The sequence below is a fragment of the Callospermophilus lateralis genome, chromosome 11 (assembly GCF_048772815.1).
Source record: "Callospermophilus lateralis isolate mCalLat2 chromosome 11, mCalLat2.hap1, whole genome shotgun sequence".
In the NCBI taxonomy this organism is placed as follows: domain Eukaryota; kingdom Metazoa; phylum Chordata; class Mammalia; order Rodentia; family Sciuridae; genus Callospermophilus; species Callospermophilus lateralis.
The window spans coordinates 11,934,495-13,087,927 of record NC_135315.1 but is presented as its reverse complement, the minus strand read 5'-3'; the positions used below and the strand labels follow the sequence as shown (position 1 = coordinate 13,087,927).

The 1,153,433-nt window shown below is 42.2% G+C and overlaps 4 protein-coding genes, 1 long non-coding RNA gene, 3 other non-coding genes and 1 pseudogene across 15 annotated transcripts; 4 read left to right on the top strand and 5 right to left on the bottom strand.

Moving 5' to 3' along the window:
* Window positions 1-5,493: 5,493 nt before the first annotated feature.
* Window positions 5,494-398,069, bottom strand: Prkca (protein kinase C alpha). Its single transcript, XM_076869171.2, has 17 exons — window positions 397,617-398,069; window positions 394,781-394,812; window positions 251,714-251,796; window positions 136,001-136,112; window positions 131,984-132,112; window positions 98,044-98,200; window positions 96,817-96,951; window positions 96,502-96,598; window positions 65,327-65,464; window positions 64,110-64,283; window positions 61,882-61,973; window positions 59,293-59,355; window positions 58,314-58,452; window positions 33,496-33,576; window positions 25,796-25,903; window positions 23,818-23,958; window positions 5,494-11,881 (listed from the first exon to the last, which is right to left on the bottom strand). Exons 1-17 carry the CDS (start codon window positions 397,787-397,789, stop codon window positions 11,717-11,719), a joined length of 2,019 nt encoding a protein of 672 aa, XP_076725286.1. The 5' UTR covers window positions 397,790-398,069; the 3' UTR covers window positions 5,494-11,716.
* Trnaa-ugc (transfer RNA alanine (anticodon UGC)) lies at window positions 204,124-204,197 on the bottom strand. Its single transcript has one exon. It is a non-coding gene; the product is annotated as a tRNA-Ala (tRNA).
* Window positions 325,353-325,425, bottom strand: Trnag-gcc (transfer RNA glycine (anticodon GCC)). Its single transcript has one exon. It is a non-coding gene; the product is annotated as a tRNA-Gly (tRNA).
* Window positions 389,848-389,950, top strand: LOC143411109 (small nucleolar RNA U13). The gene has a single exon (XR_013092823.1). It is a non-coding gene; the product is annotated as a small nucleolar RNA U13 (small nucleolar RNA).
* A 51,069-nt stretch (window positions 398,070-449,138) lies between the features above and the next one.
* On the top strand, window positions 449,139-460,713 carry Apoh (apolipoprotein H). The gene is made up of 8 exons (XM_076871159.2): window positions 449,139-449,202; window positions 449,567-449,743; window positions 451,185-451,281; window positions 451,862-451,938; window positions 455,131-455,319; window positions 456,797-456,976; window positions 458,674-458,871; window positions 460,658-460,713. The coding sequence occupies exons 1-8, from the start codon at window positions 449,139-449,141 to the stop codon at window positions 460,711-460,713; spliced, it is 1,038 nt and encodes a 345-aa protein (XP_076727274.2).
* Window positions 460,714-471,070: 10,357 nt separating this feature from the next.
* Window positions 471,071-944,002, top strand: Cep112 (centrosomal protein 112). Of its 4 annotated transcripts, XM_076869863.1 has the most exons (28): window positions 471,071-471,144; window positions 472,120-472,264; window positions 478,983-479,096; window positions 482,484-482,674; window positions 484,839-485,011; window positions 520,340-520,430; window positions 522,184-522,261; window positions 551,802-551,849; window positions 552,110-552,187; window positions 581,657-581,743; window positions 584,433-584,532; window positions 587,385-587,503; window positions 589,555-589,698; window positions 608,874-609,028; window positions 609,282-609,411; window positions 610,352-610,444; window positions 611,198-611,257; window positions 620,670-620,749; window positions 655,075-655,210; window positions 678,768-678,875; window positions 707,202-707,384; window positions 770,874-771,104; window positions 843,515-843,577; window positions 849,842-849,991; window positions 897,835-897,924; window positions 939,382-939,483; window positions 942,693-942,757; window positions 943,730-944,002. In XM_076869863.1, exons 3-28 carry the CDS (start codon window positions 478,991-478,993, stop codon window positions 943,731-943,733), a joined length of 2,865 nt encoding a protein of 954 aa, XP_076725978.1. In that variant the 5' UTR covers window positions 471,071-471,144; window positions 472,120-472,264; window positions 478,983-478,990; the 3' UTR covers window positions 943,734-944,002. The 4 variants fall into 4 exon arrangements, with proteins under 4 accessions (XP_076725978.1, XP_076725977.1, XP_076725979.1 ...); XM_076869862.1 differs by lacking the exon at window positions 943,730-944,002 and having other exon boundaries at window positions 942,693-942,761; XM_076869864.1 differs by lacking the exons at window positions 471,071-471,144; window positions 472,120-472,264; window positions 943,730-944,002 and having other exon boundaries at window positions 479,013-479,053; window positions 942,693-942,761.
* Window positions 734,383-734,703, bottom strand: LOC143409815 (cytochrome c, somatic pseudogene; annotated as a pseudogene).
* A 28,329-nt stretch (window positions 944,003-972,331) lies between the features above and the next one.
* Window positions 972,332-981,503, bottom strand: LOC143409287 (uncharacterized). Of its 2 annotated transcripts, none has more exons than XR_013155622.1 (3): window positions 981,425-981,503; window positions 980,771-980,896; window positions 972,332-972,466 (listed from the first exon to the last, which is right to left on the bottom strand). It is a non-coding gene; the product is annotated as an uncharacterized LOC143409287 (long non-coding RNA). The 2 variants fall into 2 exon arrangements; XR_013155623.1 differs by having other exon boundaries at window positions 981,416-981,500.
* A 17,714-nt stretch (window positions 981,504-999,217) lies between these two features.
* On the top strand, window positions 999,218-1,029,437 carry Axin2 (axin 2). 4 transcript variants are annotated; one of them, XM_076869670.2, is made up of 11 exons: window positions 999,218-999,304; window positions 1,001,985-1,002,916; window positions 1,010,695-1,010,835; window positions 1,018,382-1,018,484; window positions 1,020,798-1,020,938; window positions 1,021,046-1,021,551; window positions 1,021,803-1,021,997; window positions 1,022,289-1,022,519; window positions 1,023,079-1,023,174; window positions 1,024,535-1,024,702; window positions 1,027,989-1,029,437. In XM_076869670.2, the coding sequence occupies exons 2-11, from the start codon at window positions 1,002,102-1,002,104 to the stop codon at window positions 1,028,113-1,028,115; spliced, it is 2,523 nt and encodes an 840-aa protein (XP_076725785.1). In that variant the 5' UTR covers window positions 999,218-999,304; window positions 1,001,985-1,002,101; the 3' UTR covers window positions 1,028,116-1,029,437. The 4 variants fall into 4 exon arrangements, with proteins under 4 accessions (XP_076725785.1, XP_076725782.1, XP_076725786.1 ...); XM_076869667.2 differs by lacking the exon at window positions 999,218-999,304 and adding an exon at window positions 999,738-999,944; XM_076869669.2 differs by lacking the exon at window positions 999,218-999,304 and adding an exon at window positions 1,000,666-1,000,825.
* The last annotated feature ends 123,996 nt before the right edge of the window (window positions 1,029,438-1,153,433 follow it).

Below are 1,153,433 nucleotides of genomic sequence, written 5' to 3'. Positions count from 1 at the left end.
TTAATAAGGGAAGTTGTAAGAATATGGTGGCAATCTGTAAAATGAATAGTAGACGTTTAGAATATTCAGTACAACGAGTTCTTCATGACTTGAAAAATGTATGAAATATCACGTATACATGAAAAAAGAATGATACAGAATTGTACATTTTTTTAGTACTTGGGATTGCCCCCAGGGGTGCTCACTGCTGAGCCACATCCCCAACCCCCCCTTTTTAAAACATTTTTGTTGTTGTTGTTGTAGAAGGACACAATATCTTTTGTTTTATTTATCTGTTTTTTATGTGGTGCTGAGGATCGAACCCAGTACCTTACACATGCAAGGCAAGTGCTCTACCACTGAGCTACAACTTCAGCCCATCCCCAACTCTTTCTAAAGAAAAAATTATTTTGAGACAAATTCTGACTTAAGTCCCTGAGGCTGGCCTTGAACTCCTGTCTTGGCCTCCCAAGTCACCAGATTTACAGACATGTGCCACTGTGCCCAGTTGGAAGTGAACATTCTTTATGTTCTCCCTTAACATAAGGTAATGTGCTTATGTCCAAAATGGAATATTATGCAGCCTTTCAACATGATTGTGCATTTTGTAGTGGAATCTTTCCTCGTTGAGGTTTACTGGATTAACCAGTATTCCTTCTTTTTGGTTAAACACTAAATAATTCACATGACGCTTTATTGCCTTCAAATTCCTATTTTCTCACATTTCCATCCAATTTTTCTCTCACTGTCTCCATTTATTCCCCCCAACTTTTAATGCTTACTGGACTAATGCAAATGCTCTTCAACTAACAGTGGGATCACCTAACCAAAATCCATTAAAAAGTGGAAATAGGGCTGGGGTTGTGGCTCAGTGTTAGAGCACTCCCCTAGCTGGTGTGGGGCCCTGGGTTCAATTCTCAGCACCACATAAAAACAAATAAAGTAGTTGTGTCCAACTACAACTAAAAAATAAATATTTAAAGTGAAAAGTGGAAATAGAAGTTGAAAGAGTCTCAAACACACTGAGCTCCAGACCATCCTCTGCAGTGCGCTGTGGGGGCGTCCTCTCATCCTGCTGACCTGGGGCTGGCTGGGTGCTACGGCTCACTGCTGCCGCCCAGCGTCACGCGGGGGTACTGTTACCGCCCATCTAGCACTAGCCCGGGAGGAGGTCCAAACTGGAGGTAGGGTCCATTTCGAATGAGGGTCACTTTTGCAGCCTTGGGGACCATCTGACTGTGCTTTGTGTTAATTAATTGAAGCACATACCGCACATGCTGGTGAGATGTGAATGCCGAGGACAGAGCTGTGCCCATGAACACAACATAAGATGTTGAACAAAGAGAAGAAAGATGAGTTTTTAAAAATGGCTCCATGGTGAGGAAGGCAAGGATGAAAGCCTCAGAGACACTGCGAATACCTAGAAGATCTGCATTCAGGGTCCCTCTGGATCTTGCTTCTCTTCAAATAAATCAAATTGGAAACTTCAAGTCCAACCTTAGGAGTATAGTTTCTGCAAGGAAAAGGCCCCCCGGCCCCCCTGCCCCCCAAGGGCCTGGTGCTTTCCAAAGGCATGTTCTTACAGGCTTGGCAGACGCTAACCTACGTGTGCACCATAACCGGGATCAGCTTCGAGTCCTAGTGGGTTAATAAGAGGGGCTCCGAGGGACAGTCAGAAAACACTGATTCAACGAAGCGAAGAAGCCAGCAAATTAAATAAGACAGTAGTGATCTGGGGGTGATGGGATTTGCTTCTCCTTATTTGTATGAGCTACAAGAATCAAAAATGATTTTCGTGGACTTTGTAAAAGGTGAGAGCCTTCCTGCAGTATTCTGCCCCAACCAAGCCCCCTCTCCTCCCTGGGTGGCCCATGGCCAAGGCCAGGATATTCCACTCCGACGAGTCCCCACCCACTAGCGATGCTCCCCTCCATGGTTCCTGCTTCTTGGGGAGGCGTGTGATTCCAGGGCTGTCCTGCCATGGAGGGGGAGCCCGGCGGCCAGCCATGCACTGTCCCCTCCTCCCTGGCTTCTTGGGTGGCGAATCTCCAGTGGGGGCGGCTGCCAGGTACCTGCTGGGTTCTGAGAACTGTATGCTATTTTACTCTCTCCTCCCACACCCAGGGAGTGAAAAAAAAAGTCAGAAGGAGGGTGAAGGTGGGGGGAGAGGCTTCCAGAAACAGTTTCAGAGGACATCTAGACTCATGGCATTGATTCCACCAAGAGAATCAAACTCCCTCTAGGTACCGGTGTGGCCTTTGAAGAATGCTACCAAGGGAGAGAAGGTCCCAGGAGGGCCCTGGTTGTGTACCCTCCCGGCATTGCTGTGTCTGTGATCTGCTGAGCAGGCTCAGGTCAGAAAGATCAGAGAGACCTGGTGCCCAGCCTTGCTGTGCCGCTTAGGAATTATGTGTTCAGAAGCCGCTTCATTTCCTTGGACCTTGGTTTCCTATGTGTAAGACGGGAATAATGATTTCTATCCCATGGAAGGTGCCATGAGGATTAAGTGACATGATCCTATTTGTACACAGGTGCAGGGTGAGCGTCAGCTCTTCTTCTCCAGCTTGTTTGCTGCTGGCCTCCTCTTTCCAGCCTCTCCCCCATCAGACTGCAGCCTCACTGCCTCCCCTTCAGGAAGTGTCTGTGGGGCTCACATCTCTGTGCCTACAGTCGGCTCACCTGGGGGTTGCAATTTAACGTCTCTGGACTTTTCTTTTTCCTTCTGTAAAATGAACAAGGTAAATATGTTGAACCTGGGATGGCGGTCACTGTGGTCTTTAAATAAATGCAGGTAAAGTGACTGGAAGCGTGCCTAGTCCACTTCTGGAAACCACCAGTGTGTGTGTGTGTGCACACAGCTGCACACTTGAGTTTGTGATGTGTTTTTCTCCCCTCATTTTCCCCTGCGTCTGTTGGGTCCTCGAGCCCACGGCCAGCCCCTTTCATATCTCTGGTTATTCTATTTTCTCCTCTCAGGCCTAGGACAGGCCTGTCTGCTGTGTAGATATTGAATTAGCATAAAAAAAAGATCTTGGGGGGACATTCATTTCTGCTTTCTTGGAGCCAAAAGCCTTCCTTGTTCACTCCCTGTGGATCAGACCCTGCTCCCTGCAATGCACGCTCTGGGGAGGGACAGAGATGGCCTTTGTCCACGTGCCTTAACATTTTAGATAACCAGAGCTCACAGGAGGCCAGGGGAAAAAGCTCAGGGTGTTAAACAATCACTTGAGGGACACGGCCTCCAGATTCTGGGCTGGAGGACAGACAGGGAGAACTTGGGTTTGGGCTTAAGCTCACAGTGAGTTTTTGAAAGACGATCTTTGAGCAGGTGGGTGTGTACTCAGATCGTGAACACCTCCAGGACAGGGACCGTGCGTGGTTTCTGCTACACCTTGCTGGGTCACAGCGTTCTCGATCCACTCATTCTTTCACGCATCCAGCAAACGCTCCTTTGAGCTCTGTTCCAGGCACCAGGATCCAGCAGTGCACGGGAGGGGCAGGCTGGCTCCTCTGGTAGGGCTCATGTTCTGGTGCCAAGGGGACACACACATGCACAGCCTCCTACCTGTGCACCCGGTGTGCCAAGAGCCGGGGTGGGTGAGCAGGTGGAGCCTCGTGGGCCCGTCTGTGATGGGAAATCAGAGGGCTTTAAACAGGGCAGGGACCTGCTCAAACAACATCCCTCTGGCTGCTGAGCAGGGCAGGCATGGAGATCACGTGTGGCCTCAGGGAGGCCGAGCAGGGGAGGTGGAGTGGAGGCTAAGAACCTGGAGTGTGGTTCAGAACAGGGCTTTCCATGGCAGCACCACCAAGGATGTGAGGTGACGGTTTGTTGCAGGGACTGTGCCGCCCATCGCAGGCTGTTCAGCCGTCTCCCTCCCTGACCTCTTCCCACTGGACACTGGTAACACATCCCCCTTGCTGTGTCGACCAGACTGTGCCAAATGTGCCACAGGGGGCAGAATGGCCCCAGTTGAGACCCTTGACTTAAAGAGGAACCCCACAGCACCTGCTGGTGCACCTGGTGTCCACGGGCAGGGGTGGGCATGGGAAGGAGAGCACTCTTGAGCCTTTGCTCTGGGTGGCTCCATACACCCGAAGGACACGGTTTGCCACCTGGTGCTCAGGTTGTCCCCTTGGCCTGTGTAAGGCTGGGCAGACCCGCCATATTTGACCCTGTCTGTGCCTCTGGACCCCAGCTCCTAAGGGTCCACACAGTGGCCTGACTCAGGTCCTCCCGTCCAGCAGTTGCTCTGGGTAGGTGATCTGCTGTGCTCCGTTCTGTACCACAGAAAAAATATAATAAAAGAGCTCACTTCCTACTGTGGCCACCCTTCTGGGTCATGTGAAGAATGGCCACAGTCTACCCAGACATGTCACATCCACCAGTCCAGAGTGAAGTTCAAGGCCAGCACAGGAGTCAGGCCACACTGCTCCAAGGGCCTTCAAAGCACCCTTTGCTTTTCCTCAAAATATCCTGCCACCCCCTGCCTTTGCATTGTCAGCTGGAAGACTCCCGACCTCAGGTCAAGTGTGGCTCTAGCCTCTCAGAGATGGACATGAACCTAGTAGATACTAGCACCAGGGGACGGCTCCGTGGGCTGGGAATGGGGTTTGAGCAGCGGGGGCAGGCAAGACTGGATGCGTAGTGAGCTGGGAGGGGCAATCCTGGGCTGGGCACTGTGGGACAAGGGGGCTGTGGGCGGTGGCATGAAGCCGTGAGTGGGAGGTAAACATACCTGAGAGGAAGGCGTGGAGGGCGAGCCAAGACATCTTGCTGATCCTCAGCTTTTAGAAACTGGGTTGTTTTTTTAAACTCCTCTGAGGGTATGCCCTCCTGAGTGTTAAGTTCCCCGACACGGGGCATTTCAGAATGTTCCACATTTGCAAATCTACCCCAGTTTTCACCCATGAATCCATACTGGAATGAGGACCTCTGGCACCCAAAGTGGGGACACAGTCCCGAGGGGTCCCTGGGACGTGTTAGACATGGGTATTTCTGGAGAAGAAGTCCCAAGATTTGGGCTGAATTCTGGAGTCTTCCCTTCCCATAGAAGGGGACCATCTGTCCTTGGAGGGTGTCCTTATCAGTGGCTGTGTGTCCCCTGCAGTTTGGAGGTGCAGGGGTGTAGGCTCCACGGAGGCAGGGGCCAGACGGGTATCCCCAGGGCCTGGCCCCAAACCTGGCCCCGAGCAGGTGCATGAGGAAAGGTTGATGTGGGAATGGATGAAGGATCTGCCACTACTTGATCCCAGTCACTGGGCTTTGGTTCCCAGCATGCAGCATTTCAAATGAGAAAAGGGTGACTTGAAGTGGCACGTCACCCCTGAAACAGATGGCCAGATGAAAGTGCTCTGCAGGTGGTGTCCAGTTGGATGCTATCCGACAAATACTTGAAACACCATCGCAGGGCCGCAGAGGGACGCTTATGAGACCAGGCACACTAGGGAGTGATCATTACCTTTATTCATACACACTTGCTTCCAAACTACAATTAATGTATCTAACAAAGCATGTCATGCAAACAAAGATTAGAGGTTATATGAGTCGAGGAGAGCAATGCAATAATTTATACATCCACTTCACCTGCGGTAGAACCAAACCAAACGCTAGTCGACAGCCGAACGGCCTCTGTATTCTGTCAGAAGGTGCTTAACGCAGAAGGAAAACCCTTAACCTCCATTTCTTCCTCCCTACAAATTTGGGGTCTCAGACGATGTTTTTTTCAATTAATGATTTACACAGGGCATGGCCTTCACACACGCGCGCACGCACACAAATCATGTAGGAAAAGCAATTTCAAATGTTTCCGACCATCTATAAAAGATTCTGAAAGACCCTAATAGTAAGAATATGAGTTTTTTTTTTTTTAGAAAACCTTTAGCCTCAAAATAGTAACTGCCTTCATGTATAGTTTTGATTAGTCCAATAAAACCCCTCAAGAAGAGAATCACATTCTTCCAGAAAGAAAATCAATAAGAAGCTACAATCACAGGCATTAATATTCCTAAAGTTAAGCAAAGACATGGTTATTTAATCAGAAAATGCAAAGCCACCTTTTGTCTCATTTTAGAAAAAGAGATTCTTATAAAGTGGACTGGATACCTATTTTGTGAAAAGTGGGGTTCTGCCTATTCACAGATGCAATAGCTGTGAAAATAGGCCAGTGGGCACATTTGCTGCTGCCTCTTATTCCTTGTGATATAAAAGTTTTTCTGAATTGCCCAATGGGCAAACCTTTGCAGGGAATCTCTGAGTTTTTACCAAACACAAGAGACCGGGGACCAGAGGGGACTGGGGATAGAGCTGAGAAAGTGTCCCCCTGCTCCTGCTAGAAGGTAGTCACTGAGCCTCAAAGAGCAAGCAAAGGGGTCCCAGAGACCCCAGGAATGATATCCCAGGGCTGTATCTGGATGGGGTCAATAAGACATCTTTCCTACAGTTCAAAAATATCTAAACCTTAGGCAGTTGTCCCCAGTATCGATTAAGAACAGCATCAGCCTGCCAACAAGTTCCACCTGAACTTGCAGACTTCATACCCACCAGCATGGGAAAATCCTACAGTGGGAATGCAGGTCAGGGGTGCTCTATCTGACCTGGGTTGAGTCTTCCTACAGACTCTAATTGGAATTTTTTTGAAATTGTTAGTAACTTTATTTTAAAAACTCATTTTAAAAGAAGAGTTGAGTTATTAAAATTCATTATAAAAAAGTACAAAGAGCCCAGTATATTCAGTTATCCTGTTGGAATTAACAAATTCATTTCTTCCTTCAGGTTAAAAAAAGTCTTTGGAAATTGTGGGCTTTAGTGTAGGGTCATTGTAAGGCTGTTGATGACTGTGTGCAACTTCCAGTTCTTAAATGACACCTGATCACATCAATGGCAGGCATAAGGGACAGAGTCCAGCACAATTTCGTCCCTCCCCAACAACCCTGACATCATAGAATCAAGAGGTTTGGAGTTGGCTCCGTTTCCAGAGGACTGCCTCATTCACGTACAACTCAGGGAACCTTTTCCAATTTCCTAGATTTTTCCTATAGCAGAAATACACAGCATCCCCTAGATTTTCTGTATTGGCTCCAAGGGGACACGATGGGAATGGGGGCTGTCCTGTGTATTTCATAAACTCTGGCCCAAGCAGCTTGAGGAAAATGATTTAAAAAAAAGAAAAAAATCTTTCTGGCCCTCCTTGTCGGATTTGTGTGTAGCCACTAATGACCAGGGTGCCCTTCTCCTCCCTCATCACTGCCATGGCTGTCACCAACTCTCCTGGTCATCGTCCTTCCCGGCCCCTGGCTCGCCATCCATTTCAGGAGCATGGCTGGCGTGCCCAGGGGCAGCAGCACCCTGCTCTTGGAGGTGATGAAGGAGCTGGAGACGGTGTGATGTGCACTCACCAGGGAAAGACAACTTCACGAGAGCAAAGTGAGAAAATGACTGTCAGATGGTGTTGCCTTCCTGAGGTTTCAAAGCACAAGACTCTCACTTCCCCCCACTTTAGCACCGAGAAAACACCTCCCCTCCAAAAAAGACAGGAAGCCTCCTGTTTCCCCTGCTAAGTGGAAGCAGGTGGCAACTGCGGTGTCAGCTGCCATGAGGCTCAGTAGGAAGCCACAGAGGGAGAAGGACGGAACCTGCTGGCCGCCAGGGTTGGCGTGGCCTGGCGCTGCTCAGACAGCTGGGCCAGCCCAAGGTCGAGCGGAACAGGGCCTCTTGTGGCTGGTGAGGATGTCCTGGGCATTCAGGGGCCGTTTTCTGAGAAGGAACTAAATGGGTCCCTGGCAAAGAACACTCTCTCAGAGAGCAGCAGATAGACTCCCGTCTGAACCGACGCCTCTGCTCTAACAGCACACTTCCTCCCCGAGGCCCTCAAACCCTGCTCTCCCCCAACCCCTCGCCGACTCCGGCCTCCAGCAACCCCTCTGTTCTCTCCAGGCCACATCAGTGGGTGACTTTCTTGGGGGCAGTACCCTCACTCTGGTAAGTCACCCTACTTGGCTAAGAACTCTAGCTCTGAGGTGACCGACCATCCTTGGCCAGGTTGTGTTAGTCTCTGTCTACGATAATCTTTCCACCAACCGTCTCAGGCCAGGCTTCCCGAGAGCTCTCTACCACCTGCTTTTCTACCACAAATCCTCCTAGAAAAGCCTAGTGCATCCCATAAAGCCGAGGCAGACAGTGAGTCTGCATAGCTCAAACGAGGCCACAGGGACCGAGGAGGAGGCGGTGGGGTGGGGTCCAATCGTTTGGATTTCCTGGGTTTCCCATCCACCTTTTGAATTAGTTCCTGCCTGGAGGTGGGCCTCCCATTGACCTCCGAGGGCTGCACCTGGCAGCATAGTCCAGCTCCTTCCACTCAAACCAAGCACGGGGTAAGTTCCGACACGGTGCCAAAAGCAGGGCTGCCAGCCCACTGGCCTGCAGCTGCAGGAAAGTTCTGCCACTGAGCAGCGGCCACCTTCCAAGGGAAGAGAAAGCAAAGCAATCTGAATGGCCTTTTGGGGTCTCAGCATGACGATCCTGCAGAGACATCATTTGTGCTAGATTCTCCTCTATAGGCCAGCAAGTGCTCAGGGCAGGTTCTTCCCAGAGTCCCCAACAGTTATTGGTAGCTATCCACATGAGTTAGTCTTTCAGCAATCACTGTCCTGGACTGCTCAGATCTTGAAAGTGTTGGCCTTTATCTAGGTCCAGCACACACAAAACAGGCCACACCATGAGTTCTGCTTCAGCCCTAATTTTTACCATTTTCTGCCCCCAGGTCCTTCCTAGTCTGCTGTCCCTTAGGTATCATGCTGGACCCTGCTTAGGGTTCTCTCTTTGAAAATGGTCACACATTCCTTAAGGACAGAGGCCACTGAGAGTTTGAGTATGTTTCCTAGAGAAGTAGGAATTGCTAGAATCACATGAGGGAGAGCCCTAGCTTTCTTACAATAAGCAGGCAGCTTGGCACACTGGGATGATGGTCTATGACCCCAGTGCTCCTTTCCATGTCTTGGGTGGGGACCAACCCTATTCCTATTCCACCTGGGTCAGGGGAGACCATCCCTTTTGTCTCCTAGGCTTCCCCCAACTTTTGGTCCTGGGTATTGGACCCATGGGCGCTCTACCACTGAGCTACATCCCCAGCTCTTTTTGAGGTGGGGGTCTTGCTAAGTTTCTTAGGTTGACCTCAAAATTGTGATCCTTCTGCCTCTGTCTTCCAAGTCACTGGGATTACACTGTACCTGTCTTCTCCTAGGCTTTCTATAAACCAGTTCCTTTTCCATTGAACTAAGTGTGGTGCCTTGATGAGGACATGTCCCAAAATATGCCCTGACGAGCAGGACTTCAGTGAGCTAGGACCCTTCTGAGTTTTGGAGTCTGGAATTCATAAAAGATGGCAAAAGAAACTGCTATTTTATGGTCTAGCCCACTCCCTACTTCATCTCTCCCTCTAATCAGGGTTTCTAACAAAGCTCAGGCCTCTCACCTCAAAGACCCTCAGGGGTTATATGTTGTGTGAACAGCCAGAGAGTAAAAATGAGGGAGCTCAGCCGAGAAATGCTTTGGGGAGGAAATACAGCAGTTTCCTATAAAGACCAATACCTACTTCCATTTGACCTGTCATTTATGCTGCAGAAGACTGGCTTTCCCAAGGACCTTGCATGAGCAGAGTGTCATGCCAGAGAGGTGCACAAGATCTGAATGGCCAATTCTAGCAACAGCTGGAAGAAAATGTGCAGCCTATGAAAAGTGTCTGGTGGTAGCTTCAGGGGATGGCTGTGCTCAGGGGCTGACACCTGGTTTGTCTCATGAAGTTTTATAGGTGCTGAAGCAAACAGTGGGGCAGCAAATGAGGGGAGCAGCTTTGCTGTGGCCAGATATGCAGCAAGAAGGGGGCCTCCTCTCCATCCAGCCCAGAGTCTCCAACAATCACAGGCTGAGAGGAAGAACCACACACACACACACACACACACACACACACACACACACAGTCAGTCCAGGTACTGTGACAATGCCATAATGCCACATGTACACAAACATACTAGACATCCTGGATTCAAACATTTTGTGCTGTCCCCAAGAGGAAGAGTGGTGGGAGTACCTGAACAGAAGATGACATTAGGAAGCTAAGACAGAGTCTCATCTCAAAAATAATCCCACAAACGAAACTTTGGTTTGCAGGTAGAATCAAATATACATATATATATATATATATATATAAATATATACACATACATAGTAAAAGCCTAATTAAACATGTAAAGTTAGCCATTCATTTTTGAAATTAGATCTATATTAAAAAATTAATATATCTGATACAGTGCCAATGTGCAGGGGTGGGAGGGGAGGGGAAGCACAGCATCAAAGAATTTAGCTAAAACTTAATCATAAAATTAGCAGATTAGAAACATGACCCTTCACAAATATAGCACAATTGTGTCTTATAAAATTATTATAATACTCTTTATAGTTGATAAGATTATATCAATAATATAATTCACTTGTTATTAAGGTTTATTATAAACATGCAAATTCATTGCATGATGCATTTGCAAAACATACTAAAAACCTTCTAGCAAGAAAACATCTTTGAGCTGATAAGCATCCAAGCATCCTGATTCTATAGCTCCAGGTGTGTCGTTCTAGGAAGTGGGAACCCAAACCATATTGGTTTTCATCCCTAAGCGAATGTCTAGGGCTAGAGAAGGCAGGAAAACCAACAAGTAGGGATTGATTCTAGAATCAAGACTTGATTAAGTTACTATACATCGTACTTTCTTAAATGACACAGCAGCCTATTAAATAAATAAGTACAAAAGGGGATGGGGCATATACTTCAGCTTCTTAGGAAGGGTGACAACATAGGTAGCAAAATATTGGTGGAGGGGGTTGGCTAACAACACTCATGAGTTGTGGCATGGTTATTGATGGCACCCTGGATTGAAGAACAATCTCCCAGAGATTAAAATGAGCATACATACACACTGGTTTATCCTTGATCTGACATGATTTCACATGCTTGTTTAGCAAAGTCCTTAGATGATTTGGCCTCTTAAGAAGAATGCAAGTATCAAGACAGTTATCAACCAACTGGGTAATGGATGATAGATTCACCCAACACTCATCTGAAGTTGTCTTTCATTTTTAAACAGCTGGGCCATAATTGGGTCATGACGTTTGGGAACAATGATAAGGTTCATCCTGGCCTCTCAGATTCTAGGGACTGTTTCCATCAAGGCAGAGAACAAAAGTGGTGGGTATCTTGAAGCTTCTACCACCCCTGATCCCTCTTTGTTCACTCTCTGGGCTCCCTATCCTTTCATTCCAAAGACATCGTAGGAAAAGATGCTTTCAACACATTGGGCTGGGTAGTTCACTTGAATATCTCTGGTTGAGGATCCTGATGGTGAAAATCCACAGATGGAGGGTATGGAGAACATATCAAGTCGTACCAAAAAAAGGGGCAAGAGTCTGTTTGCTTTCTAGGAAGGGTTAACCTACAGCCTGATGTGACATCTACATAATTAAACTGGATACTGTACATTATGTCATCTTTTACTAAGATAATGTTCTTGGTTGTAAGAGAGACCCTGAAAAGTTGACCCCATGTGGACTAATGACCCTACAATTTTCAGGCCTCTGTGTGGAATAAGACACAAGGCCATGGCCTTAAAATTTTAGGGTTGAGAATTGTTCCCCATTGCTGGGAGGGCTGAGGGCTGGGGAGGCATTTGCTGTCATTGGTGAGTTTCATACCGCACTTTGCAAGATTGGGTGCACAAACTGGGGATTGATGTATGAGAACCCTTCAAAATCAGACTGGTCTATGTTCGCGATGACCAGCTGATCTGGTGGTGTTAAGACGGGTTGCCCTCGTGTGAAGAACTTGTCAAAGTTTTCTGCTCCTTTGCCACACTGTGGAGAAAATAAAGAAAAATAAAAGGTTAGGGAGAAAAAAAACACAGGGGGCAGTTCTCTGAAAGCACTCTGTAGAGAGGAGCGTGGCCCAGGGAAATTGGGACTGTTAGGCAGGAAGAATCTCAGAGAACCTGCAGGCCTACTGTAATAGAAGCCAGGCACAGCAAACAACTTACTCAACTGTAAACCCCTGCATACCCCCAGGATGAATAACCTAGGTAGAAATGCACTTTTGGCAAAAGTAGCAATATGGGGATAGCATCTCTCTTTTCATTTCCACCCCTCTGAGCAAGCAGAGCTATGAGCATGAACCTTGTGCACACAGGGCCCCAGTTATGGCTCCATGTTAAAAAGCCAGGATATTGGCTGGGACTGCAGACAGTTACTCCTGAACTGAGAGGGTTAGCTCACTGTACCACATCTGGTTCTTTGTAATAATATTTGTAATAAAACAAAAGTTGTATATCTTTGCTTTCTAACCGGGATGTTATAGAAACTCTAGTCCCTAATCTTCAAGTAGGATGGAGTAGGTGTGGAAGCAATGGTGGGAGATGGACTTCTGAGCCTGGCTGTAATTCTATGCATCTGGAAAAAGCTGGTCAATTGACAGGCAGGTCTATGCAGAACTCTTTGTAGGTGGTCTTGGGCTGGGGGATTTGCACTGGTGCCCAGGGGGATGTTGGGGAGGCTATCTGAATACTGTTCTCCTCCAGCATCCACCAGGGTACTCTGCAAATGGAGGCTATAGGAAGAGGTGATCCATGATGATCTCTGGGAAATACAGTGCATAGCTGTGTCTAAAGGCATTGCTTGGGGGTCCAACTCAAGTTTGGAGGAAGGGGTGTCCCCTCACTTTTCCAGCCATGAAGAAGGGTTGTGTCAAAGTCTTTGGGACCCCATAAAAACTCTGAAACAAATCTGGGAGTTCCACTGGCGTTACTCATAATGATTTTTAACATGTTGCTAATTATTGCCTTCAACCTGTTGGTTGTACCACAGGGGCAACATGATTTGATTCTGAGTTAACATGAATTTTAATCTCATCAGAAACTTTTGGATCTTTTGACAGAGGATGGCCTATGTAAACCGTCAATTGGGCTCCACCCAATTTCCTCATTTGTAAAGTGGGGAGAATAATTGCACCTCTTTCCCCAGGCTGCTCTGAGGCTCAATGTATAGTTCCATACAGAATTGAGCATAGAGTCAGAGTTCAATACATATTGCTGTTTTTTTTATTAAAAAAATAAGACCAGATTAGTTTCATGGCCGTACTTTCCCACCTCTTCTTTTTCCTTCCTTCTCTATCTTCTAGAAGGTTTTCTCAAGAATCAAGTTTTATTATACCTTTCCCACCCTCTTTTCTCAAATAAAACTTGCTCCCAAGTACCTGTTGAGGTGGAAGGCATGGCCTAAATTCAAAGTAAATCCTAAATAACTGCATTCCTTTTTGGGATTAATCATCTCAAGAGGCTACCCAAGAAGACTTCACACCTAGTGACAGGGAGTGGTGGCAGAGTTGTGTGTGGCAAGACTGTTTGGGGGTCTTTGAGTTGACCCTGTGGAGGCCATACAGACTGTGAGGCTCACTCTTCATATACTCCTGCCTCCCACAAATGGGCGACAAAGCCTCCACTTTCATACTCCATGTTTCCATGATGCTTTACCCTGGAAGAACACAAAGCGCTTTAAAGCCAAGGTCAGCAGAGACAGAATATGAGGTTTGTATCACCCAACATGCACAGGCCATTCTGAACTATTGAGAAAGGCTCTTCAAGAAGTCAGCAGGGCACACTGTGTCTTAATCAGGAATCTGCACTTGATTCTACAGTGAGGCAAACACCCAGAAACTAGCTTACACTGGGGTGTTACTTTCAGACACTGCTGTGATGATAGAAACAGGTCGGGGAAGAACCATTCTTTCAGTAAAGAAAGTGGTTCTCAATTAAGGAAGATTTTGCTCCACAGGGAAGCCATTTTTGATCATCATGACTTAGGCAAAGGGCACTACTGGCACCTGGTGGGTACCATCCAGGGAGGCTGCTAAAAATTCTCACATGCACAGGACATTTTAGGCTAAAAAATGTCAATTGTGCTCCCGTTGAGAAACTCTGGGATCCATCCAGGCTGTAACGTGAGGCTGAGTAAGTCCTAGGTTCAGTGTGAAGGCGAATGTAGGGGCCAAATAAGGCAATTAGGCAGGAACAGTGATGTGTGAGAACAGAAGATGGAGAAGCTGCAGGAGCCCCAGGCAAGAGCAGTGTAGAAGGGTCAGAATCCAGGGAGAGTAGGCTTTGAAGAATATGCTCTCTTGGAGCCCAGTGAGTTAATACCCATTTTCCAGAAGAACTCAAGTAAACCTACTGCTGGTGCTCCCAGAAACTGGGATGTGCTCTTCCTCAAAAGAATCACTTGTACTTCTCTACTACTCACTAACCATGCAAAGATGAGCAAGAATGAATTCTGGGGAAAAAAATCAATAAAGAATGTGAGTCCCTAACAGGCAGAGCAAGGCTGGCCAGGGTGAAGTGTTCCCTTGGCCTGACTGGACAGCTCTCTGTCTAGCTTTAGATTTATTGATTTGTTCTGTGGAAAGATTGTTCAAGTCTGACCCTTTCCTCTGAGTTCTCTTTATGGTATTCACCAACAGGACATTTCCAAAAGTCAGGGTTTTACTGCCAAAGAAAAATAAAATAAAGGAAAAGAGAGCTCTCACAATCTAAAGAGGTGTCCACACAAACATCCACTTTGAGAAGGATGGGGGTGGATGCCTGAGGATGTCAAATTCTATCTTGGGGATCTCAAAAAGGGCTCTTTCTAAGGGCTTCCACTGCTTGTAAAGTGAGGATCTGTAATAAATGACGAAGATGCCCCCCCCCACCCCCAGCCTCCATGACCCTGCTGATAACTGCAGAGCTGAGGGGAAATCAGGATCACAGATTGGTCTGATTCCTGCTCTGCAATCACACTGAATGGCAGTGAGACTATTGGTCTCAACACTGCTCACCCACAGAGATGCCTTCCTCTCCTTTCTCACTCTGAATTTCTTTGGAATTTCCCCCGACTCAAGACAGAGAAATCCCATTTTAGCAAACAAAAGCTTTTCTTAAACTGGTTCACTTAGGTGAAGAGACTAGGGGGCAAGGACAGGCCAAGGGCAAAGAGGAAGAAATAAACCACTGATGTTTCACACATGTCACCACAGGGAACAGGACAGCATCTTAGAAGGTCATGGGGAAGCAAGCCCTGGAAGAGCTGGAGGTTGAGTCTGAGGATCAGGTGGGGTCCGAGAACCAGACGGATGCTTATTCTGAGGAAGATCATACCAGAAATCTCCTTCCCCCACTGAAGGGCCAGCAGGAAGTACAACTGTTTTTTACCACAAGCTCAGTACTGTGAAAAATATTACTTATTTTTCTACTACGGAGGGTCTCTTAATACTTTACAAATAAGCCCTCCACATCTCTTAGCAAAACGAGGCCCAGAAATAGACAATGTCCTTTAGGTGTTTTTCAAGATGTTCTGTAGGTAACTGCTACTGTCCTCATATCACCTCCAGAACCTACTGAAAAGGATCATGGGAATCAGGGCTGCTCAGATCCTTTGGAAAAATAAACAATAAAGTCAACAAGCTATTGGGTTCTCAAGGCAGAAGAGACTCTGCCTACTACCTATGAGCCAATCTGACTCCACTGCCAGCTTGACGGGCCGTGGGCGCCATCTTGGAGCTGAGCAGGGGGGAGGAAGAGGCAGAGAGGTGAAAAGGTTAAGGGGGCACCTTGTGGGATGTGTGGATGAAGAAGTGAATGAGTGACAAATGAAGCTGGGCTGACAGCAGACAGCCTCCAAGCATTCCTCAGGACGAAGCAGGAAGGTGGTTACCACAGTCATGTGAAGGGTGGCTTCCACGGCAGCGCGTGACAACACTTGGTTCTGGTTTGTCCGTGACCTCAGGGCTCCAGACCAGCTGACACGACAGCAGCTAAAGTGACGTGTGAGCAGAACTCCTGGGCTCGTTGTGCCTGATTCACCTCCGGTGCTGCTCCCTGTGACCCCCACCTTTCACCAACTGAGGTTTTATGCTGGTGGAGCTGTATGTAGGACCCAACTGGCTTGGGACAAAGATGGGGGTGGGGAAGCAGCAGCAGGAGGCAGCCCACACCTGAGTGGGCCACGAGAGAGGCGAGCTCCTCAGCATCCCCTGGGATGGGGGTGTCTGTGTTCACTGGGGGATGCTTGCGCCTGAGGGAAAAACGAGGGCACGGTGGAGTGGTCACAGGCCCCAGGGTACAGCTTTGGGGATCTCCTAAAGGTAACCTGAGGAGGCAACCCTCACCTTCTCGGCTGTCATGAGGATGGAGGGAGCTGGCGTGTGTGGGATTTCCTTAAATAAGCCATGTGTCGTGACCGGGACACAAGGTACAACATAGGAAGCCAGTGCCCTGCAGGTAAAGGGCGTCTGACCGACTTTAGAGAGAAGGATGAACACTATTAATAATGTGCCTTCCCCTTCCTTAGTTCTGGATTAAGGAATTAACTCCTTCATCACTCTGACCTTCCTGCCCATTGGGTAAGTTCTTTAATTAATAAAACGAGCCCAGGAGAAGTCAGACATGCTGAAGACCTTAAGTACAGACCCCTCCTAGAAGCCCGGGCTGCAGAGCTTCCCCCACCCACGCCCGCTGCCAAGCCCTGGAGTCCTGTGGAGGGGTGGCGGGGAGAGCGGAGGCTGGCTTCTCAGCTGTAAGCCTTACCTGAGAGGTCCCCAGGAATGAGCAAGTAACCCACGTGCTGGGCTCAATCCTGCCCTGGACCTCAGTGTCTCAGTCATGTGGAACATGACCCCACGGACACGGCATGGGAACATGAGTAGCTCAAAAACACAGCTGTTAAAAAGCAAAACCAACAGGACCCAGAAGAGGGGGCAGAGCGCAGAACAAACGAAGCGTAAAGGCATGTTGCAGCACCAGAGAAAAAGGAAACATGGAAAGGAGGAGGAGGTCCCTCACAGTCCCTGGACGCCACGGGATGTCTTTGGGTGGGCGTAAGGAACCGGGCATGTGCTTCCTGTCCCAGTGCAGGGCAGGCCTCAGCAGGGTGCTGTGTGGTGGGGGCACCACAGAGAACCATCACCGAGGCCTCTGAGCAGCTTCCTCACGGTACAGCCTTCCTTTAGGTTAAATAACCCATGGCAGAAGTGAGCCTGCACGGCGGGCCTGGGGCTTCCCTGGAGGGAAGGTCTCCGTTTCCTAGCCCTCCAGGGGGGTCTTCAGCCCCTGCTCTGCCCTTCCTGGGGTCAGCATGCATGGCCAACGCAAGCAGGAGCACACGGTTAGGGGTTACAGTGAGAGTTAGTTTGCTCGTTTAGTCACCCGAGTTTCTGGACATGTGCTCACCGAAGGCCTGGATGCCCACTGAAGCCAGTGCATTTTGGTACAGAAAGTCTGGAGAATAAGAACGGATAGAGGACAGCATTTGGAGAACAGTCAGCTGCCGGCCTGGGACCCCGAGAACCAGAATGGCCATGTGACGCTTGTCACGAGCCCTTGTGTCTGACAAGGGGGAACCCAGGCCATCTAGCATTGCGGCAGAGGTGGAGAGCACAGCACCACTCGCTTATGTAGACGTTTACACACACACACACACACACACACACACACACACACACACAACTTTCTGGAGGTTACAGAAAGGATCCCAAGTAGTGGGACCATTCACGGGGAGGGGAAGCGAGTAATCCCTTTCGGCCTATATCCTGCTCTACAGCACGACTCTTTATTCCACCACACAGAGATACTATTTTAATAACTCATAATTGGTTTAGAGGGATGGCCTCCCCCACCTCCTGCCGGTGTCACCCGTGGGAGGGATGGAGGTGACTGTGATTTCTAAACACACCTCACCTGTGGCCTTGGAGCCCTAGGGCAAATGCTGTGGAGGAGGGAGATGAACTCTCAGAGAGTTTGCAGATGGACACAGGGCATGGACATCAGGGGTGGACTCCCTGTCTGAGTGAGAGCCATGTGTGCGGGAGGGCACAAGTTCTGGCTTACTGTGAGGGGTTTTCTATGGAAATTCTGTGGCTATTTTCTCACACATTCTGTTTGGACTTTATGAAGTGGCTTTTCAGGGTTAAAGCATCACTGTCAGGACCCTCACCTCAGGCTACGGAAACCTGTGGAGTCACACAACTTGAGGTGCACGGGGTCTGTGTTTATGCCACCACTCCTCACCACTGCAGCAGCCAGGTTTGCAATACTGCTGCTTATTTATTTATTTTTAGGTGCCAGGGATTGAACTCAGGGGCACTTGACCACTGAGCCACATCCTCAGCCCTATTTTGTATTTTATTTAGAGACAGGGTCTCACTGAGTTGCTTAGTAGCTGTCTTTTGCTGTGACTGGCTTTGAATCATGAGCCTCCTGCCTCAGCCTCCCAAGCCGCTGGGATTACAGGCATGCACCGCCATGCCTGGCCTTGCTACTTATTTCTATTGATTATTATTTATAATGTCTCCTTTTTCTTCCAATCACGGGGGTGTTTGGTACAGTGATTATCAAAGAATAGACAAAAGTCCTCGCCTCTAATTAACCAGGGAAAAGGTGCTGTCTTAGACTGGTTGTAAAGGCTTGAATCAAACCTATGTCTGTCATGATGGGATTTCTTTGAGTCTCCAAAGGCTGGTTAGTATTATGTGCTGTCAGCAAAACTCCCTGAGCCTTGAGAGTCTCAATTTTAATCAGCACTGCCTTTGCCGGCTTGATGGAAAGACCAAGCGAATGAACCTGCCTGTCACTCAAGAGAACTGCTCAGATGCACCGTGTGGTATTTTATGGGTTACATGGTCACTGTGTGGCCCTACCTTTTTTCCTGGGACAGCTGCTGCTCTGTATGAAGAACTTTGTGGAGTAATTAGTAAAAGAACACTGTACCATGAGATGTCCTTATTTTTAGGAAATACACAGGGAATTATTTAGGTGCAACTTGGTCTCAATGTTTTTTTCTAGAAAAACTGTGTGTGTGTGTGTGTGTGTGTGTGTGTGTGTGTGTGTACACACAGGCTCAGAAAGAGTAGGAAGAGAATAATACAAATGTGATAAAAAGTTAACACTTAGGGAATCTAGGTAAAGGGAAAGCAGAAATTCTTTACAATATTTTTCCAACTTTTCTACAAGTCTGAAATGAGAAATTTTTAAAAATTATTTTTAAACAATGAAAAGGATCACTGCATCAATTCTGATAATTAGACCATCTTTGAACTCTCTCTGCAAGCTAATGCCATTGTGAAATGCAGAGGTTCATGGTGACAGGGACACTCAGGACTGTGCCTTCTCACCACAGTGGCACCTACGCTTTGTCTCCATGTTTTTTTTTTGTTTTTTTTTTTTTAAATTTTTTATTCTCTTTGGCTCTTGCTGCAAGGATGACAATGTCCTGATAAAAGTTCTTCTATTCTTTTCTATGTCTTTTTGATAGAATAATTACAGTGATTTCCTAAGAAAAGTCACTTAGGAAAGACAGGCCCATTTCCAAAGTGCTCTGCCTACCTGTCAACTCTGGGCTGTTTCTTGGTGTTAACTTTATGGATTAATTTTTCTCTCTCTCCAATAACTATTAAAGTGCGCCAACTGTTTCCAGCGAACTAGCTATTCTACTCCCTGGTGCCAATGGACCAGATTCAAAAAAGAAAAAAAAATCAATTAACTTTTCATTTCCGGTATTTGTGTAAACTGCTCTTTGTGACAAGCAGGAGGAAGAGAGATTTGAAGGCTGGTCTCAGTCAGTTTCTCCACATGAATAATAAATCAGGATAAAAGCCTGCAAAGGTCAAAGCGACTCGATCAGAATATTGGAGCATTCATTGTTCAGGCAATGTCGAAGGAAAGAGAAGTCTTTCTTGGGCAGGTTTCAGGTGGGCCAAGCTGGCCGGTCACCCCCTTGCCTGCCTGATGCCAGGGAGACGCAGGGGACCACTTATTTCTTCCCCTGTAACTGAAGATTAAGCTTTTCAGAGGTGACATCGCTTTTACACTTAAAGAAAAGCATCTTCTTAGATGGCGTCTTCTGAACAGTGACGGGCCACTGCTCAGTGTGCTACACCAAAAGTCAGGCCAATGCTGAGCTGACACTTCTGTCTGTGCAGCAGGGTCCTCGACATTGTGTCCATGAGATCACTGGGCCCAGCCTGCCTTGCACATGCGTCTGCTTCCTCTCCAGCATGTCTTGGCTTTTGTTTTGCAAAATAAACCAGCACTCGGAGGCTCTGCCCTGCTACCTGATGGTCCTATCTTCCAGAAAATCATTTTCCTTCACAGTGGCACGTGGTGGTGCTTTGGACAAAGACAAGGCTCGGTCTAGGACTGGACTCTCGTCATTTGGGCTGGTACAATAGGTTCTTCCCTCACCTCTGAGTCTCCAGACACCTCAGGTGAGTTGGCCACAGTCCCCTATATCTGACGCCTAGAACTCTCTCCTTTACGTGTGAACTTATGTAGAGCCCAGGTCATGGCTGAGCTGCAGCCAGGTCACTGGGCGATGGAAAGCCCTGTGAGGAGTCTGCTGATGGATCACAGCACTATGAAGTGTCCTTTGTGGCAGGATCTCAGAGTTTGCAAGATATTCCCGTCTAAAGGTTAACTTCGCCAATGTCACTTTGGCCTTCAGAAAGACAATAAAAAGATGACACACCATGGGAACCCTGATACTTCCAGATAAGCCCTGCGGCTGACCAGTGATGTAATCCTTCCACACTCCTTAGGGGAGTCAGTGATTCTGGAATAATCTTTCCTTGGTGGTGTCCACCTGTAATCACCACTGCTCAGGAGGCTGGAGCAGGATGAGTATAAGAAGCCAGCCTGGGCAATTTAGTGAGACTCCATCTCAAAATAAACAATAGAGAAGGCTCAGTGGTAGAGCACTCCTGGGTTCAATCCCCAGTATGGCAAAAATGAATAAATAAATAGATACAAACAAAGACGATAGCCTCGTGATTCTACAAATATAAATTTGGTCTCCAGAAGCACCCAGCCAATAACCATGAGTATACTTCAAGTCCTGCGGCTGGTATTTTGCACCAGGCAGAGGCTCATTCCATGAGGCCGGGAGCAGTCCTGCAAACCCTCCCTAATCCTGCGAATCTCAGGGAAAGTAGATTCACCAGTGCTTGCTAGCCTGGCTTCACCAAGATGGACGAGCTGTGTCGGGAGGGTCCAGATGGCTCCTGGGCACCCCCTGGGACCAGGTCAGTGCGTGGGCAGGCCAGAAGCCTGTTGGCTTCCTCAGCAGTGGGCCGGAGGCTTGGGCTGCTGCTTCCCTCTTTCACATAACAGAACCATCTCTCAGAAAGTTCTGTTCTGCATTTATTCTGTAAACTGGACTCTTTGGTTAGGCCTGGGCCCGGAAACTCTTTAGCAGGAAGCTGGGAAACCACAAACCAGGGTCACTTTTGCCTGTGGCCAGCTCTCGCCTGCCGCAGGTGCTCAGCCAGAGCATCTGCAGCTTGGGATGAAGTTGCTTCCTTGGGTCAACGATGTCCTCTCCAAACACTGGAGCTGTCCTTGACACGGTGGTCACTCCAGTATGGTGCCACGTCCCAGGTGCCCTTTCAGGGAAATGCCCCTCACCTGAGATTAAGAGGCCGACTCTGCTGTGGGCGTGTGGCCTGGTGCCAGGAGCTGGGAGAAAGCCAGGTGTTCAGCAGCTGTCCGCTGCCCTCCCGGGGACCAGAGCACCCCACTAGGCTCTCTGGCCTTGATGCTCTCTGACGCTGCTGGCTTCGGTCTAGCCTGGGTGTCTGTGTGTCCCAGGGGCCCCCCCTCCTGCCACCTGTGTTCTTCCTGGCTCTGTCCTCCAGTCCCCCTCTGAACATGGGGTGGAGGGGACCAGAGCACCCCCACTTAGCCCCTCGACAACTTCAGCTTGATGGCCTCTGTCTACAATTTCTGCTTCTGTTTGAGAGTTTGGGGGGCTGTTTCTTTACAGCCAAAGGCCATTTATTCTTCCTTCTTATTTTAACCAGCACTCAGTTCCACAAACAAATAAGCAAACAAGAAAACCTACGGCAGCTCTCCAGCCTCAGCCGCCCGCCGTCGAAACCACTTTGCTTCCCGTGACCTCAGTGGCCCAAAGGGAGCAGCTCCCGTTGTTGGCCGCCTGAGCTAAATCACCTCTGACTTTCCCCGCGGACGACCTTAGGTCAGAATGCCCGTGGAAAGTGGGAGACTGAAAAGACCGCTTCTTCTGAAATCAAGGTGGGAATAAACAGAGGAAAGACAGTGTGCTTCACGGTTGGCTTTGTGGTGCCTCATCTCCTTCCAGAAAGTGATTGACAGGTCATTGCATTCTGTGGGACCCTGGGAGGGGGGTCCCTGGGTGTCTCTATGCTGCTTCTGTAAAGAAATGAGCTGTGCTTAAGACGCTACTGCCTCCTTTTTGCATTTTAATTTAAGAAGAAAAATAAACATGGAAGGCAGAGGCGGGTGAAGAAGTCCCCAGCAGAATTCCCTGCCGAGCCATCTGTGCCCAGCTCGCCCCCTACCCAAACCTTACACGGGTTTTATACCCTGAAGAAGAGGATCTGCAGAGCGCCTGGTGTCCAGAGCAGGCTGCAGAGAAGGTGGTGGCGGCAGACACAGGAGGGTCTGTTGGAAACGATGATTCAGGGGAAGTCAACTGACCTGATTAATTTTGGTTTTGCTTCAGCCTGTGCTAAAAATGTCTTAGAAAAAGAAAGTCCAGGGGGTTCTATTCTTGGAGCGGAGCACACAGAGGCACTTCTGTTGTGGAAGTTGCTACTCTGAGAACAAAGATGTGGTTACCCAGTCAGTAACTCCGCCACCCTAGGGGTCCCCTCGGCCTGCACATGGGGCACCCACTGGAGGCAGATCTGGGCTGAACCAGATGTTTCTGATGCTCACTGTGGTCTACAGCAGCTTTCTTTGTAGTCTGGGAGAAAAGCACTAGAGGCGATAGTCCAGAGCTGGCCAAGATATGGCAGCGTCAGGAGGTACAGACCCATCAGCCCTTAGAAAGGGGATGGAGGGAAAAGCAGACACTGCAAGGTGGCATGTGGGTGAGTGAGGAGGTTGGCATCTTAAAGATGCTGTTTCTCTCTAGAGTTCAAACATTAAGAAAGGCAGCACTGGCTGCTATCAGTCATTAGAATGGGCTGTAGGGCTGCCATGAGATGGAGTACTGGTGTGGGGGGAGAGGGCACAGACTCTGTCCTACCAGCTGTGTGTCCTCAGCAAGTTACACAACCTCTCTGTGCCTCAGTTTTCTCAACTGCATACTGGGGACCATAATGTCCATCTCACAGTGGGTGCTGGGAGGATTAAATGAATTCATGTTCATAAAGCATGGACAACAGAGTCTGCTACATAGTACTATTAAATAAATGGAAAGTGGGTATCACACAGGCAGGATCTGAACAATGTTGGTGATGTCAGAACCGGCGATTGCCATGTACTCCTTGTTGGGGACACAGTGGGTGACAGGGGAGTTGCACCCAGACCCTGCTCATGAGTTAATAAAGATCAAGATTCTTCAGGACCCTACCAGGGCAAGACAGACCCAGGAAAGCTAGAGACAGATCAAGACCTGAGTCCTGCTGAGGACCCAGGGGAGGAAGTACAGCTCTGCTGGCCGCGGGTGTCCCCCCAGTCCAGCCCCCAGAGAAGACTGCCCTGGCTCTCCATGGGTCTGGGTGCTCTGCAGCTGCCCTATTGAGGGTGAGGAGCACTGAGCTTCCCCTCGTCCATCCTTCCTGTGCAAAGCAGCAGGACTCCTGGCCTCTCAGACCACAGGGCAGCACAGGTGGTCGCTGGCCATTTTCCTCCCGCTGCTGAGGCCAGGGGACACCCATCTGTTCTCTTGGGTGGGTCACACCCTGACTTTGGGAGTTGGACCCCAGACATGGGCTGCTTTTCTGGACTCACCACTTTGGGCTTGAAGGGCGGCTGGATCTCCCTGTTCTCCAGCTTTTCCCAGTCGATCCTGCGGAAGAAGGCGTGCTCTCTCACGTCCCTCTCCCCCTCGGGCCCACAGCCCAGCCGCTTGGCTGGGTGCTTGGTCATCAGCTGCAGAGAAAAAGAGGAGGTGGGTGACAGTGGCTTCCCGGAGACGCACGTCCCTTTGACTGGCTCTGCCTCCCGCCCAGAGGTGCAGGTGCCTGGACAGTCCTGGAGGCTTACCACGGAGCACAGAGCTGTCGTTGGGTAAGTATGGCCTTCCTAGAGTGACAGTCGCAGTAAGGACAGGGGGAAGCAGTCTGGATCCATGGAAAGGGAATGAGAGGAATTCAAACAGGCCTCTTCGTGCAGTACCTGTCCTAGGCCTGCCGTTCTACATGTGTATTTGGTAAAAAGGGACACTGTCACCAGAACCGGTGTGCATGGAAACCAGCCGAGCACCACGCGGGATGCTGTGACGAGCCTCAGATGCCTCTTCAGGGCCTGGACCAAACCGGGATCCAAGACCCCTGGGTTAGAAAAATGCAGACCGTGGCAAGGAAGGCGACTATTGAATTTCAAGGTGCCTGTGGCAGAATGCAGGGGCAACGCTGACCCGAGCTCTTTGGGCAGGAGCGCGATCGCCCTGCGCTGGCACCTCTGCCACCTGCCCTGCCCTGGCACCTCTGCCACCTGCCCTGCCCTGGCACCTCTGCCACCTGCCCTGCCCGGGGAAGATGCACAGGATCAACACTTTGTGAGCGAGTGGATGAACCAGAGATGTTAAGAGTGTGTTGCATTCCTTCTCACTAAATCTGAAAATAATGCTGTGAACCCAACACTTGACCATTAGCCAAGCCCTGACCCAGGATTCCAGCCCCGGGCACTTCCTGATAGGGAGGAGCTCAAGTGTTCATCAGAACACAGGATCCAGGGGGTTCGTAGCTGGTCCCTTTGTAACAGCCTTAAGCCAAAGGGAAACAACCCAAGTGCCTCACAGGTGGGGGGAGGGTGAATAACTGCAGTGAGTCCACACAAAGACCAGGGCACGGACAGGGAAGCAGAACACAGGCTCACAGCAGTGTGGCCGCAGCTACAACCGAGAGCTGAGCCAAAAGCGCCATCCCCCTGCACATGGTGCAGGATCCCGTCTGCGCCAAGTTCAAGACCCACAAGGTGAAGCCGCACCGTGGTCAGGAGAGGGGACACTGGACCCCTCGGGGTGAGGAGCACCTGGAAAGTGGGGCAGGAGGGGCTTCCAGTGTTCTGTTTCTCAGCCTGGCTGTGCTTACATGGGTATATTCATTGTGACAGCTCGTGGATCTGTAGGCTGATGATTTGTGCCTGTTTCTGTAAGTTTGTCAAATCTCAAAAAAGAAAAGAAAGAGAGAGAGAGAAACAAAGCCAGGTATAGTGGCACACACCTAAATCCTAGCTACTCGGGAGGCTGAGGCAGGAGGACGGCAAGGTCAAGGCCAGCCTCGGCCACTTAGTAAGAGCCTGTCTCAATTAAACTAAATTAAAAAATAACTAAAGAGAGCTGGGATGTAGCTCAGTGGCAGTGTGTGCCTGGGTTCAGTCCCCAGTACTGAGGGGGTGGGGAGACAGAAAGAACTCGCTCATCCTGAGGGAGGCAAGAGAAGAGACCTAACGCTTTCCAAAGGCCTGCAGCGGATTCTGGCTACCCCCGACCTCATGGCTGTAAGAGCTGGACTGGAGGCAGAAGTACAATAGGGGGAGATGACACGGCTGAGCCCAGGAAGTGCCCAGGAAGTGTTGGGATTTGAGTTCCTTCTGTCCTCGACATGTCCCTCCATGCCCTGCATGTCACCAAGCCCTAGCCCTCGGTGGCCAACGGCAGGATGTGCCTGTGCTCTTGTTGGCATCTCCTACAGAAGCCTGGGAAAGGCACAGCCAGGTCTGTCCTCCTGGTCCATGGTCACTAAAGGGTCCCAAATCCACTTACCCCTTTGCAGATAGAGACGGCCTCTTTGGACAAGGACTTGGGATAGGAGACGTTGTGCTCCATGATCGACTGGAACAGCTCATCTTCATCCTCACCATCAAATGGAGGCTGTTCCGGAAGAGAAACATGGGCCAACACTCAGGAGAAGTGATTCATTCACACGGTGCCTGGAGATTCGGCTCGGCACAGAGAAACAGAGCAGGAGCCGGTGCGGCGCAGGCGGCAGAGTCAGCTCAGCTAACTTGGGGGTTTATTTGATTATCTTTAATTAGGCTGTCTGTCCTGTGTTTTTCATTTTTAACTCTGTCCCTTTAATTATCCTGCCCTGAGCAACCCCAAACAATCTGTAGTGAACATGTTTTTTGAGGAATGCTTTTAATGATTTGCAAACAAATTATAATTAATCCATTAATCTTGCAATTATGTGCTAAAAATCTAATTATGATCAAGTCAGATTACAGACGGCTTTGTGTGCAGAAGGTGAGAGGGTAGAGAATACCTCATATACCTTCAATGGGGCAGGAGACTTCAGAACAGGGCAAGGAGCGTGTCCCCTGACCCAGGAGCTCACCAAGGGGCCTCCCGACCCAACACGGAGCTGTCTGGGGGGCACGGGCACCCGCATGGTGGCAGCAATGGAGCTTAGCCTCCGAGGACACCTCTCCTGCCCGTTCTCCTGGGTTTACAATCCCACGCTGAGGAAGGTAGGTGACGTGGCCCCGGGCAACATTGTGGCTCGGAAGTTGGGCAGATCTGGGCCAGAACTCCAGCCCCACTGCTTCCCAGCTGGGTGGACAGGCAAGTGGCTTACCCGTTTCACAGTGGGGTTTTCTACGACAGGTTTCTGGGGAGTCTACAGCACCTGGCACTGTGTGCTGAACTAAGAGCAAAGGAAGGAAACCTGGCGGTGGTTGGTGAGGCCGCAGAGCCTCTTGGGAGAGGCTGGTAGACTTCTCCAGGAGCAGAGGCTGAGCCACCTGCCCTTGGAGCCTTTTCCTCCAGCACATCTGGGCTCCCATCCAACGATCTGTCACCCTGGCGGGCTGCACACAGCAGGAATGGGCTCATGGGAAATTCCTTCAGGATCCTCCTTGGCTCAGGTAACCTTGAGCTTAGCATAGAGAAGGCAGAGCCGGGGGCATCCCTGTAGAGAGCCCTGGCCAGGAGCTGAGTGCGGGTCAGGTCACAGGAGCCACGGACAGATGCTGGGTCATAAGGGTCTCTGCCTTTGGGGTCAGGTATGGGCAAATGAGAGGTGACTGGTGACACTTGATTGTGTTTTTGTCTAGAAATATAAATAAATAAGCCTCCTTTCCGGTTGTAAGTGCATGCTGTAGAGAATGTCTTATTTGGTGGAAACATGTAGGTGGGTGAGGAGAGCTGAAATTAAGCCTGCCTGTGAATTAGAGTGGGCAGGGGCAGCCTGCCATGGCATGCATGTTGCCACAGGAGGAGGGAACACAGCACCCAGGGGCCCACAAGCAGGCCAGATGGGCAGTCCAGCTGCAGGTGGCAACTTGTGCCAGCAGGGGTATGTGTCACCTCCGTCCCCAGAGGGCAGAGCAGGCCAGGCCAGGCCAGGGATGGGGGAGGGCTGTTCTTGGCCAAGAGCTGCAGTGATGGCCAGGTCTGTGGTTCTCGTCACTGCATCTTCTTGGCCTGATATCATGCGCCCTACTTTTTCTCAGGCCTCTCGTGATATCCACGTGACCCCTCACCTTCCCCAACACGTGGTCCAGAAGTGGCCAAGTTTTGGTGGAGATTTTCATAAATCAAACAAGGTGTGAGTTCTGCTCTGGGCTGTGAGCTGAACCCCTCCAGGAGCACGGAGCCCTGGGTGGGTGGGCACATGCTCTATGGTGTCAGTGGTCTCCTGTAGGTGAGTGGGGTGGGGACCCTGTTTCTGGATCACCAGTCCACATCTCACAACATGGCCCACTAGGGTCTCTGGTCAGGATCAGCTACATAATTTGCAGGTCTGGGACCCTTTATTTTAAAACTATGAAGAATTTCCAGATGGTGATGGCAAAGCATCCAACCAAACTCGCAGCTCTTCTGAGCTCAGGCTTGGTGTGGCTGCCCAGGTTGCACACCCATGGAGCTGGCAAGGGTGGTCAAGTGACAGAGGCACCAGCAAGATCCAACCAGCCCCCCTGGGGATGCTCAAGTCTCAGCAGCAGAAATGCCACACGGACAATCCCAGCCAAAGCCCTAAAGGAACAGCGCACAGAGACACGTGGGTGACCCTTCTCCAGGAACCCTCATGTTCGGTGCAGGGTCGACCCCGTCTGCTTAATTGCTTTGTGGCATGGGAACCCACTTTGCCAGGTGAGCTGTCCCCACCTATGCTAATTTCTGAAATGGAAGCTGCCGTGTGAGGAACTGGGTTCTGTCCACTGCGGGTCAAAGGAGAACACTTACCATCAAGCCTTCTCTGTCCCCTGTTAGGTCAGGTCACCCGAATCCTGACACCCTCCAAAGAGTCTACCCTAGGTCCTGGGTTAGAGGGCCCAGGCAGGAGACCTGCACTGACGTCCACATTTCAAAGCCCTAAGGCCTCCAGTAAAGAAAGCGGTTCAACTCAGTGTGAATCTTCAGTCTCAGCTGGAAGGATCCCCAGAGGCCCCTCAGGCTGGACATTCGCAGCAGGATTCCTAAACTAGAACCAAGCCAACATGCTTGGGATGGAGCCTCAAGACTCACCCTTGGTGGGTCCCCAAGGATTAGGGCTTTTCCTTCACCTTACCCCAGGTCATGCCTCTACCCCTCAAGTTCTTGGCCCACTGTGACTCTAAACTGGTGGTAAAACAGGGGCAGGATGGACTTGTGGGGCAGAGCGGCAATGATGTCACAGTAACACTGTCCTCTTGGGCTCTTTCTATATGTCCAGCACCTGAGGAGAGCTCTGTGGGCTCCCCTCACTGAATCCTGGGACCAGTCCTACCATGTGGGGACCAGAAGCCCCAAGGACAGGGGACATCACTGCCGTTTAGCTCTGTGCTTTGGCCAGGGCCACAGAGCTGCTGTGGAACAACTGGGATCCCAACACAGGTGTCCTGACTTCTGAGCCGGAGTCTCAGCCACCAGAAGCCCTGCCCTGCCCACACTGACCCAGGAGAATAAAGAGGGGGCTGACCCCAGGGCCTGAGACGTGTGAAGACTGCTCTTGGCGCCATTCAGTGGGATCCTATGATGAGTGCCCTTTTGTCCCTGGCTTGTTTCAGGGTGGTGGCTACTTGCATCTTAACCATGCCTTCCTGGTCAGTGAGGCCAGGCTAGGCTCTGCTGGGGCAACAGACACTTGGAATTTCTCCAAAACCCCAGACGACACATTTTATTTCTTGCCAATGTTGCATGCTGTCTGGGGTTGCCCAGGGCTCTGCTGACGCAGCCATTCCAGGCCCTGCCCTGATGGAGTGGCCGCCATCTTGGTCTGCATGGCAGAGACAGGAACAGGAGCTCTGTGCCTTCCGCCAGCACTCAGCGCCCTCCCAGGCACACTTCCACTCTGAGCTCCTTGGCCAGAACCATGCCTCCCTCAATCACTGGAGAGCCAGGAATGCACCCTACTGTGTGCCAGAGGGGGAGCGGACCAAAAATATTTCGTGTCTAGCAGTCATGGCCATTGCAATCAGAAAAGCTTCCTGGAGCTCTGCTTTAAGTTGAAATTATGTAAGATGAGGGGGAGGGGAAGTCCACGAAAGTAACATCTCCATTCTCCTAAATATTCAAAGTGCAACACCTTCCTGGACTCTTAGGCTTTCTTATATTATTTTCAAATCGTGATGCATAACCTGAAGTTCTTAGTTTTTTTTTTCACTGTTGCAAACACATCTTCTCTGTAGCCACCAGTGTTCCTGTTCAGAGTTGAGTGACATCCAGGCGACATGTCACAGACCAATTCATTTGTCCACGGGCACATTTACAACTGCTTCCAGCGCTGCGCTCTAATAACTAACGCTGCTATAAACACCTCCGTGCATATCATCTTTTTCTTCTCTGGATCGCCTCCTAAGAATGATATCCCGGATGTGGGATTGTACGCTGAAGGATGTGAACATGTTCCTGCTCTCGGTAAGTCCTCCAGGTCACCCCAGGAGCCTTCTGACAGGCAACAGCCTGCTCTCAGGCCTTGTGGTGGAAGGCAGGTCAATGGTGACAAGCTGCCATTATATTCCTTTTCTCTTCCTAATGCCAGCTACTTAGCCTGGGGACCATGTGGGAAAGTGTGCTGCCCAGATACTTTTTGAATGTGACCATTTTAGATTGCCTCTGTCCTCTCTTAGCCCATTCCCACGGTTCTTTTTTAACTTCTTTAAATCTGAACTTGGGGTTCCAAGCTAGGCTCCCTCCTAACAAGTCTGGGGTTTGTGTGAGTTTCCTGGATGGGCAGTGCCCCTCGCCCTACTTTAGAAATGTGTGATCTGTGAGTTTCAGACAGACAAGTGAGGGGTGACGGTTTTGCATGAAGGGATTCCTGAATCACTTCTTAGTAGTGGTGGTTGGAGCCCTTCCATATTTATTTGCAGATCCCTGAGGACCTGGGACGGGCGCTGGGCGAACACCCAGGGAACCATTTGGGCTGCAGTTCCAATTACTGAGATAAAATACCCATTATTGATGCATCAGGAATGAATATAGCGTAAGTAACTTGGGTAGAGAAGGACCTGCAGCGGAGAGGGCTGTCCCTTTACCACGAATGCTGTGAACACTGGGAGCAGCGGGGCGCTTGCTAGAGTGCTGGGCGGGCCCTGCTCATGCCCCTAAAGCAATCCTATTTGTCAAGCAACCCAGGAACTGAATAAAGACTGAGGCTGTTTATACTTAAAGGCCCCCTCGGCTGCTGACAATAAATAAACTAAATGAGAAGAAATTTGCAATAAACTATTTTTTCTGCTCATCTTCAGCCCTCTGTGGTGAAGGAGAACAAATTCAGACCACAGCCCTGCCAACAACTTCATCATGAATCTTCCTTTCCAATGGCTGCATCTATTCTCTTCGCCAGGTCTCTGAGGTTCCCGCAGGTCTGAGGTGCTGGGCGGCTATACCCGAGGAACCTTCGTCATCTTTTCTGGGCTGAATCACAAACCAGAAATTCACTTAAATTTGCATTGAGCACTCTGCAAGGAGGCTGATGGAGGGTCCCTGAACGCTACCCAGCGGGAGAGGTGAGGACTTGGAGAACAAAGGCTGTTATCTGCGCCTGCCTCTGCACCGAAGGCGAGATGATGTGTCATTTTTGCAAAAAAAAAAAAAAAAAAGAAAAAGAAAAAGAAAAAAAATCACCATTTTCAACAGAGATTATGAAGAACTTCAAGGGATGCGCACAAGGCAGGCTAATTATCTCTGAGTCTGGGAAGGGAAATAATGGAAACACGCCACAGGTTTACGGAACCACTAGGTGTGGGGAGCAAGAGCCCAGGGCTCTGCAGGAGGCGTGGGCCAGGCCAGGACCCCTTCAAAGGAGGACTTGGAGGCAGGCAGGACTTCAGTGTGTCCCCCAAAGGGGACCTCCTTCCGGGTGGGGTACTCCCTGAGTTCTCCCCTAGAAAATGAGACCCCAGGAAGGCCTGGAGAAGAAGCAGGCAGGCGTGGGACTGAGGGGTAGGGCTCGGCTGCAGGGCTGCGATCTGAACTCCCTCCTGTGGGCCAAGAGTTGACTCACGTTACGGCCCGTGGAGTGCCCTTGGCAGCCCGCCTAGGGTTCCGCTCTGCTGCTTCACTGGTCCTTTGCAAATGAGACTCTTAATGAAAGCAGGGTTTGTTTTCTGGGCTCAAAGGTCCAACGCTCAAATGGGATCAAGGATGGGAACTTGGCCTCTTGTGTCTTCGTGAACAGTGTGGCTCCTGGGAGACTGGTAATTCAGGGTCCAATTGTATTGTCCAAATTTTAGAGGAGAAGGAACTTCAGGTGCAGACGCTTGTATTTGTAGCCGCTGTCTCACGGACGGTGGTTATGTATGTATAACTGGCTTTTTTTTTTTTTTTTTTTTCTGTTCTCAGACACCAAGAAATTTGGCCTAAGAACAGGCTTTGATTGAGGGGGGAAATCTAAACAAATAAACAAGCCACTCTTTTGATGTCAATCAAGTCTTCACACCATTGAAAAAGAATGAGCAAATGTAGGCCTGTACCTTATATCTCTCAATATCTAAAGACTTTATCAGTATCTAAGAGATTTGAGACAAAATGACAGAGATATGGAGGAGATGTCAGTGGCTTTCCACCCCAGAGTGGCCTAGCAATGACCTCCTTGCTCACATACCAATGATTTCTTCTCCAACCTCAGCCTTCTGCTCCTGCTCTCACCACACTGGTGGCTTCCCTGCCTTTCAACACAGCCATACGCACTCCCACCTCAGGGCCTTTGCACTTGCTATTCTCGCTGCTGGAAAGCTCTTCCTCCAACCATGGTCTCACTTTCACTTCCTTTGGTCTATTCTAGCTGGAATTTCAACCTTTGCTCATACTTTATCTTCTTTTCCTGCCTCATTACTATTTCTCTTATCACCAACATACCACGTATGTTCTTCATCTAACTAGTCTATTGTCTGTCCTTCTCTAAACTGCACGCTGATGTAAGGATTGTTGTCTGTCTCATTCTCTGTCGTCACTGAACACACAGTAAGCATTTAGTCAATGAATAAATGAGTTCACAGACGCAGCATGTCAGAAGAGTCCCTCCCTCTCTCCCTCCTTCCTTCCTTCCCTCTTACTGCAGAGCTGGGTTCTAACCCAAGCCCTGTGCATGCCAAGCCAGTGCTGTACCACTGGGCTACAACCCCGTCCAGAAACAAAGACTTCTTTGGGGGCAGCTCCGTCACTCAGCCTATTTCTGCCCATTCTCTTGCTACAGGGAGTAATTCATAGCAATGCACAGGGGAGAATTCCCTGGAGGAATCTGAGGTCCTGTGAGTTGGTGGCACTCAGGGATAAAAGCAAGCTGGTCCTTGAGTGACCATGTGGGTCAGTGTCACCCCTACCCCCACCCCCAGTTCAAGGCCAAGAATGAGTGTGTTACCACTGAGATCTGGAGGTGGGCTGTTTCCAAAGCAGCCAGGGTGACTCACTCCAACCATATGACATGAAAGCCATCATATCAGAAAGTGTCACCTTAGGACAGAAAGCGTCACCTTAGGCGACACTGTGCGTGGTTCTCTGATACAAGCCACACCCCGAGAGAAGTCTCCTTGGCCTTTGCTAAACTGGACGTTCAACCTCGCTGGATCCGTGTGCAGACACTGTGGACTGCCAAGGGGGAGTCGGGGAGATGGGAGGAGCCATCAAATTCTTCCTCTTATTTACCCTTCCTCTTCCTTAAATAACCACACTAGTTACGCATGTGGGCCCCAGGGGGGCGATCTGTGCAGACAAGCTTGTGGGGAACCCTAACCTGACCCTTATGGGGAGATACTGGAAACTTACAGCGGCCGCTGCTGTCATCACCGTGCAGGGTGCTTTGGGCGTGATGGGAAGCCACACGGTCTGCACCCCAGGCTGCAGCTCTGCACTTGAGTCTTTGTTATCAGGAGATAGAAGATCATTTCCATGTGCACCCAACGCACTCTCAAGGGGGAGTTTCACTCGGATAGGGAAGTCAGACCCACACCAGGGCACTCCACTGTCAGGCCCTCCCTCAGTGCCCGGAGCTGAAGCGGTCACAGGGGACAAACAAACAGGAGGCCGTAGCTCCACGTTACCTGGCCAGCCAGCATTTCATACAGCAGCACACCATAGGCCCACCAGTCCACGGACTTCCCATACGGCTGGTAAGCGATTATCTGAGAACAAACACATCGGTTATTTTTGGTGGTAAATCACAGAGCCCCACGAGAGCAGGAAGTCAAGTGCAGAGGCATGGGTATACTCAGTCCATGCAGATGACGGGGGTAATCCCCATCTCTGATTTCCACACCAAGGGTCCTTCAAATGGGCCACATGCAGAACCCTGGCCCCATGATTCACTGCCCAAGCCCTGTTTTGGGGATTCCTCTCCCAAGTCCACGTGGAGATGCTGCAGCACCATCTCGAGGTAAATTAACAATCCTCGCTGGTGGAAAACGTAGGGACGCTGAGTTGGAATTAATTTTTGGAAAACAAGAGAGATGGTTCCGAGCTGGGGTCTGATACGTAAGACGATCAGACTCTGCAACTGGGCTTTGCTGAAAGTGACCAGATGAGGAGGAATATGAAGAGGAAGAATGAAGTGATACTGTGGTTTCCTTGTGTTGCATGTTGAGGTGCAAAGATGGGCAGGCAGCCCATTGAGTGATTCACGATCTAGAACATTTTTAAAGAGGCGAACAGTGTAATATTTGAAACTTTTTGACTCAAACCAACCAACTGTAAAAGAGAAATCTTGAGACAATTGAGAAAAATGAAGACGTGGTCTGCACATTAGGTGAGAGGTTCAGGGACTTGCTGACTTTGTTAGGTGGCGTGATTGCAGGGTGTCTAAATAAAAGTGTCCTTTTCTATTACAGATGAGTGTGTTTATGGGTGAAATGTGTGAGAAATGAAGTATTCATGGGTGACACGACATTTGAGATTTAAAAAAAATGCTTCAGTTAAAGATGTTCAGAGTGAGGAATGGACTAAATGAATTGGCAAAGTGTGGGCAGCGGTCAGTGTCGGGTCCACAGGCAGCTTCTTCTCCTCTTCCTCTACCTTGTGGGTCCCAGAATCTGCAGAGTAATTCTCTAACCACCCCTTGGGGGAAGGGAGTGATGCTGTTTTGAATTTCTAAGTGTGGTGTGACATTAAAACTCTGGCTTCATGACCTCTGAGGGAGGCCCTGTGTCTAAGCCCACGATATCCAGGCCCGGGAATCACGCCCAGGATTCAAAGTGAAGCTATACTAAAGGCGCTTGGCACAACCATCCTGCCGTATTATATATGACTTTGACTTTGAAATGTTCTAGGATATTTTTTTTAATGGCCCAGAATGTCTACTTATATGTCCTAGGACATTAGAAAACTTTCTGCTTGTCAGCCCTCCCCCATATATTTAATGCATTACTAATATTTACTGGGCTTTGCCCAAGTGTGCACACCAACAAGGGGGCACACGTTCGGACTTGGCAGTTTTGTAGCTTATCTTCTTGACAAGAGAGTGATAACTGTAGGAACTCATGAGGAGTCCTTAATTTCTTTTACTACCTTTGTTATTTTCTGTATCCTCTTTTCTGGAAACCTAGAATATAAACATGCACATGAAACCCACCAACATTAAAGTCTGTAATCTATTACTTGAAGATGATATATGTCATCCCCGTTTCCAGACAGGAAACTCTTGCATCAAAGGAGCTGCATATTTTTTCTAGTCTTTTGATACAATGGCAAACTGCCCTCTCAAACTAGTTGGGCTGAATTTAAATCCCTACCCAATGCTAGTTTCGTGTTCCCATTCATTAGGTAGAATCATTCTTTTATAAGATCATCTTATTTATTTTTTAATTTGCCAAGCCATGAAGGCTCATTCAGTAGAAAATAAAAGGGGAAAAAAATAAACCTCATATAGGAAACTAAAATTGCTTAGAGTCTCACTACCCATTAATAATGTTATTGTCACATAAAATCTTTCCATCTCTTTTCTAGGAATGGTACGTCTGTGTATGCATTTTCACAGATGAGGATTATGCCCATCTACTTATCTATCATCAGAGTTTGAAAAATAGACCACGAGTATCTCTGCAAAAACTCTGATTTTTTTCCTGTGGGACTAATTCCAATATATAGAATAGTTGGGTGAAAGTAACTGTTCTGGACCCCAAAGCAATACTTCTAGAACACATTTCCAGATTACTCGAGAGTGGAAGCACACATACAGTCCACCAGCAGTAACTGGTGCCGGTGTCCTGAATCCTCACCCACATTGGGTCCTGTCATTGTTTCCAAAATGGGCCCATTTGATGACTGAAAGTGAAATTTCAATGGTCTTCTTATTTTCATTTTGGTCACTTCACATTTTCACATGGGAATTAGCCACCTGCGTGTCTTTTCTTAGACTGCCTGTGTACTTTGCCCAATTTTCCATCATGATTGATTGCTTCATTCATTCATTCATTCTTTTGGAGAATATACTAGGGATAAAAATCTAAAAAGGACCATGTCCCTCCTCTCACTGAGATTATGTGGACACTTGTTTTTCTTACTGATGAACGAGAGCTCTTTATGTCTTAAGGACATCAACCCTCTGTTGTCTATTTTTACAAACAGTTTTGCAATTCATCATTTATTTGTGTTTTGTTTATAATATCTTTGGATCTTCAGAAATATGAGCTTTTTAATAGCAGAAACGCACAAGCTTTTCTAGTATACATTCAACCCCGAAGTAGTAGAAATTCCCAAACTGGTAAAATAATATTTAATATAATTTCTTCTAATTGTTTTATGGATTTACTTTTTTACATTTAGTAGTTTATTCTACCTGAAAATTGGAGCACGGTATGAATAAGATTTCCTCCCAAATGCTAACCTTTTATCCCCAGCTTAATTTAATGAATAATTCATCCTTTTAAAACTGGTTTGCAGAAATCACTTTCATCCCATAGTAAACAGCCAGCTCAGGCCTCTTCCTTTTCCCCTGGGGAGGCTCCCGTGAAGCCTTCCCCAGTCCACAGATAAAGCTCTTGTCCACTTCCCCTTCCACAGGACTGTGTCTGCACCTTTCCAACACTTCTCAGAATTGCAATGAATACCCAGTTATTTGTTGAAAGGCTCTACCCTGGTAGATGAAAAATACTCTGGAGGTAGGACCCATGTTGATCCCTGTAGCCCAGCATCTAGCAAATGCCTCAGTATAAACATGGTTCCAGAGATCACAGTATTTCCCCTCATGGGAGGGGTGCTTAGTTGGCACTACCTCCTTTGATTCTTCGATAACCCTACGGGGTGGATAATATATTCCTATCTTCCAAATAAAATAAACAAAACAAAACAAAAGCTGAGGCTAAGAAAAATTAAGGAAGCTGTTCGAGGGTACGCCCAAGTAGTAAGTCAGAGAGTAAGGTTTGGATTGAAGCCTTGCTGCTTGGGAATCTGCCCTACAGGGTTCAGCTGGATCACCTGATGAGAACACACCTCCTGATGGGTACCAGCCGGGCAGCCAGTCATGCCAGAACAAGTGAAAGCGAGCATCCCAGTACTGACATCTCCCCTACCCAAGTCTTTCCTGGAGTTAGCAACACTGAAACGGCGCTTTTCTAATTTCATCAGGAAGAAGACATTAACAGGGACTACCAGTGAGTCTTTGTGTCAGACACGTGGACAGCCGGGAGGCTTAGCTGATCTAGCCTGACACCATCTGCAATCACAAGCTAATCTGGTTTCTCTTTCCCCCACAGAACCCATGATAAAGGCTGGCTAAGCACAGAATGACTATGTAATCTCCCAACTGCCCAGATAAAAATTTTTTTGAAAACTCAAGGTTAATAAGCGTCAGGACCAGTGTGTAAATCTCCTGTTCCGGCATTCCACTTTTAAACATTATGTCCTATTTTTACGTGGGAGACACTAGCGTAGGCTTAGGAACTGTTTGTTTCGAGAATAAATGAAGGAGTGGATTAATGAATGGATAAGTGAATGAGGGGACAAATGGCCTTGCACACACTTGGATCTGTTCCCTGTCTTGACATCTGTTTCCACGGGAGCCCTCACTTTCCTGCACATACCTGACAGAAGTGGGGCCCTCCAGAAATACGTACGGCTGAGCGGATGTGAAGTGCTCCCAAGAATGGAGGCATTCCACCATCCACCACGGGAACCCTGCTCACCTTTCTGTCTCAGAAGGACTGGGGGAGGGATAATCCAATGAGTGAATGGGAATAGACTTCTCTTGAAAACTATAGGGTGCTATGAAAACATAAAGAACTACTAACATTTTGATCAAATTATAAACCCCTTCCCTTAATCTTCGTGGGAAATATATAATTAGTCCAACTGTTTTGAAGAGAACTTGAATCAAAGGATTAAGGAGTCCAACTTCCTCCTCCTCCTTCCCCTTCACCAGGGATCGAACCCAAGGGTGCTTAACCACTGAGCCACATCTCCAGCCCTTTTTTAATATTTTATTTTGAGTCAGGGACTTGCTAAGATGCACTCAGTTGCTGAAGCTGCCTTTGAACTGGCGAGCCTTCTGCCTCAGCCTTCCAAGCAGCTAGGATTACAGGCATGTAACCCACTATGCCCAGCCCCAACTTTTTCCTTTAAAGTATCACAGGTCCCAATGTCTCAGCTAGTGCTGTTCTCTAGAAGGATACTCTAAGAGAAATGTGACCAGGTTCCATAAACACAATTCTTGTCTCACACAACCAACTCTGTGCAGTCTTTGCAGATCTGCATCTGACTTATGCAATCAAAGAAAGATACATCTGTGGTTCCAGGTAGGACATGTGGCTTTCCCCTGGCCAACTCTTTGCAGAGAGAAAAAACTGCAATAGGCAGTATGATTCTCAAGATGTTCCTGGGAGAAAATAAAGTTGAAGAAGAAAGCTGTGGTGGGGGGCACTTCATTCAGTGGTTAGCTGTTAAAATACTTCTCCAACAAATCCATCCAAAGTGAAATATTAACCACAGGAAAATTAAGATCGGGGGTATAATGGTCACTTGGAAGGGTCTATTTTAAATGAACTGAGTTCTGTGTTCCTCGATACCTCAGTATAAAAAGGATCAAGACTGATATATATGTGGGATTCCTACCTCAAGACAACACAAATAAAGCCATTCCTTGAGATTATTGGCAGCATGAGGTTTGCTTGTTCATTCTCCAATTAGTACAAGTTTCGTACACTTAATCTGCACCTGTGAGCAAAGAAAAGAATCCACCCAAAATGGCTTGGATAAATCCTGAAAATTTTTGCTCATCTCCAATCCAGTGGGGTGGAAAATTTCACTTCAATTCCAGAGATACAGAACCTAGGCTCATGGCAAGGCTAAGCCTAGGCCAATCCTAAAAACGAGTAGGTGGAAAGAGTTTGAAGAAATCGGCTATTGTATTAGTAAGTCAGGAGATAACTTAGAATCGAGGGACCAAACCCAGCATCAGGTAGAACCCACCAAACAGTCCAGGTACTCCCCTGTGCTTCCCAGCCTTCTTTGCTTTGGGGTCATGGAACTACTCCTGGCCAATGGATGGTGAGAGGAAGTGATGATTCACTTCCAGGTCAAGGCAGTTAATCGCCCACCTGCTCCTGACCCTGGAATTCTGGACACCATGTGTTCTAGATGGCTTAGCTGTGAGATGGAGGAGGGCCGCCTGACCTGCACCACCCTAAGCGTGAGCAGGAGTAAATAAATATTCATGGTGCGAAGCCACTGAGATTTCAGGGGTCACTGTGGCAATGAGAGTTGCTCACTTGATAATAAAGCTTCTTCCATGTAAGCAAATCTCAAGATCTCAGCTTTTCTACAAACTGACTCGACCAAGGAGAAGAGCAGCAGGAGTTGTCTTTGAAAGATAAAGTTCACCTGCTGAGCACCTGATATGAGAGATGCTCTACACCCTTTTTCTCACGTCATCTGATGGGGCAGAAATTATTGCTATTTCCATTGTGTAAGTGAGAATGGCTGAGGTTCATGCGGCCCAGGGAGCTGTCCAAGGCCATTCAGCTAGGAGGTGGTGCTCTGCATGTTAGCGTACTTGTGTTAAAGACACACTTTATGGCTTCCAAATACAATCCCTTTAGGATTAATAAAATATTAATCAAAAGGGTTTGGAGATTAATGTGAAGAGATTTGAAACCATCATTTCAGTTGTTATAATTAACTACATTTCAATGAACTTTATTCTTGGAACCACATGAAAGCCAGTGCCTGCGATCTCTATTGTTTGGTGTCCCAGAGTGTTTTAGTTTTGATATATGCAGGGTTGGGCACCAGGGCTGCCATGGGAACTGTCAGGAAGAGTACAGGGCGGGGGGCTGGGGAGGCGGGGCTCTGCTTCATTCCATATTCTATATTCTGCAAAAATCTGAGCAGTCTCACCAACTGTGCGCCTGGGTGGTGGAAACCATGCTCAAGTTTGGAAAGCTCAGAAGGCAAGGGCAGGGAGCTCTCTTTCTGGTTAGAGTGAGTCACAAATCCTAAAGGCCAGGGCCACCTGAAGAGCCTCCCCACCCCACCCCTGGGACTCCAATGTGGCTTTGACTTGCTCCTCATGCTCTCTCTCTACGGCATTAACACCCATGGCGCCTGTGGATGCCACCCTCTCCTTTCTCCAAGACATAAAAGCAGCATGCCCAGGGCCAATGGCTCTTTCCCCAGTGACTGCCCTGATCAGCCCCATCGAACCTTGCTCAGCCCCTGGAGTGAGACTGCAATGTCACCTTGAGCACCAAAGTGCTTTCAACAGTAATCACAGGACAGCATTTAGAATCCAGCTGGAGCATTTCTTCCCAGAGGAGTTCACAGTCTATCACTCTGGCTTTGCACACCAGATGAAACGGGAGGTCCCAGAGACCTGACGTCTAGGGCGCAGGGTGCCACCACACCCTGGCATGTCCCTTGTTACAGTAAAGCTTATCTTTCCCTCAGTGATCAGCTACTACAAATAAATAAGTCTAACTGAGCAAAACCTCAGGGAAAAAGGAAAACGGTACCAGAAAGCCCCACTTGAAGACAAATGTTCAGCAACACATGATTTAGGATGCTGGTCTTACTGTCCTTTTTGAGCTCCCCAGAGTCACCCGGTCCATTATAGAGACCATGAGCCACATGCGATTAGAAAGCATTTGAAATCCATTTAGTCCACATTGGGATGTGCTTTCAGGATAAAATACTTATCAGTACATATCAGATTTTGAAGACCGTATACAAAATGCAAAATGGCTCATTAATAAGTTTTTATTTAATTTTTTAGACATATTGGGTTAAATTTTCTAAAACCATGGCTGCTAAATGCAGTTGTGGCTTGCATTCTGATCGGGCAGTGCTGGTCTAGACCCTCTGAGTTTCACCAACCCACAACCTGCTCTGGTTCTCCGGCTCTCAGCCTCTCATTGACCTGGGGAGCCACCAGCTTTGGGCTGAGGATTCAGAGAGCACAGGAGAGTTCATGAGATTCTCTTGGGTCTGTCCCCAGTAGGGATGGGTGCAGGTGTCTTTGGCCCTTGTGGGACATTGGGGGTTTGCAGCAAAGCCCAGGCCACGTGATATCCTGAAGCCCCAGGCCAGGGGCTGCCATGGCAATGGGCTTCCCACCGTGGAGCGACGGACAAAGAGAAGGGGCAGGCTTGGCAAGACGGCTCAGAGTTGGCGGCCTTCCCCGTAGCACATGGGAGGTTGAACTTTGGCTTCGAAGACAGACCTCCGACAGGGCCACTGTCATCTAGCTTTAGTGCTATTTGTCATCACGATCATTATTATTAAACTTACATGAGCCAATTGCTCAGGGCGAATGTCAGGATATGACAAATGGCTGCCTGTTTTGTAAAAATGAGGCATGAAGGAGCTTTCTTCCAGCCTGGGCAAAGGACCAGGGCATGAAAGGGACCGGGGGCAGCCTCTCATCTCCCACTAGGCCAAGGGCCCACAGCTGCTGGATGGCCTCGGCTCCAAGGCCACCCAGCCTTCACCCTCTGCCAGGCCACACACTCCAAGGCCTCCCAGGGAGGCTGGGGCTTCAGAACCTTTCTGCCCTCTGACAGCTCAGGCCTGGGGAGCCTGGGGGACAGCACGGGGGGGTCTTAGATGCCACTGGCAATAACCACAACTGTGACCAACATGGCTGTCATCGGCACTCACCAGAGGCCGGGGTCTTTTAATTCTTTCCAGGCCCTCTTCAAAGGTGAGGGAATGGGGTGAGACAGCAAGCAGCTTGCTCCAGATCATAAGGCTACTAAGTGACGGGGCTGGGACTTTCCTACACTGAGAGCCTTGACCCCGTGTGGGTCCCTGGCAGGAGCTGGCCTGGGGAAGGTGACTCTTGCTGAAGCCACCAGGAGGCCAGCCCCACATCAGAACTTGCTCTGAAGGCTCTGCCTTGAAGGCCCGTGAGAGACCATCGGGTGAGCCTGACAGGTCCCTGCTGGCCCTCCTCCACTGGACTCCACGCTTTGTTTCATGTTCTACTTGAAACCACAAACGCTGTCATTACAGAATCATGGCCTCGTTCAAGTCGTTTTACTCTCAGGGAAACAAAGAACATTCCCTCCTTTTCTCAGAAAGAATAACATTTTATTTTGAAGGAAAAATTACAGTTGTTCTGAAAAACATCAGAAATTCTCAAGGATGGAACACAGGACCCAAGAGGCGCTCTTTGTGTGCATGGTCAAAACCACCGTCTGGCACGTCTGAATGGCACCATTTGGGAAGAAGGAGGGTGGACCTGTGTCCTGGGTGTTCTGTTTGGACAGCTGGGAACCTGAGCTCAGGAACGTGGGCCACGCACTTCTGCATCCCTTGCTGGGACTCCCCCCAGCCCGCCCCAGCAGAGGCAGACACTAGAAGGTCATGTTGGAGGAACAAGTGGATCCACTCCAACCACACTCCACAGACACCACCTACCGCTCAAGGGCAAAATCGAAAGGGCCCTTGGGGTTGCTGGGCTGCTAAGGATGGAGGGGACCTCAGCGTTTTGCAAAGGAGCCTGAGGTTCAGAGTGGCAAAGTGGCTTGCTTGACGTTACTGGGTCGAACAGTGGCAAGACTGGGAAAAGACCGGCCTCAGGCTCCCTGGACTGCGTCCCCTTCCACAGCATCAGGCCTGAGACCAGAGTGTGACACACAGAAAGCCCTGCAGAAGGGTGGAGGTCAGGTACCTGCAACTCTCAGCCAAGATGCTTCTGAACAAACTCCACTGGGGTGGCATATCCAAGCCCAGAACATCCACAGGAAGCGCACTGGTGAGAGCCCTGAACCCAACTACAGGAGGTCAACTCTGCCCCTTAGGAGCTCTGTGTCCTTGGGGGAGCTGCTTAACCTCTCTGAGCTTCCATTTACTCAGCTGTGATACTGGACTTTCAGTTCTCAGGGTGGTGAGGGATGAAATGGCATTGTGTATATGAAAAGGTGCAGGTGAGTGGGCTATACATATATATAACTCACGCAGAAATAAGAGTCAGCCCCAGGCAAGGCAGGCAGGAGAAAGTTCTCAAGACAATAAACCAACCCTGGCTTCCAGGAGGCTAGAGAAAACATTTTGGTGTGAGAAGTAATGTTAAAAATATGTATCAAATGTCTACAATGATTTTTCTGGTGCCTGGAAAGTCCCAACAAAGCAAACACTAGCCTGCTCTATGCCAGACACTGGATGGGGAACAGATTTTAAAAAATTGCCTCCTCATGCAATTAAATTGATTTTTAGCAGAGAAGCAAAACTTGAGGATTCACTCTTTTCTCATGGTGTTAGAATATCCTGCCTCTCCCTCCGTCACTGGCTCTCACTGTTCACGGTTGACTTTTTATTTCTGTGGCCTGGTTGGTACCCCAAGACGCGAGACACTGGGGATTCCACATCAAATTAGAGGGACAGATGTGACATGGAAAAATACGCAAAAACCTGCTCTCTAAGATCAAGGATCCTAGTATATCATGTGAGAAATATCTGTAATATTTGAAATCTTTGGGGAAAAATGTGTTATATAAGAATAAAGACTATTACCAAAGATGAAAAGCTTGGGAAGTCTGGAGTCCAAACCACATATTTTCTATTTAGACAAAAATTATGGCTTTACTGAGGATTGGCAATAATAGAAAATGATGTCTCTACTGGTAATAAATAAAAGTGCTTTAAGTGCTGGGCTTGGTGATGCATGCCTATAATCCTATGATTTAGGAGGCTGAGACAGGAGAATCACCGGTTAGAGGCCAGCCTCAGCAACTTAGTGAGACACTATCTCAAAATTTTTAAAAAAACTAAAAAAATAAAATAAAATAAAAAGGACGGGGGATGTAGTTCAGTGGTTTAACTCTCAATAAAGAAAAAAAGAAAAAAAAAAAGGTGCTGTAAGTATTCACAGTAGCTACCTCTTCTCCCTCCTTCTTGATTATTTACTTTGCACCATGAGAATGGAGAGCAATCATCAGGCTACCCAAGGCTGCTCCCCGAAAAGATCAGAAGTGGATCAAATGGCACAAAGAATTATTAATGCTGGCTTCAACTAGCAATTAATTCTTTTTATACACCATTGGGGTCTATTTGCTAATATTCTGTTGCAGGTTTTTTGCATGGTCTGTCATTGTCTTATAAGGTCTTTGGTTTTGCTATGAGGGTAACACTGGTTTCTTAGGGTGAGCTAGAACGTATTCCATCTGCTTTGTCTTCTAGAGCATGCTGTAGGAGATTGGTGTAATTTCTTCCTTAACTGTTTGGTAGGATTCACCAGTGAACCCATCTGGGCCTGGTGCCTTCTGTTTTAGGAAGTTACTAATTACTGATGTGATTTTCAAAACACGCCAGGCATGGTGGCACATGCTTATAAACCCAGCAACTTGGGAGCTGAGGCAGAATAGCAAGTTTAAAGCTAGCCAGAGCAACTTACAGGGACCCTAAGCAACTCAGAGAGACCCTGTCTCAAAATAAAAAAATAAAAAGGGTTTAGTGGTTAAGGGGCCCTAGGTTCAATCCCTAATACCCCCCCCCAAAAAAAAAGGAAAAAAGAAAAAGAAAAAAACCCCAAACTAAACCTAAACCAGACATAGGTGACTTTAGATGGTCCATTTCTTTCTGGGTGAAGTTTTGGTGGATTGTGTCTTTTGAGGAATTGGTCCATTTCATCCAGGTGATCAAATTTGGGCTCAGAGTTGTTCACGGTTCTTGTTTATTTTCCTTTCATGTCCACGGGATTGGTAGTGATGGCCTCTCTTCCATTTCCGAATGTTCGTAGTTTCTTTTTTTCTTTGTTGGGTTGATAAGAGGCTTATCACTTTTATGGATCTTTTTATTTAAAGTTTTAGTTTTTGCCGATTTTCTCCACTGATTTTGTGTTTCATTTCATTGATTTCTACACTATTTTAAAAAAATATTTCTCTTCTGCTTACTTTGAACTTAACTAGCTCATATTTTTGTGGTTCCCAGTGTGGGAGCTTAGAGAGTTGATTTTAGATCTTGTCTGTTTTGCATACAACCTTAGAAATTTCCAAGCACTGCTTTCACTGGTTCCTGTGACACTGGATAGGTTGTGCTTTCAATTTCATTTATTTCAAAATATTTTTAACTTTTTCTTGAGATTTCTTTGACTCAAGCATTATTTAGAAGTATGTTGTTTACTCTTCAAATATTTGGGGATTTTCCAGTTATTGCTCTATTATTGATTTTAAGCTTAATTCTTCTGTGGTCGGAGAGCAGACACTGTATGATTCCCAGCCTTTTAAATTTGTTAGAGTGTGTTTTACGGTCCAGAGTGAGGTCCGCATCTTGTTCCATGGGAGCTTGAGAAGGTTGCTCAGGCTATTGCTGGATAAAGCAGTCTGCAGACATCTACTATATCCAGTGACTGACAATGATGTTGAGTTCAACCATGTGCTCACTTTCTCCCTGCTGGATCTAACAGAGGAGTGCTCCAACTCTAATAGTGGATTCATCTATTTCTCCTTGCAGCTTAATCAGTTTTTGCCTACTTATTTTGACACTCTGTTGTTAGGTGCATACAGGATTGTTATGTCTTCTTAAAGAATGATCCCTTAATCAGTAAGTAAAAGTTAACCCGACAACTTTCCTTGCTCTGAAGTTAATTCTGAAAATTAACATAGCGATTTCTGCTTTCTTTTGATTAGTGCTAGTGTATCTTTCTGTATCCATTTACTTATGATCTACACATGTCGCTATCGTTAAAATGGGTTTCTTATAAATAAAATACTTTGCACCATTAGGTTTTGGTTTTTTGATCCTCTCTGACAACCTCTGTCTTTTGATTGGTGCATTTGGATCACTGATATTCAAAGTGATTATTGATTCAGTTGATCATGTGTATTGATTTTTTTGCTGCCTTTGTTCTTTGTTTCTGTTTTTTCTCCTATTCTTTTTACGCCTCTTGTGGTTTTGAGTATTCTATTCTCTCTCCTCTCTCAGCAAGTGACACTACTTTTTTTTTTTTTTTTTTAGTGGTTGCCCTAGATTTTGCAGTACACATTCACAATGAATCCAAGTTCATTTAAAAAATGACACTATACCAGTTCGTGGGGTCTGCATGTGTATAAAGAATCCATTACTAATGTAATGTTGGACAACTGGTATCTGTTAGATCAATTAAGAAAGGAGAAATAAAAATTTTTATTTTATGTTCCCTTCTCTTCCCCTGAATCTCTTTTCTCTGTGTAGGTTCACGTTTCTGACCTGTATCATTTTCGTTCTCTAAAGAACCTCTCTTAACATTTCTTGCAAGGCAGGTCTATTGGTAATAAATTCCCTCCATGTAAAGTCTTTATTTTTCTTCTGAAGGATGTTTTTCAGGGTATAGAATTTGACATTGGTATTCCCCCCCAAACACTTTAAATATTGCACCCCATCCTCTTGGCTTCCTGCCTTTGCTTTTCTTAGGTAAGGTGTCCCCCCTCTGGCTTCTTGCAGGACTCTTTGTTTGATTTCCTGCAGTTGGGGTAGGGTGTGTTTCGCTGGTTTGTTGCATGGATGCTGCTTGATCTCCTCTGGGCTTCCCAGTTCTGTGGTTTGGTATTTGACATTAATTTGGGGGAAATTCTCAGTTATTCTTGCTTCTTCTGATCTTCCCATTACATGTATATTTTAACAGTTGTTCTTGGATATTTTGTCCAATTTCTTCAGTCTTTTTTCTCTTTGATTTCGTTTTGAAAGCTTTTTCTTTTTTGTTTATAGGAACGAAGGTGATTTTTAATAAGGATACCAAAAAAGTCAAGACGGGAAGACAAATTTGGGACAACCAAGGTGGATTTAATTATTCATATGAGGAGGAAAAACAAAGACCTTGTCTGCATTCATCAGTACAAGTCCACTGCAAGTTAGGGGAGTAGAAATAATGAATTTGGGGATTTTGAACATTATTTGAAGAAATTTAAGAAAAAAGGATTAAACTTTTTTTAAAATAATTGAGTTACTTAAAATGAAACAAATCCCTTAAAGCAGTGTAGTGTGGTTTTTTTTATTTTTCTGAGAAAGAATTATATGATTTCATTGTTCTCTGAAGGTAACAATAATATATGCTATATATCTGGGTTTTGAACGCGCTTTTCAAAAATATATATTTTTCAATAACGTTCTATTCAATTAAATAATACATTCCCCCTCAGAGCCACTCCATTTCCACCATCCCTTTGTTATTAAACCAGTCAATTCCTTGATTTTCAAAATATATGAGACTCATAGAACATGAGCTTCCAGAAAAATCCTAGTAGCAAGAACACCACAAAAGCTGAGACGAAATCTGATTTCGTGGCCACGTACGAACGAAGTCCAGTTATTTTTCTGTTGTCACGTAGAGTTTTAAATGTCTCCATCGTGACAGTGCTTTCCGGAGCAATGTGGGAACCCTCCTCTGCCCCATGCTCCCATCAGGATGTGCCACCCTCTCCAAAGTCCCAGACCAATGGGACCACCAGAACTTGGACTTGAACCTTCAGAGCCAGGAGCCAAAAATCAACCTCTATTTACTGTCAGCCTGTATCTCCTCATCATGATAGAAAGCTCAGACATCATCCAAGGCATAGTTCTTCCAAGATGGCTTAAGGAACATCTTGTTCTTCTTGTTCTGCAAATGTTCAGGTGCCTAGGAGACATTCTGTTGCTCTTAAAAGACCATTCTGGGATGTCACCAATGACGGTGAGGTAGCTGCCACTGTGGACAGGGTGCTAGTGGCCTATGAACCTAATGACCCCAGCAGGTAGATAGCTCTAGTCCTGGGGTCTGGGGCGCCCCCCGGGGCTGTGGCTGGCATCTCCCTAACAACAAGCTGGTCTTTATCATCCCCCTAGGAGGGCCAGGCAGATACTCCTGGGGGCTCAGCCCCATCCCTCCACCACCGTCCAGCCTCTCCATGCTGACCCCTCTCACAGCCCAAATTCTGAAGTGGTCTCCCTGACCCTTTAGTGGCAGCTTAACCGAAAAAAAGGGATGTCCCACAAGATCCAGAGTACAGCACTTGGCAAATAAACCCGATAGATGGAAAAAAAAACAGAACAAAAAAACCTTCTGCTGAGATTTTACTATACTATTGTAAAATTTTAAGATAATTTTTGTCTCAATGTCAACTTTTTTCACTGAATAAAAGTTTAACTGGGTCAAAAATCACCGATTTGAAAATCAAACAAAACAAAACAAAAAACCAAACCAAACCAAAAAAAAAAAAAAAAAATTCTGGAAGCCAAAATCCCAAGATCAGGTGCCAGGATTGCTAAGTACTGGTGAGGGTCGCTTTTCTGATGACTCCAAGAAGAGTTGGTGCCACCCCCCAGTACACGGGGCACCTCACTGTAAGAATGTCAGATGCTGGGGTTCAGATGTCTCCTTGACTCTGGGCCAGGGACCCAGGTGTGTGCCGGCTTTTTGCAAACCCCAGGACTCCTGGCTCAGGTGTAATGAGGCAGTTACAAAGGAGGTGCCACTGGCCTGATTCTGAAGGAGCACCAGCAGAATTTTGAATAAGGTGCCAGGTTTTCATTTGGCAGAAAGATGCCGGCACCCACGTGGTGATTCTCTGAGACAGGAATGTGTCCTGGGCAGGCACGATTTTCCATGATCCTCAGATGGGGCATGCACAGTACTGATGTGGTGGGGAGAAGGTATTCCTGTTTCCAGTCTTTGTGTAATTCTTCTAGGTAAGCTCTCCCGTGGGGCTAACCTCTTTCTAGCTCTTCTTCTGCTGATGGAGGCAGAGAAGTCAGGGAAGCAATAAGGAACTGACTAGTTTTGGGAAAACACCATTCTATTTGACTTGGGTCACCCAACTTCTTCAGCACCCTGTCCAACTGACCACTACAGTCCCTTCTTAAGTCAGGAGAAACCAAACACCTCTTTGGATTCTGTTTCTTCTCCCAACCTCACATTTTCAGGAACCTTCTTGATAGTGGGATCAGATTTTCTTCAAATCTACCCCTTGAACATAGCTTTTAAGCCAGCATGGTGCTAGGCACGACCCCCATTACTACTGGGGAAATTGAGGCACAGCAAGCTCAAGGGAAGTGACCATTCTCATAGCAGGAATGAGCAGGTGGAACTAGCATCCACCTGGCTCTTGCGTTTCCACCTCTCCTGGTCCCCACTCTGTAAACAGAGCTGTGAATGGGGCAAGGTCATCTGAAATACTGCCCTTGACCTTTGGGATCTTTGCTTACTCCTCCTTCCTGTTCTGTTCGGGTAGAGTGAAAACAATATTGATTATAAATATATAAATTACATCTTGCTTCATGACATAATCTACTTGGCCCAAACTCAGAACACCACACTGGCTAGGATGGGGCCATGTCTAAAATTTGGGATGGGGGCGGGGGGGAGCTGGAGCAAGAGTAACTGAGACCCATGCACCATATGTCTAAATATAAATGTTATAAATCAAGTTGACAAAACGTTAAATGCAGTATGTTCTCTCCTACCACCCTGACAAATGCACCTTCCTTTGCTAGTTGGCTGGGATTGCCCTAACAAGATGCCACAGACGAGGTGGCTTAATCAACAGAAATGTACTTCCTTCTCAGCTCTGGTGGCTGGAAGTTCAGATCAAAGTGTCAGCAGGGCCGATTTCTGGTGAGGCCTCTCTTCCTGGCTTATAGACAGCTCCCTTCTCCCTGTGTCCCCACATGGTCTTTCCTCTGTCCCTTCCTCTTTGTGGTCCAATTTTACCTTAATGACCTCTTTAAAGAGCCCGTCTCTTGCTGCTGGATTTGCGGCTTTTTCTTCCCCACTGGAGCTGCTCTTCTAAGAACTTAGAGTGACATTTGTCAGATGGGGATAATCAGAGAGCCTTTCTCTAAGGCAGGCTTTGAGGACTGAGTTTTGCCTGTAATGAGCTTGGCCTGCTTTGGAGGCAGCGCCCTGCAGTTGGAGCTTCAACATCCGGATTGAGGGGAGCACACAATTTGGTCCTTACCACTTCCTGATGACCTGGACGGCCACATTTGACTTTGGCATCCATGGACCCCCGAGACTCCACTCTAGTGGGTAAAAAAGACTGCAGTGGACTTTTGGCAAGAACGGTTGTTCTTTCTTGCCTCTTGGCAAAATCTGAAATTTATGAAAAGCCTAAAATATTTTCTAGCCAGCCCTTAGCAGAGAAGTTTGTTGACCCCCTGCCCTAAAACGCAGGGAAGGAACCCCCCCTTGCCTAAATCCTCATCACCTTTACCTACAGAATGTGGTGGGAGTAATGCAGCTAAGTTCCAGTTGGAGCCTCGAGGAGCCTCATGGCTTCTATTTTTGTCCTCTTAGAAGCCAACTGACACATCAAGAGCTCAGGATACACTGAGTGACAAGTGACTGCATGGAATGAAAGACCTGGTGCCCTGACCAACCGCCAACTGCCAACCACCAGCGGCCATCTTGGCTCCTCAGCACCAGCAGAGCAGAGCTCCTATGGCCGACACTCTGCAGCTGCCAGGAGCGGTGGCTGCCGTCCTACCCGCAGCATCACAGCCTTAACACGATTGGTATTTTAAACCTTTCACTCTTGGGAGGTTACTCAGCCCCAGATAATGGAAAGAACTGTCAAGTAACAGGTGAGAGAGTGCTCCCTGTGGGGCAGGCCAAGCCTGTCTGGGCAGAACTCACCCCAGCCCCAAAGCTGCACTTTGAAGAAGATACTATGATTGTACCCTTATTATGGATGCCACTCCAAGTTCTTAAAAGAGCAGAGCTACAGCCAGAGTGTATCAGACCACGATTCAAGTCTTTCCTGGAGGGGAGATTGCTAAGACTGCACCGGCTCCAACAGAGCAGAGATGGACTGGTCCTGAGCAGGTGCATGGCCCTCTCGCCTCTCTCCAAGGGTCCTCAGGCTTCGCCCAGCAGCCCTTGCCTCTGGTCTCCTTCCTGGGGATGGCCCAGTGCTGGGGAAAAGCCAGCAGGACTCACAGTGAGAAACCCACCCTAGGGCCTGCCTCAGGCTGTCTGCTGACCCCGGGAGCTGTCAGAACGTTCCCTGTGCCTCAGGACCAGACAACCGCTTGTCAGTCAAGCGATGAACTCAGAGTTAAGAAAACACCTCGTGCCTTTAAGAGCTTTCTTATCAGCTGGAATAAAAGATTTTCCAGAGCTGGTGGGGGGTCTCCTGAGATGTCTTGGGTAACAGGGAATAAGTGACACCCATGGCATTGGGGCAACAGGGCTACCCTTGGAGGCTGGTGGACCAGGGTCCTGGCCTCACCACTTGCTGTCTGATGGCTTGGGCAGAGCACCTGTCCTGTCCAAGTCTCCCTCTGCTTGGACTCAAAACAGGGATAATACAACTTGCCTCAGAGGCCACTGCGAGAATTAAAGGGGAGAACAGGTACCCGTGCATGGTTCATGCTGGCAAATGACAAACACTGGCGATCTCTCTCCAGAGACCCACCTCCTCCCCGCCACCGCCCTGGCAATTTTACAAAGAAAGGGGAAATAAAGCTCAGAAATCCCCAGCTCATTTTTATAGGATTAAAAAAATATTCCTAAATGAAGGGCCCATTCACGCAGGCCACAGAATATTGCGAGAAAAAAATGAACTAGAGCATTATCGGGGGGCGGGGGTGTCCTGAGGCCAAGTAGCAGGCCTAGGCGAGCCCCCAGCTGGCTGGAAGGGGGAGGCATGCCCTGTGGCATCTGAGCAGGAACCTGTGCTGTAGTCCCCCCTCCCAGGGCAACAGCCACTGCAGGGGGAGAGACGGGTGCAAAGCCCAGGTCTCCTTGGATTGGGACCTTGGGAAACATTAACACATCTCTCAGCACCTCCATTTAGTCATCTGGAAGGCGGAATTGACTCAAGTATTAAAATAAGGTAAGAGAGGAGCTTAGCCCTGGTCTAGGACATAGAAGGCATTCAGCAAGGAGCAGCGATCCCCCAAATCCCCCGGGGACCTGGTCTTTCTGTAGGGGAGGGGAGGAGGGGACAGGAGAAGGGAAGGGAGCAGGGCTGGCCTGCGGACCAGCAGGTGCCCAGTGCTGTCAGCGTGGATTGGGCTCCGAGGCCGGGAGACCCTGCAGGAGCTGTAGGAGGGCGATGAAACAGGTGAATCACACAGCCCACCTGGTCCCCAGGAAAGACCCGAGAACTACACAATTCAAGGAAGAGCCCGCAGGGCAGCCAGGCTTTGGTCTTGAAGTCTTGCTCCGAGCAGAGCGGGGCCTTCATTTTCCCTGGCAATGCGGAGACCTCGGCCCTGACCTCGACAGAGGGAAATTGGCCTCTGATGGAGAGAAGGCCGCGCTGGGCTTATCCTTCTCTGTCTTTAATCAAGAGCTTTTCTCCGCTCCCTCCCCAGCTGGTGTGGGGCCAAGCAGGGAGCGGCTGGCGCTCCCCCCGCCTCTCCCTCCCTCCCTCCTTGTGGCAAGGGCTAATTTACTGCCTGACTGCCTGGCTGTGCCCACGGAAGGAGTCATTTTCTCATCAAGTTTTCAGATCCTCGGTTACCGTCTACCCCTCTCCCCAGCCCCTTCCCCAGAGCCACAGAGAGTCTCTGAGACAGCAATGGCAGGGGGTGGGGGAGGAGCGGTACAGGCTGATGTCCCATCCACCTGCAGACCCTCAGGTCCTCCAGCCCATCGGCCTCTCCTGCTGACAATGAGGCATGCGGCCCCTCTGCCCTGTGTCCTGTGCCACTGCCCCTCACTTATGATAGCCCGGGGATCACCCTCATAGTCACCTGGCTCCAGAGTTCCTGCCTCTGAGCCTCCAACCTTGTCCCACCTCCATCGCTACCTTAGGAAGGCGGCCTGCACCCCTCATCCCGAGCACAGACCAAGAGCCCAGCACGGCCCAGAGCCTGGGTGGGTGCTCAGCAGTAAGCACAGCAGCGAGGCTGCCCTTGCAGGGTTTAGTGGGATGGCAGACAAATCCCGTCCATCAGTCCATCCTAGTCCATCAGAGGGGCATGAGTGCCACGGAAACATCAGGGGCAGGGGCCAGCAGTGTGGGCTGGGCTGGAGGCTTGCAGGTTCACACGGGGTCCTCAGGACAGAGGACCTTCCCAAGCTGGGAAGTGAAGGCTGGGGGGAGGGAAAAGAGGGAGCACATTGATGCTTGTGTGGGGGCATCCTAGGCAGAGGGAAGAGGAGGAGGAGGGAGAAAGTCTGGCAATGTGAGGGGCAGAAGGGAATTCGGTGCAGCTGGTCGAGAGATGAGTTCAAGGGTTTGGGGGAGGCATGGTCAGGGAGGGAATGTGGAGTGTCTTAGTTCATTTCCTGTCGCTATAACAAAATACCCGAGGCTGGGTAATAAAGAAAAGAGGTTTATTTAGCCCATGGTTTTAGAGGTTCAAGAACATGGCATCAACATCTGCTCTGCTCTGGTGAGGGCTCCCTTGGAAGTGTCACAGGGCAGATGGCATCATGGTGGGAGTATAGTTGTGTGAGGAAGAGATCACAGGGTAAAACAGGAAGCCAAAGTGCAGGGATGGGCCAGTCTTGGTGTCTCATAACAACTCACTCTCTTGGGAACCAACTGAAGTCCCACAGAGCTACAATCCGGGTTCCCCTCTTTTTGACCTCCGAGGTCCTGGCCAAGGTCGAGCTCGCTAATGCCTGCCTTCTCTGGAGTAAGGCTACGGCCTCCTGTTCTTTTGTACATACCTTGGTCTTTTTTCTCCCATCCCCAAGCTGCAGCTCCCTCTGCAAAGGGGACCTTGACCCTTCCATAAGAGAGGTCACACTTGATGGCCCCTGGCTGTGTCTCATGGTGAAGGTTGCTTTTACTACAAGGTAGAGCCGCTTGGAATAACAGGTGGGTTTTATATAAAAATGCAGCTGCCTGGCCTCTGACATGGGCATCACTGGCCTGGCGTTCCCACGGGGCTGGACTGCAGAAGCTGCACCCTGGGGATAGGTCTCCTCCCTCTTATCCAAACTCCAACCCTCATAGGACCTGCCCATCGGCTCCCAGGCAGAGGGCTGCAGGAGAGCCAACCATGCCCAATGATCTCCCAAGTGATTTTAGCCACAGCAAAGGTGACATCTGATATTGCCAAGAGGAATACTGTCCTGTCCCTGTCTTGAAATCCACATCTCTCCTGGGCTGTATCACCCCCCTGTCTAACTCCCCAAGGAAGATTCCTCCAGACCCCCCTACTGGCCACACATCCCCAGGCCTGGGACAGTGCCAGGTACTTGGTAGGCACCTGATGAAGGTGCGGACCGACAGATGCCACCTGCTGGGTAGGGGCTTGGGTGTTTCTGGTTCACCTTTCTGGTTCTCAGGGGTTTGTCCAGCATTAATGGCTGGATCACATTCTGAGTCACTGAATGTGTCTCTGTCATGACTCAGCACCTGGATCCCGGTTCAGAAGGAGGCAGGTCCCTCTTCTCAGAGACGCCCAAGATGAGATAGTCTACGACTGAGTGCTTGACTTTAGTGCCCTTCCTCCCCTAACTCTGGAGACGATGCTATCTGTGAAAAGGATCCTGCAAGTACAAGGTGAGGCTCTTGAGGTGGGCAGATGATCCCAGATCACCCAGGGGCCCCAAGTCCCCAGTCGCCTTTGTGAGTGACATTTCCAGCCTCGGCCCTGTCTTTACTGGTTAGAGAGATGCTACAGGGTTCTGGGGTCAGGAAGCCCTCGGTCCACATCCACCTTTGCCTGTCACCAGCTGTGAGATCCTGGGCAAGTCTTGGAACCTCTGCTCATGTATAACATGTGACAAACAAGAAGATGTGCCCAGAGGGCTTGGTACAGAGTAGACGGCAACACGTCATGGGTGAAGTCCCCTGCGTGTGATCCTGCATGGTCTCCTACCGAGTCTCCAAGGACAACCTCTCGGGGCGCACTCTAAGCAAGCTTCTATGCCCTGCAGCAGGGCACACAGAGGGACACTTCCCGTGCAGCGTCTCCTTCTTCCAGGAAGGAGAGGACAGTGCTGGGACTTGGGGTCTGATTCTTGGCCGTTGAGAGACATCTGGCTGTGACAGGGTCTCACATCCTGAAATGGTCAACTCCCAGAAGGATCAGCCTCACGTGAAGCTTTTGTTCTGCCTTCTCAGGGACCCTCACTGGCCCTGGAATTAGGTGTTCCACGTCAAAGCAAAGAGGACCCTTTGTGTCAGCTTCAGGGATCATTTCTGAGTTAGCACCCCCACCCCCTTCCATGGGTGTTCATCTCAAGTCCCCAGCTGCCTTTGTGAGTGACATTTCCAGCCTCGGCCCTGTCTTTACTGGTCAGAGAGATGCTACAGTATTAATCGATTTCAAGGTTTCTGAACAAATAGCCGTACATGTTTAAGCCCCTGCTCTGCCTATTAGGGGAAATGCCATCGATGATAATTATGCTGCCTCTGCCTGACAGGAAGATTTACACAGGAGACAGAATGACTGCAACCTCTGAGAAAGTCCTGAAACCTCGGACCTGTTCGGTCTTTCCCGAGACGGCAGGTATTCCTGAGGCCAAATGCATCAACTTCCTGAATGCAACCAGGACAAAGGCCAGCAAAGCAGACAAGACCTGAAGTCACACTGACACGGTCCCAACAGAGTGGCTGGTGGGCTCAGTAAAGTCATCGGGACCGAGACCCAGCTGTGCCTGCTGATGTCTGCAGAGTGCCACCTCTGCCACACCCGGGGGCAGCCGGATGTGCTTCTGGATCCCTGAAGGCAAACTGCGTGGCACAAGAAGCTTCCAGAAGGCGGTCTGCATACTTCATGGCTCAGTAGTCCCTGAGCAGGAAGGCGGATGATGGTGTTTCTTACCATTGGGGGCTCACATGAGTCACCGCGGCCTCAGTCACCTCAGCTGAAACAGTGGCCCCATGGGAACTCTCTCGGGGGTTTGTTAGGAGGAATAAGTGAGGGAAAGCATCTGTGGCACCTGGTACACAGCAAGCACTCAGTAAACGGTGATCACACCATTTATTACTGGGCGTAAAGAGAAGAGAGGAAGGAAGGCTTTGGAAAAGGGCGTCTGGAGCAAGAGCAGGCTGTTCCTTGAGTACGAAGAGGCCCCAAGTTCCCCAGATCTGCCCAAAGTGTGATTAAGGTTGAATGACGTCCCCGTCCTCGTCCCCAAGACCTGTCACTGTCACCTTTTCATAGTAAGAAGGACTCTGCAGGTACAGGGTGAGGCTCTTGAGGTGGGAAGATGATCCCAGATCACCCAGGGGCCCAGCAGAACCAAACATCCTTGTTAGAGAAGAGGGAAGCTGGGGGTTGGAGCTGGAGAAGACGGAGAGGGGCCAGAAGATGCCAGGAGGCAGGGGACGTGGGAGAAGGCACCCTGAGAAGGAAAGAGGCAGCCTCCAGCTACTGGAGGAGACCAGGAAACAGGTTCTCCCTGAAAGCTTCCAGAGGCACGGCTCTGCCAACAACTGGACTTTAACTCAGAGGGACTGATTCTGACCCCCAGGTTCACCCTGTGTTCCGAGCTGCTGACCTGTGGCTGTTTGGTGCAGTAGCAACAGGAAGGTCATACACAGGAAGGACACTGAGCAGCAAAGACCAGCCGTTCAAATGGGTGAATCTTGATTCTGCGGGAAGGGGACCCTGTCAACCCTGGTGCCGTCACGCAGTTGACGTGCTACCCATCACGGGAAGCTGACCGTGTGATCGGCAGACCTGGCCTTCCTGGAGACGAGGTTCAAAGTCACCTTCACTCCTGGAAATGCTGCCATCCTCTGTCACCAATCTACACGGCATCTGGTGGGTTGTTCCCTGGAGCCTGCTCAGCACCTGTCAGTCGGTAGGAGGCTTCGGAATCCCCACTACATCCAGAGGAGTAGTTTTTATTGTACCATCAATTTGTCACATTGAAAAATGTGACTATTTAAGTTTAAGTCATGCCTGGAGGCACCAATGAGTGAGCTTTTGAGGGGAAACCTCCAATAACTTATATGTCAAGATGACATGTCGCTATGGCCATGTCATCAGAACTTGATTTCCCAAGTGCAGTCTGTTTGAATGTGGTCTAAGAAAATAACAAACAAAAAAGCCCCTAAGAGGAGAATAAAACTCAGTTTTCTTTCTGGAACAGTGACCACCATTGCGAGTCATATTAGGAACAAATAATGAGGGTCCACTAGGTGCCAAATGTTGCACGAGGCCTGTTACTCCTTGTAGCAGTTCTTAGCAGGAATGTGCCATTATCCCTAACTCACCACTGAAGAAAGGCAGGTGTGGGGGGGGCTAAGAGACTAGCCTGAGTTCCCACGGTCCACAGACAAGAGCAGATTGAAGCTCACAGAGGTCTGATTCCGAACTTGTCTTTCCCGGTATTCCCTCTGGGTCTGAGACAAGTGCATGGGCCACTATGATGGACAGATGTGGGATCCACTGCCCACAGCCATTAGGGGGACTCTATGAAGACCTCGGGTTGGTCCGACTTTGCACCAGTTACTTTCTGTTATGGTCTGGATGTGAGGTGTCCCATCAAAGCTCATGTGTGAGACAGTGCAAAACGGTTCAGAGGAGAAATGATTGTATTGTGAGAGTCTTAACGCAATCAGTGAATTAATCCCCTGATAGGGATTAACTGAGTGGTCACTGAAGGGGTAGGGTATGGCGGAGGTGAGAACTGGCGGCCTGGCTTTGGGGTATATAGATTTTGTGTCTGTAGAGTGAAATCTCTCTGCTGCTTCCTGATCATGATGTGAGCTGCTTCCCTCTGCCTCTCTCTTCCGCCATGTTGTTCAGCCTCACCTCGAGCCCCAAGGAATGGAGCTGGCCTTCTGTGGACTAAGACCTCCAAAACCCTGAGCCCTTAAATAAACTTTTCTTCCTCTACAGTTGTTCTGGTTGGGTCCTTTAAGTCACAGAGGCAAAAAAAAGCTGACAAAGACACTTTCCATCAGGCTGGGTGCAGGTGGGGAAAGGCTGCTGCATCTGCAGGGCTGTGTGAGGACAGGAAGTGGCCTTCATGTTGACCCAGGGTCACACACCATTCTATCAATGGCACACATGAAGCTTCCCAAGATAGCAAGAGGATTCCTCAGTACGTGTTCTACCAAAGACACAGCAGTACAGCCCACTGCTGGGAGGATTCAAACCGTGGAACCATTTAGCTTTCAACAAACCCAGAGGTTCTTCCTAAATTAGACACTGAACATCAAGTAGCATGGAGCACGCATTCCTCGGAGGTTGCTAAAAAAGCTCTTATTGCAACCACCTTGCAACCCAGCTTTTCCGGGAGTGCTTCACAGGCTGCTCCCCCACCCATCAGAGCCTCTTAAATTACCTTGGCCACGGTCACATGAGAAATGCAGCTTACCATGCAGCTAGCCCACATGCACACCTAACACAAACCAAGGTTTCACGAGACAAGACGAGCCCTACTGAGTGCAATGAGCTCTCCCATTTCCTCTTCCTAAGTTCGTCTATTGTTCAGTCTATTTGGTGGCCATGACCCACACACGGACCTATGGGATTCACGAATGACCCCACATTCCAGTGGGTATTGTGTTTGCCATTTGATTTCCTGATCTATAAAAGAAGGACTGGGGATCCCTACCTCTGGGGCGATGTAATCTGGAGTCCCACAGAAGGTCCTGGTTGTGACTCCATCCATCATGTGTTCTTTGCACATCCCAAAGTCAGCGATTTTGATATGTCCTTCGGAATCCAGCATGACATTATCTAACTTCAGGTCCCTGCAAAGAAGCAGGGCAACATCAGAGTCCTTCCCACGACAGGTCAGGGTTTGCTTTGGAGCTGGTGAAACAGAAGGATACTTAACTAGTTGCCATCTCAGGGGTATTTAAACTGTACGTCCCTGGGGACCAGGGGCCAGGAGTTCTTATGTCTTTATATCTCCAGAGCCTCACACCAAGTCTGGGATATGGTGGGAACTGGCACATTGAGTGGTTGTTTCTAGGAATCCAGACAATCCAGTTTATGAGGTCTGAGGAGATCCCATCATTTGACTTATTATCGTGCACAAGATATGGGTGGGGTGGGGCTGAAACACAGCCGGGTTTGAGAAATTATGAGTTTCAAACCACCTCACACCCTTCCTCCCGCTGGTACCAATGTCCTTTTAGGTACTCTTCAGTCAATACTGGAAGACATTCTCTCTCTGGTGCCCCACTTGGACTGCAGATAATGAACAAAGGAATTTGACTCAGTAGCTCCCCCTTGCTTCTCCCCAGCTCCCCGGGGCTCTTTTCCTGCTGAGTATCTATAGTGGCAATTCTCTGTCCATCGCTCTGACCTCCATTCCAAACAAAAGGCAGAGGAAGGAGCTGTCGGGAGAGAAAACCATGTTTTCTTATGGAAAGTAACAATGAGATCTAAAATCTTTCAGGTCTAAGATCAGAAGTGATACGGGTTTGCCTCAAGGCTGCAGGGACAGGTAGTCCCAGCAGATCCGTGTTCCCTGGGGGTCACCCACACCATGCCATGCCCAGAGTCCCCATGACAGAATGACATGCCCAGGGAGGCCCAGCAAACCTCTCCACAGTGCTGCTGCTGGAAGGGCTTCAGATACACACCTATAAATGATGCCTCTTTTATGAAGAAAGAACAATCCGATGGAAATCTCTGCTGCGTAGAATCTGCAAAAGGAAATGGTTCGGGTTTCTGCCTGGCTTCTTAAGACTTCTGTATCTTCCAGAGTCTCACATTCAGGCATCAGAGATAAAAAGAGTGTAAGACCTTAGGCTTCCCAAGATTGCATCATCCCACAAGTGTTCTTCCAACCGTCAGCCCCTTTCTCTGCCATCTCGTCACTCCGGCTCACCGGGGTCAACGAGACAGGCTTATTTTTCTTCACTGGGGAAGGTGGTTAGGGAATTTGCTGCCGACAAAATGCTTTCTAATATAACCATTTAAAGAGTGGCTACCTGTTAGACTATTCCATGTCAGGACACATGGCAGAGTAGAGTAAATTTCCATTTTCCTATTCATGGGCAGAATGCACTGGTGTTTGAACATACAATTACTCCCTGGATGACAAATGCAGCTGTGATGAACTCGAGTTAGTTCATTCATTCCCTGAAGTGCCGGGATAAATGGGACATACACCATGATTCATACCTGAGTCTGCCCTTTTACATAATTCATAATAAGAGTAGCTACTACCATCCCTTCCAAATCATTCGTAGGTTAATATCTGAAACTCTGAGAAAATGTAGAGGGATGTTTTAAAATTTGCATAGCATTTAAGAGTCTTTGAAGTTTCAAGAACCACAAGTTTGCGCCTGGGCAAATATCACACCCGGGAGACCTAAAGTAAACACATACTGTTTACAAGAGCAGAGAAGTGAAATCCCTGATGGTGAATGCTAGGCTTTGAATGGGGGACCGTCTCTGAGGCTGGCAGAAGAGATAGGATCATGGCTGATTTTTTCACAATTTTCATGGTTTTTTTCCCGTAATTAAAAAAAACTTTTCTGTAATACACATACATTAAAAGAGGATTGGGCAAGGCATGTTTATGCTGTTTATGACACAAGGTGCCCTCTTGTGATCCCAGCACCTCGGGAGGCTGAGGCAGAGGATGACAAGTGCCAGGCCGGCCTAGGCAATTTAGTGAGACTCTGCCTCAAAGAATAAAAAGGACTTGGATGCTGCACAATGGTACAGAGCCCCTGGATTCAATCCCCAGTCCGGGGGTGGGGGGGATGCGGGGAGGGAACAGAAGAAAATAAAGTGGCTATTTGCTCTAAAGCTCTGTGCTCTAAAGCTTTCTTCTGCAATCTGAGCATTTTAATGCCCTGTAACTCACAATGTTAAGGAGGAGATAAGGCAGGCATTTCTAAAACACATTTAAGGACAAATAAAAGCAGAAAAAAAAAACCCCTTTATATTTTTAAAGTTTGCTACCAAAGAATTCCCTATTGTGCCTTCAGTTAATCTCTCCTGGGGCAGATAATCCCGCACAGGCCAAATATTGCTCTGATTTATCTTTTTAGACGAACAGTGGCCGGACTCCTGTTCATGTTGGCTAACTGGATTAGTGGGGTGTACATCTAATTTGGGGAAATAAAATAGCCATTTGCTTAGGTTTGCTTCTGTTGAGTTTCCAGGGACTTCCTGGCCCCTGAGAAATGGGTCAGTGTTCCAGGTATCAAAGTCCCTCCTCCGACCCATGATGACTCCTCCATCCCCACACGGAGCTGGCGGCTCCACTCCTGCATCCCAGCCTCCAAGGCGCATCCCACAGAAACACTCCAAGCTGGGCTCGCGTTCCTTCCTTGCCAACCGCATGCTGCCCTCACCCAAGCCTAAGCTGGGACATGACAGACAAACGTTTCTGTCACTGAATTCTGCTTTTCTTCCTCCAGAATGTTTGTTAAGGATATTTGCTTCTCTCTGGCTCCAATCTGAAGCCCTAATTCCAGCTCCATTTCGTCTGCTTAAAAAGATTCCTACTGACCCCTTTGTACCAGCCCCTACATTCCTCCTGCCCACCCCACTCCTCTCTTCAGCCAGAGGGTGCTGTGAGAACTTGGTCTCATGGGGGTCAAGTCCCAGTGAAGCCCCTCCCCTCTGTCCTCTTTCTCAGCCCCGCTCCCTGCCTGTGCCCTCTCCCGGCTCACACCACCTGCTGAGCCACTGGCCTGGACTTGGTCTCACCTCTGTCCACATCCTCTTCCTGGCCTGCCTGTCTCTGGGTTGGGCATTACCTGAAGACTTGCTACTCTCAACCCCCGATTTTGGGGGGCCTGGGTTGTGTTCTGGGCATTTCCCTACAGTTGGAGCCATGCATGATAATTTTCTGTGACTTCTCAAAGGCCAGGTTAGAGCATGAGCTTCCCAGGGAGGGGGAGCCTCATCCTCACGTGTCCAGTGCCTGGTGCACCGTGGGTGTGCGATACCCATTCGCTCAATGAGCAGTGAGGGACTCCACCCCTAAGGGTGGCACGTGGTGGCATGGGTATGCACCAGCATCTCCAATTTACTGGCAACAGAATAAACAGCTCCTGTGGAAACATCTAGAAGGGACCTGTTAACACATCTATTCCCTTGGGAAGTTTCCCAAATGAGCAGGGCCATCTTGGACATCCAATCTAGTAGAAGTTCCCAGTTGACAGTACTGGGCCACCTGAATTACAGGGCTGGAAAAAAAAAATACTCACACTGCTTGTGGCTCCTTAAATTTTCCTACTTGCTGAATGTGGTACATGAGGTCCCCGCCATTGACGTACTCCATGACAAAGTACAGCCGATCCTGCAGACAAAGGTGTACACGTGAGCAGGGATCCTTCCCCATAGGTAGCCTGGTTTGCATCCTCATTAGTCAAACTTGGGCTGCACTGGAAGATCTGCTCAGTTTGAAGCCCTTCACATTTTTTTTTCCAGCTAAAGAATAAGTGATATACCCTCCTGCCCAAGGGCCTTGGGATGGACGCTCATTACATAACCCTAAACTAATGGCTGTCTGCCTCCTGGTTACATACATTCCTCATTACAGTAACGGCTTCAAACATTCTTCCTTTTTTCCCTACATGCATAATATATTTCTCAGCCAGGCGCACTGTGAGGAATCCACATGGGCCAATCAGTTCATTCCCACCAATGTTTCTTGATGATGCAAGTGTGTAAAACTTGGTTTGCAATGTCAAGGAGGGTGGTATGCTGCTGTGTTAATGTGCTCAAATGGATCTTCTGAAAACTCACCCCTTGGATTAGGCTGGGCTTCTAAATTGTACCTGCTTAATGACATCTGTCAGGTAGGGGAGAAGGAGGACCATAACGGGAGAGGTTAATCCAATGTTCTTTGGTAACCACTAGGTCCCCAAATCCTGTATTTTCATTTTCTCTGTTACTGGTATATGAGGTGTTGGCCACACGCAGGGCATTCATCATACAACCAGAGAAGTGTGCATATTTATGAGGACATTACGCTGGGCCAGATGGGAGAGGCTGAGCAGCTAACATCTCAACACACGGAGGTAAAAGCTGACCTCTGCTCTCTGCTAGAGAACATCCCCTTTTCACAGAGGTTATTAAACATTAAAGTGCTGCTCAGGGAGAAAGGCAGCACGGTGGAGCTGGTGCTAAGAGCCAGGAAACGGCTCGGGGAGCGTCACTCTCCGGCTCTTCAGTTAGAAACTTCAATTTCGGCTTCATGTCTTTACTTCGTAGCTTTCTGGGGCTTAATTGGTGTGAGCGGGGTGACGGCAGCTGGGCTGGGATCCAGGGGTTTGCTTCTCTTCCCACCTTGCTGCTCAGCCCTCCCTGCCACTCCTGGGGCGGGGAGTCTGGGTGCTGCTGAGAGCAGGCAGGAGCCCGGGGTGTGGCCAGAGCGCAGCCGACACACAGTGCCCAGCGCCCAGCTCTGCAGCCTCCATGGAGCGCTGACACGCTGTGGCTCTGTGGCCATCTTGAGATTCTACAGGCCCAAAGCAGGAGGGCCCTTCCCAGGGGTTTTTAAAGACACACATAAGACGCCAAGTCGATTTCTGACCACGGTGCGGTTGGCAATAGTAACTGTCCCGACCCAATGATCACTGACCATTGAGCCATATTTAAAGGGAAAGCCCACCTGGTGCCGTCTAAAGGTCTCGATTTCTTATAGGACAATTGCCAACCCCACAGCTGACAGATCAGTGCTTTGGGATTCTGCCCACCCCTTCCAAAACGTTTTGCTCTATGATAGGGGTTAGTAGACTTTTTCCATAAAAGGTCAGACAATAAGTATTTCAGGCTTTGTGTGTCTCTTGTATCTAACTGCTCAGCTCCAACGTCTTAGCATGAAAGCAGCCACAGGGGACAGGTACGTGACTGAGTGGGACTGTGTCCCTAGAAAATGATTTATGCATGCTGAAATACGAATTTCATCTAATTTTCACATGTCATGAAATACTGTGTTTGGATTTCTTTTTGGTGACCTTTCTTACAGCTCAGGGGACATACAAGGCTGGTCCTAGTTTGCCACTCTTGTTGAGTGTCTGAAACAGACACACGTTTTTATAAAATGGCATCTCCTGAGGTCCCAATGCCATGCGTGGCAGCTGGACAAGTCGTCAGTCTCACAGAGGCAGGACTGTGAATTCATTCTTAACTTTTTTGAACCCCCAAAGAGTGACTGTACATCAGATGCGATTTAAAAAAATATCTTTCATCTGGTTGGTGGAACCCATGAAGGAAGGAGAGGCCCACTGTAAATGTTTGCTGAATTAAATGGAATGAGTGCCACGTCTCCAAGCCGAGGACATCACAGAGGGGGATGACCCAAATCTGCCATTGCCAGGTTGGTGGGACCTGTCCCTGTCCCCTGGGCTTGGCATTCCATCCTGCCTCTCCCAGGGATGCTGAGGGCAGGTGGGCACCAGGCCTCAGAGACACAGCCCCGGGGCCTTACCACCGTCTGGAAGCAGGAGTGCAGCTGCGTCAGGAACGGGGGCTTGTCAAGCAGCGCCAGGACCCGCTTCTCCACCATGGTGCACTCCACGTCGTCGTCCTGAATCACCACGTCCTTCTTCAGGATTTTGATGGCATACAGTTCTTCTGTTCCCTTCCTGTCAGCAAGCATCACCTGGGAACAGACCCAGAGCAACCTGAACACGGGAGGAACCGGGCCAGCTGCAAGTCTGAACCGTGGGATGGGAAACTGCTTAGCTAATTCTGCTACATGTTGCAGTGTCCCCTGAAGGTCCTGTGTAAAGGCTTTTGGTCCCCAGGGTGATGCTTTTGGGAAGCGGTGGAACCTTCAGGAAGGTGGGGTCCTTGTGGAAGTCCTTGGGTTTTTGGGGGAATGTCATGCCCTTGAAGGGATCTGTGAGACTCCAGTTTCTTCATTTTTTTTTCCGCTTAGTTTCCCGGCTGACGAGGCAAGGAGACTGCCCCACCATGAATTCCCGCCATGTTGTGCTGCCTCACCAGAGACGAAAGCAACGGGGCCACTCAATCATGGACTGGAACCTTTTTTCTTTATCAATGAATTGACTCAAGCATTTCATTATACTGAAGAAAAACGAATACAAACTTTACATACAAATTTGGAAATGTTGTGCATCACCACAAATTAGATTCTTCCAGCACTTGCATAACTTCTAAATGATTGAGATTTGTACTGCATACCTATTGTCACCTGGGGTTGCTATTTTGGTTGCTAAAAGGAATATTCACATTCTCTATGAGGATTAGTCTGAATTCATGCAAGTTTTCAGAAACATCCTTAGGGTACATGCGATGGACCTTTATAACATCCCTCGCCTGGAACTCAGACTAAAAGGCAGGATGGAAATCAGTTCCTGGAGTGGTCGTGAGTCTTGGCACCACTGAGACCCAGTGAAGGAATGCAGGCTGACGGCTCCACCATCCCATATGACCCCATACTTAATTTCTAGTTGTGTGAATTATTCAACTAACATTTTGGAACATCCCCTCTGTTCTGAACAGGTGACGCATGAGAACCTGCTGTTAGTGCTCTGGATACAGTTGTTTTTAATCACAAGAAGTAGGAAGCATTTGAGGAACGTGTACAAATACCCAGGGAAGTCTAGAGGGCTATTCTTGAAACTTCAGGGAGAACAAAACCAGCCCACCACTCTCTGCCCAAGCCCCTCCACTTCTTACCTTCCCAAAACTCCCCTTCCCCAGCACCATGAGGAAATTGAAGTCGGTGAGCTTCACTCTGTCGAGGTTGTTGGAAGGTTGTTTCCTGTCTTCAGAAGGACTGATCACTTTGTTACCCGCGGGGCCAAGCTTGGCTTTCTAAACAACAAGCAGAGACATGAAAGGCCCTTGGTCATTTTTCCAAGGAAAGAGTGACAGAAAGCAGCACCTGGGATCCAAGTTTGATGCCAGTTGGAAGGTGGGAGGTGGGAAGGGGAGGAAAAAGAATCTGAGAGCCAGATGCGGCTCCTAAAGCAGCGGCTGTGCTCCCCGAGGGCAGGTTCCCGGTCTCAACACCACACCTGGTTAACCCAGGAGTCAGGCAAGGGCACGTCAGTTCTAATTCCGGGATGTAAAAGCCAGCTTTGGGGAGTGGCGGGGGTGGTGGCTCAGCAGTAGAATGGTTGCCTAATACCCGTGGGGCCCTGGGTTCCATCCTCAGCACCACATATAAATAAAATAAAGGTAGTGTGTCCACCTACAACTAAAAAACATTTTTTAAAAAAGTCAGCTTTGGGAAAAATGGTACATTATCACTATCGATACATAAAGGAAATAAACTATGGCTGATATTTTCATCATCTATAGATTTTCTGATTTAAAGTTCTTCTGCATAAAGGAAATTTGTACCCAGGCGAAGAGGGAGAAGAAAGTCCTTTGGAGAGGAATGATGTAAGTGGCAAGGTGCGGGGATGAGTTATTGCTACTTTCAAAGGCACAGCAAGGAGAGCAGGCTCTCTGTTTGATTTTTTTTTTTTTTTTTTTTTTTTTAAAGAGAGAGTGAGAGAGGGAGAGAGAGAAAGAATTTTAATATTTATTTTTTAGTTACCGGCGGACACAACATCTTTGTTTGTATGTGGTGCTGAGGATCGAACCCAGGTCGCACGCACGCCAGGCGAGCGCGCTACCGCTTGAGCCACATCCCCAGCCCCTCTGTTTGATTTTTAAAAGTTAAGAGTCAAACTCATAAAAAGAAATGGGGCGTGCATGGGAACCTGGTTTCGCATAAAACCGGAAGGTTCCGGAAGCGTGGTGAATGATACTCAAGCAATGGAAGGAGGTCTATGCACTAGGTTCCCCATGTGACGGCGCTGGTGGGGGCCACACTCACTACTCTCATGGAGAATCCCCATGTCCCTGGGGAACAGCAGGAGGGCTCAGAAGAAAAGGGGAGATGAGTGGGATCCTGTGGGTGTGAACATCCTGATAGTCAGCAAGGCGCAATGGTGCACGCCCGTAATCCCAGTGGCTCGGGAGGCTGAGGCAGGAGGATCACAAGTTCAAAGCAAGGCTCAGTAACTTAGTGAGGCCCTAAGCAATTTAGTAAGACTCTGTCTCTAAATAAAAAATGTAAGGGCTGGGGATGTGGCTCAGTGGTTAAGGGCCCCTGGGTTCAATCTCTGATATCAAAAAGAAAAAAAAAAAAAAGATGGCCAAGGAGATATAACAGGCATTTGAGAAGGGCTTTACTGTGGACCAGTGCATTGGAAAGACGGGTCCTTAGCTCTAGGGGAAAATGGGATTTGCAGTTTTCTTCTTTGGCAGCAGAGAAGGCTCAGGAATCATCCACACTCCCTCTTTGAGAACCAGCCTCCCTTGCTGCACAATTAGAGTGAGCCACCCTGCACCGGAGCCTTTGCCTTAGCAGAGTGAGCCCCTTCAGTGGTCTCTGGATTCCTGTCCCTAATGCTGTGTTTTGCACAGAATATGCACCCAACACTTGGGTTGAATGAATAAAGAGATGAAATGTCAGTGTCTCTACCCGATGCTGTGTTACGGGTGATGCTCTTCCCCATAGAAGCAACTCATTTGAACAGGATGGAATCTCACAGCTCGAGTACGTGCTCTTAAGAACTGAGCACACGCGTTGAAGATGAGGGGGAGGTGGTCCTGGCATTTTTGCTTCAAACCTAAAGGTATTGAATATGATGTGCTCGTCGGCAAGTTCAAACTTTCCCTCTGGTTGGGTAGCGGGGTCTGCTGCGCAATAGTAAACTGGCAATAGATCGACAGAAGCGGCAGAGGCATTCATTTAAAGTGCACAGGTGCTAAACAAAATATGAAACTCAAAGAGGGGTCAGATGGCTGAGGCTGAAATACTCTCTTCACAGGAGAGAGGGAAGTGGAGGGGGATCCGACAGGGGGAGGAAAGAGTTTTCAGGGGAGAGAACGAGCCTGGGAACAATGAGTGGTCTGGGACAAAGTCCCTCTGGGCTCTGAGTGTGGTGTCTGATTTCTAGTCTCTTCCTGTGCAGTCAGAGAACAATCTTTAATACAGAAAAGCAGATGTGATCGGGTAGGTCTTGCTGATCATCAGGCCTGGCCCTGAAGGCTTTGGGATGCGCACGTCTGATCTCAACTCTGAGATTCCTTGGGAATGGAATTTCAGTAAGATTGGAAGTCAACTGTGTTCCTTTCTGGCAAATCTGGTCTTTAGACAGATAAGGGAACTTCCGAGAAAGGCCCTCCCTGCAGCTGTGCTCCCCAACAGCTCTCAGTTTGAAGTCCAAAGCAGCATATTTGGGGGTATTGTTTTCTGAGCCCATGAGTTCTGCCTCTATTGGGAGTTCACAGAGGGAAACAGGTGTGAACTTGGGGCCACTGGAAACCCTGACGGGCTGTGACGATAAAACACGAATCACAATGGCACATCACGGTGTCTCCCTTTGGCCGAGGGTGGAAGGGATTTTAAGGCAGATTTGTGAGAAGGAGCTAGAATTCACGATCAAGTTCCACTGGGGACCCCTCAGTGGTGGGACCAGCCCAGGCCTCCAGACATCTGCCCATCATGATCACAAAGTGGAGAAACTTCCTGGTCTGTGTCTAAATTTGAAAGAATCATGGGAAGTCTACGTGAGACAAGAATACCGCCCATGCCGCTCTTTTGCTCTTCTGATTTAGGAAAAAAAAAAAAAAATGTTATGAGAAAGAGGCACAAAGATCAATTTTATCTTCTCAGGAACTTCATAAAGAACATCTAAAAAAAAAAAAACCCCAAAACCCAACCACGGTTATGATTCATGGATCCGAGGTGCTTGACACACTTCAGAACATTTTTACCTGGGGAAGCTGCCATTCATAGTCCTAGGTGGATGCCAACTTCCACCTAGTTAGGGTTGGATGGGAGGTGTCCCCAACAGCTCATGTGGGAGACAATGCAAGAATGTTTAGAGGTGAAATGATTGGGTTATAAGAGGTTTAACCTAGTCAGTGCATTTATCCTGATAGGGATTAACTTGGTGGTAACTATAGACAGGTAGGATGTGGCTGGAGGAGGTGGTTCCTGGGGCGTATATTCCCTGCCTCTCTCTCTCTCTCTACACACACACACACACACACACACTCTTCCACCATGATGTTCTGCCTCACCTTGAGCCCTGAGGAATGGAGCTGGCCTTCTGTGGACTGAGTCCTCTGAAACTGTGAGCCCCCAAATAAACCTTTCCTCCTCTAATTGTTCTTGTCAGGTCTTTTGGTCACAGCAGTGAAAATCTGAAACCCACCCTGCAGGCTCTAGCCAGCTGCTCCTGACTCACAGGTGTTCCTAAACAGCCATGCAGTCATGGAATATTGGCTGATGCAGGCGACGGCCTCCGGATTAGATATGGGGTCTTGTTGGGCCATGACACAATGGCTTCGTGAGTTTTATGCTGTGACCTTAGACTATTTACAGGGACAAGATATTGCCCACAGTTAGGCTGAAGGGAGGCAGAGACAAAAGCATTTTTTGCATTCCAAAATTCTGAGCCTAACTGCAATAAGATCTTGGACTCAGTCTGAAAAGCCATGAATTTTGGAGAAACCCCCACAAAGGAGACTCTTGATCCAGAAGTGGAATCTCAACAGGACAGAAGGAGGCTCTAAAGGGCACATTCCACTGTCCTTTCTTTTTGGCCAGAAGCAGTATTGAATTTTCTGTGGATGGCAGAGCAGGTGGTTGGCTGGGAAAGAGAGAGGCCATCATGTAGGGCTCTGAGCAGGCCAGGGTGGCCACACTAGCCACATTCATGCCTGAGGGCTAGATTCTCAGTGGTTTGGCCCAGGGGGTAAGAGTAGATTTCTCCCCACCCTGGGCCAGCCCTGAGATAACAGCAGCATCTTCATACAGCTGTCCCCCATCCTGAGTGGACTTTCGCCAGTAGAGCACCCTGAGCTGCTCCACACTGCCACCTGCAGGCCATGTTGTTGAAGGCCACGTAGCCACCAGATACTGAATCTTTGCAACAACTCTTCTGCTATGGTGGTCTGGGCCTGGCTTTGGGTAAGCCCTACTCCCAATCTGGGTCCAACAGATAATGAGATAGGAGGAGACCATCAGCGGATACCTAATAGCTGTCATGGCAAGGGGAAAGGTTGGGGCCCACCATGCAGGACTCCCAGGCAGGTCACAGACCAGGGCTGCAGCCCAGATGCTATGAACTGCCTTGACTTCCAGTCCACGGGCAGCACTTCCTTTGCCTGGGCCACTGATTCTGTTTCCCCTTACCCTGCTCGTGTGCCTTCTCCCCATCCCTCAGGGTCCAGCTCAACTGCCATTTCCCCAGAAACCCGTTCCCTGAAGATGCCCTGAGACTCTCCCTCACGGTTCCCTGGGATTTTCTTCAATAGCGTGTGGCACCTGGTAAATCTTTGTGGGTGCACTTGTTCAACACCTCTTGCAATGTCCCTCGGTCATGCCCTGTCTTCTTCAGATCACTCCTACAATCCCCCTCTCCTCACGGCCCCATCTCCATGCACTGTGGCACTGGCCACTTGGCCGGCCTCCCTGTGTCCACCCCGCCCTGCAGGCTGTTCACTGGAGGCATCCTGCTAAGGGGTCAGGGCAGGCCTGTCCTGTCCTGGTTTCACTGGCTTCCTATATGACAGAGGGATGGTAGGAGGAGATGGCTTTCCACTCTCTGCCTAATTCCCATCACTCCCCAGCCTCTCTCCCAGCCATACCACCTCCATGATGTTCCTCATTCTGCCTTGGTCTTGGCCTTGCCTTTCTCCCTTCTGAAAGCTCAAAGCCACCAGTTCAGGGTGGTCACTGGCTGACTCTCTCCCTACTCCATCACCTCCTGCTCCCTCCTGCTTCCCCTTTCTTCCTAGGCTTGTCACCACCGACTGCCTCAGTCCTCATCTGAGAGGTTTAGTTCATCCCCCAAATCCAGCTCAGGGGCCTGCCCTGTGGCAGACGCTGTGCCCACCCACATGCCCTGAGCTGTCAGCTCTGCACACCTGTGGACACCCGAGGCTGAGGTGGGCTGGGCTTCCATCGGCCACTCTTACAGAGTAGCCTGAAGGCCCTCCAGTCACTGCCCCTTCCATCTACTGCAGGCTGAAGCACATCCCAGCTCCTCGTGGACTGAGCTGCCACTGCCCAGTGGTAACCAGCGCCGTAGCGCACCCTCAGCGGGCTTCCCCAGGTCACATCCCTACTCTGCACCAGTGTCTCTGGGGATCTCTTCCCAAATGAACCTGTTCTTAAATTCCACTGCTGAGTCAGCTTTGGGGGAACCTAGACAAACACACCCACCTTCTTCCTGGACTTAGGGATATACCTCCCTCACTGGACCGTGCAACCCTGAAGGCAAGGAACGCGTCTTCCTCAACTTTGAGTCTTTAGAACAAGCACTACCTGGGGCGCATGAGTAGGATCCCAGCATTCATCCACATGCTCACGTATGTTCATTAAGGAGTGGGGCTGATCGAATCTGCAGGGGCCAATTTGGAACCAGCTCTGGTTGACCAGATGACAAACTTTAATACAGAAGAGCAGATGTTATCAGGTAGGTGCTGCAGACAATCAGGCCCGGGCTCTTTAAGCTCTGGGATGTGCACATATAATCTTAACTCTTTCCACAGAGCCATCCCTGCTCCTGCTGGGACAGCTGCAGAGAGGTGCTGTGAGGGCATTGCTGCCCCCAGGGAGGTGGGCACACAGTACCCTCACGAGAGGCCAGGCTGGCCAGGTGAGCTAGGCCAGCAAGCCCTAAAAGTTTCTCTGAAGGGATCCTCTGTGGAGTCCGGCTTGCCCGAGCCCAGCTGGGAGCTCTGGCTGAAAAGCAGCCCTGAGCCCCTAGCTGCCCACTTTTTCCTCTGAGCTTTTGAAAGCGTTTGTTTGGCAACTGGCCTCCCAGCAGGACGGAGGCCTGTCTGGGCTCACGTCTTGTGGACACGACTCTAGTTGTCATGGAGGTAATTGAGACCTCACCAGGAGTGCAAACAAAATCAATATATGTTTAAGGATAAAGCTGAAGCCACAGCTCAATGCAGAGATTTCAGAAAACCAGAGAAGGCACAGGAGAAGCGTGGACATGGCCTGGCAGAGGGGCTGGTCCGGCTGGGGGAGGGCAAGCAGGAATTCAAACCGCAGAGACTGAAAAGCAGATGTGTCCTGAAGGTGGACACGCAGAGAAGAGCACTGATGGGGGCTGCTGACCTGAGTAGACGTTAGCCCTATCCCTGTCTCACTCGACCCCAAGTTATGTGAAGAAGGTGAAGGAAGGGGGCGCTCTGAGCAGCAGCATGGAGACCTCGGGCTCCTCATCTTAGCACAGTGAGACTGCATCCCTAGGCGGCATCCCGGGCTGGGCTGCAGGTGGAGCCGGGCAGCCTCCACAGCACCCGCCATCGCCCCCGACTGTGGCACCTCACTCACACCCTTCCGCCTGGTCTTCTCTGCTTTGCTCCAGAGGGAGTCGGTGGCACCTTTGCTGTATGACCGTGCCTTGAAGGTCATTGGTATTCAGGGGCAACTGCAGGCTGCCTGGGTCTGGGTTCTGCTGGGCCAACTCATGGGCCAAACTCCTGTGCAATCGTTTGAATATGGTTTATCTCCACTAAAACTCATGTTGCAATTTAATGGCACATGTAATAGGCACTGAGAGGTGGTGGGTGCTGGGGCAGAGCACTCATGAACAGATCAATGCTTTTCTCCCAGGAATGGCTTAGCTGTTGCAGGAGCTCAGCCCCTTTTCTTTCTTTTCTAGGTGCTGGAGATCAAACCCAGGACCTTATGCATGTGCTAAGCACATGCTCTACCTCTGAGCTGCACTCCCGTCCCCCTTTTCTCTTTTAGCATGTGCCCACTTGCTCTTCCATTTTCCACCATGAACTGAAGCAGTATGGGCCCCTCACCAGAAGCCTAGCAGGTGCTGGCGTCATGCTCTCGGACCTCCAGAACTGTGAACTAAATAAAACCCTTTTCATCATAAATTACATAGTCTCAAGTGTTCTGTTACAGCCACTTAAAACAGATCTATGATCTAGAGCAATGTGTGAGGTTACAGATGGGTTTTGTGGGTGCTCATACCCTGCCAGGAGTCTCAAGGGCTCCCACACTCTCAGGGGGTAAGGGGAATGGGTCTTGGCTCCAGTCATTTGCCTTGATTTCCTGTGTGTTTAATGTAGCCCTGAGAAGCTGGGCTAGCACTGGTAAAGGAAAAGACCTTGGCTCATGGAAATGGCACAGAGACTATTTTCAAAGGAAGTAAAAATGGAAACAACAGATGTATAATGTTGTAAAACAGAATAAAGTGACTTTAAATGCTGAAGCCTTAGCATGCCTTCAAGAAAAATTACACTAAAGCACAGCATGCTTTACCGGCTATGACTAAACAACTCAGAATAAAGGATTTTTAGGTGCCACCAAAGATGGTACCTTAGCATTTGGTCACGTCTGGCTATAGGATGCTACTTGGATCACCAGGCTGTGAGACTTAGCAGTGGTGTCTCCAGATCAGGGAATTAACTAGCAAGCAACTCCTAAGGCATCTCATTTGGTACCATTGACATATTCTTTGAAGTCATAACCGTTTGCAGTCACTGAAGGTGTTTACAGCCCAAACTCTGGTGGCCTCCTGTCAAGCAGATCATACCAAGTGAGTCTGCATATTGCAAACCCCAACTCTTGCAGGTTGGTTTGAAATACAGTCCATGTATATAAGCACAGGTGCCCCAGGAGCCCTGCGTGTGTCACATGAGGGGCTCTCTACACTCGGCTCACCATTAGGGAGTTTTTGAGTTAAAAATCAAGAGGAGGCCATGCCAAGCCACTTGCACTCCAGACCTTTGGAGGCCTCGATGGCGGGAGACACTTGTTCTCCATTAGGTTAAACAGCTGGCTGCCACGGAACTGTGACAGTCTGACCTACGGTAACACCAGTGTCCCATAGCTTAATACCACAGATGTGCTGTGGTGTTGGATTTTGTATAATGAACATATTAGCTTTGGTATGTGGGGAAACAGACCAAGAAGACACGGGGAAGCTGCTGTCCGTGACCACCAGCCTCTTGCAGGAAAGCCCTCTGTCTTGGAATTCCAACAAGAAGGCCGACTTCCGCCAGTGTGAGTCCAAGTGCAAAGACCCACCCGCAGTAAGAATGCAGACTGGAGATGGAGGGCAGCCTTCCCAGTGGGCCTGTTTTCATCCTGCAGGGTTTTGGGCAATGCTCTGCAGAGCAGGTTAATGTCTAGCCACGCCACACTTTGAATGTGCCCACTCACTGACTTTGTGAGTGTGTCTTCAGGAACACAGTATCTCCTAGCATTACTGAAAATGCGGCTTTGATGAATGTATTTATCAAAGATGTTTGCAGTGAGTGGAGAGATGAACTGGACAACAATGTTCGATTCTTTCTACTTCTAAGATTCCAAGGGTGGAGGGGCCAACAGTGAGCAACTGTAGGAGCAGATGAATTATTGTGATTTTCTCCTAGAATTATTTTTTTGGGATGGGGGTTTGGTAAAAATGCTCTTGTTTCAGGGTTTATCTGAGCAGCCCCAGCCAAAAAACAAAACAAACAAACAAAAACAAACAAACAAACAAACAAAAAAACCTCTGGTGTTTCAGTGCCAGTCCACCAATCAGGGCATGGTCAACAGTCATAGCTGTGTTACATGCAGCCAAGGCCCTCAGCATAGCATTGACCCGGGAGGGTAAGTACTTATCTTTCCCCCTGCAGTGCTAGTTAAGAGTGATCAAGTGTTTCAGAAGAAGAAAGCCAGGAGGGACCAGGAAGGGGTTTCCAAAGAGGCCATTAACTGGGGAGGTGTGTTAACACCACGAGGCATGACATCTGACATCTGTTCCCTGCTACTCAGTAACCAGGCAACCTGGTAAAATGATGCTACTTAATGGGCAATTACAGCCTCCTGGGTAGCACAGCTGGAGTCAAAGAGATGGTCACCATTCTCTGGCTCAATGAGTTTTCATCTGCTGGGACAGGACATACGGAGTACGCTGCTGCCGCCTGAGAGCCTCTGCACTTCCTGCCCCCTCTGATTCAGATGGGCACAGTCCTGTCCCTGTTCCAGCGATGCCTTAACCTGAGGTTCCCCAACCCCCACTGCTGATGACTGTCTGGTGGGCTCCTTCCTGTGGTCTGCAGCCCTTCCCACTCTTCTCGCTGCCTATTTTACTTTTCTCTTCTTGTTTGTCATCCCTCTCCCTCCACTGGGACGAGCACAGGGACCTGGACAGTCTGTCCACTGCTGTGTCCATCTCTAGGGTCCAGGACGTGTCTGGATGTGGTTGCCCTCAAGCACTCTCAGAATGAATGCCTGGGTGGATGGTGAAGGCAACGACTTTTCATGTAACTTTTTTTGAAAGGCAGAGTTGCTGCTTTGTGACAATTTCTATGATGCAGCTTCTTGTTATAAAGTAATTCATGTCCGTTTTTGAAAATTTAACAGTCATAGATAAATACAAAGAAAAAAAAACCAACAAGGAAAAATTTAAATATGCATGATTTCAGCACTGGGAGATAACCATTGTTAACATTTTGGTGGATATTCTTCTAAGCCTTTCTTTCATGCTTTCTTATTTGATACACATAGAATTACATTGTTTGAAATCTGCATTATTTTAATGACTGCGTGATATCTCACTACATGGCTCTAGGAACCACTGCCCTATTATTGGATTCTAGGTTATTCTAATTTCCACCAACATGCAGATGAACAGTTTTTAGTTCAAATTGCCATGCCGAATTCAGTGCTTTCCTTCCTTTATCAAGGTTCAGGAAACTTGAGTTCTACAAATATTTCTGGGCTTGCAGACCAAATACTGTCTTTGTTATAACTATCAACTCTATTGTTTTTGTGCAAAAGCGACATGTCTGAATGTGTGGCTGAGTGCCAACAAAACGTTCACAGAAACAAGCGCAGCCAGGATGGGACTGTGGGCTACAGAGTTTCTCACACCCTATGTTTTGCAGGTTCTCAAATCATCTTTATTATCAGTGGAACGTAAATAAAATGACTCTGTCTCCTTGCTAACCTATCAAAACAGCAACAATTAAGGACCCCAAATGCACCTGAATTCAATTACTACTCAGTATAGGAAAATGAAGTGTTTTTCCCACCCTGCCCCCCAACCAAACAAAGTGGTATTTGTTCAGCAAGCCAAAATTTAAGGGAGACACATTAAGTCATTTTCTTAATGAGAAGCACTTCTATGGACACAGCCGCTTGGGCTATTGCTACTGTTAAAATGAATTTGCAGGAAGCCAGCAGGCCTCTGTTGTCATGACAACTGAGCCATATTTCAAGGATAAGTATGGGACCCCAAACCTATAAGCACTTATGCCTGATGTGGAAAATGCAAAGTGCTTAGTTTTCTTCCTATCAAGTATCCTGATGTGTTATTTTCTTTGCAGCCAGCCTATTGTTTCCCCATTTCCCAGATTAGTCTATTGGTCATTGCCATGTCTGCAAGGCTGGCTCATCTTTAAGGGGGACTACTTGCTCACCTAAGCACACGCGGAATAGCTATTGCCCTTGGTTCTTCCCAGTTGCTAAGAGTTCAGGATCCTCTTTTGAAGATCCTCCCAACTTCCCCTTTCTGAGTTGTTCCACCTGCAAAAAATCCCACTTCTCTCCCACCAGGGGGCTGATGGCACCTTACAGGAAGGCCTAGTGAATGGCTGTGACATATGTTTTGATTAATTTTTTTGAAACCTGTTATTTTTCTGCCAGGAGTACTCCTTTGGGGATTAAAATCACACTGGATGTGTGACTCAGCTGTGGCAGGGTCAGGAGTCACACAAACTCACAGGTGCGATCAAAATAAATGGTCTTCTAGACTGTGCACAATGTTGCCAAGAAGCAGGGAAATTTTCTCTGCTACTGGGAAAGCAAAGCAAATAGGAAACGGACTGGGGCCCTGGGAAAGATGATTCCCCAAACCAAGGAGCCACTGGGAGCACAGAGAAATGATTTCATCGATTTCACAGTCATGTCCATTATGAAGTAGAGGTCAGGCAGGAGTTCACTGCTATCTCGGATTTTAGGGAAATTTTTATTTGCAAATCTTTACTGCCCTCTTGTGGTGGTTATTTTCTACAGTGGCTACATCTTGACTGGGATTTTTAAAAATATAAATATAAATATATATATTTAGTTGTCAGTGGATCTTTATTTTATTTATTTTTTATGTGGTGCTGAGAATTGAACCCAGTGCCTTACACATTCTACATGCAAGGCCAGTGCTCTACCACTGAGCTACAACCCCAGCCCTTGACTGGGATTTTTTTTTTTTTTTAAGCAGAAATCTAAGGTTCACTATTGAGGCCTATATGGCCAAGTCCTAATAAGTGCTACAGGGCTACACAAACTGTCTCTTCTCAGCTGCACCTTTATGGAGATGAGTGAAATGGCTACTGGGGGAACCAAGCCTTTGCAAAAGGCCAGTAGAACTTCAGAGTGGGGAATGATGCCGAACGTGGGTTGGGGACGCCCTGGAGCTTTATTTCTAGAAAACAACAAAACCCCAAACAGTTCTAGACTTCTCTGAGTCTCCTAGCTCTTCCCCAGCCATTGGTTGGGTCCAGACTCTGCAAGTCACAGATACGAAAAGTGGGAAGAAGAGAAAAGGAGGCGGTGCGGGCTGCCCCGGGGGAGGGTGGCCAAGAGGGCCACTGTGTCTTAGAAGTAGAAGCAAAGAACAATCTGGAAAATAATGAGAAATGATGACTGTCACATGAGGCAGGATTCAGTGAAACAGCTACTACTGGGGAATTCAACTGGAGCTAACGGAGTGCAGGACACCAGCTCCCTGAAGTCAGTAAACAGCAGCCCGGCCATCATGGCTGGGCAGAGGCAGGAAACATATGAGCAGGGAACCCTGTCCTGAGCAAAAGGCTCGGAACCTGTATCCTCAGAGAGGCAGTGTTAATTTTTTTTTAAAGATCCTGTCCCCAATACGAAGGATATATTTGCTCAACTTTCCAATTTAAATTTTTTTGCAAAATGACTCTAGCTGATGAGAGCAAGCATTTTGAAAATGGAGCCAACTGCCATTAAACTTGGCATAGAATTTTCACAATTGCTGATTTCATTAAGTCTTCCTGAGCAGTTTTAAACCACACCAGTTTTTTAAAATCAGGGACCTACTTAAAGCTCTGTGGAATACTTGCTTCCACAGCCGGCAGCTGTGCTGCTCTGGGCCCTTTGCTGGGCTGTATTCTGGGCTCTCCAGGGCAAAGTGCTCCCGGGAAAGCTTGGGGCACTCTATGGTGGCAAGCGTGTGAGCTGGAGTCCACCAGGTGTGGACTTGAATGCCAGGCAAGGTATTTATACTCCTCCAAGCCCTCCGTTTTCTCACCTGTTAAATGGACTAAAACTCCTTTCCTCATCTGTGGAGAGCAGTGACAGAGAATGGGAGACAATGTCTGAGATTGGGGTCTCTGATGACCTGTGGCATGACTGGTGCCTGGGAATGTTCCTGTGGAGGGGCACAAGATACTTGGCTGCTGTGGGAATGCCCTGCGCGAGGAAGCTCTGTGCAAGAGTCTTATCAGTGTCGACCTTGATCTCAGGCATACAGCTCCAGGGAGAGAGGAACTCTCTTGCTAGACAACCACAATGTGTCACCAGCTCTCCTGCTCCTGAGCCTGTCCGCTTAACAGTAACTTTAAACAACAGACTTTCTTGAGCTCCTAACACTGCACATTGCAACTGTGGAAAAGCTACATTGATGTTTCTAGTCTTGTAACTTTCTGAATACAAAGAATAATGCTTGCATAGTCTTTAACCTGATAATGAGACATATATAAATAAAGACTGCTGGCATAACTCTTTAAATCCGCTTCTCCATCAGAGAGCAGAGCTCCACTTGACCCCAGCTTTATCTTTAAAATATGCATGTGTGAGTCTTCATCTCATCTCCCTTTGCCCCTCTCTGGAACCCACTAGTTTGGCCGCGTGGGTGGGTTCCTGTCGTGACAGGGCATGATCAGGGTTCAGTAGCTCTTAGCAGCTGCCACTGAAGTTTGGTCATACCCATCAGCTGCTGCAAGGAGCCTGTTCAAAAGAGAGAGCCCTTGTCCAGGAAGGGGCAGAGGGAGGAGAAGACACCTGGGAACATGGCTGTGCAGTCACAGGGTTTGCCTGTCAGCTGGTCTCTGGGACAGGAGGCGGGAGGGAGTCCAAGGGAAAGATAGGGCTCCTTCCCAGCTCTGCCATCGCACAGGCCTGGGGGCATCAGGTGCTGCTGGGGTCAGGGGTACTTTGCTTTCCATGCAGAACATACACCTTAGTGCTCTGGCCCTCCAGGTCTGGAGGCTTGGGGGCCACAGAAGGTTGAGGTATGGCTCACGAGGGTGCATTTTCCCACAGAAAGCAGTGGAGGGGGGGTGGCTGAGATGCAATATCCTCAAGAGCAGAGGGCCTCGATTTGGGAAGGAAAGTTGTGTAGCCAGATGGGTTCCCCCTCACCCAAGATGCTCCCAGCATCTCCCAGATGCAAATGGTGGACCTAGGAAGTAGATGGGGGTTTTATGTTAATGGGTCAGGAAAGAGCCTGCTAAATCTAAGTTAATACAGTTACTGTGACCTCCATGGGTACCTATGGGGTTGGTGCCTGAGGCAGTGTGGATTTAAAGGAACACCCTAATTAGAAACGAGTCCGAGAGACTGCGGCAGTGTGATCGGCAGGGAGCCATCAGTTCTGGGTAACTCTGGCTGCCCACCCATGGCCACTGGGAGTCACAGAGAGCAGCCTCCTGCTTGCTTCTTTCTAGCCTGTCAGCAGAAAGAGTGGTCAGCGGTGGACTGATCACTGACAAGCCTATTTTCAGAAAAAGCCACAAAGTGAAGATCAGCTCATGACCAAGTCAGTGACGGCACTCAGAGCTATGAGTGAGTGATGGCTCTCCTCTGTCACCACCCAAGCGGGGTGTATTCCACCATGAGGGTGACCCTTGCTTCTTGGGTAGAATGATCTGTTTCTTGTCCTTGGATCCACAACGAAAGACACAGGAAACACTGATGTGTGCACCGCGGGGGTCTCCCAGCCTGGGGCCCACGAATGGCTGGGGAAAAGCACAACATAGAGTTTGCAATCACTTGACAAAGGCCACCCAGGGCATTGCAATGCACCCTGCTTCCCTCCAAGGGGGGGTGGGGGGGTGGGGGGTGGGGGGTGGGGTGGGAAGCAGGGAGGATGATGACCTCGGTGGACACATACCTATCCAGGCCCTAAAAGTCCAGGCACGTTTTTTATTTATTCATCTAATCTTCCTAATCACCCTAGGAGGTTGGTGCTTTTTATCATTTCCATCTTCAGAGCTGGAGAACCTGTAGTTATAGAGGTGACAAAGTGGCCCCAGAAAGAAGGCTAGACATGGTGAGCTGGGTTTGAACCCAGGTGGCTGGCACCTACCCACTACCCAGGGCTGCCCACATAGGGTGACAAGGTGAGGGGGCAGCTGCCCAGAAGGTGCAGGGAGAGGGAAGTTCTTTTAAAGAGCGAGCAGCCCCTGCCAGAATTTGGGAGAGCCATCGTCTGCCTGCGCGGGGGACGGGTGGCCGGGTATCCAGAGGGTGACGAACTTGCCCTAATCCTTCCTTCTGTTTTCTATTTTCCTATTCAGCCACATCTGTTTTATACCAGCACCTAGCTTTTCTACATGTTATGAAATACAGCCCTATAATTTGTATATTATTTCTCCTTGGAATAACAAAAAAAATTAACATAACAAGGATGAAGAAACATTGCTCAGTCATATCATATCACACGGACAAAAGAGCCCAAGGTCACATTTTGGGTGCGTGGGCCCCATGAATTCACTTCACCTGCATAAAGGGGTCCTCAGCGTGTCTGGGCATAAGATGACAGGCGGCTGATTTGTTGGATGACCCAGAGCTGCCCACCTCCTCTGAGAACTTGGACTGGACTTACTCTGGGCGAAGAAGTCGCCCAGTGGCTCAGTGTGAGTGTGGCTGACGGCCCCAAATGTCTCTCCAAAGCAAATGCACAGCACGGTGAGAGGGTTTAAAACCCAGACAGGAGGGAGTGGCCGAGAACTCCCCCCAAGGCAGAAGTGCTCCCCCCAAGAGATGCCACACTCTGCAGGACTTGTGTGATTTCGAGAAATACTCCTTCCTTTCTACTTCCAAATTCTCTGGGTCACTGATTTCCTGGGGGGTCCCTCAGGGGACACATTTGTAATTCTAGAGATGACAAACTCTAAAAAGATTACCTATTACTTTCTTTTTCTATTTTTTCCCTCCCTCCCTTCCTTCCTTCCTTCCTTCCTTCCTTCCTTCCTTCCTTCCTTCCTTCCTTCCTTCCTTCCTTCCCTCCTTCCGTGTGATACTGGGAATTGAACCCAGGACCTTGTGTATGTTAGGCAAGCTTTCTATCACCAAGTTACATCTCCAGCTTTTTGAGATTTTTGTTATGTTAAATTCCACAGGCTGGCCTCAAACTTGTGATCCTCCTGCCTCAGCCTCCTAAGTAGCTGGGATTTACAGATGTGTGCAACTCTTCCTGGCTATTAAGTGCTTTCTTTAAGACACTGTCTTTAAAAGAGAGTATTGTATGTTGAGTCTAGCTCAGGGAGGTAGCTGGGATTTTCCCTTTTACTAATTCTTCATCGAAGTGTTTGACTATTTACATTTCCCAGTTTGTTTCAGTACAAATATACTGTTACAATCTGAGGCTGGTTTTAATGGTGAAGGAAGCAATGCACTGAAAGCACAGCTGGTTTGTGTCCCTCCAGCTCCCCCAAAGAGAGAGGTGCAATCAGAAGTGACCATAATAGATTTGGCTTTAAAAATAATTTACATGCTAGTGGCAAAATTCCATCAGAAAGTCTGGGGATAGAATGGTCGGTTAGGTGGTGACAATTAACTGAATTGGGAAAAAAAATTAAAAAATAAGAAAACATGAAATGCAGTGAGAAGCACTAAGCCAAGCTTTGAGATCATCAGGACAACAGGACGATTTCAGCCCACGATGGATTACACTACACCCTCCATACGAACCCACTCATGTAGTAAAGTGTACCACATTGATTACATGCTAATGCAGATGCATGCTATTTAAAATTGGAAATGAGCCTTAACTGTGACTAAAATATATTAACAGAAAGGAAAATGAACTGTTGATTTAAAGATGCACTCATTTCTGTTCATTTGATGCTTTTAAGAGTTGAACTTATCATTGATCTCTGGTCCTTGGTCCTGATCCGTGGTCACCTGTTGAGCTAACTTAATGTGAAGAGCAGGGGAGACTGGTCTATGTTTTGGTTAATGAAGACATTGGAGGGCTGTGGGACACAGACTGACAAAAAACGGGGTGAGATTCTAACCATCAGAACACATAGTGCAACCTTAAGACAGAAAAACATGGCCAGAGGCTGAAGTTCAGCCGCCACAAAAATCCAGGAGAGACTTTTTGTGGGGGCAAGGTGGAAGAGGAGAGAGGAAAAGGAGAGAGGAAGAGGAACTTCCTCCAAGAAGCGGACCATGGAGCCAGCAGACCATGAACTGAAAATCTGAAACACTGAGTCCCAAATAAATCTTTCCCCCTTTTAGTTGACTTTCTCAGGCATTTTGTCACAGTGGCAGGAAGCTGTGTAATGCACCAGCCAAAGGTCTGCTTTGGCCTTGGAGGGACAGGAACTAACGTGTTCTGATTTGGACAGTGAAAGGCCTGGAATCAAGCCATCTGGGGCCAGGACCCTTCTCTCTTCTTTCTCATGGCATTTATGAGACAAGATGTGGTCTCATCTCAAACAGGTGCTCGGGGCCAATCTAAATGATGGGATAATGGGGGCATTTGGTTAATATGTGTGTCTGAAGTAGCAAACAACAATTTCACGCATGGATTGCCATTATTTAAGAAGTTAGAATAAAACCAAACCCACTTATTTTGAACAAATTTTGTCTTGATGATTTTTTTCTTGATGGTTTAGGAAGATCTTTAGCACCTCGACGTGCCCTGGGTTACTGATAATAACACTCTGGTGGGACACAGGTTAATCAGCCCTGGGTAACTGGAGGCAGGTCAACAGGGACCCTGTGGCAGGTTTACTTCTTCTCACCTCTACTGCTGTCAAAGAAACCCCACCATGACTAGATCACTTGCTTGTCTCAGGCACTAATGTGAGAAAAACAAGTTGACATCGTCTTAACAGAGAATATCCATACAGGCGTCATGGGAGGGACCCTACAAGTCTGCATAGATAGGGAGGCTTCACAGTGCCAGAGGCTGGTTTTCCAATCCCAAATTCCACTGCCTGAATGGGCCATAGCAGCCCTGAACCTGAACTGAACCTGAAGGGGGGATTAGGGCAGATCATACTGTGGAGTTATAAGGCTCTCTGTCTTCTGCAATGGGAAAGTGGTCAAATCGCGACTTTCATATCTCTTTTCACACGTATTGATAGACTATCTTATATGACATCTTTTAATTATGGTTCTTTAAATCACAAGTCACCAATCTATTTATAATTGTTCTCAACATAGGCCATTTTCTTCCAACCCCAAGAGCTCTATTTTCAGCTCAAGATCTTGATTCCACATCAAGATTAAAGGGAACCAATAATAGCAGCAAAAACAGCCGTCCTGGAATGCTGGTGTTGGAAGGAATCTGAGAGGAGGTTCGATCTGGCCTTTCCCCGGCACCTTTCTGTGGGGCCACCCGACCTTTGCTTCAATAGCTCTAGGCACAGGGTCCTCTGGCTTAGCCGAGATGTGCTGAGGTGCACATGGGGCGGCTTTAGGAAGTTCCTGCCTCCAACTTCCATCTGCAATAGGTCACTTGTTGCTTCAGGGAGACCAAAACCCTCTACCTCAATACAACTGCTGGGCAGCTTCCGAGCCTGGCAGCAGCCCCTGGGCAGTTGTCATTCTTAGATTGAAATGGACCTAGAAAGAATGGAAAGGTGGTTTCACGTTTAGATGTGACAAAGCAACTCATATCTCTTCTGGAAAAGAAAAAGTTTAAGGAAAGGCATAGCTCAGACTCCAACAGCTCCCCTCCGTCTACACATCTGCAGGGGCACTGCACACCCCGATGCCTGGGGGAGAGGAAGCAAAGTGCCTCTGCTCAGAGTGGAGGTGGCAAGTGTGAGGAGACTGCGCTGCTGCCCCAGTGCCACCTCGGGTTTCAGTTAAGGGCTGGAGACGGGACAGCCGCGGAACCACGGAACTCACTGAGTTCCTGAGCACTGACACTCCTCTCTGCCTGCATGTGGTTGGTGTGATGAGCTGGGAAGTACCACTGTCATTTGTACATTACGGCCAGGGGCTCAAAGGGCAAAGGGACCTCATCCATGACAACGACAACCAAAAAACCCCATGCACGAGTGCCCTGGCCACAGGTTCCTGGACCTCATTTTGGGGGCTGCCATTCTGCACTCTCTCTGGCCCGAAGCCCTGGAGAAGGCCATGACACATCAGGCGGTCAGTCTTTCAGCCCTGAGGCTTGATCAGTATCTCTGGAGCTGGAATCACTGGTCCCCGACAACGACCTGGCTTTGGCCTGACTCAGATCCCTGCAGTAGGGTAGCTACCATCTAGGAGAGAAGAAAATTCTGGTCCCACTCCACTGGAAGGCTCAGGACTACCATCCAGAGAGGGGAGATAAGGTCAAAGGTCTCACTCCCCAGCACCACTCCGCGATGTTCTTAAGAACAAGGTTCTGTCTTAACATTCCATGCCCAGGGACAGAGCTTGATAGAGTGGCTATACCATCCACCCGGTAGAGAGTTCCAGAACTAGGATTTCTGCAATCATAAAAAGTTACAAGAAAGGAGCTGGCCCATCTCCAACAGCAACCAGGTTCATCACACGTGTGGGCTTAGCACAAGGATCTGGGCCTGTGTGAAGGCCAGCCACCTTCAGGGATGTGCTGCTCTGCTGAGGAAGCCCAGGGGACAGGGGAAGGCCTGGGGCCTGGTGTGTAGGCCTCCATGGGGTCAGAGGTGGGCCCATGGTTCTTACCCAGCAAACATGAAGGGGACAAACACGACAGGGTCCAGCAAGGAAGCAGCCTTCAGTTTGTACAATCAGATCAATTTTCAGAATTCTGCAAAGGTCTGAAGAGCTCAGGCCTGAGGAAAGTGAACTGAAGCACTTAGATGCAAGGGAGAGCCCAGCAGATGCACAGAGCAGAGACAGAACACTGGAGGTCACGGGGAAGGGCAGGGAAATGAGAAGCATCGTCCCCGAAGAGGAGACCAGGGTCCTGCTACCAACCAGCTTGGGTTCATGACTTCTGTGCTTTGTTTTCCCATCAAGAAATCTGATGTTAGACAGCCTTTCCAATTCGAATGGAAAGGGTGAGGAAACTTTTTCTGCAGAGGACCAGAGAGCACATATTTTAGACCTTGTGAGTCATGGTCTCTTCTGTGGTCACTCAACGCTGCTATCCTAGCCCAGAAGCAGCCACAGGCAACGTGGGAATGAATGAATGTGGCTGTGTGAACAAAACTCTCTCCAGGGACAGTGGAAATCTGAATTTCATTCAATTTTCATGTCTCACAAATATTACCCTCCTTTGACTTTTGTCAATCATTTAAAAATATTGTAACCATTCTTAGCTCATGGGTGACACAAAAGCAGGTAGCAGGGCAGGGGGGTCACGGTTCACTGGTGCTCGCACAATTTGATATGGATACTGAGGTGACTGAGCCTGTCCTTCCATGACCACTGGAGACTGAATGTGTTTCCTCATTAGTCAACACATCTTCTTGACTAGTGCTTCTTAAACGTTAACAGGCATCTGGGGATCTTGTTAAAATACCGATTCACTCGTTAAGGCAGGAGTGGGTCTGAGATTGCGCATTTTAAATAAGCTCCCAGAAGTTCCTGGTCCCTGCTCCAACCATATTTGGAGCTGCAAGGATCCAGAGCACAGGCTGGTCACAGTGTCCTCCTTCAGGATACTCAGGGATTTAGTGTCCTTGGGCCTGAACTCTCCAGGGGCCTACCACCCTAATTCTCTTAGAACAAGTTCCTTGGGAAAGACAGCAAAACAGCAAGACAATGGTGTCCCTCTAGTCTAGGAGTGAGATCTTAGGGTCTTAGGAACTTCGGCTTTCTCTTAGGTGCCTGAGATATGGCCATAAAGACCCCCATCAGTGTTCGGCCTTCACGTTTACATTTGTGCCAGTGGACAACATCTCTGTCTTCCCTTGTTCCAATTCCTATAGACAGAGGGAGGCATCCCTGGTGCTCACTGGTCTGCTGTGGGTACCAGAGCCTGGGGACACGTGCATCGATGCTTCTAACATTTAATATTAGTCTTGCCTTGTTTCCAGCAATACCTACCCACAAGCCATCCTCCTAACTATAAACACAAGCCCTTTCACATCATCCAGGAATTCATTAGGATGGAATAGACAATTGGGATATAGGGTCTTTTTGTTGGTTTTCCTACAAAATTATTTCTCCAGGATAAATTGAGAACATGTGTCACCAGAGGTAGAAGACAAATGCACTCATCTTTCCGCATGGACTAGTCAGAAATTCTGTGCGGTTACCTTCAGAGGCTCTCTTGCGTTTGCTCAGATGAGTGACAGTGTTAACCTCTGCTGACGATGATCTAATGGATGTGTGAAAATGATCTTCACTACAAGGCCTATTTCAGTCTAAGACTTTGTTTCGAAGACAAAGCTAAATTACACACATTAAAATATCTCTCAACCAATGTACTTTATAGATTTTTTCCCCCTTAACACCACACAGTTCAGAAAGTAATTAAGTAAGCTATTTCGGGACAAAAAAGAAGTAGGATCCATATTGAGGGCACATAGATTTTCTGTTTTGTGTCTAAAAGGTCACCTGAAAGCACTCAGGTTTCTATAGTAACTGTGGCACGGCGGATCAAATCAACAAATAGCGACCATTTATCTAAGAGTCTCCAGTGAACTATTTTTCCCCCCATCTGGAAAAGGAACATTGCAAATTAGATAAAGTCTTCAAAGACAATGGAGGCTTTCAGAAAATCCAATTTCAACCGTAGTAATGAAAAGAGAAAAATGCCTGCTTGCTCTTTCCACATCTCATGTAGCGATTGAGCCTGATCCACATTGATGTAAGTACTTAACTATGGCAGTGATCGCGTCGTATTAATTTGCTAATCAGTAAGAGGGCAAATCTCAAAATGTTTCCCTTGACTAAATGAACACAGATTCACATGTGACCTGAAGGCAATTTGCCGTGTCTCCAGGGTGACGCTGCTTGGAGTTTCCGGATCTATATCACAAACCCACAAAGCAGCTTCTTCATGACCCATTTCACTGTCTCTTTTTGGTTTAAACCCTCATATGGTGCTAAATGGCCACACACACACACACACACACACACACACACACAAAATGTGAAAGACACACACACATCATATATTTTTCTGCATGTGTTTAAGGTGCTCATGGCCTAGCTGTGGGGGTCTGTGGGTGGGGAACCCCAAGTGGCTCCTGAGTGGGCCTTTGATGGAAGCCCAATGCCCTAACCTCTCAGCTTGACTGATCTGCGTAATGTGGGTGGGGTGAGAAGGCAGGGGCCTTCGGGCCGGTGCAGCATGGCTGGAGGAGGTGGGTGCTCACTCACTAGGTTTTCCTTTTCCCTGTGGAAGCAACTGCAGGCTGGAGGAGTCCTCTTGGCTCTGAGCCGCACCACTTTGGAGAGAAGGGGCACAGGTAATTTCTTCTTACCTTCTTCGATGTAGCTACCTAGTCTCAGATTTTCCTTTTCAACAGTGTGCTGGAACGTCTCCCCCGAATTCCTAGAGTCCTACAGAGGTGACCTCATTCATATGCTGTTGTCAAAAGTGATGCTTCTATCGGGGGTCGGGGTAGAAAGCTTCTATCCTGCCACCTTACTGACAACTAGCTTTCGATTCTGACCGGTGGATATTTTTAGAGTCTTTTTTGAACACATTTTTTCGAATAAAATAATTTAGCCATGAAAGCTTAGTGTCACTTGTGAAATATCTGTTCGTGTCGTCCAAAGAACCACAAGCCCTTCAGGGAGACATTTGAGTCGGAGAGAAAACAGCTTTGTATCAATGTGGAAGGTCTTGATGGGCACTCTATATTTTTACTTCTCTTCACTTCTGATCTCCCACAACTCTCCAAGTAACCAAAAAATTCCAATAGTTTTCAATGTGACTTTTGGAACTATTAGAAATGTATAATATTAAATTACTAGGTAACTCACATATTATCCCAACTTGGTTACATCCTCATCTCTAACATAATTACTTGCAAAAATTATACTGACTTGGGCCCAGTCACAGCCCTCGAATCTTAAAAAGGGACCCAGCAGTCTAGATTGTTTGGAAACAAATGATCTATGAGTCCTGGGAAACTATACAGTCATGAGTCTCCATGTCAGTCCTAATCGTACAACATTCTATTTTTCTTCATTGGGAAGAATGTTCTGGACAATCCCTGTCCAATCTGAGCCACATACAAAGTTTCACATTTTCTAGTAAAGTCATTAAGAATATAAAAAGAGCTGAGCAGGGTGGCACATGCCTGCAATCCAAGTGACTTGAGAGGCTAAGAGGATCACAAGTTCAAATCCAGCCTCAGCAACTTATTGAGGCCCTAAGCAACTTAGAGCTATTAATATAAAATAAAAAAGGTCTGGGGATGTGGTTCAGTGGTTAAATGTCCCTGGGATCAGTCCCTGGTACAAAAAAAAAGAGTAAAAAGAAACAGGTGGAATTAATTTTAATATTGTCATGATGTTTAAAAATAATATATACTGTAAAATATATAACATACAATTTAGTTCTTGACTATGTATTTAAGTCAATAGATTCTGAATATGATTTCAGTAATTAATCCAAAATGATTTATGAGATATTTTACATTCTTCTCATGAGACTAAGTCTTTGAAATCAGTGCCTGTTTTACCCTTCTAGTATGTTTCTGATGAGGCTGAACACACTTCAAATGCTCAAGAGTCACACGTGACCAGTGGCTATCAAATGAACACAGTCCCTATAGGATTTTCAAGGTAAGAGAATATGCAGCTCTTTACTTTGGGGAATCTGTGATTGAGTGGTCATTGAGCTGAGGATACACCGTGGTTACAGGAGGCAGGCGGGTTGGGTTCCTCTGGGCTGGCCTATCCTATGGGTAGAGGGTTAATGGCCTTCTTGGTCTTCAGAGAGAGAGACTGGCCGTCAAGTCAGTCGAGGGTGATGCTGGTCTACGGCTGGAGCAAACCAGACATCTCAAGAGCTGACTTGCAGCTCGAGGTCCCGGGGTAGAGCCCAGAGGGTCATGGTTGGGAGTGAGGCCGAGGTGGCATTTGTGATTAGAAGGCAAAGGGAGAAGCCCTCGAGCTCCAGCGGCCTCCTTGTGCCACGTGCCAGGAGAGAGGGTGGGGCAGAGATGGAGGGAGGCCTGCTGCTCAAGACAGCACCAGCCTGGGCTGAGTCAGGCCTCGGGCTCTAGGAAGCTGGGCATCAGGACAGGCCGTGCACTTCTCTGTTCTGGAAAATGATTCCTTGCCAAAACATCACCATGCTCAGAACAGCGTTCTGCGATTGCTCTTGCCCATCTGGGGCCCTTCATTTGCACATATAAAGGTAGCCTTGGAATTTACAACTTTTCATGAATATAAGTCAAAACCAAATTTGAATCCTATCTATTTCATATAATCAACTATTATAAAAGTGAAAAAAAATAGAGCCATGAGTGAGAAAATGAGTGCTCACTCTAGGTCAGGTACTTGTCTACGCAGCTTACATATTGAACTGATTTACTCCTCACAGTGGTCCTTTGCAGTGGGTACTATTATTATTTCCATTTCACAAACAAGGGAACTAGAGGTCAGAGGTTAAGAAACTTATCCAAGGTCATCGGCCAGGAAATGGTAGAGCAGGGATGTGAAACTATGGCTAGCTAATCTAATTGCATCTTCCTTCCAGAATACCAGGCTGAACCACTGAGACATTGGCTCAAGGTCAGGGTATCTGAATCCCAGCAGTCTGGCTGCAGGACTGGGACTTTTAGCCATTGTGCAATAGCACTTCTCCAGGGAGGGTGGCATGTTGTGTCCTTTGCAGAAGTGCCTGGTGCCTCAGAGTCACCACTGGGGACATATCATCACTACTGCGGTCAACACTGCCCTATCAGCTTCCCACCTCCTCTTCCCCAGGAAGGGACAGGATGGGAGGTGGCTCTCATAGAGATTGACTTCTAAAGTGGGGGCTGTATTTCATGCTCAATCACAACTTTCCTTCTTTACAGAACTTCAAAAGTATTTCCCTTTAGAGAGCTCACACAAGTTTCAAGTGACACGGTGATTAAATAAATTCATCTTGTTTTCTTGGGTCGGGATACTCAGAAGAATTATTTATAACATATCATCTGCCAGTTCTCTAATGGGATGCCATTTTCATTAGATTCTGACAACAGATTTATTCCACTGTGGCAATGCCCAAAGCATGCTGCCTGCCTCTTAGCTGTCTTCATTCTGCCTTGGAGGAGTCTCCTTAATTTTTTAATTTGTGTGTGTGTGTAGCAGGGGGATACTGGTGACTGAACCCAGGGGTGCACTACCACTGAGTCACATCCACAGTCATTCTTACTTTTTAAATTTTGAGACAGGGTCTCACTAAGTTGCTAAGGCTGGCCTTGAACTTGAGATCCTCCTCTCTGAATCGCTGGGAATACAGGCATGCACCACCACACCTGGCTGCTAATTTTTTTTTTAATACTAGGTTTTGGAGGGGGGCAAAAGTTAACAGTTACAGTTAGAAGAGAAAAATGCTAATGTGTTTTCAAGTTTCTTATTTTTTAAATGATGTATAATAATAAAAACAATGAAAAGCCTGGATACTCAAGCTGAATAATATGGCGTCCCGTTGTGTCTTATCATATAAGGAAAGCTGGCCTTTTTAGATTTGAATCTCTATGAACTGATAACAACATGGAGGAGAGAAGCAACCCCTCAGGTAGAAATGAGCTCATTTAGAGTCTGTTTGCAGCTAAAAGCCATCAAAATACAAATTAGAAGTGATAATAGTGATCTTGGTTCAAAATTAGAAAATGGAGACTTACTTTGTTCAATAATGGAATAGGAAATGGGAAACTGCATCGGGAGCTGTCTCCCCTGGAAAGAGCCAGATCCCCAGCTAGAATTACTTGCTCTGTGGCTTCCTTTCTCTCTAGGTGGCAGGATGGGGTGGAAGACAGTCAGGGCTAGAGTAAGTTGCCCCGGAGCAGAGGGGGCCACTTGTAGGAGCTCTGCACTGGTGGGAAGGGGATGGCCTGGGAATGGCCCCAGAACTCATCTCCATCTGCCTTTCCTTCCCTTGGCTCCATCTATTTTCTTAATTCTAGGACAACTTGAATTCTGGAGGTAGATGTGGTCCCAGGAGGCTCGGGAAAGGAATCGACTGACTGATAAATGCAACATGAAAATGTTCGAGCCCACTGATAAGCACAGCAGGAAGAACCCTTAGAACCGTTCTGAAGGAGAGAGCAAGGAGGTTAGGCACCCCCACTTTTCCCAGCTGGAAGGCTGGGTGCAGCAAGCTCCCTGGGAAGAGCCCAGGATATGAGTAATTCTGCACCTAGATTTTTGTAAGAGATTGAAATGGCAATGTTACACCAAGGAGAGTACGGGACTTTCTTGGGAATGGAATCTGTATTGGCTGCTACCGCCATTATGGTTACATTTGTGTTTGTTCTCGGTGTGGTTCAGATCAATCAATCATCTGCCAGATGGGCCTGATTTTTGAGTCTTTGATCAGGATCCTATGCCACAGCAGTGAATGCTGAAGTGTCAGTGCCAGCTGACATCTCATTGTGGAATCACATTCATTTCTGTGACAAGCTTTGCTCAGAGGTTGTTTGATGCATTTCCAGATGCACAAAGTCCCCAAATTATAACAGATTTATCCCAGAAAACCGTCTGCATGTAAATCAGGATATATTCTCCCATAAAAACATAAATGGTGATAAGGTTCTCATTGACATGCCTCAACTTCATAATATGGCTGCAATACAGGGCCAAAAGCCCTGTATTTAAATAGAGCATGATTTCAACAGGAAAATTTATCATTTTTCAGGGAAACTTCAGAAGTTAAAAAAAAAAAAAAGAAGAAGAAGGACCTATAGTTAGCCAGTTTCTGCAATGAAACATATTGACAATGATCTTGATTACTGGAAGGGCCAACATTTGTATAGAAGTATCCTTTTGGGACTTTTCTACTAACTCTTTGATTTAATCTTTAAAACAACTCTATTAAGAAAATACTGCTATTATCACCACCCTGGTAACGAGACTAAGGCACAGAGAGGTTATGTAGTTAATTATGAGCAAAACAGGATTGGATTCCAGGGTTCATGGGCTACACCAGGTTGGCAGACTGGTCCAATGACAAATCTGGTCTTTTGTAAATAAAGTTTTATTGAAACTCTGCATGCTCATCTGTCACCTATGTCTGTTGGTGCTTTTGTGCTGCTGCGGTAGAGTTGGCACATTACAGCAGACACTGCACGGCCTGAAACAATCGTTACCTGACACTTTAAAGAGAACATTTGTCGAGCCCCAAACGCATCCTCTGGACCACCTCCAAAGAAAGGCAGATCCATTTCTAAAATTTGGCTATGAGCCGCATGGTGGGGAGCAGAGACTCAGAGCCAGGGCAAAGTCAGGAATCCTGGTTGTCCTCAAAAGCCCCAGGAGGCCCTGGGGAAGTGCTCACCAGTGTAGAACATAATATATGCTCAATACATGAATTTCCTGCTCCATCCCCAAGTAGATAAGAAGCAGGGTCCACAGGGACAGAGCAAGCTCCACAGGAAGTGGGGACGGTTTGTTTTGCTCATGCTGGAACCTCAGTGAACAAATGGAAAGACGCATAATTTATGTTTGTGACCAGGGACCATGTGCACCTCGTCTGGACAACCTGGAACAGGTCACAGGTGAATGGACACACAGTCCAAGAAGATCACAGGAGAGGTTCTGGTTTGCATCGCCTTTCAGGCAGAGGGTCTGCTCTGTCAGGACGTGCAATGGAGCAAGGGCTTTTCCAGGCATCCTGGGATTTTCCTTGGCTCCTAAGAGCTTCGCTCACGGATCCTTCTGTTTGCCAAGTTTCTAGAGTCAACAACTTAAATTTGACAAACTTGCCATCGAATGATGCGATGAATGCTAATGCAGTGGGGAGAGTGTAAATGCTCATTGGTTCTGATGTTTCTTTCATTAGACTGAATGACTTTTGATTTCTGGGGATGGACATCAAAAACCACAGCTAGTTAATGCTTTCTAGAAAACAGAGCTTGATGAGGAAAGAAGATAGACCAGCCTCTGTGCGAGGCTGCTGAGAGATGCCTAGGCCAAGCTTCATCCTGCAACCATCCATCACGGAACCCACCCTGCCCCGCCCTGCCCCACAGTGGATCTCCTAATGGAGGCAGGAGAGGAGGAAAGAATGGGTGAGGACCAGAAGACTGATGTGAGAAAAGCAGCCAGGGCGGTAACTATCTGCAGACAGGGGAACACAGAGGGGAACCTGGGTCTGAGCCCCGAGAGGGAGGAAATGGGGTGGAAGTTAAATTGTACCCAGATGCCAATTGGCCCCTGTTTGGAAAGGCTAGCTGCCCCCAGAATGGCTCAAATGCAGACTGTAGTCTTTCTGGCCTGGCACAGGGTTTCCCAACACTGGGGTACAAGGGAAGGTTTGCAACTTCCACACTTATAGACCTCAACAAAATACCATTGTGGGATTGAATGCCAGCCTAAAATCAGATCAGAATATTTCATTTAAAGGCAGCATGATGGTTGTCATGAACTCCCTGGCACCTTCGGACTCATCACCTAATGGCTTCCTGCATAGTCTCCTGTGGTTGTGTGTGTGTGTGTGTGTGTGTGTGTGTTTGTTGTTGTTGTTTGGTATTAGGGATTGAACTCAGAGGCACTCAGCCACTGAGCCATATCCTCAGCCCTATTTTGGATTTTATTTAGAGACAGGGTCTCACTGAGTTGCTTGACACCTTGCTGTTACTGAGGCTGGATTTGAACACCTGATGTTCCTGCCTCAGCCTCCTGAGCCACTGGGATTATGAGCATGCACCATCATGCCTGGCTGGTTGTGGTTTTTAAATGCTCTAAGTAAACGATTAGAGCAAAAAGTTGGGGTTTAGTTCAAGCAGGTGCTCTTTGGGGGACCGAACAGCAGGGCTCTGTCTCTCAACTCTGCTGACCTTGCCTCTGTCCTTGGAGGTCACAGGGCCCGGGGCCAGTGCTGTGCCGCCAAGTTCAGCTCTCCCAGGAGGGACACACAACCCGCAACGCGCACGGCCTCTAACTGTCCCTCAAGAGAAATGCTTTTGCTCTCAGCTTCAAGCCCTCTGGCCTGTGGTTTTTATTTTTATTTTTCAGCTTGGAACGCTGACCTTTATAAAAAGCTGGATTCACTGCCCAGAAAAACAGGAAGGTTGCATCCTAGGAAACCATGGATATGAAGCAGCAAAAACGGGTCGGTATCTCTCTATCAGTAAAGCCAGGTCTCAGACGGATCAGCTTGAGGACAGGAAGTTCCGAGAGCTCTTGTTAGCTCCCCGGGTTCCTCCTCTGCCTGAGGCAGCTGGGTACCACTGGTGCTCAGTGTTCCGAAAAGACACGCTCCCTAGAAGGATCCATCCATCATATGGGGTGTGGTATTGGGAGGGGCATCAAGGCAACCCTCCTGCCTGGGACTCAGGCCTGCGACCCCAGCAGGGTGTGGAGTGCAAGCAAGCGGAGGAGAGAGAGAGAGAGAGGGAACAGGAGGGAGGGAGGGAGAGAGAGAGAGAGAGAGAGAGGGAACGGGAGGTGAGGGTGTGCCTGGTGACACCCTGACTGGTATCTGGGTACTTGAATTCCTCCAATGTCAGAAGGCTTCTTTGGAAAGAATGGTATTCTTCTCATTTGATGTATTTTTTCCTTTCATTTATTTTTTTCCTCCTATATTTTTTTTTAAGAGTAGAGACCGCAGCCTGATCTCACTGGTTGACCCCTGCCTGTGTCTAAAGCTACAGATGTCTGTTTGACCTACACAGACCTGTAAGTTTTAATTAGCTGCCAACATTAAGAGAAATCAGAATATGCCATATAAAAGCCTGGAGTTCTGGATTCTCTTGAGCCACAGAGGGGGCAGCACGGGGCCTGGGCCTGTTCGTGGAATGACCCTTTAGCACTGAGCAGCGTGGCTGCCACCTTTACACAGGGCTCAAGTTCACCAGCTTGCCACAGTCCCCATTGCTCCCTACTGTCTCACTCACCCCCAACCTGCTGTGAGTTGCCATTGGTCTAATCACCTGTGACTCATTAGGCACCCAGGGGGCATCTACCCTTATAGCCCCTGCCCTTCAGTGTTTCCCAGATCCATTTTAACCACTGATGTAATGAAATAATCTGAAAAGCTTCATGTTTCACTTCCTTAGGAATTGGAAGTATCTGTATTGGAGTATTGGAATGTACTGAACTATCTGTATTTTGGGGAAGAACAGAATAAGGAGAACAAGACCAGTAGGAACTCATTAGTGTCAACACTCCAGTAACAAATCAGCATCTGTACACACTTGCATGCTTTTCTTTAGGGAGCAGAAATTCCAGGGAATCCTAATTAGTCTGAAGAATGGAAAGATTCAAAAAGGAATTCAGCACAGACTGCAGAGGCTTCTATAAGAAGCCCTCAAACAGCAACATGCAAAGTGATTAGAGAAATAGAAAGAAATAAAAAATGGTGACCTGGGATAAAAGGCAGATGCTTAGGAAGATGGGTGTCCACTAGAGGTTGGACATCTGGTGAGTAAGGAGATGGAGGAAGGGAGAGGTGGAGGGGAGCAAAGGGAGGGGAAAGAAGAGAAGGGAATGGGTGACAGAGACAAACAAAACAGGAAGAAGGGCAGGAGGCTGGGTTTTCTAAAGATCGGGAGCAAAAGCAAAAAGGAATCTCAAACACAAAGGGATATTTGTTTAAGCTGGTCTTTTAGAACAACACTAGAGAGTTTTTGCATTCTGTAGGAAAAAATAAAACAGCAAAACAACAAAACACTAACATGCTGGCGTGGTACCCTGATTACAAGCAAATTCCTCCCAGGGAGAGGATTGAGCAGGAGCCCACCTTTGTAAGAAGGACTCCACACTCAGAACCCTGCTGTCTCCCCAGTGATTGGTAAATCATGTTCTTATGCAAAATTCAACAATATTGTTGGATATGAGGTGCCCCCCCAAGGCTCCTGTGCTAATGCAGGATTATTTAGAGGTGCAACGATTAGACTATACAAACTGCAACCTAATCAGTCCACCTTCATGTGAAGAGACTGACTGGGTGCTAACTGTAGGCAGGTGGGGTGTGGCTGGCAGAGGTGGGTCACTGGGGATGTGCCCCGGAAGGGAGAATCTTTCCAGCTGCCACTTCCTCACCTTCTCTCTCCCTCCCCCCACCCCCAACTCTCTGTCTCTGTCTCTCTCTCCTTCTTCCTGGCCACCGTGAGCTGAGCTGCTTTCCTCCACCCTGCCATTCAGCCATGGTGTCCAGCCTCACCGTGGGCCCAAAGCAATGGACTCAGCAGCCTATGGACTGAGCCTCTGAAATTGTAAGCCAAATAAACCTTCCCTCCCTGCAGTTGTTCGGGTATTTTGGTGACAGCAACACGAATATGACCATGTCTTCCTCTCTGCACTATTTCCCACCTCCATTCTCTAAAGGACAAAGGACACAGAAGGCCAACAACTTGCAAAGGAAAGAAATTACATGCAGCATTTATGTTGTTCAATTAAGAAAACGAGTGTAAGGTTGAAATTACTTTTGCCCTTCAACGACACGACTCCGGGGCTCTCGGAAGTTATGTTTCACCAGCTAAAGGAAAGGGGTTGCCCCAGGTTTCGCTGGGATCCTCACCTCGAATTTCTGCCTGAGCTCCACGTTTCCTTCTTCGTCCCCTTCTGGAATGGGCACGTTGTAGTACTCACCTTCTTCTTGGTTAAGCAACTTGTACCTTTCAAAGACACAGAGAAAAGCGGAGGTAAGCACGAGCCGAGCAGCTCCTGGCCTTCCATCTCTAGTCGAGTGGTGGGTGAAATGCCCCGTGGGAGACGGTGCCCAGGTGGGCGGGCAGGCAGCCACCCGGTAGTTCAGAGATGGAAACCGGCCTGTCTCCCGCATCTCTAAGTGGTCTGATGCTTGGGGACTGCTCAGTCTCAGGGGCTTCCTTACCATCCACTGGCTGGCATCTTCATGAGCTCTGAGACTCCAAAGGAAAGGGATCCCATGAAGTCATTCCGTGTTGTCCGATCCCAGTCCCAGATTTCTACGGACAGTCGTCGGTCTTTGTCTGAAGGTTTTAGTTTGCTACAAAGACACACACACACACACACACACACACACACACGGGGTTATCTCGATTGTGCTTTCTTGGGAGATACCATATGCTCATGATCTGAGCCTGAAATAGTACATTCATGTCTCTTCCTGTGCCGACAGAATACCAGCCCTACACTGGGAGCTCTAGGTTAGGGATTAGGCAGCCACGGCCCAGGGGCCCAAGCTGGCCACTGCCTGCTCTATTAGAACTCAGTGTTTACATACTGTCTCTGGCTGCTCTGGCCCTGGAATGTCAGAGCTGTGCAGGGGCAACAGAGACCTGACCTGCACAGTCTAGGAGACACACTCCTGTCTTACAGAGCAGAGCTCACTGGCTTTGCTACAATGGAGAGCCCCATCTCTGGCTGTCCACAGATACACCTGCTGGCACTCTGCTATAGCCACTTCTCATCCCTGACTTCCTCACTTCCCCTCCCATTCCCCCCTCCCATCTTCCCCTTCCACCCTTCCTACTTCTGAAATCCTTCAAGGCCCACCTCAAGGTCACCTCCTCTGAGAAACCTTCCCTTAAAGGTGAGGGTACCTTCCTACTGCAGTGGGGATGACACTTCCTGCGCTACTCACTTGTTCTGTGTTGTAACAATCATTCAATTCTTGCCTCACACCCTCTTCTAACCCTGAAAATAACCCAAATTCAGGGCATCGGGGATGTAGCTCAGTGGTAAAGTGCTTGGCCACCAAGTAAGTGCACGGCCCTGGGTTCAATCTCCAGTATCACAAAAAAAGAAAAAGAAAAAAATCTAAGTCCATCAAAAGGTGGGACACACCTTATATGCTTTTAAATCATCAGTAATACCTTAAACAGATTTTTTTCCCCCGGTGCAGAATAAGTAATGGTAATTATTTGGGGCTGGCATCATGTAATTCCTGGTAAACTGAGTTACTTTGCCCCAAACAGGTGATGACAGCTGTCCACACCAACAGCAGTCTGAGAGGTATTAGGATGAGGACGTGTGTAGAGACATTTGTCACTGCCCCCCCCATTATCTCTAATAATGAGATTGAGAGCTGCATGGTTCATAAGAATGGGGTTTGATCTAGAAGAGGAGACACACTTACAACGTGAAGGACTCATTCCACTGGGGGTTCAGTGTGGAGCGGATGGTTTTGGTTTTCTGTTTGCTTTCATTCTTAGGGTCAGGAATAAGTTTCAGCTTCACGTAAGGATCAGAGAGCCCATTGGGATCCATAGGGATTAGATTTTTTGCATCCCGTACTGTGAAGAGAGAAGAAAGAAAAAAGTCACAAAAAGAGGGCTGATCTGCATTCATTAGCGTCCTGTGTCAACACCAAGCTGGGTCCAAGGGACACCAAGATGGTGTTTAAGGGGAGGAAGATGAAAATCAGAAGCCTTTGACACTCAACATGAGAAGGCTGCCGCCACCTTCTCGGCTTTGATACTGGACATCGGGTGGGCCCAGTGCTCCAGGTCTAGCCTCGAGGCAGCACCAGCCTGCACTGGCAGCACTGCGGGCCTCATGCACCTACGAGAAATGCAAAGCCTGGGTCCCACCCCAAATTTCAGAAGTAGAACCTGCATTTTAACAAGATGCCCAGGTGACCTTCATAGCTCTCTAGGAGAAAAGGGGCAGCCTCCCCATATGCAGGCAACCTGCCCAACGTGGTCCATGGCACTGCACACACCCTTGAACTCTTAGAAGGTGTTGTGCCTTTCTTCCTGAAGGCTGGTGTACTCCGACCCTGGCTCTACCTTGGAATCACTTGGGAGAGGGGTTACATCAATGCTCAGAATTAAATTAGAATATCTAAGGAATGTGGCCCAAGTACTGGTTTTTCAAAGCTCCCCTGGTGACTTTATTGTGTGGCATGGATGGAGCCAATGGTGTAGACAGCTGTAATTCAGAACTGCCTTCCAATGTACAGGTCCAGGGACCAGCACATTACCTGGGAACTCGTCTGACATGCAGAATCTCAGGCCTTACTTCAAATTTACTAACTCAGAGCCCTCACTTTAACAAGACCCCCACATGAACCCAAAGCACATTCCAGCTCAAAAAGTAATAACACAGGAATCAAAAAGTAGTTAAAGCTGGGCGCGGTGGCACATGCCTATAATCCCAGGGACTCAAGAGGCTGAGACAAGAGAAGCCCAAGTTCAAGGCCAGCCTCAGTAACTTAACAAGACCCTGTCTCAAAACAAAAATTAAATAAAACTTAAAAGGGCTGTAGATGTAGCTCAGGGGTAAAGCACCCTTGGGTTCAACTCCCAGTGCCCCTCCCCGCCAAAAAAAAACCAATTAAAAGGAAAGACCATTGTACCCACAGAGGAGTCCTGCTCAGAGATGTGGCTGGCAGGGGTTGCGTCAGTGGGGGCAGCTGTCTAAAGTCACCGACATCAAATGTGACAGTTCGTTATCTACCACAAAGATGAGAAGGGACAAAGGTCTGAGGCTGCCTACCCCAACGTCTTCCTTACTATCTCCCCCCGTCAGGGGGGAATTTCTCATTGCCAGGGTCCCTTGCCGGTCAGGCACCATCGACATCCATCTATCCAGGACCAGGCTCTCTGGCCTAGCAGTTGTCACAGTGTGGCTCCTGAATCAGAACTCGGCAGGTGGGGACCAGATTGCTGCTCACAAGCCCCCAGGTGATTCTGATGTCTGTAAAAGTTGGAGAATCGTGGACCTTGCCACCTGGCATAGGTTATAGGTCTGACAGTGAAGAATTACAGGAGAAATTTAGAAGAAGGTGCTGAGCTGGCAGAGGACAGGGACTAGAGGAGGAAAGGAAGAATACTAAAGATATTTGATCTTTGGTACACAAACAAGGTGGGTGTGACCCTAAGAGCAGAAGCTGAGGATGAGCAAGGCCCCTGGTAGCTGGTGGCCCCACTGTGCACTGACCCCTGCTGGTCCAAAGCTGTATGTGCTCTTAACCTGGTGCCTCAACACAGGGACCCCTGCAGCTCAGCCAAGCTACTCTAAGTCCTGCCTCCTCCTCTGCATAATCCTGAGCACTGGACCCGAGGCCTCTGTTTTTTGTTTTTTGTTTTTTTAATTACAAAAATGAACCGGTCCAAAATTCTGGTGGCATCAACTTGCTGGGAGAACTCAAGGAAATGTATATAAAGTACCTTAAATAGTTGGTGGCTTGGAAAATTAGAAGCAGGATTTTATGATGTGAGTGCTCACTAGACCTGGGCACAGGGTCCCCCCACTGCTCATCATTTGGTCAGAAGTTCCCCAGGGTACCCGAGCATTTGCCTGAGAATTCAAGGTTTAATGTCACGCAGAAGGTCTCATCTCCTAAAACATCGACCCTGAGAATTACAAAAGATGAACAATTTGAGTGTAAAAAGGAGCTCTCCCTCAATGATTGGAAAGGGGCCAAAGGACTCTGATTAAACACCAGAATGAGAATCTGATACTTTTTTAAAAGGCAGAAAATGCCTGGAGTGTCTAACACTGAGGGCTGCAGAAGGTCACATTCCAGATAAGCTAATGAAGAGTTGTACTGAGGCCACCTAGAGGTCCATAGTTGCCTCCTGCCATTTTCAGTTTATTGCAGGTGCTGGCTTTTACATCTTCAATTTATAGCCCTGATAGCAGCACACACGAAATCACTCCAGGCTGATCTCCTCTGAATGGTGATGAGCTAAAACCTTGATGGGATCTAAAGCCGTGGGTTCCCTGCTGAGATACTATCATTTAAGTTGAAAATAGAAAGAGTTATCAATTCCAAATGCCACTGAGGCAAACAGTGGATCCAAATTTCAATTTCTTATTGCTGCAGATAACGGTCTCCTGAGGTGTGACTCATGGCGGTCCAGGACAACTGAATCAGGATCATAAGCCACCAGCTTGAGGTTCCATCTGCTCAGAATGTGGGCTTTGCCTCTGCCACTTTCTGGTCGTGGGAAAGATATTCCAGTTCTCTGTGCTTGTTTCCCCATCTGAAAAACTGTACCTGCTGGCAAGGCCAGCACTACGCAGGATCATACACGCTAAGTGCTTAGAAAGCAGCCAGCACGCTAAAAACCCACACAGTTATCATCATTGCTGTTAACGCAAGTTACGGGTGGACAACAAAACCCAAAGAAACTGGAAGAATGGCTTAGGAATACCCAGGGGAGAATATGATGTGGAGATTTTCTAACATGGAGATTTTCTAACATGATTTTCAATAGTCTTCAAACCAGAGGGCACGCTGCAGGTCATTGCTAACAGGAATGGCTGGCCACTCTGGAACAGGGGAGAGAGGGAACACCAGAGCAGAATTCAAGTGGGGGAGAGGATGAGAAGAAATGCTGAAGGCAGGAGAGAGAAAAAGGGACAGATGCTACTAGGAGACACGAGGGGGATGCTGTCCTAGCACAGGCGGGCGGCAACCTGAGCCTCAAGTGACACACTGCAAACATCTGGGGTGTTAGGGTCACATACTGATGCCTGGCCCCACCCCCAGGAGTCAGATTCACAGGGTCTTTCAAGAGGCCCCTGCAGGTGAGTCTATGGAAGGCTCGGATGAGTGCCACTCAGTGCACCCAGCAGCTGTTCTCAGGTCGGGGAGGTGGGATTAGCACTGTTGGCATCACTGGGAGATCTATTACTCACGTTTTCCTTTCCATTAACTCACTGTTTAACATCTAACACTTAAAAAGGAAATGTGTCACAAGTAAATGGAATTTTTGGCCATAAATAGGAAGTTCCCATAAAAGTAAAAACAATGAAAGTCTGCTGTGTGTGTTTCTAGTTGGACTCAGCTGCCTGAGGGCTGCTCTCTCCCAGCTGCAAAGGGGAAATTGACAAGTGTTAGAGTGGTAAGGATCTTCTAGCCCAGACAGGGTCTTTGTCTGCCTTACAACCAAGACAGAAAAGAAGACTGGAAAGGGACTTTCTCACCAGGCAGCCTGATGCTCTTTGTGTAGTTCAGTACCTTCAGAAACCATCTCAAGTCCTAACAGGAGTCACATCCCCCAGTGGTCCCATGCCAAATGTGGAAAGCACAATTACAGGAATGCCAATTCCCAGGTTATTAAGGATGTGGAATATTCCACAGCCGGAGAGCAGTGTGCCCAAGAAGAATGTCGTTGGCAAAGATTCCATGGCTTATTTCTGTCTCTCACTTTTATTTTATTTTTTGGTGATGGTGCTAGGGATTGAACCCAAGGTCTTGTGCATGCGAGACAAGCACTCTACCAACTGAGCTATGTCCCTAGCCACCCTTCTCTCTCTTTCTACAAGAACCAAATTGTTCAGAACCATAGAATTAAGAGGGGAAAAAAAAAGCCATGCTGCTATTGAGAATGACATTTCTTTTAAGATCTCTCATGCCAACTCAAAGTGCCAAAGGAAGATCTCTCTGAACACAGCAGCAGGGCCACAGTGCACCTCCCTTGCCCAGAAACTCACGAGGCAGCCCCACCTGTACTCCCTGAGCTCTGCTGAGTAGGCCTGCAGCCTCATGGAGCAGCAAGAGCACCCGCCTTCCCCTGCTGTCTCCCTGGCACTTCTGCAGCCTTTTCAAGAAGGGGCATCTGCAGGAGTAATCCGTCTGCACTGTGGCACAGGCCATGCAGAGTGGAAAGTCTGTTCTGTAACTCCAGGACGTCAGTAGAAATACAGAGTCCTCATTCTATTCCCATCTTTGACTGGAGAGGCCTGTTCTGAAACTATCAGCTGTTGAGCCTGACATTGAGAACCAAACAGCCTGGGTTAAAAGGTTCTGTAATTTCTGGATAATGTAAGGTATCATTTCTGGATAAAATCCATTCAAATAAGATTAGGAGAAATACCTACACAAAGTTTCCTGACTCAGGTGTCAGGGTGAGCCCAGGATACGTGTGCTTTGACGACATGCTCAGGGGCGAGGTGGGAATACAGGCCTGTGGGCCATCTCAGAGGGGTGGGCTGCCTTGGCCAGGGGGCAAAGCTGAGCCAGGTGCATGTGGGAATAAAGAGCAGGGTCTCTGCCACCAGGCCAGCAATGCTGCCATGGGCCTTCTGCACAGGGAGAAGTAAAGGGTGGCCTGCGGTGGCAGACCACAGGGACTGCCGGGACTGCCAGGCTTTCTTTAGCACGAGCAAGTTGTCCCAGAAACGTGAGTCACGTAAGGGCTTAATACACATTTATGGATGTTCAGGGCCCTATTGGGCTCATATTGCTTGAATGGGTGCTGCACTTCTTGGGGGTGCTGACTTCTTGGGGGCAGCATAATGTGGATGGTAGGGGTCCAACCCTACTCTACCACTTATTAGCTGTATGATTTGAACAAGTCACCCAGTTTCTCAGCTAGCTCTTCTGTAACAAAGAGATGGAAATTAAATGAATGAATAATATATGCCAACCATTGGGAAAAGAACCTGGAACAAGGAAAGAGGCATATCATTATTTGCAACACTATCCGCTTGCTAGCTTCATCATGGCCGTTATCACCACCACCTCGACCACCACTTCTGTCTGGCCCAGGAGGTCTGACTGTTTTCTTAGGGTAGAGATACTAAGTGTTTTAGAGGGGCAGTTCTCACAGTCCTGGAATCTCCAGACCTCAGGGTTAGGCAAGAGTTAAATAATCAGCTCAGAGGTACTCCAAAATAGTCCAGGATTTAAAAAAAAAAAAAAAATCAGTGCAATTCTTGATCCATCCAGATGGTTTCTTAATCCAGAAATCCATGCAGCATAAATTAAGAAGCATAATGATAAACACCCTTGAGCTCACCACCTAACATAAAAGTGAGGTCAAGGCCAACACCACCGGACAACTCTAGCATGTCCCCCCACTCCTCCTTGCCTCCCCCGTGGACGGTAACCCTCACTCTGAGGTTGCCATGGGCACCTGGCCCAGCACAAGACAAAGTAAGAGCACAAAATCCACGGGCACTAAACCAGAAGCTTCACCGAGGACACAGCTATATCCCTACGAACATGATGGGTCAGCACTGACCGGCAGTAACCCTGCCCATTCAGGGCTCACAGAGACATTGCTTGTGATGCACAAAACTCAAGTGCCTCCAAGTTGAACAACAACCTGGCCTTTCACATGATCTGCTTTGCTTTAGAAAATAATTCTCTATTCTTGCTGCCTTTGTTTCCCCTCTAAGAGCACCCTTGTTTGCAGCTTCTGTTTTAAAGCCAACAAAAAAGGACAAAGGTTCAAAACAGGGACTTACTGCAGAAGTCGGGATTGTTCGCTGTGTGCAGCCCCCGGGGGCCCCAGCCACCTCCACCCCTGTCTGATAGCAAAACGAGAGTCGACAGATTCTATAATCCTACTCCACACCATGCATAAGCAGAAATGATGTTCTCTGACACTATGGAAAAACAACAATTCTCCTTTTTTTTTTTTTTTGAAGTTAAACAACAGCAAAAGAAATGCAAACACCAGACTGCTGGAGGGAGGGGGTGGCTGACGAGGGCAGAAAACCATGAGGTTTAGTGTCAATGGTGCAAAGAGCCTGGGGTCACTCACATCAGGTGACAGAGTTACACAGGGTTCCCAAAACCATGAGCCCCATCTCTGGTTAACAAAATGTGACTTCCAGCCCAAAGAATTAGCTGTTTGGATGATCTCTCAAAGAGCTTTTAGACATAAATTAATTTATTATAAAACCATAATCATATTGGAATATATTTAATGCCAGAGAAACTCTGTGAAATTATGGATTCCTGAGAGGTTGGCCTTCTGAGTTTAGGCAGAGATGGAATGTGTGTATGTGGGATAGAGTGAGTGAGCTTGTGTGTGTGAGAGAGTGGGATGGCATGTGCGCCAGAGAGAGAGCATGCTTCTGCTTCTTCACCAAGAATGACTGATTGCACCACCAGGCAGAGGGTGTGGCCAGGACCCGGGCCCTCTGGTTACCCAGGAAGATGATGAAGATGGTGGTGACGGTGGCAATGGAGCAGCATCTCTGGAGCAATGACTAAGTGGCAGGTACTGTTTTAAGCTCTTTGCAATAATGCAAGAGATGCTATTATCAAGCCCATTTGTAGATGGGGCCCCTTTGGCAGAAAGAGGTGCGACATCCTGCTCTCTATGTGACCTAATGCGTGGCCAGCTGGGGTGGACCTGTGGTTGCATAAAACCCAACCTTCACTTGCTGCTGCATGAAAATGACTTGAACAAGACAAAGTCCCAGAGAAGAGGTAGAAAGTTGGCTGTATCCAGGAAAGGATGGGAGGAGCTTTGCCTAGGAGAGCGGGGAGGAAGGGAAGGACCTAACACCTTTCCTCTGGAGACAAGGGCGATGGCAGAACGGGGAGGGAGACGTGAACACACACCTGGCAGGGCCCAGGGTGACCAAGGGGAGGTGGGAAGGCAGACAAGGGCCACTGCTGCATTTCTGCTTTGGTGCCTTGACCTTGAACTTAGCAGAGGGGGCTCCAGTACCCCATTTAAAGGAAGTGCCTTCTGGGGTGCAATTCCAAAACCAGGGGTGTCTGAGTCACTAGGTGGCCTCTGTAGGTAGAATGTGCTGACATGTCCTCAGAACCATCAGCCTAGTGACTGAGTCAAGCAAGACAATGACATGAGTGACACACAGGGCCCAGGAGCACCCAGGAGCACTGACACAAGGGCAGGTTCTTGCACTTGCACTCAGGTCTGGCACCTGGGGCACACTCACACCTGCTCAGTCCCTCTCTGCTGTAGATGCTGATTCTGGGGCAAACGGCACATGAAAAGCACAGAGGCGACAGGAGACGGCAGTGGCCACGAAATCGAGCTGGGTAAATCAGCATTGATGGAGCAGTTTTTTAGGACCACAGAACAAATATTGAAACCAGGGAAAAGGACACACAACAAAGTAGCATGAACTAAGACAGTGTTCTGCTGCTGCAGAGTTAAAGCAATGTGTAAGCAAGCAACCATGGCTGTGTTCCAATAATACTTTATTTCAAACAACAAGTGGTGGGCCAGATTTGGTCCTGAGGCCTTAGTTTGGTGCTTCCTAGCACAGAACAAACACCACTCCAACAACTCAGGAATGGCTTGGAGAGAACGGACACAGAGGGGTTTCCACCTACTTCGGGTTCTTTATGCTTTGATCTGAGCCTCTTGAACTCTGCCCTTTCCTAGAGCCAAGGAAAAGTCCTGAGCTCGGGTTGGGGAGAGAGGACATATCTCCTGACATCCTCCTACACCCAGATTAACTGTCACACTTACAATCCACTTTTGTCCTTAGCTGTCACCTGTCTCAGCAGAACCTTCAGAAGCCATCTCTTAGGCACACGTGGCTGGCTATGTTAGGGTTTCTGTGGTGCAGTAGTCTGCGCTCCTAGACAAACCTGATTGGCAACCTCCTCCCTGGAGCATCTGATCTGGCCGTGACCCACTGCCCGCTGGCCAACCCCACCCTTTCATGCTCACCAGCCTGTTCCATATTTCGGCCCCACCCTGGGACCAAGTGCAAACAGTGAGCAGAAAAGGCATCAATGGAGGCCATTCTTTAATTATGCAGCAGCTGCTCTGGGAATAGGAATTTTAAAGGAATTTGTAACCAGGAGCCCTGGGAGGCAAAGGCTGACCTGTTCTAGGACAGCAGGACATGGGTAAGGTCCTTCTGCCTAATCTAGCTGTGCTTTTACAGAGCTGTGGGCTGGCCCTGCCGAGGAAGTTACCCTCTTAAATTGCCAGTTGCTGGTTAGAGAGAATCTCGGGTGGCCGATGGGCTGGATCAGACAGAAAGAGGGAACCCCCAAGCCCCCAGCTCAGGCCCGGGTGCTGGCTCCAGCGCCCACAGGGATCTCCACTTTCCTCCAGCCCACGGCTCCCGGGTCACGTTACTGGAGGAACAGTCTGTTCTGGAGGTCTGTTGGCATCTTTACTCTGGGCCTGTCTGAGGGTGCCATGAGGGAGAAGCTGTGTCTAAGGAGCTGCCAGTTCCCTCGTGTTGCTGAGACTCAGTTCCGTGCCAGGAGCCAGAACTCCTTGGCAAATGTGGACGGGGAAACTGGTGGGGTGACAGATTGCTTCCGGAACAGGACTTGCCGAGTGCCCTCCCCACGTGACGTTACGGGGGCGGTTAAGCTGTCTAGCAATAAGGCCAGGTTCCTGGTTTAGGGGTCTTGGCTCAGAGCCTCTCAAACCGTGCAGGCAGATGAACCCTGGCACAGGTGGGGCACGTCACAGAGGGTGGCAGGCTTGTTGGCACAGGTCCCTGTGGACAAACCAGAACTGAACTAGCAGGACTATCAGGTGGGCACGGAAGGTCCTGGAAGAGGAAGGGACCTAGTCAGGCTCCAACTGGCACGGGGACAGGGTTCAAGGCTGTGTGGTTCCAAGTTGCATTTCTGATGCACACGGGTTTTTACTGTGGGTAACAGACAACCCTAAAGCTCCCTGGGCCAGACATTCCCCCTCCTCTCGAAGCCACAAACCCTTCAACACAAAATCATATTTTTTATGACTCCTGGGTGCCATCATGGGCCCCAGGTTGGGGACCTCTGTGGTGTGTCTCAAGAGCCCAGATCTGCAAAGCAGGGACGTCTTCCTTCTAACTGCACACACTCTGAGTTTGCATGTGGAGGGAGCACAGCATTCCTCTAGGTCACTTCCTGCTTTGGCTGGAAGGAGGTCTGTGCCACCTTCTGAACTATCAGAACGCATGCGTCCTCCTACACCAGATTAACTGTCACACTTACAACCCCAAGGTGATGGCACTGAGAGTGGGGCTCTCATGAATGGGATTAGTGCCCTTAGAAAAGAGGCCTGGGGGAGTTTGTTTGCCCCTTCAACCACATGAGGACCCATGGGAGACACCATCTAGGAATCAGGAAACCAGTCCCCACCAAGAATCTGCCTGTGCCTTGGTCTTGAGCTTCCCACCCTCCAGAACTGTGAGAAATACACGTCTGTGGTTTGCAAGCCACCCAGTCCACAGTATCTTGTTGTAACAGCCTGAGCAGAGCAGGCATTCTGGAGCCGGGAGAGACCTTGGCTGGGGCCTGCTCTCGGATGGGAGCTGTACATAAAGAGGTTGTCTGTGGTGGCTGTGGGCAGTCTCATGGCTTCCACCATCAGATGGGTACATGAGGACCCTCTGGCCAGAAGCAACAGCAGCTCACATACTTGTCTCCCTAAGAAATCAGAAGTTATTTGCAATCATAGCTTGACTGGCACTTAGTTATAGTATTTTTGAGGCTCCAGATATGGAAAACAGGCCAATAATCTCTGTTTCCCACCATGTACTTCAACATTTCTATCTAAATTTTAGGAATGCTTCGTGCTCTGGCCCACTTCCACTGAGCACATGGTGGTATGACTTAGGAGCTGGCCTTGGTCCCAGCTGGCTGGTGAACTGCACCCAACCTATCACCTTTAGGATGTGTATAACGTGCAAGAGCCGTTCCATACCAGCGAAGCCGGTCTCTTTGTTACTCATCATTCTGACCCCACTGCCCGGCACAGTACCTTGCTATGCACTCAGTAGCTATTACATGCGTCTCCATGCTACGCTTGCCTGGTGCTTCTGGGTTTGTGCTGCCCCAGCCCTGAGCATACCCTTCTGGGAACACATCCCTCTGTGCTTCTCCACCACCAGACCCTACCTTGAAACAAGACCCACCTTCTCCAACCTTCCACTCTCCTGACAGCCCGGCACACAGTGCTTGCATCTGCACAGACTGATGGCAGGTTGGGGCAGGGTCTGCACCACCCCCTGTGCACGGCCCCAGGGTCCACACCAGGAAAGGTGAAACCTGAGGGTGCTCAAGGGTTCCCCCGGACTGAGAAGCTCAGAAGCACTGCTTCTTTTGGGTGCAGTACATAAAGCGTCCATTTGGAGGGACTCCAGGACAAGAAAAAAACTAATATGCTTTTTTTTTTTTTTTGAGGGAAAATATAGCCAGGCCAAAAGGAGTCAAGCAATTTTTCTGAAAATGTGAAATGCTTTGAAGAGCCTCTGAGCCCATAAAGACAGAAGGACATCAGCTCTCTCTCCAGCTTTCAGGAAAAAGGCATCCGACGGGGCCATTTGCTCTTGGGAAATCATTACCGCGTGGAACTTCTCTGGGTTTCAGGAAATAAAACCCAAAGGCATTGACAAGAACAATGAGCAACTGTCCACCAGGCACCAGTGATGGAGATTCTGTGTGCCAGTGGGTCCTGGGCTGTCTGGTTTGTATATTTGTTCCTCGTGCTGTATCAAATCTGCTCATACCGTCTGTGTTCATGAACTCCACAGAATTTCTGACGCAATCTGTTCCATGCTCATGAATAATGACCCATAAATTGTGCGATATTTGTTTCCTTATTGCCAGAGACAAAGGCAAGAAGAAATGAGATACACTGAAATGCCCCTGCTCTGCCACATCCTTCCCATCACACTGTATCCAGACACGAATCTGGAGCCCGCGACTTGAGCAATCTCACATTTTAGGGTCTGTTTACTACATGTTCTGTTCCGTGGCTGAGGCTCTCTGCTTGGTGATAAGAATGAATTGCTGTCTCAGGAGGTCACGGGGCCAGAAAACATAAGTCAGCCACTCCTTGACCACAGCCACGCTGGAAAAAGACTCACGGAGAGAATGCAGAGGAGTGAGCTCGGGAGGAGGAAGAGCCACCCGGGGTCTCTTCTTATCCTGATTGCTGAAAATAAAAATTTCTTTTATGTCTCTAGAATCCTGATGTTCCAAAAGGAAATGGGAGTCTGATCGTGAGAGAGTTAGGTTATGAGAGATCCAAGTGATTCTGTATAATAACAAATATTCATTTTAGAAAATATTATCCTTATTATAAGAGCAACATATATTCATCATATAAGAATTTAAATGCATGGAAGTATAAAAGCATCTATCCTTCCACCACAAGACAGGATCAGCATTGGCTTATTGGTAAGCTGACTGCCGGTCTCTTTCCTGTTATCTATGGTGAAATACTTATTTTTATGGAATTCACATCATTTTATGATACAGCTTTAGGTCCTTCCTTTATAATACAGCAAAGTGTGTTTAAAAACATTAATTTTTTTTTTTAGCTGTCAATGGACATTTATTTTATTTATTTACATGTGGTGCTGAGAACTGAATCCAGGACCTCACACATGCTGGTCAAGTGCTCTACCACTGAGCCACAACCCCAGCCCCTAAAAACATTTTTAATGCCCAATATTCCACTTTCGAATGGAAGTTTGTGGCTATATCATAATTTTTTAATCAATGACCAGTTTGGGGACATCAACACAGTTTAAAATCCCTTATCTTTATAGAAATCATAGCAACGGATCATCTTCAAGCATAAGCATTAACCTATATTTCTGAAAAAATATTTTTGTTAGGATACAGTCTTGGGAATAGATGAAAGGCTACAAGACTCTCGGTGTATTGCCATTATTCCCTCCAAAGCTGTACCAAAGTCATACTAAGGATGTGATAAGGAAAATAAAGGCTAAAATTGTAATTTTGGACCGCTTGATAATTTTTGAGGTTTTACTCACCCCTGCCCCCTGCCCTTGGTTATTTGGCCATTTGTGTTTCTTTTCTTTGACCTATTCAAGTTTCCTGTGGGGTGGTTAAGAATTCTGTGCTGGGTCATAAGAGTTGTTTAGATATGCATGATAATAGCCCTTTTCCAAATCTGCTGCAAACTGGGTTTAGAATTAATTCATTGTGTTTCTTGAAACACAGAAGCTTAACTTTCTTTGCAGTTAAAGTTGTCACATTTTCTTTTATCTCTGCCACTTCTTTTAGGCTTAGAAACTTCTTGCCCTTTCTGAGATTAGCTAAATATTCACTGATACTTTTTTTCATCATTTTGTTTCTTTTTTGTATTTAACTTTTAAATCCATTTGGAATTTATTTTGGTGTGCAGTGTTGAGGCAAGACCTCATTTATTTTATCTTCCAAATGTTTAGACAATTTTCCCAACAACATCTGTGGAACGAGTTGTACCTTTCCCATTGGTTCATGTGGCTTCTGCTTGTTTATAGCAGGCTCTGTTTCAGGGCCACCTCCTTTATCATATTCAATGTTCTGATAGTTCCTGCAACAAGCCTAGCTTTTAAATGGCTCTAGATTTCCAATGCAATTTAAAATGTAGCAATGCAAGTCCCTGCTCAGCACTTTCCATTTCTGGGCACAGAGTTTTATGACCTAGGGCAATTCTACTTTGGTGGCTTGTTTTCTCTTGACCTGATAAATCTGTGCACATTCCTTACTCTTAGTGTTTATGGATCATGCTACTTTAGGTGTAAGTACTATTAATAGAATAAAGCTGTAGTGTTATTAAAAAAAAAATCTCCATCTGGAAACTCTGGGTAGTTTAACTTGGTATGGGCCTGGTAAGGTGTGCAGCATTCTGGACAAAATTATTAACCAGCTCTGCAATAAACCCTCCTTGGTATCCACATCTATAGATGGCGAAGCTGAGGCTCAAAGAGACTTAGAAGTCATGAGCCCAAGGCTCCCCAGCTAGTAATGGGAAGGGCTGGGAACACAAGCAGCCCTATTCCAGTTCATTCTTTTTCTTGTTTTGGATTTCAGTTTTGATTGACACATGGTAACTATACATATTTGTGGGATACAGCATGATGTTTTATACACAAATACATTGTATAACCATCAAATCAGAATATTTATCACATCCATCACCTAGAGCAGGTATCATTCCTTTGTGGTGAAACAGTCAACATCCTCTCTTCTAGTTACTTTGAAATACACAACATATCATTAACCACAATCACCCTAGTGTGCAACATCAAAGTACAGTTTCTTCAAAAAATTAAAAATAGACACGATCCAGCCATGCCACTACTAAGAAACAAAATTAATAAGTCTAACAGATACCTGCACTCCTTGTTTACTGTAGCATCATTCATAATAGCCAAGGTACGGGACTCAACCTAAGTGTCCATCAACTGATGAATGGTTAAGACCATGTGGTGCACACACACCATGGAATCCTGTTCAGTCATGAAAGGGCTGAAATCCTGTCATCTGCAGCAGCATGAAGGGACCTCATGAACATTATACTAAGAGAGATGGGCCAAACACAGGAAGACAAAGACTGCATGATCTCACACTAAGTGGTGTTTAAAAAAGCTGATTTCATAGAAGCTTAGAGTAGAACAGCGGTTACTAGAAGCTGGGAAAGATCACAGAGAGACAGGAGGTCGAGGGGACTAGTGGACAGGTACAAGACTGACCGTACCATGCCTCTTGCTACAGTATGTACTGTTTGCATTTATCTTTTTCCAGAACTTTAGAAAATATAAATATTTTAATTCTACTGCCAACTATCTTAAAACATTTGTCCCATTTTAAATCCTGCATTTCTCTGATTATCAAACCAAAGAGTGAAATGGTATCTTCTGACCCCTCCCCTAGAAGAATCCGCTATGCCTCGTCCACGATCCCCATTACCTCTGATATCATTTCCCACTCCTGTTACTATAAAATTAAATGAAGTTTGGGGTCTCTAATTATTATTTTTATATGGTTCACATTTTTCAATCCTTGTTTTTCATATGGTTTTAATGCTTACTGCTTATTCTTCTACATTATGACCTTCTTATTCCCAAGCCTTTCATCTTACTTTATTTGGCATCCCTCTTTAGTTTGCCTTTAAATAGTTTTTCCAAGAAAGACATATGGGTGACACATATTCTGAATCCTTGCACTTCTGACAATATGCCATATGAACAGCAACCTGGCCAGGGGACATATTTGGGGGCTATGAACTTTGCTAGTGTAAACTCTGTAAGTGATGTATTCTTTTCTCCCCACATTAAGTGCTTCACACAGTGAGAAGTCTGGTTTTTATTCTCCTGTCGGTCACTTATCCATTCTAAAGGAAAGGAGTTTGTTTCTTTTCTTAAAATTAAAATTTGTCTAGGAGGTTTCAAGTTGCACTCTTCTTTCTGCTGATTTTGCCGGAACAGAATGCATTTCTTGTAGTCTGAATGTGGCATGAATGTGTTCCCCTCATGGAATTACTGCTGCTGTTGGTTCCAATTTCTCTTCTCTCATCTATGGGATGAGGTACCTCTCAAGTTATGTCCTTTTCTCAGCCTTCAATTTTTATCACCTTCTCTTTCACAGTTGTGATCCGATTTTCTACAACACTACTTCTGCTCTTTGTGGCTCCATGAATAGTCATCAGGTTGCTGCCATTTAACTTTCCTAGAAGACATTTCTTACTTGCCCACCTCTCTTCACCTTGTCTGTCTTTTCCTACAGCCCACCACCATTTGTAAGAAGTCATCCGGTTGGCCATTCCTCTTGACCTGTTTGTTATAATGGCTTAACATCCTGTTTTACAAAGATTGTACATTCCTGTTTTCTACTGAAATTCATGTGGAGTTTTCTCAAATGCCTTCCTGTAACCCCTCTTCTTCCAGTAATTGATCTTCATGTACGTTCTCCTGGAGGATACTCCCCTCCCCTTATCCCTCCGTAGTTTTTAAACGAGTCACAGGTTACGTGTGAGGTTTTTTTTCGCACTCATCCTCAGATGAGAAGGATAGACCCAGACTTGGAATTTGCCCAAAGAAGCTGTGTTTGGATTCCCCATTGGCTCTGTCCACTGCCTGGTGGACTTGCTTCCCTGAGAACTAATCTGACATTCAGACTGGTGTTCATGGCTCCTCGTCTATAGATCCATGTGTGTTTGCAAGACCCTGGTGGGATCACATCCGATTTACCACACTGGGTAGTCACATGCTCTGGATCATTGGGTCCATTTACAGTTAGAATCTCATGGCCACAGGTCTTCTCATTATGTACCCATCCTCTGCCTTCACAGGACACAATCCAGCAACGTTCTCTATTCTTCCGCCTCGCAGATCCCTAACCTCCAGCTGAACTGCACACTCAGATGCTCCCTTTATTTTTCCCTTTGGAAGTTAGAGTCTACTTGTACACTGGAGGGAAAATGCTCTTTTGGTTTCTGAAATAAGGTGACCTCCATGGTAAGAGAATGCCTCCTGGGCTTTTCTTGGCTGGTGAAGACCCTGTTTCTTGGATCAAAGAGGAAGGTGTGAAAAATCTTCCTGCTTTCTTTCAGGTGCCCCGGACTTTCCTATTTTACGCATCCATGACAACCAGAACACTGATAATCATCAACAGGAAATTTTCCAAGTTGTCACCAAGTCAAGTGGTCGAACTGTCTAGACCATGACTTTGTCTTCTGAGTCTTGACAGCGTATCAGGGGGAATGAGTGAAAGAATGAGCTTGAGAAGTTATCAGCTGGTTTCCTAATTCTGAAAACCAAGGACATGTGGATTTCCTGAGTCACTCTTGGAGTCCCACTGTTTCTGGAAAGCCCGGGGAACTGGAAATGGAGCATGATCCTCCTGGCCATTCTCAGCTTGCATCTAAGCTGCCCATCATCACTCGTCATGAAGATCCTAACTCTGCTCTCACACCCCCAGCTTGTCCCCGGGTGAGTGCATTTCAACGTGGTCCCAGACCAATGAGACCTCCTGCTGGCTAAATTCTCAGAACTCCAGAAGAGATTTGGGGGAAGGGGAGGACACTGGGAAGACCCTTATCCTCCTTCCCTCATTATCCTCTTTCTTGGGCAATGCTTACTGAGCCATCGGTCTAGTGAGCAACGGAGATTGGTTGGACAAGGAAACACCTGTGATTCTTCTACTTTGAACATGAGTTGCCTGTCAATCTGCATGTTTTTTACCTTTGTTTTCAACGGTATCATCAAAGGTCTGTTTCTAGTTTGGGTACTAAGCCGATAAACGTCCTTGATTATTGATTTTACTTATTGTGCTTTAAGAGTCTTAATGAGGAACTCTGTTCCTGAGCCTATGATGGAGAGTTGGACCTACTTTTTCCTCTAGTATGTGCAGGGTCTCTGGTCTAATGTCAAGGTCCTTGATCCACTTGGAGTTGAGTTTTGTGCAGGCTGAGAGATAGGGGTTTAGTTTCAACTTGCTACATATGGATTTCCAGTTTTCCCAGCACCATTTGTTGAAGAGGCTGTCTTTTCTCCAATGTATGTTTATGGAGCTTTGTCTGGTATAACTACATTTATGTGGGTTTGTCTCTGTGTCTTCTATTCTGTTCCATTATCTTCATGTTTAGTTTGGTGGCCAGGCCATGCTGTTTTTGTTACTATGACTCTGTAGTATAATTTAAGTTCTGATATTGTGATGCCTCCTGCATTATTTTTCTCACTAGGAATTGCTTTGGCTATTCTGGGCCTCTTAATTTTCCAAATGAATTTCATGACTGCTTTTCCTATTTATATGAAGAACATCATTAGAATTTTAATGAGAATTGTATTAAATCTGTACAGTGCTTTTGGTGGTATGGCCATTTTGACAATATTAATTCTGCCTATCTAAGAACATGGGAGGTCTTACCATTTTCTAAGGCTTTTTTTTTAGTGTTCTGTAGTTTTCATTGTAGAGGTCTTTTATCTCTTTTATTAGATTGATTCACAAGTATTTTATTATTTTTGAGGTTACTGTGAATGGAATAATTTTCCTGATTTCTCTTTCAGCTGATTCATCATTGGTGTATAGGAACACAATTCGTTTATGAGTTCAATGGAGCTCAACTTTTGATGGAGTTTTTGGGGTCTTCTAAATATAGAATCATTTCGTCGGCAAATAGAGTTAGATTGAGGTCTTCTTTTCCTTTTTGTATCCCTTTGATTTTTTTTTTTTTTTTTTTTTTGTCTAATTGCTCTGGCTAGTGTTTCAAGGACTATGTTGAAGAGAAGGGGTGAAAGAGGGCCTCCCTGTCTTGTTCCAGTTTTTGTGTGTTTTTATGTAAATCTAACCTAGTGCAAGGTGGCAACAGGAAATGCCCAGAGTTGTGTTTCTCCAACGTTCCTGTAAGAAGGATCACCTTTGAGAACTCACTGACCATAAAGACTTGCAGATCCTGCTCTTGGTCTTGGAGAACGTGGTTCCCAACACCTGCTATAGGAGCAGCAATCTGTACGCTGAACAGCAGCAGCTTTGAGACACTGACTGGGATGAGTCACGGAAGGTACCTGGCCCCCTGAGATGCCCTCTTGTCATTCCTAGGCTCAGCCCCAAACCAAACAGAGCTCCATCTCAGGCCACCTCCACCCCACAGCTTGCTGGAAGAAAGGCTCTAAATTGTGCCCACCCAGGTGATTCACTGCCTGTACCAAGAAACCTTTTGGTCATGTTTTCACCATGGAAACTCCCAGGACCCAGATTATACATGTTCTCATTTAAGGTCTAGCTTCATGTTGTCACTTGACAAGTTGCTGAAATCCTCTAAATCTCTATTTCCTCATTTATAAAATAAAGATAATAACAGTCTCTTCCAATAGGAATTCTAAGTATTAAGTGAGATTATGGAAGGAAAACCTTTGGCTTAGGGCCTGGTGCAACGTAAGCACTTAATGACTCTTAACTATCATTACTGTTAATATCACCCAGCATTGCAAGGATGTCCCGAGCACAGGCAGCCCAAGAAAATGTGGGATTTGGGGCTGGGGTTGTGGCTCAATGTTAGAACACTCGCCTAGCACATGTGAGGCACTGGGTTTTATCCTCAGGACCACATAAAAGTAAATAAAATAAAGATGTTATATCCATCTGTAACTTAAAAAAAAAAAAAAAGAGTTAAAAAAGTGGGATTTTGCAGTTGATAAGCTTCCGAGGGCCCTGGGGGTGTGGCACCTGCCGTCCAGTGCATAGAGCTTTTCACCTCCAGGGCTGGCCTAGGAAACTGGGATGAAGCCCCTTCATGATGAGTGACCGTCTCTGATGATGTCAGGGTGAAGAAACTGCCACTGGCAAGGCCTCTCATGATCTCAGCCACAGTTTTTTTGTTTTGTTTTGTTGTTTTTTCATCTAGATGTTCTCATGACCTTTGGGATCTCTTTCTGATAGGTCCATGAACATCTCTGATCCTTGACTACTTTTGCTACCAACCCAAATGCACAGCCTTGGGGTCACCCTGGGAGCAGAGAACAACAGGGTGGCTTTGGGATGTTGCTTCTGGGTTTGGGGCTGGCATGATAGCTCTGTGCCACAAGACTCAAGGGACTTCTGGGCCCTGGGTCTCACTGAGATTGTGGCAACATCCATCGACCGGGGGGACTCTGGCAAACTGCCTCCCACGATCCTAACCCCAGAGCAGCAGAATAGTCTAAAGAGAAAGAGGGACTGCAGACACCACCATGACGGGTGCCCACAATGACACTCAGCACACGGATAAATGTCCCCTGCTGGGGAGAAGGAAGGGTGGCGGAGGTGCTATTATGCAGTCTTCTCTGGCACCAGGGAGAACCCTCCATTTGTGTCCCCCACCGGCACCATCAGCACTCCCCACACCTGCTGCCCCTGCAGCTCACAGAATGGTTCTTCTCTCAGACGGAAAGAGGGTGACGTGAGAGACACACCCAGCGAGAACTCCAACTTCACCCTGACCTGCTTCCGACAAGTCCTCCTCTGCATCTCAAGATGGGCCAGGCTAGGAACTAGGGAGAGAGTGCAAGGCCTCAGGGCCCCTCCCTGACCACCCCCTCTGCTCGCCTGAGGACTTCCTCTTCCTCTCTGCTTAAAATAGACTACACCAAACTGAAATAACCCAGGAGATTAAATTAAATTAACTCAGGCCTGGCTCCCAGGCAGCTGCTAATAAAATCATAAGCATTCGCAGGAGCGTGGAGGACAAGGGCAAAAATGTTTACTGGTCCTGCCTCCCCATCTGAAGAATCTGGATGCTTACGAGACAAAGCCCACTAAAGCCCACTTTCCCTCTAACACCTTCTTCACACGAGGGACTGACTGCTGAAAGCTTCCAGGCTGGGAACAGGCAGGAATCTGGTCTCACTAGCTTGTCCAAGGCAGCCCCATCTTCGGGCGGTCTCTGCTGGGCTTCCTTTCTAGGAGTGCCCTGGCCGAGCATCGAGCATGACTCCTGGCTAGGCTGAGGCTCTTTTCTAGATCTACCTGCAGCATCAATGGTGTCCCCTGCACCCCACCCCATAGGCTCAAAGCTGATTCTCTAAAAAACACATGTATCAGGGCCACTGGGAGTTCCTGTGAACAAGAGACTATTAGTCCCCATCTGTGGGTCACTTGTCCTTGGAGAGAGACAAAATAAAGTTGTTTTTTAAATTTTTTTCAGTCTCTATTCTAGCATGGCCATCTCTAATCTGAAAATACAAAGCTGAAGATAAACATTAATTAAATGGATGATGTGAGGGCTAAAGAGATTTTCGCTGGCAAAACCTGTCCCAGCTTAACCATAGTTAGAAAAAACTCTGGACATTCTCATGACCTCTGGGATCTCTCCTGGAGAGAGCCCATCTGTCAACACCTTAGACCACCACAAGACAGCCACATACATCAAGCCTAATGACAGACTCCAATGACACTGAAAATAAGGAGTGAAGGATCTTGCATGTGAAACTGCTGATCCAGTCAAGTCACCAACATGGTGGCTCTAAATCTTTAATTTACCAAACTCTTTGAGGTTCACCAAGCCATGATGCTGCTGAAATAATCCCCCAATTGGCAAATAGAAAGAGAATTAAATGGGAAGATGGCCAGCTCTGAAGAAGCCACCTATCAGGGACCAGGCACAGGATGAAGACCCCCACACTCCTAATGCAGTGGGCCTCTGCCGTGCGTCTGGGTGGATGGCAGGGAGAGAAGCCCTGGCATTTTGAACATTGTGCCCACAGTTTACAAACCAAGCAGGAAACACATCATTTCCCTAACCGTGGGAGGGCCTTGTGGCAATGATTCATGAATAAAATTGTACCTTGCTTTTCTTTTCCTTGGCTGAATGGATGCCAGGTAGCCTGGCTTTCCTGGGGCAGAGGCTAAGAGCACAGAGGCATTGTTAGTGTATTGCCAGCTAGTTCATTGTCACAGCTGGAATTCCTCATGAAAGCAAAGCCCTAGGGGCGAGCCGCACAGGTCTGCCAAGCAGGCAGCCCAGGCCAGCAGACAAGGCTGCTAGCGCGGAGTTGAAAGCCAGTAGCTCAAAATGCAGCCGGGAAGGCTTTGTCCAGAGCCTGGGCCCTAATCAATTGTCTCCTCCTGTACCACAGTCTAACTGGGACCTCATTCAAAGGACTCTGCTTCCTGCCACCACTAAACCACTTCTACACCATTTACACTTACAACCTGGCATGACGTTTTAGAGCTTCTAAATGCAAGGCGTAATTAATGTGCCAGGTGGCTGAGTTGGACAAATGTCAGTGAATCAAAATTTTCTCTTTATCCTTGGCTGTTTCTGGAAACTGGCCAGGTCAGGAGCATGTTCCTTTGTTCAAAAGGAACTTAGGAGTCATTTCAAACTTCTGTCTATAAGCTTGGACACAGTCACTGCTTTTTAGTAATTTCATAGATGTGCACAAGGTGGGCACCCAAAGGAACTGCAGGTCCAGGGGTCCCAAACCAACTTTCTGCACAAGGCTGGCTCGTGTCTTGTGCTAATGTTCTGTCTGCTTAGCGCTATCCCCTGTGCCTGGGAACTGTCCCTCCTCTGCCTCAGTTCCCGCTTTGCCCTCTGGTCACAGTAGATGGGTCCAGAGATGGCAAACAACCCAGAACGGCAGCGTCTCCTCTTCCCGGAGGGTTCAGAAGAGCCTTCTACATCCCAGGGGAGGAAGCTGTGGAACTCCCAAGCCTAACCTTCTGTGGGGGAGGGGAGGGGACAAGTGAAGGCAGTATTTAGGAAGAGGTGAGACTCAGCCAGCCAGACTCTGGTTCTAGATGATCCTGTAGCCCCACAGCATTCCCGTCCTGGAGTTTTATAAGATACACTAGTTTTCTTTTCTGCCTGAGGAGGTTGGGTTTGGTTTTGTCTCTTATCATCTAAAATGCTCCACCTACTAACCACATTCCCTAAGGCTTGGTTTCTACACCTGAGAAGTGACGGGGGGTTGGACCCCAACTCGCTCCACGGATCTCTTCGCGGGTCATGGAGGAGGAGGAGGTCTCTTTAGTGGGAACCTCATTTCACAAAAGATGCTGCCGGGAGGCGTCGGCTGTTCAAACCCATTTGAAAACCACTGGGCTGGGAGCCTGTTAGGCTTTGTCCGGCTGCAGGGTCCCTGGAACCTCCAACTCTACTGCCGCCTCCTCAAGGGGCAGAGTCTGGCATCAACGATCAGCTGCTTCCCTCCAAAAGGAAGCTATCCCAGCGAGGTGCTGGAGTTACGGGCACCCCGAGTTTACAGATGAGGAAGGGGAACAGGGCAGGCAAAGCGAGGAGGCCAGGCCCACTGCCAGGCGGGATCGTTCAGCTGTTGTCATCAGCTCACTATGCCACTGTTCCCCTCCTACAAGGACACTTCCTGTTTTCAAAGCCACTTTGAGTTCTTTTGGTTATGGTCAAGGAAAGACCATAGAAGTCAGGTAAGATGTTCCTGGTGGTGGTCGGGGGCCCTCTGTGATTACAGCCTGAGTGAGTCTGGATCAAAAGAGTCGGTAACGTGTCAATACAGTGATCTGCTTCCATCTGCTCAATTACATGGTCGAATGGGACTGGAACAGAGCCCCATTAATAAAGCAACAACCCCCAATCCTTATCCAGCACCAATCGGTGGTACAGCGGAGTCAAATCCAATCTATTTCACCCCAAAGTCAATGCCACAGTGTCCTCTAAGCCAGGTCACTCCTATTATCATATAAATGTAAGCTCCCTTTATGCTAACCGCGTGGAGTGTTAGTCGGTTTAAAGTGTGTTGAGGACTGCCCCCACCCAGATCCTGGCATCTTTCAGAAGCCAGAAGTTCTGAGGATCACAGAGTCCCTGTCCTACTGGGGTTGGGAGACTGAAAGAGGCTCCAGGGTCACCCCGAGTGGTTGGTATTGGTAAGAAGTGACGAGGCTGGGCCGGGCAGGTCCTAAGGACGGCTGCAGGCACACTGCCCCTTCTGGCCTCTGGGCACACATTTTCCCACAAGAGCACTTCTGTGGTTAGTTCCCAGACAGCCTGCAAAATCCCAGCAGCAACATTCACCAGAAAAATAAGTCCCCACATACCCTGCACCCCACTCCCAGGGGAGTGCCTTAACAGAGGGAGAGGCCGTGCAGTATTTCCCAAGGCTAGAGCCCTCCTCTGGTCATCTTCCTGCTGCGTGTGCAGTGAAAGGAGGTGTTTCTGGTACATTCTCTCCTCAGTGGGTCTGAGCTGGGGAAGCATTCCTCATGTAACCTTCCCCAAACCCGGCACCCCACCTTGAAAACTTTTATAGGACGTTTTCCTTGCTTTTGTTATTTCATCATTATTCTAGGAAATAATGCCTGCCTCCGTTTGAAAAGAGACCCTGGCTGTCTTTAATTAACCACAAACCTTGCATTAATTACAAAGTAGGACGGGGTGGGGGGGCGGGGGTGAAGCACAGTTACCATTCTTCTCATGTGGAAGGGCCCCGTGGGGACGCTCTGGTGCAGAGCTTCCTGCAGGTGGCCACAGCCCACTCTATTCAAACAGGGATATTTTAGAACCACCCCAGGAGCTAAAGCTTCTTGTATTTTTCTCAGGAAATCTGCATCTTTCCAAGTGGAAATGCCCAGAAGCAGAGATGAACACAGCCTGATGTTTCTCTGCCATTCTAATGCCAATAATCAGGGCATGTGTATATATGTTAATTGAAGAAGCCTTTATAAAACATCTGAAAAAAAATCATTTTTGTAGGACATCACAGCAGGTAGTGTTGGAAAGGATCATAAGATAGTGTCTGCCTATTCTAGCTTTATGTTGGCCCACTCTCACCCACCCCAGAAGATGACATGGATCAAGAGAGGAAAAAAAAAATCTCTGCATTTATTCTGGGTGAACCTAATGATTCCCAAATACTGTTCAAATTTCCTTTTGTTGGACAATAGGCATTTATCTGATATCTGTTTCCCCTTTATCTGGACACCTGAAGAGTCCCTCCTTCCTGCAATCTCCCATTAAAGAGTTAAAAAAAATAATGGAAGTGATTGAAAAGACATCGTTGGCAGACTTCTAAGAGATTCCTCACTTGGCTAACACATTGACTTTCTACAAGAAGATCAAGTTCCTTGCAATAATTTCACGGCAATTAATCTTGTGCTTAAATGATAATCCTATAATTAGAAGCAATTAAAATCCTGCACAAGGATGACCTGCTCAGTCAATGTCAGTGTCTCTGTATGCTAATGGGGTAATCTTGAAAAGGCCCCAGAAACAATTTGTGTCTCCTCTTCCAGGGATGCAGGCCTTCCACGCAAGAGTCACTCAAGTCAAAGGAGATGGATGACTGAGGTCCCAGTAAAGAGTCTAGGGGGCTTGGGATCATTCTGAGCAGGAAAAGAGAAGCCATGTCACTTGTGCATGGATACCAGGGCACTTTAAGACAAAGGCAGATGCTGCATTAAGGAAATGACATTGGCAACCCTTTGCTCCTCACGGATAGAGTCTTGCTGCCTCCCACGGATATCCAGTGACTAAGCTCCCAGCATGGGAGGCTGTGTTGGAACTGCAGCAGAGAGAACCAGCATGAATAACAACCCGTAGGAGGGCAGGCCGCGAGTTGGTACACATTTGACATTTAGCTGTGCCACCAAGAAGCCAGGATGAGGTGCCCGAGTCAGGATGTACATGATGACATGTCCCTCTGAGAGAACACAGCCTTTTTTTGTTTGGCTGGTGTATGTGTCTCTAGAAGATCCCAGAAGTCACGTGGCTTCATGAATTAGGCTAAAACAGGGTCATTTTAACTTTATGCAAAGGAAGGACTAAAATGGGAAGAGTTACTTGGATTTGGGATGGAGGATTACAGTATAAACCTGAGCAAATTCTTTATGCTATGCCTTTTGTATACTTCTGTTGTCATCATCATCGATGTTTGTCACCACCATCATCTGAACAAGCATATGAGGCATATATTTGAGGTCTTGGGTTGGGTACAGGAGGTAAGACACTCTCTAAACCTCAAAGGTCCTAAGATCTGGTAGGTGCAGACCAATGCATAAAACCTCTAAGTGAAATTACATAAAAGATATCATGAAAGGCCCAGAGAGAAAGCAATCCAGGGGCTAGGGATATAGCTCAGTTGGTAGAGTCCTTGCCTTGCATGCACAAGGCCATGGGTTCAATCCCCAGCAACACCAAAGGGGAAAAAAAAAAAATTGGAGAAAGCGATCCATTTTAGGCAGAGCATAAAATATGAGGACAGGCTTTAGAAAGGTATTTAGAAAGAAGCTGAGTGTTAAAAAGTGATGAGGGACCAGGGGACAGGACAGCACAAGAAAGGTGAGGAGTGGGCAATACCAGCAGTACCACCTGCCACCCAACTTTTTACAATTGAATCATGGAGTGGAAAGGGGTGGGGGCAAGAGGGATGGTCTGGAGAGGGAGGCAGGCAAGCTCTGGCTGCGGAAGGGGTCACACCGACATGTTGATATTTAGGAATGCCCAATCAAGGAACAAGACAGAACAGGCACATTCTTGAGAACACGCTGGCTGCGACCTACGAGCACGGGTGTTTGAATGGAGCCACTTGCCCGCGCTCTTCTGGCCGGGGGTGCACAGTACGCAGCTCTAGGTCCTCAGCTCAGAGGCAGGCTCCTTTTTCTTTTTGCAAAAGATGTACCTACATGTTAAGCACCTGTCCACTCAAGACAGGTGACTTCTAGAGATGATTTCTTTAAAGATTGAGACTCAGAGAGCAGGAGTCTCCACTGGGGAAGAAGGAGGGTGATAAGAAAAGCTAGCAACAGCGAGGGGAGAAGAGGCCTGCCACCCTTGCGTGGTCAGCAGTGCCCTGTGGCTGTCTGCTACCATCCCTTCGGCCCCATTTAATTCCTCACTGTGGGCGGGGGAGACTTCAGCCACATTCCCCGAGGCCATTTTCATTCCCAACCATTTTCTAAACCCTGGGAAATGGAAGCTCTGGAGGAAAAGATGACAGTCCCTCACCCAAATGGTGCCAACAGTGCTGCTGTGATTACGGTGCCACAGAGCATCACATAGTAGCCTCTGCTATCAGCTGCAGGGCAGAAACATGAAACTGGAATCACTTTGACAGTACAGCTGCATCTGGACTGCAATCTGTATTTGGGGTAAAATGGGAGTTCATAACCCACTTGAATCTAATGTATGAAATATGATATGTCAAGAGCTTTGTAATGTTTTGAACAACCAATAATAAAAAAAAAAGAGGTGGTTGTGAACGAGCACCGATCTTCCCTGGGGCAGAGCTGGGGGCCCCCCGGGTGAGAGGGTGGGGAAGGTTCCCTAGCTGAGTATTGAAAAGTGATGAGGGACCAGGGGATAGGTGCTAAAGGTGAGTGTCCCCATGACCTAGGCAGGCCCCTGGAGCCCCCAAGCCCCAGCTTCCTCAATTACAAGATGATGGTGACGATGGTGATGAGGGCATTCTTCTCCAAGGGTGGCTGAGGTGACATGACATACAAGAAGCATCAGGTAGCCTGATATATGGATGGTGCTTATTTGGGGTTGGTTTCTGTTTTCATAAGACCTGGGTACTCAACAAATCCCCATCAGTGCCTCTGGTTTGCCCATAACGTCGCTCTTTTCTGCACCTGCTACTTGTGTCTTGATGTCCCGTCTCTATTTGTAACAGGCCAGGCACAGAGAGACTGTGGGATGAAGAGGTGCCCCAGTCAGATGCCACAGCATTTAGGAAGAGCCTCTCCGTGGGCCTGAGGCAGACAATAGACTCCTCATTCTCATGTCCCCATCACAAGGTCCAGCCTCAGGGCAGAGCCGCAAAGCAGCACTCAGGTTGGGGTCAGAATACTCACAGCCCCTCTGGCCTGCTGTCCACTATAGGGAAGGGCACTGGTAGCGGTGGGTGTAGGCATGTGAAGCTCGCTGGGGTAAAGCCGAACCTTTTCTGCCTCCCCCGAGGCTTCCTTCCAGCAGAGCATGAGCTATGAGAAGTACTGGACCAGACAGAACAATGCTCCAGACACACAACATTGTCCAGCTTTTGGGCAAAGAAAGAGGACTGTTGAGAGCCACAGCCGAAGGGGCCCCAGCAAACTTTCAGACTGCCAGCTGATGATTGGCTCACAGTGGCCCCAGCAATGTCTAGCTGATTGGCTCCTCTGCGGTGATGCTCGTTGGAGATGCTCATTGAGCTGTTTCCCCGCCCTTTCAGACTACCAGCTGATGATTGGCTCACAGCGGCCCCAGCACCATCTAGCTGATTGGCTCCTCTGCAGTGATGCTCATTGGGCTGTTTCCCTGCCCTTTCAGGCCACGGAGCCTCTCATTGGGGGACTTTTTTGGCTCCACCCACATGACCCAGCCAATCGGCTTCAAGAGCAGGAGGATTGTGGGAGGTGGAGAGGCTGGTGGTTGAGGGAGTGGCTTGTGGGAAGCCGGTGGTGGCAGTTGGGCTCTGAGAGTTTTTCCTGAGGAGCTGTTTTGTTTGGTGTGTGTGGTTCTAAAAATAAAGTTAGTTTCTTTTGACAAGTGGCTCCTGAATTGTGCCCAACCAGACTGCGGCAGAGGACAATGAAAGGTGTGTACATGGCCATCATCTATATTCACCAGGACCATTTCTGCTGCAGGTACCTCTGCCTGCACCTATGCTTGCTCTCCCCCACCCCCCTTTGGATTTTCAGTTTTTTGGTTCTGTTCTGTTGCTTTTGCTATACCATTTGGAAGCTGCACATGTCAGGAAAAATGACCCCTGAAATATTTCAGCATTCCCCTCCCATAATCACAACACCATTATCACCAGAAATTTCATATTGACACAAAAACATTATCTCAAATATAGTCCAGATTCAAATTCTCCCTTCCCCTTTTATCCCTCAAATGTTCTTTAAAGCTGTTTTTTATTTTTTTCCCCCAGATACAAGATGGAATTGAGCATTATAGATTGCATTGGGTGGTCTCATCTCTTTAGTCTCTTTTAATCAAGAATGGTGCCCTGGATGCTTTTATTTTTTTTATGACATTTGCAGTTTTGAAAAGTCCAGGCTAGTATCATGCAGAATGACTCAGTAACCAGATCTGAATGAACCATCCCCCCAGAATACCTGGTCTTAGATTATACTGTAGATTTTCTATGACAGCACATCAAGAGGAGATCCTTTTAGTGTGTGCTGTTTTGGAGGGAGATTGGGCACTATGAGCTGAAATGTAGTCCCCCACCCTGCCCACAACTCATGCATTGAAACCCTAATCCCAATGTGATGGTACATGAAAGCGGGACCCTTGGGAGATAATCAGGCCACGAGTGTAGACCCTTATGAGGGGATTAGAGCTGTTATAAGAAAACACAAAAGATTTTGCTTGCTCTCCGCCATGTGAAGATACAACAAGAAGATGGCCTTCTGCATATCAGGAAGAGGGACCTCACCAGACACCAGATCTGACAGTGCCTGGATCTCAGACTTCCAGTCTCCCAAGTGGTAAGAAATAACTGCTTGGGGCACCCAGCCTATGGCATTCTGCTTAGTAGCCTGAACCAAGATCCTGAGTTTGATCACTTGGTTAAAGTAGTGCATATCAAGTTGAAATCAACAACCACAGCAAAATATTTAGGTCAAGTAACCATACCCTTAGTGGGATATGGTCTAAGATAAAAAAAAATATATATATGGCAAAGTCTTTGACTTTATTTAGTGGGTGAGATATTGGGCTAAAAATTCTGAAGCTCTATTGCACAAAATGTGGAATAGAGCAAATATAAGTATGCATTTTGATATTCGAAGAGCCACGGGTCTAACTAAAGAAGGGATGATGAAGACAGGCTGTGGAAAGGTGGGGTTAGCATCAGAACTGGATGGAAGCGCCAGTGTGAAGACATGAAAAAAATCCTGCTTCTGTCTCCTGAGAGGGCTTAGGCACAGCGTACACCAAGAACACCGAGCACCCTATCCCCAGATCTCGTACCCTGAGAGTTATTTTCTACTGTAAAAAAAAACAAAAACATTTTTTTAATCAGTCAGAAGTCCCTTTAAGAGATGATCAAGGCCCTAGGTGAGGCTTCATGTTCCAGAAAGGAAATACTTTTAAAAAAAGAAAAAGGTGGGTTATGTCAAAAGAACAGAATCGGTTTCCCTGGGCCAAATGAGGGATAGTTTGGTATTAAAAAAAACAAGACAGTAAAAAAATAACTTGAAGGCTCTTCTTTCAGATGAATGCCAGCTAATGAACTCTGAAGGATACAGAATTATAAAATGAACATTTTGTGATCATCAATAAAAATCAAATGGGATTCATCAATGGATGTCCATTCCATTGGGTGGAAGGTTGCCAGGCCACAAGTACAACACCAGACTCCGTAACTAATTACAAATAAAAAAGATACCTTTGCAGTCAAGGGATGCAATAGAACAACACAGCAAGGTGATCAATGTAGCATCACCAGTAATGCACCTGGTGGTACCTGAGGAGAAGCCGCTGGCAACCTCCCTCTAGCCAACCTGAAGGACCAGATTCTTCAGCTGCATTGAGTTCCTAATCTGGCTCCAAAGCCCATAGCCAAGGTTTTATTTAATAGAAATGATAAGTGATACCTTTCCCCTCAAATAAACAGCTCTGTCCAACTCGTGCCTGCTGGTGGCCCCATCCTGCCTACCAGAGGGGAAGGTAACTGTGCAAAGCTTCCAGGCAAACAGGTCACCAATGTTGCACTTGCTGTCACCAGAGAGTGTGTGGTCGCTGTGACCCTGGGGTGAAGTCTGTAGTTCAGGCTGGGAGGCTGGTGCTCTGCCAAGTGGAAATGTAGCCACCTGGAACTTAAAATCCTCCTGTCTGAAAGACTATGGAACTCAAAGTCTGTTCAACGCGGCTCCTAAGGACTGTGAAATCCATCAGCAGAGACTGCACTCTCAGTCCCTTGAAAATGGAAAGAGGGGATGGGGGTGCAGCTCGGCGGCAGAGCGCTTGTCTGGCATGTGCAAGGTCCTGGGTTCAATCCCAGCACAGCAAAGCAAAAACAAATGAATGAAAATGGAAAGAAACTATTTTCCTCCAGCTCTCCCCACATCTCCCTAGAAATTCCTGAAATCCTGGGCAGTTGTGCTTCCCGAACACGCTCTACATCTTTGCCTGGAAGGCAAACAGGTCACCAGTGTTGCACTTGCTGTCACCAAGTCCAACTCCACTGCCGCTTCCCAGACATCTGCAGCTTCCTCAGGTAGTTGAGGCCCCTTCTCCCAAGCTCCCACTTTCCAATAGCCTCCCTCCAAAGAACACAGGTTCCACGGCCAACTCCACGTCTTTTTTTTTCCTTTAATATTTTTAAAGTTGTAGATAAACACAACGTCTTCATTTCACTTATTTATATGTGGTGCTGAGAATCAAACCCAGTGCCTCACACATGCCAGGCAAGCGCTGTACCATCGCCAAGTCCCACAACCCCATCCCCAAGTCCGCGTCTGAATCACTTTGTCAGACACTTGCTCGATAAATGTATAATGCATGGATGAATCGAAGAATGAATTATTATTCAGAGACAAATCTCACTGCCTTGATTCTACAGTTACCACGCTCAGATGAGGAATGTTATTGCTTGAATCACAATAACATGGTGGTGAGTCTCAGTCCCTGGGGAAAGGAGGGGAGGCTCAAACACTGAGCTGCACAAGGCCCTAGATGGTAGACAGAAGGAGGGGTCTGGATGCTGCAAGGAGTCAAAGACCAGGAGGAAATTCTCCCCTCCCCATGAGAACCAGGGTCAGAACTTCAATCTCCATGCTAAATTAACCACCCGAAGTATTTGCGAAAATTAGACTCGTCTTTGAAATAATCTATCTGTGGGAGAGAGAGATGTGTTTCTGAAACAGCTGTAAAGCACATGATATTTTTTCCATTTACTTACACACATTAAATTGAAAATTGGTTCCCAAGAGGAATTTTTTTTTACCACTTCTCCAAACCAAATAAAATAGCATACCAGAATGTAGAAAACCTATTAAAATCACCTATTAGAGGAAAAAAGAATGACACTATTCTGATAACATCAGCACCATCGCCCAAAGGCAAAAAATAAAAATACATTATGAAGGTAGAGGCCTTTCCCATAAATACAGGCTAATCCAAGAAGAAAACTCACTTCTGATTTCAAAAGGGTGCCTTCCATCTCAGTGCAGAGCTCTCCCACTGGGAGTTTCTGTGTTACTTTGGAAATTATTTTCAACCTGAGCAATTCTAAACAGGTAAAATGGGGACTGAGCTAATCTAGCAATTAACACAGCTGCCCAGGGTTTAGGTTTAAATGCATTTTTTTCCCCAAGAAATTGCTTGCATTTGGGCCATAAGGTCTGCTCGTTATGGCTTATTGTTATATTTGCCTTCTCATTAAAGCCCTGCTAATTCTGCATCCCATTCAATCTCTCAACGGGAGCTCTCTTTTCCTCTCCCTCTCAAATGGTTCCAGCCCTCAGTCTTCTTCTCTACGGGCCTCTCTTTTCCCCTACCTGGCCTCTCCCCATCCTGAGCATCTTGCAGTGGTGTCCCATTTAGAGGCCACATAATGTGGCACTTAATTATACTCAGCCTTGGACTGTTCTGTAATCCATTCATGTAGTACCTTTTCTCCTCTGGCTTTAAGTCCTATGTTTAGACTTTCTGTAAACTCGAAGTACCTTTTGGAGTGCTGACGGAGGCTTTAGCAAATATTTATGGGTTTAGTATTTGCTCGAAAAGAGGCTTCACTGGAAGAAGAGACTTGTTTGGCTCGGTGTCCAGCCATAGAAGGGCAGACCCGGACTTGAACTCTGTCCAGCACTTTCTTCCCCTGACCTGGAGCCATTTCCCTCTCTCTTCCCAGTCTGCATTTGGGCATATTGCCTTGCTTCTGGTTTCTTTACCTCTAAAGTGAGACCATAAAGCAAAGTTTCTCACATGTTTAAATAAATTGGCCATGGAAAGTGCTTAGGAAGCAGCCCTTTTCTGGAAACCACCCAATAGTGTGGGCTGCTGCTGTTATTGTTTGTGATGGTCTGAATATGGGTGTCCGTCCCAATTTTATATGTTGAAACTTAATCCCCAGCGCAATGATGTTAAGAAGAGAGACTATTTGGGAAATGACCAAGTCCCAAGGGCTCCACCTTAGTGAATGGTATCACTGCCCTTGTAAAAGAAGTCAAAGGGAGCATGTTTGCCCTCCTGCCATGAGGGCACTGTCTTCCTACCTCTTCTACATGGGAGGATACAGTGAGAGGCGCTGCCCGTCAAGCAGAGAGCAAGCCTTGGCCAGACCCTGAATCTGTTGGAGCCTTGATCCTGCACTTCTCAGACTCCCTCTCGAGCTATGAGACATAAATTTCTATTACTTATAGATTGTCCACTCTAAGGTAATTTGTTATGGCAGCCCAAAGGGAGTAAGACATTTTCATTATTGAACTACTTCTGCATTCTCATTCCTAGAGTAGAACTATATATATACAAAAAACTTTTTAAACTAATTCTCAAGAGACACCATCTAGCTGGCTGCCATAAGTTATGCTGGTTGGTTATCACGTATGAAACATCCCGTCCATCTCAGTGAAACAGATGAACCCCTCAGCTGGTTCTACATCTGTGAGTCCAGCTCAGCTCCTGGCAGTGGGTGGGTGATTAGCAGGACATGAGCCCCAGTGTGGTGGGATCTGACCTTTCACTTGCATCTCTGTGCCACCCCAGCCAGGGCACCTGTGCCCCTGTGCATATTTATCTCTACAAGACTCTGGAGGCTTATAGAAGAGACTGGATGAACCAGGCAGCACGGTGTGGTTGCTGCTTTTGTTTGAGGAGAAGGCACAGTCAAATCCAGCATTCACAGCACATGTTTTGCTTTATCCAGAAACACAAAGAACAACACTTAAACATCTGAAAACTGTCCAGGCATTCTTGCCTTATAGCAAGTCCTACAGTGTTACCTGTAATCCCCATAATCAAACTCTGACTATTTACCTGTAGGTCTACATTACTGCCAACAGCAGAAGCTTTGGGAATGGAGGAAAAGGTGAAGACATGCAGGCAATATTTAGCCTATAGGCCTCCTGCTAGATGCTCTCTTTCCACCTACCAGGTCTATAGTCATTTCCTCTTAAACTGCATATTCCCTGTTCACAGCACTTGGCTTTGACAATGCAGGAGCCATAGTGAAAAAGAGGGAGAAATAACAGTGAGCCTGTGACATTGCAAATGTTCTCAAAGCCGAGCTCATGGTCCCCAAGGAGCCCCATTTCCTCTGGGCAGAGAGCCGGGGTCAGAGGGGCCGTTATGGTTTGGATCTGGAATGTCCCTCCAAAGCTCATGTGTTGGAGGCTCCGTCCCCAGGGCAATGTCCAGAGATGGGGCTTTTAGGAAATGACTGAAGCCTGAGGGCTCTGACCTCATGAGTGGATTAATCCATTTGATGGATCAATCATTTGAATGGACTACGGGGAGGTGGTGGAAACTAGGCAGGTGGGGCACGGTTGCAGAAGGTAGGTCGCTGAGGGTGTGACTTTGAAGATTGTATCTTGTCCCCAACCCTTCCATTTTCTCTCTCTGTTTCTTAGCTGCCATGAGCTGAGCAGCTTCCCCCCGCCCCACTTCCCCCAGTGCAAGGATGCAACCAGAATGGTGTGGAGAAATGAAGAAGCTTCTCTAAAACACATATATACGAGGAATTTCACCTCTAATCCACAATTCCTTCTTGACTGTTGGCGACAGTTGTTTCTGACCCATGAGGTCATGCAGAAGCAGCCATGGTCTCTCTCCTTGTAATACCTCAAGAACTTTTGCTTGGTTTCCCTGCATTCTTCTCTGAGGGCATAGTACTGGGTAGAAATATGCTTATTTTCCAAAGGAAAAAAAAAAAAGTGAGGATGTTTTCCAAAGTAAACTGTTTCTAGAACTTTCTCTCCTTTTTTATTTCTTTAGTTTTATTTTAGTTGCAGATGGACACAATACCTTTAATTAATTAATTTATTTTTATTTACATGGTGGCTATAACTTTAAATGACATTTATATGACATTGACTATTCAGGAATTCAGGTATACTGACCAGTCTTCTGAGATATGGGTTAAGTTGAGTCTGCAGGGCCCTAGATGGTGATGATTCCAAGCTAATGCTATGGGCCCAGCCCCCACCCTGCCTTGGCGTCACCTTGACTTTCTCTCACCACAAGTGCTCTTCCTGGACCACCATGCCTTACCTGTGACATGGAGTTTTTCATCAGTGACCTCTGCCTTCAGGTAAATCCGCCCCCTCTTCTCTGTGTGATCCATCCCGCAGAGGCTGGGGACGTTGATCACACACTGCTTGTGAACATTCATGTCGCAGGCTGTGAATCAAGAAAGCAAAGGGTAAGGCTGGCCATATGGCTCACATGGCTTCCTCTATGTTTTGGTGTCTGAGCAGAAGTGGGAAGGAGCTACCCCTGACTCGATACTTCGCTATAATGTTGTTGGTGACATGAAGAACTGTTAGCAGATGTCCTTTCCAGTATGGGCTTTGTGTGAGTGACAATATCCTTAAAATACCCATTCCATATTTACTCAGTCTTCACAGAAGCAAAATACCCCAGCCTGGTGTTCCGTGACGGCTCCAAATGTTTAACAAAATCCACGCAGGTGAGTGTGCACAGAGCTCAGGCTAATTAATACCTTATGTACACACAGGCATAAAATATGCAGATTTTAAATAGAGGATACTTTTTGCCAAAGAATTCCTTCTGCCTTTCTGAGCTCCACACTGAGAAAGTGACAATCTGTGGGTTGAGGATGGGAAATTCGGAAATTTCTCTTTTCCTTAAGTAACCCTGCATGTTAAAGAAGGTGTACGTACGTTGCTTTTGTGAGTTTTTCTTTCTTCTTGTTTTTTTTTTTCAAGAATTTGTGTTTGATATTTTAAACCTGTCTTCAAATATTTAAATATTATTCCAAGTACAACAAATACACTCCTGGCATAAGCCACACAGCTGACATGACGTGGGTGAGACAGGGGGAGGATAAAAGGAGATCAGTCTTATTGCAATGAACTAAAGAGGCCCCGAAAAAACCCCAGTGCACCAGCTACCGCTGCGAGGCTGGGGAGGTGGTCCAGCTCTCTGCCCTGGTGCCTTCCTGCCCAGGCCAGGGGCGGCACTGGATCCCTCGCAACTCCCCCAGGGGAAGCCAGCGAGGCTGTGCTGTAGCCTCCAATGTGGGCCCCCCAAGCCCTTTCCTATCCAGTGCTTAATTTTAACATGCAAACCAAACTGAGGCAAAGCGTCATGAATAATGCATATTTGCTATGATTAAACACGGAAATCAGAATAAGGGACACAACGAGGAAAGAACAATTAGTTGATTCACGAGAGCGGATTCTGTGAGGCTTCTATTTCCGAAGCTAACTCTTCCAGATCCTGTGCCTGCACCCAGCCAATACACAGACTCTTGAAAAGTCGTGTTATTAATATAACTTGAGTTGACAACGTCATATGTTCAAGTGCCTGGGCAGAATTGGCAATTTAAAGAAAATAAATGAGAGGCTTTGGAAAGAATATGGGCAGCAAAGAGGGTGTGGAAGGGAAAGTGCATGGGTGTATTCCTATCTTGGCTCTACCTTGAACTGGCTTTTCTTTTCTTTCTTTCTTTTTTTTTTCCTTTCTTTTTGGTATTGGGGATTGAACCCAGCGGTACTTTATCACTGAGCCATATCCTCAGTCCTTTTCTGTTTTTATTTTGAGACAGAGTCTCACTCAGTTGCTTAGGGTCTTACTAAGTTGCTGAGGCTGGCCTTCTTGAATTTGTGATCCTCCTGCCTCAGCCTCCCCTGTTGCTGGGATTACAGGTGTGTGCCACCACACCTGGCTCAAACTGGCTTTTCTACCTTGTGAAGTTTATTTGCTATCTCTTGTTCCATTCCCTACTCAGCAAACAAAGAAGTTGGTCTACATGAGCGGCAGCTAACTTTCTCCACCAGTGGATCTGGACACAGGACTATACAGTACGAAGAGCAGGAGCAAGGGTCTGGGCACGGGGAGAGACTGAGTCTGCAGAAGTCAAGGCAGGGGCTGGGTCCTGGTGCCCACCTCCTCCTTCTCCTCCCTCCAGGAAGGATCCCCAGAAACTCTGCAAGTCCAGGGGAAAGGGTTTAAAGCAAAACAAAGAAGCACGGATCCAGGTCAGTGGTTTCCAGTTAGTTTTTAGTAATGGAATGTGTTTTTCAAGCAAAATCTAAAGCTGAATCCTAACAAATATACCAGATGGGTGCTATTAGCAGACATGCAGTAAATAAATTCAAATTTATACCACTTACTTGTTATAAAGACATTCAAGGATAACCAATAAAGCCCTTTTATCCAAACAAAACCCTAAAACCAGCTGTTGGGGATACTGGGTGATGCTGCTATAGTTTGAATGTGTCCCCAAAAGTTCATATGTCGGACATGTCACCCCCAGAGACATCTTAATGATGACTCAATGTTCAAGAGAGAATCAGTAGCTGAAGTTATGAGGGTGGGGCCCCCAGGATGCATTAGTGGCTGCATAAGAGGAGGAGAGAGATCTGAGTTAGCAGCTTGCTCTGTCTCTCCACAGGAGCCTTCTACCAAGTTGTGACGCAGCAAGAGGCAGGCCCCTCATCAGACGCTGAGCTGATGCTGCCACCAAGCTCCTGGGTGTCCTGGCCTCCAGACGCAGGAGCCAAATAAGCCTCTATTCTTTTATAAATGACCAGTCTCAGGTATTTTGTTTTAGCAACAGAAAATGGACTAGGGAGTATCTCAGAGAGACCTCAACATGTCATTTCTGTATTTAATCAAGGTTGTACAGCACCTATAAACCCTCATTCATACAGAAGAGAACATGTAAATGGGAAAGTGCCGAGTGGCACGCCATGCCAACCCTTAGACTCTTCAGCTGATTGCCAAGTTCCGTCCCATGAATGAGGTCATCAACACAAGCTCTCCAGTGTCTCTCTGTTTATTTTTGTTCCAAGTTTTAAAATAGTTAAACATATATTTATAAAAGCACTTAGAATTACTGCTTGCAAAATCCTTGAAAACCATCTTTGGAATCCTAGAGTTTTTTTCCTCCTAATTTTTTTTTAGGTGTAGATGGACACAATATCTTTATTTTATTTATTTATTTTTATGTGGTGCTGAAGATCGAACCCAGTGCCTCATGCATGCGAGGCAAGTGCTACCACTGAGCCGCAACCAAAGCTCAAACCTAGCAATTCTTGAAGCATGGAAGGCCTCTGGTCTGGATGGTCACAGAACCTTCATTAGGCTGTTAAATTGGACCACTTCAGAAAGCAAATACCTCCCACCCCACATCCCATGTACTCTATAGTGTTCTGTATATTTATTTTTCTTTTAATATTGTGTTTGCTCCATGTGGGATTCAAATACAAAACTTTGGGCCATTACAGTGGTCATTAGTGAATGAGAATGTGCTGAAATTTCCATAACATTTGCCTATTAGAAAACTGGAACTCATAATTGCCTTTTTATGTCCTAAAAGCATTAACTTGTATTTAAACAAACATCCTGGGGAATCTCATAATTTAAAAATCATCAAAGCAAAGAGTTTCCATAGCTGTTCTTCTTTCCTCCTGGTATTTGACAGAGAACTATCCGAGACCAGAGAGAAGGGCCTGGGATCTGTCTTCTCCGTCAGTGGCGCTCAATGATTTTTATCTTAAACTGGACTGATATAAATTTGATCTGTTCATAAACAGGCAGGGTGAGTGAACTTATGAGAGATGCTATCTTGGTTTTTATGTTCATTCTGGCTTCGGTTTTAAGGAGAGCCTACTGGATTTTTCCACCGTCCACCCACTAATTAGAGACAGAGGAAAGATAATGACTGTGGTTGCTTAGCTTATTTTGAAGCCTACCCAAAAGTGGAATCTGGAGGTGGGGAGCCTTCTTTGGGGTTTGACTAGCCTGCATTTTACAAGAACTGAAGACTTGTACTCCTTTAAAAAAAGAAAAAGAGGTGATGGCACCTACTAACTTCATTTATAAACCAAGTTCACTTTTTTGTTTTTTTGGCTCATAATTAGGCAAATAACTAGAACTTGGACAGTGGTGAGCTTCTACACATTTCCAGTCAGCTCTTTATATGAACGAATTCTCCCTATTGAGCTGGTACTGAGAAGTTACCGGACCTCCCGTGCTCAGTAAACTTTGGGTATGAGCCACAGCGTCTCACCATCTACTGGAAAAGAAAAACTTACTTACTGTCACATTTCATCCCCTGGTGGATAAGGCCATACAGCAGCGACCCACAGTGATCACAGAAGGTGGGGCTCCCATAAGTGTGGATTTTAAACTTGTGCTTGCTCCTGGGGTCCTGCAGAGAGAAGAAGCACACCATCAATCCTTTCTAACACAACAGACGAGGTCTTTTCTCTGGAGTTACGCAACGGGTGGTGGTGGCATTTTGCTGCATCATGACTTAAGGTTACTATTACCATGTTTTCAGGGTACGATTTGCACCCACCAAGGTTTTCCCCCCAAATTATGGCTTCCACTTAGTGTCATCAAAGACCGTAGGGCAAGTGCACTGGTTTAAAGAATTCGGTATGTCTGTCTCCATAGCACCTAGTACAGGCTGTGACACAGAACAGGCCAGTAACAGGGTCATGGGGCATGTTTGTGAAATGGAATCGAAGGGCCCTTCAGGAAATCTCCTGTATGAGGTTTCCAGAAAAACATCACCCTGTGAACCAGGTACATGCTGTGTTAGGGTCTGTAAACAAGTCAGGATGGCGCCTGGCATTTTGCCAGAGGGCGTGGTTTGTGAAGTAACGCCAGCGAGCCATTAAGTGTGGAGATTCCTTATTAGTTGACTGCTGTATCTAGTTTATGTTCATTAAGATAAGCCGTGTGTAATGGATATATACCCCTTCTGTCCTACAATAAACGGCTCCCACTCCTGCTGCATCAATGTACACAAGTTGCTCGTCACCCCCACTTCCCCCCGCCACCCCCGGTTATTTTGCTGCAGCCGGACTGCGGCTCTGCTGTAACCAATGGGGACCTCTTCCTGCTTGGACACAATCTCTCCACAGTTTACACACATCTGCATGGGGAAACTCCAATGGGGTAGGGAGAGCCCTGGAAATGCACTGAGATGACTCGTCCCTAGGGCCACTGCATTTTATTCCCTCCTACCACAAGAAGTGGTTCAAGAGGGCTCTGCTCTTTCCAGAGGTGTGGCTGTGGTCAATCCCCCTTATCTGCCGACTGGGGGGTTAACAGCACCTATTTTCTCCAGGGTTGTTGTGAAGACAAAAGAAACCAATCTGCATAAGATGCTTGGAAGACTGCCACAAGCCTGGGGAGAGCCATGCACCTAGAACAGGTGAGCTTCAGGCCCCTTAGAAAGAAGTTTCCATTGACTAATGTGTGAAAGAAGCGGCCTGAGCAGAAGGAAATTTATGCTCTATTTGAACTGCAAACCAACTCCATATTCAACATGCACCTTTGGGACCCGCTCATTAACTCTCTAAATGCTTCCTCCCCGATCTCTCTTTGTGGATTGAGGCGCTCTACAGACAGCACTGGCACCCACTGAATTAAGACTGCAGAGGGCAGGGTTTGGGACAGAGCAGATCAAGAGCTTCTTTTTACATATGTCAAGGTCAATTTCTTCTTTAATACACAGAGACCTGAAGAAGGACATTCTTGGCTTTCGACTTTCTAAGGATCTCCGAGCTACTGAAATTCCAAAGGCGATTTCAGCGAAAGCCTAGTATGTGTCAACGGGTGATTAAGATTCCTTTTTAAAGACATAGACTGGAAAATCCTGGAAGATATCATTGTGCAGAAAAGCCTAAAGAATACCAAACCACACAGGAATGCACACCTAGATGTGATTAAAGCGAGTACTTGGGGCTGGGGTGGTGGCTCAGCGGTAGAGCACTCGCCTAGCACATGTGAGGCACTGGGTTCCATCCTCAGCACTACATATGAATAAAAAAATAAATAAAGGTATTTTAAAAAGTGAGTACTTTCCCCCTATTTTTCTCCGCATAATTATCACCCTCATTTTACAGAGATATTAATTACTGTTACAAAGTCACATGGCTCATGAATGTCAGAGCTGGGGTTTGACCATCATCTGACTGTCATCCTAAAAATATTCAACAATTTACCCAGAATGAGAATCTGGCCCTTACTTTCTTTTTTTTTTTTTTTTTTTTTAATTTGCAACACATTTAAAAAAAAAATTTACCATTCATTTTTATAAGTAATATTTTACTGGAACATAGCCATGCTCATTTAGTTACATATTTTCTGTGGTTAAGATGGCAGAGTAGTTACGACAGAGACTGTACCAGCCACAGATTCTAAAATATCTACTGTCTGGCTTTTTCAGGAAGCTTGTCAATCCCAGCTTTAAGACGATGGTTTTTGACATGCCTGCTGACCCCAGCCTCGGCACAAGTTCTAGCACAGCATCGCATCACCTGGAACTTGTTAGAAATGCAAATTACTTAGCTTCTCCCCAGAACAACTGAATCAGAAGCTTCAGGGGAGGGTTGGTCTGTGCTTTGGCAGGCACCACAGGTGATGCTGAGGCTCAAAGTTGTGCTAAAGACTGAGAACCAGCACTTAGAAGGTCATTCGACAGATATTTAGCAAGTGCCTCACAGGTACTAGCTGAATACATGTGTAAATGATTAACAATATTCGTGAAGCTGGTCACTAGTTTACCTTCTAAATCTCTCTCTCTCTCTCTCATATATATATATATATATATATATATATATATATATATATATATATCACACACACACACATATATATATGTGTGTATATATATATCGACATCCTCCTTCAGAGGTTATTTTTCCTAGGCAAGTGGTAGCTGTGAATACAGCCCTAGTTCCCACCATTAAAGATGCCCCCCAATTTCCCAGGACACAAGCAGAGTGTTGAAGGAACAGTCTAGTGTCAGCACCAATTAGTGGTACCCAAGCTGACGGTTGAGGTTATGTCCTCCACTGTGGAAGTGGAGGCTGAGGGAGTGGGAGAGCCACTCCCCACCACAGAAACAAGCATCAACAAGTGGCGGTGAATGAAGGGTGGCAGCTCACACAGAGCCCTCTGCAGTATGTGTGTGCCGGTAGCTCCAGGGTGGCCGTCCTGCCAGTGGACTGTCACAAAGATTCTCTCCCGGCTCCTGGACAGGCACGCAGGCAATGTGCTTCACTTTTCAGGAAAACCTAAATCCTCCTCATCTGACACCCACATGGTGTCTACGGGCTCTAATGGTTGGGAGGTGTAGGAAGAGAGAAAACCTTGGCTTCCTCCTGAGCCACCAAGTCCTGGAGTCCTTCCTGCCCTGAGTGTGGCATGAATTACAACAGTGACCGCCACCATGCGCTGGGGGGGCCCTCCAGTGTGAGCAGGTACTTTCCAACAGCCAAGGTCTCTGTTTGGAATGAGAGTCTCTTCTAAAGAGGACATGTACCAGGATTCTGGAGACCTGCGTTCTGACTCCAGCCCTGGCACTAGTTCTGCGACCTTGGAAAAGTCTCCTTGCTTATGCATAAAGCCAAAGTGAATCTGGTCCACCTGTGTCATGGGCTGACAGTGAGGCTCAACGGAGGGAACACAGGAGGAAGGGTTTGCAAAATTTCTGGGCAAATAGATCATTATTATATTGGATGTAAACTTCGAGGTGCCCAATGTCTGCCCAAAGTATTTTGTGACTTGGGCATGAAAGGAAGGAAGAGGAGAGCAAGCCAGTGTCAGTTCTCACTGGTGGTCAGAGCGGAGGCCGAGCAGGCAGGAGCCAGGGGACTTCTTGGGCCCCGTGTTCCCCTTCCCTCCACCCTGTGCCTGGCCTTCTGGGGAAGTCTGCTTGGCAATCGTCCCGAGTGGTAAATTGTGAACTGCCTCCAGCCCAGACTGCCCCATGCCCTGTCTCAACCATGAGGATGACTCCATCTCCCGCACCACAGGCGGAAGGCAGGACCATGGAAACTCTTCTCCAATCTAATTAATCGCACCTCATCGGACAAAAGAAACCACAGAGCTGGCTCGAGAGCGATGACTCACACCACTCTGCAGAGACCAACTGGAACTGCAAACCTCCCAGGTTCTCTGTGTTCCATCTAACAGACGCCAAAGAAGTGACTCTTTTTACTTCTGTGGTCCCTGAAGGGGTGGGCTGGGAGTGGAGTTTTAAAAATGGGATTTCTCAGAGCCCTTTGGATGTCAGGAGGAGCCTGGAGTTGCTGAGGGTGGGGATGGAAGAGTTGGGCAAGACAGGGAGACTGCTGCTAAAATTAAAGTTGAAAACAACTACACTAGACAGCTTCCTAGATTCTGTCTTGCTCTTTAAAAAAAAAAAAAAACTTTTTATTTTAAAATCATTTAAGACTCAAAAGAATTTGCAAACGGAGGACAGCCTGTTCCTGTGTACTCTTCACCCAGCTTTTCCAGTGAGAACGACTTACATAACCAGCCCAGCAGTGGAACTAGGATCCTGTCCCTGCTACAGCATCATCCACCGAACCTGTAGGCGCAGGGTTCCACCAGGTTTTACATAATTCCAAGGCATTATGAGTTAGATGTACTGTGTGCTGGGCAGAGTAAATACTGCAAACTCAAGTAGAACAGTACCAAAGGAACGTCTGCTACTTGTTCATGAAATATGTAACCTGCTAGATCTCACGTGGAGGGGCGGGGCAAGGATGAATCTGAAGATCCGTCATCTGCAAAGGGGAATCAGAATCTAAGGAAACAATGTGCCCTGTCTGAACCATTATGGCCAGTTTCCTGGAACAATCATTTTGAGAGCTCTGTCTAGTGTACATCCAGCCAGGTCATGAGAGGTTGAAATGTGGGTTTCCAGGTGAGGCTGGACCTGGATGGAAAGATAGGAAAATGGCAGAACCCCTAGGCTGATCTGTCCCCTGTGGGCCTGAGAGTCACCTACAAAGACCCCTGTGGTGTTCCAGGGAGCCTGTGTGGAGAGGAGCAGGGAACTGGAGAAATGGAATCTCATGTCACTTGGGCTCTGAGCAGGGGGACTTTCTTAACATCTATAAACTCGTCATTCAGTGGGGCACCAGCTTCTCCCCTACGCCTTCACTATGACAATGGTTTCCACCTGCCACCACATGTGGAGGCTTCACTTCCCGGAGCACCTCAGGAGGCAGCAAGGAAGGCTCTCACCTGCTCCAGGAAGCCTCTCTAGACATCAGAGCCAAAAGCCCTGTTCCTCCCACTGTCTGACCTTCCAGAGCAAATCATTTGTCTTTTATAGGCCACTTATCACATTCTGCCACCTATGATGATTAGGCCCACGTCACCTTTCATTTTCCCATCTCTCTCTCTCTCATGTCCACATGGACACAACAGTCTAAACGAGAGGCCCTAATGGGCACGGCTGAGTTAGCAACTACATCCGAACCAGGAATGAACATTAAGTTTTGAGCATGAACTTTATTCTCTGAGCTCCCTGGAAACCACACCAAGAAGGGAAAAGAAATGCAGGAGACTCCCCTGGGACTGCAAAGCTACCTGAGAACAGAAATCTCTCCTGGAGTCCTCAAAAACAATTTTATCTCTTGCAGGTTGGACCTTTACCAAACATGCATGAAGGCAATTACTAAGTCCTTAGCAAAAAAGCACTTTTTATCCTACTTGCAACTATCCCATATGGGAGTTATGGCAAGTTGGACTGCACTTAGTGCCCCAAAGAAATGGCTGGCGTTCAGCAAGTCTGCCCTGCTGCCAAGATCACAGCATTTTCGTTTTAGTGAAATACGTATAAATATTACTTTTCACTTCTCCAGACACTGGCAGCCTCTTGTTAAACAGAGTATAAAACCTGCTGCCCTGTGCCACAAGCCTGATATTACATTATAATGAGAAGAGAAAACTTCAGTCCAGACACTTCTGCCTAATATGTGGTTGGGGGTGGGGGCACTGAGTAACCACTTTTCATACATGCAAGAGAAATCTCACCCACAGAACCAAATCTAGATTTCTTAGGGAGAAAAACAACGAAAAATCCAAGTCCTATTGAGGCATCCGCTGGCCCGTTTCTCGTTTCTCAGTTTTATAATACTTGAGCAACTTCAGTAGCCTCCCAGGGGAACACCTCTCAACATTTCCACCAGGACTTTTCAAAGACTTTCTTCTTCATCCTCATCAGTAGCAGCAATGGTTACCATCACCCTTTGCCACTGGTAAAGAATAAACCCATGATCCACACTGCACAGAATTTTGACAGTGCCTGGGCTGTGGGTTCCCTGTATGCCCCCCTGTTTTGTCTAGAACCATCTGGAAGGCATATTCTAGGTAAGTCTTCAAGGATGGAGCACTGTGCAGGGGGAAACCTCTAGAGGATCTGATGTTACCTCAACTCCAGGGGGCAGGTGGCTAGGGACACTCTGTGATGAGGACATGTCTATGTGAATAAACATTGCTTCGCATGTCCTTCTAATTTATGAGTAAAATAATGGCAGGGTTTTGCCTAGAGGTCACCCTGCCTGGCATTTTCCACCCGTACCTGAATGTCTCCAAAATACCCTGAATGTTTCCCTTGGAGGACCAAAATCTCTGTCCTCGAGGGCTGAGGTTCAGGCTTTCACGGCTTCTGGAAATGATTTGTTTTGAACGGATTGAAGCTCTAGGGTGTGACTTCCTTAAGCGCCCAAAGCTCTGTGTGGCTCCCTCAAGCTGCTCCCTCTAAATACCAAGGAAAATTCCCCGCTCTCACCATCTGACGTGTTCTCATGAATCACACTTGCAAGCCAAGCTTGGGTCTAAATGTCACCCACATGCTGACTCCATAAGCAACACTGAAAACTCTGCTCCAAGGGTGAAGCTCACGCTATTACTGTGATCTGAAATTTCTTAGGAAGCAGGGGTTTTAACTCTCTGAGAACAAAACTTCTTATTTTAACCTGTTAACAAGAAAATGAAGAGCATTACAAAAACCAGGGTGATTTTATATACCCTGGGCATCACTAAAATTATGACATCGGCTCTCAGGCACTGACAGAGCTCCTGTGCCCTTCTCAGGCTGCTGGATCAGCCTGGACCACCCTCCATTTGTACTCTGCCTTTGAACAAATCAGTCTTACTGAATGTTGCCTTTCTAAGAAAGAGTGAAGGAACTTCCATTTCTGATGACAGGAGTTAATTTTTGATCTGTAGTGTCACCCTGTTATATTCTGACGAGGAACAGTCATTCCTCTTTACAGTGAGGCTAACTTGTCAAATCAGTCTTTGCTGGTAGGGGATTTTATGATCCTTTGTTCAGCTAAGCATGACACTGTCATCTTTAAATGAGAAGCAGCAAAGTCTCAAAAAAAAAAAAAAATCTAGATAAATCTCCACCAGCAAGGCAATGGTTAAACAAACTAATATATTTATACGATGGGATACTATGTAGCAGTTCAATCAAACAAGCAAATGTGGATGGATCTCCAAGGTCATTGTCTAATGAACAATTCACAGAATGAAACTTAAACTAGAATGACATTTATGTCAAAAACAGAAACAACCCCCCCAACAAAACAATGGCTCAGTTTTTCTCTACAAGGATTTGTAAGTGAAATACCTCTGGGGAAGTGTGGGAACAGATAAGGCTTAGAGATGAAAGTGAACAGATCCTTAAAAAATTTTTTTTTCACAATACCTTTATTCTATTTATTTATTTGTGTGTTTATTTATTTATTTTTATGTGGTGCTGAGGATCGAACCCAGAGGCTCACCTGTGCTAGGCAAGTGCTCTACCACTGGGCAACAGTCCCTGTCCTGAAAGCAGATTGTTAACATTATTGGAAAAGATTCAAGTTAAAAAAAAAAAAAAAGGATTCTCATATTTTCTATATATTCCAACTGACCACGAAGGCCAGCTGAAAACATGTGGCTGCATTTCAGCTGCTTCTGAGATGCCTTGGAGGGAGGGCCTGTACATTCGCAGCAACTGAGACACAGCCGCCACATCTGATCATAAATGGGCTGTCTGCAGTTTCTCTAGCCACCTGCCAAGTAGAAGGTGTCCATGGGAGGCCATCCTCGCACGTGATTTGAGTTACCTCCCTGGCTAGGCGAGAGGCGCTTAGGCACAGCTGTGTCAGAGCTTTCCCCACTCTTCTCCAGGTCCGAGGGCTTGTCCGTGCAGAGGCTTGTCTAGCCACAACCCTGAAGACCCAGTCGTCGCTCCTGACCTTGGGACGATGCCCCCCTTAATCTTCATTGGATGGGATTTTCCCCAGAATTTTTTGTTCCCCAATAAAAGTCCACTCCCTGGTGCCTTCTCTCTCTCTCTCTCTCTCTCTCTCTCTCTCTCACTCTCTCGCCGGCCTCTTCAGTAAACCTCGCTACCACAATAGGTGGCTGGAGGCTGGAGCTAGGAGGAGCCGTCCTGGAGCTGGTTTAAAGGTAATTAGAGTCTTGTCTCTTTAATTCAAAACTCCCTAGAGACTTCTCACGTTTCAAATCTTCATTCATGAAGCCGATGCTGGTTGCGGGCTAAAGGGCTAAAGGCTTCCCACCATGTTTGTTTCTCATACATGCTGTATGTCAGTGGCTCCCCAGTAGAGCACCTGTCCATTCATTCATTCCAGGACCAAAGGATGAAAGGACAACTAATTGCTGGGTGGGACACCCATTCTCATGGCAGAGGACAGAAAATCAAGAGGTAGAACTGAGAGAGCAATCTGTTAATCCCTCTTGCAAACAGCAAGCAGGCTGCTGAGTGGGGGCTCCTCTGCTTCCGGGGAGGAGCGAAAAGTCACAGGGCAACACATGGGACTTCTGATCCTCTAATAGGTGACGGAATTAGTCGGAGAAACTTAGTGCCGTCTTCCATAGATATTGCTTTATTTTTTTTTTTATCTATACTATATTTAGGAGTTCACAGAAGATTTTGTTTCAAGAATAAATCTTTTTTTTTTTTTCCCATTTAACAAACTCTAAGGGAAAAAAAAAAATCATTCAAATCTTCTACTTCTCTATCCATTCAGTTAAGTGTGCTGGTCACTTTAACTTTATGATAACCCCGAGGAGAAGAATCTTGTCAGGAAAGTTTCACATTTTAAAAAAAAAAAAAATGCTATTTAAATTTTTTTCTTTAATTTTGTATTAGCTTTGGAATCACAAGTTGTAAAATTAGTTTAGAGAGTTCCCATGGACACTCACCCAGTTTCCTCCAAAGACAATAACATCCCCCAAGATTGTAGTACCTGGTCAACGCCCAGAAAAAGACATTTCTGCAAGGCTGTGAATGGACCTCATGTGGCTTCACCAGTTTTTACATGCACTCACTGGGCACATATGAGCATGTGCACAATTCTATGGGGTTTTACCACATAAATACTCCTGATCCAGAGCTGGTCCAGCACCACCAAGAGGCTCCCACGGGCTTCCTCCTTATGATCCTTTCCTCCCCATCCAGAACCCCTGGCAAGCCCTGATCTGTTCGCTGTCAAAGTTTTATACCATTTTTAGCACCAAATAATGTTCAGGCTAATTACAGGTTTGGTTAGCTCCAATGCCACAGTTTGAAAGGAAAATAAAATGGGAATATGAGAAGCATCTTAATTATGTGGGTCCCTGCCAGCTCTTCCACGAGGTTATGTGTCTCCTAAAAAATTCATGGCCAAGTTTACGAGCCTCTCTGAGAACAAGTCAGAGATAAAAAGGAAACACATTTATTTGAGAGTCTCCCAGACCCCGTCATCTTTGCTTAATCTCAGACAGAACTGGGTCATTTGGGGAGGTGTCCTGCCTGTCATTCTCTGATGGTCTGGGACAAATTTTGCAGACTAATAACTGGGATTAGTTAGATAACGTGCCTGAGGTACTGCACTTAGTTTTGTCATGGACTTGAAAAAAAGTGCGACCCTTATTTGCAAGGAGGCTGATTTTTATGCCTCACATAAGGTTGGAAGGTTCCCCAGCAGCTGGTATTTGTTTATCTGGTTAAACACACAGAGGAGGCAGAAGGTGTAACCCTGGGCTTTTGTGACTGCAAGGTCCCCACGGACAGGATTTTTTTTCTTTAGGTACCTGTGATTCTTTTTTTTTTTTTTTTTTTTTTCCTTTCTTACTTATAGGAGGACACATATCTTTATTTTATTTTTTATGTGGTGCTGAGGATCGAACCCAGAATCGCGCATGCTAGGCGAGAGTTCCATCTCTGAGCCACAACCCCAGCCCCACCTGTGATTCTTTATGCAGGCCACTCATTGCCCCCAGGAAATATTTTCCCAAAGTAACCCGAGTTGACCATTTGAGGAGAAATTCACTTCCTGATTTCAATGACCTTCTTGGTTCTATTTTTACTTCAAAACCTGTACGACTGCTGGTAAAATATTAATTATTCTAGTTATTTGTTGTTAATTTTCAACTGTTTTCCATATGTTCACGTAGGTTAGATCATGTTCATTGTTAGATATGGTTTGTTGAATTTGCATAAAATATAGTTCAGTTGAAAGAAACACATACACATTGATTCTTTGGTATATTTCATTCATCTGAGATCTGAGCAAGAGACAGGCTGGGGATGTTTTCTTAAGGATCGTACTAAATAGGTTAAAAAAAAAAAAGAAAGTTACAGATCAGCCTAACAGTTCATCTTTAAACATCTCTCCATGTCATTAAATACAGAGCCGTGTCACAACTAACTGCATGATATTTCATTGTATGGATGTACTGTGATTTTCAGCCAATCCCGGTTCCTAGAACCTTAGGTTATTTCCAGTTTTTCACTGTTTCAAAGGACACTACCCCAAGCATCTCTGTGTCCACACTGTGCAAGAGTCTTGTCAGTTAGGAGAAAAGCCAGAAGCGGAAATCTTGGGTCAGAGAGATGAACGTTAAACATTAGATTTAAGAGCTCTCTGTCTACTGGGAGGCAGGCTCTGTTTCGATGAAGCTGTTCTGGTTGTGCAGATGGGCGCCGAGCCTTCTGGGTAGACTGGAAAGCAAGCCGCTTTCTTAGTGAAAACCCAGCTCCTGTGCTCTCCTGATTTCCCAGGCAGGGCATCTGTGCATCACTTGGGCCTCCCTCATACGCTCAGTGATCACTCAAAGGTTCAAGCTTCTGCAAACTGATGTCAACGCTTCCTTCCTTCCAACTGCAGTGAGCAGTTCATTCCTCAAGGGTTTATTGTCCTTCTTATTGATAACTTTTCATTCCTTTTTAAAACTAGGAATTGAGAAACAGTGATGATGTCGTCTTTTATTGGTGGGGGGCGGGGAGCGGCGGATAGTGACTCTGCAAGCATTTGTCAGTTAAGGATGGTTGGTCTGAAGCCACAGCAGCAGCAGAACATCCTACACGTGAAACCAACAAACACACCTGTGTTTCTGGCCTAAGTTTCCTGGGCACTTGGTTTTATTTTAATGCACTGGGTTTAAAGACCCTCCGCCTTGGTCTTGGCTCATCAGAAACAACCATCTGGAAGGCAGCAGGGCTTCCCTTTGGCCTTGGCCTCTCCTGCACCTAAACTTGGCACCTCCCTTTCTCATTTCCATGAGGCATCTCTGCATCTGGTGGCTCTGCCCTAGATGTTCAAGTGGGAACTGCGGCTCTTCCTCCCTGTCCCTCCCTTCTGTTAAGCAATGAGGTCGCATTAAAGCACTTTCCTCCAACTGTGAGTTAAAATGCATCCTAAGATGCCTCCGAATTCAGTCTAAAGAAGGCTGACAAAAATAGCTTGTTGAGATGCCTCCCAGAGACTTCCAACCCCACATCTTACCCCAATGACATTATTTGTTCAGCTCTTATAAGAATTTGAAGTCTGGGGCTGGGGATGTGGCTCAAGCAGTAGCGCACTCGCCTGGCATGCGTGCGGCCCAGGTTCGATCCTCAGCACCACATACAAAGATGTTGTGTCTGCTGAAAACTAAAAATAAATTAATAAATAAATATTTAAAAAAAAAAAAAAAAAAAAAAAAAAAAAAAAAAAAAAGAATTTGAAGTCTGTCCTTAGAAGGCAGAAACCTACTAGGCAATTCTGAAATTCATTTTTTTCCTGGTGTTCCCCACCCCCCACCCCCAGTAAAACAAATACCTAATATAATTAGACTCTGTGAATTTGCTGATATTTCTACCTGTACCAAACAGTCATGTTAAAATCCATGCTGTTCACCATGATGAATGTTTTCTCTTTGGCACTTGCTTCTCCTCTGCAGAGGGGGGCTACGGAGTGGAGGCTGGAACGAGGAGGAGGGAGAGGAGTGTGGTGTTTAACTGCTTTTGCAAATAGACCTCTAGGGACAATGCGCTTTTGATTTGAGGATACAGAAATACTACAGCTGCTAGTATTCTAAAAATTATATTTGTTCCCTGTTAACCAGTTTAGCCTTAGAAAATTCAAATTTAAAGGAAAAGGAGAAATACAACAAAATCAAATGATAGCCTGGGGGCCTGTGTAACCAACTTGCAGGTAGCCCACTCCGAGTCTGCTGCCAGGGCTTGGAACATAGGCCTGTCAATTCCAAAAGGATGGTGTCGGATGGTAGGGGAAGTGAGGCCAGGTAAATTCAGGTTCACCCAGGTTCACCCAGTTTCCAAAGGGCTTGCCTTATTTTCCTTTGTCTTACAATAGGGTCATGGGAGGTCAAAAAACAGCCCCCAGTTTTAAAACAAAACAAAAATAAACAGAGGTGCAGAAAAGTAATTTAAGCAGAATTCATGGCCAGTGTTACAGTTTGGCCCTCAAAGCCTCCTTGTTAGGGTCTGATTCCTCAGTACAGCAGTGCTCCGAGGTGGGGCTTTGGGGAAGGGATTGGATCCTGAGGGCCTCACCTGTAGATGCATTGATGGATTCACAGCTGAATGGGTCACTGGGTGGTAGAAACTGTGGGAGATGGAATCTAGTTGAAGGGATCGAGTCCTTGGAGGCCATGCCCTTAGGGACTGGACTATATCTGGCACCCTGCCCTTCCTCTTTCTCTCTCCGCTTCCTGGCTGCCCTGAGGGGAGCAGCTTTCTCTGCCACACACTTCCACCAGGATGGTTCTGCCTCACTGAGGCCCAAAAGCAATGAATCCTGCCGGCCATAGACTGACACCTCTGAAAACATGAGCCAAAACAAACCTTTCCTTCTTTATTTCTTTCTTTAAGGAATTTGTCACAGTGACAGAAAACTGACAAACACAGCCAGTGAACTATGAAACCAGGACCCTGCACCACACCTGAGACTACATTAATGGGTCTGACCATGCAGGATGTTCAGCCAATGGAGGATGGGAGTACAACAAAGCTCATTCTGGTGTCAGGATAAATAGCAATATTCAGTATTGATGCCCAAACTGTCCCCAGCCCAACTCACTCAAATGCAGAAGGTTATTTTTCCCCCACCAACAACAAGAGATAAAATGAAGCAGCCTATTATGATAATGGAAATAAAGGATAATGACATCTTTACTATTTCTGAATCTCTATCTCTATGATTGCAAACACATCCAAGCTGCAGTCGGAAGACAGATACCCTTTAATTCCACTAGAGGGGAATAGAATGACATCCAGGGATGCGAGTCAAAAAGTCCTCAAGTTTATCACCACTAAAGTCGAGGGGGACCCTGCTGTCATTGCACCGCTAATGAATGTGGATTTTAGAGTGTTCATCCCCCACCTCCCCAGCTTTACATCCGGCTTCTCTACAGAGGTTAAATCAGGCTGAAATTTTGAACAACTTCCATGCTAAGGGCAATTCAAATGCTCTCCTCTTTCTGGAAAGTGATTTTTATATTGTTCTTTGTCAAGCCCACAGCAAAACCAGATAATATCACAAAGACCCTATCTGTATGTGGATATGCTCTGTACCCACGGCAATTTCAACAAGAAGAGCCTTTCTCTTGATCTACAGAAAGAGGAAGGGTTTGTTCATCTTAAACACAGGTGCTCCAGCTCAGCGCTAATAGAAGCTCCTGTAACAGGGGAGAGATTAGCCATTAGCCACCTGTGGCTACTGAGCCCTTGAAATGTGGTGACCACTACTGAATTTTCTAATTCTCCTTTACCTTTAATTAATTTAAATTGTAGCAGACACAGGAGGCTAGTGGCTACCGTGCTGAATGATGCCAATTTAGGATTCCTGCCCAGCAACCCGTTTGTTCAGGTCTATGATGCCTTTTCCTTACTCCTTCCCCAAAGTACCAAGATGGCAGAGATGGGCTGGCAGAGGATCTCCAGCTCTGCGGAGGACCACAGAAGCACTGGCTGGGTGCCTCTCCTGAACCCACTCTTTCATGCCAACTCCACTTCTCCAGCCTGGGCCAGGCCTCAGAGCTGTGTTTGTCATTGCTTGGTGGCGTCCTTCCCCATGCCCAGCCTGTCCCCATCAGATGGCTTTTCTCAATTCCCTGCCTGGCCTGGTCACTCCCTCCCTCAAAACTCTCAAGTGGCTCCCTATTGCCTACCTGGTCTAGCCACAGTTGAATCACCCAACTGCTTTACCCACTGCAGGATTCCACACACCTGCCTTGATGTCTTGGTACACACATCCATTCCCCACAGTCCCAAATTAGGAAAGGCATCTCCCCTCCCCACATCTTCTCTGCAGGCCCTGGCTCAAAGGCTCTCTCCACCACGCCTCCACCTTGGGGCTTCTGCCTGCCTCCGCCCAGTCCTCCTCTTGTTATCTTGCAGCCTACCCTGGCCACATTCACCATTTTCTAAAGGTTTATGAAGGATCTTTGTAGCTTGTTTTCTGAGTACATCTTTTGTCTGTCCCCACTTCAGGGTCTTTGCACTTGCTGTCCCTCCACTTAGAACCAGACACCCCAGCTCTTTACAAGGATGCCTGGCTTGTCATTCAGGACTTAGCTCAGCATTCCCCCTTCCTCCCAGATGCTCTCCCTCATCCTTCCATCGAAAGAACCCTCCAGATCATCAATACTGCAGGGCCTTAATATTTCTTTGTATCCCTTCATCTGAAATTATCATTCTTATTTCATTTTTGTTTAAATTCTGCATTTTTTCTTTGAAATGCATATTCCATAGGTAGAGAGGACCTTGTCTGCCTTGTTCTCAGCAGACCCAATCCAGAATAGGGCTTTCACTGAAAGAAGGCTCTTCCCAAGCACCCAAGGGGTGAAGGAACCCCGTCTTCGCTTCCAATGGACTACACACCGCATGGAGCAGAGATTCTACCCACCTCAGACCTCTGGGAGGTCAATACGAGTTTGCTGAATCATGACAACAGTGATGTTTAACACAAATGTACCCTTCAATGGATGGATACCGCGGGGTGACTTCCCAAGAAATGAAGTGACTCTTCAGATTAGCCGTCGGAGGTCTCCAAAAAGACCTCTTACCTGTCGATCTGTTTTGACTCTAAAAAGCCTGCCTCCCACGTAGGCAATGCCTATCAGGCTGAGGTCAATAGTAATGAATGAAGTACAATAATAATTGTATCATTACCCCTCTAGGAAAAGTCTAGACCTTTCATTCGACAAGTGATGAGCTGGGCTTTCTGGTGTAAAGAGGGAGCACCTTGATATCTACCAAAGAAAGGGGACATGCTGAGGCCCTTCCTTCAGGAGAGGACAGGGGAGAAGGGCACTGTTGGCATCTGGCCTCCAGGACGGGGAGATGGGGAGAGAGGGCTGAGCAGGCCGCTGAGCTGGCCGCATGCTTTCTCTCAAATCGCCAGTTCCTCAGGAAAGGTCAGTGTTCCCAAGTTTATGGAACTCATCACCTGAGAAGTGTCACTCTCTTATTTTCTGGGGAATGTCAGTTTCCCACATTAGAATGACAAGCATGATTCTAAGGAAAGGCAAACATCATGGGTCAGGTCTTATTTCCCTTCACTTAAAAAAAAATTTTTTTAATACTGTGATTATGTTCTTGAGCATGGATTAAATGAAGGGAGCCATTTTCCGGGAGTCCATCTGGTATGCTGAGCTAAAATTTCAGCTGTAAACGTATCTGTTTGTAATCGGCTTTCCTCTGTTATAGTTAATCTCATTTCTCAGATTACAGATGGAGAGGGCCATTGTCTGCATGCAATTAACTATGAACAACTGGGTATCCAAAAAGGGTCTGCAGGAAGGCACTAGTGTACTGTGCTATCATCCTCCTTATTTTTAAGACCCTTTTCCTAAGGTTGACTCTCTGCACTTAGTTGCAAAGCCCTGCTAAAGTTTAACACATGCAAAGATCAGAAGTTATTTTGATACATACAAACAGGGCTCCCAATGATAGTTTCCTGATGGCATCTGGAACCAACGTGCACCTAGAGGAGGTACCTACAAGTATCTCTCCCGACAGTGCATACTACTTCGTCAATGGAACACACATTTTAAAGAATGTATTCTCTTAACTCTCACTCTAAGAACCACAGACTCTGTAAAGAAATCTGGTTTTATAGAAAACACAAAAAGATTTCTGCTTTATTTTTTTTCTTTTTGGTACTAGGGATTGAACCCAAGGGTGAACTGAGCCACATCCCCAGCCATTTTCTTTTTCTTTCTTTCTTATTTTATTTTTTTAGGCAGTCTCATGAAGTTGCTTACAACCTTGCTAAGGTGCTGAGGCTGGCTTTGAACCTATGATCCTCCTATGATCAGCCAATGGGATTGCAGGCATGCATCACTGTGCCCTGCACGATTTCTACTTTCTAAGTGGAATAAATGATCCTCCTGTTGAATACTAGGTGATCAAACAGGTGGTAGGAATTCATTGATTGTATCAGGTTTTTACAATAGTAACCTTAAAGAATGTCTTTAAACAGAAAGAATGGAAGAAATGAGGTTTGTAGGTCCCTGGAGAAGAAACAATTACATTTTCAAATGCCTCAACAGATAAAATCGGGATGCTGATTTGCTTTCAACAGAAATACTTATAGGCACACCTGAATTCCAAATATTATAGTGTTTGCAAGAAAATGTAATTTAACAAATATCCGGCCATTCTCTTGGGTTGGTTCTGTTAGATCCCTGAAGTTCCAAGATTTTATTGACCAGAACAGTTCAATTCATCCCAAAATCCCAGGAACAGAAGGAAGCCTCTCTTCTCAGTGAACATCCAGATCAACCCGAGTCTCCTCTACAGGATGTTCAGTTCCTCTCATATCCGCTCTGAAGAGTTAACCGTGGTCAGGAGTGGATGCACAGAGCCAAGTCATCGGAAGAGCCCAGCTGAACTTGGGCTGGTGATGGATATTATTTTTACCCCGTCGCCAGAGGACAACTTCACCATGGAACTTCAGAGCTGAGTTATTTTCAGATGCTCCATGATAAAATGTATTCCAAGCCCCAAGGCTATTTTGTTAGCTGCAAGACAGATCTATTTCTCCTTACAAAACACACATGGGATAATTAAGAAAGAGGCTGGACTACGATTTTGGCCCTCCAGGGACAGTGGACAGTTCACGCTTGCTTCCTTCCTTCCTGTGAATGGCTGCTGGTGAGCTATCTGCACAGGACATAAACCAAGCTTGGTGTCCACAGGGCCATTTTAGATGTGTCCACTTTGGCTTTTCAGAGTCCCTCCCGCAGTGGCCACTGCTGCAAGGCTCTGACCAAAACCCATGGCTCCTTTTCTCCCCTTATGAACAGATTTCTGATTTTTGATGGAAAGACAACAGGTCTGGGTGATGAAACATGCTTCCCAGCCTGCCCTTTCCCTCTGGCTCCCCAGGGGTAAAGCTGTGTCTCCTGGCCGATGACAACCCTCCGCCCTCTTCAGAAGTGGAGTCTGGTCTTCATCAAATCTCAGAAGAGGAGCCCCCACCCCACTCCAACGGCAGCTATCACCCGCGTGGCTGGGCAGCCCTGGGGGTTTCGTCCATCCCACCAAGTTTTCGCTGTCAGAAGCAGGACAGACAGGAGGGACAGTTTCTGTCGCTGCCACCCATGGGACAGGGTAACAGCTGACTGAGGAGAGGCTGAACAGTGCACTTGGCCTGGGTCACATGTTTAAGGGTCTAGGCTACATGTGACCCCGCAGCAGGCACTTAAGGGAACACAGGACAGTCCGTGTGATGGACTTGGAAGCTTTTTAAAAAAATCACCCCCAAATGCCCATTTCCGTGGATGTTTTGGGCTATTCCTAAGTAACAATCTCTAGCATCTATATCCAGTCGCCTGCATTACTGTGACCCTCCTAGGGGATCAGGAAGGCAAAGGACAGGAGGAACAAGCTTCCCACTGATGGCAGGCGGCTTCACTCGCCTCCTTTTAGAGGCTTAAAAGAGATGGAACGACCGGCTTCAAACATGTGGCTAATGAGGTTTTGCCCTGGGATGCTGAGTCGGGGAGAGAGAAGGGTGGGTTTCAACACGGTCGGGCTTTGCCAAGACCCAAGGCTGAGAGGCACGTGCGCAGTTTCCAGCCCTCAAAGACTCTCATTTCACGAGTGGAGATAATGATATTCATTTGAGGGGCATATCATGCCTTGCTGTTGCGTATACAAACCAGCCTTAATGGATATTTTTTGAAACTTCCCATGGGGAAAATAGGCCATGTGAGAGTGCCAGGCGGCCAACTGTCACTTCCTCCCAGGGAAAAAGTGGAAAAAAACCCAACAGCCCTACTTAGGTGGAGCCAGCTACTGCTTCCACTGTTAAAAGCTCCTAATGCTCCTAATGTCTGCACATTTGGCTTTCGAGTTTCCTCAAACCTACAGTCACTGGGAGGGGCTGGTGCCTGCCAGAATCTCAGGCCAACGGGGAATAGCTCGTGCAGAGGATGGGAAAGACAGGAGGAGGAGGCAGACTCCAGTGTGTTCTCTTCTTCAACCAGCTCTGACTTCAAGCCCAAGAGGTCATGAGAGAGACTCAGTTAAGAACTGTGGCATTTTTGCATTTGGCAAGACCATCTTCCTGCCCCTACATTCCCCATCTGACTTAGACCACCAGAGCAAACTGCCCGGACGATGAGTTTTGTTTTAAACCCATAGCCTCAGTTTCACACTTTGTGAAGAAACAGTAGGTGATATTTGGAGTTAATTATGCTCAATGGGATCAGCTTTATGCATATGCATTCCTGCTGCTTACCTATTTCCCAGGAAAACTCTAAAGATCCTAGAAATAAAGAGAACCATGAAGATGGATGATGGATGGACAGATGGATGAATGATGGATGAATGGATAGATGGATGATGATGCATGGATAGATGGATGGAAGGGAAGAAGAAAAGGCAGGAACAGAGATACCTAAGGAAGTGGTGGGACAGTCACCTCATTGTAATTCTCCTCTTTAGATATGCAACAGAGAACTATGTCTAACCAGCAGAACACAGGTGTGTACTACAGAAGGCGAACGTGTCCCAGAATCAAAATGACTAAATCACAGATTTTTTCATTAGATTTCATGAGTAAGTCTCAAATGCTGTACCTCATTGTTACTTGATGTCTGCTGCTTACCTCTGAGGGCCCCGGAGCTTTCCCAAAACTGCAGCTGGTTTTTAAAGAAGTCCTGATGATAAGCCTCAGAAATAATCTCTTTTTAAAAATATAAATGAGATACTTGTGGCTTATAGAGTACAGGTGGAGGCTAACGATCGCACTTACATGGACGCAGGAACGGATCTGTTGCACAGAGGTAATCTTAATGTCTCTAGGCCAAGACTCTTCAGGAGTGTATTTAAAGAAGGAAGCTATCCCTGACTTAGAAATTAATACGACTCCTGCTTCCTCTGATCCTACTCAAACAGGGGACCACACTGAGCCAACTAAACTTTCATGACGGAATGTGTTTCTGACAACAGAAGGGAGCCTCCTGCCTCTGGGTATGACAAAATCTCAGCGGGATTCTGGCTCACTGCAAGGGAAGGAGCTCCTACTGTTCCAGATAGTCATAAAAGTGCTTCATTTCTCAGTGTTCTTCTCTCCATGTTCATTCAGAAAACTTAGCAATGGCAGGCCCAGTGGTGGGCAAACAGTCCCGTGGATTTGTGGCCACGGTCAGGAAGTGGCCTTTGGTTTCTTCCACCCTTGGATCTGAGCTTCCGTGGCCGGAGGCCGCCAGTGCTGGCAGTGCCAGGCCAGCCCATGCATAATTCACCAGAACGGAAGAAACAGGCCCCGTTAGGGACAGATTTTGGCCTATTTCCCCTGGTTCATCATCAAATTTGCTTTCTGTTTGATCTCAGTGGCCCTGTAATCCTCCGCCTTTGATATCAATGAAGCTGGTATGAGATAACAACACGAGCCATCTGGTGGCAGAGAGGCGAGGGCCCTTCTGGAGAATAAAGTGGGGCTTCAGGCCAAGCCAGTGAGCCAGGGAGGGAAGAGGCCTGAAACCAGATTACGAACAGGCAGAGCCCAGCTCGTCCCCAGGCAGGGCGAAACGCATGAAGCTGACCAGAGATTCCATATTTAAAACCCAGCCTCTGCTCTTATCTCCACCAGACCCTGAGATGAAACAGCTCCCTGGACATCTGCCTCCTCTGATCTTGTCCCTTAGCTTTTTTCATTAGGACAAGTCTGAGAATGACATGTGATAATGCATTTCATGTCCCTTTTCCAGAGGCTGCGCACTTGGAGTGTTCTGGGTTCATCCGAATTATAAACAAGGAACTTATTTATTTTTAATTCTGTGAGCCATTCAGCTCTGCGCCTAAATCTAAAGCTCCAGCGGAGCCAGGAGAAAGCTAGAGCTCCTGCTTCCACCCAAAAGCTGACCAAGGCCCCAGCCCCACAGCCCTCGGGCAGGTCCCTTTGCCTGGAGAGCTCCCTCAGGCCCCCAGCCCCTCTTCACCCCCTAGCCTTCCCGCCCCTCTGCTCCTTCTCTCCCAGTTAGATTCCTCTGGAACCAGAGCAGGGCACCTAACACAACTGGAGCTGGCTATTTGTGCAGTGTCAGCTCAGAGTAAATCCGCCTCCTTAACCTGTAGATTGCACCAAAGGTTTTCTACCATCTTGGAATGTGCTTTGGCCCTTGCGTGCGGCTGCGGCTCTGTCTTTGCTTAATTCCCAGGGAGGAAGGAGGCAGCCCCCACCCCTGCCCGGGGCTTCCCTCACTTGCCTTCAGTGCCGAGCAGGGGACCTGGCCAGGTGGACGCTCACCCTGCAATGCAAACGGAATGGACGCAGGAAGGAGGAAGGTGGACTCGGTGCTATAGAGGGCCTTGGTCACTGTGTCTCACTGATCTTGACATTTGGGCAGGACGTGCCTAAAGACATCCAGCCACCTGGTATGGAGGCAGAACGAGAATCGACGTCTTGCAGTTGAATGGACGACGTTCTTTCTGGCTTCGTTACTGGCATGGGAGTGGGGGGCAAGGACCACGTGGCCACTTGAGTGTGATAAACTAATTCAACGCAGTGTGTGGATTTCTATGGATTTTCATGTTGCATTTCATTCTTCCTAGAAGAATGTCATCCTTCATGGACATTTAGCAAGTACTGTGGTGATGTGCTCGGGCCTAGCCGGAACGTCGGGTGGGGCCCTCAGGGAGGGCTGTGAATTGTAAAAACATAAATCTATTTTTTCCTCCCTGTTAGAAACTAGAATTCAGAGTAGTGACACGTGTCTCACTGCTTAAAACGTCACAGGCCCAACGGCTGGACGAGGCATGGAGCAAGCGTCCACAGTTCTGGGTCTATAAATAAAGTATTGAGTGTTTGAATCTGAGCAGCTTAAAGGGGCCTGGAGCCCCACCTCCTGTGCCCCCCGAGCATATTGTGGGATGGGGGAGTCAGCACTAAAGGGGGCACTCATGCCTCCTAAGGGAGCGGACTGTGGAGGCACCTCGGGCCAAGCCCCCCTTCTCCCTCCTACCTCATATGCAGGCCTGGAGGAGGTGATCAAAAGGGAGATGTAAATTACTCATTCTCTCGCAGGCTTGGAGGGTAGGCAGCTCACCCTCAGGGAGGCTGCTGTCCCACCCAGGGGACAGGGCTACACGTAGGGTTCACTTCCCAGTTCTGACCCCCCATCCCACAGTGCTATCTCTGGAGCACTGGAGAACCGACCCCATTACAGCAAACAATCCTAGTCACCACCTCACTCCAATCTACCCCTCCCTTGTTCCTAAGAGAAGCCCCTTTTAGCTGGGCACACCAAGGCCTGAAGTGAAAAAACACACATAACTTCTCCTCCTTGCCACCAAGCATGGTCATGGGTCAAGTGAGTTCTAAGTGGAATTGTTATGTGGAAGCTTCCTGAAAAGCTGCTTAAAGGGAGGTCACTCAGCTGGAGGAGGTGTTGTTCTTGCCCTTCTCTATGTCTGTAGAGTAAGACACAAACATGAGGGCTGGAGCTTCAGCAGTCATTTTGGACCAGGTGTGTGTGATTGTGCAGGGCGGTCATGGGCTCAGATGGTACAACAGAGAGGCAGAAGGCTCACTCCTGATGTTTATGGAGCTGCTCCATAAACTCTGGCCTCCATAAGCTCATACTCCTTTCATAAGAGAGGCTGCTGTTAGTTGGAATTTTCGTATTATGCAGCTACACGCAATTGAAATACAATGTCTTCATGGGAAAATGAGTTATCTGTAATACCTTGATCCCTAAACCCTGTCAGCAATGATAAAAACAAACAAACATGTGCATACCTCCAAAGGAGCTAAATGGGGTGGGGACATAGAAAGAGGAATTGACATTTATGGAACACATGGCATCTGACATATTTGTTGGTTACCGTGACACTGTAAGGTGACTATGACCTACTTTTCAGATGAGAAAACTAAGGTTCATGGGGCTTAAGAATCTGCGGCATGGGCTGGGTCTGTGGCTCAGTGTAGAGCACTTGCCTGGCACGTGTGAGGCACTGGTTTGATCCTCAGGCAACACACACACACACACACACACACACAGAGAGACACACACACCCCACAAAATAAAACAAAGGTATATATAAAAAAGAATCTGCTGCACATCAGCTGTTCAGTGGTCAAAGAAGAGAGGGAATGGCAACAGGCAGGAAATAATAACATTTTCAGAAACTCACCAAGAGTTTGGTAAATTACAATTATTGAGAAACTCAAATAAAATATGAAGTAACTTGATGGAATTAAATTAGGTAATGTACACTCAAAAGCGCTTAGATTTTTGTAAGTACTTCAAAAATATCAATTTCTATCTGGACTTTTAAAAATCTTTTCTGAAACTTAAAAACGTACTCTCCCAAATTTTTGAGATGTGCTTTGTTATTTTGTTTAGGAGATAACATACATAGAATCCTGTAATCATTTAAAAGTTGTGCCCCCCAAAAATAAACTGCCTAGGATCGTGTACTAGGTTTAATAGTAGCCACTCACCATCCCTGCCATGCACCAAATTCACGTCCATCCGGAATCTCAGAGGGTGACCTTATTGGGAAATAGGGTCTTTGCAGATGCAATTAGTTAAATTAATATGAGGTCATGCGGGATTTGGGTGGATTAAGGCTAGGATCCTTATAGGACGAGGAAAGGACACGCAGACATGCAGGGCGAGAGCCACGTGATGACGGACGGACAGAGATGGAGAAGGAAGTCATGCTGACGGGGTAGGGGGCGGCACCAGCAGCTGGCCCTCCAGCTGGCCCTCCTCCTCCCTGGAGGGTCGGGGGTCCGCCCTGCCAACTGCTCCACACAGACTTCCAGGCTCAGGACTTCAGGAGAGCCTGGCGCTGTTATTTGAGGCTACCCATTTGTGGTCGATTGCTCCAGCAGCTCTAGGAAATGGTTTGGAAACAGATTTAGAACAGCAAAGAGCACTGACTAAGTAAAGTATTTATAATACTGAGATCCACTTCTGTGCATGGGAAAACTAACCATCTTCCCTGTTGTCAGCTGCTAAGCATGTGACTTCTAGCATGTGCTGCTCCAGCCACTGCGGTCTGTCCTCAACTCAAGCTCAAGAGCCCACAGCAGGCTGGAGGGCTCCCGCTGAGAACTCTCACTTGGTCTGCTGCTGATGCACTGGTTAGAGAGGTGAGGAAAGTCAGCGACTGCGTGTCAGATACACCAATAAACAGCTGCTAATTAGATTCGGGGATACGATTGGATGTTATCCCGGGAAGATAAGCAAGCCGTGCACACAACCGCAACTTGCGGGTATTTGCCTAATTCCAAGCTTAATGTTCTATTCTTCCAAAATTAACATAATCAAGTTTAGTATACTTATGTTCAGAATATCAAATGAATAAACATGACTTTATACATACTCCATAGTTTCACAAATCTGTGAAGGAGAAACCCAATTATGACAATTTAAAAACAGAAAAGATAATTTCCTTCAACTGTCGGCATGAAAAAAAATGGTTTCCTTCCCCTGGAAAAATTCACAATATCACAAATGAGATACTTATCTTTTCAGTTTCCATACAACTTAGCTAACGACAAAAAAACCTCCAGCGGAATCAGTGAAATATTTTCAATTGCACATATGAATTCTGAATTTATATAACACGGGAAATTCACAAGTATCAAAATGTTCTCAATGCAAACCATTTATCTCCACTAATTCAGTTCCTCCCCAGTAGGACTAGTGCCTGGGCTAGCAGGCTATAAACAGATTTGGAATCTGTAGGTTTGCTATATTTATACATTATCAATGTCAGACTTTTCTCACTACCAGGATGAGCCCTAAAATCAGGTTACATGGAAACTTTAGCCAATTCAACTGTTCATAATGCCTCTTGTATCTCTAAAATATTTGCTATTTTTCCATTTGCACCTGCTTAAAATAAAAAAATTACACTTACAAATCAATAATAAGGTATATAACCCCAATGCAAAATGGGTTATATATGATTTAAATGGATATTCTACAATGAATATACCCCATGATCAATAAACATGTGAAAACACACTCAATAAGAAAATACAAATCAAAACTATGATGAGATACCCCTCCCCATCCACTGGCACAGCTAGAATCAAATTGATCTTTGATAATAAGTGTTAGCAGAGATGTGGAGAAACCAGAACCCTCAAACATTGTTAATGGGACTGTAAAATAGTACAGCCATTTCAAAAAACTGATAGTGCCTCAAAAAGCTCAACAGAGTTACCATAGGACCTAGTGAGTCAAATCCTAGGTGTATGTTCAAGAATACTGAGAACATGTGTCCACACAAATCCATATGGTAACTTTTGCTGTAGCATTATTCATAATATCCGTAGAATGGATATTACCAAGATGTCCATCACCTGAATAGATTTTAAAAATGCGGTATGTCCATATAATGAAATATTACTTGGCCATTAAAACTGGCATGTGCTGTAGCCAGGGCAGACTTCGAGAGCACATTAAATGAAAGAAGTGCTGAAGACCCAAAGCCTGCTTGCTGCACTAGTCCATCCATAATTAATCCAGAACAAACTCAGAGGCAGAAAGCAGGTTTGTGGTTGCCAGGGGTTGACAGGGTGGAGCGATCGGGAGTGACCACAAATGAGTGTGCAGTTTCCTTGAGGGAGGATGAAGATATCCTAAAATTATGTTATGGTGATGCATGTGCAATTCTGATTATTCTAAAAAAAAATAGAACTGGATACTTTAAATAGATGAAACTTATGTGAAATCTCAACAAGTCTATTTAAAAAAAAAAAAAAAAACAAGTTTGAAGAGCCATCTTTGATCCAGTAACTAGAATTTTATTCAAAACTTAAAGCTGACATTGATATTAGTTTTTTAATTTTTTTTGAAATCAACATTGGAACGTATTGTCTTGAACTTTACTCAGTGTAATCAAAGAATAAAGGGATTAAACATAAACATCATTTTTAAAAATCAGGAAATATCGTGATGATAAATCTGTACGTGGTCTCGGTCTCCAGTTCTTGGCACAGAGCTCCTAAATCCCTGGTGATTTCCTGAGCGGTGGGGATGCAAGAATTCTTCAATCCTGGTTCCTAACCAAGAGCTAAGCCTTTGGGATTTTGTTCCATGGAGGTGACACCTTGTAGATGAGGGCTGGTCCCCAGAATCACCAACCATGACTGGACGCTTGGAGCCTTCAGTCCCCCACCCCCATCCCCCCGAAGGGCCGAGGGCCTGCAGGTTGAGTTAATCAACCATGCCTACACGACAAGGCCTCCGTAAACTCCCCAGGACACAAGGTTTGAGAGATTCTGGGCTGCTGAACGTGGAGGTGCTGGGAACAGCAGGCCTGCAGAGGGCCAGGAAACCCCACACCCTGCCCTTAGGCTTCCCGGGCTCTCTCCCACCTGGCTGCTCACCTCTGTCCTGTGCGGAAAGCCCTTAACATAAAGAGGTAAATGGAAGTTGAGTGACTTTCCTGAGTCCTGCAAATTGTCCCAGCAAATAACAGAGCCCAGGAAGGGTGCAGCGAGGACCTGTGTTCTGGGGCCAAGCTGCAGGCAGCCTCTACTTGCAATGGGGTTTGAAGGGGGGCAGCCTGGGGCTCAATCTGCAGCATGTGACACTCTCTCCAGCAGTATCAGAACTGAACGGCAGGACACCCATTTGGCATCTGCTAGATAACTGTTCCCCCTCTGCATTCTGGTGATCTGCATTGAGAATATAGTTGGAGAAACCAGTCTGTCAAGTTTTTCCTACTATATAAATTCTTATTTTCAGTGAAAATTTTTTTAAAAAGCAACTTTACAAAACACAATGGAAACCATCAATGTAGCTCCCGTGATAGCCCCTGTTTAAATTATATGGTATTTCTCTTTTCCTTCCGGTTCTGTTCCCTTCCTCTTGCTGTCCACATCCTCCCTTAGACTCTTGAAGCTTCTGGTCAAATAAACATACAGGCAGTTTGATACATGAAACTGAACTGGCTTGCTGCCTGACTAAATCAATAAGATATATTTATATGACATGCAAATTAACCACACATTTTCTTAAAGAGCTTCGAGAGGTTAAGCCAGATTGACAGCACTGACCAATAATTGGCAGGAGGCAAAGCCACAGTTCTGTTTTTCTAAATTTTTTATTTTATTTTTTTCCTACCAGGGATTGAATTCAGGTATGCCTAACCACTGAGCCACATCCCAAGTTCGTTTTATTTTTTTATTTCGAGACAGGGTCTTGCTAAGTTACCTGGGGCCTCACTAAGTTGCTGAGGCTGGCTTTGAACTCACAATCCTCCTGCATCAGCCTCCTGAGCTGCTGGGATTACAAGAGTGTGCCATTGTGCCTGGCCACAGACCTGTTGTTTTAACTGTCCAGCCTGTGGCTGGTCCCTCCCTTCCTGCTTTGGATTTGGCTCTGTATTGGACGCTGCTTAATGTGAATATGCACCTGCCCCCTTCAGCACCTTCACTCCGGTCATTCATTCATCTTTTGTCACTGGACTCACATACTAGTTAGGGGCCAAGTAGAGGCATTATCATCTATGTCCATCCATATCATCTGTATCCATCTAAGCCAAGGACTAACATGCAGTCCAGTGGAATGACTTTAAAGGCATCTTAGAGAGGAAAGTTTACAAAGTAAGAAACACAGCTCATAAAATCCCCTGCTTTAAAAAAAAAAAAAAAAAAAAAAAAAAAAAGGATGAGCCTCTGGGGCCAGCACAAACCCATAATCCCAGAGACTCAGAGATTGAGGCAGGAAGGTTGCAAGTTTGAGGCCAGCCTCAGCAACTTAGCAAGACCTTAAGCAACTTAATGAGACCCTTTCTCGAAACAAAAAAATAAAAAGGGCTGGGATGTGACTCAGTGGTAAATAAAGTACCCTTGAGTTCAACCCCCAGATCCAAAGAAAATAAAAGTTACTCAAATCAATGACCCTTTAATTTCTATGAAGGTCAGCAAAGGACTAGTGGGAGAGGTAGGGTAAGGAGCTCAGGCTTATGAGGCAGAAACAGGCATTCGAGATCCTACACCTGCACCTTTGTGTTCTCAGCTGCTAGATGAGAGGCGTGGGTTGTGCTTCCCAAACCTGGGTGACTGTCAGGATCCCCTGGGAAGCTTCTCTTTTTTCTTTTTTTAAAAAAATCTTTCTGCATGGAAAATTCCAAGCACATGCAGAGTAGAGACAACAATGAATCCCCAAGCAACCACTGCCAGCTGAAACAACCATCAAATCCTGGCCTGTTCTTCCCTCCTCCTCCCCAGCCCTACAGAGGGCTTCCTAAGAACACAGATTGCTGCTCTACACCCTGTGGGCCTCCGAGCCGCAGGTCTATAACAGAGTCAGAGGATGGGCTTTGGTTCCCTTAAGAGTCAGGCTTGGAAACCTTGGACCTACAGGACTCCTGCATTTCTTTTCAGCAAAGGATGTACACAGCAACAAATGTCCTAAGTCAAGTTTATGAAAAAATATTATATCTTACGTGAAGTTTGTAACATTTATAGTGCATTCAGCCACTGATCGAGAAGATGCAATTACTTGTTAAAATTCAAAGTTAAAATGTCTGAATCCCCAAGAAAGACAAATCCTGCTCACTGCAGGCTTCGGAAAAACCCCCAATTTTCCAGAATTTGAATGGCAAAACACTGATTGCTGTACGTGCTTGCTGGAAGCCAGAGTGAAGCCCCCCCGCTACCAGCACCAGCAAAGTGTTAGCTATGTGCATAGGGAAGGCCACACAACACCCAAATCAGACCGAGCTGCTTCCAAGCATTCTAAAATCAACCAACCAAAATCAGTGCCAACATGTGTGTGTGTGATAATAGGCACCATGAAAGCCCTTGTGCATACTGCCTGCTCGGAGGTTCTGGGTCGGTAAACATTCTTGTCTTTCACAATTTTATCTTTAAAATGATTCCCAGTACAACTTTGCTTTCAAATTAATTTGGCCATCTGACAGTGTCCTAGAAGAAATCATCCAATTCTGATACACAGTTGCATTAAAAAACCAATTGTTCAGCTTCCCAACTGCAACACAGACAGTTTAACAAAAAAGGCTTCATGGTGCATTCTTGCCCTGAAATCTGCCCCCACCCCTCCAGAGACACAACTATGGGGATCATGCAGCTGCCCAAAAAGACAATGAATCTTCTCATTTTGGAACATTGTTTTTGACTTCTTTTAACTGGAGCGTGTACATGCTATAAAAATGGCAAGATCTACTGATTTAAATATAAATTCTGAGGTAAGACCTAGTTGATCTTTTGGGCCTCCCAAACAATCCCTGTATTTTGGAATCAGGCTTCATGTGCCCAAGAAAAACCAGGTTGCATGTGAGCAGCTAACAGAAGGTAGAACCTAGAAACAGCAGAGAAAGCTTTGAGAGGATCCACTGAGTTGGCTAATGAACCAGATGTTGCTACAAGAAAAATTAACTTTCATAGTTTGATGTATGTTCCTTGGGATCAATATCAAGATACACAGCAGGAGCAAGCGATGTGTGGTTCCTGAACTGGACCTCAACAATAATTCTTTTTAAAAAATTAAGTCAAGTGTGTTTAAATATGCAAGACACAGATTTTTCATGTTTTTTGACAGAGGAGTTGATATGAACAGTTCGTCTCTTTGCTCCCCAAAGGATAAGTTTTTCAAGATAATTCATGGCCTGCAAGGCACCTACACATAGCTCATTATATATCTGTTTGAATTTTTTTCCACAAAGCTATGCATATCGGAAAAAGTAACATCTAACCCTGCAGTGGTTTGGCAAAGGTAGAATTAATCTATGGTGTCTTGAGCACATGAGGAAAACTTCATTAAGATAATAACTGCTTAATTAATATTTTAATTTGAAAGCTAGTCAAGGAAGCCTGCATCTTCTGATTTTTACTGATTAAAATAATCTACATAAAATTAATAAATATTCCAAGGAACATAACTTGTAGATATAGAATGTCTATTTATAAAAATGTTTTAACATTTAAAAGTAGCTACAATGCAAAAAAAAAAAAAAAAAAAAAAAGAAGAAAAACATTCCTCCAGAATCCCTTCACTACATAATCACCCCATCATTTAAATATATGTCCTTTTGGTAATTTTAAGCATGCCTGTTTTGTGTAGTTATGGAATAAATATAAGTTTAAAATCTTAATATTATTCATTTAGTACAAATTGAATTTTGTTATGTTGCCATGAATTTGGAATTTTTGAATAATTGCGGTAAGGAGTTACAATTTACATCATTATTCTTTCATTACTGGAAGTTAACATCGGGCATACTTATACATATGACTTTTAATAATATTTTGGTATTTTAATGAAAGTGATTTTTAGAAATAAAATAGCCACAAACATTTTAGACTTTGACATATACTGCCACATTGATTTCCAAGAATTGTACTGATTTACAAAATAATCTAAAATGCAGAAAATATTGCTTTGATACACTAGCTTTACAAGCCATTGCTATTATTCATTAAAAAGAGACTTCTGCTAATTAAACACATGAGAAATAACACTTCATGTTTCTAATTTTTAGTATTTTTATTCGAGTATCAGATTATTTTTTTCATTTTGTTAATTACGTTCCTTTTACTGAGACTTTTCTCTTTCAATCCTTTTGCCAGTTATCTACTGAGGTCCTCATATATTTGTATAGCCTCTTTACTAGATTTCTTTAATTCTATGATTTCCTGGGCTTTCTTGGTTTAATTTTTATTACATTTAGCCCTTTAATCTCTCTGAAACTTGTTTTCATGCATGGTACAAAGTGAGTGTCTAAAATACATTATTTTCCCAAATGACTAGTGAGTTGATTCCAAATATTATTAAGATCTCACTTCCCATTGATATGCAGTTGAAATTCAAAGATCTACAATTAAATTTAGTAGCATTTTAAAAATTTTTTAACTAAGGTGACTGTATGCGTGGAAAAATTGATGTGGCATAGAAAGAAGAAATTGGAACCTCATCCCTATTAATTTACTTCACAAACTGATTGTGTGTGTGCAGCTGTGTGTTGTGTATGTGTATACTGAAGAGAAAGAGATGTTTTGAAAGTAAATAAGAGCTGGACAAGAGCTCTGACCACTGGAATCTCAGCCTGTGGTCTGGGTTTCAGCAATGAAATTGAACACCTGGGTAGTGAGATGAAGAAACACATGGCTGTCTGGTTTGATATCTTTATTGTGTCCATTCACGTTTGTTGTGTATCTGTCTTAAACACTGAGCTCAAGAGCTTAAATATTTTGCTGTTCTCTTTTGCCCTGATTTCTTTCTTTCACTATGGAGGACTAAATCACTTTAATATGTGCTGGTTGAACAGGTATTTGCTGAGTGTCTACTACATGCCAGGTGCAGGCTTACCTGCTGGTGAGTGGATAGAAACAGACCCACTAGAATCCTGCTCCCCCTGGACCTTTTCCCCAATACCCCCAAACAGTTTCCCAGATCACGGTGTGCTGTATGGAAAATCAAGGGGCTCCCAGTGGCCAGAGACAGCAGCTGGTGTATGGGGCAGCAGATGGGGAGCTTTCCAACCAACTCTACTGCACAACCGTCTCCCTCACTCCGACTCTGCCACGGGCACCTCAGCTCCTGCTGTGTCTCTGTGCACCCCCTTCATTCTCAGCTGTCTGCATGTGTCCACACAAGGGCCCCATGGCTCTAGCCTCTACCCGGACCCTGGACTGGTAATAGGTATCTCTCAGATGGACAGATGAGCTTCTGAAAGATGCTGAGGGATTCCAGGCATTGGCCCATTGGGTGGGGGTGGGGGGGGTCTCTTCCTAAAATGCAATTTAACTATGTTGAGAATCTCGTCTCTGAAAAACCCACACTTACTCCAACAGCCAGAGGACATGCTGCTCCAACAGTCACAGTCCTGATGGTGAGAAGTCGATAGAACACCCAGTGTCCCTAGGAGTGACCCAGGGCTGGTAGCCCAGGGGCTTCAACACCTCACCAATAAAGGGGACAGGCAGATGACACAGAGGCTGCTGGTGATGTAGGAAGTTCTGAACTAGGGCCTGGATCTTCAAGGGCTCCTGGTGGGGGAAAGGTGTCAGAAGCAAGAGCTTCTCTCCTGCTCAGAGTGCATGGCCGGCTTGTTGCACAGACTAAGTCTGTGTGGCAGCAGCCAGTCCGCCTGACTCACTGCTTAGAGCCCTCCTGTCCCCAAAGCTTTAAAATGATGGGACCATATCCAGTCAGTGGCTCTCTGCCTGCCAGGAAGGGTGCGGGATGTCTCTAAACAGCCCCCACAACAAGCCCTCTGAGGGTACTCCTCAGAGCCTTGGAGAACACGAGATGCATGAAAACAGAGTGTTCAACGTGACTTCGATCCTTAGCACTGATTCCACGATCCTTCCGTCCCACAGTGAAACACTCCCCCATGAACTCCTGCAGGTCCCCAGGCTGAAGCAGGGACACAGAAGTGCTGCTCTGGAGGGACACACTGGACCAGGGTTTACAAGGTAATGTCACCTGGTTATTATGAGCGAGGATAGTCGAGGAAGACAAAGGTGGTCATTTCTCATACACACACGCACGCTCCAAGTAAGATGCAATTCACAAAATGTGTGACTCTTCCATTTAAAGTGTACAATCCCTTGGTCTGGTGTGGAGTCGCGCAACCATCCCCACAACCTAGTTTTCTTCACCTCACACAGAAACCCCCAAATCACTGACAGTTACTCCTCACCCCCTTCACCTGCTCCCCTTCATCTGGCTCCAGCCCTAGGAAAACACGAACCCACTTCCTCTCTCAGGGGTTTTCCTATTCTGGACATTTTGTATAAAGGGAATGATAAGACATGGGGCCTTTTGTGTCTGCCTTCTTTCCCTCGGTGTGCTGACTTCAGGTCCGTCCGTGTGGCAGTATGCGTCAGTACCTTTTACTGCCCGGTTCTATTCCACAGTCTGAATATAACACATGTATTTATCCATTCACCAGTGGAAGGACATGGGGCTGAATCCACTTTGTGGCTACTAATGATGCTGTTACGGCTGTTGTACTTTTGTTGTTGTTGTCGTTAGAGGGTATGTTTTCAGTTTTCTTGGGAACAAACCTTAGGTGTGGAACTAGTGGATCGCATGGCAGCGTTCTGAGCAGCTGCAGCAGTTTATGGTCCCACCAGATGTTGCCCGGGTTTTGAGTCCTCCACACCCTTCTGAGCCTGTTGTCTTTTTGATCACAGCCATCCCATGGGTGTGAAGTGCTGTCTCTTTGTGTTTTTTTTTTTGTTGTTGTTGTTTAACTTTTTATTCTAATTTGTTATATATGACAGCTGAATGCATTACAATTCATATTACACATATAGAGCACAATTTTTCATATCTCTGCTTGATTACAAAGTATATTCACACCATTCGTGTCTTCTTCATACATGTACTTAGGGTAGTGATGTCTGTCTCTTTCCACCATCTTTTTTTTTAATCCCCTTGTCTCCTTCCCCCTACTCCCTCATCAACAAATATATGAAAAAATGTTCATCATCTCTAGCAATTAGAGAAATGCAAGTCAAAACTACTCTAAGATTTCATCTCACTCCAGCCAGAATGGCAGCTATTAAAGAGTACTAACAATATTAAGTGTTGGCGAGGATGTGGGGAAAAAGGACACTCATACATTGTTGGTGGGACTGCAAAACGGTGCAGCCAATCTGGAAAGCAGTATGGAGATTCCTTGGAAAACTTGGAATGGAACCACCTTTTGACCCAGCAATCCCACTCCTTGTTCTATATCCAAGGGACTTAAAAACAGCATTCTACAGAGACACAGCCACATTGATGTTTATTGAAGCATAATTCTCTACGTGGTTTTGATCACTCATTCTTCCATGAGCTATTCGAAGTCTGGGGTCCTGTTGGCCTCACATCCCACTCACAAGCCAGTGCTCAGAGGGATTCTAAACCCCGAGTCCTCAGTTGTAAACTGGTGAGGCTGCTGCCTTCCCACTGTGAGAGCTTCCTAAGGCAGCGCCTGGGACCTGGGAGGCATGTGGTCAAAGGCTGCCCCTTCCCGCTGCACCCACGCCCTGCGTGGAGCGAAACAACGCAGTCTACCACCCTTAACAAAGACGAGGTGGAGTCTCTGAGCCTTGCGTGTACAGGAACAACCCTGAGAAGAAGTGACGCCTGCCCCAGAGATATTCCCAAAGAGCCCTGAGGGCCTGGGCAGGGAGGCCCACATACACCAGAGCCAGGGACAGCGGCACAGAGTAGCCAGCGAAGGGTCACTCTTTATGGTCCTATTTCAACAACCTCCACGTTTCTGCCCACATGGCTTAGCATCCTGTTACAGGGGACATACCCACAAACCAGTCACATTTGTTGACTTGGGATTTACGCAATCTTAAAAGCAAAATCAGGATTGTAAGAATTTTATATTATTTTCCAAATTTGACATCTGAAGCTGATTTCAAGTAATTGTTCAGAGGACACAGGTTAAATCCGAAGTTCTTTTCTCTTAGAGAAGGGAGTCTGTGCATTTGGCGAAGTCAAGTTGTTCCCAAAATCGAGAGTGACGTTTACAGCATTACTTATGAAAAGAAGATGCTACTGGCACAGGCCAAGAGAACCCTAACTCAGGACTTGCCCCTTGTCCTGGTTGCTGCCACCAAGGTAAATGCAGCAAACCATGCCTCCCTTCAGCAGCCAGCAGACATGATTTCATGCAACTCCTGTCCTGCCTCTCATGGGGACAGGGACAGGAGACTAACTCTGTTCCTGCAAACACCGTCTCCGCCATTGTTTCCCTCTTACAAACCGAAGCAACGCATGTTAAACAAAAAACTGAAATGTGGCCTTCAAAAATCAAGTTTTGTTTTAAAAATTGACTCCCACATATCTGCTATGGTGGAATCTGCATAAGGATTTGTTGTCCAGAAAGCCTCTCTGTCTGCTAGGCCACTTTCTTTTTGTCATAGATGTCACCAAAGCTCACCTGCAGCAGGTTTTTATTGGGAGCTAATAAAACAATTTTTTTCTTTTGGCAAATTCTAGGAAATCTTTCTTCAGAGGTGTCTATAGTTAAAAAATTCTGTTCCAATGGATACCACCCAGGAGAGGCAGGCAGTGAGGCCGGGCAGAGGAGAGGAGGCCTTTGGCAAGAGGAGGAGGAGGGACAGAGCTCAAGTGCCCACTGGGGATTAGCGCACAGACAGAACGTGGAGGAGGAGGAGATTCCGACACACGCTACCGCACAGGCGAACTCTGGGGACATCATGCTAATAGAAAAGCCAGACACGAAAGGACAAACACACATGATTCTTCCACCTGAGCTTTCTAGAATAGTTAAACTCAAGGACAGAAAGCAGAATGGTGGCTGCCAGGACTGGGTGGGGAGAGGGAGGATAGGGTTGGTGTTTAAGAATAGGGAGACAGAAACGTTCTGGAGGTCGGTGTGAATACGCCCAACATCGTGAATATGCTTGATGTCACAGAAACTGCACATTTGATGCCAGTTAATGGCATGTCAATTTTTATGGAATGGATATTTTATTGATTGATTGATTGATTTTGATACTGGGGACTAAACTCAGAGGTACTTTACTTGAGCCCCAATCCCAACCTTTTTGATTTTTTATTGAGTCAGGATCTAGATTTTAGGGCCTAAGTTGCCCAGGCTGGCCTCGATCTTGCAATACTGCTTCCTCGACGTCCCGAGTTGCTGGGACCATGGATGTGTGCCACCAGGCCCAGCCAGTACAAAAAGAGAGAAGGGATTTTGAGAGAAGGGATTGCACCAGCCTGCATCTCCCTCCCTGCATGCTGGAGCCTGCGGCAGAAGCTCTCCAAGTGCTGGTTGTGCTGTTTATTTTAAGCTCTCTGGAGTGCTCATTTAAACAAACAGGAGTGTTTGTATACAAAAAGATCCATTTCATAAACTCGTCACTTCCCAAGCACCAAAAGGAATAGGATTGGGATTTTTAAAGGCTACCTGTCGTTCCTTGTCTTGAATTTGATACGATTCACAAGGGGCCTTTGGTACAACTGCATTCTCTTGTCTCTTCAAGGGGGAGATGCACTCAGGAAAGGGCCACAGGCCAGAATTCCCAGGAAGCGGAGAGCAGAAGGGCAGAGAGAGCACTGGCCCCGGGTCTCCACATCTCCCATCACAGAAAACAGCTCTGGAGGGTCCCCCATTAGTTCAGAGTCTTCAGAGCTGGAGGGAGGAGGACCCAGATGGTGGCATCAGAGCCAGAAGCTCCAAGGCCATCGCACCCTGCTGCACATTCAGATAGATACGATACTTGCTTTCATTTTCCAGCAGTTAAACTACAACGTCCCTCATCATTATCACAATGTTGAAAGGAATTGTCTTACTATTTCTTCAGTTTCCTATAAAGACTGTGAATATCTGACAGAAGTGAAAATCCTTCCTTTCCATCATGCACCTTGAAGATACTGATTACCCCAGAAGGGGCAGGTTTGTCGTCCCCGGTCACCAAGTAGAGAAGAGGGTGTCTGAACAGCAGAGCCGAGCAATGCAGGCAGGAGGGCAAGGAAAAACACATCCTGGTGAGGGCCTTATTCATTCTGCAGAGCATCATCAAGCAGGGACCAGGAGTTGGTAAATATAGGTTCCCAAACCTTCTGCAGTCACCAGATCATTGCACCCAACTAACATGCACCAGGACGAGTGGTCATCACTAACACTGGGTGACGTGACCAGGTTTGAGGACTCAAGGTCATCATCAGACCAAGTCCTCAGATCACCCCAGGATGTACCCGATTGGGGAAAAGCAGATATGGGTGCAATCCTCCCTTGCACCTGACCTTGGGGAGGTCACTGACATGGGGCAGACAGACTTCTACCCACATCAGCTGTGCCTCCCTGAATGTCTGACCTACAAAACATTGGGAGTGTCTGGTCAGATGGGCTAAAAGTTGAAATAGTTCAAGGAGCAGGACTTTCCTCTTCCCATTCTAGTGGAGAGAGAATGACATATGTCAAAGACATCTTCATGTCTGTGAGGAGGAACCTGCTAGGACCCCCATCACCATGTCTCCTTTGAGTGACAGGGTCCCCACCTCACTCCAGCCCCAAGCTCCAGCTGGACATCTGGCTGAGAGGCAGGGGTGTGTGCCAGCCTTCTTACAAGTAGATGTAGCTACGCTACTGGGTTGGGGCTGGCAGACAGTGAACAGAAGTGCTGTGTGGCTCTTTGGAGCCTTGACCTCCAGACCCAGAGCTTTGGCGCCCCCTCCTCCCTCCCCTCTTCCAAGCAGACACAGGAGCAACCCTGCTCCTCCTACCATGCGAGCAAGGAGCACACCCTGGAAAGTGGCAGAGTCGCAAGACAGAAGCAGCTGAGGTCCCTGAGTGACAGCATGGAGCAAAGCTGCCAGGCAAGGCGGGACCGCTGTGTAAGGGGAAGGAACGTCTCACCTTGGCCACTGCCCTCTGCTGTTTACTTAGTGCAGCAGCTTAGCCTTGATCTTCACTAAACCCCAGGATCAGACACTCCATCACTGAATCAAGGCTCCTTTACTGAAGGGACAGAATTGGTATTCTTTGGTCAGGAACAGTTTAGAAAACAAATCACCCAAGACAACAGCATCCGAACCACATGGGGACAGGAGCTGGTCTGCATCACCAAAGCGCGGCCTAGAAGACATGCCTTTAGAATTGCTCGGTTCCAGTCTTGCCCGGAGGGACTTACTGAGCGGCTCTGAGAACGCCACTCTATCTCTTTTTCCTTCACGTCAAGGAGATCTGTAGTCCCTTAGATGCACAAGAGAAAAATACGAACAAAGGAGGAATCTTTCGTGAAATTCATTTATATAATCTGTGGAAACGTACTGAGCTTATTTCTGTTTACCCTCCCATCCCCTTTCTCCCCTTTTGAGGTGAGAGGGTGTTCAAATAGGCGTTTTTTTTTTTTTTGGTAAAATGGTGGTTTAGCTGATGGTATCTTTTAATAATGTTCTTGGCCATAAAAATAAAAATGTGACCACTTTAGGCACCAGGGCTGTAGTTCAGAGGTTGAGCATGTGCTTAGCATGTGTGAGGGTTCCATCCCTACGATTGCCAAAAAGTTGAGGTCTCAATTCAGGATCAAAAAATAACAATGTAAGAAAAAAAAAAATCCTTCATGCTTTTCCCAGCCATGAAAATAATGAGGAGCCCCCCCCCCCACACACCCAATTTAGGACCTGACACCCTCAGGCCCTAATGTTCTACAATCCTGTGGAGTCCTCTTGTCAACATGGTTATAGTCAAGTTTCTACAAAAGGGCTGTGTCCCCAGGACAGACTCCCCTGGTGCTGCACCAGGACAACGTGGAAGCTCTGGACACCTCCGTGAGGCCACTGGACCCACAGCAGAATGTGCTCAGCTCCTGGGGCAGCAAGCCGGCCCTTTCCGTAAACTTGCTGAGAAACTGCTAATCTGAGCAGCCTGTCCCTGAACCTCCACAGTGGGCACTTCCACCAGGAAGGAGGGGGTCTTCGGAAAGCACCAGAGTGAGAAGAAAAAGTCTGTCTTAAAACAAAAACTTGATTTTACGATGGTTTAAACATCCGAGGGGATAATTTTCTTCTTCTCCAGCAGTTTCCTTACAAGAATCAAAAACTGCAAATAAATAGCAACGACGACAGCAAAGGGACAGTCACGGCTTACGAGCATTTACTGTCCCAGGCCTGGGCTGAGCACCTTATGTGCCCGAGTCCTTGGAATTCTCACAAGGATTCGGTGATCACCAGATGCCCAGAGTACAGGAGGTGACATCACTGAGGTCACAGAGCTGGTAGGTGGTGGAGCTGGGATTTGAACCCAGGCTGTGTGGGAGCAGAGCCCGCACTCCCCGGCTGGATACATCTTGTTGAGGATGATCCTGAGCCCTCAGAGCAGGTTCTGGAGCCACCCCGAAAGCCTGCTCAGCAGGTGGAGGTCTCAATTCCGGATCAGCATCCTCTTTAATGTCCTTGGAGAGTTGTTCCTCCTCTGATGCCCTTGTGGGCGCCCTGAGGACAGCATTAGTGAGTCTGTTTATACAACACTGATATAGAGCTTGCAGTCAGCAAACCACGTTTCCATCCATTATGCCTCCGGAATCTCCCGTCTGTGAGGCAGATAAGGCTGGTGCCATTTATTATGTTTGATTGACAGTGGGAACTGAAGTACAGGAGGTACGTGACTCACCTCAAACACAGGTGGGGCCGTCCTCCGAGTCAAGGAAAGCATTTGCTAGGTCTAGACAGAAAGCTGATGAGTGAGGAGGGAAGCAGGGTTTCATACCAAGAGATTTCTGGCTGCTGCTGTCTACCTCCCTAAACTGGAGGCCAACCTTGTTCCTCCTGGGGACAGCTCCTGTAGGTCCTGAGTTGGCTGCCTTCCTGCTCAGCTGCCCCTGTGCGGTCCCCCAGATGATGAGCTCTGAGACCAGAGACTGGGGTCACCTTAATCACCTCCATAACCCCAGTCCACATTATAGGGGCTCATCAAGGGTTCTCTGAATAAAGGAACCACACACACCTACCAACCCTCGTCACGTTAGACAACCGCAAGGTAGAATTCCAAAGTCTCAGGAATGACCATGGCTTTGACCCAGCAATTTCAGGTCTTGAACTTTTCATAGGGAATTAGTTAAAGTATTCCCAAATGTCCACATATGAAAATGTTCCCTTCGAGGCTGCTTCTACAGGGAAAAATAGAAAGGGTGCCAACACATCCAACAATAAGGGATCTTTTAAAATCTTTAAGATTTAGTAGCCACTAAAGCCAGCACTGAAGGAACAGACTCTCGCCTCAAGGGAGTCGGAGAAAACATGCACAAGCTAAAATGGTAAGTGTTTTATGATGGCTTCTGTTATTGTACAGTAGCCACAGAGTCACATATAATCACATAGTTTAGCAGGATCTCTGTCAGGTTGTTAATGGTTGTTGTCTCTTGGGGGGCAGAACTGGAATGAACTGCTCCATTAGGAAAATTCGTCTCCACTTGGGGAGAGTGGGAGCTGATCAACGGTGTACTGCTGGTGTTGAGACACGGTCTCTTGTGGGTCACAAGATCTTAGGCTACTATGCACTGGATGGGGCCAGGTTCTGTATCCACCACCTGTGGCTTAGGTAAGGGTACCAGCAACTCAGGACCTGAGTCCCAAAGAAACCAGGGAGCATGGAGAACCCCAAGAACAAAGAAACATGCCTACAGGGGATGCATAAAAAGGCAAAGCCACACAGAAACTCAGAAAGGAAAAGCAAAATCAAATTCTCGTCCTGATGATATCTGAATAATAGGACCCCTGTAATGACCCATGAACATTCCACAAACCAGGCTTTTCTTAAAGGTTGACTGCTCTTCCCTATTTCTCACTTTTCTTTCATTAAAAAAAAAAGGTGAAAACGTCACAGACCATCAGAAGGTATCTATAACTAAGAGCAACAAAAATTAGTATCCAGAACATGTAAAGAGTTTCTACCAGTCAATGAGAAAAGATCCATCTCTACCACTCATGCCCAAAATGAGGAAGGGGGAAATATGTGCCAAAGATATAAATAAGCAATCATAGAAGAGCAGCCGCAAGGGCCAAGAAACACACAGGAAGGCACCGAGCCTTCCCAGTGACCCAAAGGGGCGGCCAGTGTCAATTCCTCAGCTGCCAGGCTGGAACACTTTGGTCACTCTGATGAAGGTGTCACCAGTAAGGACTCGAGGAAACACAGCCCTCCAACACCACCTGTGGAATGTAAATTAGGTCAGGCATTGTGGAGCGCAAGCTGCCAGATGCAGTCAAGTTCAAGATTCTCCTGCCTTATGACCAGCAGGTCCCTGAGTCTGCCTTAGACCTGGGGAATTCTCACACACACATGTGCAAGGAGAGTGTAAGAAGGGTATGCCTTGTGGCTCTGTTTAAAATGGCATACATATAGAAGCAACCTACATGTCTACCAAAAGGGGAATGGACAAATGATTGCCACTGTATAACAAGGAAAGTGAATGAAATAGCACTACATGAATCAACATGGATACATCTTAAATCCATAATGTTGGAGAGAAAAAAAAAATCACAGAATATTTTGTACAATGCAAAACAACTTATATGAGATGTAAAAACAATACAAAATGACCATAGATAATAAGCTAGATAGACACATGTGTGGAAAAAGTTTATGACAACAAGGAATCTCATCTTCAGCACAGAGATTACACGGGTAGGAAGGGGGAAGGGTAAGAGATGAGGGGAAAGAAAGAAACTTAGAGACACACTCCTAGTCCTTCAGGAATACAGGAATTAGTTGACCTCAGTGATGCTAGGAAACAACCTCTGTGACTCCAGTCCAGGAGTTTGCTCATTTTTTGTTCAAGGAAGACAGAAATCTCTAGAATTCTAAAAAGACACAAAGAGCTGACCAGATTCATGGAGTCCATTCCCAGTGGTAATATATGACCAATATGGCAGCAATGTTGGGGGGATCCTCCCTGTTAACCCTGCCCTTGCCCATGCCTTCACCTGTGTCTGTGGTCCTCCTGGCCCTCAGGCCCAAAACCTCAGTGTGGGGACAGTATCTCTTTGGTGTGTCCCATGGAATCTGGAGCCCTGTGGACATCAGTCAACATTAACTGTGATAATGGATGACTACACAGTGGATGGCAATGGATGATGGTTACCAGTAAACTCAGCTTCACTAGAGCACTTACAACTTTAGACAGCAGCGAACGTTGGATCCCTTGGAGAGCGAGTTGCTGAAGGAACTTAGCAAAAGTCGTCTTGAGCTGAAAGCACCACCCTGTGGTTCAGTATCCACTCAGTGCCAACCTCCTTCCATGGGTCCAACCTTAGTCCCACCTGCTTTGGAGGGTGGCCAAGGCACAGCTGGTTTCTTTGAAACTAACTCCTAAAGGGAGAAATGGCTGGTCCAGGAAAGGCTGGAGACACCCATTCTTCTGGAAAAAGGACAATTTCATGTGATCTGTGCTATCCGCAGCAGCCTAGACACTATCATTGCAGCAGCTGAAAATATTCTTAAGGGAAAGTTGCACTCATTTTCTCATTACTTGAACATATGAGATAATTTTTTTGATGAATTATAGTTTTTCTTGAGGCCCCACTGTGTGCTGAGTCCTGGGCTGGGGGATGCCAAAAGCCAGGTAAAGGCAAAGAGGGTAGCCACTTTCCCTAGAGACTGTGGGGTGGTTTAGGGTCCTTGGCTGTGCTCTGCAGAGGTGCCTCTAGTGGCTTAGATCAACATAGTGCAACAGCAATGGCAACCCCAGCAGTGACATCCACAGTGTCCCTTGCTGCGCAGGCATTGCCCAAACGTCGCACGTAAGTCCTTAAATACTTGGATCAGCAGGCATCCTCCCCTGGAGATTTCAGAGGGACTGTGCCCCCTCCAACCATGGCTTTTGGACTGCTGACCTCCAAAATTGAAAGAAAACCGATTTCCATTGTTTTAAGCTGCCAGAGTGTGGTGGTTTGTTAGTGATGCCAGCCCTAGTTAACTAATCCACCCACCTGTACCTCTCAGATCTGCCAGGATGATGTGGAGCCGGAAGGCAGAGCAGAGAGGGACAAATGCAGGTTCTGTTCCTCTGACCCATGATACTGACATCATAACCAGTGCTTTTCTGATGTGTGGTCCTGGTGACTTGGAAACCTCCTCCCTCTCCCTGGGAGTGGCTCTGCCCCAAGGGTCTTAATTTTGTGACATAGTTAGTCCTCTGCAATGCTAGAGTTGTGAGAAAGATCATTTATTCTGAAGAGACGCTACAATAGCTTCAGGCTTTTTCTCTTCTCTTCCCTTTTGAAAAGGCAAATCCATCTTTTAAAAAAAAAATACTCAACATCTATAATCCCATCACCCTAACAGAATTATTTCTCATTTTCAAACATTACCTCTCAATTAAAGATAACTTCCCTCTGCTCCTAACCAAAGCAAAAACTTTTCTCTGTGGCTGTTGTTCATTTAACTAACCATTAACTCAGGAGTTGTTTGCTTCTATCGACAACATGTAGGATCAGCGCTATAACTCTTAAAGAGGGTTTCCCTAAAGGAAATTAACTATGAACAGCGACCTCCTCCAAGACGGCACCCTCACTCCCAGAAGAATACATTCTTTTTGCTTAGTCAGTACTTTAGATTTTATCAGCCAATCTTCACTCCTGCATTTTAGAATCTTTATGAGTCCCTAAACAGTAAGAGGCCAGGATTAGATGTCTGGAGCTATTAAAAACTTAAAAATGAAATGCCATAAAGATCATCACATCATAAAGCAGTGCCTATGAGATCCCCTCCCCGTCTCTGTCATTCATAGGTAGCTTCTGTTATCTAGAAGAACACATCTGCTCACACATGGGGAAACTCAGCTATCCTTTCCCAGCATCAAAACCTAACAGCAATATATTTATTGAGCAAAAACAAGGAATAAAGATAATAAATGTCCAGACAGTGCTTAGTCTGTGCCTGGACTGTATGAAAGGTTCTAACGGAACAATTCACTGAATCCCACAGAAATGCTATATAGACGGCTCTGGGCCCGGGCTCTTCCCACCTCTGTCACGTCAAGCTCAATTCTTCGGGGCCCAGCTGAGGGTCGAATGCAGGACTCCTCTCTTCCTTTGGATGGTTTCTTAATAACAGGCAGCAAAAGAGAGTTGATGGCGGAGCTGATTTTAAGGCAGCTTAGGTGAAGTTACAGCTCCCATCCTGGCAGCCACCAGGGGAACAAGAACTAACTGTTCAATTTAGACAAGCACACAGAAAAGTCCTGGGGGTGGGGTGAGTTCAATGTGGAAGCAAAGTAGACCTATTAGACAAGGAGGCCCGAGCCACTTCTGTGAGTGAAACAGACAGAACCACTATAAAGGCTGGGTGCGGTGTCACCCGCCTGTGATCCCAGCGGCTCCAGAGACCGAGGCACTAGGATCTCGAGTTCAAAGACAGCCCTCAGCAACTTAGCGAGACTCAGCCTCAAAATAAATAAAAAATTAAATAAAAGGTCTGGGATATGGTTCTGTGGTTAAGCACCCCTGGGTTCAATCCCTGGTACCTTAAAACACACACACACACACACACACACACACAGAACCATGCAATGGTCAGATACTGGGAATGGTACACAGAAGACCTGCAGGAGGACGTCATCACCAATGGCGATCTCCAAAACTTCCAACAACTGGCACAGCCTGGGCCCTGACAGGTTAGGAATCTCTGGCTGGTCAGGCTGGATTCTGTCCATGAAAAACACAGTCAGCTGAATGTCTTTCCTGTTGATCCATCCCACAGGAGGTGAAGCAGACCCAAAGAAGTAACTTGTCCAAGAGACACAGCCACAGGACATGCCGGCATTCCCACGTCTTCTTAGACCATGTCGCCCATATTTCCTGAGAAAATGTTATCAGCCATGAGAAGGTAGATAAGTGTTTTAAAAGTTTAGGAAGATTTCCTCTCAACTATGGTTAAAGATTTTTATTTTTTAAGTTGGAGGAATAATATTTTGTGGCAAGTGATTATCATGTGGGCTTCACATTTCACTGTCCCGGAGCGGAGCCGCATTCCTTCACGCATGGATTGTTCGTGACAGCCTCTGCGTCACCACGGTGGGGTTGAGTGGCTGCGACAAAGGCCATATGGCCCGCAAAGCCAAAAGAATTCACTATCCGCATTTTGTAGAAAAAGTTTGCAAACCAGTGATCTATAAAATTTGCTTAGGAGAATTACTCTTTCTCTGATGATAAAAAAAATAAACAAACATGTCACTAATGTACTAATAAAACAAATTACAAACAACACGGCCATTGTAATTACTAACTTTTACAGGGTGACCAAGCACGTGTGAGCCTCAATGGACGAACTTCCTTTAATGAGCTGTCCTCCCACTCATCTCAGTGCTAGGAATGTGTGATGAACACGGGTGGGGGCAGGGGAAGGCTGAGAAAACAAACTTTAATGTATATCTTCTCTATATATAGTGTGATTTCATTGGTGAAAAGTTTAAAATTGGGCAATACTAACCCAGGCTGTTAGAAGTGAGGACAGATGTTACCTCCATGGGGCTGGGGGTACAGCTCAGTGGTAGAGCACACACCTAACATGTGCATAGTTCAGTGCAATCTCCAGTATGAAGAAACAAAGAAAAATTTACTTTTTTTGTAGGGGGGGGGGCAGCCAACAGCAGGAACACAGTGGTGGGGGTTGTGCTCTGTGTTTTGATCTGGGTACAGGTTATTTGAGGGCACCCAGTTGGTGAAAACCCACCTAACTGAACACTAATAATATTGTATTTCTTGGGATGCATGTAGATTTCAAGGTCAGTAAAAGGTTATGTTAAGAAGTGGGTACCTCTCTCCTACTTGGCTACGTGGAAGCCAAGGTGCTTGTTCTGAGATGTCTAAGACGCTGAGATTGCACAGAGCCCTGGAGGCTGAGTCCAAACTGCTCAGCGACTCATCTTGGACCATGCGGGCTCGAAGGCCCAGGAATGTTCAGAGGGGCAGCTGGTTCCCATCCCTGCCAGCTCTCCAGCTTCCAGAATGCTGCAAACTCCCAGGGTGACGGAGACTTGAGCAGGAATGTTGTAACACCACGGGGCACTGATCTATAAAATTTGCTTAGGGGAATTACCCTTTCTCTGATGCATTCGCACAAAGAGCAGAAAGTCACCTCTTGACTCAGTAAGAATGTGGAGCTGGTTTCTCCAACTATTAAGAAAAATGGAAATTTCAGCTTAAATAACAGATGACTGCTATCACAGGGATCGATTTCATTTAAAGTATAAGCCAGAGGAAGCTCACAGCATAAAACCACATCAGAGTCTTTAAGATTAACTTGAAAAGTCAAAATACCCACTAAGACGGCTTGCTTCTTAGCTCTATAAATTTATTTGCCCTCCGTTCCTTTAACCTGTTTATTGACAGCTCACTCTGCAGAGGGAAGCCTTGAGATGCCATGCTCCTGCAGATGACATCTCCCTCAATCTTAAGGAACTCTAGCATCCATGAAGAAATAACCACAGAGTGAGGGGGACACCCGCACCCCATCTTAAAAGAAGGAAGGGCCAAGGGAAGGAAGGGGGGACATCCAACCGACTGTTTACCTACAGTGTGTAATCCCTCTCCTCGCCTCCCCTCAATCCACTGTCCTCCCTGCAGGTGGACTGATCACTTAGAGATGCAAATTAGATCAAGGCACTCCCTGAACTACCTAAGTGGCCTCGCTGACCTTGAATTCACCTTCCAGCCTCACCTCACTGGTCTTAGTTCCAGACACAAAGCCTTTGGGCCAAGACAGCACAGTGGTTACAGTGTGGGCTGGGGATCCAGATGACTGGGTTCAAATCCCAGCACCCACCGGTCACATGACCTTGGGCACATCAACTAGCTTCTCAGTGCCACCATTTCCATGTCTGTGGGTGGAGTGGAAAAGCACCACCTTGCAGGGTTTTGTGAGGGCCTGATGAATTCGCACAGGTGGGTAGGGCGCAGCATGACCCTCAGGAGTGAGAGCTCAGACCTCCACCTCGGCCACCGTTATTTCTATTTTCCTTCTTGTGACCTTCATAAGGCTGGATCACTGGTCCTGGAAATCTTCAATTTCCACTCAAACTTCAGCCAAAACACTGCAGCACAGGAAGACCATCCCAGCCCTGACCGGCCTGTGTCCTGGGACTTTCCAGTCATCACCAAGCTTTATTATGTGGCTATGGCTGTGATGACCTTTATGATGACTGTCGCCCCTTCCTTGTTTGTCCCCGTGACCCTACTCAATGCTGTCTCCCTGCACCGTGGAAAGGATGACTGAAGCACTTACCAGGGAGGGTACACAGGGACCACTCCAGGCAAAAAGTGTCAGTCCATACAAAATCAGGCACCTGAGAGGCCACGGCCTATGCACAAGGGGCAAGGACCATCTTGAAAGGGAACAGAGGTGAGGACCAAGGGGTGGCTGCAGAGGCAGTGCACAGAGTCTGCCCAGCGGGCTGTCCTCAGGGAGCCACGAGGAGGACAGAGAAGTGTTGGCATCGGGATGGGATCCAGGGTAGAGGGGACCAGGGAAGGGCTGCGCGCACAGGGACAGGGCTGGAGGTGAGAACACTTCTGTGACTGTCATAGACATGGACAAGGAAGACCTGAGCCACCACCCCAGGATGCAGCAGGGAGTTCTGCCTGGAGAGAAAAGATGCTTAGAAGGGCTGGGACCAGGGCTCGCCAAAGGGGCTAGTTCTCGAGAATGACATTAGAGGGACTAGTTTTATTTTTTTCCTTTCATTATACCAACACCTGTTGGAGGGGAAAAGAGTCTGTACAAACCAAACCAAACCAACCCCGCATTTGGGGTCTCAGGTCCATTTTGTTCCTGTTGGCCAGCCCACTGGTCCTGAAGGTGTGCACCCCAAACTGCCATCCTCAGGGGATGAACACAGGCAGGAACAGACTCCCCACAGGGGGTCCTCTTACACAAAGACGCGGAGCTCATTGGGCTGGAGGGTTTCTGAGCACCCGCCTGTGTGGACATGCCGCTGCTGCCAGGGCCCTAGTGGGCCTGTGGGGTTCCACCTGCGGCAGGTGGGGTCTTTCAAGAGTTCTGAGGAGGATGGGAGGCCCTGACCCTGGGAGAAGATAAAAGGTCAATACCAAAGGGAGGCAGTGAGTGTTGGATGTCGTCTAAAATTCAGTCTCCTCCTCCCCTTGACAGATGAAACGAACAACACCGAATCTGGCACTTTCAGGGCAGCGGAGGGGGAGCAGCTGGAGAAAGGTTAAAGAAAGAACCAGTCAGGTGGAGGGGCTCACGACTACATAAGCCCTGCACCTGGGGCTGGTCTGTGCTGAAGAGCAGGTGTGGGGCGTGCACCAGCAGCTTGGGGGTAGCAGGCGAGGAAGAGCGGGGCTGAGAGTCATGACTCAGGAGGCACTGGGAACAGCCGGCAGCAGCCTTCCCGCAACCCACTCCAAGAGGGGACTTTTGGTTAAGATGCAACTACAAGTTCATGTTTTAGACCCCCTCCTTCAGCTCCAAAGACATGACACAATAAAAAAGAAAGAAACACAAAGCAAAGCAAAACAACAACAAAAAAGGCCCAGAGAATTTGAAAGGATGTTTTAAATCCTCATACAAAAATAAACAGCCCTAGGGGATGGTCCTGTGCAGAAACCCCCTGCAGGGACCAGGACTCTTGCTGAGGGCCTGCCAAGCTCTAGGTCTGAAGCAGAAAGGGGCTGGGCAGCTTTGGCTCCTGCACAGAAAGGGACTGAAAGGTCCTGAGCAAAGCAGAGCCTGATGTCTGGCTGGCAACCAGGCTGCCACATGGGACTTGCTTCCAGGGTCACAGTCCCCATCCTTGGAGATTTCCCTGACCTCAGAATCCTCATCTGATTTGACTCTGCTCTGCCAAGGGCTCCTGCCAGTCTCAGGCCAGAGAAACTCAGAAGTGGAAACAAGTTTGACAACTGCAGGTGAGGAAAACAAATACCCCATCTCCAGAACTCCGAGGGGAGACCACTGTCCCCTGCCGAATGCTCTGGAACCCAAGAGCCTGCTTACTCCATTATCTTTAATCCCTCAGACTGAAGAGAGCTGAGATCAAAAGCACTAAAATACCACCTTGCACGGAGGAAACGGGGTTTGAGAACTGAGAAATGAAGGAGCGGGCACGTATCCTTCCGCCCTCTGCAGGTGGTAAACGGCCTCCTGAGAGCCTTTCCCTCAGGAGATCTGAGCAGGGTGCAGTGGTCACCCAAGAGCTCTCTGCTGAGGTCTGGATCAGCCAATTTATCTAGAACTAGCTGAGCAATCAAATCAAATGAAATTTCAAGCCTGGTCAAGCTGTACATGGCTATCAAATTCCTCTTGTCCCAGGATCAGCAGAAATGAAACTTCAGCATAGAAACAGTCCTCCAGCACCTTGTGCAAATCAATAAGAAAGAAGCCGATCGCATGCTGAAGGGAAGAGCTCTGGGCTTGGGCACTTCCAAAGACACTTGTTTCAAATTATCGACGGGTCCGGAATTATTCAAGGTCTTCCTTCATCTTAATGGTATCTACAGTGTGGGCTAAGTCTTTCTCCTGCTTTAAATTAATTTCATGAGGCTAAATGCTTTGTCAGTCACCATAGAAGCCACCATAGCTGTGAAATCAATCTCTTTTTAGTTCATCTTCCTATGCACATACCTTTCCATATAGGCACAATAGTGCACTTGGAATTCAGTATTATTTAAGATCATGCTGCCATCGACTCTCCGTGCTATAGCATGGTCTGCACAGCCACTAGTTGAAACCACCATGATTTCTTAGACTTTCTTCCCATTATCGGATGACTCGGTGTTTCTAAATGTTGTGCACTGATATCAACCCTAAGGATGGCATCTGCCCCGAAATGCTTGCTTACCTGTCAATACCCTGCCCCTCTGCATGACTTCATCTTACTCTCATGTCAATGAGGTGATAACGCATCATGGCAAATGTACACAGGGTCTTCCATGCCAGACGGCAGGCTAAGGGCAATGCATGTTAGAATTCCATTTTAACCTTTCTATTGCAATCCCCAGCCCCATGGCAACTGAAGCTTAAAGCAAAGTAGTTTTCCCTGGGCACAGAGCTGTTAGATAGCCATCCGGGTTCAAGTCTGAGTTCCAGGCCATGCTAAGTACACCATTACTCCACTGGAATGAGCATTTCAATACAAATAGCCTTTTTAAATACAGAGTCTTTCTTTAGGCAAATATAGAAGTGGAGTCACTGGGTCAAGGTTAAATTCATTTCCAAAAATACCACATCAACTTATAGGCAGCAGAAAAAAAATAAGATTGCCATTTTTAGCTCCCTGACTAGCCCTGGGTGTTTGCAATTCCCTTAATTTAATAAGTAGGATCTCGTTCTACACTATTTTCTTTATTACCCTTGAGGACCTTTTTTTTTCCCTAGAAGTTTATTTACAAGTTGTATTTCATCTTTTGAAAAGGTAGAATATTTTCATGAGCTAAGTGTATATTCTGGTGGGTGGATATGGCCCTTCAAAATGAAAAATAACACTCAGGAAGCTAGACGCAGTTGCCAAAAATAATAGCAAAGCATAAAAGCAAGAATTAATGTCGTGTTTTGTTATAAATGCTTGTCAACATTTATATAACAATCCAGCCCTGGAATTTTGGGTGATCTTTTATTTATTCTTCATCCTTCTTGATATAGTTAGAATTTTCTATAATCGTCACACAGTATCCTTGTAAAAAAGACTTTTTAAACTCAGAAGAAAAAATGATGGTTGTATTTACTTCCTGCTTTTCTGTTTGTATCCTAATAGAAATTAATGAGGTAAGATCCTTAATTTTAGTAGAGTAAAAACAGATCAAGGGTTCTTAGGGATGTCACACGGTCCTGGAGATTTACCTACTGAATCTGTGGGCAAGGTAGAGTTACTCAGAGAAACCTCCTTTGTATCCGTCTTTTGTTAGGATGAGAGGGCATGTTGGGGGCATGAGCTCAGCTGCTGATGCCAGGGCCCTCCTTTCATCTGATGATGGACAGACTCACATCGAGAGCAAAAGGGCTGCCTTTTTTGGTTGTTTTCTTTGTCTACAGTTTTCTCATTTTCTAGAGTCATCTCATTGGCACAACCCCCAAACCAAACGTTTCTACATAAAGTCTTGGATGAAGACATACCCAGAAAAGATCCCCTGTAGATGGAACATGGCTCTTTCAAACTCATAAAAACATATATTCCCGTGTGCAAGCTCCTGGGTTAGCAGGTGTGGGTCTCCTTTTGGAAGACTGAAGAGTGGATATTACTTTCCAGGCTACAGAGAAAGGTCTTCCCCACGCCGAGTTCTGTGCTTTTAACTGACATTTCCTCAGAGGGGGACAGTCATCTCCGATGTGTTAGTAAAATAGGGGAGCAACACAGAGAAATTGTGTAACGTTTCAGAATGTTCAAATAAAAAAAATTTTCAGAAAGGGTTTCAGTGGTTAAGAGGTTAAAGGTAGGTTGGAGGGTTAGCTGGACAATTCGATTAACTGGGATGTCTCTGGAAAGCTGGCACCTTGGATGTGTTCTCCGAGTTATTGAGATGATTTGTCAAAACCTCTCCAAGTACAATATTCACTCTGGAAACTAAAATTTGATCAAAGGTTAATCTATCAGCATCCAAAGGTGTTAGGGACTTTCCTAGGATCCCAGCATCATGGATATCACAGCAGAGAATTCCACCTTTACCACTTTACTCTCAGTGATGTGGAGTGAAACGCCAGTCCAAAACAGGACATAGTCACACGTATGGAATGTCCAGTGCCATGACATGGAAGAGTAGTTACCATTGTCCACAGGTCCAACTGTCTTTGACTTTAACAGTACCATACCCCATAGTAAAATCCACTGCCCCTTTCTCCACCCTCACTCCAGAGCAGCCAGCCTCCCTTCCACCTGCCCCACGTACTCAGGTTCAGGGGAAGGTGTCACTTGCAAAATTATACGTCTCATGCTAACTGGAAGTTGTAAACCACAGGCCTAGATCAATAGTCTATTTTCTGAGAATAACTATTCCTCAAGAATCCATTTAGGAAGGTTGTTCTATTAAATTGAAGTTGATTAAAACATGGATTTGTGTTTTTTTCTCCCTCTTAGTTAACTCTATTTCTCCAGACCAATTAATTTTGACTAAAAGGTTCCAAATTAGCTTTTTCCTCCGTCAAGGAGGACATTCCAAATGTTACTGATGGTGAGAGCGGGAGTGTCACACTTGGTCCTAATTTGGCATGTTATGATTCGTGAACAGGAGAATAATTAAATCTAAATGTGTGTCTTGAAACTGACAAAAATCATCTTTGAACTATGGGGAAAGGAACCATCATTTCCTCCCCTGTGTATTGGGCCTGCCGATGTGGTCAGGTAGTAAAGCGAGGACGGAGAAACAGAGCAGGCCATGTTGCAAGATGGCAGGGACCAGGAGCCCTAGGATTGCTCCTGAATCCCTCCACGAGTGGGTCCTTTTCCCTGGGCTGCTGTTTTCTCCTCTTCCCGTCTACAGATATTTCGTAAGAAATTTAAGCAGCAGGGCAGGGAGTGGGCTCAGTGGTAGAGCGGTCGCCTGGTGTGCTGGAGGCTCTGGGTTCCATCCCCAGGGCTGGAGGAGATAAATAGATAAGTAAATAAATTAACAAGGAAGGAGGGAGGGGCGCGTGAATAGGATCAAAACTTCATTGGAACGTGCAGTTTAAAGAGCAGATCATTTCTCTCCAGTTAGAGTTGGCACAGTGCTCCCCTCCCCCTCCCCCAGTGCAGGGATCACCCTGTGGTGCCCTTTCCCTGGGAGCTTTAATATTATCTGAGGGGAGTGGGTGGGATGGTCTATGGAGAATGGCTAAAGGACTTGCTCCAGGTCAGGACTGGAAGCTGAAACTGGAACCCAGAGCTCTTGGCTTCTGGCCCAGAGCACATCCCACCGGATTATGCTGCTAATCTGCTAATGGAAATTAAATTCCCATAATTCAGGTTGAGACATTTACAGCTATTTAAACACTCAGTTCCAAAATGAGTATAGTAGTGTCAAGACGTTACATATAATTTTAATAGGAACACTGCCAAAACTAGGAAGGAATGGCAGGGAAAAAGAGCTAAAGCAGAGTGTTTCACACCACAAGGAAGTGATTTAGCACAATATCACGATCTCACTCTTTTCTCATTGGCATCTTCTCCCCTCCTCAGCAGTGCTTCCCAGGCACTGTATACATACCGCCAACCAACTACACTAGTCCCGGGGCTTGAAGGCATTTCCAAAATCAACTCTATATCTTAGGTATAAGATACATCTTTCATGCACTATTGCAACATGAACTTGCATGTGAGACGTGGTCAAGAGTAGCATGGAATCAGCCCCCAGGAAGCCCCCTCCTGCCTCCCCCAGTCACTGTCTCTGCTGGCAAGGTGGGTATCTTGATGCCTGGCACCATACCTGAGTTTTGCCTCTTTGTGAACTTTGTATACATATGACTAATACTTAACAATACAGGTAACTTTGCTCCTGGCTGCTTCAGATCAACCTCATGTCTGAGAGAACCACATTTTTGATACATGTAATAAACTTTTCAATCAGCACTGTGTAGACTTCATGCCAGGACCACACCCAGAATCCACTCTACCTAGGAGGTGTGGCTGAGTTGTTTCCAGGTTAAGGCAGCAATGAACGATACTGTCATGAACATGTATGCATGATTTCCATCATACAAATGCATGCATGCACAGGTTTCTCTGAGGCATATATCTAGGATCAGGAGAGTCACAGGGATTCGTGTTTAACTTCAGTTCACAGTAACGGTTGTCCAAAGTGTCACTGTGGAAAACTTGCAACTTGTGTAAGTTTATGATTTACATCTCATGTCTTTGCCAACATTTTTTCATTTCATTCTTTCTTATGACCAGAGGTGATATCTCATTGCAATTTTAATTTGCATTCCCCCAGTGACAGGTAACACTTTCTTAAGTGTGTACTGTTTGTACACCCTTATTTATGATGGATGCAAATTCATCATTCATTTTTTTTTCTGCTGGACTGTCTTATTGATTCTTTCTTTCTTTTTTAATTAACAGGAACTTTTAATTATATGGCAGTTCAATATATTAATCTTTTCCTTTATGGTTAGTGCTATTTACACTCGGTTTAAAAAATGATCTGTACTCCAAGTTTATAAGTACATTATCCCTCTGTCATTTTTGGGCACATTTATTATTTTATGATCAGAATTAGGTCTATTATCTATCTGTCGTTGGTGAGTCACTTGGAGTTGAGACTTTCTATATGGCCATCCAACTGGCTCAGCCTCATTTACTGGCCCATCCTGTCCTCCTCGACTCAGCAATTGAAAGCACAGCTTTAACATGAAAATGCTGAGCCAGAAAAACATCCAAAAAACTCCAGTTTTTCAGTCTTCCATTCCCCCCAGTCCTTGCATAACCCCAACAGGAATATGGAAGCCTATGTCCAAAGATGAAAGGCTTTGTTCTCAATTTCACTCCTTTATCAAGAAACACACGATGGCTCTTTTGCTTGACTGGTCAACTGTAGACAACAGAACACGAGGAAATGATTGTTAAATCACCTCAAAATGAAATGATGGTAATGTCATTTTATACTACCAGGCATTGCTTATGTACTTTTCAAAGCCCATTTTTAAAATTGCATTTTAAAAGCATCCCAACTTCATTAACTTCACGTCAGCTATTCCAAAGAGCTATCCAGAGGAGCATGGGTTGGTGAGCGAGTTAAAGGCAACTGGATTTCTGCAGCACAGCCTCCCTGGCCCGGGACCCTGACAAACAGCAAGTCCTAGTGAGGGGCACACTGGGCTCTGGGCACTCCAGCTTCTCAAGCCACGGACTCCTTGCTCAGTACCCAGAAGCAGCTCCAGGCCAACAGGAGCCTCTAACAGAAACAAAGACTCTTTTTTAACCTAGCCCAAGATATTCACTTCTTCCTCTAGTGCTGTCTATGTTTTAAGATTTTATTTATTTCAGGAAACACATACAAGGTGCACATTATTTTTTCTTTCCCCCTCCACTGGCTTCCCAAGAGTTCAGTCATATCACATCATGGGCTTGAAATTGGACTACTGTGCTTCTTCCCATCAGATTTTCACTTATAAAACAAATTTTCCAAATATTACTTCAGCGAATGCCACACTGATGCCTTCCCAAACCCAGAGAGTCACCTGGAATCCCACCCCCTTTGTGATGTCAGGGAGAACGCACTTTTTATTTCCATGAAACCGCAAAGTGACAGACTGCAGAAAGGGGAGAGCAAACAGTGTCGAGGAGAAAGGGTAGACCATAAAACTAAAAACACCAGGTCCATTTCCCTTTCCACTTGGAAGTCTGGCCAAGGCATCAAGGCTTAGTTTAGGCACAGCCTCAGGATCTTTTGTGGGTTGGGATGCAAATCCAGCGTCATTAATATCTATGTCTTAGTAACAACCTACCAGCAGGGGTCAGTCTCAGTCACCATTAGGGAGCCCAGAGGCCTCTCCAGCTACACAGCCACATGGGAAAGATCAGGAAGTTGTTGGGTGACATTGCACAACCAACAGCCCGCCTACTGTGTCTTATCTAGTCATCTTAGCATGTATTTCCTATCTGCTCACTATTGCATTTTAATAGTTAGAGAAATCAGTCCCTTTATATTCCCAAGGCTACATACTTAGCTAAATAAATGATCACACGAAGTCTACTAGACTGCAAACTTTCCCTTGATATTTACTTTTAGCGGAGAGGGCTGTCTTTCCCCCAGTTTACAAACTAAGACGGGACACAAGCTGATTTGCAATGTCAAGTGTCTAAATATTACATAATGTGACAGTTATATTTTCTAATATTCCCACCGAGGCTTCAATTATCTACGTAGTACACACTTCTTTTGCCTTTCTAAATTACATAACATCCTTATTTAAGGATCACCCCCCAAACCTCCCTTTCAAAGTTCCTGGGAGGCTGGTGAGATGCTCATGGTGAGGTTCCACAGACCTGGGCACTCCTGGGACCTTCTCCTGCAAGGCAGTATCCCAGATACGACCGGCAAGGGCGTCTTGAGTGAGACTAAAAGGCAAATCTGATGTCAAAACTGAGTAGAAGGAAGAACCTATTTGTACTTAAAATTTGAGGGTCATTCATGACACACTGCTGACTGAACAAACTGCTTTAGCCTATCAGATGACAGACACTTCCCACCGGTAGGATACAACTATATTTACATCAGTTATCTTTTCCTGCGAGAAAAGCTTTCTACGCTGATCAAAGGCCCATCAAATACAACACTGAGGAGGAAAGAATCCTCATCCCTCAAAAGCAGAAGAAGCCATTTCTAAACCCCAGATCTCCTTGTCTTCACATCCCTTCCTGCCAACAACTGGTCTGTTTTATTGAAACTGAAGGTGTGTTCCTCTAAAATACACTCTGTGCTTTCTTCCCTTTCTTCTCCCTGAAAGGGCTTTGGACACCCAGTCTGCCCCTTCTTCCTTGACCCTCAGCTACAACCATCTATTTAAAATTTAAATGCCAGCCTCTTTAGGTTTTGTCACAAACAGCTGGGCAGGTATGACCCTGGGGTCTGGTTCCACGGAGTCTAATACAGCCAGATAATCTTTGTCCTCAAGTCACTTGGGCCAGGTGGGACTCTGGTAGTCAACTGTGAATTCCCACTGCCGTCTCAAAAGCAGCATTAAAATGAACACATGCTGTGGGCGGATCAGCGGGCCTTCGGATCAGTGGGCCTTCGGTGAGGCCCTAATAGAAAATGGTCAACAAAAGTTTTCCTATCTTCTCACTGCACTGTCCACCAAGATTGCAGAGCCGATAAGGACTGAGACAAGGGAATCCCAAGAATTCACAGCTGCGCATTTCATTAGTATGTCTCTGAGAGTGTGAGCCTGGTCTCTCCAGCCTTCAGCAGGCATGGGCTGGGCTTTGAGAGACTCAGGAAGAAGGACCACCTCTGAGCAGACAAAGCCCCTCCTGCTGCCAAAATGAGGCTATGGAACATGAAGCCACATGATTTATATTTTGCTTTAGAGCTTTTAGCTGGAGCTAGGATTAAAACTCAGGAAGAGGGGAGGTGGGTGCCTCAGAAAGCAAACCTCCCTGGGGATTGCTGAGACAGAGAGGGAAAGGTCAAGAAATATAAATGGAGAAGACCCCATGCAAGCTGAACTGTGGCACAACTCTCAGAGTGCCCTGGAGGCTCCAGGAGGACAAATGCAGAGAGGCTCTGGGTCTCCAGACAGTTGGGCTGAAGACAGGAATCCTAACAGTGCAGAGGCCTCGGTGGCACCCAAGCTGAGTAAGAACGGCTCCCTGAGTACCCACTCTGCTCCAGATGTTGTCCAGGCAACACTAGGAGAGGGGATTAACTTATTCCCACTTTACAGACAGGAGACTGAGGATTAAAGGGTAAGAAATAGCCAAAAGTTGCATCTGGAAAAAAATCCCTGGGACACAACTAGAACCAGGTGTTTACAATTCCAAAGCCTCTGTCTCTTCACCGGGCTCTGGTCCAGCCTTTTTAAAGGAGTGGTACCCAGTGGAGGGAAACACCAACATTATTCAATGCTATTCAATCTATGCCTGCTAAAACCCACAAGCTAACAGGTCTGCTTCTTTCAATGCCTGACTTATCTCAAGGACTTCAATAGCGCTTGCACACAGGAGGCACCCCGTAAATATCAGCTACACAAAGTACTGAAAGGAAGCCGGTAGACAAAGGCCAAGCATCTCTCTTTTCTCCAGCAGCACTGCCCAACAGAAACTCAATGAATGCCACATTAGGAAATTCACGTTTTCTATTGGCCTCATCTAAAAAAGGAAAAAGAAACAACATGAGTAATGTTAATGTTTTATTTAAAACATGTAACATATTATCATGTCCATACATAATCAATGTAAGAAATTATGAATATGTCACACTGTTTCAGTCATGTGAAGTCTTTGAAACCCAATGTGTCTTTTTCACATCGGACCAGACACGTGTCAATTGCTCCCCAGCCTCACAGGGCCTGCGGCTCCTGGCATGGGCAGCACCGTCTCAGAGTCTAGATTATTCTTACTCTCAGTCGATAGGGTAATCAAGGGCCGAACTTGTAGAAAACTGAAATCTGGAAGTTAACGGGACTTGGAAGCAGCCAGATACCCTGCAGTTGGTGACGGGATCAACTGTGGTCCCTGCTAGCGAGGGAATGTCATTCAGAGATCAAAGGAAATGAGCTAGTAAGCCTTGAAAAGACACGGAGGACCCCTAAATGCTTATTGCTCAGTGAAAGAGCGGATCTGAAAGGCTACGTAGCATGTGATTCCCACTATACGACACTCCGGAAGACGGAAAACCACAGACAGTAAAAACGTTGTTCACTGCTGGAGGTTGGGGAGGGGAAGGGATGAAAAGGTGGAAGGGACTTTAGAGAAGTGTGACCATGCCACAGGACACTGCGACCAGAGGTTCCAGGTCATCACACGCTCACCAAACCCAAGACGGGCAACGCCGAGCGCTAACTCTAACGTGAACTGTGGACTCTGGCTGATGATACTGCCTCAGGTGTAACAAAATACAGCACACTAACTTATGCAAGATATTAATAACAGGAGGAGGTGGGAAGGTATATGGATATGCTGCATTTTCCTATTAAACCAAAGCTCTAAAAAAAGTAAGCAACAACAATAAACACTCTCACGGCATGAAATAGTCGCTGCAGTTACGGGTACTTTAGAAATCATGGGGAAGGAGCATCATTCCATTCTGAATTTTAAAAACACAAAACACTCTGTATAAAAACTGACCAATGAATTCCTGGGTGCTCGTTCTACCCATGGACTGTGTACATTCAGGATGGGACTCCCAGCTGGGAGTTGGCCTGCCTGGTCAATTCCTGGCTCTGGTGCAGGTGGCCAGCTATGTGCCTTGGAATACTGCCCCCCTCCATCCTGAATTTGACCATCTCTGCAAGGGGGACAACAGAACCTTCAAAGGTTATTCCCTTTAAAGCATTTCTCACAGGACACGGTGCCTAGTGTTTTTTAAAAAATGTTATTTAGCTATGATGGTTATGATTTTCACATGCACTAGAATGCCGGGGAACGCCAGCTAGAAGGATGAGCCACATAGAAAACTCAAGGAACCTAGAAAGGAGGCTTGACTGGCCATGCAAGTGACTTTCCTTGTGCCTGTCCTCATCATACAGGGCTCCCTCTGGGGTCTGCTCCAGGCTGGCCATGATGCGTATTGGCACTGCTTGTCCATCTACTGTTCTAAGCAAGAAGGAGTATTATGGCTGCCATGCTAGGAAAGACTCAGCAAGATCATGAGGTAGAAGTCCTCCCCAGGCCGTCTACGGACCTAGTTTGTTGCTGTTGTCGTACTTGCAATTTTTTTTTTTAAGTTGCAGTAAAACACATACATTTTTAAGTGTCCAGTTCTGCGGTGACCAATATGTTCACGTTGTTCTGTGCCCAGCACCACCAACCATCTCTGGAACCTTCCACTTTCCCGAACTGAAACTGCATCCGTGAAACATGGACTCCTTGCCCCCACCCCCAACAAGCACCACCTTTCTACCTCCTATGATTTGATGCCTCTAAGTACTCGCAATGTAAGTACTCTCAAAATGCAAGCAGAATCAGCGTTTGTCCTTTGGTGACTGGCTTTTTCACTTAGCATAACGGTCTTCAAGGGTCATCCACACTGTAGCATGTGTAGGATTTTGATGGCTGAGCAATATTCCACTGGGCATGCAGGCCACGTTTTGTTTGTCCATTCATCTGTCCATAGACACACAGGGGCACGTCCACCTTCTGTCTGTGCTGGATGCTGCTCTACGACCGTGGGTGTATGAACGTCTTGAGACCCTGCTCTGCCTTCTTTTGAATCTATGCCAAGAAGTGGACTGCTGGACCACATGCCTTGGTTTTAAGAGAGGCCTCATCCCTAGGTGTGGACATGAACACGGCCAATGACCACACAAAGCAGATGGGATTCACTCCTCAGATTGGAAATCGTTCCTTCTTGATGGCATGGTTAGGATACGGGGCTAACCCAGCTGAGGGTAAATGTGGCTCTCCTCTGCAATCATCACAACCTAAAATAGCAGTGAGCTGAATTCCAGCTCCTTACCTGCACAGTAATTTGGAATTGTGCATTAGAAAAGGCTAACAGATTCTGTATTCAAAAACTTCAACCCTAGTTCTATCAGTAAATACAAGATCTTTCATTAATCTTGACTGAATTAAAATGCCTGTGAAAACAATCATGCTGCATATCTACCCTGCTACCACTTTATCAGATTAATCTCATCAGTTTAATTTAACAGGCTTCAAAATCATTTAAAATGATATGTTTGGAGGAAAATAGCAGCTCTCGCTCTCCGCAGGCCCACCTCCTTGGGCAGTCAACTCATTAGTACTTCAAACCCCAGCAGGCAGCAGTATCTAAATGGGAAACCTTCCAGGGGAAAGTCGGGACAGACAGGAAGTGAGCAGGGAAGACAGCTGACCACCTCCCTGGCCCTCTGGCTGATGTCCTGAGGGCATGGGCCAGACCCTCTGTCCCCCACAGGAGCGCCTACTACCTGTCAGGCCTGGCATTGCAACCAGGCTTGCCCAGCAAAGTGGAAAGCCTCTAACGCCTGGTACCAACTCAGAGCCAGGGAATGAAAAACGCCAGAGGTGAGCAGGCAATATCTTCAGGAGATTCCAAGGAAGAGCCTGGTCTTCAATCTCAGAGCTGGAAGGAGATGCAGGCTCTGAGTGGAGTTAATGCAGCTTACAAATTGCTTTTTTGCCCATTATCTTTTTGGTCCTCTCAACGCACGGGCCTTGGACTGCTGCTGTTATTCCCATTTTACAGACAAAGCAATGGAGATTCCGAAGGCTGGGCCACTTGCTCAAATCCCCCCAGCTGACTTGAGATCACAGAGTCCTGGACACGTGTTTTTCCTCCCATAACATCACACTTCTCAACTTGGGAATTTCCCTTAAACAGTACACGGGCAACAGGCTCCAAACACAGACGACCTTTCTTCTTTCCCCGAGTCTGATCAGCAGTGTTATATAAGGTTCCTAAGCGTTCATAAACTGGCTTTGATTCCAGTCTGTATTTTACATTTTAAATTGCATTCTCAAGACTTGCTTTCTTGATTTCCTTTGGGCCCAGGTAAGGCCGTCCCTGATGGTGTCTTTCGCCTGACCAGACTGTTAAATCTCTCTGGCACATGCGATGTGAGTGCTCTGGAAGTCTTTGGAGGGGGCGCCCACCCCCTCAGCTCTCCAATTTGTAGACCTGGACCTGCTGTGTATTGGGGAGGACTCATCCTCATTTCCAAGGAACTGTGGCCATCCCACATTAAAACTTCCACTCCTGTGTGTACCAGGAATCATTCGGCAGCCACGCCCCAGCACGCTCATCTGTATGCTCCATGCTCCTGTGGGCCACACTACAGCTCAGCACTCGTTAAAAGAAAAGGCAAAAGTGACACTTGAAGATGCTATAAATAGTGAATTCCAAAAATCTATCTGCCCCAGCGGTCGGGACTCATTAGATCTGAAACCGCTGGGTTTTTCACATGAGAGGCTGGAGCCCAATTACCACAGCGCACATACAAGGGAAATTGTCTTGGTAACATTAAGATTCCACTTGTAAGCTGTTTACTTGAAACAGTCCTGGGGTTTTGACGGGCTTAATCCTTAAATAAATTCTGAAGAGATTTTTAAAAATCAGACCCTAGAAGGATTTAATGAAGACTTACGAAAGTATCACTCAAAATTCTTAAAGAAAGTGCACCTTGGCAGATGGCTTCTCTCCAGACCTGCTGCTTGGTGGCCGTGTGTCTCTTTGTATGAATAACCGAGGCCTTTCTAAACCTCAGCTTCTGAAACTCTAAAACAAGGGTTCGGGAGGGCTTCTAAGGCTTGTCCCTGCTCTGACAGTCTCTGAGTCAAGGACTCCTTTGCCCACATCTCTCTCAGGCCACTGCAAGGACTCAAGTATATTCAAATGGGTGCATCGCTGTTCTGCTTTACTTGTGCCCAGGGAACAGACACCACTAATGTTCAAATGCGAGGCGAGGTCTAGGGAGACCAGTGCTCTTGCTTCCTGCCAGCTACTTTCCACTTTGTCTGCATTGAACCCATCTGTTTGGCTGCTAGTATGTTAGCTTCAGACACCAATGGAGAAGCTTGCCTGGTGGCAGGTTGTGTTCAGAGTGGTGCAGAACTGTGCACTTTTCTCTGTTCTGAGTGAGAGGACCCACACTGGACCTGGAGCCAGACCTTGCACACCTTCACTGCCAACCACTTTCACTGCCACCACCCCAGGTGTGGCCTTATCATCCTTGACTCAAGCAACTGCAGTTAACCCATCCTCTCCTGGAAGGCCCACCTTGGCTCCATCCTCCACCCCACCCTGTTCCAGCCTCCAGCAGTGCTTCCCTCTGCAGCTCAAACAGATTCAAATCCCTCAATCTCTCATCAAATCCCCTGCACGATCACATCTGCCCAGCTCACCTGCCTCGGCCTGTATCTTGCCCCTCTTTGTCCATGATGCTCCAGGCACCCTGCCAAGCTCCAATCTCCGGGGAATGCTCTCTCCTCTGCTTTTGCCTAGACCAGTGCTACTTAAAGGCCCCATCCTGGTAAAGCTGTCCCCATGATCCCAACCCCTTCCCCCTCTCCCACCAGTACACTTTGGATTTTTGTTTTGTTTGTTTGCTAACAGCACTTACAGTGACTTTAGATTAAAAATGTATTTGTTTACATTTTTAGATTAAAAATGTGTTTGTTAACTATGCCAGAAAACCCAGAAGAGAAAACCCAGAATTTATGCTTTGGTGTCCACCTGGTACCTGGTACATAGTTGCCATTAAAGAAATAGCTGTTGCATTAATGAACCACCAATGAAACCAATCATCCTTACCCTGGGCCTCCAACCTAGCAGTGTGGGCCCTGGTAGATTTTATGAGAATTCCTGAATGTATAGCTGTCATCGTATTGGCCGGGGGGGCTGTGAAGTTCTGAAGTATTTCAGAGTTTGGGAGTGGTGTGCTTTATTTAGAGCCAGTGGTTCTGTCACAAGCTTCTCCAGATGTTGGCAGGGAGCATGCCCAACAGGTGTCTGGACTGCTGGGTCCTGGTGCCCTTTGCCTGCGCAGCACACAGGCCTGGGGATGGGGGTATCAGCATCTAAACACCCCTCCAGCAGCACCTACTCTGCATGTGAGCTCACAACACTGCTCTCAGGCTAACATCCTCTCACAGGCCCACAGAAAACCTGCCAAAGTGGAGCTCACCACTCAGGAAGAATAGCAAGAAAAAGCCCGAGGGGGGAAAAAAGATCTCAAGATTTTTAAAAGTAAGGGGGCAGAAGAGCCACTGTGTCTGCTCAGCAAAATCTCTGTGGGCTCCATTACAGAGAACCTAAAAGAGGTGTTTGTTTTTGTGGAAACTGTTAGAAAAGTCCCCTCCTCTGATAAAATGTGAACCATATTTTGGTACCTATTATTTGCAAGAGTAGTTGCAACCAATGGTTACCATGAATATATCATTTGAAAATCCCAATGAGTAATCCTTTTCCAGAAAAATTTTAAGACTTGCATAATCCATTAGGCTGTGTACATCTTTTTCTTTCTTTCTTTTTTTCTTTTTTTTTTTGCGTTGGATTCTACACCCATTCAAAGAGTGACTGTGGGATCATGAGTGATATGTCTAAGAAATGTCAGCAGGAAGTCTTCCGTTGTACATACAACGCATGAATAAAATATATTACTAACAATTTTAGAATCGTAATTTGTATCAAGTTGTCTGTCTTTTTGCAAGTTGTTGCACAGAGAAAAGTCTCTGAATAATTCATCACGTCCTTCTCTGAGTCCCTTAAGGAAAAAAAAAAATCAGAGACACTGCAGATAATATTCTCTCAAGTGAAAAAATAATCTCATAAATTATCAAGTTAGATGGAGCCTGGCATCCTGTGGACTGAAGAAATCCCTGTCCCGGAGGTGGGGATAGGGGAGGTGGTCACTCAGACTCTGAATCTTTGGTTGACAACTTTAGGAAACCACCTAATCCAACTGTCAACTGCTCCCAAGTGCTGACAAGTTTGTTCCTACATCATCGACCAAACTGGTTTCCTTATTCCCTTCCCTGTGTGGTTCTTCCCCGGGGAGGATCAGGTGGCTGCCCCTGGTCCACACCCAGCTGCCTTTAAAGGTCTAAAGACAGCCCTGAGGTCTCCAAATGTTCTCCCCTTTGGTTAAACATTTCCATTTCTTTCGCTCCAGGAGTCAACTCTTTCAATGATCTCTTTAATATATTATGAACTAAAATGGAGTTGGATAGCTTTTGCCACCCAATGCCCATGAAGACCATTGTCTTGACCAAAAAAGAAAAGGAAACACAGAAGAAAAGAAAGATTATTCTCAGAGCACAGAGGTTAGCTCATTTGTATATGGCTCCAGGTGCCAATGCATATTTTAATAGATGTTTTCTGGTGATAACACTAAAACCTTGAATTTTTAAAGTGCCTTTCAGTGAAAGACCCAAATGTGTTCAAATGGAAAGCTTCCAGGGGGTAAACAGAAATGTGATGCCGGAAGGTGTTCTCAGGAGCTGGCAGCTCTGAGAAGACAACTCCCGTCGGGGGAGAGGAGGACCCTGCATTCCCACCCGCATTTGGAGCGGAGTTTGATGGACGCCTTCCTTTGCACAGAGCTTCCCAGAGAAAAAGTGGTCAGCAACACTCATGTGACAAAATACGCTAGAAGGCCCCGTCTTTAATGATGAGAACAGAAAATAATAGGAGCCTTCATCACCAAAGGGTCATGCCCCCTGATGGCAAAAATGAAATCTTCTTTTTGGATGCCGCACATTTCTGATCATATGCAGCATCTGGACTGGAAGCTATTCACTAAGGACTGTCTAAAATTACTATGGAAACTAACTGTTTGTCAACTGTGGTAGTGTGCAGCAGAAGTGCCAGGAATCATTTTAAAAAGAAAAAAATCCAATAGACTTCTGGTCCCTGTCACTCATATGAGGATCTGGGTGGAGAGTTTTCCAGTTGTGTAAGTGGTTCACAAAGGACAACTGGGTTACAGGCCACGAGGCCACGTTGCCTAGAAATTTCTTGGATGAAGTTAGAAGCCAGGATTTCTCTGAGATAAACTTCAGGGAGGGACACCGGGTAAGGGGTTTGCAGGAGGATCTGCAGCACTCGTGAAGCCGAAGCCTCTCTTGGCCTCCGCTCAAGGTGGCCAAGTGGAGCAGGCCGCGCATGGCACCTTCCACAGCGATTCTGCAGTGTTTTCTTGGTGTTAAGGGATCTGTGGGTGGTGATTTCCATAAAGGAAGCCAGTTGTGTACTGTAGCCAAGAAGTCTGGTTATGCAAAAAAGGTGACATTCTACACAGCACTACACATGGGCCACATCTACCAACCCAGGAAGAAAACCAGTACTAAGCACCTGCTATGGGCAAACGCCACAGTGCTGGCTGCTTGCAAGACGCAAATCTGCCTTCCCAGAGTTGACAGTGTACTTAAGGAGACGACTGTGGGGTCCTAAGTCCTGTAGCTGTAGAAGGGAGGTGGGCTCAGCAGAGTTCAGGGGCAACAGACTGGGCCATTTCTGGGGCAGGTGAATCCCCCTCTTCAACAGAACACACAGCTTGGGAAGACAAGAGGGAGGGCTAACAGGGCAGTGGATGTCACAGCCAAATGACCTTCACATCCATATGTTCACTTTATTAAGGAGAAGAAAAAAATTTTTTTTTCTTTAAAATAAAGGGTCGGCTTACCTTTGGAGAATGGGTATGATGTTAAGCCATAGAGAAAGCACAAAAATACTGGAGAGAAGGGTTCCTCCCAGGTGTGGCAGGACTAGAGTCACAGCAATGCTCTCTTCTGACCCAAAGGCTGAAACATGGACCCCAACAAGAACTAGAAACGCGTCACAGCGTGACTGTGGATGGAAGCCCCCAAGCTCTGCCGGGTCGAGGGTGTCTTCTGTAGGCTTGCTGGCATACGCCCCGGGTTCCACAGCTCCATGCTCACGTGGTTTCCAATCTGAACAAGTTTCAGGCTGCTGCTGAGAAGCCATCCCTCTGCCCTGACAGGCACTGCGGGTGCCCTCTTTCTCCCCTCCATCCAGTGTCGGGTGCATGGCTCCCTACTGACAGGTGCTTCTGACCTCCACAGCCACAGCCCAGCTGTGACCACTCAGCTCTCCCTCACCTGTCGGGACTCCACCCCAAAGTCCAAGCCTCTGCCACAGGCCTCCAAGAAGACTTGTGGATCACCACACACACTTCCCCTCCTGAACAGTGAAGATGGCAGATTTTCTGCACGCCTCAGCTCGTTCTCCAGCTCCCTGGGGGGAGGGACCACATCTTCTACTTCTTGGCAGTCTCTCGCAGGCCCCGGCGCAGCACCTGGTAGATGAGGAATCTTCGGTGTTTCACTCATGCACATGTCACCAGGGCCCTTGGTTCCTCACCAGTGGCCCTCTCAAGGGCTGTTTGAGTGCCTCACAGCCAGGCAGCTGGCCCCAGAGTGAGTGGTGCAAGAAAAAGAATGAGAGAAAGGCTACAGTGCTTTTTGCATCTAATCTCTGAAGCCACACATGGTCACTGTCACCGTTAGAAGCTAATCACTAAGTCCAGTCCCCAGGTCAGGGGATGAGAGGTGAGCTCTACCTCTTGGAGAGAGGAGTATAAAAGAATTTGCAAAAATATTTCAAACCCACAGCAGGGGAGCCTGAGACATGTGGGAGGAAGGATGTCAGCAGGTGACAGATGCCTACCTTCCTATCTTTATAATTATTTCACTTATTTGGTAGGGGAAATTTTTTGATGCAATATCATTTGAAGGTAGAGGAGCCAAGATTTCGGAAATTCAGTTTTTTTTTTTTCCTTAGAGCTGTAGATATTTAGATGTTCCCCTGAAAAGACACCCTTGGCACCAAGAATGGAAGGGCTCTTAAAACAGGCACAGATTTGGTTAGACCCTGTGGGAGGCAGCTACTGACATGGCTCCCACCAGCCCCTACACCTGGTACTATGGCTTTGCTTGGTCTCTTCTCCCTGGCCCTTGTGACTTGCTTCTGACCTATGGAATGCGGCAGAAGTTAGGTGGGCCCCTCTGAGATGAGGTGTGAAGGGCTGTGTTTGCGGTCCTGCTGACATCTCCCTCCCGAGGCTGCCCTCTCAGCCTGCATGCATCTGGGAAGCAGGCAAGGGGCCCAGGAGGCCAGGAGCGGAGGGCTGCCTCTGGCCAACAGCCAGGAAGGAAGCAGGGGCTCAGTCTCACCACCAGGAACTGAGTCCTGCCAACATTCACAGCTGCCATCTTGGAAGCAGATCCTTCCCCAGTGGAGCCTTGGAATGTGGAGATTCCCAGGTGCAGCCTGGGAGGGCCCCTATGCCACAGGCACTCAGCTAAGCTATGCGGGACTCCAGACCCTCAGGAACTCGGGGCAGGGTGGTGGGGGTGGTAGTTAAATGCTGTGGTGTTCAGTCACTAACCTGTGGGGTAATTTTTACAGACAATGCATCAATTATTTACATTGTACATAAACTTAACACTGAAAATATAGCTACAGTATTTGGCATTGAGAGAAATGGTCTAAGCATTTATAAAATAAAAAGTCCTACCTATTTTTTTTTTCAGCACAAAACTATTCACTTAAATCTATGCATTTCAAAATGAAAATATTTCCCCTTCATTTTAGCTCACATATACATAAAGATTTTCATGAAAGAGATATGCTTAAAATGGAAACTTACTGTTCTGCTGTGGTAGGCAGCCTCCACAACACCCCCTAATGTGCCCCCACCCATGGTATTCAGGTTTTTATGCAATATCCTCACCTTGGGCAAGTCGGGGAGAGGGCTTATTTCAAAAGCAGGAAACTCAGGTCGAGCATCCCGAATGTGAGAATCCAAAGCCTGAAACTTTTTGAGTACAAAAAGAACACTCAGGAAGTTTTAGATTTTGGATTCCAGATTTTTGGATCAGGGATGCCCAACTGCTATGGGCTTTGCAAATATTACAAAATCTGAAAAACTCTGAAATCTCCAACACGGTCTGGTTCCAAGCATTTTGGACAAGGGATACTCAACTGTATGACAAAAGCGGTGGGGATGTTTCTTTCTTAGATCAGGTCATGGAAAGATTCTGGATTTGGCCTGGCGTTTGCCCTCTGTGGCTTGCTCTGATGGAGGCCACACTGGGAGCTGCCCTGTGGCGAGGAAGCCCTCTGCCAAGAGACTGCGGGGAATGAGTCCTGGGAATAGAAGACTTGGAAGTGAGGCCACCCCCATCAAGCTCTTAGATGACCACCCCACCCCTGACACTTTAATGGAGCCTGTCGCAAGCCCCAGGTAGCACCCAGTTCATTGAGGTCTGGATTCCTGGTCCAGAGCAACTGACATAATAAGCATCTCTTGTTTTCAGCTACTGCATTTCATGGTAAGTGTTTTCAACGCTAATACAAAATTGATGAAACTGTCCGTGTAACTCACAAGTTTTATATGTTCTACAACAGAAGGGGCTGTTTTAGAATATATAAAAGCCCCATGTGCTTGGCAGTCAAAGATATTTCCATTAAAAATAATAACAATAATACAACAGTGCACACATCCACAGGGAGTAGAACCTTGGAAGCCCCTGGCAGGAGGGCAGATGCAAGACCCAGTGCACCTGCCCCCGACACAGACAGGGCGGAAGGGCCCAACGACGACGAGGACTCTGGAGAGGGCCGTGTTTCTCTGCCCATGCTGGAGGAATCTCTCTCCCTCCTGTTCCTGGAACTTCTTTAGGCTGCCATGGAGCTTTCGATCGTCAAGAGATCAGACAGTCTGAAGAGAAATGTTTTCCCCAAGGACCCGCGACTCAGGACACCTCAAAGGAAACTCCTGAGGGAGAACGTGGGCTCAGAAGCAGGTGGAGGTCTAAGGTCCCGGGGCCTGTGAGTCCTGGGATCTCCAGTCCCAGCCTGGCTTCAACTCTTCACCCAGGGAAAACTAGTGGCATCCAGAACATGTCAGAAATGAGTGTCTTTTTCTTCACAAGACACCGGGAAATGCATGGAACAAAACAGTCCAGGGATTCTCACAGGTTGCTCCAAATGGATGTACAAGACACAGGGGTCTTAAGAGTCACTCTCTCTAAAGGGAAATATGTAGGGAATTTCAGAGGAGTGTGTGTGTGTGTGTGTGGGGGGGGTGCTGGGGATTGAACCCAGGGCCTTGTGCATGCAAGGCAAGCACTCTACCCAACTGAGCTATATCCCCAGTCCTCAGAGAAATGTCTTGACTGGGGGAGGAGGCAGAGGTGCATGGAGAGAGGTGGCTTGGGCTTTCAGAAACATCACTCCTTCTAGACTTCACAATCCCCTTCGCACTTTGGGTTCAAAATGAATTCTATCTGCACCGTCATGAGTAAGAAGCCACCCCACCACTCCATCCCAATAAAAAAAGGAGGTGAAGAACCGCAACACGGGAGGCAATTAAGAATTTCTTTCTCATAATTACGAAACAAAATTTCCAGAATGGAGAATGCGTGTCTCTCTATCTTTTCTCTCCCTCTCACATCAGCAAGGGGGCTCATGTTCCTACCAAATACTTTAAATACTTTGAGTTAGAAGCATCCCAGAGGAGGTCGAAATGGGATCCACACAACAGCTGGAAATCAATTTGTAAAAAATGTGTGGTTTCTGCTCCCTTCATATGGCAGATGAAGAGTGAGTGGTCAGAACCCAGTCAAACCTGAAGTCGCTTCTGCTGGGTGGCCTGGTCCTCTGTCTATGATGTCAATCTAGGAGACCAGGCCTGGGCCTCCAGTGATTCTTGTTACACCAAGGCAGTAGGAAGGAACCTACCACCTGAAGGTTGGTTCCCACATAAGCAAATTAATGCCTCTTTACTGCTCAGGGTCTGAGAGCCCAGGTCTTAAGGCCCAAGGGTGACTCCCACCTCCACCTCCACTCAACTTTATCACCTTGGGCATGGTATCCACCTCTCTGGGCCTCAATTTCCACCTCTGTGATAATTGCACGTGGAGGGTTTCCTCCCAGTTTCTTTGGCTATTGTTATGAACCAGCACAGCCCGGTGGCTTAAAACAATAGGCATGTATTCCCTCGTGGTTCTGCAGTCCAACATCAGTCTTACCAGGACAAAGACAAGTACTGGCAGCAGGACTGTGCTTCCTCTGGAACCTCTGGGGAGAGTCCACTCCCGGTCTCTGCCAGCTTTGGTGGCTGGGCTGCTGGCAGAGCTGGGCCTCTGACCGCACTGCTCCAATATCTGCCTCCATGAATGTTCTGCCTCCAGCTCCTCTGTCTGCGCCTCCGCCTTTGAGGACACTGGGGGTGGCATTCAAGGGCCACCTGGATAATCCAGGATAATCAAAAGCCTGAATTCAACAACATCTGCAAGATCCTTTTCCCTCAATAAGGCTACATTTACAGGTTCTAGGAACAAGGATATGAGGCCACTTTTCAGCCTATCACACAGCTCAATGGCTTATTTTTGAGGACTAAATGAGAAAATATCTATGTGGCACACAGTGAGCATCTCGATGAGTTCCCCTTTGTGAGAGCACCTGCCCAGCAGTATGTGTGCGGAACGGTGCTGGGGGTGGGTCTGCACCCCTGTACCTCATTTCCAGGAGGGAAGCAGAGACGCTCCACTTTGTTTTTGCCCAGGGAAGAGTTCGAGGGGCGCGCCCTCATCCGCACAGGCCAGATCAGAGTCAGTGGACTCTACCCTCCATCTTGGGACAGCTTGGGTATTTATTCCACAGATGATGACAAATGTAAGTAGCTGTGATTTTTGCCACAAACTCTTCTACTCTTCACTTCTGGGGAGTCTCCCTGCACAAGAGGTAGCAGAACGTTCCCTCGGGCTAGAGACCCACTACCATAGCTGGTCCAAGTTTGGCTTCTCTAACCAGCAAAAAAATCAAAGACGCCTTTGAGCACTCCATTTTTAAAGAACGACTTGGGATCAGCAGACAGGCCTAAGGAGAAAAGACGACAGCAAAGTGTTTTGCAAAAGTCTAAGCAGCCACGATACTTCGTTAGCATCTTCCAATATTCCCAGTCAAAATCTTCTAAAAGCTGTGTGCCTGTTTCATGTTAAGTGCTTTAGTATGTCTGCAGAAACAGAATAAAGTGGTTTTATTTTTTTTGGGGGGGGGCGGGCGGAGATGGTTAACAATCATTTGCCAAAGTAAATATTCTAAGTCAGACTTGTGGCATTAGGGTTCATTATTTATGACCTCAACGTGGAAATCACCATGGGTTTTTCAGGCATCTAGAAAACACATCCACATCCTTCTGTCAATATTTTGAAACTACGAAAATGACTTGATTTTCAACTGCCATTCTATGAAGCTAATACTGAATGGACAAGGGATTAGCCAGGGTGGACAGAATTAATCACAACACCTACTGTGGGAAAGTTTGGTCATTGGTAAATAATAAGAGTTGGCGAAACCTTCCCTCCACTCGTGGGTGACCTCAGCCAATGAACATTTAGTGAGCCGGGCTACAAGTCTCGGGCTATCCCAGAAGCTCCAGAAGAAGGTGACTCTTAAAAGGCCCTGCCCTGTGGGGAAGAAGACAATATGCAAATCACCCTGTGAAAAGTAACAGGAGCTGGGATTGGGGAATGGTTGCCACCCACCAGAGGACACAGAGTAGGCCACGTCAGCATCCGCTGGGGGATTCAAAGTAGGCAGGACTTGCCTAGGGTTTGAAGGGGAAATACTGCTTCACAGGTAGATAGTGGGCAGGGTGTCTTCAAGGTTCATTGTGAGCAAAAATACGGAGACGTGTCACGTGGGGCGTATTTGAGAGACACGCATATGGAAGGAAGCTAAGGGAGAAATGAAGGCGGAGAGGTGGGTAGGGCCCAAACCACAGGGACCCCTGAAAGTCTCAGTAAACTGATAAAGCAGGAGACTGAAGACACAAGAGAAGACAAGGGGCTCACCTTAGTCACCTTAGTAGAGGTTCTTACAATACATATGGTATGGAATAGTATTATTGGGAGATAGGCTGTAATTGGTTAGAGATGTATGCTGAAAAGCCTAGGGTAGCCACAGGAAAAAAAGGTACAACCATTTATTATGGGTTAAATTGGGTCTCCCCCAAAACATGTTCTGAAGTCCAAACTGCAGGTGTATATGAATGTGACCTTATTTGGAAATAGTGTCTCTGCAGATGTGATCAAGTAAGATGAAGTCATGCAACGTTAGGGTGGCCCCTCAATCCAAACACTGTTTTTATAAGGAAAGTGAGACCCCGAGGCAACAGGTACACACAGAAGGAAGACAGCCAGGTGAAGACAGGCAGGAATGAGAATAGGGAGCTACGAGCCAAGGACCACCAAGGACCACCAAGGACTGGGTAGTGAGTAGAAGTTGGGAAGAGGTGAGAAAGGACTCTTACTTGGAGCCTTCAAAGGGAGGCTTGCAGCTTCACCTCGCTTTCTGCCTATAGAAATGTGTGTGATTGCCAGGTGCGGTGGCGCATGCCTGTAATCTCAGTGACTCAAGGAGGCTGAGGCAGGAGGATCCCAAGTTCAAGGCCAAAAAGGTCTAGGGATGTGGCTCAGTGGTTAAGTGCCCCTGGGTTCAACCTCCAGTACCCATCCCTCCCCCTCGAAAAAAGGTGTGTGATTAAATTTTTGTTGTTTTCAGACACACTGGTAACTTGCTATGGCAGCCCCAGAAACTAATGTAGCTAAAAAGTCAATTGCAAATATAGAATAATTAAACATACTCAATTATCCCAAAAGGATGCAGGAATCAAAGAATTGAGTGCAAACAGAAAGAAGATAGCTGACATTAAATGTGAATTCAATTGCATGTAAATTAATGACTATCTCATTGTAAAATGGTGTAAAGTCCCCAATTAAATGGCAAGCACTGGGGCTGTGGGTGTAGCTCAGTGGTGGAGCGTTTGCCTAGCATGTGTGAGGCAAAGGATGTCACACTGAAAAGGCAAGGTTCAAACCACATGCTGTCTACATAAAATCCATGTTAAATTTAAAAATAAAAGGATAGGAAATTACATACCACATTAACATTAATCCAAAAAAGCTAGAATGGTTATATTAATACCAGATGATAAATTTCAGAGCAAAATTAATTGAGGAAGGTTTTATTACCATGCAAAACCTGCTTTTTTCCTTACATAAAAACGAAGTTGATGATTTTCCAATTGCATTACATATTAATTATCACATATTTTCAACCAGCATTTGTTGAATATTTGTATTCTGCTGGACATACTAGGCTCTGAGTGTGATTTCTATAATGATGAGATTTTTAAAGTGTTCTCCTCTTTTTGCATCTGTGATTAGAAAGGTGCTTGACTGTTTTCCTTGAAAAAAGCAAATACTGCCAGTAACAAGAAGCAAATCCACATTGACAACGCCTCAGGTGGTTAAGCCCTTTTTCCTCATTAATTCTTCCTACATTTTGTCTCCTACTAGAGACAAAAGCACCAGTAAACCTGCAGTAAGAAATGCACAATACGATGTCAGGATAAAACCCAGCAGTCTCCGTACAAAGATGCAAACATTTTTTTTTTCTCTTAAATTTACGAGTGCAAGGTATGTAGACAGATTTAACTCTTGGAGCAGCAAAAACAAGTAGAAAGTAAGATTTTCAAAAGCTCCAAGCTCAAAAAGAAATATCTTTCAACATGGGCTTAAGCCCAGGAGCAAGTCTGGCAATCAATAAATATTTGATTGACTTCAATCATGTAACCTGAGGCAAGTTACTTAACCATTTCCTCATCCGAAGATAACAGTAACCCACTTAGGGCAGTTAAGATCATTTACTTTTAGAAATCTATGGGAATCATTTCTTTGAATAAAGATGACAGCAAGTCCCAGAACAAGTCGGCTTCAGGCACTCTTGTTGTATGGGAACACTCCACGTTTTCTGGACAATGAATATTTTCTTTTTATGTACTAAGGTTTCTTTTTAGTTTTTCCTCTTTTTTAAAAACCAACATGTGTATAAATATTTCTACATGTATTTTATTTTTTTCCCCACGTATCTAGATTTCACTTATGTATGCATTTAAATTAACTCTATGGGTGTTCCACAACAGCATACATAGAGATAAAGCTCTTCCGAAGAAATTGCCTTCTAATCTGACTTCTACCGCTCCCAAAGACTTCCTGTGGAAGGCAATTTCTTCTAAAATAGTCATAATTCACATCTAGCTCGACCTGGAGAAAAGTCTTTCTTGACTTTTTGCCATGGTTGAAGGTATAGAATCAGAGCTTTATCTCATTTCAAAGAGTTTTACTTGGTTTGGAAACAGATACTTCTTTGTTCTTTTTCTCCTTGTAATAGTTCCATTTTTTTCCTGAGAATATGTCACACTCTCTTTGTTTTTGTATTTTTTAAATATTTATTTAAATTTATTTTTTATTTGTTCTAATTAGTTATACATGACAACAGAATGCACTTCAATTCTTCTATATGTATTTTCAATACCTTGTTTTCTTAAACAGAGTAAATCATTACATTTCAACATTTTCACAATGATGACAACACTGAGCCTGAATCCGTATGTATACTACTGAGGTTCACAGCAATGGGTGTGTGAGCTATATAGGGCTCTTGCTCCTACACCAAATGGCCCTGTGCAATTTTGTTTCTGTACAGTCATTGAGCCTGCTCTCAATGGGTCTACCGTTACATGCCCTCCCATTTTCTGTTTCTGACATTTAACACAGAAAAGCTAGTAAATCAGGCTGTTTTAGGAAGTGGACCTTGGGCCTTTTCTAGGGTGTGGTGGAGGGTGCATGGCTGTGGGGAAGCCCATATGATTGCAAGGTGTCTGGCACTGCCCAGTGTGACTTCAGCATGGCGCCATGTTGCTCCATATCAACTACTGTGGACAAGGTGGGTCCCATTCATTTCCTTTAGTTAATCTCAAAAAACAAAGAGTTCTTGATACCACCAGAAAAAAGTCTTACATCACAGTAACTTATGTGCTTTAGTGTCTTACAGTTTCCCATTATATAAATAAGAAAATGAGTAGGGTTTTAGTGAAAGGGGAGAAAGAAAAGAGCCACATGGTGTTAAAAGATGCCAGGAAGCCAAGGAACACTGGCATCCTTCTGAACATTCAATTAGTCAATTTCAACTCTGCTACAAGGAAACTTTCCCCAAATTATATTTTATATAAATATGTTAAGCTTCATTTGCTTCACAGACGTCTGTCTCCCTACAAAAGAAATAAGCAGATGACCACGTAACAGGCAAAATTTATAATGTGTCAGGTGCTAAATCAGGCACATTGTATTAAACATTTTACTGACTATAAACAAGAGCAGAAATTATAGATGTATGTAGCTCTGGAAATTGAATGAAAATAGCAGCATAATTCAATGCTAATTAGATGTCCATGGACAAAACAATCATTAACTCTTCAGCTGTAACTCCGAGGTAGTTAATGACTGTAACATTTTGCAAGTAACAAAAGTTATCTGAAAATACCTCATTGACTCATCAAAATCTGTCTTTAAAATGCTAGCCCCATTCTGTGAAAATTACATGCACACACTAGCAATGACCTGCCACACATACTGTAACTGCAATCCAGTAAAACAAATATATGTGCTAATTGGCACTTTATCATTTAATCATCATATTTCTTCAGGAGAAACAAACAAGATGGTGAAATCGCCCCAATCTGCTTCCACTGGCCTCCCCAGCCCTCTTCTCCTACCACAGACTGTTTTTCTTTCTTTTCTTGAACATAGTCCATTTTATTGACCATTAGTGTATTTACACAGGCCAGAGGAGGGATGGCCCAGGCTTGCAGACTTCTGGGGGCTTCGGGTTAAGGATGAGCTCCTAGGGCCTTGTGGCAGAGAGGGAGCGTGGCTTTGACCCACCCTTACCCCCAGGCCTCCAAGGGAGGCCCAGAAGTTGAGTAGCATTGTTTGCTAACCCCTCCTCTCACAGAGCCTAGGTGTCCTGGCTACTAGGGCTCCCAGCTCCTCAGGTCTGTGAAGAGGAAGAATGAAGGGAATGCCCCCAGGGGTCGAGAGGTGCAGAAGCCACGGGGCAGAGGTGGTTCCGGGACTGCCCTATTGTGCCAGCTGCTGCTGGGTGACAGCCTCTACCTGGTATGCATCTGGCCTGCAGAGAAGATGATATCAGGCCGAGCTAGCTAGCTAGCGTTTGCCTTTTATGGGTTGTGTGTTTTCTCACCTGAGGTGGTAGTTTAGTGGGGTGGAGATGGGGTGGAACAGAGGTCACTGGGAGGAGAACTCCGGCGTGACATGACAGGTCCTTCACATCTAGTACCAGGTCAAGTGTCCCAGCCAGAGCCACACCAACAGCCAGAAGGAACTGGAGGCTGGGCTTGCTCAGCACAGCTATGGGTGCCTGGAAGGGACAGCTGCTGCCTCCAGGGCACCTCTGTTGTGTTGAGCAGCACCGAGGGGATTCTGCTCTTCTCCCTTCCCTTCAGGCCCAGGGGCCAGTGCGGAGCCAGGCTGGTGCAGTCCACAAAGGCCTTGTTGGCCTCCTCTGGATCCTCTCTCTGGTCTTCAGGCCCAGGGCTTCATCCTGGGCTGGTTGAACTGCCTGAACTGCTGGGCACTGTCAACATGCTCCAACAGGGAGAGCTCGGGCCCTTTAGCGCCCACGGGGCCACCTTCTTCAGCATGGGGCCTCCCAATAGATCCCCCACGTGGGGGTCTGCCTGGGCCACCAGCAGTTCTGCTCATTCTGCCCCTCAGAGTGGATCTGCTCCATGTCTTTCTGGACAGCCTCAGAGCGCTCCACCAGCTCCCTCGGTCAGCACCTCTTTCTGGTGCAGCTCCATGAGGAAGCACAAAGGGGAGAAGGCTGGGCGGGGGTCCTTGTCGTGGTCCATTCCTGCTCAAGGGCCGAGCAAGTGATGTCAAATGCAGTTGTAGAAGCTTAAATGGCCCCTCCTACCGCCGCCTTTCAAGCTGTCCTGGACACACTGGGTGTTTTCTGCCTGCCCATGTGCTTCCCTGGTCCTTGTTTAAGGAGCTTGGAGAGGTCCTCCATTCTGGTAGGACTGTCCCTTTCTGGGGCCACAGAGTCCTTTTTCTCAGACTTGTTTCTACTCCCTCGGAGGTCTCCACCTCTGGTGACACTGTTGTCCAGTGGCTCTTGCTGCCCTTGCTCTGGTCCAGGCATGGGCCATGTGTCCTCTGCACACTGGTCAGCACAACAGTCAGCTGCTCCCTCAGGCACTGCAGCCGCTGAGCTGGGTGGGTGGCCTCCACAGGCTCTCCTAGGGAACCCTGCAGAGCTCCCACACTTCCCAACACCAGCCCCTCCCTGAATGCTCTGCACCACCCCACCCGCCCCCTTGGTCGACAGTGTCTCCTCCTCCAAGTCTCACTGTGGCATCTCTCCAGGCCCTTCCAAATTGCCACCTTTGCACAGAAAGAATCCCCCCCTGCACGGTTCTCAGCACAGTCCTGCGTCCCTCAACCAGGGGGATGTGTTCTAAGAAATGTGTTGTTAGGTGATTTGCTTCTTGTGCAAACATCAGCGAGTGTGCACAGCCTGCCACAGACCTGGGCTATTATGGCTCCTAGGACCATAATAAACAAAACAACACAGATTAAATCTAGCACAAGAGAAATGATTCACCGAGAGACACGGTAAACAAGAGACCCACGAGGCTGCTGCCAGTGACCTTGTAAAACATGCACATGTTGCAGTAGTACAAAAAACAATAAAAATCATACTAAGTACATAAAGCCGTGACCTAGCTGCTTATCACTATCAAGTATTATGGATGTGCTATTCTCTTATAGGACTCTTTGGGCCACGTCCCCTGACTATATGTCCACAGAAACTAGCGCAAAGCTTCTACACATAATGATGCCACCACACATAGCCTGAGTCAATTAGTTGCCAGCCACACCATGGAAATCCTAGGCATAAAGACAAGACCAGGAAAAGATCCTATTTTTAACCTTAATACAGAACAGTTCCTGTGGCCTCTCTACAATAATTTAAAGCTAGGGGGAAAAAAAATAGCTTGGTCTGCTTTGTATAAACTTCGGAAATATGAAACAGGAAGTTTTAAGGGCATGAAATGGCTTTTCCCTGTGGCTTCATATAGAACCTGAACTGCCGTGGAGCTCAGGGCCTCTGTGAATGCTGGCACCACCCCCACTGCGGGAGCCCACCTGCTGGCCTCCTGTGCGAACATCACCGAGTGTGCACAGCCTGCCACACTGGCCTTTGTCAGCCTCACATAGAATAAGTGTGGCCAAACCATCGATAAAATTCTGCTGTGGGCACCACCCCCCCAAACATTTTAAGGGCTTCCGGAAGCTGAGGGCCTTGACCTTTCACCGATCACCCAGAGGCCTGCACTGATGCAAACTCTTAACCGACTCAGAAAGTTTTACATGATGCCACTGCACATTTTTGCAGGGCTCATTCTGCCCGCGACCTCCAGAATCTAGATGGTGGGATCAAGTGGCGATATTTTTACTATTTTTCAGTGGCCACCTCCACTGGCTGCTGCGGGCACTAGTCTGGGACAGGCACGTGGGTTCTCACGTATGCCCGAGCACGGCGAGCAGCGGACGGAAGCTGCTCTGCGCAGCACGCGGGTTCCTACTCGCAGAGCTGCACAGTTATTTGCTGCCTCTGGATCCACCTTTGTTTGGAGGGTGGGAAATACTCTTCTTTCACATTCAAACCCAGAAGGGCAAAACCAACTTGGAGCCCCAGTCAGCTGCTCTTAGCTACAGAAGTCGATATAAGCCACAGAGGAATGATAATAATGATGATAATAATAATGAAGCCTCCAAAATCTTCTGCCTTCCTTCTCTCTGCAAGGCCCCTCAGTCCTTTTTAAAGAATGCCAGAGACAGGGCACAAGATAGGGGACTGGCACTTTCCACAAGACCTTCTTCTGGACTGACATCTGCAGCCAATGTGGTTTATTATCTCTGCTGTGGAAAAACAGCAAAGAACAGATAAAAATCTAGTTTCTCCAAACGCTCACTCTCACATCTTTGTTCAGCAACTTCCTCACTAGAGCTCCCACAAAGCAGATGGACTCACTTGAGAGTCTGTGCTAACCCTTGCCCTGCCCTGTAACCTGCATGACAAAGGCCGGTGGGCACAAGTGGGAACCACTAGGGAGGGCCGGCCACTTCCTACCTCCGAAGGGTTTCCCCAGACACCTGCACACCTTGACAGTAGGGCAGAGAGTGTGCTCCATCTTCCCAGCTGAGAAATCAGAGGGTCCAAGGCAGAGAGAGATGCATCAGAAACCATATGTTTAAGTAGCAGGTCTAGAGGCCAAACCATGATCCCTGACTCCCACGGACCAGGCACTTCCCATGTGCCGTAAGGGTCACTCTTCACAGGGGAGGTCTGTCATCTCTCTTATAGACAGAGACGCAGAGAAGTGAAGGACCCAAAGATGGGAGAGAGGGCGATGGCAGTGGCACAGGATCTACAGGTCTGTGCAGCCCAGGTTCCAGATTGCAGACGGTGAAGTGTCTGCAGAATCCGTTGCTCTGCCTCTGGTCCCACCGTCTCTCCACGAGGCCACCGTGGACCAGCAAAGTGCTGTGGCACCAGGGGCTGAGGGGCCCCAGGAGAGACCCTGCTCTGGGGCTGTTTCTAACCGCAGCCCCTCCACTGCGACCACCCACCCTGCCCACTGCTCTGGGCTGTTTATGAGACAGTCCCTGCTCTCCGGAGACCTCTGTCTGTGGGTTATGCATTCCCCTCCGAGAAGCAGACCCAGCACAGGCTGTCCCCGCGGTGCCCAGCCCCACTGGGGCTGTGCAGTCAGCGGCCCCCCCTCCGCCCCCTCATCGCCAGTCAGGGCTCCTGGCTCCGGCTGAGCGGCTCTGTGCTGAATGTTACCCTTTGTCTCAGAAGCCCTGGGCTGGCTCTGAAGGCTGGAAAGCCTGAACAACAAGGATGAATCAGAGTATTTATTTTTGAGGTTTTTCTCCAAGCTGCCTCTTCATCAGCTCTTAAATAGCAGCATTCAAGCTGCCACAGATACTTCCAGAAGTTTGCTGGCCTGGGGTTCCCAGGGGGTAGAACTTTGCCTTCCCAGCAACAAATGCAACAGCTCCACAGCACCCACCCCCCACGACTGGATTTCTCCAAGAGACGGGTGGCCTACATGTTTAAATTGATTGATTTTTTAAATTGTTTTCAAATCCCTCAGGTTGCATGAGCAATGCTGGATTTCTATTTCTAAGCGTGGTGACCTTTTCTAAAACTGTTTTATGCTTTTCACTCTTCCTTAATTGGTGCCACCTAAGACTGCCTCGGAGCCCGCTGCTTAATCCAGGACGTGGAAACTCAAACCTGAATCAGAAGACTCACAGTGTGGTTTTCGGATGTCAGATTTTTCATCTGAAAGTTAACCATTCTTATTCAGATTGGAAGCTTAAAACAATCCGCCTCGAAGAAGAGAAAGGCAAGAATCATGCACAAATCAGTAACTTGTTCTCTCTTGGTACATCATTTGACTGCCTTTAATAGAACAGAAAGGTACTTTTTGCCTAAAGCACTGGTTTATACCTGCACCTACACTATCTGACTGGAAGCACTCAAGACTGCGAAGAAGCCAGCAACGGTGAATTTCAGGCTGTTACACAGAAATACAATAGGTGAAACCGAGTCTCCAATTATGCTTATCTTAGTACATTTACATGTGAGCAGATGAGCATTGAGGGGGTCAGGAGAGGGGCCTGTTCTCTCCATGACAGTTTGGAAGGGCCAGGTCTAGAAGTGCATGTGTCGTGTGCCTGGGCCTGGATGAGAGTCTCAGGAGGGACTCTGACGGCGTGCACTGGCTGCAAAGCTGTGCTGCTCCCTGGGGGCAGCCCTCATGGGTCCTTCGGGCCCATCACACTGTCAAGAAATCTGTTCACTGGGATGCTTTCTGGCTAAATGCAGAAGTTTTTTCATTATGGTGCCCATTCCAACTTAATAAGGTCATTCTGATGACCCCAAAACCATTGGTGCCCACAAATGGACCAGAAGGGTATTGCCAACGATGAATGGGACCAAAAAAATAAAAACAGCCATCACTTACTATCTGCTAAACATTCTAATCTGATGCTTTAGTTCTACTCATTATTTAGCCCTCATAAAGCCAACCCAAAGGATTAGTAATTTCCTCACTTTGCAGAGGAGGAAAACTAAGCCTCAGAGAGGTTGAATAAGTCTGAAAGATGCATAGGTTGGGTTCCAAAGTCATGTTCTTTGCCTTGATCTCCAGATTGGCTCTGGGCTTTCACTACTCCTAAAATAAAGTCTTCAATGACATCAACAAAATAAAGAGGCAACACAGAGAGACACCTCTTCACCAAAATATGAATGGCTGAGAGCCTCAGAAGTGGGGAAATAGAGAAAACTTCAACTTTGTTCGGGGAAATTTCTGCACTTTTCTACAGCAAAGATAGGACAGGAAGAGAGCAAATCTTAAACGCTAAGGAAAGTCCTGTCAGTACTGGGTCTCGTGACTTTTCTCATGCCATGCCATGTGAAGTCCAAATGGCACTTGGAACACAGAGAATACCTGCCCATATGAAATCTTCCCAGCAACGTGACTCACCTGGGATATGCAATCTCAAGAATCCCAACGACAGACCTGAGGGACCAGCATCGAGCCTTGGGATTCCACAAGGTAATCGGATCTTAACCCACCTCCTGAAGCCCACCCTTGGAGCAGCTGGCCCACAGGTTTAGAGTTCACACTTCTTTACTTTCTCTATGATTCTTACCTGCAAGGTTCCACTCCTTGCAGCCCTAAATAATTTTCACCATAAATTACAACAATAACTGACTTTGTTGCAGGGGCACTGGAAAATTATAATTCTCAAAAGGGAAAAAGAAATTTGAGAATCTTGTAGATTTCTGCCATTTCTGACAGTGGGCAAGCATGAGTCCTCCATATCTCGGTGAATGTCAAACTGCTGTGAGTAAAAGCAGCTTCAGGAGCATTGGGGGTGGGGGGGGGGGCTTCCCTGCAACCCCAAGAATGAATGACTGAAACCTACACCAGAGATCCTGACCATTATCTGGGGTGAGCTACAGAAAGACAGCCAGGGCTCAGGCACCAAAGGGGTTAGAGGGTTCTAGAGGTTGGCTCTTTGAGGGCAACTCCCAGCGTGCCCAGCACTCAGCTCAGGGCATGCTCAATATAATACATACAGGAGGACAGTGGAACTGACAGGTGCTGGGCAACCACATCCTCTCTCTGAATCTGCCCAGGCATCCACAGGAATCTCCCACATAATCCACTGCAGGAAACTGTAATTCCCACGGGGGAAGAGCAGATGGAGCCTGTCTTGTTAGCCCTGGCTACTAATAAAAATGATAATAATAGCAGTAACCACCGCCATTTATAGCTGCTGTTGCTGTCGCTGGTGATGATAGTGACATCGACATCAGCATCCCTGTTGTACAGTCCCGAGGGGACAAGTAAGAAGTTGCCCAAGGTCACAAATTCAGGAAGGGGAGAAGCCAGGGTTCAACCCAGTCCTTCCGACTCTGAAGCTAACTATGTTTATGCTGCACTAATCCCATTTCAGATATTTTAATTTGCATCATCCTTCTTTTCCCAGAGTGCCTAATCTAATACACATGTGACCTCATAAAGCCTTTCCTTATGAGTTTTGTTTTCTGATCTGGTGTGTTTCTCTGAATGAGCCGTCTTTGATCAGGGATGGCTCCATCCAGACACCATGCTGAACTCAGATGGTCTGAATGGGACAATGCAGCAGGAAGGTTCTAGCACCCAGCTCACATCCCTCATGCATCCCACAGCACTGCAGTGCTGGCTTCTGATGTCAGGGTTGGCAACTGGGTGAGGGGACTTCCAATGCCGGGCTGGGAAAGCGGAGCGTATGCAAGAAAAAAAAGCAACGAGTCAAACCCCAGGTAAGGCACAGAAATAATGAGTGCATAAATATCAGAAGGCAGAAGCTAACAGCCACCCAAGGTCCAGGCAAGTAATTAATAACCAAAGGGGTGAGAATGGAACAGAATAAATGTCAGCCACCCCACATGTTCTAGGCACGGCACTGTTCCACACAGGTTTTCACTTTTATTTCAAATGTAAGCATTGACTGTAACAGAAAGTGAGTCAGGAAACTGGAGGAACAACTCCATGGCTACTTGGGCTCCTCCTCTTTAGAAGGAAGGGAATATTCTAGAAGACCTTATGGTCTCACAAGCCTCAGTGATCCTGTAACTGTTTTCCTTGTTGTTGAGAGAGCAGAGATGGGAACCAAGCAGTAAGGAGGTAACACTGGAATTGAGGAGGGAGGGACAAAGCCAAAGACAGGCAGGCACCAGTCATTCAGAAAAGGTATCTGAGGCTCGGGTAATTTGTAGACCCTCCTCAAGAGCCATGGTGTGTACCTCCTGCTCTGGTGAGAAGGCCAACCCCGGTAAGGTGGCTCAGCACAGATCTACTGGGGACACCTGCCAGAAGTAGAGGCCTATTGGGGAAGGGGTGAGGGGACGTGGGTCCAACATGGAGCATGCTAAAGAAGCAGCCCTGCCTGTTCACGCTTCATGAATTATCCCTCAAGACACCAGCATGTTTCCTTTTCTGCCATGTGCCGGCTTGCGGTGAGAGCCCCTGGCCTGATGGACATGGAGATCAACAGATGGCCTATTTTCACTCAAGAATATCTTAAGTAGGACTCACCCTTCCTGAGTTTTCTCCATCTGGAAAAATATGAGACACGTAAGACAAGCGTAGAGATGGGCAGTGAAGAGCTGTAAATTCACAAAACTAATTTCAGGTGCTCGACTCTGCCTGACCCTTAGCAATCCTGAATGACTGGGGAGACCTGTTTAAGCTACAGTCTCTTTAGCACTAAAGGTGACAGTGGTGCAATCTCAGATTTTGGGATGATTCGGAAGACTAATTCACATACAGTGCTGGGAACGTGCCGGGTATTTACCAGGTATGGAGTAAATGCTGGCTACCATTATCACCCGGGCTACTGCTGGTGTGAGCAAAGGCTGTAGGAAAGCCCTCTTTACACTCCAAAGGGAAAACACATGCCAATCAGAATTGTCTGGATGGATCTATCAATACAGGACACTAGGCCTGCCCTAAGCAAGTCTGCTTTATATCATTGTTGGTAGGAAATGAAATTGGTGTGGCCCTAAAGTTACTCATCCGTCTCCCTCATGCCAGAAGTTTATTATTCTAGTTCCAAAGTTCAGACAGATCAACCTATGACTTTTAACAGTCAGAACGCAAAACCCAAGAGGAAGCAAGACATTTAGGGATAAAAAGCAACCTTCCCCAGATATGCAAGAGAAGTGACAATGAACAATGGCATCTCTCTCATAAGCCAGAGGCCCCCATTATGCCCATTAAGAAGAACTGGGTCACTGCGTGGTTCCCATCCAAGGGGAATATGCAAACATGAAATTCTGTCTCTGTTGCAAAACCCTGGTCAGCCTCACTAGGGAAGAAAGTGGTGAAGGTCAAGGTAATCAAAGCTCATCATTTTCAAATGGGGGAAGCGTCTGGGAAAGGTCACCATCTTCATATAGCCTCTAAACGATGGAAAAATAGACTGAATAGGGAGAGCTCCAACCTTCCCCTCCTCTAAAATGCAGTGCTCAATAAATACTCGTCGCCTTTGAGCAAGAAAGGATGGGCTCCTGCTCCCAGGAGTCCAGCAACCATCAGACAACTTGTTTAAATGTCAGAGAAGCCGGCTGGCCCGCACTGCCCTTTCCAAGGCCCTCGACGATGGAGCAAGTTTCCCTGCAGCAGCAGAAAGAAGCCAGAGCTCCCTGGAGTGGACACGAGGAAAAGGGTGTCCCAGGCCAGGGTGGACACGAGGAAAAGGGTGTCCCAGGCCAGGGTGGAGACGAGGAAAAGGGTGTCCCAGGCCAGGGTGGACATGAGGAAAAGGGTGTCCCAGGCCAGGGTGGACACGAGGAAAAGGGTGTCCCAGGCCAGGGTGGGCGGCAACATGCAGAATCACCTCTGGACCTTCCCTGGCTGCTTGTGACTAACCGACCAGGCAACAAATTAAAGCCTTAGATGGGAAAACTGATGGGTAAGGCTGTCTCTAAATCAAGAAGCGGCGGCAGAAGGCTGACTCTTAAAACAGGCCTCATTTGCCGGGCCAAATGAAGAATTAATTATAAACCGAGTGCTCAGCATGCCGGCTCCTGGCTTGGACGTGATTTGCTTCCAGACGCATGGCCCTAATAATTAGTACGGAGTGACCAGCGGGACAGAGCAGGCCAATACAGAGCCCCAGAGGGGAAGCGGCAAACGGATCTGGGCCACGGTCTGTGGCCTCGTGAAGGACAGAAAAAGGCCTGCGATAGCTGGAATGAGGGGGGGATCTGGGTACAGAGGAGTGTCCCTTCTCTTGGGCAAGCCATGTGCATGCACTCACTGGGTAAGAGAAGGGGTGGCAGGGGAAAGAAACCAATTCCGGGAAATTAGAAAAAAAAAAAAAAAAAAGCCTAGGACTTTTCCCGCAAGTTGATGGGCATCCCTTCAGGTTTCACTTGGTCAGAGGAGAGAGAGAAGAGGAATCAAAAGGGCATCTCTGCAAGATGCATCACAGAAACCTCCAATGTAGCATGTTTATTCCCTAAAATTCACTTTGGAATGACTGCAGAGCTGCTGATTGTGGTGAGGTCAAAATTGCAATCTAGTGCTTTCTGGACGAGGGCTCTCCTTCACTGAGGAGGGAATCCTGTTCTGGGCCAAGAAAGCACCGTTCCCGCCCAGCTACGCTGTGTGCAACCAGTTCCACAGGGAAGGGCGGTTCCGCTGCAGGGAGGAAATCCAGCCTTGCCCCCTCTCAAGCTACATCACACACACACACACCCCTCGCCCCAGTATTCAGCCGAGGGAGCTCAGTGACTGGTCCATGACCACAGCAATTGGTGGCAAGGCCAGACCACCGGCAGAGAGAAGGGTGAGAACCTGAGTCCAAGCCAGTCCTCAGAGCAGGGTTTTATCCCATACAAACAGGAGGAAGGTGAGGTTGCAATGAAAAAGACGAAGAAAATCTTATAAAAAAATATAAATTGATGGTACTAGGGGGAAAGAAAAAACAACCCAAGTCTAGTGATAGTTCAAAATAACCACCGAAAAGATAATGAACGATCGTGTGACTTTTTTAAAGTCCTCAAGTGGCTCCTTAATCTCTTCCAGACAAAGGTGGCTGAGGGAGACCCACAGGGCGCCAGGCTCTTACCAGCAGTGTGTCACTTGGGGGAAGAAAATGCATCCCCTAAGGCCAAGCCATCTGCAGTCTCCTCTCTTGGAAACTCACCCTGATGTGTTTAGAAGTGGAACACAGAGAAGGAGCTAAATAATGCAGAAGTGAATCTACAGAAGGCTTGGGAGATGTTTGGCCGCGCGCACGCGAATGGAAACGCACGGTTGCTTAGCTCCCAGCCGGGCGCCTGCGTGCAGCCCCTCTCTGGGGAAATCAAACTCCACCACTGGAAGCGTGGGCTCCAGACTGTGCGGTCTGGGAAGGAAAGGGAAACGGTGCAAAGATGCTTTTAAGAAGAAAGCCCTCTTCTTGGAGCCCTGCTTCTACACAGGGACTTGCAGATATCCACGTTGCCCGGCAGCCATCAGCTCCATGGGCCACACCAAAGTCGAGCTGGTAATGCCCTGGGCAGGAGGGGAGCTTGGGCTGAGGTGGGTGCCGCTCCCCTGACGGAAGGAAGCCAGCAATGACAGGAGGCCACTACCAGGCGACCTGTGGAAACGTGAGTCAGGTCGCTGCACCAGAATAGACACACCCTGAACACAGGATCCAGCCAGGGATCCGCAGCCCAGGTATCGGTGCCTCCTGATACCAGGCACAAAAAAGAGCCTCACACCACGTGGACAAGCAAAGGTGGCTGACTCTCTCTGACAGTGGGCCCCTCAGCCCTGACTTTCTCTTAGAGTCACTTGGGGAGCTTTGACATGGAGCTGATGCCACCCCTCACTCCCACTCTAGAGGGGTGCATTTAATTGATCTGGAACCTGCCCAGGTATTTCTTTAAAAAGGTCCTCAAGTGATTCTAAGGTCCAGCCAGGGCTGAGAACCACTCATATAAGGAGTACGTAGAAGAAATGGCTCCATGGCTGCTGAAACGGAAGCAAATGTAGCCAGCGGGCCTCACCACGGGCCTTGGCCAGCCCAGGGAGCACGCAGCCTGCTGCCAGGCTTCTGCAGGGTGGGTGGGGGGAGTCCCCTGCATCCCAGGCCTTCCCACAGCAACAACGTGTTTTCTGAGTGATCAGAAGCCAGCAGACTCCCGCTGGAGCAGAGAAGGCTGCTGAGAAGATCCTGATTGACAGCACAAGTCCAGGTCGCTAATTAAGCAACTGGAAGGACTGTGAGGACAGGAGAGAGCCCAGGCCTGGGGTGGGAGGGGCTGCCTGTCTGTTCCATCCCAGGGCAAAGGTGTTTTTTTCCCTAGATCTGCATCATGTGCCCCACTTTTATGGCCTCAGAAAGGCAGAGGGGAGTTTCCACTTTTCAAGCTGCGTGTGCACAGGAATCGTGGCAGAAACCTGAAAAAAGAAATTCCTGGATTCTCTTGCCCAGTCGGAAAAAAAAAAAAAAAATGCCTTTAAGTAGGTCAGGGAGCCCTCTTCGCTGTGCTTCAGAAGCATGCAGTTGATCTCCCTCTAACCAAAGCGGGGAAGGAAAAAAAAAAAGCAGACCATTTGGAAGCTCATGTCCCCCTCCCTTCTCAGGAACAGGAGCAGAGAGGATGCTGGGAAAGCATCCATTCTCTCCCTCTGGAAAAGAGAGTCAAACAGAGCCCTAAGAGAGGCAACAAACCGCGAAGCTCCTGTTCTTTTATATCCAGCCGTTTCTACTGTTGAGAAAAATAAATGTTAGTTGATTTTTTTTTTCCTGCCCAAGTATTTTCAGTGTCCCTCTTCGGCAGGAAACTCAAACATGGAGAGGGATCTGCAAGCACCTAGGAATCAGACCAGAGACCCTGCGCCTTACAGAGGAAAGAGTAGGCCCAAATCTCCATCATGTTGAATTAGGCCCCGACTTCCTGAACAAGACTCCTAAAGCACAAGAAATAAAACCAAGAATTAATAAATGCGATGGACTCAAACTAAAAAAGTTTCTCCTTAGCAAAAGAAACGATCAGTGGAGGTAGAGAGAGAGCCTACATTTCGAGAACAAATTTTTGCCACCCGCCCGTCAGATACAGCACTCATCTCCAGGATATATAAAGAACTCAAAAAAACTTAACACCCCCAAAAAACACCAAACAACCCAATCAATAAATGGGCTAAGGAGCTGAGCAGACACTTCTCAGAAGATACACATTTGATCAACAAATATATGAAAAAATGTTTCACATCTCTAGCAATTAGAGAAATGCAAATCAAAACTACTCTAAGATTTCATCTCACTCCAGTCCGAATGGCAGTTATCAAGAATATGGACAACAATAAACATTGGAGAGGGTGTGGGGAGGGGGGGAAGCACACTCATTCATTGCTGGTGGGACTGCAAAATGGTACAACCGCTATGGAAAGCAGTATGGAGATTCCTTAGAAAACTTGGAATGGAACCACCATTTGACCCAGCTATCCCACTCCTCAGGCTATACCCAAAGAACTTAAAATCATCATACTGTAGTAACGCAGCCACACCAATGTTCATAACAGCTCAATTCATAATAGCTAAACTGTGGAAGCAAACTAGAAGTCCTTCAATAGATGAATAGATAAAGAAAGTGTGGCATATATACGCAATGGAATATTAGTCAGCAATAAAAGAGAATAAAATTATGGCATTTACAGGTAAATGGATGGAGTTGGGGAATATCGTGCTAAGTGAAGTTAGCCAAGCCCCAAAAAACAAAGATCGAATGTTCTCTCGGATAAGTGGATGCTGATCCATAATCGGGGGGACATGGGGGAAAATGGAGGAACTTTGATGGGGCAAAGGGGAGGGGTGAGAAGGGGACATGGGGTAGGAAAGATGGTGGAATGAGATGGATATCATTACCCTAGGTACATGTGTGACTGGACATATGCTACACTGTGTACAACCATAGAAATGTAGAGATGTGCACAATTGTGTACAATGAATCAAAATACATTCTGCTGTCATATCTATCTAATTAAAATTTAAAAATGGATAGAGATTTGAATGGTGAAGAGTATTCTGCCATCCACATCTATATGTGTAAGACTTGGCATTTGGGGATCTTTTGTTTTAATTAAAATATAGATTGAGCATTCCTGATATAAAACTCTGAAGTGTTTCAAACATCTCAAATTTTTGGATTAGGGGTACTCAGCCAGTGAAGTCCGTGAAAATATTCTAAATTTTAAAAATCTCCCAAACCTGAAGTACATCTGGTCCCAAGCACTTCAAGTAAGCGGTATACTCAACCAATATATTTATGTGTTTATTCCTCTTCCCATTGCTCAGATCCAAAGATGGTCCCCATTGGAATAAATGTACTTGGCACATATCTCCACTCTGACAGCTCAAGTCCTTGATGAACTTCAAGACAATAGGGATTCTAGCCAGACTACATCATGCAGCAGCCGATCCAAGGGAACTGAACTTGGGAATGGAGCCAAATTAACATCATATACTTTCCAAGAACCGTTCACGGTGAATTGTATTGGCAATCTAAAGCCAAGAGGACATGATTCATAATTTGGTCTGTAGTGACTAGAGTTCTGTGTCTTCCCCGACTCAGTCTTCCTTATTGCATACTGCAGATCTGGGGTGACAGAAAAAGATCAAAGAAGGAGCAAAAAAAGGATCTGGAGCAAGTCGGTAAACTATTGAGTGCATCTGATTAGCCTGCACACCAGGCTGTGTGATCAGCTGCTTATTTTGAGGCTTAAGAAGAGAATTTTGACCCTGCTTAGTTAGCTAAGCCATGAACCATAGTACTCAGGGACTTAACATGAGGACTTGTGAAAATGGGCAGCAGCCTAGAGTACCTCCATGACAGCATTTCCACAGTGATCTTCATTTTGTGGCTCAAAATATGTATGAGCAGGCTAGGGACAAATAAAAAAATAAAAACTTTCAAAATCCCATTTTACCTGTGGAAAGAAATGTGAAGACTGACTCTAAGATTCTGGAATCCTACCTGTGGGCCCCTGCTCCTCAGGTTCCACCCAGGTGACCTCAGGAAGAGCTCAACAAGTCATGGCTCAGTGGAAGTGCTCTTGCCTAGAATGTGCAAGGCATTGGGTTTGATTCCCAGTACCACTTATGAATAAATAAAATAAAGGTCTATCAAGAACTAACAAATATTAAGAAAAAAATTTGAAAATAGTTGGACAGAGAGAAAATTGCTATATAACAGTTATGACATAGAATGCTACAATCATCTAATAGAATTTGATGGAAGTATCTAAACATGCCTGTAGCTGAAAACTTTCATTCAGAATTTTAGAAAGGCCTTAAATGCAATGACTATACCAATAATCATCAAGATGACATTTAAGCTCCAAGAAATTCTACTGAAAACAGAGGCTTGAAAAACAAACAAACAAACAAACAAAAAAAAAACAAAATACCACAGGAAAGAAAAAAGAAGACACATCAGTACCTGAACTCTGAGAACCATTCTGCTGGACTCAAACATCATTGGCTTAATTTTGAACTGCAAATTCTACCTTTTCCCCTAACACTTAAAAATCACCTGCTGCCTCTTAATTTTAAACAACCCACCAAAAAAAAGATACAACCAACCACCCAACAAAAATAGATTGACCAACTAAAAGATGCTATTTCTCTAGCTTCCATGTATCATTTGAAATTACAAAATCTTCTAGTCTTCTTTTTTTTTTTTTTTTTTTTTTGGTAGTGCTGGGGATTGAACCCAGGGCCTTGTACATGCAAGGCAAGCACTCTACCAACTGAGCTATATCTCCATCCCCATCCCTTCTAGTCTTACATGCTATATTAGTTGCTCACTGTTGCTGTAACAGAATGCCGTAAATTTACTAACACAGTTATGGAGGCCAGAAGTCCAAAATGAGTCTCACAAGGCTATAGTCAAAGTGTTGTTGGGGCTTCTGGGAATCTGTTTCCTTGCCTTTCCAAAATCGAGGATTTATATTCCTTGGCTTGCAGCCCCTTCTTCTTCCTCGTCAAAGCACAACCCTCCTGACTCATTTTTAAAAGGACCTTGTGATTACATTGGGCCCACCCAATAAACCAGGACAATCTCTTCCTCACACCATCCTTAACTTAATCACAGCTACAAAATGCTTTTTGCCATGTAGGGAACACATTCACTCACAAGTGGTGATATTAGGACATGGATACTTTTCGGGGCCATCCTTCTATCTACCATGTGTACCTACATAGTTACTACAGAGTTGCAACAGGATTCTTGTAGGTTTGCATTAGATTTTTATTTATGGAACATCATACTATAAACATTTTCCATATGGCAACCAAGATTATTGTTTTTTAAACCATAGCAAGTCCTACCCAGTTGATAAAACCATTATGTGTTAAGGGGGTGATCAGCATAATATATTGGGTAGTTTTTGCCTTTTAAAATGTCTTTGCAATCGAAAAAAGTTGCTGATTAAAAAGGAGAAATGGAAATAAAAAGCAGTATAAGTATATGCTGGCCCACGGGCCCCGTAGTGTCACCTCCCAACACATCACAAAGCTGACGGAGGGAGGTTGGAGCAGACAAAGACCTGCAGCATCCATCATGGGATGCAGGAGCGGGTCTGCACTTCATTCCACACAAAACACAATCAGACTGTCTTTCAGCAGGACATCAACAATTGCCCTATTGTCCAACCCCATGAATGACCTGCGCAAACAATAACACTCTAGGCAAAAGTGGCCACTGGCCCCCTCATTTGTATGCAATTTGTGGGTCTGTGACTTTGGTTCAAGGATTGTGGCTTGTGGGCATCAATTGTATTGGTTGTCAGCAACCAAATCCAGGCAGCAGCATGACTTTACCTCCTTATTGTACCTATTTTATAAAAACACACTAGGAAAACCCTAAAAGAAACTGGTTGGGGGTGGGGAAAAGGGGGGAGAACCCCCCTGAATGTGCTTCTTTTCTCATGCACTCTTCAGTCCCATTCTGTAAAACAGGGGTCAGCAAACTTTACCTGTAAAGGGCCGGGTAGTGTTTTCAGCACGCGGGCCACTCAGGTTGCTCTGCTGTGGCCATCAAAGTGGCCACACACCACACACACCCAAACAGGCACGGCTGGGTGCCAATGAAGCACTGTTTACAAAACCAGGTCTTGGACCAAGTGGCCCAGGGAGCTGTAGTTCACCACCCCTGGCAGAAAAGGGAGCAGGTGTCTTCAAGTTATATGCTGACCATGATGCCTCTTCCCTGCCTCTAACCCAGTTCATCTCTTGACTCATCATCAGTGACTCTTGGTTCCTCCATGGAGTCACGGAGACGCAGCCGTGGATGTTGTTACTGCCTCCGATTCTTCAGCCCAAGCTCTATTCGCACCCATTTCTCCAGGATGTGGGAATTTCTCCCCTAAAGGTACAGTGCATGTCCCTGCCCCTGGACTTTAATCTTAGTCGTGTAATGTGCTTTGGCAGTACAAAGAGAAGTGACAATATGCCTGTTACACGGCTGGAAGAAAGGAGACCTGGTGTTTCCTCCTGTCCTCTTGGGCTTGTGCCAGCTCTGGGAAGACCATGCCCAGGCCAGCCAGCTCCTCATCCAAGGAGGATGAGAGGCCGGTGGAGCACAGCAGAACCATAGCCACAAGAGAGACGCCCAGGGGCCCAGCTGAGCCCAGGTGAAACCAGTGGGCTCTCGTGTGATCTGCAGATTATATAAGCAAGAACATGATCATTGTTTAAAAACCATAGACTTCTGGGGTGGCTCATTTGATGACCACAGCAAAGTGATAGATGTCAATCATCAAGCAAACCACTTGTTCATTTCAAAGCCACAAAATCAACTCTGCAGAAAACCTTTTTCTATGGAACAACTCTCTGATGGGGGTGGGGGAGATATATATATATATATATTTCAGCTAGTTACAGTCTGTTTCTGGGATAATCCCAAAAGCTCATGTGTTGAAAGTATGGTTCTCAATCCAGCAAGGTTCAGAGGTAGGGTTTTTAGGCAATAGCTGGATCATGAAGGTTCTGATCTGGTAAGTGACTAATCCATCACGTGGATTAATCTATTGCTAGATAGAGGGACTAGTGGGAGGCGGGACCTAGTGGGAGAAAACAGGTCACAGGGGGCGTGTCCTAGAAGGGTTCACCTTCTCCCCAGCCTGCCCACCCCTCCCTCTCCCTCTCCCTGCATCCTGACTGCCATGAGCAGAGCAGATTTCCTCCCTTTTCACCATGATGTTCTGCCTCACCTCAGGCCCCACCCCCAAATGGAGCCAGTTGACTATGGACCGAATTCTTGGAAACCATGAGGCAAAATAAATCTTTCCTCCTCTAAGTTGTTGTCAGGTATTTTGGTCTCAGTAATGAAAAGCTGACTAATGCAGCTAAGTATTTACTTTAAAACCTGTTCTACTAATCCTGGTAATATTTCTCAATATTTCTTCATAGTATCATGGAGCTGCTTTTATCCACCCTTCAAGACGGATCTCCGCATGGCAATACCGTTAGCGTATGCAATTTCCAAAGTTTTTCCATCGCAATGGTCTGTCATTTTTAGACCATTTCCTAAAACATATGGTTCATCTTCCTTATAAAAGCAGCCTGGAACCATGCTGACTTTTATTGTTTATTTATAGGAAGTGTTATCAGCAAGGGCATTAAATAAAATATTGTTTATAAAGCACTTGTGTGCACAGAATATTCCCAGCCCTTCTATGGAATGAAAGAAAGAAAGGGGGAAGGGCAGACTTGGAGCAGAGAGAGAAGTGTGTGGGCTGGCCCTGATGTGTTTCTGTTAAATTGACATTTGTCTCCATTATCCACCTGGGCTCCAGGGTCTGACATAACCGAGTCGTGACTTTCATCACCTCTTCTAGTAAAGAAACAAGTCTTGGTCCCCAGAATGAAACCAAACTGACCAGGACGCTCATCTTAAGCCACGCCTTTCCAAGTGCACTCCGGCTAACTGCATCCACCTGACGCAGCAGGCCCAAGGACCCTAGAACCTTCTTCCATCTGATGACTGCAGTATCATATTCACCAGTGTTAACTGCTCTCTCTACCCAACATGCAGACAGCTCGTCACCGAATTTCAAGGGATTCTATTTCGAAATCTTATCTCCAAGGGGATGATTTTAAAACGTGAAAGGCATTTTTCCAATGCCACCCTTCCAAACCCTATTTCATTCAAAACAGATGGGAAATACATTAATAACTGTATTGATATGTACATAAATATTTACAGCTCTCAATGGTTAATAACAATATTCATCTGCAGTGATGTCGATGGTGAGCACTGTGAAATTTTATGCTGGAGAAAACCAGGCGGCTACAGGCATCCGGCAGCTTGGGGGCCGGAGGGTCTCTCACGGCCTCCTTCATGGTCTGGCAGAATAGTGCTGGCTTGGCCGAGGGGGCCTGGCCGGGAACTCCTTTCTTCTCCATGTGATTCTGGTCCCCTGGGAGGAGAGTCAGGGCTGCTTCCTGAGGTGCAGAAGATCCAAGAGAGGGAGCAGGAACCGGGGGGTTTCTCAACACCTGGCTCAGGACTCCCACGCTGTCATCCGCACTGCCTTCTGTTGGTCAATGGAAGTGACAACATCACTCATGAGACACCAGAGAGGAAATACACTCTCCCTCCTGACTGAAGTAATGGCAAGGACATATTTACAAGAGAACATGAAATCTGGAGGGGATTTTCTATTGTCTCCCTATAAAAAAGGCAGTGTGATTTTCATGACGTGAGCACTTGGGAGGAAGGCTCTGGAAGGCAAGGAGGAAAGCAATCTTGTTCGGGACTGAAGATCACGGAATAGCTCTGCAGTAGAAGATGAGGAATAGAGTCCGACATATAGTCCCGGGTCATTCCAAGTCAACCGTGTGTAAGTGAGGGACTGCCCACACTTAGAGCACAGAAATGAAGTAATAGGATGTCCCCACATTAGTCTTCCAAAATGACATCAACAGCTGCGATGACTTAAAGCCAAACAAAAGCCCAGTGAAGTATACTTTCTAGATAATCCAATGGATCAAAAACGCTCTTGGTGCACTTTACAGGGATCTGAACTGCACGCCCCTTCAGCCTTCCACGAAATCACGGACTTCACATGGAACCAGGCATGGCAACATGTGGACGCACAATCCATGTTTCAGAAAAGAAGTGCAGAATATTTTTGTTGAATTCAGAAGCCGAATGCTGAGATGGGAGACGGCAGCCGTTGTCCCACAAACCAGCTCCCTGTTTACAGTTGAAGAAGCTGAGGCCCCAGAGCCAAGAGGCTGGGCTAAGGTCACACGGCTAAGTTAGGAGCAGAGACGGAACAAGAACGCAGGGGTTCAGACCCTGGGCTCCGAGTGCTCTCCACTCCAACCAGCTGACAGTTTTCAGCCTTACTTGCAGCATAAACAAGCTTTTGAATACGACCAACTATAAATAGCAATTAGTCAGAGTCTTGTATTAGATGGGTTGACATCATCGCAAGGCAATCCTGTTCATTACAAGCCCCTCTGACGCTTGCTCTGAAATGTCTCTTAAGTCCCTGCCTTCTTATTTCCTCTAGCAGACGCCCTGGGCACCCCCACCCCTCAGATCCATGTGCATTCTTCTAGCACCTTCCAAACCGAGCTTCATCACAATGGACCCCCTTCTCCCAGAGCTCACTCATAGTCATGTGCGTTTGCTTTTCTCAGTCGTCTGAATCACATAATTGACAGGAGAGGGAGCACGATGGTTCTAATTCTTTCTCACATTTCTTACAGTGCAGACCGGGCCCCTGACACACAGTTTGGTTAAGTGTAACAACAGCTGAGATTTATTGAATGATTACTATGTGATGAGCAAGGAGCTGAGCATTTCACATGCATTGTTTCATTTATTCATCCACAAATTCTAAGAATAGGTAGGATTATTTGTCCTATGCCAGTAAATTTAAAAAAAAAAAAAACAACAAAACACTGGTTTGGAAAGGTTACGTGACCTACTCAAGGTCACACTGCTAAGTAAAGGAGTTAGGACTAATTAACTCCATAAAGTTTGTGTTTTAATCCTGGTCTTTCCCATCCAAGACCTATCTGAGTGTGGATTAGGAACCAGAGAAATGTATTTTGGAAAGCATCCCAGGAGACTGTGGTGTGCTGCCGGGTTTGGGGGTCACTGCACCACATCCTGGAACCCTCCAGTGACTGACTGATCTTGCTTCTCTCTTTCTGAAATCGGAATGGCAGTGTGACCAGAACCTGACCAAAACTCACCTTTCCCAGGTGGCTCAGGCCACAAGCGCTGCAGGGCCTTCTTTCTGTGCACAGATTTTAACCCCACCGCCCACCCCCCAGTCCTCCAGAGTCATTTCTGGACATTGTTGGAAACAGAAGCAGTAACAGAGTTCATGAAGCAGCCGCAGTGAAGATTGCTGGGCATGGTCCAGGACGGGAGCAGAATTCAAGGCTCCTGAGGGAGGCTTGTGGTGGACACACCATGAGCGACGTCCTAGGCTCCCTTCATGGGAAGCCCTGCTTTAAAAATCTTTTTTTTTTCTTTTTTCTTTTTAGATGTAGATGGACACGATACCTTTATTTTCTTTATTTTTATGTGGTGCTGAGGATCGAACCCAGCGCCTCATACTTACGAGGTAAGTGCTCTACCACTGAGCTACAACCCCAGCTCCTCTATTCTTTTATAGTGAGACACATGCACGAGTCACAAATGAGCTTATGATAGACCTAGCGAGGCAGTCTCACACCATCTTCCCATGTTCAGATACTTTGTTTTTCACTGTCAGGCACATAAGCTGTGCATATGAAGCTGGTGCCCTCCTGCTCCAGCCCCAGCAAGCTTCCAGCCTGCCCTGAACAGCTTGTCTCTCCTCTCTGACTTCCTGGGTCCTAACAGGAACTACCTTAGGGAAGAATCTGGCCCCTTTATACGATAGCAATAGGATACACAGCACTAGACCAAGACTCTCTGGGAGATCACAAACATGAGCTTCCAGTTCTCTATCCCTGCTTCACCTTGCTCATAGCTTATCCATTTGAATTCTCTTGGCTTTGCCAAGAGACAAAAACTCCTTTCTGCAGAGCATTGTTGAGATAAAGCCATAAGACATTACTAAATACTTAAAGGAAATAAACACAAGTCACAGCAAGTTTACCTAAAAAACAGAGTGGGCTTTACAAAACTTAGGTGTCCCACTCTGCCATACCCTGCCACAGCTGGCTGCACTGGCTTTGCCCCAGGCACCCCTCATCTTGGGATGCCCACCAGCATTCCTCAGAGGCTGCACTGGCTTTGCCCCAGGCACCCCTCATCTTGGGATGCCCACCAGCATTCCTCAGAGACTTGTGTTCCTCCCTCCTGGCTCCCCGTCTTCCACCTCTGCTATCTACCCAGGAGACTGCTGTTCAAAATCTGGAGGGGTTTGTGGCCCAGACCTGTCTCCACCATGTAGGATGGAACATGAACTAGGTTAAGAAGGGAAAAGAAAATTAGCTAAGGGTCCATAGATGGAAGGAGAAGTTTTTTACAGAGTGAAATCTAAGTTGGTTCCTCAATTCTTCCTTCACTCAAGTACTTCATTTCAAAGAACATTCAGTATTTTGAAGATATCTAAAACTAGAAACCAGGTCTCCCTATTTCCTGAGCCAACATTCTTGCTTTCCAAAGAGCAAAGGAATAAAAAAAATTCTTGACCCCATTTTCTCTTCTTACACACATGGTATAAATCTATAAGCCCAGGAGTTTATTCTCTATAAAATCTGAGTATGTCTCATATTGGTCTCCTTTTCCATATATATTCTTCTAACTTGAGATTCCTTAAAGAATACAGACCTGGTTAGACTATCACTGCATAATTGGATATTTACTTTTAGTTGTCCTAATTTACCAGGAAAGTAAAAAAAATAAAATAAAATAAAAAATAAAAGTAAAAAAAAAATTCAATTTTCCTTAAGGAAAAAAACCTGGACCTCATCTGTCATTTTCACTATCTTTTGGGATCCTAAAGACAGTACTTCTTAGAAAAGATTTGTGTAAAAAGCAACTGAGAATTAGAGAGAAAGGTCCCTGCCATTTTCTTTATAGATGGATTTACATCTGAGAGCTACAAACATCGTTAAAAAGAGAACTCTTGACTTTGATCGTCATTATACTCAGTTGCAGAGTGCATGTTTAGCATGTGTGAGGCCCTGGGTTTGCTCTCCAGAGCCACAAAACAAAAACCATGCCAGGAAAAATGTCCTCAGGTGGCAGTTCCCAAGCACATCTGGAGAACTCGGTAAACAGGGACTGCTGCCCACCCCACCCGAGATGCAGGCTCACAAGATGTGTGGCCCGTGAGTCTGCACTTCTAACAGGTTCTCAGGGGATGCTGAAGCTGCAGGTGTGGAACACCCCTTCCAGAACCACGGCCCAAGGGAATACTGAAGAGGGTCAGGAGATCAGTACACACCAAGCACCTGGCACAAGGTCCTTGTCATCATCCCCCGCCCCCATTCAATCCTCAGTACAACTGCTGAGTGTACCACATACTGAAAAGGGAAGAAACGGAGACAGAAGGCAATCCCAGGTCAGTGAGAGTCCTCTACCCCAATTGCTTCACTCCCACCTCAGACCCCAATCAACAGAATCACTCATGTTGCAAAGCATCCTGCCTTGATATCTTACAACTTGTAAATTTGCTACTAAAGCATTCTAGAGGCCTCCAAGCACTCAAACACAATATGTGCAACCATTTTTTTTCATCTCAGGAGCCAATTTTCACCTCTACATTGTTGGAAATGTTCAGCAGAAGTCCCCTTTACGTTTTGGCTTGCTCACTCCTGTGCCACTCAACAAACTTCCAAACCTCCCTTTCTCAGTGAGCCTAACTAACTAGCACATAATGAAGCCATCTGCCCTGACCAAGGCTGTTGGTCACCTGCTTCCTATAGAACGAGCACGTGCCCAGTGCTTGTACTTTTCAAGGCTGCTATGGCCGACAATGATGATGTTCGTGTTGTGTTTATTTATGGGTGTCAAATTATACGTCTTCACCGTAACGCCAATAACAAGAGTTTCTATGTTTTGCACAAAATGCATCATACACAGTACTTAATAAAGGTTGTGCGTGGATGATAATGACCTGCAGTGAATCTCCATATCAGGGAGTCCCTTACACTGTATAAAAAAGCAACTCCTAGATCTGTTTCCATGACAACAGCAGCATCACACAGGAAACAGAATGAGGAGAGTACAAAAAGCCTCTTAGAAATTGTTACCAAAACGCACACCCAGTTTAGGAGACTAAAAACAAATTTCTCGGCATTAGATTTGGGGTTAAAAATCTTTTCTTTCTTGAATATATTCTCTAATGATGTGACTATTTTTAAATGTCTAATAGGAACTGATTCAGAACTCTATAAATACCATCCATCTGCCAAATTTCAGGAGGTCTAAAATTAGGTTACCAGGTTCATCAATTTCCCTTAGAAGATTTAAGTAAAAATAGATCAAACCTTTCTGGGAGCAACAATAGTGAAATGCTCGTAGTTCAAATGCCATGGTAAATAAATGAAATTCATTTAAAAGCTAACGACTTATCAAGAAACTCCAAAAAATCATATTTTTTTTTCCCAGAATAAAGTTAAAATGGGAAATATCTCATGAAATTAGAGTTTCTTAGAAACTCTCGTTTACAAAGCCATAAACAGTAGTATGTATTGTAATCAAATCATGTATCATCAACAGGAGAGGTGCCACGTGGGATTCTTCTTTTCTACCATGCTCGAGATCAGTCTTCTGCTTATATTTGGTCTTCTTTTGTGTATGAGATGGAAATAAAATGCAAACACCGAACTACCTGGGTAGCCTTCTCCTCACTTAATTTTTTTTTTTTTTTCTGCCGTGATTTTCCCTTCATCAACCATAAAGAAGAAAGGGCCCTCTGGCTAAAAATACCCTGGAACAGCAGTTAGCACTGGGACCTATTTTTTTCTCAGCTCTTGGGAGGTAAGGTTATTTCACCTACATGTGTACCAAGTTATTTTTAAAACTTGCCTTGTTCTTCCCTGGTTATTCTATTTCAATACACAAAAGGAAACCCTACTGTCCTCACATCTGCTCTCGGCATCCAGCTGTTCTGTGGCCCACAATCTACCACCATCATCCCACGGTTGAGTGGACCCTTTCCCCGTAAACTGGACCACATAAAGTACTTCGGGAAAACAGCTCCATGAGTCATTTTTGACCTTCTCACCAGCATGGAGGTTGGACACCAAAACTTGATGGCACTGGCACAAAGAACTAGGTGTTGTTCTTTATTCTTAATAACCATCCATTTTGCCATCAGGCCGTAAGTGAGGGACTGGCTCAAGCCTGGTTGAATGGCACTGATGTCGACATAAAGCAGACATTCTGTCTGATGTCAAGGTTAACTCAAGCAGAATCTCACTGACCTCTGTTCATTCAATTGCTGATTCATTAAACAGTGAGCACCAGCTACACGCTGAATTCTTTGTAAGCAGGGAGGATGAGGATGGGGAGGTGAAAGACCAGTTTTGCCCTTAAGGGGCCACCCTCTGGGGGTCGAGAAGGAGACACAATTACAGCACAGAGGTATAAAAGTCTCCAAAGAGGTTTGCACAACGAAGAAGAAAATGATTTCGGGTGGTGGAAAGAGAGGGAAAAAGTCCACGGGATGGGCAGGTGGTCAGGAGAGTCTGAAAGAGACACTAAACCTGCCTCTCAAAGGAAGAGTAAGAACTTGGTGGAGGAAGAAAAGGGTTTTCTAGAGAGAAAATGCAGCACCTCTCCTGGCCTCATCTCTAAGTGAGGTAGGAGCCACCGCTGCTCCTCTGGTGGGGATCAGAGCCAGTCCTTGCAGACCTCCCAGGGCTCCCTGCTCTACGGTCTTCTATCGTGGGAAAGCGCGACTCCTTGGAGGTTCTTCTTGGGGTTGGTACTCTGCACCGACATCTTACAGCACCTTGTCACCTGGTCTGGGCCAGCCCCTGGAGTTCCCTGCTCCTTCTAAGAAGGCACTTTCATGATGAGAAAGCAGGCTGCTCTGATGGTTCCTGCAGCTTCCTCTCCATGCTGAACATTCCTGGATCAGCGAGTCTTTACGCTACAGCTTCCTTATCCCTTGCCCTCCCAGGTGCCCTGGGCCCACCAGTTTCTTGATACCACCTTAAGATCCGCTGCCCAGGAGGGTACCACCTTCCCAGCTTCAGATGCTCTAGTGCTGCTGCACATTGCAGAGCTGCTTTAATGAACACTGGGTCTCCATCTATCAGCCGTCCTCCAACCAGCCCCTACATCTCTCGGGAGTTATGATAATAAAACATGTTGACTGAATAAACACAATTATGGAAGCTCAGAATATGTCATTATTAAAACAAAATACTCCTCACAAACCGAACAACCTCGAAGTATAATCACTGGGTAATAAAGAACCAACATCTGTTTAAAGCAGGGGGGACCTCATCACACAACTTATTCACACCTGTCTCCTTTTTCTATCAATAGATTAAGACAATTAATTCAACTGCATCCCAAAACCTGTCATGACCTCATGAGAGAAGCAGGATCCTTCCTCTACCACCAAGATGAAGTCACAGCAACAGTACTACATAGAGGAAAAGTTGCAGGTATACTCACGTGTGCACACACAGGCACACGCAGATGACAGAGGCAGTTTAGTGGGGGCAATCTATCCTCAGCAACTTTTTTTTTTTTTTAACAGTTCCTTTTATATTGGTTTGTTTCTTTGCTTATTTACTTATTTACTTGTGATGTTGGGGATTGAACCCAGGGCCTTGTGTGTGTGAGGCAAGCACTTTACCGACTGAGCTATATCCCCAGCCCCTTATCCTCAGCAACTTTAACATGGAATTCTCTATTACTTACCACTCATTTCTCTTTGACTTCATCTTAACTCTTTTTTTATGTAGCTTAAAACAACTAAAAAATAAACAAAAATCTTACATTTTCCAACTAGGAGTGTGCATGGGATTCAGTTCTGGCCCACGGGACGTCATGAAAACTGCTGAACCAGGTTTCTGGAGGTTGTCTTTGGAAGGGAGACTCGAGACATACCTCTGGTTGGACCTTCATCATTGGCCTTTCTCGTGCTTGAACTTGGACAGATTGCTAATGGAGCAGCCATCCAGGCAACACCAGGCAACAAAGATGAGAGGGAAAGCTACAAGATGGCTAAATGCAAAGGCAGAGGGAGGCCGGCTCCTTGAGGGAACATGGAGCCTGCACCTTGGCCATGGTCCACTGGGTTCCAGGCGTTTGTTAAGTGGAGAGAGCCAACCTCCTATTTAGTTCAAGCAACTGCTTAGTCAGGTTTTCTATTACTCATGTTTGAAAGCAATCCCAGGCTGATATACTTTGCATGCAGCAGTCTAGACTTTGCAACAAACAGCCTTATTACCCAACTGTCAAGCAAAAAAAAAAAAAAAGCCCCACTTCAGTGGGCATGCTCCATGCAGATCCTGTTCTGAGAGCTGACAGCACTCTGTCATACTGCAAAAGAATTATACGGATGAGGCTAGAGAGAGGTACAAATTTTTTAATGAGAATTCTAGAACTTTTCAAAATTGTATTGCTCTAATGAGATTAAATACAAGAAAGAAAATTTCCCTAAAGCAAACCACCTTAAAAATCAAATTATCAACTGAATTCAATTTCTTAAGTTCCCTTCTCTTTCCCAACCTCCCCCGAAAAATTCTCCATAGTTAATCATAGTGATACCTTTAATTAAGCTTTTGGATCTAGCATCATGTAAACACTTCTCAAAGTCTTTATAGTCTCTTTATCTTGCCCAGTGGAGCAGGGAGGGTATTAGGGATTTAACCAAGGGGCAATTTACTATCAAGCCACATCCCCAATCCCCGCCCCCCCCCCCAGCGTTGGTTTTTTTTTTTTTTTTTTTGAGATAGGGCCTCACTAAGATGCTGAGGCATTGGCCTTGAACTTACAATCCCCCTATCTCAGCTTCCTGAGCTGCTGGGATTACAAGCATGCACCACCACACCCAGCTATGATCATTTTCTTAAATATTTTATGTATTTATTTTTATGTGATGCTAAGGATCAAATCCAGGACCTCACATGTGCCAGGCCAGTGGACAGGCCCAGTCATCATTCTTAATGGCTGTACACAGTCTATCACATTGATGAATCACAATTTACTGAACAACTCTTTCCTGTTCACTGAGGGTATTGGTAAGCAAAACTAATGGCTGCAGAGAGAAATCTCAGAAAAGAGGACATGACTCCCAAGTCAATATGCAGCCAGAATTGTCAATGTTAAGATTCTATTAGATGTCAATTATTCCCAACCATTTTCAATGCTTTCCTCGTGTATCCAGGATGGCTGACACTTGGACTCTGGTGGTTAGTTAGGTAATCTAGTTAAGTAAAACTGATCAGAAACATTTTATTTTAAAATTAATTTTATAGACTACATATTCTAAATATTGTTATGAAGGATATATATTTTTTTAATTTGGAAGATCCATCCAATCATGTAGTAGGTTTCAAGCTTAACTGACATGGCCAGCTTATTGACTACATGGTACAACATCCTAGTCAGAGAAAGATATAGATCCTGAGATGTTTCCTTTAGTTTTTTTTTTTTTATTGGTTGTTCAAAACATTACACTTTAGTTTTATTGTTAAGGAATTAAATAAAACCCTGTTACTTTTTGAGGTTGAAAAGAAGAGTAAGATAACGTCCCTGTTCCTGTGTTGCTCCCATGCTAATGGAAAGATGGTAATCCAGAACCAGTAATATGGTTTCATACGATGAGAGAGGCTATGAAGGACAACAGATAAAAACAGGGAAGGTGTGTTCTGAAGAGAATCTCCAAGAAGGTGTCATCTCCACCTGAAAGATGCAAATGAGCACCTTGAAGATCTGGGGACTGGTTCCAAACAGAAGAACTTGCCAGGGCAGCAGCCTGCAGTGGGAATGAGCATGTCCCGTTCTGGTGGGAGCCAGACCACCACCAGGGCGGGCCTTGTTGATCAACATCAGAAGTCCGTGCTCTACTGGTTATTGGGGGCAGGGCACTGAGGGGTTCACGTACAACAATACAATGATCTGATCTGCCGGATACATGCCGAGTTCCACTCCGGCTACAGTGTAGATGCAGGGGCGAGAGCAGAAACCAGGAGCAGGTTACAGACCATCTGGCAAACGGTGTACTTTTCCAGTCCAACAGAATACCACTGTTTGGTCCTGCATACACAGAAGTTCACTGAGGGAGAACATGGCCAGGCCGAGTGGACAACTCCAACCCAGTGGTGGGCGCACACACTTGAAAACAAGGGCTGTTTCACTTATGTACATGATTCCTTTTAAATCTTCAAGCTATCGACCGTTTTTCTTCCCCACTTTTGGTTCTGTACATAAGTTATTCTAAATTATTAACTCTTCACGGGGAAAAAATGGTTAACATGAATTCCCTCAAGCCTGGCGCATCATTCAAACTTAGCAGATGCAAAAGAGAGCAGCCCTGCCCTTCTAATTTTAAGAACTGCTGTGCGAACTCCTTTTTCAAGCTTCCCTGGTCTTTTGTGATTAATTTTAGTAACTGGAGAACGACTTGTTTAAGAACAAATGAGTCATGATACAGCTTAACATCTAGCAACCTAAAATCACCCTCCTCCACCGAGAATATCATTTTCAAGTATGAAATTCTCATGTTTTAAACATTTATACTCCACGTTAAGGCTATGAAGCTTCCTGCTTTACAAAAGAGACGGGGAGGGACAGGCCAGGGACTCGAGACTGCCAAGAATGAGTAGCAAGTCAACTGACTTCTGAAGGTATTTGTCTTAGGTATGTCTCATAATGTGGGAAAAAAAAATCTCACTCAGATAAAAGTTTATAACCAGTGCCCTTTAAAATATGTGTTTTCACACAGCAATTCTACCACAATATAAATTTCTCATGAGCTAGAATGGCAGCCCTGTGACTTTTGCTTTGATTATACACCCCTGAGCCTTAGGCATAGGAGAGGCCAGCACCCAGGAGAGCAGAGGTCAAACAGGAAAGAAACCAAAGCCACAGGCTCCTGGGCTTTCTGTATCATCTCTTCTTCTCTTGAATTATATCTTGCTATGAACCTTTGCAGATTAACTGGAGAACTAGCAATCACCTCATGGAATATCTATCCAAAATATGCAGTTGGGTGGAGGATGCAGCTGAGTGGTAGAGTGAGTGCCTAACACCCTTAGACCCTGGATTTAATAGCCAGGACTCCCCCTTCCCCACTCACCCAACACCCCCCCCACACACACACACAAGTTGCCTTTCAATAGGTTGTTTCCCCCAACACTTAACAGCAATAATAAAAATGTGCACCAAGTTAAAAAATCCTGGTCACTTGGTTCAATGAGCATCGTGCACAACTTTAAAGGATTAACTTCAAGCACCGAACAGTCCCTAATTGGGGTGGGAGGAGAAAAAGAAATTTATTTTTTTCAAAAAGAAAAAAACAAAGGAAATTCCTTCCAAAGACAGTAATTGACCATCAAGAAATGGCTGGTATTCCTTCTAGAAGTATCCCTAGAAAACATTTTTAAAATATTCCACTCAAATCAAGAAAATTATTTTCATCTTATTTGGGGGATCTGAAACACTATTTTCCACTTATTGGCTCTTTCTACAAATATTCATGATCACCTGCTCTGAGTCTGAGATCATACTATGCATTGGGAAGAGGGCGGTGAATGAGATATAGGGGAAAGCAAGTGTCATCCTATAACCAGAGCATCCTTCCAGTGGTACAGCGTTACATTAAGGCCCCCACGACTCACCTGTCCAGGACCCATAGCACTGTGTGTCCCCCTTGTGTGATAGTTAATTTTATGGGTCACCTGGAGTGGGCCACAGGGGTTCCTAGATACTTAGTCCAACATTATCCTGGGTATTCCTACAGGGGTGTTTGTGGATGAGGTTAGCATTTACACTGGTGGGCTCTGGGATGGGGTGAGAGTGACCCAATCAGTGGACAGCCTGGACAGAACAGAAAAGGCCGACGCGGCCCCAGGAGGAGACAGCTCTTCCTGCCTGAAGGCCTTGACCTGGGGCCATGAGCTTCTTCCTGCCTTTGGATGCAGTTTGAAACATCATCTCTCCCTGGTCTTGAGCTTGCCAGCCTGTGGACTTGGACTGAACTTCCATTATCAGCCCTCCTGGTTCTCGGGCCTTGGGAAGGGGGCTGGAGCCACACCAGGGGCCGCCTCCCTACAGCTCTTGGGATCTGGCCTCCACGTCTGCATGAGTCAATCCTCGTGGGAAAGGTCTTCATGACCAGGCCTGCACACATGCCCCCCTGGCTCTGTTCCTCTGAAGAAACCTAATCAGGGGGCTTTGGTCATGGGGATATCAAGAAATGTGATGCCCGTGGAAGTTTGTCACGTGTGTGCCCTGAGTCCTGCCCTCTTGGAAAACTGCCTTCACCACACACGAAACATGTGCCGCCCTCCTGGAGAGGTCAATGTGGACAGAGGCCACGGCCCTGGCACAGCAGCCACAGAGAACAGTCACTGTGTGTGACCCCACAGAAATCCTTGGAATCCTTGAACAGGAGTGGCAGGATCAGATCTTTTCCTTTGCTTTTATTTTTTTTTTCTTTTAAACAATTAAAAGGCCTCTGGGTGGCAAGATGCAGGATGGTCTAGAAGATAAATGGTCCAGAGTCTGTGAGTCTGTCCCATAGGACACTGTGCGGCCTTCCCCAAGGTGGTGCCTATGAAGCTGGAGGTAGAGCCACAGCCCTGCTGCCCTGTTAGATGGGGAGACATTAAGGATGGATACAACTGTAAGAATCCCAAGGCCTCTGGCTTGGGGACCCTGTGGGGATGACAGTCTGGTTACTCCGTCATCAAGCACTGGTTTGGAGAGTGGCGGGGATACAAGGGGAAGAAAATCAGGACAGCGATATACAAGTCCATCAGGACATCCTCAACCCCAGGCCCTGGGGTACCCTTTCCCCATCGAGAGTGTCATCTGGGAAACCTCCCTTGGGATCAGGGCTGTCTCAATGCCCAACGGCAATGCTGTCATAATGACCAGGACATTCTTCTTAGGAGCTAACTTTCCCCTGGGTTTATCATTCTCAAAACAAATACGTTGGAAACTAAAGAGATAAATATGTTAAATGAGTTTCAAAATAATCAAAACAACCGTCCTTCCCGCAGTCTATCTCACCTCTTACTAGGACTGGACTCTGAGTTTTCTCTCAGATGGTGTTCAACCTCATACCAATGGGGGTGCAGCACATGCCTCCCTCTTGCTATCTCTCTCTAAGACTCTACCGAAGCTGAAAAATCCCAAGTGGGCTCATTTGACTGGGGGCCTCAATTCCATTGTAAATAAGATGCCACAGTGACAATGCTAGCTAGGAAATTCCCAGTAGCCTCCCTCCTTCCCTGTCCCCAGCAGATGTACTTCTCCGTCTAGACTCCTCCTGACTCTCTTGCTGGAAAATTCGCTAAGCAGTACAAACAGAGCCAAGGCCGGGGGGTACCACCTAATTGAATGGGATGCTGAGTTCAGCTTTTAAAAAGTGACTCAGTAAAATCCAGAAACAAGTCTCTTCCCTGAGCCAAAAAGCTCTCTGGGCAGCTTTCAGCTTAGGGTGAAGCCACTTGAAACAAATCTTTCCAGAAACACAGAGTGTCCTGAAAAGTCCTCCTCCGCACCCTCTCCAGAAGAACCCTGAGCCAAGTCTGCAAACTTCAGAGGGCTCCCACCTGGTCCTGTTGCCCTGCGTGCTCTGGTCTCCATGAGGACACACTATTGGTCCCCCTTGGGAAGGTGCTGACTGTTAAGATCTCAGGATGGCATCATTTCAAATTTCTTTTATCATTTTAAGATTTCTCATAGTCACTCTGACCCTAGACTCTGCCCAGAAACATGGTCCTCGCTGAAAACCTGACCGACTGGTGGGCTTTGGTGAGCAGTCACGTGGTACTGGGGCGGAGGTCACGGGTGGGAGCAGACACCTGGTTCACAGCCCAGAGCTCTGTTTACTACTGGACTCCAGGAAGTCACTTCACCCCACCCAACCCTCAATCTTCTCGTTGGTATAGTGGGAATAATAATGTATACCTAGTGCATTTATGTCTGTTATCCTCTGAAGTAATTATGTGAAAGAATAATAACATTCAATCTCATGAGCTGTGTGAAGATGAGGGCCATATAACCATTGCATCCTGTAGCAGCTGGCAATAATAAATGCTCAAGAAACTTTTAATGATTATACATAATCAATAAATAGATGCAAGAAGAGCACCAGACATGAGAGAGATGTTGCATGGATGTCAGGTAATATCATAAACCTGCCACTACTTGTGCAGAGTTCTTCCAGCTCTGGGCTGCCAGTGACTTGAACTCTTGTAACAATCTCCTTAGACACCACTTCCAACAATAGTGCTCAGGTCCTGGGAACTTGGTGTGTACATCAGGAGCTGTCTGGTGTTAGACGACTCAAAAAACAAACAAACAAGGAATCCTTCATGCCAATTATTGATCTCCAACAGGCAAAAGCTATAACTTAATTCCAAACAGCTAAGACCATGATTTGAAATGAATACTGTAAAAAGCAAGAAAGCCCCTCAGGTGTGTCCACCCCCACACCCCAAGATGCCATGATAATGACGCTGATGAGACATCCATTCCTAGGTACTAGGGAAGTTCATTGAAAGTCTCATGTGCCACTGAAAATATCCAAGTCATTCAAGACCTGATAAATGCAATTGGTGACCAAATTAGTTTATCAGACCTTCTCTGACCGATTCTCCTTGGTGCAACAAATGTTTTCTGAGCAACCACCCTGAGCCAGACCCTGTTCCAGGCACTTTGTTCTCAAAGAGAAAAAACAAAGGACTTCTCCACAAAGAATTTGCTGTGTAAGCATGACCACTAAGTAATGTGACTTTTTTTTTTCTTTTTTCCTTTTTTTTTTTTTAAGAAGCATATTAACTACAGGTGCCTGATAAGCTACATAATTATTTTGACACAATTTCTATGCCTAATATATAAAAATTCCCTGTCAGACCTGATATCAGAGATAGTTTATACATTTCATAAGGAAAAAAAAATCACTATTTCTTCCTTACTGTCTTACCTCCTCTTTTGGACCAAAAACAGTACTATCTATTTTCAAGGGCTTCCTGTGCTGACCTGGTTACCCTGGATCTTTGGTTGCTTCCCCCAAACAATCTCAACACACTTTCACAGGCTGACAATGTGCCAAGGTTAGAGACTGTGAAAAGAATGTGTCACTGGCCTTCTAAGGTCTTCCAAAAGTGGACTTCCAAAGATATTTAAACCGTAGCCACCTAAACCGTTGGATTGAGTGGAAAAGTCCCGGGTGCCTCCCTAGAAAATGTGCCTTCTGGTAACTGGTTAAAATACAAGCATTTCATCTGTAGTTACACCACACATTTATTTTAGTTGACCAAGTACAGACCACAGAGCAAATGCACCACCCTCTCTCTTCTCACTGACCAGAACCTGGTCGGTCAGGACAAGGGACCCTCCACGGCCCAGCTGTCTCCCACAGCTCATCAGAACTATGGATGAGGATCTAAGTCTGTGAGGCTATTTTAATTCCCAGCAAAATTAATTTGGCACAAATGCAGCAGGAGTTCCTTCCTTTGCAGGAAATACTTCTGTTACTGTGAATCTGGTACATAAAATAATCCACCCACGGAAGAGCAGAATTAGCAGTGGCGTTTTTGTATTGGGTTTGTATCCCTGAAATAATTTCTTTTTTAAGGTTTCCTGTGGGATCACAGCAAGTGGGTAAGGGCACCTGTAGGCGGGTGCCGAGGGGGCTTCCTCAGATGCTTATCTGGGGGCATCCCATAGGGACCTGCACCGCACTGCAAGTCTCTCTTCTTGTATTCAAATCCTCTCGTAAATACCTTTTACGAGTGCTGCTGGACAGCAGCATTAGGATGTGCCCTTAGGCCCTCATGAAAACAAGGGCCTACTTATTTCTAAAAGGAAATTGTGAGGATAGCTAGATGTGTATCAGAATGTCAGCATCTTCATGAAGCCTTCCTTCACTCTTCCAGGAGACGCACCTGAGTGTCCTCTCTCTTTCTGCTAAACTCATCAGCGCTTCCCCAGGCCTGGCGGCCAACCTGGACAATCCTGCAGTGTAACCGTGAGGCATGCTTAGCTCTTCTTTGCAGTTATAAGATGATCCTGTACTGGGAGGTCAGGAACTCTCTTCACCTTTTTACCCTCCACATCAGGAGACCCCCAGCAAACATACAGTAATCTCATAAATTCACTCTCCATATTTATACATAGTCCAACAAAGGTCTAGAGAGCACTTTGGTGGTATGGCCCGGCAGGGCTGCCAATCCCCACTTCAGGACTCTTGACTGCATGCTAAGGGACTTTGTATGACTCTGTGGCACAGGACCTTATACGTACCTCACTTTACTGTCTTCTCAAGAATATTAAAAAAAAAAATGTTTTAGAGTATAACAGCTTTGCTTACAAAATCAGCTTACTTCCATATTAAACATAAAAGTACACTTTGGAAAAAAAACAGAAGATCCACTAATTAAATTTATTTCTAGATTTATTTTAAATGCTTTGATTTTTGTCATAAACGAATCTTTGAAATGTTGAATTTTAAACAACGCAGCAGCCTTTTTTATTTGATTGGTTTCGGAGACACAGGAGAGGACTGAAGAACAAAGGAATTCTCAAGATGCTAGTAAAGAAAAGAAAGCAGTTTTGCTTCCTGCTGCCCACCCACCCAGGTCCAGTGGTCCACAGGACATCACTTCCGATTTGCAGCAGTTTGTGCCCTGGGTTCCATCTCTGGCTCCAGGTGTGGGCAGTGAGTGCATTTGGCTTCTTCCAGGAGTTCAGCTGCATGATCTTCACAGACCTGATGTGCGCCCAGATCTGAAGCAAACCTCCCATCTGTGACCTGGTCAACTCCTTCACTGGCTGCCCTTCCAAGCATCCTGCCATCGGCCCGCCTATGACTCTGCCTGCATGTGTGCTGGCTGCCTCCCCGGTGAGGTGCGACAAGGACCTAGAAGTCCCCTGAATGCTGTTCAACTGTGCAGCCCAGACATGAGAAGTGTAAAATACTGTATCAACAGTGCTCCCGGGACAAGCCAAGGCCACGGCCACTGGTAAAAACGCACAAGGCAGGTAACAACAGATGACTTCCCACAAAGGCAGCACAAGGGCAGCTCTTCCCTCCGGATACCTGAAGCCTTTTAATAGACACCCCCACCACTGCTTTACCAATATCCCCGTATCTGGGGGGAGTCGTGAAAACAGAAGGGAGACAGAATAGTAGAAGGGACCAGGAAAAGAGAGGAGGGGAGGGAAGAGACAGACACTGGGGAATACAACTGGGCAATTACATGGTTCTATTGTGGGCACGTTTGAATATGTAACAACGAATCAAATCCCACTATTATGTATAATTATAATGAACCAATAAAAAGAAATTTTAAGTGCTCATATCCAATGCATGGAGTAAACATTCCAAATATATATACATATACATACATATATATATATATATAGTAAAGAGTTGTTTGGCATTTGTGTTATTTTATACGTAGCATACACGAACGATTTTTCTCCCTACAATTTCACAGATTAATCTCGGAAGGGTTGCATTATGGTGTTAAGTGCAGGACTGAGATTGGTATGATCCTCTGAAAGGGCTGCTTCACAGCTTTTTTCTCACTTAAGGCATTAAGAGAAAACAGAAAGTATAAAAGGACTGAATGTGCTAATAGATATACAGATATACGCATGCACGCACGCACACCAACATAGATGCATGCATACCGGGGCGCCTGAATACCGGGGTGTCCCTCTAACAGAGCGGGCCTCATGACAGATGTAACCTAAGACAAATGAGACTGTTCTAAGGATGGGAAGGAGCACTGAGGGACTCTGAACCGGTGAGATAAAATTTTATGATGCGAAAGGAAGAAGTTTGGGGAAGAAGGGGCCCCAAGAGAACCCACCCCCATCCACCCCACCTCGTCGTGGCCAAGGCAGGGAAGAGAAACCCACCAGGGCTGAGAGACAACCACGCTTGTGCCTCTTGGGCAGGGCAAAGTCACCCCACTACCCACAAGCTCAAAGCAAAACACAGCCTGTTCCCTCTTCTACCTGTCCACGTCTCTGTTCCCATCTGAATTTGGTGGAGAAAAGAGAAGAGCTATTTCTCAACACGGAGCATTTTCATGTGATTTTGTTATGCTCTTTTATAAAACCGCGGGTGCAGGGCAGGGATACTGGGCAGAGTCGCAGGCTGCACACCTGGAAACACAGATTTGGCTCAGACTCCAAGGGCCTCTCCAACACCGAGTGGGAAGAGCGCAGCTTGACCCAGGAGCCACACAGGGTACCATCCACCCTCCAGCTTGGGAATCCTTATGAAGACCTGCGGCAGCAGTGACTGAGTTCACCCCAACAGCACTCCCTTAAAAGCCCTCGCTTTCCTCTCTTCTCTGCTCAGGGTGTGGGGCTGCACTTAAGAGTCTGGAGAATGCCTGCCTCTCTTCTCCAGGTGCCGGAGGGAGTGCCTGGCCAGGGATGTGCTGCTCATCCAGAAGGGGCAGGGGAAGGGCTGAAAACTTGGCCTGAGAATCTTCAAGGGGTCCTTGCGTGGCACCCAGAAGCCCTTTCTTCACCAAGATCCCTGGCACAATGCGGAAAGGATGAAACATGAGAGTCCTACATTCTCCACTCAACTCTCTACCCTGAGGTCTTCATGCATTTCCAGTAATACAGACTTTCAACTATGGCTGCTCCTGGCGCCCCAAGGAACATCTCAGTTCAAAAGAACTTGGCACGCTCTTCCACCTGGCTGCTGTCATCTGGGTAAAGCTGGTTTATCTTTCAGTACTTTCCCTTCCCTTTCATCTTGAAGATGGCAGAGCAGGTACAATATCTGTGGGTTTCACAAGCTTAGTAAACCCCCCCATCTGTGACTGCTTTGGCACCTCTGAGCACTGTTAAGCAGGACAGGAATGGCACCTCTTAACCATTCCCGTGGCATGGAAAAAAATTCATTCAAATTTATTAATTTTTCAAGGGAAAAAATGCTCAGGGCAGCTTTTCCTCTTAAATTCTCCTTCGTTTCCCGCAAACCTTTCATTCTCTCAATGGATCTTCTTCATGCCCTCTAATATTTTTCTAGGCATCTGAACAGAGCCTTCAGTGCGCACATCAGGTAGGAGCCAGAAGCATACTTTACCAACAATATGTGCCAATCAAGCCACCAACCTCGCTCTTCCCCATCAGCACTAGCTCCTTGGAGGAGCCAACCACAAACCCATCAGGTGCCCGAGAAGCAACATGTGACAGTATCCCTCAATGCACTCCAGTCTCCTCACCTACAAAATAAAGGGGTTCGGTCTTAAAAATCCCTTCCTGCTTGAGAATTCTGCGATCTTAAAATTTATGCGGAAAGGATGAAACATGAGTCTCCTACATTCCCCTGCTCAACTCTGTATCCTGAGGTCTTCATGCTTTCCCAAGACCTGCCATGTGCAGTTCAGTTTGGCCACCTTGCGACTCCCCAAGACGCACTTGAATAATTACACAGTGAAACGCATCCAGCACACAGAGGAGGCCTCTGCTCTGGCTGCAGAAAGCCCTAATCTCAGGTCTCTTCGTTCCAAAGACCAAAAGGTGAATTTCCTCTTTGGAAGATCATGCACAATCCCTTATGAATCAGGATGGCTGATTTTTATGTCTTTTTTTTTTTTTTTTAATCTCACGTACCTTCTTTCTTTCTCATATTAAGAAAAAAAATCATCTCTTATCTTTACTTTTAAGAATATTAAAATGAGGCTCAGTGCCAGAGTCTCCAAGGCCTGAAAGCAACTCTATCCATGGAGGTATCTGGGCGAGAAACCTGGGAGCTAGTCCCAACATTTCCATCTCCCTGGCCCCATGGTGACCAAGAGCTGCTGATCTGGCTCCTAAATGTATCGTAAATGTCCATCCCCATTGCCTTCAGCTCCCCCAACTCCCACTGCCTTGCCCCTGCACATTCTCCACCAACCCACCTCCTGCCCCATCCATTTCCTAAGCCACAGTAACCTTTATAAGAAGCACATGGTGTTACATCACTCCTAGTATCAGACTTCCCCCGGGTCCCCACTGCTTCCAGGAGGTTGTTCCAAATCCTTCAGAATTCTTAACAAAACATCTGATGCCTGACTTTCTCATGTTCCCATAGCTGAGCTCCTTCCCGCATTTGGGCTCTCAACTTGCTCTTTCCCTTGACCGGAACAGTCCTTTCCAGAGCTCCTTCCTCCACAGCACCCACGTGCTTGCTCCCTTTTGCCTGCCTATGTCCAGCCACTCTTGAAGCTCAGTTCGAATGCCGTTGCCTCTTGAAGCTCCCCTGGCCACCTACGGCAGGTCCCTCAGGAACGCCTGCTCTGCGCACCTGTGTCTGTTTTAACCAGTGACTTTTTTTAAAAAATAATTTTTTATTGGTTCTTTTTAGTTCCACATGACAGTAGAGTCCATTCTGATCTAATTACACAGCATGGAATATATGTTATTCCAATGAGGACCCCAGTCTTTTGGATCTATGTGACGGTGAGATTCACTGTGGTGTATTCACATAGTCATGACAGATTGATTCCACTGGCTTTCCTTTTCCTATCCTGCTTCCCTTCCCTCATTCCCCTTTGTCTAAGCCACCCAACTTGTATGTCCTGCTCTTATTGTGAATTAGCTTCCACATATCAGAAAACATTCGACCTTTGGTTTTGGGGGATTGGCTTATTTTACTTAGCATAATAGTCTCAAGACCCATCCACTTGCCAGCAAATTCGATAAAGTCATTCTTCTTTATTAACCAATGACTTTTTACCATCTACCTTCCTCCCAAAAGACTCCGTACAGGGCAAGGGGCAAATCTCTGTGATGGTTCTTGTACCCAAGTCACCAGACAAGAGTTTCAGAGCATCACAGATTCTACTTGACCAAAAGAATGAAAATGTGGGAAGAAAAAGGAAGAGAAAAGAGAGATACAAACTATTTATACTCCTGCAGCCTAGCCACACATCTGCCCCCTTTCTTATTTTGTTTTTTGTTGTTTTTTTTTTGAAAAAGGGTCTCACTATGTCGCCCAGGTCGGCCTCAAACTCGCCAGCCTCCCTCCTCGGCCTCTGGAGCAGCACACTCCAGCTCCCCACTCCTGCCCATTCTTCATGGTACAGAAACAGGAGGAGAGAGAAGAAAAATGAGGAAAGTTAAAATAAGAGGATGAAGAAAGGAATAGTGAGCGAAGAAGTGAAAGGATCACCCCGTGATTCTTTGGGACACCCTCATAAAAAGCACAAGGACTTTGGTGTTTTAGAAAAGTTGGCACAGGACCTTCCCTCCATCTATTCTTATCTTTAGAATGCCCCAAGTGGAGAAGGTATTCCAGAAAGGAGGACAATATGGGGAATTGAGGCGGCCGAGGAAATAACACTTTTGTTTGAGGGCAAGGCACTGAGCATCCATGAACTTGGGTGAAATTTCTTGTCCACAAAGAGATAAAACAAAGTGACCTCTGGAGGTGCCCTCGGGGTGCCCATGGCGCCCATTTACCGCTGCCTCTACCTCCATCTTAACCAAACCATAGGGTGTTTCAGTGCACTGAAGGTCAAATGAAGGTCACTGACGTTTCCCTCACTACACGGGTTTCAACCACCTAAATCTGAGTCCCTTGAAGCCCACCATGAAAATGCCCCCTGCTCTGAGAAAGCCACTCAAAATCCAAGTTCCTCACTGGGAACAAGGGCCAAAGGTGGGGGCTCTCTTGAAGCCCATAACTAAGAATGAGTGACTAAACTGATCTGGCAAAAGCAAATGCTTACCCACCCAGGCCTTCTTTGAACCTTTTTTTTTTTTTTTCAGTTAAAATAATGTTTTTCACGTAACACCCAAGTTCCCCTCCACCCAATATATTTCAGACACTGGCATTTCATGTCTCCTCCTGCTCAGTCTCTCGAGCTGATCTCCTTTTTCTTTCTTTCTTTCTTTCTTTCTTTTTTTTTTTTTTTTTGTACAATGAGATACACCATACAACAGAGTCATTTAGTAGAGAAAAGCAGACTCGGGACACAAATAAATGAAACGGTTTGGCAGCTCTAGGATCACTGTTCAGTGAAACAGATACAAAGTCATTTCCACCAACGGTGGTACTTACAATACCTAACGGAAGGGTACGAGGACTCTTGGGAAGCAATCAGGAGCAGTTTGTTACATTGGCCAACACCAAGGACGGCCCCCTCTGTTTAAAAACCTTTAGAAATAAACTGAAGGGTGACTTATGCTCACTGTAAACTCCGTCAGTGTGGCCTGTGCTATAAATTTGGTGGATTCAGTCAGCGTGGCTGCCCAGAGTGGAGGAGCACAGCTAATAATCCTCCTCCGAGTCCTTCTCTGAGAACTCGTCCGGGGCTCACAAGGACTATCCATCTGTTCATTAGCACAAGTCAAAGTTACATGAGACTAATTGAGAGCGGTCTTCTCATTAATAGTCTGTGACAAAACAACAGCTGTACAGTCATTAAAAAAGAAAATAAAGCCCAGAAATTCACATTAACATCAAATAATGGTTTGCAGGCTACTTACATCAGTGTCGGGTCCCTTGTCTGCACCCGGGCATGAAAAAGTAACAAACTCATGGCACCTCTTGTGTACCACAAAACAGCAAACTGAGAGAGAGAAAAGAAAACGAAAATTAATATATGGGCTTTGTTCTCCAAACACAGCTACGTACTGTTAGAAGTTGTTTTCATTTCAATGTAAAGAAAATCTTATAAACAGCCATCAGAAGGCACCTCACCTTCATAAGCAACATTTTGTATTGATTGGACTCACTGAGGACACAGTCACAAAATGCCAGAGCTGACAGGAGACCTATGCCATGGATACCACCCCCTAAAGTTGAGGGAGAGGGGACCTAGAGACTACAAGACAGTTTTCCAAGGTACAAACCAGAATCAAAACTTAAAGGACCTTGCAACGTCTCCTACCAATATATACATGCACTCACATTCGTCTGTGCACATACATGAGCAGACACATGTATGTAAACATTATACCCTGTGGGTGAAAATAATGCAAATATAAAAAAAGAATAACTGATTATAAATAACTCCTGAGCATCCCTTAGTGTGGTTTGCAAGACATCCTCAGTGAATTCTAAACTTAAGGGACTCAGCAAGGCACAACCCAATCTCCAGAAAACAGCCCTCTGAAATGGGAGAAGTTGGGGTGCACTGAACAACTTCTGTTTGCCTGTGCTGACATGAGTTGAGGGAGTCCTGACAGATCTAGCAAAATCTATTACATAGCAAGTACTTTCCAGGCTCCACATGGTTTTGATACCTACTCCTGGAGATGTACCAATAAAATAATCTGTTAGAGAACTTAGTAAGCAATCCCCTAGAGGTTTTCAGGGATGATATAATGTGGGGGAATATGAGCAATATCTGGTCCTTCAAAGCCTGAAGTCTAGCTTCAAAGGGCAGCCTCCATGACTGTTGGTCGTCATTGAATAATAAAAAGGTTCTAACAATATACTCTCAGAGTGTTGGGGAAGTCGCAAGCTGTGGTTTGAATGTTTGTTTCTTCCAAAACTCACAATGAAATTTGGTTGGACTGGAGTGGGGTTGGGAGGTGGGACCTTAGAGAGGTGGTTGGGCTGTGAGGGTTTGGCCCTCATGAGTAGGACTAATGCCATTTCAAAAAAGCAAGTTGACTCCCCTTTGCTGCTTCCATCGTCTAGGTTGTGCCCTCCACCTGGAGGAGGCAGCAAGAACACCCTCGCCGAATTTTAGCACCTGATCTTGGACTTCCTAGCCTCCTGAGGAGGAAGAAAATAAACTTCTGTTCTTTATAAATGACCAGTCTCAAGTATTCTGTTATAGCAACAGAATGCAACTAAGACACTGCACAAAGAAAGCCAGAACTCCTCTAATTCTCAGTTGGTGTGCTATTTTCTTCTCTCACCAATGATAATGCAACTCCCTGCAGATATGTGAGTACATGAAGGAGATCAAAGAGGGTGAGCCATTTCAGTGGGTAGGAAAGGACAGCAGGTTTTCTGAGTGCTGAAATCCCAACAGGAGATCAAGTACTGAGAGGACCATGAGTGGTCAGAAAGAAATTCAGAATATTTTTGATGAGCCTTGGAAGTCACTGAGAGGTTTTACACTGAGAATAACACAGACAAAAGCAATATCTAAGATATGCAAATGGTAGCAACAGGAAGAATTTAATTGTACAGATGTGTGGCCATAAGACCCAGTTACAAGGCTTTTGCATAGCAGAGGTATGGAAGTAGTTGTCCAACACTATTCAGGATGCCAAGATACGGAAGTAACAGATGCCAGAGAAATTTCAGAAGAATCCTAGGACTTGCTGATTAACCATAGGATACGCTGCACTAAACATCCTATTTCATGTGAGCATACACATACATATGTACACACAGACGCACATCCCTCTACAAACCCAGAGGATGAAGAGATGGGGATTCCCTATAAGGGAAGAAGAATCAGGGGTGATTGTTGGGTGGGAGCCGTCCACAGAAAACTTAATGAATGAAAAGATCTCATATAGGAGCACCCTTTTAGAGGTGGAACTGCCCAGGAGAGGGGTTATCTTGATCTGCTACACACCATCTACCACGCCCATTACACCTGCCCACCCTTGTGCACAGCCAGAGGCTGGAGGAGGTTGGAAAGAAGAAGAAGAAAGGGCCCCCCTGGCTGTCTGGGCAGTGCTGAGCCAATCAAAGGGCAGCACTGAGCTCCTGGGAGTCCTCAGAGGAGTGTCCTTTCCACTGTGTTCTGCTAAAAGCATCTTGATTGCAAAATCCTCCAAGGATAGATAATAAAGCAGGGCTTCGAAGGTGCAAATTAATCTGATCTGATCAGAGCCCCCAGGCACAGAATCACTTCTCGTTCACTGGAATCAGAAAGATCAATTATGAACAGAAGAGGTTAGAGCAGCATTATTCCTGATCATGGTTTATTCTGGAGACGGTGTTTGGAGAGGAAAATCAGCCTTCCGACTTCCACTTAATTGTTTAAACACCCAGGTCTTCTATCCTTTTTATTTTTTTTTTTAAGTCCTCTCCACATTCGAATGAACAGTGTTCAGAAAACCCATATTTGTCAAACCCCTTTGGAAAGACGTCTTGTCTTCTGCATCTGTCATTTCTATCTGCATCTACACATCAACGCAGTGACACAGCTCCACCTGGAAGTATTGCTATTGCATACCTAATAAAATGTGTCTCATTTCAAATTTTTTCCTGAGAAGAACCAGGCCATCACTGCCCAGTACAACTTACAGGGAAGCAAAAAACCCACCCACCCCCAAATTACATCCTTGCAGCCTGCCTTAGGGGCTCCCTCCTTCTCTTCTATGCACAGAAGCTTCCAGTTTCAATGAACAGATTCGACCAACAGGAGGCAGACAGGAGGGAGAAGGGTCTTGTGTTTCCAAAGAGTCACACTCACAGATAGGGGTTATCTGAGGACAAAGACCCTATAGGCCTGTTCGAAAATTCAAGATTCATGAAAGATGACTTCCAAAGGACAAGGAAATAGAATCTGCCCAACCTGGATGACCCAGGAGAGAAAGCTCGGTTGTACCTTACTTTTAACCCCACCCCCCTCCCCCATGGAAAAGACGGAGAAGAGGACCTTGTAGTTGGGCTGACTCTGGCTGGATACAACATTTATCTGGGAAGGTCTGCCCCAGAACACCCAGCCGTGACCAGAGATTCCAAAATGGCTGGTCTTGACCTCTGGTTTCAAGTTGCAAACTAAACTGGGTAATTCACATGCTAAAAGACAATATAATCAAACAAGACATTTGAAAAGTCTTGCTAGTGACATTGAAAGAAGAGGAATAGATTGGGACAATAAAATAAGAATTCACTGGACTTGCCTGGAGATGGCCAGTATAGGTCTTTCCCTGGCTAAAAAATTGGGAGTTATTATCTTTCATATTTTAAAATCTAAAGGAGGGGATGGGGTTGTGGCTCAGTAGTAGAGCACTCACCTAGCATGTGCAAGGCCCTGGGTTTGATCCTCAGCACCACATAAAAATAAATACATAGAATAAAGGTATTGTGTCCAGCTACAACTAAAAAAAAAAAAAAAAAAATCTTACCATGTTATGTGGAGTAAGAGGAATTGGGGAGAAGGGGAAATAAGATGGTACCTGTCTCATGGTACACCTTCAATAATACCTGCCTGACCTGGACAGCCAGGAAGACAAACTGGTAGCCCCTGAGCTGGGAGGAAGTGGAGACGCAAATCAAGGCAGATTCCTTCTGCATCATGGTTTTTCAGGGGACCAAACTCTTGGTCCTTGAACAAATCTGTGCTTAAGAAGCCACAGGCTGCCCAGAAAGACTGAGTTGGAGCCTTATTTTAAAGACTATGGGTCACCTGCATCTGTGAAGCCAAATGAGAGGATGGAAAACAGGAATCCAACCTGTATCATAAAGACACAAGTAAACCTTCACGCCATTAACTGCTAAGCACAAAATCACTTTCCTCTAATCCTCTGCATGACACGCTTACACTGCCTCACGGACATGGATGACTGGATAAAGCACAGAATGCGGAGAGAACAGCGCAGTGGGACAAAGAGTGACAGAGACCACAGGCTCCGCCAAGTACATTCCTTAACACACCCTGACTGTGGAGTTGAGAATGCTCCACTGGGTCAAAAGCCACCATCATCCTGCAGGTGACTGCCTGAGGGCTTTTGATCCTAGACAATGTCTCCTAGAGAGATCCTGAGAAAACCCATGTCTAGAAGCCTTTCCATACCCCATCCATGCATAAAGGTTTGACCAAATTAAAAAAAAAAATACGGTGAACTGATGCTACGGATAAGGAAGGGGCTGTAGCAGAGCACTTGCTGCCAGTCAATGCCAACTCCCCCTCAGAAGTGTCACCTGCCAGCACCAATCACCCACAAATCAGTAAGTACAGCAAGGGTTCTAACCCAAGGGGAAAGTTCAGCTAACAGTAATCAGTCACCACTATATACCCACTAGGATGGCTATTGTTTTCTTTAAAAAAGAGGAAGAAAAGAAAAGGTGAAATGAAAACTGTTGGCAAGGATGCAGAGAAATTGGAACCCACATCCATGGCTGGTGGGAATGTGAAATGGTACAGCTTCTTGAATAGTCTGGAGGTTTGCTAAAAAATTAAACATGTGATTCTCATATGATCCAGCAATTCCATTTCCAAAGTGAAAAGAACTGAAAGCCAGTACTTAAACAGTTATTTGTACACCAAGGTTCATAGAAGCATCATTCTCAATAGGTAAGAGGTGGGAACAACTCAAGTGTCCGTTAACAAATGAATGGACAAACGGAAGGTGTTATGTACATTCAAGGAGCAAAACCCTGACATGTGCAAGAAAAGGATGAACCTGAATATATGGTAAGAGAAAGAATCTAGAGAAGAAAGGACAAATGTGTATGATCCCACTCGTGTGTGGCAGCTACAACAAGTTCATAGAGTAGAACAGGAGTTGCCAGGGATGGGGCCAGGAAAGGAATTAGGAGTTGGTGATCAGTGGGTTCAGTTTCTATTTGAAATGATTAAAAAATAAAACTTCTGGAAATGGATAGTAAAGGTGACTGCGCAACACTAAATGTGCTTAATGCTACCAAATTGTTGATTTAAAATTGTTTCAGTGGTTAAATTTCATGCAACATGTTTTACCACAATAAAAAATATTTAGGTACTTAATCAAACAAGAACAATATTCTTGAAATCATAAACAAGAGGCACAGGGAGTTGCAGACAGCTTTGTGGTCCTGCTGGTGTGAATTTTTATCATTATTCATGTTCATAGCCGAGTTTTAGTTGAAACTCAAGAAAGAGAACCAAGATAAAGTATTGGCCTCCATTCTACAAAATTCCAAGTGAAATTAGTGCCAGAATAGACAGGGATTTGAGGAAAGCTTGGAGCTCAGAGCCAAAGGCTTAGGTGACCTTTTAGTACCCCACCCCGCAGCCTCCCGGAGCACCTCAAACTGTAAAGGTTGGGGGTGATGATGGGAATGAGGCTCCTTAGACCCCAGGTGTGGCCCTCTTACTAAATTATTGAGATACTTTGTCACCTAATACTGTATGCACAGGGGGATCACCCCACCTACACAGAGATTGCCATGTTCATGGAGGGGAAGAAAAATACGTAATGTTATGAACAGTTTTCCATTTCACCTTAAAATAAATAAATTTCTTTTCCTTCCACACTAAGTTCAAATCATTTCAAATCCATGTTATAGACATGTAAAATGAAATATAGGCCTAAACATTCCCCATGCTCCAACATCTATGGGAAAACAGCCATGAGTAACCAATTCTGAATTCAAGGAAGAACCCACTAAATTTAACAGTGTGACTTCGTTTAGAACAGAAGGCTGGTAGCTGAGCTTCCCTGAGTCCTTTCTTTCCCCTCCTCCTTCCTTAAATACATAAATGGCTGCCATCATGTGAGATGATTTTAATTAAATTTTGCTTAGCTGGAAGGGATTAATGAAAGGTAACGTCACATCAAAATACAATGAAGTGAAAATCTCTAAGGCAAGTCAACCGCTTTCAGCTTTGCAGGGAAAGTAATAAAAAATTGAGCTTATATTATATTTGCATGTTAAAAGAAAATTATTGGTTTCGGATTTATAACAATGAAAACAGTCTTCTCCTGGGATACATGTTAAAGTTGTGTGAAAACAAATCAAATAAATGTGCCTTGTCACACAGCATAAGGCACGCCATTCTTCAGACGGCACACTGGCTCTGACTCCTAGCACGCGTACCGACGCCGCCCAATACATTCTTTCAAAACTCCCTGGATTCCCGGGCCTGACCAGGAGCTCCCCTTCCCCCTTCTCTCTCTAGGAGAATCATCTCTAATTTCACCAAGTATGTCGGAACCTCCTTTTCCTGCTGGTGGGGTCTGAGATCTATTTTGAAGAACTAAGAGATGGAACGTGGGCCTTGGGGGGAAGGGGACGGGAGGGTGCCCCTAAGTCACTGGACAGAGCACCAGGGCTCATGGTGTTATCATCTTGCACCCCAAAGGGAAACCTCAGGACGAAACTGAGAGCACAGGAGCCGCAGGAGAGAGAGAAAAAGAAACCGGACCTTGGAGTTGGCTCTCCGTCACGTGGACCATGAAGTACCCTTTAGAAGGGTCATTTTCTTCACCTACACCTATCCCTTCGTATAGGCCATGAAATTTAATACACCTGAACCCACAAGACTGGGTCACATGTGCTTTTATTGCTCCTTGGAGTTGGCTTTTCTGTATTTGTAGGAGACAGAATTCTAAGTGCTAACGGGAGAACTGGGCTGTGACACAGAGGAGACCACAGGGAATCCCCTTGGGCCTGGGAACCTGGTACCACAGGGGCAGCAGAAACTCCTCCTGTGCCGTCACTGAAGCAGCAGTTTTGGGTTTGGGCAAGTTGAGTGTAAATGTGTTCGGGGTCACCCAGCGAGCACGTCAGGCAGGCACCGGCACTTCAAGGCCAGGGGCCAGAGGACAGCGGGGCGCTACAGACCACGCTTTGAGGGGCGTGTGCCTGGTGAAGCAGAAATCCAAGGAGCAGGTGTTCCCATTCTGTGGCTGACGGTGGAAGGAGGCGGCAGTGTAGGAGCTGGGGGAGAGTCAGGGGAGAGCGGGGACCTGGAGCAGTCAAGACCAGCCAGGCCCTCCCCAGAAAGAAGGCTCCTCCAGAGCCACGGAGAAAAGATGAGCCTGCCAGGGGACACAAATGTCCACGGTTAGACACCAGTGTCTTCCTTCACTGATTTCAACTTATTCCTGTGTTCTTCAACTCAAAACTGACACACCTAATATCAACTATGAATTTATAAAATCCCAGTTATTTCAGTATCTGCAGTCCCCAGGGTAACCTATTTTATGGGGCTGGGGGAGCCTTTAAAGATAAATATATGACTAATCACGCAGACGCGTTTGAAGGGAAATCCAAGGTTCACTTTATAAAGCTCAGATCCAGCGGTGTTTTTGTGTTGATTTCAGAATCATCTGAATCACCCAACTTTGCTCTTAGTTTCCGTTTTTAATTTTGCAACCTGAGCTGCACATCTGAACATCCACGAGCCAGGGTATTTGTCAGGTTTCCGCATTTTGATCCTAAAGACTGCAACACGTTCGACCCAAGGGTGTATCAAGCTCACCATACCTGGCTTTCTGCAATACTTTTAAGACTTTTTTTTTTGGGGGGGGGGCGGTGGCTGGAATTAAAAGGGGACTTGTAAGAAAGGATAAAAAGTTAAGGAAGTTGAACTGGGCTCTGGGCCTCTCTGTTTTGCCTTTTCTCTTCCCCTTTCAGTTGAAAATTCCCACAGTCCAGTGGAACAGTACTTATTTCTTTTGCTCACATGTAAGGACTCCATGTAAGCACAGTTCTGCCTGCAGCGTGGACATAAGGCACGGCACTCTCTTCGGCAAAAGGCACGCCCCTTTAAGTCCAAGAGCAACCCAGGTCTTCCCCAAAATGCCAGGCAAAAGAAATGGCGGCTCTTGAACTCTGGCAGGATCCCACTTCAATTCTCACCTCATACGAATGATGACCAGACTCTGATGGACTGGATAAAGCCTCCAGCCTTCAACTCAATTCCACCTGGCTAAGAGCATGAGCACCCAGAGGCAGGCTTGTTCTCACTAGGATGCAGAAATGTGGCCCAGGGGCTGAAAGATCACTGGTTTGGGGCTGTTTCTGCTAAATCTGCCAGCTGGTGTCTGCAATCACCACCATCGATGGCCATGTCCATGTGGTGCATGGTGCTCACTGAGTGCTCCTGTGGTCTTCAGTGGTGAGATAAGAACGTGGCTCCCACACAAGTTTGCAACCACCCAGCAAATTGACACTTAGAATCTTCAGGGGACGGATAGCCCAGTGAAGTGACTTGTGGCATTCACTTTCATGAAGGATATTACAAATCTAAAAGGTAGTCAACGTCCCTGAGAGTCTGTGAGTAAAAGAAGCAGAGGATGGTTCAGGAAGAATCCACGATGATGGTTTTGGAACTGTGTTCCCCGGAGGCCTTAGAGGGGAACGGGGAGGGTGAGGAGTGAGCAGGGAGACCGCCGCTCAGCCCTGCCTCTACTCTTCTCATTTGGACCCAGGCTACCGTTTTATGCTTAAATAACATTTTGCTGCCACAAAGTCTCACAGGGAGCTGACATCCAGGCAGGGCCATAATCCCAGCTGACTGAGGAGGCTCAGGCAGGAGGATCACAAGTTCCAGGCCAGCCTCAGCAATGTAACAAGAGCCTGCTAAGAAAGAAAGAAACGGAGAAAAAGGAAGAAAAGGACCGGATATGGCCCAGTGGTACAGTGTCCCTGGGTTCACTCCCCAGTACTAGGGAACAACAAAAAAAAAAATTGTGTGTGTGTGGGGGGGGGGTGGGGGGGATCCTTAGCTCATATTTGTTTAGTAAACAGACCACTTGGTCTCAAGGTCAAGGACAAGACCATGTATGTCTACCTTTCTGGTATTTGTAACTTTTTTTTTCTTTTGGTACTAGAGATTGAACTTAGGGTTGTTTAAGCACTGAGAAACTTCTTTATATTTTTATTTTGAAACAGGGTCTCATTAGGTTACTGCTTAGGGCCTCGCTAAGTTACTGAGGCTGTCTTTGAACTTGAAATCCTCCTACCTCAGTCTCCTAAGTCGCTGAGATTACAGACATGCAAAAATATAAGGCCTGATTACTTTTTCACTGGGTTTTTTCCTTAAGAATAAAGATATGTATGTGTGTATAAAGTTTCAGAAAGACTAAATAAATTACTAAATGACAGCATCATAATACAGTAGTGTAGGGAAGAATAGAATATTTTATATAATATCAAAGTTAGATCTTTTCCAGCATTGTAAATGTCAGAGGAAAATACTCAATGGGCCACATGAAATCTTAACATCATTCTGGAACAGTCTTCTGGCTTAGATGTAAGTTAGATGTAAGGACTTTGGAATCTGACTTGGGATTGAATTCTAAGCTGATATATATTATGTGCATTGAGCAAGTTTCTTACTCCCTTTGAACTTGAGTTATCTCATTGTATAGTGGTGAAGATAAAATGAGAAAATGTTTGTAATTAGGTAAATACAGTCTCTGGCTTGTAGTAAGTGATAACTAAATAGTGGTTATTTTATCATCATTAATAATAATAAAATAGCATTATGTTATTAATATTATAATTAGCATCATATTATAATTACATTTATTTTATATATTAGTATTATAACTATGTTATATTACTTTATTATATGTAATCATTATATGTTTTAATATTAACATTATTATTAATGGTACTATTAATATTTTCTTATTTTTTTATTGATAGTAGAATGCATTTTGACATATTATACACAAATGGAGTATAACTTCATAAGTTATGACTGGTCCGTTTCAAAATAAAGTTGTATATGTGGCCACTTTTGACTACTTTTTCTACAAATATCCAAGAAGTCCCTAGCCAAATGCCAGGAAGGCAGGCAGGCACCAGGGACTCAAGGACTCACAAGCACAGTCCCTTCAGACACCCACTTTGCAGAGATGGTGGGAATCGTGAAAATGATTTCAAGAAGGATGGTAGGAGGAGAATGAAATTCCTCCCAGGACTCAGGGCATCGGCCACCGAGCAGAGGCAGGGCTGGGGGAGGGCAGAACAGAGATGGGCCTAAAGTCTGATGGGCAAAGCCAGTGCCAGCCTCACGCTCCTGAGAAGTCGGGCACAAGTGGACCAAGGCATGTCTGCAGATCAGGGACTGGAGAGTCACTGTCTTATACAGGGGTGGGCAGGACGCTGGGTAGGGAGGAAACAGGCCGTGGACAGGAAGCATTCAGTGTACTCTCTATTGAGCAATAACTACAGCCCAGAAATGGTACCAGACCCTGGTGAGTACAAAGGCCAGTAAGGCTCAGGGTCCTCAGAGCTTCGAGCAGAGCTGGGGAAACAGTCACTGCGGGATCCCTCTGGGGTCATGCAGTGAGTGTGGGCGGGTCATCCCCCAGGATGAGGGTCTGAGCACCTCATCCCTGCCCGAGGCCAAGAAAGACTTGAGGCAGAAAAGACACCAGTGCTGAGGCTGAGTGAAGCCCCCCAAGGTGGAACAGCCCCCTTTCAGAGTTGGGCAGGAATAGCCATGCAAAGCTATGGAAAGAGGCCTGAGCCACCTCATGCACACAGTGGAGACGGGTAGGAGGTCCGAGGAAAACGGAGCACTGCTGAACAGGAGCACAAGCTCGGCCAGGAGAAAGGGTCACTGTTGACCTTGGCTCCCAGAAGGAAATCAAGGGGCTGCTCCAAATGCTCTAGTGAGCACTCCCCTTTCAGGGACCAGCCCTCCAAGGCTCTGTTTCAGCCACGTAATGACAGGCTCCTGGGGGTGGGCTGGGAAGTTTTCCTGTTTAATGCTCTGGATGGGCTTCCACAGCAGCCTCTGTGGGGATGGGTGGGAGCCGTCTCTGCACTGGAGGAAGGATGATGGGCTGCAGTCAGGAAGGGAACGTGGTCCCGTGTTCCTCCTGGAATCAGAGGCCACCATAACCCAGTGGTAATTTTTAATTCTTAGAGATAAATACATGCAGGGACTTTCCATAAATAGAGTGCTTTCATTTTGTCATGATTACATTCAGCTTTTGTGAGAAAGTCTGTTTGCATTATGATGCAAATTTTTTTTTACCCATGTAGCACGCTCCTCGGCTTATCTTGTGGAACGATTCAAAAAGAAGTCATAATACACTGATTACCTCTCTTTTATCAAGAACGCTGGGAACTAATAAAGCCTCAGGGTTGTGGAACACCACATGATTACCAAGCCAGGAGGCTGGGAGCTTCCAAAAGGAAATGCGAAGGTGACCAAGGGGTTCCAAAGCCCTCGGGTGGCTGGCCACGGGGAGCATCTGGGGAAAGGAAGTTTTCACACAAATGAGGACATCAAGGCCCAGAGAGCAGCAGAGAAGCTGCTCTTCAGAGACGAACACATTGCATTTCCAAACTGCACAGCAGAAAGTATATGGCAACGTGGACTTTAAAATAAATATTACGCCTGGTTATCCAGAATTTGAAAACCAAAATGATTTTTCAATCTACGCTTGTGAGCAATGCTTCCAAATGCTTCCAAACTATTTTCTGATTTTTTAAACTATGTACAAGTTATTTCTTCGTGAGAATGAACCTTTAAATCACCCAAAGTATTCAAGGAACTGTCTCTAGGATGGTGCTCGGAAAGAGTGAATTTTACTTTTATTTCGTTTTGTTCATCTATCTATCTATCTATATTTTTTTCAACCACTCATGTATTATTTAACAAAAAATCTAACTTCATAGATGACATTTGCGGTATTATGACAGCAACACAGATCCTAAATTGTTCCAGGAAACATTGCCAGAACCAAAGCCATGAATGCAGCACATACTTAGAATTAAATTCTTTTTGGTATAATGTTGGTTTATTGGGTATTTATTTCATATAATTCGAGGACTCATATTGGGTGCTTAGCCAGAGGGTCTACCCAGAAATTAGAAAACCACAACCCAGAAACCCTGGAGGACAATTGCCGGAGACAAGCCCAGCACCTAAGAGAAAATACAGACGGGGATGACATCTCACTGTCGTCTGCCTGAACTCTTAGGGGTTTCACCCCAATCATGCCATGCTTAGAGATTAGTTTGTATCTATCACAGTATGACGTCCAAAAAGTTAAACTTGACTCTAGAAGCAATAAACAAAAACGACATTGAAAGTTACTCGACTCATGACAGAGGGACCACTGAGAACTCCAGTCCACCAAGTCCACCAAGAAAGGCGTTCTGGAGACACGTGGCGAAGTCAGAGCTCGGGAGTGGCTGACGGTTGCAGGCTTCTGCCCAGGGTGGGGAGATGGAAACGTTTTAAGATGGACCATACTGATGGTTGTGCAATCTGGAAAATACTAGAAACCACCAAATTCCCCCACTTCAAAAGGATGCATTGCATTTTATGTGACTTCATCTCAAAGTTGTTCTTTTTGAAAGTTAAAAACAGAGCCCGGGTTGTAACTCAATCCTCAATCCCCTGTACTGTGCCAAGAAGAAAGAAAAGGACAGGCATTCCAACTGACCAGGACATCACCAACCAGGAGTGAGGCCGGCACCGCAGCTATGCGGGCCAACCAGGGGTGGCTCTTTCTCTTTGTTTCTTATAAAAAGGGAAAACGCACAAGGAATCCCAGTGGAGTCCTCTCTAGGCTGGAGGCTGGGGATGGGGGGAGAGGCTGAGCTAAGACCTCCCATCTCCACCCAAAGGCTGGGCGGGGATGCTTTCAGCCAGCTCTCCAGACCAAGCGGCCGTAGCTGGCCTCTCCCTTGCCACCCACCCCACGCTCCCTCCAACCCCAGGTACTCTCCAAACAGACATGGCAGGAAGCCCAGCCTGGCTGGGACCTTGGTGAGAGGTACCCTGGTGCAGAGAGCCACATTCCCCTCTGCAGAGGGACATGCCTGCAGAGCTTGGGCCTGCCACCCACTCCCTGATGCACTCAAGTGTGGTCACGAAATCCTCATAGAGTCGGCGGCCAGGAAAGGCCATCAGAACCACGGCTCCTTCTAGTCCAGGGGTGGTAGAAACTAGGACAGATTGGACAAGACCCACCTCAACTGGGGAGGGAGTTTCCCCAACTTTCTTTCTCCCTTCACATTCTCACCGATAATATTCCAATTCTTTCTGATTCTTTTGCAATGCTGAGAACTAAATCCAGGGCCTCACACACGCTAGGAAGTGCTCTGCCTCTGAGCTGCACACGCCCCGCAATCCAAATCTTTCAAATTACTCAATTATGTGTGGTGGCACTCAATCCCCGTGGACATCAGTCAATACCTACAACGTGTAATCATCGAGTCTGGGAAGGATCCTTCAGCTGACAAGTACCCAGGGTAAAAATTTATCCCTTTAGATACGAGATGAAGCTAACAGGCTTAGTCTTCCAGACCCGCACAAACCCACCCAGGGCAGATTTCTCAAATAGAAAAGGGGAACTGAGAAAGATAGAGCACATTTCCCCGGACAAACAAATTTGAAACCAAAAGAAAATCCGGAGCCGGATCAAGTCAATCACTTTCAAAACAACATTGAGTACTAGAAATAATTCTAACACCTGGATTCAAAATTACAGAAGGAGATGATCAACAATAGCACAAATGAAAAGATGAAGGTATTTTAATTACACAAGTAACAATACGGTCTGGCTGCCAAAAGAGCTAAGAGAAGAGGCTGCATCAACAGATGTACAGTCTCAAGAAAGGAGGAGGTGAGAGCTCCACTCAGCAAGTCTCAACTCTTCCTGCCACATCATGCAGGGTTCCAGAGCGAGCAGCTCACTCTCGCAGTTACAGCCTCTTTGCTTTAGGTTTCCAAAGTGGAGGATGAGACTGGGGAGTGGAGGACCCACGTGAAAGGGAAGACTGAGTCTGTAATTTAGCTGTCGGCCAAATGCTTGGAGGTCTGGTACATGCAGGCAGGAAGATGCTTTTACAGCTTGTTCCCAAGAATGGAAACCCTTCAGGAACAAAGGGTAGAAGTTTCAGGGTATCAGGTTTCAGCTCCCTGCAAGAGGGCATGAGGTAAGGTCTGTCTGAAAAGGAAGGAGGGAGGCCGAAGTGGACATCAGGGGGGTTGTTCAGCAGAAGCTGGATTGGAGACCAGGAGGGCACTCCGTAGCGCACGGGGCCTCCTGCACCCGGGACACAGACTTCCAGGGTCCACTCTGAAATCCTGAGACAACCAAGTTCAACCCCAGGGACGACTGCAGTGGTCCTGCTCAGGAACAGGGCTCCTATGACGCATATTCCTCCAGGTTGAGGACATGGGCTTCTGGTTCAGTGAAACACACCAAAAGACTCTTTAGGATAAAGAGAGAGAGAGAGAGATAGATATTCTTACTTTCAGGGCTGTAACGAAATCTTCAGCACATTTTAAATCTGATGGTAAAATGTGGATCTAGAAGCTTCAACATGGGTCTTTTTTCACCTAATTCATGAGGCACATTCTACTTTGGCCCCAGCACACTGCTGCTCTTGGCTATTTCTCGAGTGTGGCTCACTAGTGCACTCTCCCAGTTTGCAATAACAGCAGCAGCTTTCCATCTAGACCGACACTCCCTTTCCGAGCAAAGCGATGTGGACATTATTCCCTGGGCACCCGGCAAGGGGGCCATCGTCAGCAGTCGGGTTCCCATCAATTTTTAAAGCTCACACACACAGAAACAGAGACAATGTCACTGGAGGTCTCTGGCCATGTCAATAGCACCATTGCCATTATTCCCCACCCCAATCTGGGCATATTGCTACAGAAGGTTCTAGACACGGCCTTGAGTCACTTGAACTTGATCAGTCACATGAGAAAATAAGGATGGATCGTAAGAATAATGATCTCCATAACACTGACAGCGTTAATACTCTTCATGAATTACTTTATTCAGGACAAAGAAATGGTGACACAGAGTAAACTGCTGAATCCTACAGTTAACACTTGGGAAGGCCGAGTTTGGATCCTGCTGGGCTGGCCCCAGGGCTCAGGCTTTTCCCGTGACGCTGGCTGGTGGGCACGGGGTGCGTCCCATGGAATAGGAACTGCGATGGCATTGAGTGGGGCTATGTCTGCGACTATGCTCTAAGTCTGTCACAACATGTGGGTCTGAACAACTGTGGGGCTACTGAGCATCCAGGCTCCAGGTGCTCCCCTCCTGAAGGCTGGCTGCTACAGGGACGGTGACGGAGTCCTGGTGTGAGGAAGCCCCAACTGAGAGAAACGGGAAGCCCAGTATTCACCTGAGCCAGGCTGGACAAGGCCCTGAGGTCCCCACAGTGTGCAGGAACAAGCAAAGTAACAGGGTTGCATAAGGGATGGGGCTGGCCCCAGAGGGAAAGTCCAAGCTCAGGGCAGACAGGGGAGGCCCAAGGGAAAGGCCCAACGTCTAGGTTAAAGGACAGTACAGTGGGGTGTGGCCACTGTAAGGTCAGGTAGAAATATCTGATACGGGGGCAGGAGAGCATGAGGGGTGGGGAGGAGAGACAGTCAGCTCCCCAGTTCCAGGCAATGGCTCCACAAAAAGAAGAGGGAGATGGGGGAGGTGGCCACGCCTGTAATTCCACCTACTTGGGAGGCTGAGGCAGGAGGATCCCAAGTTGCAGGCCAGTCTCAGCAACCTAGTGAGACTCTGTCTCAAAATGCAACAAAAAGGGCTGGGGATGGAGCTCAGTGGCAGAGCACTTGCCTGGCATGCATGAGGCCCCAAGTTCCATGCCCAGTACTGCAAAAAGAAAGGAAAGAAAAAAGGAGGGAACAGCCATGCTTCAGGGCTCTGACTTCTGCCCGTCAGAGAACAAGACTGTCTCCATCACCCCTGCAAATGAGGCAAGTCCAGATTCAAGCAGTGCAGACGGTGGCAGCGGGAAAAGCTGCTTAAAGTAAGGCACATTTTCCTACAGAAATGGACAGAGACCTCCAGTCCTTCACCATGCGCCTGCCCCACGATTCTCCTGCTGTTTTATACTTGGGGTCTGCAGAAAACCTGCAAAGGTCTCTTTCAAAAGACCTCCTTTGCAAGAGGAGGCTGGGGGGGGCGGCATCTGGCGGGGGACAGCATCTGGGGGCCGAAGGCTCTGCAGCATCTCGGGTCTTGTTAATTTGGAGATACTCCCACTGACTTCACGTCAACTCTGCTGACTCTTCACTTCTTTCTGGCAACTGAACACTAAAACTGGGAAGGAAATATGAGGTCAATTTTGTGGAAATACCTGATAATGGATTTCTGTTCCCTTGACCAAGAAAACAGAGAAAACGGGAGAACTGCTAATAGGGTTCACGGACTACCCGTGATGACTTAGACCATTTCTGCCCTGCTACCACCAACGAGCAAACTCAGGACATCGCATGGGACTGGGTGGGTCATGAACAAATGTGACTGCCCTCCCTGGCTGATGATGGCCCTTGGGAGCAGAGGGACAGAGTGGGGACTTCTGTAAGAGACCACCCCCACTTTTTCCACAGAGGCTGCCTCACTGGCTGTGAATAAAGTTTGAACTTGACTGTTCACATTCTAGTCCTTCTGCTTCATCATCCCTCTCCTCTGAATGTGGGACTGCCCCACTCCACCCCTGAGCCACTCACAGTGACCCTGGAGGTGGGGATGGAGAAGAGCCACACAGTAATGGACGTGTCCTTTGGTGGATATTAGAAATCAGGTTCCATTTCTAGCTCTTCACCCCGATTTTTAAAAAGTAACTTTTACTAATGTTTTATGTCCCAGATGCAGAAAACTCAGACAGCAGCCCATTCAATTTTCCAAACTCATTCAGACTTGCCAGTTTAAAAATGGGTCTTATCTTTGCTCTCCCCCCACCCCACCCCTCAAAAAAAAAAAAAAATCACAGAGGGCTGAAAAGCCCCATTCTGTGATGGCAGTGTTTTCCTATCTCTGTCCTGTCTAGAATGCAATGCAGCAGCTCCGTGCTACTCAATATATACCTTTGCTGGGTACGTATCACGTGTGGGACACAGGCCCTGGACCAGAGGAATAACCCAAGGGACCTCCCAAGCTAAGCAATGGGCCAATGTGACAAGCGCTCATCTCTAAGAAGGCTCTCAAAGAGGCTCAGGCTGTCGGCTGCGGTGATAATCTATGGCACAGCCTGAGAACAGAGTTCAAAGAGCATCTGCTTCACCAGAAAGAAGTCCCATCTTTCTTTGTGATGCATTACTGGCTGAATGTCTCCAACACAAACGCTGCCCTGATGAATGCTACTGATGGGAACGAAACTTTGAGGAAACGGAGGAGGAGATCAGTGAATGCAAAATTAATCTTGTGTCAGAAATGACAGCCCATGCCCTAAATAACAGCAACAATCTCACTCAACATATTGTCATGATCTAGAGCTCCCGGAGCACCCTGTGTCAATGCAATACAAGAAAACACACCCACCTAGGTCCACACGCAGGCCGAACCTAAGGAAAGGTCTGGGAAAAGGACTCTTTTTCTCTCTCCCCTGAAATGCAGCCTCCAGGGCTGCCTGATGACGCATGCACTTGGGTGGAGGTGCCAGTTCCTAACCAGCCTGGAAGGGGGAAGCTGACGTGATTATCCTTTAAGTTTTAATCCACCCCATTTCCTCTTCTGCTCAAGTGGCTCAACATTTGCTTTAGAGTTGCATCTCATGGCCTTGCTTGGCCTCCTTATAACTTCAGTAGGGCCATCCTGGTAGCGCAATGGAGGGCTCGAGGTGCCCTTGAAGTCTGAATCATGTTGACACGTGGGGAGTTACCAAGTTTGCACAGATCAGGTGCCCAAAGCCAGGTGGGACCAGGTAGCTCCAACTGCCATTTGCTAAAAATGCAAACTGGTTCAGGTCCGTTAAGCATCGGCTCCAATGGACGCCAGGGGGATTTCTTTTGTGACATGTGACCCTGAAGTTTCATTTCTGTGGCCTCTGCCTGGGACAAGCACAAACCATGTTGCTATTTCTCCATTCCAAAAATGAAAGAAAGAAAAGAAAAAATGTGAATGTGATACACATGTATTTAGTGGACACATGTGTGAGTGTCATCTAGAAATGAGTTCATTTCTCGAGTTATCATTGACCTTCACAATTAAAAGCTACACCAGTGCGTCCTTGGCAGGCCTCCAAGTCTGAGTCCCAAGGCCTGCATTTCCTGACTCTGGCCAACGGCCCTTGGCACTTCTGACCCATTTCCAAGTTTCTTCTTTTCTAAATATTCTTAGGGGCTAGGAGGTAGAACCTAATTGACTATGTACATTTGCATCTCAGAAATAAACTCACCCGACTCAACATCAAATAATCCTGAAAGCTTAAGCAGCTGCAGACAGCTTATCCTACTTCCAAATGTTTCAACACCAATAACAGAATTAGACAGCTTGAGCAATTGAATGTAAAATGTCCTTTAAAAGATTTCACAAGCTAGTATTCCATTTATAAGATCATGTAATTAGCACGAACCTATAATAACGACACGGAATGCTAGGTTGATTGCTCCACAGATAGCTGCAGATGAATTTCTTAAAAGATTAAGACTACCTATGGCAACACTGTGGCTAAACACTCATAGAAGGATTATTTTTGCTTTCATTATAATTTTTCCTCTATTATTTTCTTCAATGATCATGTGCCATTTAAAGTTCTTTTTTTTTAAAAAAAAAAACAGCACAGTGTCCATCATATCTACTCCTACATTAAGCTAATCACCCTGGCTACAGAGCCACAGACGGGGAGGAATGTGGTCCAGGAAAGGAACAGAGGCCACGTTTGTCTTCAGCAGACTTGTGGACTACAACTAGGTACCTGGAAGTCTGTGTTTAAACAGGAGCGCACCCCACTCTGTGGTCAGATATGGGGGCTCCCTAGTGGTACTGAGATCATGGGTGACTGGAATATGGTCCTCAGAAGAAAGCGGAGAGAAACTGTGGCCACAGAGACTTCCTGGCATTTTAAGGGGACGGAGTCATGGGTGGGGCCAGGGAGGCTCCGAGAGGCCTGCTGGGGACTCCAACATGCCCTCCTCACACTGTGTGACCTGCTTTAGGTTCCAGCTGGGAAGTCTTAGTTGAAAGTGACAGCCCAGCGGAAAAGAAGCCGAGTTCCTTCTCAGTGTTTCTGCAGGGAAAGAGGATCAAAAGCAGGACCTGATGAGAGAACTGCAAAGTGGACAAAGTGGACGGGAATGGCCTGCAGGGAAGCAAGAGGAAGGTGAACGCAGAGCCACCCGCCTGGGCGCCTTTGGTCTCCATTCTACATTAGCTCCGCCCACTCCTGCTGTTCCATCTTCCCCTTCTTCCGACTTTGGGGCTCTTGATCCAGGGAGGCTGGAGCTGCTGGGTTCTGGACAACACCTTCCCTCTGGAGACTCAGAAGGACAAGGTGGGGCACCACTCACTCCAGGTCAGCTCCTTACTGAAAAGCACAGTAGTGTCTTGGAAAACCAGAAACAAGTAGAGAAGGACACGTGTCTACCGACCAAATACCCAAATGCCATCTGCCACTTGCAGAAGTGTTGGGTCTTAGGAAAAATGGGAATTAGGATTTGCCAGGAAAAAAAAAAAACAAAAAAACATGCTTCTGCAGGAACCAATCGGTCATCTGACTACAAACTGCAGCACCGAGATAACAAATGTGCCCTTGTGACAGCTGGAGATGCAACCAGCCTGCGCGCATACAGGCACAGGGTTCCTCCCGGAACTGCCCTGTGATGAGATGCCAGAGCAGTTCCTCAATTCACAGACAACAAAAAGTAGTTCATCTTCTTCCCTTCATTTAGAATTTTCTTTTTTTGCCTGTATATTATTTTTTTCTCATAGGTAACTACACAATTAGACCCAGGAAAATTAAAGATCAGTCTATAGTTTTCACTTTAAGTCAAAATATCAAAAAAAAAAAATATATATATATATACTTCTTTGAGGAACTTAATCATTTAAGAGACATCACACTTTCACGTCGTATTTTAACTGAGCAGAAGGAAAAAGAAGCTTGGTCAAAATGGCACTGCCCAACTCCTGGAAGTAGCTCTGAAGGAGTTGCTACACGGAAACCCATTTGTGTCATATTTTCAGGGAAATGGAGCTAACAGCAAGAAGAGAGACCTCTAGGAAAAGGAATTAGTCACATAAATACTCCTCAGAGCAAGGAAATTTTTTGTCTTTTTTAAGTACAAAATAAAATTTCACTCTCGTCTTATGTTTTGCAGTGCTGGGGACAGAACCCGGGCCTTGTGTGTGCTAGGCAAGTGCTCTACCACTGAGCTACACCCCAGCCCAATTTAAAAAAGAAAAAACAGTACGCAGGTGCTAGGCATCATAGGTTCTTTTTCTGCAAAATAACATGATTGCCTAGCCAACGTAAAATGTTTTCCAAGCATTTTGTTCACAGTGAAAACTAAAATGTCATTTAGTCAAAATCTCTCATTTACAGATGAGGAAACAGAGGTGGTTCACCGTAAGTCCACCTGGAATGGCACATAGGGTTCAATGACTGAATTGGCCACACGAAATCCAGCTGTGCAACAGACAACGGGCACACGGTGCTGTTGGCTGTGCCATATTACAACACGCTGCTGTCCCTGGGGCTTCATTGCCCATGGTACTGGGGATGCAGTGGAATGGCCCAAATGCAGGTCTGTCAATCACTACACAAACTAGAACATCTCTGCAAGTTGCCTCCTACCAACAGGGCAGTACACACGGACACCCCTCTCCAAGATGCTCGAAGAAAGAGAAAAGTCAAGAGTTGCTCTACGGAGCCCCTCCTGCCAAGCATGTTTTCGAGAAAGAGCGTGGCTGGCAGGAACCCTTCGCTGCAGGATCTGGTGAATGTCAGCACACAGTTTTGCTTTCCTTTTTCGAACTTCTCACTACAGTGAAACATGGATCACTCTGCAGTATCAAATGCCAGTCTCAGATTTTAAAGTGAGAACAGAAGTCATTTCACCTCAGTCTTTTTTTATGAAGGAAGAAGTCACAATTTGGATTTCCTCCCTGGAGCCCCATGTGAAGGAATTCCGGGGCTAGAGCCTCCACTGCTGATGCCAGCACTATTCGGGTCCCACCTGCATCCTGTCCCCCCAACAGACATGGAAATAAGGTCAACTTTATTTAAAAGCGGAAGCTTCTAAATTTTTTTGCACTAAAAATGTCATGAAGAATTATGTTCAGATTTTATACTGAACAATACTTATCAATTCTCAACAGCACCAAGTTTTGATTATTTTTTTTTTTTAATGTTCCATGTAACCAACATTATTATGGCAAATAACACGTCACCAAGAAGTCAGCCCTGTGTGGTGATAAGCTTTCTCGGGGGGGAGAGAAAGGTGCTTGTTGCTCAGTGGAAACACTTTCCAGGAAAACTCAGACCCCACCTGACTCCACAAGCCAGGACCCAGAAGCCCAGAGCTTGTGACCAGCACACAGGGCTTCACCAGGTCTTGCTTCAAGCTCTTTCAGCTGTGACACAGGGACCAGCCTCCGTGTCGGCCAGCCCCGCTCCCCCAGACGCTTCCTGCACCCACACACAAATTCTTTCCACATGTGCTGTTCACCTTCCAAGATTCCATCCTCCAGAGGAAAAGGTGCAGGCTTCCTAGAGCGAGACTCATGCTTCGAGATATTTCAGGATCTCCTGGGAACTCCGGGTACCGGCTCTGCTCTCAGCAGCTGCGCACGGAAGGCTGCTGGCATCCTTACGTGCAAAACGCTCATGGATTCCGTCTTTTCCACTTACAGAATTAAGAAAAATTTCCTATTTCAGAGAGTTACGTGGCCCTGTGGAAGAAAAACTTCTGGCTTTTTGCTGAGATTTTACTAGTTATAAACTGAGTTATCTGCAGGATCGGGGAAAGGGTGCCAACTCTTACACAATAGTAAGAAAGTGCAGGGAAACATGCAGCTCCCAGAAACACCTTAAGAGTCTCCGGGTTCACCAAGTTCCCTTGCTTGGGTGGAAAGTAAGGTCACGGGATGAAGGCAGGTGTCATAGGATCGGTGCCAGTTTTTCTCTCCACACAGACCCAGGAATCAGTTGCCAAATTTCCTCCAGACACATCTGGGTAAATCAAATTTAAGAACTATCCAGATTTCATGGATACATATACACACGTACAGCGATACTACAGGGCATCCCATAAATATGTACGATTTGATGTTCTCTATCAGTTAAAAAATGACTCTTTCATTACTCTAAGTGCATGTACGAAAACACGAATGGTGTGACTCTACTTTGTGTGCAACCAGAGATGGGAAAAATTGTGCTCTACATGAATTGAAATGCATTCTATTGTCCTGTATAACAAATTAGAGTAAATAAATACATTCTTAAAAAATAATTCTAATTTGAATTTTTTAAAAAAACTGGGAAAAATGTTACCCACTAATAGTGAGGTCTCAAAGTGGCTTTGAGAAAAAGTTCCCTTTTCAACAAAGCAAATCTTGTTTGTAAACCAGCTCACAGGCCTAAAGTTCTAGATAGCTCTAAGAGATTACGGTATGATTCCTCTGTGTTACACAAATAATAATTGGTGGTTGCTAAGGTTACAGGCTGGCCTACTAGCCAGTTTCCTAGTCATTCATTCATTTAAAAAAAATAAATAAATATTTTTTTAGTTGTCAATGGACCTTTATTTTATTTATTTACATGTGATGCTGAGAATTGAACCCAGGGCCTCAAACATGCTAGGCAAGCTCTCTACTGCTGAGCCACAACCCCAGCTCATCATTTTTTTTTTTAACTTAAGGTATTGGTTATGTTTTTGGTGAAATAACAAATTATGTTCCTGCTAAGAAATAAATGAAAACCACCACCCCCTTAAAAAAAATTCTAAAACTTCCAGAAGATAATATTGAAGAAAATCTAGAAGACCCTGGTCTGGCCATGACTTTTTAGATACAATAACAAAGATGCAACCTGTGAAGCTGGATTTCACCGCCCTGCAAAAGATACTGTCAGGAAAATGCGTAGACATGCCACAGACTAGGGGAAAATAATTACAAATGATATATCTGGGCACACCTGTGATTCCAGTGGTGCAGGAGGCGGAGGCAGGAGGATTGTGAGTTCAAAGCCAGCCTCAGAACTTAGTGAGACCCTAAGCAACTGAGCAAGACCCTGTCTCTAAATAAAATGCAAAAAGGGCTGGGGATGTGGCTCAGTGTTTGGGCCCCCCTGGGCTCAATCCCTGGTACCATAACAAAACAAAAATCTGATAAAGAGCTGTTATCCAAAACACACACACACACACCCTTAAAACTCAACAATAAGAAACCGATAATACAATTTTTAAAATGGGCAAAAAACCTGAACAGATACCTCACCAAAGAAGTTATACAGTTGGCAAGCAACACCTGAAAAGATGCCCAGCTTTAGGAGCCATTAGGGAATTACAAATTAAAACGACTACAGTTGCTGGGTTAAGTGGCTGAGCTGCCTCTGAACTTCTCTGATGGTTTCAGAGAAAAGTCAGCAAAAACCGGCCACAGGGCGTTAGGCTGGCAGCCGCTCCTGGTGCTCCTGTGCCTCTCTCCCAGGGACGGAGAGGGTCCGAGGGCACCTGGGTCTGGGGCGCCCAGGCCGATGGGAGCCAAGCCCGGGGCTGACCCCTGCCCAGGCTGCTCCGGGCCTGAGCAAGCCCTCGTGGGTCTGCAGGTTTCAGCTGATTTGGTGGATGTTTTTTCCTAACTATTGTCAGTGACTCATAAAAACACCCAAGCAGAGCGTGTGTGCGATCCTTCCTCATGTCCCAGCCAGTGTTTTCCAGGCTGCGCCAGTGGCAAACCTTAGAGTAAGAGACCTTTTTTTTTTTTTTTTTAATCTGGAGAAAGACATTTTATTTCTCTAAGCTTTGAAGCACCTTATATTTTTATAGAAAGTAAAAGCCGTGGGTGGTGCAGGGGCGTGTGTTTTTGTCAACTGCCTTTGAAGAGGGTGCCGTGATTTCTGGGAAGACCTGCGCGGTGGCTTTCAGAGGAAGGCCCCCAGGATGGGCACGAGGGTACGCACGTGCTTCAGCAAATTAGAAAAGACAGTCCATGTCTTGTATCTATTTTGGGGAAGAAACAAATTGATGTAAATAAAATGTTTTCTTTAAACCTACAGGTGAAGTTGTGAAAAGATAACTTGCTTCTCCATTTAACAAAATATTCAAGTATCAGAAAAACTGAAGAATGGCTGAGCGGGGTGCCCCTGGCGCCTGGCCCTCTCCTCTCCCTGAGCATCACCCGCACACCCAAGGCTGCTTCTGGGAACAAGAACACTCGGGTACTTTCCAGCCTCGCATTGCCCCTTTGGGACTCCTAGATAGAGGCTGTTTTGTAAGAAAAAGAAAACAACATGGAAGAAACTCTTAATTGACAGGCTGGGTTAGGCCTTAGGGGCTTATCCCAGAAACCACACAGCACCAGCCGGCCTCCACTCAGGGAGGGAACGTGCCACCGTCCCGAGAAGAGAAGCCGCCCCGGGGGTCAGCAAAAGCCTGGCGCCCCTCTGCCCACAAACAGGGTCTCATTTAGAAGCAATAAAATGTAAACTTAAGAAGAAAAACACAACTGAGAACTGTTCATGGAAACTAGAAATGCTTCAGTGGCTCCCATAGAGCCACCTAGGTAGGAGCTCCATCCAGGCTCCTTGTCACATGCTCCTGGCCTTAGGGGACATCACATCACACTCCAGTTGCCAGTGAGATCCTAGGTTGCCATGGAGCCCCCTCAAGGCTGCTAGGCCAGGGGCGCAGGGGAGTGTCCTTCAGTACCTGCCATCAACACAGACCCAGGGGCCCAGGCAACGGTGTTCTCTATTACAAACTCATCAAATTTCCCATCAGTTTGGTCACTTACTGCCCACCTACCGTGTGAGCTCTCTGAACCTCAATTGCTGCATTATAAAATGGACATAACAAAACTGGCCATGGTGGGGCACACGTGTGATCTGTCTCTGAATTTAAAAATCACAAAAACAGGGCTGGGGATGTGGCTCAGTGGTCGAGTGCCCCTGAGTTTAATCCCCGGTACTTAAAAACAAACAAACAATAACAACAACAACAACAACAAAAAAAAAAAACCAACAATGAAGGCCATTATTTTAGCATGGAAAACAGAGCATTTCTGAAATCATTCCCTACAACTCCTGTGACAGGGGTGTCCCGCCACAGAACGTCTTGCTATTACCAAGGACTACATACCTGTGGTTAAATGTGCAGATAATACAAGCCAGTTAAGTAGTGACTGATCAAAACTGATCTGGAAGAAGTCTGGTTCTGCTAACGTGTTTTTTTTTTTTTTTTTGAACAGGTGAAATGTTGAGGGCACATGACCTTCACAAGTTTTTGGATATGCTTTTCGAGGGAACAAACCGACCTATTAAGATGAAGGCTCCATTTCTTTATGTTTGATAAACCCTCTTCTGTGATACACATCTGAGGTGGGAGCTGGGGGTCAGCAGCCACTCTGCTCATCTTATCATCTCCCGTGTGTCCAGTCCTGGGGAGGTCACTCTGCTTCCAGGACAAAGACACAAGAGCCTGGTGGTTGGTGCCCATCAGAGGGGAGGCTGGCACAAAACTCAGCCACAGCAAGCAAAGGTGCAAACCAGCAGGTTCTCCAAGGCCTTGGCAGAATGGAGCGTGTGAAGGAAGGATGGGGCTATCTCCCATTAAAACCTCACACCAGACACTAGACTGCCCACAGTGCTTCTCCCCAATGCAATGCTGGAAATCCAGAGGGATAAAAATGCACACCACACGCAAGCACGGGGACACACACACACACACACACACACACACGCATGTACGCACAAGTTCAAGAGGTAGGGGAGATGGACAGAAGGCTTAGGCTTAGAAGGGTGGCCTGGGCTCGCTTACCACACCTGTCTATCAAGTATGTTTTCTCCTCTTTATCCAACACAACCCCTTTATATACTTGGAATGTTTCAACCAGGTAAAACCTCAAGGAGCTACTTTTCAAAATAATTATAATAATCGGAGTAAGAACCATGACTTCAGTTACCCAGGTCATGAGTAGATACAGACATTTACCCTATTTGAATCTGCTACACTTTTCCAAGCTCCAGATCGAAGGTTTTTATGGATTTCATACACATCACCTTGCCTGATCACTGAAGCCAAGGGCAAAAAAAAAAAAAAAGAAACAACTCTGTGGGTCTTGCAGCTCAACAATAGTGTGAACCAAGCAGGTAAAGGTTAATTTTTAAACAAATTAACTTTGCAAGAAAGGCTCACATCCTGTGAGAAGGATGGAAAACCTGCTTTCATGAATGATTCATCCCCAGAGGCCACAGGTGGATTACTCAAGATCCCCAGGGTGCCCTTCCTGCACGGGTACCCTGTAACACGGACAAACATCACCAGGCCAGCCAAATGCGTCTCACCTTCAGTCTAAGAAAAAGCCAGGAAACAGTGTAAAATACACCAAAAGAAAACCAACAACAACCCCCCTGAAATTACTTGCTCACGGGTACTCCCAAGGGAGGCAGATCAATAAGCACAGTGAAGATAAAGGAAAGAGCGACCAACACACGACCATGAGCCCCTCCCTGCCTCTCCACACCAACGAGGAAGAACTGGACCCTGCAGAGAGAGCATCCTAATCAAGCAAAAACCTCATTTATCCAGCAACATCAGAGAACAAGGTGGCCTGGAGGAATTTTCCAGAAAATAGAAACCTGTCCTGCACTTTTTAAATGTCTACATGATTCCGGCCATTAACATTTCCAAAGAGGATTGCACTAGATGCTTTCTTGTGCTCCTTAGCAGGAGGGGAAGACAGAATGTGATCTCTCAGTGAGTCGTGTCCTGCTGTTCTTTGCTTACACTGTCTCTGTGTGTTCTTGGGCACTTCTGGTAAAAGGTGCTTGTCATCACCAAGAGTCTTTCTGGAAGAGTGGGAAAGCGTTGCAGATGAGCTAACCTGGGTTCAGATGGCAACTCCGTGGCTCTGCAGCAGGGCAGGTTTCAGCAAGGCACCTTAGCTCTCTGAGCCTCTACTTCCTCCTCCATAAAATGCGGACAATGTGCACCCTGTCTAGTGCAGGGCATATCATTAATTTTTAACAAAGGTTGCTTCCTTCCTTCACCCTTCTTCCTTTGCTTTCTCTAATCTGATGTAAACTGGAAAAGTCAGCAAGCAAACATGCAAGGAATATTATAATAATTATGGTCTTACAATATTTATAATGACATAATTTTCAGAAAATTCTGGAAGGGTCTTAAAGCATATTTTATACCCTAATGGTATAAAATATGCTCTTAGGTGTTTTATAACAGCTGTTTCATTTTTGCTCAACTCCCCAGCCTAGGCTCTGTTCCAGAAAGTTGTAGATTTCTTTATGCCATACATCAATATTTCAGATATAACTTTATTTCTAAGGGCCTAAATAGAAAGCTGATTAATTCGCACATAGCTGATTAATTCATGCAAGATCCTGACAAAAGGAAGGGCATCTCACTGTGGGATTCTGCCAAAATGGGCTTTCTTTTATGTTTCACTAATGTCTCAGCTTTTAAAAAGTAAAAACAGCACCCCCCGCATGCAACAAGGGCTTTAGAGTTCTCATTAGTAATGTCCAGTTCTGGACATCATGGCTGTCAGGGCACAACTCTGTGAAGGTCATAATATTTTTGTCCAGTTGCCTACTCCAAACCAACGTGACAAAGGATGACAGAGATGCTCATGTTCAGAAACAATACACATGGAAGGACATCAGGCCTGGCTTCTTCGCTCTGTAAAGACCACTGTGGTCCAGAAGAGTGCAGCAGCTCAACCCCTCTAGCCAATTTCCACGGCCAACCCACACTGGGAGGGAGCTCCCGGCCAGCCAGGAGCTGAGCTAGGGCTTGATGTGCTCTCACGTCATCAGCAGCCACCCTGAGTGTCACCATCAGTATCACCCTTCTGGAGAGGGATACACCAAGGCTCAATGAATTGGAGGCAGAACTGAGCCATCCAGGTCTCCTAGATTTCACGACAATCCAACACCAAGAAGCCCCACGTGAGTTGAGCATCCCTAATCTGAAAATCTGGAATCTGAGAGGCTCCAAAATCTAAAGGTTCTTGAGCACCACTGTGACACTCAAAATATTTTGGATTTTGGAGCACTTCCAATTTTCAGATTAGGGATACTCAACTGGTAAAGTCTAAGTATATAATATTTGCATTTTGCAATTTTATTTGCAAGTTCATTGCAAAATGAGGGGTGGACCTCCAAAACCTGAAACCCTTCTGCTCCCAGGCATAATCACTGCAGGCACAGGGTTTTCCACCCCACTTGTGCCACGCACACTCCCGGAGCTGGTGGAAGCCACTGGTATCCAAGGCACAGCTAGAATGTTCCTCATCAGCGATTACTCCACTCTGCACTTTCCCTCTTCAGCAGAAAGCTGTTCCTCCTCAGGCGAGTGTCTGATCCTCAGCAGAACAGCCTCAGGCAGGAGGGAAACCAGGCTGCCCACTACCCTCCAGGCTACAGCTGGTTCCCGCCCTAGACACTGTCCAGGAACCTGGGGGTACTAGAGACTTTCTGGCTTTTGTCTTCCACCTACTTCTCTCTACATCAGCCCCCAAATTACCTCAAACAGCAGCAACGGGAGTCTGAAGTGAGCACAGAAGCTGTGACTGGAAACTGGCCCCCAGTAGATGACAATTAACAAATAGATGCTCCGTGTCCAGCCCCGACCTGCTGCTGGAACCACCAGCCACAGCTGGGCAGTATCTTTGCAAACTCTGTGTCTGAGGACATCAGCCTCCTGCAGAGCTTTGCACAGAAAGAAAAATTAGAACAGGCCACAGTTAGCCCTTAAACTTGAGCTGGACATGCGGGAACAGAGTGAGCAGAAGTACAATAGGGGGAGGGGGCTAGAAGTTTCCCAGGGCTCCACAGCAAAACACCAGAAACTGGGGGGCTGAAAACAGCAGGGATTTCTTCTCTCACAGACCTGCAGGATGGAAGTCTGAGATCAAGGTGCCCACAGGGCAGGTCCTACTGGAAGCTCTGAGGGACAATCCCCATGTCTCTCTCCCTGCTTCCCGAGCTGTCCTGGTGTTGCAGGGCTTGTATATGCTGGGCTCCAGTCTCAGCCTCTGTTATCTCCTGGCCTTCTTCCTGTGGTCTTCTCAGAAGGACAACAGTCACTGCAGGTAAGGCCTTTGATGATCTAGTGTGACCTCACTGCAACCAATGACATCTGTAAAGGCCTTCTTTACAAAGGAGGTCACAGGGAGGTTCCAAGTGGTCATGGATTCTGGAGGGAACAGTGCTCCACCATGTACAAGAAGGGATCAGTGAAAGAGGGCAAATATGTGACAGCGGCCAGGTCCACACCTAGCTGGTTTCCATGGGTTTCCAATCCCTCCTCCATCATTCACTTAGAGACAAAGCAACAACACAAGGCAGGCACACCAGGAAGTGCCTCCCATCCCCAGTGCCTGGACATCACAGCGGAGTAAACCGCCACCCATCTAAGAATCCAGGTAATCCAAAGGCCACAGCAGGGCTCTTCCTGTAATCTATGACCATGACAACTGCTTAAGTCTAGCCTGACTCCCATCACCTTTACTTAACATTGCCAGGGAATGAACCCTGGGGTGCAAAACCAGTGAGCCACATTCCTAGCCCCTTTTACTTTTTTATTTAGAGACAGGGTCCCATGAAAGTTACTTAAGTCCTTGCCAATTTGCTGAGACCAGCCTCTTGAGCTGCTGGGATTATAGGTGTGTTTCACGGGGCCCGGCTCCCATCCCCTTTAAAAGTGCATCCATTCTCGTTAGAATCAATGAGACTGAGACAAGCTTTCAGAATCTGGGAATGATAAATGAAGTCTGCAGCCTCACTGCGCTTCACCATTTATCATCATCTCCTCTGGGAGCTCTCCTGCAAAATACTTTGGGGGAACTCTCTTTCCTCCGAGCACCAACATACAAGGGTCCTCCTCTGTATCTGAGAACTTCAGCACTGCAGGCAATGGGACGGCGTCTGTGCGGCCAGGAGCAGAGCTTTCTTTTTTCAAGTGCATTTGTGAAGTGTGTGGGGAGCCAACTAAAATTAATGAACTTCCTGTGCCAAAAAGAACTAGGCTCCAAATTCGGTGCTGGATTGCCAAATAGAGGGTGTGAATGAAGTCAGCTTGGGAAGGTAATGAGAACGTTCCAAAGGAGGAGACGCCGTGCAGGCAGTCCTGACCTAGGTGCGCTGACCCACAGACGTCCCTGGCCTAGGAAGATGACGTGCAGCTGAGTGATCTACCCACCTCCTTCCCCACCCCACTCTGCACTTCCCTGACCTCTGCCTCCCCAGACTCTGCACCTTCTCTCACAAATCCCACGGTCACCAGGGTCCCAGCTCCTGGCCCTTTCATCCATGGCCAAATTCCGCACCTTGCCTGGCCCAGCCCAGGGCCGGCGACTGCACAAGACACAGTGATGAAGCAGAAGGGGAAAAACCCCCCAGAAGCTCTCCTGCCTTGGGGCTGGGGCCAGAACTTCGTGGCCAAAGTCCATAACCTCCTTGGTCTTCATCTTTACCTGGAGTTTCAGTCCCAGGTCTGGCCTTCACTGGGCATGGCCCACCTGAGACTCAGCCCCAGACTGCCTTCCCTAGGAAGCTGCCACAGGGCCTTAGCACCTGCCAGAGCTGCCATGTGCCAGCAACTGCCCCAAGGGAGGACAGTAGGCCTGGCTCAGCTAGCACAAACTGTAATTGAAGCTGAATGCAATTAATTGTATAATTCTGAACCATTTCAGATTAATTCTGCTAAAAAAAAAATCATGTTATGAAACTAGGGCAAGATGAAGAATTGTTTTCAGAAAGAAACCAGACATAAATAAGTCTACAATATAAACACTGGGTTCACATCCAATACTGACAGCTATAATGGGGCTGGGGTGTAGCTCAGTGGTGGAGTGCTTACCTGCTTGCCCAACCCACACAAGGCCCTGGGTTCAATCCCCAGTAACCCACCTTCCCCAGAACTCAATACTGACAGTTAAGCACGACAACAACCGGGATTATTGATTAAAACCTTAACTTATCCAAAACACATAGAGATGGTGCCCTACAATTTGTGAAGCCTGATGCCCTTGTGATTAGGTCTGAAGAAACTGCAGACTTCTGATTCCCACGTGGGCTGAACAGTCACATGTAAAACCTCAAACGCATTCCTGCTTCCACTGGGCAGAGCAGATGGTGGGGAGAGCCACGAGGCTGATTTCAGAGAAGGAAGCCCACTGTCACCTACTGCCCCGGAGGCCCTGATTTCCATGCAATTCAACCCAAAGCCCTTAACAGTGGCGGAAGGAAAGCACCTAGAAGTTCTGCAGATGACAGAAACAAAGAAAAGGGGTGACTGTATGGGTCACAGGCCTGCCTCGCCCCAGCCTGTGCCCAGGCCGTGGGTCCATCTCCCTGTGTCAAGCTCAGGGTCCTTCCAGATCCAGGACCACCAGGTGGGCTGCAGGAGGGCTTCCACCTCTGTGTCCTCAGCCACGGTGGGGGAAGATGCTGGGCCTTCCGGACAGGACTCCCAGGTGCATCTGACCACCACACAGCGAGACGCGGCAGCAGGACCCCAAGCTCCAAGAGCAGCAGGGGCTCCAATGGGCCCCGGGCCTTTGAGAACGCAGCCATCAGAGACCCCACGACTGCTAATGGCCAGCGGTGCCCGCCATCCAGTCATGCAGAAATGACGTTCTGGCATCCCCCTGCGGCTTCCTGGACGCGGGTCTACCTGAACATGCACGGTGGGTCCTGATCCTGAAAGCCTGAGCGCCACAGGAAGAGGTCGCGCCTGCTGGCGGCCAGTTAGACAGAGCCACCTCTGGAGGTTCTCAGAACGCGGGTGTCTTGAGAAGACACGGAAACCCCTTACTCCTGCCCCACCGGCGGTGTCCTTTGTCCCCGCCACCTCTCGGCCCTAGCTCTGTCTCCCGGTTCAACCTCATGAGAGCAGACCGCCCTTTGCAGAAGCATCCAGGCAGAAGGTTCCAGAAACACCTGCGCCGCACCTGGAGCCTCACTCCAGTCCTCCCTGAGGCCTAGAGAGTCAGCAAATGGCACATCCGCTGTGAGGGAGATTGAAGAAGTCACTGAGGTCGTGACGGGCTCCGGGTCAGAGAAGAGGCCAAGAGGGGGCAGACATTTCTCTGGACAAAATGAAGCCAGCAGGAGTATTTTCAACAAATCAAATCCTCCGGGCCTGGTGGACCACAGGGTCAGCCGAAGCCGCTGCTGGCTGTGTCAGTTGGGTAGTGTCCCTGCTGCACACGGGGGCCGTAAATGACTTCATATAAATGAGGGACGGCACTGGAAAATGAAACGTCTGCAGGAGGCTGTGACGGAGGAAGCCCTAATCTGATTTACTCCCCAGCAATGTCCCGCTTTCAATCCAATTTTCTGGACAGTGAGATTGAGACGGAATCAAAGTGGTATTTGCCGGGAGCAAAGGAAAGATATTTCTGTCCCCTGGCCTTTGTGTTTATTAGAGATCAGTCTAGAGGGGACCCAACTGTACGGGAAACCCAAGGTTCACAGTGTGACTTGGTGTCGGAGGCTTTGACGGGTGGTCAGGAGGCAGAAACCATGGTCCTCCCTGCCCTGCCCTGCGGACACTGCGGGGCTTCATTATCCAGGCTCCTGAGATGAAGAGCAAAACCAAAGATGGTCAAAGCACAACCAGTCACTCATCCACAATCCCTGCCGACCCTCTGATGCTGGGAGAATGTGGAAATTAAAACCCCTCCACTCCCGTGGACATTCTAATTAGGAGAAACTGAAGCTTATAACATTCTGCGGTATAACAGAATTTCAATGGTATATGGCCTGCCTGTTATCAAAAATATTTAAAAAGTATCTTCTGCTGAACTTGCCTCAAGTAAAGAGCATTTCTAATTCTGTATTTAAAAAATCTTTAAATCAGAGTAGTCCTTGGTACTAACTGCTATTATATTCTATTATTAAAATCTCTACTTATAGAGATCAAATCTGAACATATAGTATAGCATAGTTTAAGTATTAAGAGGATTGAATATGTAACTTTACCAGAGTAGCATGTATGCTTTGATCGCTTCTAAACATGAATACCAATGTCTAATTTTCTAAATTTCATCATCTGTCTTTTTGGGGGGCAGGGGGGCCCACTGGGGATTGAACTCAGGGACACTTCACCACTGAGCCACATTCCCAGCCCTGTTAAATAAATTATTTAGAGACAGGGTCTCACTGAGTTGCTTAGCACCTCACTGTTGCTGAGGCTGGCTTTAAACTCACGATCCTCCTGCCTCAGCCCCCAGAGCCACTGGGATTACAGGTATGCACCAGTGTGCCAGCCCTAAATTTCATCATTTTTATTTGACATATCACTTAGTTAAGGAACTGAAGAATCAAAGAATAGAGATTCAAGAATAGATTTGCTTTGTGGCTTATCCTGGGTCCTCTGAAACACATCGAGTCTTCCATTTTTTCAAGTCACTGAACACACTTTAAGGCAACAGAGAGGCAGACTAAGAGCCATGAAATGGGTTTTCTACTTGGGGTACACTTCTAAAACTTCACCCAGCAGGAAATGCCCAGGTAGCAGTCCTAAAACAGAGCCATATTCATCAGAAGTTCAAGTGGAGGCCAGGCATGGTGGACCACACCTATAATCTCAGTGACTTGGGAGGCTGAGGCAGGACGGTCACAAGTTTGAAGGCAGCCTCAGCAACTTAGCGAGGTACTGTCTCAAATGAAGAAATAAAAAGGGCTGGGGATGTGGCTCACTGGTAGGTCATCCCTGGGTTCAATCTCCAGTACAAAAAAAAAAAAAAAAAAAGTTATAGTGGAATAGACAAACTGCTATACTAGTTAGCACCATTTGGGGTTTCTAATTAAAAAAAAAAAAAAAAAAAAAAAGTCAGTACAACCTAAGGCAAATAATGCCATAGTACGGGAATCCATACTAGGTAACCAAGATATCGATAGCAACCCCTCAACCCCTCAGAGCCTGCTCCTGCATTCTGTGTGTGACAGCAGGTGTCCACCCCAGAACTTTCAGTGTGGCTGAAACTCAGGTTGGTAGTAACGGGTCCACGGGAAGAAAAACACCCCCTGCTCTGGGGTCCCTCCAATCACGAGCTCTCCCTTTCCTTCCATTCCCCCTTGCTGTAGGGACCTTTCAACTCTGCCATCCTCCCCAGAGAGGCCATGCTAGCCTGGGTGCTCTTCCTCCACACAGCTGCCAGTCTGGGCCTCCCCCAGCCCACGGCCTGGCAGCCATTTTTACCTGCCTCATATTGACCCTCTGAGCTGCTACCACCCTGCTGCACAGACCAGGAGGTTAACAGGACGGGTTCCGCCAAGTGGGTCTGATCCTTGCAGACAGGTCAGCGGACTCAGAAGCTCCTGGACGACCCTCCTTTCAGGAGCACAAAGCCTTTGAACCAGCAGGATTCCCAGCATAAAGCAGGAATTCCACTCAGCAATCCACTGTCACATGAATAGGCCATCTTGCCAAAGGTCACCCAGTTAATGGGGGATGACGCTGTCATTCCCAAGCCTTCAGTCTTTCAGACGAAATTATGTCAGGGCGATAAAAGATACTTTAAATAAATAAATAAATAAATAAAACAGCTGGGGGTGGAGCTCCATGGTGCACGATGCCCAGGTTCAATTCCTAATACCACCACCATCAACAAAAAAACTATGCCACAAAACAAAAACATACCTCCTACCCCACAAAGGATGCTTCCTTGGAAATGAAAACCAAATAAAATGAGAAATCATTTCTTAAAAATAATCAACAAGTGAAACAGTATTCTGCCCACAGTTGAGCGCCATCCGGGCGCACTCGACACAGGAGGGAAATCTCACTCTTCCCTCACTCCGCTGCAGGTCTCCTGTCTCCACTGTACACAGCACGCTGCAGGAACACACCCCACAACAGCTAAAAGCAATAACCAGTTCTAGAAGTCAGCCCTGGACCTGGTCTCTGTCACCAACATGGGCACTTAGTGTTCTGCTTACTAAGGAATTACAAGGAAAACACCTACCCACAGAAGCTCATTTCTTTTTTAAGTTCAGAGTTTTTCAGATCTGGGCTAAGACTCTTCAAAATGCTGTGAATGATATAAAAACATGGGCAAAATTAATAAATTCTGGAAGTTTAAAGTCCTAGATATTTTTTTTTTTCTCTCCAGACTCTCTCGGCTACCTATCCACATAAGTATTGTATGATAACACTAGATTCACCTCACCTGCCAAAAGCACATTTTGGGGGTAAAATTGCAGGAATATTTCCTTTGACTGCTTAAAGGGATTTGTGATGTTGTTGGATTTTTGTTTTGGCTTTTTGTTTAACTTGGTTTTGTGTAAATTGAATTATATGTCAAGAGCCAGGAGAAGAGACAGTGAATTCTAAGGCACTGACTTTTGTTCCAACCAGAATTATCTGTTCCTCATATATTTGATCATTAAATATGGATTTTTAATGCAATCAATTTTCAGAATAAAGGGTGGGCACAGACACATAGTATGTTTCTTTAAGATTAAAACATTTACCAATTTGCCACCCCTTGTTACATATGGCTGTTTAATGGCATTGAGCCTACTGGGGATCAGAGAGCATGAAGCAGTTGAAACAATGTATTACCAATTTCCATCAGGCAAAAAAAAAAACAAAAAAAACTTTCCACTTTTATCAATCTTAAAAGCTGAAAAATTCACCACTGCCTTTAACCAGATCTTGTTTTTTGCAATACCACATTTATTAGGACAGATTGCAATATGACACAAATGACTAATGATCCTTGTTATCCTAAAGTTCAGAAGTACTAGGTAGGCGCTAGGAGACCAACAAAATAAAGTTAGAGGCTGACTTCAACTTGTTAGGAACGAAAGGCACAAAATAAAACAGGACGCCAAGGCCATGGTTCTTCCCAATTTCACTCTGAAGAACCTGAGCATTTTAGTGGAATTCAAGGGCTTGGTTCAACGTCACCCATTCACTGCAAGCTCGTCTCTTCCACCGCCACAGAAGTGAACGCCTTATCGGAGGATGCCCCCTGCCCAGCAGAGACGGAAAACTAACCGAATACCTACACAAGGTAAGGGTCGAACACACGGTGCTTTGGAAAGTAGGCACAGAAGCCATCGGCTCTGCCAGGATTCAGGAGCATTTGAGTTTGGTTTTAATCAAGACTCCCAGGAAACAAGAGCAAAAGAAAAGGCTCCTAGAACTGAGAAGGCGCTCGCCTGCCTACCAGTGACGCTGTCATGAGAGGAGGTGACCACAGATCAGAGTGTGGGGAAGGGGACCCCGAAGGTTGCTGGAAGCCAATTTTTATTATAGGATCCTAGGAGCTGAAGCTGAGGGGAGGTCAGGGATAGTCACATCTGGCCATTTGAGTCGAGGTTTCCGTGTTTAACCTGAGAGTCTGAACTGGGTCCGGGTCTCCTAGCACACAGTCCACTCCTCCACCCAACCCTCACTGCCCCTGTGAAGCTGTGCTCCTGCAGGACATTGCTTCCATGGTCGAACCAATGGCCCAAGGAGTTACTCAGAAAGCACAGAAAGCCCAATTTCTTTCAGGTGGGAGTGAGGGAGGATGTTTCCAGAAGGCCTCAACCGCACGAGAGAAATCCCTGAGCAAAGGAAGAAACTGTCTCCCTCTCAAAACTCCACTGGCCACGTGCAGCCAAAGCTGCAAGCAGAGGCTGAGGAACAGCTGCTGCTCAGCAGAAAGGAACTGGGACTTGGAAAGGATATGTAACTGTCACTCCCCTTCCAATAACCTGATGCCTCTCGTCTAGGCACAGTTGTCACCTTCCCATCTCAAGGGCATGACGCCTCCTCGCTGTCTACACACTCCCAGGTTCCTGCCAAAGCATTCTCCGGGAGCTCGCCCTCCCAAGGACTTCCCCTCTAATGGCTTCATGGCCTTCTTAGCATTTCTGGAACATAAAGCTATGTTAAACTACCTCTTCAGCCAAAGAAGTCAAAAGTGAACTCGCTCAACTGTTAAAAAGGATCTGAACCCATGTCTACCTTGTCTTTAGAAATAGGAGGGGGAACCAGGTATGGTGGCACACACTTGTAATCCCAGTGGCTCAGTAGGCTGAGGCAGAGGATTGCAAGTCCAAAGCCGGCCTCAGCAACTTAGAAATAGGAGGTGTGGGGCTGGGGCTGGCGCTCAGCGGTGTGGCACACTTGCCTGGCAGGTGTGAGGCACTGGGTTCGATTCTCAGCACCACATATAAATAAATAAAGGTCCATCAACAACTTAAAATCTTTTTTAAATTTTAAAAAATAAGAAATAGGAGGGTGAAAAAAAGCAAAACAAGATACAAGTTTTTACCCTCAGAATTCAGTGCAGGAAGATGCACAGCATACATCCTGAACAACTCCCCTATCCATCCAAACTGTCTGTTTTGCAGATCTGGGGTCATAGGGATACAGAGACACTCAGAAACACACCTTGGTTCTGAAGGCCACCTGGGTCCTTAGCTTCTTAGGGATGAGTAGGCCCAGAGAGGCTGAGCCACCCCTGAGGAGTTGTGTGGACCCTCAGGCTTCAGGATCCTGCAGGACCAATACCAACCTCAGCAGCAAAGAGTTGCCAAATCCCACAAACCCCCTCTAGGACCACGCATGTCAGCAGCAGCCCTCATCAGAATCCAGATGGGAATCTGTCTGAACTCAGCCACATCAAAAACACAGCTGCTTATGAAAAACAAGTTCCAATCTTATTTTTTAAACTGAATTACACTATGTACTTATCAGGGTTCAGACAGCAGGAAAAATATGTCCGGCATCCTTCTTGAGCAAGGCTGACCAGAAAGGAAAGAAATTAATTCCAGGCTGGAGGGTGGGGGCAGACCTGCCTGAGCATGGCCCCCGGCCCGTGGAAGGCCACAGATATGGCACTTCTTCACATGTACTGTTCCAGTCCTCTGAGGAGTCAGACTTAATTAGATCGTCTCCTCCCTGGATGGTTTCAATTAGGCCTGCCCCCGAATAATCTAATAATCGGGAATTCCTCCTGATCACTGTATCCTGATCACTCCTCAAGGTAACTGTTCTGAAGGGCCTCTAGCCTCCAATACCTGGCCTCCACAGTGTCCACAGCAGCATGGATCCATTGCACCCAGCTGGCCTTGCCGTGTGGGCACCGGCTGCTCCTTTGCCTGGAATGAAGCTTGGTTTGTTTTCTTGCAGCACTGAGAGGTGCAGGCCTAGCAGCCCTCCCGAGAACCCACAGGAAAGGTGCCCCAAGCCACAGGGAGTGCCCACGGACAGGAACCAGAGACAGCAAAGCGGACCTTGTTCAAAGTCCCCTCCTGGACCGACATACTGAAGCCAGATTTAAAGTCAGGTAGTCAGTGTAGTTAGGTAAATCGGGTCTAATACCCAGTGAAATCTAAAATGGAGGCCAGCTGACAATGATTCCCGAAACACAGGACAACTCATGGAATGTTAATGTAGTCCCAGAAAGGCCCTAGGCCAACGTCCACCCCAAAGAAATGTTAATGGAACCCAGGAAACAGCCCCCAACAGATTTGGAGATAGCCCATCCCAACAAGTGATAATGAAGTCCTTCCTGCCCAGATTACTTGTTTGGCCCACCTGTGTCCCACCCCTCAGGCCTTCCCACCTACATTCCATCACCTAAACTATAAAAAGGGGAGACAATGGCACTTCCACGGATTCCACCTCTTGGGTCCCCTTCTTCCTCCAGGAGAAGTCTTTTCTGCTGTCCTTTAACAAACTTCTAATTTCTACTCTGACCTTGCCTTGGCGTGCTTCTTTGGTGTTATTCTTCAACACTGGGGAAGCAAGGACTCGTCACCGGCCAACATCGGTAACAATACCAGACCCGACACCATGAAGTGACATCCAGGTGGCCAATTCAGGGGTGGGTGTGTGTCTCTAGTGCCGTTGTGTGACGAAAAGCAAAGGTCCCCTCAGGTCAGTGTGTGTGTGTGCGCGTGTGTTCTGGCAGTGGGAAAAGGTGTAGTTCAAAGATTACAAGAAACAGAGTGGGATTTTTCTAAACTGCTAAAAAAAGAAACAAGTCAGGGAAAGAAATTGCTATAAAGGCTTTATTGTCTCCACCAGGTGCAAACAGAGGTGGGAGTGCCTCTCCACAAATAATTCACAACCCCAGCTCCTAAAATTAAGCTCCTCTATAAAGAGATGGCAAGGGGGCTTCAGGGAACCCACTGTTAGACCACCTCTGAGAAACAAAAGGTGGCCGCCAGGTAGACTGCGACAAACCATCAACTTAGGAGGCCCCTGGACTCTAGGACACTGAACCGTGAAAGCCCCCGGGCTTGGGCTGGCTTCTGTGTGAGTGAAGCTCCCACCTATGCTGGGAGTGTCACCCACTTGTCACAGCATCCTGAAAGGTTTTATCCCTACCACCCACCATGGGCGCACTGGGAAGCGGAGAGGAAGGGCTAAACAGCTTGCTAAGGCCAGCAAGAAGCACAGCACAGACTCCACCTCTGGCTCCTCTGGGTCTGAAGCCTGTGAGGTCCCTGCCAGGCTGCATTTGGGGGCAAGTCCGCCCTCAGGTGAAGAGCTTCCTGGCCACTCCTCCCAGGGTTCCTCTCCCACCTCAGTCCCTTCTCCTTTGGCTGTGGGTGGCCAGGAATTTAACATTAGCTAAACCTCCCCAGCTCCGCCTGCTCCCCACTCCAATCTGTATTCCTCTTGTTCAGTGGGCCACACCTGTCACAACACGGGCACCGTTTGGCAGGGGGTCAGCTACCAGGGCCCCACTGCCTCGCTGAGGGGCGGGGGCTGCAAGGCAGGCTTTGTGCCCCCTCACCCCAACATGCCGCCACCTGTCACTCATCACAACTGAGACGTTTGACTTGCGGCTGAAGGAAAGCGTATAACCCGTTTAGTGAGTTACTTATTGAGCCAAGTTCCTTCTGCCACAAACTCTCCTGGGAATCCTCCACAGCCAGAGCAAACAAGCTTTCTGTTTAATACGCAACGACATCCAAGAAGTCTAACTTTGTTTTTTCGCTTCCTGTTCCAAAGCTAGATTTCTTTCTAGGCGTCGCAAATGCCAACACCCCCACCAGAGTTTTCCCCCATGTTACTTCTTAGTCATTCTTTTCCAGCCTCCAGTTGGAACGCAGCTGGCAAGGGGCTGGCCTTTTTATCATCATAAAGTTTGACAGACCAGCCCAGGAACGATTCAGGAAGGGCAGCCCAGAATCAGAGAATCTTGACTCTACACCCTCATTGATTGCTGGCAGCAATGAGCTGAGCTTCTGCTGTTTGCCTATAAAATGAAGTTTCTAATAATCAGTGGGACTTTTGTGAGATCTCATGATCTACTGGTGTGCAGCTGGTGTGAGCTGGTCCCCAGAGATGGGCAGGGCCACTGACATAGTTGCTTTCCTGTTCACGTGAACAATGGTGATGTTGATGTTTCCCAAAATATGAGACTCCTTGTTGACTCCTAAGCAAACAAGGATCCAGGAACTGACTGTAGCCACTTGATTCTGGCACAGTCATCCCCAAGGAGAAACCTAAGTGCAGGCACGTGCGTGAGAGAGAAAGCAAAAGTAGATACTGAAAATAAATATCTGATAAACACTCATCCAGTGCTTCTATGTGCTGAGTGTAGAGGTTCAAGGATAAATAAAGAACAAGACGGGCTCCCTCCGAGCCTACCGAGTTTGCAGTCTCACGGGAGAGACAGTAAGGACTAATTATAAAGCAAAATATGTCACTACACCTAGGATGAACACTGCGAGGAAAATGTGGTGGGTAAAACGACAGCAGAGCAGAGAGGGGCCTGAGGTGGCTTGGGGTTCAAGGAAAAGTCTTCAAGAAAAATCAAGGTCCCTGCTAGGAGCTGGGAAGAAGAGGAGCGACCCAGGTGGCCTGAAGCAATGGCTCTGGCAGTGGTGGGGATTCCGGGGATTTAGCACAGGAAGGAAGGGGTGGAACAAGGCACGTTCATGGCACCTGGGGAATACCAGGAGGTGACCATGGGCTGACAGGAGAAAACCCCCACCTGGAGATTATGCTGCTGGCATCGACATGCGCTAAACCACACACGCCCTGGTGTGCAGAGGACTCGGGAGCAGAGGAGCATCCTCTCCCGAGTAAGAACCAGTCGAGAAGAGCCAATGTAAAAAAACTGGCCAAGTGCTGAAAACACGGCCCAGACACCATCGCTGGGGCTCCTTGGGAAGGCGGCTCACAGGTGCAGACTGTGGCTTCCCAACGAAACACGTCCAGTCCCGGCCTGACCAAGAAACCACCTGAACAGGAGAAGCCGAGAGTCCTGGGAGCCCCACGGGAATCACAAACGTCTTACATACATGAGCAAGCACATGGGGCTGCGGTTCCCGAGTGAAGGGGAAGCAGGTTCCGCCCTCAGGGACCGGCCTCCCCTCTGGGCAGACAGACAAGACCCCTAGACCTGTGAAGGTGGGACCCCAAGTCCCTCAGGTGCTGCTGTTTTGGGTTGGATGAGACGGTGCCATAGCATCTGGCTTCAATGTCCAGGTGTTGAATAAAGCCCCCCTGACCACAGCCCAGGTTAGGTGCACTGCGAACGTCTCAGGCTCTGCTGTCACTTGGCCATCAGGATTCTGTAAATATCGGGGCATCTGTTGAACACCCCTCCCCCTGCTAACCTCTAAATTTTGCAAGGGCAGGTGCTCCTTATTTTCAGAGTCTCCCACAGGAGCTTAGTAAATACTTGTCCACTTCCTGGCTTGCTGTGTTTCTTAAAAGTAACCAAGTTGATAAAATTTAAAGAAAAAATTAAAACTGGCTGTAAGTTACCGACACCAACACCTTCCACTACAGAGGATCAGGAGACCCTTTCTTCCTGCAGCTGAGGGGGCGAGGGGCAACTCTTAGAACCACAGAGCCTGGATATATTTTTAGCTCTTTCTATTTATTTACTTTGTCAGTGACTTGAGATGATAAATGTAGTCACAAACACTGAGAAGTCAACGATATCCATCAGGAGTTTTAAGACTTGCTGTTTCTAATATTTCATGGGGAAAAAAAAACCAACTTTCAGTAAGCATTCCTCTCAATACAACTCAGGAGGAAACCAAGAGCCTCCCTGAGAACAAACACAGGGTACACAGAGCTAGGTTCTTATGCCCAGGAGGCTGAGGCCAGGGATTCCCCAGGTGTGTGCTGGAGGACACACACATGCAAAGCCAGTTATTTTACTTTTTAAAACCTGGCAACGCTGCCTCCGCTGTTTCAGCTCAGATGAATGAAAGGTTTTCTTGTCAAGTGGGGGGACAGTGCAGCTTCTCACCAGCAAGAACCAGCAGCAGGCTGTGGATGCCACAGTCTGCCGCGTCCTTTGGTGAGAAGCAGAGACCCCGGCCCTCCATTTTCCAGCTGCAGCTTCCACAAACCTCAAACACAAAAGATCTTGGAAGCACACACTGGAGAGAGAGCGAGGGGCCATATGACAACTTCTCAGCCATTCTAGGAGAGATGGAGCTCAGGCCACACAGCGCTTGGCCCAGCCATGCATGGAGGGTTGGAGGACATCAATTCAGACACAAGGCATGAAGCTCTCAGCCGGGTGCCTCGTGCTGAGGTCCTCAAGAATGCCAGGCCCTGCTTTCCAGCCACATGGATTCTGACAACTAGGGGGTGTCTCCATCTCTGCTCTCTCCTTATTCCTCCTCTACGGAGTCTGCTTTAAATGAAGTAACTGATTTTAAAAGTACGGCTTCCAACGGATGCTCAAGGCCTACCCTGCAAAGCTCTCCAGACAACTCAATCCCTCTCTGGTGTGTTTATGGCCTGGAAAGAAGCCAACTGCAAGGTCACAGATGGGCTCCTGGACTCACCCCCTGGCTCACTTCATAAGAACTCGTGTGCAGACACCATTCACTGGAAATACCGGAGCTACCAGTGGCAGGAGACGTGGAAGCGTGTGAACTTGCCCTTTCACCTACAGAGCTGTTTTGCTGATGGAGAAACTGAAGCAATAAAATGTCTCAGGACTGTCAGGGTCCCAAGGTCACTACAGTCCCCAGTTCCCGTGGGCCCTTCTCAGTCTCAGTCACAGAGACCAGGAGCAGGGAGCAGCAGAGCCCCGCCAGAACAGGTATCCCTCAGCTCTTCCACCGCCCCCATCCTGTTCAGGACACTGTCTCCTGTCCTCTTGGAGGGTGTCCACTCTCCCCACCTGCTACCCCCTGCAAACAGCACCATAGCACCTCATCTGCAATCCTGGTGTACAGCTGTAAAACCACGTGTCCAAATATGAAGAGAAGCTGTTAAGAGATATTAATAGACAGGAATCAGTTCTTAGAAAGAACCAGCAGATGAAGGACATTCTGAAATCTAGGCAGAAACAAGGAGGGCGTTCACCCACGTGCGCCTGGAAATATCTGGTCATTTGACTAATCTCCTACCTGAAGCCAGGGGTTGGGAGAAACCCAACAACCTTCGACAATTAACTTCCAGCTTGCTTCTGGGATTCACAGCACGGGGGCCCCAGTTCCTCCGGAGTTTCCCATCCCTGAGTTGAGTTTGCTGTGGGGAGAGGGGTACTGGGCAAGCAAGTGTCCTGACCTGGGGCTCTGTCCAATTCAGAGACACTGTCAGTGGGGAAAAACAAATCCTCTATGAACTGCTTCTTAAAGTTCAAAGCTTCGACATTCATACAAAGTCACAGATTCTTTATTCCAAAGAGAAAAATCTGTTTCCCAGCTACCTGGATCCCTCCTTGACTGCACTCCACCCCTCCACATGGAGGTTCAATGGGCCCTTTGTACCTGCCTAGGTGGGGCGTCCCCTTGTGTATTCATTTTTCTGCCAACTCCCTCCCTGGATTTCACATATCAGCATTTCTAGTTAGTTTGTTTGTTTTTTGTTGTTTTTTTGGTCCTCTTTTGGTTGCTTCTCGTACATGTTCAAACCTCCTGACTCTCTCATGGGAAGTGGGTGGCTTCTTTGGTTCTGCTGGTTCCTCAAAGCCCCACCTCAGGTTTCTCCTGTGCTCAGAGGAGGCAGCAGAGTTGAAGTGTCCCTTAAACTCTGGCTTCTAAATCATCCCTGGATCAGAGAGTTCAGTCATTTCCAACGGCATCTCGGCCTAATCAGCGGCACATTTTTCACTCTCCACGTTCACCCGGCTCTCGATGTATCTGATTTGGATGACATCTCTTAAAAATTCTTCTTCCTTGGTTTCCATGACAACAGAGTCTCTTGGTCTGCCTCCGAATTCTCCAGTTATTCATTGTCTGTGTCTTTCTTGGATTCCTCATTATCCTCCCACCAATCCGCGGAGGCATTCCCCAAGGCCCAGGGCTGAGCTCCACTTGCGTTGACCCCGCCATCCATCAACCTCCACAATCATTCCACTGGGAAGATACTTGACTCTCAGGCCTTCATCATCTGGATCTCAGTGACCGATTCCCGGACCCAGCCTTCTCATCCTAAGCCCCGTATCTGATCCCACACCTACTCGTCTGATTTGCAAGATGATGAATGCTCGTGGTGACGGGCATTTCTTGAGGACGGGCACGTGCCAGGCACAGTTCCCAGATTTTCACTTGCGTTATTTCAGGTGATCCTGTGACCACCTCCCGAGGTAGACACTATGATCTTCTCGACCACGTAAATGAGAAATCTGAGACCTGGAGAGGTGAAGGTAGCCCGGGTTACACGGCCAAGAGTAGGTCTGAACCCAGAAGTCCGGGCTCCACACTCCTGCCCAGGGGCATGCAGTGCCTCCTCTTAGAGGACTTGCCCTAGCTAAGTCGCTCACCCCAGTGTCTATGCAGTCTTTATTCAGTGTCCGTGTCCCCCACCCCACTGGCCTCAAGCACTGGAGACTCAAAATTATTTTTCTTCCTTTTTTTTTTTTTTTTTTTTTTTTACCATTCAACTGTTGAACAAATTCTAATGACTTTTCTCCAAAACGTCTGAGGATGTGACCCCTCCACCCCTGCTTCAGGGTCTATTTGCCCTGATACAGCAGCTTCTTGCCTGTTATTGCTGAAAAATCGCAATAATGTGTCACAGATGTGTCACAGATCCACTCCAGTTACTCTGGAGGAGCACCATGGTTTCCTCTCACTGTGATGACAAACCCGTGCTCCTCACCACGTGAGCTGGCCCCTCCTGCTCCAGCTTCCCCACTGGGTTCCACAGAGCATGGGTCCTTCGTGGTGGCCACGTCCAACGTGCACCTTCAGAGCTGCTAAGGGCCCGTGCTGCCTTACCTCATGCTGTCCTCTCTATCTGGAAAGCTCTCTTGATGTGTTTTTCTTTAAGACCTGGCTTAAAAGCACCACCCCTAAAGTGCCTTCCATGCCTGCTCCTGAGAACCACTCCTTGGGCTTTGTGTTTAATGTGTGTGGTTTTAAACCCATTCATATTTCCTTTTTCTAGTGCCTTAGATATCCCTGCTGTATTTTCTCTTTCCACATTTTTATTGGGGCACTATAATTGTACAGAACAATGGGATTTGCTGTTACATATTTGTACATGCACACAATGTAACAACACAATTTGGCCAACTTCCTTCCCCCTCCCTCCCCGCTCTCACTCCCTGGTCCCTTCGCTCTACTGAGCTTCCTTTGATTTTCATGAAATTCACCACCACCACCACTTTTCTTTTCCCTTTTCCTCTCTAGCTTCAAGATATGACCCTTGACCTTCTGAGTTTGGTTTATTTCACTTAACCTAATGGTCTCTAGTTCCGATCATTTTCCTGAAGATGCCATGATTTCATTCTTCTTTATGACTGGGTGAAACTCCATTGTGTACATATGCCACAAACTTTTTGTTCTAATTAGTTATACATGACAGTGGAATGGATTTTGACACAACATACATAAATGGAGTATAACTTCTCATTCTTCTGGTTGTACATGATGTAGAATCATATCAGTCACGTAGTCCCATATACACATAGGGTAATAATGTCTGATTCATTCTACTATCCTTCTTACCCCATACTCTCTCCCTTCACACCCCTCTACCTAATCTAAAGTAACTCTATTCTTCCCTAGTGCCACTCATTGTGAATTAGCATCTGCATATCAGAGAAAACATTCAGCCTTTGGTTTTTTGGGATTGGCTTATCTCACTTAGCATGATATTCTCCAGCTCCATTCATTTACCATTTATGCCATATTTTCTTGAGCCGTTCATCCACTGATGGACACCTGGGTTGGTTCCATGGCTTGGCTATTGTGGATTGTGCTGCCATCAACATGTCACATCCCAATATCCTATAACATTTCTCTCCCCACTGAGGTAAGGAGACAGCTCTTCTTTCACTCCTTCACCCCTCCACCCCTTCCTCTTTCCCGGAGTCCAGCCCAGTGCCAGGTTAACATTCTATTTGTCAACAGCACAGAGCTGCCTGTCCTAGGTGGCTTCTGTGGTCCTCTGTCTGTGGGTACATCCAGCCGTCACTGGGAATGCAGCACACATACACCTTCACACCAAGTAAGTGACAAGATGTGGGCTGCAAAGAGCTTTACAGTCACAATGTTCTGAGCTTTCTATTCAACAACATAAACTGCACTTCAAAAGGAAATCAGAGCCACAAAGGAGAAGTCTAGGAAGTCTGTCCACAAGGGATGGCACTGGGGCCTCAGCGGGTCTGAATGAGAGAGGGACAAGACGGGGGAAGAATGAACTCAAAAGCCACTTCCCTAGGTGGGAGGTCAGCAAGCTGTCCCCAAGCTGGAACCCTGGACACAGGGCTAGCCCCTAGTCACCCTCATGCATAGCCCAACTTCCACCTCATTCTGAATTCAAGTGAACTGAACCCCACGGTAAAGCATGGCATTTGAATTTCCTTACTTCATTCACATATGATTAAAGCCTTACCCACAAGCACACAAATTACAAAATGCAAATAAATTTGAAAAATCAGCATTTGGGAGATGAGAATAACATAGCTATTCAGGTAAGATTTCCCCAGTGGTAGTCCTTTTGCTAACATTAGCTGAAGGTTGCTGTGTTCCGAGAAGGCCCTAAGCACTTGACTTGACTTTTATGGTGTTAATCTTCACAATAACGCTGTGAGGGAGGTCAAGTATGGAGGAATTGTTATTAAGGCTATGGAGTGCTATAATTTTAACCAAGCACAGAGAATCTATACAACCTGCCAGGGCCACACAGCTGGAAAGCTGTAGAGCCGAGATTTGAACGTGGGCAATGTGGCTCAAAGCCACATTCAGGGAGCCTCCCTGTGAACAAAGCAGTTGTGAATCTGGCCCTGTAATCTCAGAACACACAAGCAATATGGAAGGCCACCAAAACACCAGAGTCAATTATAGAAATAGGGAGCTTTTCTTTAAAAAAACTCCAGCAGGGGCAAACTGGGATAAGAGGAGAGCCCTCCTGCTTTACGAGGGACCCAATGTACAGGGTCAAGTCAGGGCACTACCCACCTCCAGCAGGTCAGCATTTGAAGCCATTGATTTCCCTTTATTCGAATCTCTCTCAGCACTGGGAGGCCCAGGATGAATCTAGCAAAGAGAGGAGAGTTTCCATTCACTCTCCCATCCCACCCCGTGGTGGAGGGGACTGACTGCTCCATCCTGGGACAGGAAGCCCGGAGAGCACAGCCATTGGAATGGTAAAGTGCAGCTGTACAGCAGATCAAGGACAGGCCTACTGTCTGCTCTCACTCCAGCCCTTTCAAACCTCAAGGCTCAAACAGACAGAGGAGCCATCTGTCCCCAGCTCCCTGTGGCTCCTGATGAGCCAGGATGGCCGAAAGATCCCCAGAAGAGTTTGACAGGAGAGAAGGAGCTAGAGCAGAGGGAAGCCAGAAGTCAGAATCCATCCCGTCTCCACCACTCCTGAGCCTAGAGATTCACCTGTGTGTCCAGAGGCTGCGTCCACAATGGAGGGGCCTGGACCAGAACGCAGCCTAGTAGTCAGGAGGGCTGGTATCTGCAGGGAAGTGCTCCAAGATTCAGGTGCCCAGGCCTCACTGCAGGATGCTCCGAGTAGAAGATGATCTGGAAACACACCCGGGGTGAGCCTCTGGGCCTAACCAGACTGGAACTCAAGCTACCCCTGCTCCTTTCACAGTGAGCCAACGAGCACTCTCCCTTGGCATTTCAGAGAAAGGAAGCCAGATGAGAGTGGGAGATGCTCAGTCACACGGCAGGGAGAGAGGATGCGTGGACTCAGTCATAGGAAACTTCAGGGGAAGTAATTTCATTACACGATGCCTCCGGGGCCAGGGTGGAGGGGAAACTCTGGGGTTTCCTCCAGGCACAGGCTCCTGGGATGCTCCTGGGATGTTTATGCACTGCCTCCTGAGAGCAGCCCTGCTGCCGGAGTAGTAACCTCTAGAGTGCTCCTGGAGGGAGGGAAGGAGGGAAGGAAGAAGGGAAAAAGGGAGGAAGAGAGGACCAAATTAGCAGGCAGAAATTCTTAATTCTGGTCTGCAAGCTCCTTGTTCTATCAGGAATCTCCTTCTCCCAGTTAAATCCCATGAACCGGAGTCTTGCTCTGGACACTTTACTTTCAGTATCTTCCACCTGGCAAGCTGCCTGGCTTGTCACGCTGCCCTCTCACCTACAGAAAGGTCTATAAGAGGCTGAATGGAGAGGCGGGAGGTGGAGGGCTTCTCGGCCTTCAGGCTCTGTGTACTTAGAAGGAAAAGAATCTGACCTCCTTGGTGGTACGGGCAGCCTTGCTTTATTCAATCCACAGGCACCGACTACACACCTTCTACATGCAAAGCACTGAGGAGACACAGGTGAGGGAGGCCCAGATGCCAGCATCCAGATGCCGAAGATCTAGAGAAGCTACAAGGACTAGTTTCTCATGCTGCCCAAATGCAGGAACCGAAAAAAGCCACAAGATGTCCATAAGACTTCATTTTCTTCAAACATTGAATGCAAGTGAAAATCTCCGAACCCTTTCAAATGAAATATTATCAGAAAGGAGAATGAGCTGCAAAAGACTCTCCCTTGAGGATCTCTTCCTGAGGCTCTGCCTGAGAAAACACCAAAAAGTATGTGTAAGAGAGAGAGAGAGAGAGAGAGGCGGAAAGAGGGGAAAGAGAGTGAGTGTAGCATGTTTAGGGGAAAAAAACTAAAATTGATCTGTAGTCATGGTAACAAGAAACCCCCAGTTTAACTGACAGATGACGGCTCAGAACCAGAACACAGTACACAGCTTCTGCACCTCATGATTTTGTCGGCAGACTAGTCAACAACTCGTTCACCCAGGGACCTTGCTAATGAATGCCCCTTGCTCCCACATCCCAAAGCCAGAACCAGCCAGACCTCTCCAAAATGCTTCCTGGGAAGCGTTCAGCTCCCAGCTTTGCCCAGAGAAACTGCTACCAAGCTGAGCATTCTCCCTCACCCACCTGAGTAATAGATTTACCTTGTTTTTTCAAATACTGAGCAACAATCTTCTTAAACATGCAAATGTCCTCACCTGTCCTTGAGGGCACATTTCAGGCTAAGGATGCGAAGAGGAAATGTGCTTTGGAAATGCTGAGTCCAAAAGAGACACCAATCAAGATGTGGGGAAAAGACTGTTACTGGTTTTCCATGGGACAAGATCCTGGGGTTCCCAAGTGCAGATTTGGCTTTGTTTTAGACCTAATTTGAATACACTTAACTAGTGGCTTTCAACACTCACTCAGGATTAAAAGCTGCGAACGATAAGCAGAGAGGAAGTTGGCAACAGAGGGGACGTGAGGACTCTAAAAGCCAAGCTGCAAACTCAACCAGCTCAGGAATCACCTCCATTGACAGCCCAACTCTCAGCTTCAGAAAGAACTGAGGTGTCACACAATGGAGGGGAGAGAGTCTGTGCCGTAAATGACACTGTAGCGCCACGGCTGCCCAGAGCAGAACTTCCTCTGCAGGGCTCTGCAGAGTGGGCATGAGAGACTGGTGCAACCGCTCTGACGGGGTCAGTTTTATCCTGACCTGCTCGGATCAGGAAGCATAGAAAGCAAGGTCTGGCACACCGTTTTCCTGCGGGAGGGCACCTTCCCTAAAAAAGTTGTCCGTATCATCAAGAGAAATATGAAAATATCTGAACTATCAAAAGGAGAAAAAAAAAAAAAAGCAACAAAACGAATTCATTTGCATGGCTATTGTCCAACACAGCTGCACTGGGCTCATTTACATTGCTATTAAGTGGCTCTAATAAATATGAATATTGCACCACATAAAGCACAGAAGAGGTCCATGTTTAAAATATCTAAAAGTATCTAAAACAATAAACCCAGTGACCCAAGGAGCAGTGGTGACTTCAAATACTTTGTTCTCCTTCCCTCCCATCAGAAGGACAGTAAATTAGTGGACAATTACAATGAGAAGCAAAGCATTCTGGAAGCTGGTCATTAGTGCTACACAAACAGGAATAAATTTTCCAGTGTGAACAATAAGGGCTGGCCGTGATTTTATTAAAAACCCAAGGCCCAAATCATGCTTCTAGGAGCAGCTTCACTCTAAGAAGCAAATTAGCCTTCCCCTTCTCCTCAGGCCCTGTGATTTCCTTGGAAAGCCCTCTGCCAGGCAGCAGGCAGGACTTTTCCTCTCTGCATGGAAGGTAAAGCATTAGTGAACAGCACTGAAGCAATCAGCAGTTAGCAAGCTACGATGCTGGGAGCCTTGGCCTGAAATAGCAACCTGCAGCCCCACGCTCAATTCCTTGGCCAATCCAGAGTCTCCTGAAGCCCACTCTCACGGCTCACCTACATGGATAAAGGCCACAGTGCAATGACAGAGAGATGGATGTTAAATTCATTTCTGCAAATTCTCTATGCCACGAATGAACAGCAAGCTCCACTGTAAGCCGACCCAGAAGCCCTCGTGGGACTCCGTGTATCACAGGGCCAGCACCTCCCCCAAGGACCGGCAGGGCCCCCTGCTCCACCCCCAGAGAGGTGCAGTTCCTTAAAAAAGGCAGAAGCAGGGCAGATGCTGAGTTGGCCTACTCTGAGACCAAGCAGAGCTTCTGACCACATCTGAAGATGCTGGCTTTTCCAAAGCCACAGCCCTGGCAGGCACCTGAAGCATGGTGGGGTCTCCGGGGGGCTGAGGCACTAAGAGCAGCTGAGGCTGAGGTGCTAGGACCAGCACCATACTCGGCACTGTAGCTGGCGTCACCCCCAAACCAAGAGGCTCAAGGGACCTGAAATGGGAAAGGCAAGGGATGCTTCTCTCCACATGCATCCACCCTAAGCCTGGAGAGAACCCATGGTAGCCAAAGGTGGATGATGGATGGCCAGCTCCCAGCAGAACAGGGTCAAGTTCCATTCAGATAGGAAAAGGGATCACCCAGTCAGGTTTGGTGGTGCATGCCTGTAACCCCAGCAACACAGGAGGCTGAGGCAGGAGGATCACAAGTTCAAGGTCAGGTTCAGCAATGTAGCAAGGCCATGTCTCAAAAGTTAAAAGGTCTGGGGATGTAGACCAGTGGTAGAGCTACACTGTACTACTGGGTACCCAGCATATGCCTAGCATGTGTGAGGTGTGAGGCTCTGGGTTGGATCCTCAGTACCACATAAAAAATAAATAAATAAAATAAAGGTATTGTGTCCATCTATAACTAAAAATGTTTTTAAAAAAGAAGAAGGCTCCTCCAACCACTCAAAATATAGATGTGTATGTCTATGGTTTTATCTTTCTACTACATAAAGACTGTGTAGCTCAGAAGTCTTTGAAGAATGAAGAGAAGCAGCAGCAGCCTATCACAAAAGCCAGAGATGCTGGCGATGAACATCAGTACATGCTTTTATCCACAGACACTGTAAGAACAAAGGCTTTGGGCTGGGGCGGGGCTCAGGGGTAGAGCGCTTGCCTCACACATGCAAGGCCCTGGGTTCGATCGTCAGCACCACATAGAAATAAATAAATAAATAAAATAAAGTTACGTTAAAAAAAAAGAAGAAAAGAAGAAAGGTTTTTACATCATAAAAAGATCTGGTGGGTGGGTTGTCTGTTGGTGGTGCTAGCGATCCAACCCAAGCACTCTTCTAGCCCAAGAAAAAGATCTTAAAGCAATCAGAACTACACCCCCTGCCCAAGCAATCAGATGCACTCCTTAGCACCCTTAGAGGAGCTCTTTCCCACCCATCAGCATTACTTTTGCTAGCCAGAGCAAACTCTGTGGAAGATGGACTCCTCTGTACATGTGCCTAAATTTTCCAGGGAGACACAGGCAGTTGTTACATACAAAACAAGGTCAGTATCTTTATAAGATGCTTTGCTTGCAAATAAATAGAAAACCTAGCTCAAAATGGTTTAAACCAGAGGTCAGCAAACATTTCCTGTGGAGTGCTAGATAGTAAATATGTTAGGGTTTGTGAACCCTACAGTCTTTTTCACAATTTTCAACTCTACCACTGCAATGCAAAACCAGCCATAGAGAATATGGAAACAAATGGGCATTGCCATGTTCCAGTAAAACAGATCAAATTATGTGATACGCATGTGTAAATACGCCACAGTGAAACTTGCCGCTCTGTATAATTAATATGTACCGGTAGAAAAGACTTTGTAAAAACCAGGTGGCTGGTGGCTCAAGGGGCAGAGTTCCTCAGCCCCTGGCTTAAACAATAAAGATTATTTACCTTAATGAAAGCCTGAGGCTGGAAACTCCCAGCTTGGCCGATTCAGCCACTGAACCATGTACTAAGGTCCTGTTTTCCTCTGCCTTCTTCTGCTTTGCCATCTGATAAATTAAGCAAGTTTTCCTCTTTGTCACAGATTGTTGCCACGACTCTTAAGAGATAGATGTACACCCGCAGCATCTAGCAGCAGCAGAAATGATCTCTAACTTGTGTTTCCTTTCAGGGTAAAGAAACCTTTACCTGGTCAGGTGCAATGGTGCCCACGAATAATCTCAGCAACTTGGGAGGCGGAGGCAGGCGGATCACGAGTTTGAGGCCAGCCTCAGCGACTTAAGGAGGCTCTAAGCAACTTAGCGAGAGTGTCTCAAAATAGAAAACGAAAAGGGCTGGGGATGACTCCATGGTTAAATGCCCCTGGGTTCAATCCCAAAAACAAATAAATAAGAAAGAAACCTTTAGCAGAAGTAACTTTCACGGTCAGGAGCCACACGCCCACCCTTGCATCGTATTCCCATGGCTGTCTTAGATGGATCAGAATTTACCCAAGTCACATGGGCAAGGGTCGGACCTGGGAACAAAGCTAGGACTCCACCAGCACAGAAGCTGTTTCCCGGAACACCTGTCGCGGAGAGAGCAACATGCGGCATGCACAGTTCTCTGTCCTGAAACCAGACTGTTCCCCTTGGTAGCCACACAAATCCTTTCACTTCCTCCTTCCCGCCTCTCTGTTCTGCCCACCTGGGTCTGGACCCTCACTGCCCACCTGACCTTGGGAAGCTGCCTGAAATCTTGTCCCTGGAGGAGTCACTCTGCACAACACACCCTGACAGCAGGATGCCTGTGCAGGCTGTCCCTTCCGGTGTTTCTCCTCTGACACCCCCAGGCTCCCTGTCAGGCTGTACTTGGTCCCTTGCTTCCCCACCTGACGCCACCCTCCTCCTGCGGCCTCCTCTGCCCCCGGCTCCCTCAGACCTTGGCTCACACTCTTCACCTTTGCTGCTCTCGGGCTCTCAATGTCCTTCCACTTTTCTTCCAAACAGCCACATCTTTCTGTTTTCCACAGTTGGGAACAGGCCAAGCTGCACACGCTGACTCGGGAGGTCTGGGTTGCACCTCTGGCTGGCTCAGCCACTGGCTGCTGCAGAATGATTTGGCCACACAGGTCAAATGACCATCGTCCTTGCCACAGAGCCAGGGTCCCCCAGAAGGCACTTCACAGGACCACAAAGACAAAATACATGTAGTGACACCACGCATGGCACACGCCAGGTTCCTTTCCCTCCCTCGAGGACCATTCCTGCTCAGTGGTGGAGCAGGGGCGCGGGCACGGGACCCTGGGTTCCATCCCCAGTGCCTCAGAAACACAAAGCCCATTCCTGCCCCACCAGTCAACATTGTTCGCATTCAGGTCACCCGATCGCAGCTAACTGAGAGCTTTCAAAAGCTGTATGTAAAAATACACGCTCATTTGAATCACTGGGTTTAAAGAATGGCACAAAACTTTCTTTCCTGAGCTCCTTCTAATTGCTTCCCAGTGCTGTTTCATGTCAGAATCAGGTAAAAGGCCCTCAGAAACATCATTGTTTTTCTCTTCCTAGAAGGTGTTAAGCATACACCTTCAACGGTGATTTTTCATGACAACTGCCAGGGAACAATCACTGACAACCACTCACCATGAAAACAAAAGGCCTCAAACAATACGGTGATGTGGAGTTGACAAATGTCCTCCCAGAGCTAAAGAGCAAATGGCAATAACTCAGAACCCTGCACCTGGAGGGCCGGGCCTGGGTGGGTGGCCAGGGAAACAAAGGTTCTCAGCGGAGGAGAGGACCAACTGGACCTCTTGGTTCCATGCTGTGCAGGATCCCTAGAGCAGGGAGGAACAGCAGCCTGCAGGGAGGTGACTGGAGGGAGGAACCTCGCAACAGTCACTGGTTCCAAAAGCTCTGAGCACACTGATCGCAGATTTTGTGACATCACCTCTGGGCAATAGGACTGAGACCCATTTCCCTAATGATCTTACACACTCTGCTTTTTATCAGACTCTTCCACACAGGAGCAGCATAGAAATTAATCACTGTTCTAAGTGTTGTCGACAAAAATGATAAGTCACATTCAGATTACTGATGGTTCTCGTGTCGATGGGTTTCTAGATTTGGAAGACGTTTCCCCACCCCTAAGTATTACACTTTTTTTTTTTTAATAAGTGAATTTTTACAAGGAGGGGGGTTATGTTACATAAACACTGAGGAAAATCATGCTTGGATACAGAACATTTGCGGTCCCTTATCACCAGAAAGATGCCCAAGTGTGCGGTGCATGCTGAGAACCAGCCCCTGACTGAGGAGGGACTTGAAGTTTTCCCAGAGACGTGCAAGCTGGAGGGAGGACGCTCCGCCAGGGCCTCCCTACAGAGAGTACAGCCCCCTTTTCTGCTAAGGCAGCATTATCATAATACTACAAAGTGCCAAAGAGAACTGTCTTCATAAACAGAGTTTTTATGCTCTTAAAAGACTTGAACACAAGCACTTGATTCTATTAGCTTAAGAACACTGCAGCGTTCAGCAAAGGATTCACAGTGGAACGGAGCAGCACGCTGCCGTCTGAAAACCTGGCATCACCAGCCCTTAAAAGATTGAATTCTTAAACACATTCAGATCCAGGAAAGTGTTCCCAGTGTAATTAGAGCTACCCATGTAAGATTCTAGAACCCTAAATGTGCTTTAAATATTTTTCTACCATGGAATATGATTGTGTTTCTCAACTGGGGACAGACCATAATTACTACTGCAGATTACCTGGGAAGAAACCCAGTATGCATTAGAAGCCTTGATAACAATCTACCTTAAGTACACGCAGTGACCAGGGCCAGCAGGTGACTTCCCTGAAGAGACTTTTCCTCTTAGTCAGGTTAACAATTACCATATGCAAAAGATGCTTCCGAAGATATCTGGAAGTAATCTGTCTTGGCTATGCCATTCCAAATTATCAATTATGCCGGAAAATTATGCCCCTTGTCCCCAAAGATTGAATCCAACCTCTTTGTGAAATTTTAAATCCAGAAATTCCAAATAATCAAAGAAGATTTCCAAATTTGGAATCCTAAGCATAAGCAGGGCTATTCATTATGGTCCCTAAGTGTTTGCATCAGACAGGAATCTGGGCAAGAAAGAAAACATTAGCTTCATAACTCCAGAGATAAAATCCTCTCTGCTCTCTGGGTAGACAATGTTATCGTGGTATCATGAGGAAAGTAAGATTCCACTAAAAACCTGAGGTTTTTGCCAGCATCCCTGAGTTCCAACAGTATCAGGCCTCTGCCCTATTGAATAAATGAAATTAACATTGCCATATAATAAAACCCACATTTTAAAGTAGTGTTATGGTACACAGAAGTCACTTGACACAGAATCTCTTGCATGCTACCTTGTATGGTGATGCTGTGAAGAGAGGACTAGATCTGAATTTGGTCCTGTTGGCTATCTTTAGTGTGATATTCTCTACTTTAGGATTATTGCTTACAGCCCTAAAAGCCACAAAAACCCATCACTGCCTTCCTAGCCATTTAAAACATTTTGAAAGTAATATGCCTTAATGGCATTCCCTTAACTTGCATTTACATACATAAGTAAAGATACACATGCAGTAATATGCATTCCACCAACAACATCCAACAAATATTTACTGAGAGCTTTCTCTGCTCTACATGCTATGGGTATAGTTTTATGAATAAAACACACAAAATCTCTGCCTTCTGGACTTTACAATTCATGACACATCAAATATGTATAAATGGAGCTGTTCTGCACTCTTGAAACACAAAGAAACCTACTTCAGCAATCCCAGAACTGAGGGTTCACAATGAAAGAGTGAAATGGCTATTGTGGGCTAACCTGTGTCCTCCTGCAAAATTCCTCTGTGAGATCCTAACCTCCAGCACCTGAGAATGTGACCTTATTTGAAAACAGGGCCTTTAAAGAGGTAATTCAATTAAATGAGGTCACTAAGAAGGGCCCTAATCCGATATGACTGGTGTCCTTATAAGAGGAGATTAGGACATAGATAGGCAGAGAGTGCTGGGAGACACAGGGGGAGGACAGCCAGCAGCAAGCCAGCAGCCCTGATCTTCCAGCCTCCAGAATTGTAAGAAAATAAATTTCTGCAGAGTCTCTCAGTCTGTTCCGGTCACCCAAGCACAATAGGTAAACGAGAACGGTAGAGAAAAAGGAATTTTAGGAACATCTTGCCTTATAATGCTGCAAAACACTTGGCTACTGCCGAGTTTTGACATATTTATACAAACTGACAAGAGAGGTAAGTGGCCACAGGGGAAAGGGACTGCCCCCTTCTTGCCAAAAGGAAAACCTGAACTTGGCTCCAACGGCAGCACCACTCCTTCCCGTGGTCAGAAGAGCCTGTGAAGACCTGTGACAAACTCCCCAAGGGGCCAAGTGTCTTTTTATTTATGTTTTCCACTTTCCAAATTACTCAACCAAAAACCTTTCAGTTTCACTTCTCCTACCTCCTGAGTAAAAGCAGGAGGAGGAGGAAGCTTGCAATGTGGATTGAGAGTGACTTAGTCTTCAAATCAGCTCTTTCAGGTCCTACATGGAAATTCATTATGTAATGTGTGAACTCTGTCCCCAGATGGTCACACACCAGTTTAGAACCTAAGATTTCCATTTCCCATGACAGCTGTGGAAATAATGCATTACCAATGACCCTGTTAAAATTCCTATGCTTTCATTTTTCAGAGTAATTTTTAAACTCCAGAAAGGAGAATAATGCAGGACATCACCGAATTCTAGAACTTCAGATCATTTGAGGACCTTCTTGCTATATATTAGGATCTCAAAATGACACAACCATTCTAAAAAAATTAAAAATAAACAAGTCGGACTGGGGATATAGCTCAGTTGGTAGAGTGCTTGCCTTGCATGCACAAGGTGCTGGGTTCACTCCCCAGCACCAATAAACAAATAAATAAATAAGTCAAAAGTACTCTAAATGTCTTTTCTTCCCTCATTCACCTCAAAGCTTAGACTAAGTTGATGCTTTAGAACATATCTCCCAGATGGAGGGACTGTCTCTCTACCCTTTCAACAAGTGTTGACTCTGTGTTGCTCGGTGGCGCTGGGCACAAGGTGTCATTAAACTAATGAAGGATAAACAGGTGGATAAGGCCTTGAAGGCTTTCTGGTCATCTCCCAGCATTTCCACTGCAGTCTCCAAGACTTTAATAATTCAGGCTCATTTGCAAGAAGGCAATTTTCTCTCCAAGCCTTTAGAACTCCTTAGCTCACAGGAAGCAAACCATCCTCATCTCCACCAAGTCGCCTGCTTTCCTCTCTCCTGCTCTTCCCCCAGAAGGGGAGGACACAGCTTCAGCACCAGACAGTGAAAGGCCAGCTCACTGGCAGTAGGTCAGTCAAAGGTGTAAGCTGAGCCCTCTGCACTCTGGACAAGGAGGACCACACTCAAACATGGCTAGTTTGGGGAGAAGAAAATGTGCAGTGTGCAAGGCTGCTATGCAGGTAAACGGACCTCAAGTTTGTAGTGTGGGAATGCAGACATAAGCATTCAGCAGTTAGGGGGAAAAAATCCTAATTGCTAAAAAAAAAAAAATCAGAGGACTGAGACATGAAGAACTGCCCCAGTTTCAATCTGGGTTTTCTCCCTACCTTCATAGAGAAAGCAATATTTAAACTGTAATTTAATAGAGAAATGTATATGTTTCTAGTGGATTAAATCATATTTTTTGCCTCTACTACCTGAGAGGCAGTCAAGCAATAGAATAAAAATTGAGCCTGAATAATGAGTAATTGGTAGCTGACACTCTGCAGTGACAGTGGAGGCAGAGGGTCTGTCCCTATTTACCTTGAGTGGTATGCAATTAAGGAAAGAGGCAACAGGAGCTCTCTGCAAGTGCATTTCACCAGTGCCTGCTGGACTTGAAACCTGAGCCCAGAGAAATTACAGAGAAAGATCACAGGTCTCCACAAGAGGGAAGCAATCCTTGCCACCCGGGAAACGGTGGGCCGCAGAAGTGATGCAAAGCTCAAGGGCCAGCAGGTGCGGTGGCACATGCCTCTATCCCAACTACTTGGGAGGCTGAGGAGGAGGACTGCAAGTTCAAGGCCAGCCTCAGCAACTTAGTGACACTCTTGTCTGAAAAATAAAAAGGGCTGGTAAGTAGCTCAGAGGTAGAGCAACCGTGGATTTGATCTCTAGTACCAAATTTTAAAAAGGCTGGAACAGCTAAAGATGTCAATCCAGGCAGGGACAAGGTCCTCTGCTGTCCAGCTGGGCTGAAGTTCTCCCTCTGGCTGGACTACTTCATAGGATTGGGGCAACTTTGTATCTGTATTGTACTTAAATTTAATGATACAGTAAACTCAAACTATTGCCATGGACTTAATGATTTTTCAATTTATCTTTTTATTGACTTTGGTTTTTGTTTTTTGGAAAAATAAAGACCTAGGTTCCAGAACTCTTCTGAATACAGTGACATGTGGACAGAAAGGATCCCAGACAAACCACGATGAAGTTTCTGGCACCCAGATCACTAAATCCACCCAGGGGATAACATGCCTCCAGAATCTGAGGAAGCAGGAGGCCCCCCAGACTCGAGAGACAAGCCTGCTGGCGGTCACTCTGCAGCACCTCCTTCTCTAGGAATGGGCACTGTTCAATCTTTTTGCTTGCTTCCTCATCTGTAAATTGGGGGTAACAGTACCCACTGGAGACTGCTGGGTGAAGTGAATGAATCAATCTATATGAAATGCTTAGCATGTGATAAGCATTCATCAGCTGTTTCGTAATCCTGGTCGGTCCTTGAAAGGTTCAAAGATGGCCAGGCAGGCCACCCTGGTCAATCGTGGAAGACCACCACCCAGCTCTTCCATCAGTTCACAGTGGCCAGCCAAGAATCACTGCTCCCCACTCCCCCAGCCACCTCTGCCTTCCCTGTCCCAGTCATCGGGGTGGGTGCTGCAAGACCCTTCTGCCCCGGCTCTCCACACAGCCCGCCCCCACCTTTCCCAGCTGTCCACCCTCAGCTGATCAGGAGGACTGCCCATCCTACAGGAGCCTGGGATCCTCTGGCCAGTGTGGTGGTCACCTGCAGCATCTCATCTATCGTCTACCCGAAAAAGAGCAGGTGACAATGCCGTTGGCCTTTTCAGGATGGGAGACTCTGGAACCATCTACAGATGACTGTAAGAAGCCCACAGCTATAGGAGGTCTCACCCATCATCCACGCAGCCCACCTTCACAGAGTTCCCGCTGTGTGCCAGGGATGTATCCAAAAATCCCAAAGAGCCATCAAGGATGCAGGAACACACACATCCTGGGAGTACAGCTGGTTTGTCATTTCAGGAGCCAGGCAAAGTCCCTGTCACCTAACTTTCCAGACACCAACTGACCCCAGGGCATTCAGAGCTTGGGTGGGGTCAGAAAGCTTAAAACAGCTTTTCCTTGAATATGAACTTTCTCCATCTACCACCAACTTAAGGAAATCTTTCATCTTGGTAGAAACAAAGCAGAAAGTTCTAAGAATGCCCTCAGGAACCTGCAGTCTCATTTTAAAGCCCCTGCCCTGGGCCTGTGGTGTTTCTAAATGAGTAGATCTGGCCTCACAGGGCTACCTCTGGGCCAAAAGTCAATCGCTGACAGCTGAGCAACTGTAGATAAACTGCCACTTTGCAGCAACCTCCTAATCTCTCCAGGATCACTGTGAAAATTACAAAGGGCATTCACAGCAGGTGTGGACCAACTCAAATCAACCCCAGGCTCATTTGATACAGACTGATCATCCTTAGGAGGCTCCTTGCTACCCTGCTATTTTCTAAATGAGCACCACACTAAAATTTAAATTAAATAACAGCATCTTTTATCCCAGTCCTGGTTAAAAATATAATATTGATGAATTTGAGATTATACAGACCTTACTATGAAATACACAGTTGTTTGAAGCTTTTTATTAAAATTAATAATTATAAAAGTAACCCAAACCCATTTTAGAAAATTAAGAAAATATGGAAGAGCATAACAACAACAAAATAACAAAACCACAAAATACATGGTTTTGTCATGTATTTTGTGGTTTTGTTATTTGTAATGTGTTATGTCAGCACCTAGAGGCACATTTTTTTTTTTTTAGCATTTCAATACATTTGCTTCTTTTATTATCCTATTTTCTAATGCATCTACATGTGTTAATTTTAGAAGGAATACACAGACTCCAGGAGATCTTGCAGCACAAACAGTTAAGAACTCGTGGAAATAATTTTAAACTTTATTTGAAATATGTATCCCAAACTGGATTATTTAATACTACTTTATAACTTGCTCTTTTGATTTTTGCTTCAGAATATAAAACCACATAATTCCACATCATTAAACAGTGTTCTAGAAGACTATTATTTTTAACTGCCTCATTTTCTATTCATGAGATATTCCATAATTTTCCCATTCTCCTTGCACATTCAAACCGGGTATCCGTAGGGGATTGGTACCAGGACCACTCATGGGTACCCAAATCTGCAGATGTTCAAGTACCTTTATAAATGGCATACTATTTGTGTATAACCTTATGCGCATTCTCCTGTAGACTTTAAATCATCTCTAGATTACTTATATAATATCAATTCTCCATAAATAGTATTATATTATGTTGTTGGGGAATAATCATGATGGGAAAAAGTCTGTACATGCTCAAAATAGTCAATGTGGGTCTATTTCCTGACTATCTTTGATCTGCAGTTTAGTCAGCCTTGGATGCAGAACTACAGACAACAGAAAGACAACTGTATCTGAAATCCAGGTTGTACTTAATCCTATAACTATTTTAAATAATAGACTTGGGTGATGGAGATCTAGCCAGGGTCCCTAAAGCACTGTAGCCTACGTCCTCATAGATTTTGTCCATTGAGGGTTTTCTTTTTTAATGTTGCCATTCTTTTTTTAAAATCTTTATTTTATTTATTTATTTATTAACCTTTATTTTATTTATTTATTTATTTTATGTGGTGCTGAGGATCAAACCCAGGCCCTCACATGTGCTAGGCAAGTGCTCCACCACTGAGCTACAGCCCCAGTCCCTATTCATCTGAGTGCCTTGTATGTACCAGGCTGGTGAAGAGTAGGAGGAGCTGCAGTTTTAAGTAAGACGGATTAGAGTGCGTCCCAGGCCACCTAGAGGGCTCTGGTTGTTGGACTAGGTGCCATGGAAGCCCTACAGGACCCCACTGTGGGGAAGTTTGGGGCAGAGGACAGACCGGGTCTTCTTGGTATCGGCAGAATCACTCTGGTGCAGTGTGCTGGAAAGGCTCTCAGGGGTGAGGGCAAAAGCCAGGAGTGTCACAAGGAAGCAAGGTGACAGCCAGGTTGCCCATCTGCTTCTCTGCCTGAGGCACATGTTTTGTTGGTGTGCTTCCTTCAGGGTGTTTTGGGTTTTTTTGAGGGGTGGGGAGGTAGGGGCATATTTAAATATATTTCCACTGTAGTTTATTTATAGATGTTTGTATCCTGTCATTTCCTTAACATTAACATGTCATTAGTCTTTAAAAATGTGTTTTCTAGTTGCTTCAGGGAGATCATGACATACTGAACCACCTTCATGTTTAGAACAGTGCCCAGTGTCCCTCGGCTACAGTATCTGCTTGAATCACATGGGCACACATAAACAGAAGCCAGAGTTGGTGGCAAAGGATCTGATAGCAGAACCTGAGAATCTAAAGTGGAATGCAAAAACACCCCTGATTATGAGAAGCAACTTGTGACACTGTAATATCATAAGAAATACATAGAGTCTGTCCCCAGTTCCTGACACAGAGCTCCTAAAACCTTTGTAAATGGGGATGTCATGAGAATCTTTTGTACTAATATTTGGCCTTTGACCCCAACTTCTGACACAGAGCTCCTAAATTCCCTAGAATCTCCTGGGCAATAGGAGCATCTTTAATTCTGATGAGGCAACTCTGGGTGGGCTCCTAGCTAAGCCTCAGGAAGGAAGTCAGAAGTTGCCAGGGAAACCACCACTGGATTAGAGTGGGAAGTTTCAGCCCCCCTCTCTGATCTCCAAGCAGCAGTGGGGCCGAAGGTCAAGTTCGTCACCAATAGTCAGCAGTGAAATCAATCATGTCTACATAATGAAGCCTCTGTAAAAACCCAGGACAGAGTTCAGAAAGCCTCCGGGACATGAACATGTGAGGTGCTGGGAAGGTGGCACCTCTAGTCACCAAAACATGGGGATTTCGCCACATGGGGAGCATGGTAGCACCATACTGCTTCCTACAAAACTTGCCCTGTGCACCTCTACATGTGGCTGCATCTGTGTCTTCCGTCATAACCTTGATAATAAACCAGTAATCAAAAGCATATCCTTGGGTTCCATGAGCACTCTAGCAAACTAATCAAACCACAGGAGGGGGTGGTGGGAATTCCAATTTATAGTCAGTGGCCTGGAAGCACAGGTCACACCCTGTGGCATAAGACTGGCACTTGAAATGGGGGAGAGTTCCATAGGAGTGTACCCCAAACCTGTGGGATCTAAGGCTACCTCCTGGTGGATGATGCCAGAATGGAACTGAATTAAAGGACCCCCATCTGGAGGCCTGCATGGGGCAGGGGTGGGGGGCACCAAGTGTCAGAACTCTGTTGAGTGGCACCCAAGAGTAGGAAAAGCACTTCAGTGTTTCCCGCCTCCTACAGCTGGTACCTGCTGGTGAACTGAGAGTTGATGAGATGAAATCCCCACAGGCTCTGTGACCAGAGGTGAAGCTTTCCAAATGAGAGTAATAGTAGGAAATAACCTCTCTTACCTACAGCACACAGGGAAACGAGGCGTATTTTCATGAAGTTATTAGCCCAAACTCAGAGCTCAAAATCTGGTATGAAGTAAGTGAGGAGTGCTCAGAAAAGTCACCAAGTAAGGACACCAGGCTGCAGACCTGACATTGCTCAGACAAGGAGTCCCTGTGGACACACACACACAGCAGACAGGTTGCTTCTGCTTCCTCGGGCAGCGCCCTCCAATTTCCAACAGCAGGGGTTCTCGAACTCTGGGCTCAGGCCAAATACTATCAGTCATTTTCCTTGAAGTGACAAGCTAACTTCATTTTAAAGAAAACGTCTGACTGAGGCCCAAGCTTGAATAACCGCGACATCCATCAACTGCCCTAAGTAGAGGTGACAAGCCATGAGCAGAGCAGATGGCAGCACAGGCACTGCCGGGTGCTTCCACTTTGTTAAGAAGAATATTGGAAAATGTGCAACTCAAAATTCAAGGTTTCATCAAATCACTAATTTTTACTGCTTCAACAGGGCCACCCTTAAGTGAAACTGACCTTCTTCTTTATTAGTGTGAGTGGCTGGCGGTAAAGACTGCGACAACCGTTAGTGACTGTCCATGCCATTGCCTTGGTCACACCAAAGCACTAGCAGTTTTACTCACCAGTGCTTCTACGTCATCAGAACAAATGCAGCACAGGGGAAATGGAAAAAAAAAATTTCCTGGAGTTACTGTGAAAATAAGTCAGACCTTCAAGATCTCTGAAAGGGTCCTGTAGATGCATTCTCCCCTCCCTCCAATATGGCTCATTTTAAAAGAAATATTGTTCTCAAATTAAAAAAAAAAAACAAAAAACCAGAAAATACTAATTCTGTGCAAAGTTTGGCTCAGCAAGAAGTGGCATCTCTAAGCCAAAGCAGGAGAAAACCCTGGTCCTAAGACACATTCGAGGAAGTTGTTTGCTGGTACAGTTCAAGAGCTCAGCTACTCACAATGTCAATGAATCTAAATAAAATTTACACAACAGATTTTGGAAACTGGGAATAACAAGGTATCATTTTAAACTGATCTCAGAAACCAGGAATAACAATGTATCATTTTTAAAGGCTAAAGAGCAGTTGATATTTATTTAGTGATTCTAGCACCTGTTTGGTTTGCACAATCCCTCCAACCAGGAAAACGAATACATTTGTACTGTTTTCAGTGGCAAGCAATGAACTAGTTGTGTCTGAGTTTCTACTTGGGAGTTCACCAATGAGTTGCTGAATTATACTCTGAAATCCTTTTGCAATGCTATAGATATCCATGATACCTTTTTTTTTTAATATGAGGAATGTTTGTGTATCTCCAAATAATGATGGAGATATAAGTAGTTTTTAATAATAAGATACCTCTTGATATCCCCCATTAAATTAAGGAGAAGGGCTAGGAATATAGTTCAGTAGTAGAGCCTTGCCCTGGATTCGATCCCCAGCACTACAGTACACAAATAATGAACCCCAAGGCCAAAATCCATCAATATCTACAATCTTTTATGAAAGAGAGATGCTGCCCAGCTCTCTTGTTCATTCCATCCTGGCACACAGGAAGGTACCAATAGGCACTTGTTGGTTGATGGAAGGGAGGGAGGGAGGGAGGGGATGTGGTAGGTAAGTAGGTCAGGATAGACCAGTCAGACCTGTCAACAATGTCTAATTTCTTGAGGACTTGTGATTTTATCTATTTGAAAGGAACCAGAGAGCATATCTCTACTACATAAATACAAACCTATTCACAAATACTGAATTTTTGAGATGCCAATTATTTCTAATATTCCCAGTAGCTATGAGAGAGTGAGAGAATGCATGACACAGAGCTATTAGAGCTATTCGGGCAAGAAGCATCTGCTTCCCTAAGTGCCCCTTCCATAGAAAAATGAATAATCTTTGATTATAATTCACCAGGGAAATGAGCATTGTATACAGGACTCCAAGCTGAACAGGGTGTTAGCTGCATTACGTGCAATAGAGACAGCACAAGATTCACATGGTGCCCTTCGGGCCTCGGTGGAGCATCCAGAATTTCAACAAGCTTGAAGGGAAAAGGAAGATGGGCCCTTGAGCCTTTTTTTTTTTTTTTTCCTTCTTTCACTCCCATCTCCACCCCACCCAATGTGTGGCATCTTTCAAAGGTGAACCTCATGAGGCTTCTAAAACTCCTCCAACCATCATGCATAAGTAAAAACTTAACAGAAAAATAAGGTTTGGGGATATCTGACAAATACCATTCAATTAAAGTGATACATGTCCTACATACCAAAACCAATAAGTCCCTGATTTAATGCGTTTGTACTTGACCTTTGCTTTCTCTGCCCTCATCACTGCAGAAGGTAAAATGAAATGCATATTTTCACTAAAAACAGATGATGTAAGACTATAATCAGACTCTTGACAGACCCTATTGCCAATCATGTTATTAAAACTGGAGGCAGGTGATGGGGAGCAAAATTAGGTAACAGATGATGCTTTTAGACATCCCTACCAGGAGGATCCCACAAACACACACACAAAAAGCTATGAAGCCCAAGTTGGACTGTAATGTGGGTGATGCCTATTACATATATTACATGTATTCCCTCATTTTTACAAACTAGTTTTTAAAGTTCAATTTTTGATAGTCAAATATTTGACAACCTCCAAACTAAAATAATGCCCTAAAATGTAGTGACTTGAATAAATTATACCACTACAAAGGTACTAATTAACCAACAATCAATGACATGTAGTCAACACAATCTCACAGCTAGAAGGTCTTTTTAAACACTGAATAATCCATAATCAGGCTGAAATTCTTCTCCTTCCAAATATTTTTCTTTTTGCATAATTTCAGTTTATCTGCAAACAACATGTCACCGACCTATAGTTGCCTTTGACAGTCTATTTTGATTAGAGAATGTTTTCCAGGAAACCTTTATTATGCTGTATATCATCTATCTACCCAAAAGAGATACAGAAAGTGAATTAGTGTCAATACCAATTTTTATAATATGTAATTGAGTGTAACCTTCTAGGAGGCGTGGGTAGTTCTGACAACAAATTACAGAAATGCTCACATCCTCATCCAAACCCTTTCAAAAAGATGAATTTCAGCTTTTAAAGTAACAATGATTTTGAACTGCTCCTCTATTATCTAAAAAAAAAGTTTAAAAAAATGTACATTTACATTAAAGACAGACTTTAAATGGTGCTCAAGATGTTGTGATGTTGAAGAATGAACACCATAATCTTTGCCAAGTTAAGAAATTGTAATTCTGTCAATGCTCCACAAAATGTAGCATTTTAAAAAACGAATATGCTAATTTAACTATAAGGAAGAAGAGCTCTACTTTTTCTTCCCCCCAAAAATGCAAAACATTCTTCAGAGTAGCAGAATCGCATGAACTTCAAATGTGAATATGCAAACTAAGTGAAGTCTCCGTCTAGCACAATTCCTGGCATGTGTTTGGGTCCAAAGAAATACAGGATAGATGGATAAAACAAAGAGGAATAAAAAGACAAATATCATAATCCATAAACATGCTCATACCCCAACAGGATGCCCATTGGGTAATTAAAAATTAGTTGCACTGAATCTTTGCAAAGCTGCAAAGATATTCAAACCCAGGCTTTTGCTTTCAAAGCAATGATGGCTGTCTGGAGGTCATGCAGGAAGACTTCCACAAATGCAATCAGTTTCTTGAAATGAGATTTCCTGGAAATTAAGTGTCCTCTGCAAATGGAGAAGTTGCCAAGAATTCACAGTCCGTTAGCAGCAGATGTGAGCTCCTTCTCTAGGAGTGGCGAAGCCCTGCGCAGAGCTCCTGGTCCCCTCTCATCAGGCAGAGGGCCCAGGGGATGGCAAAGGGGTGGAAAAGAGTAAAAGAAAATGACACTTTATTTTGACCTGTTACCAGGTTCCAAACATCCTAAGCAATGAGTCCAGATGGATTGGATGTTACTTTTTAAATTTGAAGATCCAATTGCCACTTTACTTCAGCCCAACAGAGTCACACCCACCAATATCTTTTTTATGACATTGAGAAACCCAGATAGGTTCTGCAATGCTTTACGGAGCTGCCTGGGCCATATTTTCTGCCTCTCCACGGACTCCTGGCAAGAGAAGCTGCATATTTTCCAGGCATGATAAAGCAATCATTAGCCACCTGGGAGCTGGTTTTATTTTGGATTCCAACCATATCCCTCGGTGACCCAGATGAGCCTTTTGTTCGTGGAAGGTTGTCAGCATCCATACCATGGAGATACTTTTACAAAGACCTTTAGGAATATCCAACCAAAACTTTCTTTTCAGAGCAACTCAGCAAAGAACCTAAACCCATAAAGAAATCACATTTTAAATTCAAAGTAGTCTCTTTTGTTGTTGATGTTCCCTTTCTCAATGGGAGACCTACAGTCAAAATGAGCAAGAAATCCATGTACTGAAACCCAGAGGGAAATCTCTGTTATTCTGTTTTCTTAGACATTTTCTTAGACATCTGTAGCCAGAGTTTTGGGGTGTGTTTGGAAATTGGCAATCCCATGATGGGCTGCTGCCAGCACCCGTCACTCAGCCCACAACATATGACAGAACAAACTGGGGCTGGCATTCCACCTGACAGCTGGCTGTAGAGGAGGAAGACGCGTTCTCTATTTCTTTTTTCATGAAGAAGTAAGAATAATGTATTGCACTCTTCCTCCATGCCAATCCTAAGAATTGCATGTAGGAAGCCCCCAAAGCCCACTAATAGGAACAGAGCCACAGGAAACCTGCCAGAGTCCAGCAACCCTACCAGTGCTTGCTTTCTAAGTTTATATTTGTAAACTTGTTTATATTAGTTTATATATAACTAATGAAGAATACAGAAAGCCACCTGCCAAGAACTTTCAACCTTCTCCACTGGGGCACCAGTACCTATTGGGAAGGACTAATTTTACATATAAAGAAACAGGAATGCAATTATTGGATTCCAAGCCTGTGTAGAAAAAGGCTTGTCTACTAAGAATTTCTCATTTTAAAGCCAACTAAATCTTTAAATGTCTACTCTGTGAAATTCAAATGGCAATTACACAGAAGGTGGTGTTTTGTTTTGTTTTGTTTTTTACCCCTTTCCTGTTATTGATGAATACGAAGTAACAGAAAACTGATGCTGGAAGATGGAGCAATGACACTAAATAAAGGGAGATGTTTTCCATGGGAAGTGACAGCTGGACCCAATCCAGAAAGCATCAGAGCAGAGGGGCAGAGGCACATGGTAAATCCTAAGGAAGCAGGTAGCACTGCTGGTCTTGAGTCCGGGCTCAACAGTACCCTGTCTGAATAACCTACCACTTGAAGAAAACTAGAAGTGAGCAGCAATGGAGCCTAGGGAATAACAGTGTAGGGACAGCAGCGCTCCAGCTACGGAATCCTCAGAGCCCCTGTGCAGCTCTTCATTCCCAGGCCTCTTTGCAATCCCTGGAGTGCCTGTTGTATGCTGCCCCGGAGAAATGAGCAAGGACCATCACATGAACCGTGGCTGTTCTCTGCTCATCACAGAAAGGCAGGGACAGGCTGAAATCCCAGGAGAAGGGCTTTCCACCACACAATATAGCTTATGCAGTATTTGGGTGGTGACAACAAGATGAAGGGGTTCCAACAACTCTTGACCATTATTGTCGCTAAGGACTTGCGACAAACTTATGGCTAACTTCCTGTTGCCTGCAAACAATGACCTGCCAAAAATAAACAACAGATGAACAAGAACCAAACACAGACACGCACCAGGAATATTACACAATCACCCTTGGCACACTGGGCAGCACAGTGTATTATCAAAGGAAACTCCCCCCACCCTGGACCTCCCCAACCTGCAGGAGACAAACAGAAAGCAGCTACCTTGCCAGGATTACATGAAAGCTGACCACAGAATATCTTCCACAGAGGCTTTTCCAGCAAGACAAAGCAAAGACTGCCACCAGATATTTCCTAGGCATCTTCTAACACATCCTGTGTAGGATAATGTCACTTGGCTCAGAAATTTTCCTTTCAGTCCTTCAGGAACCCTTCATGTGAGTGCTCAGAGACTGGGGAGCTCAGGCTGAGGGTCAGGGTAAACAACAAATCTGGTCCTTGACTTCAGCCTTGCTTCTTAAGACACAAAATGAACAGCCAGTTGACTCTGTTCCTCCAATATTATGAAGGCTAGGTGGCTCGGGAAAATCTGCAGCAGGGCCTTAACCCATGGAGCATAAGCAAGGGACTCATCCCTGGAATATGTCTCCTTTCCCATTTGAATAACTAAAATGCAATGACATGAGTAAAAAATAAAATAATAAGAGAATCTGCTAGATTCACTAAAAAGTAATGCTTACTTCCTCAAATTTATAATGCCCCATTTCTCCATGCATTCCATTTAAACCTCTGATTTCTTTTAAATAACATCATTATTGAAAACTAACATTATGCTGCGAAGTTCTATTACTTGAATTGTTCATAAATGGATTTACGCCTGCCGCTGAGTCCTCTGAAAGACTGTATTGTAGGCATCCTCCCTCCATCTCCCCAAGAGCATTCATAAAGAGATTCCTACACCTACATTTGCCCTCCTGCAGAAAGCTGGGTATTTATACCTGGAAAAACTTTCACTTAAATTGCTTTAATGGGTTCTAAGTAAAACACTACTCCCAATAATTTATTTTTCCATTTGATTGGCCAAGGATTTGAATTATAGCTCACAGGGTAAGTTCATAAATAAACAGTGCTAGCATTTGGGTGCTATAATGCCACATGAGTTTGGGATTTCTATTTGCCTGTTCCTGAAGCACTCTTAGACACTGCACAGCTGTGCTGGAGGTACACAGCAGTGAGTCCGTCTCTTTTAGGCATCTCCTCATCTCCCCCAACAAATTCAGCATCAGGACTAGGATCTCCTTTGTAGGCTCAACTGACAGGTAGACATGTTTTGGAGGGTAGCACAAGCTTCTTAGGCTTTGAAAACTTCTGACATTACACCATATTGCAATGATTTCAGAATGTCTCCCAGGTATGAATTCTCTGCACATGTCATCAATAAATATGTAATGCATGCTACCGTGTAAGTAGCAAGACTGTTAATGTTTTAATCCTCCTCCCTTGGGGTGGGATAGCAGCAAAAATAAATAAATCTCAAATCACAGTATTTTAATATATGCCTATAAGTACAAGAACACTTGATGAAGTAGGCAAACCAAAGATGGTCCTCACAGACATTAAGATGGCTGCTGCCAAAAAGAAAGAAATCAAGAAAATGACAAATATTGGCAAAGACATAAAGAAACTGAAACTGTGGTGCACTGTTGCTGACACTGTAAAATGTGTCAGGAGAAAGTATAGAGGCTCCTGAAAACTAAACATGGAGCCATGAAATGATACGGCGGTCCCACTTCTGGATACCTATGCAAAAGAACTGAAAGCCAGCTCTCTGAGAGGTAAGCTTCATGCCCACGTTCACAGCAACAAGATTCACGACAGCCATGTCTTGGGAGAAACCAAGACACCATGGACAGAATAAGCAAAATACAGCCTATACATACAAAGGAATGTCGGTCTGCCTTAAAAAGAAAGGACATTTGGTCGCTGCTCCAGCATGGAGGAACCTGGAAGAGACCAGGCTGAGCGACACAGGCCAGTCACAAAGACACCTACTGTACCATTCCACCTGCAAGAGGCGGTTTTTAAAGTAGTCAGACTGATAGAAACAGAAAGTGGAGTGGGGGGTGCTAAGGGCTGGAGCGGGAAATGGGAAGTTGTTGTTTCATGGGCAGAGAGTTTCAGTTTTGCAAGATGAAAAAAAAGTTCCAGAGGCCAGTTTCACAAAACTCTGACTGTATTTACCACCACTGAACTCTATGCTTAAAGATGATTATGGTGGTAAGTTTTTATGTTAGATGCCATTTCTCAAAATAAATAAGTAAATAAATAAATAACTGAAAAACTTTAAGAAGAGCACCCAACATTTCATTGATTGCTTTAAAGAAATTATGATGGGGAGGGGTGGGATAAAACTCTTGATTCTTATAAAAATCATGACAATTCCACATGAAAATGCTATCCATCAAGGGATCCATCAATGCTGTCCATCCTAGGTAACGGTAGCATCATTCCTGTGCTTTTCACAGCCAAACGGCCCATAGATTCATCTCTAAATTGGATCTTCATCTACACAAGAAAATACAGAACCAGTAAAGCACAAAAATTGAGCATTAAATAAAATTAAGTCTCTGGAAAGAGAACAAGTTTGATTTTTAAAGTAAACATCATCATTCTGTCTGCCCAGTGCACTAAAATCTCTGGAAGCTTTTAACAGCAGCAGGACCCTAATTGCATAACCTTGTTTTCAATGAGTGGATGAAATTATGCTATAATTTTACTTATTACAAGAGCGTACCGGGAGCATGATGCCACCCACCTCCCCATCATCCATCTGCCTTCCCTGTTGGCTAGTTAAGATGCCACGGCTCTCTGCCCACCCTGAGTACCTATGCTTACCCTCCACAGGGGGTACCCTCCCTCTGTGATTTGCTTCTGATGGCCTGATTACACCACCTGACTTCCAGCTTCCAGTCCTGCAGAAGCTCAGGGAACTTCCCTCCCCCTCCTATTTCTCTCCACACCCACACCTCTTCCTCATTCGGATCAATTCTTATATGCACTTATCCTTCTCAGCCAATCTTCCAGGTCAATCCAACACTTTTCTCTGCTACAACAAACTCGGGTCCACTATTCACTTTAAGAGGTGGCTGGGGTTGGAGACCACTGTAGGACCACGACCTGACTTCTTCCGTTTCTCTCTGAGAGTATGAGTCATCCTGCACGTGGCAGAGAGAGAGAAGCTCCGGGCTGGTTTTAGTCTGCTTCATTTCCCTCCCGTTCTCAAGGACTTTTGAATGTGGGCTCTAGAGCCAATTCAGTTCCTAGCTTTGCCTATTCCTCGCTGTGTGACTCCATGGAAACTATCTAAACACTCTAAGCTTTAATGGCATCATCAATACAATGCAGAAAATAACAGTACTTGCCATACAAGTTGGTGTTTGACATATTGTTTGACCCCAAAATTTTGCTTCTAGCAATTTCTACTACAGTAACTAGATATTCATTAAAGTACTTAAGCAGAAGGATGTTCAAGCCAGCACTACTTCTAATCATGAAAACTGGGGGAGAGGGGATACAACAGAGGGTCAACTAAAGTTTAAATAAATGACAAAACAAAGCCCAGTATGGTGGCACATGCCTGTAGTCCTAGTTACTTGGGAGGCTTGAGCCCACACATTCGAGACCAGCCTGAGCAATAATAATAAGACCCCATGTCAGGAAAAAAAAAAAAAAAAAAAAAAAAAAAAAAAAAAAATATATATATATATATATATATATATATATATGTATATATATATAGATAGATAGATAGATATAGATATAGATATATATATATCTCATAAGATAGAATATTCTGTATCCATTGTACTATGCCTTATGGAAAAATATTAAGAACATACTTGTAAGTGTAAAAAAGCAGGGTAAAACTATGTATTACTTTTACACAAGAAACAGAGGAAGGTGAATTTTTAAAAAGGTTCGTCTTATATTTGCAAGCAGTTTCTGCCAGTCCCCTTCCCAGAACCCTAATTTTCACATACACAAAACGCTCCAGTATTTTCCAAGACCTCTTTCATAAACCAAACTCGAAAGCAACCCCTGGATTTGCAGCTGAACCCAAAAAACTCAGATGGAAATTATTTTCATTCCATTCAACAAGTAGTATTTCACCCAGGCAGGAGACTCCTAGTGGGTGGGAGAACTATAGTTAGTAACCATAACCTTACGTTAAAAATTAATAGCTACCATATTCAACAAAACAGCAGTTTAAACCTGTATTGAAATCATGCTAAAAACAGCTCCGCTCCTGTGCCAATTATCTCTCCCAGTGGGAGACTTTCAGGTTCAACTTGAAGTTGGTGGAGTTCCTTCCCATCATTATTAAGGAATGGAGTGGGGAAAGAAGGAATCTACAACAAACTCTCCTGTACAGGAAAATTAGGTCCCTGATAGAATGTGACCCCCAGAAATCCCAAAACATCCTCTCAATGATTACAGCAGTCTCTCCACTGTTAGTTCTTCTGATGGTCTCCACTTTTAGTTATGAATGATGAATGAAAGACCACAAATAAATGACCAGACCGACATTGGAGTTTCCTTCCCATGCAGCCGTTTCCACAGGTAGACTTCCATGTGTGTAGTGGTTTATTTATTAATTGAGGGTGCTGGGGATCAAGCCCAGGGCCTCGTGCATGGCAGACAAGCACTCTTCCAACTGAGTTACACCCTCAGCACAAAAGGAGCTGTTTTAGTCAGCTGAAATTGTGACAGAAACAATAATGTACCTTGATGTAGGGGCATATCAGCAGTCAGCACAAAACAAAATTAGCAGTAGCAACGGCTCCTTGTATTCAATTGATAAAACTTTAAGAGATGACCACCCCAACTACGGTGGTCATCTCTGACCACTTTGCCACCACCACCCACCCTCACTAAGCCTGCACTGTCCAAAAACCCCTAGTCAAGTGTGCCTATTGAGTACTTGAAATGCACCTATTCCAACCGAGATTGCTCCAGGCAAAAGACACACGCCAAATTCAGGAGGATGGATGCCAAGAACATTAATGCAAACTATTTCCTTTTTATATTGATTACATATTATGATAACATTATGATACATTCAGTAACATTAAAATGTATTATTTAAATTAGCTTTCCTTGTTTCCTCTTGCTTTTTACAGTGTGGCTTCTAAAAAAAATGTATGATTCAATGTATGTGCCTTGCTGTTTCCCACTGTTACACCGTCACATTGTTCATTTTCTCTGAAGCAGGTGCGACCGACTGAAATGACCCTGTCTGCTTCTGGGGTTGTCTTACCCATCATGACTCTCCCCCTACCACCAACCTGAAGCCCCATTAGGAGAGGGCTTGGTCACCCTATGCACAGATAAACACTCAGCACCTACAGCCCAGCAGGTATGCCTGGTGCCAGGCGGAGGTTATGAATGATGAATGAAAGACCACAAATAAATGACCAGACCAACATTAGTAATGCTCATGCCTCACGGACTGCTCCCCTCCCCGCCTGATACCTAGCTTGTAAATCTTTCCTTGCAAATTTAGACTTTCTCCCCAACTGCCTCCACTTTCCCCTGTGGGTTCCAGGATGAGTGGGTGTTGAATGTGGGGAGCAGAGGTCTCCTTTCTGGGCTGCTCCCTCACAGCCTCCCTAACTCAGCGGTCACTCTTGAACTGGCCCACTAAAATCCCCAAATGGCTTCTCTCACCTATGGTACCCAACACGCATGCGCTGCGGCTTCACATGCCCTAACCAAGTGTTCACCTCTGCAGATGTCTGGCTGGCACTGGAGGGTCTCCTTCATTTGAAAAGACAACCCTACCCCCACCTGGGCCCATTGCTCAGGCCCAAGTTGGACAGACTGGTCCAGAGGGCTCTTCACGGCAGCTTCCCTAGCTCCAATGCTGGAGGGCTGGCTACCCACTGGAGCATAGCCCTGGGCTCAACCTGCACTCCACACAAACTCAGACTCAGGGACCCCAACCTCAAGCCAGTCCCTGCCTGGAAATGGTGGGCCCCTTCTGTCCATCAGAGCCACTTTCTAGCAAGCAGCGGTGTGTTTCTGTTTGGGTTTTAAATGTGTCTACTGAATTGAGACAATTGCAAGTCTGGTGTGTGTGTGTGTGTGTGTGTGTGTAGGAGAAGCATGTCACTGAGGTAGCAAAGGCCAGTGTCTGACACACAGACAAGCCCGAGACCCAGAGGAAAAAAAAATAACTGGAAGCCAGGGCTGCACCAAGATAGGGTCTCAGAGGTTGGGGTTGTGGCTCCGTGGTACAGCACTTGCCTAGCATGTGTGAGGCACTGGGTTCAATTTCCAGCACCACATATAAATAAATAAAATAGAGGTCCATCGACAATTACAAAAAAAAAAAAAAAAAAGATGAGGTCTCGGCCACTACCCTGCACAGCCCCATTCTCCAGACCTGCCATACACTTCCCGGGGAAGTCACCTGTTAGAAGGCCGAGCAGAACCCCAGAGTGGTTCAGCCTACTGGACTCAGGAGGAGATTATGAAAGCCAAAACCAATGCCTGGATTTGCTCAGAGTGACCCCTGCCACTTTCCAGAGTGGTCCATGCTCTAAAAACTCACTGGTTTAAAATTTAGAATCACCTCCATCTGACACAAGCTATTATTTCTGCCCCAAACCAATATTTAATATTTGCCTTATAAAACACTACTGTTTAGCCAACAAAATGCTTAAGAGGCCTCAAAGTGTCTTTCTCTTGCTCATTGGTCCAAGGAGTGTGATATTTGCTTATATCATGTAAACCTCTAGATACTGGAAAGTGTCCCTGTCCCCCAAATGCTTCAGAGGTGGCCTTTCAGCTGTTTTTAAATTTCCCAAAACCCTCATTAGATGGTAGAAACAGCTAAAGTTCTGACTGCTTGGAACACCCTACATTTCCTTTTATTTATGGATGCATAGAAATCTTAAGCATAATTACAAAATTAAGCCACAGCTATTATTAAGACTCAAAAGTTGGATCTGCTGGTCGCCCCAAGTCACTGAGCCTTCATGAGCCTTCTGCGGAGCAAGGAGACCCTGCTGACTAAATCGTTCCCTGGTCCGCACAGCCCCCTGCACATTAATAAACCTCCTCGTGGATGCAAGCAAAATTAAAGGCACTTTTTCAATGACAGCCCCTGAGAGGCTGCGGAAATAATAAGTGTGGTTAGTACAAAACCACAGAGGGATCATAAAAGCAAAGGCTCCAAATATGGTAACATTGAATGAGGCCTCAAGAAGGTAGTAAGCTCTTTTTGAAAGACGGCACCTTTTCCCTGTTGCTGAAACTTTAGACACGGATCCTGTAAACTGGTGTCTGCACATGTGCTCAGCTCAGATGTTACCTCCTCTAAGAAGCCAGGTCCAATCCTCCAGCCTTTTGAAAAGTATCTTTCCTGGGCTCTGTGCTCCCAAAGCACTATGTTCCTCCATAACAACACTCTAAAGTGGCATGTCCTATTCCCTCCATAAGATTGCAGTAGTTAGGGGTGGAATACTCGCTTTCAGATGATTTGGCCAAAGAGGAAGGTGTGCATGTGTGCACGTGAGTATGTGCACATGCATGTGGGGTGAGAGGTGACAGGTGCACCAAGTTGACCTGTCACCAAGTTGATCCTGGTGGATCCTGACCAGGGGATGTGACTATCCACCGCACTGTACTCTCAACTTTTCCACTGGTTTGAAAATTTTCAAAAAATAATTTTTTTTAAAAATGAAATCACAGAAGTCGGTGCTCAATTACTGATGGTTCAATAACTGGGTTGTTTGTCCTTCTAGTGATTGACATGCTCTTCCTACCACAGCTCATTCCAGGACTCACACCCCACAGGTGACTGTCACAGGCTGATGGAGCGGGAGGTGGAAAACACCTGGAGGCCCTCATGTGAGTCAACTTGAGGTTCCAAGCAGGGAATCCCTTTTTTGCTCCGGGCAGAGATCCCACCATTAGTCCTCAGGAGAGCTGGATTTCATCTGTGAAGCACTTGGGGTGGCCAAGTTCCTGTGCCACCCACACCTGGTTCCTTGGCATGCTCATGGCCCCCTGGGACTGGCTTCTGCCTTGTCTGACTGGTTCCTGGGGTGGAGGTGAGGGCAGCCTCCCCTGTTCCTCCCGTTTCAAGGCTGGGTGGTGCAGCTGCCTACCTGCCTCCTCCTGCCCAGCCTCCTCAGAGAGAATCAGCTCCTGGAGGCTTGGCATATGGCACTTGAAGTCTCAATCATGGGAGAAGCCCACAGAGGTCTCTGAGAAGATTCTTTTGGGGACCCCCGACAGCAGTCATCTGAACAAGATGTGGCTGAGGTTCTGCTCAGGACAGAAGGGGAGATGCCTCACTATCATCAACTTGATGATCACAGGAAAATTCCTCTCCACCCTCCTCAAAATCACTGCAGATGATGTTGATGATGTGCGAGGGCGGGGGGGTGGCTGGGGGACACACATCTATGGAAACGATTTGGCCTCTCTCTTTTTAGATAAAAAGTGTTCCTTTAAAGAAACAGAAAGCTGAGTGGGAGCCGGTGCTATGTTCTTCCTTTCTGTCCTCCTATTTGGCTGTCGGCTCAGGGATGTATTTTCCTTTAGAAAATTATTTCATACAACCTAATTTTGGCTATAGTGGTCCAAGAAGACTAAGAATACAAAACTACTAACTTGAGCATTTATATTATTATAAGCATCCCAGAATACAAGAAAAAAAAATAGACATGTATATCTTATAATATGATCCACCCTCCATGATTTATATTGTTCCAAGTGGATAAGCCAGCATTGTGTTCATTTTACATGGGAAAATTCCTAATCCCTTCTATGAAAGAACATTAGGACTGTGCATATGAATGGGATTTTAGGTTATCTTCTCGACCAGTATCAAACAACAGACCACCACTTTAATTTTATTTTATTACCGCATTATATTTTATACCTAACAGTGAGGTTCGTTTTGACACATTCATAAATGCCTATAACATAGCTAGTTTCATTTCAATCCCCTCATTTCCCCTTCCCCTGCACACCTCCCTCCCTTCTTCTGATCCCCATTTTCTATTCTATTGGTCTTCCTTCAATTTATCTTTTTAATGGTATGTTTTAGTTTTATACAAAAGTGACATATTCATGCAAACAGGATAATTAGGCCAATTGCATCCCCCGGATTCTTCCCCTTCCCTCCTCCCCTCTCCCCCTTGATCCGGCTGTCTGGTCTCCACAGATCTCTCTTCCACTTTCACAAAGTCCCCGCCCCTTTTTTTTTTTTTTCGTTCATTCTCTCTCTAGCTTCTGCATCTGAGAGAAAACATTCAACTCCTGACTTTGGGGTCTGGCTTATTTCACTTAGCATGATGCTCTCCAGTTCCATCCATTTACCAGCAAATGAAAAAAAGATGTCATTCTTTATGGCAAAGTAGAACTCCACTGTGTATAAACACCATGTTTTCTTCATCCACTTGTCTACTGACGGATACTTAGGCTGGTTCCACAACTTGGCTACTGTGGGTCGTGCTGCTATAAACATCGATATGCATAGATCACTATAGTGTAGTGATTTTAGTTATTTTTCATAAATGCCAACAAATAGGCTCCATTCCTAATCTTTTGAGGAATCTCCATACTGCTTTCCAAAGTGGTTGTACTAGCTTACAGTCCTACCAACAATATATAAGCGTATCTATACCCCATATTTTCTCTAGGAATATTGTTATTTGTATTCTTAAACCACTTTCAAACTCATTAGCCCAGTTCACAAAAAGTGGTACCCCTTGGTCAGTCAGGATGGGTAAAGCAGCAGTCTTGTGGCTCAAACAGCTGCACAGTACTACAGGTATACCAGACCCATGCATAGTCAACTGCCCTGGCTCAGGGTGACAGCAATGACATCAAAAATGACACAAAAAGATGATTCTGTCCACCAGGTACAACCTGGCTTTTTCTTCCTGCACAGGAGGTTCCCTTTACCCTAGGAGGATATGTTCCAAGACTCCCAGTGGCTGCCCAGGACTCCAGGTAGTGCCACCCCCATTGTGTACCGTTTTTTCCATCCACGCCTACCTATGATAAAGTTGAACATAAATTAGGCACCATGAGCGACTAGCAATAACCTATTGCAGGTCTCAGCAACCTCAGCATGTGTTTTTTCCTTTCCTTATTAAGAGGAGACTGCTCACCTTTTTGCCTAAAGCAAACATTTCATGGCTTCTCTCTGCCATATTCAAATTGTCAGCATCACTACTCTCACAGTTCAGGATTGTTATTAAGTAAAATAAGGGTTACTTGAATACTAGCACTGAGACACCATCACAGTTGATCTGATAACTGAATGACTGATAGGTATGTGGCATACAGAGCATGGGCCCACTGGACACGGGGATGATTTACACCCTGGTCAGGATGACACAAGATCTTATCACATCACTTAGAACTGTTTATTTCTGGAATTTTCCATTTAATATTTTTGAACCGCAGTTGACTGCGTGTAACTGGAACTGCAGATGGTGAAAGCCTGGCTAAGGGGGAATCACTGTGCATTGTCTCGTTCCTTACAATAATCCTACAAAGGTGTCCACTGGCACAAGCGGGTGCTGGGCAGAGGCTAGTCAGGCCACAGAACTGGGCATTCCAAAGTCCAACCAAAGGCTTGTACCTGAGCAAGTCCCCCCAGCCACAGCCTCAGGCAGCTGCCCCACAGTGCAGACAACCTCAAGGGCTTGCGAATTCCCCTAACTTCATGCGCATTTTTGTGCATACATTTTTTCTAGGGAAAGGGTTGCTGCTTTCTCCAAATTCTCTGAGAGAACTGTGACCAATAAGAGGTAAATGTAAACCAACTCAAGTAGTATCTTGAAGAGCCAATCTGGCTCCAAATTCTTTCTCTACAAAACAACAAAAACATGTCTGATTTTATGAAAAGCTCCAAACTTCACTTCCTCCCTGCTCTCCCAACCTCCATAGCCTCATGATGTGATAATGTCGTCAGGGAAACAATAGTCAGGGTCCTTTAGCCAGGTCCAGCCCACCATCTCCCGTAAGTGTGCTGGTTCCCCACTCCACAGCTCCACCCCCTCCTTAAACCCAGAGCCAGGTTTTCTGCTCCACTTCTTAAAATGGAGATACCTCCTTAAAAAAGCAATGACCACTTCACACCAAGAAAGGAGGCTGCCAAAGAGGAGGAAAGTTCTCAGCATCTCAGAATAGGAACAGTTGCAAAAGGGGCTGGGGTGCCACAGTTACGCTGAGCACCACGAGAGGAAATGCTCCTACACAAGGTGAACAGGTAGCAATCTGCAAAATCCCCAGCACAGGCTGGCCGCGCTGATGACCGCAAGGTGGCTTTCCTGTCCACCTCCTGGGGTTCCTTCTCAGTGAGCTACTGAGCTGACACCAGCTGTGGGGTTCCCATGGGGAGCAGGCAGGAGTTCAGTGGGGAGGGTCACAGTTGAGAGCAAACCCGGGCATATTTGTAGAGATGCTAAGGATGCTACAAGCAGGTGACAGCCCAGTCCATGAAGCCACTTTCCCAAAGACCCTTAACCCTGCAGGAAGGTCAGAATGAAAGGCCCCTTTTACTCATCAGGAGCTTCTACAAAAAGGAGAGGAGGGGGCAGGGGTGGTGGCTCAGCGGTAGAACACTTGCCTCGCACATCTGAGGCACTGGGTTCGATCCTCAGCACCACATAATAAATAAAGGCATTCTGTCCATCTACGACTACAAAAAAAAAAAAAGGAGAGAGGTCACCAGGTCCCAGAGACAGAAGCTCTCCCAGGATGCTGACACCTTGGCTTTGCCAGAAGCCCCTGGGCTGCCTGCCCCTCTCTCCTTCCAGTTCTCCTTCACAGTAAGAACAGTCAGTTTTTAGACTTGACCTGACCCATGACAGATCCTGCCTCGCTGGTACTGCATAAAGAAACCTCACGTTTTTCTGCTCACGTGGCTGCTAAGCTGTTATTCACCAATTCAAGATGACACATCTGACTGCAACCTGGCATTCCACTTCCCTGTGTCCTCTAGCCCTACTCACTGGAAAGGAGTTCATCTAGGAATGTCAATCATCCAGATACCTTTCAACACTGTTCATCAAGCAGGATGGACCTGCCCGTTTACAAACGGCAAGCGACATGGCACACACAGAAAGGGACCCTTAATCTCTTGGGCACATTTTATTAAAATGAGAAAGAAAATTTCAACCATAGAGCAAAGACCACTGGAAATCTATACTTTTTTAAAGTTTTTATTTGTTTGAATTTTCTATCAAGAGAATGCATTGATTTCATGTTTTCAAGTGTTATTCACAGAAAAGATGACAAGATTATCGATGACACCAGAGAGGGAGGAACAGAACTCTGGGCTTCATGTCACGGATGGCTGGTTGGAGGAGAAGGCCAACAGTTTAGGAACCCACATCCTCAGGGAAGTGCACTTATCTTCACACCAGCATTTCATAAGACATGTGATTAGGTACAAAGGTCGACAGTAAATGTAAGTAGGAGGAAGTAATGGAGGAACACGCTTGCTTTCATGCCTTATGCTTAAAGAAACACTTTATTTTTTAGAGATCAAAAGTTTTTTTAATATTTATTTTTTATTTGTAGTTGGACACAATACTTTTATTTTATTTATTTATGTGGTGCTGAGGATCAAACCCAGGACCTCACATGCACTTGGTGAGCACTCTACCGCTGAGCCACAACCCCAGCCCCTAGTGATCAAAAGCTTAATTACTACAAGAATAACTTGGTACATTTGTGTAGAGCAACTGGGAGTACCCATCAAAGTTTAAAGTGCACATTTTTAAAATTTGTTTTTAAGTTGTAGATGGACACAATACCTTTATTTTATTTATTTTCATGTGATGATGAGGATTGAACTCAGTGCCTCACATGTGCTAGATGAGGGCTCTACCCGTGAGCTACAGCCCCAGCCCATAGGTGCACTATTTATTTATTTATTTATTTATTTGGACTAACATGCTCTCCAGTGTGTAAAGACAAAGGCAGAGAGCTAGATCTAATGATTTGAACACTATGTCCCAGACAGTATTCCAAAGGCCTTGGATATACATTAGCTATTCTATTCCACAAACCCGTCCTGTGAAGTAAGTAGCATCATCACCCCCAATTCACAGCAGGGAAACTGAGACAAGCGAAGCAACTTCATCAACACCAAAGAGCTAGCAACCAGTAGAGGCAGAATTCAAACCCAGGCCTCCTGAAAATGTCCACTGCAGCTTTGTTTAAAACGACAGAACACAGCATGTAATTTCAATGCCAGTCAATAGGGAACTGCTCAAATTAAATTCTGACACATCCATACAATGAAACACTACAAAACAATTGCAAAGTAAGTTGTGTCTCTATGTGCTGATGTGGGTCCAACATCTAATTGTTAGTGAAACAGAGCAAGATGCAGAACTGTGGGATGGTGTGATCTGAGGCAGGTTAAAACAAACAAAAAGAATAGAAGGCAGAGAAAAGACAAAAACAGCACTCAGGAAAAATACACAGGAGACCTCAAAGTGGCTACTTCTGTAAAATATGTCCATGGTAAAGGGAACTTCTCTTTTAAAAAGTTTTTGTTTGAATTTTCTATTAAGAGAATGCACTGACTTTATGTTTTCGATGTTATTTACAGAAAAGACAGCAAGGCTATGGATGATACCAGAGAGCGAGGAACAGAACTTTGGGCTTCACATCATGGATGGTTGGCTGGAGGAGAAGGCCAACACTTTAGAAACCCACATGACCAAAGTCAGCCCACAAGTACGTGTCTGGTCTATTTAGAAGTAATTCCAGATAAAAGGATGGGACAGGCACCTGATTCTCATGAAAATGACCAAAAAGTATTGCCTTTAACTGTCTTCTACAGCGAATATTAAACCATCAGAGCAACTGGAGTACTTGATTCAAGCTTCTCTTTCCTATTTTAACCTCTAGGTTGATGGGCTGAGACAGATGGCAGTAAAAGCTCCAGTGACCAACATAAAGCAATGAAGGGAAGGGAATGACCCACGTTTAGTGTTTGCCAGGGACAGTACCAGCCCTGCCTGGTGCCCCCATTAGATGACATATTACAAGGCCACCAGGTCCTGGGGAGCAAACCTTCCCTGAGATGCAGCAAAACTGCTCCATAATTCAGAAGGATACTGCTGTGTAACAATTAAGTTTGGAAAGTCAAAAAAAAAAAAATCAAATTTTTATCTATGCCCTCTCATATGTTCAATTCTATTAATAAAAATGTATAGGAAAAGTCACTGCTTTTAACAAAAATGAGTCTCTAAACCCCTACTCTCAGACAAATCACTATTCCATGAAACAGGATCACTACTAAAAAAATGATATAATGGGGAGGGAGATCGTGGGGGTTATTCCTGATCAAGGCTTCAATGTCAAATGATCATCAAGGCCAACAATATATCAAAAGGTAACCTTCAACTACAACCTCTATCATCGCTGCAGGGGAAATTATACTCTATGCCCTACAGTGTGGGCACAAATTCATTCATTCCTATTTAACACATTTATTGGCCCTTCTATGTGTCAACCATAGAGAACGTATATGAAATGCTGTAGAGTGCTAGATGCCCATGATACACACAAGTAACTCAGCAAAAATAACAGAGTGATGAAGCCCTGACACCTAAATATATTTTCATTGTAACTTGGTTTCATCAGGAACAATTTTACTTTGGTTCTTAGAATTTGACAGGATTTTCCATGAGACTTGAAAGATTCCAGTTCTTTTAACAGTTCTCCAAGAAGCTGAATTGACAATTTATTTTGTAATAAATTTTTTTGAAGTAAACACAGGTAACATCCTATCATTCTAGAATTATTCTCATATTAAGCCTGGTTTAATAGAAAGAGATGGTTTTATAATGGCGTCAGGTGATGCCAGTGAAAATTGTAAGAACCACGTTTCCTATACCAACCTGCACAGAAAAGCATTACTAATCATTTTGTCTACTGAATTAACCAAAATACAAGATCTCCCCCCACCACAATAACGTCAATGCTTTACGCTGGCAGAAGCACAGGGCAATAGAAAGTCTATGAATTGCTGATGACATGAAATTAGTACCATGCTTTTAGGAGATAACTTGGGAATATTTGCTAAGAATTATAAAACATTTACTCTTTCCTTAAGAGAAAACAATATAAATATTTGTAAATCCTACCCTTGGAAATTTGAAAAAGTCAAATGGGCAAACCTGTTCATGACCGGTCATTTGCAATAGTGGTTAATTAGAACACAGTAACAGTACAGGAAAGAAACATGGGTTGCAAAATTTTGAAGATTATACAACGACCCTTTTAATTAGGACATGATACTTGATAAGAGATCTAGATATAAAAGCTATGCACACGACTGTGTATGATGCAAATAAAAAATGAAAGGATTATAGCAACAGAATACAGTTAGGGGTAGGTTATTACTGTTTGGGTGGGATGAATGCTCCACCTCGGCACTACTGGCATCTGGGGGTCTGTCCTATGCATGCAGGGTGCAGAGAAGCACCCCTGACCTCTACCAGTAGCTATGAGGAACGCCTCCAGCCTCCGATGTGCAATAGGAAATGTCTCCAGATACTGTCAAACCACTCCCATTGGAACCACTAGGTTTAACTCAGCTGCTCTACTTTCCAATTTGTTTTTCTGTATGTTAAAAATAATTTTTAAAATAAAAATAAATGGTAATCAAAGAGCCAACATTTAGTGACTTACTCTCAAAGCTGAAAGTCCTTCTGTAGTGCTTCACCACATTCAAGAACACAAGACAAGGGGACCTCGTTCTTCCACGGGTGGCCCATTCCTCTGGTCACCGTGAGGGCATGACTTGGGAAGCACCAGGTTTTCTCCATACAGCAGCTCCCCAAGCACAGCCTCCTTCCCTGAATTGCTTCTGCCTCCTGCAGCATCATCCCGCTCACAGCTCTCCACGAGGAGATGAACACAGGATGACACCAAACTGCATCTCTTTGACAACACTTGGTATTTTGCTGCCATGTTTTGAAACACCTGATCCCAGAAACCTTGAAGTGCCTCATCATACCTCCAGCATTCCTCTCCTGATTACTACAGAGCTCTACAAACAAGAATTAAACAGTGTTTTGACCGGCCACACACTGTTGCTTTGGAAACAACAGGTCAGGGGAAAAAAATCACAGAATAACAGACAAAATGACAGAGAAAGTGTTTCTCATGCTCCAACAAACAGGGCAGTAAAATCTTAAAACTATAAGACTGGACAGACATTCTTAAATTTGATTTTAATGTTATGTGCTAGCAAATCCGTATCTATTTTGATGCTCAATGCTAAATAAGCACATCTAATGATAAACTCCTTCAGCTGCTGGTAAGATCAAGCAAGATGCAGAATAAAGTCCAAGCCGGCCTTAAGCTGCTTTTGCAGCCTAAATGTTGCGAAATCTCAAATTTCAGTTACACAACCCTCCTGACGCTGCTGCCCCGCAGGCATTTCTACCTGGATGACCTTGAACTTGTCATCATCAAAGTGAACTCATTATTGAATTCATTGGTGGTCCCCACACTAACAAACCTATCCTGCTCCCCTAAATCAGGGACTCCTTGAGGACAAGAGAGACAGAACCCTACACAATAAAAGCTGACTTATGAATGGATTGAATCTCCAAAGAAACCTCTCCCCGCTTTGATCTGGGGGAGAAAGCAGAACCTGCAGTAGAAAATCCTCTCCCTTTGACTACAAGGACAGGACACAGGTCCCATACCAACCTGCACTCTCACGGCTGCAGTCTTGCTCCTGACCATCAGGGGCGCCCTCCGAAAAACCCAGCATTATTTCAATCCCATTGCACCTAGTTCTATAATGGATTTTCTAAATCCAGGTTATTATAACTAAGTGAAGAATGTATCATGAAATGACAAAAAATAGAATTATTCAATTATTCACAACAATTGTTTATTATTCCTTTAAAACCATAATTAACATGTACATAATAATTCAAAGACGAAGCAGTATGTAAAGTCAGGTGACAAATGCTATTTATGCTGGTGGCTGAAATGCATACTAAAAATATTAAAATAAAGAGAATATTTAATGATGATAATCATTTAATGAGCATTTACTAAGTGTCAGCCCTAGCCTAAGCTTTCTAGATATAGATACATCAATTCATCTCATCTTCACAAGAATCTCATGAGGCATATATGTACTATTGTTTTCCTTGTTTTAAAAAAGGAAGTTTTAAAAAGAAAGTGAAAAAAAATTTTAAAAGGAAGTTATGAGGAATCTGAGAAGTTGTATTACTTACTCCCTGATTAAAGCTGTATAAATTCTATCTGCATATCTGAATCTACAGAAGTATGGGCAGACATCCAAGTACATACTTTCAAGAGTTTTCCATAATGTCAAATATGACACTTTTTAAAAATCCCAAAGAAGTGGTCCATGCATGCTTATGTTCTTATTTTTGTTATATGCTTCTTGGAATTGCTTACTGGGGGCAATGTCAAAACAAACTTCCTAAATTGGATCTCATCTTAGTAGTCAGCTCAATTTCAGAATAAAATTAATTTGAGATTGAGGCATTTATTTATTCCCTCAAAAAACCAAACCTATAATTTTGGTATCCTGTGACTAGTAATTTCAACAACAGGAAAGAGCTGAGTATTATAATCTTTTTTAGAAAACTCAAAAGCTATTTTTTAATCAGCTTTTATACTTCAGTGACCCTGACCCAAGATTACTCTTAACAATAAAAATTAGAAAGATCTCAAAAATGAACTCAAAATGCATCAAAGACCTAAGTGTAATTGGGAGCACTATAAAAGTCCCAGAAGAAAATGCTGGAATAAATATCTTCTTGACCTTATATTTTGACCATGGTTTCTTAGATATGAAACTAAAAGCATAGTGAATTACAAAAAAGAAAGAAATTAAGCTTTGTTGAAATTTTAAAATTTTGTGCTTCAAAGAACATCACTAACAAAGTGAAAAGACAATGGGCAGAATGGGCGTAAATATCTGCAAATCCTATAAATAAGAAATTTGTGTTTAGGATCCAGCTCAATAACGACCCAATTAAAACAGGGCAAAGAATTTGAAGAGAATTTCTCCCCAAAATATGGCACCAAGCATGTGGAAAGATGCTCAACATCCAAGTCACTGGAGAAATGCAAACTAAAACCATAATGAACCACCACTAGACACTGATCAGGATGACTACACAAGAAACATGAGTGCTGATGAGAAGGTAGAAAGTCTGGACTCTTCTACATTGCTGGTAGGATTGTCCAATGAGGGAGCTGGGCTGGAGTGAAGCTCAGTGGCAGAGCACTTGCGTGGCATCTGGGAAGCCCTGGGTTTGATCCCCAGCACCACAAAAAAAAAAAAAAAAAAAAAAAAAGGGGGGGGGCAGGGAAATTTCTCTTAAAAAAAAAAAATATGGTGACAATTCTTCAAAAGGTGAAACTTAGAATTACCATGTGACCCAGCAATTTCAGACCTCAGCATAAACCAAAGAGGAATGAAAACACATCCACACAAAAACTTATAGACAAATGAAAGTTCACAGAAGCACTAGTTAAGACAGTCAAAACATGGAAACAACTCAGATGTCCAACTGATGGATAAACTGGCATATCCATATAATGGAATATTACTACCCATTAAAAATGAAGGATTCATGCTACAATATGGAGAACCTTGAGGACACTGTGCTAATATAAGAAGTCAGACACAGAGCACCACATGTTGAATAATTATATTTATATGAAATGTCCAGATCAGGCAAATTCAGAGAGACAAAGTAGCCCCATTGCTGCCAGGAGACAGAGGAAAGGGAGAATGGGAAGGGAGGATGACAGGTACAAGGTTTCCACCTGGAGTGACAAAAATGTTCTAAAATAAGATGGTGTCACAGCTGCACGATTCCATGAATGTATTAAAGACCACTAGATCTTTAAGAGGATTAACTTTTGCTGGGCGTGCACACCTGTAATTCCAGCGACTCTGGATGCTGAGGCAGGAGGATCGCTAGTTCTAAGCCAGTCTCAGCAATTCAGCAAGGCCCTCAGCAATTCAGCAAGACCCTGTCTCAAAATAAAACTCAAAAAGGGCTGGGTATGTGACTCAGTGGTTGAGCTCCCCTGGGTTCAATCCCTGGTACCAAAAAAAAAAAAAAAAAAAAAAAAAGACAGCAGCTTAACTTTATGTCATACGAATAGACTCCCAAATCTTGTAAGAGACATATGTGGCAGAGCAAAAAGAAAGGACATTTACACTGGTTGGGCACAATTCAGTGTGACCACCAACAATTCCTGGCTCTCCCTTTCATCCATCCACACCAAAATGCGATGATCACTAATAACAGAAATAAGAAGCCACGTCCTGATTTCTACATGAGCTCAGCCGACAGATCTGGACAAGTGAATTCCTGTTTGTTGGCTCCAGTTTTCCAAGCAGCCAAAAAGCGTAGGAGGATTGACAATGCTCTACAATCCTGAGGCCTGGAGACTTGCAGGGGGTTAAGCTGGAGCTTCCAGCATCTTCTCCGTCTCAGACATACTGGGCTGCTCCTCCTGCAAGTGTCACCTGAAGCCAGCAGCCTGGGGGCCTGGCCTTCCCTGGCCAGTATGTACTCACAGGTGCAAGTGCTCGCTCTGCTCACAGTAGAGATTTAGACCCCCTGGCCAGCCTTTCCTGGGTGCCCGGGACAATTCATCAGGCCTGCATAACCTGTGCTAGCACCTGAAACCCAGTGCAGCAATCCTTAGGCAGGGGGTAGGGCAGACCACTGGCTTCCCTTCTACCACTGCCTTCTGCTGCCTCTGCCAGCCTCGCCCGTGACCTTTGGCTTATTTTGTCTGTGTGCTCTGCCTACAGTGCTGGGGCTGCTTCCAGGGTCACAGGGAAGGCTTGTTAGGTGCCGGCTCCTGGGCCCTAGCCCAGGATGCTGACTCAGGTTCCAGTGGGGCCCATGAAACTCTTCCCATCAGGCTGGGGCTGCTTCTCCGCTCATGGGTGACGCTTTACCCAGCACACTGAAGGAAGTTAATAAATATGCATCAAATAAGTATAGAATCTTTGCAGAGATCATAAATCATGTTTTACAAGGGCCCGGCACTTTGTTACCTGTGACCTCAGTTGACAGTCACAGTTCAATATGCTGGCAAGGCGGGGAGCAGCACCCCCGGACAACTGTCTGGGGAACCCTGGCTCACGTGAGCAAGGAGCCAGGTCCTTATGGCTCCTAGGGGCACAGCCGGCCTGAGGTGCTGGGAGCGTGACATTTCGGTAGAGCTTCTCTGAGCCTCCATATCTGTTTACCTCCTCGCTGCTGCATCTGATTTCCCCCAATTTAGCATTTCCCTGGCAGATGAGCTGAAGGGTGAAACAAGCCCAAAGGAAACAGAACCAGTTTAAATACAGCAGAAAAGACACAGGCACCCTCCTCCCTCCCACCCTCAGGAACTGCCCCCAGAGCTTTAATAACAAAGGAGCAGTCAAGGAGCACAGCATATGCAGAACATCTGGGCCCAGGGTCCCACAGATGCCTTTCCCAAAGGCTTCAACTGGCTTCACCAAGAGGCCACCTACTAACAGGACAAAATTCAGAAGGAAAATAGACCAGCTCCAAGTGCCACGGGCTCCATTTCTCAAAACGCCAACCCAGGAAGTATAAATCTCCATCCCTGGATCCTTCTCTGGCTTCAGCAGTGGGTGCAGCATCAAAGCTGCCTGTTGGGTAAAGCTGGAGTCTTGGCGGCGGGGGTGGGGGGGTGGGGGTGGAGAAATAGATATATATATTTTTTAATTTTTGGCCTTTTTTGTAGTTGTAGATGGAGAGCATGTGTCTGTATTTTCCTTGTCTATTTTTATGCCGTGCTAAGGGTCGAACCCTGTGCCTCCCACATGCTAGGCAAGTGCTCTGCCACTGAGCCCCAGCCCCAGCCCCTAATATTCCTTAGCCAGGCTGGAGAACTTCCTTCTCCTCAAGTGCTTACTACCAACAAGGGGACTGACTGCGAATTCAGCTCTGCTCCCTCTCTCCCTCTCTGCCTAATCTTCCCAGAACTTCTGCTGACCAGAACCCCACCCCCCAGAGCACACAGGTAGGATCATAAATCCACCCACTGGACAGTAAGCACCCCCACTAAACCATTACCACCCCGTAGAGGCTGCTTGCCACAGAGGGATGAGGACCCAACAGAATGGAGGAGGCACATCCCAGGTGCGTCCCTGAGCAGACACGCAGAGAAATGGCAGTGCTGATGATGTCATCACACCCTCCCCTGCACCTCCCCACAGACCAGGAATCCCGATGCCCTTTAACAAGGCCGACCACGACTTGTTTGCTGGCTTAATTAATTTCAGGGGCTGAGGTGCAGAGGGGACTGGAGGGTGAAGGAGGAAGCCGGATGGTGGAGTCTCCCCGGCTGGGCCAGTGCCATGGTAACCAGTGAGCAAGAGGCCTTGTGAATGGCAGGGCCGAGGTGGCAGCTGCACCACCCTGCCAACAGCAAGATGGGCAGACCTCCACACGGTCTCAGGAGGACAACCAGCATCCTCCAGAGCAAGGCCAGGACTACTCGTCACCTAAGCCACTTGGTGCACCAAAAAGCCATTGAGGAGGGCCCCTGCAGGGTGAGGTGAGGTTGTGGGGGGAGAGCCTGAGCTGCAGCCAGGACTGAGGTGGTGGTGGTGGTCAGTGGGAGGGGTCAGGCCTCTGCAGACCTGCCCAGCAGCAGAGCCTTCCCCATCCTGCCCCCTTCCCTCTCCAAAGATGCAACCGGTGCCATCAACCAAAGGAGCACGGTCACCTTCCCCATGAGGACCCATCCCACACCCCTCACCTCTACAGATAAAGTAGCTAGCCAATTACCGGGATGGTCTCCTTATTAACTCTAAGGACTGCCTAGGACCCGAGTGAACTGATTAGATGCTAAAAACCCAAGGACCACTTAATCGGGCTTCTCACCTACTTAAAGGCTTGAGTTCTTGATGTGTTACAAACCCAGAGATAAACTGGGCCATCCAGGGTTGGAAGCAGAAAAGGAAAACAGGAGGAAGGATTTTAATTGTACCTTTCCTATAATGGTTAACTGGTTTAGCTTCTTTGTCTCCACATAAACCCCAGAAAGGCAGAAGCAATACCAGTTAACCAGCTTTCTACATCTAGAAAACTATTAGGATTACATGTTGATTGACTGAATAACTGGTGGTTGGGAGAAGAATGAGAAAATCCAAAGAAGGGAAGGAACCAAACTCTTACCATTTGAATAAACATTGTGAACATTTTGACATATATCCTTACAAGTCTTTGAAAAAAAAATTAGTGCATAGCTACTGATACAGGTGGAGTTCTGCATGATAGTTAAAGCAGAAAAGCCTTGAAGGACACTTACAGGCTATGTGACCTTGGGTAATTCACTTACCATATCTGGGCTACAGATAATAGGGATAAGAATACTTTAAATTCATAGGTTTGAGGACTCAATGAGCATTCAAGGGCTTATCACACAGTGAGGACTCAGTACACACAGCCTATTCTATTACAACAATGTTCTTCAGTCTGCTTCTTTAGTTACCCACGTATCAAACATCTTTTCATCACAACAAATATACTTCTACGTTTTCATGGTTAATGGCCATGTGTGTTTATGGCACATGTGGCCATAAGTTAATCCCCCGGCCTTTGCTGCCAGGTTCGGTTGCCGTTTTTCCTGTGCTAGATGACACACCAGGAGCCTCCTGAGCCGTCTGTCCCACATCACCCACTCCATTCACTTCTCAGGAAAACTCCCCAGAGAAAACTGCTGACAAAGAATGACACGCGGTTATGTAGAATCAGTATCTTCCTCTAAAAAGGAAAATAGAAAGCAACAGCACCTACCCCCCAGGGCTCAGGCCTGCTCCTCACACACCGCACCTGAGCGCTCAGGAACCGTTGACCACTGACCAGCCACACCCCGGCCCAGATGAAGACCAGCAGAACGACGCTGTTCACCCATCCCTTCATTCAACCAACTGTCTGTGCCACTGTGGAGGCAGAGGACTGTGCTGGCCATCAAGAGGGCTGGGGTCACACACAGGTGACCAGCAGGGCAACCATGTGTCTGAGCGTGCCCGGTTGCTCCAGGTGCGTCTGGTCAGTCCAGATGTGCCCGTCGGTCCCTGCATGTGCCCCCTGTCCCAGCTCAGATATTCCTGGCTCTCCTCCCTTCGCTCTGGAGTGTCCTGGTCTGGAAGGTGAAGTAAACATACACTTAGTGAAACATCTAAGAAAAACTGCAGAATCCCCGGCAGGATCTGATGGGCCTGGGGGTCGGAGGGAGGCAGCAGCTCAGCAGGGCCTGAGGGTGAGGTGGAGGATGCCCGGGGTGGGGACAACAGACTCGGAGGACAGAGAAGTCCAACGCTCAGAGGGCTGCCACCCATTCAGTCCCTGTGTTCTCCCAGAGAAGAGCAGACAGAGCCGTATCGGAGGATTTTCAAAGGCAGGTGGATTGTGTGTGGCTAAAGGAATCCACAAATTTTCCTGGATCATCTGGGGTAGGGATGAAAAAGGCTTGGAGAGGAAAGGAGTACCTCAAGGCCCCAGAGTGAAAAAGATGTTTCAGACTCATTAACCCTTGTCACAGCGCACACTCCTCTGATCCAATCTGCGTCCAGCTGGCGTCGGGGAGGTTAATAAGAGGACCGAAGAGGTCAGCTGCACAGCTTTGGATTGCGCTCAGCCTCCCCTGCTCCGCCCCCCAGGAGCCCCTCTTGCTATTTTATGGGGGAAACCTCAGAACAGGCCTCACTGGTCCTCCTCAGGAAGTAGCAGGAAATCCGGGACCTCATGAGGTGGTACAGACACCGAAGCTCAGTGGAAACAGCCGGACCTTAGACCTTAGACAATGCAGTCCCTTAAGGCTGCGGTAAAACCTGGCACCTAAATGTTTCACCTAAGCCTTAGGCAAGATTTCTGATTAACTAATGACCACAAGCCTAATTACAGAAAGCACAGAGTCTGGCCTAATGTCTACCAGCCACCCTCTCAGTCACTTGGGAAGAAGGCCCTAGTCAAGGACCGACAGAAGAGAGCAGAAGGACATGTTTGGGAAGAAAGGGATGAGGGAATCAAAGAGTCAAACCCCCTCAGTTCACCCAGTAAGAAACTAAGACCTAGAGACTTTGGGGGTCAGAGGATTTGAGCCAGACCAGAGAGCTAGACTCAGACCCTGGCCCCCTTCCTCTAAAACCAACCGAACCAAAGGGTTCAAAATGAATTACAAAATTTTGTATTTATCAAGAAGCTTAATTTTGAAATCGTATGCATATCTTCATATCTAAAGAAACATCACTTCCATCCTTATGAATGAAAAACATGAAATGTACACACCATACATACAAATACCCCCCCACACACACACACACAAACTCACACACACTCATACACAATCCAGAGAGATTTGTTCCAAGTCAAAAGTCACAGGAATAGACAATTGAGCCTAGATTTTCAAAATGATCAGCAGCAGTAATTTAAATCAAAATATACAGAATTCAGTAGGAGGTTAAAAACCACCAAAATTATATGAGTTTCGTTATTCTCACCAGATGTTCTGAATGAAATGGTACTGGTGGGGATACCATGGTTGGATTTCTGAGTTCATAGTAGTGATCGAGCGGGACAGTTTGCCAAGCACCTCTCAGTACAGGATCATAATTTCGTGTGACCGAGTTGTCCCCTGTGGAGGGAGGGAAAGGTGCAGGGTATTTTATAAATGCAGGGAATTCATCTCAAGTGGAGCCTCTGGGCCACTCCCTTAGGCTTCAGATGCACCAAGTTCACAATGCACGAGGACCATTATCTCACATACGTCACTGCATGTTTGTGGGCACTGATGGCTCATGGGTGTCGACCCCACGTTTAGTGAATGAGCCAACACAATGAACTGGAACTCTGAGAACCTGCCCAGTGCCCTAAGGCCAGCAAGGACACCACTGGGATTTGGACCTGGTCTTAGGAAGCCAGGTGCTAGTTGGGTTGGGACTGCTTTGATTTAATCCAGGAAGTCATTTAATCAGGAGAAAAAAAATAGACCTTGTGAGACCATTTTACCCCAATCATTAACAAGACTGTGTTTTAGAATCCAATAGTAAAATCAGAGTAAAGAATTCAGAAACACACACAGAGAACAGAGCCTCAGATTTCTAAAACTGCACGTGGCAGACTCATCTTAAGGACTGTTGTGGGTGCCGCAGGAGCTTTGACTGGCTACTCCCTCACCTTGTATTTCTATTTAACAGCCTCTGGCTCCCAGACCCTAATTTTTCACCTGTCCCCTGAGCTTTCACTAGGTCTTTTATCTGCCAGTGTGACCAGGGGCTTTTTCTTAGCTCAGGTTCCCAGCTGGGAACTCTTGGCCAACCGCCCAGGCACTTCTGCGGAGGGACTGAATGAATGGCAGATTTCTGTTTCCTAACAAGACTTCCACAAAGAACACCGGGACCCTTTTTGTTTCCTTCAAAGAAATCCGATTCTGTGAACTCAACGTGGTCCTGTTAAAAACTTATCAAACTCCCAAATTGTTTGCAAATTGAGGCCAGTTATAAGTGCTTTGCTTCTGGCACCCTGGAAGCAATGTTTTCAAAAAAGATTTCACTTTTGCCCTGACAACATAATTATCTGAAAACAAGGAAGGGAGGGGCGGAGGGCAATCTGAAAAGATCACTTTGATGTGAAAATCATTGCTACATAAAGGCCAGTGTGGAATAAAACCCCTTAAAGCCCCTCTGAATCATTTAATAATTTAGATAACAATCTACTGAAATGTTTGCTTCCTATGGGGTGCTTTTTTAAAGACTGATTTGGGTAATTTGTGGGTGTCTTTTGTTTTGATCTTAAACCTTAAGGAGTCAATGGTGATTTCTGCAAACTTCAAGAGACCACAGGAGGTCTTGGAGGAGGAAGAGCCCATCTTTCTTCTGAAGGCAACTGGCCCACAGAGCCAGCTCCAGGCAGTTCCCCCCACCTGGAGCACAGCTGGAAGAAGAGATCTCTCCTCCTTCCCTGGCTCCTGCAGCCTGCTCTTTCACCACTTCAAACTCACGGCTATTACTTAACCCTGACCAGCTTCCCACAGCTCATTCCCAGCTCCATTCAGTTAACAGGTCAACCCAGCTCTTCTGAGTTCACTGTTGCACTATTTTATCTATAGAGACAGAAACTAGCCCTGGAAATAGGAACACAAAGGAATGCACCCGTTTGCTTTTGTGGTGCTGGAGATCCCACCTAGAGCCCCGTGCCTGCTAAGCAAGGTGCTGTCCCACTGAACCTCACACCCAGCATTGGGAATTTATGTTTAATAAGCGCATCAGGTGCATCTCTCTATGAAAAGCCTCACTGGGAAAGTTACTCAGACAGCAGAGATTAGGATTGGAGGTGTAGCTCAGTGGTACAGCACTCGCCTAGCATGGGCAAGGCCCTGGGGCTGCTCCCCAGCACAAGGAAAAAAAAGAAAGAAAGAAAGAAAGAAAGAGACAGAGGGAAAAGAAAAAGGGAGGAGGAAGGAAAAGGAAAAGAACAGTGATTAAGCCTGCTTCAAGGAACATTTCTACCAGTGGCGATCTGTGCTTGCAATTACTAAAGACTTTAAAATTTTGGCTTTGGAGGGATTTTTCTTTTCCTTACAGTATTGCAAGTTGCATCATAAATGTAAAACATTGGGGCTGGGGTTGTGGCTCAGCGGTAGAGCGCTCACCTAGCATGCGCGAGGCACTGGGTTTGATCCTCAGCACTACATAAAAACAAATAAATAAAATAAAGGTATTGTGTCCAACTACAACTAAAAATAAAAAAATAAACGTCAAACATCATCTGTGTTGACTTCTAAAGAGTCATCCGTATCATAAATCATCTTAAGTATTATAATTTTTTTACATAGAGCATAGCTGGCAAGATCATGACAACAGTGAGGATGGTTTCAGAGGCAGATTTATAGCTACTGTATCCTTAAGGATAAAGCAGGTGCAGCCCAGGGGTAAGAGCCTGCCTGGCACACGTGAGGCCCTGGTTCCAACCCCAGCACCACAAAACAAACAAGAAAGGGATAAAGCAAACTTCAGAAGTACAATGTATCCTGGTCAGGATACAGACACATAATTAATGACACAAAAATCTCCATTCATATTTCCCTGGCCACTCGGGAAAGACATCAGTTACCTATTTCAAATGCTTTCTTCATAAATAGACAATGAATGCTGTATTGCTGTCAGTGCTCAATTCATAATGACAAAGAAAACCATGGCTCAGATAACATTAAATGGCGCATAATGAATCATTGATGTTAGGCTTTGGCGTGCATTTCATACTTCTGATTAAATAAGAGAGAATATGATAATCAGAGTATTAAACATTCACGTGTCTGTTTTCTCAGTGGATATGCATTGAATAAAATCAATTACTTGTCAAGGAAAGTCATCTTTAAAAATATATATATTTATTGAGCATTTAAGAGGATGTGGGAATTATTCTGGATACCAGAGAGTATACAGAGTTAATTTATTGGGAGAGTAAATATAGCAATTTATAAGTAATCAGAAGATAAGGTCAGAGTAAAACCAGTGACAAGAAAGTCTGTCAGAGACAAACCTTTTTCTAACTTTGGGGTACCAGGATTGAACCCAGGGGCACTTAACCACTGAGCCACATCTCCTATCTGTCTGCCCGTCTATCATTGAGACAGGGCCTCGCTAAGTTACTGAGGCTGGCCTTAAACTTGTGATCCTCCAGCCTCAGCCTCCCAAGCCTCTGAGGGTATAGGCATGAGCCAAATATACCTAAGATGCAGCCTCCTCTGATGGAGTAGATCTAACTGAGCTCATGCATGGAAAGTGTTTGTTCCAGGGCTCAGGTCACCTCCTCACAGCCCTCCTTTTTCTCCTCTTCCCACATTAGGCTTCAAGAAGCTGGCAAGACTCAAACCTTTCTCCCCCCTCCTTCTCTCCTCCCCTGCAGTTCATACTTAATGACAGAACTTTCCATCCCAACCGTCTCAACAGACACTAGAAACCCAACATAATGCGGAATTTGGGGGCTTTTGAGAAAAGCTGCCCTTCTAATTCTAGTTGATTCTCCTCCCAAAAGCCTTGCGAAAACTCCACACGTAAAGGGAAGAGTCTAGCAACATCAAGACACAAAGATAAATACCACTTTTAAAATGCTGAATCCCCTCCTCTTTTCTCCTAAGGCTTGGGAATGTATTTGTCTCTTATAAAAGAGTCTTACAGATAGACCTTCGGGGAGTCGTGAACACAGATAATTGGAATTACTACTTTTCAAAAACCTGGCACAATTCCACTTGGCATTCTTGGGTTCTGAAATAGTCAGCAAGAGGACAAATGTCCAAAAGTGTCCACTGAGTCACTCCTGCAGAATAAAAATCATGTCAATTGGCCCAAAATCAGAAGGCATCTGCAGAAGGCTCTAACAGGAAGGAAACAGGGAAATGAGAGAGAAAACAGAAGCAGCTTTGGCAGAGGGAACACATTCGTGTGCACGAGGAGGGGCGATCTGCTCCTGGAACTCCCAAGTCAGGAGAAATCCACGCCAATCACGTCAAGGCTGGCTGCAGCCATCAGGGCCTCCCTGTCCCGTGTTCCCTGGTCATTGCCCCGTTTCTGCTCCCCTCCTGCCTTTCTTCTCCTTCCGGGGCCACCTGTTAAAATTTAACTTTTCTTTAAAAGCAAATTCAAATGTTGCTTCCTGATTCCTCTTGTCTGGCTCTAAACCACTTTGGTTTTACATCTCCGATGACTTTTGTCATGATTTTCCTTTGATTGTAGACTATGCCCTTGTCTGTTGCATCCTTAAAATTATAACCCTCTTTTAAAAGCTCATCCCAAGGGGCAGGGGTTGTGGCTCAGTGATAGAGCGCTTGCCTAACACATGTGAGGCACTGGGTTCGATCCTCAGCACCATGTAAAAAAAATAAATAAAGTGTTTTGTTTTTTGTTTTTTTTAAAAAAAAAAAAAAAAAAAAAAAAAAAAAAGCTCATCCCAAGCTTGTCCATGTCTGCGTTTATCTCAGGGGCGGGGGGAGTGGGGGCTAGCACAGTGCAGAGCACAGGGAAGATGGCCCTTGGACTGTCTGCTAAGCGGAATTGCTGTATTGGAACAGTGCTCCCTCTTAATGAATTTACTTGTAACAAATACTGTGAATTCACTAAATAATAGACCATTTGCCTCATTAAGAAATCATGACTTATTACTTATGGAAAGTAAGACGCTGCCTTTACATTCAGATGGCCAGTTTTTTTTGTTTTTGTTTTTGTTTTTACCATGTAGAAAGGACAGCCCTTTCAAAGTGGGAACACAAGTCCCTGTTTCATTTTTCTGGTTTCACACGGCCATGTCACTCAGTCATTGCTCCTTCAGGTTCATGACATGCAACCGTAATGAGAAGGATGACCCTGTGGGAGGAAACTTTAACAGGAGGCTCGGCTGACTCTGACTGAACAAAACAGAACACACAAAGGTGGTCATGTGATAGCGACAGCAGGCAGGCCTTGGGCTCGCTGCTGCAAAATTCTGCAATGTCTTTTAATACAAACTCTTAATACAAACGTACGCATTTGCAAAACAGGATGAGTTTTAGTGTGAGTGAAAGAACACAGGGCGCGGGGGCCTGAGGTCAGTGGTAGAGTGCATGCAAGTCAAGGTCCAGGGTTTGATCCCCAGCTCCACAGGAAAAGGGAGGAACAACAACAGACAGAAGAACCCTGGGACTATTGGGCACTTCTTCTTTTGGTAGGTGCTTGGAACTAAACCCAGGGACTGATGCGTGTTAGTAAGCATGCACTCTACCACTGAGCGACACCCTCGTGCAATGCTTGGGCACTTTAAAACTTTATTCAACAAGTAAGATTCCTAGGATTTCTAAGATCTTTAGGAAGCTATCAGGATAAAACAAAAATGGATATCTTGAGGTACCTAAAAACCTACAAAGTTCCGTGCTAGTTGACTCAGAGAGGAAAGGTACATTCCCCCACTGAGCCAGCGCCAACAGACTCAGCACCCTTGGGAACATCCTTCCTACCCACTCCCCAGAACCAGCAGGGCCACACTGGAGGCCCCAGTGCCCCCAGCTCACAGGAGCTTGGAGATGGAGGCCTAACTTCCTCTCCTCCTTTCCTTTCTCTTTTTAACCACCTACCCCAAACAAAAAAGGAAAGCAAAACACAGAGATAAACACTATACCTTAAATTTCTGCTTTGGAAGGAAGGAGGGAGGGAGGGAGTCACTCCTCCCCTCTTTCCTGAAATTTCCCTCGTCACAGACACTCTCCCTCCCTCAAGCACCTCTTTGGAACTGACCAGTCATGCACCAGCCCAAGTGCTTCTGAGACCTGGGTCAACCTGGTCCTGAGCAGGCAAGTAACTGCACTCTGCAGAACAGATGCCTCGGCAGGTCTCGACACCTTCCATAAATGTGTACATAGGGAAGACACCGCAAAGGAGCACCATCGGTCCTTCCATCTGACCATCTGCCCATGGCTTGGAATATGTAAGTCAAAGAGTTTGTCCTTCCTTGTTATGGCCTGTTACCAGCTGCTGCACGTAAACAACGTAAGAGCTCCTCATCCAGGGAGGACATTCAAAGGCCCCAACAACCTCTGAGCTGGGCTGAGGTAAAGGGGACCTGCCTAGACAAGAGCCATGCCTGCCAAACACACATCATCAGCAAACGCTGTGGCAACGCCACAGTGGGCATTTTTCATGTGTAGCACATGCAACTCAGTGTTGCTCCGTGAACCTTCCTTACCATACCCCCCAAGTATGAAAAGGCATCACCACCACTCCAGATACCCACTCCCATCCCCAGGGGCGTGACAGGGGCCCTGGCTGAACACAGTTAGCTAATTTCTTTAGATGTAGAGAAGCTCATCCCCCAAGTCCAAATATTGCAGAGAAGCCAAAGATTTGAATGGGAGGGGTTTCTTTCCCTGCCCCCATTCCCTTACTCTTCATTTTTATTATAAAATAATTTTTCAGCCAGATGTAAAATTAGGACTGTATAATAAAAGGAACACGAATGATCTATCACCCGGCTTTAATGACCATTAGTATTTTGCCAGTGGTTTGAAAGAATGGTTTCTATGCTACTTCAGAGCAATAGGTAATATTCCTGATACACATTAATAACAACAGTCCTCTCACAATCCGTCTTTCAGGCTGTCCTGATCATCCCTGCTTATTTTGGTCTAGAGAATATTAAATTTAAGGGTCAAAAGAAAAAAAATAGAGATATTCAAATAATGGGTACAGTTTAGTAGGAGTTAAAATTCAGATGCTCTAAGAAATATTACTTATTCCAGTTCTCTAAAAGAAAAATTACAACAAGCTGGCTTAAAGTACTTTGAGTTTATGTGAAAGTTTATGCCTACTATAAATATTTCTATAATCCTTTTTCTGTTCCCAACCACTTGAGAGAAACCTAAAAAATCTCCAAAATATTTTTGGCATTGGCCTAGAATGAATTGTTATTAGTGTTTGGGATGCAGTTTACAAAGGACTGTCAGCATCCTTCCATTGACTCTCTAGGTAATCTTCACACACGATGTACCACAGGTGTTCTACTCAACAAAACCTCTGGGTCATCTCGGTGGATGAGAAGGAGCTATTCACGCCCCCCTAGGACAGCAGACCCACACAGCCAGGCTGGATCTTCTCTCAATCCCGTCCATTCCCATCTCCTGAGAGGCTTATGACATTACGTGTCATCTATTTCTAAGGAGGCAGAGAAACAAGTTTTCCATGTATCAAATCCAGTTCTGAATTGACTAAGAAACTGTGATGACATTTTTCAAAGAAAATGGCAGCAGATTCCAAAACCATTTATAAACGCATCTTTTCTGGAGAGTTTAGATTTTCAAAGACTTAAAGGGAGGCGTGCCGTGGGCTGTTAGTGATAAAAGTTGCTGCCACTCAAGAATTTTCTGAGAAATTCTTTGTTGAGAGCTCTCTTAGATTTCACTCCACCTAAATTCATGTTTTTAATTTACTTGGCTCTTCCCAGATGTTTTGAGAATGACAAACTTTTAGAAAAATAAACTGTTTTACACTAAATTTAAAAGTAAGTAAAACTTTATTTTTGTTTTCCGATGAACTCCGCCAAGAATTGTGAGGATCACAAGGACTATATTAAAAGTCACTATTTGCCGGGGGTGGTGGCACATGCCTATAATCCCAGCAGCTTGAGAGGCTGAGGCAGGAGGATCTCAAGTTCAAAGCCAGCCTTGGGAATTTAGTAAGGCCTAATTTAGTAAGGCCTAAGCAATTTAGTGAGATCCTGTCTCAAAAAATAAAAAGAGCTGGGGGTGTATCTCAGTGGTTTAATCCCTCATGCAAAAAAAAAAAAAAAAAAAAAAAGGAGTCATTATTCACTAATGGCAGATTTTAGGCTTGCTTTTTTATTCACCAAGGTGAAACTTCCTTAACAGAACTTTATTTTTCTAAAAGGTATTCTCATCCTAATAGCCTGTTAAATTTCTTTCCAACTCCTCAGATTGACACAATGTAGGTAACTATGGAAATCAAGCAGAAGAACATGCTTGTTAGTATGAAAATATGAGACACTTTTCTTTGTGGGAGTGGGGCCGTTGGGGCTGTAATCATTAAATGAATCAGCTGTGGAGAGAGCTGGAATTTGAGTGGAGTGAGCGTGTCAGCATCACTCTGGGAGGTACAGAAAAAGTAAATTTTTAAAAAGTAAAAAAAGATACTGCCCATGTTTTGTGAGCTGACCACTGGATGAATGAATGGAGAGTGGGAAATGAAGAACCACAGCACAGTCGTACCATCAACTATTAAAGCTATTGCTGCACTGTAAAGAGCAAGTAGGTATTTTTGTACGTCTCCTCTTCTTCTCAATATTACATCAGCTTTAGTCTTCTTCCCCTCAGTGTGAGAATTGCACCCAGGTGTGCTCTACCCCGAGCTCCATCTCCAGCCCCTTATTTCATTTTGAGACATGGTCTTGCTAAGTTGCCAAAGCTGTGATCCTCCTGCCTCAGCCTCCAGAGCTGCTGAGATTACAGGTGGATGCCACCACGCCTGGCTACTCTTGAATCTTTAAGAAAGGAATTGGGTAGACTGTAATAGAGTTTTATCTATTCCTTATTACAAGCAAAGAATTTTCTAGGTACTGGAAGGGATAAAATGTGAATGAATCTGGACTCTGAGCTCATGGAACTTACACATTTTGTAACTGTAAACACATATCAACAGTTTCATGATGACCTAAATCCAGCAAGTAGCCAAAAAGATATGGATTATTCAGTTATGGTAAAGAGTTTCTTGGCTCTCCATGGAAGAACTGTCTCAGTTTAGTCCTCAAAAAATATAAGGATAATATATATTCCTTGTCCATAACTTCTGTATAACAAATCCCAACTCAACACTCATAAATGTTTTACCTTAAGAGTTGGTGGTGGGTACCCAATGAAAATAGATCAACACTTGACACCAACAAATACACTTGTTGAATTTAATCTTTGCAAAATGCTCAAGAGATCTGATTATAAATTATAAAATATTAAATGGAGTAAGCTGGGCGTGGTGGTAGATATCTGTAAACCTAATTACTCAGGAGGCTACAGCAAGAAGATAGCAAGTTCAAGGCCAGCCTGGGCAAACTGGCAAAACCCTGTCTCAAAATAAAATTTAAAAAGGGTTGGGAATATGGCTCAGTGGTAGAAAGTTTGCCTATCATGTGTTGTGAGGTTCTGGGTTCAATATCCAGGACCTAATTACATAAGTAAATAAAGATTACCATTGTCTTATGATTTGAATTAATGCCGTTATGCTCCAATTCTGTTACTGTTTTCTCTGCTTTCAAGTTCCCCGGAAAGAATGACTTACCAAGGAACTCATCTCCAATCATTCTGCTGTCCACTTGGACTTTCCAGGTACCATGTACAACCTGGGCAGTTTTTCTTCCAAGTCAGTACAATGCAGACTGTGTTCCTCATGACATGGCTTGCTGTGGGCCTTTAAACACCACCCTAACCCCAACCCTTTAAATACCACCACCCACTTCAACAATAGTTCATGACAATCATTACCTACTATGCATGTGCCACGAACCAAAAATACATAAGAACTCGTGTGTACACTGTCTTTCCTGAAATAAGCACAAACCCCAACATGAAATAAAATTTCATATATGACAAAGTTAGAAGACTTGCCCAGAATTCACGGCTTTTAAGTTGCAGGGTCAGTAATTGCCCTTGCTCTAATTCCAAAGCCCTGTAGCTATTCCATCTTCTTTGATGACATGGAATTAGGAATACACAAATCCATGAGAATACTCATAAGGCACTGTAAATCCAAAGACAAAATGGTGTTACTTATTATTATTCATTGGGATTTGTTTTATCCTCTGCTGCCCTTACTATTCTCCCTCTCCCCCTCCCCAGTCTCCTTCCCCCTCTCCCCCCTCTCCTTCCCAATACTGGGAATTGAACCCAGGGACACTTTACCGTGGAGTTACATCCCCAGCCTCCCATATCACTGGAATTACAAGCCTGCACCACCACACACAACCAGACCTTATTATTCTTGATAATTCAAGGTTAGGTTTGCATCTATAGCATGAAAAGGTAAGAGCAATAAAAATATAAAGCTAATGCAGGAGGACTTGCCCAAGACCACAGCTGCCCTGGTCCCCCCTCTTCCTCCCTTCCCACCAGTTCTACCCTGGCCTTAGGGCTGGCACTCAGGAGCTATGGACGCACTGGGAAGAAATGCTGACTGGAAACTCTTCTGCCATCTAGGAGCCCTGCTCCATGAACACACTACAAAGAATGACTTCTAGACCTAGAAGAATTCATTCTCAGCATTATTTTTATTACCATGGCAACCATTCCCAGTTGCTTTGCAAGTTTTTTTTTTTTTTAACTTTAAAATATCCACCTATATGGTGTGTTGTCATGTAAATAATGTTGGTTCCTTTAAAAAAAAATAGACAATATAGAAAACTAGAGGAAATGATGAAGCAAATGTCTTCCATTTCAGGCTTTTCCTATACACGGACTTTTTTTTTTTTCAAATCACTGTAATCATACTGTGAATATAATTTACTATCTTCCTTAAAAGTGGCAAGGTATGTTTTCATGAGCATTTTTCTATATTTGTCCTCGGCAGTGATTCAAAAGAATGCTTAACGGTGTACTATTGAATATACTGTACCAATCATCGCTGAATCATTTCCCCTAAACCCGATCAGAAAGGAGGTTTCTAGCATTTTTGCTATTGCAAGTAGATCCAACAATAGGTATGTAGATTTACTGTGCAAAAATCTTTCATATTTAACATGACTTCCTTAGGGCCCATTCTCAGCGGATTAGCTGGATCAGAGGGCAAAATGATGGCTATGGCCATGATAGTGGTGATGACAAAATATTTCAGACACACACAAAAACGTCCAGAGAAGGCGAGGATGTATGCCCCACACTGAAATTCAACAGTTGGAATTCAGAACCCAGCAGCCAAAGCAGAAATGCACCAGGAGTGCCACTCCTGGATGGGCAGTTGCAACATCTAACTCTGGAGAGCCAGGAACATTCCAGTTAAATATCCAGGCAGGAAGAGAAGTCTCTCCACCTCCCTTGCACACCACCTCCCTAGGTTTTCATTAGCGCACACAGCAGGTTTTTAAAGGATCTGGGTTGGCTGCCTGTGTATGATTAAAGCAGAAAGATCTGGGGTTTTGTGAAGCCCTTTCTACACATATAAACTAGTGAAACGTGAAATCTAGGACATTCCCCTTTAACCATATAAACTAGGGAGGAATAAAAGTATTCCATGAGAAAATTTGACCTGTAGAAGTTTAGAGCAGATTGTAGTTGGCAAATAACCATGAAATGTGCTTATTTCATATTAATCAGTTTTTTCAGAAAATACCACATAGAAAATAAGATCTTTTCTATTTTCACTCTATGTTCTTCTCCCCCTCTAGCCACTAGGGTTCAATGGATTGGTGAAAATAAGTTCATGTAAGAAAACAAGCATTTGGTTGTTATTATGCCCAAAACAAGTAGAAGATAATCAGCAAAAACAATAAAAATTGTGTCTCCCCTGACTACCCTAGGAGATATAAAGAAACATCACAAAAAGGCAAAAAGCATAAATGAAAATTAAATTTCTGCTTAATCATCCTTTTGTAGAGAAAAAGATAAGTACTTTATTTATGTGCAAGGCAATATCATCTTTTAATAGCTATGGGACACATTACTATTATCCTGCTGCTTCTCAGCTGGAGAAATAGGATTAGTGGCCTAAGAGGGAAGAGCTTAAACTGATTAGTCAAGTAGGCAGTCCTAGGACAACAGGCTGGGAAAGGAACAGCCCAGACTACAGTGCACCAGTGTCCCTGCAAAGAAGCTTGGGCCTAGCTATCCAGGGCCACAGACTGAAATTTATATGAAGAAGCTTTTTAACCTCCCATCTTCAAAACAGACTCCAAAAGAATGAGGTCGAACTTAGGTTGGCTCAAAACGCAGGTTATATCCTAAAAAGCCATTTCAGAGCAATCACCAGTCATCCATTCGATCATTTATGAAACTAGCAATGCTTATTAAGCCACTGCCATATTTGGCAGTGTGTGTACCCCAATGGAGGACTCAGAGCCTGCCTGCTGGAAGCCCATCTGATAGAATACATTATTCTGCCCCACAAAAGCCCTAAATGTATATGACTCATAAGAAAAAGAATTTCCAAACTCTGAGTCCTGCTATGTCGGGTTGGAATTATCCTAGAGATCACTGCAGTCAAGCAACGCCTTCCCTTTGCAAAAGAATTTCTAAACTTCGGGGATGCAATATGGACTAACTCAAGAACACAGTTTAGTAAGAGGCACTCACGTCTACAATCCAACCAAGAGCTCTTTCTACACAACAGATGACACAAATTTATTTAGAGAAATCTGAAGTCTGAAATATAAGAAATATTCAAGATGGATTCTTACTAGCCAAGTAGTACAGGGTCTATCGCTCTTTTTTTTTTTTTTTTTTTTTTTTTTTTTTTTAACATTTACTTTTTAGTTGTAGGTGGACACAATACCCTTATTTTACTTTTATGTGGTGCTGAGGATCGAACCCAGAGCACCACGCGTGTCAGGCAAGCGCTCTACCTCTGAGCCACAACCCCTACCCGTCTTTTTTGATGTTCTAGCTTTCTAAGGACAAAGAAAAGCCAATTCTAGAAGGTGTGTAGGCAGCACTGGTTAAAAGAAAAAACAAAAACAAAAAAATTCCCAGTGACTGAGGATGCTTTCAAGGGCCAATTTGAGATCCTAGCGTCTGTTTTGAGATTCTGTCCACCAGGGCTACCATGCTTATGGTGAGCCACAGTAATGTGACGTGGCCTTAAGTTCATGTCCAAATACTTTCCATACAGTTTCTCTGGGGGACCTTGGAACTGTCATAACAGAAGTCAGGAGGGAAATGGGTCGAATGACTCCACTGTGGAAAGGAAGGCATATCTATCATCAAATTCGGCAGACAGCCCAAATGGAAGGTCATCTGAAAGCAATCAGAAAAATTAAAATTAAGATTATCATCAAAGTGAGTCATCAAAAGCAGCTAAGCCTCACCAAAATGTGCGGAAAGCTCTGCTCGTCCTATACGTCATGAAAAGGATTTCAGATGTGAAATCTAGGACATTCCCCTTTAACTAGGGGACGTTATTACTTTAATGCAATCAAAGCTACCCAGCTGTGGGACACAGCTCTGGAGAGCACGCCACAAACACAAAACTGCCTTTGCAGAAACCAGGTGGGTTGGTTGACAATGAACAATAATCTTTGACTCACTAAAATGTCCAACGGGATATTAAAAACTGATCAATGAAGGACCACATACAAGAAATTTTTTACGGTCGAATGACTCTCTGCACAACTGTGCACCAGAGACCTCCTGCAGTCCAGAGCCCATGCCCTGCTCTGAAGAGTTCATCTCGTGCCCACAGGTGGGCTTCCAGGCCCCAGGAAGGCACTGAGGAGCAGCCAAATCAAAGAGTGAACAAGAGTTGAAAACAAAGAAACAAGGTGCGGCAGGACACTACGGCTGGCCCCTACTTTTGCAACCCTGGTAGACTATTTCCAGAATCTTGGTTCACTTCCAGACCATAGGATCCCATTTCAGCCCACGGAGCCACATTCAATTCCTCTGATTCCCTCCCTGTGGGTTGAGTTCATTGGATTGGGGTAGCCACCTGACCAAGCCAAGCCACCAGAAACCTCTCTCGAAAATTTGAACTAAGACTTGGGTCTGTTAGCCTTTGAACTTAGGGGCAGGTATGGCCAGGACCTGACACTGCCACTTTAGACCCTAAGGCAGAGAAGGCCCAACACAGAAGCAGCCGCGATCCCAGGGCCTCAGACTGGCAGAACACCTCAGCCCTGGGGCTGCAGATCCTGGCAGCAATTCCCGTCCTTGCCCCACAAACCACCCTGGGTATGCCCATATGAATTCTACTTTGATGGTTTAAGCTGGTTTAATAAATTTATTATCTATAACCAATAAGACATAAGTTTAATCATTTAAAAGCTAGCATCTAATGATTTTTCACCCTAGCAGGATAACTTATAATACACATTTCTTCAGCAACGTGTACTAAAATATATTTGCTTCCCATTTTAAAGTCTATTTTCTGGTTCCCATAGGCCTTTCTAAGCCTAGCCAGATGCATGGGAGGAAGTTCAGTAAGCGTTAACACAATCTCCATGTCCCGAGTGATAGGCTGTAAAATCTAAAAACCCTTGGGCAAAAGGTTTTATTTTCAAGTTTTCATGTTTAGAAAGTCTCAGAGGCTCACAGCTCAGAAGCAGGGGTTCCTGAGTTGGGCTGGAGTTTTTTTGTTTTTTTAAATATTTATTTTTTAGGTATAGATGGGCACAACACAATGCCTTTATTTTTATATGGTGCTGAGGATCGAACCTGGGTCCCGCCCGTGATAGGCGAGCACTCTATGGCTGAGCCACAATCCCAGCCCCTGGACTGGAGTTGAGGTGAAGTACAGACCCAAGCCAGTGCCGCCTCTGCCCTGTGAGTTGGCCCACACCCACAGTCTGAGGAGGAAATAAAACCAGGACAGTGGGGATGCCTCACCGTTTCTCTGGCCAAGAAATGTGGCAGTCCTCCTGCAAGCACCTGTCCATCCCACAGTCACTGCCCACCCACACCTCCCTCCGGTGCACCAAGCTCAGGACGAGGTACAGAAGTGATTATGACAGCCCTGTCCACCTGAGTTCCTTCCATCAAGCACTTAGAGATGACACTGATAAACAATGACAGTGTCCTGCAGTCTCTGAGAGGGTGGGGGAGAGAAGCAGGGCAGGTCTCAGGACTGCGGAGAAAGCAAGCTGTGGATTCCACAACAGGAGGGAGGGATCGGGGCACAAAGGTCTCAGGTCTCTTTTGTGAACTTACTTAAGGACACTCAATGAACCCTAGTGACTCTCACAGAACTGGTCATAAATAAAATTGCTCAGCTTTCCAAAGATGGAAAATAACTGTTTCAAACACCTTCATTCCATGTTTTTTTTTTTTTTTTATTACAAAAAAGGGAGAGAAAAAAAAGGAGGGTGGAGAGAAAGCGTCATCTCTGTAATCAACCCTCCATCAGCTGTCCTACGGTCAACGGACACCCGCCCGAAGAATTCCAGCTCCCTGCCGGGGTGAGCCTGGGATGGACTGGCCACCCCACCTGCTACCCAGACAGCTGGCATGGTCAAGCTTCCCAGAGCCCTTAAGTCACCTACTGAGCATCTACCTAGGACCACTTCAATATGTGAAGAGTCAGTTCCCAAAGCAAAAAGGGAAAAGTACTGTTACCACCGCCGCATACCCTGGGTAACCGGGCTGGGCTGTAAGCAGACTCCTGCCAGCACTCGAAAGGCCAGCACTCTGAGGACACTGGCGGGAGCTTTAGTTACAATATCTTGTTCCACTGCCCATTAGGTGCTCGGCCACCCCTGCTCCTTCCATACACCCATCCACCGGCCCCTACAGTGAATTTTTTTTTTTTTTAAACCTCTGTAACTGAAGAACCTGATGGGGCCATGTGATAAGGGACCGTGGCCTAAAAACCCAAAGTTTCCAATTCCAGCTGTCATGGTTCAACTTTCAGGTTCCTCACACAGAAGACGTTAACGAAGGCCCTAAAAATAAGAGACGCTGGAGGCAGCCAGCAAGACACCCAACACTCAATCAGAGCTGCGAGTGTGAGCAGAGCATTAGCGGTTTTTGGGAGCCAGGCCAAATGTTTTTCCTCTTAGAGGAACGAAGTTTAGTGCCCCTGTGCAGTCAGCAGCCTGGTAAAGGTGGGAGAACGTGGGGAGGCACAACAGGGAGCCCTGGGAAACCCTCTCTCCTGTGTCCACTACTTACTAGGCAAGCTCTTCACAGTCAAACTCTTCGAAAAGGATGATGTATTTCTCCCACCCTTCAGACCAGAAGAAAAATGAAAAGCCAGAAGGAGATAGGAAACAAGAGACCCAAAAGCTTCTTTGCAAAAGTCTGCTGCAGAACAGCTCTGCCTTGCCCCAGATGGGTCTAGCAGCTATGTCTGGGGTGAGGTAGGCTACTGGCTTTCCACCCCTTTCTAAGAAGTCTGCAACCCTGTCCAATGCAGGGATGTATTCAGGCTCATGGCAGAATGACAGAAGAACCCCAGTAAAAATTTAATGTCTCCTTTTTATTTTTTTAATTTTTTTTTAGTTGTAGTTGGACACAATACCTTTATTTTTATGTGGTGCTGAAGAGTGAACCCAAGGCCTTGCACATGCTAGATGCTAGATGAGCACTCTACTGCTGAGCCACAACCCCAGCCCAATGTGTCTCCTTTTTAAATCAAGGTCTCAAGGCAAAAAAAAAAAAAAAAAAAAAAAAATATATATATATATATATATATATATATATATATATATATATATATATATATTAAAATTTTATTGCTAACCCTTTTATGGAAAGCAAAAATAAAATAGTGCTTTATACTTGGGCCACAGATATCTAATAAAAAGAAATTATTTCATGACTATCCACTTCAAGTCAAAAAGACTCTCAAATTATGTACAGGAAGAGGGCAAACTGTTCTCCACCTGATGAATGTTCCTCGAAGCAGCAAACTCAACTTGTCAGGCTTTGTTCAGTGTCTAGTGAATTCCAAACTCTGTGAAGGACGTTTCTGAACCTCTTAATAACTACGTTGCATTCCAGAACCCACAGCTTTCTGAAAATCCTCAACCAAACCCTCAGTATGCCCTCAGTTAAGTGCTACATTAAAAGTTCTCACAAAGTTTCTATTTTGGAGACTTGTAACTTAAAGTCTAATCTTGCTGCTTTTCAACGCACCTGATAACCACAGCTGTGATTTGACAACTCCAGGATCCACATGCAGAAGATGCACTTGTTGGCTTCCCCTAACTTCAAGCTGCCCTTTGCTCTGTGGTTCAGCCTCCCCTGGACGATGCTCCACCCAGCTGCCTGCTGCTGCAGGCTAAATTTGTACAAACCAATTTTTTTTTCCCCACAAACACTAGAAACAAAAGGAGGTCATCATGCTGAGTACCTTGAATGCACTTCTCTAAGACAAATGTGGCTTTGGGACTATATGCTCTCTGGGCAATTGGTACCACAATTTCGCTTTTTAAATTTGAATTTTAATGTGGTAATTTCCAACCTCTTAAATCAACGTGTGCTTCAACGGTGGAGCTCCATGGCAGAGTGCGCACAGGCCCCAGGTTCCAACCCCAGCGTCATTTAAAAAAAAGAAAAAGTGTGCTTTAAAATCTGATCCACAGTTCCTTGAGATTTCTCAGGATCAGACTATTTTCAGGATATCACTATGTCATTATTTGCTATTTTTCTTGTGTTGACATATACACCAATGGCACAAAGACCAACAGTACTGAAACAGCAGAAACCTACACTCTACTCTTAGGCATTAGTTCTTCCTTCTATGAACTCCCAGGTGTTTTCTGTTGTTTCGTTTTAATTTTATATGTATATTATATATTTTAATTGTCAATGGACCTTTACTTTATTCATTTATTTAAATGTGGTACTGAGAATCAAACCCAGTGTCTCACACATGCTAGGCAAGTGCTGTACCACTGAGCCATAACCCCCAGCCCTGGTTTTGGTTTTAATGCCAGTTTCATTTAAGGAGGTCTTAATGAAACATTGCAACCTATTAATTCTATATTAATACTCCCTGGGTCACATACACCATCTGGTCCCATTCCAGGTAAGACTCTGAACAGTCACTCTGTTCATGGAGCACCACTATTACTTGAAAGAACAACGAAGAGACAAAGTGCAGCTATTCAGACTGATATCCGGATATGTGGCTGATACTTTGGGAATGAGTGAAGTGAGCCTGTCACTTCACTGAAACGAACTGACAGTATTTATCACCTATGATAAATTCAAGCTTTCAAGTAAAAAATAGAATTTTAGAAAACTTGCCTCTGCTGCCAGCTTGACAGCTTCGTAATGCTTAAAGGTTCTTTGATGAGGTTGATGGTGATATTAACAATGGTGGTTTTTTTGATCTTGTATTATGAAATGTGTCAACATTGAGACGACCTGCAGAACTCAGTGAAATAGTGTTTTCCAAACAAACGAAGAACTGAGTTTTCACGAGCACACAGAAAGGCCACTCACATGAGACAGACCAAGGGACGCAGACAGGGTTCCTTCTTCTACAAGGCAATTGACCTCCCAGAAAAAACCACCTGTCAACTGTGACTATCAAAAATACCTGTTATCTGAAAAGGCTATTAAAGCACTCTTCCTTTTTCCAATTACTTACCTATCCTAGCCACAGACTTCCACCAAAATCTATCACAATAGATTGAAGGTAGAAGCAGCTCAGAGTCCAACTGTATTTTATTTAAACCAAGCACAAGAGAAATGTCAGATCCAACCACTCTTCTAAGTTTGCGGGGCAGGGGGATGGGGGGGGGGGTCACTTGGAAAATGTCCTTCATAAAATTACATAATTTGTGTTGACTAGTAAAGGAATTACTGCTTCAAATATATTTTAGATTTCTCATTCTTTTATTTCTAATATGATAAATATTGGTAGATAACATCATAGAAACAAAAGCTCTTTAGAGGCTCCAATATTTTTTTAAAATACTTTTTCAGTTGTAGGTGGACATATACCTTTATTTTTAAGTGATGCTGAGGATTGAACCCAGTGCCTCACATGTGCTAGGTGAGCGCTCTACCACCGAGCCACAACCCCAGCCCTCCAATAATTTTTTAACACACAAAGTATCCTTAGACCTAACAGTTTTGAGAACCAAAGCTTTTAATTTATATGCAAAAAAAATAAAATATCCACTTTGTTTACTTAATATGTCCAAATAAAAGTGGGTTTCTGGTATTGTAGGCCATAAATAGAACACCTGAGAAGGTAGGCTTTTTAAACTACATGCTTTGTTATCATGCTCAGGGATCATCTCTAATTTAGAGTCTATAGCTTTTACACTAAAACCGATCCAACAGCTTCTTTTACTCCATCATCCATTCACAGAGGAGTTACTGAGGGCTTTCTAGATGCTGCTCCAGAGTCAGCAACTCTGCTCTCCCAACAGACATTCCAATCCTGGGGCATTCATCCAACCACCTACTTCCATATTCATTCAGTGAAATAAAGTATCTATTTCATGCAGGACATTGTGCTTAGATGTATCAATTTTGGTTTTGAGGGGGCAACTAACAGTTCTTCTTCAATTGGATTATAAATTCTGATCTCAAATGTTCTTAAATTTTTGCTCAATTGCAAATTTCCTTGAAGTGGAGAGATTTCTACATCTTAAATCTGAAGGCTATTGTCTCATTCATTTTTCCTGCCCACAATTTTATGATAAAAATAACTAAAATTTCATGGTAAGAAATTCACCGATAGTCAGGATTCTGGCACACACACAGTCACCACCCTCACTGACTTTCTACTCCTTCCCATAATAAAAGATTATCCCTTGCAAAAGCCAGCCTCCAGCATCGGAAGGGGGACCTTGAACCATCCCTCGAAGGCGCCAGAGAAGTGAAAAGTTACCCCTATGGGCAGGATGACCTGAGACTGCACAGATTTCCTTATGAAGCTAATTAGGCAAGTGATGGCATACATAAACACCACTGTGAAAGTCATTAAAGCAAGATTCCACAGGAAACTGAAAGATAATTGTCCATTAGTCACACAGGCTGAACATAAATGACTCCTTCAGAATTCAACTTCCTAACAAGGTTTTTAAATTCAATCACAACTTTAAGAACCCGCGCGCACGCGTACTCACAGCACCACTACATACAATAAGAACTACCTAGAAAACCAGTGTGGGAAGTAAAAATGGTCACACAGAAATCCATCCCAAATCTATGAGTTGGGTGTAATAATTTTGTGATTCTGTGTACTTTGCAATTTCCAAAGCAAAGTGTATTAAAAAAAAAGTTCTTAAGAAAATCTGGCTATGAAGGAAGGAGAAAGGAATTTAATTTACAAGAGGGATCTTTTATTCCCAGGCATAAGCGGGGCCATTTCATAAAAGTGTTTGATTGTACACAGGACTTTGATTCTTTCAGTAAAGGTCTGAGCACAAAGTACAAGGTGAGCTACAAAGCACAGGTGTGACTTCTGCTAATCAGCAGAACTCACCAAGATAGTGGAAAGCCGTATAAACCCTGGAGTCAAACAGACTGGGTTCAGATCCCAGTCCTGCCACTTACTACTGACCATTTGGTTACATTTTCTAAGCCTCAGTTTCCTTGTCCATAAAATGGGAATGCCAATACTAGACTCACATGGATAATTATATAAGTCATCCAGCTTGGGATTCGCTAATATTGTTAGCTATTTCTATTGGAAAGGCTAAGTTTAAAAAAAAAAAAAAAAGGAGTGGAGGAGAAATAATGCACACATGGTAGTCGATAGAGAAATCGAGAGCGAGCAGACCAATTTGGCTGCAGTTCATCAGGGACGATGTCGGGGAAAGGCACTTAGAAAGGTGCAAACTTGCCCTTATGAGGCTGAATAGGAAATTTCCATTCCTCAATACTGTTCTTGAGCTTCATGATGAAACATTCTTAGTCAGTGATCTCAAGCTTTCTTTGAGTCATGGCCCTCCCTGAGAGTCAAATGAAATCTATCAAAGGAAACTCTCCCCAGAAAATGCTAACAGTTAAAAAAAAAAAAAAAAAAAAAAAAGAGGAGGCAGGGGAGAGGAGGTATGGAGCCCAAATAACCCATTCATAAGTCTTAGGTAAGACACACAATGCTTAGACACTAAGATGCTATTGATTTTGAAATGAAGCCCAAGGTCACCTGGCCCGGCCTCATGACTCAGATGGACAAACATCCAGCTCTTCTTCCACCCCATCTTATCTCAGGGACCACAACAGCGTCCACCCTGCTGTGCAAACTCAGAACCTGCTAGTCACGCTGGAAACTCCCTCTTCTTCAGTCCCTCTCCGCATCTAGCTGGCCACCAAGTCTTGTCCCCTTGAACCACAGCCCCTCACGTCCATCTCCACCTCCCCTTCCAAGCTGCCATCCTCCTCTGTCGGGACCGCTTCCCTTGTATCCTGCCCCAGGGTCCCTCCAATCTGGCCTCGCCACAGCAGGCCAAAGGAACTTTTAAAACTCGTCATGTGGAACCACCCCACACCCACACTTCTCTCTCTTCCACAGCTTCCCAAGAAACCAAAACAAGCAAGGGCAAATTTCTTGTTGAAAAGAAGTTGCACCACTGTGTTGCTGATAACAAAGAGCAGTACAACTCTGGAATAGGAAAGGGGAGAGAAACAGTGATGTGGGAAAAGAATGGCAGAGAAGATGTGGACTGAGTACCAAAATGTCAACAGCTCCTATTTACATTCCCAGTTACTCAGGAAACCAGACCCATAGAGCCAATGTTCAGCAAGGTAAACAAAACAATGTTTCCCCTCTCTACCCTCGAGGCACTTAGAAAGGTGCAAACTTCCTCTTATGAGGCTGAATAGGAAATTTCAGGCACTGAAATTTGGGTAATTAAATTAGGAAATTAAAAGTACAAAAATAAATCATTCACATTCCCAACTTCCAAAATTATCGACTTTTAACATCTTCATATATTTGCACCTTTTAGAAAAATATTTTAAAGAATTTATACAATGCAGAGAAGAAAGCAAATATAGAAATAAACCAACTCAAATGCCAATACAGAGAAAATATTAACCAAAAAAAAAAGAAAGCACCATTCTAGACATCTCTATACAAACATAAATGCATAGATATAAAGAATACTTTTACAAAAATGGAATCATATCCCACAATATTATTTCCATTGTTTATATACTGAACTTTTAAATTTTTTTGACTGGCAAAATAAAATTTATGAAATTTAGGATAAAGAGGTACTGGGGCTGGGGCTGGGGCTGTAGCTCAGTGGTACAGCACTCCCCTAGCACGTACAAGGCCCCGGCTTCCATCCCCAGCACTGCATTAAAAATAATAATAATATTAAGAGGTAAGTGAGGTTTTTTACTGAGGTTCAGTTTCTGAAAGTCAGCTGACTCCACTTTGAAAGATGTGAACACTAGCATTCCAATGCCTCTAATTTTTCCTCTGCCTCCAGACTCCTGTTCAGTTACACCAGCTCTGCAGAACCTAGGCTTGTAACCTTCACATCTGCCCATCCCATGATTCCCCCAACTGTCTGGCATCAGCTCTCCCTGAGTGTAGGCAGGTGCACATGCTCACCTGCTCCCTGCAGCACCTCCATTTCTGAACTCCCGACTTGGGTTTTGCTTTCAATTGGATAGATTCCAACACCTCCTCAAAATAGGGACCATAAGTGATGGAGCCACTGCTGTGTCCTCAGTGTACAGCAGGTGCCCCAAAAAACTTTGCTGAATGGTTGACTCTAACTACAGAAGGTGTCAATTTTGCTTGTCACCTTCTAAACCACATATAATTCGTCTGTAGCCCATATACGATAATCCAAAACCTTGAATTCCTTGTTTAAGACATGTAAAAAAATTTATTAGAAATCTTTATCTCAATTGCACAAACTGCCTCCTTTCCTACTTGATATTTTCCCTTAGTAAATTGAAAAAAAAAAAAAACCCCTCTAAGTTGGCAGTACTAGAAACTCTACCCAGGGCCTCACCATGCTTGGCAAGCATTCTGTCACTGAGCTACATCTCCAGCCCTTTTCTAAATTTTATTTTGAGACAGGTTTCCACTAAGTTGCCTAGTCTTACCTCAGCCTCCTGAATAGCTAGGATCACAGGCATGTGTCACCTCACCAGGCTTGCAAGGTGGCCTTTTAGGAATAAATGTTTAGGGCAACATGCAATTTTAAAAAAGAAGAAGAATGTTTACACAAAAGAAAAGGAAATTAGGTCCCAGGGTATAGTTCAGTGGTAGAATACTTGCCTAGCACAGGTGAGAGCCAAATTCAATCCTCAGAATAGAAAAAACAAAAAAAAAGGAAAATAAAATTTAGAAAATAATTCAAGTTGTATTTCAAATTCTAAGCCGCTGTCACACCATGCTAGGATCCTACTGCATGATAAAGTGAATTATTTGTGACTGATGACCATTTACAACTCATCTTAACCACTTCTTACTTATGGCTACTCTTCATAAATCCAAAACTGTAAGATTGTTTGTTAAAAAAAAAAAAAAAAATCCCCGCTTCAGCAAATTTCTCTGAAGGCCAGATACTCTGGAGTGGCAAGCACCACAATGTGAGGTGCCTAGAACCACACGTAACCACCACAGGCAGACATTTCAGAACTTCATCCTGCACCTCCAGAAGCATGCTCCACAGCAAACAAGAAGGCATTAGATAGGTGAGTTAAACTCAGTCCTCATCAGAATTTGCATCTTCAAAATGAAGCATAGGAAGAACAATGTTACCATGATTTGATGGAATGCAGCTGGATTTAAAGAGTTTACTTAATAATTACTGCCCGTGAAGCTGGCCGTCTCCCCAGACTTCTGTATGAAGGAGCTGGAAGTTAGCAGCTTTCTCAAGAGAAATCTTTGACCAGACAAAAATTAAGATTCAGCTTGGCTTCTTTCTTTCTTTCCTTTTTTTTTTTTAAGTCTTCCCAACACACACACACACACACACACACACACACACACACACACATACAGAGAGAGAGAGGGGGAGGAAGGGAGAGAGAGAGAGAGAGAGAAACAGCAGAAAGGACTACAGGATTCATGTGGGCGCTTTTCCAGATCTCAATGACAAGTCTACCCTGCACCCCACCACTCTGTGTATCTCATTCCCACAGGACTCCCCTGGGCTTCCTGCTCCTAGCACTTGCCCCTTTAACAGGAATTCACCGTCAGGCTCCTCCTTGGCCCTACCTTCTTAACTGACAACAAATTTTAGCAAAATGATCGCTTCTGGCTGACAGTTGCTATATCAATGATGAATGTGACCGAGTTCTAAATAAAGGATTTCGGAGGTATCCAAATTCAGACAGGCTTTGCTTGCTTAGAACACACACAGCACCCAATTATGACATTTCTCATCTTCTCTAGTGAGCACTTTTAAACACCCTAATATTTTTGCTCAAAATTTTTCCCCAAATGTTATTTATGTTCTCTCTTCTAAAAGAAACAAAGCAGCCATGGTCACACGTAAGCCAAATTAATCTTTTGAGAAAACATCACAGTTTGCACAGCAGAATCACCAAGTCTCTGCTGGCCCTGTCTGCTACCAGAGCTTCCTGAATATTTGAAACCCAAACCAAATGGGGGCCATGTTAATTAAAAAAAAGAAGAAGAAGAAGAAGAAAGCCAGTTCTGGTGCCAGTATCTCCCCGACCTCCTGTCCGGGACAATTCACCACCCAAAACCTAGTTCCCCGAGGCCTTGGTAATTGTTTTTCATCATTGAGATTATCTTCAAGTAAAAGTCCTTACATTTGACCGAGCTATTGTCTAAAACAAACATTTATGGTGTGTAGCCTGTTTAGAAGGTTTAGATGTCCTTTTGATCTGTTCCCCCTAAAAGCTTAATGCCATACATAAACAACAGGAAGGCATGTTTAACACGAAACTAATCCACGTCATTTTTACTCAAAAACAGTCCTTACTGGGCTAAGCCTGGAATAAAGTGCACGCAAATGGTTAGGCTTACATGTCTATCTCATGTAATAAAAGTTATAATTCAGACCTTTCACTTTTACCTCTATTATATAATTTTATTAGAAAATTATCTGAAAAAATCTCATTAAAGCTTGCATTCATCAAACTGGCAGATTTCAAGGTGGGCTCTTAATACCGGGTTACTCTAAAACCCATTTCCCTAAAACGTTCTGGTTCCCGTTGGTGGCCTTCAAGAGCAAGATGCCACTCTGTACGGCATCTGGGAGAAATCAGATAGGGTTTGGGGTTAATGTGGCAAAAGGAAACAGCTTCTATTTAAAGGTCTCTGGGGGAAAGAGGGAGTCAGAAACGCCACAGATTCTGGAGTTTACAGTTCTCCGAGTGTACTCCAGAACAGCTGTTATGGCTCTAATTCCCCTCAAATAGGAATGACAACAATATTAAGCAGCTAAAATGAACAACAGAATGGGAACTCGACTTTCTTTACAGGAATGGTTTTTCAATAATTCTAAGAAGACTGCAAAAATCGTGTAAGAAAAAATTCAGGCATGTACTAAAATTATACTTAGGTTGGCTTCGAAGGGGTTCTTTATAAAACAAAATCATTTGGTTGATGAGAGGTATCTTATTCCAAGTGAAAACTAAGGAGGTTTGGGAGTTAACAAAAGAATTGTTTTCCTTCTGTTTTCGGAAGACCTTAATGTGAAATGAAAGATGGACTAAATTCTACAGCCCATAAACAGCAGAACCACAGTCCTGGTTCTGGGAGGGAGTGATGTAAGAAGTACACACGGGAAACTTGGTGACTCTCTGGAAGGCTGGGACTGCCAGATAAGATGGTGCTGGGAGTCAGCGCAAAGACCATCTCTTCCATTCCTTCTGCCAGCACCCGAGCTCTCTGGAGGGAAGTCAGCATCCTCGACCTACCTCCTGCCATGACCCAGGCCCGTGCATGCTTCAGGAAATGTCTCAGGAAGCTCAGCAAGGTGGACCCAGAGTGGTTCTACAATGAATGTTATATGAGGAAAAGGATAAAACCAACACGGTGACACAGGTGAACCCAGGATGGTGATCAGGAGGACATTGCTGTCCCTTCTCCTGTCACCTCAAGATCAGGAAATATACCTCCAAAGAGAGGGAGACAGCAGCCTGTTGAATTTTGTTGCTAGCTACAAAAATTACTTACTATAAATAGTTGTCAGTGTCTGAGAAACAGCTATAAGAAACTTCTGCCAGGAAGAGCCAATTAAAATATAATCCTATACCACAAAGTGTGATCTTTTCCCCTCTGTCCTCTGTAGCCATCTCAAATGCTGTCAAAACCCAGATACAGCTGCAGAATCTTGCTTCACAGATTTTAAAACAATCTGTAAGAGCTTTGAACAATAACAACAACAAGAAAACCATAGGTTTAAAGTTATTAGGGAAATAACTTTGCATAACATATTCACTTTACTGAACAACTGTGTAAGGAAAATAATCCTGGAAGTCAGAAAAACTCATACAATGAAGATACCCAGCCCTAGTGGATGCTCCCTATGCCAGCCCTGCTCATCACTTCCCCTAGACAATAACCATTTAGTAAAGCAGTATTAGGTGCTTATGCTAACATTCAGAGCCTTGCTCACAGCCAAAGTGGGTTCTTGGCACAGTGAGTCAAAACAGGCAATTCTGAAAATTGGACTGAAGTTTTCCTTCTAGAGCCAGGCGGAAGTGAACAGTGACAAACTTGGTCAGTGACCAAAGAAAGGCAACGTGTTCTGGTGATAGCAATGGACACGTGGCAGCCTCAGGGATGATGTAAAATCCAAACACTCCCTGAACAAAGAAAGATGAAGTGTGAGGCCACGTTAGCAGGAGTACCCAAGAGACTTTCCAGAATGCCTTAGGAGAGCTGCTGCAGGAGTTCAGAGGGTTAAAAGCTCCTTTCCAAAACTCATTTGGGAGTTTGTTTTAAAAAAATTGTCCCAAACAAATCTCTATGCTGCCTGAAATTTTTAGCCACAAGAATTAAGAAAGGAAAAAATTCAAAAAACTATTTTTTGGAAAGGTACAAAATGATTAATCATCGTGAGCTAAAGAATTTTGCATTTAAGATTTTGTCATTCAGTCCACTAACTGGAGCTCATTTGACACTTGAAGCCAACATGTCAACACTGAGGTTTTTCCTGCTACTTCCCCCACATCCAAACCTAGGTATATTGGAAAAAAGATTAGGTTTTATGTGTCACTAACTCCACCAGGTCTACAACTTAGTTCCAATACAAATAATATTTACCACTTGAAGGCCTGTTTCGTAGTTTGTAAAGTAGAAGACAAATTTAGAAATTTGAGGATGAGATAAGGCATAAAAAGCCTTTGGCCCTGGAGGACAGCGGACACTTTCACCCTTTCCAAGCCCTCAGACATGTTGGGGTTCTCTTGGGGCCTCCTCATCTACCTTCCCTTCTTATCTTCCAGGATTTGGAGTTTGACTCTGTAAAGGAAATGAAAATGGTAATCTGTTCTAATTAAACAGATTCCTAGAAACAAGAAACAAGAAACAGTCCAGGGTGAAGAGCAATAAATACCAGAAATCTCTGGTTGAATTCCAGAGTCCAGTCTTGCAGTTTCCCAGAACAGAAGCCTAGGCACACATCAGAGTTTGAAGAACCTGGGAAATACAGAAAAGGCGTCTTGAGAGCTGGAGAACACAGCCCCCAGCCAACAGAGTGTGGGATGGGGATCATGCTGGCCTAGTCCCGACTGCCCAGAAGACCAGCTCCACCCTAGCAGCAGGCTTTGCTTCCAGCCGGTGAGGGAAGAACAGGGAGGCCACCTGCTCATCTCTACTGTCTTTCAGATGCAGGGTCCATCCTGTCTATTGAGAAAAAATTGCACCTAAAAGTTGCTTTGCAGGGCGGGGTTGGGGGATGTTAATCAAAGGATAAATACTTACAACATGCCTGACTGGTAAAAGTAAAGAATTTGCCACATAAAATTAACCTTAAAATGAATAGGCCAACAGGGCACAGTGGTGCCCACCCGTAATCCCAGTGGCTTGGGAGGCTGAGATAGGAGGATCACGAGTTCAAAGCCAGCTTCAGCAATGGTGAGGTGCTAAGCAACTCAGTGAGACTGTCTCTAAAATACAAAATAGGGCTGGGGATGTGGCTTAGTGGTTGAGTGCCCCCGAGTTCAAACCCTGGTAACCAAAAAAAAAAAAAGATGAGTAGGTCAAATGGAAGAGGAGGCAGGGAAAATAAGGATACTGAGTAGCCAAACCATAAATATGAATGGTCGATTTTGGTTGGCACTGTAGGGTTTTCCTTCTGGAAACATCCCTTCTCCCCTGTGCTCCATTTCACCACCCGGAAAGATCCTTGAAGATATCTCCTACCCAATCTGGCTTAAACTTGACGTCCCTGCAGAAGCCTTCTCCATCTCTTACAGGCCGAGTCATCAACCTTAGTCTCCACAGCAGGCTCACTACTCATCTGACAGCACCTGTCAGTGTTCCAATGACTCTTCCACTAGACTGTAAGCACAGTAAGGAAGTATAACATGCATCGATCTTGTTTGATGTTATGTCCCCTTGAAGACACTCAATATTATTAATTCGTTCAACAAGTATCAAGCACTTGCTATATTTCAGGAATTATTAATGGAAATGGGCAAACTCTGCTAACATTACCAGTAATGAGAGGTGTGGGGTCGCTCCATGGTAGAGCATGGATGCAGCATGCATATGGCCCTGGGTTCAACATCCAGCAACACAAAAAATATTTTAAAAACCAGCAATATGTACATATATGACCACATGAGTGATGTGATTCTACAACTTGTACAATCAGAAAAATGAGAAATTATACCCCATTTATGTATATCAAAGTTCATAAATACATTCTACTGTCATGCGTAACTAATTAAAACAAATTTGTAAAAAAAAAAAATTAAATACCAGTAACGAAATGGATACAAAGAGAAACATTGACAATATACACCATTGCTTGGCTTAATAGGCACTTTGTTTCTACTAACACATGGTATCTGGAAAGTTTAAGTGAAATGAGCTCTCCCATATATGGTTGGTGGAAAAGTGCTTGATTGGAATGAAATTTAACAATCCTTCTGAAGGTAATCTGATGATAGGATCAAGAACATGGAAAAGGTTCGTCCTAGTCTACTAATCTCTATCTTAGGAAGCTCAGTAACTTCTTTAAAGAAAAAAAAACTGATATACAAGGCAATTCACCACGGTATTACTTACATTAAAGAAAAATGGAACAATAGCAATGTATAAACAATGAAAAATGGTAAACTATTTTATATAACAGTATACATAAGTTTTCAAAGAATATCAAGAATAGGGAAAATGTCTGCAATATGTAATTTTTAATTATAGAAATAGGCATAATTCACCATTTCAACCATGTTTAAGCATACAGTTCTCCTGCATGGGGTTCATTCTCACTGTTCCATAATTATCACCATAAGCTCCAGATTTGGGAAGATTTTCATCTTCCCAAACTAAAACTACCCATTTCTCTCCTCTATCTCCAGGCCCAGGTGTCACCATTCTCCCTTCTACCTCTAAAAAACTGACAAATCTAGATTCCTCACATAAGCAGAATCATACATGTATCCTCTTGAAATGTGCATGTCTTTAGCAATAACATCTTTAAAGTTCATCTGCACTGTAGCATGTGTCAGAATTTCCTTCCTGCCTAAGGCTGAATAATACTTCACATTTGATCCATTCATCCACTGATGGATACTTGAGTTGCTTCCACTTTTGACTATCGTGAATAATGCTGCTATAAACATGGGTGTACAAATATTTGTGCAAGTCTCTGCTTTCAGTTCTTTGGAGGCATATACCTAGAAGAGGAATTGTTGGATCATATGGCATTTCTATATTTAACTTTTCAAAATTTTTTTTTAGTTGGAGATGGACACAATACTTTATTTTTACGTGTTGCTGGGGATTGAACCCAGAGACTCACACATGCTAGGCAAGTGCTCTACCACTGAGCTACAACCACAGCTCCTATACCATTTTTTACAGTAACTTTATCATCTTACATTCCTTACCAACAAAGCCCAAGAATTCCAACTTCTTCACATTCTCATCAACACTTTTATTTTTCTGAGAAGTTTTAGTTTTGTTTTTCCCCCTTTTTAATAGCCGTTTTAATGGGTGTACAATGGCATCTCATTGTGGTCTTGATTTGTGCTTCCCTAATGATTAGTGATGTTGGACATCTGTTCACGTGCTTATTCGCCATTTGTATTTCTTCTTTGTGGAGAAATGTCTATTCAAGTCTTTCAACCCATTTGTGCATCCAGTTCTTATATTAAGTGACAAAAGTAGAATCTAAAAATTATATTTTAACATATAGAAAATATATACAAACCCTCTTACAAAGACAGGAAGGAAATATAACAAACAATTAAAGCTAGCTTCTGTATAGAAAGATCATGTGCCTTTTAATACTTCCTTTGCAACATTTCTACAAAGAACACATACAACCAGTGCAATCAGGGAAAGGAGACATAAACCAATTTTTAGAACCTCAACCCAACTAGAGTCAAGGTTGCAAATGACTTTGAAGACTTTTTCAAATGAGAACACCATGGTTATCTCCAGTAGAAGGACTCAATCTACTTCTGCTTATCCCGTCAGTCAAGGCCCAGGACAGGTGCAGTCCAGCACCCCGTGACCATTCCTGGGGGATGCTGACCACAGAATGGCTGGCAATGACTAGCACTCTGTGCCCTTCATTCCCTCTCCTCCCCACCCCAGCAGAGCCCAGTTTCCTTCCCTCGGATCACATTCAGGGCACAGGAAAGTAAGAGGTTCTCTCTCTCTTGATAGAACTGGAAAACTAGTTCAAAGGAAGTCAACATAACTAATGGCCAACAAAGAATATAAATGACATATTGAATGACCACATAAAGACGTGCCTCAGTGCTGGGGGACAGCTCAGTGGTGGAGCGCTTGCTTAGAACGTGAAGGTCCTAGTTATCATCCCAACACCACAAAAATGATATACCTGAAATCAATTAACGTAGGCCCCATCCTCAAGAAAATCCCATTATTCAAACAAGACTCCCACTTTGTCTTTCAACTGTCAGAAAGCACCTTGATAATTTATCTATAACAGGAATACAGAACTGAGTGCTTTTAGGAATATAGAACTTTTTAGCATTTAAGAGAATACATTTCCAGTTTTTTTTTTTTTTTTTTTTTTTTTTAATACTCAGGGAATCTGTTAGATTCCCTATTAGGCAAATCTAATATTTTGCAAAATATTTTGTAAAATTATTTACAATGTAGACTTGTTATAGACTGCCTGCTCCATGCTAGTTTCTCCTGAAGAGCTGTTCCCTTATATAGCTCCCGGAAGAGAGATCACCTGTCAAACAGGTTTAAAGAAAAATTTCAAGTCTGCATTTTACCTAAACAAAGAATTTTTAAGGATCTGACTCTTAAGTCACAGATCCCTTAAAGATACCAGGAGCCTATTTTAAACCTCACAGAAAATGGAAGAACGGACATAGCTTGGATGATGGTCAACAATCTTGAGATGCTAATGTCTCTCTCTCCCCCATTTTCCCAAAACTCCCACCAGATGTTACAGCAGAGGCTATGAAACTACTTCAACAAAACAGATGCCTGGGCAGTAGGTGGAGCTCAGTGGTAGAGTGCTTGGCTAACAGACAAGGCCCTGGGTTGACCCCCCAGCACTGCAAAAATAAACAAATTTTACACACACACACAGAGAAATGCCCTGGGTGTTACCAGCATTACCATGGTCAATTCCAAGAGGCATTTATATAGTCTGTTACTGGTAGAGCAAACACTGCTTTCTTTTGCCCTGACATATTGTGAACAACAACAAAAAAATAATAATTATAATTGGTTTGCTACCACTGGATTCAAAAGGAAAATACTGACTAAAACTTCAGCAATAAAAGGAAAAAATAAATTATAACAGAAAGTGCTTTAACAAAACAGAGATTATGTGCAGTTTATAATGTCTCTAAGACAGTTTCATTAAGGAAAGGCAAAAACCAAGGCACTGCCAGAAATAACAAATAACTCAAAGATAATGCAGAGGTGGCAGAGACAAGAGCATACTTGTCAGGTACTCCGGCTTCCCCAACATTGGCCCTTCCCTAGCACACTTGCCCCTTAACAGTCACATGGCTCACTCTGGCCAATGAGCTGCAGGTGGAGGTGCCATCCAGAGGTGAAGCAACAGGAGTCCCAGTCCCTGCCACTCCAGTCTCTTCCCCAGCTCCTGAAGGATCTGGCTAAAACCCTACCAGCCTGGAGTCAAGGCTCCATACTGAATTGCAATGCTTAGCACCAGCAAGGGAGAAGTAATTGCTGTGAGACTCTGAAACTGGGGGACTCAGGTGTGCTGTGGCATGTAACTTTGCCAATCTCAACTATTGTGACAAACATAAAGACATTAAATTCACAAAGCAGCATCAACCACAGGGGAGAGCCTAACAGATGCATGGGAGTCTGCAGAGCTTAAAGACAGGAGAGACGCAAAAGGGCCCCGTTTATCCTTAAGATTAAGAATGAGGCCAATGGAGAAGTTGTCAGACAGGAATTCTGGGATTCAGTCTCTCAAGCCAAACTGCCATCACAAGATACAACAGACACACACCCAAGCCCCCTTCCCTGATGACCTAAGTCCAAGAGGCAGGAAGCAAAGATTCCCGATTATTCTTTCTGACATCCCCTATCTACACATCAGGCAAAAGCACTAAATAAAACTTGACTTCAGGGCTGTCAGCATCTCAGACACTCCCTCTTGTTAATTTATGGAGTTGCTCCTGGGATTAAAAATATGGAGCAGTTACTAACACAAACAGAAAGTCTATCCAAGAGGAGAAAGGACAAAAGCCCAGCCAGGGGATGCCTGCTTCTATTCCTGCCAGGAAGCCCGGAGTTGGAACCCACTGGTCCCATTACCAGCCTCACCCGGCACTCGACGGACAGCCAAGTCTAGAACTGCCTTTCCTGCTAGCTCAGATTCCACCTCAATTTATAAAATGTCGTAATCTAGTTAATATCAAAAGGATATGACCTTCCAAATAGCCCTTATCCCTACAATCCTCCTGAGACCCTCTTAAGCAAATACTTGAAAATGGAGAGATCGCTCATATTCTAGCTTAGTGAAATCTCCCAGACACCAACAAATGCATGAATGCCCAGCATTTTATCTACTTTATCTCTTCTGATGGGGTGAATGGATATTACAGTGAACAACTCTAAGTAATAATAATAATTAGGAAATCCTATTACTGATAGACACAATGTCCTGGCTGAGCAAATAAAGGCAGGGAGGTAATAGCCGGGTGGGCACCTCCCTGTGTCACTCGTAAACTGACTCTGAGAAAAGAGCTCATCTTCCCAGCTGGTTCCTCCTGCATCCATACCCAAGAGGGAGGCAGTCAGAAGGGGTCGAGAAGACGGGCTCAGTGAGGCCTGGGTGGCAAAAGCATGAAAAATCGAAGAAAACAAAACCCTCAGTTTTATTCCATTCTTTGCAAGAGAGAAAGCAGAGTGTCTCCCTTTTCAACCCATTTCTAGGGACCCGTAACCTCAAAGGTAATGCACGTAAAGACAGAACCGTCCCAATGAACAACACATGTGTAAGCGAACAATCTTCAGGGGGTGTCCTGGAAAACAGCGCTCGGAGAGTTGCTGTCACCATGTCCTTTACTCTGCGGCCTGTTACAAGGTGCGGTCAGAGTAGTTCGATTTCTAAACCTCACCCACGGACACCAGAGTGGCCTCCTACTTAAAAATCGGTCTTCTCCCGGGGTGTTCCTGATGTGACAGCACGTGGCTGGTTCTGGCCTCACTGGCCACCCGTACCCACTCTTTTGCAGGCTCATTCTCATCTACATCACCAATCAATGCCGGGCTTCGACTGCGTCGACTGCGCCAGCCTTCTGGTCACTTCCCTCTGCGCCCCGACCCGGGCACTCCAATCCCTGCCATTCTTTCCATGTGACCTGTAAGTGGATGACACTCACGTCTGCTCTGGGTGCCCCTCGGTCCCAGCACCCACCCAGGGCCTCCCTGGCACGGCTCCCTTTCCTTTGTCAGCACTCTGCCAACAGGCTCAGAGCCGCCTCTCTGCCTCTAGCATGCTGCACCACAGCCCTGACCTGGGACACTCCCTGCCCTTCCCACAGCCAATTCACCCCCTTGTCCAGCTGATTTCACCCCTGAAACAGTTCCTGGGCCTGTGAACACTCATCCATCACTGTCTCTCTGGTTTCTGAACCAAATCTCTCAATGAAGCAAGAAATGGTATCAAATGAAGGTGGCTGCCCCATCCACAGCTGCCCACTGATGAGTCTTCGTGGAAGACCAGCTGCTGGGGTCCTTTCCAAGGGCATTCTGATCACTCCACCTCCTTGCTGAAAGCCCTTGGGAGAATCCCCACGGCTCTTAGGCTAAAGGATGAACATTTTTAACATGGCCTGACATACACAAGGCCCCTCCCTGCCTGCCCCTCCAGTCTTGTGTCAACTTGTGTTACCACTCGCTCGAAACACTCTAGCCCCTGAGAGCAGCTCTCAGTCTCTAGGACACCAGAGTGTCTCCTCTTTCAGGGCCTTTGCACCTGTGGTTATTTTGCCTAGAAGGCTCTTCCTCTCTTCTCTAATTGGTTACCCTGGGTCATCCTGCAGAGCCCACTGTACTGCTTGTTCCCTTAGGTAAGGTTTCCCTGACCCTCAGATTCAGGTAGGTACCCTTTTACACACAACCAGAGGCCCATGGGCCTTTCCCTTATAACTCCACACACGAACTTTGGCAATTTGTCCCCATAACTATTAAGATGAGTGACGGGGTCCATGACTAGAGGAATTAGGGCAGAGTCAGTCTCAGCCTTGCTTACTTATACTTCCAACATCAGACACAGAGCCCGGCAAATATGGCCATGTTTTTAAAAAATCTGTCAAATAGTCGCCTGGAACTTTAGACTTCACTCTGAACTACTGCTCCTCCAAACTTGTCATGTTCAAATAAAAGCTAACTATCTGATGACTTCAAATTTCAAAAAGATGAGAAATGGAAATAAGGACACAGTAGACAAGATAAATGAAATAAAGAATGTAAGTCATGTGGGTACAAGTTTAAAGGGCTGACTTTAGATAACTGGAGATTATGGAAGTTAACAGAAACGTCCAGTGATATTTTTAAAATGAAGTGAGCAAAGACAAAGCAAAAGTACTGTTTGATACCACTCTTAGCCAATCTCCCCAATATCAAAGAACAGCAAGAATTTACAAGTACTTGTAAATAATAGGTTTAAGTAAGTGTCAAAATATGAAACTGGTGGTCACAGAAGACACAAGCACATACTGCCAATTCTAAAACAAGCTGAGTTGGTGATGAACAAACTGTACCCTGCTCCAGGTAAGTTGAAGGAAATTGATCTCAGCAGCTAAGGGAGTGGCAAACTTAGAACACACAGCTGTTTCTGCAGGCTCCTAGCAGCACTGGACCAGAGGCAGCAAGGAGAACAGAGGGAGGCTCCGAGAAAGAAAAGCTTTGGGACTGAATTAACTTTAAATGCAAACCCATTCCACGTCTCCTTGAAACCTCCTCCATCTAGCGTTTGCCAGGCTTGACAGCACTTGTTTCATATCATCATCACATACCATCGGAAGACAACACAGGAAATTAAAAAGCATGTTTTTACAGATACATTTTCCACATTTTATTATGAGTGATGGGGTAGGGGTTGGGAAGACAACATCTAGATCCAAGTTGTTAGAATGAGGAATTTTGCTTTTAAATATATATATATCCATCCATGAAGAAATTAGCTTTAAAAAAACACTATGAAATGCCAAAAAAAAAAAAAAAAAAAAAAAAAAAAGTCCATAAGGATGAGAGTCCAAAATGAACTGATGATCAAAATCTGCAGACTCAGTCACTTAGTTGTATCATTCAGGCAACTCTCATCCTCTGAGCCATGTCCATAAAATAACCCATACTCATATAGTTGTAAAGATTAAAAAAGAAAAGAATATATGAACTGCTTAACACTGAGCCACATACAAAGGGGTTCCTCAAAAATGTTAGGTACTATTATCATTCCCAGTAACTGGTATGGTGCCCTGTGGGTAATACAAGCTGAATAAATACTTGTTAGGTGTGTGGACGGATGGTAACCAGCCACAACTGGAGGTGTCCAGGGCCTTAACATCAACTGTAAAACCCAAAACTCCACACTAAAGGCCAGTTTTAAAGGAGGAAAGAGATGGGAATGGAAATCATTTTAAAGGTCAAATTTGCACAAATAGGATTTGTGCATGCCAGAGCATGCAGCCCTATAAACTTCAAGTAATCCTAGGGCTCTCTGGCTAGCTCAAAGGATTGCAAGTGAGCTTTCAATAAATCACAACTACCCACCCCACAGGGCTTTTATTCCCTCACTGCACTCGAAGGTTTGGAGAACATTTGCATCCTGACTTGCTTCTTGCTGCTTCCAGCATCCCGCCCCACCCCCCACAAGCATTTACAAGTTCAACCATCTGTACTCCCACTGTCATGGAGCATCAGTGAGATGGGGGTATAGTCATCTCACCCTTCTCCTACAAGACCAAACACAAAGGTCTACTCCTCATATTTGGTATTTCCTGTCCAAATGATTAAAGTGGGTGGAGAGCTCTAGAAGGATCTTGGGTCGCAGAACTCTGTAAAAGATCACAAAACCAATAAGTGACTCCAAATACCAGATTCCAGCTACAAGGAGTTCACATAAATTGGATGACAATAAATATTGGCTTAGACCCAACAGAAGTTTAAAGAAGATTAACATTTTATTATGGCGCTCATAAAGATAAATATTTAAAAAGAAAAATAATATCTAGAAATGAATAGGATGTTGTAGGAAGAAAAAAAAACTTTAATACTAAGTCATCTCAATTTTAACTTACGGCCAATAGACAGCACCCAGTAATTTATTTTGCATAAAACTTTGGCTGTTTTGATAACATTTTTAGGGGGAAAAAATTCACTACCATGGAAGATTTTTTTTTTTTTTTTTTTTTTTTTTTTTGAGAGACTGTGCTCCTATGGAAGAATTGAAAGAAATGGGGGAAGGGGTACATTACATAACACTGGGTGGCAGGATAATTTAGAGCTTCCAAGGACCTTCTTCATCCTCATAGGATATCGATAGCCAGGAGGAGACTTGGAAAGTAAACACCTAGGAGTGACACACAGATCTTGACTCCCATGTCAACTCAAATCAACAGGTTAGTAATCGCTGCTTGGAGCACAGAGCTGAGGAGGACGTAAGTTGAATGAGGACAGTAACTAGCTGGTGTTACCTGCCCGGGGAGCTGGCCATATCATATTTGCTACCCCTTAGTCCAACCCTGCCACAACCACCCATTATAAAGATGAGTAGAGAGGCCTGAACTGGATTCACACCAATGATGAGCTCACTGATCACATTCAAAAGTCTCAATTTTTTTTTCTATATTAACATATTGACATGTCGCCTTATCAAAATGCTCTTTAGTGTCCTGTGTATCTAAGTCATATGTACCCAGTTACATTTTAAACTCCCTGATAAGCATGAACAGGTCTCTAAGTCTTAAGAAAATGCTCTTCCTCCATGTCAATAGCTAGTGGGTGGGTCTGCACATAGCAGGTGTTGTTGACCACCTGTTTCTTCAAATAGGAACAAACCACTCCACCTCCCCCATGCCTGCTCTCTTTGTCCCCAGATGTTCCAGTGCTCAAAAACAACTCTAGAATCCAATGCGACTTTGTATTAGAAACTAAAAGGCCAGAACAAAAAAAAAAAAAAAAAAGACAGTGAGTATATGCAGCCATGTGGGTGAGACCAGAAAAGTAAATAGCTATATAACAGTTGGATTAGCAAATTTTCCACCATCTCAACAGACAGGCACCCCCACATACATGCCTCTTACCCACAGAAGAACTTGATGAGATCCAAAATTTGCAGAGAAGTCGAATGAACATATTTAAATATATTTAGAAAGACCTCTGAAAATCTGGTTTTCTAAGAGTAGCATAGAGTAGATGTTTCCATGTTACATATTATATACTGAGATATTTAACCAATTTAATTATATTAACTGGTCTCAATTTGGGACACTATTTGATGGAAACACTCCACAGGTGTTCTTTCCACATTAATAATACACATATAACTAAGAAGCAGGTGGGGTTATGAAGGCATCTTTAAAACCATATGACCCAGGCTGACCTGAGCTTGATCAGCTGAACCCCTGGATCAAGTTGCCAATTTGCGAAAAATACAGAGGGAGGAAGGCAAAGTGCACCAGGAGTGAGCCATCAGCAAAATTCTGACTGTGGGAAAGTCTACAAGCCTCAAAATCCAGGTACCTCCCTAGATAAATTATAAAGAAAAGAATCAAGTGAAGGAGGAAGTTGTCCAACAGAAGAGAGATAAGAGCATTTCTAGTTTTTTTTTTTTTTTAAATGGTAAAATTAAACCACATTTTCTAGGGATAAGCACTTGGGTGCTTAAAACTTAAGTAGAAATGTAAGCAAGAAATGGCTCTGCAGGTCACAGCCATGATGACTTTGGCAGGAGGGGTCAGGCACATGGAGGACTGCCCAAGTTCTGCCACTTGGCCTGGGAAGTAGTTGCAGAAAAGTTGGTCTTATGATCACTCATTACACTATGCATTTGTTTTGTGTGGTTTTTGATATCTGTGTTTTAGTTTATAATGGAAGGTTTAAAAAATATAAGACCCAATTTTACTCCCTAAGGCTACCCTAGAGCTGAACTCTCCAATACCCATGTAGTTAACTTTAAACTTTAATGAATTAAATTCAGATCCACAGTTCAAGTGCTTTAATAGCCAGAGGGTGCCAGTGGATACCATACTACGTTATACAGATTTCCATGTTGGCACAAAATTTTCTTGGACGGTGTTGGCTTTCCAGATCTCTGAAGGTCCTAGCTGCTCTCTTAGGAGACAGCAGCAAATACAGGAGATCCTTGGCCTCCAGTGGCTCCTGCTTATAAAAAGGATTCCTGCCCATGAAAAATAATACAAACCCACTGGAACCACCACCCAGCAACCACACTGACAAGACCGACTTCACCCAGAGTAACACTTGTCATCAAGAAAGACATCTGATTACATGGATGCATGAGATCAGATGTACCACACCCATACATCTGATTTAAAACTATTACCACCAAGACTAAAAAAAAAAAAAAAAAAAAAAAATAATGAAATGCAATGTGGACTTCTGGATTGGCTCCTAGAGCAGAAAAGAGACATTAGTAGAAAATCTGGCAAAAACTCAAATAAGGATCTGTTGTCCAGCTAATAATATGGTACTGATATTAATTTCCTGTTCTTGATTATGGCACTGTGGACATGAAAATGTTAAGAGTTTGGGTGAGAGGTATATAGAAACTCTCTGTACCTTCCCCCTGCCCCTTTGTCTCAAAATTAATTTAAAAGAAACAGTTTTAGGAAAAGAAGCCTATTTTTCTCTAAAGTAAAAAGAAGGTGGTTGATGGGAAAGAGCTCCAGTGAGAGCCAGGGACACAGCTCGGACACTTGGGGATGAGATGTGGTTGGCATAAATTGAAGTTCAAAGAACAACCGCAAATCTCCTCCACTCTGGAAACATCCAAGACTTTTTTTTTTTTTTTTAAGTGAGCTGAATTATTTGAAAAGTAAAGCAATTATTCAAGGGAGGCATGTATATCTATGTGTCTTCAAGGGAGTATTCAAAGGAGAATACATTTCCTATATGTCTTCTGTATAGAAGAGACAAAGGAGGAAAAAGTCACACGGAGACTGCCTGCCCTTGACATTTACGTCCCATTGAAACTTTCAAAATTATTCTTACACATCAAATCAAGAGTATTTATTTCTGTCTTCAGAATATCCTCAGAACTGTCCTCAGTTTCTAACTTTGAACATGGTTCGAACACGGTCGTAAACTTACAAGGAAACTTAACAAGGAAAAAAGAAGGAACCATCATTTTGGGCTTCTTTTTAAAGCAACTTAGGGAATCTAGCATACAGAGGAAAAATTTCCAAAGAACGTTTACAAGGCTTTTATGTTGTGATTGGATTCAGCTAGATAATAAATATTGAAAAAGGCATGTTCATGTTTAATTTGTTATCACTGGCTCTGTCATTTTGTATACTGTGTGTATTTATTATCTGCATCCATATTTCCAAGATCAGAACTTCAAATCAACAACACTGAAAGCTTGACTTTCATATTTCGCCTGTACCACTGTCTAGAAAAAATGCCAATTCAAAGGGTGGAGTTGCTTATTCTACTGAAGGAAAGCCACCAAATATAAACTCTACAGTTATGTCTAATCATCCTCTGAGTCCTGTTTAGGGAGCTACTAAAAATACTCACACTTGCAGATTAAATAAACAATCATTTCTATGTATGTATTTTGGTAATAAAGATGAAAAATCAGTTCTGATATAAGGGTAAAATTATTGATAGACTAAGGAAGGTTGTGGCCTGTTCTCAAATAATCACAGTAAGAGTTAAAATTAGAGACAATGATGAAAGTAAAAATACATAATTTCAAGAGAGTTATTTTCCTTGCCTATGAATTCCCATCTAATGCAAATCCAAAATCTTCATGCATTTTAATATAATATTTTAAACAAGGTCTTTACATGGGATTACCAAACTGTTCATCTGTGAATTATAAAAGCTAAACATACAATCTTGATTTACTCAGTACAACTCTTAGACCTCAGGGTAAGAAACACAGTTGTTCCCAGATGGAACTGTCTTTTTCCAAAGAAAATGAAAGGAATCCAGAGCCTGCTCCTATTTGCAGATTCCCCTCATGTTTGTTGTGATACAGAGTTTTTGGATGGACACTTGTACTCGCTAGCAACAGCACTTAAAACTCAAGCCTGCAGAGTGCAGGTAAAAAAAAGGTTCAGGAGCCCCCAAGAGATGGGAGGATGGAACAGTGGCAAGGCACTCAACTCCATGGCCAATTTCACAGCTATGAATTCAAGGGCCTGGGCCAGTTTCCATGGTCTTTCTTGCTCTAAAAATAAGCACATGCTTATCCTGATTCTGTGCCCATAGGATTCACCAAGGAGGTCAGGAAAGATCAGTATGTGGATGTATATGAATTCAGATCATATAGCTGCATTTCAACACACAAGGATGACTTCATCACCTATGAATATATAATTTAAACAATATTAAAATCCAATGTTTTATACCAGAACTACCCAGTTCTTAGTGACTAAAGGATGTCATCATCTGATATGACTACATTCTATCAATTTGTGGGGGGAAAGCCTCCAGTTTCAGACTAGGAGGACAAAATATAAGAATATCAAGTATAACTTGACATAAGAGGGACACTTGGGAAATGTAGCAAAAGCCCAAGTTTAATGATGCACCTCATAATTTTGAAGTGAAACTTGGACCTTCAATTATTCTCCACCAATGGGCAAGCTGGCCAAAAGCATCCTGCACACAAGTGATGGCTATCAAAATCAGTATCACGAATACTTTGTTTTTCCAGAGTTTACTTTAAATGAAAAATAAAATCTGGAAAAGCATTAGTAGCATGCCTCAAATTATCATATTAACTGGAAAATTTTAAAAATCCCAAAGTCTCTTCATTATTTATTGCTCCACAGCATTTCATTAGATTCCTTTTAGACCACCAAGGCAACTCTTAAGCATACCAACGATCCTTGCTCTGGCCCAATAATTAATCTTTATGTGATTCAGCAAGTTAATTTGCATCATAGAGACATCAACACAGCTCCGCCAGCAGGTGCTTGGTGGTGCAATTAGGCAAACGAGAAAATACTGGTAATGCTTCCATCCGCCCTTATTCCTAAACTTGAATTTGGACCTAAAAATGAAGATCAGTCATACATGCTACTAAACTGTTTATAATTAACAACCATTCAATTTTCAAAGTCATATAAGAGAAAATGAAATGAGAGGTTCATTTTTAAATTGACAGAAAATTTCCATAGTAATGAGTCACGGCTGGGGCTGGAAGTGTAGCTCAGTGGTAGAGCACTTGCATAGCATGTGTGAGGCCCCGAGTTCCATCCGTAGCATGAAAAATAAAATAAAAACAGTCATGGTTTCTACAGCAGGATAACTGACACCATAGCAGAATTCTGCTCTCAGAATTCGGCTGTTAGCTGGACTGTTAGCTGGCTGTTAGCTCCACTCCTACCCAGTTTCTCACCCACGTCTGTCCAAGGCAGATCTTCACCAATTGCTAACATACTTTCATGTCCCATAATTCCACCCTCATTAGTTATTTCCTAACTTCTTATTAGAATTTCCCCAGACAAGATAGATGGATCTTGTATTTCTCAAAATGCCCAAAATAGAAATGTATAGGTATTGGGGTGGGGGTAAGGGACACAATAAGGCACAAAGAATTAACTGACCTATGCTAATCTTACTTTATGAACTTGCTCTTAAATAATTCCAATAGGTGCTGACAATTAATCAAATCACTCCATCCCATTCTTGATAAAAATCTATTTCCAGAAACCATTTTCCCCTTTGTATAATTTAATAGAGGTCTTTTTTTTTTTAATCTGATTTTAGCAATTTCAACTAGATTTGACTGTTAATACTGGGCCAATACTGATGTTCATGCCTTAGGTTAAAGTCTAACATGAGGTTTCACAGTTTGGTGGAAAACAAGGCCTGAAAGACAGGGTTTGTCATGGAAATTCCAAGAGACAGATGATGATGGTGAAGCCTTAATAATTCTAGGTCACCAAGAAATGCTTCAGTGTTTCCCCTAGTGACATCATTCTTTCCTCTTCTAGTATAAATCCAGACTCACAAGTACCAAAAAGAAAAAAGAAAGTTTCCACTTGGCTCTGAAGAATGTTTTCTGCAAAACTTACAATCTGTGCCGAGCTGTCCCACACCGCCCCACCAGCCTAGGGAGGTTGTCAACTTTCTGCTCCCTAAGGTACAGTTAATACCCCATAAGGTACTTTTGGAATGAAAGTATATAAAATGGGAATGCTCCTAAATGTCTAGCAAAATATAACACTTAATGAACACTAGCTTTCCTTCCAATTGAATAAAACCTTTAAAGCAATTGTAATTCAATTACAACCATTCTACTCCAGTGATGCTGCCTCCACCACCACCCCACCCCCAATTCTTTCTTATATCAAGGAACAAAACCCTTTCAGGTACAAGCAGCTTAAAAATAACAGAATCAATGAAGTTGAGCTACTACTCCCTCTGGAGCATGACAATCTGGTTTTAGCTATTAGCACTCCCAAAGTAAAACAGAACATTTCAAGGACTGTTCTGAACACGTGTACTAAAAACTGATTTGAATTTTTCACCCTGTACCCAAGACATTCTCCCCCTCCTGCTTTGGCCCATAATATCCTTATGTTTTATTTGTGGCAAAAATATTTATTCCTTATAATTCTCTAAAGATAGAAATAAGGCACATAAGAGGTTTACTCCTGTTGCATTGAATTTATTAGGGTTTAGCATTATACATAACTTATGATACAAATTAGAATTTTCTCCTCTCCATCCTGCATCTCTTTAGAAAGCACTTTTTCTTAAATCATTTAAAAATCTATCCATGTTGACATAACTTTGGATTATAAATTAGCTCTAAAAAAAAAAAAAAAGAGCAGTGCTTAGGCTGAAGTCACTATAATCTTTCTGGTAATGGACATTCATAACCTATCTGTCCTAATATTTATACACTCACATACCCAACAAATATTTACAGTCTACTGAGCGCCAGGCACTGCTCTAAACACTGGAGACACCAGGAGTATGAAGAACAGTCTTGCACTCAGGGTAAGGAGAGGAAGCAGAAAGAGGGAGACAGGCCGTGAGAAGAACATCCAGAATAGCAGGAAGCTCAGGATGTGTCCACCTGCAGACCAAGGCATAGGTAACACAGGTATCACCTGGCAGAAAGGGCTACAGAAAGCACTCAAGAAGGAAAACACAGCCTGGGAAATTGAGAATTATTCACAAGGACCAGAGGATGAAGGAAGGATAGCATCCTCAGGTGCCTCTGAAGAAGCAAGGGTGGAGGCTTTAGGAGTCTGCAAGTGTCCAGCTACGGAGGTGACCTTCGTCCCAGTACATCTGAAATTCATGGCTATTTTTGAAAACAGAACAGTCTGACTGTGTGTGAAGGGGGTGGCAGGGAGGACATGCAAAATCGGAATTAATGTGCCTAAAAACTTAAACTTGAATAATATTGTCTAGGAGACTGGTATGCTCTTTAAGATAGGAAATCACCTCACCATAAAATTAAAGGAAAGATGTCAGAGTCACCTGCCAAAGTAAACATGAGGTTCCTGCTGCCTACCAGGATGAATAACCACTCCATAGACCACAGCACCAGCTTCTGGTGGGGGAGTGTGTGTGAGTAAGATAATTAACAAAAGGGTTTCACTTACCAAGTAAGAGTAGCAACTCAGACACTAACCAGAAATCACTCAGAACAAGCACACAGGGTCAAATGGGAAATATCTGACACTAGTTCTATCCAAGCAACCCTATTTCTAACAGTATTAATGCATTTTTATGGAGGGGGAAAAACTGTTAAGAAAAGCAGTTGTAACTGCCTTCCTCCAGCACACTTTTATCTGAATTTTAGACATCGTTGGCAATTTCATCTTTGGAACTAACAAAATGCTTTGACCTGACATTGCTGCAAAACCCCCAGAGTTTCAAGTTGCATCCCTCTTCCATGTATTCTATCCTTTGGGAACTGTGATTAACCCCAAGAGTTCATCTCTAGATATCCTCTCACAGTTTTTAATTGGGGAGCAGGTAACCTTTCAAACATAATCTGCCAAGATGCGAACCTCTGCTTTGAAGGCAAAAGATGAGGGAGAATCCTGGCATGGACTTTGAAAAACAGTGGGGCGGGGGGAGTCACTGAGAAGTGACCAGTTCCTTTTGTGGTTCACAAGCATGAGGCTGGGTTTCCACACTATCATGTGAAATGTGCCTCCCTTGATCCTTGTTCCAACATGGACCAGTTACCCATCCAACACGTGGGGATGACACTGTTCAAGTTGGTCAGCCTCATGATTTTGCCAATTTGGACTCCAGCCCCCTTCTACGTCCTGGCACCTGATGTACCTACTACTTGACAGGTGAGGACAACTAGATGTCCCTTTTCACCCTTAAGTCAGTCTCCTTTTCTGGAATCCCTCAGCCCACACAGCCAAGAGGAGACTCCATGTTCTTTTTCTTCCCTCAAATACCAATTTTCATTTTTCCAGAAGGAATACAAAACCCGACCCTGCTCAGGAGAGCTGAAGGGAAGAGCTACCCTGAAACAGATCTTCAAAATAAAATGCCATTGGCGAAGAAGAGGAGCTGAATTTTTAGCCTTTAATTACTGAGAAACACAGGGCTTTTCGCTCAGAGTCATAGGTGAAGTGTAATGTACAGGGTGTTCTTAGCAAGAAAATGACTGAAGATTCAAAACTGCCTGAAAGCGGCATTAGTGAAAGCACAGAAATGTGAGCCCCTTCCCTGCAAACCTCTTGGGATCCAGTGTTAACCATTCTGAGGCACAGGCTCCTGTGGATCATGGCTATTGGCAGGACTGACTTCTGATCCTGTGTCTCTGGGGTATCTCAATCAAAGAGCCTGAGCTAGCAGTTCACTTTAACTTATGATTATAAACAAAAGAGCAAGAATAGAAAAAAAAAAAGTAGGGGAAATATGCGGAGGCTAGCCAGATGTAACAAACTATGTAAGTAACTGCTTGGCACTTCAAATAAGCAGGTCACATTTTCAGAGGCTGTTTCTACCACTGTAATTAGAGAAGTGCATGGGTGTTGCTAACTCTGAGGGGGGGAAAAAAATTGAGTTGGCTCATTCCCTTTTCCAGTGGTGAAAGCAGCAGATAACTGCTTCAGCTCCACTGCCCCAGAGGATGAGACCATGTGGACCATGCTGCTCCTAGATGACGGTGTTTGGAAGCTGCTTGTGAAGGACATAAGCTAGTGCCTGGAAACAGACCTCTAGACAAAACAAGTTCATCAAAGCCAGTGCCACACAAGCCTACTGCCCTCCCTTCCTCTCCTTTCTCTGGTAGTGGGAAAAAAATGTGAGCAAGCACCAACTCTCTGTTAGTCTCAGAAGATGAAATGTGTGAGGAGATCCAAGCAAAAAAATCAAAAGGTAAATCTAAGTCACATAGCAAGGGTCCCCTCTGAGCTACAGAGGGACAAGGTTGTCTTTACCTCTAAGGACCTTTGAAAAAATATTTTTGTGACTTCTACATCTATCACACACTTCTCTTTCTTCTAGCACTGAAGACCCTCAGTGTCATCATTTCAGGCAGCAAATTCTCACCACAGATCCTCCTGGGTTACTTGTGCTGGTGATATCAGTTTTCAGGGTTGTTCACCTAGACTGCAATATAAATAGGAGTGGCACAGCCTCCACTAAGGGAAAGTGGGAATAACCCAATAAATGTCTCTGCAAAAAAGTCTCCTGCTTCCAGTTAGGCTGCGTCTTGGGGCAGGGAAGATGTGGGAAATAATCTTGGTGTTTTACCTGCCTGTAAATCATAATGCCTACTTAACAGCAGAGTACGAACCCAGTTCTAAGGACTGACACTCATTTATTATTTTAGTCTTCCAATTGTTATCATTTTCTAAGTAAAATGATGACAAATATTTTTCAGCTAGAGCTGTATTATGACATGAATGAGTGATTCTCAGTTGGAGCATTTGCACCTCCCTAGTTTAAAAAATAAAAAGTGTATTTGCTACAGGTATTTTATCTACTAATCAAAACAATTCAGTACATTCTAGTAGCTACAATAAACACTGTCTCTTCAGGTAAGAAAACCTGGATACAAAGTCTCAAACCTCAGCTGCCATTTCTAGGGGGTGTGTTCTTAAGCCAGGGATGTATGCAGAGGAGTTTTTCTCCTAAACAATAACAACATTCTATCAAACAGAAAGAGAGAGAGAAGGGGGGAGAGGGAGAGAGGGAAAATTAAATAGAAAATTTAATGGTAGATATTGAGAGAAAGATTAGTTTTGAGGTAAGAGCCAAAATGGGAAACGATGGATAACAATATCTGTAGGAACAAAAGCATTGTCCTGAGCTAATGTATGCTTCTTAATTTACAGCCAACAGTAAAATATAATAGATTAGCATATGCCCACTAGAGGTCAAAGACAGAGAATACAGACAAACAAAATGTAATAAGATACAAACTTTATAAAATATAACAAGCAGACACAAAAATATAACAAGATGATACAAACTTAATGTAAGATGTTACAAATAAGTTGATCTTGAGAAAGTTTTGTTAATTAAACTTTGTACATTTACTAGGAGAATTCTTTAAAGAAATCTGAGGTTGCATCCCTCACCAAATTAAAGAACAGTTTATGAAGCACGTAGTCACTTCTCTAATTTGTCTGGTTTATAAATCCTGAATTTCAAATATTAGGTAAATTAAGGCAATTCAAAGAATAAATACAAATGGTTAAGGCACATTTGGAAAATGTTCAACATCATGAATAACCTAGATAGGTGAAAAGAAATCTTTTTAATTTCTATTAGATTGGCAAAATTGAAAAGATTTATATCATGCAGTATCTCCACTAGGAGGAGGGAAAGGAAGGGGCAGGCACATTATGTTAAATTGAAACCCTTCTGGAGAGTCTCTCTGCAGACCCATGAAAATTAAAATATACACAAATATACTTCTAGGTATCTATTGTAGAAATACCTATGCTAGTGCCCAAGGATGTTCTGCATAGAAGTACTTATACTAATTAAGAACTTAACAATGAAAATAGCCATCAATAGAGGAATGGGTGAACAAATTGGATACACAGAGATACACTAGGTGGATCTGATATTTTGACATGGAAGGATATTCAGCATACACTACTGGGTGAAAAAAGCAAGTTATAGACTGACTTAAAATGTTAATCTTTTTTTAAAAACTACATATGAATAAGTAGATAAATGGATGTCTTAAACAGATGATATGGGAAGCGGGAAGAGAGAAATGAATGCAATTTCACTTTTTATTTTCTACAACTTAACACTTTTATTAGTGTCACTTTAATTTAGGTAAAAGGGAGCTATGCTAAAAGGACAATGGATGCTTTCTGAAGGAAACCACAAGAACCCCTTACAGCCAAGTATACGGCCATGCTGTGGTTTCACAATAGAACATACTCAGATGAGGGTCTAAGAGGAACCAACTCTACTCTGAATTATTTTTTAACAAGATGGTAGTTTTAAGATAACCAACACTTGGGCTGGGGATGTGGCCAGGTGGCGCGCTCGCCTGGCAAGCGTGCGACCCGGGTTCGATCCTCAGCACCACATACAAACAAAGATGTTGTGTCCACCGAAAAGTAAAAAGTAAATATTAAAAAAATTCTCTCTCTCTCTCTCTCTCTCTCTCTCTCTAAAGAAAAAAAAAAGATAACCACCACTTTCTCATGGACAAGTAACATCTGAGAATATTCAGTAAATATTTTTCTCACAAGTTTCCAAGGACTCCCACCAAATAAAAAGTATTACCAAAATAACAATAGCCGTGAATCCCATTAGTCCAGAATCTAACATCTTAATACTTTCCTAAAATCATGTTCCAGACTAGTTCCAAACTTTACCTATAGAGTTCAGGTCAACAACTCTGAGAACTAGAGAGGGTGATATCTTCCTTTCATCTCTTCCAAAGACTGGTACAACACATCTCTCTCTTCAATCGCTTTTTGAAAGGAATAACCCTCGTTTTCCAATGCAATTTTCAAAACTATTTATCCTATAAGGGTTTTAAGCACCTCTTGGAAATAAAAAAGGTAGAGATATTAACAATCATCATGCCATAAAATATCTATCTAATATGTGTACTAGAAAACTGAGACACAAACTTGAAGACCCTTTAGAAGGTAGCCAGCTAACCAGCACGATTTCAAAGTTGCCAAAAGACCACATGGTGCCTCTCTTTCTCTTTAATGCACTTAATATTAAACGGTGGTAGGATAATATTTTCCAGGCTAAAATGTACTTTCCACTTACCCTACTAATAAACCTGTGCCCAGATGGGAAATAGAACTAGATCTAAACAAACATAATAAAGCAAATACGGAAGGCCAGAGAGTGAGCTAATGAACCTGTGATGCCTTCACATGCTACAACGTGGCTTTCTAAAAGTTCAGCAAATGGAATGGAGAGAATGAAAAGTTAAGATATTTGATGTATGTAAAAATGCAACTATAGATCAGAAGGAAAGCTAATGGATTTCCATCTGGGTACAAATGTCTGCTGTCAGACATTGCAACTAAGGAAGTAGTCCACCACAGTCACAGTCACACTGCAGCCATCAATCCTTCTCAAATCATTGATGTAACTTTAAAACAAGGGCTGCAACTGGCAATCTACACAAAACCTTACTAGAATGATGGCTGGCCCCAAATTAGCTATAAACAGTCCAATCCAAAGAATAGGTAAAAAGAGAAGAAGAACAAAAACAAAGAGGAAGAACAAGAAAGAAATGCCACATGAATACAAAGTGATTCCATTTTTTTCTTAACACCCACACAAAGACAGCAGTTTCTGACAAGAATGTTCTTAGCAAAAAATAAAATTACAGGAAAAGGGTTTTTTTCCCCCAATGAGGAAAAAGCAGCACCCTATGCAGATTACTAGGCAATACTGCAAGGATTTTTTTTTTTAAAAGGCCCAAATTTATGGCCCTCATATTTCAAAAATATCATCTAAATAACATCTTTCAGATCAAAAAGACACGATGACTGGAAATACTGTTCCTGTTTGGAATGCTCCTCTCATGATGTACTTGACAAGAAAATCCAAAGCAGCAGCTTACCTTGGCACTGGAAGCCTTGTTTCCCAAACCCCCTGAAAAACAAACAAGAACAAATATCTCAGCATACGTTGCATTGGGCACTACACTGTAAGCAAGTTATGTGACAGAGTATCCTACAGAGTTAAAAGGTTGGTACATGAAATCTAGTGATTTGATAGGAAAAACATGCCTAAGGACCTGGTTACTGAGTTAAATTCGATTCTGAAAAATAATCTAGTTTGCCTATGAAGGATCACTGAACTATTTTAATATATTGTACTTCTAATTTTTTTAATCAATGATAGTGATACCTATATTTCAAAACAAAAATATGACTATATTCAAAGTTTGAGGTTAAATATTCAAGTAATAAAAAAGGAGCTTATGATTAGAGGGAAAGGAAGTGGCTTAATTTTGTACCTAAAGACCAATTGAAAATAGTATTACCCCTCCCTCAAGACAACTGGAAAATGGCTTGTTGTGAGTTTGTTTAAAATATTGCGTAGAATTTGCCAAATAGCACCTCTCTTAACATTTAATTTTGGCTTAAGGAAATAGCATTTTATAAAATATCATTCCTATTGTTTGCATTTCAGATTATCATGATCTAATTTTTTATTGCAAACCAATAACATTCAAAGCACATAGAGGCTATTTTGTTCTTGTAAATGACTTTAGAGAATTTAGTGTGTAAGCAGAAAACCCTGACATGAACATTCAATTACAAATATTATTCCACTAGAATGAACTACATTCAAAATTTTCTTAGAAGGTTGCCATGATCTTTTGCATTGCAGAGCATTTTGAATTTACAAAGCCCTTCATATACCTTTATAATTAACTTGGAGTCATCCTCTCCCAAAAATCACACCTAAATCCAAATATTTAACTTTAAAATATCAGGGGTTTAATGTTCAAATAAAACTTGTAAATCAGGAACCCACAAAAGGAATAAGGGGGAAAAAAAAGCTGAAAAAATTAAAACCATTGCAGACAACCCTGGTGAAGATTTTCCTGGAACTTCCAAGTGACAGAAGTGCTGCAAGGACTGCTCAGGGAAGGGGGAAAGTGAGAACTTAATTTTTCCCCTCACAGTACACCTGAGCCCCTCATCAGTGCACCCGCAGCTGATCCCTGGGGGCATTGATAGAAAGACAAGGGCTAGATTGGCTAATGCTGACTGTTGCTTTTCTAACTTAACGCCCAGCAAAAGCAATCAGCAGTCTGCCTTCTTTTAACAGAATCTCATGGCTGACAAGGGAGGCTGAAGACCTCCCTTAATCAAATGCAATATCCTCTCTCTGCCCTGTGCTCCAAACCCTCATTTGAAGTGGCCTTATCTACAATTACCCACTCCTTTTAGCACAATTGGTGCAAATGCTGTCCACCCAATGGAAGTCATTTATAGAGGTGGCTGTGCTTTTCATAAAAGTGTACTTTGGAATGATTTCTAAAAAGGAAAAGGAAAAGTAAGCACTTTATTAGCCCATGTTCATGAGACTCTCTTCGAGATTCTTTTCCCCAGATGGATGGATTCAGACAGAGCCATCCTTCCCAAGGTCACCCTGGTACCCCAAGGTACATATGCCACACAGCTGGCTGGTGGCAGGAGCACTCTACTGCACTGTCACTTCATGTAGCCCCTGGTCAGGAGAGGAAGGAGCTAAGGAATTCCAACTGCAGCCCTGCCTGGTGAGGAACTTCCTACCCCACAAAGAGGTGTTCTATGAAGGTAACAAAAACCACTGCTACTCAAACTGGGGAACTAGAGTTCCCTTAGTTTCAGTTTTCTAAATGGGGGGTGGTGATCACCGACCTTTTGAGAATCAGATGAAAGCTATAATTTTCTCACAAAAAGGAGGGCACTGCACAGTGTCCAGCAATCCCTGAAGCCCTTCAATTTCTCAATTCCCCACAGGCCCTTGGGCCCCTCAAGTTCACAATGCTTGCGTTTATTGGAAATCACCGAACTCCTGACACCTTCAGCCATTCAGCCATTACAGTATTTTTCTTAAATAAGCCCTCTGTCCTCATCAACAGGTTACAAGTCTAATCTCGTGTTGACAGGGTCTATTTTAAATGACTCCCTCTGCCCTTCTGCCATTCGCCCGCTCTGTTTTAGCCCCCCTCCCCCACTGCAAGCTTTCAACAGTTTGCAGCCTCCCCCCCCCCCCCCCCCCCGCTCCCTCTCTCTCAAAAGTCAAAGTCTCCGTGCCCAGTAGATAGAGCCTACAGTAGGCAGGGACCCAAGGTTCCAGTGGAGTCACAGTCCGATGGGAAGCACAAACACCCTCCCCTGAACGCGCCCAGCATGTCTAGCCAGCAACTTGGACTGAGCGCAGCGCAATTGCAGCCTCTCCCCCGTTACTCCAGGGTGTGTTTCTCCGAGAAACTTGGCCCCTCTGGATTCTATTTGCCTTTCTCCCCTGCTCACAGCCAAGCAAACCGCTACTCCCGCTGTCCATATGCAGGCGGGTGCGCCTGGGGAGGCTGGGGGCTCCAGCCGGCTGGAGGATGGGGTGGGGTGGGGATGAGAGTCACCACGGCGCGGGGCCACCCTCCCTCTTGTGACATGGGGTGTGTGGCGGAGCAGCCACTTCCCTGAAGAGCGCTGCCCGCGCGTGTACCAGTGGCTGGGGCGGCCGGGCGCGCGCGTGTCATTCCAGGCAAGAGTTCGGACTCCCGCCGGCTCTCCAAGTTCTCCGAGTGAGTCAGCCCTGGAGTGGACGCGCCTGGACTTGGGGGGAGCCCGAGCACCAGTCCCGGGGGCGACGGGACCTAGGACTAGGGAGGGACTAGTCTCCAGCCCCGAGCGCCGCGAGAGCCTGTCTGTGCGCCCGGCCCCGCGTGCACCTACCAGATGAAGTCGGTGCAGTGGCTGCAGAAGGTGGGCTGCTTGAAGAAGCGGGCGATGAATTTGTGGTCCTTCACTTCGTGCACGTTCTTCTGTCTCAGCGCCCCTTTGCGGGCGAAGCGGTTGGCCACGTCCTGAGACGCCGTGGAGTCGTTGGCCGGGAAAACGTCAGCCATGGTCCCCCCCAACCACCTCTTGCCTCCGCCGGGGAGCAGCAGCCCGGGAGGGCCGGGGTGGGCGGGGGCGGGCGGGGGAGGGGCGGCGGGGCCGCGAGCGACCCCGGGCGGGGGGCAAGGGCCGGTGGCCGAGGTCGCTGCGAGGAGGCGCAGCAGCAGCAACCGGGGAGAGTCGGGCCGGCGGGGCGCGGAGCGGAGCCGGAGTGGGAGCCGCAGCGGCTGGCTGGATCGCTGGCTGGATCGCTGGCTCGCTCGCTGGCTCGCTCGCTGGCCCCACGCTCACTGACAGCCCGGCGCCCGGCGCTCGCGCTTCCTACTCGCAGCGGCAGAGGCGGCCCGGAGCGGCGCCGCCCACCGCGCATGCCCCGAGTGCGAGGGCGCGCGTGCTAGAGCCGCGGAGCTGGCGGGGGCGCGCGCGGGGCCAGCCGCTGGGGCTCAGCGCTGCGCTGCGCTGATGAGCGGGCGGGACCCAGGCGCCCGGGAAGTCGGCGCCTGGCGTTGTCGGTGCAGCCGGGAGGCGGTGGCAGCCCGGGGAGGGCCGGCCAGAGTTTGGAGCGGAGGAGGAAGCGGGGAGGGGCGGGTCCGCTCTCCTCCGCTGCCTTTTTCTTTTCCTCCCTTTCCTCCCCTTCCTCCGCCCGGCTCTCCTCCCTCTCTATTCTCCTCCTCTTCTTCCGCCCTTCTCGCCCGGCCTCCTTTTCTCCACTTCTTCCTCCTCCCACTCCTGTTTGTTTTCCCGCTCTCCTCTCACCTCCCCGCTCCTCCCTCTCTCTTCTTCTGGGACCGAACTTCTGCGCCGTCCCTGCACGCGCCAGAGGAGCTCCAAGTCCCAGAAGGAAGCTCCCGGTGCGACCCTCCCAGACACTCCTCCCACTTCGCACTTGGGGCAGGTGGGTCCTTCTGCATCCTCCTGAACCCACCACTATTTCTAAGGCATGATGCCCACGTTTTATCAGCCTGTACCAGTTCGAGGTTTTACCTGGCTAAAATGTCACTCTAATCCTGTGCCCCCTAAAAATGCCCAACCCCTAAACCTTCACGCTGTGGATGGATAACTGCAAGAGAAAGCGATTTAATTTTAAAGACTTGAGCATCGACCCTCTTGCCTATCTTCAACTGTTGACCTACAATTCACCTACGTATTGTGTAGACATCTAATTTGTACATCAGGTATTATCACCATGTAACATAAAGGACAAGTTGTCCTACTTATTTATCTTATTATTCATTGACTATAAGAGCTACAATGTTGATTATCAAGCTTTCTTGATTTTACAAGCCCAGAACCTTGATTTCTAAATCATTTTGCATCCTAAGCTAATTACTGCAATACTGGCAGGTGCACAGTGCAGCCAGAACATTTGTAAATTATCAAGTAAAACTGCTTGTAAAAGAGTAGCTGAAATGGATATGCAAAGGATGCACGTGGGGATGGACCCACGAGTCACTTGCTGAATATTTATTAGGTCTGCTTTGAGGATGCTAAACCACTAAGGGAAGCAACCACCTCTCAGGCTTTCATTGTTTATTTCCAGATTTACTAAGTTCACAAAATTACTTCTTGAGCTAAAGACACCAAGAAAGAGAACACGTTTATACTCTCAAAATTTTTTTTAAAAAAAGAAGAAAACTTTTCTAAGCTACTTAGAGTATATCACATCAATTAAGTAAGGCTGCCATTTTTTGAGACTGCCTAATTGTGGTGCTTTTATATTTTAACAAATGTAAGCTATTGACTGACCATTAGTGGCGCATGCACCTGACTTACCCATTTACAGTCTGTTGAACCAAAGTTGTTGGTGCTTCAAGAGACTGCACCTGCTTGATATTCTATCTGGTCAGAAATTTCGCCACTCATGGCAGACCTTTCAGGCCAAGGAGGCAAAAGAGAAAAATGCAGGAGGGGAATGAAGGGCAGGGCATGTTGGGAAAATAGATCAAATTCTGCACAAAACACCATAAGCATCTCTAGCTATGGTTATTACTTAATAATTGGAAATCAAGCAAAGAAGCACAGTGGAATGAAACCACAATTTTCCCCCAGAGCCATCTCTAAGATAGAGGTCCACATACATTATATGAAGACAAGCTTCTTTCCTTTTCCCTGAGGTACCAATGGGGGATGCAGAGAGATGGAGGGTGGGGTTGTTGATGAATCCCTGAGCAGAATAATAGGAAAGGCAAGTAAGAACCAACAGGCCAGGCAGTAACCTGGCCTCCTGTGTATGGAGTGAAGTGACTGCTCTTAACTGTCAATGGAGCAGATGGAGACAATGTGTCTCTTTCAGGTTTTGACCTTGCTTTCTTGCCTCAGTTATTGTTCCCTGTGGGTATGGGAAGAAGTAACTGAGTCAGCTGATTGATAGTTGGGCTGGTCCTGAGTACATTCATTGAGTACATCCATTGCCTACATCTTAGGTCTGTTGGCAGCCAGCAGGTGGTGTCTTGGTTTGGGGAATTACCAATTACCAAGCAGTATAACTGTGCTTCTGCCAAGGGGTGATGGAAATGGTAGGCCACCTGAAAAGCCCCCAAGGTATAACTAAAAAGAAGATTAAGGAGGGAAGAACCCCTGGGGTGGGGGTGGTCCATAAGTCATGGACATTAGTAATTATTTTCAAGCATGTTGTTTCATGGAGAAGCTGCAGGAAAAGAACAAGGAATGTTAAATTGAACATAGACTTTGTTATAATATTCTGACTCCCCTGACTGTACAGAGTAAGCTCAAGACTCTTTGGAAAGGCATCCCACAGACCAGCTGGACCCAGAGGCCTGAGGTTGGGATTAAAGTCAGGGCATTAAACTGATGACTTAGAGCCAGAATGGTTTACTTAAAATGAGTAGTCTTAAAGATGCAACTTAAAACTTGTTCTATTCAGCTAAGTAGTCTGTTTTCAAATAGACCAGGCCACTTTCAAATTGGGTGATAGGATAGAAGAAGTTTCATTCTTAGATTTCTAGTAACCAAGATGACTTAAAGACTTACATTTTATTCTATGTGCTGAGTTTAGGGAGATAAGTCAACTGATGGGATGCATAATTGATCAGGCAGCAGTTAGATTCACAGCAAATAATAGGTCTTGAAATAGAGATAAAGTTCTAGCTGAGTAGCAGAACACAAAATATGGGGGCCATTGTGGGGTGCTTTATTGAGTGAAGTAATACATAATAAGAGCAGGTCAATCGAAAGCCAAAGATGAGTAAGTACATAGGCTCCCAGGTACAGGAATGTAGGTTGTTCATGGAACAAGAGTACTCAGTCAAGAGAATGAGCAGAAACTGAAGTCCAGCTCACATACTTCTCAACAAGCCATGCATCTTTGTCTTTCAAGAAGGTGTGCCATCTTCTAATTTACACAAAGATACCAGGTGGGCTAACAGAGGCCCTGGTAAGCATCACAGTTGGATCTAAAGGGCATTGGAATAAACCTCCCCTTTTAACACTTAGATACATCGCTGCTAGGAGCAGAAAGGTGGCGATTGGTGGCATCTCCCCTGCAAGAACTTGTGAGGACAGATTCCCTGGGGTTTGAGGTCTGGGATCTTGCCATCCAAGCAAGTCGTCCTCTAGGACTTCTGTTGTACAGCATCACCAGTGGCACAGTTGAAAATCTGGACAGGATTCCTTACTTCCTATTCAATCTATGAGGACATCCTCCTGGGCTCTGGCTATAGGAGACTGCAAATCTGTCTATAGTGCACCCCCAGTGGACACTCTGTCATCTCTTTTCTGGTCCACTGCAGAACCATTTAACTCATCTTCCTCGTTTCTTGCCCCTTTTCAGTATGGACTCCACAAGTACTTATATATATTTTTTAAATATACCTGTTTAAATTTACTTTATGTTTTGAATAAAGAGAAAGACATGTCTTAGATGGAAAGAGACATAGAAATGTCCATTTTTCCTTAAATTATGCCATAAGGCCTGCTAAACATAAGTTGTTATGGTTTGTTCCCTAAGGGTTCATGTGCGGAAAGCTGGGTCCCCAGTAGCGATATTGGGAGCTAGGTCTAGTGGAAGGTGATTAAGTTATAGGGAGACCACTCTCATCAAGAATTAATGTCATTCTTCAAGGATCGAGTTAGTGCTTATGAGAGAAGGTTGTTATACACCAAGGCCACCCCATGCATGGTCGCTTCTGCTTTTCCAGAATGTTATGACACATTCCAGAAGGCCCTCAGCAGAGGCTAAGCAGATAGGGTCACACAATCTTAGATTTTCAGCCTCCAAAACTGTAGGACAAATAAACCTCTTTTCTCTCTCAAGTACTTGGCCTCCAGCATTTTGTTACTGCAACATAAAATAGGCTAAGAAGTAGACAAGCTAATTCAAATGTCCAGATGGAAAAAAAATGTAGAAATAAATATCCTACCAGATATGAATCAAGAGGAAAAAGAATAACAAGCCCAAGAGGAAATATAGGTAAATGTCATGAACAGAGGGTTCTCAGAATAGGAAATGCAAGTAGTTCTTAAAACATAAGAACTTCAACCTGTCTCATAGTAAGATAAATGTAAATTAAGACCATATTGAAGTCCCATTATGACCTAAGAGTTGGGCATAAATTATTAGTGTGAGGAACACACTGTTTCAGTAAGGGTACATGGGAGCAAATGGTTTCATAGATCACTGATGAGACTATGAAGTGTCACAGGCATGATAAAGAGCAATTTGGCAATAACTATTGGAATTTAAAATGCCTCAAATACTCTGACTTAGCAATTTCACTTCTGGAAATGTATTCTAGGGGCTGGGATTGTGGCTCAGCAATGGAGCGCTCGCCTAGCACGGGCGGAACCCGGTTTCGATCCTCAGCACCACATAAAAAAATAAAGGCATTGTGTTGTGTCCATCTACACCTAAAAAAATAAATATTAAAAAAAAGAAATGTATTCTAAATGTATATCTGAACATGTACAAAAAGGGCCTATGTATAACAGCAGGATTGATTTGAATGGCAAACAATTGTTAAATGTCTAGCCACAAGAGACTAGGGAGGATGCATTCATATGCAGAGTGGTTTGCAGCTATTTAAACAATGAGATCAATTATGCGTACTGATATAGAAATATCTTCCAGATATGTGAGTGAAAAAGCAAAATGCAGAAGTGTGTATAGAATGCTATTGCTTTTTAGAAAAAGACTATATCTAGGGCTGGGGGTATAGCTCAGAGGTAGAGCATGTGCTCAGCATGTAAGGGGGCCTGGGTAAAGGAAGGAAGGGAGGGAGGGAGAGAGGGAGGAAGGAAGGAAGGAAGATATCTACACAGATATACAGTTTTTAAATCCAAATAAATACACAAGAAATTAATGATAGTGTTTGCCTAGGGAATAGACCTGGGCAGTTGAGGAAAAGAAACAGAGGAAGATTTATCTTCCATCGCAACCATCTTTGTGTACTTTTGAATATTGGTTCCTAATTAAAAAAAAAATATATATATATATATATATATATATATATATATATATATATATGTATATATATATATATATATAAATTAGAAGGCTTCAAAACAAAACACCATAAACCTCTATTGGATATATTGTCTTGAAACAAATCCACATATGCTAGTAAGTGAAAAAGGAAAAATGTAAAACAGTATTAAAAGGGAAATGTCATTCTTTAAAATGTATGTGAAATCGCATGCACCCTCCTCTCTATGAATATATTAAAGTTCTTGTGTACACACATACACGCAGCAAAATATTCATGCAGGTGGCTGTCTCTGGATGATACAAATATCAATAGTGCTTTGTGTAAAAATTAAAAAAAAAAAACAGCTTTGGCCTAGAACTCACATTTTAAGATATATGTGTGTGTGTGTGTGTGTGTGTGACTTCCTTTCATAATAAAGGAGACATTTTTTAATACCTTTATTATTTGTTTATTTTTATGTAGTGCTGAGGATCCAACCCAGTGTCTCCCACATGCTAGGCAAGTGCTCTACCACTGAGCCACAGCTCCAGCCCCATAAAGGAGACATTTTTTAAAATTCCTTTTTGTGGTACTGTGGATGGAACCCAGGGCCTCACACATGCTAGGCAAGTACTCTACCTCTGAACCACCCCCTTGACCATAAAATTGGGAGCTGAATTCCTGAGGGCATTGCAGAAGGGAATTTCTTGGTGTCTGGGACTTCAGTTTCTTCCTTGAACATGTTTATCCCCCCCCTCTCTTCCAGTTGTCCTATGTCACCATGGCACAAAGCAGGCGTGGAACTCAGAAGACCTATGTTTGAGGACTGAATCGCAAGTTACTGGTTTGGACTTGTATGGATTAACTTCTCCAGGTCTCTATCTCTTTATTTAAAAATAGGACTATTGGAGCTGGGGATGTGGCTCAAGCGGTGGCTCAAGCGGTAGCGCGCTCGCCTGGCATGCGTGAGCCCGGGTTCGATCCTCAGCACTACATACAAACAAAGATGTTGTGTCTGCCGAAAACTAAAAATGGGACTATTTATAACTATCTTGGGATTTTCTTGATAATTTAACCAAGTGATGCATATAAGTGTTTTAAACCCATGAAGTCTCCTACAAATATGAGTTGGCTGGTCTTTAGGTTTACTAACTCTGCATTTTGGAGAAAGTGAGTCCAGAGCTCCCCTCTGCTAAGCCCATTCTTCCTTCCAAACTGGTAGCTATATTTTTGCTGTACTCCCAGTGACTAGGAATTAGGAACAAAGAGACAGACATGGAGAGGAAGTATAAGAAATACTTAAGGGCTGGGGATGTGGCTCAAGCGGTAGTGCGCTCGCCTGGCATGCGTGCGGCCCGGGTTCAATCCTCAGCACCACATACCAACAAAGATGTTGTGCCTGCCGAAAAACTAAAAAAAATTAAATAAATATTGAAAAATTCTCTCTCTCTCTCTCTCTCTCTCTCTCTCTCTCTCTCTCCACTCTCTCTTTAAAAAAAGAAAAAAAAAAGAAATACTTACAAGTTCACACACTTACATGGCTCATCACCACCCCAAAGGAACCAAGTCATTTCCATAGATTTCCCATTCCCTGCTAATTTAATTGAAATCAAAGCAGGTACTTAAGTTATCTCATGCTGTTTTCCAAACCTTGCCTGGGAGAAGTATCTTGAATCTTCTAATGGGAGCCAGAGGCCTCTATCCTCAATAGGAATTAACATAATGAAAAAAGTTGAGACTTTTTAACGAATATTTTCAAGCATATGTAAAACAGCTTCAAACAATGAGTTCCATTTACTTATCACCCAGCTTCAATAATTAGCAACATATCATGAAGTCTATTTCATGTATCCCCCTACCCTTTCTCTCCATCACTGCAGAAAATCTTAAAACATACCAATAACATCACCCCCGCAAGGAAACATTTAGGGAGGACAGCCGTGTTCAATGTCTGTTGCTTTCACAATTATTCCCATATCCGCTCATCCAATTGCTCACTCTATGTGCAATTTACCATGCCTCAATAAAACTATGAATTTCTTAAGGGTCATACAGAGCTCAGCACAGCAAATAAACAAACTAGAAGGAAACCAGGGGAAGGGCCAGTTGGGCCTCCCACCTGGTATTCCACTGACTTTGCCTGGGGGGCTAAGACGAGGCCACTGAGGCCCCAGCTGTGAGAGTCCCCTTTCTCTCCGTTCTGGAAGCCACACTAAGCTCCAGCTCTGGGGCAGGCACTCTCAGACCCAGGAGGACAAAATGAAGAAGTCATATTCCAGGTGTGTGCAGTGGTGCCAACCTGTCGTCCCTACCCTTCTGGAGGCTGAAGCAGGAGGCTCACAAGTTTGGGGCCAATCTGGGCAACTGAGCAAAGGCTTAAGCAACCTTGTGAGACTCTAGCTCAAAATAAAAAATAAAAAAGGTCTGGTATGTAGCTTGGTGTGGAGCATCCCTGGGTTCAATCCCCAGTACTGGAAAAACAAAACAAAACAAAAAAACAAAACAAAAAACAAAACCCAAAGAGACTGTCACTCATTTCTCATGTTCCTTCAAGGGCATCAAACAAATTCCAGTTCTGAACCTCCAGCCAGACCTATCGATCCCCTGTCTTCCTTCTTCCTCCTTCCAATGTTTATGCTCACCTCCCACATTCTCAGACAACTTTCAGAAGCCCCCCTCTCCCTTCCCCTCCCCCAAAAGAGATCCCCCCCTCTCCTCCCAGGAAGATCAGCGTTTACACCCTCCTCCTCCCCTTTGTTATTTTCCTACTCAGTGTTATGTATGGTTTTCCACATTTTCCCCACCTCTCCCTTCAGGGTGAGCCTTCTGTCCTCATTCTCTGATGTTACATCACAAAACAGAACTTGGTTTTGAACAGGATAAGTTGGGTGTCACGAGGGCTGAGCAGGGAGAGAGGGCTGGCAGTTAGCAAGATTCTCGTCCATTCATTCAACAAGGAATGCTCTGTCCTGGAACACTGACGACTACACAGACAGAGCGGTGAGCACAACTGACTTAGTCTCTGCCCCAGGTAACTTAATGTCCTCCTTGGTGATTGGCACAGGAGGGGAAGGTCTGTGGATGTGCCCATCCAGCAGACGTCAGCTCGTCACATGTGCTCACCTATATTTATTTAATGGCCCCTGTTTAATAACCCATGTGTAACTGTCTTCACCACTCTGGTCTTGTTTCCTCTGAACGCCCTGTGCTGACCACGCAAGTGGAACAGAGACACGTAAGCCTAGGGAAAAACTTCAAGTGTAACTTGGAGAAGCAGCTCAGAGGTATGTCCAATATGATTGATATAGATAACTCGGTAAGTGACAGAGTGACAACCTTCCCTTGGAGCTATTTCAGAAGGTTCAAGGCGGCGATGACAGCCTAGTTCCTTTGAATGCATACGTAATATTATTTGGCAAACTATACAATCTGCGTTTGTATTCAGAGTTGGCATGGCCTTACAACTAGAAAGATAACACCTTCCAAAGCGTTGGAATCCGTTCAGATATCACTCAAATGTCTGTGTAAGGCACAATTCTGACAAATAGGAAGAATATAAAAGGTATTCAGAAACACAACATATTTGATAAGTAATAATCGGCACTTATTACATGCCTGGGCACAGCTACAGACACCGAAGATGAACAGTAAAGGGAAGAGTTTCAACTGGGGAGTTCCAAAGCTTGTTTTGAGGGCATTTAAGATTCAAGGGAAGAGTGAAACCGAAGCCAGAGGTTACAGAATGCTGCTGTTGCCACCAGGACTGGAAGAAAAGGTGGAGGAAGGTGGCCAGTGAAATAAAAACTAAATTTCAAGGGAGAAACAGCAGTTATTTGTATGAAAATTGAATGGTCCTCGAGAAGAAAAAAAAAAGATGAGTAGATAGATTAAATAGTTAAGTTGATGGGTGTCTGGGAAGAAAATCTTTTTCACCACACATTTAGGTTCTGTAATTAGGGGTCTAAATTAAACTGACAAAAAGCAGGCAACCAGAGAAAAGACAACTCTTCCCCCATATAGGCATGTAGAAATACAGAAAATATGACTCAAAGAGGTGGCAAGAATTGGGGGCTTATTTATATACCAGCTTCATAGCGGGAAGGGGAGAAGGATCAGTTATGGGGAAGCAAATGATTTCGGGATGGGGGGGGGGAGCAATTGGACCTTAGCTGATGAGATAGAAGAAAAGGTGGTTTTGTGTCAGTGTCTGTCTAGGCAGTCCTTATTCAAATGCCAACTTATCTCCAGTGATAAGAGCCCATCTTTCCCAGTTGTGGAATTCCTACAGTGAGGATTTATGTCTGTTGAGTTCTCTTGAGAGATTCTGCTTCCAGGCTGATAAGGAGAGTTCAGAAAAAAAGCTTCATCCCACATCTGTTGATTCTCAAATGCCTTCGGCTCAAAATAATTTTTATGCTGCAATGGCGAATTCTATATTTTGCAGACTGAGGCAGGGCTTTGTGTAAAAAGGGGCCCAGCTTCACAGGCAGATGTGAGAGATGCTGCCCTGGGTGCCACAGCCCGGATTGCCTTCTCTTCTGGAACATCTGGCAACAACCTCAGCAGGGGAGGGGATCGCCCAAATTGAGGTACAGTATGAAAGTCTTCTGTTCAGTGGCTGAGCGTCCTCGGTTTCAGGGACATCTGGAATTCTCTGTCCAGGGGATAAACTAAATGCAACCTACTGTAAGTGTATTTTTGAGCTAGATTTACAAACCGTGTATACTTTGCATTCAAGAGAATTTGGCCTACGAGGGGTTTCAATGGATTAACTTTGTGATTCTAATGTAAAATGTGTAACTGAATATTGAATTTAAGCTGAGGTTTTTCAGTTGATATCTTATGTTCTTTGTAAGCATTAATAAAATAATTGAGAGAATCTTAAGAGAGTCACCTGTTTCAAAGTTTAATTCCTTAGACTTAGAAAACATACTGAAGTTTTAATTCTCTCTCTCTCTCTCTCTCTCTCTCTCTCTCTCTTTCTCTCTCTCTCTCTCTCTCTGTGTGTGTGTGTGTGTGTGTGTGTGTCTGTCTGTCTGTCTGTCCGTCCGTCCTTTTCAGCTGGATCTCTTGATGCAACTTGGAAGACAACGAAAGATGTTTCTGTTCAATAGCAGTTTACCTTGTAACTAGTTTCTCCTTTTATTTACTATTTAACATTAAGGATCATTTTATTTTATATCCAATGCCACCTTTTTTTTTTTACTACCAGCTTTTAAAATTTTTTTATTTGTTCTTTTTAATTATACATGACAGTAGAATGTATTTTGACATATCATACATACATGGAGTATAACTTCCCATCCTTGTGGTTGAACATGATGTGGAGTCACACTGGTTCTGTATCCATATGTGAACATAAGAAGGATAAGCCCCATTCATTCTACTGCCTTCCCTATTCTCATTTCCCCTCCCTTCCCTTCATTCCCGTTTGTCTAATCCAATCAACTTCTATTCTTTTCCCTGTCTCCCTTATTGTGTGTTAGCATCCACATATCAGAGAGAATATTTGGCCTTTGTTTTTTGGGGGGCCTGGCCTATTTTACTTAACATTACAGTCTCCAGTTTCATTCATTTATCAGCAAATGCCATAATTTCATTCTTCTTTATGGTTGAGTAATATTTCATGATGGATGCCTACCACATTTTCTTCTTCCATTCATCCCCAAGGTTGATTTCGTAGCTTAGCTGTTGTGAACTGAGCTGCTATAAACATTGATGTGGCTGTGTCACTGCTGTATGCTGATTTTAAGTCCTTTAGGTTTAAACTGAGGAGAGAGAGAACTGGATCAACCGGCGGTTCCGTCCCAAGTTTTCTGAGGAATCTTCACACTGCTTTCAAGAGTGGTTGCACCAATTTGCAGTCCCACCAGCAATGTATCACCATCTTTTAATTAACATTAATTATATGTATTAACAGGATTCAGTGTGATATTTCAATTCATTCATACAAGTATGTACCAATTGAATCCCACTTCCCTTGATCCAATCCCCTAACAACACTTCCCATCCTCTAGTAAGTTCACTTGTTTTAAGCTTCCACATTTGAGAAAGAACATGCAGTACTGCTCTTTCTGTTTCTGGTTTATTTCACTTAACATAATGCCCTCTAGGTCCATTGGTTTTATAGTGAATCATGGGATTTTCAGATGTGACTCCTCTTTATGGCTAAGTTTTAAGTCTTCTTTTCAAAACCTTTGATAATTGAGCTTATTATTATTTATTATTGTTTTGCTCAAACATCTCTAATGTGATTTGTAAATAGAAAAAGATTTGCAAGCTAAACTTTCAAGCTGAAGGAAGAAATGTGTTTGTGTGTGCAATTTTAGTCAATCAAACATGTAAAAGGATTTCCTCCTAAATGTTTTCCCCTCAGGGAGGGGACATAAACACTGTCATGAACAGTTTGGGGTGTGATTTTGTGGTATACTCACACTCATGAAGCGAAGGTCTAGGGAGCAGTGGGAACCTCAGTGTCCCAGCTGTGGGCACACTGTTCTTGAGAGGGCTTGGACTGTCTGCCTAGAGTACCAGACAATGTTCAGAGTAACTTAAAGTTGTCAAATCCAGATTCATTACCTTGGGAATTGGGCACTTCTCTTATAATTTGGGTATCAGTGATCAAAAGGCAATTTGAGCCTTTGAAAATATAGAGAAATAAACAACTAACCTTGAAAAAAAAATATGTTCTACCAAATTGCTCCACAGCCTTGGTGGGAAGGAGAATTAACCCAGAATGGTGGCACACACCTGTAATCTCAGCAGCTTAGTAGGCTGAGGCAAGAGGATCGAAAGTTCAAAGCTAGCCTCAAGTTCAAAGCCAGCCTCGGTAACTTAGCAATGCATTAAGTAACTTAGCAAGATCCTGTCTCAAAATAAAAATAAATAAGTAAATATAATGGGCTGGGGATGTGGCTCAGTGGTTAAGCACCTTTGGGTTCAATCCCTGGTGCCCCACCCCCCCGCAAAAAAAAAAAGAATAGAATTTCAGAGGAAAGAGTGAACTAAATGAATACAGAAAGCATATTATTTGATGAGAATTCTCCTCACACCAACCTCCAGAAGCAATAATATCCAGACAAGGGGATAAAGGCAGACTCAGGCAAAGGCATTTTCTTGATCATTTGGATCAGTGAAACAGAGTTTCCAAATTTATAAACATTGTCTCTTATAAATACCTTTAGTTGACACTAGATTATTCAGTTCTCTGTAGCTTATCTGATTACATTGTTTATAAAGTTTAACAAGAGGAAAACCACAATAAAAACACTTAACTTTTATCCAGACTGGTTAACACTATGCCCCAGGAATTGTCTGAAGCACTTTATAGACAGATTGTAACTGGTTCAATTCTCACATCTTATATGGTGGATGTTAATATTATCCCCATTTTTCCTATGAAGAAACTGGGGTGCAAAGATGTCACTTCCCATATCCAAAATCACACGACTGCTAAATATTGGAGCTGAGACTTGGACCCGGGAAACCTGACCTACAGGTGCCCTAGACCCACCTGCTACCTGGCTTGTACTTGGCTACCCTCATCCATGGAAAAACCTGTGGTGTGACAAGAATTTCCCTCAAATGGTTCCTCCCAGGGTAGAGTAGTGTGTTTTGTTGTCATTGTAGTTGGTTTGATTTTTTGTTTTGTTTTGTTTTGTTGTGGGGAGGGGTGTTTCTTTTCTTTTTCCAGTTTAGGAGATCTTTTGGTGAAGAACTAAAGCAGCCACTGACAGACTATAAATATTGAAAGAGTCGGAGAGAAGCCAAGCCTTCCCTCTAGTGGTGTGAGAGTGATTTGTGGCAACTAAATGTGGAGCTTCCTTCTGTAGCTTGAGGTAAGGAACAAACAAGCAAAACAAGTATTTCAATGTCTTTTCTGAGTCATCGCCTGTTTGCTAGGTGTTTGTCTCTTTGATAGAGGATATAATTTACGCCAGAACACATGGATTAGGCAAATATGAGGTAATTGAACAACAACCAAAAAAAAAAAAAAAAAAAAACCAACCACCTTGCAATACTTGATACTTATTCCAGTAACCTAGAAGCCTGCAAGCTGCAAGAAATCATTGAGTGAAGAATATTTTTCCTCCTCCTTACAAGTTTTGACCTGGTAAAGATGGTGTGCTTTTGCAATTGTGAACTGCATGTGTTCTCTCAAGTTCTGTGCTGACTGTTATGCACCCAGGAGGGTTTTTCTCTTAGTTGCAATAATTTCATTGGTGGATAGAATGTGCTAAGGATGGGTAATATTACGGACATTATCAAAGGTTGGGGTAACAACAAATGGCAGGTTACTCTGTGGTTATTTCTCTTTCTTCACAGTTTCTTAAACACAGACTAGGAAATTCACTAAAATGAGGTTGTCCTAAACTCAACAGTTTGTCTCCATTCTGTAAGTGGGACTGAAGAAAGCCTTGGGTCAGAACCACCTGGTTTCATACCATAGGTGTGAGACAAGTGTTGTAGTGAAATCTACTATTGTTCCTTCTGTGGAGTTAGGTGTCTGATCATTGAGACAAAAATACCTCTGCTAACAGTTTCTGTGGTTTGCACAGAGATAAAGACAGCCTGGCAGGCCTTGGCCGTAACCACCGGGATGGCCAAGTTTGTTCCTTGGACCTCCTTCCCAGGTCAGTAGGAGTAGAGCCTCCTCTTTGGGATCACCTGGGCAAAGGGAAGGCTTTCCCAAGATGGCTGGAACGAACAAACAATAGACAAATTAAATAGGAGGAAACATACAAAAACTTATTAATGCACATGGGGAAAAAAATCACATACACTCAGTCTCCCTGAAGGGGCAGATGGTCGATGCTTAAACGACTTCCTGAGCTGCACAGAGGAAGGGAGCCTGGGAGAGGGAGGGGCTTGGGGTGTCCTGAGGACAACTATGGGAGGAATGGGGAGAAGAGGGTGGCTTCTGGCTTATGATGTACTTCATCTCAGGAGCTGCCCTCGGGAGAATAGACAGGTCTGTCCAGGCAGGGTGTGCCAGGAAGTCCTGGTCATGCAGGACTTCTCCAGTGGTTAATCTTTCCTGGTTAATAAGATTTTGTAACAATTGCAGCTCCTGAAGGGAGCATCAGAGGAAGCCCCTCCTGGCTATGGGCAAGAAAGAGGATTAAGAGCCAAACAGGGTGGAGGAGAGGACGGTCAGAGAGACAGCCTGACATTGCTGCTGTAGTTCACTTTCACCATAGTTGGCTGTTGTCTTTTCAGTCCCAATACTATTGAGTAGTTCCTATCTTTTTGTGTTCATTTCCTTTCTTCCAACACCACTTTAAGCTTATCCCCTACCACAATCTAGAAACTTTTACATTTAGTTTCACCAACTGCAATCTTCATAAAACCCTTGGTTGTACTTCCTGCATGTTGTGGTACAGCATCCAGAACATCCCAGGTCCATTCATTCCAGATCCAATAGTACTCCTGAGTGCCTGCTAGACGCCAGGCACTGGGATTATAATGGTTCCTGAAATAAAGTCCCTGCTCTGATGGAGCTTCCATCCTAGTGGGCTGGGCTAAACTGATCCATTGGAACTCAAACACTCTGGTACCAGATCTCCATTCTTTGATGAAGCCCCTTTATAGTGTGAGAAGAAATAGGATCAGTGACCAATATATGAAAAAATGTTCAACATCTCTAGCAATTAGAGAAATGCAAATCAAAACTACTCTAAGATTTCGTCTCACTCCCATCAGAATGGCAATTATCAAGAACACAAGTAACAATACATGTTGGCTAGTATGTGAGTGAAAAGGTTCATTTATACATTGCTGGTGGGACGGCAGATTGGTGCAACCACTCTGGAAAGCAGTATGGAGATTCCTCAGAAAACTTGGAATGGAACCACCATTAGACCCAGCTATCCCACTCTTCAGCATATAACCAAAGGACTTAAAATCAGCATATTGTAGTGATGCAGCCACATCAATGTTTATAGCAGCTCAAATCACAATAGCTAAGCTATGGAGCCAACCTAAATAAAGAAAATGTGGTATATATACATAATGGACTTTTGCTCATTTACAAAGAAAATGAAATTATGGCATTTGCTTGTAAATGGATGGAACTGGAAACCATCATGCTAAGTGAAATAAGCCAACCCTAAACAACCAAAGACTGAATGTTCTCTCTGATATGCAGATGCTAACGTACAGTACAGGGGAGGGAGGGAAGAATAGAAGTTCATTGGATTACACAAAGGGGAATGAAGGGAAAGGTGAGTGGATGAGAATAGGAAAGACAGTAGAATGAATCAGACATAACTTTCCTATATTTATATATGAGCACACGACCAGCGTAACTCCACATCATGTACAACCACAAGAATGGGAAGTTATGTTCCATGTATGTATGATATGTCAAAACACATTCTACTGTCACGCATAACTAAAAAGAACAAATAAAAATTTTTAAAAAAACATTTATGCAGTATTAATTCCCTCAGTTGATCCTAGATCTTATTTGCACTTTAAATCTCTCTCTCTCTCTCTCTCTCTCTCTCTCTCTTTTTTTTTTTTTTTGAGGGGGGGGAGATCCTTCTATTAGTTGTCTCTCTGGTTTTTTAGAGAAATCTCCTGCATCAGCAGGAAAGTCGGGGATGTGCGAGGACAGGAGCTCGTCCTGCACTTCTCATCATTCCAGGGTTAATGACGGCCTTGGAAGAAAATCCACTTTTGGTGCCTGTCAAATGGGAGAGTGTCGGGTGGGCAGTCAGTCTCTGCTCTGCCCCGTCCCCTGACCTTAATGCACTGGAGGCTACCATAGCAAAATAACATAGACAAGGAGCCTTGTAAACAACCGGCAGTCGCTTCTCATGGTTCTAGAGGTGGGGAGGCCCAAAGCGGAGACAGGCAGGTTGGTATCTGGAGACAGCCCCCTTGCTCCTTCACAGATGGCACCAACTTGCCAGGTCTGACCAGGGCAGAGGGATGAGGGTGCTCTCCTGAGTCTCTTGATGAAGACATCCTTCCATTCGTGGGACTGCACTCTGGTGACCCAATCACCTCCGGGAGCGCCCCTCCACACACACATTGGGAGCTAGGATTTCAGCACATGGATTGGGGGGCACAGCCTGTGGCACCCTCACTCTCAGAGGGCCTTGTTCCTGAGGGATGTCCTTGCACCTCTCTGTTCTGTGGCCTAGGAATCCAGCCTCACCACTGGCCATGCCTATGGTGAAAAGCACAGGGTGTTCTCTGCTGCCCCTGGTCTCCCTCCTTCCTGTGAGTCCTTATGGCCCACGCTCTGTCCTGGTGCCTCCAAACCCAGAGCTCTGGAGTCCCCGGTGTTCCCCAGCTGGCCCTGGACAGGCGCCCTTATACCCTGTCTTTTGAGGCCATGGCTTGCAACTTGCGATTTCATACATTTTGCGGGGTCCTTAGAATCAGAGATGAAAGTCCAGGCTCCTGCCTTCAAGGAGCTCAGATCTACCTGATTCAGTGATGTTCCGTGACATGTGGGAGAGCCTCTAACTTCACTTCCAATTGATGGTCCCAAACGATGACCTTTCACACTTTAGATTTTAGCTAGGATTCTCCAACTCCATCAATCAATTGGTCATCTTTAAACCAACGTGATGGTGAACATAAAGAGCTCTCATGGGGAGAAATTCTCTAAAAGGGTTTAGTGAAAATTATTCCTCCAACTTATGTTTTTGTGCAATTGAATTTTCAAATATCACAGTCTCTGAAAGTAAGTATACTTATATCCATTTCTACCTTCTCCAGAATCTAGAAAATGTTGGATTCTTAGACTGAGCTATTAAATACAAAGCTTTATTTTTTCCCCCTAGTACTAGGGATTTAAATCCAGAGGCATCCTACCACTGAGCTAGATCCCTAGCCCTATTTATTTGTTTGTTTGTTTGCTTGCTTGCTTATTTATTTATTTATTGTTTTGGACAATTTCTCTAAGTTGCCAAGGCTGACCGAGAACATGCAGTCCTCCTGCCTTAGCCTCCCAAGTAGCTGAGATGACAGGCATGCGCCACTGCCCCTAGCATAACAAGCATTGCAAGCATTGTTTTAAAGAGCCCTTTGATGACATAAAATCTCTTTTAACAATCACCAGTCTGCCTCATGTTGCTTCATATGAGAAATTTATTTATTTTAAGTAAGAATGTGCAGGACATGGAGAGACCATCCCTTGTTATTTTTTTCTTCACACTGCAGCCATATTGCCTGCAACAATATGCAGAATGAACTCCTATTTATTGGAAAAGATTCTGTGTGGATTCCAGATGTGGCCAATTAAGTGATGAAGCCCTATTCATCTGTGCAGAACCAAGCATGGGCTCTGCATGATGAATCCCTGAACTGGAAACATCTCTACTTTACAAATGGGGATGTTGGGGGCAAAGGCTCTAAAATAAAACCAAGTGGAGAATTAAAGTCATTGTGATTTGGCCTGAAACATCCAGCTAATGACAGCAAATAAATAAATAAATAAAGTTTTCTCTAAAATTTTTAGAAGCATCGTCTTGTCATTCTCCTTGAGTCTTCATGGGTGCACATGATACAGACAACCAATCAGAGCAGCACAGATGTTGGGAGCAAAACCTGAAGGCTTCCTAGCCTCATTTTAGTTTCAGTGACCTTAATGATTGAGGTGCTTTGCTATCTTACAGCAGGCATGTTGGCTTGAAATAAATGATAGTCACATATTTCCAGTGGATCTGAACAGAGGGGACAAGTTTCCTCAAAAACAGCCAATACTTGCATTTCTTCTTTTGGGGGACTACCCTTTTTTCATTTGATCTAGTTTTTATATTTTAAAAGAAGACTGTATTTGTCTCTTTTCCATTGCTATAACAAAATTCCTCAGGCCAGATAACATAGGAAGAAAAGAGGTTTGGGCTGGGGATGTAGATCAGTGGTAGGGTGCTTACCTAGCATGCATTAGGAGCTGTGTTAAATCCCCAGTTCCCAAAAAATGAAAATAAAAAAAAAATTTTTAAAAGCCTTGTTGAATGGTCAGAAATTTAACATGGCTTAAAGAGCAAGATTTCTCGGAAAGGCTCCTAATGGATTATTCCAGATGTTCTATCACTGCTGATAATTTAAGTGAGAGTCAAAACCCTCTTTTTTTTTAGGAGAAAGTCTGGAGCAATAACGGTGAAAAACATCCAGGTATATTAAGAACTCTGTCAATGTCTAGTTGTTACGGAAGTTGCTACTCTTTTGTTCGCTGTCTGAGAGATTCTGTAAAAGGGAGCACATGGCAGCTGGCTCCTGCTCCCTGTCAGTGTGCGGACAGGTTGTGGACCCCTGGGGGCTGGCCAGCAGCTGAAGTCTCTCCTGCTGCCTGGGCTCACAGTAAACCTAGACAGATGGCAGAGCACTGGATTCCCCAGGCCCTTGTGAGGATTTCTACCAGCACACCAGCGACACCTGACAGGAAGATCTGGATGTTGTAAAACACGAGCAGGCAGGAATTCCATATTTCTCATGTGAATTTGTACTCAAAAAAGTAATTGACATTTCTTGTCACTCCTGAAGAGCACTTCATGAATCCTCTGGGAAATTAAAGAGAGAAGAAGGGTTTTGGAGTCCAATCGCTCTAGATTCTAGTGGATTACAATTCCCAGCAGCAATCCACTTAATTGTGTGACCTTGATAGATAGATTATTTAACCTCTCTTAGATTCAATTTCCTCTTCTGTAAAAGGAGAATAATAACGCACATTCCCGCCGAGGCTGATGGGAGAATTACGTGAGAGGATGTACACGAGGCCCCAAACCTGGTTACAGGGTACATTCTAGGTACTCGGTAAGTATGTTTCCTAGCTAAGGCATCTATACTGGGGATGTAAGAAAGACAGGAAGGATAAAAAGAAAACAAGGAAGACGGAAGCCGGGATCAGTGGGAATAAGAAGAAAAATTTGCTGAAATGCTTTTTGTTGTGGAGAACATCCTCAGCCATCCATGCTCCACAGGGTGCCGGCCTTCTCTGCTTCTCCCTCCCACCACTCAGTTTTTGGCAATTTCATTCCTCATTAGCACCTTTCCTGGGAAGAAGGAGAACAGAGACACCGAAGTTCAGGTTAGTCAATTTTGCTATTAGCAACTCTTGTTAAGATGGAGTTGGGAGAAGAAAAAGAAGCAGCCAGAATAAAAGTTCGGAATTATGTGTGCATTTCAAGATCTCTCCCTCCGTCTCTCTCCTCTTGACCAAAACTTCTCTATCAAGAATCTGGCTCCTGGGTCTCCTCTCCCTTGCCTCCCACTCACTGCCTAACCTTTGGTAGTTTATCTTATGCCACACCCATTCCCAACCCAGTGCTATATGGACCTCCTGGTCACCAAATCATAGGACCTTGTCTTAACTTAGGCAATGGATACTGGTGCAGCTAATCTTCAGACTTGCTCTTCCTGTAGCTAGAGACAGCCTCGCTGTCCACACAACCCCACTCTTTTTGCCAACTCTGGAATTAGACATTTCAAGCTTCCTCTGAGCTAGAAGTGGACTCTAAGCAGGAGAGAGAAGGCCATTCTAGAAGGTTATTGGATAGATCTTCTGGTGGCTGAAATGGAACTTTTTCTATAGGTTTTGGAGACCTGAACTCTTATGGGAAAAGTTTCTCTAGGATTTCAAAATTCAGTCCTAATGAAATTCTCCCTTTCCCCCCAACACGAATGCGGTATGCATGGCCCACTGTGGAAGAAATGTCCTGGGGTTGTAGCTACACCTTTGGGGTCTATGGGAAGGTAAATGGAAAACCCATTTGGGAGAAGAGGGATTCTGTGTATGCAGCACTGGGAACGACTCTTGTTTGTGCTTTCTGGTATGTGGGGTGATATATCCAGTGACAAGTGCAAGAGGGAGAGACTGGCAGCAGCAGAAACCTGGTTGCGGGGGGACCTCCTAGCTAAAGCAAGATCACAATGCCCAGGTTCCTGTTGTGCCCAGAGAGTCAGAAGAGGGCTGGAGGGCAGAGTCAGCCGGGAACCTGAGCCAGGGGCAGGTGGGGCTGGAGTGAGGTGGGGCGGCAAAGAACTGACTGCACAACTGGGAGAGGAGCCCAGCAGGGAGAGATCTGCAAGGTGTGCAAAGGTCACGGGGAGCGGGGAGAGGATGACACCCAGACAGAGTGGGGGCCTTTGTGCTTGTGTGAGTCACGTTGGCATAATACATAACCCTTGCCAGTTTTGTTTACTTAGTGACACATCTTCCTGGTGCCTGGTGGTCATTCTACTGGCTGATCTGGAAGTTTGTGCCAGCTACTGAGTCATCTGCTAGAAAGATTGTCTGGGCCGTGTGATACCTCTGAAAGAGAGTCCTCAGTGTGGTAGGGAGGCATGTGGGAGTCAAATTCCTGAGACTTTGGGCAAACTCTGTTTCTCCTCTCAGTTTTCTGGACCATAAAATGGGAATAATAAAGCATACCTATCAGTTTGTATAAGGAAGGACTAACTGAAGTTGTGTATTTGAAGCTGCAGTTCTCAGTCATCTGAAGAGGTTGTTAAAATACTAATGACAGAGCCCTGCCTCCAGAATTCCTGACTCAATAGGTCCACATAGGGCCTGAGAATTTACTGGGTTTTTTTGTTGTTGTTGTTCGGATTGAACCCAAGGGTGCTCTTACCACTGAGCTACATCCCTAGGCCATTTTATTCTTTATTCTGAGACAAGGTCTCTTGCTAAGCAACTGAGCCTCTAACTTGTGATCCTCCTTCCTCAGTGTCCCAAGTAGATAGGATTGCAGGTGTGCACCACCACTCCTGGCTGAGAAACTGTTTTTGATTGTTTGCTTTTTGGTACCTGGGATTGAACCCAGGGGCACTTTACCACTGAGCCACATCCCTAGCCCTTTTTTTTTGTTGTTGTTTGTTTGTTTTTTAATGTTTTATTTAGAGACAGGGTCTGGCTAAGTTACTTAGGGCCTAAGTTTCTGAGGCTGGCTTTGAAACTTGTGATCTTCCTGCTTCAGCCTCAGTAGCCTCTGGGATTATAGGCATGCCACAGGGCTCCAGGCTTAAAACATTTGAATAATTTTTTTACAATGATACTGTTACAGATTGTTCCATACTTCAAGGTATCAGCCTGCTGTGCAAGAAAGGAGCAGTATGTATTATAGTCTTTGTACAGATAATGGTAACATAGCTAACATTCGTGTAAAACCTTTGCCAGTGTAATTACATTTGATCTTCACCAAGCCCTCATTTTGTACATGAGGACATTGAAGTTCAGAGAGAAACTCATGCACGTGGGAGGGTGCAGTACCTAGGGCAAACTCAGGTTTTCCGCCCCAAATCTGCTGTTATTTCCATCAAATTCCAATGCCTTAATTTTTTCATTGCTATTATATCTAGATTCTTTTTCTATTATCGTACATCCCAAGGGCCTTTAATGAGATGAGTGATCCATGCCAAGTCCAAAGTTCAGTGACTTTATCACCCACAGGAGCAGCCCACACACTGTAGGTGGGGATGGCTTTTGAGCATGTGTCACTGGGGCTCACTCGGGTTTAACCAAAGAACGTTCTCGCAGCTCATTCCTCAAGAAACACTGTCTCGGTGTGGATGTTCCTCTTTGACAGGGGTGCCCCCGCCTTGCAGGACTGCCCAGGGGCAGTGTGTCAAGAAATACGGAGCCATGTTGTATCAGTGATTGCTCAAAAGCAAATGCAGATGGCACTCTTCAGGGAAGGCGGGAGCCCGCCACTCGCCAGGAATGGGAAGTTCACAGGGGGTGAAGAAAGCAGCACTGGCTTCATTTGCAGTTGGATGCAGAGCCAAAAAGATGCTCTCTGTTCAGCGCCATTAGGGAATTACAATTTCTCCAGGAGGAGCGTCGCTCACACATGTGAGCAAGAAACGGTGGAAGAGGGCAGCCGCTGGCACAAGTGAACATGGCTGCTGATCCTGACTGCTGAACCGGGCTCCTCCACCTCTGGACAACCCTGGGCAAATGGCCACCCTCTCTGACACCCTCAGGGCTGTAGTGGGAATCAAACAGGGTAAAAAGGAGTCCCGGGCTGGGGTTGTGACTCAGTAGTAGAGCGCTCACCGCGCCTGTGTGAAGTGCTGGGTTCGATCCTCAGTATCACATAAAAATAAATAAGCAAAATAAAGGTGTTGTGTCCATGTATAAATAAAAAAAAAAATACACCCTAAACATACTAGGTCCCCTCCACACACCTCCACACATGGGGATCCAACTGTAGGGGACTTTCTTCTTTTGGGGGTTTTGTTGTTAATTGGTGTTTCCCACCTTGTATCAGGGCAGCAGCAGCCCTGTCTCCCCTTATGGTGGTGAAGAGTCCACAAGCTCCTTCTCCCTGCACCTGGAGAGCAGGTGGGGGAACAGGTTTGGACAATCATGGGCTTTTAGATCTTTAATTGGGGTGGCCTGAAAGCAGATGACAGGTTTATTTTGGAGCTGTTCCCAGGGAGGGGAGCAAGGCTGCCCAAGTAGGGAAAGCAAAACTTAGAAAGAAAGGACAGAAGAAGGGGGTGCCGCCGAGCTGCTCACTGGGGCTCCATCCTGTGGAGACCACCTAAGGAAACACAGAATGCATCTCACAGATGTCCGTCAAAAATGGAAGACTAGAACAATTCCACTCCTCATCCTAGGCCCAAGAGAAATGAAAACCTGTCCACACGAAGCAAATAGTTATAGCTGCACTATACATAATGGCCAAAGGATGGAAACAACCCACACATCCATCAACGGATAATTGAATAAATAAAATGTAGTGTTTCAACAGTGGAATATCCTTCAGCCATAAAATCGGGATGAAGAGCTGATACATTCCCCAAGGTGGCTCGACTGTCAAGACATTGCGCTCATAAAATAAGCCAGGCACCAGAGGACCAGTGCTGTATGCCTCCACTTACAGGACGTACCTACAGCCCTCAGAGTTAGAGACAGGAAGTAGATTGGTGGGTGCCAGGGGCTGAAAGCAGGAAGAACCCCAGGAGTTGTTATTTAATGGTGCAGAGTTTCAGGTCGGAAGATCAGATCCGGAGCGGTGGTGGTTGCAAACACAATTAACGCAGCTAAGTGCTGTTGTGCTCTTAAAAATGGCTAAGATGGTTTCTAAAGAAGTCATGGGGTTTCTGCACAAGGAAGCCTATGTATTAAAACAGGGGATCATTCAAGGTGGTCGTGGTGGAGTCGTGCTGTGTGTGAGGTGCCCTGCCTGGGTTTCCTGCTGCCTGGTGTCCCTTGGTTTGTGCCTTTTTCAAGTCTGGTTCTCTGGGCTTCCTGCAGAGCCCAAGAGCTCCCTGGCGCCCGCTCTGTGCATGGCTTTTATGCTCACATTTCCCAGCTCCTTGCAACTTGAGAGAGGGTGGTGATCAGGAGCAAGGCCAACAGAGCCTGAGGAACTTAGGACCCACAGAAGGAGGCCTGGGATCCTCCGAGGATTCTCTTGGGATTGAGTTTTCAGCCAGTTATCGAGTAAAAGCCCGATGGGATTTAAATTTGATTTTGAGGTATAGAATCAAGCAGTGGGGCCTCTGCTGTCCCAGATTTTATGCTCAGCACTAACTTTTTCACTTTTCAACTTCCGTCCTCCACTGGAGTGAGGAAGTGTGCAGTCAAGTCAGACGCAGCAGTACTGTCACTGCAGAAGCACTGTGCAAGCCAGCCCCCTGCCGTGGGGCTCATCAAACAGAGCCCGCGTTGAGGCTGATACAGGGCTTGAGCTCCCCACTGTTCGTTCTCATCTCTCCTGGCTGCTGAAGTCCATTCTTGATTAATTTTAATAGTTAATTTGGGGTGTCAACTTGACTGGACACGGGGGGACCCAGACTCAACAGTGTCTGGAGTGTTTCTGGATGAAATTAGTATTTGAATCGGTGGACTCAGTAAGGAATATCCCCCCTGTTAGATGGGCATTGTCCAACCCATTCTGGGCCTGGACAGAATGGAAGGCAGAAGGAAGAGCGATTTGTCCCTCCTTTGGAAGGCTTTGGAAGTCCTTAATGTAGGAATCTTCAAAATGGGTCGTGCCTCAGTGCACGGGAGCAATGTAAGTTGAATCTAGAGCCTTGACTGGAGCTCTCAATCTGCCCCTGCTAAGTACACAGAACCAACCAGGAAATCCTGGGAGGAGTCTGGGTCCAGTTCAAGTACCCACTAAAAGCTAAAATGTCTTCAAAGTCCAGTGTTTTCTCTTAAAAACTCATTCCCCCCCGCCCCGATGTCTTAAAGTGTCAATTCTGCTCTCTCTGCCTGAGTGCTCATTTTGAGTTGATCTTGGTGTTAATGTCCCTGGCATTATAAACCCGAATTTTCTATCTCTCATCCCATACCAACATTTTAATTCTCCAAGTTTCCATAAAAAAACAAATATGGTACTACTTTTAGCTAAAGTTATCAGACCCTCACAACATGCATGGTAGGTATTATTATACCCACTTTACAGATGAGGAAACTAGCTTAGAGAAACAGGCCAGTAAATGACAGTTGCACTTTAAAAATGTTTTTTTTTAATTGTGGTAAAATATATATAACAAAATTTATCTATGTTTAAATGGAAAATTCAGTGGTATTAAATACATTTGCAATGTTGGGTATCCGTTACCACTTTCCAATTACAGAGCTTTTTCTTCCTTCCAGGATAGAAACTAGAAACTCTGTCCCTGTCCCTCCAATAGTAGCAACTGTCCCCTTTCTGTCTATTAATTCAACTACCCTGGGGGGCTCATATAATTGGAATCATTCAGCGATGTCTGGCTTACTTCATTTAGCATGAAGTTCATTCATGAATGACATCTTCATTCTATGCCCCTGTAGTAAAGTGTATCAGGGAGCTGCTATTGGAACCCAATTTAACACATTCCTAAATCCATGCTCTTTTCACTTCCCTTTTTACCTCCAATTATTAAAATGGCGGCCAGGTGGAAGATGAATTAAGCCTATTTTGCTTGCCCATTGAGTTAGTCAGCTTTCTGTTGCTGTGACAAAATACTGGAAGTGAACACCTTAAAACAAGGGAAGGTTTATTCTGCCTCACAGTTTCCGTGGTTTCTGTCCATGGTTGGTGATTCTGTTGTTTGGGGCCTTCAGTGAGGCAGAACATCATGGCAGGGAGTGTGTGCTGGAGCACAGATGCTCACCTCATGGTGTCTGGGAAGCAACAAGAGCAGGCTGAGGGTCCCTAAGTGACAGAGTATAACAACTGTTTCCATGGCATTTACATTGTCCTAGATACTATAAGTAATCTAGAGATGATTTGAGGTGTATACAAGGATGGATATAGTTTACGTGTAAACACTACCTCATTTTAATAAAGAGCATGAGCATTCATGGATTTGGGCATTCATGGGGTGAGAGGGTGGTCCTAGAACGAAGTCCCCAGGGATATGGAGGGACAGCTATAACTTTTTTTCACTTTCTATTCCTGAGATTATGCCAGGTATCATCTGGAAAGAGATTTTATTTGTCCTGTGGTGCTGGGAATCAATCCCAGGCCTCATACATGCTAGGTAAGTATGCTGAGCTACTACCCTCTGCCCTATAAAACGTTCCTTAAAAAGGATCTGGCTTCCTACCTCATTCCACCTGCAGTTTGGTTCATTGACTCTGAAGAGGACCCAGGGGAAATATTTTGGAAGCTCCCTTTTGGGCCTGGGATGTACCCCAGGATTAGGATCCACTAGAGTAGATTAGATAGTAGCTTGACTCCCCACCCAACACCAGATCTCTTTGATTCTAGGGCCAGGCAGTCATTCTCAGCCAGAGAACTGAAGTTCCAACTCTTTTGCAAAAGGGGTTCTAAGGACTGTTACATGTCTGTAGGAAACAGGTCAGTGGTAGGAGGTTATGTCTTGGTAATGATTCAAGCATTGGAGAGAAAAGCCAGCCTGGTGAGCACTCATGCACATCAGCATCGGGAAGCACTGCCAGGCTTGGGAAGTAGTGATAAAGTCTTTTCCATGTCTGCAGAAGTCAGAGCCCCAGCTCAGCACCCCTCTGCGCTCTACTGCTCCTGGTGAGCTGGCCTCGCCCTGTGGCTGCAGGTCCACCCTGCCCCACCCCTCCTTCCAGTAGTCCCTAGTCCCCTCCTGCTCCTACACTGAATTGCCAGGGTGTGGATGTGGACTAGGAGTGGAAGGGAAGAGAGGCCCAGCAGTGGGAAGCAGGAGTGGGGCACACTGGTCCCCCTCCAGGGTTAATTAGCACAGGAATGGAATTCTCCTCCAGGGCTGAGCGTGGCAGAATGACTGGAGTTTCCTCACTCATTTTAAAATTTTTATTTTGCTTCTACTCGACACCTAACAAGTAGACTTATTTATGGGGGACAGCATGATGTTTTGATACGTGTACACTTTATGTAATAATCAAATTTCTCCCCCTCACCTTGCCGGCTTCTGGTAACCAGAGTTCTACTCTACTGCTGTGGATGAATCTAGACTCTGCCTTTCTAACGTGGCCCTAGACGATAGCCAATACCTCACCTGCAGGCCTGCGCATGTTAACATCTGGGAGCCTCAGTTTCTGCACCAGAGGAAAAATGGTTAGTGCTTATGTCAAAGAATCGTGAGAAACCCACAAGGTGAAGTCTGGAAAGCACCTCAGCAGGTGCCTGGCACCCAGTAGGACCTGTGCACCCACATTAATAAGCAGACTGAAGGAAAGGGGTTGCTAGTGAGCCAGACCTGGGAGGAGAGGCCGGGTGATTTCCGGTCCAGGAGCTGAGCGGGGCTGTGGCCGTGGTGTTTCTTCAGCATTTTTTCACCCCACCCTACGAGTTAGCCCTCATGGAAAACGCTGCTGCTTTATGATCTGCACTTTTTATGGGACTTGTTCAGATGGCACTGATACAAAAACCAAAACCCGTGTTGCTGGTGGGAGCCACTTAAGGGGTTTCCTTGGTTTGGTGTCCCTGCACCTGCTCAGCCACCTGCCTTGATGTACTTCAGATCAGCCATCCCTGAATTGCTACCCTGTTGCCTCCCCCCAAATACAGAGAAGCCAGTAATGAGTCTGGCCAGATTTGGGGAGGGGACATTCTTTTCTTCCCCAGGTGAGACTTCATTGACTACTCAGGCAAGACCCAGCAGGGGCTCGGAACTATCCTGATCTTGCTAGGAACTTTGGCTCACGTTGGCTAGGCACTTAGAGAGCATGCGCAGTGATGCTGGTGGGGCAGGACCCTCACACAGCCCTACTGCCTGTCTTTATTACCAATTTCCTGAATTGTCCATAAAGCTCTGTTATGGTTTTGGACCTGAAAAGCAAAAGCTTCTTATTGAAGGATTGGTCCCCAATGTAGTGGTGTTCAGAGGTGAGAGCTCTGATTGTAACCATGGATTAACCCATTTATGGATTCATAGATTAATGGGCTATTGGGAAGAGGTGGAGCCTAGTTGGAGGAAGTAGGACCTTTGTGTGCTTGCCCCTGTGGTTATATCCTCCAGCCCCTCTCCCTCCCCCCCTCCTATCTATCTATCTCTGCTGTCTGGCTGCCAAGGAGGTAAGCAGCCTCCTCTGCCACAGGTTCCCACCAACATGATATTCTTCCTCACCATAGGTCCAAAGGGACTTGGCCAAACATGAGCTGAAATTATGAGTCAAAATAAAACCTTCCTCCTTTAAGTTGATTTATCTCAGGTATTTTGCAATGGCAACAGAAAGCAGACTAATAAAACCTCTTAGACATTCAAGACTGGTAGTCAGCCAGCTCACCTTTGATTTGTAACTATCAAAGCCTAGTATAAAAAAAAATCCTGGTTAAGAAAAAAAAAAAAATTCAGGTAAGAATGCTAGGAAAAAGGTTTCTCTGATAAATGGCCAAAGCTGTGGTAGCTACAATGGCTTAGCAGGTGATTAAAGTCTCTCATGGAGCAGTCTCAAGGGTCCTCATTTACTGCATTGGGAGGATAAAGGAATGGGTCATATTCTTGTCTGTTATTTTGGGAACCTTAATAGTGCAAACTTAAGCTTCATACCACTTTTGAAATTGGATCCAGGTCAAGACCTTTGTCTGTTTCCCACCTTTGAGTTCAGGATGGTGAACTCTAGGGCTTAATGCAACAGAGTACTTTTAACAATAAAAATGGAACAAAAGGAAAGAAATTGTCTTCACCTGTTTCTACTGTTATAACAGATACCACAGACTGGGTTATTTATGTATTTATTTATTGTGGTACTGAGGATGGAACTAAGAGGCACTGAACCACTGAGCTATATACCCAGCCCTTTTTACTTTTTATTTCAAGACAGGGTCTCACTTAGTTTCTCAGGCTGTCCTTGAAATTGTGATCCTGCTGCCTTAGCCTCCTGAGTAGTTGGGATTATGGGTATGTGCCACCATACCCAGCTAAACTGGGTAATTTATAGACAACAGATATTTATTTCTCACAGTTCCGGGAGGCTAGAGAGTCCTAGATCAAGGTGCCAGCAGATTTGGTGTGTGGTCATGGGATTGGTCTCTGCTTCCAAGATGGCGCCTTGTTACTGCATCTTCACGTGGTGGCAGGATGACTGCTGGGTCCTCACTTGGAGGAACTGCACAAAGGACCAAACTTGCTCCCTCAAGACCTTTAATAGGGGCATTAATTCTATCTATGAGGGCAGAGTCCTGTGGGTGATCTTCTTCTTTTTTTTTTTTTTTTAATTGGTTGTTCAAAACATTACATAGCTCTTGACATATCATATTTTTACATAATGCCATATTAGTAGGGTGCACTTCTTAATACTGTTATATTAGGGACTAGGGGTATTTGTACATGCATGTATATGTGTGTGTGGTACTGGGGACCAAGCCTACATCCCCTTTTTCTTTTGAGTCAGGGGATCATTAACTTCCCTAGGCTGACCTCCAACTTGTGATCCTCCTATCTCAGTCTCCTGGGATTACAGATGTGTATCCCTGTGCCAAACTGGGTATTAGAACAAACATTCAAACTAGAGCGGGAAGGTTCAAGAGTCCAAGATCAACTTGGTTTGGAATAATAGCCCTCCCAAGGAGTGCCATATTCTGGATCAAAGAACTGCAAGGTGATTTTGAATCTTGGATCAAAAGTCAACACTTCTCACTTCAACCGATTCTTACGCAGATCTGAGTGCACATCACACACGGTTGCATGGAAAACTCATTTTATTTTCAATAGATCTCATAAGACAGCTTCTAGAATCGTTGAGGTATTGGTTCTCAGACAATAAAGCCCAAGACCTTCAACATTTTATAACGAACCTTTATGGATTTTGTTGATTCTAAAGTGATAATCGTGTTGAACATTTTAAAAGTTAGTCCCTTTTGAGAATTTTGACTACCTCCTTCCAGGCTATTCCTGGCATTTTGCTACCTTTGTCTCTTTAGAAGATGGTTCCAGCAGCGTCTCTCTCATCCCTTATCATTCATCTAGCTTTAGACTGGGAAACTACACAATCCAGCTTATTGCAGTTGTGTGTGGAGGGTACCCTCAGGACAGAGAAACGCTTAGTCGATCAATATTGCGGTCAGGATAGAACTTTCTAGTGGATTATGGAAGCTTAGGCTGTGGAATCTGATAGACTCGTACAAATGGCTTTTTATTGGTATTGGGAGTTTTAAAAGTGACCTGATTGTTCTCAGCTTCGGTTTCCTCATGTAAAGCAAAACAAAAACAAACATCAGAAAAACACCTAACTCTCGTGGCTATCGTGAGAATTAAGAGAATCCTGGCTCAGGATGGTACCTAGTTCCCCTACCCATGGGCCACCAAGTCTTGACTTCTTTTCTGCGTCTTTCCCATGTGTTAGGATGTTGTAAAGAATGTCTCCAGGACCATGGTTCTCAGACTTGAACTTGCCTCAGAATCCCCTAAGAGGGCCTATTATCACTGGGGCTGGGGTTGTGGCTCAGTGGTGGAGCACTTGTGTGAGATTCGATACTCAGCACCACATAAAAAGATAAATAAATAAAATAAAAGTATTGTGTCCAAGATTGCTTGGTCCAATGGCAGTTTCTGATTCTTTAGGAAGAGGTTGAGAATTTGCATTTCAAAGAAATTTCCAGGTTATGCCAGCGATACTGTTGCTGCTTTTGATCTGGGGGCCACATGCCAAGAACCATTGGTCTAGGAAGGATAGACTGGGGTCCAAATCCCTCCCGGCCACCCAGTAGTTGTATCAATTTTAGGATTCTTTACTTTTCTGAGTCATAGTGTCCTTATCTGAAATTCAGGCATGATAACTTCTACCTCATAACGTTCTAATAAACATCAAACGAAGTAGCAGTTGGAAAGATCTAGCACTTTTAAAAATAAATAAATAAAGATCAAATAAATCTTAATCTTTTCCTTCTTTGAGACAAGGTCCTTTTTGTTTAGCTTCAGAACTTAGGTACAACTTGTTTTGAAATATTTAAAACGTCTGGCTGGGCACTGTGGCCCACAACTGTAATCCCAGTGATTCAGGAGGCTGAGGCAGGAGGACTGCATGTTCAAGGCCAACCTAGGAAACTTGGTAAACTGTCTTAAATAAAAATAAAAAGGGCTGCTGATGCAGCTTAGTGGTAAAGAACCCGTGGGCTGGCTCCTCTGTACTAGAAACAAAACAAAACAACAAGATATGTGTCATTTGCTGAGGAAGAGTAACAGTAGACTTTATAGGAGGTAGTAAATATTGTTCCTGAACAGGTAGCTTAGGAGACCAATCTCATTAACTTCCCACCTGGGTCCCATTTGGGTAAATGACGTATTGGATTAAAGAATATTCCCCCTGTAGACTAAAAAGGGTTTTACAGGTGAGTATATAAAAGCCAATGAGTCCTTTCTTTATTGGTTGTACATCTAAAAGTATATATATTCATAAGTTGCAAAGCAGGTGCATCTCTAATTGTACTTATTCTGTCCAAATGACACACTTTCCAGGAAAAAGAAAAAAAAAAGTCTTTCTGTAGTGAAATGGGTTTGCTGGTGTTCTGCCAAATGGAAGCCTTATCATAGTAAATACATCAACTTCAATTATTCATTTCTATTTGCTTGAAGAAATGTTCTTATGTGACTTACATATGTTCATACATTTCCTTGTTGTAGCAACATGAACTAAATAAGTCACTTTCACACATAAATGCAACTCCAAGAGTTATTATTGCTAACTTGTGTTCTCTATACCATTCTCACATTTTCCATTCAGCAGAAGAAAAGGTTGTGTTTGGGTAACTGAGAAGAATTACAGAGAAAAAACACAGGGTCCTTTTGGTGTTCCTTCAAGTAAAGGAACAAGGAGCCCAGGCTACCATCTGCTGTTACTGATGAACTGAAATGTGTCCACCTAGAGAGAGTCATTGAAGTTCAACTGGTTTGCCAATTTCGTCTATTGGATCTATACAACCAAATGAAGCTTGAAGTCTTTTCACTTCATCTGCAAGTCACCCCCATGGCATACATAGTAAGAGTCTGTTCTGCCATCTGGTGTTCATTGAAGGAAACGTCTGCTGAAGCATTAGGAGTTAAATAGTGTTTTCCTTATACATCAGTAACCGGTGTGTGGTTCTTATTCTTTCAATGAAAGACAACTCCAAAATTTCTGCCAAATTCCAAGAGAAAGCAATTTGAGAATATATGTCAAAATAAAAATGCAAACATCCTTGGTCTAGTGATTTCAATTTTATGAAATTATCTTCTGTACATATGCATACACGTGCACAAAAAAATGTGTGTTAGCAATATTCCTAGCAGCGCTGTTATAATAGCAAAAGACTGGAAAGAAGATAAATTCCCATTAGTAGGGTATAAGTTAAATAAATTGTGATATACCCACACAATAGATACATCATGCAACTGCTTGAAAAATCAAGCAAATCTATATCTTGGATGTTAGATGGTCAACAAAACGTATCGTTAAGTGAAATAAGTACAATTTGAACAGCATGTATAATATGCTGGCACTGGTATAAAACTGTTCAGATGGGCATGGAATATCTAGAACATTCATTCAAGAGAATGGTATTCTCACTGTGGAAATCAATATGGAGTTTCCTCAAAAGACTAGGCATGGAGCCACCATATGACCCAACTATACCACTCCTCGGTATTTATCCTAAAGCATTAAAGTCATCATACAACTGTGATAATATGCACACCCATGTTTATAGCAGCACAATTCACAATGGTCCAACTATGGAACCAGCCTAGGTATCCATCAATGGATGAATGGATCAAGAATACGTGGCATAGATAAGCAATGAAGTTTTATCTAGCCAAAAGTAAAAATAAAACTGTCATTTTCAGGAAAATAGATGAATCTAAAGAACATTATCTAAACCAAAATAATCTAAATTCGGAAATGGTTGTATGTTTTCTCTCATATGTGGAAGCTATAGACAAAAAGGAAAAGAAAGGTGTGCATGTTGGGAGGGTATCTCAAGAAAATCAGTAGAGGAAAGGGATGTGGGGGGGAGAGTGCTGGGGAGTGATATTGGTCAAATTATATTGTTATGTTGTGTGCATGTATGAATATGTAATAACAAACCCCACTATTGTGTATAACTATAACGTACCAACACAAAATATAGAAAGAGAAAACAGAGTGGTATTCTAGAGTTACTGACCTTGAGAATGAGAACCAGGGTGGTCAGATGTGTCAAGAGACACAGTAAGACTATGAAATTAGGCTTGGTCAGGTAGGGGAGGAAAAAGTATCTTAATTCTCACTATTACTATTTTACACTGTAGGAGTGATTTTTAACACGTGCATTACCTATGAAGACACTTTAAACACCTGGAATTTTCTGAGACTTCCGTGACTGTACTCTCTTAACATGAACATCTGAACTTTTTATGCCTAAAAACCTACTTCTAGAGCTCTCCCTACTATGTGAATGTTCACATGTACAACGGAGAAGAGAGAAAGTGCACATGCAAATCCATTTCCCTTATTTTTCTTCTCTCTCTCTCTCTCTCTCTTTTTTTTTTCTATCTCCAACTAGGAGGAAGAATGGTACAGTTAGGAAAAGACATAAGGCTGGACCCGAGAGATCAATTTGGATCAGGAGTTATCCTGATCATCAGAATTAAAGTACTGGAAAATATTGAGGATCCTCCACACTGATGTTCTTAAAGGTAGCAGGAATTTCCAGGAACACAAATTTGGGAAATTCATGTTCTAGGAGGGTTTACATTTCAATAGGAAGGAGAGCATTAGCTTTTTTTTTTTTTTTTTTTTTTTAAAGAGAGAGTGAGAGAGGAGAGAGAGAGAGAGAGAGAGAGAGAGAGAGAGAGAGAATTTTTTAATATTTATTTTTTAGTTCTCGGCGGACACAACATCTTTGTTTGTACATGGTGCCGCACGCATGCCAGGCGAGCGCGCTACCACTTGAGCCACATCCCCAGCCCCTAGCTTTTGATAGTATCCACTGAAGTTAATCTCTACTGTCCTCTTCTTGTTTTCACACTGGTAGAAAAGAATTGTAGTAAACAGCCCAGTGCAAAAGCTTAAATTGATATGGTCGGGGGAAAAAAATCAAAATAGAGCAGTAATTTTTCAGGACACTTAAAATAGAGTCAGAAGCCCATTGTGAAACAGAGCTCAGACTGTTGGCAGCTGAATATTTAAACTGGGCTATAGATGTGCTCTCCCTAAAGGCGAGTTGACCTTTGAAATACTGTTGACCTCTGCTGATCTTCACTATTAACAACCTCCTTCCTCCCAAATTCCCAGGGACTGAGACTACACTCAGTCCCTCTCTTACAGGAAAGCCTTTTTTTTTTTTTTTTTTTTTCCTGCACCAGTCGTAATTCCTGGCTAACAAGTGATGTCATTTCCAACCCCCTTGCAGTTTAAAGCTATAAATAAAGCTGCCATTTTGTAAAAAACCTTGGAGCACATTTGAAGATGCTTAAGTATGTGTTTTCCCAGATTGAAACAGTAATTAGCCCAAAATAGATGTCATTCTCTTTGTTCTTGACTAGGTTGGCTTTATTCTTGGTCGACAGCATCATTTGGCCAAAATTTAAAATAAAATCTTCTTTTCTCTTTTGACTATTGCTTTGGTTTGGTTTTCATCGTGGTATTATGTTCAAATAGCATGGAATGAGGGCATGAGATTTTTGTTAAGAATTGAAGAATTCGATAAATACTTCTCAAGGACTAACATCTATGTGTGGAAAAAAGGAGAGGTTAAGGGGTATAAGAGCTGGGGTGGTGGCTCAGTGGTAGAGCACTTGCCTAGTATGTGTGAGTCACTGGGTTTGATTCTCAGCACTGCATATAAACAAGTAAATAAATAAATGTCTATCAACAACTAATAAAAATATTTTTAAAATAGGTATAATAATCTCTCCCCCATTACATGTAGCTCTTCTATTTTGCTACTAGCTAAGACACCTACTAAGTCAGAAATTGCATTGACTTGTTGAAAAAGGTTTTAAAAAAAACACCATTCAGTGGCAATCTTGATCTTTTATCTCAGGCTTAGAACAAAGCCACTGCAGGGGCCTCAAGAGACACAGTGAGACTATGAAATTAGGCTTGGTCAGGTAGGGGAGGAAAAAAACAATTTCCTGTCTGCCTTTCCTTGTTCTTCACTGAGACTCCCTGGACAGATTAACAAGAGAAAAACAAACAAAAGTTGATTAACATATCACTCTCATGAACATGTGGGGGAAAAAACACAGAGACAGGAATAAATCTCTAGAGTAGGTCTCAAAGATCATTGTACTGTCATGTGTACCTAATTAAAACAAATAAAAAAAAAGAATTTTAAAATTCAGGCTTAGATACTATCCTTTTCTGAAACAAAGAAAGAAGAGTGTGGGGAAAGGCCCTGCTGAGAGTTTCGGACAGGAGGAGCACTGTAGGACAAGGGTGTGGCTGTGCCGCAAATTTAGTCCATACCTTCTCCTCTGTTTAAGGGCCACTAGTGATTTAGTCTTCCTTCTCTGGGATGTAGAAAGGAGAGACCCTCACAAGGGGTGACTCCTTTCATATATGTAAATTTCCTTACAGGACAACTTTCCAGAGCTACTCCTGTGTGGGCAGTTTCTCCAAGTAACCAGCTCAAAATCTCATCCATAGGCTGAAGAGGCATATATTAACTAGAGTGGCGAATTCTGGACTTCTATAGTCCTATCTGAGGTGAGCATGTTCTGACTCCCATCAGTCACCTTCTTTTCTGCATCCTTCCCATTATGGCCCCTCTCTCTGTGGGCCAGTCACACTGACTCCCATTCTACCCTCTGACAATGTTCTAGCTGCCCCCCAGGCCTCAGACCCCCTTCACGACATTCCTCCCACTTCAACCAGAATGCTCATTTCTTAAATGCTGTTCCACCCACCGTATAGACGATCTGACTAAATGAATTCACTCATATGACAATATGAAAGAGGCTTAATTTTTCCTTAATTTTCTAACTGTATTTTTCAAAGAGAAGTGTCTGAGTATAAGCAAATCTCCAGATGGCAGCTATTGCCAGGAAATGGCTTTGAGCAACTACCTCACTTGACTCTACTTCCCCATCAGTCTGTCAACAGCCACTTAGGGAGCCCTGGCTGTGTGTCACGCTCTTTTGGTACAGAGCCTGCAACCGGTGAAGACAGAGTCAGCCGTTGAGGGGCCTATTCTCTAGGTGGGAGGGCAGGTGATAGACACACAAGCAAAGTAACCAAAAGATAAATGTAGGTGAAGAAGCAGGGTAGTGTGGGGCAGAATGAATGGGGGACAGGAAGATGTTTAGCCACATTGGGAAGGTACCTCTGAGTCTCAATTCAAGAGAGGAAGGGTATCAAAAATATCCAGGAAAAGAGTTTTCCAAGCAGAGAGAACAAGTGCAAAGACCCTGGAGTTAATGATGGTCTGTCTGATCCCAGATTCATCTCTCCAGTCTATGCCTATTTTTCTTCAACTCCAGATTGTTATATCTATCTTGACTTTTAGAAGGTATTTCAAACTTAGCAGGTGAAAAACTGAACTTTCAATTCCATTCACCAGGCTCAAAGTCAACTTCTTCCTGATCTTCCCCTGTCAACAAATGGCGTCTCTTTTTCTCCAACTGCTAAAACCTGATATTTTGAGTCATTCCTGACTCTTTGCTTTCTCTAGGATCTCACGTGACATCTGTTGACATTTACAATGACTATTTTTTCAAACAAAATTGAATCTGGTCCCTCATCGCCTCTTCCACTGCTACCATCTTAGTACAGACAAGGACTATTTTAATTGCTTCCACTGTAGGTAAGGTGTAGGCTAAAATGCTACACCAAATATTCCACCCAGCTAAGAAGCTGAATAGTACTTCAGAGATGGCTTTTGTTTCTCTCTTACCCAATACTCCAGAGAGAGAAATAGAAGCCATCTCTGAAGTACTATGCAATGAGATCATCCAGAGAGTTAAAAGGGAGTCACATGGCCACATCCAGCTGCAAGGGAGTCTGGGAAACATAGCATCCAGCTGGATCACCACAGGTGTGGATAAATCTTTGGGATGTTTGTGAACTAAAATGAGTAAAGAAACTCCAGTGGTCTCTCTGTCCACCACTGTGGAAGTCATAGATAAACCACCCTGCTCCCCCTTCAGGGAAGAACTGGCTGCCCACCTATGGGGAGTGTGGTCAGCACCTGGCTTCCTTCAGTCACCTCTGCAGGGTTGCCTCAGCTACAGAGAGGAGCCTTTTGAGGTCACATCCCTCCCACAGTGACTTGCATCCCCTGACTGACTGAGCAGGGGCCATAAAGGACCTCCCATTTCAGGACTCTCACAGGCCACACTAGCTTGTTCTCTCTTGCTGACCTCTGACTGACCCAGCCTTGTCAGGTCTGTGTTTCAGCTCAATTTCCTACTCTGCCCGAACATGTTTCCCCTGCCTTCCTTTCAAAGCTTCAGTCCCCAATAAACCTCTTACACCCCAAACTCTATCTCAGAGTTGCTTCCAAAAGACTCAAGCTATTGGTCTCCCTGATCCTACCCCTATGCAGAACATTCCCTGCACAGTGGTCCTTTGAAAACATTAATCAGATTATGTCACTTTGCTTCTCTAAACCTGAGTTTCCCACATCACTCAGAGAAAGTCACATCCTGATCATGGCCAATAAGGCCCCTAAGCTCTGTTCCCCTGTCACTCACAGCTCTGACCTGGCTCCCTCTTCTGCTCTCCTCCAGCCTTGATGGCTTGTTCCTTGGACAGTCCTACCACTGGCCAGACACAGAGTTTTGCTCTCAATCTTTCCCCAGGAAACCTTGGGACTTACTCCTTCTTTTTCTTCAGATCTCTGGTCTAACACCACCTCCTCTGGGAGGCCTGCCTTCACTGCCCTATTTTAAAAAGCATCACCTTCCACTGCCCACTATTCATTTTACCCTAATTAGTTTTCTTCGATTAATCCTTGACATCTCATCTATTATTAATTAATTAATTGTTTTTCTTCTCCCAGTAGGATGTTGGCAACCTCGGGGCAGATATTTTGCCTGTTTGTTTTTAAAAAATATTTATTTATTTATTTTAATTAGGTATATATGACAGCAGAATGCATTTTGATTCAATATGCACAATTGCAGCACAACTTTTCAGTGATTGTACATGATGTAGCGTCACACCATATGTGCAGTCATACACGTACCCAGGGTAATGATGTCCATCTCATTCTACCACCTTTTCTGCCCCCATGCACCCTCCCCACCCTCTCTCCCCTTTGCCAAGTCACAGTTCCTCCATTTTTCCCATGCCTCCCCCCTCCCCAATATGGATCAGCATCCACTTATCAGAGAGAACATCTGGCCTTTGGTTTTTTGGAAATGGCTTATTTCACTTAGCATGATATTCTCCAACTCCATCCATTTACCTTCAAATGTCATAATTTCATTCTCTTTTAATGATGAGTAATATTCCATTGTGTATGTGTACCACAGTTTCTTTATCCATTCACCCATTGAGAGGCATCTAAGTTGCTTCCACAGTTTAGCTATTGTGAATTGAGCTGCTATGAACATTGATGTGGCTGTGTTACTATAGTATGCTGATTTTAAGTCCTTTGTGTATAGACGGAGGAGTGGGACAGCTGTTTTCTTCATGGCGATGCTAGTTCATGATAAGCCTCAAAGAAAAATCACAGAATAAATGGTGAAAAGTGGAAAAGAGAAGAGAGAGCTGTGGATACAGGTCAGCTGGGGCTGGATCACAGAAGGTCTTGTAGAGTACAGAGAGGAATCTGCATTTTATCCCATTTTTAATGGGGAAGCCATGGAGCATCTACGCAGTAGAGTAGCCTCATCTATTCTGCAAGGTATCACTTAGTTGAAATATAAGAATCAAGAACTTGATGTTATTGTTCAAAGGCAGCACACCACTTCTTGAAGAAATGTACTTAATTGCTGAAAATCTTTAATTATTAAGCATTTCTTTCATACATTGACTTTCTTCCCTCCAACTGGTACTCATTAGTACAACTGTCTGTGCTCAGGAACGATTCAAAACAGGCTTAAAATTTCCTTCACATAGTGGTTCTTGAACTATTTGGACACACTTTCTTAGTCATCTTCTCTCCAGGGAAGGCATCAGTATCATTCAATTACATGACTTCCAGACGTCACTGTCTGTAGGCAAAGCCTCCCTCTCCCATGTGTTTCTTGAGAACTGCCAAACTTTGGTCGGACCAACACAGTACAAAGGAGCAATTATCTCCAAGACCGGACTGTCTAATCCTTTTGAACTCAGCCTAATTCAGTTACCCTCCAGCCATGTCACCAGTGGGTCAGGCTAAACTGATGATCGATGGGAAGTTCCGTAACTTCTTCAAGCTGGGCGGCTTCCTTTTCTTTATCAACCTACATGCTGAGATTTACATTGATCTGGTGAAATTTATCTTGTGGTTTGGGGCTTTGAGATCAATCTTGCCCTCATTTCTCCAGCTATAGAACACCTGAAAAATCTGTAAAACCTTGGATTTTATTCAATTTGCTGAATATATTGAATAGAATTAGATGGGGGTCAATTTTTTTATCATTTCATTCTGGAAAGTTTTTCCAAGTAATAAGCTCTTAAAATAATGGACTGAGCAGTTGGAGGTGTGTATTCTTCTGTATGTAGTGCAAAGGCCCTTAGCCTGGGAATCTTAGCAGATACAGGCACAGATTTTGGAATGGGGCTAATAACTGAAAGAGAGCAAACTCTGTTGAAGAAAATGAATAAGACAGCACATAGAAACAAGTGGGGAATCCAAATATTCTTGACAAGTTAAATAAGATGCTGAACTTATTTTGAAGTAGGAGACCAAGGCATCCACCATAAAATGAAAGTATTGTAGTATATTTGTGCTTGCTCACATATTTAGAGACCAAAAGAATGTTTCTTATGATCCATGATTCTCCCAGCAACTTGAGAGGCTGAGACAGGAGGATGGCAAGTCTGAGGCCAGCCTCAACAGATTAGTGAAACCCTATCTTGAAATAAAAAATAAAAAGGAATGGGGATGAAGCTCAGGGATAAAGTGCCCCTGGGTTCAACCCCTAGTACTGAAAAAAAGGAAAAGAAAAAAAAAAGATCCACGATATTCTTGCAAAGTGTGCATAAATCAGTGTTGTTGGGTATCCATACTCACTTTAATGAAAAAAAAAACCAGCAATAGAATGTATTTATCAGAGACATTTGTGCCTCTGTTCTCTTAAAAATAGTAAATTATATTCCAAGCCCTTCTTTACCTTCATATAACTGAGACCTACTGAAGTCACTAGAGCCCCATGGTGTTTGGTTGGTTCATAATCTAGCTATTGAGCAGAACTTTCCACATATAGTTTGTTCAGCAGCTGCCAAATCACTGGTAACATTATATTCCAGTCCACATTTCAGGATGCCAGTAGATAAGTCATCAAATGTGTAGCTAAAAGGGAGACATACATTATAACTGAAGTATTTCCTCTTATCTACTAACCGAGTAACTATGTCAAAAGCAGAATTGATCTTAATTTGTTATGATCGTCAACATGTGTGAATCGAACCTGTAAACTTTTAGAAAGCATTTCACATTCACCTAAATGCTTTATAAACCATATGTTGACAATTCATACCATTGCCTGTGGATTCCTGCCAAACTTATTGATACTTGGTTGTCAGAATCTATTGTCATTCCTCCTGTATGCTCGGGCATCTCTCCTGTTTATCATTTTTTTAAATTCCATTTTTTTCTTCCACCATAAAAATGATGCAAACATATGACGTAAATTTTGGAAATAGAGAAAGCAAGAAAAAAATCTCCCCAAACTCAATTACTGTTACTATTTCAGCTCATTAACTTCTAACATTCGTTTCTATATATGTTCTTAATAGCATCACAATTTTGGACATATTTTAAGAATAAAATTTGCATGTAATTAGATTGTCTTCCTTACTGTCCCATATTGTAAAGATGTTTATGGGGTCACAATTATAAACTTTGCAACTTGGGGTATATTTTCCAGGGGGACAGTCCCTGAATTCATTTTGGATTGTTAGTTGCTTATTTTATTTTTAGCTGGACTTTACCTCCATCTTCATGGTGGCCATTTTATTCTTTTCAATGTGAGTGTTGATTTCCTTTGCTATATAAACTAGAATAAAACTGAACATTAAAGAATTGAAAACCTTGTCAGCTGTTAACCTTGTTCTGTGGTTAGAACATTCACACTTTGTAAGGCAGAAGAAGCATCCGTTGGGCAGATCTTTCAGGAAGGCAATTAAGGAATATGTATCAGGAGCCTTGAATGTGCTTTATGCTTTGTCCAAGTAATTCCACACCCAGGATTCTATCCAAAGAAAATAATGTATTAAAGATTTTTGTGGCCAGGTGCGGTGGTGCATGCCTGTAACCCCAGTGGCTTAGAAGACTGAAGCAGGAGGACCATGAGTTCAAAGCCAGCCTCAGCAAAAGTGAGGAGCTAAGCAATTCAGTGAGACTCTGTCTCTAAATATAATGTAAAATAGGGCTGGGGATGTGCCTCAGTAGTCAAGTGCCCCTGAGTTCAAGCCCTGGTACCCTCCCTCCCCCCAAAAAGATTTTTGTAGATAGGGTGGGAGTATAGCTCAGTGGTAGAGTGCTTGCCTGGTACATACACAACCCTGGGTTCTATCCGTAGCACACACACACCTCCACATACATACAAGAATCTAAACTGTAGCACTGTTCATACTAGTGACAGATAGCAGCTAAACATGAAAAAGTAGGGATAGACTTTAAATATAGAGCATGTGCAAGATGGAAAATTAGGTAGTTACTAAAAAAAAAAAAAAGTGAGCTTTGAAAACACAAAGAGTGAGCCAGGAAAAAGCCTGTGATGTGAAAATAAAATACAAAGTTGTGTGCTGAAGATGATCCTGAATTTGAAGTACACAAATGCTGAAAAGAAAGAGCTCAGCTGGGCGCAGGTACATGCGTCTGTAATCTCAGTGGCTGAGCTGAGGCATAGGAGGATCGCGAGTTCAAAGCCAGCCTCAGCAATTTAGTGAGGAGCTAAGTAACTCAGTGAGACTCTGTCTCTAAATAAAATACAAAAAAAAAAAAAAAAAGGAAGAAAGAAAGAAAGAGCGAGCTCTGGGTGGTGATATTAAAGGGTTTTTATTTTTTCCACGTTTGCTTCCCAGATCAACTTAGACAATGCTGTATTACTTTCATAATGACAAACATATGTGTGAAGCCCCTTCCCCATGAAGCACAAGGCCCCCTCCTGCCGCCTTCCATTCTGACCTTCCCTCTTTGTCATTCCAGCTTTTGCAATCTTTATCTCATGCTGGATTTGGTGTAGTCAGCGGAGTTCCTGACGTCCTGTGGACTTGGTTCATATTGCACTTTGAATTCACTGCATGCATTCCTCCTCTATCCATTTTTTTTTCTTAAAGCATGATCTTTTTTTTTTTTTTTTAAATCTGAGCTCATCGGAGAACTTCGGAAGTCCTGTTGGTTTCTCTGGCTGCCTCTTCATTTTCTTCTACATCTGAGCATCCCTCAGTGCATTTTCAGGATTTCAGGTTCCATGCCTCGTCTCCTAAGCCTCTTTCCCTTTTGGGATCTCTAGTGATGAGATCACACTGATCTTTTCTTTGGATTTCTCTCAGTGTTGATCTATTAGTGAATGACACTTGTATGAAGTGTCTTAGTTCTCTCTTTTGTGTTCCAAAGTGTCACAGCAAGTTTGTCTGGAACTTGTCCCTAACTCAGGATCTCACAAGAACCAGGAAAAGGGAGGGAGTTTGGAGCTGAGAGCAGACCCTCACTTTGGGACTGGGCAAAGGGTTGAGAGGATCCAGCCAGTCGAGAGGCTGCTGCTGGAAGAACTGGCTGGGGTTTCTGATGACCATGGGCTTTAGTTGGGTGACATTAAGACCCTACCAAGGTGGGCACAGTGGCACATGCCTGTAATCCCAGCACCTCAGGAGGCTGAAGCAGGAAGATGATGAGTTCAAAGCCAGCCTCAGCAACTTAGCAAGGTTCTGGACAACTTAGTGGGAACCTGTGTCTAAAAAAAATACGTTTAAGGGCTGGAGTTGGAGCTCAGTGGTAGAGTGCTTGCCTAGCATGTATGAGGCCCGGGTTTGATCCTCAACACCGTATAAAAATAAATAAAAAGAATAAAGGTGTTGTGAAAAAAAATTCTTAAAAAAAAGGAAAAAAATATTTAAAAAGGGCTGGGGATGTGTCTCAGTGGTTAAGCACCCCTGGTTCAACCACTGGTAAAACAAATAAACAACAACAACCACCAAAAACACCCTACCAAATTGTAGGGAAGTGTCCATATTATTTTCTATACAAAGATGAGTTCCTAGAACAGGGAGACTCATGACTGATGCCTAAGGGGGCCAAGGCTGGTAAGCAGCATCATTATTTGATGCTCATTTAACCTATATGAGCTACAATACCACTTTGATAGTATGGATTTTCATACAGGTGTATACTATTTTTCCCCCAATGAGGAAATAGATTTTCCATCTTAACTACATTTCTGATAATATTTTTAAAACTAGTAAAAACAAAATAAAAGTCCAACATATTGAAAAAAGGGAAGAGAATAATATACTCATATTCCACCTCCTGGAGCTAATTCCCACTAATGTTTTGCAATGAAGAATGGAACGTAGCCTTTCATTCTTGTCTTTTGTTCTTTTGTGTTTTCTGCTAATGAGTACCAGTTCACTGAATCTCATTCAAATCTATTAGATTTTATGATTTGTGTCGGAATTCAAAGTACTTTGATGCAAGACATTGGAGGCATTTAAATTAATAAGAATATTAATGAGAGTTAAATTTCAGCAAGCACTCACTGTGAGCCAGGCATTCTGTGTGCATTCCAACTGAACCCTGACAACCATTGAAGGAAGTCTTATTTTATCCCCACTCTAGGAATAAAATCTTGAATGTCACTTGCCCAAAATGACACAGCTGGTGAGAGACGGCCAAGCTCCCAATCGAAGAGATTCAAACCTCTGACCTTGGCCAGGGCCCCACATCCCTCCATGGTGGTGGGTTTGTCTACTTTCGATAATGTCATTATTCTGTAAAAGACCACGTACTATTCTCCCTTTTCCCTTTGGTTTACTTTCTCCTCCATAATCTTGATATCACAAGTTTATATCTGAGCATTTCCCTCCAAATTTGGTCTAAGATCTGGATTGGTGAATCTTCCCAGAGAAATTCCCTCTAGTTCCTGAAGAATGACCTTAACACTTTACCGAGACCACATATTAGGCCATGATTCTGGGGGAAAATTCTTCCCTCTGATCCACACTCCAGGAGAGCAGCACGTGTTCGGACTCATGGTGGTCAGGTTACGCAGTACATTTCACATACGTTGCTCATCTCAGAGAAAGGCCTTCTACTCCCCAGCACCTCAGAAGGCAGCCTTGGTTGAGAGGGTGGTCTACACAGTGAGGAATGGAGGTATGTTTACATGGTGATGTGCTATGATTTTTCTTCTTTGAATCTGTTTCTCTCCCTGCATTACCTTCTCACCCCAATGTGCCTTCTACACTGCTGTAATATTCTGTCCAAAATACAAACCTGGCCTTGTACCTCCCCTTCAGTGCCTTTAAGGTAAGTTCTAACTCCTTAATATGGCAAGTGAGAGCCTTCACTCTATAGTTCCTACTCCCCTTAGGTTCATTTCCTGTTACTCCTCACTTGAAATATTCTACACCAGACACCTTCGGCTGTTTGCAGTGGTTGGAGTATATCACACTGTTTTGTGCATTCCTGGATATGCTCATTCTTACCATTACATCCTTACACGCTGGGAAACACAAGTACCTTACTTTATATATATATATATATATATATATATAGAGAGAGAGAGAGAGAGAGAGAGAGAGAGAGAGAGGCGGGGAGAGAGAGAGAGAGAGAGAATTTTTTTAATATTTATTTTTCAGTTCTCAGCGGACACAACATCTTTGTTGGTATGTGGTGCTGAGGATTGAACCCAGGCCGCATGCATGCCAGGCAATCACGCTCACTTGAGCCATATCCCCAGCCCAAGTACCTTACTTTTTAAAATATTTTTTTTTTTAGCTGTAGATAGGCATAGTGCTTTTATTTTGTTTATTTATGTGGTGCTGAGGATCGAACCTAGTGCCTCACATGTACCAGTGAGTGCTCTATCACTAAATCACAACCCTAGCCCTTTATATATTGCTTTAGAGTCATAAACCAAACAGTGTTGCACCTTGGTTTTAGTAAACCATGAACTCCTTCTAGGCAATAGTGAAGTTCTATTTCTGAAATTCCAGTATCAATCATAAGGTACAGCTCAGCAAGGACTTAGTAAATGTGCGTAAATATAGTAAATATAGCCAGGCACTATAGCACACACCTGTAATCCCAGCCACTTGAGATGCTGAGGTAGGAGTATTGCAAGTTCAAGGCCAGTCTGGGCAACTTTGTGAGATATTGTCTCAAAAAATAAATAAATAAAAAGGACTGGGGAAGTAGATCAGTAGTAGGGTGTCCCTGGGTTCAATCTTAGTACTGCAAAAAAAAAAAAAAAGAATGAATGCATTGATAAAACCCAAGAGGTAACTCACAAGAGTTCAGGAATTGTATAAAACAGAAAGAATAGAAAGTACTCTCCCTTTGGCAAGAAAGAAACAGGTAAGCACTGACATGATAGAACCGTGGGGCTTGACACTCATTGCAGTCTTAATTATCTGGACACTCAAAAACACTAAAGGCCTAATTCCAGAAATTGTTTCAAATGTTCTAGAATAGAGCCCCAGGCTTTCGTATTTTTAAAAATGAATTGGGAGATTCTACTGTGAAGTCAAAGTTAAGAATAACCTGCTCTGGATAAAAATAGAAATTGCAATCCATAAATATTAATTTTTTCAAGGTAAAAGCCATATGTTTGGAGGATACCAGTTTCCAACAAAAATGTCCTCAGTATTGATTTAGGCCAACAATGTTCACATTTCTAAACATATTTAATCATGCTCACTAAGCCCTGACTCCTTATTCCCTTTGCAAAGATGAACACAATTTCTGATAGATTTTATTATTGTAGGAGCAAAGATACCTACAAGTCTCGCTGAGACCTTGTTGGTGGACATTGGCTAGGATTCCAATCCAGAAAGAGACAACATTGAAAGCAGTTTAAAAAATAAATCTAAACTGTTGCTAAATGTTTAATGACAAGGTCAAAGTCTCTGCTTGTGGAGTAAATAAGATTAAGCTTTTAAATGTGAAGCAATGTGGTTTTAGGAATACAAACTTTGGACTCTGAGTCCAGGTCTCTATACTTTAATTTATAAATTAGGGTAGGAAAATATATACAATTATTAAGAATTTTGAGTACAAGTATTATTTTTGCAAAATAAATATTGCTGTGTGTTCTTCAGCCTAAGTGTCTATGTCTATCCCCATTTATGATTTGATAAAATGTAACACAATACGTGTTAAATCAGAAGATTGCTAGTCATTACTGGTGAGTAGAAACCCCAAAATACAAAATGGTCATTTGATTTTCTGAAATTCCTTGGATTTTTTTTCTTAATAATTTTTCCATTTGCTCTACTAAATCATACTTGGAGGGTTATATCTTTAAAACATCATTTAACATTGATAATCAGCCAGTCCTTTGGTTATTATCCTAGGTTAACTTTTGCAGTGTGAGTTGAAATACATGGAAAGGAAGATAGATCAGTCAGGAGATAACTACACAGTACTCAAGTTATACAGAACAATGTATCCCAAATGGGAAGATGGAAATAATTGAATGGTACAATTTCATCTCGTCTCCCCAGAAGGCTTTTCATCAGACCCATGTGCGTTTTTGGAAGAGTTCTGGGAACATTTTGTAGTTCTCAGACATGTTCAAGTGGCAAAGCACATAGCACTAATAATAATCATAATTTATTAATTGTGCAGATTTTCTTCTATCATCTTTGAATTTAATTACGGGAACAAGGGAAAATTTTACCAGCCAAAAAATAAAAATGAAAATAACAACCACAAGTCCACATGACTCCTGTCAGACTAACTTTGATTTAGTTATTTTTACATTTTCCTGTTACTGTTATTTGGCATCATTTTCCAAAGTTCAGTAGCTGGCAAATAAGAGCAGGGTGATGATGTTGAGAGAGAAAGGGGAGGAGGGGAAAGAAAGTTGAGAGAATTCCACCCATTGCGTTGATTATTCAGGGGTGATGCAAATGAAATTTGAGGCCTCATGTAGTGCAGTTTAAGAATAAAATCTTGGACCTAGGGGTGTAGCTCAAGAATAGAGCATGTGCTTAGCAAGTACAAGGGTGGGTTCAGCACTAAAACAAATCAAAAAGTCCGGCAAAGTCTCCCCTAGTAACCGACTGAAAGCACCCTCAAGAAATCCACAAAAAGAGCACTTTTTTTTCTTTTTAAATGTTATTTTAAAATAATTTCAATTCAATATACAGAGAAGTTACAGAAATAGAACAAAAAAATTTCCATACCCTTTTAATCCCAAAGATCCAAAATTTGCACCAGATATCCCTTCAGGCTCATAGCAGAAGAATCACATGATGCACCCATTTATTATGTGTCTCTAAATTCCCTCAGTCTTTTCTTTGCCCTTTGTAGCTTTTGCTTTTTGAAGATTCCAGGACAGTCAGGTTGCACAGTGTCTTTCGACTGGAGTGTATACAGTGCTTGTGGTATGACTCAAATCAGTATGTTTTGGGTAGGACTATTGCAGAGTGATATTGTATTCTTCTCATTGCATTCTGTGAGAGTGGGGAGAATTTGATGCCAATTGGTCCTGTTAATGGTGGCATTAATTTTGATTAAGATGGTGTCTGCCAGGTTCTTCCCAAGTAAATTCTGCTTTCCCCTCCTTTGCAATAAATAATTATATGCAGAGACATTTTTAGGACTGTGTGAGCATTTCATTTCTTATCCCACTTGTGCCCTCTAGTTTTACCATCTATTGCAATCTATTTTTTTTGCCAGAATTAAATATTTCTATGATGATTTCAGAATTACGATTTTCTAATTATAGTGTTCCTACTGTACAATTGATTGGCATCCTACTGTGAGAACTTCCTTATCTCTCCATATACTTATTACATGTTTATTGCTATCAAAGTAGATTCACTACCTTCTATTTTTCAAATTAATTAAGAAAAGATTGAGGGGCTGTTGTTGTGGCTCACGCTTGCTTAGCATGTGTAAAACACTGGGTTCGTCCCTCAGCACCACATAAAAATCAATAAATAAAGACATTGTGTTCATCTACAACTAAAAAAAAAAAAAACTTAAAAAAAATTGAGTTGGGGTGTTACTATGTTGCTCAGACTAGAACTCCTGGAACTCCTGGGCTCAAGTGATCCTCCTGCCTCAGCCTCCTGAGTAGCTGGGATTGTAGATGCATGCCACCACACCTGGTTTTGGCTCCTATCTTGTTCAGTTTGGATGATCACTCACTACTATCTTTATTTACTTGACACAGAGCTTGTCCCGAATTGGATCAAGGACGCTTTAAGTTCTTCGGAGACATTTTGGCATGTTCCTATCATTCTCTGAGCGTTATCTGAAGTTGTTCTTCATATCCTGATATTTCCCTGCCCCAGTCCTGAAACAGTCAATTTCTAAGAAGCCTGGCTTTTTTCAATGGAGAGCTGTTTTTCAAAAACCAAGATGTAGGCACCAGGGGTGCTCATTGTTACTGAGTGCATTGCGGTTCCCAGGCTATCCTAGTGTACAGAGCTGGGAATCATATGGATGAGCAGGCACACCATTGTAATCTATATTTATTTCTGTGTCTATCTACTGATTTAGTCCACTTTCCATTGTGGTGACAAAATGCCTGAAAGAAGCAATGTAAAAGGAGAAAAGATTTATTTTGGTTCACAGTTTCAGAGGTTTCAGTCCAGTGTTTGCTGGATCCATTGCTTTAGGCCTATGGTGAGGCAGAATATCACGGTGGGCAGCATGTTGTGGAACAAAGCTGCCCACTTCATGGCAGCTGGAAAGCAGAGAGCAGGAGGGGCCAGGACTAGATAAAGCCTTCATGGGCATATCTCAAAGAAACTATTTCCTTCAACTGGGACCTATCTCCTAAGTTTCCACCACACCCCAATAGTCTATTAAATTATCAATCTACCAATGGTTTATTCCATTGATGGATTAGAGCCCTCATGAGCCAATCACCTACCAAAGGCCTCACCTCTGAACACTGTTGCCTCTAGTACCAAACCTTCAACACATGAGCTTTGGGGAGAAATTTCAGAACTAAACCAAAACACCCTCTACACGTGCAAAAATTGTACTGAAATCTTCTCCAATCTAAAGCCACAGGGTTCATTTGAACTTTCCTTCTCTCTGTACTGCCTCTTCCCTTTGTCAGTGAGAAATCTCGCTCCTGATATCCTTAACATATCTGCTTGTTGGCTCAGAATCTTGTATGTAGCCCCTCTTGTCACACCATTAGGATGTTATCCTCACACGGATCACCACGGCTGACCCATCCAGGTTCCCTTGAGTTTGGGACTGAATTTGGGTGGAAGGAAGGAAGAGAGGGAGAGAGAGATAGAGGTAGGAAAGGAGGAAAGAAAGACAGGAGAGGGAGAGGGAGGGACGAAAGAAATGAGAGGAAAGAAGGAAGAAACGCATTGATTTCCAGTTGAGATATAATTAAGGAACTGTACAGATATTAAATGTGTGTAGTTTGATGAGTTTGGAAAATTGCAAGCATGCAAGTACAACCATCTAAAATAAAATGTAGAATATTTATATCCTTCTAGAAAACTTCCTCAGGAAAGAGAATACATCTATTAGCAAACATCATTAAAACCCTTCTCTCCTCACTGCTCCTCTTAATTTGATGTTTGCGGCTTCTGCCAAAAATATTCTCTTCTCAATTTAAACTTTCTTTTCCCTAGTTTTCTTTTCCTGATGCCAATCCTGGTTGATTCCTCTCTTTCTCCAGCTACCTGAGATCTTCATTATGCAGAACAGCTCAGCACCTCTCAGCTTTATTCGTGTTTTCTCTTCTCCATCTGTTGAGGGAATTCGCTACAATAAAACGGCACCTGGAATTTATCAATTTAGCAAGAATCCCTCCCTTTAGAAGGGCAAAAGAAGAACCACCATTATTTTCCATTGGAAAAAGCACACTTTTTTTTTTTGTCATACCTTGATTTTATTTATTTATTTTGATGTGGTGCTGAGGATCAAACCCGCGTGCTAGGCGAGCACTCTACTGCTGAGCCACGACGGACCCAGGAGCACACTTTTCTTATCATGGAACACAGTGTTCATTAGAAGCGTAGTTTAAGAATCACTGCCTGACCCAAGAATTTATCAAGTGATGTGTGTCAAGGAACTCTGGACCCATGGGTATAAATCAAGACCACCCAAGTGAAAACTAACAGAGGTTGTTGGTTCAGAACTTCCTGTAGCCAGGAAGTCAGCCATCATCGTGTATTAGGCAGAGACTCAAAATGAGGCAGAGTGGGAAAACTTCATAACAGAGAAAAATGTAAGGTTTCTAGTATGTCCTGGTGGGTTGATGGTGGGGGGGGTGGATGGAGGCAAGCTAATTGGATGTGTGGCATCCTCTGTGTGACTGATTAGAAGAACTTGATTGGCTTTCTCAAGTTGGGCCAATTGCTACAGAGGTTGTGGATTCACTTCCTAGACTGGGTGCCGCAGAGACCAGTCTATTTTCATATATGGTCTGGCCATGGTCCATCTGTATATTCAGTCTCTTAGAGTAATGATGTATTAGAGAAATATGGAGTCATGGATGATCCTTTCCAAGCTCTCCCAAGCAACATCATCAGCAATTGCTCATTCTCTCTTCCTACTCAACTTCTTTTCTTCTTTGAGTCCCAACCCGTAGTATCATATCAACTTTACAACCCCTAAAACAGACCAGAAACCTCCCTGGACATATCTAAGATGTTCTGTGAATGGATGAACAGGACTTTATATTGATTTGACATGAGAGATTGAGGAATCAAGGAGGACTCTAAGGTCACAACTGGAGTCACCAGGAGGATCTTATTATTAACAACATGTAAAAGGGAAATTGGGAAGAAATAGTCATATTTGTGAAAGAAGATGTCAAGTTCATGTGTTAAGGTGGTAGGTGTCTCCTTGAAGATGTTCTTTAGAATCACACAGTTGGAAACTGGAAGACCATTTTAGAGATGTGGAGATGGAGACATAGATTGAGTTAAATTTATATTACAAGGATATTGGTGAGACAGGAGACTTTGGTGATCCATACAGGAAACAAAAGATGGAGAATGAGAGGTTCAGGCAATCTGGAAATTATCAGGATTCTGCTAGAGGCGATAATGAACTACTATGTGCTCTTAAGAAAAATGTCACGTACCAAAGACGAAACCATCTACCAAAGATTTCACAATAGACTCACCCATGTGGAGTAAATGATTAAAGAATGGAGATCTCAAGTTCCTTTCAAAACATGACATTTTATCTCCTATTTACAGAGATAAAAGTACACCCCCAAAGTGGTTTAATATTTAAGCATGTTCATATTTGTGTCTCTCTTTTTTAGCAGAGGGATCCCACTTTGGTGGTGCCAGGGTGAATCATCTACAATGTTTTCTCCAGTGCTTATCCTGCTCTCGAGTTTTCTCTGCCATGCTATTGTTGCAGGACGGAGTAAGTATTCTTGCTTTGAGACAATAACTAATATATCCAACATCCTAATATATGTCAGGGATCAATAATAGTTTTTAATTTAGAGTAGATGTTGGAGAGACTGAATTGGCATTTACTCTTTGATATTGATATACTTAAAGCTCCTTCATAAGACACTCAGCCACTTGAGCCTCAGGGTACGGACCTGTAATATGGGGATAATAATAATACCCACTACAAATGACCGTTGAGGAAACTAGATGAGATATTACACATGAAGCATTTGGGGTGGAATTTGGTATACTTATTGTTGGTGCCACAAGTGTGCTTTGAACTTAAATATATGAAGAGACTTCTTAACCATCTTCTTGGTGCTCTATTTCAGCCTGTCCCCAGCCAGATGACTTGCCATTTTCCACAGTTATTCCATTAAAAACATCCTATGAGCCAGGGGAGCAGATAGTATACTCCTGCAAGCCGGGCTATGTGTCCCGGGGAGGGATGAGAAGGTTTACTTGTCCTCTCACGGGGATGTGGCCCATCAACACTCTGAAATGCACACGTAAGTTGGCACCTGCTCTCACATTCTCTTCCTTCATTTGGGTTCTGGACGTTGATGGGGAATGACCTAAGTTGTCATGCCCTGGGTGCAGGGGCCAGTAGGGGCTGGCTGTGGAGGAACAAGAGGGCCCGGAAGGCTCTGTGGGAGAGAGCAAGGACAATGGATGCAATTTAGAGGAGAGGAGGAGGTTATAGCCTGGCCCTAAGGGAGGTTAAGAAAAGAGACCAGGACCCATCAAAGGGTTAAAAGAAGTTAAAAGACAAGTGGAGACAGTGTGAGCTACAAAGTGGTGCCAAAGAGACACTTGGACAAACAAAATTGGAAAATTACCATAACTTTGGTTTATGCCTCAAAATAAAGCAGAATGAAGAATTACTGAAGTGAATATAAATTTCATCTAAATTATGTATATATTTACAATAAAATGTAAATAAATGTAATATATGTTAAATTTATAATATAAATTATATATATCACTATTGTTTTATTGCAGATAGTTACTTTTATTTATCCCTCAGAATGGTTCTATGAAATAATGCTAGCCTTATTTTTATGGTCAAATATTAAGAAATGAAACACACTGGATTCCTGGGAAGTATATGTAGAAGTAAGGCAGTAAAAATAACTAAATGAGCCTATCAGAGCTCTAATTATTATGTTTATATAGACATAAACTTTGCTATAATTACAAATGTTTATTCAAGTGATTTTAATATGCTTTTTTAAATTAAAAAATAAGCTTTTTACATTTTTGGTGCTAGGGATCAAATATAGGGTCTTGTGCATGCTGAGCATATGCTGTACTTCCAAGGCTCTAAACATAATTTTTAATGAAAAATCATTATGCCATTACTGGGCAAAATTTTACTTTAAGTCAGCAATAACTTTGGAATATTAACTATCATTTTTAAAAAATTTTAGTTGAAATGGACATAATACCTTTATTTTATTATTTTATTTTTATTTGGTGCTGAGGATCGAACCCAGTGCCTCACACATGCTAGGCAAGTGCTTTACCACTGAGCCACAACCCCAACCCCTAACAATATCATTTTCAAGTTAATTTCCATGTGTATACCTCATGTTATTGCATAGTGTGTGTATAATTTTGTATTTTTCTATTTTCATCAGCATATCATAAAAATTGACTACATCCCTAGGATCTTCATAATTTATATTTTATTGAATGTATAATAGTTCAACTGTTGATTTACCTTGATTAATTGAAACAATCCTGACAGTGAACATCTAGAATATCCAAATTCTGCAATTAGCAGGACAGTGTAATGAACACTTGGTGCATGTATTATTTCCCTTAGTCTTGCTCTCTTAGAAGAGTTACTAGTAGAGTTACTAATCAAAGGATGAAACAAGTTCATGTATTTTTGCTTTAATGAAAATTCTACAAGCAGAAATTTACCTTTGTCTTCTTAAATCACAGCCAGAGTATGTCCTTTTGCTGGAATCTTAGAAAACGGAGCTGTACGCTATACAACTTTTGAATATCCCAACATGATCAGTTTTGCTTGTAATACCGGGTAAGGACTTTTATGAAACTAAGCAGCTGAGTACAGACTGGTTAATATTTCATTTCTAGACTTTAGATTGAACTTGCTGAATTCAAAACAAGCTTAGTCCCACTTTTAATGTATATTACAGTGGTACTGAGGGTGTAGTAAAGAGTGGAGAGGAAATGAGTAATTTGGGGTTTTGGCTTCTACATCAACAGCTCTGGAAATATCCAACAATTCACCTGCAGCATTTTCTGGGACACTCTATGGGCCCCAAGATTAATTAAGGTCCTCAGGAAAAGCATATACAGTGGATAAGACGGTAGAAGTCCATAGAATGGAGAATGCTGGGGTACAGTGGTGCACACTTCTAGTCTCAGCTTCTCAGGGGGCCGGGGCAGGGGGATCACTTTCACCCAGGAGTTTGAGCCAAATCTGGCCAATATCGTGTGAGACCCTGTCTCTGGGGGCAGGAGAGGCTATAGGGGCTGGGAGTGTAGAGCTCAGAGGCAGAGCACATGCTCAGCATGTACAAGTGCCTGGATTCAATCCCCAGAACATTTGAGATGCCAAGGATAGCTTGACAGATTGAAATTTTTCTTTGCAGGTTTTATCTGAATGGAACCAGTTCTTCTCAATGCACTGAGGAAGGAAAATGGAGTCCAGAACTTCCCGTCTGTGCGCGTGAGTTTATGGGTCTCACTCATGGGTAGGGTGACTAGTGGTTTGTCCCAAAATGTTTTGTTTTTAACACTGAGAGTCCCACATCCCAGAAACTCCTTAGTCCCAGAATCCTACCATTTCTAGCTCAGCGAGATGGTTGGTCACCCTAGGTTCATCCTGAGATGATCGACCCCTCTAGATGATCAACCACACTAGAATGAGAGAAGACATTTTACTCAAGAACACATGTCATATCCTTTACCTGGTGGGGCCAGTAATTGCTGGGTTTGCCAATTCCAAAGCCCCCATGGTGTTTTGGCAAGGGTTTAGATATGCCTGGCATTGGCTTATTGGGGACTGTCAGTTTGACTAGGGGAACTTCCACAAACCGTGAGATTGACATTTCCCCTACCTCCCCATCCCCTGCTCTGGAACCTCATTCATTCATTCATTCATTCATTCATCCCCATCTTTAGTAAGCATGAATTAATGATCCAGGATATGCCAGATCCTGCTCAGCACTGAGGCTGTAAGGCTGAAGAAGACAGTTTTGTCCCCAGAAAATGAGTCTAGTGATGGAGATATGAAAGTAACCCTTCACAGTGACCCATGAAGCCCCACATTTTCAATTCTGCAAATATCCTAAGGAAATTGACAAAGTGTATTAAAATAGGTTGGAAATCATAATCTGAATCTTATGCATCCTTCATTAAGAATGAAAATACAGGGCTGGGGCTATAGTTCAGAGGTAGAGTGCTTACCTAGATTGTGTGAGGCACTGTGTTCGATCCTCAGCACCACATTAAAAAAAAAAAAAACAGAATAAAGGTCTTGTGTCCATCTATAACTAAAAAAAAGTTTTTTTTTAAAAAAGAATGAAAATACAGATTGTCCTATAAATAGGACACTCGGATAAAATAGTATCATTCACACACACACACACACACACACACACACACACACTATGTATATATAATAGGTTCAGGAGTATTGTGCTGTTTTCCTCCTGGTGGGTTTTCATTGCATCATATGCTAAGCAGATGTCTCTGGAAAGTCAACAAGTTTCTGAGACCTTTCTTGTCTTTGTTTATGAATTTGTGAATAATCTGTGCACTTAGAACACATATATCAATTATTTGAGTGAATGAAGGCCAATACTTTTTTTTTTTTCTTTTTACCTCTAACAAAACTGGACTACTTGGAAACCATCCAATTATTTTTCAATTATTTTATCCACATCCCCGCTGCAGTTACAGGTCCCCACACTGCCTTTGGTTGAGGCATCTTGGCTCCACTCTTTATTTTTTTATGGAATTGTGTTCATAATGTCTGATGATTATTTAATTCACAGTCAAACATTCTTCAAAGATACCTAGAATTTAATTTTCCTCAAGCATTCAGCATAATTGTTTTTTCTAGAATATTCTTTAAGGTACAAGAGCACAAGTCACAACTTGTCAACAAATAACCACAAGGGGTAACCCGTAGAGTGTACGGCAGCCGTGCAGTGCCTAGCACATTACTGTGATGAGTACCTTGTCCCAGCGTCCTATTGATAGGACAGCTACTTTGAAACATTAATACTTTGCCATACAGTACATTTCTCAAAATAAATGACAGGTGAGTTCTAGGATGCATTTCTTATATTATGTGTCAGTTATGTACATGATATTTTGCTCAGTTGAACATTTAGTAGAAGTAATTTTCTCAGAAAAGCTTATGCCATTTGCACAATGAATTCAAAACTACTTTAGAATGCTCCAACCATTCTTCTATTAGTTTTCTCAAAAGAATAGGCCCCTAAGAAATATTTTAAAGTTCCCAGAGTGATATATTTGTAGCTCAATTTAAGCTTTTGTAGGTGTTCCACTTCTGGAATGATGAGAAATAAAGGGATGAGTTAAGAGCCCTCCAAGGGCCTTGCAGTCTAGGATTCCTGGCAGATTCCTCCAGAGTCCTGGCGGGGCGGGCGGGGGGTGGGGGTGGTGGGGAGCTCGTTCAGGTTATGTCAGTCAGACTCAGCATGGGCCTTTTTTCTGCAAGGCTGTTCTCATGTTTCCTAACTTGGTGATTTTATGTAAGTCTAATCTTTGACCAGGAGGCCCAGGTATCAGAATAGGTAACAGCAAAAGTTGTTTAACTTTTCAGTGAGATCGATCCTAGCAAAAAAAAAAAAAAAAAAAAAGCAAATAGAAAAGTAAAGCAATTCCAAATAAATTCTAATTTTAGAAAAACCAAACTACAAAAACAAGCTCTTTAAGGATAAATTAAGTAGAGGTTTTACTCAGCAGTAGGAATCACCTAGGTTCCTATAAATAGTTTTTTACCTTTTCAAGTAGCTTTATACCAATGATGTAAATTCACCTTGTCTTTTTAGTTTCAAACAGGCTACTTCATCTTCAATCTAATCTGAATGAGTGATTCTCGCACTTTAATGTACATATGAATCACCTGCGCATATTATTAAAGTGTAGACTCTGATTCAAGCATCCAAGGTGGAGGCTGGGCTTCCACATTTCTAATAAGCTCCCAGGATTTAATTCGCATGCAACTTGAATACAGTGCCCAAACTGCTAGTCCATGGACCACTCTTTGAAGATATTTCAAGTCAAATCACAATTGGGTCACTCTGTTCTGGATTGGGGTAACTGTCTCTGAACTTGTTGAAATTCCTTATTGGTCAGGGCATGGTGATAAGCCACGGCCGTGTCTCTGTGTCCTGGAGGCTGCACGTATAAGCCCCATGTATACAAAGTCCAAAAGCAGGAGACATTTAATAGAACAAACAAACTGAGCTAGCAATGGAACTCAGACATCACAACTTTGTTCCAAATTCTGTCTTCAGTCATTATTTTAGGATGGTGTTCTAGCCATGTTCTCCATAAATTCTACCTTCCAGAAACATCTTCCAAGGTAGCATTTAGATCAAAGATTTTATGGAAACCTAATCATTGTGCTGTAAAGGACAAATTAAAAGCAGCAAAACTTAAATTTATTTCAGTTTTTAGTTTTTTAACTGGTTTGGACATCCAATTTGGGAATCACATTTTCTTATTTGGCATTTATAATTGATTCTTATTTCCCTGTTATTTGATCAAGTTTCACATTTTCTCAAGTTCATTTTTGGATTTTCCTTTTTTTTTTCCTCCCTGAAAAGAGTACATTTACAAGACTCAACTATTTTCATAGAAATGATGTTATTTCTTTTCCCAGCCATAACCTGTCCTCCACCACCAGTACCTAAATTTGCAACACTGCATGTTCATAAGCCATCAGTTGGGAACAACTCCCTCTTCCGGGACACAGCAGTCTTTGACTGTTTGCCGAACTATGCTATGTTTGGAAATAAGACAATTACCTGCACAGCTCATGGAAACTGGACTGAATTACCAGAATGCAGGGGTAAGTGAATGATATGACAAAATAATTATGGTAGTGTGGATTCCCAGTTTTGAAAAGTATTAAAAAATTCCAACTATCATGGAGTATTTCAAAGTACCCATTCCACAAATGTTTACTGAGCATCTACCATGTGTCAGGCTATGTGCCAGGCATGGGGGATAATACCAGATAATACCTGAAATGAAATAAATATCATGCAGCTAACTGCCTGGAGCAACCTGGGAAATCTTCCCAGAGGTAGTGACCCTTGAACGGGCCCTGGAGAAGAGGAGCATGAGGAAAAGGTGTACCACACAGGGCACAACCCTTGCAAAGTCAGAGAGCCATGCAAGGACAAGGGGTGTCCATAGACAGTTGAGCATTTCCACGAGGCTGGTGGAGAGAAGTCTGCATTAGGAGACAAAGATCAAAATTGAGCTGCACTCCAATTATGACACCTTTGCAATCTTGACCTAAACTTAAAAAAAAAAATCACAGAGATGTTTGATTTTCTCTAAAAAAAGTATGAAAATTCTTCCTCCTTTCGCTTCATCTGTCATCACTATCTTTGGATTTGCCATCTGCATAACAAATGACAGATGATAGAGTTTATCAAGCATGCAGGGAGTTAGGCTAAGGACTGTTAATGTCTCCAGTGGTAGACATTAGGGGCAACTATTGAATAATTCAAAACATAAATGGATCTTAATGTGGGTGAACTACCCGTAACAACAAAAGCTAGCACCTTTTGGGGGGCACTTCACTGTGAGCCATGCACTTGTTTCCTGTCACATAAATGTCATCTCACTAATTTTCCCAAATCCTGAGCAGTAGGTTCTTTTCTCCTTTTTTTCCAACCCTTCACCTAGATGCATCAAGTATTAACAAGTGTGACACGTCACCTCATTAAACTACCTCCCCAGGCTGCTTCTGGCTGCAGCCTTGCTCTCCTGAGCTGTAGTCACTAGGGATACGAGTTGGGGCTTCACTGGGGAGGATCTTGAGGAAGCTGGGAAAGAAGCACTGTTTTTCTTGGACATATTTCATGCTGCCTTCTTGCAGAGTCTGAAGACAATAATATGCTTAACATTTCAGAATTAAACAATGATGTGCAAAGTGTGCAATGGGGTCTTTGTGTTTTAATTTCATGGTTTGTTGAGTATTGAGTATAAGAAAGATTTTTTTTTTTTTTCGAAGCCACTATCTTAGAATGTGTGGAATTTTGCAATGACACCTTAATGATTATATGTGAAAGCCCAAAACACCCACTAGAATGTCATTAATTACATTCCAAGTGGTGTTTATTTTTTAAATACTCAAGAGTCCCGTAAGTATAAGCGAATGGAGACCGAATTCAGCATAACAAACCTAGAAATTGCATTCCAGTTTCGGGAACACCCAGTAATTCAGTGGTGTAATGGAGACAAGAATGTAACCATTCTCAAACTACTGGGCAACCTATTTATTACTAATATGTCTTACTGAATAAACTTTATAGAAGTAAAATGCCCATTCCCAACAAGACCAGACAATGGATTTGTAAATTATCCTGCAAAACAAGTACTGTCTTACAAGGATAAAGCCACGTATGGATGCCACGATACATATAACCTGGATGGCCCGGAAGAAGTCGAATGCACCAAAATGGGAAACTGGTCTGCACAGCCAAGCTGTAAAGGTATGAAAATATGGGCAAGGTCCTCAAGGTTTCTGAATTTATCCAGTGGACCGCCTTTGCTTGCCGTTTTCTTTTTTAAAATTATTTATTTATTTATTTATTTTGCTATTTTCTTGTTCTATTCATTTTCCACTTGTTTCTCAGACTCGCTTCACAGCTATTGGCATGTGGAAGACTTTAGGCCTCTCATGTACATGGGGAAGCTTCATGTTAAGGAAGCTTGCTTGAGATTAAACTGTGGGGAATAAACAATTCCTTTGTAAGTATAGATAATATGGTAGAAGATCGTGTGGGCTTCTTATATTTGCTTTTAAATCCTTGCCTGTAAACATCTTTTTTTTTTCCTTTCTCTATCCGCACAAGACTCTTTGTGTTGCAAAAAAATCAATCACGCATTCAAACTAGTTCAAAGAAACAGGGGCTTGTGATAAAAAGGATGTGTGGAGAGGAGAAAATGAAATACAACTGGTTCTTCTGAGGATTGAAACTGAAAGTCAGGAACTATGACTACTCTTTTCACCTCCCAGTGGCCTCTCCCATCTCTGTGCCTCTCTGCTTACTTACACTTGGCCTGATTATACACCAGGGTCTCTCTGCTAAAGGATATGTCACCAGTCGGCATATTTTCTCTGAGATGCTGGGTCATTTAGAGTTAGGTGTCTATCCAGTCTTGATCCAGTCAGTGTCACATTTATGCAAAGAATAGCAACCTAGCATTGTATCTCTGCTTGGGTTGCTGTGGGCTGAACAGTTTACACAGGAATAGAAAATTAGGCTCAGCAGGTAAAATGATGAATGACTAGTGTCTTTGGTTGGAATTCCCTGGAAATAGACAGGGATTAAAGCGCAATTGATTTCTTAAGCTAGTGTCTCAGAAGAAAGCTAGTGAGACAGGAGGGATAAGGCAGGGCACTGGTTCTTGACTTTCACTGTGCAGCAGAATCTCCTAGAGGGCTTATTTAAACTCAGATTTCTGGGCTCTACCCCCAGTTTCTGATTCAGTAGATCTGGGATGGGACCTGGTTTATGCATTTCAAGCAAGTTCCCAGATGACACCGATGCTGCTGATCCTGAGATTATGTTTTAAACAGGGTGTGGTCTCTTCTAGAGTTTGGTTCATTTTCATCATACCAGGAACTCTGGGGCACAAATGAGTTTATGAGGATCTGCATTTTGTATCCCCTTGTTCATTAGTCATTGGCTGTGGGCTGTCCTCTTCCCTGACTCTGAGGGTGGTAGTAGGGGTAGTTTGCATAACCATCTTAATGAAGTGCTTCCCATATGGCTGAAGGCATTTTTTTTTTTTTAAGAGAAAGGATCATTTGTGAGCTATTGTGGACCACAGTGGCTAGCTGATAGGATACACCAAGTTAATAAATGGGACCTGAGTGGGGCAGTGTAGGCTTACATGAAGTTGTTTTTTTTTTTTTTTAAACTGAAGACTAGAAGCTGAAACTTCTGCTCTGACCTTAGTAGCTACATAGGGAAAGGCACGTGGAAGGCCATGATTGGTGATTCTATTGATAGAGGTTGGCTGTTAGCAATCATATTGACATTGTCCACTATGTTCGTTTCTTGGAATCCCCTTGCCTTGACCCATTTCTTTCAGGTATACTTGTCTATTAATTCAAACATACATTGTCTTTAAGAAAGATTCACTGAATTCTTAAGTCTTAACTACACACTTTCTCTTTCAGCATCTTGTAAATTATCTGTTAAAAAAGCCACTGTGCTATACCAAGGAGAGAGAGTGAAGCTCCAGGAAAAATTCAAGGATGGAATGAAACATGGTGAAAAAGTTTCTTTCTTCTGCAAAAATAAGGAAAAGAAGTGTAGCTATACAGAGGAGGCTCAGTGCATAGACGGCACCATTGAAATCCCCAAATGTTTCAAGGGTAAGTCTACACCGCTGAGTTCAGCTAGGATTTCCCTTGCCATAATTAGCACTTGTGTTATATAATGACTGTAAGACACCTTATCAACATTTTTTTTTTTTTTTTTTGTACTGGGTATTGAATTTGAGGGCACTTAACCACTGAGCCATGTCCCCAGCCTTTTTTATGTTTTATTTTGAGACAGGGTCTTGTAAATTGCTTAGATCCTTACTTAATTGCTGAGGCTGGCTTTGAACTTGTGATCCTCCTGCCTCAGTCTCCAGAATTACTGGGATTAAAGGTGTGCTTCACCTCATCCGTTGGCCACAAGACTGGTGACAGGAAAAAACAATCAGATAAAGCCAGAAGCGGTTTATTGTCTCCACTTGCATAAAAAAAAATAATAAATTCCAATTCTTTTCCTTAAATTCAGCATCATGGTTTACACAATGAATGTCAAGGTAAACTATGATATTTGACATAATTTTAAGTTAGGATTGAACAATAATGTTGAATCAAATATTGAATAATTCTTTGTCCCAAATGAAAAAGAACTCATGGCTATAGTAATTGGTCTATAGAGCTATAATTTTTTTTCCTTCCTTCATCATGCCTAGTTTGAAAACTATCCTTTAGAGCAAAATATTCATTAGAGCAAAATATTTTTAGGGAAGATGATATTAAGTTTGTGTGAGATAAAGAAGTTATAATAACTAGCATTTTGAGAACTAAATGCTAACCTTTTAGGTTTCAGGTTTAGGGTGTAAGTATCTTTGTCACCAGGAAGGGAGACCCAGCTAAAGGCTTGAAGCTGTTGCTAGTTCTAAGTTTAGAAATGTTCCAGGAAAGTGGGCGGCCCTCTATTGGCAGCTGGGAGAGGACAGGTGAGAGCAGAAGGAGTGAAGAAGAGTGGGATCTGAGCAGTGGCAACCAGAGGGAGAGAAGGAAATTATGCACACCTCATAAGGTAGGCTTGATTATTAGAAATGTCATGCACGACATGGAGTAAGTCCTCCATCAAAGACAGTATATCTACATTATAACTACAAACAGTTAGAACTGCATGGAATAAAATGTTATTTTGCAAAAGATGGCAGAGGCCCTGGTGAGATGTTAAGCACTAAAACTGAGAAAGTATAATAAGCCTAGCATAGATCAATAGAAAAATATTAGTAAAGGGGCTGGGTGCCGTGGTGCAGGCCTATAATCCCAGTGACTTGGGAGGCTGAGGCAGGAGGATCACAAGTTCAAAGCCAGTAATGAGACCCTAAGCAACTTAGCGAGACCCTGTCTGAAAATACAAAATAAAAAGGACAGAGGGGTGTGGCTCAGTATAAAAGTATCCCTGGGTCCAATCCCTGGTACCAAAAAAACCCCCCCAAAAACCAATCAACCAACCAAACAAACAAAAACACCCCCAAAACAAAAACAACAACATCAAAAACCCCACAAACCAGAGCCTTGTTGATATATTTTTTCAGGCTGTTCTTCTGCATGTTCTTCAGACAGATGCAGCAATGTTATGCATTGAAGAATAAATAAAGGGATGATACAGTATTTTTTTTCTCTTTTAATCACGGCTGTCAGAGTTATCTAAAACCCTTTATTTTCTCTCTTGGAAATGCGTGCCTAATCATTGCCTGAATGTTTTCTCTCCAATGTTTAAACCCCACACTAAATGGTATCATTCATACAATCATATTTATTCTGCACATTTGTAACATGTATTTTAGATTTGGCTTAGCTGCTTAACAAATTCAAGAAACGATCATTTTTCTTAGAATGTTTATCTTTTTCTCCCCAACAGAACACAGCTCTTTGGCTTTCTGGAAAACAGACGCATCAGATGTGAAGCCTTGCTGAAGCTGCCTTCAGTGGAGATCAAGGGCTGTGCTTTGCAAGGAACCAGTGGAGGTGGAGAAATAAAGCCCCTGAACCTACCACCTCAGCCATTGCCGCTTTACTTCTCCTTGTGTCTTACATTGAGTCGTGTGATCTGGTCAAGAAACCCAGAGGCTTGGAACATACCATTTCATGGCTGTGCAGTGGAAAGTGTAAACCATTATCTGGGTGACCCAGCTCCCATCTGTCTAATCCTGCTCTCAGACACTTTCACCTAAAACACATGCAATGCACTTTATTTTTAAATTTAAATAGCCTGGTTTATAGACACCCCCCTCCCCATCTGTATTACCTGTCTTCTGTTCGGAGAAACCTCCAGATGTCTGCTTTTATGACACAGCTCCCAGTTAATTCTTGTGCTTCCTCAAGTTAGTGAAGTATCACCATAGAAGAATAATCGTGGACTTTCAGGTCCAAAGAACTTGATTGGAATCCTTAATGTTGGGTATACATAATGCAAAAAAAAGGAAACAAAAAATATTTTCTTTCCCCACTAAGATTCCAAGGTTCATCACAGACATCACTTCTTGGCACATGTTCAACTCCCTCGCCCTTCTCTTTTTTCTACAGTATGCCCTGCCCAAACCCACCCAGGGCTCTATCTGCCTTCCCTGTGTCTGCACCTGAGCAGATGAATGTTGCTGAAATAAAAGGAAAAACTCACAGTCCTGCCGACAGGCCCTACCTTAGATTCACCAACGCAAACCTCACACAAGCCCTCAGCTCTGCCCAGCACTCCCACCACACTTCCCTGATTCACTCACTGCCCTCACCCTCCAAAGTGGCTGTTTCTCTTCCCAGCCCTCCCAGAGCCTCCTTCCTGCACCTTGCTGTGTCTCCTCACTCACTTGGTGGGGGATTAACTGGGCGGGCCCAGATAGGACTGTGAGGCAGTGAAAATATGAAATGAGGAGTTCCTTTGGCATCTGGTAGTCGGTCATTGGCTTTTTACAACACATCCCAGCTCAATTTCCAAGAGCCTCTCAATAAGCAGGGTCACCATCAGGCTTTTCTCTTCCTTCACAATGATGGTTCTTCACTCGGATCAACCAAGGCATTAATCCAGAATTTTTGAAGTCCTGTAGCCTCGTTTACAGCTCATGAAGGGGCACACTGGATGGGAGGTTGTTTACTTAGAGATTTATTATTTATGACCTATCTCCAGGGCAGAACCAATATGGCCTGGGATGAGTTGGAATGGATGGCAGTTGGACTGGGGCTTGGTGATGGAGGGTCAGAGCTGGAAGCCCCCTGATGTTCCAGTATTATCCTTCATTTGCTAGACCATGAGAAAGTGAGGGAAGGGTCCCATGAGAGGAGGGGGTGGTCTGGCGGTTGGCACTCACAGCACATGGGCAACAGCTATTTACCAACTGGTAAATAGAGGCTTTTCAATATTTTAATAGCCTGTATGGTCTTATTTGTATGCCCTATCATGCCTGCTTTAATTTAGAGAAGTTTCATGTTATGGTTTGGATCCTAAATGTCCCCCAAAGGACAGGTGTTAAAGGCTTGGTTGGTGGTTATTGGGAGGTGATGGAAACATCAGGGAGGTGGGTCCTGGTTGGAGGAATTAGATCTTTGGGGGAAAGCCCTTAGAGGGTACTTTGGAACCCTGGCCCCTTCCCCTCTTTTCTGCTCCCCAAGTGCCATGAGCTGAGCAGTTTTGATCTCTCCCAACACGCCTGCCATCATGTTTTGCCTCATCACAGGCCCAGAATGGCCCAAGTGCACATGGACTGAAACTCCTGAAACCATGAGCCAAAATGAAGCTTTCTACAAGTGATCTATCTCATTTTTATCATGGTGAAGGAAAGCTGATGAACACACTTAGCAATGTCGAAAGGACACATTTAACATGAAAATGTCCAAATAGAGCACATGTGCTAAAATGAAGACTATCCAGGCTCTAGAAAGAAATGTGGGAGCCATCAGCATACAGAAAGTTGGTAATTGAGGTCATGAAAGTGGATGATACCACCCAGGATGAGCAGGTAGAAGAAAGAAGACTAAAACACCAGTTTCCATATAATGTGTTTAACAAATAACTGATTTAATGAAATGAATGAATGAATAAAAACACGAGTCGACAAAAAACAACTAAGACTAAACCAAAAAAGCACACAGATGTATTTTTGACGTTTTAGGAGGAAGGGATGTACCCAGCACCTAGAATGTGTCAATAGTTTAAGTGGACTCTGTCAAGCTGTGAGCTTTTACTCATTGAATGCATGCTTTTAATTATAGGAAGAAAGAAAAGAGCCAGATTGTGCCTGGTAATTGGCACATGTGCATCCAAGATCTTCCTACTTCGTGCCCACCCTATTTAGACATTCATGTGCCTTTACTCCAGACGTACCAATCTTTTTCCTCTGAGACTCTGTCAAGCCATTTGTCGCTGCACATGAGTTCCTGTATATATTCTAATCTTGAGCCACATCTTTTTTTTCTTGCACAAAGAGAATGTACACAATTCTTCCCTTGAGGCAGACTTTTCCTTTGCCACTGTTTTCGAGGCCTTCTCCAAAAGAAGCTGTATTGCAGCTGCCTTAGTCTGTTTTGTGCTACCCTAGCAGAATACTAGAGATGGGGTGATTTATGAAGAAACGAAACTTATTTTTCACAGTTCTGGTGACTGGAGAGTCCACGATCAAGGGACTGTGTCTGGGGAGGGCCTTCTTGCTGCATCATAACATGGAAGAAGCCATCACAGGGCAGCAAAGCATGAGGCAGCAAGAGATTGACTCTCAGTCTCTAGCCCTTTTATAATCAGCATTAATGAGGGTGGAGCCCTCCTGAGTTAAACACCTCTCATTAAGGCCCAACACACAGGGATGAAGTTCCCAACACATGCTTTTTGGGGGGACACTTATAGGTTTGCACTTAGGAGGGGCCCTGGTACAACAAGGATGGATGATGAGGAGATTAGACTCTCCTGATCAGGGAACTTCAACTTATTCCCATTCACATGGATTGTCACTGGCACAGCTGATCTTATGACTGAGGTCAGATAGAACAGTTCATGATGTACAGCTGTGGCTTCCTGGTCACATGGTGCCCCAGCATCCAATATTATATTAGAAGTTGTTTTTCCAGTGGCGTCAAATTCTTCAGTGCAGATGTACAATTGTGAATTATTCTATTTCTCTTTTTAACTATGTTATTTTTTGCTTTCTTTATACTGAAGCTGTTACTAGGTCTCTATACATTTAAGATAATTATGTGAATGTTTCCCTCTTAATTTTTGGTAGGTTTTAAAAATTGATATATTTTGTAAATAATAATATATAAGCAAAATACATATTTTTGTGACTTACATTAACTTGACAGTGCTTTCTGCAGAAGCCACAGAAAATGTCGCTACCTACCTTTCTACACGTGAGGAGTCCTGGCATCCAGCTAAGAACATGGTCTTCAGAATCAGGAAGATGTGAGTTTGAATCCTGACTCCATTCTTGTAAACTTCTTGACTTATCTGAGTACATTTTCTCATTTGTGAGATGATGAAATGATTTCTAAGTGTCAGGGTTCTTAGGGAGAATTAAGATAAAATGCTTGGCAAGGTGAAAAGTAGACACAATAAATAGTGGACATTGTTCTATTTTAACAGTAGCTAGCATTGATTGAGAATTTCTTATGCACCAAGCATGTGGCAAGCAATTTACATAAATTAATCCATTAAAACTAAAAAATATTTATATGCAAGTGAGGTGGGTGTTACCATAACCTTTCTAACTTTATTGACCTCCCTTCTCCAGAGTTACTATCTTTAGTTTCTTCTACATTTTCTCATGCCATGTTGATCATCAGCCTCTATTAGAATTTGCACTGATCTTATAAATTATACAGACTTTCTGTGGGGAATTTTCGGATATAGCATCTTTACAATCCCAACACTAGGTTCTCAACAGGAAGGGAAGGTAGATGGGCTTGTCTACCCTCAGCAAGTCCCCCAGAATAATGATCCAGCTTTCCTTTTAGTGAAAAAGAATAACTTTAGGTTCTTTCATACCTCAGCTTACCTATTATCAATTGCATTCATTTCTTTTCTTTTTTGGGGAGTGAACTTACAGGCCCTCAACCACTGAGCCATGTCTCCAGTCCTATTTTGTATTTTTCATTTAGAGACAGGGTCTCACTGAGTTGCTTAGCACCTTGCCAATGCTGAGGCTGGCTTTGAACTTGTGATCCTAATGCTTCAGCCTTTTGAGCTGCGGGAAGCCATCCGTGAGTTACTTGAGAATCTTCTCTCCATATGGTAGCCAGGGAGATTTAGGTTGGCATTGTGAATTATCTGAATTATCCATGGCTCTCCCTCAGCAATAGATAGCCCAATGCACGTGACCTTTATCTTCACTCTACTAGGAAAATGCCTCCCAGTAGCTCCGGAGGTGGGCATAACCCATTGGGAACTGGACAACCCACCTACCTTTAACCTTTTTTGGTGAAGAACATTCTATGGAAGGCCTTTGATGTTTCCGAATATAAATAAAGCAGAAGCAGGCTCCATTTGGCCAGAGTCTAGAAGTTTGATCCATCCTGATCGGTTTGGCTGTCCTGCCCCTGCTTTTGAAACTATTTTTTTGTGTACTGTGGTTTGTTCGCTGTTCTATTTTTTCTTAGCTTTTATTTCTCAGCCCATTCCACCGAGGGTAACCCCATTTCCACCACCGCATGGGGTGTGAGCAAGACTGAGCCACTGGGATTATAGGCCTGTGCCACCGCTCCCTGTCTCAGTTGCAGTCATTTCTAATCAGGATTATAAGCAGAATCTCCTTTGAGTGTATACTATCTAGTCTCCTGGATGAAACTTAGTGACTTTTGCCTCCAGATGTTCATGCTTCTATGTAGCCTCCCACATTGAATAGTGCTCTTGTGAAATCAAATGAGCTACTACCTAAATGATCGGGAGTCACTTCCAAGTCATGACAGACATTGGCTCTGTGTATGTGAGAGTGTATGTATGGGCTGTTGTGCAAGTGTGTGACAATGTTTGGCCTTTATGTGTGTTTAAATGCATGTGTGTTGTACATGGTATTCATGTGTATGTGAGTCTGTAAGTGGTTTGAATGTTCTCTGTATGCATGTGATCATGTACCTGTGTGCCTGTGTGTGCGAATATGTATGTTTATGTGTGTGTATATGGGATGGTTAGTTCTTTGTGTGTTATTGCTGCCTCCTAGTGGCATTTCTTGCATTTCAAAGTGCTCACAAAGGAGTTTGGAAATAAGATTAATATCAAAGTCTCCTTGTGTTTGGGACTGGGCAATTTTTTTCATATACAATATTTGGTCTCTGTTAATTCAGTCTTCCTGATTGTCTCATAAGGAAGATAAAGGCATTGAAGCTCAAAGAAGTTATGTAAATTGGGATATCCATACCACAAAGCTAATAAGTGATGGAATCTGACATTCAAACTTCAGAACTGTGGCTTTTGTACCATTCTTACGCTGCCACTTAAGCTAGTATGACTCTTCCCAGTGGCTTCTTGGAAATAATTGCACTCTAAAGTTGGAATTTTACAGCCTCGTGCTGTAATAGGTTGGTTAGGGAAGATTATTGCATAGATAAGACTGGGACATGCTGTAGTTACTGACTGCTGGTTTGAATGGACTCTGGCTAGAGCAATGTGTGTATTGTTGAAGGCGAGGGAAGAAAAAGAGTTTATCTCTGTTAATAGACTTTAGCATAAATTGCCCTGAGAAGGTCGGATAAACAGCAGAAGTAGGGATGGAATTTTCTGCATGAGGAAAGAATTCTGAATCACTGTGCTGAAGGCAGGGATTCTTTTACTAGGGAAGAAAAGGAATTATGTCTCTTAGTTATTGTTTTTTACACTCATTATGTTGTATCTATTTATGCTATAATTTATACTTTTGTGGTCTGTAAATGGAATGTTCTGAATCATTTGCTACCCAATTTAAGGAACTTACTGGTTATGGGATTATTCAATGTTTCTCTCTAATGAGTTCACAGCATAAGAATACAGTAACAACTTTTGGTATTTACAAATTGCTTTTCATCAAGATAGCTAAGTCATTCATGCATTTCATTCTAGTTATACAGAATATCTTAATAATGTAAAATGGTGAGTCACCGACTGAAATTTGATTATTTAGATGATCAGTTTTATACACAATTACTGTGTACGGAGCCATTGCTCATTTTGAAATGACAAATTTAAAGATATGGAAGATGTAGATATCTGCACATCTCTCCTGTCTCAAATTCCTTAAAATGGTAAAAGGGCAAAAGAGACAATCTTACAGAAGAATAAAAATAAAACACTAATAAAATATTACAAAATTTTTAATTAAAAAGGATGCCATTTTTGACTGTTTTAGGATTTTTTATTGGTTTTATTTTTTAAATACATGACAGCAGAATGCATGACAATTCTTATTACACACACATATAGAGCAATTTTTCATACTTCTATTTGTATATAAAGTATATTTACACCAATTCATGTCTTCATACATGTACTTTGGATAATGATGTCCATCACATTCTACCATCCTTGCTAATCCCCTGCCTCCTCCCTTTCCCTTCCCACCCCTCTTCCCTATCTAGAATTCATCTATTCCTCCCATGCTCCCCCTCCTTACCCCACTATGAGTCAGTCTCCTTATATCAGAGAAAACATTCTGCATTTGTTTTTTGGGGGATTGGCTAACTTCACTTAGCATTATCTTCTCCAACTCCATGCCATGATTTTATTCTCTTTTATTGCTGTGTAAAATTCCATTGTGTTTATATGCCACATTTTTTTTAACCCATTCTTTCACTGAAGGGCATTTAGGCTCCACAGTTTAGCTATTGTGAATTGTGCTGCTGTAAACATTGATGTGGCGGCATCCCTGAAGTATGCTGTTTTTAAGTTCTTTGGGTATAGTCCGAGGAGAGGGATAGCTGGGTCAAATGGTGGTTCCATTCCCAGATTTCTAAGGAATTTCCATACTGCTTTCCATATTGGCTGCACCAATTTGCAGTCCCACCAGCAATGTATGAGTGTACCTTTTCCCCCACATCCTTGGCAACACTTATTATTGTTTGTCTTCATAATAGTGGCCATTCTGATTGGAGTGAGATGATATCTTAGAGTAGTTTTGATTTGCATTTCTCTAATTGCTAGAGATGATGAACATTTTTTCCCCATATATTTGTTGGTTGATTGAGTATCCTCTTCTGAGAAGTATCTGTTCATGTCCTTGGAGATGCTATTTTTTAAATACTTATTTTTTTTAGTTGTAGTTGGACACAATACCTTTATTTTATTTATTTATTTTTTTGTGGTGCTGAGGATCTAACCCAGGGAGGATCGAACACGTGCTAGGCAGGTGCTCTAACTATGAGCCACAATCCCAGCCCCAAGGGATGCCATTTTTAAAGATATTGTTAGAACAGATCCAAAAAATTGTTAATATGAGTCAGTCATTCTTATGGACTGTTAAGTAGGATTACAGATTTGCAAAAATGCCTCTAGAAGGCCAATTGGCCGAACAGGTTAAAAACCTTAATGACATTTTATGTCCATAGAAATCTCTTGTATGGAGATAGATGAAATTTCAACAATGATGTATAAGTCAAAGGCATTTATTGCAGCATTATTTACAAGAGTAAATTTTAGTAACTACAGGAGAATAATTAAGCAAATGACATTATATCCAAATGATAGAATAATAATTCAACATTAAAAATGGTGATATATATATATATGATTTAATTAAATATATGAAAATGTTAATAGTGGTTATTCTTTTTCAAATTTTTTTTAGTTGTGGATGGACACAATACCTTTATTTTTATTTATTTTTATGTGATGCTGAGTATTGAACCCAGTGCTTCACACATAATAGGCGAGTGCTCTGCCGCTGAGCTACAACCCCAGCCTAAATGGTTATTCTTTAATGGTAGGATTATACATAACTTTTATTTTCATCTTTAAGTCTTTCAATATTTTCCAATTTCCCTACTTGGTATTTACAAATTACTTTCCTTCAAGATAACCAAGTCTTTCATGCATTTCTTTCTAATGATACAGAATATCTTAATAATGTAAAATGGTGAATCACTAAAATTTGACTATTTAGATGAAAACTTTTGCAATCTGAAAAAAATATGCTATTTAAATCTCAGTCTAGGAAGAAAAATTTCATTTCTTCTTACAGTTAACTCTTGATTATTCTTAATAACGAATGGAAAAAATTGATAATCTACTATGGTGATTCAAAGTCACTAACATCTGTTCTTGTGTCTTGCACTTCTTAATGTATTTATTACTTAAAATCATTCAAATTACCAGATAAGTTCACAAGGAAGTTTTTGAAACCTTGACTCCCAAGTTTTTTAGAGGAGAAAAATATGGTGAATGTCTTAATTTTGTATCTACACCAATATATTTGAAATATAGTCATTTTTGAGAAGTTTGAGGATAGATGTAAAGGAAGTAAAATTTTTTTACTCATTCCCTCTGAGATGAACTTGACCTGTTACATTTTTTCCTTTGATCCTCCTTTAAAAAAAACTTCAATTTTCCTTTTTATATTCATTTAGACACCATTTATCAAATTCTTTTCATGTTCTTTCAGTAATCTGGTTATGCATTTTTATTTTCTAATGGATAAAAGATTATGTATTGTGTTCAAGAGGATGTTTTAAAATGGGTATATATTGTGAAATGGTTAATTCAAGCTAATTAATACATTCATTACTTGATGTACTTAATCAATTTTGTGATGAAAACACTCCAAAAACTACTGAATTAAGAGTATTCAAGAATACAATACTTGCTATTATCTATATTACCATATGGAACTCTTGAACTTATTCCTCCTATGTAACTGAAATTTTAATCCTTTGTATCCAATTTTGTAAGTCTTCCCTACCCCTTATGTATTTTGAATGTCTTCAATGATAGGTCACATTCCTGCAACTCCCTACTTGGTGTCACATCCTTGATTCTCAGTGAAAATGATCTGGATTATGGATCATTCCTTAGCTATAAACGTGTTCAATACACTTTTGCAAAATAAGTCTTAAGAGCATTTTGTAATATTCTTTCCCTTAGATTTATCTCTGAAACAATAAAGGACTGTTGGTGTTTATTTCCAGTGAGATAGTTTTGAAAAGCACTTTGAAAAGAATATGACTTCCTTCTGGAAGCTTGAAAGTAACTAGTTACGAATGAATGAACCTTCTATTTTCTTTATGGAAAATTGAAAAGATGCTTCAAGCTGTGTTTAATGTTAAGTTTGGCACATATTGAATGCATTGCAAAGATTCTGCAGAAGGAATCCTGTTGTGAAATTAGATGAAAAACAGTGGTAAACCGGATTTCTTTTAAGTGAGTGTTTTTACAATTTAAATTTTGCTTCTGTCTGGTATTTTAAAATATACGTTTAGTTCACAGCTTCTAGGAATGTAAGAGACCAAAGAACACCACAATGTAGCAAAGCAAACATGGATATTGCCTTGAGGTGGATGAGACTTCCTGGGAAGAGAAAAAACTACATTTCCCACTTGATGTTACTGTTTTCCACGGAATTGGTAAACATAAATCATTTTTATTTATTTTTCCCAGATCTTCAGAATTCGGAGTCAGATTTTTTCAGACTTATAATAGAAAAAAAAAAAAAAAAGACATTGCTCATTTTTCTGTATAATCCATCACCCTCATACATATACGGGTTGTAAGATATCAGGGACAAATTCTCACATCTTTCCACCCATCTAACTGTGACCTGTGTCCAAATAATGGACACACACCCTTCCGTGAACATTCTCCAGCAATCCTTTTTTTCTTTGTCCTTTACTTGTTTTGTTTTTTTTCTCTTCGACCCTTCAGGGGCTCACAAGCTACTCTGTGAGTAGGATGCTCTAGGGCAGCAGAGTGCAAGACAACAGCCTAATTGTCTTGGAAGAATCGGCCTGGGACTGCTGAAGAGCTGCCAGTGTAGAAAGCGAGCCTGACCACGGCGCGGTGGGCTGGAGCGTCGCCACGGCAACAGCGTTATGCGTACGCCGCCGCCGGGAGGACCGGGAAATGCGGAGTCGGAAGTCTCCGCCCCCCATCCGCTTGGGAAGGTGACTACCGCCTGAGCGTCGTCATGACAACTGCGCCGCGCGCCGGCAGCCGCCGGAGGGCGCGGAAACCCTCTCCTGAGGCCTGGGGGACGGTAGTGGACGCAACCCGGAGCGTCGCCACGGCAACGGCGCCAGAGAGCCGGCCGCAGCCCGAGGGGTGGGGCAGGGGGCGGGGAAAGGCGAGCCCGGTAGTCCCCGCCCCCGGCCTGCTGGGCGGCGGCGACCCAGCGGCCCGCAAGGATTTGAAACCGTTTGGTGGTGGCGGCGGCGGCGGCCGAACGGAGGGCTTCCTTGTAGGGGCTCCAGGTTCTCGTTTTTCCGCATTTCCTCCCTCCCACCCCTCCTCCCAGGTTCTCAGTGGAATTTTGCGCGGGTTGGCGGCCGCCCCTCCTGTTGCGGGCTCGTGCGGGGCGGGGCGGGGCGTCGCCCGCAGGCCCGGGCCAGTTCTCCAGGCCTGGGGGGCGCGCGCCCCCCGTGTCGCCTGCAGAGTGAAGTCCCGAATGGTAAAGTTATGAGTAAAGTTTGATCAGACAGGCGAGGGTGGGGGTGGGGGTCTGGTCTGCAAGACGAGGTCCAGAAATCTGCCCCCGGGGCTTGCGGCTGTGGAGAGAAAGCCCTGTTCTGGGACAAGGTAGGAGCGGGGCCGCGCAGGCCGCCCGTCCCCGGTGCCCGCGCTGGCCAAGGAAGGACTGCGGGGAGCCCGACTGTAGAGTTGGGGAAGCCCTGTCAGAGCAGAGCCGGTGTGCGCTGGGTTTGGGCAGCACCAGGTGCGCTTGGCTTGTACAAACAATCCTAATAAACATCCCGCTTGAAAGGCCCTATTCCCAGCGTCAGGGCCTTAGGAAGACGTGCAGGGTTCCTGAGTTTTAGGTGTTCAAGAGGACAGAAGTAATCATGAACAACTTTTATTCAGATCCTTGCGCGCATCTTTGTTATTTGTCCTCACTATTTAAAGATGAGTGAAAGAAAAGGCAAATGAAATGCCATCAGCCTCTCTTCAGTCTCCACCCAAGAGGAGGGCAGGGCAATTTTGTACAGTGTTCTGGTCCAGCTGACTTCCGGTGGAGAAGGGGTCAGCTACTTCACCAGGCTAAGCCTCCACTTCCTAATCAGGGTGAAGTGGCTTATGGAAGTAATGCCATCTGGCAGGGTGCTCAGTATACATTGAAATAAGTTTCTTTCTTTCTTTCTTTCTCTCTCTTTCTCTTTCTCTCTCTCTCTCTCTTTCTCTCTCTCTTTCTTTCTCTCTCTCTCTCTCTCTCTCTCTTTTTTTTTTTGCAGTGCTGGGGATCGAAGAAGCCAGGGCTTCATGGATGCTAGGCAAGCACTCTACCACTGAGCCACACCCCCAGCCCTAGGATACCTTTCCAAAGTGCTCAGAAGCACCTGGCACAGTCAGGGAAGGCGCCTGTCAAAACATCCAAATGTAAGCAAGATAAACGTGCACCTGTATAACTTTTTGATTTACTGACAAGTTGTCTTTTGAAGTATGTTTAAAATATGATTTGATGGAACATAATGGATTTTACACAACTTTCAGAAACATGTTAGGCAACAGGCATGATATGTGGGAAGCGTATTCTTGACTTAGCAATTGTGGCTTTTTCCCAAGGTCTTTTCACGTTTGTGACTTGCTTATGTATTGCTGACTCCTATGGCAGCTAAGCACCTTGAGAAGGCCTTATCCCATTTTGTGGCTGTCCACAAAGAAACAGTTTAACAAAAGACATGAACCAAATACAGATTATAGATAGAAGCAAAAACCATCCATTTTTTTTTGCTTTTGAAGTAATTTATATGACTAGTAGTCACACAACAATTTATATCACTTAGAAAAGACACTCTAAGTACTTTAAGCCTAAACCAAAGATGTGGCTTCACTTATTTTTCAGTTTTAATAATTTGAATCTAATCTGATAAATATAAAACTTCTTGATTAGCTGGATATATTCTTTGAAGTTTTGAAATGTTAATTTTTTTTTCTTTTTAAATTTGTTGGAGAATGAATAAGGGTTAAGAAGAAGCAGAGTTTTAGTCCTTACTAAACATCACTGACTTTATCTTTTTAAAAAATTTGTGCTATAGTATTGCATGTCATTATAGATTGCCTTTCTGCTTTTCAGATTTTATTAATTTGAGAGAAAGTTGACTTATTTGTAAGTGGCCAAATGGTGAGATACAATAGATCTGAAATTAAAATTTTAGAATTTCAAACTGAGTTTTGGGCTTGTTTTATGATTTTGGTTCGTCACTTAACTGTTGCCTTGTAGTTTTCTCTAGCATTGAACACTAACATTTCCTGCTGGTATCAAAGGATTAGTTAAGAATTAGTGATTATGAGGGATCTTTTTACCTTTGCCATAGTTGATGATGCTCTTAGGACAAGATATTGAGCCTGGAAGTTCATGAAGGCCAAAGCTGTGCTTAAAATTCTTGGCTTATGAGTTTCCATTGGTTTATCTGTTTGAATAGCTGCTTTTCAATATTATGATCTAACATCAATCAGTGGTATCATAGCCTGTTTTAACAAGTACATAACTTATGGAATATATTATAGAAATGTAAGATGAAACCAACAACCATGCACTCACATGCACACACACAGCCTCCAAACCAATCAACTAATCCGAAAATGCATTTAAATCAAATTTATTTATTTATTTTTGCACTACTGGGGATAGAACCAGGGCCTTGCATACATTCTAAGCAAGTACTCTACCATTGAGCTGCATCACCAGTTTTAAATAAAATTTATTTTAACCAAGTCTTCAATTTGGAAGTATTATTATTTTACCATAATTCAGAAGGTATGATGACCAGTTTTAATAAATTATGAGCATATAGTATTCCTATTTTGGAAGACCTGTTTGGTATTCAGAACAGAAACATTAAAAAACAATTAGTCATGGCTGAGTACAGTGCGCATGCCTGTAATCCCAGTTGCTTGGGAGGCTGAGGCAGGACAATTGCAAGTTCAAAGCCAACCTCAGCAATTTAGCAAGGCCCTCAGCTAGACCCTGTCTCTAAATAAAATTTTAAAAAAGGCTAGGGGTGTGGCTTGGTGTTACACACCTCTGGGTTCAATCCCAAGTACCAAGAAGAAGAAGAACAACAACAAATTAGTCATGAAAAAGTGGAACACTAGTCTACTTGGTTAGTGTTTATTTAGCAGTTGTTTATTTAGCTTGTAAAATGTATCAGACAATATTCTAGGTACCTACTTAAATGTGTAAATTGTGATCCCTGCTCTCCAGGAGCAAATCATAGATGATGGAAGATAATGTAAATAATATACAAATGCAAGTCAGTGGTACGTAGGGCTTTGTGAATAATGGCAGTGAGAATAGAAAAGCTGGCAGATTTGAGACAGAGTATTTGTTGATGTATCAGTTTATGTGAGTTTAGAGAATGGGAACACTGGAACTTCTGTTCTAGGAGATGACATACAGGATGATGCCATCAAGGAGAGTATAGCATAGGTAGAATAGATGTATGGGGAAATCATGAAAAATTTTCTTTGGGAGGCTGTCGTAAATGGGAATCTGGAGTTGCAGAGAGAAAATGGAGTTTAAATGAAATTTAAGAGTGAATTATATGAGAAGTTACTTGAGTTACAGTAACTGAGTGTGATAGCCTACAGAGAGTGTGCAAGTCAGATCAAAAGGAGGCTAAAGAGAGAGTGGAAGAATACAGATTTAATGTTAGGTAGAAAAGCAAGAGCCATTAAGAGAAGGGGAAGGAATGATCTGAGAGGCAGCAGGGGACCCAGGAGTGAAAGGAACTGCTGAGTTTCTAGGAGTAGTGAGTCCTAAGAAGTACACTATGGTGTGGAGATGTCAAACAGGGTGCAAATTGAAGCTAACCCTTTGGATTTGTGAACTAGTGGATAATTAGTGAACTTTGAAAGATTTTCCATTGCAGGATAGAGCTGGGAGTTGATAAGAAAGAAAGAAGCAGACTGTTGAGTGGAAGATTAGAATGAGGATTATCATGGGAGGGGAAGGAGTCAGAGAATGTAAACTTGAGAAGAAGTAATTGATAATTGATAAATGACAGGAAGAACTATGGACCTTAGAAGTAGAGTTGTTGCTTTTTTCTGATACAATAGCAAAGGAGGTAAGAATGTCTTTTCTAAGAAGTAATTTGGGAGATGTTAGGAATACCATTTTACTAGGGCGTTACCATTCATTATTTTTTCCATGAATCAGGAAGTAAGATTTTTAAAAATTGAGAATAAGGTGAGTTTGGAGTTGTTTAATGGGCATTAAGATATCTGGTAAAAGTTTTAAAGTGCTTTGTGGAGTAAGAAATATTAAGACTCCTTAGGGTTCAGGTGGCATCAGAAGCTATCTGACTCCAAGGCAGTACCATCTTTTTCTTACAGCCCTTTAGGTAGAGAACAAAGTGGGGCATTGAGGGAACTGTAGTCTTTCTCAGTAGAAAGAAAAAATCTAGTGGAATAAGAGAGAGCTTAAGAGGCTAAAGGGCTGTTATTAGCTGGAGGGGTTTCTTTGCAAGACAGTGATGAGAATAGGGAGTGTGTTATAGTAAGATGGTTGGAGCCTCCAAAAAAAGGAATTTGGGGGTTGAAACTGGAAGAATAGTAGTTGGGAAGTGGCAGCATGGTTGTTGATCAGTGTTTTCTTTCCTGAGCAAGGTTGGATGGATGGAAAAAAGACTTCAGAGAATTCTTGTGTGCGCTTAAGAAAGACTTGTACACTCTCATAGCTATGAGGGAATAAAGTCAACTAGTGAAAGCTAAGGTTTACTTAGAGAAATAGGATAGAGAGAAGCTTCTGGAAGACGTTATTGATAATAAAATGGCAGATGCTGAGGAAAATACTAGAAGCTGGTTTAGCAGAGAGAGGGCAATTGTAGAACAACGTAGCTTATGAGACATATCAGAACTTTACCCCAAATATTTAATTTGTAAACCGAATTATATAAATATCACACAAAGGTAGTCCACATCCCTACCAAGACATTTCACATTTTAAAAGAACATTTAGAATATGGATATATTTTTAACCTAAATAAGTTTTGTCAAAACCTGTATTTCTGATTTTTGGGGATTTAGTCTTTTAACATTTAGTAGGATTTTTTTTTCCTTTTTGCTAACTGGAAGAAATGTGAACACTAGTATTTTTTAAAGGATATTACAAAGGTTTTAAATTACAGCAGATTAACTTTTTTTTTTTTTTTGCTATGCAGCTGAGTGAATTTTTATATTTATGCATTGGTAGATTCTGAGGCCTCCTCTTTAGAGAGGGTACAGAACAATTCAATATCACATACAGTTTCCTTGTGCCATTTTTTTGAATACATACTCTCTTCTACTGCTAACTCTACTGACCATTGATCTGTTCTCTATGCTGAAATTTTTTGCCTTTTCTAGAGTGTCATATAAATGGAGGTAATCTTTCAAGAATGGCTTCTTGCCCTTAGCATAAAACATTTGTAGTGTATCCATATTGGTGTGTGTATCAGTAGTCATTCCTTTTTGTTGTTTAGTACTAATTATTGTGTGCATATACCACAATTTATTTCATTCCCAGTCAAGGGAAATTTGGGCTGTTTCTGGTATTTAGTGATTCCAAACAAACAAAAAATTGCTGTAAGCTTTACATTTGCATTTTTTTGGGGGAATATACATTTTTAATTTCACTTAAGTAAATACTTGAGACTGGGATTTTTGGGTTATATGGTGAGTGTATGTTTAACTTTGTAAGAAAATGCCAAACTGTTTTCCAGAGTGTCAGTATCATTTTGCATTCCTACCAGCAGTGCAGGAGCGTTTCTCTTGTTCTCTTGCACTTAGTATTGTTGGCATTCTAAATTTTAGTTGTCCTAATGTGTTTGTAGTGGTATTTCATTATGGGCTTTTTTGGGGGTGGGGTGGGGTACCAGAGATTGAACTCAGGGATACTTAACCACTGAGGCCCATCATCAGCCCTTTTTATTTATTCATTTCTTTATTTTGAGACAGGGTCTCACTGAGTTGCTTAGGGCTTTACTAAGTTGCTGAAGCTGTCTTTGAACTTGTGATCCTCCTGCCTCAACGTCCTGAATTGCTGGGATTACTGGCATGTGCCACTGCGCCTGGCTTTCTTAAGGGTTTTAATTTTCATTTTCCTAGTGATTAATGATGTTGGGCATCTTTTTGCATGCTTACTTGCCATTATTTGTATTTCTTTTTTGGTAAAGGGATTGATTTAATTTTACTTTTGCTGGGAATTGATCCAAGGGCTTTGCTCATGCTAGGTAAGTGCTATCCCCTGAGCTACACCCCCAGCTCCTAGAGATTGATTTATAAAAAATATGGTTATTTTTATTTGACACATAGTAATTGTACATACTTATGGGATATGATGTGATATTTCAAAACATGCAAATGATGTATAATGATCAAGTCAGGGTAATTGGCGTATTCATCACCTCAGATATTTATCATTTTTTTGTGTGTGTTGGAAACATTCAAAATCATCTCCAGTAGCTATTTTGAAACATATAGTTATTTGCTGACCAGGCATTAATATTTTTGTAGATTATTTTTATTGAGTTAAAGTTTGAGATTTCTTTTCTATATGTGTGAATGTATATAAATGTGTATAAGTGTGTGTATGTATATGTTTATATATATAAATACATATAAATATGTATAAAAGTGTGCATATAAATGTGTACATATGTATGTGTGTATTTTTTTCAGTGATGGGAATAGGCCTTGTATATGCTAAGCAAGTCTTCACCACTGAGCTATATTCCCAACCCTATGTATTCTTTTTTTTTTTTTTAAATTTTTTTAGATGTTGATGGACCTTTATTTTATTCATTTATTTATATGCAGTCCTGAGAATCAAACCCAGTGCCTCAACATGCTAGGCAAGGGCTTTACCACTGAGCCATAACCCCAGCCCCTATATATTCTTTTTAAAAAATATTCTTTATATTTAAAAATATACTACATATTTATATTTATATATATTTTATATATTCATATACCTTATATACTTATAGATCTTATATTGAAAAAAATTTTTTTTAGTTGTAGATGGACACAATACTTTTATTTTATTTATTTATTTATTTATTTTTATGTGATGCTGAGGATTGATTCCAGTGCCTCAAACGAGCTAGGTAAGTGCTCTATCACTGAGCCACAACCCCAGCTCCCCAACTGTATGTATTCTTTTTTAAAAAATAGTTATTTATTTTTTAGTTGTAGTTGGACACAATACCTTTATTTTATTTATTTATTTATATGTGTTGCTGAGGATTGAACCCAGGGCTGCGCATGTGGTAGGTGAACATTCTACCGTTGAGCCACAACCTCAGCCCCTCTTTTTTTAAAAAATTGTTTTTAGTTATACATGGGCACAATCTTTATTTTGTTTATATATATTTTTTTGTGGTGCTGAGGAGTGAACATAGTTTCTCACATGTTTGAGGCATACGCTCTGCCACTGAGCCACAGTCCCAGCCCCCTACATATTCTTGATATGAGTTCTTTGTGAGATGTAAAGTTTGCAGATATTTTCTGTGGTTTATTTCCTAATTCTTCATGACCAAAGTCATGAGAATTTGTTTTTCCTATTTTCTTCTAAGAGTTTTATAGATTTACGTTTTATACTTAGGCCCACAATTTGTTTGGAGTTAATTTTTCTATATAATATAGATTTAGGTTTGAGGTGTAATTTTTATTTGCATGTGGATATCCAGTTGTTACAGTATTATTTGTTATAAAAACTGTAATTTCTTCTTTGTTGAAAATCAGTTGTTCATGTTTGTGTTAGTCCATTTTGGAGACCCTCTGGTCTATTTCCTTGATCTATGTGTTTGTTCTTTCACCAATACTACATTGTCTTGACTACTGTAGATTTATAGTCTATCTGAAAAATCAAGTAGTATGAGTCCTCCAACTTTTTTTTTTTCAGAATTGTTTTGTTTTCTCTAGTTTCTTTACATTTACATATAAATTTTAGAATCTGCTTGTCTGTATCTACAAAGAATGCTGCTGGATTTTGATTTGAATTGCATTAAATCTGGAGGTAATTTTGGGGAGAATTGTTATTTAATTCATAAGTTTTCTTTTATCTTCTTCAGAGTTTTTGGCTTACAGATCCTTATTTTTAAATCTTCTACAGATCAGACTATGGAAATGGAAAGTGAAGAAGAAAAATGGGAGAAGCTGGATGCAGAATTTGATCACTTTGTGGTAGATATGAAGCCCTTTGTTCTAAAATTACTCCATAGGTCAGGTAAGACTGTGTTTGAAAACTAGATTTTTTTTTTTTTTTGGTACCAGGGAATCAAACCAGGGGCACTTAATCACTAAGCCGTACTCCCAGCCCTTTTTATGTTTTATTTAGAAACAGGATCTCATGAGTTGCTTGGCTAAGTTGCTGAGGCTGGCTTTGAACTCGAAGTCTTCCTGCTTAAGCTTCAGGAACCGCTGGATTACAGGCATGCGTCACTGCACCCAGTGAAACTAGATTTTTAAGATTAATTTTTTTCTTTTTATTTAATTAAACCAGTGAGCTGTCAAAATGGATAGCTGAAATATTTTAGTAATAATTTTTGTCATTGTTAGGTTATTTACTTTGAACTATTCATGGGTAAATAAAAATTTAGTGACTGTGTTCTTTAAGCTGTGAAAAGATCTTATTGTGATACCACTTTTTACATGTCATGAAGAACACTGATCTTTAAAGTTAGCCACAACTGTGTTTACCTCCTTCTGTGAAAGTGCCTTCTATTTTAGGAACCTATTATTCACTTATTCTCTGATCCTTTTGTCTATCAGAGCAGAAGAGAATCCATTGGTCTTTTATGATTATGATTGTTTGAATAAAATCAGGTGTGAGTGAGTTTTTGTTGCTATTTTGTCTTCATTTCCCAATCTGTTATTTTTTTATTTTGGAATGAGGGCCTTTTTCTCAAGTTATAGAATTTTCTGATGTTTTAAGGCATCAGAGAGCAATTGGAGTGAATTTGGGGGACTTAGGAGATTCTTTCAGTTGTAGTAGGTATAAGGTTGGATGTGAAGGTGAACCTGATTCGGTAGCTGTTGAGTAGAGGGTTTAGAGTGGGGCCAAGAAACTATGGCCTTTACTCTTTCCAAGTTCCCTTTTTCCTGAGGTGTCTGAGTGAACTCTATATTCAAAGTGAGGAAATTATTCAGTATTAGATATTTATTTCAGGGGCTGCACTGGGAGAAGGGAGTGTGACATGAATTGTGCACTCTGTGCCTACTCACTTCCAAAGCCTGCAGCCTTTCCTAGTCCAGGGCAGCTTGGCACAACTTTCCCTTGAATCATCTTACTGTATCACTCCTTTCTTGCCTTGCTGGATCTTAACTTTTTCTTTCTTTCTTTGCTATTTTTTTTCTGGTTATTGTTGTTGATGGATCTTTATTTAATTAATTAATTTATTTATATGTGGTGCTGAGAATCGAACCCAATGCCTCACAAATGCTAGGCAACTACTCTACCACTGAGCCACAACCCCAGCCCCTCCTTTTGGTCTTTTTGTTTTTGATTTGCTAATTAGGAAAAATTTGTAGCAAAATTTCTCACTACAAATATATTTCAAGTCAAACCACCCTCTTATCTTTGAAAAATGGATTAAAGCAGGGCACGGTGGCGTGTGCCTATAACCCCAGTGACTTGGGAGGCTGAATTAGGAGGATCAAAAGTTCAAGGCCAGCCTTAAAAACTTTAATGAGACCCTGTCTCAAACTAAAAAAAAATTAAAAAGGGCTGGGAATGTGGCTCAGTGGTTAAGTGCCCTTGGGTTCAATCCTTGGCCAAAAAATAAAACAGAAGGATTTCAGATACATAGAGTTGATTACTTATAATCTTTGGTTTATGACACATTGTCACTATTGGAACATTCATTGTTCTCCTTAATTAATTAATTATTTGGTACTAGGGATTGAACCCAGAGACACTTATCCACTGAGCCACGTCCCTATCTCTTTTCACTTTTTATTTTTAGACAGGGTCTCACTAAATTGCTTAGGGCTTCACTAACTTGCTGAGGATGGCTTTGAACTTGGAATCCTCTTCCCTCAGACTCCCGAGCTGCTGGGACTGTGCTTGGATATTTAATTAATGTGTAATAAGTATGTGGGAACTCATCTCAGTCAAGAACTAGAAATTCATGACAGCTTACTTTTTCTTGTAGCTAAAGTCTATTTTTTTATTTTTATTTTTTTAGCTGCAGATGGACACAATACTTTTTTTTTTTAATTTATTTTTATGTGGTGCTGAGGATCAAACCATTGCCTCACATGTGCTAGGCAAGTGCTCTACCACCGAGCCACAACCCCAGCCCCCATAGCTTTCATTTCTTTTTTTTTAAATTTTAATATTTATTTATTTATTTTTAGTTTTTCAGCGGACACAACATCTTTGTGTTTGTATGTGGTGCTGAGGATCGAACCCGGGCCGCACGCATGCCAGGCGAGCGCCCTACTGCTTGAGCCACATCCCCAGCCCCATAGCTTTCATTTCTATAGTGAGATTTGTAAAGTGATAACTTTAGTGATTTTTTTATAGGTAAAACAATAAATGAATATGACCTTTATAAACTCAGATTAGAGCAGACTTTATGATTTGTGTTAAATATATAGTCCTCAAATTATAGTAAACAGATAAATGTTAATATCAGAGTAGTTTTTATGAGACTTAAAACAATCTGATATCATGGCAAGATAGTATGTATAGTCAGTGGATCATTTATCACATTTTAACTAAACTGTGCTATATTTTTAGGTAAATTTTTCTTTTCTTTTCGGTACTAGGAATTGAACTCAGGGGCCCTCAACCACTGAGCCACATTGCCAGCCCTATTTTGTATTTTATTTGGAGACAGGGTCTCATTTGAGTTGCTTAGCACCTCGCTTTTGCTGAAGCTGGCTCTGAACTCTCAATCCTTGTGCTTCAGCCTCCTGAACTGCTGGGATTACAGGCATATGCCACCATGCCCAGCTAGATAGTTTTAAAAGGATAATTATTTTACAAAATTACATATAAATAGAACTCACTTATTTTTAGTGATGTTAAAAGAAAAGTCTAAGTAAATCAGCTACAAATCCCTGGAAATTGTTGACTTCACAAATAAAACATTTTGATTTAATTTTAGAGTAAGTATAAATGCTCAATATGTCAGAGGTTGCATTTTATCTCTTTCTGTGTTTGTCCAGTTAGAATTCTAGACTCTTCAGTGTGTCTAAAGTCATTTTAGAGTTGAAAATTTTAACTAAAAATTATCATCCAGAGATTTTATTTCTGTGAAAATTTTTCTTTGTATTTTTTTTGTCCAACTACTGATTAAAAAATTGTAGATTGGGAGTTTATGGCTTGTGAGGCAACTCTAGTTCACCTTTTTTGGTGAAGTTTTATTGGAACCATCATTTTTTTTTTTTTTTTAATGTATAGCCTGTGATTGCTTTGTTGGTGCAGTGGCTCAGTCGAGTAGTTATGCCACATGGCCTCCAAAACCTAGTTATTTATTATTTGAATCTTTATAAAAATTTTTTTCCATTTCTTGCTCTAGACTAAAGCAGATACGTTATGGTCTTTGTAATTAAATGTTGTATCTTATGAAAAATCAAATTTCTTATAGTTCTTTTGTATTTATAGAACGGCAGAGGTGTGCTCTTTGGATTAGAAAGTTGTGTGAACCTTCAGGAACAGGTGCAGGAATAATTGGCAGGAAGAATCGGAACTTGTATGCAAAATTGTTATTGCATATGCTTAAGCGAGGAGTGCTTGAAGGCCCTTTTACACACCGCCCTGAACCAGGGACACTAAAAACATTACCTTCATACATGGTAGGTATTATTGACCAGAGTGTATTAGTTTCATTTCTTCAAAAGTGCATAAGTTTTCATCCCTTTGGGAATACTAGGTTATATGTCCTAGTAACACATTAATTAAAACTATTTTTTTTCCCTCTCTGATTCAGTTTTTTCTACTTTCAGTAGAAAACAGGAATTTACCTATAATGGGAATAACCTTGCTGATTCATTCAATTGTATTCTACAATATTGCTAAAAAAGTGAATGAATTTTTAATATTGAACTTTAATTGCCAACTGATTTTCATTGGATTGTAATGGTGACATTTTATGTATTTCAGTAGATTCTGGCTTATTAAACTCTTTCATAAATATTATTTTAAAATTTATAAGAGGTTGGATTGGATGACTTCTATAAATTTCCTTCTACTGTAAAGCTGGAGTTTAGAAGTGATTTTCTATACTTCATTTAATTTCATTTTTATAAACAGTTTTGTTCCAATGCTTGCTTGATGAATTGTCACTGTCTGGTTCCTAATAAACATGAAATATACCTTAGTTTGTGCGGGATTTGAATACTTGAGAAGTCTTACAGGAGTATTAGTTAATCGATAATTGTTGTCAGGATATCCATGTATTTTTTCATGAACTGTAAAATTGTTATGTAGTATAAGACTTTCATGTATTTTATTAGTTCGCATAAGGCAAAATTTAGTTACAAGGCATGCTACACATAGAGGATAATTCTTGGTTTTGGTCGAGGAATGTCAAAAGAACATATAATGGATAATAGTTTTATCCATTGTATGTTCAAGTAGAGCCATGCATTTTGCTTAAGTTAAGATCTATAGTATCGTAGTTGCTTTACTTGATATTTGATCAGATATTAGTATGACGACAGTAGTAGTGTCCCCTTATCTGTGAGGGATATGTTCCAAGAACTGTCCCTCCAATGGATGACTGAAACAGTGGGTAATACCTAATTCCTTATACTGTTCTGACAACTAAGACAGCTACTAAATGTATACAGTGTTAATATGCCTGCAGGGACATAGTGGGATGGGTGGTGTGAGGTTTCATCATACTACTCAAACACAATTTAAAATTTAATTGTTGATTTCTAGAGTTTTCCATTTAATATTTTTGGGCTATAGTTGACTGTAACTAAAACCATAGAAAGTGAAACTGTGGTTAAGAGGGAAACTTCTGTATTCCATTTAAAAAGAAGTTGTTATGCATTTCTGATTTGGGATAGAGAGTCGTGTGTCACTTTTCCCTATATAGAGCCCCTTGAAGATTTTCTGTATAGGATTGGGAGAATTGTTGCAGAGGTGTCTGGGCAGTGAAGTTTTCTTTAGAAATTTGTCATGCAGCCTGGTTAATTTGAAGAGAAACAAATGGGCTAATGCCATTCTCAGCAACTAGAGTAGAACATTCTGTGAAGTACATTCAGATGTTAAGATGAGAGTGTGCATAGTGTCCTATTTTCCCATTCACATTCAATTTCATAGAGTTATAAGGGAGAGCTTTATTTTACAAATAAAATAATAAGAAGGCCTAGGGACCAAAAAGTTAGTAATATGGCCAGAACTAACTCCCAGGTCTCTCACTCATTTGCTCACACCTCATCAAGGGATTCCTAATTTTAATTTCTGGTTTGTTTTTGATTGTGGTTTTTCTGCTCACCGAGTATGTGAATGTGTACACAAAATAGTTAATGATCACAGAAAGAAATAGGGTAGCACAGGATTTAAAAATATCTTTCCATTTAACTCTTCATAAAGTTAATATCACTTTTGTTATATAATTATTAGATTTTTCTGTTCTTGTTTCTCAGATTTTTAAAAAATATCTTTTTTTGTATTTGTAGGTGAACAACATGTCTTTATTTTATTTATTTTTATGCTGTACTGAGGATGGAACCTAGTGTCTTACACATGCTAGGCATGCACTCTGCCCCTGAGCTACAGGCTCATTCCCTCAGATTTTTTATATAGCAGAACATAACTGAAATGTAAAGATGTTATCCATTTTATTTAAATATTTTGTAATTTGTTGTGCACTGTGATACTTTTTATATATTTATATGTAAAGAATTTTGAGTATTTGAAAGAATGTTATCGAACTTGAAACTTGATGGAAATTGTTTCTTTATAGTACATTTTGAAAGAATAACTTCTCTAATTTTTAAAAATCAGTCTATCTATTTTGATGAGCCAAATCCAGCACAAGCAAAAAGTTCAAGCCCAGAGAGCTTACCCCACTGGGTAATGGGTGAGCTGGGGACAAGTGAACACAAATTAAGTGAATCATGGAAACTTTCTTCTGGCGAAGATAGCACTATGGTGTTGTCACCAACTGGTGCCCACAGGTACGTTAAGAAAATGGGATTCCGAATGTTTTTCATCTTTCAACCTGTCCTTGAAACTGGTTCATATACTGAATTTTTCCTCTTTTTTCTTTTTAATAAATTGTTTTGCTTTATATTTCTGCTAAAATTGAGTACTGTGAGTGGATATTGTATAGGCAAAATAACAGGTTTGCTTTTCCATTTACTGTATGTCTAAGATTATTTTATATTTTTTGCAGCTTTTATGGATATCTGTTAACTTCATGTATTTTCATTGCTGGAAAGTGGTGTCTGAGAATCTTTAAATAACATAACTGTATTTGTTTTTTTACTTCATGACAAGAGTTAGTTAAGAACATTATCAGTGATTTCAACAAAATGACATTACATATCCATCTTGGAACTTTTGCTTGAATCTCCTTTTCCCTCATTGAACAGTATTTATTTTTATTTAATGAAATAAAAATGTAAACATAATCCCCATTAAACTGTGCTTTCTTACTAGAGTTTTAATCTTAAATAGGATTTTTACTTTAAATAAGACTAACCTCCTAATAATACTTCAGCTAACTTCAAGATTTACTGCCATTACTGCTACAGTATAATTTTTTGCTGTTAAGAAGAATAGATTTAAATTTGGACTTTTATCCTATTTTTATTTTTCCTATTGGCAATGTTCTCTAAAATGTTAGAATATTGAATAGCATCCGTTGACCAGTACCGTACTTCATACTCACCACTGTCTAGGTAATTTTAATTATAGGACTTTGTTTCTGTTATCAATGTAATCTTTCTTTTCCCACTATAATATTTTTGGCTTATTCCTTAATCAGATACAGAAATGTAATTAGAAATTTGCAACTTCTTCATAGTTGATGTGGTCTCGCTATGTATTTTTCAGACCTAGGATGATATAGTGGAAAAGAACAGATGAACACAGAGCAAGCAATCCAGCCCATGAAATTATTTTGTTAGAAAGGAGAAACAAATTAAAATGGAGAGGCAGTGTTGAAGAGGTGATATAATTAAGGACATGTTAGGAAGAATAAGAGGAATGAATAGGACAATTTAAAGGAGGTAGTATTAAATACTTATTTTAAAATCCATAGATAAATAAAATTAGAAGAGGTATAATTTTTGTTAGTCGATAGGCAGGTAAGCAGACATGTAAAGAGATTGTGGTCTCTGTATGAAGAAAAATATTATTCTTAATTTGGTTGTAGAATCCATCCATTGTTTGCTAAAATATTTGCCTAAAGTCCACCTAAATCCTAGATTCCTTTCTAGGTGTGATGAACATGGAGTTTTATAGTATAAAGGTGGATTAAGGTTAGTAACTATGTCTTTGAGCTTAGACCAGAGGTTGAAATTGATAATCTTTCTGAACTGAATGAATTATGTTGGTAAATTGTTTGCCTTACATAGTGTCTTTAAAGATTTTTGAGTGAGTTGTCAAAATTAACAATTGGGAAATTTCATATCAAAACTCAATTTTGTGGTTCCTCTTAAAAACTAGAAACCTGGTAATCTTTCCAGAAGATAGCCATGTATCCCCTAGATTAGATAAGTAATACTTGCTTAATCCTTGGATGTGATATGTCTTCACTCTTTCCTCCTAGTTCCAGACACTTAGTTTGATGTTAATTGCATTCTTTAGTGAGCTTGCATTTTTTTCTTAAAGTAGATTTAAAAGGAACACGAAGTGTTATTTTTCTATTTTTGTATTCTATCAAAAGTGCAAAGAAGAAAGAAGAAGGATCGTATAATTCAAGAAGGAAAGAGACTTGTCTTGTAGAAGTGAACAGTATGAGGATTCTGTTGGCATCTTAATCCCTCATTTGTTACCTGTTTAAGTTCTGCTGACATTTGATTTAGATAAATGGAGGAGAGAGATAAGTATGTGGATAAATTCAGTGTGATGGTTATGTGTAGTCATGGAAAAATTTGCAGAGATTGAAGTGTATATAAGAGAAGGTTCAGAATAGGACAGACTTGAGATTTCCAGGAGTCCAAGTGAATGGACTTTTTCTTCCTTGGAACACAGGATAAAGTTCAAGAAAATACACTGAGAATATTCTTTAATTATTATTCAGTGACTTTTCTGGAAAATGAAACCACAGTAAAATCCTGACATTTTTAACAACTAGTTTTCTTTGTTGGTCACCTATAATTAAATGCCATTTTAATGCAAAAGAATTACTTGAGTCTGAGGCATTTTCAATTATACAAAGAATAATTAATGGGAAAAGCAGACAGTCTTATGATTCTGGTTAGTGCTATCCATTGTTAGCACTAACATGTTATAACTTCAAAAGAACCCTATGTGATATCCCAGGTAGCTTAGGTGATCCCATTACTTACTCCTGTAGCACTCTGTGCTTCCTCTTGTGCTCATCACATGAGCAAAGGTTTAATATCTATTCTTTGTGCTAGATTGTAATTTCTTGAGATATGAATGCTGTTTTTCCTATTTGCACTATATTTTCAGCTCCCAGCGCTGGGTGGGAACATGTTAGGAATTCCATAAGTATTTATATTTGGTGGGTGTATGCATGCATGGATGAATGGATCGTGTTGGGCTCTGCCACATATTTAATCTGTAAAAAGACCCTTTGAGACAGGTATATTATGGAATTTTGTCCAAAAGGATTTTTCATTTAACTTAGAAAATGTTGGGGGAAGAATAAATTTTAGACAACATTGAAGGAAGTGCAGATACATGCAACAGAGATGTCTCTCACACTGTGAGGAATGTAGTATGCAGCAAAGGAGCTGGCAATGATACTCTGAACTTTCACTTTGGTCAAATGTCAGGCTATCACTAGGGCTAATGGTCATTTAGGACTGCCAAAACAAAACTTCTCAGAATATCTTACGTTTCTTTTAATTTAATAATTATAATTTGATTTATTTTAAAATTTCAATTTGATTTAAAACTTTAATTCATATGCATATTGTTTAAGAGAGATTTGTAGTTCTACATACTTGAAGTCATTTAAAAAATAAAACTAACATTTATTTTAGCTAGCCGGCAAAATTGATTTTAAGGCCAAATACATAATGTGTAATATCAGATCAGATGTGGTGGTGAATAGTTTATTGATGCTTCTGTCTGTACATTTTTTTTTTTAAAGTTGTTCTTTTACTCTGAGTGGTCATACTGTGCTAATGAAAAAGTTAGTATCTGCTAATGTTGACCTAATACTTCTAATCAGTTCTGAAGAAATTGTTTTAAAAAGTTTAAGAGGCTTATAATATTTGACACATGTATGTTTTTATAGTGAATAATTTATTGTTACTTAGAACTGAAGTTTAATGCTGCCTCATAAATTTTACAACCACTTCAACTTGTCCTTTGAAAAACCTCTTTAATCTTAAAAGATTTTTCCCCCTTAGTGTTTCTTTTTTGATCACTTTATAAAATCCTGCTTTACTTAGACCTTTTTGTATGTGAAGTATTTCTAATGGCATTTTAGATTATGCTGTTTGTGCCCTAGCCTTTTTATATTATTAAAGATGCAGAGTCCTTTTGAAGCTTTTTTGTTAGGGCTCCCTATTCAGTAGAGATGGCATCTTTCCTTTACCTTTATCCGTTCTGTAGGATATGGTAGTGGCCTTGTTCCACACACTTTAAAAGTATGATGAGGTTATTTTCTATCTGTCTTATCATGCTTTCTTTTTTTTTTTCCCACCAAATACACAGCAGATACTAGTATAGTTGATATTTTATACCAAAAAGCTTCAACACATAGCTAGTCCTGTCCCTATTATTGTCTTCTTCTTTAAAAAAAAAATTTTGTAGTTGTAGATGGTCAGCATGACTTTATTTTTTATTTGTTCTTATTTTTATGTTGTGGTGAGGACTGAAGCCAGTGCCTCACCCATGTGAGGCAAGTGCTCTGCCACTGAGCTACAGCCCCAGCCCCTGATTGTATTCTTTGCTTTCTTTTTTCTCATTTATTATATATTGTTTTTACCCATATAGTCTTTTAGAAGAACCACTTGTCCAAATGTCATTGCTTTTTTCTTATAATTCTGTTATTGCATTTTATGTCAAATACCTGGCTCTTTTCTTGACAAAGAAATACTTCAGTTATATTTGACTTTGGAGCATGATTTATAAAATGTCTATAAAGAGATTATAAACTTAGATCTTACCCTGTAGAGTTTGGCTAATTTCACTTATTTCTGTAGTCATGGGCTATGTCAATGCGTATTACCTTTCTGGTTATTCTTCAGATGCTTAGCACTGAAATCCAGTAAAGACCTTGTCTTTGTGGTAGACAGACTTTAAGTTGGCCCCATGGTCCTTCTGGTGTCTCTTATGTAATTCTGTCCCCTCAAGCATGGGGAGGACCTGCGACTTGCTTCTAGCCAATAGACTATGGAAATGATGATGGGATGTCACTCCTGTGATTATAGTATATTATATAAAACTCCATCTTGCTAGCTGACTTGATCTAGAGTCATTCCCTTTGCTGACTTTGAAGCAGCAGCTGCCATGAATCATATATCCATGAGGAAATGAATGCTGCCGACAACGGTGCAAACAGGGAAGTGGATCTTTCCCTAGTTGAGCCCCCAGCTGAGAACGAAGCTCTGGTCCAAACGTGATTGCAGCCATATGTAATCCTAAGCAGAGGACCTAGCTCAGCTGTGTCTAGACTCATGATCCACAGAAATAAGAAAATATGTGTGTGTTGTTTAAAGCTGTTAAGTTTGTAGTAATTTGTTACGCAATAGTAGATGACCAATACAGTATTTATCTTCATTTTAGGTTATGCAATCTGTATACAAACCATGCTTGTTATAAAAACTTCAGAGTAGAAATATGTAGAGTAAAAAGCCAAAGCTTTTTTGTGTTTTTTTCCTACTTTCCTCATGAGAGGCAATCACCATCAGTAGTTTGGTTCACATTATTCTACACTAGACAGTTAACACCCACACCTGTGTAATTAAAAATTATGAATTGACTTATACTATATATTCTGTTCTGTGACTTGCTATTTTTTGACTTAACTATATTTTAAATCTTTGTCATGTAATCTGTGGAGTTTTTTTACTTGCAGATAATACTCTATACTGTGGATATACTCTAACCTGTCTCTACTGCTTTTAGTTCTTTATTATTATAAAGAATGCTTTAGTTAACATCCTAGTACATTTATCATTATGCACCTTGTATTAAAATAGACCTGGGATTTATTTTAATCAGATATGGTAAGATGACAGATGTCCGACAACTGCCTTTGAAAAAAGAGTTTATTACTCCATTAGCAAGAGTAAAGGGCACGCCATGCCATGCAGGCCTATGTGGGGAAGCAACAGGATTGGTTAGGTGACAGAAGAAGCAAGGGGAAAGCACGAGTGAGAGTCTTTTATGTTACTTTAGTTGTGGAGATGTCCTCTGTTGGGTGGGAAGTGAAACACAGATGTTGGGGTTTGTGGTTCAGGGGTTTAAAATATATGCTTTCCACATGTCCATAAAAAGATAGGGATGGTATGGATGTAAATGACTTTGGCTGTTAGTTTGAACCATAATTTCAGTTACGATATCAATTATGATATCAAGATTGATTTTTACACACCTGCATGTGTTTTGGGTTGTTGTGAATTTCTAGAAGAGGAATTGCTATGTTGGTGGGATTGTTAGTTTATCCAACATCCTTGTGCATGGAAGAAAAATCTGTACAGGCTGCTATGGTGAGGCTTGGAAGATATATAGGGTTAAAAAGAAATACATAAAGCATAGTAAACTTCCATTTATGTGTGTGTGTTTTAACGAAGCTGTATGGATACACGTGTGCATGGAATATTTCTGGGTATCACACATGAAACTGTTAAAGATGGTTATCTTTAGTGAGTGAGACAAATAGTCTGGAGTGTGCATATAAAATATTCTTTTTGTATCTGTGTGCATGTTATTTTTAGTAATCACAACTAGTTTTTTTAATAAATATTGTTACACTGCTTACTAAAATACCATCTTATTAAAATTTTCAGTCATACATATTGTCAATATTAGTGATGCAAATTAATATAGTTAATTATATAATATATATTTAAACATAAGAATGAAAAAAATTTTTTTTTTAAAGTGAGAGTGAGAGAGGGAGAGAGAAAGAATTTTAATATTTATTTTTTAGTTATCGGCGGACACAACATCTTTGTTTGTATGTGGTGCTGAGGATCGAACCTGGGCCGCACGCATGCCAGGTGAGCGCACTACCGCTTGAGCCACATCCCCAGCCCGAATGAAAAATTTTTTATCAGTAAATATTCTAAATGTGTGTGGATTCCACTGGTTTCTATTTGTTAAAGCAGAAACCGAGTGAGGTGAGTTGTACAGTTCATGGAGTTCCTACTAAATTTAGGCACTATTCTAAAACTCTAAATTATCTGATTTAATTCTCTTCACAATTCCGGGAGGTTGGCATCATTGCCCTTTTGTATTTATAGAGGAGGTAACACCTTCAGGAAGATCAAGTCATTTTACCAGTAGTAGATCTGGTATTACAATGCAGGTTTATGATTTTCTTTTTAGTATGCCATGTAGGCATAAGTACTTTATGTAAAAAATATGGAAATTTTATTCTTATCTAATTTTCCCTCTACTTGTGCTGCCTCAGCAATCCTAGGCTGTGCCTTTGTTCTGGGATATTTCTAGGTTGAGTTTTGAAATGAGGTACTTTGCCTTTGTTCAAATTCTACTTCTGACACTTGGCAACTATCTGTCCTCAGGCAAGTTACTTAATTTCTCTAAACCCCAGTTTCATCATTTGTAAAGCAGAGTTTTAAGGACAAAGTAAAATAATACACGTGGAGCCTTTGGCACAGGACCCCCTAGAAGTTAGCTGCTGCTACCACCACCATCACTGTCATGGTGATTGCTATTATAATAGTCCACTCTGGGCTTGCCAGTCAGATTGTTTGATCATTCTTTTTTTTTTTTTTTTCCAACACAATGCCTTTATTTTATCTATTTATTTTTATGTGGTGTCGAGAATCGAACCCAGGACCTCGCACATGGTAGGCAAGTGCTCTACCGCAGAGCCACAACCCCAGCCCCTTGATCATTCTTTTCATTCCCTAATTGTGTAATCCTGAGAGTATAATCTTAAAATCCATTGGTTATTAAGTATTTTCAGATATTGAGAATCATTTTGTATTCTCCAAGAAAAATAAATTGATACCTGTGCAGAAAGATTTCATTGTAATACTGCTCACTCTCAGAAGAGTGGTAATAGTATTTCAGAAGAGGATTTATAGGAATGTTTATTTAAATAACATAACAAATATTTTTTTTTCAGGATAGAAATAATACAGGGTGGCTGGCCTCATTTTTTAAAAAAGAATAAGCTATTTTATTTAACATGTAGTTGATAGTTGGCATAAAACGAAGTTTTTGTATTTAGTTTTCTTATACTCTATTGCATTTCCACAAATCTTTAAGATATGATTTTACAGAGATTTTTTCCATTAGTAAGGTCGGATATAGATGATTTATTTTTATTGATAACTGAAGGTTTTAAGAGAGTTTAGACTGCATTTCAGATACTATTTAGTGATAACACCATACAAAGACCTTTAATCAGGAAAAAAGATTTTTAACATTATTGCTTAGTCTTATAAAATGGTGAATTTTAACCAAATTGATACCCCTCTCGTCTTGTTTCCTATACTCTTAGATCATACTCTTTTGAAAGTAGTATAGGTAATGATGTAGTTTTAAAATTAAATTAACTGTGAACAAATTCTAACTTGTTGGTCAATTCATATATTCCCCTTTACCTAGGATATTGCCTCAAATTAATCTTCCTAGAAAAAGTGACTGTCCCACATTAAAAAAAAAAAAAAAGCAACGCAGAGCTTCATTCTTCCTTGAAGTATTATAGGGATAAAAAGTCCATAGAGGAAAAAACTGATTAAAAATTTGACATTTCTACTTTTTTTGGTATTTTTTCTGCAGCCTACTTAGAAGCTGTCTTAGTAATATTTAGACTTTTTTCAAGTCATGTCTTTATTAGTTTCATGCTGTATCCCAAAGACAGAACACAGAGGTAATGGAGTGTATTCTTACCATGCAATTCTGTGAAAAATATTTTGAACCTTCTTTTTTAGTGGCTTGTCATTATTTTTATGAATTTTCAACAAAATATGATGTGATCTGATAGTTTATCTCCAAAGTATAGTTAGGTTCCGGGATAGGGAAAGATGAAGAAAAATCATTTAATAACTTCATTTTTACTTGAAACTTTGATTAAAAGGAGTCAGAGAGTGAAGAAAAGTAATGTTAAATCAACATTGGCCTTTAAACACTGCTTTGCCTGTGAAAAAACACATTGCTTCTCCTAATTTTAGAGAAATTTATTGATGCTTAAAGAAGACATTCATCTAAATTTCTTTAGATACCATTTTATAGTGTCATCCAGATTACTTAAAAATTTTAAGAATGTGCAAACAAAATTATCATTATTTATGTTATTTTTTAGCATATCAGATTTAGGCTAATTTTATATAAATTTGATCTTTTAGCTTTTATTAGATCATCTAAATAATGCATTATTTTATGCCTATAAGAAATGACTTAGAGAATAATTATCCTATTTTAAATGATGGTAGAGGACTCCAGTAGTCTTTGCATCTTTGCTTTGATGAGATCTTTCTATAAGTTATTTGATGCTGGTTTTTGTTTTGGAATGAAGACTCTAGTCATACTCATATAATTTTGGAAAATGTGATTTGCTTTACAATGACTCTCTTTTAAACTGTGGTTTTCCAGGAATGCATTGTAGCAAAAAGCTGGTATTCTATATGTCCTTTAAAAAGGTCTCCCAAGATAGTTAATATTTAATTTGCTGTGCAGTGTAATAGCATAGCCAGCAGATGGTGATAAAGTATAACGAAAACCTACTTGTGGTCGAATGTTGATCTACATGAAAAAAAAAATTTATTTAAAAGATATTGATTTTTCAGTTTATGTAGTAATAAAAACAGAATCTTTTTAATTTGCTGAACTCTATTTTTATATGTAAATAAGACACTACAAATAGTTCCTGCTCCTGAAATTGTTGGCTATATTTGTCAGGGAGCCAATCAGTACCTTCCTTTCTTGGTGCATCTTCATGTCTGTCAACCTAGTTAGGATTGCGCATAGTAAAACGTCCTTGAATGTTATTCACCAAAATACATTCATTTCATTAAAAAATTTCCCTGATGTTTGGGCAAAGACATATTTTATAGCAGCACTATTAGAACTTGCTGTGATAATGGTCATGTTCTGTAGCTGTGTTTTCTAATACAGTAGCCACTAGTCAGGTGTGACTGTTGAGCACTTGAAATGTGGTCAACATGACCAAGGAACAAAATTTTTTGTTCTAATTGATTTAAATAGTCACATGTGGTTAGTGATCACTATATTGGGCCACTAGTACAGTTCTAGATCTCAGTGTTCTAATGGGCCATTGTAAAACCTGACCTACTAGATGGAGTACTGTAGGCCTGTTCTCCGTCTAGGTGAGAAAATGTGGTGGTGATGGGGCTAGGAGTTAAGTATTAGTGCATATAAACTGTCTCTGCTATGACGAGGCCTCTTGTCATTCTGTTTATTAGTGTTGGATTTCTGAGGCTTTCTCCCTAATAGAAAAGATACTGTTTATCTTTTTCATCAGTTTGGGTAGAACACTTAGCATGAAATAAACCTGATTAATTTGTTATATTTGATATACTTTTTAAAAATATTTTTATTTATATTTTTAAGTTGTAAATGGACACAATGCCTTTATTGTATTTATTTATTTTCATGTGGTACTGAGGAACGAACCCAGTGCCTCACACATCCTAGGCAAGTGCTCTACCATGTAGTCCTTTGATATACTTTTTTAAAAAATATTTTTTTAGTTGTAGGTAGACACAATGCCTTTATTATTTTATTTATGTGGTTCTGAGGTTCGAACCCAGGGCCTCACATATGTGAGACGAGTGCTCTACCAGTGAGCCACAGCCCTAGACCCCATTGATGTACTTTTTGAAAGACATTTAATCTTGAGCTCAGAATAGAAGACTGCTACATAAACAAGAAGTAAAACTGCTTGGTAGGGCACTTAATAATATATGACATTCACACACTAATAAAACCACTTTGCTACTCATTAATTATCAACATTAGTGTGCTAGTTAAATACCATTTTAGGTATTTACCAAAGCAAGGCCAAATGGCAGCAATTTTGTAATTGAGATGGAATAGTTTTGAACATAGTGATTCTGCATCTTTTCTTTTAGGTATGTTTTTTTTCCCCCTAAGTCAGATTTTTGACAACTATAGTCACATTTTTCTTTTTCTTTTTTTAAAAAGATGACTAAAGCTTTTTAATAGCATCTTTTTATTTCACAAGTAAATTTTGTTTTGTCAGGTAATACTAAACAGTTTTGATTGTTCTTTTATTAATAAAAAAAGATGACAGTGATATACTAAGTGTTATAAGCAGAGATATGTTGATAAATATTGATTTCAAGGTGTGACTATTAAGCATTATTTTTATTTTAAAAATTTAAATCAAATGTGTATTTTCAAGTAGGTAATAAGAAATATAAAGTCTCAAGATGTTTATAGGTATCAGGTCATTTTTTAGTTTTGCTGAGCATCTCATTTTTAAAATTTTTTTTATTTCAAATAAAGTTCTCTTAAGGAAAAAATTAAGATACATATGTTGTAGAACATGAAAGTTACTTTTTTATTTTTAGTGTTGATACTTTACTGATATTAAAATTGTTGCTATTTATTTTTGTCTTTCACAAAAATATTTAGCAATTATACCCAAAGAATACTATTTTGAAGATGATATTTAACAACATTACCCATTAACTTAATACTGTTACCATGGCTCAGATAAATGAAAAGACATAAAATCAAAAGTTAGTACTTAGTTTTCTAATCTAATTCAGGGTTATATCACTTTAATTTTTTTTTACGACTGTGAAACATAACAAATTTAACAAATGCATAAAATGCACATGTACTAAAAGTTTAAAGAACAATGATAATATACAAGTCCCTGATCTTTCCACCCTGCCAGGGAACATCACATTAAAATACTCCAGATGTCCCTGGGTGCTCCTTCCCCATTGCCTCTTCTTCCCTCCTTCTGAGCAGAAACCATTCTTATACAATGGTGTTTATCACTTCTTAGCTTCTTTCCTCTTCTTTCTTCCTCCTCCTCCTCCTCCTGCCTTTTCAACATTGTGTATGTTATTTTGAGATTTGCTTCTTTCACTCACCATATTTTTCAGATTCATCCATGTTAATAAAGGTAGCTGTAGTGCATTCTTTGTCTCATAAACCTTGAAAATCAAAGTATAGCATATATACAGCAGGACACACAAAGAATAATGTATAATAATGTATGTACAGCAAGACACATCAAAGTGTGAGGCTTGATGAGTTTTAAAGAATAAAAACATCCCTAAAATCCAGACATCCCCTCTAGATCAAATGAGGAATTTAATCAGCTCTTCAGAATCCTGTCTTGCTCCCTTCCAGTCATTTATCACCCACCCCAGAGGTAACCACTGTTCTGCATGATGTCAGCGTAGATTATCATTAGCTGTTTTGATTCATAAAGTGTGTTCACTTTTGTTTCTAGCCTCTTTTGTTCAACATTAGCTCATGAGATTGCTCCATGTTGTTGTATTTAAAAATAAATTTTTATTACTATGTGAATACATCACATTTTATATACATTCATTCTACTGTTGTTGGATTTTTGTATTGTTTCCAGTTTTTGTCTATTACAAATAATTCTACTGTGAACATTCTTTTACATGCCTTTTGGTGCATATATGCCCACCTTTTTTTTTTTTTTTTAAGTTGACTTATAAGTATAATTACAGTAGACACTGCCAAAGAGTTTTCCAAGGTAACTAGGCTAATTTACATTTCCACTACCAGGATTTGAAAGTTCCTGGCTCCCCATTCTTGCCAATAGTTGTGTTGTTAGTGTCCTTTAATATTAGCAATTCTGGCAGGATGGGTGTGTGCTTTTAATTTACATTTTCTTTTGTGACTAATGATTTTCAGTATCTATTTTTCTTCCTATTTGACCATTTGAATCTCTGATTTTGTGGAGTTCCTATTTAAGTCCTTGATCATTATTTTCTATGTATAAAAATGATGTCTCTGTTGATTTGCTTTTATATATTCTGAGTACCAATTCTTTGTTGAATATATGTATTGCAAATACTTTTATCCCCATCTGTATCTTGTGTTTTCACTTTCAATTGGAGTCTTACTCCATTTTATGCTAGTGTGATAGAATATCTGAGACAATGTAGTATGTAATGAACAGAATTTATGGTTCACAATTCTGGAGGCTGGAAAGTCTAATTTTAGGCTTCTGACATCTTGCAAGGGTCTTCTTGCTGCTTCATTCCATGTTGCAAGGTAAGAGGATGAGAGAGACTGAGAATGAGAGTGAGAGAGGACAGCAAGAAAGAGAGGCAGAGGATGAATTTGCCATTTTATAATGAATCCATTCCTATTACTGCAACATTAATCCATCCGTTCATGTGGATCATGGACTAATTACCTGCTGAAGGTCCCACTTAAGACTGTTACCATGGCAATTAAATTTCAACATGGGTTTTGGAGGTGATAAACATCCAAACCATCTGTTGAACATTATTAATTATAATATAGTTTTTGTGCTATCTCTATTGTGTGTGTGTTTTATGGGTTTTTGGGATTTTTTGGCTTGCTTATCCCAAGATCATGGGATAAACATGATAAAACATTTCCTATGTTTTTTTTCTAGAAAACTTATTTTACTTTTCTATTAGGTATATGGTATATCTGGAATTGATTTTTCTGTATGAAGTGAGGTAGGGATCATGGCTGGGTTCATCTCCTCTGTCCCCATACCCCTCCAGTGGATATCCAATTGATTCTTTTTCCACTGCTGTTCTGGGTACCATTTTTTAAAAAAATAATTTCTAGTTGTAGATGGATACAATACCTTTATTTTATTAACTTATTTTTATCTGGTACTGAGTATCAAACCAAGTGCCTCACATGTGTTAGGTGAATGTTCTACCACTGAGCTACAACTCCAGCCCCTTGGCACCATTGTTATACACTAGGAAATCTTATTTGTATAGGCTTGTTTCTGGTCTCTAGTTTCTTCATTGGTCTGTTTATCTATCTCTCTGTTATTACCATACTGCCTTAAGTACTGTAGCTCTGAAATAAATATTGATTTTTAGTATAGCTTAGGCCCTTCCTAAGCCCTAGGCAAGCAATGATTTCCTTTTTCTGTTTGTATTTGTGTTCTTTAATTTTCTAAAAATTTCATAAGTGGAATCATAAGATATGTAGTTCTATGTGTCTGGTTTTCACTTTAGTACCCCACTCTCAAAAAACTTGAAGTTTTAAAGTTCTTATATATCAATCAGTTCATTCCTTTTTGTTTCTGATTGGCATTTCATGGATGATTATATCTCGTTTTGTTTATCCATTTATCAGTTAAGTAGATATTTGTTTTGTTTTCAGTTTTCACTGTTAGAATATTCCTGCTGTGGACTTGTTTTTGTGTGTGCATATGTGTGTATGCTGTGGATTGAACTCAGGGCTTAATGCATGCTAAGCATGTATACTACTCATTAGTGTTCAGTACTGTATTCCAGCTGCTATAGAAATTCAAGTGTTTGATTGGCCATTTTTTCTTTGTATTTCTCTTGGGTAGATATCTAGAAGTGGGTTGTGTTTTTAAGTGTATTGTATTTTTCTTTTTTTATGGTTCTGATGATCGAATCCAGGGCCTCATGCATGATGAGCAAGCACTCTACCACTGGGCTATATCCCCAGCCCCTGTATTTTTAACTTAAAAAAAAATTATTAAACTATTTTCCAGTCTGGGCCCCTTTTAATTTCATATTGTCTCTTTTTCAGTCCAAGGTGGAAGTTATTTTGTTGATATAAGAAAGTACAAAAGGAGTTGGGGTAAAAACTAAAGCAAAATGATAGACTAAATCTTAGAACAATCTTAGCCTTGAAAAAAAATCTTAGAACCATATTAATAATTACATTAAATATAAATGAACTTAACACTCAAGTTAGACTGGATAAAAATTCAGTAACCAGCTTAATATTATAAATAAGGTGCATACTTTAAATACAAAGACAAATAACTTAAAAACAAAATACAATACAGTGAGATGTACTGTGGAAACCATAAGGCCAAGGAAGGTGAATGACTATTTTAGATATCAGATAAAATAGAATTCAAGACAAGGAGAATTACAAAAGACTAAATGGTAAGAATCAGTTCATAAGCATGTTATAACAATTATAAATGGGTAAGTAACAAGTAATAGAGCAACACAAATATACAAAGCAAAAACAAAACAAAACTAACAGGTAAAGGGATAAGTAGACAAATGCACAAACATTACCCCAGATTTTAACAACCCTTTCTTGGAAACTGAGGCAACAACTAGATCAAAAAAAAAAAAAAAAGAATATAGATTTCAAGAATACTCTAAACTGTTACAGCCTAATGAATATTTATAAAATAGTCACATAATAACTGCATTTGTTCAGTGCATAAGGAAAATTCACCCATATAGGTCATGACTGGGTCATAAAAAAATCTCCAGTGGTTGAAGATTATATTTTTTTTCTTGCTTCATTGGAATTTAACAAGAAATCAACAATAATGGTTAACCCAGAAAAGCCCTCAAAAGTTTATAAGTTAAGAAAACTCACTTTGATGTAACCTATGGGTCAAGGAAGAGATTAGAAGAGAATTGGGAAAATATTTTTAATCCAATAAAAAAAAAAAACGACGACAAAATTTATGGGATGCAGCTAAAGTGGTTAAAAAGTTTTTAGTGTATTTTCAGGGAAAAAGTAAGATCTAAAACGAGTGATCAAAGCCTTTTGAAGCTTGAAAAATAAGACCTAAATGAACACAATGTCAGAAGAAGAAAATAAAATAGAACTAGAAAATCAATGTAACAGAAAACAACAGAGGAAAATCAATAGAATCCAACACTGATTTTTTTTTGGGGGGGGATACTAGAGATTGCACTCAGGGGCACTAGACCACTGAGCCACATTACCAACTCTATTTTGTATTTCATTTAGAGACAGGGTCTCACTGAGTTGCTTAGCACCTTGCTGTTGCTGAGGCTGGCTTTGAACTCGAGGTACTCCTGCCTCAGCCTTCTGAGCTGCTGAGATTACAGGTGTGTACCACTGTGCCCAGCCCAGCACTGATTTTTTTTGAAAAGATAAATGAAGTTGATAAACTTTAGTTAGACTGATCAGATAAAAAAGAGAAAAATGTGAAAAAAATAAGAAAACTTGTAGTTTAGGTTTATAATTCCTCTTTTTTTCTTTTTTATGATTAATAAGATGCATAAAATAATTGTAAATATATCTAATGGGTGCACAACATAAATAACAAAGTGAGGAGGATGAATAGAGCTATAAAGGAGTAGAGATTTTATTTGTCATTATGCTTGAATTTTAAAATAGATTGTTGTAACTTAGGGAATTTTAAGTTTCATCTTAGGGTAATTACAGGATGTTTACAGAATATGCACAAGAGGCAATGAGAAAAAATTAAAACATTATTACAAAAATCAATTAAACATATAGGAATATAGTAAGGGAGGAAATAAGTAGGACTAAGGTAGAAGCCACATAGGAAACAACAACAATAAAGATGACAAGAAAACAAAACAGTTACAGTAAGTCCTTCCTTACCAGTAATTACTTTAAATATAAATGAATTAAAATTTTCTGATTAGAAGACATAGATTGGTAGCATGTATTAAGACAACAACAGGATTCAATTATATACTGTTTATAAGAGACTTTATATCTGAGGACATGCATATTGGATAAGAAAGGATGGAAGGTGATATACTGTTCAAGTAAATATTAACTGAGAGAGCAGGGGTGACTAATATCAGGCAAAATGAAACTATGTAAAAATTTTAATAGGGACCAAGAAGGACATTATATAATTATGAATGGGTGAATTCACTAGGAAGAACAATTATAAACATATGCTTCAAACATCAGAATTCCTAAATAGATGAAGTAAATATTATAGAACTGAAGGAGAATAGAGAAAGTTCTACAGTAATATTCCAGAACTTTAGTACCCCACTCTCAAAAATAGAATAACTAGGCAAAGATCAATCAAAAAACAGAAAATATGAAGCTTGGTGCTGTGTTGCACACCTATAATCTCAGCTGCTTTGGTTACTGAGCCAGGAGATTCTAGGTTAGAGGTCAGCCTAGTCAACTTAGCAAGACTCTCAAAATATAATTCAAAAAAAGGCTGGAACATAGGTGAGTGGCAGAGTACTTGCTAGTGTGCATAAGTCCCTGGTTCAATCTCCAGTACCAAAAAAGATCAATAAATTTAAAAAAATGGAAATACATAGACAAATGAACAACATTATAGACCAATTTGAGCTAATAGATGTAAACAGAACACTGCAGCCAGCAAGCGGCAATTGTGGAAGCTACACTTTTCTGAAGTGCATGTGGAGCATTCCTCAGGATATGCCATAAGTGATGCCACAGAGCAAATCCGTACATGTAAGGAAATCAAAAAAATGTAAAGTATTTTTTCCTATCCCAAAGGAGGGAAATTAGAAATCAATAGAAAGGACAAGTGGAAAATCCATAAACTTGTAAAAGTTAACAAACTTAAATAGCTGATGGATTAAAGAAGAAATCACAAAGGAAATTAGAAAATATTTTCAGACCAATGAAAACAAACAACATAACAAAATTAAGGATTGCTGTGAAAACAGTGCAAAGAGGGAAATTTTTTGTCTTAAAGGTGCTTATATTAAAAAAGAAGAAAAGTCTACATTTAAACATACACCTTAAGGAAGCAGAAAAAGAACTTAAAGAGAAAACTTAGGAAAGAAATAATAAAGAATAGCACAGAGGGCTGGGGTTGTGGCTCAGTGATAGGGTGCCATGTGAGGCACTGGGTTTGATTCTCATTACCACATATAAATAAGTCAATAAAATAAAGGTCTGTCAGCAACTAAAAAATATATATATAAAAGATTAGACCAAAAATAGACAAAATAGAGAGTAGAAAAACAATGGAGAATATCAATAAAAACTACTAAGTGTAGTTTTTTGGGAAAAGATCAACAAAAGACCAATTTTAGCTACAAGGACTAAGAGAAAAGAGAGCACTCAATTCAGAAATGAAGGGGGGATGTTACAATTTGACAGAAATAAAATGAATTTTTAGAGACTTTATGAACAATTGTATGTTAATGTATTGAATAATCTAGATAATATGGAAAAATTTCTAAAAACACTCAACATACCAAGATTAAATCGGGAAGAAATAGAAAATCTGAACTGGTCTGTAACTAGAAAGGAGATGGAATTGGTAATCAAAAAACCTCTCAATGGGGAAAAAAAACCAAACCCAGAACCAGGTGACTTCACTAGTAAATTATACTTAATCCTTCCTTAAACTTTTCCAAATGATTAAAGAGAAAGGAACACTTCTCAATTCATTGTGTGCGGCTAGCATTAAGCTGGTATTATAGGCAGACAAGGACACAACAATAAAGGAAACCTATAGGCTAAAACCCTGATGAACGTGGATGCAAAATTCTCAATAAAATAATTGAAAACTAAATTTAACAACAAACTAAAAGGCTTATATATCATGACCATATGGGATTTTTTTCCTGGAATTCAAGGATAATTTGATATATGAAAGTCTATAATTAAGATATACCACATTAACAATATGACAGAAAAAGACCTCACACAATTATCTTAATTGATTCAGAAAAATCACTTGACAAATATTTATCAACATTTGATTAAAAAACTTAGAAGGAAACTACCACAACATAAAAAGGCCATATAAGAAAAGCCTGTATCCAACATATTTAGGTGAAAGATTGAAAACTTTTCTATTAAGGTCAAGAAAAAGGGAAGATAGTCTGTTTTTACGTTTGTATTCAAAAGAGCACTACACATCCTAGCCAGAGGTATGGACAAGGCAGAGAAATAAGAGGCATCTAAAGTAGAAATAAAGAAATAACATTATTCACAAACAACATACATATATGTTTTACATATTTTTACATATATGTAAAAAACCCTAAGGATGAAATTCATTCAGCCTGTTTGCAAGATACAAAATCAGTACACAAAAAATATTTGCATTTTAATATGCTAACAGTGACTAATCTGAAAAGGAAGTTAAGACTCAGTAACATTTTCAATAGCATCAAAAAGAATTAATTACTTAGAATAAACTTACCCAGGGAGATAAAAGATTTGTACACTGAAAGTTACAAAATCTTTGCTGAAAGAATTAAAAAGATACCAATAAGTAAAGTAGCCTGTGTTCAAGATTTGGAAGACTTAATAATTTTACAGATGTTAATATGACACAAGATGAGCTACAGATACAATAAAAATCCCTATCAATATCCCAGTAAGATTTTATTTTTCCAGAAATTGAAAAATACATCCTAATATTCATGTCAAATCTTATTAATGAAGGCAGGAGTATTGATGAAAGAATGGATTTATAGAACAGAATGGAAATTCTAGAAATAGGCCTCAGGTATATAATCAGTTGATTTTCCCTAACGATGGCAATGAAATTGAAGGAAGAGGTCTTTTCATCAAATTGTGCTGAAACAACTTGATATCCATTGAAAAAACAGTGAAAAGGGTCATAGACTTAAATGAAAATGCCACAACTATAGAACTTCCAGAAGAAAGCAGAAAATCTTGGGAACTTGGAGTACACAAATACATCTAAAATAGGATGTAAAAACTGAACAGTTAAATAAAATATTTTTGTAAAGTCTTTTTTCTTAGAAAGCTGTTATTTGGAAATTACCTAGCAAGGTACAGAATGGGATGGTAGAAAATATATTCATTACATATATCTGATGGACTCTTGCATAGAATATATATATGTCTTTTACAACTCAAACTCAAGAAAAGATAGAAAGCAATCCAATTAATGTGTAGAAGAGTTTGTAGACAGTTTCAAATGAAATTATATGAAGGGATGATATACATACATGAAAAGATAGTCAGTGCTGTTTTTTTCTGTGGGAGATGCAAATTCTAAAGCACAATTTGATACCAGTATATATCCATTAGTAGGGCTAAAATTGCAGAGATTTAGAAAACCACTATGGGGGTAATGTAATGCAACTGGAAGTCTTATATACCATTGATGGGAACATAGTATGGCACAACCACTTTGGAAAACAGTTTGGAACTTTCTTATTTTTAATAACGTAGCATATGACCAAGCAGTTTTATTCCTATATATTCAATCAGGATAAATGAAAACATGTCTACATAAATAATTGAGTGTTCACAGCAGCTTTATTTATCATAGCCAAAATGTGTAAATCATCTAAATGTCCATCAATACGTGAATAGAAAAGCAAATTCTAGTTTATACATATAATGGAATACTACTAAGCAATAAAAATGACTTTTGGATACATGCAACAACATGGATAAATCTCAAAAGCATCCTCAGTGATAGAAGCCAGACATACAAATGTATATGCTGTTTTAATTTCATATATAAGAGATTCTAGAAAATATTTGTCATCTGGGATTGAAGGAGGAGTTAGGTTGATTCTAAATGGTCTCACAAAATTTTGGGGTGTGCTGGGAACAATTTGTATATTTATTGTGTGGCTACACAGGTGCATACTTTTGTCAAAGCTCATTAAATTCTACATTTTAATTTATTTTCTTTTAAAAATTTGTTCTAATAATGTATGACAGTAGAATACATTTTGACACATTATACGCAAATGGAGCACAACTTCTCTTCCTCTGGCTGAACACAGTGCAGTCACACTGGTAGTGTAATCATACATGTATATAGGTAAATAATGTTTGTCTCATTCCACTGTCCTCATCCCCACATCTCCTTCCCTTTCCTCACTCCCCTCTGCACAATCCAAAGTTCCTTCATTCTTTCCTACTCCCTTTGCCCCCATTATGGATCAGCATCCACTTACCAGAGAAAACATTCAGCCTTTGATTTTTTGGGTTTGGCTTACTTCACTTATTAGCATGATATTCTCCATCTCTACCCATTTACTTGCAAATGCCATAATTTCATTCTTCTTTAAGGCTAAGTAATACTCCATTGTGTATATGTACCACACTTACTTTATCCATTCATCTGTTGAAGGGCATCTAGTTTGGTTCCATAGTTTAGTTACTGTGAATTGAGCTCCTATATACTTTGATGTAGCTGTGTCACTGTAGTATTCTGATTTTAAGTTCTATAGGTATAGATCAAGGAGTGGGATAACTGGGTCAAATGGTTGTCCATTCCCAGTTTTCTGAGGAATCTCCATACTGCTTTCCATAGTGGTTGCACCAATTTGCAGTTCCACCAGCAATGTATGAGTGAGGCTTCTCCCCTGTATCCTCGCCAACACTTATTATTGTTTGAATTCTTGATAATTGCCATTCTGAATGGAGTGAAATGAAATTTTAGAGTAGTTTTGGTTTGCATTTCTCTAACTGCTAGAGATGATGAACATTTTTTTCATATGTTTGTTGATGGATTATATTTCTTCTTCTGTGAAGGTTCAAGTGCTTCACCATTAAACCACAAACTCAGCCCCTCTTTGCAGTCTTGATTGGCATTTTCAGTACTGTTTCTTCATTATATCTGCAGTTTCTGTTTGTTTCTGTGGTCACCAGCTCTTAATTTCATATTCCTTTCAAGAGCAAGGCACTCCAGCCCAGCCTCTGGTTTCTTGGTGAGTTTGACTTTGTTCTCCTACTTTAGTGGAGCACTTTGGGTCCCTCTTTTTACTTTTTGATAGTCATGCTTTCTACTGTCTTTTTAGTTGCTTCTGGAATCAGAGTCTGGTAGACCATTTCCATCCTTTCCATTGCAGTGCATTTTTGTCCAAGACAAACTGGTCCAAAGCCTGTCTTTAAGACTTCTCTATGCAATCTTTTATATTTATTTATTTAGTAATTGTAAATGGACACAATAATTTTATTTATTTATTTTTATGTGGTGTTGGAGATTGAACCCAGTGCCTCACATGTGCGAGGCAAGCACTTCACCACTGAACCACAAACTCAGCCCCTCTTTGCAGTTTTGATTGGCATTTTCAGTACTATTTCTTCATTATATCCTCAGTTTCTGTTTGTTTCCTCCTTCTGGAATTCATTTTGCCTCTATGTTAAGAGATTTTGAATCTATATTCTTTCTCCCTTACACTTTTATTTATTATATTCATCACTTTTTTTCTTTTGTTTTTTCAGATAATTTCTTGAACTAGTTTTTTAATCATTTTTTTTAATATTCTGCTATATTAGTCTACCATTTTATTTATCCATTGTGATTTTAAAAATAGGTAATCATGTTTTTCATTTGTAATCACGGTTTTACAATTACAGGTTGTTCAATTTCCCTTTCACACAGTGGCCACCTGAATCACATTGTGAATGCAAATTAAATAAACATTCAGAAGTTTCTCATCTTTTATTTATTGCAAGATTATGTAACATGACATCTAACATCTTAACAATTTTTTAGTGTATAGCACAATATTGTTAATGGTAAGCACAATGTTTTCCAGCAAATCTCTACAACTTTTTCATTTTTCTTTAAAAAAATATTTATTTTTTAGTTATAAGTGGATACAATAACAGTGCCTCACACATGCTAGGTGTGTGCTCTATCTTTGAGCCACAACCTTAGCCCTTCAGGGGGAGGAAGAAGAAGGAAAGGGGATATAATGGGAAATAAAATTAACCAAATTATATTGTTATATCATGTGCATATACAAATATGCAACAATGAATTCTACTATTGTGTATAAATGTACATATATATATATATATATATATATATATATATATAATGCATAAATCCATAAACATATGCCCAACTGATCTTTGTAAAGGTGCCAAGAACACACAATGATAATGGGTTCTCTCTTTAAGGGTTAGGAAAACTGAATATCCACAAGCAGAAAAATAAAAGTGGTTCCTTATCTCATATTATACACAAAAAATCAACTAAAAATTGATTAAAGACTTAAACAAAAGACCTCAAACTGCAAAACTACTAGAAGGCAACCTAGTACTTTCTACTGATCTCCCTTCAGTTTTCATGAGATCTTTCCCCTTTCTTTTTTTTTTTCTTCTCTAGCTTCTCTTCTCTAACATGAGACAAAACATGTCCTTTGACCTTCTAAGTTTGGTTTATTTTGCTTAATATAGTATTCTCAAGTTCCATGCATTTTTCTGTAAATTACATAATCTAATTCTTTTTTTTACTTAATAACTTAATATTTATTTCAGATAAATCTGAAATGTTGAAGAATGTGATGAGAATGCTTTCTCCTCATTGGAATTCAGTTTATCTACAAAATGAGAGAATTGAATCAAAAATCCCTTTTGACCCTTCCCATTCTAAACATGTTGTGTTTCCATGCTTATTGAATTGGAGTACCCAAATGTGGAGTCCATTCAAATGTTACCCAGTTGAATTGCCCAGTGACAGTTACCGAGATATTCACTGAGTTATTCCTGAAGTATTATTTATGCTTTGAAGATAGGATGTAATGTATTAACTACTTACAGTTGAAGTAAACTGCAATGGTTAGAAAATTATGGGGATGACTGCCTCTATCTTGCTATCTGGCAAACCTTGCAAGAGGTAACAATAAGACTGGTGAGCAGAAAAAAATATGGGCAATATTCAAATTTGAAAAGAACAGTTATGCTGAAATCAAGGCAGAAGATCCGGGTCCTTGGTTGGCTTATCTGGATGAACTTTTTTTTTTTTTTTGACATAGCTTTATTTATATATATATATATATATATATATATATATATATATATATATATATATATATATTTTACTAATATTCTATTTGTTGTTGATGGACGCTTATTTATTTATTTATTCATATGTGGTGCTGAGAATCAAACCTAGTGCCTGACACATGCTAGGCAAGCACTCTACCACAGAGCCACAACCCCAGCCCATCCGCATAGCCTTATTGAGGTAAAAGTGAAGTATAATAAATGCACATATTTAAAGTATGCAGTTTGTTCAGTTTTGACATGTATCTAGCCAATACAATCAATATAAAAATCATCTCTGTTAATTTTTAAAATTTGAAGTCATGCAGACTGTTTCCTGCATGATTTATTACATTAGAAATCAATCACCTTAAGATATATAGAACCCCACCCCCACATGTCAACTATTTTAAAATTATATGGCACACGTATAAATATCTCAGAGGTCAAGGAAGAAAGCACCAGAAAATAAATAAAGAGTCCTTTGAACTAAGTGATAATAAAAGCTTAAAATATCAGGATCTCTGGGATGAAACAGTACTCAGATGAACATTTGTGACTTAAAGTACTTGTACTTAAGTACTTAAAGTACTTATCAGAAAGAAGCTGGAATAACGATCAAATTATTTTCAAATTATGTAGTAGGAAGGAAAAAATAAAAGTGGGAGCAGAGATATATGAAATAGAGAAGAAATAATACAGCTAAAATGTGATAAAAACCAAACAAGTCTCATCAAGATGAAAAGCAAGAACACAAAAATTAATATCAGTGGAAAGGGAGCTACCACAATAACCCTATAGATGCTAAAATATATTAAGGTAATATTACAATTGTGTGCCAACATATCTGTTAGCTTATTGGTCTGTATTAGAGAAGGATCTGTGTGCTGCTGAGAAGAAAGTGTATCCAGTCATTGACGGATGAAATATTCTACATATGTCTGCCAAGTCTAAATTATCAGTTGTATTTTTTACTTCTTTAGCTTCTTTATTTAGTTTTTGTTTAGAGGATCTATTTAGAGGTGGCAGAGGCATGTTAAAGTTACCCAGTATTATTATGTTGTGGTCTATTTGATTCTTGAAATTGAAAAGGGTTTGTTTACTTAGATGCTCCATTGTTTGGGGCAGAAATATTTATGATTGGTATGTCTTGTTGACATATAATTCCATTAAGCAGGATGAAATAGCCTTCTTTGTCCCTTCTGATTAACTTTGACGTAAAGTTCACTTTTTCTGATATTATAAAAGAAATCCCTGCTTGCTTATGTGATCCATGTGAGTGATATGTTCTTTTCCCCCGTCCTTTCACCTTCAGTCTGTGGATGTCTTTGCTATGAGGTGAAGTCTCTTGAAGACAGCATATTGTTGGGTCTTGTTTCTTAATCCAATTTGCTAGTCTACATCTTTTGATTGATGAGTTTAGGCCATTAATATTCAAGGTTGTTATTGAGATAAGATTTATATTCCCAGTCATTTGGGTTTATTTCTGGTTGTTAATTTGAATTAGTTTATCCTTTGGTTGACTATTCCTTTAGTGTAGTTCCTTCCTTTGGTGGTTTTCACTTTTTTTTTTTCATTTTATCTTCATGGAACATTTTGTTGAGAATGTTCTGTAGTTTAGGCTTTCAAGTTGTGAATTCTTTTAACTTTTGTTTATCATAGAAGGTTTTTAATTTCATCTTTAAATCTAAAGCTTAATTTTGCTGGATATAGGATTCTTGGTTGGTATCCATTTTTTTCAGAGCTTGGTATATGTTATTCCAGGACTTCCTAACTTTAAAGGATTTGGGTTCCCACTACATGTAATCTGATATTTTTCTCTTGCAGCCTTTAAAATTCTATCCTTATTCTGTATGTTAGGCATTTTTATTATAATGTACCTTGGTGTGGGTCTGTTGTAATTTTGTAAATTTGGTGTCCTGTAAGCTTCTTGCATTTGATTTTCCATTTCATTCTTATGGCTTGGGAAATTCTCTGATATTATGTCATTGAAAAACTTGTGCATTCCTTTGGTTTGTATCTCTGCAACTTCATCTTCTTGATAAATCTTAAATTTGGTCTTTTCATGTTATCCCATAGTTCTTAGAAGTTCTGTTCTTGGTTTCTTAACATCTTCTTTCTGTGCTAAACTCTATTTTCAAGATTATAAATTTTGCCTTCCCTGCCTAGGTTTCTATCTTGTAAGTGGTCTAGTCTGTTGGTGATGCTTTCTATTGAATTTTTAATTTGGTTTATTGTTTCCTTCATTTTGAGAATTTCTTCTTTTTTTTTCTTTCAGAATCTCTGTCTCTTTATTGAAGTGATCTTTCACTTTTTCTCTCTGATTTCATTTCTTATACTATCCTTTACTGCACAGATCCGTTTTAACTATGTACTTTCTAAACTCCTTCTTTGACATTGGTTCCACTGTGGTGTGGATGGATTTTGTTACTGGAGTATCTTGGTTTGTTTCCTTGACTTTTCATGTTATTTGTGTGCCTGCCCATCTAACAGTATGAATCTGAGGCAGTAAAATTTCTACTCTGTGGACTTATAGTGTTCCTGAAGGTTTCTAATGTCTCATTGTTTATCGGGAGACAAATGATAGTAACAACCAATGCAAACAATTTATACCGTTAAACCAAATAGTTTTTACTATGATGTTTAAAATATTAGTTATCACAATAAATAGAGATTATATGATCAGTTATTACCTACAATAAAAACAGCAAATTTGCAAAAGACTTTACAATTTCAAATGGTGGGCAGGAAGAGAACAGAAATGATATAGGATGTGATGACTGTGAGGGAGGAGGAGAGATGAAGAAGTAAAAAATTAAAGGAAGAGTGAAAGATAGAACAATAGAAATTGGCTACTAGCAGAAAAGAGACAATCAAGGGAAATAGGAGAAAAATATATATAAAGTAAAAATTTAAAAAATAAATTAAAAATAAAAATAAAAGAATAAAAACAAAATTAAAATATACTTATCAAACATCCTAGTTCACAGAAATCTAATCCATGAAAAGTAACTGGTTTCAAAAATGGTAGAAATAAGAAAAAAAAACCCCAAATATGAATATATACAGATGTCCATGTACCATTAAAGTTACAAGTAAGCAGAAAAAAAGGAAAAAAGGATCTTGATGAAAATTGAAGAATTCTTTCTGTTGGAGTTAAAGATTCTCAGTTAATTTTCTCAGTAGTTTTAGGTGGGGTTCTCTCTAGCATGATGCCTCACCCTCTGGATTGATGGAGTGAGAGAGGTAATCCTGCAGGCAGAACTCCTGGAGGCAGGGTTTAGGTTTAGGTGGGCTCCATGCTCTTCGCTGAATACCTGTTGATCTGGAGACTTTATATCAGTGCACCTCCAGCATCCAGTACTTGCTGGTCCACACTGGAAGACTGTAACCCAGGGATCTCCCCTGGGTTTCACTTGTGTGGTTGGGGAGCCATGTCATCTTCGGATACCATATTTCCTGGTCTCCTGTTCAGTTTCCAAACAATCTCTCCTGCCCCCAACCTTCCAAGTTCCTGGCCAGATGCGTCTCTCCCAGAAGGTCCTGCAAGCAGTTGGATTGGAGGGGCAAGGGTAGTGCTGAATGGGTTTCCATGACCTGTGTAAACCTCTCTCAATGTTTGATTTTTCTCCTGGTCACTTAAGCACACTCTATATCGTGGGCCTAATGTGGGCCTGTATTTCGGGTCCCATCAGCTGCCAGCTCTCACACAGCAGCTGCATACCTCCTGGAGAGATGGCAGCTTCGCCCTACATACAGATATTGTGTAGTACACCTTTCAGGTTTGCTGGGCAGTGTCCTTGATCTCACACCCTTTGTACCCTGACATGCCTCCAGCCTCCCCAAAATATATGTTCTTTTAATTTCCTTATCCCTCCACTATGCTCATGGAGGGACTGCTGTGGCTGGTGCTTAAGGCCCAGCTGAGGCAGTAGCTGTACAGCTGAGGATATCTTCTTTATTTTATAAAATCCAACCTCCTGAGTCCATGGTCTACTTTGAATGTCCAATTTTAAATTCCAGTAAAGTTCCTCTCTTCTTTTTTGTTCACCTACCTTGCTGAGAAGCTGCCTGTCTGCTTTCTCGGTTTCACTCCATGGAGCAGCTAAGAAAAGGATCTCCTCTATTCTGCCATCTTGAAAACCTCTCTGGATCTTCATTGTTCTTTGTGGCTGAATAAAACTCCGTTGTGTGTATATACACCAATTTTTCTTTATCTATTCATCTGTTGATGGACACCTATGCTGGTTCCATAATCTGGCTGTTGTGTATTGTGCTGCTACAAATGTGGGTGTTCATGTATTGCTATAGATTTATATGACTTTAATTCCTTAGGATAACTATCTAGGAGTGGTATAGCTGGGCCATATGGTGGTTCTATTCCTAGTCTTTTGAGGAACTTTCATGCTGATTACCATAGTGGTTTTACTAATTTACAATTCCACTAGTAGTTTTATAGGGTTCCTTTTTTTCCATATCTTCTTTAGCATTTAGTTTTGTAATATATTTTGAAATTAGGAAGGGTCATATCTCTAGCTTTGTTCTTTTTGTTCAAGATTGCTTTGACTATTCAGAGTCTCTTGTAGTTACATATGGATTTTAAGATTATATTTTCTACTTCTGTAAAAAAAAGCCATTGGAATTTTGATACTAGAATGCTTTAGTAGAGAGTATGGTTATTTTAACAATATTAATTTTACTAGTCCATGAGTACAGTGTACACCGCCATTTATTTGTCTTCTTCAGTTTCTTTCAAAAATGTTTTATAGTTTTTATTGTATACCTTTTTAAAAAACTTCATTGACTTTTATTCTTAGATAGTATATTGTGTTTGGTTCTATTATAAAAAAAAAAAAAGATGATTTCTTGGGGCTGGGGCTTTAGCTCAGTGGCACAGTGCTTGCCTAGCATATGTGAGGCACTGGGTTTGACCCTCAGCACCACATAAAAATAAAGGCATGCTGTCTATCTACAACTACCAAAAAAAAGTCAAACTAAAAAAAAAAAAAAAAAAAAAGAACAAAAAACAAAAACTACTTCTTTTTCTGTATTGGTTATGTATCCTGAAATTTTACTAAATTTGTTTATCCTTCCTGACAGTTTTTTAAATGCAATATTTGGGGTTTTCTAAATACAAGGTTATATCTACAAACAGATACTATTCCTTCTTTTCTGATTTGGAAGCCTTCTATTTATTTTTCTTACCTAATTGCTCTGCCTAAGATTTCTAGTGCTATGTTGAATATAAGTGGTAAGAATGAGCATCCTTACCTTATTCTGGATCTTAGAAGAAAAGCTTTTAGCTTTTCAAGATTGAGTACTATGTTAGCTATGAGCTTGTCATTTGTGGCCCTTATTTTATTTTTTTGACTTATAGTCCTTCTATACCTAACTTTCTGAGTTTTTAATCATGAAAGAATGTTGAATTTTGTCAAGTACCCTTTCTGTATCTGTTTAGATGGTTGTAAAATTTTTATCCTTCTTTCTTTTAATGCAGTATATTCATTTATTGTTAAGCAGATATTATACCATCCTGTAATCACAAGAATAAATTCCACTTGATCATGATGTATGATCTTTTTAATATGTTGTTGAATTGAGCTAATATTTTGTTGAGAGTTTTTGTTTCTGTGTTCATCAAGGATATAGGCCTATAATTTTCTTTTCTCTTAGTGTTGTCTCATTTTAGTATTAGGGTAATGTTGGCTTTGTAAAATGAGTTTGGAAGAATTCTCACTTCTCCAATTTTTTGGATGAGTTTGAGGTGGATTGATGTTAATTCCTTCTTTGAAGTATTAGGTAGCATTCACCAGTAAAGTCACCTGTTCCTAAGCGTTTTTTTATTGGGAGGTTTTGGATTACTGATTCCAGCTCCTTACTAGTTATAGGTTGGTTCAGATTTCATGTTTCTTCACAATTCAGTCGTGGTAGGTTGTGTGTTTTGAGGAATTTTTCCATTTCATCTAGGTTAGTCGATACGTTGACATTTTCTTGTAGGACTCTGAGAGTTCTTTTCATTTCCATGAAATTTGTTGTAATGCCCCCTCTTTCATTTGTGATTCTAGTTACTTGAGTGTTCTGTCTTTTTTTTTTTTTTTTTTTTTTTAAGTCCTGGGAGCCTAAAGTTTGTCAATTTGTTGATCTTTTTCAAGAAAAACCAAAACAAACCTCCCCGCTTCCTTCTTTGATTTCATTCTTTTTCTATTCTATTTTGTTATATCTGCTCTCATCTTTAGTATTTCCTTCCTTATGGTAGCTTTGGGTTTAGTTTGTTCTGCTTTTTCTGGTTCCTTAAGGTATAAATTTAGGTTGTTGATTTGAGATTTTTCTTATTTTTTAACATAAGCACTTTAACACCTATAAATTTTCCTCTTAGCACTGTTTTTACTGCATCCCATAATTTCATTATGTTGTATTTGTTTTCATTGGTCTTAAAATATTTTCTAATTTTCCTTGTTATTTATTGTTTGATTCATTGGTTTTTAAATTTTTACTTATTTGTGGATTTAGCATTGCTATTTGTAAATTGCCTTCTAATTGGTTTATAATTCCTTTGTACATTTTTTCCTCTCATTGTCTTTTCTTGTGAGTTTATTTTATTTTGGGTTGGTATGGTATGCTTTGATTCTTTTTCTTTATATTTTTTGTCTACCACATTAAAAAAATTGTGTTGCTATAAGGCTTACATAAATCATATTTTGATTATAATAGGCTACAACAGTCCTCTCTTAATCACAGTTTTACTTTCTGTAGTTTCAGTTACCCACAGTAAACTTCAGTCAGAAAATATTAAATGGAAAATTCCAGAAATAAGCAATCCATATATTTTAAGTTGTGCATCATTCTGAATAACATGATAAATTCTTGTGCTGTTCATTCCATCCTGCTTGGGATACAAATCATCTTTTTGTTTAGTTTATCCACACTATGTATGTTACTTGCCCATAGTAACTTAATAGCTGTCTGTTATTAGTATTGCACACATGATTCAGTAATATCTACTATTTAAGGTTTCCACTGGAGTGGGGAAGGGTCTTAAAATGTATCTTTCATGAATAATGGGACTACTGTATTTTGGGCTAATAATAATTTGACTTTGATCACGCAGAAGAACTCTATATTATTACTCCCTCCATGCTTTATGTTGTTAATGTCCCAGTTTTTACCTTTTTGTATTATATATCCAATAACAAAATATTATAATCATAGTTGAATTTTAAGATTTTTTCTTTAACTTTTAAAGTTGGAAATGATTTATGTACCACAATTACATTAATGGGGTAATCTGTATTTCACTATATAATTACCTTCACCAGTGGCTTTACATTTCTATGGGTTTTCATGCTGCTAATTAGCATCCTTTAATTTCAATTTGAAGATATCCTGTTAGCATTTCTTCTAAGTTGGGTCTTTTGGTGCTGAATTCCTTCAAGTTTTATATCTGGGAAAGTCTTTCTTCTTCATTTCTAAAAGAAAGTTTTGTAGGATATAATATTCTTGATTAGCAGTTTTTCTCTTTCAGTATTTGGAACATATCATTCTCTCCTGGCCTGTAAGGTTTCTTCTGAGAAATCCAGTGAAAATCCTATGGGGACTCCTTTATTAAATATGAGTTGCTTTTCTCTATTTCTTTGAGTTTTGACAATTTGATTCGTGGGGTGTCTTAGTGTAGATCTATATATATTTAACTTGTTTAGAACTTTTTGGAGATCCATTTCCCTTTCCAGATTATTTCTTTAAGTATTTTTTATTTAAATAATTTTAATGCCTCTTTCTATCTTTTCTTTCTTCATTATAGTAATACATATATTGTACTGCTTGATATTGTCCCACAGTCCCTTCAACTTCATTGCTTTTCATTCTTTATTTTTTTCTTCTTACTAGATTATTTCAAATGTGATGTTTTTGAGTTTGATGACTCTTTTTTTGTACTTGATCCAGGCTACTGTTAAACCCCTCTAGTTAATTTTTTAGTTTGGCTATTACACTCTTAATTCCCTAATTTTCTGTTAGAAACATTTTCCTTCTACTTTTTTACATTCTTTTTTTGTACATACATAATTGTCCTAAGCTTATTGAGTATTTTGATGGTAGTTAATTGGGATTTCTTTGTCAATAATTTATATATCTCCATGTCTTTAGGGTTAGTTTCTGGAGATTTATTTTGTTCCTTTGTTCCATATTTCATTTTCCTTAATACTTCTTGTTGGTGTCTGTATACCTGAAAATAGTACTCTTGTCCTATCTTTGTGAATTATGTCTTTGTACATGTAAAACCTTGAAGAATCAGTCTGAGTGGAGATTCCAAGGCCATCTCAAACCTTGTCTGTGGATGTGTCTCCTCTGAACTGTCATATACAAATTCTTAATTAGGGGTATTTGCTAATTTCTCTTTTCAGGAACTTGTAATATCTTGCTCCCTCTGGTATCTTTCCCTTGTACTGCGGGTTTTCAGGAGCAGTAGCCTGACTCTTTTTTGTTTGTTTTCTTTTTAAAAATTTCACCCACCTCTATACTTGATCCTGTCAGAGCATCAAGAGAGATAAAATAGGAACAAGTCCGCCGGGCAGTACTCTAAAATGTCTGAATATTGGACATATATTTAGTCTTCTTTTTTTTCCCCCAGAGAGAAACTGTGGGCTTTGAGTTTCCCAGTCATATCATGCCAAAGCAGGAAGAGGAACTCTGGCTCTGAGTACATAATAGTACAAATTATTCCTTTGTTCTCAGTAGCCCCTGGTCCTGTTAGTTCTTATAGAGTCCAGTTCATTAGGTGACCCCCTCCAAAAATCAGAATGTTACATGGATGCTCCGACTCTTTCCTTCCTTAGGAAGAAGGTAATTCTTTGATGAGCTGGTAGGAGGGGCTATGACCAGATTTTTCACACTAGTTCAAGCTATAGCCTTTTTTCTCAGCAATTCCCAACTTGTGGCCTCTTCCTGTCAGATACAGAAATCAGACCCTCAAGTCGCCCCTGGGAAAGTCAGAACATTGGATGTATTGTCCATTCCTCTTTTTTCCTTCCTAGGGAGAAGCTGGGAGCAGGGGATTTCCTCCTGATCATATGGGGCTGTTTGTTTAGAGGAAGGTTGTGGCAAGAGATGTCACCAATTTTCTTACCTGCTTCAGTGCAGTTTGTTTCATTGTTTCTGGTATAGGAGCCTCTCATACTGGTTCTGAATGTCTCACAAAGGGAATTGGTCTGCATATTGTGGTTGAATTTGTGTGTCTGTAGAAGAAAGGAGGGTTTGGGGCTTCATGTTCTGCTGTGTTACTGACATCATCCCCTTAATTAATTTTTTTTCAGAAGGACATTTGGCCATTCTTTAGGCTTTAGATTTTATTATGTATCTCATTGCTTATCTCTGTTTGAATAGGGCCAACTTTATGTTTATTATTTGGAATCAATGGAGATACTTTGAAAGTGTTGAACTAGTTCAGCATGAGAAAAGAGCAAATTGGAGAGTTTATATTTCCTGTAGTTTTACTGTTCAAGAGTTGTAAACGGTATGTTAGAAAATTTTACTAGGGTATTGAATTTTTTTCTTTCTATGTTAATTTAAATTTTTTAATATTTATTTTTTGGTTGTAACTGGACACAATGTCTTTATTTTATTTATTTATTTTTTTGTGGTGCTGAGGATTGAACCCAGGGCCTTCTACATGCTAGGCGAGCCACAATCCTAACCCCATCTTTCTATGTAAATTTTGGCACCCTGGAATTTATTGAACCATAGCCTCCTTTTCTAGTTGGCCCTAGTACCATATCATGAGCTTACTTATGAGCATGTCCTCAGTACCAGATGTATACTGTCTTACTATTCTGTGTGGAAGGAGCACTAGTTATTCATAAAGAAGCTTTTTAGGATTGTCATTTTTCTCCCAGTCACAATTGCATTGTTCACCCTGACCACTAGCCCCATCACTATGAATTTGAGGCTGTTTTTGTATTTTGAGTTCAGGTTAATTTTGTTTCCAGCTGGAGTCAGTCTCATGGCAAGAAATGAAACTTCTGTGCCTAATGTCCTGTGTTTCTTACACCAGCCAGATTTTAGCAAATCTGACCTCCTCCTTTAGTTGGATCAGTTGCCTTCCAAGAAGCTGGCTTCTGCAATGTCTTTGCTTTATTTGGCTTTCATAGGTACATGTTTAAGGGCCAACTTAATGAGTTTAGTTTTAGACATGTTGAATTGGAGACAGGGCTATTCAATTTGTATTTATAATGGATTTGTAGTCTTAAGAGAACAGTTTGGATGGGAGATATAGATTTGGTAAGCAAAACTTCTTATTATTTGAAATATTAATAGTATATTGGATCACTCAGGAAAAGCATGTAAAATGAAAACAAAGAGGCTAGACACAGAATCCTGGGGTTGCAACACAAATGGGGTTGGTAGAGAGGGAAAAACCAGAGCAAGTTACTGTGAAGGATATTTTTGAAGTACAGGACAAGAACCAGGGAAGAATGGTTTTATGGAGCCAATGAATGTGACACATTTAAAACACTATTTCTAATATTCTGGTGAGATCAACTATGGTAAAGAGAGATTTCAACTCATTTGCTTGAGTGTGTAGGAGACCACTGATGACCTTATTTATAGTACTTTTACTATAAATAGAAGTCAATTTATAGTTGATTGAAAAGTATATGACAGGTTAGGACATGGATCCAGTAACTTCTGAAAACTTATTGTGAAGGGAAAGAGGTTCATTGGTATAAAGGACAGCTACATGTGAATCAAAAGAATGTATTATTTTATGTATGCACTCTGTGCAATAAATAGATAAATGTTTCAGGCTTCTTTTTTATTAATATTTTCTATGAGAATTACTTTTAATATTTAAACATTTTTCAATTTTTAAGTATAGCTCTTTTTATGATTGCTTAATCAATTTTTAAAGAATAGGCCACTGCTTATCAGATTGCCTCTTCCGACACACTGAATTGTAAAAGCGTGTATCAGCTCAAGTACATTGACTGGTGAAATTATCCTCAAAATATTACTTTGTCTATTTGATTTTAACTATTTGTATATCTGGGATACTGTTTAAGGGTATGAAAAATGAATATCACTCTTTTTAAAACAGATTTTTAAAAATATTTTTCTTTTAGTTGTAGATAGACATAATACCTTTTATCTTATTTATTTTTCTCATGTGCTAGGGATCAAATGCAGTGCCTCACACATGCTAGGCAAATGCTGTACCACTGAATTACAACTCCAGCCCCAACAGAACAGATTTTTAAAGATATTCTATATATGTAGTAACTAGATTAGGGATTGTTATTTTTATCAGTGTTGCTACCAAAAAATCTATGAGTTTTAATATGAACTTTTTGAACTCATAGTTTGTCTTTTGGGAATACTTTGTGTTTGTGAGGAAATCCTGATATGGGTTGTGGTTGAAAGTTAGTGACTCTTAATTCCCTATACAGAGGTCCCCTTAATCATGGAAAATAGGTTCTAAGGCTCTTGAAACTGTAGATAGTACTGAATTCTGCATATACTCTATTTTTTCCCTATCTACATATCTCTTATAGTTTGATTATAATTAGGCATAGTAAGATACTAACTATAATATGAAAATAGGACAATTATAATAGTATACCAAATTAAAAGTTATTTAAAATTTATGAATGGTTCATTTCTGGAATGTTCTCTTTAACATTTTCAGATTTTAGTTGATTGGGGGTGACTACCACTGTAGGGAAAAGTAAACATGGATGGGGGTGTCCTGCTCTATAATAATTTCTGATTTATACTTCTTGAAGTGGTTGAATAGAGAATAGGTATTCATAACCATGGGGCTTTCATTGAAGTAACTTGAATTAAAACATAAAGAGAGACTCTAGGCGAGAGTAGTATGTTTGAGAATGGTATCTTTGTATGATATATTAGAGAAGAGTCTTTTTGGTAAAATGCATTTAAACTGTCTTCCTACTTATCCTGTACTTATCACATTCTATATGAATTAACATGGTATATATAAAAGATTTTATATATGTGGTTTCTAACATGGTTTCAGATTAATAAAGACTTTAAGCTCCTTGAAAGTTTTGTTACTTTATATATTTTAAGGTTTTGTATTAAATCTAAACTGTAAACAATGTTCTCTCAGAATATATGATCTCAAAATATAAATATGAATATGTGTAGGAGGAGAAAAGATATAAATACATATGATTTATTATAGTCTCACTTAAAATAGAATTTATTTTTAAGCAAGTAATGGCATTTGTGGGACATTTTACTTTTGATTTACTCTAAATGAAATAAAATGTGAAAAATACAAATGGTTATTATTTGTAGATCTTTTTTTCTGCTATTGAACCATCATTGTGAATATAAACTATCAATCATTTCATTCAAAAGAAAAGACTTGGTGATTGTAGATTTGAACACTCTGGGTCCTCTGAATTCTCCAGATTTTGATTTTTGCTGTTTTGATATCTTTATAGAGAGCAGTACACTGGGAAGCACCGAATGAGCTCACGCTCTATAAGTCCATCTTACAAAGAAGAAGAACAAAATGTTATCCCAAAGAACTCTGTAAGATTGTATTTTACATTTATTTGTTCTTAATTGTTTAAAATAACTCCACATAGTTTTAGTTTTATATTGTCAAAGTTCCAGTGGTTACTTAAAAACAATGAATAAAGTATGAAGGAAAAGGAGAACATTTTGATGTGAAAGATAGTGGTGTACCATGGTATTCCTTCTGTTTTCTCAGAGACTCTAAGGTATGCTGCTAAGTCTATCATTTCTCCAGCATATCGAAGAAAAACTGAAACATTTTATTTTTTATTTATCTATTTTTCCCCTTTTATCTAATAAACACTTGGAAATTAAGAAGAAATAGGGATTAATTTATAGTCAAATAGGAAACACTGCTTTTCTGATTGGGGTGAACTATTTTTATTTTCAAATATGAATGTCTCTCTTGCATCTCTGTGTTTAATAAAGATTTAGTTTGAATAAGGTTTGCAAAGTGAAAAATTGCACTTGCTCACTGAAGTCTTTATTTCCTACTTTGGCTATCTTGGGTATATGACTTAGTTACAGGAGACATCATGTATAACGTGATTATTTTAGCACATATTTCTTTAAACATAACTTATTTCATTTTCTCCAATGATAGTTTGGAACATGAAATTTAATATAAGAGGCAGCACACTTTTAATAATAATTTACAGTATATGTACTCAATCAAGGCAGGTATGTTTTTTTATTTAAGAAGTTCTGTTCGCAAAGAAAACACAAAAATCAAGGTACCACCAGTAAGAAGTGATAATGAATTTTAATATAGTATATAAATAATGGAAAGTCAACATTTTGTTGAACATAAATTTGGAGACTTAATAAAGTATACAGAATATTTTAGTGTATTTTTTTCCTTCATCACTTTATATTAATTTTAATGAAGATAGGTAAAGAGATTTATTTGTTAGTAATGAGGCTTTCTACAAAAACATGAAAATGTTGTATCAACAAATTTAACTTTAAAAATTTGGGGCTATAAAACAGACATTATTATTTTATACAGATTTACCTTTCTAAGTTTTTAGTGCTTTGGAATTATTAATTTCTGGCCACAGATCTTAGGTTGTCTTCAGTTAATTGTAGTTTTAATCTGATTGATAAATATGTAATATAGTAATACAGGAGAAAAAAAGCAGAATTTTTTTTAAAAAGTAAAGAAATCCCCATAATTATGTTTTTATAATGTGAATCCAAAACTTATTTCTCTTTTTATTCAATGTATGAGTTAGAATTAATTTAAGAACAAAGAGCTTTTTGGACATCAGCACAAAACTTCCCTGTTAACTAATTTTAATGAGAGTAAATAATTCATCTTTTCAAGTGTTCCTCTCCAACCCCCCAACCCCTTTCAAGCTACTGTGGTATACCACAATTAAAACTTTTTGTAAAAAAACTTAAAGAGGAGAGTCTGGATTAATTTTTAAAATATTCTTTTGATGTTTTTTTTCCCTAAATCTAGTTACTGTGTGAATATATTGTTAAGGCATCTCGTAGCCCCAAGCAACTATAATAAACAGACATTAGTTAGAATTGAGAACTCTAGCTTAGTTATAACATAATCCTTTCCTTGGAGGGTAATATAGCATTACCAAATAAGTACAAAAAACTCTCATTACTCTGAATGACATATATTTTGTCTTGTTTTCTTTTTTACCTTCTTGCTCTTCCTTTCTTCCTCTTGTTTCCTTTGTTTCTTTCTTCCATTCTCTCATCTTTTATTTCTTTTCTCCTTCTCTTCTTCCCTTTCTATTTTATATTTCAGGAAGTTCATTTGAAAAAATCTCCTATTTCTTTGGATGACAGTGACCTTGAACCTCGCTTGAATAGTTGGAATCTTGGGGTAAAAGTAGCATTTTTTTGATGCATATGTTGATGTAGAAGAGTCATATTGTATGTGAATTACAGCTGAGCTAATTTAATTCTATTGCTTGAATTTTGGATGCTAGACGTCTATTATTATATTGATTTTAAGAAGAACTTTAAGTATGGGAAACAAATACCATTCCAAAGTAATATAAAATATTTCCTGTCCTTGAAAAGCTAACTTTCTTGTTGGTGAAATGAGAGATATACACATAAAATAGTTAAATAATATTTTAAGATACTATCTCATAAGATACCAAAGTGAATTATATGATAGATATCATCACATAATCATTTAACAACAGGGATATGTTCTAAGAAATGTGTCAGTAGGTGGTTTCACCATTGTGTGAACATTGTACAATACTTACACAAACCTAGACAGTGTGCGCTTATTATTCAGTGTGGGTCTCTTAATCCAATCAAGAGATGTAGTAAGACATGAGATGCATGAGGCCGTTGCTGACTTAACAAGGCACACTGTTTTACAGTAAACTTTTTTTTTTTTTAAATAAGATGTGTAGTCTGAAATAATGACAGAATATGACATCACTTAGGTGATGAAAACGTTCCAGCTCCATAATACTCATGGGACCACTATCACATATGTGCTTTGTGGTTGATCAAGTTGTAATTATGCAGCATGAGACTATGCTGATGTTAACAGGAGGGAAGTCAGGGTGAACATGAATAAGCAAAGTCATTTGGGTTAAAAAAAAATCTCAGGGAGATAGCAATTTTCATGTTCAGAGAATTAGGGGCATGGAAGTATTTAGATAGGTGGGCAGAAGGAAAAGGAGGGATTCAAGGCAGAAGTAGACAGGAAGAAAGCTTTGGTTGTGTAAGTGAACTGTCCTGACACAGTCTCTGGGATTTATGTATGGAATTAGTGGACAGTGTTGGCAACTGGATTAAATTGGATCTGTGAGTGCTACCTTGAGAATTTTAGCTTTTAAATTTCAGGTGTATACATCATTCCTTTTTTTGTCCTGTATCATTTTATAAAATTAAAATTTAAATAAATTAGGTCATTTTATAAATACTATATTATGTACAGTTTAACTTTTTATATAAATTTATAAGAATTCTATGAATATGACTATTAGTGATAACATTCACTTTTATTTGTATAGATATTGTATAGTTTAAGTATAGTTCTTAAACTATACAATATCTATACAGTATAGTTCTGTTATTTCTGTTTCTTACACTTTGGTGTTAATATAAGTAATACTGCAACAAAATTCTTTACCAGAATCTTTTTATTCATATTTGGTTGTTTTCTTAGGTTATATCACATCTTTGGTTCATCACCTTCCAGAAGGTTTCTAATACTTTCAACCAGCAGTATACCAGTTGTCCATTTCCATTTATTCACCTAAATTAGGGATTATTAATTTAGAAAACCTAAAAACCTTTCTACTAATCATTGTCTTTAGTGAAAGCAGTGCTTTAGAAAAATTGTCTTCGTGGCATTGTGAAGGTGCTATTGATGTGAGTAGAATTTGACACAGGAGATCAATTACCTTTTTGATGCTTAACACAAAGTGGACTTTGTGTTAGTGTGATTGCTGGGAAGATTGAAAGGATAGAAAAGAAAACCCTTTGATCCTCAATGACTGATTGGAGGCCTGAACTGAAGGGACCTAAATGTTAGTTTCTGAAAAATGGAAATGTTGGCTGTTAATTGACTATCAGATAGGATAACCCATTTTAGAGGTTTAAAGTTTTATTTTAGATTAATGGAGTTTAAAGAGGTGGTAACATTAATTGCAGAGCTCAAGGCCTAGAGCTTCATGAGATGGGAGGGCTAAAGGCATATTTTGGAGTCCTTCTGATATGGGTGGTGGCAGGATTGAAGAAGAGCTCAAGCCTTTAGATAGTAGAATAAGCGGTGGAGAGTGGAGAATGAGGATGTTTGGGTCATAGAATTAGCACAAGTAGAAGCTTGGGAAATGGGTAGGAGATGAAAGTAATATGGATCTCCAATTAATTCTGGGAGTATGCTAGTGAGAGAAGAGAGAAACAGAATTGATGAGAGGAAGGATAAGAAGTCAAAAGAAAAACATTTTCATGTTTGAAAGTGTAGGGAAAGTTGCTATTGGAGGGAAGTCATATTCCCAATGTGGGAGAAGAGCACAGGAAATCCCACAGAAGGACAAAGTCCTCTTGCCAGAGAGCAACATCAAAGAGAAAAATGAAATTGTGGAGCTATCCTTTTAAACTTGCCTTTGCCCTTAGCCATTTGAAACTTTTGATGTACATTTCCTAGTACATAGAGTACTTTGCACAATTATTTAACTGTTCAGAGGATTAAATCTTTGCTTCTTATAATAAAATTAAAATATCTAAAATATTTTGATATAATACTTTTAAAACTAGGTCTGCTTGGTTTTAACATTCTTATTGATTATAATGTATAAGCATTAATCAGGCTAAATGATGTCTCTTCATTAGAGTTAAATAATACAAGTAATTTATTTAGAAAACAAACTTTTTTATTGTTTTTCTGATCATCTTCCCTTTTTAATTTATTTTTTAATTCATGACAATAGTGGAATGCATTACACTCATTATTACCCATATACAGCACAATTAAAGTATATAAAGTATGTATGTTCATACTGAATTATGCCATTATACATGTACTCTTTTTTTTGCATTACAATTCTTAATACACATATATACCACAATTTTTCATATCTCTCTATATAAGGTATGTAAGGTATGTTGACACCAAATTTTGTTTTGATTTTAGTTTTGTGTGAGAATGGCTGAGAAGCTTTGTTTTCTTTCTTCCTTTGAAAGATCAGTTAATAGCTAGAGTTAATTTTTGTATTCTTAACTAAAGGTACACAATTTTATATTGCTGGCATTTCTGTCAACTCCTTCATTTTATTGCATTTGATATTTGAGCATTTGAATTTTCTACTATTTGTCAAAAAATAAATTTTTTCCAAAATATATTTCTTTTCTTTTTTTTTTTTTTACTTTTTAAAATTTTATTTTTATGTGGTGCTAAGGGTTGAACCTAGCACCCTGCACATATTTGGCAGGCGCTATACTGCTGAGCCATAACCCCAGCCCCAAAATATATTTCTTTTTCCTAGGAATATGTTATTTTTTTATGAATATATAATTCAATTAGAGATTTGTTTTAAAAACTCAGTATGAAATTTTCATCCTGAGTGTTTTTCTTAATCTTTAACCTTTTAAAAACTTACTGTTTGTGATGTTTCTAGTTTTCAGGATATATTTTAAATGCATTTCATGTATGACTCTCTAAGTCATAGGATAAATTATAGTGCTATGCAGTTTTACTATTTTTAAGTTAATTTGAGTAACTATGGATGGAGGGTTTGGAATATTCTGTCCTTAACCAGTGACTCTCATATCACTATGAAACAAGCTATGTGCACTCATTTGGAAAAAAGCTTTAAAAATTGTCTTCGATTTTTCAAGTTTTAGATTTTATTATTTATTTTATATATAATTTACTATGTTAAGATCTGTAGTGATTATTGGAGAGTGTTGATTATAACTGGGAATTATTTGAGGCTTTCTTTACTTTTTAATTTTAAGGTATAATTTTAAGGTTGTAGGAAAAAATTGATACATAATTTTTCCTGCTTTCTAGAGCATGTTTGTGAATTTTATTTTGAAAGTGGGGTATATAACCTTAAAAGTCAGAGGAAATTACAATTATGACACAAATTGAGTAGGTATTTGAATCTCTTTTCCTATTTTATAGATGTAGATATGAATGGGAAAATTTAGTTTTCCCATTTGAAAGCTTCCATTGCATGAAAGTTTAATTGTAGTTATGGTAATTACTTATTGATGGTTTAAAAAATGACTATACATAGAAATTGTTATTTTAAAAAAATATTATTATTGTTACATAATAATTAAATTGTATTTATTTTGAGATCTGTATACAGATTTTTGTTGTATCTTTTCCTTTTTTCTCCTATTTTTTCATCCATTCCTTTCTCTTCCTTCCCCTTCCCCTTCCTCTTCCTTTCCCCTCCTCTTCCTTCTCCTCCCTCTTCTCCTCCTCCCTCTTCTCCTCCTCCCTCTTCTCCTTTTCCTTCTTCCTTTTCTTCTATCCTGTTGTCATTTCAATGAAGGGACTGAGAAGGTCAATATGTTCCTATTCATTAATGGTCTATTTTGAGGTGAGATTAGTTGCAATAATTATTGTTAGAGCAGCGGTTCAATTTAACCTGTTTTGTACGGTTTTATCTTGGCAGTTTGAGGTTTTTCCATTAATGTTAGAATCCTATTTTCATACTATTCAGTGATCTTGGAAAGACACAGTTGAACATGTTGATCTTTTAAATTTCTCATTTGCCTGTGGTTTTCCATAAATGAGTAAACATGTCAGATTTTGTGACTAGGACAAAGTTATCTAAATGAAAAAGAGTTATAGAGGTGGTTTATGTAAAAAATTAACATTTGATAAGGCAAATTCTCACTCTCTTTAGAATATAAAAATGTTTGGAATTATCTCCTCAAAATATTAAAAGGTAATTTCTATATGGTAAAATATGAGTGCTTATTTTCTTAACATTTTATATTTTCTAATTTTTTTATATTTAGTATTTGTTACTCATAAAACACACAAAGCCATAAAATATTTACAGGATTTTCCCAAAGCTTGTATTTGGGTAATGTAATGATATTCAGAGTTTTATTTGAGAAATTGACATTTATTTCTTTTAAAAGTAAATATAAACTCCCATTTCTGGCCATGATAGAGTAAGTCTTTTGCATCCTAGCTCTCCTACAGCTAAAAACTCTGTACAGAATAAAACAAAGCAATTACCTGGGGACTCTGGAAGGTAAGTAATAAGAGGCTGGTAGGAGAGGAAAACATGAAGAATGACTGCTACAGTCATTCTCTACTGAGAGTCGTCTTCTTTTTTTCTGTTTGTGTTTTTGTTTGTTTGTTTGTTTTTCTTATATAACTCCCAGCTTTGACTCCAGGGTGGGCAAAATTAGGGGTTTGGGTAGTGGGCTTGGACAGTAAAAACTCACATCTTTTTGGTTGGAGGACTAGGAAGAAGACTGGGCTGTATGAGAATGTTCCCTTACTCCCTCCACTCTGTCCCTGTTTTGGCCCTTCCCCTATGCCAGTTCTGGTGGAGAACTGTACTGTTGTGGTACAGCAGCAGCAGTTTGGGCCCATCTGTCTTGGTAGAAGTACTGAAAAGGTTACCTCTTATGCAAGGAATGTTACAGGGGGATAATATATATGTATTTATATTTTCTTCTTTTCACTTGCTACTTTTCTTTGAGAGTGGAACTCTGTGATATTGTAAGAGACAAACTCTGAAGGGAACGCTAATCATTCTCACCCGTTGGACAGAGAAAATCTGAGAGGGAAGAGTGGAAAAAGTAAATCCTTATTGTGTGTGAAGCAACACAGGTTCCACCCAGCCTTACTCTAAAGTGTGCATGTTTGGAACATACCCACCAAAACTCATAGCAGGATTTTAGAGAACTGATTTATGGTTTAAGTCATCACTTTTGTACTTTATCAACTCCCGAGTGATGACCTATTAGGGGCAGAGTCAGGTGGCATAGTACAAGCTTGGAGCATGGGAATGACATCAAAATCACTTTTTACAGGAGAGGTGAGCTTATAGACAGATCTATTGATTTCCCACACTGAAAGAAATAAACACCAGGATTTTTCAGAACCTCACAATTTAATTACAATGATTATAATTTCTCTGATATTGTAATTAAGAGATCAGTAACAAATTGCTTGGAAAATCCACAATCATTTAGAAATTAGATACATGATTCTAAATAATATAATCTGGAAGTAAAGAAGCCTAAGGGAAATTGGAAAATATTTTTAACTGAATTAAAATGATAAGATAGCATATCAGAATTTGTGGAATTAGGCTGAAGTAGATCTTAGAGGGAAATTTATATCATGAAATATTTAAAGCAGAAGAGAGAGAAGTTCTTTTTCTCGATTGGCAGCATGAGGAGCTTCACAGACCTGCTCTCTAGCAAAACAAGAATAATTGGTAAAAACTATAAAAAAATTAAATGTCTCTGGAAATTGTCCTAAGGATATAGAGCAAGCGAAGATACATTTGTTCAAGAAAATCAACTACAGCTTGGTTAGAGTGGCAGAAGTCTGTGGTGCTTGAGCTGTGACTTGCTTTTACTCTCTAGTGTCTCTCCAGCTCAATTTTATGGAAGTTCCAGTGGTGAGTATGGCAAAGAAGATGGGGTTCTCTTTCTTTCCCGTTACCTCCCAATACTGTGTCTTCTTGGGAGGAGCATGCTGCCAGCATTTCATATCCTTTTGAAGTCTTGAATTGAAGAGGCTGGTGAGTTCTTGGTATGTGCTGCTGAGTGGTGGTGGTGGTGGGGGTCCCTTCCTCCACTCAACCCCCACTCATAGGGTACAACATACTCATAAACACAACAGGTCAAGAATACTACAGCCAGGGTTATCCTTCCCATAGGGTAGATTCCATAGGGTGACAAGCCAATAAGACCAGAGACTACTGCCACTGCACAGTGCCCAGAGTAATGGCTGAGATTCTTGCATGGGGACAGGCAGTCCAGAAGAACAGTGAGAGCAGAAGCTCTCCCTATGGACTGACTGTATGGGAAACTTAAGTGTGGGGAAGTTCAAGCCTAAGGATGCTTTAGAAAACATCTTTAGTGGAGATTTTGATGGGAAACCCTATTAGGCATATGGTTTAACAGAAGGATCAGAGACAATCAAATAGTGTCCTGCTAAAAACTATCATCATTCCAGGATAACAATGTGCATGCCCAGCATATCCACTGAGGACTAATATCAGTGTCTTCACACTGTAAGGGAAATAATTGCACTGAAATAGTCTAGCCAAACCCCTAAGTAAGTCAACAAGTAAGCAATAATAAAAATTACTCTTGGATAGGGGAATCAGTATCCATAGTTGCTGTGTTATGTAGTATCTAATGTGTCCAGTTTCAAGGAATAAACAAACAAAACAAGAAATGCAAAGAAAAAGGAAGTGAAACCCATTTTTAGGAAAAAAGGCAGTAGAAACTGCCTGTGAGAGTGTTCAGATTTATCAGACAAAATATTTCAAAGCAGCGATTACAAATATGTTCAAAAAACTGAAGGAAACCATGTTTAAAGAAGAAAAGGAAGTTATGATGACCATTAAATAAAATATCAATAAGGAGAAATTACAAAAAGGAACCATGTGGAAATTCAGTGTAATGTGGAAATAGTATAATAACTAGCGTGAAAACTTCACATTATAGGAGCCGAACAGTAGATTTGAACTGGAAGAAGAATCAGTGACTGTAAAGATAGATTGACAAAGATTATGCAAACTAAATTAGAACCAAAAGAAAAAAGGATAAAGAAAAAATATTGCCTTAGAGAAATGTAGGTCAGCATTAAGTGTTTGTTCTAACATGTGTAATGGAGGTACAAGAATGAAAGGAGAGGGAACAAAGGAGAAGGTATATTTAAAACACAATGGCTGAAAATTTTCAAATTTGATGAAAAACATCAATTTGTATATCAGAAAAACTCAATGCTCTTCATGTTAAGATAAACACAAAAATATGTATACATAGAGGCATTGTAGGAAGAATTTTGAAACACAAATAGAATAATCTTGAGAGCACAAAAATGAAAAAAAGGAAGGCCTAAAAGAAAAGAAGGAAGGTTTTTTTTTTTTAAAATTTTTGTCGTTGTAGATGGACAGAATGCCTTTATTTGTTTATTTTTATGTGGCGCTAAGGACCGAACCCAGTGCCTCACGTGTGCTAGGCAAGCGCTCTGCCACTGACCTACAGCCCAAGCCCAAAAGAAGGAAGTTTTAAATCATTCAACCCTTTCTAAAGAAATTGGAGAAAGAAGAGTAAGTTAAACCCAAAGCTATCAGATGAAGGAAACACTAAAAATTAAATAGAAATAAACAAATTTGGACCTAGAAAAGCAGTAAACTCAAAAGTTGGATTTTTAAATGATAAACAAAATTAATAAACTTTTAGCCAGATAGGCCAAGAATACAAAGAAGAATCAATTTGCTAATGTCAAGAATGAAAGAGGAGATATCACTACAGATCCTACAGATGTTCAAAGTAAAATAAGGAATTAGTATAAGCAGCCCAATGGACATAAATTTGACAGTGGAGATGAAAAGGATAAAGTCCCTGAGCAAAACAAACTACCAAAACTCAGGAAGACATAAATAACAAGAATACTCATTTATCTATGAAATAAACTGAGCCTATAGTTAAAAGTCTTCCAACAAAGAAAACTCTGGGCTCTCATGGTTTCACTGATAAATTTAATCAAACAGTTGAGGGAGAAATAATACCAACTGTTCAGTCTCTTCTAGAAGACAGAATAGGAGGTATTGCTGCATAGATTACGAGACCAGTTTTATTTCAATACCAAAATCAGAGATTAGGGGAAATATTTGGATATCACATATCTGACAAAAATTTTATTCAGAATATATAAAGAATTTTCAAAACTCAAAAGTAAGAAAATAGCCTAAAGAAAAGCAAAGTTGGATTGCTACAGTGAGACATGACTACATATGTATTAGAATGGTTAAAACAAAAACCTTAAAAATGCCAAATGCTGGTGAGAAAGAGGAGCAACAGGGGAACTTATCTTCTTCCTGATGGCAACACAGAACACTATTTTAAAACACGGTTCCCAGTTTTTTATTTTTTATTTTTAATTTTTATTTTATTTTTTTTTGTCTTTTTTTTATTGGTTGTTCAAAACATTAGAAAGCTCTTGACATATCATATTTCATACATTAGATTCAAGTGGGTTATGAACTCCCATTTTTACCCCAAATACAGATTGCAGAATCACATCGGTTACACATCCACATTTTTACATAATGCCATATTAGTAACTCTGTATTCTGCTACCTTTCCTATCCTCTACTATCTCCCCATCCCCTCCCCTCCCATCTTCTCTCTCTACCCCATCTACTGTAATTCATTTCTCTCCTTGTTTTTTTTTCCCATTCCCCTCACAACCTCTTATATGTAATTTTGTATAACAATGAGGGTCTCCTTCCATTTCCATGCAATTTCCCTTTTCTCTCCCTTTCCCTCCCACCTCATGTCTCTGTTTAATATTAATCTTTTCCTCCTGCTCTTCCTCCCTGCTCTGTTCTTAGTTGCTCTCATTATATCAAAGAAGACATTTGGCATTTGTTTTTTAGGGATTGGCTAGCTTCACTTAGCATAATCTGCTCTAATGTCATCCATTTCCCTGCAAATTCCATGATTTTGTCATTTTTTAGTGCAGAGTAATACTCCATTGTGTATAAATGCCACATTTTTTTTTATCCATTCATCTATTGAAGGGCATCTGGGTTGGTTCCACAGTCTAGCTATTGTGAATTGTGCTGCTATGAACATCGATGTGGCAGTATCCCTGTAGTACGCTCTTTTAAGGTCTTTAGGGAATAGTCCGAGAAGGGCAATAGCTGGGTCAAATGGTGGTTCCATTCCCAGCTTTCACAGGAATCTCCATACTGCTTTCCATATTGGCCGCGCCAATTTGCAGTCCCACCAGCAATGTACAAGAGTACCCTTTTCCCCACATCCTTGTCAGCACTTGTTGTTGTTTGACTTCATAATGACTGCCAATCGTACTGGAGTGAGATGGTATCTTAGGGTGGTTTTGATTTGCATTTCTCTGACTGCTAGAGATGGTGAGCATTTTTTCATGTACTTGTTGATTGATTGTATGTCCTCCTCTGAGAAGTGTCTGTTCAGGTCCTTGGCCCGTTTGTTGATTGGGTTATTTGTTATCTTATTGTTTAATTTTTTGAGTTTTTTGTATACTCTGGATATTAGGGCTCTATCTGAAGTGTGAGGAGTAAAAATTTGTTCCCATGATGTAGGCTCCCTATTTACCTCTCTTATTGTTTCTCTTGCTGAGAAAAAACTTTTTAGTTTGAGTAAGTCCCATTTGTTGATTTTTGTTTTTAACTCTTGTGCTATGGGTGTCCTATTAAGGAATTTGGAGCCCAACACCACAATATGTAGATCGGAGCCAACTTTTTCTTCTATCAGATGCTGAGTCTCTGATTTGATATCAAGCTCCTTGATCCATTTTGAGTTAACTTTTGTGCATGGAGAGAGAAGGGGATTCAGTTTCATTTTGTTGCATATGGATTTCCAGTTTTCCCAGCACCATTTGTTGAAGATGCTATCCTTCCTCCATTGCATGCTTTTAGGCCCTTTAAAAAATATAAGATAGTTGTACCTTTGTGGATTAGTCTCTGTGTCCTCTATTCTGTACCATTGGTCCACCCGCCTGTTTGGTACCAGTACCATGCTGTTTTTGTTACTATTGCTCTGTAGTTTAGTTTGAAATCTGGTATCGCTATGCCTGATAAAGATGCTTAACTTCTTCTTTTATCTGTTATGTAATTCATTTTCAATGAGTTCTTTCACTGTTTGAATTTGCTGTCTCATATCCTCTTTAAGGTTCCATTCCATCTGTCTAAGGTATTCCTTGAGTTCTTTATTTGACCATTTTTCTGATGACTCTAGGTCCTCCTGAATATTTAGGCTGTCCTGCATTGTTTGTACTGCTTTTCTTCCTTGCTTTTTCATGCTGCTCATGTTACTTCTTGTTCTGTTTGACTGCTGAGTTACTGTTTACTCCTTTAAATTTATTTGATGCTTGGGAGAGAAGGGAAGGGAAGAAGTCACTAAAGAGAATGAGAGTAAGCAGGTAGAATTCAAGGAAGGGGGAATAAGAACATTGAAAAGAAATGAAAAGGCAAAAGAAAAAAACAGAAAATTAAAAAAAAAATTTAAAAAATAATAAAAATTAAAATAAAAAAATAAAAAAATTAAAAAAAATAAAAAAAATAAAAAAATTAAAAAACAACAACAAAAAATGAAAATGAAAAAAAACCCAAATTAAAAAAAAAATTTAATAAATGCAGTCTTAGAGTTTGATTAACTTCTCTTCCAGTAGGTGGAGCTGTGCCCACTGGGCCAAGCTTCTCCTCTCAATACTTGGGAGCCAATCACTGTGCAGCAGCTCCTCCTCCCAGACTGGGCGGGTCTCCAATCCTGAGTGCCTAGGGCCTTCTCTTGTGTCTAGTCACTTCCCCACTTTTCCTCAAGCCAGGCCCCGCTCACCGGTGTCGCTCACCACAATACTGGCTACACGCCAGGTCTGCTGCTCCCAGGAGCCCTGTTTTCGTGAACGACTGGGCACACTCTCCCTGTTTGCCATTCCCTCAGACCCTAAGTTTGTGGAGCTTGGGGCTGAGAACCCTCAGTGAATTTTGCTTGCCCTCCGGTAGCCACGCCCCCGGTAGCTGGTGCAAGAGACCTCAGTTGTCAGCACTGGTGGGAGCGGTAGCCGGGAGTTCCGCGCTGCGGGTCCCGCGCCACTCCTGATTACCTTGGTCTGACTATTGCGCTCAAGGGAGAGCTGGGAGGGGTCCTTAAGGTTTCCCCGCTGTGTGGAGAGGGAGGGCTAGGGGATTTCACACCTGTCGCCACTGGTTTCAATGAAGTTATCCCCTCCGCCGCATTCTGGTGACGTCAGTTCTCTGCCATGGTGGTATCCCATGCAAATGGCGACAGTTCATTCCCTTTGCCGGGTGACCGATGCAACGGGTGGGTCCTGAGTGGCTCTCCCAAGCCCCGTCTCAATCCTGTGGCCACTGCCTATGAAGGCTCCGTTGGCATTAACCTCCGCAGGTTCAGAAGGGCCGACCAGTTGTTTCAGCGGGATGGTTTAGTGCTGAGTCAGCAGTTTGTCTGCGAGACAGAGGCGAACGGGAGCTTGAATTCAGCCGATCCCGGCTCGGTGTGTGTTCTGAGAGGCCCAGACTGTTCGCCCCAGATCCACATCAGCTCAGCATTGCCTAGTGATCCTGAGCAAACAGCATTTAGACGGTTTACGACTCCCTATGCCTGCGCAGCTGAAGAGGTCAGAGACTTGTTCTCTCCGCGCCCACCGCCATGTTGGATCTCTCCCAGTTTTTTATTTTTTAAATAAAGTGAAACATATTTACCATATGACAGAGCAGTTTCACACCTAAGTATTTACTCAAATGAGATGAAAGTCTTTGTCCACACAAAAATCTGTAAGCAAGTGTTTATTATAACACCTTTCTTATTTTATTTTTAGATATAGACTTTTTTTTCTTTTAAAAATATTTATTCACTTTGAATTACCTTTTTGAAATAACAAATGTTTTGAGCTTGAAGAAATGTTATGGTTGTTTTATTTAAAAATGGTATGGCAGTTTTTAAAAGTGAAAAAAAGAGTGTAATATGAATTTTAGCCTTTTGCATACTCATGGGATATTTATAAAGATGATCTAATTACGGCATAAAGACATTTTTATTAAATGATTATTTAAGCGAAACTAGAAATTAGTACTCATGTATTTACCTGAACATTAAAAAAAATACAAAACAACCCCAAATAGCTGTGCAAATGTAATTAAAACCAAGCATAGACTAATGGATAATAGTGAGCTTCGATAAACAATTCTGATGTGTCCAAAATGATAACTGAGGATTAAAGATCCCTTTTTAATTTAATGGGGGAGAACCCACCAAAAATTACTAAGTCAAAACAAAACCAAATCCCCCCCTCGAAATCTACAAAAAAAGAAAACAAAAAAAACCCCAAACCCTCCCAAACAACCCAAAACACAAGCTTGCCCCAACCATTGGAATTGATCAGTGAAACAAGCTGAATCTCAGCAAAGAACAGTATAATGGGAAATTCTTAGTTGCCTTCAGTGTGATCTTGAAACAGGTGAGAAGACAAAGAATAATGTTAGCTGCTGAAAAGAGATCAGAGCAGTATATGGAGATTTTAGCAGATTTAAGCAGCAAGTGCTGCTTGTGCTGGCATATAAGGTGAATTGGTATGTAAAGAACATTATACATTTCCAAGAAGTGCAGGTAACACACATACTGCCCTTGTCTTGCATCAGGATCATATTTTTTTTTGATCCTCTGCTGGTCAAATTTTCCTTGCTCCTCTGCTGTCCTTGTGAGGAATTTGGGAAATCTGGCTGTTCTCAGTGTGGTCTACTGAGTGGCCTATTGAACCTGTGCAAATTAGTGCTTTTGCACTATTCCAGACACTTGAGCAAGAGTGGCAGAGAGGAGCTCCCTGAGTTGCTAACTCACAGAATTGTGAGGTAAATAAAATGGTTGTAGTTTTAAGTTATTGAAGTCTTGGGGTGATTTGTCATGCAGCAGAAAGCTAACAGATAAAATCAGATACTGAAAAACAGTTTTCCAAAGTGGTGTGCTCGTATATCCTCATCAGCGCTGAGCCAGTTGCCTTTTTGTTGCTTCTTCTCCAATACTTGGTCACCAGTTAGTTTATTTTTTAATTTAAAAAAATTTACCTGTTCTTGAAGGTAGTTATTGGTATTGCTTTGTGTGATTTTAAAATGTATTTTTCTGACCAATGATGGTGGGTTCCTTTTTATATGTTTATTGATAATTTAGATAGCCTCCCAGAGTACAGTGCCTACATAAAATTTATGTAGTTTTATCTTTATGTTGGATTATCTACTTTTTTATTATTGATATGTAAGAGGGTTTTTAATGTATTTTGGATAAGAGTCCTTTTGGAATGTAGTATAGCAAAAATTTTGTTCACTTTGTTGCTTTTTTTCATTCTTTTACTGGTATCCTCAATGAACAGAAATTTTAAATTTGAATGCTAATTTAATCAGTTTTTTCTCCATATAGTAGAACCATTTTGTGTCTTGAATTTAAAGAAATCTCTATCTTAAAGTTCTGAAGATATTCTTGGGGGAAAAAAACAGTTTTCTTATAGAAGTTTTATTGTGTTTTCTATTCGTATCTATAAGCCATCTGGTATATGTTTGGTATATGTTTTAAGATCAGGAATTAATGTTTATTTTTATCCTTTGTATAAATCCAAGTGGCACTAGCATTTATTGAAAAAGACAACAGTTTTCTTCTCTATCACAGTGCTATTTGTTTCATAAATCAAGTGGCACTATGCCTGTTTCTCTTCCTTTGGCTCCTTTGCTTGTGCCAGTGGACTGCATTTTTATATCTGAATATTATTTATGACTGGTAAATGTTTGTTGAAATGTTTTAGGTAAACTAGTGAATGAGTCTCCACTAGTGTTATTTCTGTGGTAAAACATTTGTAAAGTTCTAAAATATTGACTTAAAAACAATTTTGAAGCATAATCAACTTGGTGTTGAAGTCTGAATTTATCTTTTGATATCAAGAAATGTTTGGCAATTCTGATATTGTTATACAAAAACATTTGTTTTACTTGAATTGCTGGTAATATGTTGCTTGATAATGTCCTTTCCTCTGAGAAAGTTCATATATCAGGTAAAGTTCCTTTAAATTTTTCCTGGAAACAAAACTTCTCTAGTTGATTAACATTAGTCTATCTGGCGGTATTTGCTTATGTCAGTTTGGCCTGAATAATTTGAACAAAACAAAACAAAATAAACTGGCAGAACACCCTTTGTAATCAAGTAAGCCAGCTAAAAAAAATAAATAAAATGTCAAAAGCTAGTTTTCATTAAAGAGTATTCAGATATCTGTATTTATTTCTAGCTTCAAAATTATATATTTTATCATTGTGATTCTGTTTGCTTTTTAAATAGGAAATGTGCAAATGTGATTTAATCTTGCTATTGGAATTATTTTCGGTTTTGCCTTCTATGTAATATTTTCATAGATGTCAATGTTTCACATAAGTCCTTTTTCTTCCATTTCAGACATTCTTTATTGTGGTATCCTTTCTTGAGGTATTATGAGAGAACAGAAGTTTTCTAAAAAAGCATGAAAAGTCAGTGTTAAGACTGTTTACAGATTGCTTCAAGTCCTGGAACTTGTGGATTACAAAGTGGGAACATTAACTTCAAAGCACATCTGGCAATTGTTACAAAATCAGAAAATAGATTGCTTATTTTCCCCAAATAGACTCAAGAACATGCTTTATCATGAATAATTCCCATTGCACATTAAAAGTGGTTTTAAGATAAACTCAGTGTATTGTACATGAACAGCAACAGAATATCAGGACTATTTTACAGTGCTCATTGTTGCTTTTAAAAATTACAGTAGACATTTTCTAGTTTTCCTTCTTTTTGAATGGCCAGCTTGAAAAGGAAATTTATCATAATAAAATGAGTCTTCTACTTCTTTAATAGCTTTTAAAGATGAAGGGAATGAAATAGGAGCTACCTCTGCATAGTTGAAATGCTACGTTGTAATTAGCTAAACCAATATTTTGTACCCTGCTTATAAATGTAGAGATGGGTAAAAATAAATCACAGATGGTTTTAGGTTTTAAGTTCTAAACTTAATTAGTGCTTGAGCATCTTTGAGAATTCCTGTTCCCTCTTCCCCTTCCCCCCCCTTATATTTAATTCTGCTTCATGAATTATAGTTTTATATATTTTCAGATTTGTATATGTCTTTGAAGAGCTTATTTTCTGTGCTTGTTTTCAGCATTTCAAAGTAGAGAATGATTACTTGTTTTTCATGTATATACATATATATATGTATATATATATACTTTTAGACAATAAAAGTGTGCTGGAAATTTGCTGCCTCTAGTTTTCAAAGAGATGGATGCTTACATATTGCTATTTAGTAAAGAATATGCCTCTTTTTGTGACACAATATTTAAATAGATTGTAATATTACCTCTACTTAGTGCCAAATTGTACTAATTCATACATCCATCAGTAGTGGCTCATATCATGAAAAATTTTCTTAAAATTTTAATGTATGTTAGTCTATAAAATGATAAAATGTTATTTTATTATGATATTACTTTTTTAAAAAAATATTTATTTTTTAGTAGTAGTTGGACACAATACCTTTATTTTATTTATTTATTTTTATGTGGTCCTGAGGATCGAACCTGGGACCTCACACATATGAGGTGAGCACTTTACTGCTGAGCCACAACCCCAGACCCAGGATGTTACTTTAAATTTCCATATTTCTAAGGAGTTTAAGCATATTTCGTATGTATATTTATCATTCAAATGCAAATTGTGCCTCAAGGTTTTTTGCATTTGTCATTTGTTTCTATTCAGTGGCATTTGTCTGTTTTTTCCTTGATTTTATATATCTATATCTATATCTATATCTATATCTATATCTATCTACACAGTTTTTTTTTTTTTTTTTTTTTGGTACCAGGGATTGAACTCCATGGCGTTCTACCACTTGTCTTAAAATTTTAAGACAAGTTTAGCCCGCGACTTGCGCAGGCTTCATGAAAGAAGGTTTGAATCATGAGAAATCGCTCGGGAGTTTCGAATTAAAGAGACAAGACTCCATTTACTTTTAAACCAGCCCCAGGACAGCTCCTCCTAGCTCCAGCCTCCAGCCACCTATTGTGGTGGTGAGGTTTACTGAAGAGGCTAGAGAGAGAGAGAACACGCCAGGGAGTGGACTTTTTTTGGAGAACAAAAAATTCTGGGGAAAATCCTATCCAATGAAGATTAAGGGTGACAATTGGGTCTTCGGGGTAGTGGCCAGACATGCCTCTACATGGACAAGCCCTTAGACCTGGAGAAGGGTGGAGAAAGCTCTGACACAGCTGTGCCTAGGCGCCTCTCACCCAGCCAGGGAGGTAACTAAAATCACGTGCGAGGATGGCCTCCCACATATTCCCCCTTTTTTTCTGTTAAAAAGCAGGCGATGATTTACTCTCTTGAGTCTCTATATTCTCACTCTGAAGACTCGCCATCCTATTATTATAACACAAAAAAGAATTAACAGCAAAGTGAGCAGTGTAATAATGGACCAGGCTGAGTGTTTAAGAATGTTTCCAGGGTTAAATCCATTTAATTCCTTCAATATTTGATTTGCTAAAGAAGAAGGATCTGAAAATCAGTTTTATTATTTTGAATATCTTGGATATGATGATGGAGTTCCAAAAGATCCAAGCTATTATTATTATTTTGCCAAATACCCAACAATTGGTTCTTAACCTTTTCCCAGTCCCAGAGAGAAGCATTGTACTTGGCAGCTGTAACACACATGTATTTATAACTTGCGTGGCATTTAAGCCTTTCTTTAATCTTTAAAGCTGAAAGTTCATTACCTATATTTATAACATTTGCTTCTAAGGCGTTTAACTTAGTCTTAATCCTTTCATCAATATTTACTTGATTGTGCAGAGGAAGTATTTTGGGCTAAATTATTAAGAAATTTTGCATGATGAATATTTTGAGATAAAGTTATCGAAGCTGTGACTGTGGATGCAGTAAAAGAAACCAAGGCCATAACTCCCACAATTATAATTCCATGGCATGTCTAGGTCTCGCTAGCTGGGTCTGGATTTGCTTGAAAACCAGCATCAGCATACCATGGCTCTGAAATGTTAGCAGGCAATAAAACAAAAGAGGGCACTCCTTTTCCTCTATTATATCTTGTAATACAATTGGTTAGGTTACATTTGTTACATGTTACAACATATCTTTCATCTATCCATTTAACTTTTACATTTCCAATGATTAAAACATAAGGAGATTGGACACTGGCTCGTAAGTCATAGCAAGAACCTTCCTTACGGTTCTTGCCAACAAATTTTGGTAAAGGCTTGTCTGTAAAATGTAAGAATTCTGAGGCAGCAATTAAAGCACCAAACATCTTTTTGAATACCACGTTCACTGTAGGTCAAAATATTGCTAACAAATCCTGCAGGTGTCATAGCAGAACTTTTTCGTAATTGTCTTTTATCAATTTTTGGAGACCAGTCTAAGATACACCCACTATCTTTAGACACCTTATGTTGTACTAGAAAGGTATTTGCACAATCTATCCATCCAGGAAAGTGCCAATCTTAATTGTTGAACTATTAGGACAACGAGGTATTCGTGGAGGTTTTGCAGAAATGACTGGTTTGTTATGGGAAAGTTCCATTTTGATCATTGATCTAGTATAAGGTTTTAAGTCTCCATTAATAGTATGATTAATCAGTCTAGGTCTCCGAATCGCTGTCTTTTCCTCAAATGATACTCTGAGACAGCCAGCATGTTTATCGTGGTACCAACATAAGGCTAATTGGGCACTGTAGCCAGAATAATTAAATCTAGTCACATGATTGGGAGTAATATGAGTATCTGCAAATCCTCCCTTCATGAATGCGTCATTAGTAAACACTGGAATAGATTATCCAGTCCATACAGTTGGGTGTACCAGGGTTGGATCTGGGAAATACATCCAGTAAGTGTCTGCTTGACTCCCTTTTACCTGACAGCCCAGCGGGGCAATCACTGTAGCTACCATCATCAATGGGGTCTTCTTTCTTCCTAGGAGTCAAATCATTCTTGAAGCGTGTGTTTTCATGTCCTCCCATGAGATCAGCTTTTCAGCTGGGTCTTGTTGGGTTATCTTCATTCTTCTTTGATATCTCTTTCTTTTGAGTGGAGGCTTCTCCGGGTTGATTTTCAGTCACTTGAATCTCGGCTCTATTTCTTCCATGTCTGATTGCGCATTCAGGCACTCAGATAGGACGGAAAGCACCTTCTGGAAAAACACAAGCATGACATCTGCCCCACATAATCACTGGATCTGGGCCTTCCCATTGACCAGTCTGTAAGTCTTTCCACAAGACTCTGCCTAAAGGGCCTCTTGCTGTGGAAGACATGTCTCTCAGCTGCAGTGTGACCTTCTGCATCACAGTTTTAAAAATTTAAAGCAAACAAGGCATGGTTGAGGCTATTTTGGGAGTCATAAACCTATTCCTCCTTTTTAATTTTTGTAATTGTAGCTTAATAGATAAATGAGCTTGTTTCACAATGGCTTGACCATTGGGGGTTATAAGGAATTTCTGTTTTACGGTCAATTTGAAACTCTTGGCAAAATTGTTGAAAAGAAGAGCTTACATAAGTTGGTGTATTATCTGTTTTAATCTGTAAAGGGCATCATAACACAGCAAAGGCTGCTAGGCAATGAGAAATTACATGTTGAGTATTTTCCTTTGTACGTGCTGTGGCAAAAATGAATCTGGAATGTGTATCAACTATTACATGTACATAACATTGCTTACCAAATTGAGGAATATGAGTTACATCTATTTTCCATATTTGATTTGGTCTTAATCCACGGGGATTTACCCCTGATGGCAGAGATAGAGTGTGAATAACACACTTAGGGCAGTGACTTATAATTCAATGAGCTTGTTCTCTGGTAATATAAAATTTTTTTACATAAACTAGAAGCATTTTGATGATGTAAAGAATGTGAAGCTTGTGCACAATCATACGGAGACATCTGTTGACAAACAGCTACCAATTTATCAATTTTGTCATTACCTGATGTTAAAGGTCCTGGAAGATTAGTGTGAGCTCGTATGTGTTCTATGAAACATGGGTATTTTCATATTTGTACTGCTTTTTGTAGATTATGAAATAATTTAAATACCTCTTGTGATGAGGTATATTCAATAACTGAAGTTTCAATATTTTTGGTAACTCCAACTACATATAAGCTGTCAGAATAAATATTAATAGGCTCATTTGCAAAGTAATTTAAGGCACAGATGAGAGCTTGTAGCTCTGCTCTTTGGGCAGAAGTATATAAGGTTTGTATTATCTCTGTGTGAACATGGCTATAAAAACCTGTTTTACCTTAGCTTAAACCATTAGTGAACACTGTTAGGGCTCTATCTATGGGCGAGGCATGTACAATCTTTGGAAAAATAAGTGGTGGTATTGATGTAAATTGAATAATTTTATCACAAAAGTAATGACTTTCTATCTGACCAGAAAAATCAGCAAAAGTTATTTGCCATAGACTAGAAGCTTGAAAAAGTCAATTATTTTGTTGAACAGAAAATGGAATAATTATTATATCAGGTTTAGATCCAATTAGTTGTAAAACTCTCATTCTACCTTTAATTACTAATTGAGCAATAGAGTCATGAAAAGGAATTAATGTCTTTTGGGGAGAGTGGGCTAAATGAATCCACTCAATAATTCCCAATCTTTGCCATGTAGCTCCTGTAGGGGCATAAGCAGTTGGAAATATTAATAAGTATACCAGCTCTTGAGGATTAATTCTAGTAAGTTGTGCATTTTTAATTGCAATTTCAACCTTTTTAAAGCTGCTCTAGTCTCTATTATCAGGTGACGAGGAGAAGTTGGAGAAGGATCTCCTTGTAATATCTGGAATAAAGGACTTAAATGAGAAGCAGTTAGTTTTTAGGATGGCCTCAGCAAATTGATATCTCCTAATAGTTTTTGAAAATCAATAAGGGTATGTAGCTCCTTAAGTTTTATCTGTAGATTTTGAGGATGGATTGTACGTCCTTGAATTATTTGACCCAAATATTGATAGGGAGGCATCTTTTGTATCTTTTGAGGAGCAATGCACAAACCCATTGCTGTAAGTGAAGCCTCTAACTGAGTAAAAATTTCTGAAAGTACTTCTGGATTAGCATGAGCTAATAATATATCATCCATGAAATGAATAATATATGCATCAGGAAAGTTATTTCTTATAGGAGTTATCACTTGACCCACAAATTTTTGACATAAAGTTGGACTATTATGCATTTCTTGAGGCAAAACCTTCCATCAATATCTTTTAACAGGTTTTTAAAATTTAATTGCTGGGACACTGAAAGCAAGCTTTTCACAATCCTCAGGATACAACCTTATTGAGAAAAAATAATCTTTTAGATCTATTACCATTAAGCTATAATTTAAAGGAATTGCTGTAGCAGAAGGAAGTCCAGGCTGCAATGATCCCATAGGCTGAATTGCATGTTTTATTGCCCTTAAATCCTGTAGTAACCTCCAATTATCTGACTTTTTTTTTAATAACAAAAATGGGGGTGTTCCAAGGACTAAACATTGATTCTATATGACCAGCCTGAAGTTGTTCCTCAACTAACACATGAATAATCTTAAGTTTTTTTCCTGAGATGGTCCACTGAGAAATCCATATAGGCTCTTCTGTGAGCCAGGTGATTTTTTCTGGTGTCTTTTGGATCAGGGAGACACTCAGGGTTCCTAGTAAAAATTTTGCTCTAGAGTATTTACTAATCTTTGTCGAGGAGACTGGTTTGTAAGCAGATAGTTTTCCTGATAATTTCCTTCATTATCTCCAGGAAGAATCCCTTGATAAATTTTTTTTTCAAATGATCTCATAGAATTTGGAGTTATTAATAATAATCCTATTTTGTTTAATATGTCTCTTCCCCATTTACTGGTAAGGACTCTAACACATAAGGTTTAAAAACTCCACTATTCCCATCAGGATCTTTCCAGTGGAGATACATAGCACTCTGAGCAGGCAGTGAGATTTGTCTAATCCCTTCTAAGTTAGTTGGCGCTATATGTAAGGGCCAATTCTTAGGCCAGAAGTGACTGGACACGACTGATTTATCTGCTCCTGTGTCCATTACGCCTTTGAAATTCTTATGACTAATTTTAAGTTCCAGTAGGGAGACCAGTACACTGTGTCTGGCGGTTTGGAAACTGAATTTACTTGTGGGTGTCCATCCGAATTACAGGGTAAAAGAATCAACTGGGCGATAGTGTTTTTAGGAGTAAGCCAGATGGCATAATTTGATTTTACAGTTACATTTAATTCTCCCTCAAAACAAGAATCTACCACTCAAGGTATCACCTCGATGGCCTCTTTTAAATTGTTATGTCTCCAAATTAACCCTATATTTTCTCTAGGGAGTGGCCCGAAAACCCCTGTAGGGATTTGTTGTGGCCCTTTTTCATGAATCAATTCAATTACCATGGATGGTTCTAAAGGAATTGCCTGTGAGGTCCGCTCTGGGAGAAATGGCGGCTCCCTATGGCCGGCCGTGATGACGTTAAACTGTGTGACCTCTCTTCCGGTTCCCCTGTTTTTCCAGCCCAGGGATGGGCGACTGGAAGTTTTTTTGACTCTCTACCAGGTGGAAGTGGAGGCCAAAATGTGGACAGATCAACGCCATCTTGGTAGTTCTCTTGTCCTGCCACATAGTCTCTAATAGATCTGTTTGCAGTCTGATAGAGCCACGCGTCAAAATTAGAATAGAGTTTATTGGCATCTCAGTCACCCAGTGGGAGTGGCTGGTGGCAAATTGTTTAAGCAAGCTCTGTATAAAACGCAGATTAGGACTGTAAACATACTAAGCATTTTTCAAATTTTTTAATAGTTTTAAATGGAATTACCACATGGACGTGAACACACTGGTCTTGATCATTAACCTGCTCAAAAACTGGAAAGAGTTGAAAGCTACTAATATTTTCCCCAGCTACTGTGCCTTTTTAACTCTCCACTGGAATGGAATAAGGAAGGTCATCGCTAGTTCAGAATACCTATTAAAATTAGTGCTTCTAATGGGGAGCGGCTGAATTTGAATGGCCAGGGCAGGTGCCGTTAAGCACAATCTGTTAAAATTCCCTGGTAATTCCTGGACTTCGTTGACTGGTTCGTCTCCCTCAGACTACGACCCTTCCATGGGCGCTTCCCTGTTGCCATCTTGACTTTGACCTTCAAATTCTCATGGAGGAGGAGGAGGATTTTCTGTCTCTCTATGATTTTCTTTTGTATTTTCCTCTCCTGGAGAGGGATTCTTTATCTCCCTCCCAGAGGCCTCCTCTCTGTGGTTTTCCTCTGGATTACTCCTGTTTGGTTCAGGCAAAGCTAAGTTTTTTACTTTGGGCTTGCCCGGAGATTTTTTGCTTGAATAGAATTTGTTTTTGTTTTTAGTTGGCTTAGAGGAAAAGAGGTTTCCTTAGCCTCAGGCAATTTTTCCATTTGAATAGACTTAATGGCACTCTGAATACCTTTCAATAGACCTTGAGGGGGCCAAGGACTTTGGCCTATGGAATCAAAAAGACAGATCTCCAATGCAGTTCAAACCTTTGGAATATTGTCAATATTTCCAGGTAATTCATTAGAAAGGCAAACTTTATATAATTTTCTTCCTAATTTTTTTTATGTATATAAATTTGGTGAATCTTGGTCACAAAACCAAGGACAAAAATTCACCAACAATTTTTAAAAATTGTAGCAGCTGGGTCTTTTTGACCTGCTTTCCCTTCTGATTAATTATTGTCTCTAAAATAGTCAAATACGTGTTCTTATTGGTAGAAATTGAATTTCCCATCATTAATTCTTTTAATGTCCCTTAGCTCCCAAAACTGCCTGGTACCTCCGTGACCCTAAAAACTCACAAAATTCTAGATTTCTATAGCGCGCTTTCTAACTCAACCTAGTCGATGTAACTCATGTGCCCCACGTTGGGCGCCACTTTTATCCAGCAACCCGCCCTGACTTCATGAAAGAAGGTTCGAATTGTGAGAAACCACTAGGGAGTTTGGAATTAAAGAGACAAGACTCTAATTACCTTTAAACCAGCTCCAGGATGGCTCCTCCTAGCTCCAGCCTCCAGCCACCTATTGTCCTGGCAAGGTTTACTGAAGAGGCGAGAGAGAGAGAGAGAGAGAGAGACAGAGAGAGACAGAGAGAGAGAGAGAGAGAGAGAGAGAGAGAGAGAGAGAGGGAGAGAGAGGGAGAGAAAACACGCCAGGGAGTGGAGTTTTATTGGAGAACAAAAAATTCTGGGGAAAATCCCATCCAATGAAGATTAAGGGGGGCAGCATTCCAAGCTCAGGGGCGACAATTGGGTCTTCGGGGTAGTGGCCAGACATACCTCTGCACGGACAAGCCCTCAGACCTGGAGAAGAGTGGGGAAAGCTCTGACACAGCTGTGGTAAAACACCCCTGAGTTCAATCACCAGTATGAAATCAGTCAATCAATTAAGAAGATGTTCATAAAATCTTTTCTTTTCTCTTAGGTGGTTTTTCTCATTTGCAAAAATGCAGTTGACTTTTATATGTTGACTTAAATCTGCAGGTTTGCCAAAATCTTAATAGTGCTAATAATTCTGTATTTACATATTTATTTTATGGTTCTATATATAGAGATGAAATATTCTTTTTCTGATCTTTATATCCTTTTTTCCTCCCCATCCTCCTCCTCTTCTTTCTTCTCACACTGTTTGACTAAAAGAAAAAAAAAATGCTATTTAGGATACAATGAATTGTTGATAGAAGTGTTTTTATAGGGGACACCTTGTATTATTTCTAATCTTAAGAGAGTCCTTTGAGTCTTTAGGATTTATGATTCTTGATAAATATTTTTTGTAGATTCCCTTTACCAAGCTAAGGATGTCTCTTTTATTCACACATTCTCAAGGTATTAAAAATCATGAATGCAAAAAAAAAATAAAAATAAAAAATAAAAATCATGAATGCTTGTAGGACATTTTTAATACCTTTTTTTTCTTTTGAGAAGATCATATAGTTTTCTTCCTTTAATCTACTAATGTTGTAAACCTCACAACAAATTGTTACATTTCAATTTTATTATGTTTTTGTTAATTTTGCTTTAAAATAGTCAATTGTTTATTAAAGATATTTAAAACATAAGATAAAAGTAATCTGTTTATCCAAATATTTATCATTTTTGGCATTATTTAATATGACTTCATGGAGTGTTTTCAACTGGTATTATTGTCAGGTCTTTACAATTCTTTTCCTCATAGCTTCATCGAAAACAATCTTTCAAAATGCCTCACACACAGGAAATGTGTAGGAAGTAATTTTTGAATGAACATGCTATAACCTTAAGCGTGACATAGGAAATAACTCCTTTGAAGGATCTCTTTTGTTGCCTTGTAGTTAAAGATGTTCTCCCAGATTTTTAATCTTCCCAGAATTACCATGATGACTGGGGTTGTGGCTCAGTCGTAGATTGCTTGCCTAGCATACATGAGACACTGGGTTTGATCCTGAGCACCATATAAAAAAACCAAATAAACAAAATAAAGGTATTGTGTCTATCTACAACTAAAAATATATAAAAGCTACCATGCATTTATCTATATAAAATATTAAGACAGTGTAACTTTTCTGTGATATGTTCTACTCTGTAAAAAATGTTTTAAAATTATTTTTAAAGCATAAAAAATAATTTTTTCCTTCTAAAATATATTTATAGTTTTTGTCTAATTGTTTTGAAGTCATATATGGTCATTCTATTTACTTGGTAATCTGAAATAACTACTGACTTTTTTGCAGTGTCTGTCCATAAAAATTTAACATGATCCTGTTTCTCTTTCTTCAGAATCAATGTTATTTGAAAAGTTTTTTTTCCAGCATGTATTTAAGATATATACTGATCACAAACTTCCCTTTAACTAGGCTAAGCAATGGTATCTGGCTTCATGGGAGAAAAATAAAGTGATCAGTTTGTGTATAATACCTTTTAAAGAATATTGTTTTGGGGGCTGGGATTGTGGCTCAGCGGTTGAGCGCTTGCCTAGCATGTATAGGACCCTGGGTTTGATTCTCAGCACCATATAGAAATGAATAACTAAAATAAGGGTATTGTGTCCAACTACAACTAAAAAATAAATGTTAAAAAAAGTATAAAAATATTGTTTTGTACCAGGGATTGATCCCAGGGGCGCTTAACCATGGATCCAAATTCCCAGCCCCTTTTTAATATTTTATTTTGAAATAGGGTCTCACTAAATTGCTTTGGGCCTTGCTAAGTTGTTGAGCTGGCTTTGAATTTGCAATCTTCCTGCCTCAGTATCCTGAGTATAATAGATTATTAAAGAAAACATTTTTATAACTTTTATTGTGAAAAAATCCATGTAGAAAAAGAATAGTACAATAATAACTTACATATCTGCTGCCTATTAAATTTTGTCACTTTGCTCTATTGGAACTATCTGAATGTAAGTTGCAAATATTGTATTGTTTAATCAGAAAATATTAGTCTCATGGTTGAAATTTCCTTGGCTGTTCTTTTTTTTTTTTTTTTTTTTTAAATTACCTTTGATTAAGAGAAATATATGCATCCTCTACTTTAGTTCACAGGAAGGAAGTAGTTTTTCTTGCATGTTTAAAATGGTTTTTGTATGCTAGAAAGGATATAAAATAGTTGACTCATATTTTCTTTCCATGAGTTTCTTAAATATAGTTTTGTACTGTTGTCTTCCATTGTATGATGTGTGTTAAAACTGAGAAGTTTTTTTTTTTTCTCTTTTTTCCATTTATGTCTTACTGTTTTTGGCTAGGGTCCAAAGATTTAATTTTTTTTTAGTTTATAAAGTTCACTTTTTTATTTTTACAATACTCTGAACCATATTCAGTGTATCACTTGGAATTTTGTTCAAAACATGATATATATTTACGAATGCATGTTTCTGGATCAATTTTCTAAGGTAAAGAGTGAAAGTATTCAATATAATGTTTCAGGTAATTTTATTTTAAGGAATGTTGAGGGCCACAGCCTAGTTGGGATGACACATGGCATTTTTGCCAGAAGTAGTGGTTGAGAGGTGACACCAGGGAGCCATTAAGATGATGACTTTTAATTTTCTCGGAGTTCCCGTTGAGTTCCGGTTGAGCTCTCGTGGGGATTCCTGAAGAGTTCGAATTGGTTGGGGAAGTGCCGGAGGAGGGATTTCCAGTTGGTGGTTCCTGGAGGAGCTGCGTGGTGTTCGGGAGAGTTCCAGGGAAGTGTGTGTGGAGTGTGCTGGTAGAGTTCAGAAATAAAGTTTGTTCCTGTTGAGTGGTTCGTGATTTATGCCCAGCCAGACTTCGGCAAAGGAAGTTTTCTTAATGCTTAAATACTGGTTTGTGTTCAATTAATTTTCTTCTTTAAGGAATCTAATTATACATTTATTGGATTCTTGTCCACATTTGAAAGTTTTTCTTTGCTCTTTTAAAATATGTTTTGTTTAAACATATTCAGTTTCACCTCTTAGTTTCATATCCTGTCTTCCGAATCTCCTGCTTTTGCTTTAGTTATCTTTTTTAACTTATGTAACTTTTAATATGGGCTCTATTTCTTAGATGATTTTTGTTTGACTTCCATTTTCTCTTTAATTTGGTTAGCTCCTATTTAACGTTTTTTCCTATTTTTTTTATTCTGGTATCCAGTGTTTCTTATATCTGCAGTTATATTTGCATGTGTGTTGTCCTGTTAGTTATGGAACAAAACAATGAAATACCTGTTAATGAGTGGCCTATGGTAAGTGGGTGGCACAAAAGTATGAGGCGGGAGTGCAAGAGGAAGAGGACTCAAAAGGAGAATTGTTATTCTTGTTTTCCTAATTCGGGCTTTTTAAGAAAAGCATTTCCTTTTGTTGGAAAGTTTTGATTTTGATTTTATATTTTTATACTAAGTTGTTATGGTTATTGGATTTTTTGTTATGTTCATGATTATTTATTTTATATTTTTCTGAATCAGCAATAACTAATGATGTTATGCTAGGTGTTAGTTTGATCATCTTACTTTTTTTCAGTTCAGAAAGGCCCTCTTCTGCCACACCAAAGTTCTGTTTCTTTAATAAATGGTGACTTTTTTGGTTGTTATTTTGGTTTGTTATCTTTGGATTCTTTGATTCTGTCTTGTTTATGTAGAACCTTATCCTTCCTAAGGCTTCTTTTCTGTTTTTTTTTTTTTTTTTTTTTTGCACTTTTCCAAGCCTTCTGTTTGTGCTCCACTTATAATATTCTGACCTATCAGTTCTCCCCCCGCCCTCCCCATTATTTTAGTGCAAGCTGCATAAACCTAGGCCATTCTCTTTTGGCAGGTCAGTATTTGATGATGCTTATGTCCTTACCATCTCTAGGACCCTGAGGTGTTCCCCTGTTACCCTCCCTGCTGTATCACTTTGATTTGGCTCAAGATTTCATTCTGCTGGTCTCGGATCTTTATGTGGACCACTTATGTGTTAATCCAGGAATTAGTATTTTCTGTCTCTTCACTATGTTGTAGGCCTGGCTGATGGGTGTTTTTATTTGGTTGCTCTATTGATCTGCATGAGTATTGGAGGCTAGGGAGAGAAATTTAAATTTGATTGGTTGCCATTACCTTATGGTATATGCCCTCCATGTAAAAGAAAATTGGTTTGAATATTCCTCTTAATCTAGGTACTGTAATATAGTTCCTCTTCAGATCTTATCTGTTGCTATTGAAACTCTTCTCTGTTTTACCTAAGTTCTTTTTTTTTTTAAAGTTTATGCCTCCATATTCTTTGATTAACAGATTCTTTGTATTCATCTTATTTTTATTGTTAAACTGAATCAAATTGTTCATTTTCCATGATTTTTAACCATAATAAATTACTTGGGGAATTTTGTTTGCAAACAAAATGATATTTCAGAGACATGGAGACCAATAGTATATGTTTGAAAACATTTATCACTTAATTCAAATGGTATGCTCCCTGGTGCCACTCACTATCCTCGCCAAATTTTTGTTCTTCTGCATTATGTAGATAATACATGTAGTGCATTGTGAGTGCATAATGTGAATAAATTCGACTTCTGTCATAATGATTTTTCATTTTCACTTTATTTGTGTATTAAATAGTTGAGATAATAATCATTGTATCTGAGTTCAATAATTTTTCGCTGAAAAGCTACCAGATATTATGCTAGGTAACAGAAATACAAAATTTGAGATGTAGTCATTATTGTACTCATTCTGTACTCATATTGTACTCATTATTGTACTCATTGCCCCAAGGCAATATGGAGACATATTATAGACACTAAAAATACCATGGAGGGACTATAAGAGCGTAAACACAGGGTACTCTGGGAACTGAGAAGAAGGTGGGACCAGGTTGTCTGTGCCTTCCTCTCCTTCTTCTTGCCTCCCTCACTAATGAACACTGTTGGGCACTCTGGTGGACGTTAGGGACAAAGTGATAACAAGGTAGTCCACATTCTTTTGGGGGTAGATACTAGATCATAAAAGGGAATGAACATCTGGGATACTACTAACATGGTAGGAACTAAGTTTCTTGGGGAAGGTCATTTCTAATTAGCGAGTCTTAAATAAGTTAATCATGTGAAGACATGGGGAGAAGGGTTTTATTTTCAAAGACTGAATTATGGGGATGTTGTCGAGTGTATTTGGAATGTAGGGTATGGTGGGAGACAGATGAAGCCAAAAAGGTAGACAGAAGGGAAGTCTCAAAGGACTTTCCTTTGCTAGTATGGAGCTATGCTTAAGGAGTCACATACCTGGTTTGTCTGGAAGTGTAATGATCAAATTGAGATTTGAAGAATGAATAGGTAGGTGCATGTTCATAGCATGCAGAGTGATGAACAAACTCACAGAGGCAGAAAGGCACAAGAAGTCCTATCACTTTCTGGTAACACAAGTGATTCAGGATTTTAGGAGCATGAAATGTGAAATGAAGAATAATGGAAGATGAGACTGGCAGTTAGGCAGTGAGAGGATCTTGAAGGTGCATTTATGCATGCAAAGGAGTTTGTTTTATATTTTATTTATTAGGAGACCACTAAAATGTATTATATATTCATTCTAAAACTGAACTAAATATTGGTTTATTATAGAAAATGTTTTGATATAGCAGCTTAAGTCTATATTTTATCAATTTGAAAATTAATAAACTATTATTTTATTTTTATATCTTCAGATAGAAAATCCTCGGTACCTGAGACAGAAGCCTCTACCAGTTTCTCTGGTAGGTGAGAATTCCACTGGATTTTTTGGGGGACAGATTTAAAAATTAATCAATCAATCAATCAAATACTTAATAGAAAATTGTATTGATCCATATTATAAGGCACAGTAATTTTTAAAAATTATCTCATTTGAAAGTGAATAAATCACTTTTTTTCTCTGATGATTTGGTATGGGTTTCAGGCATTTTAGGAGTTTACTTTTGGGGTGAAGACAAACCAGGTCTGAAAAATTATTAAAAAATTCTTACTCATTCCACAGATGACTCCCAAGTTCAGCCTGAGAAAATCCAGCAGTTTCCATGATGATCATTTTCTTTCTCGAATGCACGAAAAAGAGGTAGGATTGGGATATTTTCTATGCACCTACTTGTTAACATAGCTTTAGGATTTTATATAATAGGTGCTTTCTGATCCTAGATAGAATAATGATGTATGATAGGAAGAGATCATCTTTTGTACAAATATAAAATCATGATGCAGCTTATGCAGGTTTGTCTTTCAATATTTTTAACACCCATCTCCCATCTTGAGTGTCCCAGCTTCACTCCTACCAGGCAGGGATATGCTGAGGGCCTCTCTCCTAACTTTCAAGTCCTAATTATCAGGGGGCCAGAAGAAATGGCAATTTTTAGAAGCAGTATCTTTAACTTTAGTGAATCTCTCTACCCTTCTTTTATCTCAGTTTACTTATAACATATCTTTTTATTGTCACTATTCTGTTTATTATTATTACTGTTCCTACTACTTATATTGATATGCTAAATTAAGCTATGCTGTATCAATATATGATATAATATTCTGTTTTTTGATGAGAATATTTGAGATTTAAACTCAGTGATTTGCACTGTACACTATTCAATTGTTAGATGTATTTCTCATCTGTGGGATAGATTTAAAATAAACCTTATTCCTTCTAAGTGAGACTTTGTACCTTTTGATTATAATCTCTCCCAGGCTCTGGTAACTACCACTTTACTCTGCTTCTATGAGTTCAGTTGAACATGGGTGTGCAAATATTTTAAATTCTATAAAAAGTAAACATGTTGTACTTGTTTTTCTGTGTTTGGCTTGTTTCATTTAGCATAATATTCTGTCTCCATCTATGTTGTAAATGATGATTTCTTTTTTAAGGTCAAGTAGCATTTTGTTATGTATGCATACTGCATTCTCTTTATTTGTTCATTAATGGACACATAGGTTGAGTTTGTAATAGCTGTTGTCAATAGGTGTGGCAGTGAACATGGGTGTGCAAATATCTATTAACATGCTGATCTCAAATCTTTCAAATAAGTACCAGAAACAGGCTTGGTAGATTATATGATTATTTCAATTTTAGTTTTTTGAGGAGCCTCTATATAGTTTTCCATAAAGACTGTACTAATTTGCATTTCCACCTCCAATATACAAGGATTCTCTTTTATCCACCTGCCTTGCAACACTTAATCATTTGTCTTTTTGGTAATACCCATTCTAACACGTGTGAAGCGATGTCTTATTGTAGTTTTAGTTTGCATCTCATTAATGGCTAGTGATAACATTTTTTAAAAATTTCCTTTGAGAAATGTCTGCTTAGGTCCTTTGCCCATTTTATAAACTAATTCTTTGTTTTTCTTCTGTGGAATCGTTTGTGTTCTTTATATATTTTGGATATTATTCTGCCTTCAAGTGTATACTTTTGTCCCATTACATAGTTCATCTCTGTTAATTGTCTCCTTGGCTGTGCAGATGTGATCCTATTTCAGGTTGACATAATCAATCCTATTTGTCTGCTTTTGCTTTTGTTTCCTGCACTTTTGTGATCTGTTCTAAAAAAATCCTTTTCCAGACCAATGTCTGGAAAGCTTCATGAAGCTTTTTCCTAATTCTCTTATAGTAGTTTTACAGTTTCAGATCTTATGCTTGCCTTTAATCTCTCTTATGTCAATTTGGGCAGGATTGATATTAATTGTTCTTTAGATGTTTGGTATTATTTAGCAGTGAGGCCATCAGGTTTTGAACTTTTCTCTGTTGAGAAACTTTATTAATGATTTAATTCCTCACTTGTTATTGGTTTGTTCATATTTTATTTTTCTTCAAAATTTAGTTTTGATGGGTTGTGTGTGTTTAGAAATTTATCCATTTCTCTAGGCTATCAATCTGTTGGTGAATAATTTTTCATAGTGGTTTCTGATGACCCTTATATTTCTGAAATATTGGTTTCAATGTCTCTTTTATTTCTAATTTTATTCATTTGAATCTTCTTTACTTTTTCTCAGTCTAGCTTAAGTTTTGACATTAGCATTTCTTGTAAGGTTGATCTTTTGTTTATCTTTTTAAGAATACATGAAAATCAGACAATAGAAAATTGTGGATCAGGAGTGAGCATATATCAATGTTCATGACATGTGTCTTTAAAGAAAAATATTTAAAGTTGTCAAGTAGTTCATCAGAGATCGTTTGTAAATGTGTGCAGCATTATTTTTTTCCTACACTCTTTTTGTTTTTCTTTTTGGCTTACTGTAAGAATGTTTGTGGTATCCTTGAGATTTGCAAGTAAATATCAATTATCCACTGTACATTTTTCTAAAATCATTTTGCATTATTAGTAGTCATTTTTGTCTTATTTTGATAAAGTGTTTTGTTCATATTTTTCTCCATCATAAAACATTTAAAAGTTTATGTTGATTGTCCAATGTGAAAGCTATCTTAGTTTTATCTTTTTTTTAAAGTAAAGTTTCTGATTACAGTTGATGTGGATTTTATTGATGAAGTTTTTGAAGATAGAAAAATAAATATATATATATATATGTAAAATCATCTACAAAATCACACATAGAAATAAAAAATACTGTTAAAATATTTCATGGTCTATTATTCTTTTTTATATTTAGCTTGTAAGCACATTCATTTTCCTTAGAAAATTGGGATGATGTTGTATATGTTGTTACATATATCTTGAGTAATTTTCTTGCTATTAAATGTTGTTCCTAAGTATCCCCAAGTAACTTTCCTCACTCCTGGTGTTGGGTGTTGAGATTATTTACAGTTTTTCCCAATATAAATAAATCTCAGAAGAATATCCTGATACTTTCATCTCTGTATTTATCTCTAAATATTTCCTTGGAACACTGAATTATACTCTGTGATAAAATTGAAATGATGGGTTTTATGAGCTTATTATAAACAACATAATTTCTAGAATAAAATGAAGATTTGGAAGCTTGTTGAAAACTGCATGTTGTTATAAGATACAAGTAAAGGATTTATTATGTGAAAATAAAAAGTCAAACATAATCAGGAGACATTTTAAGTCAAAGGAATCTAGCAGTTTAGATTGCCTTTTTAAATATAAAAATACTAATTTTAAACTGATTTTATTGTTATTGTCAAACATATTTTTCTATTAAAGTTTTTCAGTTTTTAGTTGTAGTTGGACACAATACCTTTATTTTATTTATTTATTCATTTTTACATGGTGCTGAGGATCAAACCCAGGGCCATGTACATGCCAGGCAAGTGCTCTGCCACTGAGCCACAACCTCAGCCCTAGTTTTATTTTAATTTTTAAAATAAAAAACAATGCTTGTGTTGTTTTTTTTATTTTCTTCCCTCTTTCAGAGATATTTCTGTAAAAAATTTTTATTCCTAGAGGTAAATGCATAGTTATGTTATAAAATGTGTTGTTTTCCTTTAGAAGAATGATCTTATGTTTGTTTTCTTAAATCAGCTTTTTAAGCATTTAATTGTGGACACATTGATAAATGCTTTTGTGTTTTGAATTTAGTGAAAACCTTGCATGAGAAGGTTAAGTAGTTCTGGTGTGCCTTGTGAATGTTCTTACCTAAAAATAGTTTTGTTGTTGTTGGGTGATGTTTTTGAAACAATAAATAATCTTCTTTCAAGTGAGTAATTTTTATTTTTAAGTAAAATAATAATGCTTAAGAATTAAATACCTAATATTTGCTTTCTTAACCCTAATATTCATTCTTTAGTAGTAATCATTGTCAAAAATTTAGTGTAATTTCTCTTTAAAATTGTCTAGGAATGTGTTTCATATAAATGAGTCCATAGGCTGTATTTTATATGCTGTTTCATTGCCTTTTTTTTTTTTTTTTTTTGGTATTAGAGATTGAACCCAGGGTCGCTTAACCACTGAGCCACATCTCCAGCCTTTTTAAATTTTTTATTTAGAGAGAGGGTCTTGCTGCGTTGCTTAGGTCCTCAATCAGTGGCTGGGGCTGATTTTAAACTTGTGATTCTGCTGCCTGGGCCTCCTGAGTCCCTGGGATTACAGGCATGTACCATCGCACCCAGTGTGCTTCACTGCTTTTTTGACTACAATATATCTTCTAATGAATTTTCCCTACTAAAACTATAGCCTTATTCTTTTTCATAGCTCTGATATGTTAAAAAGTTTTGAATTGTATAGTTTAAATGTGCGAATCGTGTGGCATATGAATTATGTCTCAATAAAACTGTTTGTAAAAAAAGGTTATGTCCGTTTCTGCTCACATCAATGGTGTATGAGAATGTCTTTCCTTATATTGTCATCAACAGTAAATTATAAACTTGTTAAATTAACTGTAAGATGACAATTATCATTACTTACATTTATTTTATTATGATATCAATTATGCCTATTCAAAAATATGGGAGATCCTTCCATTTTCTGTTTTCTGTAGTTTTCGTTGTAGAGGTCTTTCACCCCTTTAGTTAGATTGATTTCAAGGTATTTTATTGTTGTTGAGGCTATTGTAAACATCATGGCTTTACTAATTTTTCTTTCAGTTGATTCATCATTGGTATGAAAGAATGCAATTGATATATGGGTGTTAATTTTATATCCTGCTACTTTGCTGAATTCATTTATGAGTTCTAGAAGTTTTTTGGTGGAGTTTTTTTGGTCTTCTAAATATAGGATCATGTTGTTGGCATAGGGATAGTTTTTCTTTTCCTATTTGTATCCCTTTAATTTTTTTCTTTTGTCTAATTGCTCTAGCTAGGGCTTCAACAGTAATGTTGAATAGAAGTGGTGAAAGAGGGCATCTGTGTCTTGCTCCAGTTTTTAGGGAAATGCTGTCAGTTTTTCTCTATTTAGAATAATGTTGACTTTGGGTTTAACTTATATAACTTTTACAATGTTAAGGTATGTTCCTACTATTATGAACATGATATGAATGCCATATTTAGTCAAATGCTTTTTTTGTATCAATTGAGATAATCATGTCATTCTGTCTTTATGTCTATTGATGTGGTGAATTACATTTATGGATTTTCATATATTGAACCAACCTGGCATCTCCAGAATGAAAATTACCTGATCATGGTGCATTATCTTTTTAATGAGTTTTTGTGTGTGATTTGCCAGTATTTTATTAAAAATTTTCATATATGTTCATCAGGGATATTGGTCTGAAGTTTTCTTTCCTTGATGTGTCTTTGTCTGGTTTTGGTATCAGGGTGATACCAGCTTCATAGAATGAATTTGGAAAGGTTCCTTCTTTTTTATTCCATGAAATACTTTGAGGAGGGTTGTTATTAGTTCTTCTTTGAAGGTCTGGTAGAACTTGGCTGAGAATCCATCTAGTCCTGTCTTTTCTTTTTATGGCTTCTTCAGTTTTATTGCTTGAAATTGATCTGTTCAAATTTTCTATGTCCTTGTATGAAGATATGAATGGTGTGACTCTACTTTGTATACAACCGGAGAGCTCTAGATGTGTACTATGAATTGAAAAGCATTCTGTTGTCATATATAACAAATTAGAATAAAAAATAAGAAAACTTTTTTTCTATATCCTTCTGGTTTGATTCTGGTAGTTCATATGCCTCTAGAAATTTGATGATGTCTTCAACATTTTCTATTTTGTTGGAGTGTAAGTTTTCAGAATGGTTTCTGATTAACATCTGTATTTCAGTGGTGTCTGTTGTGAAATTTTCTTATTCATCACAATTTTAAAAATTTGAGTTTTTTTCCTGTTTCTCTTAGTTAGCATGGCTAAGGGTTTGTCAATTTTATTTATTTTTTCAAAGAAACAATATTTTTTTTTCACTCAGTTTTTTTAAAATTTCTTTTCATTTTGTTTAAATTGCATTGATTTCAGCTCTGATGTTAATTATTTCCTGTCTTCTACTGCCTTTTGTCTTTTTTGTCTTCTTTTTCTAGGGCCATTAGATGTAATGTTAGGGATTTTTTGTCGATTTTTCGTTCTTTTAACCAATGATCTCAATGCTGTGAACTTTTAGAACTGCCTTTATAGTGTCCCAGGGAGTTTGATATGTTGTGTCACTATTCTCATTTACCTCTAAATGTTTTTTTATTTCATGCCTAATGTCTTCTACTATCCATTGATCATTAAATAATGTATTATTTAGTTTCCAGATGTTAGAGTATCATCTATATTTTATTACATTGTTAATTTCTGATTTCATTCTATTATGATTTGATAGAATAGAAGGTATTATCTCTGTTTTTTCCTATTTGCTAAAAGTTGCTTTGTGGCCTAAGACATAGTCTATTTTAGAAAATGATCTGTGTGCTGCTGAGAAGAAAGTGTATTCGGTCATTAATGGATGAAATATTTATATCTCTTAAGTCCAAATTATTAATTGTATTTTTTAGTTCTATCACTTCTTATTTAGTTTTTGTTTGGAGGATCATCCAGTGATGAGAAAGGTGTGATAAAGTTATTCACTATTATTGTGTTGTGGTCTATTGATTCTTGAAATTGAGAAGGGTTTGTTTGATGAATGTAGATGCTCCATTGTTTGGGGCATAAATATTTATTAATGTTATGTCTTTGTGATGTATAATTCCCTTAAGCAGTATGAAATGATCTTCTCTGTCCCTTTTGATTAACTTTGGTTTGAAGTCCACTTTATCTGATACATGAATAGAAACCCCTGCTTGTTTATGTGATCCATGTGAATGATATGTTTTTTTTTCCCCCATCCTTTTATCTTAACACTGTGACTATGCGTTGAGTCTCTTGGAGACAGCATATTATTGGGTCTTTTTTTTTTTTTTTTTTAAAGAGAGAGTGAGAAAGGGAGAGAGAGAGAGAGAGAGAGAGAGAGAGAGAGAGAGAGAGAGAGAGAATTTTAATATTTATTTTTTAGTTATCGGCGGTCACAACATCTTTGTATGTGGTGTTTTTTTTTTTTAATTAATTTTTATTGTAGGTTGTTCAAAACATTACATAGTTCTTGATATATCATATTTCACACTTTGATTCAAGTGGGATATGAGCTCCCATTTTTACCCCATATACAGGTTGCAGAATCACATCAGTTGCACAACCATTGATTTACATATTGCCATTCTGGTGTCTGTTGTATTCTGCTGCCTTTCCTATCCTCTACTATCCCCCCTCCCCCCTCCCCTCCCCTCTTCTCTCTCTACCCCCTCTACTGTAATTCATTTTTCCCCCTTATATTTTTCCTCTTTTCCCCTCACTTCCTCTTGTATGTAATTTTGTATACTCCTGAGGGTCTCCTTCCATTTACATGCAATTTCCCTTCTCTCTCCGTTTCCCTCCCACCTCTCATCCCTGTTTAATGTTAATCTTCTTCTCATGCTCTTCGTCTACTCTGTTCTTAGTTACTCTCCTTATATCAAAGAAGACATTTGGCATTTGTTTTTAAGGGATTGACTAGCTTCACTTAGCATAATCTGCTCTAATGCCATCCATTTCCCTCCAAATTCTATGATTTTGTCATTTCTTAATGCAGAGTAATACTCCATTGTGTATAAATGCCACATTTTTTTTTATCCATTCGTCTATTGAAGGGCATCTAGGTTGGTTCCACAGTCTTGCTATTGTGAATTGTGCTGCTATGAACATGGATGTAGCAGTGTCCCTATAGTGTGCTCTTTTTAGGTCTTTAGGGAATAGACTGAGTAGGGGAATAGCTGGATCAAATGGTGATTCCATTCCGAGCTTTCCAAGAAATCTCCATACTGCTTTCCAAATTGGCCGCACCAATTTGCAGTCCCACCAGCAATGTACAAGAGTACCCTTTTCCCCACATCCTCGCCAGCACTTGTTGTTGTTTGACTTCATAATGGCTGCCAATCTTACTGGAGTGAGATGGTATCTTAGGGTGGTTTTGATTTGCATTTCTCTGACTGCTAGAGATGGTGAGCATTTTTTCATATACTTGTTGATTGATTGTATGTCCTCCTCTGAGAAATTTCTGTTCAGGTCCTTGGCCCATTTGTTGACTGGGTTATTTGTTATCTCATTGTCTAATTTTTTTAGTTCTTTGTATATTCTGAATATTAGGGCTCTGTCTGAAGTGTGAGGAGTAAAGATTTGTTCCCAGGACGTAGGCTCCCTATTTACCTCTCTTATTGTTTCTTTTGCTGAGAAAAAACTTTTTAGTTTTAGTAAGTCCCATTTGTTGATTCTAGTTATTAACTGTTGTGCTATGGGTGTCCTATTGAGGAATTTGGAGCCCGACACCACAGTATGTAGATCATAGCCAACTTTTTCTTCTATCAGACGACATGTCTCTGATTTGATATCAAGTTCCTTGATCCACTTTGAGTTAACTTTTGTGCATGGCGAGAGAAAGGGATTCAGTTTCATTTTGTTGCATATGGATTTCCAGTTTTCCCAACACCATTTGTTGAAGATGCTATTCTTCTTCCATTGCATGCTTTTAGCCCCTTTATCGAATATAAGATAGTTGTAGTTTTGTGGATTGGTTTCTGTGTCCTCTATTCTGTACCATTGGTCCACCCGCCTGTTTTGGTACCAGTACCATGCTGTTTTTGTTACTATTGCTCTGTAGTATAGTTTGAAGTCTGGTATAGCTATACCGCCTGATTCACACTTCCTGCTTAGCATTGTTTTTGCTATTCTGGGTCTTTTATTTTTTCATATGAATTTCATGATTGCTTTCTCTATTTCTACAAGAAATGCCATTGGGATTTTGATTGGCATTGCATTAAACCTATAGAGAACTTTTGGTAATATCGTCATTTTGATGATGTTAGTTCTACCTATCCATGAACAGGGTATATTTTTCCATCTTCTAAGATCTTCTTCTATTTCTCTCTTTAGGGTTCTGTAGTTTTCATTGTATAAGTCTTTCACCTCTTTTGTTAGGTTGATTCCCAAGTATTTTATTTCTTTTGAGGATATTGTGAATGGGGTGGTTGTCCTCATTTCCATTTCAGAGGATTTGTCGCTGGTATACAGGAATGCCTTTGATTTATGCGTGTTGATTTTATAGCCTGCCACTTTGCTGAATTCATTTATTAGCTCTAATAGTTTCTTTGTAGACCCTTTTGGGTCTGCTAGGTATAGAATCATGTCATCTGCAAATAGTGATAATTTGAGTTCTTCTTTTCCTATTTTTATGCCTTTAATTTCTTTCGTCTGTCTAATTGCTCTGGCCAGTGATTCGCGAACTATGTTGAACAGAAGTGGTGAGAGAGGGCATCCCTGTCTTGTTCCAGATTTTAGAGGGAATGCCTTCAGTTTTTCTCCATTCAGAATGATGCTAGCCTGAGGCTTAGCATAGATTGCTTTTACAATATTGAGGTATGTTCCTGTTATCCCTAGTTTTTCTAGAGTTTTGAACATAAAGGGATGCTGTACTTTGTTGAATGCTTTTTCCGCATCTATCGAGATGATCATATGGTTCTTATTTTTAAGCCTGTTGATGTGGTGAATAACATTTATTGATTTCCGTATATTGAACCAACCTTGCATCCCAGGGATAAATCCTACCTGATCATGGTGCACAATTTTTTTGATATGTTTTTGTATCCGGTTCGCCAGAAGTTTATTGAGGATTTTTGCATCTAGGTTCATTAAAGATATTGGTCTGTAGTTTTCTTTCTTTGAAGTGTCTTTGTCTGGTTTAGGAATCAGGGTGATGTTGGCCTCATAGAATGAATTTGGAAGTTCTCCCTTTTTTTCTATTTCCTGAAATAGCTTGAAAAGTATTGGTATTAGTTCCTCTTTAAAGGTTTTGTAAAACTCTGCTGTATACCCATCTGGTCCTGGGCTTTTCTTAGTTGGTAGTTTTTTGATGGTATCTTCTATTTCCTCAATTGATATTGGTCTGTTTAGGTTGTCAATATCCTCCTGACTCAATCTGGGCAAATCATATGACTTAAGAAATTTATCGATGCCTTCACTATCTTCTATTTTATTGGAGTATAAGGATTCAAAATAATTTCTGATAATCTTCTATATTTCTGAAGTGTCTGTTATGATGTTGCCTTTTTCATCCCGTATGCTGGTAATTTGAGTTCTCTCTCTTCTTCTCTTCATTAGTGTGGCTAAGGGTCTGTCGATTTTATTCATTTTTTCAAAGAACCAACTTTTAGTTTTGTCAATTTTTTCAATTGTTTCTTTCATTTCGATTTCATTAATTTCAGCTCTGATTTTAATTATTTCTTGTCTTCTACTTCTTTTGCTGTTGTTTTGCTCTTCTTTTTCTAGGATTTTGAGTTGAGGTATTAGATCATTTATTTGTTGGTTTTTTCTTTTTTTAAGGAATGAACTCCAAGCAATAAATTTTCCTCTTAGAACTGCTTTCAATGTGTCCCATAGATTCCGATATGTTGTGTCTGTGTTTTCATTTATCTCTAAGAATTTTTTAATTTCCTCCTTGATGTCTTCTATAACCCATTGATCATTCAGTAACCTATTGTTCATTCTCCAAGTGATGCATGATTTTTCCTTACTTCTTTTATCGTTAATTTTCAATTTCATTCCATTATGATCAGATAAGATGCATGGTATTATCTCTACTCCTTTATATTGTCTAAGAGTTGCCCTGTGACATAATATATGATCTATTTTTGAGAAGAATCCATGTGCTGCTGAGAAAAAAGTTTAACTGCTTGATGTTGGGTGGTATATTCTATATATGTCAATTAAGTCTAGGTTATTAATTATGTTATTGAGCTCTATAGTTTCCTTATTCAACTTTTGTTTGGAAGATCTGTCCAGTGGTGAGAGAGGTGTGTTGAAGTCTCCCATGATTATTGTATGGTAGTCTATTAGACTCTTGAACTTGAGAAGAGTTTGTTTGATGAACATAGCTGCACCATTGTTTGGGGCATATATATTTATGATTGTTATGTCTTGTTGGTGTATGGTTCCCTTGAGAAGTATGTAGTGTCCCTCTTCATCCCTTTTGATTAACTTTGGCTTGAAATCTATTTTATTTGATATGAATATGGACACTCCTGCTTGTTTCCGAAGTCCATATGAGTGATATGATTTTTCCCAACCTTTCACCTTCAGTCTATGTATGTCTTTTCCTATCAAATGCGTCTCCTGAAGGCAGCATATTGTTGGGTCTTGTTTTGTGATCCATTCTACTAGCCTGTGTCTCTTAATTGGTGAGTTTAAGCCATTAACATTTAGGGTTATTATTGAGATATGGGTTGTTCTTCCAGCCATATTTGTTTATTTATGTTACTAAACATGGTTTGTTTTCCTCTTTGATTATTCCCTCACCCCTTTACTGTACTACCTCCCGCTGTTGGTTTTCATTGATATTTTCCATTTCCTCTTCCTGTAATATTTTGCCGAGGATGTTTTGAAGAGATGGTTTTCTAGCTGCAAATTCTTTTAACTTTTGTTTATCACGGAAGGTTTTAATTTCATCTTCCATCCTGAAGCTTAATTTCGCGGGATACACAATTCTTGGTTCGAACCCCTTTTCTTTCAGTGTTTGAAATATGTTATTCCAGGATCTTCTAGCTTTCAGAGTCTGTGTTGAAAGATCAGCTGTTATCCTGATTGGTTTACCCCTAAATGTAATCTGCTTCCTTTCTCTTGTAGCTTTTAAAATTCTTTCCTTATTCTGTATGTTGGGCATCTTCATTATAATGTGTCTAGGTGTGGATCTCTTATGATTTTGCACATTCGGCATCCTGTAGGCTTCTAGGATTTGGGATTCTGTCTCATTCTTCAAGTCTGGGAAGTTTTCTCGTATTATTTCGTTGAATAGATTGCTCATTCCTTTGGTTTGGACCTCAATACCTTCCTGTATCCCAATGACTCTTAAGTTTGGTCTCTTTATGTTATCCCATATTTCTTGAATGTTCTGCTCATGGTTTCTTAACAGCTTTGCTGAGTTGTCTATGTTCTTCTCCAGTTGAAATACTTTGTCTTTATTGTCTGATGTTCTATCTTCTAAGTGTTCTACTCTGCTGGTAGTATTCTCAATTGAGTTTTTAAGTTGGTTTATTGTTTCCTGCATTTCCAGGATTTCTGTCTGTTTGTTTTTTATAACCTCTATCTCCCTGTATAATTGATCTTTTGCTTCTTGGATTTGTTTATGTAATTCATTGTCGAAGTGGTCGAAGTGGTCTTTCATTGTCTGATTTTGCTGTCTAATGTCTTCCTTGAGACTCCAGATCATCTGAAGCATGTATATCCTGAATTCTTTATCCGACATTCCATCTGCTGCAGATATTACCTCTTCTAAAGTTGAGTTGACCTGCATTGCTTGTGGTCCTTTCTTTCCTTGTCTTTTCATACTGATCGCGTTTCTTTCTGCTTGGTGAAACTGTTGTGTTATTGATTTTTCCCCCTATATATTTATATTGCTCTTGTATAGTTGCAAAGTCTCCCTCCCAGGCTTTGGCGGTGGTTCTGCCCCTCCTCCAATTGAGGCAATGTGCCTACCACGCCGGGAGGCAGCTGTGCCTGTACTTTCGATGGGCCTGTTCTTTCGGTGGTCACAGGTCCGCCTACCTAGCAGGCGTGAGCAGCGGCTTTGCCCCTCCGCTGGCCGCTAGGCCTGTTCTGTCTGTCGGTTGCAGGTCTGTCTACCTAAAAGGCGCTGGTGGCGGCTCTGCCCCTCCCCCAACCGGGGCGATGTGTCTGGCGGGCCACTGGGCCTGTTTTGTCGGTGGTCACGGTTCCGCCTACCTTACACGCGCATGGAGCAGCTGTGTCCCTCCGAGAGTTGCTGGGCCTGACTTGCCGGTGGGTGGCAAGAGCACCTACCTTGCAGGTGCGGCGGTGGCTCTGCCGCTCCGTGGGTCGCTGGGCCTGATCTGCTGGTGAGTCGCAGGTCTGCCTACCTTGCAGGCGCCTGGCGACTCTGCCCCTCCCCCAACCGGGGCGGGTCGATGTGTCTGGCCGGCCGCTGGGCCTGTTCTGTTGGTGGTCACGGTTCAGCCTACCTAGCAGGCACGTGGGGCAGCTGTGCCCCTCCGCAGGTTTTTGGGCCTGTCCTGCCGGTGGGTCGCAGGTCTGCCTACCTTGTAGGCTCGCGGGGTGGCTCTGCCGCTCTGTGGATTGCTGTGCCTGTTCTGCTGTTGGGTCGCGGGTCTGCCTACCTTGCAGTCGCCCGGCGGCTCTGCCCCTCCCCCAACCGGGGCGATGTGTCTGGCGGTCCACTGGGCCTGTTTTGTCGGTGGTCACAGTTCCGCCTACCTTGCACGCGCGTGGAGCAGCTGTGTCCCTCCGAGAGTTGCTGGGCCTGACATGCCGGTGGGTGGCAAGTGCGCCTACCTTGCAGGCCCGGGGGTGGCTCTGCCGCTCCGCGGGTTGCTGGGCCTGATATGCTGGTGAGACGCAGGTCTGCCTACCTTGCAGGCGCCCGGCGGCTCTGCCCCTCCCCCAACCGGGGCGGGGCGATGTGTCTGGCCAGCCGCTGGGCCTGTTCTGTCGGTGTTCAGGGTTCTGCCTACCTAGCAGGCTCGTGGGGCAGCTGTGCCCCTCCGCAGTTTGTTGGGCCTGACCTGCCGGTGGGTGGCAAGTGCGCCTACCTTGCAAGCCCGGGGGTGGCTCTGCCGCTCCGTGGTTGCTGGGCCTGATCTGCTGGTGAGTCGCAGGTCTGCCTAACTTGCAGGCGCCCGGCGGCTCTGCCCCTCCCCCAACCGGGGCTGGGTGATGTGTCTGGCCGGCCTCTGGGCCTGTTTTGTCGGTGGTCAGGGTTCTGCCTACCTAGCAGGCTTGTGGGGCAGCTGTGCCCCTCCACAGTTTGTTGGGCCTGACCTGCCGGTGGGTGGCAAGTGCGCCTACCTTGCAGGCCCGGGGGTGGCTCTGCCGCTCCGTGGTTGCTGGGCCTGATCTGCTGGTGAGTCGCAGGTCTGCCTAACTTGCAGGCGCCCGGCGGCTCTGCCCCTCCCCCAACCGGGGCGGGGCGATGTGTCTGGCCGGCCTCTGGGCCTGTTCTGTCGGTGATCAGGGTTCTGCCTACCTAGCAGGCTCGTGGGGCAGCTGTGCCCCTCCGCAGTTTTTTGGGCCTGACCTGCCGGTGGGTGGCAAGTGCGCCTACCTTGCAGGCCCGGGGGTGGCTCTGCCTCTCTGAGGTTGCTGGGCCTGATCTGCTAGTGAGTTGCAGGTCTGCCTACCTTGCAGGCGCCCGGCGGCTCTGCCCCTCCCCCAACCGGGGCGGGGCGATGTGTCTGGCCGGCCTCTGGGCCTGTTCTGTCGGTGATCAGGGTTCTGCCTACCTAGCAGGCTCGTGGGGCAGCTGTGCCCCTCCACAGTTTGTTGGACCTGACCTGCCGGTGGGTGGCAAGTGCACCTACCTTGCAAGCCCGGGGGTGGCTCTGCCGCTCCGCGGTTGCTGGGCCTGATCTTGTATGTGGTGTTGAGAATCGAACCCGGGCCGCACGCATGCCAGGCAAGTGCGCGACCGCTTGAGCCACATCCCCAGCCCTTATTTTTTAATTTAATTTGACAGTCTATGTCTTTTGATTGATGAGTTTAGGCCATTTACATTCAATGTTATTGAGAAATGGTTTTTATTCCCTGACATTTTGATTTATTTCTGATTTTTAATTTGAATTAGTTTGTCCTTTGATTGACAATTCTTGTAGTGTAGTTCTTCCCATTGCTGGTTTTTAATTTTATTTTTCATTTTTTTCTTCATGAAATATTTTAGTGAATATGTTTTTAGTGGAGGCTTTCAAGTTGCAAATTCTTTTAACATTTATTTATCATTGAAAGTTTTTATTTTATCATCAAATCGAAAGCTTAATTTTGCTGGGTATGGTATTTTTGGTTGCCCTCTATTTTCTTTCAGAGCTTGGTATATATTATCCCATGACCTCCTAGCTTTGAGGTTCTGAGTTGAGAAGTCAGCTGAGATTCCTATTGGTTTCCTTCTAATTATAACCTGTTGTTTCCCGTCTAGCAACCTTTAAAATTCTTTCCTTATTTTCATGTTGGGCATTTTCATAGTAATGTACCCCGGTATAGGTCTGTTGTAATTTTGTATATTTGAAGTCCTAAAAGCTCTTGTATTTGATTTTTTTGATTTTTATATTTCATTTTTAAGGTTTGGGAATCTTTCTGATATTATTTTATGAAAACTTTGTACATTCCTTTGGTTTGTATTTCTGAGCCTTCGTGTATTCCAATAAATCTTTAATTTGGTCTTTTCATGTTATCCCATATTTCTTGAAAGTTCTGTTTGTGATCTTTTAACCTCCTTTCTCCATGGTCACCTTTATGTTCAACATTATATATTTTGTCTTTATTGCCTGAAACTCTGTCTTCCAGTCGTCTAGTTTGCTGGTGATGCTTTCTATTAAGTTTTTAATTTGGTTTATTGATTCCTTCATTTTAAGAATTTCTGATTGATTCTTCTTCAGGATTTCTATCTCCTTATCAAAATGATCTTTCACTTCTTGTACTTTCTGATTTCATTCCTTACAATGTCTTTTACCTTGCAGATTGGTTTTAACTATGAACTTTCTAAATTCCTTCTCTGACATTTCCTCCACTGTGATATCATTGGATTCTGTTAAGGAGATATTTTGGTGTTTTTGCAGAGCATGGTTTTTGCTCCTCTGCTTTTTCATACTGTTTATATGTTTATCTATTCATCAATAAGAATCTGAATTGGTAGAGCTCTGAATTTATAGTGTCCCTGGAGGTTTCTAGTACCTCACAGTTTAGGGGGAAGACAAATAATAACTAATGCAAACAATATATAGCATTAAATGAAATACTCAATTCTTATTTTGACATCTATGATGTTAATTGGTCCTATGAGCATAAATAGTATGGTAAGTAATTGCCAATAGTAAAAACAAGAAAGATTTTAAAAGGGTTTGCTATCCAGGAGAATTCAGAATAGATATAGAATGTGATGACTGTGAGGGAGGGTGAGACAGAGTAGAAGCAAGAAATTAAAGGAAGAGTAAATATGGAGCAAATCAAGTTATATGAAATTTTATACAGATTACAGAGTTTATCTGCAGGATCAAGCATCTAATAAAATAATTCTGTTGAAATTTTAGCATCTTAGAAAATCTGATTAACATTCAGAAATCAAACTTTACAAGCACAACTTCCATTTTAGATTTATAATTGTGTGAAAGATACTTTAGATGTTAAATGAGTAATATTTATAGTATTATCTGAGTTAAGTAATTATATTGGTTTTGTTTTGGTTTGTAAAATATACCTACAAAATATTTTAAACTGTTCTTTCAATTTATTTTGAGTGCCATGTTAAAACATATGTTTAGTAACAATTCTTTATTTTAACTTCAGCTCGTCATTCACAAACTTACTTTGATTTGTTTGCTTTGGTAATGGCTAACACATTTCCTTTGATGTCCACATCACAGAATTCTGTACAGTGAGCAGTAGGTTTTTTTTTCCTGTAATCTGAGAAAAGGTTTCTGATGTGGATAAAGATATTTGTAAAAGTGTCGTCATTGAAAATGGAAGAAGAGGCAACACAAAAAGAAACAGATCAATTTTTAGAGTTACCTCAATTTTCAGAGAACAGATTGTAGAAATTTCTCTATTTGTAAAATAAAATAGAAAAATTCCTTTGAATTTCACCTCCATCCACATTGAATGTTCCACCTATTGCCTAAAAAAAGGATGTTGCTACTTTCTTACATGTAATTCCAATTATATTTCTTTTCCTATGAGTCACCTAGTTAAATGTAAAATTTCAATGAATACAAGAAGAAAATCTGCATGTAAATGAGAGAACTGGTAATTTACAACCCTTTTTGGGAGTGGGAGGTACTGGGATTCAGCCCAGAGGTGCTTTACCATTGAACTACATCCTTAGGCCTTTTCAGTTTTTATTTTGAGACAGGGACTTGATAATTTGCTGAGGCTAGCCTTGAACTTGAGATCCTTCTGTCTTAGCCTCCTGAGTTGCTAAGATTATAGGTATATGTCACCACAACCAGTTGGTTCATTTACAACATTTTTTTGTGTGTGCAATATATCATTTAGATAAATGCAAGATAACAAAATTTAATAAATAGGAATACCATTTTAAGTACTATCTAGGCAAGGATTAGATTATTGCCCATAGTTTTTACTCTCTATTAAGGTTACAACAATACTGGGTTGTTAATATGCAATACCCATTTACAGGTGTTGATATAGGAAGAAATAGGAAGGAAAAGGAGAAAGTTTCAAGTAAAAAAAGAAAGTATTCACTAATGCATACAGAGAAGTTAAAAAAAACAATATCTCAGGAGGTTATATTTGTGCTTTATATAAGTTATATATGAAGTATGAAGCCATTTTTTTAAATTAGGTAAAGGAAAATAACTGTGTGTGCTATGTGCATTTGAATATCATTTCTTTTAGTGGGATACATTCCAAAATGATTAAAATTATTGTTTAGGAGAATATCATACATCGGTTGTCTCTAGGTATGAGATAGCCTAAGAAATAATTTATATTTTGTGCCAAGTTTATAAGTAAGCAAAATGGATAACAATTGGTCTTATGAAATATCACAAATTGATATTTTGAGAGTAGGTTTCAGTATAGTAGTGGAGATATTAATCAGAAAAATTGTAATTGCTTACATGATAATTTCTTCTGACTAATAACTAACAAAATTGTCTAGAAAGATGATTGTATTAATTAGATGTCTGAGCAGGCAGGGTAGTGGTTATTTTGTGAGTAAGTATTGCATGATTATTTGACTAATAATTATTGAAACATAGGAACTGTGACTGAACAAATAAATTATTCACTTCTTGCCAATAACATTTGGTAATAGGTGACCAATGGTTTAGATATTTTGTTTTTGCTATAAAACTTAATTGGTATGTAGGCATAGTGAGTTCCTTGGTATGAATTGTATTGTTCTGTCCTACTCTGTGCTATGCTATGTTTTATGTATTTTGGGGGGACAGTTTTTCACTATGTTGCTCCAGTTGACCATGAATTCTGGGGCTCAAAGGATGCTCCTGCTTCAGCCTCCACATTGGGACTGCAGGTGCACTTCACTGCACCTGGCATTGTTATTTTAAAATGTGTGGATGATGACTGTCTAAATAACTTTAATACATTTTCCCCCTTACATAGTAATTAAAGGTTATTATGCTCTTTTATCTTCAATTTCTGTTAATTTAGTAGCAAATGTTAGGCAAAATTAGTACATATAAAACAATTTAGAATAAAAAGTAGCATTCTGAATAAGAAAACTGCTCTTCTGTAGGAGTAATGTTGAATAACTGAGTGAATAGAACATTTGGGAATGTTCTATTTAAAAAATATATCCTTCATTCAAAGTTTGTAAATATTGAGTAAAATGCATGGATGATATTGGTGATTATCTTAAAATTTAACCAGTTATACTGTAAGTAGCATATTGTTACACCCAAGGAGACTTTTATATTAAATCAGTGAGTATATTCATAAAGTTGACTCATCTGGTAGGAATGTCCAATATCAGAGCTGTTTGAAGTAAATATTTCAGAGAAGATGGGGCCTACTGGACATTGTATATAGAATTTCTTAAATTTCAAATAGAAATTTCAGAAATACTTTAAAAAACAGCTTGTGGGAATATCCTCTAAAAATTGAAGGCATTCAATTTCAGTTTCTTTGTTTTGGCAGTAGTTTCTCATAAGGTGGCTTGGCATACACTCTTATTACTGCAAAGTGAGCCCTGATATCTTGATGTCTATCTCTTTTTTTTTTGGATGTAGGTTGTTTAGCCCTAGGGTGTGTAATTAATGTAAGGGAATCTTCTGGTCATATTACATAGGGATTTGGTTCAGTGAGTTAAGACTTTCCTTTTTCCATTTATCCCAGTTGATTTTTATTAGTTATTGATAGACCTTTATTTATTTATTTGTTTATTTGTGTTGCTGAGAATAGAACCCAGTGCCTCACACATGCCAGGCAAGTGTACTACCACTGAGCTACCAACCCAGCCCCTATCCCAGTTGATTCTTTTTTTAAAAAAACACCTTGATTTTGTGTATTTATTTTTATGTGGTGCTGAGGATCAAACCCAGAGCCTCACACATGGCGAGGCAAGTGCTCTACTGCTGAGCCACAACCCCAGTCCCTCCCAGTTGATTTTTAACCATAAGTTGTTTTTTTTTTTTTGACAAATGGTGTAGATGAATATTTTAGTTTCACATGAAACCTCTGTAACATGAGAGCTGGTTGGTGAGAATAAGTTGAACAATAGTTGATTTAAGCACTGGAATAAGGTGGCTTTTACTTTTCTTATGCACTATTTTTAGGATGAAGTTTTTTTCTTATATTCCTTAGTGACTCACTCTATTTTGGTCTGTCATTAAAGATTCTATAATTTAGCCTAAGTTATTTACTTTTCTAAATTAAAAAATTTAATTTTAACACGCACATATACACACATATAAGTATTCTTATACAATGAAAAGAGAATACAAGTATGACTAAAAAATTATTATTTGTGGTGCTGGGGATTGAACCCAGGGCGTTGCACATACATGTGCAGGAAGTGTACTATCACTGAGCTACATCTCTAGCCCTATGAAATTATTTCATTCAATAAACATTTTGAGAAAGTCCCTTAAACATATTTTTGAGTTCTAGGAAAGAAAGAAAGTTAGTGCAAACCAGTTATGAGGCAATGTAGAACAGGAAATGTGAGGTGTAATGAGGAAAGAGATCTTGCTTCTGTGTGGGGAACCTGAGGTAGACTTCATGAAGGAAGTGACATTTGAGCCAGGAGTTGAATAGTAAGAGCAGACTTGGAATCAAGAAAACAGAGCTGTGTTTAGCTGCAGCTCATCCACCATTTGGCTGGTGCTAAGAAAAAGAAAAGAGAGTGGTAAAGTCAAAACTGTATGTTGTTGGCCATAAGACAGAGCCATGAAATGTCAACTACAGAGTAACATTTTCTCAACTATGTTTTAGAAAAGTAAATTGGTAGTAGTTTCTCAGATGCATTAGTCGTGTGAAAGATTGGAAAATAGTGAAGAGGCTATTCTAAGAGTTGAGGTGAGGGTTAATGAAAGACCGTTTGGGGCTGGGACTGTAGCCCTGTGGTAGAGCACTTGCCTAATGGTGCAACTGGGTTTAATGCCTAGCACTGCAAAGAAAGACTGACTAGCAGATTGGTGATAGTAAGGCTGCAAGTGAGGCACTGTGTGCTAGGATGGAATTTTGGCAACTCACTGGAAAAGAGGAATAAAAGATAAGGAACTTGTTTGTACATAGTAGGTCCTATTTTTAATGATTGTTGAATTTGATGTGCCATGGAAACATCTAACTGGAGATGTCTAAGGGACAGTTTGAACCCAGGAAAGATAAGAGGCCTGGAGATTGAGAATTGTGATTCATCTGCATTTGAGGTTAAAATTAGATACTGAAAAGATCACCAACGAAAAGTATTTGTACACAGTGGAAGATGACTGTGGGACTCGGTTCAGATCACTGCTAACTATTAGGTACACAGAAGTAGATAATGTAAAAGAGGTAGAAAAGTATCCTCCAGGGTGAGAAGAGACCATGGCAGAAGCCAAGGACAGAAGTGGCGATTGGTGCAAGTTGCCAATGAGAAAAGGATGAAATCCACCTTTAGATCCGGTCACCAAAGGATCTTTGCATGGAAAATGATACTAATGTCATTGTGACCTTGAGAGTACAGTTTTAATAAGAGCAAAAGACAAATTCTGAAGGGAAATGAAGAATGTATGGAATATTTATTGAAAAGTTCATTAAGGAAAAAAGAGAATAATATTCTTGTGGTGAAAGCCCAAATATTTAAACAGCAAGTTCTTCTGTGTAACCCTTAACTAGGATTTTTGTATGTTCTATTAAATAAAAATCAGTGAGGTAAAGTGTACCTTCAAACAATGGACTTGAAAAGGTAGGAGCTCTGAACTAATTTTAAAAAATTAAAAGAAACCTTCAGAGAAGAACATTAAGCCATGATGTGTTTTATAAGAATGTGATGATTCTGTTCTGTGCCTGTCCCTGCCTCTCTTTCCAGTTGTTCCAGATTTTCTATTATACACTCATTTATTAAAACCACATGATTATTTATTTAGAGAGCCCATCATCTTTTCCTCATTTGAGTTCTGTTTATGTATTATTCTATTAAAAACAGGTGAACCCTCATTTAAAAAGTTACTCAGAATTATATCACTTTATGATGTGGACAGATTCCTGAATATGAATCAGGCCAGGCTTTATACCTCCTTGCCCATGTGACCTTGAGCAGTACCACTTTGTGCCTTTGTTTTTTGATCTGTAAAATGGGGGCAATAAAAGCACCTATGTTAGAAAGTCATCGTGAAGATTACATAAAATCATGCATATAAACTTCTAGGAACAGTGCTTTGCACATAGTGTGTAATCAAGCAAATGTTGTCAGTTTCCTTTTTCAATTTTGTTATCCCATTTCTTGGTGCTGTTGCTACTGTACCTTCTATTACTACTCCTGTGTCAACAATAGCTATTGCTATTGCTCTTCTACTGCTACTTCTACAACAACTTTCTTGTATTAGCTTTTATTATTGTTTGTTCTTATGATAATAATGTTTCTTAATCATTTAAGTGAGGATTTTTGCTTTGAAATGGCTATTTATACTATTATTTCATCTTTATATTTGTATCTCTGTCTCACATTGTATAATTTCTATATGCCTCACTCAGTATTCTCTTGCCCTTTTAAAATGTAATTATCTTCTGTCCCAAGAAAATTTCTGCTAATTTTATAGGTATTTTAAATCTTGGGGTTAATGACTGATAATAGCTATATATAGTAATTTTTCTTTGAGTTTTGCTGTGACCACATGATTGTCACTGATTTTACACTTTTTTTTTTTTGCAAAAAAAGTAAAATATAATAATGATGTGAAACTTTTTAAATTGTGCTGGAATCACTGAAAATATTTATTTTTAAAAAATATTTATTTTTTAGTTTTAGGTGGATACAATATCTTTATTTTATTTTTATGTGGTAGTGAGGATTGAATCCAGTGCCTTCCATGTGCTTTTAGGCGAGCATTCTACCACTTGAGCCACAACCCCAGCCCCTGAAAAAGTATTTATTACTAAACTGTCTTTGGTGCAAAATTAGGATGCACAGAATACTTGTGAATAATACCTCAATGTAGTAGTGATAATTATGTGGTGAAGTATCATTACATTTATCTCATCGATGTTTTTATTTTAAAATTAAAGTTGAATTTCAAGATGTAATGCATTGTCGTTAAAGTTTTGAGCCACTTCCTATAAGTACATGTATTACGTATATTCTTTCTATCCCCCAATTCTATAGATTTATGATTGTCCCTTTTTTCTCCCATAAAAATGTTGTTTGAGGCTGAGGTTGTATCTCAGTGGTATAGTGCTCGCCTAGCAGCACATGGGAGGTACTGGGTTCGATCCTCATCATTCACATAAAAATAAATAAATAGATACACAGATAAATAGATCCTCATTATTCACATAAAAATAAATAAATAGATAAATAGATAGATACATAAATAAACAAATAAATAAAAAAGGTACTATGTCCATCTACAACTTGAAAAAATATTTTTAAGAAATGTCTCAAATGTGTTATGTGGGTACATATTTTATTTTCAATTTTCTGTATTTGTAATTTGTCAGAGATAATTTATAAAAGTAGAAGATTTGAGAAAAGAGACATCAGGATTTGAAAAACCTGAAGACAAGGAAAAATTGATTAACTTAGAAAAAGAATAAATTAGAGATACACTGAATTAATACATTATTTACCTTCTGTATCTAGCTTCTTTTGCCCAACATAAAGTTTCTGAGATTCTTCCATGTTATTATATGCATCAGCAGTTAAAAAAATCGTTCAGCATTCTGAAATAATGTTCTGTCGTATGGATGTTCCATAACTTCATCATTCACTATTCTGTTAATTGACATTTGGTTTATTTTCAGTTTTGGCTCTTAAGGCTAAAAATGCTATCAAAATTAGTGTGTAAGATTTTCTTTTCTTTCTTTTCTTTTTTTTTTTTTTTTTAAATTTAAGCTTTCATTTGATTTGGACACAACTGCTAAAAAGTGTTTTACAGGTAACTGCCATTTTACCCTCCAATCAGCAGTGAGGGTACCTGTTGCTCCATAACTTCACCAACACCTGATATTCTCAATTAAAATTTATTTTAGCCATTTTAGTGGTGTAAATGGTATCTCACTGTAAGTTTTCTTAAAAAAAGTAATATGATTTTTTTAACGGGCACTTTTTGTTTTATAGAAAAATTGAGCTGAAAGTATAAGGAATTTCCAGTTAGCTCACCTTCCTCCTCAACAGTATCCTCTAATATTAACGTCTTACATTAGTGTGGTGCACTTTTTACAAAATCGATGAGCCATTTCTGACACATTGTTATGAACTCAAGTCCATAATTTACAATAGGTTCATTCTTTGTATTGTAAATTCTGTAGGTTTTGACAAATGCATAATGCTATATAAATACCATATAGTATCAAACAGAATGGTTTTATTGCCATAAAAATCCTTTGTGCTCAACCTATTCATCTCTCCTTATCTTTTCTAGATGTCCTATGTTTGTCTTTTCCAGACTGGCTTCTTTCACTAAGCGACTTGCATTTAAGATTTCTTTATTTTTTTCCTGAAGTGCTGGAGATTGAACTCAGGACCTCACACATTCCAGGCAAGCACTCTACCACTGAGCTTATCCTGCTTACCTTCATGTGTTTGTACAGCTTGATCTCATGGTTGTTTTAATTTATATTTGCAGATAGTTATTATTATATTGAGCATCTTATCATGCACTTATTGACAATTTATATTTTTAATATTAAGCATTTGTTTAAATTTTTGCTAAACATTTTAAAACAATTTCATCTTAGTATTGACCTGTAAGAGTTCTTTTCATATTCTGGATTAAAACTCTAAGATTTCATCTCACTCCAGTCAAAATGGCAGCTATTATGAATATTTTCTAATTCTGAATGTGAAGGGAAATTTTGCTATTGAATCCTTAGGAAGTCTTCCTCTGTCATTATGAAGTAGCCCTTAGGTCTTTTATTGCACTCTTTTCCTACAGATATTTTATTGTATTTTATTCTCATGAATGAAAAGAAGTGCCGGAAAGATCTACAGGTTTATTTTGTAGTATTTCATTTTATCCTTTCATTTTCAACCTATTTGTGCTTTTACATTTAAAATGGATTATTTGCATACAACATATACTGGGGCCATTTAAAGAATATTTCATAAGTCAATCACTTAATTGGAATGTTTAGTGCACTTAAATTTAATGTAATCATTATTCATCATGATTATATCTGCCTTCTTGGTATTCATTTTGACTGAGCCTCTCTTTTTCTTTCCATTCCTTCATTGCTCATTTCTTGGCTTATCTTTGTTTATTCACTTTTTTATTATTCCATTTTAACAACTTCTTTTGACTTCTTAGTTATATCTTCTTTTTTTTCTTTAATCATTGTTTTAGGGCTAAAATATGTGTCCTTACCTTATAAAAGTTTATTTAGTGTCAGTGTTTTATCACCCACACTGAATTTCTCCTACTTTCAATTCTTACTTCCCAAATCTAATAATTTTAAAATAGTGTAATCCAACTTAACCCTACTTCATCTGTGCTATTGTTGTGATGACTCTATGTACATTATAAACCCACATTTCATTGTTAGAAAGAGTTGTCTTTAAATAAAATGATAAGAATATAAAAATAATTTTAATTTATCCACTTTACTATTTCTGCTACTCTTCTTCATGTGTAAGTTTTCATCTCATATAATTTGCTTTCATTCTTAGGAAGATCTTTTAGTATTTCTTTTTATTACAGTTCTGTGATAAGTGTTTATTCTTTCAGCATTTCTAAGATATAATTTATTTATCTTCTGATCGCTACTGTTTTTTGAAAATTTTTTTTACCAATATATGTTCCTTGAGTTTTTTGAAGTTATTAGTTTTAGCTGTATTAAACACTTCTGTGGCAAACAGTCATCTTGAGTTTTATTAATGCCTTTTTAAAAAATTTGTTTCTGCCTATGTACAAAATTTCTTTTTGTGCATGTTTATTAATTTTTGTTCAAAGGACATTGTGGAAACTCTGGATTCTGTTATTTTCCTTTATGGAATATTGATTTTTTTTCCATTCCTGTAGACTGTTCAAGTTGTGTAGACTTGGATTAATATTCTGTGGGCAAATCTGTGAAAGTCAAACATGTATCCAAATCCTTCCAACCTAACGAACACAGCTTACATACTGTCTATCTGAGGATCTGAGAGGTTTGCTTTTAGCCTTTTGTAGGCAAGTTTAGTGTAGGTTTAAGGTATAGTCCTTATGGTGTTTCAACTGGATGCCCAGGTGTTCACAAGTTTTTAGGAAGATGTCTCCATATTGCTGTATCCTTGGTGTCTCCCAGCCCTGTTTAATTTGTAATCCTGGTTGTGTTTTTTACCTGTAGCAGCTGTGTTCCAATTTTCATTCAGTGCCTGCACATCCAGCCCACTAATTCACACTCCAGGACTGGCAGAGGAATCTAGTGGGCAGCTTAGACTTCTCTAGTGCTCTGTACCTAAGATTCCTGCTTCTTTAACTGCTGTGAACTCAGACCTCTGCCTTTTCAGCTCAGTGGGCCTGTGGTGCTATACCTGGACTCCAGTTGTACCCAGGCAAAGAGCCATATTATCAAATGAGAAATTTATAGTCAGCTTTGAAATTATCACAGTAATGCCATTTATACCTATATTTTCCCAGTCCAGGATCCAATCCAGGATCAGGCATTGACTTTAGTTTTCATTATCAACTCTCTCCTTTAATCTGAACAATCTTTCTTTGTGTTTCTGAGCTGAAATTGTGGGGTCAATTCATAGGATCATCATGCTGCACTGCCTGTTGTTTAGTGCCAAGTACAGTTTCCTCATATACTTTGTCCTATTCTGTGCTGGTTTACAGTGGGAGGTTCGTTTGGTACTCTTTTCTTCATTATAGCTTAGGTACGTCTCCAGGCTTTCAAATTTGAAATGATATATATCCTGATCCCAGGAAAAGAACATTTAAGTATTGTTTGGTGTCAGGATTACTTACAGGTCAAACAAATTAGAAGAATTATATTTTGTCTTTCAATTTCAGTCTTTTTTGTTAAATAAGCAATTTTTTTCTTTTCTTTTACACAAAATGTGAATATAGATTCACACATCTATATTTATTTAGATCTACATCTCCACCTAAACCTTGTATTTTCATATTATCTTTTTATATTACATTAGTAAGACTACTTCTGTATTTTTTTCTTAAACTTTTTCTTTTTTAGGTGTAGATAGACACAATACCTTTATTTATTTTTATGTGGTGCTAAGGATCGAACCCAGTGCCTCATGTGTGCTAGGGAAGCACTCTGCCACTGAGCCATAACCTTAGCCCACTATTTATGTATTCTGATCCTGATACTTTCTCATGAATCATTCCATAATGTACAGGGCAGAAATATAGAGCTATCCAATGGCATCAAGTTCAGAGTTTCCATAGAAAAAATACTCTTCTGGTATTTTTTTTTTTAAGGGATGGTTGTAGGGAAACTTTCTTTCTTTTTTTTTTTTTTAAAGAGAGAGAGAGGTAGAGAGAGAGAGAGAGAATTTTAATATTTATTTTTTATTTTTTAGTTATCGGCAGACACAACATCTTTGTTTGTATGTGGTGCTGAGGATCGAACCCGGGCCGCACGCATGCCAGGCGAGCGTGCTACCGCTTGAGCCACATCCCCAGCCCGGGAAACTTTCTTTTTAATGATACCTTTGTAAAATTGTGGTATTCTATATTTTAACAAAGTCATTAAACCTTACATTGAAAATATTAGGACAAGCCAATATCCTTTTACAATGGTGTAAAAAAAGGGCACAACATCTCGGTAGTGCCATTCTTACTAAAATCTAAGAAATCTGATCATAAAAAAACTTCAGATATATTCAGATTAAGAAAGAGTACAGTAATTGACTGTACTCTTCAAAAATTTCAGCTCAGAAACACTAAGAAAGGTTGTTCAGATTAGAGGAAAGAGTTGATAACGACAACTAAACTCAATGCCTGATCCTGGGTTGGATCCTGGACTAGGAAAATATTAGCTATAAATGGCATTATTGTGATAATTTCTAAGCTGACTATACATTTTTCATTTGATAATATTATTGTGTTAATATTATATTTTCTGATCTTTACAACTATGCTGTTATTATGAAAGACAGTGTTTTTGTTCTAGAGGAAATATATGCTTAAATTCTTAGGGATAGAGGCATGATGTTAATAACTTTAAAAATGATTTAGAAAATAATATGCAAGTCTCTTTCTTTCTCTCCTCATCTTCTTCCCTCTCTCCATATGTGTGTGTGTGTGTGTATGTGTGTGTGTGTGTGTGTGTGTGTGTGTGTGTGTGTGTATATATATATATATATATATATATATATACAGATCTATATATAAAGTCATAAAGCATGTAGGGCAAAACATAAACAATTAATGAATCTCTGAGTAAAAAGTATGTGGGAACGTCTTGGGCTAAATTGAATTTTTCTTTAGTGTTATACCATAGAACAGAAATCTATCATTCTACCGTAAATAAAAAGGCACACAGATTTTGAATTATAGCCTTATATCGTAGAAATTATTGGAGAGATAGTTTACTTGGTTCTTGTTTCAGATATTAAGTTGTTTATATTCTTTTCTGTTTGTGTCTTTGCTTCACTTTCTTCTGCATACTTCTTCATCTACTTTCTCTTGATGATAGTGCTCTAGAACATTCCAGTTTCTCAGCAAAATAGTCTGATGGAAAGTCAGACATATATAAGGAGCTATCCTAAAATTAAAAGTACAGAGGTGACAGGATTTATTCCTTACAACTTAAAAGAATATGTATGGATTCTGATAGAGCTCATTTTTAACTATAATTCTAATCCCACCACATATCATTGTGTGGCTTTGAGAAGTCGTCACTTTGATACCACTTCTTCTTCTTTGACTTTCCTTGACCATACACAGATTTGCTGTCTCTGTTGTGATTCTTGAGAGAATTTAAATAACCACTTATTCACCAGGTAATCAATTGCTTAAGCATATATTAGGTGTTTATTTCTAATTTGGTCAATAGAGTTTCAGGTGGGACAGGTGAGAGGTGGTGAGTGGGATACCATACACAGTCACATGGTATTTAGGGCCAACCCTCAGAATCTGAGGATATGACAAGTCCTCTAAAAGGTATTATGGGGACATCTGGCAGTGAACTGTGTCCTTTACACCTGGCCAGTTTTGTTATACTGACTTTTGTGCTTTATTTAATAGACCCCAAAAACACTTCTGTTAAGGATCGTCTTATTTATTTAGATCAATCAGTTCCCTTTCAGCAAAGATAAGGAAGAAGTACCTGATGATTTAGAGGCACGGGAAAAGAAATATTCAGACTTTTTCCTTTTGCATAGTAAATAGGCAACTGTCTCCTTTACTATTTATAATGGTTAAAAGTTAGAAACTGTTATGTAGCTTTTATTTGTAAAATTTTAATTTGGCTGTATGTTTATGTTGTTTATATTAATTTTGTATTTGAAATAAGTGAAATATAAAATGCATCTAAAAAATTTCAAGAAAATATTTTGAAAGTACATTTCTACTATTTTAAAGGGATATTTTTTCTTAAGATTGTAAATGAATATTTCTGCATACCTACTTTGTATACTTATTGTACTGAGAATGGTCCCTTAGGTTATTCCATTGAATAGAATTTTCACAGTCATTGAGGGAAGCATGATTTTCCTTATGTGCAGAAGAGGAAGTGATGTCAAAGTTATGACTTGTCCAAAGTCACACAATTGATATATAATGTGATTAGAATTAAAGTTAGAAATGAGTTCTGTCAGAATCCATTCTTTTAAATAACATATTCTTTTAAATTGTAAGGAATAAATCCTATTACTACTGTTATTTTAATTTTAGGGTACACTCCTTACCAATAAGCATTGATGATATTTTTTCTGGTTCTGCTGAGAACACTGTTGCATGTAGTGTTGGTGGGGAGGACAGGAGCTGTTAAGGGATGCTTGAAAAGCTACAAGGTCATTGCCTTGAGGGATTGGTAGTCTGTGATCCCAGGAGAGGGACGTGTGTTTCTCAGTAATTTGCTATTTTTAAGGATTTTATGCTCAAACTATCATGTTTTAATATATAGGATACTGAATAAAAAGAATATTTAATATTTATTCAAAATAAGAATATTTTGAATGAAAATGTAGATGTGAGCAAAGGAACCAAAGGTTGGAAGAGATCTATTAAAATAAAAAATAATAAGGGCTAGAATACTATGTGGATGTAAGTGTATAAGCAGAATACCACTATAAAAGGACATTTTTTTGTAGGTGATAGAAGGAGGTAGGGGATAACGTAAGTGATTTTCAGTTTTGCCTACAAAGTGAAATTTATTTTAAAGATTTTTAATTAGTTTGGTAGTAATTAGTTTAGTATGATTGCTAGAACATGGGCTACAAGGTAAAAGTGGAAAATAATACTTTTTAAAATGTAGGGCATTATTTTAATTTAATGGTATATTTTTGCAAAAGGGGAAAGTAAATTAATAATAACTTTGCAATATTTTCCTTGAAGTTGGACATGAAAACAAAAATGATGGAAGCAAAATTTCATGAAGAAAAACTTAAACTTCAACAGAAACATGATGCTGATGTCCAGAAGGTAGGGCACATATGCTTATTAATTTTATTTTTATTGAATATTGAAAATATTCTAGATCTTGTGATGATCCATTTATTTATCTACCTCTCAAACCATCCACTTGTTTGTGCACCTTATGATAATCTATCTTATAAATGGAATTTGCTAGGGTAACCTCCCAGCAGAAGTTAATCTTTAAATTTCATTTACGGGGCTGGGGATGTGACTCAAGCGGTGGCGTGCTCGCCTGGCGTGCGTGCGGCCCAGGTTCGATCCTCAGCACCACATACAAACAAAGATGTTGTGTCGGCCGAGAACTAAAAAATAAATATTAAAAAATTCTCTCTCTCTCTCTCTCTTTCTCTCTCTCTCTCTCAAAAAAAAAATAAATAAAATTCATTTGCAAAATGTTTATTTCAGACCTTATATTTATATTTCCTTTTATTTCTTTTACTATTATTTCAAGGTTGGACTTCTTAATAGTTTTTTTTTATCTTCATTCTGTCATTACCTTATATAAAAATTGAAATAACACATCAGCTGTCTTAGATTTTGTTTCATCCTAATATTCTTTTAGTTTATTGATAATTATAGTTTTCTCTTAATTTAAAAAGCAACTCTTGGACTTTTTTCTGATTGGTATCTATATTATATACAGATGCATGCACTGTGAAGCTAGAACTGATAGCTTAGGCTTCTTTTTGAGCAGCTTATTGAGATTTAGGCCTTCAAATCTTTTAATCTTTATTTTTAAATAAAAATTTTACTTGTCCTTCTAACTTGCTCTGCAAAAATGATCAACTTATGATTGTGAAATTTGAGTTGAGAGTATATTTTAGTAATCTTTAAAATATTTGGTGATAATAACACTTGTGTGTTTTAAATACATAAAGTTGATCCAAATAGAAAGTTTGCAGATTCTGTTTCCCCAAACTGAATAACAGACAGAGGTGGGTGGTGGCAACCATTATGTATTCAAGCTTTCTCAAAAGCAGAAAACATATTAGTATTTAGTCAGATGCATATGTGACTCATTTTATTTCAAAGCAACAAGTAGGAAACCTCTGATAGCATATTTGAGAAAAAAAATATTTGGGCTGAGGTTGTGGCTAAGTGGCAGAGCACTTGCCTAACATATGTGAGGTACTGGGTTTGATCCACAGCACCACATAAAGATAAATACAATAAAGGTATTGTGTCCATATACAACTAAAAATATTAACAAAAATTTAATTATTTCCTTTTCTTTTCCCCCATTCAGAGGTCAAAGGCAAATATTACTTTTTGCTTTGATTAGAATGTTACTTTACATTGTTTAGATAGAACAGTTCAGTGTCATAAATTAAAGTCAGTGATAAAATTTTTATATAACATGTTCAAATGAAATAGAATCTCTTCCTGTGTGAGCACACACACACACACACACACACACACACACAAATGGATATAAAATGTCTATTTGGCAAAATCAGCATAATAGAGTTTGAAGTAGGCCTTCTTGGTTTGCCTATTACAAAGATTTATTCTATGAAAAACATTTAACTTAAAAGTTCTTTCTAGAAATTTCTCTTTTTAAATAAATCCAATGTGAAAAAAAGAAAATAGTATCGATAATCTGAATTTCCAAGTGAAATGTAAGTAAAGTTCTTGACCTTGTGCCAGATATGGAAAGTATGTTATTGGTTTGCTCCTTGTCTGGCATTTTCTAAATGTCACAAATTGGGGAGGAATAAAATTAGAGTGTTGTATCTATTTGCATACATTCTTTTCTTTTTTTGCTTCTTTGCAGACATTAGGGTCAAACTTCTTTTTTTATTTACCTGTCAGTCTTAGATGTGAGACTTAAACAAGAAAAGGTAAAATAGAACACTGGTAATAAAAACACTAAGGAAAAGTTGATTAGACATTAGTAGACATCTTTTTTAACATGATTTTGGGTGTATAGGAAATATGGCTCAATCATTAGAAAAGTTGTGGATGTTTGTACTCCTACCTCAATTTGGTTTTCTTTTCCCCCAAGTCGGTACTTTCTCTTGCTGGCTAACTTTCCTACATTTTAGATTCCTGTAGTTTTTTTTAAAAATGAAGATATGTTCTGAAGTATAAAATAATGATTAAATTTATTAAATGATTAAATGTCTCTGATATAGATACATGTCACTGATATAAAAATTTTGTGCAATTTTTGGCATATTTTGAGCTCAATTTTTGGATTCACAATAGCAGAGCTAGATATTAAAGAAGATTTTTAGATGTCATCTTCCCGTGTATCTGGGAATTCTTGTCATTGTTCATTAAGATGGGAGGAAACTCTTGTGGGAAGTTTCAGGGATCGGCTCAGCTGAAAGATGTTCTATCCCAATTCAATAGAATGAACTGTACCATCCCAGCATGTCAAGTTTCTGATGACTTCTCTCTGCCATTTTATGACAGTTTAATTTCTGAATTATATTTTCGGGAATCACCTAATTTATTATTTATAATCTTCTTAAAAATTGATATGTGAAAATTCCAAAGAAATGGCATACTTTTTTAGATAATAATTATTCTAGCATATTTAATAATTTTTTCAGTGTGCTATAATTTTTACCATTTTGGGGGAAAACCATTTCTGAAATTAACAGAGACAGACTTGCAAATATATTATGGTTATTTTTAAAATTATGTATTCTATGCTTAATATACTAAAACATTTTATATTTAATTGCAGATTTTAGAAAGAAAGAATAAAGAAACTGAAGAATTGAAAGCTTTATACAAAAAGAAACAAAATGAAGCTGACGAGACTATAAGAAAGCTTGAAAAGAAAGGTTATATTGTGATTTTTTGTAAATCTTTTATAATATTTTTATTTTAGTGATTATCAAATTTGAAACTAAAATTTAATTACTGTCTTTTTGTTGAGTTTTCATCAAATTTATATGGACAAATTTATGTGGGCTTTCATATGACTGGGTATAACAGTGTGTGTCTCTGTGCATACCCATGTGTACACATGAAGTGGTAACAACTAGTATTGTGATTGACAGTTGTGAGGATCAGACCTATGGCTTGCTAGGCAAAGAGAAATTTTTTATATAATGTAAAACATTCCAATTTTAGTAATGTAAATCTTGATAATTAATATTTTAAAGTATCTAGGAGCAATAATATATTGAAATGAAAGTTTTCTTTATTTATTCCTTCAGGTTTTAAGTGTTTTTTAAGCAATATTCCCCATTTACACATTCTTGAAGAAGGACAAGAAAACATTTAATCACGGTTTAAATTGACAATGATTATGGGTGAAAACATCTAAATAAGCAGGCAGTCATGGAAGAAAGTGTTGTAATTTTTGGAGAAAGGAACTTTTGTAAGATTTTTAAAAGTTTGATAAGATTTAATTAGTTGGAGAAAAGTTCCCCATGTTAGGATGGGAATGCTAAAATTGGTAAGTTGTGGGAAGGATGCTGCAAAACTGTTTAGCTAGAGTGAGTAACCTATGCATTAACATAAGAATTTTAAAAGATTCACATTGTTGACTTGGGGCTAGCTTAAGCATGGATTTCAGATTTACAAATTTGAACTTATCTTCTAGATGCTGGGAAGGCAGTGACTTTTGAAGTGTGAACTTTAGGACCTCATATTTTAGGTACTATAGGTTGGTAATGATGAGTGTGTTGAACATGGAGACAGAATGGGAGGGGGTAGGGAATGAGCATTCCACTCATTAGAAAACATAGGATCTCATTCGATTGGTTGTGCTCTTCATTATAAGATACTGAGATCAGAAAAAAGAATATGTAAAGTTTCTTCTAACTCAAAGATGTTCAGGCTTCTGCACTTGTGTAATTTTTCATAAGAAATGATAAGGACCCAGAATATCTGAGGCATGGCAGCATGAGTTGTGAGAATGGACCTGAAGAAAAAGTTTTGAAGAATGAGGATTTGTGAATGATAGGCTATAGGCAATGAGCTAGTGTATAGGGGAAAGGAAAGTTTTCTTCAGGAGTTTGAAGAGCTTAGTGGCTCTCACCTAGATCACCAAATTTGAATGTGTTTATGTAATGTTCTTAACAATTTAGGATGGCAGTTACATATATAAATTAACTAATGAAGTAGACATTTTTAAATGAATTTCCAGCTTTAAATATTGGTGAAAGTAATTAGAAATTTCTTTCATATGTTTTTCTCCAAATATTATCAGTGACTACAAAAAATAATTCAAATTTATTTCTAGATTTTCTTTCTTACCCTGATTGAAACCAAGTAATTCAGAGATGCTTAAGGTTTAAAGAGAAGAATTTGAGTTCTTAAAATAATGCTTCTAAAGCCTTTTGAATTGTATTCAGATCTTACTTAATGTTGGAATTGTCATGTAAAACATGTTGTAGATGCTAAAGCCCAGTACTAAATTAATTTGGATTCATCTTCTTCCTTTATGTATTGCATAGTTGAGATTAAGAGTGAAAGAAATTTCTAGGGAAATGTTTTAGAACATTCTGCTGTCTGAAAAATATATTCAGTAATTAAGAAAGGGTATATTGAAGTAAAATATGGAGCTGAATTTATATTATCCAGATAACATGAATATATTAAACACATTTTCACTTAAATCAGTGACAGTTTAAATAATTTTAGGAAAGAAGATAGAAATAAAAATGATTTATAAGGAAAATATTATTTGTTTGTTTATTTATTTCAGTGCTGAGGATCAGACCCATGGCTTGCTAGGCAAAGAGAAATATTTTATATAATGTAAAACATATTCAAATTTTAGAATATAAACTGTGATAATTAATATTTTAAAGAATCTAGGAGCAATAATATATGAAATGATAGTTTTGTTTATTCCTTCAGTACATGTCTTTTGGAGAACTTGCCTGTGTGGCTCTGTTATGCTCTGTAGATAAAAAATTGAAATACCTTTTTCCTTAGTGAAAATAGTCTTGTTAAAGAGGAAATAGGCAAGTAAATTCTCATACTGTCATAGGTGACTCAATGGAAAAAATATTTGTTCTTTTGTGGAAATAAAAAGGAGTTTCTGTTTCTGTAAGGGGAAGAATCTGCTTGGTGAATAGTGCACCAAGGTGATTCTTGAATTGAGACTCTGAGAATGAGCAGGAATTTTTTTTTGTTTTGTTTTAAACAAGGGAAGGAAGGATATTTCAGGTAGATGGATATACAGATAGTGATTTATGAAAGAATATGTTCTCAAGACTCTGCAGATAGGTTGGTGTATTTTAGAATACAGGTTTAAAATGCCGAAGTGGGAAGAGAAGTGTCCATAGAATCGTTGGATCATGAGGAGCTGTGATTTCCATGTTAGAGGCTTTTGGCCTTCATCCTTTAGGTGAGGATAATTGTGGAATGATTTTCAGCCTGGGAGAGTCGTTGGATTTGTACTGTTGAAAGCTCCATTTAAAGCAACAATGGACAACAATTAGAGGCAGTATGTTACTTGAAGATGGCACACTGTTAACATTTTTCAACCAAGGCTCTTTATGATGTTAGTCACAAATTGAGAAAAAGGGCAAAGAATAAGAAAAATTTTAGAAGAAAGAATTGAGAATTCTTGGTAAAAAAATGAATTATCTATTAAGTGGTATACTATATTTTATATCATCAAACTCTTATTTGGTTTGTAGAATTGTTTTAACTATATTTTCATCATTTTTGACAGTTCAGACCCTTATACGTGACTGTCAAGTTATCAGAGAGACTAAAGAAAACCAGATTATAGAGCTAAAAAAGATATGTGAACAAAGTACAGAATTTCTGAATAATGATTGGGAAAAAAAGGTAAGCTGCCTAAAATAGATAGAAAATATGAAAGAACATGCTTCAGAGTAATACATTTAACTGTAAAAGTAATGGATTTCACAGAATATACAGAAAGGTATAATAAAGAGAATTAAAATAATTTAAAATTCTAGACCAACTAGAAATAGCTACTGTTAAAGTTCTGGTGTATTTCTTTCTAGAGGTCTATGGTCTGTAAAGTAATTTTCATTTTGAAAACATACTTTTGATTCAGTTCTTTTATTTAATTAATTTTCTTATTTTTTTGTCACAGTCAATAGGTTTTTAAGCAAAATTGGTAAGGAAATACCAGTTTTAATCTTGGATTTTGGCCATTTCTTTCTGAAAAATCATACAACATATAATGTAATCCAGACTAGAATTTATAGTCTAAAGTTGTTTGGATGTGAACAAAATCACTAGTGCATGGGTCATAGCACTGAGATATAGGTGCTATGGGTTTGGCTATGCCTTATACCAGCCAGTTCACTCATTTTTGAATACTGGACATAATACTACTTTTAAGATGTGCAGTTCAAAAATACAAATAAAATGTATTTAGAGAGTCTTGAGGGACTGCCTACAAGTAGTCAAAACTGCATATGTTAATTTGTGAACCACAAGAGTCTTCTGTGTGGTTACTGCTGAGCCATCCTGAGCCATTTCTCAGTCTTCTGTTTCTCCAGTGTCTTCTTAGTCAAGTAAGCATTCACAATGCCTGTGCCATGTCCTTGTGTCTCTCTCATGTTCATGAATAGTGAAACAAATAGATCATTTGGGCTATTTTGGACTCCAGCTCTCCCTACTTGGTGAGTGGGGTTAGATTCAGGCAGTAAGAATCCCATGCCCATGAAGAGAACTGAAGGAATGCCTAGACGCTGAGAGCACAAATTTTTCGCTGTCTTCCCTTGAACTATTCATTGAACCTTGTTTGGACCTTCAGAATTTACTTTTTTTTTTCTTTACCTTAGTTTACATGGACATTTAAAAACTTTATCCATTTGACAAAGATGTGAAGTCTTTTTGGAGGTTTGAATAGCAAAGAAGCATTTTTTACATTAATATTGTGTAAAATTTTATGCAAATAAGATGAGAAATATGGATAATATTCCTAATCAATAACAATATAAAAACTTGGAATGGAACCACCATTTGACCCATTTGCCTTATACCCAAAGGACTTAAAATCAGCATATTATATTGATGTGGCTACATTAATGTTCATAGCAGCTCAATTCACAGTAGTTAAAATATACACAATGGGATATTACTTAGCCATAAAGAAGAATGAAATTATGGCTGTTGCAAGTAAATGGATGGAACTGGAGACTATCATGCTAAGTGAAATAAGCCAATCCCAAAATTCCAATGTACTCTTTGATATGTAAATGCTGACTCACAATGGGGTGAAGAATGGAGATTCACAGGATTAGACATGCAGAGTGGGGGAATGGAGTGGAAATTGGAATGGGAATTGAACATAACTTTCCTATATTCATATATGAATACACAACCAGTGAAACTCTACATCATGTACAACCATAAGAATAGGAAGTTATATTCCATGTATATATGATATGTCAAAATACATTCTACTGTCTACATGAAGAACAAATTAAAAAAAAAACAACATAAAGATTACTGTTTCTCTTATTTTAGACTAATATTTTTAAACTGAGGTATGGTATTATCTGATTTATTTACCCTTTATACCTGAGGTATGAGATTTCCATTAATATTTGCTCATTGATTAAAACTTTCAATTCAGGAAGGCAACTGAAAATGTTTCTTAATTATGCTCTTTATGTGTCATCTTAACTTTCTTGTGGGTTTTATGTTTTTTGTAGTTACATCACCATATACATATATAGTGATATATATACACACAAAAATTGTCTATGTATATATAGTTATGTATAAATATATACATATGCATTTATCTATTCATCTATCTATACACAGACATACAGGAATATTGGAAAATGTTTATTTTCTGAATTGCAAAGTCGTCTTTTCCATAGTGGTAAAAGCGTCTTGGTTTCATTGTATAGCTCCACAGTGCTGTAGCAGAAATGGAAAAGGAAAAATTTGAACTTCAAAAGCGACACACTGAAAATATTCAAGATTTGCTTGAGGATACAAATGTACGTCTGAATAAAATGGAAGGTGAATACATGGCACAAACACAGGCTACAGTAAGTCCTTTTTTATTTTTTTAAAAACATTTTTAGAAACTGTCTTCTTAATCTTCATGACCTCATGCTTCACTGGTGTGCACTGTGTGTAAGTGTGCTGCTGAACTAAGAAAAAGCTTTATCTTCTAAATATTAGTCAGCTTTTTTTTGCTGTGAGCAAAATGCCTCACTAGAAAAATTTAGAAGAGACAGAGTTTATTCTGGCTCACTGCTTCAGAGGGTTAGTCCCTGGTTAGCTGAGCCCATGGCTCTGAGGACGAAGCGAGGCAGAACATTATGGCAGAGGGGCACGGCGGAAGAGTGCTGTTAACCTCATGGTGGCTTGGAAGCAGAGAAAAAAGAGAAAGGTCCCCAGAGAAAATAAACCCTTTCAGGGCAAACCCCCAGTGACCCACCTCCTCCAGCCACAATTCACCTACCTACACTTACCACCCTGCTAGTCCATTCAAACTAGGATGGACTGATTAGGTCACACTTATAATCCAAGCATTTCAATTCTGAACATACTTGCATGAACAGGAGTTTTTGGAGGGAGATACCTTGTTTCCAAAATGTAATACATTCCTACTTGCTATAGATTTACGTGTGACAGTGGACAGTTAGTTCCTTGAAGGGATTTTACTCTAGAATGTGTGATGCCATTTTTATTTTAAATCCTCAGAGGGTTTTAGAAATCTTTCTTCTTCTTTCCCCCGTTGTTTAGTTCAGAGATAATCTTTCTTTCTTTTTAAAAATTCCTTTTAGCTAAACTCTTGGTTGATTTCTTTCTGAAAATATTTAATGCTAAAGTGATAGTCATAAAGGAAGATAGGAATTGCCTGACCACTCTGACAGATTTCCTTGGTGGATGATCTTGACTAAGAAACCGTGCATCCATCACTTGGGTAAACTCAAAAAGTTCCCTTTAGTAGGGAGGTCACCATAGTCGGAGTATCCAGCACAAAGGCCTGGGCATTATCCAAAGTGAAGTGGAGGTTCCCTCCAGAGAGCCTCCTCATTGAACACACTGGTGTAGAGTAGTGGTCAGAGGGAGTGAATGTCTTCAGCCTTGACTTCCTAATTCATAAGACTGGTAGGTTCATCTACATGTATGGATCAGGGCTTCCCTTATCCAAGGCAAGTGTACCTCATCAATCTGGTTACTGATGTTTAACATGGCATCATAGCACTATCCAGAGTTGGATTCCAGGCATCAGCCCACTCCTCATTTATCATTCACAGCTGCCTCAGCCAGATGGCTGGGTCCAAGTACTTTCTTGAACTTAACACTGTGGAATTTGAATAGGAATCAGTTACCTCAGCATATGATAGATATTGTCTTAGTTACCTGGGCCCTTAGACAAGTCCTATCTCAAAGGGTAAAAGAAATGGGAAGTGATTACATAGTGGTTTGGAACTGGACTTTAGGATTAGTCTTTTAAGTTCAAATTTCAAATCCTTCGTAACTTGGGAGTCATGTTAACTCTTCAAATATAAATCTTCCTTATCTGTGGGTTAGGATAACAATAGAATTAAATAATATAAGTTGTTCAAATTATTAAATAAATTAATATACATACGTTAAATTGCCTGATAAGCACTCAGTATACAATTATCTTTGAAAATGCAATGTACAAGAATAACAGAGACATGTAAATGAGAAAAGAAAGGCTCAGTCTAAGAAGTTAATCAACATTTGCTTGAAGATGAAGCTGAGGCCTCCATTCCCTCCTAAGGAAGTAATAGGAAAGAGATAAAGGAAAAGGCCGAGAACCAGCTGGACAAAGGGAATGGGAGATTAATATAACTTTTGGAGTTTACAAAAGCCTAGGGCCACTGTTTGACTCCCACTAGCAATTTCCCATTTGTGATAGGAAAGCCTTACTAGTCCTACAGGAAATGTTACATTGGAGAGAACATTCTCCGTAGATTAAAGTACATGAGCAAATAGGTTGTAGGGGAGAGATGATTTTTTAAAAATATTTTTTTAGTCATAGATGAAAACAATACGTTTATTTTATTTTATTTTATTTATTTTTATGTGGTGCTGAGGATTGAACCTAGTGCCTCGCACAAGTGAGATGACCGCTGTATCACTGAGGCCCAGCCCCATTATCTTTTAATGAAGAAAGTTCTTTATCAATCTTTTGTAATTAGTGCTTTTTATATCTTGTTAATACAATATTTCTCTATTGTAAGTGCAAGAAGACTGACTTCTATATTCTACTAAGAATACTGAAGTTTTGATTTTACACTGAGGCTTCAATAACTCTGATGTTAGTTTTTGTGAGTAGAATAAAAGATAGGTATCTAATTTCATCATTTTCTCTGTGGTTGGCTATTTTTTTTCCAGCTTTACTTTTTTGAGTAATGCTTCCTTTCTTTGTTGATGTCATGGCCATTTTTGTACATAAAACTTCCATATATACGACGATCTCTATTCTAATTGGCAAATTTCTCTGGCTCAACTAATATTATGCTGTCATTATTATTATAGCTCACAATTACTCTTTATATCCTCCTGGTCCATCAGAATAATCTTGGCTACTCTGAGCCCTTTCCTTTAACATATGCTTTTGGATTCAGTTTAACTGAGTTAATAAGGAAGCAGAACTCTGAGAACATCTTTCCTTTAAACATCTTTTGTAATATTTTATACCTGTCTCAGACTTTTGTTATGTACAAGTTTTATACATTTGCTGTATAAGAATAAACATATAGGTAAGTCTTACAGATTTTAACTCTTTGCATGAGTGTAGCAAATGTTTTAATTTATTATACATTGAGCAGAACTTACATAAAATGTTAAATAATAGTGGCAATAGTGTTTTTAAAACATTTTTTTCTTATTGCAGAAGATACACATGCTCATTATTAAAAATTTAGAAAAGGTATGGCAAAAGAAACAAAATTAATGTCCATAATAAAATTACCATTAGCAAAAATATATATGATTGTCTATTCCTCTACTTTTTAGTCCAATGCTGGGTGTTTAAATTAAAACAAACAATCCGAAACTCTGCTAATTAAATAGTGTGTTAGTTTCCTAGGGCTTCCTTATCAAACACTACAACTTAGGTAGTTTAGAACAGGAGATATTTATTGTGCCAACAGCTTCAAAGACTGGAAGTACAGAATTGAGGCATCAGCAGGAACCTGCTCTCTCTGAAGGGGTTAGAAGAAGACAAAGATTCTGTCTTGCCTCTTCCTAGTTTGGTGGTGGCTGTCAGTTTTGGACATTCCTTGGCTTATCACTGTGGTATTCCAGTTTCTGCCTCTGCTGTCACTTTGCGTTCTCCTGTGTGTCTCTGTGTGCCAGTGTCTTCACATGGTCTTCTTATAAGGATAGCAGTCATTGGATTTAGGGCCTACCCTAATCCAGAATCCCCTCACACTAACTTGATTACATCTGTAAAGACCCTATTTCCATCCAAATAAGATCATATTTATAGTAGTGGGGGTTGGGTTTCAGTGTGTCCTTTTGGAGGACACACTTCAACATAAAAAAATAGGTAAGAAATATTATTCTACTTGTTATTGCTGTTAAACGGAAAATATTGGATATTAAGTCATTGGCTTTGAAAAGAAGAAAGACTTAATATGTACATTATAGATTCTTGTAAAATGATTGTGTATTCCATTTTGTTACAGACATTAGGTTTCTTAAAGTAAAATTTGGGACTTTGCCAGTTAACAGAACCAGTATGGTATGGCCTTTTTTTTTTTTGGTCGGGGGCGGGGGCTATATTTTTAAAATTTTAATTTTTAAATTCACTTAAAATAAAATAATAAAACCATTGCATATAAACACATATAATAATATTATGATAACTATAAATATAAAAGAAAAATATTTCAGTGAGACGTCTGCTGTTTCTTTACATTTTTGTAAATTCTTTTAACCTTTGGCTTAATAGAAGACAGCTGGATTCTCATATCTGTTTTTGCACTTATTTTGATATCTCATCGCATGTAGTGTTTAGAAAACTCATTGGTAATGAAAAAGGCAAAATTGCTTTGATCCCATAAACTCAAGTAAAGAATCTTGGGGAATCTCAGGAGTTTGTTGACCACACTTTGAGAACTACTGTTGCTCTAAGCTATTGGTTTACAAACATTTTGGACAATGACGTCCAGTAAAAAATGAATTTTGTAAATTGTGTCTCAAACATACATGTATAAGAATACATACCCCCTGCACATTTATAACTCAAATGAAAGTTTCGATTTTGCTATTTGCTGTTCACTCTTGATAGGCTCTATCATTTTTATTTTCTTTTAATTTCATTAAAAATTTTCCAGTTTGTGGTTTACAACTTGATTTCACACACTGGTCAAGATCAATGGTTTAAAATCACTGGTATAGGGAGTATACATTAAAGAAAATAATTTCTGTTTTTGTTGTGTACATTCCAAAGTGGTTCCTCCTATTTATGTTCCCGTTCAACTGAATATGAGAGTCAACTTTTTAAATTCTTGCCACACTTGGAATTATCAAATTTTATTTTTTTTCCTGACTTGTAAAATGTCATGTTTTAATTTTTTTTTTTTTGGTGGCTATTTTGTTTCTTGGTTGTTTCAAGTTGCTTATTTATCCCCTTTGTTGTTTTATGTTTCCGTTATTTGTCTTTTTCTTGGGTTTGAAGGATATTTCATATATTTAGGATTCAGGTACAAACCAATTGTCAGGATTTTTCCTCTCTCTTTTATTGTGATAAATATCCATGATATAAAATTTATCATTTTAAGCATTTTATGTGCATAGCTCAGTGACTTTTAAGTGCCTTGACATTTTTGTGCGATCATCATCACCATGCAGATTCAGAATTTTTTCATCTCCCTTAGCTGAACCTTTGTACCCATGAAACACTCATCTTGCTCAGCTGAAGCTCTGTACACATAGAACTCTTCATTTGTTGTTTTCTTTCAGCCTCTGGCAAATACCCTTCTATTGTCTATGAATTGGCCCTTCCAAATTTGTCTCCTAAGTGCTTTCATATAGCATTTGCCTTTTTGTGATTGGCTTATTTCACTTAGCATAATGTCTTCACAGTTCATCCATGTTGTAACTTTTTAAAGGCTGAGTAATAATCCACTGAATTTATAGACCACATTGTGTTTATTCATTCATCTATAATATTGAGTTGCTTTCACCTTTGTTAATTGTGAATAATGATACTGTAGACATGTATACGGATATCTTAAAGCCATGGACAGAAAGCAAATCTAAATCTGAAATATATATTTATCATCTCAACATTCTAAATTTTTAGAAAAATATTTATTTTTAGTTTTTAAAGTGGACACAATATCTTTATTTTATTTTTACGTGGTGCTAAAAATCGAACCCAGTGCCTCAAACGTGCTTGATGAGTGTGCTACCACTTGAGCCACATCCCCAGCCCAATTCTAAATTTTATTGTCCTAAAATGTTAAATAATTTAAAAGTAGAAATTTGCAAAATATATTGATTGCTTAAAATGTTTATACAATTGCTATGTTTTATAATTAAATAATATTAAGAGAGAAGTATCTTTTATAGTAGAATTTTTAATTTTTGTTAGTATGGAAAAAAAGGTTATGCTTTGGAGAGATGAGGTCACTATCAGAGAAACTTCATTCTATTTCTAATGAATGTTGAATTTAAAAATTAGCATTCAGACCTTGTCATGGGTGATAATAGTAAATATAGGGAAAAATGGACAGAGTCTGTCAGCAGGAATGAATTTAGGAATCATCAAAACTAGACATGTCTTGCTGAGCAGCTCCTGATTTAATAATTAAACAAGGTAGAGTTCAAGGCATGGCTTGAGATGAAAGATGAAGCTGTCACTGAGAATTACTTTCTCCACTTTGTTTATTTTTCAGCTTTTTAACTTTTTTGTTGAATCTTGTTTTATTTTATTGCCACATATTATAAGCAGAAGCTTGTTTGTATCATTCAACTTACGCTTTTGGTATGCACAGGCATTTTCTTATGTGAGATTCATAATTACAACATGTAAACACTGAATTTTTAAACAAATATTAGAACTTATGAATGTAAAAATTATAGCAAGAGTATTAGGAGGTGAAGGCTGTAAAATGATAGGGCTCCTCTGGTCTCATGGTTTAAACACAATGAATATGTATGGGTAACTCTATTGAGATTCTAGGCTTTGTTAGTGGAGTACTTAACATTTTTTTCTGTCCTTAGAACCCCACTGTTAATCTAGTGATTTCTGTATAGTCCTTTTCAGAATAGTATTTTTAAATTTAATAAACATATGTAAAAAATTACAAAAATCATATTGAGGTATAGTTGTCAAAATATTAATAAATCAAAATTGTAATATAGTAATATATGTTTCTAAATTTATGCAACAAATATAACAATCTAGTGGTGAGCCTGCTAGTAATTTTTGAGTAATGATGGGGGTAAATAATATGTACTGCTGATTCATCAGTGTGATGAACTGTAAAATATCTGTGACTTTTGTTAGATAATGCTATCTGGATTTGATGAGTACTTTCATAATTGAAGGAAAATGCTACACTTCAGTTAGGATAGTAAAAATAAAGATGGAATTTTTTCCCTGGTCAAATTTACTGCACTCTGGTTAACCCCCCACCCCTCTACAAAGAATATCAAAAGCCTTAGACAACTGAAATATTTTGTTTTACCTCTTGTTAGTAGTGACACATTCAGAGAGCAACCCCCTACTCGCTCAGATAGCTAGAGTTTTATTTTATAGTTTCAGTCAACATTTCTTCTCCTAAACTCTAAATGCTTGTAAAGGAGAACCCCCCCACCATAATACCAGTTTATCATTTTGAATAAAATGCCCTTTAAAAATAGATCTTATTCTTTAGAACAATTTTAGATTTACAGAAATTTAAAAAGACAGCAGAGAATTTCTAAATATCCTGAGCTGATTTTCTCTGATATTCACATCTTATGTTATTTTGGTACACTTGTTGCATGAAGGATTGAATGAATCTATGTTGAGATGTTATTAATAGCTAAAGTAGATGGCCTTTTTTCATATTTCCTTAGTTTTAACCGAATGTGCCTTAGTTTATATATCTGTTGATCTTTTGAAGAACACTTTTTTTTTTTTTTAGTTTTTAGAGATAATGAATAAAGCTTTTATAAACATTTACCTAAAGGATTTTGTGTTGACACAGTTTTTGAATCACTTGGGTAGGAGGATCTTGATTGCTGGATAGCATAGTAAGATTATGTTTATTTAGGTTACTTAAGAAATTCCAGTTGCCTTCCAGTTTGTACCATTTTAGTTCTCTAGAAGCAAAATGCAAGTTTCTATTTCTCGTGTCTTTTCCCGTATTTGATATGGGTAGTTTTATCTTTGCCAGTCTAAAATATGTGTATTGGTACATCAGTGTTATCTTAATTGTCAGTTCTATAATGGCATGTTACTTACACATTTTTCATATGCTTCTTACCATATATATGTCTTCTTTGGTGAGCTATCTCTTTCAATATTTTGCCCAGTTTTTGGTTGAGTCATTTTCTTATTGTTGAGTATTAAAAATTCTATGGGTATTTTAGATATGTCTTCATGAGATTTATATGTGGAAAATTTTTCTTCCAGTTTCTGGCTTGTCTTTTCATTCTCTTAATGTCTTTCTCAGAGTGGAAGTTTTCAGTTTTAACCAGGTCTTACCAACTCTTTATATCAAGGAACATGCTTTTGGTGGTATATGTAAAAACTTATCACCAAACCAAAGGTCACATAGTTATCTTCCTTTTTTATCCCTCCTATCTTTTCATCTAGAAGTTTTATAGGATTATATTTTATGCCTAATACCTATTCTTAGTTGATTTTTGTAAAAGATACAAGGTCTGTATCTAGATTCAATTTTGTGGGGAACACAGGTTTCCACTTGTCCTAGCACCATTAATTTGAAAATACATCTTTCTTCCCTATTGAATTGCTGTCATTCTTTTGTCAATTTCTGTTGACTGGGGCTGGGACTGTAGCTCAGTGGCAGAGTGCTTGCCCAGCACATGTGAGGCACTGGGTTTAATCCTTAGCACCACATAAAAATTAGCAAATAAAATAAAGGCATGCCATTATCTTTTTTTACTTAAATTTTTTCATTTTCAGTACATTAAATTTACTCATAAAACATTCTGAGGCTGTAAATTTTTTCTTTTTAATGGAGTACAATAAAACATAAAACCCAGATAGAACATTTGACATCAAATATTAATGTTTTAAAAAATTTACAAATTTATATGCACTTTTTTGGAATTGACAAGAGAATGACCCCATGACAGGAGAATGTTCCTTTATTCCAAAAAAGAAAGTATGTCCAATCGAAACTGAAGGTTTTAGTCTTGGTTCTTATGCCTCATCTTTGTGTCCATGTTAAAAACTCATGCTTGTTACAAGGGTTATCACAGTCCTTATGTGGTTGGACCTGGGGATGAGGACCACTGCTCCCTTCACTGGTGACCAGGGTAGGGACCTGGATCTTTGGCCTCCACCAGCACATGTATAGTATTCCAGAATACTGTGAGTGTTGATTAAAGATACTCACTTTCATTCAGATCTTTGGCACTGTTTAACAGTCAACCTCTTCAGACTCTAGTGTCACTTGACTTTTTCTTTGGAACTCACCTGTGCTCAGGTTCCATAACACTGTCCCTGGGGTTGAGATTGAGCAGTTAGACAGTTTTTCTTATGGTTTAGATATTAGGTATCCACTAAGAGCTTATGTGTGAGATAGTTCAAGAAGTTTAGAAGTGAAATGACTGGTTTATGAGAGCCTTAATCCACTGATAGGGATTAACTGGGCAATAACTGTGTGGCTGAAGGAGATAGGTTCCTGGGTGCGTGACTTTGAGATTTATATTTTGTCCTTGATGAGTGGAGCTCTTTCTGCTTCTTGATTATCATATCCTGAGCTGCTCTCCTCTGCCATATTCTTCCATCTTGATCCTCTGCCTCACTTTTGGCACAGATCAATGTAGTCTGCTATCTGTGAATTGAGACTTTTGAAATGATGAGTGCTAAATAAACTTTCACTCCTCTAAAATTGTTGTCAGGTCTGTCGATCATAAAGGCAAAAAGTTGACGGAAGCAGTTTCATTTACAATCTTTAAGACTTCAGCAGCTAATGAATGCCACCAGTTACCTGGATGTAAAACTAGAGAGGCATCAGATAGAACATACAAAAGCAGCAAGAGTGACAAGGAAGAATGGTGGCTTGATGAGGCTGTGGTCCAGTTTCCACTGGGTGGGCGCCTGTGGCATCACTCATGAGTGGAGAGTAGAGCCTGTGCTGGCCTGTGTTGCAGGGAACCTCACAGAAGATGATGTTTATTGCCCAATTTCCTATGAACATTTTATAGTTTTAGGTCTTATATTTAGGTATTTGATTAATTTTGAGCTGATTTTTATATATGTTGTTATGTAGGTATACCTGAAGTATTTTGGCGCACAGTGTTTTGATGCAATGTTAAATTCTAAGTTGTAAATTCAAATCCTATGTTTTTTTTTTTTTTAAAGAATTTAACATCTGTTTTATTTATTTGTTTTTTTGTTGTGCTGGGGAACGAATCAGTGCCTCACATGTGTGAGGCAAGTGCTGTACCACTGAGCTACAACCCCAGCCCTCAAATCCTGTTTTTAAGGTCTGGTTTACTTATTTATAACTCAAATGCACTAAAATTTACCTTGTATAGATGTTTAGTTCTGTAAGTTTTGGCAGATGTACACACTCTGTAAATGTTACCTTAGTCAAGTTATAGAATATTGTCATCACCTCTAAAGGTGAGAAAGTAGACAGACATTCCTTCCTGTTTTACATTTACTGTGAAAACATTTAATTAAAAAATTTTTCTTTAGATGTTAATGACCTTTATTTTAATCATATATTTATATTGGGTGTGGAGAATCAAACCCAATGTCTCACTCATGCCAACACAGTGTCTCAAAAACTGTACCACTGAGCCACAACCCAGCCTGCATTTAATTTTTTAAATTATATTGTTTGCAGGATCCTTTTTACTTGTTTGAGGAACTATAAAAAATGTTATTTCTAGAACTGGGGTTATCGCTCAGCAGCAGAGCGCCTGTCTAGCACTTGTGAGGCACTGGGTTTGATCCTCAGCACCACATAAATATAAACAAATAAAATAAAGGCATGCTGTTTGTCTAGAATTACAAAAAAAATTTAGAAAATGTATTTCTAGTTTGTAGTTTTTAGAGTTTGTATCATGTCTAGGTGTTCAATTTTATCAAATGCATTTTTTGTGTCTATATTAGTATATATTTTTCCTTTTTTATTCTGTGAATATGGTAACTTACACTGATTGATTTCTAAATGTTAAACCAACTTTGCTTAACTATGATAAATTCTCGTTAAGTCAAATTCTACTATTCTTTTGTATATTGTAGGATTTGACTTAATGTTTTAAGTCAGATTTTTGCATCTAAATTATCAGGATGTTGTTAACACAACATTGTCTTTCCTTTACTATCTTTTCCATGTTGTGTTATCAGGATAGTTCTGGTATTCCAATTGAGTTGGGAAATGATTCTTCTGTTTCTGAAATAATTCATAGTATCTGTACTGTTATTTCAGTGTTATATTAAATTCAGCAATGATGCCATCAAAGTTAGGATCTTCTTTTTGGGAAGATTTAAAATTATAAATTCAATTGTTAATACCTGTAGGGTTATTATAATTTCCTTTTTGTGTTAGCTGTAGTAATTTGTCAGTCAAAGAACTTATCTATTTCATCATTTTAGAATTCACTGGCATAAAATTGTTTATAATATTCTCTTATTATCTCTAGGGTGATTTGCACGATCTCTAGGGATTTATCCTCTTTCATGACAACATTGGTAATTTATATATCTCCCCCACTTTTTTTTTGTCACCCTTGCTATAGGTGTATCAATTTTCAAACACTTAGGTATATTAATTTTTAAATATTTTTCAGGTGTCTTTTGTTAGTGATTGTATGAATTCATTGGCTTAATTTTTTCATAAATTAATATTTAAATTCTGTTCCATAGACCAAATATGTTTTTCTTTGTTTCAATAAAATTTTAATTTTCTATAATACTTATTTTGGTGGAGGCAATTTTTTGTTTCTCAAAGCATACGCATTATGTACTGTGAATTTATTTTATTCATAACCATTTTCTTTTTGCTGTTTTTAATTTTGGGGACCAGCAATATGAGATTAAAATCTTAATGAAAATTGTTAATAATTATTTAGTTTATCTATTTTTTTAAACCTAGTCATTCACTGTGGAAAGTTTGGTCCTTCCAGTAAATTGGTCAATTGAATATTCATATGACAAAATGCTTCTTAAGCCTTTATATTTATTAAGTAATATAAAATTGTTTATAATATTCTGGCATAAAATTGTTTATAATATTCTCTTATTATCTCTAGGGTGATTTGATCTAGGAACATCTCAAATTAAAAATTCATATAAAATAAAATATTTAGAGGAAATTTTAGTAGACTATCTTCCTGGTCTGGACTACTGGAAGACTTCTTAAAAAGGAAATTAAAACACTAACCATAAAGAAAAATGCTGGTAAACCAGAATATATCAAAATAAATACCTTTTGTTTGTCAAAGGATATCATTAAGAAAGGGAAAAGACAATTCAAAATGGAAGAAATATTTGCATTTCCTTTATCTAATAAAGTTCTCTTTTATCCAATAAAGCTCCTTAATCCAGTAAAGTTTTTAAATATATAAATAATTTTTACAAATCACAAAATAGAAAGAAAAGCAATCTAAATCAAAAGGATACTAGGTTTAAATAGGCACTACAGAAAAGAGGATAGTCACATGATTAGTAAACATTTTAGAAGGTGCTTAAGACTTTATTTCTTTAGGAAAATTGAAATAAAATAATTCAGTATCTCTACAAATTCACAAAATGCCTAAATTTAATAAAAACCATAGTTCCTAGTTTTGTCAAAGACGCAGAATCATAAGAAGTCCTATATAGTGCTATACAGATGTTAGATTTTTACATCTACCTTGAACTTTGGTAGTAACTACTGAAGCTTAACATATATACATCTTAGTACTAAACAATTTCACTGCAAGAGGTAACAAAAAGAAACCTGTGCATAGGAGCACTATAAAATATGTCTGAAAGTCCTAGCAATATTATTTTGAATAGCCTGGAACCCAGAATAGATAGATAAATAAAATGGATTAATTATTTCCATATATTTGCCAAGTGAAATGCTGTTTAGAGCATTGAAAAAGATTACTACTGTTGGACTCCACAATATGGATGAATTTCACATGTATAAGAAGCCTGATCCCAAATAGAATATGCTCTTTATTGCTCTTATACAAAATTTAAAGAAAAGCAAAGTTTATTTGTGATAAATTCACACTTTACCTTTGGATAGAATATGACTAATAAAGCTTCAGAGGGCCTGGTAACATATCTTCTAGTGGTGCATGAGTATTTTCAGCTGTAAAAATCATCAATATTTAAATTAAAAATTGTGCACTTTTTTGTACATATTTCATATTTCCACAACAAGCTTATGAAATAAATCTAAATATGTTGCTCCTTATGCCATAGGAGTTGAAATTGGGATTCCTTTTCAATTTTGACTCTTGCAGGGTTTCCAACTAAGTTTGTGAAGAGACAACATTTCTATCTGTAGTCCTAGATGTTATCTATATTATGCTGATATAAGCTGTATCACTAAAAGCTCATGTTGAAAGTTATCTCTATGGTATTGCATACCAAAATAATGTCCTTGCCTCAACTTTTTCTTAATTCCCATTGTCCTTAGCATACTCCTGGCACATTAGACTTTTAACCTGGAAGGTTTATAATTTTTGATAATTCTCATCTCCCTCATTTAATATTTTACTGAATCATTTTATTTACTTCCATAAATTTTTGTTGGATCTGTTCTCTTTCCTTCTGTTCTAGAGCTGCTGGTTGAGGTCAGGCCATTGTTGCCTCATTCTTGGACTCCTCCAATAATTTGCCAACTGCTTTCCCTGTCTTCTCTTTCTTCCATGTTTGTTGAAAACAAAATTGTTCCATGATTAAGAACTGAATTCCTAACCTAATACCCATTATAATTTCTGCTTATAACTCATGTCATTTCAAGAAATTCAATGTAGTCTTCCAAATGATATCCTGTGTACCCAAGGTGATTTATCATTTCCTGTACAATTTTTGGGCCCTTTCCTGATTTTGTTACATACCTCCGAATTTTCCTTCTAAACCATCTGTTACAGCTTGCAAAACAGTATGCAAGAAAATATGAAAAGATGAATAATTTTTATCCCAATTTTAGGCCCCCACTGTTTAATATCCTTTTAATTCTCTGTATGCAGTTAAAAATTATTCTTGCCAAATATTGTTGTTGTCCTTAAAGTCCATCATATTATACTTATAGGTTTTCCCTTGCCATTACAAAGTTTAAATTCCTTTTATTTACTTTGTGCAAAAATATGCCTTAAAAATGAATAATAAAAAGAGTAACTGACCTCATATATTTTGCTTCTTAAGTCAGAGAGTTGGTGTCAGCATATACAAAAGTAATTGATCAGTTAATGTAGATCTGTAATACTTATCTGCATATCAGAAAGCATGTCAACTTATAATGACAGTTACGTTTCAGCAGATGATCAGTGTTTGAAGAATTAGTATCAGAATTGTCTTTTTTAAATAATATGCTTGTACCTTATCAAGTTTCTTCTTCTCACCTCTCTTTTTTCCTTTCTTCTTACAGCCTGATTGACTGCTGTTTTTTTTTCTTCTTCTGAATCCTTTCTTCAGTTTTGGTTTTTATATTCCTTCTCATGACTGTTCTATCTGGCACATTACCATGACTTCCCAATCTTGTACAAATCAGAAATCAGTCTTCACAGACAGGTACCAACTAGTCTGTTTTTGCCCACTTGGTGGCTATTGGTATAAATAATTGATCATACATATATAAACACACATAAAATATGTTTCATATTTATACATTCTTTGTATTATTTGCTAAAGACTCTCAGGAAAAATAATATTTGATAACCTGGTAAAATTTGGTCTTAGTTATGCTGCAGTTAGCATGAACATCATGTACGAGGAGCCTGAGGGAGTGTGCTGAGTGATATGCTGAAGGAACTGGTTCTAGACTTACTCTCTTCATCTTCATTGCTGTTGAAGTAATTGCAATATGTTTTTTATACTTATGGAGTGCTGGAGTAAGAGAGGTTATAAAAAGATAAGCATATTAGAAAAATCATCATGTGGGAACTATGATAAATTCAGGGTGGATCATTTGATTTTTTCAAATGGGGGAAAGACTATACATAAATATAGAGTTAATTGATTTTAGTGTTAATCCCCATTATGGTTAAGAGTTAGTCAATGCAGTTTGAAATTTGAGAGCCATCAGATAATCATATAATAATTACTAACCTTATTGAAAGGATGTTAGGGGAATAGATATTGAGAATTTCTTTTTAGAGCATTCTAGTTGTATATTTTAAAACTGATTTCTCAAAGATGATTTTTATCATTTTTAAAACTGATGACTTTTGACTTTATTAATTCAAGCTAACAAAGGTATATATTTAAGAAATCATTGGGCAATGAGCAATCTATATTTCAACAGCATATTTAGGGAATATTTTGTGGTAATAGATTATTACTTCTATTGCTCTTCTGCTGTTTCTTATAAAATATCATGTTTCTGAGTCTCATTTCACTTAAACTAAATATTGCTAATACTGAGTTAGTATTGATAATGCTGAGATAGGATAGAATTTCACTAGCTTGCCCTTTATTATTTTTGAAGTTCCAAGCTATAAAACACTGTTGCCCTCAAATTACAGAATAAAAAAAATATCTTTCAAATGTTTAATAATGTAACATTTTTTTTAAGTACTAGGGATTGAAGTAAAGAACATTTGAGAGACTAAGAAAGGGACCTGAACTGTTTCCAAAGTTTGATTTAGCTTCTCTTTGTATACCTTCTGTTATAAAATGTTATCTCTTCTTATGGTATTTCGGCAGGTTCATTTTCTGTAATCTTATGAGCAGAAAATTGTAGTCTTGGAGATGTTATAATAGTGGAGTGAATTTTGGTTCAGGAGATCATGAACCAAATTCTTTTCTTCTTACTATTTTACTAAAAGAACAAGTAAAATAGCAAGGTAATCATTTTTGCTCATATCTAAAACTATATTTCTGATACCTACCTCATAGTTTTGGGGGAATGATTAACTGGCCTAAACCTTATAAAATACTTAGCACAGTGCCTGGTCTACAGTGACCACTCAGAGGCGGCTCTTGTCATCATCAAAATATGTTGGTGGTCCATGAGACCCTGGGTATTCAATTGGGGAAGATATTTACAAATATTTGTCTTTAATGTGGTAAGTTATATACCTTGTTTTTCTTTCATTTTAAAAAATGCAGCATGAGATCTACCCTCTTAACAATACAGTATCTTTAATTATATACACAATGTTGTACAGAAGATTTCTAGGACTTTTTAATTTTCCTTGACTGATACTCTGTAGCTATTGAATAATGGGCTCCCTGCTTTCTCCTTCTCCTTGCAACTGGCAAGCACCACTCTACTTTCAGTATCTGTGTATTCTAGCATTCTAGGTACTTCAGATCACTGGAACTATGCAGCATTGTCTTCTGTGACTGTCTTCTTTCACTTAGTGTAATGTCCTTAAGGTTCATCCAAGTTGCAGCATATGGTTAATTTTCCTTCTTCTTTGTGGATGAATAATATTACATGTATGTATGTATCACATTGTATTAGCCATTCACTATGCACGGACATTTACATTGTTTCCATTGCTTAGCTAATGTGAATAGCTGGAGTGGAACATAAAAGGGCAAATATTTCCTTTAAGATTCTAGTTTCAATTTTTTTGAATGAATACCCAGAAGTAAAAATGCTGGATCATTGGGTATTTCTGTTTTCAAATTTTAGAGAAATCTTCATACTCTTTTCCATGGTGGCTACGTCACTTTACTTCTCATCAGCGGTGTACAAGGGTTTCAGTTTCTCCACGTGCAACTAATACTTGTTATTTTTCTATAGGAACCTAAAGGTTTGCCAAGACATGGAGGAGATAATAAGGGTGGAAAAGTACCACTGTCATCAGGGATGCTTACTTCTTGTCAGTATTTGTCAGTTCTTATAGAACATAGTTATATTCAGAACGAGTGACCAGTGTTCACACTGCAACATTGAGCAGGAAAATGAAAAGGACCCACTTTCCAATTGTTCTGTTGTTTTTCAATAAGCATATTCCATTGGATTCTTATTTTAGATACAATAGTTTTTTGATCAGTTTGATAACTCCTGAGTTAAAATTTCAGGATCACTGTATTATTCTTACTCTGTTCAATGACAGACAGACAGTTGAGGTCACAGTGTTATTTCAATGTCCATCATTTTCTTCTCTAAAATGTTGGATATCTTTCCCTTTCATCTTTTTTCTTTTTCTCATAAAAAATGGTTTATACTTTTATCTGAGCATTTTTTCTCATCTTTATAGTATTCAATTATTCATATTGTAGAAGGAGAACTGTCTGGATTTTCTGGCTGATAAAAACCCCCTTTCCTCAGGCAAGGTCTGTAGATTTGTTTATTTGTATCAATTTGGGCCCTTTGCATTGTTTAATTTCTTTAGCAATTAGGTTATTTTCTGATACTTTATAATAATATATTTATTTTCCATTAGGATAAAGTATATAAGAAATAGATTTTTAAAAAATTTTCTTCATATGGGGCATATATTTATCCGTTTTTTGGATTTCCTATATTCTCTTTATATATTACACACAAAATCCCTCACTTCACCATGTGTTATGGCTTGGATGTGAGTGTCTCCAAAAGTTCATGTGTGCAGCAATGCAAGAAGGCTTAGAGGTTGAATAATTTGGGTTATGAGAGCCTTAACCCAATCAGTGAATTAATCCTCTGGTGGTATTAACTGAGTAGTAACCTAAGGCGGGTAGGGTGTGGCTGGAGGTGGGTCACTGGGGGCATGCCTTTGGGGTATATATTTTGTATCTGGTGAGTGGAGTCTCTCTCTCTCTCTCTCTCTCTGCTGCCTGATGTTCATGTGAACTACTTCCCTCTGCTATACTCTTCTTCCATGATGTTCTGCTTCACCTCAAGCCTCAAGAAATGGAGCCAGCTGCCTATGGACTAAGACCTCTGAAACCGTGAGCCCCCAAGTAAACTTTTCCTCCTCTATAGTGGTTCTGGTTGGGTCTCTGAGTCACAGCTGTGAAAAAGCTGACTAAATACCATGCATGCCTTTTCTCAGGGATCTTGACTTCTCAAACCCTGGCTTTTCTGGCCATGCCGGGCTCTATTCCCTTGCCCTGCCCTCATCCTCCAAGACTGGAAAATGCCTCCAGGGTAAAAGCAAATGGAGAATCCTGAGCCTCTCTGCAGCTTATTCCTTTGACCTCTTTACCACCCTCCATACACAGCCTCTAACACCTAACTAATAATAAAAAAAAAAGTTTTTATAGTCTTTCAGTTCTTTTTTTTTATTATTTATTTTTTTTATCATGCTGGGGTTGAGCCCAGGGCCTTGTGCATTCGAGGCAAGCACTCTACCAGTTGAGCTATAGCCCCAGCTCAGTTGTTCTTTAAAGAAAAAAAATTTTAGGGGGGAGGTTATAGATGGACAGAGTACCTTTATTTTATTTATTTATTGTTATATGGTGCTGAGGATTGAACCCAGTGCCCCACATGTGCTAGGCAAGTGCTCTGCCACTGAGCTACAACCCCAGCCCCTTTCAGTTGTTCTTAATGGGAATGTGTTCTACTGTGAGCTACTTCTTCAGAGCCAGAAGTAGGATTTTCCCTTGTAGGATTTGTAGTTGGAGCTTGCATTTATATTTCTCATACCTCTTGTCTCTTTTTGGCAATTTCTGAAGAGGAAGGGATGCAAATAATTTTTATTCCACCATTTAAAATTGGAAAGCCAAAGATATATGTTTTGTTTCTTCCATCCAAATAATATGTAGGAAACAGGGGTGTTCAGAATATGTATTAGAAAATTGAAACTGTCTTCTGAAAGAGACTCCTGAACAAGAGCACTCCAAAGTAAATAGAATGCTTGAAGAATGAACCTGGACATCTAATAGGTGTCAGGCTCTGAGCCAGGAATTGTGTCATTTATTAAAATTTGATCTATCTGACATGCTTTTAAGGTAGATGTAATGATTTCCATTTTACATATTTGGAAGCTATTACACCAAAATTTAACTTTATATCTATTCAGTAATGAAGAAAGGATGAGAGGATGAAAAGATGTGAGATTTTAATGTTATTTAATATTTGAACTTCATTTAAAATGTTTATCTTAGAACCTGTATAAAAGGAACATAGTACATCTTTCATTTAACAAGTTTACTTATTAAATGAAAATCAGTCATCCCTCCAGCTAATGCTTGCTACCTTAATTTTAAATATAAAGTACCTAAGAGGTCATAAGCACCTTTGTTGAGGTTGTAAATTATAGTCCTACCAAGGTGAAGAATACAAAATAGCTTAAATATCAAATGATAGATGAATGATTTAGTTAAGAGAAAATTTTGAATACTGTGGAAAAAATACAGAAAAACTTTTACTAAAATGGAAATGATATTCAAAAAAGAATGAAAATTTGTGTACTAACACTATAATTCTGTAATATAATATTTATATATACTTAAATAATAAAAAGTATATTGGTTATGTGATAATCCTGGTAATAAAATTTGAGAGTTATAGATTTTATACTTAAAATATGATTACATTGTTTTATAATTTGAAAAAATTTTTGCAGCTTCAAATGATGAGAAAAGGGCACTGGTAAGTACCCACCTAGTGAACCTAAACTTATAAAGAGATGTGAAGAGAATTTAACCTTCTAAGGATAGGGACTTTGTCCTATATGCTGCCACGTCCCTGCTTCATGGAATATTTGCAGACTAGTAAATATTCACTTAATTTAATGAATGACTTTAAGCATGTAACTGTGCTGTTTCTAGTTTTATGGTATAAAGCATTTTTTAAAAAAGATGTTAAAGGTTGATTTTGTTTTTACTATTGTCATTTATGATGCATTTACTTATTTTCCAGGCTCCTTAATGGTACAAAAGTGTTATACAAAAGTAAAAGACTTTCTCAACAATAACTTATTCTTTTAGAACCACATGGTTAAAGAACTGGAGGCCCGTGTCCAGCAACTGACTGGAGAAGCAGAGAACAGTAATTTACAGAGACAGAAACTAATTCAAGATAAATTGGAACTTGAAAGATGTTACCAGATAACATGTAGTGAATTACAAGAAGTAAAGGCAAGGTATTGTCTGAAATCAGATATCTATTTGGGGTAGCTACAAAGTACTTATGTTAACTGTATAAATAATCTGTAAAAATTAATTATACAATGCACATTTAATCTTAAAGTCCTCTTTAAACATGAGAGGCATATGTTTACAGTTAATAAAAATGTTCATTTTTTTTTTAAGTATAATAGATTTAGATGATTAAAAAATTCCACTTTAGAGATTGATTCTAAAAATATTAGAAATCTATTTTTTTATTGCTTTTAGGCGCAACTTACTGCATAAAGAAAAAGACCATCTTATGAATGATTATGAGCAAAACATGAAACTATTGCAAAGCAAACATGATGCAGATATAAGCCTTCTGAAACAAGAACATGCTCTTTCAGCTTCGAAGGTATTGAATAAGCTGACAGATATATCTACACAAAGTAGTTATTTTCTTTGCTCAGCCTGTAGCCATAGACAGACATGTAGAAGCTAATTGGAGTTTGACATTGTTACCATCAGTTTATTCTTGAAATAATGGGAACTTTGAGAATTTTTGTTATTTAAAATGTTGAAAATGTTAATGTGTGATAGAGTATACAACATAAATGTTTATAAATTACATTCTTCTGTAAGTTAACCCTTGTTAGTATGAAAGTTTTAAAAGGAGGAAACCCATAAGTTCTGAGAAGTCGTTTTTTTAATGTATTTTGTTGAGTAATGATATATATTATTATTGTTTTGAAATTTTGACTCTGCTTTAGTTTTTTAGTTAAATTTTTTAAGAAATATTATTTTTGATGTTGACAGACCTTTATTTTATTCATTTATTTATACGTAGTGATGAGAATCAAACCCAATTCCCACACATGCGAGGCAAGTGCTCTACCACTGAGCCACAACAACAGCCCCGTAGTTGTTTTTAAAAAAATATTTATTTATTTTTTTTAGTTGTGGTTGGACACAATACCTTTATTTTATTTATTTATTTTATGTGGTGCTGAGGATCAAACCCAGAGCCGCGCACATGCTAGGCGAGCACTCTACCACTGAGCCACAACCCCAGCCCTAGCCCCATAGTTTTATAGTTAAAATTTTTTGAAGTTTTCTGTAAACCTATTTTTTATGTCAGTATTACATTTGTAACATTAAATACTACCTGGTACTTAATTTATATTTTTACTTTTAAAAAATTAATTTTCCGTTCATTAAAAATAGTTTTTATTTATATTTCTAGATAATTTAAATTTTGATTGAATTTTCAGGGGGTACGAATATATTTTTTGAATCAGAATTTATAATATGGTGCAAAAATCAATATTTGAGTTTTTATTCTTAAAATCCTTCAGGCATCTGATATGATTAAAGAATTAGAACAGAACATCTGTCAATTAAAACAGCAGTTACAGGAATCAGAACTTCAAAGACAGCAGCAACTAAAGGTGAGACTTGGGTTTTTACCCAGAACAATGGCCCAAACTCTCCTTTCCTTTCCTTGATTTATGTTTTAAGATGAGAGTCAATTAAAGAAACAAATCATATAGCAAATAGCCCTTTCTGATTCTTTTATTGCATTGCATAATTTAAATTTTATTTTATTTACTTAAATTGAAGAATTGGGATACTAATAACATGTACAGAATAAAGAACAATATTTTTAATTTGAATGATCTCTCTTTTGAGGTTAGTTTTAAAAAATAAACCTTATCTAAGTATGTTATTTCAGAATAATTTTTCTCTTTTAAATTATCTACGAATTTTCATAATCTCCCTTGTCCTCCTCTTTCTTTTTCTTTTACCTTTTGGATTTTTCCTTTCTCTCATTGCCAAAAAGTACCAAAGATTAGTGTACAGTATAACTTCAAATTTGTTATTTTCATATTGACTCAATTGGCCATTCTTAACCTCCTAATCCTAAGGGTTGAAAAGTTCCTCTTACACTTTACTGCAAAGTAGGCACTTTTGAGCACAGTTAACATCTTCAGACAGCTAAGGCCTTTGGTCCTGTAATATGGAGGTACTCATATACTTTCAACTTGTAGCCTAGAAAATTGGGCAGGTAGGGCTCTCCTAATAATTGTCAAAACTCTGAAGCTTGACATCTAATAGATTCATTAATTTCATTGGATTTGCTTATTATATTGACTCTAATAGCAATTTTAAATATAATAAAAATAAACATTTATTATTCACAGGACCAAGAAAATAAGTTTCAAGTGGAGAAAAGCCAATTAAAACACACCTATGAGAATAAGGTAATAAGTTTTGTGGGAAGTTATAAAACATTGAAAATGGCAGATGAGGTATTTAATGGGGTCTGGGTTTTATAATGCCATACATTTTAACCCTTAAAGAATAATTTGTTTCCAAGTTGATTTCAACCACACAGTGGTCAATATTTTTTCGTTATTTTTTATTTTTATAAATAGCTTCTTCAGGTCCATTATTATTTACGTCAACATTAAAACACTGCTTGCATGTTTAATTTATTATCTTTCATAATAATACTTTTAAATTGTATTTTATTTCTACCAGCTTAAAAGTATGATACAATGGGAGTTATTTTATGTTATGTTATTATATGTTCAATGAGAGCATTGAATATTTAACCAAAGGACATAAAACAATGAAAGAAGTGACTACTACTTAAAAATTTTTAGTCGTTTCTTATTATTTAGAATAGTGTGTATTTCTACTGATATATGTTAGTAGCCTTGTTATCAGTAATAACTAAGGGTATATTAACATCTTTGGCAATAAAATACAGTGTTTTATGGATTTGTGACTATGACACTTATGTTCTGAAATTGTTTGCTATCAGTGGAAGGGTATTTGAAATACAAGGTTTTGTGCTGCTTTTATAATTATTTGCTGTTCTGACAAATTAATACACTTGTAAAATTTACCTATAATGGAAAAGGAGAAAGAAGTTAATCCTTCCATTAATTAAAATTTATACAAATTTAAATTAAACGTGGTTTACATAAAAATTCTTAAAACATTTTATGTTACCACCTCTTACTTATCCATATAATCAGTTACCCAGTACCTAGCCATTAACTGTTTACACTGGTCAAAGTATCATATTAGATAATAAGATGAGGTTGTGGATACATTAGGCATAGACCCTGCCCTCCAACAGCTTAATGTAGAAGAAGAAAAATGTTTCTGTTTTTAAGAAATGTATTTTTACTGACACATACTGACCTGTGTCTGTGCTTTTTAAAATTAATAATAGATTTTCTTACTGCTGCAATTTTAACACAACTCAGTGCAAGTTCTTAGGTATATTTTATATCTACAAAATTGATAGCTCAACAGGAAAGGGAAGTAATGCTTTTATTGAAATAAAGAAGATTTTCAGTTTCTATTGTCAAGCAATGTGGCTTCATAAATATTTTGCTTACCAAAAGAAGAACATGTTTCATCATAAGCCTTGCTTCCTACAGTATAAAGCATCTGGATCCTCTGGGTATACTTTTTAGTTCATTGTTCATTCTTTGGGCAGATTTCTGACTTTCCTTCCATTAAAGAGCATCTTTCTGGGTCTGGTTGTGGCTCAGTGGTAGAGTGTTTACCTAGCATGCATGAGGCACTGGGTTCGGTCCTCAGCACCACATAAAAAAATAAATAATCAAAATAAAGGTATTGTGTCCTGTGTCCATCTGCAACTAAAAAAAAGAAAAAAGAAATTCTTAAAAACAAACAAACAAAAACAGAGCATCTTTCTAGCCTCTTGCTCCATTACGCTTTATGGTTAGTCTCCTCCTGAGAGGTGGTTATATGTGTATCTGTGAAATGGATGGGCTGGTGTCAAGAGAAAGGCACACACTATTGTGAAAGAATATATTCCTTTCCTGAACTTCTCGCTGAGGACTGTTCTGCTGAGGACTGTTAAATGCAGAGCTAGACCTAAAACGGCAGTCTTTTTTTCTCTCATTATCTTTTCTGGAATATTTAGCCACTAAGTCGACTAAAATTTCTGAGGCCAGTCCCTTTACCTGATGAATATACACAAGATAGCAAATATGGGAGTTCAATTCATCCTTATCCAGTAACCTTCCAACCATTTATGTTCTATTTCATTCCAAAATTTAGGGAGCAGACCTAAATTTTCTTTATTAGGCATAATAACTGTAGCTTTTCCTTTTCCATGAGCAATCAGTTTACCTAGCATTTTAATAGAAAGTAATTTGTTAAAATGTATTATTTTCAATGTATGTTAAACTTGTTTAAAATCAGAGCAATCCTAAAAATAAAATAACTATTGCATATTTTCCTAAAATTATTTGTATTGGAAGAAAATGTTGCTCATCATGTCACTTTTTATTTTACAATTAATTCCATAATATTCCCCTTTTAAATTGACATTTGTTCTTCTTTCTTTATTAAACCTGCTGTGATCTCAAGCCTTGAAGATTTGATGTCTTGTACCCCCCTGGGGAATATCCCTTTGGACTGCTCAAACAGCTGACATAAATCTCACGTAGCCCTGGACTGTGTAACTTTATAGCTAAATGGATTGTATAGGGCTTTTGTTTGTGAGACAGTGTTACAGGTGTGCACATTCAATAACATTGGGCATAAAATTTAGTTCTAAATATCTGTTCAAGAGGAGGAAATGCCATCCTAAGTTATTTCCTCATGCCAGTACAAAAGCAGCAGGATGGGACCATACCATTCCAATTTGTTTGAGGTAAAAGAAACAGCATCAAATGCTGTCCCTAATTTAAGCACACACATATTATCTAATGGTTTTTATTGATCTCTGGTGGCTGTTGCCTGCTCTTAAGAGCTTTGAACATCAAACAAATAATAGGTAGTAAAACTAAATGTCATTGTTTGATGAAGTGTCCTAATCTGCTAAATCAGGAAATGGTTAGACTAAATGATCTTACTAGCAAGGAAACACCTGCCTCCTACAAATAGCCTGTTGCTTGTTTTCTGAACAGGCACCAGGGAGTAAAGATGGTGCTGTTTACCTAAAGAAATTCATGAGGCAGATGCTAAGCATGCATATTCTAAAATGTGCTAAAATTGAGTTGTATACTTAAAATTATTCTGATATAACTAACAAATGAGATATGAATTTTAATGGAGTTTAAAATCACTTAAATATGATTATCTAAACTTAATATTTGTATATAATTCTTTTAATTTTGTTTAAAATAATTTTTGATAGCTTTATGTGTTTATTATATAATTATTTTTCAACTATTACTGATGGGATTTTCTTTAAGAAGCTATGTGCCTTTCCTAAAGTGTTAAAAAATGAAATTAGATAGTGAAAAGATTTAGAGCAGTCTTGCAACACACTCTCCCTATTTTTTGTATTGGGAAGCAGAGGTTAGAGCAGCCAAGAGACATGGTGGACCTGTTCAGCTGGTCTATTTTTGAGGCAGGAACAATTCTGAGCTCTTTACCATGCCATGATGCTTTGCACAGTAGATCTATTCCTGAATATAGTAGTCCCCTGCTCCTTTATATAGGTACTTCTTTCTTGATTTCTAAATTCTTAGGATGTAAAGGAATAAACTATCTGTCTATCTATATACGCATGTGCTTATGGCTACCTAAAATAATCATTTATAGCAGGTAGACACATTTGAGAATATGTAATGTATCCTTCACTATCTGGTTTGAATTCTTATCATTATCACTTTTAAATGCATTTTACTTATCGTATATATTGGGGCAAAGATTAGAAACAAAACATTGTCTTATTTCCCTCTGCCATTAGGAAATATAGTGAGACTCCATTTCAAAAATAAATAAATAAATAAAAATTTAAAAGGAGATTGGGTAATAACTTTATCTATAAGTTGCTTATTCTTTAACTTTCTTTCATGTAAAAATAAATAATTCTTTAATCCAATTAGAACATTAATCTGAAATCTTTCTTACTGAGATCAACATGTAGTGATTTCTAAATAACCAGATGTTTTTTTCATTCCCACAACTATCTGAATATAAGTTAAAACTTAAAAATAACACCTCAAACAGACCTTAATCATACACTACAAAAATACTGTATTATGAAAAAATGAACCAGAAAAGCATTTATTGAATATTCTAGTGTGGGCCAGGTATGCTGGACGCTAGGGACATAAAAATAAATGAGAAACAGCTTCAAGCTTTAAGGAACCCCCCTGCTCAAAAGTATGCACATGAGCACATCCATATTTCACTCAGAGGGAAGTCCCTCATCTTCCCAGATAGTTCATTCTTCCTTTAGAAATGGTTCTCATAGATTTAGAGGCAGTAAATTAAATCAAGGTGCTTGTGTTAGGAGACCATCTAGCATCAAGAGGTGGCAGCAGAAAATTTGACAGAGGTTAAGATTGAATAGAGTGATAAAAAAAGCACTTGTATAAGAACTCAAGAATGCTTAGCAATTCAGGGCTATTTTCTGAAAGGGCTGAGTCCAAGGAAATTATTGTATTGTAGCACATTGTGAGTTTGGATCTTCTTAATGACCTGAAATTATCAAAAAAAATGTATGTGGACTATTTATTCTGAGAAGATAATAATAATTTTTCATGTTTATTGAGCTTTTAAAAAGTTTTCCGAATATCACTCTAAGAACATTAATTACATGGAGTAATTAATTAACTTACTACAAGTCTTTGATATACTTAGTGTTATTACCCCCATTTTAAGAGGTAGTACCCAAGACAGAGAATTTTTTTTAAACATTTTTTTTTTTTAGTTGTCAATGGATTTTTATTTATTTATATGTGGTGCTGAGGATTGAACCCAGGGCCTCATGTATGTCAGGCAAGTGCTTATCACTGAGACACGACTTCAGCCCAAGACAGAGAATGTTAAGTTGTGGAAAAAGTAAGGTTACAAATCTATACAATTTGATTTTAGATCCTCTACTCATACTGCATAATTTTGGATAGATTTTTCTAAGAAATGGTTAATATTTTGAATTTTTCTCCTAAAGAGATAATTCTTAGTTATGCTTTCATGCAGAAAAGTCTGTGCTCCCCAACCCCCAGCCAAAAAAAAAAAAAAAAAAAAAACCTGAGCAGGAAATAGAGGGAAACTACAGGTAGCATGGTACCTTGAGGTACAGACCCAATGTGTAGAGTATGATTGACTTGTCAGAAATTCTGGTATCAGTTCCCTGTTGGTTTTCCACAGATGGTATTTCAGTGAATCAGAGAGGATAGCTGTGGCATGAGGAAAAAACATCTCTGGATAACCTAGTCACAACCCTCTTGGGAATTGTCTTGGGCATTGAATTGTAGTGTAGCTCTGAGAGCTGAGTGGGGAATACTATTCAGGGGTGATTCCAGGAGAAAAGTCAAAATGGGGTCTGTTGGAAAATATGGTAAAGGAATAAGAACTTAAATAGCGAAGATTCAGAGAAAAGAGTTCCTTCTAAAAATGTTTTAGTCCAAAAGAAATATTAAGAACTCATCATAGAGTACAAGCAGATATGATGGCCATGCAAGAGAAACAGATATAATAGGGAACGAAAGAAATGACATGAAAATGGAGGGTACTGTCATAGAAAGGACTGGAAGTAAGACAGAAAGGCATAGTAGCAGATTTAAAATTCACATGGTCACTTCACTGGGTAGCACAGATTATAAAGAACTAAATCAGCGGTATGAAGGAAAAACAATTATCTTTCGGATTATAAAGGAAAAGGGCAAAGAATCAAAAAATATGGGAAAGATGATAGATACTAAGTCAGGAAATAGAAAACTAGTATACTACAATTGAAGGAAAGTTCAAAAAAAAAACACAATCATAAGTAAGACATGAGAAAACTTTTCAGAATGTCTATGTATGTAAATTGACAAGATTCACCCTTTAGCAAATAAAAATCAATGGAAGACTGAAAAAATTTGAATTACAGTACAGAGAGAATGATCTCAGATGTCCAGACTCGGGAAGGGGAGACCAAAACTTATATGATTTTAGTCTCTTTAGTTGCAAATTTAAATATCATAAAATAATAGAGTAGCATCATTCTAAGGCTTTAGGTCAAAATATGACCTAAGAATCTTACACGTGTGAAGGCAACAGAATGACATAATTGTATGTACAGAGCCTCAGAAGACATATCACTAGGATGTTATTTTTGAGAAAATTATTGAATGAGCCATCAAACTAAGCATAAGCGAAAACTCAAAAACAAAATGTACTTGAATGTATACGTGTTTTTGTGTGCGGTGATACTGGGGATGAAAGTGGAGAATATCATGTTAAGTGAAATAAACCAGACTCAGAAAGTTAAGGTCAAATGATGTTTTTTCTCTTATGTAGGAGTTAGAAGGGAAAAAAAAATTTTTAAAAGGGGTAATCTTATGAAAATAGAAGGGAAATTGATTGAATAGACAAAGGGAATCAAGGGGGGAGGGAGATGGGAAAGAAAAGGGGAAGAATAAAGGAATAAAATCGACTAAAATGTACTGCATGCATGTATAAGTATATCACAATGCGTTCTACTTTTATGTATAATTATGATGCTCTAAAGAAAAATATACATATACATGAATTAAAAAGGAGGAAGACCAGGGCTGGGGATGTGGCTCAGGCGGTAGCGCGCTTGCCTGGCATGGGTGCGGCCCGGGTTCGATCCTCAGCACCACATGCAAACAGAGATGTTGTGTCCGCTGAGAACTAAATAATAAGTATTAAAAAAAAAAATTCTCTCTTCTCTCTCTCTCTTTAAAAAAAAAAAAAAAAGGAGGAATACCGGAAGGGGAAAAGGGGTAAGGAGTAGGGAAGGGAAAAGGAAGCTCTAGGGAATTAATTGAAGTAAGTTATATTATGTGCATCTTTGAATATATCACAGTGAACCTCACTGTTATGAATGTATGGTATAATGCATTAATAAAACATTAAAAATAAAAGTGTTATAGTGAAAAAAGAATTAAAAATCTATAATTTGATAAGGAAAGTAAAAAAAATGTATTAAGGAAAATGGAATAGTGGTGAATGCCAAAATTATCAAAAGAGATGCATTTAAATGTATATTTCATGATGTGAAATAATGTAAATATCAGAAAAGATTCTTGAAAGAGAAGGGATGTGAAATTTCAAAATTTAAAACATCCACCTGGATGAACAATCTCAGATTATAGAAAAGAAAATGACTAGGAGAGAGAAATAAACATGTGCTAAGCTATTTTATTTAGAAAATGCATAGAAGTTAATGTTTACTTGCTGAATATTTTATTGTTAAATCTTTATTGCATTAGTTGGTGAAATTAAAAACTATCTGTCACTAAGAACAGTACAAGAAAAAAGAAATTACAGGTCAGTGTTTCTGATGAACATAAATGCTAAAATCCTCAACAACATACTTGCACACTAAATTCAATAGCACCTTAAAAGGATCAGACACCACGATCCAGTAGACCTTATCTCTAGGATGGAAGATTTGTTCAACATAGGCAAATCAATAAATATGATAGATCACAGTAATAGAATGAAGGACTGAATTTCCTGATCATCTCAATAGATGCAGAAAAAGCATTTGACAAAATTCAGCATTCTTTCATGATAAACAGTTTAAGTGTAGGAGGAATGTACTTCAACATAATAAAACCATATGTAACAAATCAGAGCTAACATTGTATTCTACCTTCAATCAGCATAGTGCCGAAAGTCTAAGCCAGAGAATTTATGCAAGATTTTATTTCAAGAAAGGATTGTAGTGCTACAAAAATGTATGTTCCCAGAATCTTCAAATTAGGTCATTGCTGAGTTCCAATTTGGAGTTTTAATATTAATATTTGATTCTAGACCTTCAAAAGACTAGATTTGTGTTGAGACTAGTGCTCCTGTGACTTTAGTAATGTTTGTTTTCTGGTTAAACATGCTTACTGTGTGCCAAGCACTGTAGTACATGGTAGGGATCCAAAGGAAGTAAGACAATAATTTAAGTCTTCAACCTGGTAAAATTTTGAACAACAGAATTCGTTTTTTTTTCCCCATGTAAAAATAGAATAAATGTAGTGATGAAGATCTGCAAGGCAAGTTGATTTTTCTTTTTTGAGAATAAAAATAGCCTTCATGAGATATTTTAAATTTACTTTTTAAGAGAGGGGGCGGAGGGGCGCTTGTCTCCTGATTCTCCTGTTCATTCACACTTTCTACCACCCTGCATTTGTCTCTTCTACTCAGTATTTTTTTGTTTTAGCAATTACCATCAGAGCAGCCAGTAGAAGGTTTTTGATATTATATAATGTTGCCTCCTCTATCCTTATTCCTTTTGGTTTTAAAGGAGATTGTTAATTTTATCAATTTATTTACCTTACTAAAATTCCAACTGGAAAAATTAAAGAGAATTATAAAAGGAACAGGAAAACCTAGCATAGGGGCTGGGGATGTGGCTCAAGCGTTAGCGCGCTCGCCTGGCATGCGTGCGGCCCAGGTTTGATCCTCAGCACCACATACAAACAAAGATGTTGTGTCCGCCGAAAACTAAAAAAAATAAATATTAAAAAATTCACTCTCTCTCTCTCTCTTAAAACAACAACAACAAACAAAAAAAACCTAGCATAGTAGCACATGCCTGTAACCCCTGCTATGGGGAGGCTGAGGCAGGAGGATTTCATGTTTGGGGCCAGCCTCAGCAACTTAGTGAGACCCTGTGTCAAAAATAAAAAGGACTGGGTATGCAGCTCAGTGGTAGAGTGCTGGCCTGACATGTGAGAACTCCAGAGTTCAATCCTGAGTTCCACAATAATGAAAATAATAAGGCAAAGGCCACGTCATTTAGGGTTAAACAGGTCCCCATCCAAACTGACAGAAGTAACTATTTTTGGCCAGCATTGCTTCAGCATTTTATACAGCTTATTGCATGTGTATGCTCATTGCCATTGCTCATGTCACTGCTCTCTCATCTCACTGACCCCCAGTTATGTTTTGAGTCCCACCACGGTTGCAGATCCATAGCAGGTATTCTCATCCCCCTAACATAAGAGCTTTCTTACTGTCATCAAGGCTCTGCATCCTTGGTGCTATGTGAGTGGAACTGAGGCTGCATTTTATTCCTGCCTTTCTGTTGAGCTGTACTAGTGTTTCTTTTTCATATTTTAAGATCCCTGTAGTGTTCACATTAGGTACACTTATCTACATTGTCTGTGAAGAGCTTTTTGTGAATAGAAATCTTCATTTAGCTCTTGTTATTGATGTTGCCATCCTACCTACTTAAAGGATGCTACATTCAGGAAAGAGGTAATGGGGGAGGGGGACATATCCTTCCAAACTCAGTAAGCAGGCATAGGAATCACACCCAGCAGGCGGGCAGAAGACTGCTCATCACATCCCTTATTCTTGAGGAGGATGGGTGTATTACTTATTGTATTTTCTTGCATCTCATGATAGTGTTTTCTTTGGGCTAAAGTATAATTGTAAAAAATAAATGTGCCTTTTTGAGTTTCTTACATGTCAATTTTAAGAGAGTCTACATGTAGGTGGATTCAGGCAATCATTAGCTTTTAATAGAAAATTGATATTTGAAGTATAGTATAGAAATCATTCCATGGTAAATTATTATGGCTGACTAAATTTCTATCTTAAAGTGTCTAAATCTGATTTTATACTACAAGTGGATTTGAAATTACTGTTTCATTATTTGTATTTCTCTTTTGAGTATACTGGTCTTTTAATAAATTTCACATATTCTTTTCATGGCAGGTTCATGACTTGCAGAATGAACTTGATAAAGAAAAAGAAGATGCTCAAAAGAAAATTCATAAATTTGAAGAAGCTTTGAAGTGAGTAAAAATCACAACAGATTTAATTTAAAAATATATACCTTCATACTCAACTATAAGCCAAATTAAGTAATTAGAACCTAAGAATCATATTTTATAAGAGCATTGCTATGAATAGTTTGCATTGGTTTTCCATCATGAATTTCTATTTTCAGAATTTTATTACTAGTCAGTATTTTTTTTTAAAAAAAGAAAAATCAGTTCAGCTGTTTTTAAGTGATAGGAATGTAAGAAAATAGAACCTAGTGGTTTCAGATGTTTTCTTTCTCTTAAATGGAAACAGATTTTTTAAAAAATGAGATTAAAATCTTAAGACATTTAGAAATCCCTCTGTAGATTTTGTTGAGAAATTTGGGTAATGAGATGTTCCAGTCGTCATATTTCAAAATATATTTCTGTACAGGCATTGTTTAGGAAAGGTTTTTGTCTTAAGATATAATATGTAAAAGTTCATTGAAGATTTAGATTATGTCTTCTCCATTATTTTCCTAACTATGACTAGATTTTATCTTGAAGTCTTTAGCTGAAAACACTGATTCATTCAGTAAATACTGAGTTTCTACCATGTGTCAGGCAATGTATGGTCCTTTCTCAGAAGACCACATAGTCTAGTTGGAAAGTTATTTAAGAAATTTGGCAATTAGAGTCCACAACAATAAGAATTTTAATTGGATGAAGGTCAACATGGCATCTGACCCAATAAAGTGATTTAAGAACACAAATTTCTTAAGCTCAAGCTCAGTATATCTGGCTAACTCCTAGAGAATTAGCTAATTCCATTTTTCTTGCTTTCTCAAACCTCCAAATAGAAATACCTTACAGAAAGTCGAAAAAGAACACTCAGCATCAAATAAACTTTATATCAAATTCTCCCTGGGAAGACTGCAGAACCATTCCCTCTCAGATTGTTTGTTAGTAAAATATATTGGCTCAGCTGCTGAATAGAACATCTTAAAAGAGTTTATGTATTATGAAATCACAGGATGCCAATTTTTTATCTACACAAAGATTTATTGTTTGCTCATATCAAGTGTGAATTAGATGAAATCAAAAGGAAATGATAATATGCATTAAACATGAACTCAAAAAACTTTTATTATCTAACTGTAACTGAGTAATGACAGAACTAATACTCTTAACTCTCAAGGTCTTTATCAGAATACTGCATCTTGGAGTTCAAGGAAACTGTTTTAGAATTTTAAGTAAAATTGTTCAGTAGGTTTCTTTCTGCCATCCCCTAAGCGGGTGGTATCTTCGTTTTCACTGTGTGTGCATGATTGCAACAGTACAGCATCCAGTACAGCACGAGTAATCAGGACGAAAGCATCAGAGGGGCCTGGGGATATGGCTCAGTTGGTAGAGTGCTTGTCTCACAAGCACAAGGCCCTGGGTTCAATCCCCAGCACCAAAAAACATAAACAAACAAAAAACCTTTTATTTTATTTTATATTTTTTTCTTTCTTTTTTTTATTGGTTGTTCAAAACATTACAAAGCTCTTGACATATCATATTCAATACATTTGATTCAAGTGGGTTATGAACTCCCATTCCCCCCCCTCCCCCGTATACAGATTGCAGAATCACATCGGTTACACATCCACGTTTTTACATACTAGTGTCTGTTGTATTCTGCTGTCTTTCCTATCCTCTACTATCCCCCCTCCCCTCCCCTCCCGTCCCATCTTCTCTTTCTACCCCATCTACTGTACTTCATTTCTCTCCCTTGTTTTTTTTTCCCCTTTCCCTTTACTTCCTCTTATATGTAATTTTGTATAATGATGAAGGTCTCCTTCCATTTCCATGCAATTTTCCTTCTCTTTTCCTTTCCCTCCCACCTCTCATCCCTGTTTAATGTTAATCTTCTTCTCATGCTCTTCCTCCCTGCTCTGTTCTTAGTTGCTCTCCTTATATCAAAGAAGACATTTGGCATTTGTTTTTTAGGGATTGGCTAGCTTCACTTAGCATAATCTGCTCTAGTGCCATCCATTTCCCTGAAAATGCCATGATTTTGTCATTTTTTAGTGCTGAGTACTACTCCATTGTATATAAATGCCACATTTTTTTTTTATCCATTCATCTATTGAAGGGCATCTAGGTTGGTTCCACAGTTTAGCTATTGTGAATTGTCCTGCTATGAACATTGATATAGCAGTATCCCTGTAGTACGCTCTTTTAAGGTCTTTAGGGAATAGTCCAAGAAGGGGAATAGCTGGGTCAAATGGTGGTTCCATTCCCAGCTTTCCAAGGAATCTCCATACTACTTTCCAAATTGGCCGCACCAATTTGCAGTCTCACCAGCAATATACAAGTGTACCCCTTTCCCCACATCCTCGCCAGCACTTGTTGTTGTTTGACTTCATAATGACTGCCAATCGTACTGGAGTGAGATGATATCTTAGGGTGGTTTTGATTTGCATTTCTCTGACTGCTAGAGGTGGTGAGAATTTTTTCATGTACTTATTGATTGATTGTATGTCCTCCTCTGAGAAGTGTCTGTTCAGGTTCTTGGTCCATTTGTTGATTGGGTTATTTGTTATCTTATTGTTGAATTTTTTGAGTTTTTTGTATACTCTGGATATTAGGGCTCAATCTGAAGTGTGAGGAGTAAAAATTTGTTCCCATGATGTAGGCTCCCTATTTACCTCTCTTATTGTTTCTCTTGCTGAGAAAAAACTTTTTAGTTTGAGTAAGTCCCATTTGTTGATTCTTGTTTTTAACTCTTGTGCTATGGGTGTCCTATTAAGGAATTTGGAGCCCGACCCCACAATATGTAGATCGGAGCCAACTTTTTCTTCTATCAGACGCAGAGTCTCTGATTTGATATCAAGCTCCTTGATCCATTTTGAGTTAACTTTTGTGCATGGAGAGAGAAAGGGATTCAGTTTCATTTTGTTGCATATGGATTTCCAGTTTTCCCAGCACCATTTGTTGAAGATGCTATCCTTCCTCCATTGCATGCTTTTAGCTCCTTTATCGAATATAAGATAGTTGTAATTTTGTGGATTGGTTTCTGTGTCCTCTATTCTGTACCATTGGTCCGCCTGCCTGTTTTGGTACCAGTACCATGCTGTTTTTGTTACTATTGCTCTGTAGTACAGTTTGAAATCTGGTATTGCTATACCTCCTGATTCGCACTTCCTGCTTAGAATTGCTTTTGCTATTCTGGGTCTTTTATTTTTCCATATGAATTTCATGATTGCTTTGTCTATTTCTACAAGAAATGCCGTTGGGATTTTGATTGGCATTGCATTAAACCTATAGAGAACTTTTGGTAATATCGCCGTTTTGATAATGTTAGTTCTGCCTATCCATGAACAGGGTATATTTTTCCATCTTCTAAGATCTTCTTCTATTTCTCTCTTTAGGGTTCTGTAGTTTTCATTGTATAAATCTTTCACCTCTTTTGTTAGGTTGATTCCCAAGTATTTTATTTTTTTTTAAGATATCGTGAATGGGGTGGTTGTCCTCATTTCCATTTCAGAAGATTTGTTGCTGATATACAGGAATGCCTTTGATTTACGCATGTTGATTTTATATCCTGCCACTTGGCTGAATTCATTCAATAACATAAACAAACAAAAAAACCTTTTTTTTTTTTTTTTTAATTTCTGAGCTCTCTGTCAGATAGGCTTCTGCCATAGAGTACTTTTCTTCTTTTCTAATGACTTTCAAGTCACAAGTCCTTTGATTATCTCATAGAATTAATAGTAGAATTATGTGACCATGTGGAGTTATTCTTATGAATTAAGATGTTAAGCAATGTGAGTAAGATATTACTAGAAAAGTTGGGTAACTTTTTTTCTGACTCATGTCAAAGACTGAAAAAGGTTAGGTGTTGTTCTCTGAGAATATGATGTAGTTGATACACTCTCTCCAAGTAATTGAAACTGCCAGCTCAGTCTTTGATTTAGGTCTCAGGTAATATTTCAGAACTTATCATTATTCAAGAGAGACACTGGATTGTAGTCAGCATTTTTCATTTAAAATGCTAACTCCTGAAAATTAACCTGCCAGTTGTTGTTCCTAAGAAATGAAACTAGTTTAAAGTTGCTTCTCTTTTAATTTTTTCTTCTGCAAACATCCTAATAATTTTTGTATTCTATTTCATTTTTACTGTAGAAAATAATTTAAAAACCTTCTAGTAATTAAAAGTTATCTACAACTTTAAGTATAAATGGAATGAATTATATGTGTTCATTTTTTGAAGATAAGTACATAAAGTATATGGGTATCAGTATACTCTAATACATGAAAAATGACTACATATAACAAAATAATTTAATATAACTCTTTGAAGGACTACCACTTCAAAATTATTGTTTCTTTTTTGGAGGAGTTAAAAAAATCTGTCAATATGGGCTGGGGTTGTAGCTCAGTGGCAGAGTGCTTGTCTGACATTTGTGAAGCACTGGGTTCAATCTTAAGCACCACATAAAAATAAATAAACAAAATTAAGAAATTGTGTCCATCTATAACTAAAAAGTAAAAAAAGATATTCAAAAATATATTAATATGCACAAGGCTGTAGTTATGGTCCACAATATATAGTATATGTTTAACTTATTCCTTTTTAAAGGTATTCCTGTATTTACCAAATTTGATTTTTAAGCATTATTTGATATTGTATAAATTATTTAGTTATTTATTCATTTATTCTTTTTAGCTATACATGACAGTAGAATGTATTTTGACATACATATATAGAGTATAACTTCTGTTTTTGTGGTTGTACATGATATGGAGTTACACTGGTCATATTCATATGTGAATGAAGGAATGTTATGTCTGATTCATTCCTATTGTCTTTCCCATTCCCATTTCCCTTTCTGTCCTCCCATTGCTATAACTTCTCCTTGTTCAATATGGGGAACCTCCACTCCTCTCTCCACCCTGCCTTTTGTGAGTCAGCATCTGCATGTCAGAGAGAACATTTGGCTTTTGGATTTGGCGGGTTGGGTTATTTCACTTATTAAGATAATCTCCAGTTCTATTCATTTACCACCAAATACCATAATTTTATTTTTCTTATGACTGAGTAATATTCCATTGTATATATGTACCACATTTTCGTTATCCATTCATCTGTTGAAGGGCACCTGGTTTGGTTCCATTGTTTAGCTATTGTAAATTGAGCTGCTATAAACATTGATATGGCTGTATCATTGTAGTATGCTGATTTTAAGCCTTTTGAGTATATGCCAAGGAGTGGGTTAACTGGATCAAATTGTAGTTCTATTCCCAGTTTTCTGAGGAATCTAATACTGCTTTTCAGAGTTGCCCCAATTTGCAGTCCCACCAGCAGTGTGTGACTGCTTTCCCCCTGCATCCTTGCCAACATTTATTGTTTTATTTTTTAAATTTTATATTTTCTATTAAAAAGAATGTATTATTTTTAGTCTTTAAGTAAAATCTGCTTTTATGTTATTACATCAATGATATTTTCTAGTTTTTCTTTAGAGAGTAAAAAGGGCTTTGATACATATCAAGACCTGGAAGATCATATAGAACTTTAACCATATGAGTCAGAGTTTCATTCATTTCCTTAGAGCTAGAGAGCAGCTGATTGCTGTCTTCCATGTAATTACATTTTCTTCCAACCCACAAAGTGATGTCACCCAAAACCATCTACAGCAAAAACATGCCAAGGTTTTACAGTGAACTGAGCACTAATTATTGTTCCATACAGTCAAGAGATTCAAAAGATAGTGGCCTAAAACTTTATTAATTAAATGTGCAAATATTTCTTGAGCACTTTCTATGTTCCGGGAATTGCCGTATGCATTTGGTAAATTCGAGTCGAAGAAAAAGATTTAAATAAAGAACCCATGCCACTTAGAGCTTACACTCTAGTGAGGGTCAATAAACAATAAACCCTGCTAAGTAAATTACAAAATGCACTTTTAAATAGAGCAGGAAAATGAAGATCAGAACTTCTGGGAAAGGGATTGCAATTCAAATAGACTGAACTTGTCGATGTGTTCTAGGGATCACCTCTGAATCAATAATCAGTTTGGTTACACACAGAAACCAACTCTAAACAGAAAATGAATGTATTAGATATTAGGTAACATAACACAAAATTGACAGTAATACTGAAAAAAAGTCAAGACTTAAGGAGACTCAGAGGCCCTGGGAATAATCAACACTTTAATCACTTACCACCACGGTTATAAATGTTCTCCTACCACTTTGTACCATTCTGCACTAACCCAATCAAGATTGGAAGTTCCAGGAGAATTTGGTTAATCAATTCAGAGTCACATGCCTATTGAGTGGGTAGTTAACCTCCAAAAAATGGAATTTCAAAAGAGTTATAATTTATTGAAAGGAAATTAGTATGTCTATGCCAAAGTAATGGAAATGGTGATAGACAAACAAACTTAATTTGTTCCCAGTACAAGTGCCAGCTCCAGAATGTCCACACAGAGGACATTAGAGGTAGCAATCTGACTGCAGAGAGCAATAAGGTATTTTTCTTAATGCTGTGTTTTGATAACAATCACACCATTTGATTTAAATTGTATCTTTATTTGTGTAGTTTTGAAAGGTTGCTGAAGATTATTCAAACCACACCAAGGTCTGTTCAGGACCTTGGCCCATTTATTGATTGGGTTATTGGGTTTTTTTAGTGCTTAGCTTTTTGAGTTTTTTATATACCCTAGAGAATAGTGCTCTATCTGATGCATGAGGGGTAAAGATTTGCTCCCAAGATGTAGGCTCTCTATTCACCCCACAGATTGTTTCTTTTGGTGAGAAGAAACTTTGTAGTTTGAATCCATCCCATTTATTGATTCTTGATTTTAATTCTTGCACCATCAGAGTCTTATTAAGGAAGTTGGGGCCTAATCCCACATGATGGAGATTAGGGCCCACTTTTTCTTCTATTAGACACAGGGTCTCTGGTTTTATTCCTAAGTTCTTGATCCACTTTGAGTTGAGTTTTGTGCATGGTGAGAGATTGGGATTTAATTTCATTCTGTTGCATATGGATTTCCAATTTTCCCAGCATCGTTTGTTGAAGAGGCTATCTTTTCTCCAGTGCATGTTTTTGACACCTTTGTCTAATATAAGATAATTGTAATTTTTTGGGTTAGTCTCTGTGTCCTCTATTCTGTACCATTGGTCTACCAGTATGTTTTGGTGACAATACTATGCTGTTTTTGTTACTTTGGCTCTATAGTATAGTTTAAGGTCTGATATATGATGCCACCTGCTTCACTCATCTTTCTAAGGATTGCTTTAAGTATTCTGGGTCTCTGGTTTTTTTACTTGCTTGTGGAATTTCCAGTACAATTAGCCTGGAAGGATGCTCATCTGTACTAATTTCACTACATCCTTTAGGGCCTGAGCATATGCACTTTTTTATGTTTTTTTTTTCTTGGTAATTGCCATTCTGACTGGAGTGAGATGAAATCTAAGTGTAGTTTCAATTTACATTTCTCTAATTGCTACAGATGTTGAACATTTTAAAATATATTTGTTGATCACTCATATTTCTAATGTGAAGTGTCTGTTCAGCTTCTTTGCCCATTTATTGATTGGATTATTTCAAGGCATGAAGTTTTTTGTGTTCTTTATATACCCTAGAGATTAATCCTCTATCTGAGGAACAGGTGACAAAGATTTTCTCCCATTCTGTAGGCTCTCTCTTTACAATTTTGTTTCCTTTGCTGTAAAGAAGCATTTTAGTTTGATACCATCCCATTTAGTGATTCTCGTGCCCCATGAGTCTTGTTGAGGAAGTTGGTTCCTAAGCTGACATGATGGAGACTTATGCCTACTTTTTCCTCTTCTAGATGCAGAGTTTCTGGTATCATGACTAGGTCTTGGGCCTACTTTGAGTTGAGTTTTGTTCAGAGTGAGGGATAGGGATTAAGTTTCATTCTATTACATATGGATTTCCAGTTTTCCCAGCACCATTTGTTGAAGAGGTTATCTTTCCTCTAATGTATGTTTTTGGTGCCTTTGTCTAGGATGAGATAACTGTGTTTATGTGGGTTTGTCTCTGTGTCTTCTGTTGTGTTCCATTGGTCTTAATGTCTGTTTTGGCCAATTAATGTCTGTTTTTGTTTCCATAGCTCTGTTGTATAATTTAATGTCTAGTATTGTGATGCTTCGTGCTTAACTTTTCTCACTGAGGATTGCTTTGACTATTGTGGGCCTCTTATTTTTCCAAATGAATTTCATGAATGCTTTTTCTATTTCTATGAAGAATGGAATGGAACCTTAATAGGAATTGCATTAAATCAGTATAAGGCTTTTAGTAGTTTGGCTATTTTGACAATATTATTTCTGCCTACCCATGCCTAAGAACATGGGAAGTCTTTCTCTCTTCTAAAGTCTTCTTCAGTTTCTTTCTTTAGATTTCTGTAGTTTTAATTGTAGAGGTCTTTCACCTCTTTTGTTAAATTGATTCCAGGTATTTTATTTTTTGAGGATATTGTTAATGGAATAGTTTTTTAAATTTCTCTTTTAGTTGATTTATCACTGATGTATAGGAAAGCAATAGATTTACTTTAATTTTATATCCTGCTACTTTGCTGAATTCATTTATTAGTTCTAGAAGTTTTCTAGAGGAATTTTTAAGATCTTCTAAATATAGAATCATGTCATTGGCAAATAGGAATAGTTGGAGTTCTTTTCCTATTTGTATCTCTTTATAAATTGTCTGTTTTAAAGTATTCAAAGAAGCTTTCAAAAACATCTGTTTGATAACTTTTTCAAATTCTTCCTTTGCACTAAAATACAAAGATGACTTGTCAGCAATTTATGCTGATCTATTTTAATTTCTTGCATTGTCAGAAAGTAAACATTACAAATATATTTTACCCTAAAATAGCATAGAAAAGTTTTCTGTTTTTCATATAGTATTGAAAATAAGTAGTAGTAATTTCATTACCACACAGTGGTCCTTAGATGATATGGTTACAAATAACCCTGTTGGAACCAAAAATACTTTGTTTTCATTGTATTTGTACTCGCTTGCTCTCTCCCCCACCACAATCTCTCTCTTGTGTAAATGTATACACTATAAATAAAAATTTTCCTACATTTTTGAAAACAGATAAAACAAATTCAAATCTGGGCCATAACCTCTGGCCAGATGCCTCTTGATACTGTTAGTACACACTAATCATGCAGTTTTATTAAATGAGACAACTGTGTTATGAATTCTGGATATTCCAATAATTTACTTTTTTAGTCTTTATATTAAATTTTCTCACAGTTACTTTATAATCCTGAAACTTATGTTAAGCTAATTTTCACAAATATATAAATATAAAAAAATATAATTTTTTTCTTTTTACTTATCAGTGTATCTTGAAGCCAGTTTCATGTGAAGACAACGTATTCCTTATTTTATGCTTTTTGTATTTGTTGTAGCATGATTTATTTAATGAGCTTCCTTCGGAAAACACCTGGTGAAAATTCTTCCATTTTCCTTCTACTACATAAATGGTCTGATTTTTACATTTAAATCTGATTCATTTGCGATATATCTATTGAAGGTTCTGAGGTATGGATCCAGTTAGGTTTTGGCTTTTGTTAAATGGTTAGACAGTTACCTCAACCATTAAGTTACCTCAACTTTTACAGTTATTATAGTTACCTTTACAGTTATTACAGTTACCTTTATTTAATAATCTTAACCTTTCCCTCACTGTAGTGTCACTATAATACCTTTATTATTACAGTTATTTCTGTACTTTCTGCTTTTCATATACTGTTCTCCATATATAGAGGTTTCCATATACATCTACCAGTGATATATTCTTTAATGACTGCAGTTGAAAAATAGTATTTACAGACTAGTAGGACATCTTATCCAGCCACAGTAAACACTCCGTTCTTTTTCAGAATTTTCCTTTTGTTTCATTTGTATTTTTCTATTTGAGCTTTGTAATTACCTTATTTTGTAAAAAAAAAAAAAATTAGTAACTAATGTTTCTGAACATTCATAGTTCAACAGAGGAAGTGTTTACACCTTATAATGTTGAATCCTTTTATCTAAGAACATGATATTCCTTTCCATTTGTTTGGATCTTTTGTGCCATGTTACAGCTATATCCTTTCTTTGAAGCAAAAATAATTCACAACAAATTTATGTTACTTAATATCCCAAGTTAATTCTTTCCCATTATATTAAATGTGTGTCAGTATTTTGACTAATAGTATATGTAACTTGAAGATTAAAAAGTTACATTCTAGGTTTAAAGTTTTAAGCAAAATTTAAGATGAAAATTTTAAAATTTCTATACTTGTGGACATACCATGTACTTTTACATGAAGAATGTAAACTCTTGAGTACACCGTTTGTGTATACTTCTGTCATTATTCAATGTCTGTGTTTTATTTGATTTTTATCAAATTAATTTATTAATTATTCCCACCAAATATCTTGCTCTAGGAACTTGGTTGGTACTGGGTATAAAGTGCTGCATAAGCCATGACGTCACTGTGATAGTCACTGTACACACCTGTCAAGTTTTGTCTAGCACAACTTTTGAGGGCACTTGACAGTGTCTAAACTGGGATGTTCTTTCCCTCCAAAGAATGCTGTGTGGGAGTGCCACGTATTTGGCTTTCCATATGCTTCCTAATTTTCCCCATGTTCAGTTATCCCAGAACTATACTCATTGTGTGGCATGAAAACAGTTGCTATGAGAAACTGAGAGGTGTGTAACAAATGGAGGGTAAACCACACCTGTGGTCAACTTAGTAAGGATGTAATTGAGCAAGAGACAAAGTGTACTGTAAAGTTTTTGGAATTGCCAATTTCTGTCCCTTGAAATCTTAACTGTTGCTCCAGATTGTGATTCTTGTTTCTCTCAAATCATGGCTTTTAGGACACTCAGTTCATCTTAAATCTTATTAATGACCCTTCAGTAAGCCCTTTTCTCCATGACCTGCACATGTCTTCTGTTCATCATGTATCTGACATAGACTATAATACCTCTTTCCTAGGTTTTGTATATTATGAACATAACCTTATTGAGGGTGTTATTCATGTACTCCTATAGGGTATTTTCTTTCTTTTTCTTATTGGTGCATTATAGTCCCATAGTTTTTATAATTTTCTCATTGGCATGCAAGATAGATATCCAAAACCCAACAAACTGAACACATTTTGTAACCAGCTCCTAAACTGGGAAATTGAATATTACCACCATTATGAAAGATTCCCCACAGCCCCCTAACCAGTACCTGCCCCACACAAACTAACCAGATTTCTGTTTTTATATGTAAGGACTTGCACAGAATGTACTTTTTTGTGCCTGGCTTCGTCTCCTCAGCATTTAAGTTTGTGAGATTAATCTGTATTATTTCATATCATTGTAGTTTATTTACTTAATGTCACTATTCATCTGGGAATGTTTGTAGTTTGGGGATATTATTAATAATGCTGCTGTGAACATTTTTATATGGTTTCCTTTGATAAATACATATTTGCATTACTGTAGAATGTATAACTCTATCAAGTTTTTATGTGGTGTCAAGTAAGGCACATATGTGGGGAGAATAGTCCTATGTGAATTCCTGTAGCCAGCAGAACTTGACTATTCAGTGGCATTCAGATAACCAGAGTAAGTGTGTGTGTGTCTGTTTCTGAAATGAGTGTGTGTGTGTTTATGTATATCTACGCATACATACATATTTACATTTAGTTTTTTAAAACATGTAATTATACTTTTATATATAATTGTTTATAAAACTACAATTTAGTTTGCACATAGAATTCTCAATACTTTCTGAAGTAATTTAGAATGTTCTTCAGTGGTATTTTTATTTGAAGCCAATTCTGAATATTGGTGCTGTTCAGCAAATGTTTACCATCTGATTATTGAAAGCTATTCTATAAATTATTTATTCATGTAGAGATTAGCGCACCCCTTCTTTGCCTGACATTATCTTTAGTTTTGTTTAAAATGAGGAAATTTGTGAAAAGGTTTTGTGGTGTTGTTTTTCCCAACAAACTGACATACAGCTTTTTAAAAACATAACTTCTTGCTTAATATGTATAGTATTTATAATTTTCTATTACAGTGGAAAAACAGATTATTTACCCCTAGAGTTATATTTTTAAATGAGTTATGTTTTTAAACAGATTGGAGGACCTCTCCTACAAGGCACTTTTAAATCTCCTTTATTTATCTTTGGTTGCTCATTTGTTGTTATAAACCAACATTTATAATATTAGTAGGAACAGGAATTAATCTTCAAATAGGTACACCTTGAAGATATTAAAGCTGCAAAGTTATAATGACAGTGTTTTTATACATTTATTTACAAGGCATTAATCTTAATAGAAGACTTAAATAGAATACTGAACAATTTTGTGCTTATTCAAGAAGGGAAGGACTTTATTTTGATAAGGTTTTTCCTTTTAATGGAGCATTGCCAACTGCAAAATTTAGATGAAGTTGTGTTAATAGCAGACAACCTTCCAGTATACCTAGGAGCTTGAATTTTGAGTTTGGGTTGAAAGGGCTTGCTGGGTTAAATCAATCTTGTGTAAGAATTTTAAAGTATAGCTGAATAGTATAATGCTAAATTTAGTTTTAGATATTGCCAGTGAGAACTGTAGCTTGTTCATTTTGTCTGAAAGGTTAGCGAAGAATATCTTCAGGAATGAATAATGATATTTACTTTAAAATGGGAAAAAAAGAATTAAGGAGCTATGAAGAAAGAAGCTGAAAGGAAAGCCAACAAACTCAAGAACTAAACAATTTCTAGGACCAGCAAGTGAACAAAAACATCTTTATAAGGTCACCTTGATTAGAAATTTTATTGTTTAGAAAAGGAATTGTGTACTTTTCATAAGTCAGAAGATTAATTGTAAATACAGTTCTATCGAAATGCACTGAAAGGTTTTTAAATGGTTAACAAAATTTACATTCTGGGATAAATCATAATTGATCACAATGCATTATTTTTAACATTGTTCAAAGTTTATTCAGAATTTTTACTCCTATGATTTTATGTCAGATTGGTTTACTTTGAGTTAATTTTATTCTTACTGAAACACTTTCTTCCCTGTGATTTTATAACACCAGAAGCATTTGATGATTTTTCTACTGAATTAACTGTTCTATATCAGTCTCTCTTGTTGCGTCTTTTGCTACTGGGATTCTGTATTTTAAGAGTTCCCCAGTTCCATCCTTGAACAACCTTTCTTCTCCATTTGTATCCTCTCCTTTAGTGATCTCACTAAGGCCTCTAGTGCCAGTAAGTACCACATACTGAGTGAATTGCAGGTCTTTGTCTTTGGTCCAGATCTCTCTATTGCTTTACTGAGTCCTATATTCAGTATCTTTATTTTACTGAGTTAATTTCTTATTGTTGAGCTTTGAGAGCTTTAAAAATATCTTATGAATGCAAGTCCTTTATTAAATATGTTATGGGAAAATATTTTTCACAATCTGTGACTTGTCTTTTAATTCTTTTAATAGTGTCATTCAAAAGCATGGTCTTAATTTTGATATAACCCAATTATTTACTTGTTTCTCTTAAAGAGCATGATTTTGGATATCATATCTAAGAAATATTTTATGATCTGTCCTGGAATCACAAAAATTGCCTCCTATGTTTTGTTCTGGATGTTATATAGTTTAGGTTTCATATGTAGGTCTAATATCTATGGTATCTTTTGTGTAGTGCATGGTGCCATCCTGATTTTCACTAGAGAGTAATTTTTTTCTGTTGAAAAGTTAAGGCTCTTTCTCTTTGTCCTTACAATTGAAAATTATCATCATGATACTCAAGGTTCATTCTAGGATTCAATAAGAAACTAAAAAATTTTAATTTTCCAGTAAAAATTATACATCTTAGTTGTTTATTTCAAATGTTTATTTTCTACTTTTTCTTAGTAATATTTTTATCTCTTTTGTCATTTCTTCTCATTTCTAGTTTGCTTTCTCATTTTTAATTGTTTGTCCTGAGTATATTTTTAAACTAGTTTATGACATTAATTTGTATTTGTGCACATTGCTAATTTCATTATAATGGGTTTTTATTCAGCTCTGTATTTTTGCTTTTATAATCCCTTTTTTATCTTAGTACCTTCACCCTCACCCTGCCCCTGCTCTTTTAAACTAATTCTTTTTTTTAGTCTAATTCCCCAGTCTTTACCCCCATTTCATTTCTTTTGTTCAGGTGCCTCACACTTTTCTTGCTATTTTATTTTATTTTTTGGTCTTTATATTAGATTAATTGGATGCTAGGTTTTTCTTCAGTGTCTCTAGAATGTTGTTCTCTTTCCCTGGTTCTAGAGTATCTCTCAAACTTCATATGGTATGTTTCTCCCTTATCAATCAATCTAGAATGAGGTAGATTTTATCTGGTGTTCTTTTATTTATTTAGCAAATTCTTGGAGAGCTCCTACTGTGTGTGTTCTTTTCTAGGGACATTAATGCCCTATGTATTTTGGGTATGGAATATCCTGTCTCTGCCCCAGACTGACTTGAAAAAGGGTCATATTCTCTTAAAGATCCACAACTATTAAAATACATTGGTCAGTTGCCAGTGAAATTCCAAATTTCCAGAAAAATACCACCTATTGAAATTGTTTTACTGATGTTATACCCCTATATTTTATGTCCTTGATTTTCTGGATGAATGTAAATTTTATAGTTCTCATTATATTTTGAGCTGAAATAAATAAAAATCAATATTCATATTTTTTGTATTTTTGTACCTATCTTTATTTCTTTAGCTGTGGAGATTGTAGCTCCCTGTATCCAGTACACCAATATCATTCATCCTTTACTTCAATCCAGGTGTTTTCTGGGAATTGCTGGTTTTAAATGGATGTGTATAAAACACCAATAGATGTTTCCCAGAAATAGAGTATCGTCATGGAAGAATCCAGCTACAAATATTTCAGTAGTCTTGGACACAGAATCTGTCACTTGAGATAGAAGGTGTTTTTCTATCTCTTATTTTAATTCCTGAAACTAATTTTTTTTATAATTTTTATTGTTGGTTGTGCAAAACATTACATAGTTCTTGATATATCATATTTCATATTTTGATTCAAGTGGGTTATGAACTCCCATTTTTACCCCGTCCTGAAACTAATTTATATTTGCTTTCAGGTAGATCCCTATAGATACTTTTAATCAATCTATTCCATTCACTTTGTATTTACTAGAGAATCTCTCCAGGCTCGTCCATTGGCTTGTCTATTCATCTTCATTCTTATTGTTACTGTGATGTTTTATTTTCTTTTGTTCCCCCTCTCCTTCTAGGTATTTTAGTGAACACATGGGGGAGACTATTTGTGAGATGTTAGCCAGATGTCATTTCTGTATTTGAAGACTAGAACTTTTCTTACCCTGACTTTTTTGGATAGAATTCTTTTTGAAATGTGATATATTTTTTCCCATCCTTTTATAATTGCATAATGAACAAATTTATGATAAGTCTGCATCATCACTTTTGGAATCAATTATTGTGATTTGCTGTAGATTCAATTATAGATTAGTTTGAGGGACTAAAATCTAAATACACACTGACCTTTCCATGACTTTGAAACTTGATTTCTTTAAAAAAAAAAAAAAAGTCCTTGATCTCAGCTTGCTTTGTGGTCTTTTGCTTCTTTTTCAACGGGATAGAGTGAGGCATGTGGAGCTGTATGACCTCCTGAGCAGTATAACACGGTTAGCTCTCTGCAAAATTAATAAGTGAATCAAAGGCTGACTCACCAGCTCCCAAATGGTTTTTTCTTTTACTCCAGAAAAATCATCATATTCTCTGTTGCCATGACTGTTCTTTGATTTTTCACACCATTGAATATATGCTTTATTAATATAATAGACCGCAGACAACTCCTTCTGAGCTTTTATTCCTTTTTAAAAATTATTGTTGGCACTGTTTGTTCATGGAGTGTATGGTAAGTCTTTGTCATCATTTTTCAACTAACAATTGGTCGCTTTCCTCCTCTCCAGTCATCTATCACTGATTATATATGATGTTGGTGCTATTTCTATTCTTGAATATCCAGCCAGGCCAGAATATTGTTTCTTATTTTATTAATGTCCTTTTGTTATATCTTCTCCTTTTTGGATTTTGTAAGTTTTATATTTCTTGTATGAATCCTTCCACCAATTCGGTTACTTTAATTGCTTCCTGTTACAATTATTGTATCTTTCTTCATTTTGAAGTCTCTTTCAACTGTATTGGTCTTTTTTAACATTTATATATAAGCCAATGTTTTTTTTTAATATTTTTAGTTGTGGATGGACACAATACCTTTATTTTGCTTATTTAGTTTTTTTTTCAATGTGGTCTGGGGATCGAACCCAGTGCCTTGCACATGCTAGGCAAGCTCTTACCACTGAGCCACAACCCCAGCCTTCTATATCTATCTTAAGACCCTTTTTTCTCAACCTTACCCCAGGTCCTCTCCCTTTGTTCCTCTCTCTGTCTTTGCTTTCATAGACTCCTTTAAGGAATTAGTTTACTCATCCCCTCCACTTCATCTTCCACTTTTCAGCCCACTTCAGTCAGGCTTCTTTCCTTGTGTCTCCAGAACTTCTCCTTGGGTTTCCAGTGATTTCCAGTTTCTGTATTCTTCAGACTTTCCTTATGACATTCTCTTTCTCAATTTTTGTGAATCAAATCACCATCCTGATTTTCTTCCTCTACTAAGGGTTCTTTGCATGTTCACGCTTCTCCTCTTAGCTCTAGATTTTTCTCCTTACACAGTCTAGTCTGAGGCGACAGCCTTACTCACCAACATTCAGCAGTGGTTTGCAAATGTATGTGTTAGCTTTGGCCTATTTGCTTAATTTTGTTTATGGCACTTATTACTATGTGATTTCTCAATATATTTTGTATATGTAGTTTTACTTTTTAAATCCCACTTTTATAGGAACTTCAGGATTCTGTCATCTAAACCATTTTTTCCTCTTGTTATTTTGTTCTTTGTGGTACCCTTATCTTTGCTTTTTTTGCATTTCTCTTGTCCAATGTCATCTCCTATTCTGGTCACAGCTTTCCAGCAGACATTACAAATTCTTGGGCTGTAGATTGAGTCATTCTACATGCATCTTTAGTTTGGCCTACTTAATGTTTTCAGAATTTTGAATTAGTTGACAACCTTATAAAACTTGAGATTACACATAAATTTTAGATTTCTGATTTCTCTTCAAAGAAGTTCTGGGAAAATTGAGCCAATTTCTGACAAGGCAACAAGTAGTTGAAACTGATCGGATAGTGCTTAAATGAGATCATAAAGAAAATCACAAACTCCTTCAAGAATCATTATGATGGACACTGTCTTGTCAAATGACAAACTGCCTTGTCAGAATTGCCATTATCCATGGACACTGTCTTGTCGAGAATGAGCAATTAAATTACAAGTCAGTAATAACATCAGATTTTTATCTCATATTTAAAATCTTAAAAATTATACTTAAAGAAGTTTGTTAAAAAGAAAATTTGTAATGTAGTACCACAAAAAATAAAATGTAAAAATTGCTATCTAGACTGAAATTTGCTAAGTCTTTACCTCAAAAAACTTGATGGAGCAACAAAGTAAACATGAAAAAGTATACAAAATAATGCTAAGAACAGAAATCAGTGAAATTTAAAAGAGTGTAGAGATTCATTAAAACCAACTTTAAGAAAAGAATAAATGAATAAATTTGATGGTTTCTGTTAGAGTGATGAAGAAAAGACTAGATGGCAAAAAATAGACATGAAAGGAATAAAAATAACTCAGTAACACAATGGCATACATGACATTCAGTGTTTGGCTTACTCTTCTCATTTTTATTGCCTGGCCCCTGTAGATATTTGAATGTGGACCCCTGCCATACAGTTTCAGCTAGAGATTTTTCTTTCTTTTTTAATGGAGGAGATTCATGTAACCATTTAAAACTGAACAATTTAGTGATGTTTAGTGCATTCAGAAGATTGTGAACTAGTAGTACTCTATCTAGTTCCATATCATTTTCAACACCTTGAATAAAATCCTATACCCATTAAATGGTTAGTCCCCATTTCATTTCCAGTCCCCTCCTAGAGCCCACCTAACCACTTATCTGATTTCTATCTCTATGGTTGTATCTTTTCTGAATATTTCATGTATATGGAAGGTGACCTTTTGTGTCTGGCTTCTTTGCTTGACATAACTTTTCTGGAGTTCATATACATTGTAGAATGTATCATTACTTCATTTTTATGACTGAGTGATAATTTTTGATCCATTCAACTCTTGATAGACATTTGGGTTGTTTCTACCTTTTGACTATTGTGAATGTTCTGTGGAAGATTATTATTTTGCTCACCTGTTTTCAATTCTTTGAGTATTACTTATATAGGAGTGGAATTATTAGGACAACTAACTCTTTTTTGTACTTGGTTTCTAGCATGTTTTTCAAAATGATACTCTGGCAGTTGCCATTCTTATTTCCTTTTGTCTAGTTGTAGCTAGTGCTGTAACCCACAGAAGGAGAATAGTCTTTGAGAACTTTATAAAGGGTTTCCAGACATTTGATAAGATTACTTTTATTGGAACATGTTAATCTAGTCAAGAATTCAAATCATAGATTAAAGTATTGTATGAAGCCCTATAGAATATAACTAAGAAAGTGTGATGTTTTCATGTGGTAATTCTATCAAGTTAGAGTGAGCAGTTAAGTTGGGAAAGTTACCTCTCTGTATCTTCAGAGTATTTTGCCTGTATCTCTATGCCAGGCTTACAAACTTCTCTGCTAATCAATGCTAAAAGTACTCTGATAAACCTTTAGCTTCTATATCTACCCATGTATAATGAAAATATGAAATAGTAATAACATAATAAAATAGCCCTTCCCCCAAAATTATCCCCTATGCCTGGAGAGTTATAATAGAATTTTTAGACTGTCATACCTGGGGTCATATTGCAGTATGTCAGTATCATTATCTTTTCCAGTGGAGCTCATTTATAGAGTCATTTCAATTGTTTCTTCTTGTATTTATGAAAAATCAGGGGAAAAAGTGCAAATGATAGTGATAAGAAGCTAAGTGTTACAAACAAAATATCTGAGACAAAATAGAAATTCTCATTTGCCATAATGAAAGACAATACTTTTTATACCTCAACTAGTTTCCCATTGAACTTAAACTTGTGTGTTAAGTTGTGAGGAAAAGAACAAAATTAAGTTACACATCTGAAATACTACAAAAACATTCTCACTGATAGTTTACAGCCAACATATCTGTGAGATGTCACTATCAGATACTCTTTTTTCTTTACAGAGACTCAAAATATTTCATTGGTAATAAATTTACATAAATTATGTTTGATTAATTTTAATAGTAGATCTCTTCCTGATGGTGTCCTCAAGTTGCATTCTGAATATAATGGCTTATATGTCCAATTGATTGATTGATTGATTGATTAGGGGTTCTGGGGTCATATTAGCACTGTGCAGGCAGTCTCTCTACCACTGAGCTATAGCCCCAGGATAGTATTTTTACATGTAGTAAAAGTCATTCAGGAAGTTGGAAGAGCATAAACTAATATGTATAGATGGAGAGTGGAGAGTTGAACTAAGGAACAATTTAGAAGAAACCTGAGAAGAGTCCACTTGGAACCAAAATTACTGGGGACTGGTGGTCCAGATTGAGGATGACCCTAATTCCCCCAAAAGTAAATGGTTGAAGAATTGGTAATAGGGTGGTATATGATCAAATTGACATTGAAGAAAGGCTACTTTCCTGAATATTTCTTGGCAATAAACTAAGTATTGAATGAAGGACAGAACATGAGCTCTTGAAGAACATAATTTCCCCATCAGAAGGAATAAAATATTTTAAGGACATGAATTGGATGACATGTTAATGTCCACACATGAGGTTAGGAACACAGAAAGCAAACGTGACTTTCTGGAAGAAAGACTTCATTAGATTATTATAAGCAATCGATGAAAAATGTTAAACATTTCCATCCTTGGAAAACATGCTTTTATTTACTCATTGAATTTCTTTTATTCCTTCCTAAATCATAGTCCATGAAGTTTTGTGTCATGAAATTTAATGATGGTCTTTTAAAATTGGTGACTGTTAAAATCTTAATCCTCTAGTTTTTTTTATTACTTGATATAAAATTTATTCATTTTAGCTGTGGAATACACAAATGTTAAGGAACTTTGAAGAAACTTTCAGTAATTTGAACCATATATCTCTGTTCTTAGTGAAAAATGAAAACACCCCAAAGGAGGTTTTATGTGGAGTAAACTAGGTCTGGAAGTGGTCTATATGGAGAGACCTAATGGCCTTTTGATGTCTGATGCTTTGATTTTGCCTTTTCTTTTTAAAGGGGTGCTATGTGATTATAATTAGAACCATTTCAAGTTCTTTACTTGGAAAGTTAATTGTTCCTTAGTTCACTCTGTCATGACTAACATGTCCTTTAGAATGGTAGTAGTGTTTGAAATTATTATTAAGGAGATTCACCATGTTTAGTAGATATTGTTCCAATTCATTGTGAAAGTTTTATCGCATCTATAATGTCTACTCATTCATTTTGCATGTTGTGTCTGTAATGTACTTTTATATCTATTATATATTAAAGATGTTTCATTTTAATAATTTTCTAGATACTCTGCTGGGAATATTAGAGTTTGTTTTTCTTGCAACTGGAGCCATTATATTTTAAGTTGGAAATTAGGCCTAAATTACTAGACATCATTAATAAGAATTTACATTTTGAGGAGTGATAGTTTTTCAATTTTTATTGATAAGAGTATTTGCATTGTCTTAGAAAATCTATGCCTATAATTTAGAAAGTTCCTCAAAACTCTGACTATAGTTCTCTTCTTACAAATAGTTTTCGTAAATATCAGTGTGGTGGTTGCTGGGGAAGGTCCCAGCTGTTCTCTTTTCCATTCTGCTTGAGCATCTGAAACCATTTTAGATCCAGAGCAGCGTTTCCAGTTTATTGTAAACATTCCTTAGCTGCAGTGAACATGCTGACTTAACCCTGCAAGAAGAACAATATAAAGATTGGAGAGAAGGGAGCAATATGTGGTGACCTTGCTTCAAGATGAGGGGAAATTTCTTTTATATTAAGTATATCTTTTGAGATACATCTTCATAGAACTCTGCATTTCTTCTTTTGAGAACACACTGCTTTAAATGAGTGTCAGCACAATATGATGGTCAGGAGGTTTCTTATTGACAGAGACTTGTGACACTATTTCACACAATCAATTTAATTTGTAGCATGATAATTTTATGTTTGGGTGGTTTCGTTAGAAATTGAGTTTGCAAAATCTATTTTTAGCTGTTTACCTATTTAGCTTCTAGAGTTTTTATTACAATCAAATTTTCCTTTAGCAATGAAATGTGGTGAAATAAACCCAATCCCATTGCAGGTGTGGGGGGTCTGGGTAATAATATATAGTAATACTTCATTTAGTGTTTTGTAGTTGACAGAATGGGTTTTAATATACATTTTCTTAATTTATTTTCAAAGAACTCCTATGAGGTTGTTTGTTATTATCTGTGCTTCAGAGGAAAGAAACCAAGGTTCATGGAAATGAAACATCTGATCAATATGGCATAGCTAATCTGTGACAGAGCTGGGCTCACCCATGGGCCTGCTGACTCCTAATTCATTGTTCTTTTCCTGATGAAATGCTGAATTTGACCTTCTGTGTCACCAGAGTAGTTTTCCTTTTGTACTTTTGAATGATCCAAGTCATTTATAGATGGCAACAGATACTAGATATGTCATTACTTATTCTTGTGTTAACCCCTAATGGGGAACTCTGCCTGGCCCACAGCTCTGCCACCTGCCCACCACGTTTCTGTGGTGGACTTGCCCTCTCTCTGCCATGCTCACTGGATCTAAGAGGATATCTGGTCCAAAGACAGCCAATCCATTTTACTCTGATGTACAAAGAGCCTACGTTGTACAGTTGATGGAAGTGTTGGGATTTTAAACTTTGTATGCATTTTGACTCTAAAACCTTTATTTTTAACCACTTTGCTTTACTGCACTCTGCATCCTGTGTGATCTCAGGAATTTGGAAGCTGAAAACTGATAGATAATCCAATTGATGCAGACACTGCAAATCTGAAAAGTAACTAGAATGAAGATTGACTAGGCTATAGCCACTAACGGCCATATGCAGAGTAATTACTTGAGTAATTATTTAAAGACCAGAGGAAAATGAAGCAGGATGCACATAGAGAAGCAGAGGTGCTGTACAAATAATGCAGCCACTGTGCAGGAGATACATCTCAGCCTTCACTGAGAACTTGTATCCTTATACTCTATAGCCATTTTACTTAATCTGGGTGGGTTGGAAGGTATTTTTAAGATTTATTACTTAAAATGATTAACTGTGGCCCGTATATTGTTATTACAACATGCATTTCTAGATAAAAAGAAATTTTTCCTAGAACAAATAAAGGTAAACTTTAACATTCCTCCCTGTCAAAATTTTCACAAATTTTAACTAATAAAGTCTGGATTAGTATGGGAATGGCATGCTTCTATAGGTTCCTTAGGAATTTTAAGGAAGATTATTTATGAAAGTAAAATTAATAATGTTGCTGCTTATTTTTCTCCTGTAGTAGTAAATTCTTAGTATAAACATGTATAAAACCTGAAAGTGTATTATTTTTTATTTGGAAGAGATTAGGAGGTCAACAGATAACACCTTCTTTTCTTCTTAAATTTAAAACCAATTTGAAAAAATAGAAGAATCACATAGATGCTTCAGGGGTGTGGTCATGAGGATTGGGAATCTTTACCACGTTAGGTTAAATGTATCGAACAAGTCACAGCCACAGCTGCTCAGAAGAGCATATGTAAAGCCACGGAAGAGAACAGTGTGATGACTGGCCATTCCTGAAGACAGGATAAGGAGCTGAGCACGCAGGACCACTTGTTTCTTCCGAGTCCACTGTTGTTAGTGTGTGCAAAAAGAGAAGCAGAGATTTCTTCTTGTTGAAAGAGATGAACTGTTTGTTTATGAGCCAATTATAGAGAATGTGGAGAACTGCATATGTACCCAGCATGCGTTCAGGCATTTAACAACAAATGGTAGTGTTTAGTAATAATTCAAACTTTTGGTATAAAGAAAGAAGTAGTATAGGTATAGGTTTTTCCTCTCACCCTTTCCAGAGATAATCACATCTTTCTTGTCCATATTTTGTGATTCTACCATGTTTTATCAAGACTGTGTTCAGACTAGCCTTATTTTATTGTTATCTTCATCCTTTTGTGTATTTCTATATTTCTATCTAATATCATTATCCTTCAGCCTGGAGAATTTCCTTATATGTATTCTATAGTGCAGGTCTCTTAATAATGAATTCTTGTATCATTTGTGTGTCTGAAAATTCCTTACTTTGTCTTTGTTTTAGAAAGACTGTTTTTTGATTATGAAATTCCAAATCAGCATTTTTTTTTTTTTTTGCTGTTACTACTTTAAAGATGCTTTAGTGTCTTCTTGCTTACATTGTTTGCCCTGAAAAGTCTGCCATTTTCTTTGTGTTTGTTCCTTTATAATCTGCTTTTTTCCTACTTATCTTTAACATCTTTTTCCCTTTATTGCTAGTTTGGGGAAATTTGAGTATTATGTAACTTAGTTTTCCCTTTGTGTCTTCTGCTTGGAATTCTTGGAATTAATGAATCTGTAGGTTTATAAAGTTCATTCAAATCAAAAAGGTTTTGGCCATTATTCAAATATTTTTTATGTCCTTACATTTCTCTTTTCTTTCATGAATTCTAGGATATATTAGCTTGCTGGAAATTATCATGGATGCCATTTCTTCTTTATAATTTTGTTTTCTGAACTTTAATTTTCATTGATGTTCCTTCAAGTTCATTAATCTCTCTCTCTTTCTTTTTTTTAGAAGTGTGTCATCTGCCTTAAAGTTCCTCCATTGTATTTTTCACATCACATGTAATTTTCATCTGTAAAATTTCAGTATGGGAAGGAATTTTTAGTTTCCTAAAAAAATCTTTCTCTGTTCTTTAAATTTCACCCACATTGGCCCTCTTTTCTTCTTTAATTAACCAGTCTTTCCCTTTTGCATCTTTTCAATTTGTTACTCTTTTTGTTAAAATGGCCCAGTATTTTCTTTTAACCTGTCCTGCTTATCCTGCTTAACTTTAATTCCATGTTCTTACATTCTGATTCCTTGAGGTTTTGATCCATTACACAACCCATAGTACCTTGCATTTCTTCCTTATTCAATTAATTGAACATACATTGTTCTTATTTGTATTAATTCAGAGTGTTTTTTCTCTACTAGACTGAAAACCCCCTTAGTAGTGGAACTGGGTATGACTACTTCAGTGATATTTTCTCAACATCTAGCAAGGTACCTGGTATAGGATGCATAACCACAGCATTCATGGAAAAAGAATTAATGAATATTACACGGTAGCAGTTTCAGATGACTGAACTTGTCATCAAGTACATATAAAATAATGACTGGACCTTTAGAAAAGTCTAGTATTAGGTAGGAAGAAATGCCTAGTGAAAAATGGATTGCACGTATTTACATATGAAGATCTGGATCTTAAACCTAACATACATTTAAGTAAAACATTTTCATGTGTGAACAAAATTCATGCTTTTTTACAATCAGTAAAAGTGGTTAAATATTTTGTTAGACCTCAAAAAATTTTAATTCTATCTTAATAAATCCCTTGTCCCTGCCATATTTATCTTCCTCTTAAAATAAAGATAATTCTTCTGATGGCAATTTGTTTTTTTTCTGGGATATATTAAGTTGCTGGAAATTATCATGGATGCTGTTTCTTCTTTATAATTTTGTTTTTTGTGCTTTATTTTGGTTAATTTTCACTGACCATATGATTTTCATATAGTTATATGAAAAAATTTTCATATGATGACTATAAGGAAAATAAAAGAAGTTTTACATAAATCAAGTATAATATGCATTTTACAAACACATTTTATAAATACATAGTATTTTAACATATGTATGTGGTATTCAATGTATGTTATATCTGAGATATTTTCAGTGATATTCTGTTACCAAAATGAAAAGTCTTTAATGAAACTTTGCTATTGTATTAAATATGTATTACATACATATTTTATAGGCCACAATAAATTCCTCTGGTCCTTATTTGTGTATAGTATTGTGTTGGTTTCACTGTGTAGTTTTTAATCACACCCAAAATAGCATAGTCTAGTCTTTTTCCATATAAGAAATAGAGAAAATGTCTTGAACATGTTTATATTTTTAGTACTGGTCATAGATACTGGCATATAATGGGTGTAAGTAAAACTTTCAGACATTCTAAAAGTGATTTAATGTGCAGATATTGTTACATTAATTATTATAAGGACATAGCTGTATATTCAATTAATTAAGAGAACATCAATTTAAAATACATACATACATATATATATATGTATGTAAGTATGTACAGATTTAAAGAAATGATGAAATGACTCTGGACTTTGAAGTCACATGGGCTGATTTTATATCATCTTCTGCCATTTACTACGTGAACTTGGCTAATCACTTAACTCTTCTAAATTTCAGTGTTTTCATCTATAAGATATGTAATAACTTTTTTTGAAAATTGAATAAAATAATATGTGAACTATCCTGGACTGTAATTGCATAGTAGACACTGAATAAATGTTTATTATCTCATTTGCAAATGTTTAAAAGTTATGGTTACACTATAAATGTTATAGTTTGTAGCAATATCGTTCACTAAACTGGAAAATATCTATTGTGACTTTAAAATACATTTTACATCAGGTGGAAACCATCTATTTTAAGTAGAAAACTTCTCTTACATGATAAAGATTACATTTATATTTGATAAATAAGAAGAAAATATACCTACTTTAAGTTTGATCTGTTTGTGCATAGTGATGAACATAAGTGAGAATATTTTCCAGCTACTTTGAAATATTCAACTGCCCAGGGACAAGGCATGGATGATGTTTTTGAAGGAAATAAATATTTCAGCTTCACATTTCAGCCTTTTTTCTTTATTCCTTTGATCTGGATTTGGTTTACTTACCATTCTGCTTGAGTGACTTCACACTGTCTTTCTTCCTCTCTCTAGTAACAAGAAGTGGCCTATGCTTATTCCAAAAGGTTTAGGTTTTGTCATTTTGCAGGAAAAACAAGTATTTCCTTATCATTTACTTATATACTACTGTCTCTAAAATAAAATGTATTATTGGGTATGCATATAAGCTTGGCATATATCATGTATAATTTATGCATGGATGTTTTAATTAGTAGTTTCTTAAATATAGGAAACACTGTATTTGGAATTTATTTTGAAGTTTAAAGAATTTAAAGAATAGCAGCTTTTCTTTATACACCATGGCTATTTTGTTTTTAAAATCATTTTCTCATGATTTTGTTGTTTTGTTATAAAAATTTTTATTGTTTTTTGATCTGCTGAGCCAGAGTTTCTTTGATTTATGTATGAACCCATATAATAGGCACAAGTTAGTTTAGACAGCATTATTATGTAAAAATTTTAAATTGTTTAAGCCTTTTGTTAAATTTACTCCTAATTTTATTTTCAACTTTTACACAACTCTGAACTTCTGAGATTGGTTCTTAATACAAACTCTAAATGCCTTTTTGTAGTCTTTGTATTTCTATAGCACTTAAAATTTGTTATAAAATTTAATAGATATAATATTGAATTACTATTTGATTATTTCTTGCACTTTTGTCTTTTTCCTTTGTCAAATTGTAGTTTCTCCAAGATAGGAACCATTTCTCCTACCTCTTTCACATTTTCTGTGGTATTTGTCTGAGAAGATGGTAGATTTTGCTGCTGGGACCCTTGTCTCCACTCTGACATCATGGCTAAGTGACTGAGCATGAAGCCTGGGAAGTTCACAACAGAATAAGTGCTTTTGAATCGTAATACAAATCCAGCTGACTTCCCCTCCTAGCTGAAATTCATATCATCTTAAGAGATCTTTGGATACTGAAGCCTTCTTATTCCTGTTCATAACTCACATGCTTCAACCACTCATGGTTCTTTAAGACTAGAGTTTGACCCTAGGGACAGGCTCTCTGGATAAGTGTAAATCATTAGTTCCTTGTCAGAAGAGAGTTCCTTCCATAGGAGTTCTTTATGCTGTTACCCCCTTTTTTGAGTATTTTCATTAGTAGCAAGAGAAAAATCACTAAGTGATTAGTCCTGGATCGTCATGATTTTATTGAGCGTGGTGGCTTCACCAGTGTTGTGTCAGTGCTGCCTTCTTGGTGCTCGTGTTATGCTTCATCTGTTTCTGACACTAAGAACTGTGCTGGTGTTTTTGCTGTACCTTTACTGCTATTAGGGTATGTGAAGAGCTCAGAGAAGGTTCTTCTGATCCATTAGGGGAGGCTAAAGATTACTCCAGTAGATATCACTTCACATACATCTATCTTGTCCAGTAGACCAAGGGGCATGACGTGTATCTGAACCCTCCTTTTTTGTTTAAAGCCCTGTAACCATGTATATGTCATTATACTTGGTATTTATCTTCATTTTTCTCCTTTACTTGATAGACTTTTATAAGAGGTTTCTTATGTAGCTTTGATCCTTATTGTAAGTGGTTAACCTATAGTTAATCATAAGCAGTGTATAACCATTGAAAGGTTGACTGACTTGGTTGTAAGCTAAACTGAGCTATGCTCTTTTTTTAAAAAAAATTTAGTTGTAGATGAACATAATACCATTATTTATTTGTTTTATGTAGTGCTAAAGATAGAACCCAGTGCCTCACACATGCGAGGCAAGCGCTCTACTACTGAGTCACAACCCCAGCCCTGAGCTATGCTGTTTTAGGAAGTAGAAGAATGGAGAAAATCTTCTCAGTTTGTCAAGGCTATTGAAAATGTATGTTATTTATCCTTAGAAACACCTGTTTTATTTTCCAGTGTATTACTAAGGCTCTATAAATTACTCAACTTTTTTTAAGCTTGAGCAGTCTATGGTCTTCTAATAACTCAAGATAGCACACTGTCTCTGTATATTTTGAATTGGACTAGCACCATGAACACCCACTATGTGAAAGAATTGCAAAATATGTCCTTAATATGAGCAATGTAGAAATGTTTTCTTTCTTTCTAAGGTCTTCAAACTTTCCCACAAAAAGGCACTTATCAGTGAACTGGCATTCTCCCACAGTATCTCATAATCTGTCTGACCCCCTGAGATTTTTAAAAGTTCTTAATTATCATGATTTACTACATAGTTCTTTTCTTGTCTGTGTTGACATCTAATCTTATGAATTTAACTTATAAAGCCAAAATTTGCTTTGGTCACGGGAAGTCCTAGTGGTCATTGATGTTTAGAAGTTTGGTTCATAATTATACTGACTCTTTACTAGCAAAATTTGTTTGTTTGTTTGTTTGTTTGTGTATGTCAGTTAGTCAGAGGGAATATCTGGAATTAAAGAATCTTTGGGCAATTTTACCCAGACCTTAACTCAGTCACCTTGCCGGTGTTAAATGTAAATATTATTTCAAAGGAAGAATTTGATTTTTAGTTTGTCTTTTAAACCTGATAAAATTACTTAGAAGAAGTCAAGTGTTCGTTAGCTTCCTGCTACTGTGCTAAAATACTTAGAATAACAACTTAAAGGAGGAAAGTTTTATTTCGGCTCATGGTTTCAGTCCATGATTTTCTGGCTCCATTACTTTTAGGCCTCTGGTGAGGCAGAAACATCATGGTGAAAGGGCTTGGAGGAAAGCTGTGCACCTTTTGGCAGCCAGGAAGAAGAGCCAGAGAGTGAGTGGCCAGGAAAAAGACATATCCTTTAAGGACACACCCCCAGTGACCTACATCCTCCAACTGAGCCCCTGCTCCCAACAGCCTATTCATCTATGAGTAGCACCCTCATGATTCAGTCATTTCACTACAGCCCAACCTTGGAACATTTCTGCTTTGGGAACCAAGCCTTTAACACCTGAGCCTTTAGAGGCAATGGGAAATTCCAGATCCAAATCATAATATCAAGTGAGTGAACAGTCACAGAAATTTTAAATATTTAAAGATTTAACACAATTCATCCTGGGGATTTTTTTTTTCTTTGCCTGATTTAACTTTTAAATTTGCCCTATACCCACTCTTATTTTGTTCCTCATAACACTATTATAAAGTTTTATATATTGTCTATTAAATATCATAGATACCACCAGGTGCAGTGGTGTATATCTGTAATCCCACCAGCTCAGGAGGATGAAGCAGGAGGATTGTGAGTTTAAAGCCAGCCTCAGCAAAAGCGAGGCACTAAACAATTCAGTGAGATCCTGTCTCCAAAATACAAAATAGGGCTGGGATTGTAGCTCAGTTGGTGAGTGCCCCTGAGTTCAAGTTCTGGTACCAAATATATATATATATATATAGATAGATATAGATATATATATATAGATAGATATAGATACCATTGAATGCAGTGTTTAATAAGTACAAGTATTTAGGTTGCATTAGTTTCCTATCACTGTTGTAACAAATTACTACAAACTTAATATCTTAAAACAATTCAAGGTTTTTATCTTATAGTTCTGGGAGGTAAGAAGTTCAAAATGAGACTTAGGGGCTAAAGTCAAGGTGGTGACAGTATTGGCTCTTGCAGGAACTCAGAGGAAGAGCTGTCCCTGGCCTATTGAATCTTCTTAAATCTTGGAGTGTGGGTTTGCACACACTGTTTGTGTTGACTCCATAGATGAATTTGGGGAGCACTGTCATATTTTCAGTTTTAAGGTCAATAATTACCAATGCCCATTTTACTGGGCATTCCCTTCTGACTCCTAAACTATCAAATGTTTAGAAGTCTATAGTATTTGCCATTTTTTACAAGAATCTAGAAGACTACTAGTTTTATAAATCCTATAAAGAGGAGGCTAAAGCAGTTTGTTTATCATGCTTAGTGACGGGTATTTTAAAATATTTAGTGAAAAGTATTTTAAAATGTTTTTGACTGAGTCAGTCTAATCAATTGAAGTACCAGTTGGCAGCCAAGAACATAGGTGATATTGCCTCCTAAAGGTCTTGTTCTGCAACCCAGCTGGAGAGGAATGGAGACTCTTCTAGCTGTTTTTCAGACTTGTTTGAAGTTGTTTGTTTTGTTTTTCTTGGAGTTTCCAGTAGAGATGCCAAGCTGGCAGCAAATGAAGTATAATGTAATGTGAAGCCTTATAAATGTATGTTGGATCATGGCCATCATTATCAAAAGTGCTGGTTCAGAAATGTGCCAAAGGAAGATTTTCAAATTAGGGTTGGCCTGCATATAGAAATGTTAGCTTGTAAAACTCAAGAAATACTAAATTGTAGTCCATTAGTCCCCTACATTTTATTGCCCTTTCTGGAATAATCATGTACTTCAGAACATCCTTTAATCTGAGCTGGCTTGTGGTTGTGTAAGAATGCTGCTGCTTTTTTCTTTATTCTTTATATACTCAGATGAGGAAATTTACTGCATTTTATAAATAAATCAGAGCTTAAAAAGCAAATTTTCTTTCCACCTTTTTATCTTCACGGAGGCCAGGCTTTAAGGCATTTGAGTGATGCATTTATACTCGGCCCCACAACCAGTTCTACTGAAGAACATAATCTTCAAAGTCACTTTTTCCTTTTTTTTTTTTTTTTTCTGACTCCTTGTAGGATGCACTATTTGGGATCATAGTAAAAAGGAGCACTATTCTTATGACAGTGAGGAGCAGACCCTAGTCCCTTCAGAGGCTCTAAGTTTTCATTTCAGTGTCATCACCTTGTAAAAATTAAAGTCGATCTCATTAAAGTGATTATCACTTTATTAAAATTAAAGATAATTTATGTTAAGGAAGAACATTCCCAAGAATTAGCGGAGTTTCATGTGTTTGTCATGGCTTTACTGGGCAAGAACATTGATTTGCATTAAGCAAGACCTTTGATATTTAGCTTCACTCTTAGGTTAGCAGAGCTGGTTGTGGTGAGGTTGGAGACTAGTTAGGAGATGGTATTATTTCCCCAGGCTTGATATTTTAATATAAAACTATATCTGCTCTTCATAGGTCAGGCTAGAAATTTTGTCAAAAATAATGTGCTTTTTTATGCAAGCCTTTATTTTAACATTTTAAAATGATCTCTAAGATACATGGATAATGGCTCAAGCTTATAACTTGATTTATGTAGTTGTAACTTAATTATAAATTAAATGAATTAAACTGGATAGGAAAGAATGACATAAAGAAAAGAATAAGATTTATCTTATTAAATTGAAAGATTTATAAACAAGAGACCTTCAAAATGGAGAGGGCAAAGTTGATATTTCATCCCTAGGTCATTTATTTTTATAAGCTCTGTTAAATTATTTTATGATATACAAACTTTTAAGCTTTCCAATATTGTCCAATGTACTTTCTTTTCAGATAAACAGATAAAAGGTAAACTTTTGATAAATGTCCACTCAAATTATAAAATAGTTTTCTCAGGTACATTTCAGAGGGTCTCAAAAATTAGAGAGTGACATAGTATAACTAGCCACTGAAGAGGGCTTTCAATGGAAATGTTGCTTTACTACGGGGGTGCAGTGGTGATTGTCATCTTCTCATTGATGAATGTAGGGGAGTGGCAGAGTAACAGCCCTTGTTGTGCCTCACCCCTGTGGCTGGCAATGGAGTCATCATTCATCAACCTTGACAGCCTGTCCTTCCAAGCTTGCTTTGTGTGTGTGTGTGTATGTTATGTGTGTACGCGCTGGGGATTGAACCCAGGGCCTTGTGAATGTGAGGCAAAGCCTCTACCAACTGAGCTATAGCACCAGCCCTAGAACACTTTTAATACAACATGCCAGGTAGCTCCTTCCTTAAAGTTGAGCATCATACCAGAGAAAATATATTTGGCAGTCCAGTCTACACCATGGTGTCCATTATAGTTTATATGACTTTACATTAAAGTCTACATGCTTTTTGATATTGGGGTATTCAAATATTCAAATTATTCAGTGTGTTTACCAGAGAAATCCTACATGTAACTGAAGAGTTCCTGCTTTAGGGAAAGAATAGTATAAAGAAGGCAAAAATGCACCAGACTAAATTCAAATTCTGTAGCCATTAGAGTGCTTAGTCTTTAATGTAGTGATGCCTTTGGAATCAATCTTCAGCATGATTTCTAGTTATCCTTGAGCCAATATTGGTGTTAAGTGACACAAAAGTATCACTAATGTTAATGCCTTAGGATTTAGCAATATCAGCTAACATTTAAAACATTTTGCTTTAACTGCATGTAAAATAAAAGTAGAGAGAAAGACTTTTAAATTGGACAATTTAATTAAAATGAACAATTTATAGAGAAGCTCTTTTTAAAAAAAAAAGTTTCAGAAGCCTGGACTCCATTGATGTAAAATATGAAAACTGAGAGCTCATCTGGCAGGCATCCTGATCTGGAATGGCATAGTTCTCATGCAGAGCATCACTCTGGGGCAGTGTTAAACCCTGTAGGTCATAAAAATGGTGGCTCTGCCAGTAAAAGAGACACACAGGAGAGGAGGGCTTTCAGTGGAAATGTTGTTTACCATGGAGGTGCAGTCTGATTGTCATTTTCTGATTGATGGATGTAGGGAAGGGTATGAAAAGATTATATAGACAAAGGCAGAAGTACTTAAGTAAAAAATAAAGATTCAGGGTATGTTCTTTAAGCCCATACACAAAGATATGTCCCTCTGCTTATTTACAGATAAGCCATGCCCAGCACAGGGCAGATGACGGAAGGGGTGTGGAAATAACACTAATCTGTATATACATACCTCATCATAATGAGACAGGAGATATCTTCTGAAATGGAAACTAGGCAACATAGTCTTTTGACCCCTTAAAATTTGAAAAAAGTTTTCAACTTAATGGGAGAAAGTTTGGTAGTATGATACTTTACATTATATATATGGTCTTATAAGGAAGCCTAGAAATTATATATGTTCAAGGGGTTATTAAACTCCTATATGAGTAACTCCAAGAAGCTCAAGCTACTTTTTGTCCACCTCGTAAAAGGCGGTATTATGACTTAGAATAGTCTTTTGTCCCAATTATGATGTTTGTCTAAAATGTGACTTGGGTTAATTAAATTACCTGATCCCCAGTATTCGTCAGTGTTACAGTTGGTCATAAGATAATGTTTTATATCTTTCCTGGGAAGATATATAAGTTAATGTTACTCACGGCATCTGAAAAATTAGGAGAGTAGCACAGCATAGTAGCCAACAGCTGGAGCTCTGGAAGCAGATTGCTATCCTGGGAGTTCTGGCTTGAGCTGTCATGTCTGTAAGCTCCAGTTTACTGTTTTGTAAAAGAAGGCTATGAAAACAATCTTTTGTGGTTTACAGTGAGAAAAATATAGAAGTATTTTGCTCCAGGCCCAGCACCTAATCACAAATAAAAATTAGCTACTATAAACTTGTGTGCATTTATAAACTAAAGTCTACTTTTCCTTCTATTAACACGTAAGAGTTTCTCTTATTTTGTTGAACCCTTTTGACTATACGACTTGAGTTTAAGATATGAAGAAATTAGATGGTTAATTATTCTTTTAGGCAAGTCTATGATAGGCAGTAGAATAACTTTAGGATATCAGGTTGCATCTACTGTATTGACCAGCTACAGAGCCACTGCTGATAAAAACACATCTTTCTGTTGGTACACTGGGTTTTTAAAAAATTTTTGATATTTTTTACAAACCATAAAACTCACTATTTTAAAGTGTATAATTTAGTGGATTTTAGTTATTTATAAGAATATGTAACTATTACTGTTAATTCCAGATCATGCTCACTCAAAAGGAAACCCCAAATCTTTTACCAATCACTCTCATTTTCCCATCCCTCCTGTTCCTAGCAATGACAAATTTACTTTCTTTCTCTATATATTTACCTATATTTTTCTATATATTCACCTATATTTTACATAAATAAAATCATACAATACATGACATTTTATGACACTTCTTTCACTTACTTTAATGTTTTCAAGATTTATCTATGTTATAGACTATATCAGAATGTATCTTTTTTTAAGTCCAAATAATAACTCCGTTGTTTGAATATACCACATTTTGTTTATATGTTCAGCAGTCAGTGGAGACACATGGTTTTATACAGTTTTGTTTTTAGGGAAGTCTTTTGAAGTAGTTATGCCCTCATCAGAATACATATTATATGTTCATACCTATTTTTCCTGAGACAGATTATTTTGTTGCCAACTTTTTAAAGAAATTTAGTAGAATTTGGATTAGACCATTGAAATTTGAATTTAATTTTAAAGAAGGTTGAGTAGTGTTCTTTGAAGTCTAGTGCTTTTATAGTTTAACTCCGGAACTTTCTGAACTTTTCTAGGGAAAAAGAGGAACAACTAACTCGTGTGACTGAGGCTCAAAGGTTGCAGGCCCAACAGGCAGACGCTGCTCTAGAAGAGTTTAAGCGGCAGGTGGAGCTGAACTCAGAGAAGGTCTATGCTGAAATGAAAGAGCAGGTAAGAGTCAACCACAGTGTTCTTAAAAGTCACTCTGTCAGTAGGAAGGTACATTCTCATCTTCAATAAGAGAAACATTTCACCTTTTAAAAAATAAAATAAAAATTATCTAAATGAGCCATACAATTGGGCCACAGATTCAAACTGAGAAGGGCTTCTAGCCTTTGATTTATCCTTAAAGAATTTCAGAACCATCGTTTAAAAGGCCCTTCTATAGGATGGGGATGGAGCTAGTGGTAGAGCAACTTCCTTGCATGACCAAGGCTCTGGGTTTAATCCCCAGCACTTTAGGGGGAAAAATAGCCACTTCTATAAATGTTGTAGTAGCAGAAATGTTTCTCATCTGGAGGATGGCTCAGCTTGCAAGAAAAACTCCACCATCAATCAGACTGTTCTGTAGAGCACAGGCTCAAGTTGACCAAGCCTGTTTTTGCATGTTCCCAAAACAGTGCATTATTGACCAGTTACAGAAAAATATTTTCAACTTACAGTTCAGGAAGAAAGAGACTATCTTCAGGTTAAATGGTGTTTTTGTTATGTTTTGAGAGAATTAAAAAAATTGTAAAAGAATAAGAGGAATTAATACAAACACCTAGGTACTCATCTTGAAGAATCAAAAATTATTAGCACCTGTTTATGTAAACTGAAACACCACCAATGAAGTGCATTTAATTTTGTCTTTCACGTCCAGTCACATTCTCTCCTCTCCACATTTATAGTTAATTTTGTGTGAATTATGTCAGTTTATTTTATACTTGAACATATTTAAGTTCTGTATGTATAATATGAATATATAAAATATTATAATATACTTTTAATTAGTTATATTAAAAATATAATACGTCTATGCATATTTAATGTCCAGATATGCTATATTGTATGTTATAGATATATAATTGTTTTTCTACTTTTAGAAAATTAGATGAATGCAGATTTTATGTATTATTCTTCTTTATTTATTTATATTTGATATTATGTATCTGTGCTCTAAGCTGATTTAATGCAAACCTTTTTTTGGTAAATATATCACATGAATATAGCCATATTAGCAATTATTAGCGCTCTTATTCAAGAACTTTTGGATTATTTTATTTTCAAGTTTTCCTAATGAGAAAGACTGTTGTAGTATACTCATTTGTGACTCCATTTTCAGCTGTAGTTACCTTGCTTAGGTGTCCCAAACACACATTGGTGGTAAAATTGTCCCCAAAGAAAGTTTTGTTTGAATCCCACTGATCCCTGTAGGGCTTAGCTTGCCACTGTGCCCATTTTGGCTGTTATTTTCTTAATCTGATTTCCATTTGTACTGACTTGTGAGCATTTGGGCTCTGACAGTGGGGTCTAAGGTCTCATTCTTTCTTTTTTCTACTTGCTGCCTGAGATACAAGATGGGTTCCTGCTGTGTGTTTGTGCTGCCTGGATGTGCACCTCTTTCCAGCTCCCTGCAGTGACCAGGGTTAGGCCCCAGGATGTGTATCCGGTCCAGATATTTTATGGAGCAAATAGGAAGCTCTCAGACTGGCTGAAAAGTAAAGGAATTGAGAAAATATTGAAGAGAAAGCTCCAGGAAATAATTTTTAAGTATATAGTTAAGAATTTAGGCTAAAAATTAGGCCAAGAGTATAACTTTCTGAGAAAAGCTAATGACAGTTACCTTGGCTCAGTAAATGCACTTTTGGGGACCAATGATGTAATATTAAATATTCCCTTAAGATCACTCTTTTAAAGAGTTAAAAAGCAGGCAAATAACATGGAGGCTGTGAGACCATTCTGTAGAGAAAGAAAAGCATACTTCTGAAAATGATGTACTGTATAATTCAGGAAAAAAATTAAGATAGGTAGTACCATTATAAAAGAATACATATCAAGTAAAATTAATGCAGTGAAACCTGCATGCATCCTGGGAAAAGAACTGAAGCTCAAGAATTAAGTGAATATCATAGAAGTTTCCAGGCAGGAAGACACTGGCAAAGAAATCAGAAAAAATATTGTGTGATGTTGACAGCTTTGAAAGAGAAAAGTTATTTGCTTTTACATATTACCAAGAAGTTTTTAACTCATAAAATCAATAGAATAACATCTTAATATATTATAAGTCACATAATGTATATCACTTATTTTCTGGAAAAAAGTTATATGAAAACATTAATCCAAAGATGAATGCATGGGACTTTACACATAGAATACCATCATATAAAAGAGTGAGGAGATAATATTAAATCCCAATAAAGTAAAAAATTTAAATAATTGTAAAAATCTTATAAAGTATAATAATAACAATTGATTTCTTGAAAAGAAGGTATGTTAATAAAATGCATATTTAGTAACTTGAATCTAAATCCCTAGATTATACTAACAAAGATCAAGAAGTAGATGAATAGGGCCAGGGGTTCTCTCAGTAGTAGAGCACCTGACTAGCATGTTTGATGCCCTGTGTATCCCAGAACAGAAAACATAAGTAGGTGAATAGTGAGAGTGGTGGAGGATCAAAGTGTGGCTCATAATATTCTTAAAATCAGGGAAAAGTAGGTTGAAATACTTTTAAAAGGTATAAGCTGCTTAAAGAAGACTATGAGACCAGTTAATCTTTATAAAGTTGTGTGAGCACACACGCAAAAAAAGTCTCTAGATGTGGGCAGCATTCAGGAGGGTTCAGAATTCCCCTCATGCCTTCCAAAGTAATGAACTACATTTATAGATATAAAGGAGATGATATGCAGAGATTACTTGATTAGTGTAGTTTGGAAGTTCCCTTATTTGGTCATAATTTGGCAGCTTTCAGCCTGGAATTGGCTCAGAGTAGCTGCTTTGATTGGCCGAGGCTCATATGCTTTGGTACAAGAGTATTCTTAAGTTAGGTTATATCCTATTTGCACATCAAGTTAGGTTTTAATTCACTGTATATGTAGTCCTCTTTGGGCCAAACTCATTTTTAAGCATGGATTATTTATTCTGGTTTAACAAAACAGGCCAGTTTATTCTGGGTCAACAAAACATAGGCATTAATAAAATTAATAAGATGTACATTCTCATAAAAAAACTTGAAAAAAATAATGGGAAAGTTTGAGAGGATATTGCCAAAGAAATAGAAGCAGAAACACATGGCATGTCAAAAGACAAAACAGTATACTATTTTAATAATAAATGTTAATAGGCTAAATTTCTTTAGTAAAGAATAGTTTCGAGGGTCTAGGGTTGTGGCTCAGTGGTAGAGTGCTTGTCTAGCATATGTGAGGCCCTGGGTTTGATCCTTAGCATCACACAATAAAGGTATTGTGTTCATCTATAACTAAAAAAAAATTTAAAAAATAATATTGATAAGCATACTTATATAAGCATACTTAGACATAGCTAAAATAAAATTATTCAATAATTATGTTAAAAGGATGATAAAAGAATGTTGCTTACATTCAGAAAAAAGTCATCAATATAATCCTATCATACAAATTAGAATAAATACAAGTCAGTCAACTAGACAAATATTTTTGCATGTTAAAATCAAGACTGCTCGATTAATTCAAATATTGAAAATACACAAAGGAATTTACACATAGTCATTGGATACTTTAATATATTTTTCTCCATCTTTAATAGATTGGTGGTGGCGAAAAAAAATTGTAATTTATATGTTTGTACTTTCTACCGTTTAGAGACAACACATCAAAACTGTACTCTCATGGAACAGTTAAAACTCAGTAGATCATAAAGTTGACCTCAATTGTTTCTAAAATGTGACATATAAAAGAAGACATGTTTTTTACCACAATGCAATAAAACTAGAAATTAAATTTCAATTAAAATTGCTACATTGAACTTCACCAAAATTAAAACCTTTTGCTCTTTGAAAGACTGTTTTCAAACAACAAAATGAAGCAATGCAAGTCAGAGAATGATTTGCATTTCTCTAATTGCTAGAGATGTGGAATTTTTTTTTTTTTTTATATATTGGTTGATTGATTGTATATCCTCTTCTGAGAAGTTTTTATTCAGTTCCGTGGCCCATTTGTTGATTGGGTTATTTGTTTTTTTGGTGTTAAGATTTTTTGAGTTCTATATATATCCTAGAGATTAGTGCCCTATCTGATGTGCATGTGGTAAAAATTTGTTCCCATTCTGTAGGTTCTCTATTCACTTCACTTATTATTTCTTTTGCTGAACAGCTTTGTAGTTTGAATCCATTCCATTTATTGATTCTTTTTTAATATTTATTTTTGAGTTTTAAGTGAGCACAATAACTTTATTTTCTTTTATGAGGTGCTGAGGAACGAACCCAGTGCCTCACGCATGCCAGGCGAACATACCACCACTTGAGCCACATCCCGAGCCCTATTTATTTTTTATTTTAATTCTTGCACTATAGGAATCTTATTAAGAAAGTTGGGGCCTATCTGACATGATAGAGATTTGGGCCTTCTTTATCTTCTAAAGGGCACAGGGTCTCTGGTTTAATTTCTAGGTCCTTGATCCATTTTTGAGTTGAGTTTTGTGCATGGTGAGAGATAGGGGTTTAATTTCATTTTGTTGCATATTGATTTCCAGTTTTCCCAGCACCATTTATTGAAGAAGCTATCTTTTCTTCAATATATGTTTTTGGTGCCTTTGTCTAATATAAGGTAATTGTAATTATGTGGGTTTGTCTCTGTGTCAGGACACATATATTTCAATGAATTTATCTAAAATGTAAAAAAAATCTTAAAACAAATAACCTAATCAAAAATAGGTGAAAGATTTGAACATTTACCTCATAGAAGAAGATATACAAATAACTAGTAAGCAAGTGAAAAGATGTCAAGGAAATGCAAATAAAAACCAAAATGAGATGATATTCGTCAGAATGTCAAAAGGACAAGTTAGTTGACGATACCAAGTGTTAGCAAAGATGTTTATAGCTGGAGTTCTTATGCACTGCTGGTAGGTATGAAAGATAAAACAGCCACCATGTAAAACTGCCAATTTTTGTAAAAAGTTAAAAATAAATGACCATATGGCAGCCATTCCATTTCTATGCATTTAGCAAAGATAAATAAAGACATGTCCAGAAAAAGAGTTGTACATAAATATTGACAGCAGCTTTATTTTCAAAAGCCCCAATTTGAGCAATCCAAATATTCTTCATAAGGTGGAAAGATAAACAACATGAGGTATATACAATGGAATACTATTCATCAATAAAAGAGGAATGTCCTATTGATGCCTTTGGCAATATGGATGAATCTCAAAATCCTGCTGATTGAAATGTGGAAACAGGAGTATATACTAAATATTCTGTAATCTCTAAGTTCTGTTAGAATTCCTAAAATGATGTTGGAGCTTTTCGTTTTAACAGACCATCAACCCAGTTCATTCACAGCAAAAGTGTTGTCTCTTGTGGGAGAACTCTGTTCAATTCCAATTTCAAATGTTTTTCTATGCTGCTTTGGGTTTGTTTGTACTTTTGCCGCTCAGGCAAATCTGAAAATTGGGTGGTAATTTAAATCACCCCACCCAATGACTACAGGCACTCATGGAACATTCTCCAGGATAGATGATATGTTTAGCTACAAGACAAGACTCAATAAATTTAAAAGGATTAAAATCATCCAAAATATGTTCTTTGACCCCAGCAGTAATAAATTAGAAATAAATAACAAAAGAAATCTGGGAAATCCTCACATATTTTGAAATTAAATAACATACTTTTAACTAACTCTTGGGTCAAGGAGGATATCACAAGGGAAATTAGAAAATATTTTGAAATGAATTAAAGTAAAAATATGACATATCAAAATTTATGGAATGTAGCCCAAGTAGTGCTAGGAGAAAGAGTTATAGCTTCAAACACCTATATCCAAAAAAAAAACTTCTCAAATCAATAACTTCAACTTCACTTTATGAAACCAGAAAAAATAAATAAGACAAGCTTGTATCTAAGCAGGTAGAAGAAAGGAAATTTAAAAAGAACAGAAAGCAAAGGTTTGAATTCAGAAAAATAGAGAAAAATCAATGGGACCAAAAATTAGTTCTTTGAAAAGATCAATAAAACTGACAGACTGGCTTGACAGGCCAGGCATCCAAAAAAAAAAAAAAAGTGAGGAGATACAAATTATCAAAGGTGGGAAAAGAGGAGAGAGCACCCACTATTGATCCTATGGAAAATGAAAGTATTACAAAGTGATATTGGGGCTGGGCTGTAGCTCAGTGGTAGGGCACTTGCCTAGCATGTGTGAGGCACTGGTTGATCCTCAGCACCACATATAAATACATAAAATAAAGGTATAAAAAATATAACCAAAAAAATTTTTTAAAGTGATATTACCAGAAACTTTATGTTAACTAATTGTACAATAGATGAAATGGACAGATTCACAGAAAGGTACATATTACCAAAACTGTCTCAAGTAAAAACAGAAAATCTGAACTGACATATAATAAATGTAGAAATTGAATTATCAATGAAAAATCTTCGCAATTAAAAGTCCTGGAAAAGGTCATGAGCATATAGCCTCATTGGTGAATTACATCAGATATTTATAAGAAAAATAATTTTAATTCTTGGGAAACAGTAAGTTGAGGAGAAAGAAACACTTCAATTTTTTCTTTTAGGCCAGAATTACCCAAATCTGGAGACATTATAAGAAAACTAGATTGATATCTGTCATGAACATGGGCTCAAAAATCCTTAATGATATTTTCATAAACTGAGTCCAGCAACATATAAAAGTGATTATACATCACACCACGTGGGATTTATTCCAAGAACCTAAGGTTGTTTTAAAATTTGAAAATCAATTAATGTTACATAGGATATTAATAGAATAAGGGACAAATCACTTGATCATCTCAGTAGCATTTGAGAAAGTTCAACACCCATCTATGATTTTTAAAGATACTTGGAATATTTGGAGTAGAAGTAAACTCACTCAGTGTGATAAAGAATATCTATGAAAGTGTCACAGTTAATAAACAGTGTTGGAAAATTTAATACCTTTTTCCTAAGAACAAGGCAAATATATCTGTTTTTTCCAATTCTTTTCAGCATTGTATTGCAGCTTCTAGCCAGTGCACCAGGGTGAAGAGATTAAAAAAAAAAAAAAAAAAAATCGGGCTATGTGGGGAGAAAAATTGCAAATATCATGATCTTGTAGGTAAAAATCTGACACTATTCTTAAAAAATATACATTAGAATTAACCAGTTATTAAACAAGTTTTTCAAAATACAAGATAAATATACAGAAATCAATAAATTCTACATATTAACAATGAAAATGTAAAATGAAATTAAGAAAATAATTCAAAAAACATCAAAGAGAATAAAAAATTTATAAATAAACTGATCAACTAAGTAGAAAATATGTGTTGAAAAGTATAAAATTTTGACACACAAAATTTAAAAATATGTAAGTATACAGAAAGCTAATCTTTCGTCATAGATTGGAAGATACAATATTATCAAGATGACAAGTCATCCAAAATTGGCCTATACTTGAGTAGAATCCCAGTGCAGTTGACAATATTGCTTCCATGAAAAAAGTACATTGGAATTTGTATACATTGGAAAATGTTTATTTTCACTAGTAAATTTTTAAAAAGTAAAGAAGCAGTGAGCTAGAAATTCATGAAAGCCCGTGGTAGAGATTCATGAGAAAATAGGCAGTGACACACATTCTGTTGGCAATATAAAATCGTATTCTCCTTCTGAAGAGTTGTTTCAACATTATAGACATCATGTACCTGCTGATTCCACTTGTAGGGCATAATTTTCCAGAAACACAAAGTATTCAAGATGTGTTCATAAGGGTGTTTATTGTGATGTTATTTATTAATGATGAAGAATTAGAAAATACGCATCAAAATTGAAAAGATGTAAAAATTATTTTTAAGTTAAGAGAGAAATCTCCAATTTGTGTGGCAGAACTGAAAGCCCTGGAGGTACATTAGGAATTCTGATATTAAGAATCATACCTATTCACAGAATGAGATGGCTACCTCATAAGGATGGCCAGGGATGCCAGGGATGTATTTGTGGAGCTGCTTCTGGCACTGTCCTCCAGTTGTCCCCCCCTTCAAGTTATTTCTGACTGTGCTGTGCTGTGCTAGGCTCATGATCTGTATGCTGTCTCACTTCATCAAAATGCTGACATCCTCCTCTTATCTGAAGAGTTCATGTGCTCCTGCTTTCTTGGTATTATGTCTCTGTGGACTGGCTAAATGATCTGTTAAAGGACCCTATTTCGTGCATGTCGCTGGAATCCCCTATTGCCCCACATTCCCTATGTCCTATCTTTGTGAGCAGCCTTCACCAGACTGATCTGTCTTGTGCTGCTAATCCAGACTCCTTGAAAACTAATAGTGATGACAGCTGATGAGCAGGACATTATTTTGGTTGTCTTATGTTGAAGGAATGTACTTCAGTAGTTTCAATGACATACATTTTTGCCAAATACACTTGGGTTTCTGAAGTAGACAAAGCACCCTTGGTGTGAGTGTAGTAATAAGGGATCCCATTATAATAGAATCCTCACAGCTAGGCTTCTTCATGGCTCAGCCAAGTAATCTTAGAGGGAAAATTTGAACAAATATTGAACAAAATATTAAAATATGTATATTAAAACATGGTAAATTACAAGTTCTCTGTCCCAGATTATTAGTTGATTAAGAAGTATGTAGCTAATATGGCTAAAATTCTAAAAGAAGAGCAATCAGAAGATTCATTATGTGGAGAATCATGTTTTAGATTTTTCTCTAGTCTGTATTTTTAGCATTCTTCCTTTTCTGCATTTGTTTTGAACTACTTTTGTCTTCTTGCAGAAATATTTTGTGTAAAAGTCAGCAGAGCTGTAGGGCATCTTTTTCCATTTGGAGACTGCTAGAGATAGCAGATAATGGGATTTTGCATTAAAAATAAAAGCTTTGAGTTTGTTTTAGAAAAAGAATTTCTGTTTCAAAAATGAGGCCCATGAGAGAAAATGGAACAGACTTAAACTTAAAAAAATTGTTTCATGCTATTTCTTTCACTTTGAAGAAACTTTTTAAAAAATCTCATGTAACATTGCTTAAATAATAACCTAATTTTTACTTCAATGGAATCCATTATAAGTGTTAGCTATTAGCAATTAGTTATGTAAAAGATCTGAATTTTAATTAATATGTATTACAGTAGAGTTATTTCTATGTGTATAGGTAATCATGTTTTAATGATTTACCTATTCTCTCTGAAGTAAATGACTGAAAAAGACAACTATATTTTTGAAGTATTGGCAGCAATTCTAAAGTGAAATTTTTGATCTTGTAAACTCATTGCATGAATGTCAGTTAACTAGTTTCTTCTGGGTCTTCCACAAGAAGCCTCCCAACTTTTCTTGTTTATTTTCTCCTCTCATAAACATAGCCTCCTTAAATGGTATTTGCATGTCAATATCTGTCTTTAAATTTCATTCCTTTTTCTTTAGTCTTTAGGTAATATGTTACTGAAAAAACCAGTGATTTGCCATGAAGACAAAATTCTGACTTATACTGTTGACTAGTAAGGTTGATTCTGGCTTCCAGCACAGTTGAAACTGGTTGGCAAATTTTTGCATTCTTAGAGATTTTAAGTTTAGCTCATCATCCTAATATTACTGTTGAATTAATGAAAAAACATTCTCAATTTACAAGAAGGAAGAATGCCATCTGGATACGTTTATCTCATTATTTATGTATAGTTGGATAACAAACAGATTTTTCTTTTACAGGCCTTCATTATGATATACCTTTGTCCTGGTATCCCTTTAGGCCCAGGCTGGCTCTTATTATCCAAATTTTTTTTAGACTAGTTTTGAGATAATGATACCCAGTATAAATAGAAGCATTTTATAATATTGGAGAAACGTCTTTTAAATATTGCCTTTAAATGAAATTAGGTAAAATTTTAGAATATATTTTAATGTTTAAATAGACACTGCCTTAGTCCATCTTTTGCTGCTATAACAGAAAGCCATAGACCTGGTAATTTATAATATAAAGTCAATTATTTATTTGGCTAACATTTTAAGAAGCAGGGATGTCTAAGAGCACAGTACTGGCAGTTGGAGAAAGCCTTTGTGCTAGGTCCTGACATGGTGGGTGGGCCACCAGCACATGTGAGACAGGGAATAAGCCGGCCAGACTCATCCTCTCTTATCAGAAAGCCACTCCTTCAATAACTAACTCATTCTGGCAATAATGACATTAATCCACCCGTGCCTTGTGATCTAATCACATTTTAATACTGGCCCACCTCTAAATACTGTTATAATAGCAGTTAAATTTCAACATGCGTTTTGGAAGGGATATTCAGACCATAGCAAAGGCCATTGTGATAATTAATTTAAATGACACCATCCAAAGAAAATCTCTAGGTATTTGGTTTTGGAAAAAAAACCAAAACAAATTATTAAAAAAAATCTTAAATTTTTAAATGCTTCATTGAATAAGTGAATTTTCCCCTAATAATATTTATCTATCAATGATCTCTTTTTCAGAAACAAAATAAGAAAGAAAAATCTATTAAGAATCTCAGACTAGAAAATGTCTTCCTTTCTTCATTTTGTGATTCGTGAAAGTATTAACATTCTGGTTTTTTTGAGAGAGAGAGAGAGAGAGAGAGAATTTTTTAATATTTATTTTTTAGTTTTCAGTGGACACAACATCATTATTTTATTTTTATGTGGTGCTGAGGATCGAACCCAGCACCCCGTGCATGCCAGGCAAGCATGCTACTGCTTGAGCCACATCCCCAGCCCCAACATTCTTGTTTTTAATACCTTGACTGTTATTAACCTACTGACTGGTCAAAGATTCAACAGACTTGATTGTTAATTTCATTTATTTATAAAAAATTTAAGACTACTTGTTTCATACCACACTTATGGATTCTTAAGAATATGGAGATAATTTGCAGACATGTTTGTAGCTTGTATGTGGAATAGACTAGTCATTAAGAGAACACACATAGGAACTTATAGTAGCCCAGTGAATTATGCCTTTATCTGCAAAAAACATCATGACATCTTTGTGTGGCTAAAATTTATTAAATGTTCATTTGTCAAAATATTATAGGCTATAAATTTAGTAAGGTCAATAAATATAAGTTCAGATATACAAATCAAGTGAATAGGGAAAAATAATTAGTGGATATATTAAGTCCATTATTCTGTTTAATTTAAGTGGACCCTCCTATGGTACTAGTAAAGTATAACATATATACATTTCTAGGAATATTTCTTTTCACCTCTCTTCTATTTCATCCCAGTCTTTTCCCATGCTAACATATATACAAGTCAGGTTGTCTTTCTTACATCAACTAATGATCCTTGGGGCCTGGGAGTAGACATTGAGGTTAGGCCTGACAACACATGAAAATGAGGTACTTTTCCTGATCATTTGTAATTTCCCAGTATGTAGACTAGTGGTCAATCTACACACTGACTTGAGAGAGAAGATCCCACCTGAGTGATGGAAAATTAAAGTTTTCTCCCGCGTCAGAGAAAACTGTTTATCCAATACATTAGGGATGACTCCCTAAACTTGAGCTTCATTGCGGTCCAGAAAACCCGTCTCTCATCACCTGGCTTTGCCAAAGTTATTCTGGCTTCCTTTGGCAAAGTGCTAGGGTCCCAGTTTGCCCTGTGCCAGAGACCCTGGGAGGATTCAAACTTAAGGGCATTACTGCTTTCCTCCTTGCCACTATAACTCCTGATTATGAAAAACCCGTGAAAAAGGGGAATCATTGTATATGTCTTAACCTTTTGTGCCTAATTATTGTCCTGTAGACTAAAGGAATCTCCTGAGGGTAAGGGGAACATCTCTTGGTTGTTAAACAAACACACTTTTTCTGAGGAGTTTAAGGGAGGGGTTGGTTGAAAGAGTGCCTCCCTCTTGCAGCATTTTTTTAAAAAAAAATACATTTAGTACACCTGAGCACAGGAACAGTAACGGGAGATTTTAAACTGACTTGTGAAGGGAACCTGGATGTTTTCTTACTAATCATCCCATGTCTTTCCCTCAGTCCTACAATCTGAATTGCCAATGTTTCTGATCAGTGAAAGAAAGGGAGGATCCAGGAGGGAATGGATGCAGGGGTTCACAGTGTTTCCGCCCCTGAACAGGCAAATGTAATGGGAGCTTTCCCTCAGTGTCATTTATCTGCTGATCACCTTAGATACCCCTTAGGGCAGTTGGGAGGGGTTTCAAGAGAAGGAACCTTAGGATTTTTGCCTGAGTGTAGCCCAAGCCAGAAATTCCACATTTGTTCCATACTCCCACCTCCACCTCCAGGCAGCCAAAGCACATCAGGACTAGGGACACTGTGTACTCAAGCCAATTGCTCTCCAGGCCTGGACAGAAAAGTGGGAAGCAGCTTCGGCAGAACTCAACATACCAGCTCTGTATTGAACAGGTAATTGGGAGCTGCCTAAGCCAGGAAACCTTTCACCCGGAGTCTTGAAGAGTGGCGGCCTCACTAACTGTATTTAAGTAGCTGAAAGTCTCAGTGGTAGAGCATGAGCTTTGCATACACCAGTCCTGGGTTCAGTCCCAGGCACCAAAATGCAAACAAGCAAAGAAATGATATCACCCACAGATGAGCTACAGATATAATCAATTAATGTGTTAGTTTATTTTCCTTGTTGAGAACAGTCATTTTCAACTGTATCTTTAGCCAGGCACAGAAATAATTGTCTTCTGGCTTTCTGCCATTTGTGGCTATCTGCTAGCCTGCCTGTTTCTATCTTTGTATCTGTTTATCTATGTATCTTATCTGTGTGTGTGTGTGTGTGTGTGTGTGTGTGTGTATGTATATATATGAAAATATTTGGAGGATTATTTCTTACAATTTATCTAAGTATGTTTTAAATATAATAAAATGTTTTGTATATTTGTATACAATACATAATTGAATGATATTATTTATGTCAGATTTCTTAGAATATGACAACACAAAGAACTTTACTTGTAGAAGAGCTATTATTTATTATGACTATATTTGATGGAGACTGCCAGATGGTCATCCATTATACATTCCTTCTTTCTCCCAGAACCCTGATTTTATTTAGGGCAGCAAGAGACACAGGCTTATATTACAGGCTCTTACCTTGCAGTTAGAGCTGTAATTTAATGTAGTTTATAGAATGAGATGCAAACAGGATAATTAATTGCTTTTGGCAAGAACTTGCAGAAAAGAAAAAAAAAAGACTCTTTTAAGAGAACTCAAGTCAGCTAACACATGTCCTTTGCCCTTTACCCTTTACCCTTTGCCCTTTTCTTCCCAGATGTCCAGAACTGCAGCAGTCATTTTGTAGTGATTAGGATAAGGTTGAATTGTAGTAACCTCAACCCTGATATCTTTGAGCTTCTGATACAGCAGTTTTCTTCTGAAGAACATAGACTCTGCAGTATGCTGTTTATGCTATAGATCTTTCGGTTTTGCTTTGCATGTAGTAATACACGAGGCACCATATCAGAAGGATCCAAAACCCTTCATTGTCTCTCTTTCAAATTGCTTCTTTTTAAACACTGAATGCTCACAGAAATGCATCCACTTCTTTTTCTGCTTCTAGGTTGGCCACCAAGTTTTATTCTTAGATTCTTTTGAAGCCACAGTTATACAATAAAGGAGTTTGCTTGCCTTTTTTTTTTTTTTAAACTGGGAGTTGAATGGAATTTAGAATGATGTTTGAGAAGCAGAATCTTTTGCATCTATAGCAACTAAGAGCTGTGTTTCTAAACAAATTTTATGAGATTTGTTTTTCCAATATTTACTAAATTGTGGAAGGACAATGGAGTGGGGTTTGGCATTTTCGGTCAGTGTTATGTAGAGTGACATGTATTTCATTTTTGTATAACAACAATTGTTATTTTAATTTTTCTTAATGTTCATGTTGAAAAAGGCACTTTTATGATTTAAATAATTTTTTACTTTGATTATAAAAGATAATTCTTTGAGTACATAAAGCTCTTAATTTTTATTTTAAATATTAAATCTTTTAAAACTTATTTATTTTTAAGATGTCATTTATGAAGTGAAAAGAAGCAAAAATCTATTTTATATGAAGTTTTGTCTTTAAAAATATTAAATAGACAATTTTTTTCTAGTAGATGGACACAATGTCTTTATTTTTATGTGGTGCCAAGATCGAACCCAGTACCTCACAAGTGCCAGGCAAGTGCTCTGCCAAGTGAGCCACAACTCCAGCCCGACTAAGTTTATTTTTTATTTATCTTTTGTCTTTTTCTTCTCTTTTCACTTTTTCTTATTCTTCTATTCATCCTTAAGTTATCCTTAAGATATTTTAGACTCAAAATAATGTTTACTTTTATTGAAAAGTCATATTGTATATATTTATGGTCTAGAATGTGATATTTTGATATAAGTACACCATGTGGATGATGAAAATAGGCTAATCAACATATTCATCACCTCACTTATTTTTTGTGGTGAGACATTTAAAATTCACTCTCTTACCACTTTTGAAATATACATTATTAGCTATACTTTCCAAAAAATGCAGTTGATTACTTGAGCTTATTTCTTTTATCCAAACTGAAACTTTGTTCCTTTTGGACAACATCCCTCTATTCCTTCCTTCTGCTTTTCTGTAATCTCTGCTAATCACCATTGTACTCTTTATTTCTGTGGGTTTAGTTTTTTAGATCATATCTATAATATGATGTCATGCAGTTTTGTCTTTCTGTGCCTAGCTTATTTAATGTGATGACTTTGTTTTAGTCAGCTTTTTTGCTTCGTGACTAAAAGATCTGACCAGAACAATTTTAGGAAGAAAAGTTTATTTGAGGGCACACAGTTACAGAAGTCTTAGTCTATAGAAGGCTGGCTCCATTCCCTAGGGAAAGGCTGAACCTCATGGTGGAAGAGTGCGGCAGAGGGAAGCAACTCACATGGTAGCCAGGAAGTAGAGAGAGTCCACTTGCTAGATACAAATATATACCCAAAGCCATATCCTAATTCCCACCTCTTCCAGCCACACACTTCCACTTCAATTTCCACTCAGTTAACCTCTATCAAGGGATTAAATCACTGATTGAGTTGAGACTCTTACAACCCAGTCATTTCTCCTCTGAACCTTCTTGCATTGTCTTACAAGTGAGCTTTTGGGGTCCTCCAGATTTATCCATGTTGTTACAAATGACAGAATTTCCTTCTTTTGAAGGTGGAACAGTATTCCATTGTGTATATAAATGACTTTTTATTTGTCCATTTATTCTCTGAGGGATATTTGGGGAGATTGTATATCTTGACTACTGTGAATGATGCTCCCTAGCCTGGGGGTACAGACATCTCTTCAGCATATTGATTTCAGTTCCTTGGCATATATACCCAGTAGTCAAAGGGGAGTTCTATTTTTAGTTTAAAAAAACAAAAACAAAAAAACCCTCCATACTGTTGTCTATGATGTCTGTACTAATTTACAGTCCCACTTACAGTCTGCAAAGATTTCGTTTTCTCCACATTCTCTACCAGCACTTGTTATCTTTTACCTTTTGTCGTCTTTCATCATTCCAGCAGGTATGAGATGGTAGTTCATTGTGGTTCAGTTTGCATTTTTGTGATGATTAGTTATGTTGAACATTTTTTAATGAACTTGTTGGCCATTTTAATGTTTTGAGAAATATCTGTTAAGTCATTTGTCCATTGTTTAATGATTGGGTTATTTGTTTTTCTTGTAATTGAGTTGTTTGGAGTTTCTTTTACATATTTTGGATATTGACCCCTTTATCACATAGATGATTTGCAAATATTTTCTCCCATTCTGTAGGTTGTCTTTCATGCTGTTGATTGTTTCTTTTGTTGTGCAGAAATTTTTTTTAGATATAATCCCATTTGTCTCATTGCTTTTGTTGCCTATGATTTTTAAAAATACTTTATTTTGTAGTTATAGTTGGACACAATACCTTTATTTTGTTTATTTATTTTTTATGTGGTGCTGAGGATCAAACCCAGGGCCTTGCACGTGGTAGGCGAGCGCTCTACCGCTGAGCCCCAGCCCCAGCCCTGTTGCCTGTTTTTTTATTGTCATATCCAATTGGCCAGGACCAATGTTGAAAAACTTTTCTGGTATGTCTTTTTGTGGTTTTATTGTTTATGGTCTTATATTTAAATCTTTCATCCATTTTTGAGTTGATTCTTGTGGGTGTCCTGAGATAAGGACCCAGTTTTACTCTTCTTCAGAACAGCCAGTTTATCAACAACATTTATTGAAGACATTGTCCTTTCCTCATTATCTGATGTTGGTACTTTTATGGAAAATCAATTGAATATAAGTGTGTGGGTTTATTTCACTATTCTGTATCTTATTCCATTGATCAGTGTGTCTGATATTTTGCCAGTACCATGGTGTCTTGATTAGCGTATGTTTGGATGTCTGGTAGTGTGTTCTTTTTGTTTAAGATCACATTGACTTTGTTCTTTTTGTTTAAGATCACATTGACTATTTGGGTCTTTTGAGGTGTCATAAAAATTTTAAGATTGATTAATCTATTTCTGGAAAAATAACATTGGAATTTTGATAGGGATTTCATTGAATCTATGAATTGCTTTTGTTCGTATGATGTTAATGTTTGGATATGAGGTGTCCCCCCAAAGCGCCTGGTAATGCAAGAATATTCAGAGGTGAAATGATTAGATTATGAGAGCTGCAAACCAATCAGTCCATCCCAGTGTGAATGGACTGACTGGGTGGTAACTTTGAGCAGGTGGGGGTACTGCTTGGGGAGATAGGTCATTGGGGGTGTGCCCTGGAAAGGTGCATCTCCCTTGTGGTGCCCTCTCCCTCTCTCACCCTCTCTCTTTCTCTCCCTCCCCACTCCCTCTCTGATTCCTGAACCCACCATGAGCAACTTTCCTTCCCTGGGCCCTTCCCCCATCATGTGCTGCCTCACCTTGGGCCCAGAATTAATGGATTCAGCAATGGATTCATTAGTTAAATCTTGAATAAAGAAAATGTAGCATATATACTCAATGGAGTATTTACTCAGCCATAAAAAGAAAGAAATTATGTCATTTTATAGTAAATGGATGGAATTGGAGAACATGTTAAGTATAATATAACAGTCTCAGAAGGTCAAGAGTTGGGTGTTTTTCTCTCATATGTGAAAGCTAGAGAGAAAGAAGAAATGTTTTTAAAAAAGGAAAGCTCTTGAAAATAGAAGGCAGGCGGGGAGGAGAGATGAGAAAGGAGAAGAACTGTGGAATGAAATTGACTGAACTATGTTCTGTGCATGTACGAATATATTACAGTGAATTCTATTTTATGTATGACTGTAATGTATCCATTGAAAAATAAATTAATAGAAGGAAGACCAATCAAGGGAATTGGGGGAAGGTGGAAGGAGGTAGTACTAAGGCTCAAAAAGGAACAAATTATGTTGTATACATTTATGAATATGCTAAAATGAACCCAACAATTATGTATAACTATATGTACTAATAACAAAGAAAATCTACATGACTTCAGCTCCCTTAGATTTGTTAAAATTTGTTTTATGGTCTAACATATAATCTATTCAGGAGGATGTTCCATGTGTACTTGAGAATAACTTATATTATGTTGCTATTGAATGCAGTGTTCTATTAGGTCCCTTTGGTCTAAAGTGGAATTCAAGTCCAAAGTTTCCATACTGCTTTCTTTCTAGATGATCTATCCATTACTAAAAGTGAAGTCTTGAAGTCCTGTACCATAATTGTATTGCAATCTACTTCTCATTTCAGATTTATTAATATTTATTTTACATATTTAAGTGCTCTGATGTTAAGTGCATATATACTTACAATTGTTAATTCTTTTGATAAATTGACCTCTTTGTCACTATATAATGACTATCTTTGTCTCTTTTTACTTAAATTTTATTTTCTCTGATGTAACTATGGGTACCTTTACTCTCTTGGTTTCCATTTACATTTAATATCTTTTTTATACCTTCACTTTCAGTCCATGTTCTTAGATGTGAAGTGATCCTCTTATAAGAGGCATCTTTTTTTTTTTTATAAATTGATTTAGCCACTGTGATTTTTTGAAGTACATGGGGTATCTCTGTCTTTTGATTTAGAATTTAGTCTATTTTATATTCAAGGTAACTATTGATACGTTAGAACTTGTTACTGCCATTATGTAAAAGTTTTTTTCTGGCTATTCTGTAGATCCTTTGATCCTCTTTTCTTCTCTCCCTTTGTGGTTCCATGATTTTCTGCAGTGATAAACACTGAATTCTTTCTTTTTGGGTTTCACTTAATGACTATGGACTTTTGCTTTGTGGTTGCCATGAGGAGTAACAAATAAAACATCATAGACTGTTTAAGCTGATAATAACTTAATTTTTATCACACATAAAAGCATTTCATTTTTATTTTAACTTCCTACTCCATTTTGATGTCATAATTTACAACTTTTTTCTAATTTGTATCTCTCAACAATTTATTGTAGTTAAAGTTATTTTTAATAGCTTTGTCTTTTAACCTTCACATAGGAGATAAAGTTACTTTGCATACCACCATTATAGTACTGGAGAATACCAACTCTAACCATGCATTATTTTTACCAGTGAACTTTTTACTTTCCTATGCTTTCTGTTATTGATTAGCAGCCTTCTCTTTAAGCTTTTAAAACTCCCTTTAGCAATTCTATCAGACAGGCCTAGTGGTGCTAAACTTCTCTAATTTTTTGTTTTTCTGGGAATATTTTATTTTCTTCTCATTTCTGAAGGATGGTTTTTCAGGTAAAGTATTCTTGGTTAATAGTTTTTATTCTTTCTCACTTTGAAATAAAATATCACTCTGTCCTGGCCTGCAATGTTTCTGCTGAGAATTCAGCCAATAGCCATAATGAGACCTCCTTGTAGGTGATATGAGCCTTTTGTTTTTAAATTGTAGATGGACACAATATCCTTGTTTTATTTATTTGTTTATTTTTATGTGTTGCTGAGGATCAAACCCAGTGCCTTATATGTGCTAGGCAAGTATGCTACCTCTCAGCTACAATCCCAGCCCAGAGATATGAATCTTATCTCTTCCTGTTTTCAGAATTGTCTTTGATTTTTGATAGTTTGATTTGATGTATCTCAAATTGATAGAATTTCTCATTGGACTGGATTTAGAAACATCTGAGTTACCTGTATCTGAACATTGACATCTTTCCCTAGAGATGGGAAATCTTTTGCCTTCGTTTTCTGAAATATCTTTTGGATCTGTTTTCTTTCTCTTAATCTCGAATTTCTATTGTGCAAAAAGTTAGGTTTTTTGATGGTGTAACATAATTCCCACAGGGTTTCTTCATTCTTTTTCATTCTTTTTTCCTTCTCTGACAGGGTGATTTCAAATGTCCTGTCTTTGAGCTCACTGATGGCTTCTTCTGCTTAAAATTGAGTCTGAGGGTCAAGCTTTCTATTGAATTTTTATTTCAGTTATTATATTCTTTATCTCTAGAATTTCTGTTTTTTAAAAATTTGTTTTTTCAAACAATTTGTGTATTGTTTTCCAAATTCATTGAATTTTTATCCAGCCATATTTTCATGTAATTCCATGAACTTACTTAAGAGGATTATTCTGAATTCTTTGCTAGTCATTTCATAAATCACTATTTCTTGGGAGTTCAATGTAGGAGTTTTGTTAAATTTCTTTTGATAGTATCATGTGTCCTGGATTTTTTTTTTTTTGGTGGTATTTATGTCCTTGCCTTGGAGTTCATGCATTTGAAGAAGCAGCCACCCCTTCTAGCCTTTGTGTGTGTGTTCTTGGGATGATATAGACCTTCACACTCAAATCTATCCTGGGATTCTGGGTAGGATATCTGGTAGTGACTACTACTACCTAGTAGTAGGTAGGCCTTGCTGTTGTTTTTCCTAGTTAGGCTAGTTTTCTGCCTGGGCTCTGAGGTTAGATAGGGCTGTTGGTTGTATCTTGCAGTCCAGTGAGACCAATAGTTAGGCTCTGTGGTCAGTGTCAGTGTCTGTCAGGGCTCTTCAGTCACTTCTGATTAGGTAGGGTTGTAGGCTGCATTCCTTGGCAAGGTAGTAGTATTGCTTGGAATCTGTAGTTGGACAGGACTGAAGGCTGTACTATTGAGGCTGGGAAAGTCCTCTTGAGTTTCTGTTCAGCTTCTTGGCATGGGCAGGACCAGAGGCCATGCTTCACAGTTATATGCAGTCATGGGCCTGCCTCCTTTGGCTGGGCTTTAGAACTGCACAGGGTTATTGCTTGATCATAAGGGTCAGGTGGGATTAGATACTGGGCTGTGCAGATGTGTGGGAACAGGGGTTTTCTTTATGGCATGGGGAAACCTTATACAGAACTCCTAGATTGAACATAATCACACCTCAGATGCCCAAAATTGGTAAATCCAGATATAACCTTAAAAATTAAATGACTGAGGAACAAAATGGAGTGGTATATCAGGTAGTGTGAAGAGTAAAAGGTTGTTAGAACCAAGAGCAGCCAGACTTGTTTGGTAAATGACAGTAATACTGTATTGTGCATTGCTGATGATAGGTTAGGAGCTTAGTATTTGGGGGGTATGGTCTTTTGTATTTTTATATGATCATCTATAATATAAATACTCCATACTTCACTGTAAGAATCAGAAACTGAAATGTAGTATTTCTTAGGTAAAAATACTGAGTTGTAGTATGCATTTTGTTCTCATACAGTAAAACTGGTTGCTTGTCATTGAATATCTTTGTTCTTAGAAGCTTAATCATGTTTGAATAAATGCATTTGAATTTTTTAAATGTAACATGAAAAACTGTGGGGGGAAACACTTTTCATGGTACATTTCCTTTATATTCATGTTTTCACGAATCTTAATGCTTACCAAAGGGTAACCTGAAAGATGGCATTGTGTACAAGTAAAAAAGGAAAAGTAGCTCAACAGACCAGTGAAGCAGAATAATAAGGAATATAAAGTAGCCTGTGATAGAATGGTTGTCACATTAACTTACAGTTGCCTCAGAAGAAAAATATTTTCCTAAATCATACCCAAATGGGCAGGGGTAGAAGGACAAATGAAATGCTGCAATACTGTGAAGAAATGGTTCTATGTTCATGTTATTGATAAGGAGAGCTTTTAAAATACTGGTTGTAAGAACATCTCTTTCCTGTCACATAATGAAAAGATATCTGATGTGATCATGGACAGAGTGATAGGAAAAGTAATATTCCAGCACTACTTTTTAAATTTTATATATGTTGCGAAGAATTTGACAATAAAGGTTGAAAAATGTACATTCAGCAAATCTTGAACTAATTCAAGTATGCTGTCTTTTTTTTTTCCTTCATTATTTATTGAATCCCTATGTGTACCAGGGATTGTGCTAAATGGTCGGGATACATAGTGAATGTGGGGCTATGTTACAGTGGGGAAGGTGGACAAATAAACAGCCCTAAAGAAGAAGTCAACTATGTAGTGAACCCGAAGGTGATGTATTCTATGGGGCAAAAGAACAACAAAGCTGGAAATAGGGACTGGGTGAACTAGGGGACAAGGAGGGTGGCACACAACAAAGTTAAAAATGGGGTGTCTGTAAGGCCTCAGTATAATGGTAACATTTAAGCAAAACCTTAAAACTTTGAGAAAGAAGCCATGTGAATACATGGGAGAAAGCTTCTAGGCCCTCCAATGAGAACAAGGAGGCAGGTGGTAGTGGGACAGTGTAGAAGGGAGGAGCTAGGAGTGGGAATTGGCAGTGGATCATGGGAGGCCTGAGGCATGAATGGAGTCTTTGACTTTTAGTTGTTTTTTTTTAAATAATAGCTTTGTTGAAGTACAGTTCACATGTTAACAATTTGCTCATAAGTACACAACGTTGGGCAACCATCTTCAAAATCAATTTAGAACATTTTAATCTCCCTAAAAAGAAAGTGCATGCTCCTATCCTCAAACCACCTGTCCCCCATCTCATTCGAAGAAATCAGTAATCTGTTTTCTGTTTCTATGGAATTGCCCACCCTGGAAATTTAATATAAATGTAATTATATAATGTGTGGTCTCTTATGATACTTACCAAAAAATGTTTTCAGAGTTCACATGGTTGTAACATGTCTTAGTGCTCTTTTACTATTTATAACTGAATAATATTCCATTGAATATACTTTATTTTGTTTGTCCACTCATCAAATGATGGACTTGGTTTATTTCCTTCTTGGGTCTACTAAGAATAATATTTTAAAAAATCTATTTATCCACTGAAGGGCATCTAGGTTGGCTCCACAGTTTAGCTCTTGTGAATTGTGCTTCTATAAACATTGATGTGGCTGTGTCCCTGTAGGATGCTGTTTTTAAGTCTTTTGGGTATAAACCAAGGAGAGGGATAGCTGGGTCAAATAGTGGTTCCATTCCCAGATTTCCAAGGAATCTCCATACTGCTTTCCATAATGGCTGCACCAATTTGCAGTCCCACCAGCAATATATGAGTGTGCCTTTTCCCCTACATCTTTGCCAACACTTATTGTTGTTTGTCTTCCTAATAGCTGCCATTCTGACTGGAGTGAGATGATATCTTAGAGTAGTTTTGATTTTCATTTCTCTAATTGCTAGAGATATTGAACATTTTTTTTCATATATTTGCTGATTGATTATATATCCTCTTCTGAGTAGTGTCTATTCAGGCCTTTGGCCCATTTGTTGATAGGGTTTTTTTGGTGCTTAGCTTTTTGAATTCTTCATATACCCTAGAGATTAGTGCTCTATCTGATGTGTTAGGGGTAAAGATTTGCTCCCAGGATGTAGGCTCTTTGTTCACCTCACAGATTGTTTCTTTTGCTGAGAAAAAAACTTTTTAGTTTGATTCTATCCCATTTATTGATTTTTTGTTTTAATACTTGCACTATAGGAGACTTACTAGGGAAGTTGGGGCCTAATCCCACATAATGAAGATTAGGGCTTCCTTTTTCTTCTGTTAGATGCAGAGTCTCTGGTTTAATTCCTAGGTCCTTGATTCATTTTGAGTTAAGTTTTGGCATGGTGAGAGATAGGGGTTTAATTTCATTTTGTTGCATATGGATTTCTAGTATTCCCAGCACCATTTGTTGAAGAATCTATCTTTTCTCCAGTGCATGTTTTTGGCACATTTGTCTAATGTAAAATAATTGTAATTTTGTGTTTGCCTACTGATAATGATTTGATCATCTTTTCATATATTTTTTTGTCATTTGTGTATCTTCTTTGGAGAAATGTCTATTCAGCTCCTTGGCCCATTTTGAAACTGTATTAATTGTCCATTTATTATTGAATTGTTAAATTCTTTATATATTCAGAAATAGTTGCATCCATTAAGCATGTATCCCTTGGTATGCTTAATACAATCATATTGAATTGACTGACCATATTATATTTCCATTTTACTGTTGTTATGTTAGAATATAGTCAGCTACATACCAATTTTAATTTTCTCCTTTAATTATTAAGCTGTATTTAAATAAATTAATGTTTCATTGTTTTCACCATTAAATTAATCATCAAAATTGATGAGGTGTTTAAAATCTATTTTAATGAATGAACAATTTTTTATAATATAGTTTAAAATATGTTAAACTTGATTTTTTAAAATTTTATAGATGGAAAAAGTAGAAGCAGATCTCACTAGATCCAAGACTCTACGTGAGAAACAGTCTACGGAGTTTTTATGGCAACTGGAGGATGTCAAACAAAGATACGAACAGCAGGTTGGTTGTTCACTTTGTGATACCATTTAACTTTGTAATAAGTATTTTTAGTAATATATGGACACAATGCCTTTATTTTATTTATTTTCATGTGGTGCTGAGGATTGAAACCAGTGCCTCATACATGCCAGACAAGTGCTCTACCACTGAGCCACAACCCCAGCCCACCATTTAATTTTTAAAAAATTTTTAAATTTCTTTTAATTAGTTATACATGGCAGTAGAATGCATTTATGTACTTTGATATATCATATTATACGTAGAGGGGATATGATTTTTCATTTTTCTGAGTGTGCAAGTTGTAGAATCACATTGGTCATGTAGTCACATATATACATAAAGTAATAATGTCTGTTTCATTCTACTATATTTCCTATCCCCACTTCCCCTCCCTTTACTTTCCTCTACCTGATCTAAGGTAACACCATTCTTATCTAGTGCCCCCCACCTTATTGTGAATTAGCATCTGCATATCAGAGCCTTTGGTTTTGGGATTGACTTATTTCACTTAGCATGATATTCTCCAACTCCATCCATTTACTGGAAAATGCCATAATTTCATTCTTGTTTAAAGCTGAGTAATATTACATTGAATATATATACCACATTTTCTTTATCTATTCATCTATTGAAGGACACCTAGTTGATTCCATAGTTTAGCTATTGTGAATTTAGCTGCTATAAATATTGAAGTGGCTGCATTACTGCAGTATGCTGATTTTAAGTCTTTTGTGTAAAAAATGAGGAGTGGGATAGCTGGGTCAAATGGTTGTTCCATTCCAAGTTTTCTAAGGAAGCTCCATCTCCATACTGCTATCCATAGTGGTTGTACCAATTTGCAGTCCCACTAGTAAGGTATTAGTGTACCTTTACCCCCACATCCTTGCCAACATTTATTGTTGGCTGTATTCTTGATGATGCCATTCTCATAGCAGTGAGATGAAATCTTAGTGTAATTTTGATTTGCATTTCTCTAATTGCTAGAGATGTTGAACACTTCTTCATATATTTGGTGATAAATTATATTTCTTCTTCTGTGGAGTATCTGTTCAGTTTCTTAGCCCATCTATTGATTGGGTTATTTATGGTTTTTGGTGTTAAGTTTTCTGAGTTCTTGATATATCCTAGAAATTCATGCTTTATCGGAGGTATATGTGGTAAAGATTTTCTCCCAAACTGTAGGCTGTCTCCTTGCATTATTGATTGTTTTCTTTTGCTGAGAAGAAGCTTTTTAATTTTAATCCATCTCATTTATTTATTCTTGATTTTACTTCTTGCGTTTTAGGAGTCTTGTTAAGGAAGTCAGATACTAGGCTGAGACGGTGAAGATTTGGACCTACTTTTTCTTCTGTTAGGTGAAGGGTCTCTGTTCTAGTGGCTAAGTATATGATCCATTTTGAGTTGATTTTTGTGCAGAGTGATATATAGAGGTTCAATTTTATTTTGCTACATGTGGATTTCCAGTTTCCCCAGCATCATTTGTTGAATAGGCTCTTTTCTCCAGTGAATGTTTTGGGCACCTTTGTTTAGTATAACATAACTGTATTTATGTGGGTTTGTTTCTATGTTCTCTATTCTGTACCATTGGTCTACAAGTCTATTTTGGTGCCAATACCATGCTATTTTTGTTACTATAGCTCTGTAATATAGTTTAAGGTCTGGTATTGTGATGCCTCCTGCTTCACTTTTCTTGCTAAGGATTGCTTTGGCTATTCTAGGTCTCTTATTTTACAAATAAATTTTATGATTGCTTTTTTTATTTCTATGAAGAATGTCATTGGGATTTTAATAGGAATTACATTAAATATATATAACACTTTCGGTAATATGGCCGTTTTGACAATATTAATTCTGCATATCTAGGAGCATGGGAAAGCTTTCCATCTTCTGAGGTTTTCTTGAATTTCTTCCTTTAGTGTTCTGTAGTTTTCATTGTAGAGGTCTTTCACCTCTTTTGTTAGATTAACTCCCAAGTATTTAATTTTTTTTGAGGCTATTGCGAATGGGTAGTTTTCTTAATTTCTCTTTCAGTAGATTTATTGCTGATGTATAGGAATGCATTTGATTTATGGGTGTTGATTTTATATCCTGCTACTTTGCTGAATTCATTTATTAGTTCTGGGAGTTTTCTGGTAGAATTTTTTGGATCTTCTAGATATAGAGTCATGTCACCAGCAAATAGTGATAGTTTGAGTTCTTCTTTACCTATTTGTATCTCCTTAATTTCTTTCCTCTAATTGCTCTGGCTAGAGTTTGAAGAATGATGTTAAATAGAAGTGGTAAAAGAAGACATCCTTGTCTTGTTCCAGTTTTTAGATGAATGCTTTCAGTTTTCTTCCATTTAGAATAATGCTGGCCTTGAGTTTAGCATATATAGCTTTTACAATGTTTAGGTGTATTCCTACTATCCCTAATTTTTCTAGTGTTTTGAACATCAAGGTGTGCTGCATTTTGTCAAATGCTTTTCTGCACCTATTCAGATGATCATATGATTCTTATTTTAAGTCTGTTAATATGATGAATTATGTTTATTGATTTCTGTATGTTGAACCAACCCTGCATCCCTGGGATAAACCCCACTTGATCATGGTGCACTATCTTTTAAATATGTTTTTATATGCAATTTGCCAGAATTTTATTGAGAATTTTTGCATGTATGTTCATCAAGGATATTGGTCTGAAGTTTTCTTTCCTTGATGTGTCTTGGTCTTGTTTTGGTATTAGGGTAATATTAACCTCAAAGAATCAGTTTGGAAGGGTTCCTTCCTTTTCTATTTTATGGAATACTTTGAAGAATATTGATGTTATTTCTTCTTTGAAAGTCTTGTAGAACTCAGCTGAGAATCCATCTGGTTCTGGGCTTTTCTTTGTTGGTAGGCTTTTGATGGTGTTTTCTATTTTATTACTTAAAATTGATCTATTTAAATTGTGTATGACCTCCTCATTCAGTTTGGGTAGGTCATGTGTCTCTAGAAATTTGTCAATGTCTTTGATATTTTCTATTTTATTGGAGTTTAAATTTTCAAAATAGTTTCTAATTATCTTCTGTATTTCAGACATGTCTGTTGTGATATTTCCTTCTTCATCTTGTATTTTAGTCATTTGAATTTCCTCTCCTTTTCCCTTCATTAGCATGGACAAGGGTTTAATCTATTGTATTTATTTTTTCAGTGAACCAACTTTTTGTTTTGTCAATTTTTTCAGTTGTTTCTTTTGTTTTGATTTCATTGATTTTAGCTCTGATTTTAATTATTTTCTGTCTTCTACTGCTTCTGGTGTTGATATGTTCTTCTTTTTCTAGGGCTAGCAGATGCCTGGTTAGATGTAGAACTAATAAATGAATTCAGCAAAGTAGCAGGATATAAAATCAACACCCATAAATCAAATTTTCTGCTATTATAACTTTGAAAAGATTGTGAATTCCTTTGGTTTGTATCTCTGCTCCTTCATCTTTTTATTCTTTTAATGAATGTGCTCAGTGCAATAAACTTTACTCTTAGTACTGCCTTCATAGTGTCCAGAGATTTTGATATGTTATATTAGTGTTTTCATTTACATCTAAGAATTTTTTATTTCATCTTGATATCTTCTGTTATCCATTCATCAATCAATAATGCATTATTAAGTCTCCATTTATTACAGTAGCTCCTATTTATTATTTTATCAGTGATTTCTAATTTCATTCCATTGTGATCTGATAGAATGCAGGGTATTATCTTTGTTTTTTAATATTTACTAATAGTTGCTTTGTGGCATAAGATATGGTCTGTTTTAGAGAAGGAGCCATGTGCTACTGAGAAGAAAGTTATATTCACTTGTTGATGGATGAAATGTTTTATATATGTCTGTTAAGTCTAAATTATTGATTGTATTATTTAGTTCTATAGTTTCTTTATTTAGTTTTTGTCTGGGTTCTCCCCAGTATTGAGAGAGGTGTGTTAAAGTCACCTAGTATTATTGTGTTTGGTCTGTTTGACTAGTGAAATTGAGAAGGGTTTGTTTGATGTACATAGATGCTCCATTGTTTGGGGCATAAATATTTATAATTGTTACGTCCTGCTGATATATACTTCCCTTAAGAAGTTTGAATGTCCTTCTTAGTCTCTTCTGATTAACTTTGGTTTGAAGTCTACTTTATCTAAGATGAGGATGGAAACCCCTGCTTGTTTATGCAGTCCATATGAGTGATAAGTTTTTTCCCATCCTTTCACCTTCAGCCTTTGGATATCTTTGCCCATGAGGTGAGTCTCTTCAAGACAGCATATTGTTGGGTCTTGCTTTTTAATACAATCTGTCAGTCTATGTCTTTTGATTGATGAGTTCAGGCTGTTCACATTCAAAGTTATTATTGATATGATTTGTATTTCCTGTCATTTTGATTTATTTCTGGGTTTTAATTGAACTTAATTTCTCCTTTGGTTGAATAACCCTTTAATGCAGATCCTTACTTTGCTGGGTTTTACTTTGTTGAGAATGTTCTGTAGTGTAGGCTTTCTAGTTGTAAATTTTGTTTATCATGGAAACTTTTAATTTCCTATTCAAATCTGAAACTTAATTTTGCTGAATATAAAATTATTGGTTGGCATCTGTTTTCTTTCAGAGCTTGAAATATATTATTCAAGGCCCTCCTAGATTTAAGTGCATGGGTTGAGATCCGAATTGGTTTCCTCCTATATGTAATTTGATGTTTTTCCTTTTATGGCCTGTAAGATTTTTTCTTTACTCTGTGTGTTAGTCATTTTCATTATAATGTGTCTTGGTGTGGGTCTGCTGTAATTTTGTACATTTGGTTTTCTGTAAGCCTCTTGTATTTGATTTTCCTCTCCATTCTTCAAGTTTGGGAAATTTTCTGCTATTATAACTTTGAAAAAATTGTGAATTCTTTTGGTTTGTTTCTCTGCTCATTCATCTATTCCAATAACTCTTAAATTTGGTCTTTTCATGTTATCCTAAAATTCTTGGATATTCTGTTCATGGTTTCTTATCATCTTCTCTGAATATTCAACTCTACTTTCAAGATCATATATTTTCTCTTCATTGCCTGAGGCTCTGATTTCCAAATGGTCTAGTCTGTTGGTGATGCATTCTATTGAATTTATAATTTGTTTTACTGATTCCTTCATTTCAAGGATTTCTGCTTGGTTTTTTTCAATACTCTCTCTTTATTGAAGTGTTCTTTCACTTTCTGTGTTTTTTCTTTGATTTTACTCCTTATACTATCCTTTACTTCACATATCAATTAAACTGTATACATTCTGAACTCCTTCTTGGACATTTTCTCTACTGTGTTATCAGTGACTTCTTTCATTTAAGGATCTTGGTTTATTTGGGGCACTTCATTCCTTTTTTTCTTGTTGTTCATGTGTTTTCCATGTAGCAGTATGGATCTAAGGCAGCATAAATTCTACCCTATGGACCTATAGTGTCCCTGAAGGTTTATAGTGCCTCACCTTTAATGGTGAGACCAATTAATATCTATGGCACCCAGTATAAACAATATATAGCCTTAAACCTTAATAGCTCCCACTAAGGTGTCTACTTCTTTATTACATTAAGTCAAAATGATAAGTTCAATTACTATGTATAGTATAAACAGAAAATTTGATAAAACAGTTTACAACTTCTAATGGTGAATGAGAGAACAGAAGTAATATAATATGCGATGTTCGTGATAGAGGAAAAAAAGAAGCTAGAAGCAAAAATTCACAGGAAGAGTAGAAAAGGAACTGACCCAGATTGGCAGTTGGTTGGAGAAAAGTTGGAAAGAAAATCCCAGAAAATAGGCAGGAGAGAGGAAGTATACGAACAAAGAGAAAAATTAAAGATATAAGAATACAAAAAAAATGCAAATCACCATAATTCTTGGATGTTCTGTTCATGGTTTCTTCCATCTTATCTTCATGGTCAACTCTACTTTCAAGATTGTATATTTTCTCTTCATATGGATTGCATAAACAAGCAGGGGTTTCCATCCTCATCTCAGATAAAGTAGACTTAAAACCATAGTTAATCATTGTCCTCCACAAACTGAGCATTATAAACACCCTGTTCCAAATATGGTAGAGATATTAGTGAATCAAAAATAAAATAAATCTCTATGGAAAGTTGAACTGTCTCCACCAGCACTCAAAAGTCTCTCAGCCCTTTCTCCGACATCTCTTGACATCACCAGGCTCAGATCAGCCCTCATTGACTCAGTCACTATCCCATCGATCTGGGATTTAGGTACCTCAGGGTCAGCCATACTGCAGTCCCAAGATCTCAGTGCTGCTCCTACTTGCAGAGAGACCACCAGGGAGCAAAGGAGCAACCCTGAGATGCAGCAGTAAGACAAAGGCTACTAGCATTCCCAGAAGGAAGATCCCAGATACCTCCAAACCCACAGGCACCCCCACACTGGATTTGAAAGTCCTAGCCAGAGTCCCCAGGCAGAGTGTCTTGTGGTGGTAAACCTGTTGGCAACCTGGCCCCAGGCCCTGGCCGGTGTTCCAAAATGGGTGCAAGCCACGTGCAATCAAACCTGGAGTCTCTTGCCGCAGACCTCTAGGCGGTGGTAGTAGTCATAGTGGTGGTGGTTGGTGGCAGCAGGCAGCTGGTCAGCAGCAGTGGCAGGTGTCAGTAGTGGCTGCAGTGGCAGCTGCAACTGTGGCTGTGGAGGCAGAGTCACCAAACGATCTCCAGAGGGCAGTAGTGGTGTCAGTGTCAGTTGTACTGGGGACTTCAGTGTCTGCAGTGGCAGCAGGGTCTGCAGAGCTGCATGGGCAGCAGCACCCAGAAAGAAAACCTGTATGGGACCTCAAGGTGGCAGCAGCAATATTAGAGGCAGCTGCATTGGAGGCAGCTGATTGGAAAAGAGACCTCCGGGCATTAGCCGCAGCAACTTCAGTGATAGTGTCTTAGATATCAGTGGCCATGCCTGGAGCAAAGACCTCTGGGCACGGCAGTGGCATCTGCAACAGCAGCATCTCCCACCATTTAATTCTTAACATACATATAATCTATCTTTTAAACACAGCACAAAATCTCAGGATAATGAAATATTACTAAGAGCTTTTATTACCCATGTTTGTAATGTTGAAATGATATTTGTTTTAACAAAATTCAGAAACAGAATTTTAACACTCCATTAAAACTTATTCTTGGGTCTGGGGATGTGGCTCAAGTGGAAGTGCGCTCGCCTAGCATGCATGAGGCACTGGGTTCGATTCTCAGCACCACATAAATGTGAAGTAAAGATATTGTGTCCACCTAAACAAAAAAAGAAATAAATATTTTTTTAAAAAACTTGTTCTTAAAGTCTGATAATCTGAATATTTAAGTGAAACATGTAATTCTTAAATTTTGTTCCTGTCAAACGATTAGTTTGACTTTTTCATTTAAGAACAAGTGTTGCATACCTGCTTTGTGCCAGGTACTGTTACAACACTGAGGAGAACAGGGGTGGAGAGGCAAGTCTCCTTTCCTTTTAGAGCTCACATTTTGGTGATAGACTTGAGGTAAAGAGGGTCCCCTTATGGGTTTTGCACATGGAGAATGAAAAGCAACATAGCACTGGGCACAGGGTCATGGAAGCCCTGACTTTTCTGCTGAGTCCAAAAACTAAGAAGGAACAGCCAGTACTCTCAGCAGGAATGGTATTCCTGAGAGGTAACAGCAAATTCAGAGATCCTTAGAAGAGAGTATGCTAGGAGCATTTGTGGCACAAAAACTGGAATAAAGACCAGGGTATCAGAGTGCAGGGGGAAAGGTGTGGTTTATAGGAGAGCCAGGAGACATGACCCTGACTGCAGCAGAAGAAGGTTAGGTTTTCTACTAAATGTTCTGCCTCTTATTTAGTTAAAAAAAAATCTTAAGTTTCTTTTAAAATATACATTTCTATATATTCCCATAATACTTATTTAGCTGTTAATTTTTACTTGCGTAATTTGTTTGTCTTGTTTTCTTAACATTTGGAAAAATTAATTAGCTTAGTCACTCAGGTTAAGAAAAAATTTCTAAAGATTATATTTGAATCTTTTAAATCTTGAAATGGGAATAATTTTTTACATTATTATATTTAACCCCCATTAAGCAGGTATTATATCAAAAACTAATTAATCCCTTGTGATTGCTGGATTTTATTTCTTCTACTAATTGACAGCAATTAGTGGCTCACTTGAATTCAGTAAGAAGAAAGTCTGATCTGATGTGTGTCCTCAGGGTTGTTGTTGTTTTAATCTTAAAATGTTGGTAAAAATATTTGGCTTGAGCTGTTTGCTTAGGGATGGTGTAATGGCAAAATAGTTATAAAAAATAGAAAAGCTCTTGGGTTGGTCCTTATCAGCTTTTTAGCTATCTTGCTCTATTCTGTATAGTCCAGTCATGCCTATCGTTTAAGACCTAATCTTGTGTTCAGCTCTCATCAAATATTACATGATCTTTTCAATTCACACCAGTCTCTTCTTTCTCTAAAATTAGTTTGACTTTTTTTTGCCATCTTCTTATTTTGTACACTTAGGTTCTTGTATTATTTGTTAACATATTCATGCTGTTTTTATCTGGAAAGCATATTCTACAAGAGAGAAGAAACTTTCTTTTACATTTCTTTAAACTTTTATTACATTGTTTCATTTATTGAGTTCAAAATAGTAACAATTCATTGCTGTTGAATTGATTTCAGTTTTGATCAATAGATATCTCCTATCTTTATATTAGAAGTTAGATTTGATGTCCTTAATTATGATATTAATGAAAATATCACGACTTATCACCTCTGGGTATATGTGGTTTGGGGCTTATATTAGTTTTTTTTCTTAACCCTAGGTAATAAAAAAATTTCTCAAGGTCACAAGCTAGATAGTGTAAAGTCTTAAGGAGAATCCAATTTCTGAACCCTCTGGTATTCTTTCCTTTTTAACCAAATAATCATATGATGTTTCTCTGATACTTTAAGAAAGATTTAAAAAGGTTATTAAAAGGTTTTTAATAGTAATAAAACAACTATATGTATAGAAGATGTATCCAATTTCATAACTCTTCTTTGTTTGCTTTAAAATTACTTTATTATAGTAAGTATGAAGAGTGCCAGAAAAGAAAACAGCAAAGCACTATAACTGAATGAAAATAAAAACACTGGGGCTGGCATTGTAGCTCACTGTTAGAGTGAGTGCTTAGCATGTGTGAAGCTCTGGCTTCAATCCTCAGGACCCCCAAAACACTAAATTTAAATAAAAGAAAGATAATGAAAACATGACACCAAAAGTATTGTGTGCTTATGTTAGAAAATAGAGGTCTCAAATGAGTGCTAAAATTGTCTATCTTAGGAAACTAGAAAAAGATGAGCATGTTTTATCCCCCAAAAAGCAGAGAGAAGAAAACAAAGAACAGCAAAATTCAATGAAATAGAACACAGAACACAAGATGAGTAGGTAGTATTATAATGTCATATACTATTGAGGAAATCAAGGCCTAAGAATCTAAATTCTTGCCCAACATCACATTGCGTACTGATTTCTTACACAGTTCAGACCTGAGTTTTCCAGTTCTGAGTCCCTGCTCACAGCTGCTGTGCTATGCTGCTTTTAACTTCACCAAAAACAAAGTTGAGGAAATTTCCCAGAAACAGAGAAAAAGGCAGAAGAACAGAACAGAAAGAGATTGGGCCAGTCACCTGGGAAGATGAACAGACCCATCTGTGGAGACTTCCAAGAGAGAACACAGAGCAAACAGGAAAGAAGTTACTGAAGGAAAAAATACAAGCTATTTTCAGAATTGAAGGAGAAGAGACTCAATAAATATTTTTATGGCTGTTAGAGAACCAAGGAGAAAGGCATAATCTTAAACATAGACATGGTAAACTCTCTGGTTTTAGACCAGTCAAGCCTCAAACTTGTTTTTGTTTGGCCAACCCAGGGTTTCTGAAACCAATTTTTGAATGAGTTGTCACAGTTTAAAATACATACGATTTTATGTAAAAATACACATTTCAGGCTTTTCCTATAACTTTAGTAAATCTGACAATTATAGGCTACATTATCCCACAGCAGTTATCACACTGGGCCAGTTAAGAAGGAAATGTAGTCTTAACAAAATAAGGCTCTTCACTGAACAGTGTGCATATTCATAATAATTAACATTCATTGGTGTTCAGCTTTCAGAACTAGCTTATGGTTATAGAACACAGCATAAATATGATTTACCTTGCTATTCTAACAGTAAAGGAACAGGTGCCATATGTACCTGGAACTGGAAGAAAGAGAAGGAAGTAGAGGAGGGGGAAGGAGGAGAGCACTGAGGTGCGGGAGCCCTAAGTGGGGATTTGAGTTGTTGCCCATGTAATGAAGCAAGACATGCAGATTTTAGTATGTTCTCTTAGCATAGGTCAACTGTGGAGGAAATGAGAGCAGCAATACAACTGTACAGTGGAAGAGAGGGATTAAGCGAGGATGAATGGGCTAAAGTCCCATTTATTAGAGTAGAAAGCCTGAAAACAGTGCATACATTTGGTCATTAATGAAAGACCTATACAAACGGGGTGCAGTGGTACAGTCCCGTAATCCCAGTGACTTGGGAGGCTGAGGCAGATGGATCACAAATTTGAGACTAGCCTTGCAACTTAACAAGACCCTGTCTCAAAATAAAAAATAAAAAGGGCTGGGAATGTATCTCAGTAGTAAAACACCTCTGGGTTAAATTCCTAGTGCAAAAAACAAACAAACAAAAAAAGAAGGTAGGGAGTGGGATAAGAAAGAGCTATAGAGCTATGCAGTATATTATGTAGAAGTATGGGAAACAGAAATGTTTTTAAAAAGTTGCTGCCAGTACAGGAGTGGATGAGTACATACACATACATTGTTGATTTTAAAATTTAATTCATATAGTTTTCAATTCAAAATTTCTATTTCTTGGAACCTATCCTGTGGAAATATTTATACATATGCAAAATTATATATATGTGCACATGTGTTTGTGGAAGATTATTTGGAATAATGAAAAGAAGTTGAAAATAAAACAAATGAATCACACTATGGAATACTATGTGCTTATTAAAGAAGATTGATTTGAATCTGTATATGCCAACATATGCAGACTTCTAAAATGTATTGATAAGGGGAGTAAAGCACATCTTAGAACACTTTGTATATTATGATCTCATTTATGTAAAATGAAAACACATGTGTCCTTAACATTTAGTTCAGTATGTAAATTCAGTAAACAAATCTAGAAGATTGCATGTATCTGTGGAATGGGCATGGAATTATGTGTTGGGTATGACAAATTGAGACTTTCGTTTTATGCTCTAAATTTTTTTACTTGAAATTTCCCAATGATTATGTACCATACATTACTTAGGTAATTAAAGCATTAGAGTTACAAATGCTAGGAAACAATAGAATGAAGTAAATATAGATTATATTTTACTGTATTGCATTTTAATTGGGTATTAAATTTGGAAGTAATGAAGTAGAAAATAAATTCAAATGATATATAGGAGTGTAAAATAATCAAAAGATGAAAAGTCTAAAAGAGAAAAGAAGGCAGAAGATAAAACATTTGCAGATTATTTTCAAAGAGACCAAAGAATGAGGAATTTTGCAAAATCCAGTCCAATGGAATTATTTTATCAGGATCTTTTAAAAATATAATGCATGAATGAAGTAGTTAATTTTGGATTAATGTACTGGCACCTGAAAATCATTTTGACATATGCTAGATCATTAATATGTAATTTCACTGAAATATGTTTTATCTGAAAAGCCTAGGAATGTTTTCTACAAAGGTAACATGAAGAGAGGTTGCTTGGGTAAGTAGCTTTAGAAAGTAGGTATAGAAAATTATATTCAGAATTGGAACCTGCCATTGGGAATGAAAGGGACACAGATTTTTTTTGTTTAAAAAAATAAGAAATAGTATTTATAGCAAATATGTTAGGCAAAGTGACACTGATTTTTTTTTTTTTTTAATTTTTTGGTACCAAGGATTGAACCCAGGGGGACTTAACCACTGAGCCACATCCCCAGCCCTTTTTTTATATTTTATTAGAGATAGGTCTCACTGAGTTCTTAGGGTCTCACTAAGTTGCTGAGGCTGGGTTTGAACTTGCCATCCTCCCATCTCACCCTCCCTAGTCACTGGGATTACAGGTATGTGCGCTGTCCCTGGCAACTCTAATTATTAAATTAATAGATATATAATAAGTACAATTAGTAGGTAACTAATTAGCATAAATCATAATAAAATCATTAATGTCCCAACAAATGACATGACAAAAGGAAAGAAATATACATGAAATTAATTGAATAAACAACCACGTAGAAACATCTTCAGTGTTGGTATTAACCAAAAAAAAAAGCATGCTGGATAGCATTGGCAGAAAAACAGACATGAAGACCAATGGAATAGAAGATGCAGACAAACCCACATGAATATAGTTATCTAGACAAAGGCACCATAATACATGGAGAAAAGAGAGCCTTTTCAACAAATGGTGCTGAGAAAACTGGAAATCCATGTGTAATAAAATGAAATTAGCCCATATCTCTCACCCAGCACAAAACTCAACTGTAAGTGAATCAAGGACCTAGGCATTAGATTAGAGGTCCTGTGCCTACTAGAGAAAAAAATAAGTGCAAATCTTCATCATATTGGATTAGGAACCAAATTTCTCAACAAGACTCCTAAAGCTCAAGAAGTAAAAGCAAAACTGAATAAATGGGATGGCATCAAACTAAAAAGCTTCTTCACAGAAAAGGAAACAATCAAGAATGTGAAGAGAGAGTCTACAGAATGGGAGAAAATCTTTAGCACCTATACTTCAGATAGAGCATTAACCTCCAGGATATGTAAAAAACTCAAAAAAAATGACTCAGTCAATAAATGGACAAAAGAACTGAACAGTCACATCGAAGAAGAAGAAATACTAATGGCCAACATATATATGAAAAAATGTTTTAACATCTCTAGCAATTAGAGAAATGCAAATTAAAACCACACTTAGATATCATCTCACTCTGCTTTCAATGGCTGTAATCAAGAATACGAGTAACAATAAATGTTGGCAAGGATATGGGGAAAAGTACACTCATACATAGCTGTTGGGAATGCAAATTGGTGCAGCCTCTCTGGAAAGCAGTATGAAGATTCCTCAAGAAACTTGGAATGGAACCACCATTTGACCCAGCTACTCATACTCCTCAGTTTATATCCAAAGGACTTAAAATCAGCATACTATAGTGACAAAAGCATATCATTGTTTTAGCAGCTCAATTCACAATAGCTAAACTATGGAAACAATATAGCTGCCCTTTAATGGATGAATGGACAAAGAAAATGTGGTACATACACGCAATGTAATATTACTCAGCCATAAAGAAGAATAAAATTTGGGCATTTGCCAGTATGTAGATTGGAACTGGAGACTGTCATGCTAAATGAAATAAGCCACCCTCTAAAACCCAAAACTCTCTTATATGTGGATGCTGACACACAATTAGGGGAGAAGGGAGTAGAGAATAGAATTTCAATGGATTAGACAAAGGGGAAAGAAGGAAAGGGAGGGGATAAGGGAATAGGAAAGACAGTAGAATGAATCAGACATAACTATCCTGTGTTCACACATGATACACAACCAGTGTAACTCTATCATGCACAACAGCAAGAGGATCCTAATTAGAATAAGTCATACTCTGTGTATGTATAATATGTCAAAATACATTCTACTGTCATGTCTGTCTAGAAAGGAGGGGATCAGAAGTTCAAAGCCAGCCTTAGCAACTTAGTGAGGCTCTAAGCAACTTAGCAAGATCCTATCTCAAAATAAAAAAATAATAATAAATAAACAATTAGAATAAAAATTTTACAGAGGACTGGGAATGTGGCTCAGTGGTTAAATGTCCCTGGGTTTAATCCCCCATACCAAAAAAAAAAAAAAAAAAGGCATATTAGATACACTACCTAAAGTTGGAAAAAGATTAGTGAGATTGGTACTTTTATATATTGCTAGTGGAATGACAAGTTAATGCAGCCTTTTTAGAACAGTCTGGCAGTATCTACTGAGTAAAAAAAAAAAAAAAAAAAAAAAATGTTATTACTTACTCTGGCTCAGTTACCCTTAACCTTGAACATCAGGCAGAAATAGTGAACAACCAATGTTGATTATTTTTTAGATTCGGAATCATGGTTAATTCTTTTACTACACCCCTGCTTTCTGCATTGTGATGTTTTTACTATAAAAATACATTTATGTTAATTTATTTGGATGTATGTTAAGCTTCAAAGGTTTTCCCACAATGATAAATTTTAAAGTCTTTTTGTTTTTTATATTCTTTTTTTTTTTTTGAGAGAGAGAGAGAGAGAGAGAGAGAATTTTTTAATATTTATTTTTTAGTTTTCGGTGGACGCAGCATCTTTATTTTATTTTTATGTGGTGCTGAGGATTGAACCCAGCGCCCCGCGACCCAGCGCCCCGCGCATGCCAGACGAGCACGCTACCGCTTGAGCCACATCCCCAGCCCTTTGTATATTCTTTATAAAAATAATTAACATAAACCGGGCCAGGTGGCACATACCTGTAATCCCAGGGGCTCAGGAGGCTGAAGCAGGAGGAACACAAGCTCAAAGCCAACTTCAGCAAGTTAGTGAAGCACTAAGCAACTCAGTGAGACCCTGTGTCTCACTGAGGATGTGGATCAGTGGTTAAGCCCTGCTGGGTTCAATCCCTGGTACAAAAACAAACAAAAAACAAAAACAAAGAAAAACTCATAAGAATTTTAAATGAGCCAGATATCATGGTGCACACCTGTAATCCCAGTGGCTTGGAAGGCTGAGGCAGGAGAATCTTAAGTTCAAAGCTGCCTCAGCAATTTGGTGAGGCCCTAAGCAACTTAGAAGACCCTGTTTCAAAATAAAAAGTAAAAAGAACTAGGGATGTAGCTCAGTAGTAAAGCATTCCTGGGTTTAATCCTAGAACCCCCCCCCCCAAAAAAATAAATAAATATGTGTGTGTGTTTCACAATTATGTGTAACTATAATATACTAATAAAAATTGTGAAAAATACTTAATAAGGAAAATTGATGAATTCTTTAAAGAAATGATATTATTAACAGAAACCATAAACTATTACATTCATATTTCTGTGTCCTTTTGTTTTTTCATGAAAAAGGAGAGATGATACAAGAGTAGGTTCTGATAGGAATTATATGAAATATATACAAGGATATCTCAGGTGATGCATTTTTATTTTTAATACATCTGCAGTCCTGTTCATTAGAATCAATGCTGAGAATGCAGATTTCAGCCTGCAGCTCACAAGGGAAAGGTAGAGGCAGGAGTATGAGCTAATATATTTTAGGAGAATATTTATTGATATCATATTGTATGAACTTTTTACTTAATCTTTTTTTAATTACTCTGTTTTTCAGCAGAAAATTTTATTAACTGGAACAACATTCCCCCTCACTACTACATAATTTTAGTATTTTTACTGTGAAAGTTGATTGTGAGAAATGATGTAAGTAGAGATCTCTACTAAGTGATAGTTCAAAGGACCATTTTTGAATGATTCAACTTCAGAGGGTTAGTTATACATAGAATAAGAAAAATCAGTTTCTGAAGATTCAAACAGGTTGGAATTAGGTAGGTTACATTTTTTGAGGATGAATACAGAATTCCATGCTTTGGATTAGAAAATCAGTTTCTAAAGTAGGGTGGGAAGCAAGAAAAACAGGCACAGAAGTAAGTGTGGAGTACAGGGGGAAGTGGGACAAGAGAGGTAGTAGAGATGGTCCTAGTCTGTTATTAACATCTCAGGCCACATAAGGAAAACATCAATTCTTGTCACCATGTCTTAAGCAGGATACTGACAAACTTGAACACATTCATGGAATTTCCAAAAGTATAGCAATGTCTGGAACCATGTCAGAGGGAGCATTTAAATGAAAGGCTGCTTTGCCAAGAGGAGAGAAGACTCAGGAGAATTGGGTCTCAGAAATGTAAGATCTGTGTTTCCAGAGGACATTATTTAATTTTTATGTGGTGCTGGTGGATGTGACAGTAATCCTAACACCCAGTGGTTCTTAGGACCTGCTCTACATGTGTTCCATGTGTTCAGCCACCTCCCTCCTTCACAGTACTCCTGTGAGTTGGGTACCAGGACTTATTTCCAGCTTACATACAGCCAGTTATGTAACTGGCCCGGGGTCCCACAAAGTCAAGAGGTGGCAGAGTCAGAATGGTGAGCTTACAACTTCCACTCTAAACACACTACCTTGGTTTTGCAGGGTAGAAATTGAACCTATGTATAGATAGTACTATGAGGAATATTTTGAGTTACTTCTAAGTAGAACTTTCCTACAGAACTATTTGTTTATTCAGGGATTTGTGTTCTAAGAAAGTGTGTTTCCCAATATGAGCATGTTGAAGCATGGGCTGGAGCGTTGTGGAAGGAGCTGTGCTTTCTTGGGGGCTGTTTCTCCACCAAGGCCCCTTCCAGATTCTGTGACTTTCTGCTCATTCTCTGGATTGGACTCCACGTCCTTCCCTTGTCCGGTGTAGACTTTTCTGGTTCCACCATTGAGGCTTTCCTTTGGGTTTCCTACTATCAAGGCTTCTGCCTACTTTTTTGGTAACCATTTAGATGCAAGTGTGACAGGTTTTCTATTTTTTATCTTATTTTTCTTTAAAACGTAAAAATTTAAAGGTTAAGATCTTAATATTCCTGCCAGGAGAGAATTTAGGTGCTGACCACCCAGGGTCCTGCTTCTCACACTGGGTAAGGTGACCCCCTGCTGTGGGGAGCAAATGGGGTGAATGGGAAGTTGCACATGTGCTTCCTGGAGTGTTCCACAGTCACTTGATTATTTTGTGGGAAAGCAATTAGTTTTACTAGTGAGGTAACATTTATATTAAAACAAACAGACTTTCCTGTTTTGTAAAATGTGAAGTTCCCATGAATTTTTAAGATAAAATAGGACATTTCAAAGAAACTTCCAGCTTGCAGAGGCTCCTTCAGGCTAGGCCCTCCAGTCCCACAGGGGGATGCTATTCATTTTCACTGAAGCTAGGGGTACTTTGGTAGAAAAGTTTTAGAAGCTCTTATCTGGTCTAATCTGCACGTTTTATAATGAGGGAATTGACATTTAGAGGAAATGAATGACTTGTGCCTTCTGGGCCTCAGTTTCCTTCTTCACTTTTAAATTTTGAGCCCCTCCCATATAGAAAGCATCACGCCAAGAACTGTAATGGAAGTGGAAAAAAGCAAAATGGTATTTTAAAATATCTTAGCCCAAATGCAGGCATAAAGCGTACAGATGTGGTAAGCAAAACATCAAACACATGGGATAAATACTCACACAAATATCCTGTAAAGCCCAAGCTTTCATCAAGATTTCCTGTTTCTTTCCTGTATAACCCATTGGAACAAAAAGACAATTCTGATTGTCTTTTCACAAACCTCATTCATGTTGGAAACAAACAACCAAGGAGGCATGCTGGGATTTCCTGAACTGTGGAATTTGGGTTTTGGCAATCCTGTCATATCGTTCTTTAATCTTACACTTTATATCTTCTCTTTTAAAGCCTTTAAAGACAAATGGAGTTCAGCAGATAAACAAGTGGTCAAATTCTCCAGAAAGAATAAATGCTTTTTGTCAGTGAATACAAAGAACTCTCCCAGGGCCAGCCTCTTACAAGCCACCAAGCCACTGTTACTCGAAACAAAAACATTTGGTAGCAAAGACAGTGGAAGAGACAAAACAGCAATTAGGCAAGATAAGCAAGTGGGAAATTTTAAATAAGATCAGTTAATTTACAAAGATCAGTTTATTTAGAAAGCAGACAGCCTGGGATTTCCAGTCCTTTCTTTTGTAAATTGTTCTCTTAAATGAGGCTATTTTGTCTACCCTGGAAAAGCAGAGGCAGAAAGCAATAGACAGGGGAGATGGAGATGCTCACTGGCATTCGGTCTCAGGCAGCGGAGAGTATGGGAAGGACTCTTCCCACAGGTGGAGGTGCTGGCCTGAGAGGAGGGGCAGATGCCCTCTGCTGAACTAGTGAGAAGGAAGAACAGAGGCACAGAAGTGTGGAGACCTGCGCTAGGCAATGAAAATGCTCTAATTACTGAAGGTTTTTCTTTGTGGAATAAGAGGCAAGCTCATTTGCTGAGTCAGGAGAGTGGAGAGAAGTGGAAATGGTGGGCAGCTATTTTGGTGGTCACAAAACTGATAGGACTAGAAAAACTCGGTAAACTTTCTTTCAGTATTGAAGTCCCAGGTGTGGTTAATAACCATGCATTTACAAGTCTCCTAAAAATCTCTTCAAATGGATTTTTATATGTTTTATTTCTAAGCATGCATAATTTATGTTGCTTTTATTCTCTTTGGTGTGCTCTTGCTTACCTCATCCTATGCTTTTTAAAAGTCTTTTTTTTTTTTTTTTTGGCTTGGCTTTCCTTTTCCAATTTGTAATAAATAATTTTTGAGCCCCAACAACAAATCAGCCATGTTGCTCCTCAGTGGTAATCAGGCTCTGTTAGATAACTATTTCTTTTAATAACCCTCTAATTCAGGGAACTCTGCTATGCCACCAGTCACAGTTGGGTCCTCTAGGCCACAGGCTAAGTACTCACTTTGGCTACCAGGCTGCCAAATCAGAGACCCAGGCAATGAAGCTGTGGAGCCTGGATTTACAGAATGGGTATTGATAGGTAGGGAAGGGCAGTGGAGGTCAGGAAGAAGCTTTTTTCTTTTTTGACCTGAAATTTTTCTCATTGAGCCTAAAATAATTGGCACTTTTACCTAGCCTGGGAATTAGGGTGCAAAGACGAGGCAATTCTTCAGCAACAGTAGAATAAAATGGGTGTTTACTTTCAGAGATATTTTATTTGAAATTTGTTTGGATAGCAATATGGGAAACTCATTATTCCCTTTATATATAAAGGAAACAATACAATAAATACATTGAGTGTACATTAGAATATAAAATATTGATATATTGCATATAATATAATATGTATAATACATTTAATATATATTAAAAATATAAAAATGGACATAATGCCTTCTTGGTCAATCACTAACTCAGTTTATAGAGCAACTACTTTTGCTAAATACTTCCAGGTGCCTAGGAGATGACAGTAAACAAACTGTCTCTCTTAAAATATAAGGTGAGGTAATGCTAATTCTACAAAGAAAATAAAGATAAAGGGTTTGTCAGTGAAGAGGCTGTTTCATAGAAGGTGTTGTTTTATATAAGGTGTTAGTTTGGTTCCTTCATCCAGTGGAGACTCTGCTGCAGTGTGATACTAAGACCTGAAGAGAGCAAAGGAGGAAGCCACAAAAACCCCTGAGGTTGAGGAGAGAGCACTCCAGCAGAGTCAGGAGAGGTGCAGCAGGCATGCCATGGAGCCAAGGCTAAGCAGGGGGATCGTATCAAGTGCTGCAGATGGTGGTGGTGAGTCTGGGTTTCTTTCTGAATGTGAGGGGAAGTCCTTGGGGGCACTTAAGCAACATCTGGTTTGCATCTTAACAAGATCATTCTGGCTGCCGTGTGGATCATTGATGGTAAAGGAGATGAGAAGCAGGAGGGAAGCTGGTTTGGAGGTGATTCCAGTGGTCAGGCAAGTCACTGCAGTGGCTGGGACTAAGCTGGGTGTGGTGGGGTGATAGGAAGCCACCAGATCTGGGGTATATTTTGCAGGCCAGATTTGTCAATGGATGTGAAATTGAGTAGAAGCTAGGAAGAGACTTAGAGGTTTTCCAGTTGAGCAATCAGGTGAATGCTGATGACAGACCCTGGGACATAAACAGAGAAGAAAAGAAGTCCCTGGACAGAGTCAAGTTACACCTGCAATTAGTGATGGGAAGGAGGTGGAGGAAGCAGCAAAAGAGACTAAAAAGGAGCAGCCTGTGAGGAAAAAGGAAAAACTGAGAAGGTGTGACTTCCCAGGGGCCACATTCGGTAGGTTTTATAGGAAGGAGATGAGATCTGTCTGTCTCAGGTGTTGCCAGGATGGGAAGTTAGGTAGTTGGCTTTGGCCACCTTGACAGGACCAGTGTCAGTAGAATTTGAGAACAGGTACCCAAGTGCTGTGGGTGGAGAGAGTAGGATGTGATTAACCCTTTTGAGGAGGTTTTGAAGAAAAGGGGAGCAGAGAAATGGGGTGATAGCTAGAGGAGTAAGCTTTCAAAAAGTGAGGTACAGTAAAAACATGTTTGTTAATGAGATGATCCAACAGAGAAGATGAGATATGTTGATGGATAGTGATGGGGAATTGTGAGAGCAACGTGCTGAATTTGGCAAGAGGGGATGGAATCCAGCCCACAGATGGAAGGACTCAGCTTAGTTAGCAGCAAAGCCAGTAGCCATGGCGCTGTGGGAAGGGCAGGCCCAGTGCAGGGAAACAAGTCAATTTGGTGTTGAGGAAAATGAAGCATCCCTCTTCTGATTACTTCTGATTTTATGTTTTGATTGTTCCTGGATGCATGTTGTTACATTCAAAATGATGAACAGTTACGAAGCCTGTGTTAGGTGAGGGGGGTGATTTATAAGGTGGTTGACCTGTTTGTCAGAAAGTTCCATATTAGCTGACGAACTTGAATGATTGTTAAATATTATGTTCATTCAACAGCAGTGATGTACTAGGTTAAGATGAATGCACATTTCATCAAGAACTGAATGTGTCTTAGAGAACATAAGTTAAAATATGAAGTTAAGACATGTTCCCCCCCGCCACCATTTCGAATTTCATCTATCAAAATGAATTTTTAATTATTTCCCAATTTGTGTGGCGTGAATTGTCTATCATTAAACCTTTAAAAAAAAGCACACATTATACAAAGCCTTCCAGAGTTTCAACTGATATATGGAAGATAAAAACACAGAAAATTATAGCTAATTTTTCAGAAAATTTTAGAAGCTAAGAAGTTATTTTCACTCATTACCTCCAGGTGCCATGTGAGGTATTTTGAAGTGCTAAATGGGAAACATGGTCTTAGGGCAGCACTTGCTTCTGGCACATGCTTCACTCGGCACTGTGGTCATCACTGGTACCTTCAGGCTTTGGCTCACAGTGCATCTGGAGCTTTGGGAGCTTCAGCAGCCATTGGTCCCTGGCTCTTGATGGTTGATTAGAGAGAAAGAAGGATGAAGAAGCAGTCTACGCTGGTACACCTGGTACCATCACAGTGGTCAAAGCAATGTTAAAACTTTAAGTAAAGAAAACATGATCTGTTGATCTGAGAGATTTTGTGGATGGCTCCTTTTCTTTGTATCAAATCTTGGAGCCACGTGGGCACCCACAGATTACACATTCTATTTCTACTCTTGATATGCTGGTTGCTTTTTACTATCCTTTGTGCCTTTTTCAATTAAGATGTTGGTCAGAAGTCAAACTATATTATAATATTTTCTATACTAAGATGTATTTTTACTGTGACTCCAAAGATCCAGAGCAGTATGTGTTATCTTCAAGGGAGTCTTATTTATCATGTAATGAATGTTTAGTAGCATATTTTACATCATATAGCTGCAATTAAAAGTTTCCAAGATCTTTTTGAAAGGATATGAGATCAGCTTAGTGAAACCCTGCTAACTTTACAGGAGGCTTTGTGTCATTGGAGCTGAATTTCCAGAGCTTTAGATAGTTAGGAACTTATTTTGACATTTCAGATGTGCTCTTTTGCATATGCAAATTTCTCAGAGACATAACTGAATAATGTTAGGTCTCTGTCTCATTAAATGCCTTGGCTTGATGTACCTGTTTATTAGTTTGGATCTTAATGCCATAAGTCTTATGAACCATATCAAAGTAATGCTAAATTTCACAGCCAAGAAATGGAAGTTTTCCACAAAGAACGCTTAACTAGTATATAGAATGATTCTGAAGTATTACCAGGAAAGATAGAACCCTGTCTTTTGATGGCTGATATTTCAAAGCAGATTGTCTCTTGAACTATTAATCTGAGGATCAATATTATTTTGATAAAATTCATAATGTTTGAACTTTTATTAATATTGATTTATTTATTGATTGTTACTGGGGATTGAACTGGCCCTCTTTCCAGTACTTTTTATTTTTTATTTTGAGACAGGGTCTCCTTAAATTACTGAGGCTGACCCCAAACTGGGGATCCTCCTGTCTCAGCCTCCCAAATCTCTGGGGTTAGAGGCGAGCACTACTACATGCAGCTCATCTCTTTTTTAAAAAAAGTATAGCACACTTACAATAGTTTGTGATCTTCCTAGGTAGGGTCTTCACTGCCACTCCAGTCACTTGACCTGAGGTGGAGGTAGGTACTGGAACTGCCTTTGCAGTATTGAGAAAGAATCAAAAGTACCAGAAAAGTGAGAATATGAGGGTGGTTTTGGTGCTGTAGACCAGAGAACTCACCCCTAGGAGAGTCTAGAGTACTATCTTCAGTAGAGTACTGAGAGGCACTCTGGTAGTGGGACACTGATACCACTGAGTGGTTGCATTCTAAAAGCATCCTCTGTATTCCAGGGCTGACGTTGAGAGATGCTGCTCTGGATCTTTCAGCAGGATGGTAGGGTTCCACAAAGGCAGACAGCATGTGGAGCACTCACTGTATTCTGGAAGGCCAGAGTGATTGCTGTCACTGAAACAAGGCTAACTGGCTACCAAGGTGTCTTGTCCTGTAGGGACTTGAGGTGGGTGAGTGGAGCTTGGTATTCTGGGAGAAGGTAGTCAGACAGTCAGTGAGAATACTAGTTGGCTGGCACAACATCCAGAGCAAGTCCAGAGTTGGCAAGTGTATTTTACATCATATTCCACTTCAGGGGAAAAATCATGGTCTTTCACAAGTTTTTAGATCTAGGTCAGTTCACAAACCCCGGCCCATTTGTTGGAAGAAAGGCTGTATCCCTTGTTAAAGACCCAAACCTGACTGCCACGAGGAAGTATTCCTCCAGAGGGAGGTGATACCCTCTGATATGGCAACTGCACACAAAGAAGAAGGAAGCAAACATTCTACCCAAATCCTAGCTTCCAAAAATGACTATTGTTAATAATATTCTTAGTAGTATTTCAGAAATTTCATGAGATTGATAAGTACAAGAATATGTAAGTTCAGAGTACAAGAATATGTAAGTATAAGAATTGATAAGTATAAGAATATGTAAGTATTTTCTTAGAAACAGGACCATGCTTAGAAATAGGACCATTATGTGAAATTAGTTGAAGAAACAAGAGAAACTGAAAGAGGTTCAGAAAAATATTTCTTTTTTTAAGAAATGATTCCTTAGATTGTTAAGAAGTATTTATTAAAAGTATATTGAATAAATGTTATGGTTTAATTTTGAAGGCATTATTTACCCCCTACACTAAAAACTAAAATTAACTTGCATACACTTCCTACCTGTCCCTACTATTCTGTTTTGTAAATTATGGTATTATTTGTACATTGTTGAAATATGTGCCCTTTGTATTCTGTTCTATAGTTGCCACAGTTCTATAGACATAGTTTTTTTTTTTTTTTTTTTTAAATCTACCATGTGCTCACCACTAGGACGTTTGGCACAACTCATATCCAAGTTCTTTATTTGGACCTATCTACTGACTACTGAGATTTCATCATCGAGTGACTTTTTTGAGAAGAGCTTATAGTTGTATTCATTGCATTTTTTCTTGCTGGAGAATCATTTGTGTTCTTTTAGCTGTAAAGGATAACTTGACTGGGCATAAACTTCCTTCTTCATCCTTTGTTTCCCTGAAGCTTTGTACATATTGTCCCATTGTCTTTTGGTACTATGCATTGTTCTCGGCTCCACTTTTCTAGTCATCTCTTGTTTAAATGAATCTTATCCTCAATTATTACTTTTTTCAAGAGTGTCTTGGGTTTTTTGAGTTTTTCCATGTTTGAACTTAGTTATAATCTTCTTGAGCCATTATTTTCCTGAATCATAATTAATTTCTCTTGGTATATAGTGTGACTTTTTGATACATACATTCTGTTCTTCATTCATTTTGTGAAAGTTTCCTGATAGCACATCTGTATGCATGCAGATTTTCATTCTATCTTTCTTCTCTTTGTTTCTTTCCTGGGGCTTTACTATGATTTTCTCAGACCTTTTGTCTATGTCAGTGATTCAGTCTTTAGCCATTATTTTATTTAATTCTTTTTAGTTGTAAATGGACACAATATCTTTTTGTGTATTTATTTTTATGTGGTGCTGCGGATCGAACCCAGTGCCTCACACCTGTGAGGCAAGCGCTCTACCACTGAGCAGCAGCCCAACCCTTTAGCCATTATTTTTAACTCATTATTGTTTTAATTTGGAATTAATTTTGTGACTGAGTTATTTTGATCCTTAGCTAATTCTGTTGTTTTGTCTTCTTTGAGTTCTTTTCATTACATTCATGTTTCATTGAGCTCTCCTATAACTGGCTCTGGGTTTAAAGGTGTACATTTTTTCTCCCTCCAGAGTGATGGGCCTTCCTTGGTTTCTTCATCCTTTCTTTTTTTCCTCTTTCTTATGAAGTTCATCCCCCACCTCACCACCCCCCACGCACACACACAATGTAGTGTTTTTACAGATGTCCAAACATGTTTTCCCCTCATCTTACTTGGGCATTAAGTGGGCAAACTTTGTCGAAACCTATAGCTTTTTCTAAATTCTAGTATAATATGCATGAATTCTCTTTGACTGATTTTCTGCCTTTATTTTCAGCCTGGTTGTCTTTCTCTGAGTTTTAGTGTGAGAACATAAATATTTTGTTGCTTTTACTTTTCTGTAGTTTGAGACTCAGTTAGGGATGGAGAGTCAGAGCTTATTTGACATATTAATGAAAGTTCTAAGCAACCTTTGTTAGAGAAACCGATATATCCTCTGTCTTTTAACAATTTACTAATGCTCTATTCCAGAGTTTTCTATGTTTGTTAGAGGGTGGTTTCTCTTTTTTTGATGGGAACTCTAAAACCTGTGTTTTGTCAGAATCAGCCCCAGTTTTTTTCTTTCTCAGTTTTATTCATCTCTGGCCTATAGCCATTTTCACTCTGTACAGTTCCCCTTCTTATTCCCCATCTAGGCAGAAGAAGGAAATGTGAGTGTTCCATCTTCAGTCCATTTCTGTCTAAAATTGGGGTATCCAAAAATATTTCTCAGAATTATCTCAAGTCATCAGTTCTATTTCTGGGTCATGGGGATAAAATAAGTTGTCTTATCAAGTGATGTAAGAATCTTCTTTTTATTTCCTTATCTATCACATTTTGAATTGAAATTTATGGTCAAGAAATTATTTAAAAATATTCTAGCCATATTTGCTGGCACTATGTTCACTATAAAACTGTTAGCAGGTCTTAAAATGCAGATTCCAAGACTCCCAGAGACTTGGTAATCTCTTAGCTGCATCTTTGTCTTCCTGAGCACCTGGAATGTGGTCCTGTTCTTGGGTACTTACATGAAACATCTGTTGGAATGAGAACATCAACAGCTGTAAAATGATTCTAGTCTGTGGTGGAAGACTGTGCTCTCAAGGACTCAGAACTTCAAACCTTCACTCTTGAATTTCAGATTCAGAATGTATTAGAGTTGCCATTAATTCTATTAGACGTTACTCTTGGTTCACCCAAAGTATGTAGTAGTTCAAGGTAAAGAAGATACACTACTTCTTTTTACTTCCAAGATGTACCTTCAAGTAAGGGACCAAGCTGGAAGGTCTGAAGGACTCTTTTAACATTTGCTTACTTGGAAGAGGACAGGGACCAGTAAAACTTAGATTTTTAGCACAGATCCACTTCAGTGATTGTCTTAGTGATTATGAATACCATCATCAATATAGCCCCAGAATATTAGGGGTTTTCCCTTGACCCTACCAGTTATCTAGAAAACACACCTCTAAGAGAAGATGACAACTAGGAAACCTAGGCCGAGACCAGAAAGGGCTCATAAGATCTAGGAGTTAGCTAAGCAGTGTTGGACTAAGCAGATAAACCTCAACTATTTCACTTAAAAGTCTCAACAACCTTGAGATTTATTCATTAAGAAGAATCACGGGCTGGGGATGTGGCTCAAGCGGTAGTGCACTCGCCTAGCATGTGTGCAGCCTGGGTTCGATCCTCAGCACCACATACAAACAAAAGATGTTGTGTCCGCCAAAAACTAAGAAATAAATATTAAAAATTCTCTCTTTAAAAAAAAAAAAAAAAAAAAAAAGAAGAATCACTGGGCAACAGGCCTTGGCAAAGTAACAAACCAGTAATAACTTAGGAACATTTATCTTTAGAGTTTAAATTTTGTTATAACGATTTCATTTTTTTCTAGTTTTTTTTTAATAAAATGAATAAACATGTTTGAACATGGGCAGGATCATTGGTCAATCTATAAGAACAATCAGGTTACTCAAATTAGAATGGTACTGTGAAAATATATTATTACTAGATCCAAAAAAGATACAGCATCATTATAATGATTATACATCTAGTTCTGATCATGTGTCTTTGGGGGATTCTGCAATTTTTTGGCTCTAATTATAGGTCATTTGGATACTTGTAAAATATTTTGCTTTTTTCAATTTTAAGTCATAGTCATTCTCCCATTTTTTGAGACTTCTGAAGATTTCAGTATAACTTCCCCCTCCTAGTTTCTTTCAGTGTTACATATGCAAGTGATTTTGACTAAAGTTTGTGATTTTATTATAATGACACTTGATAGTATAACACTGAGTGGAAATATGTGTCCAAGAACTAAAAATTCTTCAACTCAATAATTTATAGCCTCGGCTGCCTGAAAAAGTGCTGTAATAACAATACCATTTTCATTTGTCTTCTGTTGGGATTATTGTTATAGTTAATGTTAGTTGTATGACTCAAAGAATAAATCATACACGTGTATTGTAAATAATAAAAGAAAACTGTACTACTTGGCATAGTATATGCTAGTAGAACATTTTTATACAATATTTTTCATATGTTGCCAACAGAGTAATATGGGAGGAAAACCTGAATTTTAAACAAATTCACTATAAAACACCTTTGGTCTCAGATGAAAAATACTTTTTTCCCATATTATTTGTACATTATTTTGTTCTGATAAGTGTACATGTTCAAGAGTTAGCATTCTTCTAAATAGTTTAATACAATTATGAATGGTTAGAAATCTATTGTTTATTTTCCAACTCTCTAAGTCACAATAATAAAACATTTAGAAACCTGTTTTAAAGCACATTTAATTTGTGTTTTGATTCTTAATTTGCAATAAGGAGATGAGAATTTCAAATTTCAAAAGAAAATAACTTCTGATATTTAGTGCAGTGTGCATGCCTGGAGAAATGAATGCTATAGCTTTAAGATAAGGTAGTCTGGTGATTCATTGCAGGAAACAAGATCGATTTGGAGCAGGCTCCTACTGTTAGCTTTTTTGAAGATGGATTCTCACGCCGAAAATAACACAACATATTCTAGATAACAGCAGTTTTTCCCCCTGAAATCCACCAAAACTGAAGAAAAATCCAAGTGACTGTTCTTAGCAGCTGTGTGGCCTGGAGTTCACTGGGGAAGCTGGCTTCCTGCAGTCCCCTATTCATCACCTGCTTCAAAGACAGCCTGGCTGGCTATAGTTTGCAGGCCAGGTAGGGTGCCATTGTGCACAGTCTGGGAGGATTAATATCAAAGCTGCGGCAACCAGGCCCTTGGTCTCGGGCTGCCATTCAGTCTAGCAGGGAGAGGCTAAGACTGGCCAAGGTCACAGTCTCCAGTGTGGAGTGGACTGGGAAAGGATCTTGAGAATAGAATGCTTTTTATGAAATCATGGGGCAAGCTTGCAGCACAGCAGGTGCTCTTCTGGAAGACATAACGTGTGTTTATAGTGCTATACCGTGGCTGACAACGAGATAATAGAGCTTCGAAATTTATCATTTTATTTTTAAAAACAACTGTATATACAATAATCCAGATGCGTATTTAGCTCAGATCTTTTATTTGAAAATCATAAAGAAAACTGATCGATTTAATTGCTGCTTTTTACATCTGTGTATTTAAGCAAAAAGCAAAGCGTACTGACTATTAACCATTTACAACCATTGCTGATCAGTAATACTGGAATCTTGGGGAGGAAATACCTAGCTTTCAACATAATTTTTTTTCAATGTTCAGATATTCATGTCAACAGATTGCAAAAGGATTTCTTGAATATGCCCAATAGTCTTGAATATTAGGAGGTTTGGATAAAATCCCCCCACACACACACCAAATGAGGGTATTTCAAGGGTGAGGTAATAATGACGCAAAAATAAAATTTTCAACTTGGACAAATTAGAGAAAAATTAAGCTGTCCATGAGTTGTCATGACGACAAGGATGTTCTGTTGATGAACTGTCCTCCTCATTGTCCAATCAGATAGTAGAGCTGAAGCTGGAGCATGAACAGGAGAAGACGCACCTATTACAGCAGCATAACGCGGAGAAGGGTAGCCTAGTCCGAGACCATGAACGGGAAATTGAAAACCTGGAGAAACAGCTTCGCGCTGCCAACATGGAGCACGAAAATCAAATTCAAGAGTTCAAGAAACGAGATGCGCAGGTAATTACCAATAATATTTGATAAAACGGGTATCTTTTTAAAAAGTCATCAGCGTTTAGTGTTTTCTTCTTATTCTTGTTGATGCACGCTGTTTGATCATTTGCAAAACTGACATATAAATGTGATTTTTTTTGTTTTCTCTTCCCCACCTCCCCGTTTGGGGGATGAATAAGGCTTTAACTACAGAAACCACAGGTAGCCAGATTAAAAATCCCATGGCGCGCTATAACTTGGCCCCTTTCTTATAATCTTGTCTCAGCTCCTTTCATGATGGGTTTTTTAAAGGTATCTACCCCTTACCCCTCCCCTCAGCCTTAGAAAATCCCTAAGAAATATATTAGCCTCACTCCTTGCTTTTTGTTTTAATCTCTGTAGGTAATCAAAGCAGCTGTTTTCATATTTGCTTTTCCTCCCTAGTATTGCTTTTTTTTTTCATGAGCCTATTTGATTAGATCACTCAGATGGTAATTGATAAAATGACTCCAGAGAAGGGCTATTTCCCATTAGGTCTGTTGCTTTCTCCTGCATGCACATACACATGCCTTCTAGCCTCCATCTCTGTAGTCCCTGTTGGAAGCCATTTGGCAGAATAACCCCCAGCTGTGGTAGCATTTGACTCTTCAAACTTATGGATGAAATGTGCACTGTCAGCATGGAAAATTATCTTTATAAATTTCAGATGAAAAAAAATCTTATTGGGTATGTATCTTTGTGGTACAATACATTCTTTAGGGTATATATAATCAAGGGCCTTTAGTGTATCCTCTTGAGGAGATTGCTGTGAAATTTTATTAAAGGAAAATTCAAGAGCAGTTGACAACAATAAAAAGATAATTTTCTTTTCTAATAAGACCATATAATATATTAGGTCTAAATACCTCTTTTCCCATTGAAATCTAATCATACTAACCACACCACAGATAAGCTTTTCCCCCTATTTGTCCTTCCTCCCAAAATAATATAATTTTCAAACAAAAAAATAACTCTTCTGTTATGGTATATGTTTTAACAAGTCTGTAATTATCTAAGCATAAAAATACTGCTAATTAATTAAGATGCTAATTTTTTGAGTGGAGAGCGGGAGGCAGTAAGGCAAAGAATGGGAGTTATTGGTTATTTTTCATTTGACCTTGGGTTGTCTTTTACTTTCAGAGAATAACTGGTGCAATATAAATATGCTCAGCACAGGTTTTTGGCTGATAATATACATTTGTAGAAAAATTATTTTTAGTTTGTTTTATGGTGGCATGCTAATCTAAAGGTAGTCATTGTAGTAGCTATGGTACTAGGATAGTCATATGGTTCCTGTTAAATCAACACACATTATACTTTTGCCATCAACCTCATTAGAGCCTTTTAAAAAATATATGCTAGACTTTTGATTTTCAGCCATACAATTTATTTAGAATATTTTCAAACTTGTATTCTCCTTCAGACATGATGTTAAACCCTACCATTGTCTTGCCATTATAACGAAGGAATATGGGGTCTGAATCAGTAAAGGATCTGTTTGCATACTAAAATCAAATAATGGATACAATAAAATACATTAATTTACATAACTTCCTACCATTTTGGTGCTTGGTGGAAAACCGAACAAGTGGAGGCCGAATTTAGAGGAAATCTTTGTGATTTTGTATATGCCCGATCTGCCATGTAGGGCGCGGTTCATCCAATCATAACAAAAGGGAAATTTTAGAATTACTATGTATAATTAAGCCACAGGGATTGTATAATTTGGTTATTAATTGAATTTCTTCACACAGAAATATTAAGTATGAGGGCTATATGACCTCTTCAAATGTTGTAGTTTAGAATGTTTCTCGTATTTTGTGTCTTTCTTAGAACATTTTACTAATTAGAATTGCTGTCATGGGAATTCCAGTAAGCAATGGAAACTTAGGCTAAATGCATTCTTGGCCAAAATGAAAATAATTTTGTGTGTTTTGTACTTAGTTGTTTTTAGAAAATAGTTTTTATAACTTTCATCAATGTTATATTTTATAAATTTTAGCATGTATACCAAAATGCTAATAATTTCTGTATATCTTTCGTTATTCATTGAGGTCATTAATTCAGAGTTTTTTTCAGGTAAGCCCTGAATTTTCAAACTATAGCTCTTCCTTATTGTGGTCTAAATAGTTTATTGTGTAATTTAGGAATCAAATTCCATTCACAGATTGCAAAAAAAAAAAAAAAAAAAAACCCAAAATGGACTTTAAAAAAAAAAAAACACAGAAGATATTTTTTAAATTCACTGTGTTATTTTATGCAGAATAAACACACACAACATAAATATTAGATTGCGTGATTTTTTTTTATTTTAGTTCCAGAGAGATTTGATTTTCAGTTAATGTTTGACTGTTCCAGTTTAGTAATGGAGGCCATTTTGTAAAAAGGGTTATTTGAAATACTTAACCACAAGAGGACCAGTACAACATCTGTTTGGGTACTATGGCTTTGTTTGCAGCTTCTCTTCCCTCAGATTCTTAAGTAAGAGTGATACCCTAAAAATTTACTTTTGGCTTCTTCCAAATATGTCATATAATTATATGCCAATATAAAAGTCATTATTATATATTAACCTGCATTAAGGTAAATCATACCAACTGGGAATTCCCTTTTGGTGAATATATTTTACAATTATTAGGTTATTTATTCTAATAATTGCTATTTTATAGAATAATGATAAGATATAGTAATGCATCTCAGGATGGTTAAACATTTTCCTCATTTCATTTGGTATAGTTAACTGATTATCCTGTATATTATAATTTTCGTCACACTACTTTGATTTTCAATGGCAGGATATATTGTGTCATGATAATCCCATTTGCTAAAATGTTCATTAAATGTTATTACCCTCATATAGATGTTCATGATTATTTAAGAAAATACACCAGATCAATAGAAATGAAGACATAAAAATTTAAACCTCATTGTTAAATATTTCTCATTTACTAGGACCCTCTTATTGAAATTATTTTGGAGAATGATTTGATTGATTTTATCACAGTTTTAATATGAAAAAAATTTGTAAATATCAGCTTCTTTTGACGTGTCAATTCTATATGTAATTCTTGTTTTGCCTTTGTGCTGTGCTATAATGATAGAATGTCTACATTTTATCTTGTTGAATTTGAAGAAAAATACAACATAGGTTCCTTGATCCCTTAGTTGTCTTTTTCAGACCCTGAACCATTTAGAGATTGCTTGCTCTTTTAGGTCTGTTACCCATGTGAGTGGTATGTATGAATACTGTATGACTGTTACATAGAACCTTTGTGATCCGCCCCAGAAGTGATGTCACCTCTAGGATGGCTATGTGACCTGTTGTAGTACAGACAGATCAAGAAGTCAGGGTAACCAACAGCTGTAGTGAACAACCCTTGGTATCTCTTAAATTGAATATGGCATTCTTGGAGAAGGTTATCAGCCATATCTAAAAGTACATTGAATGTAGCACTTGTTCTGGGGTTCTTGTATAACATTGGTATCTAAATGCCTTTGATTTCTTAAGCTGAAAATCGTGATTCTAATTATGATTCAATAATTTTTGCATAGTAAGTGGACAAATCATCTTGATTTTACTATATTGATTTTGTATTGAGAGGCTGAATTTATCACTGATTCTAAAATGTGGAATTTGTAGTCTCCTCTACTTAAAGAGTTTTCCTGAAGATTTTTTAAAATTAGGTTTTAATGCTATTACCATACTTTCCATGAATTTGAAAATATGGACATGAGGCTAAGTCTCCATTTATAAACCTGTTGTGTGTATATTTATTGAGGTAATTAAACACAGCTGCCATTCTTCCAAGGTTACTAAAAGGACAAATTTAAAGTATGTATGGTCTGAACATCAATGGTATACCTCTCTATGTACATGGTCTTTGAGCTCAATAGTATTTTTCTCTTGAGAGTATTTGATTTTAATTTCTTTATATGCCTACTTCTTTTAAAAGGGATTTAATGCAGTATTTTATAATAAACATATACTTAAATATAATAGAAACTAATAATTAAGTAGTATATGATATATAGCCACATTATAAAATTTATACTTTAAAAATACTACAGTTAAATGTCATTATAAAATTTATACTTTACAAAATACTATAGTTAAATGTCATTTTTACCTTGGAACTTGCCTAGAAGCCACAGCAAAGAAGGAAACATGATGAATTGTGTGATTCTATTTATGCAATGAAAGATATCTTAACTTTGCCCCTAGCTCTCAGCTCTGAGAGAAATTTATGGAACGGGACTAAATATGAACGACATTGACCAATAAATGGTGATATTCTTTGCATATTAAAACATTCACAAATAACTCTGTTGGGAAAACTTTAAATTCTTTAATTTTATAAAATATAATAAACAAATTTCCTATTAATGTGCCAGACTTTCACTCAATTTATTGAGACTACAATTATTCTCAAAAAACAAAGCTGCTTTGAGAGAGATAATTTTTTAGATATTATAAATCCTAAGAAAGTACATTTTAAGTCACAGGCTCACCAAATTCTAGTATGATCATTTTATAACCATTCTTGAAACCTTACAAATTATCTTTAAAAATTAGAAACATGGCTGAGATTAGAAATAGTTTAGAAGCTAATGTCCTAAATTAATTTTCAAGTGTGTTACTCTCTTATATCAGATTCTCTTGTCCTCTGAATTTATGTTATGAAAAACTATAATAGGAAATTTTAAAAATCAAATGATAATTCATTTCAGAAATAAAATATTTGTATACCTTAAAATGGCTCACAAACCTTACCTACCTAATCAAAATACTATTTCATCATTAATATTTATTTATTACTGTAATTTCTTTTGTTCTGAGGTAGTAATGGTTTTTTCTTTCTTAGGGTCAAACTGATGTGATTGCTGCGAAAAGCTCAACTATGGGAGCTGTATTTCCCCCCCAACCTGTGGGACTCTCACTGCTAACCCTGGCAACCCTGCTTTTTGTTTCCCTTTTCTCCCTGTTGACGCACAGTTTCATCAGGGTGGTTGCCTGGTGCTCCAGCTGTGTACACACCAAACTTTGATACTTATCCCTGACTTACCCAGTTATTTGTATTAGAGAGAAAGTGGAGTGGAAGTGAGTGTATTTTAGGTATTAAGGGGGTTTACTACAGTGGACCACATTTAATTTTCAGTCATTAGAAAGTTGGTAGGAAAAACTTTTTAATTCTTTAAATTTATTTTGCTGAAAGAAAAGACTTTGGGAACAGATTCCTGATAAAACCACACATTACAATTTTCTATGTATTTTCTTGAGATGAAGTTTTTTAAGAATTTTTTTAGATATTGATGGACCTTTATTTTATTCATTTATCTATATGTGGTGCTGAGGATCGAACCCAGTGCCTCACACATACTAGACTAGCAGTCTACCACTGAGCCACAACCCCAGCCCCTAGGTGAAGTTTGTATATTATTATTTAACTGCTGTATTTAAGGCAGCCCAAGAACTTTCTATATACTTTTAAAATACAAATAGAGATTCTCCTAATGAGACCATTTTAAAAAGCCTATGGGGGAAATACTGTTTTTTCTGACACCAAATCATAGGTCAGATAGAATTTATCAAATAGAGAAGGACAAAAATTCTTCTTATATTTTGGCATAGATACACTGAAGGGAAGATTTAATTTATTAGTATCCAGGAGTGGTGCATCTTATAGTATTACATATGGATTTTATAATATGCTTATTTTACTTATGAATTGTCATATAAGTTAATATTTATACAAATGTTGTTTCTTATGTGCTTAACCAGAAGAAAATATAAGAAAGTGCCATTTCAAGTAAAGCTATGTTCTTTGTAGGTCACCAGCTTCTTTTTCTATTATAATTCTAAAAATTCTGTAAGTACTTTTATTTTACAAACACAAAAGTAGCAAATATGCCTATAATTAAAGTATTACAAATAAGTCACCTTGGTCCTCATCATGGAGAAAATTAAGTTTAAAACAAAAATATAGGCTGGAAAAGAAAATTTATTCCTCTAAGAAGGAACCATTTGTAGTAGTATTATACAGTGTATCTGTAGCCCTGTGCACAGTTTTTAAATGTGGTAGTTACCATGGAAACCACATTCTATGGTATGTGGTCCACTTTTAGCTAAAGAATATTCCTTTAAAGGCAAACCTCGCAAATAATAACATGTAAAGTATTCCTTTTGAATTAGCAATTTTATATCAACTAACAGTGATTTCTTTTTAAAAAATTCTCTTTTGTTCTCATTATACTTAATGGATTTCTTTAGAAATACTAAAATTGTTCTTGTAAAAGAGGTAATTAATTGCTGGAGATACTTTAGGTACAGAGTATAATGTGATCACTCTGCAGTTGTAAAAATGAGGATGATTGCAAGGAGCCAGGAATCATTGCATAAAGGTTGTTCTGCTAGATGTGAAGGTTTTAGTCATATCAGTTATCTAAGTATCTTGAAATAATATGGTCAGATTAAGGAATCTAAAGAGAGGACTACATCCAATCGTTTTCAATTTATAGATAAAGAACCTATAATTCAAGGATGTTATCTTGTTCCAGATCATACAACTAGCAAATCAGAACTTCTTTATCTTAAAGCAGTGCTCTTTCTTGATATCACAGCCTCCTCCAAGAAAGGTTTTAGGTTTTGGGGAAGACTTGGACAGGCCAAAAAAAAGGGAAGAGGGTTACATATGAATCTTTGCCTGGCACAGGAGAGACACTGATACTCCTTCCTCCTTGTTCACCGTATTGAGCAATAGCTGTTATATTTCTTTCTGTGATTTGCCATACTTGATGTTGCTCCAAAGTCATAATTCAATAATACTGGTTTTTTTTTGGCACCAGGGATTGAAATTAAGGGCACTTGACCACTAAGCCACATCCTCAGCCCTATTTTGTATTTTATTATAGACAAGGTCTCACTGAATTGCTTAGCACCTCACCATTCCTAAGGCTGGCTTTGATCTGAGATTTTTCCTGTCTCAGCCTCCTGAGCCACTGGGATTACAGGCATGCACCACTGTGCCCAGCAATAATGCTGTTTTATTTCCACTTAGTAACTAGCACCTCATAAACAACACTGAATTTTTATGTTTGTGTATGTTTAACAGCAGCAGTGGCAACAGTAACAACCAATAGTTATTGTGTGCCTTTTGTGTACTGAGCTCTCTGCTAGGTCCTTTTATTGCATTATCTCATTCAACTCTTTATGAAAATGAAATTTCCTTCCTATAAACTGTTTTGACCTTGCTACCTGGGCCAGAAGATGACCCATTTTATTGATAAGAGAAAACTCAAAGCAGAAATAAACTTTTTAAAGTTATATAACTAGTAGTTAGTGCAGCTGGGACTCTTGGCAAAGTCTCCTGCGCCATATGCCTCTTACTCATGGAACATGTTGTCATTGAATTTTATGTATCCGCATAAGTCCATTATATTTCCAATTTTGGATTGTCCATGTAGTATTAGATTTAAAGAAGTAGTATTCACAGCTCACACTGTAAATCCAAGTCAAGTTTTAGCCAGTAGTTTAAATCTTTCTCTAAAACCACAGTCTGTGACCATCTGTGTGTGTGTTTGTGTGTGTCCCCCCCCCCTTTCTCTCTACTGGGGATCAAAATCAAGGGTGCTATCAAATTCAGGGGTGCTTTGCCATTTAGCTACATTCCCATCCCCCTCTCCCCTTTATTTGAGGCAGAATCTTACTAATTGCTAAGGCTGTCTTCAAATTTGAGATCCCGGTTGGGGTTATAGCTCAGTGGTAGAGCACTTCCTTCCTATGCTTGTGGCACTGTGTTTGATCCTTAGCACCATATAAAGATAAATAAGTAAAATAAAGGTATCATATCCACCTACAGGAATGTGCCATCAGGCTCATCTCATTTCCGTATTTTGAGATAAATTGAAGTATGAAGAGATGTGCATTTCTTAATATTTTCTTTGGAATATATATTTTCCCAACTTTTAGAATTTATAGAATGGAAAAATAAATGTATTTTTAAAGTAGCTTAATTTCTGGTTTTCATGTTTTACTGAAATAAAAAGGAATGTCCACAGTAAGACTCAATAAGATTTAGGTCAATGTGATATACCAATCTTTATAAAAACTATATAAGAATTTGCATTTGAAAACTGGTGATGTATGGTTTGTTATACATGGTTTACTATAGGTAGATGTATGTTAAATCCATATATTAATTTGGAATATTACATATCTCATTTATTTTATGAAATGAATTTTAAAATCTCAGAGTTCTGTGTTCATATTTTTTTCCTAAAGAAATCTAAGTTAGAATTTTATTATGTGACAAAAGCTAGTCAATAGAAATGACTATTAGAAATATGGTCAAGGTGGTTTAATAAATTATCTAGACACTTTTTTCCATGAAAAATACAAGGAATAATTAGTGTGTTTCTTTTAGACTCCTTAAAAACAACTTATGTTAATGTAATTTTGACTTAATTCTAGAGGCATTTTGGTCAAAATTAAAAGTCTAAGATGATTTTTTAAAAAAATATGTGCTCCCGCGTAAATCATTATTCTACATGCTGCATACCATGTCCAGTATGTCAGTGGACATGGCATGCAGCATGTTGGATAATAGGGAAATATAATAATAGTAAAAATAATAATAGGGAAAAATGCCATTAGTTATTTCTTGCATATTGTCCTTCCTTCTTGTCCTTTTCACCCTGCTGCCCCAGTGGGCAGAAACTACCACTGAGGAAATACTGGATGAATAACTCTTCTCCCTAGATGTCTTGGAAAATCCATTTTTGGATTTCCAACCCAGTATGTTCTGTAGGAGACATTGCTGATGCCTTCATTTACATATTTGAGGTAATTTTTTTGTGACAGAGAGGTTGAAGCCAGAGTGCAAGAAATGATTGGCAAAAAGATGATATCATTGAATGTTCAAAGAGCTAGCAAATTGAAGCTTATTAAGCTGTCATTTTGTCTTCCATTCAGGACTAATTGGAATCATGCCTAGTTGCATGATTTAAATGATATTTAATACCTGAGCATTTTTCATGACAAAATTGACAGAAATTGATGTTAGGGAGACCTTAAACTCCTATTTGAAGAGAGGTGCAAGGCATTACACAAAAATAATAGCCTTTAATATTTGTATGCAGAAAATATTTGAAAAATATTGTCCTTAAGTGGAAACTTTCAGATAATGATAATTGGCCTAATTGAGACCCAAAGTATTAAAATTGGTGGGTTAATGTGAAACTTGAGATGAGTTTTTGAGTTGAAACCAATATTAAAATTTAATGAAAAAATTATTTCACTTGTTCTAATAATAATAATTTTAAATTATCTCCTGACTCCTCCAGTGCTTCTGGATATTTGTGTCCTAAAAGGTTGTGAAAGATCACAAGAAATCACAAGCAAACAATATAAAGTTAGATTTCTGAAGTTCGAAAATGTATTATTTGCCCAGTCCATTTGGATTTGTTTTGATTAAGCATGCAATCAAGGCCTATATTAGTGATATCTAAATATGAGTTGATGGTGCCCTTAGAAAATTAGGTTGACTGCACTATGTGGCCTGAACCAGAGTCTCTTTCCTTGTTTGTGGGGACAGTTACACTATAGCTTCAGTCTCTAAGGGTGTGTGTGTGTCCCTCCCACTGATACAGTGACTCTGTGATGCAGAGGAGCTTTTAGTGAACAGGGGACCAATACTCTGGCAGGCTCAGTGTCTCAAGACAGGGTACTTTTCCAGTAGAAAGACTTGGAAGTTGCATGTTTTTTCTAAGGTTAAAATGAGATTGATGATTAGTTTGTTTATTCCTTTAAACAATACTTTTGATGATCTGATTTATTTTGTTTTTGCAAAGATGTTATTCAATGTGCAAAATGCATATGTCACAAATATTTCTTGAGAATCCAAATGTTTGAAGTGCAAATGTTATCTTCACTTGTGGACAAGTTATATGATAGCCCCAGAAAGAATGATATTAGCATGTATAGCATAAGAAGTGAAATGTGAGGGTTGAAATCTTTTTGTCTCTCAGTTATTCCAAAATTACTATTAGAGCGGTTACCATGCAAAAGCCATGAATTCTAGAGACACAGTGTGTTGTTAGCTCTCCTATTAAAGCAACTGGACTATGCAAATAGTGTTTCAGGCTTTGGAGAAAACATGGAAATATACTTTTGGACTTTCATCTCTGCAACTACTTCTAATGATATTCAATAAAAAATTGCTATCGCTAGAATGTTGGTGCTTCTTAAAACAACAGCATTCAACTCAGAAGTAAAAGTAGTAGAATAGATCTTCTCGTGAAAATTATCATTAACCTGATTGCTCTGAAATCTCACTGTTCCATAATGATATTGAAAAATGGAACTCTGTGGATTAAAAATTTATAGTTATGACTCTTCAGATGATATATAAATCAGATTTATAAAATCAAATTTATCTCCATTTAAGTTTTCCTATCTAAACATTGGGAAGAATTATGTACGTGGAATTTTCTTGACTTCAACTTTCAACTTGATTAATTTATGCCATTAAGATGTCTTGAGTGCCTACTCTGTGCCAGGCCCTGGCCTCACTATGGCAGTGCAATCATAGGCTGGGTAACCAGTTGGAGTGGTCTTAGTAAGAGGTAATGAGGGCTTAGCTAAGACAGAAGCAGTGGAGGAAATTGATGTGGCAGTGAGGAAGAGAAGAGACCCAGAGCTATGGTTTGACATGCCCCAAGACATTTAGGTGTTGAATCTATTTAAATAAGTGGGACTATGGAGCTGGGATTCAAACGAAACTTTTCCATCCCCGTTGGAAATCAAGACATAGAATCACAAGCATGGAATATATTGTATACCTTTGTGAAGGCAAGATCTCTCTCACATGGAGGGGGAGAGAATGAGAATAGGAGACACTCACTGCTTAAAGAGAAGGTAGACATGAACATTGAGAAAAGGGGTCAAGAGAGAGATGAACAGAACCAAGAGGAAGTAGTATTTCAGGAGGCAGGAAAAAAATCCAAAACAATAGTTCTAAACTCCTACATTGGTCTGAGAATTTGAACTGGGCAAATTTTAAAACTATCCCTATCAATGTTAGTTTATTGTTTCTTAAAACAGAAGCAGACCACTGCACTGGGTGAACAATGTATGAAAACTGACCCTTCCTCATAGAATCCTGCATGTGGACATGAACTTTGAGTTCAGGGAGTCCATGAAAGAAGTTCAAATATGAGACTCAGATGAGTGAAGCAAACTGGGCCATTAGTGGCCAAGTCAGGCATGATTTACAGGTGGGCATGTTAGTAATGTGGGAAGGACCCACTGAATGCCCAGCTCAGCATCTCTAGTCTCACTGTTGCTCCAGAAAACAGTAAGGTTTCAGATCTGGAGAGTTCTGCCAAACTTGGGTACTGAGAAGGGTTTCACATCTTACCTAAAAAAGTAGGATTGACTGTCAGGATCACCCAGTAAGGTACAAACTCAGTTCTGGGAGGAAAAGGAAACAGGGCTTTTCTGAGCCTATGAGCCAAGAGTATGAGGATCCTTTAAGCTTGGAGGGAGAATATATCTAGTATCAGCTGACAGGTGAAGAGGAGGCCACAAGCGTGTGGAAGCCCTCCCCAGAAGGGTCTTTCCAGGCAATTTAGCAAGTGGAAAAGAACATTACACATGAAATGGTTGCTGTTAACTGCTCATCTGTCCCATACCCCCAGGCTTAGAACACTGTGTGTGTCTGAGGGAACTGGGGAAGTCTTCATAAAAGGAAGGATTTTATGAGCAACATGAGCATGAGTAACATTGAGCTGAGGAAGAAAAAAAATCTAGATACTATTTTATGAAGTTGTTTATGATTATACTATGCCCATCAAGTTGAAATCCATTACTCTAGAGAAATGGGAATTTTGATGGATGGAAAGAAAATAAAAGGAGAAGGAAGAGGGATGTTGTAGGAAGATGTCTTCCTGTGGGAGTTTGAGTGAAAAAATTTGGACATGTGGAGGTGAGTGGCAATTAAAAAAGGGAGGGGTTTAGAGAGTGCAAACAAGAAGGTAGGAAGATGTTCAAAGCAAGCTTTATCTGCTTTGCAGTTACGCCTAGAGTTTGTAAGGCCCAAACTGTAGTCAACTAAAGACCTCAAGGAGATAGGCCATGCTTTAGGGAAACAAACCCAGATACTCCTATCCTCATAGTATGCCTGGGGGCAGATGAGAAGATGGCTGGTCAGCTTCTTCAGGGTCAGGTTGCAGACCTGCACAGTTCCAACCCTGATACTTCATCTGCTAACCTGCCTCCAAGGGTATCCTTGCAGGATTGAGTTAGCTGTCAGAAAGCAATAGGTGTATGCTGCAGAGTTTAATGAGCCATGGCCATTAAGAGTCCAACATGAGGAGCGGTACTTATGAGCCCTTGGTCTTGGAAAAGTGGGAAATTTCAACACCCACTTTGGAAACAATGGCATTTTCATTAAAGTACATTAAAGTATTTTTTTATATATATAGAAAAATAAAAATTTTCAATTAGAAAGGAACCAATTTTATTTTTCCTTTGTATCATCTAGTTTGAGAAAGGAAATTGAGCACATATTATTTGACAAACATTTTCCTGTGTTCTCTGGAAGAAGATGGACACTATCTCAGTTCCCACAGACAGGGAGGCAGACACAAGCTGTGCAGCTCTCAGCAAAAGGCTAGGATTTGAACCCATATCTGTCCAACTTACAGCCCATGAACTCTCTCCCCTGCACCCCATCATATGGGCATCCGCATTGGCAGGAAAGCCCTTTTTTGCTACTCTTCACTAGAGACTTGTTGTTAACATTCATGAATATCGTGAGGGTAATTTCACAGAACAAATCAAATTGACATGTCAGAACTACTTCGAAGGGCAAATACTCGAGTCCCTCCCCCAAATCTTAGTGAAGTGTCCCTCAGCATTTTACACTGGGTATGACAGCTCTTTCTTTTTGAGACATTAATATCTTACTGTAGTTATGGCTGTGATCCCCCTCCCCCATGCAGCTCTTTCTCTTCTGAACCCTATGGCAGCCTATGGTTGTTTAGATTGAGCTCAGGAATGTTTTTTAAACATTAATTTGGTTTGACATGACTTGGTGTGCAAATTAATTATTCAGGCACATATTGTTCCATGTACATGAAAAGAATGAAATTGTAGTGAATTGCATTCTAACTACCACATGTGAATTGTAATGTTACTAGCAATCAGACTATTAAAGAACAAAAGCTGGCAACATATAGTAACTCTGAATTGGACCAGTCCCACAAAATTAGCATAAATATGTGAAGCAATCAGAATAGTTTTGGACATCCTAGGAAAGTGTCCCTGTTCTTATCTAGCTCTAAAAGAATGTGAAATAAACTATTCGTTTAACCAAGTATAAAAATATGTCTGCTATGCAGTTATAATCATGTGTCATTAATCTGAAAATACTGCAGAAACTCTGACAAATTAAAAACACAAGGATGTGTCTGCAAGGGTTTTTTCAGCCATTAAAAAGCTGCTTCACCTCTCAGGCAAGCTCTTTTATGGCAACTTCTTGCTCAGTGTACTGACATCTTCAAAGGCTCTGACATCTGTCGGCCTTTGAACTACCATTAAAAAATATTATCCCATTTCCATTCTTTTATGCCCATTTTTTTAATTATAGCCCTTCTTTCAAGTTGGGAACATGGTTGGTTTAAATGATGCTGTCCTTTCGTTTTCAGCCACCCAGCTGCGGTTTGAATAAATTGATGTAGAATCAAAGGCGGGACTTTAAAGGAAAAAGGTTTGATGGACTTGGACTCCGAACCAGATGAGGTTTTATGATGAAAAGGGTTTAATCCCAGCACAGGCATTGCTTCTATCAGTTGAGCAGTACAAAGCAATTCATATATATAGGTTCACGCGAAATGATCTATTTTTTTTAACAGCACAGATCTCTTCAGGACTTGCAAATGTGGCATTAGCTAATATTCAGAGAGCTGATTTCCTTTCATCCACCAGAAGCTTATGATTATAGTACAGTTCTCGAATTGGAAATGAGAGCTGCAACACAGATTTAAAGCTGTGCTGTCTGATTTGTATTCAATATACATGTCACTGCGGGACAGGCTAGTCTGGGCCAAGCTGGTTCAATACAAGAAAAAACAGTTTCATCATCTGAGATTCTTAGTCAAAAATATCACCAGCTAATTAAAGCAGCAGTCCATGACTATTAGTGAGGTGTTTGGTTGAATTGGTATTTCTTAAAATTTGACAAAAATTTGAAGATGCATTCCCCTTTTTATTACATATTCTTCTTGCAGTATTAATGTGTTCAAGTTCATTGCAAGGATAATGAAGTGTAATCAATTAACTTAAACCATTTTTTAAAAAGAGAAAACAACATAATTTTAAAACAATTACTTGTTTTACATTAAAATAGTTCCCCTTATATGATTATTGGCCTGGAAAAAAAATAATCTGTGAAAACAGATTTCAACATTGTCTTTACTCCATTTACTATTGAATAAATGTTATCTTGAGGCAAATAGTTAAGTAATGAGTAAGTAGTTTAGAATAAGTATAACCTAGAACATAGATCCAAGTTGATTTTATGTAAAAAATGATTACTTTTGATTATTCTAATAGTAATCCATTAGAAAAATTTCTCAAGATTATGTGCTCCTGCTTTCTATTAGAAATTTGCCATTTCTCAGAATTAAAAATGGCCATTTATTTGTACAGATTTAATAATTCACTGTTTTTTCATCCATCCCAACAGATGTATAATTTACTATTTTTTCGTGTTCTTCAAATGAAACTGTAATTTAATATTCAAACCATACTTAGAACAAATACTGAATATTTATCAATTTAAATTAGCAAAACCTAAACTCTTTGGAAAACTTCTATAGATGACAGAAAGTGGTCTACCTCTTATTCTAGAACATGTTATTATTTTTTTCTCCTCCTTTCAAGAAAACATGGGAAAAAACCACAACCACTTATAATAAATATTATCTTGAGCCAAATAGTTAAGTAACTGAGTAAGTAGTTAAGAATAATTATAAACCTAGAACATAGATCCAGGTAGGATAGGCTTTATAATACGATATAGGATTTGTCATTTTACCTACTCCTTACATATATTTTGCAGATACATACAAGTTTACCAAATTACTTGGGAGGAGTTGGATCCTCTTGGTACCATCACCATTGTGTTTCACTCTGTAATCCTATTTTAGCTTCCTCATTTTTACTACACTGCTTTTCCCCCTGTATCAGGGTTCACTCTCTCCTACCCAATTATGCCTGTGCCTTCCCACTTAGCCCTGGTTTTCCTGCTGCTGCATTCACTTTTCCATCTCTGCTGCTTTGTTCTTCGCCACCTCCTCTACTTTTCAAATATTGGAGTCTGAGTCATTCTTTTTCTTTTTTTTTTCTCTCTCCCTCTTTATGCTTCTGTTAAGTGGTCACCTGCATTCCAGAGGTCTTAAATAACAGCTATATGCTAAAGACTTCAAAGCGCCCATCTCTCTTCTCAGATATGTGGCTGCCTCTTGGCATCTTCTCAGCTTGCTCACACTCCACGTGTCTAGAGATGAGAGCTCCACCTCACCATCTTCCCTAGGTTTGTAGGTGATATTACTAGACAGTTAGTGCTCAAGCCAGAACTTGGTGTTATTCTTGATTTTTCCCTCTCTTAACCCATCAGGGAGTCTTATAGATTTGTACATCCAATAGATCTCCCATCCATTCACTTCCTTGACTTTTGCTCACTGCCCTAGTCCAGGCCTCCGCAGTGGTCTCCTGATCATGCTTTCTCTGCGGTTCCTTTCACAACAGTGTGATGATCTTTTTCAAAACACATATTGAATTAGCAACTGCCCTGCATAAAGCCCTTCCATAGCTTAAAACTTAGAATAAAATCCAGATTTCTTAGCATGGCCTATAATAAATAGCCTGTGTGATCTGGCCCATTGACACCTTCCCACATCTCCTGCTATTCTCTTTAAGAGCACCTTCTTTGTGAACTTTGTGACACTTTTCTCAGCTTGTCATTGCGTATTTATTAATTTTTTTTTACTGTTCTCCAAATAAATTGAAAGAAGGGACCTTATCTGTTCTCACTTTGGTGTATCCTCTACCTAAGAGGTTCCCAATATATACAGTGACCTTAGAAAACCTTTATAAATAGCTCTATTAATAAGTCATCTTCACTGATCAGTGTAAGCCATAGCAAAGCCAAGGTAGGTGCCCTCTAAGGAGTCAGAGTGGCATAGCATTTAGTGAGGTTGCAAGGGAAGTTGATGATGGTTTGCTGTGCTCTTAGAAAAACCACCAACCAGTCATTTTGGTTTTGGGCTTATTCTTCAGTGGGTGGTATTATCAGCATATTTATCATTCCCCTCTCTTTGAGCTCTCACGAAATTTCTAACAGAAAATGTCAGAAACATGTACCTGATAAAGGCACCATTACTGTGATGTCATTATATTTACATGTTTGTGTCTTTAGAGGAAGGACTACATCTTATCTATTTTGTATCCCAAGAACCTATTAAAGAACCTGGCTTAAGAACCAATGTTTAATCAGTAAATGAATGAACACAAATCAATAAATTTATTATATAGAATTTGTTTTAGGTCTGAGCTTTACCTGTTTCTAAATTATATTTTTTTAACCCTCAGATTTCTAAAATATGTAAAACATATTTATAAAATTCTTCAAATAATAATGACTTTAGCAGATTGGCTACTATTTTGGTCATTTGATTAAAATTAAAGAATATTTATCCAACATGTACTGAGGGCCTCCTTAGTTTTAGGCACATTGCTAGCTGCTAAAAATGAAGAAATGAAAGAGACACAATCAGAAGAGGTTAAAAAAGAAAAAGAAACAAATATAAAATAATATGCTAAATGCAGTTATTAGAGACATAATAAGGTGTTCTGAGCCATGGAGAAGGAGACTAAGCCATTCCAAGAAGGGGGAGACAGGTACAAGGGGTAATTCTGTCTTTCAACAGTGTCTGCTTTGTGGGTACTGCTCTTGTGAGTTTTCTCCCAAGTGAAAATAGTGTAATTTCCTCATCTGTGTTCCTTTAATGTGTTTAGCAAATACAAAATTATTTTACCTCTGTATGATTTTTCTCAGAAAGCCCATATCTTCTCCATAAGAGGCCAGAATGTAATCAACATCAAGTTCCCTGCTGAAAGGCACCATAGTCAGCTAGGAAGCGAATTCTGCTACTGATTCCTTGGGGTTAGAACAGTGTTACTACATAGTTGTAATGTTTCTCTCCATAATTTATATTCACAACTTCAAAATGTGCTCCATTATAAAGAATGTCTTTAATTTTGTGGTCTCCTTGTAGTGATTGACATTGATGTTGTTTTACCTGTAGAGAGATTTTAGATGTGTCTCTGGTACATAAACTAAATTCAATATGTAGAAATACTACTCTCATGCTGTTGAAGTGTTGCCACTGTGAGGACAAGTGTAGTAACCATGTTGTAGTATATGCCTGTTCCACAGAGCCTTTACTTGTTCTTTTTATCCATGTCCAATTGGTATGATGTTATAATTAAGGATAGTTATTTGGCAAAGGGAACATAGTCTGAGATCATCTTCAGGAACTTCTTTAGCTCTTTTCCAGGCAATAAATGAACTTCCAAGGGGTAAAATAATAGGATGGTTGTTTGAAGCTATGTCTGATGGCCAAAGGGAAAACATGCATATATGCATGTGTGTGAGTGTGCATGTGTGTGCGCGCGTGCGCACAATTTTTTCTGCTGTGTCTCTGAAGTTAATTTGTGAACTTGGCTGCATCAGTTCTCATAAAAGTGACACAAAGGGGAAATACATCAGCTTCAATAAAGAAAGTAGCCTTGCTCTGTGTTCTAGAGGGCTTTGATTTCCTATTTCTTTTTTTTTTTAACCGTAATCATAAACTTTCTAACTCACATTCGATGAATAAGCACTATTCTTTTATTAGACGACAGTTCTGAGATTGAGCAATCATAAAATCGTATCACTTGAATAAGAAAAGTTAAGACAATTAACTGGTGCTGGGCCCTTCCTGTGTTGTCCCCATACTACAGACAGAGGGTGAAATGACCCTGCTCTCAGAGCCCTTCTTACAAGTTGTCAGTTGCCACTCTCTAGTGTGTCCTGACTCTAAATCAAGGAGGACAGAAAGCAGACAGTGCTGGCCTCTTTGCAAGAGACCACAAGAAAGGTCTTTGACAGTAGATTGTCATCACTTTTTACAGGAAAGAAGTCATGGCCTGCAGCGAGTTGAATTACAGAAGCTGCCTTTGGCACCTTATCTGCCTCCATAAGATGGCCTCACTTTTTCTAATTTAATTTTAATTTTTTTTAGCCTATGTCCAACTTTTTATATTTATATCCTCCCATATAGTTTATGTACACACTAACAAATAATACCATAGAACTGTGATAAAACCTCACAGTCCAAACTCTGGAAGGAACCTTTTTTAACCACTTTTGGTTTAGCTTTTTTTTTTTTTAATTTCTATAATTGAACAGTATGCTGTTATCTCTGAGTTTTGAGTTAATGATTTTAGACATTTATTGGACTCTTCCTATGGAAGTAGGGATTTAACTGTCACATGCTGTCCCTCTCTTCAGCCCTCTCTTCTCTTCCAATATTGTATAATTAAATATTTTTAAACTTCTGTTTATTAGTAATAGTTACTATAAGTAATATGCCTGTCGATCTGAATTTTTTTCCCATTAACTTCAGTCCCTGACTAGAAGGGCTTGACTTTTTCTGTCTAGGTTGAGGATGACGGCATTGTCTTTCCTTGGACCTCCTCTGCTGGCTGCATGGTCACTCCAGCGTTGAGGTTGATAACATTTTCATTCTGTGTTGCACTCACAATGAAATCATAATTGCAAATGAAGTTTGAAAAACAGAAACTGAGGGTGTAGCTCAAGTTCTGTAGTACAGAACTTGCTTAGCATATATGTGTGAGGCCCTGGGTTCCACCCCCAGCACCCCAAGCCCAAAAGTTGAAAAACACTAAACATTATTATGTTTAATCTTTTTAAAATTGTTATGCTGTCATTTCCTTCTGTGGGATTTCAGTGCTGTGCCTGCTGGACCATTCACAGGAGAGAATTCCAGCACAAGGACAAGAAACTCAAGAACTTTATTGTTCCCATTTTGATTTGTATTGAATTTCTAATTATAACTGATATAACTGAATTACATTTTCAGGATTTTTCACTCTTGTGGTCCTACTGTTAAGTGGTGGCATCTCTCATTTCCTTTGATTAGAGCTTATTCTCTTCCCTTACATGTCATCTTGATAAGTTGCTGTCTAAGACTTTTGCATAGCTTTCATCCTAAGGCTTACCTTCACTGCCCTCCTGGTTGGATCAAATGTTTCTTGATTTGTTCCCTCATTTTACTAGAGTACATTTTTAGGTAATGTCCCTAGAAAAAGTGATGGGAGGAAACTTTTGGAATCTTTGATTATTGGGAAAGTATATATTTTGCTCTCACATTTAATAATTCTAGGTTAAAAATAATTTCTGAACTTCTATTTGCATCAGTAATGATGGTCTGAAAGGATCTCTCATTATAGAATCAGTCAAATTAGTAGCTTTAGTGTGTGCATGAGCTCATATGAAGTAAGGCAATACATCAAGGATTATCAGTTCCTATCCCCGATTCCTCCCCCCCCCCCCAAATAAAGCAGAATTGATGAACAATAAAGAAGCTGGAAAGGTCAGATTGCCCCAAGGGTAAATAGATGTCAGTGCCGGTGCAGTAGTCTGAAGATTAGGTCTTCATAAAGTAGTGTCATGGTTTAGATATAATGTGTACCTCAAAAGCTCATGTGTGAGGCAGTGCAAGAATTTTCAGAGGTAAAATAATTAGGTTTTGAAAATCTTAACATAATAGTATATTAACTCACTGATATGGATTAACTGGGCTGTAACTATATGCAGGCAGGGTGTGGCTGGAGGTGATAAGTCACAGAGGGCATGCCTTTGGGGTTTATATTTTGTCCCTGGTGAGTGGATCTCTTGCTTCCTATTGCCATGTCCTGAAATGTTTTCTTCTACCTTGATGTTTTGCCTCACCTTTAGCCCAGAGATATGGAGTCTGCCATCCGTGGACTGAGATCTCTGAAACAGTGAGCCAAACAAACTTTTTCTTCTCTAATTGTTCTTATCAGTCTTTTGGTCACAGCAGAAAAAAAAATGACTAAAATAGAAATTGGTACCAAGAAGTGGGATCATTGCTGTGAGTAACCTGTTCATGTGGTTCACAAGCCCTTTGATCTGGTTTGCAGGGGTAGGAATTTTTGAAAGTTAAGAGATGTGAGCTGGAGAAGCTGTAGAATTTTGTAAGCAGAGTTTAATGAAGGATTCCAGTGGAAGCTCACAAGATCAATATGTTGAGAGACTGTTGCCAGTAAAGACTGGGCTCATGAGATTTCAGAGGATGAACAGTGTGTTGGAAATTGTACTAGTGGCCATTCATGTTATGTATTGGCAACAGAGTTGTATACATTTTGCTCATGTCCTGAGACTTTTTGTATAGCTGAGTTTAAAGGTGATGGACTCATTAATCTGATTGAAGAAATTTCAAGGCATTCAGATGGTGGCATGGATAATTGCTGGTGACTTTTAGCCAAGTTTATGGTGATGTTCTGGAGCAGAAAACAGAGCAGTAAGATTTGAAAAACTTGAAGTTTGGCCAGAAAAGTATAAGTACAACTGGGTCTAAGGAAGGTGTGTTTGTTAAGGGGATTATAGCCACGAAAGAAGTGCTAAGTACTTTTCCCAGAAAAAATAAGAAAGATGGCTTGAGGACATCTCAGGAATTGGCAAGACCACAGCCATCTCGGGCTGGGGGTGGTGGTGGTGGTAAAAAGTCTTTTTATTAGAGATCATAGTGGCACCTTGCTTGCACAGAGGGGTCCATGAAGTTATTTCACCATTTCAGTTGCCCAGGCACTTAGAGGCTGCTGTAGCAATGGTCCCTGGAGGCATGGCTACTCCTTGAGATGGTGGTGGCAGAACTTGACATCAACCAATCCATGGTTCTGCAGGATTTCAGGATGCTCGAGTTAGGGGATCATGGAGGTTTTCACTGAGATTCAAAGGAAGACCTTGGAGACCAGACAAAGTGCAGCAGGGTCCCAGCCCATGTAGGTTTCCCGTGAGATAGTGGGCATGGATTGATAAGGAAGCCCAAGCTGCAGTGGAAACCCACAAAATTAAGATGCCAGTAATGTGTGATGTCAATCAGGGAAAGCAACAGGAATTATGTAGAAACAAGGCAGGAGAGAAGCCATGTGGCCTGCATCCAGGAAGGGTGGAGCTACATAAACCCTCTGGAGAGAATAGCACAATGCCATGTGCCCCAGATGCTAGATGTAGCACTACATAACTTGTTTGCCCAGATGGATTTTGATCTTTCTTTTATCCCATTCTTTCTGTGCCCCTATTTTTCCCCTATGAAATGGGAATGTTTACTTTATGACATTCTAAATTGTATATTTGTAATTTGCTTTTGATTTTTACAGGGGAAAATGAACATCAATGAGTTTGCCTTAAGTCTCAGATGAGATTTTGGATTTGGACTTTTTGGTAATGCTGAAATTGTTAATGCAGTGGGGACTCCTGAAGATGGAATAAATGTATGAGATGGACATGAGCTTTGGGGGGCCAGGAATGATTTAGATATCCGTAGCCCCAAAAAACTCACATGTAAGACAACATAAGAATTTTCAAAGGTGAAATGATTGGGTTATAAGAATCTTAACCAAATCAGTGTATTAATCTACTGGTATGTATTAACTGGTCAGTAAATATAGTCAGGTAGCGTGTGACTGGAAGAGGTAGGTCACAGGGGGTGTTGTGGCGTTAGAGTTTGTATTTTGTTCCTGAGAGTGGATCTCTCTGCTTCCTATTGCCATGTCCTGAGCTGCTTCCCCTCCCTCGCCCTTCTGCCATGTGTTCTGCTTTGCCTTCAGCCCAGAGCTATGGAGTCTGCCATCAATGGACTGAGACCGGTGAAACTGTGCGACAAATAAACTTTTTCTCCTCTAATTATTCTTGTCATGTGTTTTCTTCACAACAGTGGAAAAGTTAACTAAAACAGGAACGCTGAATCTGAGATTATTGTATAAGTCTGGGACCCTATGAGGAGGCAAAAATGGTCTGGATTGATATTGCTCCTGGGCTCCCTATCAGAAGAAAATGAAAATTCTCTTTGGAGGAAGTCTTTTCAATCAAGGACCACAGGTTTCCTACATGTTAAGATAAAAGAAATATGAGCTTATAAAGCAAACCAACATGCGTGAGAGCCAGCAAAAACAACCAACAGATTTTTATTTCTGAGGATTTCATGTATTACAGTTTTCAAATATATAGTATGTGTGAAATGTTTAAATTAATAAAATATAAACCAGAAAAAATGGGAAAGCAACCAGGGACTATCAAAACTTTTCAAGCAGAATATAAGAAACATAATAGAGCTTTTCAAAATGAAAGACATAGTTAAAATAATAATCTCATTGGAAAGATGATGCCAAAAATTAGACATAGAAAAAGACTTAGTGAACCAGAAAATGAATTTTAAGAAATTACCTGGAATCATTGGGTGATTCCAGGCCTATGACCGTAATCCCAGGAGCTTTGGGAGACCGAGACAGGAGGATTGCCAGTTCAAAGCCAACATCAGCAACTTAGCGAAGCCTTAAGCAACTCAGTGAGACTCTTTCTTTAAATAAAATATTTTTTAAAAAGCCTGGGATGTGGCTCAATGGTTAAGTGCCCCTGGGCTCAATCCCTGGTACCAAAACAAACAAATTAAAAAAACAGAAGAGAAAAGAAATTATCTGGAATAAATCATAGAGTTAAAAAGATGGGAAACATGGAAGCTAGGATCTGTTGAATGTGAGGAATAACCTACCACCTAACATTAGTTCCAGAAATACAGGAGAAGGAGAATGTGGTAGGTATACTGTTCAAAGTGCTTATATCAGAGTTTTTGAGAATTTACAGAGGGTAATACTCAGACCCAGGAAGAACACCAAATACTAATGTAGGATAAACGAATAATAAATCCACACCTGAATATATGATAGTGAACAAAGGAAACTTCTGGAAAGCAGTCAGAAAAGTAATCACCTAGGTAATTGGGCAATGATGGAGGGCAGATGAGAATGGAATAAACTCTACAAAGCTAACATAGAGCTGTGTGCTCAACTCTCAAGATTGGTGTGTTGAAAAGCATATTGTAACACTAATTGAGAAGGAGATTTGTTGTTTTTGAATTTTTAAAAAAGGAAGTGGGGAGTTACCATTTATTGACCTTTAGTAAGAAATTTGTATAAAATATTTCAGAAAGAGGGAAATGGTACTAGAGGAAAATTGGAGATACAAGAAGATGTGGTGAGCAAATAAATGAGTGAATACAAAGGTAAATTTACATAAAGTTTATTTATTTAAAATGATTATAATGTCTCATTTATATTTGTAAAACAATAGATGTCCTGAGCACAGTAGCATGCATGTCAAGAAGGGGTTACTTGTAGATAATATTTTTTATTAGAAGGTTCAAAAGGGGGCTATATGTAAGATTTTTATACTTTAAGTTAAACTTCAGTAAAAAGTAAAAATAGTTCAACTCCTGCTTGTGATTTTGAAAAGTTATTAGTATATTGGTAGAAGGTAATTTCCTTAGAGTGGTAAAATATATCAGCCCTAAGCAAGCATCCTTGTTTATGATGATATTTTAGAAGTAGTACCTTTAAAATCATAAAGATGTCCATTATCATAGCTTCTATCTAATATTTTAAAGAAGTCGTCCCTATCACTATAGTAAGAAGAGAATAAATGAAACAGGTGATACAAATGTTGGAAAGCAAGAAACTATCATTATTTATGGATAATATGAATAGTAGGTTGACTGTTCCCAAATCTATTAATAATTAAACAGAATTGTTGGAAATGAGCTCAATTCAATATACAAAAGTCAAGAACATTTTAGCAAAAAATAGACAACATAGCACAAAAACACAAGGTTCCAAGGTATAAATCTAACAAAAATATGTGCGCTTCTGAAATTTCATCACTAGTGTGACTTGGCAAGGTCATTTCCAGCTCTGAAACTTCCTTTGGATCACTTCTTTGATAATATCTCCATCCAGCTTTGTGGTGGTGATGGTTCTTTCCTGGAGCTCCAGTTCACTGAACCTCCTGGGTTAGCTTTTATGACTTTTTTTTCCCTCTCCTCAAATTTTTTTCATTTTGTTCTTTGATTCAGTGTTTTTGTATATGTCCATCCTTTTATGAATCATACTTTAAATTCTAATTAACCTTTTTGTACTTTTTCTATTCACTTTTCAGAGCATCTTGTTTTTATTTATCGATGTAATGAATTTTTCTATTACCAAATTTATGAATTAGAATGATTTATAAGTTCTGTTCCCCGAATTATCTTTTTCCTTTGGGGTTGGTTTTACTATTTAACTTTATATGGATCTCTCATATTTAATTGTGTTAGCTTTTCTCATATATTTTATAATTCTTGCTTTTGATTCATATTTGCAATAGAAGAATCATGTGGTACCACAAGAATCATGGATACCACAAGATTTGTATATTAAAATAACAAAGTGTTATTTTACAGTTCTGAAGGTAAGAAATCTGAAATTAGTCTTATGGAACTAAAATAAAATTGTTGCTAGGGCTAGTTCCTTCTGGAGTTTCCAGAGGACAATGTTCCTTGCCTTTCTCCAGCTTTGGAGACCTCTGAGCATTCCTGCTCTGGCCCCTCCTTGTACTGCCTTTCTTCCTGATGCTTCCATTGTCACACCACCTTCACTCTGACTCTGACTCTCCTGCTCCTGTCTGTAAGGATCCTGGTGATGATGCTGGGCCCACATGCAGAACTCAGGAAGACCTCCTATCTCAGGATTCTGAACTTAATCCCATTTGCAGAGTTCCTTTTACCATGTAAGGTCACATATTCACAGATTCGGGGGATTGTGACATGTGGACATCCTTGGGAAGAGTGCATTATTCATTTTACCACAGTTAGAATAGCAGATAGCTGGTGTTTTGAGCTAATCGTTTATTTTAAATCCCCCTCCTAAGAGTGCATGGAGGCCATGGATCTTCCCTGGGTGTAAACTAAATTTTGTTTTGGTAAAGAACTGTCTGGTTTTTCACCTGAGCTGCCTAGTCTGTAGATTGGATCAGGCCCTGCCTTCTCTGTCCACACATCTTGTGGACTTATCTGATGTTCACCTCTTTCTGTGATTTCCCCATCTTTGTACCTGAGCCCACTGGGAAGGCAGATGGGGATTCCCAGCCCTGTTGAACTCTTCTCCCACTCAGCTCCAGCTTTCACAATCTGTCTCATCCCTCAATATCTGATACCCGCCTGTCTACTTTCTGCCCTTCAGAAAGTTACTGAAAGTCTTCTCAGTTGGTGAATATCTCCCAAATATGCCCATTCCAATTCTTTTTTCTGTGGTTGGCTTTGTTTCACACATTTATAGTTTTATTTTACTCAAGGCTGCTCCTTAGCGGTTTGCTAAATAGGTCAAAGATCACTACAAGCAGACTTCTTTTAATGTTATGTATACTTATGTCTTTTTTCAATGTTATTGAGATGCAAATAAAAAGTCAGTATATATTTACAGTGTGTAACTTGATGTTTTGATATACATAGACATTGTTAAAATAATCACCACATTGTTAATTATTCAAACTAATTTGCACACCCAACATCTTAATTTTCTTCATTTTTTGTAGTGAGTACACATAAGATCTACTCTTAGTAAATTATAAGTATACAATAAAGAATTATAACTTATAGAAACATTGGTGAATGTTAGAGCTCCAGAATTTGACCATTTTTCATAACTTAAACTTTGCAGCTTTTGACAAGCCTCTCCTCATTTTCCTTTCCCCATCCTCAATTCTATTCTCTGCTTCTATGAGTTTGACTATTTTAGATTTCATGTATAAGTGGCATGATACCATTTTATATTTCTGTGCCTGACTTATTTCACTACATGATTGAAATGTTCTCCACATTCACCCATGTTGTCATAAATGTGAGAATTTCCATTTTTTAAGGCTAAATTGTAAGCCACATGTGTGTGAGTGGGGGTTGGGGGCAGTGTTTCTCTATCCATTTATCCATTGATGGACATTCACGTTGTTTCCATGTCTTATCTATTGTGAATAATGCTGAAGTAAGCATTGGAGTGCAGAAATCTCTTTGAGATCCAAATTTCATATACACACACACACACACACACACACACACACACACGCCCAGAAATGGGATTGCTGGATCATGAAATAGCACTATTCTTTAGATTTCTTATTGTGGTTTTAATTTGCATTTGCCTGGTTATTAGTGATGCTGAGATGTTGGATGGCTAGAGCTTTTGACCCCCGCCACACTCACACACATACTTCCCTGGTGGTACTAGGGATTTAATTCTGAGACATGCTGTCCCTGAGTTACGTCCCCAACCTTGTTTTTTTGCTTTGTTTTGAGACAGAGTCTCACCAAATTGCCCAGGCTGGCCTCAAACTTGCAATCAGCTTGCCTCAGCCTCCTATGTCACAGGGATTACAGGCGTGCCACCAACTGACCTATTGACCATTTTTATGTCTTCATTTGAGAAATGTCTATCATATTCTTTTCTATTATTTAATCAGGTTGTTTGGGTGTTTTTGCTTTTGAGTTGTATAAATTCCTTATGTATTTTAGATATAACCCCTAATCAGGTATATTTCTCTTATTCTGTAGACTTTTTTACTCTGCTGATTCTTTCTTTCTTTTTTTTTTTTTAATTTAACTACAAGTAAGTTTTACTTAAATCAGGATTGTCCAACAAAAATAATTTTGTCAGTCATTCATGATCTGATTTCTGGTGTATCACATCAATTAAATTATGGTGCACATAAAAAAGCCAAGAGACATTTCTGTTTGGTAATAAATAAGGCAGTAGCTACTCCTCATTAGTGACTTTTTTGGGGTAACCTGTTAGGTCTGCCCTTTCTCCCTTCTTCTTAATGCCAGCAAAGATTATTTTTGTTCCAGGGATGTACTTTTTGGGATTCTCCAAATACTCCATCAGTGTATCCTGTCCCCAGGTGCTGCCTTTGTTCTTGTTGGCATCAGTATAAGAGAATCCATCAGCCTGACCTGTCTTCCGCCCAAACAGTCCATGGAGATTTGGTCCAGTCTTGTGCTTGCCTTCCTTTTCCACCGTGTGGCACTGGGCACACTTCTGAACAAAAATCTTATTGCCTTTCTCAACATCACCCATTTTAATTCAGCTAGCAGGGTAGGATGTGTCGCGTAGATGCCCTTTTTCTCCAGGACTCTCCTGCCCGGCTCTTACGACAGGCCTCAGATGTTCGACTTGGAGGCAGGGGCTGACCCTGATTTCATTTCTTTGCATGTGGATATCCAGTTGGTCCAGCACCATTTGTTAAAGAGTCTTATATTTCCTCCATTGACTGGTCATGACATCTTTTTTGAAAAATTAATTGACTATACATATATGGGTTTATTACTCTCAATTCTATATTAATTGACTAAACATAGATGGGCATTACTCTCAAGTCTATTTTGTTGGTCTATACCTAGAGTTAAGCCACTACCAACTATTTTGATTATTAGCTTTATGATAAGTTTGTTGCTGATTATTTCTTATAAAAACATTCCATTTTCAGTTTGATACAGTACTACTTGTCCAGTTTTGCTGTAGTTGCCTATGCTTTGGGGGTCATATAATAAGGTCGTGATTTGAATAATAATTTATATCTATGTCTTCAATTTTACCTTTTGAAATCAATTTATATATAAAGCATACAAAACATATTCATGGTTATAGATATAACTTAAATTTTACCAACCTTAACAAAAGTATGGATAACAGAAGAAAAATCTAGATAATAGAAGTTATGAGAATGAATAGGCAAGGTGAAGATTGGGAAGCACCAAAATACTCTTGTATGAAGTGAGCAATGAAGTCATGGATTTATAACTTCTGGAAAAATAAAAGTCTCGTTATTTTATTAAAATTTATAAAAGTAACCAATAAAGGAATTAAAAATGGTGATGCAACTGTACTTTGAAAATGGTGAAGGAGAGAGAACATGTGGTATCAGTAAGCCAAATATTTATCTTTCATACCAGGAAATCAGTAGGTAACAAATAAATGAAAATTTCTGAACAATGGAATGGTACTATGGTAACTATAAGGAAAGTTAAAAGCAGACAACTGAAAGAGTTAAATGAGAGTACTTCTGGAGAATGGATTTGAGATGTGAAATCATGCACGGTATTGTTTTCATTAAGAGCTCTTCCATGTTGTAGTTTGGTTATTTGCAGTTTTTAAATTTTTAATTTGTTCTAATTAGTTATACATGACAGTAGAATGCATTTTGACACATTGTACACAAATGGAGCACAACTTCTTCTTCTGGCTGAAGATGGTGCAGAGTCACTCAGTAATGTAATCATACACGTCTATAGGGTGATAATGTCCCCCTCGTTCCACCATCCTTCCCTTCCCTCACTCCTCTCTGCACAATCAAAAGTTCCTTCATTCTCCCCACCCCATTATGGATTAGTATCTGCTTATCAGAGAAAACATTCAGCCTTTTTCTTGGGGGGGAGGGTAGGCTTATTTCACTTAGCATGATATTCTCCAGCTCTATCCATTTATTTGAAAGTGCCATAATTTCATTCTTCTTTAAGGCTGAGTAATTGTGCATATGTACCACATTTTCTTTAACCATTCATCTGTTGAAGGACATCTAGGTTGGTTCCGTAATTTAGCTATTGTGATTGAATTGCTATATACATTGATGTGGCTGTGTCGCTGTAGTATGCTGATTTTAAGTCCTTTGGATATAAACTCAGGGGTGGGATGACTGGGTCAAATGGTGGTTGCATTCTAAGTTTTCTGAGGAATCTCCATACTGCTTTCCAGAGTGGTTGCACCAATTTGCGGTCCCATCAGCAGTGTATGAGTGTACCTTTTTCCACACATCCTTGCCAACAATTATTGTTGCTTGTATTTTTGATGATTGCCATTCTGACCAGAGTGAGATGAAACCTTAGAGTAGTTTTGATTTATGTTTCTCTAAATGCTAGAGATGATGAACATTTTTCATATGTTTGTTGATCAGTTGTAGTTCTTCTTCTGTGAAGTGTCTGTTCAGTTCCTTTGCTCATTTATTGCTTGGGTTATTTGTTTTTATGGTGTTAATTTTTTTGAATTCTTTATATATCTTGGAGATTAGTGCTGTATGGGAGGTGTGTGTGGTAATGATTTTCTCCCATTCTGTGGGCTCTCTCTTCACATTATTGTTTCCTTTGTTAAAAAGATGCTTTTTAGTTTGAATCCATCCGTTTATTGATTCTTGATTTTACTTCTTGTGCTTTAGGAGTCTGGTTAAATAAGTCAGTTCCTAAGCTGACTTGGTGGAGATTTGGTCCTACTTTTTCTTCTGTTAGGTGCAGGGTCTCTGTTCTAGTGGCTACGTCTTTGAGTTGATTTTTGTGCAGGGTGATAGATAGAGGTTTAATTTCATTTTGCTACATATGGATTTCCAGTTTTCCCAGCATCATTTGTTGAATAGACTATCTTATCCAATGTATGTTTTTGGCATCTTTGTCTAGTATGAGATAATTGTATTTATGTGAATTTGTCTCTGATCTTCTTCTTTTCTGTACCATTGGTCTACTTTGTCTATTTTGGGGCCAATAACATACCGTTTTTGTTACTGTGGCTCTATGGTATAGTTTAAGTTCTGATATTTTGATACCTCCTGCTTATTTTGGTGCCAATACCATACCATTTTTCTTACTATGGCTCTGTGGTATAGTTTAAGGTCTGATATTGTGATACCTCCTGCTTCACACTTCTTGCTAAGGATTGCTTTGGCTATTCTGGGTCTCTTATTTTTCCAAATGAATTTCATGATTGCTTTTTGTATTTCTATGAAGACTGTCATTGGAATTTAAATAGGATTTTTAAATTAAAAAATGCTTCAGAGAACAAAGTTTCATAAAGACAATTTCATCAATACAATGGCTGAATTTTTATTTTCCCATTTTTATCTATTCTAAAGAGGTTCTTAGAATTAAATTTACAAATGTTTTGCACAAATTGCTGACTGGTTAATTCATAGTGAACTTTCCCAGAAAAATTTGGAAGTACTTGGAAAACATTTCTGACTTGTATTTGATATTTTAGAATGTTGCTGCTTGCATTCCGTAAAACATCTTTTGTCATCATTTACTATATTTTTTATGAACACACATTAATTGTATAAATTAATGGGTTTCATGGTGACATTTTCTTGCATGAATATATTGTGCCTTGATCATATCCACCCTTCTTTCTACCCTGTCTTGCCTTTGCCTCTCTCCTTACTCCTTGTCCCACCCAGGTCCTTTTCCCATTTCCTAATAATCCCTCTTCCAATTCCAGGGCATTTTTTGTTTGTTGTTAGTTTCTATAAAAGAAAAAAAATGCAGTAGTTGTCTTTCTTCTTTCTGTGTCTAGCTTATTTTGCTTAACACAATATCCTCCTGTTCCATCCATTTCGGGCAGAATTCATGGTTTCATTCTTCTTTATGGATGAATAAAACAACATTAGGTATATATACCATTTTTTAATCCAGTCATCTGTTGATAGGCATCTAGGCTGATTCTATATTCTATATATCTTAGCTATAGAATGTATATAATTATATATATTATATATAATATATAAATATAATATATAATATTATATATAATAAACATGGGTATGCAGCTATATCTTTTGTATGCTGATTTTATTTCCTTTGGATATATATCCAGGAGTATATCTATTTTTATCCAGAAGTAGTTCTATTTTTGTTTTCTTAAGGAACCCCCATACTGTTTTCTATAGTGACTAACTAATTTACATTTCTACCAATAGTGTATAAGGATTTCTTGTTCTTCACATCCTTATAAGCATTTGTTATTATTCTTATTTTTTTATAATAGCCCTTCTGACTGAGGTGAGATGTAATCTCAATGTATTTTTTATTTACATTTCCCTTATGGCTAAAGATATTGAATATTTTTTCATATGTTTATTGGCCATTTGTATTTCTACTTTTGATAAGTCTCTGTTCAGATCATTTGCCCATTTTTCAATCAGATTCCTTGTTTTTTATATATTCTGGGTATTAATTATCTGGCAGGTGAATGGCTAGGGAAGATTTTCCTCCCATTTTGTTGTTTTTCTCTTCACTCTGTTGATTGTTTCCTTTTCCATGCAGACACTTTTTAATTTCATACAATCCCATTTGTTGATTCTTTTTTTTGTTTCCTGGAAATTATTGCCTGTGCCAGGATCTTGAAATCTTTCCCTTATGTTTTCTTCTAGTTGTTTCTAAGTTTCAGATCTTATGTCAAGGTCCTTGACCCATCTTGAGTTGGTTTTTGTACAGGGGGAGAGATAGGGATCTAGTTTTAATTTACTTCATGTGAATATCCAATTTTCCCAGCATATTTGTTGAAAAGGCTGACTTTTCTCCAGTGTATATTTTTGTCACCTTTGTGAAGAATCTGTTGGCTGTAGACATGTGGGTTTATTTCTAGGTCCTCTGTTCTACTCCAGTGGTCTCCATGTCTGTTCTTATATCAATATCATACTATTTCTATTATTATGATTCTGTAGTGTGTTTTGAAATCAGGTACTACTATGTTCTTACAAGAATGATCAGTATTCCTATCATTGGTGTAACAAACATACATTTTTGAGTTAGATAAGTATTGTTTAGAGTAATTATAGGGAAGAACTTGGCATAGGGCTACCCCATCTATGCTCAACAGTGGTGGTCATACATGCTTTAACAAAGACTAACTTTTTATGTGTGCTGCCAAGATAAAATATAGTCCACAGATATGATTTTAACCAAATAGACAGTACTTAGATAAAATCCCCATCTACATCAATATTGAGTTGAAAATAGAAAGTTTAGGTAGAAGAAAGATTAAGAATACCCTAAGAAATATAAGGTGTATGGAAAACTGAAATATTAATGGAAATCAATAGAAGATGGATTAAGTCAAAACTTTTTAATAAATCTTGAACATCCTCTTGAAATGTAATTTCAAATGCAATAAAATTTGAGAAAAGCCAAATTACAGACTAATAAACTGGCATTATTTCAAGGAAATAATTTGCCAGTCCAAAAGAAATAATTTCATCTGGAAGAATCCAACTTGTGCTTTTCCACTAATGTTGTCTTAGGTTTCTTTAGGGATTCTCTAGTATTAACATGTTAGATGAACCAGTTTTATATATCTAGCCAGCAACGTTTTGTAAAATAAAATAAAACAAATTGTGGTCATTAAAGATTTTATTGAAAAACCAAAAAAAGCACCCCAGTTTCTTGTGCCTAAACTTCTGCAAAACGTCTCTGAGCTCTGGACCAAGAGGCTTCAGATAACTGAAACAGACCTGTCAAGTGGAACAGCTGAGTGAAGTCAGGTTTGTGTGAAAACATACATTAACTCCAATTTTTTGAACACTCATTTGATCATTTTCAACAAAAATGATAACTTACATATTTATTGTAAGGATTTCAAATGTCTTTATAGCTGCTTGTAAAATTTTGGAGCGTGTATAATATATGTACACAAATACTTTCACATATAATGGTTTTCTAAAATGTTAATTTGAAAAACAAAGAATTATTTAAGTGCCATGATTTGCATTATATGTACTGGTTTAACAGCATCTACTTTATTTTATATATGACATATAAAAGTTATAATCATATCAAACTGGGAAAAAATTTTTTCCTATGATGTGAAATTAGTATATTGTATATACCCAACTACAAGGCATGTCTAACTGAACAGAGAAACAAAAAATAAATTCATTTTCCTTTTTTTTTTGGCTAATTAAAGTAATATGTACTTTCTAATTTCTTTGGTTACGTTCTTAGTTATGTTTCTGTCTCCTTACTGGCTACTTCTTGACTTTGGAACTGCATAGAAGAAAGGTTAGGTCATAAATATAGTTCTATATCCATGGCAACATACATTTTTATTTCAACACTTTGCAGGTATTTTCATTTATAGCACTTACTTAGACTTACTTGGGGATAAAAGGAGATATATAGCTCAGTAAATCGCCTGAGTATAAATCCAATAATCTCAGGATTTCTAGTGGGCAGTAGAGGGAGGAGTCTAGAACCTGGATAGACATGAATATGGACCATTAATGATTACAGAGTCGGATGATAGATCAGAAATTCAGTTTAATGAATTCATATCAAGAAGTCAGGGAAAAACTTCAAAAAGTCCAGGTATTTAAAATAAGAAATAAAAAGATGTAATTAGAGAAAATATAAAATCTACCTCCCCCAAATGATCTGGGGAGCACCTAGTAACCATAATTTAGGAAGACATATAAGATCAGCCAGATTATGAAGCAAATAAGTGTCAGATTGAGGGTAACAAAAGGCTTTAGTCAGGCCAGTGAGCCTGATAAGACCATAATCAAAGATCATGGCCATGTGCCCATTTTGGAGGCAAGATCTGTTTCAGCCTGGTGTGTTCATAGCAGGGAATCCAGTTATCCCATGAGTGGATGGGAGATTGCACTGCGTGCCTCAGGTTAAATGGGAGAGAAAAGGATTAAAGGAGTTTTCTGTTAGGTGAACAAAATGGCAGTAATCTCATATACAGTGAGGTGACTGAGGTCTGTACCTGGATAAGTACAAACTGCATCTGGTCGCCTACCAATAGTTGTAACAGGCCTAGCGAACTTGTTATTCATGCTACTGGAATAAAGATGGTGACAGGTAGGGATGTGGACAGGGATCTTTAATTACAGAATGGATTTAGAAGAGCTCTTCCCTGAATTGTATAGAACATTTTTATTGACACGAATGCCAGTCGTAAAATAGATTTGCTATTAGTATTTAGTGAAAAAAAAAATGAATTCACAGAATTAAAAGTATTACATTAATTAATTTTAAGTATTACATTTTTAATTTTTTTGTTGTGCATCTCTAAATTTAGTTACAGCATTTTTCTGTTGATTTTGAAAATCTCTTTGTGTATCTATGATCTAGATAGATAGCCTTTGTTCTTTGGTTTATTTTAAATACTGTTATAATTAGGATTAGTGTGTCTGTAGCTGTTTTAATATCTGAGATACATAACTTTACTTAAATTTTATAACTGTCTACTTTGCCATATGCAATGCAATATTGGAAAGATTTTAAAATATCTACTAAGATTAATCTTTAAAAATGGTAGCTGAAATCCTCCTATAAATTAACTTAAGGCCTTGATTTTTTTACTATATTATTGTTCTGATGTCTGTATATATTAATCTAATATCTGTATGCCAGTTTTTATTATTGAACTGTGTATACTTTTTGAAGATGCATTTCAGTATTTTTAAGAACAACTTGTAATGTTAACTCTTATTAAAGCTTAGCTAAAAAGACAAATAACAAAAAAGTTCTTATAATTAAAGTAATTTTAGAATGGAAAAGCTAAAAACTTAAAATTATATATTTTATATTTATAACCAGAAGCAAGTAATATTACCATGAATTCACATTTTTTTCTGGTTATTTGCTTTGGCTTTGTCTAATTTATTTCTTTTTATGTTAGGTGAATTGATTTTAGGAACAGAGAAACAAAATCAGCAAATAACAAGATCATGTGTAAAAATGCAAATTATTTTAATAAATCAAGTTATTATTGTCTGGTGGAGGCTGCTGTGTCAATGTAAAAGTTATCCAATATGCTTTTACAAGTGGGCTGAATTAAGAGTGAGGTAATCCCACTGAGGATAAACCCTATTATAATGCAAGGAATTCTTACATATGAGACAGTTGGGGGAGGTCCCCCTGGTGAGTAAAGTTGGTTTCCAAGGTCAATCGCCTGGAGGGGATATTGTCCTGCTGTACTGGAGACATTCACCACCAATGCCTTAATAGCTTTACAGTAGCTTCCCTTCAGTCTGGATACTTAAGCTTCTTTCAAATTTCCTAGAATTAGGTCTACCAATAATTACATTATTTTACTATTAACAAAATGACTAGAATTTGAACTAGATCTCCTCACATAATCTGGTACTCAAAAAAAAGGGCTGGGGTATAATTATTCATTTTTTGTATTACTCCTTCAGGTGAGATTGACATGTTTTCTCTTGCACACTTAAATTACACATGTGATTCTGAGCTTTATGTGGTACTGACTTAAAACATCATCCATCTCAGTTTCTGCATTATTTAAAGAATTTAATTGTACAAAGTGCACATGATGCCCCAAAATGTATGTAATGGGAGAGAAATGCCATTGGCTGTGATAGAGCAGCCATTGAGTCAACTTTAGTTTCATGCGGGTCAGGAGATCCCTTTCATTGGATCCCTTTTTAAAAGTCAGTTATTTGTGTCATCAATGTCCTAGATGGTGTCCTAGATTTAAGCATTCAAAACTTCTAAACGCATTGCCTGAGAAATATCATATGTTGTTAGCATGATAATTAGTGTTTTCTGAATGGCATTAGCGCATTGTGGGCAGTGTGACCTTGTGTAGACATAGTGCTTAGATAGGGTACTAGATAGTAGTGCTTAGATAGTACCCTTCCTACTGAACTGGCAGAAAAGCTCAGTCAAAACTCTGCTTTCCTGAAATGGGGAATGTAGTAAATGAAGAGATGAAAACCTACTTTCCAATTACTTGAATGTCATTCTTTATAGAAGAGGGTTTCTAGTGAAGAAGAATCCAGCCTGGATTTTATTCTTCTTCGAAGGCCAAATAGGTTACCTGTCACTCCTAGAAGGCTCTGTCAAAAATACAACTTTAAGTGTCTTTAGATGTTGCAAAAAACACCTTCCCTATAGATATATAGTCCTTCTGTTCATTAGCCCTGATGTTGCACCTGAGTTAGGGATGGTAAGTCTATATTGGCTTTTGTAGTATGTGTGCATTGCACTTTCAAGGTAAGATTATTAAAAGTACCATTTGGGAGGTAGTTTTGTGTTAGTGTCATCATTTTCAAGTGGAATATTTCTACTCATAATTCTTTTTGAGTCTGGAAATATTTAACAGCATATGTTTTGTGCTTCTATCAGTTATTTACGTAGTTCATTTATAAAACAAATGCTTCCTCATGGTCATTGTAAGTGTGGTAGACCTTTCAATTGTGAATTTCCAAAATAGACCAATATGTTGTGAACCTCCTTTCATTTCTTTTAATTTTAAATTAACCTAAAAGCACATTGTCACATGTTTTTTAATCGTTATCCTTAAGATCTATTTTCAACTAGATGATTTGGGTGGATCTTTTAAAATAAAATGAGAAATTTCAACATCAGTTTTGAAGTCTTTAGAAGTATTATCATTACTCACAAAAAAACAAACACAGCCACTGTTTGCCAGTTCATGTGACGCAGAACGTGCTCTCCTCCTTTTGAAGTGTTTTTTTTTCCTCCAGATAGGCACGTGAATTAATGAGGACTTTTCTGTATTTCCACTCTATTGCTTATTTGTTATTGTTGTTATCTCTATCTAGAATATTTTGTTCCTTTACAGCTATAAAAACATTTTTCCTTTCTTTTTAAAATTTTGTTATTCTAAGTAATTATACATGACAGTAGAATGCACTTTGACACATCATAGTAAATGGTGTATAACTTCTCATTTTTCTGGTTGTACATGATGTAGAATCACACCATTCGTGTAATCATAGAAGCATATAGGGTAATAATGTCCTATTCGTTCTATTATTCTTCCTATCCCTATACCTCCTCCCCTCCCTTCACTTCCTCTGTCCATTCCAAAGTCCCTCTATTCTTCCCTAGCTTGCCCCTCCCACTTATTGTGAATTAGCATCTGAATATCAGAGAAAACATTTAGCCTTTGTTTTGGGAGGTTTGGCTTATTTCACTTAGCCTGATATTCTCCAGCTCCATCCATTTACCTACAAATGCCAAAATTTCATTCTTCTCTAAGGCTGAGTAATATCCCATTGTGTATATATGCCACATTTTCTTTATCCATTCATCACCTAAGTTAGCTCCATAGTTTAGCTATTGTGAGTTGAGCTGCCATAAAGGTTGATGTGGCTGTGTCACTGTAGTATGCTGATTTTAAGTCCTTTAGGTATAAACTGAGGTGGGGGATCGCTTAGTCAAATGATGGTTCCATTCCAAGTTTTCTGAGCAATCTCCATACTGCTTTCCATAGTGGTTGCTCCAATTGCAGTCTCACCAGCAATGTATGAATGTACCTTTTCCCCCACATTCTCACCAACATTTGCTGGTACTTGTATTCTTGATAATTGCCATCTGACTGGAGTAAGATGAAATCTTAGAGTAATTCTGATTTGCGTTTTTCTTAATTGCTAAAAATTTTGAACATCTTTTTACATGTTTGTTGATTGATTGTATTTCTTCTTCTTTGAAGTATCTGTTCAGTTCCTTTGCCCTTATATGATTGGTTATTTGGGTGTTTTGTTGGTTTTTGTTGTTGTTGTTGTTTGAGTTCTTTATATATAGCCTGGAGATTAGTGCTCTGAGGTGCATGTGGTACAGATTTTCTCCCACTCTGTAGGCTCTCTTTTCACGTATTGATTGTTTCCTTTGCTGAGAAGCTTTTTAGTTTGAATCCATCCCATTTATTGATTCTTGATTTTACTTCTTGTGCTTTAGGAGTCTGGTTAAGGAAGTCAATTCCTAAGCTGATATGGTGAAGATTTGGGTCTACTTTTTCTTCTATTAGACACAGGGTCACCGTTCTAGTGGCTAAGTCTTTGACCCACTTTGAGTTGATTTTTGTGTAGGGTGAGAGATAAAGGTTTAATTTAATTTTGTTACATATGGATTTCCAGTTTTCTCAGCACCATTTGTTGAATAGGCTCTGTTTTCTCCCACATGTTTTGGCATCTTTTTCTAGTATGAGACAACTGTAATTATGTGGGTTTGGCTCTGTGTCTTCTTCTATTGTGTGCCATTGGTCTTCATGTCTGTTTGGCTGCTGATACCATGTGTTTTTGTTACTATGGCTCTGTAGTATAGTTTAAGGTCTGGTATTCTGATGCCTCAACTAGAAAAATAAGGGATAGTAGGAACATATCTCAACACTGTAAAAGCCATATATGCTAGACTCAAAGCCATCATTATTCTAAATGGAGAAAAATTGAAATCTTTTTCTCTAAAAAGTGGAACAAGACAAGGATGCCCCGTTTCACCACTTCTACTCTTCATAATTCCTAAAACTCTTAGCCAGAACAATTAGAAGAAAGAAATTAACGGGATATGAATAAAAAAAGAAGAACTCAAACAATCACTGTTTGCTAATGACATGATTTTATATTTAGAAGATCCAAAAAATTCCACCAGAAAACTTCTAGAACTCATAAGTGAATTCTGCAAAGTAGTAGGATATAAAATCAACACTCATGAATCAAATGCATTCCTATACATCAGTGATATATCAATTGAAAGAGAAATTAGGAAAACTACCCCATTCACAAAACCTCAAAGAAAATAAAATACTTGGGAGTTAGTCTAACAAAAGAAGTGAAAGACCTGTACAATGAAAACTACAGCACACTAAAGAAAGAAATTGAAGGAAACCTTAGAAGATGGAAAGATCTCCCATGCTCTTCAATAGGCAGAATTAATATTGTCAAAATGGCCATATTACCAAAAGCGTTATACAGATTTGATGCAATTCCTATTAAAATTCCAGTGACATTCTTCATAGAATTAGAAAAAGCAGTGATGAAATTCATTTGGAAAAATAGGAGACCTAGAATATCAAAACAATAGAATACCAAAGCAATCTTTAGCAAGAAGAGTGAAGCAGGAGGCATTTTTCCTTCTTGACATTAGCCCTTTGTAGTGTGTTCCAAAACTGAATATTACTGGTGCTAAAATTCTAACCAAATTAAAGTTTTTCTGTCCTGTATGTTTAGTTTGTCCTGTATTTCATGATGTAATTTAGTAGTGTCATTGTGAATAATAATTCTTCATTTTAATCTTGTGCATATAATTTCTTCTAGGAGTATGGTTTTTTGTTTTTTTTTTTTTTTTTGAGTGGGTGGACTTTAAGCCTCTTGTCTTTACAAGTTGGTAAGGAAATAAATATTTCACTGAACCACAAGGTGGGTTAATGATTTTGTTTTTAATTACTAAGTCGAATAACAGTAGAACAAGAGTGTAATCTAAAAACACAAATATTTAAATATCTCAACATGCATATTGGGTCTCAGCAATTTTTGGATTACTTGAAAGGTAAATTAACTGGCTCTTCCTAAATATTTCTTAGCCATTTAATGGATTTAAAAATATTTTCCATTTGGGCTGTGGCTGTGGCTCAGTGATAGAGCACTCACCTGGCATGTGTGAGGCACTGGGTTCTATTCTCAGCACCACATAAAAATAAAAGTATTGTGTCCACCTACAATGATAGATAGATAGAGAGATATAAATATAATTTTTTTTCATTTGCTAAATAAAACAGGTATTATGAGTCAAGAAAATTCTGTTTGCAGTTTAGATCTAAGCAGCACGCTAAAAATAGAAAACTGTGCCCTGAGAATCTCAGGACTGGGCTTCTTGCCCAGACTTTCTTCGACTCTTCCTGCATCCTTCAGTGTTTCTCTTTTCTCCCAGTATCAGCTCCTGTCTTTCCTGTGACATGAGAGTGCACGTTAAAAGCATTAGTCCTATAAAAGTGCTATAAAAACACAAGTTTTATTCGGCAAAAATATATCACCTCAGCTATAAAATAATTTTTTAAAAATTTGCCCTTAATTTGGTTTGGTTTAGATGGGTTTCAGTATTTAAATAGTAAACATGTAATGTACACAATTGTATGCATGATACAAATTTAATCTGTGAAATAAATCATCTATCTTTCATAAGCTGGCAGCTTCCAACACTGAAAATTTCCCAACATTTTCACTTAACAAAGTTCTCAGTTAAGTTTTTAGGACATTGCAGGTAAGGATGACTTACATACGGATAAAGACACATTAAAAGAGAAATATTCAGTAATCAAAGCTATTGTTATTAAAGCTTATTAATTAGAATCTAAAGAAAAAGAGATAAGGAGAAATTATATATAGGCTCCATAAAATAGCAGACACAGTGGAGTTTCATTTTTTCTTTTCAAAATTACTTACACCATACCCATTTAGTCACCATATATTAATCCCAATCCCTTAACCTTTATACAGATACTATTTTACAGTGATAATTAGTGTTTGAATTATTTTAAGGTCCAAAACCTTAAGCAAGCTCTACGTAGGTAGTATGAATGTGGGCAACACCATGTGATTCTGAACAGCATGAGTTCATTCTCCCATTCATATCCAGGTCACACAGAGCAACTGTACTAGTCCTTCTCAAATGAGGTAAAATCAAATAACCATGTGAACCAAAGGTAAAAACCAAAACAACAAAAACTAAAAAGGCCCCCTAACTACAGGGGTGGGTAGAGTGAAACTCTGACCTGTTCCACATGATGTAAACAGTCATGGCAGTAGATGGTCACTTCTTCAGATCATTCCTTATCTGTGAGGTTTTCAGGTCCCTGAAATAGTGAAGAGGCAGAGAGTAATTTACTGCCCTTTCCTATATTCCATAGAGGTTGGCAGGCACAACCCAGCCCTTCAGTATTTCATGTAAGACACACAGGTGTGTTTGAATGAAGTGGCATTTTGCTCTCAGAAGCCCGAAGGAAGTAATTATAAGGAGACCTGACCAAATTTGCCTGCTTCCACACTATGCTACTTTTTAACTCCAGTTTCATGCAATGGGAAAAGAATAGTATCAGGGCCCCTGTTGGTAGCATCCTTAGCCTTTCACTAGGGAAGAACTTTCCAGTGAGGAGGAAATCAGGACCTTGGACTGCTTCTCTCAATATCCAAACAACTTTTCCTCTTAAGAATTCTGTCTCCTTTGTAGATCTCATATATAAATAACAACAGGACTCTGCAGAAACAGTCCCCCAAAGCTAAATATAGACAGTCCAACTCCTTAAAATATGATTCAGTGAGGTATAATGTTTAGATGGATGGACACACAGACAAACCAGCGACTGACCGGAGAATGTTGAACTGCCTGCCAATCAAAAGTTTGGAAAGGTTGTCAAAGCAGGACCTCCAGAGTTTCCATCTGTAAACACCTGAACATCAGACTGTTCTGAATTCAGACCTCCTGAGCCTGCTTTTACCATTTTGTTTGTTTCTTTGTAATATGCCTATCCATATGGTCTGACCCTGCAACTGCCTGTGCCTACAGTGTTTATTATACACCATTTGTCCTACTTTCCAACAGAACTAATTGCTATTTAATTTGGCAGAGACAAATTATTTCTGGTACTTTTTTTTTTCTTTTAGGAAATCAAAGCATTGTTTTCTTATAAGTTTAAATTCTCTTTTACATTAAATTTCCTATGGGAATTGTTTACAAAGACGACAACATTGTATTACCTATGATATTTATAAAATACTATCAGAAGACAAAGACAATAAATTAAAATAATGAATTATCTTTGAATTTGTAAGCTTAAATCCAAATACATATTTATTTATTTATGTCCAATATAATGAAAATATGGCACTCATTTTGATCGGTTTTATATATATATATATATATATATATATATATATATATATATATATGTAAAATAAATTTGGTGGTATCCATATTAACCATAAGTAATTAAAATGTATATTGGAATTATTCATATGTCATTCTAAAGAAAATATATTGTTTTAAATTAACTTTATTACATGCAAACAAAAAGTAAAGTGATGAAGCAGTGTGATATTCAAAGACATAATTGGTATTGAGGGTTCTCTGTAAAATATTCTCAACAAAAAGAAAAATTATCTTAGGGTGTCTGCATCCCTATACTAAAGTAAAAGGAAGTCTATTAAAAGTAATTATTAAAAATAATTATTGTGTTGACATTTTAAACATTATTTTTTTATTAGAAACATTCTTTTTGTCACCTGGATTTTAAACCTCTGCATTGTCTTTTTAAAATTTTATATGATCCATACAAGAATGTATGTCATAACTTAATATTTAAGTTCTAACACATAATAAAATGAGCATCCTGAGTAGACCATACAAGAGTTAGAACACTGTTGAAATGTTGCTCTCCTGTTGAGTCTCCTGTTATTAACCGCCCTGCTTCCTCACACCCCAGGTGCCATTAACTTTCATTGTGTGTTGATAGTTACTTAAAACATTTTTTATGCTAGCTTCATCATATGTATGTTCTATGAACACAATTTTTTTACAATTTTTTGCTTGTTTTTAAACCATAGAAAAATTGTTACATATTGTAGATACTCTGATTTGCACTTTTAATTCAATATTTCATCTTTCAGATTCATCTGTTGTCTTGTGTGTAGCTCTAGTTAATTCATTTTGCTGGATATACTATAACATGGTATAAGTAGAAGTCAATTGTGATAAGCATTTGGGGCATGTGTAGTTATGTAGTTTTTTTAAAATGCTACTGTGTACATTCTTGGTCCCTAGCAAACATGTCTGAGATATTCTCTACAAATTCCTGGGACATAGTTTATGAAAATGTCCACCTTTTCTAGATACTACCAAATTAATTCACAATGAATTAGTTGCGCTTTACAGTAAATCAGTAGTATCTGGGAGTATCCATTGAGTGATACACATCTTTGCCAGCATTTGGATTATTAGATTTCTTAATTTTAGCAATATAGTGATTATAAAATGATATCAAAATGGCCTTAGTTTATATTTCTGATGACTAGTAAATTTGGGTACATTTTCATGTTTGCCATTAAAATTTTGTCTTTTATGAAGTGATTGGTCATATATTTCACTCATTTTTCTACTGAGCTATCTTTTTACTTGTTTTTTATTTGTTGCTATATTCTAGAAATTCTCTGTAATATTCTTTTGTTCTTTACAAACTTGTAAATCTCCCCTTCCTGTTTGTAATGAATTTTTCATTATCTTTTTGCTTTGTCTTTTGATAAACAAATATTCTTAATAATATTGTAATTTATCAATCTTTTCAAGTTAGTACCCCTTGAATTATGTTTAAGAAATCTTTCCTTTACCGTGAAGTCATAAAGCCATCCCCACATTTAGTCTCTAAGTCACTGATAATTGAATTTTTAAAAATATCAGTTTGAGGGCTACAGATGTAGCTCTGTGGTAGGGTGCTTGCCTACCATTCACGAAGCCCTAGGTTCAGTCCCCAGCATTGCAAAAACAAAACAAAATGAACAATAGCAGTTTTAGATATAATTGCCATACCATGCAGTTCACCCATGTACAGAATACAGTTCAGTGGTTTGGGGTGTCTAATAGTCTTCCGTTATCCATGAATGTGCAAAAACATGGATAGTACCAAACTCTGTATATGCTGTTTTTCCTATTCATAATATATCTATGATAAAGTTTAATTTATTAACTAGAGATTAATAGTAAGATATTAACAATAAGTTATAATCAAGATAATTATAATACACTGTATAAAAGTTATTAAAACTTGGGAATTGTTTATTTCCAGAATTTTTTATTTAATATAATCAGACTGCTGATGACTGCGGATAATCGAAACTTTGCAAAGCAAAACTGGATTAGGAGGGACTACTCTATTCACAGGGTTGTGCAACCATGATTGTAATCAATTTTAGAAGAGTTAATCACCCCCCCCACCCCCGAAACCCACACCCATTAATAGTCACCTCACATTTCTCAATACCCCCAGTCCTAAGCAACCACTTAATTTGTCTCTATAGATACACTGTCCCAGATATAAATAAACCTAGGAATTGAGAAATAAACCTAGGAATTGATAGAATTGATTTTTGTCTCTTGTGTAAGGTATAGATCTGTTTCATCTTTCTTCTATATGAATAATTGCAATTTTTAGAGTACTTGTCTCATCCCCAATATACTACAATGACATCTCTTTCCAACGTGTGCCTGTTTCTAGGCTCTTAGTTCTATTTCATTCATCAATTTTTTAAATTCTCCATGATAATATTACACTAAGGTAGTTCTGTAACATTGTGTTAGGTCCATATACCTGATAGGGAATGTTAAACTGGTTTTTCTCCTTTATGGGTGTCATGGAAGTACGTTCATCTCTGTACATTACACTCGCCTTGTCAATTTCTTGAAAACTTTAAATCATAATCTAACTTCTATTGATGCTATAGTTCAATCTGGAAGAACTAATAGACTTTCCATCACTATGATCTCTCTGTTATTTAGTCTTCTTTAATGGCTTTCTAAAGGGCTTATATTTTTTCCTTTAAGTTTTGTACACCTTTTGATAATCTTTTTTTGAGAATCTTTTGTTACCATAATTATAAATGGTGTTTTATAATTTTTGTTGATGTGTAAAAATTGCAATTGATAAGCCTTAATCTTTTTATTGGATGGGGGGGTCTTACCAGAAATTTATTCAGGGGCACTCAACCACAAACCTTTTTTTCTATTTTATTTAGAGAGAGGGTCTCACTGAGTTACTTAGCACCTCACTTTTCCTGACACTGGCTTTGAACTCTTGATCCTCTTGCCCCAGCCTCCCGAGCGCTGGGATTACAGGCATGTGCCATTGTGCCCTACTAAATATTGATCTTTTATTTAGGTGTCTTTCTAAATTTATTTCTTTTAATTTGTTTACATTGGTTTTGCATCTTCTGTATAGATGATCATAACATCTGAATCTAAAGATAGCTTAGTATTCTTTCACTTGGTATGTTTTGTTCTGTGGTGCTGGGGATGGAACCCAGGGCTTCGATCTTGCTAGGCAAGGACTCTACTACTGTGCCACCATCCCTCATTTTCTTTTCATTCTTGTTGGATGCTTGTGAATATATAAGTAATGGTAATGGACATTCTTTTCTTCTTCCTGATTTTAAGAAGCATATTTTAAAACTTCACAATAAAGGAGAAATGTAATTTGCTGAGTTTTTAGCAAACATGTTTGATCTAGGTAAGAATGTTCCTTTCTATTCTATTTAATGAATTTGTCAAATTCAATGAATTTGTCATTGAATTTTTTATTTTTTAAAAGTAACTTTTTATTGAAATATAATGAACATATGGAAATATCAGTGAATTTTATCAGTTTTCTGTGTATCAAGATGATAATAATGTTTTTTATTCTAATACATTAATGAAGTAGATGTGTTCTATCCTGTTCTTTTAATAATGTATTATCATTGGCATTAGTTGTTGAAAGATTGACCTGAAATTTTTTTTCCCCCTTTGGATGCTCCTTGACATGTTTCTCATAGATGCTGTGCTATCCTCATAAATCAAGTGCTGAATCATGCATCTTTAAAATTATTTGTTTCTTAAATATGTATTAGAACTGGCCAGTAGAGCCATCTGGGCTTGCTATTTAATTTCTGAAAAGATTTTTTGACTACTATTTCAATTTTTCTAATGATTATAGAATGATTCACGTTTTCTAGATTGTTTTATACAGTCTTGGTAAATTTTTATAGTTCAAGAATTTTTCCTTTTCATTTAAATTTTTAGTGGCATTTATAAATTTTCATGTGTTAAACTGTCCCTACATTATCTACAACTTGGTTATTGTATATTTTATTTGTACATTGGTAGAGTTGGTTTTCAGTGATTTAAGGTTTTTATGCCTGTATTTATAAGTGAGTTGGCCTGGAAACTTATTCTTTTCCTGTCCCTGTTATCTTTTGGTATCGATGTTATACTGACATGGAAATTAGTTTAAGAGTATTTTTCTGTTTCTATGTTCTGAATGTGTTTGTAAATATCTAAATGATCTATCCCTTGGAAATTGTTTTAGAAATTACCTGTAAAACTATATGAACTCAGTATTTTCTTTGTTGGCAGATTTTTAACTATTGTGTTTCTTTGATAAGATTGTTTAGCTTTCTATTCTTTATATTATATGTATTCCTTGAAATTTGAGCATTTATTTATTATTGATTTTGTTTTTTTAAATACATGACAGCGGAATGCATTACAATTCTTACTACACATATAGAGCATAATTTTTCATATCTTTGTATATAGTATGTTCAAGCCAATACATGTCTTTATACATGTACTTTGTTTTTTTTTTTGTATTACAATTCTTATTACACATATATACCACAATTTTTCATATCTGTGTTTGTATGTAAAGTAGGTTGACACCCAATTCGTGTCTTCATACATATACTTTGGATAATGATGTCCATCACATTCCACATCCTTGCTAATCCCCGACCCGTCCCTTTCCCTTCCTCTCCTCTTCCCTACCTAGAATTCATCTATTCCTCCCATGCTCCCACTCCCTACCCAACTATGAGTCAGCCTCCTTATATCAGAGAAAACATTCGGCATTTGATTTTTCGGGATTGGCTAACTTCACTTAGCATTATCTTCTCCAATGCCATCCATTTACCTGCAAATGCCATGATTTTATTCTCTTTTATTACTGAGTAATATTCCATTGTGTATCCATTTTTTAATCCATTCATCCATTGAAGGGCATCTAGGTTGGCTCCACAGTTTAGCTATTGTGAATTGTGCTTCTATAAACATTGATGTGGCTATGTCCCTGTAGTATGCTGTTTTTAAATCCTTTGGGTATGGGCCAAAGAGAGGGATAGCTGGATCAAATGGTGGTTCCATTCCTAGATTTCCAAGGAATCTCCATACTGCTTTCCATATTGACCACACCAATTTGCAGTCCCACCGGCAATTTTTGAGTGTACCTTTTTCCCCACATCTTGCCAACACTTCTTTCTTGAAGTTCATCTGGAAAAATAAGAGACCCAGAATAGCTAAAATAAACCTTAGCAGGAAGAGTGAAGCAGGTGGCATCGCTATACTAGACCTTAAACTATAGTACAGAACAATAGTAACAAAAACAGCATGGTATTGGCACCAGAACAGACTGGTAAACCAATGGTACAGAATAGAGGACATAGAAACTAACCCACAAAATTACAATTATCTCATATTAAGACAAAGGTACCAAAAACATGCACTAGAGGAAACATAGCCTCTTCAACAAATGGTGCTTGGAAAACTGGAAATCCATATGCAATAAAATGAAATTAAACCTGTATCTCTCACCATGCACAGAACTTAACTCAAAATGGATCAAGGAATTAAACCAGAGACTCTGCATCTAATAGAAGAAAAAGGAGGCCCTAATCTTCATCATGTGGGATTAGGCCCCAATTTACTAAGGAGGTTGGGGCCTAATCCCACATGATGAAGATTAGGGCCTCCTCCTATAGTACCAGAATTAAAACCAAGAATCAATAAATGGGATAGAATCAAGCTAAAAAGTTTTTTCTCAGCAAAAGAAACAATCTGTGAGGTGAACAGAGAGCCTATATCCTGGGAGCAAATCTTTACCCCTCACACATCAGATAGAGCACTAATCTCTAGGGCATATAAAGAACTCAAAAAGCTAAGCACCAAAAATCAAATAACCCAATCAACAAATGGGCCAAGGACCTGAACAGACAGTACTCAGAAGAGAATATACAATCAATCAACAAATATATGAAAAAAATGCTCATCATCTCTAGCAATTAGAGAAATGCAAATCAAAATTACTCTATCATCTCACTGTAGTCAGAATGGCATCTATTATGAAGAAATTTGTGCATTTTACCTGACTCCTCCAATTATTGGCATAATGTTTTATGGTATTATCTTGGTTTTTAATCTTTGATGAATTTGTAGTATGTTCTTTTTAATTTTAATATTGGTTATTGATACCTGTTTTATAGATATCACTATTATATCTTTATTTCCCTCTCTAATATTATTTGTACCACCTTTTTTGTTTCCTCCACTAGTCTTTCAGAAATCCACTAGCTTACCAGTAATTTCTTTACTGGTTACCTATGTCATTGATAATTTGTCTTTTAAAAATAAAATGTTAAGGCTATACATTTCTCTGGTTTTAGTTTCATCCTTCAAGATTTGAGAAGTGATACTTTTATTATCAGTCATTTACAGATATTTAAATGTTATGCATTTACTTTTAATTAGGAAATGTGTTGACTTTGATAAAAAATATGTACAGTAAACTGTCTTTCACTCACTCCCGACTTATCATCACATACCCCCTCACTTCTATTTAAAATGGTACCAATGTAAAAAGGGCCTTCTGTCTTCTTCCAGAGATCAGTTCTAACTTCTTGAAATTCGTTATCAATTTTGTCTTGAACCATGGGTTACTTGTGTATTTTTAATTTCATATGGGGAATCATTTTTGCTTTCACTGTTATTTATTCATTGATTCCTAACTTTAATCACAGTGTTGTCATAAAATGTCTCTGTGGTATCACCAATTTCTTGCAATGTGTTTATTCTTGCATTTTATATATATATATATATATATAGATAGATAGATAGATATATATGCATGATAGAATTTCCTACTGTATTGTGAATTTGTCCTTTTTTAATTAAATTTGTTGTATATTATGGATACAAGTCCCTTGTCACCTATGTGTTTTGCAGATATTTTCTCCCAATCTGTGAGTTATCTTTTCATTCCCTGAACATGTCTTTCACAGAGCAGAACTTTTTAAATTTTTAATATTGTCCAATTTATCAATATTTTACTTCATAAATTATGCTGGTGTTGTATTTGAAGGTTCACTACATTGCCTCCTGTTTTTTTTTCTCTAAGTTTTAATTTTTTAAGTCATTTCATTTATTTTTTTGTGGTTGGGGGATGGAATTTAGAGCCTTGTGCATTCTAGGCAAGTGCTCTACCAGTGAGCTCTATCCTCAGCCCTTAGTTTTATGTTTCATATTTAGGGCTATGATCTACTTTTTGATAATTAACTCTGAGAGAGATGCAAGGATTATGTCTGAGTTTGTTCATTTGTTTGCTTTGCTTTCGATATTTAATTGTTCTAGCACCATTTGTTGAAAATCTATCTTTTTCCATTGAATTGCCTTTGTTTCTTTGTCAGAGTATCTGTGGACTATATAGATGTGGGGTCTATTTCTGGGCTCTCTCTTTGGTTTCATCAGTCTCTGTGTCTGTCCCTTTGCCAATATCATCATGCCCTGTCTTGATAATGTAGCTTTATAGTAAGTCTTAAAATCAAGTAGTTTGAACCCTCTAGTTTTCTTCCTTTCTTCAGTATCGTATTGGTGATTCCAGGTTTTTATTGCCTTTTCATGTAAACTTTATTATGAGATTGATAGTGATTTTTTTCCTTCAGATTGCTTAAGATCTATCTTGGAATTTAACAATAAAAATATGAGACACCATAAAAAATATAGGATGAGAGGTCAGAAGGGATTTTCAACTATCTGTGTTTTATAAAATATTTCACAATAAGAATATATTGATATATCACTTGGAAAATGAAATCAAAGTTTAGGAAAGATGTGTTGGTTAGTGACATTTGAGAGAGCTGATCCATGCTCCTTCCTTCCATTCTTTCTTTTTTAAAATGAATTTTATTGTGTATGATTATAAGGCATAACAATGATGTTATAGGATACATACAGATAATAAAATGCTTGCTATACTGAGCAGATTAGCATACTCATCATCTTAACAGAGTTGCCCTTCTGTTTTTCTGTGTATGTGGCAGAGCAGCTTGAATTTAGCATGAATCCCATATACAGTACAATTTCATTACCTCATATTGTACATTATATCTCAGGCCTATTCGTCTTGCATATCTGCTGATTTGTTCTCTGACTTGTATCTCCCGATTCTCTTCTACCCTCAACTAGTGTTCCTGGTAACCACTGTTTTGTGCCCTATCTCTGTGTATTTTATTTGTTCACTTTTTTAGATCCCACATATAAATGAGACCATGCAGTATGTTTCTTTCTGTGCTGGCTTGTTATACTTTGGATAATGCCTCTTCTAGAAATATACTCCAAGAATATGAAGTCACTACCTTGTAAGGAGGTCTGTACTCCCCTGTTTATCGCAGTCTTATTCACAATAGCCAAGAGATGTAAATGACCTGTATTCATTGCTAGATGAATAAATAAATAAACTATGGTGCACATATGAAGCATAATATTATTTGGCCCTAAAAAGTATGAGCTTTTTGCCATTTGCTACAACATGGATGAACCTGAGGTCTTTATGCTAAGTGAAATCATCCAGACACACAAAGAAAAATAGTGGATGACCTGTCTTTTGTGTACTGCTGTTTTATAGAGTAGTATTTAGATGTGGATTTTTCTTCCTTCTTTTTTCCCTTTCTCCCACCCTTCCTTTCTAGTCTGCCTGTCATATATTATCTTCCTTATTTCTCTGGATTTTTGTTTTTCTTCATTTCTGGAAGATTTTCAACCATCATCTTTCAGATCTTTCCTATGACCACTCTCTTGCCTCCCCTTCAGAAACTCCAATTAGACATACATTAGATCATTTATTTTACCTTCCATGGCTTTAAAAATTTTGTTTATTAGCTTTTATCATCTGATGTTATTGTTTTGCATTCTGTGTTTTCTGTTTCAATACTCACTTCTGGGTTTGAATTAATTGCCTTAAATTAATTGCCTTAACTCATTCATCCTCTCTTTTATACAAAAATTTCATTTTGAGGAATTATATTGGGTTCTTTCTCAAAATTTTTGCTTCATCTCTTCTGGCTTACTCATTTTGTGATTCCATTCTTTGTTTCCTTTACTATTTTACAGATGTTTATTTTATGCTCTACTCCTGATCAGTCCCATGTCTGAAGTGCTTGACAGGGAGAATCTGTTTGCTGGCTCACTCATGGTGGTTTTCATCTGGACTTTGTAATTTTATATTATGTGCTTATTTTTAGTTTAATCTTACTTCATGAGAAACTTGGAAATATTAAACTGAAGAACCTTTCTTCAGAGGGAGTTGTGTTTGCTTCAGTTGAAAGTAGGTAACACTTGATTAGGAACCATGTTGGGCCCTGTTTCAGTTCCAGTTTAATTCAGGAGTTTCATGCTTAACTTTCATAGTCCTTCCTCGTGAAGCTTTGATGTTGATTTGAACATTTTCCTCAAAGATGCCTTGCAGTTTGGATGCGCCTCTTGTTCATTGTTCTGCTTTTAGGACATGTAATTTTACCTGTGTGTTTCCTCTACTTTGCATGTTTCTCTTACTTACTGTGAACAGAAAAAAAAAACCAGCAAAATTATGTCTCATGCAAGCTCTAGTGGTTTGATATCATGAGGACCTCTCAAAGATATCTAATCTGCAAAACTGGCCAAGCGAGTGTCCTAGATCACAAGTGTTCCTTTTCTCTCTTGCCTTCCACCTGCATCTAGGTTTTTAGTGCTTACCATTCTCCTTCTAAAAACATATTTCTAACCACTCTACTCTTTACCTTTCTGTTATTCTCTAGAGTGCATCTAATCCATTTCAAACATTCAAGATCCTTCAATGTCTGCACCAAATCTTTTTCTTACCCATGAACATCATTTCCTCAACGTAGATATATTTTGCTTTCATGAGGTGTATTTGTAAATTTTTCTTGGAGTTAGATTGATGGTCATCCTGGCATCTATAATCTTCTATAGGAAGTTTGAACCTTATACTTCAGGTAAGATTCAGAGTGGTTTTGAGAGTCATTAACTTTCTAAAAAAATTGACCTCTATATTTTCACTAGTGATTGAAAGTTAGCTGGACAAAAGCTGTATTTGTAGTGTGTCTCTTAAAGACCTAACCTTTTTGACTTTCTTTTTTATTGTAATTCAGCTTTTTTAAGTCATTCATGTAGATCAAGCTTTGTAGCTATTTGTAATATAAAGGAAACATGAACACATGTATTCCATATAGATCCTGGCACTTTTATCATCCTGCCAGCACATGCTGATGATTGAAATAAGGGAAACATTCAGCCTTAAGTTCTTTCATTTAATATTTTATTTCATTCATAATTAGTTAATACATTCCCCAGGGTATTTCCTTCTATTTGAAAATTACCAATGGACTATATTAAAAATGGCTGGACAAACACATTTATGTTGGAGGAAGAAATTAGTCAGAGAATATTAGTATTTCTAGCAATTAAAAATGCCTTCCTCCTAGTTCCCATCACATACCTAATCAGCAGTGACAATAGACACAATAATGAAGTGAAGTGCAGCATAAGCTGCAAGGTGTAGAGGAACAGGTGCACCTACATACTGTTGTTCACACTGTGAATGCATTTGGTGTGTCTGCAGAGCAATTTGAGAAAAGGTTAAATGTAATTCTTATCTTTTGGCCAAATGATTTTGGTAACATACTATAAAAGCAAAATACCATTTTAATTGGTTCACAAATACCTGATATATAATTATGAGTAATTGTAAATAAGATAAATATCCAAGGTTAGATTGTCCTATGGCTACAAAAGTGAGAGGCAAGAACAGAAAGAAACTTTCTTCCCCTCACCTTCTTTTAGCAGTTTCCTGTGGTTTTCTTCTCATCTGTAGCCTCTTCCCTTCCAAATGCAACTTGTTCTCCAGTTCAGAACTGCCATCATTCTGTCCAGACTTTGTTGTTATTTTTATTACACTTGTTCTTATCGCCATTAATATCTAGACCCTGCTTCCTGTCATTTCCCCAAGGTTGCTTTGAGGAAGGCAGCCAGCAGCCCTTCCTAGTTGGTCATCTGAGACTACTGAGCTTTTTTTGAAAGAGTGTTTTTGCTTCATAAAACTCGACTTCTGTCACTGCCACCCAGAAGGTTTCTTGTCTGTTCAGAATTTAATTAAATTGACTATCTCTTCTCTCTTATTCCCAGTAACTGAGTTCGCAGGGATCGTTATCAAACAAGAAACAACAGGCAAGAGACTCTATTTTCAAGGACAATTGGTCTATAGCTGTGTATCAATATACAGAGACCAATATATCTATGAAATAGAGAAACAAGCTTTAAAACATTTTCTATTTTAAAAAAGACTCATCTCTTCTAGTTCCAGTTACATGAATTGACCAAATCCTCCTATAGATTTCAAGTAATTCAAGTCAGCATTTTTATTTTTTTTTATTTTTTAATTTTTTTATTGGTTGTTCAAAACATTACAAAGCTCTTGACATATTTCATACATTAGATTCAAGTGGGTTATGAACTCCCATTTTTACCTGAAATACAGATTGCAGAATTACATCGGTTACACATCCACATTTTTACATAATGCCATATTAGTAACTCTTGTATTCTGCTACCTTTCCTATCCTCTACTATCCCCCCTCCCCTCCCCTCCCATCTTCTCTCTCTACCCCATCAACTGTAATTCATTTCTCTCCTTGTTTTTTTTTCCAGTTCCCCTCACAACCTCTTATATGTAATTTTGTATAACAATGAGGGTCTCCTTCCATTTCCATGCAATTTCCCTTTTCTCTCCCTTTCTCTCCCACCTCATGTCTCTGTTTAATATTAATCTTTTCCTCCTGCTCTTCCTCCCAGCTCTGTTCTTAGTTGCTCTCATTATATCAAAGAAGACATTTGGCATTTGTTTTTTAGGGATTGGCTAGCTTCACTTAGCATAATCTGCTCTAGTGCCATCCATTTTCCTGCAAATTCCATGATTTTGTCATTTTTTAGTGCAGAGTAATACTCCATTGTGTATAAATGCCACATTTTTTTTTTTATCCATTCATCTATTGAAGGGAACCTGGGTTGGTTCCACAGTCTAGCTATTGTGAATTGTGCTGGTATGAACATCGATGTGGCAGTATCCCTGTAGTACGCTCTTTTAAGGTCTTCAGGGAATAGTCTGAGAAGGTCAATAGCTGGGTCAAATGGTGGTTCCATTCCCAGATTTCCCAGGAATCTCCATACTGCTTTCCATATTGCCCACACCAGTTTGCAGTCCCACCAGCAATGTACAAGTGTACCCTTTTCCCCACATCCTCGACAGCACTTGTTGTTGTTTGACTTCATAATGGCTGCCAATCGTACTGGAGTGAGATGGTATCTTAGGGTGGTTTTGATTTGCATTTCTCTGACTGATGGTGAGCATTTTTTCATGTACTTGTTGATTGATTGTATGTCCTCCTCTGAGAAGTGTCTGTTCAGGTCCTTGGCCCGTTTGTTGATTGGGTTATTTGTTATCTTATTGTTTAATTTTTTGAGTTTTTTGTATACTCTGGATATTAGGGCTCTATCTGAAGTGTGAGGAGTAAAAATTTGTTCCCATGATGTAGGCTCCCTATTTACCTCTCTTATTGTTTCCTTTGCTGAGAAAAAACTTTTTAGTTTGAGTAAGTCCCATTTGTTGATTCTTGTTTTTAACTCTTGGGCTATGGGTGTCCTATTAAGGAATTTGGAGCCCAACACCACAATATGTAGATCGGAGCCAACTTTTTCTTCTATCAGACGCAGAGTCTCTGATTTGATATCAAGCTCCTTGATCCATTTTGAGTTAACTTTTGTGCATGGCGAGAGAAGGGGATTCAGTTTCATTTTGTTGCATATGGATTCCAGTTTTCCTAGCACCATTTGTTGAAGATGCTATTCTTCCTCCATTGCATGCTTTTAGGCCCTTTATCAAATATAAGATAGTTGTAACTTTGTGGATTAGTCTCTGTGTCCTCTATTCTGTACCATTGGTCCACCTGCCCGTTTTGGTACCAGTACCATGCTGTTTTTGTTACTATTGCTCTGTAATATAGTTTGAAATCTGGTATCGCTATGCCGCCTGATTCACACTTCCTGCTTAGAGTTGCTTTTGCTATTCTGGGTCTTTTATTTTTCCATATGAATTTCATGATTGCTTTATCTATTTCTACAAGAAATGCCATTGGGATTTTGATTGGCATTGCATTAAACCTATAGAGAACTTTTGGTAATATCGCCATTTTGATAATGTTAGTTCTGCCTATCCATGAACAGGGTATATTTTTCCATGTTCAAAGATCTTCTTCTATTTCTCTCTTTAGGGTTCTGTAGTTTTCATTGTATAAATCTTTCACCTCTTTTGTTAGGTTGATTCCCAAGTATTTTATTTTTTTTGAGGATTTTGTGAATGGGGTGTTTTTCCTCATTTCCGTTTCAGAAGTTTTGTCGCTGATATACAGAAATGCCTTTGATTTATGCATGTTGATTTTATATCCTGCCACTTTGCTGAATTCATTTATTAGTTCTAGTAGTTTCATTGTAGACCCTTTTGGGTCTTCTAGGTATAGAATCATGTCGTCCGCAAATAGTGATAATTTAAGTTCTTCTTTTCCTATTTTTATGCCTTTAACTTCTTTCGTCTAATTGCTCTGGCCAGTGTTTCTAGAACTATATTGAATAGAAGTGGTGATAAAGGGCATCCCTGTCTTGTTCCAGATTTTAGAGGGAATGCCTTTAATTTTTCTCCATTCAGAATGATGCTAGCCTGAGGCTTAGCATAGATAGCTTTTACAATGTTGAGGTAAGTTCCTGTTATCCCTAGTTTTTCTAATGTTTTGAACATAAAGGGATGCTGTACTTTGTCGAATGCTTTTTATGTGTCTATCGAGATGATCATATGGTTCTTATCTTTGAGTCTATTGATGTGGTGAATAACATTTATTGATTTTCGTATATTGAACCATCCTTGCATCCCAGGGATGAATCCTACTTGATCATGGTGCACAATTTTTTTGATGTGTTTTTGTATTCGATACCAGAATTTTATTGAGGATTTTTGCATCTAGGTTCATTAGAGATATTGGTCTGTAGTTTTCTTTCTTTGAGGTGTCTTTGTCTGGTTTTGGAATCAGGGTGATGTTGGCCTCATAGAATGAATTTGGAAGAGCTCCCTCTTTTTCTATTTCCTGAAATAACTTGAAAAGTATTGGTATTAATTCTTCTTTAAAGGTTTTGTAAAACTCCACTGTATACCCATCTGGTCCTGGGCTTTTCTTGGTTGGTAGTCTTTTGATTGCTTCTTCTATTTCATCCATTGATATTGGTCTGTTCAAATTGTGTGTATCCTCCTGACTCAGTCTGGGAAAATCATATGACTTAAGAAATTTTCAATGTCTTCACTATCTTCTATTTTATTGGAATATATGTTTTCAAAATAATTTCTAATTGTCTTCTGTATTTCTTTAGCATCTGTTGTGATATTGCCTTTTTCATCCTGTATGTTAGTAAGGCTAAGGGTCTGCCGATCTTATTTATTTATTCGAAGAACCAACTTTTAGTTTTATCAATTTTTTCAATTGTTTCTTTTGTTTCAATTTCGTTGATTTCTGCTCTGATTTTAATTATTTCTTGCCATCTGCTACATTTGCTGTTGTTTTGCTCTTCCTTTTCTAGGGCTTTGAGATGAAGTGTGAGCTTATGTATTTGTTGTTTTTTTCTTTTTTTGAGAAATGACCTCCAGGCGATGAATTTTCCTCTTAAAACTGCTTTCATTGTGTCCCATAGATTCCGATATGTTGTGTCTGTATTTTCATTTATCTCTAGGAATTTTTTGACTTCCTCCTTTATGTCTTCTGTAACCCATTGATCATTCAGTAACATATTGTTCCTTTTCCATGTGATGTAGGATTTTTCCCTCCTTCTTTTATCATTGATTTCCAGTTTCATTCCATTATGATCTGATAAAATGCATGGTATTATCTCCACCCCTTTATATTTACTGAGGGTTGCCCTATGGCATAATATATGGTCTATTTTTGAGAAGGATCCATGTGCTGCTGAGAAAAAAGTATATCCAGTTGATGATGGTTGATATATTCTATATATGTCAGTTAAGTCTAGGTTATTGATTGTGATATTGAGTTCTATAGTTTCTTTATTCAACTTTTGTTTGGAGAATCTGTCCAATGGTGAGAAAGGTGTGTTGAAGTCACCCATAATTATTGTGTTGGGGTCTATTTGATTCTTGAACTTGAGGAGAATTTGTTTTATGAATGTCGCAGCACCCTTATTTGGTGCATAAATATTCATAATTGTTATGTCTTGTTTGTGAATGGTTCCTTTTAACAGTATATAATGTCCTTCCTTATCCCTTTTGATTAACTTAGTCTTGAAGTCGATTTTATTAAATATGAGGATGGCCACCCCTGCTTGCTTACAAGGACCATATGCGTGGTATATTTTTTCCCAACCTTTCATCTTCAGCATTTGTATGTCTTTTCCAATCAGATATGTCTCCTGGAGGCAGCATATTGTTGGATTTGCTTTTTAAATCCACGTTACCAGCCTATGTCTCTTTATTGGAGAGTTTAAGCCATTAACGTTTAGAGTTACTATCGATATATGGTTTGTACTTCCAGCCATGTTTGATTATTTATCTTTTTTTTTTTTAATTTAGTTTGTTTCTCTCTGATTAGCTTTCCCCCCGCCCTCTGTCTTTACTGAGGTACTTCCCACTGTTGGTTTTGGTTATTGTTTTTCATTTCTTCCTTGTGTAGTGTTTTGCTCAAGATGCTTTGCAGTGCTGGTTTTTTGGCTGCAAATTCTTTTAACTTTTGTTTATCATGAAAGATTTTTATTTTGTTGTCGTACCTGAAGCTTAATTTTGCTGGATACAAAATTCTTGGTTGGCATCCATTGTCTTTCAGTGTTTGAAATACGTTGTTCCAGGATCTTCTCGCTTTCAGTGTCTGTGATGAAAAATCCGTTGTTAACCTTATTGGTTTACCCCTGAATGTAATCTGCCTCCTTTCTCTTATAGCTTTTAATATTTTCTTTTTGTTCTGTATATTGGATATCTTCATAACAATGTGTCTTGGCGTTGGTCTACTGTGATTATGTATGCTCGGTGCCCTGTATGCATCTACAATTTGTATATCCATTTCCTTTTTTATTTCTGGAAAGTTTTCTATAATTATTTCATTCAGCAGGTTGCTCATTCTCTTGGTTTGAACCTCTATACCTTCCTCTATCCCGATGACTCTTAAGTTTGATCTTTTTTATGTTATCCCATATCTCTTGGATGTTTTTCTCGTGATTTTTTACCAGCCTTTCTGAGTTGGCTAGACTCTTCTCAAGATGATATATTTTGTCTTTATTATCTGACATTCTGTCTTCTACTTGCTCCACTCTGTTAGTGATACTCTCATTTGAGTTTTTAATTTGGTTTATAGTTTCCTTCATTTCTAGAATTATTGTTTGATTTTTTTATAATCTCTATCTCCTGATAAAGATTCTTATTTGCTTCTTTTATCTGTTTATGTAATTCATTTTCAATGTGTTCTTTCACTGTTTGAATTTGCTGTCTCATATCCTCTTTAAGATTCCATTCCATCTGTCTAAGGTATTCCTTGAGTTCTTTATTTGGCCATTTTTCTGATGCCTCTAGGTCCTCCTGAATATTTAGGCTTTCCTGCATTGTTTGTACTCATTTTCTTCCTTGCTTTTCATGCTGCTCATGTTACTTCTTGTTCTGTTTGACTGCTGAGTTACTGTTTACTCCTATAAATTTATTTGATGCTTGGGAGGAAAGGTATTAGAAGGGAAGGGAAGAAGTCACTAAAGAGAATGAGAATAAGCAGGTAGAATTTAAGGAAGGGGGAATAAGGAAATTGAAAAGAAAAAAAATAGAAAAGAAAAAAGAAAAAAAATTTCATAAAATAATCAAAAAAATAAAAATTAAAATTAAAAATAATAAAAAAATTAAAAAAATTAAAAAAAATGAAAATGAAAAAAAGCCCAAATTAAAAAAAAAATTAATAAATGCAGTCTTAGAGTTTGATTAACTTCTCTTCCAGTAGGTGGAGCTGTGCCCACCGGGCAAAGCTTCTCCTCTCAATACGCGGGAACCAATCACTATGCAGCAGCTCCTCCTCCCAGACTGGGCGGGTCTCCAATCCTGAGTGCCTAGGGCCTTCTCTTGTGTCTAGTCACTTCCCCACTTTTCCTCAAGCCAGGCCCCGCTCACCGGTGACGCTCACCACAATACTGGCTACACGCCAGGCCTGCTGCTCCCAGGAGCCCTATTTTCTTGAATGACTGGGCACACTCTCCCTGTTTGCCATTCCCTCAGACCCTAAGTTTGTGGAGCTTGGGGCCGAGAACCCTCAGCGAATTTTGCTTGTTCTCTGGTAGCCACACCCCCGGTAGCTGGTGCAAGAGACCTCAGTTGTCAGCACTGGTGGGAGCGGTAGCCGGGGGTTCCGCGCCGCAGTCTTGCACCACTCCTGATTCCCTCGGTATGACTATCACGCTCACGGGAGAGCTGGGAGGGGCCCTTATGGTTTCCCCGCTGTGTGGAGAGGAAGGGCTAGGGGGTTACACACCTGTCGCCACCGGTTTCAATGAAGTTATCTGGTGACATCAGTTCTCTGCCATGGTGGTATCCCATGCAGATGGCGACAGTTCGTTCCCTTTGCCGAGTGACCAACGCAACAGGTGGGTCCTGACTGGCTCTCCCAAGCCCCGTCTCAATCCTGTGGCCACTGCCTATGAAGGCTCAGTTGGCATTAACCTCCTCAGGTTCAGAAGGGCCGACCAGTTGTTTCAGCGGGATGGTTTAGTGCTGAGTCAGCAGTTTGTCTGCGAGACGCAGGCGAAGGGGAGCTTGAATTCAGCCGATCTGGGCTCGGTGTGTGTTCTGAGAGGCCCAGACTGATCGCCCCAGATCCACGTCAGCTCAGCATTGCCTAGTGATCCTGAGCAAACAGCATTTAGACGGTTTACGACTCCCTATGCCCACGCAGCTGAAGAGGTCAGAGACTTGATCTCTCCGCGCCCGCCGCCATGTTGGATCCCAAGTCAGCATTTTTAGAGAGGCCAAATAAAAATGAGATACCTATCACCACCACACTCTAGAGCTCAGATTTCTTATTATCAAGAACTTTTTCTTCCTCCAACATAAATGTGTTTTCCAGCCATCTTTAATATAACTCTTCCAATCTAGCACAGAGAATGAGGAGGGTCAATAGTTAATAATCACAATCCAAAATAAAGGAAAACTCTGTATATAAATAATATCTACATACTGGGTTGTTGCAAAAGATTAAATAAAATCTGCATAAAATGCCTGGTGCAACGTAAGTACTCAAAATTCTAGCAGATAATATGCATCATGTAGAAATGGTAAGGTTGTTAGCATGAACAACCAGATGAACATATTTTATTGAAAATAATTATAGGTATTTTGATTAATAAAGCAATTTCTTATGATTTTGCATTGTGTTCCTGTTATCTGCAACCTAGGGTTACTTTTTTATTTCTTCCACATTGGGAGTTTCTGATTTCTAGTCAGAGAAGTATTGATTTATACAGTGCTGGTTGAAAGTACCTTATACATGAAACAGTTATCCTTATGTTTCAGAAAATGTTGCATTTGTAGTTAATATATTGGTGGTGATAAAACATTCCCTTAAAACTAAACTAACTGTTCATCTAGTAGAATGGCAGATTAGATTCTCTGATCAATTTTTCCTTTGAAAATAGCTGAAGATGGTAAATATAATTGCTTTTGAAGGTATATTCCTGAGCTGTACATTAGCTCAGATACTCAGAGAAGAAACACTGAGTGAAAACAGAAGCAGAGTACTGAAAAAAGCTCTCATCTCGAGGACCTTTTCTAAACCGAGTGAACATGAACTTAACTTCTGTTTTGAGTGTTTTATTTTCTTTTGTTTTCTGCCTAAAATTTACAGTATCAGAATATTCCAAAAAGTTTGAGGCTGTGAACTTAAATTTATCCCGAAATGCTGGTATCTGTAGGTGTCTGTCAAAAGGACAAGATTGACAAAGAACCCACTTTCAATTCCACTAGATCAAACTCCAATAAATATGAGCTCACATTTTAAAAAGAGCACAAAACAAAACAAGAAAACGAAGTGCTATAAACCAGAGCCTTCAGAAATTTTGAGTAGCAGAGAGAATCCTTCAAAGACTTGAGATATTGGAATATTGCACATAAAATAGAAATTAGTCTAGTAAAACTAGTAAAAATTAAAACAGTTAAAATTAAGAACTTGGATGGATCTGATAGCAGATTAGACAGAAGAAAACATCCAGAATATAGAAGGGGCTACAATAGATGTGAAAATAAGACTAAGGGAAATGAAAAATTGGGGGAAAATCAACATTCATCTGAATGAGTTATAAGCAGTAAGTGAGAAGGAAGAGGCACTGAATTCCAGCAGGAGTAGAGAAAAGAAGGAACAGAGTCAGGCAGAGAATTTCATAGTATGTATCAAAGACTCATCAACGACTTAGCAGACTAGCAGGTCCTGATCAAAGTGAGTAGCAAGCCTCCCCTTAGAGAAATCATGAAGAAACTGACCAACACTAAAGACAAGAAGAAAATCTTAAAGGCAGCCAGGTTGATGTACCTTCAGAGGAAGGACAGCTGGCTTTTCAACAGCCCCCAAGGATGTGAAAGCTCAGTGTGCTAGCCACTGAAAGAACTTGAGGGTCGCAGGTGGGGCCAAAGGAAAGTGGTGTTTGTTGGGAAGTCAGAGTTCAAGGCAAAGTAATGAAGTAAGACATTAGTAAATGAATGAATGGTCTATTTAAACAGCTGCTGGCTGGATAAAACAATGACATTAGCAATATTGAATGAGAAAAACAAATGAAATAAAAATAACTATTGAAGGTGAATCTGGAAGTGGACAATGCAACTTGGAATTTATTTTATTGTTTAGAAGATAGCAAAATAGCTTTAAAATGTGAAAAATGAAGCCTGGGTATTTGGGCTGAAATATGACTTCTAAACAGGAGAAGAAAAGGGATGGAAGAAAAAAATTTCAGAATAAAATCACACTAAATAGGGAGAAAAAAAGAAATGCACAAAAGAGCAAATGACGCCAAAAAAAAAAGAGGAAAAAGAAAGGAAAATATGCAATATATACAAACTAATTGGACTAAACGCTAATTTAAAAGACAAATATTATTTTCATTTCAAAAAGAAAATTCAAAATCTGTATGCTATTATATCTTTCTCTGAAAATTAAGGATGCAAGAAGGTTTAGAGGAAAATATTGGATAAAAAAATATACCAAGCAAATACTCTTCCCGGAAAAAAAAGCTAGTATTCAAATCTGTTTAACACAGACAGAACTGACTTTAAGGTACCATCAGTACTGGAGAAAAAGAAATTGAGAATCATTTGGTAACAAAAATCCAATCAGTGAGTAGATATAGCATTTCTATGGATTTTATGACCTCAAAATAATATAAAGGAAAGTTTGGGCGATTTAAGAGAAATAGACAAATCTACCAGCATAGGAGATTTTAATGCACATTTTAAAGTGCATTATGTGGGGAAAAAAAATCAGTAGTTACAGAAGTTTGATGCAATGGACACGTGTAGAACATAGTACTCAACTGCAGAAAAGATAGTATACACATTTGCTAGAAATAACACGTGAAGCTTTTAAAAAATTGATTCTGTGGCTTGCCATCAAATAATCTCAACAATTTTCAAAAAATTAATGCAAGATATACTACATTCCTTGACCCTAAACCAAGTATGACTAGTGTCTTTATAAAAGGAAGGAAATAAATCTCCAGAGAGAACAGATCATGTGAAGGTAGAGGCAGAAACTGGAATGATGTGTCTACAAACCAAGGAACCCAAGACTGCCAGCAAATACCAGAAGCTACCAAGAAAAGACTGGAGCAGGTTCTGCTTCAGACCCTCCCCAGGAGTAACTCTTTCAACACCTCAGTGTTTAGATTTCCACCTGCAGAATTTCAAGAGAGTAAGTTTCTCCTCTTACAATATACCCAGCTTGTGGCTCTTTGTTATGGAAACCCAATGAGATGAATATATTCCGTATGCTTGGGTATTAAGAAAGATGCTGCCAAATGACTCATCAGTCAAAGGATAAAAAGAGAATTAAAAAATGTTTTGAACTAAATTATAATGAAAATGCCATATATCTAAACCTAAGAGATGGTCCTAAAGCAATAGAGAGAGAGACATTTAGAGTCTTAGAAAAGAAAGGATAAAAGTAAATGATGTTGCCATGCAGTGGCACGTGCTCGTAATCCCAATGACTCAGGAGGCTGAAGTAAGAGGATCACAAGCTCCAGACCAGCCTAGTCTCAAAAAATAAAAAGGATTGGGGATGTCATTCACTGAGGTACCGAAATAAATATTCTAAATAAGAATTTAAAAGAAGGAATACAAAATAAACCCAAGCAAAATAAGAGGAAGAATGTAAAAAACAAAGACAGATAATGAAATAAAAAACAAAAATGCAATAGACTATGTTGGATAAATTTCAGGAACATGATACTGAATATCTGAAAAGCAAATCAGAAAAATACAAATAACATTCATTTCATACATATTAAAAACAAAGCTATACATTATGCTGTTTCGGGATACAAGTCTATGGTAAAATGTTCCAAGAGGTATTTACCTCTGAGCTGGAGTTGATGGCATGGGATGAGAGAATAAGATAATGGAGGAAGGGAAGGGAAGAAGGCAGGAAGGAAGAAAAGAAAAGGTGAACTTTTTAATACTTTGTGTTTTATACTTTGTAATTGGCCTGTTGTGAGTCTCCTATTCATATCCCTGACCTCTTTTCTGTTTTTAAAATCAAGGTTGTTTCGGATATGGAGGCCCAAGTTCACAAGCTGAGAGAAGAGCTGATCAGTGTAAACTCACAGCGTAAACAGCAGCTGGTGGAACTTGGTCTTCTTCGTGAGGAGGAAAAGCAAAGGGCTGCAAGGGACCATGAGACTGTTGTCAGTAAGCTGAAGGCTGAATCAGAAAAGATGAAGATGGAGCTGAAGAAGACTCACGCTGCTGAGACAGAGATGACACTGGAGAAGGTGAGACACCTCACTGGAATTTTTAATATACAGGTGAAGCCCATCTTTAAACCCACTCACATCACTCTCATGTTTAATCTCTAAAAAGTAATAGACATGCACTTACTCTTCAAATTTATAAACACTTTAAGTGCTTTAAGGAGCAGTTTCAGTTTCTTTTCTAAACGCAGCTAAAATAATCTAGGTAATTTCCTAACTTTATCCATGAATTTTGTGGAAGGGATTATACAGAACATTCATTAGTAAGTGAATATGTGGTGCAATGAAGCAGTATTATAATGTTGTCAAGTACTATGCTGATTAGGGATTCCTGGGCTGTAACAATGAATTTTCCTAGGTTAGACTGTTTTAAATTTTCTCAGATGTCTGATAATTATTTCTAGACTTTATAGTTTTTTATAACACAAATGATAACATGATTTCCAGGTTGATTCTTTAGTAAAAAATAAGAAAAGCTTCTTTAGAATTATATGTTAGTGAAATAATGTCTATATAGTGTTTATGTATTTTGGATTGACTGATATTTAAGCTATAACCTCAAATGTCCTTACTTTTGATGTTCTGAAAACATAAATATTTTAACCAGGTACTCAAATGTAAATTGTTAGTAATCATACAGCTATAAATTGCCCCTTGGACAATTTGCATCTGTATCTTAGGAAACTTGAAAAAAATAATTTAAGAATCAGCTTATTCTATTCAGTTTCTCTACCTCTTCTTTGTCTTCAAATAATGTCAAACCCTCAGAGAGTACAGTTCTCCATTCTCACCATTGCTCCCCGACTGCGATCCTGAGGTGTTTGCTCTACAGTGTCTTAATTCAACTGAAAGTCAGATTTCAGCAGTCTGCCCTTTGGCAGCACAGATCAGAACCCAGAAATAAATAGAAAAGGGGCGCTAAGGAGGGAAGAGTGAGCTTGGCTTCTTGGAGAAGAGCTGGGGTGCTGGTATGACTGGGAATGAGGACCTCAGAGGAGAATGGAGGTGAGGCCAAGGAAGACCTGAGGACCCAGGCCAGGTCAGACATGGGCCATGGGAAAGGCTTTGTTTTGACTGCAAGTGGAGGAAGCTTGGTGGATTTTGAGCAGAAAAATTGATGTGATCCAACTCACACTTGAAAGGGATTTCGACATCTGTATTATAAAATGGTAGTGACCACAGAGAGAGACACATGCAGATAACTATAATGCAAGTAGAATGTGAAACTGGGGAAAATTATTTTCTGTTATGGAAATCAGGGGAAATTAATTGAAGTAGATGTCATTTGAACTAGACAGTGATATGTAGGATTTAGACAAATAGACATAGAAGAAGGCATTTCAGGTCAAAGGAAATAAATACAAAGCAAGAGCGAATAAAACTATTTGTATGGCTTATAGGCTGGCCAAGCCAAGTGGGGTGGTCAGGCTAAAAGACAGTTTAAGGATCATTGGAAGTTTCCAAAGTGGTGACAAGTTGATTGTGGGTTTTTTTTTCTCTTGTTTTTTTTTTTGGGGGGGGGGGTTCTAGGTATTAAATCCAGGGGTGCTTAACCACTGAGCCATATCCCAGCCCTTTTTATATTTCATTTAGAGACAGGGCTTGCTGAGTTGCTTAGGGCCTCACTAAGTTTCTGAGTCTGGCTTTGAACTTGCAATTCTCCTGCCTCAGCCTTCTGAGCCACTGGAATTGCAGACATGCACCAGTGTGCCCAGCTGGTGATAAGGCTTCAACTGCCTAGGGTGAACAGTGAGAAGCTACTGAGATTGTCTGAGATGAAGTGTCGAGATTCAGGTGATAATTAGGAAATGATTCTGTGAGGCCAGGTATCACAGAAGTAGAAGGGTTGACTGGGACTGAGCTATCCAGGTGAAAGGCCCTGAGGGAGCTAGAGCTATGTGAGATTTGGGGGGGGGGGGTCACTGGCAATTGAATGGAGAATCACCCCCTGAGATGGCATTGATTAGACTCAAGTACAACTTCAACTCTTAATTAGTTGGAAACAGGAGAAGTTTCTGGTTTGGATAGAAAAGATGAATCTAGTTAGGAATAGGTTCAGTTTGAAGTGCCACCCTACACTGAGCTGTGACATTCACTTGCTGCTGAGAGAACATTTCTGTGTATCATAAGAAAAGACAGGAGGGTGGGGGGAAGCAGCTGTAGGGTTCACTCATAGAGAGGGTGTGGGCTGAGGCCTTGGGAGTAATGAGAGTATTAAAGAAACAAAGAAAGGGGTAGAAGAAAATAGAGGGAGAGAGAGGGAAAGAAGAAGAAAATTGGAACATTTGTAATGGAAGAATTTAAGGGAACAATTGCATTTGAGAACTTAGGGAAGAAACAGTCAGAAGGGTGATCAAGGTGAAAGAAATATGAGAAGTATATATTTTCATGGAAATAGGGGAAAGGAATATTTGAAAAGGAGGATTGTCAAGAATGTGACAGAAAGTCAGGAAGGACGAGGGTTGAGAAAAGGTCACTGGACTTGAAACTGAGAAGTCATTGATGATCTTGGACAGGGCACTGAAAATGATAGCGTAGGCAGAACATGGTCACAAAAGGAGAGTGAGGAAGTGCAGATCAGTGAACGCTCCTTTGTTTGTGAAAATTTGATTTTAAAATTAGGAAGTTTGGCTGGGATGTGCCTCAGAGATTGAGCACTTGCCTAGCATGCATGAGGCCCTGGGTTTGATCCCCAGCACCACAAACAACAGTAACCGCAAAAAAGGAAGGTACAGTTCCAAAGAGCAGGAGTTAAAGAAAATGTGTTTTTAGTCTGGTTATGTCTCAAGCATTTTAGCATACAGGAAAAAGGGACTGGTGAAGAGGAAGAGCTTTTTGGTATGGAGAATAGTCAGTGGTGCGCCAGAGGAGGGCCTATCAAAATCACAGCCCTGGCTGACCTCAGCCCTTGGCTTTAGGGGTACATGCAGGACATGTGGCAGGGTTTATTCCTGGAACTTCCCCATTGTCTCCTGCCTCGAGGTTCTTACACCTGCATCTTCTGCCTGCAGCCGTCTATGATTTTCTTATAGCTGGCCTCTTTCTCATGGTGCTATACTTCTTAACATCTTTCTCTGACCTCTCTGTCTAAAGTCTGGCTTCTTTTGTCGAGGTGGAGGGTACCAGGAATTGAACTCAGGGGCACTTGATCACTGAGCCAATACCCAGCCCTATTTTGTGTTTTATTTAGAGACAGGGTCTCACTGAGTTGCTTAGTGCCTCACCGTTGCTGAGCCTGGCTTTGAACTTGTGATCCTCCTGCCTTAGGCTCCCGAGCCACTGGGATTACAGGTGTGTGATACTGCACCCATCTTAAAGTCTGGCTTCTTATACCACACTTCATCCCACTGTTTTATTGTCTTCATATCTCTTCTTACTTTCTGAAATCATCTTTTTTTAATTTAAATTTATTTTTAATTTATTTTAATTGGTTATATATGATAGCAGAAATCATTTCAATTCATAGTACACACATAGAGTATAATTTTTTATGTCTCTGGTTGTACATAAAGTAAAGTCACACCATTTGTTTTTTCATACATGTACTTAGGGTAATGATGTCTATCTCATCTCCACCATCTTTCCTACCCCTAAGGCTACTTCCTTCCCCTTACTCCCCTTTGCCCTATCTAAAGTTCCTCCATTCCTCCTATTCCCCCCACCCCCATTATGGATCAGCATCCTCATATCAAAGAAAACATTTGGCATTTGGTTTTTTGGGATTGGTTTACCTCACTTAGCATTATATTCTCCAACTCCATTCATTTACCTGCAAATGCCATGATTTTATTCTCTTTTAATGCTGAATAATATTCCACTGTGTGTATATACCACATTTTCTTTATCCATTTATCTAGTGAAATGCATCTAAATTGGTTCTACAGTTTAGCTATTGTGAATTGTGCTGCTACTGATGTGGCTGTGTCCCTGTAGTTTGCTGTTTTTAAGATCTTTGGGTATAAACTGAAGAGTGGGATTGCTGGGTCAACTCGTGGTTCCATTCCCAGTTTTCCATGGAATTTCCCATACTGCTTTCCCTGTCATCTGCACCAATTTGCAGTTCCATCAGCAATGTATGAGTGTGCCTTTTTCCTCACATCTTCACCAACACTTGTTGTTTGTATTCTTAATAGCTGCCATTCTGACTGGTTGAAATCTTAGAGTAGTTTTGATTTATATTTCTCTAATTGCTAGAGATGTTGAACATTTTTTCATATATTTGTTGATTAATTGTATCTCCCCTTCTGAGAAGTGTCTGTTCAGTTCCTTGGCCCATTTATTGATTGGGTTTTTTTTTTTTTTTTTTGGTGTTAAGATTTTTGAGTTCTTTATATATCATAGATGTGTATCTGATGTGTGTGTGGTAAAAATTTGTTCCCCTTCTGTAGGCTTTCTGTTCACCTCATTGATTGTTTCTTTTGCTGAGAAGAACCTTTTTAGTTTGACTCCATCCCATTTATTGATTCTTGATTTTATTTCTTGCACTATAGGAGTCTTATTAAGGAAGTCGGGGCCTAATCCAACACGATGGAGATTTGGGCCTACTTTTTTTCCTGTTAGGTGCAGGGTCTATGGTTTAATTTCTAGATTCTGGATCTACCTCGTGTTGAGTTTTGTGCATGGTGAGACATAGGGGTGTAATTTCATTTTGTTGTATATGGATTTCCAGTTTTCCCAGCAGCATTTGTTGAAGAGGCTTTTTTCCAATGCATGTTTTTGGTGCCTTTGTCTAATATGAGATAACTATAATTATGTGGGTTTGTCTCTGTGTCTTCTATTCTATACCATTGGTCTACAGGTCTATTTTGGTGCCAGTACCATGCTGTTTTTGTTACTGTTGCTCTGTAGTATAGTTTAAGATCTGGTATAGTAATGCCTCCTGCTTCACTCTTCTTGCTAAGGATTGCTTTGGCTATTCTGGGTCTCTTATTTTTCCATATGAATTTCATGATTGCTTTTTCTATTTCTATGAGGAATGCCAGTGGGATTTTGATTGGGATTGTATTAAATCTGTATACTACTTTTGGTAGTGTGAACAAGGTAGATCCTTCCATCTTCTAAGGTCTTCTTTAGTTTCTTTCTTTAGCGTTCTGTAGTTTTTATTGTAAAGGTTTTTCACCTATTTCATTGATTCCCAAGTACTTTCTTTTTTTTTTTTTTTTTTTTTGAGGCTATTGTAGATGGATGATTTTCCTAGTTTCTCTTTTAGAGGATTTGTCACTGATGTACAGAAATGCCTTTGATTTATGTGTGTTGATTTTATATCTTGATACTTTGCTGAATTCATTTATTAGTTCTATCTGAAATAATCTTTTTATGTTGGCTTTTTTATTCTCTGTTCCCTCCCACCCACTAGAACATCACTCCATGAGCATGTCCATCTTATTCATTCCTGTACTGTTAATGCTTTAAAAACCTGGCATGTGGTATGTGTTCATCACCCAAGTATATTAAATGAATGAGTGACAGGAGGCTTGTGTTTAGCCTAGGGAGAGGGAAGAAGAGGATGGGTAAAGTATGGAGAAGTTCAGTGACAAGACTTGAGAAGACCTTAGATCTAAAATTCTTTTTATATAACTTTATTTTATGTGGTGCTGAGGATCCAATCCAGTACCTTACACGTGCTAGGCAAGTGCTCTGCCACTGAGCCACAGCCCCAACCCTGAGAGCTAAAAGTCTTAGTAAAGATGACAGTAGTCAGCTTAGGTGTGGAGTTTCAAAAAAATGAAGCAGCCAGGCTAAGCAAGGTGGGAGGATGCCACTGAAAGGAAGAGGAGGGGAAGGAATCTGCTGAGATGGAATCAGAGTTGTCCTACAGATAGAGGAGAGAGTAGGGGCAGTATGAGTGTGGAAGAATGGAATGTTCCTGAGCTGAACTGAGAATACAAGTAAAGCAAGAAGATAGAGTGAACTTAGTAATTTTAGAAATCTTACTTGACATGGAGACAGCACTGGGGAGGTTAGCCAGAATGCAGGGACTTGTTGGCAGGGGGACAGTCTGGGGAAAGGGCATACAGCAGCAAGTAGGCTGGAGTTTAGTGCCAAGAGTTTGATTTTTGTTGAATTGGAGGAATTTGCCAACCACCAAAGCCATATGATGAAATCCAAGTGCTGACTAAAGTTAGATAGATAGATAGGTAGGTAGGTAGGTAAGTAGGTAGATAGATAGATAGAAAAACAAAAGCAAAAAAAATCCAAGCACTGAGCTCTTAATATGATGAGTTATTTGTATTTCCAATTGATGGATGTTTTTACTTAAAGGGGTTTAGCATTTCCAAATGCAAAGTGGACTGAGTCAAAAACATGCTTTATGAAATATTAGTTTCTAAAGCTTTTTACAATCTTGGTACTTTGCACAAAATCAGCAATCATTAACTGTTAGATGAATGAATAAATGGGTGATCAACTATGAAATTCAGCATAGCCCCTGTGAATGGGAATGTGAATGATGGGAATGTTATTAACTTATCCAGATTTGATTTCAACACATAAATACTTTGGGTAGTGCAAGATGCATGTTTGTGTTCATATGTTTGTAAGCTTGGTGTGGTAGTGCAGCTACCAGGAGGCTGAGGTGGGAAGATCACTGGAGCCCAGAAATTCTAGCCAGCCTGGACAACGTGGTGACATCTGTCTTAAAAACAAAGGTCAATCAGATATTTATTTGGGTTATTTTAGTGTTGTGGTTTCCTCCATATTAACAAATTAAACAAAAAGCATATTTTTTAGATATAGTTTTAATTTTCCTACAAAAATTAATAAACATTTGAGTTTCTACTCTGAAAGTTTGAATTTACACTAATATTCCAGTAATTTAGTTTCTAATCTGTTGTGTCATTCTGGAAACTACTTGATTCTTCCCACAGATTCTTATAAAAAGTTGAATGTTTTGTCATGTTTAAATAAATCTGGGTCAAAATATTTGCTAGCAGTTCAAAATTCAGTCAGAATTAAAGGTTTTAGAAATTAATTTTTTGTCAGAGTATAAAATTGAGGTTCTAAGAGAAGGGGTCAGTAGCACCAGAATAATAAATAATCTAAATGTAACATTCCCTCTGGGCCTGGTTTATTTCAGTAGCACTTACAATGTTAAGGTTATAAAAGAATTCCTAAGTCCAGCTCCTACGTCGGTATCTGTCAGCAGCTGTTTAGACCTAGATGAGATCTTCAGTGGGCTAGAGTTAAAAGAAATGTGCAATAGCTCCGCAAGGTCAAAATGCTTGAAGTAGAGAATCCAAGAGAGTAGATTGGCATTTGCAAAGGGAGCATTTCTTTTTTTCTCTTTTAAAATCTTCTCAAACAGAATTGAAATAAATTGCATAAAATATGAACCTTTGAAAAATTAAAGAACATTACTAAGTGATGATAATAATTTTCAGAAGATCGATTAAAACCCTGGCATTTAAATTTTATCATTATTTCAGAAAACTTTTCAGCTATTTTTACAATAACCTTTCCTTGAACAGAAGGAAAGTAGAGATGCATATTAAACTCCCTATCACTTAAGATGGCCCAGATATAATTAATGGTAATAAATTACATGTATGCAAAATAGCTGTCCACACTTAGCTGGCTGAGACCATGGTAAGTAAACAATTCTTTCTTTTGCTTTTTAAAAACTTACACTAAGAATATTCAAATTTTATTTGAAATTCATTGAGAATATAGTGATCATTGTTTTCTGGTATTCCATTTTATGGGTGTAGCATAATTTATTGTTTTTCTTTTATTTTGGAACATTTATATTTTTAAAAAATATATATTTTATGTGGAGATTAGTATCTTTGTACAAAAATTTTGTTGTCAACATTTCCAATTTTTTTCCTCTTAGGTTAAAATCCTTGTATAATTACTGGGTCAAATTGCATTTCAGAAAATTTGTACTAATTTATATTTATCCTGATAGAATATCTGTTTGACCCAACCCATTCCTAGTATTATTAATATTTTCCTTAACTTTTGCTGTTTTATGAAATTGGTTATTTTAATTTTCATTTTAAGAGCAACAAATTGAACATTTATAATAGGTTTCCTATTTGTATTTCATTGCCTGTGGATTACCTATTCATATTTTTTTGCCAGTTTCTGTGTCCTTATGATTTTTCATAAACTTACATGAACTCTTTTTCCATTTAGAATGATAAAGCTCTTATCATCATTGTGGCAAGTATTTTTGGTAGTTGCCTTTTAATTTTTTGAGACACCAAAAATTTGTTTTTATTGAGTCTGATCTATTCATCTTTTCTGTTGTGAATTCTCCACTATAGTTTCTTTAAGCTTAACATTTTGATATTTTAATATATATTAACATCTCACACATTTTTTTCAGTGTACTCTGCTAAGTAAAAGGCGCTTATGAATTTGACATTGCATTCACCAGTGTGGGTTCCTGGTCTGTAATTTTAAGTGGTAGCTGAAGGATTATGCTGGAATTCCGCCAGCCTGAAATCATTAAAAGATTCTGAGCAACAGTTCAGCATCTTTTTCAAATTTAAGAAAGGCTCCGTATGGCATGATTATTCCAAAAAGCTAAGGTCATAGAAGCTACTTAAACCTTTGAAATTTATAATTACCGGATTAATATTAACTTATAGAGACATTGTCATTTTGGCTTAAAAAGGATTTCTAATCTCAGTTCTGTCCTTCCAACTTTGATCTTTTCCTTGACTTTTTTCTTTACTAAAAAAAAGTGAAGTTTATATCTTTAAATTTTAAAATTAAATATTAAGATTTACAAAATCAATTGACAAATGACATCCAGTATAATTTTTATAGTAACCCATGAATGATGATGAATTTGATGTTGGTATTTCTCTGAGATTATATAGCTTCAGCCTGGTATAACGGACTGCAGTGACACCTCTAAACATGATTATAAAAGAAAAAATACAAAAAAAGGTCAACTTGGAAAACTAAGGATGTGTACATATTTTAGGATAATAAATTAATGTTTGTGTATATTAAAGTTGAGAATTTGAATATGTCTTTGAATGATGGAAGGGTTTATATCTTGCTTTATACAAAAGCAAAAACTTTTGTTGCCATTTTCACAAAATGCCAAATCAAACCAAATCAGGTGTTTTAGTTACATCAGTTTATATATCTTCCATGTAACAAGAGGTAGTGTTTTTTGTTTTTTTGTTTTTTGTTTTTTTTTAACCAAACTTCAACTCCAGCTTCTTCCTAATTTGTCTGAGTTCTGATGTGAGTCACCTGTTTCACAAGGTGAAAATCAAAACTAGAATCATATCTGAGCTGTTCATGTATTTAAAAAAATAGAGCAGGTATTTATCATCACTTATGCTTGAGCATTTGCATTGTCAAAAGTTCACCCTTACTTGAGTGGAGTTGCAAAGCACAATATACTGTGTAGTCACAGCTGTGACACATGAGGACAGACTGCTCCCTGATGAAGGCCTTTTGGCTTCCTAGAGTCTTCTGTTTCTCTTCTCCCTGCCTCTTTGCTGCATGTCAAAGAGCACTTTTGTTTTCTAGCAGTCTGGAAGGTCCAATCAATAACTTACCTTCAGAATTTTCCAAGCCTAGAAAAAAAATGTTTTATTTGGAAAAAATTTAAAGTCAGTGTATTTTATGTTAAGATTATTTGAAAACAAAATGTAGAATTATAAATGAACCATAAATTGAGCATTTAAAATTTGTAAGAATAATTCTTCCTTGTTATTCTCTAACTCTCCAATGTTCCAGTAGAGCCATTAAAAATGGGAATTCTTCCATTGACCAGAAGTTGTTGTTTTTCTCTTTTTGAATTATGTGAAAAAAAATTCTACCTAGAAAAATTGAGAATCTCTTATGTCAGTGCAGCAAAAGATTTTGATTTGACTTTAGAAGTTATTGAAAATACAGCAGTTTATTTGCTGTCTTCAGAGGTTGATATCTAAACCCAGAGAGTGGGGAGCAAATAAAAGAAGCCGGTGTTTGTGCTCTGTGTGCATGTGCATGAGCAAGTACACCCTGTCAGTTTGGGATTTTTTGGTGTGTGCGTGTATTTGAGATTAATGTTAACAACTGTGTATGCCTTTTGGTCCTCTCATCCTCGTAGCAAAGCCATAAGACTTATTGGACTTGTATCTTTTTCCATGTCACTGGGTGTCAGGGGGAGCTCCCACGGCACCCAGGGTAGCGGGCACTCCCTCCTCAAGCGGGGAGGCCCCTCTCACCTGGGTGTTGAGGGGAGTAAAATATTAGTATTTTAACATGATGAAATTACTACAAATAAGAACAAAATCATAATTTATGGTACTGGTTTGATAGCTCACCACTCGTGCATCCTGATTTGTCCAGAAAAGTCCCAGTTTATCCCTGTTGTCTTAGTGTCTTATATGATTTAGCATTTCCCCAACCATTTTCACTCTTAAACATGTCCCAGCCTCAGTGCTGTTATATGTCACTTTAACTACCAGGATACTTTTTAGGTAATAGTTGCTTCTTTTCTTCTTATGAATCCCATAACTTAATTGAGTGTTACAGTTTCAAAACATTATTTTAAATGAGTGCCTTTCTGACCATAGAACTGACCTTAGGTTATAGATAACTAGATTATAATTGTTTTAATATTCCAGACAGCCTAACTGATGTTTTTTCCACACATCAACAGTTCAGTAGCATTGTATGCACATAGAACCTAAATTATTTCCCATTTATTAGGAGACTCAGGGAAACTGGGGTGAAGGGTTAGTGCCTCCCCATTCTACACTCTTGACTCCTGGTTTAGATGTTCTGTGAGTACTAGGTGTGAGGTTGAGTCTCTGAGGTTGCACCGTGCTGTGGGTGTGGTACAGTGGAAGAGTTCGGAGCTTAGAGTCAAATCTGGCTCTAACACTTGTTTGTAATAGCACTTATTTTCTGTGGACCTGGATTTCGTGATCCAGTATTGTGAAGATTAAATAAGTTGATAATTGGAAGTGATCAAGTAATTTAAATTAAATATACCATAGACAAAGTAGAAAAACAGAAAGTACATGGTCAGAAAAAAAAATACAACTAACTTAAAATAAATCTATTTATTCTCACAAGTAACCAATTAGGGATATATTCTATTTTTGACATATTGAAAAAGTAATTTATTTTAAGTCATACCAAGTATCATTTTTTTGTTAATAATAACAAATGCCAAGAATGAGTGAATAAAAACTCTAAAGTGCTGATAATGGGAATGAAAGCTTTTGGTAATCTATTATGGACCTTAAAAATATCCATCTCTTTAACCTGGTAATATATTCCTTGGTTAGCATAATATAGACATCAAAACCTAAAAAAAAGTCATCCATCTAAAAATTATTGGTTTCCCTTATGATATTGTAAAAAATTCATCAGGCAAAAGAATCAAGTAGCACAGTTAAAATGTTATACACCATGATCACATGGTGTTTATTTCAGGAATGCAAAGATAGTTTGATATTAGGAACACTTAAAGTATGATTCATTGTATCAATAAATCAAAAGAGAAAAATTGTATATGGTACTTGAGCCTAAGCGTTTATAAAAAGGATATTGGAAGGATAGGGAAGGTTATTTCTCTCACACAGAACAGTCCGTAAGCATTAGGATAACCCAGTAGGGTGAGAAAATTATTTTTTTAATATTCACTTTTTACTCATTTTTTTGTATATGACAGTGGAATGCATTACAATTCATATTACACTATAGAGCACATTTTTTCATATTTCTGGTTGTATGTATATAATATATGTTCACACCAATTCATGTCTTCATACATGTACTTTGCATGATGATGTTCATCACATTCCACCATCATTTCTAACCCCCTGTCCCCTCCCCTTCCACCTCTTTGCCCTATCTAGAGTTCGCTGTTCCTCCCATGCTCCCCTTCCGTATCCCACTATGAATCAGACTCCTTGTATCAAAGAAAACATTCGGCATTTGTTTTTTGGAGATTGGCTCATTTCACTTAGCATGATACTTTCCAGTTCCATCCATTCAGCAGCAAATGCCATAATTTCATTCTTCTGTGTAATATTCCATTGTGTACATATACCACATTTTTTTCCATTCATCTGTTGAAGAGCATATTTTAGCTATTGTGTTCCATAGTTTAGCTATTGTGAATTGTGCTGCTATAAATATTGATGTGGCTGTGTCCCTGTAGTGTGCTGTTTTTAAGTCCTTTGGGTATAGTCCAAGGAGGGGGATAGGTGGGTCAAATGGTGGCTCCATTCCCAGTTTTCCAAAGAAGCTCCATACTGCTTTCCATATTGGCTGTACCAGTTTGAGAAAATGATTTTGTTACACAAAGTCACATAGGAATCCAGCCTAGCTGTTGAGATGCCTCTTTTATCCTCAATATGGTGGATTCAAATCTGTATTAAAGGCTGATATTCCAGTTGACAACATTTCTTAATTAGTGGCAAGGGATGGTGGGGGGCAGAGTAGAGAGATGAAGAGAAGGACAGGCCATTTTATTTTGAGGAAGTGCTATGGAAGTTACACACATCATTCTCATATTCCACTGGAGATAATTTTGTCCCAGTCCTCATCTGTGGAAGCAGGGACATGGAAGCATGGACAGTAATAGAAGAGGGAAGGTTGTTATTTTTTTAAGAGAAAAAGAGATGCTGGGGATAGTCAATAGACAATGGCACACTCAGTGCTTTCCACGTTTGGTGCCTGTCTTGTGTACAGACATCCTGGGTGGTTGGGACATAGCAGTGAACAAAGCAGGCAGATACTCCTATCCCCTCTGAGATCATTGCAGCAAGACAGACAGACTGTAAGCATTGATTTTTATATATAAATACATACACACAAACATACACACACATATACACATAACAGAATTTTGAAAAATGTCTTTCCTATTGAAATGATAGAGAAGAATAAGGCAGATTCTGGAATCCCACGGTTGGTTCTATTTAAATAGTGTGAACAGAGTTGCCTTTGTCAGGAAGATAGCATTTGAGCAAAATGAAGGAGTTGAGTGAGCCATGACAACTTTTGGAGGAAGAAATTTCTGACATGGGAATAGTCACTTTAATGGATCTAAGGCAGGAGTGGGGCTGGCATGGCTAAGGATCAGTAGGGAAACCATTATGGACACAGTGCAGTGGACAATGGGGAGAGGGCAGAATATGATGAGAGGGATTCCAAGGCTCTGATCATTGCTTCAAGGTCATTCCAAGGACTTGGGCCTTAATTCTGAGTAATGGGACAACATGAGAGTATTGCATCACAGAGGGGTCCTCTAAGCTACATGAGAACAAAAGTGGGAAGCCAGTTAGTCCAGATAAGAGGATAATGATGACTTAGCCCACAGTGGGAGCAGGAGAGGGGGTCAGATTCTGGATATGTTTAGAGTTAACATAGCTTTCCAATGGCTTTGATGGAGGATGAGAGACTGAGAAAGTAAGCCATGGAGGAATTCACACTCAGGGAAAAAAAAGGAGAGAAATATGGCAGTTCATTCCTTTGGGGAATGAAATCATATGTGATTTTTGCATTGTATTTTTCTGTACTTCCTAAATGTTCTATGTTATAACACTTTGTAAGATGAACAGTAATGTTCAGAAGTCATCTTCTGGTCATTTTGTTGCCCTGTTCCTAAGCCTTAGGGAGGCTTCAGTCTGCTTCTCCTGCTTTTGCCCCTGGGAGACTGGCATCACAAAGGAAAGAGAGTGCTGGCATTGCTGTAGTGACAACGGGAACCTAGCAGTCTCATTATGTTGTCACTGGCCCTGCCTCACCCCTTCCTGAGAGACTGGGGATTTCTCAAACACTAAGCCTATGGGCCCATGTCACCTTTCTATCAGGGCAGGGAGACATTGAAGGCATATAGCAGCAGCTCTGCCCATCCTGTAGCCTGTGCATGGGGCCCGCTCTCATCATTACATCTGGGATCTTAATGGGGACCATAGGAGATGTGGACCTCTCTGATATTAGATTTCCTATCTCCTGAGGAAATTCAAGCCCTGGGACAGATAGGGATGGAAGAAGAGAATAATAATGCTCCCATAGTAGAGCAAGCTGTCAGGTTGCGGCCCCTGAGAGACCCAGAACTGTCTGGCCATAAGGAGAAGAAGGTAAGACTGAGATATCTACCTAGAGGGATCTTGCTTGCTAAAAATGAGATGTTATTGTCGCATGGGTGATATAAAAACAGCCTCTCAAGGAGATTAAGTTGAAGAGACAGGGATAATAGAAGAGGTAGAACTGTGATTACACTGAACTGAAATCAAGGGCATCGTCTCACTCTGTTGGACTGCATGCCCTGGGAAACAGCAAGAAGGTGTCTAGAAGTGTGAGAGAAATAGATGTAACTGGGCAGACTTTCTGGAAGATGTAGATTGTGAACTAATAACATTCTCTACCCACCCCACCCCACCCCTGCTTAAAAACTTACAAAGTACCACTGCCCAAAACAATGTCACATCTGCTAGGCTGTATGGGCAAAGATTTGCATGATCTTATTTCTCCTCTCTAATCTTTCTTTATTTTCCCATATTTATTTTAATTAATTAATTTTAAATCATGGTAAAATATGTATAACTTGAAATTCACCATTTTAACCATTTTTTTACTACACAGTTCAGTGGCATTAAGTACACCACCGTCATCCATCCACAGGGCTTTTTTCATCTTGAAAAACTGACACTATCCCATTCAACAATAACTCCCCATTGCTCCTCCCTTTGACCTGTGGTTACCACTCTACATTCGGTCTATGTTTCTGACTGGAGTCCCTGATAAGACATCATATAGTGGCTGCCCTTTTATGTCTGGCTTATGTCACTTAGCATAATGTCTTTGAGGTTCATCCATGCTGTAGCATGTGTCAGAATTTCCTTTTATTTGACTGAATAAGATTTCATTGTGTGTATTTATCACATTTTGTTTATCTAAGCATCTGTTGATGGACACTTAGGTTGCTTCTGCCTTTTCTCTACTGTGAATAATGATGCTCTGAACATGGACTTACAGAAATCTATTCTTCCTCCTGCTTTCAGTTCATATGTATGCCTAGAAGTGAAATTGGTAGATATGATCTTTCTTTCTTTCTTTCTTTTTAAGAACTGCCATATGTTTTTCATAATGGTTGCTCCATTTTACATTCTCACTAGCAGTGTGGGCACAGGGCTTCCAGTCTCTCCATTGCAACACTGTAGTTGTCTGTTTTAAAATAGCCATCCCAACAGAAGTGGAGTGTGTCTTTACTTTTCTCGACTGCTTTCCCACAATCTCTGCTGTGCCCACTCCTGACAATTTCCTTTCCACAAATAGGCTGTGACAACCTCCCTCCACAGCCTCACATGTGCTGTACCTTCTTCCTAGAAGACCTGTAACTCACCACCCACCCTCCAAGATGGTACCTATCCCTGCCTGCCTTCTCCACACACTGCTGGCTATACTGACTCTTGTCTATATTCTTCCAACTCTCCATTCATTACTCTTTTTTTAAAACATACATAATTCATATAGAGTTTATGTACAGTTCTGCAAGTTTTGACAAACCATCACCACTGTCAAGAGATAGAACAGTTCCCATCCATCACCTCAAATATTCCTCCAGATCCTTGGTCATCAGCCTGCTTTCTTCCTTTAGCCCAACTCCTGATAACCAGTCATTTATTTTCTGTGACTGTAGATTTGCCTTTTCTGGAATGTCATATCAGTGAATTATTCAGTATGTAGCCTTTTGAATCTGGCTTCTTTCCCTTAGCATAATGCATTTGAGATTCACTTGTGTGTAGCTGTAGTTCCTTCCTTTTTATTGTTAGAAATATTTCCCTGTACAGTGTATCAAAATTTGTTTATCTGTTTTCCAATTGAGGAATATTTGGGTTGTTAAACATTCACATAAAGATTTTGTGTAGACATAAATTTTAGGATTACTGGATTGTAAGTTAAGTATAATTTTTAACTTTATTAGAAACTGCTGAACTGTTTCCAAAGTGATTTTATTATTCTGCACTCCCACCAGCAATGTAGGAGAGCTCTGCTATGTCACATCCTCACCAGTGCTTTGTATTGAGTTTGTAATTTTTTTTAGCCATCCTAATAGGTATTTCTCTTCACAGGTATACACCTAATGACCAGTAATGTCTAGCATATTAATACTGTTCATCTGTGTATTTGTCATTGGAATATCTTTCTTAGTGAAAACCTGTTTAAAAATTTTTTCAGATTTTTTAAAATTATTTTTAATTATACATTGGACACAATGTCTTTAGTTTGTTTATTTTTATGTGGTGATGAGGATCGAACCCAGTGCCTCACATGTGTGAGACAAGTGCTCTGCCACTGAGCCACAACCCCAACCCATTTTTTTTTCAGATTTTTAAATTTAATTCTTAATTTTCTGTTACTGCATTTTGAGAGTTATTTATATATTCTGGATACAAGTTCTTTATAAGATATGTAATTTGTAAATTCTTTCTCTCCATGAATGGTGAGGTCCAGTTTATCAGTTTGTTCTTTCATGTATAGAGAACATACTTAACCTCAGATCACAAAGATTTTCTCCTGTTTTCTCCCACAAATTTCATCATTTTAGGCTTTGTGGTTATATTTGTGGTCCATTTTGTATCAACTTTTGTAACTATTACAAGGTATAAATTAAGATTCAGTTGTTTCAGCACCATTTGTTGAAAAGCCTGTCCTTTCTTCATTGAATCACCTTTGCAGCTTTGTTGGAAATCAGCTGACTGTATACTGTGCTCTGCTACTGTGTTATTCCTTCATTCACCTGCACCTTTTCCAGCACATACTGTCTTGATTACCATAGCATTTGTAGGCAATTTTAGAGTAAGACTGGGAATTGTCCAACACTGTGTGTGTGTGTGTGTGTGTGTGTGTGTGTGTGTGTGTGTGTGTTTCAAAATTATTTGAGCTATGATAATTTCAGTGCTTTTCTTAGAAGTGGAGTGATGAAAACTACACAGAATCCTGAGGGGATTTCTTTTTTTAAAATTTGTATTGAATGTGTATATCACTGTGGAGAGAAGTGAAATCTTAAATTCTTCTGATCCATGTACATGGAAGGTCTTGTCATTTATTTAGGTTTTCTTTAATTTCTTTCATCTGTATTTATACTTTTCAGCATATAGATGTTGTATCTATTTTGTTAGCGTCTATGTAATTTTATGTTTTTAATTTCAATTTCTAATTGTTAATTGCTAATGTGTAGAAATACACTAGACTTTTGGACATTGACCTTATACAATATAACCTTCGAAACTCATGTTTCTTCTAGTCCCTTTTTTTTTTTGATAGATTCTTTTTCTAAACAGATAATTGTATAAATACCAATTATTTAGTAGTTTTTCCTGTGAAAGATTAGTTGTATTTTAATAGTGCCATATATATATCAATGTATTTTTTCTCACAGTAATATATTTTATTACTATACTTGTGAATTTTGGAAAATAGCCTCTCAGAACAGACCTAACATATGAAGAATCCTATTAATTCAAGAAAATGAATATATGATATGTAACTTCCCAGTTTACTTGTTTTGTTTTATGACATACATATGATTTTTTTAAATATTACATTGTAAACAAACATAGGATAGGAAAAGTGATAGATAGTTCTAAATACCTGTATTTTAGATATAACTCATTCTTAGATTTCACTGTCCAGATAAATCAACCTTTTTAAAAATAAAAATAACAGAAAAATACTTTTAAAATATTGTAATATTCCTTTGGATTGAAAATCTTGAGTATTTAAATATTTTAAAGTTTCTGAAAATCATAGTTTTTAAATCAGACCCAAAATATTTTATTCTCCAGCATCAGACCAAATGTTTCTTCTTCACACATACTTAAAAATTGGTTAAAAAACTTGAAGCATTGGGAGTGATATCTGACATTTTCATGAATTAATTACCTTTTAAAAGTTAAAAAAAACACTATTCATGTAATAATTGAAAACTTTTTAAAATATTAGAATTCCCAAGTTGTATAGAAAACCCCTTTAACTTTCATGTTTAAAATTGTATTTGCTTTAAAAATATTTTATTTCTTTTGGTTGGTTATATCTCTAGAGTATATCTTGAACTTTCTATTATTTGTGTATTAAAGATACATAGGTAACAGATGCCCGTAGAGTTACTTCTGCGCATTCATACTCCACTATTTAGAGCACACTGGGAGTCTCAATGGTAGCAGAGCCTGTGTCACTACACTTACAGCTGTAACACTAGTAACCCAGGCAGGTGTAGAGTATTGTACAACTTTTTTTTTGTATTTTTCAGAATGTATTACAAATTATTATTGAAAAAAGGAAGAGCTACATTTTTAAGTGTGTGCAGATGTGAATTTTGGCTAACATAACTGTTTTGAATATTCATCTATGGTATTTTCTTGGCAAAGAAAATAGACATTTGTTTCCACTGCATGACTTTAACAGATCAGTGGACATCCTACAAATACTCCAAGGAAGCAACCCTGGGTCATGGAAAATATCTCATAAATATTGGTATCTTTGAGACTTACTTGTGGCAGTTGCTAATGTTTTCATATGTTCCGTGTTATTATTGAACAAGGAATTTAACAGATTTTTAAATGAGGTTTTAAAGATTTATAATTTAGATATATACTATAAATTATCACAATTCTAATATAAAGTATGGTGTTTATTCAATCCCAACTACTTTATTAGATTGAAGGAAATACACATTTTAGAGACTTTCTGAGAATAAGAAATTATCAAGAGTTTCTATACTTAGATGATATCTAATGGCTCAATCCTATGTTCCATGTCTAATAGCAAAGAGAAGGCTATAAATGGATGATGTGAACTTCCAAATCTCTATTTTCCTGAACAATTTATGAGTGAATGAGTCAGCATATACTTAACAAGCATTTACTGTACTCTTAGATCAGTGCTGGGGAAGATCACAAAAAGATGTGGAACTTTATCACTGCTTTCTGGAAATTTTTCTTATTGTAATGATAATCAGAAATTGCATTTTAAAAGAACTAGAAAACTATATAATTATGCATAATAAAATTGTACATTAGCATATAATGCTGGGAAATCTGAGAAAGTCTGTAGTAATTAAAGAAGGTTTTAAGCAAGAGGTGGGTCTTGAAGTACTGTATTTGAATTGGCACTAGATATGAGGAGTTTGTCAAGGCACTCAAAGGGGAGAATGTAGAAAGCCATAAGAAGCAGCTTAGGACAAATTCAGAGAACATGAGATAGTAATTGTTTATGAAAACCCCACTTATTCTAAAACAGATTGAAGGTGACCTTTCCAAGGTTTTATTTTTAAACTTTTTACTTAGACTTTCTGAAAAGTTCCACAAATAAGTGCAGAGGGTTCCCATGCATTCTTCACCCAGCTCCCCCTAATGTTAACATCTTAATTACCAAAACCAGTAAATTGGGGCATTGGTGCTGAAAGTTATTCATTTTCTGTTTGTAAGATGTAAATTTATCTTGGGAGAGATACTTGAAGAATACACAAATATCCTTAGGCTTTTCCTTACTACCCTTTGGTGAGTCTTTGCCTAAAACAATTTCTCCGCCCCTCCCCGCTTTGCCTTTCTCAGTTACTGTGATGTTTAAGTATTTTTTTTGACTTTCAGTTGTGCTGAGGTTATTTCTTTTGTGGGAAAATAGGGGAAGAGTTTGTTTCATTTTGTTGTTTCATATCGTTAGGGGAGAAAATAGTGAAAGTAAGATGTTAGTTTTTAAAGTATGGACTCTGATCTAAGGAAAAATTTTAAAAAATAAAGTAAAGCTAAAATAGGGTCTGTGGAACCATTACCACCACCATCACTGTATGCTAGGGATTCATTTCCTCTGCTGAGGGACCTCGACCTGACTCTGCAGTTTCCAGTAGCAAATGTAAAGAGAGCATCACAGTTAGGACAAGATTCTGTGAAATAAACTTTTAGAAACTATTAGCTCAAATTTAGGGCATTGAAAACTTCCGTTCTTTAAGAACTCCTGAACCATTATAAGTTTTGTGAAATTGTTTTAGGACTAAACAAATTAATGAGCAGGTAGCACTTACTTTGGTGAGAATGGAATTCCTGCTCTTTGAAGGCTGCTGGCTAGATAGCCAAAACCTTGTTATAGGAGTGTCTTCCTCATGGTATATCATTTCATCTCAGATCACCTAAAGGAGATTAAATAGGGATGTCCCCAAATAATTTTGTTCCAAGATAAAACCATAATATTCTTCTTAAGGAGAAAGTTATAACAAGATTGAGACTGAACAAGAGTTTATCTTGTTATAATTTTTGAGAGATTTTTTGCTTCTGATAATTAATTTTCTGGAGTTGAGAATATTTACTAGACGAAAAGAAGAAAAAGAGATGTTCATATGCTGCTTATGTTATATCTTTTGTTAATTTTCCATTTTTAAATAGCTGATTTTAACATCTTAATATATGTAACTTTTGATGTTGTATAATGAAGACTGTGAGATATTTATAATTTTTTTTTGATACCAGAAATTGAACCTGGGACCACTGAACCACATTAGCCCCCTCCCCCTTTTTATATTTTTAGAGGCGGGGTCTCCCTAAGTTGCTGAGGCTAACCTTGAACTTGAAATCCTCCTGCTTCAGCCTTCTGAACAACTGGGATTACAGGCATGTGCTATCATACCCAGCTACTTTGCTATTTTTAACAAAAAGTTTTTTTTTTTAACTTTTCACAGTATTTATACATTTACAACCACCTCTAGTGAAGGAAAACGAAATGTGTAATTGCTTCTTTCATTATATATCACATTTATGTCTGACTCTGGATTGCTTGAATTACTTAAATTGCCACATTCGGTTTAATTCTGTTAAATTTAATATTCAAGTTAAGCCTTTATTGAATACTGACAGGATGAGCTAGGTTATGAGCTAGGTGATGTGTTAAGAACTAAAGATACACAAAAGAAAAATCATCAACATTAATGAGGCCCTAACTACCAAAATATATTTTAATAAACTTTTTTTTAAAAAAAATTATGAATCAGCTTAGTTCCCATAAAAAATATAACTGAGAATAAAATAGCCCCAACCCTAGTGTTAGCTCAAATTAGATACAGAGTTCACCCAGGATAAGTGGGCTACATTTGGCAGTATCTATAGAATTTCCATGTTGTCTGCATTTATTAGGTTATAAGCTGAAAATAAAATACTACAAAAATTGCCAGAGTGAAATTTTGACATGATTTTAACTGCCCTCTGCCATCTTTTTTAAATGTGCCTTATATGACCAAAGAATTGGACAATGCTGTAGTCAAAAATCCAGATGTTGAGATTGATGTTTATTTTTTAAATACCCCGTGAAACCTCAGGAATAGAAGCAAGTCAAAATTGTCCAGTGTTAGAAATTTAATCTTTGCTGTTCAGAAGCTAGAAGTGGCACAGTTTTTGATAGATAATTCTCAGAGAAATCTTAGGTTTTTAAAACTCACATGAAAGGAAATTTACACGAGCATTAAAGAAATCTGGTTTTTACTTTTGATCACATTTTTCAAGAAGGAATGAAGAAAGTTATTTAGGAAACCATTTTGTAATCTTTTTCAGTAAATTGACTATTCAGTCACTGCTGAAATAAAATTTTAGCCACTGCTTTGTAATATTTTTAATTAATGGAAAACATTAGTCAGTAGGTGAAATATATGTAATTATTAATATGTGATAATCCCCCTTGTTTTTAAAATTTATACTATATCCAAAATAAATTATACATTTTATGTGCATATATAAATCGTCACATTACCTTTTGACACGAAAAAGTATAATTTTTTTAAGTTTAAATGTATTTGTTTATATTGAATAATTATTTACATTAATAAAAATTTAGGACATTTCATTTGTTTTAAGGTTTTTTTGTTTGTTTTTTTCTGTGCCCTCTTCTTTTTTATTGATTGATTTATTTTTAATTTTTAATTTATTTTTATTAGTTCTAATCAGTTATACATGACAGAAAGCTTTTCAATTCATTCTACACAAATGAAGTGAAACTTCTCATTTCACTGGTTTTACACAATGTAGAGAGAGCATTTGGCCTTTGGGTTTTGGGGATTGGCTTACTTCTCGAATTAGCATAATCTTCTCCAACTCCAACCCTTTACCTGCAAATGCTATAATTTTATTCTCTTTTAATGCTGAGTAATATTCCATTGTGTGTGTGTGTGTGTGTGTGTGTGTGTGTGTGTATACCACAGACAAAAAAAATATATTTTTAAGCAAGGTAAGAAAAAAACAGTAGCTAGGTAACATTTTATCTTTTGTTTTTACACTTGCTTGCAATCTCTATATGCAAGTAACTGCTAACATTCTCTAGAAGAAAGAGTATGAACAACTACTTCCACAATCTTTCTATGGAATTAGCTTAGGAATATTAAGTGAATAGATATACAAGTAAATTTCAAACAGGACAACTACACTGATAGATTATGTCATTCACTTAAGGAAGAATTAATACTTGATTCAAATAAACTTTTTCAGAAAAATAGAAGAGAAACACTTTCCAACTTACCTATGAGATCTGTATTACCCTGATAACAAAACTGGACAATAATATTGTAAGAAAAAGAAAATTACAACCTACAAATACACATATACCCTTAACAAAATATTAGCCAGTCAAATTCCACAGTATATGAAAGAGATAACACTCTATTGTCAAGTGGGGATTATCCCAGGAAGGCAGAGACGGTTCAGCATTCAGAAGTCAATCACTATAATTCACCATATTAAGAAAGAAAGAAAAAGCCATATTATATCAGTAAATGCAGAAAAAGCTTTTCACAAAGTTTAATACCCATCCAAAGAGCACATGAAGAACAGATACCAGAAAAGAAAGATCTGCTATTAAAATCATACTTGATGATAGCATTAAGTATGATTATATATTATTTCTTCCCAAAATCAGTAATAAGGCAGGATGTTCAATCTCTCCACTTCTATTCTGCTTTATATTGGAGGTTCTAGCCAGTACAACAAGGCAAGAAAAAGAAATACAAATCAGACAAGAAAAAGTAGAACCTCCTTTAATGTTAGACAACATGACATCTATATGAATTATCCAAAAGGAACCTACCAAAATTACAAGAATTAATAAGTTTAACAAGATCACAGGTATCAAATCAGTATGCAAAAATCAATTATATTTATGCGCTAGAAATTAACGATTGGAACTGCATTTTTAAAAGTCAATATCATTTAGAATGGCATCACGAGTATGAAATATGGGCACAACAAAATATATGCAAGGTCTGTAGACTAACAACTACAGAATTTTTATGAGATATTAGAGAAGACCTAAATGAATGCAGAGAAATAACAAGTTTATGGGTGGGAAGATTTAACCTGGTTAGAATGTCATTCTCCCAAACTGGTTTTTAAACTCAGTGCAGGTTAGTCAAAACTTCAGCTGTTTTTGTTGAAATGTCAAAGATGACTCTAAATTTCATTTGAACGTTGCCAAATCATTTTTGAAAAAGAACAAAGTTAGATTCCTGATTTAATAACTAGCTATAAAGATGTAATAATAAAAGGAATGTGGCATTGATATTAAATAAACATATCAGTCAATGGAATAAAACCAAATAGATTATCTGTTATGGTTTTGCTACAAGGTGTCCCCCAATAAGCTCATGTGACAGACGATGCAGGAATGTTCTGAGGTGAGTTGAGTAGGTTATGAGAACTTTAACCTAATCAGTGGATCAATACATTTGATGGATTAATAGTTTGGATGAAATACTGAGTGGTAACTATAGGTAGGTAATGTATGGCTAGAGGGAAGTCAGTCTCTGGGGTTGTGCCCTTGAGGATTATATTTTGTGCACTTACCCCCCACCCCATGCATCTCTCTCTCCCTCTTTCTTTTTCTATAATTTTTTTCTCTCTCTGCTTCCCAGCTGTTAAAAGTTACTAGGCCCAGAGCAATGGAATTGACTAATCATGAACTGAACTTCTAAAACCAAGAGCCCAAAATAAACGTTTCCTCCTCTGAGTTGTTCTTGACAGGTATTTTAGTCATTTCCACCAAAAGCTGACTAACACAGTATTCATGTGGAGCAGGAAGAAAGAGCCTCAACTTTTACCTCATACTTATATGAGAGTTAACTTAGAGTTAATCATGGACCTAAACATAAATGCTAAAAATACAAAACCTTAGGAGAAAACATGGGAGAATATCTTAGTGATGTTGGTTTAAGAAGATTTTTCTTTGATGCAAAACATGAATCATGAAGTAGTTAATAAAGTGGACTTCATCAAAATTAAGTTTTTTGCTCTTCAAAAGACACTCTTAAGAAAATAGGTAAACCATAAGCTGGCTACATTGACACACACCTGTAATCCCAGCTACTGAGGAGGCTAAGACAGGAGGATTGCAAGTTGAAACCAGCCTCAACAACTTAGCCTAAACAAAACAAAACAAAAAAAAATTTTTAAAAAGGTGGTGGGGCTGGTGATGCAGCTCCTGAGTTCAATTATACATTTAAGGATCTCTTATAACTCAATAAGAAGACATGCTTTTAAAAATCAGAAAATGATTTAATAAACTTCATAGATGATGTACTGTGGAAACTAAAATTGTAACTATGTTGTTGAGGCACTGGGTTTATTTAAACTGTGGAAATTGAGATTCGTGAAAATTGGAACTCAGCAAAGCAAGGACTGCCTCTGTTTAAGAAAGGTCATCACAACTAGTTTAAAGTTTATTAATTTTATAGGTTCTCAGTTCCACTAAGTGCTTGACAAGGGGCACGTCCTGTTGGGTCAGGGCAGCTCCACACTATGGTGGACATCTAGTATGAAACACTCCTTGATACCCTACTGACGAGTAATGAAAATGGCCAACATTTATCGCACCAAGTGTCAAGCATCATTGTAAAGGATTCTCTCATTGTCTCCTTACAACAACCCTATGAAGTAAGTGCTTCTCCTCTTTTTGTGCAGCCTTAGATAAATTCAGTAATTTGGAGAGATCATATTCAAACTCAGTTTGACACCAGAACCTGTGCTCTTGATGGGTACACACATGGTAACAATATGTATGGTGACTCTGTGGAGAAGGGAAACGCTGGAATCTGTGAGAACAGCCAGAGCAGACAGCTTGGTCTCAGGATCACAAAAGGATTTCTGAGGAAATAAGGCTATGCTTCTTCTTGAATAATAATGCACATTAGCTGCACGTGCAGGGAGAGGTGTGGGTTCCAGCAGAGCAGAGCCTCTGCCCACAACTGGCTAAGCAGCCCTCAACCAACAACCTGCTGGACACAATGCTGCCCCACTCCTCTGTGTTTACCTTCCTGTTATGAGAAAATCAGTCCTTTAGGGGACAAAGGCGTTATATTATCTGAGTATGTCTGTGTTTGCATATTCCCTTTTTTCCCTTCTCACTTTCCTTCCAACAATTTGATCAAGAAATACAAGACTTTTTTAAATTATATTTTTCTTGTTAAAAGTTGACATAGTCCACAAATGAACTATATATTCTCTTGTATTCATTAAGGTCAGACAACTCAGATCTTGGTTTGTACTTCCTTCTGCTCAGGTAAATTCTTAAAAATAATTCTGTGAGTTAAAACAACTAATAAGGAAAAACCTATATGAATTGGCCTAATGGAAGAAGTTATTTATTGTGTGCCTACCATTTGCCAGGCACTTTCACATACATTATCTACTTTAATTCTCAGAGTCCTTTGAACTTATTATTGCTTTAAAATAGCTGGAGATACTCAGAGGAATTCAGCAACTTGCTCAGAGTTACAGCACCAAGATTCTAAATCCTCCAAAAACATGGCAGGAGCAGTTCATTTCCCATGCTGCACCTAGTTCATCCAGCAATCTGCTAGCTGAGACAGAAGCAGCTCCTGCTTCACAAGATAAGTGCCACCTTCTTCATTTCCCAGCCAAACTCTGTTTTGACTTAACTCCTCATTACCCACAGCTTTTTTTTTTTTTTTTTGGTTGTTTCCTTAGCTCCTGTATGATCACTTTGGACTTGATCTTAGATCCATTTGACTTTTGGAATTCTCTTAATGTGCTTTTTCTGACGGAATTATTGGTTCATGTCCCTGAACAAACAGCAGACCTTTCCCTGGTATTTCTATGTAGGTGACCAGAAATCCTCCTATAATGTGCTGCTGGTCACCTGGGTTCAGAAGAAATGCTCAACTCTGCATTGTCTTAGTAAAATGAAATAATGTTACGTTCTAGATTTTTGTTTTTTGTTTGCTTTGTGCTTTGATTTTCCCTACAGATTTTTACTTTTATAGGAGTAATTCTTTTTCTCAATAGCAGCTTTATAAAAGTAAGATCTGTTTTTGTCTTCATTTTAGAAATGTGAAAAATGAGTTCTATATAAATGTTGAAGTTTTATACATTTATTTATAAATATTCAAGTTCTCATTTTATATTTTGTTTTGACATCTGTAGAAATTGTGTCAGGTTAAATCTTGAAAGTCACTTTGACTTTTGAAAGCAGCTAGATTGCCTTTATTGTCTTTGAGAGATTAGGGATGCTTGTTTGGAAGGTTGCCTTTTTATTTTAATAAAACTGTGAAGTTTTATTGTTCTGTTATAATATTTCATTTTAATCTGGTTGACTTTTTGTGGAGATAATATATAGCAGGAGCCAAAAATAGTGCCATAAACAATCTTCAGTTATAAATAGGTTGATTGTTGATTGATTATGTTAGGTGTCCTTGTCAACTGCATTAGACTGCTGTTTCTGATAGATGTGGAACAATTGTCTCTGGGATCTATTTTAGAGAAATGGGAGGTGTAAGTGATTTCTATTCCTGTCGTAACTCTGAATCACGTACAAGGAAAAATAAGATATTTTCCCCATGTAAATATCTTGGAAAGCCGAGACAATGAAAATCATAGGAGAGTAAAATATTTTTCAACAACAAAACAATTGCTTTCAATACATATGATTATTATTGGAAAACATCAGTGACAGAAAATTATGAATTAACCATGAAAATTTAAGAATGTTTTTACATGTATTTTAGCAATAAAGTACCACTTCAATTTAGAGTTGTAGACCAAAAATGAAACATTCTATTATATTGCAGAAATGTATGACTCAACATTTAGTTTTCAATTCTAAATAAAACAATGGTAAAGTAAGGAAATAAGTTTTTAAAAACAAATAACATTTGTATTAAATAACACTTTAATAAAACTTTAATTAGATAACACTTTCCTTGTGAGAAAAGTGAGATTTATATATTGTTTCACAACTGTCTCATTCACAGGACTTGACTTTGTGGGTATAACTTATACATGATAAATCTGGTACAGAAAGAACAGCGAATGTTCTACCCCAAATCATAATTGTCCATAGCCAAGATAACATTGGATGGGTGAGATCATTACAAATCACTAGTTTCTCATCATTCTTCCACCTCAACCACCCGTTCCTGGGGATGACCTAAAGGCCTTGACAGTTCCAACAACTGTTCCTTCAAATCCTGGTTTCAGGCATTCCACTCTCTGTCCATCCCCACCTGTCAGCTTTCTAACTCAGGTTATCATCCTCACTCCAACATGTCAGCAGTTTCCTCTCTACTGTATTATTTCCAAACTCTTAACAACATAAAATCATGTTTTAAAGAATTCCTTGACCACCCATGCCAAATTATGTTAAATTATACTTGTGGCAATAAATTCAATTTCAAGTTTCATTGGTTTAAATCAGCAAAGGTTTATTGTTAAGTAAAATCATAAGTACTGTTTTTGTAAGTTTAATCTGATTATTAATGATTTAATGTGATTAATACTTTCCCAGAGTATAAGTACATTGTTGGTTGGCAGGGAGATTATCTTGAATACCACCAGTCACCTTTGGCTAGAGAAGACAGGATGTGAAGAGCCGACAACCAGTTGTTTGTGCTTTGGCCCAGAAATGACACATATTCCACTGGCAACCTATTAGCCAGAATTAGATACAAAGTCTTGCTTACTTGCAAGGAGCTTGAAAGTGTGCATGGGGAGAAGGATTCAGGATAGGGGAATGGAGATTCAACTATCAGTTAGTGCTCTGCTGTAACACCTCGCTTCAACCATTGTATCATTTTTCTGTTTATCTTTATGGCCGGAGTTTGCAAAAGGACTATCTACTTACTTCCTATACTGTCTTGTCTTTTCTCCTCTCTTTCATCCACAGCAATGAAGCTCTTAGCCACATAAGTACACTGAACCATTTGTCCAGTGGTTTTTCACACTTAACATTTCTAAAGTAGAATCCCCCAGGGTAATTTTTTCTTAATTAGTAAATAGTACAGGTTATCCTTAACTCAGTTCTCTTTCACTCCCCCATTCTTCCTGTTAGAAAGTCCTGCTGATTCTGTCTTCATGCCATACACCACACAAAACTTCTCTCATCCCTTCTGTCATTACCACCCTAGAATACACCAACAACTCTTGACTGTACCGTTACAGGAGCACCCGCCTTTTTTTAATACATGCTCTCTCCAAAAGTTTATTTATACAGTAACCAGATCTTTCTAGAAATAGATGAGCATGTGTGATTCCTCTATTCAAAACCATCCAATGACTTCTCATCACTATTAGAACAAAATGGAAACTCTTTAACTTTGTCCTCAAGGTTTTAGATGTTCTGGCCCCTGCCCACCTCTCCAACTTATTTACTACTCTTTTCCCCCTCAATTATATAGTTCGAGAATATGACTTTCTTGCCATTTATAACCAGGCCAACCTTGTTTCTACACGTTGCCTTTAAACTTAACTTTTCCTGTTTCTCTGTCACCCTCCAATTTCCTGTCTTCTGGGCTCTATTTCCTGTCTCCTGGGTTCGCTGCTGAAGTATTAAGATATCTCCTGTCACTTTCTGTTATTGTATCCTACTTTTTTACACACTTCCCAGTTCTTATGCTTTATTATTGTTGTTATTACTTTTGCTATTTTTATTGTTGTTTCCTCTGTGTTTAGAATAGCTCCTGGCACATATTAGGTATCCAGTATAAATTTGTTGAATAGATAGATTGATAAATGGAACTTTAATGATTTTTCCCAACTATGCTGTCTATATTGAGACTTACTATATTTTATAAAGAATAATAATTTATAAAGAATTTTGATTCCATGAAAAAGTAATAATGATAAATATTTCTGGCTTCTGGAAACAGAACAGGGACAAAGTGATAAAGCATTTGTGTATCAAATATGCAGCTTAAAATTCTGAAAATACAAAACTGGTAAACATTTGAAACAGAATAACTGAAGCAATACAGAGAGTGAAGCTGCTTCCTCACAAAGACTTTTAAAAGTTTTGCTTTTAGGCAGAAAATGAGAGATTCTATGATCAGATTCTCTAACACCATGAATAGGTTAATTCAGATTATTTTTTCAACAAAGCACTGTTTAGATGAATTTGCAAAAGATCATTTCAAGCCAAATAAAAGGAAGTACAAGGATACCTCATTTACCAGATATTTTCCAGGAATAAAATGTTCCACATGTCAGTTTCCAAATAACCAAAATGTAATCTCTGTACATGTGCCAAAGCTTACCATTCTGAAGGATATGAAAATTTTTTAACATGCTCTACATGTTATCCCTCCTCCTTCAAACAAAAACTACTAGAAACATCAACTCATAGTCATCATTGTGAACGTTTTGGTACCACATAAAAGATGACCTTGCAATAAATGTGTACCCCCTGCTCATTCTAGTTCCCTTTTTTTATATAGTTCTTCCATCTCCTTCCTCTTCTTCAGTTGTTACTTTGTGCTGATGACAGCTGCTTTCAATTTATTGACTGATTTTATATATCCAATAGCATGGACAAGGGCCTAAGGGCTGTTCCTGAATCATACACACCAGAGTCACTGAAACTCTGACCTCTGTGCAAGTGAGGAATTGTGGTAAATAGTATAAATAGTAATGTAGCATAAAACACGTTAAAATGATGATGTTAATGAAGACTTTTATGCGTCTTCCTGCCACTATATTGCTTGTATATAATTTAGCCTTTGCTAGATGGACTGTGGACCTCACCTAGCATGATGGTATTTAGTATTATTCTGTTAATGCCATTTTGAAGATATGATTCGTATTTAGGATAACCATAGGTCCCAGTTTCTACATCTGTTTATCAGGGATAATGCTTGTAATTTTTTAATACTCATGCTCAAAGGTTATCCAATTTTGACAATAAATTTTATTTTTACTTTCTGTATAATGCTTTTTAAATAATTTGCAAAATATTAGTAATTCCTTCTTTTAGCTCAGCATATAACTGCCTGAAATTAAAAATTAAAATTCAGATAAGGGAGTTTTTAAAGGATGTCATAAGAAATATACAAAATAAGAAATATGTTCAATGTATTAAGTAAAAAGAAAGGTAAATATAAGAAAAATTTTCCTAGCATCTCTTCTAGGAGAAATTTCATGGTTGATACAGTACTATAAGCATATGTGTTGAGTGAATAATTAGATTTATTCACTTATATTCAAGGAAAAGTACCTGAAAATTTTTTTAAAGCTTTGGAGCTGAGGTTTAGCTCTATGATAAAGTGCATGTTTAATTGTAAAAGCTATCTATGCTAAGCCTCAGGCTAGCATCATTCTAAATGGAGAAAAACTGAAGGCATTCCCTCTAAAATCTGGAACAAGACAGGGATGCCCTCTCTCACCACTTCTATTCAATTTAGTTCTTGAAATACTAGCCAGAGCAGTTAGACAGACAAAAGAAATTAAAGGCATAAAAATAGGAAAAGAAGAACTTAAATTATCATTATTTGCGGATGATATGATAATATATCTAACAGACCCAAAAGGGTCTACAAAGAAACTGCTAGAGTTAATAAATGAATTCAGCAAAGTGGCAGGATATAAAATCAACACACATAAATCAAAGGCATTCCTGTATATCAGCAACAAAACTTCTGAAATAGAAATGAGGAAAACCACTCCATTCACAATATCCTCAAAAAAAAAAAAATAAAATACTTGGGAATCAACCTAACAAAAGAGGTGAAAGATTTATACAATGAAAACTACAAAACCCTAAAGAGAGAGATAGAAGAAGATCTTAGAAGATGGAAAAATGTACCCTGTTCATGGATAGGCAGAACTAACATCATCAAAATGGCGATATTACCCAAAGTTCTCTACAGGTTTAATGCGATGCCAGTCAAAATCCCAATGGCATTTCTTGTAGAAATAGATAAAGCAATCATGAAATTCATATGGAAAAACAAAAGACCCAGAATAGCAAAAGCAATTCTAAGCAGGAAGTGTGAATCTGGAGGTATAGCAATACCAGATTTCAAACTGTACTACAGAGCAATAGTAACAAAAACAGCATGGTACTGGTACCAAAACAGGCAGGTGGACCAATGGTACAGAATAGAGGACACAGAGACCAATCCACAAATTACAACTTTCTTATATTTGATAAAGGGGCTAAAAGCATGCAATGGAGGAAGGATTGCATCTTCAACAAATGGTGCTAGGAAAACTGGAAATCCATATGCAACAAAATGAAGCTGAACCCCTTCCTCTTGCCATGCACAAAAGTTAACTCAAAATGGATCAAAGAGCTTGATATCAAATCAGAGACTCTGCGCCTGATAGAAGAAAAAGTTGGCTCTGATCTACATATTGTGGGGTTGGGCTCCAAATTCCTTAATAGGAGGCCCATAGCCCAAGAGTTAATAACTAGAATCAACAAATGGGACTTACTTAAACTAAAAAGATTTTTTCTCATCAAGAGAAACAATAAGAGAAGTAAATAGGGAGCCTACATCCTGGGAAAAAATCTTTACTCCTCACACTTCAGATAGAGCCCTAATTTCCAGAATATTCAAAGAACTCAAAAAATTAAGCAATATTGTATACATATCATTTTACATGTGCATGTATACACCTGTGGGATACATTCCTAGAAGTGGGATCGCTGTGCAAGTGGGCAGTGCATTTTTAATTTTGTTAAATACTTTATTTTTTAACTGTTGCACCATTTTAAACTCCCACAAGTACAGTTGCTCCTCCTTATCCATGGATGATTGGTTTGAGGATGCCTTTGTGGATACTGAAATTCAAGGATGCTTGAGTCTATTATATAAAAAGCAAAGTATTTGCATATAACCTATGCACATCCTTCACATACTTTTAAATCATCATTAGATTGCTTAGAAGACCTAATCCAATATGAATGCCATATAAATAGCTGTTACACTGTATTGTTTAGGGACTAATGACAAGGAAACAGTTGGTATGTGTTAAGTATGGAAATTAAAAAAAAATATATTTTCACCTATTATTGTCTAATCCAGTCTGAATACCACAGATAAAAGAGGTAAGATAGCAATGTAAAAAAAAAATTAAGCAATAAGATAACAAATAACCAAATCAACAAATGGGACAAGGACCTGAACAAACACTTCTCAGAGGAGGACATACAATCCATCAACAAGTACATGAAAAAATGCTCACCATCTCTAGCAGTCAGAGAAATGCAAATCAAAACCACCCTAAGATACCATCTCACTCCAGTAAGATTGGCAGCCATTATGAAGTCAAACAACAATAAATGCTGGCGAGGATGTGGGGAAAAGGGTACACTTGTACATTGCTGGTGGGACTGCAAATTGGTGCGGCCAATATGGAAAGCAGTATGGAGATTCCTGGGAAAGCTGGGAATGGAACCACCATTTGACCCAGCTATTGACCTTCTTGGACTATTCCCTGAGGACCTTAAAAGAGCGTACTATAGGGATACTGCCACATCAATGATCATAGCAGCACAATTCACAATAGCTAGACTGTGGAACCAACCTAGATGCCCTTCAATAGATGAATGGATAAAAAAAATGTGGCATTTATACACAATGGAGTATTACGCAGCACTAAAAACATGACAAAATCATGGCATTTGCAGGGAAATGGATGGCATTAGAGCAGATTATGCTAAGTGAAGCTAGTCAATCCCTAAAAAACAAATTCCAAATGTCTTCTTTGATTTAAGGAGAGCAACTAAGAACTGAGCAGGGAGGAAGAGCATGAGGAAAAGATTAACATTAAACAGAGATGAGTGGTGGGAGGGAAAGGGAGAGAGAAGAGAAACTGCATGGAAATGGAAGGAAATCCTCAATGTTATACAAAATCACATATAAGAGGTTGTGAGGGGAAAGGGGGGGAAACAAGGGAGAGAACTGAACAACAACAGATGAGGTAAAGAGGGAAGATGGGAGGGGAGGGGGGATAGTAGGGGATAGGAAAGGCAGCAGAATACAACAGTCACAAATATGGCATTATGTAAAAATGTGAGTGTGTAACTGATGTGATTCTGCAATTTGTATTTAGGGTAAAGATGGGAGTTCATAACTCACTTGAATCAAATGTATGAAAGATGATATGTCATGAGCTTTGTAATGTTTTTAACAACCAATTTAAAAAAAGTGCATGTTTAGTATGTACAAGGCCCTGGATTTGACTCCAGTTCTACAAAAAACAAAAACACCCTCCTGCTCTCTCTGCTTCCTGATTGCACGTCCTGAGCTGCTTTCATCCACCACACCTTTTGCCATGATGTTCTACCTTGTCTTGGCTAGAGAGCAATGGAGAGCTCAGAAATCATGAGCCCTGAATAAACTTCCCTTCCTCTAAAATTGTTCTTATCAGGACTTTTCAATGCAGCAATGAAAAAGCTGACTAAAACAGTAATTGATACTGAGAAATGAGTGGTGGTCCCAGGAGGCTTGGCTGTTGGTATTGAGAAATGGGGTTGTTGCTGTGACTAACCTGACTGTGTGGTTAGAAGCTTTTGGTGTTTTATGGAATTTATGATAGGAATTCTGAAGTTTATAGAGGTATGTGGAAAAGCTTTAGAATATTGTAAGTGGAGCTTAATGGTCAATTCTGCTCAGAAAACCAAAATGCTGATAGGACTATAGATAATAAAGATTGGGGTTATAAGGTTTCAGGAGAACTCTATTGGAAATTGAACTAAAAGCCATTCATGTTATGTTCTGGCTAAAAAGTTGTCTACATTTTGCCTACATCCTGGGACTTTCTGTGAGGCTGAGGAAGTTTCAAGACAACACAGCATTCAGGCAGCGGCATGGGTATTGTGGGCAACTTTTAGCCAAGGTTACTGTGATAATCAGGAGCAGAAAGATTGAGAAAATACGGCTAAGGAAGGTGTGATTGTTAAAGAGATTATAACTTCTAAACAGATGCTGCTAAGTACTTTACCCAAAAACAATAGGAAAATGACTTGGTGGCATCCAAGAATGGCAAGACCACATCCATCTCAGGCTCAAGGGTATAAAAATAAAGATTCCTTTGATAAGAGACCATGGGGGCACCCTGCTTGCACATAGGGGTCTAGGAAGCTATTTTACTGTGCTCAGCTGCCCAGGCACTCAGAGACTTCTGCATTGGTGGTCCCCGGAGCCTTGGCTCAAGATGGCGGCAGAACTTGATATCAACCATATTGGCACTGGTTCTGTGGGATAGTAGGGGGTCATGAAGACTTCCACTGAGATTTCAAAGGAAGGTCTTGGAGGCCAGGAAAAGTACACCAGGGTTAAAGTCCCTGGGGGCAGTCCTGAGAGAGTGCTGTGTGGAGATGTGAGAAGGAAGCTGAGGCTGCAATGTGACCTCCAAGATTAAGATGCCAGGAATGTGCCATATCTGCCAAGGAAAGCTACAGAGATGGAGCAGAGACAAGCCAAGAGTGATGCCATGTGGGCTGCAGCCAGCAGGACCATAGGAGTGGAGCTGCACAAACCCTTAGGCAAGAACATCCTGACGCCAGGGGCTCCAGATGCTGGGTGGGAAGCTGTAGGACTTGTTTGCCCAGCTGGATTTTGGTCTTGCTTTGGCCCCATTTTTTCTATGTCCCCATATATTACTTTTGCTCTGTGCCTTTATATTGGATATATGTAACTTGCTTTTGATTTTGACAGGTGCCCATTACTGATAGATTTCCTTGAGACTCAAAAGAGACTTTGGACTTGAACTTTTGGGCAATACTAAAACTAGTAAGACCGTGAATACTATTGAAAATGGACTATATATATTTTGTGTTGTGAGATGAGCATGAGTTTTGGGGGGCCAGAATTGTAATGTTATGGTTTAGAAATGAGGTGTCTCCCAAAAGCTTATGTGTGAGACAATACAAAAAAGTTGAGAGGTGAAATGACTTATTTATAGGACCATTAAACCAATCAACGCATTAATTCATTTGAATGGATTAACTGGGTGATAATATAGGCCTGTTGGGTGTGGTTATAGGAGATAGGTCATTAGGGTTGTGGCTTTGAAGTATATATTTTGTCCTTGGTGAGCTAAACCTAGTTTTATCTTTCTGATTGTCATATCCTGAGCTCTTCCTCTGCCACGCCCTTCTGCACTGAAGTTCTTCCTCACCTCAGGCACAGAGCAGTGGGGTTGGCTGTCCGCAGATTTTCTGCAACCCTGAGCCTTAAATAAACTTTCCCTCCTCTTAAAAAAAATACAAAGCTCCTCTTGTGAGTTTTCTTAACCTAATGTCTTTTGGCTAGGCCAACCAAACCAAACCCATTTTTAGAAATTGTAGGTAAGTAATCTCAACTTACACTTAATTCATGCTAAGAGCTTCCTGAAAGGTGGCAAATTTTTCTACATGAAGTTTGGTTTAGTGTTTAATTTCTTTTTCCTGTGTTAGGTAAGCACCTGTTCTAAGGAAATACAATCTCAAAATATTAATGTATTAGCTTTCATTTAAATATGTTTAATAACAGCAGAATCATCATTTTTGTCATCGTGAATTTATCTACATCTAGGATATAGTAAATGATCCATTACTATAAACTATTTTAAGTTTTATTGAATTTCATTGTATAAAAATTTAGAATTAAAAGAAGTGCCCAATGATTGATAAAAATACTCTCTTCGGGGGCTGGGGTTGTGGCTCAGTGGTAAAGCTCTTGCCTCGCATGTGTGAGGCAATGGGTTTGATCCTCAGCATCACATTAAAATAAATATACTGTGTATTCGTATACAACTAAATAAATATTTTTTTAAAAAATACTCTTTTCATTAAGAAACTAAAAAGCACACCAAGACAAATAATTTAGCAAAAGTTTACCTGTGAATATTCAGTGCATGAAACATGATATACTAAAATATAATAGTGCTAGAAACTTGTAATATGAATAATCTATAAATTACATTTATGAATTATCTATTTGGAGATAATAAGCTTTCACTTTAGGACAGGACAATATTTTACCTTTTATATAATATATGGTGCATGATTAAATAGTGCAGTGAGTTACATTTTGAGCAAATAATGCAACCCCCAAAGTATTTGGGAGAAGGACTTCCTTATTAGATGCAAGTTCATTTCACATCCACCCACATTCATTACATTCTGAAACTTTTTAACACAAATATGAGATACTTTTGTTTTAATCCCATATTTACCCCTTTTTTCATTTAAAAATTATACATAGTAGGGAAAAAAAGGAGGTTATTGTGCAGATACCAAGATATATTTCTGCTCTAATCTTCTTTCTTAATTACTGTTTCATTTGTCTAATGTCATATAACAAAATCATCACAATACATGTGGCTTCAACCAATAATCATTATTATTAACAATTATTCTGGGTTTGGAATGTGGGAGCTATTGGACTGATTTTGGTTCTTGCTTGGGGAGTGTCATAGGTTTGCTGTTTGCTGAGGTCATCTTGAAGTCTTCTTCACTTACATTCCTGTTTCTTGGACAAGGGAAATACACCGATGGACTCTCGGGCATCTTGCTTTCTTTTTTTTTTTATTATTGGTTGTTCAAAACATTACAGAGCTCTTGACATATCATATTTCATACATTAGATTAAAATGGGCATCTTGCTTTACATGTTTTGTCCTCATAACAGCTTTCAAAGTAGCTGGCTATCCCCCCATGTTGGCTCAGTACTTCCAAGGCTCCTGTCCTGGGACAGAAATTTAGATGGGATTTGTATCACCTTTTTGGCCTAGTCTTAGAAATCAGGTAATGTTATTCCTGGCAGAAATTTGGTTAAGACAGTTACAGAGTTCTACCCAGGCTTCAGTGAAAATAACTCCTAGATCCTTCACTGTGATAAAGGAGTTTTGACATTTTAGTGACAAGAGCATATGGAAAGAGAGAGGTTTTGGTGTGTCAAAACTGGAAAATACTGTCTGCTCACAGATGAAACATTTGACTGACTATAAAGTATTAGGTACTGTGACACTACCACTACCCAAACATTCGCTGACCATTAATTAGCCAAGCAGAGACTTTAGTGGCTACACATAACAGAACATAGACTTCACAGCATTAGTTCAGAAAGACACTAACTACACAACAACAAAACCCCCTTCAACAACAAAGGGGAAGGGAGAGAGTCTCATATCCACTGTTACCACATCATAATGTTCATAAACTCCAGTTTTCAGCAAAATAACTCTGAGGCATGTGAAGAATCAAAATATGGCCCATTGGCAGGGAAAAATGAAATCAATAGAAACTTTTTTCTACAAAGAAACAGACATTGGGCTTCCAAGACAAAAACTTTAAGCTATTCTAAATATGTCCAAAGAACTAAAAGAAACTATTCTAAAGAAATAAGGGAAAGATTAATGGCTGATTTCTCATAAGAAACATATGAAGGTCAGAAAGCAGTGGAATGAAAATACTCAAAGTCCTTAAAGAAAGTAGACTTCTAGCCAGCCAAGAGCTCTCTGTCCAGTAAAACCATTCTTTTTTATTTCTCTCTCTCTATTTAGGCATGAAACCAGGGACAGTTAAACATCCCCAGCCCTTTTTTGTATTTTACTAAGTTGCTGAGGCTAGTTTTGAACCCACCATCCTCTTGCCACAGCCTCCTGAGCTGCTGGGATTATAGGGATGTGCCACTATGCCCAGCTCAGTAAAATCATTCTTTAAAAGTGAAACCTGAGCCAGGTAGAGTCAATCTCACCAGTAACGTGAAGTCCCACACAGCTGGTCAGCTCACTACTGACATGTGAGGAAGTCCACTAGGGATAAATTGCACATGATCCAGATCTGCTGAATTTCCCATATTTTTGCTTTTTAAACCATTAAATCTTGGAATGGTTTGTGACACAGCCATATATAATCTCTTGATCCAACTCAACATGTGAATCTCACAATCTATTATTTTCTATCGTAATTATTCTAATCTGGGTTTCCTCTGTTACTCTCTAGCTGGACGACTGTCACTGCTTAGTCACCATTCTTGACTTTATATTTGTCCCAACTGCCAGCAGTTAAAAAAGTAACAAATTTCTGTTGGTTCTATCTTACAAGTATCCGTTGAGTTTGTTAAGTTTCTTCCATCTATATTGCCACTATTATAAGATGTCTACACTCTTTCACCTAAATTACTGAAAAAGATCTGAAATTGGCCATTGCATTGCTAGACTTCACCTCTAAAATTCTACTTGGACATGAAAACCACACCTTGGTTCAGTTCTTTCTGATATATGAATATAAGAAGATATGGATGCTTAAATGGGAGGATTTTATTGACCTTTGCATAAATTTGACTTCTTAATTTGACTATAGATATTTGCATGAGTTAGTGCTTATAGTATTTCTAGCCATCCTCAAGTTTTATGACCCAGCTATAATGAACTACTTTTAGGTGTCTGTATATCCTACATATTTATTTGCACATATTGCTTTTTGGCAAATCCACACTCTTACATGACTGATGAGAAACAGGGAACATCAGTTGTATTCTGTACATATATCAAAGAAGTTAATCTAGGACTTGAAATTTCGAGAATGTAAGCAAGAAATAATGGTCAGATTAATGGTCACTGTCAAATCATTGCATAACATTCATCCTATACTCAGTAACATGAAACAATCGTAATTTACTCTTACAGCAGAAATCACGATCATGTGCTTGTCAGGGAATAGGAGAGGTGGTTTATTTCTGTTTTGGTATCTTAGTAGAAAGATTTAAATGCCTGAAAGTTACATGAATGAATATAGCATAGAATTATCTGGAAGTTTCTTACTCATTTTGTCTGGGAATTGAGCTAGGATAACTTGAAGGGCAGAATTTGGAACGACTGATCAGAGTATATCTTCATAGTTCTCAACATTAACTTTGATTTCCTGCACTGTGCCAGCTGCATTCTAAGAGGGAACATCCTAAAGAGAATTGTCAGAGAACAATCATTTCAAAAGAATCAGAAAGAAGCTAAATGAACTTTTCTCACCAAACCTCATTAATCAAAACAATCACTTCCACCATATTATATTGTTTTCAAAAGTTACAAACCCACATGGATTCACAGGCAAGGAAATAGACTGTGGCTCTCACTGATTTTTAAAAATTGAAGCAGTTTATTAAAGACTGCAAAATGCAAATGAAATTTTTTGCTATACACTACTAAAAAGAGAAAAATGAAGAAAAGTAAAAAAAAAAAAACCAGAAAATATATCTTTATTCAAGTTTTATTTACTTAAGTGTTTACTCTCTAGGCTCACAACTTTATATGCCAATTCATACTTCCCTCTCAGTCTTGGCTAAGTGCTACATCTTTCAGGAAGTCATCCATCATTATTATCACCAAATTCAGGTGAGATGTCCTGTTTCTGTATGCTCTTACCATCTTGCCCTTAACATTCTGTCCCCAATTTTATCATTAGTGGTATTTCCCTGTTCCTTCTAGACTGTAAGTTCCTCAGTGATTAAGTCTGTCTCATCCACGATCCGGTTCCTTTCCCTAACAGAAATGAAGTTCTACTTGTAGAAGAACCAGAATTGAACCTTAATGTAGTGGTATTTTTGTCTTAACTTACAGCATTCTATAAGCCAAAGATCAATTAATATGATATTTTGATTTTTAAAAAAAGTGAAACCTGAGACAATTTGTCAGTAGCAACTTGCTATACTTAAACATAAGAACCAAAACCATGAAAGTCTTTAAAACAAATTGTACCAGAAAATCTTCATGACCTTGGATATTACAACAATAGAAGTGTTAAAAGAAAAAAATAAATTGGACTTCCTCAAAATTAAAACTTTTGTGCTGTAAAGAATATAGCACTAATCAAGAAAATGAAGACAACCCTCAGAATGGGCAAAAACACATTTGCACACTGTCTATCTGATGTTTCATAGACTCTGCCAACCAAACAATAAAAAGACAGATAATCAAATTTTAGAAGTAGCAAAATATATGACTAAATATTTCTCTGAAGAAGATATATCAATGGCGAATAAGCACATCAAACGATACTCAAAATCATTAGTTATATGGAAAACACAAATCAAAATCACAGTGAAATACTAATTCACACACAGGGAATATCTATAATAAAAAAAGACAAATAATAAAAAGTGTTGGAAAAGATGTAGAAAAATTAGAATCCTCATACTTTGATAGTGGGAATGTTAAATGGTACAGCCGCTTTGGAAAAGTTTGGCAGTTCATCAAAAAGTTAAATATAGGGCCCCAAAGTTTTACTCATAGGTATTTCCTAATAGATTAAAAATTTTATCTACCCCAAACCTTGAATATCTATGTATGTCTAGTAACAGTACTAATAATAGTCAAATATGAAAATAATCAAGTATCTATGCTTGGATGAATAGAAAAGAAAAATGTAATATATAGATACCATGAAGTATTATTTAGCTGTAAAAAGGAATGAATTTACTGATATGTACTACAACATGGATAGACTTTAAAGATATTAAAGAAGTGAAATAAAACTAAATACAATAGGTCACAAATTGTATGATCCCCTTATATGAAATGTTCTGAATAGACAGATCCATAGAGTCAGAAAGTGGATTAGAAATTTTGGTGGGGAGGAGGTAGAAGTTTCTGGGGGTAGGGAGAAATGGGGAATGATGGCTAATGGTACATGGCATCTTTCCTCTGGGGGTAACAAAAAAAATTTGAACCACTTAATATTATGGTTACACAAGTTTGTGAACAGCCTAAAAACCTCTGAATGCTGTTATCTGCTCTGCTCTTCTGGTTCATTGTCCACAGTCCCAGGGAGATATCTTCCCAATTATGCTTTTTGTCCAGTTTACTCCCTTCTCAAAGACCTCTAACATACCCCACTTCTTGATTCCAGAATAAAATCAAAATTTCCTGGCCTGATACTCCTTGAGTTGGTCCAAACCCTGAATTGTTGGCTCTAAAGCCAGATTTGAGAAGGAGACAGATAAGAGAGTAGACTATTAATGAAGCATACCTGGGTACAGTCAAGGGATTGGTGCCAACTTATATTCCAAGCTCCCAACCCTGGCATTAGAAGCTTATTATCTAAGCTGTCACGGAGAAAATGGTTTTTAAAATGGTAGGTAGACGGGCTGGGGTTGTGGCTTAGCGGTAGAACGCTTGCCTAGTACATATGAGGCTCTAGGTTCGATCGTCAGCACCACATATAAATAAATAAATAAAATAAAGGTATTAAAAAATATATATTTATATATATGTTTAAAGTGGCAGGTAGAAAATGGTAGATAGGAGAATTTTCAGCCACAAATTTTGTTTCAAAAGTATGGGGATGGCCAAAAAAATGGAAGTTATACTCCATGTATATATTGCATGTCAAAATAATTCTACTGTCATATGTAACTATAAAAAGAACAATTAAATTTTTAAAAGGGGGAGTGTGGGAGGAGACAATAAGCCTTATGTAGGAAATTGTGCAGAGAAAACATTTTCTCTTAATTTCACCTCAAATTAAAAGAAAAGTAAGACTGGAGAATTAGCTACTACGTTTTCATGTACTTAAAACTTTCAGAACCAAGTGGAAAGAACATCTTTTGAGTCCATTTTAGGGTAAAACATTTATATTGTACTTTGGGCCAGTCAAGAAAATTTTAACTGCCTCTTCAGGAGCTTAACTATTCTGTTCACATCTTTTATCTTGTTTTCATTTTATGTTTAAATATTCTGAAGGCTTGTGGCCATAAATGAAGGTTCAGAGTTCACTAAAATCCTGTAGAAGAAATTCTGGTTTATAAATTCATTTGCAGGTAGAATTTTATTTGGTTTTGATTTTTTTTTTTTTTTTTTGGTGTATTGAAAACCACAGTCATGTAGTTTATGAGAGAAGGACTTTAGATTCTAATAGAGAGTAAACATTCTTGGAATTTTCCAAGTTCTCTTTTGAGATTAGAGTAGTAGAGTGACAGGTATTAAGCATTTCAAGAGACTGGTTTAGAATGCAAGCCATGTTATGTGCAAATCTAAATGTAATTTAATAATGCATAGAACATAGGATGACAGTGTACTTCAGAACCTAGGCCTACTATAGATTTAGTCTGGGGGGGGAGTTAGTCTTTTGAAATAACTCATAGTGTTGAATTTCTAGACCTACATGGCAGAGGAATAAACTGTCATTACCTGGTGAATTCAACAAGTCAGATGCTCCTGGGTAGAAAGCATCAGAAGAGGAGTTTGAGTACTCTTGGAAGCCAGCTAGCTGGCCAGTCTTTTCTTAACCTAGATAAGAGTCTTTCGCTCAAATATCTGTAAGAAAAGAACAGGTTTTAAATCAACGTTAGAAGTGTAGTATTTTTCCTTTACAACCAGTTATCCTGGAGAGGAGATAGTAGATGACTCTCCATTGACAAGGGTCATAAGCCTGCCAATTCCTAAAGATCCAAGGCTGAGGGGAAAATTCATGATTCTCAGTGACAGGACCAGGAAAGCTTCTTGGAAGCGATGACTTTAGCTCACTCTTCTAAGATGTATGTGCACAAGTGGCACAGGCTTTCTAACTGCCCGGAACACATTAAGAAGGTGGACACAGGGGACAAGGGATATTGCTCAGTTGGTAGAGTGCTTGCCTCTGCCAAGGCCCTGGGTTCAGTCCCCAGCACCACACACACACACACACACACACACACACACACACACAAAGCAAAGGTGGAGGGAGACACAGTATGACCAGAGCAAACTCTACATGAAATAGGTAAATAAGAGCTAATTACAAAAGCTTGGAGGGCATGGGATGCCTGGCTTGGGAGTGGGGACCCATATTCTTTATTCACTAGGAGCCATTAAAGATTTGGGGGTAGAATAAAATTACAGGTCTTAGGGAGATAATTCTGATATAGTACTTGTTGGCAGCCAGAGATAATCCAGACTTGTGCGGTTTGAAGTTGCTTAAACTCTCTGAGCCTCAGGTTACCTATTTGTAAAATGGGGATAATGTCTCATGCAGAATTGTGATTGAGGTAATTATGACAAGTATTTGCAACAAAAGACTCATTCATTAACTAGTAGCCCCTCCTTATAGTCAGAGCAACCAATCCTTTAGGATCTTAGTAGTTTAGAGACAATGGATAGTGGGTTATGAGCTGGCATTTCAGAGTGAGACTAATATAGCTCAAATCCCAGCTCCTATGCTTGTTAGCTCTGTGACTAGGACAACTTAACAAATGTTGTCCTTGTGTGCAACTTAAGGATGGCAATACCTCCCTCATATGTTGATCAAATGAGGGAGGATATGCATAGTGCTTAGTAACTGTAGAATGAATTCATTCCTTCTTTCAGCAGATGTTTGCTGAATGCCTGTCTGATGCCAGATACTGGTATGCCCTTGGTGTCACAGACAAAACGTGAAAGCCCCTGCCTTTGTGGATCTCACAATCTAAATGACCATTGTTATTGTTGAAAATGAACACTTTAAAGACAATTAGGATTGTCTAGAGAATTGATTCAGAGGCTTGGAAGCAGGGCAGAGGTAGTAGAAGGGAGAAACAGAGGTATTAGCCACAGGTATGAATCCGGACTAGGTATTGGTAGAAAGGAAATGGGAGACTTGAAGATGACCTCAGCCAGGAGACTGAACAAAGAGGAAATGCATGCTCACAGGCAGAGATTGATGAACTTCAGTCTAAGATGTTTAATATCAGAATATTCACTTGGAGCCTTCTAGCAGGCAGTGAGGAATATCTTTCTGAAATTAGAGGAGTAGAGGGTACAAAAGAACACTTGGGAGTTTCTTGTCCATAACTGGTGACCAAGACCCCCCAGTAAACCAATTTCCATACAGAGGTGGGGTACAGAGAAATTAAAGAGTAGGAATAGTAGGTACAGACTATTATATAGAAGTATTATAGAGAGAAGGAAAGGAAAAAGGAAGGAAAGTAGCTTGACACAATGTTGTCTGGGATATGTGTGTATGGGGAAGGAGAAGGGACCAGTGCAAAGAGGAAGACTGAAGTCATAAAAGAGATTGACTTATGGGTTCTTTTAATGAATATTTATCCTTTTCCTACCATTTCAAAATATTTTCTTTGTCATGGGGTGAAAAAGAAATGGAATGTGGCCTTAAAGAGAGTTTATCTTTCAGTAGAGAATCATGTGTGCCAACAGAACTTGCTGCTGCTCTGCATTGGAGCATGGCTTCTGTGGCAGAAGGCTTTTGCCCACACTGTTCACTGCTGGATCCCCAGTGCCTGGAGGAATGCCTAGTATATAGTAGGCATTCCATAAATGTTGAATAGATGGATGAAAAGTTTCAGCAGAAAATGTGTATCTAAATTATTCAAGAAAACTGTCATTATTTCTGTTTCATCAAGGATAGTTCTTTTGCATAATCACTCCTTAGTAGCTTTGGTGGGTGTGATGGGGGGGGGCACTAATAGAGAACCAATGGGCTGAGGCTGTAGCTCAGTGGCAGAGCATTTGCCTAGCACATGTGAGGTTTGATCCTTAGCACCACATAAAAAAATAAATAAAGGCATTCTGACCATAAACAACTACAAAAAAATTTTTTTTTGTAAAGAAAAAGGCAGTAAAGTTAGAAGGATTATTGTCCAACAAAGATTATATTTACCATCAGAACTTTTCCAGAAATAAACAAATGCTATTTTTCTACAGAACAATTGTTACAACTAAGGATATATCTATCCTAGAGTGTAGAGACTTATCTCAACTTTAGCTTCAGTTTTGTCAAACGCTGGACTAAGTAGAATTGAGGAATAGAGGAAAGTCTGTCTTTGTTTCAAAATATTAGCAACTCAGATTCAGTTGAGCTTGCCACCGTTGCCTCGAGGTGGGGGGTGGGGGAATGGGATGTGATTAAGTGTAAGTGCTTAGAAAAATTGGAAGAGCAACTTTTAAAAATCACACCTGGAGTGGAAAATTCATATGATAAATATCAGAATTATATTTTTCTGCTTATTTAGTTACAAAACACATAAAGTAGATAAGTCATCAAAATTAACTGTTGTCATCCAAACCAAATAATTCTAAAGGATTTAAAAGTACAGTATAAATTGAAGGAGAAATTGAGAGATATTTTAGAATGCAGTTTCCAAACTCTGAACATCAGAAGTACCTGGGGAGATTGATTAAAAAGAGAATTGCGTGTTTCCTCACAAGCCCTTGCTGTAGGAATCTTTGGGGATGGTCCAGTAACAAAGACAGATTTGGCTGCTACTAATCTGAAGTACAGAGAAGGGGCCCAATAAATGCATATGTATTAACCTGCAATAATATCTCCTATCTGAAGTTTAGAAATCAACTTTCCATGGAATGAAAATGGATATGGTTTAGGTGTTTAACATCCAAAGCTTTCTTTAAGAGCATTGGACAGATTGGTCTTTTTGTGGGATAGGGTGGATATTTCTACCCTTAACTCCTCCAGTTTTCACTCTTGCTTTTGTATAAAAGCTGTTCAATTATTTTTTATTCATGTGTTCCCTAGAATTTAGATTAAATTTAGAACTTTCTTCTATTTATACATTTAATGTCAACTACAGACATTAAAGTGCTCTTTGTTAAAAAGAAAATTACTAAAATTCCTAAAGCCAGTCTCAAGGATCCTAGACGTTTCCAGTTGGAAGAGATCTAAGAGACGTCTGGTCTGACATTTCCTGCCATGCACATGAGTATTCAGGGAGAGGGAATTTCTGAGAACTTTAGCTAACAACTCCAAAGATAGGTCTCGATATCACTTAATTATGATAATTTGATACAGTACCTAACCATCTTATCTTTTTTTTATATGTCAGAACATAGTGTGAATATACTTTTTAAAGAATTTCCTTAATCTACATGTGTTGTATTACTTATTTGAAATTAAATGGAGGAAAATCAGTGCTTTTCTTTAAGATAGGGGACATCAGTATGTGACTAGTCCCATATTGTTTTAAGGAAAACAAAAGCAAAATGTTTCCAAATTATTTGCTTGCAGCTACAAAGCATGTTTAAGAAATAAGAATCTTCATTAAATGCATAAGAGGAAAAAAAGAATTATTTTGAAGTTCTTATGATCGTCCTGTGTAGGCTTCATTGTAAACTGATACTAAAGAGCCTCCATTATGATCTGTATATTTTGGTGCCAGAAGGTTTTTTCTTATGCTAAATTATTAAGTTCTGTCAGCTGCTGGGCTGTCATATAGAGATATAGTAAATCACATTATATTTTGTCATGGATTACATGGAGCAATAAATTTGGGAATAAAGATCAAAGTAGTTCCACAATCACATCTGAGTGTAGGAGGGATGTTAAACTTGTAGAAAACTGATTTAGGTGAAGCTGTTGCAGTTCTTGTATGAATTGGAAATGAATTTGGATGTTTGGTTGAAAATGAATGAGGATCAAATCCCAGAATGGCTTTCCAATTTTGTATTTAGTTCAGAGAAGTTAATTCTAACATCTAACTGCATGACTTAAATTAGATAAATAATTACATGTCGAGAGTAGTGGACTCAGTGAAAATTATACTTATGTATTTTAATTGCTTTCATGATTAAATAGTATTTGCCATTCTACTTTTATTTGAGTTTTGGGGGACTAAATAATCAGTTAAATACTCTAGCAGTAATGCTATTTGACGCCTTGGAGCTGAACTGTTTGCTTTTCACTGCATTTAAAATCATTCAAAGCAAGTTAGCATGAGCATACCGAGCAGCCTTGATTATTTAGATCTTGATGGTTATTATCTCTGTCCTGTGTTGCCATAGAAGCTTTTTGGAGGTTATCAAAATTGATGATACTCACTTATTTAGAACAAGCATTCTTGGCTAGCTGGGCTCTTTTCAGAGAAGAGTCATATAGCAGAAGTAGTTAGTAGAAATTATATATAAATATGTATATATTTACATATAAATTTATATTTATTTATATATAAACTTATTGCTCCATATAACTTAATAATTTACATATATATATATATATATATATATATAAATTATTGTTCTTTTGTTTTTAAAAGTGCCCTCAGTTGTATCATCACTTAGTAGAAAGTGATTCCCCAGCTTGGCTGATTATCAGAAGCAAGGAAAGTGTCTTTAATATAGGTTCCTGGACCACAGAATGTGTGGATTCTCCTTTAGTACATTTTCCCCCTTTCATTTTGGTGCCATCTCTTCTACTTTCTTTCTTCATTCTAATCCTGTTTGGAGGAATATTTTTAAATGTAAGCTTTACAAAACTTATTTCTCAAGAATGTATAGTTCCGTATTTTACTTCTTTCATTCCCTTTTTATTGATTTTTCCCCTCTTGTGAAATTTAGGAGATTTACACTAATGCTATAATAAATCAGTCTGACATTAGACTTAAATCTCCCCACAAATCATATGAAAATAAAATATATGCTCCTTTTCCAAGTAGGATCAGAATAAAATGTAATTGGCATTAGGTCTAACCACCTAAAATGCTGGTCTGAAAGGAAAGAAAAGTCTAGTTAGTCACTGTGTATGTCAGGTATGTCTGTAGGAGAAGGTGTTAGGCTAAGATGGAAGGCTTACCACGCCACTGCCGAGGCCTAATGGAAGAATTGCAGCACTTTGGATAACTCAGCAAAAGAGCATGGAATTGGGTTTGTAAGGCCCAAGCTCCCTGAAAGGCTTTTTCTCTTGTCCTGTTAGTGCTGTGTTACCTTCCAAGTCCCAGGCTCCCAGGTTCGAGACACAGTTTTTGAGCATCTCTGTGAATAATGAAAAGCTAGTCGAATTTTGAGAGAGTAACTTGAGCCTATATGGTTAGAAAATATAGGTTTTAATTCAGGTTCCTTCTTCATAAGAAATCAGAGGAGCTGAGGACTAGGGAGATTAAGACTGCAGAAAGAATGATTTAGGGCACTCTGGGACTGCCTGGAATGGGCCCAGTCATTGAAGCTAGGTTGGCCCCAGCTGATAACTTTATAAGAGCTGCCAGGAGTGTGGAAATGAGGCTTGCACATGCAATAACTGCTGGGCTGAACTAGCACTGCAGAGCCCTTACAGTCATAGTCTGCATCTTCCTTAGTTCTCATCACATGTCCTTATCCCCCGAGCAGCAGCCTGGGTCGTGCACAGATCCATGGTGAGATATGAATTGGTTTCTAGCCCTTAGCTTGGTTTATTGGAAGCCCTGATACCTCATAGTCCCTGCTTCTGATCCTTCTTCCAAAGCTGAAAATGGCTCTCTCGGCTCAGTCTGAATAGTTCTGCCAATATTACACAGAACATTTAATTTTAACTATTTCATTAAAGAACCTGTCAGGCTCAAATAATTTTATAGTCCTTACCATATTTTCAAGGAACAGTTAACTTCCAATAATAAACAAGTCACATTAAAGGAAAGAAAAGGGGGAACTATTCCCCTTGTCCATTTTAAGGCCAGTATAATCTGGATATGGAGATTAGCCAGGAACCATATATGGTAAATTACATACTAATCTCACGTTTAATTTTAAGTGTAAAATTACTAACAAAATATTTAGCAGTATATAAGAATAGCTATATGTTGTGACTAAGCTGGTTCCAATAGAGGAATGAAAGGGTGATTTAATGTTAGAAACCTATTAATATAGGCCATCATATTGCCAGATGAAAAGAGAAAAAGCTATATGACCATCTCAGATGAAAAAAAAGCATTTGGCAAAATTTAAACCCTGTCTTGTGATATGTAATCTTACTCAGCAAGGAATAGGAGGCAATGTCCTTAACCCAAGAAAGAATATCAATTAAAAACTTAGAAGCAAACCACTAGAATGGATATAATCAACAGGGCAGGCAATAGCAAGTTTTAACAAGGATGTTGAGAAATTGGAACCTTTATACTTTGCAGGTGGGACTGTAAAATGGTACAGTCACTTTGGAAAATAGTCTGGCAATTAATCAAAAAGTTAAACATAGTTATCAAATGACCCAGCAATTCTACTACTACGTACAACTTGAAAATTCCTTAACTGAAATGATTGAGCCCAGAAGTGTTTCATATTTAAGATTTTTTGGGGGGGATGTTGGAATATTTACATGTATATAACAAGATATTTTGGTGATGGGACCCAAGTCTAAACATGAAATTCATTTATGTTTTATATTTACTTCATCTATACCACCTGAAGGTAGTTTTATACATTTGTGTGTTGTGTGCCTGTGTTTTGACTGTGACCAGTATATGAGGCGAGATGTGGAATTTTCCACTTGTGGTGTCCTGTCAGAGTTTAGAAAGTTTCAGTTTTAGTGTATTTGAAATTTTGGATTTTTGCATTAGGGGAACTCAACCTATATATACCCATGAGAATTGAAAAAATATTTTCTAAAGAAACTTGTCCGAGAATATTTATAGCAGTACTATTCATAATAGTAAAAAAATGGAAACAACATGAAAGTTTATCAATGGATGAATGGATAAATATAATGTGATATATCCATGCAATGGATTTGGCAATGAAAAGAAATGAAGTGCTGATAACATGCTATACCATAGATGAACCTTGGAAACATGCTAAATGAAAGAGTACAGTCACAAAAGGCCTCCTGTTGGGAGACAGGCATTATGGCACATGCCTGAAATCCCATCTATGCAGGAGTATTGCAAATTTTAGACCAGCCTAGGCAACTCAATGAGACCATTTAAGAAGGAAAAAGGAATAAAGAGAGGGAATAAAGGAGGAAGAGAGGAAGGAAGAATATAATGTATGAAACATATGAAATACCCAGAGCAGGAAAACCCCTTGAGATAGAATGTGGATTAGTTGTTGAGTGGCTTGAAAAGATGAGTTGGGGTAGGGGGATGGGAAATGACTACTAATAGTTCAGATTTCTTTCTGAGTTGATGAAAATGTTCTAGAATTTGATAGTGGTGATAAGTGTATAGCTCTATGACTATAATAAAAAACCACTGAATTTTATGGTTTAAAACTGTGAACTTCATGATATGTAATATCTTATTAAAATTGCTGTTAAAAATAGAAGATCTGAGAATGCTGAGCATGGTTGAAGGTATGGAACAAGAAGAATTCATATACGATAGTGAGAATATAAAGTGCTGCTTTGGAAAATAATTAGGCATCATACTGTAAAGTTGAACATTTGATTTATGAACCTTCCATTCATCTCCTTAACACTTGTCCTAGAAATGCATAAATATGCACCAGAAGACATGTACAGGAATGCTTTTAGCAGTATGGAGGGAAAAAACTCGAAGACTCCAAATGCCATGAGCGAATTATTTTGATCTGTTCACAATTGAATATTTTAAAGCAGTTCAAATGAAAAATCATGAATAGATCTTAAAGACAATGTTGTTTAAAATATAACAAGTTGCACAAAACTCTATAGAGCATAATTATATTTGAATAAAACTGTAAATAGTAAAACATAATAATGTGTTAGAAATACCTATATGTCTGGTAAGTTTTTAAGCAAGGCAATACATAAAATTCAGAATAGAGATGAATTCTTAGGAAGGATCTGAGAGTAGGAGTCGGGGTGGGCAGGAAGCACACACAAATGCTCTTTAATACCAGATACTGAGTTTTCTCATTGATTTAGAAGGGTTCTTCATCATGTTTCATAAATTTCCATAATGCTCTGCTCCTTTGTATGTATTAATTGTTGCATACTTTAAACATAGTAAAAATGGCTAATGTTGTCAGAAGCAGCAGAGAGAATCCCAGTCTTGGGAACATGTCAGGAAGAAAATTGCTTCCTCAGTAGAGTCTGAAGCAAATAGTTTTATTTCCCGTGGGCTCAAAGTGGAAGAAAAAACAAGAAAGGGTAACTGATTTTGGTAACTGACTTTTCTAACAGCCTGACCTTGTTGTTTTGTAAGCTCAGGTAAAGTAACTTTAGTAACATCTATCTTGTTTCTACTTTATCCATGAAAAAAATGTGGACTTGCCTTAGACCTAACATTACTCAGCTAGTTCACCTCCAAGATGTGTCCATCAGATTCTCCTTTTGATCACTCTTGCCTTGCCTTTTATTTTTCCCATTTCCTCATGCATAAAGGACCTGGTCTTTGTCCTCATTCCAGTGCTGATTCACCACTCTCTGATCCCTTGCCATGTTGAACTTCTACCATTCTTACATTGCTGAACTGCAGCCGTGTTTAATCGTTATTGTCCACTTTATCTGCACATTATAAAAAAATAATGTTCAGGAAAGTTAAATAATTTGTTCATGATCACACTACTCAGGTTGGTTGAACTTCAAAGCCCTGCACCTAACCACCAGGCTCTGCCACTTACTACCTGGCAACTATTGTTGGCATAGTCAATCAAAGCAACTCAGATTGATGAAAAAGTTGGTCGAAGTGCCTTCAAGAGTCTGGGTGATGGGAAATTCAGCTGCACAGCAACAAAAACAACTGAACTCCTTATGTTTGTAGACTTGATAGTAAGGCATATTTTTATGATCTCATTGCTGTCAAACATTTCAAATATTTTAGACTAATTGGTATAGTATTCTGTCTCAGTGTAAATGATCCTAGAAAACTAGAATCAGTTCTAGGTTATTTTAAATTCGGAACAGCTAATGACTAAATATCAAGAATGTTCTCTCAGCACCCAACTCTAAATAATCCAATATGTGGTATAGAGCATCTGTTAAGTATTAAGATTATTGTCACATATTAAACTGAACTGCCTATAAATTTAACATAGCAACATTTTGTAAATACATTATTTCACAAATATTCTAATTTATATTCATTGAATTTTTAAATTTTTATACAAATGAACCAAAAAGAAGTTTTTCAGAACAAGTACAATATTAATGGAACTTATAAGACTGTCAAATGAGAATATCTAATTCCTATATTTAAAGCTTACTTGAAAATTGTATTACTTAATTAATAATGCAATTAATATCATTTGATCACTGAAAAATGTCGCTTTTCTTTACTTTGAAGTCAAAATTTGAAGAAAATATTCTTCCTAAAATTAATATATTATAAATATACCATAGAAGGTCCACCCAGTTTAAATTATTTTTAAGTATATCTAAAGTTTATAGTATGCATGTTAAATTTGTTAAATATAGTAATCATTTTCCTTTGACATTTGTCATATCATTTAACATTAGTAACATCTATCTTGTAAAGTGTAACAAAGACTTATAAAAAATTATAGAAGGGAGAGATTCTTAAAATTAATTGGCCCCATTTACATTTGGTCTTTGATGATAAATTCTTTTTTGCACATCAGAGAATAGCTGCTTCTTCCCTAGAGCAAACTAAAGTTTTTCCCCCCTCCCCTTACTCTTAAAGTTTGTATTTCTGCCCAAGTAATAAATGAGTTTCAGTTTCTGTGGCCTTTGCTTCAGAGAGCTCCTCTGGGGGCGAGCTTTGAAATATGATTAGATCTTAATTCTTTAACTATTTCCATAAGCTTGTTTCACAGTTTGCTTTCTTATTCAGCGAGTGGGGTGGGGAAATGCGTGTAAACCTTATGTGATCATTTATGGGTGTTAGCCATGTAAATATATGTTGCAATGGTGAGAAAATTAGTCCCTCTGAATTATAGTAAGGGAACCAATCACCTGTCCCACATTATTCTTTAGGTTATCTGACATTAAATAACACATTATTTTAGTCTACAATATTGACTGCAGTTACTGTGAGGACAGAGAATATATTCAGTCCTAATTGGTATATTTAGAAAAGAGTACCTGCTTAGCATGCATGAGGCTCTGGATTCGATCTCTGACACTACAAAAGAAAAAGGAAAAAAGAAATAAGACCAAATTCAGGAATGTATGGGCATTTCTTAGAATGGATTTATTAATAATGATATTAATAATGATAACCCTTTTTTGAATAACTGTCTAGTTTCTCCTTTAATAAAAGGAGATGACTTTTCAATGGGATTCTTACAAAGTGAATAGGTACGGACGACGGAAACACTTGGGGTTCCTGATTTCCAGCTTCTGATTCTGGGTAAAGCAACTATCTAAGATGATTCCATCAATTTTCTAGAGATGAATTAAAATGAGTCATTAAATATGGAGTATTGACATTTGCAGCTGCTTTGCTACTTAGACTAGTTTGTCGTTTTCTCAAGTTGGGATTTATATGTAAAAGTAGAAAAGGAAAAGAATTCTCTAATTAAAATACCCTTTCTTATAATGATTGTATCAAGCTGAGAGCTTACCCTTGACTCAAAATAAGACTTGAAAGTCTTGGGATTCATCATCAGGAACTTTCTCTTAGAGTTTTAGGTATTCAACAAATGTTCATCAACTTCCCATCAGAAGGGGCTTTGAAATTACAAATGTGATCATCAGAAGTCTTAAGTGGCAGTCTGCCTGCTTAATCCTCAATTAATTTATTTCAGAGGGTGTCATAAGCAAATTAGCATGATCAAGTTGAGGATGGATTATTTCTTTATTTCAGCATTTGTTTCAATAAACATTTACTGATGAATGTAAAACACTATATTTCTTTAAACAACAAATACAGACTTTATTCCATTTTAAAATTCATTCTGAAAGTTAAAAGAAATGGAAGTGAAAGTCAAAATAGTTCTTTTAAACTCTTGTTTGAGCAAGCATGGTAATCTGCAAGGCATAATTTTATTTATGTGTTTTGTATCATATACGTATAATTGTACACAGACAAATGCATGATCTTTAACTTAGCTTTCATGTTTTTAACTAAGTAAAGTTTTATGATTTATTCTAGTGTTTGGGCAAAGTTATCATCATAACTGCAAAAAGTAACTGAGAAAAGTTATCTTTTCTCTGAATTAATATTAAGACATTTTTTGAAAGCTTTTTTTTTTTAAATCGGCTTTCTTTACATACTTCAATTATCTTAAAATGTCTTAAAATACTTATGACATATAAAGCAAATTATATTTACCAAGATGAAAAACAGTATGCCTTCTCTCATAAACAATTGCTTGCCCAATTTCCATTTTACTCAAATTTATCTTTCCTCTCCTCGTAGAAAGAGGTAGCCTGGGAAATCATTTTTTATAAATACTCATAAACCAAACTTATACCTCCATTCTCTGCCTTACCTTGAATATGCTAGGTAGAGATGAAGAAATAATGATCTTTTTCTCCAAAAAACTATTTTAAAACTTAACAATGCAGCTCATTTATACTTTTTTTTTTCATTACTTTATAAAGCAGTATTTGCTAAGCAACCACTAAGGGCAGAGCAGTGATGCCAAAGTCACACACTCTGACCAGAACCTATCAGGAAAGATAAGACACATTTTCAAAGACTGTAGAACAGCCTCACATATCACTAGGACTCTAAATACCTGAGGGCAGAAATACAAATCACTTCAAGGGGTATGAGCAAAGAAAATAACACTAGCATTAGAGCTGGTCTTGGTCCGTTGGTGGGGTCAGAGAGAGACATGGCAAAAAGACACACTGCAAAGCAAAACTGGCCTGCAAAACCCATTAAAAATGTTGATTCATTCATTCAGCTGTTGCTGGTTGTGTTTTGTGTTGGCCTTGGAATAAATCAGTGAACAGAACAGAGAAAGACTTCTGGTTTTTGTTGTTGTTTTACTATTTATTTCTTAGTTGTAGTTAGACACAATACCTTTATTTTATTTACTTATTTTATGTGGTGCTGAGGATCGAACCCAGCACCTCTCACGTGCTAGGGAAGTGCTGCCGCTGAGCCCCAACCCCAGCCCAAGATTCCTGTTTTTGAGCTAGCAGGATAAAGGGTAGTGTTGACGGTGTTGAAGCAGAAATGAGATGTGAGCTCATAGCATCAAGGGCCAGGGAATTTGGTCTTGATTAAGCAAGATTCTTCAGCAGAAGAGCTGTCACAGTGATACAGGGGAAATTGGAAATCGGCTAAATATGGAGGCAGGGAGTCAAGTCAGAAGAAGTTCAAATTAGAGTAAAACTATTATTACTTTGATAAAGATTGTGTTAAAAATAAGAATACTTAATCCTTAAGAATATCTAATATAATGGGTAAATCAGACCCTGACATGTGGCTGTAAATTTCTGGAATGCACTTTGATAATATTTATAAAGAGCTTTAAAAATGTTTCTGTAGTCCTGGCAGTACTGGGTATCAAACCCAAGACCTTGCTCATGGGGGCAAGTGAGCTACATCCCCAGCCCTAACAATGTCTCTATTCATTGGTTTAATCCCACTTCTTGGAATTTGACTTAAAAATATAATCAGTGCTTCAATGAAGCACATACATGCAGATAGATGCCATAGTGTTACTTCTAATGATCAAGTCCTCCTGAGTATTCAGCAATAGAGGAATGGTTCAGTGAGCCATGAGAGAGACTGTCAGTATCTCAACTAAAAAGTGAAAGCTGAATTCTTTGCTCTCATAATAAAGGGCAGCTGTGTGGGTGGTCAGCATAGCCTCTCTGAGCAGTGTAGGTTTGAGGGTGAAGTGGGAATCGGGATGAGGGGACTTTCAAAGCTGTAGCTTGGTGGCAGTAGGAGTGTGTGAGAGTAAGGTGGAGGGTTGGCTCTCAGGTGTTGTTGGAGCGAATCCGCCTCTGATGGGTGACTTTAGAAATAGAAGGCTGACAACACTTGGTTGGTTGTAAAAATGTATTCACCAAAGTGAGTTGCTGTTGATTAATTGATCAGGTTTCCCAGTTGTGATGACTCCTTGCAACTGTGGCTGCAGTATGGTTAGTCTTTTCCTAAATTTGTGGGAACATTTTTTTTTTAAATTCTCAACCCACATGATGAAATACTAAAGCTTTTAAAATTTAGGTGTTGGGATATTTTTTAATTACATGGAAAAACATAACATACTGCAAAGTGGGGAAGACCGACAGTGTTCTTGCTGTCCTGCCGCCTCCTGTCTCATTCCTCCTTTATCTGCGGGCACAGGCAGCACTGGTTTGAAGGAGCACGTGAGCTGGCTGCCATGTTTGCTAGTGAGCAGCATCTCTGTGTATCACTCCTGCATGGCTCTTCCTCCCTCTTCTTCCTTGTGTGCTGGGGATGAGGCCAGAGCATGTGTAAGATAGGGCCAGTCATGTCCCCTCCCTCCTTGGGCTAAGCGAATTGCAGTTGCTTCAGGTTCCTAGTCCCTGTGGTTGGCCAGGGGATGGTCACCTGTTAATTTGAACTTGGGAGGAGGAGGGGTCTGTATCTCAGGGGACTCAAAGACTTAGCCCTCTGTTCCCACCCACTCACCACCTCAAAGATATTAGGCTCAAATGCAGCCTATGATAGAGTGGTTTTGTCTCTCTGTCACCTTTCATTCATGTCTCTTTCATGAAGAAGGGGCATGATGGCAAGCAGGGACCTGAGCCAGATAATCCCGGAATCGCACTGTAACTCTTTATAATGATATATCTATTACAAATCTCAGGCCTTCAACTCAGATGTAAAAATCTTACTGTCATCTCAGCTTCTGTTTTGAGTCACCTGGGCCATTTAGCAGAAACATGATACTTGTCCTTAGTCCCCTCAGACCATGGTCACTCCCCCACAATATCAGGTAAACGCTGGCTCCTCCGTCATGCCACAGGTGGTGAATGAGGTGGGGCCTCTGATCCCAGGTGCCATCTACTCCCCCAGGAGGCCACAGAAAAATGTGATGTTCCCTACTGATCTTTGACTGCCAATTTAATACATCTCTATCATCCCTTGCCTCTTTGCAAGTCCTCGTCTTTGGTACATCCTTGCTGCTCTTGGGGAACTAGGCACAGCAGTGTTGCCAGCCTGCTGAGACCCATATACCACAAAGCCCATTTCTCCCTGTGGCTCTAACATAGAACATCACTGTGGCTCTTGTCTCCTCCTGGCACAAGCACATGGGCCAGTTAGCTCTCAGTCGCCCCTGCCTACATGGGGTTTCCAGTCTTCCCTGTATCCCAGAGGGAGGAGAGAAATAGAGCCTTCTCTCAAGAAAAGATCCCCAGATAAACATTTCTCTTTCACCTCAGACTCTGCCCCATTTTCCCAGCTTGGGGACTCTTTTCTAGTCTGAGGGTGGAGAAGAAATGGGGGAAGCCAAGAAAGTTCTTCCCTAGGTGAAAACTAACTCTGAAAGATTTTTTGGGCCATGAATCCAGTTGATCCAGGTTATAATTAAAAGCCCAAACAGACTCCTCTGTTTGCTCTGTAGTTCTACTGTTATAAAGTGGTTGTAAGTAGGAAGCCAGGTGAGGAGCCTGAGTAGAGAGATCCCCAAATTGAAGACTTCAGAAATGTCCAGGAGCATGCAAAAGATACTGCATAACCATTGCTAAAATGTTGACCTTATTACACTGGGTGAAGGTTACAGGAGGCTTCAAATGGTTCTTTTTATTTCTTGGTTTTCTACAATAAACAATTTCTTTACTTTTTTAAAAAACAACTTTATTGAGTCTTAGTTTACATACTAAAAACTTGTTTTAAATGTATAGGTAAGTGATCTTTAATAGACTTTAAAAAAATTGTACAACTATCACCACAATCTGTATTTACTTTTATAATCAGAAAAAAAAATGCACTGAAAAGGTCTTTGGTGAGTTGAATAGAGGGGACAGAATCAAATTTCAAGCCATTAAGTGGTCACCAAGGAGCTCAGTAACTATTTCTTGAACTAATAAGTACATGAAAACGGAGGCAGAGGGCAGAGATGACCTTTTCAAGCCGTGTCCCTATGAAGAAGAAGGCAAAGCACCGGGGCTCAGCAGCACTGTGCTTTCTCAAGCTTCTGCACCTGTCCCTCCTCACTTCTTCCATCTTCAATTTTTGTTTTACGTCAATTGAAAATTTGTTTCACACCGTAACTCCCCTGACTCTCAGTTTCAGGGTAAGAGTGCTTACCTCAGAGTTTTTGAGCAAGTTAGATCTGCTGATATTTATAAAGTATTTAAATATGTTCATTAAAGAGAAAAACAAATTAGTTGTTGTTTTGTTGTTGCTCTCGTCGTCATCAGCAGCATCATTATCATCCTTTAATATTCACCTCCTCACAGAAGCCATCTCTGATGTGAGGTATCTCGTATTTCTTCCCTAATAACACCCTGTGCATATCTCTTTCATGACACTTATTATGCAGCATTTTATTTATATACTTAATCTGTCTCCTCCCCAAATGTATTAAATTTTTTACTCTGTAAACATACAGTGCCTATTACAGAGTAAAAATTGAATTAAATGTTTGTGAAACTCTCACAGTTCACAGGGGTATGTCAGGATTTCACAAAGGGTCGTGTGTGGGGGGTGTGTGTGTGCGTGTGTGTGTGTGTGTGTGTGTGTGTGTAGGGTGTAGGAGAAAAACTGGTCTTTTATAATTACATGGAAATGAATCAATGTAGAAGAAAATATGGGGATATGAAAGGAGAGGTGACTAGGCATAATTAATGATTTGAGGGTTTTGATGGTGTTAAGAGACGTAGAATCATGTTCTGTTGGAGCAGTATCGCTCCTATAATTGGTTATCATGATGTATCATGATGTAATTTCTGCCTACTCTGTTTTCTGCAAGAGCTAATGTTTAGTTTGTTTTATTTCTTTTTTAGGTGTTTGATACAATTGATTAGTGAAACCACTTGGGCCCGACTATTGTATGTCTCTGTGTGTGTGTGTGTGTGTGTGTGTGTATACAGCAGTTTGTATCATTTCAGAGATTGGTCTAAATTATCAAAAATTCATAAATATAATGTTCATAATACTTTAACCCTATTAATATCTGTAGAATGTGCTAGTGGTCTCTCCTTTCTCATTTCTGATATTTGTATTTTTTGCCTCTCTTTTCTGATCAGTGTTTCTAGAATTTGTCAACTTTATTGTCTTGAATAAGCTTTTGGTTTCATTTTTCCCCCCTTTTATTTTTGTTTTCTTTTTCATTCATTTCTACCTGTATATTTCTTTGCTTATTCCATATTTGCCGTTTTTTTTCAACTTTCCTCATGTACAGGTTTATACTATTATTTTAGAACTTCTTTCTTTGCTAATAAATGAATTCAAAGCTAAAAATTTCCTCTAAGTACTGACCGAGCTGCATTCCACAAATATATGCTCCCATATTCATTTATTTCAAAATATTTTCTAATTTCCTTTCTAAAATTTTCTTTAACTTATAAATTATTTATATGTACATTTTTCACTTTTCAAATATTTGGGAAATATCAGGTATATTTCTGTTATGATTTCATATTTACCTCATTATAGAGAGTGTACTATATAAAATTGATCCTTTCTAAAATTAATTAAAATTCATTTAATGGCTCAAAATATGGTCTATTTGATTAATGGTCAGGCTGGTTGTTTTTCAAATCATTTTTTTTAATTATCTATTCTTTTTAGTATACATGACAGTGGAGTATATTTTGACATTATACATATATGGAGTATAACTTCCCATTCTTGAGGTTGTACATGATGTGGAGTTATACTAGTCATGATTCATATATGAACATAGGAAAGTTATGTTCAGTCATTCTATTGTCTTTCCTATTCCCATCCCCCACTCTCTTTCCTTTATTCCTCTTTATCTAATCTGATGAATTTCTATTCTTCCATTCCCACCTTTTGGGGAGGATTGGCCTATTTCACTTAGCAGGATAGTCTCCAATTCCATCCATTTATCAGCAAATGCCATAATTTCATTCTTCTTTATAGCTGAGTAATATTTCATTGTGTATATACACCACATGTTCTTTATCCATTTATCTGCCAAAGGGCACCTAAGTTGGTTCTATAGCTTACTATTGTGAATTAAGCTGCTATGAACATTGATAAGGCCTCGTCCCTATGGTATGTTGATTTTAAGTCCTTTGGTTATATGTGGAGGAGTGGGATAACTAGGTCAAATGATGGTTCCATTCCAAGCTTTCTAAGTAATTTCCATACTGCTTTCCAGAGTGATTGCACTAATATGCAGTCCCACCAGCAATGTACATGATTACCTTTACCCACATCCTTGCCAACATTTGTTGTTACTTATATTCTTGATCATTGCCATTCTAGCTGGAGTGAGATGGAATTTCAGTGTAGTTTTAACTTGCATTTCTCTAATTGCTAGAGATGTTTCATATATTTGTTGGCCATTCGTACTTCTTCTTCTGTGAAGTGCCTGTTCAATTCTTGGTCCACTTATTGATTTGGTTGTTGGTTGGTTGGTTGGTTGGTTGGTTGGTTGGTTGGTGTTAAGTTTTTTGAGTTCTTTATATATCCTGGAAGTTAATTCTTTATCTGAGGTGCAGGTGGCAAAGATTTTCTCTCTCTTCATGTTCTTGATAGTTTCCTTTGCTATGAAGAAACTTCTTAGTTTGATACCATCCCATTTTTGTAAATCATCTGTATTCTTGCTGATGTTTGATCTACTTGTTCTACCAATTCCAAAAAAAGGAGTATTGAATTCTCTTCAGTTAGTTTGTGAACTTGCCTATTTTTCTTTCAATTCTGTCAGTTTTTGCTTCATTAATTTTGAAGTTTTTGAAATTAGGCACATACATATTTAGAATCATTCTATTGTTTTATGAATTAAAATTTAAATTTTAACTCATACCTCTTTATTGTTTTTTTTTTTTAGTTCTTGATGTAGGCTTTACAATATGCATCTTAATTTCAGCCTGCCTTTACCTTCAGATTATGTGAAATGTAAGTTCCTTAATAAGTACTTCCATTTCCCCATTCTACAAGTATTTTAAGCACCACAGTACATTTTTATTATTATTTCTTTTAACATTCAACTTGTCTTTTAAAGAACTATTAAAATGAGAATAAAATTATGTTATATTTACACACATATTTTCTATGTTCAGTGTTATTTATTCCTTTGGGCCCATCCAGGTTTCTGTTTGTTATCTATCCATCTGCCAGAACAATTTCTTTCAGCATTTTTTATATTCACATCTACTGATGACATATTCTCTCCAATTTTTCTGTTTCTTCTTTTCAGTTTGGAAAGATATTTTCACTGGATATGTAATTTTAGATTAACAGTTTTTTAAGACCTTAAGTATTAATTTTCTTGTTTTCTGACTTACATAATTTAAATGAGAAATCTTTAGTCTTCTCTTTTTAGTGTATCTGTTTTCTGTGGCTGATCTTAAGATATTATCTTTATTTCTGTTTTTTACGATTTTATTATGATGTATCTTGATGTGGTTTTCTATATTTACCTTGTATTTTGTTCACTGATCTTTTGGCTTATGGTTTAAATGTTTTTTTCAGTTTGGAAAATTTTCAGTCATAATATCTTTGAATATTTTTGAAACTTCTTTCTTCTTCTGGGATACAATTACATATATATTACAGAATGTGACATTGTCTCAGAGATTACTAAGACTCTCCTTTACATTTACCCTTTAATTTCTGGAAATTATCTGGATATTTCTGGTTTCTGATCAGGCATATAAGGTGGTTGGAAGTTTCCATTCATCCAAAAATAAGTGAAAAGCTTAAAAAACTGAAAATCAACAGCTTTTCTTAAATGTGTCAGAAAAGTGGGCTCCTAGGGAAACTGTTGCCTTAAAATTTAGAGACAAGACACAGAGAATCCACACTTACCTGAGCAGAAACCTTTGCAGGAATGGGTTCCTGGTAGAAAAACCAGAACTCCACTCGGTGGAGGTTTACCTTGGACAAGTCTGGGAGATAAAACTTGAGTGAGTTTGACCCAGATGCTCAAAATGAATATTGAAGAAAAATCCAACTGTGCTCATAGCAGAAGAGAGGGGGAAAGTGACCACTCTGAAATATACCAGAGTTTCTGTTACCCTTCAAAAGGAAACTCAAGAGAAAGTACCAGAGGCTGAACCTTAGGAAGGGAAATAACCAATACCAGCCCACTCTAGACTTCCATTCAGGGAAGGAAAAATAGCAACTGCAGCTCCCTCCAGCCTTCCTATATCTGACCTAAGAGAGGGGAAAGCTGAAATGCACCGGTGAACTTCAAGGTCAGGGGTACAGACTCACTTACAGATTGATCTAATCGCGGACTGCAGAACACTTGCTCCCTGCCCGCATCTTACCACTATATTATAGAGGCCTTTTTACTGTAATTCCTTATACCCAGTATAATTCCTTATACCCAGTATAATTCCTTATACCTTGGGGAGGGTAAGGCAGGAGGATCAAAAGTTCAAAGCCAGCCTCAGCAAAAGTGAGGTGTTAAGTAACTCAGTGAGACCTATCTCTAAATAAAATACAGAATACTGCTGAGGATGTAGTTCTGTGGTTGAGTGCCCCTGAGTACCAAAAAGAAGAAGAACAAGAACAAGAAGAAGGAGGAAGAGGAGAGGAGGAGGAGCCGCCATAAAACAAACCTAAAATTTTTAAAAGAATATGAATCATACAGTGTCTGCTCTCAGATCACAATAGAATTAAACTATAATCCAATCTATAACAGAAAGATAGCTGGAAAATCCCATTCTAATACATGAGTCAAAGAAGAAATCTCAAGATGAATTTTAAAATATTGTGAACTAAATTAAAGCACAACTTATCAAAATTTGTGGGATATACAGAAAGCAGCAATTTGAGAAAAATTTATACTATTGAATGCACATGTTAGAAAAAATATCTAAAATCAATAAATTTTACTTTATCAAACTAGCAAAAGAAAAGCACAAGAAAATAAATAATAAAATTAGAGCAGATAACAACAAAATTGAAAACAGGAAATTATTAGAAGATATGAATAACCTCAAAAGCTGGTTCTTTGAAAAGATCAATAAATTTCATAAGCTTTCACCATGATAAGAAAAAAGAGTACAAAAATTACTAGTATTAGTAATGAAAGACAGGACATCACTATGAATACCAGGGACATTTAAAGGATAATAAATAAATAGTAATTTTATGCCCAAAGATTTGAAATGGACAAGTTTCTTGGAAAACATCTAATGTCAAACTTATACAGGAAGAAACAATCAGTATAGACCTGCATCTATAAAAAAAATTAACTCAATAATTAATGACCTTTACCTTCCAAATCAGAAAGTACTAGAGTGACATGGATTTAATGGTGAATTCTCCCAAACATGTGAGGAAAACATTATACTAATCCTCTACAGTCTCTTGGAAAAAATAGAAGCAGAGGGACTACTTCCTAATTCATTCAATGAGGCCAATATTACCCTGATACCAAAATTAGACACAGAAAACTAAAGAGTAGTATCCCTCATGGATACCAATACAAAAATCTTTAACAAAAAATTAGCAAATTGAACCCAATGATGTACAAAAACAATTAAACGCCATGGTCAAGTGAGATTTATTCCAGGTATGCTGGGCTGGTCAACATTTGAAAATCAATTAATACATCATATCAACAGACTAAAGAAGAAAATCATGTGATCACATCAATAGATGCAGAAAGGTAATTGACAAAATCCAATATCCATGTGTGAAAAAATAAATCACAGCAACTAGGAATAGAGAGGTGCTTCCTAAGCATGATAAAGAACATCTACAAAAATATTAGACCTATCCTTTTACTTAAGAGTGAAAAACAAGAAAATTCCCTCCTAAGATAGGGAACAAGGCTTGGATGTTTCCTCTCACTACTCGGTTTTAACATTTTCTGGATGTCTTAGCTAATGCAATAAGACTGGAAAAGGAAATAAGAGGTTTACAGATTATGAAGGAAGAAACAGAACTTTCTTTGTTTGCAGATGACATGATTGTCTAAATCAAAAGAATCAACAGACTCCTGGAACTAATAAGCATAGCAAGTTTGCAGGATGCAAAGTTAATATACAAATTGATTACCTTCCTGTATATCAGCAATGAACAAAATATAATTTGAAATTTAAAACATAATACTATTGAAATACTATTTACATTAGTATTTCCCAAAATTAAATTTGTGTAAATTTAACAAAATATGTACTGAATTTATATGAAAAAACCTATAAAACTCCAATGAAAACTAAATCAAGGAACTAAACAAATCAAAGATCTAAATGAGAGTTCACCCCTTTGTTTCCCTTCTTCTCTTTGTGTTGTGCTCCTATGTTTCCTGTTGCCTATATTCTAAAGTTTTTCCAAAATTCTGTCAAGTGTCCTAGCTATTTACTATGGCAAATAAAAATGTATTCCCAGTTATTCCATCATGGCCAAAGTGAAAGTCATAAATTTTGTTTCTTCTTCACAAGTTTACAACTTTATTTTGAAGTAAAACATAGATACTTTCAGGCTCAAATTTTCTGTATATTTGTCTAATTAAATTAAATATAAGTATTTGTTATGAATTCTCTGGATATTTTTGTCAGTAGGATGATGCAGCTTTTCTAGACTGGCCATAGTGTATTCATAGTGTTTCCTGGGTGCATACCAAGATTTTCAGTAGAAAATATTGCATAATAATCTGAGCTTAATGCCATGTTTCAGACTCTGAGAAGCATTCTTATTTTCCTTCATCCTAAAAACAAATATTTTATTCAGAAACTTATGCTATTATATTTTAAAGAGATTTACCTTCCAAGGTCTGGTCTTACCTTAAATATAAATATTTCAGAGTAGAATCTTAGTATTTTTTTCTCCAAATCATATTCCTGGAAAGGAAGGTGACTGCCTGAACTTTTCACCATTAATAGTAGGAACCTGGAACACAAGGAATGGAGGACTTCTTTTGAATTATGGCATAATGTTAAGTACCCTGCAAGAAAAGGGTAGCACAATAAGATAATTACCAATCACAAACACCTTTGTGAAAACTGTTTTGTTGTTCTCCTTTCTAGTTGTGTTTTCAAACTCAGGATTTTGAATTACATAGGAGAAGCTGATCAGCACATTGGACTTTTTAATAAAGATAATGACCTAAGGAATAGGCCCCAGAAAGTAGAGAACTGAGTGCATCTTGGAGGGGGATAGCGTGGCCAATCTTAAACTAAGCAGTGAGAGAGACCCAGAGCTGAACACAACCATGACTATAAGTACTACTAAAAAAAAAAAAAAAACTGACTCACTTCAAAATTTTGATTTTTCTTCTCTATTTTACCTCTGATCAGGCCATACTGCAGGTATTTATATGAAAATTTTGTTTCTACTTAGAAATGGTAGCTATGAGAATAAAACTTGGTTTAAAATAACTAAACCTGACTTATTTTTATGTATAGAGATGAAATGTATAATCAGTACTATTCTGAGAGTAAAAGAATTTAAAAAAGCTTTGGGGATAGTTTGCCTGATAAATAAGTTGTGAATTTAAATTATCCTAAACAAACATTTTTTAGATTTATTTAAGAGTGATTCAGAAATATAGGCAGCTGTGATTTAGGTTCAAAAATACTAAAAACCTGGAAGATTAATAAAATCAATTTCATTTCTTCAATTACTCGCCTTAGTCTCCAAAGTATTTATGCTGCTTCATTTAGCTTACCGCACCTTCTAGAGGTATTTACAAATTACAAACTAGTCTTACTTTGAATTTAAAGTGAGATATTGAATTCAACATTAGTAATTTCCAGTGGGCCCTAATGCTTCCTAGAATCCTGAGACTTACACTGTATTCCCCAGGTCCTCTCTTTCCTGCCTACATGACTGATTTGTGTCTTTCCTCAGTCCTCACATCTCCCAACAGCTTTTTCTTCCATCCTCATACCCAGTTGGTGAATCTTTCCTCCTCCTTCATGGAGAAAGTAGAAGCAATCGGAATCTCTCACCACTTGTACCAGGGATCCTTTGCCTGTACTCCTAACAAGGACTATCTCCTGTCCTGCTGCTCAAAAATCCCACCCTGTATTAGTCTGCTCAGGCTACCATAACAACATACCACAGACCTGGTGGCTCAAAAAATAGGAATTTATTTTCTCACAGTTCTGGAGGCCAAAAATCCAAGATCAAGACAGTGTCAGGGTTGCCTTCCAGTGAGGCTTTAATTGCTCACTTATAGACTACAGTGTTCTCTGTGTCCTTACATGACCTTTTTTCTATGTGTGTCTTTGTATCTATGCGCACTTGCATACACATATGCACCAGGAGAGGGAGAAGGTGAAAAAGATCTGGTATCTCTTCCCCTCTTAAAATAACAGCAATGCTATTGGATTAGCCTCCACCCTATGACCTTATTTAACCTTAATTACCCCTCTAAAGCACCTTTCTCCAAATATAGTCACATTGAGGATTATGGCTTCTATATGATGAATTTGTGGTGGACCCAGTTTACTCCATAACATATTGTATAAAGGATATCTCTCTAATAAATCTCTGACATTGTCTCTTTTCCCTCTCTATTGCTAGATGGTTTCCATCAGCCTACAGGAAGGCTATTAGTTCTCTTTCCTTATCAAAACAAAACAAATCAGCCCCTACTTACCTACTTGCCCTGCAGTTTCTACCCATTTCTTTCCTTTTCTTCCCTAATAAAATTCTGAACAGATGGTCTGTGTTCTACCCTACTGTCTCTCTTCTCTTTCTTCAGCACTCTGTAATCCAGCTTTCATCTCTCCAACTACACAAATTACTTTCATCCATATCACCAGTGACCACCATGTTGCCAAATCGATGTGATCATTTCTCATTTCTCAGTTCTCATTTTACATGACCTCTCTGTCACATTTGACCGTTGACCAGTCCTTGAAACATTTTCTTCACTTGGCTTCAGGATTTAGTTTCTTATCTCTCCAGCTGTTCTGTCTGCTTTCCTCCCCCTTCTCCCAACATCTTAACATTTGCAGGACCAAGACTTAGCATACTTGAGCCTCTTGTTTTGTGTCACTCAATGTCTTGAGATCTCACCTAGTAGTAGCATGTTATCATATACTGTGTATACACTGGCGACTTCTGAGTTTATACTTCTAACCCACCTTTCTCCCATAAACTCAAGATTTGAATACCCAAATATTCATCTCAACAGTGGTTATCTGATTAATATCTCCAAGCTTAATATGCCCAAACTAATCACTTAGCTTCCTCCCAAACCTATTCCACCCATAGTTTTTCCAATGTCAAGTAATGATATCATTTTTCTAGCTGCTTAGCACAAAAATCTTGAAGTTATCCTTGAATCATTTCTTTTTGTCATACAACATATCCATTGTGCTACTTTTAAATTTTTCTCAGACTCTCACCACCAGCTGTTACTATCCTAGATTGTTTCCAGTAGCCTCCCAACTGGTTTCTTTACTCAGTTCTTTCACCCAACAAAGGCTAGATTAATCTTTTCAGTACATAAGTCAAATTATAAATTTCTTCTATACTAAAAACCCTTTAGAAACTTCCTATTTTACTCCTGTTAAAAACCAAGTTCCTTGAAATCACACACAGTCCCACGTGGAACCTGACCCCTGTTCTCGCTCAGAACACATCTTATTCAAGGGAGACATTTCTCACTGATCCACCACAGTGTTATCTGCACTACACCCCAACACAGGGCCCTTGCCCAGCTCTTCCTTCTGCCTGAAATGTTTTCCCTGGAGTTGACCATGGCTTCCTCTCCTGCAGGTTTTATCACTCTCTTAAGAAGACCTTCTAAAACATGCCTATTTTTAAATTAGAATATTTTTCATCACTTCCCATCTCCTCCTCCTGCTTCATCTCTATGGCCCTGAAGACCATCCAAATGTTACTTTTGAGATTGATTTACTCTCTCGGATAGACATTCCACAAAGGTTGAGAGGCATTCTCTGCTGTTTGTCCAGTGCTGTTATTCTAGAGTGGGTGAGTGAACTGCAAATAGAGTTGTCAAGCAGCTTGTCTGGGTTTGTGAGCTTCCAGGGCTGAAGCACAGATTTCCTGCGCCAGCCAACAACTCTGACTCCAACTTTTTTGGGGAAAAGGAACTTACTCTTTATGACATGATAATTAGTTTTTAGATTTTCTAGTGGATAAATATTTTTAAAGCACTTGGAACAGTGTCTGGCCCATAGTAAGAACTCTGTGTTTATTTTAAAAGCAATAAATACTTCATCAAGCATTTTGTGATAAATAACATTGACAGAATGTGAACCAAGACCAGTAATTCTCAAGAGGTTCAGAGGAGTCCTAATTCTATTATGAAGAGTGGCTTTATTTTTTTATTGTTTTGCCATGCTGAGAATTGACCCTGGAGCCTTGTGCATGTGAGATAAGTGCTGTACAACTGAGGTCCACTCCTAGCCTGAGAGGGGAATTGAGTCTGACTTACAGAGCAATTGAATATGACGGCTTACTAGAAAAATATCAGTAGTCACATGCCCTCTTTACTCTAGAAAAAAGTAAACTACCCAGTATGCTCAATGGGATTATAGATACAGATATTTATTAAATAACTCTAAAGAATTACATTTGATGGTGCTGGCAAAACAGGTTATCTATATGTAGAAGAATGAAACTAGACCCCTCTCTCTAATCCTGCACAAAAATCAACTCAAAATGGATCAGAGATCTAGGATTAGATAAGAAGTTATCCAACTCCTAAAAGAAAATTCAGGATCAACACTTCAGCATCATATAGGCAAGGCAATGACTTTATCAGTGGGACCCCTAAAGCTCAGGAAATAATTCCAAGAGTTAATAAATGAGACAGCTTCAAATTAAAATGCTCCCACATAGTAAAGGAAACAATTAAGTGAAGAGAACCTACATAATGGGAGAAAAGCTTTGCTTGTTACTCTTCTGACAGAGGATTAATATCTAGAATATATGAAGAACTCAAAAAACTCTACACCAAAATAAATAAATAAATAAAATGAACCAATTAATAAATGGGAAAGTAAATTAAACAGATGCTTCTCAAAGAAGAATTGGCCAATAAATATATGAAAAAATGTTCAAGATCATTAGCAATTAAGGAAATCAAAACTATAGGAGATCTCATCTCAGTCCAGTCAGAATGACAGTCATCAAGAATACAAATAATAATAAATGCTGGAGAGGATGTGGAGAAAAAGGAAACTTTTACACTATTGGTGGAATTGTAAATTAGTACAACTGTTATAGATGTCAGTATGGAGGTTCCTCAAAAGACTAACCACCACATAACCAAGCTGTACCTCTCCTTGGTATTTACCCTAAAGAATTAAAGTCATCACACTATAGTGACGTGTGCAAACCCATGTTTATAGCAGCACAATTCACAGTAGCCAAATCGTGGAACTAGCCAAGGTGTCCATCAAGGTATGAATGGATTTTTTTAAACATGGTATGTATATACAATAGAGTTTCATTCATCTATAAAGAAAAATGAAATTGTGTCATTTGCAAGAAAATTGATGGAACTAGAGATCATTATGTTAAGCAACATAAGCCAAATTCAAAAGGTCAAAGGTTGCATGTTTTCTCCTGTATGTAGAAGCTAAAGAGGAAAAAGGAAAAGAAAGAGGTGGGATGGAGATCTCATGAAAATCAAAGGGAGCACAGTAGAGGAGGGGAACCAGAGGCTGGGAGGGAGGGAGGAAGGGCTGGACAGTGATATTAGTCAATTACATTGTTATATTGTGCACAAGTACAGGTATGTCACAACAAATCCCATTATTGGATAAAACTGTAACGTACCAATAAAAAATGTGAAAAGAAAAACAAAAAAAAGAATTGCAATTGAGCTTAACCATGAAACATATGGTTATAAAAAAATTACATCAGAGGTGTGAGCTCAGGGATAGAAAAAGGAAAGGGGCTGGATGGTGTCTAGCCATTCACTAGGTGAACATTCATGCACCCAGCACTTTTTAGGGGATAGGGCTGCCTTCTAGGATCTCACCACCTAGTGGAAGAGAGATACGTTAACCAGCAGTTCCCAGTTCAGCCCTAGTGCTGATAGAGATGCACCTGGAGTAGGTTGCTTTCTCGTCTCATTGTGATATCCAAATAAAGAAATCATTTGCTACCAGTAAAATGTAGTGGACAGAACTCACCCATTTCTATCCACACCTTGAAAAAGGCACATTAAGATGCAAGAAATAAAATTGAGAGTCATGAACAGTGGCATTTTTTGTTTTATTTTGCAAGGATTGAACCCAGAAGTGTTCTACCACTGGGCTATGTCCCCAGCCCTTTTTATTAAGACAGGGTCTCAATAAGTTGCCCAGCTGGCCTCTAATTTATGACCCTCCTGCCTCAGCATCCTGAGTTGCTGAGATTACAGGAGTGCACCACTGCACCCAGCTCTGAACAGAGATTTTTAACTTTGGCTGAACATTAGAACTAGCTGCCAGGAGTTTTAAAATTATGATGCCTAGACTGTTCCCCAGATGAATCAGAACCTCAAGATGGGACCACGCATCAGTACTTTTATGCTCTAATTTTTATAAAGAGAACAGGAGGGAAGACAACAGTACTCTTAAGATATCAACATCATTTTAGCACTTGAGTTGGGTCTGGATCCAAAATGGACTTAGCAGAACTAAGCAAACCAAAATAAAAAAATAAAAAATCCTGGAAGAAAGGAGGCTTGGAGGACATCTGTTAAAAGAACAGTGTCTGTCCTGCTTGGGAAGGCTTGGGACTCTGGGAATCTGGGAATCTGGGCATGTAGTAAAGGAAACACCAGAGGGTAGGCTCAAAGGCTGTGTGAGGAACAGCCAGGTGACACAGCCTGTCCCATTCTGCCCTGAACCTGCCCCAGGCTTGATCCCTGGAGAGAGAGAGAGTGAGAGAGAGAGGACTGGGTACAGTTGAGAGCAAGAACGAAGACAGGCCTATGAGAGAGTGGCAATTCCCAGCATCTTAGGTGTCTTCCACAAACGATGGAGCCAGACAGGCCACCAGGCAGTACACGAGAGCGTGCAGCACTGGGCAAACTGGCCCAAGAAGAAAGTCCAGGCCCCTTTTAACACCCTATGGGGATGTCCATCCATCCACAAGCTACACATCTTGAGTTTCTATAGTCAGCTTTAGAGGATCTCACTTTAAACAAGAAAGAACAGCAAAGTGATCACCAGATATTTAAGGTCAATAAAATGAAAGCCAAAAATCCAAACAGGCTGGCAAAAGTAAATAAATAAAGGAAACTTAGGGAAAAAATGACACACTTTAGTGAGCAGAAAAACAATTCCTAAGTTTATATGGATGGATAGATGACCACATTTAGATAAATTGATGGATAGATACAGACCTGGATATAAAATTAATAACCTCAGAAGAAAGTGGGAATATACATTTGCTGGGTGCTCTGGCCCATGGAGCATCTGTGCTCTGCCACCCCACTATGTGGGGATGACTAAGTCCTGGTTCTGTCACTCTTTGACTCTGTGGTTCTGGGCAAGTTACTAAACTGCTCTCTGCCTCAGTTTCCTGTATTGTAAAAGGAGATTCATGCCCTTCTCAAGTGCTAAAATGATGTTAATATCTTAACAGTACTGTTGACTCCCCTCCTGTTCTCTTTGTAAGGATTGTAGCATAAAGATACTAACACTTGGGTTCCATACTACTGTTCAGAGAACAAGAAAGAATCCTTAGAAATTATTAATATGATGGCATAATTTTTGAAAAGTCCATCAGAAAGTTCTAAAGTAAAAATTGAGGAAACTCTGAAAGAAATGAAAAAAATTTTAAAGAAATGATAATAAAAACAATAAGAAAAAGATGATAAACCTGAGAGAGATAAGAATCAGAGAGAGGGTGAGGATGGGGTGGCAGACAGGAGAAGAAATCATGAGAGTAATGACCCAAACCTTTCCCCTAAGTGACTGACAGAGGAGGGCCCCACCTAGGGCATACACCACGTCCTTTGTGAACACTGGAGTGAGGATCCCAAACATGTGCAGAGACTGGAAAGTGCATCACACCCCGAGGATTAGAATTTGAGTGGCAGAGGGGTAATCTAGTTCTAAGTAATGTGGACTTCTTCTGGAAAGGCCACCCTACTGCTAGAATGCCCTACTTCTAGAACATAAAATTGCTTTATTTAGATGTATTTGTGGCTCAAAAAAAAAAAAAAAGCTCTAGTGTGTAAGCAATATGGGGGCTCAACTCTTTGCTGAGTGAATCTAAAATTCTCATATCTGCCCCTGTCCAGGAGCATCTATTTCTTTTATTTTTAAACTAAAGAGTATTGTATTTACCACCTTCTTTTCCTCCTCCTCCGATTCTGTCTCAACTTTCTCTTCCAATTCCCTCCCCTCTGTTTCCTTTTTCTTCTCTTCCTTTACCTTCTGAGCCTTCACACTTTTGGGGTGTCTATTTCTGCCTCTTCTCTTTCTATCCGCAGAAGTCTGTGTTTGTCTAATAATTGGCAGGAGAGATCTTTTTTTTTTTTTTTCTTTTTAAGTGATGAATAGTTGGCGTCAGATCAAAGACAAGCCCTGTGGTTTTCTGGCTGCCCCAGAAGGGCGGTGCAGCTGGCTGGCGTCCCAGCTGCCTGGTGATAGGCATGTGGAAGAGATACCAAGCTCACAGGTCACTGTGTATGTGTTCGTGTACGTGTGTTTTTCAGGCCAACAGCAGGCTGAAGCAGATTGAGAAGGAATATACTCAGAAGCTTGCCAAATCTTCCCAGGTAAGCAACAGTAAAAGAACCAAAACAAAAACCAAAAATGAAACTAATACAACAAAGCCTTTGTACTTCAGAGTTAAATTTAATTCTTTTCAGTTTCTCGTGGATTAGTATCATATATTTGATGGGTATATAAATAAATAAAATATGTTTTTAATATTTCAAGAAAAAATGAGGCACATTGACCCATTTGAACCTAAACACTCACACACTCAGATGTTGTAAAACCAGCCTGAACACCTGAACAAGCCCAGGCTGAAGCACATTTCACAAGGGCAAAAGACACCTACATTTGTGATGTAAGCAGTTTGATACCATCTGTGCTTTTTTGCAGTATTACATTTTGCTTCCACTAAAGACTACTTTACAACATCGGTCAAAATGACAAAGAATTCTAGGTTAAATCAGCAAGCAGTGCAATTGTTGATTCCTTTTGGAAAAAAGAAATAAGTCCCTAAATCCATATCTTGCTGTTTATTATGAACTATAGTAGTTTTGATATAAGAAAGACCTATAATTGAATACTCATCTCTACTTGAAATATGATGCTCAGAGTACCTTTCTGTCTTAAGTTGTTACAATGTTGTCCAGTGACATTGTTTAGGCAATCCAAGCCTTCCCTAGTTATAAGGGTGATTCTAGAACAAATAGGTACTATTTAATCTTCATTTTGCAGATGGATAAATTAAGCCATTTAGTTTTGTAAGCTTCATATCTAATGATTTTTAAATTGGCTTGTCTTATATATTTACAAGCATACAATGATATGTGGTAGTAAACTGAAGTTTATATTCCATGTTATGAGTTACCACATAACAGTAGAAACAACAAAATAGCAAAACAATAATGATATCCAACTGCTTATGAGAACTAAGTCTGTTGACTCATTCAGCCTCATTCACAGGAGCTATGGGGTTAAGAACTATATTATTGGCCCCATTTTTCCAGTTGAGAAAACTGAGACTCAGAGAGATGTGATCACACAAGTTAGCAAGTGACTAAGCCAGGATCTGACTTCAAAGTGGAAATTCCAAACCTCAACACTACCAGCCTGGCCCAACCCTTTACATTTTTAATATGGCAAACTTTAGTGATAGTTATCAGGAAGTGTCTTCAGTTCTATAATTATTTCTAAAATGTGCATGTTATATAATTCTCATCCCATTAGGAAACCAAAGTCTTTGTCTAAATGAAGAGTCAGATATGTTTACATAAGAGTTGATGGTGGTGTCTTGTTTCCAGTATTCCAGCCCTTTTTTGAGGAGGAAACATAAAGTGTCCTTTTTAACCCCTGAAAGAGATTCTTATAATCGAAAGAAATCTTATTATTCCAAAAATTAAAGTTTAAACTAAAACATGACAAATCCCTACTGGCATACACCTACATCCTGCTTATTTTGGTTTATGTTAAATGGGGAAAGCAGGCTGAGAGTGAGATATAAGATAGCTAATAAAAATGCCTAAGTAATGAGAGTATAAACAGGAGTACTTAAGTTTATCTAAAGAAATGTCTGAAGCAGCCCGATTAGGTGACATTAAAGCAAATTAAATGTAAGTTAGTGTTGTGGAAGAAAGCCTCCGCTTTGGAGTCCACAGGCCTGGATCTGAATACCAGTCCTACCACTTGTGTGACCCCGAGCCAGCTCACCTGCCTTCTTTGGAATTTGGTTCCTCATTTGTTGGATGGGGAGGCAGTGCTGACCTCACAGAACAACTCCAACCACCGAGTGAAACAATGCCAGCACGCCTGCCATGTGGGGCCTCCCTCAAGCCAAAGCCCCACAGAGCTGGGAGCAATTTTAGTGGAAGTACCAAAACTGCAGTTGAGAAAGGACACAGGGAGGGAAGAATTTTTAAAAGAGCTGTAAGAGGAAGAAATTATTTCTCAGATACTGTGTTTTAGAGTGTTCAAGGATTGATAAAATCTCCCTGCAAAATTTGGAGGCTCATAGGGTCACTGTTTTCTCAATAAAGACATGAAAGAACAGGAAAAGGATGTGGAAAACCCAACCAGGAACAATTGTCATGCTATAGTCCTTGTTTCATAAATGAAAGGACAATGCAACACCAAAAAAGAAAAGAAACATGGAAAGGACGCAGCAACAGAAGACAGCCCTTCCTCCTCATAAGAGTGAGAGCCTCACTTGGATAATATTTTGTTTGCCCACTGCTGAATACATATTAATATGTATACTAATGTAGGTGTATCTGCAGGTATTTATAGCCATGAAGTAGCACTAGAGGAACATTGGTCTATATGCCAGTCAGTGCCAAAAAACAGATATTTTTAAATGAATTATAGAAAACAAAACCATGATTGGCTTTTTCCACTTTCAAGTGGTGGCTTACTGGAATCTCTAATACATATCTCATCAAGTTGATAGGAATGCCAGAAGCAAAGTTGCTTAACTCCGTTTATCAGAGTTTTTTAAATCTCTCTTTTTAAAAAGATAGTAAAATGAATGCCTTAGTGATGGATGCATTGGCACCAAGGAGAGCAACAGGTTAAATTTGGAAAATATTTTAAATATCTTTCCTCCTTTAAAGGAAGCTACTTTATCTTTAAGATTTTATCAAGCCTGAGGACCTAACCCACCAGCACATGGGACCCTGAGCACACCTGCGGACTTGGGCTTCTCCGAGGTCCTCGCGTTCGCCATGTCCCCAGTGCTGGCATCATCTCTGGGCAGCTAACAGACACCATTTCCCTCAGAATCACATATTTGGGGTTTTAATCTCAACATTATATATCAGCCTTGCTTTTCCAGTCTTAATGCAATTTCCTTGCTCCACAGTCACCTAGCGGCCTTTTTTCAAAGAAATATAGTGCTGTTTTGCAAGAAGATGCCTCCTTGAGAACCACAGCTGGGACACCAGCCAGCTCACCAGTGCTGAGGGACGGCTCCCTGCTGCCCCACGCTCGCTTCCCCATCCCATACACGTTAGTCCCACTGGCTCCTGACTTCGTGTCACTCTCCAGGGGCCAGCCCAGACCGCAGAGGGTAGTGCGGAACTTCAGAGTGCTAACCTTCCTAGTCAGCAATAGAGCTCATCATGTCTGTGGTGGTTTTTTGCTGTTGATGTTTTATTTTTGTTTTGTCTTGTGGAGTTGAACCCAAGGGTGCTCTTCTACTGAGCTATACCCTCAGCCTTTTTTTTTTTTTTTTTTAATAGAGTTCCACTAAGTCGCCCAGGCAATCTTTCTAGATTATATTGTAGTTTCAGAAAAATCTCAAACTACAATATGAAAAACATTAGAATAAGTTAAAGGTGAAATTTAACCTCTGTGGAATTCTGTTATATTTTGTTTATTTGTTTACTGTGAATCTGGGGGTTAAACCCAAGGCCTCGTGCATGCTAGGCAAGCATTCTACCACCTGAGCTATATCCCCAGCCTGAAATTCTGTTATTTTTAAGATCTTCAATAATATCCCTAACATTTACACAAAATTTTCATTGCTTAACAATTATTAAACTACCATTGCTTTTAAGGGTTAGGTTGCTTACAGCATTGGCCCCAAATAGCTCTTCTTTTATTTGCCAACATATTTTTAATATCTATATGAGAATGTTCTATGCCAGTTCTTTCTCTGAAGCTAATACAGGGTAAACATTTAGTTAACTAGTGGCATTTCACTTTATGACTTTTAATTATGATTTAAGCACAACTGGAAAGTTTTAATTATATTTGTATATATTACCTTTTATTTTTCTCAGAAAATTTTTACATTATTTTTCCATTAAAAGTCTATCCCAATATAATTTTCCAGGTGATAATTTTTCTTAGTTACCATTATTACAGTTACACTACTTAAATATTTATTAAGTACTAGTTCTATGCACTGGGCTAAGATGAAAATGATACATTTTCTTATACTCTGCAGCTACAACTAATAGACCTAAGGACCCATGCTTTGTTCCATATGTAAAGCATGCATGTTAATCTGAATGTTATGATTATTTATCAATCTGAAAGTAATTATTTAATCCTGTTTTTAAATATCACCCCATTTCAGCAGCCTCTCTATACCCATGATATCTGTCAGTCTGTTGGCCAATTTGTCAAACCAAGGTGTTTCACCTGAAATGGTCTGACATTCTCCTCCTTATGTCACCTTGATAATTTTTAAAAATAGCTTTCCAAATGTAGTTTTAGTATTCCTCCTGTAGGAATCTCATTATTCACCCAAAGAATGAAAAGGTTTTGTTTTCCCCAAGCGTGCCCCCTCAGAACATCCTGGACTTAAAGCTGCTCCCAAGTCTCCCTTTCATGTGGTCTTATCTTAAGTTTTCTGAAAATAAGGGGTCCCTGTTTTGTACCCCTGTGGTCATTTGAAGTAGTCCAAAATATTTTTATCTTCAGTCTCTGGTCAGTTATTACTAATCTCAATCCTAGAATTTTTTAAAACATAAAATTGCCTTGTACCTTAAAAATAGATCACATGACTGTGGTTGTGGATACGTGACTCTATACACATAATAAAATTATATAAAACTAAACACACATTACAGAATCTAACCCTTCATTTCTATAAGGTTGTGGTTTATTCAACTTGAAACATTGAAATATTAAGTTATTTTTACTCTTTGACCCCATGCTCTTATAAAAATATCAGTCTTAAATTTCGTGTTAGGCCAAGGAAATCCAGCTCTTTCTGATCCCTTGCTCCTTTGGCCATGTGACCAGAGTTGATTATTCTGTGCTTCAATTCTTGACATTTACTATAAGAATTTAACATTTCCCATTTCACATAGGTGCTATCAGAATTAATTGGATTGATACCAAAATGGAAACAACATTTAATCAAAATTCAGAAAACAGACTAAAACTGTTCTATTCTATTCTCAGTAAATGAATTCCTCCACTCAGAGCAGAAGGCCCCAGTTACATTTATATATAGCATATATGTATAGTTATATATATATCACTATTATGTACCTTATTATTTCACAATTATGGTACTATTTGATTATGTGTATATTCTCAATTTTAAGCTTTGTTACAGTGAGTTAAGTACTCCATATTTTCTGTAGCTAAACATGCTATTATTTATGTCAATAATAACAACTAATGTTTTATAGGACTTGGCTCCCCAGAGACTCCACACAATTTCTGCTTATTGTCTTCTCATGCCATAATCTGGTTTTGTCACCAAATAATAATTGGAAAAACAGAGCTCAAGAAAGATAGCTAGTGAGTCCACTGTTTCTCACCAACCAGCTCCCCTCCTGTGGAACCAATAGAATTATGTGCAAATCCAGGACATATTTTTTTTTTATTAGAAGAAACACCATTTCCTGCTTTTAAAAAGTCATCACTATTGAATTTGAAAGGAAATGGTTTGGACCAAAAGAAGTGCAGTGCTCTCAGTAGGCCCATTAAATGTCAGAATTCCTCATCATGTAGTTCATTTGAGAAGTGGGAGAGAACCCTGTCCTAGAGGGAACCATTTCTCACATATTGGGAATGCTGCTGGAGTCTCTGAAGTGGCACCATTTGAACCCAAGTCAACTTACGTGATTATGTACCAGTTCGGAAGAAGACAACATATTTGGAAGTATAAACTTCAATACCAAAACCTTGCTAAAAAGAAAAGTCAAGTCTGCTAGTTAGAGGAACCAGTTAATGCAGCAATGGATCTGACTGCATGCTTCAACTCCTGCTTGTCTCCTTGTTGATGTCATCTTCAACAATGTAAAATATTTGACATCTCTTAGTGCCTCTGTTTACTCATTTATAAAAGAAGGGTAATACTTGTCCCACAGTAGTAAATGACATAGAACTTGAGGTGCTTAACAGACTGCACAAACATTAGTGAATACCCAATGCTTATCATAGAACTAGGTGACCATGAGGAGTGAACTCTATTCATTCTTTTCTTTGGTTGCTACAGTTCAAAGTCTTCTTAAAGGCAGAATCACTTTTTTCACTCTAATAAGTATATTTCCCAGCAAAATAAAATCTGACGCTTTTCATATTTTTGAAATCACAGATGTTCTTTCTTCTGATGAGTAAATATTGTGGAATGTTATAGTGGAAATGTCTTCCAAATACATTTGGTCCAGCAGTTGTTCACCATTCACAGTTTTATTATAGTCTTTTATTGTTGGAATTTCATGCATTAATAGTGTATGATATGTTAATTGAAAATATTTACATTATGAAAGAGTTTTGCCAGATTCCATCTTTTGTTAGGCATAAATACATATAAAATAGATGCCTCTCACTGAAGATTGTGGAGTTATAGCATGCTGTTTTCATTTCAGATCATAGCAGAACTTCAGACAACCATTTCCTCTCTGAAAGAGGAGAGCAGCCGACAGCAGCTTGCTGCAGAAAGGCGGCTCCAGGATGTTGTACAAAAGTTTGAAGATGAGAAGCAGCAGCTGATTAGAGATAATGATCGAGCAATCAAGGTAATCTGAAGACTTCAGTAACCAGTGGTACCAGCTGCTTTCATGTAATTAAAAGGAGGCTGAAATCCCAGCAGTGGGCAGATGAATGCAGGTATCTGGCTTGCTCACACAGCCTGCAGTAATTCCATTCACTGGCCTCTACCTTTGATGTATCCAGTGACTCAGGCTGACTTCCCTCTAAGAGATTGCATGCCAGCATAAAAAGTCATTTTTGGCAAGCCCAGTCCATTCACATTGAACAAATATTTGAAAAATACCTTGTCCTTTCTCTTGAGAACCACTTTGGAATTGTCTCTTGAAATTAGAATGACTGTTTCAGCCCAGTACTGCTGCCTAACACATTCAGAAGTCAGCTTCCAATTTACATTCTCTTCTTTGCCCACATCCTTTCATTATGTATTCGCATAATGAGAAATAACCCATTGGAGGCTTGGAATGCCAACTATTTGATGTGCTTCAACACAGTACAGGGTGGACCGTTGCTGCTGAGAACTGAGGTTGTTTCCAAATGACTTCAGAGAATCACACCTTAATAGCCACAGAAAACTCCCTGGACTGATTCTTTAGGTGATAAGCAGGCAGATCTCAAAGTAGTTTTCTCTTGGCTTCATAGCAATAGGTGTTATTGTAAGCATCTACATCATGCTGTGTTTAATCTATGAGGATAAGCATCTGGAAACCTTTATAAATAAGGCCTAAAAGAGAACAAAAATTTTTTTAAAGAATTCCCACCAAAAGATTATTTTTCAGTGATTTGACTTTACTCTGACAATTTTTAAAGCATGTAGAGTAATCATACAAAGAAAAATTCAGGTTTTATTACTGCCCTTTTCTTCCTTTCCTTTTCCTTTTCTATTGCCCATCGTAAGCAATCTGAATAAAATTGGGGAAAAGTTAGTGTTCACATAAGTTATTTTCTTGTGTGTGTATATGCACGCACGCACACAAAACACACACACACACACACACACTCTTTAAGCCTGTGGATAATATTCAATAAAACAAAAAGCCTTGAGAGACAAAATCTTTAAGGCTATTACAGCCAGACTTCCCACTTTACAGGTAAAGACTTGTGTTTGTTAATGACATTTTCCCTACTTATTTCCTCATGTGAGCTTTTTCCCTGGTTGTGTGATGAGATTTTAAAAAACAAAAAACTTCCCTTTTCATATTCTGGTAATGTAAACACATCTTTCAAGGCTTTTCACTTAAAAATGCACAGGAAGTGTCCATTGATCCATCTGTTTTGCTTTGCATGAACTGAATTATGTACTTTGTCTAAATTGTTTCAGTTATATGTTTTATTTTAAGTGAATTTCTTTTCCATTTATGTTCAAATGCCAAGTGGTAGTTAATTTCCGAATTTTAAATAAATAATTAAATCCCTCTGGATAAGCAAAAAGGGAAAAACAAATTTGGTTACCCCTAACAACATAATTCCAATATTGTTTTTTGAAGATTAAAAAGTATGTTGAAAGAATTATAATTAGTATAATTGCCCATTTTTAATGACTTATTCTACAACTTTAATCCATTTACCTATTAAAAGGGGAAAACATTTTCATCCTCATTTTAAACAAAACCCAAATCACTAAGACTTAGCTTTAAATTATGGCAGTTTTTATGCATGTAGTATAAAAACATAAAGCATATTTAAAAGTCACCTGAAAATCAAGAATTAAAATTATAATCCAGTTAAGATACAATTAAGTTTTGGTTCACTTAAGTTAGGTATAAAGTTAGAGTTTTTTTTTCTAACCCACTAAGATACTAAAATACTTGATTTTTTTTTAAGCACTTGTCACCCTTGCTCTTTTTCCCCTAGGCTATGTCACAAAAAAATAATAGGAATAATATCTGATCTTGATGCAACATGTACTAAGTGCTAGGCTCTCTACCAAAAATTTTCATTCATCTCATGTTCCAATACCTCACTTAAGCCTTTCAATAATATTTTTTTACATTTTACATTTTTTTATTTTCTGTAACCTTTGGAAATTAATCAAATGAAACTCACCCTAACACTAACCCTAACCCTAACCCTTCTTCAACATGACTCTTAGTATTGAATAGTTCATTAGTTACGGTGAAAAGTATGGGAAGGAGTGGGAGAGTGCCAAAGTCACAGGTGGCTGGCACATACCAGGAGCCCAGTAAACAGTTAATTGAATAAATTACTTTTGTTTATTAGCATACCACTCAGTCTCAAAAAAATAAATAAATAAATGGAGAAAAGTAGATCCAAAGATAGTTATATGCCACTCTTTAAAAAAGGAAACTTTCTTTAACTTTACACCCCTCCCACACCCAAGTTTCTAAACACATCATTTCATTGTCTCAGTGATGGACGATTCCATGATGAACTTTTCTTTCACTCCCATAGCTTCTAGCTGTCAGAAAACCCCTGCTTTCCTTTACTGAAGGTGTCTGGTCCTGCTGGCCTTGGTGCGCCCTTCCAACATGCCCGTCCTCATCTTGGCTCCCAAGGCATTGCCTCTGGTTCACTATCTTCCTTTTCATTTAAAAACCTCTGCTACTGAGTGGGTTTTTGAAAAAAGCATTGGAACAGTTCCTTTAGGCTTGTGATCTAAGTTTGGTGACATGGCTAAGTCTTTGTCACCTGAGGATCTGTGGCAAATTCAAACTTGGAGACCTTTGTAGGCTTTGTTGGAGGTTTGCAGGCTTCAGCTAATCACTTCTCAGGGCCACAACTGGACTTTCTCCTTCCTCCACGGCTCAGGCAGGTCCAGCTCACTGTGGTTTTGCAGGATTCTCCTCTCCCACCTTCTTGCCCACTATTTTCTCCACTTTGGCCTCCCTGCCCATATGGTAATATTTATAAGGAAGATACTTTCCTCTTCCTGATCTTACAAATGGAGAAACTGAGGTTCAGTAACCAGCCAGAGACCATACTGCCTAACAACTGTTGGACCATGTTCAGTGTGCCTTACAGGAGAGCCTGAGGTATTGAGGGTTATGCCGTGCCTCAGGATCCTGCATCTTGTCTATGAAAACGAGTCAGATGACCATGTCAAGTGAACCGGAGATACTCTAGCTACCCTCTGTCCAACTGAATGATACAGCTTTTTTGGAAATTCTAATTATGTTTGAGTATTTTATACATACAAATAGAGATAGTAGATAAATACAAGTACTCAAAGACAGACTCACCAGGAAGCTTGGTTTCCTGGAACCAAATGCATTTGTCTGTAGATAAGTCAACAGTGCTATAAAAGCAGTGTTCGTGCTAATTGTGAAATGTCCTTCACCCACTTTCAGGTTTTTGGTGACCTAAGCTCCCTTTAGCAAGTGGTCAAGAATGGACGTGGAGAGAGTACACCTCTTCTTATCCCACCAGAGCTTCTAGTCATGTTTCCATGGGTGTTAAAATAATGCTTAAGAGAATACTTGAGGTATTAAATAGTCTACTAACATTGGCTGACAGGATTCCAGTCTCTGCAGTGTAACTTGATAAAACATTTTTGGAGGCTAATTTGGTGATACCTATCATTATTAAATTGCCTGAGAGACATACCTAGCCTTTGACCCAATCCCAGAATTTGGCCTAAGGTGACGATTAAAGAGGTGCAGTGAGCGTTAGGTAGTCAAGAAGATGCTTGTCCTGGCATTCATTCAGTAGTGTAATTTATTCAATTAACTATTTACTGGGCTCCTGGTATGTGCCAGCCACCTGTAACTCCAGCATTCTCCATCTCCTTCCCATACTTTTCACAGTAAATAATAAACTGAAAACTACTCTAAACTAAGAATTATGTTGAAGAAGGATAATTAAGCATGTTAAAAATGTTTGCAAGATATTTTTCCATGAAAATGCAGGTTACAAAACACATGAGTTCATTCTTTAGGGAAAAAAAAAAAAGCATACAAGAGCGAAAAAATTGCAATCATATATCAAAGTTCTACTGGTAGATATCTCTGAGTGGTGGATTTGTGTTGAAATTTCTTACTTTATATGTATTTAAATTATAATATCTCTTTTGCAATAAGATGCAACAAAATCCTTATCATTGATTATTTTTGCTCACTTCCACATTTAAAGTCAAGTTTATAAAAAGAATGATCTCTGCAGCATACCCCAAACTTGGTGGCTTACAGCAACAGCTATGTCATATGCCCATAATTCTCAGGACCAGGGATCTGGGCAGTGGGGCAGCTGAGTGGTTCTTCTGCTCATTATGTGGCATTGCCTGGGCACCTCACAGGGTTCCATTTAGGAGGAAGCTTGACTAGAGCTAGAATGTCTGAGGTGGCTCCAGAACCTCCCCAAGGGGCCTCCCTCTCTCTTTAACACAGTACAGACTTTTCACTTGGAGGCTGAATGGCAGAAGGGAGTCTTAAATCGAGATGAAGACAAAACTGCACTTCCTCTGAGGCCTGCTCTAGGAAGAATCAAAGTGTCACTTTCATCACATCCAGTTGATCAGAATGGGTCACAGGGACAGTCCAGAATCAAGCAAAAGGGAAATAGACTCCACCTCAATGGAAGCAAGGGCAGAGATTTTGAGGCCATCTTAAATCTGCACAGTAGTCTATGCTAAAGGGGAGATTTCACCTCCTATTCTTTCCTCAACTGTACAGAATAATACAAAGAAGAAAATACCTAAATTCCCACATCACGTAGTCAACACTGTTATCTTTAAGACAGATTTACATCCTTCTTTTGGGAAAGGAAAAAAAACACACAAAAAAAATTTCTGTTGTCTTTGTGAAAATAGAAAATGGCATGTGCTCATGACCAAGAATAATTCAAAATGCAGAAGATAAAAAGTAAAAGGTTTAAAAGTTACCTCATATCCTTCTCCCCAGAAATAATCATCATAGAATTAAGATGAAGGTCATTTCAGATACCCTATTATGTATAAGGAAAAAGAAGAAAAGAAAGCCAAATAGACTTATAAACTGAATAATACTATAGATTCTATTTTGTTTGTTTTATAAAACTATATAAAGAAACTAGTATAAAATAGAAGGGATTATTGAACTTTGGGACAGAATTTGATTTTGGACTGAAAAATGAGACATTTGTACTCTACACTTTCTTCCCCAACCCCTGCTCACCTCCCTACTTTAGATAGTAGTTTCATTGTTACACCACCCAAACTCAGGAATTCTGACTTCTTTTTAGTTATACCCTTTGGTTTAACACTTTTGCTATATTTAAATGGGTACAGTGCTTACACCAGGGCTTTCCCACAGTCTCTCCACTCCCAGAGCTTCTGCTTTGATTTGGTTCTTAATTGGCTGGATGGGACTAAACGGCACTCTCTACCCTGAGGTTTTCCGTGATTAAGAGACTGCGGGTTAACCATTGTGTTTGAAAGGTGTTCTTGTTCACATTGTCTTCCCATGGGTAGACCGTGCACATCTAACATATTGCCATGAAAAAGGCTGAGACCAAGTGTTCCTCCATATAAATGATTTGCTTTTATCTTTATTTTTCTGTATCTATTCACTTTTTATTTGTTTATTAGATAGATGAACCAGGATACATCTAACTGTTCGGCCTTCATTAGCAAGTGCTTCTGAAGCACAGTGGTTCCCTTTCTCTGTAGACAAAGTTGACTTGTAGTGTCTGCATGTTTTTTAACCTGAGGGCAGCAGCAGGAAGAGCTGAGTAGAATGGATGTGGCGCTGTGTTGGGCTGACTGTTCTCCCTTCGAGATTTCATTAAATGTGGTCCAGGGTTCACGCTACCAACCTTGGAAAGGACTTCTCCTCTCCCTTAAGTTTTGAGTTATCCAGATTTCAGAATATCCTCGAAGTCCTGAGACTCACCACCCTGATATTTACTTGTTTTCCCACTGCATCCATCTCCACTGCTGTCAAAAAGGGGAAAAGTTTAGGCTGCCCACACAGTTTTCCTCTCTCCAGATTTTAGTGATATCAATGAGATATTTCTCAGGATTTTGTTGAGTCATATCAAAGAACCACTCTGGGGAGGAATGGCAGATTTTGAAGATGAATCTCTGAGCAGCCAGCCCTCCACTGGGTTCCAGAATTGTGTTCCTTTTCCTTAACCACAGGTTTTTAATGGTGTTTTTTATTACGTCGACATTTCTGCCCTATATATTAGTGTGTTTTGCGAGATCTTACCCTTTGTTTTTGTTCTTTTTGATAGATGAACTAGGATAAATTCAGTAACTGACCAGGATATGTCTAACTGTTCAGCACTTATTGGCAAATGGGGATTGAACCCAGGGCTCATGCATGCTAATAAGCACTTGCTCTACCTCTGAGCTATACCTTCAGCTTCTAGTTTTTACTCCTGTTTACTCATTTTGATTGATATTAAGAGAGGGAAACTCAATTGACTGATTTTATGAGTCAGTCTGACTTATTTATAACATTTGACAAGAAACCTGTGTTGGTCAGCAGTTGCTATAATAATGCTGCAAAACCAACAGTCCCCCAAATTCAGTAACTTTTAATAACAAACATGTAATGGGTCACTGATGTGATTTGGGTTCTTGCTGTGTGTTGCCTGGGTTTGATTGGCTATAGCCAGCTCTACATGTCTGCACGATCCCTCTGGACTTGTAGCTGCCTGGTGTTCCTTTTCCTGGTGAATTACAGAAGTACAAGAGGATGAGTAGAAAACTCCCTGCATCCTCAGGCTCTCTTCTGTCTGTGTTGCCAGGGCAGGGAAATCATATTCCCACTGTAGTGGGAAGAGACTGAACAGTGATTTACTCTGCACACAACCAGCCTCTGATAATTCCCTTAAGTTCATATAGCAGTTCCCTTGTTTATCTACCTTTCTGAAATCCTCTTTTCTATTCCCGTCCTCTCTTTTCTTTTTTTTTTTAACATTTAAATAATGGTAGAACTCAGGCCCCTTGAATACTTCTCATATAATTGGATTTTGATTTTTCACCTTTTTTTCTCAAACTCTCAACCCATATTTCTAACTACCATTGAACATTTTCACTTCAATGGAAACATGGTCAGCTCGAACTAGACATCTCATAAACTGAATTCATTTTCCTCTTCCACTGGCCCAACCTGCACCTCTTCTTGTATTAATTCTTTGAATTCAAGTGCCATCATCATCTAGTAAGTCACTCAAGTCAGATTCTGGAAGTCCTTTTGAATGAATTCTTCCTTTCCCTAACCCTCATAGATTAATCCTAAAGACAACTTGTAGATATCTCAGACCCCACTCCCCAGTCACTGGTTCTGCCCTCTAAATCAGACCTGCCTCGTCTTTGACTTTGCCTCCTACTGTCCCTCCTATGTAGAATCACTACTAGTAGCTCAGTCTCTCACACTGCTGTTATGTGACCTTTCTAAAGTACAAATAACAGCATGTTATTTATAACTTAAAATCCACCCATGGCTTTCCATTGCCTGAAGGAGAAAGCCTATAGTTGGCATCATGACATATGAAACACTTTATGATCCTAAACAGGAATTCTCAAGATGTTATCTTCATACTCCTATGGGTCCCTGAGACCTTTACAGGGGCTCCACAAGGTCAAAACTATTTCCACAATAACACAGAGATATTGCTTGCCTTTTCACTATCTTAACATTTACACTAATGGTATATAGAAGCAATGGCAGGTAGCTACTGGTCCCATTGAGCCATGGTAGTTGTCATTACATTCTTCACCATTTCATACTTGTGGTTTACACATTTTAAAAAACAGAAGCAATAACATGTCTTAATATCACTAAGCCTCAGATCTTGGGACCATATCACTTTTAACAGTAATAGGAAGCCCAAGAAAGCCCTTCTGCTACACCCCACAGCAGGACTGCCATCTCAAGGAAAAGCAGCCGTGCATCTGAGTGTGAGCTGAACTCCAGCTGCTCTGAGAGAAGTTGACAGACAACCTGTGCTTATTCACACTGGAGTATTTGGCAGACGTTTTCTCGAAAATGAAGGAAGTGAGCCTGACACTTCAAGAATAACAACCGACTATATTGTTGCAAATGAGAAAATTTGTGCTTCAAGCAAAAATTAGAATTTGGGAAAACTAGTTCCAGCACTGTGAGCTTGACAGCTTCCCAGTGCTTAAAGATGTGTCTAATGAAGTCAGGGATTTTGTAAGTGATAGGAATGGAAAGAACGGGGCAGGAAGAGAATGAAGTGTCTTAATATTTACAAGATTTATATAACTCACTGAACTATGTTTTCCAAATGATCAATATCCTATGTTACCAAACCACGAACAGGTAAAAGATTCATTCAAGGTACAAAGAACCAAGGGATTTAAATTTAGCCATATGAAAATTTCATTGATAGAGTCTTAGATTCCTCATTGCAACTAGCTTTTAAGAAACCCCACTTTTCAGATATCCCCAGGCACCTGAAAGGCTACTAAAATACTCCTCCCTTCTCTAACAATTTCTCTGTGTGAGACTAGATTTTCTCCCAATCCTTCAATCAAAGCAACATTTTACAAGAGAGTGAATGCACGAACAGATAAAAGAATCCAGCAGCCTTCAGTTAAACCATACATTTAAATCTTATAGAAATATAAAACACAGCCACTTTGCCTCACAGTTTTCTTTTTTTACTTTTGAAAATAGTTTTTATTTTTCAAAATGTGATGTTTATATTCACCCATAATGGGCTTCTTACTGCTACTTTAAAATGAATTAAATGTTTTAATAATTCTTAGTTTTAATTTCCAATGTGATAAATATTAATAGACGTAACCCACATAAACAAAAACTCCCTGGGATTGTTCACTTTTAAGAGGGAAGAGGGATCCTGGAACTAAATAAAGCCTTGGAGTGCCACCTGTCTGGATAGCACTCTCTCTCCCACTCATCAACCTCTGTCCTCACAGGTGCCGGGCTTGCTGTGATCCCAAGCCTCAATGGTAATCTCTGAATAATGTGTTCTGTGGTGACGTGCTCTGTGTAGCACATTCTTTCCTTTTAAGATTTATATGTCATCTTTTCTGTGAAGTGCCAGTCTGAGAAGCTCATGCCAGAGGTATTCATCTCTTTAATGAAGTTTTTGCTAGGTTATAATGCTGATCCACGGTCTTTCATCCTGGTCCTGGAGGTCCTTGTGCAAATCAGAATCTACAGATTCCAGGAAGGTGATCTGATGCTGCCACTCTTCTTCCCAGTGGGGTCTGGGACAGTGCATTGTCATCAGACACATAAATGAACAGTGAAATGTATGCATATTCCCAATAAATGGGATAAACAGAATTATAAATACTCACAGAATCAGTCAATCAACTTCTTGTTGTCAAATAAGTTAACTACAACCTTTTGAAAAAAATGTGTGGTTTTTCAGAGGATTCCAGCATTTGGGAAGGCAGACAAGAAGTCATGGACCTATGTTTTGATTAATTCTTTTCTCACCAACTAAAAAGCTTCTTGAGAAGGGAGCATTTACTGCAACATTTGTTTCAATGGAGGTGCCAGAATATGCTAAATAAATGAAGGATGCTAGCTCTTGAAGCAAGGCTCTGGTAACTAAAATGTTACTTTATTCTCACATTGTTTCGTTTATGGCAGCCAGCTTGTATATATTCTGTGATATAGCAGATATGGGAAGAGCTCAGGTCCTGCAGCAACAATTAGACATTTTGTCTCATTGGGCAAAACCTGATAGAATACTGTGCACCTTCTATAATCTGAGAGCAAAATTTATATACTCCAGCACAAGTGCCACAAAAGTTGTACGTCAAACCCAGGGTATCTGAATATTAGTTGGCCTGTCCACTGAACTCACAGAAGTTCACTTGGGGAAATGTTAGGAATAGTTCTATAGAGAGACTGGAACATTCTTCTGCCCTGGCTGCACTGCTAGGGCTAAGTCCTTTCTTTGAAGCCAGTGTATTGAAAGTTCCTCACTGTGAAGCCAGATGTCCAAGTAGAGATTTCATATCAAGTAGAAATGTTGTAAAATTTTTGCTTGCAGGCATAGAAAAGAGATTTTAAAGCATTGAAGCTTCCCTTCGTTGGCCACTGACTGGAGTTCACGAGAAAAGGTCACCTGCCAGTAGGACATCTAGAAATCTGGTCTGTGTTACCAGAAGGGCTTGAGGGGGCGAAAGAATATTTCATAAGATTGGGCAATTCTCACTGTGCTAAAAGCTTACAGGAATCTATTTCCCAAAGAATAAAATTACAAACCTCATTGCGGGGTTTTAGAAGCATTGAGAAACAGAAAGAAATCTCAATGCCTAGCATCAAATGGCTTTGTTTGGGACCTGTTCATTATTTAATTCTTGTCTCCCCTGCAAGCATGTCCTAAGGGCACAGAAGAAAGTGGCATTTTCTTTTGTACTCTCTTGAATTAGAATTAATAATGCTAAGAATAGAAATGTATTTTCCATCCCACCCAAGAAGCTTGCCTGCTCACTCAGAAAGGAAGACAGAGCCATTCAGTCACAGTGGCATAAAGCGTAAGTGCCATTCTCCAGGAAGAATGCTCTGGAAGATAAGCTTGGATACAGCGTGGCTGTGAATTATGACCTTGCTTCCTAGAGCAAGGAGAAGCAATAACAAATGAGCAGAGAAGAAGTGAGTCTTCCCTCAGAAGTGTCCTACCTGATACCTTTCTTCCAGGTTTATTGCACGGCAAAATTTTATTTCAGAACTTGTCAAAAAAATTCTTTGTTCAGAAGACAAAATCTTTCAAGTGCTATAAAAAAATATTTTTAGTTCTTGAAACATTGCCTTCTGGGCTGGGGATGTGGCTCAAGTGGTAGCGTGCTCGCCTGGCATGCGTGCAGCCCGGGTTCGATCCTCAGCACCACATACAAACAAAGATGTTGTGTCCACCAAAAACTAAAAAATAAATATTAAAAAATTTTAAAAAAAGAAACATTGCCTTCTAAAATAATTAAAAAAAAACAATTAAGGTTTGATGAGCAATGATGAATGAAGAATCATTAAAGGAATATTGGAGAATAGGTTCCCCTTCACCACTGGCCAGACATATTACTCCTTGGAAGTCAGTAGGTGGGTCACTTTACGTGATTAATTTTATTATTGCATGGTTCCAAATGAACATTTTTGGTTTGTTAACTGTTGGCATATATATGGACACATGGTTTTTCAGTGTTTAAAAACTTAAGAAATAACTACTTGGAAATTTTTTGTAACTTTTAATTGGTGTTAGACATAATGAATTCACTGTGGTATATTCATAACACACACAATTCATAATTTGGGCTATTTCATTCCCTGTACCCTTTCTTTTCCTCCCCAATCTTTAGTCTACTGGTCTTCTATTTTTAGGAGATCCTTTTTCTTTCCCTTGTTTTCTCTAGCTTACAAATATGAGAGAAAACTTGCTGAGTTTGGCTAATCTCTCACTTAGTGTAATGTTTTCTACTTCCATCCATTTCCCTGAAAATGACATAATTTCATTCTAATATGTGGATGAACAAGATTCCAGTGTGTATATATAGCACATTTTCTTTACCCATTAATTGTTCACAGACACCTAGGCTGGTTCCATCACCTGGCTGTTGTGAATTCTGAACATGGGTATACATGTATCATTAACTGCTTGGAAATTCTTAAACTTTAATAATTCTAAACTATACCAGAGAGAGTTCAGCATACAGTGTATAGTGAACATAAAGATTGCTGAAATTTAAAAATGTAAGCCTCAACAACCAAATTAATTGAATGGTTAATGAATGACTAATATATACATACATATACACTACCTATGCCTGTACACATTATATATATTTGTGTGCACATGTACATTCAGAAGTACTGGGCCATAAGAATTCGAGTTAAAGAAGATGATGATCACTTTTGTTGTCTTGACTTAACTGTTTGTCCAGCCCCTCCAACAGAATCTGTATTCCTGTTCAACTTCTGGTGATTTCTGAAAAACCTCCTTTTCATCATTTATTAGAATTGAAATTTATACCTCTTCATACTCTTGCAATATTATCTCTTGCTTCCCAGGATTTGTTCTTAGAAGAATACAGTACTTTGACCTTGTTTTCCTGCCCTGCCCCAGCTTCTCCATTGGTAACAGCAACATCCAGGTGAATTCTTCCTGTTGTGGCATTTCAGAACCACTTGTGCCTGCCTGAGCAGTAGATGTAACATGAAAACAGGTGCACACTCCTACGAATTCTTATATTTTGAGAGGTAGTCATTAAACATTTACCCAGGGGCCGGGGTTGTGGCTCAGTGGTAGAGCACTCACCTAGTATGTGTGAGGCACTGGGTTCAATCTTCAGCACCACATAAAAATAAATTAACAAAGGTATTATGTCCATCTACAATTTAAAAATATATATATATTTAAAAAAACATTTACCATGCACCATTGCTGCAACAGTTCCCTTTCCTCCACTTTCTTGATAACTGATTCCCAGCTCCAATCCCAAGATCATGGTGACACCCAATCTTATCATCATAAGGAGTGTGTAATTGGACAGGTAGATGGACCACGTTCCGGTATCCCTCTTGCAACTCTTTAGCTACCAGCCAACCTCTTGCTCTTTTTCCAGTGTGTCAGTGATTTAACACTTCCACTCATTCTTTTTTTTAATATTTATTTTTTAGTTAATAGGTGGACACAATATCTTTATATTTATGTGGTGCTAAGGATCAAACCCAGCACTTCACGCATGCTAGGCAAGCGCTCTGCCTCTGAGCCACAACCCCAGCCCAATACTTCCATTCATTCTTGAAGTCCATTTTGGTAATCCCAACATACTACAGAAGGTTTACAAAGTGACCTGTCACCTCTTCTCCAAACCCAGTGATGTTTTCCTGCTTCTGACTGTCCTCTAGCTTCCAGTACCCTTTGACTATATTATCCAACAGTTCTCCTTCTAGAACAGGAGTTGTCAGACTTTTTCTGTAAAGGACCAAATAATAAAAACCTTAGACTTTGCAGGCTGTACCATCTTTATCACAACTACTCAGCTCTGACATTGTGATAAAAAAGCAGCCTTAGATAAGTGGCAACAAATGCCTGGGTGGGTTTGGCCTGTTGGCCGTAGTTCGCAAAATCCTGATCTAGGAACTCACTCTGTTCTTGGCTTGTACGCTACTTTTTTTATTTGCCTTTTTTGCTAGCCCGTCTTCCTCCTAGTTGGGTGTTCCTCCAGTTTGTGTACAGAACTTTGCTTCTCCATTTTCTTTCCATGGTAAATTCACCTCTTCCGTGACTTGAGCTGTCACTTCTGTAAAGATGATTCCCAGAAGTTCTAGCCTATTCCTGGTTGGGTCCTATATCTTGCATTGCCTGTAAATCATATTCTTTGGGAGGATGAACTACCATTTCAAAGTCAGTAACCACAACATTGAATTATTATCTTCCCTTCCAAATTGGCTCTTCCTTCCAGTCTATCAGGGTGACCACCAGTCTTTCTGTTTCCTGTTAGAAACTTTGAGCTCATCTTTGTCCTTTCTTTCCTACATCCCAATTTATCTCAAGTCTATCACTAGAGTCCTTGAATGTATTTCTTATTCTTCTGATATGACCCTATTCAGAGCTGTTCTCAACTTGCGACTGATTTAAAACAGCCTCCTCTCAGCTGATGTCCCTGCCAAAAAGTCCTTCAGTTCCATTCCAGTGTGAAGAACTCTGCCAGAGAATTCTTAAATCACTGTGATTTCCCTGCCTTACAAAGAGTGCTGAGAAATCAATAGGAAAAGACTAACAATCCAGGAGACTAAATGAGCAAAGGAAACGGACATGGGATCCACAGACAAAGCATTAATGTCCAGCAAACATGAAAAATGTGTTCAGTCTCACTCATAGTTAAGGAAATGTAAATCAAAAGGACAAAGTCTTGAAAGGCCTATCGCCATCTAACTAGCATAAATTTTAAATTTGGAAAAATACCCCCAAGTGAAGGTACGGAAAACCCACACTCCTGCACTATTACTGGGAATATAGACCAGTGCAGCCTCAGTGGAGGACAGTATGGTCATATCTACCAAGGTTTTGAACACAATCTGGCATGGAAGTTCCCCTAACAGGAACTTATCCCAAGGATATACTTGCAAGCATGTCTTTGCAGCATTGTTTGAGCAAAATGATAAGGAAAAAAAAAAAAAACAATGATAATTCATCGAGGCAATGAAATATTATGAGGCCATGTACAAGGAATGAAGTAGATCTCTGTGTGAAAATTTACTTGCTGATTTTCTATAGTGAGTACAAAATGTCATGAATATTTAAAATATCCTGAATGGGTGCTCAAAATGGGTAATAATAATTAATTAGAGGTAATTGGACATTTGTACTTTATATTTTTAGAGATAAATGTTAGTTTTTTACACTGTCATCTTACCAAACTAAATTCGGAGGATTGCTTATAACATCAAGATCAAACTTCTATGCTTGTTTCCCAGAGCTATCCAGACTTCTCCCTGTCCCTCAGCATGCCATTCTAGCCAGGCAAGTCTTCTCACTGCCCATGAGTACCTTGTAGGTTCCTTCTGCCTGTTGCTCTCAGGCAGCTGTCTACCCCCGCCCCTTTGCAGCCTCTTTGCCTCTCAATGGCCAGGTATTAACAAGGCCACATCCCCCTCCTGCATTAAGCTCTCCTTACTGCCCAGTCTCCAAGGAACTTATGTCCTCTTATTAATGCTTAATGATTCTGTTGTTTTTCTTTTCTCATACTTCTGATTTCTTGCATAGTTATGTACTCAAAAATAAAGTTTTCATTGACTTAAAAATTTTTATATCTATTATTGATTGTTTTAAATGCAGCTTTAAGCACATCAGCACCAACCTTGATGTTAAAAATGGTTGGAACTCAGGCCTCCTCCCCAGAAATCTGTACTTAAACACCTCAGCCTTGGATTAACAACCTTTTCTTTTAAGATGCAGACAGCCTTGATGTGTTAACACTTTAAACCACTTGAAGTAATTCATGCTATAATATGAAACTAATCAGAAACTTTTCTTCTTAACAATTAGATGAGATCATCTACTTGAAGGAGTAGGAAGTGGTATTGGGGAAGAGGAAGAAAGGTGCCCAAGTGTAATTTAGAGACTTGAGAGCTGAAAGGTGGCTTCAGGAGTGGGCAACTGTGAAGGCCAGGCAGAGGCCATGCAAGGGAGGCAGAGAAGGGGCTAGATTGGCCCCAGATGGAGCCCCTGGAGCAGGCGGGCTGAGAACTACCTGTTGGTGACTTTGTTTCAGATCATCTTTGTTGTCTCAGAACTTCTCAGAACCCTGACTCAGAAGTCTAACTACCTTGTACATGGTCCTGTGTCGATATAGATGTAGACTTTTTAAAAAGGAAATAATATGTGCATGTGGGTGTATTTTTAAAAAAAGAAAGAATATACATACAAGTAATATTTTTAAGTACTATATTTTGGTGAAAAAAACTGAGACTGAATAAACAGTGGTATCATCATAGCTGCTTCTGCAAACATTGTGCCTTCTAAGCCTTGGGAAAAAATCAATACAGTTCTAGTTCATTCTCTTTTACATTTGTGTAGTTATTTGGGGGGAATTCGTTGTGGAGGAACTACATAACATGTTAAAATTGCATAGCTTTGCACAGAATTTCTAAGGGACTGAATCAAAATCAGTAAGCTAAGCAAAATGAGTCTGATATTTATGTACTGTATTCTCCAAATGTATATAATTGGAAAAAACTAATATGCTGCTGTCTTACCATCTGAAAACAATGAAATGTTATTTTCAGATCTGTCAGTAGGAGGCTGTTGCCATCATAGCAGCAGTAGTAGCAGCTGAAACTAAAGATTTGGAGCAACAGAGAGCTGGGGTGGCTAGTGGGTTACAGGAATGCTTTAATGTTGGAAGCACAGAGGAAAAATTGGAATTAAAAACAAAGAAACAGCTCCCCGTTTTTTTCAAGAGAGGCAGAACCCTTTTGCTTTTATGTCTCTGTCACTTGCTCCAGGATTCTTCATAAAGCCCTCTAACCACCTAAATAAATATTCATACGGCTGTTCAACATCTCATTAATAAAACAAGATTTGGTGGTAAAATATTTCAGAGTAACAGATGATTTGCATCTCACCCTTGTTTAACTTTAAATCTCAAGCAATTAATAAATTAGACTCAAGAGCTTTTTAAGAAGTAACATCTTACATGCACCACAAATTGCATTATTTTTATGTGTAAATAATGATGAAAGGGGAGATTGTTCCTTTGATGTCTATAAACTACACTGTAAAATATGCAGAAACATTCTTGAGTTTAGTTGGAGCCAAAACAAATAGACTAGTTCATAAAACAAAGCAGCAGCGTTCTTAGAAACAAGCATTATTTTTTTCTTTTCTTCCCAATTGCTGTTTTTTCATCTTTATATTCTTGCCATTCCTGGTGGTAGCTTCATTCCAAATTCAAAAGTGATATTAGCCTGTATTTCCTCATCCAGAGAACTGAGCTCTTTGCAGATTCTTCCCAATAAACTTGGCTTCCTGTACAGTTCTTACCAGAGCTCAGCTGGACTGCCAGCTTTTAATTCAGTGAATCATTTTTGTCAGTAGTATTTCATTGTTGCTTTAAAAACTAATTATTTTAGATTTTAGCAAATACTGATGTTCCTTCATGAGATATATTCACTTTCTGTTTTCCAAGCTGGCTTATCTCATTTCATTTTGTTTTTAAATAGTATCAGCAAACTATTGTTTACAAAGTCTGATTTGGCCTAATCTTTTCTCAACAGCACTTCATTGTAAATTCCCTTCACAGACAATTTGTGCTTCTGTTAGAATACAGCACAAATACATGAATAACCTCACAAGATGGTTTGCCTTCTCGATCTGATGGAACATGTGTTCCTCTTTGAACACACTATAGTACTAGGTCAAATACTCTGTAGCTCTGCTTATTTGGGGAAGCCAAAGATGCAAGCCTGACCTAACATCACCCCCAGCCCAGGTGCTGCATCCCATCTGTGTGATCAGCTTTCTTGTTTCTGCCTTGCTGCCGCAAGTCCAGCATTCCACTCCCTGGCCTAGGGCTTTCTCAGTACAACTGATCCTGAGCTCTGATCGTTTCCCATACTCAACTTGTCTATCAGGTATGGTGTCATGGTCTCTCTAGCTAAGTCTGTATTCCGATTCTCTTCCTTTCTTCTAGTTGGCAGTTTTCTACTCATTCTCTAACATCATGTTCTCTCCAGTCTACCTTTATTCTCAGCAAAGCTTAATGAGCAGAGTAGTAAGTATAGTGGACTCATGTGACTCTCTCTCCTTTGATACAAGCTGGAGATTCCAGGAGGTTCCAGGAGTTTCCCCAGGGAGTGGGCGGGGGGGGGGGTGTCAACTCAGAATGAGTGGGGTTCTTGACAAACATCAGGGAGATGAAGTTAAGGACACATCAATTAGCAGGAAATACAGATTGATTTAGGAAAGCAGAGACACATTGAAGGGAGAATGTGAGCTATCAGTCTCTGGGTCTGGGGTGGTAGTGTTTATAGAGGGACAGTAGTGAGGGGCTGGACTGGAGGCAAAGTCAAGGCGGAGTCACAAAACTTCGCCAGTTTTCCTTGCACTTGTGCATTGGCCTCTCATCCCCTAACTCTTTGTGGGCAAGAGCAGGGTCATGGGCACAGGCTAGGTGGTTCTGAGTTGCTTGTTCTGTATTCCAGTGCTTCCTGCATTCCAGATGGCTCATGGGTGCCTTTCTTTTGAGACTCTTTCTGTATCCCCAAATCCCTATCTCAAAATCATAGTTCCACACTATCTCATTCATTAATAGACTCTTCAGTTATAAAGAACCTTAGAAAATTGGCTCCTTGACCTCCTGCTGTGCCCACCCTTATCTCTGGTTGCACAAGTGAAGATGTTGAGCTCACCTCAGGGGAAGACCTGGTCCTTTCTCCATAGCTTTTGGTAACAGCAGGGCTTGCTTTGGTCATCCCTTTCTATACCTGTATATATTCAAATTCACATGAAAATGGAAATTCCATTTTTACTTTAAAATTCTGTGTGAGCTGCTGGAATGGTTGTGGGTCTTTCTCCTACTCTGTGGTTCCCTGTGATTCAAGCAGAACTTCCCTTGGCTTTGGAGTGGGACTCAGCTAAGCCTTTTCTCCTGAACCAAGGAGGGTTCTTTCAGTAGTTGACTTTATCCTTTGATCTTTTTTTTTTTTTTAATTTAAATTATCACCAGTGTCCTTGGAAACAAAATATTCAAAGCCAATTTTAAAAAGAGGCCATGATTTGAAAGGCAAGTTTCTAAACACTGAACACTTTCCCTAATTTAAAGAGCATTCCGAAGGAAGGAAATGTTGTTGATTAATAAGGATCTCTTGCAACTTCCTGGATGTGGAAGTTCAGTAAAAACACTTGGCCAAGAATGATTTGGGAGAAACCTGAGGGATTTGTCTTCTAAGAGGAAAACGTTTATTTTGAGGATCCATTTAGTTCAACTGACTTTATTTATATGATGTCAGATGATCAATGTATAAATAAAGGGTTGATAATAGCAGCATTCTTTTATTTTCAGAAGGATGCCATCACAGAGGGATAACAAAGACAGGCGTGACATTGCTTTGATTAATATGTCATCCTGCCAAACTAGGATTTAGTTCATGAAATTTGATCTCTCTCTCTCTCTCTCTCTCTCTCTCTCTCTCTCTCTCTCTCTCTCTCTCTTTTTCCGGTGATACTAGGGGTATAGTTCAGGGACTACCACTGAGTTTCATCCCCAGTATCCTCCTCAACCCCTTCCCCACACCTGCTTTTTTTTCCCTGACTCTTCTTGTTGATTTATTTTTTACTATTGTCATATGACCTTGCTGAGTTGCCCATGCTCACCTCAAACTTGTGATTCTCCTGTATTGGCCTCCCAAGCTGCTGAGACTATACCCAGCTGAAACCTGATTTTTTAAAAAATAATATTCCCTCTTATTTTTTTAAACTTTTATTTTATTTATTTATCTTATATGTGGTGCTGAGGATCAAATCCAGTGCCTCACACATGTCAGGCAAGCACTCTACCACTGAGCCACAACCCCAGCCCAAAACCTGATCTTTTTAATGTGACCACTGTTGCATCTTTCCTAGGGCTTACAGTATCCTCTGAGATTATCTTGCATGCACTGCATTGAGGAGGAATACAGAGCTTAACAACATGGTTCTAAAGCCAGAGCTACTGGGTTCAAATCCTGGCTCCACCAGTTGGAAACTTTGTATCCTCAAATTTACTCAACCTTTGTGCCTCAGCTTCCTCATTTCCAAAGTGAGAGTAATAAATAAACTTGTCTCATAGGAATTGTGAGAATTACAGGAATTAATGCTTAGAAAGTATTAGAGTAGTGTCTGCAACTTAATAGGGACTACACTTATGTAATTATTAAAATACCAAAAAAAAAAAAGGCTCTGTTCAATGAGATACAGTCTGTTCAAAAGTAACCCAAATTAGATCAAACCCTCTTTTTCTGGGGTGGGGGTGGGGGGTGCTACCGGGCATTGAACTCAGGGGACAGTCAACCACTGAGCCACATCCCCAGCCCTATTTGTATTTTATTTAGAGACAGGGTCTCACTGAGTTGCTTAATGCCTTTACTGGGGTTGGTAAGCTCTTAGTGCCATTGCTGAGGCTGGCTTTGAACTCACAATCCTCCTGCATCAGCCTCCTGAGCCACTGGGATTACAGGTGGCCACCACCATGCCTGGTGCAGATCAAACCCTCTTAATCTTATCCTCCTCTAGCTATTGTCCATCCATCATCCCTACTCACTTCTTATTACTTTACAGTCTGGCCTCTGTCCCCATCCCTCCACAGAAACCAGTGGCATCCTTGTTGACAAATCCTGTGTCTTTTTTGATTTGAATCCCCTGCAGTACCTGGCACAATGGAATGTTCTCTGCCTCCTTGGCAGTAACCTCCTGATTGTCTTCATGGGCCCTCTTTGTCTCCCACCCATACACTTGCTGTTCCCCACTGTTTGGGCTCCCTCTTCTCATCATTCTCAACCAGACCATCTTACTCACTACTGCCTGTCTTCTGACAACTGGGAATTTTCTCTTTCTCATACTGTGTTCTAAATCCTGCCTGGATATTTGTACAGATCTCCACACGTCATACAGAAACAAGTCCACCATATCAAACAAACTGTTATCTGAACCCCCTTCAACCTGCTGCTGCCCTGTGTTCCCAGTGCAGTTCATGGGAGGTCCACTCATTTAACCAGAGCACAACCCTAGACCTCTTCCTTCCTCTCTTCTCTTTCATTCCCCAGATGGTCAGTCACCTGGTTCTCCACAAAGCCCTTCACCTCCTTCAGGCAGCTCCAGCACTCTTGCTTCTGAACAGGCTTCCACCCAGTCTTCCACATTAGAGTGGTCTCTGTGCCTTCACCCCTGGGTCCCCACAGCCCTGAGCATGCTGGCCATCCAGGTGCACTAACAAGGCTCCCAGGCTTTCCTGTCACATCGCCTGTCACAGTCCTCCCCACCTCTTCCTTCCTCTCTCCCACACTCCCACCGTTACTGACCTTCAGATGTGGTAAGCACTCTTCATCCTCAGCTTCTGGCATATGCAATTTCTTCTCCTTTTTGCCTCTTTCCCTCTCTCCTACTCATCCTGAAGGTCTCATCTTTGACTTATGCCTCTAGAAAGACTCCCTTGATCTTCCAACCCCCCCCCCCATGTTGGCCAAGGTTCCATTCTTGTTCTGCTCTTGTGCCTTCAGATTCTCATGAGGCACAGACAGGTGCAAGGAGCAGTCGCTGTTGCCTCCTGACACCTCCTACCAGCCTCTGGGCTCCACAGGCCCTTCACAGGGAAGCGCAGTGCCTGATGTTCTCTGCCAAGTACGTCCAGGTCTAGTGTCCAACTTTGTATAAGACAACAAAAACGCAGTTCCTTTTGGAAAGTTTTTTCTTTTTTAAATGGTACGGTAAAACATATACAGAGAAAACAAATTTGACTTCTTAAACATCCAGAAATCCTGTACTTGCCATGTTACCACCTCCCTTTTCTTCTCTTTTCTCTCTGCCTCTCTCTGAGGCAACTTATTGGTAATGTTTCTTTGAATTGCTCGTGTGGACACATCTGACAAAATTTTCAAGGCTAAGGAAACAGTCATGCTTTCAGGCTTCATCCCATGATAAGAACATTTTCTAATCAGTTACCCTTCAGTTGCCAGTCCCCAAATTATCCAGAAGCTCTGCAAAGCTGGAATTGTCTAAGGTCTTCTTTGATATTTATCCCAAATTTTTTAAAAAAACATGTTAAGGCTATATTATTTCATGATATAAAAACTCCTTCCAGTTAGTCAAAAAGCATTAAGAGTTTCCTCCTCCCAAAAAGAAAGTGAAAACCATACCCTCCCCAGAAAAAAAAAATTAACAGAATCGAATACCTACTTGTTTACTCCTGAAATAGACATTAAATTAAGGAGTTCATTAAATGAGGGTATCATGATAGGATGAGTTGTTCTACAGAAAAATAATATATACTTGATTGAAATTAAAATAGTAAATGCAACTTCTAGTTGTAACTGTGATGGGAGACTGTCACATTTATACCCCAGCATTTAATGTTTAGTCATGTATGCATCATTGAAGAGTTAGATGAGTCAGATTCTATATTAATAGAGAAAACTTGCCAGAAAAATTTTTTTCCTCCATTTGGATTTTAAATAGTGAGCTTGTCACCCTAAATGCCCAGAATAATTTAGTCAAGCTTTCCTGCTTTTATTTCTTTTATTTCTTCCCAGCCAAGAAGTCAGGGACCCTCTTGAACATTTTCACCTGAGCCATCCATGTCTTCACTTGAGCACAAGTTCTCAGCTTCTAGCCTTCCAAGAAATAATATGCACAAAAATTAAAACTCAAAACCTGGAAGAGTATGGAAAAAAGGATTGAGTTTAAAAATGTTTGTTCAAGCTGAGTGCAGTGGTGCACACCTATAATCCCAGCAGCTTGGGACGCTGAGGAAGGAGGATCACAGATGTCAAGTTTAAAGCCAGCCTCAGCAATTTATTGAGGGCCTAAGCAACTCAGTAAGACCCTGTCCCTAAATAAAATACCAGAAAGAGCTGGGGATATGGCTCAGTGGTTAAGTGCCCCTAAGTTCAATCCCCAATACCAAAAAAAAAAAAAAAAGTTTCAAATCAGTATTTATTATATAGCATCTATAAAGTATACCTAGTGTGTGGGGGACAGGGGGTACTGAATAAGAGTATGTTCTTTCAGATTTCTGCCTTTAGATTAAATCCTGAAGCTAAGACAAGACAGGAGCCAAACCTAGAGAGGAGAAACTACTCATCAAAAGATAAAAATTATGACAGTGTATGACAGACATATGACATTTCCGAAAAAAACAGCAAATAAATTTTAAAATCTTGTTTTTATTCTCTTTCCAGTTTGTTTTTGGAATTCTCTCTCTCCTGAGACTAACTCATTTTGTGTTTATGTGGTCATTATAGATCACAGGGAGCACGTGGTGCTGTATAGAGCCCATCCAGCCTCTTGTCTAAGGCATGTGACATCCTCCAAAAGGCCAGTTTTTAAATTCATAGCAAAGACTTTTAAGTGTGATGTGTTACAAGTCCTGAAATACACTGATTTTTTTTTTTTTTAGCTGAGTAAATTATGTTTCCCAATGAGAGCCCAAGCATGAAGCTTAGTATTTTTCTAGGAATTAAAAAAAAAAAAAATGGGAGCTGGGGCTGGGGCTCAATTGTAGAGCACTTGCCTAGCACATGTGAGGCACTGGATTCGATTCTTAGCACCCGCATATTTTAAATGAATAAAGTAAAGGTCCATTGACAGGTAAAAACTTGAATTATTTGCACCATTGCTTAGAGACGTCTGGCTTCTGAAGATTCAAAATGCAATTTTTGTTAAATATAATGGCAATAATAAATAATGTCTAGAATCTAGACCTTCTTTTTTTCTTTTTTATTTATTTGTTTGTTTATTTCTTACATGACAATAGTGGAATGCATTACATTCATAATTATCCATTCACAGCACAATTTTTCATAACTCTGTATATAAACTATGTTCACACCAAATTATGCCATTAAACATGAGCATGTACCTCTCTTGTCCCAGCACATTTCTGGCAAGGTCTTCAGAATCCCCAGGTCCCCTGAAATGCCCTTTCACATCACACCCTCAGTGACTTTCTCATAGTCTCATGGTCCCCTCTCATTTTCATCATTACCCCCACATTTTGAATTAACTACCAAGACTGTTGCAGGGAAAGATATGTTCCTTCTGTCCCAACAGAGACATTAGTGTAAATGGTGGATGAGTTGCATAGTATGATTAATATAATATTTCAGACACAGAAAGGTTAAATAATCTTTTTCAGATTCAGTTCTTCCTCTAAAAACAAAGTTTAACCTGACTTAGTGGTTCCCATCCTTGACTACTTTTCTTCTCAGCCTCTTTCAAACTCCAAATTCTTAAAAGAGTAGGACTATGGACCTTCCCTCTGCTTTCTTAACATGTATTCATTTCTCATACCCAGTGGCCAAGCTTATCAGCTTTTGGCAAATATTTGTTAGATGAAGTGGATTTTGCATTTCATCTATGAGCCATAAAACCATGTTCTTATAAGTGACAGACTTCTTCCTATGTAATTTTAGTATTAGCAGCAGCAGCAGCAGCAACTGCTGAGATGGTGATTATATTGATGATGGTGATGGTAAGGATGACATACATCAGTCATGAATCCCCTTAACTCTCTTGAGCATTCAATTCTGATAACCACTCCTTGGGACTTCTCTGTTCCTGGACTCCCCAGAATCCACAATACACATTAGATTTCTTTGTAGTTAAGGTCACTGGATTTTCTTTTCTCTTTAGGGCCCCTCAATATGAAATCTGCCCCAAAGTCCTCTTGTGTCTCCCTCTCTATCCTTTTTGTATTAGCAAAACTCATTTGTTCTACCATTCCAATTATAATTATTCTACAGAAGAATCACAAGATTGAACCCTACTTCCTTGTTTCCCCTCAAGTTTTAAAATGAATAGACACTGTATGGATGGTCTCTTGGTGTCTAGATCTCAAGAGTATTTCTTCCCCGTTCTTCTCCCCACTTAAGCTGGCCATTTCACTTTGTCACTTCTCCAACCCACCAGTGGTTTCTGTACCTTATGTCAACCCTTTCCTTTTTGTACTTGCTCCTTCTCTCCTGGACTCTTCCAGGTCTCCTCCCCTGCGGTCCAGCTCCTTCATCCATCAACAGTGCAGATAAATCAGCCACTTGTCTATGGAGGCCTAATCCTCTAACTCCCTTCTTAAAAGCTTTCCATTGTTCCCTACCACCAAACAGGTCAACTGGCCTTCCTGCCTCTCACCTTCCCTTGGACCGACATGTACCCTAAGCATCTACCAGAAGAGATTTTTGTTATCTAAATATCCCATTGTTTTCTTATATATGAATCTTTGATGAACTGTTTCTTTTACCAGAATATGGGATTACTTAATAGTTCATGCATTAATTACAAATAGTAATGTGATGTATATGATATCACCACAGAATATGTTGCCAACATAGAGGTGAAGGTTTTTCAGCAGAGAAGTAGTGAAGGAACTAACAGGATGGCTAGGGATGCAGATGGCTGATTAATGAAGACATTGAAGTCATGTGATGTGGGAGCTAGGCCTGGGGTCACATTTTAAACTGACAGATGAAGGGAAAAGTATTGACTGACAGAGATTTATGTTGTTAGGAACTATTCTTCTCCATCTAAATGGTAAATCATTATAAAATTTTGACATCATATAAACCAAAAATAATATAAAATATCTGATTCGTTGGCTTTTTCACATTTTGATCAAGTAAATTAGATATAACAAACAGAATTACCTAAAATGTTACATATTTACATTGTGAGCAGGATTAATACACTCATATGTGTGTATATTTATAGAAGAAAGAATGAGAAAAGAGAAAGATTATGTTTGGAACTCAAAGGGCCATTTTTCTTGAGAAGCATCAAATCTTTTTGAACAGAAGATTGCAGATGCTACTGAATTTAGGCAAAGGGCGTTTTCAAGGTTTTCAGAACTGATATTCAAAGGTGATATTCAAATGGGTGGCCAGGAAGCTCTTTTGCACAAAGGAAGACTGGCCACAGTTAGACGTGTTTAGGTGTTCTTCAGCTCCTTGGAGATGAACTTATGGAATAAGAAAGGAAGTTGACTTGATGTGGAAGGAAATAATAGCTTTTAAAGAACTGGAGAGAAATGAACTATATCTGTGACATATTTGAATTTTGTCATCACCTGCATGAGCTTTTTAGGAACCAGTAAGTAGCACAACAGTTTAGTATAGCTCTTAAAATAACTTCTCAATTATTCTTTAGACAGTAGAGTTATATATAGATTTTCCAATAGCTATATTTAGATTTTCCAATGTTTTTGTTTCTAAAGTTAATATAATTTGTATCCTTTGCAGATTTGGACTTGTAGTTGCCCAAAATAAAAACAGCAATTTTAGAAGCCTATGTAATAATTTGAATTCTATCAGCAGGTTCTAATTGTCTGCATACCTGGTACACCCTTGGCTACCACCATCGGCTAGGAGGCCTGACTCCCCACATTCCTCATGTTTTGCTCTTCTGTGAATATTCAATTGCCGTGTATCATCTACCCACCTTACTATAAAGCTCAGACACCAAAACCACATAGAAAAAGTAGGAATGATTGATGTATGGAGGTCTGGTGTTGTTTAGTGGGCGTGGTACTATGCTTTGAATGTGTTCTCCATTTATTTTGTGCCTATGTCTGCCTTTGTGTGTGTGTGTGTGTGTGGCAGGGGCGGTGCTGGGGATTTGAACCCAGGGCCTCGTGCAAGCAAGCACCCTACCAACTGAGCTATACCTCAGCCCCTGCCTTTTTTTTTTTTTTTTATCTCCATTTTTGCCTCCCACCCAACCTTAGCGAATTCAGCTTGGCATAGGTGATCTGGGGCACAAATTCAACCTTCATTATAGCTCTGTGCTGCCGATAGCACAGCCTGTGCCCCAGCCAGTCTTTGCTTTTGAGAGTCACCCACAGCACCCACCTACACAGAGGACAAACTTGCTCACATTTCCTCATCAAAAGTGAAAATTAGAGCAGGACCCAGACAGTTCAACCCTCCTTGCTTTCTCGCACTATTTTGGTCACTATTTACATTTGCTGTGAGAAAGCAGAAAGCTTTTTTTGTTACTCAGAACTCTGAAGCCCCACAGCACTGCAGAAATTACATGTTTGTCTGGAAGAGGGTGGTGACAACGCAGCAAGGATGTTGAGGCCGGCTGCTCTGGGCCGCTCCGTGTGATTTCTGCAAGCAGTTGGAATAGGCTATTTTTCAGAAGTACTGGAACAGTGCCTGCAGGAGGCTAGCTGCTGGACGGCATTTCTCCAGGCTGCTTTCCACCTCAGTGGAAATGCAGAACACTTAGCTCCTTAGAGACGGAAGGAAGTAGAGGAGGAGAGGTGTGCTTTCCATCTTACTCCTTGTCTTCTGTGTGTCATGTCTGTGCGTTATGGGGGAAAAGTTATCCCCACAGGGGCAAGAACCACTAATTCCATGCCCTGATTTCCCTCATTTACACTCCAGCAGTTGCTCAGTTGAACACAGTGGGCATTTGATACCTGTTGAGTGAGCGCAGGGGGGTAGTGAGGCTCCTTCCCACATGCGGACTGACTCTCAGATGTTGGTGTGAGAGTAACATTGCCCTCTGATGATACACAAAGGCTCTGGGCACACAGCACTAGAAAGGACTCTTTGATGGAAATTAAATTGAACAGCAGTTGGCTCTGGGCCGTGAGGGAAAATGGTAGTGGTTTTCTTTTGTTTCCACCGGTGTACTTTGCCAAAATCTTGAGTGAGCACACATTACATGGGTGATGGGGCAGGGTGGGGAAGTGAGTGTCCCAGCACCTGGCTCTTTGATGCATAAAGTGGGATCTACTTGCTCTGCAGAAGATCACGAATGGACTCCCAGCCCTCTTGCAATGCTTGTACTTCATTGCCATTTGTCATTTTTGTGACTATAGCAAGGGGAGAAACAAATGTGTGGAAATTTATGCTGAAAATGTTTTGAATCAGATATTTGACAAAACCATGATGAATTTCCAAAAAGCTTGAGATTCCTAGTTCAGTCAGCCCTATAGACAGCTATGTTGCCTTAATACAAAGTTGTCCTGAGAAAAATAATTACAAAACTTAACTATAGAAAACTATACTACAAAATTATATGGATAAATATGACTTTATTGCCTAGTTGTGATAAAATATAAATAATATCTATTGAGCTCTTAGGTGTACTGACATTGTGTTTTTAGGTGATCATCCTGATAGCCATTTAATGTAGGTACTATTGTTATCTGTCTCTTTAGAAATGGGCAAATTGAGACCCAGAAAACTGTAAGTAACTCTTCCAAAGTTGCATACCTAGCAAAGAGTTAGAATGGAGGTTCAGTCTCAGGTAGCCAGAAAAAACAATTGAATGCTTAACCACTGTACCATACATTTGAATACTTTACCACATGATTAAAGGTCCTCTCTAATATTAGAAACTTAGTTTATCCTGTAGCAGTTGAACTGGTGCTAGAAGATGACTAGCAGAACATTTTTCAAACATCTCTCTGTGATGTAGGTGGAGACAGGTTCAAAGGGGTAAACTGGCTTGCCTATGCTCATAGTATGTGAGAAAGCAGGACCCCGGGGTCCCGGCCCATTCTTCTTTCTACTGAGCCACGCTAGCTCACCCACTGTGTCCTTACTAACAGTTGATTGTCATTACATTAATCCATTTGGTTTTTTTATAGCTCCACAGGAATTAATATTTAAGTGGAAGCCTCCATTTTCACTTTTTAATAAAGGCTGCTACTTTGGAGTCTGCTGCTGATGATAGAGAAGAGCAGCAAGCAGATGGTTCTCGTTTAGGAAAGGGCAGAGGGAACTGGGGCCCGAGAGGGCCAGTGCAGTTTTAACTGCAGAAAAACCATCTTATCCTGTGACACCCAGCCTGCCATACCCCAATGCTGCTCTCTTGCCTCCAGATCTCCTGTCCTTACACACGATTTTCCAGGAGGTATTCCTCCAGGTTGATTCAAGTGCCTTGTGCTGGGCTTCTGCACACACAGTCAGGTTGGATGGGAGGAGCAGGGCCTTGTGTTAGAAGTAAAAATAGGGTCAGGGAAGCCAAGGAATCCTGGAGTTATGGGCTGTTTTATTTCCTTGCTGGATTTAAATCTTACCTCATCCCCAAAACCATTTTGGGTGACATAGAGATTCATGTGATACTATAGGATAAAAAATAAGTAATAAGCACAGCAAAATGAGTTACAAAACAAATATGAGACCAAGATAAGATTAGTAAACAAAATACTTGCCATAAAATCTAACAAAAGTGGCCCTGCCCATTAGGTATAGGCTCCGCAGCAGCTGAAGAGGGAATGGAATCATGTCAGTAGTCAGTGTCTTTGATAGAAACCAAATCTTATTTTAAGAGAAGCATTTTTTCCTAACACAGAGAGCTGAGAGGAATTTCAATAATAGGACCCTTAGGGAGGTCCACTGAATAAGTACTTCTGACACTGGAACGTGCCTGGAGGTCGCCTGGGACTCTCGGGAAGATGTAGGCTCTGGCACTGTTGGGCTGGAGTAGGGCCCAAGATCTTACAATGTCCCTGGTCATTAACCACACATTGAGTAGCTTGGAAGTACGCCATGGGAAGTACACCGTGCTTGGGAGTTGGGAATTATTCTGTTGATAGTGATAAGCTGTTGAAGCTTTTCGGCAGAGGAAAAGCCAGGTCAGGACGGTGTTTTGGAAAGACCTTTGGCAATAGCGTAGAAGAGATTGGAGAGCAAAGGGAGATGGACAGAAGTGTTAAAATGTAGCTGATGTTCTCAGCAGCATTCCTACGTAAAAGTCCACATCCAATTTCTCAGGGAAGTTTCTTATGGCCCTTCTGCAGGTAGACTGATGACTAAACACCCCAAGCAAACTTTTGCCTGACACCAGATAATGGTTTATCCACAGATTAAATTTGGAGTGTTAAAGAATTTTTGTGACATCCATCTTGCAATCTTTATGGAGACTATTTCTTGAGGTGATGTGTTCAGTTAGATTCAGCTGCAGAAGACTTGATGTTCTGCTCTCTAACAAGAACCCAGAGTTCAGACATCCTGTCCCTATGAAGCAGATACTAGGGTTATGTTTGACCCTCACTGGGCGAAGGGATTGAAGAGGACCATAGCGGCTGGCAAGCAAAAGAACAATGTATAATGAGAACATGCAGCAAGGAGCTGAAGTCCAGGAAGGCAGGGTAGAGACAAGTACTGAAGGGTATTCCCAAAAGTAAAGGTCAGGGGACTTCCCACATCCAGCCTGAGACATCATCAGGAACATTGTGTAAGGCTAGAACCAGGGCCTTCCAGCTGAGATTCGGGTCTCCAGAGTCAGAGATGAACAGGAATAAAAGAACCTTTGAGTAAGTCACAGACCCATACTCAGGAATACTTTAGATATGTCCCACCTTAAGTTAAATTGCTTTTTACCTGACCACTAATGTTTCTCTTGAGAATGATCTAAATGGATTAAGACCTCGTATGCAGTTTAAAGTGACTATACAACTAGAATGACCTGAAAAATCAAGTTACCTTTCTGAATTTTCACCAAGGGGAAGAAGAAGTACTTCCTCCCCTAAGCAGGATTAAAGGAACTGTTGGAGATGAGAGAGAGAGGCTTTATGATCACATCCACGATCCCATTGCTTCACTGTGCCAGTGCTGCATGCATGGGAGAGACTTTGTGCTCATGGAGGTCATATTTGAGTGCAAAGATTATAGGACTTTTATTTTTGTCTTTATTTATCTATTTGTTTTGGAGCCAGGGATTGAACCCGGTGGGACTCAACTACTAAGCCACATCCTCAGCCCTTTTCTATATTTTATCTAGAGACAGGGTCTCACTGAGTTGCTTAGGGGCCTCACTAAGTTGCTGAAGCTGGCTTTGAACTTAGGATCCTCCTGTCTCAGCCTCCCAACAGGATTACAGGTATGCACCACCATGCCCAGCTCCTTTTATATTTTTCTTTAATTAGCATGTATTATTTTATTATCTGAAGTAATCTTTAATTTTTTATTTATATATGACAGAATTCATTACAATTTTTATTACACATGTAGAGCATAATTTTTCATATCTCTGGTTGTATACACACTCCAATTCATGTCTTCATACCTGTACTTTGGATAATAATGATCTTTACATTCCACCATCATTAATAACCCCATGCCCCCTCCCTTCCCCTCCAACCCCTTTGCCCTATCTAGAGTTCATCTATTCCTCCCATGCTCCCGCTCCCTATCCCAATATGAATCAGCCTCCTCATATCAAAGAAAACATTCGGCATTTGGTTTGGGGGGGATTGGCTAACTTCACTTAGCATTATCTTCTCTAATTCCATCATTTACCTGCAAATGCCATGATTTTATTATTCTCTTTTATTGCTGAGTAATATTTTTTAAATTGACATCAGTCCCAGAACAGGGTTTGATCCATAAGTAGGAGATTTGGACCACCTCCATTGTTCAGAAGTTGGGTCAACAAGTTGTGCTAACCATACTTCAATGAACAAACACAGTCTTTAAAAATTAAAAGTCACATTTCCTAGATCACATCTATTTCAAGGATATCAGTCAAGTAGTGCACGAAGATGAATGTTGTCCACTGAAGAGAAACAATACTGTATTTTAAGTTTTAGGTCTGGTTTGTAACAGTCCATTTTAAGAAACCATGCTAGACCTGCACTTTTAGTTACAAGCATAATTCATTAGTAAAGGAAAGGTTTTAATGGGCAGTTAAAGTTGAACACATGTTCATCTAACACTTCCAAGAACCAGACATGGCTTTTGCTTTAAAAATATAGTTCCAAATTATGCCATTATACATGAGCTCTATTTCTTTTTGTTTGTTTTTTGCATTACAATTCTTAATACACCTTTATACAACAATTTATCATATCTCTGTTTGTATATAAGGAATGTTGACACCAAATTCACATCTTCATACATGTATTTTGTATAATGATGACCGTGAACAGACTTTATATACAGACTTATGAAAAATTGTGCTGTGAATGGATAATTATGAATGTAATGCATTCCACTATTGTCATATATGAAAGAAATAATATATTTCCAACTATTTGCATCCCTACATTAAATATACTGGGTATTTCTTATCCAAGCTAGTTCTTGTACAGTTCATGAGTCCCAATTTACCTTGCACATTATGATCTTTAAAAGTTACTTTGAAAGATGTTAGGCTGGGTTATGCTGGTATACTCCTGTAATCCAGTAACTCAGGAGGCTGAGGCATGAGAATCACAAATTCATAGCCAGCCTCAGCAATTTAGTGAGGCCCCAAGCAACTTAGCAAGACCCTGTCTCAAAATAAAATATAAAAAGAGCTGGGGATGTGACTCAGTGGTTAAGCACCCCTGGGTTCAATCCCTGGTACCAAATTAAATAAATAATTAAAGATGTTAGACCATTATTAAGTTTCTATTTGTGAATATTATAATAGTAATTATTAATCCAGCAATTCAAAAAAGTTTTATTCCCTAACACTGTCTTAACTCACATGGAAAACCACAATCTTTTTTTTTCGTTTGATTTTTTAATACTACTCTTATTAGAGAGTATCCAATGAAGCAGACCACTCTGAAGAGCAGATATCAAATTTTGATGGCAATTTACCATGAAGTCCATGAATTAATCAAAGTATCAATAGAAACAGTAATTCTGATTAGTACACAATAAGATCACATTATTGTAGCTTAAGATACAGTAAATACAGGGAACATATAAAAAGTCTTCCAAAATTGTTCATTAAGTGTATCTTTCATATTTCTAGAACCAAAGTACAAAGCAAAGCACCATCTTATATTTATGTAACTATTGAATACAATCAATAATATTACAGATATTTTCTTTCTTTTTGTCAAGTATCTATGTTTGAATTTCAACTTTCAGTCTTTAATTTGATACTTAACTTTGTAAGATATGTTAAAAGTCATTCAGTTTAAAAATTACAAAGTATACAGCAAAATATTATCATAGTTGATAGTAGCTGACTTTACTACCACATTCTAAAGTTGACCTCTACTTAATGCACAGTTAACAGAAGTTTTTGGCATTAGGTAATTAAATTTAAGTCTTAAAGTGTTAACAAATTAGAATTGCCTTACTAAATGGGAAACCACAATCCAAAAAAAAAGGAAAAATTCAGTTAGATACTTCTGAAACTTTCATCTTAAAAAAGCAAAACAGATATTTAAATGAGATAATTTCATATTTTATATGAGATAAATAATTTCATCATTAATGAATTCTTGCTATGTATTTAGGAGCATAAATGTTCATGCTCATCATTATACACATTTTTTGCACTCTTATCAGTGAGTTTCATTTCCCAGGAGAATGACTTGTTCTAAAACAGTGAACTTTAAAGTTCCTCAATGACAAGAGTAGTTTGTGCCCTCATGGAAAATATGGCAGGAGGGAGCTAGACATAAAGGCATAGTCTGCTGGGAGCTATGCAGCCCAGGCAAGTGGTGTTGTAGGAGGACTCAGGGCAACCCAGTCAGGGAAGGCTGCTCCCAGAGTGGGTCTTTAAGCTGAAATTGAAGAGACACATGAAGGAAGATGACTAAGTACAAAGTAGAAAACCACGCTCCAGGCAGAAGAGGGTGTGCAAGCTTGATGGTAAGAGGATGCCAACAAGGCTGTTCACGGGAATGTAGCTCCTCTTCCCACCAAATGAAGTGCCACTCACTCCAGGCCTCTGCACTCTGCCCTCCCTTTGCAGGACCATCTCCCCTTCACCACCTCCAGGTCCTGCTCCATGGGCGGTGCCATCTTTGGTCAGCACAGCCCCATTTTCTTCTTATTTACCTTTGCAGATGCTAGTTCCTTGGGAACAAGTCTTTTTTATTTCCAATTTCTGCAGCATCTCTTCCTGGATGCTACTTCCTACCTAAAGATTTTCTTGATCTCAAGTACTTTCCCTCCCATGCTATTTTACTACATAAAGGATTTTTCTAGTTTATTATGAAAATTTTCAAATATACCCAAACAGAATAGTTATGTGAGCTCCCTTTTATCTGTCACCCACTTTTAGCAATTATCAAGGTTTGGCCACATTTACTTTATCTTTTCTTTCTCTTTGCTAAAATATTTTGAAGGAAATTTCAGACATGGTGTTATTTTGCCCTACATATTACAGAATGCCTCTCAGAAAACCGACATCATCCTACACAGTCTCAATTCCATCATACCTAGAAAAAGTAACAGTTGTCTTTTAGCCTTCTCTAATACCTGCTTCATATTTAAGATCCCAAACTGGCTTTAAAATGCCCTCTTACGGTTGATTTGTCTGGATCGGGATCCAGGCAAGGTGCAGACATTACATTCGGTTGCTATATCTTTTATGTCCTTTCAAATGTCAAGCAGATCCTTCCTTCACTTTTTTGGCATGCCATTGATGTCTTGCAGAAAGCAGGTCTGTTGTTCTGTAGAATGTCCCACATTCTGGATTTATCTGCTTCCTTCCTTCCTTGTGATGTCTTTGAACTTCTTTCTCTGTCCTGTTCTTTTCTTTTTGTTCTCTCAATTGACTGCTTAAGAGACTTCATGTGCTCTCCAGTTTTCTGTCCTTATCTCATACCTTCTATGAGAATGTCAGCTCCTTAAAAGAGGAAGCCATGTCTTACCCACTTTGTCCCCTCCATATGATGTCTAGCACAATGTGTGTACTCAAAAAGTTTTATTCAGTTGCATTATACAGAAAGAATTTTGATTCTTTTTGGAACCAAAATTTGAACTAGAGTGTCTTCTCAATCTGAAGACATTTATGTTAGGAATTAAGTTGCCAGAGGCATCTTCTCAATAGTGTAGGTCACTATTTCCTCTTTTTTCACTGAAAGAATTCCATTCTAACTTAAAGTGGCCTTTCTTTAGCTGAAAATTATTGCAGTTTGAAACATTATAAAACAAATGAAATTTCCAAGTTCCTTGCAGTCTTTCCAGGTCCATACAGAAGGGTTCTCAGAAATCAACCCAGCATTCAACCAAAAACTAGGTCACTAATCATTTTTCTGATCAGGAGATCTGAATTTTGCTTAGTAGTTCAGAAATTATACTGAACGGCTGACTATAAAAACACCATCATGTGTATGCTTTGTTGTTGATAACTAACTGCAGTCTGAGCTTTAATAACTAGAAGGGAGTGGAAGAAACTTCAAAAGGTTGCATGATAAATATTTTTGACAATGTGTCAGCTGAACATTAAACAGGATCTTTGTAAATCCTCTCATTCTAAGTGGTTTAAACGGAAAGTTTTAAACTTCTTCCTTCGTAAGTATGGGCTCCAGATATCACAGAACCCTAAGGTTAAAAAAAGAAAGGCGCTTTATCTGGCATAGATGATTTCCATCCCCTTTGTGGGGGCGGGTGTGGGAAACAGCTCACCTACGGATCTCACCTCCGCATCTAAGCATTTTCCCTTTCATCATCTAAGAATGTGCCATCGTTTTAGTGAAATGCCTTTCTTTATAACCTGATATGACCATGCACACAAAATAATAGAAACACTAATGAATAAAGAAGTAGTAATGCCCTCAATGCTGTTTCCCAGATTGTCTCATGATGAATACACTGTTGGTCCTCATGTGGGTAAAATGAGGTCTAAAAGAACTGAGTGGTAGGAAAGAAACGTGTGTGTTTAGTGCTTCAAGAGAAGTGTCCTTCCGTGTGTTTAGTTTCCTAGAGCTGCCATAATAAACACCCCAAACTGGGTGGCCTGAGACAAGAGAAAGCGCTTGTCTCACAGTGCTGGAGGCCAGGAGTCTGAGATGAAGGTGTGGGCAGGCCTGTGCCCTGAAGCTCCGGGAAGAGTGCTTTCTTGCCTCCCTAGTTTCTGGTGTTTTCCAGAAGTTCTTAGTGTTCCTTGGCCTGAGATGTATCTCTTGTCTCTGTCTCTGTCATCACACGTCCAGCCTCCCCCTATGTATCTTCTCGTCAAAACATCTGTCCTATTGGGTTGAGGGCCCACTCTGGGATGACCTCATCTAATTAGATCTGCAAGGATCCCATTTCCAAATAAGATCACTTTCACAAGTTCCAGGGATTAAGACTTTAGCATATCTTTTCGTAGGATATTATTCAACCCATAACTTTAGGCCCCATACTCGGAAAGAGAAGCTGTTGGCATTATTATTACTGCTGAATCTGTGACACAAAGAAACAAATTTCTTCTCTTGTGTTCACTTATTCCAATTCATTAAAGACTAAATATCTTAAAAGTAAGCCCAGAGCCTTTTGGGTCACTGAAAGCTTTTGAAGGAAGGAGACACTAGCATGGGCAGGACAACGGCATTCTAGACAAGATGAAGAAGAAACCACAGCAGGTGGGGCTGGGTCTGTTGTAGCAGAAGGTGGAGGTGGAAAGGCAGCAGAGGTAGGTGCTCAGCAGCACCTGTCCCTCCCTCAGCTCAGGCCAACCTGGAGTCGTTCCCTGTCCACAGGTCTTTCCCTCTGGGTAGTTGGGCAACCCCGAGGAGCCTTAACTGCTTCTCATAAAGTAGTTTCCATTGTGGATGGATCTTGTGAAAGAAGGTGGAGTCCTTAAAGCCCCTTGTGCAGGGCCTGACATGTAGGAACTAACATGTTAGCTGTGGGGTGGCATCTCAGCACAGTGAGAGAAGCCCCCCGGGATCAACACAGCTCAGTTAAGAAGGGACCCCAGCTGGCTGGAGGAGTTTTAGTTTAGTTTTACCTTGATGAGAAGTGTGCAGGGTGACAGGCTTGCGTTGTGTAGTCCTGGTTTGCGATTTAACACAGCTGGGAAATCTGGAACGTGTACAGAAGGGAGGACCTGAGTGGGAACCATTTCAAATGAAGTTGTCGGAACTTGAGCAACTAATGGAAAGAGAGAACTGGGAGAGAAGGGACTCAGGTGATGTGAGATTGAAACCCTGTGACTGGAAGAGTGGCAGCAGGACAGCAGGGAGGGAAGTTAGACTCCACACTCTAATGGGTGGGGAAGTCATGGGTTTGGTCTTGGACTTGATACATTTGAGATGACATGGAGGTGACCATGTGCACACAAGCAAGACAGTTGAAGCTGTCAAATGTGGGCACCTGCAAGATCATGGGGGCAGAGAGGAGCAGGAGGAGGCAGCATGCCCTGGTGGAAGCAGGCCCTTGCCCACAGGCAAGAACAGCTGAGTGCTGGGATGTGTATCAAACTCAGTGACTGCAAAACGGGACTCAGATCTCATTGCCCCAAATTGTTTCTTATGCCCCTCCATTGACTCCACACTCTAATGGGTAAGCCATTGGCACCATATAACTGTCGAATCCTTGTCACACAGAAACTTCCATTTTTTCCTTCCTTTCTGTGTATTTTAATTCTACTGTGTTCCCTGCCTTAATGACAGCACCCAGTCATCTGTGCCCAAAACCTCTTAGTCATTCTTTAAGCCTCCTCTCAAACCTGAAGCATCCATTCCATTTAGAGGCCCCATGGTTGTCTTTGGCCCCGCTGGCCTCCCCACCTCTGTTCCCCAGGCCCATCATTTCTCACCATCCCTCATGCAAGCCAGGCTCTTCTCCACGTGACACTGCAGGCCTCCTAGCAGGCTCTTGACAGATTTTCCTGCATGTTTGTGTTACACAGTGTGCAAATTGTAGTTTTTATTATCTTTGCTTTTCAGAGTTTCCAAACTATTTCTCACTGACTGGCATTTTTCTCTTTCCATATCCCCAAGCCCTGCTCAGTGCTTGTGTCTGGCCTTTTCACTGATGACCATGAGGCTGATGGACACATTGTTCTGGGAGGAGACTTCTGCCATACATTGAGAAGACACAGTATAAACTGCTCCTTTCCTCTGTTTTTGTTTGTTTTTGTTTTTTGTTCTTGTTTGTTTGTTTTGTTTTGGTTGGATTTTTTTTTTTCTTTTTTGTATTGGAAATTGAACCCAGGGGCACTTAATCACTGAACCACATCACCAACCATTTGTTATATTTTATTTACGGACAGAATCTTACTGAGTTGCTTAGGGACTCACTAAGTTTCTGAGACTGGCCTTGAACTCGTGATTCTCCTGCCTCAGCCTCCTAAACTGCTGGAATTACAGGTGTGGGCCACCGCATCTGGCATCCTGTCCTCTGTTTCACACCATGGATTTACCCACGTCTTGCCAAGGTTCCGTGAAGAGCCCCAGTGAGCTTCACTGCCACCATTCCCCACATTGCCACACCAGTGTTCTTCCAGTATTGTACATCTCCCTCCCTAGGCCCTCCAGTGGTTCCCTGTTATTACAGGTTGAAGTCTAGAGTCCTGGGGCCCACGAGGTCCTTCTGTGTCACACAGCATGCCTTTTCTGACTTCAGAGGCTGTCCCTGCACAGCCTCCTGGTCCTCTGTGACTGGCTGCATCACCCTCTCACCTCTGCTCCTGGCAAACAGTCTCCAGCTCACACATTACCTCCTCCGTGAAGTTTCTCTGTCCAGGCCTTCCTCAGCATGTATGACTTCCCCTGGGCTCAGGCCCAGTGCTTGGTAAGGCTCTCTGTAGTGCCGTTTATACGCAGTATAATTATGGCTTTATGAGCTTTCCAAGTGTTAGATAAAATGCTTTTTGAGAATAACAGCACAATGCCTGGCACATGCTATATACTCAGATTATAGAGATGCTTTTTATTGATTTATGAAATTGATTAACTATTCAAAGGGGACTGTGTAAAGAGGAGAGAGAGAACTATACCTGGGCAATATCCACAACTAGAAGGAAAAAGAGAGGAGGCAGTGGCACAGAAATGAGACACAGGAGGCATGTGGGGAAAGGGAGAGCAGCATTGTTTTGTGGTGTGGAAGGAGAGGTTTCAGCAAGGTCCAGTACAATAAAGACATCCACGAGAATAAAGATGTGGGGAAAGTTGCTGGATTGGCAATAGAAGGATCTCGGCTGACCTCGCAGAGAACAAGCTTCAAAAAGTATTGGAAACCAAAAATCAAGGTGCAGATGAGGGAAGAGTTAGCCCGCCAATGGGGAGAAATATGAGGAACAGAGCAGTCACTTGAGAATTGTAGCCACCTAACAAAAGAAACAAGCAAACAAAAGGTATGTGGCCAACTAAGTATAAAAGAGCATCAGGGTTGAAGGGACCATCATCAGGGTCTTGTCCATTGTCCCATACAACAGATGGTAGGGGGGAGACCAGTCTCTGGAAGAGAGCAGCAGGCAAAGAAGGGCCTGCCAGTGTGTCGATCCCAAGGGGACCCAGCAAAGGGACAGCCATGATGGACCCTGGGAATTTGGAAAAAGTACACTACTAGCTGTGTTAACTTGAGAAAATCAAAAGGGACCCCACTTCTGACACTGGGTAAAGCAGTTACTTTTATCTAGGGACAGAGTAAGAGGAAATGTAGCTAAGGTGGAAAAAAATCTGAAAAATTTTAGTGGGAATTCCTTAACTGTTTGAAAGGAAAGGCAACTTGATCTTTATATAATTGGTTAGTGTTACCAGTAAATACCTATTACCATAGTGTAAATATCACTTTACCAAGCATTTCAGAGATCACTTTAAAAAATATTGGGGGGGGGGGTATGCCTATGAAGCTCATAGTCTACAATGAGGAAAAAAGTCAGATGAAGTCACAGTAGTAAGAGATGTGTAAATATGTTATAACGTAGGAGACACAGGACTTAATAGGAAATAGGAATTTTCTCCAGTCTGGAAGAAATGAATCCTGACTTCAGTTTTAATAGAGGAGAAATCCACGGTTCTGTTGGAGGAGTTTGCAGTGATTCTGCAGGCTCAAGGGATCACAGGTATGAGTGATTAGCCTTTTAAGAAAATCAAAATTTAAATGAATGATTTACAAGTCCTCTCTTTCCTGGGCTTGTGCAGAAGAGCGTGGTCTATAGGACAGCAGTTTACACCCTATTCTGCAGAGACTGAACTCAGGTTGGAGGGGCTGTCGCACTAGCCAGATGAGGAAATTGCTCTAGGATCCTGAGCACTCCTGGCTGTGGTTCTTGATCCCGAATTTCTACCACCCGATAAGAACCTGTTCACAAGTGAAACGTCTGAAGCGACGGGGTGGGGAACGTGCTCAGAATTTCCTGAGTAGAAACTGACTAGCTACTTAAGGAGGAGGGTAAAGTCAATGGCCTTCAGTGACAATGGAAACATCAAGGAGGTGCGTGAGGAGAGTCCAGCTTCCTCAGATCATCAAAGTCTTGAAATAACATGATTTCTTTTCCTGGAACCTCTCTTAAGACCAGGAAACACTAACTTTTGAAAGAAAACTGCATTTTTAGGACTTTAAAAGGAAATCCTTTAGGAATTTTAAAGGACTGAAAATAGATAAGAGAAGGAAGAAAATAGAGAAATCGAAAACTTTCTTATCCTTGTGTTTTTTATATCGGTCATAATATTTTTGCCTTGAATGTTGAACCATGTTCAAGTGCAGTTTCTCATGCATGTATCTTATTCTAACAACTGTTGAAAGCTTTCACCTGAAAGGAATGTCGCTTCATGTGAAAAGTAGCATATGTATTGGGTTAAAATCCCCAAAGGGCTCCTTTTCTTCACACCAATATCACAAGAGATTGAATTGTGAGAAGTATTTTTTAAAGGTACTTGTTTGGAATACAGGAAAAAAAATTAAACACTGAATATAAGCCATAAGGAAAAAATTACACAATTCGACAGTGGCCTCCAGAGTGACTGTGCCTCTGGTTGCTTTATGTCCTCATCAGACCAGTGTGACTGACTGTGGGACCACTAACAAAAGGGTTGGGGGTCTGGGGTTGTGGTTCAGCGGCAGAGTGCGTGCCTCACACGTGTGAGGCACTGTGTTCAATCCTCAGCACCACATAAAAATAAATCAACAAAATAAAGGTATTTGTCCATCTACAACTAAAAAAAAAATTTAAACAAATAAAGGGGGGTTGGGCTTTTGGTTTGGTTTTGTAATGGTTTGTTATTCATCCTGGGTGGGTCTGAATGAAGAATCACCTTAAAAGAAATCTTGAGTAGCACTTCAACATCAAAGATTTCTTACTTTGTTAATTAGCTTTAGCCTATGTCAAAATAATAATAAAACAGGAGTATAGCGGCCTCTGCAAATAGCCAGTGAGGCCCCAGTAAAAGTGTCACTCTCTTCCCTTGTGTCATCTTCAGCTGTCCCCGATTTACATCCCCTTGTGGGAATGACAGGGCTTGTTCTCTTTGCTTTCTCACAGTTATTTAAGATCTGATTTAAAAAATAAAGACTATAAATCTAACTTGGAAAGAAAGTTGCAATTTTATTGCTTTTATTTTACCTTAGCTTTCAGTTAGCAGTACTAGAAAGCAAACCATTTATCATTTGTATGTCAATTTACATGTCAAAGAAAACTTACTCATTGGAAATATCAGCATCACGGATAGACTAGAGTCACTCTGCTTCAACACACATGGGAGTTACTACAAAGAAGATTCAGGGTTAAAAGAGAGTAACTCTGATTTCAATTTTATGATTAGCTGTCACTTCTGTTTGATGGATCAGCCAACCAATGGACCATAGGTTAATGTCAAGATTTTATAATATTAACAGATTTTTATGACAAATTTTAAAATCATCATACATGTTTTAAATGGAAAATAGACAGTTGCCATTAAAAAAAAAAAAGCTAAACCTTGAATTTTACTCTATGTAGATTTTTACCCCAATAAAAATATGAATAAGCCTTCCTTTTCTAGTTATCTTCTCCTTCAGTCAAAGTATGAACACCCAACTCCCTGCTTTCTTCACTTTCTATCCAGAATGTGCGTGGGAGAGTCCTCCCCATCCCATCCCTCCTACCCATTGTTTATTGACGAGTGAATCATCTGTTTCTTCAAAGACATTAAATTCAATCCTCACGAAAGGAAGTCTATGGTGACTTCATCATTTTTAAAAGACAGAAAGCCTAAAAAAAAAAAAGTTGTTTTTTTTTTTTAACTTTTTTTATGGAAACTCAAACACACACATGTAGGGAGAAGAGTCAGAAGAACTCCAGATCCCATCACCCAGCTGTAGTGTCCAGCCCTGGCCAGGGGGACTCCATTTTGGCAGCATCTTCATTCTACTCTGCTTTTGATTCCTGTTCAATTGCTCAGCTCCTGGCTCTTGTAGCTGATGAGGCCCCCTGCAGCTCACCCAGTGAGGCTCCAAGACTCCCCTGCTACATAGCCACAGACTAGCCAGAGCCTCAAAATCCATGACTTGGCCAACCCCCGTTTTATATTTCTGTAGGGCAGAGCTTTAATTCACATTCTTTTTGCTTCATATGGTTTAACTTCATATGGTTAAATAATAGAATATTCTTAACATTCCAAGTCCCCTTCCCAGACAAGTGGACAAATCTACATGAGAGAACCAAGGAGAGGATCCACTTACCTCTGCCCCTTTTGTAGACTGGGCCCAGAAAAGTATGCCCATAGGCCTCATGAAAACTGTGGAAAGGCCAGGAGCAAGCATTTTGCCAAGAGTTAGCAACACAGAATAAGGAAGATTGTCAAACACCCTAGATTTCAAGTCGGTGGGAAGTAATTGGAAAGCTCTTTAAAAGGCAAGAGGTGTGACATACAGTATGTAAGAGTATGTGCCTCCTCTGCTGTGGAACCAGAACAGCTCATCCAGGAGAAGGTGACTGACTGCTAATGACTGACTGACTTGTAGGTGGAGTTTTCCAATTCCACATAACTGAGATTTTGATAAGGATGGAAAAGAGCTTGAAACTGTATTCTCTGATGAGAACCTGCAGCACGATATTCTTAGCTATGAGCAGAAGACACTTTACTTGCTTAGACAGCCCTCTGGGAAGGGGGCAGCAAAGTCAGCTCTCAGGTGATGCAGAGGGCAGCCAGAGGCAAGGTCAGGATTCTAGAAAGGCTTCTGGTCCTACTGGAAACCAAGTTTCAAAGCCCCCTGTGAAACGCCTTGTTGTACACTGAGAACATTGCCATTGTCTTTTTATTTTTTTAAGTTAGATATGGCCCTTGTTTTTTCCTTTATTTTTATTTATTTTTATGTGTGCTGAGGAGTGAACCCAGGGCAAGTAAGTGCTCTACCACTAAGCCACAACCTCAGCCCGCCGTTGTCTTTCTTATCATTGAAATAGTACTTCTGCCAATGAAGTTTCCCTTTAGTAAATGACTTTTTAACTACTTTATAATTAAAATGAACTTTTGTTTCATTTATTCATCATTAAAAGGCATGTATCTGCCATCACTTTATGTTCATTTAAATAGCAAAGAAATACAGGAGAAAACTTGGGTTGTGATAAAACTACACAAAATGTCTTATTGCCGTGGTTTTATGAGTTAGGGAGTGGCTTGCTTTGAGTTATGTAAACAGATTTTAGAAAACGGCCTTGACTATTACACTCTTTTTTGTTCTTTCAAGGCAACAGAAAAGTTCTAGGACTGTCACAGGTGCCATTCAAGAGGCACATTATCGACCAACTTATTTTCCTCACCCTAAAGAGCCCATTAGCATGTAAAATCCTTCACACTTTAGTTTTCTCTAATTATTTTCCTATTTTAAGTAAATCAAATTATCTTGTAACAACCTCCTCTTTAAAGAGTGTGGTCTACTCTCATTGTTCTTGTAAAGCTTATTTAGTCATTTATATTTTTCTTCTGAAAAGTGTCATTCTTTGTTCCCACCAACACATAGTACTCAAAGTCAAGAACCATGAAGCTCTCCAGCAAGTTGACTTCGATGGTATTTACAGGCTGGTTTAATTGGGAAGAAGGAGTTCTCTTTTCAGTAATGATGCCACTTAACACAGCAGAGCTACGAGAATCAACAGTTTAACTCTCCTAGTTGGGTTTTGTTTTATATTTTTGACCTAGGATTGGGCATTTCACTCAGTTATATTGTGCCTTTCTCAGGGATAACCTAAAAGTTGTGTGTGTATGTGTGTGTGTGTGTGTGTGTGTGTGTGTGTATAAAATGTCAAATTTGGAGGTTTTTAAAATAAAGAAGACACACTTAAAAAAAAGTTCTCTCCAGTTTTGTTTACTGAAAAATCATGGTTATTTTCACACAGTCCTTATGTCAATTTCTGAGGTTGGAACTAACAGCAATTTTAATAATAAATTTTATAGTGTATCTTAATAGTAATTTTTTTAGAATATAAAAACAGAAACAGTGGCTGATATAAGCTATCATTTTCCTTTCATGTAGTACACTTTACCTTTTTTGAAAATGGAATATTATTTGGTTACTTTTCAGTTTTTTAAGCTGACTTTTTAATAGATAATAAAAGTAATTTCTATATATAACTAATTTCTCTGATTAACCTTGAATGGATAATATTTTATATTTTTAACTATAAGCAAATTTTAAGTGCTACTTTTGTGAAAAACAAATGTAATTTGAATCCTATCTTGATAATACTGATAAAATATGGTAAACCCAGTAGTCTCTTAATGTACAGAGTGTTGGGCTGGGGCTGTAGCTCAATGGTAGAGCACCTGCCTCACAAACGTGATTTTAAAAACATACACACACAGAGTGTGGAGAAGGGCTCAGGCCTGATGTTGTTACCCTATCCTCTTTGAAATTTTCTTTTAGCTAGATTTTGCTCGTACTCACTTCCCAGTCACCTCCCACCCATCTCGATTCCCAGCAGCTCCCTTCACAGCACCTTCTCCTCCCCTGCCTGCTGTTAAGTGTGGGTGTCCCAAAGGGCGGGTGTCAGGCCCTCTGCTCATTTTGCTTACTTCTTAAGGAAGCATCCCACGTGCACCTGTGAGAGCCCTCTGCCCTGTTCAGACCTTTGCCATGCCACGGCTGGACAGGTCCTCAGGGCACTTCAGTCTGCTCAGCAGAACCCACAGACTGTAAACTAGAAGCAACACACATTTATTTCTTACAGTTCTGGATACTTCAACTTCCAAGATGGGTCAGTGGCAGATTTGGCATCTGGTGAGGGCTGGGTTCCTGGTTCACAGGTGGCTGTTTTTGCTCTGTCCCCACATGGTAGAAGAGGCCAGGGACCTCTCCTGGGCCTGTTTTCTAAGGGCACTAGTCCCATTCATGAGGGCTCTGCCTCCCAAAGGGCTCACCTCCTAATGCCAACTACCTTGGGCGTCAGGATTTCAACATATAGATCCTGGGGATGTAAATATTCAGACCACAGCAGTGGTCCGCCTTGAAGTCCTGCAGTGCCTTAACCCTAACAAACACAGTGCTGCCCCGCCATTTCTGATGTGCTCTATATTCTCACTTCCCTCTGGTCTTTTAGGATAAAGCCTCATGGTAAAGAAAGAGTCCCTCTTTCCGCTGATCCCCGGGTAAAGATTCTACTGCCTCTGTCCACTTCTCTGTCCACGTTGCCCTTGCTTAAGGCCTCTTTATATTTGCCCTCTCTTTTGCAGCAGCCTGATTTTTTAATCCTGTGACTTGGCTGGACAGAATTAATTCTTCAAAATTCAAGGGAAAAACACAATTGGATGTGAAGAGACCAAATGCTGCTATAGAACAAGGGGGAATTAGCTGCCGGCTTTGGCACTTGGGAGGTGACAATGAGGTCAGGCTCAATAGAGCCAAGAGGGCCAGAGGCAGGTATGATGGGGGGCTGGGAAAATGGGAGTAGACACTGAACGCAGGCACTCTTAGGGGACTGCAGTGAAAAAGAAGGGAGACAGCTCGGGGTAGGGGAGGGAGAGGCGCTGATCCTTTACTTTTTGTGTGTGAAATTTAAAAAACAAAGTTTCTTTAAAAAGTATTTTTTTATTGTAGAAGAAACCAGATAACATTGTTACAAATAGTAATTATCATGTGTGTCTATATACAGGTAAAGGGAACATGTGTTTGTATATTCTGTATTTCGAGACACGTCCTAACCTTCAGTTACATGTACCGAATTAAGGACAACTGGAAGCTCTGACTGAAGGACATGTCCTCAGGGAGTAGAGTTCAATTATTAAAGAGTCCCTTCCACAAGCAGGAATTGAGTCACAGGCATCACGTGGATGTGGCACCAGGCCTGGCAGAGATGGCGAGGAGAGAGCCTTGAGAGAGCCAGCCGCACACAGACATGAAGTAATTCTCAACACCAGGTAGTTAAAGCCCAGAGGAGTCCTCACTTGGCTCTGGCATAGGTCAGAGGGATGAGGCCACTGAACAGAGTAGGTGGGACAGGGCTTCTAGACAAAGAAAAAAGAGGTACAGAATGAGATCGGGACAGCAGGAAGGTGCCCAGACATATTGAATTTGAAGTCAGAGGAAGGTTAAAATCCCAGTTCAGTGCCTTCCTCCTGGCCACACCTGGATTGGAGCAAGCTGCACAACCACACTGAGCCTCAGTGGACTCCTCTCTCATGCAGCTGAAATAATACCTGCACGACAGGGTCAGAGTGAGGGTAAAAGTAAAACCCACCCATCTCCTGTTGTTACTGAGAGTGACAACAGCATCGCGCCACACGCTGGCACACTGAGGCTTCAGCCAGGTCCTTAGTGGTGCAATGGGTGGTGCTGGAGAGTGGCTTTGGCGTTTCAGTGGGGAATAGCATGATCAGATTTAGGTTTAAGAAGATCACTCTGTCAGCAGTGTGAGGGTGGATTAGAGAGCAGGAAGGAGCAGGGGCAGAGAAGCAGATGCATGAATATTCTTCCCAGTGCAGTAATCATTACTCTCCTAATTATGCCAGAAAAGAAGCTAAAATGTATTTACTGGTGGCTATCAAAAGTAAAAGAATGCTGCCTGAACAACAAGCACAGGGACAATTGTACTCAGCCTTTTGGAAACAGACCATAGTAAAGGAATTAGAGACAATTAAGGAGTTTGAGAGATTTCCAAGCTCATTTTTTGACTTAGTCAAACTGTAGATTTATAATCAAGTTTTATATCAAAAAGACCCTAAAACACTTGAGCTCATTCTCAAACCATCTCAATTTTTAAATTAGAACTTCTTAGCCTGAGGTCTATCCATGCATGGGCTTCAAGCAATCTGTGTACTCCCTAAAAATCAGAGAAAAAATGATAAGCATATATTTTCCTCCATTTTGGGGAACCGACCACATAGCTTCCATCAAATGCTCAGAGGGCTCTAGAATGCCATGATGGTGAGGCCCACTGTCTGTGTATGTACATAGAGGAGACTGGCCTTGCGTTGAAGGGGCTTTTCATGGACACCCTGACATTCTGTCTGAACTTTGGGCTTTTCCACCCAGGGTCTCACTTGCATGCGTAATAGGCCTTTCAGACATACACACCAGGCGGAGCCGCAGTGCTTCTCCCACCTGCCCCATCTCTGTAAGTGCTAACTGCACTCTTCTAACTACTCAGGCCAATTCCTTGGGGCCCTCTTTTTTTTTATGCTTTGCATCTACTTCCTTGGGGCTACCATTTCTATCCTCAAAATATATCTGGAATCCAACTCTTCCCACACCCTCCATCTAATTCCCTTTCCAGTGGATTGCAGTGGCCTCTGACCTGCCTCCCTGCTCTGCCTCCTCCCTTTCTAGTCTACAAAGCAACGCCTACCCACAGCCCTGCAGGAGCTTCCCATGTGCCTCTGAGCAAAACCCAAAGTCCTTAACTGACCTATGACATACCATGTGACTGGGTGACTTGAGGCCTCTCATGTCCCTGATCTTATCGCCCCATCTTCTCACTGGCTTCTGTGGCTTCCTCACGGTCTTGATGCAGCTGATTCTGCTACCTGGAAGGCTGTCCTGTAGACGCCTGTGTGGCTTGTCCTCTGTCCTCCTTCAGGACTGTGCTCAGTTGTGCCTTCTTGGGTCATCTGTTTAAAACTGCAGCACCCCTTCCCCACCGGACGCTGGGATATCCCCTTTCTCTGCTTTGGTCTCCCTCTGCACTTATCACCAACTGTATTGTACTTACTGTTTGCATGTTAACCTGCCGTGTTATGATGTAAGCATTATGGACGGGGTGATTTTTGGGGGTCTGTTTCAGAGCTACATCTGTAGCACCTATTGCAATGTCGACATAAAGCAGGGACTCGGTAATATTGACTATGTGAATTTTACTTTGAGGATGTATTCGACATCTTTGTGTTGTCATCCTCTGTGCTGCTCACTGGAACTCTCCATGGGTTATTTCTATTATTACATGGGACTATTTGAATGGATCCTGTTTCTTTTCTAGTTATCTTTTTACTTAAAATGGCAATTGATACAAGGATAATTATTGATTTTTGTGACTTCTAAGTTCCCTATATTAACCTGAATTCTCTTTCCAACAATTACTTGACAACTGAGAGTTCATACCTGTCCAGTCATTGTACTTTCTTCAAATGCCACACTATTCTCTCTAACTTCATAAAGAAATTCCTTTAAGTTTACAATAATTTAACCATTTGATAATTTTGAGAAATGCTATGTTGATCAGGTATTATGATTCCTCTCTATTTCAATACCTTTCAGAGTATAAGTACACTTGCAGGTGTACTGGAAGGGCTATTTTATTTTATTATTTTGAGCAGTACTGGAGATCAAACTCAGGGTCTCACACATGCTAGACAAGTGTTTTGTTACTGAACCATATCCCCAGCCCCTGGGAGGGCTATTTTAATTAGAAATAGCTTGATGCTTTATTACATGGTTGTGGTTCTATGCTGAGAATATGAGTTATTTTTATAATGTGAATTGACATCTGCTAATTTGTTTTCTAAGTTTGGAATTTTTTGTACTAGGTATTCTTAACACAGAACGCATCTGGGCTTAACACACAATAGCCTTATTTTGTGTGTCTGAACTATATGGAACAACATAATAAACTAGAGATCTAAGGCTTTTTTAATGCCAGTTCATGTGGCAAGACTATTTTTTCCAAGTAAGCTAATTTTTAACATTGCTGTGTTTGTTTTACACCATTTCAGGTTTTACAAGATGAACTAGAAAACCGCTCTAATCAGGTGCGATGTGCAGAGAAAAAGTTACAGCACAGAGAACTCGAGTCACAAGAACAGGTATGCCCTCCTGCCCCCTTCGGCTTGTTTGTTTGTCTACTTTCTCTGGGTCAAGGGGCTCCTGTATCCCCCATGCCAGTCAGGGTTCTTTACAAGTAACAGAACACCTCTGTGGTTGGCACCGACATCATAGGAATGGAAGACTTTGCAGAACAAGAAGTCCCGAGGGAGGGCAGGCTGTGGCTCTACCTCCTGTGCTGGTCTCACTGTTAAAGTGATTCCAAGATAGCCCAGGAGTACCCGGCATCTTGCCCAGATCTGTACTATCCAGAGGCAGAAAGGAATGGACAATTTCTGGGGTCTCCTCCTGAAAAGTAAGGAAATCTTTCCTAGCACCTGGTCTCTCACCTCACTTCATATCTCATTGGCCAGAGCAGGTCCCATGCTCAGCCTGGCATGCCCAATCCTTTGCAGGAGGACCAAGAGGACCAAACTTAGCCTAGACCAATTAGGATCCACCTGCTAGTGATGGAATTAGGCAAGAAAGGAAAACCAGAAAAAAAGAAGAGGGGAAATGGATGTAGTTATACAGCCAATGGGTCTACAGTGTCATTGTTTTTTAAATAAATGGATGTTATCTTACTTAGAAGCATAAATATGTTTTCTTTTGAACTTAAGATTTCCCCTCTTTCTTCCCATTCTGTTTATCAAGCATAAACCAGAATAATCTGGCCATGACAGTAGCTAATGACTTATTTTATTTTCGACTGACATGATTATTTTCACCCAACTCTCCTGGATATAATGGATTATATTAAGTGCTAATTTTGACAATTTAAAGTAAAAAGCTCGAAATGTATCAATAGAGACTATGAATCTTGATGAGACCTTTTATAAATGTGTTGTCCTTGGCCTTTCAGTGTAGCATTGCTAACCTACTTCAAAGTGCCACTGAGCCATTATGTACGGAATTTTCCATAGATACTGCCAAACATCTATATTTTGGTTGTTATATGGTAAAATTCATATAAGAATATTAAGTTAGGTCATTTTGACTTGGGGGAAAAGGTAAGAGATGTTTACAAATAGGATCCCATGATAGGGGATGGTACCAAATGGCAGAATTAAGCACCTGAGAGATGCTGAGTATTAATACTTACTAAATAATTCAGTTTGCAGATATTTTCTCCTGCTCCAAACTTTGTCTTTTCATTTTTTAAACAGGCTCATATTCCAAAAATTTTTAATTTTGATGGAATTTATCAGATTTTCCTGGTATGGTTCACTTCTTGGTATCAAGTCAAAGAACTTTGGTCAAAGTCCTATAGTCCAGACTTTCTCCTTTTTCCTAAAAGTTTTATAGTATTGTGATTTACTTTAATTGTATGATACATTGTGAGTGAGTTTTTGTGTAAAGATGTGAGGCTTTAAAAAAAAAAAAAACCTTAGTTGAGGGGCTGGGGCTGGGGCTCAGCAGCAGAGCACTTTGCCTAGCATGCATAAGGCACTGGGTTCAATCCTCAGCACCACATAAAAATAAAAAAATAAAGGCATTCTGTCCATCTACAACTTTTAAAAAAATTTTTAAAAAAACTTAATTGACTTGACTTCCTACTCTCTAATGTACACCCTGTGTAATATAAATGTGTATGTGATTTGTTTGAATACATATAGGCATATAGACATATATGTATAATGTAGTATTTATGTCATACAAGTCAGTAGGAAGACAAAATGAAAATACTGGGATAAAAAATTATACTTTATCAAATGCCTGTAAGATGACAGACACTAAAAAAGAAACATCACACGTTAGCTCATTGAATGCTCACAATATTTTATAGATGACATACTAAAACCCAGAGTAGTTGCTTAACTCACCCAAGACCACACAGCTAGGAAGAAATACTGAAGATTTATCAGACCCAAGTTTATCTGAATTTCAAATCTTTGCTCCTTTCATGACAATTTTGAAACTATAATAGTAACAAAACAAAAGTGGGTGGCAGTGATAGTGAAAGTGAGTTTATTAAAGCTGTCAGGAAAACAAACATTGTTCTAAATGCCTGCAACAGCAGCAAATGCCACTGACCTTCCTTGGGCAAAGAGAAGCAAGGGCAAAGGAAAGGGAGCCTAGCAGACCGGCTGCCCATAAAGCCGCCTCCTCAGATGGGAGTGCGGTGGTGTCAGGTCAAAGCAGCCTGGGTCTAATGGTCACTTGAGGTCAGCTGAGCACCGTTCTCTGTGAAGGACACTTGTGACTACAAGGAGAAAAGACCAGCTTCTTCAAAGCAGGAGAGGGTGCTCCCTGGAGGACGGGGGCTTCTCCGGCAGCGGTAAAATATGACTTAAGGTAAAACTTTGTTAACATCACTTTAATTCATGGCAAAACTTCACACAGAAAATTCCATAATATATTGAGAGTAGGGAAATTAAGAAATCCCAAATGAACAATAGGGAAGGATTCAGGAACTACTTTCAGTCTTTTTTTATTGACTTCTTTTTGATCATCAAAGTTGCTTTCATCTTTGTAGTGACAATAGCTTTTTAGAATATTTCTTACACTAATTCCTGATATCTTCTAGAAGACTATAGTTTACCAAAGAAATGTCAGGAAATACCCATGGGTAAAGCTGAATATTTCATAATCTTTGCAACTATGAGATGTTGGGTTCTTTCCACAAGGTCCTAGGGTGTAGCTAGAAAAGAAATGCCAGTTGTTTCAACAAAACTAAGCAGCAAATAATAGGCATCTAATAAATACTATTTGTCCATAGTGAATTTAATATTTTATTTTGCCTAAATTTGATCCATGTTCCCCTTTCAATTTGTGACACTAATAGCAGTAGTAAAAAATAATTAGAGCTATTGTCATGGACACTTTTTAGGGTCTACTTATATATGAAGTTACTTAGGATATTTAAAATATTGATGTTCTATTATGACTTTCTTTTCCTTTTTCTTTCTTTTTTTGTCATCCGTCAAAGCAACTGCAGTCACAGTAGCCAGCCTCCCATTAACCAATCAGACCACTGAAAAGGGTGCAGAGCAGCACTTAATACTTTCATCTTTTTCTTTTCAACCAAATATTATTATCCTGATACTAGTTGCATAAAGACTCAAAATTGAAACTGGCAGAATTACAAAGGACAATTTCCTAGGCTGCTTTTTTTAACTTGCCCGCTTTAAAAAAAAGTTTGAACTGTTTCTGGTTTTCATTTAAGAAAAATTCCTGTGTTTTGATTCTACAAAAACAAAAAATGAATGAAGCATTTTAAAAGTTATGTTTTTAATTAAAAACAAAAGACTGCTTCTCATCAGGTCTTGATGGGTGGCATCCTTGCTGCCCACCACTGGCCTTGGTGCCTCCAGCTCTCCTCTCTCTCCTCATATGGAAGGTCAGAGTCCGCAGAGCAGGCCTGTTCACCAGTGGGTCCAAAGGAGGTGCTGAGCCTGATACAGATCCAAGAGGAATGGAGTTAGGAAATACTAATGTTCTAAGTTAGCCTTACAAAAGCATGATGTTTCCTTTAATCTATAAATAGAAAGTAATTAAAATCACCATTATTTTTATCCATACCAGGGGTAAATAATTTCTAATTCCAGATAAGATCTGAGCAGGAATCCCATAATTTCAGCAAAGATCTAATCAGACTTCCTGATTGTGAAGGAAACGGAGCCATCAGGAAAGGAAGTGACTTCCCTACTGCACAGCACAGTGCAGCAAACCCAGGGCAGGACCGCACATGCTCAGTGTCCTCCCAGGTGTTTTCTTCCATCACGTTAAACACTGTGTAAAATGAGTGGGTGCCATTTACCTCTCAGGTTCAGGGTAGGTCAGACTGTCGTGGGCAAAACTAACATTCACTTTGAAAGCAAACAATGTTTCACTATTCACAAGGAGCCTAGAAAATTTGGTCTGATCCATTATAGAAAAGAGAAGGAGGCATGATCTTTACTTGGTTTCTTAACACTATGTAAAGCATGTGTTTATCATAAAGGCACTGAACAGTGTCAGATTAAACTGATAGAACATGGAAATTAATACACATATAATAAACCCTGCTTCAAACTGGCTATCTTAAATTTTGGAAATATGAATAACTTTCATATTGATTGTATATCATATTGATTTGCCATAGCCATTGGCTAAGGACAGTACATTTATACAAAGTTTCATTAAGACTCATGGTCTCTAATGATAACATTATTGACATTTTACTTTTTTATCATTTCATTACATTGATTACTCTGTTTCCCATAAGGTTATTTTAAACAAGTTAGTGAAAAACATCATTTAGAAACATCCTAATAAATAGCTTGCAATACTGAGCATTTCACAGGAGTCGATCTTGGTTTGACTTAACGTTCTCGTCTTTCAAGAGGCACTCTGTGCCTGGCAGTACTGGGCATTGAGAAGAAACAAAGATGAGTAAGCTTCAGGTCCTACCCTCAAGAGCTCTCAGTCCAGCAGAGCTAAGGAGACAGGCATAAACATAGGCTCCAGGCAAGGAATTTTCAAAGTCAGTTCCTTTTCTACTAAATGGCTCAAAGTCTCAGGGTCATAAGATATGGAAAGAACCGTCCTTGGTGCCACCTTCCGCCTACCTGAGCTCTGGAAAAGGTTTGGCCCCATCATCACAGGGAGCTTGGTGCTGGTGGGCCTGGTGCAAGAGTCTAGGGTACATAGGACCAGGTTCTTCCAAGGCTGGTCAGGAAGGGGTCCGCACTTCTAGCATGTTCTCTTAAAAGCTCCTGAGCTCCACCTCCTCTTGCTGCTTTGGGCTGCTTCTGGTGGGACTCTGATTTTGTGGCCAGCAATTTTTGCAACCAGCTGGTTTAGTTCTGAATCTTATGTCCAAGCATTAAAGGTCTGGACTGTACAGGCACAAGTAACCCATAAATTATTCTAAAATATATAGCTAAAGGCCAGTCACACCTCAGTCCCATTTCAGCCAGAGCTTTGCAGCAGCCAACTTTCTATTTAAGTCCTAAACACATTGGTAAATTTAGGAGAGAATCTAGTGACCAAAGGCAGTCTGTGGTAGTCATGTGCTCAGGGTTTGCAGGTGAGGGTAGAGGTTGTCCACACACCCCCATTAAGACACAGGGAAAAGAGACTTCAAGAACTGGTCTGATCCAGTGGGGAAAGCACTGCTGGTTCAAAATCTACCCTTGTCACTACTAATCATATGATCTTGGGTAAGTCACTTAGCCTTGCTGAGTATCAGTTTCCTAGTCAGTAAAATATTGGCAATACTACCTTCCCACAGGCTCTTGGGAGCAGCAAAACAAGATATGTGTAAAAATACTTCAAAAACTATAAAACATGCAGCTGCAATGTGTATAATTACAGTTGTTCATAGCAGAGAAAGAGGCCTTTGCTGACCATTAACAAGAGGAAGGACATTCCAGTTAGGGAACAGAATGAGGAAAGACATGAAGCAGAACTTGCTCACAAGTGTTCAGGGAATATTGAGTAATATCTTGGCCAGAGGATAATATCTGTGAAGAGGAAAACAAGACCAGAAAGTTAGTTTCATTCATTTTGTCCATTAAAAGAATGCTTTGTTATTGAGGCCTGCTCTTTACTAAGCACTGTGGTATGTGTTAGGACAATCAGTGGCCAGTCTTGGATGCAGTGCCAAGGAGTTCAATCACTCGCCAGAAAGCCATTGTCAGCAGTTGAGGATTTCTCTCTTTTCTGGGGAGTGCTGCATGGTTGAGGTTAGACTTTACAAAGATTAAGCAGCAGCCAGAAGATAAGATAAACAAGAGTTGAAAAGAAACCCATCCAGAGGTTATTGACCTCACCAGTCACAAGAGAAATACTGAAGGCTTGAACTGGATGTTGTTAAAAGGAGTAAAAAGAGAGGGGTTGATGTGAAGACTCCCTTGAAAGGAGAATTCACGCCCTGTGCAGTGCTCATGCCTGTAATCCCAGTGGTTCAGAAGGCTGAGGCAGGAGGATGGCAAGTTCAAAGCCAGCCTCAGCAACTTAGCAAGGCCCTAGGTAACTTAGGAGACCCTGTCTCAGGAAAAAAGAAAAAGGGAGGGGGCTAGGGTTATGGCTCAGTGAAGAGCGCTCACCTCTCATGTGTGAGGCACTGGGTTCGATCCTCAGCATCACATACAAATAAATAAACAAAATAATAAAGTATTGGGTCCACCTACAACTAAAATAATATTTTTTTTAAAAAAAAAGGGCTGGGCGGGCTGGGGCTGGAGCTCAGAGGCAGAGCGCTTGCCTAGCATATGTGAGGCACTGGGTTCGATCCTCAGCACCACATAAAAATAAATAAATAAAAACATTCTATCCATTTACAACTACAAAAGAAAAAAGAGAGAAAGAAAGGGGGAGGCTGGATATGTGGCTCAGTGGTGAAGCACCTCTGGGTTCAACCCCCGGTACCAAAACAAAAAGGAAAATTCACAGACTTAGAGGGCAAAGGAAAAGAATATGTCAAACCCAATACTGCATTTTTCGATTTGATAAGCTGGCCCGTGATGGACAACAGTACCATTATTTCTTGAATGTTGCATCTGAGATGCTCCCAGGACATTCATTTGGACATTCATCTAGATGCAAGAAAAGGCTCTGGAAACATGAAGACATGAGAGTCATCTTTCTGGGGCTGCAGCAGAAACCCAGAATGGGTGGTGATGTTGACAAGAAGAGCAGAGGGAGAGAGGAGAGGCCACGAGCCAACCCATGCAGGGCCCATTTAAGGGACTGGAGAAAGCAGGGAGGAGACCAGGAGGATTTAAAAGGAGTGGAGGAAGATAAGGTGGTGACTGCTGTGAAAACCAGAGAAGACAGTTCCCTACTAGACCCGGCGCTCCTTAGGGTGAGGCCTGTGTCATCCTCACGCATCTGCCAGCACGTGTTAAATAGAATGGCTCTGTGAAGCTTTTGCTGTCCCCACCCTTGTCCTTGCATGACCCTGCCCACCTCTGTCCCTTTGTCACTGGGCTTCCCTAGTGCTTCCTGCTACCCTCCATGGAGGGCTTTCCCATCAGAGGTCCCCAGGAGGTGATGTGCTCTGAGGGGCCATGTGCCTGTGGAACCGCATCTTGCCAGTCTCCAGCCCAGGCTGCACTCGGCAAATTGTTGGGAAGAAGAAGAAAGAGAAAGGAGAGAAGGGAGATGGGTGGGAGGAGCAGGGGATAAGGGGAAGTTAACAGCCTCCCATGCTACAGGAAGTTCGAGGACCAAGAGTTCAAAAGCCACCAAGCCTGGGTAATGATTACGGGCCCTGGGTATTGTGTCTCCCAAACCTTTTCCAAGTGACTCCCTTGAGCATATTCTTGCCTAGACTTTTGTGAAAATAAATATGATAGTCGTTCTTTTATCATTTTCATCTGGGGTGATCATTTCATCTGGCAGAAGCATAATCAGCTCCTTGGAGCTTCTGTGTGGCCCCCAGCTATTCCTTTGGCATTATAGCTCCAAAGGGTTTTAGAACAGGGAGAACTAAGAGAAAGTGAGATGCCCGCCCCTGCCATGTGGCCCACCTTTCTAAAACAGGGCAGATTTCCTGCCTAGTCTTTGCACAGTGCCACTCTGTACTATATGTTCTCTGTCGATAACTGAGCATTCTGCTGATTCCTTTCTAGGTTCCTAGGTATTAAAAATACACTTTGTCCCTTTTGTATAAGTAGCTTTCAGATAACACTAGACATCTCCGAAAGTACCTTAGATCTGCTGCCTGTTACGCTATTAACAATCAGTATCATTTGTATTCCCAAAGAGTTGACTTGCCGCCCACAATGCCCAGTGATCTATCGGGGAGCAACATGGATATTAGAAGAACCAAAATCGATATATTTAAAGCTTCCACTGACTAGCACTGCTTTATCTTTAAACCACCTCAGTCATCATCAAGGGTAACTAGCAAATCTATGGAGTCACAGGAGGCCTTAAAGAAGATGATGCTGTGCAGACAGAAAATCAGTTAAGCAATAATCGTGACAATTGTTAAAAAGAAGAATTGGTCTTCTACAGATTTCCAAGCCTTTAATTTCTATTTTCCATAATGGATTTTAAAACTTCACAGTCTTGGCTGTTGTGGGGCTAACTCATCTGTAGTGAAATCTATTTAAAAGTACTAACAACACAAAACTATATTTTATCCCAAAGCACATTATGAAAACAGGAATAATAATTGCAAGAGAAATATAATTCAAAGACTTTTATTGACTTTTCATGTTTAATGGTTATTATTCTGGCTTGTTTCAAGCAATTTTAATAACCACAGTTTATTTACAAAATTCAGACTAATTCTTTTGTTCCCATGCCAACAAAATACATTTGTTCCCGGACAGCTGGTATGATGCATCGTTATAAGACTCAGTTGTTATGAGGGATAGAACCACATTTAATTTTGGCCACAACTTATTCTCAATGAGAGTTTGAATAGTTGCCTGTTTTCTGAAAAAAACACTTGAATGCAATGTCAGGGACAATATATTTTTATTAAAATACAATCTCATCATCATGTTCTTTTAAATCAGTTGTTTTAATAGATTTTAGTGGCAGAGCAAGTCAAATACTTGTCCCCAAAAGCCTCACTAAAAAGCCTGCATGGTGATCATGCCACCATTTTTAAGAAAAACTATAAGCACCCTTCTTGGCGGTGTGCACTTGCACCCTGGCTCTCTTGCGACTCCTTTGTTTTTAACATCACTGGTTTGCGGTGCTGGGGGATGTGGGGAGAGGGGCCCTGATGTGCTTGCTGCATGTCTTTAATCCTGGGCTTTGCTGACAGGTCAAATCCAAGTGTTAGCACAGCAGCCGCCACACCATGGCAGCTGTTTTCCAGAAAGCATTTTCTGCATTGTTGAAGTGGCTCTCCGACGTTGCACTGAGCACTAAGAGAAGAGGAAGACCAGGGAGAGCACCAGGATTGCACTGGGCTCTGACCCAGATCTGGAAGGTTCAAAGCCAGGCTATGCCTGCCTCGGGCTGGGTCACACTGCTGTGAAGTCCTGTGATGGTATATCCTGTTTCTTTTGGTTTAATTTTTAAAGATAGTTCGGGCTCTTATATTAGTCTGTTAAAAATTATTTTTCATTCCCCAAATTATTTAATCCAAATGTTTACCTCCAAACCAATAAATATGGAGGCTCTTAAAAAAAAGAAGTAGAAGCAAAAACTTAAGACCAAGTTGTATTCCAGCCCATCTCTCAAAATGGATGAGCAAGAAGAATTATCAAGCATTAACCTGGATAATGGAACAGCGTCTCTCAGGAAGATGAAAGGAGACTACATCCCTGAGGAGTGTCCTGTCGAGGCTGATTTTTCTGGCTCTACTAAGCACTGAGTTCATGGAATTGAGTGAACAGCAAGAAAGAGGAAGTGAAAGAAGAGAGAAACAGAGATGGCAAAAGAGGTGGGGTGAGGCAGCACAGGGGGGAGAGAGAGAAAACGTTCTGTGGCCATTTATTGTGCTTGTCACGTTCAGAAGCAAACATCAAGCATTCTAAGATGCCACTTCCTTGCAGTTTCTTTTTACTAAGTCCAGCCAGAAAAGATCTCCTTTTCCTGTGGCAAAGGCCATTTGGAGGTAGAAGCATTGAAATTGATTACTGGCAAGCACATAACAGAGCAGAGGTATTTTAGAGGCAGAAACATAAATCAATGTAATTAAAATACACAAAGAAAGGTGTTTCTGAAAATACAGTGAACAATTCAGGACATTTGAATCTATTTTCCATGTAGGTAACTTGTTGGGTTTATATAAAGAATTAGAAAGCATAGTTCCAGTAAGGAAAAAAAATGTTATTACAAGTGTTCAAATGTAAAGGGTGACTTAGAGAATTAAATGAAATAATTAGAACTAGTGAAGACCATAGCACACTTGTCAGTATTAAAAATTTTAAGGGTGAGCCCATTTTGAATCAGGCAACCTAATAATTACTCAACTCTCTGTGGAGACATGATATGGAAAACTTGATTATCCATCCTCTTGAAGAAAATAGATAGTTTAAAGACCATTTTTGGCTTTGTGTATGCCTTGGCACTCTGGTTGATTCAGAAGGGGTGAGGTGACATGGACGTAGAGAGCACTCTGACAGGATATTAAGAAGGAAGGAAGGTATTTGTCCCATATTGGTGTTGGCCCTGACAGACTTGTCTAGGGGGCTGTTCCCAGTGCAGGTGAGTAGCCAGGTGCAGTGGAAAGGACACAGGCCTGGAGCCCTTCAGGCTCGGAGCTTGTCCTGAGGCTCATAGAAGCAACAGCCAAGACCCAAGGGGTGGCACCCAGGTGGAAACAGACACAGTTTAACTTACTGTTCCACCCTTCAGCTTTAGGGATTTGTTGTTTTGTTGTTGTTGTTGTTCTTGTTGTTGTTTTGAATGAATGTCTCTACAGAAAGAATAGGGGAAAAAATCAGAAAACTAGGCTGAATGATTTTGAGTTCTGTGTGACTTGAACACAGGAAGGTAAATGAGATGGTAAATGCAAACATGTCTTGGTAACTGAAGGACAGCCACAGTGGACTCTTTGTAGATTTTATTTTGTTTTAGAGCTTTATGGTCTTACATAGTAGTCGGTTTTATCTTCTATTATCCTTCCTGTCTCCTTATCCTCTCCCCTCCCTTCACTCCCTTCTGTCTAATCCAAATGAAATTCAATTTCAGTTCGTGACCCCCCACTTTTCCCTCCTGTCCTCACTCCCCTCTCCTATCCTCCTGCCTCTGCTCTAGTAGATTTACTTTCACTTGTTTATAAACTTTTTGAAAGTGACACTTTAAACATTCGGTTTGCTAAGTATTCTCTGAGCACCGGCTGTGTGACCTGGCTATACATTGATGAATAAACCTAACAAAATCCTTGCCCTTGTGAAGTTTACATTCTAGAAGTAGGTTCTCCATAGCCTTCTTCATTTCAATTTATGTTTCAGCCTTGAATTCTCAATTATTAATAAGTCTTCCAGTTCATGAATATGGTATATCCTTCTTTGAGCATTCTTTAATTTTTCAGATACATTTTAAACTTTCTGTGAATATATCTTCCACATCTCCTGTTAGATTATTTCTATGTGTTTAACATATTATTGTGCTTTTTTCTTTCTTTTTTTAAATTTGTTCTAATTAATTACACATGACAACAGAATGTTGGTTTTTTTGTTTTGGGTTTTTGTTTGTTTGTTTGCTTGTTTTTGGTACCAAAATTTAATTCCTGGGCATTCAACCACTGAGCCACATCCCCAGCCCAATTTTGTATTTTATTTAGAGACAAGTTCTCACTGAGTTACTTAGCGCCTCACCTTTGCTGAGGCTGACTTTGAACTCACTATCATCCTGCCTCAGCCTCCCAAGCTGCTGGGATTATAGACATGTGCCACCATAGAATGCATTTTGACACATCATACATGTACAACTTCTCATTCTTCTGATTGTACAAGATGTAGAATCACGCCAGCCATGTAATCGTATATGCACATAGAGCAATAATGTCCTATCATTCTATTATCCTTCCTATCCCCATAACCTCTCCCTTTCCTTCACTCCCTCCTGTCTAATCCAAAGTACCTCTATTCTTCCCAACCCCACCCCCTCTTATTGTAAATTAGCACCTGCATATCAGAGAAAACATTCAGCCTTTAATTCTTTGAAGTTAACTTATTTCTTTTAGCACAATATTCTCTAGTTCCATCTATTTACCAGAAATGGCTGAGTAATATTCCATTGTGCATATATACCATGATTTCTTTATTCATTGATCTGTTGAAGGGCACCTAGGTTGGTTCCACAGTTTAGCTATTGTGAATGGAGCTGCTATAAATATTGATGTGGCTGCATCACTGTAGTATGCTGATTTTAAGTCCTTTGGGTATAAACTGAGGAGTGGGATAGCTGGGTCAAATGGTGATTCCATTCCAAGTTTTCTGAGGAATCTCCATACTGCTTTCCATAGTGTTTACACCAATTTGCAGTCCCACCAGCAATGTATACCTTTTTCTCCACACCCTCACCAACAGTTATTATTGCTTGTATTCTTGATAATTGCCATTCTGACTAGAGTAAGATGGAATCTCAGTGTAGTTTTGATTTGCTTTTCCCTATTGCTAGTGATGTTGAACATTTTTTTATATATTGATTGATTGATTATGTTTCTTCTGTAAAGTGTCCATACACTTCCTTAGCCCATTTATTGATTGGGTTATTTGGGTTTTTTGGTATAAAGTTTTTTGAGTTCTTTATATATCTTGGAGATTAATTGCTCTATCTGAGGTGCAGTATTATGCTGTTTTAAATGGTATTTTAAGATTCTGTTTTCTCAGTTTGTTGCAGGTATACAGAAATACAACTGACTTTATATAGATTCTGTTTATTAAATTAATGAAGTTTTTTTCTGTTCTCACCAAGAATCTCAATTTTTTCTTTGTTAAATCACAAATGGATATTGGATTTTCTTAAATACCTTCTCTTTTATTATCTTTTGAGATAACCATATGAATTTTGTTCTTCATTCAGCTACTATGTGGGGTTTTTTTTAATGTTAAATTTTGCATTCCTAGAATAAACCCACTTGAATCATAACTTATCCTTTTTTTTTAATCTTTAGTTAGATTTGGGTTCACTGATATATGTTTTATATAGGATTTCTGCTTCCGTGCTTATAATTGATAATGACCTATATCTTTCCTTTATTGTAATGTTCTCATTCCATTTGGGTATCAAAGTTTCCTGGCCTCAAAAACAAATAAATAAATTAAGATCTGACAGAGTTTGAGTAACATTGATATTATTTCTTACTTTAAAATATTTGGTAGAATTCAGAGGAAGTCTTTGGGGCCTAGAATATTTTTTGTTTAAAGATTCTCAATGAATTAGAGATATGCTTTCTCTAGTGGTTATGGCAATCAGATTTTCTATTATACTTTTGCCTAATTTTCTGTTTTGTAACTATATATATTTTTTCTTCTAAGTCTTCCCTATATCTCTCTGTATTCTGAATATTTTCTTTTTACCTTCTAGCTCATTAATTCTTTCCTTAGTTGTACCTAATTTGCTTTTAAATCTTTTTTTTTGGGGGGGTGACTATCAGGGATTGAACTCAGAGGAACTTAGCCACTGAGCCACATCTCTAACCCAATTTTGTATTTTATTTAGAAATAGGGTCTCACTGAGTTGCTTAGCTCCTTGCAGTTGCTGAGGCTGGATTTGAACTTGCAATCCTCCTATCTCAGCCTCCTGAGCACTGGGATTACAGGTGTGCACCACTGCACACAGTTTTAAATCCATTCTTAATTTGGATGGGTTATTATGTTTTCAGGAGTTAGAACTTATACTTAGTGTTTTTTAAATTTCTTTTCCTATGCCAAGTTCACAATTGTTTTCCTAATTCTGTTGAATACATACCTTTGTTCTTTTAATGGTTAGCCTAATAACCATTATCTAGAGTTCACATGGGTCTTGTGTTTTTGTGGGCCTGGATATTTTTGATTGAGTGCTAGATACTTTATATGAAAATTTATGGAAATGATTTAAGACCTAAGGTGATGTTAATTTCCTCCAGAGAGAATTTACATTTCTAGTCTCAGTGGACAAGTAGTGTTATTTGCAATCTTGAATATCTTTAATTCATTTATAAGGATTAAGATGATTTGAAGGTAGACTTCATTTCTAGTCTATTTCCATTCCACTCCTACTTCCAGAGTATAAACCTTTTGGAATGCACCCAAAGCATAAGGATTTTACCAGACACTCCCCATTAGTGAGTCCTGACTGTAATTTATATCTCCTTGGATTTATGTGTGTGTGACTGTGTGACTGTGTGACTGTTAAATGATCTGTTCAGCCTTCTCAGCCACTCTAGAACCAGCAAGGGCCACTACATAAAAATGTCCCTAAATGCCAGGCTTACAGATTCTATCATTTGCAGGATCTCAGCCTCATGATGCTGTTCTACCTTGTTAGTTCTCTTAACATTTTGAAGCAAATGTAGGAAGGATTATCAAGGCTTCCATGACTAAATGTGAAAATTCAGCATTTGCATTTCTGTGAATTGCTTCATCACATTCACTGCTAACGTTTTTCCCCTAATTTATTTTTCTGCCTTGATCTACAAAAGTTTTTAAAATATATTCTGTACATTAACGATCTGTTAGTTAAATATCTTGAAATCCATCCTCCCTGTTATATTTTATTTTTTTTTATTCAACATCTTAATTTTTTAAGATTATTTTCTTTTTCATCATGACTTACAAATTTGTTTAGAAAGGCCCTCCCTAACCCAAGATTATGAAATGTATACTCTTATTTTCTTATCATACTTTCAAGAGTTTTGTTTTATACATTTAACTCTTTAGCTCATCTCAAAGTTCTTGTGTATATTGAGTTAAGGGTCATGATAAAATGGCCCCCAAAGGAGGCCAATCCCTGGAATCTGTGAGTGTGTACATTACATGACAAAAGAGATTTTGCAGATGTAATTAAGGTTACTCATCAGTGACCTTAAAAATGGGAGGATACCCAGAGTAGCTAAGGGATGGGCCCAGTCCAACACATGACCCTAAGAGCAGAGAACTTTCTCTGACTAAAGGGAGAGGGGCTGTGGGAGGAGGAGGCGGCCGAAGGACTGGAGGCCGGGATGGACCCAGTGAAGTTTGAAGATGGAGAGGCACCGTGAGGAAGGAACGCAGGCAGCCTGAAGGAACTAAGAGGGACTTCCAGCTGGCAGCAGTCAGGAAATGGGGACTTCAGCCCTATAGCTGTTAGGAACTGAATTCTGCCAACAACATGGGTGAGCTTGGAAACGAATTCTCCCCTAGAGCCTCCAGGTAGGTTCCAGGCCAACCGACACCTCCATTTTGACCTTGTGCCACCTGAGCAGAGGAACCAGCTGAGCCCCTTCAAATTTCTGACCTATGTGAGGTGACAAAGTTCATTGTCATTTGGGGTCATTTGTTGAAGCAATGGTAGTGATATTCTTTTATTAGTTTTGTTTCCAGTTATTAATATGATTTATTGACTGTGAAAATTCTTCCCCATTTAAAAAAAAAAGCCTTCATTAAAAATCATACTTTCCAAATATGTGTGAATCTATTTAGGACTTTCTCTTCTTCCCTATTTATCAATTTCCTATGCCCGACCAGCCATATGTTATGATGCTCAAGAGCATGAACCCTGGAGCCGCACCGCCTGGGTTCAAATCCCAGCTCTGCCACTTCCACTTACTTGTTGTAAAACCTCGAACAAGTGGCTATACTTAATTTATCTCAGTTTCCATAGCTTGAAAGTGGGTTAATAACACTAGCCACTGTTGCTCTGAAGACTAAAATCATTCATTACAGACAAAACCTCTAGAAGAGTACTATGCACAATAAATATGAACTAAAGGGAAGGCTCCTCTCATCTTTGTCTTAGTTATTCTTAAGCATTCTCACTTGCTGTGAGTCTTGGACTAATTCTGTGAATCTTGGTAGAGTTTCTTTGTTAAAAGTGCCACTCGTTATCTGACTGGGATTGCATTGAATGTATGAATCAGTTTCAGAATGACTGATATCTTTGCAACACTGAATCTTTCCATCAGAAACTTTGCATCTTTTTGTATTTCATTAGGTCTTTTGTGTTTTTCAGTACAACTGACATTGATCTTCATACGGATGTGTTGTACATTTCTTGTTAAATCTACCCCAGGTTTATTGTGGTGTGTTGTTTTCTTTAGTGGATTTCCCTTATGTTTTCTGAATGGTCCTTGTTAATGTTTGGGAAAGTATTCAGATTATATACGTAATAGACTGCCATAAGAACTAGTACCAGGATAAGTTTGATTTTTTTTTTTTATTTCTTGAATTTTCTAGTAGGCAATTATACCGTTCCTGGGTACAGATGATGTTTGTGTTTCACTTTCCCCTTTCACCCCCGTTTGTTCTCTCAGTGCACATTTAAGCAGCAGTGCTTCTGTTCTACTGGAAACACTTCTGATAGCTACCTTTTGTTGGGTTTAGACATATTGCTTTCCCTATAATTACTTTAGACATATTTCTGCATTTCCACTAGTCTAAAGCTTCTTTGAGGTCAGAGAATATATTATGGTAAGAAAACACATACATATACCCACACGTGTATAGACATGCATGTACTGGGTGCATATGTGTCTAATAAGTATATTCTCTCCAGTCAACTTTCACCAATTGGAGATGAGCAGTTGGTCTCCAGTTGGGGAACTGGGGATGTGGTTCAGTGGCAGGGCCTTGCCTAGCTTGCATGAGGCCCTGGGTTTAATCCCCAACACTGGGGAGTGGGGGGGGACTACTCTCTCCATTTGGTACTAGGAGCTTGTCCCAGCTAGAGAGAGACAAAGGAAGCCTCAGCATCCTCTTGTACATCAAATAGAACTATTCTTCCCTCCAAGCTTGTCCTCTCATTAGTCACTCGCTGGCCCCGCCCTCCTCCACTGCCATTAAGGGATCTCTTAGACACTCTACAAGATCCTCATCTCTAAGGTGAAGAATTCACCCTGCCTTCAACTTGACCTTTCTTCCCTGTGCATATGCACACTCCCCATTTTCCCCTCTGGAACTTTTGGACAAGATGGGCAGAGGTCTCTTCTCTAAGATGTCACCTGCGGGCTGCCCTTTTGAGTCCTATCCCACCATTCCCTTTTCCCCTTGCTTATAGCACTGCCTTTTCCAGCCAGCTGCACACAGTGTGCTTTACCCCCACCTGCCAGCCAGACAGCCCAGCAGGCATCTGAGCTGTGTGTTGTCCTTGAGAACAGTAATAGAAGTTTCTTTATATATGAATGGTCTTTACATGTTATATCTGTTCCATGTACAATCTTTATCTCCTTCTTTATAATAGTAGATTGTTCTTTAAAGGACAGTCCTGTGAGTTGATCTCCTAGTCTTTTGCATTGAGCTTGATCCCAGTCCTCCACCATCACTTCAGCAGCCTGCACCATGCTCCATCAGTGACCATGCTCCATTCCATAAGTGTTTGGAAGCTGACAGTCAGATATATATTTCTGAAGTAATGTCTGCTTCATTTTCATTATTATTTAAAACTGCTAAATTTTTGCTTATGCACATACCAATCATTTTAGTGAAGCTTGCCAAAAACTGTTCATAGCATATATGAAAATTATGTTGGTTAATTTTTACTGATTCCATCTCTTTGTGAGTTGTGACTCAGCATATGAGTCTAGGGAAAGGTGGGGTTTCATTGAAGTTTGAAGAATGCATGAGGTGTTTCAAAATTGGCACTCTTGGTATTCAGTTTTTATAAACAGGTAAAAAATAATGATAAAAGTTTGCATTCGTGTGTATAAACATATTGCCAGCAAATAGAAAACCTCCTTAAAACTTTAGTTATGAGCTAGATGCATACACCTGTAATCCCTGCTACTCAGGAGGCTGAGGAAGAAGGTTGGCAAGTTCAAGGTCAGCCTCCTGTCTCAAAATAAAAAGGTCTGGGATGTTTCTCAGCGGTAGAGCACCAATGAGTTCAATCCCCACTACTGCTGAAAACCATTTTTGATTATGAGGTTTATTTTAATTATAATTCTTACTAAAATATACACAAAATAACATGATCCAACATTGAGTTGAAATCCTTCCAGTTAAGAAATCCTATGTAGTATCTATACAACTGTTTGAGTACATTTTGAAAATGACAGAACACAAGTTTTAGACCCTCTTTTAAATGCCAGTTCAGCTCAAAGAACATATGTCTCACTAGTTATTTTTAACAGGAAAAGGTATTTATTCACTTAGCAAGCATTTATTGAACACCTACTATGTGTCAGACATCATTAGTCTTGGACTGTAAGATGAGTGAAATTTTTTTTTTTCCTTGAAGGAACTAAGAGCCAAACTCCAAAAGTGAACTTCCTTTGACTTCTTGAGCTGGCATAATCCTATTTTTCTTTTCTTTTATAGAGCCTACCTTTGAAGTCTTTTTTTTTTTTTTCTTCATTATTTTTGCTCTTTAGCCTGCGCCTCACGGTAGCTAACCTCTGTTTTCTGGTCTCTATCCCAACTTCTTCCAGCCACATTCCATCTCCCTCAGTGATGTCATCCATCCTCATTGGCTTCGGCTTTCATTCCTTGCTGTGATTCCCAGATTCCTACTCCCTGGTCCCACCTGTTGGCAGTCTCTAACCTGCCTGATGCAGTGTGCTGACCTGTGCATCTCAATCTGGCATGCCAGACTCTGAAGTCTAAAGCCAGTCATTAGGAGAGAAATCCTGGCTACTCAATCTCAGTTTCAGAATTGTTCTAATAGTTGGGGGCTCAGTGACATGACATTTTTTTGAAAAGAAAGAGTCACTAAAAATAGGCAAGAGTAATAGAGTTAGTCAGTCAAGCTGGTAGGTTGACTTCAGTGGAGAGAGGAAGAAGGGCTGGCTGCCCTTCTCCCAAAATGTTTATCCTGCCTGTCACTGAAAACAAAAAATATGGGGGCAGACTATCAGGTGTCAGGGACAGAACTTTATTTTTCAATTAGGGATTTTCTAGCATGTTTTCCCCTTAAAATGGTCACAGTTCAGGTACCTTACCAAAGAGAGTGTTCTAGGAGAAAGTGGGAAGAAAAGCTGAGCCTGTTGGCCGCAGAAAGGATGCAGACGAGGGCAGGATTCTGCAGGACGGCAGGGAGCAGAGGAAGAAGCCAGAGGTGCCAAGAAGAGCGCCACTGGTCAGGGTTGTGCCTGGCAGCTGGAAGGCTGACCCTTAGAGTGACTCGGTGAGGCCGAGAGGGCAGGACGTCTTGGTGTTGGCAGAAACCAAGAGGAAAGGCCAGTCTGCTTACAAGGCCGCAACAAGGAGAGTGCTGAAGCTTGGTGGGGTGTCAGGGCACCTGGACTCCTCCCCCGCCTCTGTCCTGCGGGAGAGTTCTTCCCCACAGTCAGTGCAGGTGGGTGTTCAGAGTTGTCTCTGTTCTCTGTCCCTTTGGTTATGAATTACATAGACATTTTAGTGCTGACTGTGGACAGAGGACTTCTCAGGTGGGGCTCTTCCCTGGTAGGGGTTATAAGGCCTCTTGGAGGTGGGTAGAAAGTTCCTGACTCAGTGCCATAGGCTTAGTGTGGATATTGAAGAGCTCAGTGTAGTTGGAGGCCTGGGGGAGAGTCAGAGAATAGGGCAGAGGTGTACCCACTGTGTGAATTGTTCACAAGCTAAAATCAAAAGGGAAATAAAAACTGGCCATGTCACCAACTTTGAGTTTCTTGAAATGGAGTCCCGAGGAATTCCCTAAGACCACTGCTTAGGTGAGTGGCACTGGCTTTGGCCCTACTCCAAAAGGCAGGGGCACTGCCAGGCTCCCATAGGTTCTGAGGCCGCCTTGTTCCACACTCATTCTTCATAGTTCTGCACGTGAAGTTCTCCTGGACACAAACATTACACACTGATCTGGATCATGGCTCCATTTTTGTCTAACTAAATGTGAGAAATTTAAAACATGTCTGTATCTAAAATTAATTACTATCCTAAAATATATTTGCTGCTAATTTTTAGCCTCTGAAATTCCACTTGATGGGTATTTTTATGTATGTGTGAGAAAGAGTAGGAATGTCTTTAAGACTCAGATCCTTAATATAATAAATTATTAAATTATAGAACTATAAGTGAAATGAACATGTTATTATTCTTTTTGGTTTTTGGTTTTTGGGGGTTTTTTTTTCCCTAGAAAATGATAGCAGGGCCGCAGTTTAAGTCAATTCTATAACAGATAACAACTGAAAAAATGTCATTTTATCTCCCTACCCCATTGCCCTGAAGTTGTGATCACTCTCTGTAATTCATCAGGCCTCTGCATTTGGTCCCCTGGACATTTTCCCAAGCTTGTTCAACCATTAGCCTTCTGGACTTCTGGGTTTAAGTACTGTCAGATCAGATTTAAATCATGTGTTAAGGCTCGGTGGGTCCATCGTTGTCCTCAGTTTAAGAAGCATTATAGAGGTCACGACTTTGCTACAAAGAAGGGGGCACTAATCCCTCCGTTATAAAAGGGAGCGCTGGGGTGTGCATTACAGCCCACGCCCAGCCCGCGCCCAGCCGGCAGCGCGCTCACTTCCTCCATTCCCACTGTGCCCTGGTAGGGACGGCGAGCACAGAACCAGATGTAAACTATTTTTCAAATGCTCCTCTGACTTAGCATTGAATTTCCCTTAGACCAGATGCCAGTGTTTAAATAATATCCTGAAGGATCCAAAGAGCAGGAATTAGTCATCATGTTTCATTCATATAAAATCTGAAATAAAGGGAGAAAAGTACAAAGAAGCAGAGTACCTTGAGCAGGCTTGGCTGGAGTATCATGATTTGAAAAGAATGTTGCCTCACTTACGAGAGCATAAAAGTGAAGGGCTCTTTTTCTTTAATTATAAATGGAATTTACCATTATTTATTAGTGCTTTTTAGGAAAAATAAAAGTAAATGATCACAATTTCTTTTACAAAGCCAGTTGGGTTTTGTTTTGGGGAGATTAGGCAACACTTGCTTTAAAGTGGCTCTGTCCTTTAATCACTTCCATTTACTTATTTCATTGATTTATACCTTGTTCTCTGCAATTATTACTTTGATGGCTTGCGTCAATTAAGACACAGCAAATAACTAAACGCTTTGTCTTCATATAAAGTTATTTTCTGTGGTGCTCCCTAGGAATTGGCAAAAGCTTCACCCAGCACAGAGGCCAATGGGCCCTGAATTTCACTAAGGTCAGTCGGCAGCAGATCATCAGCAGTGCCAGCTTGCTGAGTGTGTAGGAGTCCCAGATAGACAGGTGTGAAAAAGGACCTCCCCGCAGCCAAACAGTTGTACTATTTTGTATTACATTTTCTAGGGGATGTCATTTTCTAGAAGACATTTCTGCTTCATATAACTGTAAACCAGAGGCCAGTAAAAGGTTTACCAGCAGAGGAGAAGGTCCACTGAAGTTAAATAGCATGAATTTGTAGTTGACACTATCAGAATATTGTGTCTGTGTTTTATTATAATTGTTTACTTTCTGCAGCAGCAAAAGATTGCCTCAAGATGAAGCAAGCAGGTGGCAGGGAGTACCCAGAAGTGGGGGTGGCACAGAAGACCCCAGCAACATGAGGTTTCAGTGTATGCGAGTCCAGGCTAAATCAGCAAGAGATGATATGAGGAAACTCAAATCATTCATTCAGAAAGTGGGGAGGCTTTGAGCGACCAGCGTTGTACAGTTAAGAAGGGAGGCAGGCACGGCATTTGGAGATGTGGAAGTGGGTTTGGGGACAGATGTCAGCATTCAGAGTACTACACTCCAGCCTGTAGGGTATGGCAGCATGAAACTGAGTGGCCATCGTTACCTCACAGGGGGTGGTTGGCCAGCCCGTAGGGTGCAGAGTCTAGGCCCTTGGCTGGTAAACTCTGCCCAGCCAAACAATCTATTAAAAATTACTGGTTGAAACTCAAGCTGATTAATAAAGAGAAATTTCTGGTTCATATAACTGAGAAGTAATATTGACTTCAAAGGAAGTTTAATCCAGTGACTGAAGTCATGTGACCCAAAGCCAGTGTTTTTCTCTCTCCGTTTTTCACTCTTTGGTGTTGGCTTCATGCTCTGCAGGCTAGCCCCCTCATGACGACAAGATGGCTGCCTTCAGCTCCTGGGTCTGTGACTACAAGCTCATATCAGCAGAAAAGAGAAAGTTCCCCTTTATTTCAACTCCAACAAAAGTCCCAGACTCATTTCTTGGCCCTGAGCTCTAATTCTAACAGGGACCTGGAGCACAAGGTTAGGGGATAGACAGAAGTTCACTCAGATGAACTGGGTTGATGAGGCAAGCTCTCGTGCGGTCCAGGGGTCACAGTGATGGGAAGAAAGATCCAGGACCAAGGCTTTTAATGTCCTGTCCTTACCTGCATTTTCTCAGCAGCTTCATAGGTCAGTTTGCAAATGAAAAGGAGGCCAGTAGCATTAGCAGAGTGGGGTAAAAAACCTGTGAATGGAAATGCAAGTGGTTAAAATTGAGTTGATGTTATGGGCTGAACGTTTATTCCTCCTTCTCTCCCCACTGTTTAATCCCTGACCTCCAGTATGGTAGTAGCTGGAGAAGGGGGCCTTTTGGAGGTGACTAGATCATGTAAGTGGAGACTTCACGATGAAATTAGCACCCTCACAAGAAGTGACATGAGCGAAATCTCATACCTCTCTGCCACATGAGGATACAGTAGGGGGGCAGCCATCCGCAAGCAGGCAGAGCACCTCTACCCAAACCCAATCAGGCCAGCACCCTGACCTGGGACTTCTGGCCTCCAGAACTATGATAAATAAATTTTTGTTGTTTAAGCTTCCCCAGTTTTGTTATAGCCGCCCAAGTTGACTAAGACAGATGTCAAGATGGCTCCGTTGTGACACTGAGTCCTTGACAGTGTAAGCAGACTTGAGAGGGGACTCTGCTGGGAAGCTTCACGTATTCTTGGACTCCACTCTGAGCATCGTATTGTATAACCATTTCTTCACGCACCAAGGAGAATGATTTCTACCTCCCAGTGTCACTTCAGTCCTATTCGACTTCTCCCCATGTTGTCTTTATTTGAATCCTATAATCACTGCAGGTTTGTATGAAATGGTCCCTTCCTAGCTGCCTCTCCACGTCGAGTGATCTTTCTAACAGAGCACTGTCATCATGCTATTCCCCTGCCCCAGACCACCCCCCCCCCCGTCAACTTCTCCCTCAGGCACTAATCTTCAGTCTGGATTGGTCCAGCACCATTTCTGAGCTTCCTGGTGTCTCCAGCAGGCCCAGCTGAGTGTGCTCTCTGCTTCTCTACCAGCTACACTAATTTGTGCCTTTGTTCATGCTTTTTCCTCCACCCACAATTTTTTTTTTCCCTCACTGCTGCCACACTTGGGAGTACAATTAAAGACTCACCTCTTCCACTGAACTTCCAAACAGAGCCAGGCCCAAAGACCTTTCTCCCCTCACCTATTACTGTTCCTTGTTTCCCCATGAATAATGTTTGTGGGTTAATTTTGTTTCCCAGCAAAACTAGAATTCCTTGAAAACAGGTTCGATTCTCCCTTTGTGTTCTGCACAGGACCTCCCCTAGTTCTGGGTGAATTTAGTCATGAGCATTGATCAGGAGAAGCAAAGAGGAGCACCCCGGCACCAAACACAGGTGACCAGGTCTATGCCTGCATGGGCTGGGCCACTTGGAGGTGGTACCATCATTCTCCCTTCACCACCTACCAGTCTCCACCATCCCATTGGCCTGAAGTGGTTAAATAATTAAGCAGAGGGTGATGGCAGGGCACAGTTGCACATGCCTGTAATATCCCAGAGGCTCAGGAGGCTGAGCCAGGAGGATTGCAAGTTTGAAGCCAGCCTCAGCAATTTAGTGAGGTGCTCAGCAACTCAGTGAGACCTTGTCTCTAAATAAAAATACAAAAAGGGCTGGGGATGTGGCTCAGTGGTTAAGTGCCCCTGAGTTCAATCCCTGGTACCAAAAAAAAAAAAGCAGGGTGGGTAGGGGTGGGGGTGGAAGCAGGGGATGATCCTGAAGCCCCACAATGTGGTTTGCAGGCCTGTATGCCTAAGACCAGCCACCCTCACATACCTTGTACCCAGTCCTTGTCCAGCTGTACTGGCCACCCTCCTCTCCCCCACTCCTTACAGCTACCTAAGTCAAGCTATACCATGTGCAGAGTAAATAGAAAACCTCAGAAAAGTCTTCTAAAAGTTCCCATTCCATCAAACATTTACTTTGCCTTAAGGGACGTTTAAAACATATATTAACCAAAGTTCACAGTGCAACTCATATTTCCAAGATCACTGGACTTGACAAAGATCACATAAGCCACTTACAGGGACTTGGGCTCACCTGTCTGGTATTTAAACTCTTCCTAAGGCCAAGAGGAAGCAAGATTAATTTAGTTCATCAAAAGGAAGGAGGGGGGAAAAAAGATTTTCTCAAAGCTGGAAAAAAAAGTTAGCATAATGCAAGATAAAATAGTATCCTTATCCTCCAAATCTTAGACGTTCTGCTGCCAGCACTGGTTTTAAATACATGTGCAAGATAAAGAGCAGGAATGAAATTGCTATGGAGTCCTGAGTTACCAACTTGGGCACTCAGGCTACACAGAGAGATTCTTCTGATAGCAGCCTCTGATGGTTGGGAATAAAGCAAAAGCAAACCTTCTAGAATTCTCTCTGAATAAGAAAAGACATCTTTTTGTTTGTTTTCACTTATAAATGAGGAGGTTAAAATGTTCACTAAAATACGTTTTGCCTTCTGGGCCAATAAACATAAAGAACGACAATGTTTAGGACATTTTTGTTTCTAGTTTAAATAGTAAATTTTCTCTGCTGCTGAAGTAAAGAACGACGCTGTCCCAGGGTGGGTCCCACAGCCCTCAGCCACCAGCAGTCGTCGAGAGCTTTTCTCCTTTGTCTTTTTACTCTCTAGCACGAATTCTTTTCAGACATCATTAGAATATGTTTCTAGATTTCAGTACATTTTTAATATTAAAGAAATGCCTTCAACTGAAAGAACAAAATCTGCCTGCTCTTTATTTGACCTTTGTTGGTTTGATGTGTTTTAAAAAAGATCCGGGCAACAGTTTTATAAGGAATGCACCGAGACATTCCTGAAAGAGCACACCAGTGAAAATAACAATGAAAAAAAGATTAGAAGACGAAGCCTCTTGCTCAATCTAACAGCGATTACCATCCCAGTGCAGTTTCTTAAGGCTACGCTGGTTTTGCCTAAATCAGGAACAATGCACTTATGTTTTTAAAAGAAAGTTTCTCATAACTGTTTCTAATGGAAATTGTACTTTCGTGTAAGTCTTCGTAGACCAAGCCATTTAGTATTCGTTACCAGTTTATCTGATGTGTTAAAAAAAAAAAAAAAAAAAAAAAAATTGTAGACCCCAGCCTCTTTTAAAAGATGGAAAATGAGCTACTAGCTGGCTGCCATTTCTCCACATCACCCAGAGCAGGTGCTTAAGGAAGCCCAGAAATACATGGTACAGGGCGTTGGTTTCGTGTACTGTCTGAACTGCATAAGGCAAAATGCCTCATCCTGGCAAAAACCATCCATATAGTGTTTTTAGACTTCAAAAGAAATAATGATTTAATCTTATTTACTTCTTAAATAGCACTGATCTTCAACTAAACACAGAACTTACCCTCAGGGAACACACAGTCTACTAAGAGAAAACAGTATGCAAATCAGTGATTATAATATTATGTGATAAAGAAGTAAAAACAGAGGCTTTAGGGTAAGGAAGGCTTAGATACAGGTCCTGGGTCACGTACTAGATAGCTGTATGACTATGGGTTAGACAGTAACTTCTGCAAGCCTGTTTTTTCTTTCTTTTTTTTTTTAAATATTTATTTTTTAGGTGTAGATGGACACAACACAATGCCTTTATTTTTTAATGTGGTGCTGAGGATTGAACCCAGGTCCCGCCCATGCTAGGTGAGCACTCTACCGCTGAGCCACAATCCCAGCCCCCTGTTTTTTCTTTTAAATATATATATATTTTTAGCTGTAGATGGACACAATACCTTTATTTATTTATTTTTATGTGGTGCTGAGGATCGAACCCAATGTCTCACTTGTGCTAGGCAAGTGCTCTGCCACTGAGCCACAACCCAGCCCAAGCCTGTTTCTTTTTGTGTAAATAGCTATAAAATACTATCAAAGATTTGTGAGAAAATTCATGAAATAAAATATATGCAAAAGGGTGCAATATGGTGCTTGATACATAGAGAACACTTAGTAAGCACCAGTTATCATTATCACAATAACAACAGTATATGCACGAAATACCTGGAGTCTTAGTACAGGGAATGGTTACCTTGACAAGGCCAGGGAAGGTGTCTTGGAGAAAGTTCTATGTGAGAATGGAGAGTAGGCTCCATTGGGAGGAAGGAAATGCGTAGAAGGAGCACAGAATAATATGTGCAAGGCATGGGTCAAGACTTGTGGCAGAAATGCTAGGTTGTTGCTGGAGCACCACAGGGTCCTGGAAAGTGAGGCTGAGGTCATTATGAGATGGCTTAGATGACCTGTGTGAAGGAGGTAAAAGAACCCAGGGAATCATCTCTGTATGGGGACACTGGTCAGATCTGCATTTCAGAAAAATAGAGGACTGTGTGGAGATCAGTTAAAGAACCTAGAAGACGGACAGCTACATAAGGCATCTCTTCCTGTAATGGTAATGGAGATGTATTAGTCTCCAATCAGAAACCTTGAATTCCTCCAGTGTCTTCAGAATAAATCCTGAATACCTTGGTCTGACTTGCAAACCCTAAACTGCATCTTCACTGCCTGCCTCACTACCCCCTGCCCACCCATGACTCCTAACCAAGTCCAGCCACATGACGGTCCCTGGGTGTGCGTGCACACTCACCTTCATGTTCCTGCTCTCCCTTCTGCCAGCAATCTCTTCTCCCTCTCATGCACCTAGAAACCCCTGCTCATTCTTCCATGTTCAAGTCGAGTCTCATCAGCTGCATGTTATCTTACTTAGAGATGATCTCGCCCATTCCCTTCTTTAGCGTAGTGCAGGTTAGTTTTATATTTATGTGGCTCTTTTTTACCTCTCGTGTAAAAAGTGTGGGCTTTTTTTTCTTTTAGAAAGCTCAAATGAAATCTTTGATAAAGTCACACTCCCTAACTTTTAATTGAATGGAAATCCCTTTCCTCTCTGCTGTATAAAGGTGAACAGCTCATGAATTTAGTCAGTGACTGTTTACAATGTTGTTTTGAAATTTTCTGCCATGAGGTTGTGGGGTCTCTGTCCCCATTCGTTAGGAAGTAAGGGGATTCATGCACAAAATCCTCATTAGTGGTAATTGGAGCTGCCTAAGTGAATCCTGGGTGTGCGGTGGGACAGCCACTGCCTTTGTATTCCTGTTTGTGTTCTGTGTAGAATACCATATCTGGCAAGACATGCCCTCTCAAACATAAGGAGATAATTGGCACTTTGAGGGAGAGGTTTAACTTATTTATAATTGTCAAGAGTTTAAATGTGCAGAAGAGAAGGAGCAGTCATAGCTTGCCTTTTTTGAAAGTGCCCTCAAATCAGGTCAAAAATCTCTGACTAAATTAGATATTTTGAGTGATAATTGACTGAAGTTAGATTTGGACCTTTTATTGTAAGTTTTACTCTAAAATAGGAAACAACTATCAACAAATTAATTCCATTTTAATCTCTCTTTATTGCAACATTGCTGATTTCCCAAATCTTTTAGGATTAATATGCTATCTAGAGTACTCTGTTTCCTCTCTGGTGATGATATTTGAGGCAAATGATAGAAATCATCTGCTCTTCAGGCCTCACTCCCTTGGCCTCTCTGTACCACCCCACATCCATCTGCTCCCTTCCTTTGTGAGACCCAACACCATCCACCTCTCTAGACTCATCTCCCTTCCCAGGCCATTCCTGGTCTTTCCTGCTTTCACTTCCTTCTCCATCTTCGATGTGAGAGTCCTTTATGGATGAGTCACGGTTCAGGGAACATCCCCATCCTCTCCTTCCCCCTCCGAGAGCTCTTCCCTCCCAGGGGCTTCCCCTTCCTCAGCTGGCCCACAGTTCTCAGGTCTCTGGCCTGGCTTTCTCCTGAGCTCCACTCCTGCACACAGGTGTCTCCCTGGTGCCCCAAACGAAGTTTTACAAACTCAAAGCAGATCTTCTCTCCTACCACAGCCAGACCAACCCTCTCTAACCACCGCCTCTATAGTAACCTCACCCTTCTTCTAGGCTCGGGCTGAAGGTAAAAATCCTTCTCTTCAGCATCCCTTACTTCTGTTCTTCACGCCAGCTAATTTTCGGCTTCTCTCATGTGACTTTCCCATGGGCAGCACCTTCCATTGAGAGCTCCTCACACACCTGACTCTCCAGCAGCTCCCAGCTGCCCCCAGGATGCCCGGCTATCCCATCTCCTGAGACTTCTCCTCCACATTTCCAGGTTGATCTTTTCCTCTCTTCCCCCCACAGAGTAAGTGAGAACAGCAGAGGGTTAGATGTCAGGTTTGAGCCTGGTTCTAGCAGTTCCTGTGAGCTGGTTTCCTCCTCTGTGGATTGTGAGTGTGTTAACATCTAATCCCCAGATTTTATGTAAGGATTAAATAGAATCTTCACAATATGTGAAAGACTCTATGGTAAGTGCTTGATACAGTATCTGGCATATATTGGGTGATTATCAATGTGGGTTTTTCTTTGCTTTTCCTAGTTTCTGCTATATTAAATCTAAACTTATTAGCATGGCCTTTATTGCCTTCCATTATTTTAAGGTCCCACCTATTCTTCAACCACAATTGTGTTCAGTCATTTACTTGTTAAAACAATATTTGTTGCACATTTACTGTGTGCCAGCTGGTCCAGCCTTTCTTCAGTGTACCAAGAGTAAATATCTGAGGAACCCCCAAATCCCTTCAGTCTTGCTGAGGATCGGTCTCACTCTGTGAATCTTCTTGGGTCTTTAAATCTTAGGGGTCTTCCTCCCCAACTTCTTGGTTGGGGTTTTGGCTCTCCATTGATGGAAATTATCTTTTCATGAAGTCTAGCCCCAACGAAAAAGGGCTAGTCACTCTTAAGAGAAAGGTCAAGCCCTGAAAACAGAAGTGACAATCATCTGTCCCTCCCCCAGGTTTTATTTTCTCCAAAGCCTTTCAGAGAAGTGCCTTGTGAAATAGAGAAGGTGCTTCCATCTAACTCAGACAGGCGTGGCTCTTCGAAGCTCCCTGTTTTCACCTCCCTGATGGCCCACACTCGGGCCTTCTCCTCCATACCTGGGAAACCACTGTAGGGCGCCCAGTTCTTCAAGACCTGTATGGCTCCTTCTTGGAGGGAATGTTCACTGTAGGTGTCAACCTAAGCTAAGAAAAAAACATTAGGAAGGAAAAATTAGAAATCGGGCAAAGAGTATCATTCTAGCCAGAAAGGAGCCGGAATTTAATCTCAGAAGAAAGAGAGGCCTGAGTCATTTACGATCACAGCCCCATAGAAAGTCTTAGAGTGAGTAAAGGAGAAGAAGTGTGGGAAGGAAACAGCGTGGATGAAACAGACCTCAGTCCTTGGGGTGGATCTCTAAGATCCCTTTTGATCTCAGCAGCACTGTAGGCCTGGTGTTTGCCTCCGACTTTCTCAGCTTTGAAGCTGGCCTACTTATTAATAGCCACGGTGCTGATTAAGAACTGCAATTCCATGATGACAGAATCTGCTCTTTGTATTTAGGGAAAGCTTTGGTGATTAATTTACTCTAGAGTTTCTGAAGATCCTGTCATTTTGAGATAAAGACGGACTTAACACCAATGGTTGTGAGCTCTGAGGTTTGGATTCATTCATTCCTCAGTGAATATGCATTGAGCTGCTGCCATATGCCCAGCTCCAGGCTAAGTGCCGGGGCTGCAGCAGCCAGCAAAACGAATACTGCCACTGCCCTGTGGAGCTCACAATCCTGCACAGGAGCTGCCATGTGTTTGTTGTTGTTGTTTTTACTTTATTTAGTTATTTATTTTTATGTGGTGCTGAGGATCGAATCCAGTGTCTCCCACATGCTAGACAAGTGCTCTACCACAGAGCCACAACCCCAGCCCCTGCCATGTTTCTTTAAGGGGCCAAGTAGCAAGTGTTGGAGGGTTCGGCCACAGGCCCTCTGTTGTGACTACACAGCTCTGCCATTGTCACGAGAAAGCAGCCATAGATGAATGAGCACAACTGTATTACAGTAAAACTTTATTAACAAAAAGAGGTAGTCAGCCAGATTTGCCCGCAGGCTGCAGTTTGCTGAACAGTGGTCTAATGGTTGCAATACACATGAATGCAAATTAATGTTTTGCTTATTGTTTCAGTTCATATTGTGTTGGTCACATGTGACACAAAATCCAACCCGAACTGAAAAATCTCAGGACGTGGCTCTTTGCAGGTGTGTTTTGATAAAGGGCCTGGTTTCTTTCTTTCTCTGGTTCTCAATTCTTCCTCCCTGGATTGGTCCTGTTCTGAGTCCAGTTCTCACTCCGTGGTAACAAGATAACTGTGACAATTCCAGAATGGCATCCCTGGAGTAGGAGTCCAGTGGGTGAGAGAGAGCCTGTGTCTCTTGACAATCAGCCACTCTGGTCACTTGGACTTGAATCATGGACGTAGGCCCTAAACAATCGTGGCTTCTGGCTGTGGTGTGATGATTGACATAGGCCCCTGTCACAGACTCCAGCCCTGACCTAGGATGGGGTGAAGAGTGGAGGAAGGGTGGATTCCAGGTGAATGAATGCCAGGGTGAAAGCCGAATGAATCCTGGTGAATGAATTATCCACTACATATGTCTTGTTAATGCTAAGGGAGCACCTTCTAAGGCCATGTTTATTTATAGGAGTTTTATAACGTGGTTTTGGCTTTTGCCTCTCCGTCAAGAAATAAGGAATACAGTTTATATGCAAAATGTTGCCCAAGACTTTAATATTCAACTGTTTATTTCATGTCATAACCTTAATATTATTAAGTATTTGAGTCTTTGATTCATGAACAGATTTGAGCAGTTTATTAATCATTTTCTGGTATTGAGTGTCTTCCCCATTTTCCACATTTTTTGTTTGGCGAGGGGGTTGTTATTTTTGGTTTTGTTTGTGTTTGGTTTTTGGTACTGGTAATTAAAGCCACATCCCCAGCCCTTTGTATTTTTTATTTTGAGACAGGGTCTCCCTAAGTTGCTTAGAGCCCCGCTAAGTTGCTGAGGCTGGTTTTGAACTTGCTTCCCTCCTGCCTCAGTCTCCCAAGCAGCTGGGATTCCAGGCGGGCATCACCATGCCTGGCCTATATGTGTGAATTCTTATACTTCTTTTGCTTCTTTTTGGTGTCAGGGAATTTTTTTGAACTACCTGAAGCTGGATTTGGAGCTTCTAAACCTAATTAAAGTGCTTGCTTCCAACCCTCCTCTCATTCTTTCAAGTCCTTCTCTTTTTCTGTAGCCATCATTTCCTCCACAGAACCAGAACACTGTTCCTTTTCCTGAAAATGTAACCTCATACCCTTCCTAGAAACTAGTCCATGCCACCCTCAAACCATAGCAGCCGCAGCTGCTTTGCTGGCCAGCCACCCCCTTGCCTTGGGGTCGCAGACCCCTTCAGTAGCAGGCTTCGTTCCCTGCTGTGGAAACTGGTCTCCCCCCGCCCCTGCAGGAACAGGAGGACTCCCACTGAGCTGTGTGCATATCGGGGAGGGCACCAGTTAGAGAAAATGAAACCATTTTGAAGAAAGAAAGGGATATGAATATTTTAAGATTTTAAGAAAATTATGGTTACTTCTATTTTCACTGTATTTTTGAGGTTCAATCTCCACAAGCAGTGCTGCAGAGCACCCTTCTTACAGTGGATCTTCCTTGGCAGTTGCTGTGGCAACACAGAACCTTCACCCCAATAAGATGACATTTCTTAGAAGGTAGTGCATTTTTTTTTCTCAGCTGTACTATAGCTTTTTTTTTTTAATTTGGCATCATCTTTTACTATTGTATCTTTCACCTTTCTTCTTCAGACTAGAAAATAAGACATATAAGTTCTATGTACTCACTCCCCTAAAGTGCCAAAGCAAAAACTTTTTGCTACACAAAGGCTGATCCCTCAGAAACTTCCTTCACATTTCAGTTTATATTATACCTAACTACCCCCTCCAACAAGCCCCTACTTCCAGGGCCCTGCTCCTGTCCACCCCTTACCTGCCCTTCACAACCTGTTGGAAGCCCAATGTCTTTCTGATGCTCTCTCCAGACCACCTACCGCACGCCCACCCATGCTCCACTTCAGAGTACACTACATATGCCCCAAAGTTGCCTCTTGTCCTCCCTCTCCTCCTCCTGTTCCTTGGTGTACCACCTGTCAAACTCCCTTTGCTCTGTAATTCAGCTAAATGAGGTGTCAGAAGGACAGATAGCTAACGGGCCCCGAATAAACTAACCCACGGTGCGGAGAAGCATCTGTTAATCCCCCTGATCTTCCCATGTATTTCTAATGGGTAGAGAGATCCAGAAATTAGAGAAGGTTTTGAGATCCTTCCTTACATCAATTCACAAAGCATGGAGTCATGGTTCTCCAACTGTGGGCAGAGTTGCTGGCAAAGATCTGTAAAACTCCACTTGCAGACCTCTGTGGACTGCGTGCTGATAACCCACCCCACATCCACACCTGAGGCCTAGTTCCCACCCTGATGGGATTCGAGGGGGGGACTTGAGAGGTAGTCAGGTCTAGACAAGTCATGGAGGTGAGACCCTCATAGTTGGACAAGTGGCCTTACAGGAAGAGGGAAAGCTCAGTGCTCACTGTGTGCTTGTCCCCAGGGAAGGCCATATGGAGACAGAATTAGGAAGAGAGCCCTTTCCAACCACCTGACCACACGAGCACCCCAATCCTATACTTTCAGCCTTTGAATTGTGTGAAATAAATGTTCCTTAAGCAGCCTCCACCCACTCTACATATTTGTTTTTGGTTTTGGTGCTGAGGATTGTACCCAGGGCACTTACCCACTGAGCTCCATTCCTATTCCTTTTTATTTTGAGTCAGAGAATTTCTAAGTTGCTGAGGCTGGCTGTGAACTTGTGATCCTCCTGCCTCAACCTCCCAAGGTGTTGAAATCACATGTATACCCCATCGCACTGGGCTGAGTCGATGGTATTTGTTATAGCAGCTCAAACTAAGACATGGACCAGCCATTGTAAACAGTTTGGATAAAAAGGTTCTACTGCTTTTTAAATGTATGTACAGTAGATTTTTTTTTTCTAATTAGTAAATACAAATTCATTTAAAACTGATTCTGGATTCATATAAGGTTTTTGTTATTATATACTTTCTCTTATTTTTAAGAGAGAGGGAGAGAGAGAGAGAGAATTTTTAATATTTATTTTTCAGTTTTTCGGCGGACACAACATCTTTGTTTGTATGTGGTGCTGAGGATCGAACCCGGGCTGCACGCATGCCAGGCGAGCGCGCTACCGCTTGAGCCACATCCCCAGCCCATTATATACTTTCTCAATCAGCAGATACTGAAAAACACAAAAAGAGATTTAAATGGAGTACTCAAATTAATCATGAATATATGCAAATAATATGCTATAAGGATTTATAGTGTTGCAAATAATTAGAAATAGCACAAAAAACCTAATGGTACAAGAATGGCTAAGTTAAATGTACATAATCATAATATACAGATAATAATACAATTAAATATAAAAATCTCCATTAAGTGATGGTAATGACAACTAACATTTATTCATTTACTATATTCAACTCTTGTAAAAAAAATCATACATGTCTCAAATTATCTAATCCTCAAAATGGCCTGGAGAAGCTATAATTCCGATTTCCCCGACAAGGAAACTGAGATGCAGAGAAGTTAACCTTCCCAGGGCACATAGTTTAGAGGCAGGTATAGATAGCTCCAGTTCCAGGCATTCAGTTCCATGTCTGGGCTCTTTGGCCCACATTTACAATCCTAAAGTAAAAGATTATAGTCTGTCCTTTGGTGCAGGATGCTCTGTGAAGCCATATTATAGGCACCCTCCCTGTTCAGAATATCAACATATGATCAAATATGAAAAGAACATGAAAAGGTGGCCTTAGAGCATATTGGACAGCTGTGGCCTAGAAACAGAACAGAGCCTCAGAGTAGAGAGGAGAGCCAAGCTCCAGGCCCGTGGTCCTGAGCCCCGAGCAGGCAGAGGAGCAGCTGAAAGGAAAGCCCTGGAGGATAACAGAGACCCAAAATGCTCAATGCCTCTAGCCAGGAATGTGACAGGAGCCTGGGTGGCAGCTTGAAAACCCCATCTTGCTGATGAAAGCTGTTGCCGACTACACTCAGGGCTATGGCTAACGGAAGGTGGCAGGCAGTGCCCCAGGCATAGCCTGCTCACTGGGGCCTGGAGAATCTCCCTCGACTGGACACCTGGATCTGCAGCCTCCCTGACTTCATCCCAGAACAGGAGCCTCCAGTATCCAGAGGTCCAGATGGACAGAGTGGCAAAACCCCATGAGACAAGAAAGAAGAATCAGGGAAGATGAAAGAGCCCTGTGGTGAGAAAAAACCCAGGCATGTGGCGAATCAATTGAAGGAAAGCATGTCCCATGCTCAGGTAGCGAGGCAGCTCTGGGCTCACCAGAGTCGGGGGGCTGTACTGGGGATGGAACCCAGAGGCTCTTAACCACTGAGCCACATTCCCCACCCCCACTTTTTTATTGAGACAGGGTCTTGCTAAGTTGCTGAGGTTGGCCTTGAACTTGCTACCTGCCTCAGCCTCTGAGTTGCTGGGATTACAGGCTTGCCCAAGCACACTGGCTTAACCTTGATTTTAAAAGTGAAACAAATTAATTGAAAAAGAAAACTAACGTACCAATACTGCAGTCATCCAGGCACAAGATGAGGGTATCTGGACCAAGATGATACCAGTGGCAAAGTGGAGAGAGATTAAAAGGTAACATGATAGAATTCTTACTCAGTTTTCTCTTTACCAAACTGACCCCCAGGTGCTTGTTGGACTTGGAAAAGTAACATCAGGCCTACTGGTTTTCCTGAACCTTACATAGAATACGATAATGAATGACCAAGCAGACATATGTAAATAACAACCACAGGGCGGATCAGTGACGACTCAATAACTGGTCTCCCCTTTCCCAGCCCTTTGAAAGTGTTCAGTGCATTGCAACTTGTAATAATGACATGTTTGAGCCACTGACCCTAAGTGGTTTATACAAAGCCACATACTTCCCTCTGACTTTTTATATTATATAAAAGAAAGTTCACGTTTTGACATAGTTTCGACCTATTGGCATGATGAATCAATAGTGTTTTCCAAATAAAAATATCATAAAATAGGCTTTAGTTCTCCCTTCCATATTTTTAACATGTAAAACTTATGTGTAATCAGACAAACACTCATTTATTTCCAGGGACCCTCTTGGCTCAAGTCAACTGCACATTCTGTACACTTTGTAGTCTCTAATTTATGTAAATGAGTATTTGTCTGATTACACATAAGTTTTTCTTTTCCAATATAGTTCAAGTTAGGGATGCCTCAGTCTTCATAGTCCATTTGAAACATTAAACACAGCCAGTGCTGTGCCTTTTTGGAAAGGACAGGCAGTCTGCTGCAGGGAGTGTGGGACACAGTTATCTTGGTCACATGGTCCCCATTTCCACTCAGCTTCCAGAACTTTATTACACTGCAGAAATGTCATTGTTATGATGTTCAGATTTCCTAATTTGACTTTGCTTTAAGGAACTAAGATGGAGTAAAGTGGGCAGAGAAGTTCCCATGATGGAGAAAAGGAAAAGAGAGGGTGTTGATGTCCAGCTTGGTGTGATGTGGCTGGAGAATGTGGAAGAGGAGACACACAGTGCCTTTTAAGGGTAGTGGAAGTGCACCCTTTACCCCACATCCTTGCCAGCACTTGTTGTTGTTTGACTTCCTAATGGCTGCCAATCTTACTGGAGTGAGATGGTATCTTAGGGTGGTTTTGATTTGCATTTCTCTGACTGCTAGAGATGGTGAGCATTTTTTCATGTATTTGTTGATTGATTGTATGTCCTCCTCTGAGAAGTGTCTGTTCAGGTCCTTGGCCCATTTGTTGATTGGGTTATTTGTTATCTTATTGTCTAATTTTTTGAGTTCTTTGTATACTCTGGATATTAGGGCTCTATCTGAAGTGTGAAGAGTAAAAATCTGTTCCCATAATGTAGGCTCCCTATTTACCTCTCTTATTGTTTCTCTTGCTGAGAAAAAACTTTTTAGTTTAAGTAAGTCCCATTTGTTGATTCTTGTTATTAACTCTTGTGCTATGGGTGTCCTATTAAGGAATTTGGAGCCCGACCCCACAATATGTAGATCAGAGCCAACTTTTTCTTCTATCAGACGCAGAGTCTCTGATTTGATATCAAGCTCCTTGATCCATTTTGAGTTAACTTTTGTGCATGGCAAGAGGAGGGGATTCAGTTTCATTTTGTTGCATATGGATTTCCAGTTTTCCCAACACCATTTGTTGAAGATGCTATCCTTCCTCCATTGCATGCTTTTTGCCCCTTTATCAAATATAAGATAGTTGTAACTTTGTGGATTAGCCTCTGTGTCCTCTATTCTGTACCATTGGTCCACCCGCCTGTTTTGGTACCAGTACCATGCTGTTTTGTTACTATTGCTCTGTAATATAGTTTGAAATCTGGTATTGCTATGCCACCTGATTCACACTTCCTGCTTAGAATTGTTTTTGCTATTCTGGGTCTTTTATTCTTCCATATGAATTTCATGATTGCTTTATCTATTTCTACAAGAAATGCCGTTGGGATTTTGATTGGCATTGCATTAAACCTATAGATAACTTTTGGTAATATCGCCATTTTGATGATGTTAGTTCTGCCTATCCATGAACAGGGTATATTTTTCCATCTTCTAAGATCTTCATCTACTTCTCTCTTTAGGGTTCTGTAGTTTTCATTGTATAAATCTTTCACTTCTTTTGTTAGGTTACACTTGTACATTGTTGGTGGGACTGCAAATTGGTGCGGCCAATTTGGAAAGCAGTATGGAGATTCCTGGGAAAGCTGGGAATGGAACCACCATTTGGCCCAGCTATTGCCCTTCTCAGACTATTCCCTGAAGACCTTAAAAGAGCGTACTACAGGGATACTGCCACATCGATGTTCATAGCAGCACAATTCACAATAGCTAGACTGTGGAACCAACCCATATGCCCTTCAATAGATGAATGGATAAAAAAAAATGTGGCATTTATACACCATGGAGTATTACGCAGCACTAAAAAATGACAAAATCATGGAATTTGCAGGGAAATGGATGGCACTAGAGCAGATTATGCTAAGTGAAGCTAGCCAATCCCTAAAAAACAAATGCCAAATGTCTTCTTTGATATAATGAGAGCAACTAAGAACAGAGCAGGGAGGAAGAACAGGAGGTAAAGATTAACATTAAACAGAGACATGAGGTGGGAGGGAAAGGGAGAGAAAAGGGAAATTGCATGGAAATGGAAGGAGACCCTCATTGTTATAACAAATTACATATAAGAGGTTGTGAGGGGAATGGGAAAATAAACAAGGAGAGAAATGAATTACAGTAGATGGGGTAGAGAGAGAAGATGGGAGGGGAGGGGAGGGGGGATAGTAGAGGATAGGAAAGGTAGCAGAATACAACAGTTACTAATATGGCATTATGTAAAAATGTAGATGTGTAACTGATGTGATTCTGCAATCTGTATTTGGGGTAAAAATGGGAGTTCATAACCCACTTGAATCTAATGTATGAAATATGATATGTCAAGAACTTTGTAATGTTTTGAACAACCAATAAAAAAAATAAAATAAAATAAAAATTAACCCCCCCCCCCAAAAAAAAGGGTAGTGGAAGTGGCGAGTAGGATGGAAATGAACCACAGAAATTCTGGAATTCCAGAGTCTCTAAGCCAAAACAGCCTTTGAATACTTCTCTGTTTGCTGAACATCACTCACTGGTATAATAGCATTCTATATGCTAATAAAATTTAATGTTGAAGTATAATAAAATAGAAATATCTGTAAAAACTCAGTCCCCTTCCTTTAGTCAAAGAAATTGTATGTCCATCAAACCCTTTGCTTAGATCAATTCCACTTCATCTTGCTTCTCTCTGTCTGTTGTAAGACCAGATTGTCCTGAAACCAGCTATGTCTGTGACATTGTTTTTCTTTTGGTGTGGAAGAGACATTTTAGCACTTGGAAGGATTAGTAGAGAAATTATAGAACATAGTGGATAAGAATGCATGCTTAAAGAATCAGAATGTACCAGGAACTGACACACACCTATAATCCCAGGGATTCAGGAGGCTGAGGCAGGATTGCGAGTTCAAGGCCAGACTCGGCAACTTAGCAAGGCCCTAAGCATCTTAAGCGAGATTCTTTCTCAAAATAAAAAAAAAAGAAAGAAAAGAAAGAAAGAAAATGGCTGGGGACATAGCTCAGTGATAAAGTACCCCTGGATTCAGTTTCTCATGCCAAACAAAGAAGAAGGAGGAGAAGGAAGAGAAGGAGACTGCCTGAGTTCAAATCCGGGCTTACCTCTTTGTGCTTACCTCATTTTATCATCAGAAGGATTAAATCCATATAAAACATTTAGCATTATATCTGGCATAGAAAGTACTCAATAAACATTTGTAGTCTCATAAATATAATAAAAACAGGTTGGTTAAGGTTTTCCATGGCTTTAGTAAAGTAACAGATTATGTTTGATATAGTGATCTTTAGATTCAGGATTTGGACTTAGGAATTCAGTATACTAATATTTTCCTGATTGAAAGTCTCACTTATAGGTGAGGTAATTTCACATTTTCCAGGGGCTCATTTTAAGTTTACTCAAATTCACCGAAATTATAAAAACAAAGAATAAAGTAAGAGGAAGAAGAAATAGATGGGTCCTCAGTAAAAGTCAGAAGATGTAGCAGACTACATTTAAAAAGTGATGCAAGGGATGGTGATGCTGGAGAGCAACGTTGTCGCATGCAGTCTTCTACTCTCATTGCTTGGCCTTCCAGTAGAGGGAGAACACAGGTGTGAGGAGTGGGGGTAGGACAGGGAGAGAGTCAGGAGAAACCATGAGCATGAGCCAGGGAGCTTCGCACACTTGGCCGTGACATCTAAAGTACTTGAAAATGGAGGGAGATGGGCCCTCAGAGCAAATGAAATGATGGATTTGGTTAAAGTATTGAAGACAACAAAACCAAACCATAGCTGTGGCTAACCCCGGTTTACTCCCCCCACCTCAACACTGAGCAAATAGCTGGTTCCATTCAAAAATGAAGTGTAATTTTTTTTAAGAAAAGGGAACTAGCATAAAGTCTTTTTTTTAAGAAAAGGGAACTAGCATAAACTACTTAAGGAACAGGGGTAAGAGTCAGACAGATTACAGTTCTGTGTAACAAACAGCTCTTCACAGTGTCAAAGCATTTGCAAAACACCTCTCTCCCTCTCTCTCTCTCTCCCTCCCTCCCTCCCCCTCTCCCTCCCTCCCTCCCTCCCTCCCCCTCTCCCTCCCTCCCTCCCCCTCCCCCTCTCTCTCCCTCCCTCCCTCTCTCTCTCTTCCTCCCTCCCTCCCTCCCCCACCCCCCCCTCTCTCTTTCAAAATGGAAGGTGGGGGAAAAAGAAGAGCTGTCTGTTAAAAGATGAAACTAACTCAACAATCAGTTCAAAAATGATCTCTCAGAGCTTAGGAAAAATGGTAAACAAAATCAAAAGATTACAGAGATGACTTAAATCATATTAGAAGAAACTAAAACAGAAAAATTATATCTGAAAACATCCAAGGAAATATGGAATCCAGCTGAAGGAAATTATCCAAAATGAAGTGAAAATATAAAATAGATATAAAATAAGAAAGCAAAGTAATCACAGAGAAAATTGTAATTATGGGATATAGTTAAAGAATAGTCAACATATGCAAAATCTACATATCTGAAAACTAAAACGTAGATTAAAAAAATAGAATATAGGGACTGGGGTTGTGGCTCAGTAGTGTACTCGTCTGGCATGTGTGAGGCACTGGGTTAGATCCTCAGCACAACATTAATAAATAAATACAATAAAGGTATTGTGTCCATCTACAATTTGAAAATATTTTTAAAAATAGAACATAAACAATTCTTGTAACTTCTGTTCAAAGAATTGAAAATAGGGCACACACAGTATCTCAGGAAAACTGATATAGAATAATTAATACCAAAACATTTCCCAGTGAAGTTACTAAATTGAGGGGGGGAAATCATATGGAAAAAAATCAGTTCATCATAGGATGAATTTCTTTCATCCTAGCAAAGAAAGAAAATCAAATTCAACATGGAAAAAATTAGCTTCACCTCAGACTGAGGAGAGAAATGTCTCCAAAGTTCTGAGAGAAAAGAATAAGATTGAAGCATTTTTATACCCAGCCAAGTTGTCTTACAAGCAGACAGACAGCAGAAATTCCTACAGATAAGGACACAAGAAATAGTCCTTTCTAATAATAATAGCATTAGTCCTTTTTAAAAGAGCAGGAGCTAGCTGGTGCCGTAGCACACGCCTATAATCCCAGTGACTCGGAAGGATGAGGCAGGAGGATCTGAAGTTCAGAGCCAGCCTCAGCAAAAGCAAGGTGCTAAGCAACTCAGTCTCTAAATAAGTCTCTAAATTAAATACAAAATAGGACTGGGGATGTGGCTCAGTGGTCAAATGCCCCTGAGTTCAATCTCTAGTACCAAAGAGAGAGAGAGAGAGAGAGACTCTCTAAATGTTGCCCTAAAGCCTGTGTTACACAGCATATGTGTTGCTTTCTTTTTGCCTTTCATTTGAGTTGGTTAACAGATATAGCTATTGAAAATAAGTGCAAGAGGGTAAGAAAAATCAAGATGTGACAAGCAACAAATAGTTGATCAGCAAAGTCTTTACATAGTGAGAAGAGATCATTTTCATTACTTTCTTTTTCCTTTAGCTCTAAATCACAAAATTATAGCTTATCTCAAAAAAGTGTCTTGCCAAAAATCAAAAATTGCCACAGAATATTAGTAAGTAATGAATTACTAGAATAAATTTCTTCTTCAATTTTTTAGCATAAAAAAATTTGGGACTTAAAGATTAATAATTTTACATTACCTTAGCAAATCTATAGCCTTGTGTGGATGAACTCAGGCATACACATTTTCATACTGTATTTCCTTATTTCCAGGTGTGTCTGATGAGCCATTTCTGTGATACACTGCAAGTTAGCTTTAAATTGACACAGCACATGCAACAGATTCTAAAAGTAATAAATTCTAGCACATCTCAGATTAGGAGGAAGAAAAATGCAAACTCCGCTGTGGAAAGGCAGCACCATGTGCCTCTCACATTTATGTGGCATCCACACACACCTTCATCCTGCCTGGACGTACCTTCCAATGGTTTCATTTTCACCACCCTCACCTCCTCAGCTTTTAGAGAAGTGCAACGTTTCTTGACCAGCTCGATGATCATCAGCTGGCTGGGCACAGGCCTGATTATGTTCTGGAGGCAGAAGAAACTGGAGAGCCAGGGAGCTCCCCATATCCAGGACGACTACTGCTGTCCACCTGTGTTGAGGAGGCTTTGAGACACAGCTTTCAGATTCTCCATCCTTCATACCTTTATAACCATAGGAATCATACAGGTACCCCAGATACCTGCCAAGGCCGTGAGTTGTCCTCAAGTCACAGTTTAGTGTGATCGTCATCCACATCCTGATCAAGGGTGGGCTGCAGCATTAGCGCAGGGGTGGGCCTTGGGAGTGGAGAGGAGAAAATAAGTGATTTACTTATCAGATGCTGCAAATTATGTTAACAAGGCTTTTAAAGAGATAAAAGTGTTGTTGCAGGGCCCATCTCTTCCAGAGTCGCAAGGTCAAGCTGGATAGCTTTTCCGTTTGTGTAACTCTCCTCTCATTTCAGCTTTATTGTCTGATAAGCAAACTTATCTTTGTGATAAATAGATATCATTCTGGCACTTCTTAAAATCAAAACAGTCATGTCTGTGGTTTAAAAAAAAAAAAAGATGACTTTCTTTTTTTCCATTTTAGATAACTTACATACGGCAAGAATATGAAACAAAATTCAAAGGGTTGATGCCAGCATCTCTAAGACAAGAACTTGAAGACACCATTTCCTCCCTAAAATCACAGGTAATGGCAAGAACTGAGACTTTCCCCAAGTATTTAGGTGATATGTATATCCTGGAAAGAAACTTGGAAATAAATTTGATTCTGAACTATTGCCAGAAATCAACATTATGTCCTGAGGAGTCCAGCATCCAGGATGATTGTTTTTGTCTTGTTTTAAAATATTTTTCTTACTACTTTAAGAACTCATTGTCTCAAGCCAGACATGGTGGCATACATCTGTAATCCCAGCAGTTTGGGAGCTTGAGGCAGGAGAATCACAAGTTCAAGGCCAGCCTCAGCAACTTATCGAAGATCTAAGCAGCTTAGCAAGACCCTGTCTCAAAATAAAAAATAAAAAGGGCTAAGGATGTAACTCTGTGGTAAAGCATCCCTGGGTTCAATCCCCAGTACCAATAACAAAACAAAACAGGAACTCATTGTCTCCATAAGGTTTTCTTACAAGTCCCCTTGAAATTGAAAAGTTCAGTCATGGAGCTTGGGTCATTTGCCATCCACATCCCAGTACAACTTCATCCTTTTATTTGCAGTACTTGGTCCAAGTTGCTACCAGTTAGCACATTACTGATTCCTCACTGTACTAAGGGGCAGAGAAGAAAGCATCATTAATTTGGAAGCATGTTTATTCTGGTGTATTTCATATGGTTGTTTAAAATAAGATGTATTTTCAGTGCAAGACAAAATAATGACAAGGTATTCAAACTGTTAGATTCAATATTTCTTGTTGAAATACATGGTTGTTGGTATAGTTCATAAAATATAATGTGAGAGGTAAAACTGATTTGACTTTGGATACTTATTTCTAAGTAGACTATATACTTCCATATTCTTTGAATGTTTTATGTATTGCTGGCCTAATGAATTTTTACTTCTAACATGAGAAAGAGTTCACCCACTCACATTTTTAATAGTTTTAAGATGTGTGTTTTCCTAGAAAGGATCCATGAGTGAGGTATGCCTGCACTCTCTAGGCCAAGAACTCTGCTGGGCACATAGCAGGTGCTCAATAAATTTATTTACAACTAAATGATATGGTTTGATACAGTTCTCATTAGCTATATTTATAATGTGTAAGATGAAACATGCAGCAAATTTTAGCTGTCCCTGTTATATTCCCCTCAGTAAAAAGCCTCTTATCTGAAAATGAAATCTTCATTCTGTTGGTCCTTCTGCTACTTATTGCCATTGGCTACCAAGAAGTTGTGCTGTGTCACTCCAGCATATAAAACTAAGTGCTGGAAGAAAGGTCAGCACAAAGAGTTAAGCAACCTTTATTTACATGGAGAGCTCTCCTGGTGTGACTCACCTGTTGACTTCAGGGAGGAAGAACCTGAGCCCCTGGAGGAAGGTTGGGTTGTTTCTCCCCGCCCCTGGCCCCTGGAGGTGTTGAGGGGGAGCTGGCGGGGAATCTGATACCCACCTGCAGGGCTTCTGTTATCATCCATATCATTCACTGTAATAAAACCTACTTCAGCCTCTTAAAACTGGATGTTGATCCAGAAAGAGTGTTGCCAGCTGCACTGGGGGCTCAGAATTGGCAGCTGCATGGAATCACAGGCCATAGAGGGAGCAAATTTAGTTTGAAAGCACAGGTGCCTGTATTTTTTTAAAATTGTTAGAATTCTGATTGTAGTGCTGCACAGGGGAGGAGAGTTGACTCAATGTAGTTCTTGCATCTATGCAAAAATTATTAATTGTTCTTTGAGTCATTTGATAAAATTAAAAATAGGGTGACAGTACAGATAAGCAAACTCAAGGGACCACTGTGCTAGGCACCCATTTGGAAGCTGTACTTTCCTCTCTCTCAAGCACATTTTTGGTTCTGCCAGTTATACTCTTGCATAACTGCGCTTCACAATCAGCCGTTGCCATGGCTACAGCTCAGACCAAAGAGGCAAGAGTAAACAATTCTGATCAGATCAAATGACAACTCTTTTTTTATATATACATATATTTTTAGTTGTCAATGGACATTTGTTTTATTTATTGATATATGGTGCTGAGAATCGAACCCAGTGCTTCACACCTACTAGGCAAGCGCTCTGCCACTGAGCCACAACCCCAGCCCCAAATTTGATCTCTTGATTACATCAGGCCATAGAATAAATTGTTTTTATTTGAGTTTATAAGGTGCTTTTAACTTATGCTGTTACAGGTATCTTTAGTCGTATAGAAATTTATGCTTCCAAATAATCAAATACATCATAAAGTCGGTTTAAGAGAACATGCTAGGGATCCTAGTTTCTTCTGCCTCACATCCCTGCAAAAGTGGGGCCATGAGGGTGGCACCTGCCACAAGCTCTGCATTGGACAATTTCTACTAATCACTCTGCATCATCATCAGACCTTGGGAAGTAGCAGGCATTAGCCCCATTTCACAGATGAGGCTTCAAAAGCTGAAGTGACTTTCCTAGAGCCTTAGAAGCCAAGCCAAGAATTGAACCCAAGTTGGCCTAATTCCAGGCAAAGCTCAGGCTCTTTCCACTGCAAAATACTGCCTCTCCAACCTCAGGGAATTCCCAGGATGGATTGAGGTTTCCAGAAAGCAGTAATTTTCTTTTCACTCTCATTCATTCATTAAACAGCTAGTGAATAACAGCCACCTGCCCAGCCCTGGAAAAGACTTGGGTACAGAGACTGGAAGGAGTCCTCCTGTCCCAGCGAGCCCTCAGGTTTGGAGAAGAGACCTGAAAACCAACAGCCACTGGGCAGGATGGGAGGCGCCAGGGACAGAATCCAGCAGTGGAGAAGAGGGAGCCGCTGCCGTGGCCCAGGGCGAGGCCCCCACGGGCAGCGGGGGAAGGAATCATGGCAGCATTCCGTAGGAAGGTGACATGAGCCATAGAGGATGAATAGAAGACAGTCAGCCAAGCATTCCATAGAGAGAAAATTGCCCATGCCAAAGGGCAGGAGTGTGGGAGACGTGTGTGAGGTGACAGTGGTGGCAAGGGCTTTCGGGCAGATGAGGCCACAAAGATAGGATGGGGCCAGATAAATTGGCTCTGCAGAATGGAGTGTGACTTTATTCTCTAGTGCATTTTCAGTAGGGATGAAATGTGACCAAATGTTAAAAAACACATCACTGACATTCAACAAATCCTGAGCTTTATCTAAGAAGTTGTCTGAATCTAGATAAAATCCTACCGTGTTCTATGTGCAATATTGACATTTGAGCCGTAGTCACCTTTTCTCACAGAAGGTATCTTTTCTAGGTCAACTTTCTACAAAAGAGAGCATCCATCCTTCAAGAAGAGCTGACGGCATACCAGGGCAGAAGGTGAAGCCGTGGGCAGAGTGCCCTCTCATTACTTTGTATTGTTTGCACCTGCGAGTCTCCTGGCTTGACTTTCAAGTCTGTCAGAATGCTTAGATGCAGTATGGGTTTTGAAAAACAGACATGTTTTTAGTAAATAGCCTGACTTTGAGCCATCACCCCCTTCTGCTGATCACAGGGCTTTGTCAGCCCCATCAGAACAAGATGGGGGAACCCAGGCATGGCAAAGGCGGGCCTCCCCCAAGTGGTCAGGCAAGATGTGGTCTGGAAGCCTATTGCAGAGTGAAGGAGGCACCGTCTTTCTTCAAGACGAGGAGGTGATACAGTTCTTCCTGTGACTGGCTCACATCTTCAAGGTCCCCTGTCCCCTAAGGGCTTGGCACTGTTCTCCAGACCCAAATAGATCAATGCTCCGTGAAGTTGAAACACTGGCAGAGATGAGTGCCCCCAGTGTGCTCTTCTCAGGGATGTGACCTTTTTAGTCAAAGGTTCCCAGTGATGTCACGGACCTAGATTGTGTTTGCCTGCTCCAATTCAGTACAACAATCTTGCTTTTCATGCTGTAAGATTAAAGCATTTACTTGGCATTGAATTAAAAGGAAAGAGCTGCCATGCCTGTAATTCCAGTGGCTTCAGAGGCTGAGGCAGGAGGATTGAAAGTTTGAGGCCAGCCTCAGCAACTTAGTGAAATTCTCAGCAATTTATTGGAACCCTGCCTCCAAATTAACAGAACTGGGGAAGCACCTCTGGGTTCAATTCCCAATACTGTAAACAGACAAATAAATAAATGGAAAGAGCTTATAAATAATCTTTAATTTTTCAAAAGATTCTGTTTGGTGTAAATACAATTTGGTTCTTACAGGAATTTTGATATCAAATATACTTTTTAACCCCAGACTTCTCTGGAATTATATCACATTTTATAACAACAGACCCATTAAGCCCACAAGTCCTAACTGAGGTTTTGGTTTTCAGGTAACTGCATGAGGAGATGCGGTGGGTGTGAACGTCCAGGCCGCACTGTGCCCTTCATCCCACAGGTTTGAAGATGTGGATATTGTAAACTGTGAGATCACTGGCATTTTTTAATACTTAAGTGTAATTAATATCATAAAAACGTCATCATTCACACATTAGTGGGGTGGTTTTATTTGTGTCTGCCTAAGTTATTTTTTTTTAAATCCCTTTTATTTCTGATTTCCTTTTTGTGTGCTTTTGAGTGTGGGCTGAGAAACGCCTTTTCTTGAAAAAGCAGTGGTTCCTCTGGCATGCCATGTTCATGGTTTGCATAGAATTTTAGTACTGGGTATGATCAAAATCAAGTTTGTAGTATCATATCAAAAACTTTAATCTGTTTACATTGTTTCATGTTTGTGTTCATGTATTATTAAAGTATTATTTTGTACTTATCAGTATTCTTTCTACTTTTTAACCACACCTCATTTGCTAAAATAAATGTGACATATACAGGCATTTTTCCCTAGCAGATACTGACAATGTCAAATTGTACTTTGGAGAAAAAATTCTGTCCTGTCAAAGATCAGATTCATGATCAGAGCTCGAGCTCAGTGTTCAGAATAAAACCACGGGGCCAGCCAGTGTGAGGCAGTACTTGTGGAGTTGTCTCCAGTCTACTTCTGGAGGGACAGAGGCAGCTAGGTGTGAGAATCTGTGTCAGGAGCTATGGCTCTACTGTTACTTTGTTGATCCCTTGTTTTCTGGTGGTTGTTTTGTTTTGATTGTCATTTCAATCAGCGATTCTTAAGAAAGCCTGAAGTCTTGTGCCGAGGCTACAGCACATTGGCAAGTGATCACAGCAGGCACTCCTTCAGGTCCTGTTTGCGTGGGGGCGCCTCCTTGTTGAGAGAACATGGCTTTGTTCCAGTGAATGGATGTTTAAGTCTGGGTCCCTCTCTCCTCCCCAATGCCCTTAGGCAATTCTGAGCCACTAGGTCAACCCAGATTTGCCTTGAAAATTTTGTATTGCAGTAAATGGGTGCATAATATTCTTCCGAGTGCTCTAGGGCGAGTGCCATGGAACTTGGAGACTCTAAAACTCTGACTTTCGGGTGTGGCTGTAATCACCTCATTTATGGTAAAGGACAGGCAGAAAGTTTATTTACACTTTTTCAAAATTCCTTTCTCTTTCCCACGCCCATGACTGTTGTTTGCTGCACAAGGATTAGTTACATTTTATGTGCTTTGACTGAGACATGGAGATGATAAGGAAATAACAGGTTTTACAGCCACTTCCAAAGCCAGAACAAGGATCAGCTCGATGTGGCGATGTGGCCGTGTGGCAGCCATCGGGCAGGCTGGTTGTCTTGCACTAACGCATCTCTGTAGTGCCAGCACTCTCCCGGTGACACTGGTGCTCCCCCTGCCACCTTCCAGAGAAATCTAAGTCTCTGTCCTGTGGAAGATCAGGTTTGTCTCTCACGTACAATACACTATTGCACTGCCTTCAAGAATATTCAAGAAAAGCAAAATTGTAGCAGATGCTATTAAAACCACCTATTGAGGACAGCTGGTACTCAGACTAAGATTTAGTACTCAAAAGGGAAAGATCATGGCTATGTGATTAATGTTAAGTACATCTGTGCAGACCATGAAAAACAGGTTGGGGCTCAGCAGATTTCATTAGTGAAGTTATTAGCTTCTCGGACTGAAAATACTTTGTGGATTGTATTGTATGCTGGAATAGGAACTCCCACTCAAGAATATTTGTGTTCCCTGAGTAAATACCAGTAGGTGTTTTGGAAAGTTGCCTGCTATTCTTCCTTTCCCTTATTTCAAGAGTTGTGAAATGACAAACACTGGTGAACCTTTGACATCGCCCAGATCCTGTTTCCCCGCTGAAGCAGGCCGTGTATGTCTGGAGTAAACCAAAAGAAACTTTAGTTCACTTTGATTGGATGTGATAGGAATGGGTGGTTGACACTGATGTGCTCATGAATGTTCTCTGATAAAGGGAGAGAAAGCAAAATAATGTATTTGGCATGTTTGAAATTTCTTAACTGAGTTGAGCACTGAGTATATAAATGGCTACTGGGAGAAAAAGCAGGTGCTCAGGAAATAAATTATAAACACTGTGCCTTATTATAAAATCATCTAAGAGTTCATCCTTTCTTTTATCTGATGGAAGATCAATTGTTCATCACAAGTACCTAATTTAGTTACATCTCCAGTTATTATTACTGGCTGCCATACCTGAGTCAGCCACCTGTGCCTTCTGTATTTCATCATGTGATTGTCAACAGGTAGTGCTGACAGGGCCTGAGAGTAAGCAGAGCAGAAGGAAAGCTCTGGGACAGTGTTGTCGCGTGTGTTACCCACCCTCTGTTCTCCAGGGGTCAAGAGAGAAGGGCTCACAGTTAGCCATTCGGTCATCTGCACGTGTCATCGTTTCGTCTCAGTCCATCATTTCTGCATCACCAACAGTGGGCCCTGTCCAGGGGTCTGACTTCTGATTTTGCAGCCTCCTGAACTTCAGAGGGCAGCCATAGAGGCACAGTGCAGAAAGGCAGGCTCAGGTAGAGGGAACAGGTGTAGACGGACGTGCTCCATAGGTTGTACAAAAGACTATGACTCCAGGGAGAGAGCTCAGATGCAAACATTCTCTTGTCATGTCACACATTAACAGAGATGTCTTCAGAAACAGGCATATGCTCATGGTGGTGAGCAGCCTCATTAAAGGCGTCTGCAGAGAGCAGTGCAGAAAGAAGATACTCTGCGCCTGAATTAACAATTAACAGCTCCCTCATTGAAGTGCATCACCACCCAGAGAAGGCAGTGGCGTGTTGGCTTTCTGTCTAAGAGTAAAAAGGAAAGGTAAAACATCAAAAATGGTGGGAGAAAAGTTCCAGAACACAAGGTCATTTTAATTCATAGTTTCCTTAAAAGAACTGTCTCTTCTGAGCTTTCATATTTTGTTCAGAAAGGTCATCTCTTTTAAGCCTTGTCATTAAAGACAGTTTGCTCTTTAAAGTGAATTATCAAAGGGTATAGAAATTGCAAGTTACTGAAACTAAAATGCATGATCAATTTTAAGTCTGCTAACTAAAGCCTCCTTAAATTTGGATGTGCTTTTGTCCTGGCAGTCCCTTTGATAAAAACCAGGAAAAGATACATGGTTGGTCAATTCAAAGTAGGGAAAGAAGATAATTAGATAAAACTTTTTTCAACTATCGAAGTGGCTCTTGACTTTGGGGGCTTGGTTAGGAAGTTGTGGCCTAGGCTGTAATGGTATTTGAAGAGTAAAAATTCAACACCCCAGATTCTGACCTGGTTAGTATCAACATTCTTCACTATATTGTCTTAGGAATAGAATCAAACTTTAGATCAGATTATTTACCATTCACAGGGAAGAGGAGAAATAAAATTTGTAACACAGACTTCAAAAGACCTTTAAAATCTGGATCCCTCTCCAATAATACCTAACTCAATGGAAAGTTTGTTCATTCAGTATTAAGCAAGGATTTCCGTCTGGCAAATGTTCTACAACCAAAGATCCTGGATGTGGCTCTGGAGTCTGCCATTTTGAGAACCAAGGCCTTGTCTGCACTTCAGGTAGCAAATAGTCTCATATCCTTTTTAGGAGTCTGCCACTTAAGTGAGGCCACATAGAAGATAGCTAGGTGGATATGAAGATTTCATAGAACAGGAAAAGGGCTACCTAGTGAGAAGCGATATATTTAATCAACTAAAATGTAGTCACATGAATGAAACCATTTTGCCCATGCCCTCTCCTATAACTGGGAAAGGAAATTCACAGGTGGAATGAACCAATTAGTTTTAATTCCTTAAGTGACTCTTTGCATCTCACTGTTTAGACAATAACATGAAGGGTTATGCTAGACCAGGATTTCCTGAATTCATCCCGTGTTTCTCAAACTAGTATCCTGACCAGCCATGTTCTGTGTCTTGAAGTGTTCAGGTGTCATGTTTTGGAAACGTGTCATGCTATATGCCCCTTTCAAAGATGCACATTATATCACCTGCTTGGTCATTCATTCATTTTATAGTTACTGTTTGCCAGCTATGTGCTAGACAGTACATTTGTCACCCAAAACCTAGTGCCTTAAACAATATTTATTATAAAACAATAATGTATCATCATGACTCCCCATGCTGATGGCTGACTGGGCTCAGGTAGACAGTTCTCATTTAGGTGTTAAGCAGTGTGCAGGCAGATGGTGGCTGGGGCCAGCATAGGAGACAGGACTGCAGCCCACACTGGCTCACTCACACATGGGCAGCTGTTGCTACCGTCATGACAGCTGGAGCCTGGCAACTGTGAGAGTTCTCCTGAGCCAGCCCAGCAAGAGACCCCATCAGGCCTGTCCCAGGAACTGGCAAAGCATCGATTCTGTTTTCTGTCAAAGACAGAGCCTTCCCGGAGTCAAGGGTAGAGGCCCCAGCAAGGTCAAGAACGTATGGCCATCTTTGATCTGCCACACCCTTTGAATAGAGAAATCTCTGTAACCTGGAATTTGCTGAAAGGATTTGACACAGGGCAGAGCTCTTTAGCTTATTCTGGGGCCCACATATTTTACTATACAGAGTTCTGTCAGATCTTGATTAGAGAAGTCCCAACCTAATTGATTGCTAAAAAGTTCCTTCCTGTCCAAAAATTCTGTTAATCCATGCTACATCTCTATAATTCCAGGTTAAATTGAGATCTACAAATTCTTCTTGGGAAACCCTGAGCTAGGAATGATTCCTCTCTGAATCTTTTGAAAGATGGTATCAACCATAGCTGAACGTTGTTTTCAACTCTTCTGTTTGGGGCTTGGTATGCACTGTTTATTATAATTATCTTAGCAAGTATATTATTATAAAGGTCCATGAAACCCAGACCCTGTGCTTAGGAGAGTTTTCCCTCTTTCGTGGAACTGTCAAGCACATGGAAGAACGTGAACTTGATGAACTTTTGCAGGGGAAATTTCCTGAGCCACAGAACACTTAAAAACTGCTCAACTAAGTAGAGCACAATCATCTAGGTAAACACATGAATCAGCCTCCTAATTGCCCCGTTAGCTCTCTCCCCCTCACCGTGGCAGGAGTTATCTCTGTTTTTGGTGCTCAGCCATCTCCTGTATCGCTCCTCTCAGCCTGCGCCTGCGTGGGGAATGTAAATACTCTGTGGAAGCCAAGTGCAAAGAGTTGGGCTGCCTCTGCTGTCTGACTCTCCCATGTCACTGAGCGCTGGGGGTCAGGGGAGGATTGAGCCAACCTAGTAATCAGCCTGTATTTTGAAAACATCCAAAGGGTCAGTTTGACTGGAATTCATCTCTCTTGAGCAAACAAAGCCTGAAAGTTTGAGGGTGAAAAGAAAATAGAAAAAAAAAAAAAAAAAAAAACCCTTTCTGTAAGAAGGGAAATATTTTCCTAACAGGAGAGTGGAGGGTCCTGAGAGTCTTGTACTTTAAAGAAATATGTTGATGTTGACTGAGATTTCTTGATCGGGTCTTGCTTTTCCCATTTTGCTGGTGAAGTAACAAGCTTGTCTAAGGATGCGTCCAGCCCATCCTTAGGTTAGGTGCAAGCTTTGGTTTTAGCCCAGTTTCCCTGGAACACTTTGGTGTTTCCCAGCACCTGTGGTGTCACAATCCTGTGGGAAGCCCTTCAGAGCCCTGATCACTTGGCCCATTACCTATCATTGTATCTGTAAGAAAAATATTTATCCAGGCCCAGCCGCGTTGGTGACTGCACAGGGCCTGGGCAGTGTTGCCTCCTCTTGTCCCCACCTGCTCCTTCTCAGAGTTAAGGATCTTACAGCAGTTTGCTGCCTAGAGTGGTATTTCTAATACATTCTCAGGGAACCTTTCTCTGACTGAGTTCCCACTTGTGTTATCTGATTTTCTTCCTCAGTATTTTTATTTATGCACTGTGAATTTGGAAGCTGTTGCAATATAAATTGGGTGGACTAAGGGTTTTCCTTAAAAACCCTTTCCATGATCTTATTGGACTGTGCTGGTGTATGTGAGAGAGGGAGAGGTAGTAAATCTACATACCTTCAAAGGCAAATCCATACCGTATTTCTTTATAGTGCCCCAAATCTTTTTTAAATAGACTAATTAAGATCACAAGTGTGAGTAGACCTCCTACTGCTGGCCCCTGCTATTAGCTACTTTGCCTAAAACCATACAATGTTCACTCTCTCTGCTTTATTTTTTTTTAATTGGTAGAGGAGAAAGATTAATTAGCCCCATCTCCTTCTCACATTGTAATGATTGTTCTCCCTGTGATACCACCTCTAATATGCAAGGAGCAAGCTTTGGACTGAGTTCAGCTTTCCAAAATTTGAATACATTTGCTCAAAAATTAAATATTCTGCAGAACTTTGCTGACTGTGTCAGGGACCAAGCCCAGGATTAAGATATATACAGGGACGAACAAGACCTTGGCAACCTGCTTCTTGCCCATGAAGAGCTTGTAATCCACGAAGGAAGAGAAATCTATCTACACCAAAGAACACCCATAATACAAGAGAAAACATGTCTTTATATGAGAGAAATGCCAAATACCATGAGAATTCCAGGGAAGCAGTAGCATCTGAAATGAAGTGTCAGAGGAGGTGATGCTTTGGCTGGAGTTTGGGATAGAGTAGGAGGAATTCGATAGGCGGAACTGTGGGGAAGAACCTACCAGATGCCATCGCAGTCTGTGCTATGTTCAGGGCCTGCAGAATCCTCTACAGCGTTTAGAATGCAATTGCTGAGAGAAGAGAGCTTGACACAGATTTTAAAGGTGCACTGGAGTCAGTTGATGAAAGATAAGGGGAACTGCATTACTGACTGCCCTCAGTCCCCAGCCAGGCCTCATTAGGAGAGGGCCCAAGGGCTTTGGAGTCAGGTGACCTGGAATCGGGCAGGTTGCATAGCTTCTCTGAGTCTGGGTTTCCCTCATCTTAGAAAACAGAACTAACAGGTCATGGTAATGAAGATTCAGTGAGATAGTGCATTTTGTAAAAGTCTAACACGTAATAAACTTCGAATAAATGTAGGTTCTTTAGATTTTATAAATGGCAATACTCGATAATCTCATAAGATAATTATTATTTATTCTCAAGAAAACTGAAAAGAGTAGTTTGGAAATTTGCCCAAGGCCACTTGTCTAATATCTGGTGAGGAACTTCCATGGTTCAGCGTAATACAGTGCCCCCGTAATAGGGGACAAGTTTGGAGTTTTATAAGCAACAGGGAGCAGCAAAGCATTTTGAGCAGGAGAATGACACCATCAGAAATTGCTGTATGTGCACCTATCTAGCAGCAGCCTGAGTGGGAGGCTGCAGAGGAGACGAGCCTGGAGGCAGAGAAAAACCTGGGAAACGTGTGCCGTGTTCCCATAAATTGGTCCAGGTCACCAGTGAGAGGAGCATTTCTCTGTGAATGAAAGTAGGTCAGAGATTCAGTAGCCACCCAGCACCTGAGTGAATGAGATGTTGTGAAAGAGAAACAAACACTTGTGGGTCAAGGTTTCCAATCTAAATAATGTGTGCCACCGATTTGAGCAGGGGAAGAGGGATGGGTTTGGAGTCAGACAGAATAGCTTCATCAGGTAACTGGAATCCTGGGCCAGGGCCCAGAGGTGTGCCAAGTATGAGCACCTGGGTTAGAGTGGGTCCTGGGAGAGCCGTGGTTTCTCCCAGAGGGGGAGGACTTGGGGAAACAGAATGGGAGAAGGAGAGGAGACCAGAGGGTGCGTCATGGGGGAGTCCAGGAAAAGGGGTCAATGAGAGGGAAGTGCTAGTGGCAGAGAGGGGGCTGATCAGCAGGATAGGACTTGGAGTGCTTTAAAGAAGGTAAAGCCCTTTGAACTTGCCCTTGAGAAGTCAGGCTGGGCAGTGGATTAGAGGATTAAATTCCTGACGGCTCCAAACTGAAGGGTGTGGTAGCTCCGAGACATCTGCAGCCCAGAGATTAGTGGAGCAGGGAATAGACCTTCTGAGCGCTCCCCTGGGGGCTGGAGGCAGGTCCTTCTTTGATGCTAGATGGCAGTTTGCAGTTGCCAGGGGTTCTACTAGATGCTAAGCCCAAGAAAGCACTGGAGCTCGGGAGGCCCATCCATGGCAATTGATATCCTGGGTTATTTCTGAAAGTGAAAGGAAATATTTTAAAAGTTTAGCTCTCCTTTCATACAGTCTGCACCAATTTGTAATTTTTGTAGAGTAGCTAAATGAAGTTAGCCACTTTGCAAACTAGCCCTCAGAATAAATCATGATGATAAAGTTGACCCTCTAAGATGGAAGTTCCTCTACACTCATTCAAATATTTTGCCTCTGATTCATACTGATAAGAAATTTTAGAATTACCTGGTTCCCAGGCATCTTTATTCTTACAACAAAATATTCACTTTAAGATATTTGGGTAGAATTTAACCTGAGTTAGTACAATTTAATCACAAAATTATACTCTTTCATGCCTAGTACCCCCTTTTAAATACAAAGCAAAACCAAAAACCCGTAGTGAACCCAGACAAATGTTCATGAGCACATTTCAGGGGTAGAGAAGATGTCATGAAGACATAGTAATGTAAGAGACAATGTGAGGGCTTTAGGATCCAACACCAAAAGGTGAAATAACTTTAAAAATGGACATTAACACAAATGGAGATTCAACTTATTAAAATTCTGAAGACATAGGTAGAGTGTCTTGCTTACCGACACAAAAGTATTCTGGGATGGATTGATGGATGGGTGGATGGATGGATTGATTGACTGATTGATTTTTGGTACCAGGGACTGAACCCAGGGGCACTTAACCACTAATCCACATCCCGAGCCCTTTTTGATATTTTATTTTGAGACAAGGTCTCACTAAGTTGCTCAGGGCCTTGCCAAATTGCTGAGGCTGGTTTTGAACTTGTGATTCTCCTGCCTCAGCCTTCTAATCCCTGGGATTACAGGTGTGTGCCACCATGCCCAACAGTATTTTGATACCCTAAATTTATTTAATTAATTTTGTAAATGCTTACCTCAATGTCTTCCTTTCCTTGTTTTTTGCTTTCTTCCTTTTTTTAGTATTTTCTTTTTTTAATATTTATTTTTTAGTTGTAGTTCGACACAATTCTTATTTTAAAAAATTCATTTTTATGTGGTGCTGAGGATGGAACCCAGGGCTGCGCATGTGATACCACATGCTAGGCTCTACTGCTAAGCCACAACCCCAGCCCCCTTTCCTTGTTTTTTTCATAGTTTAACACCAAAATGACCTTCATGTCAACACTAAAAGTTAACAGATTTAGCAAGGAAGTAAGGCAAGACTTTGTAATTTTATCAAATAGCTTAGATTTGGGGTTCATTTTAGAGGAAGAAAGAGACATAATGGCTTTTTTCCTCCTAGTAACACTGAAAATAGGACACTTGGACATTTTGTAATTTCTGAGTAGGGCAGGTGGTAAAATCAAAAAATGTTTTCTTTTGTTGCCTGTCCTCCAAAGACCTTTTCTGGTACCTGTAAGCTATAGGGAGGATTCTATTGACTTCCTCTGAGCAGAGCATGGCTTCCCGACAGTGCTGAGGGTCGGAGTCTCCACTGGGAACGTCCACAGAGACGACAGGGGTGAGTAGACGTGCCCGGAGCCGAGGGTACGTGCCACCAGCAGGCCAGCTCTGGGTTTCTTTCTTATCTCAATAACAGAATGTCCACCTTCCAACTGCAAAAAGAGAAGTGGGGCCCCACTGCAGCTTCAAACCCTGTCAGTATTCACTAGCCCCTTGCAGAGATCAGACAGTGAGAGGGCTCTAGACATGAACTGGGACTTTTTTTGCACCTGGTGTCCTAGAAGTGGTGCCACCCCAGATGGCATGGACTCAAAGCAAGTGAGAAGTGCCGTGGGTGATCATGAGCTTGAGTTCAGAATACCTACCACTAATGCTCAGGGGCTGTGCTCTTCTCCCAGGCACTTCAGGAACAAATGAAGAAGATCCCAACCCACAAAAACCATGCTATTGTGGAGAAGTCCTGAGTGTTGTTCCTAGAAATCTGTGTAAAACCAAAAGTCACATTCATCTTCCTCTGAAGAGAGTGTTTGGGCCAAAATTAGGTGGAATCTTATTTCACATTAGCTTTACTGTATTATAATTTAAATAATTCCATTTTACATACTTAGGCTATACTGTAATTCCTGCTTGATCATAATGGTTTTATCTGTATTAACAAAGTGATTATACCCCAAAGGGTAGTGGAATCTTACTTTATGCCTTGTGACCATGGAGAAGAGAAAGAATAAATTCTACTGTGTCTTCAGGCAAGTTATTAAATCTTTTATTGTGAAAGCATAGCTCGTGAGGCTTGATTTAGGGCAAGAGCTTGTACTGATAACCAGATTCTATGGCTAGTTCTTTGGTTAAATTGGCTTTTATGCTAGCCACTTAAACTCTGTCTGCCTTATTCCCACCATCCAGATAAATAGACAAGAAATCATGACCAGGGCATTATCAAATCAGGCATTATCAAATCAGTAACATGTAGGCATTCTAGCATAGGCATCATTCAGGCATCTTGAAAGGGCCATGTCAAAGTCACCTGGCTGATGCTGAGACCACCCTTCATACCCAACAGCTTATCTTGCTTCCTTTTGCTTTGTTGTTGTTTTGTTTTGTTTTTGTGCTACTGAGGATTGAACCCAGGAGCATCCTATCACTGAGCTACCCGATTGCCCCTTTTTTATTTTTGTTTGAGAGAGAGTCTCACTAAGTTTCCAAGGCTGGCCTTAACCTTGAGATTCTCCTGCCTTGACCACCCAAGTGTCTGGGTTTATAGGTGTGCACCACTGTGCCCCACTTCCTATTGCTATTTTAAGGTCTTTTCTTAACCTGAATAAGACCCCTACAGACCAACAGCTAAATAAGCATTTAGTAAAAAAATGTTTGAAGCTTCTGAAGAGCCAATTCCTTTATTAGAAGAGAATGTGGTAGGGTCATTTATGAAGTAGAAAAAAAAAATTTGACAGTGTGGTAGATACCTAATGAGAGGGACTGAATCTCCATATGCCTCAGAATCAAGCAGTAGTTTGGGCAAAAGAGCTAAGCACATAAGAACATGAAGAGATTTTTAGCACCACCAAAGCAGTGTTTCATCACTTCCAAAAATGAACCTGCTGTTTTGATGTCAAAGGACAAAAGAAAGATTTAAGAACCTTTCCAGAAGCATCAAAGAGTTTTGCAGAAAAGTCAGTAAAGGGGGAGGGGGGACAAAGGACTCTTTTCTCCACCAGCAGTTACCACCTAGTGGATTTCTAGAGCATTCATGCACATTAAGGCCACAGTAACTGTTTTCCAGAGATGACTCTGATTTTGAACATAGTTCCAAGGCCCTCAGAGCAGTAAAAAATGATGATGCAAAAATGCCATTTCCTGTCCAGCATCACTGGGCGCATATCTTTAGAAAACTCAGCCAGCTCTGCCCATAAAGGAAACCTTCAGACAGGAACATTCATGACCTAGTTTTTAATTCGATTGTTGGTTTTGTATATATTTCCTAAGTATTTAGGTAAGAAAATGTCTGCTTTGCTTTTTTATTTTTGAAGCCACTTGTGGTATTTTTAATGTTATCAAACAGTTTCTTACAAATGGAACCTCCAGTTATAACAAGATACCTATGGGGGGAAAATGAATGATTTAACTTATTGCCAGCTTGGTAACCAATTAGGTTATAGAAGGACCACTTGTCTTTATTTAGGGAGTTTGGGACTGAGAATTGTTTTATTCACTTCTTCCAACTTTTATAGAGACCAAACGTGCAGAGCTTTTACTCCTAATAACTCAAGGTTTAACCAGAAGAGTGGAAAGAGCAGAGCTGTAGGGGAGCCAGGGTAAACAGCTCTTGCTGAATCAAGCACTTTCCAAGAACACCTCTAGAGGAGTCCTCTCCTAAGATTAGCTTAGCAGGTGACCCATGTGTCTTCCCCTAGGCTTTCCAGAGTAAAGAATGATTGATTTAGGAGACTGATTTGAGTGTCATTCAAATTGCTTAAAATATCCAAGGCAAGAAAGAGCATGAACTGTCCACAAGAGCAGGGAAAATAAATACTTAAATTTTTACAGAAAGTAGCACCACCATTCCTCACAGCCATGACCAAGGAGGGGCTGGACACCCGTCATCAGTGGACCCTGGTTCCACTCCAAGGAGGGAACTGCCTAAGAAGCAGCACACATTGTCCAGAAGTTGAGTGACAAGACCAGTCCACCTACCCAACAGATGCCCAGCGGCCTTCCTCATGTGGCCATTAGAGCTGCACCTTCCTCATCACATGGCTTACCCCATCCCTCCCCCCACCTGGTGTGCTCAGGCCTCCGCTGTTCACCTTCTCCTTCACCAGCGCAGGGAACATCTTCAGCCTGCCGTGTTCACGCCCCTCCTTCCCTTTCTTTCCTTTATAAGAACACCATCCCTGTTTAGTTTTCCATGCAAGATTCTTCACACAGACATGAATGCAGAGCCTGTGCCTAGGGTTGCCCAGTGGGACAGTCACAGACCTGGGCACAGTCATGACTACCCGATGGAAAGGGTTTCTCCTAGCCCAAATATGGAGTGCTGAACCCTATATGGCACCCATTTCTTCCTTTCAGTATGGCCTCACCTGGGGGCCATCACTTAGCATTTTGAGATACAGTGATTCATTCTGTGTGTATTCAAGATGTCCCCTCTGTGTGTCAGGCAGTGATCCATAAATGAACTGGGCACAAGTCCCATGCCCCAGGAGGTCACAGTCTAGTAGAAAAACATAAAGTGGGATGTAAATACCTGCAGTATGTAGCATGGAGCCCGGTGCTTCCTAAGAGAGTTCTAAATAAGCCAGAAGACATGCTCCCTCCCAGCCTGAGAGTTTGGCATCTGTCCTCTTTCTAGAGCAGCGTGTTCCACTGCACAAGTGGTAACCCACTGGTGCAGTTGTAGGCTCAGCTCCGTTTTCTCAAGTGTAAAGGAGCAAGGATGGCAGTGGACACCATGGGAGACCAGGAAGTCCGTTCTCTGGTTAAAGCCACCAATGTAGTTACAGAGAAAACAGGTCAGAAAGGCAGTGGCTCACAGTTCATCATACCCTCCAGGAGCCCATAGTCAAGGGGACTGACTTTAGATTGTGGTGCAAGATCTTTTAGCCCCTTCACTATTAGGCATTGAGTAGGCACAGAAGGAAGAAGTATTCTTTTCTTTTTACTTCATTTTTTAAATTTCTAGACAGGGGCTTGCTAAATTGCTGAGGCTGGCCTCGAACTTATAATCCTCCTGCTTCAGCCCCCTCCTTTGCTGGCATTATAGGCATGCACCATCACACCTGGCAGAAATATTCTTTTTAGATAGAACTCCATTCCATCAGATCTAACTGAAGTGTGGGTAGATTAGAAAGCTCCTTCATCGGCAGAGGGGTTGCTGGATCCCTTCGCTGTTTTCACTATTGACCCAACTTGTACCTAATAAGATGGGTACCTGTAGCTGGGTTTGTTAAACAGCTCCAGGATTGAATTTCTGCTTGGTTCTTTTCTCCCTGCTCTGAACATAAGTTCCTGAAGATTTATATTAAATAGAAGATAAGCTAGAGAAATCTCAACAAGCTATGTAGCTTGGACAGGGAGATCATTTTCCATAAGCAAGCTCAACCATTTTGTCTCAGGAATATACAGCAGAGGTCAGCAAATTTTCCTATAAAGGGCCAGATAGTAAATGTTTTTGGCTTCAGGCCATTCAATCTCCATTACAACTACCCAGTTCTGCAATTATAGTGCAAAAGCAGTCACAGAACAAATGTGTTTGCATTCCAATAAAACTTTATTTACAAAACAAGTAGCAGACATGCTTCAGCTGACAGCCTGCAGAAGATTGGTTTCCCTCTTTACGTGCCTTTAATTAGAAACTTTTGGGGCTCATAGAATCTCTAGGTTACCATGAGACTTTCAAGTTACTTCTGTCTTGTATGCCTGGATGGAGGGATGCTTGGTTGAATGAATGGATCAATGGCATCCTAGTCCAGCTACTTCTGGATGATTCCCTTTATCACCATGTGCAAAGTAAAGTTGTTAGCTCCCAAGACAACCATTTTATTGTTCGAAGCTCCTCTTCGTTTGAAGCATTTTTCTTTTTTTTAAAAAATGACTTCAACTTGTCCTTCCTACAACTTCTACCCATTAGTTGCAATTCTGCTCTTTAGGGCTACCTAGAATGGTGCTAATTCTCCTCCCTTGTGACTGGCATTTGCTGTCAGGTGCACCCTTGACATTCATCTCTAGTGAAGAATCCTCTTCCTTTAGCAGTTCCTGGATGACATGGCCTCAGCTCTTTCCACAGGGGGGATTCCTCCAGTTGTCAATAATTCTTTAAAAGGGTGCACACTGAACCCTTCCTCCAGACATGGCCACGGCTGCTCTCCTTACTTCAATCATGTATTTTCTCACCTTTTTTGAGAAAGGTGCCAACCCTCTACAGACTAGTTTTCAATGCCAGTAACTACTGAGATTGCTCTTGCTAAATTACGTCATTGTCAAATCTAAAGGGCAGCCTCCATTTCTCCTCACTTGCCTGTCTTCCCTCTACTTTCTTTTTCTGGGGGGTGTGGGGCAGGTACTGAGGGTTGAACTCAGAGGCACTCAACCACTGAGCCACATCCCAGCCCCATTTTGTATTTTATTTAGAGCCAGGGTCTCACTGAGTTGCTTAGCACCTCGCTTTTTCTGAGGCAGGCTTTGAACTCATGATCCTCCTGCCTCAGCCTCCTGAGCGTGTGCCACCACACCCAGCTTTCTCCCCTCTGCTTTCTTGAACTCTTCTCCCTTGTCTAGTCCCCATTCTGCATCTCTGCCATTCCCAATCTCTTTTATGGGCTTCTCTTCTCTTTTCCTCTTAATGTTGGCGTGTCCATACCTCATTCCCCAGATGAACGTAGTGGAGGCACCTGCTCCTGCTCATCACCTGTGACACAGCTCAGGTCTGTCTCCTGCACTTGGACCCAGACATTTAAACGTGTCCACCTTTGCATTCAATGAGCAACAGGGATTCAAAACATCTAGGACTCACCTTGTCCTCTTTACCAGTCACCACATCTGAAACCCACGGTACCCTAAATCCTGTTTCTCCCTCAATCCTTCCATCTGCTTAGTTGCCACCTTCTGCAAATTCTGCTGCCTCCCAGCTCCCTGACTCTGTTCTCCGTCTTCACCGTCAGTGCCTGTTGATTCTATCCCAATAGCTTCTCAACCAGCCTCTCCAAGCCACGTCTATTCTCCCCACTTCCAGCCCATCTTCTGGAAAGCCACTCTGACCCCGCTGCTCCCTGCCAGTGCTCCTAAAGATAAAGGCCACTCTCCTGTCAGAGCGCACAGTGTCCTTTGCAATCTGAGACTCTGCCTACGTGTCCTTGGGTGGGGGATGGGCACATGCTCCTATTATCATATTATCCTTATACCACAATATTATCCTTGTCTTTCTGTCCTCAGACTTCGGACAGGGATTGGGTTGTTCTCTTCCTTGTATCAAAAAAGCCTGGCCCCCTAGAAGGTGCTAACTCAAGTGCTTCCCAGGGAAGGCATGTGGCTCGACAGCCACCCCTGCTGTCCCATCCCACATGCACCCCTGCCTTGCTGCATGACCTGAAGCTTCCTGGCTGGGCTTTGTGGCCCCTTGACTCCTGGCATTGTGGCATGCCATCCCCTCTGTCCAGAGCTCCCTTTTCTAGGCAACCAGCTGGCTGATGGCCACCTCTTCCTCACGACGACTCAGCTGACCAGGACTCATCTCATGAGGACGAAGTGCCTCTGCCCCACTCCTATACAGCTGTGTCCGTATCTCAGAATTCTCTGTGCACTGTGAGGCGAGAGTCAGTGTGTGTGCCTCGCTGGACTTCGAGCTCCCGGAATACAAGGATACAAAACTTGAATTGGCACACAGTAAACTTCCAATGAATGTTTTTAGAATTGCAAATACATGGATTATACCTCTGGGAGCTGCTCCTAGACGTATACTCCTGTTGTGTAGGACATCTCTAGTTGCTGCATCAAGTCAGATCTTCTTCCACACTCCCAGCCCCTCGTGAGTGGACCCTCCTTCCCCCGTGGTCCCTGCTCCAGTCACAGCCAGCCCACCCAGGCCCCTCTCGCCACTCAGCTAGGCAGATCCCCATGAGCAGGATGGGATCCTGGAGTTGCCAGGGGATGGGGCTGATGGGTGTGGTCTGGGCCTCGTTTCTGCTCTGGGCCTGAGGAGTTTCTGCTCCTGGCCCCCCCTCAAGCCCACTGTCATGACTTCTCCTGACCTTGTGACCAACTAAAAGAAACCTTTCCTCCTTTCATTCCTTAAAAACCTTAGCTTGTTAATTTGACCCAAGGCCTTTGTTTTTCTCCAAAATGGATCCTCTGGTTACAAATGATATCTTGTTGATTTAAGGATGAGACAGAGGACCTCCCCTTTCTTTGGACTGTCACTTTATCTGTGTAAAAACGTTGTTCCATCCTCTAACTCAGTTTGGCTAGACTCACATCACTGATATTATTCACCCCTGAGGAAGCTGAGATTCTCTAAAGTATGCAGTCTTTGTGAGATCAAAGATCAGCTATGTGACTACCAAATTAGGTCTAGAACCCAAGCTTTTGGTTTCAAAGCCCACATCCTCCACCTGCTGCTCTTCAATGCCACCCGCATTCCTGGAGCACTTAAGTATATAAGTAAAACATTGTGGGGAGAAGAGCCACGCCTTTTTCATTTTTTTCCAATGGTTGCTCTTGGGCCAATGTCCATTTACTAGTTCTTCAGTATTTTATGTGTTTTGTGATATGGAAAGGCTGAGAGACTTAGGCCTTAGTGGCCCTGGAGACAGTGTTTGTTTGGAAATATGCTGTATGGCAACAAAGCTTCATTCACAAACCATCTGATAAGACATTTTATAGGCGCACTGCACTCAGCCAGAAGCCCCACCAGTGGTATGTGCAAGAGTCTGCTCTTGGACAAGAGTTTTGAGAAATGTGGTGCGAATTGCAAGAGGGAAGTCCTGGCATCACTTCCATATGGCTTTTGTCTTTGGGCACAAGCGATGCCTTTCTATGCCCCAGCCGTGGTGTGCTCCCTGGGCTGGAGGAAGAGTCCCTGGGTGGAAGCCGCTGCCTTTGCTGGCAGCCATTGCTGAAGCAGAGCGAGGAAATTCTTCTTTGGAATTTCACTTCTTTGTAGGGTGAGCACAGCAGTGCCAGGTAGGCCCTCTATACCCTTCCAAGGTGGTGGCTCCTCATTCCTGCACGTCCCCAGCACTGGTGTCAGGGAAGCAGTAGAGCGATGAGAGGCTGTGTTGTGTAAGCCCCTGATCCCTATCTCTTGGGTCTTTGTAACTCCAAGATTCTGTGACAAAATCTGAGGAAGCAGATAAGAAGCTAATCTTGGGCCGCGGGAGCAGAAGGTGTGGGGCAACCAGCAGACCCTGATGGCCAGGCAGGTGTCCTCACTGGGGCCATCATCAAAGCTGGCCACTGCACAATGCTCAGACACAAAGGGAATGGCCTGCACATTGCTGATGGCTCTTTCCATCTGGAGATGCTGGAAGCAACCGAGGAGAGAGGCAGAGGGAATGTTGCTGGCCCCTGGGCAGTGTGAGCCACGGCTGTGTTCCTGAAGACAGATTCAACATGGTACATTTTCTTATTTGCTTGAAATGAAATGCCCCAGGATAACCTCATGTGCAAATCATCTCAGGGCCAGCAACTTCCAGGCCCACTGCAGGTCATCGGGAGGTGGGGTTACTTCACAATAAGCCTGGAGTCCCCTCTTCTGTCATTTACACAGATGGGAAATGGTACCAACCAGTCTTGAGAGCCCAACCTTCATCCCTGGCCATATCTACTGAACAACATAAAAACAGGCAGAATTTGAACCCAACACTTCCTGAGTGGCCTGGTTCTAACAGTGGTTCCACTGGTGCCACAGATGTGAAGATGTGAAGTACTTAGGGTCCATCAGTTGTTCCCAGATCCCAGGGAGCATTGTATAACTGAATTCATTTAAAGGAGGACCCCATTATACCACGCCAATTCATCGTGTCTTCCTAATGACCACAGGGGACAAGAGGTTAAGACGGAATTTTTCTAATTGAAAATCAATGGGACTTTTCAAGTTTCATTTGAAAAGTCTGTTTTGAAAAGCAGCAAATGTTGCATTAAATTTATACCATATGTAGCCAATTCAAACTGCCTCCCCTTCAGTGACAACATCTGTCATGGGTGACCTAAGAATTGTGTCCCCCTGTAATAAGTGGCCCTTGTCCTTCTGGAGTTGGCCAGTGCTGGCAAGAGTCAGTCCCCCCCCAGCCCTCTCACTGTGGGGTTGGATCCCCACTGACTGGTCCTTCAGGAAATGAAGAAGCTCTGGCCACAAATGCGATGAGGACAGGGTTTGAAGAATTTCATCCTAAGGGACCACAAAATGCCAAGCGTCCCCAAGCTCTGGTGTTTCTGTGGGAGGTGGAGGAGGGTGCATTTGCAGTCAGAGAAGCACAGCTGGAGGCATCTCAGAACACGCCTGCTGAGACGGGTGGCCTAAGGTGGCCATGGTGAACTTCACTGAAGGGGAATTTGCCCAAGTCCACAGAAGTAGAAAATTGTCGTGCTGAGCTGGGTCTGACCCGAAGCCATGGTCCTGTGAATTCATCTTATCAGTTGAATTAGTGGACAGCTAAAATTGCCATCCTTCTGATTTGTTGAATCATACAAACAAAAGGAAATGAACACACCAGGGTTATTAGGAGGGGTCTGACCTGGGCACCTGAAACTGCAATGCAGGCACAGACGCTGGAGATCAGATTCCTGGCTGGGATTTCTTGATGGAGTAGATGTGGGATGTGAAGGAGAAAGTCAAGCACAGCTCCAAAATGGTGGCCTGAGCAGGCGACAACAGGTAGCAGCCCTACAAGGAGATGGGAAGACTGTGGTGGAACGGGCTGGAGGGAGCAGTCAGAAGCTCCTTCAGGTGATCATTTTGAAGTAACTGCTCAGCCTCTCCTGATGCTGGTCATTTGTAAGGTGCCCAGAAGTCCATAGCTGTGGTTTGTGGCCTCACATCTTTGCTGCTGCTCCTCTGCCACCAGGAATCCTGCAGGGATCAGACCTTCAGAAAAGGTCAGACACTCTGCCAACCCCTTATCACTCTGACCAGTCATGGCCATTCCTCCTATGAACATGCATCAGAGAACACAGAGGCTCCCTTCCCAGAGGATCTCAAGCCTCCTGAAGCTGACCACCTGGAATTTCCTTGGCCAGGACCTTTGTGTGAAGGGGAGCTGACTCCAGCCAAAGGTCACTCTACAGCTCCGTGATTGATTCAGGGCCCCAGGTGGAAGTGTTGCAAGAAGCCTTGCATTCCCTGTAAATGCAACACATTCATGCTCCCCACTGTGATGAGCTTCTGACCACGGCAGGGGATTTGGGTCATAGGACAAGGCCATCAGCCGCTTGAAGATGGGGAAACTGAGTCCAAATTGCAGAAAGAGACTTACCCAATGTCACATAGCCAGTTAGCAATGGATCTAAGATTCAATGTGGGTTTTAATGCCTACCCTTCCCTATCCCACAGCTCTTTCCAACTGGGGCTGAATCCTTTGGCATAGGTGGTTGTGTTTCTGGATGAGATGTCGTTGTTGTTGTTGTTGTTGTTGTTGTTGTTTTATGAGAATGTCATTGTTTTGTGAGCTCTTTGAGAGCAGAGACATGAACTGGAATTCAGGTCAGGCCAACATTTGCTGATCTTTCATTTTGTGCAAGAAGCTTTCTTGGTCCTGCCATGGACAATCCCAGTAGTTAGCCCAATGTCCTGTCCCCAGGATGATTAGGAAAACTTCAAACAGCAGTGAACCTCGCCATCTCTAGGGGATGCTGTTTTCCTGCCACTACCTCCACATATGTACATAGATCTAGACATTCCAAGGCATAAGAAGAGTCTTCACACCACAGTTTTCTTTATTCTTTTGGACAAAAAGGAAAAGAAAAAAGAAAGAAAAGATAGTCATTATATAAAAAATTAGGAGAAAAAGACTGTGTCAAGTCCCAATTTCAATAATGGTAAAGTGGCTTATATTGAACTAACCCTCTAACAGATAACAAAGATAAACTTGATAAACTTTATTTTTTAAGTCATTAAAGAAAAAGAAAAAAACCTATTGGAGGCACTGGAGACTGGCTGAACTGGAGGGTATTCGATTTTTGAAAGAAAGGAACTATATTGAGAGCCATTTTATATAGTTTTCTCCCTGAGGTTGGTCTCCAGTTGGCATGTCATGGGGAAATTAGAACTCAAGCAGAAAGCTACAGAATCAGGGCTGCCAGGAGGACTGGGAACTGAAAGGGAAATCCAGAAAAGAGGAAGCAAAAAGATGGGGATCCCTAAAAACTGCATAATGAATTTCTCTAAAATTCTTGGATGATCCCTGAACTGTCCTTGCTTGGAGAGACCCAAGGAGCTTCAGAAGACAGAACAAAACAGATATTTTAGCTGCTGCTATCCCCAAGAGAAATAGTCTAGATTTTGAGTCCCATCAAGTTAACTGCCTTGGGGGGGAAAAAAAAAAAACTATAATCTTCAAAGGAACGTAAAATCAAGACTGCATAGCTTTAAAAATACAATGTCTACACGCGGGGTGTAGCTCAGTGGTGGAACACATGCTTAGCATGTACAAGGCCCTGGGTTTGATCCTCAGCTCCAGAAAAAGGAAAAAAAGTCTACTAAACAATCAAAACAAATACTGGATGTAAAGGGAAGAGAAAATATGATCTTAGTCAAAAGTAAAAACAATCACAAGAAACCAATCCCACTGGGATTCAGATGTTCAAATTAGAAGACATAGACTGGAAGGAAACTTATAAATATGTTCAAGGACTTAAAGGAAAATGTGTTCATAATGAATTTAAAAACAGAGAATCGGAGAACCAAAGTTGAAGTTTCAGAAAAGAAATTCTAGGGCCAAAAAGAACATCGAACATGAAGATTTTACTGGGTGGGTTGCAGATTGGAGATAGTGAAGAAGGGTCAGTTAAATTGAAAATTACCCAATTTGAGGAAAAGAGGAAGGATGTTGCAAGAAATGCCCATTATTTCCAGAGCAATAACATGGGGTCTAACATTTGTGTAATTAGAATCCAAAACGGACAGGGGAGAAGATGAGGATGAGAAGATGTTGGAGGACATGATGGCTGGAATTTTACTAAATCTCATGAAAAATGCCAATTCACAGATCCAAGAAGTTCAGTATATCCCAAGCAGGATAATAAATTTTACCAAGAAAACCACACCAGGGGACATCACAGACTGCTGAAAACAAGACATAAGGAGAAAATCTTGAAAGCTACCAGAGGGAAAAAGACATAAGCAAGGAAACAATGTTAAGAATGAATGGCGACTTCTAATAAGAAACACTGGGGACCAGAGGCAGCTTATCATCTCAAGTTGCTGGAAAGAGCAGATGGCAGTGTCCTTTAAGACTGTTTTGGAAACCTTCTCAACCCCCATTCTCCTCCCTGCCTGCCTGGCTGCTCCAGCAGCTTGGCCAGGGAACATGGTGTGGGTGTGTGTTGATTTAGCTCTATGCAATTTTAGTCCTGTGTCTATTTTTTTTAACTAATAGATATTTGCTAGCATAAGACATAGTTTTGTACTAAAGAATTAATGGTCACCAAGGAAACGCTTAAGAAAAGTTAAAGTATATGTTTGGGGGAAACTTCTTCATTTGCTTAGTGTTTTAAGATATAATTTCATGCGGCAGAGAGCACCAGTTTTAGGGGCACAGCTTAAGTCTATTTTTTACACATATCTACCTATGTCTGCATCACCGGATTAAGATAAAACATTTCTGCCATCTAGAAGGTTCTCCTGTGCTCCTCTCAGTCAGTGCCCACCACCAGGGGTAATCACTAGTCTGACTCTATCACCAAAGTTAATTTTTCTGCCTCATATAAACGGAACTATAGCCTCTTGCACCTGGTTTCTTTTCTTCACCCTGACATCTGTGCATTTTACCTGTGTTATTGTTTATACTAATAGTTAATTCCTTCTTATTGCTCTCTAGTATTTCATTGTATTTCATTCACCCACTGATGGGTATTTGGGGCTAGTTTGAATATCATATGTATCTTTTAGTGAAGGCCTGCAATCATTTCCCCTGGATAGATACCAGAAATAGAATTACTGGGATGTGTGACAGACATGTGTTTAGCTTTAATAGATCTTCACAGTTTTCTAAAGTGGTTGAACCAGTTTACACTTCTGTACAACAATGTATTGTGAGTCTCCATCATTCAGTGTCCTCGTCAACACGTGGTGTCATCAGTTTTTAAAAATTTAAGCCATTCTGGTGGATGCATAGGGTCAGTCTGCTGTGGGTTTAATTTGCATTTCCCCAGAAAGGAACGCTGTTGTACTTGGGTCACCAGCACCTGGAGCAGACTGGGCATATATATAGATCCTTTGTCTGCTAGATGGGATGGAGTTACCTCACTTACAGAGGCTTTCACCAACCTCCACCTTTTGCAGTTTTGCAGAGTACACACGACAGACTTTTCCAGAAGTTGGAATGAGAAATGGGTGGTGGGGGTGGGGGGGGGATATAACTACCTCCTACCTTAAGCCTCCACCTTTGGGATAGGGAGATTATGTCTACATCTTTATTCTAAGGGGCAATATTTGAACATTATTATGGAATTCTTCACGACTTCCATGGACAATAAAATCACTTGCTCAGGACTACCTCCGTACACTGGCTCTGAGAAGAGAAGCTGCTATTCAGGCTAAGTCAAGATGGTAGTCCCCTGGCTGGTTCCAAACCCAGGGCTGCTCTCCTGTGACACAGACTCTATGATACATGTGTGCTACACTGGCACGCCTCCAGAGACCATCCCCTCTGGGCCATGGAGTTTGAGGACAGTAGACTGTTGCCAGGTGGCAGATTTGTGGGAAGCCCTTGCCTTGATGCGAGGACGGCTTTTCATCTCCACCTGGATACTAATCACCTTGCAGCCGCTGGCCTGTGAGAGCTGCATTCCTCCACGGCCAGTATTCACAGGGCCTGCGCATTCCTGGTGGGCGGGACACAATGTGTGGATTCACCAGACAGGATTACAGAAGGGCTTTTCTTCCCTGCACTGGGGCTGGGGGTTTGTGTGCATTTCTGCTCGGACACTGCATCTCCAAGGAGGTTTTTACTTCCTAAGAAGGATGCAACCCACTGAGCTATTCAGAATGGGTAAATGAGAAAATGGGTTAATAAAATACACGCTAGAGAAAAAGAAAATCAGATTAGGGGGCTGCTGTGGGCTCAGAGTGCCTTGCTGGGCCCCAGGAAAAATAGAACAAGATGATTTTTTTTTTTTCTGGCCCAAAGGACATCATATCCAGAACACTACCACTAATCCAGTGTTCCTGTTCTAACAAGTGTCTTATCAATACCTTTTTAAAAGTCCAGTTCTTTAATAGACTAGCCACTACTTCTTCTTCATAGGTGTATTCTCAATTTCTTTGGTAGAACTTTGATGTATTTTTCCTGAATACATAGTGGGGTGTGTCTGACGTTTGTTTGATGATTGTTTCTACCATGATCACAATTTCTCACTTTTAATGCACCAAGAACCTGAGTTCTTGCTTTAAAAGATGCCCTGGGAATTGATGAGCCATCTTGCACGTGGTGTGGACGGTGAGTGTCAGCAGCCAGTACTGAATGCCTGGCCCTTCCCCAGGCTGGTTGGAGTTAGCCTTGTTTGATGAAGAGGCAATGGTAAATTTTCTCCTTAACAGGAGGAGGGGCAGGGAAGACGAAGGGAAGTTAAGAACTGAAGGTTTTGTCTGTTAAGACTTTTTCCCAAACTTTCAAGCTGAAAGGTTTTTTGAAGAGTTGCAAGCATGTTTTTGCAAGACGATAGAAAAAGGAGAAGAAAGGTTAAATATAAAAATTGAAGTTTGGCAGGCAGTATTCCCTGAACTCAATGCATTGCTTGTGGTATTCTGAAAAAGAAAAGAATTTTGCTTTGAAAATGTCATACTCCAAAGAAGTTTTTGGAAGTTATTTCTAGGGGAGTTGACTCCTATTTAGTTGAATGGATGATTTGACTGTTCCTTTAAAGATATTTCAAACTGTTCCAAACAGTCTCTCTCTTTTTGAACAACAGAAGACCTACCCTACGCAAAGTTCCAGTAAAACAGGGTAGGAGGGAAGACATTTCCATTTCAATGGAGAAGCGAAATAATAATTACAAAAATGTCAAGATGTTAAAGCTCATGCCTGATAATCTCCTCCAAAGATATGGGAATATATGCCATCCAGCAGCTCCCAGGAAACTCCCCAGATGTTAGGCAAGCAATCAGGTGACACCCGGTGACTATTAGAAGCCCTGCAAAGGCAAGGAACTTCAGGGAAGAGTTGCCACTGTACCATCAATGCAGCTGTTCTAGAAAAAGCACTCTGCCTCTTTTTATTCTCCCACCTCAAATGCTCCAACTTCCTCCTTCCCTTCGGGAGGTGCTCGGAGACAGTGGATGGCTGTCATGTATCCAGCTTGTTTCCCTTCATGCCAGGGGACAGGCACGGCATCAAGGCCTTAGTGCTTTGGCAGTTCTAATAAGGAGCCTGCCAGAAGTAGATGGCACCAACACTGGAGAGGAGCACTGGGGGGAAGGGGGAGCAGGCTTTTCATAGGGGAGGCATCTGCGCGTGGAGGGGAGACGATGTGGCAGAACATGGTTATGTCAGACAGTGAGAGAATGTATTGCCACCCTTCAGTAGCACTCTGTTATACAAAGATGGCGATTGCCTTATCTTTTTTTAATATTTATATTTTAGGTGTAGCTGGACACAACACAATGTCTTTATTTTTATATGGTGCTGAGGATTGAACCCGGGTCCCGCCCGTGCTAGGCTGAGCCACAATCCCAGCCCGATTACCTTGTCTTTTTCCACATGGACTGGATACCTAGGATGTCTTTGCTAAAAGGTGCTTTTGGGGTGATTTACTCCACCCCCTCACTTTACTAGAGAAGAAATTAGGTGACAGAATTTAAATGGCCTGACCAAAGCCACACCACAGTGTGATAAGTATTGCTGAACTGCTAGGGTAGCTCTGACACAAGCCAGTGTTAACAGATGTGTCCCAGAGGAGCCCCTTCAGTCTACTCTAGTAGGGCTTCAGTCCTCAGCAGAGCACTCAACACACAGTAGATGTTCGTGACTGGCGGGGGGCACAAGAGGACAGCCTCATCAAATTATCTGCACAGTCAGTCCCCCACAGAGCCATGGCTGAGCTCATGGGCTCCACCAAGATTCAGTGAGGGGAACCCTGTTTTCCGGGTTGCAAGAACAGACTCCTATTGCAAGAACAGAATCACTGCCCCTGGTAGGGGAGGGGAGGAGCCTCTCCGGCTGATTAGCTCAACCTAGTGGCAGGAACATACAACGCAGTCATGATTTTATTTGGGGTTTTGTTTGTTTTTTACAGTACGGGGGATCCAACCCAGGACCTCATGCATGCTAGGCAAGCGCTCTACCTCTGAGCTGTGTCCCCAGGCTTAAGCCATGGTTTTGAATCCCTCTTGGTGCATCCTGCTTTCCTCATATCACCATCAGAGATGGTGCCCTAGTCGGTCATTCTACCTGTTTACAGTAGAGTCTAGGGCAGATGGAAGCAGATTCATCAAAACTGCAGGGCACGCAGATCCGCTCCTGAGGATCAGATTCCTGTGCTTAGTCATCCAGGTATGACATACTGCCAGCAAGTTGAGAAGGTAGTGTTTGACTCTCCTTTGCCTTTATTTCCTATGCTGTTGATTATAGGATGCTCCAACTCGGAACTTCCTTCTCCTCCCCTTCCTTTGGGTTAATTGTGACAATGTCTCATAGAATCAGGTTGCGTTTTCATGATCAACCAGTGGGTGTCGCTGTTTAGCACATTGTAGACTTCAGCTGGCCCCCTCAGTTTTTTAGTTCTGTTGGATAAACTACTCAAGGTTCTGTTAAGAACACTATAAAATAATGCTTTTCCAAAGCAAAGGCTCCTGTAGTTCCAGTTCCTCCACCACAATTGTTCTTGTGGCCAACAGCAATTCTTTAATGATCCATAACAGCAACCATGACCATGTATTGGTATCCTCAGGTCCGCCTGAGGAAATGAAGTGAGATATAGTTCCCACTCTCAAGAGCCTGCAGTCTTGGGGGCTCTGTGAAATCCGCTCCCACCTGTTTTGTTTTCACAGAATTATTGGAAAAATAATGAGTATACTTAGAATTTGCTACAATGTGCCAAAGACAGTATGCCAGCTCTAATCCTCCACACTTCTGAGTGGAGAGTTTCCCCATCTTACAGGCTAGGGAACTGAGGCATAGAGGGATGAACTCGCCCCAGGAAAGTGGTCTGCAGACAACCCATGGCAGAGTGAAGTAGTCTCAAGCTACTCAGACAAGACTTCGAACCTCAGCTTACCGGGATGGTTATGTATGATGTACCACAGTCTTTGGATCTCCAGTTCATTTTCCTAAAGAGCGAAAGCATTCTGGAGTGTCCCCTGCTGCCAGCAGAATGCTCCCCCTGCACACACCCACCCACCCTCACACATGCCCCTACACCCCTCCCCACCCCGCCACCCAGTGTGAAACTGGGCAGCCAGCGAAGGAGGGCGTCTGCCCCGAGTGCTGACCTGCGGCCTGTTTCTGCTTTGAGGCCAGGAGCTGGCAAATGCTTATTTAAGAAGAATGTCCCTGGCTTTGGGCCCTTGGGTGCCTCCAGCAAAGCCACCTTTAACAGGAACCTGTTTCTGACACCCACTCTCCTCAGACACAAAGCCCCACTCCCTGAAATCAACATGAAAGGAGAGCCTTTTACTTGATGCCTGCAGTAAGACTCCTCTCTGGCCTGCAGCCTCCAGGGAGAAGTCTCTAGGTAGGTCCAGCTTCAGCCTCACTTGGAAATTAACGTCCATTTTCTTCAGCTGCAGCCATGTTTGTCTCATAAACAAACACCAAGAGGTAAAGGGACCACAGGACAAGCCCCAGAGGGAAACATGGGCTGCGATGCTCAAGAATGGAGCTGGTCCTGGTCCCCACAGGAGAATCTAGTGGTTCTCCTTCTGGATTCCCAACCTGTCAGCCCTGTCCCCATGGCTTAGTGCCTGACCAGTCCAGCATGATTACATATCAGAACCTGGAATAGAATTTCCTGGACCAAAATTTTAAAATATTCTTCATATCATATATTTTTTTTTGCCAGGAGAAAACACTAAAACACTTTCAAAAGTAATTTAGAATAACCCAGGGCATTTGAAAACCCTAAAATCTCCAGTCTTTCCATAATGGTTTCCCCTCCTTGCACAAACATCCCTGAGCATCTTACTGTCCAATGGGCAAAGATTAGAAAACCATTATAAAATGGCAAAGCCCCGAGTGAGGAGAGATTCCGATGATTCCAAATGCAGGCTGATTCAGGCTTACAGTGCTTTTTAAATCTTTCATTTCTTCACAGTTGAATGTTTGAGCAGTTGTACTTCTGACAGGAAAGCAAATGAAACCCTCCAGTCCAAGTAGAAGTTCCTCCAGGGTCTGTGCAAATCATATTATAAAGCAGCTTTTATGTATCTACAATAATTACGCTTGATCCGAAGAAGTTTGTTTTGTGTTAAGCTAACTTTAGCCTTGACATTAATTGGGAGCAGATGCATCCTAGCCTCCTAGGCTGTTCAGCACCTTTTGCTCACATAGGGTTCTGTGTACAACTATGTGTCAGGTAGAAATAGTCACAGCCCAGGGCATCTGCCACCCCTGAGGGTCGCCTGAGCTATACTGCATTTCTGTGGCTTCTCATTGTCTGGGCCAGGGCATGTGCCCCTCTCAGCCGGGAAGCCTCACCCATGCTCAGCTCTAACCCCCAACCCGAGAAGCAGGGTGGTGAGAGCCCCGTGGCTCAGTTTGAATGACATGCCCACATCCGTGACCCCTCTGGTTCCTTTAAATCCAAGAAATGGAAGAGTGACCTAAAAGAAATGAGGGCTGAGGCTTTAAAGGATTACTCTCTGAGAGAGAAAGTTCAGTCCCTGGGAGAAAAGAGCCCTAGGCCTTTGGAGAAAGTATGAGAAACATTTTGATCTTTTCACATAAACCATTCTGCTTTTCAAAACCTGCTCCCTTTCCAGAGTGCTGGCTGAGAGCACAGATAAATAAGAATAAAAACCAAGACAGGGAGGTTTGAAAATAAAAACCCAACAGGCTCATTCCCAGCCCAGTCCTCAGCACAAACGCTGGGTCTCAAGGCAGCTTGTCCACAGTGGATAAGGGCTTCCTTAACTCAAGCACCAGGAAGCCCAGGCCAAGGGCTCGGGGTTCAGAGCTCCCACACCTCGCAGAAGGAGGGGGGCAGCCCCGTTTGTCTGACCCCGCCCCCGGCCGTCCCCAAGCTTCCTCCAGCTCCAGGACGCAGTGGTTGAAAGCACTGTCAGGGCCTGGCAGATGGAGAAGGGAGCTTTCCAGATGTTGCACACAATAAAGGGAGCTTTTATTATTTTTTTTTTTTTCTAAACAAGGAGTGGGGGATCTGTACGGAGGGCGAAATGTGCCTCTCCAGCCCTCGCTGGGGCGTGCTGATGCGGTGTCAGGCCGGGAGGCGCGGGCTGCGTGGAGGGGCAGGTGCGGCTCCTTGAGAGATCTCTCCTTGCTCCTTCCAGTGCGGCTGGGAAGCTGCAGAGACGGGCTCTTCCTCTGGCATTTTCATCTTCTCTGTGTCGACAAGCGTTCCAAATGGGATTAAAGGGAAAGGAGAAATGAAACGCACGTTTCCAACGTTATTAGCACGCACACACGCACACACGCTCCTTCTCACCCTTTTCCTTCTCTCTCTTTTTAAGATAGGCAGCGTAATGATCCTGAAAGAGCTGCTGCCTCCTGGAACTCAGACTTTTGCCAAAAAGAAAGGGGAAGAAAAGGAAAAAAAAAAAGAGTTGATTTTTTTCCTCGGGATAGTGAGGATCTCCATGAGACTGAGTTGGTGTTGGGAGAAGCAGGGAGGAGATTTCCCCTTGTCCCAGCCTCTTTGGAGGCAGCTCTTTTTAACAAGCCATTTCCTGGCATGAGGACTCAGTCCCCTTCCCCCTTTAAGTGTCGTGTACCGTGTCAGACATCAAAGCCCTAATTAAGCCCATTTTTTAATTGTGTCTTTTTGCTTCATTACTTTCTCTACGCCTTTGATGAGGGCTGCCCCTCTGATCGGCCCTAAGTGATCCCTTTCTCTGTATTTTTCAGGTCTGAAGATTGCTGGCTGGGTGGTTTTGTTATCAGCTCCCCTTTTTCTCTTCTTCAAGTTGGGGACACAGTGCCTTTTCTGCCCATCCTCCTCCTCATAGGCCAACAGTTAAAGGGATATTCACACCTTTTCCCCTCCCGGCTCTTCTATTCTTATGAAGTTTCCATTGATTATTGTCCTGAAATTCCTTGGTCCAGTCATAGATAAAAGGATAATGACTTCAAAGGGAAGAGTTAAGAGTTTAACCCCAAGCTAAGAGAGTGGACAACTAGGTAATTGAGGGTAATAACCCATCACAGACTTGCTTTCAAAGGATCGCCAAGCTGAACTCTCAGGTGGCTTTAATTTTATTAACATTTGTAGCCGCTGACTTGAGAAGCTGGTCTGGAGTCATTACGAGCTTCAAAGCGCCAGGTAACACTCGGCCTGGCCGGGAACCTGACAGCAATCTGGGCCTGAGCTCTTCCCCCTGCGGATGGTAGCGATTGCTAACCCAGGCTTCTCTGCCAAACCACAGACCCCAGAACCTTGGGGAAGGCCAGAAGATCAAAGGTCCCACTGGAGCCCACCCCTTTACCATGGCAATCAAGAATTCAAATCAAGTGAAGATACTTGGGAAGCAGTAGGTTGTGGCAGGGAGAAATCTTTCCTTCCTTAATGACAGCGGGCCTGGGTCTTCACTGACGCTCCCAGCTCAGGCTTTGCAGAGAAGGTGGGGTCCTGTGGACAGGACCCAAGTACACCCTGTGCTGCCTGGGACAGGGAGTATTGGGAGGAGGGTTGAACCCTCAGGGGCTTTCCTGTCCATTCCTTGCATCATCCTGAGATGCCCCATGGTCCAGCAGAGAGAAGCAGGCCTGGTGACACCCAACAGCTTTATTTCATAAATGAGAAGCCAGTGTTTCAAACAGATGAGGGGACTTGCCCAAAGTCGCCAGTGAACTAACTGGCAGCAGCAGATCATAGCCGCGGGCACAGTTCTGAATCCCATGGCTAATGCTAGACGAGCAGAAGGAACCTTGGAGGGAAGGAGGAAGACCACGTTCAAGTAGAAAACTGCCCTGGAGACAATAGACAGCAGTGGCAGCAGTGGCAACATCCCGTCCAGCTCTTCCCAGCCTCCCTGTCGCCTTCTGCTGCCTTCTGCTCGGCACACCTGCATGTGACCCTTCAATAAATCCCAAAGGCCAGGGAACCTCCTCTTGGTCATTGTGGCCCCTGGGGACCCATCCCTGATTTATTGCACTGATTGCAGAGCTCTCCATTTTCCCGGCTGGAGGAGCTTGATAGCCTTCCAGGTCACTGGAATTGCCAGGCCTTCCCAGGGCAGCTTCAGGCAGTCCTTTTGGCTGTTAGAAGTTTAACAAAAGGCCTTTGAAATGGACCGACCACTTGAACAGCTGCCCAAGGACTATAGCCTCCCTCTGCAGACTGCAGCAGGGCTCTCTGACGGCATTCCTGGGCCGTCCCTTCAGAAGGCTAGGGGCTGGCGGAGGTTCCTAGAGTACCTACGCTGCTGCCAGCACACCTCAGCCCCTCCAGCCCTCCTCATGGGCTTTTTCAGAGCTGCCTGAATCCTCAAAGGACCAGGAAAAGCCCTGGATCACCAGCAGCAATGACACAGCCCCCTCCGAGCACTTGCAGAGTGCGAAGGACTGTGCACAGCTCTCAGAGAGCACAGGTCCCCAGCAGGTTTAAGAAGACTGCCTCACTGTGGCCCCAGCGGCCTGTGGTTCTCACTCCTGTTCCTTGCAAAAACCTTCTCTCCAGAAGCAGAAATGACTGCTGCCCTGGCAAAAGGTTTTCAGCATCTCAAGCCATGATCCAAGCTCCTAGAGTGGACCGGCACATGGGGGCCCAGGCAGGAGAATCAGGAGGGCAGAAGAGAGCCAGGAGCCCTCTTGGGACCTCTGTGGCCACCTCCGCTCCATGACTGTTTGCCCCTGCTAGTCCTTTGCAGAATGTCCTGGGAAGCCCAAGCCCAAGGTTCTAGCACCATTGATCACCTGTGATCTATTCAGTTGATCAGGCTTCACTTCCAGTCTTCTTTCTTTCTCTTTTTTTCTTTTTTTAAATTCACCAAAGAACCCTTTTCCCAGTGGTGACAGGATTACCAGAGATCACAGAGTGTCTGTCCCCTGAAGAAAGACTTGTCCTGTGCAGCTGTATGTACTCAGACCAGAACAGACTCTCCTCCATCAAATGTATGTTATGCACCTTCCAAATCATGGAATCAAGGGTTAGTTGGTTAGTTCCTTACATCTGGTTTGCTCTTGGAAAATTATCATAGATATTTAGTGTAGGCTGATAGGGGAAGATGGTATGATCCATTCCAGAATTGAATCCAAATTCTGAGAAACGCATCTGCTAATAGATATTACACACTTCAGCCTGCTTACTCTTAGAGAAGAGAGAACTTGGAGATCACTGGAAACAAGCTTAGCATGGTCTGTCCTTCCCCAGGGAACTGCATGGACATGAGCCTTCTGTACTCTCTTACCCAGAACCCCTGGTCAGTAAAGATGTGCCTGAGGTCAGGGTCATGAGTCCTTGGCTCTGGTATAGAACTAATCATGTGTGAAATGAGATGCTAGGATCGTGAGTCTTGCCAAGCTTTGATTTTTGTGATGTGGTAACCCAGATGTTTTAGTTCAGAGATGTGTGTGATGTACTGGACGGAGCCCAGACTTTGAAGTTAGACAGATGTGTGTTCAAGTCCAGACTGCCGTTTACTGACCAGCCCAGCTTGGGCAAGTCCGCAGTCAGCAGGTCCTTTGTGGCTTAGGAGTTTTGTGGGCAACTACAGCCAATCACTAATCAGACACCCAGGGCACCTGCCAGAGCTGTATCCCTGCCTAGGGCGAGCTGCTGGGAATGTAGAGTGAATCGATCTTGCCCGTAAAGTTGTGGGTAGCTTCCACGTGTCCCCAGCATTCACCCACAGAATCTAGAATGAAGTTTTCTGCCAAAAGGAAACGCCAGTGCTCAGTGATTAATTGTTTTTTGGGTGGAGCTCACATGCCTTAGTGATATCTGTGATTGTGGGGATGTACCAAGGATTTTTTCATTATTATTATCCGAAGGGATATAGGGCAATTTGGAAAAAGGAAACCAAGAGGAATAACGAGGAACTGTGGCATCTGCTTGCACTGGTCCAGGGAGGAAGAAGTTGACACAGTAACAGCCATAGAGGTGCTTCATTCAAAAAACAAGCAGGTGACCAGCATCAAGGATCTTCCTGCTCCGGTGGAGAACCCTTAGAAGGAACCTCTTGAGAAAGGTGTCTCATGTGAGAGTCGTGTAGTTTATTAAAATTGTACAGCTTTTCCCCAGTTTATTTCTGCATTTATTGGATGCGTTTATGGAAGGAACAGAATAGGTCTTTGTGGGAAGAAGCAGAAGGAAATTACAAAAGCAATCAAGACTCAAATAATGGCATTTATGTTAGGATTCTACTTATGTCTAAGACCCTACTATTTGTTACATCAACTATAGGGGAGAAATGATAAAAGGTTATTACTAATAAGCTCATTTTATACTAAAAATAAAGTAAGCACGTCGAGGGCAGAGACTTCCTTGCCATGATGAGGGCTTTGATGTAGACCCTGTGGTCCAAGGAGAGCCTGGCCACCCCAGGGAAGGCCACAGGCTCCCAGCCCCACACCCAGGTTTCCCACAAGAAGACAGTTCAAGTCCCGACAGAGAAGCTGGCAGAGGTGCCCTGACTCCCAGCATCGTTCAGAGGTGACTCTCTGAGTTTTGACTCTTTTCTTGCAACTTAGAATTCAAGACAATCAGGCTCTATAAAAGGACGGGGCCCAGAGTTGAGTGTTTTGGAGGGAGATGTGCTTGTGGGCCTACCAGGGAGAAAATGGGGAGGGGCCAGGTGGGATGGGGATCCCTCAGCCACGTCATCCAACAGTACTGGTTTTCCGAGAGAGAGATGGTGACGTTCTTCCTCACTGTGACAGGGAAGAGGTTAACTTGGGGGCTGAAGAGATTTAGAGCACCTCAGAAGGCTGGCCTGGCCCCAGGAGGGAAGGCAGGCAGGGATCTGGCGCGGGGTCTGTCGAGTCTTATTGAATGGCCAACTTTGATCGCTCTTCATCCTCCAATCTGAAGAGCTAACTCCAGTGCTCGGTGATTAACTGCTTTTTTGGGTAGAGATCACATGCCTTGGTGATATCTGTGGTTGGGGCATCTATCAGTATCAGGCTTTGAGGGTCAGAGCTGCAGCCTGTGCAGCTTATCATCTGCATGAAGCCTTCAAGGGCAGCCATCGACCTGCAGGGTTTGTTTAGTGCTGCCCCTTTCCTTCCCGCTAGCCCTTGGCCGACATCACTCACCACTCAGGAAGTGGGGTGTGCTCTGAGTTAACAAGGTGCCTTGAACATTCTTGGAGAACTTGCTCAGGCTGGAATCCCACTTTTATTCTTATAACCATCAGAGAGGTGAGTAGGACAGCTAGAGTCATCTTGGTTGTGGAGATAAAGGGCACTGAGTCGCTAATGGATGGGGAGGTGACCCTGCCTGGTGTCAGTGGCAGACCCTGATGGGCCCCGACTCTTGCTGCAAAGCCCTGTTGTAGCCGTTAACGGGCTTTACGGTTAGCTCTCGAGGTCAACACAGAGCCAGCACTAAAGGAGTGCTTTCATTGCTAGGGCCTGCCCCTTCCCACTGGAAGGAATCTTTAGCTCACCCTCATCCTGGAGATGGAGCCAATTCAGCAGTCCTGTTTGGAGCTTTCCTTGACATTCTAGGTTTGAGCCACACTTGTTCTTCACAAGCACCAGTTCCTGGCTGAGGCTAGCGCTCATGGGATACACCGGAAGTCCTTGGGCAGTGCCATAATGGTGGCAGAGGGCCTCAGGGCTCTGGTCTCTGATCCCCTCCTCCCATCCAGGTCCCCAGTTTCTTCGTGCTTCACTCACAACTTTCCCTTCTGCATCTCTGATAGAAGTTTCTAGAACCTGCTTTGTCTGCAGTTCAGAGAGCCCTAGGTATCTGTGTGCCCATCCCCACCCCACCCCCACCCATCACCATGACTGACTCATGAGGCTGTAAAACCTCCAGCTCCCTCGCCACCACTCCAGGACACAGTAAGGGCTGGCCTGCGCTGCTTTCAGAGGTGGCCCAAAGTTCCCTCCTGGGGGTTGGGGGCAGGGAATCATCCTTTACTTGGCTTCCCTCCTTCTGTGTCTCTTCCACTTCCTTACTCCGTGGCTGGCTTTTCCCAAGACTATTTCCTAAGAATTCACATGAATTCCCACCTCAGAGTCTAGGGAGCTGAAGTAGAGTGTAAATATCTAAATAAATGCAATCTCTTAGTGTAATGGACTCCCTTGCTGTCCCTGTTTCCTAAATCCTACTGCTCATTGAAACCCGCCCCAACCCGCCCACAATACAGAATTTCTGAAACAGCTCAGGTCACATAGCTCCTCCCAATCAGGTTTGAGGCCACCGTCTTAGCAGAGTGTTGGCAGTGGCCACAGCCCCTCTGCCCCCCTTGCCTTGCACCGTGTCTGCTAGCACCTAAGATACAGCTCTGCGGGAGCTGTCCCCACTCCCAAGGCTGTTTCTGGATTCCAAGCCTTTGTTCAAGCTGTTCTGTTTCCTGGGCTGCCCTTCTCAGCTCCTTTGGATGGTTCTGTACCTTTGTCATCTCATCCAAGGTGGGCTCAGTGCCCCCTTTTACTCCCTGAGCACCCTGGGGACATCCCTGGCTTGGCCCCTCCCCATTGCTACACTGTCTATTTCCTGTGTCTGTCTCTCGCACAGTGAGGGATCCTGAAGGCCAAAGGCTGTGTTCGATGGCCATTGACGCTGCCCTGTGCCCAGGTGTGTGGCAAACGCCCTCACAGACGTGGGTCAGACCCACCTGTGATGTTCCTTGGGAAGCTCCATGAACATGGTACTAGGGGATGAATTGTGTCCCCCCACATTTATAAGTTGAAGACGTCACCCCTAATACTTGGAGACAGGACCTTTAGGAGGTAATTAGATCTCACTGAGGTGGCACCCCCATGGTGGGATTAGTACCCTGCAAGGAAGAACCTCTGAGCTCCCTCTTCGCCCTGTGAGGACATAGCCAGGAGTCGGCCATCTTCAAGCAGAAAGAGAACCAGATTCGCTGACACCCTGGTCTCGGTCTACTCCACCTCCAGACTGAGAAACAAATCCTGTTGTTCAACTTACCCCATCTATGGCATCCTGCTATGGCCTCCCGAGCTGACTGATACAGGTATAGTAGACTCCAACAAAGACATTTCTGAGTGAATACCAGAGCACTTATGACTGGAATCCAGCATCAAGACCTTCCAAAAGGTCACTTCTTAATCACAGTAGAAGAAATTGAGGCATTTTACTTGCACGGAATGACAATGCTGCCATCCACTTGTTCCAGGATGCCTTGGTGTGGGCTAGTCTCGAAGCCACTGGGCTAAGCCACTGACCCCTAAAGCTGACCTTCTTAGTCTCTGGCGCAAAGTTCTGGAATCTGCATTTGTTGAGACCTCCCCCAAGGACTCCGGTGCAGGTGACAGGTACAGCCCCAGCACTGTCTGGTACCACTGGGCCCCAGAGCTCCACGATCCCTCTTTATCTGTTTGATGCTTAGATTTGATATATCATTGCATGTGACACCCAGGGCCAGCCACGAGGCAGGCGACCTCAGAACAACAGTGTGCACTCACCGAGGCGAAAGCACAAGGCTGCTCTCAAGGAGCCTTTCGGACCACTCTCTGAGCACAGGGTGTTGGGGTTTGGATGTGAGGTACCCCCAAAAGCTCACACAGGAGACAAGGCAAGAAGGTTCAGAGAAGAAATGATTGGGTTATAAGAGTCTTAACCCAATCAGTGAATTAATCCTCTGATAGGGATTAACTGAGTGGTAACTGAAGTGGTGTGGCTGGAGGAGGTGGGAATTGGGGCGTGGCTTTGGGCTATATGTTTGTATCTGGCAAGTGGAGTCCTCTCTCTGGTTCTTTTTTTTTTTGGTACCAGGGATTGAACTCAGGGGCACTCGACCACTGAGCCACACCCCCAACCCTATTTTGTATTTTATTTAGAGACAGGATCTCACAGAGTTGCTTACAGCCTTGCTATTGCTGAGGCTGTCTTTGAACTAGCAATCCTCCTGCCTCAGCCTCCCAACCTGCTGGGATTTCAGGCGTGTGCCACACCCGGCTCTCTCTCTGCTTCTTGATCATGATGTGAGCTGCTTCCCTCTGCCATGCTCTTCCGCCACGATGGAGCTGGCTGTATATGGACTGAGGCCTCTGAGACCCTGAGCCCTCTACAGTTGTTGTAGCGGGTCTTTGAGTCACAACAGTGAAAAAAAAAAAAATGACTAAAACACAGGGACAGGAACTGCACTTGCCTAGGCCCAACATCACCATCCTTCGCGCGGCGCCCTGGGGTGAGCCGAGGCGCAGGTGCACACTCTCATTATTCTGTCCTCAGTAGGGAGAGTGGGTGAGGAGGGATCTCCCAGGCCCCTGCCTGCGGCTTGTGCAGCCAGAGCCCCAGCAGGACTCCTGGGGCCTGCAGGACTCCCTGGTGGCGCCACCCGCCCTCTCAGAGCCAGCACACTGGCCTTGGCTTTGCGCCCCTGCCAGCATCTGGCACTGCCCTTGCCAGGAACTCTTAACTGTGATGCCACCGCCAAAGCCTTGCAGCCGCTTCACGGAGAAGCTCTGCAGCTTCCTCTTCTGTGGACGCAGAGCTGAAGGCTCCTCCTCACCCCCAAAGCACCTTCTCTTAGGAAACCCGCGCAAAAGCACCTTCTCTTAGGAAACCCGCGCAGTCCTCAGGCAGTCCTTCATGATCCCTGCAGAGGCTCCTGAGGCCCTGGGGGTGGGTGCAGGGCAGCTGTGCAGGAGGCTCCCTCAGTCTTCCGTGCAGCAGGCCTTGGGGACCAGGGCAGGAGAAGAGTTAAGTTCTGGGCTGAGCTTCAGTGTTCAATTTCTCTATTTCCTGTTGATGACATGATTGCCTTCCTACAACCATTGACACATGTTGCTTTCATCTGTTTCGTTTCAAGACATGAGTACACTCGCTGGAAACTATGCTTAATAGCTAAACTCAAAACATTTGCCTTGCCTTGCCTTCTGGGACTGCCGCATTCTCCAGCGGGTTTTGGGGGTGGCAGTGGCATATTTTATTTTTTTAGCCAGTATTTTTAACCCAGCTGAGAGAGTCGCTGGCGGCTCCTGGACATCTGCCTCAGGTCCATCTGCTACATGTGGGATATTTCTTTGCCCTAGAGGAGGCCGATGGCTCACCCCAAGTTGTGGTGAGACCATCTCAGTCCTCCCCACTGTCCAGCCCCTTCCCCTGACTGCCAGGGAAAGGACAGACCTGGTTTAACTATGGGACGGGCAGGTGGGTTCTCCCGGATGTTTCCGTGTCCCTGAGCTCACACCTACCCTTCCTACCTTCACCGGCGCCGGGCTCCATGACTCATGGCTGGACCTTCCAAATGGAGCCTCCAGAATAGAGAGGTGAGCTTGTCAGTCTCAGCCCAAGGACTCTGGGGGACAAACAGGCCTGGCTGCTTGTGGCCTGGATCTGGGCAAGGCTCCCCTGGCCAGAGCTCCGATGGAAAGTGGCCACTGGAAGCAGGCCAGCCTCATCTGGTTGGAATTGGCTTTGACACGTGTTTCCAAACCTGGTTGCAGAGCCATGGCCATCACTCCTCACCCTTCGCGGGGCTGGGACAGCACTGCCTATTGACAGAGTCTGAAAAGTGAGCAGTCTGCTGTGCAGGAGGCTGAAAGGTGACTGCCCAGCCCCCACCGGGCTCCCAGAGGATGGTGGACCTTTTCCCATAGAGTGAGGAGGAAAAGGGCTGCCACAGCCTGTTCCCTAGATGGAGAGACATATCCAGGACATATCTAAGTGCGTTTCCTCCTTTCATCCTTCCCGTGATGAGAGTTTATTTCCATTTTACAGTTGAGAAGATTGAGGCTTAAGAAGGGTGAAAACCGTTGCCCAAGTTCACACAGCTTTTAAGTGATGAAATTGGGATATATGCCCAGGCTTGAGCTCTCAAAGCCGTTTCCACCTGGCTGCATCTTTCCTTGCTTCTCTGCAGCCCAGTGGGGCTGAGGAGGGGGCTGCACTGTATCTGATTGATTTGAAGACTCCATCCACCTCCCTCCTCCCGGGCCCCCTCCTGCTTTTCTCCCACCCTAGACCTCTGATGCTCAGCAATCCACATTTGGGGCAGGCAGGGAGCAAGTTCACAAAGCTAATAGACAGGCGGCAGGGTTTTGTGCCTCTTCTCCAGGAAGAAGAACATTCAAGGCCATTCTGCCTCTTCCAAATCTGTACATCTGGCCAAGAATCTGAGGTAGCAGGAAGTGTGAACAGAGACTTCAAGGGGAGACGGCTGTGAGTGGAACGGAAATGCTGAAGGATTATAGGGCCAGGAAATCTATCACTCTTATCTGTCCAGAGTCGCTAACAAAAGTGCCCTTGCTGAGGAAATGGACTTCAAGTTCTAGAAAACCAATTATGTCTCTTCTTCCACTTTCCTGTCCGGGCTTCCCGGGCTGCTGGGTCCTGGTCGGTGCATGTGCGAGGGCTGAGGCTCTGACAGGCAGCGTGGAGGCCCGTGTGGAAACGCATGTCCACGGATCCAGGTCTGAGAACGTGGTCAGCATGAGGTGAGCGGCGCATGCTGCCTCTCAAAGATGCCATTTCCAAGAGGGACAAGGTCCTGTGGGCCTGTCAGGTTGCCTCTGGCAGGTCCTGGCTGGGAGTCTCTGATGCCAAAGTCCCAAATAGAGATCTTGAGCGGCACAGCCTCCAGATGGCTTTTACCTGCAGCCCTCGGGCAGCCCTGACAGAAAGACATGAGACCCTGCTGAGGAACACACAGCAGTCCCAGGTCTAGGGATGGGCGACTTGGGCTTTCTCAACTTCACAGTGATGTGAAGGTGTATCCACACAACCATTCCGCTTCTCTCCGTGTTCAATAAGTTGAGATATTCAATACTTTATTAGAAAGTAGGTTTGGGGTCAGATATTTTTGCCCAGCTGTAGGTGAATGGAAGTGTTCTGAGCATGTTTACAGTAGGCTGGGCTAAGCTATTTTTCGTGGGTTAGATGTATTAAGTACACTTTTTGACTTAGGATATTTTCAGTTTAGGATGAGCTTATTGGGCCATAGCTCCAGCAGAAGTCAAGGAGCACCTGCATGTGGGTGCAAGAAAGCATCTGAGACAGGAGGATCACCTGGGGATGCTGTAGTATGCCATTTTTTGTGGTCCTTAATTTTACTGAAAGACATATAATGGCTGTAGAAATTTTGAAAAGTGCAAGATAATATTGTTCAATTGCAAGAACCATAGACCCCCTCCGTTGGCCTCAAGGGAAAATAGGGGAACCGTCCAAGAATGGAGTCCCTGCAGGAGCAGGGGCTCATGTCTTCTCTACCCTGGAGCATGGCTCCTCCCTCTCCTGACCTCCCTTATGACTTTGGCAAGCCCCTCACCCAAGGAGCCCTTCTGCCAGCCTCACACTGGCCCCCTTCAACAGCTTCAGCCCCAGGGAGCACAATTTTTAACTTGCTTCTCAATTCAAATTTCTGAGTCCAAAATAAAAGCTGAATAACCCAGCTCATATTTCTAGGCCGAGTTTCTGAAGCCATGTGCTGACCAGCTCACAAGAATGCCATGGCCAGGCCTGGTCCAGTCAACTGTGCGTGAGGAAGGGGTGGGGTCACAGTGCCAGCTGCAGCCATCCACTCCTGCCTGTCTGGAAGGGGCTGGGGTAGCCAGCAAAACAAGCACAACAAGCAAGAATAAGAAAAAGAGAGAAAGACCTATAATCCCACGTCTACATTTGTCAAGTCTTCTTTTCTGTATATTTTGCTTGACTGAGTATATATCCAATACAGTTTGCATCTGGGTTTATTTGTTTGTTTGTTTGTTTTGAGGCAATGTCAAAGCATTTCCATATTTTTGCAACTCTATTATTACCTTTTCAATAACCACGTAGCATTCCTACATACTGCAGGGTGTGTGGGGTGGGGGGGCATGCGTATGGATTGCTTAACCAATCCCTTACAGACATGGACGTCATTTCCAAATTCCTACAACTATACACAACCCACCACGCTCAGAATATGTCCAGGAATGTACAAGGTGGCACTATGGACTAATTATTAACTCCGTGAATGTTTGGGAAACCTGGTCCTTACGCAGGCAAGGGGATAATGACTTTTGTGTGTGTATGTGGGATTGAACCCAGGGCCTTATACATGTGAGGCAAGCACTCTACCAACTGAGCTATATCTCCAGCCCTATGATGACTTTTTGAAAGAGGTCACAAGGACAGAGGGAATAAGGTGGTTAGCACCAGCCTCTCAGTATCATGTATCTGCTTCTGCTGTCATTCTTGAATACTAGACCTGAGGGCTAGACCCAAGGCACCTGTCCTCTCCCAGTGAGTCCAAAGGGAGGCCAAGGATTGCCCAGGCTGTGAAAAGGGAAGAGGAGTGAGTTTGGTGGCTGGCCTATTGTGTGTGTGTGTGTGTGTGTGTGTGTGTGTCTTCTTTCTCTTTTTCTCTTTCTTTGGTACTGGGGACCCAGGGGCACTTAACCACTGAACCACATCCCCAGCTCTTTTTAATATTTTATTTGGAGACAGGGTCTCACTAAGTTACTTAGGAGTTGCTGAGGCTGGCTTCGAACTTGAGATCCTCCTGCCTCAGCTTCCTGAGCTGCTGGGATCGCAGGCATGTGCCACCATGCCCAACTGGATTGAGTCCAATGGCCTAAATCATAGAAATAGCTGGAGCCAGAGTCAGAAGTAGAATGTGGGCCTCTGGGCCCAATCTGAACAGTCACCAGTAACCCTCCCGATGGTGCCTTCAGTTGGTAAGAATACCTAGCCAACTGGAAAAAGCCATAGAATGCCTCTTTAGTTTGATGGCTCTGATTCTTAAAAATAGCAGCTTAGACTAGCTTCAGAGATTCAGGAGCACGGACTCCTGTCAGTCAGAGGGGAAAACTAACACTGCACCAGGGTTTTTATGAATATCTTGTCTATAAAAGAGAGCACAAGTGCTGGGGTTGTGTGGCTCAGTGGTAGAGTGCTTGCTTGGCATGTGTGAGGCCTGGGTTCAGTATCTAGCACCACAAAAAAAAAAAGAAAGAAAGAAAAAGAGAACATAGAAGTGGGCAGACTCAAACCCAGGCTTCAAGGCAGGTGAGTGCCTGCCTGATGGCAGAGCAGACACATCCAGGGGACATTTATGCAGCATTTTCTTCCAACCCTGAAAGTTTCCACTGTCCCAGAAGAGAGTCCATGGCCCATCTTGAGTTTTCTGCCTTAAGGGAGGACCCATCTGTCAGGAAGCTGGGTGACCTTGAACTTTTCACTTACGTTCTCTAAACCTGTGGCTTGGAGCCCTTCTGTGGCCTACCTCTTGCCTGTGGAGGGATGTGACTTCTTCTCTGACCTATGGCTGATGGCTGGGTGTCCATCTTGTAGAAAGGTTGAGAGGAATGGAGAGACCAACCCAAAGTTGTGACATTTCTCACTAAACTGTTAGTGCCTGGCTCTGCCACTTCTTGCTACAATTTGAACTTTGTCGATCATCTCACTCCTCCATACAGGGCTGATTTCACAGGTACAAGATCAATGTAGTCACTCATGGTCCCATGCTCAGAGGAATCTATGCTAGCAGTCTGCCATCTTGAAATCCCTAATAAATGTTGGACAAGGGGGGCACCTTTGCGTGTTGTGTTGTACTGTACTGTGTAAATTATGCTGTGGGTCCTACCTCTAGTCCAGAATTTTCTGAAAAATAGACTGATAATAGTAGTGTTGACCTCCAGGAGTGGCGGGGTGGGCGAGTGAGTGGGGCCATCTGTTAGGCCAGTCCACGGGAAGTGCCTCCACCTTAGTGATCCTTATGTCTCTGCTACCTAGGGCCCCACTGCAGCCTGCCTCTTGCCCTTGGTTGGATCTGACTTCCTTTTCTATCCTGCTTCCCTTTTTCTCCTCCTTGATCTTCTCTCCATGAACTCCAAGCCAAGGATTCAGAAATCTGGGGACAAGAATTTAGAAATCTCAGTAGTTTCCTGGGAACCCTAGAAGTACTTATTAGAAAGGAAACTGCTGAGGACTCCATCTCTGGTTTACTGTGGCTCTTCCTGCTCCCTTTATGGCCCTTTTACTGCCCCCTCGGCCCCGTGGGTTCAGATGGTGCCGCTCTTTGTGAGAGAAGATGACCCCAAGGGCCAGGAGCTATTGCTGGTGGTTTGTGAGTCACAGACCCACCTTTCCTCTGGGGAACAGGTTAGGATTCACTATGGCTGGTCTGGGGTTGCCTAGAAGGCTGTATGGCCATACCTGACTCTGCCCAGAAGCCTTTTGCTAGACTGAGTTTGATCAGGTCTCTAGACAGCTTCCCAGACCTGGTCTACACTACCCACATCCATAGTCTTTCTGCTTTCTGCCAGCAGTCATGGTTGACATTTTGCATACTGTATTATCTTTGTACCCACAACACCCAGGCCTATTAGGTGCCAAGAACAGGAATGTGGGGGAACCAAAAAGGATGGCTCAAAGATTATTTCAGCCACAGGAACCTTCACAAAGTGGTCATTTGTCCTTAGTGCCATTTTATTGGTGGAGAAATTAAGGTTTGAAAGGATATACAGTTTACTCAAGGTCACAATTTGGAGTCAGAACTTGAAACTTGATTTGTCTTTCTGACTCCAAAGTCCAAAGCATCATGTGCTTCTTGTTCGTTAATTTTTCTGCTTGTTCCTTGATCATATTGTGTTGGATACAGAACAAGTGGAAGGCTTGATCCTGGCAACGTGATGGCTCTGTGTTGGTCAGGTTGTCTAGACAAACTTCGCGGGAAAAAATCTAGCACCTTCTATATGCAACAAAAATAGCCCAGCACAGACCGTATGCAGAAGTGTGATAGAAAATACTTCTGGGATGGGCTGTATCTTCTATCTCTGCATGTCCCTCTGTTTCCTTGGAACCTGGCCTGGGTGCCCTGGGGGAAGGCCTGGCTGAAAAGTCAATTTATAGAGGAAACAACTTCTAAATTGAGTATTGAGGTTTTAGGAGGTTGATAAAGTGTCTCTTTGCTGGGCTGGGGATGTGGCTCAAGCGGTAGCGCGCTCGCCTGGCATGCGTGCGGCCTGGGTTCGATCCTCAGCACCACAAACAGACAAAGATGTTGTGTCCGCCAAATACTAAAAAATAAATAAATAAATAAAAACACTTAAAAAAAAAGTGTCTCTTTGCTCTGCCAAAAACAAAGTAAATTGAGGCAAACATATGAGGGTGGCAGTGGCCCACCAGTGGCCCACAGAGTCAGGCAAATGGAAATGGAATGTCAAGTTCATTGCTTATCAAGTAAGTACATGGCAATAAACAACAGTAATTAGCTTTCCAAGAGCCGGATCCCAAGTTAGGCCCGTGACCACCTGATACTGGTGTGGAGGGACGACCTTAGAGCCGCGCCCTGGAGCCTGCCCTATGAAACTCAGGGTTTGGTGTTGTGAAGGTGAAGGAGGGTACTCTGCAGGCCAACACCAAAGTGGAAAGGGCAGAGCTACACGCATCCAGTTTGGTGTCCAAAACTCACCAGGTAGATCTCTCCTCCTCTTCTGGAGCCACGTGGAAGCCAGAGGGGTGGAGGGCAAGTGTGCCCCCACCCAGAGTCAGTGAGTATTATGGTTTGGATCTGGAGTGTCCCCGGAAGCTCATATGTTGAAGCCTAGGTCCCCAGTGCAGCACTGTCCCAGGTGAGGCTTTGGGGAAGGGATTGGATCATGAGAGCTCTGATCTCCTCGATGGATTAATCGTTTAATGGATCAATAATTTCAGGGGACTTCTGCAGAACTGTAGGTAGGTAGGGCATGGTTTGAGGAAGCAAGTCACTGGAGGCCTGGCCTTGGGGCCCACAGCTTGTCCCTGGCCCTTGTCTTCTCTCTCCACTTCCTGGCTGCCATGAGCCGGGCAGCTTTTCCTCCTCCTGCCATCATGTCTCTGCCTTGGCATCAGCTCACCGTGGACTAACCCTCTGAGCCAAAAGAAATCTTTCTCCTCTGAGTTGTGTGAGTTATTTTAGCCACAGTGATGAAAAGCTGACTAGCCCTGGGTGAGGACGTGGAACTGACCAGCCTCCATGAGGGGTGTCAGGAGAGAAGCGTCGGTGAGACTCCATCTCCAAGCCTTTAGAGACTCCATCACTGGACTAGAGCTGGCAAGTCCAGGCTGACAAGGTCCAGCTGGAAGACCCAAGACTTCCCTTTGCCCTCCTCTGCCCCTAGGCATTCAGGCAAGGAGACAAGGCCAAGAACCCCTGCACTGGTTCTGCTCTATCTTGCAAGGCCAAGCGACTTCCCTCACCCACCACCAGCTGCCCAGAGAAGGAAGAGAAATCTGAAAACGCATGGCCGTCACTGACATCAGACAGACCTCTGGTCAAAGTCAAGGACTTCCCAAATGAGCAAGCTGACTTCTCCCTCTTTCAGCCCTGAATGCCTGCTATACCAGGGATGGTGTTGGCTTCAAAGACAGAGGGAGACAGGTTTACATACATCTTCAGTGTCCCTTGGTGAGCATCTGCAAAGAGGCCTAGGAGCCCAGGGCAAAGAGGCTCCAGGATATGTAGACCCAGGCAAGAGGACGAGCAGCCCAGGCAGGCGGATAGTGAACCGGGCGCTAGTAATACTGAACCAATAGCCCAGTGATGGGAGGACTGGGAAGGAGCTGGAGGGACTTGGTCTGGACTCTGGCTCCTGTCGTCTTCTCTTAACCCTCCCATCTACCCTGGGGTTGCCTGAGTGCCATCACAACACCAAGACGTTCCACTCAGCCACATCTCCTGGACACACAGAAGCCTCCTGTGCGGGTGAGACATCCTGGTCTTTAGGAAAACCTGCCGGAAACTTGCGCACCAGCATGGCTTTAGGAACCCCTTGTGGGCAACATCAAATGTACCCCAATTGGGAAGGGGTGGGGTATCTGTAGCCATCCTACCACTACCCTGAGGCTTCTCTTCCATCAAGTCTCTTTCTGATGCAGAATCTGATGTATAGAATCTGTATGGAAAGGAATTGATGAAACACAGCATCTTGCAGAATTTACAAAGGTACAGAACTTGGTGGTCATCTCTCCATTATTACAACACTGCTAAAACTCAAGGGACCCCCACTTGCTGAAGTGAGTGTCAACAATTATGCCAGGTTATCTACAAAACACACACAGAGAGGGCTCCGGAGAGGCTTTCAGGGCAAGAGGGCTGGAATGGGCAGCTGGGCTCTCCTCATACCAAGGACCCATTAGGGGAATCAAAGCCCTGTGCAGATATTAGCCCTGGGGAAAGGCCCGGAGGTGGTAGATGGTGGCAATAGGGGGAACCAGCAAGACTGGGGGTCTGTTGATTCTGCTTAGGGCTGGGGGTCTTAAAAATCAAAGAACAGTTGACCATTTACAAGTACAGTTACCCCTCAGTGTCTATAAGGGATGGGTTCCAGGACCCCCATGAATTCCAAAATCCAAGGATGCTCGCATAGAATCTGTACTTCAGACTTTAAATCTTCCCTAGATGACTATAATACCTAATGCAATGTCAGTGCTATGTAAATAGCTGTATTGCTTTTGAAATAATGACAAGGAAAATGTTGAGTACAGATTATTTTTCTGAATATTTCTGACTGGAGGGCTGACTGTACCTGTCATCACATCAAGGCTCGGGGGTGGGAGTGGGTTCATTCTGAAGGAGGCTCAGTGAGGCCAGATGACTGCAGACCCTACCCCTAGTTGAAAACAGGCAGCCAGCAACAGAAAGACTGCACGGATGACAAGATCTTCACAGACCTTGGGAAGCCATTTGTGCTGAGCAGTTACTTCTTTGAGAAATGACATTTACTGGGCGGAATGTTTTCATTCAAATCCCACCTGAAATAAGCCCTTATTTTATTTCTGCATTATAATTAAATGAGTGGGGTTGAAGAGCCTAAATGACTTCCAGGGAGAATTGTCCCCTGGAGGGGTGGGGAGCAGCACCCACACTGGGTTGCTTTCGTTGACTTTTCCCTAAGATGTCCGCCCCTTCTCCAGGGCTCTCAAGCCTGGTTCCCTGGCACCTCATTAAATCTTCACAGTGACCTCCAGACCCATTTTACACTTGGAGAAACCAAGGCACAGAAAAGTGACAGACTTTCCGCTGGGGGCCAGGCGTCCATGTTGAGCCCTGAGCCACAATCCTCGGCTCATAATCATACTTTAGGGTAAAGAAACCGCCTCCTTCCTTCGGCCCACGTCCTCTGCCCAGCCCACCAGGCCAGCCTGCCCCACTCCGCCTCTCTCCCTGGTGCATTTCCATCAGGTTCTTATTGTGTCTTCTGCCCACCTTACCCAGGTGGAGGGCTGCTGATGACAGAGGCTCTGCCCTTGTGTTTCACACGGGGACCCTGCATGGGACACCAGGTTTCTTCCCAGCCACCCAGGCTCCCTGGGAAAAGGCCAGGCCCATCGTGTAGGGTAGTTGTGGGGGACACTGGGATTGAACTCGGGTCCTCCTTCGGGTGCTAGGCCAGCGCTCTGCCAAGGAGCTACATCTCAGGCATCTTCCAGGGGCACAGCGGCGTCCCAAGGCCACTCAGGATTCCCCCCAGTCTTGCAGGGTTTAAGGCTGACACCTTTTCACAGGCGCATTCAGAGCAAGGGACCCCCTGGGGATGTCTGGGGAGGGGAAGGAAGCCAGCCTTCCAGGGGGTAGCAAAGGTCAAAGCTCAAGCGGTGGGGGTTGGGGAGAGTCAGGTCGATAAGAGATGAGCCAAGTTCGGGTGAAGCAGCTGCTCGACCTACGCCAAGTGGGTGGCCGCCTGAGAAAGCGGAAATGGGTGAAAGGCCTCCTGGCCACCCACGCCCGCCCCGCGCTCCTTCCTGGGTGGTGGGGCTCCACTTCAGCCTCCCTGGGTCTGGGCCTCGGTAAGCCATCCCGCAGCTGGGGCACCCCCGGGGTGTCCTCCAAGCACCTACCAGGAGGACACTGACCTGTCCCTCCCCCACCTCCCAGGCGGGCAGCTGTCTGGCACCTGCTCTTCTCACCTCTCTGGCAAGTCAGTCGGGGGTTTTAGTCAACACTGGAATAGGGACAGGGCTGGGAAGAAGCCCCTAACCTGTCATTCGGCTCTTTGTGACTGTATTTTTTTTGGCCCCCAAATCAGACCATTAGGTCCTGATCATTTTCTGCTGAGTGAATTAATGGGTTCATGTGAAAGTTTTACAAAGGTGGGCAGACTGAACACCTTGAACAAACTGGTCCTTTGGGGGAAAAGAAAAACAAACCACAATCCTTCAAAGTAGAGTCAGTCCTGGGCAAGGACTGACGGACACCACCAGCTGCAAGGTTCCCTCTCTTAACTTCCCTGTTTCCGCACCCCAGTCTTCCTTGCCTGAAAAGCCAGGACTAGCTCAATGCCTGTTAGTCCCACTTAAGTTTTCCCTAACATCCCCTAAGTGCTTGGGTGATTCATTCAGGTTAGCAAGCTGGATTTGGGCTTTCATAATTATTATGTATTTTTTCAAAGCATTTCTCAAGGGCAGCCGTCCAGGTGTGTGTGTGTGGGGGGGGGGCTCCAGTCACACATTGACTTTTGTGATTTTAAATTTTGCTAAGAATACCGTGGTGTTCAACCATACTGATCTAGAGGCAATTTCTCATTATCTCAGAGGACTCACTTTCTAGAACTTTGTCATTTAAAAAGTCAGTCATCAAATGACCAAGAATTCTCCAAAGAATTTATGGGTCATTCCATTCAGGAATTGCCCCACCCCCACCCCGCCAATGTTTACAGACTCACCATTCCAAGAATTAGCCCCCTGCCCAAGTCACCTTTCACCCAATTTAAATTGGAATGCTATTCTCTTTAGCATCTTTCAGGTTCCCCCTCACTCCACAAGGAAGATAATTTCTGTTCTTCTATTTAGGGGAAGGGGGAGACTTATAAAAATGTTGGTTTGAATGTGATCGAAGGTCTCTATCCTGTAACTCAGTAAAGTCTCAAAATAATTTGGTTTTCCATCCATAATCTGCTTGGAGAATTTTTATATGTTTTATAAAAACTTCCAGTAACCTTTGAAGAGCTTTAAACATGTTATAATTGGTGCCAGGTTATACTTTTTTTTTTTTTTTTTTTTTGGTTCTGGAGATTGAATCCAGGGATGCTTTATCATTGAACTACATCCCCAGTCCTTTCTATTTTTTGAGACAGGGTCTCACAAAGTTGCTGAGGGTCTCGATAAGTTGCTCAGTGTGGCCTCAAACTTGCCATCTTCCCTCTCAGCCTACCTTGTGGCTGGGCCACAGCCCCCAACTTGTTGCCAGGATACTTATTGCCATTCCCCATCAACATGCCGTTACTAGTCAAGTTTAGAAAAGGTTGACGTGACCCACATGTCTTGCAACTTGGTTCTTAGATCCTGACTCTAAATTAAAAAAAAAAAAAAAGAAGAAGAAGGTGTGTGGGGGGGGCAGTCCTGGGGATGAGGCTTAGTGGTTAAGTGCTCCTGAGTTCAAAAAAAGAGGATGGGGTCATGAGTGGATTCAGAATTTGGATTTGGCTCAGCTTTGTGCTTCCAGCTCGGGCTTTTCCGGTGAGGCTGCAGGTGATTGGCCAGCAACTGGGCCTGCAGTCATCTGGAGCCTTGGCAGGATGGGAACTGGCTTCTAGATCACTCAGTTGAGGTGAGAGCTGCCTCATGGCCCCAGAGAAAGCATAGAAAACCCGGGCTTCTGGGACTTCTAGAAGGGATAGCTCCTCATGTTGGCCATTTTCTGTCAGCAAGTCCCACCCTGACGCTTCGGCTCAGGAAGCCATTATGTTCAAACACAGTGCTCTTGGGACCACCCGTCCTTGTCTCCTCAGAGGGCTTACTTCCTGAGAACCTCCTCAGAAGTGTACATGGCACAGAAGCCAGGAAATGGGGATCACTGGGGGTCAACATAGGGGACGCCACCCACAGCTTTCATGATGCACCCACCAAAGGCTCAACTCTGGCAGGGCCCAGACCCTATTTCACAGCCAGGCCAGCATCAGTCCTAATGGGCTGGTGCACAGATTTCACTAGTTGTTAAGTACTCTGCATATCGCTCTTGTCCACTATTTAGTCAGCCCTGTGTTGAGTCCCTTCCTTGTGCCAGGTCCTGGGCTAAGGGATGCAAGCATTGTAAAGCACGGTCCTTGTCCTCAGAGTTCTTATGATTGAATGTGACGGAGAAGTACGTCAACCACCATGTTTTGCTGGAGAGGAGGCTGGGGTGCTGTAGGAGTCTGGAGGAGAGCCACCCACCCTGGACCAGGGACAGGCAGGATAGGAGTGAAGAAGCTGGAGGGTGGCCAGTCAGTCAGGAGAGACTTCAGCAAAAATGCACCAAGGAAGGGAAACTGCAAGCAATGCAAGCCATCATGGGGACTGAGCATGCGGGGGATGTGGGGTGGCAGCAAGAAACAAGCTGGAGATTTCTTAGGGAAACCTTACTGCCTGTGTGCTCAAGGCTGGGGGCTTGTCTTGGAGGCTCTGTGCAGCTGGGAGGATGTGAAGCAAGGGAGTGGCACAGCCAACTCTGGGGTGCAGAATCTGCAGACATGGAGAAGAGTTAGAATATTCCCAGCAAGAGAGGCGAAGAGTTGTGGTGTGGCTGGATTTGGGAAGAAGGGGGTGATGCTGAGGGATATTTAGAAGGCAGGATCAACAGGGTTGGGCGAAAGAATGGGTGTGTTTGAGGGAGAGGGTGGAGTCCAGACACTGTCTAGGCTTCTTCTTCTTTTTCTTTCTTTTTTGTTTTTTATTGGTATTGGGGATTGAACTACTCAGGGGCACTCAACCACTGAGCCACATCCCCAACCCTATTTTGTATTTTATCTAGAGACAGAGTCTCACTGAGTTGCTTAGCGCCTCGCCATTGCTGAGGCTGGCTTTGAACTTGTGACCCTCCTATCTCAGCCTCCTGAGCCACTGGGATTACAGGCGTGTGCCACCACGCCCCACCGTTGTGCAGGCTTCTTAGACAGCTGGGGACAGTGAGTCACTGCCTAGCGGAAAGATAGCTGGTATCAGTGAGGGACAAAATATCTCTGTTATAAGTGCGTTAAATTGGAGGTGACTGTGGCTGGTTTAAGAAAGTGGGGAGATGATCAACGAGGATCATGAAAGAGGCTGGGGTTATAGTTTTGGGAGGCCCTGGTTTCTACATAGTTCAGGGCAATCCCTGAGGAAGGATCCCGAGGAAAGAGGGATGAGTGGAGGAAAGAGACATCCTCAGATACGTGAGAGAGGATCTGAGGAGAGAGCTGCAGGCAGGCCAAGCAATATAGAGATCAAAAAGGGCCACGTGACTTAACAACTCAGAGAACGGTTTTCTTGGGAGCGAAGCCATAACTGGTTGAGTAGATGGCAAGGGTTAAAAAAGCATAGGGCGCGAGTGTGGACCTCTCGAAAGGTGCCGCCCAGACTGCTTGTACCACTGCAGGTGTGGACTGCAGTCGGGCGAGGGACGGAGCGTGGCTTCAGCACTCAGGCTTTACAACAGAGCAGAGTGTTGGGGATGTGATGTCGGGAAGGTTCTGTAACCTTCTGTGTGGAGCAACACCCAGAAGGTTCTGAGGCAGGCTGGGGTTTTGCGGGGCCTCCTGCCCCGGCATGGCAAATCCCTAGGAAAGCCCCTGGGCAAGCCATTGGCCACACATGGGCAGTGCTCCAAGAGAATCAAGAAACAATTAAAGAATATGAGAATCAGTTCAAGCTGAGCTAGACCTTACTTCCAGAAGCTGTTAAAAATGAGCAAAAGGAAGCATTTGGGAGCAGAAGACAGGCCCTGGGATGGCTGGGGCACCGGGCCGGCTTACTGTGGGCAGTTCACATGCTCTTGGTGGGAGTGATGACTTCAGAGGCTCTTCTGGTTTTTTATACCTTTTCTGAAAAGGACCTTTTGGGGGTGAGTGCTGTGGTTGTTGTTCTCTCTCTCTCTCTCTCTCTGTGTGTGTGTGTGTGTGTGTGTGTGTGTGTGTGACACACACTGTGCAGATGATAAAAATGGAACTCTGGGTTGGCTTCAATATTGATGACCTCCTCTGGCTACACCTGAGGTCAATTCCTACAAAGCCAAACCCTCAAGATGACGAATGGTGAGATGCTGAGAAGTTCAGCAGTTTATAGCTCTAGTCATTATAAATATTAAAGCCTTGTGAAAATAAACCAAATTAGAAAGTTTTAAGTTATCATTTACACTGTGGTATAAATTTAACAATGTTGATGGTGTAGTAAGGATTTGTTAACAAGTTCCCACAACTCTTCTATGATAAGGATTTCTTAGGGAAACCTTACTTTCCCGTTTGCGGCCTCAAAGTCTCCACCTTGGCATTTAGAATTCCTCCTCTGCTAAGGGGGAAAGGAGCAGGGAGGAAGAGTGGCAGGAAGTCGTGTCCGAGTGCTGCTCTCGTCCTCCTCCTCTGGGTCTCTGACGAAGTCAGTTCTTCCTTATGTGGACCAAGCCCACTGAAATGTCCATGGAAACAGCTGTGGAACCCTTCAGGGTCAGGTTGAGGGGAGCCCAATTCCAAGGATCAAGGCTTTGCATGTGTCAGAGGAAGTTCAGGCTGAAGCCCTGTTGCGATTCTTTCTGGAAAGCATCCAAATGGTACAGGTACCTAGAAACACTGTCCTGAAAGCCGAAGTCTCCCTATGCTCAGGCCTGGCTCTTGGGCAGTGTCTACCCTGGGTCCACTCCCCATGGAGGACAAAACAGGATGGGCCAGGCATCAAGACCCCTAGGAAGCTCTAACTCAGCTCTGCATAATTCCCCTCATCTCTTAAGTGATGGGTTGGGTTAGATAACACATAAAGGGCCACCCGGCTTGAGAAACCTGTTATTTCTTTTTGAGAACTGGAGAGGACAGTCTTTGAAGGATGGTGATAGGAAAACCTCCTTAGGCTCTTCTACAGGCCCTCCTGTGCTCAGCTTCCGGGGGTCACAATGCACTCTTAATTGGAGGGAATCTTTGCTTGGAGATCAGGGAATTTTCTCCCAGAACAGGGAACAGGCTATTGTGGGAAGAGGGTGACCATGCAGAAAGAACCCTCATGTTTTGGACACCTACTCTGTGTTGAACATGTGCAGGGCATTTAGCTTACAGTCCACACAACACTTTGCTGAGGAGAGCGTTCCTCCACTCCGCAGGTGAACAAATGACAAGAGTGGGTAGGTAACTGACAGTCCTAGGAAAGGTTACCTGTGTCTCTGACTCTTTAGAGAAAACAAAGGCACATTGTCCAAGGCTGCACTTTTCCAAAGAATTAAAAAACAAGTTCCTGAATCTTAGAGCAATGTCCTGGATCTTGGCAACTCTGAAGTCCCAGCTGGTGGGACTTCCCCTTCACAGTGATTTTTTTTTTTTTTTCCTTTGTGGGGCTGACAGGTCAGAGATCTGACCAGCTGCCTCCCAGGCAGCCCTTAGTCCTTGTTTTCTGGGATTCTAGGATTTCAGCCCAGGATATAATTCCAGAAAGGGATCACTCTCTGCTTTATTAAACTTGTCTACACTTAGGTAAAGTGGGCTGTTTATCCTCTGTCAGGTTTTTCTTTTACGGTGGGTGGGGGTGAGTGAGCATGTGCAGAAAATCCATCACCTTGCTTTCCAGTTTCCAGGCAACCGTGCAGGATTACAACAAGTCACATGATAGCACTGCTGCCAGGGAGAAGAGGAAAATGGAAAACTGTGCTATCTTGAGAAAGGGGCTGGGAATAAGCAAAGGACTGGGGATCCTCCTCTAGAAATATTATCAACAAGTTGTCAAAGACCTAGCAGCTCAAAAGGGCTTTTGGCTTCTCAGCACTTGGCTCAGCCTCCTGCCAGATGGAAAATGCCCACCAGATAGGAAGCCCCGGGAAAGGGAATGGGCAGGGGGTAATATGGCAGTGATAGTCGGGGAGTCATTGGCCTAAGGTGACCCTAGCACCTGTTCTGGAATCCAGTTCCCAGAGGAGTTATTACTAAGAAGATCCAAACCAAACGGGGCTCCCCCAGCCCCTCCTTCCTGCTGCTGCAGCCCTGGGATAATGAAGGAGCAGGAGAGCCCTTGGTTAAAACCCAGCCTGTGAGGATTGTGGTTGGCTGGGGGGCACCGGAGGGTCAGTGGGGACAACTGGGAGGGGAGGAAAACCACCCATGAAGACCAACTTTCCACTTCCTTTTTGAAAGGCTCCTCTTTCTGAACATTGTTTATTTTGATTTGGACTGTTTTGATTTTTTTTTGTCTCCCCTCCCCCGCAGAGAGAGAGAGAGAGAGAGAGAGAGTGTGTGTGTGTGTGTGTGTGTACACATGTACCACCCCTACTGTTGTTTGTATTGTAGATGCTTCTATGCAATTCATCCCCCTCTACACTTTTGTTCCAGTAATAACACCCTCTGTGGCCTAATGACTCCCAGGGACCATGGTGTCAGTTCTGCTCTTGGCATTCCTGTAGTCTTGGTCTCCAGTAGGGGTGGGTGTGCCCTTGGTCCAGATCTGCATACCAGTTGAGATGAAGGCTGAGAGCAGTCTTGTGTCATTCACTGTCCAGGATGCCAGGAAGCTGTTAAGCCCCCCCCCCCCCCCCATTTCCTACCTCTCACACTTGTCCCAAGACCAAGATGTATCCTGGGAAACACTTTCCTTGGCCTTCCCAGGAGGGACTGTATTTCACAGCCTGGATTACTGGCTTTAGGCCTGGGAGGCAAGGCTGATGGACACAGAGAGGCAGGCCTTGGGGAGGTAGATGCCACCTGCCATGTGTCCAGTAGCTCAAGTTTGGCTCTAAGAACTCTAGTCCCTTATGGCAGCCCCATAGGCAGAGATGGAGGGATTGCAGTCCCTGGCCTATATTATTTCTCTTTTCCTTTGGAAACTAGATAGTCATGTTTCGTGCCTGTTTTAAAGTTCTGAAGGCCTACTGATAAGGCCTTCTCTCTACTCATAAGGACTTGCCACCCATTAAGTTCAGCAACAAATAAAGAAAAAGTCAGTAGCATTGGAGAGCCAAAGACTTGCCCAGCTCTGTTGAGGCCAGGGCTCTTTCACTCTTTGGATCTCTTTAGTTCACACTTTTCTGTTTTTTAAAAGGAAGAAAAGTTTATTAGCTCATCAAATGAGGGAATTACTGTATAGCAATTGATGAATGTATAAATAATATTCTGGGTTTGCAGTCTATTTTGTGCCTTATAAAAATTTGGGGGTGAATGTGGGGAGGAACTCAAAGGTGACAAGAGAGTGTTTTCAATACATTGAAACCGGGTATCAAGAGCGGATAAAGACATTCCCTGTCTGTTGAATAGGTAACATATGGGAGGATGGAGACCTTTTGGGAGTCAGTAGTGAGAATGCGCTGCTTCAGAGAGAAGGCTCACGTGGGTGCACTGAGCACTCTGACAGCCAGACGAGGTTGGGAAGTTGGGGTAAATCTTCATGGAGTTGAGGCACACTCCCTAACGCAGTGTCAGGGCGCGTCTCCAGCACTCAGGCCTGAGTTAGAACATTCACAGTCTCATCTTCACACATGCACAAACGCAAATCGTCCGCAAACTGTTATTTACCCAAACTCAGATTAATGCGTGCAAGCGTTCACACTCCTGGAGTGCCTTCCGCGTTCGGGCCGGCGTGCGCCCTACGGCACTTGGCCAGTCGATTCCAGGGCAAAAACTCCCTTTCCAAGCTCCTCCGAGCACAAATTCCCAGGGAAACTTGAACAGAGGTGGAAAATGTTTGATGATAGAAAAAAAAAAATCTGCTTGCTTGCAGTTCTTGCGATGGCCAGATTGTTATAAGAAACTGTTGCATTCCAGAGCAGTTGAGGGCAGGCAGGGGGAGGAGACAAGAGCAAAGAGGCCGGAGAACTTGAAAGACCGAATCAGAACTCCGGCAGAGAACGCCCGGGAGGCCGCGGGGGGCTGACTAGGGGCGGTAGAGGGCTGGGGAAGAGTTAACGCGGGAGCGGAGCGTGCGGCGGGGGCGGGACGGGGCGGGGCCGGGCGGGCGCGGGGCGCTGTCCCTTTAAGGCGGGCGGCGCGGGCCGGCCGAGCGCCGCTGTGATTGGCGCGGCGGGATCACTGGCTCCCAAGCCCGGCCCGGGGGAGTCGGCTGGAGCCGGCTGCGCTTTGATAAGGTCCTGGCAACTCAGTAACAGCCCGAGAGCCGGGAAATAAAAATAACCCCGCAGCGCGATGGATTTGGGGGCTGCCTGGCGACCGCGGCGCCCGCCTCCCGGGTCGAAAGCCCTGCTGTAAAAGGTGGGGGCGGCGGCGGGGCCCCAGAGTAGCAGCTCAAGGAAAGCCCCCTAGGACCAGGACGAGGTCGTGTCGGGCTGTGTAGTGGGCGCGGGCGACAGGAGGGGGCCCAGCGGGCCGGAGGCAGGGCACGCAGGGGGTGCGGGCCGGGCGGCGGGCTCCGGGACGGCGGGCGCGGGGGGCGGCCGGGTGCGGCCGGCGAGTACCTCCCTTCCAGGACCGTGCGCTCGGCTCGCGCCTTTGAAGTGCACAGTTAAATCCACAGCGCAGTTTTTGTTGGAAGCGCCCGGAGGACATTTGGTGCGCCGAGTGACTGCTGGAAACAGGACCTGTGTTGAAAGCCGGGCCGGGCGGGGGCCGGAGGGGCCAGGGGCGGCCGCGGCGGGGGCGGAGGCCCGCTCGGATCGTTTGCATAAAAGGGGCGGCGGGCGCCTCTCCCCTCCCCCGCGGAGACCTCGCTCTAATCCGGGATCGTCGTTTCCCCGCACCCCCTCCCCTGCCGCGGACTCCCTATGTTCTCCGACACCCCGGCCGGCCCGGGGGGGCCCGGGACTGCCTCTGCGAGCGAAGCCGGGGGCTGGGGCCGGGGCCCTGCCCGGGGTGCCTGCGAGGTCTCGCCGCGGAGCGCGCGCGCGGATCAATGGTGAGTGACGAGGCCGCGGCGGCCGGGCGGCTCGCGCGCTTTGATGTGCGGGGCGGCCCTTTGAAGTTGGCAGGCCGGCTATTTCGGGGCTCGCTCTGGGCAGGCGCGTAGGGGAGCTGCCCGACAGGCGCCCAGCACTCCAGGGGGCTTGGCCGGGCCACCCCGAGCGTCCTGCGCCGAAGCCCCCTCCCCATTGCGGGAGCCGGGTGGCTGGGGGCCGGGCAGGGAGACTTCTCCAAGTGGCGGAGGGCGCACATCCCCCTCGGGGGTCGTGTAGCTGTGGTTATGGATGTGAGTCGGGGAGTGAGTGTACGCGGGAGTGCCTTTGGAAGGTGGGATGAAAGGGCGGCGGCGCCCCCCCCGCTTACCCTCCCCTCCGCCCCCACCCCCGCCTTCGCTCCCCTCCGCCCCCTCCCCCGCCTCTCCCCCGCCCGGTGCTCCCCTCCCACTTCTCTCCCTTCTCCTCTCCCCTCCCAGCCGCGGGTCCGCGCTAAGGGGCCCTGAGCGCTGGCGGAGGCTCAGTCTGCGCGCTGGACCGGCCCGAGCCTGGGGTGCCCGCGTCCCTTCCTCCCGTCCGGGCCCCGCGCCCCGGGTCTCCCAGGCCCCTTTTGCGGAGAGGCAGCGACTCCGCGCGTCGCCATTTCTGGACTAGGCGGCTGCTTTCCGTGCTTTTTCTGCGGGCTTTGCTGCGAACCGCGGCGCTGGGGACCGACCCCCGCCCGAGCTCGGGTCGCTGCTCGCCCCTCCTGGGGCTCGGACTCCACGCTCTGCGGTTCGTTCCCCCGGGCTCTGGAGGTGTTCGGTTGAGTTTGGACTGGGGGGCCGGGCCGGAGGGGCTCGGAGGAGATGAGAGCCCGGCCTCGGCGGCCTTCGTCTGGCAGGTAACGGGGCCGCCCCACCTCCCCTCCTCCCGGGTGCGCGGCGCCACCCGCAGCCCTGCCGCTCCACAGGCGGCGTTGCCCAGCACGGCGTCCTGAGGTCCCAGGCCCGGGCGGCATGTACCCACCCAGGGCCAGGTCCCCGGCCCCTCTGCCGGCAGTCCACCCGGACCGCCCCTACCCTTCTTAGTTCGATCCTTCCCGTGCTAGGGAAAGCGACTTGTTTATTGGTTAGATAAGACTTTGGGGTTTTTTCCCCCTTTTGGGCTTTGAGGTCAGTGGAGTTCGGGATTCTTGGCACAGGCAGTAGTAGCGTGAGACCGCTTCTGATCTGGTTTTGTAGGGTTCGCGACTCAGGGAGGCGGGTTAGAGGTAAGGGAGCGACGGGTTCTGAGGCTTCTCAGCTGTTTTGCAAAGTTCCAAGACCAGTCTCATCTGAGTGATCTGCTTTCTGGTTTGGGGAGCGGGTAAGACAGAGGTATAGCCTGAGATGGATTCTTGGCGTGCGTGTGTGTGTGTGTGGGGGGGCGGCAACATTTGCACCTGGGACGGGAGAAGGTGCCTACTGAATCTGGAAGTGTGGGAGCCCCATTCCATCTGTGTTGGGCGGGCTTCTTTTGGGCTGGGATCTTCCATATTTTTAAGGAGTGGAAGGGGGAGCGCACTGGGAGGGGGCGGATGGGAGGAATGGGAACCAGATGCCGGGGAAGGGCACGTTTGGAGCTCTAGTTATCTGTGCAGAGTTGAGCGGGGCAATTTTAACCGAAATTGACATCACCTGCACACAGCCCGACGGCTGGGAGTGTGCCTCCTAGGAGTTGATGCTCTCGGAGGGGGGCGGACTGGGCTGCCCCTACGTGCGTGCCCTAGGGCTGAGCCGGTATTTGGAAAGTTGTGTCTTACACCTCCCGTGTTGTCCTCTCCGCCCCTTCCCCAGCTCCACTACCCCTGAAAAAGGGTGAGGGAAGCTCAGATTTCGCCTTTGAAAAAGCAGCTTCGGATACTTGAGATGAGCACCTCACGGATAGTGGGGTTGCTTGATTTGAATTTGAGGAGTTGAAAAGCCTGTTTACTTTCTTGCTTTGATGTTGGGTAGATCTGGTTTTGATTAGATCAATACCCTTTTCTCTCTCCCCACCTCCCCCCTTCCTTTTCTTCCCAGAGAGGAGGCTCAGATGAGCCCCTGCTGACTTGAGAGAGAGAAAGAGAGAGACCACGCGGATTGCTGAGAGGAACTGGAAGAAAAAAAATCCCAACTCAGTAGAAGAGCTTCCTCACTATGAGTAGCGCTGTGTTGGTGACTCGCCTCCCGGATCCCAGCAGCAGCTTCCGCGAGGATGCCCCTCGGCCCCCGGTTCCAGGGGAAGAAGGGGAGACCCCACCCTGCCAGCTGGGGATGGGCAAGGGCCAGGCCGCTAAACTCATGCCTGTCGCCTCAAACACCAGGCGAAATGAAGATGGGTTGGGGGAGCCCGAGGGACGGGCATCCCCGGATTCCCCTCTGACTAGATGGACCAAGTCCCTGCACTGCTTGTTGGGCGACCAAGACGGTGCTTACCTCTTTCGGACTTTCCTGGAGAGGGAGAAATGTGTGGATACTTTAGACTTCTGGTTTGCCTGCAATGGATTCAGGCAGATGAACCTTAAGGATACCAAAACTTTGAGAGTAGCCAAAGCAATCTACAAGAGGTACATTGAGAACAACAGCATTGTCTCCAAGCAACTGAAACCTGCCACCAAGACCTACATAAGAGATGGCATCAAGAAGCAACAGATTGACTCCATCATGTTTGACCAGGCACAGACTGAGATCCAATCGGTGATGGAGGAAAATGCCTACCAGATGTTTTTGACTTCTGATATATACCTCGAATATGTGAGGAGTGGGGGAGAGAACACAGCTTACATGAGTAATGCTGGACTCGGGAGCCTAAAGGTCTTGTGTGGCTACCTCCCCACCTTGAATGAAGAAGAGGAATGGACTTGTGCCGACTTCAAGTGCAAACTTTCACCCACTGTGGTTGGCTTGTCCAGCAAAACCCTGAGGGCCACAGCGAGTGTGCGGTCCACAGAGACTATTGAAAATGGATACAGGTAAGACTTTGGAAGAGGCGGGTGGGGGCGGGGCTTGCAGGCTGATCTGGACTTTACAGATGTTTTGAATTAAGTTGGATGGATGGATGGATGGATGTGCTGCAGAGGCTGACAGAGGTCTGTTGAGATCTAGGACTGCTGGCCAGAACCCTTTGATCTTGGTTTTGTTGTTTAAGGGGGTGGGTGGAGATGATGCAGGCACAGCTAAATACCGAAGTCTTCCAGTGCTGACTTCAAACAGTAGCAGGCAGTATTCATTAATGTAGGTTACTTATTATCCTGGGCTAGAGCCTCAGAAGGGGTTGAGAGAGAGAGAGAGAGAAAGAGAAAGAGAGACAGAGACAGAGAGAGGACAGCAGCTTTTGATGCCTCTGAGTCACCAGACCCACTAAGCACCGGTTTGGGAAGGGGTCATTCCACCACTAATCAGCAGAGGGGAATTAACATGGCTAGGGAGGAAGCTGGGTTGTGGTGGAGGCACAGGAAATAATGTGTGCACCCATCGAGGGGTAAGTGGGATCCTTTGAACTTTTTTATGTTAAGATAAGAGCCAGCATTTGGCTTAACGACCAAACTTGTGGTTCTCTTTGTAGATACTTACCCCAACACAAACCCTTCTAACCCTGGGAAGGTCCCTTAGCTTTGGACTCTGCTGGTTTATGAATTGAAGTTTTTCAATGCCTAGAGCCCAAGAGTCAGACCTCAGTTGATTTTGTTGCTAAGTGCTGATGGAGAAGAGACCTTGGTCCAGGAGGACTGGCCCTAGAATATTTTCTCCTTTTGAAGCTTCAAAGACAAAATCCTTTGCAGAATGGTCAATTCTTAAGATTCTCAATCTTTGCAGGCAACTTAAGATCTCCTTTAAGGTTGAGTTTTCCTGTTTCCTTGCCCTTTCCCACTTCCTAATATCTGACAAGAGAATGCATTTCTTGGTCCTAGGTTTGCTTATGACATGCAAGGGAAGAGGTGGGGCCATACTTGATTGCCATCTAAATGGCTTATTTTGCTTTCCCTGTAGATCTTAATGTTATGGACCCTGGTCTGCTATGTAGCTGCCTGGAGATTTCCCCCTCTCTGAAGGGTGTGGCCTCCATTGTCCAGTACTGGAGGAGAGGTTAGGCACCAGATAGTATATCTTCAGCCTCTCAGGTTGGGGTCCCTAGGTTTGAGCCTAGCAGGCTATGATTAGATGCAGCCAAGGGCTTTGCCGGTTAATGAGAGACAATGGCAGGCTCATTCTCTATCCACCAGGGGGCGCCCTCACAGCCTTGGCAGCCAGTTTACCAATGCTCAGACATCTGGTCTATACCTCAATTGAACAGGATTGGCTTTTGCAAGGAAGTACAGGATCACATGAAGGAGTTCTTTTTTTTTTTTTTTAATTTTTTTTTTAGTTGTAGATAAACACACAGTATCTTTATTTGTTTTTTATGTGGTGCTGAGGATCAAACCCAGTGCCTGAGCTACAGCCCCAGCCCCACATGAAGGAGTTCTTTCAGCACCTCTAAGCTTAGGGAGTCAGGTTGTTTTGGAATACTGTTTCTGGCCCCTGAAGGAGCGAAGTCACTGAACACCTGCCACTGTGCGCTGCTCCATCATGATGACACTGGGTAAACCTCTTCTGCTGGCCTCCTTGCCCTCCCACTCACTTGTGGTCAGAGCTGAGAGGCCTGAAGGCCTGTGACAAAGCTGCTTTCCCAGAGGCCTTCTGACAGTGGAGCTTCTGTGTCTCAACCTGATTGTCACCTTTGCAAACAGCACAGTGTGGTTTGGGATGCCAACAGGAGGAGAGCACTCTTCTCCTTGTGCATGGGCAGGAGAGAGCCTGGTTTGCTTTTCCCTCTCTCTAAGACTTCTTCTGGGGTATTTCCAGCACCAAATCTGAGATTGCTCTTGAGAAGCTGTTGAGGTCCCAAGACAGGGTAGAAGATCCTTTTTTCAGTGCTGCCTTCTTGGTTGTAAACTGGGGACACCCTTGATGGATAGAGGATGGCTGTTCATTGGCTGAGCGTTCTCATACTAGATTCATGTGTGATCTTCCCACTGTTGGGTTGGAATGAAGCGTTTCACCTGGACTGTATGCAGCCTGTCTGTCTTCCCTGAGCAGTGTCAGAGAATTTAAGAATACCCACATGATCTGATTTCATTTTAACATTCAAGATATTTGAGTGTGGGTACAGTCCCACCAAGGGAGATGCTTTCCCCAAGCCCCCCCGCGGCCTGTGTTCACAGCCTTTCCTTATTCAGAAAGCACGAGGTGCAGGGATGCACGGGAGACTGATCATTCTCATCAAGTCTTTGCTGAAAGTGTATTGGGAGTTATCCCGACCCTTGGTTCCAGCCCTGTTCATGTTTCTGAAACTAATATTGAAGACTTTGAACCTAATGTGCCCATCTGTAAAACTGGTTGGCATGATCCTTCTGTCATAGTCATAGGGCTATTCTCAGGATCAAAATAATAAACACAAAAGCCCTTTGTAAAGGGAAGCATTTTGAAAAGATATAAAGTGTTATAATTGGTATAATTAACCGTAATTGGGGATGTGAAAAGGGCACCGAGTTGGCATATCACTTTTAAAGAGTAGCTCTTAGGTTTTGGCCCATTTTTCCTTGTGAGGTTTTGTAGGTTCCCCTTCCCAGGCCTCAGCGCTTGCTGCTTGTTGGACTTGCTCAAGCGCGTCTCTCCAGCCAGTTCCTGTGCTGCAGGCATCCACTGACTCTTGGTGCTAAGCCCACCCCTGCATCCACTTCCTCATCGTGCAGAGTGCCTGGCACACAGGAGGGGCATAGGAAGTTACTTCTGTAAACTAAATGAAACAGAACAGGAGCCCTGCCGAGGGTCTCTGGTCAACTGTCGAGAGTCTTGGCAGCCAGATGCCCAGGGCACTGGCCAGCCTTCCAAGCCCTGTGTTTACCTTGGGCACTCACAGGAGCCTCATTTTTAATGACTTGTTTGCGTCCTTACTGATTTGGTGTCAGGTTTAATATAAATAGTTGGGACGGAAGAGCAGGAATTATCCTCAGAAGGAAGGGCTCTGGTTTGCTAGTGGTTGAGTGGGATGCTTAGGCTTTTGATGGTCTCTATAAATAACTGAGTGTAAAAGTGACCTGTTGGTAGGAGCACGTGTAAAAACCCCGGCACACAAACACACAGTGTCGGGGTGTGGGCTGAGGGGACTGCGGGTGTGGGCTGTCAGCCCAGCATTTATTTTGGGCAGGGGATACAGTCTTGGGTGCACAGAGCATTGCTTCCCTTTCTGCCCGGGCCCCAGGCAGGGCTCATCTGCCTTGGATTGGGCCCTCTGCTCTGGCCTCACTTAAAATCCACTGGGCCCAGCAGATGGCCCTCTGCTGGCTCCAAGTGCTTCCTGTTCTCTGAAAGAACTCGCTGATGAGGCCCGTTTTTGTGTGAAGCCATTGGAATCAATCTTGGCTTCAGTTATCAAAGAAAATGATGCCATTGGAAAGATATGCAGGAAGCAGTAGTCAGCAATCAGAGGATGAAACTCGGTGAAGGCCTTTGGCTAAGATACACTTGTCAAACTTTGCCTGGTTCCAAAAGGCACTGACCCCTCACTGCACACCCCTTGATCTTGCCTTCAAAAATGCTGTTGAAGTGGGTGTTGCCTTTTGGGCAGGGACTTTGTAAGTATATTGTCAGAGACTCTTGGAAGCCTTAGCACCGGCTTGGAAGCAAGTCATCTTTAAGTCGCATTGCTGTAAAGGGCCCTGTAAGGAGGCCCTGAGGATGGTTCTGTGGGCTCTCTGTAGGGAGCCTCTGTTCCCGGCTGTGGGGAGGGGCTGCGGCAGAGCATCTCATCATCTTGTGGAGATGAGAGAAGAGTGGGCTAGCCACAAACACTCACATCCGTTGAGCTCCCAGGAGCCTCTGCTCTCTGACAGCTGAAACCCCTCTGCATACTGAAGTGGCAGAGGAAGGCTGTGGGTGTGGATGTACGCCCGGTGCAAAGAGCATACCCATATGTGCCCCAGGCCTCTGCGCTCTGTAGGAATGTAAAGTCCTTGCAGCAACTGGAAGCCTAGGAAGAAGGAATCAAAGCATCTGGGTGCAATTTCTGTAGCATGGTCGAGGTCCCCCCCCCCCTTTTTTTAAGTAATCACAAGAAAACAGCTCTAATCTGCTTTCTTAAAATTAAGTGGTCCTTTTGAGAAAGTTCTGGGCACTTCAAAATTGAGTTTCCGTCTCCCCACAACCTTACCTCCTTCCTCTGCTTCATCTTGTTATGACTGCAGGAAAATCCAAGTACTTTATTGCAGTCAACTGAGTTGAGAGCAGTGTATTCCAGTTTTAATTACTGGCCACACAGTAGCCCTCTATTTTAGAAGTGGAGGGAGCTGAGTTTATTTTGGGATCCATGTGTGAAAGAATGGGCGGGACTCTGTGCACATGGGGTTTGAGTTAGGTGTCTTTTTTTTGCTGGGGAGGAAGGAATTTCTATTGAGTCATTTTCTCCCTGTGGAGGCAGAAATATAAGTCTTACATCTGAGGCATTGTTGATGTGTTAATGCCACCAAGATAGCAGGACCAAGGGAGGAAAGTGTTTGAGTGCTGTTTACGGCTGCTCTGGTTTCTCTGATCTTGCTGTTCCTCTTTTCAAACTTTTTAGCAATCTGTTTGGATCTAGGTCTTTGAAGAAGGCTTAACCGAGTTTTGAGCTGCCACGTGCCACCAACTACTTTTGGTGTTGGAGACACGTGGCAAACAGGGCCGAACCCCTCATGAAGTGCTCAGTCTGGTACATGAGACAGACATTGGACAGGAAAGGGGCCAGCGCTCTGTGGAGCTAAGTCATGGTAAATCCTGTGGGAGAAGTCCGTAGCACTTTTGAGGACAGTTGTTTTTGCTGGTGGTTGGCTCTTTTGGAGTGTGACTGTGACACCTCCAATCACAGCGCCCTTGCCTGGCCCGTTAGCGGGGGAGAGCATAGCATAGGTGGCCACATTTGACCTGCTCACTTCTCAGGTGGGTGCCCCCCAACGTGGGCGGCTGCTCCTTGGTCCAGCAGGCCAGTCCCAGTCTCTGACTTCTGGTCCCTGTCAAGAGTGTACAGAACCTACCTACAAAGAGGTAATCTTGTTCACCTGCTGTGAGGCAGGGCCCCCACCTGCGAGCCCTAGAGAGCTGGGAACTGGGGCAGTGTAGACTTGGGTGGTTCTTTGGCCTGCCCTCATCCACTCCCACTCACAGCTCTCTGGCCAGGTAGAAGTCCTTTCTTCTCTCTGACTTGTGAAGGCCACTCCCTCTGGTTCTGCCTCAGGGTGAGGGTGAGCTGGGAGCATCCTCCTCTTGAGTTCCTCATGGGCTGGGACGGTGCTTTCCCCAAGCCCCCCCGCGGCGGCCTGTGTTCACAGCCTTTCTCTGCTTGTTCAGAAAGCATGGGGTGCAGGGGTGCACGGGAGACTGACCATTCCCCGTGAGTCTTTGCTGAAAGGCCCAGGAGGTGGCAAGACTTTCAGCCTCTACAGTTAGGTGGACAAGGCCAGTGTCCTTGGGGCAGTTCAGTCACAAAAGTATGCAGCATGTTTGCACCTGCTGGTTAACTCCACGCCTGTGTGGCATCTCTAAGGTCTGGCTTTCTGCTCCAGCCTAGTGCCTTAGAACAAGGGCAGGTCCCAGCTGACACTCAGCCGCTCCAACCAAGTCTCCAGGGGGGTGGCCTTGATAAGGTACTTGGCCCATTTAAGGCTTGGGGACCTCCTTGGGTGGTTTTGAGGATTTGAAAACAGCAGCTGTTAACCTGCTGTGTACCAGCCCTGTTCTTGGTGCTGGGGAGTAGTGACAAAGACCCTGTCCCCTCAGGAGCATGCCTAGTGGTTGGTTGGTCAGTGGTGTTCCTGGTCATTAACGTTTCTGAACTGAGGGCGGCAGGTGAGCTTAGAGCTTCACTCCAGTGTGTCTGCGGGGGTAGCTCTTGGCACACGCAGCTGGCAGGCTCTCCTTTTCCATCCCACTGCCCCCTGTTGCCCTTCCACCAAATGTGGCAACAGCTTCCCACGAGGCTCCCGGCTTGCACTTGCCCTCCTTCTAGTCCCACCTGGTGGCAAACCCTGGGCCCCACATCCTGCTCTCCCTCCTCCCTACCCCGTGCCTGCTGCCCCCAGCCTTTGGGCCCCTCCCCGTCCCAGGCAGACCGACACTAGCCCTGCACCTAGGGCCTCCTTCCTTGTCCTGCACCCTGCTCTCTCTGGTCGGGGGAAAGCTTTGCTGTCCTTCAGTCCTGGGTGTCTTTTCCTTGGATTCCTGCTCATTCATCATGATGCACCTCATTTCCACCCATCCCAGGGAGCTGGCCCCAACCATCCCTGCTAGAAACTTCCTGTCTGTCATTTGGGCCACCTGATATCATGTATCAGGTTGTTCATGCCCTGCCTTGTATTCTAGAACTTTCCAAAAGGTTGAGACTGTGTTTGTATTAAGAGGCAGAAAGAAAGGTTCAGTGAGAGCTGGATGAACCAGCGCCATGCCCGCCAGCTCCGGCTCTGACCAGGGCACTACCAAGGTCCTCAGCTATAAAAGGGGCACAGCACAGCTCTCCGTCCCCAGGGCAATGTGTGTCATCTTTGTGCTCCTGATAACACTAGGCCTGCCTCCCTCCTGATACCCCCCACGTGATGGTGATGTGCCCACCAGGCCAGGAGACCAGAACCTGGGGACTGTGAACACCCAGAGCCCAGCAGGGTGCTGGACACATGTGAGTAGGAGCTCGGTGAGCACCTGTTGGTGGCTCACCTTGACCTCTCATGGACCCCTCTTCTTGCTAGCCCCAAGGCTATCTTTGTGGACTATCTTCTGTGGCCTGATAGAATGTGTTCTAAGGGGAGGAGCCTTCCTTTCTCCTCCAGTGGAGCTCTTTGCTGCCGGCTTGCCCTTGCGGGGCATGGTAGGGTCTTGGTACACTAGGCTTGAAGGGACTTTCGGAAGGGTCCCTTCCTGCAGCCTGTTGACCTATCTCCCTTCCCCCACTGAACTCCCTGGCTGGTGACACAAGAGGAATGCAGCCCAGCAGGAGAGGGGCACACTGGTTGTTCTGGGAGGAGATCAAGAGAGAGCCATGGGGACCCAGAGGCCACTGAGACAAAAGGGCTGGAGACCCCGGAGGAGGGGCCTGGGCCTCCTTTTAAAACAGCTGTGCTGCTCACTTCAGTCCTGCTGGCCTCAGCCAGCCCTGGGGAAGGAAGGCCTGGATGGGGGAAGGGGCAGGACAGAGGCCCGGCACAGGGGCCAAGGGAGCCCTAACATTGCCCTATCCGTCTGGCCTGCTTTGGAACCAGGATCAAAGCCAGAGGGCCAATCAGGCCCCCAGTTGTTCACATCTCTAGGGCTAACAGACCAGACAGAGAGGGAAGATGCTTGGGATGTTTGGGGCCTGCCATTGCACTGTTTTGGCCAGGCTTGGTATGGAGAGGGGGGAGAAAGACCCCTGTATCCACTGACTTGTTCCCCTCTGTTATCACAGTCTCCTAGAGCAGAGCAGAGTCTACGCCTTCTTTGCAGGTGTGTATTTAGGACTCTGTAGGACCCCCTGGACTTCCTCGGGAGTTCTGTGCTGTGGCAGACACCTACTGACGGGGGGTGGCGGGGGGGACCCAGCCTGCCTCTCCTCAGGGTGACTCACTGGCTGATGGGCCTCCCTTTTGTGGCCCACCTGGACCTGGGCAGCAGGAGGCATGGAACAGGTGTGGGATTGTGTACTCACCTGATGATCTGGATTTCCACTGACCATCAGTGGCCACCCTCTGACTGTGCTTTTCCACAGGTCCCTCAAGAGGAGCGACCCTGTCAATCCATATCACATGGGTTCCGGCTGTGTCTTTGCACCAGCCACCAGCGCTAATGACAGCGAGATTTCCAGTGATGCGCTGACAGATGATTCCATGTCCTTGACGGACAGCAGTGTGTGAGTACCTGGCCACTCCCCCGTTTCCTCTCCTCCTCCCCTGGCTTGGCATTCCCATCTGTGTGAGTGTGGACCTTGGTTCCATGCAGGGGAGTGTGACAGTGCCGTGGCTCTGGTTGAGGGGAGTGACATGGTTGGCATTAAGCTGTGAGCTTTCAAAGGGAAGTTGAGGTGGCACGTTAGCAGAAGAAAACCGAAGTCCAGCAGAAGGTCAAGATGAGCACTCCTGGAGTTTCAAAACCTGCCTTCTGGTTCTCCCTGTGGGAGCAGTTGGCCTTGACTGGGCTTGAAATGCAGGTTCAAAACATCAAGTGGGACACAGGAGGAGCTGCAAGGGTTCACGTTTAGTGTTCATTGTGTTTTTGAGGAAAAGGCATCGAAGTGGGGTGGTTCAGAAAGCCAGGTATCTCCTAAAGGGACACCGTGTGTATAGTGCCCACATGGAGATGTTCCAGTGGACGTTGTTCAGTCCAGTAAATGTTGGTGGAGGCTGGACTGTAGAATCTGGAGATTCTGAGTAGGGGCTTCTTCAAAGTGGGACCTGATTTGGGGTCATTTGCAGGTGAGTGATTTTATTTATTTATTTATTTTAAGTAATCCAAGTTTGATGGCATCAGGAGGTCACCTGGTGAGGTCCTGCTTTGAGTTTGAGGTCATTTGAAGTTAAGCTGTAGTTCTCTTGATGGAGAGCAGTTCTTCATGGGTCTTGTAGGGGTGTGTGGGAGCAGGGGTCCCCATTTCCTGCCATCCTTTGAGGTTTTGATTCAGGAGACTCAGGTGGACCCTGGGCATAGGTACAATTCCCCAAAGGTTCTTTATCCAACATTGAGTTGGGAATTACCATTCCAAAAATGGTCTTTGAGGCTTTTCAACAAATGTTCTGGAGCCAGAATTTTGCCTGCTAAGGAAACAGTTTTGAAAGGCGAACCAAACCCATTGAGTGGTGTTGGGTCTGCCTGCTTATTTATCTGTTCTTCCTGGCTTCCTAAACTGGAGGTCTCTTCTTCCCTTTGGTTAGAGACTAGCTGGTTTCTCTTGGCCACTGCTGCGTGGCCTGTGGCATAGGGAACGTCGAGGAGGCTAGCTTGGGACTCTGCTACTGGTTTTCCTGGTGGCTTTTATTATGTTACCTCAAATTCCCTTGTTAGTAAAAGACGAGAGATCCCTAAGTGAAAAATTCCATTTTAATAAAAGAACAGCATTTTGGCACTAGTGAACACAGAGCAAGCAGTGGTTCATCTGCTGTGGAGGAATGAAAGGTTTCGGGTTCCCATATTCACTGAGCGCTTTGAGTATCCATACTTGAGAAAAATTATTCTTTGATGGACATATTTCTCATAATGCAATTTGATCTATCTTCACTGAGTAGTATTAGACAAGGCATAGTTTATTTCTTGATAATCCAAAAAAATTAATATCAAGATCTGTGTTCATACTGTGTTGTACCATCACCTCATAGGCTGTGGGGTTCTATGGGGCCACCTGCCCCTACATGTATTGATCCCCCCTGTAGGTCATTTTTCTCTTTGTCGTTCTACCTACTGTCCTTGTGCTTGTCGTTCTACCTACTGTCCTTGTCCAAGTAATACTCTTACGCATTTATTAATTTGTGGATTGTGTGGGAGTCTGAGTGCTACGTGTAAAATAAGAGTAAGTTGGAACTGAATGAAGGCTTTGAGGGAGCCTTCTAAGTCCAATGCAGTTTACTTAAGACTGTGAGGCTTCTGTTTAGATTTCTTAGAGACTATTTTTGGCTTGCTTCCTGGTCCTGGCTGCATTTCAGTGCCCATCACCGAGGTGTTATTTTGGGTTCATGATGAGATAACTCGGGTGTGGGCCTCATACTTGCTTCTGTTTGATCCTCACAAGACCCAGTCAGAAAGGTAGGCAGGTCCTGGTGACTTGACGCCAAGGTAGGAAATCCTGCTGCATCCTTGACCACTCTGCAAAAGCAGAACAGCGATCCCTGCCTGATGTGGCCCCCGCCCTTTGCCCCCCGTGTCTTCTCTGAGCATGAGCATTTCTTTTTTCCCAGTGTGAACATTTTTACCATGAGCGGTGTTGATGTGACTAGTTGTTCTTGAGATCTTTAAGTCACTTTGGGTTTCTTTTCACTAGTGATCAAAATGCTTTTTTAAAAAGAGGTTTGGGTGGAGTAGGAGGAAGCTCTCCCTACAGCCTTCCACTTTATCGTTTAGAAGTGACACAAAAGCTCTCGCCCCTCTCTGCATTAGCTGAAGCACTTTGTGGACTTCAAGTGTGGGGAATCCACTTTCAGGACTCGGAAAGACTTGCAGGCCACTGATCCTGGGTAGCAGGAGATAGTGTGGAGGCCAGTGAAGAACACAAGCACACAGACAAATGGGAGAATCCATCACCTGGCAGCTTTCTGTCAGGCACAGCACCGACCTTGGGGCTCCTAGTGGCAGAACCTCTGGGTGTTACAACAGGGTGTCACAAGGTGTAGCTGTCTTGGTCCATGGTGAGTGAACCAGGCAGCCTAGAGAGAGTTCCTGTGAGGCCCAGAGACCTGAGGGTTCATGGTGTCTGCTCTGATCCTTTTGGCAGCTATGGGTGGTTTAGAGCCTTCTCCCAACCAGGTGAGCGGACTGTTAGACTCACTGTCATCCCAAGTGTGTAGACCGACTGTAAGTGCAACTGTGGAGTGGGATGTCGCCCATACTTGGGGTTATTTGTCTCATGCTGCCTATGATGGGGGACAAAGGGTCTCCAGAACCAAGAGTCCACTGGATGGGGCTTACTAACACTTAGAGGTTCCTGAGGTCTCAAGCTGCCATTGACTGCCAGGGATGGGTCGCTTGGGGTCACCCCACTCTTTGCTGAACAGACTTGGCATGGACTAAAAGCTTGGTGCGATGTGAGGCACTTTCTGGCCTGCTGGCCCTGGGTGGTGTGATCTGCCCTGTCTCGGGCAGTCACCGGGATTCCCAGGACTGGGATTAGACCCCCTCTTCAGAGCTCTGCCAATTGTGGGCCTCGTGCAGATGAGAGTGCCAAGCGAGAAATAAAGTGTGTGGGGATGAAAAGCTGCACTGAATCGCTTTCAGCCCATTGTTCATCTGGGGAGCTTAGAGGGGATAAGAGGGTAGCAGGCCCCTTTGAAATTTCCTGAGCAAGTGAATAGGAGCGCCCCATAAAGCATGAAAAGAGCCCCGGCTGTTTCTCCTCTCACAATGGCCAGCGTGGGCAGCCAGGGGCTGAGGGGCTTGGTGAGGGGGGTCAGCTGCCCTGCTGGGAGTTGGGAGGGGACAGGGCTGGGGAGGGGGACCGAGGGGGTCACAGGCAGCCTTCAATAGACTCCAGAAGGTTGGAGTTCATTAGACACAAGCCCAGGGAAGCAATCGTCTCATTTGCGACAGAACCAATTAAGTCCCAGGGGCCTTTGCAGGCAGCCTGGATAGAAGGTGGGGCAGGGCTGGCCTGGGCTTGGTTACTGGTGGAGCCGCACGCCAGGCCTGGATGTGCAGAGCAGGCAGGGGCTTCTAAAGAAATCATTGCCTTCTTCCAGAGCCTGCTGCTGACTTCTGTTTTCCCCTGCTAAGTAAAAAGCCCTGTTAAAGATGGCTGGGGATTTGAGTCTCCATTATAGGCCTCTGAGAAGGCTGTTTTATGAGCCTGTCACTCAGAACCTGTATTCTTGGAAGAAATGATTGTCTAATGTTTTTTGTTTGTTTGTTTTTTAAAATATTTTTGGAAGTTAACTGCCAGACTTCCAGCAAAATCCTAAACCCTAATCCGTGGGGCCTTGGGGACAGAAGGAGTGCGGGGCCGCTCCCAGGCATCAGGCATAGGAAGATGGAGCACGGGGGGGCCAAGGACATCAGAAGCAGTGGCGCTGTGCCACCCAAGTAGAGCCTGGCGTGCAGAGGTGGCAGGACTAGGAAGCCGAGCCCACGGCGTGGGGGGCTGGCTCCTCTTTCTGTGTGGAGCTACTCCTGTCACTAAGGTCAGCCACATTTGTAGGTTGCTTCTGCTCAGAGTGTCCCCAAATCAGCACAAGATGATTTCCTCCCATTCCACACAGGGTGACGTGATTTGTTGTATTTATTTATTTATTTATTTATTTATTTATTTATTTATCTTTATTCCCTTATATCTTATTTATGGGGGTTTGTTCTGGACACCGGGGAATGCATCCAAGCGGACTTCAAATATTACCTTATCTTACAAACCAGGCTTTTGATGTTGGCTGTGATCGGAGGCTGCCTCAGAGTGGCTGCCAAATGCAGATGCGCATGGACGCGCGTGTGCAGGAGCCTGCTATTTCAAAGCCACCGGAAAAACGACATTCAGGTTAGGTCGGGCACAGCGGAGTCAAAAGGCTCAGCTAATTGGCTTGGCTTAAATGGCAGCTAAGTGGAGTCCACACTTCAAAATCTGTGCTCCCCAGAAACAGCTGGGCCTGGCAGCGGGCTCGTTAGCTAAAATGTTTATAATTAAAGGAGACTGCAGAGGGACCAGAGCGCTGGCACTCTTCAGCCCACAGTTTTGAGCAGCCAGGAAACTGATCATACACTTCTAGAGCTTGAATAAAAGGAGGGAGAGGCCCCCTCTTGGAATGAGGGACTGTTTGGGAAGAAGATTCTTGGCTGGGGGAGTTAAAGCCACATTTCCTTGAAGGTGCCTGTAAATTCCTTTGCACCTTTCCAAGCTCCAATCTCCTCTGTCTACTCTGTTCACAAGTTGCCTTTCACACATTTGGATCCTTCACCTGCCCTGGGTGTTTGGGGAGTGGGGCGGGGTGCATTTGAAATCATTTGGTCTTCTTGCCTTCAGTCTGGTTGTCACCTGCTTCTCTTTCCACCTTCCTTCCTCCCCCCCTCCCCCCCTACCTTGCATGGAGAAAGCAGAAGAGGCATAAAGCTTTACCACGGGTTTCCATCCAAAAGGAAAGCAGAGAAAAGACTATTCATGGACCTGAAAGGAGTTTCAGAGGGGACAGATGGAGGACCATCCTAGGACTGTTGAAGCCTATGTCACTTGTGCAGTGGTAGGGTCTGTGGGCTGCTTGATCCTTGCCCCCGAGATTGTCATGAGGAGGACTGGAACAGAGCCATTCACTCTTAGGTCTCTGAAGGTGGGGAGCTGGTCAGGAGAGGGCCATGAACACCACCTGCAGCCCTGGACAGTGCGAGTTGATTAGACCAGCATGTGCCTCCCAGAGGCCACTCGTTTACCAAGCTGCACGCTCAGGGGCTGGAGATGCTGAAGTCAGGTTCAGACCATCTCCCTCTCCCTGGGGCTGTGTTCCTCATGCGGTGAAAGGAAGGATTAATTGGGGGGATCACCTCCACCACCCACATTCCCAGACCGGGGAGTATTAAGTTGTAGAGAGGACCTTCTAGAACCTTCCTCAAATTTTCTCTTTTCTTTCAGGATGTCCAGTGACTCCTTGGGGTTTAGGAAATGGCACCACTACATTCAGACCCTCTGGAAGTTCTGTTCTTCCGGTGGGCTGGGAGTGGCATCTGGAATGATGGTGGCCTTAAGGGTGGGCTGCTGAGTTATGGACACCTGTTGGGGAGTTCAGCAATGGTTTAATTTGATCCTGGGTCTAACAGCTATTTCTGCTCACCTGTAGAATGTGTGTTCATTAAGGTTCTTTTTTTTTTCCTTTTGGTACTGAGGATTGAATTCGGGGGCACTCAACCACTGAGCCACATCCCCAGCCCTATTTTCTGTTTTATTCAGAGACAGGGTCTCGCTGAGTTGCTTAGCACCTCACTGTTGCTGAAGCTGGCTTTGAGCTCATGAGCCTCCTGCCTCAGCCTTCCGAGCCCTGGGATTACAGGAGTGTGCCACGGCGCCGGGCTTCATTAAGGTTCTTGTGAGAAGGAAGTCCGATGATTTGTCAGATGTTTCAGCCAGCATCTGACCCCCAGTAGGAACTCAGTTTGTGGGAGCTGATGGCCTTAGGTTGCAGTCAGTTGCCTTGGGAGGGAGTTGGTTCCTGGTCAAGCTAGGTGTGCTCACGGGAATCCAGTCTCTCCTGTGTCTGGCAGACGATAAATTAGTTTCAGGTGACTCAGTAAGGTGCTGGACTTAGAGCCACATGTCCTACTCTGCCCTTCAAGGGCCTGGTCAAGTGCAGGCTTCAGTGAGTAGCTAGCTGACTGGGAGACCTGCTTCTCATGGGCGCTGGTCAGCCAGCTTGCCCCTGCCACAGCGCTCACTCTCTGCTTGCTGCCCTTTCCCCTTTCTGCGGGGGAGGCGGGGCATGACTCACACTTGGAAGTTCTTGCCACCCCCCGCCCCCCAGTGATCCCCTTGGTGCACCCTCCAGCCCTGGTGTGGCTCGCCTAGATTGGCCTGTTGCTCTGGTGCACTCTCCATCGTTCCCTCAGTGGCCCTGTTTTGTGGCCTAGGTCAGCCACCTTGGGGAAAGGCATCACTTAGGATGCTGGGGCATCACAGATAAGGAGCCACAGGTCACCCAGTTCCTCCTGGTGCTCCCTTGGTGTTCTCAGGCCTTGTTCATGGTCCGCACTGCTGATGCACCAAAGATGTCTTCCTTCCTTTCACCGCATGATGAACAGAGCCCCAGGGAGAGGGAGATGGTCTGAACCTGACTTCAGCATCTCCAGCCCCTGAGCGTGCAGCTTGGTAAATAAGTGGCCTCTGGGAGGCACATAAATGGGGGGAGGCGGCACACAGAGTCACTCCTTAACCATTCTACTGCTTTCAAGAATGAAATGAAATGCTTTTCTAAAAAGAATTATAGCAACTCTGGGTCATTGTTTAGTGTCTGCTAGCTTGAGTGGAGGCTTTCTTTTTAAAAATTTCTTACATTTGCTATGTTTTGTTCTTGTTTTAAAATAGATTGATGGACATATGGGCCCATAATTCCTTCAGGTTGCCCTAAGGTCTCCTTTCAAGAAGGACTTCCTTGCCCAAATTATGCCCTGATTTGTTTATGGAGCGGGTGTTGGAGCCAAGGGAAATCATAGGGTGACTTATCAAAAGAAGGACTTTGGGGATGATTGAGAAGTTGACTGCTGGAGATTATGCACACCTTCAGTAATGCCTGGGTTATCCTCTGTGGGTTTGGTTCCCATCCCTCCAACCTTTTGGTCTAGCACCATCTGTAATGCTCTGTTTTCCTAAATTGGAATAATAACAGACTGTTGGGAGAACCAAAGGGGCCTGAGAATCTTCTGTTTGGGGCACCTGAAAATAGGAAAGCCTTTGCTCTGTATTGGATTGGCTGGAGGACACACCAGTTCTGAGACAGCCGCCTGAGACATGAACTTCCTAAGCTCCTTTCAAGTTGATGCTTCTGCATCTTCGAGGGGGCCAGATTCCCAGTGATGATTGATGGGCAGGATTTGGAGTTGGTTTGGCAACTTGATCTTGGGTGGCTCTTTCCCCGTGGGGACACTGATCAGGTCTGGCAGTGTGTGGTGCTCTCCTGTGGAAGTGTGTGGCCCTGTGCTCTGGTGGGGTCTCCGGACAGCATGTGTAAGTCAGCGCACGTGCTGCAGTAATCCCTGTGAGCCAATGGGTCATGTCCTTTTCTTTTCCTCAGAGATGGAATCCCTCCTTACCGTATGGGGAGTAAGAAACAGCTCCAGAGAGAAATGCATCGCAGTGTGAAGGCCAATGGCCAGGTGTCCCTACCTCATTTCCCGGTGAGTACAGATTTCAGGGGGGAGGTGGCAGTTTTCTCCAGAGCTGAGTCCTGAAGAAAAGGATGGGAAGTGGGGTGGGGAGGTACAGGAAAGGAAGAGCTGTATGTACTTAAGGTCCCCTAGGGGAAAGAGAGAGGGGAAGAGCAGCATGAGAGGCAGAACATGGTTCTGTGGGGTGTGGTGACAGTGATGTAGTGATGAGGTTCAAGATGACGTATGTTTTGAATCTTTTTTACATTTTCTGAATTGCAAAAGGGAAAGTTCCCTATGAGAAAGAAACCAGATTAGCTCCTTTCCAGAAACTAAGCAATGCCAGGAGATGACTGCACGATGAAGTCATTTGCATTCCCACGCAAATGGAAGCCTGCTGAGGGCAGGGAGTTTTGTGCACTCTGTATTCAGACTAACAAGGCTTCCTGAAACATAGCAGGTGCTCAGTGAGTACTTGATAGAGTGCACGAATGGGGAGTTTAGAGGAATCTGCTCCTTTGGAAGGAAAGCCTGTCCCTGGGACTTCTTATTGCATTGATGCATGGCTCGGTCATTTCAGAGATCCATTTATCTATTTGGCCATTTCCCTTACTAACTTCTGAAGCCCTGGAAGTCAGCTGTTCTCTCTTGCCTGTTTCAAACCTCAGAAGCTGGGTTAGTACCTGCTGATGAGTCTCTGCCAAACAAATGTGAAGGAATGAAGTGTTTGGAGGTGAGGGTCCCATGAGCAACTTCTTCCTGTGATTAAGGTAGTGGGTAAAGGATTTCTCTGGAACCTTCCTTTTATTTACATGTCCCTGAAAGCAGTTGGTACATGGCCCCCTGAACTCCAGAGCTACCCCTTAAGCAGGGATCTGCCTCTCAGAATGTCCTGAGATCCAGGATGCAAGGACACCCTTCCTCGGGGAAGGGAAGAGAGCACCCAGCTTATAGCAGGTATCTGCCAGCTTCAGACATTAAGAAAATCAGCACATCCAGTGCTAATCCTAAGTGGCATCAGTGCAGACCACAGCTCTCCTCTGAACACTTGTCACAGGCAAGGGCAGGCTTACTTTGTCTTAAAATCAGAACACTTAACTAATTGGGGTGGGGGGCGGGTGTGCTCCAGAATTCCCTTTTTGCCCATGCAGTAATGTGGATGACCGCTATTTCTGACTGGGGTGGTGGTGGCATGTATGTTAACAATGGAAAGTTCTCTTGCCCAGGCTTGTAAATTAGATGGTTTTGTCCTGGGGTGTGCAAATCGACTTCTTCCACCAGGCCTTACTCTGATGGGGGCTGGGCTGCGTGGAGCCCGCCTTGGTGAGAATGGCCATCTACCCGGGGGCCTTTCAGGTTTCTGAAGCTAAGTGGTTGCCGTGGCAAGGCCCGTTTCTTCAGCTGGGGAGATGCTGGCCTTTTTTTTTGCAAGTTGGCATTCTGCTCCCCCACCCCAAAGAAGCCGGCAGAGCAAGAGGGAGATGAGGAAGAAGGGGTTAGAACAAGTGGAGAGGTGGGGGGTGGGGGGGGAGCAAGATGACAGAAAAAGGACAGAAAGCTGGGCGGTGGGGGTCCTCTCTGTTTGCTGCTTTTGGCAGGCGTTCTCGGTGCCTTTTTATATTCTGCACTTGATTTGGAGATGTTCCCTTTTCCCTTGATAGATCAGCTTCAGGCAGCCGAGCTCAGCAGTGTTCTGCTCCTCGCCTGCAGCAGCTTTCTTCATTTTCTGTACAAAGAGATAGGGAGGAGGGGAGGGGAAAAACGGGGAGATCCAGGACAGTGCGGAGACAACACCACCTCAAAGGTGCGCAGTGTGCGGCCAGGAAATAAATTACCACTTCTTCTCTGATCTGGGGCCGTTGGACTCTTTTTTTCCCCTTTTCCTCCCCCCCACCTCCTTTCCAATCTTACTTTTTTAATTTCCAACTCCCTTTCTGTTTAGCCTCTACTTTTTATTCCTTGAGTTGGTTTCTCTCCCCTCCCCACCTCAGAGGGCTGCTTTTTTTTTTTTTTTTTTTTTGATGTTTGACAACAGTCTTTGAAGATTTTCTACTTCAGAGTAGCTACTGATGGGCTGGTTGTACTACAGAGAGAACAAGCAGGGCCTCTCGGAGTGCGACCAACTGCTCCTGCCCAAGGCAAACGCTGGTGGGGACCATGGCTCTCCATGAGGCCGCGGCGCCCGCACATAAAAATCCCGAGCAGCCCAGGCCGCCTCGCCAATCGCTCTCCACCCAGACGTGGGGACGGGGCGCCTCCCTGGCCCCGCTGCGGCCAGGGCCCATCGCCTGTGCCCTCCCGGCCGGCCGCTAAGCGTGCCTGTCCCTTCCCCCGCCTCCTTAGAGAACCCACCGCCTGCCCAAAGAGATGACGCCCGTGGAACCTGCCGCCTTCGCGGCTGAGCTCATCTCGAGGCTGGAGAAGCTAAAGCTGGAGCTGGAGAGCCGCCACAGCCTGGAGGAGAGGCTGCAGCAGATCCGCGAGGTAGCGCCCCTCCGTGTGCGCAAGCGCATGCTGGCGCCCTTGTGGGTGAGAAGCTGGGGTCCCACCTGCCACCTGGGTCACCTCCCCTCTGCTGCCTCCCCTTCCAGGACGAAGAGAAGGAGGGGTCCGAGCAGGCGCTGAGCTCGCGGGAGGGGGCGCCTGCCCAGCCCCCCCTGTCCCTCCTGCCCTCTGGCAGCTACGAGGAAGACCCGCAGACGATTCTGGACGACCACCTGTCTAGAGTCCTCAAGACCCCTGGCTGCCAGTCACCCGGCATGGGCCGCTACAGCCCGCGCTCCCGCTCCCCCGACCTCCACCACCACCACCACCACCACCAGCAGTACCACTCCCTCCTCCCACCCGGGGGCAAGCTGCCCCCCATAGCTGCTTGCCCACTGGTCGGCAGCAAGGGCTTCACAACCAAACAGATGACGAAGCACGTCCACCACCACTACATCCATCACCATGCCATCCCCAAGACCAAGGAGGAGATCGAGGCAGAGGCCACACAGAGGGTGCACTGCTTCTGCCCTGGGGGCAGCGAGTATTACTGCTACGCAAAATGCAAGAGCCACCCCAAGGCCCCAGAGCCCATCCCTGGGGAGCAGTTTGGGTGAGTGTCAGGAGTCCAGCATGTCCTGGGTGGAGCTTCCCTGTCAGCCCAGGCACTGGACGGGTAGGAGGTGGGGTCCAAGGTCCTGGGCACTTGGCTTCTGGGAGGTAGGCAGAGGCGGCTGCAGGGTGGCAGGTGGCAGGTGCACGGGCGGTCTTTCCTCCTCGCGCTGTATCTGCTGACTGCCTGGTGCAGAGTCCTGGAGGCTTAACTGGCTGGCTGGGTTGAGTGTGGCTCTTGGTTCTCCACAGTGGCAGCAGAGGCAGTACCTTGCCCAAACGAACCGGGAAAGGCACGGAGCCCGGCCCGGCCCTGCCCTCCAGGGAAGGAGGGGCCCCTGGTGGAGCTGGGGCCCTGCAGCTTCCCGGGGAGGAAGGAGACAGGTCGCAGGATGTCTGGCAGTGGATGCTGGAGAGTGAGCGGCAGAGCAAGCCCAAGCCCCATAGGTAAACACGGGCAGCCGCCTCCGTGGGGAGGTATTGTGGGGATGGCTATTTTTGAAGTGGGGAAAACAAATGTGACTGTTTGCTCCTGCCCTCTTAATATTAGACATTGGACTGGGCAGACCACAAAAATGTCATGTTTTGGCAATGACCCGTGTTGGTGTTATGGTAGAGTTATTTTCTTCTTCTCCCTCTCTCAGCAGAATACACAAGTTTCTATTGAAGTCACATTTTCCAGTTTTTCTAACCTAATTTCTCTTTCTTTTTTCTTTCTTTCTCTTATTCCTCACTTAGTGCCCAAAGCACAAAAAAGGCCTACCCACTGGAGTCTGCCCGTGGGTCCTCAGGTGAACGAGTCAGCCGGCACCATCTGTGGGGTGGCAGCGGGCACCCCCGGCCGGCTCCCCGCCCCCATCCCTTTACCCAGGACCCTGCAATGCCTCCCCTGACACCACCCAACACTCTGGCACAGCTAGAGGAGGCCTGCCGCAGGCTGGCAGAGGTGTCGAAGCCCCCAAAGCAGAGGTGAGTGCAAGGGGCCTTGGAGGCTGAGGCAGGGGTTGGGTTTTGAGGTGGAGACTTGGCCTGTTGCTGATAGAAGGGCCCTTCTTGGCTACCTGTGCTTAGGCCCTCCTGTGAGGGGAGGGATTGCTTGGGGCTGAGTAAGAGCCTCCTTTCTACCCTCTGGAAATTGATTGTTTAGTTGTGATCACTCTGCCAGTTGAAGCAGGATCTGTTTGCTGGGCAAGTGACACCTAGGAGCGGGAGGGTGAGTTTCAGCATGTCCTCACAAATCCCATTGCTTATGAATGTCTCTTGATCATTTAAGGTGGGTTAGATGAATGTGTAAGTAGCCATGACTGGTCCTGTCCTGGACTCCCTGGGGTTCAGGATGGCTGTTCTGATAGACATGGCAGGCCTCCTGTAGCCCCTGTTAACATAGGGCCTTGGTTGGATGTCACAGGGATGGAGGTTGGGCACATGTTTCTTCAGGAGGCCAAGGAGAGTAATTTTCTCTCTGTTTTCAATTGCCCTGGGGACAGCTGTGCATCTCATAATGCCTTTGCCCTGGCTGTGTCCTCAGGTGCTGTGTGGCCAGTCAGCAGAGAGACAGGAACCACTTGGCCACTGGTCAGGCAGGAGCCATGCCCTTCTCCAACCCAAGCCTGGCTCCAGAAGAGTGAGTGTCTTTACCCAGCATTACTGAGATGTGCTGAGTGGCTTTCATTTCCGGGTACTTGTTATCTGGAATTACTTTTTTTTTTTTTTTTTTTTTTTTGGTACTGGGGATTGAACCCAGGGGTGCTTAACCACTGAGTGATATCCCCAGCCCTTTTTACTTTTTGAGAGAGGGTCTCATTAAGTTGCTTAGGGTCTCGCTAAGTTACTGAGGCTGACCTCAAACTTGGAATCTTCCTGCCTCAGCCTCTCAAGTCATGGGTTTACAGGTGTGTACCACTACCATGTCCGGCTAGAATTACTTTTTTGTAAAACTCTTTTCAGCATATAAAATCATCTTGATTTTAACACCAGTGATGAGCAACAGTAAATATAGATGTTGCACTCAGTGAGGATCCCGGAAAACATGTCAGTACTAAGAACTGCATCACAACCCGGGTTTTTTGGGGCTCATAGGAATGAACAGCTAGGACCTGAAGCCCTTAGCACATGGGCAGAAGCAAAGTTGTCCCATTGAACTTGTAAGTTAGTGGTATGAGAAGCATCTCGTGTCACCCCTGAACAGGAGAGAGGTTCTCTACTGTTGCAGATAACTGACAAGGGCATCTTTTTGTTTTATGTGGTCTTCTCCAAAATTGAGCCATGATCCTTTTCAATAAGAGTAGAATGAGAAGTCTGGCTCAGTTTAATTATAGGATGGGCATTTAAAATGGTCTAAAGTTTGATTTCTTAGACGACTTCATCCTGAGCAGTGGGCATTTGAAGTCCTGAATAAGTCATCTTCCTGGACCCACCCATTGTTGTCATTGGTTGGCCTTTCGGCTACCAGCTATCTGGCACCAGCAGCCTATTATTAGTATCATTATTGTTGTTGTTGTTGTTGTTACTTTTAAAATTACAAAACCTTGGGATAAATGGGATTGCTGAAATGACTGGGCTACTTGAGTTGTGTTTTTTCTGTCAGAACGCTAGGTGGGCTTCAGGTGGAAGCCGCCCTGGAGGTTCACCTCCTAGCATTCCCTAATGGGGATGAGCCTAGTAGCTCCGATTCTTTCTCCTCTCTCTTGCCTTCATTGGCAAACCCCCCATTTGCACTAACCTGCATGGAGTCCCTCCATGTGGCATTGAGGAAGATGATACCAATTTTACAGCTGGACGGTAAACCTCCTTTCCTGCATGCGCTGTGCAGATCGTGTGATTCTGGACTGTGTGTCCACCAGAGGCGGCCACCTCTGACAGGAGGGCCCTGCGCTCCAGCCTCAGTGTCAGGACACCCTGTCCTGCCTGGGTATGCGTGGCGTGTCTTTAAACGTGTGTCTGTTTTGAGATGCTAAACTTTCTGCACTTCGTCTTATTTTCAGTCACAAAGAGCCAAAGAAACTGGCAGGAGTCCACGCGCTCCAGGCCAGTGAGTTGGTTGTTACTTACTTTTTCTGTGGAGAAGAAATCCCGTACAGGAGGATGCTGAAGGCTCAGAGCTTGACCCTGGGCCACTTTAAAGAGCAGCTCAGCAAGAAGGGAAATTATAGGTAAGAGTCCTGTGGCTTTTTTTGCTCTAGAGTTTGTTTGCTCAGAACCCAGAGCCAGAGGCTGGAGCAGCTGCCCTGGGCGGGGCAGGAGGGACGGGCTCAGAGGGAGGCCCTTCAGGGGCTGCTGGCTTTTTGGTTCCTTCTCCCTCTCTGTCTCTGTCTCTGTTTCTCTCTCTCTCTCTCTCTCACACACACACACACACACACACACACACACACCCAGTGGTAGCAGTAGCCAAAAGAGGGAGGCTGCTTTGGGGTTCTCTGGGGACCTGACTGGGCTTTTTCCTCCAAGTGAACGGACTGGGGAGAAAAGGGCAGCAGTTTGCCTCCTCAGGAGAGCCAGGGCTGTCCCTGGGGTGGAGGCTCTGCCTGACATGAGGGTCCGGGACCTTGCGGGTGTGGGGCAGGGTGATTGTGGAGGAGAACCTGAAGGCACCTCTCCTTGTGGCTCAGGTTGGAGAGGTCTCCACAGTAGAAGCTCAAGAGAAGGCCCAGACCAGGGAAGGAAGAGTCCGCAGGCCATGGAGGAAGGAATGGGAGTGTGGGTGGGCACAGGCGAACAGGGCTGGCCACCCTTCCTGCTGGGCTCTCACGCCTTCTCCCTGATGGGCCCCGGATGGGAACCTAACTTCTGGCCCCCTTTCCTCATCTGCAGAGTGGAAGTGCCCTGGGCAAGGCCACACTGAACTTGCCGGGCCCTTGAGAGGGTTCGGGAGCTGAGGAGAGTGGGGGCCAACCCTGGACCATCTCTCACTTGTCTCCTCTTAATGAGAGCAGGTTCTGCAGAGCTCTCTGCCCTTTGTCCATGGTCTTTTTCCCGAGAGAATACAGCTGGGCTCTGCTTCAGTTGTGTCCAGGATCCCAGAGGCACTGGGAGGGTGCTCACTCAGTGCATCTGCACCCAGGAAGGAGTGCCACCTCCTCAGCTGTGTGCCCTGTGCAGGGTCACAGCAGGCATCCTCGCACATCCTGCCTCCAGACCCAGGGGGTGAAGGGCTCAGCAACCTGTAGGGGTGGCGTTGGGGTGGCGGGGGGTCTTGGGCTCCTGGACAGGGTCCAGCCATCCTCCCCTCCAGAGCAGGCTCTGTGTGGCTCTACCAGTCATCTTCATCTGAGAGTTTGGGCAGGGGCCAACAGTCATTCCTTTGGAGAGGGAGGGGATGGAGGTGACTGACCAGCAGGGCGTGTAGCTGAGCCTAGATCTTTCCCTTTAATACCTGGGAAGAGACAATTCTGAGAAGTTATCAAAGGGACCAGGGAACAGGCCTGGCTGCTGCTTCTTTTAATCTTGAGGAGACACAGGTGAAACTAATTACACAAGTGTGCCCCTCCAGGGATTCATTTTGATCTCGGCTTTGACTCGGCTGGACTTTGAGGGGAGCTACAGGTGACCTTCAGGGGAGAGGAGCCACAGAGCAGGGAGCAGGCCTTGCAGGGAAGGTGCAGTCAGCCACTCGGGCCACATCTGGCCCTGATTTTTTTCCTAAGGCACATTTAATAAGCCTGGCTTTGAAGCCCGGCCTCCCCTTTAATGCACAAAGACTTGCACAAATGGTCAACTCTCAGATTCCTTCCTGATTGGATCAGGCTGTGGGAAGGTCCTCCTAGCTGCTTTATCTCTGCAGGGCCTGGGCTGGATTCAGTGCCCTCCTGGTGGGGTGGGGGTGGAGTGCCAGGCCTTACCCCCAGTGCTGTGTGGGCCCCAACATCTCAATTTGCACCCCCACCCCCCTCAATAAAAAGGCCCAGCGAGGTTGGGGCTGTGGAGTGAGGACCTGGGCTGTTGAGTAATCTCAACGTGGCAGGGGTTCAAAAAGCAAACAGTCCTTCCAGACGTGCCAGACGCTATTGGTGCCAGATGTCAGAAGAAAGCCGAGTTTGCCACATAAAGCATGTTGCAGTGGAAAAGCCTGTTTCTTGGAGAAAATGAGGGCAGTGCAGCGCGTTTGAAGCCCCGGGTGGCGGGGAGCCTTGCCTCTCCTGTCTCTGGAGGAGGTCGTAGTGTGTAAGAGGTCGCTGGGAGCTTGCCCAGAGGTGCTGAGAGCCCAGGTTGGTGGACCTGGAGGGGTCAGAGCTGGGGCTGCCTGGGGGCTGGGATGGGTGCCTAGGGCAAAGAGACTTTCTGCTGTCCCCGCCCAGAGGTCCTCCACGTTTTCTAACCAATCTCCTCTGAAAGCTTCCCCAAGAATATTGACCTGCTCCCCTGGACGTGAAGCATTTCCCCCTGGCCAGAGCGCTGGAACAGAGGCGCTGACTGGACCCAGCTGTTCCTTGGACTTCGCCCTATCTCCTGAGAAAGCCTTTGGCTCACCCTCATTAGACAGGAAGAAGTTTAGCTCTTAGCAAAGCAGTTGATTTTTTTGTTTGTTTTGAGAAAAGGCAAAACAAACAAACAAAACCCAGCATAACCCTGAGAGGAATCCTAGGTTTTAGAGGCTGCTCCTGCCCCTAGGGGACCGGGACCTTTAAGGGCTGGGTGAATTGAGCCGCCTGAGGGGGTCTCCCAAGAGGCCCTACTGGTCTCCTCTTCAGGGCCTGGCTGAGGACAGCAGTGGTTTCCAGAGAGAGGCCACCATTTGGGTTTGTGCAGTCACACAGCTTTAGGAGAAAGGCCTGGGAGTGCTCAGAGGGGCCTGACTCAACAGAGAAGCGGGGAGCAGGGGAGAGGAGGCAGGAACATGGAGACCAGGGGGAGGGTGTTGGGGGGCCAGTGCTCTGTTCTGGACACTGGGACAGGTCCAGAGCTGGCTGGCACTTCTGCGTGGCTGTGCCAGGCACCATCGCCCCTGGGCCCAGGAGGTGGGAAGGGCGAGCAGCCTCTGGACTGACGGACCAGCTGCAAGTCTGCCTTCTGCAGATGCCTGTGGGTGCAGGCTCCTTGTTAGGCTGGCCAAACCCGGACCTGAGTCCAGTTCTGTCAGAAAGACACCCTCCACGGAGCCTGGTTGCCACTGCAGATAAACCCCGGCATTTGCCCTTCCCATTCTCTCCCTCCCCAAAACGGGAGAAAGCAGCAGCTCTGCTTCCCACGTCGCGTGGGCCTTGGGCAGCGGAGGTGTGAGCTGAAGGCCGCAGCCTCTGAGGCACTGGTGGAAGAGGCCGGGGTGGGCCCAGAGGGGGGACAGCCTCCCCCGTGTGTCTGATCCCTTTGGCCAGACGCCCCACCTGCCCCTTATCAGAGGAGGAGAGCGACTTGCCAGCTTACCTGCTGTCGCTGGGGCACACCTTGGCTCTTCCTCGGGAAGGTGCAGTCTCAACAGACTTGTCCTGTTTTCCTTCTAAGGTATTACTTCAAAAAAGCAAGTGATGAGTTCGCCTGTGGAGCAGTGTTTGAGGAGATCTGGGACGACGAGACGGTGCTCCCCATGTACGAGGGCAGGATTCTGGGCAAAGTGGAGAGGATCGATTGAGCCTCTGGCGAAGCGTGGAGCTGGGGCCCGCATGCCCTGTCTTGGACCTAAGCAACAGCCACACGACATTTTGAAGGAAAATTAAACCAATGAAGAAGACTAACTCTGGGGAAGCATTGGCCACTGGGCCTTCGGGAGGGTGGGGGAGGTTGATTTTCATTATTCATGAGCTGGGTACTGAGATAAGAAAAGCCTGAACTATTTATTAAAAACATGACCACTCGTGGCTGTTGAAGATGCTGACTGTGTTGGAGAGACTGCCATACATAATATATGACTTCCTAGGGGTCTGAAATCCATAAACTGAGCGAAGCTGTGTGTAGCTTACCTGAACAGGCGTCCTTACTGATATTTATTGAACAGTTGATTGCCGCCAGCCTCAGTTTATGGATATGCTGCTTTAAACACGGAAGGGAGAGGGGAAGTTCAGTCGTTCTGTCTGCACTTAGGAGTGGAGCTGGGAGTGCACGGATGGTTTCTTAGCGAAGAAGGAATTGCACCTTGCACTGCCTTTCTCCCGGGGAGGATGGACATCTTTTTTTTTTTTTTAATGGTGCCCTACCATTGACACATGCAGAAATTGGTGCATTTTTTTTATCCCTGTGCTGCTTTGTCATAAAGGTCTTGAGGGTTGGCTGTGTGTCGACATCGCCTTTTTGGGGTGGTCACGTTGGATGAGCTGCTCCATCGTGGAGGGAGGGGGTGCCTTGTTGGGGCCGCAGAGTCACCCTGGGACCGAGGCCCCACATCTTGTAGCCTCTCTCAGCCCTGGGCCCAGTGGCTGGGGCTGCAGGGATCCCTGCCATGTGGTTCAAGCTGTGCTTGTATTGAAGTGACAGTTCTGGTTTTTTTTCAATTGGTCTTTTTCAATTGGACCACAGCCATTCAGGAAACTCTCGCCACCCCTGCCACCACCCTGCCAATCCAGATGCAGGGAGACCTAGCAGCACCTCTCCTCCAACACCTTCACCGTGTTGGGGTTTGTGTTAAGTTAATGTGTACATTGTCCGCCCTTGTCACCTGTACCATACGTCTGTATATAGTGTACGGCAAAAGAGTATTAATCCACTATCTCTAGTGCTTGACTCTGAATCAGTACAGTACCTGTACCTGCACGGGAGCCCCTGTGTGTCGCCCTATATTGAGGGCTCAAGCTTCCCTTAATTTTTGAAAGGGGTTTATGTATAAATATATTTTATGCCTTTTTATTACAAGTCTTGTACTCAATGACTTTTGTCATGGCATTTTGTTCTACTTATACTGTAAATTATGCATTATAAAGAGTTCATTTAAGGAAAATTACTTGGTACAATAATTATTGTAATTAAGAGATGTAGCCTTTATTAAAATTTTATATTTTTCAAAACCTTGGCCTCGTCTTTGAATCCCAGGGTGCAACAGGACTGGGTACCATTTCTGCTTGAGCCTCTGCCATTCATCCCCCGCCTTACCTGAGCCCTGAGCTGATCTGCGCCTGCCTGGAGGTTTGGTAAAACTTATTTCCTGGTTGCTGGTTGAGGCTCTTCTTGCTGGGGAGCAGGTGTGAATGACGGTGTCCCCACGTGTACTCGGTTTCCCTCCTAGGGGTGTGTCTGCAGGTGCAAGTGGTGCAGGTGCCGCGCAGGTGCAAGTGGTAAGGGACTGAGGTGGGGTCCTCGCGTTCCATTCAGTGTCTCAGAGGTGAAAAGCCCCTCTGAAAAGGGGTTTGTATCCCTGGCATAGCCAGGTGAGGCCAGGGGACTTGGAAGTCATTGCCAACCTGTCACCCTCCCCTTTCTGGGGAGGCTAATGACCTCCTCTGATCACTCTGGGCTGGCCAGGTGTGGGGAACTAACAGCAGGTGATTCAAGAGTGGGCGAGGCTGGTGCTGCCAGGGATAGGTGTGCTTCATGTGGACACGGAGGTCAGTCAACGGGTGGCGTTTCACCGGAGCTCCCTTCCCATGCGAGTACCCTTCCCGGGCCGGGCGTCTCTTAATCCTACAGATGAACCCTTTTTAAAACTAGGAGGACTTCTGGGGGTTGGACTGTGTGCTGAGCGCTCATCAAGGTGGGGTCTGCTGCCCGCTGGCCTCAGGTGGAGAGGAAGGCCAGAGTCCTGGTTATGTGAGGGAGGGCAGCTTGACCACAGCCCTAGCAGCACTTGGAGCCACAGCTGGGGTGTGCGGTGTGCCTGTGCCTCTTGAGGCCTTCCCGTGCAGCCCGTGAGGAGCAGCTCGGGTGACGCTAGAGGCCAAAGGTGTACCACCTCCTGGGTGGCTGTGGGCGAGGACTTGGCCTCTCAGCTGGGCTTCTCAGCTGGACCAGCCGATCACTCATGATCTCACCCCTTCTTTTATTGTGGTGTGAACTCTAAACACGATCGACATTTGGCAAAATGCTAAGCGTACAGCGCAGTACTTTTAGCAACAGCGATGATGCGGTACCACGGCTCCTAGAAGTTACTCAGCTCGCAGGTTGGGATTTGCTGATTGACGGGCAGATCACCACGCCACCCACACCCAGAACTACCATTTTGCTCTCCAGCCCCATGAGTGACAGTTTTAGATAGCTCACAGAAGCAGAATCACACATTTTTTAAAAAAAAATTTATTTTTTAGTTCTAGTTGGACGTTATATGGCGCTGAAAATCGAACTCAGGGCCTCACACGGGCTAGGCAAGCGCTCTACCGCTGAGCCACAACCCCAGCCCCAGAGTCACATCATTTGTCCCGGGGCTCACTTATTTCATTTAGCAAAATATCCTGGTGTTTCACTCATGTTGTCACATCATAAGATTTCCTTCTTTTTAAAGGCCGAGTAGTATTCCATTGTATTTCTACCCCACATTTTCTATAGCTCTTCATCCAACAATGGACACATGGGTTGTTTCCACATCTTGGCTCTTGTGACTAACACTGCGGTGAACCCCCGAGAGCTCCCATTTCTCCACAGCCTCACCAACACCTGGTTTTTGTTTAACATCCATCCTAACAGGGAGGAGGTGATGGTGCCTTGTGGTTCTGATTGGGGTTTCCCTGCTGCCCGGTGATTGACGTCAAGCATCTTTTCCTATACCTGTGTATCTTAGGAGGCGAGTCTCTTTTTTTTTCTCTTTTTTTTGAGAGAGAAAGAGAGAGAGAGAATTTTTTATTTATGTGTTTTTTTAGTTTCCAGCGGACACAACATCTTTGTTTGTATGTGGTGCTGAGGATCGAACCCGGGCCGCACGCATGCCAGGCGAGCGTGCTACCGCTTGAGCCACATCCCCGGCCCCAGGAGGCGAGTCTTTATCCCATGTTTTAAATTGGGTTGTTAAGTTGTTTTGCTACTGTGTTGGAGAAATTTCTTACATATTATTGAACTATATACTTCTTTTTTTCTTTCTTTTAGATTGTGTTTTTTTTATTTATTTCTTACATACATGACAATAGTGGAATGCATTACATTCATAATTATCCATTCACAGCACAATTTTTCGTAACTCTGTATATAGAGTATGTTCGTGCCAAATTATGCCATATACATGAGCTCTCTTATGGATTTTTTTGTGTGTGTACATTACAATTCCTAATGCATGGCCCTCATCATACAAAATACATGTATAAAGATGTGAATTTGGTGTCAACAGACCTTATATACAAAAAGAGACATGGTGATCGTGGTGTAAAGGTGAGCTGTATACTTCTGCCGCTTCTCCGAGGGGCCTGTTTCTCTGCTTCTCGCTCATACTAATAACCAGGGGATCTTACCTCCGCCTGGGTGTGCTCCCAGGCTAGAGAAACTTTGAATGTGTACAGAATCAGTTATGTGTGCCTTCCTCTGAGGTGGGGTCAACGGCATCGCTAGACTCTCAGGGATCTGTGCCTCCAAAGAAAACACTAGAAACCCTTGGCTTGGCCTGTCAGCCCCTCTTCCCTCCCCAAATCTTAATACCAGGCCCTCCCTCCTCAGACTCCTTGCTAGTGCTTCCCGAGGACCTGTTGCTTTGGTCTGGGGTGACCGAGCGCCCCCCGCTGCCCCCCAGGACAGCCAACGTCTGTGTGTCCCCCCAGGGGGTGGTGTGCACATCCTTGTGCTGCCCAGGCCTCCGCCTCAGGTTCACATGCTTGGGTCCTTCCACGTGCTCCAGCCTTAATTCTCTGATTCTTAACCAGATCATCTGTGGTCAAGAGCAGACTGTGGGGGGGTTGGGGTTGTGGCTAAGGATAGAGAGCTTGCCCAGCAGGCATGAGGCCCTGGGTTCAATCTTCAGCACCACATAAAAATAGTAAGTAAAGGTATTGCGTCCACCTACAACTTTGAAAAAATTAAAAAAAAAAAAAAAAAGAGCAGACGGTGGGTGGGGCAGACCTGGGCCGGAGTCCACTTGGAGCAGTGTCCTGTGGGGCAGCTACAGGTTCCTCATCTGTTCACTGAGGGCAACAGAGGTGTTGACTTTCTAGAGGGCCTGGGAAGCCGAGGCATGTTCCTAGCCGGGGCGCCTCCTCTGCTCCACGCTCACCCCCTTCCTGCTGCACCACCGGGGTCTGCCTGCTCATCCGTTGCCTGGCACACAACCAAGAAGGCTTTAGGCAAACCGACTCCCAGCTGGCGCCCACCTCCAGCTCCAAGGCATCTGTCAGTTTTCCTTTCTCAAACCCAAGTCCTTCCACGGTACTTGGAGATTCTAGGTTGACTCTCGCCCAGGGTGACCATTAGTGTAGGGCTCTGGAATGTGGGGTCTGGTAAAAGGATCCTATTGTATCATCCTCACCCCAGAAAACATGGGGACCATAATCGCGCTGTCAAAAAGAAGGAAATAGTTAATTACCCCCAAGAAAATATTCCAGTCCATTTGAATAATTAGGGTAAAGTTATTTTGGTTTTTGGTTAAGAAAAATGTTCTTTTTTTTTTTTTTCTTAAGTGTTTGTACAAAAACTCCCCAAATCACATAGAAGTTTCATTGAACTCATTTACATCCTCCTTAGCAATTATCATCTCACCCTAGGGTCCAGACTTCCTAGAGTGAGCCTCGGATGGACTTCAAGGGGCATCCCAGGAAGTGGGTGGTAGCAACTCAGTTTAAAAACAAAAAAGTTGACTATTTCCATAATTATCCCAGGGAGCAACCAGCCTGCCTGGTACATTCTCTGGGCCCAGATGGAGAATGTGCACAGAACCTTAGGTCTGGCAGCTGCGGAGACTGTGTGAGTGTGGTGGGAAGGACATGCTTTGGAAGGGACCTGCCCCAGGTAGAACAGCTCCCCCTGAACAGAGGCTCCTGCACCCTGTCCAGTGCCCAGTTCTGAAAACAGATCTCCGTGCTCCATCCACCAGTGACCGTCTCCCTCCCCTGAGTGCTCGGCTGCTCAGGGCCTTTGCTTATGCAGACCCTGCTGGGCACATACCCCCCTCAGCCACTCCTGCTGTGGTCTCCTGTCCACCTTCAGACCTTCACTTCAGTGTCAGAGGTCTTCTCTGGGGATGGGATCCACGTATGCCCCTGCCGGATGCCCTCCATGGCAGAACTTCTTTATTTTCCTAAACTTCATGTTCTGGTCTGTAACTATATTGTGATTATTAAATTGCTCAGTTATTTGTCCCTAGTTCGTTCACCACAGAATATGAAACCCCGGCCATGTACCTCGAAGGCCCTCAATTAATATTTCTGGAATAGAAGCAAAAGAAGAACAGAGAAACTGTTTAGCGTCATGCCACCTAAGATGAAGATGACCGCTATTAACACTCCGCAATGTCCTTTCAGATGAAATACACCCTTACACACACACACACAGGACCACACGGTGTACATGATTCTATGACCTGTTGTGTTGATTCAATCACACGACACTGGTATATCTCCATATCATTAACTATTTTTTTCTATGTTCTCCTACAGTATGACTTAAATGTAAGGCTGAGCTGTATTCATTTAACCGCTCAGAACTGGAAGTGTATGTAGTTTCCAAATTCTGCAACTATAAGCAACGTTGCGATGAAATCTTCATCGTCTTCACAGCTGCCTGTGAAGCTCCCAGCTAGATAGTCCTGTGTTACTAGGATGGAGGTTTTTCACGTGGAGTTGCCTAACGAAAGGTCTTTTTGAGGACTTGGGCCATATGCCACTAGGTTGTCTGAGGTGGTGACCTGTGCTTCCTTGAGTCCCCAGTGCCTTATAAATAAACGGTTGACAGCCGTGTCTGTGCCCTGGTTTGATTTCAGGGCTCTCTGCAGTCTGGGGCAAGCGAGTCTTTCAGGTGCTGCAGATGCTTCTTCACTCCCGTAACCCTGTCAGAAGTTAAGGTCCCAAATACACCTCGTCTGCCAGCCAGGCGGTCCACAGAGCCTCCTTTACCTGGTGCCCGGGAGCAGCGGCTCCCAGGTGCGTACCGGGTGGGTACTTTTCTGCTCACCTGGGAAAAGATCAAATTCAAAATTCAAAGTAGAGTTTCCACAGGATGTGTATGGCCTCCGTGCCACCGTAAAGTCCCACAAAAAAGAAGCACCCAGAGGTTGAACCAAGGTCAAAGTGTCCACGGGGCCATTTCCCTCTGAAACCTCTTATCTCCTCCAGCCTCTGGCAGTGCCACTGGTCCTTGGCTGGTGGCAGCGTCACTCCCCCGTCTCTCTTCACACTGTCCCCCTCTGGACATGTCTGTCTCTGTGTCCAAACCCTCCCCCCACCATCTTTTTGTGTTTGTGTGTGTGGTACCGCAGACTGAACCCAAGGGAACTAGCCACTGAGCTCCATCCCAGCCCTTTTATTTTATGTTTTACAATTTTGAACTGGGTATGGTGGAGCACACCTGTAATCCCAGCAACTCAGGAGGCTAAGACAGGAGGATCACAAGTTCAAAGTCAGCCTCGGCAATTTGGAGAGGCCCTAAGAAACTTAGTGAGACTCTGTCTCAAAATGAAAAATGAAAAAGGGCAGAGGATGGGGCTCAGCAGTAAAGCACCTCTGAGTTCAGTCCCCGGTGCCGGGGCCTAAGTTGCTAAGGCTGGCCTTAAACTTGTGATCCTTCTGCCTCAGTCTCTCCAGAGTTGCTGGGATTACAGGCGTCCGCCATCACACCCTGCCAGCCAAATTTCCCCCTTGCCCGAGGACACTAGCCCTATCAGATCAGGGCCCATCCTAATGGCCTCATCTTAACTTGAAGGAGCGGGAGTCCGGACTTCTTGGGGAACAACAAATACTTGAGTGCTGTCCGTCTCCTGAGAGATAATGTTCTCACACCTACCATTTTGTCTGTCCTCACAATAAGATTAAAAAAAAAAAAATCTTTCAGAAAGATCACCTCTTGAAGAAACTTCCTCTTACCATGCGCAGTGGCCCCTCTCTGCCTGTCTCCCTTCCCTACTGAGCCCACGAAGGCGGCGTTTCTTGGGTGCCCTCAGCCCTGGCCTCTGCACACAGGCTGGTTTTCATTTCTACCCAGCTTGGGTCAAACTGAAAATCCAAGGGGCTTAGATCTCTGCCCAGCTGAAGGTGAAGCTAGAACCTGAGCCTTCCCTCTCTGCCCACGGAAGGCAAAACAGGACGAACAGTGGGGACCCGTCTGTCTCTCCACCAGCAACCTTAGTGACCAAGACAGAAAACCCTGCCATCGGTCACTGAGAGAAATTATGGAATTTGTGAGGGATCCCAGGAAAGAGCATAGGCAAGGTGTGTCCCGTGGCATTTAGACCTCTCCCAGGCTGCGGCCCCCACCGGGGGAGCTGTCCGAATCTCTTTTGGGATTCCGAGTTTGAACGCAGGACTGCGAGTGCAATTCCTCCATATTTTTTCCAAGGGAAGGGATCAACTACCTGGTTGAACGTGTGTGTGTGGGGGGGGAGGCGGGGGAGGCAGGCATCCTACCAACTTTGGGAGGAGAGTTTCTATCCTGTCTGGCACCTACATTTGCCAAAGGTGTCCCCGCTCCCGTCCTCAGTCAGGCAATGGTGTGTGGTGTCCATTTTCACCAGGATAAGGCCATTTGCCATAATCAGTCCTGGAAATGCTTTGTGAATCACGGTTGAGCACTTGGCAGGCTGAAGACCGCGCGGCCATCAGTCTTCTAATCAACCTGATTTGTCAACATAAAAGGTTTCTGCCGATGTGTCCCGCAGATGACACCCATGTCTTGGCTTGGCTGAGATGGCCACCAGGCCTTTGTTGTTCATTCATCTTGCCTGAAGAAGCCCGGGAGCTGAGAGGAGGGGGAGAGTCACAGCTGCCGTGCATCTGAGCCCCAGTTTCCGCAGCAGCAGGCACAGTGGGAACCAGGCCTGGGCTTCCAGACCCAGCCTCCGCCCCTCCCAACCTCGCTTTAGGGGGCAGGACTGCTTCAGCCACCTGCTTCCAGTCAGCCAGAGGCTGACTGTCCAGATTGAGAGGCGGCCAGGTCCCCAGGGAAGGGACAGAGAAATGGTGAGAAAATGAAATACATGAAAAACTGGATTATGGTAGTGAAAGGGTGGCTTCTAGAACATTCAACCTGAGCAGCTTAGAGATTTTTTTTTTCTTTAAGTTTTATTTTTCCTGAGCACAAAAATAATCGTGGTAGAAAATTTGAAAAATACAGAATTACCAAAAAAGAAAAAAAGAAGAAGAAGAAAAAGAAACCTATGATCATTACCCAGAGATACCAACTGATAATATTTAAAATTTTTCTTCCAATATATGACATACTCTATTGCTCAAAAGAGTGTCCTCAGCGTCTCGTGGCTTTTCAGGATAAATTTCCCCACTGTGAAGACCTGGGTCCTGGGGATGGTTATTTCTGCAGACGGTCTCCATCCTGGGCAGGACGGTGCTCCTTTCTGCCACCTTTTCTAGTAAGACACAGAGCCCAGCTCTGCCTACCTGGAGGCCAAGGCAGGCTACGTCCAGCACAGGCTGCTGGATCCCAGGACGGAGAACTGTGGACCTCTGGACTGGGTCAGGAATCCCTTGCCCTGGCCACCTTTTGGCTTTTCGGCTGCTTGCCCGGGTCCATAGCTCCAGGCCTTCCACCTTTGTGTGGGACCTGATGAGACCTTGTTCCTGGTCCTGGTGTATCTTCCCCCTTTCATTCCCAACGCACAGGGTCTTTCTAGCTGGCCTCCTCCCCCTTGAGAATCTCCAGAAAGGACGCCACTGAGATTGGCTCTGCAGTTCCCTCTGGGTTTCCGCCAGCCCAACATCCACGTTCTGAGCCCCGCAGGGCACCTTGGTTTTCCTTTAGGGAACACCCCTCCCCTACAAAGATGGACAACAACCCGTCAGGCCAATTAGCACCCACTATCCCTTTGGCTACCTTGATGGGTTCAGGGATGGACTCGGGACTTAAGCTGGTCCACAGTGTCAGCACTGTGACAAGTGCCAGGGATTCAGAGAAAGTGGGGGTCTTTTTCTACTGGGGCCTCTAAAATGGTAGGACCAAGTCCTGGAGCTTCTGGGGTCACAGTGAGAAGATCTCCTACCTGGGCGGAAGCTAACCAAGAGGCCATCAGAGCCAGGAGGGGGTGGGATGGAGGCTGATTAAAAGGTCAACCAAGTCTTTGTGACATCACTGGGTCCTTAGATTCAACTGCTCCAAGAGTCCAGCCAACGAGGCACTAATGTGTCATCTCTTTTTCTTAAGCCAGTCTGATGGGTTTTTGTCATGTCCGACCAACATGATAAGACTAATACCAGGGCTCTCTTCCCCTGGGGGGGCTATCGGGGTTCCCATGGCCAATTCTGATGTCTGAGAGAACAAGTTTCTGGAGATGTACATTACAAAGTCCAGAGGGCAGAGAGACGTTCAAGGGGGGGGAAACTGGCCATTTTGTAAATCAGGATGGGAGCAGTGGGAGGTTAGCTGCGCCAAGTTCACGTTTCACAGGATGCCACACTTAGAAGCTGGCAATCACGGCTTAGGCTATATCACGGCCTTTGTGTAAGGATTCCTGGGACCCAGGCCCACTTTCCTCCTCTTCGCACCATCCTCATGGCCAGGTGGCCAGCACCTGCTGAGAGCTACTGTGTGTGCGCCTGCGCCTGCGCTGGTGGAGGGGGACACAGAGGAGGACTCCATCCCCCACCTAGAGCAGCCCCATTGAGGGGTTAGGACTCAGGGGGAGAGAGGCGGCTGGTCTGCAGATACAGAAGGAGGCCCCTGTCCTCCCCATGGAAGGTCACTTCTGAGCTGAGACTTGAAGGGTCCTGGGCATGATCAAGAGTGGACGGTACATCAGGGAAAGAGCAGCCTGGGCCCCAGAGGTGGGCAGAGACGAGTGGGCACTGAGGCTACAGGTGGGAGGCGCCTGGACCCTTCCCCCTGGGCTCTGCCCCAACAGAAAGAGGAGGGAAGGTCGGTACAGGCAGGAGCTGACCCCGGGAGGCCTGGAGGAGAGGAGACCACAAATCGGTCCTCCTGACTCCACTCCCCCCTTCGCCACCCCCTTTCCTTCCCCACTTTGCCTTCCTCCCTGTTTCTTCTCCCTGCCTCCATTTCTGCCCCTCCTCCCCCAGGCCGTCTTCCTCCCTTCTCCCCCTCCCCCGTTTCCCCTCATCTCTTCTCCCCGCTCCTTCCCTTCTTTCCTGTACCCCTTCCCCTTTCTCTGCCTTCCCAGTCTCTCATTTTCAGTCTTTCCTCCCCTTTCCCTTTCTCCTCCCTCCTACTTTTCTCTCTGGCCCTCCCCCTCCCCCTCCCCCTCCCCCTCCCCCTCCTCTCCGTCTCTCCCCCTCCCTCTCTACAGGGTGAGGGGCGGAGCCTGGGCCTGTCACTCAGCAGCTACAGCCTCCTGCAAGCTCCTTGGCCCAGAGCTAGCCCCCAGCCCACGGCCCCAGCGGCCCCCCATCCCTGCCACGGGGCCCTGGGGTCGGGGATCTCCCACCCCAGCCCCAGGGAGGGGGGGACCTGGGCCGGGGCGCCCGGGGCTGGGGAGGCCGTGGGGCAGCGAGGGCAGCCAGGAGGAAGCTGACTTTCCCCTTATCTTCGCTCCCTTGGGGGCCACAGGCCAAGACTCCTGGGCTCGGAGCCGTCCCGAGCCGCAGTCCTTGGCAACCCAGCGCGCTCCGTCCAACCTGGAGTGTTTAATTACCAAGGAAAAGAATGATTTTTTTTCCCTGAGAATCCATTTAATTATTTGATTGCACAGTCACCAAAGAGTGCGAGAGGCCCGTAGCCAGCAGGGACTTCAAAGCCACACCTTGATGTTGCTGAGTGGGGCACTAATGGCTTCTGAAGGCAAGAGGCTGCTAAAGAGGGGGAGGTATTCAAAGCCTGCCGTCCTGCCAGCAATCTCCAAAACGCACCGACCCTGGAAGGCTCCGGAGAGGGGGGGCGAGTTCAAAGGGACGGGGAGAGTTTTCATGTAAAGTTTGGAGTTTAAGGCGTGACTGCTGGCTACGGAGCCTCCGCGTTTGAACTTCTGTTTATTAAAAACAGTTTCCCAGCCATTCAGCGGGTTCCCAAAGACAACAGAGAGACGCAGGCTCTTCCAGCGCAGAGGGTTTAAAGGCGGCATTGATTTCTACAGAGGGCTCGCCCCTCCTGTTCTTTTGTGTCCTCTCTCTTTCTTTTCGTATTTATTTTTTTGATCAAGTTTTTAAAATCCCCCTATCAGGGGGAGCCGGCAGCCCAAAGAGGGCTCCTTCCCCACCCGGACCCCAAGGGCAGGTCGCCCAGCTCCCTCTGCCAGAGACTGGGGGCTGCGCTGAGGGTCACCCCAACTCCAGTCCAGTGGAGCCCTGGGGGCCTGGGGGGGCCAGCTCTGGCCTGCCCAGCAGGCTGCTGGCTGTGGGGCCCCCCACGGCTCCTGGTTTCCTAGGTGGATGGAGCAGGCAGTACAGGCATCTGGCCTCCGATGGGCTCAGAGAGGCCTTGGACTCTCCAGGTCTGCTCTCCAAGCCCAGGGGTGGGGGGCAGTCTCTGGTAGTGACCCAACACTGCTTTGGTGAGGACAAAAGATCACCTTTTTAAAGATGACCTATAGATTCCAGGAGCACCCTCAAGCCATAGAGCTGTCTTCTACAGCTCCCACCTCCAAGGCTCCTGTGGCTGAGTTGGCTGAGCCAGCCATGGGGTATCTGGTGGGGCGCATTGTTACTGGGGTCAGAAATGGGTAAACTTGACCTCGCAGGCCAAGCAAGTCCCCCAGAAATCAACAGACCTCTCAGGTGGGAGCTACTACCCATGTTGGAGGGTGCCGTGGGGGATGGGGAGGCAGTGGGAGGGACCTGGTCTCTAGGGATGGTTTTCCTCCCTGGACCTGGCCTCAGTCCCTAGGTAAAGAGCCAGTGGATGAGGTGCTAGAAGTGTTGCTCAGCCCTGCTGGGCACTCACCTGGGTCCAGAGCAAAGGGCCTCTGTCCCCTGGGCTCCTGGCAGGGTTGGGTCAGCTGAAGCACAGCCCACAGAGGCTGTGGCCAGGCCCTCTGTAAGCCGAGGCTTCTCTCTCCTTCCTTGGAGGACGCGGCCAAGATCTCACCCAAGTCTGTACTTCCATTTTATTCCAAGACAATAACCAGGTTTTGTTTTGTTTTGTTTAGCCAGAAGCCCCCTTGCTACCAATTACCATTTTCTTTTAAACCACTGTATGGAACTTAGCCAGGTCCCCCACCCTGCCCACCGGCCCTATTTTTAATGGGAAGATGGATCTTCAGGGCAGTTGTAGCTGTCTTTATGACATAAGAGGAAAAAATCATAAATTCCAAACCACAACGTCCCTGTTCACACCCATGCGTGTTCTCTGTGGGGTATGAATTTCATTTCTTTCTGAGTCAGAGCTGTGATGTGCTGGCAAACCTTTAACAACAGGCTCTCCCGAGGAACAAGCCCTGATTTGTTGCATTTGTTGATTTCCATGGTCGATGTGCTCCCACCAGCTACCAACCCAAGGCCCCTCAGAGGGGCAGGGTACAGTGGGCTGTCACAAGCTGGCTAGAGCTTGTTCTTGAAATGAGGGCTCCAGAATTGCAATTTTTTTTGGGGGGGGCTGGTGGGGAGGCGAGTACCAGGGATTGAACTCAGGGGCACTCCACCACTGAGCCACATCCCCAGTCCTTTTTGCATTTTATTTAGAGACAGGATCTCACTGAGTTGCTTAATGCCTCACTTTTGGTGAGGCTGGCTTTGAACTTGATCCTTCTGCCTCAGTCTCCCGAGCAGCTGGGATTGCACCCAGCTGAATTGCAGTTTCTGAGAGCTGCCTGCTCCTCATGATACCTCGGGTTCCAAAAGACTGCAGCATTACTGGTAGGGGAAAGTGTCTTTGGAGTTTTCTTAAAATATCAATAGATGTAGAGACAAAGCATTGACACAGGCCTGTAATCCCAGGGATTTAGGAGACTGAGGCAGGAGGATCTCAAGTTTGAGGGCAGCCTGGGCAATTTAGTGAGACCGTCTCAAAAAAAAAAAAAAGGACTGGGGATATAGCTCAGTGTGCAGGGCCCCAGTGTTCAACTCCAATACCAAGATAAATAAATAAATGGATCAGGGCAAGTGTTATTAACTCGTATATATACTTCTTTGTATCATCATGTAAATGGCCGTAAGTATGTGTCCATATGCACATGTACGTGTGGATATACTATTACATTTCTATTATGCTGTTGGTTGGCCAGAGCATTTCTTTATTCTTGCTTCTTAGCTGGTTCTACCTTCCTCAAATTCTGTTTAGGAACTATGGATCGAATTTTAGGGGATGTCAGGGGTTTCCCCATGGCTGTATCTAAGTTCCCATCCAGAGAAAAATAATATCTTTGCTGCTTAAAGTTCTGATCATGGTAATTTGTAGACTTCCAGTTAGAACTGTGACCTTTAAGTTACTGCTAAATGGGAGAGACAAATGTGTGTGTGTGTGTGTGTGTGTGTGTGTGTGTGTGTGTGTTTTACAGGGATCACACCCAGGGTCTAGCACATGCCAGGCAAGCGCTCTGCCCAGCTTTCCGGGTTTTTTGCAGTGGGGATTGAACCCAGGGGTGTCCAATCACTGAGCTGCACCCCCAGCCCTCTCTACTTTTTGAGACAGGGTCTTATTAAATTGCTGAGGCTGGGCTTGAACTTGCAGTCTTCCCACCTGAGCCTCCTGAGTAGCTGGGATGACAGGCGTGCATCTCTGTGCCTACTTACAAAAATGTACTTTGAGGCAGTGTTCAGAGCCAGTGTTTTAAGAAATCAATTTTATTGAGGCATAATTTGCATAAAACAAAATGCTTCCTCTCCCACAGTCCATGTGTAACATGTTGCCTTCGCTCTTGGACTCTCTTGCGCCAGCCTTCGCTCTCCTGCCCCCAGCCAGCGGCAATCACTGATCTGTTTTCTGTCACTATGGATTAATTTAGCCTGAGGTTTCTCAACCTTGGCACTGTTCTCAGTTGGGGTCAAATCATTCTTTGCTGCCTTGTGTCTTGGAGGATGTTTAGCAGCATCCCTAGCCTTTACTTCCCAGATGCCAGGAGCAAATTCCAACTTGTGATGACCAAAAATGTTCCCAGATATTTCCAAATACTACCCCTGGGGAAACACAATCATCCACTGCTGAGAATTCTAGATTTTCCTATGAATCATATGGCGTGTTACTCTTTCATGTCTGGCTTCTTTGGCTCAGCATAGTTTTGGGGATTCACCCCCTGTCGTTGGGCATATAAATAGCTCGTTCCTTTTTATTGCTGAGTACTAGTCCCTTGTATGGATATACCATACTTCCTTTATCTATTTGCCTGCTGATTGACACTTGGGTTGTTCCTGATTGGGGGATATTAATAAATCTGTTGTTTAACTCAGACTTATTCATACCTTAAGATATGCAGTGAACGCTCCCTGAGCTCTCATTTCCAAGGCTACATGGCCTTGTTTGCACTTGAGGACAGGTGACATCATTGATCCCTATGTAAACATGGGATTAACTTTATAATCAGCTGCCAGCTGTTTTGCAAAATGCTTCACCACTTCGTACCTCCACCAACAATGTACGAAGATGCATGAGCGTCCTCTCTAGCATTTGACATGATTACTGTCGGATTCCAAACACGCCTACGGGGTATAGCCATCAGTTTGCTACTCCCATGATTCTGATGACTAGTGACATCCATCGCCTCTTTGTGTGCTACTGGTCATTAGTATATCATCTTTTGGGAAATATCTGAGTACATCTTTTGACACTTTAAAAATTGGGTCGTTTGACCTCGGGGCGTGGTGGCACGCCTGTCATCCCAGTGACTCAGGAGACTGAAGCAGGAGGATGGCAAGTCAAGGCCAGCCTCGGCAACTTGGTGAGGCCCTGCCTCAGAAAATGAAATACCAAAAGGGTTGGGGATGTAGTTCAGTGGTAGAGCACCTCTAAGTTCAAGCCCCAGTTCTGGGGGGCGGGGAATTGAATCTAGAGTTCTAAGAGTTCTTCAAATATTCCAGTTGCTAGTCTTGTGAGATGTTTCTTTATATTTTGGATGTTTTCTCTCAGTCTGTGGCTTTCCTTTGCAATTTTCTGTGGTGTCTTTGAGACGTTTATGTTTTAAATGTTAATAGAGTACAATGTATTCATTCTTCTTTTTCTTTTGTTCTTTTTGTGAAGCACTGGGGAAGGAATTCAGGGGTGCTCCATCATTGAGCTATATTCCCAGTCTTTCTTATTTTACTTTGAGACAGAGTTCCACCGAGTTTTCCAGGCTGACCTTGAACTTGTGATCCTCATGCAGCTGTAATTGGATGATTTTTAAGTGTTAAGGTATCCTGGTATTCCTGGGATGAACCCCACTCGATCATGTTATAGTATCTATTTTAAATCACTGGATTCAAGTTACTAATATTTTGTTCAGGAATTTTGTGTATCCAAGAAATACTGGTTTATAGTTTTTTGTGTGATTTCTATTTGGTTTTGGCATCAGGTTATTCCGGCCTCAATGAATAAATAGGTGGAGAAGTGGTCTCTTTTCTGTTTTTTGAAAGAATTCATGGAAGATTGACATTATATCTCCTTAAGTGTTGGATTGGAAATTACCAGTGTAATTAAACTACCTGGTCTAAAGTTTTCTTTAGGAGAATATTTTAAAGTTACAAATACAATTTCTTTAATAGATTAGGACTATTTCTGACTTTCCATTTATTCTTGGGTCAGTTTTGGTAATTCTGTCTTTCCAGTGTTTTTGTTTGTGTTATTTAAATTGTCAAGTTCACTGACACACAGTTGTTCTTGATATTTCCTTATTCTTCTTTCATTATCTGTGGGATTTGTAGTAACGTTTCTTTTTCATTTCTTATAATGATACTTTGTGTTTTCTTTCCTTCTCCTGAGTATGTTAGCTAGAGTTTTATAATTTTATTGATATTTTCTAAGAATTAGATTTTTATTTCATTGAGTTTTTCTGTTGTAATTTTATTTGATGTGATTTCTGTTCTGTTTTTTATTATTTCCTTTCTTTTTTTTTTTTTTTTTTTTTTTTGTGGTGCTGGGGATTGAACCCAGGGCCTTGTGCATGCAAGGCAAGCACTCTACCAACTGAGCTATGTCCCCAGCCCTATTTCCTTTCTTTTGCTTAATTTGAATTTAATTTGTTCTTCTTTTACTTGATTTTTTTTTTCTTTGGACCGGGGATTGAACCTAGGGGTGCTTAGCCATTGAGCCACATCCCAGCGTTATTTTTTATTTTGAGACAGGGTCTTGCAAGTTGCTCAGGGCCTAATAATGTGCTGAGGCTGGTCTTGAACTTGCTGGGATTACTGGTGTGCACCACCATGTCCAGGAAAATTAGGTATGTTTGTTGTTTGTTTGGTTTTGTGGTGATGAAGATTGAACCCAGGGCCTCACAAAGGTTAGGCAAGCACTTCACAACTGAGTTATATCCCCGCCCCTAGATTCTTACTAAGTAGCTTGAATAGTTGATTTTAGGTCTTTATTTCCTTGTATAAGGATTAAAGCTACAAATTTCCCTCTAAAGACTGCTTTAGAAGCGTCCTCCACATTTTGATATATTGTTTTTATTATCTTTCAGTTCAAAATATTTTTAAATTTCTCTTGTGATTTTCTTTTTGCTCCAAGTGCTATTTAAAAGTATATTGTTTAGTTTCCAAACATTTTAGGATTTTCTAGATATTTTTCTCTTATTTTAAAAAAATTGAATTCTTTGGTGGCCCATGAGTATAATCTATAACTTCAGCCCTTTTGCATGTTTTCAAAGTTGTTTTGTGGTGTAGCAAATGGTCTACCTTGATGAATGTTCCATGTGCATTTGAAAAGAATGTATGTGCTACTAATCCTAGATGGAACATTCTAGTAATGTCAGTTAGGTTGACAGTGTTATTGTTCAAACCTTCTATATTTTTACTGGCTTTTCTATCTATTTGTTCTCTCAATTCTGAGAAAAAAGTTCAAAAATCTCCTGGTATAATTGTCGATTTCTTTATCTTTCCTTGAGGCTTCGTGAATTTTGAAACTCTGCATTAGGTACATGTAAATTTTTTATATTTCTTGGTAAACTGACCCTTAAATCATTAAGGAATATCTCTGTTCATCTCTGATAATATATTCATTGCCCTGCCAGGACTGGTGGCACATGCCTTTAACCTCAGCAACTCAAGGAGGCTGAGGCAGGAGGATCACAAGTTTGAGGCCAGCCTCAGCAACTTACACTGGAGTAAAAATTTAAAAAGTAAAATTTTTTAAAAAAGAAGGGGCTGGGGACCTAGCTCAGAGGAAGAGTTCAATTCTCAGAGCTGGAAAAAATAAAAAATTGCTGTCCTCAGCTGTCTTAGATATATTGTATCTTTTCCCATCCTTTGACTTTTAACCTGTTTTAATATTCAAGGTGTGTTTCTTATAGACAACATAAAGTTGGGTCTTGCCCTTTTTTCCCCCTTTTTCTTCTTCAGTTTTATGATAATCTACCTTTTAATTGGAGTGTTTGGTTAATGAGTCTCACTGAGTTGCTTAGTGCCTCGCTGTTACTGAGGCTGGCTTTGAATCTGCAGTCCTCCTGCCTCAGCCTCCTGAGCTGCTGGGATTACAGGCGTTTGCCACCACACACGGTGCTCTGGAGCGGTGGGCTCATTCTTCCTTTGGGGAACTGATTCTGTGCCTCACTTCCCACGGTCAAGTTCAGCAATGTCATGTTCAGCTTGAAACTAGCCCTGGCGGAGCATTTCCACCATGAGATTGTGTCATAGGCGGCAAATGTCACAAATCAGTACTTTCTCTGTAGAAGAGCTGGTTTGCCAGCGCCCCGCGGGGGCGGGAGGGTTTGCTCCAGGAACCTCTCTTAGGAGGGGCTTGTTTTCACAGCACAATGCCGGCAACACGTGTTTGTTGAGTTCCACTGAATCAAAGGGAATGAATTTCTTTTGAGACCTCCAGTATCAGGAATCAAAGCCTCGGCCGGAGATTCAGACAGAGGTTGGGCTGCAGACTTAGTTTTGTGCGTCTTCTGAACTTGGAGGTAGACAGACGTATGCTTTGGGGGGTAGAAGGAGGAACTGGAATGAAGGGGCGAGGCCTGGGAGGGGGGAAGCCGTGGGGACGAGCCAGGGTCAGGGTTTCGTGCTCCGCTGTGTGGGGTTTGGGCAACAGCATTAAATGGGGGCAGAAGGCCAGAGATTGTTAGCAGGTTGTTGGTGACTTTGAAAATGTGTCCAGGAGACAGAGATGGACGGGAGGCCAGCTGTAGGAGAGCAAGAGTGAAGAATGGACACAGCAAATGTCAGGAGCCTTTGGAGGAGCAGGGGGTGAAAGTGGGTGGGGGCGGGGCAGGGAGAAGATGGGCACCTGCAGACAGGAAGCCAGGTGTGCAGGCAGGATCTGGTGCCCCTCTGTCCACAGGAAGTGAGCTGTGGTCTGTGACCACCTCCTCCCCAGGGCGCGTCCTGAGGTCTCTGCTGGGCCAGCTCACCTGGATCCAGGTGGGGCTGAGGGAAAAAGCGGCCCTGAGAAATGAAGGGAGGACATGAAGGGAGCCCCTCCATTTCTTGGAGCCCTGCAGACCCAGGGTGCCCTGAGCCCCAGGCCTCCCTGGCTCCCTCCTGCCTGGGCTCCCTCTCCCGACTTGGCCTCTGGGCTTTGTTCTGAGTTCTGTCCTGAGATCCCTGGGGCTCTCCTGCAGGGCCTCCAGGCTGGGCCTCCTCCTTAGCTCCCCCAAGCAGGAGGGCGGTCCCCCTGCAGCCCAGCCCCTCCCGGAGTGGACGGAGACTATCAGTACTGGGCTGAAGGAGACGGAAAGACAAGGAAACCAGCAAGTCCTGACCTCCCCGAACTTCAAAGCTTTGGGGAGAAAATATAGAATTAGTTTTCGGTGCCCTGCTTTGTAGGTGACTGTTGAAGGACACGCTTAGGTTGTCACTGGGAACGCTCTCACCCCACCCCCCAACTTCGTCACCTCCGTCACATTCCTCCGTTGTAGAGGTGCCTGACTTGTCTGTCTGTCTGGCAGTCCCTCCCTTGACAAGCGTCCTCACCTGCCCCAGGTGACTCTGGTGAGCTGTCCCCGGAGTCCCCCTCTCCAGCCAAAGGAGTGGGTAAAAGATGTAGGCAGCGAGCTCACGGCGTGCTCCCTGTCGACCGCACGCTTGGCTCAGGATGGATGTGGCTTCCCAGCCTCCTCCAGCTTCATTTTTAAAAAATCATATTTGTATTTCAGTGCATACAACCTGTTGCAGTTTACCTATTTTTCTCATTTAATAGTACATGGTGAACATTTCCATGTATTCTTAAATATTCTTTGAAAAATTTATTTTTATATTTTCTAAATTTTACTCATTTATTTTTATGTGGTGCTGAGGATCGAACCCAGCACCTCGCACGTGCTAGGCGAGCATTCTACCGCACAGCCCCAGCTCCTGACAAATTTTTTTTTTTTTATTGGTGGTATTCTATCTAATATATCTGTGCCAAACTATATTAAACTAATTCCCTGTTTTCAGACATTTAGGTTGTTATTAATTATTTTGGTACTGGGGATTGAACCCAGGGGTGCTTTACCACTGAGCTACATCCCGGCCCTTATCATTTTTTATTTTAAGACAGGGTCTTACTAAGTTGCTTAGGGCTTTGCTGGCCTTGAACTTGCAGGCCTCCTGGTTCAGCCTCCCACGTCTCTGGGATTATAGGCAGCACCACCATGCTCCTCAGGTTATTATTTATTTTAAAATCACCATGAAGAACTCGGTGATTAACATCTTTGCATACAAATCTTTACATACAATTCTAATTATTTTCTTAAGAGGTCTTCCTGAACCGGAGAGTGGGCAAATGAAGGGATATGAGGTTTTTAATTTATAGTAGCAGATTTCTCCCAGAAATGCTGTACGACTGTATGTTCACCAGCTTGGAATCCGAGTTCCTGTTTCCCAGAATCTTACCAACATTCAGTATTTGTTTGTCTGGGCCAGGGATGGAACCCAAATCTTCAAAGGAAAGAGAAGGGCAGGATCGTGTCCTCATCAAAGCATCCGCTGAGAAAACTGGGGATCACAAGTCACTTTCGTCTCGAGAGCTACCCGTTCCCACATGTGGTTGTGATTCTCTGGAGGATGAAGAAGGGACAACCCCACTCTCTCTCTCCGCCCCGGGGACAGTGGTCTTCAGAGAAGGTCAGGGTTGACCATTTCCGTCAGGCCTCAAACCAGTGACTAGAAGCTGATTCATTCTCCCCAGGGTACCCCATCCCTCCCTCATTCCCAGCTCGCTGTGAACCATGAAGAGCCTGCTCCAGGGTCCACCCAGCACCGTGGTCTCCCAAGACGGGTGGCAGGTGTGAGGGAGAGAACTCACAGGCTTCAGCAACGTGCGCCACACCTACATGTACGTGCAACAGGCAAACCACTCTAGAACCGGAGCAGATCGGCGGTGAGCGACATACAGGCTCTCAGGATGCAGGTCAAGGGGGTGGAGGCTGGGACTGGAGCCCATCACACACACCCACTCCAGTGGAAGGAAGGACCAGGCATGAGCGAGATGTCAGGACCCCGAGACAGCAAGGGAGGTGGGAGAAGACGGAGGGTCCATGTAGGGTGACCTCGAAGAGCCATCCATATGCATAAAAGCAAACACAGAGGACCCAGTTAAGAGCGGGCATTACCAGGAGCAGGAGAGTGATGGGCAGTGTCCTACACGGTGGCCGAGAGGAGTCTGTGTTTTCTTGACCGCCACCCAACATCTACTTCCAGGGACCCTAACAGTGACCCTAACAGTGCAGGGTGTGCTGGTGAGCTGCTGGCTTGATTCCCTGGGACATGTCACTCTGCCAAGCACCTTCTCCAGGGCTGGAACCTGGGTGGGCGGAGGTGTCAGAGACGCTGCCTGAGCAGTGGGCAAGCCCACCTGCCCCACGCTCCCTGGGCTCTAGATGGGCAGCCCAGGCCCTCACTGGACATCTTAGTGGCCCTCTTGTTAGCCTCAAAGAGGTCTTTGTTCCGCAGCCGAGGAGCAGAATTGCAGGGCAGCCCTCAGTTGGCTGGTTGCTTGGAGGTTGCTGGGAAGAGTCCCCCAGTGAGGGAAAAAGAGGTTTGGATGGAGATCACAAAGAGAAGCCAGTTCTTTCCTGCTTTCTGTTCCTCGCTGGGAGAGCGGCTCGACACTTTACTTTATTGTCCTTGTTGTTTTTGAAGGTGAAGAAGCAGAGCTGCAGGTTGGCCTGAGCCTGGCCTGGGCCCGTCCCCAGAGAGGGGACTTAATTGGGGCGGGCGGGACTCCCTGGGGAATTCTAATGTGCCACCAAGCGTGAGGACTACTGGCTTGGGACTGTGCTCTATTGTATATGTTTACCTCTAACCAATGGTGGGGTCGTAGGGACGGCCTCATGTGGAGATCCAGAGCCTACACTGGAGGTCCTTGATCCACGGGTCCTTGGCCCACTGTGACCCAGAGCACTTTCTTTCCTGTGACAGTATCAGGGAACGCAGGACTTGGAGCAGATGTTGTGAAAACCATCAAAACATCTCTCTGCCTCTGAGCAGTGACTGTTCCTTCTCCCTACCTCGTCACAAGCCCTGGTTAGGACATCCGAGGCCTGGGCCCCTCCTGGGAAGCCTTCTCTAGCCACCTCCTCTCTCTGCATCCTGGGTCTTCCTGATGTTTGGAGGTGGGACGCCATATCGGGCTTGCATTCACCAACGCACAGGAAATGCAAGTAAATCCACCCCCTCAGGGTCAAGTGGGTCCTGAGCCCCCTGGGTCCCCAGTGCCTTTCACCTGTAGGTGCTCAACCAACGTTCTTTGTTAAGCTGATTCTGTGAGGCAGTTGCTCCCGGAGCAGATTGTGCTGGATCTCTTTGAGCCTCAGTGTCGCGTCTATAAAATGGGGATGATCATACTCTTTTTTGAAGAGTTGATGCAGTGACTGAGTAAAACAAGTGAACCCTTATTTTGCTCTGGGTCGTATCCTAAGGACTTCGTTTGGATAAGCCCTGGGGTCCGCACAGACTCCTAAGAGACAGGACCTTTTATGACCCGCAGAGTGCAGCCAAGAGGTGGAGGCCCCCGGGGCTGAGCTTGGCACTGCCTCTCTCTGTGGGCCTCCCCTGGCCTCTCCCCTGCCTGCTGGCTTCCCTGTGGCCAGCTGCCCACATGGCTGCCAGCCCCTGCCCCTGTTGCCTGTCCCTATTTCTCTTCCTTGCAGATCCACTGCTACAGGTCACTAGGGTAGGGTGGGGGACGATTTTGTGGAAAGACTTTGGGCTCGAAGAAGCGGGCACCTAGCTAGGCTGAGAGAGGAGAGTGGCCAGGCCCGGGGGAGGAATCAGAGACAACTCTGGAAGCGCCAGGTGGCTGGAGCAGGGACCCAGATGGAGCTGGCGGATGAGACAGGCGGGCGTTGGAGCCAGGCCGTCCCTACTTGAGGACTTGGGTTTTCAAAGTGGGGCTGGAAGCCTCTCAGTGGTGAACTAATGTAGAGGGCTGTGACTGGCATTTTAAAAAGAGCAGAAAATTACGGTTGCGTTACATGCGCTGAGGGGAAGAGTGGCTTCGTGACATTTTATTGGAGTTTTACAGTCGGGTTCTCCGGGAAGAGGCGTTTCCTACTGAGGACCATTGGAGCTGGAGGAGGGTCCAGGGAATGTTCTCGGGCTTCTCGTTCTTGGGGGGACGGCTCCTCCCGGCCGCAGGGAGCCGCACCCGCCTGCACCTGGGCTGCTGGCATTTCCCGAGGCTGCGGGGCCGTTTGAAGGCTTAACTGTGACCTGCTGCTGTGCAGCCCTTGCTGAGTGCAAAGCCGGGGTGGGGAGGGGTGCGGACTGCTGCTTAATTAAAACAGGGAGAGGTTGACATGAGGGACCTTTAGTGGTTTTTGATCTCGCGTGCGCGCTCTCTGCTTTCTGACTTGAGGGGGGAAGAAAGCTTTCCCAGCTCTTTCTTCTTCGCCATCCTCCATCCCTTACAGACCTGGCTGGTGCTGCTGGGCGTTCTGCCCTCCTGGGGCCCCTCCTCCTCCATCCTGAAAGGGCCGAATCCTGGGTGCAGTTGACACACACGGTCTTGTTTGTTGGAAGATGCGGATTAACCGGTCACCAGTGAAAGGACTCTTGTCTTGAGCCCCCAAACATATCTGGTATCCCTACAAAATGACATGAAAGTACCTCATGCCAAATCTGGGGAGTCCCTGTGTTACTTGGCAAAATATGGAAGACGCACAGGAGTTGGGCCAGTCCCTGACTAGCCGTGTGGCCTTGGGAACCAAACTCTCCAGGGGCTCTTTCCAGGGTCCCGGGGGGAGAGTGAGGTGAAGTGCACAGGGCCAGCTGTGCCTGCTGGGTCATCAGCGGTCCTCGGGCTGCTGGGATCCCAGACGTGATTGTGTCCCCGACAATCTAAAGTCAGAGGCTGGGCTGGGGCTCAGTGGCAGAGCGCTTGCCTTGCACATGTGAGGCACTGGGTTCGATCCTCAGCACCGCATCAAAAACTAAACAAATAAAGCAGGCTGTCCATCTACAACTATAAAAATAAAAATAAAAATAAATCTAAAGTCGGCTAGAGCTCAAGGAAGTCAGAGCCAAGAAGTGGGTTATCCACCTCATCTCTTGGTTTAGCACTTGGGGAAACCGAGCTCTGGAGACTCGGAGATTGGCCAGCATCACGTGATGACATGGAGTACCCCTGTGTGCGGGCCTCGTGGCTGCATCTGCAGCTAATCTCTCGGGAGAGTGGGTTCTATACCAGAGAGACGAGTCCTCCCGCCCCACTCCTAGGAGCACACATGTGTTTTCACAATAAGCTGCGATGGATCCGCAGACCACCTACAACCGTGGTCCCCAAATCCTTCCCCTTCTACCCTCTTCCTATCTCACCCCAGCCAACAAGCGGCAAGGCAGTCGGTGCAGGTTTAGAGGGTCAAATGACCAGTGTGAGTTCACACCCTGGTAGGTGTGGGGGTCCAATTCCAGTGCCTGCCGCTGCTGACGGCTGATGGGCAGGGGTCATTTCGCAAGGGAGACAGCAGCCATCAGTTAAACACTTGAGGACAGACAGATGGAGCAGCAGGTTGACTCAAGAACTTACTGGCAGGTGATGGGTCTTCAAGTACCCAGTGAAAAGCACCATTGGTGACACAGATCTTCCATAAATCCCTGCAAAAGCCACCTAGGGAGGCCATCCCTGTGTGGCACCAAGAGTGACCAGCAAATGCATCTGACATTTTGCCATATCCCTAGAGGTATCAGTGAGATGCATTCGGCGAAGCTCATTAGCCACCTGTCTTTGGAAGGCCCATAGCCAAGGTTCTCAGTGACTTCTCCCTCCACGGGTATGTTTGGGGCTCACTCTCACTTGGGGCTGAAGAAGCACCCAGCCATTCCCTCACGATGGCGTGAACCAAGATGGCGTGTCGATGGTCGCATCAAGGTCGTGAGAAGGCGAACTCTCGGTGCGCCGCACACCCTAGGCCTGGTGTTGTCTGGCCTCCAGGTTTCCATGGTAACCCTGCCACCAGCCACAGCCGAGTTCTGTTTCCCAGAGGCCTCCGTGGCCACTATCTAATACTGATTGAGAATTGCTTCAGGGCCAGCCACCGTGGTGTGGGGTCACCGATGATCTCATCTCATTGTCACAACTGTCCCCCTCTCTCGCACAGGAGGACCTGAGGCTCAGAGAGGTGGAGTCAGTTGCCTGACGAAGGCTCAGAGCGCCGACAGGTGACGGAGGAGCGCAGGCTGGAGGAGCCACCTTGTGCTAGGGTCATGAGAAGGGCGTCCCCAAATTGATTGTTACAGGCCTGGCAGCTCTGAGGAGGCACGTGATGGGGGGAAGGGGTTTGTTAGACAGAGCTACAGGACCCCTGGGGGCCGTCATCCAGGGAGACCCTGAGAGCTGGTGGCTCCTCACAGATCCAGTGTCCCCAGACTCCAGAGTAAGCCCGAGAGCCCGGTGGGTCCAGGTGGATGCCAGCCAGGGCTCGGAGAAAAGGAGCAGCAGGAAGGACATGTGAGTGGGGGTGGGGATGGGGTGGGAGCCAGGGGCCAATGGGCGGCCAGGCCTGGGCTGTCTGGGAAGCTGAGGGTCCATGGAAAACCGTGCACTGGGTGGTTGCAAGATCTGAGTGCCAACCTCAGCTTAGCCTCTGACGGCTGGCTGCTTGGACAAGTACTGCACCTTCCTGAGTCTGAGCTTGTGGGTACAGTGAAGATACAGGGTGGGAAGGAATGGGCGCCTGGCCCACAGGACGCGGTAAACTTTGCTCTTTCAGCTTCCACTTTCCTCCCAAGTGACCCCATGTTTGCTGAGCTGAATGCTGGGAAGCTGTTTGCTCAGAAGAACTGGCCGCGTACCTGAGAAATCCACCACCTACAGGGGTCACTAAGCTGGGTTGCTGTCTCCCCAGCTCTGTTCAAATGTCGGGCACATGCTCATTTCATGACGTCTTTCATCCCCGAGGGTTAATATGGATCAGGTCGAGCCACTCCAGACAACTGTTCCCTTTGCCGGTAATGGCTCTGACAAAGAAGAAAAACCCTGAGGATGCTTCTGGGGAAGTTTTTTCCTCTTAATAAAGGTTGCAAGTTAGGAATTCAACTCTGTTCACCTTTAGATGTCCCACTCTCCTGGTTACACGAGGGTGTGACACTCGGAGCTACGGCAACTACTTTTTGACCTTGAAGGAAAAGTCATTAAAATCACAGAGATGCTGACAGGGGAGACCTGAGAGTGGCAAACCGCATCCCTAACTGTATCAGTTTCCAAATTAGTATCAGTTCCACGAGAAGACATGCTACCAATCTGCTCTAGCAACGTCAGGATCATTCTTCTCCTTACTGCTCAAAAGCAGCTTAATGGATACACCCTGCAGTTATTGCTTTGTTTTGTTTTCATTTTCTGACATTCCACTTTCTCACAAACCAGAGACTGGACTGCTTTGGGAGGATGGAGTAAAGACCCATCCCTAAACTCCCCTTCCTGTGCCTGACCCTCCCTGTTCCCGTCCCCCAGTCAACACCACTCTTGCTCTTGTCCGAGAGAGCCCCTGGCTGGCCCAGGGGCACGGTTTCACCCTCAGTCCCGTCCCACCAGCAGCTGTCCCAGAGCCCCTCTCCTCCGCCCCCTCCCTGTCTAAATTCTAACCAGCCCTCCCGGAAGCCTGCCGTCTTTTCCGGCCATTCCTGATTTTCTCATCGCCTTGATCTTGTACGGGAAATAGTAAGTGGCTTTCAAACATTTTTTGAGTCATAGATCCCTTTGTTCAAAGAAAATTGTCCCCAGAAACATACACAAATGCAACCGATGAAGGCAGAGCCGTTCAGATTCAAGTGAGGGTCCCTTGTCCACGCTCCTGGCTCCCCTCCCTGCCCCCTCCCTGCCTCTGGGAAACCCTGGTGGCTTCAAAACCCCTGGTCCCCGTGGAAAAGCGTGGCAGGAACGGGAGGCCACTTCCATGATGCCTGCAAATTCTCCCGCTCTAAACCTGCGCCTTCTCCAGGCCTGCTTGCCGCCCTCTTGCCCAGACAGCGAGGGTCCTTCCTTAGCAAGCCAGAGGCGATTTATTCCTGTGCCCGGCCCCTCATCCTCCCATAGCAGGTCCAGCCTGGGGTTGCTGGGTGCTGGAAATCACTTCTAACACAAAATCCGTTTGGCTTCACGACCACCTCCTACCCATGGCCTGAAGGTAGTTTCACACAATACGGATCCAGTGTGCCTGTGTTTTGATGGGGTCCACCCTGCAAGGTCAGGTGTGGACTTTCCACCTGTAGCATCCTGTCAGCACTCAAGGGTTTGTGTTCGGGAGCATTTTGGATTTTGGATTTTCACATTAGGGATGCTCGTCCAATGGCAGGGTGTCCCTCTAGGTCCCAATCACTGTGCAGAGGTGGCAGAGGCTCTGATTCTCTTTCCCATTCTTCCCAGGTGCTCCCTGGTGACAGTAGGTACGGCCCCATGTTTGCGAAGTGCTTAGCCTGTGCCTAGCGGCTCACGCCCACCCTGATCTTCATGACAATCTGGTGAGGAAGATGTGGTTCTTAACCCCTTTTCAAATGAGAAAACTGAGGCTCAGCATCATTATGCTACTCACCTAAGGTCACACAGCCAATAAGGGGCCGCTGGGATTTAGAATTGGGAATTTCGACCCTAGACCTCACACTCAATGCTTATGCTGGGCCTGCTGGCTATTTAAGGCTGTTCGATTGGTAGCCTGGTTGGTGGGCTAAAGGAAAAGACCCCCTTTATAAACCACAGGTAAAGCTTGGGCCTCTTGGCTGCTTCTCTACCTCAGTGGAAGGTGAAGGAGCCCAACCGGGCATTCTTAGCTACCATCCCATGACTAAGAACTTGGTCCCTGCTCGGGGGGAGACTAGCACTTACGATGTTCCTATGATAAATCGACGGTCAGCGATTGGTCCCGTGCAGGAGGCTCCCTGCACACTCGGCCCCGTCCTCTTTGGCTGGATGATAACTCACCAGGGCTTAACAACTGGGGGGAACGGCCCAGCTCACAGACAGCGGGAGGAAGAGGAGAGTAGGAGGGAAGAAGCAAGAGGAGGTGGTTTGACGCCCACGAGGAGCCCTGGGTCAAGACCAGAGGGACAACAGCAGCATTTGCCCCTCCTCTGTGCCCTTGCCTTTCTGGCCTGCCACAGGTGAGAGGGGGAGAGGGGCAGGATGAGGTCTGAGACTGGAGAGCGCTGTGTTAGGTCCTCAGGCCTCTCCAGAGGGAAGAGGTGGATAATAAACAACCGACAAAATAGGAGCAATCATACAATGCGTTGAAAGGTGCAGAACGTTCCAGAGAACAGGATAAGTGGAGCAGAATGGAGCAGAGGGGGTCTGGGGCTTCGCATGTGGGAATGAATTAAATAAAGTCACTGCTAGTGTCTGAATGTTGGTGTCCATCCAAAATTGTGTTGGAACCTAGCACTCAACATGATAGCACTTACAGGTGGGGCTGGGGGGGTGATGAAGTCTTTCCAAAGAGGCTCGGGGGGGCTCCCTGACCCCTCCACCATGCCAGGGCCCAGCAACCAGGCGCCACCTTTGAAGCAGAAAGCAAGCCCTCACCAGACACAGAGTGTGCAGGTATCTGGGCTCCTCAGCTTCCAGAGCTGTGAGCAGCACATTTTTGTTGCTTATAAATCACATTTCTAAGGCGTTTTGTTATAGCAGCCAACGAAAACTAGGACAGTCATGTAGTAGGTCAGATAGGCCTCGTGGGACACTGTCTTCTGAAGGGAGTTAGGAATATGGCTATGGGAGAAGGGACATTCCAGGCGAAGGCCTCGGGACTTCTTCCTGGGGGACTGTGAGCTGCCTGGGGGCAGGGACTTGGTTTCTTTTGATCCTGGTGCCTTCCTACACAGGGCGGGCCCTGAGCTGTGCGGAGGGAAGGACACTTTAGTCTCCCGGGAAGCAGGGGGGTATGGAGAATTGCCCCTGGGCTCTGGAACCCTTCTCCTGCAGCTGGGCTCCTGCATGTGATTCCCCTGCACCTCCTTCTCTGCCTTCCCACGCTGCCCCTGCTGTGGTCACTACTTGGAGCCGTTATCACATCCCCCTTGCGTAGGAGTCATGCTAAACATACCTGGGGACCTTGCTGTGCTCTTTCCATGTTTCTCCGAGTCGTCTCCAGAGATTCCATGGTTTCTACCCTATACATGACCAGCAAGAGCAGGGGCCCTGTTCTCGGCTTGGAGACACAGTACCTTTGGTGCTCAGATCAGGGCTGGGGCCACATGGCCTCCCCTCCACTTTTCCTGGAGTGTGGAGTCCTGGGGAGTCAGGCTGGGGGCCACCTGCTAGGTCAGAGAGACCCCAGAGACCAGGCACTGAGCTGGCTCCCACACCAGGCTTGGGCAGCTTCTCTGGAGGGGGGTCCCTGCTGACTTAAAAAGAAGCTATAATGTATTATATATTTCCAAATAGCTAGAAGAAAAGGTTTAGAATGTTCTCATTCCAAAGAAATGATAGATGAGGTGATGGATTCAAATACTAATCGTTCAAATTTGATCATCATACATTATATACATATATTGAAACGTCACACTGTCCCCCATAAATATATAAATAGAGCATCAATTAAAAATAACACCACCTCCTCCCCTGTTATGCGTTCAGCAATGTCCTCATCCCCATCTGCAAGCCCTCTTGGTGCCAGTCTGGGCATGCCCAGCGACTGCAGAGGTGACAGGCAATGCTGTGTTCCAGGGGCCAGGCATCCTCTCCTTTGGAGGTCACATGGCCGTGAGTGACTCTTGCTCCATCTCCCAGAATGACCAGGCTCAGTAACCACCTTCTCCACAAATGTATCCTGGCATCAATAAAAATGAAATTGCCATTTGTAAATGGAACTAATTGAATGTGCCTCCACGCTGTAATGAACCTTTGAGTTATTGTCTTGCTGTGACCAAAAAAAAAAAAAAAAAAAGGACACATAAAATCAGCCTTAGACTGGGTTAAGAAACGGGTGCACATCTCAGTGGGGTGCAAGAGAAACTCAGTTCTTCAGATGTTTGTTAAGCAACTAGTATGTGCCAGGCATTGCCTGAATACTGAGTGATCAAAGATAAACAGGTGAACAAATAAGATAGAAATGTTACAGGGGCTTTGAAAGAAGTTCTCTGCGTGGGCAACCAAGGAGGGGACAGGCCTATGTGCCTTGGTGACAAAGGAAAAGGAAAGACTTGTGGGACGTTTTAGTGTTAAGAGCAAGAAATTTAGAGACTGATGGGTCAGGGTTCAAATTTTGGCTCTGTTGCTTACTAACATAAGGTACACCTTGAGCAGTTTATCTATATTGGCTAAACCTAAGGCTTTTTTTCCTATTAAATAAGATAAGATTAATAATACACCGTGGTAGGATGTTTGGAGGGATTAGATAACATGACGTAACACTGGTGCTGTCACTATGGTGGGAGGAGCCATGGCCGTGCGTACAGCCCCTGCTGCTCAAAGTGTGGCCCAAGAATCAGCAGCACCTGCCTTGCCTAGGAGTTGAATCCGGGGCCCATTCCAGACCCTCTGAAATAGAAGCTGCATTTGAGCAGGACACCCAGAGGCCTGAAGATTTGGGGAGCCTTGCCCCGGGAGGCTATGGGCACTAGAAGCTGCATTTGAGCAGGACACCCAGAGGCCTGAAGATTTGGGGAGCCTTGCCCCGGGAGGCTATGGGCACTTGTGAATCCCTTGGAATTCCACGAGAAATTGTGGGAAATCACACCTACGTGCATTTTCTGAAGCCGAGGGTGCATTACTTTCAGTGATTCCCAAAGGGGCTTTGGGAGGGCTCTAGCTGGTTCTGCATTTTGGCTCAATCTGGTGTAGAGTGATGTGAACAGGAAGTTTTCGTGGTGGTCCACACGAATGTGGTGGAGACTTGAAGCAGAAATGAGAGGGAGCAGAGAGAGAACAAGACCTGAGGATGGGCAGGAAGAGGATTGTGCGACTTTTAGGATGGGCCGTGGGGGAAGTGAGGGCAGGAGCTGCTGAGCTTGACCTTCATGTTTTTGGCCTGAGGGACAGCTCACATGTGCTCTTGCCAACAGAGGGATTGCTAAGAAGGGGCAATTGTGAAGAAGGAAGATGGAGGGTTTGTTTTTACTTATTTATTTTTGCCATACTGAGGCTTGAACCCAGGGGTTCTCTATCACTGAGTTATATCCTCAGTCCTTTTTATTGTTTTTTAATTTTGAGACAGGGCCTTGCTAAGTTGCTGAGGCTGGCCTTGAACTTGTCATCCTCCTGCCTCAGCCTCCCACGTTGCTGGGCTTGCAGGTGTGTGCCTGGAGAGCTTTGGGTATGTGATGAGGGAAGAAAATTCTGGAGGGACTGGAAGGGAGAGACCCTGCTTACATAAAACTTGCCTTTGTCCATCTGAACTCAGTACAGGTTGAGCATCTCTGATGCAAAAATTCATGGTCCAAAAATGCTCCAAACTCTGAAACTCTTTCCCCCCGACCCCACAGTATTGGAGATTGAACCCAGGGTCACACACACCAAAACCTAAATCTTGTTTTGCACCAACATGACACACAAGTGGACAATTCCACACCTGACCTCATGGGGTGCGCCACCGACAAGGAACTGGCACCCTAAATGTATTGCATACAGTCACCTTCAGTCTATGTGGATAGGTGTCTGTCAAATGCAAATGGATTTCCTGGTTAAACGTGGACCCCATCCCGAGGTATCTCAGAATGAGGCCGTACTGGATTAGAGTGGGCCCCACCCCCGGTGGCTGGCATCCTTACAAGAGGAGCAGAGGACAAAGACACAAACGAGGGAGGGGAGGAGGCAGAGACCAGAGGGATGCAGCTTCCAACCCAGGAACCAGGCCAAGGAAGCCTGGGGCCACTGAAGCTGGAGAGGAGGAGGATTCTTCCCTGTGGTCTTCAGAGGGAGCATGGTCCAGCCAGTCCCTTGGTTTTAGACTTCCAGAGCTGAACGAGGATTGATTTCTGCTGTTTAAAGCCACTCAGTTTGTTTAATACACCATGTAAACTGAGCCCAGTTTATAAGCATGGAGAACACTCTATCAAAGCCTTGCAAATGACTCCTAAAACATCCCCGATGTGGAAAACCTCAGCCTGCCCTCTTTCCCGGCCCACTGAGGCCCAGATGCCTGCTTTCCCTGAGGGCTCACTAAGGTTCCGGTGGGGTGTGCCGACTTGGGGTGTGGTACCCTCTCAGCATCTCTCTTGAGTGACGGTTTTCTTCTTCTTTACTCCAAATCCCAAAGTCCATCCAAGGAACCTGCTTCAGATTCTGCTGTCTCCCCTACCCCAGCCTCCCTCATCACACCTTCCTGCTCAGGGTTCAAATCTTCATGTCTACCAGGGCCTTCTGGGGTAGTTTGATCCATAAATATCTCCCCCACACAGCAACAGATTGATAGCACTGAAGACACTGGATTTCAAACCAGGTTCCTCAGAGGTGCCTGGGATTGTAGAAGATGTTTGATTTGAATGTAATGGGCCCCGAAGGCTGACAGAAGACAGAAGGCACTCATCAGTAGGGTGACCTGCTTCTGGTGGCCTGAGGACTGTTCCTGCTATCCCATTTAATTATTAGTAGCACCCAGGTTTGGGCAGCCTGTTTACCGTGACTAGAGTCCTTATTCCAGACTTTTGTGTTTGTCCGAATATCCAGACTGTCCTTCATAGCTTGCGTAACAGGTAAGTGTCAATTAGAACTTATAAAACTTATTTATCACAAGCCTCATCCTGTTTCTATCCACTTGGCCTATCAGGGGTTTGTGTTAGATGCCATTTAGGAAAAAGACTCACTCTGCAAAGACCAGACGGGCCTCCGTATCAGCCTCCTCAATGCGTTTCTTTTCAATGGTATCTTTTAGAGCTTATATCCATTTCTATAAGAAAAGAGATTAGAAAAGAAAAGACATTTATTTCTCACAGCTAGAGTGCCTGGGGAGCCCAAGAGCCCTGTGCTATGTCTTCCCACGGCCCAGGGAGAGAGGGAGGAGAGGTCCAGCTGTCCACCACAAGCACTCCTAAGGTCAGGAACCCGCCCCCCACTGGGGCACTAACCCTCTGCTCCGCCATCTTGACTAGTCCGAGTCCCCACCTCCCGATACGGTCGCACTGGAGATGAAGCTGCCAGCCCTGAGTTTCGGACAGAACCTTCAGACCATCACATTCCCTATAGCTGCAGTTAGAGACCCCCATAAACAGGGGGGCTTAAAACAACAGAAATTCCTCTCTCACAAGGTTAGAGGCTAAAGTCGGAAGTCGAGGTGTTGGCAGGGCCACGCTGCCTTCAGAGGCCCCCAGGCAGGGTCCTCGGTGGCCTCGTGGGCTGGGGCAGCCCTAAGCAGCCCGGAGCGTTCTTGGCTCACCGGCGACCCCGCTCCTCTGTCTGCCTCTGTCTTCACACGGTCTCCCCCTCTCATAAGAACTCTCCTCATTGCATTTGGGGCTCACCTGGTTAATCTAGAACGCTCTCGCTTCCAGGTGCTTAATTACCAAATAAGGTCGTGTTCACAGATTCAGGGGTTAGGACCCGGATGCATGTTTTTTTTTCTTTTTCAATTTTGCGGGTGGGGGGCAGAGGACGACAAAATCTAATCCTCTATAAAGCCCTAAAGCAAGCAGTCTGGCAACGGACAGTTTTCAGACTCCATGGAAAGCTAGCTCTAGGGTGTCTTGGATGACTTTGGGGCTGGACTTGCCTTTGTGTGGAGCCTGTCCTCACAGAGTCCCCCAGGGCCTGCCTTCTCCTTGTGCCTTCATCCATTCAAGCTGCTGTAACAAAACAACCCCAACTGGGTGGCCTGTTATGGGGGTGTCGTATATTGAGCCATGATAGGGTGAGTTAAAACAAGGGCCTTTAAAAATGGTCCTGGAGGCTCCCCACCAATAGCCTAAGGCAGTGTGGAAAGCATCATGCTCATCTGCTCTGTAGACCATTCCTTCCACAAATAGGAAGTCGGTTTTGGTGTCACCTACTGAGCTGAAACTCTAAGCCTGACCTGCAGGGCCGTTTGCCCAGGCGCTGGGACCTTGTCTTTGACTTGGTGTGGACATGCATCAGCAGCATTCACTGTGACACACACACACACACACACGCACACACACACACACACACCACTCCTTCCTACCGGAAGCAACTAGCCCAACAGACCAGTCCTTCTGGAAGCGTGTCCTGAGGCCACCTGGTGATGTGTAGGTGACATTGGGCTGCAGAAGATCCTTTGCTTCTGTGACAGGGGACCACAGTAAGGTCTTTGATGCCTCACATGTTGGAGCTTCAGCGTATTCTAATCTGGGTCTTTCTTTGTCTCTGAAAGGCTGGGAACTTTTAAAAAGGTGAATTCCTCGGGTCATGTCACCCCACTGCAGCCATAATGAGAGAATCAATGAGTGAGTGACCTCGGCTCGTCTCGGCCTTGGGCTTCAAATACCCTTTACAGGCAACGGAGGCTACGGAGACCTCCCAAAAGATGTGGGCTATGACCTCTGGCAAATCCCTGAACTGCTTTAAACCGGGATTCCCTGTCAAATGGGGTTGATGACTCCCTTTCCCTGCCTGACCCTGGGCTGTGTGAGGACAGCTGAGAACAGGTGGAGAGGAGGCACACCGTCCATGCTGGGCAGATGAGGTCAACAGCAGTGTGTTAGTCACAGGCTCAGCCCGGGGCAGGAAGACACACGCAATGCAGGTCCCATGGGGCTGCACTCAGGCCGTGGGAGGCCGGCTATGCAGGGTAAGAGGGTGAGGTGTCCCTGGTTCCTACGGGAGGATGTGATCAGCGTGTTTGAATAATTCCATGGGTGGGCAGGGAGCTGAAGCCCACGCCTGTGGGATGAGCAGGAACTGTGTCTGGTCCCCTCCATAAGTAGCAGCATTGGGGCAGACATAACAATGGCCTTAACCTTAGTTCTTCCTCCGTGGCAGGTGAGTGGCCACGCACAGCCAGGCCTGTTGATTCGGTTTTCTTTGCTGCCAGCACCTCCTCATCCCTAGGGATGGTACTGGGTCACGTCTCATTGCCACCCATGCCAAGACCCTGTTGAAATAAATTCAATGATTGCGTGAAATTCAGTATTTTAGCTCCTGCCAGGGCTTGGAGATCTTCCCATGACACAGAGGTTGGGTTGCCAGGAGGCTGGTGATAGCCATGGGTGACAGGTACGTCCTGATTGAAACTTCTTGATGGACTCTGGGTCTTTCCAGTCCCCTCTAACCTCCTTCCTGACGGTGGGTCACTGGTGCCAGTGGCTGAGAGTCTTGGCACCCTCAGGAGTCCTGAGTGTCCTGATAGCGGTTCAGGCTCTGACCTTGGAAGGTATGGGCCACCAAGTCACCCAGAACTCTGGGCCTTTGTTTTCTCTCCGGCACAAGTTGATGGGGGCTGAAGTGTGTGCACCTGCCTATGGTGTGACGTGGCTGGGGAGGCCCGCCTGCGCCAAGAGGGGACACTGTTCTAAAGGGAAGGGATCTTTTGGTTTTGTCTGCACCTTGTGGCTGCAGGTCATCTTTGGGGTTGAGTGTTCACTACAGGCAAAGTCCCATAAACTGGTCCCGGGGATGGAAAGCTCAGAAATCCCGAATAAATACACACAGACAAGTGGAAAATACTCAGAACTCCTAATGCACATGGGGGGCTGCACATCTGCACAACAGCCTCAACTCACCCATCCTGCCCCGATTTCGGTTTAACGTGAGAAAAGAGGGCTTCCGTGGTTTCGTTCTTTGGTCACAGGTCAGATAAACCCTGGGAGCTAGCTTGAGCCAGGACAAGTGCTTTTGGAAGATGGACTCTCCATCCTTCGGGTGCTGCTGCAGGACAAACCACCCCCCAGCCCAGTGGTTTTGAATATCCATCACTTATTGCTCATGAATCTGCAGTTTCCGAGGGATCAGCGGTGAAGTCTCATCTCTGCTCTGTGTGGTGTCACCTGGGTTGGCTTTATGGGCACTGGACGGTCTATTTTCAAGATGGTGCTCACATGGCTGCTTAGCCAGAGGCGAGGACTGGGGACTTCTGTTCCTCTCCACCTGGGTTTTTCCACAAGGGCCTTTCCCCGTGTTCTGGGATTCCTCGGGTGATTGTGTCCCAAGGCTGCGTGTGTCCTAAGAGAGAACCGTGTGAAAGCTGTGCTGCCATTTATGACCCGGCCTTGGAAATCCCACAGTGTCACTTGTGCCACCTTCTAGTAGTAGAGGTAGCTACCAAGGGTCACGTGATTCTGAGGGGAGGGGACACACACTCTATCTCTTGATGAAGCAGCAATGTTCTAGAAGAGCGTTGAGATGGGAACTATTTTTACAAGCTTCTGCCCCCAGAAAGGGCCTGGAAGGGTCGACGAGGGAGTTCATTTTCTCTCTGGTCTCTTGCTTCCAGTTTCTTGGGCCACAGTGTCACTCTCTCTTTGTCAACTAGCCTTTCCTGCTCTTTAGTTCGGCGGTGGCTCCTGGTGCCTCCTGGGCAGTGAGTGTTCGTGATAGTTCTGGTTTCTGCTGAGAGAGACCCTCTTGGTCTCAATTCCCAAAGGAGGGAGCTAGATGGACCCAGGTTCTATCCTTGGACAAATTGGTGGTAGCCAGGCATCGTCCTCAAACAGAAGCAAGGCACACGGGAAGGGCTGCCTGGAGATGGGCCGGCATATACGAGTTGGTACAGCAGTGACCTGTGAGCAGGACCTGGCGCAGGCTCTCTGGCTGGTGCTGTTGACCTTCCTCTGATGACCAGTAAAGGAGAGGTTTGATATGGTTAGAGCAGGAAGGATGTCTATTTTTTTTTTTTTTTTTATGGGGAGAGCTTATGTTGTTCTTTGCCCTTGGGAGATCAAACAGGAAGAAATGGTCTTAATTAAAATGGGAGACTCTTTGATTAGACTTTGATGGATCTGGGTGAGACCATCTGGTCTACTCCTATCTTCAGTCGGGTAAAAGAGTTATATCCTCAGGTGAGGAGATTGAGGCATAATTAGCAAGAGCCTGAGAAGGGATAAAAACCCACCTCTCTCTCTCCTTGGCATGATTTCCCCCGCTCTATGGCCAACTTCCTCGGTATCTTGAACAGGCCAACCATAGAAGGCAAGAAATAACAACAGTGGCTCTGGGGTGTAGCTCAGGGGTAGAGCACTTACCTAGCAGGTGCGGGGCCCTGGTCTTCGTCCCAGCACTGAAAAAGTGGGGGAGGGGTAGGCAAAGAAAGAGCAGTAACTGACAGTTTGCTTCCAACTCTCTGCTAATCAACCTAATGAGGCAGGTATTATTACTACCTCCATTTGACCGAGAGTTGAAATACCTCGTTCGAGGCCATGGTGAATGAGACTTAATTTGAACCCAGTCTGGCCTGACTACCTTGATATGGTTGACATTTTCCCGACACTGTCGTTATAGAATGATCACCCTGTCCACAGCTTTGCCGACAGATCAGAGTTGTCAGTGTTCTGCTGTCATGTGACCTCTTCCGACTCAGCCCATTGGGCTAGAGGAGAGCACCTGACCTGAGATCAGCCAGTCCTTGCCTGACTGCTGACCTACGGGAGGACGGGCCTAGAACGTTCCCAGTGCAGGGAACGGTGGGTAAATGAGGTGCCTCGTATTCTCTCTGTTTAGAATTTGAGCCGGAGCTGCAGAGATTGAGAGTCAAGCAGACAGTGGTGGGAACAGGGTCACACTCATAACCAAATGCTTTAGAAGGTACTGGAGGGTCTGGCTGCTGCAGCCGCCTGGGTTCCTGCCCTTCTTCCTCTCTCTGCATTGCTTTCAGTCTGTGGGGAGCCCTGGGCTGATCTAGGTGCTGGTGGAGATTCTCTTCCTCACTGACTCAAGTTCCTTAAAATAGTCCCAGCAGAGCCTGGGTCCTCTCCAGTGTGCCTATCAAGGGCAGGGAAGGCCTTTGCAGACAGGAACAAATGGATGGTTGGAGGAGAATCAAGGCAGTCAAGTGAGGCAAGGAGTCACTTTACTGTCCCAGGGAGATATCTACCTGTCTGTCTGTCTATTTATCTATCCATCATCATTACCTGGTATCTACCATGTATCTTTGTCACCTATTATCTATTTATTTATCATGTGCTGTCTAAATCACTTATCATTTATCATCTATTATCTATCATCTATCATCATCATGGTTATCTATCACCTATTATCTATCATTTCTCTGATTATCTCCTGTGTATCTAAAAACCCCATCAATACCTGGAAGCAGGGATAGGCTGCTATTAATGAGTCCTATTATTACTGGTGTCCTGTGACCCACCCACTGAGGGGTGCTCATCTGGAAATAAAAGTGACTCTGTGGGTGCATAAATGATCTCCTGTGGGTGAACTTGAGCCCCTGTGGGTACTTGATGAATGTAACTAGTGGTCCTTATCGGTCAAGATGGTTTAAATTTGGTATGAAGACTCTCAAACAATCAAAAGAAAGAAAGAAAGAAAGAAAGAAAGAAAGAAAGAAAAAGGGAGCAACAAGCAAGCTATTATGGTCAGTTCAGTCAAGGCAGTGTCTGGGTCAGTTGGTCCAGCAGAACTCTCTATGGTAATACATCTCCTCTGTGGTTGTGCTGTACCGTACAGTACCCACCTACGATATGTGGCCATTGAACACTTGAAATATGTCTAATGTGATTGAGGAACTGAATTTTTAATTTTACTTAGTTTTTAACTCATTGAAATGTAGATTTAAGTAGTCATGAGTGGCCACTGTATTGAACAGCAGAGACCTAGAGGCCCCAATCACGCAGTCTTTCAATAATGTGGAGTGGCTCTTAGCTCCAGGGTTCAACCCTCAACCAACTATGTTCACAGAGACTAGGGACTCTACCCAGGTCTGGGTCACACATGTGACCATGTACAGGGTCACCTTGTCCAAAACACAGGAAAGGGGTCTTTTAAAAAAAAATTTAAATTTATCTTATTTATACGTGACAGTAGAATGTTCTTGGATACATCATATATAATGGAGTTTGATTTTTCATTCTTCTGGCTATACATGAATAGAATCACACTGGTTGTACAGTTATATATGTACATTAGGTAATAATGTCTGATTCATTCTACTGTCCTTTCTACCCCACCCTTCACTCCCCTGTATCTAATCTGAAGTAACTCTATTCTTCCCTAGCTGCACCTCCCCCCTTGTGAATTAGAATCCACATATCAGAGAAAATATTTGGCTTTTGTTTTTTTAGGATTGGCTTATTTCGCTTAGCATGATATTCTCCACCTCCTTCAATTTACCAGCAAATGCCATAATTTCATTCTTCTTTAAGGCTGAGTAATATTTTATCGTATGTATAACTCACATTTTTTTTATCCATTCATCTATTGAGGGACACCTAGGTTGGTTCCATGGTCTAGCTATTGTGAATGGAGCTGCTGTAAACATTGACACGGCTGCACCACTGTAATTTGCTGATTGTAAGTCCTCTGGGTATAAACCAAGAAGTGGGATAGCTGGGTCAAATGGTGGTCCCATTCCAAGTTTTCTGAGGAATCTCCATACTGCTAGGCAAGGGGTCTTTAACATAAAGAGGATCATCCCAAGAAGAGGGAGGAGAGAGTGAGTTGGATTGGCAGGAACTCTGTCTCCCGTAGCGCATCCTGGTGTGCCACATCCCGTGGGGACGGGAAGCGAGTGTGGGGAAGGAAGACCAGGAGCTCAATCAAGCCTTGGTGCCAGACCCTGTTGGATGCTGGGGCCACCAATAACGAAATCATGACAAGAACGAGCAAGAAAGAAAGACCCTGCTCATTCCCAGTCGATAGGGGAAGCCAGCCCCTACAGATGTGATGGCAAAACAGGGATAAAAAGTCTCAACGTAGAGACGGGTGGACACATTGTTATCATAATAATTAGTTTTGTATGAATTTAGAAAAAAAGCAAGCCATGATTGCTCATAACTTGCCACTGCAGATATGCTGAGAAATAACTTCTATATTTCCCCCCTGAAGGGTGCATTAAGAAATTGCTTCAGGGGTGAAGGTGTAGCTCAGAGGCGCTTACCTTGCATGTGCAGGGGCCTGGGTTGGATCCCCAGAACTGCCAACAAAGCAACAAAATAGCTTAAAAAAATCAGAGAATAAAGTCCAGTCTTGGAGAAGGGCCAGACCCTGGCACATGGCTAGGCCTGAGTTGTCTAAAAATAGAGAGGAGGCTGATTAATGAGGATCTTTAAAACTGAGATCAAACCCAGAGGATGTACAGACAGGGCCGACATGTGCCCCTCTGGGATTTCGCACTCTCTTAGAGAATTGCTCAAAACTTGTTACCCAAGACCTTGGCCGTGAGCCTGACACTTGTCTGCCAAGGGGCCCGTCTCAGCCAGTGCCCGGCTGGAGGCCACGGAGCATGGAAGGCTGGCCTCCAGTCGCAACTGGGTCTGGCCAGTGCCTCTCTGGGCCTCTCTTCCTCCTACTGGGCCCTCTGTTAGGTCAGACAGGGCGTGTGGGGGGCAGCCTCTTCCATCTCCTGGGAACCTGTCCTACACTTGGGCAGCCTGGATTTCTAGCATGGGAAAGGGCTGTCACATTGTTGGGGGATGTTTATTGACTTCGAACCCTTGTAGGCCTCCCAACAAGCCTACGAGGCAGACCCTTACTAGTTCCAGATTATAGATGGGAGAACTGAGGCCCCAGATGTGGGTGATTTACTTATAAGAGGTCACAAAGTTCACAAACAGAGAAACGAGGTTTGAACCCTGACACTTGGTTCCTTGACCACTACCCACATCGCTCTCGTTTGTCCCTACAGTGACCCTACTGATAGAGACTATCCATATTCCATGTGAATGACAAGATGGTTAGGGATCTGGAACCCTAGGTCCAGGTCTGACTTTGTACCCAATGTGCTCTGTGACCTGGGGATTGCCAACCCCCTTGGTGGCGTACGTGCTCTAACTGTAGCTATTGATTTTGAGCTTCTAGCACACACCAGGCTCTGGGCTGCTCTCTCTACCACATCATGTCACTGAATCTTCCAAGAGCGCTTGAAGGCTGACGACACCAGGTCACTCAGAAGGTGCACAAAGGGAGACTCAGAACTAGAGCCCTAGTGCTTGGTTCCAAAGCCCCTCAGCTTCCCTCTGTTTGACAATATGGGGCTCACATAAGTAATAGGTATGGAAGGTCTATGGGGACAGCCTGGGCCTTGGTGGCTGGATTCTAATGACAGCCCAGGGATTTCTCCAGGGAGTTGCTGGGTGTGTGGAATTTCGGCAATATAGTTCATGGGTCGTCTCCCTCAATTAAATGCCAAGGGAAAGCACAGATGAAGGTGGATGGGGTGGGAACAGGGGACCAGAGACTCACGGTGGCCACCGGGGAAGCTGAGGCCCCCTGGGCTCGGCACACCCTCCGCTGCCTCCCCATTGGAGGTGGGTGGACAGGTGGACAGTGACGGGCTCCAGCCCCCTGTGGTCAGGTGGAGGTTTCGGCCCCTCCTTTCCTCCTGAGTGACTGGTGGGTGCTCTCTGTCCGTTGTCCACGCCCACCCTCCACTTCTCCATTTTGAAGCTCCTTTGAGTGCAGAGAGGATTCATTTTGTCTCCTGAGGACCGTGAAACCTGTTACTAACAGTCTCTGATAGTAAATGCCTGTTATTTGCCGTGCATCCAGAGTTCCCTTGATACTTTCAAAGCAAGCCAGGGTACTCTGTCCACGTGGTACGACCTAAATTCTGAGCAGCTCAGGGGACGGGAGCTGCAGCCCTCGGGTCAGGGGGTTTCCGAGAGTAACCCAGTTAATGACCACAGGGCTGAGAGGCAGGAGAACTCCTTGCTGCCCCCCAGCGAGCTCCCAGGGGAGACCTCCAGCTGCTGTGGTGGCTCTGTCTGGAGGAAGGTGGCATCCTGGGATGTGGGTGGGCATCCGGGGGGTGGCAGCTGGCACCTGGGCAGTTCCCAAGCATGGAGGGGAAGCTCCGAATGCGGAGGGTTGCCATGGCCACTGTCCTGAGTGTCCCTTCCTCCCCAGAGGTCCTCAGAAAAGGAGTGAAGCAGACAGTCAGCTGTCACCAGCCTGGGGGCTGGCCTCAGGGCTCCTCTGGAACCTGGCCTCCTCTGGCTTTGGCACCCAGGGCTGTGTCTTCTTGTTTTGTTTTCCCCACAGCTGGATTCTGGCCCTTGAGGAGCTAATGGGAAGAAGCAACCCATCACTACTGAGGGTGGCCATCCCCTTCTGGTCCACCTGGAAACCACTCCTGAGCCATGCTGTGGACATTAGGCATGCCTGGCCTCGGGGGAGTTGCCTATCCCCCGTATTCATTACCATTTGCTGTGTAACACATTCCCCCGGTGCTTATTGACTTAAAAAAAAAAAAAAAAGATTCTCTGCAGTTTCTGTGGGTCAGGAGTTCAGGAGCCGCTTCCCTGGGTGGTTCTGGCTGCAGGACTTTTGTGAAGCTGTAGCTAAGATGTCAGCTGAAGATGGAAGATCTTACCTTGGAGATTCAACTGATTGGCCATCAGGGAGAGTAGGGTGAAAGCCGCAGGTCTTTTATGACCCACCCCCTCTGATGTAACACAGCCTCAGTTCCACAACACCTCACTGGTTCACAAGTCGGCCCTGTTTGATGTGGGAAAAGCCTACATAAAGACAGGGGGTGAGGAACACTGGGGACTATTTTGGAGGCTGGCCTTCATATTTCTTCGGGTTTGTTTCTTCAAGTGGGAGATGATAATTATATCTTTTTGTAGTACTGTAGTGGGAAGAGGCGATAAAATAAAGAAAACCATCCAGCATGGTACCTGGCGCAAAACAGATCCTCGAACCATCATCATCTTTTAGTAGTGATATTAGTGGGCAGCTGAGTTGTTATGTTCAAAGATCATTCTAAGTGCCTTACCTTTATTAGCCTATTTAATTTCCATAAGTAAATGCCATTATCGCTTCTGCTTTTATGAGAGGAAGCTGAGGTGCTGAGGCCAGCGAGTGTGAGGCTCCTGAGTCCCATCCCATGGCCTGACTTCCCAGCCATATTTCAATTTAGACCAAGTCCAAGAAGCACCTTCTCTGAGACACCATTCCGAAGCCTCATTTTCCCACGCGTAACAAGTCCCTGCCCACTGCTTGGTAAATCTATACCGTGAGACACCCCAGAACACGACACCCGGCGGGCCCGTGTCCTCACTCTGTGACCCTAGGAAGACTGCTCCCTCTCCGATTCTCAGATTCATCTATGAAGTAGGGACAGGAACCGCATTCTGCACCTGTGGATAAGAACTGTGAAGCCGGTCGACAGATGGAAAGGCCCAAGGAGGTCAGTGGTGCTCACTTGTCATGACAGGCTCCTCTGGCCATCTTGTCCTTTGTCCTGTAACAAGACCTGTGCTGGTTTCTTCAAGACATTCAGTGGTGGGTTCCAATGCTGAAGGCTCTCAGTCACTCCTAGGTCAGATGGGCAACTTGACCCTGGGTCAAACTGCTGGACCTGGATGAGTAGCTGGGTGTAGGGGAGAGGGGAAGGAGACCCTGACCCAGGTTTCTAGAGTTCTGGGGTTTTCTCCTACTGAGCGAGAAAGCCGGGGATAGCTGGAGGTGGACTCTAAGTCCTGTGTACAGCCTCTTTCTGTTGAACCCTTGATGCTCCCTGAGGTCAGGGAGCTTGTTGGTGTCCCTTCTGTCTCTGCAGCCCTCTCCTGGCAGTCTGACTTATGGTCTACATTTAATAAGAGGGCATGTGCTCAGGAGTCAGCCGGGGCAGTGCCTCTAACCTCAGTTGCCTGCTCATCTGAACGGGAAGGTTAAGGTAATCTGACCTTGAACCAGGTGGTTGTAAGGGTTTGATGAGACCTTACTTACTTAGCACAGTGCTGAGCCGTGCACGGTGTTCCGTGGGTGGTAACTAATAATAGTAATGATGGATGTCACTGAATGAACAACTAGATTCTGCTCAGCGTCCAATGTGTTGGTCAGAAAGCAAGAGGGGAAACTCAGGCAGTCTGTCCTACCCACCCTCCTCCTTATCTTTCTTCTTCCCCAGAATCCTCTAAACAAAGTATCCCTTTCTTTGGTTGGAGAGCCAGTTGCTCTGGGCCTCAGTGAGGGCAGCCAGCCCCCAGGCCTCCCAGTAGGAATCCCCCTGGAAGACAAGGCCTTGCTTTGACCTTTCACCTTTTGGCCTCCGGGTGAAGGACCATTAACCAAACTGCTCTCCTCAGTTCTTTGTGGAGGAGAGTCTTTTGTCCAGCTGTCCTCTAAAAAGAAAACATGTGGAGTGATGGCTCCTATCCCCAGGCCACATCTGATCACGGTGCCGCCATCTTTGTTTCCCCAGGCCTTTATAATTTATAAAATTCTTTCATGTGTGCAATCTCATTAGGTCTCCAGAGAGGTTATGTTCCTTGCCCAAGGTCACCCAGCTGGCAAGTGGCCAGACAGAACTAGATTCCGGGTCTTCTGTGGCCCTGACTTGTCTGTCTATTCTGTCAGGCTGCCTGCCGTGCGAGAGGCAGAAAGAGCTGGGGTGGTTTGGAAGGATCCTTTGGATTGGTCCCATTTCTGTTCCTACATTCCTTACAAGGCAGAATTTGTTGATTAAATCAAGGGACAGCGCGTTACTATTTATATTCACTGGGCGCCCCTTGCCAGACACCTTACATAAGTTAACAGACTGGTTCCAATTTAGTCCTCATGGGAAACCCTTGAAATGGGTGTTCTTGCTGTTTACAGATGAAGAAATGAGGACGAGGAGGCCAAGGCAGGCACCCACAGCCAAACGGCGGCTGAGGAGGGGAGCAGGAATTTGTACCTCCATCTCCCGCACATTCTGAGCTTAAGCTATTTTTGCCACCTTCGTGCCCTGGATCGGGGTGTGTGTGTGTGTGTGTGTGTGTGTGTGTGTGTGTGTGCATGCTCGTGCGCACGTGTGTGGTAGGACGGTGGAAGATAATCACAGAGGTAATTAGTTAAGTCAAGATGAGGCCATACTGGGGTTGGATGGACTCCAAGTCCCATATGACTGGCGTCACAGAGAGGATGGGCATGTGAAGACAGAGACGTCGGGAGGATGCCCTGTGAACACGGAGGCAGGCTGATGCAGGTGCAGCTCTGGAGCACGGAAGAACACCATCCCCCAGAGGTCAGGTGACAGACCTGGAACGGATTTCTCCCCCAGGACCCTTTGAAAGGAGCCAACCATACAAACTTGGTCTTGGATTTCCAGCTTCCCCAGTTGTGGCAATAAATCTGCGCGTTTAAGTCACCCAGGCTCTGGGGTTTTGTTATGGAAACCTTAGCAAACTAATACCGATGCAAGGTCTCATCAGGTGGGCCAGATTCTCAGGAAGGCGGGTGCCTGGAGTTCCCTTGTAAAGGGAGAGAATCCATTTCCTGGGGGCTGTTCCCAGGCTTCATTCAGGGACAGGCAAGGTTCATTGAACCCCTTCGGACGTTCCAGGGGCTGTGCTGGATGTACCGGCCCCTCCATCTGAGGCTCAGACACTCCTGCTCTCTGGCTCCCTCACGGCCTTGGCATTGGGTAGGGTGAGAAGGCCCAGCGCGTTCAACTTCTCTGCCAGGTGAGCTCACAGGGCCCAGTGCAGAGCCAGCACTCTGCTCTCCCAGGGTGCTGAGCCAAGTCATCTCTGTGTTTCAGGGGCTTCATCTGTGGCCGCTTATCTCACTGGGTTAGAGCCTTCGGCCCCTGGAAGCCAGGTCCCAGGGGTAGGAGTGCGGCCCTCTCTCCTGACCCAGCGGCTGATTTCCAACAAGGCTGTGTGCTGCTGTCGCATTTTCTTGCTTCATTTTTTTTTTTTCCCTTGGGATCTGCCCTGTCACCCTGACTGTGGAGTGTGTGGGTGGATGTGTGCTGGGAGGATACAGATTAGCTTTCCTCTTCTAAAAATAGTTAGTACTCCTTTCATTCAATAGAACAACCCCAAACACCTCAGGTCATTAGTGGGCAAAGGCTGGAAGAGACGTTTCTCCAAAGAAGATACACAAATGGCCAAAAAGCATGCGCAAGGACGGTCAGCCTCACTTCTCCTTAGGGAAATACGCATCAAAACCCCAGTGAGGGGCTGGGGATGTGGCTCAAGCGGTAGCGCGCTCGCCTGGCATGCGTGCGGCCCAGGTTCGATCCTCAGCACCACATACAAAGATGTTGTGTCCGCCGAAAACTAAAAAATAAATATTAAAATTCTCTCTCTCTCTCTCTCCCCCCCCCCAAAAAAAAAAAAAACCCAGTGAGACTCCACTTCACATTCCCTAGGTTGGCTATTATTAAAAAGTCCCATGAAACCCCCCACAGAAAATATCAAGTGTGGGTGAGAGTGTGGAGAAATTGGAGCTCTTTGCATTTCTAGGAGGAGTATAAAATGGTACTGCTACTATGAAAAACGCTATGATGTTTCCTCAAAGAATTAAACACAAACCGGGCATGGTGGCTCATGCTTGTGATCCCAGTGACTTGGGACGCTGAGGCAGGAGAATCACAAGTTCGAAGCCAGCCTCTGCAAATTCGTGAGCCCCTGTCTCAGAATAAACAATTTACAAAGGGGCCGGAGATGTGGTTCAGTGGTGGAGTGCATGTGAGATATGCTAGATTCAATCCCCAGAACAACAGCAATATGGTCTTTAGTAGTCATTTCTCTAGAGATATAAAAATGGTCAATAAGCAAACAAAGAAATATTCTATACTGTTGATTATTTGGGAAATGTGAATTTCAGCCACAATGAGATGCTATTTTGTACCCACTAAGATAGCTAAGATAAAAAAAATATAGACAATGTTGGGCATGGTCCACGCATGCCTGTAATCCCTTGGGTTCAATCCCTAGTCACAAACCCAGGGATTCGCTAAGTCAAACTGGAAACTCATTTAGGTCAGACAGGCAAAAACCTGTGACCCTCGGGACTTTCTTTTCTAACCACCAAGAGTTGTTTACATCTCTACCAGACAAACATCATTTGCAATCGATTTTTTCTCTAAGAGAGTTTCTACAGTCTGAACCGTCATCATAAATCAGAAGCCAAAGTGATTGTCCCTCCCCTTGACCGACCCCCAGGGATTGCTCAGATTTGCTCTCGGGGTCCAGCACTATCTGCTGCCGCTGGGAGCACTGGCTGCTAAATCCTCATGTGTGATTGACAGCACTGTCCCTCACTGGGATTGCCTGAGAGGGAAGGACCCTCTCCCAGGTCACACTGGCCCTCCCTGACCCCTGGCTTGTCTTGAGCAGGTGTTGCCAAGCCCTGTCTTTTTGCCTCACTTTGGGACAATGCTGCAGGGGCCACCCCAGCTCTGGAGCCTTCCATGGGATGGGCTGAGGCCTCAGCTGCACCACATTGCTCCTCTCCTCACCCCTGCCCCGGCCTTCCTCCCTCACCCCCTTGCAGGTGTACCTCCTGAGAGCACCCGGGAAACCATCTGCACGTGACTCCCCGTCTCAGGGTCCATTCCCCCCGAAGGGTCGAACGGGGGATTTATTAAACACTGCTCCACGATGACTTGGAGAGGTTGCAAAGCCATGTTTTTGTCTAATTTCGAAGTTTTTGGATTTCTTTTCTTTTCTTTCTTTCTTTCTTTCTTTCTTTTTTTTTTTTTTTTGGTGTGGTGCGGGGATTGAACCCAGGGCCTTGTGCATGTGAGGCAAGCACTCCACCATCTGAGCTACATCCCTAGCTGGATATTTTTTTTTCTTAACAGATGTTGGTAACAGAAGTGAGTGAGTGAAAAGTCTCATTGGGAGTTGGGGGGAAATTGCACCTAGAAAAACAACTCGGGCAGGAGCCAGAACTGGCCTCCAGGCCCATGAACTGTGGGGAACTTAAAGGGGCTGCTCCCTGGCAAAGGTGAGAAATTCGGCTAAGCCGCAGTTGGTACCAGAGATCAAGTGAGATTCTCCATCTCCAGGGAGGCTCTGCAGAAAGGGGAGCTCAAATTCCTGGGGGGGGGGGGGTTGTTTTACCTAAATAAACTGCCCTGTGTGGAAAGGTGGCAGGGCCTGAGGGCAAAGCCAGTACCCCCTCTGCTCTGAGCTCACCACCCCTAGGACAGCCAGGGCGGCTCTCAGAGGATCAGAAAACGTCCCGTCTGTTCTGCCTCTTCCTTTCAGAGGCAAAAAGAAGGTTCTGGAAGGTGCACTTAAAATAGACTTTTCATAGAAGATTCATTCCTGAACAAGAGTGTCATTCATGAAAGCATAAAATGTTCAATAGGCTCCAGTCTGAATTCCACTTGAAGTACTTGGTGGTCTTCACTCTAAACATTCCCCTGTAAAAGGTGCAGGGAAGATCAGCAGAGATCAGGGCCGGATGCTTTCTTCATTGGGGGAAAAGGTAGGTTCAGATTTTAGGTCCATCTTGGAAAGTCAGCATGAGTATTAAGTGATCTTTTTTTTTTTTTTTTTTTAAGCCTGGCCTTGGTAGAAAATGCCTGAGAAGCAGAGACTCAAATGAGAGGTTAGGGTTAGGGTTGGAGTTAGGAAGAGTCCTGGGAGCCTGGAGAACCCTAGTCATTGTTAAAGGTGTGTGCACCTGAGGTTTGGCACGGTTGCTCTCCTTGGAACTCCTGGGGCCTGGCGGTGATGGGTGACGGCTCTGTCTGTGGAGGGTGGAGGGTCTGCCTCTGGCTACAAACTAGCGCTTCTGCAGGAGACGCCCTCTTGAAACACACTCCTCCTGTCCACAATCACAAACAAGTCCAAATTGACGGAAGCGGCATTTCTTGCAGCCTCTCCACCTCCTCAGACTTCCCTCCCCCTCCCTTTTCTTCCCAGATCACCAGACTCACAGGAGGGGTGTGAGTGTGAGTGTGTGTGTGTGTGTGTGTGTGTGTGTGTGCGTGCGTTTCTCCTTCCCTTCCCTTGGGGGCCTGGTGTGGTATCAATAGCATAAGTTAAAATTCTAGGCTCATAGCAGCCTTCCGTGGGGGCGGCTTGGGGTCCTTCCTCCTGGAGTGTATGCCCCGGTGGGTCCCCCCTGGCCAGTCTCAGAGCTGGATGATTCCCCAGTGAATCCATGTTCTCCGCCTCTGGAAGAAAGGTTTGGAGAGTAGATCTGAAATCCGATGCGTGATAGATACAGCCCCTTCTCAACACCCGCGGGGGCCAGAGAAACAAAACAAACCCCCAGACGCTTGAAGTGGTTATGGCCCTAACGATTCACAACCGCCAGTGGGTTTTCCTTCTGATCCTTTATGGCTGATAACGTTAATTGCTACCCTGTTCCACAGGTGTGCTTTCTGGAAGGTGGAAGTTGGAGAGAGAATGCTGATAAGTCACCGGGGTTTGGTGTTGGGGCACCCCCAGGAGATGTGGAACCCAATAGAGCAAGCCATGTGCCCCCTGGCATCGTGCCCACACCCCTGCAGGAGCCATAAAAGCCAGGGCCTGCCTTGAGTGGCAGGGCGGGACCTCAGTCTCCCCCTGCACGCTTCCTGGATGGCGCTAGCAGTGGGCTGTAGCCCAGATATAATCACAAATCCTCAAATAGGGTGATGGAACCTCCTGGCTGGGCTGGGACTTTCTAGGGTTTGGCACCGTCTCTGCCAACCCCTGGGCACCCCCTTGGTCCTGGGCACACTGGGCCACTTGCTCACGTTCCCACCTGGCCCCCATCCCACTCCTATCCCCAGCAGGTGCTGCAGGGCAGATATGCCACAGAGGAAGTATATGGTAGCCCAGGGTCACTTTGCTGTACCCAGAGTGGGTGGAGTTGGTTCTGTTACAGTGGGACCCAGCTGTGCCCCACTGTCCCACACTGGGTTTTGGAGGCTGGCGCCCACTGTGTAGTCCTAGGTCCACACACCACCCAGGCCCACACAGTGTGGGGGTGCTGGGGGGTGATGGCAATACCTATCCCAGCCCGTGAATAGCGTGCCAGCCCCTGTCATATAGGGATGCATCTGATTTTGAAAATAACCCATCACGGACATTTTTCAGCAGAGGAATCCAATTCACAGAGAAGTTTAGACACTTGCTCTGGGAGCAGGTGGTGGAGTCACAGAGGTGGGAACAAGACCCGGAGTGCCCAGAGAGGTGGTGTGATCTCTGTGCAGTGGAGTAGGGCAGGCGCTCCTGCAGGGCTGGGGGAGAGTCCCGCTGTGCACTGTCTCCTGAGGGGTTATGGGGGTGCAACACTGTAATTTGTTTAAAAGGCTCTTATCTGGTGCTTACCCTCTCAGGTACTGTTCTAAATTCACAATCACAAACTCACTAATCCTTACTCTTTAGGGAGGATACTCTTGGTGCCACAAACCAGGGGTTCTTAATCAGAGGCGATTTTGTCCCCTGGGGGACATTTGACAAAGCCTAGACACACTTTTGGGTTGTCACAGCTGCAGCGGGGGAAGGTGCTACTGACACCTATAGCTGGAGACCAGAGATGCCACTAAGCACCCCTCCATGCACAGCACCACCTCCCACCGCAAAGGACTGCAGCCCCCAAGTCATCAGCGGCTGGGAATCCCTGACCGTTCCCGGGAACAGCGGGGCCCCTGGGAGAGGCAACCTGAAAACGGGGCTCTCCATTGCTTCCCCTCCTCCAAAATTAGGCTTGGAGCAGTTTCCCACAGGTTGGTGTCTCGCTGCCTTCTCCGGGGTTCGCCCGGTGATCCGGATCTACTTCCCATTCCCTGTGCAGGCAGCTGCTCTGCTCTGGCCACGCCGCCAGCTTTGTTCTGGTTTGTTAAGACAACGAAACTGGATTTTACAGTTATTGCCCTTGAAAGCCCCATAAATGGCATTTGCAGCCATTAGCAGGGCTGGGGGTTGCCAGATCAGTAAGTTGAACTTCGGAGGATGGCTCACGCTCAAATGCCCTCTGGGGTTCACCCAGCTGCGCGGCTGCCCAAGCCTCTGGCAAACCGTGGAAATGTTGGCCAAGGACAAAACCAGAGTTCAAACAGGCGCTAAGCTAGGTCATCCCGGGGGACACCTTCTGGCCTGGGCTGGTTGATCCCCTCTGCAGGCTGGCACCTGCTTCTGTGGGGTAACAAGGAGGCCACTCTGGGACCCCGGCTCCCTTTTTTGCCTCATTATGTGTTGCTATTTTTAACTCCAGGGAATTCGAACCAGCTGGGGTTAAAATCAAAACTTTCTTCTTGGGGCTCAGAGCTTGGCTGCCTAGGTTTAGAAGGACCTTCCGGGGTCCTACGACCTCTCCCTGGAGCAGAGTAGGATTTTCCCTGGGCAGAACCTGTCGCATCATTGGCAGGGTCTGCGGCAAAATGATAACGTGGGTCCCTTTGTTCAAAAAGTGTTAAGAACTTCCAGATTACTGCACAGCATGGAACCAGGCTCAGGGCGCTCCAGGTGTGAGGCCCTGGGTGACCACACAGGGTGCACACCCACGCAGCCTGCCCGGCCACTTTGTGGTCCAGGAGTGTACGTCTAAGTTCACCTCAGGGCAATCTTGTTTACTCCTGTTATACCCATGTCATTATTAAGAGTTCCTCTTCCACTCTCAACTCTGTCCTGCTTAGGACAACAACTTATATGGTCACCTTATAATTATACGACAACCTTCTAGGTAATTGTTTCTTCATCCTACTTAACGTCCTAATGTCATACGAAGTCTAGCCATTGCATACTTTTATTTGGAGACAGAGTGAGAACAACCCTTTCGTTGACCCTCATAGTTAAATGGGCACATGTTTACACACTAGTTTAACTTCATCCTCACACCAGATCTGCAGAGCAAGGGGGTAAACGTTTGCAATTGATCTAAGTGATGTTTAGGGGGCTAAATGATCTTCTGAAGGGAGCCTCAGGGGCCAGCAAGTAGCAGATGCATCCAAGCCAAAATAGATTTCCTGCTAGAGTGACTAGATGCTCTGGTTTTCCTGGTAGTAGGGGCATTCTTTGGGCCTACCTACTCTGTCACTGAGCCACATCCCCAGCCCTGGAATCTTTAGTTTTAAAACCAGGAAAGTCCGAGCAAACCAAGACAACCTCATCATCCACTTTGATAGTCCCAATCTGTCAAACCATATAAGCTTCATGGATAATTTTTTAATGAATAGCTTTATATTAAACATTTTGTGATAATCTTTTCTGGGGTTAGACTTTAATACCAAAGAGGGTTTTGCCATGACTGGTGGGTGAAGACGAAATGTTCAAATTGAGTAACTGTTAGCGAGCATTACGCTGTATGTCCTGCTGGCCTTTTGTCCAAGTACGTGTTTGTACATTACATAGCACACATTTTTAGAATTCTACTTGGTAACATTTTTTTTTTTCACTTATAGCCAGGGTCAGCAAACACTTCCTGTAAAGGGCAGATAATAAAACTTTCTTTTTTGCTCGGCAGGCCATGTGGTCTCTGTTGCAACCACTCAACTCTGTCCTTGTAGTATGAAAACAATACATAAACAAACAAATTCTGTCTTCCAATAAAACTTTATTTACAAAAGCAGGTGGCTGGCCACATTTGACTGCCAGTTCAAACTGCCAATTCTTGACATGCAGGAGAAACACCTTCCCCTGCCAAATGTTCAAGGATAATTTTCAAAAAATTATAAAAGCGTAAGTCATACAAATGCAAAAAATGGACGCATATCAAAGATTTTGTTCAACTCGTTAATTAACAAGGGAATCCCAGTAAGGTCTTATCCATAAAAATACGCTGCATTTTGCCCTAATGATTGTGCATCTGCAAATAATTCCAAATACGATGATGTATTGCCATCAAGACTTCAACCCATTTTGCATCTATGAAATCCTTTTTAATATTTTTGATTGCCTATAGATAATTCTGTTCTTCAGACTCTCCTTGGAACAAGGGCAGAATCCAGGGTATCTCTATGGAGAAGACTGATTTGCATTACTATCACTTTTCTGCAGCTTAGAGTCGTCATCAGGAGAGGGGAACACGGAGGCCGGGCCAGCAAAACAACAGGTGACCAACATCTTGACCTGTCTGGGCTGTCAAAGCACCATGGGCTGGGCGGCTTCAACAACAGGGAGGGAAAGTTTACTTGGGGCTCACAGTGGTCCGCCAACTCCATCGCTCTGGGCCCGAGGTGGAGCAGAACATCATGGTGGAAGGGTGTGGTGGAGGAAGGCTGCTCAGCTCGTGGCAACTGGGAAGAAGAAAGAAGAAGGGTGCAGGGACAAAGCATAAACTCCAAAGCTGCGCCCCAGTGACCTGCTTCCTTCAGCCACACCTACCTGCCTATCGTCACCACCAAGCACAGTAGTCTTTTCAAATTATGAATCCATCAAATGGATTCACCCCTGATTAGGCTGTAGCTCTTGTCACCTAGTCATTTCATCTCTGAATGTCCCTGAACACAGGAGCCTTTTGGGGAGACATCTCATACCCAAACCTAACAAAGGTGCTGGCAGACCTGGGTTCAGGTGAGGGCCCTCTTCCTGGCTTGTAGACAGCTGCTTTCTTGCTGTATCCTCACATGGCCGAGAGCGATGATCTCTCTCCTACCTTATCCCATTCCCTCCCAAAGGCCCTACCGCCATCATAGTGGTGATAAAAGCTCAATGTGTGAGTTTTGGGGAGACACAATCATTTAGTCTACAGCTGAGATCGTGTTGCTGTTGGCTCTTCCTAGAATGTTCTTGTGGCTCCTGATCATCTTGGTTTAACCCCAACGGTAGTCTTTTCTCCTGCCAGACCGCTGGCCGGCCGTCTGGTCATCACCCCCCACTCAGTTATTCTCTGTCACTATGTCATGATCCATTTCCTTCACAGCACTTTCCATTTTGCGTTTTCTTCATTCGCTTCCTACGTGCCTCCTGTGTTCCCAACTACAGTGTGAACTCCTTAAGATCGGGGACCGTGGCGGTCCTGCTGGTGGCTTTCTTCTCAACAGTTGTAGCACTAGGCCCCAAGTGAAGACTCAATAAATAGTTATGAATGGGTGGGTGGATAGATAAATGGACTGGTGGGTGGACAGACAGATGAAGAAATGGTTGGAGGGAAATCTCTCTATGCCCTCCCCCTTTGGTATTTTAGTCTATGTCCAGGCATTCAGCAATGTTATTGAGTTATCTTTTCTGTGTCAGACATAGTCCAGGTTCTGGGGACACAGCCATGACCAAAATAGGTGCAATCCCTCCTTCTATCACATTTACATCATGGAGCTCCATTTGCTTCTGCAAATTCTTATGAATCTCCCAGGAACCTTGCACATGGGGCCTGTCTATGCTTCCTTTGCCTTCTCTGTCTCTACTTGTTTTTTCTCTTGCCTTTTCTGCTTGTACCCCTTTGTCCTGGAGGCAAGCACCCCACCCCCATGTCCTTCTGAGATCCGGCCCCTCCTCTCCGCTACCTTCTAATCAATTTCTAGTTCTGACGGTGTTTCCCATTGGCTCTTTCCCTCCTACCCACTGAAGTCCAGCATCTTCATTTCCCCTGTTTATTCCAGACCCTAGTTTCTGTTTCACTTGCTTTCATACCCCAAAGTCACTTTGCAGCCCCTGGGTGGCTCTTACTGGTGAACTTGCCTAATCTCCTCTTCCATTCTGGGTTGGCCAGCCTGCTTGCCTGCTGTACCGTAGACGTGACTGGTCCCTTGGCACAAACAGCTTCTGTCTCCTGGGAAGTGCTGCTTGTTCGAGGTGGCCAACTCCCTTTCCTCGTCGTCACACTCATCTCCATAAATGGCAACCCTAGCAGGTTGGTGTCTCTTCCCAGTGCCAGAAAAAGAAAAGGTGAGACCATATTCTCTGAACCCCCAATTAAGAAATAAGTGGATCATTTTTTATTCCTGATTTCCAGGGTTTATATTTTTAAATTCCCACCATGCAATGTATTATGCTGTTATATACGTGATAGCTCACATGAATGTTTCCCCATTGTTCATTGAAGAAATCACTTTTATTTAAAAACAGAAATAGCACACAAAGTCCAGGCTGTCTGGAGAGCCTGGGAAGGGGAGTCACTGCGGATGGGCTGGTCTCTCTGTGAAAGGTGAGGCGAAGGTCTGGGAAATGTGGCATTAAGATTCCATCTTCCAGGAAGCTTTCTCAGGCCCTAATCTTTGTCACCCATCTCTGCACAACCATGTGACCAACGTGACGGCTTAACACAACAGGTGTTATCTCACGATTCCTGTGGGTCACCCGTCGGGCACAGAGTCCCCAGGGCTTTGCTCGGGTTTTTCCTGAGCACTGTGTCTAAGGTGCCAGCTGGGGCTGTGGTCTCATCTGAGGCCCAACCGGGGCAGGATCTCTGCCTGAGCCCACGGATCCCTGGGCAGATTCTGGTCCTTGTGAGCTGCTGGACTGAAAGCGTGTGTGTTTGGACTGGTCACTGGGCTGGAGGCTGCCCACAGCTCTTTGTCAGGGAGCCCTTCCAAGAGGGGAGCTCACAGCTCTCTAGATGGCAGCTCATTTCTGTAACACAAACGAGGGATACGGGTCTCTTCAAGGTGAGTGGAACACTCTTATTACACAATGGCGCACACCCCTCCATTGCTGGTCTCCACTGACCGTGGCAATTCTTCTCCCTCTGCCCAAACTCAAGGGGAGACGATGGCACAAGGGCAGGAAGACCAGGATGGGGGCCCCGGGGCCCCCGGAGCCTGTCCACTGCAGCGCCTCCCCAGCTGAGTGCCCTGCTCTTCCTTTGGACTCGGCTCCTGGTGCCTCCGCCACTGAGTCCTTCACAGCACACTGTAAACTTGCACTTCCGCTGACTCTGAGCCCCAGAGGGTGGCACGGTCTCCCTGTGCCCCATCCCACCCCAACCACTCTACCTAGGGAGGAATCTGGAGCCCAGCAGGAAATGGAGAGATGCTTGTAGAAAGAAGAAGCCAGCCATCGCAACCCCAGCGGCCCACCCCCCTGTCAAAGCTGCTTCCCTTTTGATGGCTGAACTGGGAGCCTCCCTCTGCGTCCTGAGCACTACCTCTCACGGATTCTCCCTTCTTCACGTTCTGCAGCGCTCGGGCTGTGGGGGACGACACTGTTCCCACCGAGAGCTCCTGCCACTCAGCCACTCCTACGCGAAGGGGCTGGTGTGGATCCTTGGAGCTGAAGGCCTGTTTCGAAGCTCCTGGGCTTGCTGGAGATGGTGGTGGCCAGAAACGGGAGCAGACTTTGTATAATATCAGAAATGTTCCTGGGGTTTAAAGCCAGGCCTGGAGTGAGGCCCTGGGGTCCCGTCCTGGCTCTGCCCTCTCGGGTTCATGCAGCCTTGGGCAGCTTTACCGCAGTCTATCTTAGTTGCCTGTCTCCAACATGAGGATGGTAATAACAGTCAGAGGTCACAGGTGGTTGTTTGGAGCACCGGAGACACCTGCACACACACTGTCTCGTGGTCATCACCAACCAGGGGCCTGCTGGTGAGCAACGGTCCCTCCCAGGGGTCTCCATGCAGGAAAGGGGAGTCTCCTCTCCCACCCAGCTCACCTTGCAGACTCCTAAAGGCAGCAGAACGGGCCTTTGGCCACCATTCCCAGCATCCCTTGCAGCAAATCTTGGGTGTGGAGGAAGGTCAACAAGAGCACGGACCCACTCAGAGGCACAGACCAGAGCCCCGCAGGCCCACCTCACATTGCTCCAGCTTCCCCAGTGCCCTGGGATCTCAGTTCTTAGCACGGATTATTATTTTTTTTAAATGTAAGATTCCATTACAGGGAACCATATGTATTTTTCTCATTCCCATTGCCCCGTCTGAATTGTTGAACAAGGGTCCATCTGGGAGGGCTTTACTTTCAAGGGATTTTTCTCATCCGGGTTTGGATGAGAAAGCAGAAATTCTGCAGATCTGCCTCCACAAATGGACCCTTTTTTTTAAAAAAAAAAAAAAAAGAAAAGAAAAGATTTATTTTGGTTCATGATTCTGGAATTTCCAGTCTAAGATTAAGTGGTAAAATCACTTTGGGCCTCTGGAGAGGTCAGCACATCATGGCAGGAGCCTGTGACAAAGCAAACCACTTATACCGTGAGACAAGAAGCAAATAGGAAGAGGAAGCAAGGCCCCACCAGCCACAGGATCTCTGACAAACCCCAACCCTTAAAGGCCTAGAGCAGGTCCCAACAGTGCCTTCCTGGGACCACTTTTTCTTTCTTTTTCTTTTGCGGGGGTACCAGGGATTGAACTCCAGGGCCCTCGACCACTGAGCTACATCCCAGCCCTATTTTGTATTTTATTTAGAGTCGGGGTCTTGCTGAGTTGCTTAGTACCTCGCCATTGCTGAGGCTGGTTTTGAACTCATGTCCTCCCTGCCTCAGCCTCCCCAGCTGCTGGGATCACAGGTGTGCACCCCCACGCCTGGCGGCAGACACTCTTCCTCCTAAATCTTTGAGAGAATCCAGGCAACCCTGCTGACCTCTCTTGGCGTTTGCCTCCATGCCAACGTACTGGCGAACCCTTGCCTCTCCTTCCTCCTCCTCTTTCCTCTAGCCTCCCCCAAAAGGCTCCTCCTGTCCTCTGGACTCTGGGTCAACCTTGCCAACCCGCCAAGGGGGCTCGGGTGCCACACCAACATGCCCGACCGTCTTCTCTCTTAGATAACGACAGCCTCGGTGCCTGGGCCCAAACCTTCCCTCCACCCCACGTCCCCATCGCTCTCCATCCCTTCTTTGCCAGCCTCTTGAAAGAGTTGTCCCCAGCCACTGAGGCCGGGTCATCACCTCTGATCATCCACCTGTCAACCGCACGCTGGCTGCTGGTCACACTGCTTCACCGACATGCCTGCCAGTGAGGCCGAGGGCCTGGTGGTGCAAGGGGAACACACCCTTTAGCCCTTATCTTGCCTGGTCTCCCTGCAGGCTTTGAGCCTCTCCTTAAAAGACCACGCCTCTCCTGGCTCCTAGGACACCCTCTCTCCTGTTTTCCCCCCACCCCTTCCCTGCTGTCGTCTGGGACTTTGTATCCCATTAGTTTCTCGTTCTATAAACTCCCCGGATGACGCCTTCAATCCCTGAGCTACAGTGACCCCTCAGCCACCTCCGTGTGGAGCCCGTGACGGTTCCCAGCTCTCCTCCCAGCTCCCGGGGATCTCTTGCCCCTTCTACATCCAGCCTGAGACACAGTTCTAGCTCCTGGCGGATACCCGTGGCTTGGCCTGGGGTTAGGGGTGCAGATCTGAAGTTTGGGGATAATTGCTTTTTAGCTATATGACCCCTTGCAAGTCACCTAATGTCTCTGAGCTCCTTAATGCATATAATGCCAATTAAAAATAGAATCAACTTTCTAGAATTATTGGGAGTCTCAAATACGGAAATAAATGTAGATGTGTGCTGTTCATTGTGAAGCCAATTTGGGGGATGGGATGACAGTGGGTTTCGTCTTCAGAGACTTCAGAACCCCAAAAGTTTCATGACAGATCTCAAGTTAATAGTTTTGCCTTAAGTTCCCAGTTTCCCTGAACTTTATTAAAGTGTGCGTTTCCCAGTGACAGGAACCAGGTCTGGTAACCCTTTATATACCTCTGTTCCTAAGACCCTGCATGGTCCAAAGTGGTGTCAACGTGTGGTTCTCATGTGGCTGGTACATGCCACTTATTTATTTATCTATTTATCTTGCAGTGCAGGGGGTTGAACCCAGGGCCTTGTGCATTCTCGGCACATGCTCTACCACTGAGCTATATCACATCTAACCCTTTCGATTTTCTTTTATGACAGGATCTTGCCAAGTTGCTGAGGCCGGTCTTGAACTTGCAATTTTCTGCTTCGCCCTTCCAGGTACCTGGTATTATAGGTGTGTGCCATTGTGTATGGCCATGACATTTATTTAAAAATATATATATTTTTTTGTATAGACAGGATTTTTAAAATTGCGATTTATTTATATTGTGGAAAAGCAGATGTAAAATGACTTGGGCTTTATAATTTTTTTTAACTGACAAGTAAAAATTGTAAATGCCATGGACACTGGGAAACTGGGTAATGATATTGTTATTTCCTGTTTTCTTAGGAAGGGAAGAAATGGCAAAGGAGGGTCAGACTCAGCATCCATTTACCTTCTTCTATAGAGGCCTTATTTTCTTGGGGGAAACATCAGACTCCTACTCTCCATTCTTTTTTTGGGGGGCAGGGGACTAGGGATTGAACTCAGGGGCACTTGCCCACTGAACCATATCCCTCGCCCTGTTTTGTATTTTATTTAGAGACAGGGTCTCACCGAATTGCTTAGCACCTCACTTTTTTTGCTGAGGCTGGCTTTGAACTCTCAGTCCTCTTGTCTCAGCCTCCTGAGCTGCTGGGATTCCAGGCTTGTTCCACTGCGCCCAGCTCTATGCTGAATCTGGAGACAGAGTTCATTTTACTCATCCTGTGTGACACAGGTATGTGACTCAGGCCTGGCCAATGAGAGCACCATGCTCCTCTAGCCACGGGGATGGGCATATCATCCAATTAGAGTCAAGGTCTTGATGAGCCTGGTGCTGGAATTTGGGAAGAGGGCCATATCTTTCTGTGGAACACAAACCTGGGAGGATATAGGTTTAACATTTGCCATCAAGTCACCATACGGAACTTGAGAAAAAAGCAGATAGGGAAGGGATTAGAGAGACTGGGTTCAGGTGACATATTTTGATCTCTTGGATCAAACCATACCTGAAGCTAAATGCCTGTGATCTGAGTGACTACATTTCCTCTCTTGTTTATCAGAGTAAATCGGGTTCTCTGCGATCTGAGCCGAGAGACTGAGAGTATTCTGGTACACGGAACCATGAGACTCGGTGGGACTACAGCCAGGGAGACTGCACCACCTTGTCTTTGGCCTTCTCATTGCTTGAAGACCTCTCGGGTATTTGTGAAGGACAGCCAAATACGGCAGGGTCAGTGCAGATTCAGGCACCATCTCCAAGATGTTTTAAAGGGAGGGTGGGGCCTAGGAGGCTCTACAGGGAACTCTTCACTCTGAGGTCCCAGAAATCTACAAAGCACTCCAAGTATCGTAACTTCGTTGCTCTAATAATGCTGCAAAAATCTCATCTGGATATGGGTCAAGTGCCAGCAAACCCTTCCATACTGGCTCCAATCTGGTGTCAAATTGTAATTCTCCTCTTTCATCTTCCCTAGCGGTTCCTTCTGTTTCTCATTTCTCTCGGTTTCTTTCTCCGGGCTTTTGATCTGTTTTCTATTGTTATCATTCAGGCATTTTCTGCTTGAACTTTCCAAGTCTGTGCAATCTAACCATAACAACATCTGGGATCTGCGGTCATGTCTTGATGTTCGCTCCTCTTGATGCATCGGAACTGGGTGCTTTGCTGGATTATTTTATATCTTTGTTTCATGAAGCTGATTTTCCTCCAAGTCTTCGCCCCGGAATTTTCCAAGAAACTTTCCAAGGTGGGCAAGATGTAAGGAGGGCTCTCTGGGCGATTTGCTTGGCTATCTTGTCTCGCTGATTCGCCACTGGTCTTCATACGCCTTTGCCTTTGACAACTGACTGCCCGGGATAGTGAGTGCTTCCGGCCCTTGGAATTCCCCTTAAGGGGCCATGAACTGGGCCTTCTAGACCTGGCTGGAAGGCCACTCTGATCTTTATTGGCTAACCTCTCTGAATTGCAATTTCTCTGGAATAAAATAAGGATGGTGATTTTAAAGGATAGGATCATATGGAATTTAACACGCTATATTATGCCAAATACTCAGCACAATACAGTGGGCCCTCCGTACCATGGGTTCTGCATCCACGGATTCAACCAAGAGTGGGTCAAGAACATCCGATCTGTACTGAACACATACAGATTTTTTTTTCTTATCATCATTCCCTAAACAATACAGTATGACAAATGTTTGCACAGACTTTATACTGTGTTCAGTGTTCTATGTAATCTGGAAATGATTTACAGTACAGAGGAGATTGTGCAGGTTATATGCAAATATGATGTCATTTTATATGAGGGACTTGAGCGTCTAGTGGATTTAGGTAGCCTGGAATCACTTCTCCACGCATGCCAAGGAACAGCTGTATGGTAATAGCTACCCTTGGCTGGCTTAAGAAACTTGGTTAGGTGGCTTCTGTTATGCCTTTTGGCCCCAGGGTGACCCTAGGCAGAGATGTTATTATTCCCACTTTAGAGATTAGAAAACTGAGGCTCAGGGAATTCCAGGCCAAAGTTAGCCTCTCTCTCTTCTCTCCTCCACCTGTCCAGGGAGACACACTGGAGACACACTGCCGTCACCTCCAGCATGGGAAATACTTCATCTCTGAAGTTACTGTGGCTCTTACTGGGGTGTCCCCCCCTTGGTACTAGGAAGTTGCTCGTTACGTCCTCTGACAGCAGTTTCCTGTGTTAGTTAAGACTCTTTGCAAGGCACAGGAACCAAACCAGACTCAGGTCAGCAGAAAACCAACACCAAAGATGGGAAAGATCCAGAGGGAGATTTGTTACCCAGCAGCTGGCCTAAGGCCATGTGGCACCGTCACAGCCCCTCCCTCCCGTCCCCTGGCCCCTGTACCTCTGCCTCTGTGTTAGAGTCCCCAGTAGCACCAGGCTTTCCCTGATGATTCCAGCAAAATTCCTGGGAGGTCTTGCTGGTCCTCTTGGGTCACGTGTCTACATCCAGGACAATCCCAGTGGTTGGGCCTGGCTCAGAGGTCCACCTGGACATGGAGGAAAGAGTCATCCTTGCCTGAACCACCTTGACCAGGACAGTGGGTGGACACGTGAGAGTCAAGGAAGTGCCCACCCGCTCTGCTGTGTGACCCTGTGCATCCTGAATTTGGTTCCAAACTGTGATGTCACTGCTTACTTTGGTGACATCCCTGGCCTTGCGACCCAAGTTATCACAGTTCTGGACTCTCTCTGTCTCTGTCTCTGTCTTTCTCTATCTCTGTGTCTCTCTCATATATAATTTACAATATACATGAAAATAAATGCAGAGCTCTGAAAATCTGTTTTCATCTTTTTACCTAAACGCTTTTCATTCCACCAGTGGCTACGACATACTTTAAGAATCACTGACCTAGTTCACCCTCATCTTTAGCCAAGGACGCTGGCCTAGCAAAGCTAAGCAGTTTACACAGGGCAGAGGGGAGGCATCAGAGATGGAATGAGAAGACTGATCCCAGCCCTCCACCAGCTTACTTTCTTAAAAGACTGTTTTAGTTTCAATGGACCTTTATTTTACTTATTTATATGGAGTGCTGGGGATTGAACCCAGTGACTCTCATGTGCTAGGCAAGTGCTGTATCACTGAGCTACAACCCCAGCCCTCCACCAGCCTACTTTCAATTCCCCAAAGCAGCTTGGTGGGGCAGCTCTGCCCCTGAATAGCTCTGTGTCCTCGGGCAGGCTGTTGGCCTCTGTCTGTCTGCGGTCCCACCTATAAGATGAGGGGCAGTAAGTTGCATCTCCTTCATGGATTTGTTCTGAGGATTAAATACATTCACATTTGGGAACCACTTAAGACGACACCTGGTAAGTGGTAAGCGTTAGGTGGATTTGTTCAATGAGTGGGACGTGACTTGTCACAGGAAATGTGAGTTTGCAGTTCACACCTCAAATTCCCAGGGGGAGGAATTCAGATGGTTCCAGGTTGGGTCAGATGCCCACCCCTGGGCCAACCAACTATGGCCAGGGGTTGGGGTCGCATGATTGGAAAATGGTTCTGCCCATTGCAGGCAGGTGACAGGGTCCGGGTAGGCCTAGGGAAGGGAGGGAGGAGCTAGAGAGAAGGTAGAAGGTACCACCCGTCAGTCTTGTGTGGAGGGTCCACTCTGGTGGACACTGGGAGCGTCACCCATCCTGGTGATTTTTAAGCTTGGATTCATGGGGACTTGCAGACAATCAGGAACCAATTATCAAGAACCAAGGTGTCTTATTCTCCTCTTAGGAAGGAGGATGGATGGAGAGGTGGAGTGGAGCCAGTTCTGCCTGATGGGAAGACGGGAAGGAGAAGGGGAAAGATCCAGGGCCTTCTTCTCTCCAAGTCTCTTTCACCAAAATGAAGTCTGGATTGTGGAGAGGCAGGAGGGGGAGCCCCGGGGCTTTGCTGGGGGTTTGGGCAGCTGGGAGGAAGAGGGCTGTTCCTGGAGAACTTGGGCCTGCAAGATGTCATCCACATGGAATAGGGTGGAGAAAGCCCAGCTTTGGAGATGAGTTGTGCTCCTGGGCCCCAGCAAGACATTGTCCCCTCTTCCAGAAACCAGTTAGAAGGACCGCTCTGCTATGCTTTGTGTGTCAGGCCATATTTTGCCTGACTACTCTTCTGTGTTTATTAAAAAGTACACACTCTGCCTCTCCACGCACACTGTGCGCTCCTTGAACGTGGGTGATGCTCAAGGTACCATGATTTTCTCCCTGGTGGTTACCATTAAGCACCTAGGTCAGGAGCAGCCGATGTTAACTGGGTGATTCACAGCAAAACTCTGCCACCTCATCACTTGTTCATGAACCTCATTTTGGCCAGTTGGTGCAGTCGAAAAGTTCATAGGTAAAACAATTAGGGAGCCATCACTTGAGACAAAACTGACACATTTGGGAATTTCAGAGATGCTTTCCTATTTCCAACTAACGCTGTGAACTTAGCAGCCCAGACACTTTGTCAAGTTAAAAGCACTAAATGCCTCTGAGAAGGGGTTTTATTTCAAGAAACTCTGACAGCAATGTTTTTTCTTAAAAAAGAAAAATGCTCCATACACGGCCTGTTATGTAAGTTTATAAGCATGCCTACCCATACGAAGGCCATTTTGACCAAAGGGACATTCCGGCTGTTCCCTGAGACCAGCAATGACAGCGCCACCTTTTCTGGTGAATTCCCCTCTCTAGATATCCCCCTGCTTAGAAACTGGGTCTTTCTATTCACGCTCCAACACCCAGCACAGCCAGGTCCCATTCATAAAGATCTGTCTTCTTTCCTGAGGTGAAGGTCATCTGTTGTGGGAGCTGGGTTGAATTTTTCTTCAAATCAGCCAACTTTCTCCTCCTTAACAGCCTCTAAATCAAAGATTCTCAAAGATGGCAGTGGGGACAGAGTTGCCCTCCAGGGGACACTTGACAATGTCTAGAGACATTTTTTTTGGTTGTCACAACAAAGAGGATGTTGCTGTCATCTAGCAAGCAGAAGCCAGGGATCCTGCTAAATATAAAGCCCAGGACAGTTTCCCACAACCAAGGATGCCCCAGCCACCCAAATCAGAGAGTGTCCGGGTTGAGCCACCCTTCCCCAAATCAACAGCAATGCCGGCAAAATGCTGCGGAGTTTAAGCAGAGTGCACGTGGGACTTTTAAAAGTGCTCTTCAGTTTCATGTTCCAAAACAGCAGAAGCATAATCAAATGCCCATAGGAGCCTGGGCAGACCAACTTGGAGGTACCAGGGATAGAACACTTAGTTTTTCTGATATTCCTGCCTCAGGTTTTTTTTTTTTACCAGTTTATCCTGGATTAGCCTGGTTTGATTTACCTTTGGGCTTGAAAGAAGCTAGTGCATTTCTTAAGAAAATGTTGTTTATAACAACATCTTCCTGCTAATTAATTCTGGCCTCTCCTCCGTGAGTTCCCTGTGAGTAGGATTTCTCCATCTTCTCCTGGACTCACAGGACACCTGCCAAGAGAGGAAAGGCTAAGAGGAATCATTGTGATTCGGAGCTACCCAGTTTCAAACTCCTTTGAGTCCGGTGCCAGCCTTGGCTAAAACACTGTCCCCTGAACAAATGCTGTTTAAAAACCCGAGGCAGCTGCGTGGGAACGAAGTCCAAGATGGCAGAAAGGACAATGGGCTCCTGCTGGCTTCCCGCCCTCTGGGTTTTGATCAGCCAAAGCCTTGATTCTCCGACCCTTCTGTGTGGAGCCAGATGAAAGCCGGTGTGGGCAAGCATCCTGTTTGTGAGGAAGCGCTGTTTACTCACAGAATGGCAAGACGGGGAGCCTCGCCCAGGCCTCCAGCAAATGGCCAGATCTGGAATTGCTCATGGGGAGAGTGGACGGTGCCAACACTGTGTCTGCAAGGACCCGTCCCGGGGAGTCAGTGGTTGGGTAGCATTGGGTCCCACTGAGGGGCTACGCTGCGTCCTGGGGTGTGCATCCTCCACGGGGCTGCGGTCCAGGAGGCCAGGCCAGGGGAGGGTGCCAGAGAAAGAGAGGCCCGGGGTGTGCAGGTGGCTCGTGGGCTCAGCTGAAGAGTGGATCGGTTGGAATTGCCACTTGATCAGCTACACAGAGGGACCTGAGTCCCCTGGGGAGTTTGCCCATTTCTCTACCCACCCACCTGCCCTCACTCACCAGGTTCCTGATCGGGGGATCCTGGGAAGCTTGATTATGCTTCTGCTGCTTTGGAACATGAAAACGTTTGATCCTGAAGGAAGGATCAGTAGCCAATCCCTGACCTGGGCAGCCTCACCTTCTCACAGTGGCCCAAAGCCCAGTGCTGCCCTCCCCAGGGACACAAGGAATCATCCTCAGCTGCCCTGCTGAACGTGATGCTGGCCCAGGAGGAGACAGCCCCAGGGGATCTGCCAGTTTCTCTGCCACAGGGCAGCCCTGGCCCCCTGCCCCACAGGCCCAGCAGAGAGCAGCAGGAACCTCCCTCCCCGGGCCTCGGGGGGGAGTCCCCTCTCATGGCCACTACCACTCCCTTCATTAGGGGGTTTCAAAGCAGCTTCAAAACATTTCCCTTCAACATGGAAGTATCACAGAAGCCGTGCCCATCGCCTTACTTACCAACCACACACATTATTCACATTGCTCCAGGGGCCTTCCGGGATTCCTCTGTACAGGTAAATGCTCTTAGGTAGTTGTAATCAGGGATCACATAGATTTCATTCAGCATTATATCCTGTGTATTTTTCCAAATTTCTACCCAATGCCTAAGTTTTCTTTTTTTTTTTTTTAAATTGCTTCATACACCACTGAGTTAATTACACTGAAATTCACAGCACTTTTCTAGAATGATCGAGATTTCTTTTGCTTTTAGATCCTTGTTATCATGAAGAGGTAATGAATATGTATGTACAGCTAGCATTTGTTTTGTTTTGTTTTTCCTCTTAGTTTGAATTATTTCCCTGGGATAAATTCCCAAGGAGTGGGATTACTAGGTCAAAGGGGATGAACATTTTTATGGCTCTTGATATACATATGGCCAAATTTTTTCCCCCAAAAGGTTGTATGGATTTTCATGGCCATAAGAGATGTGGGAGTGTGTTTCAGCGCGGGTGGAGGCAAGACTTCAAGTCGGGAAAGCAGGGTGTATTTGATTTTTTCCCCCTCCTGCCTGTGATGGATTTTAAATATGCTGCAGCGATCCTTTGGCTATGCTGCCCGAGGTTTTCACATAAAGTGCTATTTTAACGTCTCCAACGCTCTCGACGGTAACTTCTGACATTCCTGTGGACCATTATTAGAAGATGTGAACTGAAGCACTGGGAGCAATGATGGAATCAGGGTCCACTGGATTTGGTGACTGCAAGATGTGGGTCAGACGAACCTCAAGACAAGAGAGACTCGGGTTTCTGGCAAGGATGTTGGATGGTGGAGGCTTGCGGAACTGGGGGCAGGAGGAGAAATGTCTGGGGTAGATGCGGGTCACGCTGGGAGTGGCTGCTGTGGTCCTAGTCAAGAGGGCAAGTTTGAAATGATAGAGATTCAGATCCCAAGTTCATCACTCAGGACCTGCATGGAATTAGCCTGTGGTTTCCCACCTTGATCCTTCCTTCCCTTGTCTGAACGGGATGAGCGTGCGTCCCTCGTAGAGGTGGGTGAGCCAAGCAGGGCTCTGCACCTGCCATTAAGCTGCAGCACCACGTGGGGCAGCCGTGCGATGCCATTGGAACTAAGAGAGGCCATTAAATCACCATGCATTTCACTACGGACGCGTTTTCCAGATGTGGAGAAGCAAGCGCACACTGGGAGAATGGATTGCTCTAGGGTTTGGACTACGATTTCCTGCCGAGGGAGAAACCCTGCCTCTCTTACTGGTTCATCTCCTGCAGGTACATTAGGTACAGGAGGGCAAGGTGGTTATTTTTCTTAAGTTTCCCTTTCAAGATCTGAACAAGGCCACGTGCCCTAGAATCATCAGTCAATTCGGCCGTCCGTCTGTCCATTCGATCATTACAATCTTGATTATTGGAAACTTGATTAACCACCTCCTGAGCGGCAGGTGGGCAGCTGATTGAGACTATGGACTGGGAATTCAGGGGCAGAGTGGTCAGAGAGGCTGGAGTTCAAGTCACAGCTCTGCCATGTGTGCAGCTATTTACCCTCTCCTAGTCTTTCTGTTTCCTCTTCTGAAAATGGGGGAAATGAAGTACCTTCCTCACTGGTGGTGATAAGAAGAAAATGCCACATTATACATAAAGCTCGTACTGCAGTGTCTGACCTGATCCTGGCTAGGAAAAGTTCTTAACTGTACCACTGTTATTCCCACTAGGGTGGTAAAGACCAGGGATGCCAAGCTTTGAGATAGGCTTCTCTCCAGTCTTTTTGAAGTTAATTCACCTTCTGGTTATATCTGAATTAAGCTAATGCTAAAATCGACTTGGCATTTGAGGAATCCACTTCCACGTCAAAAGTGGCATCCAGGGGGGTGTGTTTTCATTTGCAATGACTCGTTTCGGATGAAAACGGTTCCCTAGGCTTCTCAACTTCCTGCCTGCTAAATTGGCATGGACTTAGAGGAAAGGATTAGGGCTGCAGTCTGGAGCGTCCGCATCTCTTGCTATTTAATACCCAGAATCAGGTCTTAATATCAGCACCAGATTTATGTAGCTGCTAATTGTATTTAGAGGGACCACCCAGGTGGGATTTTTCCATTTGTTTCCACCTGCTTGGCTACACCTGCCTGATGGCCTCCTTCTGGCCCAGCGAGGGCTGGCAGATGGAGGGAGCATGGAAAGCCACGGGAATATCCGTTTTCCTGAGAAAACTGTAGAGGAGACTCAGGAAGAGGTGCCAGGAAATGTCTCCCTGCCACCGATTCATTCTCCAACTTGGATTTTCCCAGTCTCTTGCCCCCAACCCCAACCAGAACAGATTTAATGACCCTAGTGGCTTAAAACTTCGGAGCAGGAGAATTGTCACCACCACCCATTTTTCCTTTCTGACACTGATGTTGGGGGTGAAGCCTCCTCATCTGGGGAGGTGTCCACTAATATTAAAGTTTGATGTGTCTCCATAAAGGGTGGGCAGCTGCTGAAACATTGTTAGCCACACTCCTAATTAATCCCTCGGAATCTCGGGCACATTTCTTTCTGGGCTCGGCCCCAGTGAAGGTCCGTTAACAACTCCTTGCCTTCAGTTCCCAAGTGCGTCTTACACCTCTGCCCACACTCCGATGATTTTTTATCAGAATGGGCCCAGTCCCCTTTGATCTCCTTTGGTTCTTAAATCCTGCAGTTGTGTGTCTGAACATCAATGGAAATGGGGTTTCAAGTTTCCTCTTTCATTATCTTACTCAAAGATTAAAATTAAAAAAAAAAAAAAGCTAAAAAGGAAAAAAAAAAATATGTCCTGAGCTTTTGTAGATGAGGCAATATTTTTACAGTGATTTCTTTATCTGATTTTGTCAGATCAACAAGTTGTTTGGAAATATGTGACCACGCATGCCTCGCCATTTTAAAGGTGACTTTTATTATAAACAAACAAACAACAAAACAAACAAAAAAGAAACTAAGACCATCCTCTCTCCCTCGACCGTGTTGTGGGTGAGTAGTGGCATCTGTGTATTTTCAAGCTGGGTGGGGGGCGGATCTCAGACTCTAGCTCAAAGATGAGACTCAACCCTTCCAAGGAACGACCCTATTTTTCAAAAGGAACTCTCTGTTCTTGGCAGCGTGAGGAGAATAGACTTCTAGATTAGAATAATTAAACATCTGACCCACGACTCCCCAAATGCCTGTGGCTTCATGGGCTTTGATGTGGGCAGCTTACTGTAGAATGGAAAAGTACAGCTTCTTCTTAGGGCCTCAGCCTCGCAGAGCAAGGGAGGCCAACAATGAGGAACTCCAGGGTCTCTGGCTAGAAAACAAACAGGACCCCAGCCAGGACCTATGGGCAGGGAGAATGTGAGCAAGCATGAATCCTGCTGACCCAACTCCTTCGCTTGGCCAACACATGGATTGCACGGTCTGACCCATCAACATCTGCAGTCTTATCTTGAACCACCCCCAGCCTCATGCTGTCCACCCCCTTGTGGCCCTTTTCCAAGTTTTTGTCCTTCTTTAGGGCCATTCCCTCTGCCTAGAATGCTTCCACCTCTTCTCTGTATATTTAACCCCTAATCATTCTTCAGCTCTCTGTGCAACTGCGTGTTAGCTAGAATAGGATGAGCTAAGCCGCAGTAACAAAATAGCCTTTGAAATGTCAATGGCGTAACACAGTAAATCCCTTTCTGCTAATATTAAAGTTTGATGTGTCTCCATAAGTCTCCCCACCTCGTGTCTCCTCGAAGCACTCACTTGGGGATATAGGATCTTCCCATTCCACAGCTCTGCCATGTTGCAAGTGGGGAAGTGAGAATATAGAAGATTGCACGGGAGATAATTGCTGGCCGTGTCTAGAAATAGCTTGTCTTATTTCTGCCATTATTCCCCTGGCTTAAACTGAACTTGAAGTCTCTGCAGCCTGATGCAGTGTCCAAATGACTTTGACACCCTGACCTTGTGTTTAGGACAAACCCGGGCAGAGCCTGGGATCCCACTGCTGCCATAGCCTCTGCCTCCGGAAGCTTGATGTCCACACTGGAAGCCACATGCTTACACAGCCATCCTTAACTTGGTGGGTTCTGCGTCTTGCCCCATGTGAGTCAGCCTTCAAGTTGTGTCCCCCAAAGGTGCTCCTGATTGGCTGAGCCCAGGTCACATGACTTTGCTGCTGCAGCAAAGCAGTATGGGGAAGGATGTTTCTGGCTTCTACCTTTGGAAGATGGAGTCCACTGAAGGGGGAAATAACCCACATATACAGAATGTTTTCAAAGGGGGTGGTTGGCTGAATAGGAAGGCTACCATCCACACAGGAAGCTTCAGGTCTGACTGGAGCCTGGGTGGGATTTGGGATGACGTCAAGGGGATGTGGAGGGGGCTGAACAGAGACTCCAGGAGCGAGACCAAGATCATGTTGCAATTTGTTGTTCTTCTTCTTTTCAGAGTTTGATGAAAACCATAAGATCACAGAGCTGAAGATGATAAAAATACACCTTTTCTTTTGGCCAGGCTCTAAATATATTTCTCCCCCAACTCTTCACATTGTCTCCTACAAGTTTGCTTTGTTTTCCTCTTGGAATTATTTTAGAAAGTCAGACAGCAATAGAAACCCAGAGCAGCAGATGGCGGGGTGGGGAGCTCGGGGCAGCTCTGGCCCACCCCCTGCTGTCCAGGCATGGAGCCCAGCTGCTTCTGCCAGGACTCGGGGCCTCCGTTTCTATCAGGCAAGACAATAGTCTGCACAGGGCCCCTTGGTCACTGGTGGGGTGCTGTGCGCTGGGAAGCCAGCCGCACAAAGCTTGCCCTTCTTCCCGCCTGGCAGGATGGACTTTCAGGAATGCCCTGAATGCCTGCTGCTGTCACCCGGGCGTCTTCCAGTGGTGCGCAGTGAGTAGGTGGTGGGGCCGCACGGCACGCACCGCACCGAGGAAGCCGCGGCCTCCTGGCCAACCTGCACAAGACAGGGGGTGTTGCTGAGCCGTCTTTGTTAGCAGCCAGAGCAGGGGTTCAGTGAGGGGAGGAAGTCAGAAAGACCTCGGCCTGAATCTGGCAGCAGGCAGTTTTGTCAAGGATACCCTTCAGATGAGATCCAAGGGAGAGGGAACAGACTGGCTGAAATGCGTTTAAAGCCAAGTAGTGGAGATGGGGAATGATAGAGGAAATACGGGTCTGAATTCTCTTAGATATACCTGCAAAATCTGGAAGGGATTCACAAGAGCCTTACCATGAAAAGGTCACAAATATCTTGGAGGAATGGAACAAAATGTTCTTTATTTTTCCCACTCTCTCTTACTCTTGTCTTTCCTAATGCTTCTTGGAGAGACACCTGGATGTCTCTTCTCTCTCTTTTCTCCTGTGTCAGTCAGGACAGGCTAAATATGCTGCAGTAACAAATATCCCCTCAAATCTCAATGGCTTAAAATAACAAATGTTGTTTTCTTATTTACTCTGCATGTCCATCATGGGACAGACTAAAACAGCTGCTATAGTGGTCACCAGCCACTATTGAAGAGGAGAGGGAGCTTTGAAGGGCTTCCCACTGGCAATCAAATGCTCTACCATTGCTTCTTGTATTATTTGGCATTAACTAGTTACCTGATTCCATCCAGCAACAAGGGATCAGGGAAACACAGTCTTACATATGCAAGACCTGGGAATATTGGGTTTAAAACACCTAAGACCACTTAATAGTCTTTCTTCTACTGCTTCCGCCAGCCTTCTCTGTTCTCTTTTGCTCTTCTTGGAGTCCCAATCCATGGAGGAATCTAAGGGTTAGATCCCTTGGGTTTTAGGCAGATTTCTTACCTCAAACCTTACCCAGCACTGGAAGAAGTCATTTTGGTTTTTCAGAGTGGAGTGTTTCCAAATTAGACATGGCTTAGAGTCAGTACAGAGCAGGGTCTCGCTAAGCGTTCTTCCTTCTTCCCCAATGAAAAATTGCAATTTCAAGAAATATCTGCCATTTCCCATGCTCTTCCTACATGGGTGATGATTCTCCTACTGAGTAGTGGGGCCCATGTCCCCTCCATTAAACCCCAAAAGACCTCTGTTCACCACTGCGTGACTTCTGAGGCTAGGGTATGTAGACACCATGGATTTCCACCTTGCAGTCTGGGGGCTTACACATTAGGCTCTTGGAATCCAGCCACCAAGTGGTGCAGAGGCCTAACTAGCCCACATTTAAAGATTACATAGAAGGAGGCCGTGGACAGACCAACAGCTCAGCGGAGGTGCCTGCGGACAGCGGGTACAGCTGTCGGATGTGCAGGTGACGGTAACGTTCAATGGTTTCAGGCCCAGGTGGCCAAGGCAGCCCTGGCCTCCAGGTCCTCCTGCAGGAGACATCGGGTACTGTGGGACAGAGGCCGACTATTCCTGGTGTCTGAATCGCTCCCAGGGGACTGTCAGGATACTGTTACGGCTGTTCCTAGTGTGCGTTGGGTGATTTTGTTGTGACAATAGAAAATGGATGTGCCCCCCGTGAGTTGACCAGGGGATTGACCCATGCTGGTGTATGGCATCCAAGAGCGTAGGGACAGAAGGTGGTGACGGTCCGATGGAACTGTGAACAAAAGGGAGGTCCCCTCTGCAGGAAACTGGAGACAACAGAATTCTGAAGAGTAAACAGTAAGGGACTAAGAGAGATGGTCCTTCCTGACGTCTTCCACCAGGCCGCCTGTAACATTTGTGTGGGCTCAGGACAAGGGCACAAAGAGAGGCCATGTACAAATAATTAAAGATAATAAATGAAACTGACAAACAGGGGAGTCTATGCCTCCCCCTATCATGGCATATGTAAGTGCAGATTCACCTGGAAGGTCAATCTTAAATTCTTTGGAATTCCTTGTTGGAAGGTAGTGAGAAACGGCAATCAGATCCAGCCCTTTCCCTGCCTACCCTCAGCTCTGTCTCCATGTCCTCCTATGTGAAATGAAGGCCCACTGCCATCTTTTCCTTTGGGTTAGTTCTTGGGCTTTATCCAGTTGTCTGTCGGGGTGACTGAGGCACGTAGCAACTGTCCTGTGGCTTAGATGGTTAACCTTCAGTGTTGAGGGATCATGTGCCCCCAATGTATTCACCCCACACCCTGCTATCTACTTCTCAGCATGTGATGAGGATTAAAAGTGATAGCCATGTGCTGGCATGTAGTAATTACTCAATAAACGGGAATAGTAATCATAGTATTTTGACTTTAAATATTTCAAGTGCTATCATGTGAAAGAAGACTTTGATCCATTTTGTTGAGCTCTGGGGCATATAATTAAGAGCAGAGGTTGGAAGTTACAGGAAAACAGATTTTAGTTCAACATAGAAGACTGTTTTATAAATAAAAAGAACACTCTGAAAGTAGATTGAAATCCTTTGGGGAAGATATCGAGGAGTTTCACGTGTCAGATGGGAGCTGGATTGGGTGATCTTAGAAGTTCACTTCTAATTCTGAATCTGTGGGAAGTCATCTTTTACTTTGGGTCAGAACTTGAGCTTCATTCAATTGTCTTTCTGGGTGATGCACATATCAACAATCCTGTAGCTTAGATGGTTAATATTCAGAATTTGGGTATCATGTGCTTACAATTCATTATTCCACACCATACATCTAGGTAGAAGCCCAGTGAAGTTATTTGAAAGAATCAATTTAGCATCCTGGGTAGTTAGAATAGTTGGGATAATTACAATAGTAGTTCCTGAAACTCAAGTAGCTTAACCAAAGTCTTTACTAGAAGGATACCTGGGAGTAATATGGAATCCAAAGAAGAGTTGACCTCCGAGTGGCAAGGGGGCAGGAAAGCCGGTGTGGCTCAGGGTCACCAGAAATTGGGAACTGAAGCATCATTGAGGTATCTCTTCTCTGACGCTTTGGCCTGGGCTGCCTCCTTCCTTCCTTCCCCTGATGAGCTTTGCAGCAGGCCACCCGGTTTCCATGGACTGATATCATCCAGCCTCAGCTACCAGAAAGCCCAGCTGTCTTTTTCAGTTCCATCCTACATTTCTGAGGGGTGGACTGTGATTGGCCCTGCCTGGGCCAGGGGCCTGCCTTCAGCCAATCAAAGGTGGCCAGGAAGGGCACAGGGTTATGGTATAGAGAACAGCTGCTCCTGTGATGGGGAGTGGGGTGAGGGGCCCCGTCTGGCTGTGGCTCTGTGGTGGGGACTGGGAGTACCCGTTCCTTGGCCTGGGACGGACTGTACTTGCTGGGGAACTCTTTGTTTGGAGGGACATGGTCTTGGGAACAGGCTTTCTAAGATGACAGCTACTTCGAAAGCATCTTGAACCACTTAATTACTGCTCTGACAGCCCATCAGAGTGAGCGGGTGTCCACGAGTCGGGCAGAGCTGGGTGGACTAGATTGTCCCATCATCCCACCGAGCCGCTGAAAGACCAGGCTGTCACCCAGACGCGTGGGTTGAGAGGCTTGTGGCCAAGGCATCGGGAGGGGGCCAGATGGCTACAAGTTATCTGGGAGGTTTCTGGTGGCTCATGAGTCAGGATTAAGTCTGCCATCTTCCTCACATAGCAGGGCTTTATTCTCACGGAAAGTTTACATCCTGTTCCTTCACTCTGAAGTTCTGAAGTTCTTGGAAAGTCTTTGGAAGGAAGTCTTGGGTGAGGTCAGGCCTCAGCTGAACTTGCCTGGGTGTGGGTTGGGTTCCGAGCCTGTAGCCTGTGCCCCTGGGATCTGCCTGGGATGCTCTTTACAAAAAAATAAAAACAATTAGACATATAATATATGTGCTCATATTATGTATATGTATAAATGCACGTATATACTTATATATATTCATAAATGTGTGTAAATATCATAGTGAATATAGGCCCACACCATGTATTTTTTAATCATGATGATCTTTTTGTAGATCATGACGTCCTTTCATATTTCCATTGCCCTCCCGTGAAGGCTGTGGTCCTCACATTGCCAGAGACAGAAGAATCTGATTCACCACGGTGGACGACGGTGGGTGATGGCCAGTTCTGGCCACTTCAATGCCGTGGTGGTGTATCTGCACAGTGCAGCATGATCACTGGTCATTTCCCAGCTTGAGGGGAACGTGGGTTGGAAGGGGACTGCAGGACCAAGCCCTGGGCCCACCCGCCTCCAGGGAGGATGAAGGAAGGGGAGGAGACACAGGTAAGCAGCCCCATCATCCAGGTTTACCCTGGGTCTGGTGAGTCCCACTTCTCCGTGCTGCTTCTGGGTGGGTGGCATCTTCTCTGACGTTTTCTCTGGGATCGTCACCTTCCCAAGTACTCAAGCACATCCCTGTGTTTCCCTAGCAGGGGACTCTCCTGGTTTTGAGGGGCTAGAAATTTATGCAAATCGGAGAGGGGATCTTTTTCAAGAAAAAGAATGCAAACGATGAAGACAAAATTGGGTGTGAAACTGAATATTTATAAGGAACGATTAAACACAAAATATAAATTCTTAAAAGCTGGCAAATAATACACATTTTTTAATTAATAAATTCTCAGACTTACCTTTGTTTATTTTCCAACATCTTTTGACTCCATATGTTGGTGTGTCTTCACATGATGATGATTTGAGCTTTTTTTTTTTTTATAATTTTTTTGAGGGTACAGAGTCTCTGTGCTGCCCGGGAAGGCCTCAATTCTTCTGCCTCTGTCCCCCAAGTAGCTGAGGACATGTGCCACTGGGCCTGGCTAGACAATGATTTTGCTGTTATTTTCTGTAGGGAAAAATAGTTTACTCTTTCCCTTTAGCGGGTTGATCATAATGTGATTTCAAAATGTTGGAAGGCATCTTCACATACATAATTACTTGTTATATGTAACATTGTTGCTGGTTCATACCCTACAAGCACTGGATTCTGATATATTGACACGATCCACATAAAAAATAAAATAGATGCACATTCATGTATAATTGTACAGGAGGCAGCATTGAGTTTTTCCTATTAGCAGGGGAAAGGATTTCTGTTTTGACTAGGCACTGATGAGAATTCCATTCTCCACCTAAATTTTACATGACAGACAATTGGAAGAACTTTCCATAGATTAGCTTCTGGCTCCATACATTTTAAGTCTTGTTTCTCCTCCACTTCCTGCAATGTCAGGGCTAAGTACTATAAGATGTGCTCACCTCATCTCTCACCTCTGTGCTCAAGTATGGTGGTGATGGGCTGATTGGCACTTGGGCGTTAGGATTATTCCAGGAGGTGATTGCTGCATTGTTACAGCAAATATGGACTTAGCTGTATGTGATGGTGATTGCAAACTCGTAAATACACCCCATGGAGCTGGAACCCAATGCATCCCCAGCTCAAATTCTTGGCCAGATCCCCAGAATGCTAAGGCCATGCCAATGCTTGTGGCTGTGCGTGTCATGGAGGATGTGTCAGAGTGGAAAGAGGTGCTGGTCTTCCCATCACTCTGCAGACCTCTTCCTTTTCCGTGTTAGGGCATATCTGGCCATGTGATCACCGTGGTTTCCCCTCCTCTGTAAGGGATGTCCCTTGGCTTTCCTCAGCCTGATTAGTTTCATGCTACAGCTGCCTCCGGCCCCATCCTAGCCCTTCACACTGCAATGGATGGATGGCAAGTACCAGTTTGTCATCTCCCTTGGGACAGGCCCAAGGCTGTCCATCCATGGATCTCCCAGTGTGTGCTGGTAATATTTAACAACGGGCTTTCCAGGAAAGAAAGCTTAAATGATAATAAACAGTGCAGATATCAGGGGTGTGCAGCCTGCAGTTTACAAATCAAGTATAAATTCTGCCAGTACCTGCTCATTGATTTTTGTCAAACTCTTGTATGGGGTAGCCACCCTCAAAGGCACAGCAGTTCTGACATGAATGCTGACAGATATTTCCCTTGTGTCATAAGATGACAATGGAACAGTGAAGATGTCCTGAGGAATGCCGTCCACGTGGCAATGACACCATGAGGGACCTCTTGGCTGAATTAGATAATGACTTTTGAAAGCTAGAAGGTGATTTCTTCCATTTTTTTCCTGTATTCTGTCCACAGTGTAATCCAAGAGATACACTTTTAATGTTGGCCTGCGATTAAGAACGTCTTCTCCATCACTTTTCACAAGTCTAGAGGTTAAGAGAGTGATCGGTTACACCCTGATGGAGGGCAGCTGCCAATTCCTGTGGTGTAAATACTCTCACCAGGGTGAATCCCAAGCACCACGGTGACACCCTTGAAGGGGGGCTAGAAATTGAAGGGCAGCAACACACCATTCTCCGGCTATTTCCGCCACACGGATGCTCTAGAGGAACATAACCTCGAGAGCGCAGAGGGCAGTCGAAAGTGGGAAAATCAATCGGAGTGATGAATTTTGAGTTTTGATGGCCTTTGTTTTCAATGTAACTTACTGAGTTACAAGTTTATATAATTCGACTTTAAATAATGGCTTTGTTTCACGACTGTTTTGCAAACATCCTGAACACTTCACAGCTGGAGCTTGTGAGCTGGCAGGGGTGACCTGGCACAGAGGCGGTGAACACATGTCCGTCTAACGAATGGACGTCCTCTGCCTTTTCTCTGACTCTGAGGGCCTGGATGAATGGGTCTCTTACCCTCCTCTTTCTCTGCATCCAATGCAAGAGGCTATTAATGGTTACTTCATAGAGGTGCTGGGAGAGTTAATTAAGGTTTGCTAAGTACTTTGAAATCCAGGGATGAAAGGCCCAGTGGGGGAGAACTTTATTATTATTCTCATGCATCATCTTAAGAAGTGTATGGTGATGATACCCACCTGGTACTTTTCATCTTCAAAGCATTCTCCAGACATTAGCCAATTAAACGTCACTGTTCCCTGCCCGGTCAGTGGGTGTCCTCCAAGAAGGGAACCGTGCAGTAAGTGGGTGACTCCTTTCCCCTCAGTCATCTGAGATTGGTGGTCAGTGCCAGGAGACCAGCTCCTCCAGCTGCAGCCTTCCATCTGGGCTCTGCGTTGCCCTTTGAAGCCTCAGTGCCCTCTGTTGCCGATGGCGGGAGGCCTGCACAGGACTTTGAAACCCAGTCACTTCTCTTGTGGCTGGTGTGATGTTACCCATTGAATGTTGTCGGTTCTAAGGTATAATTTATCTCACATTAAAAAAAAAATGTGAATCCCTGAGACTAGTGTGCATTTCCACCTGACAAAGGATCGTGGCTTCACTGGGAGTATTTTCCTTCTCCCTGGCACATAGGATAATCGTGTCCTACAGGGTCACAGGCCAACAAAGGTTGAGATGTGGTAAGACCACTCTTTCCAGCTTTCTGGTTTACTTCCTGCTATTTTGTAAGAGGAACTTCTCTTCCTCCTGCTCTCATTACAACGGTGGCACAAGATCACGACATTATGTGAGAACACGGATAACCAAAATGAAGACGAGGTGACAATAATCCTAAGACTCGCAACCTGGAGGTGGGTGCTAACCACAAGTTACTGCCATTTGCTCCCAGGATTTTCTCCTTATGAGGAACATTTCCCTCCTCTGATGATAAAAGTAACTCAGACTTGCTGTGGGGAGAAATCTGAAAATACAGAAACGGGCGTAGCATTACATACCAATCACTGATAATCCCATTGCCTGGAGAGGGCATATTAAAATTGAAATAATTATTTTATTTCTATATGACATAAGTGAGCCATGATAATTATAAACAATAGATGAAAAAAGAAGAAAAAACTTACAATTGACTTTTGGTTGAAGTTTTTTTTTTTCCTATCATGTGCCTATGTTTATCATTTCTTCTGCTTATATACATTTATACTTACTGCTACCTGCACACACAAAAAGGAAAATGAGAATAATTTTCTCTGATTTTTCATTTGATTTGTATGTGGTTCAGCATTATCTACCAGAGCTCATCATACACACACACACACACACACACACACACACAGGTGCATGTATATATATATATCTGTATTGTATATTTTATTCTGAGCTTATGCCTATGTTAATTTACTGGGATTCTAAAGCAAATGCCTCACAGCTCTGGAGCCTGGAAGCCCAAAGTCCAAATGACCTCTTCTTGTAAGAATACCAGTCATGCTTCATTCAGACCAACCCTACTCCCCTCATTCTGACTTAATCACCTCTGTAAAAACCCTGTCTCCAAATACAGGCACATTCGGTGATATCGTGGTTATGAGTTCAACATATAAGCTTGCAGCAGTGGGGACTCAGTGCAGCCCCAAATAATATCCAAGTGTTTGTGTCCGCCAAAAGTCATGGACAAGGGTTCCCAGTGGCTTATCTCTATTAACCACAATGGGCCCACGCACAGTAGAAAGAATGAAGAAAACTGTTCCATTCACATGATGGACTACGAAGCCACAAAACCCAGCCCTGCTCTGGATGACGCAAGTGACTCCCAAGACACACAGCTGAGTGAAAGAAGCCACGCTCAAGCCTCCACAGCTTGATTCTATGGCTAGGAAATTCAGGAAGAGGCAACATAAATGTATGGTGAGGAGGTTGAGTGGGTGTGCGGAGAGGGCCTTACATCAGATTTTTCACATGCAAAGAAGTCTTTGAGCCGTGAGTTTAAGACTTGTGGACTTTATATAAGCCTATCTCAGTTTTTAAAAAAATGAACTGGCACCCATTTCCCATTATCACTGAGTGTTTTCCTGAAACATGCTGTTTAGTGGCTCTCATTTTCACAAAATGGCTAGTAATTTCTGACCACTCACCATGTTCCAGGGACAATTTCAAGAACTACCTATACTAACCAAATTAATCTTCACAAAATCTTAAGAGGTAGCTTGCCAACATCCTACCCATTTTACAGATGAGGGGAACAAGACACCAAAAGCTAGCTTCCTCAGGTCAACATCACAAATGAGTGGTGACGTCGAGGTTGGAAACCCACCATCTGATTAAGAGGTCACACTCCTAACCACTCCACCACCTTGCCTTTCTGGTCAGGTACCATGATGGCTCATGCAAACAATCCAATGAAATTTTCTGTCTCCCTGTTGGGCATGTAGGTAAGCACCTTTTGTTCCTATGATAAGTTAAGCAGCAACAAACAATCTTAAATGCATATCTTTTTCTGCACCCCGATTCCTTCCATAGCAGAGTCCTAGGTTCTAATCTCTAAATTTCTGCTCTGTATAGTTAATTTGTTCTTCTGATTAAACCCTTTTGTATACCTGCAATTAAACGCTTATTTCCATATCTCCATCTTTTAGGCCATCCATAAAAGTCCTGGTCATCACCTCCTAACATTTTACCCCGAGCCAGACTTTCCTAACCCACCCAGAGCTGTGGGCCCCTCCTACCAGATGTCAGCCTTCCATTAGGCACAGAAAGGATACAAATACTCTGCCAAATGATCAATACTCAGGAAAAGCAAAATCGAAATTCTGTCTCAGTGTGTGTGCGCATGTGTTTGTGATAGTCTATAAGTGCAAACACACACACACACACACACACACACACACACAGACATATACACATCCTTCCAAATGGACCTAACTTTATCTGGTCTGGTTAATCTTCGTATGAAAGGTCAGAATAAATAACTCTTTGAATGTTCATCCCCACAGTTCCCAGGCATTCTGATGGATGTTCAGGGCTTTAACAATTTGATTTAAGTGAAGGGTGGTCCTTGGTACCGGAGAGAGCACTGTGTCCAAGGAACATGTAGATTTTATGACTTCTTTTTTTTGTAGTCATTACCTTCATGCATCTCCCTCTGAAGCAAAGTGATCTTTCTTCTTGAGAAATTGTTCCTTTGCTCCCAAGGAACTTTTATTTGCATTGATATTTGATGAAAGAACACATATTGGTAGCTGTCTGTATCAGAGTTCAAATCACATGCTCAGGGCCTGATACATAATCCACTTAATTTAAGAGAGTGTATTAACCTGTACTGACAACGTACCAGCCAAATTGCTTTGTGTTTTGTTCAGTGATTCATTTAATGTATTAAGCAGCACTTACCCATCATCTACCGACTGTAGGGTATGTGACAAACATCTTGCAGCCTGGGCTTCCCATTCTGCCGCCCAGCTATTGGCTCCTTGGTCAGTGGTGGGGCCCAGGCGAGAGGCAGAATCGCTTGACATTGGGGTGGAGAGCATCAAAATCCCTAAACGGGACTTCAGCCACCACAGATAATTCCCCTAGAATGTGCACTGCAAAGCAGCTGCCTGTGACCTTACCAGCAGTTGCTTGAAGTAAATAAAACCTCTTTCCCTTTTTGAAATTTTCCAAATCTTGAGAGGGGAGATGGAGAGCTGGCGATGGTGAACCACGCAGCGCTGGAAGGCAGGGCCTGGACACACGGTGGGCAGTAGGCTGGCCAACGTTTCATCCCCAGGCTGGTCCAGGTGGAGCTGCGGCCCCCACAGCCAGGGCGAGCAGAGGGGCCAGTGTGGACCCTGGAGGGCTGAGCTGCACCTGCCCGGTTCCTCCTGCCAACCTCACAAGAGATCAGTGAGTTGGGTTCCCACAGCCTGGGAGGGGAGGTCGGGTATGGAAGAGAGGCGGGGACCTCAACCTCCTGTGAGCAAAGCCAGCGGTTGGCATTGCCCCTGACATGCCGCAGTCCGGCTGCAGCAAACTAACGGGGGGGGGGGGGGGGGGGGGGTGACGAGCAACTTGTGTAGATTGATACAGCAGGAGTGGGAGCCGTTTATTGTAGGACAGGAGGGGTATATATCCATTCCACACAGCTTATCTTAATTAACGTAAACTAGATACAGCAGTCAACCAATAAGGAATCTCCACACTTAATGGCTCCCTGGCATTACTTCACAAACCACTGCCTCTGCAAAATGCCGGGCGCCATCTTGACTTGTTTACAGACTCTAACATTGCCCCCAGAGGAGAGGCAGGGTCCTGGCCCAGCCTCAGTCCCTTTAACAGCCTCTCCACCCACCTCAACGTCATTGCCTGGAGCACTTGCTGGATGCACAGTATCTGTGCCCTTTGTAGCAGTCTCTGCAGTTGCTTCACATAACATCCTGTTTCCGAGGGTGTGTGTGTGTGTGTGTGTGTGTGTGTGTGTGTCCCCTGTTTGCTGCCATCCCCAAATTCGATTTATAGAAAGTTCCTATTTGCTGGTAAGAAGCTTTACATTCTTAGGCCATTTCTTTCCCCTGAGTTAGCTCCCCCTTCCTGTAGGCTCCTCAGGGAAACTGTCCCCCTCCTTGGTATTCGTGGTGGGGGGACAGGGACTCTCCCTTTCCTCAGTCTCATGGGGAGAACTCATTTGGGATGCGATGAACTTCAGCTGCTGCCTCCATCCTGTCCCCGCTTCCCAGGACCTGAGCCCCCAGGCCGGCCACACGCCAAAGGATTCAGACTTGTTCTTAAATAACTCCTTCGACCCTGAGGGTACCTCCTGAGTAGTTGAAACAGGAGGTGTGACATCTGCAAACGCCCAGGGTCTAGATCAGCTGACTTTTTCTGTAAAGGTCAGACAGCAAATATTTTCAACTTTGTGAGCCATATGGTCTCTGTCACAATGACTCAATTCTGTCCTTGCAGTGGGAAAACAGTCACTGACGTTATGTAAACAAAAGCTCATGGCCATGTTCCAATAAAACTTTATTTACAAAAAGCAGACTGCTGGCCAGATTTGGCCCGAGGGCTGTAATTTGCCGTCCTTGGTTGGGGTACTCAGTGGGTCTTCTCTGAGCCCATAACAGACTGCCATGTTAAGATGAGGGCTCCAGTCCCAGCTTCGCCGCTGACCAGCTGCGTGACTTTGGGTAAGTCACCCAACATCTCTGGAACAGTTCAGTTTCTCCTTCTGTAAAATTATGGGGTGGATCTGCATCAGAGGTTGCAAACTGGCAATCCAAGGTTGCGTCTGGCCCCCAGATGTGTGTCGTTTGGCCCACGTCGTATCCAAAACATTTTGAATCCGTTTCCAACATTTCACATGGGAAGAGTTCATATTAAAATCCAGATTTCTGGCTATTCTTGAAATATCAGAAAATCTGGCACCCCTGGGCCCACATTCCCTGGTGGCAAGCGTTGGCAGGGCTGAGAGCAGGGTCTGGTCCCTTGGCTGGGTGTGCGCCTCGGAGCTGTGACTGCCTGTGCCCGGTGTTTGGGTCTGTGACTCTGGAGATCCCTGTGCCGCTGTGGTTCGTGATCCATGTTTGCCCAGTGGGCCAGACCTTGCAGCATGGCTGTGCGGGGTGTTGGCATCCTCTCCACCCTCCCCGTCCCCAGAGTCCTTGGTCTCTGTTGAAAGGCGTGTCGTTGCGGGGAAGACAGCCCTACCCTGCACAAAGCCAGTCAGCACACTCTGTCCCGTCCTGGCCCTACAGTTAGTTCAGAGCTGGAGGTGTGAGCTCCAGGGGACAGAGCGACTCCTGGGCTGGGCATGGGATGCTGGGACAGAGCCGTTCCCCTCCTCGGCAGGGGGCAGGCGAGCAAACACGGAGCCCTTGCTTTGGAGTTTTCGTGACTAGGATTGAAATCTACCGAGAGCTAGTGACTACGGGCAGGAGTAGGCGGATACATACCTTCTTCCCTTGCTGCTTGGGCAGGAGACTTTGAACACACTCTGCAGGGTCTCCTTGAGTTGCCCCGTGGAATGACGCTCCAGTTGCCCTTGGTGGTCACTTGCTGGATGACACACCCTGTATCAGCTGCTGACCCTTTCCTGTCTCACTTCCTTACTCTGGAACCACCCTTTAAATAAAGCACTTGCACTAGAGTTCTGATTTCAAGTCTGCTTCTCAAGCAAAGGTGGCAACAAATTATAAAGGAGAGAGAAAATGAGTTAGAGACAAAAATGAGGGGATCCTTGGGGCAGCCCAAATGTCTGGATGGAACCACTCCTGAAACCCATACTACCTTTGCACTTTTCATTATAAAAACCAACAATTCCCTTGATTTTTAGTTTGGCTTGGTACGAGGGTGTTTTGTTTTTTTTTTTTTTTTTTTTGTATCCAAAATCAGCCTTTTCTATACAGAGATTTTTTTTTCTACTTATCTAAATGAATAAACAGTTTTGCATTAAATTTCGGACTAACGAACTAAGTAATGCATGCAAGCTTCAGGACCAGCAGTGGGGTTTTTCACATGGAATTTCCTTAAGCTGCCTAACCAGAATGTTGTGCACTTAGAACGTTTCACACTGTTTCTAGAAATTTCTAGAAAGTTCTGATGAATAAAGTACAGGGCTGTTACCAATCTCTAGGTTGGTATTTGCTGGTTTGGAGATAGTATCATGGAAAATACACATGCAGAAACCCTGTAAGGGCCTTGGGGTGCTGGGTGGCCCATCTAATGGTTTGGGATGGGAGAAGCCACCCCTCCTCTGCATTCATAGTTTGATGAAGGGGCCAGGCTCTTGGTGGCTCCTCTGCCTTCGATTCCCCTGGGCCCCACTGGCCAGAGCAGAGGAGAGTCATCACCTACTTGAGCATGCGGGTCCCCTCATGTTCTTCTAAAGATGATTGTCCAGAGGCAAAGGTCTCGCCTGTGCTCACCCAGCTTGTCTGTGGCACCAGCTGTGACGAGAACCCAGTTGCTTGGTGGCCTTGCCCTTCCCCTGGCCCATCTTCCTCTGGAGAGCATGTCTGGGAACCTCCAGTTAGGAACAAACTCAGGTTTCGAAGGGCTTACGAAGTTTTTTTTTTTTTTTTTTTTGGGGGGGGCTCCTCTTTAGGAGAAAGAATACAAAAGTAATACAAGTACAAAATAAAGAAAAAGAATCTGAAATGCTTGGAGAAAGATGGCCATCTGTCTCCTTCTCTCTGGTAGAACAGTCTAGCACATGCCAGAACTCAGAGGGTCTTAAAACCCAAGCTTCTTTAGTATTGGTAAGTCCTCTTCTCCTCCCAAGAGGAAATATGGGGGTCCCGTGTGTTCCCAGCTTTTGGGTCCCACTCGGAAAACAATGGCCACCAGCTCAGTTCCAGCCTAAGAGGACTCGGAAGGGCTCCTCTCTGGGGCCTGCCCTGGTTGCCTGGTATCTCAGATCTCATTCTACAGAGCAGCACTCGTCACCACGAAGATTCCAGCCAGCACACAGAGAGCGTCTCTGGGGACTCAGCGATGAGAGCGGATGCCGTGGGACTCTCTTCCTGGGGGAGAGGACTGTTGTAAAATCTGAGGCATGTCCCAAGTTTCTGTCTGGCTGGACTGAGGTGGCCATGAAGACCAGGAGTCACCTAGGTGCCCCTGTCACAGCGTAGAACCCCCAGGGGCTGGGAGTTTCACGTTCGTTACCCTGCACCCCAAACACCTTACAGGGTTTCTGCACCTGTGTTTTCCAAAGTACTGTCTCCAAACCAGCAAATACCAACCTAGAGATTGATAACAGCCCTGTACTTCAGAGTTTAGGTGGCTGAAAAATATTGACTGACTAACTGAATGTATTTTCTGTGATGGGAGCTGAGTGAGGAACTTCTATGCAGTATCTCATCTAAGCCTTGCACCAACCTCCAAAGCAGGGGCTGGGGTTGTCTTTCTCTAGAAGGGACGAAGGAGGCACAGTTGTAAGAATTTGCCAGGGTCCAGAGCTGGCAGCTGGTGGCATGGTCTTTGAGTCTTGCTCTCTGATAGTAACTGCACTGCTTCCCAGTGTATGAGACCCAGGTGACTCCCAGGAGGGAGGCGCGAGTTCAGAGGGCGCTGAACGCAGCCTGGGGACTGTTGAGTCACCTGGGAAATGGTTACCCCTCCTTGCAACTTTCTTTTGAGTCTCTGGATCTCAGGCAAGAAGGGAAGCTCAGCCTGAGATGAGAGGAACTTAAATACTCCTTTAACCTGCTCATCTCCTCCACCTTCAAATGGTGGAGAGCAAGATCCGAGTCAGGACCGTCAGCTGCCGCAGGACCCAGAATCTTTTTGAATGTGTTTTGTGGTCATTGCATTTATCTCTAAGCGGTACCGTCTATGCACTGCAGCCGTCTTGCTTCTTTTCTGGTGAAGGTACTAAGTTTCCTTTCAAAATAAGAATTTAAATAATTTTGATCGTGATTAAATAATTTAGAATTTCACATAATTTTAAAAATATTTTGATAATTGTAGTAGTATTCTAATCATTTTAATTGTAATACCCTACCAGGGCTCGCCTGTAATCCTAGAGGCTCTGGAGGCTGAGTCAGGAGGATTACAAGTTCAAGGCTAGCCTCAGCAACTTAGTAAGTCCCCAGGCAATTTGGCAAGACCCTGTGCCAAAATAAAATATATTTTAAGAAAGGGCTTGGGGATGTGGCTTAGCAGCTAAGTACCCTTAGGTTTAATCGCAATATGGGAGAAAAATAGTAATACCATAATAAGGATAAATCTTTAAGTAAAACTCAGGAGGCAAAAATGAGGATGATCACATTTGGTGGATGTTGCATTGGATTTCACTGAATCCACAGAAATGGAGGTTTGGGAGCCGGATGGAGATTCTTATCTCGGGCCCTCAGGTGGGGGTCATTACCTGGTCCCGGGAGGAGGCCTCCAGAGTCAGTCCACAGAGTTGGTGGAAGGTTTAGACCAGGCTCTAGGAGAGGGCTGGGGGAAGAGCCGCAGGAGGTCAGGAAAGATGTGGGTCCTCAAAGTGTGGAGCCGGCGGGAAAGAGAAGCACAGGGGCCCGACAGTGGCTGAGCACAGGGTGCTGCGATCCACTCGAGGGTTGGGGTGAGGGAGCCACTCTGACAATCCTTCCCTCCACCAGGGGTTGCCAGCAGCTCAGCTGGGCCCCAGGCCAGACCTCCCCAACCTTTTCCATGCGTGCCCTAACAGCCAAGGGGGCTTGGTTGAACTTGACTGTGTGATGCCCACAGAGGAACATTCCAATATGACATCTCCTCCCCCAGTTCTGAGGAGCAGACCCACCTCCACCTGGGTACCTTTTGAGAACTACTGGCCCAGAATCATGAAAGACAAATTCCGACTCCTTCCCCAATCCCAGGAATGTTCTAGCAGGAGTGTGTGTGAGTGTTTGGGGGCTCCCCAACCATTGAATTCAATTCAATTTTGAAAAATTAATACTTAGAACTGACTTCCTTCACAAGACTCTTAAAGGGCAAGGAGTAAAATCAAGAAACAATAAATGGGATGGAGTCAAACTAAAAAGCTTCATCTCAGCAAAGGAAACAATAATGTGAAGAAAGAGCCTGCAGAATGGGAGAAAATCTTTACCACATGCCCCCTCAGATAGAGCATTAATCTCCAAGATATATAAAGAACTAAAAAAAAAAATTAAAACTAAAAACCAAATAACCCCATCAATAAATGGGCTAAGGAACTGAACAGACATTTCATGGAAGAAGATATACAACCCATCAACAAACATGAAAAAATGTTCATCATCTCTAGCAATTAGAGAAATGCACATCAAAACCACTCTAAGATTTCATCTCACTCCAGTCAGAATGGCAATGATCAACAATATAAGCAATAATAAATGTTGGTGAGGATGTAGGGGGAAAGGCACACTCACACATTGCTGGTGGGACTGCAAATTGGTGCAACCACTCTGGAAAGCAGTATGGAATCACCAGTTGGCCCAGCTATCCCACTCCTCGGTTTATACCCAAAGGACTTAAAAGCAGCATCCTACAGCATACTAGATGCCCTTCAACAGATGAATGGATAAAGAAAACATGGTACATATACACAATGAAATATTACTCAGCCTTAGAGAAGAATGAAATTATGGCATTTGCAGGTAAATAATGGAACTAGAGAATATCATGCTAAGTGACATAAGCCCATCCCAAACAACCAAAGACTGAATGTTTTCTCTGATAAGTCGATGCTGATCCATGGTGAAGGGCAGGGTAGGGAAGAATGAAGGACCTTTGGATTGTGCAGAGGGGATTGAGGGGAGTGTGGGGGTGTGGGGATGGGAAGGACGGAAGAATGAGACAGACATTGTTACCCTATATACATGTACGATTACACTCCTGGAGGGACTCTGCACCATGTTCAGCCAGAGGAAGAAGTTGTGCTCCATTTGTGTACAGTGTGTCCAAATGCATTCTACTGTCATGTAGAACTAGTTAGAACAAATTAAAATTTAAAAAAAAAAATTAAATAAATAAAAAATTTTTAAAAAACAGGAAAAAGAAAAAAAAAAAAAAGATCATTAAACCTCATGGGTGTCATCTACCAAATCCAAACACAGCAGAAACCACTCATGGTCTCTGGGAGTTTATTTGAACTTCTTGTCAATGAGTCATTGATCAGGAAGAATGAAGTGGTCTTTTTCTAATCCAGTTTAAAGTTGTGCACTGTGGCAGCTAAAGTGGGTTCAGCAGAGTTCAGCAGGATGGGGGCACACCTGCTTCGCCTGTGTTGTCTTACTGCTAGGTGTGCAACAAAGTGAACTTATAAATGTCTTGTCTCCAAAATCCTGTTTTATAGATTATTTTGCATTTATCCTAAGAATGCCTCTTCTTTCGCTTCCATAAATGTAAGGAGTGCGAGCCAAGTTTAGATAGTCACACGTATTTGAACTTGGAAATAAAATTTCTAGCTGCTTCTCTTTTGCGTCTTCAGATCAGTTTCATTAAAGTGTGTTCCGAAGTCGCCAGGTGAGTTGCATAAGAAACAAACCTCTTGCCTGGGTAAATCAGGAGTTGCTTGTAATTGCGTAACCAAAATGAAAATGTGGAAATGATTCGCACCGTGGATGCTGAGCTTGGTTTGGGATGTGCTGACCAGCAGCAATAGATTTCTGGAAAGGGTGAGTCTTTTGGAGTTCGTGGGACCTACAGTCTCTTGTGATGATTCTACTCTCTTCCTGTAACACGATAGCAGCTATAGACAAGTAATGATCATGGCTTTTCTCTAATGCAGCCCTCTTTGTGGACCCTTCAATCTGAATTGCATGCATTCTCATGTGTCATAAAATATTGTTTGATTTTCCCCCAACCATTTAAAAATGTAGAAACCATTCTTGATTCATGAGCTACAGTTTGCTGATGTCATCTCTGTCCCCTGAATGTCACACGGTTTTCATCAGTTGAAGCATCCTTGTGTTGGTGACCCACTCTGAGGGTTCAGCAGGAGTGACCTTGGAAACGGGCAGGCCTGCCTGGAGGAGGACCAGGTCTGAGTCCCGGGCAATGCTCCCTGTCTTCCCCGGGGCTGGTGGTCACCTGGGTGGCCACTCGGACACTTATTCATTCAACTCTACATTCCTCTCTAAGCTTTGTTCTAGGCATATGTGATACTTCACAATGCAAATGTCTGAAAATAAATTACATAAAAATTTAAGAAATAAAATTACAGTTCTCATTGAGTAACTAACAAATGTTACTCAGCTGACTTAAGAGAACAAATTAATTCTAATTAAAGTGGCACATTTGTTTATTTGAGTCATTGAGGTTTCAAGTAAGATCTTATTGGGAAAAAACCAAACATAATCCCATTGCTAAAAATCCTTGACAATAGCAGTTTTATCAGCACTGATCCTCCCACAGTGGTGGAAGTGCCCTGTCTGATCTGTCCGTGATGTTGCCGTATCAGATGATGCTGGTTTAGATTTTTTCTTTGCCCTTCGACATTACAATTTCCTTCATGTTTATAGAGGTTCAAATCTCAACTACACCATTAAGTATCTCTGTGACCTTGGACAACTTACTTGACTTCTCTGTGCCTTAGCCTCTCCACTTGTAAAGCACAACGAAGGATAGTACCTGCTTCACAATATAGTTAAGAACATTGAAATCAGGAAGCTCACGTGGCTAGTGTCATGCGTGGCCCATACTATGTACTCAATAAATTTGCCATGATAATTGATCGACAATTTCATTCTCACAGCAACTGGATGAGGCTTAGAAGAGGAGACCAAGCTCCCATCACCCAGCTAATAAATGGCAGAGCTGGAGCAAATCTCAAGTCTATCCAAAGAACATGACTTGAGGGTGGGGTGATCCACTGGGGGATGTTATGCTCCCTGGGGGCGGGGGGCTCTGAACTCTACTAGGTGCCTGTCTGTGCTTGGGTGAAAAGAAAGCCCTCTGAAAACACGGAGTGGATACATGGAATAAAAAATAACGCAGATCGGCCGTTGCCTGTAGCCCAAGACTCACATCTGCGGCGGCGGCAGGGGTGGGGGTGGGGTGGGGGGGTTGGTTGCAGGCACCCTCCCAGCTGGCTCCTGAGGTTACAACTGCCGTGACAAGCAAGCTTTCAAATCAACGCTGAGGACTCCCTTGCCCTGGACGTTTTCCCCTGGCCGCTGTCCCCAGAGGGCCTGACACTTGTCCTGAAAGTCCTCCCAGGGCCTGCAAGCCACGCTTCTGCTTCTGTTGGTGCTTGTTCCTGGTGGGGCTGAGACGAGGGGTGAAGCTCCTGGGGGCCTGGGATGACTGTGGGTGACTCTGTCCTTGGGGCTTTGATCTGCTGTCTCCAAGGGACAGGGCGCTGTTCCTAGAAGTGACTCTTGGTTTCATCAGATTCCTACACACAGAATGCGAGGGTGGGGCGATCGCAGGGCAGGTGTGGAATTCGGATGGGTCGGGTTGCTTGTGTTGTGGGAATTTTGAGGGTTGTTCAGGGGGGTGGGGGGGTGTCGGATCTGGGCCCGGAGCGGCTTGCAGGGGCTTGCTGGCCGCTGGCTGAGCTCTGCGACCCGACCCCGGCTCCATCGACATGACTGTCACGTAGGCCCCGCCTGTGGCCATGTGGTGTGCCTGGGCTGGGCATAGTTAGGCCTCTGTTGGGGGCCGAGGGCCGGAGAAGAGATGAAAAAGACAAGCCATCTCTCTACAAAGCAAAACCTGCCCCCGCCCCCCAGCTGCCTCCACAATGACTGGAGGGCTCTTGGTGGGCGACTGCTGGCGGATTCAGCCCTGAGCCGCAGGCCCTGGCATATGGCACTGCCCCAGCCCCGGCTCTGACCCTCCCTGCCCTGGCCACCAGTGTCTGGGCCGCCTGGATCCCCAGGGCCCAGCAGCCTGTCATGGCAACGGCTGGGGGAGGGCCCCGCCTGCAGGCTGAGATGGATGGGCTGCCGGCCAGGTGCCAGAGGGTCCCCTCCCTGGGGTCTGGGGCGGCGGGGCAGGGAGTGACACCTGGGGAACAGCAGGAAGGCCTCTGTCTGTGGAGGGGGGCTGAGAGCAGGGATAGGAGTGACCACCAAAAACTGTGGGTGTCCTCCGCCATCATCTGCCGTCCCACTCCCCTTCTCCAAAGAAAAGAGTAAATGCAGGAGCCTGGCCGGGGAATTTTGTTGGAAATGCCTCCAAGGGAGGAAATGGCACAGTGACTCCTTTGGACCCCCCGACTGTGCCAGACCCTGATTTCTGGCAGATGACCCTCCCCTCCTGATGCCCCCTCCTTTGGCGAATTGGAGAGGCGGCTACTTGACAGGTCCCGGCTCCATCTGTCCCAGCAGCTCGGTGGTCATCAGCTGGGAGGAACTGAATGTGGAGACGTTTGACTTGCAAATGTGGGGAGCCCTGGCCCAGGGGGAAGCGGGGCAGGGTGGGGCTGGGCTGGGGAGGCAGGGGCAGGGTCGGCGTGGCAGTGGCATGGGGTCACCCTTGCAGGCTACTCATAGCACTGGAGCTGAGGTCGAAGCATTTGTCTCCTATCTGTCTGCAGCTCCACGCCATAGACTCTCAGGGGCATTTATGTTCCACATGGCGCAGGGAACAGAGAGACAAGATTGGATTTGTTTGCCAATACAGAAATGCTAAGCAATTTTTGGTGCCCAAATCAGAACCTCAAATACTACTTAATGATAAGTTTTTTTTTGGGGGGGGGGGTTGCTCTCAAGTTTGGGCCATGATGCTATCTTAAATTCCATCTACGCTACAGAGGACACAGGTGCTGAAACCCCACGACCCCCACCCTGCTCCCCCAGGTCAGGTAAAGGGCTTACGACTTGCTTTCTAGCTGTGGATCTGGATCTTTCAGGTACCCTTCTCTGGGCATGCATACTCTTTGATTTCTTATGTGTATGTGTATGTTCAGATGGAGATCTGAACTAAAGTAAGCCAACCTCAGCTAGGCCAGTCACCTCAAAACTATGATTGCCTAAAAATTAGGACATCCAAACAGGCTTGCAACCAAGGAGAGTCCCCCGAGAGAGTCCCGTGGGAAGGAGGTGCTGGGATTCGGCAGGAGACATCACTGGGATCTCTTTGATAGGGCACCTTAAATGGAAATTATCAAATGGCTTTTTAAAACATGCCCTCTTTTGTTTGATTAGCCCACTGTAGATAACCTTTATTAAACCTGATCTGAAATTACAGCTATGGCCTGGCGCTTCTTTGATGGTGAGGCTGTTCCATTTCCTGTTTATACTAGGATACACGTTGCACCAGGAGATAAAGCACTTCTGAGGGATATTAAGACATAAAAGTCCCTTGGCTATTTGCTGGCACTGTTTTGATGTTTTCTTGCTCCCTGGAAATTAGCATATCCTTTTCAAAGGCTGCCTCTGATGAGAGTAATCCTTTGCCATGATGTATTCGCTAAAAGTCATCAATGATACTATATTGTGTAAAGAAATGACACATAAAAGGCATAATGCTAGATTATTGATAATGAGGCAACTTGTGTAACGGTTGCTTTTGGCTTTTCTGAAACATATTTTGACACCATAAATACACTGGGTTTCTATTAATGAGGATTTAATGCTTCTGAGATTTTTAAAGAAACTCACATGGAACAACTTTTCAAAGGCAAGAGCTAGCGGGGGGGCAAGTTTAACATTTTCACTAATTTTACTAAGTTATGTTCTATCAAAATGTTTTATTGCCTTCAAAATAAGAAACGATTATTAGCTTTTAGTGTTCCTTTGTTTTCGCAGTTTGGAGTTAATGAATAAGTACTGCATGGAACAGATTTGGGGGAAAGAGTTTTTTGCCCACACACCTACAATTTTTTTTTTTTCCTTTTAAGTAAGGAGAGGAGGAGTGAAGGAAAGAAAAGTGGGGAGAGAAGGAAGGGAGACAGAGGCAGGTGAGATAGGAAAATAAATGAAGGATGGTGGGAGGGAGGGAGAAAGGAGGGAGAGGGAAGCGGGAGGGAGGGGAGATCTGTTGGTCAGTGATTCAAGGAAGGGGTTGGGGCAAAACTCCAGTTCAAGGCCATTTAGGAAAAGCCTTTTTACTTGAGCTTCTGTGATCAGTCCATAGACTTGTCCTTAGTGCACTTGGTTATCCTTGAAGCTCAAAGTTTGAAGAACCCTGAGCTATGGCAGCTGGGCCAGTCCCACTCCCAGGCAGAACTACACCCAGACTGATTCCTGTAAGACAATTTTAAAACTCAACGCCAAGGGGTGCTTCACTGCTCCTCTGTGATTACCAAAAGTGTGAAGAGGAAAGCGACACGGAACGCCCTGGCAAAGAAAGGTTCTCCCCACTCTGACATCACTGTCAATTTACACCAAGCACAAATTTAAGATGCTCACAGCAGGAACATTTTCTTAGAAATCCACACATCTTAAAAATAACGGAATGCGGGATGTTTCAAGCGGTCCGCCTGCTCCCCCATGCAATTAACACGCCTTGGGTTGTCTTCAGGATCAAAAATCTTTTCTTAATTACAGAATCACTGTTCTTGGGTTGCGGTTTGGAGTGTTTTTCTCTTGGATGTTTGATGCCGACTTGGCTATTAGAAGAGCCGGAATTGGGAAAGGGAGTTTGGCAGGTGATTGGAGACTGGGGTTGGGTTCCACGTGTCTGGCCTTTGATCATTTCTGGAGACCCTCTGCGGCAGGTTCCAGAATGACCGTATGGGCACAAACTCACTTTTGCACACTTAGGAAATGATCGAGAAGGTTCATGAATTAAGGTGGGGGTCAGGAAGAACCTCTCGGGCTCAACGTCACCACATCATTGTCATCAAAAGCACCTGTGATTCTTGTCCTGGCCGAGCACACCTCTTCTAGGTTGTTCTTGAGTCACTTAATGACAAAGGAACGGGCTCAGTCTTCCCCGGGATCTGAAAGATCATTAGTGGGGCGGGGCTTGAGTCTTGTGCGGGAATTTCTGGAAGTGAAAAGTCGGGGATCCACATGCGACTGGAGGACTGGGGACTTCCACTGACTGTCCTGGAAACCTCCGGGAAAAGAGTCACGTCCTTCTCCTCCATGCCAGCTCCGGTTCTCTCCCAAAGGCTTCCCTCCCGGCTTGAAGGGCACGCTCAACCCAGGGGGTTCTCACTACTCAAGTGTCTGGCAGCAAGATCCTCGACCCTGCGGGGTCCCAGACCAACCCAGGCTGTGTGTGTATGGGGGTCCTCTCACATTCTCTCTAGTTATTTTGTCTTTTTATTTTTGCTGTGTGTTGGGTTAATTTTTAGTCCACCGTAGACCAATAAGTGGCTTTACTACAAATCCACCTGTTGGTAGCTATCACCGATGTGGCTTCCCGCGGGAGCTGGACAGATCCAGAAGGTTCTACGCGCCCTCCAAAGAGACAAGCTCACTGGCCCTGCATGATCGCAGGATGTCTTGGCCACATCAAGTCAATTCATGGACCAATGTCCATTTGGGGACCATACCTGGAGTGTAACTGGTCCAGAGAAAGCATTCTCAGTAGGACTGACTATCAAAGTGTCCCATGTTACTTTGTTGTTCATAATCAAACAGATGTTCAATGTTATCGTTATCATTTTAGCCAGTTTTTTCACTGCTGAGACTGAAAGACCCAACCAGAACAACTGCGGAGGAGGAAAGGTGCATTACGGGGCTCACGGTTTCAGAGGTCTCCGTGGCTCCATTCCTAGGGGTTTAAGGTGAGGCAGAACATCCTGGTGGAAGAATGTGGCAGAGGGGAGCCGCTTGCACGATGTTCAGGAAGCAGAGAGAGAGAGAGAGAGATGCCACTCGCCAGGTACAAATATATACCCCAAAGCCATGCCCCCAATTAACCACCTCCTCCAGCCACACCCCACCCGCCTCCAGCCACCACCCAGTTAATCCCATCAGGCAACCGATTCGCAGATTGGATTAAGGCTCTTGTGGCCCAATCGTTTCTTCTCTGTAGCTTCTTGCATTGTCTCACCCGTGAGCTTTGGGGGGACACTTCACATCCAGATCATAACTACGACGGAGATGTAATGGAAGGGACCATAAGAGTTCACCATCTTGGTCCCAGCTTGAGTTGGGGTGCATTCGGGGCTCTCTCTCTGAGAGTGCTGAGCTGGCCATAAACTACAGATACTGATGTCTCGGTGATGGCCATGGCAATTGTGAATTCTTCTGGCAGTGGACGAGTTGTGATTTTGAGAGCATTCACTCTTTTTTATTTTGCCTGTGAATAATTTTTCAGCAAGGAAGAAGCAAGGAGAGATGAGGATGAAGGTAGAGCAAGAAGGAGGATAGTATACATGTTTTCACCTTGAAAATAAGTCAAAACTAGAGTATCTCCTGCTTATCCTTGCTCATTCTTCAATAATATGCCCCCTGGCCTTATTAAAATTATCTGCGGAGTCCAGATGGGGAGGGGAAACAACACCCATGGAAAAAATGTTCATTATTCTGAAAAATCAACCTGCTTTCTTCCTTTTCCCTTGCAGGATGACAGTTTTGATCTCTTTAATGACTGTGTCATTACTTACAGACTTATAAGATGCTTTTGTGAGTACCACACCCACTCCCCAAAGACCACCCTCTCTGCATCTCTCTCCTCCGGCACTAAAAATATCAAATTGCGTGCAAGGATGATACCTTCTGAAAACACCTTCTGAGAGGTCAGAGGGTTCCTGGAACCGTCGTTGTACCTCTTCAAAAAAGGTGCTGCTAAGGGGACACAGGGCGGAGCTGGGAGTTTTCTGGGCCTTGCAGCAGTTTCAGGATCTATGTGTAAGACACACCCGCGGGAGGGAGCTGCCTGGTGTCTACACTTACCACCATCGAAGGCAGGCGCTGAGAGAGGAGTTCATGGTAGGAGCGGGGAGGGGGTGCTTGCTGGGCACCCTAATGATCCAGATGGCCCTGCTTTAGGCACCTGACTCCAACTCTTCTCTGGCCACTCTTTTTTAACTCAAGGGAGCATTTCCCCTCCTACATGCCTACGCCTCACTCTGCCGCATACACCACAAGCTTCAGAGGATGCTGGAAGAATGTCAGTGAATTCAGGATTCACAAAGAACGTGGGGCTGTGTAAATGTGAGCACAGAGTCCACTCCCCCACCTCCTAGACGGGTGCGGGAGGCTGCATTCCCGTGATCCGCAGGCCCCTGCAGGATTGGGCTTCCTCATCTGCGGAAGGGGGATGATGACAGGCACCTAGCTGGGGAGGTGGGAAGGCTAATGCTGACTCTGACCTGCTCTGTGTTTCCTAGGCAGGCACGATTTTTATCTGGACTCTTCCAGCGACCTGGAAGGTCCCTTGCAGAGAGGTCTCGCGGTCGTCTGAGCGGCTCTCTTCAGGAGTGACAACATTCCACACCATGAATTCCCTTTTTCTTCCCTAAGCCCTTTCCAAGCCTTCAGTCCTTTCACCTGAGAAAGGGAGCCCAGTGTTCCCGTGTTCCCATTTGCTTCTTCTCCCTTTTTCCTTTGCTAAGAGTGTTTTCTGGAGGTTGACATGAAAAGGGCTAAAATGGATTTGGTTCGTTGCACTTCCCGGCCCACGACAGGTGCCCGAGGAGTGCTGTGGGTGTGAACCGGTGCTTCCTATTTAGCAATCTCCCCATTTTTTTCTACTTTCTTTTTTTCCTGGAGACGAGTTACCTCTCCTGACAGATTGATGACCACTTGACGGGACTCTCCTGGGAGACCATCCAACGGGGTTCCTCAGGGTCTCAGAGGAGGAAATGCTTTGTCACCCACCCGGCTAGAGTGGCTCCCCGTCACCCACCTGTCCTGGTCTTGTCAGGCCCTCTCAAAAGATTTGGAGCCCAGTTTTCTGTGAGCCCAGAGCCTCGGCCTCAGTGGAAATCTGAGGCTGGCTTGTGTCGAGCCCCACGTTACAGAAGCTAAACGCTCTTGAGAAAATCCAAAGTCAGGCCTGCAGAACAGCCAAGACAGGCAGCAAGGAGCAAACAGGAGCCGGTGGCGTTTGGAAGGAGTGGTAATTATCCAACCTCCCCCATCCTGTCCCTCTCAACCACAGCTAAACAACGCCGGGCACTTCACACTAGAAGCCAACCCCCGACTGGAGTCTTCTAACCCGGTTCAGAAGTTTCCTTTCAACCTGGACCATTCAATGCCGTCTTTCTTCCTTCCCTTTTATCCCTGGAACTGTAGCAGGGCTCTCTGGAGGAGCCAGGAAATCAATGCCTCACCTGCCTGCGCTCCGGACTCGCTAGCCCGGCCTGAAAGGGGGGGGCGCGCACTTCCTCGGCACCCCCCACTGGCTGCGCTCACCCTTTACTGCTCTCCAGAAGAAAACAGGCCACGGTTCTGCAGCCAGGGGAAATCCTGGAGCCCCCGGGACGGAAGAACTTTCCCAAGGGCCTTGGGGGCTTCAGGAAAGGCGGGCTCCAGCCCATCACGGAAGGTGAGGCCACCTGGGTTCTCTGCACGGCCGGCCACTTCAACACCGCCTCTCGGCCTCCTGATGGACAAACACGTCCCAGAGTTGCAGGCAACGGCTGTCCTGTCCTTTAGGCCAGTGGCACCTCTTAGAAACAGTATTATCCAGCGGGTAAGGATGCGGGTTCTAAATCCAGACAGCCTGGCTTCCATCCACGCCCTGGCATTCTTGAGCCACGTGACTGCCCACCAATAATTCAACTTCAGGAAGCCTCGGTATTCTCGTCTGTAAAAGGGGGCGATGGTATTAGTCCTTGTTTCCCACGTTCCTGGTAATGATGAAGCACTTACAGAGCCCAGCCTGAGAGGGGTGGGATCCACGCCACTGGACGGAGCAGGATGGGCCGGATAGATTGGGTCTGGTGTCCTGGAGAAGAGGGAGAATAAAACCCCCCTGAGTCCCTTTTGCTGGTTGGGAGGTCACAGGTCTTGCTACTCTGGTTTTGCTTTTCCATCCACCATTTAAGTTTAAAAATAAAGACATACATGAATAAAAAAGGCAGTGAAACTTTTTCTTAAAGAGAGAAATCCTCACAGCCTTCTGTTTCGGCTTTTCTGCTGAACTGGGAATTAAAGCCAGAGGCGCTCGGCCACCGAACTATCGCCCCAGCCCTTTTTATTTTGAGGCGGGGGTCTTACGAAGTTGCCAGGCTGACCTCAAACTTGCCGTCCTCCTGCCTCAGCCTCCCGAGTTCCTGGATTCCAGGCTTTGCACCCTGGTGCCGGCTCCCACAGCCCTTTTAAGCCTCCCTGTCTGGCACAAAGCTCTTGACCACGAATTGAGCTGCAGGTGACCGACAGCTTGCACCTGCCCCATCCCTTCTCCTCCCTCGACAGCATCCAGCAGCGAATTCCCTCCCCACACCTCACCTCTACTCCAGAAGCAGCTTAATTGCCATTAATCACCAGGTCCAGTGGCCGGCTGGGCTAGAGAAGGAACCCCTCTACCTGCCTCTGGGGCTCTGAGGTTCAGCCCTCCCTGCACTCACTCCTTGGGCCGACAGGCCGTTTGTTGGGCTAAGGAAGACGATACTAGAGGACTCAGTCAAGGAGGGGAATCACACCCAGTGCGGCTTGACCCTGTCTCTGCCTCCATAACACGGGGGACGGGGTGAGAGGAGGAGGATGGGGAAAGGGGGGAGGAGGGGGGAGGAGGGGGGAGGAGGGGAGTGAGGGAGAGGATGGGGGTGGCAGTGCCAGTGCTTGGTCACCAGTCTCTGCCCTGCCTTGCTCTTAGGGTGGAGGACACACTTCCCATCCCTGGACTCCAGGCTCAGGGGCACTGTTTGCTGTGGCCAAGGAGACGCTAGTGGACAGCTCCGAGCAAGGGCCCTGGCCTAGCAGGCAAAGGCCCTGGGTTAGATTCCCTGGTACCGAAAAAACAAAAAGCACCGTGTGCCCGGGTAAGCCTGCCCCACCTCTGCTCCTGACACAGGCGAACGGTTGTCCTCGGCCGACTGCTGGCCTCTCAGCAGGGCCCCAGATGGGCACCATGAGCAGACCTAACCCAAAACAAAGCGAGAGGCCACACCCGCTGGACCATGGCCAAGCCCAGCTGCCCCAAAGAGGAATGAGCAGGCTAAGTGACTCTGGTTTGCAACCCCTGGGTGTCGGGTGGCTTGCTCTGCAGCCCGGTAGCGGCCGGGGCAGAGGGCAGGTGCTTCCTTTGGTCACCACCGTGCTCCGCCGGTAGTGCCTGGGCAGAGCGCTTCACCGGGCAGAGCGGGGTTGTGAGGCCAACTGGAGCTCAGGGGGCAAGAGTCCTGGGATCTGCCACAGGAAGAGTCATGGCACAAGTTCAGGTTTAATCCTGGTGACTGACCTTGGGCCCTCCCAAAGGCGGGGCGGAATGCACAAGGCAGCTTATTGAAAAGTCTGCTCCGTGCAGGTCGGAGCCCACGACCACGTGTCCTCCAGTGTTGGCGTATTCGTCTCCCAGGCCATCACCAGTGTGGACCTGGGCTTCATGCAGCACAGGACATTTTCTCCTGCCCGTGACGACCATGCACAGCCCACCCCCACTGGACACCTCGAGCTGACACCGCCAGCTGACACTGGGAGACCGCTATCCATCAGGACCTGAACTAGAATAAGTGGCTGTGGGTGGACAGCTCTGTTCCCTGAACAGTTCCTTGGCCGGTCTGTAATCTTATCTGACCACCTGCCGCGATGCTTCACATTTGATATCTGTTTTCTATCTTTGCTCTCAATTCAGCCTCTGGAACCCCTGTGGCCACCTTAACCCTTTCTTAGCCTTTCTGCATAGAGGTGTAGATGTTTGTGTAAGGTGTGAGGTGTGACTTGAGTGTTATAGATTCTAGTAAATAAGACTGGAACACAAGAAACTGTGATTTTTCTGGCTGATGACTATCAGATGACCCACGGATATTTGGTGAAATTTCGACCACTCAAAGTGGTGAGCTTGTGAATTCATGGTTATTCAATAAATTCTGACATTGTGGGAAGACACAAATGCATTTGGCCTATGTCAATGGTCTAGCTCGCTCACGACAACCAGTATTGAAGGCACCACTAGCACACACAGCTTCTTTAAAAAATCTACTTCTCCTGGGTTTCCAACTTGATAAGCAGTTAGTCCCTTTGTTGTGAAGAAGAAAAAAAAAAAAAAGGTGCTTCTTCTTCCAGCAGGTGTGTTCCGTGATGGTATAACTGGTTTGAAAAGTACAGCATGACCTGGGCTCTGGCCCCCACCTGGTCCCTTGGCTGAGCACTTTTGTCCAGTGCACAAACCATACTACTGTACACGGCAGGCCTACCAGCACAAGTTGGGATGAAAAATTTTTTAAAAAGAGGAACTAAGATGAAAAGGGAAAAGTCGGCCTTCTCTGATGTCAGTCTGCCCAACTCCTTTCCTTTGGAGTTTTGAATGAGTCACCTTAGCCCCATTTGATCTTGGGTTTCAGGCTCAAAGAGCTTGTGTGTTCAGGGAAGTTGGAAGAATAGTTTAATTAAAGGTAGGTAAGTCACTACCAGACAGACACATTCTCTTCCAAGAGAGGAAATGTCTCCCTCACTGAATCCCCAAGCCTGGAAACGGTGGAAAGTGCTAGGCTGAGAATCAAATCCCTCCAATTTGCTGCCCACTGCTCTGTGTCAGGGACCTTGGAAAGAAACGCCGAGTAAAATCCTCCTCCTCCAGGTAACCGAAAACCGCAGCCCAGACGAACCCTGGGAATCAGATGGCTTGAGCTGGAGGAGTCCTAAGAAAAGGAATCACATCTGGTTCCATTTTCCTTGTGAAATTATCTCACACGGACCAAGTAGGTCCTTTCCCGAGTGTATAAATGCACAAATACGGAGCGCACACGCACACATGGTAGTTATCAAACAGTGTTGTGCAAAATTAAGTTGGCTGCTTTACGGTGCCGGGGAGAAGAATGGCAGGCATCTCAGACGCACGGGCTTCTCTTTGTTGGGTCTGGAAGCAATCGCTCATAAAGATCGCTACTTTATCTCCAGAGGAGGACCCTCCGAGAACGGGCGTCACGTTGGGTTCACACCAGTGACGGGGGTGGTCAGACCTGCAGAGGACTCGGGGTGCACAGAGCCCTGGTTGCTCGGAGACCTAGGGGAAGGCAGTGGGTGTTAATGACAGAGGTCGCTCCTGCTCCATGTCCCCATCTGGCCTTTCCAACGAGGTCTCTAATGTGCTGACCATATGTGAACTCGGGGCCAAAAGGGACGGACTCACTGGGGCGTTTCAATTACCTTTGGGTCTCCGAGCCTCACGTGGTGGCTACCAGGCTCCCACCGGAGACCCTTCTGGAGAATGCACAACAGACAAGAAGAAGACGTGGGGGAAAGAGTCCCAGCCTCGGCTGTGGTGAGCCTTGGAAAGACTCCGTCCTGAGCCAGGAGCAGGCGGTGGGATGGGGCCAGCTGGGCATCTGGCTGAGATCCTCGTCCAGCGGCTGTTGCCAAGGAACCCGAACCCTCTAGATGAAGTTTCCCACGGGACCTGTGGGAGCCACGCGAGGTGGTGGGGGCGGAGGAAAGAGGGAGATGAACTGAGAAGCAGTAAAAGGTGACGAGGCTGGGGGGCTGGGAGGGGCCCTTCCTCTCCGGCCTTCCCTGGGATTCCAGATGTTCTTACCACGGTGGCCGCGCTCACGGGGGAAGCGGCTTGGACGCCATTGGGCTGCATGCATGGTGGCCAAGGGGCCGGCCAGGAAGAGCGCTGTGACGTCAGGGGTGACAAACGGGCCCCTGTCCGGGATTCGTTTTTCTCCTTAACTCCGGCATCTCCAAACGCGCCACCCTGGTGAGACACCTCGTGGAACGGTCGTCTGCCCCATGAGGACGCTTTGGCCAACAGTGAGCTGCACATTCAGCGGTGGTCCTGGATAGGCCGTAGTGTCTAGAGGTGTCACGGCCCAACGATGTGCTACACAAAACGTACCCCTGCTAGGTGACGCGTGACCACACACGCTCACTCGGCGCACACAGTCGAAACAGCTCCAGGCTCCTCCTGGTCAGTGTCTCCTGACACCGTTCGGTGACTACTACGGCAGAGGACACGGAGTCTCTTGGAGCATGTGGGTCAGGGCTTGGAGTCCATTCTTGGAAAGGGATGTCTGGTCTACATAGATATTTGGGTAGCATCTTGGGGACCCTGACTGACAACGAAAAAGAATTGGAGAAGAGCATCTTCGCTTCTGTCCCTTCCCAGGACGTTAAGGGGGCCCAAGAGGGTTTTCCCTTGAAACTAAAAGTGGTGAAATAGAAATTCGTCTTTGTTATCACGGGGCCAATCAAAACGTGGCCCACCCCTTGTCATTAGGGTGGGCCACAGGGAAAAAGCGGATCCGTCACAGTTCTGGTTTCTCTGAAAGGGTCCTGGTGGGGGCATTAAAAAGAGGGGAGCTGTTCTACAGGATGGGTTTCCATTTCCCAGGGCAAGTGGGAGGCGTGGTCGTGGGGACAGTGTGGGTTTTGAGATGGTGCAAAGGCCAGACTGGATAGTCCAGCTCCCTTCGCCGTCTGGCCGGGGGCTTTGAAAGTCAGGGGCTGGGGAAGGGTGGAGGGTCGTGCCCTCAGCTCTGCTCCCCAGGGGTCCAGAGAGAAGCCTCACTGGGCCTAGAGGGCCTGGACTTCCCTGGGCAAGCTTCCCTGCCGCAGCCGAGAGCGGAGTCTAGGGCCGGCCCCACCTGCGACCACCGATGGCGCTCACCGCCCACAGCGCCTTGGTTACAGACAGCTCTGAGATTCCCACCCTTTGCTTCCTCCTGTCTGAAAAGCCGGACATGACAAGCAGCTTTCATGCTTTTTTTCTGAGAGTGAATTAATTAACACTTAAATGCTCTTTCCTTGTCCAGAGGTGGCAGTTCCCCGGCCCCCAGTGACCTCTGCAGAGCTGCAGGTGCCCTGCAGGTTAGAAATAAAGAGAGGGAACAGGCGGAGGAGGTTGGTGGGCAGAGGAGGTTGGTGGGCAGAGGAGGACGGTGGGCAGAGGAGGTTGGTGGGCAGGGCGGTTGGTGGGCAGAGGAGGACGGTAGGCAGGGCGGTTGGTGGGCAGAGGAGGACGGTAGGCAGGGCGGTTGGTGGGCAGAGGAGGACGGTGGGCAGAGGAGGACGGTGGGCAGGGCGGTTGGTGGGCAGAGGAGGACGGTGGGCAGAGGAGGTTGGTGGGCAGAGGAGGACGGTGGGCAGAGGAGGACGGTGGGCAGAGGCATCTGACTAGAGGGCCTATGCCACGCGGTGGGGAGGAAGTGTCCAGTGGCCACAGCCAGTGCCAGCCCCTGATGCTGGCCAGGCCCCGTCTTGGTTGCCTCTGAAACTGCTGTTGACCGGTGACGAGTTCTTGCTTCCCCAATGTTGAAGAATAACACCAGAAAGCACACCGAGGCAAGATCAGAGTAGAAATTAGAAGTTTATTAAAGGACAGCAGAAAAGACTTCTCCCGGAGGAAGAAGGGGACCCAAGAGGTGGAATCCGTGGAAGGGCTGTTCTTTCCCCTTTTTATAGTTCTTTCAGTGATGGAATGTAGGTTGGAGGCCTACAGGTGGGCTTAATTATCACCTTTTGGGATGGGCTATCTCCAAGTCTGTTGGGGCTGTTTCCTGGGCTCCATTAACATTTCTTTGAGGTGGACTTTGGCCTAGGGCCTTTTCAGGACTTCATTAACATTCCATGAGTTGTCCTGCGTTTTCCTGAGTCATTCCCAGCATGGCCTCCATTTTAGATTTCACTCGATATTAGACCCGATTTACCTAACTACACTGACTCTGGCTTCACCTCCAGAGTGGGCTGTGCCCTACCTGGGTCCCAGCCAAGCTGGAGGCTGAGCCTGGTGAGCTCCCAACTTGCCCCGAGAACCCGAGGCAACTCCAGGGGCGAGAGGACCTGGAGCCTGGCCCTCCTCAGTGAGGAAACGGCAGGGTTCTTCCTCCTGGCTTCCTGAGCCTCTCCTTGGCACGAATCAGGGGAGACTTATTTGGTGGAACTGCAGGTGTCTAAGAAGAACTTTGATTTCTCTAAACATTTACAATTCTCTTTTATGTATGCAGTCAGAAAATGGGTGAGGAAATCGAAAATGTAAATCTTTCAGCAAACGTGTGCGTCAGGGAGACGCCAGACGCCCTTCAGGTGAGCGCACGGGGGTGAAAGACACCCAGGGAAGAAAAAGAGAGTTTCCAAAGAGCATTGGTGCCTCAGACAGGAAGTAGGGGCCTCAGCAGGAAGGGGCGGGACTTGTCCTGAGGGCCAATGGCCACCCTGGACCTTCAGGGACCAAGGTGCAGGCCACCTGCGGACAGCACCAGGGTCCCCCAGCCCCACATGACCTGAGAAACTCAATTAGAAAGGTGTGGGAGAATTTTACCTGTGTTGTTTGCTGGTTTTCTGTTTCTCCAGCCTTGAAAGCAGTCTCCTTGGGGGGGGGGGGGATACATTAATGGACTGAATCTTCCCTGAAATCGCCTACACAGACAGACAGACAGACCCAGGGAAAACCATGAGGTCGATCAAACCTGACTTCATCTCGCTTTCACACTCCCACGTTCTTCCCTCTTTAATAAAACACCTCACATTTGTGCAAACTGTCATCCAACGGAAAATCTCACAGATATCAAGGGCACAGGAAGTGCAAGTAATGAAGAAGAATCGTGCAAAACTTCTATGAAGAAGATGTGAACCTTCTGCTGAAGACCAGAAAGGCTAAGTAGAGAGAGACCCTTTGTCCTTGGATGATAGCGTTACCAGTCCTTTCTCCCTGAATCAGTCTGAAAACTCAAGCCAATACTAATAAAAACCTCAAGTATTTTTGGGTGCTTGGTAAAAATATTTCCACAATTCTTCTACAAGAGCAGGGAGGAGAGAATAACCAGGAAATCCTGAAGGAGAAGGAAAAGAAAAGAGAAATAGCCTTCCCAGAGGATGAACCAGGTTACAAGGTGGCAACCACTGAAACAGGGTCCTCGGAGGAACAGATCAGAGTCTCCAGAAATACAGTCCCACGAATCTCAGGGTCCAGGGTAGGAAGGAAGGCCTTTTCAAACAAGCGAGGAAAAAGATGATTTATTGAATGCTGTTGGGACAACTGGCTAGCCATTTGGGGAAAAAAAATGCCATCATCCACACACCCCCCCCGCCCAAATAAATTCCAGATGTTCTAAATATATATATAAAAAATAAAGCCATAAAAGTACTAGAAGAAAGTCTGGGTGAATAGTTGTATAATCTTTGAATGGAAACTTCTAGGCATGGCAAAAATGCCATAAGCCCTAAAGAAAAAGATTGGAACATGTGGCAACCTAAAAATTAAAAACTTCTGTACAGCGAACACCACCAACAAAGCAAAAAATAAGACACAAATAGGAAAAATGTTTGAGACACATGTCAGAAGGTTAGTATCCCCAATCCAGAAAAGCTTCTCGCTAATATAAGAAGCCAAGCAACCCAATAAAAGGGTACCTAGGCTTCATGTTGACAAAACGGCTTCAAACTTCAGTTGTCAGGACAAAATTATTTGAGGCATACGCTAAAAAACATTATTCCCTGTTTACCTAGAACTCAGATCTAACGGGGAATCCATTATTTTTATTTGTTCCAAGCTGGCAACCCCATTCGAAGACACAGGATCTCATGCTAGCCCTAGAGTAACTCAGTGAGAGGGAGAAAGAGACGCTCATTAGCCTTTCCAACAGCAGTTTCCTCCTCTGTCAAGTGCAATTGAAGAATTAAGTTGGGTAATGTTCGTATCGCACTTAGGGCAGGGCATGCTGCATAGAGAGTACTCACGGGTTAGTTCCCCTTTCTTCTACATGACGTTCATTTTACAGATGATAAAAATGAGGTTCAGAGAGGGGAAGTTATTGGCCCGAGTTTGCTCAGCAAGTAAGACAGAACGGGTCCTTGCTTTCCCAGTCAAATGACCTTATTCCTGGTCGCCCCTGCCACACATCTATTGCCTTCCCTGAGTCCTCCCAGGGCCCCATGGGATTCTCTTGTTTTTATTCTTGGGTCCTTTGAACCTGATCACGTTTCCTCTGTCCTGGGAATTTGAACATTGTCCTCTACCCAATCAGTCAACACTCTACCAAGTGACGGGGGTCAGCTCTGCCCTCTGAGAGACCCACTTCTCAACCTTGACTGCCTATGGAAATCAGCTGAGAGGCTTTTCAAATCTGCACGCCGCAGCCACGTGTCTGACGAATGAAATCAGAACTGTGGAGGTAGCTCCTGGACATGAGCGTTTTTAAATAAACTCCCCAGGATGTTTCAATGTGCAGCCAGACTCTGGAGTCAGGTGATCAAGTTATTAACAGTGGCTGACCTGGACATTGCATAGAGTATTCACAGTGGCTGACCTGGACATTGCATAGAGTATTCACAGTGGCTGACCTAGACATTGCATAGAGTATTCACAGTGGCTGACCTTGACATTGCATAGAGTATTCACAGTGGCTGACCTTGACATTGCATGGAGTATTCACAGTGGCTGACCTTGACATTGCATAGAGTATTCACAGTGGCTGACCTTGACATTGCATAGAGTATTCACAGTGGGTGACCTTGACATTGCATGGAGTATTCACAGTGGCTGACCTTGACATTGCATAGAGTATTCACAGTGGCTGACCTTGACATTGCATGGAGTATTCACAGTGGCTGACCTTGACATTGCAAACACCTTTGCCTGTGAGATCACCTGGTCCAACCCACTCATTTCGTTCTTTTCTTTTTTAAAAAAATAAGAAAAGCCAAGGCTCAGAGAGATCAACTGCTTGGCTTAGGTGACCCACCATACCAGAGAGGCAAGATGGAGCCTAGAACCCAGGAGTTAGCTCCTTCAGTTATAACGTGTTCAGAAATTTGTCATTTCTTCCCCAAATGCATGCTTGGCTTTCTCAGGTGCCCTCAGCTACACAAAGTATCCAGGCCTTGAGGTGCAGTAATAGAGGTAATTGACTTCAGCCCTGAGCCCCTGTCCTGCAAATTTTGTTCTCCGGAGTCTAATTCCATCTTCCCTCAATCCTCAGCTTAAACTCCGAGGACCGTGTTGGACATTGCCGGGAGTGGACAGACCTGAAGCCCAGCGTGGCTATTCTCCCTTGGTGTTAAACCCTGAAGATAGCTCTGTAGGGACTACTGTTCCACTCTGATGGCCTGTCACATCTCCTGACTCAGTGTCTTTTGCAGGCTTCAAATTCTGTCTCCAAACGCACCTCCTCTGTATGCTCAGGTCACTGGTAGGTGACAGAACCAAGCCGATAAACTCATATTGTCTTGAGTACTAGTCACTGCTCATTACTTAGCCTTAATAATAACATATTCCATTTCCTCTTCACCAGATGTGTTCCTGCTCAGAAAACCTACTTGTGTTCCGTCTGGGGCCCTGGGGGCCCAAGATCCTCAACCTGTGGTCTATGGATTGCCAGGCGGGTCCGTGAACATGGCTAGGAAAAAATATGTTTTTATTTCCATGGAAGAGAAGCTATATATTTTTTTCACTTCATGATCAAATATATCTTTGCTTTCAGAAACCTCTGATGGAAATTCGGCACATCCTTGAATTCTAAACACAGGCCAGAAACTGCAGTAGCATTTGCGCTACCTCTAACTGTATTGACTTGGTGACAGATGATACAAGTAGATATTTTCGTAGTAAGTCATAGTAGTTGCAAACATCTTGCAGGGTCTTGCATACTTGGTACTACTGCTCTGAAGTTATAGCAGGTAATAAACCTGCCACTGGAGTTTCTGAATGCCTGATAACAAGTACACACAGTACTATGTGTCTCAATTAGAAAAAAAAAAATTTATTTTGGTCATGTTTTTCATTGTAATTGGTTTCCTTTATGATCTGATGGATTTCATTTTCTGCTTTTAAAATATTTAGCATTTAAAAGCCTTATTCCGTGCTCCACGGCACAGAAGCAGTACAGAACCCAACCGCATCCCTGGGATGTAGGGGTGGATGCAGAGACCATCTCCCTGAGCCTCCTAGGTTGCATCAGCGGCTGCCGCCTGTCTGGACGGGTTGGCTAAGTTAGGTCGGGCCTGTTGGAAAGTTGGGCTCTTGTGCAAAGCTCATCCTGGAAGATTTGTCATCTTTGGGGCAGCTCCATTATTTTGAGAGTCCGGCTTCTTTCCACAATAGTCTGAGCAGAGAACCACATATTATGGAAGTACAAGCGGCAGGCAGGAGTCAAAGCTGTTGGTAGCAAGGGACAAAAATCGGACCTTGGAGCGCTGACCAAGGGTTCTCATTCAAGCAGAGGACCGGGGGCCACTGGGGAGCAGGAAGCTGCCCAGGACAGAGGCACCTGCTTGGGTCGCTCGGGAGCCACTGCCCTCTGCTCCTGTCCGCACACCTGCTCCACCTTCTCCTTCCTGACCAGCCTCCACTGTTACTCCCTTAGCTCCAGCTCCAGTTCCTTCTAGGGTCCCCTCGAGCCCAGCTTCTCCCAGCTCCCCAGTTCTCCTCTCTTCCAGGCTCTTGGGAAGACCACACATCCCTAGGGTGGGCAGGTAGGGCCAGTGACCGGTCCCGGCTGGGGGCCATGACAGGAGGGGAAACCGTGCCACTTTCTGCATTCAGAGGCAACTGAGCCCCTCCTGGGCTTCCCCCCCCTGCTGAGCTGGACCCTGAAGTCGCACGGAGGGATGACAGCATCATAAGATGACTGAGCCTCTGTCAGCCTGGGTTCCGAGTGATTATGTGGCACAGAGAAACACTTCTGTCCCCACCCCACCCTGACAACCTGAAATGGCAGGCAATGCCAGGAATGGGCAGGTGTGCAAGGATAAACTTTCTTTAAATCCAAGGAGATTCTAGAGTTATTTATTGCTGCGGCATATCCTATCCTTTCCTGACTAAGAGACTGCCTCTCAGGTAACTTTAAATTACTGGGAAAACAATGTTAGTGAGCTGGCTCTGGTCACTGGCCCACCTCTGGCTCAATAAGATGTAGCCGCGTGTCTTGTCAGCTTTCTGCAGCTCTGTGGATAACTTGTAATGGAGGGAAATGTATTCTCTACAGTTCCGGAGGTCAAGAAGTCCAAGGGCATGACACTGGCCTCTGGTGAGGGTCTTTTTGCTCCCGGTATCACATAGCAAGAGGGTGGGCGTGTGCCAGCCCAGCTCTCCTCTTTAATTAAAGCCACCAGCGGCATCCGGGGCGCCTTGCCCCCATGACCTCCTCTAATACTAATTGCCTCCCAAAGGTCTCATCTCCAAATACCATCAACTCAGGGACTTGAGGACTATGTTTCCAAACTGTGAATTTGGGGCAGGGGCTGCAAATTCAAACCACAGCCCTGGGGTCAAGGTGAACCCCTTTGTAGAGGACCGCTTGTGGGGGAGGTCTTCATGTTAAGAGAGGAGCCATCCGGGGTCTCCAGTGAGCAATGTGCTCCTAATTGGGGGAAGGAGGATGCTCAGCCTCGGGGGTCAGTGGTCACCCCAGGTGACATGACAGGTGTGCCATTCCCAGGAACCACACTCAGGGCTTCCCAACAGCGGGACTGTTGACGCCAAAGCAAAAGACTCTTTGTCGTTGGAGCCTGTTGTGTGATTTGGAGGGTGCTGAGCCACATCCCCAGCCTCCACAGAGGAGACCCCGGTCCCGCCCACGTGCCCTGCGGGTCCTGCCCTCCCACTCAGGACACACGGACATGGCCTCACCTGCAGTTTTGGAGATGATCAGGTTCAAAACATTCTATGCTATTGATTTCGTGCTGTCAGACCACTTGTCCTCATTTTTGGTTTGGAAACGAAGGTCACATCTGTCATGAATCTGTTGACATAGTGGGGCGAGCACCGTCAACACTCGACGGCTCTCTGTTTTCCTGGCACCTACCGTAAGCCACCTCGGAGGAGTAGGATGCATATCTCCAAGCCTAGCACAACTCCGCTGGGAACTCTGCAGGTGTCGCGGGCAGTTGGCCACGTGGTCATCATGCCTTCAGGCAGCCAGTGCCTCACCCTCCTTCTGTCTTTCCGCTCATGTGGTTTTTCCTTCCGATGAATAACAGCAGCAGACCCGGCTTCCGTCCTCTTGCTGCTGAACTTGTCAGAAGCTCACGCGCCCCGGCCTCATCTTTCTCCTTGGTCCTGCGGTAATTGGAGGGGCCTCCTCTGGCTCGGGCTCCAGGAGCGGGCGGGCGCCCTCGGCCACGTGTCCACACACCAGGCGCCACGCGAGAACAGCCACCTGGCCAACAAGCTCCTCCGAGGGCCTCTGGCGTGTGTCCAGTTCAAAGAGGCTGCAGGCTGACCAGTAATTAGCTGGGCCCAAGTCTGCACAACCGGCCGCGGAACTGCAAAGGGTGGCGTCGGAGGACAAGCTCCTTTCTCAAGGAGACCTGAAGAGGCTTCTGGGAGGTCCTGCCTGCGTCCCTCCTGCGTCCCTCCTGAGCTCTCCCACCTCGGAGCTGCAAGGTGCATTAAGGCCGGAGGAGAGACGTGGTGCCCACCTTCTCCCACAGCCACGCTTGCTCGCCGGTTTCCTAGGTTAAGGGCCTGCTGACCCCTGCAGTCCCACCCCACCTCAAATCCAGACGCTGCGTTCTGACTTTGAATGCGTTGGAGAGCTTTGAAAACCAGCCAAATCAGCCACAGGCACCCGAGGAGCCCTGAAAGGGGGCAAGAAGCTCAGGGGTCCTGTGATCTTGGGGCCCGTGTGGGGATGAAGAGGTGGTCTTGTGTGGTTATGAGAGGGGTCGGAGCCTCTCTCTGCCCACCCCTGAGTTGGCTCCCTGTCTGCATATTTTATTTTCATATAAAATAAATACATAAAAATATTTTAAATTTTATACATAGTTTATTTTATTATTCTTTCTTCTCCTTGTAATGCCAAATGGGAACAAACTTCCTCCAGTTTGGAAATGCCCCCCGCCCGCCCCCCCCCCCCCCCCCCGCCCCAATCCTTCTGAGATTCTGCCTGATGCTCTGAGAACAAAGGAGACTGATTTTCTTAAGCACATTTCTCTCCTTTATTTTCTTCTACACATGACAGCAGCTACCCTTGATTGTAACCTCAAGCCATCTTGGAAATAGAAGAGATGCAAATGACGCAGTAAAGTTGGCTGCAGAGACCTTTGCTCTGCCTGGGGGGGAAAAAGCAGCTGCCTTAAGACCCTCATGTTAATCCAGACTCTCTTGGCTGTAAGGGCCAGAACCCAGATATATTTGTTCATCTCTTATTACTGTAACAGAACACCAGAGACTGGGTACTTTATAAAGGAAAAAAAATGGTTTATTTGGGTCACAGTTCTGGAGGTTCAAGAACATGATGCTGGCTTTGGTTCGGCTCTGCTGAGCGGCCCATTTGGCTGAGTCCACAACATGCTAGATGGTGTCGTGGCAGGAGGGCACACAAGAGGGAGACAAGATATGTCAAGACAGTAAGCCAGAGAGGTTCGGGGGCCCCAGCTCACTCTTTTATAACAACCCATTCTGACTCCCCATGAGACCACCCCTTGGTGTTTCCAAGGGCAGTACCTCCAATCACCCCAACCCGTCTTCACGCTTCTACCACATGGTAACGCCACCACTCTGGGGAAACTCTGGGGAGCCAACACTTCCAGGCCATAGTGCCTGCTGAGCCAGTCCAGGTAGAAGCAGTGAGCTCCACATAACAAGCCACACCACCGGGGACCTGGATTCAGAGTCCACCGGACCCGGGAACGTGGGACCGTCAGTATCTCCCCACTCTGACACTTGGCCTCTGGCCCTTCCTGCCCACATCCCTGCCTGGTGCATGTGGCTCTTCTCCACAGAGCACACGACGTGGCCTTAGCTGCGCACCAACCCGACAGCCCGAGTACAGAGAGACTCAGAGAGACCAAGGTCTAGGGAAGGACTCCTGCTCATCTCGCGGTCGCACTGCTGGGCTGGGGGTGCTCACGCCGGTCCCTTCCATGTGGGTTCTCCAGCCTCCAACTGTGGTTTCCACTCCTCTTTTTATAAAGACACTTGCCACTGGATGTAGGGCCCCCCTGGATGATCCAGGACGATGTCGATCAAGATCCTGAATTACGCCTGCAAAGACCCCTTTTCTAAATGAAGTCACATTCCTAGGTTCTGAGGGTTGGGTGGCTTCATTTAGAGAAGGGGTCTTGGCAGGCGTAATTCAGGATCTTGATTGACACAAGGGGCACGTGGACGGGCTCTGCTGGCCACACTTCCTTCATCTTGTTGTTGTTATTATTTGTGGGGCTGAGGACGGAAGCCAAGGGTGCTCTACCCCCGGGCTACCTCCCCAACCCTTTTTAAAAATTTTTTATGGGATAACAATGGCACCAGCCACACTGGGTGGATCTGAGGCTCAGATAAGTTCACACAAGACACACCAGGACTCTGCTCAAAGCAAATACTCCCTAAGAATCGGCTCCGATTGTAATACCCAGGCAGCTCGTGCTGGGTAGCTTCATTCTTTCTTTTAGTTTTTCTAGTTACTTCTCCCTTTTCCTTTGGGGTTGCTCTTGCCAAGATCTTGATTTATTGCAGAGATTCACAGACATTGCTGTGCACGAGGATCACCTGGGGGATCACATTGAGAACACAGGTGCCTGGCCGGGCACAGTGGTGTGTGTCTATAATCCCGGCAACTCAGGAGGCTAAGCAGGAGGATTCAAGTTTGAGGCCAGCCTCACCAGTGTAGTGAGGCCCTAAGCAACTTAGCAAGACCCTGCCTCAATATTAAAAAAAATAAATCAAAACAGCTGTGGATGTGGCTTAGTGATAAAGTGCCCCTGGGTTCAATACCTTGAACGCCCCCCCCCCCAAAAAAAATGCAGGTCTCTGAGCCTTACTCACGGGATTTGGATTCTATGGAAGATCTCCGGCCTCTCGTGGTTGACAAGTGCCCGAGTGGTTCAGGTGCAGTGTGACCTCGTGGCCCCTGGAAATGGGAAGAGCACTAGGAGCGGAGGCTCTAACCCGTGACTCCTCAATTTCCTGTACAGTCGTGGCCTGGAGGCTTGCCCTCTGCTTTCTCATCTTTAAGAGAGCGGTGATAATAATACCTTCCAGCCAGGGTCAAAGACAGTGTGCTCATAAGATCTGAAATACTCTACAAAAGGATGATCATGACGTGGAGACTCAGGTTTCTGATGCATGAAGCGTTTTGGAAACTCCCACATATATTTCTTCACTTTACTCTTGCAAATAACTTGCAAGAGGATATGGAATATGGGGATCCAGCTTCCATTCTAAGAGGAGGACACTGAGGCTCATTGTAGATAACAGTTCTCGTGTGGAAAAGAGGGAATCTGGGGGTCCACTTCTGGCCTGGCATGAAGGACTTCCTGTCCCCAGTTTGCAGTTTGGTTCAAGGACTCAAAGGTTCCAAAGCTCAGGGGTCAGTACCCACACCGCAAACCCTTGCTAACAACTCTATCCGGGTGACCGAGGGTCTCACTTTTCTCTTCCTGTGTTGGTGATTTAGGGATGAGAGAACCTAGGCCCACAATGGAGTAGGCTCCCAGCCCAGCCCCAGAGCAAGGCGGCCCCTGGCGGGGGCAGCACAAGAAAAGAAGGTGGGCCCCGGGGTTCTGAGCTGCTGGCTTGGGAGAAGCCCATCCCTGTTGCAAACCCACTTCCTCTCAGCACTCGCTGCCTCCTCGCTCCTGCACCTGCCTGAGCAGCTGTGCAGGAGGCCAGCAGAGCCCTCCGCAGCCTGCCCTGACTTCCTGGCACACTTCTGTGCACTCCTGGATCCTGAGCCGGATGTTTGCTTTCCATGCACATGGCTGACCCGGCCGTCTGGTAGTCGGGCTGAACCTCGACTTCCTCCCTTCCCCCGTCAGAGCTGCCACGCAACCACATGTAAGTATGGGAGTGTGTGTGTGTGTGTGTGTGTGTGTGTGTGTGTGTGATGTTTACTGATTTGTATCCAAACACCTCCTATTGAGTTGTAATTCACACACGACACGATTCACCCTTCAGAAGAGTCTAACTTCATGGGTTTTAGCACATTCACTGAGTTGCACAACCATCACCACAGTTGATTTAAAAACATGCTCATGGCCAGGTGCACACCTGTAATCCCAGCAGCTTGGGAGGCTGAGGCAGGAGGATTGCAAGTTCAAGGCCAGCCTCAGCAACTTAGTGAGACCCCATGTCAAATTAAAAATAATAATAAAAAAAAAAGGGCGGGGATGTGCCTCAGTGGTTAAACACTCCTGGGTACCCCTAAATGAAAAATAGAATTAAAAACATGCTCATCAATGATTAAAAAGAACCCCTGAACCCTTGAGCTATCATCCTCCTACTCCCCTCAGCCCCAAGCCCTGCTGGTTTCCAATCTACTTCTGTCTCTGTATATTTCCCTATTCTGGGCATTCAGTCATACTTTATGTGACCTTCTGTGATGGGCTTCTTAGGGTCCACTGTGGCTCCAGGGCTCAGCCCTGTTGTAGAATGTGTCAGTGTTTCTTCCCTTTGTGGGGGGGGTGGGTAAAATTCCATTGTATGGCTGCATCTTATTTTGTTGATCTATAAATTCATCAGTTGATAGAAATTTAGGTTGTTTCCATCTTTGGGCTGTTACAAATAATGGCATGATAACATTTTCATGGGAAAGTTTTTTTGTGGGCATTCCTTTCCAACTCTCTTAGGTACAAGCTTGGAAGACTAATTGGAGAACCACATGGTAACTGTATGTTCAACATAGCTAATGCCATTAATGTGCTCAAGATGAGAAGATCAGAGCTGGTGCAGGACATTCAAGGTCAAAACCCTGTGTTGCACCTGAGGTACCTCAAGAGATATTCATTTTCAATCTGAGGATACTTTTACCTGGTCAGGGAGAGAAGGGACTCAGAGGAAGACACAGAAGCACTGGTTTTGCAAAGCAAATCATGGACCAGTGGGTTTCCTCATCATCCAACCAAGTTGGAGGATAATAAGATTTATCTTTTTCCCTTTTGTGGGGACAGAAGACAATTGGATATTCTTTAAGTTACTGAGGCTGGCCTCAAACTTGTGATCCTCCTCCCTCAGTCTCCTGAGTATTTAAGGAGGTGAACTTTTTTTAGAGGACCCCTGAACAGATCTTCTTGCAGAAGACACCAGGGATGGGCCAGGACTTGCCATTGGTGGGTGAGACTCCCTCGGGACCCTGTCTTTGTGGCGGTAGTCCATCTGCACCTATTACATGGGGGACAGTGTTAATTATTTGGCTGTTAAGTGTTGTCTTGTTGCTCAGTTTTTTAGTTCACATCCTATGGTACGAAGGTCCTGTATGTGCGTTATAGCACATTTGGAAATTGAAAAATGCAATGGGAAAATAATCTGGTTTTGTCCCGACAACCAAAGAAAAACGCTATTAGTATTTAGAGTGTTTCTATCTATGTTTTTGCATGTGTGTGCACGTGCACGTGTGTGTGTATTTTTTTTAATGCATAGATTTGTCTTCCTCTACAGGGAAGTAGACTTCACTGTCCAATGGAGTGGACAAATTTACACAGGAGAGAACGTGGGGGCATCTGTCTGGTACCAGGGGAGGCTGCAGGATAAGTCTAGAAGCTGTTTGCAAGGCGAGCCTGGGTTTCCTGGGGGCACAATAGCTTGAGTGGCTTTGGGGAGGAGCTGCTGGACATAGAGGGATGTCGGTTTTGCCTCACCATCCGAGAGAAGTGAAGACAGTCCACTAAACCCGCATCCTCCGGACTGAAATCTTTCCTCCCAGAGTCCCAGCTCAGTGTCCCCACTGTCCTGGGCGCTTCCATCCCCAGAGTGCATCTCGGGCTTCAGTGGACTCACAGATCTCTAACCAAAGAGGTCACGGAGCACTTGGGCCCTCAGTCCTGCGTCTCCAAAACTTACCATGGCCACGGCCAGTCAGCTACCTGAGCAGCCCCAGTATTCCCTGGTGGGACCAGAAAGGCAAGGAGACGGTGGGAAGTTCAAGGACCCCATATTTTTTTGTTTGCTTGTTTTACTTTTGTTTTAAATCTGTCTCCTTTCAAGTTTCTTTAAACCTGAAGCTCTGGCCACGTTGCCTATGTAACTTGATTGCAAGATTTTGCAGGCAGGTCACAGACTGCTGTCCTAATGAAGTGCAGCATCCCGCAAGAGGCACACGACGGGCGGCCTAGCTGTGACACAGGTGTGCATAGTGTGGCAATCAGACTCAGGCGACAGCACTCTGCTTCATCAACTCTAATCAATGGCTACAGAGTCAGCCCATTTTTTCCCCCATCTTATTTCTCCTCCTGGATTAAACCAATAATCAGTATAAATGGGGGCTGTCTGCGGTGACTGATTCTCCTCCCTCCTCGGAAGCTCCTGTCCTCTCTGTTCCCCTGGACCACACAGGTCCTCCAGCCTCTGCTGGCTTCAGAGGTGCTAGTGACGAGCAGGACCATGCAGGAGGACCCGTGGGCAGGAGGGAGAGGACTGCTGGCCAGCCAGACCACCAGCAAGAAGGAGCGGGAGGAGGACTCGGGGAGCCCGTGGGCAGAAGGAGGGTCTTACAAGAGAACCATCTGGAGACCCACCCAACCACCTCAGCTAAACTTGGCCACCAACTGCACACCCTTGGGAAGCCACTTCCCGCCCCGGGGTTCATTTCCTCCTGGGACACGGCTAGACTCTGCTCCGAGGTCCTTTTTCACTTCAAAACAGCGCATGCTCTCAATAGTGAGTGGAACCGGACCAAAAGTCTGGGCAAGCGTTTGTGAGCCACTTACAGGACAGAGAAAGCCTTAGGCTGAGAGTCAAGACAAGTCTGACCTAGAGACTCTCTATCCATAAAGGAGAAATAAACACACTTCTGCGTACATCTCCACTGGGTGGTAAAAAGGCAGTGAATCAGCAGGTGGGAAAAGGTAAGGAAAAGACTATGAGAGCCCCTCGGCAGGAGAGGAGAGGGCCCCAGGGCCGGCCTGGCACTAGCTGTGGGGCCTGCTGAGGCTCTCACCTGCTGACGGCTCTGGGAAGACGGACTCTCATGGAGAGAGAACTGAACGTTCTGGAATCGACAGGCAGCTGTGAGGCTCGGGGAGGTTGAGAGGCAGTGGTTTGGGTGGTGAAAATAGAAATAGAAATGAATAGTGATTCTAGAATCGTGACACCAGGAGTATCCTAGGACATACGAGACACCAAAGCCACCATCCCAAGGGCCAGGGGGCCGGCGATCTACCAAAGAGGACGGCTGACCCCCAGGCCCTGGGCCAGGGAAGGGAGGGACTGAGACCGGGGGTTCCCATGGCTCAGCTGGTGCTGTCTCAGCCTCACAGACGGTCATTGTTCTCGACACCCCTTTGTTGTCCTTTCCCAGGCGCCAGGCGGGTGGAAACTGGGGGGGGGGCGTGGGTCACCCAGAGATAAGGTCTTTTATGAGCTTCCTGATTTGGCCGAGAGGGGAACTCAGCCAACTGGTATGAATGATGGACAGTCCCCTCTACCTGACGCTTCTGTGAGAGTGATGCTCTTCCCAGTGGAGACGGGAGGCGATGGCACCCGGGGAGGCTCACGCTGGAGGGACCAGGTGCAGGGGACATCAGTGAGGAGAGAGGTGAAAACCCGCGTCCACCCTGTGACCGCCCACCCCAGCATCCTGGCCAACGTGTGCCCAGAGGAGCAAGGTCCACCGTCATTTTTGGTGGCCTGCGATTAGGTCATGTCCCAAGAGTCTTCTGGAATTTCTCCTAAGGAAAAAGGAAGGTAGAGGGGTTAAAAGAAAATCCAAGAAAACAACCACGTGTGTGGTCTAAATTCCAGATAGATGGGCGAGACTTGGAGGGGAACCCTAGAGATATCCCTCCTCCGGCCCAAGGGGCTTTCAATGAGGTGGTTTGAGATGCGCATTCTGGCTAATTGAGAGGGCGGGGCAGAGGGGTTTTAATTGAAGTCGCCTTTTGGTACAGGAAAGACACCGGCTTGGTGAAACAGTCAGATAATACAAAAATGTACAGTGAAAAGTTAATTTTTCTGAATCTATTTAGTTGACAGTGATTGTATAGACTTGTGGGAGCACACGTATGTGATGCGTAACAATTAGATCAGAGCGATTGACATTTCTACCACCTCATACATTTATCACTGGAAATCTACTCTATTATTTTAAAATATTCCATTAAGTGTCGATAACCATGCTGATCATCTGTGCTATGGAACATTCAAAGTTATTCCTCCTACCAAACGGCACCCCTGTGCCACTGACCACCCTCTCTCTACCCTTCTTCCCCTCCACCTCCCCCAGGCTCTGGTAATCGCCGCTCCACTCTCTAATTCTATGAGATCAACTTTTTAGCCTCCAGATATAAATGAGAGCAGGCACTATCTATTTTTCTGTGCCTGACTTATTTTACTTAACGTAATGGGCTCCTGTTTCATCCATGTTGCTACAAATGACAGAATTTAATTTTTTTAAGCCTGAATGATATGCCACTACATATGCATACCACATTTTCTTTATCCATTCATCCGTTGATGGACACCTACCTTGATTTCATACCTTGAAACATGCAAGGGCTGATGGCTCTTAAATATGCTGATTTCGATTCCTTTCAGTCTCTGCCCAGTGGTGGGATTGCTGGATCAGACAGCAGGTCTGTTTCCAGTTTTTGAAGGAGTCTCCAATGTTGCCATGATGGCTGTGTGAATTTAAACTCTCACCAACAGCAAACGCTTCCTCTGCATCTTTTTTTTTTTTTTTTTTTTTAGTTGTAGATGAACACAATACCTTTATTTACTTTCATGTGTTGCCGAGGATCCAACCCAGGGCCTCCAACGTGCTAGGCCAGCGCCTACCACTGAGCCCCAGCCCCCAGCCCTCTGCCTCTGCATCTTTACCAACATTTTTGTTTGTTTTTTTTTGTCCTCATTGTTTTATTTTAAACTAAACTTTAGTTTTCAAAACAAGTTTTTAGATTTACTGTTGTTTGTTTTTGATGCTAGCCATTCTAACTGAAGTGAGATGCTGTTTCACTGTGGTTTTGATTTGCATTTCCCTGATGATTCATGATGTTGAATATTTTTTTCATGTACTCATTGGCCATTTGTACGAAATGTTCATTCAGGTCATTATCCTATTCAAACAATTTGATTTTTTTTTTTTTTTTTTTTTTTTTTTGCTGTTGAGTTCCTTTTATATTCTCAATATTGATCCCTTGTTAGACAAATAGTTTGCAAATATTTTCTCCCATTTCTTAGAGTCTGGTGTGGGATGAACGTGTGTTGGGTAGCTGAACATTCTCCAAATGGAGTCACCAAGGAAGGCTACTCTGACAAGCTCAAATGTAAAAGGAACAAAGCTGAAATCGCGATGGTGTGGACACCCGTGGGCCCTGAGGGTGGGGGACACTAGCACGGATGCACACACAAACAGATAATAAACATGGGAGACATTAGTAAGTACGAGGCAGAGGACTGGAGTCCAGGGGGCGTCAGTGGGAGAGGGGTGTTCGCTCTCTGCACACTTCTTGACCCTTGGCCAGCTTCATAGTATCCGACAGTACTTAGTGAGGGTGGTGCCTCGTGTACCCAGGCAAGCACTGCCCGTCACACGTTAACAAAGGGGCGGGCTCGGACCGTCCACCATCTGGGGTCTCCTTTGTTCCCTCCCCCTGCTGCCTGTACCAGAAAGAAGCCGCCTTGTCCCTGCCCCCACACACGCCAGAAGCACCCCTCCACACCACCTGGGGAACTCATGGGCGGGGGAGACATCCAAGTGGGAGATGCTGAAGGTGCAGGAGAACACCTTGAGTTCCCCCAGCCCTGCACCATCTTCCAGAGACTGGTTTATAAATGTAGCCTCAGTGTGAATCATTTGAGTCTTCTGCTTGTCTCTGGGTACCTGCTAGCCACCTATCTGAGTGACACACGGTCGTGCTGGTGCTGGTCAAGGACTCCAAGCCCTGGGGAGTCCTCGTGACCTTACCCCTCCCCCCATGCTAACTCTGAGTCTCATCCAGCTGGGGGCCACCACCCCTTCCACGAGCAAAGTTCTCCCTCCTTCTTCCTCTTTTTCCCTCCTTCCCTCCCACTCCCTCCCTTCCTAGTGTTAGGGATGGAGCCAGGGCCTCGGGCATAAAAGAAATCGTGTTTTTCATATTAAAAGGCTGGGGCTGTAGCTCAGTGGTAGAGCGCTTGCCTCACACATGTGAGGCACTGGGTTCGATCCTCAGCACCAGGTAAAAATAACGACATAAACAAATAACGACATAAACAGATACAGTGTCAATTGTTGCAGGTTCAGAGTGTCATGAGCAGATTCAGCTTTTATTAGATAAGAAGCGTTTTATTCAGGAAGAGATTTCATTGGAACAAAGTTCTCTACAGTTGGGGAAAGGGAACCCCGATCTAGGTGTGCTTCTGGAATCAGTGCAAAGGAGTTTATAGGGTTTTTGAACGTAACTCTGAGAACTCAACTTTAATGACTGAGAATCTATATAAAAGGAAGGAATCCGGCTCATGCAGAAGAAGCCCACTCTACAGGATGCATTTTAAAATTCCTGATGCATCCCTGGTACAGAGTGGAACACTCCAAGTAGATAAACGGTAACACACACACACACACACACACACACACACACACACAGAGTCAACCTCCATATTTGAGGGTTCTGTATCCACAGGTTCCACATCTGTGGGTTCAATCAGCCACAGATATAAAATATTTAAAAATTGTGTCTATACCGAACCTGTACAGATTTTTTTCCTTATCATTCTTTCCCTTAACAATACAGTATAGCAACTATGTACATACCACTTGCAATGTATTATGTATTATAGGCAACTCGGAGATGATTTAAAGTTTGCAGGATGATGCATGTAGGTTATATGTAAATATTATGCCATTTTATATTAGGGATTCCAGCATCCTCAGATTTTTTTACCTGTGGGAGGTCTTGGAACAAATCCTCCTAGGATACCAAGGGATGAGTATAATTGCAATGTGCCAGCAATAATTCCTAACCAGAGGGGGGTTGCCTGTAGTCTAAAACGAGAGTCTAAAAACATCACTGATTGGCCATAAGATCTGCCCTTCAGGACCTGGGGCCAGCTTGTCAGGATGGCACCAGCCACAAGTTGGACAGGTGCTCTGGCCCCTTAGTCAGCACGAACTTGCTTGAGGGACCATCAGCTCCTCAAAGCCCCATCTCCACTGCTCTAGCAGCAGCCTTTGGGGGACGCCCAGTGTGGGAAGCCCCCTCCTCACCCCCACTGTCTTACCTTACAGCATGGTCTACCATTTTAACTCATAATAGTGAACATGGGATCTACCACTGTGACTTTATTTCATTTGGTTTTTGCTCCTAAGGATGCAAACAGGAATACACAGTTCCACATGTATACACAAAAGAAAAATGAGACCATGGTTTACCCCAGATGGATTTTATGCACAACATAGACCCATGTGAATTCCGTTGAAAATGCTTTTGGAGACTCAGGAGAGAGATGGCTTCATTTTGAGCTTCCATTGCTTGAGTGATTTGCATGATGCAAAATACTTCCTCCAGCACTGGTTTCATTAGATGTTCCTACCCTAGGGAAGGGGGAAGAAAGGTTATCTCCAATGATATGGAATGAATCAACCCAGGCCCAGCGAGGTCAACAGTCTTATCCAGACTTCCAACTGTGCCCCGTGTTTGGGCCTCTCCCACACCGTGTGGGCTGGGTAGGGCCCATCGTGAGCCTGAGTGTGATGATGGCAACGCTTCCCCGTGTCCAGGGGGCTCCACCTGGAGGGCCACAACGAGACACTGGTACCTCACAGAGATTGGTGACTGTCCCAGCAGCTCATCCTGGCCCTGGCCCGGAGAAAGCATTCTCCAAAAGGAGGCTGTTCCCATCCATGGGGAAATCATTAGCTTGGCAGCTGTGATAATGGCCTGGGAGGTAGGAGCGAATTTCACATTCCCACCTTGCTCTGATTTTCAGGTCTCTGTTCTGCGGCTCAAGGTAAATATCCTCGGAAAAACAAACCCAGCTGCTGTTGTCTTCAGGAAGATGTGTACTCGTGAGATAAGGCCAGTCGCCCCAGTCTTTTTTATGGCACTATTTGTTGGGGAACAAGATGTTCGTGGGCAAACACATCCCTGTGACCCTCCCAGCCTCCTTCGGCGCTGATTAAAACGAGACCATTTGCTTATGAAGCACCCCCCGCCCCCCCCCCCCCCCCCCCGCCCCAGAACTGGAGCCCGGGGAGGAGTCCTCCCGCACACCTGGAAAATTGAATTTCCAGAGGGTGCATCTCTCCGCAGTAGGCATCCACGTGGCTTAGACAAATAATGCAAAATATCCCGAACTCCTACAAAGAACTTGTAGGGCTGCTTTTGGTTTTATTTTGGTTTATTATATTTTCTTTTTCAACTCACTAATAAATTTGGACTGTTTTTTTTGTCCCCCCCTTACCCCAGTCCCCCAACACCTTCAGTGGTACAAAAAGTAATTCTAAACTGTAAGCTACTCCTGACTTAACTACTTATTAAAAACACTAATATGCTTGGCGGCTTTGATGTCTGCCGAACAACAAAGGGAGAGAGTTAGTCTGGGCCACTGTAATCCTTGATTTGTCACTAAGTTATGACACCCAGCAGAGCCGTGTGACAGTGCAAATCAATCATCCCGGGCGCTCCGCGGGGTCTTCCCTGCCTCCCGCAGAGCCGCTGCAGTTTAATTAGCTTTTTTTTTCTCACCACCACAATGTACATCTGCAGCTTCAGCAAGAAACGGAGATGGACGACAGTTCACTGGAAAGTAGGGGCCTTGAAAGAAGTTCATATGGGGAAAAAAAAGTCAGAAAAAAGAGACATCAGAGACCTTTGTAGTTTTTTGCTTCAGATGCATTAAGACGGAGATACACAGGCGTGGGGTGTGCGGTATTGTTAAATGTAGACTTTAAACACAGCTCCAGGGAACCCTCTGCAGAGCAGCTATCAGATGGTGTTTCAAGGCTGTGTTTTCCGGGTTTCTTCCCCCGCCCCTTACACCCCTTCCTCAGTTGATCCTGCGGAGTTCTTTGCCCACCAGTCCTCCCAAGCGCTCCAAGATGAGGGAGGCCTTGAGGCTGGCCAAGTTTGGCAAAACTTTGGACGAATTCCTGGGGGCGGGTGGTGTCCTGAGTGCAAAGCATGTCCCCTCTGTTCATTTTGCAGTGATAAATAATGCCAGCCACAGAAGAAAGCAGGGACGCGGCCAGGAAGGTTGGGAGTCATCCATGGGGACAGAGGGGTGATAATGAATCAGACCAGGGTAGCTCACGCAGAGTGACACTTTTGTCCCAGCCCCAGGGGAGTGAGACAGATCGGCTGATCCTGCCCACATTGGGGGTGTCCTGGATGCTGTCTGCTTTCCCTGGAGAGCGGGTGGAGGGGGCGGGGGTGAGGCCAGGAGGCTTTTCCATGCCAGGTCCTCCGGGGCTGCTGTCTCCACTCACGGGCTCCTGAGCTCCGTCCTGAGTGATGCTTAGGACAGTTGGAGGATGGATCTTCTCTTTCCAGAACTCTCCTTCCTTGCCTGGTACAGGGGGAGAGGGCAGGGGATACAGGGGACATTCTAGGGGTGGGTGTCACCTTGTCACCAGTCAGCATCCACTCTCCAGGTGACAGCTTGTGCCACCTACGGGGAAGGGATGTTCCTGATCCATCTGGGAGCTCCCCCGGGAGTCCCCCTTCTTCTGTTCTGTCCCTCACACCTCGGCACATCTGGGCTGAGGGAGGCAGACTCTCCCACGACCCCGTGCTGCCAGGCCTGGTGGGGCCTCAGGGAAGGGCCTGGCTCAGCCTGCAGCCGAGACCAGGGGTTGCCAAGGGTGGGGGATGAGTAGGTGGTGCAGGGCATGTTTGGCATGGAAACTCCTCTGCTGGGTAGGGGTCCTTACGTTTGTCGAAACCCACAGAGCGTCAGCGCAGGGTGCACCCTAATGTAAACTGCGGCCTCTCGCCCAGGACAGTGGGTCGATACGGACCAGGCAACGGCACCACATGCATCACACAAGTGCCAGCTTTTATAATAGGGGAAACTTGCTGGTGGGAATGGGGACCCCGGAGTTTCCACTCTGTTGTGTGTGCGCGAACCTAAAGCTGCTCTAGAGAATAAAGCCGACTCACTTCAATTTTCCAGAAAGTTCTCGGAGACAAAAGCCACAGAAACAGGAAGGAGAGGAAAGGCAAGTGGGAGGCTGCCCCCCACCTGGGATGCCTGTTTTGCCCTTCGTGGCCAGAGGGGAGCGGCTGAAGCCTGGGGTTACCCGCGGGCTTCCTCTTGACCTTCTTGGAGCCCTCAGCCACAGTCACCTCCCTGTTAGAGACACCCGGGTCCTGAGCCTGACCTTTGTTCCCCAGGACCTCCAGGGAAACTCAAGGGCCAGGGGTCACGTTTTGGAGGGATGTGAGCAGCATTGGATATGTCGAGCTGCCCTCTCCAGCGAGAGCTTCAGGAGAGGGAAGAGGTGGCATTCAAAGGCAGATAGTGCTCCTCAAAGGCAGATAGTGCTCCTCAAAGGCAGATAGTGCTCCTCAAAGGCAGATAGATAGTGCTCCTCAAAGGCAGATAGTGCTCCTCAAAGGCAGATAGATAGTGCTCCTCAAAGGCAGATAGTGCTCCTCAAAGGCAGATAGTGCTCCTCAAAGGCAGATAGATAGTGCTCCTCAAAGGCAGATAGATAGTGCTCCTCAAAGGCAGATAGATAGTGCTCCTCAAAGGCAGATAGATAGTGCTCCTCAAAGGCAGATAGTGCTCCTCAAAGGCAGATAGTGCTCCTCAAGGACCTGTGGTCCCATCCCCAGGGAGGATAAGCCACCTGACCGCCCGAAGCCAAGCCAGGATTCCCGACTGCCCCTCCTCTGAGCATCCTTCCAGTGAGCCAGCCGCTAGGTGGTCCCCGGAATGGAAAGGCGCCTTTCTCTCAGGAGGCCCGAGTCTGCGCCTGTATCCGTCAGAGGCTGCGTGGCTTTGTTGGGTCTCGTGACATCTCCTGGTTTACCCATCCACCGGCCTCTCCCTGTCTTCAAAGGGCAACACCCACAGCATCAAGATTCTCACCAGCAGTTGGAGGACTGAAGCGTTTTTTTTACAAAATAGAAAGAGCTTGCCTGGGGCCATTCGTGTCACCTGGAAGCGGTCTCCTCCCCTGCCGTGGTTCTGCTCCAGAGAAGGATGGCAGACTCTTCCTGGTCCGAGGAAGGGGTTGTTGGTTATGTGTGTGGATTGTGCCGGTGTCGGGTGGGGCCCCCAAGCTGCTTCCTCAGTGGCTCCTGGTGGAGGATCTGTCCTGTAGGGCTGGCCACTTTGGTCAGGCTCAGACCCTTGTTCACTTGGGCACGTGGTCAGCGTCAGACAGGGAGCCGTCCAGGTCTCTGTCCTCCCCTCCCTCCCCACCTGGGGGCCACCCCTCCTGCCCGAGGGCCTGGCAGGACTTTCAGCCTCTGCAGACACTTCAAGGAGGTGCCCACAGAGGGGCGTGGCTTCCCTCGCAGCCCTGGGGGGTCAGCTTCAAAGGTGGCCATCGGGAGGACGCCCCTGGGGAAAGGCCTTCTCTCTCGGGGCAGGAATGTCCCTCCTAAAGGTGGGCCCTTGTTTTCCTCCCTCCCAGGGCTCCCTCAAGGGTCCTGGGCCAATCCTTCCCCTGCCCAGGCCATCGCAGGTCCAGGCAGATGTGTGGGACAGGGGTCAGTGGCTGGGGCCGGGCACCGCGGATCCTCCTGGAGTGTTCTGGCCTCAGGTCTGTGGGCGTCTGTCCCCTGAGGATGCTGCTGGTACACAGGCTCCTCCAGAGGCTGCTTTTGCTCAGTGTCCTGTTGCTGATGCGGCCCGTGTCCCCAGAGACAGGGCCCTGACCAGCAGGGAGTGAGAGGACCAGAAAGGTGGCCGGGTCCCAGGCCACCTTTGGGGCAGGTTGGCACCGTGCAGGCGTTTAGTGTCCATGGCCTCTCTCTGAATCAGTCCTCCCCTGTCAGGGGACAATATAGAAACGCTCCACCCAGTTCCAAACACCCCTGGGCGGCTGGCACCTCCCCGGGTTGAGAAGAGCAGAGGGGCTGGTGGTGACTGAGAGCCCCGGGCGGCCGTGCAGACCTGCCTCCTGGGGCTGGGCTTACGAGCATTCCTGGGACAGCTGGACACTGCCTGGCGTGTCCTTTCTGTGGCTAGCTGTGCGGTGACCCGTTGTGTCTCCAGGACCCCAGGGCACAGGGCACCGCGTCCTCTCGTCTTTCACTGTCCTTCCCCCGCTTGATGCCC

What these genes read in the sequence shown, in the direction of transcription:
- Prkca (XM_076869171.2), bottom strand. Translation starts at nt 397,789, where the DNA reads ATGGCTGACGTTTTCCCGGCCAACGACTCCACGGCGTCTCAGGACGTG. An exon ending in ACAAGGCTTCCAGTGCCAAG is followed by an intron (nt 251,797 to 394,780) that starts GTAAGCTGCTGC and finishes TCTCTCTCTCAG; the next exon opens with TTTGCTGTTTTGTGGTACAC. An exon ending in GGAAGGGGAGTTTTGGGAAG is followed by an intron (nt 64,284 to 65,326) that starts GTAAGAAGTGGA and finishes GTCTGTTCCCAG; the next exon opens with GTGATGCTTGCTGACAGGAA.
- Cep112 (XM_076869863.1), top strand. Translation starts at nt 478,991, where the DNA reads ATGGAAATGGAAAGTGAAGAAGAAAAATGGGAGAAGCTGGATGCAGAA. An exon ending in ATGTTATCCCAAAGAACTCT is followed by an intron (nt 520,431 to 522,183) that starts GTAAGATTGTAT and finishes TTTATATTTCAG; the next exon opens with GAAGTTCATTTGAAAAAATC. An exon ending in AAAGACAGCAGCAACTAAAG is followed by an intron (nt 610,445 to 611,197) that starts GTGAGACTTGGG and finishes TATTATTCACAG; the next exon opens with GACCAAGAAAATAAGTTTCA.
- Axin2 (XM_076869670.2), top strand. Translation starts at nt 1,002,102, where the DNA reads ATGAGTAGCGCTGTGTTGGTGACTCGCCTCCCGGATCCCAGCAGCAGC. An exon ending in ACTATTGAAAATGGATACAG is followed by an intron (nt 1,002,917 to 1,010,694) that starts GTAAGACTTTGG and finishes GCTTTTCCACAG; the next exon opens with GTCCCTCAAGAGGAGCGACC. An exon ending in TCCTTGACGGACAGCAGTGT is followed by an intron (nt 1,010,836 to 1,018,381) that starts GTGAGTACCTGG and finishes TCTTTTCCTCAG; the next exon opens with AGATGGAATCCCTCCTTACC.
- Apoh (XM_076871159.2), top strand. Translation starts at nt 449,139, where the DNA reads ATGTTTTCTCCAGTGCTTATCCTGCTCTCGAGTTTTCTCTGCCATGCT. An exon ending in TGCACAGCCAAGCTGTAAAG is followed by an intron (nt 456,977 to 458,673) that starts GTATGAAAATAT and finishes TTTCTCTTTCAG; the next exon opens with CATCTTGTAAATTATCTGTT. An exon ending in AATCCCCAAATGTTTCAAGG is followed by an intron (nt 458,872 to 460,657) that starts GTAAGTCTACAC and finishes TCTCCCCAACAG; the next exon opens with AACACAGCTCTTTGGCTTTC.